Genomic DNA, 1,153,433 nt, shown 5'->3' on the forward strand with positions numbered 1-1,153,433 from the left:
TGTAGAAACAGAAGCTGAGGCCAGAGATGCTCACCAGAATTTGCCACAGTCCCCGCTCAAGAACTGGACACTCCTGGCTGGAGCCCAGATCTACACAGCACCCGCTGCAGAGATGTCCTTGCTTTGTTTGTTTGTTTTATAAGACTTCCTTTTCCACGTGCTGGTGTTGGTTACTGTCTGCAGGGAGGGTAGGCTCAGGGCAGGCAGCTTCCCGGGAGCTGGGAGAACTAGCCTTTGTTCTGAAGAAGTACAGTAGGGGACCTGGTGAGGCCATGTGCATGCTAGGGTCGGTAGCACGCCTTTTCCCGCTGAGCTAGCCCAAGAGTTAAAATAAGGAAAGCTGCAGAGATGCAAAACTCTGGGATCAGTCTCCAGCATTGCAAACAAGCCAATGGGGACAGTGAGTGAGTGAATGGCTGTCTGTCTGTCTGTCTGGGTGGATGGATGGGAAAAGCACTGTAGATTGCCTGAACTAGCAGAGCTAGCAGTGAAAAACATGAGCCAACATTTAGCCACTGGAGGCGAGCCCTGACCAAGTGGCCTTGGGCAAGAATATGGACAGCTCAAGTTGTTTTCTGTGAAGTGGGGCTGGAAACCCCTCCAGCCAGGCCTCTCAGGAGCGCTTGGTGGCCCTGTCAGGATCTCAGAGCTGTAAAGCCGGATGCCCTCACTGCTGTGAGGCCACTCTCTAGAGAACTCACCGCAGGCCACTCCGGTGCCATAGGACAACGCTACATGCTGCCGTCCCTCAAACCCTTGAGTCATCTTGGAACAACCAAATGTCCAACAGGAAATTTTTTGGCAACTAAGGTGACTCAAGGCCAGGATGACCCGGGCTACTCTGCATGCTGCCCTTTGGATCAGCGGCATCAAGAGAGAGAAATCAGAACGTTTTCTGCCATCCATCATCTCGGGGACTGTACAGCCGTGCACTGTCCTTGTCCTCAAGACCTCATTTTGTAGATAAGGAGGAAGGCCCCAGGAATTCCGTGAATTCTCCAGATTCATACTATGTGGCAAGTTACAGCTGAAATGAAAATCAGCTGCTGCTGGGACTGTCTCTTGCTCCCTAACTGTGGGGTCTCTGGGTCCCCATGCACACCCCGGGCAGATGGATGGACTGTGGCCCCTCACCAACTCTGGGGAGAGTGATTCCCACTTAAACCTGATCATTCATACCAGCACCATAAGCAAAGACACCCCAGGAGGCAGACAACCGCAGCCATTGAATTTCACATTTGGAAGTGACAGCATGCCATCTGGCCCAGAATCCATTGACCACTCATCCAGGGTTAGCTGATGTGGTCCCTTTGCCGGCTTAACTCCCATCCTGTGTGTCCTGGTGACTTTGTCACCAAGTGCTCTCTAAGGGACCGGGGCCGTGTCTGCAGTGTTCACACTGGCGTACAGAGATCTGGTGAAAGACATTCCACAGGGATCCATGGGAAGCTTGCTCAGGACAGGACAGGGAGCTCTCTGAGTTGAACAGCAAGATGTGACAATAAATTCTGTCTGCCTTTGGAACTGTGATGTAAGAACTGAGTTGTTGTCCTTCTAAATTCTCCCCCCACCCCTCTCCCACTCCTCTCCCTCTCTCTTGTTTTTTTTTTTTTTTTTTGTTTTTTTTTGTTTTTTCCCGAGACAGAGTTTCTCTGTGTAGCCTTGACTGTCCTGGACTCACTTTGTAGACCAGGCTGGCCTCGAACTCACAGCGATCCACCTGCCTCTGCCTCCCGAGTGCTGGGATTAAAAGTGTGCGCCATCATGCCTGGCTACTTTAATATGTTTAATCTTGGCTTTAATCAACTACTGTGGGGACAGAGTGATGACTGTGCTCTCCAATGGGGAAAAGATCCAGGGTTTTAGGTTAACACCCCCCCCCCCACCTCACCCCGCTGGCCTGAGCTTCACTGGGAACTGACAGAGTGAATGAAAACAAAGAGACAGAGTTCATGAAAGGGAGGCAACTGCCTGGACTGCCGCCCAAGGTCACAAGAGCACACTCTGACTGCCTTGACCTGCTGCTTGCTATGGCCACAGGGCAAATAGCATGGGAGCCTGAAGGAGAAAAACCAAAACCAAGAGGCCAAGGCCAAGGGCTGCTGAAGTGGACTCCGGGGCTCCAGGACAGCTGTGGGTAGAGAGGTAAGATTTATGCTACCCCCCCCCCCCGCTGCCCCCCCACCCCCGTTTTTTGTTTTTGTTTTTGAGTTTTCAAGACAGGCTGTCTGTTCTGGACTCACTCTGTAGACCAGGCTGGCCTCGAACTCACAGAGATCCACCTGCCTCTGTCTCCTGAATGCTGGGATTAAAGGCATGCGCCATGACGCCCAGATGAATTTGATCTCCTTGATGGATAACCCCATGGAAATTAGGATGCCTCAGCTAAGGTAGCTTCTGTTAAAAAACAGCTTGTTTCTGTTAAAAAACAGCCAGGCGTGTTGGTGCATGACTTTAATCCCAGCACTCAGGAGGCAGAGGCAGGGGGATCGCTGTGAGTTCCAGGCCAGCTTGGTCTACAAATCAAGTCCAGAATAGCCAAGGTTACACAGAGAAACCCTGTCTCTGGAAAAGGGGGGGCGGGGAGAAAGAAAAAACAAACAAAACCAAACCAAGGTTTGTTTCTCCAAAGCCCCCTCCACCCTGCAGCTACAGAGAGAGACGCCAGGATGTAGTTTTTGCCTTAAAAAAAAAAAATCCCTGTCCTCTGCCAAGTGGTGCTGGCGCACATCCTTAATCCCAGCACTGGGGAAACAGAGGCAGGAGGATCATTCAAGTCCAGGCTAGTCTACAGAGTGAGTTCCAGGACAGCCAGAGCTACCCAGAGAAACCCTGCCTGGAAAAACCAGAAAACGAAACAGAACAGCCCTGTCCTCCCAACACTCATGGTTGCGCTCAGGACACAAACACCTGAGTGTAGTCCCAGCTGCCTGGAGCTAAGATTTTCAGCTGGCTACGGACTGTGTCTGAGCAGGTCACCTCTGGTAGGCTCTGGTAACATGGCGACGCACATTTCACAGTGGGCAGACAAGGAGAAGCGACTACCAGCTCCTGTAGCATGGTGAGGCATGGCATCCTGTGACTTCAAAATCCTATGACAGGCACAGGCAACTTGCATCCTTTGAGCCAGAGAAAGGGAAAGGGAAGAAGACTGAGGCGGGCTCCCTCTGCCTGGAGCCTGGGGTAGTGCAAGGAACGAGTTAACAAAGCCAGGCTTGTGTTAGAATGTAGAAGTCACAGCTTGTTGCTCCAACAGGCAGGACACCTGATGGCCTAATATCTGGGACTTCGGGGTGCTGGGGGATTCTGTGAGGTTTCCATTGAGACACTCTCCCTGTGAAATCAGATATTTCTTAGAATGTGAGCGTGGGTTTAATGCTGGCGGCAACAAACCATCACAAATGCAGAGCTTTTGGCTCTCTGGAGCAGGCGCCGACTAGTTGCTAGGTTGGGCAAGTGCAAAGGTGTGGAGGGACTCAGGACATCTGCGTTCCAGCTGTTCTCCCGACCACCTGGAGAGAGGCCTACCAGGCACCTGGCACTCCTTGTAAGAAAGGAGTCCTGGGATGGCTACCCAGGGGAAGCAGTCCTCACAGAGCCACTGTCTCACCCAGGCTAAGCCCTGATTCTAGGGAGAATGGCCCATTCCCTTTTCTGTAAATTCATCTGAGAGTGAAGAGCAAACAGAACCGTGGTACAGCCGCATAATACCAAGCTGCTGGTGGAGCCCATTCTCAGCAAGTCCTCAACCACATGGGGGCTGTATTTTTTGCCAGGCCCATCAACCATGACGATCACAATCTGAAGAAACAGCCCACGCTGCAGTTTGTTTTCCATTGTGTTTTTGGAAGATGCCACAAATGTCCACTAAAGCACAAGGTCTGACATCCTTTAGATGGAGTTAATTTGTGTCCAGGTTACCTGGGAATGATTTTAGCAATGGTGCTGCCATCTGCTGCCCTCTCTCTGCCTGTTTTTCAAGACAGGGTTTCTCTGTGTAGCCTTGATTGTCCTAGGTTCACTTTTTAGACCAGGCTGGCCTTGAACTCATGGAGATCCACCTGCCTCTGCCTCCCGAGTATTGGGATTAAAAAGCGTGCGCCAACATGCCTGGTGACTGAAGTTCTTTTAAAAATGTATCTCATCACTTGGGAGGCAGAGGCAGGTGGATTTCTGTGAATTCAAGGCCAGCCTGGTCTACAGAGCGAGTCCAGGACAGCTAAGGCTACACAGAGAAACTCTGTATCAACAAACACCAAACAAAACAAAAGAGAAAAACTTTAGAAACTCTCATTATGTTCAAATGAAATGTTTTTGATAAAATTATTGCTAAAACCTATACTAAAAAACCCACACATTTTCATTATCAATTATATGTAATACTCAAATGACAAGTTTTAATTATGCATTTGCTTTACATACAGTGTAAAATGTTCACAATTCTAATTTAGAAAGGAGTTTATAGAAGCGCATTTGCAATAGTTATTGGTGCTCTGCCTCCACCTAATGGCCACTTTGCATTACTGCCTCAGCAAATCAAGCCCGCTGGTTGAGGCCAAGAAGGCATTTTAGCTGTAAAGCACAGAAAAGGCTGGGCAGTAGTGGCGCACGCCTTTAATCCCAGCACTCGGGAGGCAGAGGCAGGTGGATCACTGTGAGTTCAAGGCTAGCCTGGTCCAGGACACCCAAGGCTACACAGAGAAACCCTGTCTCGAAAAACTAAACAACAACAACAACAACAAAAAACCAAAAATAAAATATGAAGACAAATAGCTTCCGTTTAATGACAGCTGAAATCTGAAGACAATCTGAATTGAACTTCTGTCCCGTGTAATACTCTCCAGTTTTTAAAGGTCTACCAGGCCAGACCCTTCGCTGCCTTGGCTTTGCTTTTCCCCTGCTTTTTTTCTCTCTTTGCCCTCAGTCTTTTTCCCTGCCTCTGGTTCATCCACACTGGGTACTGGCCATGCTGGTCTAGAAGTGTCTTTTTATTCCTTTTAATTTCAGTCTCCATCTTCATGTCATCTTTTTCATCATTGGCTACGCACTGCCTTTTCTCCTGGCACTGTTTGGGTACCACCACAGTTGCTTTTTTTTTTTTTTTTTTGGCTTTTTAAGACAGGGTTTCTCTGTGTAGCCTTGGCTGTCCTGGACTCGCTTTGTAGACCAGGCTGGCCTCAAACTCACAGCGATCCACCTGCCTCTGCCTCCCGAGTGCTGGGATTAAAGGCGCGCGCCACCACGCCCGGCCACAGTTGCTATTTCGCCAACATCCTTCATTAAAACATCACCATCAACTTTGAGAATACTTTTAAGTCTGTTGAGCTCCCTTGGGGCGTTCTTTTTTCTCTTCGGCACGCATCTTCCTTTTCCACTTTCTGCATAAGCTTTTAGCCATGCTTTACCTGAGAAACACTACCACACTCCGCGCGTAGGACGCCAGCCTGTACTTCCGGCTTCCGTCCAAGCTTTTTTTTAGTTTTTCAAGGCAGGGTTTCTCTGTGTTATCTTGGCTGTCCTAGACTTGCTTTGCAGACCAGGCTGGTCTGGAACTCACAGAGATCCCCCTGCCTCTGTGCCTCCAGAGTGCTGGGATTAAAGGCGTGCGCCACCATGCCTGGCATCATGCATTGCTCTTTAAGTTAATTCTATAGTCTACCTCAGGAGGCTCCGAGGGATTTGTCTTCCCAAAATATTTTTGTTTCCTAGTCTGGATTTTAGTTTTAGATGATGATAATACTTATATTTATCGTTTAGATCTATTTTGAGTTAGGTTTCTTTTGAGTTACTAAAAATTGTAAATACAGAGTACTGTGATGTTGACATCATTGTCTTTTTTTTTTTTTTTAAGATTTATATATCTATTTATTATGTATAATGTTCTGCTTGCATGTAATACCTGCACGCCAGAAGAGGGCACCAGATTGCATTGTAGATGGTTGTGAGCCATCATGTGGTTGCTAGGAATTGAACTCAGGACCTTTAAAAGAGCAGGCAGTGCTCTGAAGCTCTGAGCCATCTCTCTAGCCCCCAACAGCATTGTCTTTAAAGATCTTTAAAAAAATATTTATTTTAAATTATGTGTCACAGAGACATGTGCCCACAAGAGGCGAGAGGAGTTGGATCACCAGGCGTTACACAGGTTTGAGCGGCCTGACAAAGTGGGTTCTGGGAACCCAACTCTGGCCCCTTGGAAGAGCAGGAAACAATGTTATACCACAGAGTCACCACCCCAGCTCTTGATATTGTTTTTTTGTTTTGCTTTGTGGTTCTGGAGATGGAAGCCAGGCAGTTTTTCCTTTTCTAGGTTTCTCTGTGCAGCCCTGGCTATCCTTGACTTGCTTTGTAGACTAGGCTGGCCTTGAACTTCAAGAGATCTGCCAGCTTCTACCTCCCAACCCCCTGACCTCCCCCACGTCAGAATTAGCTTGCTGATTTCTGCAGAGATTTTTGGACTGTACCAAATCCACTGGAAGTTATGAGGAATAGGCACCTTACCAAGTGTGAGCCTGTGATCTGTAAGCATAGCATTTATCTTCAGAGTCCAGGAACGGCTACCCTAGAGACCGGGAGTCATTGGAATCATTCGGACTAGGCGAAGGTTGGAGCACAGATGTGGGTGAGTGTGTGCACTGAGCTTTGGGCTGATGGAACCCTGGGAGTTGAGGGCGCCTTCAGCCTGGGGAGGATCCCAACTATAAACCGCTTGAACCATCAGTTAGAAAACCAGAGGCTCCAGCACTCGGGAGGCAGAGGCAGGCGGATTGCTGTGAGTTCGAGGCCAGCCTGGACTACAAAAGGAGTCCAGGACAGCCAAGGCTACACAGAGAGACCCTGTCTCGAAAAACCAAAAAAAAAAAAAAAAAAAAAAAAAGAAAGAAAAGAAAAAAGAAAACCAGAGGCTCAGTGGGCATGGTGGCGCATGCCTGTAATCCCAGCACTCAGGAGGCAGAGGCAGGTGGAGCACTGTGAGTTTGAGGCCAGCCTGGTCTACAAAGTGAGTTCAAGACAGCCAAGGCTAACATAAAGAGACCCTGTCTTGAAAAAACCAAACCAAACCAAACCAAACCAAACCAAACCAAACCAAACCAAACCAAGCCAACCAACCAAGAAACCCAGAGGCTCAGGTTAGCTCACGGCTGGAAAATGGAAGGACTTGGATTCTTTCCACTTTTCCCATCTGACTCTCCTAATATTTTGACAATGTTTTTCGAGCAGAATCCTTGACAGTTTCCGGACAGTTGGCACATCTCTAAGCAGTCTGTGATGATGATCAGCTGAGAGCCAGGGAGGTCCCTGAGTACCCAGCTCTTTAAAAAGTCTGTCTCACGACCCCTCAACAGGCATGAGCTCAGGATTGCTGTCAGGAGTTACCCCATGGCTGAGGGAAGGCATGTCATCTCTGGAAGCATGTGGCCACATGTCTGAGTAAAACAAGAGGCTAGGGATGACTGTTGGATTCAGGCCAACAAATCTCTTGTCCTCCTCAGGAACAGAAAAAGGTAAGCAGCAGCGAAAGAGATGCCTAGAACATTCTGAGGATACTGACATCAGGGGCTACAGAAGCCAAAACAAGAAACATGGAGAGGCTGATGACTTTGTTTTGGGGACGATGGTGACATAAGAGGCCGCTGAGGTGTACATCAATAGTAGATGTATATGCAAAGCCCTGGTTTTGAGCCAGTGGGTGAGAGTCCACAGGCTTGCAGTCTGTGTACTGATTGGCAGAAAACCTTGGGGGGGCGGGGCTCTGAGATTATCCTCAGTTCCTAGCTCACCCTGAGCACCCTGACAACAGTGGTCAGAGTCTGGTCTCTAAATTAGGCTCAAATCGTGATTACTCAAACATCTTAAACTAGTGTAGGGTGCTTCTGTTTGCCCAACTGAGAAGTGGGGAACAGAGATAAGCATTACTCCACCACCCCGCCCTAGCACAGGGTACTTGCAAGGCCCAGCATCCACTAAACAGTAATTGGCTGCTGCTATAATGTTAAAAAAAAAAAAAAAATTAAGCTGGGCATGGTCATGCACGCCTTTAATTCCAGCACTCAGGAGGCAGAAGCAGGCAAACTCTGTGAGTTTGAGGCCAGCTTAGTCTACAAAACAAGTCCAGGACAGCCAAGGCTACACAGAGAAACCCTGTCTCAAAAAACAGGAAAAAAAAAAAAAAAAAAAAAAGGAACCCCCCCCCCAAAAAAAACCCCAATGAAACAAACAAACAAAAAATCTAAAACCAACTTTATACCTACAGGAAATTGGAAAAAAGGAATGTGGTAGATGCTACATTCTTTTCCCTTTGTGGAAACATCTTCCATAACCAGAGTACAATGATCAAAATCAGGAAGTGGACACCTGTACATGGCTGTCCTTCCTGATTTTTACCATGTTCTGGGCTAAGGAGCTTTGCAGAGTTGAGGTCCTTAAAGGGCTGAGAAGCCATGGCAGAACTGTCAGCTTCACTAGCCACCACCCTCGGCACCCACTGGGGTTTAAGCACTGCACACCTGCCAGCAGGCAGTACAGGCTGGTGGCCCTAGGAAGAGAGAGCCAGCCCCAAGGAGCCTTGCAAGATGCAGCTCTGAGGAGCTCGGGGTACTTAGGAGAGGGATACGGCCAGGGTACAGGCAAAACCCCTGAGTGTGGGGTGGCCTGGCAGGCAGGAGAGAAAGGAGCCCAGACGCTCAAATACTGAAGCTGGGGTTCCAGAGAGTTCCACCATCAGAGCTGACATGGCAACCAAGTCCCTCCCTTCCTCTTCTCAAGTTCCTAGCATTTCTCATGAGGTTTTATCAGGAAGAGGTAAAGTGTGGCAATCATGGCTTCGTCACAGGCCCAGTATGACCAAAAATTGAGTGGGCTTAAAGGGGAGACCGTAGGATTTGGGCGGTACCAGTGCCTAACTGCAGGCTAAGGTTTCACGACCCTAGCTATGCTGACCCCACCCGCACCTTTTGGTGCATGGGCTCAGTGTCTTTGAGGACCCTGGGATGCGTCACCATCCCTGACATTTGTCTCCACAGCTTTTCATCCTTCCCACCAACACTCCACCCGTTACACCTGGCTTTCAGCCCCGCCCCCTTCACCACAGTCCCATCTCTGAGTTTCGTGACTCCACCTCACTGAGTGGAAGTGTATAGCAACCATTCTGCAATTGCCACATTTTGCCTAGGGTGACGACATTAAGGTCTTTACAGCACAATACCATATGGTAGGCTGGCTTTTCTTTCTTTCTTTTTTTTTTTTTTTTTTTTTGATTTTTTCGAGGCAGGGTTTCTCTGTGTAGCCTTGGCCATCCTGAACTAACTTTGTAGACTAGGCTGGCCTCGAACTCACAATGATCCGCCTGCCTCTGCCTCCTGAGTGCTGGGATTAAAGGCGTGTGCCACCACGCCCGGCTGGGCTGGCTTTTCTTAAAAAAAAAAATTTTTTTTTTTTTTTTTTTTGGTTATGAGACAGGTGTTGCTTGCTGTGTAGCTCTGGTTGGTATGGAACTCACTAGGGAGCCTGGCTGGCCACGATCCTGTGGTAATCCTGCTGCCGCTGCCTCCTGCACACACACTGAATACCAGCCTCCTGGGTTCTCCTGACTCTTGGCTCCTGTGAGCACTGCTGCCGTGGCACTGCTGGAAAATGTTAATACCCACCCTGCTTCCCAACACACACACACTTAGAAGCCGAGCTGACTGTGCAGGGATCCACGCTGAGCCCTTTGGAAGCTGCCAGGGTACTTTCTACAGCAGGATTCATCATGCGCTTCGTACCAAAACCACTCAGAAGATTACAACATGGAGCTGTGAAGAACAGCGGCCTGCATAGTGTATAACTGCACAAAAACACGTGGCAACTTCAACTGTCATTCATAAATACAAAATTTTATTTGCACTTCATTAGTGTAGAAAAGACCACGATGCTTCTCATACCACAACACTCAGGACACGTCAAGTTATTCAAATACACACTTATTTACCTTGACTAAACAAAACAGTGCAGTTTAATAAAAGATATACCAAAGATAGATTCACAAATTCCTTATCAGACCAAAAAAAAAAAAAAAAAAAAAAAAAAAAAAAAAAAAAAAAGAAAAGAAAAGGAAAAAAAAAAAAAAACCTCAAAAAATAAGAAAACTTGAACACAGTCTAGGCCTAATAGGAATAAGCTTCACCATCAAGGAGAGAAGTTTATCATTACAAAGATACAGGATGTTTAGGCAAATGCATGTGTATTCTTTGATATACTAAAATTTAACTTTTAAAATCCCTTTAAACAGGATTTGTGTAGGACAGTAGTGTGGTTTTAAAATCTTTTCTATAGTTTCAAAAATGTTTCTTTATTTTTTTTTCTTTTTTTTTTCTTTCCTTGTGATGCTGGGCATTGAACCCACAGCCTCATGTGTGCTAGGCAAACGCTCAAACACTGAGCTACAACGCCAGCCCAACAGTCCTTTCTTTTTTTTTTTTTTTTTTTTTTTTTTGGTTTTTTTGAGACAGGGTTTCTCTGTGTTAGCCTTGGCTGTCCTGGACTCACTTTGTAGACCAGGCTAGCCTCGAACTCACATCAATCCACCAGCCTCTGCCTCCCAAGTGCTGGGATTAAAGGCGTGCGCCACCACGCCCGGCCTTCCTTTCTCTATTGAATCATGGCCAATGGGGAACCACAGGAGTCTGCAGCCATAGGACCAACCAACCCAGCCCCCTATGTAGGAAACCCTCTCACTACATACGCTGTAAGAAGCCTTGTGTGCTGTGAAGGAAGCTTTGCTTTCTGGTAGAGGAACTCCAAACCTCAGGACGCTACATCTGGGAAAGCCTCGTAAATAAAGAAAGCAGTCGTTATGTCGCCCTCAAAAAAAAAAAAAAAAAAAGTCCTCAGTTTTGTAGATTTTCTTTGAAACGGCAAGCGAAGCACCGGGTCGTCTCTTCTTGTCACAGCGGCTGCCTCGTATGAGGTTACCAAGGACACTCTGGTCCCTGAGAGACAGTATGCTGCTCTTCTCCCACTCTTCATGTTGGAAGTACCACGTCTCCCAGCGTACGCACACTAGCACTGGGGTAATGAGGACATAATCTGAAGGGAAGTGTGTAACTTAGAGCCCGCCCTTACCCAGGATTGCATATTTGCATATTTACAAGTTAGTGTATAGCTGACTTGGGTTACAAAGTGCGGAAGGAAACTGTCACATGATTGTAGTGCAGAACAGAATGCTCTCCCCCTTCTAGGAACGGCTTGCACTCTGATCAACAGCATCGGACATGTGGTCTGGGTGGAGGCAGCTCTGGTGGGATCTCAGGCTCGGGCTGGAGAGACAGGATGCTATTGGATAGCTCATTTCTCAAGATATCAAGAGGCATCTAAAAGACAAGGAGAGAGAGCACAGATACACTGAGTCCAGTAAGCGGAAGGGCATGTTCTAAACTGTACAAGTTTTATCTTACGTGTGTGGCATGTTGCCTGCATGTGTGTCTGTACACCATGTGCGCATTACCCAAGGAAGTCACAAGAGGATACTGGATCACTGGGAACTGAAGTTACAGATGATTGCAACATGCGGGGTGAGTGCTGGGAATCAAACTTGGGTCCCCTGGAAGAGCAGCCAGTGTTGTTAACCCCTGAGCCATTTCTCTAGCCCCTAAAGTATTGTTTACAAAGGCTCTTTGGAAGAGGCTGGGAAGCAGCTTGGTGGGAAATGTTTGGCCAGCCTGTGTGAAAAGACCCTCGGCTTGATTCCTATCAATGTGATCGAAGCTGCTACTTCTTTGCACAGAGTCGACTAGAGTGAAAATTTAACACGTTAACCAGCAGAAAACCAGTGCGCTGTCTAAAGAGAGAAGCCGCCCCTACAATCATCAGATGCTTCTGAACCATGGCACATCTGGTCCTCCTCAGGACTTCGTGACACATTCGGTTAGTGCTTAACTCTTAGCCTTCTGTGCCTGCAACTCTGAGGGAAAGTATCTGGGAAACCCCAAGCACATCTGTAGGGAACACGTGCGGCTGTCCTCACACCACACACGCTGCAGCTGTTTGTGTAGCACTGTCAGTCATCTGGGGATGGTGTTCTCAGCGGTCCTAGAATCACCCCTCTGGGAAACACCAACTTGTGGCTGGAAGATGTCCAAAGAGACTGCTGCTGCTCAGTGAGGCTGCTCAGCATCCTGAGTGAAGGTCTCCCGCTAGAGAGAGGGGCCTAATGCAGGCTGGTGGTAGTGGCTTTTCTCTGAGGAAGAGAAGCTGAACACTGTGCTAAGTCTCCATATTAAACTTGATTCTTATGGGAAAAGAAAAGAAGGTGTCGAATAAACATGGTATCTTATTTACCTGTAGTGCTGGAGACTGAGCCCAGGGTGTAGTGTCTGCTAACTGTGCTGTATAAGACTACACTCTTGGGGCTGGAGAGATGGCTCAGAGGTTAAGAGCACTGACTGCTCTTCCAGAGGTCCTGAGTTCAATTCCCAGCACCCACATGGATGCTCACAGCCATCTATAATGTGATCTGATGCCTTCTTCTGACCTAGAGGTGTACATGCAGGCAGAGCACTGTATGCATAATAATTAATAAATAAGTCTTAAAAAAAAAAAAAAAAAAAAAAAAAAAAAGAAAAAGACTACACTCTCAGCCCCGTCTGTGTCTGTCTATTTACACAGTGCTGCCAGGAATCCAGGGCCTCAAGTACCTGCTAGGCAAATGTTCTACCATCGAGCCATACCCCAGTTCACGGCTACTAGACCTTGTATTAAGTCACTCTAGAACATTCTATCTCAAGGTAAAGCAAAAAGAATGTCTATCAACTCTAAGGGGTCCGCACTCCCATACATGAGCAACAGCTACCTGAGTAACACCCCCCTCATCTATCCACCCACCCATCCATCCACCCACTCATCCATCTACCCATCCACCCCACCCATCCACCCACTGATCCATTCATCCATCCACCACCACCCACTCATCCATGCAACCACCTACCCACCCACCCACTCATTTAATTTTTACCTTTTTCAGAATGTCATCAACGAGTTTCAAAAATATCTCGTCCACATTGAAATTGTCCTTGGCGCTGGCTTCACAGAACCGCATCCCAGTTATCTGCTGTGCAAACTGAGAAGACATGTGCCTGTTTTAACCATGCGGTGCCACCCAGACTCATGTGGGTGTGTCAGGCCAGGCCTCTGACAGGACTACAGTCTGGGTGGGTGGGCTCTCAGGGTCTAAAAAGTGCCATTTATGCTCAAATATCAGGTTCATACGGACAGTGAATTCCTGTAAGTAACTAGCAATGTATATAACAAGTCTCTAGAGACATTTAAATCTGATTATGTGTGTGATAGCCTAAGTGTACAGGGTAGCTGATGTTTAAAATATATCACTGCTTCTCAATGGTTGGATTCTTAGCAAAAGCCAAAGCAGAAGAAAATCACAAAAGCAAATCTTGCAACCTAAAAACAATTTTTTCTGTATAAATGTCAACTTACCTAATAAAGCAATATATTCGTTTTTTAAAAAACAGATTTATTTATTTATTATGTATGTAGTGTACACCTGCAGGTCATTAGCAGGCACCAGGTCTTATTCTAGATGGTTGTGAGCCACCATGTGGTTGCTGGGAATTGAACTCAGGACCTCTGGAAGAGTAGTCAGTGCTCTTAACCTCTGAGCCATCTCTCCAGCCTGAATAAAGCAATTCTAACATGCTTTTGCCCTCTGCTTCAAAATGAATCCAAAGAAAACAAAGTAAACCAATGACAAGGAGCTGGGCGTGGCGGCACACGCATTTAATCCCAGCACTCGGGAGGCAGAGGCAGGCGGGTCTCTGTGAGTTCAAGGCCAGCCTGGTCTACAAAGTAAGTCCATGACAACCAAGGCTACACAGAGAAACCTTGTCTCAACAAAACAACAACACAACAGTGAGAATGGTGTGCCTGGGCAGTCACTGCCTGGCACCCTGTACGTTAACAGCTGGGAGCGCCCACATTCACGCACCTTCTCCCCTTGCTGCCTGGAGATTTCTCTGTCTGTTTCACAGTCCAGCTTATTTCCGACCAGGAGAAGCTCAGCGTCTTCTGAAGCATACTGCGGGATTTTCAAAGATGTCACACATTGACAGACAAATGCAAACTCACAGCTTGTCACCTGTTACTTATTCATTCTCATCCACTGTCCCTGATTGTCCCCTGGGGGACACTGCTCACAGTGCTTTAGAGAGCACCTTCTGAGAGGCATCAAGACCTCCACAGTCTTCGCCTTCACCCCAGCCACTCTTAAGGCTCCATGAAGAAAATGATTAAAAAAACCACACAAAGCACGATGGGCATGGTGGCGCATGTCTGTAACCTGAGCACTTGGGAGGCAGAGGCAAGTGAATCTCTGGGAGTTCAAGGCCAGCCTAGTCTCCAAGGCGACACAGAGAAACCCTGTCTCAAAAAACAAACCAAAACAACAACAAAAAAATACAGGTACAACAAGATATCTCTCTTTAAAAAACATTAGTACCTCTTAATTCATTCTGTTTCATGTATTTCTAAAAACTCATTTGAACAGATTGCATGGGAGGAATCTGGAGGTCAGGGTCAAAGTACTCTCTGGTGTGGAGGTGGGAGGCAGCTCCCCATCAGTGACATGTGCGTGGCAGCAAGAGTGTGGACCCGACTGCCTGGCCCAAGGTGAGCATTCCAAAAATGATAGCTAACGGCCTCGGTTGTGCACACCTTTAATTCCAATACTTGGGAGGCAGACGCAGGCAGATCTCTGTGAGTTCAAGGGCAGCCAGGGAGGGCAATATAGTGAGCCCACCCCCCATCTCAATAAATAAATAGATGATAAATAAGGTAGGTAGATGAAATAAAGAAAGGAAAAAAAGAAAAGAAAAAAAGAGTAAAGAAAGAGAAAAGACCTTTTACACAAAGAATGGTAGAGGGAACGTGGGACACCGGCACCAGATCTTGGTGGATTTACAAACCTAAATGTAACAGGCCCCCATCACTCACCACATTACTTTTGAAGGGTTTAGACTACAGAGTGAGCACTGCCCTTTTCTATTTATTTATTTATTTATTTATTTATTTATTTATTTATTTATTTATTTATTTATTTATTTATTTGAGACAGGGTTTCTCCGTGTAACAGAGTGAGCACTGTCCTTTTCCATTTATTTATTTATTTGTTTGTTTATTTATTCATTCACGACAGGGCTTCTCTGTGTAACAGCTCTAGCTGTCCTGGAACCTCATCTGTAGACCAGGGTAGCTTAGAACTCACAGAGATCTACCTGTCTCTGCCTACCAATGGCCCTCCTATGTCTTTCTTTCTTTCTTTTTTTTGGTTTTTCGAGACAGGGTTTCTCTGTGTAGCCTTGGCTGTCCTGGACTTGTTTTGTAGACCAGGTTGGCCTCGAACTCACAGTGATCCGCCTGCCTCTGCCTCCCGAGTGCTGGGATTAAAAGCGTGCGCCACCACACCCGGCTGTGTGTACTTGTAACATAAAGGAATTACATCTAATGATTACACAAGGGAACAAAACCTCTCAAATTGTGGTCACATTTCAATCCCAACATTTGCTACACACATTTCCTAGAGGAAAACACAGTTCACATTACCACGGAGATGAAGGATTTTCTGTAAGGACTGAAGTTGAAGCTGAGAGAACTCTCTTGTTCAGACTGAGCTACTGAAGGACATCTACGATGCTGAGGATGACTAGACCCCTGGACCACCCATGGACACCATAAGTACATAACAGGTGTCCACATGACCTGTCATGTGTAGTCTAACTCCAGGGAAGCAGCCAGCCAAAGCAGGAGTAAGGACAGGCTTTGGAGTCAGGCAGTCCCCAGGACCAGAATGCAAGCCCGTTTCTTTTTTTCTTTTTAATTATTTAATTATTTATTTATTGTATATGAGTACTTTATCTGCAGAAGAGGGCATCAGATCACATTACAGATGGTTGTGAGCCACCACGTGGTTGCTGGGAATTGAACTCAGAACCTCTGGAAGAGCAGGCCGTGCTCTTAACCACTGAGCCATCTCTCCAGCCCGCAAGCCCGTTTCTTAGCGACAAGCCGGGGAGTCTATCACGTCACTGCCTCAGCTGTAATGAGGCTACGGTATGCCTTAGACTACATGGTCCCCGGAGGGTGCTGAAGCATTCATTCTGTCCCTTCCTCCCTTTGTGAGTAACAGTGTGATGCCCACAAGCTGAGGGTTCCCAAGTGGGGAACGGAACGGGACGCATACCTTATCAATCATCTTCATCCATTTTGGCAAATCGTCAAAGGTCTCTTTCTTGGTGATGTCATACACCAGGATGATCCCCTTGGCACTTCTGTAGTAGGCTGAGGTAATGCTGTTAAATCTCTCCTGCCCTGCGGTGTCCCTAGGAAACGGAAGTGAAAGTCAGCTCCCAAACCACCGAAGCAACCAAGTCCACAATCTATTGCAAACGTTGCTGTGCACTTCTCACAGGATGCTGGGATCTCTCCCCGAGCCATCTAGGCAGAAGAGGAGACGTTCAGGCTGACCGACACCGTTAGGAGACACACTGTGCGTCTGTGTCTGGATTAACAACTAAGCTGCACATATGGAGACAGACTACCCACTGAGATCAAAGACCTTTCCAGACGACCACCCTTCACCAGAAAGCCGCAACAGGAAGTCAGAACACCAAACATGTGGTCATGTGCTTCTTTCTTCAAAGTAAAAAGGGGACGCAGCACTTACAAACCACCCTGTGTTCCCACTCTACAGCCACGCCCACTCTCTGACCTGCTTCTGGTACCTGACTGTGGCAGAAAAAATGTTCCTTAGGGGGCGCTGGAGAGATGGCTCAGCGGTTAAGAGCACTACCTGCTCTTCCAAAGGTCCTGGGTTCAATTCCCATCACCCACATGGCAGCTCACAACTGTCTGTAACTCCAAGATCTGATACCTTCACACAGACATACATGCAGGCAAAACACCAACACACATACAATAAAAGTAAAAAAAAAAAGTTCCTCAGAATGAGTACGCTGTGGCCCTCAATCCTCAGGCCCAGTTTTTCCTGCTCCTCAGAGCTACTGGGCACTCAGCCGTGTAAAGCGCATATGAGTGAGCAGCAGGGAAGCCATGTCCGTTCCACTCAACAGGTTATTAGCTGACTTATTTACTGCACGTCAGCATGCAGCCACTATTTATTTCACGATGTAAACGTCTGTTTATTTGTATGGATGTTTTGCTGTATGTGTGTATGTACCTTGTGTGTGCCTGGTGCCTGTGGAGGTCAAAAGAAGGCATCGGATCCTCTGGAACTAACTGGTTGACAGTCAGGGGTGGTTGTCAGCCATCATGCAGGTTCAGAGTTCATTTCTAGAAATTTGGGTTTTGCTGTCAGCTGCAGAGCCATTTCTGAGAGTCGCATGGGGTCTTATTCTCACTTCCTTCTTTGCTTTTGGTACAAGCTGAAAATTCCTGCAATTCCACTTTCCGGTTTGGTAATATAATATTTAAAAAGTTTAATTTTAATCATGTGCGTGTGTATGTGTACAGTACCTGTTTGTGTACCTGAAGGTGATGCCCCAGAGGCCAGTGGCTTCAGACCTCAGGGGAGCTGAGTCCCGGGAAGCTGTGCGCCCTGACCTTGTGAAAGGGCCCAGACCCTGGGTCCCCTGAAGGAGCAGTAGTCACTGGGCATAGTGACATGGGCCTCCGACCCCAGCATGTGGGAGGCAGGAGCTGGATCTCTGAATTTGAGGCTAGCCTGGTCTACAGAGTGAGTTCTAGGACAGCCAAAGCTACATATAAGATCCTATCTCAAAACAACAACAACAACAACAACAACAGCAGCAGCAACGAGCAGCATGTGCTCGTAACTTTTGTGTCACCTTTCCAGACCTAGCGCAAAGATTTGTATTTGATTCTAATTCGTTCACGTAAATGACACTAATCTGCAGGGTGCGGAACCAATTCTAACATGAAATGCCCTGCCTCCTCCAAGCAGAGTACTGAGGGGAACCTGAGGACAACTTTAAGAATACCAGTTGAGCTGGGCGGCGCCTTTAATCCCAGCACTCAGGAGGCAGAGGCAGGCGGGTCTCTGTGAGTTCAAGGCCAGCCTGGTCTACAAAGTGAGTCCAGGACAGCCAGGACTACACAGAAAAACCCTGTCTCAAAACAAAAACAAAACAAAACAAAAACAAAAACCAGTTGAGACAAAATTCTCCTACCGTGAAGACTGGGCTGACGGCTAAAATGAAGTGGCCAGCCAACTATTTCAATTCTATAGTCATCTCAAGGTAGGAGACACATTTCAAGGCTTCAGGTCCATTTGATCACAGTGACCTGAGAGACATGGCTTGGCAGTTAAGAACGCACACTACTGTTACAGAGGGCCCACGTTTGGCTCCCAGTACTTGTACCAGGTGGCTCAAAACAGCCTATATCCACAGCTCCTGCGGGATCAGACAGCTGCTTCTGAATTCCATAGGCACTGGCCCTCATGTACACATATCTACATAAACACACACACACACAGACAGACACACACAGACAGACACACACACACACACAAATTCAAGAAACTACATGCTCCTGAGCCCATTTTATTTTAGCGATGCATTACATTTTTATGTTCATTGATGTAGAAATACCTAAGTACAGAGAAAAATGTGATCCTTTAAACACAATCAAGGAATTAAAGATTTGGCAGTGACGATATGTAATGTGAAAACGTGACAGACAGCTGAGGCGGTTGGATCCTGACTGGGCAGGGCTCTTCAGTAAGCATTCACTAGAATGGCTCCAAAGAGACACTATCAGCAAGAACTGCACTTGTTCCAAGTCTGCCCTCTGCAAACCACCTGGGAAATGCTGCTCAACTACACTGCTTGCTGCCTTGTGGCCCCAGCTGGCGACAGAATGACACACGAGACAACATGCCAAACACTGGGGACTGCCCTGGACAAGCAGCAGAGGCTGAGCACCCTCTATATTGCTGCTGCCACACATGACAAGTCTACATGTGACCTCAAAGAGCGCAAGCACACTAGAGACACTGGATAAGATCATCTCCAAGTGCATAAAACAAACACGTTCTATGTTTAGACGTGGGACCCATACCCAAGTTATGTCATTGCACCTATGCGAGTATTTGAAAAATCTCAAACACTTCTAGTCCCAAGCATTTGGGATAGGAGTGTCTAATCTGTGTTTTTGTTTTTTGAGACAAGGTTTCTCTCTGTTGCCTTGGCTGTCCTAGACTCACTTTGTAGACCAGGCTGGCCTCGAACTCACAGCGATCTGCCTGCCTCTGCCTCCTGAGTGCTGGGATTAAAGGCGTGCGCCACCACGCCTGACAGCCCCCCATTTTTCATCTTTTAAATGAAATATCAATCAAGTAGGTGCAGTGTTGTAGAAATAAGACTCATCCTGAACGTCCCTTCAGGAAAAGAGGCTGTGACGGGCTGTTAGCTGGTTGGAGGAAACAACGCCCAGGGCCCTGGTGAGTCACGGGAGTGTCTGCAGAGAGGGTCAGCTAACCGGCAAACCCCATACTGAACACAAGTGACACCATGGCATGGCTGGGCTCTCAGACTGAATAAAGGCAGGGGCAAGGAGAAGGCTGAGCTCTGGCATTCTGTTTCCTGGGCTGCTGAGATGTGAGTAAGCAGCCCCTGGCTTCCAATGCCACGCGCCCTTCCCACCGAGAGGGACTGTCTCCCCTTAAACCCTGAGCCGAGACAGACCACTTTTCCCTAAAGTTGCTCCTATCAAATATTATTTTCACAGCAAGGAGCACGTGACACAGGTCCTGCTTCCGAACCAATGTTGGAATATTCCAAGCAGAAGTGTGCCATCAGCTTTTCAGTAAATCCAGGGCACACCACCACCCTTCCCCGGTGACAGTCACCGGTGTCATGCGGACAGTTGCAGAAGGGGCAAGTTTCCGGGAATGCTTTTTACACCTAAGAGAAATGTGGTCTGAGTACCCCACGTGGCTGAACACACACTACCAATTCATGGACCAGGCTTCCACATGAGAAGCCAGGGACTGATCAGAACCAATGCCACTGTAAGGGAGGCCAGGCACAACCACAAGGAGGCATTTAAACATTCGGACATAGCTATTTTTAATTATGTATATGTGTGAGGGTGCCCTGGGATGCCAGAAGGTGTCAGATCTTCAGAGCTGGAATTACAGGCAGTTGTAAGTGAGCCATGCAATGTGGGTGTTAGGAACAAACTCAGGCCATTTGCAGGAACAACAGTGGCTCTTAACTGTTGAGCCAGCTCTCCAGCCGCAGGATGTGTTCTGCCTATCACACATTTAAACCTCATACGCTAATATTAGCTACATTAGCCTTCTCAGGGCAAACAACAGTAGCCACGGATATTAGGTGCAGAGGTGGACATGCCCCGAACCCTTGAAAAGCTGTCCTTACAGTTAGGAATAGCAGCCTGTGTCAGAGGTTAAGATTTTTTTTTTTTTTTTTTTTTTTGGTTTTTCGAGACAGGGTTTCTCTGTGTAGCCTTGGCCATCCTGGACTCACTTTGTAGACCAGGCTGGTCTTGAACTCACAGCGATCCGCCTGCCTCTGCCTCCCAAGTGCTGGGATTAAAGGCGTGCGCCACCACGCCCGGCTAGAGGTTAAGATTTTATGTGTGTGGGTGTTTTCCTGCATGTATAATGTGTGTACCAAGCATGTGCCCGGAGCCCAAGGGGGTCAGAAGGGGGTCCCGATCCCTGAGACTGGAGTTACAGACAGTTGTGAGTTACCCTGTGGGTGCTGGGGATCAAACTCAGGTCCTTTGAAAGAGCAGCCAGTGGACTTTACTGCTAAGCATCCACTCCAGCCCATGGAAGAAAATGTTATGGACTGCAATGAACTACACAAAGATTGTTACCTTCCTGTGGACTAGTGTAAGAAATACTTATTTTCTGTTATCTAAGTATTTAGGCAAATCTGTTAGAAACAAACAAAACCATAAACCACCCCCCAGAGCCCTCATGTGGGTTACACAGTCGCAGATGACCAAATGAAAGCGATTACCTCAGGACAGTAGAGCAAGGCTGGCTCGGCTGCAGCTGTGCCCCAGACAAGGACATGGATGAAGGATGGAGACATGCCACTAACATTCAAGCGTTAGGTGACCGGTGACACCACAGATGCGGCAGCAATTAACGCAGATGAAAGCAAACACACACAGATGGTGGACAGACAGTCAGGGCTGAGGGCGACCTGCCAAGAGGATTAGTAAGCTGAGTGTGTTGCACCCCTGTTGTGAAAACCGCATGCATTCTCCCAACAGCTCAGTGGGCACTAAAGCAGCCCAGGCCAGGCCCCATCCTCTCTTCTACAGAGGCAGCTAGCAACATCGGGGACTACTCGATGCCACTGTAGGTTAATAGGGAAAAGGAAATTTAAGCACCAAGCACAGTTACAACACAGCTAGTCTGGCCTCTTGTTCCAACGCTGAGCTGTGGGTCTTCTCTCCTTGGATGGGATTTCTGGGTTCCCTCTGGTATGCAGAAGAGGCCCCAGTCACACAGCACCCACCGGCCAACAAGAAAGGGCACGCCTGCCACACTGCGTCTACACTGTAGCAGCACAAGGGCCCCTGAGCTGTTTGTGCAGGTGATGTTTTCCCCCATCTGACAGCATGGTTATGAACATACTGGGATCTTTTGAATACCATGCAGTAATTTTAAAGACACGAAGATATGCCTTCCTGCCCTCCCCCCCTGCCCCCCCCCCCCCGCTAGGGACGAAGCCATGGCTTTGTACATGCCAAGCAGAGAGCTCTACCACTGAGCTGCATGCCCAGCTCAAGTGAAGTAATCAATGTTGATGAACAGAAAACACAAACACATTCTCAGGACAGTGACACAACACCCACGTGCAAATGAAGTGTGAAGGGAGGAGTCGCTCCCAGAAAGTGCTGCTCATCTGGTTTTAAAATGAGCGAAGGGAAGTGGGCGGGGTGAGGGGGCTTATGGTTCATTTTAGTAGCCATGCTCCTGGACTGCTAAACACGGAGGGCGTGATTGGGACAGACTGCCACTTACCAGATCTGTAATCTGATTTTCTTCCCTCTTAGTTCTACGGTCTTGATTTTAAAGTCAACACCTGTAGATAAAAACAAATGAATAGGAAGCAAAATTAATGATAATACAGTGTATTATGAGAATCCTTTTAGATGCACGACTCAGAAAACTAACAGAATCAGTATTGCCAAAATCCAAACGTGAGAGGGACGAGTGTGTGGAGGCTCCACGCTCAACCCAGAAGCCCATCCCAGGCTTATCCTCCCACCTGCTGGGGCATGTAACCTACGACTCCTGGACACTAACAAAGGATGCTACCCCTGCGGTGATTCTTAGATGGGAAATTTGAGATGGAACCTGATTTCAAATGCCTTTGCTTGAATTTAGAAATTATTAATATATTAAGATTGTTAGCCCCCACAAGAGGTGGTAAACATGTGCGTGACTCAGTATAGTACTTACAGAGGAACAAATTGTTATAAAATTTTACAGTAAGCCAGGCGAGGTGGGCAGCCTAGACTCCGAGCTCCTCAGGAGGCTGAGGTGGGGTGCACTGGAGACCAAGAGTTTGAGACAGGTTGGGCAACAAAGTAAGACCTCAGAACAAAAAAGACCCTCCCCCCCCAAAAAAAACCCAAGACAAAACTACTCACCTACAGATTTGCATATTCAATTTTAAGTTTTACTCATTTTAATATTATAAGCAAACCATCACATACAATATTTTCCTTCTAAAAATAAGATCAATAACTTCAAATAAATTTTAGAAATCCAAATTTCATTTGTGTCTCTCATCTGATATCTTTTGTAGTTATAGCAAAAAATATTTCAAGCCAAGATTTTAAAAAGCACTGTTATTTACAAGTAAAGAAATGAGATGCTGGTTGGCTAGAAGCACTGGAAACATTTCCCTTCGGGGTCTGTTCCCCAGCTGCCTGCTAGGACCCCAGGTGAACAGTGCTAGGCAGGAGACATGTGCAGGTGGGACACGGCCAGCACACTGACTCTGCCTGCCCTCTGTTCGGTCATTTTGGGACCTGGGGCAGCAGTGGTCAGATGAGGATCTGAGATGAACAGAAAGACATGTGACTAGATTTAAAATTAGCAACACGAGACATGTTTATAAGACTGAGCTGGTGGGCGGTCCCTAGACATACACCAGAGAAGCTCTGTGAATATAAAATGTCACAATAGAACAGAGGAGACAGGCCCCCATATTCCAATTCTTCTTCCTCTTCTTCTTTTAAATGTTCATTTTTGTTTGAATCAGGGTCTCTCTACATAGCCCTGGCTGTCCTGGAACTCATTTTGTATACCAGGCTGGTCTTGAACTCACAGAGATTCTCCTGTTGGAATTAAAGGCATGTGCCACCACACCTGACACATTTCTCCTCCTCCTTCTCCTCCTCTTCTTCTTTTGTGTGTGTCTGTCTGTGGTTTTGAGACAGAGTTTCTCTGCATGGTCTTGGCTGTCCTGGACTTGCTGGACTCGTAGACTAGGCTATTTTTCTGTACTATGTGAATACCAGGACCTGCCTGTGTCTGCTCCCAAGCGCTGGGATTACAGGTGTGCATCACCTTTCTTTGTTTCCTTTTTTGATTTTTTGAGACTCGGTTTCTCTGTGTAGCCTTGGCTATTCTGTACTCACTTCGTAGACCAGGCTGGCTTCGAACTCAGAGCAATCCACCTGCCTCTGCCTCTTGAGTGCTTCATGCACCACCTTTCAATTCTTAATTCTTCACACCAGACTGGCGAGGCTGACTAAGACAATTTCACCTTTCGTCCCCAGCTGACTGCTTCCCAAAGTTCAATGGCTCTCAGGCACAGCTGTGAACCTGGGAGCTGGTCGGTGGAGGTGAACGGCCTTCAGTAAGGCTGCTAAGTGACTCACCCCAAGGTGACACCTCTGAGGCATGACCTCACTGCCACTCTGACTGTCAAACAGCACAGCCTGGTGACAAACCATTGCCTTTACAATAGGAACCTAAAAGTAGGTCTTTCTTTACCACATGAGTCTGTGATATAAATTGTCTGTGATTAAATTATGTTGCCATGACTACTATTTTCTTTCACTTTTTAAAAATTAAATTACTTGTTATTTATTGTGCACGTGGTGAATGAGAGTGGAGGTGAGAAGACAATCCGCAGGATTTGGTTTTCTGTACGGTGTGGATACCAGGACCCAAAGCTGGGGGACCTTTACACACAGCCACCTTGCCAGCCCCTTTGATTTCACTTTTTTCAAATGAATTTGTTTTCAGAATCTGAGTCAAGGGATATGTAGCTTTTGTAAATCTGTTATTTTACTGAAAAGAATTGGCCAGTGGCATCTCCTCTGAGTTCTGCTCCCAATCCACTGACAGAGCCTGGCTCGTGGCCAGTGCGGGCCATTTGTGCTCTAAGGATGTAGTCTTCTCTGCTACGTCATGCTGGGCCTGCACACGTCATGAGCTTTCCACTCTTTCTCAACTAGCTTGAAAAATCTACCTGTTTTAGCAGTCCTCGATGAGGACAAGGCTCAATGACTGAAAATAAAAGGATCAGGCATTGATATCCAAAATCGGGAAATGAGGCCAGGCATCAGATACGGATCAGCCGCTGAGGAGAAAGAACCGGGCATGTGGGCAGGGTACCCACTGCAGCGCAGTAACTGCAGCAGACTCCTAGCCCTGTTAAGTGGACACATCTAGAGGTCTGTAATCAGGGCTGAGATGTGGCTAAGAGCAGCCGCTCCCCTTGCAGGGGAGGACCTGGGTTCAGTTCCCGGTGCACACATGGCAATCTTCTGATCTGGGCAGACGCTGTGCACACATGGTGCAATACACGGCTGCAGGCAGAAACACCTGTATGTCTAAAATAAATAAATATTAAAAAAACCCCAAGTCTATAAATGATTACAGCTCATTAAAACTGTCCCCTCTCTTAAGTGAAACAGCCGGTACTATATCTAACAGCTCCAAACAGTAATGATTGGAAACTTAATGAAATTTGTGGCTTGGACACATACCTCTGTATTAACACAAGTATACACTGGCCATGTGTAAAGACTTAGCTTCACGAGCCGGGCACGGTGGCACACACCTTTAATCCCAGCACTTGGGAGGCAGAGGCAGGCCGATTGGTGCGAGTTCATGGCCAGCCTGGTCTACAAAGCGAGGCTAGGACAGTCAAAGCTATACAGAGAAACCATCTTGAAAAAAGAAAAAAAAAAAAAAAAAAAAAAAAAAAAAAAAAAGAAAAACAAAACAAAAGACCTAGCCTTACAAATATGAAATGACAATGACTCCAAGCATGCATCTGGAGCATGTGCATGCCGCACAAACAGTATCGGTCCTTAATGAATGACAACAAGCCATCAACAGTCTCAACTATTGGACAGGAGCTTTAGGGACAGTCAGCAGAGACAGGAGTGGAGAACAAGGGATGAAGAGGCTGTCACCTTCACTCCTTCCTACAGCCCTGTGGAGTGTAGTATCTCGGAGGCTTCCTCACTAACAGGCAAGAAACAGCCCCCACCACCCTGTTGGTTAGAGACAGTCCCTGCCCCCAAAGCTGGGTCACACTGACATACATTAACACACTACAGGCAACAAAGAGCCTTCTCGGCTATCCACTTAAAAAAAAAAATACTTATTTATTATCATGTATATGTAATGCTCTGCCTACACGTACACCTGCAATCCAGAGGAGGGCATTAGATCACATTATAGATGGCTGTGAGCTACCATGTGGTTGCTGGGAATTGAACTCAGGACCTTTGGAAGAACAGGCAGTGCTCTTAACCACTGAGCCATCTCTCCAGCCCCACATTTTACTTCTTGTACAGTTCTGTAAAGGACAGGTAGGTCTTACCAGTCTGTGTTAGCTCATCCCAGCGATTGCTATGGTAACAGATTACCATCGCTCCCATGGAGTAGCTTATTCTGGTAACAGGGACTTACATCTAAGAGCCCAACTGTACACAGGTCCTTCTGATGTTTGGTGATGTTTCCAGAAAGGACTCAGTCTACAGGCTTAGGCTCCCTACTACGACGTGTGCGGTCTCTGAGCTACCGTGGCTCATGCTCAACCCTCATTTGTTTTAGTAGCAACGACAGCTTTATTTGTCAGGTTTCTAGTGCCTTGCACCCAAAGCATCCTGTGCTTGCGGCAGTCCATGTCATACTGTAGGGGACACCAGATGAGAGAGAGCCGGGGTAGTTGCTAGACCACAGTTAACACAACAGCAGAATTCAGCCATTCAGGTTCACACTTATGCGAACAACAAAAGGCTGTTATAATAAAGATCAGCTGGGTGAGAAAATACGGTATGTGAAATGTTCTGCAAATGGCCCATTAAGGCGAGCCTGGCTTGGCTCCCTTCTTGGTCTGTCTTTTATAGCAGAAGGAATTGGTGCCTAGGAAGGCCAGAAGGGAAAACATTTCCAAAATATTGTTTCTTTTTGCTGGGCCCTAAGATGCTACAAAAATGAAAACAGCAGAAATATACAGACTTCTTCACATTCTTTTTCAGTCCAAAGGGGGGGGGGGGGAAAGGTCCTCGGCTTTGATTACAGGCAGCCTCGCCGCTCCTCCTCCCCGCCTGTAGGATCACCTTGCTTGCTCGCTTCTCTGCCAACCCGAGGCCTGCAGCTTGTCCCAGACTGCTCTAGACTTTACTGAACATCAACACAGCTATGGAGTCCCAGGCTCTGACACAGGTCTCCACGCGAAAGGGTTTTGTGACACTACAGTTCCTCCACAGTAGCCGCCTTCGGTTTGTAGAATGACTTTTCTTCCCAGCATGTACCTGAGAGTGGAACATTATATCCCTGCACTGGCAGTGAGAGACTAAACCAAGAGATGTGTCGAGACCGCAGAGGCAAACCCAACACTGGGCGGGCGGCACCGAGTGACTGACAGACAGACAGCCAGCCAGCCTCCTGGCCAAGAGAGCAGCGCAGAGCCAACCTGCACAGCACACAGGAGAAGGAGATGCCTGCTGGTCGGCTTCCTCTATGCCCGCACTGCAACTCTGGTATCAGTCCCAGGAAGTATCTTCTGGGTGAAACCTCAAGGGTCTGGCTGGCTTTTCCTCCCTAAGCTGTGTTGTGAGGATTCGGTAAAACTAAAAATAATATTCTAATTATGAAATCTTAGGATCATTTCGGAGAAAAACACCATTAAAGAGCAAAGCTGGGGGCGGGGGCAGGCTGGACAGATGGCTCAGTGGTTTAAGAGCACTGGCTGCTCTCAAAGGGGACCCAGGTTTGGTTCCCAGCATCGACATGGTAATTTGCAGCCACCTGCAACCCCACTTCAAGGGGACCTGACAACTTCTCTGGCCTCCGAGCACATTGCACATGTGTTGCAGAGACATACATGCAGGCAAAACACCCATACACATAAAACAAAAATAAATCTTTGAAAAGGGGGGAGTGTAAACCTACACCACACCATTAAAGAAGCTCACCAGGCTGTGGATGGCACAGGCCCATTACAGCTCTGTCTTCCCTTTCCTTCTGGCCTTGACAAATGCAGGTCACCCTGAGACTCTGGGCCCCCAACACAAAGCATAGGACACAGCCGTATATATGAGGTAAACATACAGCTAGAGCAACCAGCCACACAGCCAGAGTAACAATACAGCCACAGCAACAACAGCAACCACAGCAACCATGCAGCCACAGTGACCACAGAAACCACAGAGCCATAGCAACCAGCCACACAGCCACAGCAACCACAGCGACCACGCAGCCACAGTGACCAGAGCAACTATGCAGCCAGTGACCATGTGACCACACAGCCAGCATGACCATGCAGCCACAGCAACCACAGAGCCACAGCAACCACAGAGCCACAGCAACCAGCCACATAGCCACACAGCCACAGCAACCACAGCGACCACGCAGCCACAGTGACCAGAGCAACTATGCAGCCAGTGACCATGTGACCACACAGCCAGCATGACCATGCAGCCACAGCAACCACAGCAACTATGCAGCCAGTGACCATGTGACCACGCAGCCACAGAAACCACATCGCCACAGCGACCCAGGGGGTAGGCTGGGGGTGCTGAGTGGCCACACCACCTGGAGGCAGTTCTGTTTTTATGGAAGTATAGAGGAAGAATCTCAGAAAATGGTGCTTTTCCCTTCATAAGTGGTAGGACAAAGAACCCACTGTTCTGGTGTTTGCTGTATTCCAGGTACTACTCCAAGAGCTTAAGGTGTGTTACTCTGTTGAAGTGTATCCCTTTAACAGACTTTATTGTGCACAAGTAGATGGAAAACTGACGCCAGTGGGCCCCTTCTACACATCATCGCCAGTTCTTAGGCCAAAAAGGAAGGAAATATTTATAGTGGGGAACATCTGGGGAAAAGCCAGATGCTCACCAAGCTGTATTGCTGCTCAGTGCAGGCACCATGTGGTGGTCGCACTTCACCAGGATCATGGCCGACACTTGGCATTTCCAACTCCATTGCAGGCACTGTGCACACATTTAAAGGATACACATCTTCTGGAAGTTTCTACATTTACAACACCGATATGGAAAACAGAATGATGGATTACCTTTCTGGGCCAGGTACTTAGAACATGGTATCCCATTTATTCCTACACTGTGAGTTAGAGAGAAAGTAGAAGGTTCCCCTCAACCATCTTGTAATGAATGAAGATGGGGGACCTGAGGGGAGTGGCCTGCCTAAAGGTGCACTGGTAACACACACAAGAGCTTGAACTGAGGTCCAGCTTGCTACCTGCCAAACTCCACAGTCTGGGCAGCACCGGGAAAGGCCAAGGTGGCTGAAGGAACAACAAAAGCTGTTCTTTTTGAGTAACAGTTAAAAGAAAGAAAGAAAGAAAAAAAAAAGGATTGTTGGCTTGTAATTTTATTTTAGTTGATTAACAGGAAAGTACTAACATCATACAAAAAAAAAAAAAAAGAAAAAAAAGAAAGAAAGAAAGAAAAAAGGGGAAAGAAAGAAAGAAAGAAAGAAAGAAAGAAAGAAAGAGCTGGACTGTGGCATCAAGGTTGTGGCCAGGGAACAGGCGGGCTTTCCTCACTTACAGTCTGCCCCAGGTGGCGCACTGGAGCTACAGCAGGCCCTGTTTGGTCTGTACTGTTGCTTCCTGGCTTTACAGGACTAAATAACAACTTAACTACGCTCAATTAGGGTACTGGGTTTGGTCTGCAGCTTTGTTTTCCGATTATTTCCCCAATATCAAAGCTGTACAAGAGAAGGAAAAAAGGAAACCAGTTTCTTGCCTCTCTAGAAACCCCAGGGGCCTCATTTCTTTTCTAACCCTGGACTGCCACTCTCCCTGGGACTCATGTCTCCAGGCACGCAGGTACTCACTTTGTGCCCTATTTAAATGGCTCCCAGAATGGTCTGTTGTAGACATGTAGAACCTCTCAAAAATATCGGAGGAGAACAACCTTACAAAGCTACGTTTTCTTTCCCTGTTCAAACCAACGCTTAGTTGGAACAATGTATCTGATGCTAGGCAGCTGAAGGACTCTCGCCTACTGTTCTGGAGCCTTCTTTCTGCCCCAGCCAGTTCCAGGGCCTCCAACAGAGGGCTCCTGGAGACTGCAAGGCTGGAAAAAAAGTGGCCACCTCCACTCCCACCCCTATCAGGCGTAGTAAAACTTCCCCTCTTCAGTATGAGAAGCAGAAACAAAGGGGGAAGTTCTGGGGACAGGCTTTTATTTTCCCTCTATGGCCGACACCAAAGTCTACAGCCTTTCTCTGAAAGATAGCTTTCAGAGAGGTAGAAAGATAACCAGGTTCACAGCGGGGACACTGCACAAGCCTGTGGGCTGACACTAACTCCCTTAAGTAAGCTCAATCATAGTGCCTTTAATCCCAGCACTCGGGAGGCAGAGTCAGGAGGGTGTCTGTGAGTTCGAGGCCAGCCTTGTCTGCAAAGGGAGTCCAGGACAGCCAGGGCTCTGTTACAGAGAAACCCTGTCCCAAATAACCAAACCCCAAAACCACAGGGACAGTGCACCACTTCCTGGGCCTGTGACCCAAACCTTAGTCCCTCTCACACTTACTTCTCCCTGATCTGTCACTGTACATCACTCTGGCAGGGGGTGGGACAACTTGGGAGGCTGCACTGCTCAGTGTTTGAGAAGGGACTTCTTCCCTAATGCTTTTTAGTTTATGCGTATGGGCGTGGTGCCTGCATGTGTGTGTATGTATGGACCACATGCATGTCTGGTGCTCTCTGAGGTCAGAAGGGGCCGGAGATCCTATAGAATGGGGAGCTGTACACAGATGTGAGCTGTCATGTGGGTGCTATGTGCCGAGCCTAGGGCCTCTGGAAGAGCAGCCGGAGCTCTCAGCTGCTAGGCCATTATCTCTTCAGCAGCTGAGTGGTTTTCAAGTGAAACACTGAGCAGCTGAGCTATGGTTTGGATGACTGCATTTAAGTGCAGAAGTGAAAACAAAGCAAAAATCATCTTAAGAGGCTTAATCCAGAAAAACAAGGTCACCTTGACCATTGCCACCCAATCTTCAGCTCTGAACGTTCCAGACTAACTAACGAGCAAAGTAGTCAATTTCTTCCGCTCTGAAACTTCTAGATAAAGGTTATCTATGACTTCTATCTATGTCCCTATGAAAGCTCCCTAGTGTGTGTGTGTGCGCTATTCTGAAGGGCAGCTCTAGCCATCCCCCTCAGCCACCCCATGCCTTCATAGTGTAAGCCCCTGTACCCAATTCCTTCTGTACTAAACACAACCACCTACCTTCTGTTTCTGCACATGTAAGTGTGGGGCCATAAAGGACTGGCAATTCTCAGCTGCATTCAACCCTAACTGCACTTGTGTCAGACACTAACAAAACAACGTAAGCCTCATCTCCTGGTTAATAACTCCCTGTAGGTGCTTATGATCCAAGATTGGATAGTTGCAACGAGTGTAATTATGCTGCTGGATTTTTAATAACACGTCCCCAAGACAAACATTAAAAAAAAAACAAAAAGGGTAGAAGGAGCATAAATATTTCCAAAATGGTCTGTTTAAAAAAAGGGGGGGGGGCGCCGGGTGTGGTGGCGCACGCCTTTAATCCCAGCACTCGGGAGGCAGAGGCAGGTGGATCACTGTGAGTTCGAGGCCAGCCTGGTCTACAAAGTGAGTCCAGGATGGCCAAGGCTACACAGAGAAACCCTGTCTCGAAAAACAAACAAACAAACAAAAAAATAAAATAAAAAAGGGGGGGCCATTATGGGGCAAACTAAAAAAAGGAAATTAAAAAAGTCAATGTGAAAATTGGAAGTTTAGTTTTCCAGTAAGTACTTAAAACCATGGTAGCTTTGTTACAGACAACTTACCAATTACGATCTAAGGAGAGTCCCTAAAATTCTCTACAGAATCCTAATCATTGATGGTTACAACTGAAAATATGTGTCAAAGTATTTAGCATTTCAAATCTCCAAGCTGAGATTCTGTGTGTTTGTTTGTTTGAGACAGGGTCTCTCTACATAGCTCTGGTCGTCCCCAAACTCCCTGTGTAGACCAGGCTGGCCTCAGATTTACAGAGATCCTCCTGCCTCTCCTGAGGGCTAGGATTCTAGGACCGCGCCAGATTTCTCCGTATGTTCAGTCCCTCCTGCCTACTCCGCTTCTTGTATAAAGCCACCTCAGACCAGAGTTTCCAGGAAGCTTTTCCATGGGGCAACTGTTTCCCATACCCTGACAAACCTCAATGTCAAGTCCTATCAGCCCAACGTCATTAAAAATGTTCCCTTTGCAGTTTCAAATGCAGATCCCGAGAAAGGTAAGCAACCTCGGGTAGGTGCGGGAGCAACGGTTCTCGCTTTGCTTGTCACCCAGTTATTTGAGGTCAAGGATAAACACAGTCGAAATCCCTCTGCCCTACATTTGTAGGCAAAACAAGACACCGGAGCGTAGCTTTAGCGCGACCGGTCCCAGCAGTAAACTTCTTTGCTGTAAACCAAGAAAACGGACGGAAAATGAAAAAGCAAGCCCTGGTCCATCCCTGTAGCCCGCAAATGTCCGACCCTGATTAGGACGGTGACCCCGCGGCACTGCACCGGTGGGTGGCCTTCGGATCTAGCTCTCCACCTCACAAAGCGGTTTTCCTGGCGGTGTAACGGATCGGGAGTTTCCGCGGATGCATCACCCCGACCTCATGACAGGAGAAGGCTCCGTCCGGGAGGGAATGTCCCGGTTCTGGGGGTCGGACACCCCCACGGAAAACTCGGCGTGGCCCCGGGAGAGAATCAGGGCTTACACGGGGACCCGGCCTGTGCGCGCGCGGCTCGGATGCCAGATGTGCCCACGGTGGGAATGCCCGGGCACCCGCGGAAAGGTCACGGAAAACTCAGCCTGGCCCCGGGAGAGGGTCGGAGCCTACACCGGAACGGGGACCTGGCCCCGATCGTCCCCAGGCCCACCCGCCACAGGCCCGGGCGTACCCACGGTGGACTTGCAGGCCTCGCAGAACGTGTCGTCGGTGAAGCGCTCCATCAGGCTGGTCTTGCCCACGCCGCGGGAGCCGATGATGATGACCTGAAGCTTGAAGTCGGCCGGCCTGGGGGGCTGCTTCCTTCGGCGGGCCTGGCCGCCCGACAGCGCCGGGGAGACCGCACCCAGGCCGCCGCCCGCGGGCCGCCGGTGCAGCGCGGCGCTCGGATCCATGCACGCATACGGCTCGCGCTCGGGACGCCGTCCGCGCGCCCCGGGCCCCCGCGCGCCCTCCGCCCGCTCCGCGCCGCCGCCGCCGCCGGGAGACGAAGAAGGGAAGCAGCTCCTCCGCAGCAGCGGCAGCAGCATCCCGGACCGGGAGGGGCAGGAAGCGCAGGCGCGGGGAGACGCAGGACTGGAGGGCGACCCCTGCCGGCCGGAGGACCGAGCCGCCCGTTCCGCTCCGCTCCGCAGCGGGGCGTCGCTCTCTGTCACCCCGTCCCCTCCGCCCTCTCTGCTTTGCGCGTTTCCACTCGAGGTTTGCTGTCACCGCGCACAGTTCCCAGGAACCACGCGCTTTTATTAGCAGCCCGTCCCAGGAACAAAGGTCGAAGCGCATAGCCTGTGGTCACCGTCCAGACCTCAAGGTGCTGTGGGTGCGGGGGCAGGAGGCGTCCGGGGCTTTGGCCCACGGGGGATTCGGGTGTGAATGTCGCTTTGGCGGTAGCCCACGCACCTTGGCAGGGCCGTGGCTCTGTGTGCTTTTCCTGTTCGGGGCCCCAAGGAATCAGCTGTCTAAACTGGGTTGCTGTATTCCTCAGACTCTCGAGTTACAGTCCGCCAAATTCAGTAAATGGCATGCACTTAGTAGGAAGCCAGCAGGTAGACTCAGATGACAGGCGACCTAAACTCTGAAGGTTTAGGAGTTGACATGGTTGAGTTATTTTGCCGTTTCTACTTGAAAATATTTAAGACTGCAGAAGCTTGCCAGAGATTTATTTAGCAAAGTCCTATGAGTGAACTCGAGCACCTCAGAACACTGGGTTCTAAACTTGATAGGAGCTGGCACGCTTGCGAAGAATGATCACGCTACGCACCAAATTTCAGCCGTATTTAGAACTAGGTTTACTAAAGCATAGCGCATGCGTTCGTCTCGCCAAAGTTGAGGAAGTCACATTATTTTGCAAAAGTAATCACGATTGAATTTAAAAATTATTTTATAGACCGTCTTAGACATCTTTCTTTTTTCTTGGAGGTACTGCGGATGGAACCTGGAGGCTCACATGGGAACGAAAAGACTTTTCATCTATTATTGTTACAAAAACTTCAAAACAAAGGAGCAGCAAAACAATAAGCCATACAGCTTGTTGCAAATTCCAAAGGACGATGCAAATTAAATTGGGTCCCAACAGGCAAGTGACTATGCCATGGCTTGTAGAGCTTGAGACCCCAGTATCCAAAATAGTATATCTTCCTCATAAAGCGGGTCTATTATTTACTCGTAGCGGATGTTTTAAACAGGGGAGATTTGGAAAGAACTCCACGGGGCGCAGGTTTGATGTATGTTTGCTGCTTTAAGCCAGTTATCAAGGTCACTCCAGGGTGCTCCAGCACTCAACAGCTTTGGCACACACCCCAAAGTCAGAGAGCGTTACAGGGATGAATAAATGAATGGGTGAATGAATGAAGTCATCACAGGTAACCATATAAACAAAGGTGGTTTGTGTTCACTCTAGACTGTGTAATAAAAGGGGCACATCCTGCTTTACGAGCAATTGCCCCCCCCCCCCACTCCCAAAGGTCTCCCTGGATATTACCTAAACACCCACGGGATCAGCCTGATGCAGTGAGAAGCAGAGCGTGAACATCACCTGGGGTCTCCACTGCAGGAAAAGTAGTCGCTGAAGAAGAGATGGGAGACAGGTGCTACACATCTGGAGAACGCACAGGTGTGGGAAACCAAGGGTTGTGTTTCACAGTGTGGGGAGATCACGTTGTGCCTTCTGTTCTTTGGTGAATACCAAATGTAGTTGTTTTAATAGACACATACAATTAATACATACCGGGGGGGGGGGGACGTGCTGTGACGTCCTCATGCCCACATACTGTGATATTTAAATCAGAGTAGACATATTTCACTGGACATACATTGTATCTTCACTGAGAGCCCTTTTGAAATGTATACACTGCTATGAGGTGAAGGCTTTTTTTTTTTAAATCCACAATCGAATGAGATTGTGTGCTTATCTTTCTGTACCACGGTTATTTTATCAACTGATGCCCAGTTCCAGGTGACGCAAAGGACGTCACCAGTGGCGAACGCTACTTCCACTGCTCGTAGGCATCACACTGTCTTTGTCCATTTCTCACTTGATGGACACTTTGTTCCCCTTCCTTGGCTATTGTGAACAGCACTGCAGTAAACACAGCAGCACAGATGTGTTCTTGGCATGCTGACTTCACTGCCTTTGGTATTTGTCAGGTGGTGTTATGATTTAGCATTTAAATGCCCCACAAAGGCCCATGTTGAATAAAAAAGCTTGGTCCCTGGCTTGGTGTAATAGGGAGGTGATGGGGACACTTAAGAGGTGAGACCTTGACTGGGGGCAGTGGTGTACTTCCTTTTCTTTTTTTCTGTCTTTCTTTCTTTCTTTTTTTTTTTTTAAAGATTTCTTTCTTTCTTTCTTTCTTTCTTTCTTTCTTTCTTTCTTTCTTTCTTTCTTTATTATGTATACAGTGTTTTGCCTGCATGTATGCTTGTGTGGCCAGAAGAGCCTACCGGATCTCATTATAGATAGTTGTGAGCCACCATGTGGTTGTTGGGAATTGAACTCAAGACCTTTGGAAAAGCAGCCAGTTCTCTTAACCTCTGAGCCAGCTCTCCAGCCTAGCGCTGCACATCTTTAATGCCAGGACTTGGGAGGCAGAGGCTGGTGGATCTCTGTAAGTTCAAGGCCAGCCTGTGCTACCTACCTAGTGAGACCCTCTCTCAAGAAAAAGAAAGAAGAAAGAAATGAGGCTGTTAAGTCATCAAGGGTATGCCTTCAAATGAGGATAGTGGGACCCCCACCCGTTTAATCATTTCCTCCACCGTGAACACCTTACTACTAGTCCAAAACTTTGGGACCAGTTAGCCAAGGAGGAAAGCTCCAAAACGGTGAGCTAAGCAACCTTTCCCTCCTGAGAACTGATCATCTCGGCTGCTTTGTTACAGTGACAGAAAGCTGACTAACCCAGGGATTGCTGGATCATTTAACAGTTTTTATTTTATTTTATTTTATTTTTGTAGGGTGGCGAATTGTTGTGCTCTTAAGTTGATCTGCTTCCAGCATTTTATTCTTTGTGCTTTCTATGTTTTGAAGTAGCTTCCAAAGTTCACTGGATGCCAAGTGTTTTGCTGGCACCATTCCCTCTGAGCCATCTTTATTCTTTTTATTCAGAGGCCCTTTCTCTTTCCATGAAGAAAGTAGGCTTGCCACCAAGGGCTTTCTCTGGCTGCGCACCAGGAGTTTCTGAACAGGGGTGGGGGCAACTTGTACACAGTCACTGTTTCTTCTGTGGCTCTTCTCAAAGTGGATTGGCATCTCACATGCAGAATTCTCAAGGATTTGTTTCTTGGCTGCACTTGTATTTTTGTTAGTTATTTCTTTCACTTGACTGCTTTTGTCAAACGGCTAATGTGTGCAGCATGGGAGGCAACACTAGCAGTCTTTGTGTGAACTGAGTAAAGTGCGGGGTGTGGTGGTTTGGGTGAGCAGAGTCCCCCACAGGCTCCTATATTTGAGCACTTGGTTCCCCAGGTGGTGGGGACATTATAGAACCTTTAGGAGGTGGAGCCTTGCTGGAGGAAGTGGGTCACTTTCTGAGTGATAGCGCACAGTGCTCTCTGCCTCCTGTTTGTGACTGATGATGTGATCTCCCACCTTCCTGCTCTGGCTTCCTGCTGCCATGCCTCCCTCACAATGCGGACTCTCTCCGGATAGGCTCTTCCACAAGCTGCTTTTGCTGTTTCCTCACAACGACAATAAATAAATAAATAAATAGTCCATACACACAGCGACACAACGCTGGAATGATTGGCATCATGATAACATATCTGACTCCAGCTTTTAATATTGATCGACATCCTTCGAGTCTTCCTTCCCTTCCCGTCCAATCCTGGGTCGAGGCAAGGTGCCTAGCGGCCTGGTGAGAGAGTCTGACCTGTAAGCCTCCATTTCAGCGTCCTGTCTACCCGCTGTGTGAACACCGCATGCAACTTCCCAGTATCCCTCCTTCGGGTGGTTTTCGGGCCTGTTTTCCAGGGCAGCTCGAGAGGACGCCCCTGCTATCTCCAGAGAGCTTCAATTACGCAAACGACGACTGGTGTGGGCTAACAGGCACACCTTCTTGGAGCAAGTGCAGCCTTTTCATTCCTGGCATCCAAACCTCCTATCAATGGACGTCCATGCTGTCTTTCTCCCAGAGTGCACCCGACAGACACGAGTGGTCACAGGCTTACAACGGACGTGTTGTTACCTATATGATGTGTGAACTTATGATGAGTGAGCTGGACAGTTGGCTGCGAGTTGACACTTTCTGAAATTAATCGTGTAAGTATCCCATGGTTGCTGACATCAGAACTTTTGCTAACTGGCATTTAACTAAGTGTGACATGGAAATTTTCCCTTATCAGAGCCGAACAAAGAGGATCCACTGTATTATAAAGCACCAATGTGCAACAAGAGTGGGCACTGGATAACACTGGATTGAGTAACACACCCAGAGGGAAGGCCAGATGCACAGGCAAAGAGGCACCCACTTTCTTGCTAAGATGTATTTTAGTCCATCTCATCACACATCCCCGTGATGCACACGGGAGTAGGCACCGCTCTCATTGTTCTAATTACAACTGCTTTGTTCTCCCCGAGGAGAGCACATGAGAATCCCAGTGAGTGGCTACAGTAATCACCGCTGCTCATCCACTCAACGACACACCCTTACTCATAGCTAACAGAATTTTGACTTTGTTCAGTTACCTACACTGCTCAGTGAAATCATGTGCTTCGGGTACAGCTTGTTCAAGGAGCAAGACCTGGGGGCAGGGTGTGTGTGTGTGTGTGGGGGGGGGATGAACGTAAATTCTCTAGGTCAGTCGTGTGCACTCTAAGCCCCTGTCAGTCAGCCTTGTGTCTAAGCAATTTGAAGCCTCTCCGTTTTAAACTTCAAAGTCATGCTGGGCTCTAACTCCAAAGTGGAGGGGTGGCAACCCTCCCATAGCGAGCTTTTTAAAAACAATAGGTGGACTGAAAACATGGTATTGGTGAACTTTTAAATTTTGCCAACAAAATGTAGCGCTCAACGGTAAAGCAATATTCTTTTAAATGAAGATGAAGAGGGAGGCGTTGTGTGGTGCAATAACAGAGTATAAGAACGAGAAGTTGGGGTTCCAGAGACATGCCTGCCAGAGAGTTATGTGCCACACAAGCCTGAGCACTCGAGTCAGATCACCAGTACCCACAGGGAGGTCAGTCATTTTAACCCCAGCAACTTGGGGTGAGAAGTGGGTTTCTGGAACGCATTGGCTGGCCAGCCAGACCGAACAAGTGAGCTCCAAGTCCAATGAGAGAGTCTGTCTCAAAAAGGAAAACTGAGGTGGAGGGAGACTGGGAAAGACACATGACATTAACCTCAGGTCTCCGCCCCAAAACTCCAGGACAAGGGGACATGAGTGCTTCCTCAGAGACAGTGGAGTCAAACCTATGAGAAGGCCACTGTGTGTCACTTTAGGTCTCATCCAAGAGAGCCATCATGAGGGACACGGAGCATGCACAAAGCACGGAAGGAAAAAAAAAAATCAACATTTCTGTTTAGGGAGTTGCCAGCGGGAGATGGCCGCAGGCATGGGAGGCCGGAGGAAGATGTCCAAGAGAATCACACAAACCCTCCTCAGAGATAACCAGCTTTGGTTATCTTCCGGGAAGGTGGGACAAGAGGGCAGCTCAGTACCAGCTGAACTCTGGTCCTCCTCCTCTTTTCCCATCACCCACTGCACACCTGCCAGCCCATGGGTAAGCAAAACCATGGCAGGTGAACTGCAGGGGATTAAGAAGATGTGGCCTGGGAAAAGGAAGGGGACCCGTTTTCTAGGCTCCTTTGGGCCATGGGGAAATGCCCTGCGTAAATCTGCACTTAGACTATTACAGAGACTAGAATGGTCTCTGTGCGGAGGCCATTTCTGTTGAGAATGAGCTGAAAGTTATAGAAATGCTTAGGTTCTCAAGGGTGGAGGCATGACCAACAAGCCCCCTTCCCCAGTAAATTGAAAAATGCCTTTATTGCAGGGGACCCAGGTTCAGTTCCCAGCACCAACATGGCTTCTCACAGTTACCCATCACTCTAACTCCTGAGGCTTTCTTCTGGCCTCTGTTGGCACCCGCACACATGTGTTGCACGGACATACCCTCAGGTACATAATTAGACACAAAATAAATACTTTTAAAAACAGCAACATGAAAAAAAAAATGGTTTCATGATGACAGCCCCTGAGCCCTGTCTGTTCTGTTCTCAAGTTGTGAGTGTTCAGAAAAATGAGAAAGGTGCATGGAGCTTCGTGTCCTGACCCTTGCTTTGTCGACAGTAGGAGAGTGTCTCCAGTCCTTGGTGCTAGCTTAAGACAAACTAGGTATATTTTGGCTTAGACGAAATGACTTTTGTCTTGACAGTTTCTGGTCCAAACCATCAAGATCTATTTGGTGTCACTGCCACAAAGGGTCACACTTCAGGAAGTCCCCAGAGCATTGTACAAGGTCTAATCCTGGATTTGTCTGCTATTTTCCTTGGTCTGATTGCACATCAGGGTTGTGTTAGAACAGCTAAAAAAATAGACATTATGGAAAACAGTATGGGGGTTCCTCAATTAAAAAATAATAAGAGGATGGTGTACACTGCCATGTGGGTGCTGGGAGCCCAACCCAGGTGATCTGCAACAGTGGTAAGTACTCTTTATCACAAGCCCATCTACTCAGCTCTCAACGCAATATATATATATATATATATATTTTTGGTTTGGTTGTTTTGGTGTCCAAACACCAAAGACAGGGTTTCTCTGTGCAGCTTTCACCGTCCTGGGACTCACCTTGTAGACCAGGCTGGCCTCCCATGCAGAAGTCAGCCTGCTTGTGCCTCCTGAGTGTTCCCGTGTTCATAACAGTACCAGTCAGAACAGCTAAGACTTGGAACCCATCTGCTAGTGACTAGATAACCAACCAGACAAATAAAACTCCATGCTACATAGTTTTTAATAAAAAAGTAGAGAAATGAAAATAAAAAGCGACGCAGCTTAAATTGAGAAATATTCCACACCACTCGAAGTGCCAGTGTCATTAGATGAGTCAAGGCATTAGAGATAGCCTCGGGGCACCGAATTTTTGGTGTTGTATTAAGGAAAGAAAATCTAGTGCTTCCCCTTGGATTAGTTTGTCCAAGAATGAAGCCAGGTTTGAATTCTTTACTTCTCTCCCCATCTCCTGTTTGTCTATAGCTTGTGGCCACTGGCTTGTCTGTAGTCTGTTTGTTGTGTCTGGTCTGTCCCTGTTGCTTGTGTCTGTTCCTAACACAAAGCCCTGCTCGGTGTTTATTGAACAGCACAGAAAGCATCACCCGGGGAACAAATGACAGTACTGTACAGAAATCTTTTGAAAACAATTTATGTGCATTGGTGTTTTGCCTGCATGTGTCTGTGTGAGGGTGTCAGGTCCCCTAGAACTGGAGTTATAGACAGTTGTGAGCTGCCATGTGGGTGCTGGAGATCGAATCCTGGGTCCTCTGGAAGAGCAGCCAGTGCTTTTAACCACTGAGCCATCTCTCCAGCCCCATGCACAGAAATGGTTAACAGGGTTTCACAAGGGGAAAAGCGAATGCTCTCTAGCTGACCTCAAGTGACCACCATGTATTCACTACAGCAAACAAACCATTTTCAAGCAATAGCCATACGTTGTTTCCAGCATTTGTGGCAGATACTTGTTGTGTAATGTTACTTTAGGCTTGTTTGTTGTTTTCAGCAAATGACTACTGTAACACACAAACATATACACACATCCATTACTTGCTGGCTCGGGGGCATGGAAGGACACATAATTTAAGATTAAAGGTATACATTAGCTCAGCTTGTAACAGCTGAGTATGTGGGAAGTCCAAGGCTGCTGTTCACATTGTTATTTTAAAGGCAGGTTAAATAAACAGGCTGAGTACGCAGGGTGTCAGGCTGTCTTAAGTGACCTCAGCGTGTGTTATTAACTTAACTGAGAGCTTTAGCACAAGTTCCAGTCTTGTTGGATGTAAGGGATATGTCCATAGATTGTATCACTACCATTAGAAAGACCAAGTCACTGACATTGGTTGGAAGTTTTCTGAACAGTGCTCATCCCTCTGGGACTCTGCTGTGTAGGAACAGAGGATGCTCAGCCCACATTGTAGACCTCCAGTAACTTTAAAGAGACTTAATCCTGAGCAGCTGCGTTCTCCACAGAGAACCAAGTCTGTCAAAGTTAACATACCTTGGAGGCTATGGAGATATTCTGAATTACACCTCAAGATTCAATAATTGCTGTTGCAAACATATTGCACTTTTAAAAGCCAGGCTGATATGATTCTTATTTTTATTTTTTAATTAAAACTATTAGTTCATTAGTTCACCACCTTCTTCTTGCATGAATTTAAAAATGCCTCACCGTGTTGATCAGTGACTCTCAACTGTAGGTCTGCATTGGTTACAAAAAAAAAAATAATGCTTAAAATATTCTCTAAGTCATAGACTCTTACAAATATTGAAATGGCTCAGTTCTGTGGAGACTCATAAGAAAAAGATAAGTAGATTTAGAAATTTAATGTTTGATTGTCTACTGTGAGACCCAGATGAGCATTACTTTTTTTTCCCTCCTGGTGTTTGTTATTTCAGTGTAGGAAAACACTGCAATTTGCTTCACCTGAATATAACATTAAAAAGCAGATCATCATTTCCTCTCAAGCAATCTCTCAATCTCCGCGATGTTTTTAAAGGCATTAGTGTATCAGACATCTGCTGTGGCACGGTTCTCCTCATGACACAAATTTCACTTAAAAATGATCCCAAATTAGTGCTGAGTGAGCTCAGTTGAAAGTAGGAGTTGTAAAAATGATACTTTGAGCTTGTTTTCTAGAACATGTCTCGTACTGTATACTTTCGAAGATTTCCATACGGGTTCATCTGAGCCCCCATGGAACTTCCAGTCTCAGTGAGAGCCAACCAAGGAAGTTCTTTTTTTTTTTTTTTTTTTTTAAGATTTATTTATTATGTATACAGTGCTCTGCCTGCATGTGTGCCTGCCCACCAGAAGAGGGCGCCAGATCACATTATGGATGGTTGTGAGCCTTTTTGCCGTTTCTGGGTATTGAACTGAGGACCTCTGGGAGAGCAGCCAGTGAGTGCTCTTAACCTCTGAGCCATCTCTGTAGCTCTGGAAATAATTTCTTAATACACACTAACGCCTACTGAAGTCGCAAAGTCAGTGCATGCTGTCTGGTGGCTAACAAGCCATTCGGTCACATTGGAGGAATTTTTCCTGCAGTGTTTGTTGACAAACTTGGAAATGTGTGAAATGAGGAACTGATGTCTTACAACTATCTGTATCTCTGCTGTTGTGGCCTGATCTGTTTCCTAGGCGTACTCAAGGGCTATTAAATTCCACCACAGCCCCCAGACTTTAGCACAACTGACGTCATGATAGAAACCCCTTCAGGCTTTGGAAGCCAGCACGTGGGCAGCTGTGCCTGACAAAACAGGAACAAAAGCTAAGTCAATGGCCCCAAGATGCAGCTAGGAAAGTCCCTAACTGCATTAACCTTGGTTTTTCTAGTTCTGCTTCTTGATAACTGTCTTGTTAACTGAAATGTGTCACAGAGGCAGGCAGATCGTTGTGAGTTCGAGGCCAGCCTGGTCTACAAAGTGAGTCCAGGACAGCCAAGGCTACACAGACTCTGTCTAAAAAAAAAAAAAAAAAAAAAGAAAGTGTCAATCCAAGATATGGCTTTTTTCGTGTGCTTCAAAAATTAAGAACAGTAAGGCTTGGGGCTGCATGGTTTGGGCAAGTTCCCTGTGCAGCCACCGCTGGCTATAAAGACCTTCTATTGGCTTTAAAAGTCTGTGTGTCCTCCAAAGGTGGGGAGGATCTGGGAGGAGTTGGCGGAGGGCAAAACATGATCAAAATATATGAAAAACAACGGCAGCAACAGAATAGGTATGTATCCTCACTAGTCACATGGAGAAAGACCCCAACAAGATGCTCAGATAAAGAACATCTGGCCAGGTGTGGTGGTGCATGCATCAAAACTGAGCCCCCGGGAGGATCTCTGGGTTCTAAATCAGACTGGTGACAGCGTAAGTTCCAGAGCAGCCAAGAAGACTATACAGAAAAACTCTCTGTTGCCAGCATGCTGGCCCGTGCCTTTAGTCCCAGCACTGGGGAGGCAGAGGAAGGTGGATCTCTGAATTCCAGGACAGCCCGGTCTACAGAGCAAATTCCAGAGTAGCCAGGGATACACAGAGAAACCCTGTCTTGATACCCCCCAACCCCCACCCAAAGAAGATCTAATATTGGAAATCCAGAAGGCAAACAATAATTTCGTGCTTCATGTCGCTGAGTTTGGGGTTTGATGTGAGATCAATTGATGGCAGTGGCATAGGACACAAATTTGGACAGCCTCTCCTTGTTAGTGAGACGGTCCAACACTCTTCAGGTTCAAGGTTTTCTTCTTTTCTCTAACATGTAGTTGGTGATCAAAACAATTTTAATCACTTGGGTGTTTGTTTCTTTGTTTTCGGAGTCCCATGGCTGGGGAAAACAGCTCAATGGTTAAGAATGTTTGCTATAGCCAGGCGTGGTGGTGCATGCCTTTAATCCCAGCGCTCGGGAGGCAGAGGCAGGAGGATCGCTGTGAGCTCGAGGCCAGCCTGGTCTACAAAGCAAGTCCAAGATAGCCAAGGCTACACAGAGAAACCCTGTCTTAAAAAGAAAGAAAGAAAGAAAGAAAAAGAAGAAGAAGAAGAAGAAGAAGAAGAAGAAGAAGAAGAAGAAGAAGAAGAAAGAGTGTTTGCTGTGCAAGCAGGAAGACCTGAGTTCAAGTACCCAGCACCCGCATAAAAAGCCAGGTAACTCCAGCATGGAAGAACAGAACAGGTGGATCCTGGGAACAAAGGTTAAGTCAGGGGTCCCAGCATGGTGGTTGGAAAAGATCCTAAATGTACTAATCTCTCCCACCTCTTGTTGGCATTGTTCCTGGGGAGACGTGAACAAATGTCTCCTTACCTCAGATAGGGAACTGATGTCAGACCAACATTCCTCCCAAAGGCCAAATTAGGGAACCAGTGAGTTTGCTGGGGGTTACTTAAAGAGGCCACTATGGATGGCTCATGAGAGTTGGAGTCCTGGAGCTCGCTGCATGATTAGCAGGCATCTCAACAGGTAGGAGAGTCTCCTTAGCGCCTCTTACTTCTTAAGGAACCTTGGTGAGGGAGGGGCTTATGAATTTAGTCAGTTTCAGGAACATCTTGAGACTTGTGAGTCATTCAGACTTCCTCAGTCTTAAGGAACCTCCCTCCAGGATGGACTATTTTAATTTGTAGGAATCTGCTACACAACGCCTCTGGGTATGCATGCAAAAGTGTACATACTGACACACCCACATGTATGTGTTATACACACACCTCACACATGCAATTAAAAACAAAATCAACAAAAAGAACAAATTAGTGTGCCTGGTAACTCAAGAAACAACACACAGATGGTTCCCAGCTCATGGTTTGACCTGGAAAATGATTATGGTTGGTACGTGCCGTATATTTTGACTTTTGAACTTAGAGCTAGCAGCTATGCACACTTGGACCCTCTCTTGTGATCCTGAGTAGCACAGTGAACCACAGCTCCCTGTCACCCAGTGACCCAAGGAAGAGCGTTGACACACTATATAATACGCTGTGCCACTAAAGCTGTAATGTTTGATAAGGTAAAGGGCTTAATAGGACTGCATTATAAATCAAGGAGTATTGTAAGTTATAATCAATATAGTAGTTCATGTAGAATTTGAAGCCTTTTTTGAGACGGCATCTCACTATGTATCCCTGGCTGGCCTGGAACTTACCATGTGGACCAGGCTGGTCTTGAACTCACTGAGATCACCTGGCTCTGCCTCTACATTGCTGAGGTTAAAGGTGTGAGCCACGACTTTAAAAATGACACATGTTTAACAAACTTCAAGCAGGCTACACTAAGCATTACCTTTCCACTATTCTTATTTTAGTACTAGGGATTGGACCACGGCTAGGCAATATTCCGACACTGAGCTACACCAGCCCAATGCACTGCTTTTCATTGAGAAACTTTTTTGCAGCAGCAGACAATTGTAGTGTTATATAATAGATAGTTCACGTGTGAATTATTAATTCTTTAATTATCTTGTTTTATTCTTAAACGTGTATGGGTGTTTTGCCTGCGTGCATGTCTGTGTACCATGAGCACGCAGGGCCCAAGAAGGTGAGAATAAGGCATTAGATGCTCTGGGCTGGTGTTACAGCTGGTTGTGAGCCACCATGTGGGTGCTAGGACTGAACGCCAGTCCTGTGGAAGAGCAGCCTGGGCTCTCAACCACTGACCAGCTCTCCAGTCCCTTGATGTATATATTTTAACGGAAGTATCGAAGACTAAAATTGGATACTCAGTGTATTCCGGCTCACCTAGAACTCTCTGCGTAGCCCAGGCTACTTTGAACTCTCATCTCTCTAGCCTTAGCCCCTCAGGTGAGGAGACCATGGGTCCATGCTCAGCCCAAGCCCGTAAACACGTATCTAAATTCTTTTCTTATGGATCAGAAACAAATAAAGGTACAGCCGGTTCTTCCCACCAGCAGACTCTGCACTGAGGGATTAAGCCAAATGCCAGATACTGATGGAAAGAACGCGCCTTTCTTCTGGACCTGACTGAGTCCTCTTCACCGTTCCCTAAACAGCAGAGCACAGCAACCCCGTGCCTAGAACTTACGGGTGGGGGTCGGGGGTGGGGGCTAGGGGTGTGTAAAGCCCCGCAAGGAGCCCAGTGAGACCCTGAAACAGCCCTCTGGTTCCACTCGTTTCTAGTCACTTGACTTTTATTGCCTTAAAAAAACAAAACAAAACAAACAACAACAAAAAGCAAAACAAACAAACAAACAAACAAAACACCGCTTTTAAAAGTCACACGGGCTGAGCTATCTGTTGTTAGCCTCCCTCCTGTGCAGCTGTAGACAGTCTCCTCAAGTTACGACGGTAGCCTGAGAATGGTTGCCTAGGTTACTGTTCGGCAACTTACAGGTGGCTGTCTTTATTGAAAACACTAACTCTTCACTCCTGCCCTGTCCTGTCGATGTCTGAAGGGTGACCTATTGATGATGGGGGCCCAACACCCTGCTCCCAGACCATGTGAACCCTACCTCTTCCTTTCTAGATTAATTTCATTTTAAATAATGTGTATGTATGGGATTCCAGTTGCGGTCGGCGGTCAGAGGCGTCCAATCCCTCCCAGGCCCGCGGCGCTGGACTTCAGCTCAGTTGAGAGCTGCCCACTGTGGGTGCTGGCAACTGAATTCGCGTCTCCTGTAAGAGCAGTTTTTACTCGTAAGCGATGAGCCATCTCTTCAGCCTCAACACTGTCATTTTCTAAGAAGAGACACAGGCCGACTGCTGGTCATTTCCAGTCACTCTTCCCCAGGCTGCAAAGCAGTCCATGCAGCTTCCTTACTTCATAAATATCCTCGAACTTTAATCCTTAACGTTTTGAGGCTTGGGTCCCCCCCACCTCCATGCCCTTTGCCTTAGGAAGAAAGCCCCACCACATACAACTGGTCACTCAGTGAATGGCACAGTGTGCAGAGGGCAAAACAGGACTTGTTTGGCGGCAGCGTGCCATCCAGAGACACTCAAGAACGCAGGGGGATGTGGGCAGCTTCAGCTGGTCCTACCCGCTTTGACATGGAGTTCGGTCTCCTCAGGGCCCTGGAACACTGCTGGATATGCTATTGTCTTACAAATTATGAACTGAAGTTCCTGTCTTCCAAGTTCCACAAGCAAAGCTTTTGGCAATCTTAAACAGGTTTTGGAAATATAACAAGAGAAACCTCTGGCGTTTAACTTCTGAAATACAGAAAAAAACTTATCTGCACCGAGCAGTTTGAAGACCAAAAGCCTAGAACCGTGCCCAGCAGCACAAACTGAAACCCTGACATCAAAGCCTGCAAAGGCCAAGCTAATTAGCAGAGGGCAATGGGCTCCAGGCCCAGGAGAAACCAGGCCACAGGAAGCAATGTGCTGGCAAAGCAAAACCAGTGGATGCCAAGCAGTCTCATCTCTGTCTGAACCGTAATTAAGGCATCACTGCCCCTCCTCCACTTTTTCCTTGGTACAGCTTTCCCATCATCCCCTGGGGTAGACTTGAACGGTACTGAGAAAATGTGACCTAGAGGTTTGTTTATTTTTAAAAATGCACGTAGCCTATAATAAAGTAATAAGGGGTTTCAACTTGAAGGGTAATGCTAGTGACACATTTAAGGAAGAAAGATCAGGTGGTCCATGTTGACTGTGTTTGATGAGTTAGATGCATCAGATGTGGACTGAGACCACACAAGGTCTGAGCTGGGGCTGCAGTTCAGTGGCAGAGCCCAAGCAAGAAGATCTGGGTCCCATCCCTTGCACTGCAAAAGAGAAGAGAAAGAAAAAGTGACACAGGATAATATGCCAATGTGCAGTACACTTACAGAACTGGTGTCTGGCCCAGGACCGGGGACAAAAGAAATCCAACCAAGATGCTGGCTAAGAGGCCCTGGTATCCCAGGCTGTCCCTGATTAGAATAAGAGAGAGGAGAGGGGACATACTTTCTCCAGGGACCACGGCTTTTGGCTACATCAACTGGTAAATCTATAGAGAAATGAGCCAACAGAGCCTTTGTAAAGGGGAGGGGAAGGACTAGAGAGATGGCTCAGCGGTTAAGAGCACATATTGCTCTTCCTCAGGATCTGAGTTCAATTCTCAGTACCTATGATCAGGTGGCTTACAACTGCTTGTAAGCTCAGCTCCCGGGGAACCTGACACCTCTGGTGTCTGTGGCCTCTTGCATGCATGTACACATACCCCACCCTCCACATATACATAATTAAAATAATGAAAACATATATTTAAAAAAAAAGATTTATTTATTTATTTTATGTATATGAGTGTTCTATCTTCTGCATGTACACCTGCGGCCAGAAGAGGGCATCAGTTCACATGATAGATGTTTCTAAGCCACCATGTGGTTTCTGGAACTGAACTCAGGACCTCTGGAAGAACAGTCTGTGCTCTTAACCGTTGAGCCATCTCTCCAGCCAATAAAAACAAATCTTTTTACTTTTTATTTTTTTGATTTTTTGAGACAGAGTTTTACTCTGTAGCCTTGGCTGTCCTAGACTCGCTTTTTAGATCTGCCTGCCTCTGCCTCCCAAGTGCTGGGATTAAAGGCATGCACCACCTCGCCCAGCTGTATATTTTATCTTTAATTGTAACAAATACCCTAATTTGTAATAAATAATAATATAAATGTGAAAAATACAGTTTTTATATATTCAGTTAATGAAACAAAGATAACACATAAAAGGGAAAGGTTGAGAGAGAGAGAGAGAGAGAGAGAGAGAGAGAAAGAGAGAGAAATAGAAAGGGAGAGATAGATGGGTCAGAAAGAGGACAGAGGCACAGAGGGGGGACGAGGTGGTCTTAATTTAGAATTCCTGCATCTTTCCGTGGTGGGTAATCAAATCAATCTTGTCAATTTTTTTCTCTGTCTCTGTCTCTCTTTCTTTTTCCTGAGACTGGGTTTCTCATTGTAGCCTTGACTATCCTGGAACATGCTCTGTAGATCAGGCTGGCCTCAAACTCACAAAGATTTGCCTGCCTCTGCCTCTCCAGTGCTGAGATTAAAGGCGCGCGCCACCACTACTGCCCGGCTCTTGTCAGTTTCTTTGGAGGGATGAAGATACTGTGCTTTGACATCACCTTTGCTTCTCCTTCCCTTTCTGCATCATCTACATATTTTTTATTTTTTTCTTTTCTTTCTTCACATGCTGCTATGATATATGCATGATTTTTAGAACTTATCCAATCATAAAGCTTTTATTATTTTCTGTCTTTTAAAATTTTTTTTATTACTTTATTCTTGTTACATCTCAATGGTTATCCCATCCCTTGTATCCTCCCATTCTTCCCTCCCTCCCATTTTCCCCTTATTCCCCTCCCCTATGACTGAGGGGGATTTCCTCCCCCTGTATATGCTCATAGGGTGTCAAGTCTCTTCTTGGTAACCTGCTATCCTTCCTCTGAGTGCCACCAGGTCTCCCCATCCAGGGGACATGGTCAAATATGAGGCACCAGAGTTCGTGTGAAAGTCCTACCCCACTCTCCACTCAACTGTAGAGAATGTTCTGTCCATTGGCTAGATCTGGGTAGGGGTTTAAAGCCTGTATTGTCCTTGGCTGGTGCCTTAGTTTGAGTGGGACCCCTGGGTTTTATTATTTTCTCTTACAATGGAAAAGCAGAATTAAGCATTGCCGTGGATGCTGCCCTTGCCCCATAAATCCCCTCCCATTGGCACTCAAACAAGCAATCCTGAAGCCAATGGACCCCACAGACAAAGAGGGCATGTGAGAGGGGGATGCAGGAGAAAAAGACTAAAATTTTTTATACAAATATCAGATAACCAGAAATATATGTAATAAAATAAATACACTGAAAGAACAATAGGTTGTAAATCAAGGCATTAATAATATTTTAGTCTTTTTCTGTTGTTTTGTTTTTTGAGACAGAGTCTCATATAGCTCTGGCTGATCTCTAACTCACTATATAAATCAGGCTGGGCTCAAACTTGTAGAGATATGCCTGCCTCTGACTCCCAAGGGCTTAAATTTGAATCTTAAATTTTAGGGATTTCTGTTCTGTTACAGCCCACTGTATCCAGCTTGGAAGTGTTCAGAATATTTGATATTCTCTTGCTTGCTCACCAAGGTCATTTGACTAGACTGCTTGACAGAACAGAACCGACTCCCCCCCCCCCCCCTTTTTTCTTTTATAGAAAACACCTATTCCAGTGCTTAGTGCTGGAAGGTGCATGTTCTTGGCCTCAACACTCCTAGATTCTGCCGGGTTACATAAAAAGGATATAGAAAAAATTGCACCAGACTGAACATGGATACGGTTTCCCTCCTTGCCATTGTCACCTAAAGTATGCAGTATAGTGCTGTTTCCGTTGCCTTCACAGAGCATTAGGGGTGAAGAGCCGTGGCTAGGAGGATTACGTAGAGGTTACCTGCAAAAACAGCTATTTTGTTTGCAGCACTTGAGCGTCGAGGCCTTGGGTTCCTGCAGCACATCTGAGGCCCTGTGGACACTGAGGAGTGATTGTACTGTGTCCCTCAGGTATACAGACGCCCTAGGAGTTCTCACAGAGTAGGAATGCTGACCTTGACTACCACGGACGGCCACAGTGACGCTGGTGGACACTCCACGATGGTGCCCTGTAATAAAGTCTCAGCCAGACATTTCCCAGTGTACATCAGCACTCATATTGCTGCGGTTACCTGAACAAAGTTGTCTGCTCCTGCTGGCTGGTTTTCCAGGAGGAATGGAGTCAGAGGCCACAAACAATGCTCCTTTGTATGGGTGTCGTGTCTGGGTGTGGAAGCACTGGTCCGCCTCTCCTCCTGATGGCTGCAGGGTCACCAACCACGACATGCGCCACCCTCTCTTCATCTCATAGTCTGCATCCTCTGTAGCATCCTTTGGTGGAGGGATTTTCCAGACAGTTTTTCTTTTTCCTGAGCACGTAGCATTTGCCATTCATATCAACGTGACTGTTCCTTAAGCTTCACAAGAATTCTGAGACTGATTTTTTGGCTGTGAGGGACGCAACTTTAAATGTAGTTTCAGCTGTGTAATTTTGCCTTTACCCCCCCTTTGCATAAACAAACATTTGTTGTTTCTTTTTAAAGCTGGACATCATTATTTTGAGGTTTTTCTGGGAAACTGTATCAGGCTTTCCAAAGAGATCACGGGATGTTACAGAATGAGCCAACAGCCTTAGGTTTCACACTTCTCACTGTTTCCTTTTGTGCTGTTTAGAATATTTGTTGAATTAATTTTTTTGTACGTGTGCGCATGCGTGCATGTGTGTGTGTGTTAGAATAAAAGTGCTTATATAATCTAGCACTTGTAAGATTGCTTTCTCCCAGTCTGTTATGATTGAACACACGGGTGCCTTTGCTGAATACAAATGCCGAGTCCAGATGTGTAGAGGACCCTGTTCTTTGGCTGGGACAGAGGGAACTCAGACAATATTTAGTATGCTTAGAGCCTACCAGCTACACAAATTCAAGTGCACACTCCTGAGGCTGCAGGGCGAACCTTTGACAGGAGATGGGAACATTCCAGACGCCTTTGTAGAGCTTTTCAACTTTCTTAGTGTTAACCTGTGATTCCCAAAAATCATTGGGTACTAAGTCAGGGAGAATCAGGGTTTTTCCAGGGGTGAGACCCCCTGCTGGGGGCTTATCCAGCCCCAAATGGTCAGTCCCGAGCATATGGACAAGCAACAGGCGGTTGTAGACATATATGTGTGTGACAATAATTGAAGAAGAGGAGGTCATGAATTTGAGAAGGAGGCGGGTAGGAGGGGGGGGGGGGGAAGGGAGGGGTTGAAAGGAAATAAATACAGTACTCATGCTTAGAATTCTCAAAAAGTTAAAGCATTTAGATGACAAATAAAAGGGGCTCACAGGGCAGCATTTCATGTGTTAAACTCATTGCGACAGCACTTGGGCTGCACCACCAGGCACTTGGGCTGTGCCTGGATCTTAGTGGGGGGGGGCAGGAACAATGGGGTGCTCCGTATAGGCTCATGGCCACCTAGAGGTTAACCTGTTCCTCCCCCTTCGCTTGAGAAACAAATGTTTAAGGAATGCTCTGAGGCCAGTTTGTAATGACTGTCACTTCCACCTCTGAGAGTTCACCCTTTGTGGCCCCTTCATGTGATGGGAGACACCTAGAGTCTGATGACCAGGAGCAGAACACAGGCACTTGATTGGGTCGAATTTTAGTTGTGCCTCCTCTGGGCTTACTGTATTTCTGGAGTCACAGAAGGAAATGCGTGCCTTTCCAGGTGCCACTGGCCTGTCTTTTTCCCATGCCTGCTGGCTCCGGCTGGCCGGGACAGGCTCTTCCATGTGGACTGCATGTTCATGTAAGTAACAGTCATAACTAAAGGAGAGGTCATGGCACTATTTTTATGTCTACTCCTAATCTGGAGAACTTTCACCTCCTTAATACAGTAGATCCCGCTTCCTGTGAGTAATGACTACATCCTGTGTACTCCATGCCGCTCCACCCTGTCACATACCACTCCACACATGCCACTCCCCACTGTCACATGTCATTACACTTGTGTATCCTGAGAAGTGGGTGCTTTACTATTTTACCTGTCTGTCATCTCGGTTTACCTCTTTTATGTCACGATTTTAGTGTCCCTTTTAATATTCTATAGCACAAGACATTGACACCCCCTGCTATTGTAATTCCCCACTTAAACCTGTAAAATACTGGCTGCCCCATCTCTTTGTTCAAGAGACACACTTTTCACTGTTAAATGGGAACATACTGCCTTTTCACCATTGTAGTTGACTTTGGCCTCCTGCCTAACCATCTAATTAACCCATTCAAAACGTTCCAGATTCCTTATTTATTTATTTATTTGCATTTATATTTCGTGGAGATGAGTGGGTTTGTAAATACTTCAGACAGCATGGAGGTCAGAGGGCAGCTTGCCGGAGCCTGTCTTTTCCTTCCATCATACAGAACGCCAGGACTGAACCTAGGTTGTCGGGCTGGGACCCTAGTGGATGCTCCCAGCTGTGGGTGAGAGGCTTTGCTATGGAAACCATTGTCACCTGGAGGAGAACACAGCCATCCAGAGTGACTGTGGCGTGAAGAAAAGTCTTCCAGCGCTGGAGCAGTGTGTCCCTTACCTGTGGGTCCCGCCCAGGGGATCTACACAGTGTGCAGCTTGTCTTCTGGAACCCAGAGCACAGCGGGGAGGAGTTTGAAGTAGATCCTGCGCAGGTGTCTTCTCCAGGGAACAGTCGGGGTCCCCAGGGAGAGTCACAGAGCTTCTGGGGGCTCCTGCAGCAAGGGAAGGTGTCCATGTGGAGTCTTGCATCTCACTCCAGCCTGTTCTCCCTGGCACTTGCTGCCCAGGATCTTAGTCTGTCCAGGGAGGGTGAGGTTCCCTTTCTCCTGTGTGAGTCCGCAGACACACACTTAGGGTTGTGGCTTCTTCCGGTATGACGACTCAGTTACCACTTCTCTACCAAGAAACACCTGAAAAGCCTCGGTTCTGTGCACTTCCTTTTTTGGTGTGTGTGTGTGCATATGTGCGTGTGTGTGTGTGTGTGTGTGTGTGTGTGTGTGTGTGTGTGTGTGTTTGAGACAGGGTTTCTCTGTGTAGCCCTGGCTGGCCTCTCACAGTGATCCCTTGCCTCTGCCTTCCTGAGTGATGGGATGACAGGTGTGCACCATTGAGCCCGGCCTTTCTCCTTATTCCCCTGTCTTATTTACTTTTCTTGGAAATGGAATTACCTAACATTTCTACATTTGCTTTAACAAAATGGTATACACTAGATGGGTAGGGCAGATAGGTAGATAGATGGCCTCCAAGACAATGCTTGGACAGGACATCTTCAGTAGAATATATTCTAAGGACAAAATAAAAAAGTTGAAGAAATTGTAACCTTGGTATTGGAGATCTTCTTCTTCTTCTTCTTCTTCTTCTTCTTCTTCTTCTTCTTCTTCTTCTTCTTCTTCTTCTTCTTCTTCTTCTATTATTATTATTATTATTATTATTATTATTATTATTATTATTGAGACAGGGTTTCTCTGTGTAGTCCTGGCTGTCCTGGACTCGCTTTGTAGACCAGGCTGCCTTAAACTCACAGCGATCTGCCTGCTTCTGCCTCCTGAGTGCTGGGATTAAAGGCGTGCGCCACCACGCCAGGTAGATATGTTCTTTTAAGGTGATATTGCCTAAAACTCATGCATAAACTGTAATTTAAAATGCACAACCAGTGAGCTGTCCTAGCTGCCTTTCTGTTGCTGTGATAAACATGACCAAGAGCAACATGGGGAGGAGAGGGCTTATTTGGCCAACCCGTCCCATTCACAGTCCATCACCGAGGGAGGTCAGGGCAGGAACCAGGGGAAGAAGCTGCTTGCTGACCTGCTCCCCAGGCCTTCCTCAGCTTGCTTCCTTATACAACTGCCTAGGACCAGCTGCCTGGGCAGGCCGGGTCTGCTCACATGAAACATCAATCAAGACGAGGCCCCATAGATGAGTCCATGGTCATGCCCACTGTCATGCCCCTCTTCCCAGGTGAGTCTAGTTTGTGTCAAGCTGACAAAAGCTGACCTGCACAGGCAGTCATCACAGGCACAATGGGGACTGGTTTCAGGAGCGTCACGTGTACCCGGATCATGGGATGCTCAAGCCTCTTACACAAAGTGATGAAGTATTTGCGCATAACCTATAAACATTTCCCCACATATATAATCATCTCTAGATTACTTATATTACAGTATTACACAAAGTCCATATAGTGTCCATACTGTATAGTTTAAGGAATATGACAGTACAGATGAAATTAAACTCTGCACTCTCTAACAGTGTTTTTATAGTCTCTACAGGTCTCCTTATCAAGATAATAATTTTATTCAATTATGTCTATACAACTCAAGTTCTATAGGAAACATGGGTTAGGGTAGATGTAGTTTCCCCCCACTGCTCTCAGGCCATGGCTGGTTAAATCTATTCATAAGTCAAAAGGCCTGGGAAGTCCAGGGTATGTTTATGTTTTGGGAAGCAGGGTTTTCACTGTGGAGGAAGTGATGTGTAGAAAGCTCTGGCAAAGCCCGATCTTGCCTGGTTTGCTTGTCCTTTTAAAACACTGACCACACCACTCATGCTGCGAGGCAGCGAGAAATCCACAAGTCCCCCCCACGCAACGTCCTCACTGGAAATTTGACCTAACTCTTACCACAAGAAAAGGATCAGGCAAATTTAGAGTGTAGCGTGATTTGCAGGGACTCTTCGGTGGTGTCATGAAGAGCAGAGAGCGGCGATGGGTTGTGTCAGAGGAGGGAAGAAGAGCAAGACAAGGCTCAAGCGTGAGCCCTTATCTTCTTTCTCAGCCAGAGGGAGCGAGAACTACACAGACCTACACAGGGCGGTGTCTGCACCTGCTGTCCACACCTCGGCAGGAAGCAGCTGCGTGTGCCACACCAGACAAGGCAGCAGTGCTTGATGAGGTTTGAGTGAGTCTGTTATATTGTTATTTTGGAAATTTTAAGCAAAAATACAAGTAAAAAAAAAGTGTGATTAAAAACCAATAAACAAACAAACAAACAAACCAAAACATAGTTTACTTTAAAATTTCAAAAACTACACTACAGGAAAGGTTTTGCTTTATAAAATAAATGACCAAGGGACCCTGGAATAAAAGAGGAGGGTGAGGAGAATGTACTAGACAAATCATTTTGCTTAAGAAATGTAAAGCTGGGGTAGAGATGATTTGGCAGTCAAGGGCACTTGTTGCTCTTTCTGAGGACCCAAGTCTAGTTTCCAGCTCCCATGTGACAGCTCAGAACTACCTGTAACTCTGGTTCCAGGGGATTTGATGCCCTTTGCTGGCCTCTCTGGGTACCTGTACACACATGGGGCTCATAAACTCATCTTCAAAAACATGCCTTAAACTTTTTAAAATTAAACTTTTTTTCATACAGTATATTTTGATCATGTTTTTTCCCCTCCCCAAACCTTCTTTCAGATCTTCCCTGCGGTGTTTTGAATGGCAATGGCCCCCATAGGCTCACATATTTGAGTGATTGCTCCCAGTTAATGCAACTGTTTGGGAAGGATTAGGAGGTGTGGCCTTGTTGGAGGGGGTGTGTCCCTGGTGGGAGGGTGGTGCGGGAGGGTGCTCAAAACACCTGCACTGTTCCCAGGAAACACTCTCCTTCAGTCTCACGCTTGCCTGCCTGCACTCCAGCACCATGCTTGCCTGCCTGCACTCCAGTACCACGCGATGTGAGCTCTCAGCCGCTCCAGCACCACGCTCGCCTGCCTGCTGCCAAGCTTCCTGCCATGATCAGCACAGACTCACTCTCTGAACTGCAAGCAAACCTCAGGTAAATCCTTCCTTCTGTAACTTGCCTTGGTTATGGTGTTTCTTCACAGTGACAGAGAAGTAACTACGACACTCCCCACTCCTCCAACTTTATGTTTTCTCTCTCTTTGAGGAAAAAACCCCCCACAAAACAAAAACCTAAACGAGCAAGCAAAAAATCAATAAGACAAAAAATGCCCCCTAACCAAAAAGTCCACCCCCTAAAAAAACCCAAATGAACCAACACTATAGAGTTCAATTTGTGTTAACTAATGACTCCTGGGTCTGAGGCCTGCCCTGGAATGTGATTGATATAGTCATGGGAGAAAACAGAATTTCCCTTTGCCAGGTGGTAGCAGTTGCAGATAGCCTTGGATTAGGGGTCCTTCTGTCCACTTTCCCCTCTCACTGCTGTGACCCCATTTGGCTTGAGTCTGTGAGCTTGTATGTCCATCAGTCCGCTTGGATCTGGAAGACACTGCTTCCTTAGTGTCACCCTTCACAGCTGAACAGAGAGATCCCTGAGCCTTGAGGGCCAGGGTCTGAGGAAGGCGTTCTACTTAAGATCTATTTAAGATTGCATGCTCCAAGGCTTCTCTTTGTCTGCAGTGTCCAGAAAAATCTAAAAAGTCTTAAAAAAAAAAAAAAAAAAGAAAGAAAAAGAGAAAGAAACATAAAGTGCTCTCCAGAGAGTACTTGTTCGAAGATAGCTGCCTTTTTTTTTTTCTTTGAGATAAAGTCTCATTATGTAGTCCTGACTACCTTGGAACTCACTGTGTAGACCAGGCTGGCCTCAAATTCATAGAGGCCTGCCTGACTCTGCCTCCTGAGTGCTGGGAATAAAGGTGTGCACCAATTACATACCTTCCTAATTCCGGTGGCGGGACACTGAGGTCCACACTCACTTCCTGTCCTTTAGTCAGACTCTGGTCTGTGGTCAGGGATGCAGGCACCTGGCTGCCTCTTCCAGGATACAGACTGGTCGGAGCCCCATCCTGAGAAAATTCTGGCCAAATTCTAAAATCTTGCCATGACAATGGACGGAAGACCTCATTTTCGAATGCGTTCATTCCCGCCATTCACAGCAAAGCAAAGCATTGCTTAATATATTTGTTTATTGGCCGTTTCTCTTTTACCGTCTCCGATTTTCCTTTTGACACTCCTGTTATTTTTTTTCCCCATTAAATAACTTTTTCTAGTTGGCCAGAAGGCATTCTGTAGAGTATCCTAACTGTTATCATTAGCTTGTCATAACTGTTAGAAATATTTCCCCATATCTGGCACACAGCTTTCCATTTTGCTATAGGTTTTGCTACAACAGATGCTTCAGTGCCCTGCTTATGTGTCTGTGTGTGCACCTCATGTATATCTGGTGCCCGCAGGGTTCAGAAAAGGCTGCCAGACTCCCCGGAATTAGAGATGGTTGTGACACATCATATGGGTCCCGGGACTTGAATCCCAGGTCCCCTGAAAAGTCAGACAATGCTCTTAACTGCTGAACTAGCTCTTCTGCTCCAGCTTTCTCTCTCTCTCTCTCTCTTTTTTTTTTCCGAGACAGGGTTTCTCTGTGTAGCCTTGGCCATCCTGGACTCACTTTGTAGATCAGGCTGGCCTCGAACTCACAGCGATCCGCCTGCCTCTGCCTCCCGAGTGCTGGGACTAAAGGCGTGCGCCACCACGCCCGGCCTCCTTTTTTTTTTTTTTTTAACATAGTGTATTAATTTAATTTCTGTTACTGTGAGAAAACTCCCTGACAAAAGAAACTTAGGGGAGAAAGGGTTTATTCAGCTCACAGTCCAGATCGTAACTATCATAGCGGGGAGTCAGAGCCCCAGCAGCTCCAGGGCGCCAGCCGCAACCAGTCTGTAACCAGACACAGGGCCAAGATTACACGCATGCGCAGTGCTCAGCTCACGTTCTAAAATTCGGGGCCCCTCCTCAGTGACCCAACTGAGAAATCCCAAGTAGGAATCTTGCATAGGCCTGCCCACAGGCAACCTCATCGAGACAGTTTCTTATTGAGAGTCCCTTCTCAGCTGATTTGAAGCTACGCCAGCAAAAGCCAATCATCAGTGGGTTGGAGGGTTGACTCGGTGGTTAAGAGTACTTGTTGCTCTTCTTGAGGACTGAGATTCATTTCCCAGTACCCACTTAGCTGTCCACAACCTTCTGTAACTCTATTTCAAGGGATTCATTTCAGAGGATATGACGCGTACTTTTGGCCTTTGTGGGCACCAGGTCCACATGCAGGCAAAACATTCATTAAAAAAAAAAAAAAAAAAAAAATCAAAGCAAAACAAAACGAAAACCAAACCCAAAAATCCCAGCCACTCAGATTGCAAGCACTTCATAGACTGAGCCATGTCCCCAGCTGAGGTCGTTGCCCTCCCTTCAAACAGCGGCCTTTCATCTCTACCTGTGGCGACAAAGAGAAAACAGGGACTCCCGGTCTCCTCTACTCTCCCCTGCCCTCCCTCAGAATGCCAGGATCTTCTATGACAATCACAGAAGCTGGGCTCTCTGATCTCTGACTCCCCAGCTAGAAATCAAGAGAGGAAGCCACGCCCACGCAACCATGCCCATTCAGCCCCGCCCGCTCAACCACGCCCACTCAAGGCGAGCCTCAGTTAACACATTAGTAACCTCTTCTATCTTCTCGGATGTTCCCTTTTCCTCCTTCGTTCATTTTCATTGTTCTGTTAATTTGTCTTTTTTTCTGGTTGAACAGAATTCTGCTCCCTAAACCCCAGCAGGGAGTTGAGAGGACATAAAAGAGCTACGTGAATATGGTATGTGCAGGACTAGAAAGAGGAGGCCAGGTGTGCTCCTGGCCCCATTGCTAGTAGGGAGACCTCCTCCCATTTCCATCCTCTCATTTACATTGAGAGGCCACCAGATCTATAATATGGGTATTCTATTTCTGGGTTTCTCAGACTGGCAAATTCTATTTTCTCTTTTTGCTCTTCCCTTGAATGTTTTAGACATGAGAAATTTGAGGGTGGCAGCTCTGTGCACAGCCAGCTCCCCGGACCCTGGGTCTCCATAGCTTTGTCTTCCTCACACCCTTGCTTGCACGCATGAAGCTTGCCTGTGTGAGCCAGCTTCCAGAACAGTCTCCGCACCTCATCCGGTCTACCTGGCTGTGATGGCACAGCAGCCTCACTAGATAAGGCCTGGTGCTTGCTTTCCCCTCTGTAGAGAAGCTATTCGCAACAGGGTAGTCTCATTACGAAAAGGCTAGTTTTCATAACTGCTCATGTGTTCATGTGACTCTACTTCCTCTAGGCACCATGGCTGATGCCGCTCAGCATGAGCGCACGTGGGGAAGATTTCCCCATAGCAGCAGCGCTCTGGACCTGTCTGGGTCACTTTGGCACCCACTGCCATCTAAATACTCAGTCAACATCTCACTATAGGGGCCTGTGCCGGGAGCTGGGCACCTGTAATCCCACCACTCAGGGAGGCAGAGGCAGAGGCAGGTGGATCTCTGTGAGTTCAAGATCAGCCTGGTCTACAAATCGAGTCCAGGACAGCCAAGGCCACACAGAGAAACCTTATCTTGAAACAAACAAGCAAACAAACAAACAAACAACCTATGACTCCGCTTGATCAAGGGAGAGACCAATTAAAATCCTTGGATTTCCTAGTCCTTGAGAAATCACAGAGGGGTCCTTGCTTCCGTTAGGACGCCCCCACAAAGGGGATTGCCCTCCTGCATGGCTGTGCCTTTGTGCCACTGAAGAAGGGAGGAGTGCAATGGTCACTTCTCTCCTGTGATAAAATGCCACAGCCAAATGCAATCTGTGAAAGGAAGAGTCTATTTTGGTTTTCGGTTTCTTGAGGGATCAGAGTCCGTTGTGGCAGAGAAGCTTGCCAGCACGTGGTAGGCAGAAGCAGGAAGCTGAGAGATCACACCTTACACTGCAAGTGCAAAGGGCTGAGAGGTTGCATCTTATACTGCAAATAAGAAACACAGAAAGCAAGCTGGAAGCAGGACAAAGTCTGCCCTCAGGGACACCCTTCCTCTAGCTCTCCCTAAAGGTTCCATAGAATCTCCAGGCAGTGCCACAAACTAGAGACTGCATGTCTAAGCACCAGAGCCTATGGAGGATTTTAACCACCACAGAGAAGCCATGGAGACATACTCACAAACCTGTCTAGGGACCGCCCACATATCTGCAGGCCTTGTGCTGTGCTGTGTTGTGCTGTTCTGTGCACTTACGGATAGTCAGTGAACAAGAGTCGGAGTTACCCAGTTTGCGGGGTAGACACAAAGCTCCAGAGGATGAGCTGTCATTGTGGAGAGTGTAAGCATCGTGTGTCTAACTGCAGTATTACCCATTTTTAAAAATGATTTACTTATTTATTTTTATTTACATTGGTGTTCTGACTGAATATATATGTCTGTGTGTGAGTGTCAGGTACCCAGGAGCTGGAATAACAGACAGTTGTGAGCTGCCATGTAGTTGCTGGGAATTGAACCCAGGTCCTTTGGAAGAGCAGCCAGTGCTCTTAACCTCTGAGCCATCTCTCCAGCCCTCAGTACTGTTCATTCTAATACACATGGCTGTGATGATCCTGAAGAGGGCAGAGCAGAGACTAAGTTGGACTTAAAGCTTGGAGAACTTGCTTGGAGGGAAGCAATGAACAGTGAGAGTTAAGGAGTGAGCAGAAGTTATTCATAAGAAAGTAGAGAGATGGCTCAGAGGTTAAGAGCACTGTCTGCTCTTCCAGAGGTCCTGAGTTCAATTCCCAGCAACCACATGGTGGCTCACAACCATCTATAATGAGATCTGATGCCCTCTTCTGGCAGACAGGCCTACATACAGGTGGAACATTGTATACATATTAAATAAATAAATCTTAAAAGAAAAGAAAAAAGTAGAAAGGGGAGCCAAGCCTACAGTGTGACCTTGGGCTCAGTGAGGTGGAGTAAGAAGCACATGGCCAGCGTGGATGGAGGTTTCGGCCCAGATGTAGAACATTAGCAAGTATTTGGGGTTATGGATGGGAGGTAGCTTGATAGAAATGACTAGAAGCAGATGGCTATTGGGAGCTTGTGGAATCTTTAAGAGGCTGTGCCTTGAGGAGGGAGTTAGGTTAATAGGGGCTTACAGAAAGAGGTATGGGAGCCTTTCTGCTTTCCACCTGTCACAAGGTAGGCAGCTTTGATCCGCTGCACATTTCCACCGGGATGTGCTGCCGTGCCACAGGCCCAAAGGCAGCGGGGCCACCTGGTCCTGGATTCAACTCTCTGCCACCGTGAGCCCAAACAGACCTTCTTGCCCCATGAATTGATCATCTCTGGCATTTGGTCACAGCGACAGCACACCGACACAACTTGTAGCAAACCTACAAGAGCAACGACGAGAGTAAATTTGTAAACCCCTGTAAGCTCCTGCCTCTGGGGGCTACTCTCTACCTCTAGTGAACCCCAAATACTCAGTTCCTGGGTGTGTAGATGCTGCATCTCGTGAGCAAGGCAAACGGGTACTAGTCGCATTTTCTGTTTTAAGACAAACTTCGGGGCTTTGGAACAGGCGGTGGTGGACGAGGACTGATTAAGCAGTGACTAAGGGCCAGAGACTCCTCTGTGGTCTCCTGGACGCTCTGAAGAGATGTGCGGCTCTCTTTCCTGACATCAGCGACCCACGAGCGCTCTTCTACCACCAGGACCTCACAGCTTGACTTCTCAATCGGGATTTCAAATGTGGCTTCAGGCCAGTCCCTGTAGATGTCTTCTGCAGACGTCATGTCCTCCAGTGACGCCTCCTCCTTGGCTATGAGGCATTGTTCAACGATGATATTTTCAATCCGCAGTTCCTCAGTTCCATACAGAGGGTCTCTAGTCATGGAAGGATCTGGGCTAACCACCCTGATGTGGCATGGCAGTCTCGGGACTTGGCACAGCTCCTGCAGGGTCCCTGGCCCAGCATCATCAAACAGCTCTATGAACTCTCCTTCTGCGAACAAAGGCAGTTTGACGTGAGCTTTGGTGGCAATGTTCAGGCACTTGAGGACTTCCACCCTGTGTAGCTCCCTGTGAATCTCTACAGACACCACGCTCTTCTTCAGAGCCAGGAAGCACTCATTGGCTGTGAAAGACGCAAGAGGCTCCAGGAAGGAGGTATAGTCCCTGGAGGACCAGAAGCAGAGCTGTCCATGGTGCATGGCAGCAGCAACATCAGAAACGGCATAAAAATAGCAGCCTCTCCTAAGCACCAGGCCCCGATAGTTGTATGGGATAAGAAAATACCTCCCTTTCTTTCCTCGGGAAATCTCCGTGGCAATGAATTTTTTCACCTCCTCAGTCCTGAGGATGGTTAAGAGCTGCCCACACTTCAGTGGCTTTGGGTGTGCGCTGTTCTCTGACAGGACCACGCTCATTATTTTAATTCTCACTGGGAACTTGCTTTTTTCCATACTGTATATTTGTCTCATTGTTGTCACTGCAAAGGGCTTGCAGTCTAAGCTGGTCATCTCAGTAATATGGATGTCCAGATCAGAGGGGATGCTGATCTGGTGCTCACCTGGGACAGGCAAGAGGGAAACGGCGTGAGGTTTTTGAGAAAGGAGTGAATTTGAAAGAAAGCACAGGTAATGGATTCATTTGTTCACACGTCTACACTTTATTTATTTGTTGGTTTTTTGAGACAGGGTTTCTCTGTGCAGCCCTGGCTGTCCTGGACTCGCTTTGTAGACCAGGCTGGCCTTGAACTCACAGCGATCCGCCTGCCTCTGACTCCCAAGTGCTGGGATTAAAGGCGTGTGCTATCACCGCCCAGCTCCACTTTATAATCCTTTCCCATTGGCTGTAACATTTTACCCAACAGATCTGCATGAGATGTTAAAGCGAGTCTAATGGCAAGATGGCGCCAGGCGTCCTTTGCTGTGTGACCTGTCAGTGTGTCTGGTACTGGACGGTAAGTGGGATAGTGAAATCGCACTCTTTATAGAGGACACGAGAGGCCCTTCCAGGAGGAATGAGCATGGCTGAGTGAGCTGTAGCTCTTTGTGTCACACTCCCACACCCACCATCCTCACCAAGACCCAGGGCAGCGACGGGTGCTCTTGCTGTCCTCACCTGTGGTTCAGACTTGGAGATCCGCTAGCTCTTAGAAGAATCAAGTGGCTTCCAAAATAGGTCATTTGAGAAGATTTTAACACAGGATTGGAAAAAAAAAAAAGACTTACTGGACAGAGTATGGGAGACAGCCCCAGAAAACCTTCCCTTGTGCAATGAGCAGAACCCAGGGCTGCCTGGTTGGAGCACTGGGCAGCAAGGCAGCTGGGAATCCCTCCTCTGCCCTCACTTTCCTAAGTCCTTCGAGAACTCCCATTTCTTGGTTAACTATTGAGTGAAACAGGAAGGTGAGTTGACACGATCTTCACAGGTAAGGTCTAGTCTCTGGGGCTGGATGAAGATAGGACAAAGTGATGGTCCCCAGAGTGGGATGGGCTTGAGATTTGCTTGGAGCCAGACAGGAATATGTATTTCTAAAGAGTGAAGCAGGAGCCTATTAGAATGTGACTGTGGCCTTCAACTCACCATCCTCCTGCCTCAGTCTACCTAGTGCTGGGATCACAGGCTTGCAAAGATCTCTTCTGCCTAAATTATTTTTAAGAAATATTTATTTTGTGTATATGTATATATATATGGATTTTTGGGCTGCATGTGTGAATGTGCCCCATGTGTGGAAGCCAGAAGAAGGCACTGAGACCCCAAGAACTAGAGCTACAGACAGTTGTGAGACACCATACAGGTGCTGGGTGGGAATTGAACCCAGGTCCTCTGCAAGAGCAACAAGGGCTCCTAACTGCTGAGCCATCTCTTCAGTCCCTTCGCTTAAGTTATCTTTAAGGATGGAAACAACAACAACGCATCTTATCAATGTGGTAGTATTAGGGATCCGCCATGTTTTCTTTTAAACTTCAGAAATTCTAAGTGGAAAATGGCTTTGAGCAGGCGACAAAGAGGCCAAACCTCTGCACAGCACAAGGGGCAAGGCGCTGCCGCTCAGTCCTCAGTCTCCCTTCTCAGGTTTCCCTTAAAGCTTAAAAGGTGAACATGACCAGAAGCTTTAACTATGTGTGTCCCTTTCATCACCTCTAGCTGTCCTGCTGTCCTGACAATATGTTTTGAAGATGAAATAGGTTTATTGTTGTTAATTCTACAGTGAATAAGGGATTGTGTTCTTAATTTCTCAGTTAATTTCTAGCATAGTCATGTTGGCCCGTTTAAAAAGGCTTATTTATTTTTGCTTGTTTGTGTGCATGTGAGCATATATGAATACACACACAAGCATTTGCTCGTATATGTCGCATGCGTGCATGGGCCCACAGAAGCCAGGCCTTGGATGCCTTGGATCTGAGGTTACAGGCTTGAAGTGAGTGCCGGGAACCAAACCCAGTTTCTCTGGAAGACCAGCACGTGCTCTGGATCACGGCTCCATCTCTCTAGTCCTTACTATTTGATAAGCTGAACTCAGAAACTGATGTGTGCATCTTTTCTGAGCCTTGCTTCCCTGACCCAGCGGGGGGGTGGGGTGGGGTGGGGGAGGAACAAAAAACACTGGCCATTTTTAAGGTGTGGAAAAGCTAACCAAAAACCAGTTTCTAAGTCTAGACTTGTTCAGAGATTTCTATTGGTCTGGCCAGATCTTCTCTGATGGTGACACCAAGTTAGGTCACTTTCAAAAGCTGTGATAAGAGGCTTGTTTTAACCCTTGTCAAACGCGATCCTTCTGGGCTTACCTCCACAGGGTAATGTGTTGGGTCATGTCACCTAGATATCTTAGTGGGCAATGCTGACAGCCCACAGGATTTAAGGGCTGGCTTAAGTGTAATGTACATTTCATCTGCCAGTAACATTAACCAACTTTTAAAAATATTTTTTAGGCTGGGCAGTGGTGGCACCCGCTTTTAATCCCAGCATTTGGGAGGCAGAGGCAGGCAGATCTCTGTGAGTTTGAGGTCAGCCTGGTCTATAAAACAGCCCAGGACAGTCAAGGCTACACAGAGAAACCCTGTCTCGAAAAACAAACAAACAAATTTAAGGATTTATTTATTTTAAGTTAGGTGCAGTGGGACCAGCCTGTAATCTTAGCACTCAGGGAGGCAGAGGCAGGCAGATCTCTGTGAGTTCGAAGCCAGCCTGGTCTACAAAGTGAATTCAGGACAGTCAAGACTCCACAGAGAAACAAAACCAAAACCAAAACAAACCAAAACCAAGATATTTATTTGTTTTACTTTACATGTATGGTTGCTTTGCCTACACATGTGTCTGTGCGCTACATACATGTCTGGTCCCTGCAGAAGTGTGTTGGGTTCCTGTAACCAGAGTTGTAGATGGTTGTGAGGTGCCATATGGATGCCGGGAATCAAACAGGGAACCTTAGGAAGAGCACCAAGTGCTTTTAACTGCTGAGCCATGTCTCCAGGCCCACAAAGAATATTTTTTTTTTTTTTTTTTTGAGGCAGAATCTTAATGTTTTCCCAGGCTATCCCTAAACTCCTGGGCTCAAGTGATGCTGTATTCTGAGTGTCCCAGGAGGCTAGGCTGACGGGCACGTGCCACTGCACCAGGTAGAGTCATATTTTTAAAGGGTGTTTTCATTTTTTTGTCTCTTAGAAGTGAGTTCTGCCTTATTTATTTTTATTTAAAAAGTTTAAAACAAACATTTACGTGAGTGTTTTGCCTGCATGTGTATCAGTGCATGGTGTATATGCAATGCCCACAGAAGCCAGAAAAAGGCGTCAGATCTCTTGGAGCTGGAGTTAAGGACAGCTGTGAGCTGCCACATGCATGCGGGGGATTGTACCCAAGTCTGCTGGATGAGCCCCCAGTGCTCTTAACCTCTGAGCCATCTCTCCAGCCCCTCCCTACCCTTTCAGTGCTAAGGATTGGACCCAGGGCTTCCCATGTGCCAAGCATGTGACCTACGCCTGAGGCACAGCCCTGCCTTGTGCTCTTATCAGTAAACTCTGTTCGTTCGCCTGAGTGGAAGCCATATGCTATCAGCCCCGGAAGCTGGAAGACGAGAGAAATGGCTCCCCAGGAAGTGGTTAGGAAGGACGCTGAGCAAGACAGAGAGCTGCTTCTGTCAGCTACACAACCGTACACAGGTGAGGGGTCCTCCTTGCCCTGTGATGCCACACCAACCACTGCCATCACACGCACAGCTGTTGTCATCGTTCTCAAAAGACCCAGCAGATTGAGAATAAAAAAATGGGTCTTACAATTAAGCTTAGTTGGTTAGAGGTTAGGATGTTTTTAGATCAAGATAGATGTTTTAAGTTAGTAGAGATGAGATATGATAGATACTGACTTTCATTCAGAAATTTAGACCCAACAAGATAAGAAAGAGGCTTACTTCAAGTTTGACAAATACAAATAGCCATATCACTATGAATGTGACGTTTATATAATTCCTGATTGTCTTGTGGTTCTTCCTGCTGTAAGTAGTTTATCTTATTCATGTGTAATAACATAAATGTGTATGTTAAAAAGAAACATAATAAAAAAACTACAAAAAATGGACATGAGCTATGTAGCCATCATGGATGAGGCCCAGGGGAACAGGGTGCAGTCAGTCTAAATATGGCCAATAAGCAAAGATGCAGCACAACAAATCAAAGCAAGGTTTCTATTGGAAACCTAACAAAGGAAACCACGCATGCTCCCACCCTGCCACGGAGCTAAACCACGCATGCTCCCACCCTGCCACGGAGCTAAACCACGCATGCTCCCACCCTGCCACGGAGCTAAACCACGCATGCTCCCACCCTGCCACGGAGCTAAACCACGCATGCTCCCACCCTGCCACGGAGCTAAACCACGCATGCTCCCACCCTGCCACGGAGCTAAACCACGCATGCTCCCACCCTGCCATGGAGCTAAACTACGCATGCTCCCACCCTGCCACGGAGCTAAATTAGTCCTTTACAAACACTACCTACTTAAAGGGATCTTCCAGCAAGCGAAAATTTAAGGTTGCTGTAAATTCACGCTTAATATAATGCAGCGTTTCTTTTCTGTAAAGAACAATAAAGTGCTGCCGTCTACGAGGAGAAAGAAAAGTGCATCAGAGTGTGGCTTTCACACAGACTATAAACAAAATCATAAAATTAATGGGTGGCGAGGGACTGGCTTTTATGATAACGTATAAGAAAATACATCAATAATAAATTCTCTCAAAGGAGAGACCTCTTTTTTTATCTGCTCCCAGCCCAGCTGGCTGTCACCATGGTATGGGTATTTATTAAGGGTGTCAAATTAGAGCATCTTAGGCCTACTGCAGGACCGTGTGTAAATATATACGGTGATACAGGCATGATGGGTGATGGGATGGAGAGGTTATGGATTTAATAGGATAAATCACCTCTGGGGTGGGGAGGGTCTTCAGCACCTGATAGTCCTTCATAAATCAAGACGTGAAGCCAGCGAGGTGACACATAATTGGTTTCTGAAAATGAGATCTTTGCATCTACCTCTGGGGTTCCTCAACCTACCAGTTTACAAATCTTTGGGCTTTGGCAAGTTGCCTGCCTAGGCTAGCCACTCGCTGCTTGTTACTGCATCACAAGTCCTTGAAACAGACACCCTTCCATGCCTGTAGGGGGCAGTGTCCTTGCTTTCACTGCTGTGGCGTGGGGGTCTGCCCTCCAAGAGTTCCTGTCCTGGACACCTGGTCCCTAGAGTGGCGATGTTAAGACAACGTGGTCCTAGTAGCACACTGGTTAGTTTTTTTCTTAAGAGAGGGTCATAAAACAACAATACTGTCCCCCTACTGTGGCTTCTTGTCTCGTCATGTGATTGTCCTCTCTTGCAAAAACCCTGACATGAAGTCCCTGCCAGAGTTGGCGCTATTTGGACTTTGTTTCCAAAGCTATGATTTGTCAAAACATCATTTCTTTATAAGTCTCCCAGCCTCAAGTATTTTTGTTCTAGCAACAGAAAACATACTAATACACGCTCTAGATTTTTTTTTTTTTTTTTGTCTTACTCACCTGGCAGATGTGCCATCACTGAGAAACAGGGATGCAAAACCAGGTGGCCACTGAAGTGCTCCGGAACCAGGAGGCTAAGACGACTCAGGCGATGTCCTGCCTCTACCCTCACCCTTCGTTTCCTCCCAGTGAGCAGCTTCCACCTCAGGATGGTGTCGATGGAATAGAGCTGGTCATCCAGGCATTCCTGGAAGAGGCCCCTGCAGTCCACAGGGAGGAGCAGTCTCAGGGGCGACTTCCCCCTCAGCACCTCACATCGCAGCAGCCTCCTCCCCTGACTCTCATCAAGGCCAATCAGGGACAGCGTTTCTCCTTTCCTGAGCTTCATGGGCGGATCGTCATCCGTGGAGACTGGGACCAGGTTCTGGAAGTGAGGAGGACCTCTGTGGGTCATGGGACTCTTGGGAAGTCGGACAGAATGGACTAAGTCAGCCACAGTTTCAAAAGGAACCGGATCTGCAATCAGTTGGAAGTACCCTGCAGAAAAGGTAACAGAAGAGGATGTTCAGGGTCCATCGTGTGCAGGAACGGTAGGGCTGTGCCTTCAAACCCCACAGCACTGGGAAGTACGGGGATGGCTTTTATTATCATCAGCTCACTCACCTGCTGGGTTCCATGGACACAGTGGGATTTCCTCAGAACCAGCCCTCTGCCATCCCACAGCCTCTATCCCAAATCAGGACCCAGCATCTCTCCCCATTGAGAAGGCTGCTGTGTCTCCAGCTGCTCCCAAAGATTACCACAGATCTCCATCTGTCATTTCTGTGCTCACCCCTCCCTGGTATCTTTTTGTCATCGCTCAGACCACACCTGTCCCGAGCGCTTTGTTCCCCGAAACCTTGTCTCCCATAAGTCTCCTGGCATCTGGTCCCAAATACAGACACACTTGCAGGCATGTTACTCTCAACATGCCCCGGTCCCTCATTTGCTTGCTCGGAACCCATTCAGCTCTCTCTTTAGGTTGTCAATATCTCAGATCCTTGGGAGGATTCTGTGCCCGCCCTCCAGAGCCCACTTCTCACCACCAAACAGTTAGACCTTTCTGGACTTACAGACTGTTTATCTCAACTTCTGTTAGCTCATATCAGTGAGATGATTAGACTTTCAGGGGTCACGGTTTTGGAACCCAGCACCTGCTGTCCTTGCTGTGTCTGGAGACTGCACTGTTGGTTGCTTTTGCGGAGAATGCCAGCATTTGATGACTATGCAGCCATCTGCCTCAGTGGACCCCAGAGGCACGTAGCCTGGATCCAGGCCCCTTGTCTTTCTCTGTCTGAGTGAGTCTCAGTGTGTAGTCCAGTTCCGCCTGCCTCTGCCTCTACCTCCGCCTCTGCCTTCTGAGTGCTGGTATCAAAGGCATGTGACGTTATGCCAGCCTTCGGAGGTTCTCCTTATCCTCCTGCTCCTCCTCTTCTTCTTCTTTTGGTTTTTCAAGACAGGGTCTCTCTGTGTAGCCTTGCCTGTCCTGGACTCACTTTGTAGACCAGGCTGGCCGTAAACTCACAGTGATCCACCAGCCTCTGCCTCCTGAGTGCTGGGATTAAAGGCATGCACCACCACGCCTTCTTAAAGCCACATTCATTACTGTCTGCTCGTCGAAAGGTTAGTCATAGGCACTCTAACTTTCTTTTTGCTATTTTTGCCCCACTGTGTGCACACATAAAACCTTCTTCCTGTCCACAAAGTTACCATCTCCCAATGTCAAGATAATGTCAAATGTTTTTTCTTTTCTTCCTCCCCCCTGCGCCCCTGAGTTGTTTATTTATTTGTTTGCTTATTTAACTTTACATCCTGGTCATCAAATGCTTTTTCTATTGGAAATCTCCATGGGTCAAAAAATTTTTACCTTACAAAAGCATAATGTTTTCATTTATATCTGAAAAAAGGCTTCATCAAATGAGAAACCTCCCATCAAACTAGTTAACAGAGAATACCACTGAAGGGAGCTGGAGTTCATGTTCAGTAGGGCACTGAAGGGAGCCAGGCACATGCTCACTAGGGCATTGAAGGTAGCCAGGCGCATGCTCAGTAGGGCACTCATGCTGTTTAGAACATGTTCTGTGCATCTATGTGGATTTACCACACACAAGCAACCCCCAAGCCAATGACCTGTTGGTCACTAGAGGTCCACTTCCATGGCCCTGGAGACTGATTCAGACATAGCACAGGATCCAAAGAGACTTGTACCAAGTCCCAGCATTCCCTGGGACTTGGACAGTACAGTCAGATCAGCTATGCGACAATACCTCGTGACCACGCTCGCCCCAGACACACGGACGGAGGAAGTCACACACAATATGCAGGCGTGGGGCCAATAGATAAAGGAAAGTCTCAATCGAAGCCAAGACCTTTAGAGAACAAGAGAGATGGTTTGGAAGTGTTTCACTGCCCGTGCTGCTGTAGACTCTGTTTCTAGTGCTGAGAGCTGAGAAGCCTCCATCAAGGGGCCAACAGGCCCTGCCTAGTGAGAGAGACTGCTTCCTGGTGCATAGGGGCCATCTTTTCTTGATAACCTCACTTGGAGCAAGGGTGCTTTCTGAGCCCCTTTTATAAGGAAACAAATTACTGTCATTGGGACTCTGGCTAAATACCTCCCATTACCTTGAGGGCTGGGATTTCAGCGTATAAAGTAGGGGTAGGGAAACGAACATTCAGGTCACAGCAGGGGGGGGGGGGAAGAAGGAGGAAAGAAAAGACTCAAATAATCGAGGGACAGCATCTGGCTCTAGAATCACCCTTTTCCGCCTCAGCACTTTGGCCACATGAACTAGTAATTTCCCTTTTCTGCCTAGGCTGTTTTAAATCCCCTTCCTGTCCACTTAGAACTGAAAAGAGTTTACTAATAATCACGCTTCTCAGCCCACTCAAGACACAGAGCTCTGGAAGCCACCGGTGCCCGAGGCTCAGTCTGTCTGACATGTTAGCTGTGTCTCACAAACAGGAGCCACAGCGACTGCTGGTTCTGTGGTGGAAACAACCGAATGTTTGGAGAAATCAATTGTAAAGAAGCAATTTTAGCTCCCATTATGGCATCACATGATTTTGTTTGTTCGTTTTCACTAACAGGCCCTTTTTATTTGGTTTTATTTATTTGTTTATTTTATTTTGAAAAGATTTATTTATTATGTACGCAGGCTGTACACCTGCAGGCCAGAAGAGGGCACCAGATCTCATTCTAGACGGTTGTGAGCCACCATGTGGTTGCTGGGAATTGAACTCAGGACCTCTGGGAGAGCAGACAGTGCTCTTAACCACTCAGCCATCTCTCCAGGTCTTCTTTGTTTATATTCTAGCTGTCCTGGAACTCACTATACAGAACAGGCTGGCCTCCTACTCACAGCGATCCACCTGCCTCTGCCTCCTGAGTGTGGCTCTGACTAAAGGTATGTCCTGGATTTCTGTTGTTTTATCAAAGCAAAAAACAATGCTTTTTCCACTAATCAGGCAACAGAGACTAAAACAACCCCCCCAAACAAAACAAACACACAAAACACACAAACTAATAAATTGGACTTTAAAATAAAAATATTAGCACGTTTTCTGCAACAAAGAATTCTATCATGAAACTGAAGAGACAAGCTCGGTATAGCAGCATATGCCTTTAGTCCCAGCACTCTGGCAGTCAAGCCAATCAGGTCTCTGAGTTCAAGGCCAGCCTTGTCTACACAGTGAGTTTTAGGACAGTCAAGGCTATGTAGAGAGACCCTGTCTCACCCACCCCCCCAAAAAGTGAAAATACAATCCATAGAATGTATTGAAAATGTCAAATAATGTGCTGAGAGGTTAACATCCAGAATATACAAACACTCAACAGCAGTGAACCTACTTGGTTAAAGGAGTCAAAAGATTTGAACATGCTTCCCCAGAGTGGACAGACAGCCCATGTGCATACTACAACATGGTTGAATAGATGTTAGACAAAATCACGTCAAAGCGATGAAGAGAGAGCCACTGCACACCAGTTAGATGGGCTAGAAAAGCTGCAAACGGGGCTGGAGGGCTGGCTTAGCAGTTAAGAGCATGCGCTGTTCCTGCAGAGGACTCGAGTTCTTTGGCAGCACCGACATCAGATGCTGCTCCAGCACCAGGGGATCCAGAACCTTCTTTTGGCTTTTGAGGGTACCTGCACTCACATGGACTCTCTCCACATACATAATAATAGTGTTATATGACAACAGCAACAACAACAACGTCTTAAAAGAACTGTTTCAGACACACACACCACACAGATAGACAAGCACACATAGACACACACACCACAGAGACAGACAGACAGACAGACAGGCACACACAGACAGACAGACACACAGACAGACAGACAGGCACACACAGACAGACATACAGACACACACACACACACACACACACACACACACACACACACACACACAGAACATCTCAGTTGTTGGTGAAGATGGGAAGGGATTGGTACCCATGCTACTGACTGGAACAAGATGTAATACGGCCACTGTGTGAATCAATATGGTGGCTCCTTCAGAGTTGAACAGTGCCTCACCACACAGTCCAGTGAATCTACTTTTATGTGTGGAGAGGAGGGACTCCAAATGAGAGCTTATATAGACCTTTTTTTTTTTTTTAACATCAAAATTCATGCTGCATTATTTGCAGCAGCTAAGCAAGACAGGAGCGGCCCAAAGGGTCTCTTTCCAGAAGAATAAATCAGGAAACTGTAGCCATAAATACAGTGGGGTGTGTTACCGACTGAAAAAAGCCTTTAAAAATGTCTCTCCCAGATAACAGTGTTTGTCAGGGCACATCTACAGAGATGCTGGATTAGGAGGGCAGAGGATGGGCAGAGAGGCTAACAGTTAATGGAAGGGGAGGGTCTCCGGCCGGCAACAAAAATGACCTAAAGGTGATCATACAATTCCACACCGAACCGTCTTATATGCAAAATATGCGCCTGCAAAGCTGAAAAACCAAACCAACCAAACAACAGCAGCAGTAACAACCCCACTCCAGCAACGCTTTCAGGGGAACCAGGCACACAGGAGCACAGCAGCTGGAAGAGTCAGGAGGTGACAGGACTGTGTAGCCTTCTGGCCCTCAGTGCCTTGCTTGCATTTAAAATGTCCTCTTCCCTCCTCTACAGGTCTACTGGCTGTCTGCATCCTGCTGAATACCCTTCAGCAAATGCTGACTGAACGAAAGTGGAAAATGTAGTCGAAATCACTCCAGTTGGCAGGCAGTTGCCTTCTGTCTTCTGAGCTGTTCTGTCGGGTCCTGGGAGCTGTTTGCTTGACGTTCCCTTCCTGTTACTAGAAGGAATTCAGTTCAGTGAGTGAGGACATGCCTACCTGCAGGAATGCAGAGCCGGATTCTTTGGTTTGGATGTAAAAAAAAGTTAAAAAAATATATATATATGTCAAAGAAAAACAAACCTAACTTCAAATATTAGAACCAATTAATTTTTCATGGAGTTAAATCTATAAGAGTTAAAACACCTCGTTGTAAAAAGCAGCCAATTGCTACCATTAAATACAAAGAGATAAAAGGCTCTCTCCAAGTTAGGAAAACTATTTGTAACTTACATCAAAATGGATGATATAAACAATTGTTACAAATTGAAAAGTAGGAATACTCAATTTATTTATTTATTTTTGGGTTTTTGAGCCAGGGTTTCTCTGTGTAGTCTTGGGTGTCCTGGACTCACTCTGTAGACCAAGCTGGCCTCGAACTCACAGTGATCCACTTGCCTCTGCCTCCCAAGTGCTGGGATTAAAGGCATGTGCCACCATGCCCGTCAGGAATACTCAATTTAAGGGCAGGCAAAGGCAGCCTGGCGTGGTGACATACTCCTGTAATTTCAGAGACGCTGAGGCAAGAGGACAATACATTTGAGCTATTGCCTTAAAACACCAAGGAATGTAAATAAAAAGGCTTCTTCCTTTCCTCTGGCGGCAGCTATGAGGTGAGCCGCGATGGGTGCACACAAACACACCCAGGAGCTACGGAGGACGAAGCAGTCTGACTGAGGCGCTTTCTTCTGAGGGTCCGCTACTGGCAATACCGACAGCTCTCTGCACTGGTCTCTGCCCCACTCCACCTGATAAGACGAAGGCTGGAATACAAGGCCAAACAAGGTTCCATCATTTACAGGATTTGTGTCCACCCTGGGGACAACAAACACCCAGCTCCGAAGGGTGCAACTTCCGGCAAGCCTGTCCACTGTGGTGTTAACAAGCTAAAATTTGCATGAAGCCTTCAGTCTGTTGCTGAGGAGAGAGCTGGGTGTCACTGTGGGCTTTGAGAGTCCTGAATTCTCACTGGGATGGTGAAGATTCCACATACACATTGTTTGAGGTTATCCTCATTGACCCATCCCATAAAGCTATCAGAAGAAATCCTGCTACCCAGTAGATCACCAAACCAGCCCCCAAACACAGCGAGACCTGTGGGCAGATATCTGCTGGCTGCAAGAGCCCTGGCCTTGGAAAGGGCCAAGTTCTACCACTCTATTGGTGACTCTTCCCGTGCAGCCTGGAGACCGAGCAATACTCTCCACCCCCGACCACTAATACGAGTGCTGTTTGTAAAATTCATACCCAATAAACAATTTAGAGCAGTCAAAAAAACAAAACAAAACAAAACAAAACAAAACAAAACAAAACAGGTGAGTCAGCAGAAGGCGTGAACAGACAGAGGACAAGTCTATGCCTCAGTAAAGGGCACTACAGAATCAAGGTGAGATGTCACCATTCAACCATCGAGTGTGCAGGGAGTGCTTCCTTATAATTCTTAGTGTTTAGGTTTTCAGAATTCACACCAGAAATTTCCATATGTGACTTAAGTATCAGTTGTTTCACCTTTGGAGTATTTGTCTCACCTATAAAATGTGTAAGGCCATAGGTCTTTAGGGCAGTGGTATGCAACGGTGAGCAAATACTACACATCTGTCCACTGTGTCACATGTGGGGACAGGGATTTGTAGTCAATGTCTGTGCCTTCCACTCAGTTTTGCTGTGATTTGTTTCATTTTAGGTAAAACCGCTCTATAAGTAAAAGAAAACATAAATGGGTGCAGCATTTTCCTGACACATCTGGTCTTTGTTTAGGAATGTATCCTGAGGAAGTCATCAGAGACAAAGCCAGACGTGCACCGTGCTCACGGCACCGTCATTTGAGACTGGAAAACGCGCACTTGGCTAAGTTATTGGAGGTAGGGTTAGGTGGTATGGACGTGGCTCTAGCATGGACTATTACGCAGATTTCTATGACCGCGAGCACAACAGTAGATCGCAGACTTGAATGAACTGCGAGCAGACCAGTGGATCGCAGAAGACACTGCTCTTGCAGAACCGTACTAGCGACGTGTGCCTGGGATTGAGTTTGCACGTAGCATCGAGGGCACAGAGACAGAGAGAAAGACTGCAGGTGTGTGTGTGCCAAATGCTAGCCATGCCACCTCCAGGAGACGCCACCCAAGCACAGCCTTTGTTCTTCGGTGTTTCTCCATATTGTTCCAGTTTTGTTTTATAACAACAGATCCCTCCCCTCGATGAGTAAAGCTACCTAAGGCATTTCCACTGGCTTTGTATTTCTCGTAGTTTGTCCTGCACCAAATGAACACAACGCTATAAGAATACCATGCAACGAAGTTGAAGGTGTTTCTTAATTATTTGCAAAAAAAAAAAAAAAAAAAAAAGCATACTGCAAATGGCTGTACCATGCAGCTGAGGCTTTTTTTTTTAAAAGGAGATTTGAGGTACAGAATTAAAAAAAAAAAAAAACCCTCAATTTTAGAACTTCATTTTTCAACATCACACCTGATTAGTTAAGACTCACAGCCGAGGACTTTCCCCCCTCAGACTTCCTGGGTAGTAGTTTTTAAGAAACATTGTAACTGGAAAAATTAAAACCATCGTGTTCAGTTTTTGTTTACACTGCAATTTTGAAAATTAAATTGTTTCAGATGAAATTGTTTGAGTAAGCACCATGTCTCTTTTTAATCCGATTGCAGTTTCTAAATTCACTTTTAATATACAAAGAAGCTGGAAATTAGCTGGATACCCAGTGGGGCAGAAAACTTACTTATCTTGATGAGAAAAAGAAAGAAGTCGGGGAAGCCGCCCAGTGTTATAATAAAAAGTGACAGCAAATTGTTTCTTGTATGAATGACTTAATTTGACCAGCTCCCACTGCTGTTTGGGTTCACTGCTCTGATCTACACTGTACTTTGAACACGTGTGGGTAAACTTGGGAGCTTGTGCATGGTGCCTCCTGAAAAATTACGGAGGCAGAGGACTTCCCCCTCCCCCCCCCCTCCATCCACAGCTATGTTTTCCATCGCCGACTGTTTCCGCATGCTTCATGAACATAGCACACGGGTGGATCACCTGCCAAGTGGAAATCACATCTCTAGTTTCCAATGGTTTCTAAATTCCTTTTAGTTTATTTTATTATTTTCAAGATGGCATCACTATGAAGCCTTGGCTGGCCTTAAAAGCACAGAGGTCTGCATGCTTTTGCCTCCTGGGAGCTAGACTTAAAGGTGTGGGCTACCACATCTGCTTGGATTTTAAATCGTTGACTTTATATAATGTACTTTACTCATTAATATTTGCTGTCTTTGTTTCCATCTGACTCACTCTACCACTAGTGGGCAAGTGTGAGTCGGTTTGATCTCCACAAGTTTTCTATTTCTTTTTTAAATTTTATTTTATTAATTTATTCAGATTAATGTCAATTGTTATCCCATAACTTGTATCCTCCCGTTCTTCCCTCCCTCCCGCTTTCACCCTGTTCCCCTCTCCTAGGTCTATGACCGAGGGGGACCTCCTCCCCAACCAAGTCTCATCTTGGTAGCCTGTTTATTCTTTCTCTGAGTGCCACCGGGCCTCCCCACCAAGGGGAAGTGGTCAAATAGGGGGCACCAGAGTTCATGTTCGAGTCAGTCCCCGCTCTCCACTCAACTGTGGAGAATGTCCTGTTCATTGGCTAAATCAGAGTGGCTGAGATAAAAAAACTCAAGTGATACCACATGCTGGCGAGGATGTGGAGAGAGAGGAACACTCCTTCATTGCTGGTGGGAATGCAAACTTGTACAACCATTTTGGAAATCTATCTGGTGCTTTCTCAGAAAACTGGGAATAGAGCTTCCTCAAGACCTAGTTATTTCCGCTCCTTGGAATATACCCAGAAGATGCTCCATCACACAGCAAGGACATATGCTCAACCATGTTCATATCAGCCTTATTCATAATAGCCAGAACCTGGAAATAGCTAAATGTTCCTTAGTTGAAGAATGGATAAAGAAACTGTGGTACATTTACACTATGGAATACTACTCAGCTATTAAAAACAAGGGATTCCTGAAATTTGTGGACAAATGGATGGAACTAGAAATGATCATACTGAGTGAGTTAACTCAGAAGCAGAAAGACTCACATGGTATATACTCACTTATAATTGGACACTAGCTCAAAAGACATGTCCCATGAAAGTCTTCACTTACCAGGAGACTGGGATAGATGTGAGGACATCCTACTGGGACTCTAGGTAAGAGAAATATAGGAGATGGGGAAATAGAAGGATCCAGAGGGTCCTAGAAACCTACAAGAAGAACATTGTGACGGGTGGATTGGGGCCCAGAGTGGTCTGTTCAAACTATTGCACTAACCAAGGACAATACAAGTAGTAAACATTGAACCCCTACTCTGATCTAGCCAATGGACAGGACATTCTTCACAGTTACGTGGAGAGCGGGGACTAAAGAAATAGATCAAATCAATCAGCCTGAGGCAATTGAACAGACTGCTGACTAGAAATGGCAGATGATTTGAGGATAAGTTAGTAACGGAGATGAAGAAACCCAAGCAAAAGAGCTTTGTCATCCAGGCATGGTGGTGGTGCACACCCATATTCCCAGTGCTCTAGAGGCTGAGAACAGAGGTTCATGAGTTCAAGACCAACCTGGGCTACACAGTGAATTCTAGGCTAGCTTGGGATACATAGTAAGACCCTTCCTCAAAAAAAAAAAAAAAAAAAATTACAGAAAGGGTGATTTAACTATTACATTATATGGCTCAGCTGTGAATAACTGAATTACAGCTATGTAAATCCTGTGTGTGCCTTTATGCAGATTAGGGCAGAAAGATAAAGGGATCCACACCTCTGCCATCTATAACAGAAACTATCTAGAAGTGGAAACCAAACAGGCCAGCACAGGTGGCCCTCCACACCTGCCAGTTCACTCCAACGACTGATGACTCCACTGAGGACAGAAAATACCTGGGAAAATATTGCATCTGTACTGAACACGCACAGACTTTATTTCTTAACATTCCCTAAACAATACATGCGACAAAGACTCTCATAGTATTTACATTGTATCAGGTAGTGCAAGTCACCTAGAGATGATTTAATGTACACACAGGCAAATCCTGTGCATTGTATATAAAGTACTTGGCTCTGTAGATTTTAGTATTCACAGGGAGTCCTTGAACAAACCCCAGTGGAAACCAAACGATGCACTAGAAATACGGAGACAAACCAGAAAGAAGAGCTAACAAATTAGTTGTGTTTTTGCGTGTGTGTATGCACACATGTGTGCACACTTGTATGTATAAGAATATATATGTGTGCATGTATGTGTGTGCATGTGTGTGCATTTGTGTGCATGTGTATATGCACATGTGTGTATGTGTGTATATGCATACATATGTGTGCATGTGTGTATATGTGTGTATGTACATGCATGTGTGTGTGTGTGTGTGTGTAACTACATAGAAAGGGAAAGAAAGAAAAAAGAGGAAGAGTGAGAGAAAGGGGAAAGGGGGACGGCAAGCAGTGCTGGTCCATCAGTTCATACAAGGGTAATTACAGTTCAGCGGATGCCCTTCTTTAGAGCACATCTATTCTATGGCAGTTTTTATGTTTTGCCTACACATGCCTGTGCACTGCATGTGTGCAGTAACCATTGAGGCCAGAAGAAGGCATTGGATTCCCTGGAACTGGAATTATAGCCGGTAGGATGCTGCCCTGTGGGTGCTGGGAACAGACCCTGGATCCTCTGGAAGAGCAGCCGGTGTTCTTAGCCACCTCGCCAGCCCAAGAGCTCACACTGTACAATAAAACAGCATTCCATCTTAGCCTAAAGAAAGGAAGCCGCTCCTGTGCAGCCAGACTCTGAGGTGATCTTCTGGCACCTGGCGGACCACAAGCTAAGGGATGGGAGGAGTCAGATAGTTGGAGGAAAAAAAAAATACAGTGCAGTTTAGAGTGATCAGTGGGGCTGGAGTCGTGGTTCTGTGGAGAGAGCTCGCTCACCCAGCACTTGAGACTGGCTTCCAACCCCAGTGCTAAAAGAGAGAAAAACCCCTGTGCTGCTTTGTTACCGTGTGGGTCTCTGGAGACCCCTGCAAAGCCCAGCGCAGGGAAGTGTGGCAGGAAGGATCCGGCTTGGCCTGGAGAGGCTCAGGGAACACCTGGCCTGTCCTTGGAAGAGGATGGGGACAAGCAGGAAAAACGAGAGAGACTGGCCCTGTGCTTATTTGCTTTGGGATGGATGGGTAAATGTCAGAGGAAGTTGGAAATACACACTTGGAACGCGATGTTCAAGGTGCCCAGCCAGAGGGTTGGTCCACTCACTCTCACAGGTAATGGTTCCTCAGGTGCTTTCTCAGTGTTGTGCATGGAAGCGCTGATGGATGCCCCCACAGGGTAAGCAAGCAGAAGGCAGAGGCCTGTCTGGCCCCTTCAGTGCAGTCCTCTCACCTCTGAGACCATACTGCAAGGCAACCGTTTGACACCTCGGTGAATTGTTGTACAGAGGCTGGCACTGAAGTGTTACTGATAATGGCGATGCCTCTCGTTCACCTTGTCTTCTCTTTGGGGGAAAATGTTATCAGTAATGTAAATACACACATATGCCTGAATGTAGTTTTGCCTGTGTTCAAAATGTGGGGCATTAAAATGATATTTACAAAGAATTTGGTGAGATGCTATTTTTAAATTATTATTATTATTATTACTTTTTCGAGACAGGGTTTCTCTGTGTAGCTTTGGCTGTCCTGGACTTGCTCTGTAGACCAGGCTGGCCTCGAACTCACAATGATCTGCCTGCCTCTGCCTCCCAAGTCCTGGGATTAAAGGTGTGCGCCACCACTTCTGGCAAGATGCTATGTTATAACATTAGTGGGAAATAAAGCGATGTCTGACCTATGACAGCAGTCCCCTTTGCCTATGGAGGGACGTGTTGTAGGTTTGGTAGTAGGGACCTGGAACCCTGAACCCTCAGTCAGTTTCGCATTGCCACATCAGGACAGAAAAGTCAATCAGCTTACAAAAGGGAAAATTTATTTCAGCTCTCAGTGCCGGGGTTTTAGCCTGTGGCCTGTGCCACTGTTGTTTTTGGTCCTGTGTGAAGCCACACAGCATGGTGACAGCGCATAGTGGAGAAATGTGTTTACCTCACAGTTCCCAGGAAGCAAAGACAGAAGAAAAAGAGGGGCTAGATTTTCAACATTCCCCTCAGAGCTCTCCGGAAGCTAACCCCCTTCCACTAACCACCACTTCCCAATAGTGCTATGGGTTGGGGAATCAAACCTTCGCCAAGCCTTTAAGGGGTGGTCTAGACCCAAATACCAGAACCAACCAACCACCACAACAGTTTAGTACAGGAAAAGTTACATAGATGTGCTGTTTCTCTTAACATATTTTTATTTCCACCTTTCATTTAAAAGAAGCACTTTGTGGGCTTCTCGTTGGCTCATTAAAGCTACTCTTGTGCTTTGAGACCATTAGGGAGGAAAAGGCCAGTAAAATCTCAGCACCGTGACATCCAATGTGATAACCCACGCGACTGCTGGCCCACTAGCAGGCAGGTGGCTCGGACAAGCTGGGCTGAGAGCCAGTTACCTCCTGGGCAGGGAAGGGACAGGAGGTCAGTATACTACCTGGAATCACGTGCAACTTCAAACTTATGCACTACTGGTTGCTGGAATTTTCATACACACACACACACACACACAGACACACACACACACATCTTAAGTTGAAAATAATATCTGTAGGCTCAAAGTGGTTTACATGCAACTGAGAAAAATAAAATCTGAGAGGGAGAAGAAGAACTAATCTTTGGAAGAACCAAACCAAACCAACCCTGCCCCCAACTAAAACCAAAGCCAAACAAACACCTGGAAACAATCCGAGAACTACTGCCAGGGCTAGGAATGATTAGCATTTTTTGGCTCATATACTATTCCAACTTTACGTAATGAACACATGCTGCTTGTGAACTGAAAGCATCCTAACACTTGAAAAGGACAAGAGCGTCATAGGTTTGTGTCATGGATGTAAAGTCACTGACATACAACTTCTTCAAAGACATCCTGGCAAACTAAGTCCTCTCTAACACATGGGGCTAATTTCGTTTCCATGCACTTATATCAAATGCTGAATTTTTTTTCTTTTGAGACAGGGTTTCTCTGTGTAGCCTTGGCTGCCCTGGACTTGCTTTCTAGACCAGGCTGGCTTCCAACTTGCAGTAATCCGCCTGCCTCTGCCTCCCAAGTGCTGGAATTAAAGGCGTGCACCACCACCACATGGCCAAATGCTGAATTAAAAAAAAAAAAAAAAAAAAAAAAAGACTTTTTATTAAATCCTTACAAAACAGAACACGAAACCCTGGCATTGACGGTTGGTGGAAAAGGAGTCCGGAGTGGTCAGTTCACCTGGTACAGTGGAGTGGAAAGTGCCTGCATGTCCCCGACTCTAGAACAGGGTTTGTAGATTTCAGCATGGTTTGTGGCCAAGGCTCCCCAGGATCATCTATCTCATCCACAGTTCAGGGGTCTGACCCATCCTCCAGGTGGGGCTTGGAGGGACCGAGGAAATGAAAGCCCTGCTTTGGGGGTGGGGGGTGGGGGGTGGGGTAAGGATCACTACTGCTGGTCACTGCCCAGTCAGGTTGCTTAACCGGAAGTTCCGTGACCGCCATGTCCAGCTGCAGAGTCATCGTGCACCTCACACCCTCCGCCAGAGGCCTCAAGCGTATCTGGAGTTTCTAGACGTCACCATGTCTCTCCTTTTTAAGTGGATCAATAAAGCTTTTTATTAGATTTCCCCCAAGGTACACAGAAGTCATAATTAACAAACTCAGCTGTCACTCAAGCTGAAGCATATCAAATCTAAAGGCCACAGAGTGTGTCCTCAGACGGTGCTGTGTGTGTCTTTCTGAAAACAAGATAATGCCGGGCAAGCAGGAGACCTATAAATATTGCATTCAAGAGCACTGTCTGACAGAAACACCAAAGCGCAGCTCATCCTGACACGTTCTTCTGAGATTGCTATTCCCAAAGGTAGCCAGGCTTCGGGCCCTGAATGTGGCTGACAACTCTGAAAGGTCTTATGCCTACTGCTACTGTTTTCTTATCACATAAAAAGGGCTGGACGGCTTTTTTCTTCTAGCCTAGCCAGCAAATTGGTTCTACAGAACCCCAGACAGTTGAACACGTCCTTCCTTAAGCCACAGAGATTCCCCAGACTTGAAGATTCTTGTTAGTTCTCAAACCTGCCCCCTCTCCTCTCTACCTGCAGAAGAGCCCTAGAGGAGACATGGATTTCATGGATTGCCAAAGAGGATCCTGAGGGCGCTCACGCTAAGAAAGGCTCAGGGCCCTTCGCCTTCTTAATACTGCACAGGATCACAAGATGGCGCTGTCACCACACAGAGGTGCTCAGAGCCCATTCCTGCCGGGAACCGGAATGCCTGCCAGAGACTCACCTAGGCCCATGTGTGTCTACAGGTAGGAATGATGCCCGTCCTGGTTTCATGCTTGGGGAGAGTTGTACAATTAAAGGATGCGCTTTCAGTTTGTTACTAGGCAACTTTCATGTGTTAACAAACAGTATACCAACACCACAGGAAAGCCCATCTATAAACATAGTTCTTACACAGTTGCTCTGGGCAGCATCCATTTTTTTTTCCCTCCATAAAGAATACACATAAACGGGGAAAATAAACCTTTGGAGCAAATTTTTTTGTTCCATAAATTCTCCACAGACACGCTCATCATAATTTTCCAAGTAAGCTTTTTATTTTTACTATCAACAGTGTGTTTATCGTTCCTTATATCCAATTTAAGTGGCAAGCTCTTAACCTCAAGGTCTTCTGGCTTGTTTTCTTGTCAACTTGACACACGCTAGAGTCATCGGAGAAGAGGAAACCGCAATTGAGAAAATACCTCCATCTGTGAGGACATTTTCTTGATTGATGATGGATGGGGAGGGCCCGGGTCATCATGGGCGGTACTACCTCCCAGCTGGTGGTCCTAGTGCTATAAGAAAGCAAACCTAGCAAGCCATGAGGAGCAAGCCAGTAAGCTGCACCCCTCCATGGCCTCTGTGTCAGCTCCTGCCTCTGGCTGCTTCCCTCAGTGACAGACACTAATTGTACACTGAAAGAAACCATCTCTTCCCTAAAGCTGCCTTTGGTTATGGTGTCCATCACAGCATGAGAAACCATAACCAAGGCACAAGGTCCGAGGTGACACAGGAGAACCGTGGTTTTCCAGACAACTTAGTACAGCACAGTAGTCACATGGAAGAGATGCCTGGGAGTTCACTTGCTGGATGGTTCCCTCTGAAGGCACCTTTCACTCCCTTCAGACAAGGAGGTCTAGCCCATGCTCACTTGGTCCTGGAGAAGCAGAACCCTAGAAGAGTCAGCAGAGGGGGGCGGCTTCCAGGTGGGACACGTAGCAGGTGTTCGCCCATGGCTTCAGGTGCCACGGTGGAAGTCTGGCAAGGCTCACACCCACCTTCATTGCCACCTGCCCTGGCACCTGCCCTGGGAGCCCCTTGCTGGCCCACAGAGCGAAGATTTGTGGTGTGAGCTGGGGTATGGTGATGTGGCTGAGAACCTCTCACAGGTGGATATAATGCACAGAAAGGTCATTAGTGAGTGAACCACATTGTCACCAGTCTCCACTGAGGTCTTGAGGGGTCGGTTGCCAAACTGTCTTGTAGCACCATAGGCCCTTGAAAAGGCATGTGTTAGGAGTTGGGGCCATGAGAGATGGACAAGGACATTTCTATAAGAAGGTCTTAGTCCAGCAGGTGGACTTGTGTCTTAGGGGCTCCATTTCCGTGATGACCAAATGCAGAGCCAGCCCGGCAATGCACAGATGGAGGCAGTGCCTGGGTTCTACCAGGTGATCAGCCTTTATGGTACGTCATTCAAATTACCCCACTGCAGACACTGCCCTGTTCATCACAGATGAAGATGCCGAGTGCCATAGTAACCGTTGGCTTTTGTTCAGCATCACACAGGACCACTAAGTAAAAAGTTGGAAAAGCAGGCAGGTCTGGAGAACAGACCCTAGCAGCAGCCAGCAACTGAGGACAGTGCTGGCTAAGAAGTCCAGGTTCCAGCAAGCCCAGCCTCATGCTGTACTTGAGCAGCCTGCCGCTCCAGCCCGGTGAGTTCCATTGTGCCTCAGGCCCACATAGCAAGATCCTGGTGAAGAAACCGGACTCACAGAGCTTAATGCTTCAAGGGCTTTACTGTGGAGAGGCTGGGGTGTGGCCCCTCATTAAGGCTGCACCCCACCCCCTATTCTATGTGTGCCCTTCTCTCTGAGGCTGTTTCCTTCTGGAACCTTCGCTCTGCAGCACACTCAGTGCCTCACTCTCTTCCTCCACCTGCTGGGTACCATTTGTGACAGAGTTAAGATGGATGGCGAGATTCCCAGAATCTGGAGTCACTGAAGAGACGAGCCTCTGGGCATGTCTGTGATGGAGTCTATCCACTGGGTTGATTGAGAAGGGGAGACACACCCTATGTATGGACAGCGCCTTTTTGCGGGCTGGAGTCCCAGACCGAACATAAAGGGACAGGGCTGAGCGGCTTCACCTGCTGTTTCCTCACTGTGGGCACAATGTGACCGGTTGCCTCAAATAAACCCACTTTGCTTCCTAGGGTTTTTTTTTTTTATTTTTTTTATTAATTTATTCTTGTTACATCTCAATGTTTATCCCATCCCTTGTATCCTCCCATTCCTCCCCCCCCCCATTTTCCCATTATTCCCCTCCCCTATGACTGTTCCTGAGGGGGATTATGTCCCCCTATATATTCTCATAGGGTATCAAGTCTAAAAATATGGAACGCTTCACGAATTTGCGTGTCATCCTTGCGCAGGGGCCATGCTAATCTTCTCTGTATCGTTCCAATTTTAGTATATGTGCTGCCGAAGCGAGCACGCTTCCTAGGGTTTTTGGTCAGATGTTTTGTGCAGTAAGAAAAGTAAACAACATACCTGAAATGCAAAAGTGTCCCCAAGGGAGTATTTCCTTTGCTCTGTAAGTCTCTCCAGTATGAGCACGCAGGGCCACAGGGCCCCGGGGACAAGCGGAAAAGCTGGCAAACCTGTTTCTGAATAACCACTACTGCCTCACTCCACAGCCTCTGCTCAGGGCATCCACATCCTTGCCTTTCGTTGCCTCCACTCCATGTCTCCAGAAAGTTTGTGTCCCAGCCTCCTGTCCTCTTAGCCACTGCAAGTGCCACATCCGCAACATCCTCACTTCTCCCCCCTTCTCTCCCCCCCACTGCTCCCCCTCGCCCCCCCCATGCACCGTGCCTACCCACCAATACCTTCCTTACATGTCACGATTTCTTTGAGCCTGATGGTTCAAACCTTAGGGTGTACTGGAATCTTCTAGAGGGCATGCCCAAGTACACAAGTGTTCTGAGTGAGCAGTTTGAGGTGTGCACATTTTAACAGAATACGCTGGGATGCTGCCGGGGGGCCACACTTGAGAAGAGTGGTTTTGAGCTATGCGCAGGCCTGACTACTTATTACAGTCACCTGGGGAGCCTTAGTAGCAGCCAGGCCCAGCTCTACCTTAGCCTAATTAAATCAAGTGTTGCAGAGTGAGGCCACCACAGGCTTTTAGAGCCCCCCAGGGATTCTGATGCACAGCCTAGACCATCTACTGCCCTAAAGATCGTGACTCGCCCTTATTTCTTTGGTCTCTGGCTGTAGGAGAAGCTTTGTGTCTAGCAGAGCCACAGACAGACCTACATCAAGGCAACACTCTGTAGTTTCCACTGCTGAGTCTGAGCCGAGGAGCACACACAGACTAGGGGCCACAGAATCCTATCCCCAGCTGCTGTGGCTGGGTGGGCGAGCGTAGAGCGAATGCACTCCAAAGTCCTGATTGATCCCTGTCAACTTCCTGGGGGCTCCTGGGTCTCAGGTATGGTGTAAAACACACAGGGCTACAGATCACAGCACCAGAGCATGGAGTCGTTGGGTCCATGCTGTTCAGAGGCAGCCATGATTCACAGCAGCAATTTCTAAGGACGAGAGACAATCGTCTGCGTTGGGTTTGAGGCTAGAACAGACACATGGGAAATTCACGTGCAGTCATTATTGTTTGTGGATTTTTAAAGGTCTGTGCTAGTTTTATTATTTTGAATTGCTGAATAAAAACTGTTTATACTATATAACATGGTGTTTTGAAATATATACACATTGGGGGATGACTAAATCAAGCTAACATACATTACCTCACACATTTACTATTTTGGGGGGTACTCTTTCAATATTTTTTTTTTCGAGACAGGGTTTCTCTGTGTAGCCTTGGCTGTCCTAGATTCACTTTATAGACCAGGCTGGCCTCGAACTCACAGTGATCCACCTGCCTCTGCCTCCCGAGTGCTGGGATTAAAGGTGTGCACCACTACACCCAGCCAGGATTTTTTTTTTTTTCAAGTAGAAGCTATTGACTGAAGTAGGCACCCTAATCTGAGGTGTTGCTTTGGTGGCTTCATTGCCTACAGGCAACCATGTCTGAAAACACGAAATGGAAACTTTCAGAAACAAACTATAAACTTTAAATTGTTCAACATAATGAATGCCGTGATTAAATCTCTTCCTGTTCCCCTTTTGTCCTCCCTAGGATGTAAATGACACCTGGCCAGTGTGTCTGCGGTCACTACCTGCCTGACAGTCACTAAGCAAGCCAGCTCCAAGGGTATCATAATGCTTGCTTTCAGGGCCTGGAGAACAGGAGTAGAAGTGCTGGCGTGCACGTGGAGAAAGGGCTCTTACACACTGGTGGTGGGAGTGTGAACTAGTGTAACCACTTTGAAATCATGCTACATCTTTCTAAAAAAGAAAAAAGCCAGGAATAAGGGACCATGTGAGCCAGCTATGGGCACACCACGGAGGTCTATCTTACTGCAGAGACACTTGTGCATCTCTGCCCGCTGCTGCTCTCGTCACATAGCTAGGAAGTGGGATCAGCCTATAGGCCTATCAGCCGGTGGGCAAGGAGAGCTACCACAGGCTCAATGGAACTTTATTTATCTGTAAAGAAAAAGAACATTATAAAAGATTCAGGAAAATAGGCAGAACTGGAAAAATATACTGATTGAAGTGACCCAGACCCAGAAAGTCAAATACTGCACGTTCTCTCATATGTGGATGATGGTCATGAAGGGTTAGTTGTTTAACTTGGAGCATCTGTAGAGACTTGGAAGTGGCAAGGGGCCACAGAAGAGGGAGTAGGAGGCTCTGAGTGGTGCAGGGATGGCAGAACAGCACACGCTATGAGAGAGAGGGAGGGACTATTAGACTGGCCTCCTCTGCTGTTACAGGCTCTCATCTTGATGCGTGTGCCACACAGGGTCAGGCACCTTTAGACTGAGGACTGCAAAAATATGAGCCCAAACCCCCAGACTCTTCTGTGTTTTTCAATTATTTTCGCAGGGATTTTGCCAGAATGATGGAAGCTGACTAAAGAGAGCCGGGGAAAACTTTGGGGAAATGGGTGGATCTGTTATCTTTGCGCAGTTGATGCTGGAGCTTCCTTCCAGTGTGCGCTGTGTGTGTGTGTGAGTCTGCACTCAGCGTTTGGCTATCAGAAGCTTGTCGTGAGTGTGCAAGGGGATGCTGCTTGCTCTTTATCCCCTTTACACCAGAACTCCTCATTTATAAATCAGAGGTTAATTAATTAATTAATTAATTATGTATACAGTGTTTTGCCTTCACTCCAGAAGAGGGCACCAGATCTCATTATAGATGGTTGTGAGGCACCATGTGGTTGCTTGGGAATTGAACTCAGGACCTTTGGCAGAGCAGCCAGTGCTCCTAACCTCTGAGCCATCTGTCCAGCCCCCTTAAGATATAGCTTTATGTAATATGAACAAATCAATAAAATTATAAAAAAAAGATGTAGCCTTAAAGACTTTTCTCAACCTCCTTTTGGAAAGTGTTTTAAAAGGCAAAACATTGAGGCGATAGCACCATGCATCAGCTCTGTGAGCCTTAAACTGCACACCTAAGCTAAGATGCGGGGACAACTCTAAAATACAAAGAACCATAAAACCACGAGAAACGGAAACAGAGTCGAACACTAAGGCAAGTGAAAAGAGGCCCTGGTTACATCCTCCTTGCTGGGTGAGCCAGCTCTCTCAATGTGCAACTCCAGCTGCCTCTCCCTGAGGGTGGAGCGCCAATGCCTACGTGCCTCAGCACTGTGGTTCCTCAGGGGAAGGCTGCGGACGACCTTGGCTGCCTTCTAATGGGAAAATTGTCAACAATGTGACTTCAGTCAATGGCACAATGACGCCAGGTAGACCTGGAACCATACCCTGGGCCAACTAGTGTGGTTGGCTGCCATATGCTGTCCCCACTGCGTGCCACCTGAGGGGATGGAAGAGTCCTTCGGCTGTGCCACCCGTGGCAGTGTCCCGCAACAGTGAACTTACTCTCTAGGGTCATTGCCCCCCTATTTCAATCTATCAACACCCCAAGCTCTACCCTCTAGGAAGTTAGCCCTGGGCCCTCTGCGCTTTTTCTCTGCCTCTGTGGCTTCTGCCCTCCAGAGATCCAACCTGGGTTTTCAAACGATAACAGAAAAGCTAAAGAGGCCAGAGGCGCAGAGCTGCGTACACAGAAGCTCGGCAGTGACGGTGAAGTCAAGTGAACCCTCTGTCACAGAGCCCATGCACTCCAGATGGGACCAGCCACAGTGTTGCCAGTGATCGCTTGTCCCGGCTTTCTATTTGTCTTAGCGCCCAGCAGACAGAAACATGAGAGAGACAGGGGTTGGGAGAACCCTTCATATTGTGTCCCGTGGGATCCAGTAACCAGAACCAAGGCAAGAAGCGTTGCCGACTCTTTCTCAGGAACGGGTTGGTGACTCTCTCAATCAAAGCGGAGAGGATTCGATTTTTAAATCCTTTTTGCTCTATTCAGTGTTGCCAGCCCACCGTGGTCCGACAGAGAGCTCTGCTGGATGGGAAGACACGCCAAATGAGGCACGGTGGAAACACAGCTGTGCTTTTGTCATTTGTCACAAGTAGGACCCTCCGTCAGGGAAGCAGACAGGGCGCATGAGATGGAAGCTTCTAGTCTCTCCTGGAGACTTCCATAGTGCTCTGAGCTCTTGCTCTCCGTTTTTCCTTTGATTATCATTTAGCTGACTAAACGCTACCATCAATGACCTCTGGTTTGTTTGTTTGTTTTTTTAAATCTCTGCCCTTTGAACTTAAACAACCAAGCTTACTGAAGAGCAAGTCCCTCCCTGGTGCTCTGCTCACCTGGATTCACCTGGATGAGGTTCGTGATAACACTGTTCAGTTGCTACATGATTCGTATTACTAATGCATAACTCCTGGCTCCTGACACGAGTGCCTGGCCTGAAGCCGCTGCCTCGGTCTCCAGCTGTGGCTTTCCTATCTTGGTTCTGCAGCTGGGTTCCTGATGTACACTCCAGGCAGACAAAATGCTATCCAGTGATGATGCTGGTGTCTGCTGTGCTGAGAGGAAGGGCCGGTTAGCTGATTCCCTGCAGGGTCCCCCGTCACCTGCTGCAGGCTCTCCCTCACACCCCCGCATCACCTGCTGTTCCATTTTACAGCCCACTTACATCCCCATCGCCACCGACAGACAACATAAGCATGTTCTGTTTCAACCAGGCACGTCGGCAACCTGGGAGGCGGGCTCCCAGAGGTCCCAGGCACGGTGCATTAGGCAGCAGGCCAGCAGGTTCCCATCCCAGAAAGCTCTCCACCTCATTAGCTCCTCCCTGTACAGTGCAACGCACGGGCATCTAGGTTAGAGCAATCAGGGCAGAATTGCTTGTGGCTGTGATGGGATCTGAGCTAGATTCCCGAGGCTTTCTGCGGGGCTGTTCTGTGAACTGTGCCATTTTGAAGTAGGGCTAATGCAGACGGCAAGTGTGTCCATCCCACGCCTGTTTCCCCTGCCTTGTTCTGAATGGGAGCGAGAAACCACACGCAGGTGCCAGCCTTGGATTCTAAGCTCCTCTCTGGGCTTAACAGCAAAACACAGCAAGTTCAGGGAGTAAGCAGAAAATGCGTTTTGCTCTGCTATGAATCGGGCAGGAGCTTTGACAGTTAAATAGGATTTGAGAGCCAGAAGAACCTTTTTATCTGTAAAGTTAACAAACAGGACCCAAGACTGAGATGCTGAAATGAGCAGAATAGTGGGCATGTGTGGATGGATAAGCAATAAATTACACCATGAGGCTATTATTGACCCTACCACTCATTCAATTTTCAGCGGATCATCCGTTTTCCTAATTGGAAGAAAGTGTAGCAATCAAACGGATAGATGACTTAGCAATCAAATGGATAGATGACTTAGCAACCAAATGGACTGGGCTTCATGTTCGTCGACTCAGTGAACGATTCCTATGGGTTCCAGGTTCAGCTTGACAACGGAGAATCTGCTAACTGCCAGCCGCTGAGTTAGGGCTGAGATGGGTCCCTGAAACCTGGTTTGTAAGGCTTGGGAGGGGGGACACTTACACATACCATCAACATAGAAAGAAAGATGAAGGTGGCCTCACAGCCTCACAGGGCTCTTGGTCAGTCCAAATACTGGTCTGAGGGCAAAGCGTACCCTTCCGGGCAAATGTAGACTTAGGCTGTGTCTGGTTCATCCACAGTGGTTCTGGTTTCCTTCCGGTGGCAGAGGTCACACCCTAAGCACTTTGGACACAATGACATCTAGTACTGGGCTTTAAGAAGCTGCAGGGTCTAAGGCCTGGGGCTGGGAAATGGGCTTCTGGAGAAAACTGCAGGCAGTAGAGGGAACTATTTGTCATAAGGAGTCTGGAAAGCCAGTGTGTCTGGAGGCTGTTTGTGCCTTGTGCTCCTATGTGCCTGCCTACTTCCCTGCCAGAATTCCCAGCCTTGAGGACACAAACAACGACAAGGCTTAACACTCAAAAGCAAACATTTCTGATGCTCAGACCACTGCTTAAAATGAAATTTTATCTCTTTTCCCACTACATCTTGTAGATTCCTAATAACTGCTGCTTACTGCCCAGTTCTTGAAATAACCAGCAGAAAAGAAGATGCTAACAAAATGGCTGGCCCTCCTTCCCTGCAGGTTCTGTACCTACAGATGGAACCAGCCATGGTCAAAACCATTTGGGGGGGGGGCAAAACTGATTAAGGGGGATAGTGAAGTCAATGACAACCCGAGCTACATAATTAGACTGTCCTAAACGACAGCAACAGCAACAGCAACAACAGCAGCAGCAGCAGCAGCAACAGCAGCAGCAGCAGCAGCAGCAGCAACAACAACAGCAGCAGCAGCAACAACAACAAATCAGTACTGAGCTTGTCCAGACTAACATTTGTATTCTGCTAGATAATATAAGTAATCTAGAAATGATTTAAGATAGATGGGAGGATACATATAGATTATATGAAAACATGCCATTTTATAGAAGGAGCTGGAGTATGGAAAGGTTTTCCTCTTCACAGAGAGAGGGATGTTGGCACCAATCCCTCCTATACACTGTGGCGTTTAGGAACTCTTACATTAGTTGGTGTCTAAGTCTTCCTTCCTGGTTTCTTTTGCTCAAACATGTGAGTTTGTAGAGTTATGCATATGTGCACAAAGGTGCCTGAAGAGGCCACGGGAAAGACTCAGATTCCTTATGGTTACAGGTGAGTGTGAGCCACCCCTCGGAAGAGCAGTAAGTGCTCTTAACCCATGAGCCATTTCTCCAGCCAAAAAGGTGTAGCCTAGGCTGGCCTCAAACTCTTGATCCTCCCACCTCTGCCTCTTCAGCATATCCCACTGTTGTGAGCCAGCAGGATGGGCCTCAGCATAGCTGTGAAGTATATCCGTCTTCTGCTGTGCTGAGGGCAAATGCTACACACAGAAACCAGGAAGAGAGAGAGCACTGTGGATGCGTCGGCGTTGCATACAGTGATTCGTGTGGCTGGACTGAACACCCTGGTCCACCTCACACAGCTCCGATACACCCAGTGAGCAGAATGGACTCACGGTACTAGCAAGTGCTCCCCGAGAAATCCCCAAAATGCATGGCTGATGTGGCTGAGCCCTGTTGTGGACACGCTTACTAAAAGCACTGGCTTTTAGCTCAGAGTCATAAATCACATGCTGCTTTATTCAGAAACTGCCTGCTCAGGTTTAGTACCCACCACACAGCCAGTGCTCCTTCCTCCTTCCATCACAACAACGTGAGAGCACTGATGCCTTGTAGCATGGGGCTACCGGCCTTGCAAGGCCTTGAAAATTTTGTTTGTTCCATTTGCCAAAATGGTATAAAAATAGTCAGGGTAGTCAATGGTGATTGATTAATATCAAAACACAAATAATGCTTGTGATTGCAATTCAAAGAGGGATGTTCCCCATTTTGATTAATCTGGCCCTCTGGGTAACAGAGAGGCACCTCAGAATGCTAATTAGCAAAGGAATGCAGACAGAGGGAGGTGTCCAGCTCTGCTTGCTCTTTCCCAGGGCTGCCCTCTGCTCTCTCTAACCCTTCCACCCTTTGTCCTGAAATCTGAAGCAGGACCAGCATGGCTGCTGCCTCATCCTCAAGCTCTACTTGGTGGCTCATCCTGACTGGCACTGGCACACTGCCCTTGGCAATATTGAATCATCTTGTGTCCATCTTTGGCTTGGTGAGTTGGCTAAGCCATCACAGATGGTTAGGCTGAGACCTTGAGAGGTTAGCCACGCCCTCCTCCTGCTGTCAAGCAGAAGGGGCTGAGGAAGCTAGTCCTCTCATCTTGCACTCCAGATGTGGGAGAGCTCCAGGGCAGCCTCTTTTGCTGATGTGCCCGCTTTCCCGGCTTTCTGGCCACCCCAGTGCATTCTGTCACCTTCTTCTTGTCCCTGCCAGTCTCACACCTGAGCCTACAGAGAGAGCTACTACAGCTTTCTGATAAGCCCTTTAGAGCTCAGGAGGTTCCACTTTTATATCGTGGCAGCAGTAGGTCTTTGAATCTGAGGGCCCGGGACAGAGTCCACATGCCTAAGCCAGGAGGCCAGTCTTGCAGCTGCTCATACAGAGGCCTGTGTTAGGACCCTTTCTTTCTCTGCTTCCTGAGAGGCTGGGCCACAGTGCATGGAAGTGGTCGATTGGGCAAGCAGGTGCTTTGGGCTTTGTCAGCTGTAGCTCCCTCAGAACACCTGTCCTCAGAGGTTGGGTTGCCGGAGGGGATGGAGAGGTGCTCACCACCACCCAAGCCCCAAACCTGAGCTAAACAAATTCAGCTTTAAATGCGACCGTTTCGGGCCTCGTCTGGGAAGAAGGGCTCATGGAAAAGAGACAGGCAGGGGTTGAGCCCCACACATGAGCAGACTGACAGCTTGGACTGCATTGATCGGCATGCCCTGGGGGTGTGAGCCTGAGGAACATCCCAGAAGCCTCCTTCCTTCCAAGTTAACTCTGATCCCAGAAATGCTTTCCCAGATCCCCCGAATAACAAAACTGATATTTTCATTCCTTCTTTTCCAGGTAATTCATGCTTAAAAGACTTCATTTGTGTCCTGGGAGAGCAGGAGAGTGTGTGTCTATACCCAGAGATGAGAGCCCCGGGGACTATGGTTCGAATGGAGATGCCCCTGGCAGGATCCAAAGGTCCTGAGCGGACCCAGTTTCCTTCGCGTCTGTCTGGTAGTACTGTCCAGTGATGCTGCCTCCATGGCTTAAGCATTCTAATATGTTTTTGTTAGATATACCTATTAAAAAGATTTATTTGTTTTATTGTCTTATGTGTATGGGTGTTTTGCCTGCATGTATGTCTACCACGTGTTCTGTAGTGTCCAAGGAGGACAGAAGAGGGCATTGGATGGCTGTGAGGCACAGTGTGACAGCTGGGAACCGAAGCTAGTGCTCTTAACCCCCAAGCCCTGTCTCCTGCCGCAGCTTCTATCGTTTTATAGGTAAGAAGCTGTCCAACATGTCCTTGGATCAGCGTTGGGGTTAGGGGTTAGTCAGCGCCTTCTGCTCTGGCACCAGCCTTGGCGCCTATAGCGATTGTCCAATCAGGGGCCTTAGTGCCCCCAAGGCACCAGCAGAGTTGTCTCCATCGCCAAGATGGAGGTAAGAGCCACTGTACCTGTGCTCTGAACTTTGACGCCCACGTGGAAGCTTTCAGTTTGCCTGTACCTTAAATCCTGACTGGGCTCGCTGTATGCTTCAGTCAGGCTCTTTCTCCACGCGCACCCGAACACCCGCGCACCCTGCGTACTTGCTTGCTTCTCTTTGGTGTTTCCTAACTGACCCCACTGTAGAGAGGAGAGCCATTCAGCCATGGTTTGTTGTTGTTTTGTTTTGTTTTAGATTTATTTATTACTTAATATGCATACAGTATTCTGCCTGCATGTACACCTTCACACCAGAAGAGGGCACCAGATCTCACTATAGATGGCTGTGAAGCACCATGTGGTTGCTGGGAATTGAGCTCAGGACCTTTGGAAGAGCAACCATTGCTCTCTTAACCTCTGAGTCATCTCTCCAGCCCCACTGGTTTGTTTATTTCATATACTCTTCTTAAATTATGAGACAAGTATTTTTATTTCTATTTCTGTCTTTAAAAAAAATCCCACAAAACCAAAACAAAACACCCCAAGAAAACAAAGCAGCCCCACAATTGAGCTGCACTGCTCATGTCTGTGGCTTCTCAGTCTTTTCCACAGTTTCTAAAACTGGCGTTTACTCTTGCGTCGGAACACTAACAACCAGATCCACCACAAGGGAGAAAAGCTGAGGACTTCTTCATCTCTCAGCCCCAACAGGCTTGGAGTTGAGGCCTCAGCATGCGTGCGAGGAAAGAGCCCCGCAGGCTGTTGTAAACACGTCAGGAGAACCTTGTTACAGGCGCAGGACTGTGCAGCCCGCTTTGCAGGCTCGACTCTGGAAAATTCCCACGCCTACTGCTGACAACCAGACTTCCTTACATGACAGCAGACAAAATGGGACAAACATGACCTTCCCTGTGTTCTGCAAGGATTCACAAGAGCGAACAGGAAGCATTTGTACTCTGTACCTTTGTATCCAAGAGGTATGTTGACCACGCCCAGCGCCTGCTCACCAGCTTTCACTTCTGCTCTGACACCGATTGGCTCGAGGTCAACCACCGTTATGATATCCCCTTTGGAGAATGACAGGTTGTCTAGTGACCCTGAAAGACAATAATTGCCATGATGGAGAAAAATCTCAAATCTGAAGAGATTTGTACCTAGTATTTCTCCAAGTAAGTGAAAGATTTAAGTAAAATGTGTAAAGTTTTAAGTAAAATGTGCTAAATATGACATACAAGACAAATGGGGTCCTCTTAATGCAGAATAAAAAAGACAAAGACCACTAGTGGGGCAAGTCAGCATCTCTTAAGGAGCAGGTCATTCAGCCTGCTGGAATACGTAATTCTTTTTCCAGAAGTAGCCAGCATGATGGGCAGTGTGGCCACTCCCGTCATATCCAGCAGTGAGCCCAATTTCCCCTGTTCTGACAGTGCAGAAAAAAGTATAGATGCCAGTCTCTGATGTGCAAGGGAGTTCCTGCTAACCATGGGAAAGGCACAGAGCATTGACATGGCTTTTTTAGCTATCATCAAGCCAACAAAAGACAATTTTTCAAGCTCACACTTATCCATGCCTTAGATTTCACGTGTCAAATTGCAGTAATTTCTCAGCAGAGTGAAAAATATTCACAGCTCAAAAAATAACATTTTCCCTCTTCCTAGGCAATATTGGTGAATAGCTCCCTCCTTTCCCAGCCTCCTGTCAAATAAAAAAAATTAAAAAATAAATAAAACAACTGTTCAGACAGCAGAAATATGACAACACATAGCAAGGAGCATTGCTTGGCGGTATATTTCATTCTGCCCAGGGCTAAGGAAAATACTTTAGCAAGTAAATATATGTCTTCCATAAACAGAACATTTTCTCTCACTTTTTCAATACTCTACCTTCTTGGGAAAGAGGTTTCTTTGCCCCTTTAAGTTATGGTATGTTGAAAAAAATAAGTGCAGTTATTATTATTATTTTTTACAGGCAGATGGTTCTTGTAGAATAATGATTGATTTGCCTTAGCCTAGCATCTCCTGATATAATCTAGATAGAACGTGATTCCCTGTGCCCACTCTCATTCCCGAAGTCTTGCACCAGGAGGGATAAACGAGCCTACATTTCTTTGGGAATTAGAAAATTATGCTTCTCCAGTTCCCAGAATTCCACCCGCCTCCCAGGTACCATTCCCCTCTCTCCTACCTGAAAAATAGTTTCCATCGGTCACCTCAACTTGTCTGGGTAAGGAGTTCTGATTTAAGGAATTAATGTAAGAATTCCAAGATTTCTCCATGGCAGTGAGGTTGGCTTTCTTCTGCAGGAGATGGTCAGCACTGCTCAGGGTGGTGAAGGGACAGCAAAGGCCATCTCCTAAGAACAGGCAGTCAGCCGTGTGATCATGGCTATGATGGTAAGCCAGGAAGTAGCTGGGAAGGGCAGGGCACCTGACTGTTTTGGTTGAGTGATTTTCCAGAAAGGCTTGTCGGGAGTGTCTTCTAGAATCAAGGGCCCCAGGCAGAATTGTACACAGCACCACCCCAGTGTCTTGTCACAACACAGACTCTGGTTCTAAAGGTGGCGTCTAGCCTTCTGCACTTCTGGAGAGCCTCCAGATGACACCTGCTGGCTCTTAAACTACCTTTTGAGGAAAAGGCACCAAGGATACCAGTGTTGCTTGTTTTATATGCACAGGTGACTAATTCTGAGTCACCAATAATGCCTAGATGTTTCAGTAAGGAAAAAAAGAAAAATGTTTCCCCTTGGAGTCATTTAACCTAGAGTGAGTCGGGATTGAATTCTCTGCTTCCATGTTCCCTGTGTCTTCCATCTGTCTGTCTGTCTGTCTGTCTGAATCTGTGACTGCCTTATGAATTCCTGTGTCCCTGTATCTCCGTGTGTCTGTCTGTCATGGGAGCTTTGTGTGAGTAGAATCAGTCTGTCCCTCACAAAGAGGGCTTGGCTTTGTATTTACTGAACGGCACAGGAAGCATCACACGCATAAGAAACGGGGCGCTTTACAGAAATCTTTAACGGAGTTTTACGAGAGGTTAAGTCGCTGGCTGCAATGGATTCCAGTGGACTGGAGGACAGACACCATTGTTTACCAACCAATAACCAACCACAAGTGGCCACTTTCAACCTCTATGGTGGATTTTAGGAAATTGCTTTCAACTTCTGTATCTGCTGCTTTCAGGAAATGATATATACACATTATCTGGGTCAGGGGTCTGGGGCATGGAAGAGACCGTAACTTAAGATTACAGCCATGCGTTAGCTCAGGTTGTAAAAGCTGATTGCAGGGGAGAGGCAGGTGAGGCTAGTCAGGTTGTTTGCTGCATTGTTCTCTCAAAGGCAGGTCAAACAGGCTGGACACACAGTAGGACGGCAGCCTCAAGTCCTAAGTGACCTCCAGATGTGTTATAAACTCTGGCTGTGAGGTCCAGCAAAGTTCCAGTCCCTCAGAATGTCAGGTCTGTAGATCAGTACCACCAATGCTACTGGAGAGAGAGTGCAGGTCAGCCTGTGGCATGCAGCTCTCCAGGCGTGGGGTCCAGTACTCTATGGCTTGGGCAGGACGACATCTCTGCCGTCTACCAGTGGTCTGAGGATGCGGTCACCGCCTCAGGAACCTTGAACCGGAGCCCTCATTTAAACACGTTCTCTACTTGATAGGTTAAGCATTGCAGGTTGAGAGGAACCACTGGAGAGCCGTTCTAGAAGAGCGAGAACAACCTTGAGCACTTGAGCATTTAAGGGGCAACACAGTTCAGGCCTGAGGAATCTACACCCCAGCTCCTCAGAACGGAGCACTGGCCAACCTCCTCTGCCAGAACTGAGTCCTGGTGAGCCACATGGGTCACATGCTCCTCCCACCACAGTCCATCCCAGGCAGGGCTTTTCCTCTTCCTTCTTTGATTAGAAGAGTAGTATCTATTGTGAGAATAAAATTATAAAAAGAAGAAGAAATGAACAGCTCCTCACCACTCCCATCCATCATTCGTTGTTTGGAGCGTTCTTCCGTCTCTTCTTGTAAGCATCCCTCAGATACCATGATTTTTATTTTTTAAACTTGATATTATCAAGTCCAAAGGAAACTCCATTTCCCCAGATTTTTGCAGTTAAACAAAAGCCAGCAGTTCTCAGGAATTTGTGAAACCAGTTCCCCTCTACCCAAAGGAGCCGTTATCACTGGCAGAAGGGACAAGTGGCTGTCTGTGGTGTCCATAGCACACCAAAGCGCACGCTGTCCTCCAGGCTCCCTCAGTAACATGAGCACCTGTTACACAGGCCAGAGTCCGAGCTGGCATCCTGGCTGTTGTCGCCTCTTCCGCCTCCTCTTCTACCCTAAACTTGTCTGGCTCAGAGGCTTCCCTCCCGGAAGCTACTCATTTCTCCTCACAGCCCTGTTGTCTTGGTTATGCTCCTTCTCTTTGCCTGCTCTTCTTTGTCTTCCCCACCCTCCCCACTCTCTCTCCTTCTCTCTCTTCTGCTTCTCTCATGGCCATGTTCACTCTGCCACTTTCTCTCTCTGTTCTAGCTTCTTCCAAATGCCCCTGGCTGTCCTTTCTCTTATAGCCACAATAAAACCTTCTCCTCAACTGTTCCATGGAGCAGTCATGCCATCGGTTTGTACAGGTAATATTTTAGGCTTTAAAAGTTTCTGTTGACTCAATTTTAATCCCTATAAATACCTAAATAGTAGCCACTAATAAACATTTTTTTTGTACTAGCATTAGACAATAGGCCACTTAAAATTTTCTTTCTATATGTGCAAAGGAGATCTTTATATTCATCTCACTTCTTTTGGAGCAAGTCCTACAAGTGTTAATTATAGTAATTACTGAGCTAAATGATTTTAATATTTCTGAGGCTTTTGTTATCTATTGCCAAGTTGCTTTGCAGAAAGTTGTAATAGTTGAAACTTTGACTTGTATATGAGGGTACCAGTCTTCCTCCCAGCTTTGAGAACTGCTGATTTTGGAATATTTGCTAATGTGATAGAAACAAGCCTGGCATGGTTGTCATTTTCCTGTTTTCTCGGGGTGACAGGTCTTCGTTGGCTATGCAGCCATGCCGCTGTGGGAAAAGAGCTAAGGGGATTCAGGCATCTGAAGGCCACTTAACTTCCCCCATGTCTGCTCCTGGAGCTCTCCCCTGCCATTCAACATTCATGGCCATTAACCTTTTGCAGCTCTCTAGAACATGCCTGGGGACAGCTAATCCCAGGCCGGCTCTCATCTGATCCAAGGCAACATCTGGATTTGACCCTGCACATAGGCAGCTGTTGTCCAGCCTACCCACACTGTTCCCACTAGCCCCCTTCTTGTGTGTGTGTGCATGTGTGTGTGCATGCATGTGTGTGCATGCATGTGTGTGTGTGTGTGTGTGTGTGTGTAAAAGTCTGATAGTCCGTAGCCAGGTAGACAAGCTTTGGTGAGGAAAGAGGGCTTGGTTTAGCTTCACTTCCACTGGTCAGATGTCATCAGCCTGCATTAACCCGTCAGTCCTACCAACACCCCAGACTCAGTTCCCTCTACATGCACTTTTAAACTTCTGGCTGCACGTGCTTATTAACTGTTTGCTTGTTTTTCTCTACAGCTCGGTTTCCTAGCTGGCATAGGCTCCAAATGTCAATGTGTCCTCCCTTCTCTCAAATGTAGTTTATGGCTTGGGCTGGCCTTTTCCAGCCCACAAATCTCCTGAAAGAGCAGCTGTCACAGCAGGGCTTGTGCAGGCCTGTGCTTGAGCCTGACAGAAATGATGAGGGGAAAAGGAGAGGGTGCTAGTTTGGGGGAGGATCTGCTTTCTTCTGATTAACTATTAGAAAGATGGAGAAGTCACTGCCATGGGGTCTAAGTGACTGTCACCTAGAAGAGGACCTTAGCAGCAGGACTCCTTCCTGTTGTTAGCGATCATTAGAAGCAGAAATGACGGGCAGTGTGGTGAACCCCGCTGCTGCTGACACTCAGCCCTATGCTTCTGAGAGCACAGCAAGGCTCCACACGTCTGCCATTGGTAGGTTAAAGAGATGTAAGGAACTGCTTTGGGTTACTTATATTCTTTTGAGACAGGGTTTTGTTTGTCAAAGTTGGCCTCAAACATGGCTATGCTGCAGATGACCTTAAATTTCTGCTCTTCTTGCCTCTACCTCCCAAGTGCTGAGATTCTTTCCGTGCACCAACGCATCCATTCAATGCAGATCTGGGCGCTGCACTCAAGGGTTGAGAACACGAGGCAAGCACTGGACCAGCTGACCTGCATCCACACTCCCAGGAATACAGTTCAGTGTTCTGTGAATTTGCTTATAAAGAAATGGCTGTGCTGCTCACCGCGATCACCAAAAACGATATCTTTGCAGCAGTATACTCATTAAGATTTTTCTGTTCATGCCCAAGGGCAGGGTTGCATTGTGGTCCATTTCTTGTTGCTACAACAAAACACCCAAGACTGGGTAATTTGTAAAGGAGAGAATTCTATTCTGAGGCTGGGAAGTCCAAGAGCGTACCATCTGGTGAGGGTCTGGCATTGCATCCGACATGCATCTCCTGGGGAAATAAGGTCAGTATGCTGGGTCAGGATGCTCCCCTCTTCTTATAACACCGCTAAGATCATTAAAGAGCCTCATCCTTTATCCTCTTCTGGTCCCAGTGCCTCCCTTCTGGGGTTAAGCTTCCTTAAGGTACAAAGAGCAAAGGCAACAGACTGCACAATGAATGACTGTTTTTATAAATATTTTATCTATTTATTAATTCCACACACAATGTTCTGCCTGCATGTATGCCTGCACACCAGAAGAGGGCACCAGATCTCATTCTAGATAGTTGTGAACCATTATGTGGTTGCTGGGAATTGAACTCGGGACCTCCAGAAGAGCAGATAGTGCTCTTAACCGCTGAGGCATCTCTCCAGGCCCCAACTATTTTTATAAAAGGAGTTCTCCTTGTGGATTTTGGCTTGTCTTTGAAAGGGAGGAGTGTCTTAATATTACACAGGGCTTCAGTCCACTTTGACTGTTTGTTTTGTCTCAGTTCCTTCCCAGTCTCCACAGATAACATCGTATCTAAAGACTATGGGAGAAACTGCCTCTCCAGAAACTTCCTCGTCAGCAGATGTAACAGTCCATTCGAGCAGCCTTGAGTGTGAAATGAAACTCCAAGTTCAAATAAAGTTCCTATTCATGGACAGTCTAAAAGTTAAACAAGACCATAAAAGTTAATGGGAGGAAATCTGCGCATAGGCTAATTGTTCAGGTCTCTGTATGCAAAACTATTTCGTTATACTAAGCAACTTCTAATCAACAGATATATAAACAAACTAGTAATGAATGAACTTTGAGCCCCTTAGTTCTGAGTCAGACTTGGACTTTTGTGGGTGTGGATTTCCTGAAGAACCAAATGTCAGGGCAAAGAAAACATTTGGAGCAGTGAGTTTCTTTTCTAGTGGCTTTTTAAATGAAAAGATTTTTCCTTGTAGATATGTTTTTGCCTCTAAAACTTTCCACAGAGTCCAGGGAGCAGTGTCTTATTGTTTTCCTTATCTTTTATATATCGTAGGATTTATGGTTGGTAATTATTTGGAATATTTGTGTAGGTTCTTATACTCCTGCAACCCAGAGCATAGCAACGTAACAAAGGAAAAGATTTGCAGCTCAAAGGCACTGAATCCACCAACATAAAAGAATGTCTGCATTCTGCAGAGTGGTGTTGGGTGGCCACTTATCAAAAACGGTCAGCCATGCTCGGGAGGCCAGGTGACATCTGTCGATCCTAAGCACGGAAACTCATGTTTATCAGTATTAAAACAAGAAAGTTTTGATTTGTAGAGACCCATGGCAAATGGGGTTGAGAAAAGACACTGGAGACAACTCCTAACAAGGCATGCAACACACTGTGTAATGCCTTGCCTGCAACTCCCTGTCCACCCACAGTAGGTGGCAACAGGCCTCTTCCAAGATTCTCCAGTGATAGAAAGGACCAGGTGTACATCAGCTCTTCATCTGACCAAACAAGGTGCTGAGTTTCTACCTGTGCTTTTGAGAAATCCCAACAGCAGAAAGACCAGTGGGACTAGGTGGTGGGACCTCAGAGCCCAGAGAGAGCATGTGTGTATGCATTTCCACTCAGATGGGTGCTACCCCAAGTCCAGGAGGGTGAACACAAAGCCACTCTGGATTCTGAAGACAAGGCAGGAAAGGCTGATGTCCACACTCACTCAGTCTCCCTAAAACCTGGAGTAGGAAAAGCTGCTTTTTAGGGCCTTCAGCCAACCTCATCCTCAGAGAGAGAGAGAGAATTTCTGCAGTTCATTCTTATTTTAAAACTCCTCTTGAACAGTTTGGTTTATTGTTCTGGCGGAAACCATGGTAACCAAATACCTCAGCAATTTGTTTTCTCCTTTCTCTGTGCATCTTTACTCAGTGGAAGCATACAATGACAATCCTTACTGTCTCAGGTACCTGTGTAGCTGGGAGTGGTAGCATGACTCAGCCCAGGTCAACGAGACAAAGGGACAGGAAATTTGATTTCCTTCCAACCTTCCATACTGGCCACCTCATGAACTACCCATATGAAGACAAGGGGAATCCAAGGATGAAGGAAAGAGGCAGAAATGGCCAGAACATTCGAAGACATGATTTATCAGTGGAGCTACATCAACTTATAAAATTAATTAGCCTTTAGCCAGCCACCTTGCTTCTCAGGGCTTTCTGTTGTTCTAGGCTAAGCATTCCAAAGCTCAAGTGTTGACCTTCTCAAAAGGTGGCCAGCGGTTCTGTGTGTACATGCTTCCCTATGCATAAAGGGGCTTGTGGAAGAAATCAAGCCAATGATTTCAGTTATAGGGAAAGCGCAGGAGGAAACTGAAAAAAAAAATTAATATAAGCTGAAACATCATAAAAGATCTTTGGGAGAAAAGTACTTGAAAAGATCATAGGGTATATACATATATTTCTTTGTTAACATTTTATACTTCAAAACATTTGGATATATTCAGCTAAAAGGGTTTTGAGCTCCAAGACATGGAACCCTCTAATGCTACTAAGTGTTGAGGCATGTATGGAAACAAAGGCACATGTGAGTGCATGGGCGTGTGTGTGTAATGGTATGGACAGTTGCTTTCTGGATCAGTGGGTCCCACACCTAAGGATTCAGCCACCTGTAAATCAGTCATATTTGTGGCTGAGGGACAGCTCAATGGTTAAGAGCACTGGGGGCAAAGGGGCTCCATGGAACCCCCCAAACAACTCAGGTTTTGCCAAGTTTATTGTATGCACGCCACAAACTGATGGTAAGGGCTCTTGCTGAAGGCAACACATACATCTCACGGAACATGGAGAAGCCAAGCTGGGGTCTAACTAGCGTCTTCCTCCTGACTGAACAGTGTTCACGGTACTATGCACACTACCAGAGGGGAAAGATGAACATTAACACAGCTATAAAACCTTTGGTGACCTGCCTACCTGACATGCTGGAACAATAGAGACACAAAAGTTGTTGGGGTTAGCAGACACTACCTGGTTGGAGTGAAGGCCCACTCCTTGAGATGGAACTAATGCTTGACGCTGCTTGGGTGGCCAAGAACCTGGGACTAGATGGGCCATGGGCTTCGAGGAAAACCAAATACTATTGTACTGCTAAAGGAATGTAGTGATATAATGACTTCTAGTGACACGTTGCTGTACCCTTAGATCAGTGTCTTGCTCAGCCATCATCAGAAGTTTTCCCTGCAGTAGATGGGAACAAATGCTAAGACTGGACAACGTGCAAAGCGAAGACCCTTGGGACACTCAGTCCTCAATGGGATGTCTCTGTCGAATTCCTCCCCTCAGAGCTCAGGGAATTATTCGAAAGAGGAGGTAGAAAGACTGTAAGCCAGTGGGGAGGGAAGACACCAAGGCCTTCTAGACACAGCAGGCCTGACAAACGTATGAACTCACAGAGACTCTGGCAGCATGTACAGGGACTGCACAGGTGAAAGCCATGTGGCGCCCAGCACTGAGAGAGGAAAACTGACATGCTCTTTCACCTCTAACCAAGAAACTATCTCTAAATGGCAACTGCTTGCAAAGGAAAAATTAGTTTTCTTCAGTGGGGTCTCATATGGTACATGAACCACACTTAAGAGTGGGCCCCATTCCCAGCAGTAAATAGCCAAGTCAAAATGAACTCAATGGTATTTTTAGCTCTGTGTGTGTGTGTGTGTGTGTGTGTGTGTGTGTGTGTGTGTGTACAAGCATGGGCGTATCAGCGAAGGCAGCCTGGGCTAATGGATATATACTAAATGGCAATCTTATGGGTTATTTTCTCCCATAGCTGATTATTTATTCAGATATCACTGCTTTCTACGTGGGCCTGTATTGCCTTTTATAATATTGATAACTTGGGGAGAGGGAATTTAAGAGGATGGCAGAAGGAAGCCTAGTAAAATTTCTAGTAGAATTACAGCTGCTAGGAAGGGCCATGGTCTCCTAGGGAGCTTTGGTTCAGGGCTCATGAGAGACCCCATCTCTTCAGTAGCTGCCTGTCAGGGTGACAGTTGGATTAATCAGAGTCTCAGTTTTTCTGGTGAGTTCCTGAGAGATATGCAGGAGGCAATTGTAAAGGTTTCTATTCCTGTGATCCTTTTCCTATCCCGCGTGGGGGCTGCAAAATTGAGAATTGTAGGTCTTTCATTCTGTTTTTACTGAGTATTCGAGGCTACATTTAAATGGGAAGCAAGCCTGAAGGGTTAGTGGCCTCACAGCCCCAGGTGGGCTGAGCAGCTTCAGACCTGAAGGTTGACTGGAAACATATGTGGGCTGTCAGGGTCCCGGAGGCTTCCGACAGAAGCTCAGCACGCTTCCCCATGGCAGTCTACCACCTGGAGACTGCAGGGCATGGGGCCCGCAGATGGAGTCTCTCCTCTTCCGCCCTATGAAACCCCAGGCCTTGTGTCAGTGTGCACAACTCCTCAGAGACATGGCGCCCTTCGTCCTTCCTGTGGAGGTAGGTTTATTTTCTTGTATTTCCACTCCGCCTTCATCAATCTCGGTCTAACAAAGATGATTTGTAACAAGATTTGGCCTCTACACTTTGAGAACTGTGTATTTATTCCCGAAGTAGAAATGACTTTGAAATTTAGATTTGTGTATATGGTTTTCGGCACAGATTGCAAAAATAGTCTTTTTTTCTGGACCTGACCCTTCCTTGGGAAACTTTGTTGAATGAAATGTAATGTCAACTGGTTTCAGCTGAAGTGGAGTTTTTCCTCCTCTGCTTTCTGTTGGGTCTGACTCAGTAGCTATCTGTCTTTTCCTCATCTATTTCAAAACATGATTTAAAAATATTAAAGTAATATCTCTTTCCCTGAGACGACTGTTTCAAGTGAGAACTCAAAATGCCTCCTTCCCCACCCCCAGCATTTAATCTGTAATTTTGTAGGACACTCTCATTTGCAGATTTTAGAAGGCGCCTTTGCTTCTCCTCAAAGTGTTAAAGCAATTTAGATTAATTGGCCTTGGAGTCTTTGATACCCATTTTAAAGACATCTTAAAATCTGCTGAAGACGATGCCCTTCCATATGTGATGAGTAAGATTCTTGGCAGAGGAAAGCCCTCCCTTATTTTCTTTTTGTTTTTGCACAAAAGAGATTTCAGAGCTGTAGAAAACCTGAAGAGGTGACAGGAGAACTCTCCCCTGCTGAGGGCCTCTTCCTGTCTCCCCTCCTTCGGGATTCTAGCGGGTGCAGGGGTTAGGGGGACAGCTCGCCAGACATGACAAAGGATGACCAGCAGGCACTGTACATGGTCCCCACCACACTTTGCATTTGATGACTACCATCCAAACGTGTGTACCATGCCAAATAGTCCACCACAAACACCCTACCCACAAGTCAGCGCCTCCCCTAAGGACTGATGCTCAGTGATGAAACAAGGCACATGGCCCCTCAGGGGGAGGGAGGGCAACTCTGGGAATGGCACTGAGCGGGGTGGAGCAGGGCCTTTCTGGCCTTGACTCTGACCAAGTCCGCCATTGGGTTGGCAGCCCTGGGTCTAGCCTGTGAGAGGTAGCGGCAACGCAGCCTCAGGCTCTACCTTCCCAGCCCCTGATCATTAGAGACAGTCTATGCAGTCAAGGCTAACCCCAGCCTGGAGGTGCTCCTGCCCAAGTCTTGGGCTCAGAATTCACTGATGACCCTAAACTTGAAGGAAGCTGTGGGCATCTCTTGAGTTTGGTGTATATTTGTGGGTATTTGGTACGATAGGGCTGAGTGGTAGAAAACTTGATTACTAGGAGCAGTGAATGCTAAACACCTGTAATCCAGTGACTGGGAGGCTGAGGCAGGAGGATAGTGAGTTCCAGACTAGTCTGGGCTACACGGTGACCTGCCAAGAAACAAGGCCGACACACAAGCATCTTTCACACTTCCTCATGGACTCATTTTCCCCACCCCCTTTGGTTGAGTTACAGTTTGGTGCCTTAGTGAGGGGGAGAAAAGGCCCCCATTAAAAGCCGGCAAAGGAAGCCAAGCCTGGTGGCGAAAGTCTGTCATCCAGGCCAGAGAATAGCAAGTTCAAGGTCAGCCTGGGAAACTTAGTCAGATGCTACCTGAAAGATAAAAGGTACAGAGAACTGAAGGTGTAATGCAGCAACACAGCACTTCCCTAGGATGTGGGCTCAAGCCAGGCACAGCTCACGAAGGAAAAGCTACAAGTAAGATACCAAAGAACCAGTGGAAGTCAGAAGCTGAGGGCACAAAGATAACCATCTGATCTTTTAAAAGAACCAAATAGAGCATTAAAACCAATAGATAGAGGAAACACACCACAGAGGAAAAGAAACGCACGACTGTTAACACACTGCAGCGATCCTTATGTATTAGAAGCCAACAGAGTTGAGGCCAAGCACAGACTTCCAGCCCACAGCACTGGCCTACAGGGGTGGTGGGGTGGTATGGTTTCAGAGAGACATGGTTTCTGTCTAGCCCTGGCTGTCCTGGAACTCACTCTGTAGACCAGGCTGGCCTCGAACTCACAGAGATCCGCCTGCCTCTGCCTCCCGAGGGCTGGGCTTAAAGGCCTGGTCTACAGAGAATTTCTTCTTGAAGCAGTTTACTTGTGACACTTTGTTGTGAGAACCTTAGAAAACAAGCATGGCGTTGCACCAGCTGGTTTTGTGGATCCACTTGAACACGAGCTAGAGTCGTCAGAGAGGAAGGAACCGCAGCTGAGGAAAGGCCTCTGTAAGATCCAGCTGTAAGGCAGTGTCTCAAGTAGTAAAAGATGGAGGTGGGCCCAGCTCATGGTGGGTGGGGCCATCCCTACTCTGGCGGTCCTAGGTTCTATTAGAAAGCAGGCTGAGCAAGCCATGGGGAGCAAGTCAGTAAGCGGCACCCCCTCCATGGCTTCTGCCTCAGCTCCTGCCTCCAGGTTCCTGTCCTGCAGACTTCCTGTCCTGTGCTGTGTGGGCTGAATGGCCCCTTTCCTCCCAAACTTGCTTTTTGGACATGGTGTTTTCCTAGAAACTCTACGAAGTGTTTACAATTAATAACATCTCTATTTAAAAGATATCAAAATAGGCCACTAGCTAACTTAGAGAAAAGAGTGAGAGTTACATAAAACAGGTATATGAACTTATAAACCCAGGGGAAATAGATAGACACCTGGGATATTTAACGGGCACACTTCACAGAGTGCCCTGCAAATACATTTAAAAAAACCTTAGCTGTCCACATTGATGCTATTTAAAAGGAAAAGACATATAAATTTATCAATTTCTGTAGCAAAGAGAAAGCTGTGAAAGCCACTGAACAAGACCCATAGGGTTTCTTGGGATAATTCTAACAACCGTTCAAAGCCCAGACACTCCCTGAGCTGTAGAGCACCAGGGGCCAGCAGCCTCCTCCATGTTGACAGAAAGAGAAAACACAAGGCAGGATGTTGCCGAATACTGTGAATTTCCCAGATGAGATATATCAACGCAGAAACCACAGTTCTCCCTCTTATGGGGGACAAGACATATAGAGATCTTGCCCCAGGAACACAGATTTATTCACGTTACCCCAAATTCCAATGTAGAAGCAGTTTCACAAAGTTTTATAGTTTTACAGAACAAAGAAAATCATTAATCAAGACTAATTTAAAATACATTGGTGGTACATTGACAGGTACAGGGAGATGGGGTTAGGAAATCCATTAATGTACATAGTACAAAGCTAATAAACCAAAAAAAAAAAAAAAAAAAAAAAAAAAAGCTAATAAACCATGTAAGTGTCCAGGAGTCAGGGGACTGATTATTAAGATTTAAATTTAGTCTAATTCTCAGGCAGCCAAAGGCATGTTTTTGCAATTGACAAGTAAGCTATAATATTAATATAAAGGCCTGGATTGGAATCCCCGGAGCTACAGCCTTGGTGGGGTGTGTGGAGCTGTCATAGGGTCTCGTGGGCCCAGTGGCGGCAGCCGTGGGGAGGGGCGTGGTCCACAGCGGCCTTCTTCAGCCTTAGCACTGGGGTTGGCCTCTGCACACAAGGTGTGGCGCGGGCCACCAGCATGGCTAACGGGAGTTGTGAGTCCAGCATTAATTGGAGGGAGAGGCGGTTTTTTGCTTCTCCATAGTGAGACAGTGTCCCGAGTATACAAGCCTGCTGAGCAAGGAAAAGTGGAAAATGGACAGTGTATTCCTAAGCTGGAAAACATGGGGTTTCGAGTGGGACAAGGGTTGATAGAAAGGTTTACGAAAGATACTGCAAGGTTCAAGGACGAATTAGACACCGTGAAGTTGATATGTAAAGATTTTTGGACTACAGTATTCAAGAAACAAGTTGACACTCTAAGGGCAAATCACCAGGGCATATGTGTACTTCAGGACAACAAATTCCGCTGCTCAGCTGTCTGCAGGAAAACAGTATAGAACATGCATCCGAGTGTCCAGCACTTACACGTGGCTTAGCCAGAGGTGACTTGTCAAATTTGGGAATAAGAAGTGTCGTAACAGCTGGAGCATCTTCAATGCCGGCTGCCAGTTTCAGGGGACGATGCAGAAGCTGCAGAGGGCAGGGAGACACAGGTGAGGTTACTCTTGTACGAAACATTGTGAGTGCTGCCTTCACCTCATCACCGGCTGGCTGTGCCGGAGCAAAGACCGCATCTCACCAGAGTCTCACAGACCAAGTTAAGGTAGATAAAGGTCCTTCTACTACAACATAAACTAACGCAACTGTTCAAAGTGATTTCAAACACCAAGATGCCAGGCTCTTTATTTTAAACATCTTTATTTCCTTAGTGTGATATGTATTTAACCATAGATTGAGTCGTGAAACTCAGCGTGTGTTGAAATGCTGCATAAAAAAAATATGCACCAATCAGAGTAGTTTGTGTTCAAGTGTCCAAAATTTGTTAAAATTTAAATCTGTTTTAGTTATTTAAAGAAAAAAAAAAAAAAAAAAAAAAAAAAAAAACCAACAACAACAACAAAAAAAACCAAAACAACCCAGGGGCTGGAGAGATGGCTCAGAGGTTAAGAGCATCGTCTTGCTCTTCTAGAGCTCCTGAGTTCAAATCCCAGAAACCACATGATGGCTCATAACCATCTATAATGAGATCTGGTGCCCTCTTCTGGTGAGCAAGTGTATGTGCAGGCAAACACTGTATACATAATAAATAAATATTAAAAAAAAAAAAGAAAGAAAAAAACCCCACTATGCTAAATTAAGCATAATTTTTATTGTACTGCTTATAATTTATTTGTCTAGAGATTTTTGTATGCTTATATAAGGATCTCATTTATACATTATATATATGTATATATAAATACATATGTTACTGTCTGGGTTAATTTTCAAAACATTATTTTAATATTTACTTATTGTACAATTGAATCATGGATGATGAATCCTGTTTTCTGAGGGAATCATACCAATTTTATAATTGTCCAAAGGTCATAGGTTAACACAAGTAAAGGGTGGTGGTCAGGTATTTTTAGATGCAGAGAAGTGGCGTTAGCTCACACAGGACAGGGAGTTCACTCAAGGAAATTTAGGTTTTCAGGTTTGGCTGTAACGTTGGGACAGGAAAGAAGGAAAATGATATTTGTGACCTTTATGCTTCTGATTTTCCCGTCACTCGTATCTCAGCACAACTTAATGGGTTCCAGTCCCTGTAGGGTGTAACTTGATCCTCCCTGGACCTTGATAAGGTCTTTTCTTTGTTTCTTTGGAGTAAATAGCTGGCCTGGGCAGAATGCTGGCCCCAGAGTGGCTGCGTTACATAGTCAGACCGTTCTCAGCAGCCAACTGCGGAAGCCAGACAATGCTTCAGAGAGCCTCCCAGATTTGATGCTGACTTTAACCCTGAACCTCGCTATAGAGAGCTTATGCCTAGGCGTGTTCAATTTACCCTTCTCTAGTTGAACAGCACAAACACAAAGTCGTCTACTGGAATGGACCAGGCTGCCCTAACCCCATTCGTCCTCCATGCTTGACAGGATGTGGGGGCTCTGACTGACCCCTCCCCCCACCTTCTCCATCACATCCTGCCTGAGAGGACGAAGGGCTCCTCCGTTCTTGGAAGGAAACAATGCTTGCAAAAGTCCCGGGATCCACACTTGGCCTTTTTGACTTTATAAACTCTGTTTGCCTAAATTTGAAGCAAGAATTCTTTGTGGCAGGAGCTTGTTTTCCTCTCTGGCTTAAATAAAAGACTTTTTAGTGCTGGAGAGATGGCTCAGCCATTAAATAAAAGACTTTCATTTGGCCTCATACCCACAGTGGTCTGTAAATTACTTGCAATGAGTGTTTAATATAGGTGCAGGATGGTTACTTGCTGAGTGGCTGAGTGAAGGTATTATAGAAATAACATGAGCCGGGCGTGGTGGTGCATGCTTGTAATCCCAGCACTGTGGGAAGCAGAGGCAGGTGCATTGCTGTGAGTTCAAGGCCAGCTTGGTCTACAAAGCCAGTCCAGGACAGCCAAGGCTACACAGAAAAACGCTGTCTTGGAAAAAAAAAATCTTTTACAGTGAGAAATTACCTTATGCACTTAGAAATAAAGGAAAAGCTTTTTCCCTCTCCCAGACAGGGTTTCTCTGTGTAGCCTTGGCTGTCCTGGACTCACTTTGTAGCCCAAGCTGGCCTGGAACTCACAGAGATCCGCCTGCCTCTGCGTCCTGGGTGCTGGGATTAAAGGCGTGCACCGCCACTGCCCTGAAGGAAACACTTCTTAGTAGCACTTGTCTGGCTGAGGCTAATGCCCAAGGAAGAGCTGGCCTTGAACAGAAGATTCTTACAAACTTATGTTCACTTTAGGCTTAAATATTTTACATGTACTGTCATTCTTAAGCGTCTTTTAGGTCCTGGCCCCAAGTTAGCCTTTGAACAATTTAAGTAGACAGGGGACTCCAAGTCTGGCCACTGGGGCAGATGGGAGGTTTGCCGAGCAAAGACGTATTATCTCTTGAGTACATCTGTGTTGCTCTCTTGGCACAGCTGTTCCTCAGGGCCATCTTGTCCACCTGGCAGATTCATGCTTTTCTTTGATAAGAGCAAAGGGAATTTAGTGATAAACTAGGACCCTGTGCTGTCCCCTTGAGCTGCCTCTTTGAGATGTGTTCTTTGATGCCTGTAGGGATAGACCTATTGGCTGGTTGTAGGTCAGGGCTGTCTGTTGTTATGGAAACAGAACCTAATTGAAGGCCAATCAGGGTGAATGGACATTAGCAGAAACTTTCCCAGCAACACCCAAATTTCAGTTACAATACAAAACTTTCTCACAGTTTCTGAGGAGCCTGGTGAACAGTACACTACTTACCTTTCAGTCATTCTGGGTGCGGCTCTCCTTTAACTAGACTCCGGGCTGTGCATCTTAGTATTTGCTGAGCAAGCTTATTATAGCGTCAGAGTCACGAGGTAAATTTCTCCTGCATCTGAGGCATCAGTCGCTGAGTGCTTTAAACTGTGGCTGTCACACCAGCCTGTTAGAGCTTCTCATAGCTGGCAGCAACCCAGAAAGGACGGGTTACTATGGTTTGGATATGACATGCACTCTATAGATTCATGTGTGAAAAGTCTCAGAAGGGGGAGAGAGCTCGAGGGGATACTGAGATGATCACTGAACAGTAAGGTCACACTATAAGAGTTATTAATGCAAGGCTGGAGAGACGGCTCAGCGGTTAAGAGCACCGACTGCTCTTCCAGAGGTCCTGAGTTCAATTCCCAGCAACCACATGGTGGCTCACAGCCATCTATAATGAGATTTGATGCCCTCTTCTGGCCTGCAGGTGTACATGCAGGCAGAGCACTGTATATGTAATTAATATATTTTAAAAAAGTTATTAATGCCATGGGCAGAAAGAAAAGCAGCAACATGGGCAAGGGTTTCAGAGACCGAGTTCAGGCCCCATCAGCAGAAACAGACAGCTTGACGTGGGGGCTAAAGAGAATGAATGCCCAAGTGGCAGAAGTAAGATCTGTCCAGGCAGGAGGCAGGCAGGGGGTGGAGAAGAGGGCCTGGCATCAACACCCCTTTGATGGGAACTCAGCTGTGGGGTGTCTGTTTAGCTAGGTGCTCACAGACACTCTCTGTCCTATCTGTGAAAGGAAGATTTGCTGCAGATTTGGAGCCTCGGCCACACCTGGAGTCTAACATTACATCCTCACAGCATGCTTGGTCTTGTCCCAGAATGGTGAGGCTATGTAGGAGATTCTGGGAACCTCAGAGAGTGGAGCCTCTGGGAGCAAGCATGTCCCTGGCAGTGCTTTGAAAGTTAAACCCAGCCCTGCCTACCTTTCTTGTCTCTGCTTCCTGTGTGATCTTGCTGTGGTGACATTTTGCCTCACCTGGGCCTCAGAAGCTACACGCCCAAGGACTATGCAGTGAACTCTCTGAAACCATGAACTAAGGTCTGGCGGGCACAGGGAGACCTCTGCTAAGTGGCTTTCAGTATAATCAGGTACCAGGAGATGGAACACACACAGTATTTTGTTAATATAAAGACTTACTGGGGCTGACATGATGGAGTGGTGGGTAAGGGGCTTGTCACACAAGTATGAGAGTCTCAGATGGTTCCTCAGCACCCATGTGTGTGTGTGCCAAGTGTGGTGGTGCACGCTCATATCGGCACTGGGGAGGCAGAGTCAGGAGGATCCCTGGGGCAATTCAGGTGAGCTAGTCTTGCGGAATCTGTGAGCTCCAGGCTTAGTGAGAGTCCCTGTCACAAAAGATGATGTCAAGAGCAAATGACGAAGACACTTGACATTCACCTCTGGCCTCCTCATACAAGTGCACACACACGAACATGCACACACACATATGAATGCCTGCACATGCATGTAACACACACAGAATGATTAATTACTCTAGGGAACTGGCACAAGGGGTGAAGTAAAGAGAACTTTAAAGGGCATTTTAAGGAGTCACAGACTCAGGAAATAGCTATTGCCCTGGTGCCGGGTTGGAACTCTACCCAAGTGGTCTTCACCATCACTCAGGCTGGTCCAGACCTTTTGACAGGGCAAGGTAGTGACTCACTGTGGGGAGAGAAGTCACGTGGGTCACCCCAATGGAACTGGATGGGAATATTGCCGTCCAGGGCCCTGAACTTTTTGCTTGTCCATTTGTTTTGCTTCTGCCCATTAAAGAATTAAAAGGCGAGGAAACTCGAGCATGATGGGTGGAAGAGGAGAAATCTTGAGCACAGCCAACAGGAGATGGAACACACACACACACACACACACACACACACACACACACACACACACACATACACACACCAGATAAAACCCCCTCCTCCCCCAAAGCAGAGGAGGGGCTAGGGGACTCAGGAAGCAGAAGACAGTGCTTCCTCTAGGGCTGGGAGTTCTAAAAGTCTGTGAAGGTTCTTCCTCCCCAAAACTATGGTTGGTGTGTTTCAAGGAAGACAGGATGGCTGACTGGCACAGAACTGCTGTGTAAACTGTCCCGATGCAGCCTTGAACTTGTTGAGTCATTCTATCACCAGGGACCTTATGGGCAGGAGAAAAAGCCCATGGGCCTTTGTTTTAAGCTGCCTGGCTTTTGTCTCAGGTCAGGAGTGTGAGGAAGAAGCCAGCCATCTTGGAGGCTCACCAACTTTCTTACTTAGTCATGATCCCCACACCTATCCGTCTGCCTATTGGGGCTCTGTCTACTCCTTCACCTCTCAGGAAATGTCCCTCTGAGAAGCGAGGGTAGTCATCCACATTATCCACATGGAGGAAGTGAATCTCAGAAGTCTCTGCAGAGCTGCCCCACAGCATGCTGGGAGAACTACCTCTGTAGGCCACTGGCTCATGATATGGGATTCATTGTGCATGTGTGCGTTATGGTTATTCATTCAGCAGCTGATGGGTATCTATATTGCTTTCATTTCCTGGCTACTGGGAATAGGCAGCAACAAATTTGGATGTGCAGGTATCTCTGCAGCAGGGTACAGAGTCTTTGGGGTGTATGCCCCCCACATTGAGTGGAGAGGCAGAGGCACAGGCAAAGCAAATGGATAGGGCCAATCAGAAAGCATCAGACTGTGTCCTGGCTCGAGCCCTGGCTTGACATTCCTGAGGACACAGGTTTTGCCATGGCCAGCATTGCTTCTTACAACATACTGGCAATTAATTAATTTTATATCACCATAAGCTGCCATTATTTTATGGCCAGGGGGATGGTAGTTTTGTGCCTCTGTCATTTAGGATGGTTACTTATTTGATTGAGATTTAATGAGTAGAAATTAAAAAAAAAATGCTTTCGGTGTATAGACATTTGCAGGTAATATATATTCAAAACAGGCTAGTCAAAAGTCAGACATCTGCTAGGACACATTAATTTTTTGTGGGAGCATTATAGCCTCATTCTGATATAAATTTGCTGGAAAAAATTGTGTCCATATTTACAAATTGGCTTTGATGTTTCGGGCAGAAGTCGCCCCTCTGAGCTGATGAGCATGTTGTGCGGAATCAGTGGGCTGGGATGCCATTAGCCACAAGGAAGATACGAATTGCAACAGAGTCCTGGGCGTGATGATAAAGTCATCAGTATGTCTGCTGTTTGCTGATGGAGGAATTTATATCAGCAACCTGTCAGTCCCTGTGATGGCTCTAGTCGGCTCAGCCCAGCTCCTGCTTCACCAGCTGGGGGCACCCAGCCTCTAATCCCACTCAATCCCCCCTGCCCCCCCGCACTCCAACCTGAAAAATTGGATTTCAAACCACAGCAGCGACATTGTGACAACTGGGTGCATTACATCTGTGATGGTGTAATTAGTCCATCAAAGCAAGTAAGGTCATAACTAAAGAGGAGGCTCTGCTCCCTGAGGCGTCGTCTAAAGTAATAACAATTCTTTCTCTAAAAGTTTGGGGGTGGACAGGTGGTTCCGTGGCTAAGAGTTCTGGATGCTCTTCCGGAGGGCCTAGGTTGAATCCCGAGCATGCACATGGTGGCTTACAACCATCTCTAACTCTAGTTCTAGAGGATCTGACACCCCCTCCTGGGGTTGGCAGGGACCTGGTACTTGTGTGGCACAGAAACATACATGCAGGCAAAACAGTTGTACACACAAAGTACTGCTAATAACTCCACATCTAAGATGGCAGAGGCAGACCAGAGAAGATGGCTTCCACCTTGTGACACAGATGAGGAAGAGCTGCTTGTCCCTGAGACACTTGGCCCTAAACAAGATGTGTCCATCAAATGCCCCCTGAGGCCTCAGGGAACCCTGTGGAAGAGGAAGCAGAAAGCCTATAAGAGCCAGAGGGGCTGCAGAATGCCAAGAAAATAGGGCCCTTTAAAGCAACGTAACCAAAGCTCATATGAACTTACAAGACTGAGGCAGTATGCACAGGGCCTGCATGGTCTGCACCAGACGGGGTCCTAAAGCTAAAAGGAGCAGTGGGTACAATGCCCCATGCCTAACCCAGAAGCTGTCTCCAATCGTTAGCCACTCAGAAATGAAAATTTAGTTTTCTCCAAGCATCTTTTCTTGGGTTATTTTCCTTCTGTTTGTTTGTTTTGACCTATTCTGATGTGTTAATTTTTTCATATATTATAATGTAATATACTATATTATATGTAGAATATTAGTAATTATTATCCCTTAAAGGCCTGTTTGTTTTCTTTTTAAAAATTATTTATTTATTCATTTATTTTATGTGCATCGATGTCTTACCTGCATGTATATCTGTGGGTGTCAGATCTTAGAGTTACAGACAGTTGTGAGCTGCCATGTGGGCTGGAATTGAACCTGGGTCCTCTAGAGGAGCAGTCAGTGCTTTTAAATACTAAGCCATCTCTCCAGCCAGGCCTGTTTGTTTTCTAAAGAGGGACAGAAAGGTAGTGGATCCAGATGGAGGGGAGGCAGGGAGGAGCTGGGAGGCGTAGAGGGAGGGGAAACTGTAATCAGGGTATATCATATGAGGCAAGAAATCTATTTTCACTGGAAGGAAAATGTTTGTATATCTGATGTTCGCCTTCTGCAAACAAACAAGAAAAAATGCGGGTAGGATAATCTCGTTCTCTAGTTGGCTTTCTTTGCTCCCAGTATTCCTTGAACTAAGAGGACGATCAGTCAAATAGCCAGTCAGACTACCCTTGCCAGTAGGAGCCATCTGGGACATTCCTTGGACTCCTTCAGAAAAAAAAAATGGCTATTACAGCTGATTGCCTTGGCTCCTGGAGGTGCAGGCTTTAGCCAAGGCTGTCTGAAGCTGTGTCCCAGGCCCTTGGCTATCGCAAGCCTGTGTGAATTCTAGACAAATCGTTAAACATCTCCATCCAGACCATAAAAGGAGCCCCCGCCTTGGTTTCATTTTTATTTTTAAGATCATAATATAACTATGTTAATTTCCCCTTCTCTTTCCTCCATCCAAATTCTCTCATCTACCCCTCCTTTCTCTCTTTCAAGTTCATCACCTTTTCCTCATTAATTGTCACTATATGCATATATGTATATATACACATATGTGTATGTATAAACATATACATACATGTGAAATGTATGAAATGGAGTCCACTCAGTCTGTATCCTGTTACTTGGATCACCGGTTTCAGGGCTGACCACTTGGTATTGGATAAGCAGTGTGTACCTCCCTGGGAAGACCATTCCTCGCTCTCTCAGCACTCCTTAGTTGCCTGCAGCTCTTTGTGTAGGGTTGAGGCCTCTTGGGCTTGCTTTCCCTGTCCACTTTGGCATGTTTGTTGGTGTCATCTTAGTCAAGCTCATGTTTGGGTAGTCACGTTGGTGGGATTCTACGGATGTAGCTTCTGACGTTCCTAGGAGACAGAATCTCCCAGCAACCCCCCTGATCTTCTGCCTCCTACAGTCTTTCTCCCTCCCCACACCCTCCACAGTGTTCCCCACCCTTAGGTGCGGGCTGGTTTGTAAGACATGTCCACTGGGACTGAGCTCCACACCTCCGCGTCTTCATTGGTTGTGGTCTTCAGTAACGGTCTTTGTTTGTTGCAAAGGGAGGTTTCCTTGGTGAAGGGCGAGGGGCACATTAGCTGAAGGCGGAAGGACAGGTGTTTAGATTGTCGTTAGGGACTACGCTGGTTTCGCCAAGTGGTGGTTGTAGGTTCTCTGACAGTATCCATGACCCCACTGTCATCAAACAGACTGGGTTTTCAGTGCCACACATGGCTTCCCTCTTGTTGTGCAGACCTTCAGTCCACTTAGAGAGCTGTTTATCACTGCCAGGGTATGTGAGGCACCACTGCCCCTGCAGGGTTATCATGCCACACTGGCTTAGTGTGGCTTGTTGCTTGGTTGTCACCGACTGTTGGGCGCTTCCCTCCATTGGAAGCTTGGATGGCACCTTCTGGTACCATGAAAGCTGATCCTTAGGGAGAAGACTTTCAGGTCAGAGCCAGTTTATGGGCCTCTCGGCCCTGTTTCTGAAGTGCGTTGTGTCTCCAGCAATAGGACTTCCCTTCTACCTCGGTGATGGAGGGGGTGGGATGGGTAACTAAGTGCAAGAGCAACAGGCTGTGTGTTTTGGAAGCCTATTGGCCAGTCCTAACTAACAATTCAAAAGATGTCTTCTCGTGTCTGTTTTTTTTTTTTTTTTAATCATTTTTGGCTCCTAGAGGGTGCATTGTCAGCCCAGATGAGAAAAGTTCATTACAACTATACTTGTGTATTTATACACAGAATTACGTATATGTTTTTTGAGATAAACAGTTAATAGTATCGTCCCTTAGGACCTTTTCAGACATCCTTATTGCTATTTTAGAGTCCCTTTTCCTATTGCTTCCCAGTCCTCCCATACTGGGAATGATCCTGTTTTACTCTCCTGGTTTCTGTAGTCAATACAGGCTGTGTGCTCTCATCTGGAGATTTGGATAGGAGTCCCCATTAAGGAAGAACATGTGACATTTGTCCTTTTGGGTCAAGGTTACCTCATTCAATACGATTATTTCTAGTTCAACCCACTTATCTGTGAAGCTCATGACTTCACTTTTTCTTACAGCCGAGTGCTCTTCCATAGTGCATATGGACCACGTCTTCATTACCCGTTCCTTGGCTGGAGGACATGTAGCTTGTTTCTATTTCCCAGCTATTGAGAATAAGCAGCAATGAAAATGGCGAGCAAGTATATGGTGTTGAGTCGTTTGGTCATATGCCAGGGAGTGGCATATCCGGGTCATGTGGCAGGTTTTATGTCCTTACTGACTTCCAGAGTGGCTGCACCAGTGTGCAATCACACAAACATGGAGCGAGGGCTCCCTTTGTCGTGCAGGCCCTCCATTTTTTTGTCAGCCGATTGGTAGCTCTCTGTCACTCTGATAGGGGTAAAATGAAATCTTAAAGTTGCTTTGATTAGCATTTCTTTAATTGCTAGAAATGATGAACATTCTTGAGATATTTCTTAGCCATTTTTTCTCTTTTTTCAAGAACTCTGTTAATAGTCCAGGCCCATATTTTTTTTTTTTTTTTTTTTTTCTTTTTTGTCTCTGCCTTTTAAGTCCTCTGTATGTTCTGGATATAAATCCTCTGAGACATAGCTGACAAAGACTCTCTCACATTCTGTAGGTTTCCTCTTTACCCAGCTGATTTTTTTCTTTTGCTGTGCAAAAGCGTTTTAGTCTTTTGAACTCCTACTTGTCCACTGTTGCCTTAATCCCTGGTCAAATGAATTTCCACTCAGAAGTTTCTTTCCTCTACTTATACCATGGAGGGGCTTGTTTTATATTTTCCTCTAGCAATTTCAGTGTTTCAGGTTTCACACTTAGATTTTTGATCCCTTTGAAGTTAGTTTTTGTACAAGGTGATAGATAAGGGTCTAATTTCATTCCTATGGACATCCACTTTCCCCAGCGTCATTTGTCGAAGATGCTTTCTTTTCTCTAGCATATTTTCTCATCTTTGTCAAATATTAAGTGGCTGAAGTTACACGTGCTCACGTTTGGCTCTTAGATTTTGTCCCATTGGCCGACATGTCCGTTTTTGTGCCACGTCCATGTTGTTTTTATCACTGTAGCTCCATCCTGTATGTTTTAAGATCTGGAATGATGATGTTTCCCCAAGCACTGCTCTTTTTGCTCTGGGTTGCTTTGGTTATCGCAGATATTTTGGGGTTTCCATAGGAATTTTTGAATGTTTCCTATTTCTGTGAGGAATGATATGGGGATTTTGATTGTATTGATTTGACTATGCAAATAGCTTTTGGTAAAATGGTGATTTTCACAATATTAATTCTACCAATCCATGAGAATGTGACGTCTCTACACTTTTTGGTGTCTTTCTCTATCTCCTTCAAAGGTGTCATTGTACAGGTGCTTTACTTCCTTGGCTAGGTTTATCTGTAGATATTTTATTTTACCTGAGGCTATTGTGAATGGGTCTGTGATCTCCTTCTGTGTATTTGCTGTTGGTGTTTAGAAAAGCTATTGATTTGTGCAAGTTGATTCTGCATCCTGTTGCATTGCCGAATTTATAATTTCTAGAAGTTTTCTGCTAGAATTTTAGGGGTCCCTAGTGTATAGCACCTTATCATCTACAAATAGGCGTGGTCTGACTTCCTCTTTCCCTACCCCTTTAGTTTGCACACATTTAATGTCCTTCTCTTGCATTATTGCTCCAGCTAGTGTTTCAAGCACAACAGTGAAAAGAGGTGGGAATGGTAGAGACGTCCCAGTTCAGTTGTCTCAAGCTTTTCTCCATTTAGGATGATGTTGGCTGTGGGTTTCTTGTATACAGCTTCTATTGTGTTGAGGTATGTTCCCTCTAGCCCTATTTTTCTAGGACTTTTATCATGAAACATGCATTTTAAAAGCCCTTTTTGCATCTATTGAGATGACCATCTGATCATCTCATGGCCATTTATGTGTCTTTTTACATTTATTAACTTGCGTATGTTGTACCATTCATGCATTTCAGGGGTAAAAGCCAGCTGGGTCATGGTGGTCATCTTCTTGATGTATGTCTGTATTCTATTTGCAGGTATTTTATTAAGTGGTTTGAATCTATGTTCATCAGGGGTATTAGCCGGTTGCTTTCTTGTTTTGTTGTTGTTACCTGGTTTGGGTGTTAGAGTGAGATTGGCTTTCTAGAAGGAGCCTGAGAGTGCTCCTTCTGTGTCTTACTTTTTACAATAGTTTTAAGAAGGGTTGGCTATGGATCTTTTTTGAATGTCTAGCAGAATTTTGCTGTGAATCCAAGTCTTAGATTTCTTTTCTTCTTCTTTCTGAAGGCTTTTAATTACTATTTCAATCCCTTCCTTTGTCATTTGTTTAGGTTGTTGACTGCTTTTTGGTTTAATTTTAGTGGTTTGGCCAAATCTAGAAATACCTCCCTTTCTTTTAGATCTTTATAGCTTAATGTAGTACATCATTTAAAAATATCCTATTTTAACATTCTGACTTTCTTGTATGTTATTATAATGTTTCCCGGTTATTTCTGAGTCTGTTAATTTGGATCTTCTTTTTTTCTTTTTCTTTCTGTTAGTTGGGTTAAGAGTCTGTCAATCTCGTTTCTCTTCTCAAAGACTGAACTCTTAAGATTCTTTGTATTATTTTCCTTGTTTCTATTTCATTGATTTCTGCTCAAAATTTTAATTATTTTTTTCCTTGGACTATGTTTGGCTTTGTTTATTTTTCTAACTTTTTGAGTTGCATGACTAAACATTATCTGTGCTCTTTCTTATTTTTTTAAAATGTGGGCACCTAGAGCTATAAATTTTCATCTCAAGACTGCTTTCTTTGTGTCTTGGAGGTTTGCTGTGTTTTTATTTTCATGTAGTTCCAGGAAGACTTTTATTTCTTTCTTTATTTTTTGACCCATTCACTGTTCATTAACAAGCTATTTAATCTCCATAAGTTTGAGTATTTACTTGAATTGTTTGCTGTCAATTTTAAGTCAGGATACAAGGTGTGATTTCAATGTTTTTTGAATTTATTTTGTGTCTCAGAATATGGTCTATTTTAGAAAAGCTTCTGTTTGCTCTTGAGTAAGTTTGAATAAGAATGGCCCCCATCGGCTCATAGGTCTGAGTTCTTGGTCACCAGGGAGTGACACTATTAGGAGGTGTGGCCTTGTTAGAGAAAATATGCCACTGTGGGTAGGCTTTGGGGTTTCAGAAGCTCAAGCCAGACCCAGTGTCTCTCTGTCTTCATGCTGCCTGCCGATCTGGATGTACAGCTCCCAGCCAGCACCATGTCTGCCTGCTTCCCACCATGATGCTAATGGACTAGACCTCTGAAATGTAAGTGAGCCTCAGTTAAGTGTTTTCCTTTATGGAGCTGCCACGGTCTCTCTTCACAGCAAAAGAACACTAAGATGAGGTGCTTGGGTGGAACAGCCCCTTAATAGTCTCATTTGAGTGATGTCAATAAATTCTGCTGTCTCTCTGTAAATTTTTTTTGTCCAGTTGACCTGCCTTTTGCATAGAGTAGAGTACTGAAATCACCTGCTATTAATGTTAATCCATACTTTTAAATCCAGTAGAACATTAAAAAAAAAAAAAAAAGAAATTGGATACCCCAAAGTCTTGTGCATATATGTTTAGGATGGTAACTTCTTGGTTAGCTGTTCCCTTGATTAGAAATAACTGTCTTTATTCATCTCTTCTGATTAGTTGTAATTTGAAGTTTATTTTGTCAGACATTAGGATAGCAATGCCTGCTTGCCTCCTGGTCCTACTTGACTGAAGTACCTCTGCCCATTCTTTCACTCTAAGGTGGCTTCCATCTTTAAAGCTCAGATGTGTTTCTTACAGACAACAAACAGATGGATTTTGTTTCTTGATCCACTCAGTCACTCTGTGTCTTTTGATTGGAGTATTAAAGCTACTAATATTTAAAGTTATTGAAATTTGTGTGTTAATTGTGGTCATCATTTTATTGAGCTTTGGTGTTGTTTGTGTTCTGGGTTTTCATAATTATGATTTCCTATTTATTTCCACAGTTTCTTCTGCTATGCTGATTCATCTCTCAACTCAAAATAATGCCCTCTGTGTGTTATTTAGGTTTAATTTTTTTCTTTCTCTTTCAGTCGAGGCAGATAGTTTTGCTGAGTATATTAGTCTCGGTTGGCTGTGAGAGTCTTTTAGGACTTGGAATGCGTTGTGTCAGACTCTTCAGGCTTTCCAGGCTTCCACTGAGAAATCAGCTGTTGTTATCCTGACAGGTTTTTCTGTATGTGAGTCTTACATTTCTCTATTGTTTAACTTTCAGTACAGTTCCTTTGTTATGGATACTTAGTGTTTTAACTTTGATACACTGTGTGGATTTTCTTTTCTGGTCTTGTATATTTGTGCTCTAGACACTTCTTGTAATTCTATGAGTGTGTCTTTCCTTATTTTGAGGAGTTTTCTCTTATGTTTTGTTGAATATCTTGTCTATGCCATCAACTTGAGATTCTTCTCCCTCATCTATGCCCACAACATGAAGGTTTGGTAGCTTCACGGTGTTCCACGTTTTCTCTGTGTTCCTTTGCTGTGTTTAGGAAGGATTTTTTCATAATCCTTGCTTATTTGATTTATGTCTTCCACTTTATCTTTGAGTCCTGATGTGCCTTCTGTTTGAATTGTCATGTTTCTACAGCCTTCCTTTGAGTTTTCCTGTTGAGCTACTGACTTTTCCAATCCCATCTTCATTTCAGCTCGAGTCCTCCTCAGTGTTTCTATCTCCTTACTGAATTCTGCTTTTAAGTCCTGGATTGTCTTCACCATTTCCATCACCTTTGTTTATATTTTCTTGGGCATCACTTGTTTTTATTTTCTCCTCAAGCTTTTTATCTTTAATTTCATCAAGCTCTTTCTTTGTGTAGCCTTTAAACTTTGAATTCTTTGATGAAGTTTATGATTGTTCTTTTAAATTCTGCGTCCTGGGGTTCATCTAGATAATTCTCACTGGCAAACATTTCTACAGCACTGATAGGTTTTAGGGAGAAGATGCTGGCTTGCTCTTCCATATTGTTATTCTTGTGATGAGATCTGGGTGTGTGGATTTTGTTAGTTCTGAGTCTGTTGTGGACAGAGCAGGTTGTGTAGGTGGCTTGGGCCTAGAGGCTGGAAATAGCTTCAGCAGAATGAAGTCAGGTGGTCAGAGGGACAAGACTGGTATGCTGATGTGCTTCCTTGTCCAAGCCTGGAGTGTGGGGGTAGACTTAGGAGGCTGGACCAAGTAGGTGCATTGGCTGTTGTCAGGCTACAGAAAAATCATGGCCTGGTATTTTAGGGGACTCACTAGGACAGACCCTGGAGGAGGACCTGGGAAGTCTGGATGGGTACTCAGTGGTTGGAGCGGCCCAGAGGGACCTGTTGGTGGTTGAAGGTTCATGGCACAGGTAGGGTGGTCAGACTAGGCCAGGGCCCTGGCTGTAGGGCTGGAACTCGATCTGGGGTGTTTCAGAAAAGGATGCAGGAAGCCTGGGTACTGAGTTGGGTGATTGGAGGCTGCTGCACAGTTTCTTAAGATGTGACTTACCACCACAAAACTGAATGTGGTAGGAAGAGGGAGGAGGTGTCACCAAAATTTGGCAACAGTAAAGGTTTCTGAATACTGAATTAATAGACAGGAATTTATTTCTGTCTGGGTAGAGCAAATGGACACCAGCCAGCTGATTGGTGACTCGGAGATCTGGAAATGTACTGGAGAAAGCATTAACACACCTGGGAACTGGTCCAGCCTGGGCATGTGTTACAGCTTACTTCAACATCTCAGGGGGCAGCCTGGGCAGGTAAGACGGAGGCCCATGGGCTGCTCTCTCTTTTCTTCCCATTGAGAATAAGGTAGGCCAGACAAGGAAGGCTTAGAAAACAGGTTCCTGGGTCTCTCCTTTCCTGGGGGCCACATTTCACCAGAAAGTGGACACGGCCTGATTCCTTCCTGATTTGGAACCCAAAGGCTTAAGCATCTGCACACATGGGAAGAGTATGGAGCAGCTAGCGTGGAGTCAGTGAAGAGCTCTGGGGCTGTGGGCTCTGTGGAAGAGTGACAGCATTCACACTTGACCAGCTGAGAGGAGAGTGGAGAGAGGTGCCTTGCAGTTACTACTTATAGTAGTTGGCTCTGCTGTGAGTTGCTTGAATGTAGGACTGGACGTATCGTGGTTGCCTGGGCCAGGTTGGGCTGTGGTCTATATGGTGGGGATGTCCAAAGACAAGGCACATGTGGTTTACATGTTCCTATGGAAACAGGCTCACTTGAGTACTGCACATTCTGTAAATATATACCAAGGGCAAGAGAATGGGGATTAGGGAGACAGAGTCACCCTTATGTTCAGCACACATTTTAACGACTTGAGTTGACAACAATAGCTTCTATTTGTTAAGCACTTTTTATACTGGGTCAGTTAGAATGCTTTCATTTGAAAATTATAGAAAAGGCACTTGACATTTGTTTGAGTAATATAATTTCATGGCTCAAATGTTGAGGCACAATAAGATTTTGATGTATTAGTCAGGGGCTTTGCATTTTTCCACAATCTCTCTCTCTCTCTCTTTCTCTCTCTCTCTCTCTCTCTCTCTCTCTCTCTCTCTCTCTCTCTTATCTATCTATCTATCTATCTATCTATCTGTCTGTCTGTCTGTCTGTCTGTCTATCTATCTATCCATCCATACATCCATATATTATCTATATATCTATATATCTATCTGTTTAAGTGGGAGAGGGTCAAGCCTGGATGGTGGGATGGTGAGCCTCCTGAAAAGAATTAGGCATCCTTCTGCACTGGATGATTGGAATTTAGTCTTTCATATTGACGTCAGATCTCATGTTGCATGGGCATTCTAACTGAATTTACTGAGGGGTCACAGTGAAATCTAACGTCAATCCCTGAGGAGAGTAAACTGTCTGTAGACGAGAAGGAAGAAAGCATGAGGATTATACTCTAAAACAAGGCTAAAACTTTGAGGCCAACAGCAGTTACGTTTCTGTGCATGAAGGGATGGATAAACGGCATGTCACATATGAGGGAAAAGACTTCAGCTCTAACAAGCTGAACAGCAAGATTCTCTACCACGGGCACTATCCTTGAGGACGTGCACTAAGTGAAGGCAGCCACGGAAGGACAAAATTCCACACGCCATTTCTCTACAGGAGTACCTACAGGAACCACATGGTAGAAAAAACATGGGACTCCACATTCCAAGACTGGGGTGGAGAGGATGAACTGTTTGATGGGTAAAATGTTTCAGGAGGGAGAGTTGGGAAGGTCTTAGGGGGTGGATTTTGGTAGATAGTCACGTGATGGTGTGGCAAACCTTATGCCACTGTGTTCTTAAAATGGTTATAGGGTGAATTTTAGGTTATGACTATTTTATAACAGCAGCAGCAGCAGCAGCAGCAGCAGCAGCAGCAGGACGACTCCTGAGGTTAGTGTCACAGTACCAGGGCCCCGTGTACATGTTACTGGTAGGCTATGAGTGTATGTCTAGTCTGCTGCAGCTGCCTCTCAAGCCTCCCTCCTCCCCTCAGGGGATGAGTGGGCTACCTGACTTATGAAGCAAAACACATCGTTATAATAGCCACTTAGGCACCGGCAATTAAAACCAATACCTATTACACGGTCATTTAAACGTGTGACAATTTGCTAATGCTTTTTATCAGCTAATAGGATCAGAAAGAGAGGTGAATTATATTTAACTAACGTACACACTTTAATGTGAGGCCAATGGCCGACAAATTGGTATATTATGAAATAGAGACATAGAGTTAGCCTGAGCGAAAGCAAGAGACGTAGGCAGATGGTCTCAGACCACTTATTAAGTTACCAAAAGAGCAGAGAACTGAGCCTTCTGCCTCAGATGGTCACACACACCCAAAGCGTGATGTGTTTCTAGCTCTAGGAAAACGTCCATAGCCTAAGGAAGGCTTTGATCACCAGCTAGGGGCTGTTTGGTCAGATACACACCCTAGAGGGTTCAGAACTCCACACCTGTCCCCTGGAAAGGCTCAAGCTCTTACTGGACCAACTATAAAGGCCCCTAGTATAGCCACACGCTGACTCACTGACTAGGTTCCTGGCATTGGCCTTGCCCCATGGAGAACAGTATGAAGGATATAAATTCCCTATACCTGACCTGCTGTTTCTGTACTGAGGGACCCTGCAGGAATCGCTTGAGGGGATATGAAGTGCCCTCCTACCACAGCAGTCACCTGCTTTCTCAAGAAGTCCTCCTATAGAGTGGGGATAGTTTCACTGTGCCCTCCAGAGGTTCGTGTACCACTTCCCAATGTGGCAGTATTGAGGTGGTTGGCTGTTTAAGAAGTGTGACCTAGGTGGAGGTACTTAGGGGCACAGCTCCTGTAAGAGACTAATGCTGGTCTTATGAGTGTATCAGCTGCCAAGAGTGGGTTCTGGGTGAGCTGAGGTAGGAAGGTCACTACAGAGTTAGACCATGTCATTGCCAGCCACACCTCCTTGGGTACACTCGGTCTTGTGAGAGTGAGACTCAGAGAGAGAAAGGCAAGGATGGGATACTGGGGTTATGGAGATGTGGCCATCATGTATTTGGTCCTTCCTGCATCTGCCAAGTTTCTTTCCATTTCTCTGTCTTTTTGTCATGTGGCTAGGTCCCTCTCAACAGGACGTTCCAACTCTAGCCTCATCAAGTCTAGTTTCAAGAGGCCAGGAAGATGGCTCAGTCTGAAAGCATTTGTCTTGCAAGCGTGAGGGCCTGAGTTTGGTTCTCTGACCTCACATAAATGTCAGGTATGGCGTTGTGGTGGCCAACCTTCGATGCCAGCTTGATACACCTGGGAAACTGAAGCCTCATTTTGAAGAACTGTCCCCATCAGATTGGCCTGTGGCCATGTCTGTGGTAATAGATGTAGAACAGCCTAGCACACTGTGGATGGTCCCATCCCTGCACTGCTGGGCCTGGATTGTATAAGGAAAGTAGCTGGGCAAGCTCGTAGGCAGCAAGTCTCCCGTCCTCCACCTCACTTCAGTTCCTGCCTCCAAGGTCCTAGCTTGAATTTTTGACCTGGCTTCCCTCAAGGATGGAGTGTAACCTGTGAGTTGACATAAGCCTTTTCCTCCTCCTCCTCCTCTGTGGCGATTTGAACAATAATGGCCCTCATAGGCTCATGTATTTGACTGCTCAGTAATGAGGGAGTGGGACTGCTTGAGAAGGAGTAGGGGTGTGGCCTTGCTATAGAATGTGTGGCATTGCTGAAGGAAGTGTGTCGCTGGAGGTAGGCTTTGAAGTTCCAAAGGGCCATTGCTGGTCCCCGTGTCTCTCTGCTTGCTGCTCCTGGGTCAGGATTTAAGCTCTCAGTGACAGCTCCGGCACCATGCCTGCCTGCTTTCCACCATGATGATAATGGACTAATGTGCTGAAACTGTAGGCAAGCCTCTGACTAAATGCTTTCTTTTTTGAATAGGAGCTGTCTTGGTCATGGTGTCTCTTCACAGCAATAGGACAGTGACTAAGACAGTCAAGATGCTTTTGGTTGGTGTTTTTCTCTCAGTGACAGAGCATGTGGGGCACACATGTAACCCTGAGCTGGGGAGACCGAGGCAGAGCTGTAGTGTCTGCTGTTAAGCTGGGCTGACATAACTGACAAACTGCAGAGTGATGAGAAACCCTGACTCACAGAAGAGGGATGTTCTCCCTCCTCCCTCTGAGTACTTCCTCCCCCCTTTCCATTAAAGATGTCCTAGCTTCAGGCACTTTCTATGGCTACAGTAATTTCAGATGCAGACCAGAGACACTGCCCCGGATCACACCCGATGCACTGAGGTGGTGGCCACTGGGATCTGCAAAGTAGATTTAGACCCCAAACTCCACTGTCATCTGGGAAAGCAATGGGTGGACAGGACTGAATCCAAACCCCGAGTGGCTGCTTGCTGTATTGTGAGCTCAGGGAAGCCACTTACCTACGAGATCTGGTTCTTTCTCTTTTTAATGCCTGGAGCCAGGGGAAGCTCTCAGAACTATTCCAGATGGAGGCAGAGGCAGTAATTGCACACTCGCTCTATTACTTATAATAATAGAGGTATGAAGGGCATCTTAATGCTGCTTTAATGAAGCATGAGAAATTCTCCTTGGCCTGCCAAGTATAACACTAGGGCCCAGGTTGTGGCATTATCTTTGTTTAGAGGGCCCAGCTGAATGCTTTGGCATCCGAGGGTGTGCTGTGCCGTTTATTCCACAGAAACAGCTGGAGGAGCCAGGAGTCTAAGCTAGATCACTGCCCAGATACAACATGGAATGTCATCCAATGCCTACCACCATAGTTATACAATGTGTGCTTTATCACGAAACTTACTTTATCCATGTGGGAATCTTTCAGGAGATAGAATTCCTTATATCTGCTATCCACCTGTGTTCTCTGCTCATGTCGCCCTTGGCTTTCTCTATATCCTGCCATTTCACTTTGTCCTCCGTCGAGTCCTTGTATGATAAACAGTGATAACATGCCTCAGACAGAGGAGGAAACTGAGGCAGGGAAGTGGTCCCCAGTGGCTATAGCTCATTTACTTTTGTTTCGACTTGACAGGAGGAATTAGAGGCCTTCGACACATGATCTGCTCCTTTTTAGGAAGGGGAAGCTAAAGGAACCTCTGTCTTATTGTCAAGTCCATCTGATAAGCCCTCAAGATGGGGTGTCAGAGGGGCACTCCATAATCTAGCATTGCATTTAAATTTCTGCAGCTGGAGCCGGCCAGGAGCCCGCATGCTTTCTCTTGTACTGGGGTCGTCACACACTTTTCATTCATCTTCTCACTAGCGTAGGGAACAGCGGGGTTAAAGTGGGTCCATCGTCCTGGAAGTTTCACTTGGCTCCAGCTGAGCATCAGCACAGATAAAAAGGCGGGAAATGCAAGGCAGGATCAAAAAAGGTGGTGGCTCACAGCCGTCTGTAACTCCAGTCCTGGGGGATCAGATGCATCGGGTACATACATGGAGCACATACATGTGCAGGCAAACACAACACATAAAATAAGAATAGCTATAAAAACAAAACAAAACAAAACAAAACAAAACATATGGTGACAAATAGAAAATATCACAGTCATGGATATTTATGCCCTGCATATTTCATAAGGTAAATAATTGATTAATAGTATCTAAGCACATGATTTTGGGTAATGGACTAGTCACTAATCCTTAGGAAGAGAGAAGACTAAGGCTAGATAGCCTCCTCTCTCAAAGAAAGAAACCTCAGACAAGTCTGCTTACTATGGAATAGCGTGAAGAAGATGTGTGTCCAGGAACTTCCAGGGTAACACGCCATCTATAGCGGATGAGCGTGAAGAAGATGCGTGTCCAGGAGCTTCCAGAGTAACACGGCATCTATGGCGGATGAGCGTGAAGAAGATGCGTGTCCAGGAGCTTCCAGGGTAACACGCCATCTATGGCGGATGAGCGTGAAGAAGATGCGCGTCCAGGAGCTTCCAGAGTAACACGGCATCTATGGCGGATGAGCGTGAAGAAGATGCGCGTCCAGGAGCTTCCAGAGTAACACGGCATCTATGGCGGATGAGCAGTAGACACTGGGCACAGAACGTCAAGAGCACTTAGTTCATGGGAGAGGCCACATGTCTCTGAAATTCACACCGTTACAGCAACCAAGAACACAGAAGTCCCGCGGTGTAAGTGTGGTTGCATACTACGGCAAGGACCAGTGGTTCTGTTTGCACAACTACATCAGCACCCAAAGTCGACAGGTCATTAACCCAGGATCTTCCAACTCCCCATGAAATAAGGAACAAAATGTCCTGTTTTGGTTTTTGGCAAAATTTCTAAGATTCCAGAAACATCAGCTATTAAACTCATAGAGTCATGGAAACCCAGGAACAGTTGTAAAGGGTGTAACACCGAGACAGTGTAAGAACAAGAGTGTTGGCCAGAAGAGACGGCATCAGCATATCCTCAACACAGAGCCAGATACACAGAATCTGAGAGGAAAGAAGGCGGGGGATTATCTTGAACTCATAGGCACAGCAAAAGACTTTCTGAACCAAATGCCATCAGCCCAGGCACTAAGGTCAACAATTAAAAAACGGGACCTCAGGAAGCAGAAAGGCTTCTGCATGGCCAAGGACACCATCAACAGGACAAAGTGGCAGCCGACAGAATGGGAAAAGATGTTTCCTAATGTCTCATCTGACAGAGGTTTAATACTCCAAAATATAAAAGAACTAAAAAAAAAAAAAAAAAAAAAAAAAACCTAGACATCAAGAAGACAAATAGCCCAATTAAAAATGGGGTTTAAACAGAATTTAAACAGGATGCTCAAAAGAGGAAACTTAACATACGTAGTCATCAGGGAAATGCAAATCAAAACTACTTTTGAGATTTCATTTTACACCTGTCAGAATGGCTGAGATCAGTATAACAAGAGACAGCTCATGCTCACGAGGGTGTGGGGCAAGGGGGATGCTCTTTGGTTGCTGGTGGGAGTGCAAACCTGTGAAGCCACTATGGGAATCAATATGGCGCTTTCTCAGAAAGATGGAAATCTATCTACCTCAAAACCCAGCTATACCATTCTTGGGCACATACCCAAAGGATACCTCATCCTACCACAGAGACACTTGCTCAGCCATGTTTGTTGCGACTCTGTTTATAATAGCCAGAAATTAGGAACAATCTAGATGTCCCTCAACAGATGATTAGATCAAGAACATGTGGTACACTTTCACATTGGAGCATTACTCAGCTGTTTAAAAAATGAAACCATGAAATTCGCAGATAAATAAATTGAACTAGAAAAAAAAATCACTCTGAACGAGGTAACCCAGACCCAGAAAGACAAATATGGTATGTATTCACTGATATGTGGCTATTGGCTGTTAGAACAATGAACCGTAGCTCATTTAACGGGGCCTGCACAGGTCTGCATCAGATGGGGTCCAAGAGCTGAAAGAAGTAAACATAACCTCCCACCCCTAATCCAGACGCTATCTCCAATTGATAACCACTTGGAAACGAAAATTTAGTTTTCTCCAAGGGAGTCTCTCTGGGGGAAACAAACTGCTCTTAAGGGTATGTTGCATGCCCAGCAGTAGATGCCAACAGAAAATGGACTAAGTGGCATCTTTGGTCTTCCTTGTCACATAATGTCATGTGATGGTGGCTTCTTGTTTTTATTTTTTAATTTAAATTTAATTTATTTGTTCTTTTAATCTCTCTTTTCGCCCTCTGAGTCCTTCCATGTGTATCATGGCTCCAGTCTTGTGTTTTTTAATCTCTCTTTTCGCCCTCTGAGTCCTTTCACGTGTATCATGGCTCCAGTCTTGTGTTTTGGTTGGGTGATTCCCAAGTGTGTATCATGGCTCCAGTCTTGTGTTTTGGTTGGATGATTCCCAAGTGTTGGGAGGAGCAGGTCTCTGCGTCTAACAGCTGTTTTGATGCCTTTTCTTAGCTTTCTTCCTCCTGTTTCTTTTATCCTATTCTGGTGCGTCACTTTTGTTTTATCTTATTACATTATGTTTTATTATTATCTCTTAGAAGTCTGTTTGTTTTCTGATGGGAGACAGAAAGAGGGTGGATCTAGAAGGGAGGCAAAGTGAGGAGGAAGTCGGAGGAGTAGAGGGAGGGGACACTGTAATCAGAATATTTATGATTTTAAAAAAATCTATTTTTAGCAAAAGGAAAACAAACGAACAACCAACCAACCCCCAAACAAACAACAAAACAAAAAAAAAAAAGATGGCACCCACATCATTACGTTCACTGGTGGTGTAGCTCCCTTTGTGGGAGCCTTAGCACTCTAAGATATTAGACTATGAAAGGGAATTAATATGTTAATATTTAGATTTTAATTAAGTGCCTGAAAGTGCTGGGTTAAGTTTGTAATTGGGGCTTATACTGATTGGGAAAATTTATTTTGCGGAATTGTAATTTTTTTTGCTTAGTACTTGTTTGTACTTGTGAATATTTAGGGCGGCATTGATTACGAAATATTTAAAAGATTTCTAATTATCTAATAAATTCTTAAGATTAATATTTGGAACATTGCCAAAATTATAATTAGTAGCAAGCATCCCTTTGCATGAACAGATTCCCCTCAGGCACTAAGGAATCCATTAACACTGAAATTGGAAAACTACAACCTCCCTAAAACAGAGTCAGATGAATTCAGAATGCTGGAAAATAAATGCTCACTGGCTCAGTGATCTCTGAAACCTGATCTTTTGGATATAAATCCTCCTGGGAACCTAGAGCATAGTAAAGAGGTTGGGCTACAGTGTTAAATTCCTGGGTTGGAAGTCCCTCTTTCCAGAAGCTTCTGCTGAATATCAGAATTGAAGCTTAAACCTGGGGTAAGGACATCAGCTACTAAACTCATAGAGTTACTGAAATCCCCGAAACAGTGAAAAGGCTGTAACATTGGGAATATATAGGAATGAGTGTAAGGCTCTAACAGGATGCCATCCACATCATCACATCATAAAACTTCGTCACTGAAGAGGAAAGGCATTTATTTTCTCACACCGTTGTGCCCTCAGGTTGTACCTGAGAGCAGAAGAGGTCGCTGGCCCTCCCTGGTGCAGGTATCCTAGTCCAGGTGTGGGTGGGGACTTGACTTGAGCTGCCACATTTGCCTCCCAGCATTTACCCAGAGGACCTGGAGCCAGGCCTTGTGCAGACAGCTTGACATTCCCATAGGTGATGCCCGAGATGACCAACCATTCTAACTGACCCTGCAGAGGCCCATGTGTTGGTGATAACAGGAGGCTTTGTGGAGCCTGATGGAAGTGGGTGAGGTGATGGAGGGCATAACCTTTCAGGGGATGTTGGGATTCTGAGATTTCCTTTCTTGTCAATTCCTTGCTACCACAAAGTAGGTTGCTTTCTCCTCCCAATATTTTCTCCCATCATGATGGGCTACACTGACCGCAGGTCCAAAGGCAATTGGACCAGTTGAGATTAGCTCAAACCTCTGAACAGGAGCACAATAAGTCTTCTTTATAAAATCTGTGATCTTAGACACGCTTGAACAATGACAGAAATCTGAGTTAACTATTATTGTGTGTATATGTGTGCAAGCGTGTGAGCGTGCATGCGTGTATGTGTGTGCGCCACAGTGTGGGTATGGAGGACAAAAGACAGATTTGAGGAGTTGGTTTTATCCTTCTACCTTGGGTTCTGGGGACAGAACTCTGGTCACCAGGCTTGTGGGACAAGTGCTTTTATCCACTGAGGCAACTTACGTGTAACCACATCAGCTTCTAACAAATACAAAGTAGAAAGGGCTATTTTGACTTAAACTTACAGAGAGTTCCGTCCATGGTTGGCTATCCCTGCTGCAGACTGTAGTGACTGAAGAGCACACAGCAAGGGCAAAATGCCAGTGATGAGGAAGGTGATGACGCCCTATATCCCCTTTGACACTATGAGCTCATCCTGCTGGCCTCACTTCTTAAAGGTTCTACTTCCCTCCCCACCTCAAGTGACATGGTTTGGGGCCTGAGCTTTCAATCCACGGGCCTCTAGGAGACACTTAACCAAACCAGTCGTACCTTAAGTCCAAATTGTCAGTAGCTGGAGACTTTAGTTCGTGGTTGGTTGGGTTTTCTAAAGGGTGGTCACCAGGCACCTGGCCTCCACGAGGTGTGTAGTCCCTAGGCCATGAGGGCCAGCAGGTTCCTCCCCGGGCTTTGTCACGCCCTTGCCTTTGAAACTGAGCATGCTCATTTCACCCCACCTCACTTGTTAGCAGAGCAGCTCCACAGAGCTGACGCTGGAGAAGAGAGCCATCAGACCCTATCGCTGCCCTGGTTACTTTCTTGTGTAATAAAGATGCTCACCAAAGCAGCTCACGGGAGAGGCTTTGGGCTTGGCAGTTCGAGAGAGATCAAATTCATAATGGGAAGACATGGCATCTGGGGAGGGAAGGGACAGTGGCAGGAGTCGGAGGTTGGCTGGTCCCAGCATATCCGCTTACATTCAGGGAGCAGAGAGTGAACAGGAAGTGGGGGTGGCCTAGAAAACCCAAGGCCCACCTCCAAGGGATTCACTTCCTTTAGCAAGTTTCTACCTTGCAAAGGTTCCACCACCTTCCCCAAACAGCGCCACCGGCTGGGGACAAAGTGTTCAGATCTATCAACCTATGGGGCACAGTCCACGTTAAACTGCAACAGCCTCTTGCAGGAAAGTGGCAGAGATTGTGGGGGCCTATGTTACAGCCGCTGTAGCTCCCCGAAACATGAGTGTGGGTGATAAGGGCTCTGAACATGGAACAAATGATTGGGCAGCACTTCTCCCTCACTTTAGGCTTTCTTTGAAAGAGTGTGTGTCACTCAGGACTGAGATGCCATATTGCCCCAGCCGCACCAGCTCCATTAGCATGAAAACTGAAAATGACACACTATCTACTAATCGTCTGCATTTTAGCTTCCGTTCCTTTAGACAGACAGCCCTCTTTTGGGTTAAAAAAATGCTTTTTAATCTGTCAGCACAAAAAGTATAATCTGTTTCTTATTTTTCTTTTCCTTTCCAAGCCTGGGTTTTATAGCAAGCATCCCTGAAAGTAAACGCAAAGGTTTATTCTCCACCGTGTGTGTGTTAATATTTTGGTTGTTTTTGACCAGGAGACAATTCTCCATGTACACATGACTTACCTGTGCCTACAAAAGGGCCTGATGACTGATTTGCTAGCTGCTACCCCAGTCCCTCATTGGGTTAATGCTAAGTGTGACATGGTGACCCGAGGCAGGTTTTTGTCCCTGTGAATTCTCTAGTCTGCTTCACGACCCAGACATTGAACATGAAGACAGATGAGGACTGAATGGTAGGATAGAAAGAAGATGGGTCTAAGAGATGAAAAGAAACAGTTTGAAGATGCTCAGGTTTCCTACTGAGAAGGCAGGGTGTCCATTTTAGCAGTAGTGAGAGGAAAGGCAAAGATACCTTGTGTGGTAGTTTGACTAGAAATGGGCCCCATAGACTCATAGATTTAAATGCATGGTCACTGAGGAGTGGCGTTGTTGGGAGAAGTTATTCTTCATTATAGTGCTTTAGAGATTGCTCTGGGGTTTACAGTGTAGTGTTTAACTCGCCAGCACTGTCTAGTGGTGTCACATCACTCCATGTACTGAAAAACCTTACTCTTTACTCTTTCCCTTATAGCTCTTTCTTACACACATTGCAAACCACATGCTACATGTTAATTTTTTATATTTAGGAAGTAAGCTAATTTTAAATGTTTTTTTAAAATGTCCTTTATATGCACCCAGCTCTCTTCCTCCCCTCTTGTAGATCAGATTCTTATCTGAGCCAATTTCCTTCATCCTTCAAGTGAAAATCTCAAACATTTTTTTTTTTTTTCATTTTCACTACTCTTTTGGAAAGCATTTCTGTTGCTGACAGAGTTCTAGGTTAAAAGTTATTTCTTTCAATACTGTAAATTATTGACTTTTTTGTTCTTTTTTTTTGGTTTGAAGTACTGTAAAAAAAAGTCTCTTGCAATTCTTAGTTTTACACAACCTCTCTTTTATTTTAAAAAATTAATTAATTTATTTTACTTTACATCCCCATTGTAGCTCCCTCCCTCCTCTCCTTCAGGTCCTACCCTCCATCCCTCTTCCCCTGTCTCCTATTCCTCAGAAAAGGGAAGAACCCGCCCCCTCCCACCCCTTCATCAAGTTGCATCAGGACTAAGCAACTCTTCCCTGTGGCCTAGCAAGGCGGCCCCAGCAGGGGCAAATGATCAAAAAACAGGCAACTGAGTCCATGTCAGAGAGTGCTTCTGCTCCCTTACTAGGGGACCCACATGAAGCCTGAGCTGCCCCATCTGCTACATGCATGTAGGGGGCCTTGGTCCAGCCCACGCGTGGTCCTTCATTGGTGCCTCAGTCTCCACTAGCCCCTCTGGGCTCTGGTTAGTTGGCTTTGTTGGTCTTCTTGTGGGGCACCTGTCACCTCCAGCTCGTTCTATTTATCCCCACCCCACTTTTCTACAAGACTCCCTGTGCTTCATCTAGTGTTTGGCTGTGAGTCTCAGCATCTGTTTGGATCCTCTGTTAGGTTGGAGCCTCTCAGAGGACAGCTATGCTAAGCTCCTGTCTGCGAGCATAACAGAGTATTATTAACAGTGTCAGGGGTTGGCTCTCTTCCATGGGGTGGGTCTCAGGTTGGGCCAGGCATTGGCACAACCTTTCTTTTGAACTGGTGGTGTGTACAATAGTGTTTTAGTTAGGGTTCTCTGGAGTAACAGGATTATAGAATGAATTTCTCTCTCTCTCTCTCTCTCTCTTTCTCTCTCTCTCTCTCTACACACACACACACACACACACACACACACACACACACACACACAGAGGATTTATTAAAATGACTTACAGGCTGTGGTCCAGCTAATTCAACAATGGCTGGCTATGAACAGAAAGTCCAAGAACCCATTAGTTGCTCAGTCCATGAGGCTGGGTGTCTCAGCTGGTCTGCAGTAGATGCTGGAATCCCAAAGACATAGACTTTAATGCCAGTGAAGGAATGGACTTGGTAGCAAGGTGAAAACAAACAGGAAAAGAGCAAATCTCCCTTCTTCCATTGTCATTACATAGGCTGCCACCGGATGTGTGGCCCAGACTTAAGGTGTCTTCCTACCTCAAAGATCTGGGTTACAAGCAGATCTTCACACTTTAAACTAAGCAAAATTCCCTCACAGGTGTGCTCTCCATGTTAGGATTTTAGTTAATTCCATCTGTAGTCTAGTTGACAACCAAGAACAGCCATCCAAGCCTCTTTTCACCTCTGGCTGTGTGCACAGCTTTCTTGTCCTCTGCCTGTGTGTTAGACTGTCTTTTTCTGGCTCTGTGTTTGGCTGTCTTTGCCAGTGGTTTTTAACAATGGGACTATGATGTGCATCTTCCTGTTTCTGATGCTTGAAGTTTACAGAGCTTGCTACATTTGTGAGTTAATAAACCTTAGTTAGTTTGGAAATTTTGGGCCATTACTTCTTCAAATAGTGCCTTCTTTCACCTTTGTTCCTCTTCAGAGAAACTTCAGAAGTTCACTCACACTCAGCTATTTTCAGTCTTTCCAGTGTTAGTTCCTAGCAGTGTCTATTTGCTATTTCTTTTCCCTCTGAAAAATCAAATCCAATGTTAACCCTTGTAGTATATGTTATCTTGTCTCAGGCTTTGACGTTTTCATCTCTTGAAGTTTACTTGAGTCTGTGCCATGTCATCCATGCTAAACTCTCCTCTAACTTTCCACCACTTGTAATGTAGCTAAAAATAATTTGCTTTGAGGCAGGAGAAAAGGGTTTGAATCATGCCTGGGCTACACAGTGGGTCTGAATTCAGTTTCATCTACACAGCATGACCCTGTTTCAAGGAACAACTAATCAACCAAAGAAGGCAAAGAACATCCATCCTTCCTTATCATCCTGTTGCCTGGGTTAGTTCTGGGTTGGCTGTGATTGATTGGTTTTCCTTCCTGTTACATGTAACATTTTCCTGTGTTAGTTCTGGGTTAGCTGTGATTGATTGCTTTTCCTGCTTATTTGTATGCTTGATAACTTGAGGCTGGTTGGGTGAAAGATAGGAATTTTGCTTTCTTGCAATAGATGGATTTCTACAAATATTCTCCAGTGTTGTTGAGCGATGCTAGCGCTTCGATTCCTACTTATTACTTTAGCGGGAAGCATCACAGGTCTGCTTAGTCTAGAGATCATTTTGGCCCACTTCACTTCTTTCTTCAGCCCCAGGTAATCTTCTACTCCCTTTCTCATTAGCATTTGGCTGAGGACTTGAGAGAGGCCCTCTGACAAGCTTCAGAATAATTGCCTGTGTGGCTTTCTCGTCTCTGATCCTAAGCCTCAAAGGCTTTTACCACCACAGCCTTCAGTCTCATCTTAAATAAAAGGGGACAGTGTGCACACCCTGTGTTTCTTCTTGACCACAAGGGAGGGAATTCTGTCTAGGCTCTAAGCTGAGAGATCTCTGAGGTGGCCATTTTATTTGCATCTCCTTTCTTGGAGTCTAATGCCCTCCACTGACTGTTGGATAGTATTTTGGAAACTATTACATTATTTTTCTCCAGTTTTTAAACTGTTTTATTTGGAGGGTAAACTTGGTCTGTGCTGCCCAGAGTTGCCTTAGCGTGTCTGGACTGGGAAGGCTGGGCATATTATATTTTGCTAAGTCTGATAATTTGTAGGGTATTTATAATAGATCTATATGCTGTTATGTTAATTACTTTTTCCCTTTCTGTATCAAAATTCCAGAAAATGAACCTTGAGAAAGGAAGGGCTTATGTTGGCTCATAGTTTGAGAGTGCTGTCTCTCACAGTAAAAAAGTCATGGTGTCAACAGTCTGAGGCGCTTGACTGTATTTATCTACAGTCAGAAATCAGGGAGAGGTAATGGAAAGTGTATGGTGTGCTATCTCATTTTTTTTATTCAGTTGAGAACCTCAAGAGAATGGAAGGGTGCCACTCACCTCTAATGAACTAATCTCCAAACTTTCTCATAGATGGGGTCCTAGAGGTTTGTCTCTTAGTTAAGTCTAGGTCCAATTGAAAATCAATATTAACACCACAAGTATTAAAGGCATCAGGGTGTCAACACTGCAAGCATTCAAGGCCTTAGAGTGTTAACATCACAGGCATTGAAGGCATTAGGGTGTCAACATCACAGGTATTAAAGGCGTCAGGGTATCAATACCACAGGTATTAAAGGCATCAGGGTGTCAACACCACAGGTATTAAAGGCCTTAGGGTGTCAACATTACAGGCATTAAAGGCCTTAGGGTGTCAACACCACAGGTATTAAAGGCATTAGGGTGTCAACATTACAGGCATTAAAGGCCTTAGGGTGTCAACACCACAGGTATTAAAGGCATTTGGGTGTCAATATCACAAGCATTAAAGGCGTTAAGGTGTCAACACCACAGGGATTAAAGGCATTAAGGTATCAATATCACAGGTATTAAAGGCATCAGGGTGTCAACACCACAGGTATTAAAGGCATCAGGGTGTCAACATCACAGGTATTAAAGGCATCAGGGTGTCAACATCACAGGTATTAAAGGTGTCAGGGTGTCAATACCACAGGTATTAAAGGCATTAGGGTGCTGGGAAAATTATAGCTGAGTTGTTCTGGAGAAAAGGCACATTTAGTGATGATTTGATAATTTCAAGGAGGCAGCAGTTGAGGGCAATGGGTCAGAATTTGGTGCATTTAAGACTACCAGTATGGGGCCTGGAGAGATGGCACAGTGGCTAAGAGCACTGTCAGCATTTCCAGAGGTTCTGAGTTCAATTCCCAGCAACCACATGGTGGTTCATAACCATCTTTAATGTGGTCTGATGCCCTCTTCTGGCCTGCAGGTGCACATGCAGATAGAGCACCCATACACAAACAACAAACAAACAAACAAGAATACTGATATAAAGCTGGGTGTGGTGGTGCACATCTGTAATCCCAGCACTCAGCGAGGCAGAGGCAGGTGGATCTCTGTGAGTTTGAGGCCAGTCTAGTCTACAAAGTGAGTGCAGAACAGCCAAGAGAAATTCTGTCTTGGAAAAAAACCAAACCAAACCAACCAACCAACCAAATAAACAAACAAAAACACAACAACAACAACAACAACAAGATAGGATGTGCCTAGCAACTTGACAAGAATAAAAAGTACTTGGAATGTGCAAGAATAAGTTTCTATGCTTGAGATTCCAGAGACATTTCCTTGGGGTTGGCACTAGGGAGTCTCCGGTTAGTTGAGGCCTCGGGGCATTATTTATTACCTCACAAGCCTTCCTTAGGGTAGACTAAACTGACTCGGGGCAGGACTACCAGCAGTAGAAGCTGGGGTGGGGGGCAAAACACATAGCAACAGGCAGAAGGCACTGTGCAAAGTAGGCTCAATGGACAGGCTCAGTGCCCCAGGGATAGGACTTCATCTGCCCAGATGAAAACCCCACAGAACTTAAGGTGCCACTTGACATGGCTGTTTGCAGCTGGCCAGCAGGTGGTGCCAACCTCCAAGATGAGTCTCCTGTTTCTCACATCCTAGCATGCATTTCCTTTTATCATCCCTGTCCACAGTGGACAGTGAGGATGACTTGTGACCTGTAAGATGTCACAGCAGTGACAAAGTAAGGAAATAAAAGAAATGCTGGCACGCATTTCCGGTGTCACCAGGTGGAGAAGACCGCACTGGAGAAACTGCTGCTAACAATACCAACCTGATGAATCTGAGTGGATTGCCCGGGCAATGTTTCTCAGATGACTGTGGTCCCCTTTACTATGGGGAGGTGGTACCACCTCAGGACTTTGTGAAATCCATAAAAACAAGAAGGCTTCTTTTATTTATTTATTTATTTTTATTTATTTTATTTTTTTTATTTTTTCCTTTTGTTTTCTTTTTATTTTTCATTTCCAAAGCATTTATTATAACAAATTTCAGCATACATTTAGTGGTATTTGATCAACACAGAGCATTAAAAATAAAATGCTAGTTTTTATAGCCTAATTTGTTCAGGTGTGTATTATATCTATGCTGTGGGTCGTGGAAGTTTGTCTTTCTTTCTTTTTTTATTAAATATTTTTTAATTTTTATATATGCATTTCAGAAATGTAATAATAAGGCCTTATTTTATGACTTTGTTACAATTAATAGCTTAACTGTTTCCTTGATTTAGTTCCCATAATTTTTCATGCTTTTAATAGAAATGTCACCAAAAATTTCTGGAATTTTTGTTTTTTTAATCTACTACTTACTATATTATCAGGGACAAAAAAAAGAAAAAAAAATTGGGAAAGAAAACCAAACCTAAACCCACTATACACTATATGGGAAAATAAAAATAAAAATCAGAGCTAAAGTTAATGAAGTTAATAAAGTTAAAGTTATTGTATTTTCTATATTGATATAAAGACATGAAGAATTAAAACTAAGCTGCTTAGTGATTGTGAAACAGAACAGAAACTCTTTTGGGAGTAAGAAAGAGTCATCTTTATTATTTCAGACCATTAATCATGATTATTTGTCACCGACATGAGGATAAGTCATAAACTTTGCTTGACAAAGTTCCAGAGACCTCCAACTGTCCAGCATGACCTCTAGACATCCAGAACAGCTGTGGAGGCTTTGCTTGACAAAGTTCCAAAGATCTTCAGTAGATCACCACTGCCCTTAAATATTGTGTATGGTACAGGTGTAATTTTGTTTAAAAAAATCTGCCTTTTCTCCCCTAAAACTCTCTTTTCTCTTTATTTTTCAGCCTTAAGGAAACTCATACAGGGACAACTTTCTTTTTCTTCTTGAGATTCTAAAGAAACTTTTCTACAGATAACAGTATCTAGACAGGCTTGAGACAATGATAAAGTTTTTGCTTTGACTGTGAGCACCCAAGCCGAAACTGTATGAAAAAAAGTTAAGACCTTGACATGACAGTGCCTGTCTAGATACTGTTATCTGTAGAAAAGTTTCTTTAGAATCTCAAGAAGGCTTCTTGACACTTGGCTTCTAACGTTCCAAGAACCATGAGCCAAATAAATCTTAATTCTTTATAAATTGTTCAGTCTATTAACTTACAGCATGGTGAGCAACTCATGATGGAAAATTGGATGGGTCTGATAAAACATTTGGAGGATTGGCTCAGTGCGACTTTCCATCTAGACACCTAAATTCTGAGTCACAGAATCTGCAAGAAATAGCCACTAAAACACCCCACACATGTAAATGTTGGTACCACTTGTTACTTACCAGTAGATGATTTTCACACACCTTGGGTCCCAGAATTAGGATAGTGTAACAAACCTAAAAATGTCTACATGGTATTGGATCTAGTGAGCAGACTCCAGAAAGGAATCTGAGGAGGGTACTTGTTGCTAAGTGACTGTTTCCCCATCTGAGGATGAAAGTACCACAGCCGCCTTTCACTTCCTTTTCTGCATCTTCACTGAAACCGATAAACATGGGTGTACAAGAGTCTCTGTAGTTGGGATGTAGAGTCTTTTGAGTTTACGCCCAGGAGTGGTATAACTGGGTCACATGGTAGTTCTATTTTTCTTTCTTTCTTTCTTTTTTTTTTCAGATGACTCATCCATCTCCAAGTTTTTTTAAAAATTAAGTTTGTTTATTTTTAATTTATTCACTTTACATCACAATTGAAGCCCCCTCCCTCATCTCCTTCTAGTCCCACCCTCTCTCCCTTCACCTAGTCCTCAGAAAGGGGAGCCCTCCTCCCCTATCATCTGACCCCAGCCTATCAAGTCTCGTCAGGACTGCCTGCATCCTCTTCCTCTGTGGGCTGGCATGGCCGCCCTGCCAGGGGGAAGCGATCAATGAGTGGGCAACAAGGTCCATGTGAGACGCCCCTACTCCCCATATTATGGGCCTCACATGGAGACTGTGCTGCCTGTTGACTAAATCTGAGCAGGAGGTCTAGGTCCTCTCCATGCATGGTCCTTGGTTGGAGCATCAGTCTCTGTAGGTCCCTCTGGGCCCAGGTTTGTTGGCTCTGTTGTTCTCCTTGTGGAGCTCCTGTCCCCTTCAGGTCCTTCTATCCCCCAACACTTCAGTAAGACTCCCTGTGCTCTGGCCCAAAGCTTGGCTGTGAGTCTCAGCATCTGCTGGGTGGAGTCTCTCAGAGGACCTCTATGGCAGGCTCCCGTCCTGTTCCTTCTCTTCAAGCACTTCCGGTGTCTGTTCTATTTGTCCTTCTGAATGAGAATTAAGCATCCTCCCCAGGGTCTTCTTTGTTATTTATCTTCTTTAGGTCTGTGGATTGTAGTGTGGTTATCCTGTATTATATAGCTAATACCGCTTATAAATGAGTATATATCATGTGTGTTTTTCTGGGTCTGGGTCACTTCACTGAGGATGATAATTTCTAGTTCCATCCATTTGCCTGCAAATTTCAGGATTTACTTGTTTTTAATAGCTGAGTAGTATTCCATAGTGTAAATGGACAACAGTTTCTCTATCCATTCTTCAGATGAGGGATATCTAGGTTGTTTCCAGATTCTGGCTATCATGAATAAAGCTGCTCTGAACATAGCTGAGCAAATATCCTTGGTATATGGTGGAGCATCTTTTGGGTATGAGGCCCCCACACTGATTTCTACAGTGGGTATGTCAGTCTACACTATCACCAGTAGTAAACAAGTTCCTCTTTCCTCACATCCCCTCCAGTGTTTGTTGTTTGCTTCCTTGTCGGTAGACATCCTGACTGGAGTGAAATGGCATCTCAAAGTTCTGATTTGCATTTCTTTGATGAAGAGAGATGTTGAACTTTTGAAAATACTTATTGGCTACTTGTATTTCTTCTTTTGGGAACTGTCTGTTTAGTTTATTAGTGTATTTACTGCTCAGTGGTCTTTTTACATTTAGAATTTGCATTTCTTTTTATATTATAGATATTAACCCCTGTCTGAAGTATAGCTGTGAAAGATTTTCTCCTATTTTGTAGGCTAGCTGTTCATTCTGCTGATGGTCCCTTTGGATGTACAGACTCTTTAATTTCATGTAATCTCATTTGTCAATTCTTGAGGCTATTTCTTGTATTATTGGAGTTCTTTCTTCTTGTTCTTCTTCTTCTAACTTTTTATTGATTCTTTGTGAATTTCACATCATGCACCTCAATCCCACTCACCTTCCCCTCCCCTCATACCCACCTTCTACAACCTTCCCCCCAACAAAGGAAAAAAAAATCTTGTTGTGGAAACTGTAGTGTGTCCCCACAGTACACCCTTTCTTCCATGTTTCCTTGCTTGCATGTGTTCATTGTAATGACTCGCTGGTCTGATATGAGGCCTCCAGCTTCTCCTACTCTGTCGATACTGGAACCTCACTGGGACTCCTCTCAGACATCCTGTGGCTGTCCTGGGTCATGGAGATCTTGTAGATTTGGATCTGCACGATTGGCCCCTTCATGTGCTCCATTCATTGATGGGTAGCTGTTGGGGTGGGCCAACTCAAAGACCTGGATCTGGGCCTGAGAAGTATCTGAGCTGGTCAGCCCACCGTCTTTCCTGCTCTCATGCCTGGGAGGCAGCTCAGCAGCAACCCCTGCTCCCTGGGCCAGGAACTGCTGCTCCCTGGGCCAGCTCTACTCTGCTGCCCAGGTGAAGGGCAGGGCCCGCTCTCCTGCGTGTTGAACCTGGTAAGGGACGTGGCCATTTCTCCTGCTCTCATGGCCCTGGGGCAAGCTCTCCTGCCTGTCATAGATGGTAAGGGATGAGAGAGGGGAAGGAAACTCTCTGTTATTGATGCAGAAAAGAGCACAGAGCAGAAAAGAGACAGGGCCAACTCTTCCATACTCACGTCCTAGGGTCTGGCTTACCAGCAACCTCCACATCCGGGGTCAGCTCTACAGTGCTGCCCAGGTGATGTGCAGGGTCCACTCTTCCAAGTGCTGCAGTTGGTGAAGGGCAGGACAATCTCTCCTGCTCTCATGACCCCTTGGGCCAGGTTTCCTACCTGGTGAGAGGCGACAGGGCAGGAGGTCATCTCTCCTTCATCCACATCACTGTGTGGGAGACAAGTGGTAGGGCCAGGTCTCCCATGACTGTATCGTGGAGGTGGAAGCATGGGGGTGGAGGCAGGGTGGTGGCTCACGCACAACTCCTGCAATGCCCAGGTAAGGGGTGTGGCCAGTTTTGCACAGCCCTCAGGCATAGATGGTGAGGGATGAGGGTGTCCCCAGGTGGGAGCCGATTCGGAGTATACCCACCTAGCCTTTGGTAGTAACGGACCCTGCTGCTTCAGGGCCATGGACCCACATGTGGCTCCCAGTGGCAGCGCAGGCCAGGATCCCACCGTGGTCCCAGGTAGCATCACCGGCTGCTCACATCAGGCTGTTCCTCACCACCCTCGAGTCTCCAGTTCTGCCTCTCTTCACTGTGCGCACGTCCTTCTGTTTCTCTTTCTCTTCCATTTCTCTACCCTCACGCACTTCTCTTAGAGGCGCATGGGGTCTCTGAGTGTCTGAGGTCTATGCCGCACTTGTGCATTACGGCCCTGGGTCATGTCTAGCATGGTGTACCACCCCCAGACCTGCCCAGAACCTGACTGGTGGCTATCTAGGGCTAGCTACTGGAATTCTCATCTACACCTATAACCCGGAAGTGTTTTCCCATTGTTTCCAGTTTTAAATGAAGGCTTTTTTTTTTTTTAAACCTAATTCCAACTGACTTTTGCTCATGGTAAGTGAGGTGGGCTCTAATTTAATTCTCCTGCAGGTAGATAGCTATTTTTTGTTGTCACCATTTGTGGAAAAGGCCGTCTTTTCTCAGTGCATATTTTTATTATCTTTGTCAAAAATAAATTTTTATGGTTATTTGAGTTCATCTTTGGGCTTTCTCTTATGTTCTAGTGGTCTTGTTTGTGTGCTGGTCACCACATGGCCTTTATCACCACGCCTCTGCAGTCATTTGAGGTCGGTAGCACAGGGAAGTAAAGCTGTGTTTTTTCTGTTTAGAATCACCCAGGGCATCTGTGGGTTTTTATTTTCTATACAAATTTTGGGGTTTTTGTTTTTACTTGTGAAGAACGCCATGGAACTTTGACGGGGACCTCACTGAATCTGTTTGCTTATGCTCATATATGGTTTTTTGAGGATATTGTAAATGGAATATTTTTCCTCATTTCTTTGTCAGCAAGTTCATTATTGCTATATATAAAGGCTACTGACTTTTATATATTGATTTTGTATCATTTTACTTTACTAACAGTGTTTATCAGATGGAAAAAGTTTTTTTTGTGTGTGTGTGTTTTGTTTTTTGTTTGTTTTGTTTGTTTTTTATGGGGCTCATGGGACTTTAAATTATAGAATTATGTCATTTGAAAATAGGAAACGTTTAGCTTTGGAAGAGTTTAACTTTTTAAACTTTTATCCCTTTTCTTTCTTTCGTCTTCCTGATTTACCTGAGACTTCAAGCAATATACTGAATAAGAGTGGAGGGAGCCAAATGTGATACAAGTTCATGTACAGGATAACCATCGCTACGATCCACTGACCTAAATAAGCCATGTTAAAATATTTACATAATATAAAATATAATATTTATATAATATAAATGTATTCATGTAAATAAACACAAACTCAGAATTTAATAGGAAATGAAAAGAGTCGAGGGAGTGGGTACTTTTGTCTCATGCTGTACTTTAGAGGAAATGGTGTGCGTTTTCCCTTGGTTAGTGTTCCGCTGGCTGCAAGCATGCTGTATACAGCGTTTATTATAGCGAGGTGTATTTTGTCTAGACCTAGTTTCTTCAAGGCTTTTTCCTTTTTTGTTTATTCTTTTCTTATATATTACATCCCGACCACAGTTTCCCCTCCTTCCTCTCCTTCCAGTCCATTCCGGTACCTTGCCCCTCCCCCAGGCCCACTCCTCCATTTCCCTTCAGAAAAGAGCAGGAATATCAACCAAATGTGGCATAACAAGTTATAAAAAGACAAGGCGCACACCCCTTATCAAGGCGGGATAAGGCCATCTAGGTCTCAAAAGCAGGCGAAAGAGTCAGAGACAGCCCCTTCTCCCACTGAAGCCAACCTATACCACCATCACATCTATGCAGGGAACTTAGGTCAGGCTCCCTAATTGTTGGTTCAGTCTCTGTGAGCTCCTTTGGGCCCTGGTTAGTTGATTCTGTGGACCATGTTCTTGTGGCATCCTTGATACCCTCCCCCGCCCCGGCTACTCTCAATCCTTCTTCCTCCTCTTCTGTGTGGTTCCCTGAGCTCTACCTAATGTTTGCCTCTGAGGATCTCTGCATCTGTTCCCATCAGTTGCGGGATGAAGCCTCTCTGATGATGTTTGGGCTAGGCACCAATCTAGGAGCATGGCAGAATATTAATCAGAATCACTTCATTGACTCCCCCACCCTGCCAGTCATGTTTGGTTCTATCCTAGGACTCTGGGTTATCCAGCCTCTGGTTCCTGGCCCTCTAAGCAGTGCCATGAATGGGCCCCTCTTGGGGGTGCGGGTCTCATGTTGGACCAATCCTTCGTTGGCCACTCCTACAAGTTCTGTGCCACCTTTACTCCAGCACATTTTGCAGCCAGGACAAAATGTAGGTCAAAGATTTTGTGGTTAGGTTGGTGTCCCAGTCCCTCCTGGAGACCTTGCCTGGTTATAGAAGCTGGCCTGTTCAGGCTTTATGTCACTTGTTACTAGGAGTTAGTAATTGCTAGGGTCACCCTTGTAGATCACAGAGCATTTCCGTTGTATTAGGTTTCTCCCTGGCTCTCCCAAATGCCTCCCCAATTCCAGTCATCTCTCCCAGTACTCTAGTCCCCTCTCCCCAGACTGGATCCTTCCCATCCCTACCTGCCTCCACACATGAAATCTATCTATTTCCCTTCCCAGGGAGATGCTTGTGACCCCACGTGAGCCCTCCTTATTACTTAGCCTCTCTGGGTCTGTGGGTTGTAGTATAATTATCCTTTACAGCTAATATTCATTTATAAGTGAGTAATACCATGTTTGTCTTTCTCTGGGTCTGGGTTACCTCACTCAGGATGACTTTTTTTCTTGCTCCACCCATTTGCCTGCAAATTGTGTAATATAATTTTTCAAAAAGTTGAATAACACTCCATTGTGTAAACGTACCATGCTTTCTTTAATCATTTTTGGTTGAGAGACGCCTAGGTTGTTTCTAGTTTCTGGTTATTATGAATAAAGCTGTTATGAACATAGTTGAGCAAGTGCCCTTGTGGTAGGATGGAGTGTCCCTTGGGTACATGCCAAGGCATGGTATACCTGGGTCTTGAAGTAGATCACTTTCCAATTTTCTGAGAAACCACCATATTGATTTCCAAAGTGGCTATACAAGTTTGCACTCCTACCAGCAATGGAGGAGAGTTCTCCTTGCTCTACATCCTTGCCAGCATGAGATGTCACTTGTGCTTTTGATCTTAGCCATTCTGACAGGTATAAGATGGAATCTAAAAGTCATTTTGATTTGTATTTCCCTGATGGCTAAGAATATTGAATATTTCTTTAAGTGTTTCTTGGACATTTGATATTCCTCTGTTGAGAATTCTCTATTTAGATCTGTACCCCATTTTAAAATTGGATTATTTATTTTTTTGATGTCTAGTTTCTTGAGTTCTTTATATATTTCAGATATTAGCTCTTTGTCAGATGAGAAGTTGGTAAAAATATTTTCCCATTCTGTAGGCTGCTGTTTTATCCTATTAATGGTGTCCTTTGCCTTACAGAAGATTTTCAGTTGCATAAGGTTCTATTTATTTATTTATTTTGGTCTCATTGTACATTTATTTTTTATTTTTATTTTTATTAATTTATTCTTGTTACATCTCAATGTTTATCCCATCCCTTGTATCCTCCCATTCTTCCCTCCCCCTCATTTTCCCATTATTCCCCTCCCCTATGACTGTTCCTGAGGGGGATTACCTCCCCCTGTATATGCTCATAGGGTATCAAGTCTCTTCTTGGCAACCTGCTGTCCTCCCTCTAAGTGCCACCAGGTCTCCCCCTCCAGGGGACATGGTCAAATGTGAGGCACCAGAGTACGTAAGAAAGTCATATCCCACTCTCCACTCAACTGTGGAGAATGTTCTGACCGTTGGCTAGATCTGGGTAGGGGCTTAAAGTTTACCGCCTATATTGTCCTTGGCTGGTGCCTTAGTTTGAGCGGGACCCCTGGGCCCAAATCTGCCTATCATAATGTTCTACTTGTAGGTTTCTAGGACCCTCTGGATCCTTCTACTTTGCTATTCTCCCATGCTTCTCTCATTTAGAGTCCCAATAGGATGTCCCCCCTCTGTCCCAGTTTCCTGGTAAGTGAAGGCTTTCGTGGGACATGCCCCTTAGGCTAGTATGCAGATATAAGTGAGTATATACCATTTGATTCTTTCTGCTTCTGGGTTAACTCACTCATTATGATCATTTCTAGCTCAATCCATTTATCCACAAATTTCGGGAATTCCTTGTTTTTAATAGCTGAGTAGTATTCCATAGTGTATATGTACCACAGTTTTTTTATCCATTCTTCTACTGATGGACACTTAGGCTGTTTCCATGTTCTCGCTATTATGAATAAGGCTGCTATGAACATGGTTGAGCAAATTTTCTTGTTGTGTGCTGGAGCAGCTTCTGGGTATATTCCAAGGAGTGGAATAGCTGGGTCTTGAGGAAGCCCTATTCCCATTTTTCTGAGATAGCACTAGATAGATTTCCAAAGTGGCTGTACTAGTTTGCATTCCCACCAGCAATGAAGGAGTGTTCCTCTCTCCCCACATCCTCACCAGCATGTGATGTCACTTGAATTTTTGATCTTAGCCAGTCTGATGTGTGTAAGATGGAATCTCAGAGTTGTTTTGATTTGCATTTCCCTGATGACTAAGGAGGTTAAGCATTTCTTTAAGTGTTTCTCAGCCATTTGATATTCCTCTGTTGAGAATTCTCTGTTTAGTTCCAAGCCCCATTTCTCAATTGGGTTATTTGGTTTGGTGGTGTTTAATTTCTTGAGTTCTTTATCTATTTTGGATATTAGACCTTTGTCAGATGTAGGGTTGGTGAAGATCTTTTCCCAGTCTGTAGGCTGTCGCTTTGTTCTCTTGACAGTGTCTCCTGCCTTACAGAAGCTTCTCAGCCTCACGAGGTCCCATTTATTAATGGTTGACATTAAGGCCTGGGCTGTTGGTGTTCTGTTCAGGAAGTTGTCTCCTGTGCCAATATGTTCTAGGCTCTTCCCCACTTTTTCCTCTAAGTGACTTAGTGTCTCTGGTTTTATGTTGAGGTCTTTAATCCACTTGGATTTGAGTTTTGTGCAAGGTGACAAATATGGGTCCAGTTGCATTTTTTTACACATAGTCCTCCAGTTAGACCAGCACCATTTGTTGAAGATGCTATCCTTAAGGTTCTATTTATTAATTGTTAATCTTAGTACCTGAGCTGTTGGTGTTCGGTTCAGGAAGGTGTCTCCTGTGCCAATGTGTTCAAGGCTGGCTCCCACTTTCTCTTCTATTGGGTTGTGTAACTGGTTTTATGTTGAGGTCTTTGACCCACTTGGACTTAAATTTTTGTGCAAGATTATAGATATGGATCTATTTGTATTCCTCTGTGTGCTGACATCCAGTTAGAGCAGCACTGTTTGTTGAATATGCTTTTTTTTCTATTGCATATTTCTGGCTTCTTTATAAAAAATCAGGTGTCCATGGGTGTGTGGATTTATGTCTGGATCTTCAGTCTGATTCCATTAATCAACTTGTCTGTTTTTATGCCAGTACCATGTGTTTTTTATTACTGTAGCTCTGAAATATAGCTTGAAATCAGGAATGGTGATATTGCAGAAAGTTCTTTTATTGTATAGGGTTGTTTTAGCTACACTGAGTTATTTGCTTTTCCATATGAAGTTGAGTATTGTTCTTTCAAGGTCTGTGTTGGAATTTTGATGGGGATTGTATTGACTCTATAGATTGCTTTTTGTAAGATGGCCATTTTTACTATGCTAATCCTACTAACCCATGAGTATGGGACACCTTTCTTCAAGACTTTTGTCATAAAGTTATGTTAAAATTTATCAAAAGCCTTTTGTTCATATATTGATATAATCATGTGATTTCTATCTTTAAGCCTACTAATATGATGCTGCATTTGTTATGTGTATGTGTTGAACCAACCTCACATTCCCAGCATGAAACTCACTTGCTTGTGATGTGTGATGTCATGTGATCCTGAATTCAGTTTGTGGGAATTGTGATACTGGGATTACATCATCGTCACACAGTGTGTCTGGCAGTGTTCCTTTGTGGGAAGTTTGAGAGGTGCCATATGAGATCTTCCTTGAAAGTTTGGTATAAACCAGCAGTATATACACTCACTTCTGGGTGTTGGCTTTGTGGGAGGTTTTTAATTACTGTTTCAATGTTGCTGCTTGTTATGGGTCTGTGTAGGTCATCTTTTATGGCTCTAATTTCAGCAGGCCATATATATGCACTTTGGAATTTGTCCATTTCTTGTAGCTTTTTCAACTTTTCAAAGTATTCTCTGATGATCTTCTGGATTCTGCTGGAGTCAGTGGTAAGATCTTTTACATCTCCAATTTTATTAATTTGCATCTTCTTGCTCCTTTGGTTATCTTGGCTATGGCTTGATTAATCTTGAAAATCTTTTCAAAGAGCCAACTCTTTGGTTAATTATGTATCTTTAAAAATCTTATTTCATTAATTTCTTCTGTAATGACCATTATATCTCCCCGTCTGGTGCGTTTTGGGTTTGTTTCTCCTTGCTTTTCTAGAGCTTTGAGGTCCATCATTATTTCAGGTCTGTCTGAGTTTTAAAACATGAACAGTTACAGCTATAAAGTTTGCTCTAAAAACTGCCTTGGCCAAATCGCAGCTGTTCTGGCAGGTTATGGTCTCCTTCTTATTTGATTTTAGGCATTTTTGAACTTTTCCTCTCTGATTCCTCCAGCAGTGTGTTTTTCCTTCTCCACCTGCTTGTCATGGTCTGAGCTCATCTTGCTGTTGATTTATAGATTTATTCCACTGTGGTCTGTTAGGATGCAGAGGATTATGTTGAATTTGTCTTTATTACAGCTTGCTCAGCTTTACAGACAGTTCCCTGCTGCAAGGAATTTAATTGTATTCTCTGTTGTATGCAATGTTTGGGAGTTATTTATTAAGTTCAATCAATCACATATAAATTAAAATTTCTTATTACATTCATCTATTTTGTGCGGGTGAGTTTGTGTGTTTATGTGTGTATGTGTGTGAGTGTGCACGTCAAAGCACACATGTGGAGGGGGTAGTGAGGGTCAGATTGCTCCTTCCGCTGTATGTATCCTGAGGAGCATACTCAGGTTATTAGGCCCTTGGTGGCAGTTGTCTTTACATTGTCCAAAATCTGGTGTAATTTAGCTCTCCTTGTTGGTTTTTCATTAGGAATGCTTATCGATGTGTGAGAACTCGATCTTGAAATCTCTCATTATTATGCCCAGACCTGTGTGGTCTTTATCCCTGATAGTGTTTCTTTAATAAAATGGGGTTCCACGATTTGGTGAATATTTATGATAGTTGTGCCCTCTTAATGAATTTTCCTCTTACTGATACACAGTGGTTCTCTTTTCTGATTAGTTTGGTTTGAGGTCTTAACAGAGAAGAGAATTGCTATGCTAGCTTGTTTCCATTTGTCTGGCAGTATGATTTTCAGCTTATGGATATACTCCTGAGCTAGACTTGTTTCTTGGGGACAGTAGATGGTTACACTATGTTTCTTGATCTAAGTTGTTAGTGTTTTTCTTTAACTGGAGAGTAAGCTATTTGCATTCAAGGTTGTAGTTAGGAAGGGCTTGGCATTGTTAATTTTTAATTAAACATTACATTTGTTTGCATGTGGATGGGCATGCAGGTAGATGTCCAAGGACACCCTGTGGGAGTCCTTTCTCTTCTTTCATCTTGGTCCTGGGGATCAAACTCAGGTTGTCACTCTCGACAGTGTGTGCTTTTCTTTCCCAAGTCATCTCAGCAGCCCGGCTATTCCTCAGTCTTTCATTTGTGCTCTGGTTGGCTGGTTGATAGCTATCTTCTTCATCTCTTGATGGTTGCTGCTTTGCTGTGCTGGAGATGACTGGTTCCTTCTCTGGTCTCCTCTGGTCATTTGGTGCCTTTGTAGACTGTGCTCTTCCCTGCAATCTTGTGCTTGAAACCATATCTTTCTTCTTCTTCGTTTCCTTGTCCCCTACCCTTCTTGTCCTTCTTGTCCTCTTTCTACGGCTCTTCTTTCTCCTTATGTGTCCAGTACTCTTTTAAGACTTTTTGCAGTTCTGGCTTAGTTGTCATAAATTGCCTGAACTTGTGTTTGCCTTGAAGTGTTCTTATTTCCCCATCAATGTTAAGAGGTACCTTTGTTGGGTATGGCAATCCTGGTAGACAGTCATTTTCTCTCAGAGACTGAAATATATCATGTTTCCCCTAATAACTTTTAGTATCACTTCTTTGCTTTGTGTTTTTGACATCTTGATTATGCCGTGTCATGGAGAACTTCTCCGCTGCTGCTCATGTCTATTTGGGCTTCCAAATGCTTCTTATTTTTGGACGTCTATTTCTTTCTTCAGGTTCGAGAAATTCTTGGCTGTAATTTCACTGAATGGCTTGTCTCAGCCATTTAGATTTTTATCTCATCTCTAAGTCGCTTTCCTTGGGAGCCATTGCCATGGGATTGACAATTTTTGGAGGAGACACGTTGTCTTGGTTTTTCATGTTTCTTGTGTTTTTTGACCTGCTCATCTGGAGTTAGATGGTTGGCTAAGAGTATTGTTGTTATTGTTTTTTTAATGCATGTCACCCTTTTATTTTCTTTCCAGGGAGGGATTTGTAGCATTCGGCAGAGACTAGGTTGTAGTATAGTTTGTGACAGTGCTTTTTCTGTTGGACACTGGGCTCCATCTCAAGTCTGCCTTTGTAGGTTGAGTTCTTTCTTCAGCAACAGCCACTATCAGTGGCTAAGCCATGCTGATAGCAAAGCATCACGGGACTGTGAAATGGGTACTTGTCAAGAGCTTGTTGTTCTGGGAAGCTAAGGGACCCAGATAGTACAACGGATATATTAGCTATTGCAGACACGAGTGGAAAAAGAAAGAGAAAAAGACCAAAACAACCACGTTGGGGCTCGTGCTTAAAATTAGGTTTCTAGTTGAGAGGTAGAGACAGGTACATAGGAGTAGGAATAACAGAGGAAGGGAAAATGGGAGGAGAAGTATTGGTTAATGGTAGACTAAGAAGAGGTGGGTAGTAAAAAATGCACTCAACGTCCGTAGGCCAGGCCAGTCTCTGCGCTTTGGGAGATGGAACAGTATGGGAGGGATGAGGAGGAAGAAGATATGAATACTATGGAGAGTGGTGAGCAGTAGGGATGGCACTAGTGCCAAGGTGCTCTGTAGAGGAAGAGTTGCTGTGGGAGCTGGGCGGAGACAGTGGGATCACTGTCCATTTTCCACGTCTCCTATTGCAGATGCTCTGCTCTGCCTTCCTAGATTCTACCCCTGGCAATGCTCCATATTGACTGTCCACAGTCCTGTTCTTTTCTGTGGATTCCTACCTTTGCTTCTGTGTGGAGTCTTCTCGTGGTGATAACTGGGTCTGTTCGTGATCTGGGGGAAGCTGAGACAAACCCTGCCTAGCAAGGGTAGCTGGGGTTTCCCCATCCCAGGGGCCTGTAGCAGCAGGAGGCTTTGTTTCCTTAACTATAATTAGCCATTTGCTTCAGGTGTTCATCTTTCCCTGAAGTTCCCTTTTCTCCACATTTGTCTGTAGTTCCCCAGATACAGCAATCTATTCGCCAAACTCCGTCTGCTTCCTAAGTGGGTGTTGGTTGTGTGTGTGTATGTGTGTGTGTGTGTGTGTGTGTGTGTGTGTGTGTGTGTGTGTGTGTGTGTGTGTTTGATATGCACGGAGTGACCTTCTCAACTTGAGGATCTCTGGAGCTACATTTATGGGCAGAGTGTTTTGCATTGCTGCTGAGTTCCCATAGATTGATGTCAACTCTTCCTTGCTGCCAGTCCATTCCCATAGTGCCCCTCTCTGTTCTTGTGCTCCCCTGCATGGCACTGTTTCACAGTGAGTGTTTTTCTCTTCAATAGGATGGCATTGCTGTAGTTTCCCTCTTCTAAGCTGGAGGTCAGGGTACTGGGCTCAAACCCATCCTCCCCATGTCTACTTTTCAGAAGACCCATTTTTTTTTTAAAGATTTATTTATTATTTATACAGCATTCTGCCTGCATATATGTCTATACACCAGAAGAGGTCACCGGATCTAATTATAGATGGTTGTGAGCCACCTTTGGAAGAGCAGCCAAGTGCTCTTAACCTCTGAGCCATCTCTCCAGCCCCATAAGACCCATCTTTTCTCTCTGAAATCCCTGATGCTTCTCCTGCATACTGCTCACTGCCCAAGACAGCACTGAACCACAGCTTGACAGTATAACTGAGGAGGCCATAGGTCCAGTAGTGGTGGAGCTGGTATTAGGTCGGAGTCCTTGCTGGCATGAGGGGGCCTGGAGTCACACAGATTCATTGTGACCACTAGTGCAGTGGGATAGGGTTGGAGATTCCTAACCACTCTCTTCTCAACAGGGGCTCTTGTGTTGGTTTACACAAAAGCTATAGACAACGAAAGTGTCAGAGCGGCTCAGGAAGACTCAACAAAGGGGCCTCAGAAGACGTTGAGGAGAGAGCGGGGCACTTAGCTAATAGCGGGGCACTTCTCTTGGTTGCAAGGGAGGAGGCCTTTTCTCTGTACTGAAGCTCAGAAACCACAACCATGTTGGCAGGGCCCATGAGAAGCCAGAAAAAGCTGCAGAATGCCCACACTTCCCTATTCTGCCAAAACATAGAACAAGTAAAAGGAGGACGAGAATAAAAGAGGCTTAAATGTAGATAGACATGTTGGCTTCAGCATGTGCCTGGCAGGCAGGACCTATCTGAGGAAACAGTCTGCGCCTGTAGACTCAGGGCTTTTTTTTTTTTTTTTTTTTTTTTTCACATCTGTGCAAAAAAGGACTTTTCTTTTCAAGTAGGATTAGCGAATGGAGCTTATGACTTGTTAGAGGAGAGTCCAGGAAAACCCATTCCCATTGCCAAGACCCAGGTTGCACACAGTGGATGCAGGCATCCATCTCTGGTGTCTGGCTTCTGGAGAGATCACTTTCTGAGAGGTACAGACAGAAGCATCGTTTCGGCCTTTTAGGAACAGATTAAGGAATAGCAGGACGGGAGGAGCCTGTATACAAGGCCTTCACTATGGACTGGAGGCATAGCTCCAGCAGTTTCCTCTGAGAGCAGATAAGGTCCTGGAGACACTGCTATCAACCAAGGGTGCATAGACGGCTCAGCTGAGCAAAGTGCAGGCCTCACATGCTGATGTCAACATCTGTTCTGGTGGTGGGCAGCCTCCACTTTCACTATCATTGGTCACCAAGCTCTCCAGGTGGGAACACCCTTCCCACTTGTTCCAGCGGCAATGGCTTCCCTTTCTTAGACTCCTTTGCTGTAACAAGAATGCCGGAGAGGCTGCTGCCACCGCCTTCCACTTCCCTTGAGCTCTGACGGAGTTTCGAGCCTACTAAGTGGTGTGTGTGTGCCTTTAGTTAACCTTCTCCAACGTGAGTCACTTCCTCAGTCAGCTGAGGTTCACAGTTGGCCCTAACTCATGCCCTGGGCAGGACCTGCCTCCACCCAGGATGGTGCTGCCAATAGAGGCTGGCCATCAGCTACCAGCAGTCATTTACCATTGCTTGAGATAGTTTAAATTTAAAGCTCTCACCCACAGTACACCTGCCTTGGGTGCTCCTATGCACAGTACACCTGCCCTGGGTATTGCGTTAAGGAGCATGCATGCTGTCTGGCTACCATGTTTCAACACACAGCGACCATTTCTCCTTGTAGGTATGGTCTGTTTAGCTCTTTATGCTGTTTTAATTAAATGTACTAATTGAATAATCTTAGGTTTAGATGAGGAGTGAAGGGGTGCCCGAGGGTCCCACAGGAGGAAGCATGTTACCCCTGGTCAGAAAATTACTGCTCTGGCATTTGTCCATTCTGTACAGCCATTCTGAGTTCCTACCCCAAGACAAATGCTGAGGTAGGTTTTCTAAGCACAGGGCAGGTCACCCACACAGTCCCAGGGGTCCCAGCTCTACCTGCGCCAGGCACACAGATTGCCATGATGTGGCTATTCCTTCCAAAACTCATGTGGACAGTAAATTGTCAGATACCGTGGGAGGTATGAGCTTCTCCAGGTGGTCTTTACTGGGCTCTGGCCATTAACCTTTGAGTGGCTTTGTTACAGAGCACTTTCTTGTTCTTGCTCTATCTCTCCCTACCCATGCTTGCCCCTTCACCCCTTCACCATGATGGCCTCAACATATAGAAGATGTAGGCTCTCTCTCTCTCTCTCTCTCTCTCTCTCTCTCTCTCTCTCTCTCTCTCTCTCTTTCTCTCCGCCCCTTCTCCCCCTCTCATAAATTAACCAGCCTATCCGAAGCAAAATATGGACCCAGACAAGGCTACAGGGACATGCTTTCCTTGAGTGGATGAGTCTGAGGGGGTGTGGCTCCCGTTTGCCTCTTACTGGGACACCAGTGGTACAGCAAGAGTGGTCAAGGGTCATAATTTATTGAGTTGAGAACTCACAAAAGGCAACATTATACAACCACTCACTTCTTGAGCTTGTAAAAATGATTGTCACTCACTGTTCATCACAAAAATTCTTTTAATGAATAAATAATTTGATGAAATCAAAAATATTTACATTATAAACAAATGGAAAAGCTTTGGATCTGTGACTGACCAGGTTACAGTTTTGGAGCAGGCCTCCCCAGCTTTTCTCTTAGAACCCATATAAATCCGCTAGAAACCACAGCTCATACAACGTGTCTCTGTTCATTACACCGTTATCTGTTAGTCTTCGAAAGCTATATAATCTTATATTATGTAACATGTTAAAATACAAATATTAACTAAAAGAATATATTATCATAATGCCAGGTAGCATTCTCCACAGAATGAAACATACACTCAGCTGTAACAATGACAAAGGGTCACAGACACAAAAAAATACCCCAAAGGTACAAATTCCTTCATAAGAATCTAATTGTGCTCTTTGACTGACCGCATGTCTGCGCTGCTCTAATGGCCAGTGGCAAGGAGTCCAGTCTCTGGCGACTGTCTGCTGTGGTTTGGTCACGCAGCAGCATTATAGGGAACTGGGCAGTGCAAGCAGTTTTTAGAAACACTTTCTTGGGCTCTTCAAAAGAGCCAATTATGCAAAGCAAAAATAAACATACTGACAGTTCTTCATCTTGTCCTCATGGACGCCACAGAACGTCTTGACTTTGTGGTAGGAAGGGATTTCTCTGCAGAGCCGTTGACGCTGTCAGCCAGAATTCAAGTACTCCAGCGCTACCTCATAGCAGAACTTGTACTGATCCTAGAGAAGAAGGCGAGATGTCAGCACAAGTCTAAACGGCCTCTGTTAGAGCCATCACAGCACGTGTCGTTTCTTAACTGCAACCCCAAACTGAGAAAGCCTTCAACTAGAAGTGAAGGAGAAAGTAACAGATTCGAGCAACAGTGTATCTATCCACTGTGGATGCTTCTCTGCACAGCCTGGGGGACAGAAGTCCCCCCACCTGTGTGTACCAGTGCTCTGGGAGGTCCCGTGCAGCTAAAAGATGCTTAGGTTCTACATGCGATTTAATATCAGAAAAAGAATTGCCCGCCAGGCGTGGTGGCACAGGCCTTTAATCCCAGCACTTGGGAGGCAGAGGCAGGCTAATCGCTGTGCTTTTGAGGCCAGTCTGGTCTACAAAGGGAGTCTAGGACAGCCAAGGCTACACAGAGAATCCCTGTCTTGAAAAACTAAAACAAACAAACAAACAAAAAGAATTGCATCTGTACTGAACAAGTAAGGTTTTTTGGTTATTCCATAAACAGGGTGCATTGACCATTTGGATGGCATTTCTATTGTAAGTCATGCAGAGGTGATTTAAAGTACATAGAGGATGTGTTGTGTATAGGCAAACTCTATGCCATTTTATACAAGGGACTGGAGCATCTGGAAGGAGTCCTGGAACTAATGCCTCATGGGTAACAAGAGATGCTGGTGTGCTGTCCCTGTGTGTTTTACATGAGTATTGACAGCAGTCTCAGCTTAGTGCAGGAAGATAAAGAGGGACCAGGAATGCTGTGGGAAAACGCCTGCACGCCTTGTCCCTAGCAGGTTGGTAGGTAAGGCTTCTCTCCTGTCATGAGAACTGATGATGGGCTCTTAACTATCACGTACCTTACTGTGGCCATGGTTTTGAGACAGTTGTGGTAGAGGGGAAAGTGGGACAGGTTAGACGTAAGAAAGAACAGTCCTCCAACACAGACTGTGGGTTCACTGGAGACGAGGACCTGCCTTCTTGGGAAGAGTGGTGCATTGTGGTCCAAATCTGAAACGCCTTTCTCAGGTATCATGTTTTGAGTTCTTGGCTCTAGCTGGTATTAAGGTTCTGGACACTTAGGAGGAGGGATCTAGATGGAGGATGTAGTTCACCGGCAACGGGTGCATAGGGGAGATGTTATCATTGCCCACGTTATATCTTGGTCTCTGCTTCCTGGTCCACTAAAATCAAACAGCCCCTGTCACATTCTTCTGCCATAAGGATCTGGGTGGCTCTGCCATGCCCTCTCTGCTGCAATGGACTGACAACCTCTGCGCCCTTCCCTTACGTCACAGCTGTACTCCAGGGGCTAGGGAGGAGGGGAGGCTTTATGGAGCCAGGGGAGGGGACTTGAAGTCTTGGTTTGTCTGCATGATTTTGATTTCTGCCATTGTTCTTATTGGCATCTTCCTTGATTCTCAGTTGCTCCGTGTTAGATGATAAAAACATAAGACCATTAAAAATGGTAAAACAGGCATCCTGGGAAAAGGCAAGAGGAGAAGAAGTGAAGTACAATAATGTTTGATATCTTCTGGGAAGCCCATGTCAGTTCTTGAACAGTTTTAGTGACGTTTAAAAATAAATTTGGGTGCTTGTGGTTACAACCAGGCCCTCTTAGGAACTGTCAGATCTTCATTACTAGTGTCTAAATAAGTTTTTTCTCCCCATGTATAACTTAGCTAACTGTGGCTTGCTTGTTAAACCTAAATTCCCAATTTTTTACTTTCAGTGGTGTACTTATTTACTGATGAGATGATAATATTGGATAATTCAGGGGAGAAAAGCCAGTTATGTGTCTGTTTTCTTTATTTCTGGAACCAAATCCGTCTACATTCATGGTTATGGTTATCTGTAAAGCTGCACTCTTGTTATCGTGTTGATTTTTTTCTAGGAGTTTCGAATAGTTTTGTTTTTTCTTCCTTCTTCTCCTTGTTGGCTTGAAGCATGGCACGAACCTGGTCTTGAACTTGCAATCGTCACCTTTGTGATTTGATATATTTTGTGCAGCTATCTGATTCCTTTACGTTTCTCTTTTGTATACCTGTTTTTCCATTGGGGTTCATTACTTTCATGATGGTGGTTATTTTTTCCTCTCACATCCAGATGTGGAGCTTCGTTCAGCATCATCTTAAAGGCTGGCACGGTGGGCACGGACATCTCAGCCTGATTTTCTTCGAAACACTTTATCGCTATTTATGAGTGGCAGCCCTGATGGCACAGTGCTCTTGATTGGCAGTTGTTCTCTTTGAAGTGCAGGAATACTTTTTCATTCTTGCTTTTGTACTTATTATTATTATTTTGCAGGTTGTAGGGTGTGGTACAGCACATGGGTGAAGGACAGCATCTGGAGGAAGTCAGTTCTTTCCTTCCACCATGTGGGTTGGGGACGGAAGGTGACGGCCGTGGCAGCAGGTGCCTTTACCTGTTGAGGCAGCTCACTAGCCTGTGAGTCATTTTCTTTTCAAGTCTTGGACTATGTCATTCCATCCTCTCATGGCTAGGAAGGTTTCTGATGTGAAACTCGCTGCTGCTCTAACAAGGAGATCCTTAACTGTGAGTTGGCAGATTCTCTTAAGCATTTTATAAGTTTTTGATTTGTACTGTTGACAGTCTCAGGTAAAGTCTATGGTAAAGATCTTTTCCTGTTCATTTCCCCATGATTTTCTTCTCCATGGATGTCTGTATCTTCCTCAAGATTAGGGAAGTTTTCTTTCATTATTTCATCAAATAGGTTTTTACACCCGGATGCCTCCAAAACACGGACACTTGTCATTTAGTGGTATTTTCACAGGCCTTTAATGATTTATTCTTGTTTTTCTAGATCTCATCTTTGTCTAACAGAGATATTTCCAAAGATATGCCTTTGACTGGATGTGGTAATGTGTGCCTGTAATTCTAGCATTCAGGAGGTGAAGGCAGGAGGGGATGGGGTCATAGCGAAAGCCTGTCTCTCGGAGTCTTTCTTCCCTGTAGGCTGATGCTAGGCAGTATGTCTCCCTGGGCTCTTCTGGGGGCATTTCTGTTTGGTTCTCTTTCAAAATCTCTCTCTCATCTGAATTTCTCCTTTATAGCCTAAGCATCTCATTGAACTAGGTAAAGCCTCCTGGGTCTCACTGGCCCCACTATTCCTTTACTTCCCTTTTCAGACATTTGTCCATTTTAACGTCTTTGGAGTCCATTACTGCAGTGAAGTTCTCTGGGAGGCACCTTACTGTTTGTCAGCACTTCCTGTGCTCTTGTGTGGAGAGAAGCTCAGGTATCTCTACCACTCATGTGAGGTGGTCTCACAAGATACTGCCCAGAAGAAATGCCTCGGGGCATCAGGTCATGCCTGCTGCTTGTTGCCTGCTGCCGTGCTAGCCCTAGCTCTGCAGAAGCACCTCAGTGTAGGAAGCCTCTATAGAGCATCTTGGCCTGGGATGAGTGACCTTTGGCGTAGCACAGTCAGAGACCCACGGTCTCGGGTGGCCACCTGAGACTTGGAGCTACTGTAGTCATAAGCAGGTGTGGTGTAGACAGCAGTGGGTATGGGGCCCTCTATGTGCCGCTACTCCTGTAAGACCAGGAGTCCAACGGATACAGCTATGGTTCCTGTGGCACTGTAGTGATGTAACCCCAGCAACTGCTTCTGGCACTGGCAGCCCCAGTGGTACAAGAGGCCTGAAGCTCTGGCCCTCTAATGTGCTGGTCCACATGGTTCAAGGTGAGGGCAGTGACGGTTGCTGCGCAGCCCTCTGTGGTGCTCACATGCCCCAGTCTGGACAGCAGTGTGGAAAGGGGTGGGTAGGAAGCAACTTACAAGTCTGTTTCCCTCCTACCTCCTGCCTTTTCTCTTTGCATTTGCTTTTTTTAAACTCTTGAACTGGAAACATCATGACTTGCCCTCGGCAAAGTTCTATTTCTGGTTTGCATTCTACGATTGATTATTTTAGCACTAGATGCTTTTATTTTCAGAATGTTTAAAAAGAAGCAATTTGAATTTCAGAATTCTAAAAGGCCGCACTGTCAGATTGCCGCACAGACAAATTGGCCACCAAGTGCTCCAATCATCTCTCTAGGTCTGTGAATCCTAGCGATGAATTTTTTTTAATGTAAATGAAATATCTCATTGCATCATAGTGCTTCTTTTCAGATCTAACCGGGCAATTAGTTTCAGTGACTGCCATGGATAGTCCTTTTAACATATTCAAGCAGTGTTAGTAGGTGCTTGTGGCTGCTGGCCTCAGGTCACAACAGAAGGTGGAGACTCACAAGGGGCTTCAGGCTTCTCTGCTAATGCATCGCTGCCCACAAGTCACCGGAGCTGCCCTGTCTCGGGCTTGACTATAATTTTCAAAATGAGTTCCTCTTCTCCCATCTCATTCATCCTGAGCAAGCTGCCAATCCTCAGAGATTCTGTGATGACCAGTTTCTGAATCATAAAAATAAGGGGAAGGCAAAGAGAGGCCACAAATTGCCATGTCCCCTCCTCCGAGCTCCTGGGTAAATGCCTCAAATCTTCCTACCTTGGAAACTGATTACCCTTGATCACCAGGTACAGCCCTGTCTGCCGTGGTCTCCTCCCTCAGCTCCCCTGCTTCTGAATGGTGTAATTAAGCCACATGAGCTATCTGTGTGCTTAAGAAAAAAAATGCTTTGGTCCTGAGTTTTCCCAACTCAGACCTTAGCTGCTGGCATGAAGTGATGGCCTGGGGCAGAGGCTCAGCAGGGTCTCATTCCCCGTCAGAGTCTCTAGACTCTGAAGCTGGCTGGCTCTGCCCCTGAGAAGGGGGAGAAGGTTGCTTCTGAAATGGAACCCAAAGCTGAGGTCATTTTTTAAAAGTCCTGGCAGGTGGCTGGGCTTAGTACAAGAGTCACGAGGCCAGGGCTCCTGAGGGCAACTCTGAGGCATCCCGTGAAGGGCTGGCACTCTGCCTTTGTCAGCACACAGCCTGTGCTGGAGGAGCTGAAGGGGGCCACAGTCAGTCAGGGCACTTCAAACACCTCCTGTCAATTGCTCAAGATTCAAAGAGAGTAGTCTGTCTAACTTACCTGAAGCAAACTTCCCTCCCCAAGGTACCTGTTAGAAACTCAGACAAGGTTCACAATGGCAACAGGACCCTTCGGGCTGGAAAAATCTTCCTGCTAGGAAGCTGATGTAGTCACTGGGCGTAAATGACTGTGGGTGGTGACGGTTGGGTCCCAGCAGGTCACAGCGCTGATGTGTCAAGGAGACTCGCCAATCCTCATCACCACCCACCAGATGGCTACAGAGAGTGCGACTGTGCCTTCAAGCATCAGAACTTTGAAACGGGCAAGTCCACAGCAGCTGCTGAAGGCCACTAGTGTCTAAACTGATATGAAGTAAGGGAGCTCCCCTGAGCAGCCTGGCAAGCTCCTTTCTTCCCTGTTAACTAGAACATTCACACTGTGGTACAGGATGGGTATTGCCTGGTCAGATTTCTCTTTTGCCTCACCCCTGCAAGGCCCCATTTCATGCACTGGTCTACTGCTTTCTCTCCCTGCTCTGGACTCCCCCAGATGTCTCTGGCTGTACTTTCCCTCGTATCTACAAGAAAAAAAAAAACCCTCTTTAACCATACCTCTGGGTGGTCATGTCCTCACTCTATACCTGGCTTGCCAGAGGTATGAAGCCCTGGTTGCTCAAGACCAGAGTGTACATTTTCCTGAAAGGGCAACTTGGCCATGGACAGGACATCAGGGAACCACAAGTCCAGCCGCCGACTTGCAGGCAAGGCACTGGGTGGGCAGAAGGGAGCTGTCCAGTGGTAGCTCTAGAGAAAACCATACTCAGGGGCTGTTGTCTGAGACAGAGCCCAGTGAGGAGGGCAGTGTGAGGGGCTGCTGGGGCCTGCCACTGAAACAACCCTGACGGCTTTCCTGCGACAACTTCAAGGCCACTGTCTCAGAATCTAACTCGGCCGAGAGTTGTCCTTGTTTGTTCTGGGGGCCCAGAATCTAGGGATGGTGACAAGGGCTGCTCAAGGCCATTGTTAAGGCTAACATGGGATCTGAATAAAGTACAGCCACCATTTCTGGATAGAAAAAAGTTCTGACCTTATATTCTAAATTATTATTTTATTCGGTATGTGTGTATGTGTGTGCGTGCGTGTTTACAGAGGCCAGTAGATCAGATCTCTCTTCCTTTCTCTGTCTTATTCCAGGGTCTCTCTCTCCCTGGAACATATGCTTCTTGGCTAAACTGGAAGCTAGCCAGCCCCAATGATTCCTCTGTCTCTTCCCCACATACTGCAGGGGTTACAGACGCTTGTGAGGCCCAGCCTGTGTTATGGGTGCTGGGACCTGAACTCAGGCCTTTATACTTGTGCACAAAGTGCTCCCAACCACTGAACCATCTCCTGGGTTCTAAATTAATTTCCCCCCTAGCAGCAAAGCTGAGAATGTAAGGAAATAGACCTCTAGAGAAGTCTAGGTATTCCTGAAAGTGCCAGGCTTCAAAATGAGTATGTAAGCTTTCAAAGTCTGGAGCAATTTAGAGACAGCAGCACCCAAAGGGAGAAGCAAAGAGGCGGGGCGGAATCCCTGTGTATTCTTTCCAGGCAGGTGGGGAGGGCACAGTACAATTGCAGCATTGGGGGTTCCAGATGGAGGGAGCCATTTTGGGTATCCTCTTACCTATGAGCCATGTGAAGAGGTCCAGTGGGGCCCAGGCATTGGTTTCCCACTCCATTCACCCTGCTTCCTGGCTAAGCACTTTAGAAGTATGTTCTAGAACATACTCATTCTCCAAATATGCAGCTCTCACATTCAGTACCCTTCTCAATGGCTGGGCAATCTGTTTTTTTTTTTTTTTTTACTCAGATCTCAGCTAGCCTACTGCACACGGAACAGCCACAGACTTTATTACCCTGAACTGAGCTAATTAATTCCTTCAGCCAATGCTTATGAATTCTAAAATAGAGAGATAGTGTGTATTTCATGGACACAACTCCAACCAAACACAAGAGCTCTCCCTCTCGCTCCGCTCCAGGAGCTTCGAACCAGATAAAAAGAACACGGTGACATTTTTCCTCTGGTCCCCAGCTATTATCTATTATCTCGCTAACAGTCACTGTGACAGATTGGCAGTGGTTTTCTTTGGAAGTCTTGCAATGTCCCTTCATTTCTTTGTCATTGACCTTCTCAAAAAGATGGGTGCTGGCTTCGGTATTCTGGGCTTCCAGGGACCCTGTACTCGCGACTAGAATTATCCACACCAGCACAGGACACAGTGAGGAGGGAGTGGATTCCTAAGTTGCACCACAGTAAGGAACCATGGTTGATGACAACAAATTAAATATTTCCAAACAGCTGTCAGAGAGGATTGGGAAGGTTCCCAACACAAAAAAAATGGGGAAAAAAAAAAGCCTGAGGGGACAGACACGCCAGTCACTGTGTTTTGATCATTACATGTTGTACACCTGTTTTTCAAATGTCACGCTGTACCGCATAAGCATGCTGAATTGCTGTAAGTCAATGAAATTTAAATAAAAAAAGACATTCCTTTGGGGGGGGTGTTACCTGTAACAACCCAAATTCCAATATTGTTATAGAATAGCCGTTACAGCATAGGATCCCTCTGTTCGGCCCTCTGAGCCTCCCTTGTCTCATGAGGAATCACCCTGGCCAGGATTCTGAACCACTGATCTGAAGGCGTCCTCTTTGTTTCTGGTCCTAAGAGTGATGAACGCCTCAGTAGAGTCATTACAGGAAAGGCCTGGGAGGGTGGTATGCTAATGCTGTGTCAGTCTCCTCCAACACTTGGATATGTGGCCTTTGTCCCAAGGACCACAAAGGCATCATCAAGCTCAGTGGACCCCTGTACACTCAATAACGATGCCTCTCTGATTTGCAATGCCCTAAACACATTCACAAGCATTTCCATATTGCGTTGCCTCAAACAAAGCTACCGCTACCCCGGCTGATAAAGGTGAAACTCAAGGACACTAACACAGCAAAGCTCACATGTTTGAGTTGACAGCACAAATGAGACTCCGATTTTGGTGTCTGTGATTTTGTTTTAGGGCAGGAAAGAAGGGGTAAATGCGTGGGGAAAAAGGATTCTTCTTGGCAGAGCTGATGCAATGGCCCATAGGTTTGAGGTGGCTATTGTTGCAGTGACAGCATCTCCCTCAGCACACAGACCCCTCACTACTTTCTCAGATTGAGCTCCACTCTTGACCCCTTTTGGCATTTCCTGGGCTTTAAACTGTACTCCTACAGAGCTGTGAGCCTCAGAACACAGCCCAGCTTGCTGAGCCCATGTCACTCAGCGACCCCCTCCATCTCTCCCGCTTTAGTCACTGCTGAGACCCTGCACTGGGGCATTGGTTCCCTCCAGATCTCCAGTCGCAGAGACGCACAGAACCCAAGAGAAATGCTTCTTCCATGAAGCTATTCTTGAGTCACCGTGGCTGGCATTCTAACAGCTCCACATAGGAGGAAAAAGAAAGGATTTCACGAGATACTCCAAGAAAATAATTGCGCCTAGTCCTTTGTTTCTCAACTCCTCTAATGCTGCTCTCAGATATGGCCTCCGTAATTAAATGCAGTATTCTGCATGTCAAACCGAAGTTCACAGCTTTGATAAATATTAGACGATTAAGCTATTTATAAAATCTATAATTTGAAAATCTGGCATTTCTTGTACTATGATTATTTCTTCTCCACCAAGACTAAGTGCTTAGCCACGTGGAAGGCGCTGCCAGGAAGGGAAATTAATAAGAATGTTCACTTGTAAGTCTCCACTATTTCTACATTTCAACAGAGCTGAGGTAGTCTCCTCTGAAAACAAGGAGGGGAAGCAGGAAAGAAGGGGAGGAAAAAAAAAAAAAAAAAAAGAAGTGGCATGAGCCAAACACCGTGTTATGCTTTGGGAATGAGTCTGCTCTGTCAACGGGCATCACCAGTGTGGGAGCTAGAGAGGAATCCTGTTCCGTCCTACAGGGTGGGACAGACAGGCTTCCTACCGACGCCCTAGAGAGCAGGACAGACAGCTGGACAGACAGGCTTCCTACAGATGCCCTACAGGGCAGGACAGATGGCTGGACAGACAGGCTTCCTACTGATGCCCTACAGGGTGGGAGGGACTTCCTACCAGCAGGTCCACCATGTTCGGCTTGTTGTTCCTCAGTGTCTTGACAGCATGGAAGACGTCCACAGTTCTCTGGTGTCGGAGCATCTCACAGACTATGCTGATGGCGCAGAATGTGCCGCTGCGGCCTCCTCCGTTCCTGTCATGGAAGAAATCAGATGGTTGGACGCTGTTTACTGTCACATCACTTCTCGCACACTGCCTGTGGAGACATGTGGGCCGAACTCTGGAGAAAGGTAAGAACGATGGTGCAAAGAGAAGATGCTGGCTTAGCATGCGGCCCACAGTTCAAGCCTCACTTTCTCCTTGGCCCAGACTATTATTTCTGACAAGATTCCTTACTGACTTTCATACAAAGGGCTCATTGTGGAAAAATTTCAATGAGTAGACACCTCATCAGACATCTGGCAGGAAAATTAATGATAAGTGAGGTTATGTACAAACACATGCCTGCCAGGCCTTTGAAAAAGGTACTAGAATTTCGTTATCTCTGAAACACAAAGGCTTTTTAAAATCTTTTTTTTTTTTTGAAACCTAAGTTTAAGTATGTGGGAACACTGCAGATACAGCACACAGAGTTCTCTTGCCTGCTCAACCTGAAGTGTACATTTTACATAACCAGTGTTCACCCTCCGAATCAGGAACTAACTGTGCTGCCACACTATGGCTGAACTACAGACTGCTGTCAAATGGTACCAGTTTCTGCATTAAGGACCTTTTTGTGGCCTGGAATCTAATCTTGTGTTTAGTTGTCACTTCGCAGCTCTTTAGCCTTCTCCAGTCTCTGACAGTTTTCCCTTGTCTTCTTGTTATGGTTCCTTCCAATGAGCTTTGGCTGGCTGCTTCGTAGAATACAGAACTCAGAATGTAGAAAGGCTTTGAAGAGATCCACCATGTGTCCTTGCCACAATCTGAAAAGGCCACAGCAAGTCCCACGGTGGACTGCCCTTTCTCTTGGGTTCCTTTGATGTTCTTTTGTCGTTGGAGATGAGGGACTAGGCTTAGTTAAGAGACCCAGAGAAGGTCTCACAGCCACTCTAGGATTCATGTGGTGATGTGTCTCCATCCCACAGATGTTCCTCTTGCCCACGGGCGAGTGCCGGTGAGGGTTTTTACTGGCAAGTTATTATCCTTCTGTTTGTAGTGAGGTACTTTAGGGCTGTGCAAATATAACGGTTCTCCTCAGTCACAGCTGATTTTCATACACAGTGGTGGGTCTTGTTTTCAGCAATTTATTATGATTGTGTTATTTCTCTAATGTCGGCTTTGTATTTTCTTTCCTCGTCCAACATTCTACCATAACAAATAGCTATCTCTCACACTACCCGAAAATGTATTTGCTTTTATTATTTATACCAACCTGCTGAGATTGGTATAATATAATAAAATTTTCAGTTTTTATTTATTATTATATATGTGTTAAAAATTTGTCATCAATAATTATCATTGCCTCAAATTATTCCAGCTCCGGCTATGAGGAGTTCCATCAGGTTGGGTCCATGTTTGTATGGCATTCTCTGGCCTGTTTTTGAGCATATCTGTATTTTCTGCTCTTCATCTTATACTTTCTACGCATGAGTTCCCTTTATAAAGAGGCAGATGACCTTTCACTTGTTCATAAACACGATACACAGTAACACTGAATAGTCATCACTTTGTAAAAATTTCCTTTTGAGGGAGTGGCATGACATGGTGGGCACGTGGTGGTTGTAAGGGAACTTTGCGGAGTAGATTCTCTCCTTCCTTCCTGTCTTCTGTCTTTACGGGAGGTCTGGGGGTTGAATTCAGTTTGATAGGCTTGCACAGCAAACACCTTGACCTGATGGGCCATCTCATTGGCCTAACATGATTGGTTTAGTGTCACTGTGTCTGACCAGTGTTCCAATCCTGGATGCTTTCTTTTGGTGACCTAGAAAAGAACTCTACATGTAAGCAATGCATGCATATTATTGGGTGGTGTTCCATAAATTTACTGTGATTGACAGGTTTCCTCTTTGTTCTGAAGGATTTGTTGGAGGGAGCGGATCATTGTCTGCAGAGAGTCCCACATGCTAGATTTTCTTCCTCATTGCATCTCTGATATGGTTTAAACTATTGTCTTTGACCTGCGCATCCTGTATATTGGCGGCTGGCGTGGGTGCTCATAAAGGATCCTGGATGGAGGAATGGCCAATTCAACGTTTTACTCATATAAATAAATTATAATTTTCCTCATTAGCAAACAGAATGCATCTGGTTGTCCCTTGCCTTGCTATCTTAAGATTGATAGTGTCAGCGATCACAGACAACGGTCATGAATGTCAGCTCTTTTTTCTGTTGTAGCATCCTCTTTAGATGAAGAATAACATGGCTACATGAAGTCCAGGGAAGAGAAGCAGACACTGGGGGTTAAGTTTTGCAAACGTACACACTACATTGGCTCCATCGGATCCGCATCCAGTCTCCTGGCCACTCCCAACCCTGGCTTCCTCTCACCGCCATGCCCTTGTCAGTGCTGCTGCACCACCAACCACCAATCCCTGTTTTATGTCTTTAAAGAAAAATCCAGCCATTCTGGTGGGCATGCAGGTGGGCATGCAGGTGGGCATGCAGGTGGGCATGCAGGTGGGCATGCAGGTGGGCATGCAGGTGGGCATGCAGGTGGGCATGCAGGTGGGCATGCAGGTGGGCATGCAGCGGTTCTCCCAAACTCTGAAGTCAAACTAAGGATGTCGATAATTGTGTTCCTTTTCTCTCTGATGCTGGGAGTCAAGCTCCAAGCTTTACATAAGCTAGACAAGGGTTCTACCAGGAAGCCCACACACCATGCTTTCTCTTCCAGAGCGTGATGCCTATCAAAGGTCTTGCTCATTAAAAACCAAAGGATCAAATGTCTTGTTCTTAGGATTTGCGGTACTTGCAGACATTCTGGCTCTGGGATGTGTGTGTTTTGCATGCCGCCCCCACCTTATCTATCCAGAGCTTGTAACCAGACTCGACCATTTTAATTCAGCACATCATTGCGCTCCCTCAGTGGCCAGGGCTCTGTGTTCTCTTAGTCTATGCCAACTTCCTGCTCCTGAGGAGTTTCTCCCATGTGTTCGAACGGAAGTGGTACTGTCTGCTTTCCACACTTGGGGATGATTCATCTCAAAGGATTTCTGTTCACTCATGAGAGAGTTTGATGTGTCCAGTTTCCCCTACTGTCCTGTCATCACACGCTGCAGGGGTCCATGCTGTAAGTCAGGTGACACAGGGGCGTGCCTCTGCCTCAGGCACTCTTCTGCTCTTTGCACAGATGGTCCACTGTCCTGGCTCATTGGGTCTTTACATCATGTCTCAAAAGTTGCTCATGATCACACCCACTCTCTCCAAAGGTTCAGAATGAGGGCATATTCTTGTTTTAAAAGCAGCAATATGTTTATAAGGAAGAGAATTCCCTGAGTATCTGGCCCAAGGCAGCATTCCATTTGGAGAGCTCTCATGCAGGTGTACTCTGCCCTCAGCCAATAGGTGGCACTGCACCATGCTGAATACCTCACAGAGGCCTGTTAAACCACTTCCAAAGTAGTTTTTATTTTCTTCTGACCAATATTGGAAGATACCAGTTTAAGGTTTCTTGTAGGTTTAGAAGGCAGGCAGGAAGGCAGGAAGGAAATCCAAATATTTTCTACAGGCTGAGTATCACACCCAATGTCATGCCAAGAAAGCAAGAGGCAGCTCCATGGGAATTAGGGGAACTTGCGCAGGGGGGGGGGGGGGGGGGGGGGTGGTGGGGGGGGGAAGCCCTCACAGAAGATAAGAAGGGGATGTCAGGCAGGCAGAGGAGGAACAACAACAGATGTCTACCACTGTGTGTGACAGCCAAACAGCCCGCTGTTAGAGGCACCACACAGAACAGTGATATAACTGCCTCGTTCGAGGGTCACAGCTGTCTTTTGGAAGAACGCTGCCTACAGCATGCAGTGATCTAACAGGCCTTTGCATATTTCTTTCACACCTCTCCCTTTCAGGTCTCTCCACTTGGCTTGTGTTAGAAAGCGGGTAGGCCAGGGTTGAAATGAGTTAAGCTTCCAGATATGACGAAGGCCTTCCAGATGCAGGAGGGCTATTTGAAAACTACCTTTAATATTAAAAATACAAACAACGGGGCTGGAGGAGTAGCTTGGTAACAGAGCACTTGTCTAGCGTCCGCAAGGCTCTGGATCCCACGCCCATGCCCAGGAAACAGAACACAAACAACCCCTGCAAACACAGACCTAACAGATCTAATACCAGCTAATAAATGTTAACTTCCCTGTTGGGATTTTTTTTTTTTTTTTTTTTTTTTTTTTTTTTTAACAGTGTAGAGTCTTTACTACTCTTTGTACACTAAGCCGTGAACCCAGGAGCAGTGGGCTCCAGCAGCTCGGGCTCCTTCCCGTTGGTCCTCACTAAGTTGCTTCTGTGGGCGAGGCAGGCTGGAGCATCAGCTGGACCCAGGTGCTTTTCTCTCTGGCTTCCTCCCCCCCCCCCCCCCCCCCCGGTTGTTTCCCTTTATCTCAGGAAGCTATCTTGGTTCTTAAAGTGCTTGATAGCTCAGTCTACACATCTATTGGCAAGACTCACGCCTTAACTTACTTGCCTACAACATGTTGCCTACGGCATGTTGAGTGGATGTCTTGCCATGACAACACTTTCCGGGCATTTCTTTCTGAACACTGCCCATTCCTGTAATGTTACAGCATCATCCTTCTCGTATATTCACAGGTACATGGCCACAACCCAAAGCCCAGCTCTATATGTCTGAAAAGGCCTAGAGAACACATAGTAGGTGCCCAGAGAACACATAGTGGGTGCCTGTCTTCTTTCATTTGGTGCTTATCATTTTGGCAAGTTAATAAAAGATGGCTGCGGGGAAAAAAGCCCACTGTGAGGTGATGAGGCCAGTATGGCGAGACTTTTGCATTTTCTTCTGAGAAATGGGAAGGGGGATGGAGTAGACATTTCTGAAGCATTGAGCCCGCCCGTGGACAGCAGACCATGGGGGAGGGACGAGTATACTGCCCTATGCAAGACAGAATAGGGGGCCTTAAGATGGAGGACAGGGGTGAGTGTGTTCCTGAGACTCTTTCTAAGGGACTAAGCTTCCTGTAGCATGATGAGGGTCTGAGAAGAACTCAGGGGCTCCACTACCTGAGCTAAGGCTGGGGAGCTGGGAGTAACTGGTCCCTCAGCCACTTGCCACTTAAAGTTGGGGTGGCCACCTTTCAGACGAAGAGTTTGCTGTGCTTCAATTTGGGAGTGATCTCATCACAGCTCCTCGCGGCGTTCCTCAGAAAGGCAACATATGCTCAGACGCTGAACTCCTAAAATCGTCTAAGCATCTTCCTGACTGCTGTGCCTTTTATTTGCCTGCTCCATTAAGCCACTTCTAGCTGGATGACTAGGTGCACAACACGGCCAATGAGAAAGTGTGGGTGAAGTGATCTGGGAGGCAAGGCATTCTCCCCTCAGTGGCTCTCAACACTGATGGCACACGGCAATCATCCAAGAGTTTTTAGTGTGCAGATGCCTGGGTTCCATGCTGAGACTGGGATTTAGTTGGTTTCCGTGTGGCCTGAGGGCTACCCTAATGACTGCCAGTGCACAGGTCCCATTGGGAAGCATGGCCTGAGATGTTTACATTTTAGCACCTGCTACACGGTTGACCTAGATGTCACCCTTAGAGGACACTGGTTCTGTGCTTGTCAACTTTCAGTCCCTGTGACAAACACGGAATAAACAGCTCATGTAGAGATGATGGCACGTTTGGGCCACAGTTGTGAAGTTCCCACCCCATGACTGGCTGGCCTCGTGGCTTGGGGCCTGGTGGCTTCGGGCCTGGTGAGGTAGCATACCACTGGGGGCGGGGCATGTGGCAAAGGAAGGGTACACACCGCATGGCTGGGAGACACAAGGAGGAAGAGCCCAGAGTTCCATAATTTCACTTGGGGCATGTCTCCAGTGACCTACCGACCTCCCAGCAGGCAGGCCCATGAGGTTTTCTCCTAGTACCAACTTGAGACCAAGCCTTTGCCATGAGGGTCTGTACAGGATATTCCAGACCAGCCTATGACAGACTCTAGTCGAATCCTATCAGTGGCCCATTTCCAGAGAACATCTCTTGCAAGAAGGATAGAGAAAAAAAGGAAGAAAGATTCTGCATGGTGTCCAGTAAAACGATCAATTACTCCCGCGAGGTAACCCAGCTCGGCCATGTGGGAGGAATCCTTGGTTATGGTATTTGCTGATTTCAAGTTACCAACAGTCAAACAACCAGCCCCCGCTGAAAATTCCTGACGATTTAACTGTAGGCTCTTGAGCTATGAATTACCCACCGAAGCCACCCTGTGTTTTCCTCTTCTCTGGTGGTGGGGGTTGGTTCCAGTTCTAGGGTAATGTGTATTTTGATCACGGTGACAGAGCACCTGTAGTTTGAATGTGCTTTCCAAGTTCCCGTGGTGGGAACTTCATCTCCAGAGACATTAACGATATTTGAGGTTGAGGCCTTTGGGAGGTTCTCCGGACCAGATGAGGGGTCTCCCTGGCATTTGTGGCTCTACGAGGAGAGCTGACAGTACAAGAGTGGCCTTGTTCTGTTTTGCCACATGATGGCCTCTGCTATGTTATGACCTTTACCTGGTGCTTTGATTTACCAGTTTCCAAAATGTGTGGGGGGACTAAGTCCAACTCTGTGGTTTATAAGCCTCCTAGTCTCCTGTACCTTGCTGGGGAAATGGAAAACAGGCCAAGACACCCAAGTACACAACCTGTGTGTTGTGTTTCTAGGAAGCTGACTGATCATTCAGCGAGAGCACTGATTGCCCCTCTCGCCCAGGGCTACTCATGTCTTCTGTATTTACAGCAGGAGGAAGGCAAGCAAGTGGGGAGCGGGGCGTGACTCCCCCGCGATAAGAGCTCCACAGCGTACTTACAAGCAGTGCACGACTGTGCGGCCTTCACCGCCATTGTATTCGTCCTGCCACTTGTCCACCTGGCGGATGAGCTTCAAGAAGGAACGCTTGGACACAGGTGTGTCCCTGTACATCGGCCAGCCCAGGAACTGGAACTGCTGAACCATGCGATGTCCATCCTGGGGCTGCAGAGGGCAAGGCAGCAATCAGGGATTGGAGGGCAAGTCATCACTTACTGGATTCCGGGGGGTCTGATCCCCTCCCACTTCATCTTCCCACCAGAGCAAGGTGTTACTAAGGAGACTGAAGGCAGCACAGGACCAGAGGTGATTCTACAGGCTTGGAGAATTATGACTTTAATCTCTGGTGGTTATAAAGATCCAGGTGCTTTAAATGACAGGCCAGAGATAAACAAGAGTGGAGCAGAGTGCTCACATTTTTGCAAAAGCCGAGAGAAAAATAACATCAGGATTGACCATGTTGTGTATTATGTGGAAAAATGGCCTCACTTTAATTACAAGTAAATTAAACGTAAGGGATAAATTATAACCTGGGAATGTTTGTGAGCTCAATGCAATGTAGATCTAACTCTGTTCTCTATATAATATGGCTTTGATTAACAATGAGGTCCTTGCTGAGCTATCGATCACTAATTAATCATTACGTATAAACAAACAGGATTGCAGAATTAAAAAAGAAGTATTACTGGCTTTGGCGTTGGAAGGACCCCCTTGGCACTCAGCACTACTTGGCACAGGTTGGTCTTTGGGATGCACTTTCCTTGTCAACTCTTTCTCCTCCTCTGCCTCAGTCTCCCCTTGTCCCATACCTGGGGCTAACAGGAACTTCTGGGTTCAGTTCTGGGGTTCCTTTTTCATCTTTCGGTCTCACTGGTTGGTTTCAGTTAGTTTCATTGCTTTAGGTATCACAGGTCAGTCAGCATGTAGACCTCTGTTCTGAATGTCACCCTCATGTACTCAAAAACCAACCTCAGGGCTCAATAGTCACCCCAAACCTACTGTGTCCCAAATTGAGCTTCAGCTCAGCTCCTTACCCCAAAGCCATGTGTTTTCCCCACAGGTAAAACAATTCCAGTTAATGATCATCAGGCTACTTCCTTCTCAGGAGCCAAATCTTGTGGGTCGCCTTGACTCTCTGAGAGCCTGCTGCCCCAGTTTCAGGATCTAGCAGGCTTTCTCTACCACTTACTATCTCCAATTGCCGCTACCCCTGTCATACCCCTGTCATGCCTCTGCCATTTGTCATCCAGCTCTGTCTCACAGCTGCCAGGACTCTCAGAGAGCAGAGTTTACAGATGTAGAGCCCGCTAGCAGTGGCAAGGGAGGCCCTGCAGCTAGGTCCCTGTGCTCACACGCTCGCTGCCTCCTGCCCTTAGCTCACTGATCCCCAGCCACAGAAGTGTCCTACTCTACACAGAGCTCAACAGGTGCAGCCCCCTACAGCTGTCTTCCCAGCGAGCTCACGGCCGCTGACTTCCTTCCTCAGCATCCGCTCACATGAAATGCCTACTGACCGACCCCGGTACACAGTAGCCGGCCAACATTCAGTTAGACAAAATGAAACCCCAGTTCAAGCACCACAGAGGCCAAGTCTTACCCGGGAGGCATTGTAAATCCGGAAGATCCTGCTGATGATGTCTTCTTCCAAGTCTGCAGACACAAACTCCACCTGGATGGGGCCATGTCTGTGCACTCCGTTTTCCGGCCAGTACTGCGGACACAACTGAACCCAAGACACAGAATGACACGTGTGATTACAGGAGAAGATTGACGGCATCAATACAATTCTTTGAATTTCAGTTCCTCTCATTCCTAAAAGGCCCAGACACCAGGACTTTCTGTGGTGGTCATTAGAGTCTCTGTGACACAGCAGCCTTTTGTAAGGTCTCTCTTGCATGCTGAAGGGGATGCCTGGGCGCCGAAGAAGATGCCATTGGCCACCATTGAAATGAAGATATTTAAATGGACATGCCCAGGTAGCAAGACCCCGTCTCTGTCATCTTCTGAGGGACTGCTGGGAACAGGCTAACTTTGGATACTATTCAGAACTGGCGGTGTGCTGGGTGTATCTTTAAATTCTTCGAAAGCAAACTGATGTTATACAAAAGGAGGATTCATGGCTTGGATTTTCTTTCTTGATGCCTTTAAACTTTTGAAATGATATAAAATTTCACTGTCACATGTGGCAAAGGTTGACTTATTTATTCAAGATCACAAGATAAATTCTCAGTTAGCAGAATCAACTGAAACAATACGCTGCCCTTTAGCCTCTTACCTATGATAATGACTAAGAGGGACAGTGGGTAGCCGAGACTATTCTTTACATTAACTAGGTCTGTTGGATTTAGGAATTACATTTATTTATTTTTCAAATAATGTTTTCCATGGAATTTTTTTTCTTCCTCGCCAGCATTTCCTGGTGACAAGTTATTAAACTGCCTTGTCAAGCAGTAGCATGCAGATGTTTATTTCCTCTTTGATTCCCAAGGGTACCCACCCATGGTTAAGATTAACAGGCACATGGCAGAGAGCCTAGACCTTGATAAAAGCCACAGCAAACACATTTAAGCAGTTCTGCCCATTTCTCTATGGGCAGAGCGGCCTAGCTCTCTGCTTATTTTCCCAGTTCAAGCGCCCGATCAAATGCTTGCCATTTATACCACAGAAATATGAACAGCCCAGACTGGCATCTCTTGGCACACCGTGCCCTACATTCTGCCCAGGGAAACCGTGTAGAAAATGGCTTAAATGGTGCATAACGCGTGCACGAACTGGCCCGATAAATACTTAAAGCGGTCGAGCGGCAGCCCGCACGCTCGCAGAGCCCCAGAGTTCCAGCTCCCAGTTTGGCATTTGCTGAGACGCAGCGTCCCAGGAGCCTCTCAGGCTGCCCTCTGGAAATCAGCAAGATCTGCAGGATAGAATGGGAGTCCCTTTGTTTCTGATTGCCAGTCAGCAAAGGTTTGGTTGGAGTCCAGATAGTGTGCATTTACAACGGGGCTTTAGCGCTCAGACACTGGTGCTCAGGTCACGGACAGATGACCCACACGCACCTTCATGCAAGGAACAAGGCAAAATGACCCCACACAGGGCACGCATCCCTTACCTGATGCCTGGCCTTTAAATTTGTGAAGTGTACCTGCTGTCTAGAAGTTAGAATGACAGTCTCTGGTTCTATTTGAACAGGGTATGCTTTTGCAAACAGTGACAATCTGTTCTGAGAGTGGAGAGGAGGGAGGGAAAATTCTAAGACGTTGAGGCTAAGCTGAAAGGGAAAGACAGGAACAAGGCCTGTCATTATTATTTCATCAGCTAGCTTCCGAGCGAGAGCCTCGGCCATATGATGCAGCGTCTCCAACATAACTAAAAACCTTAGCTGCATATGTGACATTAAGGGTTTGGGGAAGACACCTTGTCCTGTTTAGGTGCTAAAAGAGGCCAGGAGCCTCCACCAGAGCTCCTGCCCTATTTAAGACAACAGCTTTTTCTACTGCATAGGAAATGAAGTTAGTTCCCAAATAAGTTTATTCTTAATACACGCTGAGCTTGAAGTTTTCCCAACGCCCTCTGTCATGGAGGTGAAGTCTGTGCTGAGAGTACGTTCTGCTCCCACAGGGCCTTGGTGCTGACTTTCCTGACAGCTCCCCCCCAGGGAAGTCTGCTGCCCTGCTCACTAGCATGGCTTTCTGCTTCCTCTCTATTGTCTGCGTGAGCCATGCAAAAACGTCATTGAATGGTCTGAGCTTATACCCTAGACTCACTTTTGTTTCTTTTACTTCCTTTACAAAGAATCAATAAAGCCAATTGCCATTCTTTAAACCAGCTTGCCTCCCTCCACTGTGCCTCCCTCTTGCAGGCCCCGGCTGAGCAGTTCGAAGAAGCCTAGATGCCCGAGCGTGAGATCAAGGCCTGTCTCAACTGGTTGGCTTGCTCTTTCTTTAGCTTATGGCTCAGCTTGGACTCTATCCGTGCCCTTGAAACTCACTGATGGATGTTTTAGTTGTTTATTCCTATCTTTTTATGTCCCGTGTCTATGCCGTTGGTATGCCTTCTTGGTTTTCACCGGCTTTCTTCTGTAGCCTGTAATTCTCATTTGTAACATTGGTATTTCCATACCCTTCCACAGGCCTCTAAACACTGGATGCGAGGCTTGCCCATCTCGTACAAACGAGACACACATAGACTCGACACCGTGACTTGAGCTCTGCCTGGCAGAATCCCCGGACTCACCTGGGCAGGATCCACATCGTTGAGCATAACTATGGATGTGCAGTGATAATCCAAGACCAGTCGCCAGAAGTCTTTGACGGTGTTTGGCAAAGGATGCTGGGTGACTATAAATGCTGAAGGCTGTTTGTAGCTCTGCAAACGCAAAAGAGAGAGACCCAGATATACAGAGCACAGCATGAGGGGAGGCAGCAGAGTTATTTTGTGCACATGGAGATGTGCAGCATGTATTTAGTGCTTGTTGAATTTTATCACCTCTGTTAACACCAAAATGGACTAAATAAACAATTTTTTTTTGGTGAAATTATGATGAACTATTCTCACTTAAAAACTATGGGGACTTCCTAATTATTTCTTACCATTTTAAAAATATTTCTGACAGGCAATGTATTGACTCTTTCCATATTAATAACTTTAGTGGAGGAAGTTACTTTAAAAACTAAGTACAATGAAAATAGTTTTGTTTCCCCCAAAACTTGTTTGCGTGTTGTTTATCTAGGTGACACTCTTACTTATTCCTGCCATAAAAGATACACATGCTTTTGTCAGCTCGGGGAGCTCTAAACAAGCTTCAGCCCCTTTTATGGTATCATACCAAGAGAACTAAAATTCACACATTAGCACTGAAAAATATCCATTTTCTTCATCGTCGGTTGAATAGCAGGAAGTAAACTGACTGGCGAGAAGCAGTGAGTTGTGCTTTCTTCCCGTTTCAATTACCGCCTAAATTAAGAAGAAAGAGAACTAAATATTGCCAGTCACAGTATCCCCTGTCCTGCCAGAGGACCCAACAGCTGCCTCTTGCTCTCTGGCCAAGCAGACTAAAAACCTGACTGTGTGGCTTAGGTGGGTTCCATCTCTGAGTACGTTGGACAGGTGATGCCTGAGTAGGAACTTCTGCCCCACATAAGGAATGCTAAATCTATTTTTGTTTTTTGCTGGAAAGAACAGCTGGCCCCGACAAGGCCAAAGGGGCAGATAAGCACTCCCAGGCTGCTTGGGGCTCTGTCTCAAGGATACACATTGGTCATTTCCTTCCCATGCACCCAAAGGGGCTTACATCCATCAGGGCTGCGTTGATGTAGTTGCTGCTCTCGCCATCGATGGTGATGAGGAAGGGCAGGCAGCGGTCTGGAGGCAGGATGTCCATGCAGCGGTTTTTCTCATGGTTCCGTGGCAGCAGGGCAATGCTGCAGTCCTCCACACGCAGGGTGGGGGTCACCATGTTGAGGGTCTGCAGAATAAATGGGGGAGGGGAGAGGGCGGGGCCTCCAGCTCCAGTTAGGTCACCACAGGAGGCCGATTTCATGCTTCCTTACTACTCGATGGTGTGAATACATGTATGAAATCACTGTGTTGTACCCCATAAACATGTGCACTTATAATGTGTCAACTGAAAGCTGTGACACAACCGTAAAACTCCCAAGGAAGTGTGAGTTCATAATATGGTCCAGAAGGAACATATGGGCAAACTGATTCTTTTAGAAAGGCGTGTAAGGCAGAGAACAGTGTCACAGTACCTCAGCTGGCTGTAAGGTGGGAGCCTTGGAATTCTACCAACTACATTTCCTCAGTCCGTCCTTGCGTTTTGTCTGCACACAATGCATAACAGCCAGAGGCAAAGGGCCGTGCAGATCCACAGCACACAGCACCAGCAGCTCATGTACAGTTGGATAAAACCTGAACAATGAGGATTTAGGCCCTCGGAGTATTCTCAGAAGCCATCTCCAGGGCTGGGTTGCACTCACAGTTAGTTACACTGTGGACCAGGTGTCCTGGGTCTCAGCCCTGGTTGGTGCCTACTTGAAATGAAAATGGCTCTGCTAGACTAGTGACTTGAAGCTATGCAATTCTGGCCCTGGGAGCATTTGGCCTGCTGCTGCCACTGACAATTGAGAGCAGAGCTCTTGGTCCTGATAAACACCCATGAGCTCCACAGGGACATCGTCCAGTCCCCAAAGCCACTAGTCCCGAAGTTGTGAGGCTTTGTGCTGTTGGTTCAAGGGCCTAGGAGTTTACTCTGAGAGTTTCTAAAGAGGAGAGTCATAGCCTACCAGACCCCTCATCCTCCCAGCCTGGATCCCCACTTACCCGGAATTCCTCTTTAATTTGGCTCGAGTTTGTCTGTGGGTCCAGTTTGTTCATGTCATAGTATAGAGACCTGACTTGGGAAGCGGGGATGGAGGTGTCGCCACAAAGACAGGCTTCCAGGATCGCATCGTGGATAAATACATACTGCTCCTGAAGAGGCAGACGGACTTACTCAGTGATGGAGAACTTGAGATAAACCAAAGGGCTAGCCGGATGTGGGTTAGTGTGCTGTCAGCCCTATGCCCCCAGGATGGCAGGGGCGACACATTCACAACAGAGGAAGAACCATGCTAAGGCCCTGGTGCCAGCAGGCTGGGTTGTTGAGCACCGTAACCCTGTTCCTGACAGCTGGGATGCCGCTCAGCTGGGAATAGGAGGATGAAGAAAAGGATCTTTATGAAGACTATTACACAGAACCACCAGAGTAGGTAGGGCAGTGGCTAAAATAGTTCTCTAATTCTGACACCATGAACTTGGAACTCAATACTTCAGGTGAGGATTGAGCGTAATTTGGTTGATGTTGGAAGAATTTCCTAATCAAGCTCACAATATAAAGCTCTGAGAAGACAGTTTAGTCTTGACTATTAGGCTTGGTGGGGGCGTCCCCTAGAATTGACCAAGTTCCATGATGGAGAACCTGCTCACATGTGCAAGCCCGTGGATTTGGTCCTCGTCACCACATCAATAACACATGTGAAAAGTACTTCCCTGTGTTGTGGCTTGGCGGGGGCATCCCCTAGAATTGACCAAATTCCATGATCTTTATTATTGACCTTCAATTAATGAAATATTAAAGGTTTCTTGCTACCATTACTTTCTAGGAATAACATTTTGGAAAAGGAAGATAAGGTCGGAAGATGGATGTTGCAATACTTGACAAACTGTTAAAGTGTGCTAAACATATAAAAAAGTTAATCACGGTCACATTTTAAAATATGGCCATAGTCTAAAGAGAAGAGAAACCAAAGGAACATTTCTGACTCCTAGAATTCTTTTTTTTTGTTTTTGTTTTTTTGTTTTTTTGAGACAGGGTCTTTCTGTGTAGCCTTGGTTGTCCTGGACTTGCTTTGTAGACCAGGCTTGCTTTGAACTCACAGCAATCTGCCTGTCTCTACCTCCCGAGTGCTGGGATTAAAGGCATGCACCACCACCAACTCCTGGAATTCTTATGCTTGTTAAAAATGCCCACAGGGCTTATAAACTTTTGTGTGTAGCCTAAACGGAAGGATTCTCCTTTGTTTTTTTCATTTTGCTTCCGGAGGGATCCTCCATGGGTCCTAGGTTCTGGGCGCTAGGTCTAGGTATATGTTTGAGAAATGCTAACTTATTGATATACCTTGTATTTCAACTTTAAGAGTTACTAATTGGAACAGAGCACCACAAATTGGGCCAAGTCCCATGATGCCTTGCGGCAGGGAAGCCCTTTTCTGGGCTAGGAGACTAGCGTGGAACAGAGGAGAGTGCCCTGCAGACGCCTGGCAGACGCCCCGCCATTCTCAGGATCTGTCTTGCCTGCTTCTCTGCTACTTTAAAGGACAGACTGAACAGGAACAGTGTTGGAACCGTTCATGCTTGATGTAGAGGCTCTTCCGAGTTCCTTGGCACAGACAGCTGTGCAGATGTGGGTTGATGGCTACAGATTCCGGTCCCTGGAAAACTCTTGGCACCAGAATCTGTAACTTGAAAAGTCCTTTTTTGTTCGTTTTTGAAAGAACAGATGAAAGACGGATGGAGGAAGGAAAGAGGTTGGGGAGGGAGGGAGACACGGAGGGATCAGGAGTTGGCAGGTACAGAACTTTTCTCCTAGGGCATTTGGTAGAAACAGTGGGCACACTTCTTTTGCCCAAGGAGGTGGGTATGCAAGACAGACAACGGGGACTAAACCATGGGCCGGAGGACCGGCTGCAATACCTCTGTCTGCACCATGTTCACTCTCCTGGACCGAAGCTCCCGGACACAGTTGTAGATGTCCACCACGCCCTCCCTCTCTGCCATGTCTAGCATGATGTCAATGACGATGAAGCAGCCTGTCCTTCCTGCGCCAGCACTGCATAGAGAGAGGAGCCTGTCAACCAAGGACTGCCACAACGCTCCCAGTGTCTCTGCCAGCCAAGGGGAAGGACCACCACAACGCTCCCAACGTCTCAATGGTTAACCACAAAAAAGTGCGTGCTACCAACTTCATCCGGTTCTAGACGTTTTCCAGGATATCCATGAAACCCCGCACCCATAACTGGTTTATGGTGCACCCATGAGGAGGCAGCACTGGGGAGCTCTCCTTACCTGCAGTGTACCACCAATGGGCCTGCATTGGGTGGGCTCTTGGATTTGACCTGCCGAACAAACCCCAGCAGGCCAGTGGCATGGTAGGGGACGCCATGGTCTGGCCAGCCGGTGAAGTGAAACTGCCTGATCTCTCGGATTTCATGAATGCCTCTCTGCGGTCCATGGTCAGCCACAGCAGGGAGGAGAACAAAGGAAAGAAACAATAAGCAAGCGGAGGCAGGAAGAGAAAGGTTCCCTGGGCGAGCGCAGGGCTTCACACGCTGCATCCCCCGGAAGAAGGGCGTCTGTAGCTGTACCACTCAACAAGCTGCTCGTAGGTGTGAGAGGGAGGTGATGCTTAGGGACATGCTAACTTACACATGCAATTCTGGAGATGAATGAGTCTCTTTGGTTCTGCGAACACCCTTCCTTGCAAAACAGGCTATATTAAGAAGCCGGCCACTAGCGGCTACTGGAATATTAGGACCTTTGTCCTGGCTCCAGGTACCCACATGGTGAACACACACTATCAGTGTTCAGGAAGTGTTTACTGAAAGAATAAACGGGAACTCCTTTTCAAGCAGACAGACCAGCGTATCTGTTTTCATCTATGGCTCAGTTAGGTTTCTCTCTCTATTTTAAGCAAACGTGTAGCCTGTTCACTCAAACACTAGCAATTCTGTGACTGCAAATACTTCAAGTGTTCAAGTGCCAGAGTGACAGAAGTATGAAGGTGCCCTTCCTGTCCTGGCCATTTTCTCTGTGGAAGCAGGCGTGTCAGGAAGCAAGAGGGTCAAGATGTGCCTCTACTGGAACTCTCTGTGTGACCAGTGAACTGAAGACGGGGCCCTGATACTGAGCGGCGTGAAAGGGAAAAGACTTTATGCTAATTTTGGTTTTTAATTTGCTCTTAATTTTTTTTTTTTTTGCAAATATTTAGTTTTATATGTGTGAGTGTTTTGCCTGCACGTATGCGAGTGCACTACATGCTCACAGAGGTCAGAACAGGGCACTGGATCTCCTGGGACTGGAACTAAGTTCAGTTGTAAGCCACCACGTGACATATATGTGCATACGTGACTGCAGCTGCTCATGTACATGCATAGGCACATACATGGAAGCCGGATAAGAACACTGGATATCTTCCTGCTCACTCTCCCCTCTTTTTTGAGACAGGGTCTCTCACTGAACCTGAACCTTGACGGTTCGGTTTCTCTGGGCAGCCAGTGAGCTCCCAGCATCTGCCTGTCACTGTCCTCCCAACACTGAAGTTACAGGCACACACTGAGGTTGCAGGCACAGACTGAGGTTGCAGGCACACACTGAGGTTGCAGGCACCCACTTTTATGTGTGCTGGGCATCTAAGCTCAGGGCCTCTTGCTTTCACAGCAAGTTCCTCACCCATGGAGTCATGTCCCAGCCCCAAAGTCTGAAAAACAAAAATTACCTTTAAAACTAACGCTACAGGTGAATCATCTGGGATCCACTGGCTGTGCTGTGCTCCCACATCCAGCCCTTGCTTTGCTTTATTACATCTTATAGGTGAACATGCCTGGACTTAACCAGATTCCCCACTAATCATTCCCAGGTGTTTAGTGGGTGAAGGATAAATCCTGTATCATTATGGGCTTGGAAAGGGTGGGAGAGGTGAGCAATCTTTAAGATAAAAATTATTTACTATTTGCTACCAGTGTGTTAGTGTGTCTTTCACAGAATGGCGTGCCAATGCCAAAGCTCTCTTTGCTGTGGAGATCCTATTGTTCACGAGAGTTTGAACAGTGAAGAAGCAAGTGGACAGGGACTCACAATGTGATGAACTAAACAGGCTCCAGGATCCCAGAATAATGGTACCAGGCACTTAAGAGCCAAATTTTCCCATCACCGAAAATAATATTGACCAGCTCTAAAGACCGTCAGAAGACGGTCTAGTCACTGTCACCTGTCCAACCCTCAGAGAGCTTGCTCTCCGGGAATTATGCACAGTGACTTGGCAAGCCACCGGCCTAACCTGATGGCAAGTATCCTGCAAATCAGGACAGCGTTGGCAATAAATGCTTACGGGCCTCCAAGTGGGAGGGGGATGCGATTTATTTATTTATTTTTGGCTTGGATTTCTGAGAGATTGCATCCACTGAAAGCGGCGTTACAGATCCCTGTGAGGAGCCATGCGAACACTGGGAATGGAACTCGGGTTCTCTGGTTCTCTGCTAGAACAAGAGATGTTCATAGCCGCTGAGCTAGGGATGTGATTTTTACACATTCAATTTCAGTCTCAGAGGGACAGCCATCGTGAGTTGGGCTCTCAGCTTTATGGCTCATTTTCTTTTCTTTTCTTTTTTCAAGACAGGGGTTCTCTGTGTAGCCTTGGCTATCCTGGATTCGCTTTGTAGACCAGGCTGGCCTCAAACTCACAGCGATCTCCCTGCCTCTGCCTCCCGAGTGCTGGCATTAAAGGCGTGTGCCACCATGCCCTGCCTATGGCTCATTGTCATAGCAAGGTACACATTAGCTTCCAGGACCCAGGAAACCTGTTCCTACAACAAAGTTCCATCCTCTGATCTGCTCATTACTGTCAAGATCAGCAAAGGAAATTGCTTCTGGTTCAGCATTACTTCCTGTACATGAACAACAGGTTCTCCTGGGGGAAAACATAGGAGCCACCAGCAATGATAGCCCAAGTACTTCCCAGCTGGATGTTAATCACATTATTTCCTTAGTTTTCATTATAAAAGCATTAATGCTATATATAAAAAAGTGTAAGTCATTTAATGTTTCTATGCAGTATAATGGGAGGGGATCCTCCGCCTCAGATAGTTGCGCATATCCTAAAGTGGGTTTACTGTATGTCTGTGGAACGACTGGCTGAATCATGAAGTGAGAGGAAATTTTATTCTTCCTGTGTTCTCTAGCTGCTGCTTTCTCTCTCAGCACTCAGGTGTCCTGCAGGCGCAGAGGACAGAGTGATCACCTCTAGCTTTCATTCTGCTAAGACAGACAAGGTCTGGGTCCATCAGGAACCCTGGAGTTGCCACGGCAACAGGATGGGCATCATATGCTACACAGAGCCCTTAGGTATGTGGGAGAGAGAAGGAGGCCATTGAATGCAAACTAGGGGCTCGTCAGCCGCAGGCTGTGGCTTTCTGGGTGCCTTGCTGAAGAGCCCAAATCTATCCCTCACCTTTAGATCTCTTGCTGCATCCTGCACTCAAGACAGAATTGCAGGAACCCAAAGCACATATCTAACCCTTTAAAAAAAAATTTTTTTTTAAAGTTTCCCCTTTAAAGAGAAAGTTTCAAAGTCCAAGAAGTGTTCTATGGAAGTTAAATGACAGGGTTTCCTTCAAGACTTCAGTTGTCCAGTCTGGAAATCATTAGCACGCCATCTTGAATCTCCCAATGCTTTTGCAAGCTCCTCCCTGCTCCCCTCCCTATACCATCTCGTCACTGGCTGCTTCATGATTAAAATAGCTGGGTGTTGGAGGACCATTTCTGTGCAGGTGGGAACACAGCAGACACAATAAAAGGTTAAAAACAGAGCAAAGAAAAAAAACTAACCCTTCCTTTTGGCAGCCAAGATGCATTTTCAGCTTATTAGAGAGCTGACCATTGTTCAAAGAACTTCACGTTTAAGCAGTGGCTTAAGAAAAAGCCACCGAGGGTCTATTATTGCTATCTCTTTTAATGCAGTTATTCATGAGTGCTCTTGCCAAGAGCCATACAAAAATCCTGCAAGTGCTTTTCTTGCACAGTCCTGCCTGAGAAGGAAAAAAAAAAAATTGACATCAAAGTGTGAGGTTTAGAACTCGAAGAACTGAGTCAACCAGAACTTCACATTCTTTGAAGTCTCCAAGCCTCCCTCTTGCTTATTAAAAAAAAAAAAAAAGACAGGCTATAGGAAACAGAGGCTAGATGGCACGAGAAACATTAAAATAAACTAAAGCCTTCTCGGCTTTGTGAAGCTGTCATGAATTTGGATTTTCAAACTAGGAACTGCACTTCTAGTCATTGGTGTGAATTAGACAATAGGCAGATCCTGCAGTTCCCCTATTCCCCAGAGATGCCCTGCTTATTCTAAAAAGTGCTTTTAGGTGCGGTACATCATAGAGTCAGATGGGGGGGGAGCTAAGAGGCCAGCACTCTGGCATCACCCAGCCCTCAAAGGACTCGGCTACCACTTGGTGAAGTGAGAGCAGAGTGAATTCATGACAGACTGATCATCTCAGAGCGGCAGCTGTGAAGGTCTGTCTGCATCCTGGAGGATAGGCTCTTGACAGGAGAGCCTCTGGGGGGGGGTGTCTCTCAGTCACGTGTCACCTCCACCTTCCTTCCCCACAGCGTACCTGTGGCACTTCTCTGGATGGGCTGCAGTTTGCTTCACCTCCGGCCCCTCCCTATGTCAGCAGAAAGAGGGACAAGGAGAGTTCCCTGTTATGGCCTACAGTGCTTCCCCAGAGAAGCAGCCCTAGCCATGCGCATGGGATGAGGTGAGAGAGAGTCGATGTACCACATTCACCCAGGCGGAGGGCAGAGTGGGAGTGAACATGAAAGAAGGTGCTGGCTCATGCAAGGCTGCCTGTGACTGATGGAGCGCCCCCTCATGGCAGGGAGGTTGCTGCCACCCAGAGAACCCCTCAGTTTCTTTGCACTTATGTCTACCCGGTAAGGAAACCCAAGTAGATACTCAACACAGGGGGAGCCTTCTCAAGCCCGAAGGGCATTTCTCTACATGTACTGAACTTTGCTTTATGAATCAAGAGAGGGAAAAGGGCCAGACAAAGATCAGCCAGGCCAAAATGGAAGTAGTGCGGTAGACATTGACACTATTTTTAGGTTTAGTTGCAAAATACCGATCGCCGTGAAATGGGAATGGTGTACGTTAAGGATGGAGCTGAGCCGTTACAGAGTCAGAGGGCGGAATGGAGTATTGAGAAACTCCCGGAGCCTACCTGCATCCAGGCCTGATCCTAGAAAAGCTGAGGAGGGGGCTACTGCGCCTCACTCCGGCTCTCTCACTTACCTTTTCCACTGCGAACGTTCTTATCACGTACTCGGCCAGCAGCTCAGTGTCTATTAGGGTCACTTTAATGTCCTTATAGATCTCGGTGTCATCTGGCCAGTATTTGCAGCACTTCACCTTTAAGAAACACAAAGGGAATTATGGGTTTCACTTTTTATTTAGTTTCTTCAGTGAGGGGGGAGGGTCATACTACGATTTACAGGATAAATCTGCACACACACAAGCTAGCCACATGACCCAAAGCAAGCTTTCTTTTGCTGCTGTTTTTAGCATCACCTGTTCCCCTCACTCCGGCTCCAAAAGAGAGTGAACTGGAGTCACGGGGAGACTGGAATACAGGGGAATGAACTAAAATTAACAAAGCGTAGCTATTATCCCGTTATAGTAAGCATTCATTTCTCATTCTTCACCACTCAGGAAATGGCCTGGAAAAACAACCAGATTTCAGTCTCTCTGAATCTTAAGCTTCAGAAAGTTTCAATACTGAAGATGAAGTGACTCACCCTGGAGAGGGGCGGCGCTCTGTAACTGATTCTGCACCAGGCTCACAGACTCGCACTACGGCTGCTCACAGATACGAGGGACGGGCTCTCTTTAAAGTTAGTTTCAGGTTAGTACACAAGGTAGTGTGTTTTATCACGACACCTTCGTACATGTCATTGTGTTTGTTTACATGTGTCCCTCCTCCATAGTCCCTCCTCACTCTGGAGCTGGCTTCCTTTCTCACCCCTAGTAAGTGCCCGTTTTGGCTTTCTTATTACATCTACTCCACAGCCTTCTCTTCTTCCTTTATGATCTCCTCCTCCTCACAATTCCTTTCTAGTTCTCTCTCTCTCTCTCTCCTCTATATTTCTCTCTCTCTCCCTCTCTCTCACCCTCACAAATATACGTGTATACACACACCATATACACATACGATTGCAAATCTAAGTTCCACATACATGAGCAAACGTGGAACTTGAGTCTTTCTGAGTCTAGCTCTTTTCACTTAACAGGATGATCTCCAGTTGCGTACATTTCCCGGCCAATGTGATGATGTCATTTTCCTTTATGGCTGCATGAAATTCCATCACATCTTTTAAACACCCCCCCAAACATGATTTACGTCCTTTGTATTTCCTCTGCCACAATCTACACTTGGGCTCTGGGGTCTTCTTTCTGGGGTCTTCTTACGGGATGTGCTACACAGACAAGGTCAAGAAGGACGCCCCCAAGTGGAGCCCCACACACCGACCAGCACTGTTGCAGGAGCGCTGCCTTCCAGCACTGTCTGTTAGATTGGCAAGATATTCTCTCATCTGGGGTATAGGTGACTTTAAAACATTGGCCACAACTGTCATTTTTATTTTCTATTATTTTATGTTCAAGGACGTACATTTACCGAAGTCTATGAGCCAAAGCCATTCCTTTTGTTTAGGGTGCTTTTTTCCATTCATTTATTCCCATGTGATACACCCCCTATTCTTTAATACACATTGGATGCTCCCACCTCCCTAAGGCTTATCCACAGATGTGAACTTGCTTTGATTTCCAAGGAGCATATCTGGTAGCAAAGATGAGATCCTTCACGCAACACTCGGCACCTGGTTGTTCTTGGCCAGTGAGAAAGGGTTATTCTGCTTATTTCTCAGACCCTATGGCACCTGGAGGTCATGCCCCACACATGAGAAATATGCAGTGGCTGCACAGGGCTGTATTTCACGGAGAAAGACATAGGATAAGTGTAAGAAGGAAAATCCCAGCCTGGGAAAATTTTCAGAAAGGATTATGGGCTAAGAAGACCTTTCAGAATGGCAGGCATCTGCGTCACACCAATGCTTACAGTGTGGCTGTGGCTGGCTAGGACGCTAGCTGCCTCGAAACTTTTGAAGCTTTCTGCAGGTTTAAGATAAACTTTATTAAACTTAGCTGACAATATGTAAGTCTGGGTTTGAGGCAAGAGGAGCATAAGGCAAAGACAGGCTTGAGCTCATGTTACTGGGGATCCCCCTTCACAGTGTTTGCCTGGAAACACGATCTGTGACGTCATGGAAAGGCATTGTCTATAGCATCTCAGCAATATGCACCGTGACACCCAAGCAGGATCAGAAACGCCCAAGATTAAGAGAAACCTGTATTTTGTTGACTTTACATCCCAATTGTAGCCCCCTCCCTGGTCGCCTCCCTGTTCCACCCTCCCTCCCTCATCTCCCCCCCCCCCAGTCCTCCTAGCCATCAGAAAGGGGGAGCCCTCCTCTCCCATCATCTGACCTCAGCCTTTCAAGTCTCATCTGGTCTGTCTGCATCCTCTTCCTCTGTGGCCTTGTAAGGTCACCCCACCAGGGGGAAGTGACCGACAAGTGCGCTCAGAGTCCATGTCAGAGGCAGCCCCTACTCCCTATACTAGGGGACTCACAGGAGACTGTGCTGCCCATCGACTACATCTGAGCAGGGGGTCTAGGTCCTCACCACGCATGGTCCTTGGTTGGCGCAGCTATAGATGCAAATCAGTCTGATCAGATGGTGTACATGTAGAGGTCTCTAACTTGAGGGTGACCATAATTTCATTTATAGAATGTCCAACGTAATTAACAGGGGTGCTGACATAGCACAGGACTTTTCCCTATGCTGTGGGCCTTGCTTTCATCTTTCTGTGACTTCAATTATGCAAGCAGAAGCACTTTAAAAATGGAGTAACTCAATGCAATACAACTAAAAGTATACTTCTGTGAAAAGTACAATAGAACAACAACAACAACAAAACACACACACACACACACACACACACACACACACACACACAGACACACCTGCAACCTGTGTTATACCAAAGATCTAGGGATCTTTTACCTAATAAAAACCCCTTATCTGGCATATCATAGTTAATGAACGACAGGTGCAGTCGGTGTAGGGGAGTTTGTTCTATGGCCACCTATCTGTTTTAGACTCCTTTCCTTCTTTGCCTGGGAATTTTTAATAAATATGAACATGAGGCCTCCGATGCCTCGGGGTCAAGGAGTTAAAGTGTGCCAGCATAGATTGAGGGTCTAGAGGGTCCAGAGTTCTTCAGATATCTGCAACTAGTGAGATGCAGCAGAGTGCTCCTGTGAGGTGCAGCAGAGTGCTCCCACGCATAGGCAAGCAACAGAGATCTGTGTATTAGGCCATGTCCAGCTCATGTGCGACAGCTCCAAAGTCAAGGGCTTCCACTGCAGCCACAATGGTGGTGAACAGGTGCAGCTGCTGGAGGAGGACAGTGGCCTCTGAAGTGTGTGCTTGGGGAGCTGGCCCAGAGCCCTTGGATGCTCCAATCCAGAAGCAGTTAAGACAACAGAAGCATAGAGGTGCTTCCTTCCAGAAAGTGTCTGGGGCACCTTGCTTCTTGCTCACCAGCACCTGTTGGGTGGGCGGGGGCAGTCCAGAAAAGGCAAAGGGACCATTTAGACTCCATCCCTCCAACTCATCTCCCAGAGTATCTTGAAATGGTTAGCCACATCTGTTTCAGCCTACTAAAAACCCTTCGAAATTCAGTTCTTCTAAGTATCGTTTTAACTGCTTGGACCTGTGTCAAGTTATTATTTTGCTTAAAGAAAACGGAACAGGAAGGAAAACATGTGTCACTATGGATGAAGACGGCACAACTGCAGCATGCGGGGCTCCCAGCTCCCTCTTGGCTCTGATTCTGCAAACAGAGATGTTGAAACCGGGGCTTTCTGAGACACCTGCTGGAGCCCCAGCCTCACACAGCCCGATGCTCCCCTGTTTGGTCCTGTGCCAAGCCAGCTGTCTCCTGCAGCCTGAGGGTACTTGCCCAGCATTTAGCAGAGGCTCTGCCATCGGCCCCCCCACCCCCGATCACCCCGCATCTTCATCATGTATGGCCTCCAGCCTGGGAATGAGGCCACTTCCAGGATCTGATGATTACTTTGGTGCCTTTTGCAGGTTCCATCAGGCCATTAATCAAGCAAAGAGCACCGGGCCCCACCGCCTGCTCATTACTATACCCAGGGATGCAGGAGAGACGCAGTCTCTACTCCCAAGGGGTCCTTAACTTTGGCTTTAACATTCACTAACATAAAACACAGAAAGCATTATCACGTGAGGAACTTGAGCTTCCTGGAGGAAGTCTTTAAAGAGAGTCATTTTTAACTCATAGCTCACAATCATCCCACACTTACTAAGGTCATAACACCTCTGCGGGTAGAGCCTCAGCTCCTGGGCCTGGCAGCATACCATCTTGACCTTGAGTTTGTCCTGACATAGCTACACCAAGAGTTCTAAACTCCAGCACATAGCAGAACTCCCTGCAGCAATTCTTAACACATTCTGAGGGTCTGGAGAATTGGCGTTTCCAACAAGCTCCCTGGCCTGTAGCCCACACCGACCAGGAAGAATTTCCGCAGCTCAAGCAGACTGCAGAACCTGGCCAACACGAGTCGGAAGAAGGCTGTGCAGCTTGTTTACGCAGCCTCAGGTTCTCCATCTGACGAGAAGGGATGGTGACAATTCTTGTCCCAGAATGCCCTAAGATCAAGATAGTGTTTTCACATTTGTCCGCACATTAGAATCAGCTGGGAAGCGGATTCAAGGAAACCCTAAAGCTCAGGCCACTTTCCAGGATAGTTCTCAATTTCTGTGGGGAAGCAGAAGCAACCATCATTTTCTGGAGCTTCCTATATGATCCAACTGCAGCTAAGTCTGGATATCACCAGATTCAAAGCAGTAAACACATCCGGCCAAGTGTCCTCTTGATTACAAGAGCTCAAAAAATGGCAGTCCTTATTCTTAAGTGGCAAGTCTAAAATCTAGACCCTACATGACATCAGGAGTTTGTGGAGTCCGGAAAGATGAAGCAGGAAGTTTAGGAAGCAAAGGAGGAAGTCTTGAGCAGTGACAACTGTGAGGTTTATGACGGTGGCAGGAAAAACGAAGGGAGGATTCCATGCTGCTTTTATTCTTTTCTGCAAACTGTACACCCCAGAAATAAGATGGCTCTAGGGAGAGATGTTGGCATGTCCTGTCTGCTACTGTATGGTTTGGCCATACTTATAATGGGAGTTAGGAAAAAGCATCTGTGTTCTAGGGAGGCCATTTAAAGCAAACAGCCAGAGTTACAAAGATAGTTTGCAAACCCTCATTTGCAAGGTCATTGCAGCCTTTATACACAGAGCCGTTACTAGTTTGGGCGAGATGTTCTCAGAGCTGTGTTCTCACATGGAAGATATCGATTTGCAAGGTCCAAGGCTTGTCCCTTTGCCCCTAGTTCCTTCTAGGAGAAAGCTAGAACAGGCAATGAACTCCCTGGGCAGGCCAGGGCCCAAGTCCAGCTGTAGGGCTGTGTGGGAGGGTAGACCTCAGGGAGCTCATGGCTTTTTCCCCCCTTTGGTCTTGTTAGGCTTTGGCTTCTGGAGCAGATATAAAGTAGGAAATCTGAAGTGGCTTTAGCTGCCCTGACTAGCTGAGGCAGAAGAGGTGTAGGTGGAGGTATGGGGCGGGAGGAGGGTACACTCGGAAGCCATTGTTGACTTTCCCCATAGTTCTCAAGAGGATATTTTCTTCCTGTGCCTCTGGGCAGGGTTTTCATGCATGCTATAAGATCTCTCCTCCCTTCTTTTCTCTCCTTCCCTTCTCTCATTTGAGGTAAGGTCATGCAATATAGTCCAAGTTGTCTGAGAACTTGCTATGTGGTTCAGGCTGACCTCCAATTTGTAATGCTCTGCCCCTTGCTCCTGAGGGCTGGGCTTATAGGCAGGAACTGCCAGTCCCAGCTAAAATCACTGATACTTTCTTTATATGTCAGTCTCATTTGACTACCACTCTTGATAAAACATTTCACATAAGGGCCCTAGGCTGGCTTCTTCCTTCCAGACCTGACTCACAGGGTTGGGTAGTGGGGCGCTTGAGGACCTGAAGAATGCACAGTAAATCAAGTGCTCCTGAGGACTCGGTAGTTTTGGCTTAGGAGAAGAGCTTCATAAGATAAGGACGTTTCTTTTTCACCCACTTAGGCTTCTGTGTAAAGCCTCAATGGTCCGCTCTTGAGTCTGACTTTCTCTCCGGCTCTCCTCTTAGATGCAATTCAGTTGAATATGGTTCCAGAAGGCAGCACAGGCCAGCTTCGGCAGGCTTTCAAGAGCCACACTCATTCAGGTTGCTTTGTTCTGTATCTACTCAAGAGAAGGAGCTTTGGCATTTAGCAATTGCCCAAGTTCAAGTTCTGGCCAAGGCGGGTGCTCACTGTGCAGTAAGAACACATCACTCACTCTGGCGACTGTAACTTCCAGAAGCATCTTAGACATTCTTTGAGCAACAGCAGCACTACTGGCATATAAACTCAGGCCCCAGAGTATGCTAGTGAGGCATTTCCTATGGTGGAATCTCTTTCACACAATCCTTAGTGAGGTCATATTTTAGATTCCTGACCTTGTGCAAATCCTAGGCCTGTTCTGGCTCTTTCCATACATGTTGGTGGATACGAGATCACGTGGTGGATGAAACACTCCCAGTTAGGAAAAAGCGTCTGTGCTCTAGGGAGGCGATTTAAAGCAGACAGCTGAAGTTGCAAAGACAGTTTGCAAACCTTCATTTGCAAGGTCATCGCAGCGTCTATACACAGAACCATTACTGGTTTGGGGGAGGCGTTCTCACAGCTGTGTCCTTACACGGAGGCTTAGGGAGGATGCCAATGTGCTGGGGCCCAGGTCTCTATCCTCCTGCTTTCTTCTACGAGGAAGCCAGGGCAGGGCCCCTTACACTAATTCTGTGGAATCCAGATCACCATCCATATTTCACAGATACCTAACTTGAAATGGACTGACAGGTATGCGCAAAAAGACTTGAGGGATCAGCATTTTAACTTTGTGGCCCCAATGGGGCAAGACGCAATGTCTTAGCCTATGGCGTGCTGTTTCCATCCAAATGATGTCCTGTTCATCATTTGGACAGTCTTAAAGCCAGGTACAAGCAGAGCCCCATCTAGGCCTTTCTGGGGATACAGAGGGATGAGCTGCGACTATAACATTTACAAAGACACACGCACAATCGGCAAATCCAACTTGCATCGGATCACAAGGCAAGCTCAACGATCAAAACCACATTCCCTCGTGGTGTCCTATTCCTTTGGGTTAAAAGCCAAGCTTCATTTACTGCCTGTGACATTGGGCAAATTATTCGACTTCTTCGAGGTTCCAGTTTTCTATCTGTAGAAGGAGCGTAATACAAATGCTGTTACGGACATTATTTTTGTACAGTATTTGGAACAGGATTGGTATAACTGAATGCTTGTTAAAAATTCCTAAATGAGGCCTGGGAAGCAGTGGTGCACGCCTGTAATCCCAGCACTTGGGATACAGAGACAGGTAGATCCCTGAGTGTGAGGCCAGCCTGGTCTACAAAGTCCAGGAGAACTAGGGTGACATAGAGAAACCCTTTCTCAACAAACAAACAAACAAGCAACCTAAATGAAACTGCTATGGGTGACCAGAAGAATCAGTGCGGATTCTAAAAGAAGGAGTCCGTGGCTTTCCAAGGTAGACTACACTATTAGTGCATCCAATAAGAAAGGGTGCTGTTTCCATGGGTGGATGAGGAGGGACAGGTGGTGTCGACTCAGGAAGCTAACAGAGATGTTTCCAGGAATCCTGTGCAGCTTTAAGTCTTTGTCGGAAAGGCCTGGAAGATAGATCCTTTGGCAGCAAAGGCAAAGTTCTAGCTCATGATGTCCAGCTTTTTCTGATGGGGTTGGTATAACGAGTGTGTATTTGGAAAGAGTGGGATGCAGGAACACACTGATATAGACTTTCCTGATTCCCTTGTATGCACACACGTGATCAGTGGCCTGCCCTGAGGCATGCGACAGCCAACCAGCTTCCCTGCCAGGGAGAAATCCTGAGTGTAAAGCTCCTGCAGCACCTGGAGGGTAAGAGGGTGAGTTGGCTATGAGACTGAGTACAGGGTGAGAGAGTGCTTTATCACCAGGCCATTCTCGGGGTCATTCCAATTGTGAAGTTGCCAGCAGCTTCAGGCCTGGGCTGACTGGCATAGGATCACAATTCAAGGGTGCCGAGTGAGCTCAAGGACCTCGATTTTTCTGTGTGTTCCATGTTGCTGGGACATGGCTTTTCTGATTTAATAAAACATTCTTCATACACACCGCACCAATGTGTGTATGTACACACACACACACACACACACACACCACAAACACATTCACACACGCATGCATGCACATATATGCACATTCCTTCTGAGTTGAATTGACTTTTAAGGTTAATAGATAAAGAATAATTTTTAGGGCCTCTCAAAAATAAACATTTAAGTCTTCCAAAGTGTGCCACCAGGAAAAGAACCCTGTACAGCTGGCAGAGGGCTTAGGGACTCACACCAGCTGGGTCATAAGCTGGCCACGTGATCTTGCTTGAGTCAAGAAGCCACTCTGGATGTGTTTCCTGACTTGAACAAGAACACTCCGGACTGGACTGTTTGTGGTTAAAATTATCCCAACTCTTACAATGACCCACTTATATGCATTTAGAGTTGGTTCTTTGGGAGACATGGGAATCAGGAGTGGGATTTCTGCAGTTGAGAGCTGTGTGGATATTTGTCTAGAAGCTTTATTTGCTCTCCAGGACATGGCGCAACAGTCACATCTATTTCACAGACACTGTGAAGATCTGAAGACCCTGTTCATGGGCTTCCCCATGAGTGTCCATGGACTGGTAGTGATGGTTACCATGGTGGTGGTGGTGGCCATGGTGGTGGTGGTGGCCATGGTGCTGGTGGTGGCCATGGTGATGGTGGTGGCCGTCATGTGGTGGTAGTCACCATGGTGGTGGTGGCCATGGTGGAGGTGGTCACCATGGTGGTGGCGGTTGCCATGGTGGTGGTGGCCATGGTGGTGGTGGTGGTGGTGGTCACCATGGTGGTGGTGGTTGCCATGGTACTGCTAGTTTCTATCAGTTCAACATGTCCCAGTGCAGAGCTCCTCAGGCTCCACTTACTGTAGCATTATTACTCATGGTCTGTGGCCAGACTCAGAAGAGTGAACAGTAATGTCAGAAGTCTTAATCTTACTGGGATTCTTCTGGGGTACTGTGAGGTACACAATTGCCCTAGGGACTCTCTCAAGGGAGGTAAATAACTTTTAGGGTAAAAGAAGTCAGATATCAAGGTCCTACCCAAGGCCTGCTCAGGCTGTTCCAATGCCCTCTTCTTTAAGTTGTGACAATCCTGCTAAACAGCCCAGGAGGGATTGGAAGAACACGGTGACAGAAATGTGTGGCATGCCATTCTTGACTAATGATCATATGAGCATCCCTAAGAATGGGAAGCACACGGCTCGACTGAACAGATTAAAATATCTATGAATTTACTGTTGACTCTGGAGCCCCACAACATCAGAAGGAGTGCAAGGTGAGCTAATGGGCACACCATCTACTGTATAATGTACGATGATCTGGCTGGGCACGGCCAGAAGGAGTGTAATCCCTAAAATTTGGGGGGTTGAGGCAGGAAGAGTGTGAGTCTCACGTCCGATTTAGGCTATATAATAGCAATGTGGCAAGATCTTGTCTTGAAAAAGCAAAGAGAGGGAGAGCACAGATGAGGGTCAGTAGCTGAACTCTTGCCTGAGTGAGGAGCAGGGTTTGACTGCTAATACAGAAAAAGAGATGAAGAAGGGAAAGGCATTGCGTGCTTATACAGTTCTGTTTCTGCAAAGCAGACAGCCCAGAGCCCTAGGCATAGAGCCAGCATCCAGTTTTGAAGCGGCCCCTTTGCAGATGGAGTTCTGACCGAATCACTGCCCTGGCTCTTTCCTGTAATACCCAGTACATAATCCACCGAAATCCTGGCATCCAGCTTGTTTGTTTCCTGCACTCATGACTAATGCAATCAGGTCACTGCTGTAATCCAACAATGCCCCAAGGTGCTTAAATAATGTCACTCCAATGCACCCTCCTTGATCCTGAGGTTTACAAGTCTGTAATCCAGAAAAGAACCCCGCTCTTCCTGCCAGGTGGAAGGGAGGTCAGTGGATCTTATAGTGATGGCATTCCTGGAAACTCAGGGAAATGGGCAACAGCTTGATCTGCGAGCTGTCATCCTGCCTGGTCTTATACACAGGGCAGATACTGGCAGACGGAAGTTCTGAGGTGATAAATTCTCTTTGCCTCCAGCCTCCTGAATTACTGCCTTCTTTGTTCTATAAACAGGGGAACTCGAGATACTGTAGCCTTGCCTCTTTGGTGTAGAGAGACCATCAAACTGCTCACCATATAATTCTGCCTCTCCGGTCTTATCCTCCCGAGAGGCCCCGGCTTACTCTTGTATTTACTTGGCCAGATAACCTTAAGCCTTAGGAGGGAAGCAGGCTGAGAGGCTTAGAGGATTGAAGATGCAGAGGTGGGAAGTGGAGGAGAGAGAGGATCTTGCCTTGGAGTGAGCACGCCATTTTCCTACTTGTCAGCAAACTGTTCGAGGGTGGGCGTCGCCCAGAGTGGGAGACTCAGCGCTCACGGGAGCAGGAGCTACGAGGCCACTTTCCTATATTATATGCAGTGATCATGTTAAGAGACTAAGCTGTGCCTGAGCAGGTGGGGGTGGGGTGGGGTTGGTGATAAAACCTCTTGGGCTGTGATGTGTTGGTGCAGGAACATCTGCCCATCTGCTGTGTTTACATCCCTGATAACTTCCCAGGTGCTTTACAGTTATGGAGGCGGATGACCGTGTACGCATATGCCCAAGACTAGAGCAGGCACAGGGAGAGGTGGCAGAGCCAGCCAAAAGGGGACACAACCCAGGACCATCAAGCAGCAAATAGACAAGGAGCCAGTGACTCCATGACTGGGCAGGAGGTTGTCAAAGAGCTGGTTTGTGTGCAGCCTGCCATTACCTGGGAGTCTGCTGGAGACCGGAATAACAAGAAACACTTGCTATTCAGACCCGCAAATGTGCTTTGATCTCCAATATCCTGCTACGGCAGCAGTATGAGAGATGGCTGGCATAAAGGTGTCAGACACACAATAGCATGTCGGGAATCATCTCTGGAGTTCGATTTGTAAATCATTGGTATTTGAGAAAAATCCACCCCACCCCCTCAGCCCCGCCCTCATCTCTTTCTCATCTCTCAAAAGGGGACAAAGGTGTTTAGGCTGGATGGCTGAGAAGTCAACACAAAGGGTTAATCAGGCAGGCTAAACGCAGTTGTATTTCTGTCAAGTCTAATACAGTGGCAGTGAGCTTCACTGGCATCCTGAAGGCATCTATTATGTGCGCACATGTGACTTTAAATGTATTCCAACGGAGAAGAGATCCAGGGGACGAAGTGGTGAATGGATTGCATCTGCACGAAGCATGCTTCTCATACTGGCTTACACACTCTCCCCTCAAAGCTCTGACTTCTTTCAGGGTGTCCCATCTTTTGGGTTCAGGGAAGGGATCACCCTCACCCGCCTTTCTCACAGATGCTTATGGCTGGCGGGGAGGGTCTTCTGTGTAACACCACCATAACTGGGTCGTAAATGTCTTAAAAGGGCTTCTCTTATAGTGTTTGGCCTACAGCAGGTCAGAGGTCACCTGACAGAGCCGTTCCTTAAATAGGGATGCAGGGGGTCATTGTGAGAAGCCTGTGAGGTGACTGTCCTTGAGTGACCACATGAACCTAGACACCAGAGGCCGCTGCTCACCCAGGCTATACTCTCACCTGGACTATTGATCCCAGGCCACGCTCCTGGGAGCACCACGGGCAGCTGTAACGCAACGACAATTGGGTGCACAAACCTACACAGCGACAATCAGTTGGGCACACAAATGTATCCGAGCACAGAAAAGGAAAGGGTGAAATACCGAGCTTGGATCTGCAGAGGTGACTCAGTCAGCACAGCGCAAGTGTGGAAACCTGAGTTTGGGTTTCTAGCATCCTCATAAGGGCTGCACATGAAGGCACGTATGGCTGGAGGGCTGCGGCTGGGCCTGGTCTATAGAGACAGGCAGATCACTGGCCTGCCGGGCTAGCCAAGTCATGAGACCCTAAGACGGAGAGCATGGAGGAAGCTGTCTGATACAGACCACTGGCCACCCACGTACACACATGCACACACCCACATGGACACACACATGCCACAAGTACATATGGTACTCTGGGAGATTTTTCAGCCCCGTTACAGTTCTAGATGTCTTCTCTGTGGTCTGAGCTGTCACTGTTCCTGCATGTGAGGTGTGCAGAAGGCCCAGCAGGGGACATGACAGGAAACCCTGAGTAGCTTCCTAACACCCATAGGGCAGAAGCACAGAGAGCTGAAGACACAAAACTGGTCCTGTCTCCCCACAGCAAACTCACGAATGCTCTATTCAGCCCATACAGAATCCAGGGACGAGACTGTGGCCCTCACGCAGGGCAGACAGCAGCAATGTGCCATTCCCCAAATGTAAAGAGCTCTTCTGAAACTGAGGTCAAGGTGTGTGCGCGCAGGTGTGTGCTTGTGTGTGTGCGTTTGTAAGTCTGCATGTGCCTGTGTATACACATGCACGTGTTCACTTGTGTGCATGTGTGTGTCTGCATGTGCATGGGTGTGTACACATATGTTCACTTAGTGCATGTGTGTGCATGTACACACATGTGTTCACTTGTGCACCTGCATGTGCATATGTGCATACACATGCATGTGTGTGTACAAATGCATTTGCTCATGTATGTGCCTACATGTGCATGTGTGCATACATATGCATGTGTTCACTTGTGTGTATGTATGCATGTGTACATGTGCATAATCATATATTTATGAGAAACATTTTATCATGCCCTAGGAAGTTGCAAGCTGTGAAAGTATGTGTCCTTGTGAGTGAAATAGATCATTTTTGCATAGATTTATTTGAAAGAATAATACCAGAGTAACATCTATAAAAGGGTTAGCGTTCCAGATAAAAATATATTATAAAACCTTATGATTTGAGGTCATAAAATGTGGTGCTTAGAACCTGATTTAAAATACTTGGCAAGGCTTTGCTTAGACTCCAGGGTAGTTTTGTGGCTTTCTCTTTGCTTTGTCTGAGACTATGAGTTTCTTCTTCTTTCACAGTTCTCAAAACCACCCACCTTAGTAGTCAGGAGTTTCCTAGTCAAATAAGTTGTGTAACAGTGTCACTTTCTTCATTTCCTTCATTTCACTACAGCTTGCCTTTCAAGTACACAGATTTGCTATTCAAACTGGGCTGATGGGACACAAGGTGACAATTCTCCAAGGATTGTACATTTTAGATAAAAAATAATCCACCCCTATTTTTGTGTACCAGGAAGAGACTTCTTCCTGATGCCCAGGTCTACATGATGTGCATGCGTGTACATGTGTGTGTGTGTGTGTGTGTGTATGTATGTATGTATGTGAGTGTATGTCTGTGTGCATGTACATATGTGTGTATGTGTGAGTGTGTATGTGAGCGTATCTCTGTGCACGTGAGTGTGTATGTGAGCGTATCTCTGTGTATGAATATATGTGTGAGTGTACGTCTCTGTGTGTGTGTGTATATGTGTGAGTGTGTGTATGTGTGTGTGAGTGTTTGTATATGTGTGAGTGTATGTCTGTGTGTGTAGATCCTCAGTAAGTGGCGAGGAAGTTCTCCTGGGACTCAGCACTCTCACTAGCACCCCTTTCTTCTGCCCTCTGGATGGACCTATGAGCTAAGAAAAGGAATGCGCTTGGAGGGGAAGATAGATTTGCTGTGATAGGTGACAAAGCTTGTCATGACTAGCAATCTTGAGACCCTGTGACAGGAATATCTCTCATCAACAGAGTTTATATTATCAGATCAGATAATTTTCAAAAGGAGACTTACAAATCTAAGAAGAGCAACTTCAGTGATCCACAGAAATTAAAATACAGCTCCATGCTTGTGTCACTGGGACAATAGTCCTAGGGCGACATTCCATGCCAGGTCTCCCACATAATCTCCATGTAAAGTGTGGGAGAAGGAGGGGTGGCTGACTCTCCTGGCATCATGTCTTTGGATTGAATTGTTTCTTTTTCCTTAAGGGTCTAGACCCAGAATTTCTCTTCCAGCTGGTACCAGGAGAACTCTAGTGTGTGCTGAGGGGTTGTGTGGATAAATACACAGGCGTGCTAGTTATCCAGGTAGGTCTTCCTAGCTGGGATAGAACAAGTGAAACCAGCTCTTCATACAAGCACAGTATTTTAGAATTGGTCAGTTTCCCAGGATTCGAAACTACAGCTCAGAGATGAACATCTGCTGGTTCCCTCTTTGCCTCCAAATGCTTCTGGCTCTGGACCCACAATCACACCCCACTTGATATGGTTTAGATGTAAAATGTTTCCCACAGGCGCATGCATTTGAATATTTGGTCCCCAGCTGGCAACTCTGTCTTGGAGGCTGCAGCATCCTGGGATGAGGGCCCTAGCGGAAGGAAGGAGGAGTCTAGGGGCAGGAGCTGAGGTTTCTAGCCAGGCACTACTTCTTGCCTCATCTCTGTCTCTACATTCTGATCTGTACAGACATGAGCAAGCCCCTCACACTCTGTCACCAGGGTGCAGTGCTTCTGACAACATGCCTCACCTGTCATGATGGAGCCTACCCTCCAGTGCGAAGGCATGCTGACTGTTGGTGGCTGCAGAATTCCAGACACCTGCCTCCAGCACCCAGACACCTGCCTCCAGCACCCAGCCTTGTTTAGATCTTCCCCCTGCTTATCCTCCCCCCAGGGCAAGGGAAGGCATCCCCCTGCTGTAGTACTTCTCCCCCCATCACTTTCTAAAACAGCCCTTCGCTCAATTCCCTCCAGCCTCTCAGCCATGGTTGTTACCATGTAAACATACTCCCTGAGACACTGCCCCCTGAGACTGCATCAGCATTGATTTTGTTATTGTTAGCTTTAACTGTCTAGGTTGGCCCAACCTAGAATTGATCCAACAGGGTCAATGAGTGATTGCCAACGTTGGGTTGGCCTACCTGTATGTCTGTAGGGACTGTCTTAGTTAACCTGACAGGTGTGGGAAGATCCAGCCCACTTTGGGCAGCTCCGTGCATGGCAAGCGGCAACTGCACAGTACAGAGAAACCAAGCACACAAACAGGTGATCATATGTGCACTCGTTTCTTCCTGTTTTGACTATGGAGGTGACATGACTAAGCTGTTCAGCATCTCTGCCTGTGACTTCCCACAATGATAGACTACAACCTGGAACTGTGAGCTAACATAAACCCTTTCCTATGATGCTTTTCATCAATGTATGTGATCACAGCAGCTGAAAAAAAAAAAAAAAAAAAAAAAAAAAAAGAACACATTTCATGTATACATCCTTCACAATAAATTCTTAACATCCTTACATTGAGAGAGATTTGTTCTCTGTGGGGCTGTCCTGGTTTGCTTTCTATTGCTGTGATAACGCCATGACCAAAACCAACTCATGGAAGAAAGGATTATTTGGCTCACATGTCCCATTCACAGTCTACCGCTGAGGGAAATCGTATAAGGCACTCAGGCTGGGCAGGAACCTAGAGGCAGGACCTGAAGCAGAGGCCATGGAGGAATGATGCTTACTGGTTTGCTTCCTAAGGCTTGCTCAGCCTGCTTTATTACACAACCCAGGATCACTTGCCTAGTGGTTGCACTACCTACAGTGGGCCCGGTCTGCCCACATTAATCATTAATTAAGAAATGACCCCCCACCCCCCAAGACTTGCCTACAGGCCAAGCTGATGGAAACATTTTCTCAATTGAGGTTACCTCTTCCAAGAAGGCCTTAGCTTGTGTCAAATTGACAAACAAACAAACAAACAAACAAAAAACTAACCAGCACAGAGGCCCCAGGCATAGGGAGGGTACCTGGACCAACCTCGGGGTCTGGATGCTCTGTCCTGTCTTTGGGATCTTGAGCACAAGGAAGGACCAGTGTTCATTGCCTTTGCACAGGTGCCCTGCCATACTAGCTCCCTACCCTTTGCACAGGCGTCCTGCCATACTAGCTCCCTACCCTTTGCACAAGCGTCCTGCCATATGAGCCCCATACCCTTTGCACATGCGTCCTGCCATATGAGCCCCCTACCCTTTGCACAAGTGTCCTGCCATACGAGCCCCTACCCTTTGCACAGGTGTCCTGCCATATGAGCTCCCTACCCTTTGCACAGGCGTCCTGCCATACTAGCTCCCTACCCTCCCTACCCTCTGGATTTGCTGTGTTCTTTCCTGACTGACTGCAGGCTTCACTTGCCACATTAGCACTTGGAGCTCCTGGTATTCTTCCAATAAATTCCCTCTTTGACTTCAATTAGCCAGAACTGATCTTGCTGCAAATGGCCTAAAGGCCCTGACAGGCCTCCCTCTAAAACGAGAGGGAAAAGTGGCCCAGTGACATTCCCTTGTCAAGTTCTTGGCTGTTTTTTTCTGGCTTTGGGTGGCTGACTTTGCATACCTTACAACGTGTTCCTTGCTCATGGCCCTTCCTCATGCAAACCTTGGGGACTCTCGCTAGCGAGCCATTGAGACTGCATTCAGCTCTCCATGACAAGGGCCTCAGCTCTCTCTCGGTCAACACTGAGAACATCTGCAGTGTCCCTGATGCATGTCGTGGTGGTCTGTGCCCCCAACTCCTATCCCCCCTCCCCATTTGGATATGTGCTGTCCTGCACTCAGAGCAAGTACCACACGCTCCGGGGAGCCTTAGCTTCAGGTCCAGATGAGAAACCCCCTGTAGGAATCCCACGTCACGTTGTGAGGCCACTGTCACAGGTTAATCATGTTACCTGGTTCCCTGTTCCAGTGCGCAAGGACACAATTGACCTTTGCAGCCTCAGCCTTTGCTGACTGTCCACATCGACTGAATATAGCCTCTGCTTGACCACTGGGGAAATCTCTCATTTTTGTCTGCGATTTTCTTTTGCCATTTCTTTCTTTTCTTGTATTTCTATTTGTTGTCTCAAATGACTTCTTTTCACATTCCCAATTCTGATTCTGCTAAATCTAATCACTCAACACCCTTCCCAGTCACACAGGAGTTTAATCCCCAAAGTCTTATGCTAACAGAATTACAAGGACAGCAACTTAATATCACTAAGGATCTTCGAGGTGGAATCTCTGAGGAGTAACTAGTGTGAATTATGTCTTCAGGGCAGATATTGTGTGTGTTAACTCCAGCGGCTTTAGAATGAGTGAGGACGACTCTTCCTGTTCCCCACCGTGGGGTGTGGTGAAGCCAAGGGGGCCCCTGCAAGAGTCTGAACGATGATGTGTAGACTACTAGACTCCAGACCTGTGGAATTTAACCAGCCTCTTTGCTTTGTAAAGTGCGTTTCCCCAGGCATTTCTTTACAGTAATGAGAAACAGACTAATACACCACCTATCACCAAACACACCCACCCACGTATGTGCACATGTACACCTGTGTGCTAATTAACATAATCATTGTCTTGACATTTCCTAGACTGCGTCTTGACTTTTCATTTTGATAGTCACGTCTAGTTTAGAGCTGAGCATAGAGAGGGCACAGCAGGGGGTGGGAAGCAAACAAAACAAAACAAAACAAAAAAATGGAACCTCAGATGTAGCAGTGCCTTCAGTTCATCTCTTTCCTGAGACCTCCAGGAAGCTCAATCTGTTTTTTTAATCAACATCTCAAACTCTAATATCACAGCAGAGGTGTCCATCCTGCCCCATTAAATCTTCAGCCCTTTTGTGGAGAACGGGGTGAGATAGGAAGGGTCTGGTAGGAACTTGGCTAACAGCCTTCATGTTAACTGCCCAAGTCACAAAGCCAGAGACCCAGGCTTATAGTCAAGGTCTCTCTTTCTTTAACCGTACCCTTGCCAGTAACATCCAAACTGTGATCCACCATCAACACACCATCACCTGCCTAACTCACCTCGTGCTGAGACTGCTCGCTCGTGGAGGTCTGTGCTCTTCTCTGGCCTTTTTTATTCAGTGGTTACCACAGTTACTATTTTCCCTGTCTTCTCTCCCTTTTCCCCTTCTTCCTGGCTAAGTTATCCTGGCTGAGCAGCTGGGACTAGAGCTGTGCTCTACTGTGTCAAACCAGAATGTTTCAACAACGCTAATCAGAACACCTGACTCGCCTCAGCCACTGCATGTTCACCCCTCTCCATCACAGACCCTTTCAAGGAGCTCTGAACTAGAGTCTGGTATCAGAGTCCCCACCCTCCCTAAAACAGCTGTTCTGGCCATTGGCTCTCTCTCCTTGCCACCAACTCTCCTTTTCTCTTTTTATTCCACTAAAATGATTTGTGTCCTAGTCCTGCCATTTGAAATCATTTCTCCCAGGAGGGCCCAGACTCCCACTGCCTTTTCCTAGTTCTGGATAGCATAGGCAGAAATCGGTCTCACTAGCACCATCACATTCTGACTTGAGTCTGTCACAACTAAATGTTTATTATACTTTGGTTTCTAATATCATATCTGGTGTACTATGGGGGTGAGGGATTATAAATATATTTCTATTTGTGCTATGGATTCAGTAAGTATGTCAGCAAATGGCCAGGTAACTACACTAAGAAGGATTAGGAGGCCCGCCCTTAGGTTAATTTGTGAACTAGACAAATTAAGCCTCTTGGCTGATATTCTGCAGTGTTTTTAGATTTTCATAAGAGAACTGAGATATTTAGGTAGAGAAGACCTCAAAGCTCAGGGGTGTGGCCACAGACTTAGTTTTCACAGAGGCAACCAAGTCCATCCCTTGCTGTTCACAGATTGACTCAGGAGCCTTGGGTGACTTCTTTCCTGGCAATTGTTTAGTGAGAGATGACTCAGAGCATGACAGTGCTTAGATAGGAGCTGTCACAGGACACTGCAGATGGCTTCTTTCATCCCTAGGTTTGTGTTAAAGCTATGATAGTTTGGGGCAAGAAGAACAAATATTTGTAGCAGCAGAAACAAATAAGTTATAGTGAGGAGAAAGGAAGCGCTCTACTGTCCCTGAACATCGAGATGCTGTGTCTGCTGCTGTGTTCTGGGAAACGATGCTCTGGCCAGTTCTTTCCATGGGTCTCAATGGAAGGACCAGGGTGGTTTGCACAGGACAGACTGAGAAGGGCAGCTTGTGGGCGTGGAAAAAGAACAGTGGATAGTCAGTCATATATTGATTCTCATGCTAATCTGGCAAAACAGGTATGTTTGTGTGTGAGTCCCTATCTTTTATAGATAAGCGGTTTGGCGTTCTCAGATGTTGTGACGGGCATGGGAAGAGACTCTCTAGCTCACTATAAACTAGGAATGACAGAGCTAAAAGTCTCACCAAATGACGAAATAATGAGGGACAAGAAAGGGGATGGCAGTGGGGGAGATACAACAGCCACTGAAGTACTATGAAACGTTTCTTGTTCATAGTCACAGTATGAGGTTAAGGCAGGAGAAGTGTGCTTCAGGCCAGCATGGGCTACATAGGCAGACTCTAATCGCCCCTGTATTATTTGTTTCCTGGAAAAGGTACCATAATAAATTATGAATAAAAGGAGGGTCATATTTAAGCAGGCAGAAAAAAAAAGATCTCATCATAGTCCAAGAAAAAGCCACTAGTTGTTGAAATCTGAATTAATAAAAATTAAATAAAAATTCAATTTCTTAATTACTTTAATGACATTCTAAGTCCTCAGTTTCCCATGTCACTGGGGATTCTAGGTGGGATAGCACAATCAGAAGATTCCAATCCTGTGACAGCCAAAGGTTTTTCTTGTGTGAGGCATATTTGGCAAGCAGTAAATATTTGGGTAATGTATGTGGGTGTTTATTTACTATAGCAAAATACAACTGACTTACAAAGCATGGGTTTATTTTGGCTCACAGTTTGGAGGTTTTGGGCTTGATTGTTTTAGAACTGTGTGAAGGCAGGCCATCACAGAATGAGTGCGTGGTAGAGGAAGCCGACTCCCAAGGTATGGAAGCAGAAGAAAAAGAAGGGGCCGAATGGATCCTTCAAGGACGTGTCTTTAAGAACTAGAAGATTTCTCAATAGGTCCCTGCCTCGTTAGGGTTCCTCCAACTGTGCCACCCTGGGGAGTAAGCTTTCAACACATGGGCCTTTGGAGGAACATTCTAGATCTGAAACACAGCATTAGGCATGACTAGTGGGGATAAAATTGGATTTGTGAGTTGGAGGCCACAGTGAAGAGGGCATGGACAAGAAAGCAAGCACATCTGTGTTTCATCCTACGGGGTTCTGAGCCGATGCAGCAAGTTAAGAGCCATTTTTATAAGAACTAATACAGCCGTGAAAATTAGACCTGTGAGTGGAACATGGCACAAGTTGGCCTGTAAGTGCGCTGCTGCCATTGCTGCCGGGAAAGACCATGTTTTGGAGCTACGGTGGAGGTGCAGTGCACTCATAGTGGTATTTACATGGCTTGGCATTGAATTGGAGTAAGTTCGAAGCAAAGCTTGTTCTCAGTATTAAATGATACAAAAGGGTGCTGTAGTGAGTAATCTGAATGATGCATTTAGACTCTGAGGTGTTTTATTTGGGGGACATGGTAAACAAGCTGTGAGAGAGTCAGACATCAAGCGTGGCTGGGAGGTAAGGCTTGAATTTGATTCAGTCATGCGATAGGTGTAAAGGTTACAATGGATACAAATAGAGATGGGAGACTTGTTGAAAGAACGTAAGTTGATCAAAGGTGAAGAGTGTAATCAATCAGGGCCACAAAATGTTTTTTAAAAACTGGTTGTTCTCTATAAACTGTGGCAAAGGTCTCTTCTTCTTTCTTCCTCTTTGTTTTTTTTGTTTTTTTTTTTTTCGGAGACAGGGTTTCTCTGTGTATCCTTGGCTGTCTTGGACTCATATGTAGACCAGCTTGGCCGCAAACTCACAGCAATCTGCCTGCCTCTGCCTGCTGAGTGCTGGGATTACAGGCCCTCTTCTTGAAGACAACACTTACATGTCTCATTGAACACCCAGAAGTTTATCTGGTGTCTAACTAGAGCCTTCCTCCTTACTGACTAGCATTCACTGACCAGTACTTACTGGTACATACTCTGAATACTACCAGAGAAGAAAAGTAACCATCAACCCAGCTATGAATGCTTCGACCTCCCACAGTGACCTGGGTGCACGACATGGTGCTGTAAGAGTGACTCAGATATTGTGGAATCTGATTGGGTTTAAGGCCTACTCCATGAGATGGAACCCATGTCTGCCACTCCTTGGGTAGCCAAGACCCTGATATTGGACATGCCATCGGCCTAAAGGAAAACCAAATACTACTGTTCAGGAACACAGCAATAAAATAACCCCTAAAGACATTCTGCTGGAGTCATAGATTAGTGTCTTGTGCAGCCACAGTCTGAGAAACTTCCTCTTGCGGTAAATGGAAACAGACACAGAGCTCCACAACTGGACAGTGTGTAGAGTGAGAGACTTTGTAGCACTCAGTCCTAAATGGGATGTCTCCATCAAACTCCCCCCTCGCTGAGGGCTCAGGGGACTATGAGAAGAGGGGTGGGCAGATTGTAAGAGTCCCAAGAAAACGACTTCCAGGTACAGCAGGGACAACGTACCGTGTGGACTCAGATACTGCGGCTACACACACAGGACCCGCACAGGTTCAAGTCAGAAGCTGCGAGGGAGAAACAGACCCACGTTCCCACCCCTAGTCAAAAATAAACCTGCAGTTGGTACCCACCTGCAGAGGAAAACTCAGTTTTCTCAAGTGGAATCTCACTGGACACATTAAACACATTAAAGGGCAGGCCCCGTGCCCAGCATTAGGAGGCCCATATACAACGAACTCAGTGGTAGTTCTGTAAACTTTTTGTCTCATATTGCTTTGTTTCTATTTTTTTTTTTTTTTTGTCGTATTGGTCTTTTGCTTGTGTATTATGGTTCCCAATTTTGTGTTGTTGTGTGTGTATGTGTGTATGTGTGTATGTGTTTCTTGTGTTTTTTCCTTTAGTTTGTTTGTGTGTTTTCTCTTCCTGCTTGGTTTCTAGAGAGACAGGAACAGAAAGAGCTGAGTGGGTGGGAGGGGCTAAGGGTCCAGCAAGGGCTGGAGGAGGAGAAGCGTTGTCAGGATATATTGTATGAAAAAGATTTTTTTCAATAAAAAATAATGTGTTTCATTTACAAAAAAAAAAAAAAATCTATGAAAAGGAATAGTTAGAGTTTAAGCCAGGGAAGGCAGGGGAGTATATAAAAACGATCCATCTCCTCTCTCACAGATCAGACCGATCGACGTGGAACAGCTCAGGTTTCTGCAGTAAAAGGGTCTTGTCGGTTTGTACTAGCCAGGGTTGCCAGGGTTGTCCTTGTGAGTAAGCAAGCTACGGCTGCGCTCTAGGAAGTACAACCTTTTTTCTCTAGACTCTCCAATTGATCCTGGCTTTGGAGGCTACTGGTGAAAGCCAGATGTTCTTTTCCCCTATGTAACAGGGGCACTTGGAATTTTAATACACACTCTTTATAGGTGCATTAGGAAGTTAATTCTGACAGCCCGTGTTTATATTAAACATCGTTACTTCCTCATTCTTTCAGGAAAGAATTTTTTGAGTCAGCCTCTTTGGGCAGATGAAATTCCTCATCCTGCTCTATAGGTAGTTTCTTCCCCTCTTCAATTACAACAGAGGTTAACATCTGTGTTCCCTTCTTTCCTTGGTTCTCAAAAACATTTTGTCATCTGTTACCACAACTATTCAGTGACTCAACAATAATTTCCCTAAATGACTGTGAGACCGCGTTTGGATTTTTAATAAACAGTCACATTCTAATGAGGTCTTCATAAAACTGACTAAATATGTTTAGAAATCATTAGCTTAAATTACCGGTGCAAAAATCTCCTTTGGGAGCCCTGCAGATTTGGTTATGAGACTTCTGGCAGATGGATTAGCTCAACACCATGGCAGCATTTTTTTTTTTTTTTTTTAATCTCTGCACACACAGTGTAAATGGGGATGCCTGGGAAACAAGAGACAGGATAAAACACGAGCTGTCCCTCAGGTGGGTTCATTAAGCGGGGAAGGCAGTCACAGTGTATTCCAGGGCCATTTAACTGCCAGGTGTGCAGCTGTTGGCAGGTGCCAGGGACACTGTGGGCTGAAAGGGAATGCACAACAGTGACACAGGAGTCTCAGATAATGACAAGTCCTGGCAGATGTACCGGGACCCCACTGGAGGAGAACGGAGCATCTCTGTCTTCTGCACCAGGTGCTGTGACAGGGAAGGCCTCCCAGTGGCTCCGGCTCAGGCAATTAAAGCCCCTGATGCTGAGTGCTCGAGGGCAAGAAAGAGTGGAAGCAGGACCCCAGATCTGACTTAACAAATCGGCAGCAAGTCTGTGTAAACAGACATGCATCCGTGCGGCTCATGGGTAATTCATGAAGGACGTCCCATGCGCAGCGCTCATGGTAAGTAGGTAGCCGGTGCCCTTAAAAATCATGTCATTTTGATTTCTTGGATGGTTTGTCATTGTTGTTCCTATGCATGGAAAACAGGGAGTCGCCTCTAAACAACTGTGCAGCATTAACAATAGGAAACAGCCTGGAGCAAGGTCAGGGCCTCTCCCCAGATAGGTTATGACCGCTTGTCAAAACTTCCAAGTCCATGGTGGACATTCAAGAATAGATGCCATTAATGTCACTACTAATCACAGAAAGCCCAATGAAGGGACTGGAGGCCTCTTCTGGACTCACCCACACCCTCTCCACCAACACGGCGAGAGTTTAGGATTTGCGATGCAAAACTTAACCATTTCCCATCAGAATGGCTAAGATCAAAAATTCAAGCGACACCACATGCTGGCGAGGATGTGGGGAGAGAGGAACACTCCTTCATTGCTGGTGGGAATGCAAACTAGTACAGCCACTTTGGAAATCTATCTGGTGCTATCTCAGAAAAATGGGAATAGGGCTTCCTCAAGACCCAGCTATTCCACTCCTTGGAATATACCCAGAAGATGCTCCAGCACACAAGAAGAAAATTTGCTCAACCATGTTCATAGCAGCCTTATTCATAATAGCCAGAACATGGAAACAGCCTAAGTGTCCCTCAGTAGAAGAATGGATAAAGAAACTGTGGTACATATACACTATGGAATACTACTCAGCTATTAAAAACAAGGAATTCCCGAAATTTGTGGACAAATGGATTGAGCTAGAAATGATCATAATGAGTGAGTTAACCCAGAAGCAGAAAGAATCAAATGGTATATACTCACTTATATCTGCATACTAACCCAAGGGGCATGTCCCACGAAAGCCTTCACTTACCAGGAAACTGGGACAGAGGGGAGGACATCCTATTGGGACTCTAGATGAGAGAAGCATGGGAGAATAGCAAAGTAGAAGGATCCAGAGGGTCCTAGAAACCTACAAGTAGAACATTATGATAGGCAGATTTGGGCCCAGGGGTCCCGCTCAAACTAAGGCACCAGCCAAGGACAATACAGGCGGTAAACTTTAAGCCCCTACCCAGATCTAGCCAACGGTCAGAACATTCTCCACAGTTGAGTGGAGAGTGGGATATGACTTTCTCACGTACTCTGGTGCCTCACATTTGACCATGTCCCCTGGAGGGGGAGACCTGGTGGCACTCAGAGGAAGGACAGCAGGTTGCCAAGAAGAGACTTGATACCCTATGAGCATATACAGGGGGAAGTTATCCTCCTCAGGAACAGTCATAGGAGAGGGGAATAATGGGAAAATGGGGGGGGGGGGCGGAGGGAAGAATGGGAGGATACAAGGGATGGGATAAACATTGAGATGTAACAAGAATAAATTAATAAAAAATAAAAAAATTTAAAAAAGAATTGTACACACACACACACACACACACACACACACACACACACACACGTGTGTGTGCATGTGTTGGATTTGGATTTCAGACCTAGGACAAGAGGCTGAGATGTCTACTTAACATAGCAAAGTGGACCTCCCAGCATCCCCCCTCTCTCTCTCTCTGTATGCACACTCACTTTCTCTGCCCATCCCTGCTTTTCTGTCTCCCTGTCTATAAGGCAACTTCCCTGACCTTCTGGGAGATCAGTGAACCTGCCTGAGAGCTACCCCTCCCCCAATAAACCTGCGTTTATACTTTAAAAAAAAAAAAAACTCAACCATTTTATTTCTGGTAAGCCTATGGATATAGATTTAAAAACAGGCCAGAAACATAATGCCCACACCTCCTTCAGCTACTTCTCATTGCCTGCAGTTTCCAAAGCCATTGTCATAAAACCGAACAGTGACCACCTCACACGTACAGGGCGAGTCCAGGGGCCTGACGGGAAGAAGGAATAGTGATGGCCACAGCAAGGCATTTTCAGTTGTCAATTTTGCAGAGCCACACTACTTGAAATGATGCCCAACTTCCTGCAATATGTACCAGAAGTCTTTTACACATTAAAACTAATTCTTTAAAAATGTTTATGGGTGTCTTGACTGTGTGTATGTCTGTGCCTGGTGCTGGAGGGATACCAGAAGAGGGTGTCAGGTCCCCTGGGACTGCAGCTGTCTTATGAGTAGTTTTCCAACTCTGGTCCCTTGCAAGAGCAGCCAGTGCTCTCAACTGCTGGTCCACCTCCCCAGCCCCTGTGGCTGCCTTTACTGCAGTGACGAACAGTACAGTCTTCTTCCCAGCAAAGACCACACTATCTCTATGCTTCCCGAAAGCAAAGGAATTTATCGTGTGTAAAGACCTTCCCTTCTTAAGGCTATTGAGTTTGGATAGAGCACACTTGAGAATTTCAACTAAGAAAAAATACACATGCAGAATTATTCCTAAAAATCTAATAGAACTTGCTGTTGTACTTATCAGTTTTTTTTTCCAAAATTACTTATTCCAGGAAACCCTTGACAGTCAGTTCTCATGTAAATATTTAAAATCTGAGGCAGCTAATTCCTTGTGGGGAGTGTAGCTATTGTAAAAGCCCGTGGAACCTGGCCCACCTCTGAAGGCCTTGCTATGGGCTGTGGGCATTCTGCAAGTGTTGCTAGAGTCAGTCCAAAAGCTTGAGCGTGCTGTTCCTTAGGAAGAACACAAGAAAATTCTTTGCTCAGCCATAGAGGACACTCAGCTGCTCATTGGCACTGCCGAGGAAGCCACCCACTGTGGTCAGTTACTGAGGATGGAGGGGACAAAGCTGCATCATCTCTTAAAAGGAGAATGGATTCTGCTGCTGTTTGCCACCCCTGTAATACCCAAGAAAATCAGGGTCAGTATATGTATCACTGTTGGTCCGAGGGGTGGAACTAGAACATTGGAACTAATACCTAACATTTACTGTGTGTCCTCATAATGTCTCTCTCTGATGTGGAGAAATGTATGTAGTCTATACCAGAGCTCCCCAAAGCAGGTGGTCATGGGTTGGGTAGTTTCCAACCTCAGATTCAAATGCTGAAACCTGACCACCCATTCCCCACAATGGCTGTATCTAGAAACGAAGGTCAAGGATAAATGAGGTTAAAAAGAGCAGTGCCCTGATCCAGTAAGATCAGTGCCCCTGTAAGAAAAGGCCCAGAGCACTCACTCTATCCACCATGCTACCTGAAGTCCCAGTGAGCAGGCAGCCACACGCAAGCCAGGAGAAGCTCTCCCAGTTTCTGGATCTTAGTAGCCTTGAGGTGGACTCAGCAGCCTCTAGAACTCCAGGAAAGGACATAGCTGTGGGTTATGCCTCCCAGCCCAAGGGATTCTGTTATGGCTGCCTGACCTGCTGGCGGCACACACACCATTGCATCCCACTTACTCATGGTAAGAGAGTCCCCGCTAGGGTGCCCAGGTGCCCAGCACCTGCTGGACCAGGCGCCAAGTCAGCTCACTTGTGCTCCCACTAGCTCCCAGAGGAGACAAAATTGAAAGAAAGAGATGGGGTTTTCTACTTTCAGTATAGAAAATACGGGTTTGAGAGATGTTGTGCTTTACATAACGGACCCATACACACTCCCCTCAACTTATTACTTTGGATATTGCTACACAGAAACTTAATATGCTTAAATTTTCAAAAGTTCCTCCAATCTTTTCCTTAAAGTATTGGGATTTTGTTGTCTTTGAAACACTTAAAGAAAATAGAGTCTTAAATATTTTCCTGCGTTGTTTAACATGTTTTAAAGCTATATTTGTGATATGTAGGTCTTCAGCTTTTACTTATTTGGGGTATTCCATGAGGAAGACAGTCATCCTTTTATTTTTGGTCCACATGGGCAAGGAAGTGTCGCAGCTGGCTTGATTGAAAAGCTCACTAATTATGTATCTTTCTACTTAGGCCTGCAGTCAACATCTGGGCTCTCTGTTTTGACGTATTGGTCCACTTATCTCTCCCTATCAATTTGTGACACCTATAATTTTCTCTTCTCCTATTATGGTCTTTGTCTGGGATGGATTTCAAAGTTGTCCTATTTTCATAAAGTAAGATAAAAAGCAATATTTCCTTAGAATCATTTCATAAAACATAAAGGGTATTTGTGCTTTGTAATTTATAAAATTCAATATTACAAAATTTGAATATTGAGTACTAATAAGCCCTTCCAGTCCAGTACATTTTCACGGCTGACTTTTGGAGATGTTTCAGTTTTTAAATAATTGTTTTGTCAGAATTTCATTTTCTTTTGGAACTGATCTTAGAGAACACATTTTTCTACAAAATTACCAAATTTACGATTATTCAGTTTATTCTCCTATCATAAAGCCACTTCTTTTATCTAATAATGGTGATCCTTGGTTCTCTTCCTTTTATTTCTAATCAGTTGCCAAACATTTGTCTATTTCATATAACTAGGTTTATATTTGTTGATTTTTATTACAATAATTTAATAAATTTATTATCTACTTTTCTTAGTTTTCTTTGGTTTTTCACTCTTGTCCATGTTCTTAAAGGAGGTATCTCACCTTTCTGCTTAATTAAGAACATCTAGCAACTTCTTATTTTACTTGCATCCTGTGAGTTTAAACACTCCTCCCTCAATATCAACGGGGATTGCTTCTACGATGCCGCAGGGATTCCTCATGTAAACTGCTAATGTGTTTACACGGAACCAAGGCAATGTCTTCCCACAGACACTAGTTCCATCATCTCTAGCTGGCTTGTGATATCCAACACCGTACAAACCCTACGCCAACAGTTGTTTCACTATATTAAGAAACAATAACGAGAAAGGTTGTATGTGGTGAATAGAGATGCTTGTTTTGGGGGGGTGGATGGCATGAACCTTCTGTTGACTGACCCCATGGCCATGGAACCGCAGACATGCAGGGGCGGCTCTCTGGAATACCCTGGTCTACTTTACATTAGGTGTTATCTTGACCCGTGAGTTTAGCAGAGCTTCATTTTTCATGGGATCTTAAGTGAAGATGAAGCAATCCCCCTGTAATTTTCCCAGGGCAGGTGCACGTTTTTTTTTCTTTTCCCCCCTTCCCCACTTCCTCCTTGAGTTTGCCATTTATCTGACCATCTACCATTATAGGGTTGGCTTTTAAATGAACATCGAGGGCCCCAAGATGATATCTCTTAGCCTCCATGACCATCAAGCTATCGCTCACCAAGATGAACACAGGGGCCTCCTGCCTGCTTTTGGGCACACTGCAATGTCCAATCTTTTTAGTCTCCAGTCCTTGGTGTACTTCAGGTCTGTGGTAGTTTTATTTTCTTGAATATGAAATTGCATGTTTTAAACAAGTGTATTGGCATACTTATATGATGAATATGAACCTTTAAATATAAGGATAATTTATCTAGAATTTCGAGATGTCTGTAGAAGGTCAGTTATCCAGTCTGCCATCTTTTCTAGAATTTTGCATATATCCCACTTGCTGAGATCTTCTTCTGAGACAACTGTCATGTCTGCTACCTTCCTGTTTATACCTCTCGATACCTTCTGAGAATCTTAAGAACCGCTCCTCCTGTAAGGTTCTTGCTTCAACAATTCAATTCTAGGACAAGTACCAGGCTGCCTTGCTGCAGATAAGCATCAACCTCCCTAACAAGGGATGCAGTTTTCAAGTGATGCCTGTTGCTACTGCAACAGCGAAAGCCACACACTGAAGAGGTATAAAGCAGTGTGGCAAGCCGCAGAAGCTGGTAGTTGTTATTTTGGGGAATACACATAATACTTGGAGAGCACAGCTCCTCCCTCCATCACTGAACCCGGCAAGGGACCCAAGTGCATTTGTAGAGGATGGTCCAGCTTACCCTTCCCACTTCCACAAGGTTGGTCACCATGATGATGCTCGCGGTGTTCTCGTGCCACACCATCCTCCAGAAGTCATAGATGGTCTCCTGCATGGGTCCTGCGGCAACACAACAGAGGCGTCGTTCGTTTCTCATCGGATCAACTCTAGGGCTTCAAAGCAATCTCCTCCCCCCCCCCCCCCCCCTCACAGCCTCCACTCATTGTTGGGTGCCTCTCTACAGTAGTCACGTAGCACAGGACTCCCAAAACCTCACCTACAGCAGTAGCCAATGCTTCATTCACGCGTGAATTGTTCTCACATCTCCCAATATTATCTGCATTTGAGTTCTCTTTACTCCTCTTAAGCTACTACCGTGAAAGAAAGCGATTTCTCCATCATTTAGTTATTTATCTCCATAATACTCAAGAGTGAAATTTTTAAAAAATGGCTAACATTACTCTTGCCGCTAACAATTGGCAGCTATCCCGGGGAAGAGGCGCAGAGCATGAACTGAGCGTCTGTAGGAAAGATAGCCTTTCTTGTTTCTAATATTTTCTCTTCTTTGGTGCCATCAGTCAAATTAATCCATTTACTCTTTCCACATGACTTTCTAAAGTGAGAGAAGTTAGGAGTTTGAAGCAGCCGTAGCGCTTCCCCCTGAACACGGAGCTCCTGGCAGAATGCAGCCAAGCACCTGCTCCGTCAGCCCTTGAGGTCTGTGCACTCAGAATGCTTTCCTGTAGCTTGGCAAAAGATCAGGGCTGGGCTATGTGGTGGGATATGTGTGACAAAATGCCAGTGCTGATATCACGGGTGCAGAAAGCTGAAATTCAAATGCACTTTTAATCCAAACCTTTATTTCTTTTTTACAGGCATATAATATATGTTTATGATCCCTACCCTTCTGAGTTCTCCTTGGTCCCCAAGGGGCTCCTCTCCCATCTTCATGACCTAATTATCTTCTTCATTTATTTTTTAAAAAACTCATTGTGTCACGTAGTGCCGCCTGTCCACATGTGAGACTGGCACCATCCACTAGAGCCTAAAAACATACACAAACTCTACCTCAAACTTATGCATACTCGAGGCTAGAAAACTGACAGTACACAGAAGACAAGAAAAAATTCAAGGAGATGAGAGAAATAAAAGCTCAAAGGCTTTTTTGTGTGTGGAAATGTGTGGAAAGGCACATTTTCTATGGAGAATCACACAGGTGCTTGGCCACCTTCCAGCAGAGTATTGAATTTGTAGGTGTTGGAATTTGAGAGGTGTGTGTGTGTGTGTGTCACATGAGACAGAGATACAGAGACAGACAGAGACAGAGACACAGGGAGAGATTTGTGACATACTAGTTGGGTACTGTGAGCTTCAGTGTTGCTTTCTTTAGATGACTACACTAAGGCCTTTCAAGGCAATTTTGAGGTCCTTCGGAATTAAAATATTGTATAAACAACAAAGCAACAGAGGGAAAGCAAGATGCCTTTGCTATTGTCAATGTCCAGCAGCATGCCAACAGGCTCCCTCAGTCACCTGTTATTGTCAATGTCCACCTCCACACACGTGTCTAGATGCAGCAACAGCAGCACACCAACGGCCCTCAGTCATGCTGCTCCTCTGGGCCAACTGGCCACTGTCCATGATACAGATTTCTTGTTCCATCTGTCCAGCTTCATCCCCTTGTCCCCTGTCACACGTGCTATCACCTCACCCTCATACTTCCTGCAAAGGCAGCTGCCGTAGGTGCCCCACGTCTCTGTGACTAACCCCTTCAGGGATGGGGACACACAGGCTACCTCCTGGGAAGCTACGCAAGCCCTCTCCGCCATTCTCCTGCCACAGAGGCTGGAGGTTTCGACGACTTTAACAGCAGGCTACCGAAGGGACAGAGACCATCAGCTTCCATCAATCACCACGCCCCTCGCTCTCTTTGTGTACTTAACAGCTTATTACTTATTCAGTAGGGGAATTCTGCATTGAGTCTATGTCTGTGCAAACAATTTTCCCAGTGTGAAGAAAGGCCTGGAATGGGAAGGTGGCCTCCTAAGGCGCACAGGCCTGGGCCACATACTGAAACGTGGGGAAATAGTTCTGATGACCATGACCACAGTGGATGAGTCAAGGGTTCCGGCATCCTCCGCTCTCCTATTTATGTCCCCAGGAGGCTTCCCAGGCATATTTGTGATCATGTCCCTTTCTTGTTCAGCTCTTCTCAGCAACGGACACTCGGTTTATTTAATTGAAGTCGCCTATGGAGGGAACCTGATATCTGGGTTTGGTGCGCTCTCTTACAGAACGCCTGTCATGCAGCAGCACCGTCCCCCCCCCCCCCCGGCCCCGCCCCGGACAAGTGAGTGGATGCGTGAGGCTGCGTGTGCACCAGGAACACTAGTGGTCAGTCCTGATTTTGATTCCCCTTCTCAACGTACACTTCTGCGAGCCTCGGTAGAAGCCTGAGGACCCACTGTCTTTACCTCTTCTAGTTCTGGAAAGGAGGTCACCATTTAGGGGGCTCATTCCAGACCCAGTGTGGTTATCAGTCAGTTCCCAGGTGCCGCCCTGGGGCATTGACATTGAACTGTCGTGTAGGCCTCCTGACTTGCAAGCAAATCTTGGTTCCAGGTTTTCCCAACTTAGCTCAGCCCATTACCTGAGCGGGCAAAGTCAATTCCGACTTGCCAGTCATTTTCCACTGAGCAGGGCTGAGTCTACTGATGGGTCTAACCCTGTGGACAGGCTCTATGAACCAAGAAAGATGTCAAAAAAAAACAGGAGCCAGTAAAAGGGCACTTGGGGTTTGAATGTTGATATGCCTAACTGTCATGGTCTTTAAAATAAGCTGATGAAACATATTTTCTTACCCCTTTTCACATAGAAGAAGGGAGCTTTTAGTGTAAGACTTGCAATCTTGTTTTTCCCCCTTTTCCCCCTTTCAACCTGCCAACCTGATTCAAATTATTAACCAACATCTGGACAAGTGATTTCCCAGAGCTACGTGCCAACAACAACTACAACAACAACAACACAACAACACAACAACACAACAACAACAACACAACAACAATAACCAACCAACCAAACATAAAACAAAAGCAAACAAACCCCAGTAACCAATAGCAACTACATGTGACTTTAGCAGCCCCTGGTGGGCAGGCACTGAGTGACCTCTGGCCATCATGAGCCAACACGGTGAGGTGACAACTGTGTGCTGGGTATGCAAGGTTCCCGCGGCTCTGAGACGCGAGGCAGTTCCTGCTGCTCTACCCTATAGCTCAGTGGCCATGGGGAATTTCTCCAAGGGCACCGGAAGTGGCTTATCTCTGATCCACAGGGAAAGAAAGGGCTCTCCCAAGCCTCTCTCAGAGGCTGAACAGGTGGGACTGGCAGCTTTGCATGGGACTTGCATTGCTGTGGCAGACAGAATATTTACAGATGTTCACACAACGGGACAGAAGGTGCGGCTCAGCAGCCATCCTCCCGTGGGGACTATGCCATTTGAAAGGTAAGGGCTAGACATTTCAACAGCAGCAGACCAGTAATGCATTCCATCTCCTTCACAGTGGTTGACACACCGAGAAGGGAAAAATGCGCAGAGGGGCCGCTGGCCACCACGCAGCCTTACAAAGAGTGAGGACACAGGAAGAAAGATGAAATGCAATCAAAAGCCCAAGTGAGACACACCCGAGGATGGGCTCTGTTGTGTCAGATGAGTTCTCTAGTTCACGGGAGGTGAGGATATTACACATTGTCTTTTCAAACCCTGGTAGGCAACCTAAGCCACGTTCTTTCCACATCTGAATTTCTATGCAGCGTGTTTTTCTGTTAACTGAAGTCAAGGTCCTCTGAACACTCACAGTGGCTTATTTGAGCTTTTAAAAAGCAAGGTATAATCACCAATGCTGCTCCAGCCAACACAGAATAAAACTTAACATCTTCCGAGGGAGTCTTACTTTTCAGGCACTGTTTGAAGTACTTTAAGTGTACTATCTCGTTACATTTAAATCTTCCCATCCTATGAAATCAGTCCTGTTGTCCCTGCCCTTGCTGTTGGCTCACAGGCAGCTCTGAGAAGCATGCCGGACCACACAGCTAGTGAGCCATGAAGCTGAGGGACGTTGTCTTCCCTTCCCTCTCTTCTTCCTTCCCAAGACAGGTGAGGGTTAGAACAGCTGGCTTCCAGCTCACCAACCCTCTGGTCCAGCCAGTCAAGTGCTAGAATTGAGAGGCTGGAGGGTAGCATGGAGGGTCCAGGGCCTCGCAGAGAAGACATAGCAAGCTTCAAGTAGGCAGGTGTGTACCCAACAGTCAGTCACAAGAGGAAGACAGTGGAAAAACCTGTGTTGCCCACACAGAAAAGCCCTTTGAAAAGCGGTTTTACATCAGGTCAGTTTTCTTCTTTACCATGTTTGTTGGCATCCTACTGATATGGGATAACATCACCTTCATAAGCATCAGCAGGCTCAGGGTGGGGAGGGGTGGGGGTGGGGGTGAGGGATGGGTGGAGGGGGTAGGGGATAGGGGAGGTTCTTTGCCGGCCCTTAGCTCTTCAGAGCCGCCCAGAGTTTTCCCAGAGTAAAGACTTCCTGTCTCTCCCCCTTCACTGTCACCTCCCTCCTTCTTGTGGAAGCAGCCTCTACACCTAAAATATCATAGTGGCTTATGCACCCGCCCACATTCCTGCCCCTCCCCCTCCCCCACCCGCCCTCTGTATGCCTTCCGGTCTCCCCATCCTGTCCACCATGAAAACTAACAAACCCGATCCTGCTAGTCTCCAGCTTGTTAGTTCCTAATGGACACAGATCACAATTCCAAACCCATTCTCCCCGCCAGACCTTCTGGGGATGACGACCATTCCCTGGCACTTGGAGCCCACCTTTCACACCTGTTTCACCTTATTAGGCCAGAAGTCAATTCTTCCCTGGGCCATTGCTCAGAGCCCTTCACTGACACAACAACCAATGGCCCCTCACGGGGACAGTGTGGTTTCTTTGTAGTTTTCCTCTGTGAACAGTCTATGAAGTGGCCCCCGCAGCATCAGCCCAGCCTCAGCCCGGCTTTGGAAGATCAGATAGAATGTCTGGGGTTCCAGGGAGGCAAGGATGAACAGTACAAGCGCCTCCCCCACTTTCCAGAGGCCAGTCATTGTCTAAGGTAGACAGAATTCCAGGCACATGCCCCCTCACAGCAAGCCCATGTTCCGGAACAATCTCCGACTGTGATAGATGCGCAGAGCCCCGAAGACAGACCTTCCAAAGGCAGCAGGAATGGCTTCTCCAGTATTTTCCCCGGGTGCTTAATGTCAGTGTGCACCCTGCAGGAAGCCACCTCTTTGAGAAGCCTGCATGCATAATTGCACTAAACAAGACCTCTGCTCATCTCAGTGCGGCTGTGGGCATTGCCCAGGAGTAAAAACTGCAGGAGTGAAAAAAGATGCAGCTGGATTATTGACCCTAGGACTGCAGGGTGGCCTGCCTTCTCAGAGACCTTGCTGTGAGGGTCAAACTTAGCGTTTTGGTTCACGGTGGGAGGCCTGAGTTCAGCACTAGTGAGGTGAGGTGGCAGAGGCTGCAAGGGTTAGCTTTTAAATGGAAGCAGAATGTCTTACAATCCACCTCATTTTCTCGCATTAAATCCAGGGGTAGGGTTTCATGTGTTTTCTGTCAGATTTAGAGATTTGGTTTGTTTCAATCTGTGTAAGACAGTTAAGATAGACTTAATACATATCAAAAGTACTCATTTTAGTTACATGCATTCTCATTTTACGTGGGGAGATATATAATATGACCTGCCTACAACTGATAAACTCACATACGTGAGACAAGGTTAGTAACCGGGGAACTGGCTGGGTGTGTAAAAGTGCTCGCCGCCCGGGAGGAGCCTGGCAACCTGAGTTCAGGCCTCAGAACCATGCAAAAGGCTGGATGTTGTGATGCGCATCTGTAACCCCAGCACTCCTAGAAGAGAAAGGGACATGGAGACAGCAGAACGGGCCAGAAGCTTGCTGGAGAGGCAGCTAGCCTGGAGAAGGAAGCAGAGGACGATAGCAAGAGAGACCTGCCTGAACAATCAGAGAACAGACTTCCAAAAAACTTGTCTTCCAGCCTCCGCAGGCCATCTCTCTTTCTCTCTCTCAAACAAATAATTAAAAAATAGAAAGTATTATCTAGAACAATAGACAGGGGTGGAGCTTGAAACACACTGTGAGGCACTAAGACCCTCTGAATGGGTGAACACACCTACGTAGGGACAGTCCAGTATCAGGGCCTTGTATGTGCACAACTATTGAAATGCTGGGCTGGACCGCTGATGGAGTGGATCAGGGGTCACAGAGGTGCTGCAAGGACAGCGGGAAGGGGAGGGACCCTGAGATGACATACCTATGGGTAATCCAGGGTGTGTGGCTGACACTGGCCCATGCTAGGCTTTGGTGGGTCCTCTGGCCTCAGGCTCATTCCACCAGAAACAGAAAACGGATGTGCAGAGAGGCAAGCCTGGCGTTTATGTGTTAATTATAAAGCTCCTGCTGCACACACAAAAGCGGCCCTAGAGTTTTGATCCGTCACTGGTACTCTCGCAATAAACTAAAATAGGTATTATATAGTCGGGTACTCAACCGTCAGAGAATTAGACGTCCCTTCGGTGGCTTCGGAGTAAGTTTTTATTACAAAACTTTATGTGATTTTCCAGCACGATACTGCCATAACACTTAGACGCATAACTTCATATTTAGTAGCTTTTCATTTTTGCAGAAGTCAGATGTGAAAGGTAAAATGTGGACTGGTGTGATGGTGCTGACGTGGAACATGGCTGGCTTCTGCATTAATAACCCTTAACATCACTTATTTGATAGGTGCGTTTGCTCTCCCCTGAGGCTACTTATGGCAAAATATAGAATTTTATGAATAATCTTTGGTTCTGGCTTCGGAAAAGAAAAAGAAGAACTGAGAAGCTAGTTACGTGAGGTATGATTTGCTCATGTTCCAAACGTGAAGGCTTTTGTGAGAAAATGACTGTTTCAAAGAAACAAGAGAAATCCACTATCAAGCGAGAGAGGCAAATGTGCAGTTATCCTATGGTTGGGGAAACTGGGGAGTGTTTCATTTAACCAGAGTCTGGAAATGGCCATGGCTTTATGACAAACTACTGACTTCTAAGCACAGCCTAAAAAACCTCCTTCGTGTCTAGAATTACGGGGCTAGGTCTGTTCACCAGTGCCTGGGATTTTCACTGGTGAGTGGAAGAGAGGGGAACTTGGCACCAAAGCTATAATAAAAGATGCCTTTTTAGTAGTGTCAGGAGTTGTGACTTAGTGCTCTCACTTTATAAATTCCCATGGTTGCCACACAATGGCTGAGCCCTGCTTTCCTGGTGGAAGACAGGAGGTGTTCCTACCACACGGCTTACTTTGACTAGCAGGGGCAAAGCTGTACTTCTACAGGGACTCGCTCTGTTACTCCCGTACCTGAATCTTGGCCCATGTTTCCTTCCTGCTCTACCATCCAACATTTCCCTCAACAGCACACTGGCCACACGCTGAAGTGTCCATTTCACCCACACCCCTCCTTTCAGGCTGAGATGTGAAAGGAAAGGATTCACGCTTTTTCTTACTTGTTTCAAGGATTATTTGTTTCTGGGTGTAACATGAAACTGATTCAATAGTGACAGGCTAAGTTGGCTTTAACTAGGAGTAAGCTATGAGTTTATAAGACACACACACGTACGTACATACATGCATACACGCATACATACATGCATACGTATCCTCAGAAACTTCTGTCTATGACTTCAATTTCAACTCTTCAACTCTTATTTAGGCTAATAACTCATTTTTTGTTCCCTTCATTTTTCAATTAAAATAATTAGGAAACACTTTAAAATACAAATGTCTGAAAAACTGTACAGCACATATCTGTCTTTCTGGCATGTATGTATGGACATACATTTGTGTGTGGGTCTGTGGATGCCTGTGGACGTGACACGTATGTGGAGGTCAGAGGACAACCTCAGGTGTCCTCAGGCGCCTTCTACCTTTTGTCTGAGACAAGGCCTCTCAGCCTCACTGGCCCAGAGGCTACTAAGGTGTCTGCCTCCCCCATCACTGCGGCTGGGACTGCAGGCACATGGCTCCTTGCCTGCCTTCCTATGTGAGTTTTGGGGTCAGAATTCACTTCCGCATGCGTGCAAGGCCAGCACTCAACCCACTGAGCCATCTCTCCAGCTCTCTATTTCTCTTAATAAAGATACACTCAATTGATGGCCTCGGTCTTCCTAAGATACATTAATTCTAGTCTCTACTTCCTCCCTTTAAAAAATTACTATCCTATAACATTAGTTTCAATAAGTTTATCCCTCTGGCTGGGCGGTGGTGGTGCACACCTTTAATTCCAGCACTCGGGAGGCAGAAGCAGGCGGATTGCTGAGTTCGAGGCCAGTCTGGTCCACAAAGTGAGTCCAGGACAGTCAAGGCTACAAAGAGAAACTCTGTATTAGAAAAAAAAGTTTATCCATTGTAACTATCCATCATTATGATTTTTCTTCTTTCTTGCTTTATGCACTTTCAGGCTTTTGTTTTTCTTGCATTTATCTTTTTGTAACATTTCGTTTAATTTTAATTTATGTGCTTTGGTGTGGGGGTGTCTGATCTTGGAGTTACAGACAGTTGTGAGCTGCCATGTGGGTGCTGGGAATTGAACCCAGTTCCTTTGGAAGAATAGGCAGTGTGCTCTTAACCACTGAGCCATTTCTTCAAGGCCCTGCCATCTCTCCAGCCCTGAATTTATTCTTACTTGAATAAAGTTCATTCATTTCCATAATATTATTAACTATATCTTAAGTCCCAGAAAAACAAATAAAACAGCCGAAGAACAATTTAAGAATAAATTGAGTTCCTTTGTCTACCTGGAACCCCAACGTCTTTATACGAGAAAATGAAACAGTAACTTTGAAGTCTAAGCGTCTCATGATTTTGGTGTGTGTGAGGGCGCATAGAGGATGCCCTTAGTTTTATTTGTTTGTGCATACTGAGTGTGTGCTTGTGTGTGAGGGTGTGGGCACGAGTAAAATTTCAAACTTATTTTTCACCTTTTTACCTTGAAAAAAAATTCTGCTTCCAGTTTGTGATGAAGTTAATTGTCTATTTAACTCCAAAGTTCACAGTGATGACAATCACAATCATTGGACTTCGAAGGGAGTGTAGGCTCTGGGTGACACACAGGTGGTTCTCTTTGGGACAACTTTCTGGAAGGAAACACTGACCTGACAGTGCAAGATGTGCCACTTTGATGCTGCCATGTGAGGGTACTGTGCGTACACACTGTGTGGGGGACAAAGCCTCAGTTATCTCTGCCCCTGAGAGACGTGGGTTTGGGACTGGCAGCATCATAAGGGTGGGTAGCGTGGTAGCTAATGTTGATTGTGAGGCCGCTGCCATACTCACTAACTCTACGGTTGACACTGTAAGTAACCACTTTCATTTAAGACTTCTCGGCATGAAGGGTATCTCGGAGCGGTTCCTGACGCAAAGCATGCGGCCGTTCAGAAGGGATGTAGGGCCAACATTCAAAGATCTCATTGTATAAGCAAAGTATGGTTACGAGTGAAATCAGTGATGGAGAGCTGCTCACTTGTCTCAGAGCATTTCTGGGAACCCCATGCACAGAGATCATTGTTTGGATGTGCTCGCTATGGACTACCCTCAGCATTGCTCCAGAGGCATGCCTCCACAGCCGTGGTTGGCAGTGGCAACCCTGTGACTGGGAACGCAGAGGCTCCTGCAGTGCTTGATGCGGACAGTGGCTTGATAAAGGCAGACAAAGCATGTCTGAGGGCAGCAGGTGCAGATTAGGACCCCTGATGAGCAATTGTAGCACAGGAAAGAATCAAAGGTGTGGTGGGCGGTGGGTAGCAGCAACCCGTCCACAAGACAGAGCCACTCATTGCTTCTGCTGGGACATTAGGTCCCTGGTCCCTGGTACAGGTTGCATGCCATTTGCAGGGGTATCTGGGAGGAGGCAAAGGTCAGAATGCTTAAGTCCCACAACCCGAGAGCCTAGCGCTGGCTGGGGCCCGGAGCAGTCATCAGTCTCTAAAGAGAAGTCTCAGAGTCCAGGTACTTGTGCAGGCCGCTCAGAGGGGAGCAATCGAGGAGAGAAAAAGAAGAGCAGACGTTCTCAGAGTGGAGTGGCTGGGCAACCCAGAGGACCTGGCTGCCTGCTGCGACAGAGAACAGTGGAGGGGAAACCTGCATCTGCACATTTCTGGGGCTGCTGCCAGAGGAGCTGAGGCTGTCAGTAGTCTCCGTCCTCTTTAATTAAGCTTTCCTCAGTACACAAGTGGGACCCTCCTTTATTTAACAAAAAAGGAGAATCAACCTAATAAATGAATAAAATAGCCATAAATTGGCTCCCTAGACATAGCTAAGGGCAGGCACTCTGAAGTGCTCTGTGGCAGCGCAGAGCCCAGCGTCAGGAAATTTCTAGCAGGGAATTTTAGACAGAAGCCAAGAGATGGAAGAAACTGAAGGTGGCACTCCCCTCCTTTTTTTTTAAACCCACAAATGGGGCAGACCAACTAAGCAAGTACAGGGCTGTGCAACGTCACCATGCTACTACAATCCGAAGGTAGACTCCACGTGGCCATGCTGAGGTCCCTGCTGACTTTGTGGCCCTGTGCTGAACCCAGTCTTTGGTAGAGGCACCAAGTTCATCATTGAGCTTCGGATGGCCTGGCCTTTTACAGGAATGGCTTAGCTCTGCACGGGCCTATGGTCCTGAGGCCTGAGAAAGCTGGCATAAGGGAGCATACATGACAGTTACATTGTAACTCTTCCCTTTGAAAGGGCTGACCTGGGAAAAAAAAGGCGACCTCAAGGGTCTATGTATTCAATCCCCCGATGAACAAAAGGTCCCCTAGGAGAGCGAGTCTGCTGCACGGCACTGAGTTTTTTTCTCAGCTGAGCACTGCACACATTTTTCTGCATTACAGATGTTAGTTCACGCAGTTGGCAGCTACTTCTACACACGTGATTCAGGTCCACGTGTAGGGACAAAGGTCACTTAAATACATTGCTTTCTCAAGTTCCGACTCTTTCTACTAAAAGTCCCTAAAAATCAATGAGGCTAGGCTGGGAGATTAAATGTTTTTTCCAAGTCTAAAATGCTGTACATTTGTTTTTTAAGTTTAAATGAGGTATACAGCTAAGTTCCTCTTAAAGATTTAAAAAGTCTTTGGTATGATGGTTTCAGATTCAGTGTGTAAGAGAGGTCATGTAATACTCATCTTCATATGCCTGGCTGACTCCATACATTATATAAACACATATACACACACACACACACGTACACACACACACACACACTCACATGCATGCACACACACATTATTTAAAAAACCCATTCATTCATTGATTTCTTTTCTTGGCCATTATGAGTGATGCTCTAATGAACATGGATTGTGCGTTCTAATTAGCTATAGGATAAGATCTTTAATGTCTTTCCCACAAAAAAACATCTGGGATGATGGGCAGACTATTACCTTGGTAGGATTACTCTACAATGGATATGTAGATTGAAACACTACTTTCCATAACCATCAAAATAAAGTACAAAGAAAATTAAAAATTACAAACAAATAAAGAACATTTAGGCATGATTATCAACTGTCTTTACATTATCCTGTATGAAGTAAACTCCATTATTTCTGTAAGAACGTAGTTGCCTGGCATGTCATCCCTCTATTTACTGCCTTCCTTTTTAGTCTAACATATCCGTAACTGTTCTCGGCCTGGGAGATGCCAATGAATCAGACCATTGGTCAATTAGGCCAATAACTTTGGACATAAGGTAAAGGTCTTAAAAGGAATCTTCTGGATAAACCATCACTGCAACTGTTCATTCTAAGGAAGTCACAGACAAGTTTACAGCACAGCACGCCTCCCTCTGATGGGGCTGGAATCCTTTGTTTGGACATCACTGTTTGGGCAGAAATCACACCAATTTTTCTTTTTCAATGTTGGGAGTTGAAGAGCACCCCACTTCACTAGGTCGTGGTTTAAACAAGTCTCAAACAAGACATAGCAAATGAACCCATGACAAGACCTGCAACTGGCTGACAGTGCAGGAACCACTCAGCCAGAAAAAAAAGAGCAATGGTCACAGAGACATCAGGGGTGAAGATGGAGCACACTGGAGGAGGGGTGGAGAAGGGGGATGGGAGGGTGGGGAGGAGGGGAGGGGGGAGGGGAGGTGGTGGGGAGAGGGGACAGCAAAGAAACAAAAGCTGTGTGCTGAAGGCTGAAGTTCTGATGAAATAAAACAGTCCCTTCAACTCTATTGGGAAATAATTTCAAGTGGTCATCTCCATCTGGAGGCCAGGATGTGGGAACAAATGTTTCTTATAGACTGTGTGCCGTGGGGACTGGAGGCCCGAGAACTCTCTCAGCTTCAAGAGTGGCTGGCACAGACAGAAGGAAGAGCTCCTTGCAGCTCTGCAGAGGGGCTGGGATGGGTTCTGAACTGGGAATGTATAAACCAAGTCATCTTCCTGGAGCACAGAGAGCGCACGCAAGAAATGCACAAGAAAGCCAGATTCACCCGAGGGGTTTCCAGTGCTGCGGGCGGCTGAGGCTCTGAGATGTCTGGCCCCTCCAGAACCCTTCACTTGAATTTCTATTGTGTTCACACTGATGTCTGCCACCAGATGCACCTTTCTGGAGCCCCAAATCTCCAGGTTTCTCCCTTTAAATTATGGAGAAAGGCTGACAATCGAAACTAATTCAAAATGACACACTGCGGGCGTGGAGGTGGGGTGGGGAGGGCTGGGGAGAGGATGCATGTGCAAACAGGTGCAGTACTCAGTCAATGATGGGCTATTTCTTTCCTTTACCTGAGGAAAGGGACGGACACTGGAGATATGACAATTATGTATTGCCCAGGCAGAGGCCTTGTGGGACCAAGGTGACTTCTTTCCACCTAACTGAATCGTCATGTTGTTGGAGGGTGGCTTCTGGTGCATTCCTCTGTGCGCCTGAGTGCTCACCCATTCTTGTAGTTCTACTTAGTGACCGCATGGGGCGGGGCCATTGACCAGGTGCTGCGGGGGAGTGGGGGGTGGGGGGAGGGTGGGGGGGTGGGGGGTGGGGGGAGGGCAGGGGGCGGGTACTAATTACTGACTCAGTGAATAAGCCCAGCCACTTCTATTATCCTGGTTCCGAGAACCTTTGGTCCCCGCCTTTCCTCTTGATCTGGGCTGCAGGCATAGCGTGTTCCTGCCGGGCAGTTCCCAGAGCTGCCTGACGGACACAGGTATTGTTACCCCCTGTTACTTTTCTAGATCTGCCTGTGTGCTCTCTACGGCCAGCATCAAAGCCTCTGAGGCGAGGGCAGAGGGGAAGGAGAGAAGGCCAAGCGCAGCAGACACAGTGTCTGTCCTAAGGCAATGGTCTCTGAGGACTGTGCCAAGGCTTCCTAAAAACATCCTGAGTTCAGGTTTCTCCACGTGGGAGGAAGTGAACTTCAGGTCTCTAAGACTTTACTAACGATGGCTACATTTTTATTTCCTGGTTAGTGAAGGATACTCTGTGTGAATTTGGTGCACTGTCGAGGACAGTGATTTCATGTCTGTGTGGTGTCTGTTAGTGTCTAGATGCCAGGACATCCCGTTTCCAAACCAGAAAGCGGTGCTCTCTTAGGAGTAACCAGCGGCTCTAAGGTACATGCCATCTGCATGGATGAATTTAACCCTCACCGTGTGAGGGCCAGGTGTTCAGGGCCTGTTCTGTCTCCTGGGCTTGGCGTCCTCATCTATAATCTGTGGACATTATTGATACCTCCTTCCCCTCCCCCCAAATACTCATGGTAACAAACTGCTGAGGTAGGTACAGGAGTGCGGAACATGACTGCACAATGTGACTGCATAGAGGACGCTATGCTGACGGCCAGTTGCTAAACACTATTTCCACCTGAATAAGTTCAGGAGGGTCAGACAACTTCTGTGACAGCACACGATTTGAATCCAGACCTTTTGACTACGGTGTGCATCTCCAAAGCAGCTTATTTTAAAGAAATACATGCCAATCTTGGGACCTCTTCATCTACTTTCTTATCATTGAGTCTTTTTGTAATATAAATACTTAAATTTTGGGAAAATTGGTAGCCATAAACATTGGGGAAACAAATGTAAAACAGTATCACAAAAGGAAGAGAACCCCCCCCCAAAACCAAACCGACAACAAAAGCCCAGACCCCAAATGACCATGGCACATAATATGAACGATTAGAACTCTAGAGCCTTTCAGCTTGAAGTTCATTTCACTTCAATTTAATAATAGTTTCTTAAACTTATAATGGTAAAAATGTTGGTGCTTAAGGCAATTTTCATTAAGAGACATTAATTATGAGATTATATTGTAGAAAACTTGCTTTCTAAGTAGTGTTATAGTGAGAAGCATTGGCTTGCAGGGAGGCGCTGGATCCCACACTCACTTAACTCTGGGGCTTTGAAGGGTGAGCATGGAGTGCAGGCCTGGGGGTGTCAAGCCCCCTTCCTATAGGGAGGCCTTGAGTGCACCCACAAAGGGTGAGTTTGGAGCGAGGAGGTACAGTGCGCAGCTGGACAGGAGGGCCAACTGCTGGCGTGGGGACAACATTCAGGCCCCTGTACACCTAGGCAAGTGCCCTGCCACTGAGCTTCAGTGTCAACTCTGAGAGAATAGCTTCCACATGCAGAATGACACGATGACAACAACTAACCTGGCTGGTAAGGGTTTAAAATGCTCCCACCGCAAATGGAAAATATCCTGACCTGCTCGTCACACATTACAAACATGTAATTAAAATGTCATGCTACAGCCTGTAAGTGTACACAATTATGTGGCAATTAAAAAAGAACCACGTTAAAAAAAAGACAGAAATATAGATGTAACAATGAAAATGAAAACAATGAGGGAGGGAGAGGGAGAAGGAGAGGGAGATGGAGAGGGAGATGGAGAAAAAGATGGAGAAGGAGAGGAAGAGGGTGATGAGAAGGCAGGAGGCAGGACAGTGCTCACAAACCACCCTCACTATACCAGAAACTCATGCACAGTTTGAGACTTCCTCACACACTCTTTCTTTCGGATTCTCCTAAAGTAAGTTTTTAAAATGCAGCTAAACAGTAAAGTCTCTTCTGTGGAGGTTCCCTGGGCTGCCCATCAGGGAACTAGCAGGTGCTCTCCCAAGCATGGTGAGGGATGCTCCTAATGTGCTCCATCCCGCCCGCTGCCCACTCCGTGAGCTGCACTATAATAGTGATCGGTTCTGAGCTACCCTAGCTACTGGCAAACTCCCCTGCCCCTTGCTGAGAGCCAGGTGTTTGAAATCCCTTCTATCTTCTGTTCTAGGCAGGCAGGTACAGATGCTACTTCCTGTCCTAACTACTTCCTGTCCTAACTACTTCCTGTCCTAACTACTTCCTGTCCTAACTACTTCCTGTCCTATGGTCCTCCGACTTGCTGAGGCATCAGTCTTTCACGTTACAACCGTGTGACTGCATCATTCAGATGTATCCGTGTTCATACTGGTCCATCCATCTGTTGACTTCTGGGCAGAAACGAAATCAACAGGCCGGGCAGGAATAACATACTGAAAAACCGAAAGGTCTAGTTTGAATTCAATCCTTTCAGTCTTTGGAAAAGCTACCATTATCATTAAAGTCAAAGTCTGACTGACACTGGTGGGGAAAATCAATACTGACGGGTCTGGGCAGTAACGAGGGGAGAGAGGACTCAGTGCACACGCTCATGCCATGTGCTGTGTAGTGAGAAACCTGGTGAAGATCTATATTCTAACCTCTTGGGAATAAAACAGGTTGTAAGGGCATGAGGCTGGGCATGCAGTTTGATGGCTTTGCGTAAACTTAAAAAAAAAAAAAATTATTCAATGCCAAACCCTGGCAGAACATGGAGTAACGAGGGATTTAAGACGTGCATCTATCACTAGTCCTAGCTGCCTGTTTTGCTGGCTTCTTAGAATGAAGTGGTATGTGAGGCTTTTTAAAATGAGGGTGGTTGGTCCATGAGTATACGCCAGTTACTCACCCCAATGACTAGACAGTTAGCTTTCTTTACTTCTGGCCATCTGAGGTCACTATTTAGAGATGCTTGTGGCACACATTAGAAAAGAGAATCTGGCTGGGTATCTCAGCATCCTGGTCTCAATGTATCTTCCCCACCAGCAGAGACACACGTGCTACCAGTGTGGAGGCAGCTAGGCAGCCCACTCTGCACTGAGGCACGGCTTTTGAGTCTGGCCACAGTGCCCTGGGCGTGCCCTTCTTCATGCAGGTCAGGCCTCCTCTTGCTGGTTCTTAGCTACCCCTGGGTGCTTCTGCTCCCTAGCAGCTGGCAGTCTGAAGGGTGCAGAGGAAGCCACCGGGCACTGAGGTGTCATTCAATAGAGAAGAGCTAGAAAGGACAGTGTATAGAGTCATAGGAATCTTGAAAATTCCAAAGAGATTTAGTTATATGACGTTTATCCCATCCACGAAAGCATGGGGGAACCCATCTCTTTAATCATCTCAACATGAAGTTCTGAATAAGTGACTCCACACCAGAACCTCTGCTGGGAAAACAAGGGCACATTGCATGTAAAATATTTTCATGATGTGATTGAGACCAGCAAACAATGAAATGCAGGTATGAGATCTGAAATAAACTTACCTTGGGTTGCAATATAATGGTTGGGTCGATGATAGCCCTAAAAACAAACGAGAAAGAAGAGTTGATAAATGTAAGCTCAGCAGGTAGCACAGGCGTCACATGCTGAGTCTGTGGAAATGACTGTGCATCCAAACGCCATCCTCTGCATCACTCGAGGGCCCAATTGCTGGACACAGGATCATTGAGTTTGTCTTAGAAAGTGAAGGTGCATCAAATACAGTCTTCTGGATGGTGTGCAGGAACTACAAGGGACTTCATTTATACACTGGCTGTGAGATGACAGGTGAGCGGTAGATTCTCTGTACTAAAATGGCCAAGCCTCTGATTAAGGTATGAGTGGTTGGAAATGTGCAATAGAATCTTGTTTGTATTTGGGATGTCTCTGGCAACATGCCAAGGACTTAACACATACTCTGTTATATCAATATAGACAGTTTCATCAATAGCGACACTCAGAACCCCTCAAACTCTGCTCATGAGGGATTATATAAGACCCCTTCTTTTAATCATGACTGTATAGGAAGCAGGAAATATTAAACTGGGGCCAAAGAAAGCAGGAGGCAAAGATATTACAGGAGAGGTATCTGGGAAAGATAAAAGTCAATTCAGAGAAAATTACATCCAGTAATATACTGCATCATTGTGGACCTTAATGCATTTTTGTCCCTGGAGATTACCCTAATATGCCTCCCAAAGATAACTGGAAAACAGAAAAAAAATAAATTTAGAGAGAAAATACACATTTCTCAGACACAAATGACTGGCTGTCAGATTATTTTTGCTCTTGAGTCAACAGCAATGAATAAGAACGGTGGCAACTCTGTTATACAACTGACTTGCCTCCCATCTCAGAAGACACAATTGTGACCAATAGTACACAGAATTATGTACTTTAGAAAGTTACTCATTGGTTAGCTGTTGAATGCCACAAGGGAAAGTACATTGACTTCCTTATTCTGCAAATCTAATACCTTAGGAGGTGTCCAGGAGACAGGAAGAGCACATGCTGTCTCAAAATGGCCCGTGTTACTAACCACCTTGGTCATTTTTCAGTCCTCATCTGTGTCACACATCAGCTGAGCACCCCCTTAAAATCCTGGGCTGGTTGGTTTGTCAACTTGAATCAAACCTAGACATATCTGAGAAGTGGAATCTCAATGGGAAAAAAATGCTTCTGAAGTTGGGCTTGTAGGCAAGTCTCAGGGCGTTTTCTTGATAAATGATGGATGTGAGGGAGAATATATTGAGAGACTTTAGGAATGGAATCGAAACACACGACTCATTTGTGTTTCATGTATACCTTAAACACACAGCCTGAAGGCGGCCTGTATAATAATTTAACTCTCCGTGAAACAAAGTTGGTGTGTTATGGCTGAAGGTGCGGAGAGAGCCCTTTACATGGCTGACATTAGGCTGTGCACTGGGCTTTGACTGCAGCTTCACACATGAGATGGAGTTTCCAGTCCTGTGGCATTGTGTCAGCACTGGAAAAGTTTAGATTTTGGAGGTTTTGGGACCTGGGTATGAAATATGCTTAACACGCATATGGGTAATATTGGTCCCCAGAAGTGCTAGTGGACTGAAAACCTAGCCCAGAATAGCACATGAGAATGACACGGAAGCTGAACCTGTTCATGGAGGCGTGAGCCTTGCGGGGCACCCTGGATTTTCTACTTCTGACTTCATTCGTTCTTTCAACTGAAAACAAGCTGTCTCTTAAAGAATTTATCCTAATGTAAGATATTAAGTTAACACGGCGCAGGATGAACAAGGCAGCCATCTTCAATAATTAAACAGCTTGCATTTTTAATGACACGCCTTGCTTGCCTTGGAAGTCCTCCTGGTGTACAGCTGCAGATGACTTTGAAGGCAACTTAAAAGTACAGCCGATGACAAGAGCCAGCAAATCTTCACGTTAGCAATTAGAGGTTTTTGTCCCATTAATATGCAAACATCTTTTTAAGTTGTTGACAAAAAAGTAAAACATTTTCTTGGTCCACATAAGCATGGGTAGGCAAAGAGGGTATAGAAAGGAAATGAAATGTTTATCTCCCCCCACCCCTCCAACTAGGCTGACTTGAGATGGCAGTGACCACATTCTGTGAAATGTGGGGAACACTGACGCTTGCTTGCTTGTGGATGGCCACTGGCACACGCCTACCAACTGTGCAACAGATCTGGTGTACAGTATGTGTGTTAGAATGTGTGGGTTTATTGACAGTTTTAAGGTACGTACATCGATGTAGTTGCCGTTGATGTAGTCGGAATTGTTGTCCCCTTCCAGCATCTGCAGCCGGACCCGAGAGTGATCGTCTGCAAGAGAAGACAGGAAAAGCCGTTAATGAAGGCCGCCCCGAGGCCGCCCTCAGCCTCAGCACTCCTGGGCTGCACACAGGCAACCTCCCCACACAGGGATCTGCTTTAAAGACTGCTGCATTCGGAATTCGGCATCCTTTGAAGCTTCCAAGTGGGAAGCATGCTCCCCTATGTACTTCTTCCCAAGGTGATTTGCCTTACCACATGGGCAAAGCAATAAAGCACTCTAAAAACAAGCTGGAACTCTGAGAATGTGAGCCCAGGTGAACATTTCCTCTTTTAAAGTTTGCTTATTTCAAGTATTTTGTCAAAGTAATGGAAAGTCCGTTAACACAAGATAATAAATACTGCACTCCTAAACTTACTATACTGTGATTAAGGTTGGAAGCTATAGATCTGTATTTTTAAAATTATTATTATTTTTTAAAATAATGACTCTTTCTACTTTTTTGATCACTGAAACAAAGTATTGTAAAATATGGTGACTCATGCTTTTAACTCAGTTGCTGAACCCATGAGAGTTAGTTCTTGGGCTGGAAGTTTGAACAAGTTCGCTAAGTCACATACAAGACCTCAGAGGCCAAAGGCTGCTTGCAATGTCCATCTTGAAAGATACTGGCTTACATAAGGTGTTCACTGCTGTGATGCAGACCCTGACCATAAGCTACTCAGGGAAGGGGGAGTTCATTTCAGCCTGCAACCTTCAGTCTTCACCCCTTCACTGAAGGAGGTCATGGTGGGAACTCAAGGCAGGAGGAAGCTGGAGGCAGGCCCTAAAGCAGAGGCCACGGAGGAAACCTGCTTACTGGCTTGCTCCTCAGGACTTGCTCAGCTTGTTTCGCAGGACCACCACGCCAAGAGGGGACGCTATCTACAATGATCTAGGTCTTTCCATATCAATCATCAATCAAAAAAAAAAATGCACCACAGGCCAATCTGGTAGGACATTTTCTCAGATGAGGTTCTCTCTTTGCAGATGATGCTAGCTGGTTGTTATGGAGATGGGAGAGGAGCCAGCACAGAGGCCTCGCTCACTGCCTATAGGTTCCTGGCTTTTCCTCTGGGTCTGAGAGCAGCGGCAAGGATGAGCAATGTTGTGATCACCCAGCCTTGGGCTCTTCTGGAGATGGAACTGGCAAAAATTGCCGGGAACTGGGCTGTTTCAAGACAAACATCAACTAAGCACGTGACAATCAGGAAGCAGCGTTACTGTACGGATTCATATATTTACATTATTTCCTGAATGGAAAATGTTCTTTACTAATGCTCTTGATTATTTTGGTTACGTCCCTGAAAATCTGTATATCAAGAAGGAAAACTCTGGAGGTTCCATGGCCCTAAGCTCCATCACTAGCTCTGTGCCTAAGATGCAATGCGCAACACCAAAATATTTTTTGAATACACAAAATGCAAAAATTATTAAAAAATTCATCATCCCTCCCCACACTACCCCAAGGCTAAAGGCATGGCTGAGTGACAGGGAGCCTTCCTGGATTAAAACCTACACACCGAAAACAAAGCTTTGGCCAAGGAGTCCTGTTCTACGGAGGCGCTCGCTGAAACCCAGTATTGGGAACAAAGCAGAGTCGGCTCCCCCAAAGGAAGCTCTGTGGTCACTGAGCAGTGAGGTGGCACGGAAAGACCAACTCCACTGCCACTCCTCGGAGACTGAGACCATCACCAAGCCACTGACCCCATCCCCTGAGGCTCACTGCACTCAACACTTCGTCCAGTTTGGTGAGCAAGAAGGAAGCACGCCAAGAGGGTCTTCCAGGGTGCTGGCTGCTGTCCAGGACCGTATTCGGTTGATGAGTGGTTTCACGGACTTTTGATTTACAACAATAGGCTAAGGAGTCCATTTTGAAGATATTGTTCTATGTGAAATGCACAAGATACAAAAGAATAAAGGCAAATACAGTGGGGCTCGGATGACCAGGCTCAATGGCGGGAAGCTACACAAAGAACAGAACGGACGTTCTTTGGGGCTGGGCTGAGGGAGGAATGGAGAGCTTTTAGAACCGCTATCCAGGGTCCACATTCGCAAGATGAAGAGTTCTGGAGACAACGGTGGCGCCAACTATGTAACAGTGTGAGAGGGCAAACACTATGCTGTATGCAGTCCACACAGCTCAGAGAAGATATGAGCATGTCAGGCCGCCCTTCCTCTGCTCTCTAACCCCGATCTCCATGGAAACGGCACCTCCAAGGATGGCAAGGGCACTCACGGCTTCCAGACCCTCCTGCCATGGGCTTGCTCCCTTTCTCTGGTGACGTCCCGGCAGTAACAGGGACTCCAGCTTGCTAATGGAGATATCACTACTAAAGAAGATATACATTATCGATGTCCATTAGCCAGACATGTCCAAAAATTTAAAAAAGGTTATCAAGTATTCTCTTTTTTAGTGTTAAGTGGACACTGAGAATGGAACCTACCTTTCAGGAAGATACAACGGTTTCTTAGTATATGCTGGGGATCTGTCTCAGAACTCTATAAATACCCAAATGGATGGATGCTCATGTTTTTTTTCTACAAAATGTCATACTCTTTGCATGTAACCTAGGTGAACTCTCCTGAATATTTTACCTCTGTGGGGTACAATGGGATCGTGAGGTAGACAGCTGCTCTCCTGTGTCGTAGGGGATAAGGAAAGGAAATACGCTCTGATTCAGCACAGAAACAAGTTTTTGTTTTCCCCAAAAGATTCTCAATCTGAGGTTGGTTGACTCCATGCATGTGGTACCCAGCGATAAGGTGACCTAAGTATACATGGGCTAGCTTCTAGGAGGAGCCAGCCTGCAGAGAGCACAGGGAGGTACTTCACCGGTGCAAAGCACACTGTGTTTCTCTGTTATTGTGGGCATGCTGGTTGGTTCAAGCGGTCACCTGACACAAATTAGAGTCACCTGGGAAAAGGGCCTCAAAGAGTGACTGTCACGATTAGGTTGGCCTGTGAGCATGTGATGGTATTTATTGGCGTGGGAGGCCCAGGTTAGAGTGGGTGCCATCACTCCCTGGGTGAGGTCTTGGGCTCTATGGAGCTGGAGACAAAGAGCCAAGCATCATGTGTTCATTGTCTCTCTGCCCTTGACTGTAGCTGTGGCCGGCTGAGGCAGTGAACCACAGAATCAGCGTTGACCATTGGGAACAAACACATACTCTGTATCACCAGATTTTTTTTTTTTAAGATCCCATCTACTCCAAGTCCGGCGGTGCGCACCAAGACGAGTATATGACAACTGCTCATTGAGGGAAACTCAGCTGTTCTCTGGGGTGATTGTGAAGCTAAGTAACATCAAATGCTAATAAGGAAATGGCTACCAGACATTTCTAGCATACACTAGAATCATCCAGAATAAAGAAGCGAGGACACGCTGAGCTCTCATGAACAGTCCCTGTTATGAAGGCCGCCAGCCGGGTCTTTCCAGGCCAAGGACCTGGGTATTATTGTTGAAGGACGAGGGGGTTCAGAGAACTCCACTGTTCATATATAAAATTTTGGAAACCCAATGGGATCTATGGCTACCAGTTAGTAGCCACGAAAGGGAGATGGCCGACACTTCAAGGACTCAGCATTCCTGGAGGTCTCAGCCAGGTAAGTTTGAGATGACTCAAATGTTAGCATTATTAGTGCCGTTTAAGTCTCTATCCTAGCATGCATGCTTTTCTCCTGGCTATTCCAAATCTTTCTCATGCTCTTATTTTGTGTTCCATGAAAATACTGGAGTCTTTAGAATCCCAGATACCCTCATTTGAAATGTGACCGCTGACCTCAATGGTGGACCCTTTGACTCTGCTGAGCTTCAGTAAGGAGAGGGTCACACTTCCCCTTTCACAGCACTGTTGGGAAGATCAAGTGCAATCATACACACCAGTTCCTGGAGCAAGACCCTGTTCATTCCCTGCAGCAGTCAGACCTTCAGTGTTGAGACCGGACCTGAGAGAGCAGCTCAGGGAGCAAGCTCCCAACACTTCAGAGGCCTCAGTTCATCCCGGTGAGGGAGGGTGTGGTGGAGAGAGCAGCCAGAGGCAGCCAGAAGAGTACCAGGGCAATAAAAAAAGCTCTTCAGGCAATGCTTCCAGTGACTGACTTAGGCTAACGGGGTCCCATTGCCCCATAATGCCATCACGTTATGACTCACTCCATCAGGGGATCTAGCCATCGATTATGTTAGCATAACCAGACCTCAGGGTCTGATGAGCAGCCCCCGCCCCGCCCATGAGATGGACCCAAGCTATTTCCTATAACAGTTCCTGCTACAAAAACTCTCCTATTCCATGTGAATAAAAGCAACGCTCCAGTGGGAGTTGCCTAATAGAGTTCAGATTACCGAGAGCAGGCGTAGAGAACAGCAAAGCCCGGAGAACTGACAGGGGCTAATTAAAGGGAACCAGGGAGAGGTCTGAGTCACACTCATCAGCTCCTACATCTGGATCCCCAGGCAGTGTTCAGTGACTTCCTTATTCTGTGCCATGCACCACAGAGCTCAAGGTCCCAGAGTCCTGGGACAGAATCCTGGGGTGACCCCAGTCCTGTCATTTTCTGCTTGTGAGACCTTGAAGGAGTTAATTAGTGCCTTGATTTCCCCTACTGAACAATGGGCCAGTATTTCACAGTGTGAGGATTCAGTGAGCTAATATAAATAACGTGATCAAATATGTCAGCTACATGGCAGCGGGTAAAAGCGAGCAGGCACAGCTTCAGGTCTGTAATTGGCACAGCAGAAGACCGGATCGTTTTCCTCCTGGGCTAGTTTCTTCTGACTCTCACCAGATCTATGCTGACTGCAGCTCTTCTAAAACACAGCCTTCTCGCACTCCCTTAATCACTCGGTGGCATCAACAGTGAGTTGAGCAAAGGGGCTCACGCTCATGTAAACAAAGGACTGCTAATAAGTCACCAAAGGGGATTCTTTGTCTTTGGTTTGCTTACTGGGAAAGGCTATACTGCAGAATGAAGAAGGGCAGGTTGCAGTCAACACATCCAGTGTGTGTGTGTGTGTGTGTGTGTGTGTGTGTGTGTGTGTGTGCGTGCATGCGTGTAGTTCATCCCCCTTATCTGCCTGCCCCCTCCCCAGATGTGGCCATATTGACAATATTAGAAAAGTGTGTTTGAGTTGAATCAGCACAGAATCTTCTCCCATGATTATTCTCTAAACAACACAGGAAAGGTCCCTTCATCCAGCACATTCACCGTGTTAGGTATGGTACATAGACCAGAGATTGTTTAAGTGTCACCGTTAGTAGGTGTCCCTCATTTATGTGCCCTGCTCTATAGAAGAGACTCGTGGCTTTCCTGTACACACTGTGCGGATGCGGCATGCACAGAACCTCACACAATGTGGCAACTGGCAGGAGGGGGCTTCCCTGAGGCTGAAGTTTGGTGTGAGTTTGCATACCACAGCTGTCTTCTGCATGCTTTATAGTGTCTTCATAATCAGAAAAATACACAGACTCTATTTTTATTAGAAAACAAAAGAAACAAATGAAAAAAAAAACCCACAAAGTCAATAACTTCATGGCTTAGGAAAGAAAAGCCCAGGGTAAACCTTGTCTAGGGTTTCAGTTAGGAAAACGATGCTCTGGACCATTTGCTCAGTGTTACTGTGCGTTTTCCTTAATGTGTATGTATTGCTTTTATAATTAGAGAAAAAGTAGTTCTTTTCCATGCATGCCTGGAATGCAACTAAAACACAAGTGTTTACATTATAATCACTACTCAGTGCCCTCCATCACAGAAGCAGCACACTCAGCTACCATGTCAAGTTCAATTTGCAGAAAGACTACTTACAAGTGCTTCAAAATGTCCCCACACCTCACTCATCAGCTTCCCATCTAACTGCCAACCCCGAGCCCATTCCCGCTCTCTTCTTCAAATCGTTCCCGTGAGCAAACAGCCGCCTGCCCATCTATATGTCTATATGTCTCTTTCATCTGTCTGACCCCACAGTCTATCCGGATTTTCGGTTGGTCAGTTACTTTCCTTGAATGTACTGTTTCCCACTTGGGCTACTGATATTTTGGGGGTAAGAAATTGGCACATGGAGACCTGTTATTAAAAACTACCACTTGTTGAATAATTACCATCGGCCTGTGCTTTCCACATGTTTGTGTGCCTGTATGCACTGGAGGAGAGCCGTGTGGAGCAAAGGCAGGTCAATATGTGTAGTGAGGAAGGAGAGGGTTGAGGAAGGAAAGACACTGGGCAAAGGCACCAAGACACAGTCGACAAGGGGAGTGAGCGCCCGTGCTCTATAGCACGGTGGTAGCGATGATCATTCAGGACAATTTATTGTATAATTTTGTCAAGAGCTGGAAGAGATGGATTCAAAGTTCTGTGATAAACATCTAAGGATGGAGAAAGGCTAACTGCCTCATACAATGTGTACATGCACTGGATACACACACTGTATTGTAACCAATATTTAGAGTTATTAAGTGTATAGGAAGGGAAAAACCTTCAGAAAACCATTGAGGAATTAAGAAAAAAAATACTAAAGACATAAAACAGGTCTTTATGCCCTAATCCTCTAAACATGGTATTTCTATCTTTTCATCAAATAACATTATTTAAAAATACCCCTAAGTGGCTGCAAATGCTACTATACAGAGTGATATTGGCGATGGCTTTACAGCTTTAACCTATGCCTGATCAGGTATTCCCACAGTGGCAGAAAAGGAGCCTGCAATCGACAAGCTTTCATCTCTAACCAATTCTGTCTCTCTCCGCTAAAAATCGACAGCATAGTTAAGTTAAATATTGGATTGGAATTACAGTGACCGAAGTAACATCTGGCTTCTGGGGGATGACTCAAAATTAATTTAATTCCCAGTGATTTCTGCAAAGAATGGCTTTGCTCCTTCTGCAGTTACACCTGGCCAAGAATTCTGCTGCACCGGTAGCAGGGTACAGCCTGTGAAAGGAGTCAAGTCACTATGAGGGGTGCTTGGCATCCTACCACTGCTGTCTGACTGTACTTGTTTCCCCAGACTCACAGGCAGAGGAGGAGGCCCTGGGTCTGACGGCAGGGGATCTGTATGAAGACACTGTTTGTGGCTTCTCCACTTGCTTCCTCGGCCTATGTACTGCTGAGAGCCCTTCCTGAGTTGTTCACTTCTCTGATTTTACTTCCCGAACGTGTTACCTCAATTTGCGTTGGCTGTCTGTCCACCTGAATTTAATGCTACAGGATCCTGTACTCTGGTTCCTCCTCATCTAACAAACCATTTAGTGCCCCCCACCCCTGTCCCTCCACCACCCCCCACCCCCATCCCCCCACCCCCCCCACCCTGCCCCTCCCCCTGCTCCCTTTCCCGCTGCCTTGACTTTCGAAGCTAAGCCGGAGAATGATAACTATAAATGGCCCTCACAGATGTGCTGGGGTTCACTCATTTAGCACAGAGAGAAAAACTCTGCCCCAATATGAAAATCATGAATAAAAATGCCCTTAACTTGGGTCATCAAAATTGGGTTTCTGGTTAAAGCAGTCTGGACGGAGAGACGGGGTATCAAGCTACTGTTTTGGCGGCTACTGATTAGCAGATGAACTGGGAAGCAGGGCTTGCTCCAGCAGAGGGCAAACTCAGAAAGGATCTCCGCTTCCTAGCAAGGGTGCTCTTGTGGCCACCATCAGCACCAAGTCCATCTTCACTGGACTAGAGCTCCCAGCAGGGCTCCCGCATTGCATGCCCAGCCTCTGTATATAGTAGGCTCAGTGTGGCCACTGCTTCAGCCTCCCCTCCACTGGGTGGGCCCTGGGGTCTCCACGTGCTCTGTGCTCTTCCACAGACTCTCACACTGCCTGTCTCCGCTCCCCTTCAGCCCCCTTCTGACTGTTCTTAGGAGCTGTCCTTTTCACCACCAATCAACAGCTCATTGGAATGCTTCAATGGTCCCCAGGTCCCCAGACTGCACTCTCAACTTCCTGTGTTACTGCTAATCCCAAGCCCACTCCTGATCTCTTCTTCAGATGTCACTCGCCTATCTGTATGTCCGTACGTCTGTCTGACTCCTTTATGTGTCTGACCCCACAACTCTGTCCCAAGTCTTTTGGTCAGTTACTTTCCTTGAATCTACAACATACATTTTCTCACTTGGGCTAGCTACTAAAGATCTCCCTAACTGAGTGATTTCTGATAGATAATCTATTTCACAGTTTGCTTAAAAAATTTCACTGCGTGCTTGGTTAACAACTAACTCTCATTTAGTAAAACTCCCTTGTTTGCATAATAAAGAGGAAATGCCTTAATGTGCTCCAGGATGCAGTTTACAGTCTCCTCTTCCCTCTCCCTGTAGGTAACTTAACTTTCACCTTACCATTCCAACCATCCAGCCTTTCTACAGTTCCCCAGACTCAGGTACCCCCTCCTCCCACATGTGGCAGTACACGGTCACATCCCACGTCACCCCTTGTGGAGCCCCCCCCCCCATCTCTGAGTAAGCCAGTTTCCATTGGTCAAGCTTTAGTTGAATCGTGTAGCATTGGTTGGGCCTTTACCTTGTATTTTGCTCATTTCGGTAATTGTGTATGATCATCTAATCCCTTCCACAGCTCCCCCAACTTCTGCCCTGCAACTGTTAGGTTCATGAGGACAAAGACTCTCGCAACTTTTGTCACCGTGGTTAGCCCAGTGTCTTGTGCCTGAAATTTCCCTCCCACCTCTCTGCTCTGGCAAGCTGGCCTTCTGTTCTCACCTTACATTCACATCTATATCAGGCTCTTAGTGACTGCTCAGTTTGCCCTGTAGCTCTACCACCATCCTGCTTATTTGGTTCCCAGCCCCTGGTCTTTGTTTTATGTGAAGCAGCACACAGTAAACGGACACGGAAAGAGGATCCTCAGCTTGAATAAATGGCAAAAAAAAAAAAAAAAAAAAGGAAAGAGAATGTGCCTGGGAGGTGCCTATGGATTCTGGCTCACTCTCTTCACCACCAGTAGCCCATAATGGGGAGCAGCTGCAAAGGGGCTGCCTCGTTAGCAGGGAGATTTGGTGTTTGTCTTTGCTTGGAGTTAATTATAGCTGGGAATCATTGAGAGGATTAGAAGGGCTGAGTCCGTGTGTGCGCTGGCGGTAATGGCGGAAGGAATGCTGGCTTCGATTTGGAAAGGGCTAGCTCAGCAAATTTATAGTGTAAATAAAGGAAAAGTTTAACTTACTTAAGAGCAAAGCCAATAAACAGTTTTGAAGCGCCGTTAACACCATTTTATATGCAAACACTGTTGCGAAACAATGAATGTGATCATTACAAGCTCTTTTACGTTGTTCGGAAAGCGCTGCCGAGACTCTGTGTGTGTACACTGAATCCCACAATCCCTCACGCCCAGAGGAGGGGCTGCCCCTAAGGCCTTGGCTCTGGGAGGCAGACATCTCAGGAAGGGGAACTGGCCTTTCTGCATTTATATGTGTCTTTCGGGATGCAGAATGCCAACTACCCTCTATGCCTATTAAAAATATAAGGATTGTATACATGTGGGTATACACCTGGGCTACGTTAGATAAGGACTCTTACTATTTTGTTATTCTTCAAATCTTTGCACATCTTCTGCAATAGGTAAGACATTTCCACCGCCCCCCAAACACACACATACAATGAATGAAGCAGTTTCTAAGCGGTAATACTCAGACTAGTGAAATAGCACTTTTAGTGGATTCACAAAAAAGGCTTAGGGACTCAGTCATGAGGGCCCTCCCCAGGGACTCAGCTCTCAGATCACACTGTTTCACACAGGTGTAGGGCAGAGGACACTGCTGCAAGCTTCTACTATTCATGACAAAGGTTGTCATGTCATCCATGGTTGTATGGTATCGAAACCATCTATTTATACAGAGTACTTTTCTAGTTCCAGGGATCTGGGTGGAATAATTAGATGCATTAGTAACTGGCAGGTTGTCCAAGTGATCAATATCTCAGGGCTTGCCAACGCAGAGCCCTGCAGAGAACTACACACTTTATATATATGCTATATTATAAATATATGACACATAGTCATATACAACCTGTTTACATGAATAATGAGCTACAAATAATGACAAATTTAGAGAGTTTTTTTTTTTTAGAAAATGCAGCAATCTATAAAGGAAGAAGCTGTGCACTGGGAGAGAAGCTGTGTCTGGGAGAGAAGCTGTGTCTGGGAGAGAAGCTGTGTCTGGGAGGTGCATAGAGACAGAACAAGGAGACTGGATAGAGTAGCTGGAGCAGAGGAGTTTCTCTGTGTCCCTGGAAAGGCACACAAACAAGGCAATGCAGTGTGGAAATGCCAAGAAAGGACAAAGAGGAGATAGGATGGAGGGCACCAAGAAGCTAGGAAATGTGACATGCAAGGCCACAGGCAGCCATGTCACACATGGACGCATGTCACAGCCCAGCCACAATGAAGCTGACCACTAAGGGCAGGGTGGCACTGTGTTTGCCTGAGGGAAACACGTGCGGCTCCAAGCTTCATGATACTGATTTGCTCCATCTTTATTTTAAACAGCCCTATGTTTTTTCTAAGCTATGAAATAATAACACAGGAGTGGGGAATAAAGAAAATAAACCTATCCTCACCATAGGGAGCAACGATGTCACCTTAATGTTTGGTTCACTTCTCTAACATTTAGTGCTCTCAGAAAATTATGAAATTAAGTAGGCTCGTGATCCACCCAAAGTCGTTCAGCTAAGAGCTGCTTCCTAACCTCAAGTCCCATGCTTTCCTGTTCTTCCGCCTGGGTCTTTTCTGATCACACTGCTCCTGCCTCTTGGGTTCTAGCATGCCTTCTGCAGTGTAGTTTCCGCTAGACGGTCTGGGCCCTATTATTTGCTGCCTGCCTTGGCCTATCTGGCTCTCAGACTGGAAACCATGGTGTCAGCAAGATTTAAATCTGTTCCACTTCTGAGCGCATTTTCTGCGACACAGGCCACATGCAGACCTTCTACCACATTGCTCTCCTTTGCCCAAGTTGTGTGGCTTTTAAAAATAGACAACGAAAATGATGAGTGTCTCCTGGGGGTAGAGAGAGGCTCAGAGGTTGAGAGCACTGAGTATTTTAGAGGACTCAAGTTTGATTCCCAGCACCCACATGGTTGTCCATAAACATTTTAAGCTGTAGTTCCAGGGGATCCCATGCCCTCTTCTGGCCTCCTCAGACACAAGGTATGCATGTGCATATGCACACACAGACACACAGACACACACATACACCACACACACAGGGACAGAGACAGAAAGACAGACACACACACATACAGACACAGACACACACACACATAGGTACATACCACACACACATACACACACAGGGACAGACAGCCAGCCAGATAGAGGCAGACAGTCAGACAGACAGACAGACAGACAGACACACACACACACACATAGATACATACCACACACACATACACACACAGGGACAGACAGCCAGCCAGATAGAGGCAGACAGTCAGACAGACAGACAGACAGACAGACACACACACACACAAGACACACAGACATGCATACCCATATACAGACACAGACAGAGAAAGACAGACAGACAGACACACACACACACACACATACAGACACATAAGACACACAGACACACACACACACACATAGATATATACTACACACACATACATACACAGGGACAGAGACAGACAGACAGATAGACAGACAGACTGACAGACTGACACACACACACACACACACACACACACACACACACACACACACCCCTATCTGTATACATTGTTTAGCAGTGCGCAGTGTAGTAAATGGTAAGTCTCACAAGTTACATATCCCCAATCACCAGTGCTTGCAATAAAAAAAAACTGCATATATATACACATATATACATCTCTCTCTCTCTCTCTCTCTCTCTCTCTCTCTCTCTCTCTCCCTCTCTCTCTCTCTCTCTATCTCTATCATCTATCTCTCTATCTCTCTCTCTATCTATCTGTCCAAAGCTACAGGTGATTTTGTTTATGTCTCACGTCCACCTGTACACCTAAAGGTAATTTTGTACAATTAAAAAATAGTTTCTTACTGTGGGAAATCTCTGCTTGCAGCATCTTCTCATGCTCAAAAAGTTGGAGTATTCTGGATATAAGATTTCTAGAGTAAAACTGCTCAGCCTCAGCTGTGTTCCACTCATCACTTGAGAGTATTTTTCAGGAGGGAAATAGCTCTGCTAGTAAGGCTGCCTGATGTTCGAGTCCCAGGACCCACTGTAAGAGGCAGGTGTGGCTGTGGCTCGCAGGGACCCACTGTAAGAGCCAGGTGTGGCTGTGGCTCGCAGGACACCTTAGTGCTACAGAGGGAAGAGACAGGCGCTGCCCACCAGCCTAAGTTCAGTGACAGATTGTGTTTCAAGGGAGTAAGTTAGAGAGGGCGGTACCAGGACTCTCCTTGTCATCAGTGCACATACACACCCACCCTAGCATGCATGTGCGCATATCCTCCCTTCAGAGCATTTCCCAAGTAACCTACAGGGCAAGTATTAGACTCAACATCATAGAGAAGCCTGCTTGGAGCTCCACTGCTCAAAACTCCCTTTGGCACGGCCTTCAAATGCTTGCTAGCTGTCTTGGGGCACGGACAACAGATGATATTATGATTTTTGTGCTCTCAGTGTTTAGTCCTGACAAAGCGTTGCAGAGCGCCAATACACCTCACCAACAGGAAGTCAAACTCTAGACCTCAGGCCACATTTCCTGCCCATGACAATGATACAGCCACAAAGCCTTAAGCAAGCATGGTGGGTTTAAAAAAACCATCCTACGAAGCACACAGATGCAACATTTATACCCTTGAAAAGCCAGTAGTTTTGTTTTGTTTTTGTTGTTGTTGTTATTGGTATCCAAAGGGAAGGCAAGGCTTGGCTGGCAAAGAACCTTACATGTTCTTTGTAAGCCCTACTCTTCTTTGAATAAAACATATCAACAATATGTACTTTTGTGGTGGTTTGAATAAGAATGGCTCCCCCAGGTTCATATGTTAAATACTTGGTCCCCAGCTGCTGGAACTGTTTGGGAAGGATTAGGAGGCGTGGCCTTGCTGGAGGAGGTGTGTCACTGGGGGTGGGCTTTAAGGTTTCAATAGCCATGCCTAGTCTCTCTCTCTCTCTCTCTCTCTCTCTCTCTCTCTCTCTCTCTCTCTCTCTCTCTCTCTCCCTTCTTATCTCGCTGATAAGGATAAAAGCTCTCAGCTACTGCTCCAGTGCCATGCCTGCCTGCCTGCCATACATCCTGCATGATGGTCACACACTCTAACCCACTTGACCCGTGAGCTCCAAATCAAACGCTTCCTTTTATGAGTTGCCTTGGTCATGGTGTCTTGCCATGGCAACAGAAAAGTAACTAAGACAACTGTTCAATACGAGAGCTACTAGTCTCGTGCTCTGTTTAAATGCAAAATAATGAAAAATGAAACAAAAGTTTAAAAGAAAAAAAATCAATGTCTCAGTCATGACAGTGACTCTCCGAGCACTTAGCAGCCTATGATTTGAATGGAACGCCTGGGCCTTCACCGCCATAGAAACGGCACCACCAACCCAAGGAATGCTCAGGCAGGCAGGCAGAATTCAGCTGCGCTTTACAACCAATAAAGCAAACACATGGCTCCCTAGAAATTCCTGTACCCTCCAAGTTTGTATGCTTTTCTAAGTAACAAGACGTGATGAGCAAGGTGCTCCGCGGGGCCAGCCTCGCACTGTTGTTAGTCTCTGCTCCCTCACGAGCAGCCTGGACTGTTAGGTGACCACAGTGGGCCCACCGGCACCTTGCTGCCATCGTATGCCATCATATGTGACTTGGAGCGGTTGCGTGTGGAGGATGGATGGTCTGAGGCCTGGGAGAAGGGAGGCTCATCCATCTGCCATGAGTCTCGGCCTGGTTACGGAACATTAATGAGGTTGGGCTCGATTTAAGAGCTGTCTGAGGCATTATGGATGGCAGCATTCGGTTTCACAGGCGCTGGGAATTTCTGAGCTATAATCCTAGCCCTTTTGCTAATGAGTATTGTGATACAGAGACTATCATTTAGCTTCTGAGTTTCGCTTTCCTGCCCTTAAAATGGGGCTATTACTGACCTACCTAACCCAGTGTCCGCAGGATTAATGTGCCGCGGTGTGTGGAGCTCTGTGCGGGAGGCCTGCTGTGAGCCATTACTTCCACTCAGTCTCATGCAGCAACTGGGAGGTGTCAAGTCGGGCAGGCGTGCCTACTCCTTCCTAAGCGCATTTCCTTCCTCAGCATTTTCTAACCTCACCTGCATTACCTAAACCCTAAATCTAAAAGAAAAACCAGGCCCACAGGGAGGGTGCACTGATGTAGTTGCGGGGTCACAGATGATTTTTTTCCCTCCCCTCAGCACAGGCCTTCACACCAGCTCTTGCAGCAAAGATGAAGGCAGTAATTGCACGGTAAATTCTCACTGTGCGAGCCTGGTCACGCTCCTGGCAGGGGCACGCCGCCGCCACCACCGCTTACACGCAATGATGTTTCCATATCGGTTCTTCATCCTGTTCTCGTCCTTCTTAGCGGAGTCCCATGGCGCGGACTGTCCTTCAAAGAAGCTCTGGAAGAGAGAGAAAATGACACTAAGCATGATAATTTGATGTAGCGAGCAGAGCAGAGGGGTCTTAAAGGGAGTCCTTGAAACTGAGGGTAGTGGTCAAGCAGGCAGGAGTCACAGGAATAAAGCTGTTTTACTTTGGGAATATTTTATGTGGCTTTTGCTAAGCTCTGTTCTGCACTGGCTAGCACCTCACAGAAGCAGAGGATAAAGAGAAAATCCACAATTTATTTGAACAATACCTTACTGGAATATTTGAAGAAAAAAAAATCCCAACATTTCCCCAAATTTCTTTACTATATTACAAGTTTCCACTATTCTTTTAAGACACATGAAGGTATTTTTTTTTCTCCCTAATAAATTACCAAAGGAATGTTATTTGGGCTAGAGTGGGAAAGTGGGATGGCTAACGCGTCACGACTTCAAGAGTAAAATCCTGTAATATACTCTGAACTTTATCTGGCTGCATTAAGCCCGGGTTTTTTTTTTTTTTTTTTTTTTTTTTTTTTAGTCACGTTAGGTTTTCCTGTTCCATTTATAGTGAAGATACCATTTGCTGTCAGTGGCAAGTATCAGGACTGATCTAGGGTTTAGTCCCACTCTAGTGCCCATGGCGTCTCTCCTTGCATAGTCAGCTCTACACAGAAGTTATGTGCAGCCCAGGGCAACAGGAAAGCTGAGTAGAGCTTGTCTCCTGTCGTTGTCACAGATACTAGGCAAACTGATGGCCAGCACTGGTGAGAAGGTTCAAGCAGTTACAGACTTGCCTGTCTGGCATGCAGCACGTGGACCATGTGCTCGGCGCTTAGCACATTCCATGCTTGTGTGTCATCTGAGAGGGGAACTGCACGCTCGGCCTTTTGTTTACCTGGAGCCTACACCCTCATGGTTGGCCTTCAATAAGCATGTACCGAATGAACGAAGGACTGCACTGCTTTGTTAGAATATATATTTGTGTTGATATAAAAAAGTGTTCTAAGGCTTTGGAAACCTGTCTGCATTAGGCCATTTTCTGTGATCTGAGTGACATACCAGAGGCAGGCTACGCATAAAGACAAGAGGCTTGTCGACGCACAGCTCACCCAGGCAGCCCTGACTGTGTGGCGTCTGTTGGTGCATGGCATCGTGTTAGGAACACACCAGGGGCTATGGAGTCAGAGTGGAACACAGGGAGGCTGAGGAACTGGGGTTCCGCGCTCCCTTCTGAGGGCCTCCCCTAGTTGACCCATGACCTAAGAACTTGTCAGCAGGCTCCACCTTGAAACGAAACATGAACACAATAAAGAGAAAACTTCCAACCTGTGGACCTGAGGAGCAAATGATTTCTGAGCACAGTGCCACCCATGTGCACGGCACACATTTCATCCAGACACAATCTGTGCCACTCCTGTTTTTCATGTCATGTCAGGTCTTGTTCCTATGACCCAGACAAGTCTTCACAACTAACAGGCAGGAAAGGAGATTGACCACAGCTCCGTCCTGCCCATGGATTTTAAACCTTGTCCTGAGCATCCCCACGGCACAAACCATCAGAAGCCAAAACCTCATAGCATTCAGGAAGAGAAAGACCATACCACCAACACAGGAACTGAGCGTGCCACCAACACAGGAACAGAAGAACCATACCACAATCACAGGAACTGGATATGAATTGCCCATTTTCATCTAAGGCCCCTTAGCCATGATCATACAAAGCATTCTGCCTTTGAAATAATTTTTTAAAAATACACTTATCGTTGTGAAAAACCCAGGAGGTGGATTGGCGGGCTCAGGTTTTAGTAGGCCATTTGCTCTGGACTCTGTGGGCACGTACTCATGTGCCCACCAAACACTTATACATATAGAATAAAAATAATTTTTCCAAAAAACTTTTCGGAACAATAAAGATTGGTGGTTCTATCTGTGAACAACCCAAGTGCCAGCCGCACACTGCTGGCTGTAGAATAAAATATTGGAGTGTACAGGATAAATAAAAACAAAACATTTTAAAGTTATTAATAAATTGAGACAACAAAAACACAATTAAAAAACCACCAGATAATTCCATCTGGAACAAGACCACTTTATAACCGGTAGGTTATAAACATATAACCTGCAACAAGCTACAGTATGTTAACTCTATTCTGCCCTATAACACACATTTAAAAATAGCTCCAGGGATTTTTAAAGTCAAATATTCTCTTTCTGAAAGTGTCTTTTGTTACTCTATGAATGACAATTATTTCACGGTTTGAGTAATAACTATTATTTGACTTCTAACAATGTAATTCTACTTTGAGTTTGTCATGATTTAATTACCAATTTCACTCCCCTCTGCCTTTTCTACCCATCTAAAATGTTCTGGTTTTTTATACTGCTATTCTGTAGGAAGATGGGAGAAGATAACTGACTTTGAGATCTTCTGGTGAATTCCTGCTTTAGTTTATGGGGCGACCTGTCTCACTCCTGACAGGCGGAGGCTCCTGTGGGAGTCTGGTGTTCAACCTGCAGGTGTGTTGTTAGTGTGTGTGGTAATCACAGGACTTCCCAGAGCCCTTACAATTAAAAAGTTACCGTGACCCCATTGTTTTCATTTAATTGGTGACAAGAGACACCAGTCAGCGGGTGGGAAAGCAACCAATCTCATCCCATTTCAGCATCCCGCTGTCCAGAACATTTTAATTAGAATGGGCCTCACCACTTGTCATCTGTGAGCTCTTACTAAGGTGCACATCAGCTCAGCGGCTCTCAGCCTGTGGGTCGCGACCCCTTTGGCAACCCTCTGTCTCCAAAAACATTTACACCACGACTCATAGCGGTAGCAAAATTACAGTTAAAAAGCAGCAAGGAAAATAATTTTATGGTTGGGGGTGGTCACCACAACAGGAGGAGCGGTAGTGAAGGGTCGCAGCACCAGGCTGAGAACCAGGATGGATGAGTTCATCAACTCAGCTGAGCCTCGCGGGTAAAGTTAGGAGAGATCGATGTTTTCTCTTAACTCCGACCACAGCTTTAAAGGGAAAGATGATTCGATTTCTACTTAAAAGTACATGGCTAATTTCCACGTCTAGTTCACATCTCCTCGCATTTAGTGAGGAAAATATGAAAGGGCCAGCAAGACAGCTCAGCGCATAAAGATGCTTGGAGCGAAGCCTGCCGACCTGAGTTTTATTCCCGAGAGCCATGGCTGTGGGAAGGGAGAACCTACTTCCACAAGTTGTCCTGTGACCTGACTTGTACATGTGGCCCGTCACATGCACACCACACATGCCTAACTTTTTTTTTAAAGTGACACAAATTTAAAACCATATCAAGTAAGTTTTGTCCTATTGTTGGCCACAGGGATATTTTAACATGATACATGAGGAGGAGCTTTTGTTCTGAGCCATTCAGCTGCCTGTGCAGGTAGTCTGCGAGTCGTTCTAACTGGAGAAAAATATTTCCTAACAGAAAAGCAACATAAAGTAAAGGGTTCTACGGGAAGATGGGACAGGGTCACCTCCATGCCACCGCTCGATGACTCATGGAGACAAGGATGGCATCTTGGACTTTCAGCAGTTGTCCTGTTCCAATTTTATAGGCAAACTCTCTATGAAAACACACCACTTAGATTATGTCTTCTTATCACCGGCTTGGAAATAAATAATGCATGTGTGGGGGCCTGGGGAGGAACGGAGAGCTTCCAGGATGGGCTGGAGTGCCTTTTGCTGATTTTTGCTAAAGAGACAACCAGCATAGATCCAGTTAGGATTTTTATTAGAATATATTTAAACAATATTTAAGAATACTTATTTTTTAGATTTTACATTTCTTCATGTGCCCAAAGCATTGCCAGAGCTCCATGTAGATTTTAAGACAGGATGTTAAATTATCTATGGCCTCTGCACTGCTAGGCGCTCTGCCTCTCTGCACCTCTGGGCATTCCAAGGAACCACAACATGACACATTCAGAGCCTGGGTTAGCTACAGTTTTTGTTGTTATGACTGCGTAGACCTGCCAGGGATGACATAATGGAGGAAGGACTACTCTGGCTCAGTTTCAGACGGTTCAGCCACAGTTGCTTGCCATCCACTAGGGTAGGATGGCGTGGTGGCAGATGCTTATGGTGGAGGAAGTTCCCTATTTCTTGGTGGGGAGAATACAGAGAGTCAGGGAACACTGACATTTAGCTTTGTCCTTTACACTTTTCTTTTCAGGTCCTCAGCCCAAGAAATGGTTGTCAGCTATATTCAGCGTGTCCCTCTACCTCCTCAATGCTTTCTGGAAGAGACTTGAAAATCTCCTAGGTGATTGCAAATCCAGCCAAATTGGCTTTGCCGATCACTCACCACATCCTACCCATGGATCTCTTGGTTTCAAGTTCTCAGAGCAAGACTAACAGACAAGATGCTAGGTCACTGGTGTGGTATGGCTGCTTTGTCTCTAGTCTACAGCCGTGGCCCACAGAAATGTGCAGTCTCACACAGAGCAGAGGCGCTGAGCTCAGTCTTTCTCCCTCTGATCCTGATGCCATCAATTCATTTCTCTTGGTTTGGCTTTGTAGTGTGTTTGCGCACTACAGGGTGGATAATTACCAGTAAATTTACCAACAGGCAGAATATACAGTAGAGTACCAAGTACCTGGGACACTCCCTCCCCTGGGGAGCTGATAGATGGCTAGATTACCTTTATTTCTTCCCACTGGTGACTTTGAAGTATCACTTAATAAATTAAGACTGGCTCTTTAAGACTTATATCATGTACCCTTTTCTCTGGGCAAGAATAAAAGGTTTTAAGCTATTATTTTTAATCTTTTAGGAGGTCAAATTTATATAACTTCCTTTAAAATAATGATACAGGTTGAAGCTTTATTAAGAGGTCAACTGTGAACCAACATTCTGGGGAGGAAACACTACATCATTTATGCTGTATCTTTCTAGGTGGTTCTTTTGAATAGTTTTAATCAAATCTATTGAAAAAATACAGCCAATGAACAACATTAGAATCTGCCCACTGCCAGAGCAGAGATGCCTCAAAGGACTCAGAGTCAGTAAACATGTGGTGGCTCAGTGAGAACTTGACCTTTCTTCTCCTTGGATGTTTCTGCCATGTCCAAGTGTAAGTGCAGACCTCGATTCCTCCTCCACATCTCGCCTCATGGTTTTCACTTGACAAAATTATTTGCAAGTTCATTAAAATCAAATTCCATCAGAGCCCAGATGATCTGGGGGAAATGGCCCAGTGAGAGAGGGCGGAAGGGACATCCGAGAGACAACATGAGGATGGTTATCTGATGGCTGACTTGCATTATTGGAGCAGCAACTGAGGGAGAAGCCTGGGAGACAGACGGGGACATGGCACATCCCCAGGACACGTTTTACAGGAGGAGTCTCAACTATGACATGGGCAGTGAAGCAATATTGTGTTTAGGGCAGGTTTTTAATATGCAGGTACAATTCGGTGCACTAACTATGGATTTAGTTTTTTTATTATGAAAAAAACCCCTACTTTATGCATTTTGGGGATTTAAGTTAATGGTCTCACTGCACCTTCTGCTAGGATTTTCATAAATATACTTATGTTTTTATTCTACTTAAAATGTAATTAAAGTGTTCCCTCTGACTACCTTAGCTCATATATACCAAGAAAAAGGCAGCAAGCCCGGGAACCATCTGAAGGAGTAATAAGTTTCCAAAACAATAAAAGCGAAGCCAGGCAGGCTCCAGTGAATTCCAATGACTGTTCTGCACTAAGATGCCGAGCTCTCCACGGTCACAGAGTGGAAGGAAATTGAACATCCTGCACACTGTCATTTTTTTTTCTGAATAGGGAACGTGTTTTTGTGATTCAATAACCTCCTCCCACACCCCTCATACCACCATCATTTTCCACAGGATATAATTACACATCTCAGTGGCCCACCTCGGGAGAACGTTACTCCAAAATGATGCAGTCTGTTAAAAATGCCACAGCTCTCAGATATTTAAAAAAAAAAAAAAGAGAAAGAAAACCCTATTCAACAGAAAAACTGCCAGAAGGAATGGGATTGCAGGTCAAGGCTGTGCGGAGCGACAGAGTGTTTTCAGACAGTGTGGGGTCAAGTGTTTTAGAAGCTTCTGAAATCGAATTTTTCCTCCCTTTCTCTTATGAATAAAATTGTGCACGTTAAAACTATTGAAATCATCACCCTGGAAGGAGGAAGACGAACTCACCAGGGCATGCAGAGTCTCTGAACTTTCTTTGTTTTCTGCCCATATGTCTCTTCTCATTCTCCCAAGCATTGCATTTTATTAGGTCCATATAAAGTATTTATTGCTGGAGCACTAAAGCAATGGAAGACATCTACGTTTGCCTGAATGGCCACAGAGTAGAATGTTGATGGAAAGGGGCCCTGAAGTTAATGCTCAGGGGTTGCAGTGGCCTCTGGTCACTGTCCCTCTCCAATGTCCCAGACAAAAGCAATCAAAGTATTGGACACTTCTAGGACATAAGAGATGGAAGTGGCTGAGAACACTTGTGCTGTGTCTACATCAACACGCACATGGCCATTATGTCCTTTAAAGTTGCTAAATTCTTAGCAATTCAAAGGTCTTTTAACCTTTAACCCAATTAGGAACCATGCAGAATGTTTCTGTTCTGAGTGTCAGGAGGATGATGGTCTTGGCAGTACTTACCCTATGACAGTCGTCCTTCACCCAACATCGCTTTGTAACCTAAAGCAAACCTATGCAACCTCGGTGGGCAGAACTCTGGGTCCCCCTGTGTCCGGCTGGCCTTCCAAATGTGTGTCTTATGCTGGAGAATGTCACTCTGAGAGAAAGATGTGTGACATTCAAGGCAAGGTCATGTTTCTCTTTGAAATACATCCTTGCTGGATATTTAAAGTACCTTCAATCTTTCGGTTCACTGCCGTGGATACCTCCTATTAACGATGCCCATATTCCTCAAGTGTATCAAAGCAGAAGAAAGTGTGAAACACACCAAGCGGATAAAAGGAAGAAAACCAAACCAATTAGCCAACGAGTGAACACAAACTCCTTGAGTAAATGAGGGACAGAGGCAAAGGTGGGGACAAGCGATGGCGGAGCAGCACACACTGTAGCTGCTTCATAAGGTGTGGTCTCCAGGGGGCTGGGCTGAGTTCTAGTTCAGAGTGCATTATACAGGCAAAGGTGAGCGTGCCGAGATGGCTGGTGCCTTCTTGTCACGCATTTCCTAAAAAGATAGCTTAGAAGGAAGCTCCCATTCTTGGCCATGCTGTGGAACCCCCTCTTTTTCGGGGGGGGGCTGCTTCCCTCAGATTTGAAGGCTTTACTGGCTCCAAAGGCCCATGAGGAAACTCTTAAGTTTAGAATTTAGGGAGCCCTGTCTTCTCAGAACTTGATCCTGAAGGAAGTTTTCAAGCACTTATCACTGGGGCTATTCAGCCCACAGAGGCTGCACCTACAATCCAGGCTTCCTTGATAGGATCTCTGTTGCTTATCATAGTGAGAGACAGGTCCCAGCCAGAGACTAGGCAGGGAGGCATTGTAACAGTGTAAACTTCCATCACAGGATGCTCAAGTTGAAGTTGACTTTCTTCAGTTGGGCTTGGGTCAGTCCCTGGCCATCTCTTGGTTATGTGGTACATCAGAGATTGGATAATTTTTCAGAGTCTAGAACTTGGGTCCACCCCTGTCCTCACTGAATTACCCTGCAAACCCTCAAGGAGACCACTGTAATTAGAAGGTGTCAGAGCAGTGATGTCACAGAGCCACCAGGCACAGGCATGAAGGAAAGGGCTGCTGTGTTTGTGAGGCAGCAGAGGGGATCGGAGCCAACAACGGTTTTGCAATTTCTGGAGGTCACGCCAGGCTGAGGTCGTAGCACCAGGATTACTGCCCACACTGCGGAATGGCTTTTCATTTCTCCGAGATACAGATAGCGCTGGGGTGTGGGATGTTAGCGCTGCTCAGAATTGCAATTTCCTCCCTCTCTGCTCCTAACTCCAAACAGTCAGTGAGCCTGTGCTAGAGGCGCCCATCTTGTCCAGAAAGATCAGAAGCACCTCTTTGGGGAACGGTAACCTGGAAACTGCCAGAGAGCAAATGGATGCTTCCTTGCAAAATGCCAGCTGCCCACGTCTGGAGAGCAGCTGGAAAAGCGAGTCCCTATTTATCTTTTATTGAGCTAGTACAGAAGTCTCTGAATCAGTGTGTTTGCTGCCCTGTGGTTTGCACACTTAACTTCACAGTGAGCTCCCTAAGACATCCTGGGCTTCCTGGCACTTTCCTATTTGAAACTCCTTCCTGGTGCCATAGCTATCAGCACTGAGGTCAGACTAAATGACGTGTGCGCCATGCAGTAAGTGCTCAAGTAGGGCAGGGTGTAGTAAACACGCAAGCAAGGCTGCCAGCTACCATTCTGGTGTTTAAGCCTGAGGCTCCGATGACAGGATGCCTTTTCTGACTCTGTTGCTGGATTTTATGACTGTCTCTCTGGCGATTCTTCCTACCCTCCACCCCATCCATTGGCTTTTTCTTTTTCCTTTCCTGATTCTACACTGCACTCAGAGGCAGGAAGACACCTCTCTTTTTCTTTCGGATGGTAGGGATTGAATCCAGGGTCGCATGCTCACTGTGGAGCCCTACTTCAGCTCCTGGGGGTAGTTGCTTTGTGCTTGCTCATCTGTTAGTAATCAAAACAAAATATGAAACAAACATCCACCATTGAGTGTGACTTCTTAGAAAGCTGCGACTTAAAAAAAAAGTTCTCACCTTAGAAATCAGAGTACACATAAGCTCTGTCAAAAAGGACTGAAAAGATAAAGTACAAATTTTTAAGAGATGACAGGCTTGGGTATGAATAAATGTAGCATAAAAAAGAATTTTAATATGCAATTTGTGCCTCTCTTTTGACACGTGTTAATTTATAAAATCTCTCAGCACAGTTCCCTGCTCTTCCTTTAATACTGAAGCCGAGGTGATTAGAGACAAAATTTCACCAAGAAGAATTATGTTTAAAAATGTAGGAAGTAAGTTTAGAAATACTTTTTCAGTTTAGTAAAAAATAATTATATCTCAGTTTACTGCGGAAAGTCCAATGTCTGTTTACTTGTTCACCAGTGTTCTCTTATGGAGCTGTGCCCCAGGCCCATATCAACCCTATTGAAAATTATTTCTAGAGTCACAGAAGCTCTTCCTTGACAGAATCTAGCCACATGTCCTTCCGTGTTGAGGACTGTGGATACCTTTACTTCTGAATTGCAAAGTCTTGACATTGAGCTGTCACTGATGCACTGGAAGGAGAGGCTAACACATGGAAGCCACGAGCCTAACAGGAGCAGGGCAGAAGCCCAGCACAGGCAGGAGTCCTGGGGTGCTGGGGAGACCCTTCCCTAGCACAGAGTGGCCCCACCTTGGGAACCCCAAATGAGCAGATGCATTCTCTTGCTGCATGGTCTTGGACAGCACGCATTACCCACTTGCACGTACGCTGCCAAGCTGTGCTTGGGATAACATGCTTTGGGACTGGCAGGAGCAGGTGGCTAAAGAAAGCAGGCGAGGACCCATGAGGCTGACAGTAATGGTGGCCACAACCTACAGGGTGGGGTTTCTCTGTGTAGCCTTGGCTGTCCTAGACTCACTTTGTAGACCAGGATGGCTTCAAACTCACAGCGATCCACCTGCCTCTGCCTCCCGAGTGCTGGGATTAAAGGCGTGCGCCACCACACCCAGCTAATGTTACCCAGTGCTGTACTCACTGTTACCCCCTCCCTTATATCCTGCACTTTCCCCTACTTGCTTAAATGAGTTAATTATCATATGGATACATTTACTTGTGAATGAATATGAATACATTTATAATAAATGAAAACTTTACGGATTAGGTAAAGATAATAGAAAAAAAAAAACAGGTAGGAAATAAGCAAACAAGCAAGCAATCAACACCAGCATCAAACTCCACCCTGGCCCTATTGCCTGGCTATATTCTAAGTCTGAAGCCTCTTTTGAGGCTGAGAGAGACGGAACATTGAGAGGCCCCAGCCCAGAAGACTCAGATTTTCACCCAAGCTCTGATTACCTCTCGGCTGGAGCCATGGGCACATCTAGGTTTCAATTTTCATGATTGGATTTCTACAATATTTAATGGGTTTGCCTTCTGTGTCAAGAGCAAGCAAATAGCTGGGGAGACGGCTCACCGTGCATAGGCACGAGGGACTTGGGTCTGTGTCTCTAGAAAGCGAGTAGATGCATGTGTGTAAATGTTTGAATTTGTATCTCTGGAAAACGTGTAAATGTGTGCCTTGTGTGTGGCAGCATGTGTCTGTGACCTCAGGGCTTGAGGAGCTTGCTGTCAGCCAGTCTAACTGACTTGTGAGTTAGCTGAAGTTCTGGTGAGAGGCCCTTCTCACTAAATAACATGAATGAGAAGCAGCTGAGGGGACCCCTAACATGGACCCCTGACATGGACCCCTGACATGGACCCCTGACATGGACCTCTGACATGGACCCCTGACATGGACCTCTGACATGGACCCCTGACATGGACCCCTGACATGGACCCCTGACATGGACCCCTGACATGGACCCCTGACATGGACCTCTGACATGGACCTCTGACATGGACCCCTGACATGGACCCCTGACATGGACCTCTGACATGGACCCCTGACATGGACCCCTGACATGGACCCCTGACATGGACCTCTGACATGGACCCCTGACATGGACCCCTGACATGGACCCCTGACATGGACCCCTGACATAGACCCCTGACATGGACCTCTGACATGGACCCCTGACATGGACCCCTGACATGGACCCCTGACATGGACCCCTGACATGGACCTCTGACATGGACCTCTGACATGGACCCCTGACATGGACCCCTGACATAGACCCCTGACATGGACCCCTGACATAGACCCCTGACATGGACCCCTGACATGGACCCCTGACATGGACCTCTGACATGGACCCCTGACATGGACCCCTGACATGGACCCCTGACATGGACCCCTGACCTCCACATGCAAGCACTCATACAGACATGCACACATATAAAAATCTGATGATATCAGTGAAAAGAACACATAGAGTTTTACCTGTAGAGCCAAGAAATGCACACAGTATGTATACATCTATCTGCATACTATATGGAGCATCTAGAACTTTTAGGGAAATAACCAGAGCATTCTAGGGACAAATATCTATACCCATCCCAGACTCAGAGCACCAAAGAGTAGATGCTTGTCCTCTCTCAGCTTAGCACCCTTAGCATGGGACATCCATTGAGACCTATGAGAGACACTACCACTATTAGTGGCCACTGTCAATCAGGACATCCTTACATCATCTATCTACCACCTACCTATCATCTGTCTGTCTATCTATCTATCTATCTATCTATCTATCTATCTATCTATCTACCTTTGAATGTACTATTCTGAAGCATGGATTCTGCAAAGCTTTATATTATTGTGACTTAAATGTTATAGGGGTAACCACCCACTTTATAAATTATTTTAAACCCTAATCCATAGGAACATACCTGCTTGGTAGTGTAAATCTGGCTAAGAAGCTCACAGGGCCTAGGGGTGACCTTACCACTCTCACTGTGCTAAGCAGGCAGAGTAGCAACTGACTCCTCAATTCCTTTCTCTCTTCCCATAATTACTGCAGTATTTGGATCTTACGGGGATCTTTCTTTGTTTGGTGGGCAGTGGGTAACACAGAAACTCATTTCAGAGTGTGGAGAATAAGTGTCAGGGGAGTGCTCAGCCACAAATGGGGACATCTACATCATCTCTGTTCCCTGAAATTCAGGGTCCAGCACAGAAGAGGGGACAGAAAGTCTGTAAGAGCCAGAGGCTGAGGGCACCAACAGTGTCATTTGGGCATAACAGGGCCATTGCATTCATGAATTCACAGTTGCTGCACAAGACTAAGCAGTCAATGTCCAGCATGGAGAAGGACGTGGTTCCCATGCCCTAGGCCTGACCAAGGAGTTGTGGACAGCTGGTGGCTTCTAGGGGGTAAAGTCAGTTTAAGGTTTATATAGCTCCACACCCAAAAGTCTATGGGCAACACAAGAGGTGGGGGTGGGGGAAGAGAGAGAGAAAAAGAGGGAGAGAGGGAGGGAGAGAAGACACTTAACTTGGGAGGGGGACAGGAAGGGTAGATCTGAGAGAAGTTGCAGGGATGAGTTGGGGGTGAAAATGACAAATCCATTATATAAAATTCTCAAAGACTTAATGAAAATATTTAAAAACAAGTCCAAGGATAACTTAAACAACTTAACACAAACCCCATCTCAAAACAAAACAGCAAGAAATAAGATCAGGCATCCATTTATTGCCTTGTCTTTCACGTGTAGGCGACAAATATAGCAACCCCAATATTGATTAGATAGCCCAAAGAAATAAAATGACCATCTCACAGGGACTGCAGCACCCTATTTTCATGGTTGCACCCTAATGTCATGGCTGCACCCTACGTTCACAGCTGCACCCCATGTTCATGGCTGCAGTACCCACAACAGCCGTGATGCAGAAAGAACCTAAGTGTCCATGGCTATATGACTAGATACAAACCCGTGATACACATGAACAGCATGGTGCTATGCAAGGCATATTTTCTATATCGTATTGAAAAATATATGCATATATCATATCTAATTTTAAATAAATTATCCTCATGTTTGAGAGAGAAATGTCCCAAAACAATTTTGTTTTGTTTTGTTTTGTTTGGTCCTTTCCCTTCAAGACTACAATCTGAGGACACAATTCTGTTACTTTAACTCAATCAGACTTAGAAGTTAAAAGGAAGTACACAAAGTTGCATTTATATTCTCCTACTTTTTTTTTTTTTTTAATGAGGAGTTGGTCTTGTTTCAAGCAACCAGATAACAGAGTGAAAGCTTGAGGTTGCATGATCTTAGCTTTTTACTTATATTTCCCAAAGCTGGAACTAAAATAGAGCCACGATGCTGCACGCAACAAGCTGCATGGCCTTCGAATGTGTTAGCAAAGGCCACCGAGCTGAAAGTGACTGAGGTATGCCCAAGGATGAAGTGGAAAATGCAAACAGCGAGGTCTGAGGCCTCAGCCGTCCTGTGCTTCTGTCTGTTTTGAGACAGGGTGACCTGCCGTATTGTATCTAGACACTCACTTCATCAAAAAGTGCTCCTGAAAAAGAATTTGAATTTTTGTAAAAGGTTTCATATACTTTTTTTTTTTTTTTTTTTTTTTTAAGGCTCAATGTTTTCATCAGGAAAAAATTCCTTTAGTTACTCACAATGCACTCTGTTTTCAGTGGTAAGAACATGACACCAGACCTCACCGGTAATACCCCAGGACAGGTCAGCACACACACTGTGTGCCTACACCATGCTAAGCACTTTAACACAAGAAGTACCCGGAGAGAGGCCAGTGTAGCTGGCAGGAATCCCTACTCTGCATTTCCATGGTAGAGCTCTAGCACTCTCCTTGAAGTTGACTCCAGCACAGTTTATATTTCACTTCATCAGTATTTTAGTAAACAATGATTGTGAAATAAAATTTAAATTCTATCAAAGGATTTAGAAACTGCACACTGTGTATTCTGCTCTGTGCCCTTTCACCTCCAGTGTAGGTTTGTGTAGACGTTACCTATGTAGTAACAGAAGACTCCTATCCCTGTGGAGCCTCTTCAGTTTCACCCCTCTGCCCTTCACTTCCACCCTCTATGCTTAGGTCTCCAGCGTTTACATAAGGGTGTCTGGGGGGCGGATCATAAAGAATCTCTGTCTTCCCTCAACACTATGCCTTGGGGATCCATCCAAGCTGTTGCATTGTCACAGTTCATCCTTCCTCGTGACAAATATTCCATGATGTGCTGTTAGCTAACTTCCTGTCCTATAACAACAACAACAACAACAAAACCACATACACACACTATATGAAGACCATGATATGCCACCTGCCCTTCCCCACGCTGCTGTCTAACTGAATGAACTGGAAGGAATCAACACAACGCAGTCCGTGACACTAAGACAATTGGATTTCTTTTTTTTCAGGAGAGCTTACATAGACTGAAATGGACCTCTGAGCAAGAGGGCTTCTGTTGAAAGGGTTAGGTAAACAACCCATGCGCACCACTGGTGAGTAAAGCCTGAGTTGCCTGACATAGTTTCAGCTGTCTGAAATGACACCAAGGGTCCCGCGTGCTGCCTGAACCCTCTAGGGAAACCGCAGAATCGGCAAGCGGTTCCAAAGCAACAGAATTTGCTGCTTATCTATTTTTAGTTCAGTACTAATCCCAAGACAAGCAAGGGACCATCAGTCATGCTGCTCAGCTGTGCTGCTCAGCGCCTTTATCACAGGCACAGTGGCTCTCACCTCAGAGACGGGTACTGCCACTGTGGGAGGGCCGTGGCCCAGTATTTGATGCCATCGGGTATCTCTTCTCTTACTTCCTCTGTTTTGCTAATTGCTGCATTTGACTTCGACCCTCTAAATCAATACAAGTGAAGCTCACAGGAACTCACGGAGACTGAAGCAGCAAGCTCAGAGCCAGCACTGGTCTGCACCAGGCCCTCTGCACATGGCTGCCTGTTTGGTGTTTTTTTCAAATGGGATTCTTGAGTGTGCGAACAAGTGGGTCTCTTATTCTTTTGCCTTCTCTTGAGTTCTTTTCCTTCTGTTTATTTTGTCAAATTCTGATGTGTTAGTTTTTATCTTATTGTATTATTCTCTCTTAGAAGCCTGTTTGTTTTCTAATGAGAGACAGAAAGGGAGTAGATCCAGATGGGAGGGGAGGAGAGGAGCGACTGAAGGACTAGAGGGAGGAGAGAAACTGTAATCATGATATATTATGTGAGGAAAAATCTTATTTTCAATAAAAGAAAAAATCAGTTATGACCGGGTGAAGGAAGTGAACTGGGTAGATATAAGACTTGACAAAATATTCATTCACCATCTATTGAGGTACAAAATAGGAATTCTTTGTTTAAAATACATCAGTGACAAATCCTATAACTAATGTAGCCTTAGTGTATCCTTCCAACACACCCAGCTTGTTTGTGTATTCCTCAAACATTGTTTGCTGGTGATCGTTTTTATCCATGTTCATTTGTACCTTTGGTCTGTAACCATGCATGTTTTCTGTTTCTTATATTTGTGAAAATATTCTGTCTCTCGAAGCTGACTGAATAGCTTTCTGTATTTTTATTTTTTTGTTCTCTTAAAAAAAAAGTACTCAGTCCTAAAGGCAAGAGTCAGGAGACATGGCAGAAGAGGGAAAGAAGGAACGTGGGACCTGTAGATAGGGTGGGAGCCGCTAAAAGCCTGCTCCTGGGCAACCAGGAACTTACAGCAGCTGAGGGTGTCTGCTCCCTGTGATGGTAACACCCCTACAAACGTGCTGAGCTCCTGGGCAACCAGGAACTTACAGCATCTGAGAGTGCCTGCTTCCTGTGATGGTAACACCCTGCAAACGTGCTGAGCTCCTGGGCAACCAGGAACTTACAACAGCTGAGGGTGTCTGCTCCCTGTGATGGTAACACCCCTGCAAATGTGCTGAGCTCCTGGGCAACCAGGAACTTACAGCAGCTGAGGGTGTCTGCTCCCTGTGATGATAACACCCCTGCAAACGTGCTGAGCAATCCCAAGACCTGCTGTACTTTCTTCAAGAAACCTGTCCCACCCAGTAACACATTGCCTTCAATTGTGTGCCTTGCTCCCCAAGTTTCTAGTGGATAGCTCAAATCCCATGGTCACACAGATAGCCTTCAGTAAACTAAATGGGTCACAAAACAAGACCAAAGTCATAAATCTGGAAAAATGACTCATAGGGACAGGGCAGGGAGTTGACAGCGACGAAAGGGAGATAAGAAATGAAATGGGAGAAAGAGTAATTGGAATATATTATATACAGGGATGAAACTGCTATATAATCAATAAAATAGAAGAAAAACTCATGTAAGCTTCAAATTATCTTTCTTATATAGATAAGTAGTCATCTGCAAAACTTACTAGGTCTCGTGTGTGTGTGTGTGTGTGTGTGTGTGTGTGTGTGTGTGTGTGTGTGTGTGTGTAAGACAGGGCCTTAAACTCTGGTTGTCCTTGAATTTGATATGTAGACCAGGCTGGTCTAGAACTCACAGAGATCTGCCTGCCTCTGCTTCCTGCATGCTGGGATTAAAGGTATGTGCCATTTCTTGCTAAAGATGCGTTTCTCATTTTTTTCAATACTTATGAATGTATGCTGGAACTCTGGTTTTTTGGGGTTAATTTCATACTTAATATTTTTATAGGCATTTGTATATTTCCCTTTATTTAGAAATGCTGTCATGATAAATATTATTTGTGCCTTTTGTCTTTTTACTCAAGTGTTTCTGCTACAAGTTTCCAGTTTTATTATTTATTTCAAAGAAATTACTTTTGTCATTGCATTTTTAATAAATTGAGTTTTTTATTTCTTCTTTTACTGTTTTCCTTCTACCCCTTTGAGCCTATTCTGCTCCTACCCTCTAAATGGTTTGATGAACACAAACTCTCAAGTGTTCTTTTTTCCTAGTGTAAGCAGTGAATTAAAAGCATTCAATTTCCCTCTAAGTACCAACAGTCCCACACCCAGTTGTAATAAAATTTATATTGTCTTGCCATGGTATTAAATACTTTAAAATTTTCTTTATAATATCTTTTTGAGCCATAAATTACTTAGAAACAATGAATTAAAATATTTAAATCTATTTTTTTCAACTTGACTGCATTACAGTCACAGAAAATGAACTGTAGTCTGTGAATGCTACCTAGAAATTTCTACACTGTCAGTTTTCTTCACATCTTCTGTAGTCTTTCCCATGCTGTCAAGGACAGTGCTTCATAGGCTCCTACCTGAGCACTTAGTTTTGCTGTGAGGGTTTTCTGTACCTAAGTTGAGAATAATCTTTTCCTAGTTAAGTGAACGCCATGTTGTTAGACAGCAACTTTGCTGCCTTGACTAACATTTTTGTGCTACATTCTATTTTGTCTAAGTTCAGTATAACTTTACCATCTTTCTTCCAATCTGTCTCTACTTGGAATATACTTTCAACTACTCTGTAAGTTGTCTCTCTTGTAAGCCACACACATCACAATCCTTGCTTATGTGCTGAGCGTGTATTCCAAGAGCCTATGTGGAGGCTATAGCCACAGGTGCAATCAGACCCTAGATAGACTAAGGCACTTTCCATCCACCCGTCCATCCATCCATCCACCATCTGTCTGTCCATCCAACTGTGCATCCATCTATCTGTCCATCCACGTATGAGGAAATCAAATTCATAAATCAGCTCAGTAAGAAATCAGCAACATAATAAAATTACTTTAACAATATTCAATAATAGAGTTGAACGCAATCTTCTGACTGGTGTGCCCCAAATTAGAGCCCCACAGATCAAGGGGGATTCCACGGATGAACTCTGTATTCTAAGTATTCATACAGCTTTTACCACTAAATGCCACCATATGTCTACTTAGTGCATTGCTATTTAGGATAATCACTTATACATACACGTGAATGAATTTATATGGCTTTATGCTGTTTGGTCTATTTTAAAAATTAAAAAATACCTCTGTGTGTGTGTGTGTGTGTGTGTGTGTGTGTGTGTGTGTGTGTGTGTGTGCACGTGCATGCATTGTACTGAGGTCAGAGGATCACGTGACTTGCAGGAAGGAGTTGCTTATCTTTACCATGTGGATCCCAGGGGTTAACTTCATGTCTTAACTGGCCATCTCTCAAGGCCTTCATTCTCCTTTCACTCTCTCACTGTTTCTTGGCATCCTTTCCCCTACCGTTTGGCCATGCTAGATCCCACATTAATGTGGGAATCCCATTCTCTCTCTCTCTCTCTCTCTCTCTCTCTCTCTCTCTCTCTCTTTACTAACACTAGCATGAGCACGGGGTGTGAACGATGAGCTCAGGTGCCCCTCTGCCTTGTCACCCGCATTCCTGGATCCACTTTTCATCTTTCTCTTCCTCTCCTTTTGTTCACTGCCTCAGCTTGGGTACCAGCCAGGTCTGCATCTCTCTCTACAACCCATCTTCTCAGTCTTCCCATTCTGAGAGACTAGCCCTGAAACAGGAGCCTCACAGTAGTCCCAGGCATCTGAGGCGCTGGCCGACATCCTTCAGAAGTTGCCCTGGCAATTCCAGACTACCTCCAAGAAGCAACAAAGCCACCTGCCTCATGACTCTTATAAGTGCTGGGGGGGGGGGGGTGGGAGGAGGAGGGGAGGCCAGATATGGGAGTTAAAGATGGTAGAAAAAAAACGTTCCATGGAAAGCCTCACAGTGTTTGCTCATCTGCCTGAGTGGAATGCCACCAGGTGCTGATTCTGACTGTCACCGTGCAGGGATGCGCTGTGTCTCTGCAGTCCCACAGCCACTCTGTACCCACATGGCCACTGCCCTGCTTCTTGGAGCACAAATCATGGCCACTGTGCTCAACAGTGCTTACCCTGTAGGCAGGACACACTGGTGCCATGCCTACATGTGCCGTGCTTATTGGCAGAAGGCAAATCTTCCGAGGGGTCTTCAGCAGTTTACATTCTAGCTACGCTTTTGATGTCCAATTTCCATGTTGGACTTTTTGTTCATAGCTTCAAACAGACTTCATTAATATTATGGACCTCTTAACCATTTCAAAGAGCCTCAGGTTGAATTCAGAACACAGAAATAAATAAAAATGCTCAAATTTATGTGTTTGAGTTCTACCTGTGACTAACTGCATTGGCTAGGTAACTTTAATACTTGGGGGAAAAAGTCGACAGTCGGCCTCAGCGTTCCTATAGAACAAACAAGCCGTTCTTTCTGACTGCGTCCCCACACGGCACGTCACAATGATTCCCCTCCCAAGCTGTTTGAGTAGCAGCTGCCGTGATTCACGTGAACTGGCAATTATGTCAAAACAATTTAATCAGTGTTTCAGCTGTACTGGCACTGCTCTTAGAAGACCGTTTTTCAGAATGACATTCCCCTAAGCATTTGTTAAATAATTAGGCCTAACTCTTTTCCTCACAAGAACCCTCAGAAGTACTATTTATGCTCGGAGCCTCCGAGACATAGCTGAGGCACCTCTGTGAGTGCCAGAGCCCTGTTAAGCAAAGCTCAAAATATGAAGGAAGATGAGAGTCAGTTATTTCTGTCCCCAGGAAACGTCCTTCCACTGTCATAGTTAAGAGCTTGCATGCACCACGGACCAAGGAGGACCTCACAGGAATTTGACTGACATCAGACACAGTTCTAGTGTCGCTTGTCAAAGGACGACTGGCAAGGTTTCTTTCATTTCTAGGACATATGTAATTCTCCTTCAGGCCACAGTCATGGTGGGAAACTGCCCCCATACCCCCACCCCCGCCCCCTTACCCCCAAACCTCGTAACCTGCGTCTGCCAGATGCAGTAAGGAAGCCTGTAAGAGAGGCTGAGATAACGGCTTGCTAAGTCCATTTCTTACCATGCAAGCTTTAGGACCTGGGTTTGGATCCCTAACCACCTGTGTAAAAGTCATGTGTGGCAGTGTGGTGCATGCCTGGAACGTCAGCACTGGTCGGGAAGAAGCAAGCAGAGCCTGGGGGCTCACTGGCCAGCCTGTCTAGCTCAAAACACCAAGCTCTAGGCAGAGGAAGGGGCCTCTGGCCCCTACACATCTATACAGGCGTGGGACCTGAATGGCCCAGGATTAACGGGGGACAGGCCAAGGAGAGCTTCAACCCTGGATACCTCCAATGAGGACGGCAGGCATTGACTCCTTCCCCTCTTCCAAACTGGAACCAGACAGCCAGCTGCCCCACCATCCACCCTAACATGTATGACCACCACCCACCCTAACATGTATGACCTTGGCAGTTATCAGGCTTCATTCCTTGTTGACCTTATGAGGTTGTGCCCCTCTCCCTCATCCTACAGGCCACAAGGATGCAGATGAAGCATCTTCCTACACCCCTGCCCCGGCCAATGGGACATGGTCACATAAACTTTTTCCCAGACACCCCTGGCCACCTCCTCAGCAGTATAAATACCCATCTCTGACCCCAATAAACCAAACCAGTTCTCCAGAGTTGTTCCCAGGTGTGTGCATTCTTTGCCCACATGCTCACTGTTAACCAAGGCCCTGCAATGCACCCACACGCCCGAGATGAGCTTCCTTCTCTCTTGCCCAGTCCTGAGCGTGACAGTCTGGCTATCCTGAGAGGGAGAAGTGGACATGGAGTTGCCAACAGATACACGTACGTGCACGCACACACACATCATATATATATTTGCAGCAGTTTTATAAAATTTATAAAAATGCAAATTTATAAAAATGGTGCTGGAATATAACTGGTATATAGTTACACTGTCTCTTGGTCTTCTGGGCACAACGGGGAGCAGCATCCCCCTCTACTCACTCCCACACCTTCTGCCTATAAAGCCCGACGTAGTGGAGAGCAATAGGGAGGTAGCTGGAGTGGGGCAGCTTGTCAGTGTTCTAGCTGAGACTCACAGACACTCAAAGCATGTTCTTATAGGCTTGGTTAAAAGAATCCTTTTGTAATTTTCCTAAAATGTGAAGAAATAGAGGAAATGCTGGAAATGGACTTATTCGACTTATGAGTGTAGAATATTGACATTAAAACCGTGTTACTTGGTTAGATTTGCTTCAATAGCACTGTCAAGGCACTGAGGAGGTGGGCCAACTATCGTTGCTTGGTGTTGGCTTCCAAAGTCATAACTCACTGAAGCCCTCTAGCCCATTAGTGCAATATATGCGCTCAAGTCAAGGATGGGGCCAGGGGAGAAGAGACAATGCGATTCTATGTCAGAGTTTAGTGTGCAACAAATGAAGGCACTTCATATATTTAAACAGTTTCCCAGCCACACAAACGTCACACGTCTCCTTAAAATGTCAGGCAAATTCAAAGCGTAAAGGTACCGCCACTCAGAGCAGCCTATTCTTACTGCGCATGCGCCACTGAGAGACGCCTTTACTTTCAGTGCATGCGCCACTGAGAGAAGCCTGTTGTTTACCGTGCGTGTGCCTCTTTAATGTTCTTTGAACAAAGTAAACTAGAAAACATCCTGCTAATCATCACAGATACGCTTCCCAGAGGGCCCGTCTTTCAGTGTTTATTGTATCTACAGGTTGAATATTTTGAAAGTCATAAGTAATGATTTCAAAGGGAAAGCCAACATTTTGCCCGTACCTGTACGTTCATGTGAATTGGGGGTATTCACAAGAATATGAGCACATATACAAAATGAGGGCCTCTTTTCTCAGTTATACCACACTGTTTAGGTATTATGAATAGGTGGACAGCGGTTTGTTTAGCCTTTTGGCCAGCCACTGTCGTTGGTCCTTATAACCGAGTCACATACATTCTAGGAATGTGCCATGAAGAGTCTCAATGAAGTCTAATGCAAAAACCCACACAACAAAGTTTCCTAACAGGCTCTTAACTTGGTCTCTGCCGGCTCCCAGGACTAGATTTCAAAATACTTTACAGCAGCTAATTTAACTTGAGAGCATGGTTCTCATGACAGGAATGATAGGGTAGAAAGGTGGCACTGAGATATATATAAATCCTTGCTGATTTGATAAACGGCCGTCCTTTCCCCAGCTTGTGCAAAATATCAAGTGAAGAAGCATATTGCACAAAATTGAATTATACATAATGTCATTAGGCCTCACCCTTCACTTCTGATTGAGGAATTGCTGCAGCCACCAGTTGACAGAAGAAGCAAAATGAGAAAATAAATAAGTGAAAGACTGGGTCACAGTATACATTTTAGAGGAACTATAATTGGTTACAAGTTCATTTAAAGTTCTTGGGGACATTCATTGGGGACACTGCTGCAAAGAAGAGAGGGGCCATGTCACATTGTCCTCGTGAATCTGGAATCTAAGACTCAAGTGTGTGCGATGTGAACATCGCCCAGTTCTCCTGAGTGTTGGAGTATTCGCTCCCACTTGACCTTTTTTTTTTTTTCTGACTCCAGGTGTATTTGCATCCACAGCCAGCGCTTGCTCACATCTTCTTCAAAGGGGTTTTTCTAACCGGCTTCTTGAAAGCGAGCCTGGTATGGCAAACGCTTCAGTCTGGCTATGAATGCCTCTCTTTCAAAGATGGTGTATCTTGGGAAATGTGTACTCTGCTAAGGACAAGGAGGCAGCGGTGACCTTTCTTAAGGTTGCCTCCATGGACTCAGAAAGGCCAACGGGGGAGGTAGGAAGTCAGCAACAGAACAAGCCTTTGTGGCCCCGAGGCCTGCTGACTCTGGCTTCAGAGCCAGAGACGGAAAGCAACCCTTTCCAGACCCTTAATTAACTGTCAGGACTCTTAAAACTGCTGCTGGCTCTTCAGTGTGCCATACCATTGTTAATTGATTCTGGCTGCTGGAAGAAGGCTCACCAGGTCATTACAGAGCAAGACTGACCTGTGGAGTGGGTTAATGGCGCTAAGCTCATACAGGGTACTTGCTTTTCACAGCCTTTCTTAAAGGCTGTGGCAATGGTGGAGCTGTGTCTGCCTCTGGGAGGGTCTGAGGTTTTTTCTTTTTGCTTTGTTTTTTGCTTGCTTGTTTTTTTTTTTTTTTAATATAATGCTGCTTTGCTTTGTTGGGGTGTCTGTTTGCATCACCAGCCAGTAGTGTCTAGCAAGAATCTCTTTCTGTGGGCTCACTAAGAGATCACTAATACTGTTACTTCCAAAGCAAAGTAAATGCCTATTACGAAGATGAAGGATCTGGGAGGCAAGAGCCACGTGGCCGCCTGTGGCGTGAACGCAGCCTACGAGAGAAGCTTCAACCCCAGTCCTGCTTGTCCTGCTTGTCCGTGCCCGCACTGGCTGCCCATGTCTCCTTTGGAGGGATCTGACAGCTGCAGGGCATACACGTTTACCTTCATGCCACTTCAAGTTAACTTCTTTGTGTGGTTGAAATCAGGAGTCCAGCTATCCCAGGTTGGGTTTGCCTTCAGGCTAGCCGGCAGCATCTCTATGATGGAATTGCTGGGGTGATGCAGGTTTGAGGGGCCCTGTACTCAGAAGTTGGGTGGTATACTTGTTAGACTCTGCACTCAGGCACTCAGGCACCTGTTTCCTTGGTCCTATGACACTCCTGGGTGAGCGTTGAGGTCAGGTGGGGCCCGCTGCTGAGCTCTGTTATCACATCTGCTCGGGATCTGCTTGGGCACTGTTGGCAGCTCTGTGCCCTGGCAGAATGCTGCCCCTGATTTTACCTGTGTTGAAGCAGGGTCGGCAATTTGGTTTCCATCCTGGGTGGGACTGGTAGCCTTGTTCCCTTTTAAGTTCGGGGTCACTACTAGGCTTCCACATTGCTATGGCTACAGGCCCTGTAGATGGGGCTACAGGCTAGGATCTGCAAAGAATTAGATCTATCAGCTATAATCTATTAGACTGAGTTTCATTCAGCCTTGCCCTGTAGGTTCTGGACAGTATTAGAATGAAAGCAGGAAAAAAAAAAATGGGAGATGTGAATGAGTCAAGCTGTCAAAGATGAAACGTGGCATGATTCTCCACAGCTTTCAGACAAATAATTGAAATAATGACTACTGAACAATATTTCTGCACATAGGAACAACATACAAACAGTATAATGTGTGTACATCTATATAATGCTCATGTTAATATACATTTATCTTATCTATCATCTATCATCTATCTATCTATGAATCTATCTATCTATCTATGATCTATCTATCTATCTATCTATCTACCTATCATCTATCTATCATCTATCTATCTATGAATCTATCTATCTATCTATGATCTATCTATCTATCTACCTATCATCTATCTATGATCTATCTATCTATCTATCTATCTATCATCTATCTATCTATGATCTATCTATCTATCTACTTACCTATGCAAGCAACTGAGGTAAAGACACATTGAATTTTACACATCAGGGCTGGGTACCCTATAAGAATAAAGTATGAGAGTATTTACATACCTAACATATGTAATAAAAGGTAATAAAAATAAAATACAATTTTCAAAAAGATTGCATTGCCATAATAAAAAGAATAATACATGGTTTTCCTGGGAACCCACAGGCTACTCTGGCCAGAGAAGAAGGGGCCACACCTATCAGGATTACAGAAGAATTTCCTAACAGGCAACACACAGCTACCACATTCTCCTAAGAAATAGCGGTGGCAACAGAAACTAAGGAACAAAATACCCACCCGACAAAAACAAGTCCAAATGTCAGCACCTAGAATTACAACCTTCCCAAACCCAAATGCTGGACACCAGTAATAGTCAGGACAATATGTGCTCACTATAGCCCAGCAACCCAACACAGCAGGCCTTAATACTACAGCATAGCAGAAGCAGAAGAGACATACCTTAAAATTGCTTCTATTTTATGATACAGAGGTCCTTAAAGAGGAAATTAATAAAACCCTTAAAGAAATATGAGAACATAAACAAACAGTATAAAAATAAATAGAATAGTTCAATACCTGAAAGTGGAAGTAGAATAAGTTAAGAAAACCCAAACTCAGAGAAATCTGGAAATAAAAGGTTTAGGAACTTTAACAGGAACCTCAGGGGCAAACCTCATCAACAGAGTACAAAAGATAGAAGAGACCTTGGTCAAAGAAAATGTTGAATCTAATATATATGTATCTGGGACACCATGAAAAGAACAAATCTGAGAATAATAGGAACAAAGGAAGGAGAAAAACCCAAATCAAAGGCACAGAAAATATTTTCTAAATAATCATAGAAGAAACTTTTTTTAACTTAAAGATGGAGGTATCCAACAAGGTACAAGAGACTTATAGAACATGACATAGACTGGGTTAGAAAAGAAAGTCCCCTTGAAACATAACAATCAAAACACTAAATGTACAGAACAAAGAAAGAATATTAAAAGGGAAAAGACAAAGTAACATATAAAAGCAGACTTCTCAATGGAGACTCTAAAAGCCAGATGGGCCTGGACAAATCTTCTACAGACTCAAGATGCCACAGATGCCAGTGCAAATTACCCCCCAAAAAACTTTCAATCCCAATAGATGGAGAACATAAGACATTCTATGATAAAACCAAATGTAAGCAATATCTATCTACAAATCCAGAAAGCACTAGAAAGAAATCTCCATTCTAAAGGGGTTAATTATACCCAAGAAAATACAAGGAATAAGTAATCCAGACCAGCAAAGCAAAAGAAGGGAAACACACACACACACACACACACACTCGCTCAACCTACACACACACACTTACACACACTTGCTCACATCTACACACACACTCATATACTCACACACACTTACACACACACTCACACACACATTCGCTCACACATACACACACACTTACACACATTCGCTCACACCTACACACACACACTCACACACACTTACACACACTCGCACACACACTCGGTCAACCTACACACACACACACACACACTTGCTCACACCTACACACACACCCACCCACACACACACTCATACACTCACACACACTTACACACACTCACACACACATTCGCTCACACCTACACACACACTTACACACACTCACATACACATTCGCTCACACCTACACACACACTTACAGACATTCGCTCACACCTACACACACACACACACACACACACACACACACACACACACACACCACCCATCACCGCCGCCACCATCACCAAAGTAACAGGAATCAACAAACACTGCTAATTGATATTTTCCAACTTTATTGGTCTCAACTCCCCAAAACACAGAAAATTAAAAAAATGCAAAAACAGGATCCATCTTTCTTCTGAATCCAAGAAACACACCTTAACATAAAGGATTGACATCACTTCAGGATAAAAGATGGAAAAATATATTCAAGGAAATAGATCCCAAAAGCAAGCTGGTGTAGCCATTTTAATATCTTATAAAATGGATTTCAAACTCAAAATAAACAGGAGATAGGGAAGAACATGGTGTACTTATAAAAGGAAAAACCACCAAGAGTACATTGCAATTCTTGATATCCATGCACCAAACACAAGGGCACACACCCAGGATCATAAAAGTAACACTACCACAGCTTACATCTCAGTGATCCTCACACTGATAGTGGTCGACTTCGATGCCCCACTCCTGCCAATACTCAGGTCATCCAGAGAAAATATACGCAGAGAATGCTGGAGTTAACTGATGTTACAAGCCAAATGGACCTAACAGGTATTTACAGAATGTTTCATTGAAACACAGAATAATATACCTTCTCAAAACCTCACAGAACTTTCTTCAAAACTGACCACATATTCAGACATAAAGAAATTTCAACAGATATAGGAAAATTGAAATAATACCTTGCATCTTATCTGATCATCAAGAATGAACTCTGGGCATCAACAACAGAAACAACACAAAGCTGACAAACTCATGGTAAACTGAACAACTCATCACTTAGTGAAGAATGGCTCACGATGGAGATCAATGAAGAGTTTAAATCTTTTCTTGAATTGAATGAAAATGAATACACAGCATACCCAAACTTACAGAACACAATGAAGGTGGTTCTAAGAGGAACGTTCATAGCATTAAGTGTCTACATTTTAAAAAGCAGAGATCTCACACTGGTAACTAATAGTACACTTGGAAGCTCTTGAACAAAAAGAAATCACACCCAAAAGGAGCATATAAGAAAAAAAATCAAACTTAGGGATTAACCAAATAGAAACAAATAGATAAGAGACAAGCAAATAGAAATAAACAGAAAAACCAATAAAATATAAACAAAAAATTCAAAGAATCGATGAAACGAAAAGGTTGTTTTTTTTTTTTTTTGAGAAAAATCTCATCCAAATTAACTAAAAGGCAGAGAAAAATATCCAGATTAACAAAAATAAAAAATGAAAAGGACTACATAACAACAGACATCAAGGAAACCCAGAGAATCATAAGGACATACATTAAAATCTTCACCAAACTGAAAGATCTAAAAAAAAGAGAGAAAGAAAAAGGATACTTTCCTACATACATAACCATTTACCAAAGTTAAACCAAATCAAATAAGCAATTTAAATAGACTTATAACCTCTAAGTGAAAAAGAAGCAGTTATTAAAAAATTTCTCCCAAAAGTTCAGGGGCAGAATTATATATATATATATATATACTTCTAACATATGTTCAAAGAAGAATTAATGCCAATATTTCTCAAATTATTCTACAAAAAAGAAACAGAAGGATAGTGCCCAATTTATTTTATGAGGCTAGAGTAATCTTGGTACCCAAACCACACAAAGACCCAACAAAGAAAGAGAATTACAAACAAATTTCCTTTATGAATATAGATCTAAAAAGTCCCAATAAAATACTTGCAAACCAAATCCAGGAACACATCAAAAAGATCGTCCACCATGATCAAGTAAGCTTCATCCCAGTGGTGCAGGAGTGATTCTATAGGGGTGGTTCTATAGGGGTGGTTCTATAGGGGTGGTTCTATAGGGGTGGTTCTATAGGGGTGGATCTATAGGGGTGGATCTATAGGGGTGGATCTATAGGGGTGGATCTATAGGGGTGGCTCATCATATATAAATCATTAAGTGTAATTCATCATATAAACAAAATGAAAGACAAAAAAACCACGTGATCACCTCATTAGATGCAGAAAAGGCCTTTGACAAAATTTAACACCCCGTCATGCTAAAAGTCCTAGAGAGATTAGGGACACAGGGGATACAGCTCAACATAATAAAGGCAGGTTACAGCAAGCTCAAAGCCAAGTGCAAATTAAATGGAGAGAAACTCAAGTAATTCCACTAAAATCAGGAACAAGACAAGGTTGCCCACTCTCTCCCTCCCTATTCCGTGTAAGTTCTTGAACTCTTAACTAGAGCAATAAGATAACTGAAGGAGATCAAGGGGATACGAATTGCAAAGGAAAATGTTAAAGTATCTTTATTTGCAGACAGTGTGAGAGCATATATAAGTGAACTTAAGAATTCCAGCAGAGAACTCGTACAGCTGATAAACACTTTCAGCAAAAGTAGCTAGATACAAAATCAACTCACAAAAACCACTATTTAGAAATGACAAACAGACTGAGAAAGAAATCAAAGAAACAACGCCTTTCACAAGAACCTCAACTAATAAAAAAATGTCTTGAGGCAAATCTGACCAAGCAAGTGAAAGACTTACTTGTATGATTAAAAACTTCAAGACATTGAAGAAAGATCTCCCATGTTCATGAATTGGTAGAATTAACACAGTAAAAATGGCAATCCTACCCAAGCAAGCTATAGATTCAAAGTAATCTCTCTCAAAACTGCAAAACAATAATTCACAGATCTTGAGATGACAATTTTCAGCTTCAGATGGAATCACAAAGACCCCTGGGATAGCTAAAACTACCCTGAATAAGAAAAGAACTTCAGTAGGTCCCACCATCCTGAGTTTAAAGCTGTATTACAGGATCTATAATAATAAAAACACCATGGTATTAGCATAAAAACAGACATGTTTATCAATGGAATCTCATTGACTGTCCAAACAGAAAGTTAAACACATCTATGCACACCTGATTTCTGATTTAAAAAAAAAATTGGAAATACACACTAGAAAAGGACAGCATCTTCAACAAATGGTGCTGGTCAAACTGGTTGGCTGTGTGTAGAAGAATGCAAATTAACCCATTCTTATCATCCTGCACAAAACTCAAATCCCAAATGGATCAAAGACCTCAACATACAATCAGATACACTGAACCTGGTAGAAGAGAAAGTGGGAAAGAGACTTCAACTCATTGGTACAGGAAAAGACTTTCTGAACAGAACATGGTAGCACAGGCACTAAGACCAACAGTTAGTGGGACCTCATGACTCTGAAAGGCTTCTACCCAGGCAAAGACACCATCATTCAGACAAAGCAGCAGCCTACAGAATGGGAAAAGATTTTCACCACTACACACGGGATAGAGAGCTAATATCCAAAATATATAAAGAACTCAAAAAAAAAAAAAAAAAAAAAAGAACAAAACAAATATCAAGAAAACAAATAGCCTGATCAAAAATGGGGTACAGATCTAAACAGAGAATCCTCAAAAGAGAAAACTCTAATGGCTAAGAAACACTTAAAATTTGTTCAACATCCTTAGGTATCAGGGAAATGAAATTAAAAGCACTTTGAGATTTCATCTTACACCTGTCAGAATGGCCAATAAAATAAATAACAGCTCATGCTAGGGAGGATGTGGAGTACGGGGAACATTCATCCATTGCTGTTTGGAGCGCAAACTTCTACAGTCACAGTAGGAATCAGGGTGGTTGCTCCTCTGGAAGATGGGAATTGACTTACCTCAAGATCCAGCTATTCCACTCTTGGACACACACCTAAAGGATGCTTCATCCTGCCACATCCTACGTGCTCAACCATGTCTGTTTCTGTTCTATTCATAATAGCCAGAAATTGGAAACAACCGAGATGTTCCTCAACAAAAAAGTGGATAAAAAAATCCATTTAGACAGTGTATGAAATTCACAGGTCAATGGATTGAACTAGAAAAAAAATTATCCTGAGGGAGGTGACCCGGATACAGAAAGACAAATATAGTATGTATTCACTTCTATGTGGATATTAGCTGTTAGGTCGATGATAAACAAGCCAGAATCCATTGAACCACAGAAGTCTGGTTCTGTACAGTGACGCGTTAGCAGGGACAGTTAGATCTCAGTAGGTAAGGGAAACAGAATAGATAGTTATGGATGGATGTGTGGGTAAGGGTAGGGACATAGAAAGAGACAGCTTAAATTAGGACCATTTGAGGAGTAGTATGGAAACCGAACCTTCATAAAATATATACATAAACGAAGGCAACCTAAATAAAATCACCTTATAGTGGGGAGAAAGAGCCATAGCTGGCCATCTTCTGTCACTAAAAATTCAGTACCAAGATTGGAATACATCTAAGTGGGTTGTTGGTCAAAGGGGAACTATGGGAACTCTACCCCCTAAATAACCGAGGCTGTTGCCAAGAACTGACAGCAAGGCGCCATTGCTGTAGGAAACACCCACACAACTCATTATATGCAGAGAAGTCAAGCTGATGGCTACAGAGCCTCCACTCTTACGTTCCAGTGTCTCTGACATGGTACTCTGCATGCTACCAAAAGAGAAACAGATACCAAGCCAGCCTCAAAGCATTTGATCTACAGTGGTGCCCTGCCCGCAGCAGACGCTAGGGAAATGGTGGCACAAACCTTGTGGGAGTCACCAACCAACCAATATCTGACTTGACTTAAGACCCTCTCCATGAGATGGAAGCCATACCCAACGCTGCTTGGGTGACCATGAATCTGAGCCTAGATAGCCCAGGGACCTAGGGCAAAACCAAGTAATACTGTTCTAATTTTTTTTTTTTTTACTAACAATAAAATGACTCCTAACGACATTTTATATACTCATTATATATTGCTCAGCCATCATAAAAAAAAAAAAAAAAAGAAAAAAAAAAAAAGAAAGAAAGCTTCCTCCTGCAGCCGACAGTAACAAATACAGACACCCACAGCTAGACATGATGCAGAGTAAGAGACCGTGGAACACTCAGCCCTGTGCAGGATATCTCCGTCAGATGACTTCCTTCAGGGTTCAGGGATCCCTCCAGAAGAGGAGGACAAGAGTGTGAGAGTCAGAGGGGATGAAGAACACCGAGAGCACAGGCCCTTTAAGTCAACACCATCAAAGCTCCTATGAACTCACAGAGACTGAGGCAGCATGCACAGGGCATGCGGGTGTCCCTTGATGTACACCTTATGGCTTCCAGTTCGTTGTTTTTATGGGATCCGGAGTGTGTGAGCAAGAGGATCTCTGGTTTTTGTTTTTTTGTTTTTTTGGTCTTGTTTCAATCTCCTTTCTTCCTGTTTGTTTTGTCAGATTCTGTTATGTTAGTCTTGTTTTTTATATTATTATATGATAGTGATTATATTATATCTTAGTAGCTTGTTTGTTTTCTTATGAGAGACAGAATGGGGGTGGATCTAGATGGAGGAAATGGGAGGAGTTGGAGGGGAAACTGTAGCCTTGCTATATTATGTGTGAAAAAAAATCTACTTTCAATAAAAGAAAAAAGCATACGTATGTAAGACATACATTGGGTTTTATCATGAAATTTTGAAACGTCACTGAAAATGCTAAAGACGTACCAAATAAATGAAGACATGAAACATATTAGTGGGTAGGTTAATCACTCATTAACCTGCCTATTACCGAGAAACCATTTTCCCTAAGTTTTATAAATTGAGTCCCTGAAAGTCCAACAAAATTATTCAAGATTTTGCATGGAGCTGTGTGTGTAAAATTACCATATTTCTGATAGAAAAAGTGATCTTAAAATCACAGAAGCATATAAACCAAAGATTTCTTACACATTTCCCAGGGAAGGAGCACTGGAGGCCACACAAAGCTCACAGAGACCCCAAGAGACCCATGGGAAAAGGCAGCAGAGGTTGTGAATGAGTTCCCAAAGGGAGCTCCCACTTGCATGCAATTGAGGACATGATGCTTTTTAGACAGAGCACTGACAAGAGGCACATTTGCAGCCCATCACTGAGGCTCATAATAATAGGAAATAGATGAGTGCTAATTCTAGTGACAGTGAACTCTATGAAATATTTAAAGGGATGGTGATAGCAATGCAGATTTGTTTAGCCTTTGGTGAAAGTGACCTCTCAATGTAATGTAAACCTAAAGAATTTTATACTCTACTCTGCCTTTAGAAAATAATGCCAGTTAGCCACAAAAACTTCTTAGAGTGCTGTTGATGGCAAATATATAAGAAATCTTCATGGGAAGTAGAAAATAAGGGTTGAAACTGTGTGAAGATCCAAATGTGTTACTATATCAGAGACTTGCTAGAAACTGGTTTTTAACTGTCCTTTCCTGCTATATACTAAATATGTTACAAAAATTATATTTTGCTTATAAAGAAAAATAACTATAAAATTGGGTTTAGAAAGCATTAAAAACAAATTAAGTTATTTTGGATCCTTGCAACTGTTTTTCATCATTAAAACAGGGAAGAGAAATAAAAGCAGACAGTCTCTTTAGGCAAATTAATCATGTTAATTGGATTTATAGTATATTCACTTCGTGTTTCAAGAAGTAAGCTTAAAATATACTTAGTAATCAGCCAAGTAAAATATTTTGGCCATAAAATTGGCAGGGAACTCAAATGCATAATTACCTAAAGCACATAAATACAATACATATAAAACATATGCTACATATTTATAATTAATTCTGAATACATTATAATTTTCAGTATCTTTTGTGTAATTTCCCTGAAGTAAATAGATAAAAGGTCTTCCACAACTCCCTAAAGGGCAACAGTAGAAGATAAAGGAAGGAGGAAATTAAAAAACATCTATAAGATAATGAGCAACATGGCTGAATTCTATATATTACATATTTCAATCATGGACGTAAGAGTACTATTTCAAAACACACGAGGGAAGGAGTTGGAAGGGTCAGCCCCCGTCTGATCTGTGAGTGACAGGTCAAAACACTATGCGCTCTAAGCCAACCTTATTATGGTCTGATTAGCCATGCGTCTGGCACTGAATTTATACAATTTAAAATATGAAATAAATTAAGTAATTCCAAACATCTCACCCATGCATTTCCACATTATTCATCCTTGACTAAGTCAGCAGAGAGGAGAAACTTAATGACCAGACGCGTAATCATAGCTGCACTTCCTACAGTGAGGAGATGTGATGCAACAGCATGCTAACACTTGTGTGATGTCATCCCAGCTCATCATTCTGGGGGGTAGGGAGAGGTCAGACATGAGGATAAGAGGAGGTTAAAGTGAGAGAAGAGAGGCACCAGGAGAGAATGCACTGCACTCAGAAACCGAAAAAGATTAAAAACCGGGCCCAGAGAATCAAAGCTGAGCCCACAGAATGTGGCATGGCAGTCTGTGTAGGCACAATGTCTATACCAGGTCACCACACAGGTTTCTGGCAGCCAATCAGTGCTACCAGCTGTAAAGCTATTGTCTATGAGAATATATGCTGGGACTCTGGTGCCACGGATGCCACTGTGCCACCAAGCGCATCACTCGTGCTCGGGGCATTTGCTCTCGTTGGCTGCGGGATGTGCTCAATGGTAGGGTCTGAGTTGGCAGAAAGCAATTGGAACCCCTGTCTCCCCATCCTTAGTCTATTGTCTTTTCTACATTATTGTTCTTTGAAAAGAGAGAACTAATGTGTCAACTGGCTATATTTTACATCATTATGTCGAAGCTTAAGGGTTGTTTTGATGGTAACTTGAGATGAGAGATTCATTTAACAAAAGCTGTCACTGTCACACCACCCCACAGGAAAATATCCAGCTTATAAAGAGAATCCTATAGAAAGTGTTGGACCTTCACATATGACCCAAGTTTATGATTCTTCTTCTCGCTCCCTTTACCTCTCTGGGCCTGGGTGGCTGTAACCTAGGGGAGCAGTATATAAAGTCTATGGCTCTCAAAAGCTGTAGCTTGATTTGAGGTTGTAATTGGTCATTTCAGATGAGCCAAGCTAGCTGATAGGGTCAGATGGCCTTCCTGAACGTCAATATAGCATCACCGTCGCACGGCATCAGTGGGAAGCACCTGCTGCTCTGAAGACGCTGAACTAGATAATACCATGAGTGGCTCTGTCCATCTCCACCATCCTGCGCTGGACCAGTCCTCTGTCAAAGGATGAAGTGCTGCTCAAATCAAGCCAAGCCACAGATAGGGAAACACTGCTCCTGCCATAAACCCATAGTCAACCCAATAAAACACGAGGGTGATTTGCTCAGGGCTGCGCCTGCATGCCATTGCACAGGGAAGCCATGTAGTGCAACGGTAAGAGCTAGGGACTTGGGAGTCCACGGTGACAGAGGTGTGGCTGGGGAGAGTTACTGAGATTCTGAGCAAAACGTCTTCACCTGATCATAGCACAGTAGCATGTCTTATGTGTCAGTTATCGGTGTCTGTCTGTCTACAGTGTTCACAAGCAGCATGTATTGGGCAGATCAACATTATCATCATGGTCTTGGGAGTCAAGAGAGACCTATGAAAGGTCCACCTCCCAAATATTGTTTTACATTGATTCTCTTTTGGGCGTTTGAAACAGTACATGATGATGGAGTTTCCTTCTTTGAACAGTTACATGATGACCTGAACTGAAGTCACCTATAAATAATTCTGTACTGTTTCCACTTGGGGCTTGGGAAAGACAGGAAACCCTATGCTGTTCTTTGGTTACACTTAACACAGCCCAGCATGCTTCCGTGCATTCCCAGATATGTACGCCTGTCCACACCATGCAGTTCTCCAATGGACCCATCTCCATGTGCTGTACCTGAAGTTAAGACTTAGACCCTCTGTATTAAGTCATTTTCCCAAGACTGCCCTGCCACCCAGATGCCATTCCACAACGGTGAGCTGCCATCTATCCTCCACCCAATCAACGATAAGGCATGATTCCCATGCCACCCACCACCTCCTACTTTAGGTTTGATGTATCTGCAAGGATGGCTCAAAGTAACACTTGTGTATCTGTTATGATAATGGGTGATGTCACAGATGCTAGGAATGACCAGCCAGAAGAAGAGATGCATGGGCATGGTGAGGGCACAAGGGGCTCGGGTGGGGCATCTGTGTGCCCACCATGCTTCCAGTACCCTCACATGTTCAGCTACCCAGAAGCTCATCAGATCATGTTGGTACTTGTTTTGATACATGCTGTCTCCAACTGTCCCCGGCTCCCTTTTCCTGGAGGTTGGTGGTTGGGGCCGAACATTTCAATCTTCTAATCTTTCAATTACTCAATCTTGAGACACTGGTCTTGAGAGAGAGGTGGGGAACCCACCTCTTCCTGGGATACTGGGAAAGGTATTAAGTACTGTTCAAACACTGTTCAAATCACTTCTAGTTAATTTTAAGTTATACTGAAAAAAATTAGTTATTTCTGATGCTCATTTTCATATAAGTAAACAAATACGTTAGGGATGGATAGAGCAGTTGGACTCCTAGTTAGCAGCAGTTGGATTCTCTTCCTGGCTTCCCTGGATGTCATGAGCAAAAGGATTATCAGTTCAAAAGCTAGCCAGAGTTCCCTGTATCAGCACCAGCCATTGCGAACAAACACTCCATGGACATCCTGAGAAAACTTCATGAGCATTGTGGCTGACTGTACTGACTCCTGAAGGTGCAGCCCCAGTTGAGGTTGTTACAAAGAGTGTGTACCAGATCGCAGGTGATCCACTCAACCATTTACATCTTGGCCCTAATGGGAGCAGCTCATCTAGGTTTCCTAGCAGAGGGGTGGCTGGGATTGGTGCTAAAGAAGTAAGGCTGTGAGTCACATATAAACTTCCATGGCTGTGATTGGGTGGCAACAAAGTGTGCTAGGATTGGTCCAAATACCCCTTCTTTGTGTACATAAGCAGCTGGTTCAGTCTTACTGAGTGAGGTGGCTGGAGACACCCTCCTGTACAGCAGTAGCCCTGATGATCAATAGTTGTCTCTTTCCTCCTTTCAGCACTGTGCCTTGAGATGGTCACAAGAGGAAAGCAGAGAGTGCAGAGCGGCAGCAATGACAGAGGCAGTGGCAGCCACGGCAGGCTGAGCTATGGAAGTGGCTAGGCTGACAGCTGCTTGACAGCAGCAGCATTTGAGCAGTTCGAAAGCGCGCTGGCCTGGGCAGGACGGTAGAGGGTGGATGGAAGGAGGGAGAGCTGGCAGAAGACAGCAGAGTGCTGAGACTGGAGGATTAAAAAGCTACAGAGAAGCAGAGAGAAGGAATCACAGGCCCTGGTTGCAGGAAGAACAGATCTTTGGGGCCAAGAACTGTAATAGTAGCTTCTGCCCCCAATTTCTAGGTCTGTGAAAGGGCTGCCACACTCGCAGGCCTTGGGGATCTGGTGTCTGAGGCCGCGGTGGACTGAACTTGCACTGGCTATGTAGACAAGGATGACCCTGGCTTTCTTCTCCTCTTGCTCCTGTCTTCTGGTGCTAGCATTACAGGCAGGCACTACAATACCGCGCATACAGCACCTGGTTCACAGTTGCTGGAGAGCAAAGGAACTCAAAATAGGTAACCGTCTCACCAGCTGAGCTATATATCCCTAGACCTCGAGTTTATGTTTTGTTTTGCTTCTGATAGTTGAGGAAAATAAATGTTTAGGCAAAAGCAACTCAGAAAGACTCCAAAATGGAGCCTGGAGTCCATAAACAGGCAGGACTCATACACAACACTGCTGCCGAGACTGTGAACACAGACATCTGCAGTGTGCTCACATTGGTCCTGGAGGCTAAGGGCAGCCTCTTGCTTTATCATTTTATCGTTTTACCATCTTTATCATTTATCATAAAGAACATGTGTTTAAACACAAAAGAATCAATTAATCAAGAAGAAGCATTCTGTACTTGTCATAAACCTATAGAATAAATCAAGCAACTTGAAGCATACTGTGTGATCAGTTATTATACTGTTTACTGTTATTAAAAACAGAGAGATTGGCACTGTGGAGGAACTGTTGGCTGATGGGGAGACATGGATAGCTGAGATGGGGCTCACTGAGCAAAGTCTGAAGAGATCCATTGGGCAGAGGAGCTGGAAGTCACTCTCCGCAGAGGCCACACAGGGGCATAGCCCAGATCCACAGGTTTGCTGGAGTGAGAGGAATCATGGAGCCGAGCAAAGAAAACTCATGGGAAGGAGCTGAGCTGGGCACCAAAGCCTAAAGCAGGAGCCAAGTGCACATCCAGAGGGGCCATGGGTGCTACACCGCCAAGTGTAAGGCCATTAGTGTCTCACAGTGAATGGCTGGCCACAGGGCAAGAGGCAGATCTGCAGGGGAGAGAGCAAATGTAGAGTGCTAGTGGGGGGACCCTATGACCCACTTAAGTGATGAAGGCTAGGCTGTGGGGTCAGGAGGAGTAGACAGATGGGAAAATGGTGGGGGTGGGGTGGGGCGGAAGAAATCGTTAGGACTTATGACCTGCTGATTTGGAGGGAGAGTAGGGCTGGGCAGCTTTGACTTTGTGAGTGGTAGTGACACCACAAAGGTAATTAAAAGCATGAAAGATACAAGACAGACATGAGGTCTAACAGGGGCTGGGACACAGCTACACGGACAGTCCCTTCAGGGCCACAGCCTCTGTGAAAATGCTTGTGGCTAATGGCATCTGACACTAAAAGCATGTTAACAAGTGGCAACTTCTCTTAGATAAGATAAAGAAAATTCTAGGAATCAGCTTCCAAATGGAATCCAGACAGTTGCCTGGAAGCGCTTCAGAGAAATTAAAAAATGTCGATCGCCACAAACCATCGTCAGAGAAAGGGCAGAGCCATGGGAAATACCAATCTCCAACCCAACTCTCTCAAGTTGGAGCTCCTGCGTGATGTCAGTGGAGGCCACAGCCAAGGGAACTGAAGTTAAAATCAGCTGAAACCAGAGGCTCTGAACACGAGACAAAGCGAGACAGGCAAGAGAGAAAGCAAGCACTCTGCATAGTTTTTTGGGAGAAACAGACCAAAGACGCAACAAAACTGGCTCTCTCCTTTGTAGAAAAACCCTGGGGCTGGGGGCGTGGCACAGTAGGTAAGAGTGCTTGTTGAACAAGCCTGAAGGTCTGAGTTCAAGTCCCTAGGACTCACATAAAAAAGTAAAGTGTGGCTGTGCACACATTTGTAGCTCCAGCCATGTTGAGGTGGAGAGAGGAGATCAGCGGGCCTTGCTGACTGCCAGCCCAGTTCCAGGTTTAGTGAGAGACCCTGTCTCAAGGAATAAGGTGAAGAATGACGGAACAGGACTTCAGATGTCTTCCCTGGCCTCCCCATGTGCACCCCCCAACTTCACACAGACACATAACATAGAAAAAAAAGTAGTTGTTTGTTTTTAATTCAATAAGAAAGTATCCACAAACACACACAAGCAACTAACTTGCCCAAAGAGCTTGAGGCAATCTCAAAAATCAAGGGAGAAAAAAAAATTTTTTTTTTTCATTTCCTTATGGACCTGGCTCACCAGCAACTCATTCATTAAAGAAAAAAAGCATGTCAAAATCACTTGGCTGCTTCTGCCACTGGAGGCGCAGCTGACGCTGTTTCTAGAGTTACCAACTGGGCCTGCTAGAAACCGCCCCCCCCCCCCCCCCCCCCCCCCCGCCCCAACCACCACACACACACTCTCTCCGTTCCAAGCTTTCAATGGTTTGGTTTTGTGTGTTCAGTATCCTGTGGGACAGAAAATAACCTGCACTGATTGTGGCAATTGATGGACTCAGCTGGTGGCGGAGAACAAGAAATGGGAACCGAGAGGCACATGTGAGAAGCCTGTGGGCTGGAGGGCAGGAGAGGGGAGGCGCTCCCACCCGGGCTGCTGCGCAGTCACAGGAAGGGGTTCCCGCAGCTGAGGCTCTGGCGATTCTCTCTGCATCCCACCTGCTCCTGCCCCTGGGAAACCCCAACAGAGGAGCTGCCTTGCGTTCGCCTGGTCTAGTCAGTCAACGCCAAGGGGCCCGGGGCCGGGGCCAGGCGTCTGCTGCTGCTGCTGCTGCTGCTGCTGCTGCTGCTGCTGCTAGGCCTTCTAAGGATCCAGGGTTTATGCACCCCACCTCTGGGCAGCTGAGGATGAGATGTTCCCTCTCTGTGGCTGCAGCTCAGGGGAGAGAGAGAGAGAGAGAGAGAGAGAGAGAGAGAGAGGGAGAAGAGAGAAGAGAGAAGAAGAGAAGGGAGGGAGGGGGAGGAGGGGAGAGAAGAGAGGAAGGAGAAGGGGAGAGGAGCGGAAGAGAGAGAGAGAGAGAGAGAGAGAGAGAGAGAGAGAGAGAGAGAGAGAGAGAGCGAGCAGAGGTTTCCCAGTGGTCATCTATCAACTTTTCTAAGCAGGGAGGCAAGCAGAGAAAAGCCAGGCATGTCAGAGGGCGGGGAGGGCATCCCAGTGATAATTCTTTCTTAGGCTGCAAGGTCAGCACGTAAAATATTGTGCTCCCATATAACAATCCCAACCATATGCCTTGAAAACCGGGAAGAGATAAAAGGGGGAAACGAGACAACAAATATTTATTTATTTATTTATTTATTTATTTATTTTGGTTTTTCGAGACAGGGTTTCTCTGTGTAGCCTTGGCTGTCCTGGACTCGCTTTTGTAGACCAGGTTGGCCTTGAACTCACAGCGATACGCCTGCCTCTGCCTCCCAAGTGCTGGGATTAAAGGCGTGCGCCACCATGCCCGGCGACAACAAATATTTAAGACGGAGCACTTAGGGGATGGCACGTCTGAAGAGAATCCGAGTTCCTTAGACTTACTCATCTGCTGTAGACGTTGTCAGACTGTCTTCAGTACCACACACCCCACCACCCCCTCTTTAAACTGACTGAAGAACCAGTCTCCATGTTCAATTACAAAATTAACTACCAGAGTTCGTGCCCTGGAGAGACATTTATGAGGACAGTAAGTAGGACGTGCCAGTGTTTTTCTAAACACAATGGGATGTATTAATGCATTATTTTGAGGAATAGGGTACAGAGATTTACTTAGGTTTTTCATAAATTTGGGCTCTAGCAACAGGGAAATGAACCACGTTGCCTCAGAGTGAAATGAGCTATTAGCTGTGTGTCTCGGGACATCCCGTTTGAAAGGGCGGTTTATCTAAGGTGTATAGATTGAGCGATGCATATTCTTTGAGACTAGTGTGCCCACCGAAGGTCCCTGCCTTTCTGCTCGGCCCCTTAAAGGGACTGTGCACCAGCTATGAAGCTCAGCGAACAAAGCCCTTAGGGGAGGTACAGAGGGAAGCCGTCACCTGCTGACTGCACAGGGCGGCGGCTGCCTTGTCCTCTGTGAGATACCGAGCGCCTTGTTGCAGTGTTGGTCAAGAAGGCGGGCGAGTGCCTTACAGACTTGTCCCAGGTGGTCTGTACAGATTGGCCTTTGCTTTTCTGGAGAAAGGACCTGGCCATTTCTCCTGGCAACATAAAGAAATCCGCCCTTTCCACAGGACCTTTTCCAGAGGTCTGAGCCACTTGCGGCTACCTTCTGCTCAAGTGAGCATGCTTGCTTCGTTGTGATTCATGTCAGAGTTTCTTTAGAATCAAATTAATATGTCTCCCTGGTGAGAAGTGCCATATGACTATCTTGTTAGAACAAAGTCAAATACAGACCCTGCGCAGAGGACGGCTCTGTCTCCTCCCACTGCATGTGTTCCTCTTGTTTGGACACACTTCTGTTGGGCACTTGATTGCTAATGAAGCTTTTCTGAGTTTAGGATGATTTTCGGGCATTGCTGGCTTGGAAATCACAGAGGACAGAGTAGCAGGGGAGAGCCACTATTCAAAAAATCCTAAGCAAAGTGAGTGACCGGCTTTTCTTTGCAGGTTGGAGGAAAGCAGAAAGGACAAATGGCTGAGCGCACAGAGTCAGGGCAGTGGCCGAGAAGCCCCTCTCTCTTCTCCCCGGAGATGCTTCTTCGCTCCAGTGGTTTGGGAGGCCAAACGCCCCCAGAACATTTGAAATGCTTTCTCAGCAGACACACTTTCCCTTTTCCTCATCCACTTTTCGGATACAATTTTAGTCCTTACGATATATATTACATGAATGACTCTTCACCCAACCTCAAGGCTGACACCGCAGTCACTTCACTTTATGAAGAAACTGAGGGATTAGACAACTTGCTCCAGACTTGTAGGAAACACACACAGCTCAAGGCATGTGTGGAGGAGTGCCTTGAGTGGGTGTAGCAGCTGCCAATAAAGAGCTGTTTGGCCAATCAGCTGGGCAGTAGGACAGGAAGTGGAAGGGAGGAGTTTCTGGGGAGGAGCACAAGGAGGATGGTGGAGCAGGTGTGGGGGCGGTGGGGGGCGGGGAAAGGGGGCTAAGGGAAGAAAATCCACCAGGGGAGTCATCAGACTGGCAAGGTGTTGGTTTATATGGGCTTTTAATAGTATTAGGATTAGAGTAGCTCAGATTCTGCCCAGCATAGTGCTTGCAGCTTAAAAATAAACCATAGTCTCTGTGTCTGTCCTTTGGGAACTAGCTGGTAAAAGAAAACTACTGGCTTAATAATTTACTGTGTTGACTGACGTAGGAAGAATAAAAGGTACATCAACAGGCATGAGTGAGGGGGTCTATCCGGTCACAGCTCTAAATCTAGTTGTCGCAGTCAGGGTCTCTATCGCTGTGACGGGCACCGTGACCTAAAGCAACTTGGGGAGCAAAGGGTTTATTCGGCTCACACTTCCACATCACTGTCCATCCCTGAAGGAAGTCAGGACAGGAACTTAAGCACAGCAGGAACCTGGAGGCAGGAGCTGATGCAGAGGCCATGGAGGGTGCTGCCTACCGGCTTGCTCCTCATGGCTTGCTCAGCCTGGCTTGTTATAGAACCCAGGGCCACCAGCCCAGGGATGGTTCTACACACAATGGGCTGGACAGCCCCCCCCCAAACGTCAGTCACTAATTATGAAAATGCCCTACAGGCTTGCCTACAGCCTAATCTTGTGGAGGCATTTTCTAAACTGAGGTTCCCTCCTCTGTGATGACATGAGCCCGTGTCAGGTTGACACAAAACTAGCCAGCCCCCCCCCCCCCAATTGCATTTAAAAAGAAACCATTTGAAGATTTTCTTTATCCACCTTAGGATAAAGATATGAGGGTTTGGGGGGGGGGAAAACAGAACAAGAATATTCGCAGGCCTTTCCATTAGATTTTCCATTCCCTGAAGCCTGGCTTTACTCACACAGAGACTCAGCCATGAAACACGAGGACTTAGGTGATGAACACCAAGCCAGGAGTGGCCAGAACGTCAGGCCTCCTGTGATGCTGCTTAGAAGATGTCCCTGCTGTAAAGCTGCATAGGCCCATCTAACCAATATCATTGCTTCACACCAGTGCTGGCACCCCAGTAATGACAGGGGTGAGGTACTGGGTGTCAGGATTATTTCTATATTTCTGTATTTCAACAGCTGTGGCATCTCTCCAGCCAGACAGGATTATTCCAAATGGAATTTTCCATGTTGTATTTTCGCAGTAGCTCCCTTCCCGTATAGTATCTTCACATTTTCTCTTATTTTTATTTTTTATTTTTATCTTCACATTTTCTCTTCTCCTTTCTTCTTCTTCCTTTTAAAAAAATGGTTAATATTTTTGGGTTTCAGAGTATTTACTTTAAAACCATCTTCCTTGACCATTGAATGGGTTGAATGAAAGAGGAGGGTTTATTTTATTTTATTATTTTATTTTTAAATCAATGAACAAACAGAATTTTATTTTAAGGTATCCTACATCTTAATGAGGTGTCAGTCAGAGAAGGTTTACAATGAATCTAAGATATCCTAGTGTGCACCTGCAGATCAAATGTCCTCCAGAGATTTGAGTAGGAAATAATTTTGTAGATGCTCAGATATGCATTGCCCATAGTTTGTTTGAGAAATCACAAGGTAAGTATTTTTAAATAGTCCATGAAAAATTGGACTCAGCTATTTTATGAATTGTTATTCAAGCCTATAACTAATCTCTTTGACATTAACATCTTTAATAAACATTTGAGCAATATCTGCATGCAGAATATTGGATAGAACTAAGACATCATCCCTATTCATTAGGCTTATATTTTCTCAATAACCTAATTTTGTCTTTCATAAGATATTAATGCTTTTGGAAGTCTTACTCTTAATCCTATTAATTCCTAAGCTACCCTTTAAAAGTGCATGAGGCAATACGCAGAGGCTGTCAATTTCACTGAATTATACATTGAACTGCTAAGGGTAAATCTAAGAATTCTGGGGCTGCTGAAATGCAGAGCTCCATCTGAAAAATGTTTTCTGGAATGAGATGAGACTCCGGGGACATAGACGGGATTGGGTCCCATGGCTTTCCCGTCTCCTGATCTCAGCTCACACCAGGTGCTGCATGCTTGGCCGGGCACAGCTTGTCTCTGTCTGCTTCAGAGCACGGGCCTGTGTTTAAGAGTTGCTGTGGCTCAGCTGCTGTTGGTGTCCTGTGCAGTGGAGCTTTGATAGCCAAGCTGGGTAGAGAGCTCAGCCTAAGGTAAAGCCGCACTTCAGCCCAAAGCGAAGAACCATGAATGACCACGGTGACACAGAACACCGTGTGACCACGCACAGGCCCTAGAAGGTAAGCGATGGTTGCGATACTCTAATTTTAGTTCCAAGGTTGTGGGAGTAACTGGTCACTCTTGGGTCAGATATAAGGCCTATTCGGTGACATGGAACCCACACCTGACCCTGGTAGGGTAGCCAAGAACCGAAGACTGGATGCAGGCCATTGGCCCAGAGGAAAACCAAATCCTCCTGCTCTGCTACAGGAGCATAGCAGCAAAATGACTCTACTGACACTCTGCTGTACTCATAGACATGCCTTGCTCAGCCTCATCAGAGATGCTTCCTCTGCCAGTAGATGAGAACGGGCATGGGGACCCACGACTGGATGATGTGCCGAGAGGAGAGCCTTTGGAGCTCTTGGTCCTAAGTGGGATGCCTTTATCAGGGGGCTGCGCGGAAGAGAAGGTGGGAACAGTTTAAGCCCAGAGGGGATGAGCAACACCAAGGGAACTGTGAATTCCAGACACTTGTAGAGCGCAGAGACTGGGGCAGCACGCCAGGGCCTGCGCAGGTTCAAACCAGACAGGGCCCCAGGACTGCAAAGGGGAACACGTGTTCCCACTCCTAACCAAGAAGTTGGGTGTAACTGACACCTGCTTGCAAAGGAAAACATTTTCTCCAGTGCAGCAGTCTCCCTGGGTGTATTCACCACACTTATGGGTAGACTCTGTGCCCAGAACAGTTGGCTAACACAAAACAAACTCAATGGTATTTTTGTCTCATATTGCTCTGCTTGGTTTTTATCTTATTGGTCTTCTGCTTGTAATTCTGTTTTCATTTTTGTGGGTTATTTTGTGTATGTGTGTTTCTTTTTTTCTTACTTTCTTTCTTTTTCTTTTTTAAGATAGAAAGGTCACAGGGTTGGATCTAGGGGGAGTTGGTGGAGGAACAAAAGATGATCAGCATATATTGTATAAATTTTTTTCTTAACCTCAAGTTTTCTTTCTGGTAGTTAGATTGCTGGATACTTGCAGTCCAAAAGATGCCTCATGGATACCAGTTATCTCACTGTATACTAAATAAACTAACTATGTTTTAAAAAAAAAAAAAAATTTTTTTTTCTTGATTAAAAAAATTAGAAAAGCACAAAATTCAATAACCACGTGTACCATCTCCTCTAAAAATTGGCACCAAGTTTTATAACATCTGCCGGGTCCCTTATGCCACGATCACGTCCCACCCGGGGCGTGGTGCGCGTCACTTCACCATACAATGCTTCACAGTGCTAACCACGGGACCTGGGACCTGGATGCCAATCTGTGGGAGCCGCAGTGTGCTGTTTCCCACACAGTGCTGACTGGTACCCAGCCAGACCCTGAGAGTCTGTAGAGTAGATGGCTATCGTTCATAAAGCTGAGAACACTGAGACCGACTAGAGGAGCCGCGTCGGTCTGGGCACTACAGTGCAGGAGTGAACACTGCACACTGCTGAAACTGTCATACAGCAGGCAGGGTGACAGGTACTAACAAAGCAGTACTCTAGCCCCAGATGGGGCGTTTCCGAAATGTGAGCTGATTCTATGGACGAGGGCTCGAGTAAACCATATCCCAAGGCTTAGGGGTCCCCTCCTAGGCTGTTCTACTTCCATCCCGGGAGGTCAAGCTCTTCAGCAATGACCACAAGCTTGTTTTTACCAGCACAAGAAAGCAATCCAACCTCGCTATTTCCCCCCCTCTCCCTCACACATGCTCAGTGACAGTGTGCTACTTTGAGTTAGATTTTGTGAAGTCAGAGCATTTCCCTTGGTTCTAGAGTGAGTTCCTAGCAGAATCTGGTGATGACTAAGGCTGAGAAAGAGGAAAATGATGCACTTTAAACATGGTAGGAGGACATTAGGGTTCCAGAAAGCTCCGTGATAATAGGTGGCGCCCCCTGGAGCATCCATGACAGCAGTGCGTACTCTACGATGCCGGGGCCGCAGGAACAGTTACAGTCGTGACAGCAGCCAATCCCTTCACTGCTCTCTGCCTACTCTTTACGATGTCACCTTACTGGTTGATCCACAGCGGTTTTAAGCAGACACAGACGGCTACAGAACTTGGATTTAACCTTGTATTTAGATGCTGGAAAATAATTGAGGAGAAGGAGGGGAAAGAGAGCCTATGGCCAATGCACGTTTCTGCGTTAAGGAAGTAAAGGGTGAAATGGTTTTGCTTCCCCAGGGAACACATGAACTCAGTATTAAGTCTCAGCACCAGGTGGGAAAACATCAGTGGACGCCCCATCTGGCCCCTGTCTGGTGTCTCTGGGATCCATGCAGCTTGCTTACTATGCCGGCAGCCAGCACCTAGCCCAGGCTCACCTCGTACTCCTCCTTGAAGCCATAGCCCTCAGCACACTTCATTTGAGTGATGTGTTGGAGGAGATCTGCCACACGGATAGCCGGGTGAAGCTGCCCGGTCTGGTAGGGCACGTCGGCAGCCTCACGCTTCTTGTAAGTGTGGGGCTGCGCGAGGCTGCTGGTGTCACTGGCCATCGTGTGGGTCTCGTCTAGAAAGAAAGATGAAGGAGAAAAGGAGGGTGAAGCAGCAGGCTGAGTCAGGACCACAGGATGCTAACAGCTGGCCGCTGGCTGACATCCCTCCTCTGTAGGGTGGCTCGGCCAGAAAACAAAGGTTCCATGTTCAGAGGTTTGAGTGAGATCAACAGTACTGCTAGGAATGAGGCGGGGATCTTTGCTTTTACAAAGCAGTCCAAACGAGATATTGCTTCCGCAAAGCTCATTGACAAATGCTCTTTTCAGCATTTCTCCAGTAAAATTGGTGAAAGTTTCAACCCAAAACTTTACCAAGACCTGCTTCAAAACCAGGCTTGTACATGTCCGAATGTTACCCAATTCATTTGTGTAATGAGACAAATAAACTCTACAAATGTTCTGTGAGCAAAATAAAAGTGCACAGAATGGTTTGGCATATAAAGCTCGCGATGGGGATGGGCACTCAGTACAGGAAATCAAAGGAGAGAGAACTGAGAGGGAACCTGGCTTGGGATAATGTTTCGATGAGTCACTTTGCATGCTCTGGGACTAGACAGCTTCAGTGAGATACTGTGGGCCAACGCATCACACACAGAATGCTCTAGGACAGCAAACATGCAGGCCAGCACAGGGCAGCGCACTGGCTCCCTCAAGTCTACGAGGAAGACACATACTCCCACACTCCCTCCGCAGCTTCTCCAAGGGGCCAGATGGGGAACTTACCATTGATTGGCACTTTAAAGCGGATACATATCAGGAGAAAAGAGGAGGAGAAAAAGGAAACAGGACATAAGTGCGTGGGTAACTACAGGCAACTCTACTTTGTGCGTTCCGGCTTCCAGTCAAACTCTCTACTGAGAGGTGGCCAGAGGGCAAAGCCTCAACTCCCCCATCACGTCAGGGTGAAGGTGATTCATTTAAGCACCCAGTAGCAAGAAGGAGGCTAAAATTAGTAGAAAATTGCTTTTCATCCCCCAGGAACCAAGAAATAACTAAATAAAGGCTATTTGTAGTCAACACATTTGTCATTTGAATTTCTTGAGCAAAGCCAATCAAATTGTACTAGAAAATTAATGTGAAAATTGGTCAAACAAGCCCAAAGAGGCTCTCTTCTAATGGGCGATGACTAGTAAATTAGATTAATGAATTGCAGAAATGTTATCTACTAAAAAAATGTTTGAGGCAGCCACTTTCAATTGAGGCTATTGAATTTTGAGTTTCAGCTTCTATGGGTTAATACCTTAGCACGCTGAATCCCTTCCGCTGTTTCATGAACTAGGCAGGCTTTTACGAATCACAATGCTAAACATCACTTAAAAGGAGCTATCAAAACAATTTCACACATAAATCATAAAAATCTATGCGAAGGGATGGGAATGTTGGGGACCTCCAGACTATGTATTAAAGAGGGATTTCAGCTTTTCTTGTTTTTAGGGGTTTCTGTTGTTCTTCTACTGAACTGCTTAGTCTTAAGGAACTTGGGGAGCTGGGCCTGTCCTGCAACTCTCTCTGTATGCATTGCAAAGCCCCTGGGGTATATGCATGGTATGAAGGGTGGCACACAGGTGTGGAGCTATGCCGCTGCTGCTGAAATGGCACCTCAGTCACTACAAGGTGGCTAAAGACACGAAAACAAAATTAAAAAAAAAAAAAAAAAAAAAAAAAAAAAAGGGTGGTAAGCTGGTTTTCTGATTTGTTTTTGTTTTTCATTTGGATTTGCTTTGAAATTTAGCAATGTCTACGCTCCCATTTTAATAGTCACCTATTACCACCCCCGGAAATTTGCATATCGGATTTGGCTTGTTGGCAACTGCTGAGAGTTACCAGCCAGGATGGATGCAGAGTCCCTGCTGAGGTACTCAAGCCATTGGGCTCTCAGTTCCTCTAGGAGAAAGCTCTGTTCTGTACAAATTCTAAAAGAAATGGAACATTAATTAGTTTCCCCCTCTGTGCCTCTCTTGTTCTCTTCGTTTTATACTTTGTGTAGTGGATATAATTAATTTGCTTTTTCACTGTGGCTGAAGGAAACACCACCTAAAGGACCAAGGCTTTTCAAGTGGATATACCAGTGATGCTCTAAGCCCAGGCCCCGGCGCTGTTAGAGTTTTAGGGCCACAGGGCAACAGCTGCTGCTAATGGTGCTTACATTTCTCCACGGTATGATGACACCTGGTCTCATCTCTAAAATGGAACACCTTTTTCAGGCATTTACACAGCACCCCATCCTCCCAGAAAGAGAGGGTGTAAGGGGAACTAGATGCTCTTGTGCCATGTCTGTTAGGAAACTGGGTCACCAACTCCTGCTAGACATCTCCGATGCCACTAAAATGTGCAATTGACCAGTTTTCTCTGATTGTTAAAATGACTCGTTACCTATGACCAGTACCCCATGTCATCCATTTCCTATATTAAAAACATTACCCATCAACAATTTTCTAAAATTAAAAATAATGCCTTAGATAAAAGAATCAGAAAGAAAGGTTTCTGAATACCTGTTGTGAAGATTTCCTAACAACCAAAAATTCAATATTCAATAATGAATTGGTTGAAAAATACTGACTTGGAATGGATGCTGTATTTCTGTGATAGAGGAGGGTCAGTCATTTATTATCTACCAACTGTCTGTCTGTCTATCTGTCTCATCCATCCATCTATCCACCCATGCATCCATGCATCCATCTTTGCAAGCAAATGAGGTAAAGATGTCCTTAAATTCTCCACGAGAACTGGGTCTTTCCAGGTGAAAATGAAACACTGAGGCACTAGAGCTATTATATGTGCTGACCTCTGTTTCCCAGCTAAGTACATCACAATTGTAGCTGTTCCCATCCCTGGCAAGGACCAGGGTGGACACACAGCTCATCTTCCTGTGGCTTTAAGGAATGACCTCACTGACCCATATCTGGATGCATATTGCATCTAACCATGGGGCGCTGGCATAGCTTCTGAGCAATGCCACTCATTCCTTTCATGTCTACTACATGGATTTTTTTTTCCCCCAGAAAACAGTCATCTGTGCATTGGGAGGCCTTATTTTTTCACACCAGTTTTGAAACTTGAATTTGAGTCATGTTCTCTCAGAAAGGGAACCTAGCCAACTTCAATAGATGTCATTAATGTTCCTAATAATAAAGGAAGTGGCTCTGGAGAAGTGATATTTGTCTAATAAGCTTATCTTGACCCTGCTGTGAAACCTGAAAGCTTCTATCTCTCTGACAATGCCTGTCTTAGCCTTCCCTACCCACGGGTCCAGGATGAGAACATCCAGAGAGGACCATGGGACATGAACGCCACACCACACAAAGAAATCGCCAGTCTTCGCCTAGCCAGTGACACAGTCGTCTCTGCGCGTGGACATCACAGTGTCAGCGTGCATGAGATGAGCCCGTGTCCCTCACTTGGGGGAAGGGTTTAAAATACAGCGCCCTTCCTGTACTTGCTTTTAAAACCTGCCTGGGGGCTGCACTGGGCCTCAGAATAGTCACACTTCAAATACTCTGTTCCAGAAGCCATCTTTGCTCATTTTTGTTCTTTAGGCAACCGACGGACTTAAGCCTCAAAGGACTCTGATAGGAGAACAAGAGTTGCCCTCTCGTGGGAAATTGGAGCAAGCTTGAGAACCGAGAAGGACAGTGGGGAGTCCTGGTGTGGGGTGCTAAGACCTAGTGAAAAGAGTCAGGAGGAAGGAGCTGACGGTGAGGGTGAACTCTGGCCACAGCGAACCATTCTATACCTGGAAGTCGCGCTTCTTGTGCTCCTTCCGGAAGGTTAGTAGTGGAGAGAGAACACAGCCGGGACACACTCAGTTACTTATGCGTCTCAAATGCCACAGCAACCCGTGCTTGTTTGCTCATCACAGCCAGGTGATGTCATTTCTCAGACTCACCCTTCTTACACTGTACAAGAGGGACTTTTTTTCCCCCTGTAACCCTGCTCCCCCGCTGGGAATACTTCATACTTTAAATGCATTCTGCCCCATTGGGCTAACATTGTAGTTCATTTCTTGTGACAACTGACACATAATAAACCACAGGATGACAAAGCGCCCTCCTGTCATTCCGCTGTTTAGAACATCAGTTCTGTTAAAATCCCATCATGTGATGGGCATGTTGCTGGCTGGCTGGGTAGGGGGTCTAGACCCCACTGGGATCACTACGCTGTGTAACACGGGGTAGGGGGCATCATTAGGGAAAATGCTATTTTTGAAACCGGAATTTTTAGTGCTTAGGGAGATGAGTGAAAATAACGAGAACCTATTTTCACTCTTGTGACTGTCATGTTGGACAGAATTCAGCTCTTGGAAGTACACAGCTGAGTGGTGACGTGTCATCTGTCTTCCCCTGGGATCAGAACTCACATTAAATTCTGAACACAGAAGGGGAGGGCGAGCCCTGGAGCTGGGGTTGCTCCCTGAAGCCCTTTGGCATCACGCTTCCCTCACATGCAGCAAGGCCTTCCTACCAGTGGAGACTTCACTGGACCACTCCTCCTCACCCCACCCCATGCTCCTAGCCCCACTCCACCCCATGCCTCGCTTCCAAGCGTGGTACCATGCACAGCTAAAACCCAGGTGCCCGCTAGTTTTCTCAGTCATTCCTGAAACAAACTTTGGGAAAGGGAAGTAGTCTCACCTAAAATTGCAGTCGGCACAAATGGGTCTGTCGTACATCGTAAGCAGGGCAAGGCAGAGAAAGTAGAAAGAGAAAGAACAGTCAATGATTGATGAACCGGCCCCAGTTTCCCCAGGAAAGCCGCAGGAAGCCTTGGCTTTATGACATATCAAGCAAGAATGGCCAAGCGCTGCCAAAGGTGGTGAGGATGAGAGACAGTAGGGAATCTGTTACCTGGGTAATAGGAGTTCGGCACCGATGTGCTCAGCGTGTTTGTTTTCATTGTAAAGGATGATGGTGAGGACACAGCTGTGAGGAATAAAGAAAGGCTGGTCAGAGGCCACAGGGAGGCTGAGTTTGGAATACAGGGCACTCTGGAGCCACTGCAGCCTCTCCACACACTCACACAGAGGAGCCTCCGGGATTCGTGGAAGGCTGCCTGGCAAACACTGCCCTCAGTAGTTCCTGGGTAGTTACCAAACCCTTTTGACCAGAGAAGGACTCTTTTCGTCCTATAATGGAGAACACCTACAAACAGGCGCCAGGCTGGAGGGGAACCCCAGCAGTTCCTCTGGCTGCTGGTCCTGGCCTCTGTCATCAGGCTTCTGCTGTGAGCTCAAGCTGACAACTATGAATGTGGGAACAAGTCAGCACATGGCTCCCGGTGAACAGGGCAGTGGCAGCACCGTGGCGCTTTGCTCAAAGTCCACCCCGTCCTCATGGTTTGAAAGCTTGGGTTGCTGCAACCGCTCTTTAAAAGTAAAGATGATTTGTGCCATAGTCTTTAAATAATGATGATAACAATAACAATAATACAATAAAAATATTGTTATATTTCTTTGAATTATTTTTCTCAAGGACACGCAAGCACTGTCTCTTTCTCTCTGTTGCTAAGTCGGAGAGGCAAACCCTCTGATTAATTGATTCCATTGACATGGGGGTTTCTTTTTCTTTTTAAAAAATAGTTCTGTATTTTTATTTTCTTTTATTTTCTTTTATTTTTTATGTATTACCTTTTTTATTAATTTATTCAGATTACATCTAAATTTTTATCTTCTTGGTTGTCTCCTCCCATTCCTCCCTCCCTCCCTCTTTCACCCTATTCCCATCCCCTAGGTCTGAGACTGAAGGGGACCTCCTTCCCCACCGTACGGTCACAGGCCACATTAAGTCTCATCTCAGTAGCCTTCCTATTCTTTCTCTGAGTGTTACCTGGCCTCCCCACCAAGGTGAAGTGGTCAATATGGGGCACCAGGGTTCATGTCAGAGTCAATCGACCTGAGCGTTTCTATATCTTAGTTGACTGGTAATATAAAACATTTTCACTTCAGCAGCGTAAGGACTGATGTATGCTCGGAGTAGAGCAACATAACCACCGTGCATACACCTCTCCTGAGGACCTAGGTGGCTCCCTTGATGCTGAGATACAGGAGGGAACAGGATGGGGGCCGGACAGCTGACAGCACTGCCTTCCCAGAGTGTTAACATGGTGCTTGCTGCAAGCAAGTCTAGCAGGCTGGGCATGCAGGGAGAACACAAGAATAGAGGAAGAAAAGGGGCAACAGTGGAAACCACTAGAAACAAAGGAAGTAGTCTGTGAAATCAGAGTGAGTGCCAAAGGCATGCAGGGCTCTGGAGCAGGCTCTGGTGAACTTAGTATGATCTCCAGTGAAAAACGGCTGCCAGCCTTGGTCCCTCTAGTGAAAAGGGTTGGCCAGGTGGTTAGCACACACAGTCCATGGCTACCAGTGGTCCCTTAGACCCCATCTCCATTCTCCTCACAGTCACGTACCCTGCCAGCCTTTCTGTGCACTGTTTTGGTTACAGCTGTGCTGTTCTATCGAGGATGCTGAAGACATGTAGCAGGGACCAGTGGTGCGCTGTAGGTACGGATATCAAACAAAGACACTCTGTCCTTGGACTTGATGAGTGTGCGCCATGAACTACAAGATCAGGCCCAACTGTGGGCTATAGCTCTGGTCACTGACAACATAATCAGGGGTGGAAACTGCTCCTTTTGTACTTCATAGAGTCAACTGAACTGCTTATCTCCTGAAACACAGGAATCACAGGTGGGCACAGGTAGGTGTTGGTTAGCCCACCTAATGCAAAGCTTAAGACACACTGAAGCACATTTTAATTTATTAATTGCTACTAATTGCCCTATAATCAAGGTAGAACCTGTTAGTGGAACAAATAAACAATTAACTTGATATTGCCATTTAATGGCCTGTTTCACAACAGACTTGCCTGGTGCAATTCCACACCTGGCTTGCTTACAAAAGGGACCTAAATAACAAAGGGGGTGAGGGGAAGCAGATGTACCCTCAGGCAGTGGGTAGCCTTTGTGTCACTGCTCTCAAAGACCTGGAAGATATTTCACCTTGGACCCCTGGGCTTGCTGGTCCTGGAACCTTTAGAAAAACACCTTCACAAAACAACTCAAGGCATAGAGACTGGAAAACTCAGTTCACATTTTCCAAAGTTGAGTGGAGAGTGGGGACTGACTTTCACACGAACTCTGGTGCCCCATATTTGACCACGTCCCCTGGAGGGGGAGGCCTGGTGGCACTCAGAGGAAGGATAGCAGGTTACCAAGAAGAGACTTGATACCCTATGAGCATATACATGGGGAGGAAGTCCCCCTCAGTCACAGTCATCGGGGGGGGCGGGTAGTAGGGGGAAAGCAGGAGGGAGGGAGGAATGGGAGGATACAAAGGATGGGATAACTATTGAGATGTAATACAAATGAATTAATAAAAAAAATAAAATACAGGTGAAGAAAAAAAAAAGGATGCCCTAAGAGGATTTAGGGTTTTACTCTCACAGAGATACTGGAACTTGATCTGGATGATAGGCACTTTAGGAAAAACCCATGCAGTGCGGACACTTACATCTCCCATTAAGGTTGTGTGTGTCCATGAACGAGAAGGCCTCGTCACAGTTCGTGCCTTGCTCCGCGTAGCTCTTGTCCATAGAATTCACCATCACCGTCATCTCCTGCCGGGTACTGCTCATTGTCTCCTTCCTCTTCTTGGCCAGTTTCCTTAGAACAAAGAGGTCAGTGATGAAGACATGGATGTGGATGGGAGATGGAGTCACGGCATCAGTACTCACTGGTGCTCTGGAGTAGCTTCTACCAAACCAACCGCTCATTCTTGCATTGATTTATGTGCCTTGTGTATGTGAGGCACCCTGCCAGGCTGCATACAGAGAAGGGAAACATCCACTGCCTCTTGAAACAACAGCATCAGCATCAGCATCAGCATCAGCATCAGCATCAGCAACAACACCACCATAAACCACAGAGTGCTTTTTCATACAACAAACTAACCCAAAACAACCAATGATCCTTAGATGATTCTGTCATTGTCTGTTGACTGACAAGCTCCTGGAGTTACTAGCTTCTGGCTAAATACTTGCCTGAGACAGAGTGTCAAAGAACAGATTCTAATAAATATTTGCCAGGCAAAATTGGACTACAGGCTATCAGTTTATGACAGGGTTGCACCTTAGTGAACTGCAATTGTTGTATGTTGAAATCACATGGACCACAGCCAACCCACTTCTAGCAGGGATAACTTCCCCCCATCCCTCCCTCAGCAGGAGGAAATGCGGGGAGATCCAGGCCTCTGTGTGCTCACTAACTACAAGACAACTCATCTAAAGGGACAGCTACCTATATGAAAGCCCTAGAAACCCCAATGGAAAACAATGTACAGATCAGATAAAGCACACACTTGCAGATCTTAGCACAGATCGTGTACCCAAGACAGACAAGGATGGAGTCTGAAATACTTTAGAAAAAAATAGTACAGTGAAAAGGCACCAGAAGCCCATAGTGTTGTCACCGCCATACTGCCATGGAACAGCCTTCCCTAGCAATTGCTCACCAAGAAGACCGAACAATGAACTATAGGCAAGCAATGACTTCCAGGAGGAGAATCAGCCTCTCCCAGGGAGGAGCCCCTTGTCTAGTGCAGCGTACTTAGTCAGTCCTAAACCAAACACACAACAGAAATGAACATAGCAGGCTGTATTCTCTCTCTCTCTCTCTCTCTCTCTCACACACACACATATATACACACATACACACATACACACACACACATATAAAACAATAATAATCAGAGGAGAAGAGGCTAGCAACTTGAAGGTTGGGGAATATAGCAGGGACTGGCAGGAGAAAGGGGAGAGGGAAAATGATGTAATTGTTTCAATATACTTTAACAAAACATATTAAAATTTTTTGAAAAGGAAGGAAAAAAGAAGAGAAAGTGTTCAAATGCTGCCTAAGCACCCATCACCATTTACAACAGAAAATGGCAGCTGTTCCTGGTAAGTCATCACAGTGCTGATCGACCTAGGACACAGAAGAAATGAAGATGAGCTGTAGAAGCCCAACCACGCCCGTGTCAGGTGACTGCTAATGCAGCCGAGGCTGCTGGAACAGGAGACCATATGGATAATCTTTATTATCATTTCTAAATGGTGCATAATCCAAATGCCTTATTGCCTGTAGTTATAATCATCTTTTAATTCTGTACTTTGAAGGAAGAACAGCTCCAAGATTAACTTGCCCTTTTAATTGCTGAACATTGGTGGAACAAAAGATTTATTTAAGACAGATGAATGAAAATCACATACAGTGTCTCTGGAAGGGAGAAGCGATGAGCATGGTGAGAGGTCAGCCAGTGTGACCTCTCTGCGCACTGGCACCCTCTCTTTCTATGAGCAGATGTGCACTCAAATCCTTCTAGGGCAGCTGTCCTGTGTGGGAGCCAGCAGTGGGTCTTCCTGTTTTTCTCTGGAGCTCTGGGCAGAGGCCACTATAGCTCCATCCCACTGCTGCTCTCCTCAAAACGCCAGATCCTTAGGCCAGGTCTCCCCCTGAACACTGAAGTGGAGGACTGAGAAATCTGTTCCACAATTCAGACAAAATGCTCACATTGAGTGTGTGAATCTTTTTAATTTGCTTTGGACTTATGTATGCAGATAAATGCTTCAATGTTTCCCTTTATTCCAACCTATATAGACTGGCACAGTCAACTTTTCCATGCTCCCTTCTACTTTTGCTCATGGGGACCATTTGCATTACCGCTGGGAGGGTGGGAGGTGGTGGCAGGTGGGGGCCACACAACCCTAACAAAGGCTAAACTCATACTAGAAGTGACATCTTTTTTTCTTTCTTCCTTCCTTCTTCCTTCCTTCCTTCCCTCCTTCCTTCTTTCCTTCCTTCCTTCCTTCTTTCCCTCCTTCCTTCCTCCTCTTCTCCTTCCTTCCTTCCTTCCTTCCTCTTTCCTCCTTCCTTCTTCCCTCCCTCCTCCTCCCTCCTTCCTTCCTTCCTCTTCCTCTTCCTTCTCCTCTTTCCTTCTTCCTTCCTTCCCTCCCTCCTTCCTTCCCTCCCTTCTTCCTTCCTTCCTTCCCTCTTTCCTTCTTCCTTCCTTCCTTCTTCCTTCCTTCCTTCCCTCCCTCCTTCCTTCTTCCTTCCTTCCTTCCCTCCTTCCTTCTTCCTTCCTTCCTTCCCTCCGTCCTTCCTTCCTTCCTTCCTCCCTCCCTCCCTCCCTCCTCCCCCTCTCTTTCTTCTTTTTTCGAGACAGGGTTTCTCTGTGTAGCCCTGGCTCTCCTGGAACTCACTCTGTAGACCAGGCTGGCTTTGAACTCAGAGATCCACCTGCCTCTGCCTCCCAAGTGCTGGGATTAAACAGGTGCACCACCACACCTGGCCTGCAGTTTCCTTTCTAATTCTTTATATGTATGAATTAATTTCAGAGCATCACACTAAACACTTCACGCCTGATCTTTAAGTACAAAGGAACCTCTTTCAGGATTCCTAGGTACTTATGTACTCAAGGTGAATGAAGGTCAAATCAGAAACCTGCAATTTGATGCTCTTATCTATTGGATAAGCAGCCTATGCCCCCAGGCCTTTCCCATAACCCAGCTAGCTTTCAGTGTTATCAGCCAGCCTCCCTTTGTTGACTCTATGCTTTATCTGTGCTTTCAATGCCCGGCACAAACATCTCTGTGCCAGGCAGGTAACATAAGAAAAGAAAGCCAGGGAAGTGAGGACTGGAGAAAAGAGGAAAAGCTGACTTGGCTCTGTCAGTGCGTGCCTGAGGGAGTGCAGGCACAGTCAGCTTCAGAAGCCCAAAAGCCAGGTTTATGTCAACTCAGGGTAAATATTGGCAAATGTCTTAGTTCTGGTTTCTTTCGCTTCAGTGAAATGCCACAACCAAAAATGCTGATGCAGAGGCCATGGAGGGATGCTGCTTACTGGCTTGCTTAGCTTGCTTCTTATAGGACCCAGGACCACAGCCCAGGGTGGAAGCTGGGGCCTCCACCATCGGTCACCAGTTAAGAAAATGGCTCACAGCTGGATCTTGTGGAGGCATTTTCTCAATTGAGGTTCCCTCATTTTAGATAACTCTAGCTTGCGTTACATTGACATAAATCACAGCACAGCAAATAGAGCACATTGTTGTCACTGGCGCCGGCTGCAAGCAGCAGAAGCAGAGTGTGAGAACAGAGAGGAGTTGGAACTGGTTCCTACACAGCAAAACAGGCCAGCGCCCTGCACACGGCATGCCCCTTTGATCCTGGCAGCCGTGTGAGACTTGGTTTCAACCCTTAGTTTGCAAGTCAGAGAACTGAGTTTCAAGGAGGCTACTCATTCAAATGGTAGAACTGAGCCAGGACGGAGTACTCTCTGACTCCGAACAGTGCAGCCATGGCTTTCAGGCATGGCTACTCTGTCACCCCAAACGTGAGCACTGCGTGCTGCAAAGTCAGAGGACAAAGCTCTGAGAGCACTGCACTACGCCAGTGGACGACTCTGGGTGGACTCCATCACCACCCAGTGCAATTGCTAGTCTACTCAAAGTAGGTTCCCCAGTGATGGGAGACAAGGATTGACGTTGGGGCCTTTGATTTGTTCTTGCATGTGGCACAAATGCTCCTGCCAGCACCCACATATGGTGGAGAAAGGGTGGATTTAGAACTGAAGTTCACTTATGACTGGCCAGTTCTCTCTCTCTCTCCCTCCCTACCCCCCTCCTCCCTCCCTCCCTTCCTCCCTCTCAATCTCCCTCTCTCCTCCTGTGCTGTGGATCTGTGTTTTTTTTTTAAAATAAAACTTTGAAAAAAAAAAACCCTATGGAAAAACTTTCTGAACTAAATACCTTTTATGAAGGGAAACTCCTTAATGAAAAGTGATTTTCTTTATATGCTTATCTAAAGATGAGTAAATTTATTTTTCATCATAATGTTTTGAGAACGGTTTGTCTGAAATATTGTAATTGCCAATCTCCAAACCTATGCTTTATGAATCTCAAAGGTCCTAAGTAATTAAAGAAGAAGAAAGGTTCCTATCAATAACTATAAATAGATTATTTTTTTAAATGAGAGAAAAGTCTTGTGAGTTCCTCAGCAGCAGGAAGGAGTCAGAAGTCCCCAGCCTCTCCAATCCACAACCAAAGCAGCACAGATACAAATTGACTCAGATCTATGAGGGGGCTGAGGACACTGGGAACTGCTGGTCCCCGAGTCAGTATGGCTATGAACAAATGTGGAACTCACAACATGTACAAAAATCCCCGTGACACTAAATTAATACATTAAAATAAATTATATTTCATTAATAAAGGCATACACTGCGATGAACAAACAGCTGAGCTTATAGTGTGGATAGGGCCTAGGAGAGTGCAGTCCCTATGGCATGGCGGGTTGGGGAAGAGAGAAGGAACAGAAGAAATGCTTGAAGCACTAATGGCTAAGCATTTTCTAAAGCTAAGGGCAGATACGAACGGTCACATTAAAGAAATTCAGAGAATACCAAAGGGATAAGCCTGAAAAATCTACAGCTAGGCCTATCATATTCCGTAGCAGAAAAGAAATTGAAAAGAAAATGAATCTTAAAAGAAGCTAATGGGGCAAGCATGCCACCCGAGGAGAACAACAAAACAACAGCGACAGTGCAGGCCTCAGGAGCAGCTCAGATAACAGCAGAGTCCGGTGAAGCAGTCAGAGAGGTGAGGAGAACTCGACCAACCTAAAGCGCTGGACCCTCCCACGTTCTCCTTTAGCAATGGGGACATAAACCTTGGCAGATGCGTGAAAGCTGTGGGGTTCGTTGCTAGCAAGCTCTCCTCACAGCAAACATTACAAGTTCTTTGGTGTCTCGCGCTACCGTCTGGACCTGTCTGTGTACTGGTCCCTGGCTGTGCCTGTTTATATCAATGGAGAGGAGCTCACACATCCTCCACTGAAGCTACCCTAGACTACAACGTACATCCTGTCTTCTGAAAACAAAAATACCCACCGTTCCCAAGAACAGTGCCTGTGAATCAGCTTGTACTAGAGCCAAATACGTGCTATACCTGGAATAGGGACCTCAGTGACATTGCTCTTAGGCTCAATAACCACCAAGTGCATGTGTATATATGTATGTATGTATGTATGTATGTATGTATGTATGTATGTGTGTGTATGTGTGTGTATGTGTGTGTATGTATGTATATGTGTGTATGTGTGTGTATGTATGTATGTGTGTACGTGTGTATGTATGTGTGTACGTGTGTATGTGTGTATATGTGTGTATGTGTGTGTATGTATGTATGTGTGTGTATGTATGTGTGTATGTATGTATGTGTGTGTGTATGTATGTGTGTATGTGTGTATGTGTGTGTATGTATGTATATGTGTGTATGTGTGTGTATGTATGTATATGTGTGTATGTGTGTGTATGTATGTATGTGTGTATGTGTGTATGTATGTATGTGTGTATGTGTGTGTATGTGTGTATGTGTGTGTGTATATATGCATATATGAAGATTGAGAGCTGGTGGATAAGAATTCACAGGCCTCGACTGGGCTACCAAACTGCATCATCAGGGCAGAGCAGATGGCATTGCCTATTTCTGGAATCAGAAAGATGACCTCTTTTGAAGCTAACCCTGGTGATCCTGAGGATAATTGCACAGTCACTTTCGTGAAGTGGTTCCCCCCCATAGAGTAAATTTGCTGTGGGAAGTGGAGCACAACTCAACACTGTTTGTTACACTGAGTCTAAAAAGGACTGAGAGGGTGAGCAAGCACATTAGAAAATCAGGTTCACTCCCTGGACCTCAGCTAAGATTGGCATCTCAGTGCCTTCCTGGCAGCAGGACTATACGCATCTTCGTGTAAAGTATCATGCCTGTCTACTAGAAAGAAGATAAGAAGCCATCTAGTGTACGAGGCAAGATGCCGTTGGTCAGCTGTTGTCAGCGTCTGGTGGCTTAGGAAGTGGTCGTGGAGTCCGCTGCCCACCACCAGGAGCTACCTGGTCTGAGTCAGCCACAAGATCCTGGTGCCCATCTCGGGGGCCACAGAAAGCATGAGGGTCTCTAAGAACAGAGTTCTGGATATACGTCTAAGGCAAGTGTGTTGCTCAGCATAGAGAACAGGCTGTAACTGATAGCCCTGACTTATGTGCCATGTTCTTTATGGTGAACATGGCTGCCTGCCAAGATAAGCGTTCTGAAGTGGCAGAGCCCCCAGCTTAGCATGTTTACTATGGGAGGCTGGAAGGACTCTATAACGTGGACAAGAACCTCATATGTTTTGGCCTATAGATCCTGCCCTGTGACAACACTGTGTTAGCATGTATTTGTGAGAGTGACAGGTGGGACTGCCAGAAACTGTATTACTGGCAGCTATGGAGACATGACACTTTAGGGTTTCAAGACTCATTCAGGATCTCCAACTATTAGGAAGCTAAGTGAGCTTCTGGAGCCCAGTATGGCAAGCCGCACCTTACTGTGGCTCTGCCATCTGCATTATAGGGAGGAAGGCCAGGCGGAAAGGAGACACCATAAACACTCTCCCTGTAATGACTGTGTTTTTGCTTTAATAGAGTTGGTATCTGTAATGCTGGTTGCTTTTGCTATTTGATTCCTTTCTTAACCAAAGCTTCTCTTTAAGTGGCTTATTACAGAAAAAGAAAACAAAACAAAACAAACAAACAAAAAAAACCCTGTCACATTAACTTTAAGGAATGGGTGAAGGAAAATATATACAATGTCTAGAAAATTAAAATTATGAATATGGAAAAAGAAATCTCAGAGAAGAAAATGGCATAAGTCATACCTGTGGATGTACATAAAAAGAAGAATGTGAGAGAAGAAATAACTGAGGTTATAATATCTGTCATAAATTCCTAATTAATCTAGCAGATCAAAGTTTGTTAAAGAGGAAAAACGAAGTATCAGATAGCTACTGCTTCTGGATAAGAGAAAGAGAAATGGGCAGGGAGAGAGATGAAAGCTCTCTTTGCCATCAGAAGGACACACTGCACCTGCAATGCAGCATAAAGTCATCTAGAGGTGGACTGGCACCAGCTGCAAGTACCTAGTGTATCCAGGACAACCAAGGGAAAAAGAAGCTAAGCAGTGAAAGTAGAATAACACAAAACGCTCAACACAACGCAGAAAGAGCAGGAGGTAAACTATAAAGAGGAGGAAGGCACAAGGCAATGAGTCCAAAACAGCAAAAGCATGCTAGCTCTTAATACAGTACCTACCAATGATCTGTGAAAACGCCAACAGTCTGCACATATCAGCTGAAAGACAGATACTATCAAAGTAGATAAAAGCAAGGCCCAACTTAACACAATCAGCAAGAAACTTATACTACGTACAAAGAACCCGATACAGTAACAGTAAAGGGATGAAAAAAGACACGCCAAGCCAACAACGATCCACAGAAAACCAGAACCAGCTGCGTTAGATCTGACACAACACTTGGAAGAAAAGCAAGTCGTCATGGATTAGAGCAGCATTATATTAAAACGAAAAGGTCTACTCTCAAAACAGACCTAAAGTTTTATGGTATGTTTTCAGCTATTGCATTTAAACACAAGTCAGAGAGTGGTCAGCTGCGAAGGAAAACAGATGAACCCATTCATAGGGCTGAAGGCTTACATCATCCTCCTGTTAGGGGGCGGGGGAAGATCAAACAGGCAGAAAACCATTGAGGTTATTCTTTAGTTCAACAACTGATCAGCTGATTTAACTGACATTGTTAGAATATTTCACATCGCATCAGTAGAAGAGCATTTTCAGACTTACAGATCAGACTCACAGATGCAGTATATATCTGGGTCCATAAAACACACCTTACAATTTTTTTTAAGGGAAAGAAAATACACAGTGTATATTCTCAGATGAAAATGGAATTAATCTACACCAACAACAGAAAGATGGCTGAAGATTCCTAAACATTGGAAGATAAAGCATAGCACCATTGGAAGGTAGAGAAACCTCTAAGAGGTGGGGCCCCGTGTGTGATCATAGATCACTGGAGGCCATCCTCTAAGGAAACCATGAGGTGGTGCCTCCTCTCCCTTTGCCTCCCAAGTACCAGCAGGTGGGTGGCTTTGCTTCAGGATGCTCTCCCTATTGGGATGTGTCACCTCACCTCAGATCCAGAGCAATGAGCCTGATCAGTGGGCTAAAATAACTTGTGAAACTGAGCCTAAGTAAAACTATCATTTTTCTATCTTGGTTTTTCCTCAAGTAGTTAGCTACAGTACAGAAACACTGAGTAACACACTGCTTAAAGACTGTGGGACTGTTTGGGGGAAAAAATGGTTATAGCTCTAAAAGTGCAGATATGAATGAAGGTGAGAGAAGAGAGATAGGTAGAAGGTACTTAGAGGAAAGAGACAGTTGTCAAAATACAAGCTCATCACATATGACAGAACAGAAAATGAGAGGAAAAAACCCTTCCTGGTATATCCTCATCTACTGTCATGTATGACTCAAAACCAATATAGAGAGCACAGTGAAGGGTGAAGTTGTGGGGAAAAGTCCCCTGGGAGAGCTGGGTGACAATGGTTGCCACTTAGGAGACCAGAGAAGGGAGACAGCCATGGCTTCCCCTCCCTTTCCTTTCTGACCATGTTGGGTGCTCTGGGGTGTGGAAAGACCTTTACAACAGTCACGGTGGGCTCAAGGGGGTAAGAACTCCGCCATGTTGCTGCCCAACTGCCATCAGGATGAAGGGAGGGTTCAGCATGGAGCCCCTCTCTAATACGGACCCCGCTGCAAAAAGAGTGGCTGGAAAAGACCTGTAGGCCTGTCCCGTACCTTAGCCCATGGAAAGGAGTGCTCACTTTAAAGTAATTTTTCAATTAAATATTATAGGGGAGGAAAAATTTACAGAAATGGAAATCACATACAGGCAGAAGAATAAAAAGGACAAATGGCTTTCTAGTCCTGGCTTGTATAATTATGTGTGTGCTTTGACTTAATCAAAAGCTGGGGTAGAAGCTGGAACCTAGAAGTATTTAATTTTTCTCACAGTAGGGATGATAGCTATTGGTTGTATCCAGCTGAATAAACCTCGCTGAATAAGGAGCTGTCTCCTTAAGGACAGATCTGTTCAAAGCACCACATAATGTTGTTTTCAAAGTTAAAATTTTAAGGAATAAAACCCACAGTGGTCTGATAACTAACTATTTCAGTGCGACTAGCACTACAGCAGCTGATAGAAACGCAAATGACAATAATTGTTACGAAAGCTATGATTCAGAAAAAGCTACGCCATTTATTAACTCCTTAAGCAGCCCAGTGAAGATGCTGTTCTCGTCATCTCTATTATATAGAGAAGGAAAGCGAGACTCCATCATGGTCAGCTGCCCACGGCACCAGGGCATTCACTTGTAGAGATACACTTATCTCTAAAACCGTCCTAGGAATCATCTAACCACACTGGCCGCTTCCACCTGGACACACTTAGACACATGCTACCCTTTGCCCTCAAGAGCTTCTGGCTTTAACAGAGGTAGAAATATCTGTCTGTCACCACCAATTGCACCACACTGAAGTCTACCCAGTCTCTCTCTCTGTGTCCTGGACACAATACAAGTGCTTACTCCCTACACAGAAGCCCTTTGGTTTCCACTGACTAGTTGACAGACAAGTATCTGTGCTGAAGAATAGTTCTGCTTCCAGAGAAACCAGATTTTTTTTTTCTGTTGGGTTTCTGCCTTACTTCTCTCTCTTCTTATATAATTAAAAATAAAAAAAGATTTATTTATTTATTATTTTGTATACAGTGCTCTGCCTGCATGCACACCTGAAGGCCAGAAGAGGGCATCTTATCCCATTATTGATGGTTTTGAGCCACCGTGTGGTTGCTGGGAATTGAAATCAGGACCTCTGGAAGAACAGACAGTGCTCTTAACCTCTGAGCCATCTCTCCAGCCCCTTACTTGTCTCTTGACCACGGGATGAGACAAAGTAACAGGCTGAGAAAAAAAATACTCAAAATGAGATCCACTATTTCAGCAACATGGAGGACGTCACTGTTAGGTGATCAATGTGACATCAGAAAGATGAACTGCATGTGTTCTCACTCACACATGAAAGTTAGTCCCAGAAGCAGCACAGTGGCGACCTGAGGCAGGGAACAGTGAGAGGGAATCGGGTAAGGAAAGGCAGGTTAATGGGTAGAGCCACGCATCTGGACAGGAGGAAGAACTTGGAGCATTTACAGAAGAGTGAGGTAGCTGGGATTGACAATAGTTGATTGTAAATTCAAAAAAGTAGAAAGGACTTTAAGGTTCCTAATACAAAAGAATAATAAATGGCTGGAATGATTAATATTTTTTAATTACTCTGATCTGATTATTTCATAAATATACATATATTGAAATGTCAGAGTTCATCCCCATGGCACCTTTTAGCCTTTCCTTCTAGCTCAATGATTCGTAACCTGTGGGTCACAACCCCTTTGGGAAGCAAACAACTCTTTCACAGGGACCACCCAAGAACATCAGAAAACACAGATATTTACATTACAATTAATAAGAGTAGCAAGATTTATAGAGTAGCAAAGAAAATAATTTCATGGTCAGGGGTCACTGCAACATGAGACACTGTACTAATAGGCTGCAGCATCAGGAAGGCTGAAACCCACTGCTCTTGCCCATCTTCACTCCTCCTGAAACCAGTCTCCAGCCGAGACCCCACCTAGGTGGCCACGCAAACCTTGGACTCTGTCTCTGCAGCCACATACTTGGCTAGGATCTAGTATGAGCAATGGCAACCAAAGGAATGAATGCCTACCCAACAAAGACGTCACCAGTTATCTACGCAATAAACACTTAAGGCATGATACGGGCAGATCTACAGATCCCAGCATAAACACTCAAACTTGAGACAATATGCCTCACCCAGAAGCCATCAACCTTTCTGCAGCAGGCCCAGAGAAATGCAACTTAGCTGAAGCACAAGACAAGGACTTCAGAACAGCAATTATGAATATGTTTAAGGAACTTAAGGAGGATATGAATAAACTCTAAATGAAGATCATGAAACTGCAAACTGTGAAACTGAAATAATAAAAACTATTAAAGACATGAAAATAGAATTTAACAAAGAAATAGAACCTGTAAAGAAAACCCAAAGTGAAATAAAACTGAAAATAGAAAACTTTGGATATCAGACAAAAATTTAAAGATAAGCTTTGCCAACAGATTACAAGACATAGAAGAGAGAATCTCAGGTCTTGAAGACAAGGTAGAAGAAATGACTGGTTCAGTCAAAGAAAATGTTAAATTTAAAGACATCCAGGAAACATGGAACACCATGAAAAGACCAATTCTATGAATTATAGGAATAGGGAAAAGAGAAAACACCCATGTCAAAGGCATGGAAAATAATTTTTAACTAAATCATAGAAGAAAATTCTCCAACCTAAAGATAAAGGCGCATATCAAGGTACAAGACACAGACAGAACACCAAATTGATAAGACAAGAAGAGAAATTACCCACAACACATAATAATTAAAATACTTGTTTCTTTAAACAAAAAAAGAATATTAAAAGTTGCAAGGGAAAAAGTCAAAGTCACATATAAGGGCAAGTCCATTACAGTAACATCTGATTTTCAGTGGAGACCCTGAAAGGGTCTATAGATGTTCTATAAACTTTGAGAGACCACAGACACCAGTCCAAACTATTATGCTCTAAAACTATCAACCATAATAGACAGAAAAAGAAACATTCCATGGTAAAAACAAATTTAAGCAATTTTTATTCACCAATCTAGTTGCAAAGAAGATACTAGAAGAAAGACTTTGGTCTGAGGAGGCCAACAACACCTAAGAAGACATGAGAAATAAATAGTTCCAGAACAATAAACCAAAAAGGAAGAAAATTCATTACACAACAACAAAATAACAGGAACCAACAAGCGCTGCTCAGTAATAACTCTCAAATATTGATGGCCTTAATTTCCCCAATAAAAGACAAAGACTAGTAGTTTTTATTAAAAAATAGGATCCATCTTTCTCTGCGTCCAAGAAACACACTTCACCATCAAGGATAGACATCACCTCAGGGTAAAGGGATGGAAAGTTATCCCAAGCAAATGGACCTAAAACACAATAATAAAACCTATTATTGCCATTTTAGTACCTGACAAAATAGACTTCAAACCAAAACTAACAGTAAGAGGTAGAGAAGGACACTAGATACTCATCAGAGGAAAAGAAATCTACCAAGAAGACATTGCAATGCTAAACATTTACGCACCCAGACAGAGGCATCTAAGTCATGAGTGAAGAAACACTACCACAGCTAAAGCCACATAGTGATTGTGGGTGATTTCAATTCTCCACTCTCACCAACAGACAGGCCATCAAAACAAAAAACCAAACAAAGAAACATGGGAGTTAAATAGTGTCACAAATCAAATGGTCCCAACATTCTATCCGAACACTACAGATTATGGTTTCTTCTCAGCAGTTCATGGGACTTTCTCCAAAATTGAACACATTAGGACATTAGGAAACTCTTAGCATATATCAGAAAATTCAAATAACATCCTGTGGCCTATCGAACCACCAATTTACCGCCCTGTCACTTGAGACTACTATTTTTTGTTTGGTGTGACCTAGCAGTGAGGATGCAATGAAATGCTTCCTCAGTGAGGGTGAAGAAGCAGATACTGGGCAGAGGCCAAGAGCTGTGCAGATGGCTCAGTCTGGTGTGAGTCTCTCTTGGTGCTTTCATAAATGTGACCACGTATGTTTGTGCTAAAGAGGCTCGAACTGAGCCATCCTCTGCAAGTCTCATAAAATTGGTCCTTCTCAAACTTACAAGTTGAAATATCTACAGGAGACCTGCTTTCCATTAAAACAAGGTGAAATTGCGTATATTACGATGTCCAATCACTTCCAACTCAAAACACAAATGTAACGTGTGACTCTGCGAGGACAATCACTTCTATTGCAATTAAAAGAGAGCCATGATTTGTCACATTATTGCAATGGCATTCATGGATCTTAAGCTGGCATGGAAGACTATGAGAACGCCAAGATGCTCACATATCTGCCTGGTTAGTCCCCAGTTGAGGAAATATTTGGAAGGATTAGGAGGTGTGGCCTTGTTGAAGGAGGTGTACTGCCGGGGGTGGGCTCTGAGGTCTCAAAAGCTCACACCAGGCCCAGGGTCCCTGCCTGCTGCCTAGGGATCAGGAATGTAGGGCTCCCAGCTCCAGCTCCAGTCCCATGCCCGTCTGCTTCCCATCACTGTGATCGGAAGCTATAAGCAAGGCCTGTATGAAGTGCTTTCAGATACAAGAGTTGGTCATGTGTCTCTCTTCACAGCAACAGAACACTAAGTAAGACAAAGACTAAAAAGGGTTTCAATAAACCTCACATATTAAGTAGTATTTTTGGAAGTTATAAATTAACACTAGAGCCTGATGTTTTCCCAGAGGAGTACTTCGATTTGCTAACATTAGCCCTTTTAGCTGGTTAAAAGTTGCTTTAACTCACCTCTGAGTTTCAAAGGGTCTTTGACTAGTCATCATTGCTCTTCTATAGCTTGCAAGCCAGTGTTTTGACCTCTTGACTAAGGCGCACTGTATCATATCATATCATAATATTAAATTATACATGAGCATAATTGCATGTGGGCTCTGTTTCCTTTATTGTGCTTTTCTCTTCTTAGCGCAGGGTTCCAGTTAGTATTAACACAGCCTGGAGTGCCTGAGAGCCTTAAATGAGTAAGTTACTCTACAAGGTTGGCCCACAGACATATCCATGATGAACGGCCTTGGCTGCTTTAGTTGATGGAGGATGCCACTGTGAAAGACACAAATTCCTGGGCAGTGGCCCTTTTCCCGCCTTGCCCTCTCTCAATGGCCTGGACCATGACCTGGAAGTATAAACCAAATAAACCCCTTCCTTCCCAAGCTGATTTTGGTTACGGTGCTTGTCACAGCAACCAAATGAAATGAAAATAAGCTCTATCTGGCATGTGTCACGTAGACACCAAATAACTGTTTGTTCCTACACCTGTGACTGCCCCCACTGGTCACACCTGTTCATAAAAACCGTCTGATGAGCGTAATTGTGAGAATGTCGCACTAGGCATACAGGTGATGCTCAGTTTATAGCAGCTAGTGCAGGCTCCTGCTCAGGAATTGCTGGCGACTACACATTACTTGCTTAAATCCCATGTCCTACACTTTTTCCACAGTTAAAAGAATTCAAAGGATCTTGGCAGCTGAAAACGTGTAAGTATTTCATGGACGAAGACATTTTATCTTTGATTCTTTTGTGAGTCTGAATGTGGTTTGAATGTGTCTCCTCCAAATTTCATGAACTGGAAACTTAACTCCCAAATTCATGTGTTAACGGTTTGGGATATAGTTAGGATGAGGTGAGATGGTACCACCTGTGATGGCGCCAGTTGCTTTACAAGAAAAAGGGAAGGGAGACCTTTCAGTAAGATGGCACCTTCCACCATGTCATGATGCAGTAAGAAAGTTCCTACCAGGAGCCAGTAGATCAATATTGGGCTTAGGTGAGAAACAAATTTACTTCCTTTGTAAACTGCCTAGTTTTGGAGCTTGAGAAATTCTGCAGAAGAGGAGGAAGAAGAATTCTAGGAGCCAGAGTGATCAAGGACACCACAAGAAAACCCACAGAGTCAATTGACCAGGGCTCATAGGGGCTCGCAGAGCCTGAACTGACAACCAGGGAACCCGCATGGGTCTGACCTAGGCCGCCTCCAGATATGTTCTGGTTGTGTAGCTTGGTCTTCTTGTCAGACTCCTTAGTGTGGGAACAGGGGCTGCCTCTGACTCTTTTGCCTGTTTTGGGGACCCTTTTCTTCCTACTGTGTTGCCTCATCCAGACTTAAATTAGGGGAGGTGCCAAGTCTTATTGTAGCTTAATGTGCCATGTTTGGTCGACATCCATGGGGGAGGCCTGCCCTTTCCTGAAGAGAAACATGGGGTGGGTTGTGGGGTGTTGGAGGGAGGGACTAGGAAGAGAGCAGGAAATGCATTTGTGATGTAATATATGAGAGAAAAATAAATAAAAACATTTTTAAAAATCTGTATTTTGTGGTATTGTAGTAGCAGAAAATGGATGAAAGGACAACAAGGTAGACTTAAAAATCACACACTTCTTCTTTTCTTTTTTTTCATACTTAGGCTTCAATAATATTCATTTAACAACCTTGGAGGAAAGCCTTTGGGTCAAGCCTGAGATTCATTTTAATATCATTCAGTTGGGAGCACCTTCCCTAAGCCGTCTTTGCTACTAAAGAAATGCCTTGTGAGTCCCATCTGCCCTGTGCACCCCTTCGAGTGCATAGGCTCTGCATGCATCAAGTCAGAGCTCTTGGTTTATAAAGGTTGGACGAGGCTTGAGGCCTCCTAAGGAGTGCTACTGTAAGAACGAGCTGCATACACAGCCTGCCCTTCAAGATCCACCTGCATCCCACCTGACAAAAACATCTTCCATTTGGGAGCAACTCACGTCTCACACGAGCACCCGAAAGTAATTTCCAAAACCAGCTGAAGAGTCTTAAACCTTCCCCCCACCCCAAAGTAAGTCAGTCATAAAAGTAATAATAAAAATAATAGATGCAGTATCTGTCATCCTTAGTAATATTTTGTTTAGCTTTATATCTCACATCAGGGCAATGTGAGTCCGGAGGGACTGGGACCAGCCATGCAGCAAGAAATATGAAACTGGCATGATCCAAGGTAGAACGAAAGTGGGAATAAAGCGATGCGAGTGAGACCAGTCCTGCGTGGTCGGCTCGGGCTGCCCAATTCCACATGCGCACGTTCTCTGGAAATTTAATGATTTCAAAAATGTCACTCTGCAGAAAAACTAAACTGGTATATTGTTGATCCTCTAGCAGGCTATAAATACGCACGAGGGAAGCGGGGATTTAATGTGTGTCACACTGCAGTAGTAACTCCACTTTCCCCGATGTTTATGAAGCCTGGGAAGACCTCTGCCTAATAAAATCAGGGCAAGTCACCGGCATCAACACGCAGGAAAATGGAGTGCAATAAAATGGTATAGTATGGGTCTTAATTTCAGGGCTGACATTTTAAAATCCAGGATATCCATGGATACACAGAGCTAATTTCATAAACAGATAGGTAGAAAAATTTAAAGCGTTGGGAATATACTCAAGCTACAGTACATGCACGTATAACATTTAAAATAAAGTTTTTGTTTAAAAAGATTCGTATTCCAAATTTAAAAGTGTACTTGCTGGTTAGCTGATGTAAGCAGGAACATACAACCTGTGTAAGGGTTCCTAGTAAGAGAGACATCAGTTTAACCTTCATCGCTGAGAGAACAGCCTCTTGAAGATGCCCATCTCCTAATCTTGGAGGCTGTGACTGTGTATCACACGGCTACAAGGATGAGGGGTGCTGGAACGGCACTGTTGGTAAGATTGGAGCAAGACCGGCCTTTCATCCTGAAGCGCCCTGCCAACACTTCAGGAGGCAGAACAACATGAGGTCAGGGTGGTGGGGTGAGCAAGGCTCCGAACACGTCTGCTGCTTCTTTAAGGGGAGAGGGGAGAGCCACAGGGGATGGTGGGGTCAGCAAGGCTCCGAACATGTCTGCTGCTTTAAGGGGAGAGTCACAGGCCCAGGAGAGCGGGAAGCTTCTAGAAAAGGAGAACATCAAGGAAATGGAGTCACCTCTGCTATTTCCAGAAGGGAGTGCCACTGGGTACCTTCCGACCTCCAAAATTATAAGGTAATTTTGTTTTAAGCCATTATCTCTGCACTAACATATCACCACCGCTGTAGTAGCAGACACAATGATGTATTACCGCACCCTAACTTTCACTGTATCATTCAGGGTATTCCTACGACCCCTACCCCATCCCTAGATCTGAGGTCTCCCAACACAGACCTTCTGTCCTCCCCTTTCCTCCCTTCCTCTGTCCCTCCTGCCTTCCTTTCTTCCTTCTAAGTCATAGACAGTCTTTATTTGGTTTGTTTTTTATGCTAAACAATAGCAAATTTATTGTTTTAAAAAAATCACTCCTTGGGAGAAAAAAATTAAAAATGCACTTAAAAAATCTTTACCTCTGACTATGAAAATATAAATTTTCCTTCATCACAAGCATTTGATCCCAGTCAGATTAAGCAGGCTTGAGGTTGAATGAAAGACCAGGATTTAAAAACTGGAGACTGACCTCTGGCTTTCATATTCATGTTTGCATAGTGCACATGCATCTACATGCATGCACATGTGCACACGCACATACTAACAAGTATATATATAGTGTAAACACACATTATACAATAATCACAATTTTATTGACTTTGCATATACCTGATTGTGAGTGAAACTGAAAAACTTGTCAAATATTACTTATAGTATAGACTATATGTAATATAGTATGTATATTGTCTTACATTACAAAAACATTTCTCTTATAGAGCTATCTACTTATATTTTAATTTGTCTTTGTATTATATTGTCGACATTTTCCTACTGATGTCCATATTCACATATTCTTTATATTTGGGCCATTAGTACTTTGAAATATAGTCATATAAAAAAAGTTTGCCTAATTTAAAGCTCCACTTAAACTTACTTTATAGTTATCTTTTGGTATACAGAAGTTTATAATCTTGAAGAACTCAAATTTATTGGTTATATCTCATGATTTCTGTTGTCTTAGATCTCACAGCCTTTTCCTTCTCAGTGAGCGAAGGAAAGAGGAAGAGTTGAGTTCTGGCCTATCAGATAACGACAGGTGGATGAGGAAAAACGGGAAAAGTGGTATAAGGTCATTGATACTGATGGAAACAGCTGACCCTGGTCAACGGCCATTCCATCCAGCCTTCTTGTGATCTCTAACCTTCGTTTTCTATTTTAAGAAACCAGGGGTCCCTCAGGAAATGGATGGCTTCACGTTAAGGGCAGACGAAGTGCACTGTGAACTGAGGAGTCTATTGGCCTACAACTTTTCAGACTTTAGGAATGATGTCAGAAGCTAACATGAAGCAACTTGAAGGAGCTCTCATTGGCCAAGAATGAGATGCTTTGAACATTCAAATACTAATTAAACTCAACAACTGCCATACCTTGAAACCCCCAAGTTCACAATGAGATCATCAGAAACAAAGCTACAGGGCACAGATACTGTGACATGAAAATAAGAGGGGTAATTTCCAACCCTAATCTTTGAGTTCCCCATATGGTTGCGTTCCAGAGGAACTGAGCAGCTGAGCTAAGAACAGCACTTGGTAAGTACAGAGGGCATGACAATATTCACACATCACCTTTTGAAACTGCTAACAAAATAATGGGCGAGGTCATCACCACTGGTGTCTTAATCTCAGTGAGTGAAAGGCTGACATGGAACTTCCTAAAAGGCCGGGCTTCCAAAACCAGAACCCGCTAGCCAATCTCAGGAGCACACGGGGACCTTGTTCAAAGCAAAACAAGCCATCGGAACCCGATGAGCTCCGGGTCTGAGCCCCAGTTCACAGAAAATACACAGACGATATCAAAGGGATGTGCTAAATGGCACGAGAAGACTACAGCAGCCAAGTTCACAACGTGGGGGAATTTTACATCTTGCACAGATCATTTAACAAACAAATATGCTAGGGATGGGCCATATTATCCTGTGTCGCAGACAGGCACCCGTGTGAAAGGGCGAAGATTTCCCCGTGTTACGAATGCATCGCTTATAAGAGCCGAACAGAACGCCGGCTCTTCGTTACCTTCATTCTCTTTTTTCCTAGCATGTTCTGGACAAGATCTATGGATTGGCAAGCTCACAGTCACACTACCTTTCTCAGAGTTTCGATGGAGCTGGTAGAGAAATGGAAATACCATGTGAAGCCATGGAGAATGCTCTAAACAGAGACTTCAAAAAACAACTCGAAGGCTGCTTTTGCAAATAGAAAATAGCTTTAATTTTAATAGATTGTTTCATCCTGAATGATCCCTTTTGCTCGTCGACTGTGTTTCTCCTTTTCCCGTGATCAGAGTAACAGCATTTAAGAAAAGAATCCGAGCCCAGCAAACAGATGATAGCTGTATGATTCTCAGAAGTGCAGCACACAGACACGAAAGACATTTCCTGAAATGTATGGCAGACTTTCAAATGATATCTCTCCAGCTCATTAGCATTTTAGAAAAATTAGGTTCATCATTAAAGAAGCCATCTGCTTATCGGTGAGATGCCTGTAATCAGGGCTGGCAACGCTCAGAGGTGGGTACCAGCAGGCACTGTGCTTCCTTCAGTTCCAAAGCACAGAGCAGGGCTCTAACCTCCCGACCCCAAGCCTGAGGCATGTAGGACACTTTAGATCAGAGCATTAAGAGGGAACAAATAGCAAGTCTTCATATTTGCAAGCTTTCCATACATATGACATGTATATGGAAATAGATATTTATATATTCATTTCCATACATATTTATATATTCATTTCCATACATATGACATGTATATGTATATGGAAATAGATATTTATATATTCATTTGATATAGTATAGATATTTTATAACTATAAACAAATATGTTAAAATATGTTTTAATACATAAAATATATTTTATGTAACACACACCAAGAGATTAAAGGTTTTGCTTAATTTCTAAAACCCTCTCACAGTAAAATCACAATAACAGACATATACTGGCACTCAGCATGAAACACAGCCCTTTGATTCCTACACGGCCTCTGCAGCAGCTCCTGCCTCAAGGTTCCTGCCCTGCCTGAGTTCCTGTCCTGACTTCTTTCAGTGATGGACTGTCGTGTGGAAGAATAAATCAAACAAACCCTTTCCTCCCCAGCTTGTTGTTGGTCTTTCTGTTTCCCCACAGCAGCAGGAGCACTGAGACAATAGTAAATGATAAATAAGTTCCTTTATGCTGTGTACGTGGAAGCATGCACATATACGTACATGTGTGTTCACGTAAAAGCAGGAGTGCTACATTAAAAAAAGACCTCTGATAGTTTGTATCACATAAAATCTGTGTGCATAATAAAAGCAAGTTGGTTTGCAAATTGAAGGCCAAACATTCAGAGCCATATTTTTTGTCTTACTCTGCATTTCTTCCCTAATTGATTCCTCTCTTCAATTCTCTCTGTGACTTTAATGGTTTCATAGGGAGTGTTGCTGCTCTGATAATGTCCCAATGGTCACACCGCATTGCATTTTCTTCCTGCTCTGCAAGGCGAGCAAGAAAAGAATAGAGTTTGTATGAACACCACCCCAATGTGTGGTGAGGCCCCTGGGAGGCCAGAGCTCCGCCAGTGCCCACCACACCCTGCCTTCCCAGGGAGGAAGTCCTGGATAAAATCACTTAGGGAGGTTTTGAATCAAATGTTCAAAAAAGCAAGACTCTCCACTCCCCCCCAAGTTCAGGTTCTATAACTGCAGTCCCAGCATCCCGGAGTTAACATATTCTTTGGTGGCTGGCTGACAGCGGATGGCATGGCATGCAGGGTTCCCTTTAAGTGCACACAACTGTGATAGCCATTTCTAGTGCTTCACACATCACTAGCAAAACAGGAGGCAAAGAAAAATGAGAGCCTGGTGCTTTTCGTTCTGCTGCGCAGCACACCAGCCTTTCCCAGGGCTTTGCCGATCCCACAGATAAGCAAGAGTTAAGCCGCTGTCTATTCAAAGCTACACACAGGAGTTAATAGACAGTTATAAACTAATTGAGTGCATCTGCAGCCTTGTCTCCTCATCCATCTTGCTTATTCCGTTCGACTCCCTCAGTCCTCCACAAGGCACAGTGTTCCCGCTGCTCAGAACCATGTTTGCTGCAGGAAAGGGGCTGGAACAACGGGAAGCTAATAGTTTAACCGTTCCTCTAAATTTGTTTGACAAAACTGACATTTGGAGCATTATGTCAAGTTGTCAGTAATCTGCAATTTACCCCTGGGCGTGCAGTGCATGCTCATTTTATTTACCTCTTATAGTTAAAAGCGTAATTAATATTCTGCTCTGTAACAAAGATTAGAGATTTGACAAACATTGTAATTTAAATTCTCCATTATAGCAAACATTAAAATCAAACATCTTCCACACGCCCCATTGCATAGAGGACACGTGTAGCTGTAATTTAACTTTTTAGTTTTTAATACCACAAACTAATTTCTGCTGTCAGTTTAATGAGCTGGAAAACACAAATCTTGCCGCTCAGTGTGGGCATGGGCAGGGGAAGTTGATCTGAAGGCAGGATGCAATTGCCATCTTTCAAAACATATTCTAGATACATCACCTTATGTGTGAAAGCCATGTGGTACCAGGCATTTCTGAAATCGTTTTAGAGGTTAAAAATTAAGGACAAGAACAAGGACATTTAAAAGCAAAGAAATTACTGTCTGTCTTTGGAGTAACTGTATAGACATGAAAGTGGAAATATTAGGAGTACAGACCACAGACAAAATAGAAGGCAAAGCTACAGCAACGCATGCTGGGACCCAGTGATGTCTGATATGGTCCCAATGACAGGCAGCTCTTCCCAGGTGTTAATGGTGGCCAGCCAGGATGGAGTTATCAAAGAGCCATCGCCACTATTCTAATTCATGCTAGTTTGCACCCAACTTCAGACATTTTATGTGACTGATTACAATTATTATTATGTAGCATACCTCCAGGCAGCTAAAATGGCTCATTAAACAAGGAAGCTGCCTGGGAACTATCAGTAACGTAACAAATTTGTACACTCTGAATTTGATGTCTTTAGGAAGCAAGTAGGTGGGGTCTTTGTGTTGATGTCCCCTCCACCAATAGAACTGGGTGCACCGAGACGGAAGAGGCGCCTGGACCTCAGAGTGACTCTGGTTCCTCTGCTCTTCCTCCCAATGTGCAGAAACCCACTGACTTGCCAACTTCTGCGTGAGACTTCGTTAGTCACTGCCAAGTTCAATCTGCTTCAGTTATTTTACATCCAGATCCCAGGAGGAAGCAGGCTCCAGTTAACAATTTCAGGCTAAGCCAAGGATAAGCTGATTCACTTTAGACCAGGACAAGCTGGCAGGTCTCAGCTTAGACTCCTGCCTCTCAACGATGATGAGGGTGTGTAAATACTGTGAACCTTGCCACAGTGCTAAGGGTAGACCTGGGTATTTAGCACATATATTTCTAAGGTAGATTATGCACCAAAAGCCAAATGCTTGGCATAATACCATTGGCAAAGCAACCCAGTTCTGGAGGAAAGTAGATAAATTTCCTTTCATTCAGTGTGAGCAAGAACTCTAACCCTGTGTTTTCCAAGCGCACCCCTTCTCTGCCCCACTGGAGACGGAGTTGGTTGCTCTTGGTGAACTTTGAAAGTAAACCAGTAATAGCATTTCACGTGCAATTCTTCTCTCCAAGGGCATCTCTGTCTAGGGAAAGCCAATCACTTCCCAGGAAATGCCCAGTCATGCCCCATGGAAAGAGCATGACTCAGAACTGATATGTAGAACAGTCCAGAAAACACGAGCAAAACATAGCTGGTGTTTAAAAAACCAACCAACCAACCAACAAACAAAGAGTTTTGGAAAAGAATTTAAAAAAAAAAAAAAAAAAAAAAGAGAGAGAGATTTAACCTTTCAATGACTCAGCAAAAACCAACCAACCAACCAAACCAAACCAAACAAAAACCAAGCCAAAACAAATAAATTAACAAACCCCAGCAACAATGACTAAGAAATTAAAACATATATTATCAGGGAGACCACAGTGAATCTGAGAACAAACGTCAACAGAGTGAGTTGTCCTTCAGGGAGATGGCGCGCATTACTGGCTTCTTTGGCATACCTGAGAAGTTACTACTCTCCTCTGAAGATGCAGCAGTCTGTGGCTATAGGAATCTGTTAGTGACATTTAAGCAGGATGACACAGTTTCTTTTCAACCCCAGTTGTTTTCTTTAGTCCAAATGTTAGTGCATATAAATTTCTATTTCCATATCATAAATGTTCCTGGGAGAATTTTCATTATAAAAGATATAGATAACAGAAAATTCTAGAGAGGATGTCGAGGAGGAAAGGAAGAAAGAAAAAGAGGTGAGTTAAACACAGATGTATTCAGAGGTTAGGGTAAAAGTAGAGGCAGAGAGAGGTAGAGATGGAGACAGAGGTAGAGTTAGGGGTAGAAAGAGAGAACTGTATCTACCCATATCTATCTATCTATCTATCTATCTATCTATCTATCTATCTATCTATTGTCTATCATGAATCAATCTATCTTCTATATCTTTCATCTATCTACCTAGCACATATATCAATCATCTATCCATCCATCCATCTAGATCTATCATCTATCTATTCTCTATCATCTATTTATGTGTCTGTCATTTATCTATCTATCTATCTATCTATCTATCTATCTATCTATCTATCTATCTATCCATCCATCCATCTACGAATCGATAGAGATTGATTGATTGACTGACAGAGTAACTGACAGACTTGGGGTTAGAAAAAATATATAAAATGAAAGATCAATCATGAGTAGAAACCCCATCCTATCCAAGCAGATTGGAGTAGGAAGAAAACAGGGCCAAGAGCTGCATCTCCCTGAGAAGGGCTCTGAGCAGACGCTTCAGCAGAAGGTGCTGTTGGGAGCTAGATCAATCCAAAGCTTTCCCAGAGGCTCTGATGAAGGACAAAGGGGAAGTTAGTTAGTTCTGTATCCTTTTCCATGAGCAGACTTAGCAATGTCCAGTCTGAGGCTGGAACCAGAGCCTCAAAGGAGCTCAGGTGTTCATTCCTGGGAACCGGGCTTTCTCCCCTGAAGCGCTGCTGTTATCACTGTCCTGTTCTGTTTTTTTCCAACACTGTCTGATTATCTCTCTACCTCAGCCACTTCTCCTTGCAAACAGTAGATATGATGTTGTATTTCTTAATAAGCTTGTTTGGGACAAGTCCTCAGCTTATGCAAGACCTCCTGGTCCAAGTCTTTGCTTTTATCTTCTTTATTTCTTAGTACTGGTCCACCCACTCAATGCCTTGCCATTTGGGACCCTTATTCCTACAATAGCTGGTCAAAATACCATAGAAAAAGCTAGAGCCAAGGAGCATCAGTTATGGGGGGAAAGGCTGGGCTATGTAATACAGTCTAAATTACTCCAAGTATTATTTCTTTTTTAATCGAAGCATCCATATACCCATGGATCAGCACCTCAGTGACCCAGTCAAGAGACATGAGACAGGACTTGAGGAAAGACTTAAATGAGGAGAGAACACATGTCTCCTGCATCTATATGGGCTTTCAGGCTGAGTATGTGCCTGAGTGGCACAGATTGCAGTTATGGTCTCCAGGTCCTGGGAGTAAATCACTATATCAGCACCAGACCACCCATCAAACAGGCTACCAGGAGGGCCATGGAAGCTATTTCTCATGAATTCACAAATAACATGGCATTTCTGAAGAGAAAATGCAAGTGTCTCTAAGAATCTTAGGGAATGACATATCTTGAAAAGACCTTTTGCTTTCTACGAACACAAGCCGATTTCAAACGAAATTGTTGAGGCCTAGCCTGATCAACTGCAGCTTTCCTGGAGGCCCTGGTGTATGGAAAAGGAACACAGCTCCTTCTGAAAACCAGGGACATAGGCTGGAAATGGTCTGGGGACAGGTCCTTCCAGGGAGCTCCGGCCTTGGATCCTGAGAACCGAACTCTTCCCACCCTTAGGAGTTATACTTATTAGTCCCAAGGCCGCTGTGTGCTCAGTCTGTAATGCTCTGGAGACACCTGTGTTCCCCTTGTGCGGCACTGTTTACCGTCCTGCCAGCTTGGTCCCATTGTGTGGTAGCCTCTGCTGACTCTGTCCCATTTCTCCCATGGAAATAGTACACAAGATGCTGCACTTCTCAATCAGCTTGCCCTTCCTAAGAGATAGCTTGTGCAATACCTCCCGATCCCAAACTTCCTTATCTTCTGTCTTCTACTCTCTTTTCCTCCTGACCACCTGGTCCTCTCTCTCTCTCAGGACCCTGTCACCGAAAATGACCTGGCCTGCTGGTCAAGGTCAGGAAATAACACAAATCTCATCTTTTAGATACAACTGTGGTCAGTATGTTTAGACAGCTTAAGTCCTGCTTACTGGTGCATCATTCTGCTATTTGATGGATTGGAGACCTGTTTTAAGGAGGTCACAGGCCACCTTTCCCCACTGTGTTTTAATCTTCTTAAGATGATTTTTCCCCAGAAACCCATTTCTGGAAGCTGTGTAGGTATTTTTTAAAAGATCATGGAATTTATTTATGTACATACATATGTATGTATATATGCTAATAATGAAGTCAAATTGATACTAGTCACAGAAAATCTAGCCTGGTTCTATGAAAAATTGTATTTAAATCATTAATAGGAATGTTCTGAAAACTCAAACCCAGAAAACTCAATTAAAATCTGGATTTAGAGTGCAGAGACTGGGTCCTTGCTGACACACAAAGACACACAGACAGACAGACAGACAGACAGGCACGTGCGTGCCCCCCCCCACATAGAAACCCCACATCCACCAGTAAAGGAAACACAGATACTACAAAATGTAGAATTACGCCCTGTGCACCCTTCTTTGCTATCACAGACAATAAATCTTAATAATTTCATAAATGAATCTGTAAACAGCCACTGTTTAACTTTCCAAAGCTGCTGTTCAGAGCTTGAGGCACAATGTTACTGGGGCTTAATTTTGTCTTAACATCTTTCTAAATATCATGGCAGATGAAGCAGGTTCTTCCTCCTAGGCATCTGGGGGCATGGCCTCATGCAGTGGCCACAGAAACACCAGCTTACCATAGCAACTGGCACTTCTGGGTAGTGCTCAGGAGATGTTGGCTGATGTCACTGCAGGCCCCCTTCCCCAACCCCTCCACACTCCACGCCAAAGGCACTGTACACTCTATGTGGATGGGGCCTGGGATTGCCATTGTGTGAGAACCCTTTACTCTTCATTCTTGGCCTGGACTTACGATGTGCTACCACTAACTCTGTCGCCAAGTGTAACCAGTCAAAGAAGGTAAACTTGACAAAAGTTACATGTCTTACTCTGAGGACTTTTCCACTGTGGAGATCTCTGCTATTCATGGAGTTTCACAAGAATGCTGATGAAGACATATTACATGATATCTTTCTGCCTGAGGCCTGGCAGAAAATATGCTCAGTGTGTTAGGTAAACTTGATTCTGATAGTCCTGCGTATACCATGTGCAGTGTAGCTGCCTGGATATTAAGTTTGAAGCTTGTTTTTGTAATGGTGCACATGGGGCATGGCGCCCTGGGGTGTGGGGCATTCTTGACTTGGAGGGTACAGCACAATGTTCCCTTAAACTGCGCCTATTACAGCAGCTGTACCTTAATGTTTTGGGTTTGGGGTTTGCTTACTTTTTATGTAGACATGTTATAGAAGATTTTAATTAGCAGAATTGGGTTCCAAAGACAGGGATTATTGACATGAGGTCTTTTCTGCTACATCCGGACAGTCTGAAGACAGTGCCATGAGGTTTCAAAATATGTCCTAGAAAAACCAGCACGCTGCTCTGGATCCACAGCCACCACCCTAGAGCAAGTCTTTGCAGCCTCCCTGGCTCAGAGCACCATCTCTCTCCTGGAAGAACCGGCCTCTGGGAGCAATCCTTCTCTTTTCAAGTCAAACAGTAAGAAACCAGCAGTTTTTTTTTTTTTTTTTTTCCAGAAAGAGCAAAGTTCTCTGGGGCTTCAGGGGACTGTAGCTTACACAACAGATTAAGTCCTGCCCTCTTTAATTTCCATATAAAAACTGCTTGTTCATAACACCTTTGGGTCATGACATTTTCCAACCTGGGGCATCTGACTTGCTGGCTGTTCCAAATACTGTTTCCTGCTAACACTCTTGTGACACCCCCTAGCAGCTACTCATGCTACATAAGTTACAGAGCACACAGGCCTAGCACCAATCTAAAATTATTTAAAATGGATTCATAATAGGCCAGTTGGATACCTCACTCTATGGGCCTTTACAACTCTGAGCTGCCTTTGCTTTAATAGAACACTGACTTGCTTTCTTAATAAACATATGTCTCCGACCTGCAAGTCTATTTTGTACGTTAATATTGACTATTCTTGCATTTACTATAACCCCTCTCATAATCACAGCATACCCCATCCATAAATGACAAGGTAATTTTTGAAGAATATAAAACATTTTGGGTTTCTCCTTTGCTTGCAGGACTCTGGCGGACTCTATACTATTGAGCACATGTCCTTCATGGTAGCTTTCCACAGATCTGTGATTTAACCCTGGCCTACTTTTCAGACTTATCCTGTCTCTCTTTTGCTCACTTCCCATGTTCTCAATATGCTGGATTTTATTACTTTTAATCACAACAAGCTTATTTCCACTCTAATGCATTTTATAATTATATAATATATTATAATAATACATTATTATAATTATTATATATTTATATAATTGTTATAATAATATAATATAATATAATATAGTATAATATAATATAAAATATTCTCTGTCTCTGTAGTTCCTCATTATTGCATAGACTTTGACTTAAACCTCTGTCACTCAGTGAGATCTCTTCTGTTACCCAATAGCCTACTATTATTAGACTTTGGTTTTTTGGGTAACATATACCACTAGTGCCCTGGTTATCTTTAACTGTCAACTTGACACAGCCTAGAGTCACATGGAGTCACATGAGAACACAGTCTCAACTGGGAGATAACTCAGATCAGACTGGCTTGTGGGCATGGCTTTGGGGGGGTTGTCTTGACTACTACTTGATTGTGGAGTGGCAAAGCCCACTGTGGGTGTCACCATTCCCTGGGCAGGTGGTGCTGGGATAGATCAGACAGCTGGCTAAGCATGTGCCTGTAAGCATGTGCCTGTAAGCATCCTTCATGGTATCTGCTGAGTCCCCTTGACTATGAGTGTGATCCCTGGTTGGAGATAATGCAGGGCAGAGTAGCAAGCAGTTTAACTTCTGGGTTCCTGCCCTGATATCAGTGTCAGACTGTGATCTGAACGCATAAGATAAAGTAAACTCTTTCCTCCCCAAGCTGCTTCTGGTCAGAGTGTTTATGACAGCCACCGAAGAGCAGCTAGGATGACCACCTGTGAATACACTAGTTTCTAAGTTGTCTGCCCTTGCTAGGTTTTGAGATCACGTGTTTTAGTCACTGTTGAAGCCCTAGCCCCTACAACAAGGTAGATGTTAGTTGAGTGAACGAGAGCACGAGGTCAGTCTCCCTGACAGCTCTTTCTGTTTATCTAACACATCCTTTGCCACAGAGTCATCCGGCAGATTCTTTTGAGCAACCATTGCAAACAGGTAGCTTTGGGAGGACGTGGCCACACATACCTACCACTTCTCCATCTCCCTAGATACTTTTGTTGTTCTGGGATGTGGGAAAGCACCTTTGGCCTCCCTTTCCAAGAGAACACTGTGTCTCCTTGGAATTTTTAACAGCAGGGGTTCTTTAGGTTTCTAAGTAGGCAGGACAGCCTGATGACACCAGCCAAGAGGCAACTCCCAGCTAAGATGTAAATTTGGTCCATGGGGGTTGGGCAGTAGGACTGAAAGTTGGAAGAATCTATGGATGCAGTCCAACTTGTGCAAACAGACTCACGAACATGAAGCTGGAGAACAGGACCCAGGAAGCCGTGATGGGATTTAGGATAACATTCTGGGCGGACTCGTACAAGCTTTCTTGTCATCTAGAAACTTCAACTCATTGGCTGGACCAGGGAGCATTGTCTACATTTATTAACTTATAAAACCACCTTTAGGATTTCACCCTGCCAATTGTGTTTGTCCTATCTTAATACATTTTTAGAATAAATGAAATTTTACTACAATTTTAATAAGAAATCATTCATTTTCATGGTAAAAAGCCCTCCAAAAGTATAGAGATTAAAGAATATACCAGGTATCCATATTTTTACTGTTCAGAGTACTAATTGCTAATGATTCAGTATATTTTTAGGCAGTTTTTCGACACATACTTACTTTAAACAAAACTTGAATTTTAGCCATATCCTTATTTCAGAATTTCTCCAGTGTCATTAAAATGAGTCTGAAAACATTGGCATTAGTGACTAAGAAACACTTAAATCAAATGGCTAAGCCATACTTAGTCAAAGTGCCTTCATTTATTTCTGTCACCATTATTGGAAATTTAGGTAGAATTTCAATTTTTCACTGTCATACAAAATCTTGTGACGATCACACTTCTCTATAAATCCTGCCTGCAGCTGAAGTCCCCTCAGAAAAAGATTCTACATGGTATTGATTAATCACTATATGTGTTTCAAGGGGTGACTTTGTACTCTACAGACTGCTTTCCCCTAAACTGTGCCCAGTTTTGTTCTCATCAGAAAGCACATAAGGACCTCCTTCTCAGTGCACCATGACTAGCTTTTAGAGTGCCTGTCTGCTCAGTATGAAAGGCAAATGGGCTTATAAAATATCTCACCACTTTTTCATGAAGTTGCCCAGCTTTTGATAGACACAGCAATCATGTGTATTTCTTCATCTAAAAATGAACATCTTCTGCCTCCTTTCACGGTGTCCCTAAAATCTACACGCAGCACTCAGGGATTTGAACAGAAGATGGTCGGCTATTTGTCACTAATTAAAACAAGTAGGGGCCCCTTCCTCAAGGTGCACATCACCTCGGCTCCCTGTCTGCCACCCTCTCTTCTCCTCTCTCAGGCCTCGGCTCCCTGTCCGCCACCCTCTCCTCTCCTCTCTCAGGCCTCGGCTCCCCGTCCGCCACCCTCTCCTCAGTGCACAGTCTCATCCCTTGTCTCCTCATTGCTTGCTTAACTGATTACCTTTCCATGCACACAACATCATTATGAGATCTGTGAGCTAAGAAACCATTTCTCTACAAGTTCAGGACACACTGGGCTCAGTGATGACCCTGCTGACTGGCACGCCAGCTACGTTTGATGCCAAAAAGGTCTGTGCTGACTTTCAAAATGTTTGCCATGTTTCTTTCAGCGGAATCCATTTCCTGTAACAAGGGAAATGCTACCAAATACAAACAACTTCTAGATAACACAAAGTCATTATGCATACAGATGAGAGTATTTTATACTACATAGTACAAACTGACAGTTTGTCCTGAGATGAACAAGTAAGTAATTACGTATGAAAGCGAGCACTGTGCAAATGAAAATATTTTTGGCAGACATGATATCCACTGAACATGTGTTATTGGTGGTGGATGTGTCAAATTATTTTTCTAACTCAAGCGTAACTATATATGAATCACAGCAATACAGCATATTCCTGTGTTCTAAAATGCCAAAATATTGAATGCTATACAGTATGCAATCAACTAAACATACTATAAACTAAAAAAGCAAGCTCCTAAAACTTTTGTAGTGTATTATTTTTAAAAGACTTATCACTTAGTTGTGTGCGTGTGTGTGTGTGTGTGTGTGTGTGCGCGCGCACACGCATAGGTTCGCAGAGGCCAGACAAAAACAGTCAGATCCTAGTGCCAGGGTCACAGGTGTGATCTGCTCAGTGTTCAGGGAACTGAACTGGGGGATTCTGGAAAAGCCTTATGCCCTGTGAAGCCACTGAGCCACCTGTCCATCCCTCATGTCGTTGATTTTCAGTGATGGGAAAATGCAAATTTGAGATACACTTCTAAAATAGAAGTCATAAATGCAATCTGAAGGACAAGGGCACACAGGGGAGGCGGGGCTGTTTGGAGAGCCCACAGGAAAAGCTGGTGGACTTTTTGGACAGGGCCAGTAACCGAGCGACTATAGTTGATACATGTTCTTTCAAAGACAGAGACAGAAGCTGAGGGCAGAGTGTTCCTCTGCGTAGTGGGTGACTTGCATACAATTAAGCGGCCTACTATTTCACTTCTGAACTTACAGGCACATTCTTCGTTGTTTTCAGTCATATTTTGTTCCTCGGGACAGAATAGCTGTTTTGTAGCCAACGTGCCACTGAAGTCACTGTGTTACATTTTGTCCAGGAGAGCGAGGGGAACTTTATGAAGACGGTACAAGTGTACAGCAGTAACGTAAGTGGTAAAATGTCCGTTCACGTTGCAAATGCCCGGAAAACAAACAGAACACAGCACATGCTAAAACCATAATCTTGTCTACACTCAGGTGGGAAGAACACAAATCCAGGAGATGGGGGTGGGGGGGGAGAGAGAGAGAGACAGAGAGACAGAGAGAGAGAGAGACGAGAGACAGAGAGACAGAGACGGGGGGCGTGGAGTGCAAGCTTAGACTTTTGCCTTCTGAGTTTTCCCTCATCATGTAAGTATTGCTTACCTAGGAGGAGAGCTCTCCATGCAGTGATTTTCTGTACCATGCCCAAACGCAGCCTCTGACAACTCTTAAGTAGAATAAGTTCAGGGGAAACGGCCCCGCAAGCGCGGAACTTCCATTATTTTGTGGTGATGGTACACTGCTGGGAGTTCTTCCTCTGAGCTCTGACCAACACAGGGACGTGCTTTCCCTTTTCCTACTCTTATCTCCCCCGACACTCTAAGCCTGTATTATTATACTTTCTAATCTCCCCTCTGTTTGTATTTCAATGGAAACCATGATCGAAGTATTTCACTCCGCCACCAGAGGAGTTTACAAAGGAAATAGGGCTCGTTTTACTTCAGAATGTCAAGGCTCAACGCATCACCTGGTACAATTCAGCACAAAGAGAGGAAGATAAAACACCGCATGGTAAAGCAAGGGATGATGGGTAAGAAGGGCCGTCTCAGGGACGGCGGGAGGCTGGGTAGCTTTTTATGCAACTGTAAGAGCCAGGGGTTGATGGGCTAACGCTACCAGGCCTCAACACCCGCCTCTTACAGCACCAGAGGACGGCACCCTTTGACTCCTTCCACCAATTTAAGGTTCTTCCATTAACTTCCCCAACAAACAGTGCAAAAAAAACACACACACACACACAAAAACCAAACCAAAAAAAAACCCCTCTTGTCAGCACATGCTGGTTTCTTTGCGTGTGCAGGGGTACATGTGAAATCAGAGGCATGAGATTGGGATGGCCTCAGTCACTTACCTCTTTAGTTTCTGAGACAGATTCTCTCTTGAAACGTGGACCTCATTGTTTTGGCTACAATGACCGGCCAGTGGACTCCAGAATGTACCCATCCCTGTCCCCAGTGCTAGGTGACACGTGTAGCCTGGTATGCCCAGCTCTGGCATGGGTGCTGGAGTCTGAGCTGCAGCCTGTAACTGAAGGTATGGACCAAATGCCAGTAGAGGTTGCTGGGGACACTGTGTCTAATTCTGCACACGTCCATGGTAAAGCCCTTTAGGTGTGCTTGCCTCTCCCAGTGCCACTTCCCTTTAGATTTATGTACAGGGCATAGGAAATATCTTCCAGCAGGAACGGGAGGCAGGAAAGCTGGTTTGGAGCTCCATCTTTTACTCAGTTAAAGGAAACAAAGGATGACAAGATTGAATATTGGAGACACAGCCCTCTGTATAGACAGAGCCTCATGTGGCTGACAATGGGCATGGGAGTGCAACTAGAGAAATGGCGTGAGGTGCCTTCATTAGTGTGGGAGCACCACCGTGTGTATTTGGACCTACTTACGGGAAGTCAGCTGCTGTACCTTGCCTTCTGAGGAGATCCAGAAAGGTGAAGAGCCCCAGAACTAGGAGCTCGCTGCTGCCGCCAGCAACTCACACACTTTTTTCCTGACAGTGCCTGTGTAGCCAGGCTTGCCTTTGCCTCCCAAGTACTGGAATTCAAGGTGTGTGCCATTATACCCAGCTAATGAGATATGTTTTTTAGAGTCAACTTGGCATGTTAGGGACTGGCAATGTTTTGTCCTAACTGAGCATTGTTATGTTATATACATCAAGTTGAACAGAATCTGAAAGGATACACGGCTCTACCTATATAGTTTCAGGTCAATGTAGAGTGTTCTCTGTTTACCACTAAGAACGAGAGACATAAGCTTCTGCAATCTGTACAGTTAGAGTGTTTCTCTCCCTTCCTGCAGAACCAGCATTGAGCAGATGCCCAGTGAACATCTGCTTAACTAATAATTGCATTGGCTTTCTTTACCCTTTTAAAAATTTATTTTTATTTAAAAATTATGTGTATGTCTGTAAATGTATGTTGGGGGGGGGGGCAGCAGCTAGAGTTGCAAGCTGTTGTGAGACAATGCATTGTGGATGCTCGGAACCAGGCTTGGGTCCTGTGCAAGAGCAGCCATCAGGCCTTGGTTTAAACTGTGACTCATTCAACCCAAGGATCGTTGGCAACATTTTGCTTCAGTGATGTGAATGCTCACATCCTTCCAAGCCACAGTCTATCCCTGGAGATCATTGTCCCAGAAGATGCTCACTTGCTGAGCATCCCAGGGACAGAATGTGCACTGGCAAGGATGGGGCCACACACAGGGATTCTGGGGCCACACACAGGAATTCTGGAGCCACACACAGGGATGCAGAGGCCACACACAGGGATTCTGGGGGTCATACACAGGGATGCTGGGGTCATATACAGGAATTCTGGGGTCACACACAGGGATGCTGGGGCCACACACAGGGATGCTGGGGGTTGTACACAGAGGTGCTGGGGCCACACACAAGAATGCTGGGGGCTGCACACAGGGATACTGGGGCCACATACAGGTATTCTGGGGGTCATACACAGGGAAGCTGGGGCTACACACAAGGATGCTGCGTCCACCCAGTGAACTCACAGCATTCTTCTCTCAGGCTCCACAGTGAGCCCTGGAGGATGGGATTCCTGCACTGAGCTAATTAGCTGCTGGGAAGTCAATGGAGAGGTGCCTTGGCTCTGGCTTCTCATCACCCAGTCAGAGAACACTGCCTTGTTCACCAGACATATGGAAGAGCTAATTTTCATCTTTTACTGTGTCTGAACATTTGCAGGCAGCCCTGTGAGGCTTTCTGTGGGTGATGTGGGAGGAAATGCTGATGCGACTCAACACTGTATTATTAGAGCCACAGGATGGCTTGTGGCCCGATTAATCTCATGAACTCAGCATTAACATATTGCTGAAACATAAAGCCCACTATCCATTTAAGAATAGCCAGCACTAACTGCCTAGACGGTAGAAACTGGCCTCACAATCAACAACTTCATTCTGCCTCTTCTTGAAGTTCCAGAAGAGCGACCCAAAACCTCACAGTGATGAAGCGCCACCCGCCTTTGCTTCTCCATCTCTTTTAATTTTCATTATGCGTAAGTCCCGTCAACAATTTAAAGTGCTGGAAATACTTTAACACAAATGAAAGTGTATCTGCAATAGTCAACGGAGTTATTGTCGACAATGCTTTGTAGACATCTAGCTTTCTGACACAGCACTTGTGTGACACTCTAATTCCCTAAAACACAGTATGTTCTGAGTGATTGGGAATATTATCACGAAAAATACTCTTAAAGTCTTAAATATTTCATCTTGTTAGGTAGAATGCTATCTTGAAGCTCATAAAAACATTAGCAGCTACTTACAGAAGGACTTGTAAAATGTATTCTTCAACATTCACTGTGTCTACAAGTTGTTCTTAATCTCTCAAGACAGCAGAGCTAACTTTTTTTCTGAAATGCTCAGAATAAGGATTTTTTTTTCAAACTCTCTACAAAACAGGTTTCCAATGGGGCACTTAAAGGCAACTAAAACCAAGAGCGGCCACCAGCCCATCAGTGTGCCCATCTCTGCACCCTCTTGGCAGGTGTTTGTTCAAGGTACAGACATACAAGGGTGTTTTCTTCCCACACTCCCTTCGTGCAGTTTTGCATTTCTGGGTGCGTTTGACTGCCCTGGGGTGATGTCATGGTTCAGAAACAGTGGCTTCTACCTCAAGTTCATGAGAGGGGAAGTGAGGACGGCACCCCGGCAGTATGAGACCCTGCCAGGATCTCTTGTGACTGAGTGCCATCAATGCTGCAGTCTCTAATTGGTAGGCATTTCTCCAGTTTGATTTTTGGCATGATCTAACGGTCTTTGCTATAAACTGTAGTTGCCATCCAATATGAAAACTAATCTGAGTGCCAACTGCAAGCCTGTTGCCAATAACCCCCTCTGGTGGCACAGATCCTAGAATGCCGAGGGCTGCAAGACAGGGCCAAATGCCCCAAAAACAGTTTCTCAATTTTGTAGAACCAGGTAGCTGATAGGTGTCTCTCTTGCACACTCTTCCTTATGGGGACACTATACTTCTCTTCAAAAAGCTAAACGTGGCTCAGTGCACTCCTTGATACTCAGTGTTCTGCAGCAACAGCACCATGGTCAGAGCACAAGACGTCACCTGGATAAGAGAAGGCAACTGACTGCTTCGGTTACAACTCTAGTCAAAACCTTGCATTATCCTACGGCACATCTTGCTGGGGCTACCTTCACACCGCTGGAAGCGACTGGTGTATCTTCCAGGGCCCAAGCCCAGAGTTCCCACAACACACTGATATAACAGAAACTCAGCCCTGGTTGACTGCTACATCCACATGATGTTCCTACTCCAGGGATGGCAGTGCCCATTGAGCCAGGTGCTTAGCAATGCCCAGCCCCTCGGAGTTTTCTAAAGATGGCCATTAACTGTCTAAGTGCTCAACTGAACAGCACTCGCTGAGCCTAGGCTGAGCATCCTCCTTAGCCTCAAAATTGAAAATCTAAAATGCTATAAAATTCAAGCATTTCTGAGCACTGACATAATGCTACAAACAAGGAGTTTCTCACCTGTCCTCAGATGACAAGCTGCAGTAAACCCCTAACCTACTAAAAATCAACACTGTGTAGAACTACTTCCACCTACCCTGGGTTGCCTGTTGGAGTCGTTGCCAATGGAGGTCAATATGTACAGGGAGATATTCTCAGAATTTGAAAAGTGAAGCATCTCTGGTCCCAAGCATCTTGGGTGAGGGGAGCATGTTGAGAGCTGAGCCTCTCACAGTAGAGCTGCTCAGCAAGCTTAGGAAGGACCAGGTGTCTTGTTGATTTTGCTTCTCTTATGATGCCAGGACTGATCTTATGTTTCTCTCTTACTGTTCCTTTGTCCATCCTAAATGGATGACTACCAGAGTGCTGGATGCTTCTGTCTACACATTCCAATAATTGCTGTACGGTTTATAGGCACCCATCACTGAAATAACCTTATGTTAGTCTCCTGCAGTAGAGTCTTGACTAACTGTACTTGAATCAGAGGTCTGAATTAGTTCCTGGAGTTCACATGAAAGGATTCTATAACCAGCCTTCCAAGATCAGAAAGAAAATGAAATTGCATGAGCTGAAAATGTTGACTCCACTTCCCCCTGGCTTCTGCCCAGCACCCTTGGCCAAAGCACAAATAACGATACTACAGTTCTTGAGAGGTTCTATACAGAAATGTCCATTTAGAGAGGAAGTCTGCTCAAATGTGGAGTCCTGCCCTTGGGGCTTTCAGGTGTCTAGGAGACCATTTCTCAAAAGCTCCTTCTTGAATTTTGAGATAGAACGATAGCATGCTCAACACTTACCATAGTAAAAAGAGGCTCGTGCAGCTTGGATCTGACAAAACAGGGAAAACGACCCAAATCCTGGGCTGGTGAACATTAAATCATTCTAAGCACATGGCAGTTCTGGATGGGAGTGTACAAAACAGTGCAGTATTTCAAAGGCAACAAAAATAAAAGCAAGCACACGGAAATGTCATTGAGAATTGGATTTCTACATTTTCTCTGAGCAGTCAGGAGATGTTGGCTGGAAATAGCTGTGGCTGTACTGTTGCCTTTTCATATTATTTCTACACTGCCTCTGCCATAAATCAGAGTGGTCCTAAAGCCACAACAAATAAAATGAGGCCCTGTGAGTGCAAGCAAAATCCCTAGAGCTACCGAGGAGGGTAGAACACTCCCAGGCACTGCAGAGGCAACTTTCAAGTTTTAGTCTACAGTCCAGCATGCTCTTTGAGTCCTTTGTACTGGGACTCGAAAGCCTTGCTCTATGAATAAATTTCTGCTCAAAGAACTTTCTAGAAACAGAAGGATGACATATTAATGGTCTCATTTTTCCACATGCTGTCTGTCATGACCACCTTCCTTATAACTACCTTTCTATCAAACTAAAACTCTGTTGGATAAGTACGTGGCATACTTGGCCCTGGTTGTCAGGTTACCTATGTGGCCGTGATGGGCCCATCCATCTTCTGAAAGAGGGAAACTGAGTCCCAATGGCACAATTGGTCTGTGTGTGGTTCTTATATGAAAGAAGTATACTGTCTGGTGAGTGCAGTTGCATCAAGAGGAGGTGGCTCAGGAGGTTTGTGCTTCAAATAAGTGATTCCCAACATGTGCAGAGCTGTGGTGTCCACACACATATAATAAAGGGTGAAGGACAAGGGTAAGTCATTGGAAATCAAAGCCCATTTTAAATGACCTTTCAAAGGAGGAATGTGACAGAAGAGAGCATCTTAAGAAAGTAGTCAATGTTGATACAACTCAGTCATGTCAGATTAGTAAGACCTGCTGCTTGTCTTGAGGAAGTTTCCGTTAGGACTCAAAGCTTAATTAAGACTTGCATGTCTAAGACAGTTTAGAAAGCACACAGCACTGGAGGAAGACAGGCCACAGTGTCACGCATGGGGTCATATGGCAGATCATCCTCAGATCTGAGGTGCTACCTTTCACGCACCAATGTTTGCTATGGAGATAAGTGGCCTCTCCCCTACACCTTGCCATGTGGACAGCTGGTGGACTCTGCGACTCAGGAGGCACTGGTCCTTCATCTCCACTCTGAGTTTTAATCACAGTGGGGTGTGGCGGGCCAGATGATCACTAACTGTTGTGCTCAGCCTCTCTGTTCCCCACATCTTGGGCTTCAACTGTGAGTGCTTCCTGAGTCTGCCGGAGAGGGTGCTGTGGGGGGAGGCATCTGGCCACAGGCTGCAGGACAGCTGACCACAGCTCACACGGGGTAAGAAAACCCTTAGCTGACATTTAAGCACAGTTTTTAAAGGCCACTGGGAGCTATGCAGAGTTTGTTGATTTGGCTCTTCTGAAAAGCATAAAGCTGGGAAGGCTGCAAGCAACACAGCACCACTGTCTTCCAAGCCTCGGGAGGAGAAGTCAGCCATCTTAACATACGCTGGATAGCTTTCTTTCCCCCACAACTTCCTAATTAGAAATTCCCAAGTCGCTGCCGCTCTTGTGCTCACCTGACTGCCATGGCCAGCATTAAGAACCTCCAGGGGACGTGGCACCTGCCGGACAGCCATGGCTTTGAGGACAGGTAAAGAAGCTAGGAGGAAGACTGGCTCTTAGGAAAATGGATGCCACAGCCAAGCCAAGACCATAGCAACAATATCACCATCAAAACCAAGATGACACAGTTTTCTTGTGCCCTGAGAGAGAAGAAACTACAACTGATGAAGGCAGAAAAACTCAGACAGTCTTTGCACCTTCACAGATGATGGTGCCAGAGAAACTCAGACAGTCTGCACCTCCACGGACGATGCTGCCCTGCGTCAGTAGCAGCAGGGGCTTGGGAAGGAAAAGCACGGAGACAAGAGACCTGAGGGCTGGGACGCTGGCGGTGGGTTGCACCATGAAGCGTGTCATCTGTACTCAGGTCTAAGGAAAAGTGGAGTAAGGGTTTGTTCGTCGCCACCCTGGATGGAGTTAGCTGCGAAAGCGAATAAAGTCAGCTCAATGAGCAGGTCGTAACTGTCCAATTATCTTTATCACAAACACTTTACATGAAGCCTGTGTTGATTTACCTAGGATAATTTCTTTGGTTAGTAAATAAACATGTCTGTGTGAATTTCTTAAAAATAAAATCTCAATTCTACAGGAAGAAAAGAGCTGTTTACCTGAATTTCCTTTACTTATAGTCAGCCATTGCTAATTTGTATTCTTTCTCCCCCACTTCCTCCTTCTCCTTTCTTTCTCTCTGTACACACACACACACACACACACACACACACACACACACACACACACACGTGTGTGTGTCTTCATGAAACCATGTGACATTTTCAGGTGCTATTACTATCCTTAAACACTGCTCCTGCGTGTGTCTCTGTACACTTGAGACACGGATTGTGCTACCCTGATAAGAAGCATGAAGCCCAGCCTTCTGACGCAGGTCTGTGACATGCTGACTGTCAGCATGACACTGGGTGACTATCAGACTTTGGAGCATTCAGATGTTGGGTGTTTGGATTACAGATTCTCAACTGGAAAAGCCCATTCAAACATTTGTCAAATCCTTCCTTTCCCCATAAAACCTACTTCTGGTCCCAGGAGTTTAGGCAAAAATACACAACCTGTAATAGTAACACAAATAAGAAAAGAATGATTCTGTGAGATCGTTTAACATAAAATCTATATCCTACACAACCAAAGTTTTAAAAAAAGATTTAGTTATTTTTTTATGTTACATGTATGACTGTTCTGTATGTACTTCATGTGTGTACCTGGTGCCCATGGAAACCAGATGAGTGCATCAGACCTCTATACCTGGAGACACACAGGGCTGTGAGCCAACATGCGAATCCTGGGAGCCAAGTCTGGGACCCTTGCAAGAGCAGCTCTCGCTGCTTTCAAACCCCGAGCCACCTTTCCACCCCGCCCCAAATGGTTTCGGTTTTATCTGCTTTCCACTTCTCTATCTGGGCTCTCCCACAGCATCTTAAGTCTTCGGAGCATCCTTTAATCCACAGTGGTCCAGTTCCAAACACTGCTGAGAGCAGTGTCTAGTTATTCTGCCTGGTCTCCCACAAGGCAACTGATACGTTAATTAGCTGGATTAGCTATTCCACAGTACGCACTTATTTCTGAGCATATATAATATAAAATTTTGTTGTTAAAACTTTTAAGTACTCTACAAACCAAAACCCAGTCAACCTGGCCATAATTTTCATAAATATTGGTACTGAATATGCATTTAGAATACAACATTGTTCATTTTAGTTTTTCAAGTAAATAGTGAATGGTAAAAGAGCTTTCAGATCGTGAATGAGCAGTCTTTCTATTTATTTCTCAATCCTGGGCAGTGGCGGGGGTGGGGGTGGGGAATCTCAGGATAACAAATAATACACAAAAATAACATATGCCCAGGAAGCTTCAGAGAGGCATTTTCTGAAAACCCGCTTGGACGTGGTCACTATTCTCATCTTAACCTATGACTTTTAAACTAAAAGTAATATATCTTTTATTACTGTAATACAATTTAAAAATGTTTATGCTTGTATGTTTATTCCTGGAGATACTGGGTAGGTCTGAATCTCTGTTCTAAGAAGAAGAAAGAGAGAGAGAGAGAGAGAGAGAGAGAGAGAGAGAGAGAGAGAGAGAGAGAGAGAGAGAGAGAGAGAGACAGAGACAGAGACACAGAGAGAGACAGAGAGAGACAGAGACAGAGAGAAGTGTCCTGAGGCTTCAAAGGCACACCCTCATTTTAAAGGAATTAAACCATAGACAGCCCATTAAATTTTGTCCATTAAACTAGTTATGATGAGACTAAGAGACATTTTACAATTATGACTATCAACTTAATGGTCTTTTCTTCTGCTTGCCCCAATGCATGGCTTACACTGCTGTAAGCATCAGGCACGCGGGCATCATTTATCCTGGACATTCTCCTTCATGTCACAGCAGTGTGCTGCTTGTTATACGGGAGGCTGTGGCAGCCGCCTCAGTATGGATCCGCATTAGTCACTCACATCTCGCCTACATTGTTGGCTTCAAAATTACGGGTTGGTGTGGTGTCCTAGTATGCGTAGCAACTTCGTCTGCTGCCACACTGGAGAACAAACAACTCCAGCTGTGCATGTCCTTTGTATGACGTGCGGAGGGCCCTTCCCTCTGATGACACAGCCTTTGAATTTTATGCACAAGCACAGCTAGCCTCTGGGCTCTGTTTCAGTCTTGTTTGTACCTCTTCAAAATGAGACACGATGCTCAACATCTCCTTTTTATACCCCTCCTCAAAGAGCTGAGAAATGAGATGGGCAAAATTAATTTAGATTTCTAGAGTTAGGAATGGAGAACTTCTGGAAGTTTCCTCGGCTCAGCGAGTGAAATACATTTTTAGCTCATAGAACAAGAAGGTTATATGCTTTATGAATGGTTGGTAAGGCAGTAGAAAAAAAGGAAGAAAGAAGGAAACAAATATACACATTTGAAATTACCATCTGCAAAATCCCCAGAGATAAATGTAACAGAACATGATGTATCACTATTCTGGGTACACAGTAGGGCAAGAACATGATGTACAACTATTCTGTGTACACAGTAGGGCAGAATCTTTTTTAGAATAAATGAGATGCGTAAGTTTCCTTAATGTTTTCAGCAAGTGTAAATGTATTTACATGCTCAATTCTGCTCCACGTAGAATAGCATGGTGGGGTTCCCAGGGCCTTCCTTTCATGGTAATAATGACAGGCAGGAAAGTAGTCAAATTCTCCTAAGAACTGAGAATTGTTAACTCTGGTGTTCAGGTGAGCTGGAGACCCAGAGATTTGGATGCTTTCAGTGAATGCCCCTCTACTTCCTCAGGCTTCTTCTGAGTTCCCTGTCTCACCTCAGCAAAGATCTGTCTACATCTGGTAAGGGAAATGGGTCCGGAGTCACTGGCTCAGGAAAACCAGTGAAGGTAATCTTCCCCGCTGGGGGCCCCAGTTTCAGTGTCTGTAGCCAGGAGTGCTGAGACCCTCCAGGGCAGAATCCTCTTTCTACACGGCCACTGACTTCTCCACAGTGTCCAGTTCCGCCTCATCTCTCACTCCTGTGGAACCTGCGATGGCCAAATGCTGACGTTTGTTTGTTTGTGTGGTGTGGAGGATTGAGGCTATAGCCTTGGGTATGCACAAGTGGTCTACAGTGAGCTATATCCCCAGTTCCTGGTCACCAGCTCTACAGCAGGCCCATGAAAGAGCCTTTGTCCACTGAAGCTGACTCCCTGTTTCCCCCTCTGCTGTTTTATTCCCCAGCCCTACAGAAGTCTAGATTTACTTTTGACCCCTGAAATTGCTGTGCCTCCTACAGTCTGTTTTAGCTGCCTGTTCACTTAAACAATGTCTCTCACTGTAAAGACTGGGGTGCTCCTAGGGAATCCCAAAAGGACCCCCAAACCCTGTGTTCCTCTTTGTTGATCACCGAGAGAATGCAATTGTTTATTACTCTTTCCACAGTGCCTAGAAGAGGGTCCAGCATGTAGTGTGATGCCCTTGTGTCCTTAGTGACAACCCCAGGCTGAGCGCTAAATTTGAATGCACCCTCAAACTTCCTATCTTTGAAATTGAATCTTCAGTGAAGTGATGTTGAGAGGTGGGGCCTCTAAGAGATGAGCAGGGCACGCTTCCATGAAGAAGGCAACACTATAAGCATAGGAATGAATTCCCAAGAAAGTGAATCTGGTCTTTCCCTACCCAGTGTCCTGGGTTCTCTCTGGCCCCTTTGCCACTGGATGAAACAGCACAAAATCCCTTGCTGGATGCAGGCCTCTCTATCCTGGCTTTCCCAGCCCTATTAATTGTGATCAGTAAGTCTTAGTTCTCTGCAAATTAAACATTCATGGGGCTATTGGGGTTATTTGTTATAGCAGCACAACGCGAAGGTACAAACTTAGCATGCTAAGTAGATGAAAGTCCAACTCCTACTTTTAGAATTCTAATGATAGCTGAGTATTACCTAAGCACAGTATCCAAACTTCATGTGCCATGAGCAGCCAGTGTCAACCAGTCTGTGTTCAAATAAAGCAAACCGAGTCTTAAGCACCAAGGAGGTCTGTACCTCACTTCTGCTCTCTGTCCTAAGATTCAGCCTCCTTACTTTGCAAGGCAGAGTAGGGCAGGCCCAGGCAGGGCAGGGAGAGGAGAGCAGGGCAGAGGAGAAGAGAAGAGATGAGAGCAGGGCAGGGGAGAGTGGAACAGAGCGGGGAGAGGAGAGGAGAGCTCTGATTTCCTGTGGCTTCTTGGCTCTGCTTGATTCTTGATTCATCTCCTGTTCAATTAGATTCTGCTAAATTTGATTTGCCTAAAGTTATTAACTTGGCAGCAGGTTCCCCTCTTCCGTCAAAAATGAACCGAATTGACCAATAAACAGAAACCCTGGCCCATGTTGCAACAAGAAGTTTCTGGAACCTAAAAGGAAATTAGGTTATTGGGGTCTACAGTTAAAGGATATATGCCCAGTCACCATAGCCAATACCTGCATGCACCCACTATGACATACTGGGCTCCAATAGGCCCAAAATACCAAAGCCAAGTGGTCACAGGTTGAGGCGTCTGAAACCAAGAGACAAACCAACTCCTTTATTACACTGCCTATTGTTTCGTCACATTGGCAGAGAGCTGATTGGTGGTGTGCCCTCATGTTTTTCTCTGTTGCTGTGATCATACCCAACACAACCAATTTAAAGGACAAAGGGTTTGTTTGGCTCACATTCTAGGAGAGAACCCATTATTGGCAGCAAGTGGGTGGGGGTGGAAGGATAGTCAAGGAGGAAGGAACTTGAAGCAACTCTCACATTGCATCTTCAGTAAAGATGCAGGGCAAAATGAATTGTTGCATCCACACTGGTGCTCAGTGCACTTTCTCCATTCTTATTTGATGCAGGATCTCCTTCCTTTCTAGGGAATGGTGCTACCCACAGTGGGCAGGGTTTCTCACCTCAATTAACATAGTCAAGACAATCCCTCAAGAAACAAACAGACAAGCAAAGAAGCAAAATGCCTAAGGGCCAGCCCCACCCAAACAGTCCCTCATTAGGAATCTCTTCCCAGGTGATTCTAGATTATGTCAGATTGACAAAATAATAACAGAATATACATATATATGTGTATATATATATACATACATATAATACACACACACAAAAGAGATGTGTACGTTGTTTAATCTGAGCCACAAAAAAATCCATACTGACACCAGCTGCATTTACACCGCACACAATAGGGTGCTGTTAATAAAGGCTTCTGTGGCTGAGCGCACCCATAGAGAGGGGAAGTCTCCATTGATTACTGAGGTTGGCTTCTACCTGGCAAGGTCACCGGCCCAGAACTCACTGTTGGCGCTTTGTTACTTAGAGCAAAATCCATCACCAGTAGCCACTGGCACACAAGCCCTTCTTCCAACAGTCTTTGGATGTTAAAGCACATCATAAATAGCCATTGTGTGGGGTGACAATGGGCACTTTGGCTCCTCTTACTGGCAGACAGCTCTTTGGGGCTAAGCTATGGGTGGGCAGCACTGTCTGAAGAAGGAATGCTGGATCTTACATACTCACATATGTCTCACAGAGTAAGTGCTTGCACTTACAGTGCATGAATAATTATGGGAGGGAGAAGTGGCTTCGGGGTCTTCAGGACTACCAGGTCCAGCCCCTCCCCTCTGCTCCCCTCCCCTCTCCTCCCCTCCCAGGCCTCCGGGCATATCAGTCTGCAACCTCCAAAGATGCTTATTTGACCAATTTTAGAGGCTGCACTCGCAGGGAGATGACACAGGCTCCCTTGTTAACTTGTTCCTCAAAGTTCTTTAGAGTGTGTCGAACTGCGGTGTCTCTCTTCAGGACACTGGTATACAATGAGCAATTCACCAGTTGCTCATAGTCGGGGATGGATGTACCCTCAGGACAACCCCAGACAACATGACCTCATGCATTTTTAAACTTCCCAGTCTGACCTTGGGTGGATTAACTCTTTCCTTTTCTGTGCTTAGCAAGCTTCTCTTCATTAATGTGCAGCAGACTCCTTGCTCTTTAAAAGGCTGCCTCCCCCTTTGCACCCAAGGAGGAACATGGGCCTTTACTCTTGGGTAGCTAAGAATGAGAAGCTCATAGGAATGCACGCGGCAAGGGGGTGAGTGGGCCACGGACAGGTCTCTTCTCCATTTTCAGCAAGAAAGCCCAGTTCTGAGATGGCCGTTGCCATTCTAACTGTAAACCATGGCCTAGCTCCTCCAGCACCTCCGAGTCCCACAGGCAAGGTAGCCTTGCTGCAGGCGGCCTGCTTCATGTGGGCTGAGTAGCCCCAGTTCCTGTTCACTGGCGTTAAACACTTGGCCTAAGGCATGCGCATGTGAAAAATCTTAAAACAAGAAAATTATATACTGTCTAATTGAATGCCCAGCTCTGAACCCTATACATTGCAAAGAGGGCATTTTCAGATTGTCAGTGTTGCATTTAAAATGCTACCAAAAAATAAAATAAAATAAAATAAAAATGAGAAAAGTGAAAACAAAGTGAACATACACCAAAGCTCCTATATAATATTTACATCCCTCCCTTTTTTGTTAAAACTCCAATTAAAAATTAAACTTTTAATATGTGGTGCATGTGCTGAGCCCCCTCCAGTTGTGGAAGAGCCTTTATTGAAATCTTCAGCAACATGCAGACGTCATTTCCTCACTTTCGATTACCACAGGTCACTGGAAAGCTGAATAATAATATTGCAAATTAATTTTTCTCGACTATGGTATAACGAGCGTAATTAGCAGCAAATCCTTTCGCTCTATTTGCATGAGCTGAATTTTCCTTAATTACTCTGCAGTCTAATTATGGAGCTCAATCTAGAAGACTCACAAAAGCCAGTGAGGCAGAAAGCCGAAGACAGCATACCCTGAGTCCTGGATTTACCGCTGAGGTCCTCAGTGAACCAGTTGGAACGGACTCCATTTGTGAGGGCATCAGCATGCAAGCAGTGTCAGGACAAAGACGCACGGCTCCGGCCGGCCATGCTAATGGAAAGTGATATTGAGTTTACTAATTCAGATAAGGGTGCACAGATTGCCTTTTCTCCAATGCGCAGGCACTGTCAGCGAAACAAATGCACAGCCCGTGTTGCAATTAATTTGATTCTTGTTCCTCTAAGGCTGCACTTGTAGATTTAATTAAGCTTCTGCACACTGGGCACATGCAGGAAGGATGGGAGTTTAATGGCTTCTTTTGAATGAAAGTAGCTGTGGAAGTTATGATTCAAACAGTAACGGCAATCATCAGACAGAGGTGATTTTAATAGGAAAGTATGATTCTTCTTGCCTACCTGCATAGCAGGCAGTTTTTTTTTTTTTTTTTTTAATGAGAGATAGAAAATCACACTTTCTCCTCAGCTATGTCCTCCCCATGCTTGTTGAGTTTTGAGTTCTGAGGTAAACACGACTCTCCCACTTTGTAGGACAGGGCTTCTACTATTTGGTTGAGCTTTTTTTTTTTTAAATCAAAATAACAGTAACATCTTCCAAACACTTGTTTTGAAACCCCAAAGCTAGCTATCTTGGCTTGAGCCTTTAGATTGACTTCTCAAATAACACCTGAACTTCCATTTGCTCTAGACATGGACCAACAAGCCATGTCTGTAAACAGTGGTTTCCCAGCTGCCTGCTGACACTACTTGGCTCCTGAACCAACAGAATGGGGACTCTGCCATTGTTGGTAAGAGCAAATGTTATAAAAACAAGCAGCGATTCCTAGAAAGGGGAACCCTGCTACAGCACGATGCTCTCACCACGTGCTTTATATATAGTTCCCATGTTTAGAACTTTCGACAAACCTGCCCCCTGGCTACCTCTGAAGAGCTCACAACTCCTCCACACAAAGCCAGTTTCCCTCTGGACTCAAAGTCATCACCTCTGCATCTCATTTTCACCCCCATACTGTCCTTATGGCCATGGCTTATTTTTTTTTCTGCTAGACTATTATACTCTCTAGTCCCTGGGGTGGCCTGATAGCACCTCATTGTCTCTATAGTGACTCAGAGAGGGAGGAAGTGCCTCAAATACTCATGGAATGACTGATGTCTCTCCGGTTCCTGACCCCTAATCTGAACACAGCCCGTTAAGAGGGATGAGGTCATCGGTATACAACAAACGAAGAACTAATGTGGAAAGTGCACATGCAGAACACTATGCTTTGTCTTCTCCATTCAACATGCTACAGTTGTCACAGTGTCAGGCGGGTCCACTCACCTAGCAGTCTTTCAGAAGGTCTGCTATGGTGTGCTCCATAGCAACCCCAGAACCAGGACCCCCAGAATTAGGTTCCCTTGAAAATTGCCAAGTCCTTGTGTTCTTGTGTTTAAGCCGCGTCTTGGTGGCTCACATGTATTATCACAGTTTAGGATCCCATTAGACACAAGAATGCAGCAGTTGGCCTACCTTTCTGGGGTCCTGGTTTTTAAACCTCACCAAGGGACACCATCACATGGGGAGTTGGTGGTACAGAGCACCTCACACTCTAATCTACAGGCCAGGTGATATGACTAAGGGACAGCCACTGTCCCCCACAAAGATGAATGCACTGAAGACATAGCTGCTAACAAGCCATGAATAGTGGCAAAAGCATCTGTACATCATCTGTTGCAGGGAGTGGGTTGGTCTGTATAGAGAAAGAAAAAGTCCAACCTTGAAATGTCATACAGGAATAGTCTGGTTTATCTGTGCCACCTGTCATCTTCCATCCATCCTACAGATCAGTCTTACCGACAAGAGAACAGATGAAAATAACCCTTTGTTTATAAATCCTACTTTCCCTTAAGACTAGGATGATGACGACCACGATCTCAGGCAATATTAAATCCTTATCACTCAGAAGGGAGCAGCTGAGGCAAGAGCACATGCATGAGAGAACGCAATTACGAGGCTTCAGACAGCACTTGTAGCCATCATGGAAATACAACATGACAATGGGTCCCTCTATTAATTTATGGCAGGCTGAAAGCGCGTACACACTACAGCAATGAAAAATCAAAGTGCTCCACATGCACTCTTATAGAAGGTACAAGCGTGATAATTTATCCAACCGACTCATTTGTTATAAAGTTCAGAGTTAGAAAATACCAGAGTCAAACATTCCTAGCGTTAAGGAAACCTAAACATTATCTGGTAATCTTGGGATTTATCAAGCAAAGGAGTCTAGGAAGGTTCCAGGGATTTTCCGTGGTAATGACCATGGGTTCAGGGTCCTGCTTCAGCTTACCCTTGGGCCCTGGCCACAGCCCTGGGCCTTTTTCCTCAAAAGAAATCAGCTGACTTTTTCTCAGAAGCTTTCTTGCACTCTTCCAATCCCAGGAGCCTCCCAAGTGACTGGCCTACAGGACAGACAGACAGAAGCTACTGTGGTCGACAGGAAGACTCCTCTCCTTTGACTTTCGCCTCTTTGTTTTCTAGGACCAGCTGCAAAAGATTGCCCAGGAGGAGGAGCGGGTGAACGACCATAAGCAAGATGTGCAACCACCACTGTGGTGAACAGTGTTTGCTTCTACAGAAAAGTCCTTACAGAGAAGTGACACCTCCCAGTGGCATGGAAGCATCCCTCCTTCCACACACTGTCCTACGTGCCCTCATCCTTAACAAGAGCTATTCCAGATCCACCCCACTTCATCTGGGATGAGACTCCATTGACTGGTCTCAGATCCTAGTCAGGAGTAGCAGAAATGGAAAGGCTCTTGAAAGTAAGATAGCCAGGCTCAAGAGATGGCTCAGCACATATTGCTTTTCCAGGAGACCCAAGTTTGGGTTCCAGCACCAACAGTAGGTGGCTCAATATCTCCTTCTGGTCTCCATGGGGATCCACACACATGTGCTGCGCGTGCGTGCGTGCACACACATGCACACACACACAAAACAACAACAACAACAACAACAATTCCCCAAATGTTTCAAAAAACAAGACAGCTAAAGGCACATTTAAGCAATACAAAATCTTAAGTAAAACAGAGTTATGCTTTCAAAAAGTGTTTTTAGTTTGAATAACAATTTACAGAGAAAAGGAAGAACTTCTATAATGATCTCTTCCCTAAACAGTTGGAACTATTATTCTGAAGAGACTGAACAATGTATATTGATCCAAGGACCCATTGCTAGTTGATGATGCACAGCATGGTTTGTGGGACTACAGGGGAACTAACACTGGACAATAGCAATCCAGAGAGAAATCTCAACTCCTCTTCCAGATCTGGGCAATTCTGTGTAACGGGGATCCAGGCCTCTGCCTACCCTGCATTTCACACAGACCCAGGGCACAGCAGTGAGCCCGCCCTGCCCTGCCCTGCTTTCTTTCCCAGCTCTGTCTTTCACCAACACCCCAACATTTCCCTCACCCAAGCTGTTTACAAAGCAATGCTTTCACATTGCTCACATTGCTGCATCTGTGGCAGACCAGTGGCATCTGGTTCAATATTTCATTAAACCCTCCTGAAAACTAACAGTTCAATCTATTAGAAAACTACAGACCCCGAGCAACATAAATTACCTCGCAGGCTGAGGTGGAGCCCACAGCACAACCCATTTACTGTGTAGACATTTACAGCCGGGAGTTTCTGTACTTTCTAGATGCATGAAACATAACCTTTGTAAACCTCCCTCAGATGGTAAACACTGAAATTGAAGGAAGGGGGAAAATAAAGCTCCTTAGCTAAAAAGGTTAGTTAGGTCCAGGGTGAAGGATTTCAATGTGGTGCCTTAATTACCCAAGAGATAAATCTAGTCTTCTCATGGGCATTGTTTGTGTGTGGATCCATGCCTATGCCATAGCCCAGGTTTTTGTACTTCTTTCTTGACGCCCAGGAAAATGACAAAACTGTCACAAGAAAGCCACATTGAAGTCTCTGTCCAGTGGAAAAATCAGAGCTAATTTATTTTTGCTGTGTGGTATCTCTGAGTTAGGCAGCAGAAAGAAGGCTGAATGCACAGCTTTGCATTCAGGACCCATTTTAACCATCGGTGCTCAGTGGACCCCACCTTTAAGTGAGGTTGTCACCTGACAAGTTCTTGATGCCTGGTGCCTGACCACCATGCCTTCCACTCAGTGACAATGACAACATCAGGGCTTGGGCACAATTAAACTGCCTGTTTTGTTTTGTTTTGTGTGGGGGTAGGGGGTGGGGGGAAGGAGATTTGCCTTTTATTTGCAACTTTAATGAGTTCCTCCTCCTGTCCCTGAGTACATTTGCAAACTTATTACAAAAGTAGACAAGTATTTGTTATATCATAAGAAACCCTCCACTGGTTGTTTGTTTGTTTGTTTGTTTGTTTGTTTTGGTTTTGGTTTTGGTCAACTTCACACCAACCTAGATATATCTGGAAAGGAAGAATTTTTTTGTGGGGGCTGGAGGGATGGCAGTTGAGAGATGGTCTCATTTATGTAGCTCTGGCTGTCCTGAAACTCACTGTGTAGATAAGGCTGGCCTTGAACTGACAAAGATATGCCTGCCTCTCCTCCCCCAGTGCTGCTATTAAAGCATGCACCACTACACCTGGCCAAAGGGGGAATTCTAACTGAGTAAATGCCTCCGTGAGGTTGGCAAGCCTGTGGGGTACTGTCTTGACTCACGATCGATGTGCGAGGGCCTCGCTCACTGTGGGTGGTGCCAGCAGTGTTACGCAAGTGTTGCTGGGAGGTAGTAGAAAGCAGGTTGAGCAATCCAGCGAGCAGCACTCCTCCATGGTCTCTCCTTCAGTTCCTGCCTCCACGTTCCTGCCTTGGGTTCCTGCCCTGACTTCCCTGGGAGATGAATAAGCTTTAGAGTGAAGCAAACCTTTCCTCCCCAAGTGGCTTTTGGTCCTGCTGTTTTATCACAATAAAACAAACCCAAAGAGATTAACTACAGACTTAAAACTGCCTTTAGGTAATCCAAGAGGGATCCCACCCCTTGGGTGATTACAGCATTTGAGTATATGTTGCATAGAGAACAGGGAAAATGAAGCTCTGATAACAACAAATGCTCAACTCACTTACAAATCTACTGCTTGGTAGTTAGAGGGAGCCAAGACTCTAAGTGACTAACTGTTTGGCTGGCAGAGCAATTGATCAAACCAGGACCTGTTACTAGTCTGGGCCAGATACTTTCCCCAGGCATCTGGGGCCTGACCCAGATGAAGACTTCTTGCTTAGGGTAGTTTACCTAGCCACACTTGGGAAATGAGATGGTTTTGGATTAATTGTGCGGTCCATGAATTGCCACTGCTGTACCATGAAATCAGCATAGCTGGCATCACTCCGCTGAGCAGTCATCAAAGGAAGTCGCATGGAAGTGATTTATGCAGAAACTGTAAATTAGGAGGCACAGCTGTGGTTGTTTCCCCTCCCCCGACGAGGCATCTAACTTAGCTGGGCTTAAGGTTTCTCTGTGTGTGTGAAATGAAGGATTGAGAAGAGATGGATCCTAAGATGACTCTTCTTAGCTCTTGAAATCTTACAGACCACTTACATGGAACAGTCATGAACATCAGATGCATTCTGCACGGCATGAGCTAAACCCAAATTACGCTGTTGTTTTAAAAGAAGTACAGGAAATAAGTGGGCCAAATAGAATATATATATTCTAATAATAGATATTCTAATAATATATATCTAATAATATATATTATATATAAATATATGTATATGTATGTATACATGTGTGTGTGTATATATATATATTCTAATAATAGATATTCTAATAATATATATCTAATAATGTATATCTAATAATATATATTATATATAATATATGTATATGTATGTATATATGTGTGTGTATATATATATATTCTAATAATAGATATTCTAATAATATATATCTAATAATGTATATCTAATAATATATATTATATATAAATATATGTATATGTATGTATATATGTGTGTGTGTGTATATATAATCACCACATTTCAGGGAGTTAGTATTCATTTAGCCCATATGACATACATGTTTGGCATAAAAGTAGTCACATTAGACTAACTAAGCAATTTCTGAAGACTAAGTAAAACTCGCATATGTACATGTAAAGTGTGTGCCAAGTTCTGTCTCCAAGGAAATTCTTGATGAATTATATGGGATGTCAGGATACCAAGAGTAGATAGTCTACCCCTTTTCTTCTTTATTGACAAACCTCATCAAATCACTGTTCTCTTAAGAAGCCACATGGAGGTCACTTTATAAAGAATGTGCTCAGACAGGTGTCTGAACCAGACTCTGGAGGTCTGAGTGAGAATGGCCCTACAGGCTCATATATTTAAATGTTTGGTTCCCAGTAGGAAGACAGTTTAGGAAAGGTTAGGAGGTGTGGCCTTGTTGGAGTAGGTGTGTCACTAGGGGTGGGCTTGGAGAATTCAAAAGCACAGGCTGCTGGGCGTAATCAAAATCTCTCTCTGTGTCTCTGTGTCTCTGTGTCTCTGTGTCTCTGTGTCTCTGTCTCTCTGACTCTGTGTCTCTGTGTCTCTGACTCTGTCTCTGTGTCTCTGTCTCTGTCTCTTGCTCTCTCTCTCGCTCTCTCTCTCGCTCTCTCTGGGTCAGATGTGAGTTCTCACCAACTGTTCCAGTGCCATGCTCACCTGCCTTTTGTCAAGCTCCCCACCATGGTGAGCATGGTGCAACCCTCAAAAAAATGTCAGCAAGGTGCTTTCTTCTGTAAGCTGCTATGGTCACGGTGCCTCTTTACAGAGATGTATCAGGAACTAAGACATGAGCCTATCACTGTTATTTACCATTCACATTTCTACCAAACAGAGATGATTTTATTCTTATTAATTTGCTGGGTAATCTTCTCCCGGTTGGCTTTTTTTTTTTTTTTTTTTTTTTTTTTTTTTTTTTAAGAGGTAGCATTGGGCTAGCCACTTGACCCACTGCGAAAGTCTATTACTCAGTTCTGAGGTAAAGGGGGAAAAAGTGGCTAGAACATGGCAGGAGGGGTCAGGTGACCCGATTCCTTCTGCTTCTTCCTGTGACACAATGGTGGCACTTCCCATTTTCAGTCTTCAGTTTCATATACTCATGGTCTGTCTGTCTTTCCTTCTTTCTTTCTTTCTTTCTTTCTGTCTGTCTTTCAAGATATTATTTATTTTGTATAGTGCTCTGCCTGCATGTACACCTGTCCTCCAGAAGAGGGCACCAGACCTCATTATAGATGGTTGTGAGGCACCATGTAGTTGCTGGGAATTGAACTCAGGACCTTTGGAAGAACAGCCAGTGCTCTTAACCTCTGAGCCATCTCTCCAGCCCTCATGGTGTTTCTTTAAGTCAAGAAACTCTTAGAGGGTTGAGATGCTGTTTATAGGGAGGTGTAATTCCAAGCTCAAACAGGAAGGCAGTATGTTTTATTTAACCTTTTCTGCTGAGTCTAGGCAGAGCTTAACATGCATGGTATTCTAGTGAATCTGAATCCAAAATGAGCAAATGTTGCTTTTATAAACTGAGTCCTGATGGGCATCTCTAGGGTCACAGTGCACGGCGGTGAGGCCCCATGTGTGAAACTCCACTGCAGTGGCCAAACCATACTCTATAAGATTTAGGAAAATAGGATTCAATGGCCCATAAATTAGCTTTGTTGCATCAAATTCAGAAAATTTAAGCATATAGGTAATGGTCATCAACACTCATATCTGGATATTTTCTTCCCTCCAAAACCACAAATAACTAAGTCTTGATTCTAGCTATAAAGGAAAACTTAGAAAATAGCTATTTTAAGAATGCTAAATATGGAACTGACATTTAGAGAAATGCCATTAATGAAAAAAGAAGTCTGCAAATGACCAAATTTAGAAAATTTGTTAGAGAGGAAAATTATTAAAAGCCAGAGTAATGCAGGCATTGTAGACCATGCACCAAATTTTCCTACTTTAATACTCCATATTTATAGTGAAACTTTGAAGTATACTTTGTAAGAATTCCAAGGCTGTCAGAAAGACCTTTCTATGGTTTCCTGTTACTTGGATTGCCTAGTGAGTGGTCTTCAGATCCAAGTTTTAATGAGAGAACCAAATGGTTTAGCATAAATGTGAGATTAACTGTCATCAAGAATGAAAATGTGTTCTTATCAAGAGTATTTCAAAATATTTAGCAGCTTTCAGGATATGTCTGTCAAACTAAAATTAGTAGTATAAAGTACAGTTAAAATATATGACAGAAAGCATGTGAATGCTACTAAATATATTTAGGTGAGTGCTGGAAATACACTCTGAGCTGTCCATTTCCTGCTCAGAGGGAGATAATAAAGGGCAAAATACCTGTGACTGGAGATGGAAAAGAAGGGATAGGGAACTGTCATGAAAATTGATGGGGAGCCATAATATCCAAAATAGCAAAGTGTAAGTCACCAGAGGCTGTAACAGGTGGTTTCCCTACATCACTGGAAGGCGACGCCTCAGTATGTGATGTCCTAACAATGGCTCTTCTGGGTGCATTTTACCCAGCTCTTAACATGCCAGAAGGCACAGAGCTCTGTCTCTTTGGGACCTACAGGGACACACACACACACACACACACACAGTAAGAGCAGGCTTGGATCATTACAGCCTCTTTCCAAATACAATGTGGTGCTAGGAAGTAGGAAATAGGAAGCAGAAAGTAGGGACCAGAAAGCAAGAAACAGAAAGAAGGAAGCAGGAGGCTGGCATGTTTTCAAGGGATTCACTAGCTAGAGTTGAGTGAGAGAGGTTCACAGGTCAAGCAGGATTTTACGATGTGAAACCCACCGAGCTGGAAAGCTATGCATTTAGGGAAGAAAGCTGGGCCCCCACCTGCAGCTGTGTTCTTGCTTCCACTCAACTGTGGTCGATTTCAAGCCTACTCGGATGTTTGATATGGTAAAGGCTTCTGAAGGCCCCCGGGGCCTGGTTCCTGGGTAAGTCCCGACTTACATAGGACCAGCGTTTAGGCTGTCAATCTGGGTCTGCTGCACAATCGCCTACTTCCTCTAATGCATGGGTGAGGAACACGGGCACAGGGTCACAATACGGTGCAGAGTTTCTGGCATTTTCCCCCCGACTCACTAGGAATATAGCTCATCCACCTTTTTTGAGTTTTAACCGAAGAACACTAATGGTTCAGAACGACAGTGCTAAAGATGGTGATTAGCCTTCCCTGCCCTCTTTTTTGTCTCTCTCTTCTCTCTCTCCTGGTTCTGTTACCTGCTGACTGTGTGATCTAAAATGGCTCACTTTTTTTTTTCCTGCATTGGAGTTAAAGCAGGTAGCAAGATACAGTCATCGAATGAGTGTAATGTCCAACTGGGAAAATATTATAAAATGTGTTACCTCAGTGCCTAGTGTGAGTCAAATGCCTCACTTAGCAGACATTGGTCACCATCTCTCTCTACTGACATTAAATAAGTGACAAATCATACACTTGATAAGACTAGAACAATATACTCATTTGTAAATGTGTCAGTTATTTAGGTTATTTAAGGTATATCTTGTTTTATCATCTTCTGTGGCCTGTGCCATCTCTCCTAATCAATAGTCTTGTTTGGAAGCATAGTGAACTCTGTAAGAAGTTTCTTATGGGTGTCATATGTGATATATGCAGCCATAAAGTGTCCTCGAATAGGGTAGGCTGGAGAAATCCCATCAGTGGACACTGTCTTCATCATGCCCACAATCTTAGAAAATGGGTTCTTTAGGAGGGGGAACGGGAAAACGAGAGTAGGATTCCTTGGCTGGGGAAATTACAGTGTAGTGCTAGGGGGATTACCCAACATGTGTGAGGCCTTGGATTCAACAATAGGGGAGGAGGGCATGTGTGCAAGAGTGTGGGAAGACTGTGATCATTAGTGAAATAAATCGTGTAAGTTTGAGCCCATCAAGTCTCTTTTGGGTGTTAGGACAGAGACACACCTCTTGGTAGGCAGAGTGCCAAGGGAATCATATATTGGGCAAGCCACTTGTCCTTTTGTTTTCAATGCTGAGAATTGAGCCTAGGACTTTGCACATGCAAGGCAAATGGTTGATCATGGAGACAGATATGTTTAAGGCCCAGTTCCTGACCTCATAGCCTCCAGTCAACTGGGAACCCCTGAGTCTACTCTAAAATGAAGTCCAGCCTAAGAGAGGCAAGCTGCAAATAATGAGATCTGTCATGGAGTCTTTCTTCACCCAGGAGAAACCGTTATCTCTAAATGTCAATGACTATCACTTGTAACCCCAGACTACGTGTGCTGACTGGTTCCCTCTCAATGGCCATCTTGTCTACCTTGAGGAGAGGATGTCGATAATTCAGAAGATGCTTTCTGGGGTCAGTTTGGTTTGCTCACTAGTGCAGTTGGCAAAGATGCCAGAAGACCACAGATAGCATGCTTCTCGCATGGCTTCAAGTACTTCTATGACCTCAGGTAAATGTGTACCAATTACGCAAATATTCCCCTCCTGTCATCTGAACAACATGATTCTCTTACCCAAGCCAGGCCATGCCTAACAGTCCAGAGGGAGACACACCCTTTGTTCCCATGACACCAGAGTTATCCAATGTTGTGATTCATTGTCACGGTGGTGACAGGAACTCAATCTGTCTTTAAATATTTTCTACCAGCATTAAGAATATTTTTTCTTGTGAAAATGTATATACCATTTTATAGCATGTAGTACTCATAAAACCATACAACTATCACCCTCTGGAAATTGCCATAACCCTAAATAAAATTCTGTCCCCACTAGACACCAAGCCCTTGCCTCTTCCTCAGCCCTGAGTTATTCTATGAAAGTGACTGTTTTAGATGCCTCAAAGGAGTGGGATCACATGGCATTTAGCATTCAGCACCTGGTGGTTTCACTTAGCCTAGTGGTTCATATGTGCGTAGCTGTGGTCAGATAGGTTCCCCTTTTAAGGCTGAGTGTTAATCCACCACACTTCATGTATCTGCTCACTTACCAAAGGATGGTTGGGCGGCTGCTAGCGTTTAGCATCTGTGAATGACTGTTCTGTGACCATGGCTATGTGATTAAGCCTTTATGACCCCTCAACAATTTGAGACATAACCAAGAAGACTTCTTTTCATAACTAAGAACAGTAGGGCTGCACTGTGGGGCCCCAGTATAGCACCTAAAGCACTGCATGAACACCTCAAAAAAGAAACTTGAAAGAAAAACAAGTTTAACAGACTATGTTGGCCAAGGCACAAAAATTAACTATGTAAGAGATTTCTTGGCTAAGAGCCTCATCCATTGGAGTCCTTAAGCCACAGTGAGGAACATTTCAGAATCCAAAAATCTATTTTAATTTGTTTTTTTTCTTCATTCTGCTTAGTTTGCCTCTTAATTTACGGCTCTTTCATTGGAGCTATTTCATTTACCTTAGCTTAATTTGATTTGTTATTTATTCAGAACTCCAGCTAAATTGTTGAAAGTTCTTCACATATTATCACCCAAATTAGCAGTGCAATGTCTGAAAGAGAAATGATTGCTGAGTGCCCTCAACTGAACTAAAAAGGCTGAAGCTAATGCAGTGGTCAGGATGATAATTAAGGATATTTTTGAGAATTCAAAATTTTATAATCACAAGACACACGGTATTTAAAAAAAAAAAAAAAAAACCCATGAGCAATGTCCTCTGTGTCTCACGTTAAGAATAGGGCCTGAAAAATCAATGAGCAGTATTGCTCTGTGCATAGTCAGATCTATAATTCTGACCTTTGAAACAGTGAACTTCTTAATAGTCCTCGTTCATCAAGCGCTCTCCCCACTCGGTTTCTTCCTCCACATAATGAATGGTCCTTTTACTTAGACGCTTAGGACTTGAGTTAAGTTTGGGTGCTGCTCTTTAGGCTATAGCTGACCATGAAAGTAAAGGGGGCACTTGGGAATATTAACCCATTGCTCATACTGTTCTTTTGGAAAGCCGATGCCCACGGTAGGCTGACCTCTCTGGAGGAGTATCTCTAGCCACTTGGGAACAGAGCACGGCAGACCACTGATGTGATGGTGCAGCCGGCTCTCATAACCTGCCTGCTGAGGATTGATAGGTGTGCGGCTGCTGGAAGGGACCTTCAACAAGCTGTACTTAAGCTAAAGGGAGGTAAAGTGCCAGGAATCACGCTAGGGAATTCGGGAGGATGGGCTCTTGGAGTCTAAGCACCTGTAAGCCCATCATGGCGAGTCAATGTGATCCTAGACAGAGTATTCAACCAAGGCATGTGATGAGCAGCTGCCGGCCAAGGAGCTAGGTGGAGTGGCCTGGCCTGGCTGGAGGGCAGGCTGTGTGGCACAGTCAGCCATTGGGAGGAGTTGAAGCTGGTTGAGGAAGGGTAGCAACACTGTGATAGTGGGGACACTGAACATGTCGTGAGGTTTCCAAGGATCTGTGTCGGCCAAAAGCAGTCAAGGACTCTGCACACCACAAGGTCATAGAGAATGCTACTAAGCATTTCTATTAACGTCTTCTTCCTAAATGTGTTTTTTAAAAAAATAACTTATTCAGATTACATCCTGATTGTTATCTCCTCACGTGGATCTTCCCGTTCCCTCCTCCCTCCCTCTTTCCCCTTCTCTAGACTGTTGACAGAAGGGAACCTCCTCCCTCAGCATATGACTGCAGCCTGTCAGGTCTCAACCGAATAGCCTGCTTCCCCTTCCCCTGAGTGCTGCCAGGTCTCACCACCAAGGGGAAGTGGTTAAATAGGGGGAAACAAAGTTTATGTCAGAGGCAGTCCCCTGTCTCCCCACAACTGTGGAGAATAAGATGTCCATTGCCTAAATCCGAACAGGGGGTCTACGGTTACTGCATGCATAGCAGCCTTATTCATGATAGGCAGAATCTGGAAGCAACCTAGATGTCTCAGTAGAAGAATGGATAAAGAAACTGTGGTACATTTACACTATGGAATACTACTCAGCTATTAAACACAAGGAAACCCTGGAATTTGCAGGCAAATGGATGGAACCAGAAATGATCATCTTGAGTGAGATAACCCAGACCTAGAAAGATGTACATTGTATATACTCACTTATAAGTGGATATTAGCCCAACATAGATGTCCTCTGAGAGTCTTCACTCAGCGGGGGATCGGGACAGGTGCTGGGACCCCTTATTGGACTCCAGGTGAGAGAGGTATGGGAGAAATGGGAGGGAGAGGAACCCAGAGGGTCCAGGAGCCACTACCAGAAGACCATCAAGGCTGGCAGGTCTGGACCTAGGGGACCTGCACAAACTGCTAAATTTGTTTTTAATTAATATTTCTTTTGGATATAGGTTCAATGAGCCATTTTTTTATTTTTAGCACAAACTCATTAAACAGAGTCTAAGGAACAACAAAATGTTATGTGATTAGCAGGGCAAGGATGTCCTAGGAGGGAGAAGTCTCGGGGAACCCCAGTGATCGCTTCCACAGGCAGACGTCCAGTCTTCTCCACGGTGAAAGCATTGAAGACTGGAAAAAGCTAATATTTTAATTTAAGGTCCATGACTACAGTATAGAGGGAAAACTCACTTTCACATTTGTTTACTCATTTTAAATAATCTAAAGTCATGCTACTTGTGAGCAAAATGCAAAGCAACATTCTACTTATAAAGGTGAAGTAGCTGTTCCCAGAGCCTAAGCAAGATTTGTAGGAGAGAGGGAGGACACAAGGCACAGTGTGCAGAGGTGTGTGTGTTGGGGGGACGGGAGGACACAAGGCACAGTGTGCAGTGGTGTGTGTGTTGGGGGGATGGGAGGGCACAAGGCACAGGGTGCAGAGGTGTGTGTGTTGGGGGGACAGGAGGGCACAAGATACAGGGTGCAAAGGTGTGTGTGTTGGGGGGACGGGAGGACACAAGGCACGATGTACAGAGGTGTGTGTGTTGGGGGGATGGGAGGACACAAGGCACAGGGTGCAGAGGTGTGTGTTTTGGGGCAACAGGAGGACACAAGGCACAGGGTGCAGAGGTGTGTGTTTTTTGGGGGGACGGGAGGACACAAAGTACAATGTACAGAGGTGTGTGTGTTGGGGGGATGGGAGGGCACAATGCACAGTGTGCAGAGGTGTGTGTGTTGGGGGGATGGGAGGACACAAGGCACAGTGTGCAGAGGTGTGTGTGTTGGGGGGACGGGAGGGCACAAGGCACAGGGTGCGGAGGTGTGTGTGTTGGGGGGATGGGAGGGCACAAGATACAGGGTGCAGAGGTGTGTGTGTTGGGGGGACGGGAGGACACAAGGCACAGGGTGCGGAGGTGTGTGTGTTGGGGGGACGGGAGGGCACAAGGTGCAGAGGTGTGTATTGGGGGGATGGGAGGATACAAGATACAGGGTGCAGAGGTGTGTGTGTTGGGGGGACGGGAGGACACAAGGCACAATGTGCAGAGGTGTGTGTTGGGGGGATGGGAGGACACAAGGCACAGGGTGCAGAGGTGTGTGTTTTTTTGGGGGGACGGGAGGACACAAGGCACAGGGTGCAGAGGTGTGTGTGTTAGGGGGATGGGAGGACACAAGGCACGATGTACAGAGGTGTGTGTGTGTGTTGGGGGATGGGAGGACACAAGGTACAGGGTGCACAGGTGTGTGTGTTGGGGCAACGGGAGGACACAAGGTACAGGGTGCAGAGGTGTGTGTTTTTTTGGGGGGATGGGAGGACACAAGGCACAGGGTGCAGAGGTGTGTGTGTTGGGGGAATGGGAGGGCACGAGGCACAGGGTGCAGAGGTGTGTGTGTTGGGGGAACGCATGTAATATTCAGTAGCATGGGAGGAAAACTGTTGTTGACAGCAGTTAAATGACTATAAAGAGAACCCCAAATGTTCCCAAGGAAGAAAGGACACATACCCGAGGTGACAGCCGTGTCAGCTACATGACTTGATCACTATACGTCCTACACATGCAGTGACGAGTGCACTCACCCTATAGACATATATCTGCATGGCGTATCAATTAAGATATGTGCAATACAAAAACAATAACCATGACTCATGGGCCCATTCATCTTTTAATTAAGCCGTGTGTGAACTTAAGTACACATCTACTCAGCTCAACTGCTTTCACAGTTTTGAATTAAGAGTGGAAATAATTATAGGCAAGTTTAAAAATAATCCTACCTTCCAAGCAAGGGGATCCATCCATTAGAATATTTCTATTACAGGAAAGTTCATCAAATGTGATACTATGGACCTTAAATTCCCCATGTCTTTTAGTATATGTATTGCTGAAATGAGCACAGCCTTCCCCATGTTTGTAAAAGCCAAAACAGTGCAAATTCTTGCACTATATGTTTGTTTGTGTTTGTTTATGGCATGCGTGAGAGAAACCAGAGCCTTGCGCACTCTGCAGGCTTGGAGCCTTTAGTGAGGAGGTATGCTGTACACCCTCTCTGGGCAAAGCACTGTGACAGATGTGAGGGTAGGGGCTGAGCACCGTCACCAGGGATCTCCTGGAGCCCCACCACGCTACCATCTAACGGGAAACACAGAGGAGTCCAACATCATCCCAAGAGTGGCCTTGGGGAGAGTGGACAGCAGTGTGAAGTGAGAAGAGGACAGGGGAAAACACAAACCCCAGATGTTGGCTCAGAATTGGGCACTCAGGCAGGTGCTGTGCCCTTGCTAGAGGTGCAGCTGTGCCTGAGAGCGCCCAGGAGAGAGGAAGCAGGCATTCTTAGGGAGGATGACCTCAGCTACCTTCTGCCATGTTTTTCCTCGACTTGAAGTATGTTTAGAACTCAATAAACGAGTCCATTTCCACTCGCTGCAGCAAGACCTACAAAAACAGCTTCATGCCAGCAGAGTGCTGCCAGCAGAGCTTGAGGGCGTGTGAGGACAACAGTGACCCAGACTTCCTCAGTAGATCAAAGTTCACAGCCTGTGGGAGTATGTGGCAAAAACTTGCTTCTTTGTTTATTTGTTTGTTTGTTTTTTGGTTTTTCAAGACAAGGTTTCTCTGTGTAGCCTTGGCTGTCCTAGACTCACTTTGTAGACCAGGCTGGCCTCGAACTCACAGCGATCTGCCTGCCTCTGCTTCCCGAGTGCTGAGATTAAAGGCGTGCCCCACCACACTCAGCCTCTTAAATTTGAAGGTATTAAAGTCACCGTCTGTTGTTAGTCACGCTTTCTGCCAAATATATTTACTTAAGTAAATATATTATTATTCAGCTTTGTGTTTAATCTTACACTACATTGCCAAAACCATCAAAACAACAACAAAGAGTCCTCTAATTAACACATGGTTGTTCCTCACCCCTTTTGAACAATCATACTATAAATGAACATAAATGAAAGGTTCCATTTATAACTCCATTCCCTATTAAAAAGAAATACAGATTTATGCTAGAAATTCATGTCATAGGAATAATGGATCTAGCTTACAGTCAAACTAGAAACTGGCCTATTCTTTTTTTTTTTTTTTTTTTTGGTGTATGCAGTTTTCTTCTATTTTGAGTATTGTTTGTGGCTATTTTTACTTATTAGTCTGAAATAAAATGGGAAAGAAATGAAATGCTTTTATGAAAATTTGAGTTCTGGGCCTCTCTGAGACCCACATTTCAACAATCACATTAAATAAGATGTCCTGTTCCCACAGCCTTGGTGCGCTCGCTTGTGCTAATAGAAGGTGAGAGCATGTCAGCCCAGATAGGCAGGTGCTCTCTAGACAGGGAAGAAGGTGGTAGGGAGTGGACAGTCAGTGGTCTGGAGGCAGCCACTATAAAGAAAGGTCAAGTTTTCTCCTGACATCCTTGGCTGGATGCAGCAAGATGCAAAGAAATATGTTTTCATACATAAGCTTTGCTGACGGACAGAATGGTGAGGAGCCAAGCTGCCGTGTGCCTGAGCAAAGCACCAGGATTCAGAAGGACAATCGCACCCTGTGGGGTGCCCGGCCTCATGTTGGCACGAGCGCCCCGGACTAAGATGGTTCAGATGCTCGGCCTGACCTCCTGGGCCTGTGGCAGTTGGAGGAGAGGAAATGGCAGTCTACTTGGACCTCGCAGCAAGTACACAACGGAAAACACCTATCCCCCCTCGGCAGGCAGATCACCGGGCACCTCTCTGGGTCTGTCACGGCAGGCTTTGATTCCTGCACTGTTGTGTGTAATGCCACAGCAAGCCTGTGCAGAAGCTTCTGGGCCTGAGAGCTTTCCCCAAGGCCAGCAGCACTGATGCCCTGGCCACTGCAGTGTACCCCTCTGCAGGCACCCACAGAATAAGCATGCTCTTCTGCTCAGGGTGTCCTAGTGGGTAAAGAATGGCTTCCTCTGCTGTGCCTTCAGGAGACCCAGAGGATGGGGCTAATCAAAGATGTGGCCAACCTCACTCGTGCGCACATCTGTGCTGGATCGAGCATGCCACGGCATGTGAGATTCTCCACCTCTGGTCTTTATTTAGACGAGTACATGCTTAATGTACATACTTTACATACCACCGAGAAAGAAACTGACACACATACCTCTCCACCTACTTTCATGGTGTGTGCTTTTGGAATTTGAATGAAGCATCACACCTAAGGTGTTTTTCACACACAGGTCACACTGGGTTACAGTCAGTGGAAAGGCTATCTCCCATGTAAAAAGGCAGGGCAGGGGATCACAGTCAACATCGCAAGCCTCCGGCCACACACGTCAGGTGTCTCTTTGAAAGCAGTGTTTTCATCAACTTTTTCCCCTTATCATTTTTTTGTTTCATGATGTCTTCAGAAATGTTTGCCACTTTGTATTGTGGATTTCCTCAACACAACAGAATGGGCACTAAATGTTTAATGACTTGCTTCATTTGTAGACGTGCATTTGTTAAATGTATCTCAGACAGGTGGCCGGGTGTGCATTTCAGGATTAAGATAGTTATGTGTATCACTAACAGGTGCTTCTGTAAAAAAAAAAAAAAAAAAAAAAAAAGCTCCTGCTTGCTATCTTATATAATAATTCATATCTCCTTAATTGTTTTCCAACAGTCACAACTTTTGAGGTCGCTATGTACCATGGTGGCTTCGACAGGAATATAATTATAATTAATACAAATGCTCTCAAACTTATGTAAGATCTACTGCAATTTTAGAAACATCCGCAAATGTAATTAATCACAGCCAAATTGGCAGTGGCAGTACACCTAAAGTCTGTCAAACTGTTGTTGAGATAAATTACTCCTTATGGAAAATGTTGAAAATGCAGGTATTTTTATTTACACAAATGCACTAAAGCAGGTGTGAGTAAAATATGGTAAAAAAAATTTAAAACAACCTCTTACTCGCATTATTGTTAATTAATTATGGGAGTATGCTGTTATGGGCTCTGCATAAAGCTTGCATTTTCTGGGTGTTCTCCTCAGAGTCTTCTTCAGCATTTGCTGCCCCTACACACTGCACTGTCAGAGGCTCATGCCACTTAGACTAGGGACAGAAGACAGTGACTTGCTCACAGATAATATAAAGATAAATGTGTGGGTCTTATTATTTTTTAAAGCAAAGCTTTCAAATACTAGTCCAGGCAAAGCCTAAGACACTTGGGAGAGTCATAGGACATTGGAAAGCACCTCTCAGTGTCATGGGCTTTTGAGCACTCACACTCATGTGCTGAAGTATTCCATGAGCTGAGAGGTTTCGTGTGCTCCACTGCGTTCCACTGATGCTGTCTCACAAGACTGTCCTCAGAAGGCAAAACGGGGTGAGCTGAGTCAGAAAGCAACGATGTCCCTTTACAGAAATGCTAAGACATTTGCCAGGACTGGCACTTGCCAGAGCCATGCCTAGCTCCAGGCTGACTGGCTTGGAGTGCTGACCATAGCAGACAGCCAGCTCGTCATCCAGTGTACACATTTCCAGGGGCGTGCCCAGAGACACTGATACATTTTTTAACCACCCACTTTTTCTTGTTCTGTGAACATGCATGCACCCTCCTAAATAGGCAGGCAAGTAGATGATAGATAGATAGATAGGTAGACAGACAGTTATAAATATATCTGTGAGTAGAGGAAAGCCAACCTAGTAGCACAAACAGAAAATTCCACAAAATTTGAAAATCCTAATTTTCACATAGTAAAAAAAAGTAGCCAGTTCTGAACAGAAGTCCACACGTGAGGCAATTCTTTGCCTCCCCCCTCTCTCATTCTTTTTCCTAACTCCCTGCTGGCGTCTCCTTATTTATTGAGAGTCTTCTGTGGGGCAGTAAGAAATGTGGCTGAAAGATCCACTGTCACCAACCAACATGGCAGGGCTTGAGGTGACTGAACACCCGAGGAGTAAAGGATGGAACGTGCTTGTTACGCATCGGTGGAATTCCAGCAACTGATGCATGATTCATGCACCGTTTTAACTATTCTGTCTAAAAAAAGAGCGGCGCTTGTAAAACCTAGGCTTGAGTTTTGGTGAAAAACCCTGAACAATTCCAAGTTTTATGAATTTGTATCACGTGTAGCTCAGGCCTAAATTTTAAAGCGTTGCATTTATAGGCAGAACACGCTGGCTAATTTGTCTTATGGAGAACGCGCTATTTCGGAGAAAGCAAATACAGCCGTGATGCGTGCTGTGCAGACAGCCCTGGTAAGATTACTGTGTAGTAAATAATCATGTAAAATCTGACTTGACTTATGGGTAGTTAGTCTAAAGTTGTATCAAGGCCATATGTTACCAGAGGCAATCTCTACAAATACATAATTTATAACATCAGCTCTGCAACCACCTGAGAGACCTGGGAAGAAAAGTGAACAGATCCAGCAGAGAAAGCCCCTCAGAGGGTTAGTTAGCATTTAGCCGAGGTCACCGGGGCAACCGGATTACCGTGTTTCAAGCTGCTCCTCACGGAGAGCTTGCTGGAAGACAGGAAGATGCAATATAGTCTAAGAATTCAAAATAAATCTCAGAAATCTTCAGTTTGAACATCTAGGTGTTACAAACCTTCTGTGATGCGGGGTTTTCCTTGAGTACACGTTAGAAATGATAGGAAAATCACTGACATCCCCAAATAAGCATCTACATGAATACTGAGGTGAGGATCAGGCAAAGATGACCCTGAAAAAGAAAGTGAGTGAGGAGGGACAAGGAAAAGGATAAACTGAAACTGAAACAGCTGAGATGTGGGGAAGAGAGAGAACTAAGGACGCAAAGACAAAGAACGCTAGGCGTGGTAGCTCGTTCCTGCAATCCTAGCCCTCAACTGGTGGTCTCGGGACCGTGAGGGCAAGGCCAGCCGGGGCTGTAGAGTGAAACCCCATTTCACAAAACAAAACAAGCCAACGAAAGGATGAGGCAAAGGAAGCAAAGGATAAAGGACACAGGGAAGAAGCTGGCCAGCGTGGCTGGGCTCCCAGCTTGGATGTGAACTCACTCACACACGGCTCCAACCCAAGGCGTAGAGCTTCATCTTGGCCATGCCTGAGCTCTACAAGCTCGTGAAAGAGCTTCGGCGTTGGAATGATTATTTCTAGTCCACAAAGCTCACCCACCTGCCGGGGAGTAAGCCAGCGGAACAGAACCCCGAACCCCAAAAGCCCACGACTGACAGTTCCCGTTTGCTCTCAGGGGTCTTCTGGTTCCTTCCCTGCTTTGCATTCCGGTGAATGGCATCATCGCCACCGACTTGCTGTGAGAAGAACTAGGGTTGGTTTTATTTTTTTCTAGACTTTTCTTCCTCTCTCCAAATAGCTACTGGAATTTACCTCTCATCGCCCGCTCTTCATTTAACAGTCTCCTTTCAACAGCACCCCTCCTTCCTACACCCATATTCGAACAGAAAAGTCAGCTGGACTTCATGGTGGAGTCCCGCAGCCTTCCACGGCCACATACAACGTTCGTGGTCTGACTCTGGCACGGCCACCTACTTCACCTCCTCCGCCCGTGACCACATCCCCACGGCTACACCGTGTTTAAACTGTAGGTTGCAGTAGCAAGTCCCATGATCTTATGCAGTTTAGCAGTTTTACATTATCTATATTTCTGTTTGCCACTTTATGGAAATCGAAGACTCTATTTTATTATTAAGTTATATTAAAAAACAAAACAAAACAAAAAACCTTGCTCACCCAAAAGCAGACATGGAATATTTTCCAACTAGAGAAGGAAAGAACTGTTTTCCATAGCCAGATCTACTTATCTCTTCCACCAATGAACGAGCTCTCAGTGAGACAGAGTCCCACTGCAACACTGAACTTGCGCTGATGACCTACCACTTCACGCGTGGGCGCCCTGCCTTTCACTCTGGGGCTGCTCGACAACCTTGCTCTCATGGGGCCACTGTATGGACTAGGTGCTCCAGCACGGGGCCAGCATAGGGCGCTGGCTCCTGAAATTGTGTCCTCACCATTTTCTTTATAATGGGAGGGAATTCTTCTTTCTCTCTCAGCTTGGGAGCATCCGGGACAAGAGCTGCCAAACACTTGTCAGGGAATCAAACAATCTCACATAGCTTTCATATCAGCCCATGGGAAGAAATGAAGTGCTTGCATTTATTTTGCCAGAATATGCTTTGTATAGTCACACACACACACATATGCACACACATACACACACATACACACACACACATATATATACACATACACACATACATACACACACACACACACACACACACAAACCCCCAAGCATTTACTCTAAATTTCTGCCCCTAACTGCAAACGCTACATGATTAAAATGTTCACAGCCATGTCTTGGGTACCGTTGCCTACCCAGTAAATGGATCTTTTCGCACACACCAAGTGACCTGGTGACCGATGGGGACAGATCCACTTTTGGCAACCAGATACAAGCTCACCTCTTCTTCATGACTAGCACAACTCCAAGAAAGATGATAACGAAGAGCAAGATGCCCGCAATCACTCCAGCGATTTTAACCGTGTGGTCTGCTTGCTTCTCGGGTTCGGGGGCTGGCTTTGGAGTAACAGCCCCTGCGGATGAAAAGGAGAGCAAGGGCGTAAGACAGAATAAAGACATTACATTTAATTTCCCCCCTGCATCTAAGAGACTAATACGACTTATCAGAGCCAGCAGACAGACTTTGATTTCCTTTCTTTCTTTCTTTCTTTCTTTCTTTCTTTCTTTCTTTCTTTCTCTCAGCAGCTCTCCTAGGTGCGGAAAGCATTGCAAATGTTGTTCTTCAACAGATCACTCTGCCACAGCACACCCACGTCTGACCCTTTTATAAGAGACTTCTCAAATGTACTTTTAAATATTTTTATTATCTCTTTTAGCTCCTGCTCTTCCTTCCATTAAAAAACTTGCTAAAAGCACAATAGCTATTCCTAAGCCTTTATCCAAATTTGATTTGCTGGAACATTTTCCTCAATTATTTTTTTTATAAATGAAGCAATAACTCCGTCACATATTAGCCCAAACACCTGGAAGCCTGAGATAAGCTCATTTACCATGCATTTTACCAGCAATTGTTTTTTTTTAGCACAATAGAGACCCCCCACCTTCGGAAATCTGAATCTAGGTCACATCTGGTAAGCAAAAGGATCCTTCTAAGCAATTTATTCACGGCCCGGGCAGCAGCTGGTGATCACACCACCGGCGCCCACAGTTCATGTCTGTTTAAATGAGATAACCAGGGCCTCGGCGCGGTGGCTGGGTCTCAGCTCACTTGCATGCCCCTTTCCAACACACCGCTTGTTCTTCGTGCAGTATAATGTGATGGAGTGTCAAATCTATGTCTGATGAAGTGTCCATGTCCTCTGCTAAGTGACTTCAGGATGAAGAGTATTGGGTGTAATGTTCAAGTCATTCAACAGCGTCTACTTTTTTTTTTTTTTTTAAAGAAAGGTTTCTCCTCCCCTTGTGAGGATATGGAGGCCTTTGGTGTCTAGACCACCACACAGCCCTTACTAAATACAGCAATTTAATGTTCAAACTTCCCATCCTACAATCCTTTTGCATTTTTGTCGGTCTAAAGTAATGAAGAGCCTAAGTTTGTACCTGCCCGTTGTCCCTTTCCACTGTGTTTTCTAACTAACTAATGTGCTCCTCTGAGCTTGGCAAACTGCCCTGGTCCCATGTCTGTGCCCACATAACAGAAGAGAAGGTGTCACAGTGGGGAGAGGGGCATTGTGGGACCCGGGAAAGGGGAGTCATAGCTGCCCGGGTTTCCTTGCTCCCTTGGAAGCATACGGACAAGTTTCTTTCCAACTAAACTCATTATAAGATTTTTTACTCAAGAGAAGATGGCTGTCTGGCCTGATGAAGCTGGGTGTAGGTTAGAGGAGAGAGGAGATATAGAAGACCCCAGGCCGCCCTTGTATGTTTCTCTCCTACAAAGGGCATGCGATTGTCCCATGTGCCCTGTCTATGGCCTTGTAGTGTCAGCTTTAGTTAGTAGCTTTTAGTAAAAGAGGTGCATTCTAGCCACACACTTTTCTTTGTCATTCACAATTATGCACACTGTAAGTAAAAGGCTTCAGAAGGAACTTCCAATGACTATGTATTATTATTATTATTATTATTATTATTATTATTATTATTATTATTATTATCTGACAATGTCAAGAGGAAATGACATCCTGTTATTTTTTTCTTGCATGGGTAACCCTCAAACTCGATGTTCAGTTAAATGTTAAAAGTATTAATGACAATTATTTTATGTGATAAAAAATTAAATATTATTTAAAAGATAATGATAATCTTAAGAACACTGGCTTCCCTAGCCTAGATAGCATAGCCCCAGGTGGCTTATGTGGAGGAAATTGTAATGTTAAATGTATGGCTCAGAAAAATCAATAGAAAAAATGCATATGTGATAAGAGGACAAGAACCTATAAATGCAAAATGTAACATTGCACTTCAGAAGTAGAGGTCCAACCTTTTCTATTTTTACTTAATATCCAATTTTAAATGTGCAGTTTTCCGAAAAAAATATTTATCTCACTAGCTAGAGGCTACCAGTTCTCCAAATATAATTTTAATGTAGCAAAATGATTTTTCAACTTCTTCTTGTTCTTCTTCTTGTTGTTCTTGTTTTTGTTCTTCTTTTTCTTCTCTTTCTTCTTCTTCTTCTTCTTCTTCTTCTTCTTCTTCTTCTTCTTCTTCTTCTTCTTCTTCTCTTCTTAATAAGTTGTCATTAAATATACCAATTGAGAAAAAAAGAATTTAGGGGAAAAAAAACTTGAAGTTAAAAAAAATTCCCACACACAAAAAAATAAGATGACATAACTGATAAAAGAGAAGGGCCCACTAATAGTCACGTGTTTGCTTCTGCCATCCAATAGGTTTTGAGAAAAGAGCAGGGCCCATTAACAGCAAGGCCCCAATTAATCACTCTCTCTTATAACAGTTGCCTTGGTCTATTTCTCTTCACAGCAATAGAACCATGACCAAGACACCCTAATCTATAAAATTTAATAGCACAGACTGTTCTTACTGATGAAGAAAGATGGGTGGTTTCAAAAAATCATCATTAAAGGTCTCTGATACAGTGTCTAGTGTGAAGGGAAAAAAAAAAGGGAAACTCAGAAGACAGGGAGTGACTGTCCAGTACAGCATCTGATTAGTTTCAACTTGGCAGAAAGAAGAGTTTTGGCCTTGTGCTCAATGTTAAATAACAGCAGCACACCAGGTGGAGATTATGATGTGCTCCCTCACTGACACTAGGTCTGGACCTAACTTTGACTACTGGACTGTTTGCATAGATTTTCCCCGGAGGCTGTGAAGGCTAGTGCTGATGACCAGAGCTCCTGGCCACCTTGCCCACGGCATTTGTAATGGCTTCCCTTTGCTAAGCTGGGAAAGGCTGGTGTAGGGGAGGGGTAGCCCTGGTACAATGGCACCACAAGGAATCTTCAGCTGATTACTGCGAGGGTGACTGTGGACACGGAAGAAAATAATCACCAATATTCTCCATCTATTTAACAAGTGGTTTCCTGACACCTAACTATGTTTCGTTCTGTGCATTAGGAACATGGCAGTGAAGAAATGGACAAAAGCTGAGAATTTATGTTCTGGTGTTCAAAGGGAGAGAACTGGTTGAACAGAGTCTGTGGGCCACATGGTTCTCAGTGCTAGACCCTGCTGGGGTGATGACCAAGAAGAACCAAGAAGAAATTATTAAGACAATTGCACTGGGGAGTGAGGCACGTCCTTACCATCATGGCGTGTGCCAGCAGTGGGAAGAGATGTTTACGGTGAGCCTGAACTGCTGCCAAGGAGTGGAGTGAACTGGGAAAAATGGCACATGGCATTGGTATGTGGGAGTCACTTCTATAAACAGGAAGAATTCTGATTCAGATGGGAACTACCAGAGAATTCTGAGTGGAGGAGATACAACCTGAGTGGAGGAGATATTTAATAGCATTATCTTGAACGGAAACAGACACCAGAGCGAGCTTGGTGGAAACAGACATCAGAGTGAGCTTGTCACAATAACCCAAGCATGACTCATGGTGGCAGCAGTGGAGATGTTGAGGCCTTGTTCACTTTTATGTATTTTCATGGTATGTGGCGACACCTATGTACTGCCTTCAGTACGTCAGCACGCCTGACATCAGCATCTCTAGGAGCCATTACAGAAAGCATGGAGATGTCAGAGACTGCCATTGACAGTGTGGGTGAAGCAGGCTCCGAGGGCAGGGAGGGAAAACAGGATCACTTAGGATTCAGATAATGACATCCAAAGGAGAGGTCAAGCAGCATTTGGGACAGCTGAGATCTCTGGGTATGAGATATAAATTTAGGAAATGCCATGAAAATGCTGGTGTGTAAAGCCAGAAGTCTACCTAAGGGTACTGAGGAAGTGAAAATTGAGAGGTGAACTAGCCAGGGGGTTGTGGAAAGGAATCAGGCAGGAAGAGGCCATCAAGATGAACAAAGAGAGATAACACCTCTGCACCACGCCCAGTGAGATGCACTCCTTGTGCATTAAGCTGACAGCATCTCTGAGGCCAAACGCTAACAACAAACAGAAGCAAAATCCAGTGATAAAGGGCGGAAAGGCCAGAGGTGAATGCTAAGCAGGTGAGTAGGTGAGCAAGGATGGGACGGGCTAAAGGTGTGAGGGAAAGGGGAGGGGCTGCCTCTTGAGTAAAGGGGCACAGTGAAGTTATCCCTGAGGCCACCAGGGGTGAGGGCTGGAGAGGAGAGTGGGAAAAGGTGAGGACTGGAGTTGCGACTTATCCCAAAGCACACGGAGCTCTGGGATCTCTTCCTACCTCGGAACCAAAGTGAAGAAAGAGGAGGAGGAAGAGGATCAGGGTGCAGAATGTAATGAACACTTGACGCTATCTTCCAAGATGGCGGAGGAATGGCTAGTGGACGTTAGAAGTGTAGATGCCTACCCAGGTGTCCCATGTCACCTATGTACAACAGCTGCAGAACACACCACAAACTTGTTCATACAATACAGGTTTCAAACAAATGCCTCTTTAGGAAGTTCTTCTCCATCTCCGGGACACCAGAGGTGGAGGACATGGAAAACGGAAGTTGTGGGAACATGGAAGATGTGCTGGAATCGCAGGTCTGCCCTGGGCTCCCTTGGTAGCACAGGATGACCCTGACCTCCAGATTCTCTTGCCTCCACTTCCCAGGCCCTGCCCCTGCAGGTGTGCACCACTGCACACGGGCTCTGAGGTACTGGGCATTAAAGCCAGGGCCTGGATTATGGTACCAGAGTGCTCTACCAACTCCACCAACTGGGGACATGTCCCCACCTCCAAAAGCTTGAAAGAGCAGTGGTTAAAAAAGAAAGACTAAATCTCAACTGAACTAGTCCCAGTCACTTCATGCTAGTGTTTTTATGACTACATGGAGGTGATAACCTAATTTTTTGTCTTTTTTCTCTCTTTTGACCCTTTGTACAGATTTTTCTGTTCTCTTCCTTTAAAAGGAACATACAGGCTTTAAATATTGTTATGAGACAAATCATTCATGTCTTGTTGCTCAGAGAATTGCATTTCTTTGCAGTCTTATTTACTTTATTTTTTGTTGTGCCTTAGTATTATATGTAATGGCAAAACAACCCAAAGATTTTTCATCTAAATTACATAGTATTGTCTTTCTTCCTAGGAACACAGTCAATTACAACTCAGAGAATAACCTGTGCTTACACTTTGTGTAACCTGATTATACTTTTGAATTTATGGCTTTCTCTCTGCCCTCGCTTCCATGGCAGGGCAAACGGAACATTCACAACTCCCAAGTAATGGTCACATATGTAGTTTTTCATGCACAATGGAGATACTCAAGTGTTTGAAAGGTACCTCCCCCCCAAATTAATCCACTCTCTCCTATTTTGGTTCTAATTTCATGACAGCTATTGCTTCCATTTATTGATGTGGCTGACACACCCCGTGGAGAAGACAATTTATCACAAGTGCTTTGCACTCACTATCTGGACCCTAGAAGTTCTGAGAGAATTGTTAATGCTTTCACTGTTCTGATGAAATACTTTCTTTTTTCACATTTTCACTCCTAGAGTCATGGTCAAGTCATAAAACAAAGAATCCACTTGTCAATATGATGTCATCAGCCATGTGTGTTTTTCACATGAAGACCATGATCAATAAAAGTGATCCCTGCAGCCACGTCAGACTTTTTGGAGGATGAGTTAAGAGGGGGTGGAGGCATGTGCCAAGACAATGGGACTAAAATATGAAGGTTTTAAAGTCACCGTCTGTGGTTAGTCACGCTTTCTGGCACAGCTTATGCTTTCGGCTCATGGTCTAGCTTTTGTTTAGCACTTAAAAATTATTTCTGTGGCAGGAAGAACTTAAATGTTTCCTGAACAAAGTACTGTTTGCAACCCTCTACCCCAAGCCCTTTCTGCTTCTAAAATTTCTCATTTCTTTTCTTATTTTAAAAGAATGAATATATTTAGGGTCAGGGAGATGGCTTAGTGTGTAAAGGCATTTGTCACCTTCCCCGGGACCCACATGGCGGAAAGGGAGAATTAACTCCTAAAGCTGTCCTCTGACACACCCACAACACACAATTTACACACACACACACACACACCACACCACATACAATCAGTAGATTTTTTAAAAAGTGAATATATTCAATAAATTAAACATTCTTGCTAGAAGTATCGATCTTCCGAGGGCCTCAGAAAGTGTATAAAGGAGTCTAGGAACTGCATGCTGGGAAGGGATGTGTCTTCCCACAGCTTCCAGGACTGTGCACACATGGTCCTCGGAAACATAATGAACACAGAGGAGCCCAGGACTCTGTTTATGCTGTGGAAACATTCTGCCTAGGAGCGCCACCTCAACTCCAGAAAAATCCTTTTGAATATGTGGGCATAAAAGGAAGTCTATCAGAAAAAGTCTGAGAGAGGATCCTCACACGCTGTCTAGAGTGTGACGGGCACTCAAAGCCAGAGCAAGCAGATGAGTCTTAGCCATGCCCTCAGCCCTTAGAGGTGGACTCAGTTACAAAGAGACTCATTCTGGTTCAGCCTGAAGAGGGGACACTTGATACAACGACAAGCCTGCCAACCTCTGGCACGCCACGTGGCACCATACACTCTCTTCATGGCTGCTTCAGCCCCACGCCTAGAACTCCACTTTACCTCCTGCTCTGAACCTCTGCATTCTACCTACACATCTTATCTAACTGATTTTAGTTAGAACGCACTGCAGCCATCCCGATGTCCTAAATAATAGCTCAAACTGGGTTTCTCTTTAGCAAAACGTAAACCACAAATCCAACACCTTCCTAGTGCTCACTTCAGAATGCAGTCAAGGCCTTTTTGAACTATTTTCAACATCATTTTTAAAACTTTATCCCTTGCTCGTTTCTACTTGCCTTCTACCTTGCTTGCATCTGGCAAACGGAGGTGCTTTGTTTTCCCCCAGGCAGGTTCCCTTTCCTGGTCTTTTCTGTCTCTAGGATGCTTTCCCCAGGCCCCCTCTGGAGTTTCCATCTCCTCCATCCCCCACCCCCACATAGCCGCAGTACTACCTGTGACTTCTCACCAAGGATCAAGAGTTCGCTCCCCCACACCCTTGAGAGCAAGCACCCGCCTTTCTCTCTCTTGCATAAAGCTCATCCCATTCAACCCAAGTTCGGAAATTCTAGTGACTCATCTTCATTATCTGCTAAGCTATGTAGTCTTTGGGACAACACTGGTTCAGCTCATTGGTGTACCCTTGACGCGACCAGCCCTGCATCTTGTCATGTGTGCAGCACACATGCAAGGCCATGTCTGAAGAATTCAAATCTTGGTCACAGTCAAGCTCACTTTAATTTCCTGCCTTTCCGTTTGCCATCTTTATCTAGCACAATTGTTCTTTGTTTATATTAAAGCCCTCAGACATTGGGCAATGGGCGCAGAGGGAAATAAAAAAGAGGAAAAAGAAGAATTATGTCAACGCTACAGCGGGTCCTCTTTTCTGCTCTTTGTTTCACAGATACTGAGGGTTTGGAAAGGAACCAATTAAGAAGGGGCATATGCCCCACTTTGGATGACTTTCCACAGACACTAAGATAGCGTGCAAGAGAGGATAATTTCTGAACATGGGCTCCGAGGGGTGGCCAGAGAAGAAGAGATAAAGGAGACCCTTATCAAGAAAATTACTCCCAATCAATGATATTAATATAAAAAAAGTGTAGAAATAAACACTTGTGTCAGAGAGTTGCGTCACCCACAGCAACGGAATGCATCTCCATCAGTGACCTGCAAGTTAACTGGATCTACAAAAAGAGACAAGAAATGAGCCGCTGTCAAGTATAAAGTGCTACAATGCAATGCTTGAAACGATTAAGCGGACACAGGCCATTTTTCATGCTTATACAGGAAATTTGTTTTAGACGTTTAAACTAGCCAAAACTCATTTCCATTGTAATTACAATGGCCTGGGGTCCTCTGCAAAGGAAAAATGTAGAGAGACATCTGATAAGATAATAGTAGTGTGATTCATACTATTAATAATAATTTTATTTAATAAAATGGCTACTGCCTCTCATCCTGCCTTGACAGCACTTTCAAAGTTCTCATCAGTTAGAAGAAATAGGTGAAATGTGAACATCATCTTTATTAAGCGCCAAACTAGCTTAAAGACACAAGTGGCTGACTTTGACATATCTTTAACTGTGTGGCATTTGTGCATGAACACACAACAGTATCTGAAGAAATTACACAGCATATAAAGGGAAGCTGCCAAATGTCACAAGAGAACTTTGAGGGCTGAAGAGTCAGCAAATGCTGGCCATGACCACAAGGACCTTAATATAGATCCCAGCGCTCACATGAAAAGCCAGGCATGGCAGCAAGACTGTAGTCCTGACGTTGGGGAGGTTGGGAGCACGAAGGAACCCTAGAGTTTCCTGGGCAGCCAGGCTCACTGGGTTCAGAGAGATGATCCATCTCCAAAAAATGTTGGAAAGCAATTGAGAAAAACACCCAAAATTTATATACGGCTTCTACATGCATGGCAGGCATATCCATACACATGTACATATCTGAGAATACATATACATAGAAAAATCATTTTGTTTTCTTATTACGTTCTTTTCAAGGATATTTATCGTCTATCTATCTATCTATCTAGCTATCCATCCATAAAAATCTTGAGTGAAAAAGACAAAGATAAGTCACAGCATCTACATGGAATCTTAGAGAAAAGTTGGTATGTCAATATAATCTCTTCTAGTGGAGGCAAAGAGATGCAGTCCATCACTGTCTTCTCCACCATGAGGAGTTCCATTCCTCCTTAGGGACCACTACTCAAGAAAAGTTGGGTCCTTGAGTTTGCTATGGAAAAGGATTTTAGGATGAGTCAGAAAAAAAGCAAAGTTAGGGAGTTTATTAAGGAGCTATGAGGCATATCACACACTTTATATGCTGGCATTTAGAAACAGCCACTCCTCGCAAAAGGTCAGTATACATCTGGGCCATGAGTGTGGCCCTCTCAAGTGAGAAAGTGGCAGTTAGGTGTCTACTATGGGTGTGTGTGTGTGTGTGTGTGTGTGTGTGTGTGTGTGTGTGTGTGTGTGTATACGCATTTAAAGTTATACAACATAAAGGATTGTTTCATGGAATGGGTTGAAGTGTAAGTAAGTTTAAAGTTTAAAAACTAATTAAAACATATATGAGCTGGTTTTGACTTTTCCCACTTTATATTTAGTCTCTGGAAAAGTTAGGAAGTGAGATAGTCTATCGTCCCCCTTACAGGAGCCTAGTCAAGTATATCCTTGTCATGGGGATATGACTCAGGAGCTTAAAAGGCTTGGGATACAAGCATGGGGACATGAGTTGGAATCCCCAGAGTCCCTGCAAATTCCAGTTGAATTATCCATAATTCCAGAATGCTATGAGGAGATACATGGTGAGAAAGGACAATCCCCAGAAGCTGTTGGGTCTGCTAGCCTGATGTACAGCAGAAAACAATACAGAGACTCTGCCTCAAACAATGTCCTTTGACCTCTATTTGTAACACACACACACACACACACACACACACACACACTCTATGGAACTGACAATCCGGTGTGTTCCTCAGTTGAAGACAAATACCCAGGTGCCCTCATTTAAGATCAATAGGACAAAGTAATCCCCAGTGACCAGGTAAACAAAGGAAAGTGCGCCTGACAGTACCTAGTACTTTAGGTCACTCTGGTTCAAATAAAATAGGTGCACTTGAAAACACAGGAACTTTTTTCTTTTTTATGGTCTTCATCACCACCATTGTCAGAAGCAACATAAGAACTAGGCTATGTTATGCTGACGCTGTTACAGAAACATCATCTGTGTGGGCTCTTTGTAGTCCTGATATATGGTAGGACAGCTGTCTTCACCCACTGGCTCCACAGCCAGGCTAAGCACAGCCGAGGGGCCGGATGTCCTCAAGCAGGCGCCCCCAAGCTTCAGAGGTCCATCCTGTCACAGTACAAAATGAATTCTTTTAATCAACTGACTGAAACTTTTGAAGACTTCTGCCCCCAGGATTGACTCTGGTATGACGTGATTGTGGGTTTGGGGTTTATAAACCCTATCCAGCCTGGCTTCTGGGTCTACAGTTCTTTCTGGCATGGGCTTGGTGTCGATCACAAGCAAATAAGGCGGTCTTGGTCTGACCTTTATTGATGGCTTGCTCCTGTGTCTTGACTGTGTTCCTCCCATATGCCAGTGCACTCACAGACCCCAAGGCCTACACGCTACCCATGCCAGTAAAATTCAACACACCAACAGATGTATTTCTTAGATGCTCAATTTTGGGCATCTCTGAAGGGACACAAGTATACATGTATGATTAGCAATGGTTTAGATCAACGGTTTTTCAACCTGTGTGCCATAACCCCTTTGGGGGTCAAACAACACTTCCACAGGGGTCACACATCAGATATCCTTCAGATCAGATATTTACATTACAATTTATAAGAGTAGCAAAGCTACAGTTATGAAGTAGCAATGAAAATAATTTTATGGTTGGGGTCACCACAATATGAGGAACCACAGTGTTAAAGGGTCGCAGTGTTAGGAAGGCTGAGAACCACACTGCTCTGGATTGACCCTCAAAAAGATTCAAGAACAACAAAACAGTTTTACAGACTAAAAGCGGCAAAGGCGAAAAAGGAGGGCCCACCTTGCTCAACCTTTCATGTACTGTGGCATTCAATGTTCTATAGCCCAAATGAGGTAAGACACTGCACTCTCCCTGTGTGGTAAGAGATGGCACCCTCCCTGTGGGGTAAGAGATGGTTCCCTCCCTGTGGGGTAAGAGATGGTTCTCTCCCTGTGGGTAAGAGATGGTTCTCTCCCTGTGGGGTAAGAGATGGTTCTCTCCCTGTGGGTAAGAGATGGTTCTCTCCCTGTGGGGTAAGAGATGGTTCCCTCCCTGTGGGTAAGAGATGGTGCCCTCCCTGTGGGGTAAGAGATGGTTCTCTCCCTGTGGGAAAGAGATGGCGCTCTCCCTGTGGGGTAAGAGAGATGGTACTTTCCCTGTGAGGTAAAAGATATGGCCCTTGTCTCCTTGGGCAGAAGGTGAAATTTCAAGAAACTAAGAGATCTTTCCAGAAGCCTGAACTTGAACACACTACCATTTGTCTCAAGAACATGATTCCTAAGTTATGTGCTCTGAGGTTGAGACTTCGTAAGTGAGCAAGCCGATTAAAACCAGAAGATCACAGCATGGTGGCCTGCAGTGGTAACCCCAGCATCTGGTTGCTGGAACCAGGAAGATCAAAAGCCTGAGACCGGTGAGGGGCCACCCTGAGGAACATAAAGGGCTCAGTCTTAAAACAAACAAACAAGTGCCTAAGCTGGCTGTGGTGGTTTATTTGGGTAATTACGTCACTTACTTGGGAGAGGTAGTCAGAACGAGAAAGAGAGCAGGCCATCCTTTGGTTCATGGTGACTTCCAGAGCAGCCTGAGCTTACATGAGACATGTCTCAAAAACCCACAAACAAACAAACAACCCAAATGCAAGCAAAGCTGCCTAGAGCTAGGGTTGGGTTTGAGGCTCCAGCAATTAGCAAGCAGAAGGCAGGGCTGTGAGGTTGATGCATAGCACCGCCAAATAAATAAAAAGTGGAAGCAAGGACACAAGATTTAAGTGCAGAAGCCTATCTGACCCATTCAAAACCTGCCCAGGAAATGGGCCACGTGTGTTTGAAAGTGGTGCAGTTTCGACCCCTAACTTGAACTGCTGGTGGAGCAGAGGCCACGTTTCTCTATCCCTCACATATCCTAGGCAGAGGAATAGAAAGAAGAGCCCAGGGAGGCCCACCCAAAACTTGGCATGCCTTTGAAAGCTGCTGTTTGATCTTTTCAAACAAAAGACAATGTTGTATTTTGACTCTGTAATACACTGGTTTTTTTTGTTTTTTTGTTTTTTTTTTTTAATGTTATTTTCTACCACTGGTCCTCAGGGAAAGTAAGTCTGAAGAGCTGTGCCTACTGGTTCTTGCAGTCCTAAGGCATTTGTGATGGGATGGTGGCTTGCCAAAGAGTGTAATTCAATAGTGCAGGCCACGATCTACCACTCTTTTCACTTAGCACATAATCCAGGTAAAGAAAGTTGCTGGAAAGCCTACCTAGGCTGGCCTCAAACTCAAAATTATCCCTCTGCCTCAGCCTCCAAAGAACTGAGGTTAGCTGAAGGGCTGGGCTCTCCCCACTCACGGTCCAGGCCTCCCTTCCCCGATTCATTCCTAAGCTGGTGAAGCTTTATGAGACCAACCCCTTTGAGAAGGAGCCCCGCTTGCTTACCAGGCCCATCCCCTATAGTTTGCCCTATCCTCTATCTACAAGTTACCCTCTTAAGACGACAGACAGTCCCGACTTACTTTCCATCCTGATTAAATTAAGCACATTGGATCAAGCCCAAAGCACTCTCTCACAAATACTAGTTATTTTGCAGTCACGAAAAATATATGGACACGAGTGACTAGGGGTGGGCCAAGGCCAACTCGAAATTTAATCAGTATAACTCTTGGACTATAAATTCTGAGTGGAATTCATTCTTAGACATAAAAATGTCGGGGTTAATCTGCCGACTTTAGATTTTCAATTGTAGCAACATTTTTTTTTTTCCCTGAGTAATAAAGGGTTGAGAGTCAAGCTAACACTGCAGTGTCTGTCAATACAAGTGGATGAGAAGACACATCAGCCATGGAGGGGAAGGCTGTCACCAGGCCTTAATTAACATTCAGAGAACATCTCACTCTTGTCCACTTTGTCCAGCTATGAGGGACACATTGATTCTATCAGATAGAAATATATTTCCTGATAGACAATATAAGAATAATCTAGCAATATAACATCTCACATGGAAAAAGAATCTCCAAAGTAAGGCACCTTTTTTTTTAAATTCTATTTTGCTTATTTAACCAAAGGTGGCTTACTGTGAACTCAAAAGTTTCCTTTCCACGTTCTCTGTGGAAAAGCACCATGTACCAGGTTAATATTAACAGGAAGAGGCACACCTCCTAAGCCATGGACTTCCAACCTATGCTCTGTAGGACAGAACCTTTGCACACGGCACGTGAAAGGCAACTGAGTATACACACCTTACCACACTGCTGACAGGACACAATGAAACTAATGAAAAATCAAAGTCTTCTATGCTGAGGATATTTTACATAAAGATTCTTAAGTTTATGTAATAAAAATGTAAAAAAATTTCAGTGTAATATATTAAAATATATCTTTTCTTCTAGAAACACGGTAAAAGAAGCTGAGTCTCCCGGGGCACCCGGCATCTTCTCTCCATGTTCTGGTAACTGTGCTGTTTTATAGATGAAACTGCCAAAGCAAAATCACAAATACAATGCAAAAAGGAACAAAAAGGGCACGCGATCCGCAGGCACACTAGCCCCATTAAAACACGGCCATAGGTGCTACATGGAGAAGGAGACATCCCCTCTCTTCACTTTGTTTCTAGGTGGGAATCTCGGAACCTTCTGGGAAATTTGGTGAAAGATGCCAGAGCTCCTCGTGATCCGTGGTGGTCTCTGTAGGCAAAGATGAGGCGCCAGCCCACCCGTCAGTGTTCACTGTGAGATGTGCAGGGCCCATGTGAGGACTGCAGCTAACAACACTTGGTGGTAAGTGCTGCTCCTCACACAGCTGCTGCTTCTACTTGCTGCTCATCAGTGTAAACGAACAACCCAGCCACTTTACTGACCAGGAAGTCGAGAGGACGCAGCCTTCAGGCTTTTGTTCCAAAATCTTTCACAGTGTCGAGTTGAAAGCAACTCCACATCACACAGGAGCAGGATTTAGGGTTCAGCTGCAGATAGCATGTTCCCCTCTTCCATTACCCGCTCATGACTGTTACGAACAGTTCAAGATAGGCTCGATGTGGGGGCATGCCACGCCGATAGTTTAAGCACTTGGGAGGTACAAGTAAGCAGATTCTGTTAATTCCAGCCCAACCTGGTCTATGCAGTGAGGTCTTGTCTCAGAAAAACAGTGACGACAAGAGTCAAGGTGCTAGTGAACTCAGGCAATAAACTTACTTGAACTGTTTACACAGGTCTTAGTGAAGGCCAGAAATACAGCTTCGTTGAGAACCAAGGGCCACATCACACTTTTTCAAGTGGTTTTTTATCCCTTATGGCTACCTATTTCAGGGAGTAATCATGCCACATTGGACTTTCTTCTGAGCACAATGCCATACGTTTCAGGAAAATAGGATGGGAAGCAGATAGGAGGTGGCCTATGTAACTCTAGCCTAGGGAACCTTCTGGAATCCAATCCATCCTGTGCAGTCACTGTTGCAAGCTCTCTGTGGCAGGGAGAGGGCCCAGCAGTTAAGAGCACCTTAACTGCTCTTTAGAGACCTTGGTTTTATTGGCATCCCCTCCCCACCCCCTCACAGGGAAGTTAACAGCCATCTGTAACACCTGTCCCAGGGGATCCATTGCCCTCTTCTGGCATCCACAGGTATTGCATGCCATAGTACACATACATACCTGCAGACAAAATACTCATACACAGAAAATAAAAATAAAGAAATAACATAGTTTGGAACTAAGTACGAAACGCCTTTAAGGACATTTCTCCTCCACAGATTACTTCATTCCCTTAGGAAATAATAGCTGGTTCCCAAGGGTCTTTCATTTGTCCAACACTGAGAAAGACTATGAAAGTTTAACGATATGTAGAATATGGACTTTATATAAACAGAAGCTAGAACTCTATCTACATTGTCTCTACAAACACAGCAAATGAAGTCAACAACATCCTATGGTACAGCTACTCATGAGTCCACAGACCAAAGCCTTATGACTGAATGTAACTGCCTGCAGCTAAAGGCAAGGCCTTACTCAGGGCACATCCTGCAAGAGGATTGCTTGGCCTCTCACCCATTATCCTTTCTTGCTTTTTAACCATGATGAGGTGAACAGGCCCCCTACGTCATATGTTCCCATCACGATGACCTTTGCTACCACAGGTCCAAGTCAACAAGAGCAAGTGCTTCTGCATTCTGAAGCCATGAGCCAGGGCAACCCTTCCTCCCTATTAGCTGATGGTCTCGGGCATGTTGCAATTGTTGTGAAAGCTAAGGAGAAACTAATACTTTCAAAGAATCATGGGATGGGGACAAGAAGTGTGACAGTCTGAAGCATAAGGAACGGAGCAACAAGACTCAGAAAGGAAGTGGTGACTCTTCAGCTTAGGCGTCACAGGGTCCCGTAAAGACCAAACATAGGCAACGAAATAAATGGTGATGCCTTTGCAGATAATAAGAGAAATTCCAGTTTTATCGCATAGCAAAAACATCATCGAGAAGCCTCTTCAATCAGAGACATGATAAAAGCACAGGAAGACGAGGGAGCTCCTGTCAAAGGCTAACCTGGCAGTGCCAGGTATACAGGAAAACCTCAGACATGACACCCTAGTGTTTTGATTCTGTGAGACAGAATTAGTGATTGGATTAAAAACTGGCACTATAGATCAAGGTCCTGGGCTGTATCGGTGATAAAATCAGAGAAAATTTTAGTTTTTCAACCATCTGTCTACAGTCACCTCATCAGCAAATCCTATAGCAGTTAACATTTTCAAATCTGCCAGCACTCCCCACAAGTGTGAAAATGCTGCTCTGATGGCTGGCTATCTGTCTATGGGAAAGCTAGATTTGTCCCCAGGTGACCCCTCACATACTGTCAATAGTAACTTCTAGAGGAATTCAAGAGATAAGCCTAGAGAAGACTTCGAAAATGGAAGATATTCATAGCTGAATAACCCATGAGAAGGGGGAGGAAAAAAGACCTCGGAGTAACTAAGGGAACTGGGAACATTTGACCATCGGCAAGTAGAAACATCTTTATACTCAGAATGACAATAAGCATGTCAAAGGCATAATGACACTGAAGGGGAAGGTTGTGATGTAATGCAAGTGGCACTTAGGTAGGTGAAGACATTTCGACTGATGGAGACTCTCAGGGACCCCATCCCCAGCACTCTCCCTGGAAGCTCAGGCTTTTGACAGGTAGTGAAGCTGGCACCGTGGAGAGTAGAGCGCTTGACCCTCGGGTCTCAGGGTCACCTGCTACTATAGGACAGCAAGGTGATCTTGCCAGTTCTATACACAGGAAAGAGCTTGGTCTGTGAAGCCTCAGTGGAAAGCTAATGGGAAAGGGTGTTCATTCCAGCTTCCTTGTTAGTAACAGGAGAATGTGCATATCTGAATGCCCAGCATCAAGGGGAAGGGCGAGCAGATCCAACACACACCACAGAGCGATAGACAGCCAAGAAGGGCAAGGACTGTGCTGCACGTGCTGTGGCTGGAAGGTCACAGCATGGTGCATCTAGTGAGACGTGTGCCGTAGGGCAATGCCAGCAAATAAGAGTGAAAAGCTTCCCACTGTGTGCACAAGTGCACACTCAGGAAGAACTAGCAGGCTTGAAAATTGTCACCTGCTATAGGATTTGGTGCTGGTGTCAGTATAGACATGGGGTGAACTTTCTCATAAGCGACTTTTTTCCCCCTCTTTGATCACTGATAAGATCTAATGGCCTAATGTGTGTTTAGCATGAAGAAGGGAAGAAGGCAACGGACACATCTGACCAGTGCATCAGGATAGAGGCAAACAGTTGGCAACTTTCCCCTAATTAAGATAAAACATGCTATGGTAGAAACATAATAACTACTATTTAATCCTGATACCGACTTCATGAGTAGAAATGAGTACGAGACCCATGTCACATACTGGCGTGGTGCTGGGATACTAGATCCTTTGCCAAGGTCACTCTGCTGCTAAGTGACAGGGCTGCAGCTTTTACTGGACAGTTTGGTTCTGAATCCCACGCACTGACCTCCCCACTGGCCACGGCTGTTCTGAGGCGGCACAGGGTGCTGCTCAAAGGCACCTGAGGGCTGAGGGCTTATCATCTGGTAGTTGGCTCATGCATTTGGAGGACGAGAGATCTGAGGTTCTTGTTTCCACACTGTGCTAAGTCATCTCCTTCTGTACATCAAAGTTAAAGCCGCCACCTCATTGAAATGTCCCAGTTTCCTCTTTCTGCTTAGTTTCTGCTTTTGCCTAGGGCTGGAGTCTGTGAACTGGAGACATACTGTGCTTGACACTTGGCCTCAGCCACAAAGACAGCAACAAAACCTGTGCTTTAGAAAGACAGTGTCAGGGCCTCGGAGCATGGTATGTTTAAAGTTTGATAAGGACACACTCATCAGTGTTATTTCCAGGAATTTCTTTGGGCTTACAGGTGTTGCACTTCAACAATGTTTGTTTTTTGAGAAAGGCTGTCCTCACGTAAGACCTAATGGCTGCCAGGCTCCTGATTAGGTAGGAAGGTCTAGCGTCCAAGGTTCCCAGGGAGAAGGTACCAGGAACGGAGGGAAGGTAGTGGGCCAGGCGACATCAGAGCATTGGCACACACCCTGGGAACTGAGGGCTAGAAAACTTATAACTGAGAGGTACTTGGTGACTGGCAGAAGGCTCCTGTGCTGCCTTGAAGATGCAGGGATCTGCATGCTGTTTCTCCAGCTGGAGCTGAAAGGAGCTGAAGGAACAGGAGGCAGGGGACTGCAGTTCCAAGGTGGTGATGAGTGTAGGGAGGCAGGGGAGGGGTGAGAACCGAGTGAAGGGGCTCGCGGTGTCAGGGACAGGTTGAGAAGCAAGTGAGACCTGGCAGGAGCATGCGGAAACTCCGGGATGAGAGGTGTGTCACGCACAGGCTGAGGTTGGAGGGCCTGAGGCATCTGCTCATCTAGCCTGGGTTAAGTTGAAGCTCCTGAGGTCTTTCCGTAAGGGAATTCTGCAGCCTACGCATGTGTCACTCTCTTGTGCTTCTTAGACGCAGTGGGAGATGTGACTGTGTTTCTCCCTCATGGGGCTGTAGGGAGGCATTGGTGGCCAAAGCTGGTGGCGTTCCAGCACTGTAACAGACATAGAAGTTTTCCTTCTTAGATGCCTAGTCTGGTGGTTATAGGTCTAGAACTTGGTATATTTTGTTTCAAAAGTATCTGTATTGATTTGAAGACCCAAATCCAAGACAGCCTCTCTGTATACAGACAAAGTTCCCTCCCCCATGAGACTCTAGCTGAGCTCTTGTGGATGCTCTTCTCCCTGGGCCTCAGCCACAGTGTACAAAGATTCAAGTTAAGCACCACCTGGGCTCCCAACACCTCAGGCCCCTTAACATGCCTGTCTGAGAAAACTCAGGCCTTCCAGAAGGATTTAATTTCTTTCTGCCAACACCTCAGGACAGGGCGTCAGGGCTAGCAACCCAATTTCAATATGGTCTAGTCAACAACTTCAGATGGGTTTCTCGGATCAACCTGTCTTGAGGCCATCTGTAATGCCAGACTTCCCTAACTGTCCTCCATCCTACCTGCATTCCTTGTTTCATTGATCTCTCTTTAAAGGGCCAGTCATCTCTGATTGGAAAACAGAGTGTTTTAGTCAATGTTTCAAATCTATCACTGCTGCTTCATCTTTGACTTTGCACATGGGCCACATATAGTGAGTGTTCAAAGCTCAAGACTATGTGGGAGTATCACTGGGTAGTCCATGTTCTCTCTCTGTCCGTCTCTGGAGGTTAATACTCACTGTCAGCTTGATGACTTATTATCCACAGGGAAGTGTAACACAGGTCTATTCAAGGGTGTTTCTGGCAAAGCATTAAGGGCGGTACCATGCCAAGGCCACGCCCACAGTGAATAAGGAGAAGACTGTGAGGTGAGGACCAGCATCTTCTCACTGTGCTTTCTGACTGCATATGCAAAGGGACCTGCAGGTCTCCTGCTCCTGCCAACACGACTCCTTCATGAGGGGCGGAGCCTTCAAACTGTCAGTCAAAACAGACTCTTGCTCTTGTCAGGTGTTTTGCCCCAACAGTGAGAGAGGTTGCTCGTGTGAAACTTCTCTCTTCCTCCCACACTGCTTTTACATGTTCTGATACGTCTAATTTGTCCTTGAGTCCCAGAAGCCATTTTGTTTGGCCGTATTTTAGGCCACAGGCCTTTACCATATTAGACGAATGAACAAAACAAATGAATGGTAAAAATCTGCGCATGGAAATTCTCCACAGCACCTCAGAGCTGGATAGGTAATTAAATCATAAATCAAATCTTCATATAAACAGTCTAAACATATTTATCTAATCAATTCTAAGTTCTTACAGAAAATTTCTAGCATGTTTAATTTTCCGTTTTCTTCCAAAAGCAGTTTTGTGTTACTAGGGCTTATGACCCACCAGTACGAGGTGAATTTAATCTAATAGACTGAAAAACATCCCAGGAAGAATAGCAGATAAACATCTCTGTGTGTATTTTAGTTGGTGAGTACTGGAAAAGTAATTTATATTCATTCCAAGGAAATGTGTACGTGTGTGTGTACATGTGTACGTGTGCATGCACGCATGTGGATATGTGTGTGAGAGAATGTGTAAGTGTGCATGTATGCACATGTGTGTGAACATATGTTTAAGTACATATGAGTGAGTGTGTGTGAGTGTGCATGTGTGTATAATGTGTGAGAGAGTGTATGAGCTGTTTGTGTGCACATATGTGTGAATGTGTCTGAGTGTGCACATATGTGTGAGTGTGTGAGTGCATGAGTGAGTGTATGAGTATGCATGTGTGTACACATGTGTGAGTGAATGCATGAGAGTATGTGAGTGTGTATGTATGTGCACATTTATATGTGTGAGTGTGTGCACACACAAGTGTACTTACTGGTTGATGATATGTTCTTGGGCCTGGGAGTAGAGGTTGAAGAAGCCCTCCCTTTAAGTTGTTGGTGAGCAACACCAACACTGTTTATGGCACACAGTCAGAGTGTGTAATTACAGCCTCCTTTCTGGATGGTCCTGGTACCCGTGTCACTCACTCAATATATTCAGTTAAGGAGCATTGTTTCTGTTACCAGCACAATCCCCAGTGTTGGGGTCAGGTCACTAACATGTTTGTTTTCTCTGGTGTTAGGTGAGCAAGATGGTCCTGTCTACATGAATGCATATCTGGCTGGTATGCACACTGGTACAAGAGGGATAAGAATGTAAGGACCTTGTGTCCTCCCAAGAGTTTCCCAGCAAGCTTTGAGCACTGATTGACTAGGACTTGTAGGGGCATGATGTCAGCATGTATGGAAAAAAAAGAAAAAGACAGCATAGAAGAGACCTCAGAAGGCCACCATTCTTTATTTTGTTGCCTTCTGGAAGAGCTAGGACTGACTAAGACGACAAACAATTGTTCTCAGATGGGAAAATTAGAGTGACAGGCTTCCTGACCCCTCCCTAAGCCGTTAACCTCATCGGGGAGGGGTGGAATGTGTCTCCCCCTATATGCCATCTGACTGCTACCTTAGTTTTGCTTTCTGACCAGGAGGATGCTTATGTTCCATTCACAAGCGTGTGCAGTGTATGTTTTGATGCTTTTGCTACAACTATCCCTGGTGCCAAGATGCCTGGTGACCACACAAAAGAAGACCGTGTCATGGAACCCTCCTTGGCATCTAGAAGGGCCTCAATAACCGGCCTAAAATAATTGGATGACGTCTTGGGCTTGGAAATAAGTCTACAGCAGGATGTAGTACGGCTGCTGGCAAGCCTCATGGCTGTTCCAAATGAGTCATTAGTGAGATGGGCAAATATCTGGGTAAGCGGAAATCATCACTGAATCAGCCACAACTGTGGAAGAATAGGTTTCCCTCCTGGGTTTTTGAGTTATTCTGACCCACTATTGCTTTAACCCCTCATAAACTAAATGATGCAGGCAGACCACCTGCGCCCAGGAGAGGCTTGGTGCCGTACTCTGTGGTTGATGTGTGTCCTTTCTGCAACAGTTCAAAATGATCACACGCTCTGCTTCTGAGTGCTGCCTTGTCGAGTACCTTGCTAATCATAAATTTTACAGAGGAAGCTTGGCTGTGGAGCGCCTCTGACTTCATGGTTAGTAAATACTACGTTTGGTTTGATGGCAGAAGAGTCTAGGGAAGACAGAGAGAGGGGCAGCCTAACTCTGTTCCCTTTTAATACGGGGCCAGCTCATTTTTAATGACTTGCTTACAAGACTAGGGCCCCAGAATATGTCCCAGGGGACCGAGGAGGCGTGATTTCCCCAGAGACTCCAGCCAGCCCTCATTTGGACATCGAGCTGAATAACTTTGCGGAGGGGTGGGGCCATGCTAACAAAGGTGGTACCCATCCTTCAGTTACTTTACTGTTTGGAGGACATACCACACATGGGAGAAGGAAGACTCTTAATAAGCAGAACTTGAACGGGTAAGAAAAACATTCTTACAATCAATCTGGAACAAAGAGAACCATCAAATAAGCCCAGAGCTCTTGGGTCCTAGAACAGAAAGCTAAAAATACTCTCAGACTTCTGTTGCACAAGGGGGTAGCATCAGTCTACTTTTTATTTTCTTGTCCACCAATACTTTCCTGGAATCTCAGTTGCTTGATTTTTCAAAATACAACAACCCAGGCAGTTAAGATTTCTCACCATGAATTAAATGCAACATGTTTCTTAAATGAATGTTACGGATTCTTCCAGATACTGAGAAAACAAACGCTGATGGGAGTGGCTGTGGGTTCCTGACTTGGCTTTAGTAATGCCTAAACTGCAGATAATAGCCTACAGTACCTGGGCCCTTTCAAAACAGATTTCTGAGTCCTGACCACCTGATTGGATTAGCGATTTTGACCATGACTTGCAGGGCAAAGCATTTGACGCCTGCATCTGGAGTCATTTACTGGATTTTTCTATACACTTACTTGAACTTATAGCTAGCGAGTATGAACATGCCACTTTCTTATGCTGTAGATAAGGACCAGGTTGGGCTCCATGATGCTAAGCCATCCAAGGTTTCTTAACTTTGCTAAGTTGTTGAGCGATTTCCCTTGCAGATGTGCTACTGTCGGGGATGTAAGGGATGCCGTCAGCTCAGCAACAATTGTGCATCAACAAAGGGTTGTTTGAACTCCATCACCCCAAACAGTTATGGGGCGGCTCTGCTTTATAATTCTGTCAGATAAGGTCATGTATTGCTGGTGAATGTGCAACTCAGTCCCACAAGATGAAAAGTAAGCTTTTCTAGCTCTCAAATCTCAATGCCTTTTAAGATTTATTTGCAAAAATGGGAACATGTATTTTTTTCCCAACATTTTCCTTGAAATCCTATCAGTTGGTGTCACTGCTGTTCCAAGTCCAGCAAATTTCATTTCTATTTAACATTAAGGTAGAAAGGAACATACCAACAGACCAAAACACACAATGGAGGCATGCAGTGGGGTTGGACTTAATGCATGGGTAAACATGTGCACACATAAGAGGCCAAGCATGTCACTTAATGCGAGCAAAGGTCTGCACCAGAGGGTCTAGAACATTCTAAACAGGCCTTAAGCAAAGGGGGAGATGTAGAGGGGGAAACAAAGCTGAGCAAAATGAGCAGGAAATGGGCAAGATGACTCATCTATACTTGAATGTCTGACCTGTTAGTTGGCCGTCGCCTGCAGCAGGGGCGATGCGAATGTGAGGTGTTGTAAGCTGAGTCACGATTATCGCGGCTAAGGCAAAGGAGGGTTCCCAGGTCAGCATGCATGAAGGAAGAAAAAGCCAGACTGAAGCTAGGCTAGCAAGAAGAATTCCCATCAGTACAGCAAACCATCTCAACTTTGTTCCAAAAACAGCAAAAAGAACAGGAAAGGAAAAGAAAGAAAGAAAACACATACACACACATAGCAAGACTTTCATCTTCTGAATTCTCTTCGCTTAAGCTGCACAGTCAGATTTCTAACTCTGACGCTGTTAGACATTTTGCCTGAGATCTTGGGTGGATCAACTGAAGAACAGAAAAAGTAAAGCACCCATCCCCCAAAGTGCTGGTCTGCATCAAACTGAAGGCTGACATGTGTCCAGTCCCAGCTGACTGGTGAGACTTGCTAATTCCTATTAATCAAACTTCTAAATCTCACTAAACGACTTGAAACTATGTTGCTATGCTACAGTGTTTCTCCACTTCCCATAGCCAGGTTTGTATGGAAAATTGTATTCTTTTGCTGAATACATTTTTATGTAACCTCACTGATAACCAAGTTTCATGTGACTTTCTATGAGAACCCTTTTTATTTCCACACAAAAAGAATAAAACAATGTCTCTCAAGGACAAAATAGAAGCTCCCACTTGCTTTGCTGTCACTGTCATAGTTAATATTTGCCCAAAGAAATATTTAAGATTTTTGAAGTGGACCATGCTGGCTTCTTTGTGTGCCTACACAGCTCAGCAGTTGTGTTTAAGCAGTTAACATTTATGACACACAGATATTGAAAAAAAATAAAGAAAATTAAAATGTCAGTTGTAACACGATACAGCTGGAAAATGATGCAAAGAAAAAAATATTGGAAAATTAAGAATAGGCTTACATGAAAGATTACTAATTTACCCAGAGCAGCCTGGGCACTATTAGAAATGTGACAGCAAATAAGGAAAATAGATCATCTACCATCTGCAGACAATTAAACCCCAAACTGCTGCTGCATAATATTTCTAGCTATCCCTATGATTCACTCAAATGGTGTCCATTGCTTCTTACAGCTAGATGGCTGGTACAACTGAGTGAGGAAGGGGCTTAGCAGGTGCTCTCACACTACCAGTGAGTTTGTTCTGGCCGCACCCTGTGAGATGGACAAACTATTTGGTCAGCGTTTCTCAAAGCATCACCAAGATCACTTTCCAGGCCTGACACATTGTGCCACTGTGAACATAGCTGTAGGTCATTGGACAAAATGCTGCTTCTGGGGCTTGAGGTGACATTGGTACCAGTTCTGTGTTCTAGACACCTAGTGCTTTCGTTTGGTCATGACCCACTGGTATGCTTCCCATAGATTTTGGATTACTTTAGGGACATCTGATCTGATCTGCTTTTGTTCAAAGAAAAGATTGTTTTGTAGAAAAAACAGAACACTTATCTAACATAAAAAAATGGTGACTCTTATGAAAAAAATATAATTGGCAGTAGTAGCTATGAATAGCAGATATTACAACTCAAAACAACAACCTGACGTGAAGCCCTTTATGGAGAATGTACACTGTGAGCACTGGGAAGTATCTCTCTGGTCCATTTCTGCTGTGTAGAGTTTATCTGTGATACTAGCTTTAGTTCAATCAAAGCAATTGGCTGCTGTCAGTCAGTAGGCCTACCAATTGCTCTTACAAATGAAGTTTTATCAGAACACAGCCAGACTCAGTTATCCAGGCATCGCCTGGGGCCATGCTTGTCCCCCAAGCCAGAGCTGAGAGTATTCATGACAGATAAGTCACATTCTATAAAGCCTAAAAATATTTATTCTTGATTAGTTAGCTAATTAATAATTCAACTTTTAATCTTCAGTGATGGAGATTGAACTCAGAGTGGGGCATGTGCAAAGAAAGTACCACTGAGCGATAGTCCCCAAAAATTTGCAGTCTCTTGCCTCGGGTACTAAGAGCTTTCTGACCTACCTTAACATGCTAGTAAGATTAATTTATAAAAGAGATGATGACTAAATTTGGTAAAATTAAGCCATAAATTTCAATGTAGTCCTTTGAAGAGAACTAACAGAGTACAGTACGGCTGTCCACACAGACAAAGACACCAGAGGCGCAGGCCTCTGAACGCACTAAGGTTGCCTGTAAGGTGATCTGGGGTTTATGGAGCCACTTGCTGTTCTCCGTACTTCTTTTTGTCTGACTCATGAGGAATGAGTTTGGGGTCTGGGGAATTTGGGGCATATGGGGCTATTTAGCTTCCTGAATTTTAGAACCTTTCAGGGGCTAAGACATTCCTGGATTTGTATTATGAAGACAATTTTAGATCAAGAAAAGAAAATATTTCTCCACAAAACGCTGAACGCTGCAAGTGCTAAATCCACAGCCCGAGCCTGAACAATGGTGGATTAGAGCATGCAAGTGTCTTACTCTATTTTTGTTTGCTCCTGAATTGAATGTGAGTAATTAAAAGGAATCTTAATTAGCTTTACATCTCAACCGACATTCTTTTGGGTTCTTTTATCAGCACACTTCCATTCTGCGGCATGATGGCCTAGGAAGGATGGTGTTTCTCTGAACAAAAGAATGGAAAGAAAAACAGTGTTGGAGAAACTTCTTCAACAGCCCAGCGATTAAAAAAAAAAAAAATCACATTTCTGAATACAGTTGGAAATTGTATCGGAACAATAGAAGTCCTTCAGCTCCCTCAAGGTCTCTCCCTGCAAAGCACAGTCGCATTCAGTGCAGACTCAAGTCAAACGAAACACCAAACGACCAGACGGCAAGGAACTCTCCCCAAAGAACAACAACCTGAGCTCCTCGTGGCTGAGGCTGACTGTCTCACTTCCCTACTTGTTTGGGGAGAAGTTTTGCACATGTTTACATGCAGAGATGGTTTTATTCCTAGCTGCCCTGTTGTTAGGGAAAGTACTGCAAGGAGAGGACGAGGTTAACCTTCAGGACCTTCTCCTCGTGTCAAAGCCCAATTCACAATTAGTTCCCCAAACTCCCATCAACTCAAGATCTTCACAAATGGATACATCTGTGTGTCTAGACTTTGGAGTCTACAGGTTACTGTATAAAAGTAACATACAGAAGGCAGCACATAACTCTTCAGATAAGTAGAGAACAGCAAAGCTCCAGCAGCTGTATTTTCAAGGAGAATCATAACTGGCATTCAGCATGGAAAGTAATATGTAGCTTAAGCTGGATGCTGCATCAATTAGAATGAATATACCTGATTTAATCCAGAAGAAAATTTATTTATAAGACAGACTTTGGTTTTTTTTTTTTTTAACGTGTATTTTGTCAGCTTATAACTGCTCATCCATAAATCCTTCTAAAGCCACATGAAAAGGCTTCTACCCGAACAGTTACTATTCTTGTAAAGGAGCTGTAAGTACATAAAGCTAGAGGAAACACACACACTATAATTATTCAGGCGTGGACCCAAGGAGACTCAAAAGAACTGAACTAATAAAAATTGGAGTGTGATTTTGTAGAAATAATAATAAACGTTTGGAGAAGCAAAAAAATAGTTCAGAGGTTTCCTATCATCCCATGGTACAGACTGGAATTAGGGTTACAACAAATGCCCTGTGAGTCCTATTACTGGGATCTTTCATCTCACTCAAGAGAGGAGAGTCTGCAGTGTGTTTACCTACAGGCAACACTCAGGCTAAGGCTGTACCAATGCAGCACTTCCCTAGAGCCACAGGTAAAGGAAGTGACACAGGCAACCTTTCTCAGCAGGGGCGGCTGTAGTAACACACCTTAGCTTTTGTTTTCCCTTTGTCTGGTTTTTATAAGTCTTTATATTTGAGATGACGAGTGTCAAAATACATCTTTCGGATACGATTAAAATAATCACAACATTAAATTCATAAATAGCATGAAATCTAGTCTTAAGAGGCACCCTCTTACTTGAGATTACAAACTAGCTCTTTGTGACAACAAATCCGCCTCCAGGTCTCCTCCATAAAGACACTTGCCAGCAGTGGCTCCCAGGAGCGGGATAATCTCTGCGTGCTCACAAGCTTGCTGAGGAAAACGTGTGAACCGGAAGCTCGGATGAGCCACCATACCACCATCAATGTGTCAAAGAGCACACTTGAGGTGTCAGAACTCTTAGAGTTCAGACAGCTTTATTCTATGACACTGAAGTTACTAGAGCCACCCATTCCTCTGTTTAGATGGAGTCTTGGGCTACACAGTGTAAAGAAGGGAACTTTTCCTCATCCCGAGAGAGCTGACTCATCAATCTGTGCCCTGGCCGAGAGTTGCTGAAGCCTTGCACACGGGCATTGAAGTAGCATAAAACCAGGTCCCGTGCCTGGAGGGGGACCTGCTTCCTGAGACATCTACTGAACTGTGTTTTAGGAGACAGAAGTGACAGTGTGAGGCAGAGAATATTAAACTGTGAGTCTCCTCCCCGGCAAGGGCATCATCTGGATAGAGTTTGCTGCTGTGTAAATGTTTGCAAATGACTCAGAAAATATGAGTGGGGACTATTTAGCCAATCAGGTCATCTGATTGCCTAATCACCCTTTGGTGGATTGAAAAACAAATTACAATATTGATGAAATCTAGCTGATGGGAGAAAATGATTCAAATCACCATCTAATTCAATCTATTGTGAGAGCGGCAAACTTGTCAGGTTTCCATGTTTACCAGGACGCCGTTTATATAATTGTTTAATGTTGTAAATGAGCAGGGTGACAGAAATTCCTGTGCTGTCACATTACATTGGGTAGTGACTCAATTCTGACAGAGAGAAGGTTGGATGGTTCCATTGTCCTAGCAGCATCCATCAGATGTCCGCTGGGTAGTTCTCCAGGGGACCCTTCCAGAGCAGGGGCTGCACATCGAAGCGTATGGTGGGTGCCTAGCTCAAGGGCTTTGTAATTCTGTAACATTACTAGCTGATAGCCTATGGCAGTTGACAGAAGATATTGACGGCCATAATTTCACTTACTGCTAATCTACTATAAATTATAGTATCACTTAATCAGGCATGGCATTATAAAAAAATAAAGTCCCTAAAAAATCTATATAAACAGATTCATGGGAATAGAAACCATAAACTCTGGGGGGACAAACAAAATACCAAAGAGGTGAGGACATCACCTAAAGCTTGCCACATAACGTGCACCTAGAAAGAATGTGTCACTCTAGACTGAAAAGGCCATGGGTGTTCATAAACTAAGAATGCAGGAGGACTTGGAAACACTCAGGAGCATCTTAGCATATTCAAACTGTCCTCTGAGGTGTCAGGGTACTTTCAGCCAAACAACTCATCCTCCGTGACCTCATTAAGTCTCACGTCACAGACCCAATGGCATGTTCTCTTCATAGCTAATGAAGTCAAGACCTCTTTATACCCTCCTGGTTACTCTGATGGACTGAAAGAGTGTGCTCAGAGACAGTGCTACTGTACAGGGCCTCATTTGAGTGTAGCACTTATGTCTCTGAGCACTTTTCCAGACTCTCCTGAGTTTGATGGCTGACCCATGAGGCTGATGTGCCTGAACCATGAGGCACGTCCCACACACGTGCTAAGACACACGCTCATGTGCCTTCTTCAGGAGGCTCGGTATGAGGGATGTGTGGGGGTGCATCTCCCTAGCCACGATCACTGCTCATCCTTGAACCAGGACCAGGAAACACAAGACCTTCTGTGACATCCCCAGACGCCTGGGCTCATCAGTGAAAGCAGCTCAGCCTTTACAATGGCATTATTATAACTAGATCACCAAAAAGTGGCTGGCGTGACAGGAGCAGGGTTTGCACCTGTAGCCCTGGCTACTGTGAGGGTCACTTGAGCCTACATGTTTGGATCTAGCCTGGGTATCAAGGTGATGTTTCATCTCAAAAAAGTGGGAGGGGGTGATAACTTACTCCTTTATATAGGAAGATTCACTACATCTATATCTACTAGTTATCTTATGCAAACATTTAAAAATGTATACTGACATCGCAGAATATTAGCATTCTTAAAAGAGCTGTTATAGAGATGGACATTGAATACGGCTTGGGCTACAGCAGCATGACTTCTTATTTTAAAAGGTATCTACATGAAGCAGGACCAACAGTCATAAGAGCCTAACGCCTACATACGTGACTGCATGTGCATATTTGATACACATACATACGCATATTTCAGTGAAGTTAATAGCGCATTTTCAGACATTTAAAAACACGGCATAAAAATAAACCTCAGGGGCACAAACAAACAAGTAGGCAGACTACCCCAAAGTTTCAACCTACCTTTTGTGGCCACTCGGACACAGTCGATTTTGGTTTCCTGTATCAAACGAAGAGGGAAGAATTATTATCCGGATTGCATTAAGTCAAGGGGAACGTAGTTCTAGTTGATTGACTCAAACATGGAAAGATCTCAATGTTTCAGACGTGGCTTCTCCCCAGTGTGGCGTGCTCAGACATGCCACTGCTGCCAGGAGTGAGGCATTAAGACATGAGGAGAGGTGCTTTCAGCCTCTCTACCTGGTGGCCTTGACTCCTTCTCCAACCATGTCCCTGCTTCCTGTGCGGCCATCACTGGAGGAGACATCCCAGACCTCCCTGCCTCACACTGACAAAGGCCAAGTGGACGTGACCCTCGGACCTGAGCCCTGAATGAGAGAGAGCAGGGCAGAATCTAGAAATCGTTTCCTACTATGTCAGGTTTGCAGTCCTCCCCGAGCCCTAGGTTGGTCTGAGCAGGAAACAGGCAATCTCAGGATTGACTCAACACTCCTTTGCTTTCATGTCATCTTTCTAGAGCTCCTTTCTCTTGGGGGAAAAACAAGGCATCTAATTTAGGCAGCTACGGGATGCAGGAAGTTTTGGAGCCAGGGCAACGAGATGAACTATGTTTCTAAGACAGATGCTGTGGATCCCACAAAAATTTTAACAAGCTGAGTGCATGTGTCGTAGCTACACTCTTTTTGTGCAAAACAGTCAGCTAAGCAGAATTACTAGCCAACTTTCAGTAATAAGAAAATTGAAAAATAATAACTATCAGGTTGACAATATCCTTTCCTAAACCACAAAGAAAAGGCACACATATTCATTTCTTTCTGTAAGTTCCTCTTGATAAAATGACTTTTTTTGAAATATATAAAAAACGTTTTTTTTTAACCGAAGTGCACATGGCTGGATTTTGTCTGCACCACTGTCTCCTTTAACCTGTGCTCACATGAGTAACACCAAGAGCCTCGCATGCAGTCTTCTCCCACACTTACCCCATTGGCTCTACTAGCAGCTTGGTAATAAATTCTGTAGCTTTTATGGGGGAGAAGGGGGGTGTTCCAGTAGCCATTGTATGTCTTGTTGTCCCCAATGGTGAAGGGCTGTGCGGCTTGCAGGCTGTCTGCGGGGAATTCTGCCGCAAAGTAGTACTGGGAGTTCAGCAGCGAGGCGTTCTGGAAGTGGATCGGCACCGGGTAACACTTCAAGATTTCTGTGGTCTTCTTAGCTCTCCGAGGACGCTCCTCCTCAACAACTATCTGATAGACACTAGAGAAAGCAAAGAGAAGAAGCATCCATGACGTTTCATGGTCTCTGAACTGATCCACTCTGCCTTCAATTTCCAGGAATTTGAACACGTCTGGGAGGAAGAACACAGAGGGCCCTGGTGCCTGGACACAGTGGCCTTTCTCGATACTCTTCCTCAGCCATTTCTCCTGTGAAGTGGCATAGTGTGTGGGCATCTGTGCACATGTGGAGGTCCGATACTAACCTTGGGGGTCACTCATCATAAGTTTTTCCACCTAGTTATTTTTGAGGCAGGGTCTCTCACTGAGACCTTGGCCTCAGTGGTTGTACAAGTGTGTGTCACCACGCTGAGCATTGCAGAAAGGAGACTCAGGACTGGACTCAGATCTTCATGCATTTGCAATAAGGATTTTCAGACTCTCCACCCTACCCTCACCCACCCTACCCCCAATTTACATATTTATTGGGAGAAACAAAATTCAAAACCATACAAAATTATTGGACAATGTAACTAGAGATGAATTTGCACAAGCTTAATTCAGCTTAACTGATAAGATGAGATTGCACTAACTATAGGCTATAAAGAAAGAAAGTAGTGTTCCCCTGAAGTATAGCCGTATAAAATGCATGTGACGTTTTAATAAACCACAAAACACAAGGTGCACTGATCAATATGGCAAATATATTCCTTCCCACATGTTCCTACATCCCCTGACCAACAATGGAAAGGGAAGTCTCAAGAAAAAGATGACTAGTGATCAGTTTTCCAAGCTGAGGCTGTGGAGTTAAGGTGGCTGTTAAGAGAAATGACAAACAATGCCATCTGAGCCACACATAAAGAGCAGACATGGATGACACTCTCTGATCCCTTGCACCAGGCCACTCCTTGAAAACCCTCCAAATACTGAAGTAACTTTAGAAGAATGTGAAGATTTAAAATGATGGATTTTTGACAAATTAAGGTATTTATGTTTGGTACAAAAAAATTATTTCCTTTTGAGAAAAACTAAAGAAATTGAAGGGGGAGGGAGAGAGAGAGGGAGGGAGGGAGGGAGAGAGGTAGAGAGAGAGAGAGAGAGAGAGAGAGAGAGAGAGAGAGAGAGAGAGAGAGAGAGAGAGAGAGAGAGAGAGAGAGAGCAGCTTCCATAGAACCTTCCAGGCACGAATGCTGAGGGAAGCACAGGGTGGGGGTGCCTGCCACCCACTTTCCTGGGAACAGCCTCTGCTGGTCTTGTCTACATGGCTTCTCAATCTGCAGTCAACCAATCTACCTCTGGGAACACAAACACTTAACACACTCTATTTTGGATACAAAATACATACTGCCATCAGCCTGCCACTCTATCTAACTAATAATCAATTATGTTCAAGCACCAGTGGGGCTGAGGTGAAGAATGCAAGTCCAGCAGCTGTACAGTTTGACAGTGAAGTAGATTTTTACCGGTGACATAAAATGAATAAAAGGGAAGCGGGGGTGGGGGGAGTGTCAACTCTTCCTCACATAAAAGACCTTCCACTGGGTGTTGTTAGGTCACGGCACCACCAAATCTGATCCATTGCATTAACGATAGAGGCGTTATTAAGGAACCTGTTTATGAAGCCTCATGTTAAAGCCAGAATGCAGACTGGAAGGCTGGAAGGCCAACCTGAAGTTCTCTTTCTCCTTGACTTCTTACATTTATAAACATCTGCACGCACTGACTTAAAAACATATGAGAATACCGACACATTGACACGTCTTTCACTGAGCGAGTTGCCCTGCTTATTGGCGTGCAGCTAAGGGACTGTGGCAGACGGGACATGGTACATGGACCTACCACCTGTTTTACTTGGGAAGCCAACCACCATGGTCAAGGAACTTGAAGCTGGTGCTGACGGGACACAATTGGGCATTCTAGGCAACAGATAATGCCACGGAGCACATCGCACAAGACACCTCGAAAGGCCACATGGCTGAGCCTTCAGAAGTGTGGGGTCCTGACAGACTCAGGAAGGAGCTCTGTGCAGACTGAATAGTTCAGTACGACACAGACACAACTGCTTTCAGCTGCTAAGTCTTTCATTGCTCTGATCTGTATCAAATGGAGTAGGCAGATCTGTTAGCTACAGTTCGCTTTCAGTGGATTAGCTCCCTCTGCCCAGATGCAATCCCTACATGTTGTTAATCTTGAGTCTCAGAAGAGAGGGGAGTGATGGACAGAACAAGCTTAGCAACAGATATTTATAATACAGTATTATCGTTATTCTATTTTCTTACTAGTGGAATAGGTAAATGAAAATTTATCATAAGTATGTGTATCCAGGGAAAAAAAGCCAATCTATTCAGGGCCTGAAACTATTCCCAGTTCCAGTAGACTACTGAAGGACTTGGAACATTTACATATATACCTACTGCAGATAAGCAGGTCGCAAGTAGTACCCAACTGCCCATCAAAGAATGCGATAGCAAGAGTGAAGGGTCAAGGTCAATGTGAAATACTAAATGACACCTTCTCTGTAGCAGATAGATGTCATGGAATAAATTCAACCCAGTGTTCACTTTAGCAAACAATATTGAGAGAGTCTATGCTCTTTCTTGAACTGCTTTTTTTGAGAAATTGAGAAAGTAAATTGGACTAGAGCTCAATTCTGCATTTCCTAGCATCTGAGGGTTTAAATTAATTTGAGGGTTTCTTATGCTTTCTTATGAAAACAGGGAAGTAGGTAGATTTTTAATGTTCATTGTGTATATTTAAAATTTTTTTTCAACATATCGCAATTGCTTTCATAAAATGGACAAGTCATAATAACGTGTTGCTTCACAAAGGGTCTCCCTGCTCAACAGAATGAATCCTACCACCACTGTTTTCCTACAGAGTCAGCTTTTCCAGTTTGTTTGTTAAATGATGACAGCCAAGGTCTCAAGTTAGAAGCAACTTCTGGGAGCATCATATACAAGACAAAGCAGAACTGTAAAGACACGGGTGGAGAAAAAGTTGCTGAAATCAGTTCTCCTGACGTCTGATCAGGGACCTGCAGTCCTAGTTTTCCCATCTTATTAGTGTGTAACAGGCTCAGAGGCCAAGTGGCAGCAGGAAGGCCAGCTCTCTTCTTCCTCAATAAAAGGGAGATCTATCCAAGCACCCCCTTTTATTGAGACAGGGTCTGTGTATCTCAGGATGGTCTCAAGCCTCTACGAAGATGAAGATGAGCTTGAGCTTTTAAAAGCATTATTAGACGACGATGATGATGATGTGTTCATGATGAGTGTGTGCTCAAACACAGTGTGCACGAAGTGTGTGTGTGTGTGTGTGTGTATGTGTGTGTGTGTGTGAGAGAGAGAGAGAGAGAGAGAGAGAAAGAGAGAGAGAGAGAGAGAGAGAGAGAGAGAGAGAGAGAGAGTTTATGTAGTTTATTATTTGCTTCCATCTTCAAACCTTCTTGAGGCACCTAACTCAGGATTCCAGGCTTGCACAGTAAGCACTTTTACCCACTGAGCCATCTCAGAGATCCCCTCTTGACTCTGAAAAGCCTACTCGTGAAAGCCAAGTGGGATGCTTCCAATTTTGCAGGTCTCTAAATCCTGATCGTAAACTCCCCTGGTACAAATCTGTCCTTTCCTCACGTGGGTCAGGTCTGCCTCTTGGATACTGTCCGCCCTCACATGTGGGGCTCTTGGAAATGCTTTTCATCAAACAGGGGCTGTCATCACCTCTTCCTGGGGCTTATGGCCCTGCCTGTTGCTCTCACCTGCTCTGACTTAGCTCCAGACTACACTGGAGCCACTGATGCCCCCACTATTGCTTTCAAGTCTTGTAAGGCCCTGGGTAAAGACGGCTACTGTTTAGCCAGGGTTTGGTCTTAACAGTGGGTATCTCTAAAGGCATAATGTAATCCAGAGGTGATTCTAGGTTGTGTGTGGTAGTTGGATCCCTGATATTTGACGGCACGTCCTGCTTCACTAAACTTTGCTATTAATCTCCGTTTTATTAATTGCTTGAATACCTAAAAGTTAGAAGAATAAGATATCACCAAGAGGAAAAAAATGTTGTGTGCTCAGATGTGCCTGGCTCCATGTTAAGCTTTCTTGGACAACCCAGAATTAATGAGTCCAAGGGACTCAAAGCTGGCATAGGTCTCCTGCGCCATCTGCTCTTCATCACACTTCCTACCAGAGCCTTCTCCCATGGCATCAGTGCCAGCGCTGTATGGACGTCACTTATGAATCTGGCGCGTACTGTTTCAGTGTCTCCTGTGTGCTAGGCACTGTCCTGTTTTAACGCAAGGAATCCAGTTTTTTGTTTTCTAACAGGAATGGGAAATGTTTTTTTTTTTTTTTCAGTTAACAATTTAATGGAGGTTAGACGAACATCTGAGCATTAGATGAGCATTTAAGGGGCCTCCCTTTTAGCCAGATGGCTAACTTTACATCGACACTCTACTGCAGATACATCATACTTTAAATGGCTACCATCGACTCAGCTCTAAAAATATTAAAGAGTTAGGTTGGCTGGAGCAATTTCAAACCCCAAGTGCCTTTTCATCCTTGGTCCACAAGACGCATTAGATTTTCAAGCAGCCAGACCTCAAATCTATTTGCTCTTTAATAATTTAAGCACTCATAGGTCAAACAGCTCTTTTCTATTCCTCTTTATCAAAGTCCGTGTGCTAATGAAAAACAGCTAAATCCTCTTTGCTGTCGAACTGCTGCACATTGCCATCCCCTGATGGAAATTAATATGTCATTAGTCCCCAGGTCAATGGTACCTTGACCACGCTGGTGTATTTTCTATTTGTAAGAATAACACCAGGTTACTTATGAATTTCATTAAAAATCTTTCTATCCATAATCATAATCTTGAATCTCAGCTCTGAAAGTGAATCTCTGAACAGTGAATCTCACTGTTCAAATGGTTTTTCTAAAAAAGATTAAAGACAGCAAATCTCAAGGCTAGAAGGCCGATCAGAAGTTTCTAGGCTCAGCGAGCTGAATTAAAATTCTATTATCCTTTTAATGTATTACTCAGTTTCCTTTTGTTTATTAAAGTAGCACCATTCTTAGTCCTGTGCCACATCTATTCTGGGATTCAAAGTAACGAAAAATCCTCCGACAGTATTTGCAATATTAAAGTCTAGCCCACAGTGAAGATGAATCTTCCAAAGATGGTGACATCACTGCACCAGAACTTACCAATGGAATGAGACTTAATTTAAAATTTAATTTATGCCAGGCTTTTCTATAACAAAACTCTAAAGCCTTCAGAAGGAGAAGAAATCTGCATTTATATAGAATATCACATGAAATATAACCCAGAAAAGGACATCTGAACATCTTTCATGGGCTCCCTCAAGCTTGAGAGCTCAAATGTGATGCAATGTTTTCAGCTGACCCCTAACTCTAAGGCCTTTCCAAGGAAGCCTGCTGTGGACTTGAATTTGATTGCAAAATTTTGCCCTAATCACCCCAAGATTAAGCACTTGGCTGTGAAGTCTATTTTTCTTTTTTGTTCATTCTATTTGTTATTAGGATAAAACATTAGAGATCACCAGACTGGTCAGAGGAGAGGGGTCAGAGAGATGTCATGAGCCTTTCATTGTGGCCTTGACTAATCCCTTAAAGGAGACTCTTCTGGTCACTTCAAAGGTTTGCTGACATTGCTCCTGGGATGCCTAATGGTTATTTTTGCCTTTGTTTGCAGTTTTGGATACAAATCACATCTTTTATATGTACAAAAGGGAAGAGAGGGGCCGGAGAGATGGCAGAGTGGTTTAAGAGCTCTTGGTGCTCTGTAGAGGATCTGAGCTCAAATCTCAGTACCCACAAGGGCTGGCTTACAGCTGTCTCTAATTCCAGCACCATCAAAGGTCCCAATATCCATTTCTGACTTCTGTGGGTACACACACACACACACACACACACACACACACACACACACAAAATTAAAACTTTTTTAAAAGGAGAGATTGGTATCAATATCTTTCCAAAGTCTAATTTTTCATTATCTACAAAACAGGTATATCATCTGTAACAAATAAATACATATACTTTCCAGGTTTATTATCACTCAACTTAAAAAAAATCATATTCATCCCATTCAGATATAACTGTCTCCTAAATTTATCAATGAATGAAAAGATATAAAAAATGCTCTCAACAACCCGGTGAGATATAATGAAGGGTTTGATGGGTTTTAAAAGTATTTCACCAGTTTAAAATGAGGCATTGGGATCGGAAGCACACTTGCTGCCACCATGGCTGGGATTCCGTGGTCCTTCAAGGAGAATGGGCTCTGGGAGCAACTGGGCTGACATAGCTTGATCATCGAATGAGGAGGGTACCCAGTCTTACACAGACGGTGGGCAGTGAGTAGCACACAGGCCCTAAGCTTGCATAATCTCTGTCAACAGCGCTAATTTCTCTTTCTTGCTGAGATCTTAAGGCTGGCCCCGGATTGCTGTGGGAGAGCTGCAGGCCACCATGTGTGCAGTTTCCATGGCGTCAGTATGTCGCCAGTGCTCTGGGTTAGTGAGTTTGCACTCACGGAAGCTTGCAGCATAGTGTCCTTGCTGCTCTGCAGATTTGCGATAAGTTCTACTTTAATAAAATATTAATTACAGTTAAAAGGTTGGATGGAAACTACGAACTCAGTTACAGATACATATTGTGAACAAAGGGCAGGGTGAACAAAATCCCTTAGTTATGAAAGTTTCAGATAAAGGTAATAATGAAAGGCCACCAGCACAGTAGATGCTGGCCATGAGAGGCCACCTGCCATTAATCTTCTCAGCAGGCACCACAGTCTGAGAAAAGGAGGGCCAGATGGAGCATCTTGTGGAGTGACTTCTGGTGCTCTGAGCAACAAAGACAGCTTCCTTTGCATCTTCTACTTTAGCTAAGCCTATCTTAATCCAGTCATGACTTTATAACAAGACATAATCATAAAAATGATAATTCAAGGTCAGTTGCCATGGTGAACATGTATTTTCCTAAAAGCCTCCAGTGACATGTACAGGGATAGAAAAAAAAAAAAAAAAAAAAAAAAAACCACTGTGGAAGACACCCCACGTGAACTTGAGAGTGCAAAGTGATGGCTCGGCCCTACTCTGGGTCGGCTCTAAGAAACCTATGCTCACCCGAGGCTAGCCCTCAAGGTGACAACCGTTCCTTCCCTCAGTTCCCACAGTGCTTACTGTAGGCAGAACTCTGCTGTAGGTCATGAGATCCAGATAAGAGCCACTCAAGATGCCGGAGATGATGAACAAACAGAGTGGTCCCTGGAAAAGGTGGGGAAAGGGTCTGCCATTGTGCCCCCGGCCCTGGGCTGACTTCCACCCTCTTGTCTCGGAAGCATTGCAGGCAAACTGGGAACCACTCCTATTTGCGTAATCCCTCCTATGACCTCTAATTCCGCATAGTTTAGCTAACAGATCCACACTCATTCAAACCGTAAAGGCTACCTTAAAACAGTATGTGCCTCAGTGGCTTGTGGCATGAAGGAGGTTCTGGCCACATGGTGGGAGAGTTTGTGGAAGAAAAGGCATTTTGAAAAGAGAAATGGTTGTGGCATATTTTTATACACAAAGGCACGAGTCAGTAAGGGGGTGAAGGCAAAGGTAATTTAAGTTTCATTGCATAAATGTTCTAATAATCTGCATTATTATTATTGCTTGTTACAATACTATTGTTATTATCTTTCCCCTGCCATCTTTAAAGCTTCTTGCAAAGGATTCTTGAAGAATAAGCTATTTCCAAGGTGAACTCTCAAAAGGGTGATTGACACTGTCATCCAAGAGGCAACATTAATAAAAATGACTTTTGATCTCTGCAGCAAAGGAATCCAGAGTCTCCAAGAAAACTCCCTAAAAACCCGCACCGCACAGAGGGAGGTGGAAGGCAGCGAGGGAATTACCAGTTTCTGATCACACACTGAGGAGATTCGGCCATAGTGAATAATGATCAAACAAGATAATTCTGGCACCTGAAAAGCGAGGCTTTTGATCTTGAGCCCGTGCACCCTGATGAGCAATGGGAAACGCTCAGACGGGAAGGCAGAGTCCTTTCATGAGTGGCCTCGGCCAGACACGGAGCCTTTCCACGGGGTTTCAACTAGGACTCAGCCGGGGCCTCCGTAGCAGAGTTCACGGCAGCGACACGAATGCACACCCGTTTCCAAGCCAGCAGACAACAACTTTTAAGTATCTCAGAAACAGAGCGAGCGCGCAGGAGGGTGCGGCCATAGGTGCGCATCTCTGAAGACCAGCTGACTCAGCAAGAAGACGCAACCAGGAGACACACTTCTACGTGAGCCAAGAGTAGGAACTAAAACGTGTTTTCAGATTGCTATTGAACTGGCTCCTCATAGCTAGGCCCTACCTCAAGGCTGATGAAAAGACCGAAATCTAGATTGTGGGAAATGAACGTTAACATAATTGGGAGGAGGTATCCCGGTGGCACGGGGTGCATAAACTCCCATCTTTAAAAAGCTGGAAAAACGAATTGCCGTAGCAGGATTGTCTGCCACAGGAGTGAGTTACAGGGGTTAGAGTCCCACGGGCTCTTCCTACGCAAGCCTTATTGTGGAGTTTATATCCTTCAGAGGTGAAGAAGACGTTTTCTTTGTCTTAGAGCTGAGGTTATTCAACAAAGCAGATGGTTGCCATGCCCAGGTAGTGATGGAGGTGGGATGGGGGATGGGGTGTGGGGCTGTGTGGGGGGTGTGGGGGGTAGGGGTGGGAAACAGGAGACACAGGTACTTTTCCTTAAGAGCTCTTAAGTACAGATGGAGTCAGGAGAGTTTGCTACTTATGGGATCGAGTCCCAACAACTTGCTCACGCGTGGAGAGCTGCGCACCATCAAATATTAAGGTGCATTATAGAAACGAGAACTACAGAGATTGTACTTAAAATTTTGTTGATGGACACAATTGCCAGATGTTCAATTTTTGTGCAAAATTCTATTTTTTTTTTCATGATTTTGGATTTGAATAAAATGAGACAGAGGGAAAAGCAAGAGTGCCAGGACCAGCCTTGTAAACAGAAACAAATGGCCTGCTAGTGTTCTTTTGGAGGAAACAGAGCAGGCATAAACACTGTGGAGCAGTTAGTATGGACAGACTATACTTTGAGGTATCTTGAAACACACTTGCTCACTTAACCTCATGATGTTGGCACACTTATAGATACCAAAAAGATGCTGCCGATGGAGTGAAAGACTCTTTGGAGTCACAGGCAAAGAGACAAATAAATGGACTACTCCTGCCTTAAAACAGTTTTTAAAATACCCTGTTCACACCTCACAACAGCCATGATTTTCTAAAACAATTATTGCCCATGTGCTGACATCACTTCTTACATAGGAAGCTTCTTCAAGTAAGGCGCCTGCTCTTATTTTTCTTTCACTGAGGCTCTCCGTGCCCTCAGCTCACAGACACTTCTGTGCTGACTCCCCCGATCAAACACCAGTGTCTGATCACTAGCTGGGGACATGAGACAGGAAGCCAGAGAAACAACCTCATTCTGTGTGTGGTACCAGAATCAAACCAGTTTCATAAAGTGAGACACATTTTGTGAGAACAGGAACAATTACTTCACTGCCTACTTCCCTCATTTCCTCTTAACATGAACACATGCATGCATTTACATGTGTACACACACACACACACACACACACACACACACACACCATTCTTGTTAGCACAAGAAAACCCTAACTGTTTACATACAGCCCACCCTCTGTTCAGTTGCTTCCTTTCTGCCAAGTTCCCAGGGTTTTCTCTGTTGCACTGTATCCAATCAGAATGAGTGATGGAGAGGAGGCTGAAACGAGACAATTCTAAGCAAGCAGAAGAAAATTAAGCCTTTCCTTGTCTCGTTGAGGAATCCATACATAGACGTTTAAATTCCGCCCCCAGTACTAGTTGACTGGCTGGAACGATGGGATGTTTTGTTCTTCTTGACCTTCTCTGAATTTAAATAATTTCACGTGACAGAGCTGATGAGTTGGTCAATAGAAAGACAACAGTCATTTACACGAGAGCTGCGTGCGATTTCGGAATCTGTCTGGAACAAGCTGAGAGTGGATGGTAGAATCAATGCACCACGGACTCACCCCGTGAAGTTCACAAACAGCGGAGGAATGAATTCCCATGCCGAGGAACACCACCAAAGGAAAACCAAACCAATGGAAAGAATGGGTTTTGAAAATCGCAGGATGAGAGTATTTTTGAACACACAATACTGTTCAAAACCCAGGAAAGCTAACAGATGTTCTCCCTCTTTCCTCTCTTCATTGTAGCTTTTGTTTTATCATTTTGAAGGCAATTTTTTTTGGTATGGCAGTTTGATAGCATGTGTGCTTTGCAAATTTCCAGATGTGTTCAGCGTTTTAATCTACACAATGGCTTTATATTGTATATCCATATGATTTCTCAATCAGAGTTCTTATTTCTCTAAACATTAAAGAAAACTGAGAGCTTAACAAACCCTATTCATTCTGACGAGACTATAGCCATTTTGTCCTAAGGCACTCCTTTTGCAGCTATATGGCTCTTCTATGTTTTCAATGGCCAATCAGTCCACTGCTTTCTATACAGTGAGTCTTGTGAAGAAAACACTTGCTCTTAAAGGAAAGAATGAAGACTAAAACCTTGACAGGTGAGGCTATGATCATCTCCTCTTCCAAATGTGTGCTGAGACAATCTGCCCCTTTGAGGACAACATCTTGTGTCCCTTTCTGAGGCTGCTTCTGACACTACAGACCTTTGAAGAGGAAGACAGGTGACACCACTCCTGCTGTGGGAGAAACTGGGAAGGGTGCAGAGTGTAGAGACTGTCATGCTCACGAGGTGAGTACTCAGCAACAGCCTGATCTTTGATCAAAGCAGGATGCAGTTGAACTGGATGATTTTGTGACCACTGTGGACTAGGGTGTGGTGATGGAATCCAAACCTTCTCATATGTAAGAGAAATGGGTTTAATGAAGTTGACACAAGGTCTGTGGGATAAGCTGTGTGCTGAACAAGCATTCAGTTGTGTGTGTGTGTGTGTGTGTGTGTGTGTGAACATACATAAGACAGAAAGAGTAAGTTTATTCAGAACTAGTCAGTAATGTCCTAACATCTCCAAAAGCATAACAAATATACAAAAATAAACAACGACACAAGAATTTACAGAGGAAAATAGTAGAAAATGGAACAACAACAACAAGAAGAAGAAGACAGGAGGATCAAAGGAAAATTAGTTCAAAACTTAGATTTGAGACGATCCATATGAAGATGTGGGTAGGAATCAGAGTGAGGGGTTTGAAGGTAGAAAGCAACAATAGAAAAACTGCAGAAGGACTTTGTAGGGCACCAGAGACAGCAGTAGCTGGTTTGGAGGGACCCTTAGCATCCTTGCTTCCTTCTGGTGAACATTGACTCTCTGACTGCAACACTTCACAGAATAAACAATACCGTGCTCCTTGTTGCTGAGTCTGCCCCTTAGTTTGGCAATAAAACAAACGATGCTCTGGAGGGTGTGGCCAGGGCACACATTTTTACTCAGTGAAAATTCAGGTTTTTGAAATGAAAAAAGCCTGACTCATGGGTACAAGAACACACGTGTTCTGGACAGAAGCTGAGACATGTGTGCCTTAGGTTCATCAAATTGTCAGACCTCTACACTGCAGAAACCAACCCAGAGAGCCACACAGCATCAAGCCACCCTCCCCCACTTGGAAACAGTGTAAACACTGAGGAGAGTATGTCTGAATTCATTGTTCTAGCTAACTGTTCCTATGAATTAGCATAAATTCCTCAAAGAAGGACGATGGCCTATAATTCAACAGAATAGAATACCAATTGTTTACAGAATTCTCAAGCTTCTTTGAATATAAACTTCCACCATTCTACCCTAATCAACTAATACTATCCTTTTATGACCTTTGGCCTCATGAAATGAGATACGTGTGTGTGTGTGTGTGTGTGTGTGTGTGTGTGTGTGTGTTGTCAAGCAGAACAGAGCCCAACTATTTACCATGGAGTATGGAAGTAGAAATGTGATCACAAATAGTCAGGTTTTAAAAGGCTCATCAGATCAAATTCTCTAATAGAAGCCCAGAGACAAACTGCACAGAGCCTTACTGTGCATGGAGATGCTTCCACAGGGTATGCTATCCAGAGTAAATGGAATCCCATCTGCTCAGGTAGGCCATGGTAAAACATTCCATTGAAATAAGAAGATATTACATCTGTATAGACCAGTGATCTCATGAGAGGTCCACTCCTGGGATTATTTTGAATCCTTCCTAGGAAGAATGACTCTCTCTCTCTCTCCATTCTCTCTCTTTTCCATTCACTGTGAGAGGCCTCATGGAATGAGAAATTGGGCCTAGATGTTGATAATAAACTTAATTTCAAATAAGTCTTCATGATGACTTTTTCCTAATAATTTTGTTTCCCTTTAAAAAAATAACACATTAAATATATACTTGAGAAATCGATCAATTTAAGAAAACAACAATAGTCCATTTAAAGCTCAGGAAGCAATGTCCTCTATCCCTGGGAATCTGAACTGCAGTAAGCACTTATCATTTGAGAGTCAAGTCACCTGGTTAAGATTTGGCACCATGGCCCCATCATCAAAAGAAACAAGTCTCTTTTATTAGAGAACACGGTATTTCTATACCCTTCCATGGAGGCCCCTTCATCTTCCTCAGTCATTTCCTGTAAGGAGAGCAAATGAGGACCCAGCTTGGAAAAACCTAGAAAACACTCTGGAGGAATTAGTGGGTGTGACTGGAGCATCCTTCTCTTAGACCCAGTGTGGCCCTCCCTGTGCCCCTTACCTGACGGGTGCCCCTCTGCTTTGGGCTGGCTTCAACATCACTGTCACCGTATTGTCAGTCTGATTCAAAGGTGTCTCAAATTCATACGCTGGCATGGATGGTGCTAGGAAAAAGGACAAGATGGGAGACTTGTTATTTATTTCTTGCTTCTTTGTCTTACAAAGGATAATAAGATCAAATAATAGCTGTCAATCAACCACGTCCAAGGTTTTACATACATGCGTTTCTGACACAAAATAACAGGGACACTTGCTCAAGTCAGCTCTTGGCAAATGGCCTCTCTGATCCTGGGCAAAGGGGCTTATGAGGTGTTAGTGATGTTCAATTTTTCCATTTGTGTCCTAGCTCCTTGCTTGTAGTATTTTTTTTTTTTTTGACAACAAACCATTTTAGAACATGTATACTGTCATGGAAATAGACAATGTGCCTTAAAGGCGTATAAAAGTTGTGGAAGTAATCACCAGCGCCGTAAAACTGAATGCTGTGATTCTCCCACTGAAGTCAAATGTTTCAGGAGCTAAAGAGCCACCCAAGGGTTCTGAGAGGATGACAGAGCCAGAGAGATTGTTGCAGCGGGTTGGTGACAACGTGTGACTCGGCAGGGAAGCATGGGGTGGGAGGCACAAAGGGGATGGAGGAAGAACAAACAGCTTGAGGTCAATTTTCTCTCGTGTATAATTTTATTCAGCACAGGGTGTGGGTACATTAAGTCTGGGGAATGTGACTGAGCATGTAGGATGCTTGCCTATGGCACACACAGAGTCCTGAGTTGAGTCCCAGCATCACAGAAACTGGGCACCGGCCTACAGTCACAGCCTGTAGGAGCACAGCAGATGCAAGAGGAGGCTCTAGGCCATCCCCAGCTATATGATGAGTCTGGGGCCAGCCTGGGCTACATGAGACTTTGAATTAAAAAAAAAAAAAAATCCTTTCGGAGCCTCCAAATGGGAATGGGGGCAACTAATGCCCACGGCTATGCCTGTTCAAAACGACAGCTCTCCAGACATATACAAACTTGAGTTCTCTTCCTAAAAGGGAAAAGGTGTTTCCTTATTCTTGAAGATGTAATACTTTTATACACTGAAACCCGGTTATATCTACTTCCCTCTCCAATTCCCCACAAATCCTTCCAACTTCCTGTCCAGTCTTCCCTTCCTCCTCCCTCTTCCCTTCTCCTCCCTCCTCTTTAACAACCACCTAAGTCCAGTTATTGCTGCCCATATGTGTATGTGTATGGGCCCAGCCACTGGAGCATATGAAATCCTCAGCAATGGATTCATTTTAGTCATTCTGACATTCTTCTCCAGAAGAGGTGTCTCACTACAGCACAGCAGCTGTGCACTTTGGTAATCCCTCCCTCCCTGGATAGGTTCAGACAGACTCCCTGTGGCATGGATCTGCGGCCACAAGTAAGCAGAGATGACCGATGACAGCCAGAGACCACTTTCTGTGACCTCACTTCTCAACCGTCTTATACATGAGAAAGCTTTTATATGACAAACGTGAGCCATTTATCAGTCATGTGTACTAAAGTTTTCTAAGCATTCAAATTAAATTCTAATCCCATCAAGAATTAATTCTATTTCACAGCATGAAACTGCATGCTGGATGCAAGCATAGCTCTGTCTCTTGGTCCAGGAAAACAAAGAGCATAGGTCAGGAACTATAGCATAACCTCCCTTCCCTGAGCTGGGCTCCTGCTGTTTGCTCAGGCTGGCCCTGAAATCCTAGGCTTAAGCAACCCTGCCAAGGCCTCCCAAGTAGCTGGCAGCGAACCCTTGAAATGTGGTTTTAATTCCATAAAAGTCAAATCATTACTTTTGATGAGCCCGTATAGGACAATTGAAATGTCAAGTTTCTTTGCTTTTGGATAGAATTATAGGAACTTGAGGTGGCCAAACTCATATTTTGTTGGAATTTTTATATAACATATGGAAACGTTTAATCATTTTTCTAATGGAACATCTCCGTTATGATAATTCTTACAGAAATATGCTCTCTACTGTGGAAAGTAAAACTTACTTGGAGGTAATACCCATCGGCATACGTTTCCTCTTTAAGTAATCACAACAAATTGATACAATAGGTAATATTCACTTTAGATCAGAGGAAATGCATTAAAAATCACCCCAGTGCGCAGGGTTCCGTATTCAATTACATAACTGTCCCATGCATGTGTTTTCCCATCTATGCTATTTTTTAACCTCTTAAGAAAAACTTATTTCCCAACTCTGTACTGTCCCAGTAGCCTAATGATGTATATTATGTTTCAAGTCAAGTCTGTATACATAAAAAAACCTCATGATGCATACAATACCCTTAAGTTATAATCTCTTAAAAACCCCTTGCCCTCCAAATCTACATTTAAAACACTCTAATTCTGGACATAATTTCCTTCTGTTTCAAACAAACTTTTTATAAAACCAGAGATGAAGGGTAATAAATATAAAAATCATGCTGGATGTTGCTGAACTGGCCCTGGGGGTGCCTAACTCTTCTCCTCGCCCCTCCTACTTCTTTGCAGCCTGATTTGGACATGGACATGTCACTGGAAAACTTGGTTCCAATCGGATGGCACTGCTGAGTCCTGGCCAGATCATGACACTGCAAATCTTGCCAAAAGATCTATCGGCTGACGGTTCATATCTGAGTGGGCTGTCAGGAGGCAAAGGTAAGCGTTTTCAAATGGAGACGTCAGAGGAAGAGGGCTTGAAGGGTGGATTTTGCCCAGGAATCTTTCCAGTCCACCAAGGGTAGATGCCTGTGTTCTGCTCATGAGCAGAGCCTTCTCAGACCCACAGTGATGGGGCTGAGCACCCATGGCCTCTTAACCCTAAAACACAGCTCTCCTCTTTCAAGTTGGTCTTTTTCCCTCTCTAGTATTTTGTCACAGCTGACAGAAGGATGAGTAACAAAACACACTACAAAAAGTTCAAGCCCAAACCCAAATATTTCCCTACTCTTTGCCAAGGGAGGAAAAAAAAAATAAAAATAAGAAAATGTTCGTGGAATTCTGTTTATTGTGGTGGCATATCTCACACCAGATGGCAACTTCGTTCCCTCCTGTCTGAGGAACACAGACGTTTTCTGCACAGATGAATATGCCAGAACTATTCCTCAAGTTATATCTTCTGTTGGGTGATATAATTGGGTCTGTAAAAAGCTAGGGCCCCGAGTGTTTGATGCCATCCTGTACGTCATCTTTTTGCAGGACAGAAAGGAACTAGCAGTGCAGAGCCTGAGGCCAGTAGAGCACAGGCACTGCTTTTGTACTGACTTAGCGGTTTTATGTCAGAGTCCCCGGGTTACCACCACCCGGGACTAGAGAACCTCATTGGAACCTTCTGCATCATAATCAAGTCCTTCAGGGAGAACTGCTAAAACACTGGCCATGCCCTAGTAAAGGATGGCCACGTCCCCAAATGCTAAATACACATAGCATTTTATTTTATCCTTTGAGTCTGTTTTAGGTACAGACTTGTGCTGCTAATCAAGTTTATTGTTGTGTTTTAACCTTTGCATTCTTGGCAATAGCAATGAAGAGGCACAAAATGCCATTTCCCACGAAAGGCTTTGCTCATCAATACGCACGGTACCTGATATTTTGGTGGTCAGTTGGTTTGTTGCCGGAGGTCCGAAGCCCTTCGCTGTGCTGGCTCTGACAGTAAAGGAGTATGTGGTTCCAGGGTACAGGCCAAAGAACAGAAAATGGGTTTCATTTCCCAGTTTTGAAACTCTTCCACTTTGGTTGGATAAATCTATTTCTGGATCAAAGGAACTGACCGCTTTGTAGGTGATCTGCAAAGGAATAAGAACACGGTGACGACCCTGGCGAAATGGATGTGCTCTCACCTTTATCCCACAAGCCTTCGGGCGCGAATGCTGTCCACTTGCCGGGGTAACCTCTTTGCTCGAAGCTTCCAACCTCCAGTCTGCTGCGGAGACTAGGAACTCAGCCTGAGTTTGTTACCTTTCTAGAGGGAGGGGCTTAAAGCCAGTAGGTTAGACTATGGAAGATGGGTTCGCCATAACCTGATACGGTGAAACTGTCTGATCTCAACGAGCCCTGAGAGCAGATTTAGAAATAGTAAACAAAAACAAAAAACCCCGAGTTGACAACTGGCTCAAATGGACAGGCCCTGGCAAGAGCAGAGGCTTCGGCCCTAATCTTTAGCCATGATCTGATTTGGCCACAAATGGGATGCTTGTCTTTCCAAGCAAGGCTATCCTGAAGAATCTTCATCCATGTGGCTGACAATGTCTGCTCCAAAAATAAATCCGAGATGCCTGCCAGTAAGTCTTGGGGCTGCAAATGGACAGCTATTATGGGTCAGAGTCATTGACATTTTTTTCAGAATGTTGTCCAACAGAACTGTCTTTCATGCCAGAAAATGTCTATCCCGCATTAATCAACACAGGGGCCACGTGCTATATGGGGCCACTGAGAATGGGAAATCTGGATAGCGAGACTAGGCACTGGACGTCTCATTTAATTTTAATCAAATAAAATTGAGATTTAAATTGCTACAAGTGACTGGGAGCTGTCTCCCACCCCCCAGCCCCCAGCCCCTCACCCCACCCTCTGCCACCAGAGAGCGTGACTTTAGCTATTTTCACCACGGAAGACACATTCTCATTTTACATGAAACCAGAATGTTTGAAAATAAACCAAACATAGGTGCCTTTAAATTTCGCCTTTTCAAGTGATTTTTAAAAAGGATTTCAGTATGATAGTTCATCAGTTACCCAAGAGCACACTTGTTAGTGGTGATTACTAACTTCTACCGCTTATAATGACATAATTTTTTAAATGTGGCATATTCAAAAGTTTTAAATTGCAAAACTGAGCACTTTTCGTGCTTCTAAATAGGTAAACCTACTTGTAATTTATGTGCAAGAACACTAGCACTGTTATTATACAGGGTGATAATTGACATTTTTTTTTCTTATATTTACACCATGTCATTATAATTAAGAAGACCTCTCTGAAAGAGCATTTAGACAGAATCACCTGAGCTTTGGCAAGGGAATGTTCGTCATGCATTTAATCACTGCGGTAGGTAGGTGATGGCATCACCAGAGCCCGGCAGATCTGTTAACCCTCTCACGGATGGCTTTTCTGAAGCTGAGGAGGGTTATGAAGACAACAAACCAGCTCCACTCCCAGCGGCTAGGGAGGACTGGGGTGGAGCCTCCTGTGTGTGCCCACTTCCTAGCTTAGCTTTCCACCCTGCCTCCCCGCCCCCCGGAGTGGAGTGTGGCGGCGTAACTGCTCCCCAACATTCATTTGTTCACTCATTCATACACTTGATCCATTTGCAGAGAGCCTCCGAACGTGCCCAACACTGTGCTCCAAGGACCTGCTTGGTGTCTCTGATGCCGTTGCTGCCCTGGGGTGTGTAAGCAGGATGGTGGGAGAGTGGTGAGTGCAGCCCCTCAGCTGCGACGAGTGTGACTATAGGGATGAGGGTAATGCACGAAGGACAAGTCAGTCTTCTTGTTCACTTTCCCACCTTGACTCTAGACTTGAGCAGAGCAAATGTGGAAAAGCCCAGAGCCTTTGCTTCTTGCCTCAGACCTGTGGTCATCTGCTATCCAGCCGTGTTCCTGAATACACAGCACTGTATTATGCTAACTTCTGCTCTGTGAGGTGGCATGTCTGTAGGGTCCTGTGGACACTTACAAGCTTTTGAACCCTGCGCTTGTTCACCTGCCTTGAACAGGACTGAGTGGCCTTCGTGCTGGGTTCTCTATGCAGTCACATGTAGTGATTCCATTGACACACTGACCAAATGCTGGTGCCTTGGCTAGCAGATGAACCAGACACTGACTTTAGGGATGGAAGAATCTGGGCTGGGTGTGGTAGAATGGAGGGACTCAGCAGTAAATAAAATGTATCAGTTAAAAACCGTTAGCTATGGACGAAACAAACAGAATGGTAACATAAGAAGCTTTGTCAGGGAAAGAGACCCACACGGCCATTCAAAACGCCTGAGGAAGGACATGGTGGCAAGCCTGGCACGTCTTGAACTCCACAAAGGACCAGGCCAGGCAATGAACTTGGGGCTAGAAGCTGGATTAAGTGCTGCAGCAGAAGTGGCCTGGACCCAAAGTATGGACAGACAGAGGACCTGTGAGGTCTCTGAGGCTACGGGGATGTCATAGCAACTGTGTGCTCCATCTGTCCATCGAGATGAAAGATTTGGACATACACAACAGGCAAACTCTGAACATTTTGAGTGTGAAAATAAAACAATTTTATTTGTTTAAAGAGAAAAAAAAAAACACCCTCTTGGCTGCCAGATGAACTTTTAATTTGATTTGAGTGATTAATAAAGGGAGGGCTAATAAAGAAAATATAAGAGCCGCTGGGAATCTTGGTAGAATCCAGTGGCTAAAACTGTGGTATGGGTGCTACAATATAGTTTGGCAGACTAGAGTAAGTTGTGGAGGCAGGTGGGCAGCAATGAAGGAACTATAAACGTTAGGAAGAAATTAGACAGCAGCCGGCAATGGAGCACCAGTACAGAGGGAGCACCAGTACAGAGGGAGCACCAGTACAGAGGGAGCACCAGTACAGAGGGAGCACCAGTACAGAGGAGTAATTTCAGAAAGATCACCCCCCTTACTTAAAGGAAAGGGAATGGGCGAGGGTGCATTTAAAGATGGAGGCAGACATTTGGATTTCTATGTGGACATGCACACATGACAGAAGTAGGGTCCAAGAAAGGTCCAGGTTGGGAGTGAAGATTCGGAAATAGATATAAAGATGGTCTAGGGGAGGAAGATTTTGATGAGAACTCAGGCGATGTTAGGTAAAGATGTGTCTATCCATATCTCAGGCCAGAGTTTCAAATCTGTGTGTTTGCTAACTGCCCTAAGTCTGGCTTTCCAGCCATAGAAGCCAACACCTCCTGCTGTGCTTGGGTCCCTGAGCTTTATTTGCTCATGGATGCTGGGAATCTACTGTGTAGCCTTAAATCATGATTTAAATATGTCAGAGACAGAGGACCTCTCCTCTGGTTGACAGGTGGCCCAAATGGAGTCAGACTGGAGATCTGTAACTGTATTTTGTCTTCAACCCTTTAATAATTTGGTAAAAACTATAGACCCCACTCCTTTTTTCCTTGTTAAATACAAGGACATACTAATTCATGCCTTCATCAAAGTTATGAATTCTCTTTTCTAGCCCTATAGACAAATTTATCCACCTATACTTTAAGTGATGGAATGGCCAAAGCCCCATTCTCTAAATGTATAGGAGTCAGAAAGTCAGAAAATTAAAAGCTTCCTGGGACCAGGGGTTAGGCAACTATAACTGCCTCCTGCCACAGAAGTTGCAAGCCACGAGCAGCTCTTGTCCTTGGCAGCATAGTCCAAGGCTCCACAGTATCCTGCTAGGCTCAGACCAGAATGCAATGCTCACTTTGGGCACTTCCTACTTTGAGCTGGTCATGCAACAAGTACTTATTAAGTGCCTATTAAGCACTAGGCAGTAGAAAAAGCAGTGGGAGGCTCCCAGAAGAAAAGTTGGGGAAAGCTTTTACACCACTGCTACATTTCTAGCTGAGGGCAGAAAATGTTTTAATGAAGCCAGTATAAAGAGTACCAATCGCCCAATGATGTGTCCCAGTAATTTTAAGGGGTGCCCCCAGACAAAAGCGAGGTGACACCTAAAACGGAGTGATGGGGATGAAAGGTGTTAAACTGGTGAGATGGAATAAGCACTTGCTTACATTGGATGATTTCTGATTGCAGTTAAGTGCCTGGAATCTTCTAAAATTATCTTCCCCCTTTCTCCTTAAAGTCTCCCATTCTACACTGCGAGTTCCACAGAGAGCCCGGATGGAATAGCCTTTTAGGAGACTGAAATCTTGTAGGGAACGCAAGTTGATGGTAATTGCAGCCAGCATAAAATATAGGTCTTTAATTGGGGTCTGGGCAATTTACTCTGTGAACACAAGGGGATGGATAATTAAATTTGATTTCAGGGGTGAAAAGGGCCAAGGCACTTCACAAGAAACTACAGTATTTGAAGGAAATACCAAAAGAACAGCATATATATATATATATATATATATATATATATATATATATATATATATATATAAAATTTATAATTAATTTACAATTATTTTATATAATTATAAATAAAAATAATTATAAATAAAATAAAAATAATTATAATATATAATTAATATATATTAATTAGAGGAGGGCGTTGGGAGAGTGCTGTGGGAGGGCAGAGGCACATGAGTGAATGACAATGGTGTGAAAAATTCAGAAGGCTCTTGTAGGGGGCAAAAACTCCAAAACACTGAGGACCCTGGCCCATTAAGTCCAGGAGAAAGACAACGCAAGAAAAAGTACCTACTAATAAATAATAATCGGGATAATAAGCAGAGCTAACCGGACTTCCCTTGTTTTTGTTTTGCTTTGAGGCTTATTTTTATTTTAGGTTTACCGCATGCACGGTTGATTTTATGTCGAAGAACCACATGCATGCACTGCTCACAGAGTCCAGAAGGGGGCATCAGACCTGGGACGGGAGTTCCAGATGGCTGTGAGCCACCACTATGTGGGTGCTGGGAACTAAACTGGGGTCTAGAAGAGAAGGCAGCGCTCTTAAGCACCTAGCAGCTACCACTGAAAAACGAGTGGGAAGGCTGCTTTACTCTGAATACTTTCTGACCTATTCTGGAAGCATTATTACAGCTACGGCTTGACAAGTGGTGCTGAACTGTGACCTAGCTCCTGACACTGCTGCCCAACCCACACCGCTTCTTCAAGGTCACCAAGCTCAGACGGTGGCGGCTAAGTACGCTCGGTCATCCAGGCTCGTGGCCTTGAGACATTTCAACTCTTAACATACAAATGGCCCCATCAACAGGCAACTGGACCTGCTTGGCCTTGAGTCAAACTGAACTTTCCGTGCTCGTCAAGCATGAGACTGAGTGCTTGGGTTTGGCACTGGTGTTCCTTTGCCTACAGCCAGTGCCGGCGCCCGTGCTTCCAGTAGAGAATTGTGAGATTCACTTGTGGTCTTTATAACTCTCACGGTCATAGCTCTAAAATTAACAATAGATGATTGAGAGATAGAATTAGTGAGATGCGCGAGGTGCGGGGCCTATATGTAATAGACCTGAGAGTATTACTCACCGACAGGCCTCTAGAAATAGGTTCAGTGTCAATGTTTAAATTGTTGTGGGTACTCTCAAATGGGCTAAAAGAGGTAACATATATTTCCTACCCAGCAGTCTGTACATGTATACATGTCTCCATGCCATCAGTAAAAAAAAAATTATACAAATGATACACATTTAAAAAAATTTATTTCCTATTTAAAAATTTCTAATTTGTTATTTAAATTTAGAAGGTATGCTACCACACGCCTCTAGGCCAGGTAGAGTTCTTTCCGAGTCACCTCCTCTTCTTACTCATTGCTAACCCCGCCCCCCGCTCCGCCCCCTGCAATGGGCTGTTTGTACCATGCTTACTTTAATCTGTCTCAAGTCTCTGTATATCACAGCCATCAGCCCATTGACTGCCATGAGTGCTGAGAATCATCACTAAGCCTCCTGTTGATATGTAGGCAGTTTTCATGCCTTTCATCAGTGTGTAGTTTAGAAAGCTTATGCAAAGAAAACCCACTGATCTTTCTCATGTGTCTTCCAGGGTTTTTTGGCCCATGCTTGGAGAGATGTAATAAAAAAAAAAATGTCCTGTAGATTTCTGTTAGAGGGTTCTCTGGGGGTTAACTTTGCATATCAGTCATGAAAGAGTCTTACATTTTCTTTTGCATTATGTAAGCTGGTGACCTCACAGGGTGTATGTAATTGTAATAAAATGTGCTTTTGCTAATATTAAATTGTATCCATCTATATTGATATATAAAATGGTAGTGTAGTTTCTGCCTTATGAAAATTTTGGCTTGCATCTAGTTCTAACAGTGCTTAACTCCTAAGAGAAAAGCTGAGCCTCACATCCTATTTTGACCGCTCCCGTACTTAACAGGTTCACGTGAAGAACAGCATTACATTTGTAAGTTGGCAGGGCTGCACTGAGGGTGGTCACAGTCGCTATCCCTGGATTTTAGGAAGGCAACTGACAAAATGAAATGACAAAAGTGGGAAATGGTTATGGAAAGGGCAAGGACAGAAAGAATGATGGCAAGAAAAACAGACAGGAAAGGCCAACCAGTAAAAGGCTGAGGGTAGAAGTTACAATAAAGACAGAAGATTGGGAGAATATGTATTGCTGTAGTCTTAAAAAAAAAAAAAACAGATGATGGCGTTAGCATTGTTCAAGCATCAATGCTTCAGTGTACTTTTTATAAGATACAAAGGAAAACTCAATAATCAAAACCCAGCGTACATATTTATATCTACAGCAGACGATCTATTTTATTTTATCATCCCCACATCATCTAAGCGTGCTACCAGCCTCAAGGGAACACATTTATTACAAAAGCAGCCACCAAGCACGGTAATCTTTAGAGGCAATCAATTGCGCCTCCATGGGTTCTTTAGAAGCAACCACTTAGCTTTGTTTGCACGGTGCTCGCCAAGACTGTGCTCCTTCACACGGGGGACATGGGCTGCTGCTGCACTGATCGTCTGCTCCAGCAGGAGACTGTGCACTCGTGCAAGACAAGTGAACCATGACTCATGAACACTGAGGTCGCAGGAAAGGACATGTCCCTCCTGAGATGCTGGCCAAGCCCTACTGTGAGGAGCCCGGAATTGCTCTCTTTCCTATACTTAGAACCCGAGCAGGAATGGGGGAGACTGATTTGGCATTCAGAAAACACATTCAGTCACTTAGACCCTATTCAAATATTTGATATTTCCCCTTTGGATCTGCAGAAAAATAAGCCAACCTGCTCTACTCGCAAATATCTGGTTACTAGACCCTTGATTTATGGCATACCCACACACCCGCGTGTAGCAGCACTTAGATCAGTGTTCAGCTGGGACAGCCTGGCTATTAAGTCTGAAAGATTAATGGAGTCTTCTTTTGAAATATTATTTTCCCTGTTGTTTTCATGCTGAAGTTACTTATCACACAAAGATAAATGTCTGGTGGGGTTAGAGGGAACGAATCTTGCTATTAGTTTCTGTCTCTGTAGAGAGCAACCTGTGGCTTTGGGGACAGGCGGACAGACTGCTTGGGCCTTAAAATGAACTCCAAAGAGTAGCTTTTCCAGGAAAGCTTCCTGTTATCCTTAGATTAGAATCTATAAAATCGATGTCCAAATACCATTAGTGGGCCCAAAATATGAAATATTTTCAATATGGAGGGAAAAAAAATCACCTTGCTTGACTTGATTTTAAAACATTTCCATAAAAGCTGAGCTGTTTTTGTTTATGTTTTCACAATAAAACAGACCATAAAAGTAAAACTTTTACCTTTCTTCACTTTGCTTTCAATTATTGTTCTTATTATTGTTATTATTGTTTTTTGCATTTCAATAATGACTTTGAAAAGGTGTAAGAAAACATGGGCTGAGCCTGTGGGGTCAGGGAGAGGGCTGGTGGCGATCATTTCCCGCAGCTCACTGCTCCGGCTCCGGTCACTGTCACTGAGGGGTGTTCAGGCACATCCATATGCAGATCGGCCATAATTTTTAGAAATCTTACAACATATAATTTTGTTGAATTTGCATTCAAATAAATGCTAGTTTTAAAAATGCACCTGCTTGTTTCTATGACAATAGGCACAATGAAGTGATGCTCACAACGGTGTGAAAATGGCTGCCACCCATTACTGCTGCTATTTTTTCTTGGACAATTTATCAATTTCTCTTTTTGTTACCATCACTCAACTATTTGATTCACCCCAGAAGACAAAATGGTGGCAATGCAGTCTAGGGTATGTGTGCTGATACGAAGGAACCAAAATATATTATTCAGTGGTTACTGTAGAGATAATTTTTATTGACTTTTCTAATTGGTTAATCAGTGGAAAAATAGTTCATAGCTAGGAAGGAACATGACTAATCAATGTATATTTCAAAATATTTATTATTTTCAATAACAGTGACTTTTTAAAAATGTTACGTTGTGTCTTAATATGTAACACACAATGATCCAACTTTAAAAAAAAATATGTATCTTGAAACTATGCATAGTTGAAAAACTCAGTTTTAATCTTCTGCTTCTATATAACAACTACCACGACTACAGAAAGCACTAAATGCTCCAAGGAAACATGAAATTGTGTTTTTCCAATACCAGAGAGCTCAGATTATCGCAAGGCATTATACTTAAAAAGTAAATTACCAAGGAACCTGTGAGTTACCTCATATAACGTGATCACACCATATGTTTGTGTGGGCTCTCTCCACTGAAGAAATATCTTCTCCTCAAAGGCGCTTCCTTGGATGGATTCCGTGGGGACAGCACCTGGGACTAAAGAGAACGTGAGAAATGAATGTGTGGATCACAACCAATCCTCTCAAGGAGCTTGTAGATATTAATAATCTATAAATACGTTTGCATCTCTTTACAAAATCTAGACCCCCAAAGCCGTTTATAACTACACTGTGCTTGTGAAATGATTTAATCAATTTTTTTTTTTTTTTTATGTAAGGTGTGAGGCAGTTCCATGAAGCTCAGTTATTTCCTTTGGATGCACAGTTTTCCGTTCGTCCAGAAGGAAGGACGGAAGATGGATAGGCACGAGGGTTTGCAAGTAGTGCTGGTGCGAGAGTGGCGGGTGGCAATACTAGCTTCAAAGTCGTCAGGACTGCTGCAGATGCAGAGAAAGAGGAGAGTGACACAGCCCTGTAAACCAAGCACCAAGGAGGCTGAGGCAGGAGGATAGAGAGTTTACAGCTAGCTAAGGTCATATATGAAAATGGCCTTAGCATCATTGGGTGGCTGAAAAGTGACAATCAAAATGTCGTTCTAACCCAAGTGCACAGCTGGGGGGAATGTAAAATTATCCAGGGATGTTAACAATCACGTGGCAATTCTTCAAATGAATCATATATACAAAGATACTCGATGTGAGCCAGCTCTTCCACTATCTGTCATCTATCATCTGTCTGTCTGTCTGTCTGTCTGTCTGTCTGTCTGTGTACCCACCTATCTATCTTCATCTATCTGTCCTTCATTTGCTCCATCCATCTAACCTATCTACTGATTACCCAGGTGAAGTCTGAGGACTGTATCAAATATTCACCACAGCGTCATTCCTAACTGGAAACAACCCAAATGTTCATCAACACATGAACGGACAGACATTTCAATAAGGATTTGAAAAGGAGGCTGGAGGGATGGTTTAGGCTGTGCGAGGATGTGAATAGTCTTTTAATCATCACCAAGTCTGTCTCAGACTGGACGGATGCCTGGAATTTCAAAAGAAAGTGAAGGATTTCAAAATTTTAAGCTAAGTTTTATTTGAAGGTGTGTTCGTCAGTAGGGTGAGAGGCTTTGTTTTCAATCCAAATGGAGCCAAGTGTTTAACAGGAAAGTACTTTACGGATGCACTTGGACTTGCCTCATTTCTAAAATGAGTCAAGTCTATTTCTAATCTATAGTAGGGGAACAGGTATATAATATGAAAGTAACCATTCACCTGGGGATGAAGAAAGTGATGGAACCTGATGTTGACACAAAGTAACCCGCGGTATTAAGAAGGGAGCTCCTAGGTTTGTGGGACACTGGAATGTGAGAAACCAGCCTTACACTGCTTATCACAACTGGGAGCGGAAGCTCAGCGGGCCAGGCCTGAGAAAATGCTACAAATCCTTGCCTTCTTTGCCCCCAAAGCACTCCCTGGGGCACTGCCCTTCCTCACAGCACGGCACAGCTATACTCCTGGGTGCTTTGTCGTATGATTGTTTACATTTGAAAGTATTTATGTAGGTTCAGGAGTACAGAGAGGAAACAGAAAAAAAAAAAAAAAATCAACCTAAAATTGAATGGGATACATTCAAGTTATGCTGATTTGAAGGACACTTTGGGAGAAAAAAAAAAAAAAAAAAAGCAAACTTTTAACATGTTTTAGAAGAGACTCGGTAACTGAAGGTATTGTGGAAAGAGTACATTAAGAGGCAGCTCCCTGGATGAAGGTACCTGCGGCCTGAGCTCTACAGGAGGCACCCGTGTAGTGGAACAATAGGACCAGCCCCTGCCAGTTTGCATCGGAAATCTACACGGATACGACAGCATATATGAGGCCACACATATACAGACACAGATCAACATAAAATAAGTAAGTAATGTAATAAAAAGAATGCTTTAAGTGGGCTCACCAAAAAAAAAAAAAAAAAAAAAATCACAAAAAAATAAGTTATTTATTTATTTATTTATATTTTATAAGATGATTGACTAGAAAAAACAAAACCTCACATGGACTTAGACTAAAGATTTGTGTTTAGATGTTCGAGGATTCAGGATTTTAGGGCTGTAGCCAAAACACTTATACTGTCTACAATACTGCTAATGGTTATCAAGAGGTAATTTCCCTAACTTCCTGACAAAATAAACATTTCAATAGCGTGTGACTCCAGAACAAAATGGTGTTGGATAAGCCAGAGTCACAGTGAGCTGTTGCTTCCTTCCTCCAACTCCGTCTTGTCTGACAATTGTTCTATTTGTCTTTCTTCTCCTCATCTTCTTTAAAGTAGGTCTTTGCTTGGTTGGTTATTGAGAAAGCATAATTTGCAATAATAGTTCTTTTCCAATTGGCTGAATGCTGCAGAGCTACGAAACAACCGGTTTTTATTTGCAAACAACATACGGCTTACTTCCTGAGACTAGTAAGTGCTGGCTGAGGGCCTAGACCTAAATAGAAACCTGTACCACTCCCCTAAAGCTCAGAGAACATTCCAGAAGAGGGGCAGGGAGTATGTGACCTGGAGGATAAGAGATACACAAGATCGTCTTCCAACTCATACAGCCATTGGGATTATTGTGCTTTTCTGTAACATGCCATTGGAGTCATCTGTACCAGGCCCGCACAAGACCAGTGCTATCAATAGCTGGTCAACGAAGTGGGAGGAGACCAGTGGCCTGTTGCGCTCGGCACTGGACACACAACTAAAGGCGGCAATTTGTGTCTCTCCCTGAATCTTTCATGGCTAATACTTAAGAGGTAAAGTGTAGAGCCCCGTGTCCCCTCCGAGGGTGGACGGGGGTGATAGGGAGGGGGGAGATGAGAAAGGTCGGCATGAATTGCATATGTGAGGAGCTGAATTATAGAAGAACAATAAATGTCTGTCCCCCCACTTCTAATCAGTGCATCGGAGTGGGGGACAGAGACATGTTGACACTGCTCCACGAAGTTGCCCTTCCACCTGTTCTCAACACATAGCTCTCAAAGCCAAAGAAAGACAGGATGCGTTGAAAGCGCACACGTCACAGACACACGGCGCACGCGCAGAAGCACTTACGGTCTTCGTCGGTCTGCACCGTGAGCTCCTGGCTTTCCTTGCGCCCCTCGGGATTCATGAGGATGAGTTTCACACTGACATTAGTGTACGGGGACAGGTTAGTGATTGTGTGCTGAGGGTGCGAATTATCCGTGTCCCAGCTTACTTCTTCTCGCACCTGCTCCTGACCTCCGACCCGGTAGGAGTAGTACACTGTGAGATTGTAACTGTGACAACGCGTTACATTGTATCCAAATGGCTCCCAGCGGATGGTGATTTGCCGAGATTTGACCTCTACAACTTCCAGTTTTCTTGGGCCACGCATGGGATCTATTTTGAAAAAGAAGAAAAACACACACAAAAAGAATTAGTAAGCTAGAGTCCTTACTTCATAGAAACTGAATGGCATGCAAGAAATAAGTGTATTTCGAAAAATATGAATTAAAATATACAGAGAAAGAGTAAGCTTGATTTTGAAACGATGAGACTAAGACAAACCATGTAAGTGTCACTGAGTACTCACTACGTGCCAGGTGACATTGCAAGTGTGTACCTTTCCGGGTTGGGCAAAGACTAAGCTAGAGGGCTCTACTTTGCTACAGCCATAGTTCATTGATAATTTCACCTTTTGTTTTCCTTAAGTGTGAATGCAAGAGAAGGACAAATGTCGAGGAAACTAGATAAGGAAACTTAGGAAGTGATGGGCATGACTCACCAGGCAATTAAAGCAATTCTGGGAACTGGCTGCCTCTATTCCTGAGACACAGACTTAAGTTCTGTGGCCACTCCAGGCTTGATGACTTGGCCAGGGCCAGGGCTGGACCATGGCACTATGGCTCTGATGTGACAAGGAGACAGTGCTTCGGGATGTTAGTGATGGCTGAGAGTGACAGAAGAATGCGGTGTGTAATAGAGCTCTTGTGTGTTTAATTTTGAGACAGGGTGCTAGGAATTCTTGCCCTTTTCCTAACCTGAGGACAAAGAGGTCCAGGGTATAGCCTCCTGTTCAGCTCTCCTACACAAAACCACCGGTGCTGGAGAGAGCCAGAAATGCGTGTGTCTGCCTTGTGTTTGAAGATCATGTTAACTTTCACGTGTGAACGTTTCTAACAATGATCCCCCGTGCCACTTCTTCTACACAATCAGGGACAATGACAAGACACCATGCCCCCTGGAGGGGGAGACCTGGTGGCATTCAGAGGAAGGATAGCAGGTTGCCAAGAAGAGACTTGATACCCTATGAGAATATACAGGGGGAGGTAATCCCCCTCAGTCACAGTCATAGGGGAGGGGAATAATGGGAAAATAGGGGGGGGGGTAGGAATGGGAGGATACAAGGGATGGGATAAACATTGAGATGTAACAAGAATAAATTAATAAAAAGAAAAAATAAAAAGAAAACAAAACAAAAATCAACAACTCAATTTACTAGAATCTTTGAGATGCCACAAAGACAATTTTAAGAACTAATATTTCCATTTAGATGTAATATGAATAAATTAATAAAATTTTTAAAAAAGAAAAAAAATAGTCCCCAAGGAATGTTGAGTGGAAGCTGGAGGGGCTATTCCTTATGGATGAACTACTACTTTATATTTAAATTATAAGTGTTAAAAATCAACTTTTAAAACTACAAACATTAGGAAAATGTCATAAGCTACTTAGAAACAACACCAAGGTTTCTTCCAGATAGGTGCTTTTTTTTTTTTTTTTTTTTTTATAATGTAAAGGAAACATCTCCTAATATTTAATACTGCATTAGTCAAGTGTTTATAAAACTTCCATGAAACCCAAGCTCTCTTACAGATGGGCAGGTATCTCCTCACCTCCTTTCTATTTAATCACACGTCTCCACAAGGCCTGCTTGTGGAGTGCTTTCCCAAGGCTTTCATCAGCTGCACCAATAACATGACTGATCGCCTCACATATTAGCTTAAACAAGCAATGCAGTGTTCTAATGTAACTTCGCTGGAAAACCATTTTGCTCTGCACACAGTAGCCAGCATCATTTCAGGATGCCTAACTTAAGAAAATACACACAATATGTGCTTCTCTTTTCTTTGCTAGCACCTAAGAATTCCAGCAAGGCAAAATGAGGTCTCAAGCTTTTCATCCATCTGCCAAGGAGACGGGTAAGCCGGCAGAAATCAAACATCCCCATGACCAAGTATCCAAAGCCATGCCTGTCACGAGAGTCCTCATAACAGAGACAATAGGTGTGTCACCCCAACTCTTGGATGAAGGAGCTGGCCCTCACTGGCCAGCATCAAGTCCCAGATTAACCAAACACAAAGCTCTCTCATACAAGCATCCACAGAAAGCAGACTCTCTCACTAGGGATGTCTCACATGCCCTGCTCGGTCTACCACACTCCAGAGTGGACCAGCAGGCAGAAGAATATGAGCAGATAGGACTCAATGGGGTATTAAAACACTAACAACAGAAGAAGGCAGGAAGGTGGGAGGGTGCTAGGAGGCAGGAGTATATCTGGAAGGAGCTGGAGGTCAATGTGGTCAACATTCAGACTGCCTGGCATGAAATCCTAAAAGCCTCAATAGAATATTTTTAAGATCTCTTCCTATACAATTTTTTTAAACTTTACATAGAAACAAAAGCAGACACACATTATGGAGAAACTGTATTTGGAGTTTTGGTCCTTCCCCAGGGTACCTATGTGCAGAGTAATCACACAAGGCTCACGCCCAGGGACCAGCAGGGGAGTCCCTGGACACTCCATAGGACACTGTTTCTAATGTGTGATGATCAGCAAGTTAGTTAGGTGGGTTTAGTGGAGTGCCACTTTAAGGAGTGGTGGGTCTGTCAGAATTCATGATGCATCAGTTTCCTTTTACAGTCTTTGGAGGCTTTTGTCTAAGGTGTGCAGCTCTGTGGTAGCTATGGAGATGTGGACACAAAGTGGCAAGATCAGTGCCAACAGAGGTAGCTAGGATCTCCATCAACAGGCTACTGTATACAAAAGCCACTTCTACTTGCTAAAAGCTGGAGACAGAATCTGAATCAAGGAATCAGTGATTCAGTGGTCTGCTGCTGGTGGGAAACAGAGGTCAAGTTCAGTGAGCGAGGGCGGGGCTGGTTGGTGGTTAGACAACAACCGACCAACCAGAGAGACTACTGCATCAGCAGCGTGGGTGGAGCGCAAGCGTTGGGACACACATCTGATGCCGGCAGAATCAAGCCGAGCAACTAAACCTGGACAACAAATGCTAGGAGATAGACAACCCCTCTTCCCTGCCCCCCACCCCCGGCCCTGTGTGTTGCCCTGTGCCTGCCACAGTGTTCTCTCTTTAATGACACTGTGGCTAGATCAAGTCCAGCAACCAAGTCTTCAACAACTCATCCCTAAGCGGCCTTCTTTCTCTTTTTTTCTTCCAGTCTGCAGGATTTAATCATAACCAGCAAAGGCTTTAAAAGGCTTGCATTGTAGGTTGGCCTTTTATGCTGCCTCCAGTTTCACAGTCTCTCTAGAAAGACCTCAATTAGTGGGCTGCTAACTGTGAAGGAGCCATTCCGAGGGGATGCTGACACCAGTGAGCTACACTGGTGACCACTCAAGATTTGAAAGGGCATTGTTGTTGTAGAAACAAATCAAACAGTAGCAAGTCCATAAACAGAAATGTGGGGCTTCAGCAAGGCTAATTGGGACATATACTTCATTCCTGAGAGGACAGTACAAACGCCAGCCCTCACCCACCAGGTTCCCTTGGCATGCCATTAGTACCAGTCTATGGGAACAATACAGATCTCCTCCAGTTAGATAACAGGGCTATAAGCTGCGTGCCCAGGACCAGTAGTTTCAGGATATTTGCTCCTCATTCCTCACAAGTCCCAAAGACAGGACTGAGGCTAGAGATCGGTCCCAAGGCCATTTCTCTTTCCACTCACACCCTCAGGACACACTGACACACCCTGCCTGCTTAACAAGCCCCGTTGGTGAGTCACCAGGCCAGAGGGTCTACCATGAGCTCGCTGGCTCATGATGAGCTCGCTGGCTCATGATGCGCTACCAGAATGGCGTCCCTCCGGGGCACCATGGCAGCCACTGCAGGAAGGAAGTCAGGCAGGAAGCTCCAGTGACTCCCCACACTGGCCCAGGGCATTTTTCATTTCATTCTCTTTCTGGCAGAGTGAGCCGGGCTTCCAGCAGAGAAGCCTGGCAGCTACATTCCTGACCCGAGGGACCAACAAGCCCAGTTCTAGCCTCCAGCCCTTGCTATCCCATTTAATCAGCCATCCTGGCTCCTTCTCCCTCGTCCCTTCTCCCTGAACAAGGGCAGGCGCTGAGTGATAGGATCAATTTCTATCGTAGCCTCAATTCGCAGCTCATTTCTCGGGATCTCTGCACTTTACCTCCTATTACTTCTCCAGTGCTTTTTCAGAAACCCAATTTCAGAACCTGTGAGGGATATTTGGGTGTAATTTTAGGATCCTGTCATTGATAATCAGAAACATAGATTACAACCTACGCTCCCAGTAACAGGTTTCGCTTTCCCACCTCCTTGCGAACCACACCGGGGGTCTACCGCAATTCCAGGAATGACACCTAAAATGTGGTGGCGGCCCCTTTAGGACCTCGGGCTCTTTTACTTCTGCTCATGTATCTCTCAGAGGAGAGAGACAACACAATAACGCCATTGCTTCATTTACCTCACTGTTCAGCTAAATCAGAGCAAAGACCCTGTTAGCCCGTGTTCCTTTGGCCTCCCCAGCGATTTGGTATTCCTGAGCAGCCACGGTTCCAGGCCTGTGGCACGGTTTGCAGGTGGCATGCCGATGGTTTTGCAGTCAGTCAAAGCTTCCTAAAGTTTAAAATGCATCTTTACCAGCCAAGCTGAACATTCTGAACTGTATTAACTTTCCACTCCCCTGCAGACATATCTATACCTGGGGTGCAACTTAGTGCATTCAAGCTTACTTTATACTTAATTTGTACTCCGCACAGGCTCTCCTGCCAGGATTTTCCCCTGACAGATGCTACCTTAATGCTTTCTATAGTCCATCATGACTAGAACCAAGGAACGCCCTGAGAGCACATGTGGGGATGCACCAGGAAGAACCCCAGCTCAAGGTCAGCCTGTGTCGCACAGCACAACCAAATTCTCAAACAGAAACAACTAAGTAAAGCAACAACAAGGAGATGTGCCCTGAAATGAATTTGCTCTTACATGTTCGGAAATCCCTCATAAAGGAAGAGTAATTCCATTTTCTAAAGGACAAGCTGAGTTTCACATGTACTGGTTTAGACATGGCCTGGGGGTACAGACCTTCGAGGCCAAGCCAAGAGGTGACTCAAATTCAAGACCTGCCAAGGATACGAAGTAAGTTCAAGGCCAGCCTGGGTCACTTAGCAAGAAAGAACTTACCAGAGGGAGAAGAGTACAGACTTTGACCTAATATCTGGAACAACTATCTGCAAGAATAAATGAATCAAAGTGCATATGGGGTCAAATATTCAATGTGTTCCTTGCTTTAGGTTGGGTACATTCCCAAGGCCCAAGAGCTGATTTGTAAGAGTAATTCACCTACTGCCCCATGTGGCTGTCCACACATCAGTCACGTTGGCCATTTTCATTTCAATTGCAACAGGGAGTTGGGATTTTTACTCACCATTATTAAACATTTGAAAAATTGCCTTACATAACAATATGACTAGGATGTAGCTTTCTAGATGAAACACAGACTTTCTTAGACAAAGGGCTAGACAGTGCATAGGACCCCAAAATATCAGTCCACAAGTAAGCCTATAGGGGGCCTTTTCTACACAGCTGAGTGACCCTGAGAGAAGTTGTGAACATTGGTGTGTTCAGTCTGGGACTTAGGCAGGATGCTTAAAAAGTAAATAATGCTGGGCAATGTTTACCACTTGCCCTACAATAAATTCTTTAAACATGTTTTTGGTTGTTTGTTACTTTTTAGGGTTACTTATTTCTAGGTAATGGGGTTGAGGACTAGAAGTTAGAAAAGAGCTTTTCAAAATGCACTACTGACACTTTGCAAAAAATATGGGAACACACACACACAGAGACACACATGTGCATGTGCACATGTGCACACACACCATTTTAACTGTTAAACAGAACTGACTGTATTGATTTTAAAACAGCCACTCCCTAGTCCGAGTGAGAAAGTGTTCTTGTGTGCATTGTCCTAGCCGCCATTTTCTCAGGTGGAACTTACAAAGTTCGACCGATGATTTGTTAAATGGCTTGTGGAGTGTTTACATACATGTTTTAGCGTAATACACAACGTCACTTGTTCCCCAGAGAAAAATGATGAGCAGATGTTACATTTTCCCCAAAGACAATGTATTTCTAAGGATAAATCATTTGTTTTATGTGCATGGTGTTTTGACCACATGTCTGTTCACCACACATATATATGCCTAAGGACGGGTCTTCAAGAGGCAGCGCTGGTGCCAAGTTAAACAAACATAAGCAAAGTGTAATACAGGACCACTCTGTGACTTCCTATAACTATTTCAAATATTCCTCAAAACTAAAATTATCACACACACACACACACACACACACACACACACACACAAACCACTTATTCTTTGGCTGAGTAATTCTATCTGATGGGTCTTTATGTTCAGACTCTCTTACAGCAGCAATTAATTATGTCAAATCATTATGTGCATACTTACGAAAGGAAAATAAATATTCCAAAGTAAAATAGAAGCCTAGGGAAATTAATGAATAACATCCCTAAAATGACCGTTACAATTTCTGATTGTTGTACCATTTACACTGAAGGACCTTCTCAGTTGGAAAATGCTAGATGTAGTGTAAGCAACTTCATTTTAATGCAGGAGATAATGGTGTGTCTCCAGTGTGCCTCGTACTGGGACCCTGGGCAACAGAATGGGAAAACTGAAATGGCTATTGCCGCTATTGTCTCTGCAGTTTGAAAAACAAAACAAAACAAAACAAACAAACAAACAAACAAACAAAAAAAAACACTGGGTCCCTCCAGGGTACAGGAAAGTAAAGTGCGTGGTCTATGGGTAATGTCATATTACTATCTGGCTCAGGCATTCATAGACAGTACTGGGTCCTGAAGCCTTCTTCTTCTTCTCTCTCTCTCTCTCTCTCTCTCTCTCTCTCTCTCTCTCTCTCTCACACACACACACACACACACACACACACACACGTGGAAGGAAAAAGAAGAGAGAACATACGTTAACCAACTAGTGGTAGATCAGATGAAATTATACAGAAGACAGCAAAGAACATCGTACTTAAAGGAGATACAAATCTGACATTCCACAGAGAATAAAAGGAACTCATATAATGTCCATAATTGGGGAAAGACGTCAATCAAGAGATGGGAATACCATTTAAAAAGAGAGAAGATGAGTTTGAATCCGCATTTATGTTTATTGAGGTAAAACCACAGACACAAAAAGTCAAAGGAAAGATATCAGAAGTCTCTGGAGAGGAGAGTGCCTCAAGAACAGTGTAGCAGTTAGAACTGTACAGGCACACTCAACAGCCATGGTAGAGGGTAGAGCATGAGGGATGGATGCAGTCACTGTGTCTATGGATGCCGCACACGGTGGCTCCATGGATGCCACACATGGTGGCTCCCCGTTACAAGCCCAGCGCTCAGCAGGCAGGATGAGGAAGACCACTGAAATCTCACAGGGCTGAGTATACACAACCGTGAGAGCTCAGCCACATGTGGGCCATCCACATCAAATATCCCCCATTCAAGGCTCAAGGGACCTCTCTGAGGCTGGGGGGAAAACATGGGCGGGAGAAGAGCCGTGAGGTGCCGACGTCTGCACGTTCATTGATGGTTTCGTCGGCTGAGATAAACATGACTTCAGAGACCCATATGAAGTGCATTTAGTACCAAGATGACCAATTACTAAGGGACAAGCTGCAAGAATTGAGATGGTATCATAAGGTGGGTTTGAGATATGGGGAAAATAGGCGAACGGAGTTATCTAATTTATACTCACTGAATGGCGTCAGTGTGTAACCGAGAACCTTTCAACAATAATTACATAAAATCAAACTATTGACAAGAATACATGTAAGTAAGAGGGCAGTGTCAGAGTGCTGATGTCACAAGACCCTTTTATCAAAGAGAAGAGAAGTTTAACATGCCAGGTACAGATTATTGAAGTATTTACAGCCATCTTTTCAGGTGATCACTGTAAAGACAGTAGGAGAGTCATACCACTGTAGGCATCTAAACATCAATCTATAGAAATAATAATGTGTCTTTAGTCAATCGTGTGGCCAGGGGAGGACTAAAGGCAAAAGAGGGGGAAGGTGAAAAGCAAGGAGGACATTCTATGCTACTTTAATAGATTTTCTGACAAAACTGACTTCACACCAGAACAAATTGGAAGAGGCGTGGGTGAGCACACACATTAAAGGAAAATTCCACTAAGAGGGTAACATGATTCTAAACACTTATGAGCCGAGCTTTATAACTGAAACATTACTATGGTGTAAAGCCACATGTTGACTCTCACACACTGATAGTGGGGAGACCTCACTATCCTACTCTTGTGAATAGACTGGTCATCCAGACCCCCCCCAAAAAAACTAAACAAAGAAATGCTACAGCTAAATGTCATCATGAACCAAAATGGACCTAACAGATACTTACAGGGCACTCTACCTAAACACTAAAGTATGTGAATGTTTTTATTCCATGTCAGATAATGGAATGAGATGAGAGTCTCACCCAAGCTTTTTGAATACGTGGCTTAGACTGAGCCCAGAGCGGCTCTATCTAACTATCCTTAGGCCTAGGCCTAGGCTTGTAGCTTCCAAACAATCTAATCCCATGTAAATCTGGACCTTGAGGGCTTCAGTTTCTAGTCTCCAGCTGCTAACCTAGGCCTAGAATGCTTTCAGCCTCCAAGACTTACTACTGAATAAGCTCACCCTTTCTTGTTCTTTCTGAGCTCTGGCTGGTTGGTTCAACTCAGCTGTTCTAAACTAAACTCCTCTACAAGCTGACTGATTCAAACTGGCTTATTTCAGCTTCTCATGGAATTGCTATGCTTAGAAAATCTGCCTCTGAACTCCACGAACTGAACCCAACTGAACTGCACCAAACTACACTAATTCACATACCCTACTGCGCTGTTTCCATGAGCTCCCTTGCTCTCTCTCTGCATTGCTTTGAAGGAGCATCCAAAGGCCTTAGTCTCTGAATGTGATCCCTTGCCTCAGCAGCCATGATGCTGGATTAAAAGCCCTCTACAAAAATATCCTCATTCTCCTCAGCAGCCCATGGAATGTTCTCTAAAGCTGATCACATAATAGGGGGTACAGCAAAATAAAGAAAGCCTGAAATATATAGATTAGTAGGAGAAATTAAAAATTAATCTAACTATGTTAGCAAGGACAATTTAGAAGATGGATTTCTTCCCAAGAGAAAGGCATGTGTGCAAAATCAATATAAAATCCAGATCCTGATATCATGTTCACAAAGAATACATTTCAGATGTAGTAAACAGAAAGTTGGAAGTAAATATTAACCAAAAGAAACACTGAGGAACTGCAGTGGGTATGTGGTGACAGATCATGGATCCATCAGGAGAGGCATGGTTCTTCTTATAGGCATAAGGATACAGTGTTAAACCCGCTAGAGTGAGGGACCATCTTTTTTTTAAGGTTTTACTCTTTCATTTTCTGTGTGTGAGTATTTACCTGCTTGCATGTTAGTATACTATGTGTGTTCAGTGCCTGCAAGGGCAGGAGAGGGCATCAGACCACTGGAACCAGAGCTACAGAACCTAGGAAACAGCCACATGGGTGCTGGGAACCCAACCTGGGTTCTCTGAAGGAGCATTCAGTGGTCTTAACCACTGAGCAATCTCTTCAGACCCATATAGTTGACAATCTTAATATCTGAAATGTAAATGAGCAGGAGGGTGTGAATAAAGTATTTTACTCTCCAACACAGACACTAACATCAGACACATGATATTCAAATCATCCTTAATCACACGAAGCATTAAAAGGCAAGAGTAATTATAATGGTTCACCATTTAAAAAAATCTATTACTGTAATTCATCACACCACTCAATTGGTTCAGAAAGAATATTGGTTAAAATATTCATAATTTAAAGCTATTAGAAAATTAAGAAAAAAATGTACTTTCCCAACCATGATTAGCAAGCATTGTTCTTTATATTAACAAGTTGGGCTGCAGTGCAAGCTGAACAGCCCACTGTTTATATGCAATACTTCTCTGTGATTCTAATCAGTAAATAGTAAAAGGCACAAGAATGACAAAGGATAAAAGGCAGCTTTGCATCTCCAGGAATATATAATATATAAACAGTGTTGCGTGTGTGTTTCAGTACACACATGGGATCTATACACTATAAAACATAGAAAATGTTCAGCAAGTGACCAAATACAAGATTCCTATCCTAAATCTCTGTATTTGGACAGATTAATAACAGACAAACAGGAACTTAAGTTTTCTTTTCATGTCCTACAGGGACAAATGATATAAAGTGCTCAGGCATAGGCTGCTCCAGGGACCAGCAGACAAAGTAAACATGAATCCAAAACCACATAGAATGAATAAAAATTCAAGTCAACAAAGACTACTATTGATGTGTGATTTTATAAAACAGAAAGCATGCAGAAGGGAATTAGCATGTGCATATGCAATACAAAAAATGCAGGTCCCCTAACACAGGAGTAAAAGAAGCATTACACTAGAGCCCAGGACACTGGTGAGTCAGCTTGGAAGCAGAGGATAAAATGGGGGAAGCATGCACTACAGATATCTGTTCTCAAGTCAAGAACTGTACTGCCAAGCTATTTAGGCTGCAGCTATTATTTTGTTTATGTTTATTATCACTTTATAAGATAAAAGGCATGGATGTCTAAGAGAAGTTGGCTCTTGGACACACCACCATTAGCTCTCATTAGAGAAGGCTGTTTGCTCTTACTAGCTAGGCAGGAGGAGGAGAGCTCCCAGGCTGCAGAAGCCTGCATTGCTTTGGTGTGTTGCCAGAGTGGGGGCAGTGGGGCTTGGAGGGGCAGCAGGAAGGAATCTCATTATCTCTCTTGAAGGACTTGTGTCAGGGATGGAAAGGGAAAGAGGAAAGCTCTCCAAAAGGTAACCTCTCAGACAATGGCTGGTCCACATGGCATCTCTCTGCTGATTAGTGATCCCACCTCCACCACCAATAGAAAATCCAGTTCCTTGAATGCTTGTTTGGCCTTGTCTGTTAGAAACCAACTGCAAAAACACATACATATATGAAGTTTGTGGTATAATTGGCACTGTATCTTTATTACACTTATGTCTTATGTTGGCTGTTCAACTGAATACGATATGAATCAGTGTGAACAGGTACCATGTCTGTATGCTTTGAAAAACGTGCAAGTTACATTGATCAAAGAGGTGAATTGAGGCAGGTGGTGACGGCACACACTTTTAATCCCAGCACTCGGGAGGTAGAGGCAGGTGGATTGCTGTGAGTTCAAGGCAAGGCCAACCTGGCCTACAAAGTGAGTTCAAGACGGGCAAGGCTACACAGGGAAACCCTGTCTTGAAACAACAATAATAAAAAAAGAGGTGAATTGACAAACATGTGTACCTGTGGGGAAAACATATGCACAAACTCTAATTGTAGAGATGGCTCCTATAGTTTATAGTTTCGGGGCATATGATAGAGCAGGCTTTCAGGAACAAAAGTGCTACATGTCTGCATGGGGACAGAAGTTTGTGGGTTTTTTCCTTCAGGAAACTAGCAGCATTTATTTATTCAGTAAACCTTACTATTCCTATCTACCATAAAGTACTTAAGATGCATTCTTCTGAACGTCCCAATCTCACCATCAATCTTAGCTGTCCCCACTGCCACTGCCACTGCCAGGTGCCTTCCCGATGACAGAAGGACTCCTAATTGATGATTTTTTTTTTATCATGTGAACCAAATTTTTAAAAAAATTTTCCATTAGAAAGCCATAAAAATTAACTGATCATAAAAATCTTATTTCACACGCTAGTAGCTGTGCTCCAAGCACAGCTTTCTCTGGAAAATTCCTATCTCTGATCAGATAGATCTATACACAGAGAGAGCCGCCTTTTAATGCAAGAAATAATAGCCTTCTGCCCTATTCCAGCTTCTCTGTGAGGACTGCAACTGAAACTAAGAGATGCTCATATGCTCGCAATGCCCAGATCTCAAAGTGACTGTGTCAACCATGGTTCTATGTATGCTCAAACATTTTCTAGAACAATTAAGTTACATATCTCACTCCACACCTAAGAACATGCATTATCCTTGAAAACACCTACCTTGGTCAACTGACAGAGTTTTCAAAAAAGTATCATCACATAATAATGAGTATATTGTTGCTTTTTGGTTTTAATGAGCTAATTTTGGAAACACCTCAATTCTTCTCCATTTACTAGTTTCACTTTTATTGCTTGTCTCCTCATTGATAGGGAGCTGGCCACCTGGCCAGGCTGGTCTATATAGTTTAGGATGAATTCCAATTTGTGTTCCTTCTGCCTCAACCTCCTGAGTGTTTGGATTATAGGTGCATGCCACTAAACCTAGCATCCCAAAGAAAATTAACAATTCCCACATCAAAATCCATCTGCACTCCTGTGTTCTTCGAGTCACTAATTGCAGCAGGAAAAATAGGGAAGTTTCCTTTAAAAATGATTATTATTGTTTGTGAGTAGGAGCTTGTGCATTCCAAGGACTCCTTCAAGCATGGAAGTCAGAGGAAAACTATTGGAAGTTGGTTTCCTTCCTTTCACCTTGTCTGAGGCAAAGTGTCTCTTTAGTTTTGATGAGTAACATTTTTGGCTAACTGGCCCATATCTCTGGCTGATTCTTCTGTATCTATTTTTCATGTTACCATTGAAGTATTAGAATGAAAGATGCAGGTCACGTGCTATGTGCCACATGCCACACGCCACATACCATGTGTCACTGCATCTTGCTTTTGATGTGGGAGTTACTGACGTGTTCACTGATGGTCTGCAGGGCAGATAACTTAATGTGCTGCATGCTTCCTGGGATGTGACTCAGTCATAGAAACAAACTGCATGAGTATTTTCTACTTTCTGTGAAGACTCTCTCCATTTCTTTGTCGTGCCTCCGAGTCTATTTTGCTAAGTGCTTGGAACTCAGTCCAGGCATAATATACATGGCTCCCATTATCCACATGGACCACTTTTTCTTGGCCTGAAATCCTTGGTGAGATTATCAAAGGCTACATTCATGGTATAAAAGGAACAGCTGAAGTTCTATTCAATGAAAATCTTGAATTGTTCTGGTGTGATGGGTGGACCAACCACACCGTATCCCATAGGTAAACTTCACATGCAAACTGCTGTATGAAATGAAGCAAGACTCAGTAAAGGGCTTCCCGGGCATTTATTTCAGACTATATAACACAGGAGGAGGCAAAACGATTTTCAGAACTGTCAGAAATTGGTTTGGAATAGGTTTTGACCCTTTCTAACCTCCATAAAGCTGTGGTGCCTACAGAAAACCTTAGAAGTTTGGAGCTGAGATTTAGCCCATGGCAAAAGAGGATAAAAAATACTCAGGTTTTCTGATCAAGTTAATGTGATTAGTGGTAGAAAAAAAGACAGTCAAAGACAGTTTCAGCTTTACTCAAGAAACCACTCTCTCTAGTTGCTTCTAAGCAGATGAGCGTTATTTAAATATTTTCCGTGTTTAGAGCTTCCTGTGCTTGTATGTAAGATATTTTTATGATCACACAGTGTTCCTTTTGAAGTTGTTTACATATCTGGACAAATGGGTTTGACAACAAACCACACTCAACTCTGCTAGATTGACGGCTATACTGTAATTAGTCTTCTGCGTTTCCATCAACAGTTTGTTTAAAAAAGGCTTCCTCAGTATCAACCAGAGAATGACTGATACACTGGTTCTTAGTTGAAACCCTGGTTTGAAGGCTGGGCCTACATCTCAGTGAGTATTAGCACACCCCATGTTCTGGGATCAGTCTTACGTTCATAAGCCCCCAAGACAAGAGCCTTCTAATTGCCTCTGTCTATCCCGCCCCACGCATCCTTCAGAGAAGCTTGAGAACGAGAAAAGGTAAGGCACGGAGCATCCAGCTGAACACCGTGCTCAGGAGGACAGAAGGGAAGGACCCTGGAGGAAGCGAAGGCTCTGTTCTCTCAGATGAGACGGGGAACAACCAGACATGGCTCTTCTCCTCCCAATAGGACATGAGAATCCCTCAAGCCCACCCCTTTAAAGACTAGTTGACTCTCTGCTGAACGGTCTCCATCTTTTACTGTCACTTTCCTCCCAATAGCTAGCCTTTGTGTGGTGTCGGTTCATCCACCAAAGACAGAAGACCGCACTGTTGCCCTTCCCTTTTAACATTAAGCTGAGGTGTGATGTGAGTCAATTTCCCAACTTCATATATAGAGGGGTAATGGAGAATTTTTGTCAGTTGTTCCCTCAGAATCCCAGAAAACAAGCCACTGTTTATTGAAAAAACACTCATGTTTCACAGTTATTGATTCCACTTAGATTCTTGGTCTCCTATTCCACATCCCTTTACGAGTGACCTGATTTCTTTATGTAGAAACAACAGCACCAAGCTTATCCTTCAAACGACAGCTCACAGCCTCACCTTACACTCGAGGACGTGTGATGAACAGCGTGGCAAGTTTTGTTCCTGTATGATCCAACCTTTCTATCTCCTAGAGCCAAACACCTATGAAGCTGCCACACCTGAGCGCCAGTGCACAGATAATTCCTCACTGGAGTGCTGTACACCTTTAGTGTGCATTCCTTCTGTTTGTTAATTCAGCTTATTTGGAAGTTGCTGAAGTCTGTGTAATGCACCACATATTCACTTGATGCCTACTGTTAACTCCTGCTTAAAACAGCCATCATCCATTCAATGGCAAAAAGTTTAAACTTTCATGAATACACACAGATAGCAATTATATTGGGCTGCTGATACGATAAAAAAATAACAACAATGTATCTTCCCAAACAAAATGGCTGCTTTCAGCCTTTGTGCTTCATTCTCAGTGAAGAGGTAGATGTCCCATCTTTCCTTGCCGTGGTGCAGCTGGAATGAATCTGCAGACACTCATTATAGACTTGATGCCAAAGGCTTGTGCGGAGGCGCTGTAGTGAGCATTTTGGTTTCTTTGAAAACCTAGCTATGTTATGTGAATGTTTTTGTTTTAGTCAGAGATGTGGGATATGAGCCTGCTTCAGATTGTCCACAGTAGCTAACTATAATTTATCTCGTGTTCTGGCAAGGCCACGATTTATGCCAGCCACCGATAGTTTAATTCTGGGAACTCTCGAGAGGGTATAAATGGAAGAGCCCTGAGAGGGCCTGTGGTGGCTGCTGGTCCCTCGGCTGTGGCTGGTCCCTGGGCTGTGGCTGGATGCTGCTGCTTCACTTGGCATTTCTGGATTGCTGGTTTGCTAGTTTGCTGGATACTCTGACAACGACTGGACTCGCCCCTAGGAGCCCAATGACCGTGACCAGCAGGTAGTAGTTTAAAGAGATCCATGTCACCTTTCTCCTTGAACCTTCTTTCTTGCCTACCTAACGTTGGGGCGTTGGAAGGGATTGGGATGGAGAGGAACCCAATAAAGTATCTGAGCAAATGCCTACAAGGCAGACGTGAGAAAGGGGTGCCATTCAGCTGTGACCTTGCTGTCTAGGAGCAGGAATTGTACAAAGCACTGACTGATATGGCCCGACCCATGCTTTTAATGCCCTCCCTGATGGACACTTCTCACCCACACTATGAACACTGGGAGACGTCTTCTTACAGGGTGTGGGAAGCAGAGAGATTAAGTGGTGGCTTCAGTCAAGAATAATGGATTCGCGTAAACAAACCACACACAGACCAACAGTCACAGAGAAGGCCTGGGGAGGGAAGTGGTGAAAAATGACCCACGTCATCCTCAACAGGCTCTCCTCTTAAGTTTGGAATAATTAATACAAATAAGCGCAATGGTGCTGATGTGGATAGAAACAGGAGAGAAAATACATGCTAGCTGAGACTCAGGGTAAGCACTGCTATCTCTGTCCCAGCAGAAGGAGGCTTCAGCAGGCTGGTGAGTGATGGCTTGCTTCCCAACTGACAGTTGTTAGCACTGTTTCAGGATCTGTGAACATCAGATTTGCCACCAATAAAGGTGATGGACAAATATAAGGCTTGGATCTGTGGGGGCGTTCTATTACAATCATTTTCATCTTACAGACTGATATCCTTCTCAACAGCACGTTGGGCTAGAGTTCTTTTGCTGCCAAGCCTACTCTCTTAAAGTGCAGAATTCAGTCGTGTTTAGTACATTCACCACGTCATGTGACCATCATCAAATCCTAAGTTCAAAATGATTCCAGGAGCTCAAGAGAAAGACTCTACATCTGCCAGTATCTCCTCCCATTTTCAGTGCCACCCTCGCCCCCACCCCACCCCCAAGCTTCGACAACCACTAATTTATTTCCCTTTTCTATAGATTTGCCTGAGTGGGACAGGTCCTAAAACTGGCATCACACAGCACGTGGGCTGCTGTGACTGCCTTCCACAGGTTTAGCACGCGTCTAAAGCTCGCTGTGCTGCAGCACGCCTCAGCCTCACTCCCTTTTACTGCCAGATGATATTGTGCTTGATAGATACACTGCATGGTTCTGTTTCATCCGTTCATCAGTAGGTGGGGTTTCTGAGTTCTTCTCGTTTTTGGCTTTTGTAAACAGAACTGCTATGAACACTCATGTGTTAGCCTTGTGTATACATATTTTTAAAGTTGTGGGCATCTCCTCCCTCATCTGCCTCTGTGCTTCCTCTCCTACTTTGTTTCTTCCCTTCAACCACTATCTCCGTCTATTTTATTTCCATTTATGAGTGAGAGGGACTCTAGCAGAGACTCCTAGCAGCAGGGGCCACAGAGACTGAAGAAGATGCCCTTTAACTAGACAAAATTCTTAGTAGAGGGAGGGGAACACCAACCCACCCACAAAAACTTTGACTCAAAATTCACCCTGCTTCCAAGATATACAAGAATAAATATAGAGCAGATAGAGCAGAGATTGAAAGAATGTCCAACCAATGCCTGGCCCAACCCAAGAGCCACCCTGGGGGAGAGAACCAACCCCTGACACTGCTTGCAGACAGGATCCTAGCATAGCTGTCCTCTGAGAGGCTCCACTCAGCAGTGCCTCGAAATAGATGCTGAGACTCACAGCCAAACATTAGGTGAAACATAGGGAGTCTAGGGGAAAAAGTTAGGCGAGGGTGTGTGTGGGGGTGGGGTGGTGGGGTGGGGGAGGGATAAAAGGACTGGGAAGTAACAGGAGCTTCACAATAAAACCAAAAGAGCCAACTGACCAGGGCCCAGGGGGGGCTCTCTGAGACTGAGGCACCAAACAAGGACCTTTCATGAACTGGACCTAGGCCCTCTACAAAGATGAAGCTGATGGACAGCTCAGGCTTCGTGTGGGTCCTCTATTGAGGGGAGCAGGGGCTCTCTCTGGCATGGACTCTCTTGCCAGCTTTTTGATCACTTCCCCCTGGTGGGAACTACCTTGCCAGGCCACAGGGACCGAGGACACGCTCAGTCCTGATGACACGCTCAGTCCTGATGTGACTTGATGAGCTGGGGTGGGTGAGTCAGGAGGGTCCTCTTTCCTGAGGAATCGGGGAGGAGGATGGGGAGAGGAAGGGTGGGACTGGGAGGTGAGGAGAGATATGGCTACCACTAGGAGGTAAAGTGAATAAATACATTTAAATAAGAATTACACACTACAAAGGAAGAAACAGTGTGATCAATGACAGAGTAGTTCTATAAAACACTTCTTTTTGGAATGTGATTTCCAATAAAAGGATATTGTCAGAACCATTTAATCTCATTTCATATATTTATGTGTATATAGATGCTTACATCAAATGTTCATCACAGTAAAAATTAGTCAATTGTTCTTAGTAGAAGAATTCAAAAAATTAAAAAAAAAGACATTGTGGGTATATCACAAAGATTTATACTTATAATTTCTTCTGATAACTGTATGCTCACAGCTCTTGCCTTTAGCTCTTGCATCCGTTCTGTGTTTGGGTTTGCATGTGGTGTGGGGTTCAACTGTTTTGCACCATTTTGGATAAGACCATTTTTTCCCATTCAAAAGTTTGGACATCCTAGATGAAAAAAAAATCATTTGACACTGGAAAGAGGAGGGGCACAGCAGAAATGACTCTCTGAGCTGTATTTCAGTTTATCTTTATTTTGGAGGTTTTGTTTTGTTTTAGGTTCTCAGAGGTGTCTGTCCTCTCCTGGAGCTGAGAATAGTAGAATGCTAAAGGTTATAACTTTAAGCCATTCCTTCTTTATATGCCACATACAGTATAATATTTTCCAAGAGGTCTTACCTGAGTTTTTAAAAGAAACTATGTAAATTTTAAATCAAGTGCAGGATTTTCTACTCTGAAATAAAGGCAACTGGTATTCATATTTTATGTCTGGTATGTGCAACTAGTTTCATACTTCACAGACTCCTCATTTAAATTCTAATGTATTTTAATAAGGAATGAAAGAAAAATACCATCCAGTATATTTTTTCTTAAATTACCCCTGGTGCTTGATTACTCCTCCACAATCAAAATCACGTCTTAAATATGAATGATACAAAACAAGACTCCAGACTGCCTGTCTAACAGGGGGACTTCAGCTGCTTGTTTAAAATGACATACCTAGCTATTCAGTAATCACTTGATAATAACCTCCTTCATTTCCAAATCTACTTAGCCATCAGGCAGCGGCGAGGAAGGAGCTGGCAGCAGCTCCCCACAACTGCACATTAGTTTTACATTTCATGACAAGCTAATTCTAGAGAGTTCTGACGGGAGACAAGCATGGCTCCCTGTGATTTTCTTCCCTCTGCGTGGAAGAAACGTGTGTCTGGCTGATGAACGAAAAGATCAAAAGAATACAGGCACACACTTTTCACTTCATCCTGTGTCAGTGACAGCTGGCCCGGGTTGCACCCCAGGTGACAGAGAACACCTCTAAGTCAGGGACGTGTCACAGCAGCTCCTCAGCAAGAAGCAGAGGCTCCTCCTGCGGCCTTTGGAACTCCACAGCTGACATCCCAGTCAGAAGCTCTAACTGGTGGGACCCAGTGTGGAACCCAGCTTCCGTGGCCCATGGGGCAGGCGCTCCTACTGCACTGTATGGTAGATGACAGACCCACTTGGGCCTGTCCCCTTCAGTGCAGACTAACTTGAGGCTAGGCCTCTAAAGATGCATCTAATTAAATCCCAAACCTCAATAAGTGCCGAGTGTGTGTCCATTTAGCACCAAAGGGTTGAAAGAATGAAACAGCTTTGAAGGCATTGTTGCGTCCCACCTGTGATGTGCAGATGAGAAGTAATTTATGTTTTTGGGTGTAAGCTTATAAGATTGCCATGGAAATCACCTGGTAAAATGACAAAGCGTGGCTTAAATCTTTACAGAGCTCAGCAGCTCCATCTTTGCCAGGAAAGCATAGGCGCTGATGTGTTCATAAGGTTGTACAGGGATAAATGGGGTATTTGACACACCAGTCAGAGGAAGATGGAAGGGGACTTCTTGCCATCGCTGCAATCTAACCCCCTGACAGACGGCACTAATCCAAGACCATCATCAGTGATGTCAGCTGACACTCGGAGCTGAGACAAGGCTGCCTGCTCCGATCAGTCCACGCTGAGGAAGTGCTGCCAGTGAATGAAACATGGCTAGACAGCGAAGGTAGTTCTTCCCTGTAAATGGTAGGATTTAGGTAAATATAGTCAGCCGCAGCAAGGAGGCGTAATGAAACCCATTTTGGCAAGTTCACTCTGGTACGCAGGAACGGATATGTGAATGGCCTTCTGCAGGGCCGCTAACATCAACCCTGAGCTGCTCCATGGTGCAGCCCCTGCAGGGCCGCTAACATCAACCCTGAGCTGCTCCATGGTGCAGCCCCTGCAGGGCCGCTAACATCAACCCTGAGCTGCTCCATGATGCAGCCGCTGCAGGGCCGCTAACATCAACCCTGAGCTGCTCCATGACTCATCTCCTGAGCGAACAGAAGTTGCTATTTTACCAAGCAGCTCTATATTGACCATTTCTAAAATCTGGCAACAAGATAGATCACGGACACGAACACTGAAAATGTGAGGCTAGACAGCAATAGTACACAAAAAGTTCAAATCCTTGAAATTCACATTTGTCTAAACCTTTTCTAGTTCCCCACATGGAAATCATATCACTCTTCTCAAACAAATCTGGGGTTCTTGCTCCTTAAAATGCCACCACTGGGAAGGGGAGCTGACTCTTTAATGCTGTATCTTATTTAAGTGAGCATTGGTTGCTATACCACATGACACTGATAAATGTATGTGTACCAGTAGCCCAGCGTCACATACCCTTCCCTTTACTCAACCATGGTATGGGCAGATAGACTCGCTGGCACTAGATCCTGGGTGATATCTCATGTACAGAAACAATGATGAATGCGAAGATCATCTGGGAGAAAATAAATGCAGCAAGGTTCATGCCTTGCTGTACTAAAGCATGTGGTACAGAGCCAGTCAGCGTGGCTCAGTGGTAGAACACTTGCCTAGCATGTCGGAGGTCATGGGTTCAATCCTCAAAACCACTGAATGAAAAAAACCTCTAATACTAAAAATGCCAAACGGGTGGTTCATGTGCAAAGAAAATGTGTCAGCTAGCACCTGCCCCTTCTGCACATGCTGCTCTCGGTGACTGCAGAATCCGCAGGTGTGGAATCGGTCACTGTGCAAATGAGCAGCAGTGGGTAGTAAAGACATGAAGCGCGCCATCGTCTGTATCCCTCTCTCCCCCTTCAGTCGTTCTTGTTTATGTCATAGAAATGACCCCTTTCTGGTAAAGCCAAGAGCGGGAAAACCATGTTTAATGATGGACCCTCACTTGTTCTACCAAGTAGGTGTCATTTGATTGTGATATGCCTGAAAGGTGCTTGCTTGTTCTGTTGGTGTTTTTGTTTTTTGTGTTTTTTTTTTGTTTTTTGTTTTGTTTTTTTTTTTTTTTTTTGCAGTATAGAAAGACTGAACCCAGGCCTGCGCAACGCTGGGCAAGGACACTTCCCTGGAGCACCATCCAAACTGGAACGTTTTGTTTGTTTTTAGGTTGAGTCACATTACGGCACCCTTTCAACTCAAAGGCACTCAGTGATCCCTCCTGCCTCAACCTCATGAGTAGTTGTGATCATAACCAGACTCAATTCTTTAATACATTTTGTTTATTTTGTGTGAATGCATGAGTGCAAATGTGCCACAATGCACATGCGAGGTCAGAGGTCAACTCTCAGAGGTCATTTCTCTCCACTATGTGAGTTCTGGAGACAGAACCCAGGTTATCAGGCATGGGTGCGGGGGTGGGGGGGAGGGGATGCTTTTACCCACTAAGCCATCTCCCCAGGCCTCGAGTTGTTTTTCAACTGGAAACTTCAATTTAAAAAAGTAAGAGGGCAAACTGTGCAACCTGCCTCACCATGCATCAAATAACACTAAAGATAGTATTGTTGTCGAATAATTACATATTAAGTGTCATATATGTATATGCACACATATCAAGCATTGTGTACTTAACAAAGCTATTCTTTAAGCATACAAGTAATAATTCTAAGATTACAATGAAAACTTTGTTTAAGTTGGGTGCTGAGGTTCCTGCCTCTTAGCACTTGGGAGGTGGACAGTAAGTTCAAGAGCGGCCTGAGCTACAGACAGAAACCCCGTGCAAAGCCAAGAAAAAAGAAAATCATTCAAAACATTATTTCACTATGTGATGAAGATGGAACCTCCTTCCATTGTTTAATTAATCAATACTGTGTTGAGGTAGGTGGAGCCAGGGCCTCACGCATGCCAAACACATGCTGCGTGCTACACTAAGCCAGCAGCTCTCCTTCACTTTAAGTAGGAGTGCAGAAAGTGTCATATCGTTGGGGAGAGAAATGCAGTGATTGTGGAAGTTCTTGGAACTTCTGAGGTTCAATATCCTCGTGCATGCTTCCTGTGTACACACACAATACTCAAGATTTAACAGGCATTTGCAGCACAGACAGTGGCATTTTATTAACTTCCCGGTCTGGTTTCTAGACCATAAATCTAGTGGGCTCTAATAATGGCAGTATTAGAAATCAACCGCACGGAGAAGCATGAATGTGGCAACTGCTTCCGAGCTGTACAAAACTGTAACATATGTCAGGTTTTCTCTAATCCTCCCAGAAAATAAACTAGAAGAAGGCCCTAGTTATTTAGAAATATGGAGATCTACTCAAGAGGTCAGAATGACATGCTTCCCCATGGATGTTTCTAGAACTAACCCTATCAGATAGCTACGTATGCAACACTGGTTGTGAAATTTCCCAGGATTGAAGAGAGAAGAGGCAGAGCCTTAAGTAATAAAACTCAAGAGGCTACTGGAAATGTTATATTATTATTGCCATCTATAATATGATTAAAAATATGGATATCTGCTAAAACCTCGAGGCACTAACCGAAGACCAAATTCCACAGAGTGAGGACCTATTTTTAAAGCCCTGTGGGCCTTTCTTTCCTCTTGTGTGTCATCTGTTTGCTTCCTGATGAACCCAAAGAAAACCTGATTAGCGTGACATCATTTTCTAATCACAGTGACATGCTCTATCTCAACTCTAAGCACGCCCCAGCTGGAGTGGAGCATGGTAACAATACCAAAGTCCAGTGGGCAAGCAAGCACGCATCCCAATGGAATAGGAAAAGAAGCATTGCGGAGCTTACGGCAGCCCTCCAACGTAAACAATCTCCAAAGGGGAGCCAAGTTCAAGGTCTGATGAAGACAGATAAAGAGGAGGAAAGGAAGAGTTAACAAAGAAATGTTGGCAAGCAGGGCTTGGCACACGCCAGTCTGGTTCTTGCCTCCACACCCTTCAAGGGGTTGGAGTGTGCACTTCTCAGAGTAGAGTTCACACTGTGATTACAACCTGGTCCCTAAAGAATGTTTCAGCATTAACTTAAGGAAACTGCTAAAGGTGTGACATAAGATGTCCCTCATAGGCCTCAAAGCTTAGCCCTTACGGTGGCTGAGACACTATTGGGAGGTGATGGCACTTACCCTGAGGAAGCTGGGGCACTGGCAGTATGTCACAGCTGAAAGGAACAGAGTTGAGCAATGTGGACAGGGATTTCTGAAACATTGAGCCAGCACCCTCGTCTCTTCTTCATTACTGTTTCCTCAGGTGTTCTTTTTCTCACAAATGGATGGCCAACCAGCACACCACATGCAGGTGTCACAAATGGATGGCCAACCAGCACACCAAATGCAGGTGTCACAAATGGATGGCCAACCAGCACACCACATGCAGGTGTCACAAATGGATGGTCAACCAGCACACCACATGCAGGTGTCACAAATGGATGGCCAACCAGCACACCAAATGCAGGTGTCACAAATGGATGGCCAACCAGCACACCAAATACAGGTGTCACAAATGGATGGCCAACCAGCACACCAAATACAGGTGTCACAAATGGATGGCCAACCAGCACACCACATGCAGGTGTCACAAATGGATGGTCAACCAGCACACCACATGCAGGTGTCACAAATGGATGGCCAACCAGCACACCAAATGCAGGTGTCACAAATGGATGGCCAACCAGCACACCAAATGCAGGTGTCACAAATGGATGGCCAACCAGCACACCAAATGCAGGTGTCACAAATGGATGGCCAACCAGCACACCAAATACAGGTGTCACAAATGGATGGCCAACCAGCACACCACATGCAGGTGTCACAAATGGATGGCCAACCAGCACACCAAATGCAGGTGTCACAAATGGATGGCCAACCAGCACACCAAATGCAGGTGTCACAAATGGATGGCCAACCAGCACACCAAATACAGGTGTCACAAATGGATGGCCAACCAGCACACCACATGCAGGTGTCACAAATGGATGGCCAACCAGCACACCAAATACAGGTGTCACAAATGGATGGCCAACCAGCACACCACATGCAGGTGTCACAAATGGATGGCCAACCAGCACACCACATGCAGGTGTCACAAATGGATGGCCAACCAGCACACCACATGCAGGTGTCACAAATGGATGGTCAACCAGCACACCACATGCAGGTGTCACAAATGGATGGCCAACCAGCACACCAAATGCAGGTGTCACAAATGGATGGCCAACCAGCACACCAAATGCAGGTGTCACAAATGGATGGCCAACCAGCACACCAAATGCAGGTGTCACAAATGGATGGCCAACCAGCACACCAAATGCAGGTGTCACAAATACATGGTCAACCAGCACACCAAATGCAGGTGTCACAAATGTGAGTTGGGTGTGAAAAGTCAGAGTAACCAGAAAATTAGAGCATAAATTTAGAGAAATTTAGATTGTTCCAAGGGTGGAATACTCACACCATTTTGTTCATATATATATACATTTAATTTATTTCTCACAATGAGTGCCTCAAAGGAAATGGGTATTTTCCAATAATTGCATTTAACTAAATTTAGGCTTCTCAAACTTCAGATGTTGGGTCAGCAAGAGAAAAAAAAAAATGGCATTCGCTGCCTCAGAAATTAAATAGTAAAATCAAGACTGAAAAGCAAAGAGGGAACTTTTCAAACATCTAAAGAAACCATTATCTAAGGCATGAAATATTTTTCTTAATAAGTACATTTCTGAGAGCTGGGAAAATTAGTAAAGATGTAAGGTGCATATTTCCTATGAAGTAGACGAGATAAAGTGTGATAATTTCAACTAATGAAGGTATCTAACAGAAGAGCAGACGGAGCTCCCAGAGGAAGAACCACGCGGACCTTGACAGAATCTGTATTCTAAGATGACAGCCCGAAGAAGGGCACTCTCTCACCCTGATGTTTTATTTAACAGCACGTAATACTTACACACGACTTCCACATTTGCCCAGACTATTTATTCTTTGGGCTGAAAAATTCACTCTTTTGAATATTTATTTTATTTTATGGGAGTGAGTGTTTTGCCCACATATGTATGTGGGTACCACATGCACCCCTGGCGCCTGAGGAGAAGATTGCCTCAAACCAGAGCTAAGACTGTCTGTGAAGCCACTGTGTGGGCATGGGGAACAAATCTGGGTCCTGTACAAGAGCAACAAGTGCTCTTAACTGCAGTGTCATCTCTCCTGCCCCAAATTTCACTCTTTTTATGGCAGGATATTTTCATAAAACCAGGAAGTCAATGTCCAAGTTCTTTAAAGTACAGGCCATTCTGTAAGTACAAGTCCTAGGCAGCAAAGGCAGCAGAGGTAGAGTGACAGTGCTGCAGACAGCGTTACCTTTATGCTATCCATCTAGTAGGGCAGTGTCCACTCTGCTAGTATACAGATAGTTCATTAAGTCTACTCAGGGACAGCCCACCTAACAGTGGAGGAAACTAGCAAAACTCTGGTGGTGCCTAAGAGGAAGCCTACCAGTCATTACCAACGTGTCTGACAGCCAAGTCTGTGCAAACTGCAGGCGAGTGGCAGCACCTCAGAAGCCACAATTGATAGGCTTACAGTCACAAAGTTTAACGCAGTTTCCATTTTCCTTTTCTTTGTAACTTTGTTCCCAAGTCACTCTACCTCTCCTGAAGGTAAAAACAAAAACAAAAACGAGAACAAGAACAAACAAACAAAAACAGAAAAACCTAACCAAATCAAACCAACAACAAAAACCCAAACAAACAAAATACTCAACAAGAGGGCAAGATCTTCAACTGAAAACTTGGATTTCCTCTGCTTAATGTTTAAAAAAAAAAAAAAAAAGAAGAAGAAGAATTAGGGAAGACTTAGTACAACTTACCCAACCCATATGTCTCTCTTTAAAGTCTCTGGATGGTTCTAAGACCTCAGGCAGCCAGTTTCTGTTTGCTGAAAACCTGGAGTTTTGAACGTTCTTTTTACCTTACTGCTTGACTCTTGCCTCAGGAAATCAATCCACTTTCCCTCCAAGGTAAGAAGAGGTGGTTTGTATTCTTCTGCGTCCTGGCGCCATCTTGGCATATGTTAAGAGCCACCATTGCCCATTCTCATAAAGTCTATTACTCCCGAGGCTAACACCCAGGGCTTAGTGCAAGCTCCAGTGTGATCGGTGCTGTGGCTAGAAGACCTTTTTTTTTTTTTTTTTAAGTAATTTATTCAGATTACATCTCACTTGTTATCTAGACCTCATTCTGTTTTTAGCAATATTTCATTAATAGTGGAATAATTCACCCCATTAGGTACCTCATTTTCACTAAGCCATGGAAACTGTCTCAGATACCCAACAGGATACACACACCAAGATGCTAAAATTCTCTCAAACCGCACAGGTTTCCCTTTACCTTGAACCCTGGTTTCTTTTTTATAACTAGCCATTTTGAGTTACAGCAATTTTTTATGTCTTATACAGCTTGATAAGTTTGAGGATGCAGGTGTGCACGCCCTCCCTCTGCCTCCTGATGTTTCTTCTCTGCACTCCCTCCTTTGTGTCTGTCCCTTTGTTGGAGGAGGGAGGGAGGGCTAAGAACACTTGGCCTGAGAGCTACTTTTTTCATGGGCATTTTTCTCTGCATGATTCACATGTACTTTTCTATAATCAAGAAATTTAACAGTCTGACTCCTTTATTTTTTTCTTAGATTTTTCATTTTTTGATATTTCACTGTTTATCCCACATTGTGACTCGTGTGCTCTTGTTTCTAATGCTATTTTTCTGGTGTCCCTAATTTAGAGAAAATAAGATAAATACCCCTCCCAGGAGAATTCTACTATTAAAAAAGATCTAATTATTTGTAGATACATTTACTTTTCTATATAAAGATCATTCTGGGCAGTCAGAGGTCTTTGGAACTTTGCCAAGCAAAGTCTCTACAACTTGTCCTCATGTCTTTGACAACTTTCCTGCTTAGAAGTTTTAAAATGCTTTAAACGTTAACTCACATATTATAGCATCTAGCATGATACTATGATACATTTATACAGTATGTGAGGATTATACTAAGCTAACTGGAATTTCTATGTTCTTAAACATTTATCATTTCTTTATATCAAGAGCCACGACTCTCCTAGCTCTCTATAAAACATACAATAAGCTGTAAAGCCTGTACATCTTACTGTGCTGTGGCCCCCAAGAACTAATTTTGGTTTAACTAGATTTTGATACCCATTGCATTCAATCCCTCTGTTCCTCTCTCTTACTCACTGGAATTCTCTCCATTCACCTTTTTGGAGGGCTCGGCCTATCGTCACCTGGCCAGTGAGCTTAGGAAGAACAGCAAGTCATGAAGAGCTGTGTGAGTGCCAACAGTGTCAGCTATGTCTCTGGCACACTCATGTCCTTGGAGTTGTTCATGGAACACGGTGGGTCTGCTTCTGGTGTGTAGAAGGACTTCATGTGGTTTATGGCTGTGACAGCTCAGTTGTCAACTTGACTCTACCTGGAGACAGCTCAAAGCAAGCTGATGGGCTCATGGGTGAGGGATTTTTCTCATTAGGTTATGTGTTAATGGCAAGACCCATAGGAGGCATGTAGGTGCTGGGGCTCCCAGATAAGCACCAGGGAAACCAGGAATGTTCAACACGCCGGGAAAGCTGTGTAACCTGTTTTCAACCGAGAAGGGCACACCCATTCACTCAGATTCTTATGTTTATCTCAGTCCATCAATGGCTCTATCCATCCTCAGACCCTTATCAGGAGCATTGTTTAAGTTGAGCCTGCTTCCTTGGTTAATCTATAGAGTGTATGTATCCTTATGGAAGATATTACTTGAACTTTACAAGGTTTCAGCGTAACCATGCCTCAAGCTTTGTTGTGCACATGGGATTGAGGTAACTATTACCAGAAGAAAAAAATTCCAAACTGTACTGCGCTTAAAAATTCCAGAAATAAGCTGACCAGTGTCAGACTCTCGAAGTTTGAACCACCACCGGCTTCCAAGTTGTGCTGAACTGAATTCTCTTCTTGCCTCCCATGGGTTGACACTACGCTGGCTGTGGTGTTTGCTGACTCCCACAAAGGCCCTCGCTAAATGTGGCACTCTCCAGTGGCAACCTAGATAAAAGGAGGTAGAAGGAAGCTTTGACTTTGCCTGTTTGCCTTCATGCTGTGCCAGCAAGTTCATCCACCCTGCTGGTGTCTTGCTGTGCCTGCTCCCGCTTTTCTTTGCTGGCATTACCACCCTGCTTTTTTTTTTTTTTTTTTTGCGCTGAAGAACTGTGGCTCTCCATGAATCCCTGAGCATCAGATAGACTGTAGAGGCATCTGGCCTCTTCAGAAGCCAATCTAATAAATGTCTATTTGCCATCTATTCATTATCTATCTGCTCTATTCATCTAGAAAACCCCGAGTAATGGAACTGCTGATTAGGAAGCAGAGAACAGGAAATGCTGGCACGGAGCTGGCATTCTCTCTTTCTTCTTTTCCCTTCTGTCTCATCCCCAGACTATAGGATGGTACAGCTGTTCGGGATGGATCACTCCCCACAGATACTTCAGTTAAAGCTCTTTGGGGAGTCGTCTCCCCCTCCCCCTCCCACATGGTGTATCACTAATTGTTAAGGTTCTATTACATTGGTCCAAGCCTATGATGAGGGTTATCTTACTTCGTCCCATCTCCAGCCTCTAGAGAAGACCCATCTAACACCTACGTCTGTGAAATCAATGCACTTGGCTGCCGGAAGTGAGTGAAACAATGGCGCCCTTGATGTTGCTATGCTTGGCTTTTTTTCCTCCTTAACATATTGTCCTTCTTTTGTATTCTTGATGCTAAAATTGAAGAAATATAAGACTTCTGACATTCCTGCGTTTGAATAACACCCTACTGTTATGTCAGCCACATGCTCTTTGGTGAACAACCAGATTAACTCCACGTCTTGTTACCAGGAATAGTGCAGAGGTAAATGACGGGTTGAGACTTGCAGGAATGTTCTCTTGGGGTGAGTGTACTTTGCATACAGAATGACCACGATGCCTTGGGGCTAGTTTATGGGCTCTGTGAACTAATTAGGCGGCACCTAAATATGTCTGTATGTCAGACTAATAGTAATGGGATTTAGAAAAGCAAGATTCACAGATGTAATTAACTTAAAAAAATCTAAAGGGATCATCTTAGATTATATGGGCATCTGCTAAACCCAGTAATCTGTGCCTTTATAGAATTTACAGAGGAGAGTTGAAGTACAGATGAGGGAAAGGACACGTGAAGACAGAGGAGGAGATTCAAATGATGTTACAAGCTGAGGAATGTCTAAGGCAGCCTCAGACAAAATTTAAAGACAAAGGCTAAAATTCTCCCCTAGGGATCTGAAGAGGGCGCAACCCTGCTAATGTCCTGATTTCAGACTATTAGTCCCTGGGTTGTGAGACAATAGCATCCCCTTGCATAAACATACAATTATAGATAAGTATATGGATTCACGCGTATGTGCACATGCATATGGAGCTATCCTTGGAGTCCAGGAAACAGCAGTGGGTCCCTTGGAGCTGAAGCCACAGGTGCTGGGACATCTGCACAGGTGTTGAGAACAGAATTCATGTCCTCGTGGCCTCAGGGTTGAGCAGCAAGTGTCTGTAGCAGCTGAGGCATCTCCTGCCTCGTCCCGACCTACCTCAAGTATGTGTTGGCATAAGGAAGTAGAGCTCTAACTGCATTCATTCCAAGGGATAATTTTACTGCTCTCAAGCCATCTATTGAGGAATACGTTTTTCTGTGCCTGGATTTGAAACATTTTTTTATAAATCTCTTCTGGATGCTTTTGTATCCATTTCTAAATTGCTTTTTACAATACTATGGTCTTCGAATACAGTTTAAAAATATTTAGTCGTGATTGAAATTTCAATGGAAATTGTTTTACATTTATAGACATTTGGGAGAATTGACATCTTTAAATCTCAAAGATTGACATCATTTGTTGGACCACCCTTTATTATGTTCTATCAAAAGCATGTATTTTCATTATGGGAATAGTGTATTGTATATGTTGTAAGTGAAATTTTCTTTCTTTTATGTGAAGTTATGGGAAAGCCAGCAATAACAACAGTTAGGCTAAAGCACCTACAGTGTGCTTAGCCACACAGCTGGCACTTTTGTAAGTGGTTTTGCATACAGCAATTTGTTTTAATCTTGTAACACAGAAATGGAAACCGAGGTACAATGGGGGTGGACTTGACTGTCTTCAGGCAGAGGATAGGTAATAGAGTCATAATTTGAATCCAAGTCAGCCAAACAGAGTGATTTCACCTTTGTTGATTTTTTTATATTTTAGTTTGTATCTGTGCATGTTCCTAGGCCTTAGTAATAGTTTTAATTGATTTCCAGTGGCTTCTCCCAGAAAGAGAACACCATGGAAAGTGTTGCTGGACTTCCTTACGTTCCCTCTAACTTCTTGAATTGGCAATCAGATTGTCAACTCAATAATACAGATTGACTGCCAATCCCTTTTTCACTTTAGAACATAGATGGAAACTGTTCTCTTAAGCACTTTGCGAAGCATACACATGTCTTTGGTCATGTTTTCAGTCTGAGGCACAGCGTCACTGTAGCCACTCTACGCATTCTGCAACCCTGCCAGACCCTTGTCAGAGTCCCTTTAAGCACAGGGGCACTGCTACCCGCCTCACTGTGGTCCACACACTCTGCCTCCCAGACAGGACAGTGTGGAAAATCACCTTTACTTGGTCTGCACAGGGTCTTCCTGTAGGAAATTCACTGTGATGCAAGAGGAAGAAGCCATTTTGCCCTGAGTTTGTTCTTTTCTTTCCCCAAAATGAGCTTGCTGTCCAAACTGCTTTGTTTCTGGCATTTTCATTAATTCCCCACATATCACACCTGACAGAGCCACCGCTGTTTGCTGACAGGACCCTCTGGCCACCAAACATCAAATGCAAGATGTCCCTATCAAACTTGACACCTGTTTTTCATTCTCAGGCATTGATTTTCCACCCACTAGCCAGCATATTTCATGGAGGGGTGGGGGGTGGGAAACGGTTAGCACTAGCTGCAAAGTATTGATTGCAGGAACACCAAATTCCCTCCTGAAATTTTACAGCCTTAATTTCTAGTAGGTTCTGTCACTGTTCTTCAAGTGGGCGAAGATTTAAGAGACTGATCGCTATGTGCCAACTAAAGTATTTGCAAGCAAACGGCCTGCACGGCCTGCAACCTGCATCGCAATCAGAAACAAGCAGGAGGGAGCGCTGTTTCTAAAGATCTTCGGAGCTAAGTTTCTAAAGATCATATAAATAGCTCAAGGGTTTCCAAGGACAGAGTCAAAATTCACATCAAGTCCATGCTTTTAAGAAAAGGCTTCTACCAGGAACCTGTGGCTAGGGAGGTCACAGGCTCTAGCGAAGAACATACCACAGTTGTTCTGACAAACGGACACAGTATCCACAGTACCAAACTGACTCCTAATGACGTCTATCCATAGCTCAGCGTTCTCAACCCTCGGTAGAGAACTCTCTCTTCAGTAGGTGGTAATTAATCCAGAGACCCACAGCTCGTCAGGGCACAAAGAACCAGGCTGCGGGATGTTTAACCCGACATGGGCCTCTTTATCACGTCACCTCCTCTGAGGGCTCAGGGACCGTTCCAGAAGAGAGGGCGGAGTGTGCAGGAGCCAGCGGCAGCTGATGACTGCAAGGCGAATGGTGTTTCTGGACAAAACTGTGGAGTAGCCAAGAACTCGTGGGGGTTGTGGCAGCATCTTTAAGACCTGAACAAGCTCAAGCCAACGTGAAGAATGGGAGGTGTGCATGAAGTCCCAGCCCAGGCTGAGGAGATAAACGATAGTTTTCTGTTTGCATTTTGAAAATGTACAAGGCTCATCACTGTGCCTAACCAATTATTTCCCTAGAGCTGTAGGAAACCTATTCATTCCTCTTTCATCTACTTTATCTTCAGTATGAATTTTAAAATGATGCTCTCCCTGTGCAGTTAAATTTTCAGAGGCTTAGCTTCTTCCTGCTTCAAAAATCTTTCACCTAAAAATTCTGTTCTATATAGAAAGTCTCCTTAAAGTGCGATGGGTAAAGCACGCGTTCTTACGTACCTACAGATCTGGCTAAGGACATTTGCAGAAATAGGCAGAATCTGATCTATTAAATAGAACCTTGAGGTGACTTAGCATGTTATTATCTTACTGAGGCACACATTTCCATACAAAATAAATCTCTGAGGACTGTGACACCCTAATAACTTTCCTATGCCAAAGCTTCAAAGACTCCTGTTTTCTTAATAGGTACATCCCTCATTCCAGATTAGAATAAAAGAGGACTAATTGTCGGGCCTCCTCTCTCAGTAGAAACTGAATGCAACCGAGAACAGAAAACAGCTCCTCATCTAACTTATTTAAGAGGATGAAAAGATTCGATTTCATATCGCTCAAGTTTTAAATGACTAATCTTTAAATGGCTATATCAAGATTTAATTAGCTTTAGCAGTATTTTATATGCTTTGTTAAAAGCACATTTTGTTTTATGACGAGGAAATAAGCATTGCCAACTCCGGAAAATATTCTCTATTTTATATTCTCGGTACAGCAGAGCACACACTGAGTCCAGTGAGCACCCATTTTTCACTAATCGGTGTCAATAATCTAGGCTCTTTGATGGCAATATTTATAAAAACTCTCTGATAAGCGGGATAGCTCAGTCGTGAGTAGGACAGTCACCCCCAGAGGTCAGCACCCATAGTGTAAGACCAGAGCAAATGAGGCAAGTTTGAAATCCATGTGCTGCTGGGCGGTGGTGGCGCACACCTTTAATCCCAGCACTCGGGAGGCGGATCGCTGTGAGTTCAAAGCCAGCCTGGTCTACAAAGTTAGTCCCGGACAGCTAAGGCTACACAGAGAAACCCTGTCTCGAAAAACAAAAAACAAAAAACCAAACCAAAACAAAACAACAAAAAGGAAATCCATGTGCTTTGATCTATTTTAAGCACAGTGCTATTTAAAAGGACTATAACAGCCGGACTCTGGAGCAATGCTATGGCACACAAGGGATACCACTATTCCTGTGCTTGCCCTCTGATGGTTAGTTCCATGTGTGATTTTTTAAAAATATCTCTCCCTCTTTTCTTTGTATTCAACATTGATTTAGTTCAGGTTCTCAGATTAACAATATTTGGGAAATAATTTCATACATCCTGACTGGAACTATTTGGTTATCAAGTTGACACAAGGCAGGTTGTGCTGATCGGCTTTCATTGTCAACTTGACACCACAGAGTCACCTGGAAAGGGGGGACTTCACTGAGGAGTCATCTGACTACACTTTGCTGTGTCTGTGTCTGTTAGGAACTGTTTTGACTGATGTGGGAGGGTTCAGCCCACCATGAACATGACCATCTCTCCGCAGGCTACCCTCTGTTGTGTGAGAAAGCTGCCTGAGCATCAGCCAGAGGGTGGCCAGTAGGCAGTTTTCCTGCTTTCTGCTTCAGGTCCTGACCTGACTTCCCTCAATGGTGGATTGTGACCTGGAAGTATAAACCAAAGAAAACTGCCTCCGCCTCCGTTCTAAGTCTTAGTCCAAGTGTTTTGTCACAGCAGTGGGAATAAAACTGGAGCTCTTAGTTCTGAAAAGACAGTCTCTCTTACAACAAGTATTGCAGCTCGCTGCGTTTGTCTTTGGTTCCTAGTATAACATGTGATTTTGAATGCCCCCCCCCCCCCACTTTTCACTATTAAAGTCTAGTCAGTGCATGTCCCCAGATTCCACCATTATCAGATTGAAAATACACGGGGAAACTCTGCATCCCTAGAGCGGTAAGGACCATTCTGAAGCCACCATTCCCGGAGCAGCACAGTGTCACAGCTCCAGGGATCACAGGATCTCTTTGTTTCCTGTGCTCTCAGCACATCCATAGTTGTCTTAAAGTATTAAGAAGGATGTGCAAAGGTTTGATGTGAATACTATATCATTGTATGTGACAGTTTCATACATCTTCAGATTTAGGTAACCATGAGAGGACCTGTAATCTAAACCCAGTGACACCAAGGGGCAACTGCACTGTCATGTTGCTGTCCAGGACTCAACTCAAAAGTTTCATTTTAATTCCTCTTAGAATTTGTGGTCTGCCTCAAAGGATTTGTGTTCCTGAGTATGTTTAAGGAAATGGAAAAGGAAGCTGGCATTTGATACGTCTGTTCCTCTTTTCTACGTTTCCACTCAATGGTTAGAATCTTATTTGGCCATTGACTTCTCATAACCTCGGAATCCAGAGATGAGTGGGAGACCCCGAATAAACAATACTCAGTGAACTCCCTCTGACCTGCGCTCTACTGGCAGAAGCCTGTGTAGGCGCCTCACAGTGTCTCTGTGGAAATTTGATTATATATGACTGTTTTGTCTCCTGGCTGTGAGCGCTGTCTATTTCCTCCCATTCATGAGCTAACTCTGTGACTGGAGATGTGTGCTAGGCCATTACAGTCCGCTACTGAAAGAGCTTCTCTCTCCACTTAGTTGTGTCACACTTTCTCTTCCACCGCTGTTTATCTGTGCTCTAGGCCTTAAAGAGGGACTGTACCTGAAAGACTATATACAGGTCCATGTGGCCTATACCCAGAGCCAGAGAAGAAAGCTCTCCTGACCCCAAAGCCATGCCCTTCTCCTTCCTTCCATGATTAGATCCTTTCCTGGAATGACTCGGGTCACTCTGTTCCCTTATCATATAAAACCTTTACCTTGGGTTATATACCTCAGTATAAACAGTTTACCAAGATATGTTTTAAAATAATTTTATGTTATACGTATCAGCATTTTGCCTGAAATTATGTCCGTTCACTATATAAGGGCCTGGTGCCCATGTTACCTAGAAGAAGGTATCAAATCCCCTGAAACTAGAGTTACAGATAGTTGTACCCAGCCACCATGTGGGTGCTGGGTACTGAAACTGGGTTTTCTGGAAGAGCAGTCAGTGCTCTTAGCCACCTAGCCATCTCTCTATCCTGTACCAAGGTATTTTTTAAAAAGCAGATATAGTTCTTTGTATGACCTGATGCCAACCAGTGAAACAATTTGGTCCCTGCATTTTATTCTTACAAAATACTCTATAGTCCATGAACTACAGACAAAAATACCTTCCTTGAAGGTATTTACCATTTACAAGACGCTATACAAAGACAACATGATAAACCCAACAAGGATCCTCTCAAGGTGCCAGGTCAGACCGGCTCTCCAGAGTGACCAGGTCCTCCTTGTCCCTCCAGGCGTGACCTTTATGTTTCAATGAAAAGCAGGAAGAGTGACAGCCAGTTCCGATGTTTTCAGGGCTGAGATAATCAGCTTTTCTTGTCTTCAGAACTTAAGGTCACTTAAGTCAGCTCTTTTCAAACATTTTAGCAAAAGTCATCCTGGCAGCAGACTCGAGAGAGAACAAAGAAGCCTGGCATGCTATTTTAAGCAACTTACTGCAACCATGAAATTTCTCAGAAGATCCCAAATTTCATCATAAAAAAAAATTATATGCTTTGAATTATGTTCCATAAAAAAGTTTGCCGAGTTTAAAAGAGCACTGCTCATTGTTTTTCATCTATTAAAACTGCTACGCTAGATAGTCCCCATGTTAGGAAATTCTAACATTTGAAATGGGACGAAGGCTGGATGTGGAGGTAGAATCTCAGGGAAAAGAGCAATTTAGTGAAATGTGAGCTGGGGGCGTTGAAGTACCATGGGTTAGTGCAGACTGAACGCTTCTTGCTGTGGTCTGCAAGGCGCGTTGTCATGGCACCATTATGATTAAGACACGCTACCCGTTTAGATGGAAAATCATGCATTAATTTTGCTGATAAGCCATGAAACTACCATGGCATTCTCAACCTAAAGACTTCTTTGCCAAACAAAACAAAAACAAAAACAAAACCACAGCCTTGTGGCAATACAAATGCCATCCCAAACTACAAACAGTTCATTTGGCCACCGAGAAACTAATGGATAGATGTTAACAAGATAATAAGGCTGCCAGCAATCTGGCTATTTAAATTACCAGTTGCCTCAGGGAAAATCAACTAATGAGATTCAAATCAAATAAGATCATTAAAAGAGACAGACATTATAAACAGAGAAAGCCAAACCAAACCAAACCATGAAGTTCATCTGCACACAGGTATGAAAAATTACCTCTGCCTTAATAACCCACAAACCAAACCAGCGGTGCCTAAGGGCTAGAAGAGTCCTGTCCATGACTGTCTGCCTGAGGCACGTCGGTGTCCATGTGGAGCAGGCATCAGCTCATGGCCAATGGCATGGGTAAGCCATGCCAGTCACTGCCTAAGCACCTCTACATTGACATTAGAAATTAGAATAAAGGATTTCATTTAAGTCAAGATGAACTCAAAGCCAGAAAATGGTTTGTGTAAAGGGATCATTTGTATGTGTACTCTGGTACTATGATACTATACTTTATTAATGATCCACATGGTACATTATTCCTAGAAAATTTTTAAATGTTCAACTTTAGTTGGCTTCTGTAAACTGAAAGGTCCTTTCTCTGATTCAAAATAATGTGTCCCTCAAAAACGGCCCAATGCTGATTTTTTTCATTTAATTAAAAATAAAATAAAATAAAAAACAAAACAAAACAAAATAATTCTGTACCTCTTTTGGAGTCATTGGCCAGTAGGGCCTCATGGACTATTGAACATTATAAACTGTCACCATTGCTCTTAGCTATCCTCTAGAACTCAATGGTAAGACCCTGATGCTGAAGACACCACAACCTGCGTCATAGAACATGGAGAAATCAAGCTGGTACCAATCTTGAAACTTCATCCTCACAGACTAGCTGTCATAGTGCTAGAAGTTATCATGCATGGTACCGGGGGTGGGTGGCAGGGCATCATCAATATTATCCATATTTGAACACTGATAAAATAGCGGCATTAATGTTATAGGAGTAAGTACCTTTCGATTAGATTTGAGGACCACTTCACAAGATGTCCGACATCGCTAACGGGGCCAAGAAGCCATGACGATCTAGATCACAGGCCCTAGGGAAGAACTCAATACTGTTCTTCTGCTAAGTGGATATAGTATTAAAACAATTCCTAATGACTTATTACTAAATCCATTGCTGGATGCATCTCCCAGCCCTTGTCTTTTTGCAGTAGATGATGATTAACACAGAAACTCACAACTGGTCAACATATAGAGAACGAGAGACTTTGGGACATCTATAACACATGCCACCACCACCACCACCAATACTACAACCACCCACCAGCACTGCCATCGCTCAAGGGACCTTGTGGAAGCTGGGGAGGAAGGCTGTAAGAGCCAGAGGCTGTGGAGGACTACAGTGAAACAGTATTTTATGCATGCAACAGCGAAGTAGCAAATACGAACCCATAGTGGTTGTGACAGCATGCACTAAATTAAAAAAAGAGAAGAAAAAAAGAAAAACCCATCACGAAGGAGAAAAACGGCTCCTAGTTGAGACACCACTGATGCCTGATGGCTGCTAGGAAAAGGAGAGCCATCTTTCTTCAAGATGTGTCCCTGAGAGGCTACCTATGGTTCAGCAGATAGCCCTACACTAAGGCACATTCCAGCATCACTAAGCATATGCGGTGGATCTGTAAGGAAAGAATATTAAGAAGAAAGAGTGGTGGGGGAAGGCTAGAGGGGAGGATTGGGAATGGACCTGACTGAAACATATTCTATTGAGTCCTCAAACAACAACAAAGAATATTCAAATATATTCAAATGCATTTGAAATATACGTATCACAATTCAGCATATCTTCAGTTGTTCTCTTTCTTTTCTTTTTCAAAAATAATCTCATATCACTTAGTCCAGTTATAGGAAAACAGTGGGACATTCTAGAAATTACCTATCTAACTTTGACAATCAAATTAGTAATAAGTTCTTGAGACAGGATTCTGATGTAGAGTTATATATGCAAACTTAAACATGCCAGTGTTGCTTGAAAACTATACCTAGTGACTCTCAGTCAAAGATGGACAGTAAGACACAGCACAGTCACTTAGATACCTAAGTTTAAATGGAGACTCTATAATGCTGTGGAGGTACAGTGTCAACATGTCACCCCGCCCCATCACCTCTTAGTTGCCTGTAGTTCTTTGTATAAGACACAGGCTTCCTGAACTTTCCCCTGTGGGCAAGCTTCTAATCCCCATACCCTCAGGAACCAAGGGGCAGAAAACCCATAAAACAAAGAAGACGGCATCAGAATGCGAGAGGGAGAGAAGTGGGTTAGGTTCCACAACCAAGGTGGCCCCTCCCCAGGCACAACCTGATCTCATTTCCAACGCGCTTTCTCCTCTTAAGCTCGTGTCACTTGGTTCAGGTTATTAGGAACCGAAGAAGCTTAACTTAACACAGCAGAGCTACAGCTGGACGGCTTGAAGCTGCCACCAAATGCTAACACCCCGGCCTGAGTCGCGGAAAGGCCTGATGATCACCAAGTCACTAGTTATGTTCATATGTGTGTATTTGTTGTACGGATACATATACACACCCATTTGCACACGGTGCTGTACTAGTGTCCGTCAAAGGACAACTTAGTGGAGTTAAGCCTGTCTTCCACCTTGTTGGGACAGACCATGGGTTGCAAGGCTCATATAGCAAGCACTTCTTGCTGGCCCCCACTAAGTATTTTATAACACAGACTTCCAAATTAGTGTGTGGAAGGACAGTCACTAGACGTCGTTGCTCTGGGGGCCCCAAAATTTTACAGTGTATCTCGGAGGCCCTCTAAAAGTGTTTGTAGGCACGAACCCAGCCACCAGTCTTCTGAGCTTTCCTGGATAAAACCACGTCCCATTTTTGCAGTAACAAAAGGCTCCGTGGATGCCAATAGACTAGGGCTAGGAAGTTCCTGAAAGTTCTGAGTGCTTGAAACGTACAAATAATAGACCTATACAGAACTCTCCCAGCGGTGTCTCGGTGAACACACTCAGATTCCACCTTTGTCTCCAAGGCGCAGGACAATATCTGAGACATGTTATTGCCCAGGTGATTGTCACTTCTGTTTTCTTCAAATGCTCCCAACAAACAAAACCACCAAACAAAAGTGGAAGAAAATGATTCTAAAACAATAATGCACACAAGTCAACATAAATGTGCCATAACCGAGCCACTAGTGGAACAAATATGTGCCGTGACCCCAAGAAGTGTTCTGTTGACTAAGCAGACACCACTTCCAAATGCTGTAAAAATCCTTGTGGGTTCACACACGATTTTGCTTTATTTTAGAGGTCTCCTTTGTTTGCTTTTTGCAATAGTATTTTGCTGAGATTGTAGGCATACACCATGGCGCCTGGCCATCAGTCTTTTGAAAAGTATTTTCACCTCAGTAGAAAAATCTTATGGGGAAGAACCCCTGAGCACTGAAGGAGGCAGGCTTTCCCGCCCCTGAGCTTTTGAATAGTCACAAGACCTAAACGATCTTGTTTTGTTCCCATGTATTCAGATGCACAACTGACAACAATACTGAGAAACCCTGGCCCTGAACCCCTCAACTCCCCGCAGATGTGATGCAAAGGAAAAAAAGTGATCACTTAGACAAAGAAATGCGGGTGCCTCTTAATCTCCGCTCTGCGCATGAAGGATGGGTGGGAGTGTAGATTTGCTCAGGAGCAGAGGAACCGACACAGAACCTTCCAATACTGTTTGCCATATAGAGATTAATAAAAAAAAAAAAAAATTTTTTTTTAGCTATTTGTCATACAGAGTTTAATAGAAAATAGCTACTTGGGATTATTGCCAACAGCTAATTATAAGTGACTCATAGACATTAAAATTCGACTGGATGAGACTTTTTACATGTCAATCAATCCTTGTTACCCTAGGTTCCAGACAGAAAATGGCAACATCTGAACTGCCACCTTTTAAGTTAGAATCAAGGGTAGTCCATGAGAACCATGGAGGTCAACATTTCTATCCGCCATGACCTTGAAGCCCGTGCTGCGGAAGAGCGGCCTGGCCTGCAGTCAGCCTCGCTGGCTTCTGCAACAAGAGTAGGGCTAGAGATCTGTGCCCACAGCAGCACACCTTCAGCAATGCTACCTAAGGACTACAGCAAATGGGCAAGTTTCTAGAAATCATGACCTTTAAGAGAAGCATGACCAATGCATGCCAGGGTCTAAAAAGTCTCAGAGGTCGAAGTTATGTACAGTGCCTGCTCTTGGACATAGCAGGCAGATTCAGACACATTAAATAGCATGCCCAAAGTTGCAGAAACAATAAATGACAAGGTTAGCCCACTTTGCTGATCAGCCAGCTTGGCACACCTGGGGAGAAGGAGCCTCAGCTGAGGAGCTGTCTCCATCAGATTGGCCCGTGGGCATGGCTGTGGGGGCATTTTCCTGATGGCTAATTGATGTAGGGGGCACAGTCTACTGTGGACATTGCCGTCTTTGGGCAGGCGGTCCTGAGTTGCATGTAAAAGCTGGCTGAGCATGAGTGTGAGGCAGAGGACTAAACAAGTAAGGAGCAGACCTCCATGGGCTCCATTGCAGTTCCTGCCTCTGGGTTCCTGCCTTGAGTTATGACCCTGGCTTCTTGCAATGGCAGACAGACCACGGAAGCCAAATAAAAGTCATTTCTTTCTCCAAGTTGTTCTTGTTCAGTGCGGTGTCACACCAACAGGAAAACGAGACAGAACAGTCGCCAACCACCTTGACAAAGGGTTCAGAGAATGGTGAGGCCCACCAGGGACACAAGGAGGGATGGGGTGGGTTCCCTGGTGGGCCCTGATGCTACTCTGTGCTTTTTAAGAACCCCAAAGCCTCTCATGAATATGATCTTACTAATCTTCACTGTCTATCTGAGCAGAGCCTTTTGGGGATGTTATTATCATTGCTGTGACGGATGGAAAAATTAGCATGAGCACCGGTGAGCACAAATGTCATCAGTGAGTGGCAGTTAGGGCTAGAAGCCTTGCCACCTAACACACAGTCCACAGCCCCAGCCGCTAAATCTTGCTTTTTTTTTTTTCTTTTTTCCTTTTTTTGATGTGGTAGCACTCAGGAGACTGGGCTACTATTACTCTTTAATGAAACCAAACGTCAATTATACTAGTCTGAGTCACCACTCGGTTGCAAGGACAATGTTCAGTATATATCCGATCTCAAGACCACACACTCATATAGGAAGGCTGAAACAAATGCAATTTCCTTTCTATAATTACATAAATTATTTTTAATGTGCCACAACAATTTTACATGTGAAAGGAAAATTAATTTTCCTACCAATGTGTGCTTGGATGGTCCCCCTCTCTTTCAGGACTAGTCCCCTACAATTGTGGATTATTCTTTCCTTAAAGAATTCTTACAAATCATGATGTCATCCTGATAAATGTTTTATTGCCTACCTATCGGGAACAGATGTCTCCTCCTGCCAGAGGACAATTCTAATGCTTTGTGACAAGGAGGGGAAGGAGACAAACAGCCACCAGGCAATTTGAGTCAACTCAGACTGGCTCAGCGGGCTGCTTCCTCCTTCTGTAATCACAGACAGAACAATTTCTATGCAAAGTGTTTCTTACAGGTTTTTTTCCAGATCCATCATATTAACACTAATCAGGCTACTGTTTTACTGGGATCTCAGCCAAAAAGGTATGCTGCACTGTTCCTTAGCAAAACTAAAAATGGCATCAGAAAACACACAAATTTGGGCTATAGCCCCTTACTCATGACTTTACGTATGTCTTTCTGACAGCCTGGGATAGGATTTTGGTTTCGTTTTTTGTTTTGGTTTTGGTTTTGACCTTTGTCAGGCACAATATTTAGTTGCCCTCCAAGGTTCGGCTGGAAGATGATGTTTACATCTGCCTCCTCTCAAGTCAGGTGGCTTTTACTGATACCTTTGTTAATCAGTGCTTTCCACACACCATCCTGTCCCCCCTGTGCCCATCCATCCTAAGGCTGTGAGCTCCCCAGAGCAGGGGTAGTGTGGGGGTGGGGGGCGGGGGGGGGATGGAGGGGCAGCTTCTGTCTCAGGATTCCACCATGAGTGTCTGGTGGACAGCACAGAGATCTTTAACTAGACAGGCCGTGGACCCAGGCAAAGTGCAAGGGGCCTTAATAATAGGGTGATACCTGTCTCCTCAGCTCCCCGGCCTGGGCTACCTGCTCCTGGGGACACATTTGCCTAAGCTCAAAGCATGTTACAGAGGTTGCTTTTTCCTCTATGAGATGCTGCTGTGGTTTGGACGAGAGCCCCCCCCAAAGACTCAGATGAAAGCCTGGTTTCCAGTGCACAGCACTGCCAGAAACCCCCTTTTATTTTATTGTTTTAGATAGGGTCTCACTACGTAGACCAGGTTGGTCCAGAATGCACACGAAAGCTGACTGCCTCTGCCTGCTGAGTGCCGGGATTACAGGCGTGCAGGATGCCCAGTTGCGTACAGACTTTAAGAAATGAGACATGGCAGGATGCACAAGTCCCTGGAGCCGTGGACAGCACTGGCCTCTTAACTTCTTCCTTTTAGCTTTCTGCTTGCCGTGACGCAACCACACAGGGCCAAGCAATAAGGTCAATTGTTCATGGGTTAAACCCTCGGAGAGTAGAGACACAAAGGAACCTTTTCCCCCTACAAGTTGATTATTCCAAGTACTCTGTTGCGGAAGAACAGAAAGGTGATCAATATAGACCTAATTATGCACCCATATGTTTCTAAGAATAAATATAAAACATCTGGAACAACAAATCTATGGGCCACAGGATGACATATCTTGATCTCCCTCAACTAAGAACATGATAATTCCTCAATAAAGAAGTCTCCATCAGAAAGCGGTTTGCATGTCTATTTAATGTGTAGATGAACATAGCAGCACACAACCTGTTCCAACTTTACTCGGCATTTTATTTTAGCTAGTACAGATCCACAGAGGTGGAGAGAGCAGAGGAGGTCGGCAAGTCTCTCCTTCCACAGTGGCCACCAACGTAAGAAGGTATAGGAAACGGAAAGTAATCAGAGTCGTTACTCAGAGCCCACAGTGGTGCTCTGGGTAAAGTCCGCCGCTGCCGTTGTTTTCTGGTTATTGGCAGGGGTGCCCACGTACTCCTGAGAATGAGCACTGGACTTCCAGTGACAAAATGGCATCCCCAGGTACATCGGTTATTGTATTTTTATCTCCAATGATGCTGTGTTCAACTCTCTTGGCCCCCCACTCCCATGACCACATGTTTAGTTTCTGTTTGACCCTAGGCTGACCTGCCTGCAAACCTCAGCTCCCCTCTGGTGTACCAGCAAGAACGTGTCTGTATTAGAAATGGCTGGCCTTCCAATGCTGTTCTTATTTTTTTTTTTCAGGTGAAGTAATTAAAATGCTTCCAGGGAATGTTGAAGGACAAACATGTAGCCCTCTGTCCAGCCGAGCACCAGGAGCTCCAGCTCCCTCTGTCTACTCACACACTGCTTCCATCCCCTGTGTTTTTTCTTACCACGGAGTATCTCAGGCCTGGCTCCTCTACTCCTGAAATTGACTCTAGTATCTGCACAGAGGCTACACTTCTTAGATTGCACCTTAAGTACTATTGTACATTACTGAGAGATCATCTACCATAAGATTTTCCACTAATTTAGAATTCACTCAAAGGTTAATTCTGGTAAACCCATCTTCTCTATGTCTAAGCATCTAAAATTCTGTTTATTTTATGGGAGGATGTGACATGGCATTCACCATTATAAAGTTCCTATTTTAAAATAATACAAAAAGGACGAATGCTGAATTCTATACTTTAAAGAGTGATAATACCATTTCAAGGTTTGAGAAAATCCACAAAATTTTTTTTTTATAATTTAAAATTTTAAATATTTGACACTGATCCCTAGGAATGGTCTTTTTTAATCTAAAGTAATTTTAAAACTTCCCCCACTAAGTGACATAAAACTGACCAAAATACCCAGGCTGTTGACTAAAAGTGCCTATTTTGCCAGAGATTCTCATCCCAAAGAGTTATTCAATGTTCAAAGACTTAGAGAATTTCTCTTTGCTGGGTTTGGTGCTGGGTTTCATATTCTGACTGTGTATAAAGATCTGTAACGTGAAGTTCTGGGTTTGACCCGCAGAACCATTAAAGATACAGAATCAGACCCACTTGGTTTGTACATAGGTGGACAGGCACATAGAATGAAGCATGAAACAGCTTCAAACGAGAGGATGACAACGCAATGCGTGAATGCTAGGGATCTGTGAGGCATTAGCCTTTGTTCTCCTAAAGAGAAGTGCTGAGCAGCCTCCAATCTGTGGAGACGGACTCTGTGCTGAAGAGGATGGAATCCATGCTGCCTGCACTGCGTTCTTCATTATTGTGGACACAAAGGAACATGACGTCCTTTCTCACTACAACTCGTCAGTTCCTGGAGCCTCCAGTTGCCATGTGAACTTACTTAAAGGAGGTGATCTCTGCAGTGCAGTGACCTGGTCAGAGTGAGATCTGCTGCTAAGCCCAGGCAGACTTGAGAAGCGATGGGCAGCGATGAGCTCCGAGGCGCCAGGTAAGCACCAGGTATGAAGAGGTTCTGCCCACTGTGGCGCATTTGCCAGAAGCACCGATGAACAAATGCAGCAAAGGGCGGGGCCCTTCGCTCTTCAAACAGCTTCATCACTAGGTACAGAGAAGCTTCCGCCTGTGGTGTATATGTCGGTGTGCACACATGGGCGTGTGTGTGCAGCATAGGCATGCACACATGGGTGTGTGTACAACACAGGCATGCACACATGGGTGTGTGTACAGCATAGGCATGCACACATGGGTGTGTGTACAATAGGCATGCACACATGGGTGTGTGTGTAACACAGGCATGCACACATAGGTGTGTGTACAGCACAGGCATGCATACATAGGTATGTGTACAACATAGGCATGCACACATGAGTGTTTTGTACAACACAGGCATGCACACATAGGTGTGTGTGTGTAACACAGGCGTGCACACATAGGTGTGTCTACAACACAGGCATGCACACATAGGTGTGTCTACAACACAGGCATGCACACATAGGTGTGTGTATAACACAGGCATGCACACATAGGTGTGTGTGCACATGTCTTCTTAATGGGTTTGTCTACAAATCTCTAGACAGTATTCATTCTCTTTTGTACGTAGGTAGAGTTTATACATTATTTTTTAATCTAAGATATGCCTTCCCATTTCATTTAGCAATAGGAAATTATAAAGTGCAGGATGTCTAAACAAGGTAACTTTTGTAACAGTATAATGATCCTGTGACACGTGTGTTTTTTCTCCCAGTATGTGATACATAAACGTTTGCTTTCTTCACAAAAGAATAATAAAAAGATGCTTCTTTTTAAATCAATTCACTAACCTTTAGTTACTTTTTTTCAAAAAATAAAACCTTTGAAATCTTAAGACAAGAAAGATAAAACTTCTAGTCAAACAATTGTTTGCCACAAAATGGCAAATAATTGACTCAGAAAAGCATTCAAGTTTAAATAAATAAAAATTGTGTATAAATTAACATAATTATTAACATTTACAGGCTATATTTCAAAGTTCAAGTGTCTGAATGGCTGCTGATGGGCCACATTCTTTTATAAACTAGTGAGAGACAGAAGTCAAGGGAAGGCTGCCTGGCTGCCTCTGACTCTAACTGGTTGGTGCTGAGGGGGCCACAGTGAGGAGACCTGTGCCTAATGTCCGAGGGCCAGGGTTCCCGCCCAGCACTGAGCATGCTGGTTAGAGAACTTAAACCAAACTGAGACCTTATCATCACTTTTTTTTTTTAAAATAGAGCATATGTTATGAAAGCTTTAAAATAAATAAATAACAGCATGGATAATAAACTCCTTTAGGTTTCTTTATTTTAACTTGAATTTCTTGTTTATGACAAAATCTAGAATTCTGGATGACATGTTTAGATATAATTTTCACTAATGGATGTGAAAGAAGCCTGGATGTAAAATAAAACACATATTTGGACTTTTCTCTCTGGAAAGAGCCATCTTAAATGCCAAAAAGCGAAATCGCTGTAATTGGAGAGATATAATGCCTACAGTCTCATACTTTGGAAACTACAGAGCAACTTTTAGAAGCTGAAATGGAGTTGAGTTTTCCAAACCATCAAAGTCCGTACCCACTGGTCCTGCCATCTTTGAACTGATGGCATTATGCCTTCACAGTGGGCAGGATGGGGGACAGAGTGACTCAGGCAGGAATTCCAAACTACTGCAGGAGTAAATGCAGAATTTACAGGACTATAACTAGGCTTTTCTGTAATTTAATATGAATTTCAAGGTTCGTGTGCTGTGGAATACTTAACAGTACCTTTATTCTCACAACACAACACAGCTATGTCTCGCTGTGGCCTCCAATCCCAACAGAAAAGGGTAGTGGCTGGAGGGCTCCCGCCTCAGCTCCGTGTCTTGGTCTGTGCATTTCCTGCTGGCCTGTGCTGACAAAACAAAAGCCAGTCTATCCGAGTGACAGAGTGGACAGAGCATCATTCCCTGGGCTGAGACAAAGAGCTTACCAAAATGACAGAGGTGTTCACACAAAGAAGAAAGATAACACCATTAGAAGGCCGTGGGATGCCAGCAGGAGCTCCCAGGAGGAGCAGAGAAACATTTTAGAGAAAATCTCCAGAGCTCAACCATCAGAGTGCATGGAAACATGACACACATTTCTACAGCTGCTCTTAAACCTAAAATCAACACAGAGGCACAATTTGCTGGACTTGTAGCAACTGATAGAGAAGACTGTGTGCCTCAGCAGAACCTAGCAGGGGTCCTAACTACTATTCTGAAAAATTTGAGAATTCACTGAAGAGCTCAAGTAACGTAGGCCAATGTCACTGCAGAGTGGTGTCTCCTCATCTGGGTAACTGTGGTCACCTAAACAGATAATTGAGAGCAGAAGAACCAGACACAGAAAAGGCAGGTGTGGCCATCACGCAAGCCGACTCTGTAGAGCGCTGGTTCTCAACCTTCCTAACAACGCGATCCTTTAATACAGCTCCCTGTATCCTGTTGACCCCCCAAATCATAAATTTTTTTTTGCTGCTACTTCATAGCTGCAACTTTGCTAGTATTATGAGTCGTAATGTAAATATCTATGTTTTCTGATGGTCTTAGGCGACCCACAACGGGGTTGTGACCCACAGATTGAGAACTGCTGTTCTAAAGGATGGAAACGTGAGCGAGACCAGAAGCTAGTGGAAGCATTTTATCATATCATTCCTTCCACCTGTCTGCTCTGGTACAGGGATGCTAAGATAAGCACTTACCGGCGCCTGATGTTTTGTTTTGTTTTTTTGTTTTTGTTTTTGTTTTTGACAGAGGATGTAGGACTTTATCTTAAAATGAACAGCATCAAAGCACTGAGAGTTGTGTCATATACACAGCACCTTAAAGTTTCCGAGTGCCTTAGCTGCCCACAGATCCTGTACATCACCCGGGGTCATGTTTGTGAGCAGTTATTTGCCAAGAAGGAAAAACACATCACTGTAAAGTTTACCTTTGGGCTTCCAAGTTAAGATGGTGTGCTGGCTAGTTTTATGTCAACTTGACACAACCTAGAGTCGCCTCAATTAAGAAGATGCTTCCTACATGGCGGTGACTCTGAGACTCCTATGAGCAGTGAACACAGAGACTGAAGAGGACACCCTCTAACCAGACAGGACTCCTAGTAGAGGGAGGGGAACACCAACCCACCTGCAAAAACTTAGACCCAAAATTTACCCTGCCCACAATATGTGCAGGGATAAAGAAAGAGCAGAGATTGAGGGAATAGCCAACAAATGCCTGGCCACAACATTCAAGAGAGCCAACCCCTGACACTATTTATGACACTCTGCTATGTTTGCAGACGGGAGCCTATTACAGCTGTCCTCTGAGAGGACTCCATCCAGCAATGGGTCAAAACAGATGCTGAGACTTACAGTCAAATAATGGGCGGAGCACAAAGAGCCTTGTAGAAGAGTGGGGGGAAGGATAGAAGGCCCCTGAGGGAACAGGAGCTCCACAAGAAGACCAACAGAGTGAAGTAGCCTGGGCCAGTGGGGCTTGCAGAGACTGACACACCAACCAAGGACCATGTATGGACTTGACCTAGGCCCCTACACATATTTACAGCTTGGTCTTCATATGGGTCCCCTAGTAAGGGGAGTTGGGGATGTCTCTGACAAAGACTTTCTTGCATGCTTTTTGATTACTTATCCCTGGTGGGGCTCCCTAGCCAGACCACCTTGATAGAGGATGCATTCAGTCCTGATGTGACTTGATGTGCTGGGATGGGGGGTAGGGGCTCCCCTTTCTTAAGTGGTAGGGAAGGGTGGATATGGGGAAGAGGGAGGGGAGGGTGGACTGGGCAGAGAGGAGGGAGGGACTGGGACGAGGGAGGTAGGAGGTAGGAAGGGAGGGAGGAAGGATAGGACTGGGTGGAGGAGGAGGGAGGAAGGAGGGGGGAGGAGGAAGGATAGGACTGGGTGGAGAGGAGGGAGGGAGGGAGGTGAGGACGGATAGGACTGGGTGGAGAGGAGGAGGGAGGAGATGAGAGGAGAGAGGGAAGGATAGGACTGGTGGAGGGGAGGGAGGGAGGGAGGGAAGGAGGGAGGGAGGGAGGGAAGGATAGGACTGGGTGGAGAGGAGGGAGGGAGGGAAGGATAGGACTGGGTGGAGAGGAGGGAGGGAGGGAGGGAGGGAGGGAAGGATAGGACTGGGTGGGGAGGAGGGAGGGAGGGAGGGAGGGTGGGACTGGGCAGAGAGGAGGGAGAGGGCTATGACTGGGATGTAAAGTGAATAAATAAATAAATTAGTTTAAACAAAACAAAACGAGCAAAGGAAAAACAAAAGAAGATGTCTCTATAAGATAGCACTGTATGTAGGCAAGCCTGTAGGGCATTTTCTTAATTGGTGACTGAGGACAGAGCACCCAGCCCATCATGGGCAGGACCATCCCTGGGTTGGTGGTCCTAAGTTCTATTAGAAAGCAGGCTGAGCAAGCCATGGGAAGCAAGCCAGTAAGCAGCACCCCTCCATGGCCTCCGCATCAGCTCCAGCCTCCAGGTTCCTGCCCTGCTTGAGTTCCTGCCCTCACTGCTTTTGATGATCAACTGTTACATGGAACTGTGAGCGGAAATAAACCATTTCCTCCCCAAGTTGCTTTTTGCCATGGTGTCTCGTCACAGTTATTGTGGCCCTGACTAAGGCAGATGGGAAACCTGAGCAGGGAATCCTTCACAGAGTTTTCCCTCTTTCCAGAGCTCTGTTCCATGGAGTGGAGAATTAGTGACGAACTCAGTGGAAACTCCAGTTTTTTACATGATTCTAAAACTGGCCTAGTGCAGAGGGGAATGATGTAGGGAAGTGGGAAATCTTGCCATGGCATAAAGCCTACACAAATAGCCATCACGAGCTAAGTGAGGAGACATCCCTGCCACTCTTGCCTCTCAGAGATACCCTGCTGTCCCCTACTGTCCTGGGAGAGAGGTCTCCTGGCTCCAGAAGTTTGGGACCTCAGTACTTCTGGCTGTGTTTTCTACCCTCAACCTCTGCACCTGCTCTGTCCCCAGCCTGAGTCACCTATGACTAGGCTTCTCCTTCTCTTTCTGAATAATCTCAAGCCAAACCAAGCCCCTTCCTGCTGCTCAGTCTCCATTTTCCCTGAGTGAGCCCACTGTGCTAGGAGAGAACCCTCATGTACATTCTGATTTAACTTATGTCAAAGTAATATTCATGTCCTGAGTGACTAGAAAGGACTCCATCTTGCTCAGTCTCTTCAGAGATGCCTTCTGCCTTCCATCCTTTTCCACTCATGTCCTTAGTTTTTTAAAAACGTATTTTATTAATTTATTCATATTACATCTCAACTGTTATCCTATCCCTTGTATCCTCCCATTCCTCCCTCCCTCCCATTTTCCCCTTACTCCCCTCCCCTATGACTGTGACTGAGGGGAACCTCTTCCCCCTGTATATGCTCATAGGGTATCAAGACTCTTCTTGGTAACCTGCTATCCTTCATCTGAGTGCCACCAGGTCTTCCCATCCAGGGGATGTGGTCAAATATGGGGCACCAGAGTTCGTGTGAAAGTCAGACCCCACCCTCCACTCAACTGTGAAGAATGTCTCGTCCATTGGGTAGAGAAGCATGGGAGAATGGGGAAATAGAAGGATCATTTCCTAGAGTCTATATATAGCCTTCGTCTCTACAAGCCTGTAAAGAGATCGTCGCTCATCGCAAGCCTTGTGTGCTTCCTCCCTTGACCCTGGGTTTTAAAGACATCTTCATCCTCAGGGCTCCTGCCTTGGGAATCAAGACCTTCGTGACCATGGCTGACCTTAACTTCCTTTAAACACCCACTCCTGCTCAGCCAGCGTCACTGAGCCCAGCGTCCCAGACAGACCCTCCCCCAGATGTCTCCTGTCGCCACTGAGCCCAGGTGGAGGCTCAGAGTGAGGACTTGACCTTCTTTTCCACCTCTGTTCTTTTAAATGTGCCACAGCTCTTCTTGAACTGGGTCCTTGAGAGTGACAAGGGGCCCTGGGAGGGAGTGGGACCAATGACAACAAAACTAGAATGCATGGGGGAACACAGCATGTCCGACATCTCTGTACCACTGTTGGTGGGGAAAACTCAAATAGAGCCTGGTAAGAGTGGGTGATACTAAAATTGAGGAGACAAGAAGTTGTTGAACAGTTTTCAGTAGGAAATGATATGGTTGAAGTTTTGGGGGGAAAAGCTTCATGAGGACATTTAAAAGAAGAGGAGATGACAGGAATTGCCTTCTAAATTATAAATGAACCTTAAAAAGTCATTTATTTTCGATCATTCTGTCTCCACTGATCACATCATTCTAGTTGTGTCTAAAATTTGTCCAACACAGACAGTTCAGGACTCCCAATACTATTTATTTCAGGGTGGAAAAGAAAGCTGCGTGAAGGAAATCCACCCCCCCTTCTAATCTGCCCCCAAATATTGTATGTTTTGCTCTTAGCAGGAACATAAAATAGGTTCACATTCCACTAGAGATTGCAGCTTCATTGAAAAAAATGTAAGTCAGGAAAAGTCCTGGCAAGAGCGTAAGTCTCCCGCCCCCACGTCTTCTCATTCATCCCAGCAAAATAAATGAACTACCCTTCAAAATGGGAGGGCTGCAAAGTGTCATTCCTATGCCATGTGTCACAGGAAAGAAAAGCGAGGCATGAAAGAAGAGCTAAAAGTAATTTATTTAGTGTCTTAACTACTTGGTCACAAAAACAAGACTGCAACTAAAGTAGGCAATTGGTTCTTTGTGGCATTAAAAGAAAAAAGTTAGAGAAGTCAACAGATTCGAGCCAGCTCATTGATGTGTAGCCACGCGCCATCTCACCGCCACATCCTTCAGGAGAACGGACTTTAAGAGCCCCTAACGCCAGGCCATAAACTGCCCTGCAAATGCCAGGCTACTGCAGACACACTGTCCTGTGAAACATCCTCCCCTACTCTGCCCTGCGGGCCCCTCAAGGCTCATGCTAAGTTCCCAGCTTGCTAGGCCTGAGACAGCTAGGACATTTCTGCTGAGTAACTTGAGCTTCAGTCCATCCGCTGTTCAGATCCTTCATTCAGTCTCCATCCTTGTCTCCTTGCACTGTTCCCAAACATTTCCTAGACTCCAACCTCCGAGTGGCAGGTTGAGCTCTTGGATCTTTTTATATTCCTTGTGAGCGATAGCTGCACAAACACTGTGGCGGTAGAACCCAGTGAGGTCAGCTGGCTCTGTGCGCATGCGCGTTGCCATGGAGTTTATACCGTGGAGACAAGCAAGGCCTCCAGCGTCATCACTTTCCCCCAAAGCCTGCAAAACTTTGGAGCCAGGGAAAGCAGCATCCTCAGCCAGAGCCACAGGAAGTCAAAGAGAACAATTCTCTATTTTCCCCCTGTCAACCAACCACATTATTAAACCCCAAAATACAAAGAAATGACATGGCTAATTATTGAAGTTTGGAACCAGCGCATTTGTGGCGCTGGGATGGGGAACGTTTTTTTTCCCCTTTGTTCTTTAACTATTTATTTCCCCAAACACTAAGTAAAGGCCTTTGATTTAAAGCATGCTTTTTTTTTTCTTTTAAGACTTCTAAGCTGAAAGATCAAATCTTTCACTCACTTCCTTCATCAAAGTGAGTGGAAGATTTGATCCTTTAGCTAACCCCTAGTTTGCCTCAGAGGCTGCGGATGGATGCTGGTTTCCTAAGACACCACAGATGCTGGTGTCTGTCCCACACAGGTCTCAGTTGCCAATTCCCCAGCACGAGTGTCTAATCTCCTGCAGTGGTGGCAGAAGGCAGGAGGAGGGAGAAAGAGGAAGCACAGGACGGGTTCATGGGTGTTGCTGGTGGACCCTGGGTATCCTTCCTCAGCTGCTGGGCTCTGCCAGTTGATTCTCTGTGGTCCAGAAAGTATCCAAATGGCAAACACTGCTTATGTATTCCAAAAATTATTTCCATGGAAATACACCCCAGGTCCCTAACGGGCAGGCACATAAGAGCTGTCACCGTCACCAAGAATGGAAGATGGTGTCACACGCAGGAAGGCACTCCCTAGCCGATAGACGGTGAGGCAACCGCTGACATGAACTCCAGGAAACAAAATGGGTTGAGTGAGACAGTGAGACAGGATTCAGGCAGTAGAAGCAAGTGCAATGGCCAGGATACTTTAACATGCAGCTTCCCCTCAATGCAAGCGTTTTAACTTCTAGAGTTGGACCCTCTGCCCACTGACAGATCATTACTGAACGCACTCTGCTCTGATGAACAGTTTACTTCTTCCTTAGCCTGGACCGGAGATCTCAGACGTTTGATCAATGCTGCTCGCTTTTGTTTTAGTTTTGGTTTGCTGCCATGCATTGAATCCTTGTGTCACTCATTCTGCCACTGAGCGATATCTCCAGAGCCAGCTCCAGCTTCTTTCTATTAGTTAAGCCGGGCACAACTGACCCGTCTTGGTTTGATCTACCCCCTGATGGCTTGCTGCGCACGGTGGGGAAAGTCACCTGACTTTGCTGTTTCATTTACTTGAAAGAGAACTCAATGATTCAGGTTTTTTTATTGTTATTTTTTTTTTCTCAAAAAAAAAAAAAAAAAAAAAAAAAAAAAAAAACCCACAAAAGGCTTTGGCAAATATTTGAGAGTTTCTGGGTTGTTATTCAGATTCCTGGATGAGATTAAATGGTTCTCTTAATTTCCTGCTCAATGGCAGTTTCTAAGATGAGGTAGAATGCAGGTGGCTGGGAACTTGGAGAAGCATGCATAAGTTAGAGGGCTAAAGGCAGTATTTATCCAATAAATATTTGCTCAATTAATACTCTCATTATCTAAGCTCCTTTGGCCTGAGAGAATCACCAGTGAAAGTGCAGAATCTCTCACTTGTGCTCCGAAACAGTAAGCCAGGCGTGTGCATGTGTGCATGTGTGCATGCGTGTGTGCGCTCGTGTGTTTGGTGTGTGTGTGTGTGTGTGTGTGTGTGTGTGTGTGTGTGTGTGTACCTAACTGTACAGGGATGGTCACAGAGCTGGAGTGATGTGTCCAATAATGGGGAAGAACGGTTAGACCCAGTCCGCCCTTTAGCTAAAGTTTACAATTACTCTCAGAAGAAGTGCAACACGTTGTGAATATCACAATATTTATTTGTTATGTAGCTAGTAGCTAGCCTTAAAGATAATATTTCAGAGACTTCTGAAAAGTCAAATGGCTTCTTACAGATGATACATGTCACGGCTCACACAAAGGGCTGGGCGTGGGTCTGCAATCCCCGGCAGTATGAGGCAGAAGTGTGCTTGGTTCTAAACCAGCCTGAGTGACTTATCCCTAGCAATGCCCCATCTTAACTAAACAGAACAGAGGCTGGAAATGTGGCTCAGCAGTCAGCAGTACTGCTGGCCCTTTCAGAGGACTTCAAGTTTGGATCCCAGCACCCATCTGAGGCAGCTCACAACTGCCTACACCTGTAGCTCATGGGATGTACCTAACTGCCTCTTCTGGCCTCTACAAGTACCTATCCAACAGGACAGACAAAAAGACACAGACACATATATGTATATCAATAATAAAAGAAATCTTTAAAAATCATTTAGAAAGACTCCACCCAGCAGGGGATCCAAGCAGATGCTGAGACTCACAGCCAAACTTCAGGGAGGAGCACAGGGAGTCTTATGGAAGAGCTGGGGCATAAAAGGACCTGAAGCGTGGAGGGGAGAGGAACTCCACAAGGAGACCACTGGAGCCAACAAATCCAGGCCCGGGGGGTGGGGTACTGCAGAGACTGATGTACCAACCAAGGACCATACATGGTGAGGGCCTAGGCCCTCTGCTCAGGTGTAGTAGGTAGGGAACACAGTTTCCTTATGGGTACCATAATAAGGGGAGTAGGGGCTACTTCTGACATGGACTCTACTGTCTGCTCATTGATCACTTTCCCTGGGCAGGGCAGCCTTTCCAAGCCACAGAGGAGTAGGATACAGGCAATCTAAGCAAGACTTGATAGGCTGAGGTCAGATGGTTGGAGAGGAGGGCTTCCCATTTCTGAGGACCTGGGAAGAAGAGCAGGGGGGAGAAAGGGGGGGAGGGTGAGACTGGGAGGTGATGAGGGAGGGACCAATCGGGATGTAAAGTGAGCAAATTAAAAATATGAATAAATAAGTAAAGGGAAATTATTTAGAAAAGCAAAATAAAACCAGAAATAAACAAAAAGCCATCCACAAGAAGCAGCAAGAACTGACGGAGGGTACGCTCCACTGCCCATGGCTTGCACCCATGCACGGGTGTTCTGGATAAGAAAAGTACAAACAGTGGCCTTATGCAACGGAAACCAAGAAACCTAGTGGGTTCAGAGACCTTTTCTGTCTTAGATACCCCTTCCCCCCTCCCCCAACTAAAACATGCAGTTCTAACCCTACTCACTGGACAAATCGCCAGAAATGAGCCATCACCCTGATCCAGGAAGAGCGGAGAACTGAGCACGAACAGCAGGAAGCCTATGTATCCACGAGCTAAGGGGCTGGCATGTCCAACACACTCTGTAACCGATTATTCAAGAAGAGGACCTCTCGGTAGAACACGTAAATATTCAAATGTTCTCTGCTAATCATTGGTTTTGTTGACAGGACTGTGTGGAATGTGTGTGTCTTACACGGCCAGGAGCTGAGGCCAGGACTTCCCGAATGACACGCATGTTCATATGTTTTATGAAGGAATTCAATCCCACTGAGATCACTTGCTCATGGGACAAAACCACGGAGAAGTGGCACACACAGTAGGTGCTACCGGCCATACAAAAGGAGAGATCCCTAATTAGTAATAAAACACACAGTCTGTGTGGGAGCCAGCTGGCCTGGCAGAGCTGCTTAGGAAGAGGCCAGGTTATCTGTGCCAGCCCCTCCCTCTAGGGTCCAGCAGCTGCAGACAACCGTGAGAGGAGGAAGAGATGAAAGTCCACTCTCACACTCAGCTAAGTCATCCTAAAAACCAAGTAAATTAGGCTCCTGCCTAAACATCAAACTCCACAAAGCCACTGTGATGCAGGAGATTTTCTGAAAGATGACCCCCATCTCTGATATGACTCCTGAAAGTACCTTTAATAAAAGAAGAGGCCGCTTAGCCCGTCATTAGAGATTAAAGAGGCATACCGGACCAAAGATTGAAGCAAAAATTGGCGCTTAGCAGTATGAGGATAACAGCCCAGAACTCCTGGGCTGGTGACCAAAAGAGGAAGAGAAAGGGGTGTGCAGCCCTGGTTGAGGCTGACAGCAACAACAAGAGCAACACCAGGAAGGGAGGGTTTATCTGGACTCACGGCTCAAGGGTACAGCCTCCCTGTGGGTGAGTGACAGCCGTGGAAGCGGGAGCTGGCTGGTCACGGTTCGCCGTGAGCAGGAGACAGGGAGCATTATGTGTCCCTTCCCACCTGTCCTTTTCCCTGTTTATTGCCCTCTGCCCTGAACCTGTGGCATAGTGCCACTCCCACTCGGGGCGTGGTTTCCCATCCCAGTTGTCTTGATCTAGAAAAATCTCTCTTGGACATGCCCCAGGGGTGTTGTTTACATGAAAACTCTTAATCTTTTGAGTTAACAGTTGAGGTTTAACCATCACACCTGGATGGTGTAAATGCTGCCCAAAGTGGAGATGTGCTGTGGTTTGATGCAAGGTCTCTATAGTCTCTGGCAGGATCCTGAGGTGACAAAGCCTTGGATAGCCTTGGAGAACCGGGGCTTACACAGAAGTTCTCTGATCTTATTTGGATGTGTCCTTTGAGGTGTGATTAAGACAACTTCCTTCTGTGCTTCTGTGAGATAAGCAGTGCCCACTGCGACATGATCTCATTGGGATGTACTGCACTTATCACAGGCCCTAAAGCAATGGGCCAGCCAACCACAAACCAGAATGTCAAAACCTTTTCTCAAGTGCCTCTGGTAACCTGTTACAGTAACAGAAAGGGGAATAACACAAGAGTCTTGGTCCTGAATCTGTGCTCTCCTGCTCACTGGCTACGCAATTTAGGGAGAGACCTTTGTTGTGTTGAACCATCCACTGGTAACAGCAACCATGCTGAATGCAACCACAGGCAACCATAGGATTGCCTACGTGGATGAATACCTACACACAAAAATAAAGCAGTATTCCTGCACCAGAGGGCTGGGGGCAGACAATAGAAACTTCCCCGAGAGAGGACAACGTGTGAAGTGAGCCTGCTTGCTTTCAAGGCATGGAAAGACTTGATGACTCAAGCTCAGGCGAGAAGCTTGAAAGCTCTGATGAGCAATCCAGTTCCATTTTATCAAGGTAGACCTGATCATCACGGGCTGGGCCGTGAGTCAGTCACAGCTTTGCTGGTCTGCCTTCTGTGTGGTGCCATGGAGGCGTTCTCTAGCCATGCCCAAAGGACCATCCTTTCACAAGCTCTGGAATAAATTTAGCACTTAGCTATATAGGCAGTCAACACCCCTTTGGAAAACACAATATAGCATATGCTCATCATTTGCTTAGCCAGACAGCTGGAGTCTACAGAAACGCAAATTCTGCCATCACTTAAATGCAGAGGGGAGAAAACATCCTTCCCCCATATGCAAGGGAGAAGGACAGCTATTCGAGGGAAAAGAGTGATCAACAAATTCAACCCTGAAGCAAAAAGAACATAAATTCAAATTTCCTGCAAAGGTATGTATGGCATGTGCACATATGACTCTACACGCCTAGCTTCTTGGGCTTCTGCCTGGAGTCATGTGACTCCTCCAGTCAGGTTTCCACACACCCAGAACTGTGTTCTGGAATGCTCTGTCTTCCTCCTGCCTTAAGCTTTTCTTTGTTCTGCCTTTCTTCTCTCATGGCAGCAGTTGGTTGTTTGATGAACTGAATTACTGGGAATTACAAGCAATATTAACTCAGTCTAGCCTTATCTTTGCAACTCAGTTCAGAGTCTATAAGCCCCTCCACCCTCCATAGGCAGGCAAGCAGCCAGTCAAAATATGCTAACTTGTGCCAAATGCTACCAATATGATTTGCCTAAGCAATTTTTCTACCCAATTTTCTATCAGAAAGACATCCCTCACAAGGTGCACACACAGATACCTATCCAGAAACACATAATTTGCATAAAATCAAAAAGGAAAATCCAGTAACTGCAAAATTACTGTTTCCGTGAGTCCTTTTTATTTTAAAACAAAGGGTTTATCCAACATGCAACCTCTTGGTCCCTACTCTAAATGAGTGGCTGCTTCCAATTCAAAGCCCAAGTCACTTCCAGCCCTCAGAACAGTCCTTTAATTCACTCTCAAATCTCAGAAAGTGATTTAGATTCTAGAATGTTCTGTGCACAGCTGCGATATCCCCTCTGTCATGTTCTCTGGGGCCATATTAGGCTCATGAAGGTTAATCAATCGGTCTGCAAAGAAAAGATTTCTATTTCTGTGGAGAGCCATGCGTCCTCTGCACAGGCAACACTGGCCCAGTGTTGAGTGAGTGCCTCTCAAGGCTGGAAGATGCACTCAGCTCCCATCTGAAGAACTGTTATTGTATTATTCCCCGAACCTCAGACAGGAAATGAGTGACCGGACTTGGAGCTCCTACAGGGAAGAAAGACGGAGTATTTCTCTTCTTTCTTCCCCAAATTTCTTTAAATAGAAGGGTTGTAAGTGAAGGGCCGAGAGGTAGGTACAAACAGAACCTAACTGAGGCCCACATCTTGCATGTGTATTCAGATGTGTATTCAGAGAAGCTGTTGAGCAAATGCTACAGTTATATTGGTGCAAAGAACAGCACACTCTCTTAAAAGCTTTAATGAACACGTATGATATGATTAACTCTCAGAACTTAGTTTGGGGATTTGAGCATCTATGGTTGCATTTCACAGAACTAAACGCTAAGGTTTTGAGTAGTAACCACCAAAGCGACACAGCAGGCTGGGAGCTGTTTCACACTCATGCAGCAGATACCTGAAACTGCCTTCTGCGGGCAGGGAAGCCAGAAGCTCGGAGCACAGCCTCTCCTTTGCTTTTCACAAAGGGGACACTGGCCCTGCAGTGCCAAACCATTTTCTTAGCCTTGGTAAAATAAGAAATATTATGTTTCTGGTAGCGTTAATTGTTAAGTTGACAGAAGATGCAACCGCTTGGGAGATGGGCCTCTGGAAAGTTATTTTGATTATGTTAACTTAGGTGGGAAGATCTGCCCACTGTGGGCAGCACCATTCCGTATATTATGAGTAGAGAAATTCTTACCCCTCATCAAGGAAGCTTCTCTTTGCAACAGTTAGAAAACTAATCAAGCCAACCAATCGAAATGCAGTGTTTGGAGCCCAGTCCTAACTGACATATCTATAACACAATTCTTGAACCTAAGGCTCAGGGACCATGTGGAAGAGAGGGTGTACATATTCTGAGAGCCGGGGGAACGGGGAGCTTACTGTGAGACTGTGTCTCTTAGGAACATCAGAAGCCACATCCATAAAGTCTTACCAAGACGGCCTAAACATTAGCTTAATGAGGACAGCACAAATAGACATGTTAACATGGATGGGGGACGTGGCTCACATGGTCTCAAGTAGACACAGAACTACAGGCAACTAAGGGGTGCTCAGAGTGGAAGAAAGTCTTCCTAAGGAAAAAGCATGGTATTTGGTTATTTAACACCAAATCTCAGCCCTGGAAGCATATACATAAGAGTAACAAGCATATACATAAGAGTGATGGCAGATGCCTTTAATCCCAGCCCTCAAGAAGCACAGGCAGGTGGATTTCTTCAGACCAGCCTGGTCTACAAAACTAGTTCCAGGACAGCCAGGGCTACACAGAGAAACCCTGTCTTGAAAAGCCCACTACACCCCTCAAAGTAAAATTGTATGTATGTACAGACACACAGAGACATACATATAGACACATACACAGAGACAAATACATACAGATATGTGTCATTGTTTATTTAATTTTCATTTTGTTTCTAGTACAAATTTTTAGAGATATTTGATATTTCATATTTTAATAAAGACATTTCATATTGTAGTAGAGAAAAATATTCAGTTAAAGCAATACACTTAAGGTTGGGCATGGTAGACCATACCTGGAATCCCAGCATTTCAGAGGCAGAGGCAGTTGGCTCCCTAGGAGTTCCACACTATCCTGGTCTATGTGGCAATTTCCAGGCTAGACAGACCTACATAGAAAGACCCTGGGAGGGGCTGAGTTAGTGGATAAAAACTACTTCCAAGATTCAGCACTATTGCAGGATATTTGATCCCACTGTGAAACCCGAGATCGTGAACTGGAATAATCTGTTTCTAGTTGTGGTGTGGCTCAGCCCTAGCACACACCTTTAATCCAAGAGCTTTACCGCTTGAACAGGATTAAATAAAGTTAACTGTAAGTCAAGAGGTGAAGAAAGCAGCCAGTTGACAGGGAGTGAGGGTAGGGGGAAAAAAAAAAACATAGCAAGACGAAGCCCAAAGGATGGATAGCGAGATGCACAGAAAGTAGAAAGAAGGAATGTTCAGTGTGAAGGGTTTTTAAGAGAGTTGAGAGAAGAAAGGGCCTTTTTTCTTTTGAGAAATCAGCTGAGTAGGAAGGTCAGCTTGGTGCTTTCTCTGCCACTCTGAGCTAGCAGGCTTTCACCGCAGCATCTGGCTCCTGAGTCCGTGTAAAACGGAACCTTTGGGATTTTGCTTAACAACAACAACGCAGCACTTCCTTGAACGGCCAATCACACGGGCAGGTAGAAGATGGCTACCATTTCTTCCCACCTGTTCTGTCCTGAGGCTCCCCAGTCACAGAGCGCTGGCGCTGTGCTGGATAACATTTCTCAGGCCATCTCCAGCTGCAGAGTGCGTTGCAGCTGTGTATCCTTGCACAGACTTCCTTATTTGATCCTCGGGAGCTCGGGTCTGGGGATTTACATTTCTGGCCACACGTTTAGGTCGCTGAGCTGTCCAGAGCTGGGCTGGGAGACTATCAGACACAACAGAACACATAGGCTTGCTCCTCACAAAGACTGGGGCAGGAATTCCCAGCTTCCCCCAGGCTCACTGGTTTTTCTTGATGTAATTACCTCACAGTTTCAGGGGTGTCAATCCATCACATGGTGAGGAGAGCAGAGTAGAAGAGCTCATGTCAAGTCAGGCCAGGAAGCAGAGACAGGTGAACACCGCGTCTATCCTGAGCATCATTCTACAGACTTTTTTATTCCACCTGTGCCCCTAGTTCATGGGCTGGTGCCGCGGAGCTAGCATCTGCTTGGGACAGATCACATCAGGAAGGAATTCTTTCTTCTACTCCCTGTGTGTGTCACCCTGACAGCAGACTAGCTGGCGGCCTCTTTTGGATGTCAGCTTTTCAGTGTTTTCTGGGTGCTCAGAAGCCAAAATCGGGCAGAAAAAGAACCCAGACGGCACGCAGACACACTGAGACATCTTTACTCGGCATGCAAACACCTAAATGTGTACTTGCCACAATTTTCAAGTATATGATTCCACGCCCCACACTCCCCGCTTTTGGCATGGGATTCACAAATCTCAATCTGTCACGAGTGTGAAAGGATCAATTACCTACAGTTTTTGTATGATCTCATCTGAGCTAGCCATGCACAATCAAAATAATCAGAAGCAGCTTTTAACAGTAATTCCTTTTTTTTTTTTTTAAATTCTGAAACTTAATGACATTAACTGAGGCAGAACGGTTTAAGAAAATGTCAATTATAACACACAGCAGGTGCTGACAGACTGGAAACCATTCGTCTGTCTTGGAGTGTTATTTGTTCAAGAAAAAAAAAAGTGTGTGTGTGTGTGTGTGTGTATGTGTATCTGTAGTTTGTGTTTTTATGCATGTGTGCAGGTGCACATCCACTGTGAGTGCACATGTGTGAGGGTGCATGTGGGGAGGTGTACACACATGTGCAAACAGCAGAGGACAACCTCAGATGTCCCTCCACAGATGCAGTTACCAATCTTTTACCCTAGAACTCACCAAGTGGGCTAGGCAGCAGGCCAGAGGGCCCTAGTTCCCTGCCTACCTCTGCCTCCCAGCATTAAGATTACAAACGCATGCCATCTTTCTTTTATCTATGTGGGTCTTGGGTACTGAACTCAGCTGCCAGTAAAGTGCTTGTAAACACCTATCTCCCCAGCCCCCCAGGAAGGTGAATCTTAAAGCTTAGCTGTATGTACTGCAGGCTCTTCAAATGCCTGACATTGGTACCTTATATTACATAGCCTCGCCTGGCTACAGTTTAGGAAAGAAATAACCCATGGAACCACATCCTGACCTTCATCGAGAATTCTAGCGAAGATCACGGAACACGGGTCCAGTAGCCACGTGTTCCTGTCATCACCTCACGAGTTTCCCTGATTTTGAAATGGGTATGTGAAGGCTGCCTTACACATCACGAAACAGAGCATGTTTCTGCCCAGACATGCCAACTTGCACTTTTCAGAATAAAATGTCAAAGTCTTAGCTCATACTCAGCTGAAAGGTGCTAGTCACGGTTCTCTCTAGGTTCTGGCAGTCTCGGTCCTGAACCTACAAAATTGACCACTGTTCCAAAATGGAGTGTGTGGAAGGCCAAGTGTCCCTTCTAGCAGAGGATACAGGAGTGATAAGGGCCAGCCCGATAGAGACTCATAACCTGTCCCATTGCTAGCACAGTCCAGGACATGGAGAGATGCCTGCACTGCCAGCAGGTTAGTCTAGTCACCTGCTAAACACAGCACTGTTTTTTCTCCTCCAGGTTTCAAGTGTGCACCTCATGCTTCCCCTATTTATTTACGTTTCTCTATAGTATCCTTTTTCACTCAACACTCTGGAACTAGCGCCCACTTTCCTGGGTGCCCACAATAATACCAGTACACCCCATGATGTGTCTTGACGTCATTTGCTGTGTTCCAATTAAGGCGTTCCGCTCAAGTGCCTGCCTGTGCAGAGGCAGGTGCGTAAGTCTTTGGAAAGGCACAAAGAAATATGAGCAGTTGGAAAAGCTGCTTGGCTGGGTCCTACAAGGACCACAGAGCCCCCACCGCTTCCCAGAACCAATTGCTCCTTCCTTTTCCTTATGCCTCTGTGACATATGGCTTGCAAGGAGGCAGCCTGGAACAGCTCCATTTTTATCAAATTTTATCTGGAAAGCTATGTCACAAGATGCCACTGTACCCGCAGTACAGAAGTGGATTACGGGTTCTGCTTGCACCTTGATTATGGAAGGCAATTGCTTCCTTGTTAAACTAAAAACACTGTGCCACAACAATTATCTGTGCATATACAGATAGGAAGCACAGTTCTTCCGGAAGAGGAGTGTAGGGGCAAAATTAATGCCACATCCTATATGTAATTTATATTCTGCATTTAAAACCGTGTTCTGTATGAGAACTTGTCTCCCAGTGACTTCACTTCTTCTTGCATTTCGAGAATGGCCACGCACTGCCATAAACTAGACCTGCTAAGCACTTTCTAGAAACTCCACCAGAGTGATTAGCTGAGATAAAACAACTTCCCTGGAGACTCAGTCTCCACCCAAATTGCCTAAGGAACTGTGAAGTTTCCCACCCCTCCAGGAACTGTGACCAAAATCTTCCTAGCCTAAGAATATAAAAACCCTAAAATTCTTCTGTTTAGGGTCGCCTCACTCCTGTGTGCAGGTGGACCCCAGCGCGCTGGAACAATAAAGCCTCTTGCTTTTTCATCCACTCGGTCTCCGTCTCTCTAATTTGTTGCTTCCCGGTATAGACTCTCCCGATCAGAGTCTTACTGGAGCACACTGCCTCTTTTCCAAATATGCCTATAGAAAGGCAAATATATTACCTTTTATGGACATACAGTAAAACACCTATCAGAAGTTATAAACTATCATGTGCAAACTGATTTTAATGAGATGCATATGTCCTTTAATGAATACACTTACTGATAGTTTGCTTCATTGGGGAACTTTGTCTCCATACAGCATGCATTTTCAGCTCTCTGTATCCCTGATGGTGGTTTTATGTATCAGTTTGACTGGATCTGTAAGCCTCCAGATACTGAGTAAAACCTTTTACGGGAGTTTGTAGGAGCCCTGCATATCAGAATCAGTGATGGAGCAACAGGCTCTGCTTTTCATCCTAAGGTGGAGGAGCCTTGCCCAACACAGGAAGGTTGGAACAGAGCAAAGGCTGAGCCTCCCACTGCCTGGGGGACTGACCTTGAGCCTGATCTTGAGCTGGAATGTGTTTCCGGCCTTTGGGCTTGAATTGAAATGTCAGCTTTTTGCTGGCTCCTGCCCCCTTGCCTCCTCAGGCAGGAATGCTGCTGCTAGATGTGAGACTTAGCTCTTCTACCATCTCAGCCACTTCCCTCTAGCAGAGGCTACTCCATGCCCACACCGTTGCTTCTGTTTCCTAAGACAACAACAGCGGGTCTTTTCTTGGAGCCCTCTCGTCCCTCCTTGCCTACAGAAAGAGTCTATGTGAATTAACACAGGGCATCCATCTACTGTCTTCCGAGCTGGTTCAAGCTCACAACATATATTTTATTCATGCTACTTCTGTGCTGAAAATCTCACCAAGCCCCCATTCAGCTGAGAGAAGGTTTTGCTTTCCTTCTGGAAACCCAGCTGCGGAGTGCTTTCTCCTGGGAACCTCTCATCCTGGCCAGCCTGCACTGACACTACTGTCTACACCGTGAACGTGCAAGTGCCCTAAATTTTTGTCAGCTACGTTATGGCTGTACTCTGTTTCTCCGATGGACTGCAAATCCCCAGGCGACCACACTCCCTGTGCTCACGGAACGTGGCACTCTGCCCATCGGTGTCTAGTGATGAGAGTCTGCAGATGTTTGCAGCTGCCTGTCACCGTGGCCTTGGATTTCTGGCTGTTTATTTAACCACACAAAAAGGAAGCTCTCACCACCTTCACAAAGCACTGGGGTGAAACATCAGAACTTCAGCTCACCGTCCACAGCTGGTAAGCCTGCTCCAGCGGAACATCCATTGGCTCCTGTGAAGAGGCAATCCTACAACTGAAGAAGCTAAAGGCAGGGGGCGTTAGTACAAAACCAGCCTTGTCTACATCACAGAATTGTAGTCTTGAGACAACAAATGTGTTGTCTCAACAACAAACTTCCCGTTGTTTCCTTGCTTAATAAAGTAAATGACTTAGGCGGGTTTGGTTTAAAAAAAAACACACACACAAACTAATAGGGTTGGAGAGAAGGCTCAGCAGCGTAACAGCACTGGCTGCTCTTGCAGAGGACCTGGGTTCAATTCCCAGCACCCACAGGGAGGTTCACAACTGTCAGTAACTCTAGTTTCAGGGGACCTGATGCCCTCTTCTGGCCTCTGCAAGCACCAGGCATGTCTATACGAACAAGGAGTCCATACGTACATGCAGGCAAAAGACACCTAGACGCATAAAAATAAAAATAAATAAATCTTCAAAAACAAATTACCCTTTGTTTCACAAGATCGTTAGTAGAATGCCTAAAGAGCAACCGGTACAGCCATGCCCGGGGGAGCTGAGTCAGAAGAATGAAGGGGAAGACCTGAGGAAACCCACAGAAGGTCTGAGCTCCTGGTGAAGGACGTAGGGCTCCTCCCTGCTGCGTCTGGAGTGTAGCTGAGTTGGAATGCTCGCATGGTGCGTCCATGCGGATTCTACTCCTAGGACTGAAAAATAAGTGGCTTTCTCTTTTTATTAAACTCCTTTCCAATATCAGATTCTTTCTAGTCATTCCGTTTTCCAAGCTTTGACTATCTATAATATTTTGATTTCCATAGACTCTGAGCTACACTTGTCGTTACCTGATACGTCACACAATGGACTGTATCCTTAGGCAATACCTATGGGCTTCCTACACATACCACACAAGCTATCAACCTTACAGTAATGCCTCATCTTCTGCTAGGAATTGAGAACCATACGGACTGTGAGTGGAACCCTTTGTGTCGAACAATCACACACACACACACACACACAAAAGCCAGCTGGGTCAGTAGCTAACACTGTAAAACTTTAAAAGTAAATTACACAACGATGCGCCACAGAAGTTCCTACGTGGAGTGACTTGCAAAAAATATAAATCTGCTTAAATAGCTTCTTCGTATCTTTCAGAAAAATTGCTTGCTGCAAGGATGCTAATGAAATTAGATGCTAGGCTTCTATTGAGTTGGGCTGCCCAGCAAACAAATACATCTGTTTTGCTTTAATGATGACCTGATGGCTGCCTCAGCTCTGCTCTGCTTCCTTCCCTTTTCTTCCTCCCTCCTTCATTTTCTTTCCAGTCTTGAGCCATTTTCCAGTCACAAAGAACAGTAATTTCATTCCCATTACTGTGAAAGTCACCATAATCCTCAAGTGGCTGAAAGTGCTGTGCACCCCCTAATTTGCACCATCCCACACTTGTAGCCTAGTTACCACCAGACACAGTGTTTATATTTAACAGTGGGTGGGGGAGATGGGTTTTTAAAGCGGATTGTGTTTTCCCTTTTAATTTCTGCAAAGTTTAAACAAATGCCTCTCCTGGAGGTCAGGGCACAGGAAAAAAAAAAAAAAAAAAAAAAAAAAAAAAAAAAGACAAATTAGGAGCCTTGCTTGTGGTTCCTCCATTCTCAGAACACACTGATTGGGACTGGAAGGATTTGAACTCATCAATTCCACTGAACCACACTCAGTTACACCTGGTTTTTATACTTAATATATAAGGCAATGAGATATAAGATAAGGTAATAAGGTATAAAAAGGTACCAGGTACCAGATCTCATGTTATAGAGGAGTTTATTAAATGAACATGGGGAGGGGGGCACCCCAGAGAGAAACAGAGACAGAGACAGGAAGAATAATAAGAGAGAATGTAGAGAGAGAGACAATGAGGAGGGTTTATTCTTTTATATGGCCCTAGGCAGGGCCACGACCCCGTGCCAGGTAAGCAATGACATCACAGGCAGGCAGACTGATACAGAATCCTAACATTCCTATCTTTTCCTATAATTAAAAAAATGAAGAATGTTGGACTGTTTTTATATAAGGTAAGTTAAAGTTAATACATGTAGGTAAGGGAGAAAAGACACAGAGAGAAAAAGTAATAGCAACAAAATGTCCAAATTATATAGTGAAGGGGAAGGAAAAATTCTGCCTGAAAGTTTAAGGTGGGCTCTGTCAGCCATGTTCTGCAGCAGACACCGACATTTTGTTGCTATTGCTTTCCTCTCTCTCTTTTCTCCCTTACCTACATTTATATACTTTAACCTACCTTATATAAAAACAATCCAACATTCTTCACTTTTTTTTCATTATAGGAAAGGTAGGAATGTGAGGATTCTGCTTCAGTCTGCCTGCCTGTGAACATCAGGCAAAACCAGCGATGTCTTACGAACTGTTCACAAAGCCTTTACCAGCTACAACGACCACTTGTGTAAGAAACCGTGCCCATGCCTGCTGCCCGCACAACTCTCACACCACCTCCCCACAGCCCACACGGCCACCACTCCCTGGCCACTCAGCCACGTTTGCACAGGATGCATGGCGGCTGCTGCGAGCAAAGAACGTGTTCCCAAGGAGGAGGAAGAGAACCTTAACGCGGCCATGGGGAGAAGGAAGTAACCCTCGAGGTAGGTGGTAGCATCAGTCCTGTGTTATCCCCCGAGAGCAGATGGATGGTGGAGCCTTCATTTATGTAAATAACCCAGCTCGGCTTTTATTTATTTTTAATTGGCTTGTCTATTTTATGTGCACTGAGGTTTTGCCTTCCTGTGTGTGTGAGGGTGTCAGATCCCCTGGAGCCAGAGCCACAAACAGTTGTGAGCTGCCACGTGGGTGATGGGAATTGAACCCAGGTCCTCTGGAAGAGCAGCCCGTGCTCTTAACCACTGAGTCGTCTCTTCAAAATACCAGTTCAAATATTTTGACAGACTACTGAGTGATTTACACCTGATAGTCTTTCTTATTTTGGTATAGGCTTTCACGTTGCTCCTCCTGGTCTTTCCTGGCTGTGCAGCTGAAAATGCCCCTTAGCTCCTGGCCCCCTGCATGTAGGTGTCTCTGGGATTACAAGTATGTGCGATATCATGTACCTCCTGGCTTTACTTCTTCTTCTTCTTAATCTTTATGTAGTTGTCACTCTGCCTCTACAAGTTACGCTTCCATAGATTCAGTCACCTCTGCATGGATTTTGAGGGAGTTTACACCTCTATTGAATATTTACAGACTACTTCCTCTCTTGTCACCACTCCATATGCAGTTCATATACAGTATGTGAACTATGCAGTGTGCTCCACATACAGTATGTGAACTCTGTACATGGCACTCACCCTCTAAAACATATAGGTCACTGAGAGATGATTTCACTATGCAGCATTAATGTAAACAGGGTGGCATCCTGCCATTAACACCTGATCATCCAGGATTTTGGAAACTAAGAGGGGTCTCCCTGAGAGTAACTAAGGGTTGGCTGTTAGTAATTATCACAGTAAATGTGGCAATGTGTACGTGCCATTATCAACTCCATAGACCCCATATAAATAGAAAACAGCCTTAGGTAATCTAGCTGCATTTAAAGGGAATTGGACAGTGAAAACATGCTTAGCACACATGCATATACATATGCACACACACACACGTGTGTGTGCACACATACAATTCTTCGAACTGCAGAACACAAAGCATTGCTGTATGGCTGATAATGTTAGAACATAGAGGCTCCTTATTCAGTTAAGTTAGATGTAGGAAAACATCCTTCTGAAAAGGAAAGAAAGCTTTGAAGGGGCAGGGAGGAAAGTGGGAATAAAACAACTGAAAGGCAGTTCTGAAATGTAGGGCATTAAAAAAAGCATGGAAGTAAGAAAGCATGTAAAAGTGTTTGAATCTCAAAGTAAAAATGCTGACTGGCATAAACTGAGCGGATGTGCAGGGTAAGGAGTCAGCAAGCGGAGAGGCAGCGTCCCCACAGGAGGCTGCGGGGTGTTTTGTGAGCATCGTAAGTGAAGAGGAGGCCGTGTCTTCTTGCTTAGACGGAATATGCAGAGATGTCACTGTGTCTGGATGATGTCTCACACCCAGTCCCTGAGATTAGTGTAAAGGCCCCTGGTATTCTTTTATCAAGTAGAAAAAAGAGCTGTGTTGACATGAATGAAGAGGGAAGCCTCAGAGATGAAGGCGACAATAGGAGCAAGAACAGGGTAGATTTGGGCTGACATGGCAAGCCTCTGGCACCCTGCCCGTGTTTTGGTGTGGTGATGCCAGTTGAAAGCAGGCATTTCCTGTTAATTTTGCTTCAAATTAGGGTAAGAAACACCCATCAATAGTGCTTTCTCAAGTTATATATAATAATGATAATAATAATAATAATAATAATAATAATAATAATAATAATAATAATAATAATATCATCATTTCATCAGCAGCAAAACAGTTAACTTTCAGGTCACTTAGACCTAACAAATAATAATTAAACATATATTCACAAAATAGGCAAAGCTTATGTACATGCATACATAACAGCATGTTCTGCGGCCCTGGGTAATTACTCTGTGTATGAGTCTGGGTATGAGCTTCTCCTTACTTCTGTGAGTGTGGTCCATGACCTGACATGACATGCTGCAGGTGTCAGCGGCATTCTTCACTATAGAAAAGCCACACAAAATGTATCTCTACACCCATCAGAATGGCTAAGATAAAAAACTCAAGTGATACTACATGCTGGCAAGGATGTGGAGAGAGAGGAACACTCCTTCATTGCTGCTGGGAGTGCAAACTAGTACAACCACTTTGGAAATCTGTCTGGCGCTATCTCAGAAAACTGGGAATAGGGCTTCCTCAAGACCCAGCTATTCCACTCCTTAGACTATACCCAGAAGAAGCTCCAGCGCACAACAAGGACATATGCTTAACCATGTTCATAGTAGCCTTATTCATAATAGCCAGAACATGGAAACAGCCTAAGTGTCCATCAGTAGAAGAATGGATAAAGAAATTGTGGTACATTTACACCATGGAATACTCCTCAGCTATTAAAAACAAGGAATTCCTGAAATTTGTGGACAAATGGATTGAACTAGAAATGATCATAATGAGTGAGTTAACCCAGAAGCAGAAAGAGTCAAATGGTATATTTTATCTGGACACTAGCCCAAGAGGCATGTCCCATGAAAGTCTTCGCTTATCAGGAAAGTGGGATGGAGGGGAGGACATCCTGTTGGGACTTTAGGTGAGAGAAGTATGGGAGAATGGGGGAAAAGAAGGATCCAGAGGGTCCTAGAAACCTACAAGAAGAACATTATGACGGGCAGATCTGGGCCCAGGGGTCCTGCTCAAATTATGACACCAGCCAAGGACAATATGTGCAGTAAACATCGACCCCCAACCCAGATCTAGCCAATGGTCAGGACATTCTCCACAGTTGAGCGGAGAGTGGGGACTGACTTTCACACAAACCCTGGTGCCCTATATTTGACCATGTCCCCTGGATGGGGAGACCTGGTGGCACTCAGAGGAAGGATAGCAGGCTACCAAGAAGAGACTTGATACCGTATGAGCCTATACAGGGGGAAGAGGCCCCCCTCAGTCACAGACATAGGGGAGGGGAGTAGGGTGAAAGTAGGAGGGAGAGAGGAATGGGAGGATACAAAGGATGGGATAACAACTGAGATGTAAAATGAATTAATTAATTTAAAAAATTTAAAAATGTATCTATACACATACTAGATCACAACAAAGAGGAATGACATTTCAACACATGCTACAGTGTCATCGGGCCTTGGCAAGATCATGCCTACTGAAACAAACCAGACAGAGAAGGATGAATATTGCACGCTAGGGACCTAGTATAAAAGATCTGCAAGGGCATACGGTCAAGGTTTCTGGGGCCTGAGGAAGGGAAAAATGAGGGTTGGTGCTTAGTGAATACAGCATCACTGTTGAGAAGGATGAAATTAAAAGATATTTCCAGAATAGACAAGTGATGTTTACATAACACTGGGCATGTAGTTAATGCCCCAGATTGTACATTTAGAAGTTACTATGGCAAGTACCATACATTCTACCACAGTAAGCACTGGAGTAGCCATTCATTTCTTTACATCGAAACTAGAAAAGGCTTATTTATTTTATTTAAAGCATAACTAACAAATAAATTATGCTTACCTCAGATCATTGAAAGTGTGTCTAAACCATTTTAATCTTCAAGTCCATGTGTGTTTTTAATGGCGTCAGTGACAAATGTTGCTCATTAAAAATGTTAAAACTGATAACGAGAGTGATCAAACATTAATATTGGCTCTGTAAAGCATCCTTCAGGCTGGGGATATGGCTTGGTGGATAAAGTTTTTGCTTTGAAAGCATTAGGTCCTGAGTGTGAATCTCTGGCACTCAGGGAAAATCAATGTGATAGGTACCCACCCCCTGTGCTCACATGGTAAACAGGAAGTAGGCAGAAGGCATCTCTGAAAGTGCACGGGCTCGCTATAGCTATAGTGTTCTTAAGGCTAGGTACAGCACTCACTGCCTCTTTCATGTGGGATATTTTCAGCCCACGATTAGCAAATAACCCCATCACAAGACATGGAGCTTCTGTGCCCAGCTCTCAAGAGTAAAAGTACATTTTGCAGTTCAGTTGCTGTGGGCTGGAGTTTCCTGACCCCGCTCTCTTGGTTTCTATGTTGCCATCTCTCTGCTCTTCTCAGCTCTTCAATCCTTTGCTTGCTGGCTGTGCCCTAACCTTCTCCTAAGGACACTGGTCCCATCATATTGGGACCTTTCAACTTAATCATCGTTTTATAGACTCTGAAATGCAGACACAATGCGAGGCAGCAGAGTTAAGACATCAACATCCGAGCTTGAAGGCACACAGTTCAGGCTAGAGCACCAACTCAGAACAGTGGCATAGAGGGACATCACCCACGGCTTCATTTGAACCATCTCAGTTTGCAACCTGTTTATGCAGCTGTGCCCTGACACTAAGGTACCACAGCCCCGGCCACTGCTTCTGGGCTCTCATAAGCCGGACACCTCCAATTGATGGCTTCGGCTGCGGACACAGGCCTGATGCTCCTAAGGATGCAGACAGGAGCTTCCAACTGCTAGCACATCAATGCTGGCTTTCTGGCACTGAGAGGGGCTGGATGCACTGTCTGGGAACTGCTGGAAGTCACAGATTTGAATAAGGCCCATTGTGCTGCTCAAAGAGTAGCCTGGGACCACAGGCTAGAAAATATTCCTAGGTGACCAGGTACATAAAAGTACAGAATCTGCTTTCCTCTTTCCTGAGAAAATGAAACACATTTCAAAACCCTCTAGAAGGCTTTGATTGTCGTGTGTGTTAGGCAGACTAAGCAGCTTTAAATCGGGCAGAGGACTTCAGCTGTAGGAGATCTGCTCTTCACATTCATTCTGATTTCTGTTAAGCTCTCCAGACTTTAAAAAAAAAAAAAAAAACCAAACTGTTTCTCGTCTATCTATCTGAGCACTGGGCCTCCGACAGCCCTCCTTTTATCTTCCTACTTCAAAGTCTAATTTTGAAATGAAGGTTTACTTTGCTACAGGATTCTGAAAGTTTGATACCATCAGAGACAATGGACAGAAGCTTCTAGAATTGCATTTCACATTCTGGAAGAGCTTGCATTTGCAAGGCACGCCCTCCCCCTCTCCCTTCCCCTCCTCTCTTCCCCTCCCCCTCCTTCTCCCCCTCCCCCCTGGCAGGAGGTTAGGATTCCTGAAAGAAGGCATTGTGTTCTCTGGGCTCACAAGATCCTAGGGCCTCCTGCCCAGGGACAGACCATCAAGTCAATTCTTTGATTATTAATCTCCATGGCAAGTTTTCCAAGGACTTTACATAGTTGTGTCAATCTGAGATGAGTAGTTCCTTTGCAGCAATAGAAAGAACCCAATTTGGCACCAGGCACATTCGGAATGAAATCTTGAGTTTGAGGTGACAGCTGAAGGTCACCTAACTTCTGGGAACTGCTGATTCCTGATTTGGAAAGGAGGGTAGTGTTATTTACCCTGCCACCATCTGGGCGACTTGCAGGGTGAAATGTTGCTTACCCAGAGGTATGGAGGCAATTCTGGGTGTTTCTGTGTTTTCAAACACAATCTTGAAACTGCATTACAACATATATGAAAACTACACTGCCTTACTACATCCACAGAGCTTTTATGATATTTGATATCATAATCATAATACCTCAATAGAGATATTTTAATCATTAAAGCTGATGTCTACCAGTATGTTACATGGGTCGCAGCCAGGCGTGGTGGCGCATGCCTTTAATCCCAGCACTTGGGAGGCAGAGGCAGGCGGATCTCTGTGAGTTCGAGGCCAGCCTGGTCTACAAAGTGAGTCTAGGACAGCCAAGGCTACACAGAGAAACCCTGTCTTGAAAAAACAAAAAACAAAACAAACAACAACAACAAAAAACAACCCAAAAAACCAAGGGTCACGTACATATTCTATTGATGGAATATAGAACAATAGTGGCAGGTTCACAGAACCATAGAGCATTGCTTCTGAAAAAGGAAAAGGATGCAGACTAACATTTCAGGAGTCTCAAGATATACCTCCTAAGTACAGGAAGAGTTGATAGGAGGGAGTTCAACTACAGAGGCCAGAAAACTGACTGCTCTGCTGAGGCTCTGGAACCTTTGAGCCAGAGGTCAAGCAGGCTTGGAAAATTAAAATAAATGGCTATGCGTCCTCAAAGGACATAGCAACAAACAAACAAATGGCCACAAAGGAGAAGGTTATAACCTTCCAGTCGCCTCTTAGGACAGACACTGTGAATGGCCCTGGCAGATACAATACCCAGTCAAGCCAAAGGCCCCTGTCTGGTGCTCTGAACAACTAATAACCCCACTTGGTGCCTGTGGATGTTTATCTGGGTCTGGCTTGACACAAGAGATTTATTTTGTCCAGCCATGTTCCTGAATCAATTCCAAAGCAGGGCTGTACAGTCTTTCCTTCACAGTGAGGCAAAAGGCCGAGGGTGTAGATCAGCGGTTCTCACCGGTGGGTCCTGTGGCCCCTGGGCAAACTCCTGTCTCCAAAAATATGCGTATTACCATTCATAGCAGCAGCAACATGACAGTTATGAAGAAGCAACAAAATAATTTTATGGCTAGAGGTCACTACGACACAAAGAACTGCAGTGTTAGGACGGGTGAGAACCACTGGTGTAAAGGGTTGCCAGACAAGAGGCCTCTACAGAAGGACTCACTGAACGCCAGTGCAGACAGGCTGCTGTGCAACCAGGCATGTCACTCCAGTTGACCAGGCTCTCGCTTCCCAGCTATCAGATCGTACGCCTCAGAATAAGCTATAAAGATCCCTATGTTAGCCAGCTGTGGTGGTGCATGCCTGTAATCCCAGCACTCAGGAGACGGAGGCTTGGCGGTTATGAGTTAAATGCCAGTTACTACTACCTACACCCATTTTTTTTCTTTTCTTTCAAGTCAACACATGAGCCTGTTCATTCTATAGATAATAGCTGAAGACATGAGATGCTTGCATCAGAGACATGGCTTCAATTCTGACAACACAGCAAAGGGTAGAAGCTTCGGTTCCTGTCTCTTTCCCTGGATCCAACTATCCGAAGGAGCATCATTGAGAAGTCTATGTAGGTAGAATATATCATCTGTGTTGCAGCAGCCCAAATAATTACAGAAGAGGGCAAATCTGCTTGCTTCTGCTGCAGAAGGAGCCAGCATCTTACCATGGGCAGAATGAAAACTCCCCCGTGCTTCAGAGAGACACACTGTATCTGCTTCCCAAAACTGTTCACCATAGGAAATACTCCTGAAAACTGGCCGGCACCAAGGCCATTAGTCTTTGATTGCAGGATGTGCCCAAGTACGCAGGAATAACAGATACTTGCATGCCATGTTCTTGTGAATTTCGTACTGTAACTAGACTCGTGAGGAAACCACAGAGTGTGAATACCCCACATCCTTTCTAAAGCCAACCTTTCTGAGTTAGGGGAAAACAGGGTCTTTGTAGATCTTGGCTCCGACTCTCACAGCGCTTAGCAAATGCAGACACCCTCAACAAGAGCAGAAGTAAATCCCATCCCATCTTCTCTATAGTCATTTGACTTTAGACACGGCATTTATCCACAGTCCAGATCCCAGCACACTGGATGCCATTGGTTGCTTTCTCCAAAATATTTTCCCTTCTCCTCATCAAGAGGGAGTCATTTTTCTTTCCCTGTTTGTTTTCACAGATGTTGTCAGGATGGTTTTAAGTTCTCAGCAGAATGGAGGAGGAAGAAGAGGAGAAGGAGGAAGAGGAACAGGCATGTAGAGTTCCCTGTGCTGGCCATACCAACCCCATTCCGAGTTCTCCAGCACCATGCAATGTAACCCAGGTGCCTTTGCCACAGGTGATGACACACGCTGATGTAACTAATAGCCTGGGCTACTGTTCAGACCAGGGCTTGGGCTTGGCGGGGAGCATTTTGGGAGTTGTCATAAAAGTACAGAGACCCACAGCCATCACTTCAGTTTCATGTGTAATATTCGACTGCTACGAATATTCTCTGTGCTTTTCCAACTTTTCCTCCCTACCCCTTAATCTCTGGCTACCACGCACATTTGTGTTGGCTTCTCTTTTCCAGAGCAGCACCGAGGAGTCAGAACCAGCTATCCTAGGATTTTCAAGTGAGCCTCCGTCCCTTAGTCATGTACTTCTAATTTTCCCACGTCTCCGTGGCTCAATTGCTCACTTCTTAGGTCCTGTAGAAAAATGCCACACAACATACTTGTGTGTGTGTGTGTGGGGGGGGTACCAGCAGTCTACCCTCCACAACGGCTATACACTTTGTCTTCTGGTTGGCAGCAAATGAGCGCTGATATCATACGCTGTTGCACATCTGGTGTGCCTCATGCTTCGGATTGCCCATTCTGGAATATGTCTGTGGTACATAGATATGAGCTCAGGGCCCACTGCAAAGTTCTCTGCCAGCAACAGCAGCAGCACCCTGGAGTTTATACATCTTCTGTCCCGGGCAAATCCCTGCCTTTCATACCGTGCCTCAAGTGTTGATGCCTGAGAATAAATATTATGTCAAACACCTCCAAAAGGTTATGGTTACCATGACTTTAAAGGGCCTAAGTGACTAAACAAAAGTTTATTCTACACCCAGGAAAGCCATCTTCAGTTCCCTCTGCTAAATATTAAAAAGCTTGTGTCCTAGGCTGCTCCTGAGGCCACCTCACCACCATGAACAGGACCAGCCCTGTTTGTGGTGGAAGCCCGGGGAAACTCCATCCCTGGTCAGTCACTGGAAGCACTAAATAAGCCAAAGCCTATTAACGCTCTCCTTACCAATGAGCTCATTTGAATTGAGTTGTTATTAATTGCAGCTCGAACATCTTAACTCATCTGTAAACTTCCTGTCTATTCACTCATGGTTGCTTTAAATCTGCCTTGTCTTCCCCAGCAGTGTCAACTGACACGGAAACTTCAACTTCTTTAAGTTGCTTCTGTCAAGTGTTTGTTACACGGTGTGTGTCGGGGGGGGGGGGGGTGTGGGGGGGAGAGCAGGGAGGGGAGCAGAGTGAGGAACCCCTGAGGGTTGGAGCTCAGCTGTGATGTCCCCTCTGCCTCCCCAGGGGCTGATGCTGGAGTTGGGGGAAGCAGTGCGCTTCTATCACTCAGTATTCTTCCATATCACCAAGAAGGAAAGCCCCAGAAGTCCTCTCAAACCCACAGCAGTTTCAGCAATTAAATGTTATCTAATTGATTATTGCATAATTAATAAATTTAACTAAGTATCATATGATTTAATATGTTATATATAATACTTAAGTACAAATGTCCAATGAAAATTTGGAAAAAAAGCCTAAGTAGAAACTAAAAATATATTACAAATTTTAAAAATTTAGTGATTCCATTGGCAATCATAACTGCCTTTCTGGTTACTTAGGCAAAATAAATTAATGTTTACTAGGATAGTTTAGCATTCAGCGATTGCTTACTAACCCTAAATTATATAACTGGTATATTGAACTACATGAAGTGTGAATATTTTTCTGTTATAAGGAGCCACAAATAAAGTAAAGGGCAAGTGGCCGGGTGAGGTGATGCATTATTCAGAAAATATCTCTTACATTCTAAGACTGGAATTTTTGCTGGACCTCACAGCCAGAGTTTATAACACATCCGGAGGTCACTTAGGACTTAAGGCTGCCATCCTACTGTGTGTTCAGCCTGTTTGTCTGACCTGCCTTTGAAAGAACAATGCAGCAATCAACCTGACTAGCCTTGCCTGCCTCTCCCCTTTTTCACAACCTGAGCTAATGCATGGCTGTAATCTTAAATTAAGGTCTCTTCCATGCCCCCGACCCCTGACCCAGACAATGCGTATATATCATTTCCTGGAAGCAACAAATACAGAAGTTGAAAGCAATTTCCTAAAATCCACCATGAAGGTTGAAAGCGGTCAATTATGAATATTGGTGACAAACAGTGATGCTTGTTGTCTGGGTCAGAGGGAATCAGCGCAGCCAATGACTTGCTTCCTTGTAAAACTCCATTAAAGGTTTCAGCAAAGCGTCCCATTCCTTCCTCACGTGATGCTTTCTGTGCTGTTCAATAAATACAGAGTGAAGCCCTTTGTTAGGGACAGACAAGACACAAAGACACAGACAGACAAAACCAGACAGCTACACACAGGGCAGATACAGACATAGGGACAAACAGATTCACAGGACAGCCTCCCACTGGGAGCATGAAGTAGAGAATGCAAATCTGGATTCGCTCTTGGGTGAACAGTTCCAAGGAGAACAGTGTGTTTCTTTCCTTAATGCAATACAGATGCATTAGTGGTGACGCAGAGTTAATCACTAATGTGTATAATCTGCACAACCTGGTGAGGCAATCTATTTAGAAAGCAGCAGACAAATGACTAATAACCGTACTGTCAAATATGAAGAGGAGATGATTAGAAAAGCATTGCCAGGGCAGAAACAGGCAACTTGAAGAAATAGAAACAACTGATACACATATGAAAAAAAAAGTGAAATGAAAAGTATTATTTTTTTTCAAATCAGGGTTTCTCTCTATAGCCCTGGCTGTCTTAGAATTTACTCTGTTGACTGGGCTAGCCTCAAACTCAGAGATTCACTTACCTCTGCTTCCCTACTATTTTTTTAAACCAATGAACAAATGAAAAAGGCTTTGAAATGCATGAAGAATCAACACTCACAATATAACAGAAGCCTGGCCCTGCATCTGATCCCTGCACCTACATGGTGGGAATAAAGAGCAAACTCCTCAAAGTTGTCCTCTGACACACTCATGCAGTGTGGTGTGCATACAGACACATCATGTACACACACACACACACAAATGCACATGTGCACACATACACACCAAAAATAGTAAATAGATTTTAATAAATAAAGAACCCAATGCTGTAAAGTACACCTGGAACCCAACAGTTTCCCACCTTGCAGGCAGAGCAAAACCGTAAAGCCTTCTGGGATGTAATCTGCGAGCTTCTTCTAAAATTGTAAATGTGTGTATTGCAGGCCTAGTAATTTGACATTAGAAGTGTAATCTATTGAAATGAAACTCATGTTAAGATATACCTACAGATATTTATGGAAATATTCTTTTAACATTAAACAACAATGACTGTCAAGGAAGAAATATAAAAGGAATAAAATAAGTTAGGATACATTTAAAGTAAGTTAAACAGAATATTGATGGAAAAAATTGAGTTAAATCTATGTTAACACAACTTTTTAATTATCAAAATGCTTAGAACGCACTTTTCCTTTATGACAACTGTGACTTCAGTGGTTACAGAGAACTGCTGATGAGAAATAAACTTTCATATTCTAAGCTCATAATTCACATCAGGAATAATATAGTCCAGGCAAAAGATAATGAAATGTCAATACATACTATGCAACAGGAAGATGTTTTCATATTTCTGTCTATTATAAAAGTTCCTTATGCTAGAAAGCATTTTCAAAGGCAAATATAAATAATGTCTCTAGTGATCTGTCTACATCTGTAAGAAAGAAATACTGCCATTTGGACAATAAATGCATTGCCGGGATAGTTATATGGCTTACATCACTCACTAAGTACAGTAATGACAAGGCTGGAAGATTTTGACCTAACAGTTCAGTTACTCTTCTCTCGTTAACAACAGGCATAAGCATGCTTTCTCATAAAAATTTCTTGTATTTGCAGATTTTAATTCACTTATATGCATTATTCATGTTAAGGCTATTCATTCACTTCCAATTTAACCCAATACGTACTATAATTATGAGTTCTTTGTGTCTTTAAAATTAATTTGTAAAAAATTGTTACACAAACAAAGGACCATGGTTAACCTTCATAAACTAACACTTCTGACAGGTCATCGTTATCTGTTATGGAAACTTCAGTTCTCATTTATTCTACTTTTTTGTTAACTTAGTGTTGGAAAAGACCAACAACACTATCCTTGCAGCTGAGGTGGGGGACAGTCTAGCAGAAGACGGGACACTGCAGAATTCGTTATAATAGGGTGCACACCCACGTGGACGAAGACACAGACCCCAGGATCTGGTTCGTCTGGCAAGCTATGGGAGCATGGGCAGAAGACACAAGACACAGGAGCTGAAAAACCAACCTGTCTGCTCTTCAGCACAGGCACTTAGCTTCAGCTCTGCTGTACCTGCTGCTCCAGGCATAACACCTAAGCTTACTAATTCCCATGACCTCCATGACACCTCCAAGTCAGAACAGGTGAACGTTCCCTAAATATTATTAGGACACAAACATACCCTGAGATGGCCTGGTTTTGTCCTAGACTAGGGGCATACAATAAGGGAAAGTGTTAGTGGCTCTTGCCATCGTTTTGACCAAATACATGGCAAGAAACATCTTTGGGGGGACATTTGTTCGGGGGACATTTGATTTGGCTCGTGTCATGTTCCTCTGGCTTTCTCTCTCTCCCTTGTATCTGGTCTGGACCTTGAGCTCCCACGGTAGAGCACTTGCCTTTAAGGCGGGTCTTCCCTCTGCATTCACACCCGTCGGGCAATGTCCCCACAGCTGTGTGCAAGCGGGTCAGTGTATCCTGTATCTCTCAGGTAAGTCTAGACACATCGCACTCTTGGTGAAGAGTAGCCATTGCCCAGTGGCTGGGATGAGAAACAGCTCTCACTGTGAGAGGGCTTTTCTGTGTGCTCCAATGTCCGAGAGCCCCAGCATTGGAGGCTGAATCCTACACGACGGCTCCCTACCATCCAGATGTCTCTGCATAAATAAACAAAAGGGCCTCCTAAATACCCAAGTCTTACTGCTCTAACCAAACTGGCATTGTTCAATTTCATGGGGTGAAGATTGTTGCTGAGGTATTAAAACTGGACAATGAACAGAGCCAGTACAATTCATCGTGTGGTGATAGTGAAATAAGTTCACTGGCACAGAACAGAGACATCACACACATAAAGAAAGCGCTCCCACACTCCCACTTCCTTTGCTACCCTGAGAAGTGATTCAGAGTCCACGAGCTGTTTTCTGGCCTGATAAAAACTGACATTACACAAACAGCGTGTTATCCCAGATTCCAGGGGACATGTGGCCATTTCTTGGATTTTGCTTGAGGACATATATTTATGCATTGTTTTTGTTAAAGTAAAATGAAATCTAATATATGTACATCAAATAAACCCTGTCACCCAGCTTCCTAGTCTTTAAAGGCTTTACTGGAACAGTATGTGACCTCAGTCACAGCATGTAACAATTCTATTTACTGAGCAGAATTTGGCAGCAGGTCTATGCTGGACTCACTAGGTTACACAGTCAAGCATTTCTGGGCATCAGAGAGTGAAATGTTCCCACTCTTGATGAGAAGCGCCTGGTACTGGAACAGACCAGCAGTAACAGGAGGCAGTCTCGGGAACGGGGAAACAGCTCTTAGGGTCAGAATCAGGCCTCACATCCAGTCAACCAGACTAAAACGACAGTCCCCCAGCAGAACACGGTCCTCCCTAGACATTCACAAAGGCTATGGTGGAATTAAAAAAAAAAACAAAAAACCCTGTGACAATTCATAAGGGTGAATTATGTTCCAAGTCCACCCAAAACCACAAGTATGCAGCAAAAATAGTTACGCGTGGACGCCCAGGATAGTGAAAGGCTTACAAACAGCCTAAGCATTTGCTCCCACCAGAACATGAAGCGTTTGGTTGCCAATCTTCCTCTTGCTAAATGTATGGTTTAGAAATGATGTAGATGGCCCAAAATCTCACAGACAGAACTCATCTTGAGGATGTCCTTATAGTTTAGATCTGAAATAGTCACCAGTGGTCTGTGTCTTCACGGCTTGGTCCCCAGTCCCAGGCGTCACTGAGGGGTTAGTGGAACCTTGAACAGGGAGACCCAGTGGGAGGAAATCAGGCCACCAGGTCCCCTTCCCTGCCACCATCCATTGTGAGGTGTCCGAGTGCGTGAGGTGTGCGTGTACCGTGTTCTCCAACAGGAGCCATCAAGTGCGGCTTAGTCTTGGTGAAAGTGGACTCTGGGATAGAGAGGGCTCTCTTGTCCCAGACTCCAACATATTGATGTCAAATGTCTTTAAAACTCACGGTCCAAATCCAGAGCAACAACCTCTTACATCATTTCCTGGACAGGCCTGGTGGTGAAGGGCTAACCAGCCACGGTCCAAATCCAAGTCTTCTTTTCCTAAACAACATGACTACAGGAAATGGAACCACTCTCAAACATCCTGCTCGTCTTAGGCCCACACTCACCACACTACAGCTGCTCCTCAGAGAAGGAAGAACTACAGTGGTCCTGTCACAGTAGCCTGTTAGAATCTAACCACCAGCAGACATCTGGGCAAGTACGGCTCCAACAGATGGACATTATCAAGGCCAGCCTGCGAGAGCTCTGTGGTTTCCTCCAGTCTCACACTACCCAACGCAGAAGCATCAGGCCTTGGGAACCCCTGCCTGTGCCCGGCTCCTCCATTTTCTCTAACCCTTCAGTTTATTCTAAGCTACATAGGAAGCAGTGTTCTGGGGCTTTGAGGCCAGCACAGAGGGAGCTCAGGAGTTTACCGTGCTCATTGTGGGGAGGCAAGTGGTCTCTTGACACCTGCAGAGACCTGGCATGGCCTTTGCAGAGTAACTCCGAAAGTAACCACCGGGTCTGTCTACACTTGTGCAAGGAGCACCCACGCCTCTCCTACCGAGTCGCTAGGGTTGGCCCATTGCTCCACTGCACTGGCATCCCCGCTGGATGCAGATGGAAGGAAGTGTTAGTGCAAGTCTCTGGGGCAGGAGCAACTGTTACGAAGGGTCTGGTCCATCCCGCATCTTGAATCTCGGCCCAACCTGCCATCCAAAGCGGAGTGTTTACAACTGCATTCTAATAGAGAGATTCCTCCTAATGCTCCTTTAATGCTGATTATTTAAAAAGGTTCTTAATGGTTTAATGTGTTATAAATGCACTAAAAACATGTTGCCCTTTGGCAGAGCCATTTAAGAATTAGAACACCTTTAATTTCTTTTCCCCTGGCAAATAAACTCAAATTAAAAATAAATTCTGTTCTGTTCAATTAGGTTATTGGTCTTTATCTGTCCTGTGTAACAGTCATAAGTAAATCAGCTCTTATCTGCCCCCACATCCTAAGGGGTTAGGAGTACAGGGCCCCAAAACACACTGTAATGGCGGTGACAACTGATAACAGCAGACAAGCCAGCTGTTCTTCATTTGGGGAAGACAAATCTAATTTTTACAGGGGCTTAACTGAAGATCAGCTTTTCTCCCCCAAGGAAGGGCTAAGGAGGATGAGCAGAGAGAGGCCTGCAGGGGGACTACAGCAAAGTGAAGTTTGACTTTTGTTGACGTCACCGCCTGCTGGAAACCCACTGTGACTCGTTTTCATCATGCAAATCTCACCCTGTGTATTTTAACAGTTGCCCTAGTGTCAGGACAACACAGGGCACGAATTCAAAGCTTGCATTGCCAAATCTCCTGACACGCAGGGGAGGGCCAGTATGGGAGACTGTGTCACCACACGAGGCACACTGATAAAAACACTGATGAGACCACACAAGAGAAGTCACTAGGCTCTCACACGGTAGCAAGAGCAAACTTGCCAGTGTTGGAATGCTGAGTCCGGCCCTGAAGGGACGCTGTCTTCTTGCTTGGGGTTTGTCCATCAGAAGACATGTCAAGGGCTCAAAACAACTATACAGAAATATAACCATTCCGGTACAACAGGACAAGAGCCGTTGTGGAAAGCAGGGGAGAGACTAAACCGCACAGCGCCTCGGGCTGTGCACTAGCTCCCTCAGGCTGAGGACTTCCACAGGTGACCTGCTCAATACTGTGCAGCTGACGAGTATGTATGTAGTCAAGCTAGGTAGCACCGTATTGCCAAAGAAACCAACTTCAATGTAGCAAGTCCAAAGTTCTGTTGCAATCATATAAAAACTTGAACCAACCCTATATAAGGAAAAAAACCCATATGTATATCTATGCAAGGAAGCATGAAAATTCACACTCCCCTTACTTCACACACTCCCCTTACTAGTATAAAATAACAGATTAGGAAGAGAAGAAACGCTCTCCTCTTGCATGCATCACCCTCTCACATGGCGACACAGCACTTGCAGCACTCGTGCCTGCGTGCCCACCCCACTCAGACAGCAGTCCGTGCTTGACGCATTGACATTTATCTAAGTCATGAAAGTATACTTTTAAACTAAGAATGATTAACTTAATTAAAAGCCAAAGTCAGTGCTTAGCAACTTGGGAATGGTTCATAAAAAATCCCATAGGAGGAAAAATAAACCCACAACGATCAGAGAGCCTGAGAGGCACAACCAACGCATGTGACAGGGTGGCTAGAGCAGGGAGCTATGCTGAGCGGACAAATCAGAGACAAAGGCAGAATGGCGAGCTGCAGGCACAGCAGGGGCCAGTGTGGACCACATGTAAGCAGGGGTCAGTGTAAGTATGAGCGATGAACAACTCGAGAGCTTAGTTGAATGGACTCAACTGGACCGGAGTGAAGTGGGCATCAGACCCAGTTGAGATGGCAAGGGTTACATTTTGTGTATTTTACTACCATGAAGAAGAAAAAATGCCCTCTTCCTCTGTCTTCACAGCAATTCTTGCTACCTGATGCCATATTTTACTATATGTGCATTTAAATGTATATGCGTTTACCCCATTCCTCCAGTACCCCAACTATATGACCCTAAAATGAACAACCTTTTCTCTCTGTGTTTGCCACAACACATGACACTCAAAGAAACAGGAGTGCTTTTAAAGTTGTAATTATTTTTTTCAAATATATGTAGTTATATTGATTCCAAGGACTCTCGAGTGCAGCTTTCTTCCGTCCTACCAATCGTAACTGTTCCTTTGTCACTTGACTATCATCTTAACTTCTGAGGTGAGTTATTAGCAAGTCACTTAGCCACAGTCAGCCAATAACCGGGACACATAAAAAGTGATATCCTCAAATAAAACACCCACAAAGTCTGCTGTGATCTCACAATGTCCCCCATTTCCCTCTCCCAGGTACCTATTACTAAGTGGCCTGGGGCAAAAAGGAAGCTCCCAATCCTACAAGTATAATATGCTCTAGCAGAAATAACAAACTAAAATCCACCCTGTCTGACTGGATGCTGAAGTGATTCAAAGTCTCTGAAGTTATCCAACTATGGATGAGCTGCAGAGCAGGGAAACGACTGCGTGTGTAAAGTTAAAACAAAGCCAGCTCTCAACTCTGCTTGTCTTTGAAAATGTGACGCACACAGGTAGGACACTTTGTTATTCTGAAAGAGCCTTACAGATAAGGACATAAGCTGATCATCACATACACACTTCTGATGGTCTGGAGCAAGACCCGGGGTCCCTGTTTGGGGATGAAGAAATGGGTGGTAGCAGAGGAACTGAGTGACTGGACACACGCACCTGGAGAGCCTGTGCCTCTGCTTGGGAGTAACTGCCAGAAATATAAAAAGCCAACACCCCAGAGATACGCTACACAGATCTGTGCAAAGCTGTGACTTGGTGCTGACCATGTTTCCGTACACCATGGGGAGCAGGGTGGACACAAAGCGGGGATCAAGTTAAATACAGTTTCATGAGTGTCAACATGACAGGTGTCATGACATGGCAGAGTTCAACACATCACAGGCACTGAAACACAGGGATTGACTAAAGTAAATGGTTTTCTACCATGACAGATATGCTATCCGTAAATTATACAATACTCAACTCCAGGCAGTCCTGTGAGGCCCTGATGCCAGACAGTAGTCCTCAGGTTTTAGATGCCTCATGAGAGAAACACATCTGTAAGATCTCGGGTAACAAATTCAGGTCCTCAACCTCAGAGTTTTTTCAGTGAGAAAGTTAAGGAGTGGCCTGGTGGTGCAGGCCTGTAATCCCAGCGTCTGAGGAAGCTGAAGCAAGAAAGTGGCAAGTTCAAGACCAGCCTGGGCAACTTAATGAAACTATGCATCAAGCTAGCGATCAACACTTACCAAATGTGTGTGAGACCCCGGGTTCAGTGGCCGGTCTCTCTCTCTCTCTCTCTCTCTCTCTCTCTCTCTCTCTCTCTCTCTCTCTCTCTCTCTCTCTCTCTCTCACACACACACACACACACACACACACACACACACACGGAAGAGTCAGATGGTTAAAACAAATAGCAGTGCACTTTGACTGGTTGCTACAGTTACAGCCCTGTTCTATGCACCTGGTCCGCATCAGAAAGCAACCGCTTAGCAGTAATACCAGAGGACATGTAACACAGTTGCCAACCAGCTTTCTTACTTGTGGGGTACAGTGACTTTCCTATGACTACAGGTCCAGGTGCAGCACTGCCAGCTCAACACAGTCAGATGGCAATGAATGAGGTAGGCTGTGGTAAACACTCACATTGTGGGTTCACCCACAAAGTGCAAGGGTCACACAAAATTCAGGTAGCGAATCCCAGGGTAGGAGACAGCCTTCAAATGCTATCCATGTGGTCATGATAAAATGTAACCATGTCACCCCCACCTCAAGCCTTTGGGAAGGTCACTATGGACCTTCTGTAGTGTTCAGAGCTTGACAAGTATGCTCAGGAGGCTCTTGGGCAAGAATAAAGTCAAAATGGAATCGGAAGATCTAAAGGACGGAAACAGATGAAGGATCACTTCCCGAGACACAGAGTAACAAGTCAGTGAATCGCAGGATTTGTTTGATGAGATGAAGGTCAGGCCAGCTCTGTCATTTTGAACTTGGGACCCACGCTCTACAATGTCAGGTTCTGGATGAACAAACCAGCCCCAGGAAACTCTCTGTGACACAGTCTCAGCCCACCGTGTGAGGTACCTTGTCTTGTCATCCTTTCTCCACCATCAGCCTTGGGTCTGTGACCCTCCGGGCATCAGTGCCTTTGTGCTGTCTTTGAAAATGCAGGGATCAGAAACAATCGCACTGAATATTGGGGTCCCCACTCAATATATATAGATGGTATGAAGTGTCACACTCCCAAAAGCCCCTTCATATAAGCTTCTGTTCAGCACTGCCCTCATTGTACATTAATATTCTTGCCTATTTCAACCAGATGAGCCAATGTCCCTTCTATTCCTCAGTCTGTCAGTTTCACCCCCAAGTTGTCCCAGTGCATTTCTACACACCACTGGGGAAGGCTGTCAGGCTCAAGGTTCCAGAGGCCCGTGACTCTCTTTGTAAATGCTGCTAGTGCCCACAAGCCACATGAATGCTACTCTGCGTCAATATCAAGCTTTGAGTCTATAACTGTGACACCGGTTGTCTTCTCCCCTTGGTCTTTTTCTAGAACACCACGCAGATCACCCACAGCTCCACCAGTCTAAACCGCGCATTTGCTCAAAAGCCTCGGGTCAAGAACGGGCGAGCTGTCTTGCTTCTTACAGCAAAGAGTCTCGTGACTTCAATTTCTTCACCCACCTAACATGCCTCCTCTCTTATTTCTAACTTTGACTCTCTCACCTAACACACTTCCTTCTATTTTCTCAGGTCGACTCGCTCAATTGCAGCCTTTTCAAAAGCATTCTCTGTCAGCGCTTGACACACTAGGAGCCCACACCAGGCAGAGCCTCACGGGCAGGCAGCAGGCAGAGCGGATGAGGTTGCTTGTTATTAAACTGCCTTCCCCAGCTGAGGATTAATTCTTTTGGAGACCTGTGCCAGCGTGGAAATACCAGTTGAAAATGACTTTTCATTTCTTCAAAGGGATTGCCAATCTCCTGCAGAAGACGCCCTGTCTCTCTGAAAGGTATACATTTACACACCCCGCAGAGCCATCAAAGGCTTCCTGAAAATATACGCACGCGTTATAATCAAGGGACACACATGCAGAGATGTGTCAATAGCTGAGTGTTCTGGTACAATGCCAAGAGGAAAAAAAGGGTGCCTGAAATGTTCAGTGGGCGGGGCCATGATGGCAATGAGACAGATCAGGTGTCTTCTCCCATCTTAAGGAGAGCGAGAAGGCACATTCCGTGCTTTAAACAGATCTGCTTCAAATAAAGATGAAGTTATTTCTTAGAGAGCATCCTTGGAAGTGGACAGGGTATCATGAGGGATGCTGTATCTCCACATGAGGAACAGGGGGTCCACTTTGGATACTTCAGAAGACAAATGTAAAACAGATAACAGCTCTGAAAGCAAGCCCGCTTTTGAAAAACAATACCAGCCAATATAAAACAGCATTACTCCTTGATGTTTTTTTTTTTCAAACAGCCTTATCTGTCCTTTCTTCTTGCACGATATTGGCCTCTCTACCTCCTCTCCAGTTACAGTCCCTCTTATTCTATTGCCCACTTCATATCACCTGTATCCTGCAGTTCCTCTCTAAAGCCTGCCTTCCCACGGTTCCTTTATACTTCGCTGGCTTCTGTGGTTATTTTATGTTGTATACTCACATCTGAGAAACTATGAAGTACAGACGAAAATATGTGGTGCTTGTCTTTCTTGTCTGGGTTGCCTCACGTAATATGATCATTTCTAGTTCCATCCATTTACATGCACATCTCGTGATTTCATTCTTTACGGCTGAATAGTATTCCACTGACTACACGGTACCATGTGTTTGTTATCCATCCATCTGTTGGAGGAGGTTTTAGATCCCTTCCATTTCTTAGCTGTTGTGCAAAGAGCAGCAATGATGGTGGCTGACCAAGTACCTGGAGGAGAGCGTTGAGTCCTTTGGGCATTTGCTGAGGAATAATGTAGCTGGGTCACATGGTCATTTTACTTTTTGCCTTTAGAGGCATCTCTGCTCTGATTTCCATAGTGGCGGCCCCGATTTTCTCTCCCACCAACAGTGACGAGGGTTCCTCTTTCCTCACATCTGTTTGTCATCAGTAGCTTTGTGATCTTAGCCATTCTGACTGGGGTAAAATAAAATCTCAAAGTTGTTTTAGTTTGCTTTTCTCTGCTGGCCAAGGACGATGGGAAGTTCCTGATGTGCTTCTTGGCATTTTTATGTCTTCTGCAAAGCGTTCTGACTAGATCCCTAGTCCTAGTCCAGTTTTTTTAAATGGGTCATTTGTTTCCTTGGCTTTGTTCTCTGAGTTGTTTTGTCTATTCTGGAATCTAAGCCTCTGCCAGATATGTAGTTGGCAAGCATATTCTGTGGCCCTTTCCTTCACTCAACTGATTGTTTTCTTGGCTGTATAGAAGTTTTATGAGGTCCCAACTGTTAGTTGTTGGCCTTAAATCCTTGGGAAATATCCCTGTTTACAAAGTCCCTTTCTTCACTTATATCTTGTAGGGTACTATCTATGTTTTTTTTTCCTAGCAGTTTTGGTGTTTCAGGTTTCAAATTGAAGTATTCGATCTACTTGGATCTAATTTTTGTGGAGGACGATAAATATGGGTCAAGTTTCACTCTGCATATGGACATCCAGTTTCCCCAGTACCGTTTGTTAGAGACGCTGTCTCTCCTCCAGTGCTTTTGACTTTGTCAAATATCAGACTGCAGTAGTTATGAGTACTTATGTCTGGGTCTTCTATTGTATTCCATTGATCTATATGTCTCTTCTGTGTTGATACCATATTGATTTTATATTAAAGTTCTATAATATTTCTGGAATTGTCTGAAAAAAGTCTGGAATTTATTCCCCCCAGAATTATTCTTTTCTGGTAAGGATTGCTTTGTCTATTCACGATCTTGTCTGGTTCCATAAGAACTTTAGGATTTTTTTTTCTATTTCTGTGAGGAATGTTGCAGATAGGATTGCATTAAGTCTGTAAATGGTCTTTGGTGGGAAAGCCATTTTCATAACCTTAACTCTACCCATCCATGAACACATGATGTCTTCCCATTTTTTACTTTTAAATGGCTGGTGTGGGTGGTCTAAATGACTCCCTAATAATACAGATTATCAATGTGGCCTCTGTTTGCCATCCAGAGAATGAGGGTGAACCCCGATTGCTGAAGACACCACACACTTAAACACACGTGTTGGGAGACTCCAGCTGGTCCTGACTCCAAAGCTCCTTCCCCATGGTCCAGCTGTCATGGTTCCAGGAAGTATTGTGTAAGGTGCCAAAAGAGGAAAATAACCGAATACTTCTACCATATGCAACACCTATGAACCACAACAATTACCAGCATGGCAAGATATTTACAAAGGTGCAAGACTTGGCATTCACAAGTCATCTGCAAGCAACAGCTGTCTAAATGGACTTAGGGCTCACCCTACAGGAGGGAAACCTAGCCAGGCTCTTGGTCTAGTGAGGTCATGGGATGCCTCGGAGAATAATCCACTACCACCACTTTTCTGGACCAGCATGATTCCTTACCACAGTTTCGATCCTATCCTTATGACCCCAGATAAGAGTGGCTGCCACCTTTCATCAGAGAAACCTCTTCTCACGGCAAATGGGATTGTCACTGAAAAACCACAAGTCCGGAGATCAGTGGATTGGTGGAGAACGCATCTATATCACAGCTCCTGACTCTATATTGAGGGGACATTCTGGGAGAGAGGGTGGAGAGGTGGGGGGAGCCCGCATGCCCATGGTCTGCCCCTAATTCTTCTCTCTCAGAAATGGCTGCGCAAACAAGGCTAGAAGAATGGCAGCACCAGTGGACATGGTAGTGTGGAAGGGGGAGACTTTCATGGAGTGACTAGTGCCTACTGGGAGAGGGGAGTTAGCGTCTCTCAGGGCTGAGACCCAGGTTGGCGGTCCACTGCAGAGCGGTCAGCCTTGAAACCGTATACACTCATACAATGAAAACAGACCTAAAAGTTATATTTATAGCATGTTAGTATTATATATACCATAATACATACATACACACAATACATATATTTAATACTAATATACAATATATTAGTGCACACATACACTTAAGAAAAAGGGACTTTCAACTTGAGAATAGGGGCATGGGAGAAGTTTGAGGGGGGGAAGGGCTGAAGGAAGGAAAGAGAGGCGGTATGATATAATCCTATTTCAATTAAATAAAAATTATGAAATTTGAAGTGTTGCACAAGTGTAACATCATGTCACCACTTCTATGAATTATTAAAATATTACCATTTGTACTGCTAAAAGCCCCACCGTTGGCAACACTATACGAAGCCAGTGTCTCCATTACAGCATATGATATGATGAGTGTTTCACAAAAGTAAAATCATGAACAGAGCAAGTGACTGGGGTGGTGAGGGTTAGGCATGAGAAGACAACGTGAGAAAGAATTAGAGAATTTCTAGAACCGATGGCCAAGCCTCAGGAAGCACTAGTTTGAATAAACAGATCCCATTTGAACACAGATGCCTACAGGAGGCAGGTGGATCAAGTTCTCCAGAAGGTCCAGACGCAGGTCCCGCAGAAGCAGGGCCATCCCAGAGCCCTCAGCTGACATCCTGGGATGAGCACTGTACTGGCCCTGCTGCCTAACACAAGCTGTCTTTCTTTTTCTTTTCTGAGTCAAGGTCTTACCATGTAGCCCTGGAATTCACTACGTACAAAAGAGGCTGCACTCAAACTCACAGCGACCTGCTTACCTCTGCCGCCCTCCCAAGTGCTGGGATTAGAAGCGTGTGCCACTATCAATTTTTAAAGAAAAAATTCCTGCAAGTGCTGCCATTATCCAACTAGGATTATCCAAATTATGAATAAAACTATAAACAGGTGCAACCGTTAAAGCTCACCAACTTCGTGGGATGAGAAGACAGCTCAACTGGTAAAGTACTTGTTACACAAAATGAGGACCCAGCTCAGTCCCACACCCACTGGGGGAAAAACAGGCATGGTGACACATGACCAGGTGTGACTTATGAGCCAGACAGACACATACACACACACACACACACACACACACACACACACACACACACACACACACCCCGCTGTATACACACAAACACGCAGAGCAACTGCACACACACACAACTGTGAATGTACAAACACACACAACTATGTATATACAAATACACACACACAATTGCATATAGATATGCACCTGCATATACACCAATCACGTATACTCACAATAATGCACGCATAATTGTACACACATTCAACTGCGTACACACACACACACACACACACACACTTCTATGATTAACAGATAGTCAGATGATATAGCTTCAGTGGGGCTTTTTTGGGGGGGCTACTCCTCTAGGATCCTCAAAACCAAGAAAACCCTCAGATGACCCTCAGAATACATGATAACCCTTTTCTACCTCACATAATATCCACCATAATGTAAACACCATGCAAATGGCTGATAGAAACTATTGTTCAGAGACTGAAGTGCAGGAAATGTTTGTACACATTTACCACGGATATAATTTTTATCTGAATGTTTAGGATCCAAGGCTTCTTAACTGACACTATCAAAAGCATTAAGTGACTCCATCCAACTCCATGGCCTCTCCTCCTCCCAGCACACCATTCAACCAAGGCCTCGTGCCCACGGTGAAGAGCACTGGGCAATGTCTACAAAGCATTTCCTGCTCACAAGCCACTGTGTGTGGTAAGGGATTCTCTCATGAATGCTACGTTTTGCGGCCCATCAGCCTTCTTCTACATAACTTTCAGAATGGCTTTGACACAGTCGAGACTTTGTAATTCAAGAGTCCAGGAATACACACAGTCTGCAAATCTCTCTCTCTTACAAACTCCCAGTCACTGGCCAGAAGCCACGCCTCACACACCCATCAATAAACACAGCTTTCAAACTCTATGAGAGAATCCGTCACTCCGTGGCACTGCCCTTGGGTGATGAGAACATTAGCTGCAAACATAAAACAGAGGTACCAGAAGAAGTGCCCGACCATTAGCAGACATCAGTGATGTAGCTGGCCTCTGTGAGCCCTAGGGACCATTGCAGTACCATGTGGGACCCAGAGCAAGATGTAAATCACAAACAGGAAGACAGGTAGAGACAATTGAGAGAGAGTAGGTCTTGAGGTCACAGGCGCTAATGTTCACTGTTAACTTATGATTTACCTTTAGGAGTATTTTTATTTTTATCCCCACGCGGAATACAGGTAGCACTGTAAAAACACACAATCCAGCTGTAGGATCCAACACTGATGTCAGCACCAGGAGAAACCACAATCACAAGTGGAATGCCGCCAGGTACTCACCAGCACACTTGGTTCTCGTCCTCAGAGCTGGCCCAGGGGACCCGGTGCCGCCTTCCCCCGGCCTGGTGAGGAGCACGCTGATCTCATACTCCGTGTCTGGGTCAAGGTGCCCAATTTTGTAACTCGTGGAGTCCACCGGCTGCCTGTCGTTCCAGCTCCCACTGGCTGTGCAGTACTCGACCTCGCGGGCCACGATGGGTCCATCCCCGTTGATGGAGTTCGCATTGAGCTGTATCCACAGATAGGTGGCTCCAACGGAGGCCAGCTGGGGTGGGGCGATGGGAACCGGTGGCTCTGAAAGCACACCAGAGAGCGGCCTTTTAGTTGCTTTGGTATTTGGTGGAAACACGCACCCACGATGACAGAGCAGACGATATTAAAGGCTCACCATTGAACTGATGAGAGGGACTTTGTGCTGTTAAATAGGCATATGCAGAGAGTGTTAATGATTTAAACAACATTCAAACCTTATGGCTCAGTGTTTACAAGTATTTATTACTCCTCTTACAGCCAACCTGGATTTGATCTCCGGTACTCACATGGTTGCTCACAACCATCTATGATACCAGTTCCAAGAGATCTGGGGACCTAATGCCTTCTGATCGTCCATGGTGTACATATACACATGTGAGAAAAAAAAAAAACACTAACACACATAAAATAAATAAATAAAAACAAAGCTAACCTGAGCTGGACACCTGTATTCTCAGCTGCTTGGGAAAGAGGCAGGAGGCTCACTTGAACCTCAATGTTCGAGAACAAGACACTGTCTCGAGGGAGAAATGGAACAAAAGAGAGGCGAGGATGTGGCTCAGTTGGTGGAGAGGCTTCCTAACACACAAGAGGCCCTGGGTTTGAACCCTAGCATGTCGCACAGTGGGCATAGTGGTGCACATCTGGAATTTCGGCACTCTGAAGCCACAGGCTAGAGGATCAGAAGCTGAAAGCAATCTTCAGAGTTATGAGCGAGTTTGAAGTTAGCCTGGACTACGTGAGTTACCATCTTAAAAAACAAAATCCCCAAAACAACGAAGACAAACCCTACCTAACTTGTTCAAGTAAGTGTGCCTACAATCTGCCTTGGAACACAATGTCTACAAATATTTTATATCGAAGGTTTTTTTCTTCCTGTCACTAAAGTCACCACTGCAACCCTCCTGAGAAGCAGATATTAAACAGCAGGGCAGCTCCATCGCTGGCCTTCTCACTGGAGCGCTTTTCAACATCATCAAAGGCATCAGAGTTTTCCACATCATTAAACTGAGTTGGCACATGCCTGTAATCCCAGCATGTGGAATTGGTGGGGGCAGGGGGGACAGTAGGCCAAGACTAGTCATAGCTACTTAGGGAGCTCAAAGCCAAATTTGCTTCTGTTTATATTCCCAATTGTTTCAAAACAAGGAAGAAAGGATGGTTCCTCTCTTCAAGATCCACTTGTGACATGACTCATTTTTGCCCAAAGATGTCACGATAATGTCAAGGGAGGCATTGAGCATTAAGGCCCACTGCTGTTGTCCATAAGGTCCATAAGGCTTTACTAAAGCCATAGCAGCGAAGGAGGCTCTGAACCAAAGGACACACCACACCCAGCTTGATAAAGGTCAAATAAATCAATAGCAAACACTCCCCGTAACTGGAGAGTCTCCTGCACTGGGCTGGCTATTTTCATCTTTGTCTAAAAAGGGGAAGGCTGGCCATCTTACCTATAAATCATCTTTCACCTTATTAGTTAGATGCTAGTTGAATGACCCTCTGGGCACCCAATGAAGGAATTCTGCATGTCATCAACACTGTAAATGGTACCCACATGATGGATGACGTTATGTAAAACATTACATATATGTCATCTGAGAAAACCATGAGATCTAGTGGGTGTTTTCTAAAGGTACTTTGTGTCTTCTTAGTCCTCTTCTTGTTACTTCCCTGTTTCACTTACTGTGCTACTACTGAAATACAGGCGGGCGCTTATGCTGATTTTCCTGCTACAATTTCCCTTGCCATCTGAGAGGGCAGACATGACCAATCAATCTCAGCTTTGTTTCCCACTTAATGAGACCTGACCCATAGGAAAGCTAGTATCATCTGAGGCCTGTGCCTGTGATAGCAGCAGGTGATCCCACTCCACCAACCCCACCCCTCCCCCTCACCACTACCAAAAAAACTAGCGTCAGTTCTCTGCTCTTTCTGTAAAGATGGCGTGTCCTTGATTGTCTCCATATTTGAAATATGACAAATGTCACATTGACTATAAATTATCTCATTAGAACAGGTCATACTAAGACATATTTTGACTGTGTTTTATTTAAGGGACTGCAAATGTGACATAAACATACTAAAACATTTTTTCATTGTTTAGTCAACGGCAGCTTTGTGGTTTAAACAGTTCTCACTTAACTTACAATTAATTTGTAACAACAGGCAATTCCTTAAATAAGACATGTAATGTGATTAAAAAAAAAAAAAAAAAAAAAAAAACAAAACAAAACCAAAAAACATAGTACAGCCAGTCTGTCTTCAGTTAGGAAAGAGCTCTAATCTAATGTTGCGGCCATGACAAAAAGTAGGCTAGGATGAAAGAGCAGCCAGCTACCATCAAGGATTGTGAGTTCCCTTTCTAGCCATAGCTGGGGACAAGGTCACAGGGACAAGGGTCCAGTTGCTCACTTAGGATATTCTTACTAATATTTGAGCATAGAGATGACTTCAGCAAGGCTCTTGTCCAGAGAGCATTTTTTGATTCATTCACCATTGCTGAGAGCTAGCCATGGCCTAAATCAGATGGAACCTTCACCTGGGACCCACAGGCAGCTGGGGCAGACATTCAAGAGAACCATCATGAAAATAAGTCATTTGAATTTTGAAAAAAAAAATCATAGAAGAGGGAGGGAGGGAGGGTGGGAGGGATGGCTAGAGAAAGAGAGGAATTTCAGTCTATATTTTTTGTTTTGAGACAATGTCTTGATAAGTTGCCCAGGCAAGCCTTGAACTTGTGATCCACCACCATGAGCCTCCAGAATAACTGGAATGCAGGTCTTTGCCACTAGAGCAGACTAAAATACTTCATAATACACGTAAAAAGATACCACCAAATTAATTGTCAGTCAAACCAGGCATGAGAACTTATGGATCTGAACACATCACTTAGCTTCAACACCTACGCCTGAGAATGACTGACACATAGATGCCAATATCATATTTAGTTAGATAGAACTTATATGTGAAATAGATATTTCACCCAAGTCCAAGACACTGTGTACAGCACATGGGATATTTTCTAAAGCCATGAATGGACCTGGGCACTACTTAAAAAGCTGATCTCCTGCTAGCTTATCTTCTTAAGGGGGTTTATAGACTCTTCAGACCTTCGTCTCCCTATTTGTAAGACATTAGCACCCCAAAGATTACAGGGTATCCAGCTGTACATGAGGATTACTGTGCACTTTAATGTAACATTTCTCAAAAAAGTAACATCATTAAGGTAGTGGAACCCAGTGTATTATCCCCAATATATGTGCCTGACCTGGTGGCAAAGGCTTGCACCCCAGGTACTAGAGAGGCAGAAGAGGATCAATTGCAGATTCAAATCTAGTCTGAGCAACTTTAGTATATATGGGAACAAGGATAGAGACACATAAGCAAAACCATATATCAGAGGACCACACAGCAGCTGTCACTAGCCTTGGCACTGTGCAGAGATACAAAGGAGTTGGAGCCCACCTGTCAATCAGCCAGGGGCCCCATGCTGTCGGAGCCCACCCTGTCAATCAGCCAGGGACCCCATGCTGTCAGAGCCCACCCTGTCAATCAGCCAGGGGCCCCATGCTGTCGGAGCCCACCCTGTCAATCAGCCAGGGGCCCCATGCTGTCAGAGCCCACCCTGTCAATCAGCCAGGGACCCCATGCTGTTGGAGCCTACCTTGTCAATCAGCCAGGGACCCCATGCTGTTGGAGCCTACCTTGTCAATCAGCCAGGGACCCCATGCTGTTGGAGCCCACCCTGTCAATCAGCCAGGGACCCCATGCTGTTGGAGCCCACCCTGTCAATCAGCCAGGGACCCCATGCTGTTGGAGCCCACCCTGTCAATCAGCCAGGGACCCCATGCTGTTGGAGCCTACCTTGTCAATCAGCCAGGGGCCCCATGCTGTTGGAGCCTACCTTGTCAATCAGCCAGGGACCCCATGCTGTTGGAGCCTACCCTGTCAATCAGCCAGGGACCCCATGCTGTTGGAGCCTACCTTGTCAATCAGCCAGGGGCCCCATGATATCAGAGCCCACCCTGTCAATCGGCCAGGGGCCCCATACTGTCAGAGCCCACCCTGTCAATCAGCCAGGGGCCCCATGCTGTTGGAGCCCACCCTGTCAATCAGCCAGGGACCCCATGCTGTTGGAGCCTACCTTGTCAATCAGCCAGGGGCCCCATGATATCAGAGCCCACCCTGTCAATTGGCCAGGGGCCCCATACTGTCAGAGCCCACCTTGTCAATCAGCCAGGGGCCCCATACTGTCAGAGCCCACCCTGTCAATCAGCCAGGGGCCTCATGCTGTCCTCGGACAGGAAGACGCGGTGCAAAAATGGAACAAAAACTCGTTCATTCATTTTGCCTATGCGATTTCTGGCAGACTAGAGTCTTCTATGTTACTTGTTGTAGCTCCAACAAGTTAACTTTCTCAAGGGGGAGCTTTAAAAAAAAAAAAAAAGGTGCCACATTTGCAGGATGCGTTCACCACGTGGGCCCTGGCCAATCAGGGATTCAGGGCAGCAACTGTAACTCAGACAAGGGAGGTATCTCAGAGACGTGCACCAAGATGGAAGTTAACTAATAGTGAAAGGAAGAGTATTTGGAACAGAGAGAGGTGGGGGAGATGGAGGAAAGGGGGAAGAGGAGGAGAAGAAGGGGGGTCCTCTTCTGGGAGCACCCAGGCTGTTTCATCCATGAGAAGTCTGTTTTCCTCTCTCTCAGTCTTTGACTCTCCAAAGCCTTCCGCGGGGCATAGGGCAGGGGCTGTGTAACCCTGTTGAACTTCAGTCCTGCTACGAATCTTAAGCTTGAGCTAAAAAATTCACCCACAGCCCAATTCAATTTCACTGCACATAAAAATGCACTGTGGCAAATCGTACAACTCAAGTAAATATTGAGTGTGTCCTTCCTTCTGCTGCACATTCACCAGTGCTGTGGTAAGTGACTGTCAAGGTGGAGTCACTGACAGGCCAGCATCTTGTCTCCCAAGGCAAGCCAGAGCAGACAGGAACTCCAGCAGCCTGGAGCAGGATTTCCTCCAAGCTCCCTACAGCTCTTATGATGGAGGCTGTGCCTGGCCATTTGGGTTCAATACAGATGTGGCAGAAGGATGGGTTGGGGGCTAAATAAATGACCTGGCTTTTATAGTTTTGAAATTTGGAAGTAGGGTTCTGTTGTACATTCCCGAGTGAAAATTATGGATACTAGCTCAGGTAGCTCAGGCAAGAGGAACACCCCTGTGCACCTCTCCATCAGGGCTGATACCTACCTACCATCAGCTTGCTGTGGATACACATGTGTGCTCTGTCTCTCTCCCTCCCTCCCTCCCTCCTTCCCTCCCTCCCTCCCCCCTCTCTCCCTCAAGATTTATTTCTTTATTACTATGCATACAATGTTCTGCCTGCATGCACACCTTCAGACCAGAAGAGGGCACCGGATCTCATTATAGATGGTTGTGAGCCACCATGTGGTTGCTGGGACTTGAACTCAGGACCTTTGGGACTCTTAACCTCTGAGCCATCTCTCCAGCCCACATGTGCTCTCTTTGAGCTTCCCGTCGGCCCTATCTTTATTCTACCTGTTTTATACTCAAGTCAAGTCAAGGCAGTGGAGCGAGGTAGTGTGTTCATAGCCCATGTCCACTTGGCTTGTGCTGAGGTGCAAAACCTGTTCTCTCTGAAGCTGGCTGCAAACAGAAATTTGCTGCAAATGGACCTTAGCTTGGTGGACACCTTGATGCAAGCAAGTTTGCTAACTTTACCCGAGGAATGCCAAGCAAACTTGTAAATATAAGGCATAGCCTTGGGGAAGTGGCGTGGTGGCATCACATGTGAATCTCATGTTCCATTCCTACCACTGAAGTATTGAAAACTAAAGTAGGTGAAACAAGACACGATTTGTCTCCCCCAAGAAAAACAGGGGCGGCCTGTCACAAGTTGTCTAAAATGGCAGCATGGTGCGCATTCAAGTTCAAATTATTCCACCTGGCACCAAAAATTACATTGGTATCTTGATGGAATAAACTCTTCTGCTCACAAAAGATGCATTAAATGGGCTAAAAGAAAATTATTCCCCTTCTGCTTTCTCCTACCGTCTTGAATATAATGACTCAATTTCTCAGCCACACGGAATACAGTAACAGAGCATAACTGGGACCTTAAGAATGCTAAGACACTATTACCAACACAGCATCCGTGATATAACAGGGCTTTTTATACAGATACTGCTGCTCCATTTTATTAACTGCCTCGATATCATAAACACCCCGCCTGGTGAATATTTGCATTTTAAGTGATTTTCTATCAGGGAAAAAAAATTCGTTCCTTAAAAAAAAATGTATAGGTTGTAATTGGTAAACACAGAGCTGGCAAAAGCTCTGGCTGAGAGCATAGCCACTGCTCTGTGTGCTACTAAACCAACACCAATCACATACATTTTTCAAAAACATTGCTCACATGCAAAATCTGTACTTAAAATGCAATCCATCTGCATAGCCTATCACCAAACTACTGTTCAGGAACAGACAGGGTAAGTTTGAGCATAAACAAATACGGAGCAAACAACGATGAAAGCATGTCTACTTATTAAAGCGGCGGTTTGAGCGTATAAAAACACATTAAATACCTTTAACTACCAACTCTGCATAGTTTGATATGCCGACACCTCCTTCTGTGCGGATCATGCAGCGATACTTCCCGGCGTCCCGCTTGGTCGTGTTCACAACACTAAATGAGGCTATGAATCTTCTGGAACTAGTCACCTTTATTTCCTTCAATGGAGCATCTCGGACACCAATGCCCTGTATCAGTGAGGGTAGAAAGGACAGAAGGAAGCAATATCAGCTGTCACATCAAGACAGTCAGACACCTGACGGTGATTACCAATGTCACATTCATACAAATCTTGGTTCAATTGTTTATCCCCAGAGGCAGCTGTTCCCTAAGAAACAGCAATTCTGTCCTGACCAACAGAATGAAGATTGAGGGCTCCAAATTAAGTGTGAAGAAATGTGTTGTTTGTCCTCCTCAAATATATTAAGTTAAATGAGCTGAATAGGAAAGAAAAATAGACAAAAACTCTTCACTTTGCTTTCTACAAACATTTGGTTCTTTCTAACACCTTATCCTATATTTTTATTTTTTGTTAGAAGACAAAATTACATTATCAATCACCCTATTGCTAACCGCAGTTTCTAGAACCAACAAACAATTGCCAAGAGTAACATTAAAATTGACTTTAGGCATGACCATCACCATGCCTGCAGTGACCAGACCCAGAGGACTCATCCAAGTTCTATGACATTTCTCCCACATGCACAAAACCCACAGGAATGGATGCTTGATAAATATCTCAATCCGAAATGTAATGAGTGAGACATCACTCTGTATGCCCTATGCTCCCCAGTGTCCATAGGCTGGTTCTACTGTGGAGAAGTTTTGTATTTATTACACCTGTAATAAATACATCAAGTTAGTCTTTTCTTTGCACACACTTGGAAATCCAGTCACTGTAAGAGATGAAAGCCAAAAAGGACATTAATAAATTCAGTTCTGTGTTTTTAATAAGTCTTGGGAAACTATCTTTTCGGTGCTGTTTAGATTTGTATGAAACAACAGACCAAGGTCAAGAGTTAAGTATGATACCAAGACCTACATCCATTATTCATCCAAAAGTGATGCTTGGGGTGCCAAGCTCTGCTGTGTACTCTATCAGGCACCCCAGGGTCAAAATGCCAAACCACTGGTAGACAGCCACAAATGGTGGCCTGGGAGGTGAAGGGGAAGAAGGTTGGCAGAAGTCAAAGAGCAAATAAACTGCAGATACTCTAGACAAGAGAGGTTGCTGTGAGGAGGGGATCTGTGCATGGAGGCTAAATCAGAAAGTAGCCAGACAAAGGAGAGTTGAGGGAAGACCAACGTAGACACACAGACTGCAAGGAAGCTAACTATGGTAAGAAAAACTGTCTGCAGTGAAGGTAGCAAATGGAACTCGGATTCCAAAGCTACATTAAAATGTTTTCATTAACTGCCATAAAAATACAAGGCTACACAATAATAAAGCCCACCTGCGTGGTTCAATCACGTATACCACACAAACAAACAAAAAAGCATTTATCTGTAATACTCTGGGGCAGTCAATCTTAAGCTATGAGCTTGAGGGTTAGCCTAACTCAGGGGTGAAAAGAGATGATTCAATTCACTGCCAGGGCTACTGTGAGACAGGAAAAAAAAAAAAAATGTCTGCAAGGACACTGACATAATGATTGGTATTACACATTCCCATCTGGGCTTTGGACAAAATGAGAGTGAATTCCAGGAGAGTGGCACACAGGCTGTCAGGACCCCACCTTTGTTTCTGATACCCTGGTGACTGCAGCTGCAGTGTGCAGAAACAATGGGCTTGCTGACGCTGAAGCACGGAACGAAGCAGACTCACTCACCCAGTCACTAGGAAAGCACAAGGCCCCACATGTTAGGTGCTGCTGAAAGGCACACAGGATGGAGGCACAGTGCTCCCCAGCTGTTAGCTCCCAAGAGAAGGGGCTGAGCTACATGCTCTGTGCTTCCTTCCAGGAAGCTCCTGCTTGGACAGGGAGAGAGCAGTCAGGAGTGCTGCACTAGCAGAGTTCCTGACACTTGGAAGGAAACATCAGGAGTGGGAAAGAAGGGTTCCACCCACATTATTTTGGGCATTAACAACAAAAGCAGCTTTATTTATAGCTTTAAAAGTAACAAATAAAAGCATAAACCCTCGTGTATCTAGATCTGTGTGTTTTAGTAAACTGAAAACTTTGATTTAATAAATAGCACAAAAATGAGGGGAGGGGGGAGAGAGAGAGAGACAGAAACAGAGAGAGAGAAAGAGAGAGAGAGAAAGAGAGAGAGAGAGAGACAGAGAGAGACAGAGACACAGAGAGAGACAGAGACAGAGAGAGAGAGACAGAAACAGAGAGAGAGAGAGAGAGAGAGAGAGAGAGAGAGAGAGAGAGAGAGAGAGAGAGAGAGAATATGAGAGCACATTAGCAATACATACAGGGATTCCATACACTTAATCTCTGGTAACCTCATGATCATTTTTTTTTTCTAATAGAAGAGACTGTATAGTTAGAGCCATTTAAAATTGGAATGTTTCATTTTTAAGTTGAAAAAAAAAAATCTAGCCTCTTGTTGATGATCAAAAGAGTAAACCCTACTGAAAGACCATGTTTTGGAAAGCATTTGTTTTATTGACTAACAGTGGACAACAAAAGGCCAGGGGGTTATCTGTTGTCTTATTTACTTCAGTATATGCCCACAAGAATAAATGTCTGTAAAACATTTTATATACTTATTTGTCACTTCAACAACAATGCCGTAACACTTTCCATCGCAGACGTGCACACTGATCCCTGACTATAGCTCAAGGCTGTGCTGTGGGCTCCAAGGGAAGGACCTGCCTTCTGTATTCACATTTCTGCTGGAGAATCACATCACTGTAACCTCAGTCCTTTTGACTTAAGGATATTTCAGAGGTTCTGGGTGCCTCTTGGCTAACAGTCTCACCCAACTCATCAGGAATGTGGGGCCTATACTTCTATATTCTGCTTCCAGAATATAAAAATGTAATCCTTCCTTGGCCAGGCATTGTGGCATATGCCTATAATCCCAGCACTGTGGGTGGCAGAGGCAGGCAGATCTCTGGTAGTTTGAGGCCAACCTGGTCTACAAAGTGAGTTCAGGACAGCCAAGGCAGAGAAACCCTGTCTTGAAAAAGCAGGACAGCAAAGGCCACACAGAGAAACCCTGTCTCAAAAAAAAAAAAAAAAAAAAAAAAAAAAAAAAAAAAAAAAAAGCCAAAAAAGAAAAAAAAATTGTATTCCCTTCAATGCTAGAAGAAAGTTTTCAGATGTGGTGAAAATAACGGTTTAGAGACAAAAGAGATGGTGGTTTCTCTGTGTATTCTGTGGCTGCCACAGGGTCCTCACAGGAGGATAGCAGATAGCCAGGTGTGGAGGACGAGGGTGTGGAGGAAGAGACCGTGAAGAGCAGGGGTGCAGTAGGATGGTGTGATTTGAAGATGTCACAGGGCACTGGGGACAAGAAGTGAAGAAAGAAGAAAAAAGGGCAAAGCCCAGGTCACCCCTGGACTCCCAGAAAAAAATCACGCTTGATGCCACTGTACGCTGAGGCCTTCTGATCCCTGGAAGTGCACGATGACAACGCCCAGGCATTGCTGGACATTTGTTACAGTAGCAATAAGGGAGTAAGGAAGTACCACGTGGCGTTGATGATATGTAGACACTGTGACCTTAAGTTTTCAGGGCTGCACAGCAAACATTTCTGCTCATGTTGAGTCTCTTGCAAAGGGAAGAGTTCATTCCAGAGCTAGCACCAAGGCCAACAGCAAAAGCACAGACTCGGACACATGCTTCTCCATCTCAATCAATCAATCAATCAATCAATCAAATAGGCTTGGCACAAGGGCAGACATGAACCCTCACAGGTGTCGCCCACTGATGTGCTTTGTGATTATCTGACCATTTGGCTGGGAAAGAATAGTGTTTTCAACAGTGGTAGTGGAGAAACTGGACACGCATTGGCAAAAATAAAAAATAAAAAGAAAGAAAAAAGTTGCACTCTTAGCTTTGTCACATGCAAGAGCTAAGTCAAACTAAGTGAAACGCCCAACCTCAAGAGATGATGCTCTAAATCAAGGGAAGACTTTAGCGATCTGAGGTCTGGCCCTGTTTTTCTTTCTTTCTTTAACTGAGATGCCAAAATCATAGGCACCCCAAAAACAAACAAACAAACAAACAAACAAAAAACAAAACTAACCATGACAGCGTCGCTTGGTGAGCGAAGCCATCATTGTGCAAACTTCAGAACAGACTTCACATACCCAGAACCCACACAGATGCCTGGTGGGTGTGGCACCTGTAATCCAGGGCCCAGAATTCAGGGACAGGGAAGTCCTTGTCACAACCTGGATAGCCAGCGGAGCAGAAACAGCGAGCTCTATGTGCAGTGAGAGAGCCTGCACGCATGCACGCGCGCGCACGCGCGCACACACACACACACACACGCGCGCGCGTGCGCACAAACAAAATTAACTGCAGAGAAAGTATAAGATCAGCCCATGGTATGGGAAAAAATTTATAAGTCATATAGCTGAGATTATAACACTTTACGAAATCTTACAATTCATTAAAAATGTTTAAAAAATTTCAAAAATTGGGCATAAGGCTTAGATGTTTCTCTAAGGAAGAAATTCAAATGGTCATGTGGCACTTGGAATGATGCTCAGCATCATGGGACACTAGGGAAATGAAAACCAAACCCATGACGAGGTTCAGCTCATGCCAAGTGAGGCGGCTTAGTGTTGGGTGCACGGAAAACACCACGTGCAGGAGGGAAACAGGTGGCTGGACCCCTCGCACACAGCTGCTAGGAGTGATGGGATCATTGTGGAGACACTGCCAGTCTGCAAAAAGCTAAAAGTAAAATATCACAGGACCCAGCAATTCTCCTGCCTGAATACAGAACTGAGAGAGGTTCTCAGAGCGTCGATGCTATTGGCCAAAGTAGCACCGGTCACAGTGGTCAGCATGTGGAAGCGACCTCACTTTTTACCAGTGGGAGAATTAAGGAGCCGAGTGTAATTTACACACATAATAGAACCTCATTTGGCCTAAGAAAGGGGGAAAAAAACCTCTGACGAAGGCTACACTGTGTAAGACCCTTCAAGATGTTACGTTAGGGAACTGCATTAGCCATAAAAGGCAAACACTGTATACTTCCTGGTGTGCTTTAAAAGGGCATTTAAAAGCTATATAAACTTATTAGTTAGAGATAAATGTCATTGTCACTTTAGTATATTATAGATTTTTTTCAATGTCAAGTTTTATTAAAGTAAGGTCTGAAATGATGGCCCCGCTATATAGATGGGTTTATATCTTTCTTTAAACTTTCTGTGAGGGCTGCAGACCTTTCCATACTTTATACGTTATTAGGCACCTGATGAATAAAACATACATATAATAAGAACTTTGGTTATGAGACTCCAAATATTCAACAGAATGCTTCTATTTAATTTTGAGGTACCATGTGGCTTTTATAGGATGAAATTATTTTTCCTTCTCGATAGGATTTTAATAAGAAAATTAATCTCACTTTTATTATTTTTAAAAATGGCTGTTGAGTGCTCAACCCTTAAGAGAATAGAATATCCATCATTCCTCCAAGACTGAGGGGATGTCACAGAAAAGGGAGCGGAGAGAGTGCAGGACCTGGATAGTGCGGGGAAAGCCAAGGAACGCTCAGGCAGTCCACGGGACATGATGTGACCACAGTACTCACGGTCTCCCAGCAGCCACAGTGACCAGCTCAGGGCCTGCACAGGCCTGGACTCATCGGCCGTCAGCCATGGACTGGGGAGGGGCTCATGGGGTCCTAGAGCTTCTGCACATGATGACTGTTGGGGCAACAGGGACCTTCGGTTTAACCAGTGGTGTAGCCATTGGTGACCCAGGCTCCGGTGGGAAGTTCCCGTGGCATAGCCCCAGTGAAACTCGGCAAGTCATACACAAACAAAGCCAATAAAAAGCCACGACAGTGGGATGGGGACCTGCTGGGCGGGGCTCGGTGGAATGAAAGGCGTAAGGGAAGGTGGGAGGCAAGTAGGAAGAGAATGGGGTCTATACACACATGAAATCGCCAGTGAATAAACTAACACCTACATTAAAAATAATCCCCAATTAGACGCCAAGGCATAAAACATGCTGACCTCAGACCAAGACAATGATAATCCTTGAAATTACAACTTTAGGAACTGTAAGTGCAGAGAACCGGGCGTGGTGGCGCACGCCTTTAATCCCAGGCAGAGGCAGGCAGATTTCTGTGAGTTTGAGGCCAGCCTGGTCTACAAAGCAAGTCAAGGACAGCCAGGGCTACACAGAGAAACCCTGCCTCAAAACAAAACAAAACAAAATGAAAAACAAACAAGAAAGAGTTTTCAAAATGGGAAACCTTTTCTGTGGCAGAAAAGAGTCAGAAAGTGATACTAAGATGTATACTTAGCACAGTGGGGGGGGGCGGGGTACACAAACATATTTAAATACTTATCAGATTAATTACTCATACTGATACCATTTATGCTTAAGGTATTAGCAATAACTTTATACAAGCATACATGCTTTATATACAAGTATACAGACATATATAAATGTATGTATAGATAACTTTGTACAAGTATATAAATCCCATTTTGGAACCAAATGCTAACTCAGGTTTGTAATTCAGACAAGAGTTGAGGTTGAGTCAATGGAAGAACAAAGGGAAACCAAAACCAGCACCACCACCACCCCAAACACAACAACAACAAACGAGGCATCTACAGAAGCAACAGGGTGCTAGTGGTAGCTGTGCAGTGTAGGCTGAAGCAGCAATGCATTAAGGGTCTGGAAGTGTTGGGGAAAACAACAGAAGAGGAAGTCCTGGAGGAAGGACCAGGCATAGTCAGGAATGCAGGGCACAGAGAGAAGCCAGGGAAATTGCCAGAAAGGACTGGATTGGCGTCAGGTGAAAGCCCACGCTTTGGATGGGGACATTTCTTCCTGGCCCCTGAGATTACACATTACTGAGAGACTCCTTCCTCCTTGATGCTGAACTCAGACAGATCCAACAGATGCTTTGGATTCCAGACAAGCTCCTTGCCAGATGAATGCTCTGAGGAGCATGCGAGTTTGTGTTCATGGAAGAGAGGATGAGGGAGAGAAAAAAAGGAAGAGAGCTTCGTCATCCCGCTGCACTGTGGACCAGCTGTGGAAAATGCACCCCCAGCACATCCCCCTTAGTGTGTTAGGTACCTGAGGCTGTAAGAGACAAAAATAGTTGTAGATGCAGGACAATTCCCAATGTAGCCACACCCCCGACACAAGCAGGGAAGGTCTGGCCACAGGGACAGTAAATGGTTTTCAGGGAGTGACTGAAAGGTTGGGTGAGTTGATTCCCAGAAGCCCTTTTGTCTCCAGAGTCACTTTCTCTGGCTGGAATTAACTGGAAATTGTGAAGAGCAGTGGCCTGCTCTGATCCCTGTAGCAGTTGAAGTGGCAAGCCTTCTAGGCTCCTCTCCAGGGGCCTTTTCTGTGGCAGCAATGAGCAGACAGAGAAATGTGTTAGAACCTTGGGCACTACCCAGATGTCAGGAGCTTCTGGGTAGGACCACCTTTGTCCTATTTGCACAGCTGAACAATGAAAGCCCCTCTTGGGATGGAGCTAGCAAGGTGCCCAAATGACTTCTCCTCATTTTTCTCAGTGTAAGAGGGAGGCAGCCCCACCAAACACCAGCGCCGTGTTTCTTAACACAAAGACAGCACAGTGTGCAGTGATCCTGAGAGTTCTTTGTGATACAGTCTGTCATGGAAAGACAGCCAAGACAAAGCACAGCAATCCCATGTTCAGGGCAGCCAAAGAATCACTGCTCCAACTTTTGTGAGCTTCATCAAAGACCCATAATGATGGTGCCTGAGAACAGTCTCACCGAGTTAAGTATAGCCCTTTGTGAGTCCCAGAGCATCTTAAAGTGTGCACGTGTTCCAATGTGAGCAAGCCAGGAAAAAGTACTGATGTGATTTCAATTATACTTACAACCTTCCTCAGGCAGTGGGATCACTTGAGGACTTGTAAATGAACAGTGATTTGCCACCAAAAGGAGTCGCATTAAGTCTTTCAGGAATATCTATGCTATCATCAGAGCAACGGCTGAAGAGAATTGAGGCCCAGGAAGTGAGCAGTGGCTTGAGTAAATTAATCAATCTCGGGCATTTTGGAGCTGTTCTAAGTGGTTGAGCTTAGCAGATGACAGGCAGGGCCCTTGCATAGTCACATGGGTGGGGATGAGCTACTGGGGATGTCCTGTCTCCCACTGCAGGGAGAGCTGTGGTCACCCACTTTCAATCAAGCCCTCTGCAGGACGCTGCCCGCAACCCCCTACCCCCAACCACCACTGAGGTCACTAAGGACCAGCAGCAGCGCAGGGGAAATTTCCTCCCTTTGGCTCACCTCAGCTAAACAGACCTTCATTGAATAGCTCAGCAGATCTGGCTTCTCCAGCCGGTGGCCTTTTCTGCTTGGTAATTAAGACACAGAACAGCTAAACTGCAGAGGAGTAACAAAGTCTGTCTGCATCTGCTGCTGCTGCTCCTGAGACCTTGAGCCAGGGCCACCACACCTGCCGTCCTTTCTCAGGGGAGAGCCTCAGATTTTTGAAAGTGGGATAAGTTAGTATGACCCAAGATAAGCATGAGAGAGAGATGAGAGGGAGAGAGAGAGAGAGAGAGAGAGAGAGAGAGAGAGAGAGAGAGAGAGAGAGAGAGAGAGAGAGAGAGAGAGAGAACGATTTTATGAGGGTTAGAGTTCTTAGGCCAAAGGACTGGGGCCCTGCTGGGTCGGCAGAAGATTTCGAAGCATCTCCCCTACCCTCTGACCTATAGCCCAAACACAAAGCCATTTCCAATCTCAACCTTAAGGCTGCTGCGCAGCAAGTGCTCCCCCTACCCCCCAATTAACCTCTGCAGCTTCACCCCAAACATGTACCAGCCTCTTCTGACCATGTTACATGAGATCACTAAATGACTTTGGGTAATTAGCTCACCCCAGGATCTCCTAGATTCCACTCATACTCTTGGGGACATGTGGTAAACCTTTCTCTTTAAATTGGAGTAATCCCAAACCACACCAGGTAGAGACACATGGTACAAGCTGGAAGGCTTTCTGTGGTCTCTGAATGCTTAGATTTGGCAAATAGATACAGCTGTGGATGGGTAACTGACTGAAATAATAATGGATGTGATTTTCCCCACTCAGAGAGTTAGACAGTAAATGGTTCCTATAGCAACGGAAGACAGTCCACTTTCCCTGCTCCTGGCATTTTCTGTGTGGTAAGTGATGTTAAATTTATGCTTTAACATATATGGTATAAAATACCCAAGTTAAGCTTGCTGAAGGAACCATAATTCTACCTCTTTACAAATCATTTTGTAGCTTTCATAACTAATAGCAAAACGGTTCTGATATACAGTCATGATTTTCCCCTCATCATCTATAAATGAAGCTAAAAGCCACCACAAAATGTAGACCATGTGTGACCAATCCTACCTCACCATCCAGAAAAATGTGCATGTGGCCTCACACACAGACACACAAGTTAAAATGATCATTTTTAATGGAAATGTAAATTCCTTCACAAAGTTTATGAATCCTTGACAAATGTCTAGGTCTCCCAGTGTGCTATGCAAAGAGCATTGTGGGTTAGGAGACAGTTCGAGTGACCATTACCTGAGTATTAGTCTTAGCTCTTATTACCAACAATGTGCCCCAAGAAGAGTGAACAGAGTTCCCCAGGCCTCAGCTGTATTTCCTATAAGTGGGCACTAACTTCTGCAAAGATCAATGAAAATAATTATCTATAAAGCAAAACTCAAAGTTCAACTATCACCTTACGAGGGTACCTGGTACCTGGCTGCTCTGTGAATGTCATTATATATTTTTCCAGCATGTGTAGAAATTAGTGACGCAAGTACCATTCCTACCATCTGGGTCATCTTTTCACACTGGACTCTGCTGTACATCAGAGAGGCTATACATATGAGAATCATTCCAGTTCATCACAAGATCTCTCTCTCTCTCTCTCCCTCTCTCTCTCTCCCTCTCTCTCTCTCTCTCCCTCCCTCTCTCTCTCTCACTAAAAGTGTCTAAGATTACCTGAGCTCCTATTGAGCTCAGATGCAACACTTTGATTGTAAGTAGCTAAGCAGAATCATGCAACTATCAAATCAATTACATCCATTTCTAGACCAACAACTAAAATATATTAAATTCCAACCGAGGTTATATATATTTTTTTTTTCCTCTAAGAAAACACTCGCAAATTAGGGGCTTACAGAGAAGTAGGTTTCTGTGAAGTTGGAAGGGGCGGGGTCATCCAACCACGTCTCTGGCACGGGTGTTGCCATGAGTAAGCTCGAGCAGAGTGACTTTATCAGCGGTGTATTTCTATGCCTTTTATCAGGTCCCAGGACAGCCACTTTCTTTTAAATGCCACTCTGAGAATAGTTACAGTGTTAAAATGGAAAGACAACCTAGCACAAAGGTCTGAGAAGTAACAATTTAGGAGAGATGATACGGTGAGTGCTGAAACGCCATTCACAGAGGACCGCTCTCATCAGTCCACCTGACGACTTTGCATGGTGTCTTCTGTCTAACCTGGGCTGCCAGAAAGGATTCCATAGACTTTACACACACCTTCATGCTAAAGGCGCCGTCTGTGGGCAGAAGGCAGCGGCCTAAGCAAGCATCCAAGGAAGGCAACATTTGTGTCACCATAACTGGCCTCTGAGGTTCACTTGGAGAGGAAATTTCATCTATGATGGAACAGCCGCCCTGCAGCAGCAAGTACCTCACAGGAGCTTAGTATTCCAGGCACTCCCAAGCAAACATCTATCATAGATTTCCACATCTTGTTTTACTCTTGGGGAGACTTATACCACAGAGAAACCTAGGAAATATTTTATCCTCATTCTATTTTGTGCCTGGATCTCGGAATTCTTTTAAAGACCCTGGTGAGTTGACATGCAGAAAACCATTTTTATAAGAGCTGCAGCTTCAGAAGCACTGTGTGGCGAGGGTCCCTCATCAGACACGTTTGGAAGAACAATTCAGTGTTGAGATCGGCTCAGGTTTGCAGATGTTTGCATACACATAATGAGTTAATAAGATTGAGATTTGGGCTAGGGGAATGGCTGGGTGGATAAAAGAGTCGCCACCCAAGCTTGAGTACTGGAATCCACGCAAAAGACTGGCAGGCATGGCGGCCTCCCGTGATCTCAGGATCAGGAGGCAGAGACAGGGCATCCATTGGGCAAACTGGCTATCTAAGCTATAATTTACTATACCCATTGAACTTTGCTTCAGGTTAGTTACTTTCAAACCCTGCTTCACAATGGAATCACTTGGGCAGCATTTGATGAAACACTGAAGGGCGGTCCCTCCTTCAGGCCCACTAAACCAGAATCTGGGAGTAAACCTGAAATTTCTTAATTGCCCAAGGTAGTTCTGTAGTCAAGGCGGAATAGATACATCTAACCTACAGCAAGAGGCCCCGTCTCCTCCCCAAATAGAAATCAGCTCATAGCTTGCTAAACACGGTTTAAACCCAACATTTCCACCACTGATGATGGAGTAAAGACTGGAGTCCCAAACTAACTGAGCTGAAGTAGAGGATCCAAGTCTAGGAAATGCGGAAAAATCTAAGAGCAAACTCTGCCCTCGATGGGACAGTGAGCCCCTGGGAATATGCCCTGTGACCTGGGAGCTCACATCTTACATCGAGTCCTCCTAAGGGATGTGCACAAGAAAAGCAAGAGCAATAAACAAGTTTTCCATAAATAATTAAGAACTGCACAGATAATGATGAAAAGAAGAGTGTCACTTTTAAAAGGTGGTAAATGCTTTGTGGAAAGTGTCAAGAAAAAAAATGTCTATCTCCTTCATCAAGCACAACAGACAGCCGATCTGGATCTCATTAACACAAACATCCACCCACTCAGGCAATACTCCTCTATTCCCAGCCTGATAATTCACAGTAACTGAGATGTGGGATAAAAATGAAAAAAAGTTAAACGCTTATATTAATCGTCACAGGCTACAAAAAAGCTTTTACGGTAGTGATTGTAAAACTTTTAGAAACGAAGAGAAAAGTAAGGGTGGATTTAGAACACATAATTCTAAACATGTACACCCATCCCTCCTTCCTGGCAAGAAAGTCTCTGACGAGAGCCAGGATACAGAGAAAAGGGGGTGACATCAGGCAGAAGGGGAAGGCATGCTCCGTGCAGCGGCCATGAGAAACAGCCTCCTCAGACTGCCTTCCCACCTGACAGCCCACCGTGGGCTCAGCCTGGAAAAGAATGCTTGGCTACCTCCCACTTCCTCCAGAAACCAGAGCGATGCAAATAACCAGCTAATCTGCGGTGGCTCAAAGGGATGAAGGATTTAAAATTCACACGAGCGTGACACCATCATGCACATTTGACACCAGTGTGAAGTACGGTAAAAGGCACGCACACATGCGCGGGAAGAGAAACAAGACAAGACAGCGGAAGCCGACTGTCATGAGACACTGGATACAGAAGGGTTAAAGCACAGAGGGCTTCAGCCTGGTAGCAAACCCCAAAATCGTAAAATAAAATAATAAAATAAAAATGCAAAAGGCCTGAGGCTGTGTTTTTGGGGGAGCACAGGTCTAGCATGTGTAAGGACACGAGTGTGACCCCAGCACTGCAAAAACAAAACAAACAACTGACTTCACAAAAGGAGGAAAGAAAGGAGGAAATGCACTCTAGGAGATCTGAAGAACGAGTAGCCTGTAGATTAATACTCAACTAATTATTAATTAATAATAAATATAAATAAATAAATAAAATTAAAATTAATTAAGATTACTACTTAAACGAAACAAGACTCAATGAGATCGGAGGTCACTAGGGAGAACACCACCACCAGCCTCCAGACATACATCCTGAAGCCTAGGGAACTGAGTGGCATTCTGAGGGGAGAAGGTGGTCACTGACATCCACTCGGTCTGTCACAACTCCCCAGAGTGGGCCCAGGTTCCAGGAACTGTCTGTCACTCAGAATGTATAGGGTAGGATTTGCAGGACTGGAGCCTCGCAGGCTGTGCTTACCTGAGGACACACACACACATTACTTCAGTGCTTGACATTTAGAAGTTATTTCCCACAATCTTTTCTAACGTGAATTGCCCACAAAGGCAAGCTCTTCCCACTCGTGTGTGTGTGTGTGTGTGTGTGTGTGTGTGTGTGTTTAGAGAGAGAGTGAAAGAGAGGAAAAGAGAAAGAAACAGAGAGAGACAAAGATAGACAGACAAAGAGACGAGTGAGTGAAATGTTCTTTCGACTGTTTTTTCTCAGGGGAGAAAGGTATTATACTTTAAATTTTACAGCTTTTTTTTTTTTCCTAAATCCAATTAAAATCTGTCCAAGGAGATCACCAAGAAAAATCAGTGGGAAAAGCAGGAATTCCAAAAAGGCAAGTAAAGAAAGCTTATGCAGTAAGCTTAGAAACCTGAAGATCTAAATGTGGAAGGAATGTTCTAGAACAGTGATGGCTCCGGCGTCTCCAGCCCCTCCTCCAGGACACTGTGGCTGTCCTCTTGCCATCTGCCAGGATGCTGAACGGTGGTACGGTACACGTACCTGAAGCCAGAGCCGGTCCCCAGCCACGGTCCTGCCTATGGCGTTGCACTGGAAAGTCGCGGACTGGCCGGCGTTCACCTCCACGTTCTGAATCCTCAGGAAGTGGGGGGTTCTAGCTGCAGGAGGGGAAAAAAGAAGTCAGGAGATTAAAAGTGGGACCTGCAGCTAGAACATCCACTCTACCTAGCAGGTACATTTCCCATCGGGCCCTTTGCACTGTGCTCATCCTGGGAGAAAAAGAATGCTTTTGCTTACAAAAGCTTAAAGACTTTTCTGCTTTTGTAAAGGGCATCATGGAAGGTTTTTGGTGTGTGTGCTCTGTGGAACAAGAAGAGAGAGAGAGAGTGAGGAGGGAAAAAAAAAAAAAAAAAAAAAAAAGCCAGGCAATCTGGGATAAGACCAAAGAGAAGAGATTTCATTGTTCCTGCTGTGCAAATTACCATAGCTCAGCAGTCTCCTTGTAATAACAGATCTGTATTAATAAAGATTATGCTGACGCCTAATTGATGTTTTGAACAAAAACATATTAGATATTTATACTCGTAATGTGAAAAGAACAGTAAGAAGTTAAATGATGTTGTCAAGGAAACTTTAAAACCCAAATACAGAGCTGTGCATAATATATATTTTAATACAACTAATTGGTATGCAACCTTTCCTCTGTAATATTTCCCAGCTACCAAAAATACTATCCCAAAAGACACACTCTCTGAACAATGCTGGGCCTGCCCAAGCTGGGCGAGTTCTGCCGATTCTTATTCCTAATTCAAGAAATCCAAATGACTCCAGAAGCTAAGCCACGCAGTCTCCTGTCAACATAGGACAGCTGCCTCCATCAAGGAGGGCTCTGGTCAGCTGGAGGAGTCTACCCTAATTTCCGCAGCACACTTAAAACGGGTGTCAGAAACTGTAATCGGTCAGGGCTTGGGTGCTGTGCAACTTTGACTTGGAAAGGATTCTCCTGTTGCTGTGACAAAGTCAAGGGCAGAGAAGGGGGCGGGCAAGGGCAGGGAGGAGGTGAGTTGATGGCGTTCCGTGGGTGGGGCAGAGGAGGCCTTTGAGTGTCCTCCCACTGTGGTGGGCTCCTCCAAGCTGTGCGCGGACTGTTTTGAAGAATGGTATGCCCTAGTCTGGAGACCCAGTGACTGTAAACTAACATTCGTGTGAGCCCAAGCAGAACGTAATTAGAACTGAGAGTGTGTGGCGAACGAAGAACAATGAATTTTAATACCAGTTGCAGAGGAAAAGCTCATTAGTATTTGGAGGCCAGTAATAAGTCACTGCATTCACCACGCTTAGTGTGCGAAAAGTTCTAAATGGGTCCTCACGGAGCACTGTAACGATGGGCCACTACTGCTTAGCATTAATTTATTAACTTACGATTCTAAGAAATGCTTCACCGACTCAATCAAATTACTCCTTACTCAAGAATAACATAATTTTTGTTTTGTTTTGTTTTGTTTTGGAAGATCTCTGGAAAACGTCCCTAAATCAAATGTCTCTTCTACCTGGTAGTGGAGGCATCAGACCCCTCCCCCACGCCCTTATATATTAAAAGGGTAGTCCTTGAGTTTTATGTGTCCGGGATTTTCCAGGGAACACACACACACACACACGTTCTATGAGGTGGCCATTTTCTCTGGTTTGCGTATAGGAGACTTATGGATTCTTGGCTAGTACGGATTTCCATTTCCAAAGCCCAGGCCTGCTCACTAAGCCACACTACCCCTTCTAGCCTTCCTGCCTTCCCTGTCTGTCCTAACAGTCCCTGTCCCACACAGGGCGCATCCTCTGCCTGTTGCATCCCTGAAGTATTCTTCCGTAAAGCCCCATCATGCTCTCAGCTTGTCTTTGGACCTTCTGTGACTACGATAGCAAGGCCAGACAGAGCTCGGTGTTACTGCCCCTCACACAGCTCGCTTGTGATGGTATCATTAACTCAAATGTGTGTAAGTTATAGTAACACAACCACAGGTGTTATTTGCTTGACCTTTCACCTTCCATAGCAGGTTTATTCTCTCCTACCTGCCCATCTCACCTTTGCCTCCACAAAGTTTTACTACATAAAAAAAATACCAATTATTTTAAGCTTATTTATACCAAAGGGACCCAATATTAATAAAGATCAGAAGACCGCTGAGATTTGACTAAATTAAAAGGACTACATTAGATATGAAGAACTGTTTTCTTGTCAAAGAAAGTTATCACTATGTTTGATCACCAAACACATACACACACACACACACACATACACACACACACATACATACACACACACTCATTCTCAAACAGACACACACACACATACATACTCATTTCCAAACATATAGCACCACATACACAGACACACAGATACACACACACACACACACACACACACACACACAGAGACAGAGAGAGAGAGAGAGACAGAGAGAGAGAGACAGAGAGAAAGAGAGAGAGAGAGAGAGAGAGAGAGAGAGAGAGAGAGAGAGAGAGAGAGGAGACTTGGGGGCAGGGACTAGGTTAGCATCCTAGTCTTAAAAATCCAAATATCTTTAAGAGGCAACATCATATAATAGTTAGAAAATTGTACAACTAGGACAGGTTGGCTATAAGCCAAGCACACAAGCACTAAAAACCTAAGCATAATACATACAATTACCTTCAGTTTATACATGTAAGGGATAAACAAAATGTGAGTAAATTCCACGTTTAGGCTCACACCGTATTCCCGAGATTACGCGCATACAAAGATATTCTAAAATCTTCAGACTCTGCCCAGCCCGCGACTGCTCCTAAGTGGTTCAGGTGACGGTGCTCAATAGGCAAGTCCAGGTCATGCAACCATCACGAGCTAGCAGGGAAGCACCCCTAAATGCTCACCTCACCCGTGTGCACATCAACACACAACTGAGAAAATGCTGGCACTGTAGCTCCTCTGTTCCCCGGGGATTTGACAAAGGTCAGTTCTTAGCTCCATCACAGGATTCTGGCATCTGGTTCCAGCAGATCAGCCTTCCTGGGACTCTTAGATATGGCCAGACTCTGGAGGGGTGCTAGATCCACTTCCTCTCAACATCCCAATCTTGGCAATCCTTTCAAGGCATGCCCACTCCTCATGCACTAAGAGAGAAGGCCCTCTCCACTAAGGAAATTGCTCTCCTCAGATCCCAACCTGTCTCAAAGCCTTCCTCCCTCCATCCTCCCCCTGAGCTCATCTCCCAGGAACAGAGGACATGGCCCACTCGCAGTCATGGCTGCCCTTTCACATCCCTTTTAAAACTGCTTCCGAAATTCTCTTTTTCAAGCCACAAGGCAGCTTTCATTCTGTTCACCCTTCTTGAGATCTCCTTTCATGGTGAAGTGTCACCCATTAGAATGCAGGTGTTTTGCCTTCCAGAGCAGACGGGTCTCCCAGTGGCTGTCTTCTGTAACCATATAGTCAATGACCAAGAATACAGCAGATACTCTCCAAGAGGTATCTGCAATTCCATATCATCATCATCATCGCTGTCATCGTCATCATCACCATCGCCATCATTGTCATCATCATCATCACCACCATCATTGTTGTCATCATCATCACCATCATCATCGTCGTCATCGTCATCACTGTCATCATCATCATCACCATTGTCATCTTCATCAGCATCTAAAGGTCTTAGAAGCAAGGGACCTGTGAAGGTCTACACCAGAATACCTACAAATCAGCCTTGACTGGGGCTCTTGATTACAAGGAAATATGGAAGCATTCTAGTCAGCCATCTCCTTCTAGATACAGGACACAGCTGACCCTGTAAAGGCACCCCTGTGATTACGTTATACTCCTCAGAGGCAAGTAGGCAGAGAACGCAATAGCTTCTGTTCCCTAATTGGTCAGCTCTGGCCTAGAGACCTGGAGACACACAAAGATGATGTCCTTGGTATGGTTAGAGACTGACAAACACATGTGAGAACAACCATTACATGGAGAATAGGTTTTCTTAAAGCCTTAAAGACCTTTCCAGTTGGTGAAGAAAGAACTGGGCACAGAGAGGACGTGAGCAATGGAAATCTATGGCTGGCTCCAAATGGGAAACACACAATAGTCACTCTAGAGAACCAAATTTCTCTAATGATAACAATAGATACGTAACAGTTAGGCTGACCCAACACGGTATGAGCCAGCTATCTCTAGAGGCAGGGTTTGTGGTCAAAGAGCATATATGTGGTGCCCTAAGTGTACAGAGTTAGCCTTCATTGTAAACTTCACTCATCCTAGTGTCACCTGAGTAGAGCTTTAGTCGAGGAACTGCCTTGGCCAGATTGGCCCGGGACATCTCTGTGTGGGACTGTCTTCAGTATTAATCGATAAAGGAGGGCACATCCCATTGTGGGCAGCACCATTCCTAGGCAAGTAGCCCTGCACTAATCAGAGAGAGCCAATGATCCAGCCAGAGTGAGCTAGAGAGCAAGAAAAAAACCCCTCTGCTTCCTGCCCCACTTCCTCGCCTGTGAAGAGTTCCTCGTTTGACGGTAATGCTGCACAGAACAGCATGCACTCCTGCCTTCTGCTTCCCACCCTGACATCCCCTCAAGGAAGGACAGTGACCTGGAAATACACAATGAAATAAACCCTTTTCTTCCATGTTGCTTTTGGTTAGATTGTTTTATCACAGCAATTGGAAGGAAACTAGAACACTCGGACATCCTAGTTATAAACAGGATCCTACCAAATATTGCCAGCTCTCAGGGGTTCAATCCAGTCTAAAGAGAGGAGCTTGTCCAGAGAGCGGCCCCTTCTCTTCCTCAACTGCCTTTGTTGTGCTCTGTTTGGCAGCAATGAGTGCCTACTTTCATTTCCCCAGGCTATCTTTAGGGCAAGGACTTCAACTTCTGGGGAGCCTCTGGGGACACTTTTGTGTAAATAGGCGAACACTAACAGGGTGTGCTTGCTTGACTGCACAGGCTCCCCAGATAAAGTCCATTTCCTCGTCTCCACCTTTGGAGGGCACCAAAGATGGGGAGCCTCTGCCTAGATTGAGGTCCAGACCCTTGCAGCCTCACCTCGAGAAGTTCTCAGTTGACTAAAGGGTCTCTTCTCACAGCCCAGCTGATGGCATGCTCCTTCACCACACACCATCTGTGCACACAACTGCTCTTGCTGCTGTGATGCACTAACACACCATCTGTGCACACAACTGCTCTTGCTGATCTGATGCACTAAGGAACATTTAGGTCCTCAATAATGTCTTCCAAAAACCTCAAACACCTCAGAGTGGCTCCTTCCCAACCACCTCTCCTCGCTGCAGACCTGCCGTGCTCTCATGAAAGCGAAACCGTCCCCTATTACCTCACAGGCTTGCAATGGCCTCAGAGATGCCCCAAAACACAACTGAGGCTAAAATATAAACGGCTAATTAGACGCAACATTTATCTCACATCTTCAAAAGGGAAAATTGGTCAAAGACTTAGGCATTTAGATCGACCAAGTGGTAACTTCTTTGATGTGCCAGAAGCAATTAAGATAACAATATAAAAGGAAACAAAGTCAAGAATCAACATTTATTCACATACACACAATGAGCAGTGGTTGTTTGCGTGTGTGTGTTTATCCCTGACTCATGGACGGAAACTTACAATGATGCTGCGGGAATCTCTATTTGCATCTGACCATAGGCACATAAACATGTATGGATATTATGTGTGTGAGGTGGCTCCCTACCTCAAGATGGCATCAACACGTCAGCAGCAGGACCCTATCCATGACCACTGGGGGAGTCAGTTCTTAGATAATAATTCAAATGTTCAAGGCCACGTGACTTAAGGCTCTTGGTAAATGAGACTGGTTTAATACTGTTGGTTAAGTTGTAAAAATACAGATTAATAAACAGAACCTGCTGAGTTAGCAGCATTGAGTATGGTAGAATTCTAGTTTGTTTTATTCGTCAAGTAAACTGATGCTATATTTGATAGATATGTAAGATTATAATAATAAACTTGACTTAAGTCAGCAAGTCATTCTGACAACTTTTATTTCACGGACTATTTTTTTGTACATTTGCCTAATGAAGCTTTCATAATCTTCTTGGTAACTAAGTAAAGTGAAATATTTAAGTGTCTATACTTTCAGTTTCTTATTCTCCCAAGAATATTAAATATATTTGGATCTGTTGATAAGTATATTCTTTTGACACATAAGTGATTTTTACTATGAAACTATGAATTTTTGTTACATGGTTCCAGGATGTGAAAATGGTGTGTTCGTAAAATTTAGTGGTGTATGAAATGCTGACATATATGAACGCAGTTCCCATGTATTTATTATTTAGCTATCATTGTAAAATAAGAGTTACGAATGGCTAGAAGTTGTAACCATTACATACACATGCAGAAACAGTAGATGAGATGAAGCAGCCTTGAAAAACATTCAGGAAAAAAAAGTGTGTTTCATTAGAGGAAAGAGATAGATTCAATCCTAAGATAATATGATTGCTTTAAAAACTACATTGTGGGGGGGGGGCAAAGGGGGGTTTTATACTGAAACCCTAAGATGGATATGCAAAGTTACAAGTGAGTTTTTTTGGAAAACGATTTTGTCTTGATTTGATGGGACTATTTACGAATGTATTTTAAGATAGGCTATGGCATACAGTACACAGATGTAAAATCTGTGTGAACGCCTCACTGCTTTTTCTTTCTGTAAAGAAACAAAGCTTTATTGCTGTGCTCAAATAAAAAAGAATAGACAGAAATGGGGTTGTTTCATCTTTTAAGTAATCACTCATTAAAAATCAGGTATTTTCCATTTTACAAGATTAATTGCATATCTTGTTTATCCTGGACTGTGTTGTCAGAGGAATCATTTCAATACTAAGAGCTAAGGGGAAGGGTCCCTCTCACGCGTGGTACCTACCTTACACTCATCCCTCACCTCTTCTGCCTCTCTCTGACCCTCCACTTCTCCATCCCTTTTCCTCTCTCGACCCTTCTCCTCCAGGCTGCCAAGTATCTCCAGATCCCTCTGACTTTCCTTACATGTGACTACTGAATTCCCTGCACTGAAGAGTCTGCTAAAGGGCTGACTGCACTAAAGACCTGTGTCCCCTTTCCCCTACAGTGCCAAGATGCAGCTGAGGGCTCATGCCTTCACAGCCCTGCCTTTCCTACTAGAGCCCTGAGGCACAGGTTTGCAACCTGTCCACTGCTTAGCACTATTGGAGTGCAAATTACAAAAGTCCAAGGCATACTTAATTTGCAGCATCTTGGACAGAAGTCCTATTGACAAATCCCCAGGGCCATTTTAGAAGGGGAAGGATGGGGTATTCGAATTATGTTGTTTGTCCAATGATGATGGCTTACGTATGAGGTATTTGAAAAATAATTTCTCTTTCCTCATCTCTACCATAACTGCCTGAAATGTCTTACCTAAGCTGTAGACTTATTTCTCCTTCCAGGATGAGCAATATATTAAAAGTTTCAAGATACTATGTTTTCTTACTATGACATGTGTTTTTAAAAAGTATGTTTCACATTAGAAAATATTTCAGAACATTAAAATAAAGGTACTTCCTTTAAAATAATATATTAGTTGTTCCTAAGAAGTAACTTTTGAAATGTGCATCTATTTCTGCCAACTTGGCTGTTGTGTATGGAGAGCGTCCAGAACCCAGTGAGGAGACACATGACAGCATCCTGGGCTAAAGCGTGGTAGAAAACTGAACTCTGATTCATATAGGTTCACGGTGAACTATGATCACCTCTGTATGTTAGTTAAGACAATAGAAAGCTAAGTTGTGTTCGCATGGCTCTTAGTTAGAACACAGAGTACGAAGGAGGTTACCTATATAGGGTAAATATAGGTTTAAAATGTACCACGTGGCTGGCCATAGTCTCCATCCTCAGCACTTGGAAGCCTAAAGAAGGGAGAGCCAAGGTGTGAAGCAAACTTGGACAGATGGTAAGATTGTCTAAACAAAGAACATGCAAACATACACAAGTATGGCCTCATGTATGTATGTATGCATGCATGCATGAATGTATGTATGTATATCTTACTGAGCACAAGCAGAAAAGCCTCAGCACCTGGTAGTAGTGTTTCTCTATAACCTGTGCTCTGCAGCTGTGTCTCCCAGAGCCCTGGCAGGAGTTTTTGCCACAGCTCAGCACACTTGTAACAGTCCTTTGTCATCTTTACATCCTCAAGTTTGAGGATGACCATTAACCTTCTGCTTTTTCATGACAGTCTTACAATTTTTAAATGTTAGCAAGATACTGTTAGCAATTCTCCTTATGAAATGTCCATGGAAAACTATGCCTGTTTATTATTCATCATTGGGTCCCAAACAGGGGGTGACGCCATTCCCAAGAGATGTGGGACACTGCTTGGACAGATTCTGCCTGTCACAGTTGGTGTAGTGGTGGGGTTACCGGCATCTTGCAGGCAAAGGCGAGGAGGCTGCTATGTGTCCTAAGAGGTCAGGACCACACCATGACCAAGAGCTTCTCATGTCACTAGAGGCAGATATGAGACACGGGTCTACACCCCAGGTATGGACAGGTGTACCACAGAGTCCATGTGCCTAGCACACTTGCATTTCTTTCCATAATGCACAAGGCCGTCAGAGACATTAGTAATTACATTCCTATATAGTCATTTCCATTTTTTATTATGTTATACTTTTAGAAATTAAATGGCTAAGACAAACAAACAAACAACCCCACTCACGTTAAAATCAGACAGAGACGTTGTGCTCCTTTCTGTCACACTCACACTTTCTGTCACACTCACACCAGTTTACATTTTCACCGCCAGGATGTGAGAGTGCTCTTCTATGTGTCCCTTCCTAAAACTGAGAGTTAACCTCGGGCGTCCTGCTTGAGTAAGTGATGGGCTCTGTGCGCTCTGCTCTGTCTGATACCCTCTTAATAATAACAATGAAGCATTTGAGTGTCAGCCTTCTTGCTGACTCCATTGGCAAGGCTCTCGCTGTCTTCATCCATGCTGATGTCTGGGCAGATTGCATTCTAAAAGGCCATGTTGCCAACAACTACTGCCTGAACTAGGAGTAACAGGGCTCCTTTGTCACTGTAATTACTGACGATGGTGCCAGCACTGCCTTTAGAACATGCTGGAGAGATCAAAGCCAGGGCTGTCCAATCCTCAGTTTTTGTTTGTTTGTCATCCAACCCCCCCTCTTGTTTTTAAATGTTTGCTACACAGGAACCTACCTCTTCCTACTTAGAGTTGGTTTGACTCTAATGTGGCTTCTCGAAGACTACCAGTGTACATTACTACTTTCTTAGAAAGATGTGGATACAAAGGATCTATCCTTGTCCAGGTCATATTGGAGAGTGTCTTCTCCTGGAATGACCAACTGCCTTTAATCTAGGAAACAGTGTGGATGTCATGACACGGGATGGCGGTGGCATCTGGCTAGTTCAGCAAAAGCTACACCTCGTGCAGAGAGCAGGTTAAAGACATAGTTCAAGGGAAAGAGAATGGTCCTGGATGCAGGACGGAAACTCATGCGCCAGAGTGATGAAGACAAAAGACGGTGACGTTCTACTTCCAAAGGCAGCTTCCTCCAGGAAGTCTCTGCGGATGCCGTAAGCACAGGTGTCAGTAAGCATCAAGGTAGCATGATGGTCCTGGACCTACAGCCTCCTTCAGTGTGCAAGATGGTCCTGAGTCCTAGAGCCTCCTTCAGTGTGCAAGATGGTCCTGAGTCCTAGAGCCTCCTTCAGTGTGCAAGATGGTCCTGAGTCCTAGAGCCACCTTCAGTGTGCAAGATGGTCCTGAGTCCTAGAGCCTCCTTCAGTGTGTAAGACAGTCCTGGATCCTCCTTCAGTGTGCAAGATGGTCCTGGACCTAGAGCCTCCTTCAGTGTTAAGACAACCCTAGAGCCCCCTTCAGTGTGCAAAATGGTTCTAAGTCTTAGACACATCTTCAGTGAGCACAATGGTTCTAAGTCCTAAAGCCATCTTCCATGGGTAAGTGACTTAAGGGGGATTCCACACTGTGATTCTTATTTCAGCGCATTGCATTTGGGCATCAACACCTGCAACTTGTACTTTATCTAAATAAAGGGAAAGTCCTTACACACAAGCCTTCGTGGAACTTTTTCTTTGGAAGATAGAGATCTCTTTCAAATACTCATTTAAAGGAGTAAAGATTTAAAAAGATGACTCAGGCAAGGTATTCCATGTACTTAGCCCTCAACAGAATTCTGTACTGTTTGAAATAACTGACTTATCCTTGCAAGGTGGAAAAGAGGCCAGCAAGGTTTGGAACTCAAGCCAAGCTGCAAGCACCAACTTTGCCAAACTACTTTAATTGGAATTCCAGGTATAGCATCTTCAGAATGGAAATTCCAATCCATTTCATATTGAAAAAGAAACATTCCCTCTCTCTCTCTAAATTTATAGGCACATTTTATTTCCTGTGTAGCCTTTCAGAATGCTCCACCAGATTCTTGCAAAATCCGCGGGAGCTCAACAAACTCCGTGTCTTCCATGAATAACAAACAGCCTTGGTTTACTCTGCCTTTCCTTCTGCCTGCTGCATTCCACTGCTTTATACAAAGAGAAAGGTTCTCAAACATTAATTGATCCCCAATCAGCCTTTGATCCCCAAAGCATGAGTTATCATTGACCAAGACACAAACCTCCTTGTAGATGTTTCATTACTATTGACTCTTCAAAGCCTGAGTCAAGATCTAGGGAACAGAATCAGATCAGAGTAATTGGCAAGATCAAAGTGCAAACTGAAGGGGGGACGGAAAATGAGAGGCCCTAACCCTCTTATTTTCATTTACATCTTAATGTGATGGCAAAGGCTGGCATGAACGAGACGTGTGCCCGACAGCCAGAATAACCAGAGCACAGGCCTCTCCTCACTGCCCCTGCCTCCACAAGCAAGAAAGCGCTGCCAAACAGAAGAGCCAGAACGCCAAGTCAACACTGGCAAATGCTGCCCTGGCCACACATGCTCCAAACTACGAAAGGGTCAACAAGTCTAAGAAATCCATCAGTTTAATTATTTATACTAACTATTTCTCAGGAAATGATCCAAGAGTGGTTATAAAAATGGATACTTAATCATGACAATGCAGGCTAAGGATCTCCTCATTGACATACTGAGACCAAAGTGGTTTCAAATGTCAGATATTGTCATATTTCTAGTATTCGCACACATATAAGGGGGCACCTTGGAGATGGGGTTCAAGTGTAAGCAAACCATTTATTTGTGTGTCACACATATCTTCTATACGCAGATTAAGGAGGTTGGTGCAATGAACTCATGGTAGACTTCAGTGTCTCTGTGCTTTCCCGTGAATTCAGGTGCAGTGGGAGTGAAAATTCAACCAAAAAATCATACACTTTACAGGATAAATTTATAGGTCATTTAAGTTACAATTCAATAAATCTGTTAAAATATCTGTGGCTTATAATACATAAAAATATACATTAACACCACACAATATCTAGAGTACTGGCTGGGGCTCATGCCCATAAAATCGGCACTGGGAATACTGAAGTCTGAGGGTCGTGAGTTCAAGGAGAGTCTAATGCACACAGTGCGATCTTAACACACACACACACACACACACACACACACACACACACACACAAATCAAGGTACAACACAGCATTAGCAGATGCGCAGCTCAAAGCGTGTTTAAACAAAGAAGATGTTGATGAAATCCTCAGTCGACATCCTCAGTTTTTCCTACTGGGATTACTGAATGAAATTCAAGATGCATTTTTAGTGTGTGCACCAAATTCAAGAATTATCCATGTTTATTAGAAGGGCCGTAAGCAGAGAGCTGCTGAGTCTGCACAGCCATCTCCACACTCCAGGCTGATGTGCCACCTTACTGTCACTACATCAATATCAGCTTTATGAGCAACTGCATCCGTATATGAGAACAATCACTGTTGAGAAACTGCTAGAATGCTGGCTCATAAACCCATGTGAGTCCAAATAGGAGCCTTCGGGGTGAAGTCAGCCAGACTCAGCACCTCTGTGTCCCTGTGGAAACCAAGGTTTACCTGGGGAGTATTTATGCTCCTTTGAGAAACTAAATTTAATCAGCATCAAAATTTCAAAACCAATTGATTATTATTTAGTAATCTTGGTATGAAATCTCACAAAATATTACCTGTAAAGCTTTCTATTTTACTATCAAGCCAAATGCCTTTATCCTTATTATTTTTATCTGTGTGTTTTCCCTATAAACTCAGATTCCAGGAAGAAATGACTATTGAAGAGCTATCGCCAGACCCACTTACAGCTTACAGTTCACAGGGCCACCGTACCATCTATCAACTCAGCCACTGTTCTATGTCTCCTAAGGCAACTTGCAAAGCCAAAGGCATAGGAAGCTGACCCCACAGGAACGCACACCACCACAACACTTCCGCACATACACTGCAGGAGCATAGCGATGGGCAGTTAAGCATTGAGTCTTTATGTCTGTGATAAACACACGGCCTGGAACCCAGTGGAGAGCAGGAGGCTACATTTGAGGAAGTCCTCTGTCAGGTGGAGGCCATATGTAGAAGAACCACGATGCAGGCTTAGGATGCCCTGGGTAACCTCAGCTGCCGGTTCCCTCACCTGCATCTATCGCTGCAGCAACACCTGCCCTGCAGGCACCTTGCTTTAAGAAACAGGAAGGCAAGACACAACGTAGTGCTCAGCACTGAGGAACCATGCAGAAGCATGGGGCTGTCTTCTGTCCGCCTTTTACACAGCGACTCAGAAGCCATGAACATGTGCATTAGCAGATCCTGGGGCACTTTTCAGAGCTGGAGGCTATGGCGGCACCACAGACTTGGCCAAGTTCCACCTCAGATCATTATATTCTGTTTCCTTAATTCCCCCAGATGTTTCAGCTAGTTACAGCCTTGTGCAATTTATTATTTTTTTTAATACCTTTTCCGGGGAAAAACATTTGGGGAGATTCCTTGCGAACGCCTCCAACTTGCTGATACAGAAGAAAAGGCAAATGTGACCATGTGGCCACAGTAATGGCAGCTTTGGTCAGGAGCCTGTACATGGGGTGGCCTTCGAGGACCAGAAGAAGACATCAGTGAGAAGGAAGGCCCCGCGTTGTCATGATTCCCTTGTGGGATAACGGCTGCACAGACGCTCTCTGTAGCCACAGTGGACTGTCTAATGACCTACTCTAATTCAGGCAACTGAGGAAGCGAGGAGCTCTCCCTGCAAGCATGTGCATTTTTAATAGCATGGCTCTAACTATTCTTTCATGATTTGGACAGGGGCCATCAACAGAGACCGAGGAAATGGCAGCGACTTGCCAATTTCTTTGCATGCCAGGCATTCTAAAAATAAGGCCGGCTGCCATCGTTCTGATGGCTAAAAGTGTAAAGTCTGACAATATCAATTCTGGGAAAGGATACAGGGGAAATAAAACTTCCATGCACCACTGGTGGAATGTAAACTGGCTCAGACACTTCTCATAGCAATTTGGAAGCAGTTGATAAATTTAACGCCGAATCTCCCACATTCCATCTACTTGGCTTCTTAGACATATACATATATTTTTCCCATGGAGACACACACATGCTTCACCACAACAATAATTTTAATAGACACAAACAGAAGAGGAGGCACCAAATGCTCAAAAATAAGTGTAGGCTGTGATATATTCCTGCGTCAGAACACCATGAATTGAGCTTGAAAATATAAGTGAGAATGGGGAAAGGAAAACAAGACTAAAGTTAGCACTCCACATCCACACACTCTCCACATGCAGATCCAGCCAACTATGAACAGAAATCGTCAGAAGCAACGGGGACTTTACTGTGTACAGACCCTTGCCCCACCCTGTCCTGCTTACAATCACAAAGCCTTATTGTAAGTAATCAAGAGATGACTCAAAGACACAAAGAGGATGCAGGAACTATGCTCTCCTTTAAGGCTTCCATGGACTCTGGGTTCTGTGGACCAACTGCCAATGGACATCACGGGACAGAAACACAGAAAAATGTACACGGATGATTACTATTCATTAGAATATATGGAAGGCAAAACTAACAACTTTGGGAAAACTAACATTATAAATAGATGCTGCTTAGAGAAACACAGTCCATACATATATGTACACTCATACAGATGTATGCTCTCATACAGATGTGTGTTCACACACATACAAACATGCATATACATGCACTTGCATATACACACATACAGACATGCACATAGGTATACCCACATGCATACACAAATATAGACATGCATATAGGCATACCCACATGCATGCACACCCATACATACATACACACACAGGTTATTTGTGTATTTCATTGCCCAGCATAGTAGCTTTCTTAGTTTAAACATGATGGTAGGACTGCTAATGCTGCTCTCCTGGACTGCACCAGATGTGGGCACTTGACCTGTCGTGATGACCTTGTCGGGGTTTACGTCTAAGGCCAAGGACACAAAGGTCCAGTAGAAGAGGATAAGTGCCAGCTCCTGGGCAAGCAGCTCCTCCTGGCGAGGGCAGGAGAGACGCACAGACAGCCCCTCTGCCACGGTGTTACCTACGGTCTGCCTTCTCAGCCTCCGTTTACCCTAAGCCACACCCAGCCTCACATTAGCTTTCTATACAGGTGCTTTCTTTTCTCTTATACATTCTTAAAGTGCTAATTTGTAAAGACAAGGGGCAGGCAAACCTGGTGCTTGCTGATGGCAAAGGAAGGCACTTTACCATGGGTAGGCCCCAAGTCTACTGGCTTCCTACTGTTTGGAACTGTGGGACAAAAACTTGGGGACAGAGACAGAAGCGCACTTGATTTGGGGGGATGTAATATGCCAACCTGCCATATTTAATTCTGTGCTAATTTTAAAGGCAGAAATCCAGAAGTCCCTCGTACCTGCTTTGCATTTTCAAAGATACCAAGATCTCTACATTTTCCCACAAGCTGCGTGCTGTGGGGCTCCATCCTGGATCCCACATCTAGAGACTGCCCTGAAACTCCACTGCCAGGACAGCTTCTCTTTGGGTTTAGTCCTTTCTTTTGGTCTGAGGGGTGAATGCGTCCCAGTGACGAACCCCAGCACTTAGAGGAAAGCATACTTACTGCATGGATGTCCTAACACCTTAACTTCATCGATAGCAAGGTAGCCTTGGTGTCCAGAGGTCACCACTTCAAAGATCACCTGGAAAATTAAGAGACTAATGTCAGACTCTCATTTTTGTCAGGTTTTTACCAAGCGTCTCTTATCTTATAAGGAATAAGGCCCACTCATTCGTCCATTTATTTTTCCCAACAGCCGTAATGAGTGGGTGCCTGCCAGTGTTGCAGGCTGTAGGCCCCAAGTAGAACTAAAACCAAGCTTCGTCTAGTCCGGAGAGGGCCAAATGACAAGAGGCAAGGCCCATCACCTGTGCAGTGATGAGGAGCCATGACTGAGGACAGGTGTTGCGAAGACAGGGTCCTGTAGTCATTATTATTATTATTTTTGAGACAGGGTCTCCCTATGTAGCCCTGGCTGTCCTGGACTCACTTTGTAGACCAGGCTGGCCTTGAATTCACAGCGATCCGCCTGCCCCTGCCTCCCGAGTGCTGGGACTGAAGGTGTGTGCCACCATGCCTGGCTCCTCTAGTCATTTGAAAGGATGGAGTAGAGCACCAAGGTCTTCAAAACTCAGAACTCGTGAGTGATGCTAAGTAAATCTTCACACAAGATATCAAGGTTTTCTTCCATGTGAAACCCGATGCTCCTACCCACTACATACTGTGATACGTTTATTGAGGGGCAAGGTGAACATTTACGTTGCTTTAGGTAACATTTTTGAAGGTGACTGCATGACTAGGAAGAGACATTTGAGATCCTAGGGTTTTTTTGTTTGTTTGTTTGTTTACATTTAAGGAGAAGAGGGATAAGAGGGAGGAATGAGGAGGAGGAGAGGCAATGAGGGGAAAAGTGAGAGGAGAAATGAAGGGGGAGGGGGTGGAGGGAGGTCGTTGAGGAGCTGTGTTATTGAAACCAGAGAACATAGAAAAGTTAGAGAACTATGGCAAAGACTTGCTGAAGGACGAAAATGGTGGAGGAGGAAGAAAGGAAGGAAAGGAAGAAGAGGGAGGGAGAAGGGAAGGGAGGGGGACGGGAGGGAGGGGGAGGGGGGAGGGGAGGAGAGGGAAGTAAGGGAGGAAGTTAGCTGCACTTAGCAAGTGCAGGGAGACTACGATGGCTGACTGCTGACTAAAGCACACCTTTGTGAGTTCAGGGCTTGTGTGGTGCGAGTGTGCTTATGGCAGGGTTTATTGAGAGGGATAGTAATGGGGACAGTGATATGAATGTGCTGGCACCATCTCCCGGGATGGGGATCCAAATGGAGAAAAGGGGGAGCAGGAAGCCGGAAAGGCAGGCATCCCTTTCTCAGCTCCTAACCCCCACAATGGCCCTGTGTTGTCCTGGTTCTTCACACTGCAGTGGGCTGAGGACTGGAGCCAGGAGCCTCGCAGCCTCCATGCTGTGTCTATACTGCCTAAGTCAAGCATATTTGTTGTTGTCATTTTGCCGTTTGTTTGTTCTCTGTGCAGAAAGCAGTATCTAACCCCACTAGACAGGCATACTCCAGAGGAGTTAGTGCTGAGCACCTGAACAGGGATAGTGAGAAAACACTGTGAGGAGGGCACTATATGTGCAAAGGTCTGCATGACCATGACTGGGTCCCCAAGGCATGAGGGTCAGGGTGGCCAACTACAAAAGCTTGCTTGGGGGCACAGAAAAATCACTTCTCCTTCACATGGAGAAGGGACCAACTGAAATTCAGATGTGTGGGTCCAAAGGAAAACAATGAAACCAACTTCCACAGCAGTAGAAAAGGTTAAGCCACTGTCTGGTCCTGCAGTACACAGTGAATGGAGAAACCAGTGACACAAGCCTCCTAGCATATAAGGCGATATGAGATGGAATGGATGGCATGTGAGAGAGAGAGAGGCAGGGGGGCATCCTTAGAGAAAAGAAGGCTGTAAGAGATGGAGGCATAAAAGGCTGTCGGGGTGCTCACCCCAAGGAAGTATCTGAAGGCATCAGTTGTTCTCGATTTTATTCTAGAGAAATGAAAATTTTCACTCATATAAAAAGCCTGCACATACTTGCAGATGACAGACACCCAAGAGATCCTTTAATTAATGAATGATTACACAGAGTGGCCCCACTATATACAGCAAAAAAACAAACAAACAAAAACCCACCACCTAACCACTGTCATAACCAGTAGCAATGGATGAATCTTAAACAGTCCTATGATATGGCACCATCTGATTCCGTGGATGTAATATCCTGTGTTGTCCAATTTCAGGCTGTCAGGAGTAAGGGACAGGGGGACAAGTGGCAGGAGGGAGGTGGGCGGCCTTTGAAAGGAGCAGTCTCACCCTTCTCTGTCAGTTTCTATGATCAGCATCTTCTTCTTGGGTAGCTGGATTGTACAGAATCAAGTGCAAAGGGACACACGCGCACGCGCACACAACCAGAGCCGCATGCATGCATTAGAGAGACTGTGGAAGTTGTAACAGGACTTGAGCACTCCAACACTGCCATACACAGTTGTGACACCAGAATGGGCCAATTATTCTCACTTGGGGAAGCAGGTGCCATGCCCATGGGAATATCTCTATAATTTTTCACTGTTGTGTGCTACTCTTATCATAAAGCAGTTTAGTTTAAAAAGTAATTATACACCTACTTACTAAATACATGTTACACATGTTACACATGCTGCACATTTTACACATGTTACACATGTTACACATGCTGCACATGTTATACATGCTACACATGCTACACATGTTACACATGCTGCACATGTTACACATGTTGCACATGCTGCACATGCTACACATGCTGCACATGCTACGCATGTTACACATGCTACACATGTTACACATGCTACGCATGTTACACATGCTATGCACATGCTACACATGTTATACATGCTACACATGTTACACATGCTACACATGCTGCACATGTTACACATGTTACACATGCTATGCACATGCTGCACATGTTATACATGCTACACATGTTACACATGCTACACATGTTGCACATGCTGCACATGTTATACATGCTACACATGTTACACATGCTACACATGTTACACATGTTACGCATGCTATGCACATGTTACACATGCTATGCACATGTTACACATGTTACACATGCTACACATGTTACACATGTTACACATGTTACACATGTTACACATGCTGCACATGTTACACATGTTATACATGCTACACATGTTACACATGTTACACATGCTATGCACATACTACTTTATATATCAGTTTATCTAAAATGTGATTTGTAATATATTGCTTGAATTTTTAATTAACAATTAATAATAATAAAAGGGGAAATTCCTCAAGGATTTCATATTTTAGCAGAGTGAGTAGTCTGGATATAATGTATTTGAAGCAAGCAGTGAGCCACAGTCGTCTTAAACTCCATCTGTTTCCAAATGCTACGCTTTCCCTCTTACACACTGAGCAAAACCTTGGCTCCTAGGACTGCTTTGTTTGTGTTTATGCAAAACTAGAGACGGCAACTCACAGAAGCCCAGATGGAAATGCTAAGAGCAGGGGTCCAGACTGCAGGCATGAAAACCCAGAAACTTAAGACTCACAGCTCTGCACCAGAAAGCTCTGATAATAAAACACAACACACACTGGGGAGAGAGAGGCCCTGCAGAAGAGCAGAGATGAAATAAAACTCTGTCCTGTTCATAAGTTTAATATGTTATTTTCCACCGATGATACAACAGAAAGGAAAGGCTGCCAGGCTATTCCAGCAGTGGGACCAGGACAATTCATTTCTTTATGTCTAAGGTCTGTAAGAGGACAAGCGAGGGACAAAAAGATGAATTTCAAGAGCAGGCATAAGAAAATCACTCTGAAAACAGAAGCCTGGCTAATAGTCACCAGTTGTAGCACCAGAGGTGACACATCAGGCTCTGCAAAGGCCTGCCAGGTGGCTCAGTTAAGGGGCAGCTAAGTACTCCAGCCAGGGAAGGAGGGAGGCTACCTGCACAGCTCTACCCCCTCTCTCTCACTCAGCTTCTCCTAAAGGCAACCCCCGAGAGGTATCCCCATCTCTGTAGCAGACTACCTGCTTGGGGCTCTCTTTACCCCTGTCCTCAACCCAAGGGGACTAGGCAGAACCTGGCAGAATACCCTGCTTTCCTCCCTCCTGTGAACTCCCTCAGTCCCCAATGCCTAAGTCCACATCTTATCTGGAGCCCCCAGTGGCCATACCTATGGGGAGCCCAGAAGCATTTCCTACCAGGTAGCAAATGCTAGCACACTCTCCTAAGAATCAAGAGGCCAGCAAAACCAAGAAACAAAATGTTCTGATAAAAACCTTAAGATGTTGAAAATTATCAGAAGATGGAAAGCTTTCTCTTGTTCATGGTTAGGTAGGATTAAATATACTAACAATGGCTATCCTACCAAAAGCAATCTATTGATTCAATGCAATCCCTATCAAAATTCCAACACAGATCTTGAAAGGTCAATTTTCAGCTTCATATGCACACACACACACACACACACACACACACACACACACACACACACGCATGCACTCATGATGGCTAAAACATTCCTGAATCATGAAAGAACTGCTGGAGGTATCACCATCCCTGATTTCAATTTTTACTACAGAGCTATAGTTACTAAAACAGCATGATATTGACAGAAAAACAGACACATTGATCAATATAACTGAACTGAAGGCTCAGACATAAATTGATACACCTAGAGACACTGGGTTTCTGATAAATAAGCTAGAAAGACGCAATGGAAAAAAGACAGCATCTTCAACAAATGGTCAGACTGGATGGCTGCATGCAGGAGAATGCAAACAGACCCACACTTATCCCCCTGCATGACAACTCCAAATGGACCAAAGACCTCAACATAAAAGCAGTTATACTGATCAAGACAGAAGAGAAAATGGGGAATAGTCTTGAACTCATTGGCACAGGAAAAAACTTTCTGAACAGAACACCATTAGCACAGGCACTAAGATTAACAATTTATTAATTGCTGGGACCTCATGAAACTGCGAAGCTTCTGCATGCCACAGGACACCATCATTGTGGAAGCCCACAAAATGGAAAAAGTAGTTTTTACCAACTACACACCTGATATCCAAAATACATGAAGTAAAAAAACAAAACAAAACAAAACAAAAAAAACAAAAACAACAACAACAACAAAAAACTAGCTATGATGAAAACAAATAGTCCAGTTTAAAATGGAATACAGAAATAAACAGAAAATTCTCAAAAGAAGAAACTCAAATGGCTCCGAAATGCTCAACATCCTTAGCCATCAGGGAAATGCAAATCAAAACGACTTTGTGATTTGAACTTACACCTGTCAGGATGGCTAAGCTCAATAAGACAATGACAGCTCATGCTGGCATGGATGTGGAGGAAGAGGAGCACTCCTCCACTGGGTGGGAGTCCAGACTTGTCCAGCCCCTATGGAAATCAGTGTGTGCGTTCTTCAGGAAGATGGGATTCTAACCGCCTCAAGATCCAGTTATACCACCCTTGAGCATATACCCAAAAGATGCTTCATCCTGCCACGGAGACATTTGCTCAGCTATACTCATTTTTTGCACTATTCATAATAGCCAGCAATTGGAGATTCCCTAGCTGTCCCTTAACAGAAAAATGGATAAAGAAAACATGGCACACCCACACATTTACACACAGCCATTAAAAAAATGAAACCATGAAATTTGTAGATAAATGGATAGAAATAGAAAAAAAAAATCATCGCGGGTGAGGTAACTCAGACCCAGTAAGTGACATGTTTGCATATATGATGAAAATATTAGCTGTTAAGTCAATGATACCCAAGCTCTACAGTCCGTGGAACCAGAGTATGGGTACAGAGTAAGAGACTAGGGGGGGCGGATGGCTCTCATTGGGAAACGGAAATAGAATAGATAGTTATGGATGGGTGGGAGGGCTCTGGAACATAGGATCAAGTGGGAAAGGGGAGCAGAGAGAGGAATGAGGGAGGGAATATGGGGAGAGACAGCTAGAACTAAGGGCCATTTGAGGGTAGTATGGAAACACGATACCGCTGAAGCTCCCTTAAACATGTACGCATGTGAAGGTGATCTAAGTGAAGGTGCCAAACAACAGGGGGTACAGATTCCCAGCTAGCCATCTCTTGTCACCAAATGGAAGCTTCCAGTGTGGAGATTGGGTTGCATCTAATTGAGCTGTTGGACAAAGGGGCACCACGGCATCCCCAAACAACCCAAGACTTTAATTGCTCTCTACACACTGACAGCAAGGCCCCGTTGCTGAAGACAACACCTACACCAGTCACTGAATATGGAGAGGCTGAGATTCACCCCTACATGCCAGCATCGTTGGTACAGGGAAGGTACTCTGCACACTACAAGCATAAGGATAAACACCAACCCAGCTACAAACCAATTGATAGACAATGGTGTTCTGTCTACATGGTATGCTAGGACATCGGTGTCACAAAGCTTGTAAGAGTAATGAGCCAACCAATATCTGATTTGACTTAAGGCCCTGTCCATGAAATGGAACCCATACCCAACACTGCGTGGGTGACCACTAACCTGAGAGTAGCTAGCCAGAGACCTAGGGAAAACCCAAATACTATTGCTCTAATTTTTTTCTTAAGCAGGAATAAAACGGCTCCTAACTATTTTCTGTTGCAGTTATAGATCAGGGCCTTGTTCAGCCACCATCAGAGAAGCTTCCTCCTACAGCGGGTAGGAACAAATGCAGAGACCCACAGCCAGACAATACGCGGAGAGTGGGAGACCCTGGACCACTCAGCCCTAAGTAGGATGCCTCCACCAAATCCCTCAGGACACAGGGAATTCTGCAGAAGAGGGCAAAAGAGTACATGTCAAAGGAGATGGAGGACCCAAGACTACAAGGCCCTCTAAATCAACATGATCAGAGCTCCTGTGAACTCACAGAGACTGAGGCGGCATGCACAGGGTCTGCACTGCCTACATGAGGCCCTTTACGTATGTCTTATGGACACCTGTCTATTGGTTTTATGGGTTTCCTGACTGTGAACAAGTGGGTCTCTGATGCCTGTGCCTTCTCTTGGGTTCTTCTCTTCTGTTTGTTTTGTCCAATTCCATTTTTTTTTTGTCATTTTGTTTTATCATTTATATTTTCTTTTAAAAAGATTACTTAATTAATAGGTGGCAACTACTAGACAGCAGGAGCTGCTGGTTGCTGACACCATCACCACTAGGTACTTAGGAGTTGCCTCTCTGGTCATAAAAGAGATTTTGAGCAGAGTCTGGTACCGAACAGGCAGAGTCCAAGTTCCCTATGGAGCTGAGGCAGGGGGCTCACTTCGGCACAGAAGTGCAAGCACTCTCAGCTTTGACTCTAGCATACCAAAAGCCGATCACCAACCAACAACAAAATGGCCTTGAAGGTTCAAGTAAGAGCAGCACCTTCCAGCAGGCTGCCTCTGCTGTGAACTGAGACCCTCAAAACATACTCACCAAAGGTAGAGGCTCAGCAATGAGGTGCTTGAGGTTAACCGTGAGAAACAAGAAGAAATGCTCTGAGGCGATACACATACAATTCATATCCAAAATCAACATAGAATTTCCTAAGCACACACATGTGTGTAGATATGAAGGGGGGATTCACCTGATACAAATTTAAGGCAGTACGTTCAATGTTTCTACAACAACTGAAACACTTTTTGAAAGTTGTTTTGAACTTGCATTTTAAACTATGAGTTTGCGTGTGTTTGTGCACGAGCACATGCAAGTGCATACATGAGTGAACTGCTCACAGAGGCCAGAAGAGAGTTGTAGCTGGAGCCACCAGCTGTGAGCTGCTACATGGGTGATGGGAACCAAAGTCCGGGTCTCTGTAAGAACAGTAGTATGTGCTCTTAACCACGGAGCCATCTCTTTAGCTATGAAGCTTACTTTTCAAAGAGCCGTTTCCTAGCTCTCTCTTAGTAAGGGCTATGTAAGTATGAGCTTCATCAGCCATGTTTTTTGAGGTTACATCCAGCATACAACGGTCAGTGCAAACCACAACCGTGAAGTAGGTTGGGTTCGAGTTAGCAAGAATCAGGCTGCAAGGAGGCTGCCAAGCGAGCAGCTATGGACCAGTGCCTTCATCCTCAGTTATAAACACCTGAGTATGAACAGCTTCACTGTGAAGCTTCCAGAACACAAAGAGGCCTTAGAACGTGTCAAAGGCTCAGGTCCACCTTCCAGGGGCTTCTCGAACATAGCTCTTAGAATCCCACGGAAAGGTTTGCTCTCGTCAGCTGCTGCCATCTCGCTAAGCTTTTACACACTTCCTAGTCAGAGTCTTTAGTAAGGAAGCGCCAAAATCTAAACAGTATTTTTGTCTCTTTGTGTTTTTTTTTTTTTAATCAAACAGGCACCCTTTTATTAAAGAGCAAGAATTGCTTTGTTGGAGCACTGCAGGTGTGTGTAGATTATAGCAGCAGCCACAGCAATGCCTGCTAACCCCAGCAGCAGCCGCAGCGATGCCTGCTAACCCAAGTGTCCAGGCCCAGAAAAAGATTGAGGTCAGAGAAAAAAATAACATGGAGACATCAGCCACACTTCTGGAAAACGGAAACAGACCAGGGTGAGGATTTGATCTGCAGACAGGACATGTTGGCTTTTTTTTTTTTTTATCAAACGCAACTGAATATGTTGAAAATGCCCTGTTTATTAAGCCAGGGTTGGCTTCCTTCAGGGTACTGAACTTTTTTTTTTTTTTTTTTTAAAGAAAGCCTGGTTTAAACCTTTACTGATGGATTGGCTGGTTGGCTGACTGACTGATTAGCTGAAGCGCTTGTACAGCCCAGACATCCTTTGTGCTTTACTTGCTCTTCTAGTTTCCCACAGTCATGACGAGGCACCCAAACCAGCTCACAGTTGGAGGCCCTGACTCAGAAAGGCGGGGAAATTTTTCCTGAAGTCACACAGTATTTAGCAGAACTGGAATGCAATCTGGTCCCTTTCCCTTCCGAGTGTGAGCTCTTGTCATGTCACTAAACCGTCAGGTGTAAATAGGTTTATAACATGTACTGCACGTGTAGACACGTGTACATATAATACATGAGACACAAGTATTACAGGCTTTCTTCACTGCAGTGTCCTAGAGCATGGAGCATGAGGTACAGAAAACAGTGACAGGACTGTGAGAGCCAGTAGACAGCTACTTATGTACTTAAGCCATAGAGAAAGATTTTAGTAGACACATGGAGACATAAATGGGGCAAAGAGGATGTTTGTGGTGATTTTAATAAATTTTAGGTGGGCTCTGATCAGCTTGTTTGTGTGCAAATTATTCAGGAGGTAAAGGCCAATTAGGAGATAGCCCAGGAAACAATGGTTCTGTCCATCCCTTGTTAAGGGGGTGTGTGGGAGATAGACTGAGAAGTGAGCCCCCAGGCTTCCTAAGACCTGGTGGGCAGGGTGAATCCCTTCTCGCCCTATGGTTTCGGGTTTGTAACCGCGGACTGCTTCCAGAGTGCCGGGTTAAAGTCAGCTCCACCACACCTGACATATGACATAATTTCAACACCATAAAAGTTAAACTGACAACTGCCAGGGGCCAAATCTGTCCTCCCACCTGTTTCAGCTTTGTTATCAAGCCCAGGATAGTCTTTAATAGCTTTCAACGGTGGGAGAAAAGCCGAGATAGCACCAGCATTTTGTGATGGAGAAGGATGATATGTCTAATTTCCACATCACGAACAAAGTTTTATTGGATGGCAGCCGGGCTCCTGGATTTACATTTTGATTTTGGCTGTTCTCAGACAACAACCTCACAGCTGACTGGTTGCCACAGAGACCGTCTGGGCTGCAAAGCCTGAAATATTTACTCTCTGTTTTTGGAGACTTTCCTGCTTGGCTTTCCAACACACTGTCATTACTCTGGTTAACAGGAGAGCACATGTCAAAAGCAATGCTTTGTCACAGCTAAAGACAGCATGCCTGCTACTCGGGGAATGGCGGGTAGAAACTCCACTTCCCTGGCTTTCAATGACGCTGCAGAGGTGTTATTTTAAAAGCCCACTGTGGCTTGGAATATCATAACCAAGTTTTTAATACACATAATTGCAAGCTGCCAAAGCCAAACAATAAATGCTAATTACTTTACAGACCGTCCCGCACACTGTACAAAATAAAACAAAATCCAGTGCAGAAATCAAATTTTTCCCTCTATAAAAAGAACTCCTGAGAACAATCTAGTACTTTAATGTCCCACCCCCAGGTCCCATTTCCATCTGTACTCCCTGCGTCAGGTGGTTTGGAGTGCGTGCTTTTGTCTGCTTGCTGCTCTAGTTTCATTCTGTTGCTGCGGAGAAGCGCTCTGACAAAAGCCTGACCCTGACTCCGGAGAGTGTAAAGAGTTTCATTTCCACTTAGTCTTGCAGGTCACAGCCCATCACTGAGTCAGGGCAGGAACTTGAAGCGGACACATCTTAGTTAAGGTTACTGTGGCTGTGATGAAACGCCATGACCAAAAGCAACTTGTGGGGGAGGAAAGGGTTTATTTGACTCACGTTTCCACATCTGTAGTCCATCACAGAAGGAAGTCAGGACAGAAACTAAAGAGGGCAGGAACCTGGAGGCGGGAGCTGATGCAGAGGCCTTGGAGGGGTGCTGCTTACTGGTTTGCTCAGCCTGCTTTCTTACAGAACCCAGGACCACCCACGCAGGGATGGCACCACCCACAATGGGCTGGGCTCTGCTCCATTACTCACTAATTTAAAAAATGCCCTACAGGCTTGCCTTCAGTCGGATCCAATGGAAGCAGTTTCTTAATTGAGGTTACCTCTTCTAGGAGGATTAGCGCCTGTCATGACATAACTTTGTCCAGCACAAGGAGCCATGGAGGAATAGCTTTTCTGACCCCTCCCTTCAGGCTCACCGGTGAGCTAGCTTTTACACAGTCCAATACTACCTGCCCAGGAATGGTAACCACCAGTATGCTGGGCCCTCCAACATCAATTAACAATCAAGATAAATCCCCCACAGACACGCAAAGACCCATGTGATCAACTATTTTCCTTCTTATTAGAGGCTTCTTCCCTTACAGCTGACTCTAGGCTGTGCCAAGTTGACAATTAAGAATAACTAGGACATTTGGTTTTTAACAAAACACACATTTTATGTATAAGGGCACATCCCAGTTTGGGTCTCGGTGGCTGTGAATAAAAAAAAAAAAACTATGACAGAATGCGACTTGGGTGTGGGTTTATTTGGTTTCTATATCCCAACCAAGTCTATCACTGAAGGAAGCCACGGCAGGAACTTAAGGCAGGAAGCTAGAGGCAGGAACTAAAGCAGAGACATGCTTGTGAACTCACTTCCCATGGCTTGCTCAGCTTGCTTTCTTATAACCTGCCCAGGGGTGGCCGTGCCTGCAGATGGCTGTGTCATCCCATATTAATCTTCCATCAAGAGAACGCTGATAGGCACGCCCACAGCCATCAAGAGAACGCTGATAGGCACGCCCACAGGGCGATGTGGTAGAGGCAATTCCTCACTAGAGAGGTGCTATCTCGAGGCAAGCCTCCTTTGTGTCAAACAGACAAAAACCAGCCAGCGTCGGGTGTTGTATGTGTGTGTGTGTGTGTGTGTGTGTATCTGTTTCTGCGTGTACACCGGTGTGCACATACATCTGGAGGCTGGCGGTCAGTACCAAGTGTAAATCCATCCCTACTTTATTTTCGGAGACAAGGTTTCCAGCAGAACCTACAGGCCAGGAACTTGGCTAGATGCTGGACAGTAAGCCCCAGCACCCCCATCGCTCTCTCCCCAGGGATGTCACCACGGCGTTTGGCTGGTTACTTGGATGCTGGGGATCTGAATTTGTGGCAAGGAAGTTATAGCCAGCCATATTCCCAGCCCCCCCAAAAAAATTTAGAATAAAAGAATGTCCTTATCCTCTGGCCCTTCCTACACTGCGATTACGTAACAAAATCAGAAAGCTGTCCTTATTGCAGAATAATTTTATCGCAATATTTAAATTTATACCCTTTGTTTCTTGGGATTCGATTAAGGCAAAATATAATCCATCTTTGTTATTCAGCAACTCTTTGTATGTGAATCTGCAGCCTCCTAAAATGTATATGTAATTCTCAGATCCATCCTTAACAACACTGTAATGGTCATTTGTGGACATGCAGGGAGCAGCAAAGCCTGAAAAGCCTAATACACAAAGTCCTAGCTGAGGTTAAAAAACAGGGTTTACCCAGGCAAGAAGAGTAACGTTGTTATAGGTTCAGGGTTAAGGAAATAATGTAAACTAACACAGCATCATCTTCACACCTAATCGGTTATAAAGCAAGGTCATGAATTGATGGCTGGCCAAATACACTGTGACTAGAGGCCCCTGGGACCCACAGAAGCAATGGTACAGTGCCAGAAATCTACCATAGCCCTTGGGTCTATACCCACAAACTCAATTGTGGATGGAAAATGTTTACACACACACACACACACACACACACACACACACACACACAAAATCTAGGTCTGTATGAGACACACCCCGACTTATGCCCCTGTCTTCATTCCATGTGAGACTGGGTGCACTGAGGGTGGTACAGCCCTGTGCTGCTTTCATCCCCCAAATCATAGTAAAACGTCTATTTACATAGCACTGTGGTAGTGATTATAAGTAATCCAGACAGGATTTAAAGATTAAGACCACAGGAGGATTTGCCTGGGTTGTATGCAAATATGATACCATTTTAAAGAAAGAACTTGGGCCTTCACGGATCTGCGTATATGCAGAAGGGGGTGGCCAGTGTCCTGGACCTAATGCCTCAGGGAGGTGACCTCAACACTAGTTGAGTGCTCTGACTGAGGAACCTTACCGTGGCGCAGATTGAGAATTCCCTGTGTCGGGGATTTCTCTAGATACTTGCATGTATCATCAGGCTCTTCTGATAGCTCAGACGTCTATAAGCCTGAGACAGACTCCACAGTGAGTCATTGTCTCCACTGACATCACAGAAAACAGGCGCTGGTTCCCACAGTCTTTGGGGATCTTGGGGACAGCCACTTGCTGTTAGATAGGGCTGAGGCACTGGATGTGTTCCCCTTTGCCTTCCAAATGCCCTTCTGGCCATTAGCCCTTGTGTAGCTGGTGTCAATTCCTCCCCTAGGGTGTGTCTGCCAAAGAAGAAGGGAGCTGCTGGACCCTGAAGGCTCCTTTATCCTCCCTGCTTATGCGAGGACCCAAATCAGTCCATCCTTCTGACTGGGCTTCCTCACCAACACCAAGAAAACGTTCAGATGCAAATCAGGTGTCAATTCCCCAGACACTCAGTTAAAATCTGTCCACATGTCATTGACTGTTTTAATGTAAATAAAAACCAAGGGTGGGTCCTATTCATTTTTAATAAATTCTATTGTTTTTCCGAGTGAGTTAAAGAGAGAAATGTAAGGGCTGGAGAGATGAGTGGGCACCGTTCTGACAGAGGACCAGAACTTAGTCCCCAGTGTACGTCAGGAAGCTCACAATTGCCTACAACTCCAGCTCCAAAACATTTGACAATATCTGGCCCCAAAAGTCACCGCCACTCACCCACTCACACACACACATGCACAAACACAGAGTTTTAAAATAAAATAAGTCTTTGAAAAATTAGAGAAGTAGAAACCCAAGTCATGGAACATTCTGTAGCATAACAAAACAAAACAAAAACCCCACCAAAAAACCCCAAAAAACAAAAAACAAACCAAAACAAACAAACAAACAAAAAAACCACCAAACAAACAAAACCAAAAAAACAAAAACCAAACAAACAAACAACAAAAACACAAACCAAAAACCCTATTATATTAAGAAATAGGAAAGGAAAGAAAAAAGAAAAGAAAAGACCTAGAAGGCTGCCATAGCTTAGCCATGGAGTGCTTGCTTGGCACCCACAAAGGCCTTGATTCCATCTACATCACAAAAAAGGAGTGGGCTAATTCTTTTTTTCAGGCGGCACACACCTGTAATCCCAGCATTCATGAGACTAAGGCATCCTAGGCTATACAATAATGCCCAATTTCAAGCCATAACAGGAACAAAACAAAAAATACAAAAAAGGAAGACAACGGAGTTAATTATTCCAGGGTCCAGCTCTTGTGGTGCTGAAAATATGATGATGCTTTTGTTACACAGAGACACTCAAAGGACAGCCACATTTCAATGGAACTAATCATTGGTGCTGTGGAATGCTCTTTATTCCTTTAACTGATTGATCACCATGCTGGAGTAAGCCAACCCAGGGCCTCGCTCATGCTAGGCACGTGTTACAGCACTAAGCCATACCTGTAGCATCCACATGTACTCCTGAACAACTGCTCCAGGCTTTCCTGACAATGAACATGCCTTTCCGTGTGTGTGTGTGTGTGTGTGTGTGTGTGTGTGTGTGTGTGCTGTCTTTCCCTTGAGAAGACTATGATACGATCACAGCTCATCTCCTTCTTATATACAGCAGGATACAAGAAAATTAAAGCAGAAAACAAGACAAAAACAGGAAATTACAAGAGGCAGTTCTGATAAGCAAGCAGCAGCATCCGCAGCCACCAACTAGAGGTGTGAGAGTTGCCTGCAACAGAAGAGGGGCCTATCTTTCATCGTCAAATACAAGTCGAGAATGAGATTTAGAGACGTGGCAAGTTTTTAAAAAATGAAGAGACATGCTGTGAAGATTAAAAGACCATCACACAAATTACAAAACCTCCTGAATGCTGGTCCAAGCCAATAATAAAGTGAGAGCCTCCTGGGTCCCCACTGGTTTCTTAAACCAGGCCGTACATCTTGTAAAAGCGCAGAACGCTGGGTCTGGGCAGATGCCTAGGCTTGTGTTGACGCAGAAGGGAGAGTTAAACTTCACTGTCACATCAAATCTCTCAGTTGTCCCAAAGGCAGGAAGTGACTTAATTGTCCTGCTCTTAGAGGAAAGGCCACAGGGCTTTAGTGAGGAGGGGGGTATGTGCTGTTTTTCAGGTACAAGTCAAATGCACAATTCCCAAGCATGCTTCAGAGAACAACAGACTCATGAGCCGCTCTGCAGAAGCCAGAGCTGATGCCAGACTCCAGCTGGGCGCGCACACCTGTCCTGTCCCCTCCTGGAGACTCAGAAACACACCTGGATCCCAAGACAGGCCACAGAACAAGACTTAGCTCACCTGTAACTAAATCTTATCCACCAACCCATGCCTCCTGCAGCTGCTCCATCGACAGAGCCCAATCCTGAGGACCCTTGCATCTAGGCTGCTGGGGACTTACAAACTTTTTGAGAGAAAACGTGTGGGCTGGTGGCAAACAGAGCATAGAAGCCCTGGCAGCTGTGCAGGGAACACCAGTTGACACTAAATGTGACGAGGTGGGGTACGATCAAAGCATCCTTATTCCCCCAAGCCCTCATTTACCTGCAAAGCCATCAGCTGGCAAAGGGTAAATCTTGGTTTAGCCTCCCCCACTTACAGATGCCTTTGTGTCCTTGATACACAAAGAATTTAAAATAAGGCCCGGATGCATCTCTTGTGGATCTCTTCTGCGGGGGTTGGGAGTGGGTGGGGCGGGGGGGTGTTGACTATGACACCTACTGATCCAACAGGGAGGGGAACCGCCACTTGCTCTCCTATTTGTTAGCTTTTCATCCCCGTTCTCCCCTGTTTATGGATGGATCTCCCAGTCAGTCCCTCTGAGGGAGCAGCCTGGGGAAGGGCTTCCCAGGCTCCCTGCAGTGCTCCTCTTTACAAAGCTTACAGGGAGCATCCGCCTTTGGCCTCCAACTAAAGTCAGAATCACTGGCTTCAGCAGAGAGTCAGATTCTGGCGGCTCAGGGGCCATGCGCATGATCAGAGAGAACTCAGAGAAATCGATTGGCACCAGGGCTGCTGGAGCGTCTGAAACATGTGGGAGAAGAGAGGGCGGAGGGGGCGGAATCAAAGGGAGAATGGTTTCCTTTTTATCAGGACAATGAGGCAAAGGAGCTGGATGTGAAAGTAGAATAATCTTCAGAAGGCAAGAAGTCAATGTCTGCATCCCCGGAACACAGGTGCCCCCAGGCAGGGAGTAGCCTGCACTTCCACACAGCTCCTGAGCCCCAGCAGGGCAGCTTTGAGGAGCAACAATTAGGCCAAACATTAATTACAGAATTAAATACGTGTTAATCACCAAATACTTGACAATTTGTGTTTTAAGGAGCCATAATTAACCTGCAATTAGCCGTATTCTGTGCAGGTTACCATTGCGAGTGTACCTGCAGACTGCTTTCCCATAAATAGCAAGAGCTACACAGAATGACTGCTGTAGAGGAAGGCTTAACCCTGAGAAAACGTGTTTCAAAGCTTGGCAACTGTGCACCGAAGGCCACATTAGAGGAGGACAATGAACAGCAAGCCGTGCCCAAGAAGACCGGTGAGGCTTAGCCAGAGCATGGAGGCACAGGGGTCTAGAGTTGGCCAGGATCAAAGGCAACACTTGTATTTTACAGCCAATTCAAAGTGAGAAATGGGCACCCTTAACAGACCTGGGTGCTAAGGGGAAAAGTGGAATCTAATGGGCCTAGTGCCGTTCCCACGCGCATCCTAAGAAACGGCCCATCACTATGGAGTCCAGTGTCCTGGATAGGGCAGAATTCAATGGGATGAAGGCTCGCCTTGGACTCCTGCAAAACATTGGTTCAGGAACATTCTTAGGGAAAAAAAAAACCACAGGAGCAGAGGGATAGCTCAGTAGAAAACTGTGTTTGTCAAGACCCCTGAGCGCGTGCTTGCGCGTGCGCGCGCACACACACACACACACACACACACACGGGGGGGGGGGGGGGAGAGGGAGGGACTGAGGGGGGAGGGAGGATTTCTATGTTTTACCTAATGTCTGAAAAAAGAGTTTGTTTGTTTTTTTTTTTCTGGGTCCCATATGTCACTTAACATCCTTTGACTCCAGGAGCCGCACTTGGGAAGCCCTGAGCAGGTGAGGCACCACCCACTCTGCCTCCTCACTGTCTCCTGAGAGCATCCATGTGGCTCCAGAAGCTCTCACCACTCAGTGAGAAGCTCATCTACCCCAAATGCCCTTTTACTTTCATTTCCACCCTGCACGCTCAGTACACTTAGGCCACAGTGTCTTGTTGAGCCTTGTGAGTTAGCATGGGTGATGGCAACAGCCAGTGGGCCAACCAAAGTGTGTGCTCTTTAACTTCATGTTGGCACTACTCATCACGGTATTAATGGAAGATCCTTTTGAACAGTCCATATATCCATCGAAACTCATGTTTGCTGTGAGATGGGGATGTAGCTCACTGGGAGAGTTCGTGGCTAGCATGCACCACAAAACGAGCGCACAGACAAGCAACAATCTCCATTTACAGGTGTCAAAACAATTCAAGAAACTGTTATGTGAATATACCTTAATACTACAAATATATATATATGTTACTTCTTGTGATCTGGACAAACGCTGCAGCTCCCGCTAGAATGCAGATGCGTGTTGAGGGAGAGTGGCTACCTGTCCCTTTAACAGGGGCTCTCAAGAGTGCAGTCTCCTTTTTTTTTTTTACTTTTATTAATTTATTCTTGTTACATCTCAATGGTTATCCCATCCCTTGTATCCTCCCATTCTTCCCTCCCTCCCATTTTCCCGTTATTCCCCTCCCCTATGACTGTTCCTGAGGGGGATTTCCTCCCCCTGTATATTCTCATAGGGTATCAAGTCTCTTCTTGGTAACCTGCTGTCCTTCCTCTGAGTGCCACCAGGTCTCCTCCTCCAGGGGACATGGTCAAATGTGAGGCACCAGAGTACGTGAGAAAGTCATATCACACTCTCCACTCAACTGTGGAGAATGTTCTGACCATTGGCTAGATCTGGGTAGGGGTTTAAAGTTTACCTCCTGTATTGTCCTTGGCTGGTGCCTTAGTTTGAGCGGGACCCCTGGGCCCAAATCTGCCTATCATAATGTTCTACTTGTAGGTTTCTAGGACCCTCTGGATCCTTCTACTTTGCTATTCTCCCATGCTTCTCTCATATAGAGTCCCAATAGGATGTCCTCCCCTCTGTCCCAGTTTCCTGGTAAGTGAAGGCTTTCGTGGGATGAGTGCAGTCTCCTTTAAGGACTCTTGTCTTCAGCTTTCCGGCCCCAAACAACAGCTTTGTACCCTGAGAACACATCCTTTGGCTATTGGTTGTCTTGCACCGGGTTCCCCAAGAAAGTATCTTATGCGTGCATAATACCACAGCTTCTTCAGTATTTTGAAATTATAACTATTAATCATCACAAATCAGGTTCATATCTTTAGCCCAGTGGATGATTCTATAGAGAAACCTACATAGGCTTTCTCATCCAAAGCAAAGGACCCCCCACCCCCACACACCATGATTCATACTTGTAAAAGCATCGAGAGATAACCACCATCCCTCCTGTGTGCTCGTCTACACCAAGGAAGCCCTAGCTATGGCGGTACCCAGTGGGCATCATCCTGTCTCTTATGAAATTGATCACCTCCACTTTGGATGAGGCTGTGAATGAGGAGATGGGATGGAAGTTATGCTGGGCGGTGGTTTCCCTTTATTCCATCTCTGTTAAAGCAGCCATCTCTTTCCTTGCAGGTAGACAAGATAACTCAAATCTCAGTGGTAGGTTTGAGGCTGATATTTCTGTGTTTACTTATGTCCCCTGCTGAGATCTCCTGTAATGTCCTGGATATACTATCTATTAAATAGTGTGTGTGCCGTTACTAGGGCACTGGCTTCGAATGTTTTCTACCCCTAGGCAGAAAAGAGGGAAATATGTGGAGGTGCTAGCCCCACATGCCTTTGAGATGCTAAAAGTCACCACATTAAAGAACTGCTCAAAGCATGCCGTGATTCTTCATGAAGCAATCAATGCTATGCACTGACAACCATCACTGTGCCACCCCCAATGACAGTGAAACACTAATTTCCAAGGCACTGTTATCAGAAGGTGGGGCCTTTGAAAAGGGATCAGGTTATGAAGATGGTATCTCCATGACAGAATTAGCACCCTTAGGGAGAAGAGGTGCCTGACCTTGGCCTTCCCACACTTGCAGTGTGAGAAGTCAGTGTCTGTGTTTAAGCCGCCCAGTCGATGGTACTGTTGCTGTGGCTCAGGAGACTGTGACAGCAGCAAAGCAGTGGCCTGCAGAAACCCCAAAGCTATGAGACTCGTGTTCTGACATTAGTTGGTAAATCATGCACTGTTCAATAATGTGAGGGAGAGGGAGCCGGGAGGGCTTTGGCCTCTGGATGGTGTCCACCACTGGGAAGGCGGAGTGTTGTAGCAGCAGTAAGCTGTTCAAGAAAATAAGAAGGTGCCGAAAGTGGCAATGGCTCCTATTCCAGCCCCACTCGTGCCCAGTTCACCAACAAAGTCTAGTCCACTTCCCCTTCCTTGTCTCCGGGAGCCTGCCCCTTTCTGAAGAGACATGGAGGAAGCATGGATCTGAGGGAAAGAAAGGAAGTGGGGCTGGGAGCAGTGGAGGGAGGGGAAACTGTGGCAGAGATGTATTGTATGAGAGAAGAATAAATGAAAAAAAATTAATGAAAAAAATGGCACTAGCCTAATAAATAGAACCACCCTATTACAATGTGGTTGAGTGATCATTTGATAAGCCCGGTATCCTAAGATTGCTCATAGCTTAAGTCATTCATTGGACATGCATGGCTCTTTAGCAAAGTATAAAAAAAGGCAAAACAGAAACTCTAATCTTGATTGTAGTCAACGTCACACATCATAGTGAGTCCCTTTAAAAGGTCTTAGGGCTCACGCTAAGATTTTGAAGAGCAGAACTCAGGCCCGCGTGAAGGAGATGAGGACAAAGATGGGCAGGGAGGGACACGTACTGCTCCTGCGCAGTACGTCCCATCGGCCTGAGCTGGGGATGAGCCTACAGTCCGCTCCACAGAAAAGAGGAAATGTGCCTGAGAAAAGGCAGGTCCACAACCATGCTTTAATATACAAGGCTGTTAGCTGCCCAGCCTGGGAGCTCACCCAGGCAGCCCACTGCCTTTGCTTACTGTTAAACACAGAGGGGAGGAGACTGTCCCAAAGGCCACATTGTGAAATTCCATTGCTGACCAGTCACTAATATATTTACATTAAAACAGAGTGTCCATTAATTAGGATATGTTCCATCTTGGAGAAAAAAAAACCTAATTTTTATAAGTAAAAGCAGTAAATGCAAATGGAGAAAATTTACAATCTGATAATGCAAAAAGGAAAAAAATCACTTGTTACCTCATTAGCTATGGAGATGCCACATTTTATGCATTTGTTTTATAACATATTTGGTCTTTATTAGATATTTTTAATATAAAACAGAGTTAAATATATTGTTTTATGCCTGTTTTATTAACTGGCCAACAAAAGTTTAAATACATCACTAAACAGTCTTCTATACATTTTTTCTTTTAGGGTATCTTACGTGTCTGGGTGCTTTGTCTGCATGTACGTATGTGCACCACAAGAGTGTCTGGTACTCAAGGAAGTTACAAGACTGTGCCAGACCCTCTGGAACTGGGGTAAAGGTTGGGCATGGCTGGTTCCAGCCTTCTGCAAAAGCAGTCTTCACTGCTGAGCCACTTCTTCAGACCATAACATGGGTCACTGCTTTTTCCCTAAAACAATATAATCTGGGGTAAACAAGTCTGAATTACTTTTGGTGTCACTCATACAGATGCACTCTAGAAGGTACTCTGGGCCACAGTCACTGTGGCATTGGAAGGTTCGTACACATTCTCTGATGACACTAACACAAAAGCACCGTATACTTGCAGAAATCAGAAGGCACTGTAAGCGTGAAGCATACCTGGTAAAAGTTGGGCCAGAAGGTGCTGATGGCCAGCTCTGCCCTGTGCCACGTGCGGGTCGGGTCTCCAGATAGATTCCAGATGGGACTCCCCAGCGGCCCACTATTCACCTTTACGTAGACGTTGAGCAGCCCAGGAGCAGAGTGGCTCTTGCTGGATACAAAGTAGTGGAAATCAATGCAGTGTGTGTCATTCTCCTTAAGCTGAGGTAAGAGCAGGTGGGCTTTCTGGCCCTGCAGCTTCCCAGATGTGTTCACCAGCATGAAGGAGCCTGTGGAAATGAAAGCAGAGGGTTACAACCCAAAGCTGCAGCTCCTCCCCGCCCCCCCCCCCCCCCCCCCGTGCCCTCTGAAAAGCCACTACCATTATGTGAACTGGCAAAGTAATCACACATGTGTCTCTTAAGCTTAAAAGGAGTCCCCTTTGTCTTTTTGAGAGAGGCTGTGTCCTTCTATGTCACACAGTCTCGTGGGTGCTGGGATTATGAGTGTATGCCGCCACCTGACGTGCTTAAAACTTCAGTTTTCCCCCACCTCTGCCCTTTTGGTTTGTTACCTTCTGCCTCTGTGAAGCCATAACGCATTAACGGGGTCAGTGAAGAAAGGCGCCTCAGACATTACTGCAATAAGCCTACCATAGAACGAGCTTGTACTGGAACCTTTAGAATCATGTCGGTCTGTTAGCCACTGGCCTCCTGGAGCTATTTATAATCAAGTCAATTAGAACCTCACACTTTTAAAGTCCTTTGGCTCCTCAGCGACCCCACCCATTTTTCAGGCATCCAAGGCACATGTGGCTACTGCACTGGGCAAGCTAGACACAAAACAACCTCATTCTCTTCAAGGGTTGCATGGGGCAACACTAGCCATTTCACGCTTTAATGCAGCAGAGCAATCTATAAACAAACTACTACACGACACCAGGAAAGACGTCCATATGCTGTGATTCCTACAGCCAAACAAGAAGACTATCTTTAACAGAATATTGTAAGGACCAAATTAAAAATATGAGCATGGATAGCTTATATTGTTATGTTATATTATAATAACATTATTTTATATAATATATAGTCATGTTATATATGTGTATTTATAATATAAATTCAATTATAATAAATACTCTATTAAATGATAAATATGTTATGAATACTACATTATAAACTGCTCTTAAGGAATCACATGATGGCATGAATGCTGACAGTTAGTGCTGTCAACTAGCTTTAGTACCAGTGCAAGCTGGAACAGGGTCTCAGTTCTAGAACCATCTTATCACCCCTTAGGATGAGTAAAAGAGTCTCCAAGTTTGCAGTCAAGCACTCCAATGTCCCAGATCTATCTGAACAGGCACAAATAACACAAATCCCATCAAAAGCCTGAGAGGGGATGACAGCGCCTACTTTAAATGAGAACACATTTCAAGGATGGGTCCCATGCCTACCAGGGAAGGACTGTGTTTGGAATACAGTTTAAACCACAGAGGAAACTCAAGTATGATTTAGGAGAGACTTGGAATAGGACGTGGTGGCACCTGCCTGTGGTAGCAGCTAGTCAGGAGGCTTGAGGCAGCAGCAGATCAGCTTGGGCAACAGAACAAGCTGGTATTTCCAAAGAGAAAGCAAAGAAAAGGAAAAAAAGAGCACCATATATGTGGTGTGTGTGTGTGTGTGTGTGTGTGTGTGTGTGTGTGTGTGTGTGTGTGTGTTATATGTGGTCTGTGTATGTCTTTGGCAGTGGTATATGTGATGTTTGTGGTTTGTGGGATAAGTGTGAATGCTGTAGGCAGCAAAGTGTGTATGGTACATATGTGATGTGTCTGTCTGTGTGGTGTATGTTGGGGTGTGTGTGGTGTGGTGTTGTGTGTGTGTATGTGTTGTGTGTATGACTTTGTGTTGTGGATGGTGAGTGTGTATGCTGTATGTGTTGTGTGTGTGTGTACAGTATGCGTGGTGTATGGAGATGGGTGTGTACGTATGGTGTGTGTGTGTGTGTGATGTGTGTCTTTGTGTGTGGTGTGTATGTAACAATAATTAAGGAAGAAAAGGTCATGAATGAATTGAAAGGGAGTGGTGGGACATGAGAGGGAGTGAGGGAAAGTGTGGCAGAAATGGTACAAAGTACTCATGTGTGAAACTCTTTATGACAACAACAAGCAAACCCAGCACTCTAAACTTAGCACGTAGAATCTCCACGCTGTCCTTCTCCTTTGTGCTTAAGGCAAGAACAACCCCCAGGCGATTCACCATGGAGGCAGCCCCCCGCCCACTCACCAGTCACTTGACAGCCTTCTGGATGGTCAGGCTGCCTGTCGCAAGCAGCACAGTGCTTGCACAGAGGGCTGGAAACGTCCAGGACTCCATGTATCCATAATCACTGTCACATGGGATTTGGAACCTATCTCTGACATAAACAGGAACTACTACACTCAAGGGAGTCCAAGTCTTACAGTCCTTTCTCTCTTTTGTCCCTGTTTCAGTCAGAATATGGTCTCCTTGGTTGTAAGATACGCTTCTGAAAAACAGATTTGAGTAGTGGCACCCATAATGCCGTAGCTCCTCCAGTTCCTGCCCTTTTTTTTTTTTTTTTTAGGACATCAATGTGTCCTGAAAACATACATACACACACACACACACACACACACACACACACACACACACACACACACCCCTCGGAGCTGGGGCAAAATTCTCAACTAGAGGCAAAATTGTAGCAGTACACAGTCTCTGCTGGATTAAGCTGACATCCCTGCAGAGAAGCCACAGGAGGGACAAGACCACACTTGATGGCTTCAGGAGACACCTCTCCCACTTGGCTCATCTGTCCTGGAGACTAAGAACAGAGAAAGGGACTATAGAGCCTCCTGCCTCTTTCCTACACATTCAAGAAGGCGGGATGCCGGCGAAGGAAGGAGACCCTGTTCACACCTCCAAGATGGCAGGAAGAAGTCTCCGAGGGAAGAGAAAGGGTTCTGGTCCTTTAGTGACAGCCACAGGCCTAGTGTTTAGGGTGAAGGAGGGGAGAATCTTGGGTTCGGTACTAGGCAGGCCAGTGTGTTTATCAGAGGTGGCCCTGGCTACACAGCTGCACAGGTTTGTCTCTGTCTCAACCCCGTGTTTCAACACATGACTTTGTAGAAGTAGTAGCAAACATGTCAAGCACCAAGCACGGTACTGGCAAAACATCTGTATGCACAGTCACCGTCTCCCCCCTGGCCTCACCCTCAGGACACCCCACAGTCGTGGGCAAACTGTGCCTACATAGAACAGCAACAAGTCCCTCCACTGACACGCACGCCCGAGGCTTTTAAAGGGGAGGTGTTGGTTAGGTATGAGCATCCGGGGGAGCCTCATCTTCTCTCTTCAGTTCCCATAACTACTGGTGAATGAGATGAAGGGCACTCAGGACAATGCTTGCTGCAAAGTTCAAGATACCTCGACGCTCTGACTGCTGGGACCTTGTTTCTCCCACGGTGTCCTAAGCACACGGCTTCACGAAGCATCTTCAGTTCTCTGCCATTCATCTTGGCCTGTTTTACCTCCTCCTCTCCTGGTCCTAATTCACCTAAATGGTAACTTGTAAATCTTCTGTTGTTTCTATAGAAATATTAATGTTGAGATGTCACAACCCAATTGGTGTTAGCCGTACATCCTGGGGAAGGGACTCTTCGTTTTCTGAGTGTGGTCATCAGGGTTTCACTGGACTTTCAAGTACAAAAGGAGACCTCACATGCACAGCGACGTATCCTGACAGTGATGTACCTCCAGACAGCCAGTGAGTTTAGAGAAGCCAGGGGGAGCATTTGTGCTTAGCGAAGTCCAGCAGCCCAAAGCCTGCAGGAAAGTCAGGGCTGTATATAGTAGGATCTCAAGAGGGAGGAAGAGATGTCAGTTAATTGTTTGAGTGTATCACTATCTGCTATGAAGTGAAGTTTAACAAACTAAAACATTCAATTCTAGACTATTATCTCTATTTTTTCAAAGTAACCCTGTATACTAAATGTTTAATTTTCACTTCCACTTCAATGTTTTGACTGACAGGACAGGTGCTTTTGAAGGGTAACTGTGGCTCCCTTTGTACCTCCTTGAATTGAATTCCCTTTCCCCACAAAAAAGCACTCCAACTGGGCAAATGAGTAAAGGCAATCATAATTCAAATTAATGCTGGAATTCTGTTTGTGGTCCGATAACAAAATACCCTTAAGTCTCAGGTATGTACACGTGAGATGTGCCACTGCAGACAAGTGAAATGCGCTCCATGCGAGTCAGTCTGTAGATGCAGGCATCTAAGCGTTTGGGAGCAAGTACCTTGGTTTCCCCAAAGAAGGACAACTCTGTTCTGAGACTACGCAGTGCTCCCAGTCTCGAATCGCTGAGTGAATTAAATTTAGCTTAATCATATCCATTGGCGAATGGTCTTGATTAGACTATGTTCCGTCATTGTTTGTGGCAGCAGAAATAACTGTGCAGGATTGCTTAGTCCTGTCTACCCCATCATTAAAATTTGCATTGGTGGGGAGGAACGATACACACAAAATGAAGCTGAGACGTCGCACCCACCGGTACAGAGACCATTGAAGTGAAAAAAGAGGGCGTGTTCGTGGCTACAGAGCCTGTGCTACTTAGGCTGACAGAAAAGGAGCCATTACAAAATCCACCTTCCAAACCTTATTTCAACAAAAGCTACAGATTATCGGTCACCCCTACCCATCAGCCACTGAGCCTTCCTTTTTTTTTTTTTTTTTTTTTTTTTTTCTCTACAAGCTTGCCTTCAATTTTGTGAATTTAGGTGTGGGGGGCCCTCAAAAACATGTTTAAGGTTCTGTTGTTGTCACACACCCTGACTCAGGTGGGTGGGGCCATCTGGGCTGAAGACTCAGAGACAACTGGCGGCAACAACTGTGTTCACTATAATAGCAGGGTTTCAAGCCATCTACAATGCAAAAACTTCTTCTTCTTTTTTTTTAAATTCAGTGCATTTCAGCCAAATTTATGTAAAATGGCATAAACATAAGATGCTAGAAAATGGAATGAAGACACACAAAATATAAATGGTGGATTCGTTTTTATTCAATGAAAGGAACATAAAATTCTTCTCTCTGATCCTATGGACATTTTCTCAAAACTCACTGTCAATTTCTGTGCTGCTGTAGCCCAGAATCTAAAGGATGGGCCAGCTCTGAGCTGCACCAGCCCCTCAAACATTACGACAAAACAGCCATGCAATACTGAGGCCAGGTACTGCCCACACGGTCCGTTCTAGCTCATACTTAGGGCCCGGGATGCTCCAGGCCTTAGACAAATGACAGATTATCTGCAGAGAGCCTGTGCAAGCCCTGTGTGTGCTTCACATCAGCTCTAGATGACTTGTAACACCTAACATAATGTGTAATTAAGTGTAATCTGCTACAGCTTTGGGACTAATGACATGAGACAAAAATCTATACACTCAGTATAGGTACAAATTCTTGACAGATATTTTCAAATACTTTGACTCTGGGGAAGTGGAAAAGTCTACAGAGGGCTGACTACACTTCTGCTTCATAACAGATGGGGAAATGTGGTAAATTTATCTGGCTTGTGCAAAGAGAAGAGTCCCAGACGCCAACTGTTTGCAACACAGACGCTGCTGAGGAAGATGAGGACGAGCGGGAGGCAAGAGGACAAAAGAAAGACAGATGTCAACATGGTGGCTAGGAGGCCTCTGAGGACCCTCAGTACAGGTTTTCAGGCCGGAAGAAAACATGGGTGCAGCACATCCCAGCATAGAAGATGGCCACGTGTATCCAGAGGGGAGGAGGCAGGGAGGGAGAGCCCACCTACACATGCCTGGGCCTAGTGCTGTCCACAGTTGGCCTCAACAAATGTCACAATAGAGATCCAAAGAAACGGAACTGGGTGCATTGAGCCCAGAACCCCGGGAGTGGCTGACAGAGATGGGGGAGCTCAGTGTTCTTGGCTGCATGCCCCAGAGGCTTATGCTACAAGTTTAATAGTTTTCAAATGTTTTGACTATAATTTCCAGTACAAAACATGCTAAACATTGCAACCCACCATCCACATGGGAAGCAGAGCACACATGTACATACTGACACACAACTTTTATGTAAATGTCACTTACATTCTCGCTTGCTATTCAACTGGCTTTCAGTTTGCAATCTAAATAACTCCATGTTGGCTGCAAGCTTTAACTGATTCGCAGCTGCTGAGTGGTTTAAGACCAAACTACAACTCCTCCTGGTTAGTGGGGCCCCAGAGCCATCAAGGCTGCATGTTTTTCAAGCTATCCTTTAGAGGTTCACCTCCTCTCTGAAGCGTCAAACACCCCACTCCTACTCCCTCAGCCAGTATTGCTAAGACTGCCAGATATGTCTCCTTTGATGAGAGACCCTGCAAACTGTGAAGATGAAAAGCTTCTGGGGGGAGAAAAGTCAGCGAGCTGAGGGAGAGAGTTCAGGGGCAGAGTCTCCGGGAGAGTGGCCAGCAGCACTTCCAAGGCATTCCTGAGCACCTTGGCAGCTATGGAAAGCGGTGTCTTCCCAGCCTGCTCCGCATTTGGCACACCGCACACCATATGCTCTTCTTACGCTGCTGCCTGCTCTGCGCCCTTTGCAAACATTCACCCTCCTGCAAACACGAACCTGTTCTTTTGCAGCCACTAGGAAACAAAACATGAAAATAAAACTTCTCCATTAGGCCAAACAAAATCTTTTTGTGTACTCTTTCTTTTGCAATTCTTAACAGTTATTGACCAAAACCACTGGTTAATGGCATGCTTTGTGTGTGTGTGTGTGTGTGTGTGTGTATGCCATATCTGCTTTACTCTAGTGAGATTACCGTGAGAGGAAAATGGACACTGGGCAGAAATTTATACTGGTCTGGCACGAGCCGCCCCTGGGGTCAAAGCTGACAGTCTCATCCTGAGATGGCCACACTTCAGAGTCACAGCCATTACTATATGATGCCGGGAAATCTTTCTGAGAGAATTCCGCATCCTCCTACATGCTACCGTTGCTTCTGGAAAGTTCTTCCAAGGATCATGTGCTGAAGTCTTGGTTTCGAGGTTGGTACTCTCGGCAGGTGGTGGGAAATTTACAGATGGGGTCTGGTGAGAGGGTCTAAGGTCACTGGAGGCATTCCTGGAAAGCAGCTGTGAGATCCAGGACACTTCGTTTCTTTCCACACTTCCTTGCAGAAAGGAAAGTAGATTCATTCAGCCACATGTCCGTTATACAATGTAAATCCTCATTCAGACGGATGGGGTGGACTCAAACTGAGATCTCCGAAACACTGAACCGAAGTAAACCTTTTCTCTTTTTAAGGTGATTACCAAAGTGCTTTGTTACAGTATCGAAATGCTGACTGACACAGTCCCATCAAATTAACAAGCAGAGTCCATACGCCTTGTGTGTAAAGACACTTGCTGTAATACAACCGTACTAAACAGTTCAAAGATACGTAATTTTCACTTCAGTGATTCATAGGACCACTGGAAGGCTGTTTCTGTTATGATTCATAAAAGCCCTGAGCTGGGCACAGGACTCTCGGAACACCCCCACATTCTTTCAGCCCAGCAGGGCTCTCCTGAACAGACAGTAAGTGGCGGGCATTTTGAGAACTAGAAGCAATAAACCAAACCTGTCTGTCTGTCAAGGACCTGACACCTCGGCTGAAACCCAGTCTTTAAATGTTTCTTATTCACCACAAGAAGAATCTACAAAAGCAAAGGGGCAGAGCGAGGATCCCCAAGTTTGCCAACATTTACATATATGAGAGATGAAATAGCTGCAAATAATTGTAGATTTAGGGCCATTGGGCACTTTCTCAAAGGAATCTGAGAGAGGCGGGAATCATAAGAGACAGAGCAGCATTGAAGAGGCTCTTGGGAAGAGAGGAAGCCCTGGAAATTGCCTGGACAAGCAACGGGATCATCTTTTCTGTGAGGAGTGAGGCTTTCATCAGAATTAGATTGGATTTTATTGCATCATCTAGACAAATTGCCTCAGTGACTTATCTGGGAAAATACTAGGTGTGTGTTTTATAATTTATAAGTGTGGAAACAGAACCCAAGTAAAACAAACAATGTTTAAACTGTCTGAGGAGGCTAATGGTTGTATCGCAGGCACAAGCCTCAAGTACAACAATTGAGCACTGACAGGCAGGCAATTTAGAAGGTTTGTAACAGGCTGCTTAATTTCCCATACGTCAAGCGTTCTATTGATTGACATCATTAGAAATGAGCTCTTTTTTTCTTGTTCTAAATTTCAGAGTGACACAAACCATCACAGTATAAGCTTCCACTTATTTCCTCAAATCAGTGTGACTCAGAGACTCTTTCCTTCCCTCCCTCCCTCCTTCCTTCCCTCCTTCCTTCCTTCCTTCCCTCCCTCCCTCCTTCCCTTCCTTCCTTTCTTCCCTCCTTCCTTCCTTCCCTCCTTCCTTCCTTCCTTCCTTTCTTCCCTCCTTCCTTCCTTCCCTCCTTCCTCCCTTCCCTCCTTCCTTCCCTCCTTCCTTCCTTTCCTCCTTCCTCCCTTCCTTCCTTCCCTCCCTCCCTCCCTCCCTTCCTTCCTTCCCTTCCTCCTTCCTTCCTTCCCCCACCCTCCTTCTTTCCTTCCTTCCTCTCTTCCTTCTTTCCTTCCTTCCTATTCTCCCTCCCTCCTTCTTTCCTTCCTTTTTTCTTCCCTTTTTGTCATGTGTAGCTCTGATGACCATCTACCAGCTAAAATATGACTCCCCTTAAGAAATAACATACAGACCAGTACAGAAATACAATACAGACCAAACTTGAGTTTTAACAAAGGCATTATCTTTGATACTTCTAGCTTAACAAACACCTACTAGTGGTACTCAGTAAGTAGCTCTCCTAAGAATACCAAAACTCCTACCTACATCCCAGTGCAAAGCTGCCATTTCTCCTGAGAGGAAGACAAGGGACATTTCATTAGCCTGGCTCAGGACAAAAAAAAGTGTTTGCAAGCTTGATCAAAGGACAGGAAGAAGATATCAAAAACTGAGCCATGTGAGCTAGGCATGGTGGTAAATGCCACCACTCAGGCCGTGGAAGCAGTAAGACTTGGAGGTCAAGGTCACCCTCCACTGCACCGTGAGTTCAAGGCCAGCTTAGGCCAGATGGGACCCTGACTCATTCTTATTTTTCCCAACTGCAACGAAAGCCAAAAAACAAACAAACATTTGCTAGATGAAACTGAACCAGCTTTCATGTAAAACTATTGACACAACATTCAAATATATAAATTATCAAAACAGCCTAGAATTTAAGGAATCTTTCAGATTAATTAATAAGAAACAGTCAAGACATTAATAAATAATTGGTATATTATATCAAGAAACAACTGCACAGTTATAGCTGAGATACTGGAACAGTATTTCTTTTCACCATTATGCCAAAATGTTTTCAAATGCTTGGTATAATTTTAACATGAATACATTTTTAAAATGCAAAGATTTCAATCCCAGGTGTTTCTGAGTTGTTACTGCAGAGGTTGAGGAAGTGGAAACAATTGCTTTCAACATTCCAACAGTAGATACCATGACAATCAAACCCTTTGCCCTTTTTGAATAGACAATATTTACTAGCTCTATGGCTATGGGAAAGCCCTTTCCAAGTTGAGCCTGTAAAATAAGAAATGGCTAAGGCAAGCAGAGCAGTCATCGCTGTGCCAGGGAGACACAGGCGACCCTCAGCCACTGTCTATCACATGACCTAGTGCTGAGTAGAAATGTACAATTTGGCCTTGCTCCTGTCTTTGTGTATTTGAACCTGGTCTGGGAAGATGAGAACCCATCTTAGCAAGAGCCAGGATTGCCTAAAGCAGCGGTTCTCAACCTGTGGTCATGGCCCCCTTTCATCGGGTTGCATATCCTGCATATCAGACATTTATTTACACTGTGATTCATAACAGTAGTGAAGTTATAATTATGAAGTAGCAACAAAATAATTTTATGGCTGGGGGTCACCACGAGTAACTGTATTCAAGGGTCACAGCATTAGGGGGGCTGAGAATCACTGTTCTAAAGAGAAACACGTGTGCCTTTTTTTTTTTTTTTTTTTTTTTTTTTTGGCTATAAGCCTACTGCAACATTGAACCCCAAGAAAATGGAATTTCCTCATGAGTTTCATTTGAGGAGAAAATAGAGGTCCAAGCCTGGTGTCAGCCATAAAAGAAATTTGTTTCTGAGGAAGAGGTTTTGGATGGTTCTCACAACTTACCAGTCCCCTTGCCGGAAAGACAGGAGCCGAGCTAAGGATGAGTCACCTGTGGGTGGGATGTCATCTCGCACCCAGGCCAGGACTTCTCAGTTACACATCCTCTTTCCTCTTTATTTAAACCTGACCATCAGGGTGGGAGACATGGCCCAGTGGTCAAGAGTGTTACAGCTCTTCCAGAGGACCAGAGTTTGGTTGCCAGCACAGAACTCAGCCAGCTCACAACCACCCATCACACCAGCTGCACAGACTCACGCTTCCTGGCCTCCATAGGTCCCCACACATGTGTGGCCATGACTACACCAACACACACGAGCGTTCACATAAAATATAAATACGCTCAAAGATGGCTCTGAGGGGTGGACCACTTTATTTGTTTATTTTCCCAGTGTAGCCACATTGAGGACATCTTCCCTTTCTGCTTCTCCCCATTAGCGGTTTCTTTAATTAGCCTGTGGAGGACAGGTGGCCAAACCTAGCATGCTAGGACTGTCAGGCCCAGCATCTGACCCTAGCACTGCAGTAACAGATGGGCCAGCTAAGTACTTACTTCAAGGTCATTTCTCACCCATGACCTTACGGGTGTCAATGAAGATGTAATTACATAGGCTCTTACTCAGCTCAACAAGGCTGGCAATACAAACTAGGAATACTAGATTTAGATGTCTCTTCAACATTTAGGTGCCAATTTTTAAATTTAAAGAATCATTCTAGATGTAACCTATTAAAATATCTCCTACTGGGGCTTAAATCTTGGAGTGTTGCCAAGTCTGTCCAATTCCAAGTGTGCATGTGTCTTTTTATAAGAGTCCACAATAATGGTGATGGTGAAAGCTATGAGTTTTATTCTCAAAACTAATTATTTTGAACTTTCAAGTGGCAAAGAGATAAACACCATGTTGAGATCAGTCTGTGGCCTGTCCTGAGTTAGTCTACATTGTGTGAAACACTGCCTCTCCTTACTGAACCTTGCCCTGAGAACCCCATTTTATAAGCTGCTTTTGACTCCATGTGGAGGGTGGAGGGTGACTTTGCATGTTAATGGAGACCCAGACAGCACCACTCACTCTGTACCACCTGTGTGACACAGACGGATGACATGGTGACTCTTCTGAGAGTTGGAAGACACCAAGATGGACAAGATCTGGGTGATAAAAATTCATATAACTACAATCTCCAGTCATGAACATTTGGAACACTCCATTAGCTAGAATTTTACATGTTAATAAAGTCCTTTGAAAAGGCTACCAATATCAACTGAAATGTGCATCAATTCTATTGCCGAAGATGCATTACAGTAAACTAGTGTGTTTTTTCCTGGGGTATGAAACTGGACCTGCAATTCACAAAATATATTTGGAAATCTAATTTGATATAAACTTTTAAAACCAGCTAATAATGAGTTTATATCTATGCGTACTGCATGACTTGTGTGGACAAACAAGTGTGCCATATCCACTTAAACAGGGAAACAGTACAAGAGATGAATCAAGGGAGGTGAGAGAAAGAACAGATTTTACACATGTGTTGGAAAGAGATTTGGAGTCAAGCTTTGCCATTTCCTGTTCCCCTTGTCTACCTACAGTAACTAAAGTGGACTAAAGAGCCAAGTCAGAGCAATCAGGGTTACGCCTCAGAAGCAGATTCCCAGATACACGTCTTTATCTCTCAGCCTAATAGGGAGCTATCAGAGTTGTTTTAATGAAGGCTCTACTTTGTTCTTTTTTAAAAATGAAGTCTAGGCTGGGGAGATGGCTCAGCAGTTATGAACATGGCTTGTTGTAGCAGAGAACCAGAGAACCCAAGTTCCATTCCCAGTGTCCGCATGGCTCTTCACGGGGATCTGTAACCCCAGTTTCAGTGGATGCAATCTCTCAGAAATCCAGGCACATACCTTTAATCCCAGCACTCAGGAGGCAGAGGCAGGCAGATTGCTGTGAGTTCGAGGCCAGCCTGCTCTACAAAGTGAGTCCAGGACAGCCAAGATTACACAGAGAAACCCTGTCTTCAAAAAACAACAACCCCTTCCCAGATCTAGCCAATGGTCAGAATATTCTCCACAGTTGAGTGGAGAGTGTGATACGACTTTCTCACGTACTCTGGTGCCTCACATTTGACCATGTCCCCTGGAGGGGGAGACCTGGTGGCACTCAGAGGAAGGACAGCAAGTAGCCAAGAAGAGACTTGATACCCTATGAGAATATATAGGGGGACATAATCCCCCTCAGGAACAGTCATAGGGGAGGGGAATAATGGGAAAAGGGGGGGGGGGGGGAATGGGAGGATACAAGGGATGGGATAAACATTGAGATGTAACAAGAATAAATTAATAAAAAAAAAAAAGAAGCAAAAAAAAAAAAAACAACAATAACAACAAAACAACAACAACAACAAAAAACCCAAAAAACCAAAAAACAACAAAAAAGAACTCTATAAAACATCTTTTATTTCTAATAAAGCCAAAGATTTCATTAGAAAGAACATTGATGGAGCCCTGCCCCTCCATCTTTAGCATTGTTTTCCTTTTATCTTTAGCTAACGATTTCACCTGGCACCCTATGTAATGTATAGCTGCTTTACATTTTCCATTTTGATCCCTTTCGCTCTAGCCTGTCCTCGCCTGGTAACAAACAGGCCCACATACAACGCGCCAGCAACACCTGGAGAGGTTCTATCATTAGCTCCCGGGGCAGCACAGACCTGGACAGCCAGGTGGCAAGAAGGCCTGAGAACTGTTTTCTGTTCACACATATGTCCTGCTCCTCTTTCCTTCCCTATATTTTAATTTTCTCTTTATTTTTCAAAATAGCAAAAATATTAGCAATATAAAAATAGTAGTAGTATAAATAATATTAATTATAGTAGTGTAATAATAGCATAACATTATTAAATATGTATGACATGTAATAATAATAATAATAATAATAATAATAATAATAATAATAAACATAATAATACCAGAACAAACAGTTTCAAAGAAAAAAATAATTTCTTCCTGACTTCCAAACACTTACAAATTGAGACCATGGAGTCAGCAGTATACCTCCCCCAGCCCCCTTTTTATACACATGTAAACCCATAGTCATTAATTTGAAGACTTTTCTGGAAGCAGTCCCCATGCCCCCCTTTTTTTTTTCAAGGAATAATCCTTTGTCTAGTCCACTTGGCAGTAACAAGCTGTGGACCACTCTCCAAGCCAATGCGGACACAGGAAGACCCAGCTGGATATTTTATTCCCTTTTGTTGCTGTTTTGAGACAGAGTCTGGAGATCCAGCCCGCCTTACAGAAGTAGGACATCCCGTTTCAGCCTCGTGAGCGCTGGGAGCACAGGGTGTCTGGCCATCAGTTGGACGTTTTAAATCAGGCACATCCTAACAGCTACCCACGAAGTCCCGTGAGGTAGGTCTCTGTGCTTCCAATTTTATAGTGGTTTATTTCATTAATATGAAAAAAAAATTGTTCCAAACATGAAAACAGTCACTTCTCATTCATTAGTGATCGCAGTCCCTGGTATATGTGCAGTGCCCCTATCACTCCAGTGAACAGGCTGCTGAGTGGACTCTGGGCCCAGAAGTCTCCGTCTTCCTGCCCTGTCTACTTTGGCCCTGGCAGACATCATGACTTCCTCTGTGTTTTCCTTCCTCCTTGATGTCGTTGTCAAGGGAACCATCAGCTGGAAGGGCTGGGCAGCTCACCCCTGCTGAGCGCCCCGTGTGCACTCTTTTATTCGGTCCCCTCAGTAACCCATTGAGAAGAAAATCACTGTCGCTCTACATTCAGAAGTGTTTTTTGTTTTTGTAAATACTAGCCTGGAATCACACTAAAAACTAGAATTTTTAAAAACCTGGTCTCATTAGTTCTAGGCCAAGTGTTTTAACTATACACACAGAATCCAGACTTCCTAGGTTTTCTCAGAGTTGGGTAGCCAGCTAGCTACCTGTGGCCAGAGGCGCTGTGGAGGAAATCCAAAGTAGCAAAGTGCCCCCAATGCTATTAGGGTCACCTTCAGTTTTCAATTACCACTCTAGAAAACAAGAAACCCCACTATATTCTCAAATTACACAGACTTCTTTATTCGCAAAACAGAAATTAAGGCCCACTATGCTTGTGATGGTGGTACGAAGCCAGAATTATCTCTGTTATTTTCTCTTAAGTTAACAACAACAACAAGAAGAATTGGTGACAGACTGCAAGATAAAGAGATTAGAATAAAATCTATTTCTCTGAGAGCTGCCAAGGTATGCTGAAAATCATGAAATTTCAGTAGGACATTTAATACAGCGTACACAATTAAGTCGGACTCAGGGTCTCTTCAGAGGCCTGGAGCATGCTGTTGATTCTTGGTCCCCAGTGCAATAAAACGACATGCTCACACTCACATGGCCTGACTTCAGAGTGGGATGCTAGGCCAAATGATCCAAAACAGATGTCCAGTTCCCTTAGCTTACACAACCCTGGTGAGGATAGACAGGATCTAATAAGCACTGAAAGGTCATGGGGTTGAGACTGAGGAGTCACAGAGACACCCCACGCTCTGGGCTCTCGGCTGGAAGTCCAGGAGAGTCGCCCTGACATTCGCTATTATACAAATTAACCTTCCCAGTTGTTGACAATGAGATATGAAGGCATGCACAAGGCAGAAGAAGAGCCATGGCCGCGGGAGTTCTACTCAAGGATAATTTCTCTTCCTCTTCATTTTCTCATACCTAACTTATACAAGTAAGTGCAACTTATACAATTAACGAGGGTCAGGAAAGGACAGGCACGCACAAACAACACACCAAGAAAGGCAAGCGGCCTGAGTGCGTGTGCATAGCACTGCCGTTCGCTTCTGTGAGTGCGTGTGCACAGCACTGCCGTTCGCTTCTGTGAATGCGTGTGCATAGCACTACCGTTTACTTGTGTGAGCGTGTGGGGAGAACAGCCTGGAAGAACAAATGAGTGGCAGTCTGGACAGTGAAACTAGCAAATTCCAGAAGACAAGGTTGGCACTCAGAGTTACAACTTTGGGATTTTATGTCTGAATGAATACTGAGAGGCTGGAAGTCCATGGTCTGTCTCCAAAATAACACGTAGCCCAAATGACATGGGCCCTCTACATTATGCCTACTGAATCTTCTCTGGCAGAGAAGAAATATATATATATATACATATATATATATATATATATGTATATATATATGTATATATATATATTATTTTGAAAGCAGTTTAATTATACATCTATTTAAAAAACAACAGCAATCAATTTTCAGAGCCATGTTAAAGGTGAATCCATCACAGTTCTTTTTTTTGCATAACATTTATATTATTACACATAAATAAACTACATACAAAAATATATTTTATACTTCTATATCTCCACTTAATTGCTTATTGAATTAACAAGAACAAAGCATTATAAAAGAAAAAAAATGCAATGGATTTACTAAATCACTTTGGGTTTCTTATTAGCAGAAGCTTCCATTTTTCTTATTTATAGAAATACGCTAGAAAGCGCAAACTAGATAGTCTGCCAACAGCTCTAAAGTACATGGTAACCTTCTGAGGAAGTCACCCAAGGCATCAGCAGCAATCTACAATTAATTACACCCTCATCTTGATCAATCCTTACCTTCCACACCACTCGCCAGTACTGTGCACCAGGCCCTATGAACTGCATCACGGAGGCAGAGCTGTGTAAGACTCAAGACTCACTCCTAACCAAGACCCACGAAGTAGGAAGGTGATGATGCTGCCATGGACGGAGCCGTGACGGAGATCTAACACACAGAGGGACACAGAACAAGGAGTTTCCCCGAGCTAGCTGGAGCTGGGTGCTGGTGCTATCTTTTTGGGTGAATAGTTAAGCAGTAATGATACAGGCACATGTTAGGTACTAAGCTGCCTCCTTCTGAGAAGCTGTCAGGCATACACAGACACAGCGAGCACTCTTCTCGGAGGGGACGAGCCATGGTCGTGACTGACTTTATCCACTGTGAGAACTTTAGGAGGCTCCCCAGTCCTCAAGAGCTAAATCAATATGGAAGCTGAGAACTTGCAGGAAATTGGTTTCCTGGTTGTTTTAGGAATCATAGGATGGATTTCCACGGAAGCAAGCAGACTCATCCAAAGCTAACAGTGGTTCACCGTTCAGACTTGAACTTGTTCTTTGCAGCTTGGGCACTGCTTTGTAACATGTCTTTTGAGCGTGGCAATGCTGCCTTATCTGGAAGTTTAGAGAGTTGAACACCCACTGTCACACACACACAGGTCAAACGCTCTGAACCTTGTGCTATTGTGACAGCCTCGGAGGGAGCATCTATCTGTAAGTCTTGAAATGAGGTTGAAACACTTTCCCATCATCTACACAGGGCCCAGAGGGTGAGAAGAAGGAAAAACCACTCAGGAAGAAACCAAACAACTTATGTGTTTTATAATTGTTTGTTTGCGTGCGTGTGTGTGTGTGTGTGTGTGTGTGTGTGTGTGTGTGTGTGTGTGTGTGTGTAAGATACAACTTTAGACTTCATAGATCATAAATCCAAGTCATTACATTAATTTTATATTTAAAAAATTCATTAGGTATTTTACAGATTGGCAGAAATGAAGCATTGTCTACTTAGAATTATTTATCAGCCTCATGCAAAAGAATTAATACTAGAAAGTACGCTGAGTAGAGCAACCTGCTGGGGGGCGGGGGGTGCTCCACGCCTAAGTCTGACTGCAGAACAGAAACTGTGCTGTGTGCGCTCTGGACCACCAGAGGTGTCCAAGGCAGACACAGTCAGTACTGAGGAAGCTGCGTGGTCAAGAGGAGAGAAAGTAGGACTCATGAGGGACAACCATGGTGAGTCCAAGTCCATGCATAGCAGCTGTGGGGACGCCGTGAGCACAGGCAAGCCTTGACACTACTACACTACTGCAGGATGAGGGAAAAGCATGCTCTCTTAATGATCACACACACACACACACACACACACACACACACACACACACACACACACACACACACACACACACCGTCTAAAAAGATTTAGATTGATTCTCACCTACAGGCAACAAATAAGTCCTGGTACTAAAAGGAAAGCAATGACCACGTGGATAACGCAGCGACGGGGAGGAGCATCATCTGTTCGGGATGAAGAAGATCTCGCGATACTGCAGTACTGAAGTTTAGCTTGTCATCTCAGATACGCTCTCTTTCCTGTCAAGTTCCAGAGTTTGAATCTGGAGGTATTCATTGCGAATGATCACACAGAACAACCCCAGGTGCTCAGATCCAATTAAGATGGCACTTGTGGGCCCAAAAGAAACACTCGAGTCATTCATTGGACATGCTTGGAGAACTCCATGACCCTAACAACAAAACCCCACAATCCCAGGGATTACTCCTAAAGAATACAAGATCACTTTTTTTTTCCTGCGGAGCTTAAATCAAAACAACAAAAAACAAAAATCTTCATTCATTTGAGACTGCATAACTTCATATTGACTGATAAAATCCATAGCTATATTACATTTATACTGAAATAAGAAAAATGTTTGTGATACTATGAGGCACAATTCCATTATCAGCTTTTCTCCCTCTCCAAACAAAACCAAAGCAGTGTCTGGGCACGGGGCTGGGGGGGGGCATGGATAAAATTGAAGGAAGGGGTCCACAAAGTTCAGTAAAATTTACATGTAGCATTTCCTTGGACTACTACCACATATAGACCATAGACTTTAGTCACATTAGCAGGACTTAACATTTTTCCATTGCTAAAAATTGGCAGAGATTTCCATGTTCCATTACTGTGACCTGTCACATTACTGAACTGGAAATGGCCAGCTCTACTGCGGGCCCTCGCCATTAGTGGGCTGACAGATAAAGACACACATCTTGTGTCATTTTCAAGATCTGAAGACCTTTATTTTGCTTTAATCAGTCCTGATACAGCGTTACAGATTTTATTTGAAGCATGACTGTGGAATCCTCAGGGCTGCCAAGGTGTCCAAGGCACAGAAACAGAGAGGAGCTGTATTCTGAATGGCCATACTTGCATGGCTCTCCTTCCCTTATAACGGCTTATGTTTCCAAGCTTTCAGTGAGCATGGCGATGTAGGCTTTTCTCTGATGCTCAAGTCTGTGTCCTTTCACATCTATGCCCCTGTAATTCTCCCCTCCCTCTCTCCACACCGTCTCTTTCCACCCTCTTCTCTGCCAATCTGTATGCCCAGTTCTCCACAGCCCCACCCAAGCATACGCAGTCTTCAGGAGGGTCAACCACAGTCACAAGATTTCAATGAGTCCAGTAGAAACCTTCAAAGTCAGATGGTATTCAGATGTGTTCTGCACAGTTTTTAGGTCCACTCTGATTTACCCAAATAAGCTGTAGAAAAATGCTGATTGGGTGCAAATATAAATATTTAAAAATATTACGCTGCCACTTGCAAGGCTCTGCTGCAATGAGCCAGATTGCATTCAAATATTAAAGGCCAGAAAACCCTCAGTGAGTAATTGTTAGATTTACTTAGTTTTCCTAGTCCTATAAATACTCAGTGTGTTTCATTTCAATCATTACTCTGTTTACTTTATAAGCAGAAACTTGAAAGCACAAGGCACACATATTTTTTTTCCAGAGGACTTAGGTGACTGTAAACCTCTAGTTTAATAATAAAATAAACTTCCAGGGCAGGCAAGAGACACAGATATTTCTATCATTTGCTCAGTTATGCAGAGTGCGTTTATCAGTGGTCTAGATTCCGAGCCGAGAGCCTAAGAGCTAAAATCCAAAGACGAAGAAGACAGGGCTTAAGGCTCCAGGGAGCCTCCAGTCTCACTCACAAAGGCACAACAGTAGGTTTTAAAAATGCCTAAGAATATAGCTTGGCTGCAGGATACAAAAGGGAGGGTGATCTCTGAGCGGTAGAAGGGCAATCATATCCGCGATGACTTCTTTTCCAGAAGACTCTTTCAAGGCTGCAGTTAGCATCTGTGACACAACAACAGGGCTAAGGGCCCAAACAGGGGACCATGAAGGAAGGGTCAGAACACAAAGGTCAGGCAGGAAAGAGAGAAATGGCAAGTGTGACAGACTGCAGCGTTGGGTCAGAGTGTGGAGTGCACCTTGGAGGAGCTCTGGAACATTCCAGTCTCCATGCAGACAGACTGCTGACCACACAGCCCAGCACGCTGACCAAAGTGCATCACAGGCAACATTAACACCCAAGTTGCTTTGATTCCCTCAAACTGCATGGGCCAGTGTGCATAACAGCTCCATTGCCCCTCCCCTAAGGCATCAGAGGAAAACAAATCAAGTAGAAATGCAATTCTGTCAGGATCCAAGCGACTCCATGTACTTCCTCAGACCCGAGCCCCAGTCCACTATCCCCGTACCTCTACTTCTGCCTGGACTTTTCCCTGAAGAACATAAGGCCTCAGTCCTGACTCCCTTGCTTGTGTGTAAACTAGAGACCCAGGTGGGAGCCAGACTGGGAATCAGTTTAGAATGCGAACAGAAGCAACTTAGTTACATATCATCTGTCTACAATTTTTATAAGCAGGGAAAGCCTAAGTACAGTAGGTCCCCCTTGCCCTCAAGAGCATTCTACGGCCCTCAGTACATGCCTGAAATGACAGACATACCTACCCTATAGATACCATGATGTGTGTGGTGGGGGAGGGGAGGAGGAAGGTTGCTTAACTTATAAATTAGACACCAAAACCAACTAATACTGATAACATAATAAAACACAGTAATTATAATACTATTACAAAAATTATTTAAAACATGAATTTGTTATCTCAGAAACTTTGTAGTTTTGTACCAGAATTGAAAGTAACTGAAAACAATGGATGAGGGAGGGCAACTATGGCTGGTGAAAAGCCTTAAACGTGCATAGCTTGTATCAGCAGCAACGTGCTAAAGAGTTCTTCGGCTTTGGTCTGTGAAGGCCAGGACAACACGGTGGCACCCTGGATCCTTGGCTAGTCTGCCTACTGGAACAGAACCTGCTTTTCAGGCCAGGGAGACATCAGGAAACATGCTCAGTAGAAAGGTTCAGAGGCCACTGCGTCACAGACGCTCACTTAAACCTCAGAGAGCTAGCTGAGAACACCGGTCCTAGCCCACACAGTGCCACAGTTGGTGTTGTGTAAGTGTGCCTGTTTGGCTCAGCAGTAAGGAAGGACAGGATGGAAGTCTTGCTTCTTCATGAGGCGGGTATGGTGGTACATGCCTGAAACCCTAGCACTTGGGGGCTGAGGCAGAAAGAGTCTGAGTCTGAGATCAACCTACGGGGTGACCTGAGGTACAGAGTCAGACCTGAGTGAGAGGGAGTGAGGGACAAAAGAAAGGAGGCTTCATGAACCCCTTTGGAGGGCTATCAAAGGAAGTAAGACAGAAACAGATGGCCGAAAGGATCCTGAGAGATGTGTAACATGGACTCAATACAATGCGAACTTAACACCCTACATAAACCGGTGCATAATATATAACATTTCACTAAAATGTCAATCGAATTGCTCACAGGACTCATTATGTAGAAGTTTATTCGAAACAAGGAAAATTAGTAGACAGCAGAGAGAAAAAGGAAAAACATTCTGATTTCATGTGTATATTTCGAATTTTATGTCACCTGGCCTTTGAAGCAAGACCTAAGAACTCGCTGAGTACCACCACCGGCCTCCCTTCTTTACCAAGGAGGCAGGCTATTTAAACAGTCACGTGGCTGGAGCAGCAGGCACATCCATTCATAGTTTGCTCTCTGCTGCCAACTAATAGGCACGTTGTGCACTGAAATGTTGGCTCCAGGGGACTGATTTACAGGCCAACGTTAAGACACCGTGTGGTATTGGACGAGTCTCAGCAACAAAGGGCCTGCTATCAGCTGGCCGTGGGGTACATAACTAAATCCTAGCACTGTAAGAGAGTGAATTTTAGTTCAGCTTGGGCAATGAAGCAAGGTGCGGTCTCAAAAGAGAACAAGAGGCCAATTCTTTTTTTCTGGACGTACAGAGTGTCCCGTGAGGACCATATGACTTTGCATTGTCCTATTTCTCTCTCAGTCTCATTTGAAGATTTCTCTCTGCACATTTTTGGGAATGATGCTGAGTCATTTATGTGCATTAAGAATTCTTCAAGTTATACCAGTAACGCCTATGTCAAGAAAGAGGTTTTGTTTTGTTTTCTGAAACTTATACTGGACAGATGGCTCGGAGATTAAGAGTACTAGGCTGCTCTTGCAGAGGACCTGGGTTCTGTTTCTACATCTGTAGAAAGCATGTAAAAAAAACAATATGAATAAGGCTGCTATGAACATGGTTGAGCATATGTCCCTGTTGTGTGCTGGAGCTTCTTCTGGGTATATTCTAAGAAGAGTAATAGCTGGGTCTTGAGGAAGCCCTATTCCCAGTTTTCTGAGATAGCGCCAGATAGATTTCCAAAGTGGCTGCACTAGTTTGCATTCCCACCAGCAATGAAGGAGTGTTCCTTTTTCTCCACATCCTCACCAGCATGTGGTGTTGCTTGAATTTTTGATCTTAGCCATTCTAATCAGTGTAAGATGGAATCTCAGAGTTGTTTTGATTTACATTTCTCTGATGACTAACGACATTGAGCATTTCTTTAAGTGTTTCTTAGCCATTCGATATTCCTCTGTTGAGAATTCTCTGTTTAGTTCTGAGCCCCATTTCTCAATTGGGTTATTTGGTTTAGTGGTGTTTAGTGTCCCTCAGTAGAAGATTGGATAAAGAAACTGTGGTACATATACACTATGGAATACTACTCAGCTATTAAAAACAAGGAATTTCTAAAATTTGTGGACAAATGGATTGAACTAGAAATGATCATAATGAGTGAGTTAACCCAGAGTCAGAAAGAGTCAAATGGTGTATACTCACTTACATCTGGACACTTGCCCAATGGGCATGTCCCATGAAAGTCTTCACTTACCAGTAAAGTGGGACAGAGGGGAAGACTTCCTATTGGGACTCTAGGTGAGAGAAGCAAGGGAGAATGGGGAAATAGAAGGATCCAGAGGGTCCTAGAAACCTATAAGAAGAACATTATGGTGGGCAGATCTGGGCCCAGGGGTCCTGCTCAACTATGGCACTAGCCAAGGACAATACATGCAGTAAACTTTAAGCCCCTACCCAGATCTAGCCAATGGACAGGACATTCTCCACAGTTGAGTGGAGAGTGGGGTCTGACTTTCACACAAACTCTTATTCCCCATATTTGACCATGTCCCCTGGATGGGGAGGTCTGGTGGCACTCAGAGGAAGGACAGCAGGCTACCAAGAAGAGACTTGATACCCTATGAGCATATTCAGGGGTAGGAGCTCCCCCTCAGTCACAGTCATAGGGGAGAGGAATAAGGGGAAATGGGAGGGAGGGAGGAATGGAAGGATACAAGGGATGGGATAACAATTGAAATGTAATATGAATAAATTAATAAAATATAAAAAAATTTTAATAAAAAGAAACTTACAGTACAGAATCAGTAGCCCGAGTAAGCACCTCCTGGCTAGGCCTCTGTTCTAACGGGGAAGGAAGGGAGCTAGCCTTGCATCAAATTTGAGGACTTTCCACACCCAGTCATTTTACAATTCCTCCTAGCCAACAGTGTTACCGTACCATACCAGCTACGACATAGTAATTCATGTCAGCCACCATGGCATATAGGGGCCTGCGACTATTTCTACACTGGCAGTTAGTGCTACCCGGCCTCACTCAGAGTGGGAGGACACATTTATCCACATCCCCATCACCATGGACATCGGAACTCCACTACTGGTCCTTTCTACTCACACGTGGGTAAGATATCATGTCATAGAGGAAACTGATCCATCTCTGATTGATGGTTACATGTTTTCCCCACTGCAGACTAACAAACTGAACGTTAAACTTCCTTCAGGCGCTTAATGCCCAAGGAGCAGTTCCATCCCCTTATACTGACCAAAAACAAAACAAAATAAAACAAAAAAACCAAGTTCATTTAGATTTAAGATGCTCAAAGTGAGTTTAGTATGACTGTGTCCACTCAAAAGATGAAGGTGCAGAAAGTGAAATTGAAAGCAGATTTCCCAAACATCATTGAACATAAACATGGATGCACATGGGATCCAAAGACAGGCATGTGCCTGCATCTTTGTAACTAGAACCGTCTAAAGCTGACATCCTTCCTGTATAGGCCCCAGACCCCTGGACAGAGGCACACAAAAAAGAGAGCCTGGGGGATCTTCAAGGAAGAAATTGTCCCCAAGACAGAGAAGTGTTAAGCAGACTGGTGGATAAAGGAGAATTTTCCAAGCTCATCTGAGCCATAACGCCGGGAGGCATCTTCCTGCAAGCCACTGGGCGACAGGCATGCCACGTGATGCTGGGGGCACTGTCCACTTACAGGGACACACTCACAGGGCCGGGAAGCAGCTGTTTGTTGAGGGAGAGAATAACATGCTCTGTTCTCCGTTTCTGTGAGCTCTATAGCAGAAGCGGCCATTTTGCCATAGATCAAAATTACCCAGGAAAAACATGCATCTGTCTGCCTTAAACATGTCAGACACTTAAAAAACATTCTTTTCTGGAAAACTCAGCCTAATAACTATTTCTAAAGTAATTATATTGCTTTATGTACTATAAATAATCTAAAGATTATTCAAATAGACAGAGGTTGAGCGATAAAAATGGAGATATAGATTTTGATATAAGCAGCAACCTACAGATTTGGCTACCTCAGGGACAGGGGTCAGAAAGCCCCAGCAATGATAAGGACTCTCTTGACTTTCAATTTCATGCCTCACAGATGACCAGCTGCTAACAATCCGGCATGTGCGATTTCTATGTATTAGATTCATCACAAGTGGTATCTTACGGTTAGGGAGCTGCTCAAAGAACATTTTGGTTGTGGTACCTGTGTCTTGAAGCCGTGCCAGGATCTTACACTGCAAGCTTCCGCTTCCTAATGGAGTTTCAAGCAAAATGAGGGTAGGGTCTGCTACATTGTTTTTCCTACCGCTGTGTGTGTTGTGTGTGTGTGTGTGTGTGTGTGTGTGTATGTATGTGTATATGTGTGTGTATGTGTGTGTATGTGTGTGTGAGTGTGCTGTGTATGTGTGTGTGCATGTGTGTGTATATGTGTGTATGTGTGTATGTTGTATATGTGTGTGTATGTGTGTGAGTGTGATGTGTGTGTATGTGTGTGTGTATGTGTGTGTGTGTGTGTTTAACAAAAATCTGTCAGAACTTCAGATGGAGATTCACTTGATTCTTATAAAAGTGAAGAACTTTTTGAGACATGTTAAGGAGGAGCATCCCAGACTGTCCTTATTTCTAACCTAAGCAGAGGAGGCAGGGAGAAGCGTGAAGCCAGTGTTAGAATTCCACACAACTCTCCCCTTAATATGCTTGTATTTCCCCAATCTATGAGGAACCACAGCAGTCGCCCCGCAAAGGAGGAAAGTGAGTTACCAGAAGATGGCACACAGCCGTTCAACTACATCTGTCCCATCCTTTACCAACAGGAACTGCTTTCTTCCATCATATTGTTGTACATAAAAACGAATACTGCTGCTCAAAATGTGTATTTTGTGAAGGATTTGGGGTGTCGGGGGTGGGGAAATCCTGAGGTAGGTGCTAACAAAGGGCCAATTCAGCACCTCTCAGTCCTGTAGTCTAGGTCCAACAGACAAAGAGAGACCATTTTACGGTTCATTTTCTCTCCAGCACCTGCTCTCATCAGTGAGGCTTCTTTGAATTGAAAAGACAACCAGACTGAAAATGTAGTTCTACTGACAAACAATTACAAAATCAGTTTTCACTGAAGATCAAAGCTGAGAACCTAATTAGAAAAAAAAGAAAAAAAAAAAAAAAAAAAAACAAAAAAAAAAACCACAAAAACCTGCCCCCTGATTGAAGCTGTCTCTCTTGGTGGACAGCAGTGGTTTTGATGAGAATAAGTGTGCAATAGAACACTCATCTGGGCTCTTTTAACCTCTGCTCCCACCCACCCCCACCCTCACCCCTGCCCCTACCCCTACCTCCACCCCTCGAGTCCTATTTTTCATTTAAAAAGCTCTTGTTGTATCTATCACTTCTAATCAATAAAGGTGTTCTTACTGGTCACTGAGCAGTTCACACTCACAAAACAAAATGAAGACTGAGAAGCCAAGTTCAACGTTCTTGATACGCAGTCTTACCCATCTCCCTCCAACTCCCCATGAGACTTTTCAATCCATCTTCCTCCCAACGTGACACCTGTTTTCTGTTGCTACTATTACTAAGGGTCCCCTGGACCTGGTGCATGCTGATCATGGTCTGAACAGGGTTGTGTGTCCATCCACTGGTGGTTGGTCTTCGTATGGGTGGTGGGAACCAAAGCCAAGGTGCCCTGCACGCCAGGAAGGCTGCGGAGCTACACCCCAGCCCGGCGCGTGCACTTAAAGCTAAAGTATGAACAAGTATTCGCATTCTCTTCTGCATATGTTTCCTCTCCCAGGTTTCTCTCGAAGCCGAGGAGCTGCCATGAGGTTTGCACATTGGCAGAAAAGTAAAGTGCCTCATCAGCAAATCACAACGTTATCCGAGGGGCCGCACACGTATGTCACCCTTTCCCCATAGATCCGTTTGCTTACCTATACAATTATGCAGCAGAAAGAGATCAGTCTCCTTTGAAGGGGCTATGGAGTAGAATGGCCAGGTACATATTTGTAAACTGCCCATAGAAGGACTGTATCAATATTTTGCCAATACCCTGGGGCTAGTCCCCCTTCGGCAAACTATTCTTTATAGTCCAGAAGCTAGAACCTTCGGCGATACTTTGTCATTTACACATTATTGAGCTTATTCTACTACAAGTGGGGTAGTTAATGGTCATTGCCAACTCGACTGGCTTTGAGAACATCTAGGACACAGCCACCTGCCCCCGAGGTGTCTTTCAGCGAGATTTCAGAGACATTTAAGTGAAGAGGGAGGATCCAACCCTATGGGCTAGATCCCCAGCCTGGATACAACGGGAGAAGGAAGAAGCAAGCTGCCCGCCAGCAGCCATCATACGCAATGCGACCAGCGAACTCACTGTGTCCCTGTAACCTGTAAGCCCCAGATAAATCCTTCCTCTCTTACATTGTTAGGTCTCAGCGACAAGGACATAATTAGCAGAGGCAGATGGACCTGCCAGGGTTCCTTCCCTATGACGCTGCAGTGTTTGCTGCCCGGGATAGTGGTGAGACCCGGGAGAACGGAATGGCTCAGGGGATGGACTAAGGTCTCCTGCAATAGCCAGCTTTATTCAGAGCATTAGACTATTGGCACTGTGTGTGCTAAGAGGAGCCATGAGAGCAAAGCATACAATCACAAGGACAAGCCACAGGTGGCAAAAACATGCTTTATATAGAGGCATATAAACACATCACGGCAGCCAGTTGTGGTGAGTAAGTGGAAGTAAGCTCACTCCCATCTGCTACCCCTGGGAGGGGCATGAAAGCACAGTCCCAGAACAGTTCCATGTTTATAAAGGAACCGAGGTCACAAGACTCTTGTCCTGGTTTCTTGAGATTCCTTACAAGCAGCCAGAAATCTCCTCATAGGACTCTGGTCTCTGACAGTGTTCTGACACCGAACCTTTCCCGTGACTGTAGGACTCCACCCACCGCCCTGCTGGCTCTGTCACCTGTGCAGATGGGCTGGACACTGCTCCCATAAGATGACAGGCAGGGCAGCCTCTGGGCTGCACTCAGGCTGTGGGAGACATGCCTCCCTCCGGCTGTGGTTTAAGCTTCTCTCGTAGTCGGTTTTAGCAGTCTGATGCTCTACCTAGGCTTTCTTTGTATTTACCACGCTTGCACGTACAACTTTTCTTTTCATTAGTAGCTTAACGTTCTTTGTTTGTTTGGGGAAAGCATCAGTCATGGGATGTCGAAATGACTCAGCTACTAAGTCCAATAACCCTGAGTTCAATTCTTGAGGCCAACATGATGGAAGGGAAGAACCAGTTCCTGCGAGCTGCCCTCTGATCCACCTCACATGTGCTACAGCACACACATACACACAAGCACACCCCCCCACACACAAGCACGCATACACACGCACGTGCACACATGCACACACACACACACTACCTAGATAGATAAACAAACAAGCATTTTAAAGCATCAGTCATTATGGTAAATATTGCTTTTTGTCTGTTTCCTTTAGGAATCTTAGTGGCACGTGCTACATCGATGCAACTTATAGCTATTGGATCGTACGTGTTTCTCTGCTTTCCATTCTTAAGTTCTTTCTGTATTTCAGGCCACATTTATTTTCCTGTCCAAATTTTGGTTAACTAATTCCCCTTCACCTTGTAAAATCTTATGTGAAACCAGGCCATTGGGCTTTAAATTTTTTAACAGGTTTGCATTCTCACATATCCACTGGGCACTCACTTACAGACTGAGTTCTCTGAGTAAAATTTCCATATTGGCATTTAATGCTTTATTTTAATCATTGCTGTATCCCAGTCCTTTTACTACTGCTGTATTAGAGCTCAACAGCTTCAACAGGTGGACCACCTAAGAGTTTCTCTTAGGTGCCTTAGTCTCTACTGATTTTCAGTTCTGGATCATACTGCAAATACCTGGCTATTTTTAATTGGGTTGCACTGTATATAAAAAGTTACAGAAACACTTGCCACCCCTGCCGATCTTGTCGATGCACTTGCTCTGGCTGAGGCCTAGGTTAGAGCGGGCTACTTTGTTCTAGTGGGTAGAAGCTGGTGCAGCCACCCACACATCCGACTTTTCCTCACTCTTCGTTGTCCTGTGGTCTGTTTCTCTCAGTCCTAGTGAAAGCCTGAGTTATTTCCCTGCCTCCCAGGTTGCCGGAATGTAAATCCCAACGCTCCCTGGATCCTCCTAAAGCTCCAGGTAGCTTTGCAGCCTCTCAGGTGACTTCAACAAATGTCTGAACTGGAACTTTCTCGGGGGTGGGTGGGGGAGGGGGGATGGGGTGTCTGTGCTCCGCCTGGATACTTGCCCAGCAGCACGTCAACAGCCGCATACCCTCACCCTTCCAGAGCTTCTACTTATTCTAAATGAAGAAGGGTCCAAATCACACTAGTTGGTCCCTACCAGAAGTGAACTTCTTATCATTGTCACTTAAGAGCTCGGGACACTAGGCCAGCAAGATGGGTCTGCGGGGAACGGCAGCTGCCACCAAGATGAGGATTTGAGTTCCATCCTTGACACACATGGTGGAAGAGGAGAAGCAGCGTTCTCTGCCAGGATGTCTTCTGATTCCACACGTGTGCTGCACGGCACGCATGCCAGCCCCACAGCCACATTCAAATATATCAATAAATGTGCCATAACACTTAAAACCACAGAACATGCCCACAACCCCAGCACTCGGAAGGAAAGACAGGAAGATGGATAACGGCTATAAGACCAACCTGGGCTATGGAGTGAGGACCTCTAGAGAGAAAACAAATGGATGAGAATGAACACTCAAGAACAAAGCCATTTCCCCTCCACCAAAATCTTCTCCATACGGGCACAGGGAAACATGAACTTCCCATAAGCAGTCTGGGCTAGTCACTGGGCAGCTATTGCGCCTGCGCACAGATACTACGCCTGCGCACAGTTACTAGGCCTGTGCCTAGTGTTCCTCTGTGAACGAAGTATAACCTGACCGTCTCAGCTGTAGGAACCTGGGGAAGTGTAAGCGAGTGCAAGGCTGTGTTTAGGAAAATACCCGACATGTGGCTCATAAAAAGCCAACACACCGCAACAAGGTGAAGGCAGCCCCGTGGTCTGCGGCAGAACCGCTGAGCTGGCCGCACGCCGCGATGCGCCCGCTGCCTCCGTAGTTCACATATGGGCTGTGGAGTAAAGAGACGTCTCATTGCCAACTTTTGTCACAGGACCAGACTGTTCTTTGACGACGCCTCTCTACAAGTCTTACTAGCACTCATGGTCACAGCCAGAAAGATACACGGACACGGACATAGAGCCCACTCATCGCTTTAGCCAAAAGTCATGGGCGTAAAGCTGCACAAATGCCTAGTTAAGATCACGTGCCCAGCTCAATGCCTTGGCACCTCTGCGCCAGGACGTCTGCACCAACATCAGCAACTCTGCATTCCGCTGCATTTGAACGTTGCAATTGCACACCCTCACATTTAAAGCTCTATGCAACCAGGGCCTACAGATCAAAGAGAGAGTATATACTGAGCATGTGTAAAATCCTAGGTTCAAACTTTAGTAACACACCTGCAGGTGCACTCCCTCACACACACAAAAGCACACAGAAACACAGATACACACACATACCACACATGCATGCATGTGCACACACATTCATACATGCACTCATGCACATTCATACATGCACTCATGCACATACATGCATGCACACACTGATATGTACATACATGCACACAGGCATGCACCCACACATGCATATGCATACAAGCATGTACACACATCACATAGACACAAGCACAAGCATGTATGTGTGCACACACACCACACATACATACATGCATGCACACACAGAGGCACACATACATATACACCCCCACACAGGCATGGACACATACTCACACATGCATGCATACACAATGCTCTTGGGAGCTGGGGGAACAACTCATTCAGTAAAGTGCTGGCTTGTTGATATAAAGCCCTGAAGATGAGTGTGGAGGCGTGCACTTGTCACATGGGCACTGCAGATGCACAGACAGGTGGATCTCTGGGGCTCATGCCTGCCTAACCTACCTGAGTTCCAACCTCACTTGCCTAGGTGAGTTCTAGGCCAAGGTGAGACATGGTCCTAAAAACAAGCAAACAAAACAAAACAAAGCGACTGGCCCCTGAGGATGACACCCAAGGTTGACCTCTGACCTCCAATGCACGTGCACATGTGTATACCCAAGCACACACATACATATATACACAGCCACAATTAAAAATAAAGAAAGAAAATGATGTGTGACCTCTGACCTCCAATGCGTGTGCACAAGTGTATACCCAAGCACACACACATATATACACAGGGCCACAACTGAAAATAAAGAAAGAAAATGATGTGTGATTAATCTGAGCTTCATTGTCTCTGGCGCCGGAGCAGGAAAGAGTCTAGGGTGCAGAAGGGAGGCCTGGAAAACATGTCACAGGAGCACACGGGAGCAGGAGAGGAGCCCTCCATGACCTGCCACATCCTGAGTCCCTAACGGGATCCTGAATTCATTTCCCAGCAGTCATCAGCTAAGGGGTTAATCTAAAGTGGAATGAGTGAAACCTCAGGCAGCCACTGGAGGAAAAGCCACTTCATAGTCAAGAGAAGAGCCGGGCAGAGCCGGGTACAGTACAGTCCACAACAGGACATAGTGAATGGTGCTGTCGCTGCCGCCAATCAAGCCGAATCAGCTAGAAGCTTTCCTGTGGCAACCTGGACCGATCAGATCCCTGAACTGCACTCAAGGCTTCAACTCCAAGATAGTACTTATGGGCAACTGTTCACATTTACAGTGGACGTCTTTCACTTCCTGAACTTATATTGCTCCTTAATAGAATTACAAAGCCTCTAAAAAAAAGTGAGAACATTAAAAAAAAAAAAAGGTTCACCCCTTTGTATAAAGTGGGGACACATCCCAAAGCCAGCCCTTTTAAAGCAATTATTTTATAACTGAAAATTTAGTGAAACGAGGATATCAAAAAAGAGGAGAACACCTTTTAAAATCCTTTCTCTTGTGTGCGGTCTGCAGGGAGGGGAGAGGCTGCAGGGAGGGGAGAGGCTGCCTACCAGTGACAATGACAAGCACGGCGAGGCCAGCTCAGATTCGTCCAAGGTGTTTCTTTTTACCAAAGAACATGACACCTCAGCTCTGAGAACTTCTGGGATGTGGCGTAGGGTGCAAATCAGGAATCAAAAGCATGACTGCCGTTTGCAGTTGTTGCAGCAGACTGTGAGCAAAGCTTCTCTAGGTTAGACACGGATCGGGGTGCAGCAATACGGGGTTGCTGGAGGAAGGCTGTGACCCATGTGACCCATGTGACCCGTGTGACCCATGTGACCCGTGTGACCCGTGTGACCCGTGTGACCCATGGCAGCCTGCATCCACAGACTTTGAAGAATAATGCATCACGGCAAAAGTCCCTCCTCAAGCTGGAACATGGAGCTTCCTTCTACTTCTATGTCGTCCTTTTCGCTCTTGAGATACATGGTCTGTGATGAGCACTCACTGGCCCTCCTCTGTGACAGAGGACACTTGTTCTCAGTGTCGACTCTTCAAGGGGACACTTCAACTGCACAGGCTCTGGGTCAGTTCATCAATTGTGACAGGCAGACCCCTCCAGCTGGCTGCCAAGTGAGGATTCTCCACCAGCTGGAGACAAGGAGTACTTCATGAGCATTTCCGGTGGGCGTGATTACGGATGTGGAGAGGGGAGCGGTGGTCTGTCTTCTTTTCAGTCTTAGGTTTTAGGGTCAGAAACTTGAGGTTATTGTTGCTCATTTCCTGTGCTGCGGAGAGAAAGCCTGACTGATGGCAAAACCACAGCACTGAGGGAAATGGACAGTTCTAGGGAAAGACACTCTGACATCGTCTGAGCCAGGGTTCCTCGGTGCCTGGTGCTCAATTGTATCTTGCTGCTCCAAAGAAGCCCTCCCCCCCAAAAAAAGCCCATGTAAGAAGAGAGGCAGGTCCATGGAATCACCAGCAGGTTCCCAAATCCTGGTGCTTTCCGACACTGGAACTCCAGGCTGGCGGGAGCTGCTCAGAATAGCTGCCCAGGGTTCCAAAGACAAAGAGGAAGCAAAGAGGAACCCTGTCAGGGTGAGCTTGAGAGTCTTGGGGTGAGCGCACTCACTAGGCAAGTAAGAATTGTGGCTCAGTCCTCACCTGCAACCCACGGCCCCACAGCAGTCAAACACCCTCAGGACAAGGATGCTGCCTCTACTGTGGGCTGCAAGAGAGCAGGAGAAGCCACAGTGCCTCAGCCCGGGATGAGGAAACAGTAGAAACACCCAGGGAATCTGAGTTACCACAGTGACACCCTAACATGCAAGAGAAAATCTGTCTCTTCATGATCAAGAACAAGGGAGTGGTCAAAAGGTGCTCACAAGAAAAGGGATCCGGTTCATTCACAGTCTAATCATGAAGTTCGTTTCCCACGATTTAGAAATGAAATCCTATCCATTTTAATACAACAAACGCATTGACCAAAGAGTCTTGGATTCTCGAGGGCACACCAAAGCCAAATCACAGCAGCTTCTGGAGTTACCACAGAGCAAATACATCGCCCAGCCAACTGTGGAACCATATGCTTCCAGTGGCTTTCATTCTACAGAAAGCCAATTCATCCCTGGAACAAAACACAGCATCCCAGGCTCCAGTCAGATGGCACATTTCTAACCATTTGTCACTCCTCGGCTCTGAAGTCTAAACGGGAAGAGGCATCTTGCCTGAAAACGATAGATGTGTTGCCAACTTTAGTGCAAACCCTGTGCAAGTAGTGAAAAACCGTGCTGAGGTTTTAGAGGCAGACCATCTCATGGCACTCATGTGACCCTTCTTCCAGAGCATCAAGCTATGTCACCTTCAGAGGAAGACCTTTCCAAATCGCTGTGGTTTGTGCATATATTCCAATAAGGGATGTATTTCTTAACAGGGTACACAGATATATTCTTAACTTTTAAAACTTTATTATGGCGCTGGTGATGGAACCCAGGGCCCCACTGAGTGACAACCACACTCTACTGCTGAATGCATTTGGTTGCCTTACTAGTTATCCACTGCAAAAATTAAAACCTGGGATGGCTTCCAATACCAGCCGGTGATCTTGGCTGCAACGTTAACTGGAATGTTCTGGAATAAATATATTATTGCATTGGTCTAAGATGGACATGATGAAGAAGGCAGAGCTGTTGCCCAAGGGGTACGTTTCAAAGTAAAATATAAATAACCTCTGGCAATATTTAAGACCATGGTTCCACTCCACAGTACAGATAATCAATAGCTGCCAGCTGCAATCCAGCCCTTCTTGAAAATAGGAAGAGCGAGTATTTTCTGCACAGACTAAGCAAGGTAAGACTGTGAGTACCTATGACACCTAAGAAACTCATATTCTCCTGACTTAATGCCAAAACCCTGTGGTTAAACCCGATCCCAGAACACAACAGACGATACTCAGCTCAGTCAGTACAGGACAGACATTGTCACCTGGGCTTAAGATGTCTCAGTCAGGTAAGAGGTATGGGCTAAACGGCTTGCCTACACCATATTCAAAAATATACAGTTTCTATTGACTTCCATGGTAAGTCATCCTAGTCCCAAAGGGAACCATAAATGAGGGTCAAAGAGCCGACAAGTACCATGGTAATACCACTTCCAGATGCAGGGCTGTCTCCACCTCAGTCTCCTCTGTCCTAGATTGGGGGCCTTCTACCAGATAGCGTGACCATCAACTGCACCAGAAGCCTACTTCTTCAAGGCCCATGAGGCATAGAACTTCCATCTTACAGCAACTGTGACGGGTCTCACTATTCACTCTGGATGATCTCCATCTTGAAATGAGTAACTACCGCCATGTAATGGCAGGTAGCTCTGTGGATTTGAAGCTGTCAGATGCACAACTTCAAATCAAATATCATGACTAAGGGATGGGGAACACCTAGACTCGGAGCAGCTGCCTGTGACTGACACTGACCCACGTCTACAGCTAGAAGTGGGCTCCACCTGAGCTCCAACATCTATAAAGGAGTAACACCCAAGGAAAGTGTGGCCCTGGGTGCTCAAAGCAAGGGACAGGATGCCGAGAAGCAACATAGAACATTTGCTATATTCTGTTCTCTACAGATTATCAAAACAATAAAATAGAGTGTCCTGTGTTCATCAGATTACTTTAAGTACTATGGCTTAAGCTAAGTCTTTGTAAGCATATATACCCCCACTGAACTTGACGTTCAGCCTAATGAGAGTTTTAACTCCCAAAAGTTGAGAGGAGGTGTCCTATTTAGCTCCAAGATAACCAACATTTTCACCCTCAGAAGGAACAGAATGATATTCATTAAATCATTCAATTGCCACTTGAAGATAAAAAAAAAAAAAAGAGGGAGGAAGAGAGAAAGGAAGGGAAGACAAAAGGGAGGGAAGGAGAAGGGTCAGTCAAGAAGTAAATCTGAGGGCTAGGGAATTCTGTTGCAAAATTTCTATTCTACTGAAAAAAATCTCAGACTTCCTGGGACTCACAATGACTCACATTAGAGTCTAGTAAACAATCTTGCCCATCCTGTATAATGCCCTGGGATTTACAAGTCAGGCTGACTTAAGAAATCTTGGAAGCCTATTTGAGCCATGGTTCTGTAATTTCCATAGCACAAAGCCATGCTTTGCTTACTTTCACACACAGATTTCCCATTGCTATTCCACACCTCTACAAAGCCCGGGTATGAGAACGGCACTTTCACTTGGCAATTTAGCTCGGGCCACCCGTATTTGGAGTACAAATACCTTGATTAGCTGGGACAGACCGTGCTTATCTTTTCCCAGAGAGGAAATGTGCATCTATTGTCATTCTGAATGTGCAGGAAGCGTCACCACGAATCCTAAGGTAGGCAAATTATTATGTACACAGATACAGGTCTCCTGAAAATATTATGCACAAAACGTCTCTAACATTTATATATGGGTTTTTTTGTTTGTTTGTTCCACTCAACAAGAAGTGCTTTGAACCAGAAAAGAACTGTCACAAATATCACTATTATCATTATCTCTATTCAGTTTTCCATTATTTATGATAAAAAGTGGCACAGATAATCCACATGGAAGATAATCTGAAAACCATTTCATTTTGATTTGAAGTACAATTTGTTATTTACAGTAAACACACATATTTGATATTATAAGAATCAAAATCACCAAATGTGACCTATCTGAACTTACTAAAGGACAAAAAAAAAAAAAAAAAAAAAAGACATGCAAGTGTTTTTTAGTGCAACATTTATTTATCGCTAATAAACACCTTTTCCATCAATGCTCTCACTTATCTGTACAGAGCGGTAGAAGTATGTGGCACTAGGAGGCTACTATCCTGCTTCCCGAGCTGGGGCCCAATATTTTCTTCCTTCAATAGGCCTTCCGCAGTGTTTAGTTCCTTCTTGGTGGATTCAATTTGACATCAGTACAGCCATCTTGGATGTAGCCATCTTGAGTGAGCTCTCTCTCATGATTGCCTCTGTGTTACCACGATTGGTTTTCCCCCTTAACTTTTCAGATACTATAAATAAGTAAAAGCCATTGAAGTGTTACATTGGGCTTCATATAGGGCCTTGGTTCCCTTGGTTTCAGAAAATCTTCCTGAGGTCTTTGACATTAATTTGAGTTGATAAACCAGGAATATTCTGACATGGATAAAGACACGTTTGTCTTGACGATTACGGATCTCTTTCTGACCCCATGTTTTTGATCCACTTAGTTTTGCTGCTACCCCAAAACATCCTGGATGTACCTGACCTTCTTGAGCCTCGTGCATCATAGGAGAGTGATCATATGCTAGAAAGCCTTAGGTCCTTTCAGAATATGACTTATTCTACTCTTAGAAAAACAGTATCTTTACACAAGGATTAGGCACGATGCACTCCCGTCATTTCCCTCCAAGCTCAGCATCACTCACATGCTTGAAGTACCTTCCATTCAAGAGAAGCGACTCAGCCTTGTTACATACCTGCAGAGTTACCGTATATAGCATGGCTGGAAAAGCCTTCCACTCTTGCTGCTCTGGGCTTTCAAGTTCCCCTCTGGCAAACACTCCTTGGTATCAGGAATTACAAATCAATTCCTGCTAGACTCAGATACTCATTCAACCCTTGAGTGAAGAGTGAAGCTTTTAAAGCTTATGTCCTTTCATCATTTGATTTTAGGAACTAAGATAGGGTTGAGTATAAACATACAATATTTGCACAAGTGCATGTGTGCACACACAGAGGCACACATACGTAGCTAGGCTATTTGGCTATTTTATTGGGTTCTTTTACCTACCACCCTTCTCTACCCCAATCCCTTCCAACCCCCCAACACTACATGGGATAGAAAGGATAGAGGGAAGGGGGTTATAGATCTTTCTAGACCACTTCCTCCTGATTAGGGGCAATGAGTTCTTTGGGGGAAACTCTAATCTTCATCCACAGGATACCTCCAACCAGAAACAGGCAATCCAGCAATCAGCAACCAGCAACCAGAGTTCCTCTGGGCTCCAGCATTATATATTCTCCAAAGAGTCCCCAGAATCCCAAACATAAGCTATCTTCAGCTGACAAAGTCATGCCCCTGCTAGAGCATGGGACAAATCATAGTCAGCTGCTGTGGACAATCTAAAGCAGTTCCATATCCCACTCCTGGGATTGAAATGAAAACATATTCCCAACATAACTGTTTTTTTTTTAAAGAAACAAAAATTCTCAACACACACACACACACACACACACACACACACACACACACTTTTTAAAACTTTGCAAATATTCCAATGATGAGTACCCAATTTTATTAATGAACTGGATGGTGGGCTTCCTAAGGTCCTAAGTCCCTCTAACTTCTCTGCAAACTGCATTTGGCAAGTGCTCTATGCAGTACATGGACTTTGATAGGAGACCGATGATGGCCACTATGGTAGAAACACACTTCCTCATTCCTGCCAATCACAGCACAGCTCCGTGATAGATATACACAGACAGAAATGGACAGGACTCAGACTGAAGATCAGAGATAATGCAGGAGGACAATGATTAACTGGGGTGAGGTTTGACTCCCTTCCGGTTTGTGCCATACAAGCACAAACAGGAAGACTGACGTGTTGGAGTGAGGCACATACCGGAAGGATGTGCCAGCCTTACTGAGCATCGCTACTTCCCATGTAAAAGATGGAAGATAAAACATAGTCTATGACCTCAAGTGATGTGCTTTTCTGACGCAAAAGGAGTGAGGATTAAACACCCGAAGGCTGCCATGGGAAGTACATCAGCAAAGGGTGGCAACGGGGCGCCTTTCCTATTGCCTCTACTATAAAAAAAATTAAGAAATAAAATAAAGTCCCAGATGCTTTTTAAAAAGTCAGCCCCCATGGCGGTGAAAGACTGAGAAGCAGATGGACTGACTGCTGATAGGGCTCTGAACTTGCTTGATTTTACCATTAAGAGATAAATACACGCCTTGCTTTGTCTCTGTGTCAACAGAGAATGGAGGCTTAGTCTACAATGACTCCAAGGTGTAGCCACAAAGCTTGGCCCAGCAGAAAATATGGCAACATTAAAGATGTGGAAGCAGGCCTATCTGTAGGAAGGGGGTTGGCTTTTAATTTTGCCTTATAGTGTTCTCTGTCTTCTACAATGAACTATAAATTGCATTATTAGGAAAAGGACTAATAGCATGCATTTCATAGTTTATGAAAAATCTTTCAATATAACCATCCAATACTTTGAAGTTCTTCCCTTATGAAAGTATTTTAATTTTATTTTTAATTGTGCACACACACACACACACACACACACACACACACACACACACACACACACACATATTCAGGTGCTCACAGAGGCCAGAAAACATCAGATCCTCTGAACCTAAAGTTATCAATGGTTGTGAGGTGTCTAATCTGAGAGGGAGGAGTCCTCTGCAAGAGCTGTGTGTTCTCGTAACCACTGAGCCATCTTTCTAGTCTGTCACCCCAATATTTCAAACTTACTAGTTTCTGCTTTTCAAGGAGAAATGTGAGACCGCAATAAACCAAACCACTTTTCTGTTGTCAGGTTCATATTTCCAAACTAGCAACGCACAACATCACAGCGCAGCATTACGGAAAGCAAGCCACACTTGCTCATGATCAGACACAACTGACGGCACCGTGGGAGCAGGGGCAGGGGGCAGGGGGGTGGTTATTATACCTGTAGTCAGGTGAGCCAGCCCTAGAAAGACATGTCACTTGGAAACATCCCAAAGTAATATTAAGCATTTGGTACCATGGGTTCCACTAAATATAAGTTCTCCATAACATACAAATTTTATAAAATATAAATCTCCTACATGGAGATGAAGAAGACACTGGGCCAAAACTCTTATCACACACAGAATATGAGGTGTGAAGTTCTGTGTGAAATAATATGTACCAGTCTCTCTCCATGAACAGTCTTACACAGGTATCCGCAGAGATTCCACTACTGCTGTGCGCCCGAGCTCTCTGCCCAGTGCTAGGCTGATGACGTTAGGCAGTAAGGAAGAGCTAAGAAAGAGCATCAGATGGGCTGTGAGTTGCCCTTAAACCACACGGTACAATGGCGATGCTAATCTCCATAAGATTTATTCATTAGTGTGATTAAGTAAATGAATATACACGGAGCCTTTAGAATAATGTCCAGAATGTAGAAAATGCCCATAATTACTGCCCATTGGGTGTCATTACAGAAAACACACGTCATGGGGACTTCTGTCTGCTCTGTTCACTGCATTGAATGTGAAGGAATAAGGTCTGAAGGGACCAGGTCTTGTCTGAGGAGTTGGAGAGCAGCTCAGGTAGCAGCGAGTCCCTAAACCCATGAGGCCTGTGCACATCTGTACCATCCTCATGACTCCAGAACACCTGGATGCCAAAGGAGCTCTGGAAAGTCCCTCAGCAGTCCCTCAGAGCAGAGCTGTCCCAGTGGTGTCCTTCAAGCTGGTTTTATGGCTTGTACTCCTAAGCCTAACCAAGTGCTCGGCTGTGCCGTTTATTAAACAGCTAAGCTCACATGCTCGGTGTTGCTGGACTTCACTTGAAAGTGTAAGCATCACTTAGCACCTCTTTGGCTCTGCTCTGGGGCCCCGGGATGTTTTAATCCATTTCTAAGGAAACAGCTGAACAAGCTCCCTCTATTCTCTGTAGGCGAACGGGCACTAAATTTAGAACACTCTGTAGTTCGGAATTCTGGCCCCCTGCCATTGTTTTCTAGTCAATTTCCTCCCTTAATTTCTGGACAGAAACTCCGGTCACAACCATTGGGACGACAACTCCACACGCACTGGGCCATGCCCTCTACCCTCGGAGGCAGGAGAAAACCCATATCATGCCATCTTAAAAACCACAGTCGCTTGTAACTGGCAAGCAGAGGTCCACGAAGACGAGCGTCTGAAAACACAACAGTGGTCCATTCATCCCCAGCCTCAGCCAGAGCTCAGCGGAGTCCTCAGCAGAGCGTCCTCTCTCAGCACACTTCCGCTGGGACAGAGCTCCCTTATTCACAGCCCTGCTCAGAAGCAGGGGCCAATTGCCCCGAGACAGTGTAGACTTTCTCCTCCTGCCACATGCCAAGAGAGTTAGCTGCACCATGCCCACAGTTTACAGCACATTTTGTTTTATTATACATGGCAAGGCAAGGCTTTTAACCTTAGTAATTAGGTGAGAAAACAGAAACAGCTGTGGTAAAGCTGTACCTCACTGACAGGAATAGCCCACTAGTTACTGACAGAAGAAAAACAGTAAGAGAGAAAAGGGAAGAGGAAAAAAAGCTGACAAAATGGAGACAAACCCATCACTAAACAACTCCTTTTTCTTTTAACACTAAAGGACTTCTCACAAAAAAAGAGTGCACAGTATCCAGCAAACACCAGTCAAAACCGCACCAACTACACAAATACAGCCCCACCCCACAGCCTGACAGCAAGGATGAAGACACCACAGGACTGGGCCACATGCTGTTGCAACTGGAGAGCAGACTGACCTTTCCACATGGGTCAGAGGCCATCCCACCACTGCCAGAGACTCAGGCCCCTCGGAGAGCTCACAGCAGGGTCTAGGTAATGCACAGAAAAAGACGGCAGAGAGCAGCTCTCAGTGGAAGAAACAGTGTTGGGAGTGCCGTCCTTCCCGGCAGAGTTACCCCATTAAATCTGTCAGCCATGAGTAGCGGCATGGGACTGTTAAAAGGGGAAGACCTGTTGTTGATGGTCCCTCAGAGAAGGGGAAAAGCCATGAGACCGTCACCTGAGACCCCAGCCTCTTTATTACTCTAGTCCTTCCATGCCAGCTAAATGTAATGCACGCAGTCCAGTGGCTCTCCACCTTCCTAATGCTGTGACCCCCAACCATAAAACTACTTTCATTGCTACTTCAGAACTGTAATTTTGATACTGTTATGAATCATAACATAAATAACTGCTATGATATCTGATATATGACCTCCAGAGAGCCACGGCCCACAGGTTGAGAAGCCTTGACTTGGGAGGTGATGAAAGTGATAGGAGAGAGAAGGCAGGATCTTATTGATGTGGCTTTTGGGAAGTCGCCATCCATGCCAGGAAAGAGATCTTGTGATGTAGCCATCGGGGCGCTACGTGTGCTCCTGCAAGGAACCCTTCCTTCATCCATGCTCTTGATAAATTCCCCAATAAAGTCACCACACAGCTTCACCAAGCTGAACTTGAGCTGATGTGTTACTTTGCTCTGTTGTTGACATCCTATGCGGAGCAAACAGACATTTGTACACACCTCCCTGGAAAAGTCCAGTAACGACCAGAGAGACACCTGGATGGGGAAGGGATGGGTGTAAAAAGCTACAGTGGACATGGCTGAGGAGCTGGACAGGGACCACTTGGTGCTGGACTCTGTTGAGACCCAGTGAGAAGGCAGAACAGGCAGACTCAGGAGTCAGGCCCGAGTCTAGGTCAAGGCCGGGGCCCTAGGCTTGCAACTGGTCTGGCATGAAGCTTGAAGTTTGGGTGGGTGTCCTTTTGTGCTGGGAACTAAACACATGTGAACCTTCTCGTGCCCTCCCCCATCCCCACATGCCTGCTTGCTTTCTTTGTCTGAACTCACGCAGCTTCTCCGGGCCCTTTGTAGAAGAAGCTCAGAAAATGATACCTGAAAGCACCAGTGCTTTGACACACTGAGCACCACTGGATTAAAGGGAAGCAGGGACGGCAGAGGCTGCCTCCTTCTCTCCCAGACAAGTACTTTCTAGCCTTTTCTTGTTCTTCTTCTTGTGTGCACAAGCAGAGCTTTCTAAGGTCACTTAGGTGACTAGGAAAACTTCCAAAGCAATTCTAAACCCTCCTTGCGATGGTCATCAGAGCCAAAAGGGTCGGCCATCACTGTTCCGAAATTGGCTTTCTATTGGGTCATTTGCTTGATTGATAATTAACTGTGGGACATGGCCAGTGGCAGTGGTGGCACATGCCTTTAATGCCAGCACTCAGGAGGCAGATGCAGGCAGATCTCTGTGAGTTTGAGGCCAGCCTGGTCTACAGAGTGAGTCCAGGACAGCCAGGGCTACACAGAGAAACCCTGTCTCAAAAATAAACAAAACAAAAAACAAGAAAGAAAGAAATTAATTGTGATAGCCTCTCAGTCTGTAGCACAGACTGGCCTAACACTCATGGTGATCCTCCTGCCTCAGTTCTCCCAGTGCTGGAATAAGAGGCATGAGCTCGCATGCCTAGCGTGACCCCTACGGGTTCCCTGGGTGTTATCTGCATTGCAATACAGCTCTGTCTCCAGAGGTTCCACCTGGATTTCCTGCCACTCACCACTTTCCCCACTTCCTTCCTCACTGGTAGTCAGGTAACCATGCTTTGGGGTCCCCTTGCCTTTTCTCTCTTGTAGCTCTGCCTGTTGCTGAGCCATTCAGAAGGCAAAGGGGGTGTCTTTCCTCTACCTCTGCAGCTCTCAGCCAGGTAGACCCACCACAGTCTTCCTTACTTCTGTTGTCTCTGCAGGGAGCAGAGGGAAGAAAGTCTCCACATCTTTGGGCCAATCAAAAACTGAAATCTTGAAGAGGCATCAGAAGTAGAAGACACAGCTTTGACAGGGCCAGTACATCATGAGGTCATGACCTTATTATGTCACATCCGCTGTGGCTGCCTGTACAAGACCAAGGCAGACAATGTTCTGGCGAGGCTGGGGAGGGACTCATGAGGCGGCGCCTCTAGCTCAGGGTTGCTCACAGTTGATGGCTGCTCGGAGTGGAAAAGCCCACCGTCTGGCTTGAGCTCATGTTCCTGTGGATACACTCACATCCATATGCATTGAGGGAGCAATAATTGGACTCAGCGAGCTAATATATACATATATATGTGTATATATGTGTGTGTACATGTACAACATATGTATATATCATGTATATGTGATTATGTATATATGTGTATATATTACATTACATACATATGTACACACACACACATACGGTTACATTGGGAGGGGAATGGGGGAAGGGATGGTCCAGAAGGAAGTGGGAAGGGAGAGTAGGCAGTGGATACAAACTAACTAATGTTGGGATGGAATGCTGCTCCAATGCCTAGGGCTGTTCTCCACTGTGCTCTGGGTGTGTATAGAGGCATGGACGTCAGCCTCCTAGCACAGTGAGAGGAGGCAAGGCAAGCACAGAGCGGTTCGCCGATACAGACACAGGATGCTTGTCTCTACCTGGCAGGCTGGAGTGTGAAGAAGAGATGGGGAGAAGCAAAGCTCATGGAGTGAATGTGGCAAGCTCACCAAAAGCTTTTGCAGAGAAGCAGGGGTATTCAGTTTTGCCAAGAACACTGATGACAGCCCCTCAACCACTGAGAGACTTTTAACCTCAAGCCTACACGGGAAAGGAAACAGGCATAGGGACAAGTAGAAGCTAAATTAGTTGAGAAGGGGCAGCGTCACCCTGCAGAATCATAAGCTCCAAAAGTCCAGGAAAACGGGAGGGGTGCTGTGGAGGGGTGCTGTGGGCTGTGGAGGGGTACTGTGGAGGGGTGCAGTAGAGGGATGCTGTGGAGGGGTGCTGTGGAGGGGTGCTGTGGGCTGTGGAGGGGTACTGTGGAGGGGTGCTGTGGAGGCATACTGTGCAGGGGTGCTGTGGAGGGGTGCTGTGGCGGGATACTGTGGAGGGGTGCTGTGGGCTGTGGAGGGGTACTGTGGAAGGGTGCTGTGGAGGCGTGCTGTGGAGGGGTGCTGTGCAGGGGTGCTGTGGAGGGGTGCTGTGGGTAAAGGGGGCAGGGAGATGTGATGGACGGGAGACAGTCAAAGTGAATGAACCATGTAAGATCACTGAAAAATTAAAATATCTTTTAAAATAAAAAGAATGGATTCAAAATACTGTGGTATTTATATATTTAAAATGTCTGAAAATACCATCTTATCCTTACATTGTCATTTAGGATTTTAAAAGTTGCCCTGTAGGCTGGCTGTGGTGGCACATGCCTTTAATCCCAGTGCTTGGGAGGCAGAGGCAGGCAGATTGCTTTGAGTTTGAGGCCAACCTGATCTACAAAGTGAGTCTAGGACAGCCAAGGATACATAGAGAAACCCTGTCTTAAAAAGCCAAAAAACAAAATAATAATAATAATAATAATAATAATAATAATAATAATAATAATAATAACAACAACAACAACAACAACAACATAAACTAAAAGTTGCTGTGTCAAGTTTCAAATGCACAGAAGTACACTACTGTTTGTGAAAGTTGTCCCGGGATTGAGGCTAGCTGTGTGGCAGAACGCTTGCCTACTGTGACGGAAGGCTCTGATCTAGTCCCTAGCACCATGAATTAACCAAATAAAGGAATAAAGGCTTGTAGACTGTGGACGGGGAAGGCTTTGAGGAACACTAGTTGGAGGCTTGGAATGCGGCTCTGGAGTTCTCGTGTCCTGCACATCAGAGGACACCTTCCCACTCCTTCAGGCCAAGGCAGTGCTAGTCTAGTCATTGGCTCCCAGGAAAAAAACAAAAACAATCCCTGAAACAAGTGCATCACAGAATACACTCAGATTTCAAGGCTCTGGAATTCAATCCACCCAGGGCTTAATTCTAGCAAAGCAGGAAATAAGCAAGATGGCCAATAAGATTAATCTAGTTTATGCCCTTGGGGAAGTTTCCTGCCTCAGCCCAGGTAGTACACTGCAGCAACAGGAAATGTGAGAGCTCAAGGTGACTGGAGTTTGCATGGGACAGACGGGAGAGGATACAACAGAACAGAGAGGGCACTTCCTGGAGCCCCCGCAAGTCACGCCCAAAGCTTAGCTTTTTAAAAGAGGGGGCCTGTCTCGGAATGTGGAGGTTGAGGATCTGACAGTGGCTACATGTTTCTGAACACACAAACAAAATCCGAGGTGCTTCGAGAGCATTTCCCCATGAGCCCTCACTGCCTCCTTGCCTAGGATGATGCCCACTTTGCACTGTGCTTGCGCACGTGCCACGTTGCCTCAAGATCCCAGCAGTGAAGATTCCGGGTTATCTGTGTGTTTACTGTGGTGTTTTGGCTGCACAGACAAAGCTATTCGCTTTATTTTTGTGCGTGTTCATATGTGTATTGAAGCGTGTGTGAAGGTCAGGGGACATTTGCAAAAGCTGGTTCTCTCCATCCAGCGAGAGGGTAGCAGGAATTGAACCCTGGTCCTCATGATTAGCAGCAGGCGCGTCTTACGCCTGAGCAATATCACGGGGTCCGTCACTCTTACAAAGTGCAAGGGCTGAATTTTACTTTTAATATTGTTCTGCCATCATTCTTTATCATATAAATTCCCGAATTAGTAGATTTTGGACTTGTATTGTGTTAGAATTTTAATTTTTAAAAGGGCTGTTTCTATTGGTGATTTGAATATAATATAATATTATCAAATGAATTCTGAATTTATAATATTTTTTGAAATTACTCTAGACATATATTTGCCACTTTGTACCAGGTATTTATGTGACACAGTGTTCTCAGATCCAATGATTATAAAGTTAAATATTAGTCAACTCTGAAAACAATCAAAGAACTTGGCTGTTCATCTTACATAATCAAGTATTTAGCCAAGATTCAATTGCTAGGTAAAAATAAAGAAGCATACCCATTACATTTGTATACTAATTTTCTTTGGTATTAAATAAGTAGTAAAATTATGTGTATATAAAGAATTGTTTCAAAATAAACTTATGAATTATGATCACTAACTCTTTGACTTGTGTTTCTATTTTGCAGACTTATATAGCTGGTGTCCTGCAAAAATTTTTCAGCTGCAAAAGGGTCACAGATGGAAAAGCTTTTAGAAGCTCTGTCTTGGGGTAGAGTTCAGATCACTATGCTTTCATAGAGAAACTCATCCAAAGGATGGGAAGTTACCCCACACTGAGCCAGCAAGAACACCCAGAAGCCAGAGGCAAGGCCCTGTATCCACAGAGCACATCGCTGGGGAATCCAAAATGCCTCGTCTTAGTCGCGGGGAACAACTGTTCAGACGGTGAGCTCCACGGTACCTCATTCTAGGTGATACGTCCTAAAGGCTACTGGAAAAGGAGATTAAACTGCTCCAAATAACACGTGATGCCATGGCAAACGTTCAGGAGAGGTGATTAATAAATAAACCTATCCATACCAAACAATGCCCCATGTGGGGCATCAACCCAAACTTTCCAAGTATATAAACAAGCGAAAAACATGGTCCCCCATGAGGCGATAAGTCAGCGAATGCATATGAATTCAAAACTCAACTCATATTTCAGATTAGGAGACAGGCACATGTGTAGAGCATTAAGTAGATACGTGGATACCAAGAAAGACTCAACTATAATGTCTAGAAAGGAAACCAACCATACAGTGAGAGAGGGGGTTGAAAATGGAAAATATACTAGATTGAAATAATTATAAATTAGGTGCTGCATGGTTTTTAAAAATCAGTGAGCTTTAAAACATAGCAATAGAAATTATTCAAAATGAAATGAAGAAATAATTTAAAAATGAAGGCACATTCTTGGGAGCACAGCACTTGGAAAGTGAAGACAAGAGGATTTGGGCTTCAAGGCCAGCCTGGGCTACACAGAGAAATCCTAACAAGGAAGCAGATACTGTATAGAGAAGCAGTATCTGTCTGACTCCTTCAAGGGGCATAAAACTGGATTTTCAAAGGAACAGTAATTTCAAAGGAAATGCAAGTAAGGAGAAGACAGAGAAATCATATGTATAAAGGCCATTTTTTGAAACTACAAACCAAAAAGTTCACAAGGCAACCAGGGCCAAAGTGCAGAACACCGGCTTCTCAGGCCAGAGAGATGGATCAGTCTTTAAGTACACTGGCTACTACTCTTCCAGAGGACCTGGGCTCAGTTTCCAGCACCCACATTAGGTGGCTCACATCTGCCTGTAACTCTACTATCAGGGGAAGCTGTTGCCCTCTTCTGGACTCTCTGACCACTACACGTATGTGGTGATTTGACAAGAAAGTAAAATAATATTTTTTAAAAACTTGACTTGTCATCAAACATAGCATAGGACTTAGCAATAGATATAATACATTTAAAGAAAACTGCTAAAATTGAAATTTTTATCCAGATAATTCTTTTTTTTTTTTTCTCTCTCTCTCAAAAGTAAAAACAAGTTGGGGTTGAGATTAGAACACCAGCTTAGCCTGTGTAAGGCCCTGCGTTCAACCATCAACACTCAGAATAAAAAAGATATTTTTAGCCCCTCCAATTGTGGAAGGAAGTTTACCAGAAGCCCACCCTGCAGGAAATGAAGGGCATCTCTACAAAGAGGCACAAAGAGTAAAAAGGGACAGACAATAAAATTACATGATTAAATACCCATGATTTCCTTATTATTTATATCATTCTGAGAGAATTCTTTATTAATAAAAGTACTAACCTAGTGTAAGGTTTATAAAAGATGTATTAATAAAAAACATAATGGTGGTGTATAGAGGCCAGGTGGCCCAGTAAATGCTCGCTTAGGTTGTACAGCTTGAAGGGATTCTGTGACAGTTAGGCAAACACACACTCTCTGCACAGCAATCATCAGATATGACAAGAGTGGGGATGACAGAATCATAACATGACAGAAAGTACAGGAGCTGTATGCCAGCACCCGAGAGGCCAAGAGGACCACAAGTTCAGAGGCCAGCTTGGACTGCAGGAAACTCTCTCCAAAAAACAAAACTGAACAAGATCTTGAAAATGTCACTAAAAGAAGGAAAAAGATGCAACAGAGAAATGGAACAAAGACTTAGATTTCAGGTATGAAGTAGCTTCAGAGAGAGAGAAGAACATTCCGTGGCAGTCAGCAGGCTCCTTCACCACACAAGTAAGTGCCCTCAAATGGAACATACCTGGTAAAGCTGGTAATAGAGCTTCAACATGAACAAAGGAAAAAAACCAGATCAGCTCTGAGGAAAAACACACAGACCCAAAATTATAATCTGGCTTCAACACTTCTTCCTCAATGGCTGACAGGACAGAGGGACAGGGAAGCAGTGTCATCTGGACAAGCATTATTAACCAACATGGCGCTGTACCCACTAAATGCAGAACAGGAACCGCTCCAGCACTCACGACCTCTGCCAGACTAGAACTCATTTGGGATCCAAAATAAATCTGAATAAGCTTTAAAGGTTCCAAGCAGACCCGGTTCTGTTTTCCAACCAGAATGGAGGATTGGTTAATAAGCAGTAACAAAACAATGCCTAGGAGAGAAAGAAAGAGAGAAAGAAAGAAAGAAAGAAAGAAAGAAAGAAAGAAAGAAAAAAAGAAACAAAGGAAAAAAGAAACAAAGAAAGAAAAAAGAAACAAAGAAAGGAAAAAAGAAAAAGAAAACTAACTTACTTCAAAGTGACCTATAGATCCAAGAAGATATTAAGAAACATTTGAAGCATCCAAAGTTGTGGGAGGCCAAGAGCACGTACTTAGGGGGAAACAGGCAGACGTGTGAACTGTAGCTGTCAGTCCCAGAGTGCGGGAGCCCTCAGACCTATTTTATCAGAGCCCTTGGCTTTGGTGAAGCTTTTAAATCTCACAGAACCTAACTGGAAACCCAGAAGCATTTATCGCTCACTTGGCACTTGATACTCTATTAGTCAGGGTTACTGAATTTTTCATTCAGACATGTCTGATCTTGCCTATTAAATTAGCATCTCTTCAGAGGAGACACGATGTGCGCTGGTGTCCTTCACAGGCTGCAGCCCTGCTCACTGCACAAGGAGAGCTGTGCCCCTGTGTCCCAGAGTGTCTGTTTTTACCATGACCCCTTTTTGCCTCTGTATATTGATTTCCCCTGGAAATGTTAAATCCATTCTTGAACTTTATCTAAACAGTCCCTGGCCTGTGATAGTAAGAAGTGTAGACTTCACAATGGTGCCAAAGCAAATGTTGAGCTTGGGTGTTTCCCAGGCTAGCGATATTCGGTACTATCTTATTTTACGGGGTGCAGAGGCAGCTCCCTGCAGCTCCCATTGGCCCCATGCACACAGAGGAAATGGCTACACTCCCGTGTCATGATGGGCTGCTAAGCTGGGCTGCTAGGCAGCGGGGAAGAGTAACTGCATCTTCAACGTGATGTTTTCAGAGTACAAAGAACTAATCAGGAGCAAGCATCTGCAATGCCTTCCACAGCAGCATCTTCCAGAGCTCTGACCTGCTGCTTAGATAGGAGGCCTCAGGTTCTGACTGCTCTAGACCCCAAGCTACACAAAGCTCACTACTCATAAGCCTGGAACATGCCCATCACTTCACACCACAGCCAGTTTTCCTGTGTTCATAGACAAAACCATAAGTTGCTAGCTATCTCATTAAGCATGGGGACGTCCACAGCAGATGGGGGAAATGAGGGCGGATCCGAGGGACATTTAGAGAGAAGGAAGTATTGTACTGCTCAGTTGGGGGTTGAGGAGAAGCAGACACAGCTGGTGTCACTCCCATATTTGTGGCTAAAGCAGCAGGAAGAAGCCAGATAAGCAAGGAGGAAAGGAGAGAAAGAGAAAGGATACAGAGGACAGAGTCAGGAAGAGAGGGTGGAAGGGAGAGAACAGCAGGTGGGTGGATGGGTGAGCGGATGGGTGGATAGTGGATGGATGGATGGATGATGGATGAATGGATGGTGGGAAGATGGGTGGACAGATGGACGGATAACGGGTGAATGCATGAATAGATGGATGGATGGATGGATGGGTGGGTAGATGGATGGGTGGGTGGATGGATGGATAGATACTAGGTGAATGGGTGGATGGATGGTGGGTGGATGGATGTTGGATGGATGAATGAATAATGAATGGATGATAGAGAAATGACAGATGAATGATGTATGGATTAAGGATGGCAGGATGATGAAGGGATGCATGGGTGAATGTGTAAGAACCAGTGTCAGATGCTCTACTTGCTACACAGCACACTCATGGTCCCTCTGTAGTGCCCTGTACAGTGCAGGGCCCCAACTCCCATCTCCCACACCATCTGGCCTGTATGTAAGCTGCATTTTCTTGACAGCTCCTGGTGAAATATCACCCATTCTTCTAGGCCGGCCACAGACTCCTTGAGACTTCCCCTGTTTCCTGTGTTCAAAGTGTGCTGCTGCTTCTGTGGATCTCATGAAACCACGATTCTAACCCAGCACTTATGTGATCACCCTTATGCTCCACCAGGCCAACTTCGCTGGTGTACGCAACAGCTGGCCCTGACTAGCAAGTGTGTGGTAGGGAGCTCTAAGGCCAGAGGGTGGCTGATGCCACCCCTTGCGACAAATCCCACAATCTCCAGAGGAAAGTAGCAAGGACAATCATAGCCACACAAATTGGGTAATAAACCTCAAGTGTAGAGATGGGCACATAATCTATAAACTTTTTAACAATAGAAGCCAAAAGAGAGATGCCTCGGCAGTGGCTCACCGCTGTCTGGGACACAAGGGGACTTCAGCACCCTCTTCTGGCCTCTATGAGTACTGCGCTCCTCTGTCTCTGTCTCTGTCTCTGTCTCTGTCTCTGTCTCTGTCTCTGTCTCTCCCTGTCTCTGTTTCTCTGTCTCTCTCTCTCTCTCTCTCTCTCTCTCTCTCTCTCTCTCTCTCTATATATATATATATATATATATATATATGTGTGTGTGTGTGCGTATGTATATATGTGTGTGTGTGTGTGTGTATATATTTCCTCTCACACACACACATACACACATGCATACAATAATAAAAAGAAATGTCAATTAAAAGAATAAATATAAAACAGAGCCACCAAATATAATCAGTGGTATACAAAAAGAGACCAAATAGATATTTCCATAGTCAGTCTTTAAAAAATGATTCTCAAGTTTTTTTTTTTCAATGATAAATTACATTAAGTCTATTCAGGAGAAAAGATAAAGCTAAATGATAAACCAGTAACTTAGAGGACATAGCAGAATAATTCTTGCATAAGGTGATTCTCTCCCACCAAAAACCAAACATGTGTGTGTGTGTGTGTGCGTGTGTGTGTGTGTGCGCGCATGTGCATGCACACATGTATGTGAACAAAAGAAAAGAAAAACTGAAAAGTCTTAGCATGTCTAACATGATAAAAGAATGTAAAAGAATAAATACTTTTAAAAGGACACAGAAATTAACAGTGGAGACTAAAGAAATAACAGAATAAAAATACTCAGGTTGAAAGGTGCATGCTCGGAGTACCCAAGAAGACCCAACCAGTGTCCAGCAAAGGCCTCAGGAGCCATGTTCTGTCCCCACCCCAGAGTATCCCTTAAAGCTTGTGTGGGTACCACACTCCAAGGACATCAGCCTCCGAGCAGCACGGAGGAGAGAGACTATAGGCAAAAAGTGGCTGACGGTTCTTAGAAAACCTGCGTCCTTGCACTCATGCCAGCTTTCAGTCTTTGCCTTGGCAGACTCACTTTCCCTGTGAAGCTCCTCCCTGGGTGCACAGCACAGCCGTGAGTCTTTATCACACGCTAATGTGCTCACTCTTCCCCTCTCTTAATTCCTTTCATTTTGTGTGTGTGTGTGTGTGTGTGTGTGTGTGTGTGTGTGTGTGTGTGTGTGTGTGTGTGTGTTCTCATATGTAGAGACGCATATGGTACTGGTACGCGTGCACGTGTGAAGGACAGAGTACAGCCTCAGGTGCCTCCTTAGGCATGCTCCATCTGTTGATTTTGCTATTTTATTTGGAGACAGAGTCTCTTGCAGACATGAAGCTTACCAAGAAAGTTAGGCTAAGTTCCCAGTAAGCCCCAGACGTCCACCTGCCTCTGTCTTCCAAGCACTAGGATCGCTGGCACACTCCACACTCCACTTACTTTGGTGGGTTCTGAGGGACAGACTCGGTCCTTACGCTTGTAAGCCGTATGCTTTGCCAACTGAGTAATCGTCCCAGCCCCTTACATTCACATCTGTGTTTGCCTTAGTGGGATATTTATTCCTTTATATTTCCATTTAAACATTCTTTCGCTGAGCATGATGGGTTCTTGAATATCTAAACCAAATTAATAAAATCTACTCACAAGGAAAAGTATCATAGGACTTTGTCCAGTAGCCTATCCTATCTTATATGCCAGTAAAATGCATTTCTCACAGGAAGGGGTTTGCTAGGACACTTTCTGGGGGTGAGGGGTGGCTGAGCCACAGTCATCTGTCTTCCACATGAGCAGGGCACACAGGCAGCAGGAGGACTTGGAACCACCTTTCTTTGTACAGTGTATCCTCAGACTGGTGAGTTCTAGCACTTGGCTGGGGCCCTACTGCTAGAACAGTGTCATTCACCCCTGCTCACACACAGGACCATGGTAACAGTCACTCTGTAAAGAGCCCCGCCTTGGCCTCTCCAAAGCCAAGTTCACTGGGAGAGAAGTGTTGAGTGTTTGCCAACATGGCCGCCCAAACCTTCTCACATCTCTGTCTTTAGCATACAGTGGTAAGTCTGGTCACGGGGGGGGGGGTATTTTAAGTTCCAGACTGATTACAAAGTTCTCAAAAGCTGTTTTGTAGAATTTTCTTTTCTCACTGGGCTATGACAGTCCATCATTCTCTGCCTCTAAGGGAAATGAGAATTTATCTTTTTATAAATAGATGCAAGAGATTCTTAGGGCAGATGATGCCTTCCCTCAGCTAAATCCTGGAAGCTTAGCTCAAAGGGCCATGACTTCCACCACAAGACAGCATTCACTCCACCCTCAAATGCACACCAGGCTGCCCCTAGATACCTAAGCTAAAAAGAAAGGCACCACAAGGCACAGTTTTGCTTACAAAGGGTAGAGACAGGAGGGCAGGCAGTACATAACCACAGGGCATCTGGTAGACCTAGAGCTCCATTACAAACTTTCTAAAGGGTCTGAGGTTGCTTGAAGATCCAAAATGATGGAAAAAAAAATTAAAAAGCTAGGCTGGAAGAAAGGGAAATGGTCACCAAAGAAGAGCTGAAGTGAGGGGTGTGTCGGTCACATGATAAGGCCTTTTCATTGGGTGTTATTTTTTTCTCTAGACATTTTATATATAATTTATTCATATTACATCTCAATTGTTATTCCATCCCTTGTATCCTTCCATTCCTCCCTCCCTCCCATTTTCCCCTTACTCCTCTCCCCTATGATTGTGACTAAGGGGGACCTCTTCCCCCTGTATATGCTCATAGGGTATCAAGTCTCTTCTTGGTAGCCTGCTATCCTGCTCAAACTATGGCACCAGCTAAGGACAATACATGTAGTAAACTTCGAACCCCTACCCAGATCTAGCCAATGGACAGGACATTCTCCACAGTTGAGTGCAGAGTGGGGTCTGACTTTCACACAAACTCTGGTGCCCCATATTTGACCATGTCTCCTGGATGGGGAGGCCTGGTGGCACTCAGAGGAATAATAGCAGGTAACTGGGTGTTATTATCACGGAGCTGGGTGTGGTAAGGAAGGAGCTTCTAACTGAAGTAGACTCCTTCTTAATGCTTTGTTTTCCTAATTAGCAATCGGTAGGCAAGGGCTAGGTAGATGCCAACTGCCATAGAAATGTCTCAGAGCCAGGCTTCAAATTTACAACATTAACTTCATAAGACAGAATCCCACCTATGAGTCTATCCAGCGTCTCACACAAAGGAAGGCAGCCATAGATCCTTGGTGTTCATCTCTCTGTGGCCTTCAGACACGCATTATAGGAACTCAGTGTAGATTGTATCCAGTTCTGGACACTTGTTAGCCTTGTACAAGAGTGCCTGGAGACCCCAGGCCTTGGGACCCTCAGTAGCAGAGCAGAAACACCAATACCAATACTGCCCTTGGCTCAGCCTGCAGACTGTAGTCTGGGCCTGGTTCCAGCCATGGTGTGAAAATCCTGACCCTACGTCTTCCAAAAGCAAAGTCAACGACAAGCCGAGGATTGTGGATATGCAATGAGGCCAGGTCACCCCCACTCCCAGGACAGTGTCCCAAAGAAATATCTACTGTGAATCTGATGGAAATACCCTGGGTTTGCTGTTGTGGAGAAGCTGTTCTCTGTTGTGGAGAAACTGTTCCCCGGAACTTTGTCAACAGTTGCATGCTTTGTTTCCTGTGGGATTGATTCAGGAGCACACCAGACAGTGGGAATAAGCTCTTGTTATTTTCCTTTCAACCTAAAGCTTTATGAGTAAAGTCTAGTGCCCATAGCCACAATTCTGAACAATCTTTGCCAAAGAATTCCATTTGTAAGCAAGCTATCTAAGCATCATAAATAAGTGTTCTTACAGAAGCTATGTACTTCAAGTAATTTGCAGCCCTGGGCTACTCATAAGGACTGCATTGCTCATAGTTAGTGCCATGACTAGCATGCCACAGAACCTAACTACAAGGTCACAGGGTTGATGGGGAGGTGCACTTCTGTCGTGTATTCTGATGCCTTTGTCTCCATCCAGCCCCAACCGCAAACTGCCAGTAGTGAGCTCCCAGGGCTAGAGGAACAAGGACTGAAGGTCAGAAAAGATGGGAGATGACAAAGACTATAGGACAAACAGATAGGCAACGCCTTTTACTGATGTAGGATACTAGCTTTGGTTCCAGCATCTTCTCTGGCTGTGTTCCCCCTGTGCCACTCCAGGCTCCAGCTGCCTCCTATAATCTCTGAGGGAGTTAGTCCTGAAGAATCTCAGGATAATTAGGTGCTATCCCAAACCAGCCCCCAAATAAACCAATTTAGGAAGCTTATTGCTAATATCCATAAAGTGCTCTTATTGGCTAATCCCACCCTTGCCCTTCCTCCTTTGTTCTTTCATACCTCCGAATTCTGGTACCTACTTCCATCTCAAAGTAGAAGAGGAAGACAACTGGTCACAGAAAGGTCGCCTGGAAAATGTATCTTTGCTGACACTGAATTGGGCTTCGGCAATAGGACATTTAGGGACAGCAAGGCAGGCAGGATAATTGGCAGCTGAACAGACAGGGAATGGAGCGATGAAAAACTGGGCCATATGGGGGCGCTGAGGACAGGAAGGGTTTTGGTGACAAAGGCTGGTGGTCTCTACAGGGAGAGCAGAGAAGCTGCGGATGGTGTCTCCTGTGTCCTTGTGTTGCCCTGGAGACACCAACCACATCCCCAGGCCAGGAGGGAGGCAGCAGTGGGAGAAATGTCCTGCCTGTTTACTGAAAGAATGCAAAAGGCAGGAAAGGTGACACCTAGGTGTCAGTGGCCATGCCAAAGGCATCAAATTTACTTACTGGTCATTCATATTTACACCTGGAAAATAGGCCCAAAGAACACTGTGCCCAAACACTGGGGCAAAACTTGACCCCAAACTCACCCGAGAATTTACTCCTCTCCTGGCCTCCTCCTGCCACATTCTAGACATGTCAGATGATCTGAGCTGCTAAGCCCGAGGAAGCCAGGACAATGTGGCAGCAGGAACATACGTCAGCTCCAAGGACCAGGACAAGCTCCTTAGCCTGAAGTCTCATTATCACACCTGGGTTGTTGATTGAATTTCCTCCAAAGACCCATGAGTTAAAGGCTTAGCCCTCCAGCCAGTGCTATTGGGAAGCAGGGGAATTTTCAGGAGGGAGAGCCTAGTGGGAAATCTTTAGCTCACTGGGGTTGTGATCTCATAGGAAATAGTGGACCCTTCCTCTTCCTCCTCCTCCTCCTCCTCCTCCTCCTCCTCCTCCATTTCCTGGCCATGAGCTGATTGGCTTTGTTCTTGCACCTCCACAAGCCAAAGCAAGAGAATGACAACTAAGTATAGAGTGAAACTTTAATAGCTGCAAGGCAGAGATAAACCTTTTCTCTTTGTAAGTTGATTATCTCAGGTGTTTTGACGTAGTGACAGAAAGTGAACTAATAATTGCTAAGATTGACTGTACTGAAAAGCTTCAGGCCTGACTTGGAGGAGGAATGCCATAATTGGAAGCCATTGCTGGTACTGTTGTTGTTACTACTATCATGAAAATCTGGATTTCTTTGAAACGCTTACGTTTTTTTTCCCCCGATAAGGAATTGACTCAAATCATAAGTGAATATTTTAAACACATAGTACATTGATAAGGAACTCTGCTGGATGCATTAGTTACCTCTGCATAGCTGGGTGCCGAAAAACCCAAGCGGCACAACTTATGAAAGGAAAACGATTGCTTTGCTTACAGACTTAGGAGGTTTGGTTCATAGCCATTTGTTCCCATTCGCTTAGTGAGAATAAGTACCATGGTAAGAAGGGTCATGCAAAAAAATGTATGTTGTGTGACATATAAGAAACAGAGAGCAAAGCAGGTCAAGGGACATGGGACCAGCAATGAATTTCAGAGCATGCCTCCAGTGACACTCTCCCTACAGCAAAGCCTCCCCTGCTAAAATTCCCAAACTGCAACAAGAGGCACCAGACACGACACACCAGAACAAGAGCATTAGAGGCTCAGGTTCAGATGGCAATGGAGTAAACGTTTAGGACACAAACCAAAAGGCTCGTGTTTCCTATGCAAGGAAACAGCTCACAGTCATATTGACTGTTTAAGTTCAGAGCCAATTCATCAAAACCGTCTTCTAGATTAGCTGTGCTCTGTGACGGTTCAAGTGAGATTTCAATAATTCAGGGATAGCCCTTTGTCAAACTGTAACACTGAGGGTGACAGAGTCAAAGTGTGCCACCAAAATGAGGCTGAGTTTCTAGTCCTTGGAGCCAATGAGGAATGGAGAGTTAGGTCATGGTTGCTTTGGTCCTCAGGCAGGAAACATCTCCTTAAAGGGGCAGGCTCACTTCCTGCGGGTGGGTCGGCCCATCCATCTCTGTGAAGCACACAGGAATTTGGGCTCAGGATTCACTGACCAGAATCTCACAAACGAAGATCTACTTGGGCCTGTGTGATTACCAAATCCAATTCGCCTCTTTTGGCAAGGATGGGGGCCTCTCTCGGGCCAGCAGGCTCTGCCAGCCCTCCTCCTCAGCTCTCAGCCCCTATGCCTGAGCTGTTTCATCACACATCTTTAATTATCCAAGAGAGGTTGAGAAGGCAAGAAACGGGTAAATTAAATTCCACTCTATCAATTTTGTTTCTAGTTCACAGATTTCAAGATATAGAGGAAAAAATATTGGAAATATGAGGTTTGGGGACAGCCTTTAATACGCTCACTCAGGCTCCATCGGCTGCTCATAACCAACAGAGCGCAGTACTCATGAATATGCATGAGCCTGGGACATGTGCATAAATCTTCTTGGCATAGCTGGAAAAGTCCACTCATCGTCTCATTACAGTTACAGAAGAGCACTAGGGATCTGAGAAGCGAAATGTTTAAGACTATATCTGCATCCCGAGTACCCAGGTAGGGTAGAGCCTAAAGCCTAGAGCCTAACCCTACCTATCAGTGGTGGCGGTGCGTGAATGCCCACATTATAATAAACACAATATGTATATGTATCTCTCTCTCTCTCTCTCTCTCTCTCTCTCTCTCTCTCTATATATATATATATATATATATATATATATATATATATTATCTATTGATCTATCTTTCTACCTATCATCTATCTATCTATCATCTACCTATATATCCATATATCCAAGTATATTAAATAGCATATATATATAATTATTATAAAACACAAGGCCAACGATGATGAGAATTCTAGACTTTGCTGAGTTTCTTGTTCCCCTGTGAGCACAGGAGTGCATTTATTTACTCATCAGCTTCAGGGTTTTCTTGGGTGTTGGAACCAAAAACAACAGAGCACGGCAAGAAGAAAAAGTGAAAGCAACGTTTGCAGCCACTGTAGTCTCATTTTCTGTCGCTGTGATAAAACCCTCACTACACAAGCAGCGTGGGGAAGAAAGGGTTTATCGTGTTTCACCGCTTCCAGGTCACGCTTGGTCACAGTGGGAAGCGAGGGCAGAAACTGCCGTGGAGAGCATGGTGGAGGAAGGCTGCTGACTGCCGAGCTTGTGACCTAGCTTGGGCTCACCCTCCACAGTGGGGCCAGCACCCTCACAGTGATTTACAGTCAAGACAGTCCCTCACAGACACGGCGATCGGATCTGGGAAATTCCTCCACTGATGCTCCCTCTATCCATGTGACTCTAAGTTGTGCCAAGTTGACAAAAAACAAGCAAGCAAACAAACAAAAGACAAAACAACAAACGAAAACCTAACCTGTACATCTTTTTTTTTTTTTTAATCTATTTTGGTAATAGAATAATATCTAAAGATCTTTGGTGTGAAAACCTGGGAGAGAGAGAGAGGTTGAATAAATAAATGGACATGTGTGTAGGCAGGGAACAGGCTTAAACACTTGTTAATGTCAGCTGTTATTTTTAAATCGAGTGACAACCGAGGGACAGGACATGATTGTCACAGCCCACACAGGTTGAGAATCCTCTACAAAAGGCCTGGGACTGGAGTGGTTTGGATTTGGGGCTGTGTTCAGATTAAACAGATGTAAATGCAAAGATGTCTTGAAGGGAGGATCCGCGTCTAGTTTCATTCCTGTTTCACACGTGTGCCTTGTGCTCACAGCAGGAGTAGATGCATGTAACGGTCTCGGCTCACCTGCATTTTTACCAGGTGTGCAATTTCTCACCTGTGGTATCAAGTGGCTCAAAAACGTGCCAGAGCTGGGATCATTTCGGCAACCATCATGTTAATTAACATCCCCCATATTAAGCTATATGAAGTTTTATTTTTCCAGTTTTCTACATCTTCTGCCAATGTATTTCTTGGCATATGGTACATGAAAAAATGAACTTTGCTAATGCAAACACTTTGGTAAACATCTCTCTAGAAATCTTTCTGTCAGCACAAGAAAGTTAGTGACAGCATCAGTAATTGCATCATTGGACACTGGAACCTGTGAAGAGATGTGAACATGCCGAAGCAGGAAAGAAAAAAAATCTGAGTATATACGGAGTTGCTTTTTTCAGACCAGCACCATTGCCTTAGAGGAAGTGTGGCCCAGCACCTGGAGAGTTAGCTCCACTGTCCTTTCACAAATGAAGGAAGGGAGAAGGAAGACAGAGGATGCTCTGGGCTCTCTGTAGAGGAACCTTGTTCATCCTCAGCCCTGTCTGTTCATAACCCTGCTTCATCTTTAGCCCCAAGAACGTTACTAACCACCACCTTGGCCACCATGAGCAAGAATCCTGACTCTGCCTCCTCTACCGACAATAAAGCAAGGCTCCTGGTGCTAAAAGGCAAGCACGCAAGAAGCAATCAAGCACACAGTGCTAGCCTAGCCCCCCCCCCCCCCGTGCCTACAAAATGCCCTCTGTTCCCTGCAACTGGGCACAAGTGTGATCAACACTTCCAGACCCAGGCTGTGCCATCAGACGCAAAGTCACCACAGCCTCTGGCCACAGCCCGGGTCTGCACAAGCCAGCACCATGCCTAGTGCCATTGGCATTGGTCCCTCCTTCAGCCCGTTCTTGCATGGTTGCCTCTGACTGATTCTTGAATCAATCTGTTGAATGTTTTAGCGTTTTTCTCTCGCTAGGACTAGAGATGTAGGGTTGTATTAGAGCGCTTGTTTCAGCACATGCCAGACTCTGGGCTTGGGGCTGTAATTACTTGATCTACTTGTGATCTTAGAGGTTCCTTTCCTCAAGTAATTTCAGTGCTGTGTTTCTGTGACTCTTTGCAGTGCCTATTCCTTGGGTTTGACCTGTGAGAGGATTAGCTTGGTGTCGTTTGTTGTATCTGCTGGCTTTAACACATGCTGGTCAATTTCCTAGCCTATCTGTATCACTTCTCTGTGAGCTCACCGTCACACAGAATCCCTGTCTCCTGCTGATCTCAGAGCCCTGTCCTGGGGAGACACCTTGATGGGGTCCTATAAGGAAGAGTTCTTAATGTAAAGAGCAAATATTACATTCATTTCTGGGGTTAGGAATTCCCCCAATGGGAAATGCAGACAGGGTAAGCACAGGATAAACCAACTTTCTAAGATCTTGGGAGCCTCTCAAGCCCAGGACCCCACCCCTTCCCAGTGGGTTAGCCCCCTGCAGATGGGGCTGACCGTTCTCCTCAGGTAACTCTCCTCAACCTCCATGGCTGTGGCCTCCTTCTTTCTAATTTACACCTGCCATGTTCTATTGCTTGGGACTGAACCCAAGTGGGTATTTCAGTTATATATTTAGTGTTACGGATGTGATCCATTTTCCTAGCCTCTCCTTTGATTGAGGCATGAAGAGATTCACATTTTTTTAGTGGGTTCTGATTCTCAAGAAACACTGTGGAACGCATGTGGATTTCCTCACTACCTTCCTGCTTTCACCGGTAGCACTTTATTCTGCACCTATGCAAGCGTCCTGCCCTCTGGGACTCAGAGCCCAAACGGAAAGGCCAGACAGAAGTGCGCAAAAGAAACAGGTACGGAGTAAAGAATGCAATCACCGAGAGCCAAGAAGTTTAGGAAAACGACTTCTCATCCTGCTGTCAGAGGAAAGAGTGGGATTTAAAGCTCAATTCTCAAAACTCTTCGGGCTTTGATGGTATTTTGGGAAGTCTTTATCTCAATTGTACTAAGATTGAAGTGAAAGGGTTTATACACAGCACAGCAGGTGACCGGAGAGGTTCAGAAATTGTATCTGGGGGCTGAATGGCTAGGAGCCATCATCCTGCAAGGAAGTGGGTAGAGATCGGGGGAGGGGATGAGGGGCTAAGGTGGAGGTACAGAGAGGAGGGTGGAGTGCAGCCAGGAAGCCTGAGAGGGAGGTTTACAGATGCCAGGTTCACCAAACTTCCATCAGAAGATAACTGTTGCAAGGCAAATCTGAAATCACTGATGCTCAGAGAAGGTGGCGAGCTCTAGGTTTGGAGCTGTGCTGTGAGCTGGAGGCTGAGGAGGGAGCGCCAGTGCCTCTGGGAGGGATGGGAACACACACCCATTTCAAGTGCTTCCATCGTTTCAACAAAAATAAAACCAGCCGCAGAAACAGGCACACTCTATTTTCTATCGGCTTAGTCTAAATGTGCGCCCTTAAAAAGGAGAGATTCCAGAGTGTGGAGAGTAAGTGAGTGGACTGCTCAAGTCTAGACAATTAAATGCGTAGCCCCCTCCAGGGATGAGGTGCATCCTGAGTCACGGGCAGAGGACGTAAGAGTCAGTGTCTTCTGCACACTGCAAGGCAACAGCACTCACGAGCTCACCACAGCTGGGCTGCCTGCACAACTTACGCAAGACTGGACTCCTTAGTTTCATTATGTGTGACACTCATGAGGCACCTTGTCACTTACAAAGGACTATGGGTAGTTAACAGGTGGTAGGGGAAGAAGTGTCATTGTCTTCTGTGGTAGATCCATGGATAAGATGCTTACTTTGCAGTATATACCACCCCCGGTCATGCTCACACAACCAACCCTAAGGACCTCCCCTCACGCTCACACAACCAACCCTAATGACCTCCCCCACTCATACGCACACAACCCTAATGAAACTCAATCCCAGGAGAAAAGAGAGACAGTAACATTGGAGAGATCTCTTGTAAAGGAGAAGGATTTCAGTGGGGGGAAAAGGTGAGAGTAAAGGGGGCAAAGGAAAGAAGAGATGCCCAATGAGAAAGATGCTGGGGTTGAAAGTCAGATAAGGCACACAGAAAAGGGCCCAGAACTGTCCCAAAGCACACGCATACTTCAATGAAGACAAGACAACCGCAAAGGGCTTATGGGTAGTGAGATAAAATCCGCTGACAGAGACCGAAAGAGACAGTCGGGTTGCTCAAGGGAAGAACGTCATCTCAAACAAAAGCATGGTTTTAGTTCATTATTATATCAAGTTTAATTAAATATCTCCACTTTCAAAGTCAGACAAATGATACCCATTATGAAGAGTCTTTGTGCTGGCTTTAAAAGACAATCTGGCAGAACACACACATATATCTTGTGGTTTCAGACCTAGACTCATCTGTGGGGAACAATTAGAGAGCATCACTAGCGTGACTGGCTCCAGATCATGTCTTTTCATCCGAGCAATAATCCAGGACAAAGGAATTTAGACAATGACCCCATTTGAGTGGGTTTAATTGAAATCTGCTAGTGGAGCTGTGGGCCCAACTCTCAAAACATCTTCTCAAGTTGCCTAAGAAGGCAGTAGAGGTTTAAACCTCTGAGCTGGCTGCTGCATTCACAGCTCAAGTCTCCTTGGACAAGCTGATCAGTTCTGGAATGTGCAGGTGACTGGAGGTGGTCTAATGGGAGGGCTGATCCACCTCACTCACATCTGGCTGGGCGTCTAATCTAGAAGAGACCACCCCCAGGTTATGGACAACCTGTCTCCACCAGGAACCTGAACCTAACAGTACCTCGGTCACTCCCCTTGGATAGTTCACTTACGAGAGTTACCACACTCTCCACAGTGAGTTGGGGCCACCCGGGCCACGTAGCCTCCAGAGAAAAAAAGGCTTCCTCTAAGTGACAGTCACTATTTCAATAGCCCATCAAAATCAAACCCTTTACAGACTGACTTTTTGGTGCTCACACACACAGGGATATTTGTTTGTTCCTTACTAGCTTGTGTTTCAGATTAGGCGCTGATAATTCACAGTCAAGTAGCTTTAATTTATAATCAGCGAGATGGGCACACGGTAGGCAGTTAAGGGCTTGCAAGTGCAGGCAGAGGAAGGTTCCTAAACTCAAGTCTAATTATGTCACTCTTTAATGGTGCCTCATTTTCCTTAGAATAAAATTCGTTTCTATTTTTGTAGCTTTTGCCTTCAGTTGCTTATGCCGTCATCTGCTTTCCCATGGGTTAAGCCTGCAGCCGCATTGCTGAACTTGTTTCAGTTCTACAAATAACCCATGTTCTTTTGTCTCCGGTGGGATATATGATAATAGTGCTCCATAATCTTGTTTGTTGCTTAATTTCCAGCGTCATGCGTACATTCAAGTTGCTTAGAAAGGGTGAATTGAGGTTGCAGGAAGTAAAGGAATTGACAAGCTGAGTTAGAGACGGAGAGATGACCTGGGGTGACGGTGTGGCCTCGATGGCAGCTCAAAGGTCTCTGCAAGTGGAAGATGAGGGCATGAGGTCAGGGTTAGAGATTTAAAGATGTGAGACTCATGAATATAAAAATGAAGTTTAAGCCAAAAAACAAAACAAAACAAAACAAAAAAATAGTAGGTAAACCATGAGAGCTGAGAAAGGTAGAGAAATGAGTTCTCCATATATACATGAAAAATAACACTAGCCTTCCAACCTAATTTTGAAGATATGGTTTTAATTAAAATAGAATTACTACATTTTCTCCTCCCTTTTCTCCTTCTGGCCCTTTCCATGTTCCCCAGCTCTCAGGTTGTTCGTCTATTTTTCGTTGATATTGTTATATACATATCTATGTGTATGCATGTGTATGCAAATGTGTATGTGTGTGTACATACATGTATACATAGTTACACGCACATCCCCTTATCAACCTACATTTGATTTTAGTCCAAGGAGCACCTAATGACCTCCAGAGCTGTCGCCTATGAGTAGTCTTTCTTATTTCAAGCTAAGAGGTAGGTGGCAGTTTGTTACACTAAATGTAAAAGAACGGCATCTCTTCCTAGAAAATTCTTCTTTGGCCCATCCTCCAACCGTACACTCTTGCCATCCCTGAGCGCTCATGGCGAGTTTTTCAACAGTAAGTACCGAACGCTGCTCTCAGCGAGTGACAAAAGGTGTCAGTGGAAGGGGTCGGGTATGGAGCTGTGTTTCTGAGTCACCACAGAGAAATGATGGAGCCTGGGGGCTGCTCTGGGCTCCGCAGTAGTTTTCTATAACTCCAACTGCCTCTTTATGACTGGAATCATCTCTATCTACACTTATGTCTGGCCCTGCCGAGTGTAACTAACTCCCTTGGGGATTTGGTTGCTGTGCACACCACACAGCAGGAGATTTTCAGTGATCATGTGACTGTGGCATGAGAGACACAGCCAATGAGTCCATCAATAGGTTGATGATGAGGTGCCATTCTCTCTGGAGAACTGTCAGCTAACTGGCTGCGGGCACAATCCAACCCAGTAAGAGGTTGATGTCAATGGTTGGAAGCCTGTCAATTGCAACACAGATTAAATGCTACACATTTGTAGAAATAAAAGTGAGCATGTACAGAAAACTCTAATAAAGCAGAAATAACCAACTATAGTTCTACCTAAATGCTGGTGCCCTCTGTCACCAGAGCTCCCTTTCGCTCCCATATGGCTCAGCGATAATCTTCAACGGTCAGAGATAATTACCAATCCCCACATTAATGACTCCAAGAGCCCCACACGGAGAGCACGCTGTCGTGTCTACTTGTCCACAAACCTCTATTTTTGAAAGCTCTGAAATCACTCTCTGGGTTATTTAAACAACCCCCTCCAGTGGTTTTGGAAAGAGACAGCCCACTGAAGCACAAGGGATGGCTGCCAGTAGCAGGTGATCCCAAGCAAGTAGGCAGGGTGGGGCATGGCTGTGTAGATAGACTGGGCAAGGTGAGGTGAGTCTAAAGACAAGGACCACCCAGAGGGACTCATGCCTTCCTCTAAGTGGGTTCACCCACTACCCGCTCTCTAACACACTAACAGGTGTGTGGGCTCTGGGAAATTCACAGATTGTTACCTGGGCAACTCTTTAGCAGGTTTAGCGTGTGTGTTTATGCTCACTTGGCTAATGATGGGAGCCGCTGTACATGGAGCCTGAACATTTTCACTGTTCATCCAATCAGGGGACACATTTAAGGGCCTAGGGACACTGCAAGAATCTTATAGCTGCAGATGTAACTTGACTCCTATGGAGTCCTCATCTATCCATAGACATATATGTATGTGTACGTGTACATGTACGTGTATGTGCATATGTATATGTATATATACACACACATGTGTACACACACACACGTGTGTGTGTGTGTGTGTGTGTGTGTGTGTGTGTGTGTGTATATCTCTGCAGCACTCACCAGAGTCTTTGAGGTCCATAAGCTCCCAAGAGCTCTCATGGCTACACCCTAAAGGTGGTTGAGGCCACTCACTGACAAGGAAGCTGGGTAAACACCAATTCCATGACTGATTAATGAGACATCATAGGAAATCTCTCCTTTCAAGAACAAGGGAGACACTGATGGCATATATGTGGAAAGCCCCAAAGAGGGCACAGAAAGTCAGTTCAAATCTGTACATGGACTCAGTAAGAGAATGCAGAATATGTTGGTATTTATCACAAAAATTAAAATGTGATTTTTAAAGTAAACACTTAGAGTTGTACTAAAGACTGTCATGAAGAGAGTTAAAACCACACCTCATGTGAGAGGGCAGTTAACACTCGGCGAACAAAGGAGTTTGAGTAATATAGAAAGTCAGTGAGAGCCGAGGAGAGAAGGCTTTTTGTGGAAGAGAAGCCCCCTCAATGGCCATCCGTGAGACTGGGTTCAAATCTGTCATCACTAAGAAAGTGAATACTCTGGGTTCTTTTGAAAATTCCCTATCAGTTTGGAAATAATGTAAGTCTATAATTTAAATTAACAATGCATAACACAGCGGAGAAGCAAGATGAGAGAGGCTCACTTACTGCTGCCGGGAATGTTAAGTTAGTTCAATCATTCTGGCAAACAGCTTGCACAGCAAAAACACGCAAGTCACCCACCCATTGTTTGCTCTCAGTACCCACCCCGGATGATGATGCTCACTAGGGTTCAGAGTCAATAATGCCCATAGTGGTGCACCTCCATAGCTCCATATGGATGAAAATGACCTAAGTGCCTATCAAGAAAACAGATGAGAGAATGGCACCCACCACAGCAACAAAAGTAAGCGAGTTAGAGTCCTATAGTACAGCCTTGACTCTTAACGCTGAGGAAAATGGTGCAGCTAAGGCAGCCACATGGTTCTATCTGGATAACATCTCAAAGCAGATGTCAACCTGAGGCAAAAATACTTAGTATCTTCACATGGAGTCCTCAAGCAAAGCCTTTACTAGGGAAATGTAGAGTATAATTCAGAAGACAGATCTGAGAATGTCCTGCCTGTGAGCAGAGAACAAGAAACACTGGGGGTGGGGGGGGGGGAGATTATGCAAGCTGTTTGCAAATGAATTCCTCTGTGCTGGAGGTCTTGCTCAGGCCTGAAGGGTTCTGATGGCTGAGCGGCAGCAGTTGCTCTACAAGATAAACACTCTCAATTGGCTGAAAATGTCAAGATTTCCTTGTTTTTAATAGTTGAGTAGTATTCCATTGTGTAAATGTGCCACAGTTTCTTTATGCATTCTTTGGCTGGGGGACATCTAGGTTGTTTCCAGATTCTGCCTATGAATAAAGCTGCTATGAACATAGTTGAGCAAATGTCCTTGTTGTATGGTGGAGCATCTTTCAGGTATATGGCCAGGAGTGGTATGGCTGGGTCTTAAACTATTACCAATTTTCTGAGAAAGAGCCAGACTGATTTCCAAAGTGGTTGTACAAATTTGCATTCCCACCAGCAATGGAGAAATGTTCCCCTTTCTCCACATCTTTGCCAGCATGTACTGCCACTTGAATTTTTGATATTAACCATTCTGGTAGATGTAAGATGGAATCTCGGAGTAATTTTGATTTGTATTTCCCAGATAACTAAGGATGGTCAGTATTTCTCTAGGTGTTTCTTGGTCATTTGATATTCCTCTGTTGAGAATTCTCTGTTTAGCTCTGCACCCCATTTTTAATTGGATTATTGTTTTGGCGGTGGTCACTTTCCTGAGTTCTTTATATATTTTGGATAGAACTGGAAACAATCATCTTAAGTGAGGCAACCCAGACTGAGAAAGACACACATGGTATATTCTTACTTATAAGTGGATATTAGCTCAACACAGATGTCTTCTGAGAAACTTCCCCCAGCTGGGGATAGGGACAGATGCTGGGACTCGCTGCTGGACTCCGGGTAGAGCACTGAGAGTTGTATGGAAGAATAGGCTGATGGAAGGACCCAGAGGGTTCAAGAGCCCCACAAGGAGACCATCAATGCCAGTTGATCTGGACCCAGGGGTCCTGCACAAACTGTTGCACCAACCAAGGGCACTGCATACAGTAAACACAGACCCCCTGTTCCGATCTAGCCAATGGACAGCTCATTCTTCATGGTTGTGGGGAGAGCAGGGACTGTCTCTGACATGAACTCTGGTGTTCCCGATTTGATTTGATCACTTCCCCTGGGTGAGGATGCCCGGTGGCACACAGAGGAAGGGAAGCAGGCTATCTGGATGAGACCTGATAGGCTGTGCTCATATGGTGGGGGAGGAGGACCCCTTCTGTCACAGGTCTATGGAGGGGAATAGGGCAGAAGAGGGAGGGAGGGGGCAACAGGAATATACAAAGGAAGGGATAACAATTGGGATGCAATCTGAATAAATTATAATAAATTAAAAGTTAAAAGTTAAAAAAAATAAAAGATAAGCACTCTCAGCTCCGGAGGCTGTAACCAGGCTCAGGAGATAGTTTCGGATCAGGCCTAAGATCTTGATGGCTCTTGACTTCATTTGATTTGACTATGACATAAGTGGTTCTACCTTGGACAATCAACTTTCATAAAGAAAAAAAAACCTAAATCAGAGTAAATCACTTTAGAGAAGCAATAAAGTTACTGCCATAAAACTCAAAATGACCTTTGGTCAAGGCTGTGTTTCTTGACCAGAGTAGTTGTTAAACAGACGATGACCTCATCACTATTTAAATGTGCATCCGTATGTTGCCTCCTTCACTGCAGTTATGGGGAATCTAGCACCTTACAGAGAGCTGTGCCGAGGTCGTAATCGCAGAGAGGATCCCTCGCAGAGGCAGCACCCTCAATCCTGCTGACATTTTCCTCAACTTCCCTCTGAAATTTAAAGTAATTAAAAGATGTATCCAGTGTCAAGAGGGTCACCCGAGATGACCTCTGAGCAGCACATGGCTGAGAAATGACTGGGCGAAAGGGGCCAAGTCAGGCAAATCAAGGCACTTATGTCTGGGGTGCAGAAAGCAGGAAGTATAAGACTGGTGCTATTATCATCTGTCCCAGAGACAGTTGAAAATGATTGACACCAGGGCTGGAGTGACAGCTCAGTGGTCAAGAGTTATGTCACTCTCGCAGAAGACCTGGGCTCAGCTCCCAGCACACACATCAGGCGGCTTAAAGACAGAAGGTGGGTATGGAAGCTTCTAGGTGGCAGTAGACATTTTCATCACAAAACAGTGTCTGAGAGGATGGTGCATTTAGTATTGTTTCAGCTAAAGAATGGTGGCGGAGGTATGTAGACCCCTTCTCATCTTCACTCACTCCTTCCGTCAGCTTTAGGAGTGTGGTTTGAAGCACACACGTGGCTCTTCTGTTTGTACAGACACAATCATGGGAAACGTGAGCACACATGTAACTTCCATTATGTAACTACACAGTTATATAGCTTTGTAATATCGCACCCCGACTAACCCATTTTCCTGGTAAGTTGGGATAGACCACATTTTTTTTTCTGAGAATTTCAATGAGTGAATTAATCTATACACCTATTTCAAAAGCAGTTCAAATTCTCTGATTCCACTGTAACTGCCCTGGCTAACGACAGACTTTTGGTGACTTGACACCAATACACCTGCATTATTTTCAACTTCAAGACTGAACAATGAATTATTGCCTAAAATAACTAACAACATTAAAATAATTTACTTAAGTTTTCAAAGTTCCACCAAGTCTTAACACTAAGTAACTACTTATGTGCTAATTAAGACAGCACACATAAGTATTTCTCATTTGAGCAAACGTCACCCAAATCCCCAATAATAACTGATACAAACATCTTTTTATTTTATTTTTATTAATTCATTCATTTTACATCTCAATGGCTAGCCCATCCCTTGTATCCTACCATCCCTCCCTCCTTTCCCCCTACTCCCCACCCCTATGACTGTGACTGAGGGGGGCCTCCTCCCCCTGTATATGCTCATAGGGAATCAAGTCTCTTCTTGGTAGCCTGCTATCCATCTTCTGAGTGCCACCAGGCCTCCCCATCCAGGGGACATGGTCAAATATGGGGCACCAGGGTTTGTGTGAAAGTCAGTTCCCACTCTCCGCTTAACTGTAGAGAATGTCCTGACCTTTGTGTAGATCTGGGTTGGGGTTCAATGTTTACTGCACTTATATTCCTTGCCTGGTGTCATAGTTTGAGCAGGACCCCTGGGCCCAGATCTGCCCGTCATAATGTTCTTCTTGTAGGTTTTTAGGACCCTCTGGATCCTTCTATTTCCCCATGCTTCTCTCACCTAAAGTCCCAATAGGATGTCCTCCCCTCTGTCCCAGTTTCTTGGTAAGTGAAGACTTTCATGGGACATGCCCCTTGGGTTAGTATCCAGATATAAGTGAGTATAAACCATTTGACTCTTTCTGCTTCTGGGTTAACTCACTCATTATGATCATTTCTAGTTCAATCCATTTGTTCACAAATTTTGGGAATTCCTTGTTTTTAATAGCTGAGTAGTATTCCACAGTGTAAATATACCACAGTTTCTTTATCCATTCTTCTACTGAGGGACACTTAGGCTGTTTCCAGGTCCTGGCTATTATGAATAAGGCCGCTATGAACATGGTTGAGCATATGTCCTTGTTGTGTGTTGGAGCTTCTTCTGGGTATATTCCAAGGAGTGGAATAGCTGGGTCTTGAGGAAGCCCTATTCCTGGTTTTCTGAGATAGCACCAGATAGATTTCCAAAGTGGCTGTACTAGTTTGCATTCCCAGTAGCAATGAAGGAGTGTTCCTCTCTCTCCACATCCTCACCAGCATGTGGTGTCACTTGAGTTTTTGATCTTAGCCATTCTGATGGGTGTAAGATGGAATCTCAGAGTCATTTTTTTTTTTTACATTTCTCTGATGACTAATGACATTGAACATTTCTTTAAGTGTTTCTCAGCCATTTGATATTCCTCTCTTGCAAAGTCTCTTTTTAGTTCTGAGCCCCTTTCTCAATCCTCAGGAGGAATCTCCATACCTGATCTCAAGCTGTACTATAGAGCAATAGTAATTAAAACAGAATGGTACTGGCACAGCAATAGGCTGGTTGATCAATGGAATCAAATTGAAGACTCAGATATGAATCCACACACATATAGTCACCTGATTTTTGACAAAGAAGCCAAATCTATTCAATGGAAAAAGGATAGCATATTCAACAAATGGTGCTGGTCTAACTGGATGTCAACATGTAGAAAAATGCAATTAGACCCATATTTGTCACCATGCACAAAACTCAAGTCCAAGTGGATTAAAGACCTCAACATAAAACCAGAGACACTAAATCAGTTAGAAGAAAAAGTGGGGAAGAGCCTGGAACACATTGGCACATGAGACAACTTCCTGAACAGAACACCGACAGCCCAGGTCTTAAGGTCAACAATTAATAAATGGGATCTCATGAGGCTGAGAAGCTTCTGTAAGGCAGGAGACGCTGTCAACAAAACAAACATCTTAAAGAAAAAAAAAAATCATGAAGAGAGGCTAATGGAGTAAAGCAGCAGCTCGGGTGGCGAAATGCTTGCCTTACAATGAGCATTAGGGCCTGAGTTCAACTCCCAGAACCCACCAAGAAGAGCCAGGAGTAACTGCACACACTTGCCATCTCAGTCCTGTAAAGGTGGAGTCACACATATCCCTGGGGCTCAATGGCAACCAGCCCAGTGAACTCAGTAAGCACACAGCCAACGAGAGACACTATCTCAAAAAACAGGGCAGCACCTACCTGAGGAACAAGCAGATGCCGCCTTTTGGCCTCCACATGCATGCATGCACCTGCACTTGTGGCGAATGCGCACGCACACACATACAAGCAAACACACACATAAAGGAAGGAGATTCAAACTGTTCACCTTAAGTGGTCATGGAAAACCCTTTCCTCCTATCCTTCTACACAACACGGAAAGTTCTTCAACTGGCACTCACAACACGGATTCTATAATCTGTGTCATCAGCCATTTGTTGTTTACTTGGAGTCTTGGTATTGGAAATGAAGATCTCATGAGTACTAGACAGGCTCTCCCTCACTGAGCTCCATCTCCAGCCCTAGGACCAGCTTTAAACATCATTAATGCGTGCAGACAGCCTCCTTTCAGCAGCTCTAGAATATTCTAACACTAAACAATGCAGACCACCAGGGTCACTGAGAGAGACTGGGTTAATCTGGAGATTAATCTAAAGTTGATACCAAAGGAACATTCCTCATTTGTAAGAAATTTCCAGAATAGGTAAAGCCACCATCAAAGAAAACAGATGAGTGGCTGTCAGGGGTGGGGGAGGAAGGAGGGCGGGAAGTGATCACTTCTCATGCATGGGGCTCACATTTGAGGCGGTGAGAAGTTTCTGAAACTAAATAGTGGTGGGTGATGGCTGTACTAAACCATGAATGTATTTTAACACACACACACACACACACACACACACACACACACACACACACACACACCTAATACACGAACATAAGCAAAAGAAGAATTAAAGGAAGATATTGCCAGTGCTCAAGTTCACCCACAAAGCTCTGATTTTATAAGTCAAAACCAAAAATGGGCTTCTTGAGATGTGCAGTCCTAACTAGACTGTTGACTCAACGGATAGGTAGGTGGGGTTGTTTCTTTGCTTGTCTGTTTGTTTGAACAAAAGTGTCAACGACTATCAAGTGTGAGAGAAAAAAAATTGCATCGCCACTTTGAGTTGTTCTATCAGTCTATTAGTCCTACTTATGCCTAAAGAGTCAGTCATTACTAAGGAGAACAGCCTCCATATTTATAACTAGAAGATACATGCCTTCTGGTGGCAAAAGGACAAAGAAGGATATGCACAAAGTACCATTTATTTAATAAATTATAATAAGTATAAGACAATAATATTAGCAACTGGCATAAAATTAACATTCAAATTCTGTACCGGCTCTGTCTTTTGTCACAGAAAAATAATTGGTATCACTATGCTCTTACTTTCTAGCTCACTAACCCTGAGAACCCTGAAGGGACTCTTTATAAAAATGTGTAATTGTGACAAAACAATTAAAATGCACAGTCTTAGCTATTTCAAGGGCTCAGGCCAGCAATGTGGAGTGCACTCTCACTGCTGTGCCACCAAGCTGCAAGAATTAAATAAATAAATAATATGATAAATATCTTAATTAGGGTTCTATTGCTGTGAACAGGCACCATGACCATAGCAACTCTTACAAGGAAGACATTTAATTGGGGTTGGCTTATAGTTCAGAGGTTTAGTGCATTATCATCATGGTGGGAAGCATGGCAGCGTGCAGGCAGACATGGGGCTGGAGAAGGAGCTGAGAGTTCTATGTCTGGAGCTGCAGGCAGCAGGAAGAGGGATAGACACTGGGCCAACCCTGAGCATCTGGAATCTTAAAGCCCACACCATCACCACCACCCCAGTGACCCATTTCCTCCAACGAAGTCATATGTCCTACTAGTGCCACTTCCTATGGGCCTATGGGAGCCAATTTCAGACAAACTGCCACAATAAAAACCTTCCCATCTTTCCTTCTGTCTTCTGCTTCCTCCTTTATGCTAAGACAGCACATCACAAGCGTACTCCTATCTGCCACTCAAGTAGAAGACACTTCAGCAAGGAAACCAACAGTCAGCAGGCTCACTTCCCAGGCCTGCATGGAGAGTTCAAGCTGAGTGGGAAAGCCTACCTTTACCTTTCTCCAGTGAAAGCAGCCCAGAAACCTCACAAGCCACAGCATATGGATGGCTAAGCTTAGACCCTAGCAGGTTCCTCAGACACCGGAACCTTCTAGTACATTGGCATAGTCCCTGACAGCGGCTACAGCAGTCACGGGCTGTCCAGCATACAGCAGCAGCCTTCCATGCCTTCATGAATAGCAGCAAGCTTTGGCGGCTGTCTGTCAGCCTTCCACAGCTCCCAAGACCACAGTAGATTCTTCCCCAGATCTGGAAGTCAGAGGAAGTGTAGTTCTTCTCAAACTGAATTCTTTCAGAGGCACCAAATAGGCACTGTGTACCCTACTGATTGCCAAGCCATAGTGGACACTCTGCCTTGCATAGCTAAAGCTTCTCAATTGACGTCATCTTGAATACTGGAAGACCACTGAAATGGCAGATAAACCATGAGGCTGAAGATGGGCAATTCTGAAGGAAGGTTTTAGGAAGAAACAGGCTTTGGGTATATAACTTTTGAACACAACAGAAACAAAGGCAAATGTGCAGAAATGTATGCAGGAAGCAGTGGGGACTGAATGAGACAGAACATCTGGTTGTTCCGGGAAAGGGTGGGGAAACTTTACAGGTGAACTTACCGTGAGCATCAGGGAGCCAGATGAAAGCCCTGTAGGTACATTACAACAACAGAGCCAGGTCAGAGAAGGATAAAGCCGGGGGTGCCCGATTCAGCAGAGGGTTCCACGTTCACTGAATGTAACTGAGACCCAAGTAACAGGACAGACGAAGGAACTTAGGAGTAGAGATAACTCTGTGCTGAACACATGGCATTGGGAGATTGCCAGAGAGCAGCATCCCAGAGCAGCCCAAGGGGGACATGGCCATCGCCAAGGAAAGAGGGAAGAAACGAAGTCATTTGCATACATTTCACAGATTTGGAACATACTGTCAAGGACAATATTCAGCCACCCTGTTGTTTTTCTAATTTTTGGTCCTTAGAGACTGGGGCCAGGGGTAGGATGGGCTCAGTGGGTAAGCCACTGTGCTATTCAGGCTTGACAACCTAAGTTTGGATGGCCAGAACCCACGACCAAGCTGCATGCTGGAGTGGAAATGTTTTTCATCCTACCAGCAGGTGAGTGACAAAGATAGAAGAATCAGGGGGCTTGACAGTGGACACTGGAGGACGGTCAGAAGCCTCCGGTGGAAAAACCAGAACCTCTGATCCCTACGACTATTCCTTGACCTCCACATGTGTGCTGTGGCACACGCATGCTTTCTGTCACATACGCATATCACGCACACAAACAAAAGAGGAAAAAGTTATGCATGTGCTACATGCAGGCATCCAGAGGAAATGAACAAGAAAATCCCTTTAGCAAGTGGCATTGTCCCTTTAATAACCCTTGTAACACAAACTAGGCTAAAGCAAGGCTGTGTGCATCGGGCTGAAGTGAAGCCTTTCATCTGCTGGGCAGCATCCAGAGAGGCTTGACTCTCCCGAAGGAGGAGCAATGCAGCTGCCTTTGGCCTTTGGCCTCCTCCTAGGGTGGCAAGGTGTCACCGCGTCTCCTAATGGGACTTGCTGCAGGAGGAGAAGGAGCTGTGCCTCACTCCTCTAGGATTGGTCACCTTAGGTCCAGTCTAGGTCACAGGTTCACCCTGACTTCCTGACCACCTTTTCTGAGCACTTACATAATGCAAAACTTTGCCTTGAATCATCCAACTCACACAGGTGGCTTGTCAGGGCTCTGGGTGAAATGGTGTGTAGTCTGAGATGCAGCTCCACCTGCCACTCGAGGAGGGGAGGGGGTGGGGTGAGAAGCGCCCCCTGCTGTAAACAAGCTGGCTCATCTCTGCAGTTCAGTCAGGCCACAAGCTGTCACTGGTGAAGTCTTATTCCCAGCATCAACTCAATACCAGTGGCTTCTGTGAAACTGCTCGTCTTCCTTAATGTTATGTGAGGTTTGGACTCAAATTCACAAAAACAAATTTGAGCCGATGGTACCTTGTGAATAAGGTGGGACAATGCACCCACACACACATGGCTCATAAGTTAGCCTGTAGTGGGACAAGAGCATCTTGCAGGGTAGAGAGAGTACAAAAAGGAAGGCAGCTGAAACGGTCTGAAGGTCATCTGCATGTATCGAGTCCCTGAGTAAGCAAGCACTACCAACCTTTCATGAACAATGGCATCCCCAAAAGTTTACAGAATTTTCCAAGTGGCGTCTACAGCAGAGATTTGATTAATACGCCTAGCAAGTGATGCTGTCAGGATGTTTATGGGGAAAAGGCACTGCTTCGTAGGGGCATAATAAATACAAATCATTCCACACCATGTTTTGAGGCAGAGGATGTCCTCCTGTCTCAGCTTCCCAAGTGCAGGTGTTTCCTGCTTGTGTCTCCCGGCTCAGCCCTAAGCCATGCTTTAAACTCACCGCAGGGTAGAGCAGTGCATGCAGGAGGGACTTATAAAAACCTATAGAGAAGCCTGGAGGTGGTGGCGCACACCTTTAATCCCAGCACTCGGGAGGCAGAGTCAGGCAGATCGCTGTGAGTTTGAGGCCAGCCTGGTCTACAAAGTGAGTCCAGAACAGCCAAGGCTACACAGAGAAACCCTGTCTCCAAAAACAAACAAACAAACAAGGCCTATAGAGAGAATTCTTACACCAAATGCTACCTCTGGCCTCCAACCTACCACCAAAATACAGCAGAATGAACAAGTCAGTGGCACAGGATGGAGAAGAATAGCTTCCCCAAAGTCCCTGCCAGGTCAGGAGACAAAACGCCCAGCACAGTCAGTGACTCACTCTTCCTGGCTCTGGGGTCACACAGGAGAACAGACTGTAGAAAGTCTCCAGAGGCCGGGGCTCTGGGCGCCCAGACCAGAATTCCATGGAGAGATCAGAGCTGCACACGGCTGCTCTCTGCCCTGGGGAACATGGCCCCAAAGAGGCCCATGCCCAGGCTATTTTGAGATCCCTGGCACATTAAAAAAAATGAACAGGTGCCAAGAAACAGTTTTTAAATGGTGTTATTTTAGACACTTAATATATCAGTCTTTTAAATGATAGAAAAGCATAGCATGACATAGCCATGCCGTTCAGTGTATAAGTTAAAAATATCAGTTTCTGCATGACTGCAAACAATGTGAGCCAGCTGTGGTGAGACATAAACTGGCCCTTTGAGGAACACGTTCTGTGTTCTGTTGTCACTCTTGTTAATGACCTTGTGCCCTAGAGTTTACCCTTTCGAGACACCAAATAAAAAGGGAACTAGGAGGCCCAGCATCTGTGGTTCCTCATCCTCATGTGGTGACATCCCCAGGGGAATCCAACATTTTCCATGACATCAGAGCCTGGGTCCCTGCTAAACAACACAGTGGGGATGGGGGAGGTAGGAAGATTTCAGGATCGGCACATGGCCACATTTTAGGTACATCATGAATGGAGGAAGAGAACAGCTCTGCGTCAGTGGCTCACCCCAGCCAGCCCCAGAGGATGCCACAGAGACACTCTGCAAGCTCAGGAGCCTCCACACAGCATCCTGCCTGGAGTGGATGACTGTGCCATAGCCAAGAGATAAAAATAAGCCTGTGTGTGTGTGCCAAGGCAATCAGCAGGGAGAGAAAGATGATCAGTAAGGTAGGACGTGATATAAAAAACATACATATAACACATACAATAAAGTATTTTATATAATGTTTTCTAAACATTGTCCTGGTGCCATGTGTAAGTGTGTACGTGTGTGTGTGTGTGTGTGGTGTTCACATTTTTTCCTCACAAGAACTGTGTAATGTGCTTGTTAGTAGGTACAAAGACTTCAATTTGATTCCCCCACAGTGCTTGGGTGGGGGAGAAACAGACACAAATTCAATGATTTAAAGCATCAAAATTTATTTTTGCAATTTGGAAAAGGTAAAGTCTAAGGCCCCAGGGCCAGCACGGCTGGCTCCTCCTGAGCCTGCACTCTCACATGCCCTTCCTTGGCGCCTCCTCTGTGTGGACAGAGTGATGGTGCTTAGGCTCTGTTATGAGAGCACTGACTGCCATACTGGAGGAGCCCTCACCCGAACTGTTTCACTTGAACTCACTCACCTTGTTCGAAAGCCTATTTCCAACTATGGTTCTTACTTTGGGAGCTGGGGTTTGACACAAGGATCATGGAGGTGACAATGTCACTGTAGTCCACAAGGGAACGTCTTCTTTCCACTAAATGAGGCTGGGCAACTTGACATCTGCTTCCTGAATGCACATGTAAAATAAATGTAGTGCCTACCTCACACCATATGCAGCCAAAACTGCACATGCATCTGGGTCCAGAGTAATTCGGAGGGGAAGCAAATGTGAACAGCTCACAAGAACAAACACACTGAACTGATCCCGTCTCGAGCTCCCACATCCAGACTATGGTCCACACAACCATGAAAGTTTTCTCTGTGCAGATGTTGCTCTTATGCCTGTCCTTTAAGAGTGTTCTCCACTTTATAGACAAGGAATCTGAGGCTAGGAGTCCAGCAACTCACACAAAGTCCTGTAGTTGAAGGGTACTTAAGTTAGGGCAGGCAGCTTCTATGATAACAGGTAATATTTCAAGGTATGATGCAGAGTCTGATCAGGAAACATAAATTAATGCTTCAATTGAATCCTTAAAAATATTTTTTTATAAAGCTGAACTCAGCCAAATTTTTCTCTGAGGATCTACTGATTATTTCTACGTTGAAATATCCAATTTCCAGTTTGCAACTGTGGGGCCATTCAGTGGCTTGAAGAAAGAAATCTCATAGACAAACCATGTAACTTAACCACCATTTTAAACAAATTCTCTCACTTGAATGAGCCATTCCTCTCGCCAATTTAAACTATAAATTTTGGAGGCTGGTGGGTTGGCTCAGAAGTTAAGAGCACTTGTTACTCTCACAAAAGACCCAGGTTCAATTCCAAGCACTGGCATGGTAGCTTACAGTCATCCTATCTCCAGCTCCAGGGGATCCAAGCTTTGCTGGCCCCAGACAATCATGTGGTGTACATGCATACATGTAGACGAAACACATACACAGTGTGTGTGTACATGCATATGCATGTATCACACATACATACATACACACGAATTATATGAATATATATCTCAAATCTTGTGATTGACTAATTAAAAAAAATAAAGGTCACTCATATAATTCAAATTTTGAAAAAGATGGCCCATAAACAACATGAGTCGGAGGACGCTAGACACAGCTGTCTGCAGAGGGCTGACAGGCGGTAGAGGAACAAGGCCACTAGCACAGAACAGACCCAAACAGAAAGGAAGAAGCCAGAATAGCTACAGGCTCTGTGCCTTCTGGGTTCCCCTCTCTGGAAAGAAAGGCCAGGGTAGTCCCCAGAACAGTAGCCTCTAAGCCACTCCACAGTGAATCACTGTTGCCCAAGCAAAAGGTTAACCCTGAGTTAACTAAGACTACTGTGAAGAATATCATATAAAAGTTATGATAGTGTCATCTATGAATACTTACTGGTATCAATAGCTTTAAATTATGGGTTGGCATTTGGGTTTATTAAGGAAGATCCTCCAGATGCATTAAAAATCTGTTTACCTTCAGTATTGATTTTTTGATAAATATATTATCCAGAGAGGTTCCGTGCGGCGATTTCTCTGGGAAAGCTGACATTTATTCAATGATATTTGCTTGACTGAATTAAGTAGCAATATATGCTCATCTATCTTTGCTCTATCTGGGAAATTATCTTATCAAAGTTGAGCGAATATTTTATAGAAATCTTCGGGTCTGACATAATATAAAGCCGAGGGAAGGATCTAGTCATCTAAGACCTCGGAGTTATGCGTGTATTATCCCTCATGGCCACTTATACCAAAACGTTACAACGTTTCTAAATAGTATCTTACTCAACTGCTGCAATTTTTATGGTGGTATTTCTTTCAAGAACAAAAGATAATCATTGTGTTTAATTTTAAATGATTCCCTCCTCTAGTGACTTATCTGGAGACCAGCAAGTAAAGTCAAGCTGCCAGCTGTCAGCAGACATTGGGCACTTCTCTCCACAGCCACACACTGCAGGTACCGCTCCCACTGCCCTCCTCCTCCAGAGGAACCTGTCACATGGTCCCCTTGGGTTTTTCTTATGTCCCATGAAAATGTTTCCCTTGAGGGTGATTTTGTGAAACGCGTGTTGAAGATGTCAGAGTTGCCTCAGCTTAGATGCCTGTGTGGAGAGCCCTAACCAGTTCTCCTCCAATCTGGAGCTACCCTGGACCATAAAAGAGACAGAAAATAAGTTTTCACAGTGTTAAAGCCTTACACGGTGAGATCCATCGATCATAGCACCTTGAAGACACCTGCTTCTCCAAATTTAACAAAATCCAAGGAGTTTATATTCATTTGAATGCCCAATCAATCTTTAAAATTTTTTAAATTTAAATAATTTATTCAGATTATATCTCAACTGTTATCCCCTCACTTGTATCCTCCAGTTCCTCCCTCCCTCTTTCACCCTATTCCCCTCCCCTAGGTCTGTGACAGAAGGGGACCTCATCCCTCACCATATGATCACAGCCTATCATCCTGGTAGCCTGCTTCCCCTTCCTCTGAGTGCCACCAGACCTCCCCACCAAGGGGAAGGGGTCAAATAGGGGGCATCAGAGCTCATGTCAGAGTCAGTCCCTGCTCTCCACACAACTGTGGGGAATGTGCTGTCCATTGGCTAGATCTCAGTAGGGGGGTCTAAGTTTACTGTGTGCATTGTCCTTGGTTGGTACAGTAGTTTGAGCAGGGCCCCGTGGCTCCAGATCTGCCAGCCTTGATGGTCTTCTTGTAGGGTTCCAGGACCCTCTGGGTCCTTCCATTTCCCCATTCTCCCATACCTCTCTCACCTGGAGTCCCAATAGGAAGTCTCAGCATCTGTCCCAATCCCCTGCTAAATGAAGACTCTCAGGTGACATCCCTGTTGGGCCAGTTATAAGCAAGTATATACCATGTATATCTTTCTGGGTCTGGGTTAACTCACTCAGGATGATCAGTTTTAGTTCCATCCATTTGCCTGCAAATTTCAGGATTTCCTTGTTTTTAATAGCTGTGTAGTACTCCATGGTGTAAATGTACCACAGTTTCTTTACCCATTCTTCAACTGAGGGACATCTAGGTTGTTTCCAGGTTCTGGCTATTACGAATAAGGCTGCTTTGAACATGGTTGAGCATATGCCTTTGTTGTGTGGTGGAGCATCTTTTGGGTATATTCCAAGGCATGGAATAGCTGGGTCTTGAGGAAGCCCTATTCCTAGTTTTCTGAGAAATGCCAGATTGATTTCCAAAGTGGTTTTACAAGTTTGCATTCCCATCAGCAATGAAAGAGTTTTCCCCTTTCTCCACATCCTCGTCAGCATGTGCTGTCACTTGAATTTTTGATCTTAGCCATTGTGATGGGTATAAGATGGAATCTCACAGTTGCTTTGATTTGCATTTCTCTGATGACTAACGACATTGAACATTTCTTTAAGTGTTTCTCAGCCATTCAATATGCCTGTATTCAGAATTCTCTGTTTAGTTCTGAGGCCCATTTCTTTATTTCTTTTTAAAAATATTTTATTAATGTATTCATATTACATCTCAATTGTTAGCCCATCCCTTGTATCCTCCCATTCCTCCCTCCCTCCCGCTTCCCTCCTACTCCCCTCCCCTATGTCTGTGACTGAGGGGGACTTCCTCCCCCTGTATATGCTCATAGGGTATCAAGTCTCTTCTTGGTGACCCGTTATCCTTCTTCTGAGTGCCACCAGGCCTCCCCATCAAGGGGACATGGTCAAAAATGGTATACCAGAGTTTGTATGAAAGTCTGACCTCACTCTCTACTCAACAGTGGAGAATGTCCTGTCCATCAGCTAGGTCTGGATAGGGGTTCGAAGTTTACTGCATGTATTGTCCTTGGTATATACTCACTTATCGAGACACGAGCCCAAGGGGCATGTCCCATGAAAGACTTTACTTACCAGGAAAGTGGGTCAGAGGGGAGGACATTCTATTGGGACTTTAGGTGAGAGAAGCATGGGAGAATGGGGAAATAGAAGGATCCAGAGGGTCCTGGAAACCTACAAGAAGAACATTATGACGGGCGGATCTGGGTCCTGGGGACCTGCTCAAACTAAGCCCCATTTCTTAAACACCACCAAGCCCAATCAAGCTTAACCTAGGATCTAGGTGACATGGCCTAGTATCTTGGAAGTCATTCAATAGCCATTTGTAGAATAACCATTTTATTTGCTCCTATGAAGACATGCAAAGAAAATGACTGTGTCTTGCATGAATGTATTCCTGGCTTTGCTGGGATTCTTATAAATATATCTGCAAATTGAGGCTTATTACAGACAAAGCCTTCTAGAAAGCAGATGATTAAACACACATGACAGACTCAAGTTCCCTTAGAAAGAAAATCTGTTGGTCACAATTCAGTTTTTCCTTTCTTGTTTATTCATTTTTAAGCTAGCGTAGAGAGTTGGTTTTATTGTGATGTTTTTACCCATATCTATCTCACTGCCTCATTTTTATCTACCACATACTTCTCCCACTCCCCCAGCCCACCCTATCCCCACCCCCAGTCTGTTCTGCTGTTTCCATGGTCACTTCCTGTTTGTCCCTTCGAGAGGTTTTGGTGTATGCGCATGCATGTGTACTTAACCAACCTCCTTTTCCAGTCTCAGGCTTACACCAATCCCCACCAACTCTCTTCTGTTCCTTTTCTCTTCTTTTTAGTTTTCTGGATGCAAAGTCCATTAGCATAGAAAATGCTAGGCTTAAGAATTGAAAATCTCCCAGCACTCGGGAGGCAGAAGCAAGTGGATCAATATGAGTTCAAGGCCATCCTGGTCTACAAAGTGAGTCCAGGACAGCCAAGGCTACACAGAGAAACTCTGTCATGAAAAACAAACAAACAAACAAACAACAACAACAACAAAAAAAAAACAAAACAAAAAAAAGAACGGGCATACATGCTGTAGGTGGCACAGCTTTAAGAGACTTTGTAGCAATCCTTAATTTTAAAGGTATTATTGAGCTGGCCAAATAAAAAATCCCAAGTCTCTTCTTTAATAGAGTTGAACTAACTATAAAGCAGTCAAGAAGGATAGAATAAAATTTACCTAAATCATAAGATCCTTTGGGACTAGGGACTGTCTTTAAATTCCTTTCTCTTTGTGTTTTTGAGGACACAGAGAGGAAAACAAGACTAGACTCTCCACTCCATAGGATGACTTCAGAGATCTGTGATCAAAGTTTACCCTGCTGTTTGAAACCAGATCTGACCTCTGCGATTTATTTTGAACCAAACAGTGGGTAGGACTGGTCTGTCACTGGCTCTTCTAGGATTAAAGTCAGAGTCATTCTCTCTCTGTCTCTCTCTCTCTGTGTTTGTTTCTCTGTCTCTGTCTCTCTGTGTGTGTTTTTCTGTCTCTGTCTTTGTCTCTGTTTCTCTGTCTCTCTTTTCAGCGCTGGGATTTCTCAGCCTTGGCTGTGGATGAGTTCTTAAAGAAAATATCAGTTTTATCTACTGGAGGAGATGACTAATGACAGTGACCTTATGCAATAGAGGGATAAATATGAATTCTCCACAGGCCCAAACAGGCCCCACGCAGGACATAAGGAAGCGCCTGAGGAGCATTCATTACCTCACTTGAAGTGTCTGCCCTTGCATCTGAACTGGAAGTTAAGCCTTAAAACACCTGAGGCAGGGAACAGCTGTCCCAGGGAATGGCTGAAGGATTACACATCTCCATCTGCTGGGGAGTTTAAGGAATTACCAAGATTAGAAGGTGTGGCTTGGCTAAATGCTTATCAAAAGGAAGCTGAATAAGAAAGCACGACCTCTTCTGGGAGATAAGAAAGGGCTTGCACCTGTCAATCACAGCTCTGGCGTTTATTCATCGAAGGCTGACATGCAACAGTGTGCTGTTTCTGGCTGTTGTGTATGTGGTTGCTAGAGTCGGCAGTGTATGAACAAAAGAGGGGTATTCCATGGAGATATTCCTTGTCTCTGTGAAGGCAGCAAATGCTCTGGTTGTACTTGAGAAAGGAGCTCTTCATCTTGGGGAATGCAAGACTACAGTGGGCAGGTCACAAGACTACAGTGGGCACGTCACAAGACTACAGTGGGCAGGTCACAAGACTACAGTGGGCACGCCACAAGACTACAGTGGGCAGGTCACAAGACTACAGTGGGCATGTCACAAGACTACAGTGGGCACGCCACAAGACTACAGTGGGCAGGTCACAAGACTACAGTGGGCAGGTCACAAGACTACAGTGGGCAGGTCACAAGACTACAGTGGGCACGTCACAAGACTACAGTGGGCAGGTCACAAGACTACAGTGGGCAGGTCACAAGACTACAGTGTGCACGTCACAAGACTACAGTGGGCACGCCACAAGACTACAGTGGGCAGGTCACAAGACTACAGTGGGCACGCCACAAGACTACAGTGGGCAGGTCACAAGACTACAGTGGGCACGTCACAAGACTACAGTGGGCACGTCACAAGACTACAGTGGGCACGTCACAAGACTACAGTGGGAAGGTCACAAGACTACAGTGGGCACGTCACAAGACTACAACTGAAAAACTCAGTGGATCACAAACAAAATGGGTAGAACAGGAGGCAAAATTGTGCTGTGTATGGAGGTCAAGGGGTGTGGTAGGAAGATCTGAGGTGGAAAATGAGTCAGCACAGCTGTGTGGACATGTAAAACTGTAAAGGGAAAACAAGTAAGGAAAGAGAATCAGTAAACTAGAAAGACCGTCTGCTTCTTCCTCTCCTAGCTTAAGGCAGGACTGTTGTGGGAGCTGGAGAAATATGTCAAAGTCACCACCTATTCAGGGCTCTTCCCTTGGCTATGGGACCATCAAACTCAGTGTTCCTCTGCGGCGCCCCTGAAATACTAGCAAGTCCAGTTAGAACTCAGATCTTTTCTCTGGAAATAGATCTGCTACCTTACTTAAGTGGCCTATTGGCGGGGGATGGGCGAGAAATTCACCTGTGGGGTGAACTGTTTACTGATTCATATGTAATTTCCTTTAAGCGCCATTTCAAAGTCTCCCCAAAACGTGTTTAGTCATCTTTATATCATTTTGTCACTATAAATTCCATAATAGAAGTTTAAATGATTTTATCATGACAATATATATGACAGCTTGCTGTTAAAGATCTGAGAAGTGGCAATACTGAGTGAATTTAAATGGGCTCACTCATATATAAGTTTAAATAATTCATTTTATCCAACATTCTACTCCTTAGAAATCCTATATTCAATTTCAAGTATATGAATATTAATCCTACTTTCCAATTGTTCTGGAGCACGAGATTTCATAAACTCAACCTTCATAGAATTAATAACTCTCACACATGGTTATGTTGCCTTCTACAATGCCATTCTGTGTGTATTATTTTATTTGATGCTCTAGTGAAATGCATATTTGTTAGGATAAAGAATGTATCAGTAACAGGAATGAACTATTTATATTATCTTTAGTCAAAGAGAGAGTGAATTATCATCCCCGGGGGGTATCCTTCTTGCAATTTGTAGAACTGTTTTCCTTCTTTTCCTTGCTGGCTTCTCTGAGCTGCCAACTGTAAACTGAGGTGGTCATGTCTCCAAAGAAAGCCTTTCACAATGCTTCTCAAAGTGCCTTTCAGGACCCCTAAGGTCCCTGAGACCCTTTCAAGGGACCTCAAATAATAACACTCTTTGTTCTCCCCCCTCTCTTTCTCTCTCTCTCTCTCTCTCTCTCTCTCTCTCTCTCACACACACACACACACACACACACACACACACACACACGCACCCCCCACCCACCCCCACCCTGACAGAGGTGGAGCTTTACTCTGTTGCACAGGGGGGTGGGGGATGGGGGGTGAGAGGTGATGGGGAGGGGGTGATGCGTGGTGGTAGAGGGGGTAGGGGGATGGTAGGCAGGTGGCAGGTGGTGGTAGGGAGGGTGGGGGGATGGGTGTTTATTCTCTTGTGTCCCCTACTCCATGCCCAGCTTAGGTATACAATCTAAAAATTAGCAACAGGCATTACCCACATTTGACACTGACACCAGCTCTTTAAATCTTTTAAAATATTTTCAGGTTACGAAAGGCACCTCAATGAGTCTGTGAATCATTTCATAAGTTACCCCCAATCCTCAGAGGTGCAACTGTGGTGGTTTGAATAGGTATGGTTCCTGTAGACTCATGTGTGTGAATGCTTAGCCCATGGGGAATGGCACTATTAGGAGGTGAGGCCTTGTTGGAGAAAGTGCGGCTTTGTTAGATGAAGTGTGTCCCTAGGGAGGCAGGGCTTTGAGGTCTCAGATGTTCAAGCTATGTCCATTGGCCTCCTTGCTGCCTGTGGATCAAGACGTAGACCTCTCAGCTCCTTCTCCAGCCCCATGTCTGCCTGCACGCCACCATGCTTCCCACCATGACGATAATGGACTAAACCCTTGAACCTGTGAGCCAGCCCCAAATTAAACATTTTCTTTTGTAAGAGTTGCCTTGGTGTCTTTTCACAGCAATAAAACCCAAACTAAGACAATAATACAACCATTTATTTTCTTCGCAGGCATCTGCAATCAGCCCAGGGTAGAGTGTGGAGGACAGGGGTATTGTCTTAATCTGGTTTCTGCTGTTACTACAGATTCCACAGACCAGGTATTTTATAAAGAAATGCTCCTCTCCTATGACGGTGAAGGCTGGGTAATATAAACCTGTGCCGCTGGTATCTATGGAGTTTTGTGCTGCATTGCAGTATTGTAGAGAGCATAAGGTAGTGACAGCAAGAGGCTGTGTCTGCTTGGAGTCCTCTTTCTACCAACCCACAAACCCCGTTCCTGGGGGCCATGCCCTCAGGACTTCAAGGAGCCTGACCCTCCTCCAGGCCCTACCTCCAACGCCGGTCTGCCTAGGAAACTAGGAATTCAGCTCTGGCATTCTCACCCCTGCAGTCATAAACGGTCCTCAATGCTTCCGAGATCTCCAAGAAGGGAAGAAGCAAAGGAACCACAGTAAGGCTGCTTCTGGATCTACAAGCCTCCCTCACATCTCATCAGCCGCGGAAGATGTTTTCATGTATAAAACACGCAACACAGACGCTCAATGTCCCCAGTGTGTGTAGAAGGAGAAAGTGAAAGCAGTTATATCCTACATCGGCTAACAAGCACAGGGGCCACATGTGGCCTCAGCTCACCTTCCCACACATACCCAGCACCGCTACTAACCACGCCAGCCGCTGTGTCCCCACTCATTCACCTCTGCCCACTGTAAGTTACTCATCTGCAGAGACCCTTTCTTGACCTTACCACACACATTTCAGGAAACGTAGGAGTAGATTCTGTTTAGCTGGGACACACACAAGCCCTCATGTTTAAAATTGTTTTCCTCAAAGCAATTGAGAAATAAGAGTCTAAACAAAATACAGTGAATGTTTGCCAAAATCAGTGTGGTGCTACTGTGTAAAGCAAGCATCTGATTTACATAGTCTAGCAGCCTTTGCTTGACCACTGTTTCAAAATCCAATTAGTCATAATAAATTATGCCATAGACAAATGCCTTGACTCTTTACAGATGACCAAGAGCCAGATCAATTAAGAGAAATTAACATTATTTATTTATTTGTTTTTTTTTTTTTTTTTTTTTTTTTTTTTTTTTTTCAAGACAGGGTTTCTCTGTGTAATTTTAGCTGTCCTGGACTTGCTTGGTAGATCAGGCTGGCCTGGAATTCACACAGATCTGCCTGCCTCTGCTTCCCTGAGTACTGGGATTACAAAGTATGCCACTGTGCCTGGCATTTGACATTATTCGTAAAGAAACAATTGTATTACTTTTTATTTGTGTTATTTGTGTGAGTATGTGTAAGTGCAGTCTCAGGGAATGCTAGAAAAGGACATCAGATCCCCTGGTGCTACAGTTGCATGCAGTTGTAAGCTGTGCTACCTGGGTACCAGGAATTGAACTCTAGCCCTCAGCAAGAGCAAGCAACAAATGTTATTAATCACCAAGCCATCTTTCTCAATCAGAAATTAACATTCCTGTCTGAACTGACTCATCTGGGTCAAGTAGCAAATTCATCTGTCAATGGTGGAGAGACCCAACGACCTACCAGCTGAAAGATACAAACTGTATCATTTTGTTTTCCAAATAACAAGCATTGATTGCAATGCTAGAAAGGTCACTTGTCATCAGCTCAGTTGCTGACCTACTGGCAAATTGCATCCTGTCACTCCACAGTGCTCCAGGAAGTAAGAGACACTTTGTTTATGGAGAATAATTAGGGAGGTAACAGTATTTTCACAAGGTGTGAGGTCCCTGGATGGTTCTTATGCTCAGCAGAGAAGGGAAGAGTAAACATCATGAAAATCAATGACTAGACAAGGATTTTATAATTTCCCAAGACCACTCCCAAAAAAAACCATTTGTTTTTCTTCTAGATTTAAAACCCTGGGATCAAACACAGCCTATGTCTTCAAGTCTACCAGTAAGGATTCCAGTGTTGTAAACATACACGCTCTATAAATAGCAATGTACAAAAGACAGCCCTTTCAAATTCATTAAAAGGAATAAAACACGCACGCGCGTGCGCACACACACACACACAGAGGGAACTACCACTAAGGCTGGAGAGATGGTCCACTCAGTAATGCACTTGCTCTACACGCATGAGGACCTAAGTCTTCATCCCCAGTCCCATGCAAAAGCCAGGGATGGCTGCACAGCATGTATTTCACCCCAGCGGCAGGGGTACAGAGACAAGAAAGTACCCAGGGATGCTGGCAGCGAGTCTAGCCAAACCTAGCTCCAGGCTCAGGAAGAGAATGTCTCAGAAAAGAAGACAAGGAAGAGCTTAGGGAAGCCAGGTGTGTTGGCGTGGTGGCGCACGCCTTTAATCCCAGCACTTGGGAAGCAGAGGCAGGAGGATCACTGTGAGTTCGAGGCCAGCCTGGTTTACAAAGCGAGTCCAGGATAGCCAAGATAACATAGAGAAACCCTGTCTCAAAAAAAAAAAAAAAAGAGAGAGAGAGAGAGAGATTAGGGAAGATGTCCAGTGCCAACCTCAAGTCTTTATAGGAACACACACATGTGTACATGTACCTGCCATGCATGAACACATACACAAACACATATGCACACAGAGAATCAGTTCTACAGTAAATACCTAAGCCGTACTGCTGGGAACCAATCACTTGAAAGCCAGGTTTTCACTGACACCATCATAAAAGCAGCACTGACTGTATCAGCATGCTGATGCAGACACTTACTGACACATAACCAGTTGTTTGAATCTGTCCACCCACCAGATAGAGGCACTATGATTGTCCAGCACACAATTAATTAAATAGCCATATTTATTTCTCTTTCTACCACTTAAGCTTTGAAATACTGCATTAAAATATAATTTGTCACAATCCAGAACAAAGTATCTGTTAACTAGGCATTAAAGTCCGCTTATTTAAAATAATGATCTGCATAATCATTTCCTAGAGTTTGCCAAGGAACACACAGGAACTTTCCTGTACTTACTCTCTTAATCTAAAAGAGGACAGAAATACATGCAAGTACAAATTCAAAAATAAAATGTCCTAGCCCCCTTTTTATGCACTTCCTTACAATGTGTCAGTCACCCATCAAGATATCCACCCATAGGATGCAATGTTATTCTTGGTGCATCTACTGAGGCCGAAGAACAAGGCATGAAGGACCTGTCCTAGTTTAGAAAGGCCTGAAATCAGTTGTCCCAAATTGGTGTTATGTAAGTCCCTGGGCTCCAAGGAGCCTCTCCAGCGATGCCCAGTAACCTTCACAGTATGCTGAGAGATGGAAATTGCGGCTCAGCTTGCACTGTGTGAAATGTAAATATTTCTCTGTGCAGTTTGACAGCATTTACCTAAGATGCATCTGTGGATGAAAATCGGGTCGGTACGGTGCACTGTCACTTCATGCCAGTCTTGTGCTGTTTTCTTTCCTCTCATTTATACTGTAAAGTTTGCTTAATTCAGGAGGTGAAGAGTTGAAGAGTAATTACACTTATATATACTTCACCTAGCTTTAATAATTGTTAAGATGATCATATTTGCATGTCTACTGCACACACACATGCATGCAAGCACTTTTTCACTTATTTCACATTCAAAGACATCAACACTTATGGTCCTTTAAAAGTTTGGCATAAAATCTCCTAAAATCAAGGAAATCTTATATATTCACACATTTCTTCAGTATTTATTTACAAATCAAAGCTCATTATGGCATTTTTGATACACTCACCAGAAAATCTGAGTTTTCAGACAGGGGAGAGGCCTCTGTTGGTTTGCCATGCAATCCTGGAAACCTGAATTCAGACCCTGCCCCCCCACCCCCGGACCCAGGCAGACCAAGACCCAGCAGCTGGTATGTCAGCTGCAGTTCCAGCACTTTACTCTGCAAAGGGGATGGCTGGAAGACTCCAGCCTCGCCTGGCATCCACAGCAGTGCCCAGGAGAGACCCCGGGTAACAAAGTAGAGAGGAAGGACCTACACCTATGGCACCCACGTACATATGCATGTACACACATGAACTCCACACATCGTATAGACAACCTGAATTCCCAGCACCCACATAGAAACTGGGCAAAGTAATGCGGGTCCTAGGAACTTGGTGGTTGGCTGGCTCGCTCATCTAGCCAACATGTGATGGTGAGGTCCAGATTCAGACTCACTCAAAAAAAAAAAAAAAAAAAAAAAAAGGAAAAATGGGGAATACCAGAACAAAACTGACATAAACCTCTGGCTTTCACATGTATACCCATGAATATGCACACCCCGTGCACTCATGAAACACTCCTTTACACACACACACACATGTACACATACTCCACACACCCACATATACACCACACATCTGTGCATGCACACAGCAGTTTTTCTGAGGGCTCCATTTCTTCTCCTTTCCTCAAGATACATCATATGTATCACTGAGGCAGCCCGATGTGCTCACCGGCTCTCACGTCTCTCTGTCTCTGTGCAGGAAGGACCTCCTCTGCCTAGTGGTCCATCCCCTGCTCTGTTTCTGTGGCTCTCTTGCCAGGCACCTAGACATCCTCTGTTTCTCAACACCCGGCCTCTGGCAGCAAGTAGCCTTGTTAGGCTCAGGGCAGCCTGACGGAGTCACATCGCTTGTTCAGTGCTAGGAAACCTGGGTACAGCTTGTCACTACAGACTGGGTACCTAAAGCTGTCCTGTGTGTGCTGTGAGCCGAGAGGCAAGAGGGGGCCTCACTCTGTCCTGATTTGGAGTCCAGAATAACTCTAACCTAGCATTTCTCATTTAAATGCCTTTCACACTTTAACAACTTGGGCCATGGGAGTCCTGAAGGCTTTCCTGAGGCACTGTGAAATGGCTTCTGCTACAGGCAGCAAAGCATGAAAGATGTGGGGGGGAGGAGTGGCGGGGAGGGGCATCGGGGTGGCACCCAGAAAATCCAGGGCAGTCTCTGCTTTGGCTGTGCAAGGACTTACCAAGACTACTACCTACCTGCTCCTCGGTTCTCCCCGGTAGAGCAACATCCTTCCTCCCCAAGCCTGTGTGACCACACACATGCACTCACAGAAAGACAGCTACTGAGCAACCTCCTAGGCCCTGGAGACAAGGATCTAGGCCCCGGGTTTCTAGTCTTGAGGGAACAGTTTTCCAATGTGCTCATGCCAGTTTGTGCTGTCTGTCAGGAATCTGCTCAGGAGATGGAAGGGGGCTACTCTTGGGTCCCAAGTCATACATAACCCATGGTCCTGCTCCCCAGCACTTAGCCAACATAGGTCTGCACTTCTATAAGTGGGCCGTGTTCAGCATCAGCCTCTCCTGTGGAATGGTGGGCCGTAGAGGACTCTAACACTGTCCAAGTTCTCAGCATGCTGCTGTGGAGCCAAGTGCAACACACGTGCCACCATCCACCCTCGCTGGCCCTCAAACTCTCACTCCTCAGGCCTCCTCTGCTCAAATGCTTGCTGCATTCACAGCATCTGCCACACTTGGCCTCTCTGTTTATTCTGTTACGTGGCCTCACAAGTCTCTTACAATGTCATCTTGTGTAATTTTACAGGAAATTAAACAAGAAGTAAAACTATTACAGTGCTTATTTATACACAGAGTCCAATTTGTATACTTTTCAGCAAATATGTTAAACAGAGTTAATCGCTATTCTTATGTTTTGTGAATTTCTGAGTAGCCAAGACAGGAATTTAGGAGAAATTTAAAGGAAAACAGCCGCTGGCTGTTAAGAAGATACCACTGGAATGAGTGGCTGTAAACAATGCTACGGCTTCCACTGGACCCAATGAAAACAGCAAAAGTTGTACAGTGTTGGAAACAGATTCACTCTTAATCTCTAAAGCACTTGCATTTCAACACAGAATCATGGAAAACACCGTGCGCAGTGAGATGACAATGGAGTCACGGAAAACACCATGCGCAGCGAGATGACAACGGAGTCACGGAAAACACCAAACACCGTGCACAGCGAGATGACAACGGAGTCACGGAGAACACCGTGTACAGTGAGATGACAACAGAGTCACGGAAAACACCGTGTGCAATGAGATGACAACACAGAAGGATGTTGTCTTGTCTGTGATAGCACAGTCGGCAAAAAAGCAACTTAAGGGAGAAAGGCTTTATACAGGCTCCCAGAGTTCAGTGGGGCAAGTCTTCAGATTTGAGTCCATATCCCTGAATAAATGCAGAACGTGGAAGATAAAATGGAGCACTGCTTGGGTGGGAGCAGAAGAACAGCAGAGCTCAGAATAGTGAGGTACAAGTGATCTGATGGAGGAAGTCAAGCAAACAGGATGCGGGGCCATAATATCTATAATACAGGTAAGTCAGTGTGTGTATATATATATATATATATATATATATATATATATATATATATATATATATGTTTATTTTTTTTTAATTTTCCCCTCCAAGAGCCAAAGACCATCTAACAAACAGCAGGCAGGAAAAACCTCCTTTACGTTGATGGTCAGGTCAGGGCTGGCCCGCCCCCAGAAGTGAAGGGTAAGTCCCTGCTGCTGAAGATGCCATGCACCCAGACACTGGGCTCAGAGGCCCCTGTGCTTGAACTGACTTAAAACCCTGCTCCCTGAGGTCTAGCTTTCATAGGGTCAGGAGGTTTCACGCAAGGTTCCAAAAGAGGGGAGCAATCAACAGTCCTATCCAGCTATGCCAGCTGTGGACCACAACCACCACCAGCATGCACCATCAGCCTAGGAGTGCAGCAGTGGCACGCACACCTCGGCGGTAACCAACAGCTCTCTAGTTGGACTTAAAATCTGCTCCACAAGAGGGAAGCCACACTTGGTACTAGAAATCTAACAAACTACCTAGGGCTAGTGAAGCCATAGTTCTTGGAGGAAAACCTACAACCAGCATTTTACTGAACCAGCCCAACCCTAACTACACTCTAGGTATTGGTCCTTATACCCACAGATAAGTATAGTCCTTGTTCCTCGTCAAGAAAACGTCTCTTTTTAACAGGAAGAAAAAAAAAAGCCAATAATACAGAAAATCAAAACCAACCACAGTTGAGGTGCCCTGCCCAAAGAATACATCAACAAAACTATGCCTGCATCTAAGGCTAAGGGATCATTGAGGAAGAGGGACAGACCAAACGTAAGAGAACGGGAAATTTTCTGTGAGAGTGTGTCTTTTGGGAGTGTCAGAAGCTACTCCCATGAAGTCTCACCGACATGACTGCCCAAACATGAGCTGATCAAGGACAACAACAGAACAAGGACCCTGTCCTATGTGAGAGGGGCTGGAGGATGTTTTTTAAATAGTCAAAATGGTCAATTTGATGTTATCTGTATTTTTATCACAATTTCTAGTTGGGCAAAAATCCAAATCATGCAAAATTTAAAAACTAAGCCGCTCTTCCTTCTTTTCTAATTAATGAGAAATGTGATCCATCACCTGTAGCCATATCCAAAGTCCTCATGTAGCTGAAGCTGTCAGTCACAGTCACACACACCCTCCCACAGGAAGGGCTACCATGAGGGGACCGCTTCACCACACCACATGGAGCTAGGAGCGCCCATAGGTCACTGACCCACACTGTGCTCATCACCACCTCAAGTTGTTTCTCTACCTTCTGGACCTTAGGAGCTGTGGACAGGACACAGCCGCAGCCACTGCCCCACGGCTCACACTTCAAAGTGGGAACTCATTCTAATTCTCACCTGGTGACAGGAGTTCCACGAGGGAGGAAGTCACAGAACAGAAGACATCAATGGGATAATCAAGAACAAACAACCCCCTTTTCACGTCCTGAGTCAAATGACCAGAAGTATCCAGACTTAACTAAAGTTACCCCATATCCAATGTCCCCACACAATCGCTGTGTTGAGTTTTATGATGAAGTTAAAACTGGAATCACAAAGGTAGCATGTCTCATAGATGACAGAGGGTGACGGAGGGTGTGCCTTCACTCTCACCATGTCAGGGAAAAGTGTCACTGCTCTCAAAGACTTCTTCCCAATTTAAAAAGATCTATTCAAAAAGCTCACAAATATATTTAGGGTCTATTCTTTGCTTTGTGTCATTTAGAAAAGACAATAGGAAGTTGGCATGGGGTTCTTACTTCACAGAATTGAAGGCAAGCTGAAGGACACGTTAACACTAAACTCAAGGAAAAAGATGGAAAGTGGGGAGAGGGATGAAGAGAGCTGGAGAGAGGGGTGGAGGAGGAAGAAGAGAGGGATGAGAAAAGGAGAGGATAAAGACAAGTAGGGGAGAAAGAGGCTCAGGGGGGAAGGAGAACATAAAGAGGAGGAGGAGCAGGGGGAAGGGGAGGAAGAAAAGGAGGAGGGAAGAGGATGGGGAGGAGGAGGAAGAGGAGGATGGAAGGAAGGAGGAAAGGAAGGAGGGAGGGGAGGATGGGGAAGGAGGGGAAGAGAGAGGGGGAGGAGGAGGAGAATGAGGAAGGAAGAGGAGGGAGGAGGAGGAGAGGGGCGAGGAGGAGGGAGGAGGAGGAGGGAAGAGGAGAAGAGAGGGGTTGTGTCTTTAACACTGTGCTGGGCTAGGAATGAGGCTGAGATTCTGATATGGGTTACAGGTTTTCCCGTGGACAGTTCTGAGTCAGATTCTCAACATCTCATAGTTTCCAGGGTTCTGTATAACGTATAGCCCTGCAAAGGTCACCCTTCTGCTCCTGTCCCCAACTCACCTGGGTCACATGGCCTCCTGGCTCTGCCTTCATTCAGGAGTCTATTCAGTAAAACAGGCAGCCTCTACCATTTCCATCACATCTCAAGCCTTATCCCGACTGTAGGTTCTGTTCTTGGCCTTAAGCTCAGCCTCCGTTACGCTCTCACTCGTTAGTGGACAGTGCCGCCTCCTCCGTGGGTTACAACCTTCAGCAAGAAAGACTCAGCTGCTTTCACTCCAACACTTAGGGTCTATCCCTTGGAAGTCGCTCCACACACAAGTACAGCTGTTCCTCAGGACCCACAGGGTTACCCAAATCACTGGTGTTCAAGGACTGTACATCAAGTGCTGTAATAGTCACTATGCACACCGTCACTTTCAGGACACACACACACACACACACACACACACACACACACACACACACACACGTCCTTCATGAGTTATAATAACCAGTAGCATGTAAATGTTAAACAGTTATGCTTTATTGTTAAAAGGGAAACGGAAAGATAAATGACGCTGTGCAAAGTCAGTAGTGATGGCTCTTTTTGAATACTGTCTGTCTGCGGTGGGCCGCACCCGTGAACACGGAGCCCGCAGATACAGCAGCCAGCCATATCACTAAATGAAGATAGCATCAAACTAAGAGGGTAGCAACTTACACAAGGACCTTATGAAGGGACAGCGCAGCAGCTGACCCTTGCAGGATGGGCAGCGGGACTGAATAACAGCCATCTTTGTGCCCACTTAGAGATGCTAAGAGATGCCACCTCGACTGAAGAGAGACCCTCGCCATGTTTACGCCCTTACAAAGCCATGCGAGGACAATCCCAGTCTGAAAAGCAAACCAGAGGCTGTTCTTCCACAGGATCTACTTCTCTGGACTTCTGATTCCTGGGGTGTAGAGTATGGGGACTGTCACCCAGTCTTTCAGGCCCACCACAAGGATCAAACTACACAACGCAAAGAGGCACGCCAACTGATAGAAGCATCTGTACAAATGAGATTACTTCATCTTAGGAGACAAACTGACCGCCAAGTACAGCCACATCTGTGATTTTGACTCACTTCCGGTTCCTGGCATTCCTGTCATCTGTTCTGTTTTGCTTAGGGGGCAAAGCATATAGGCAAGCCAAACCCAGCCTCATGCTGGTGAGTGCTAAGTCTGAGGAGCTGGATTTGGCACTGTCATTTAAATGTTCACCACCTCACCACTAAACAAGAGCAAACCCTCTTTTTTTTTAAAAAAAAATATATTTTATTAATTTATTCATATTACATCTCAATTGTTATCCCATCCCTTGTATCCTCCCATTCCTCCCCCTCCCATTTTCCCCTTACTCCCTTCCCCTATGACTGTGACTGAGGGGGACCTCCTCCCCTGTATATGCTCATAGGGTATCAAGTCTCTTCTTGGTAGCCTGCTATCCTTCCTCTGAGTGCCACCAGGTCTCCCTCTTTATGGCATATGATCTTTGACCCATCAGGACAGACCTAGAACGCAGGAGGCTCTGAGGAAGCACCTGTACTCAGCTCACAGGTTGAGGACTCCGGAACATCAGTCGCCATGCCTGGCATGTGGCAGGTGTTTAATGAGCATCTGTAGAGGGGCAGCTTACTGAACAATCAGTGAGGTAATTAAACAAATGTTTGGATACTTTGTGACAAAAGTATTTCTTACTGGATCCACACTGTTATTTAAGAGAGAAGAAAAAATAACTCTTCCAAGTTCACAGTCATTTTCTTCATTATTCACAAAACACCACAAGAAACCACAAAACACCACAAAACACCACAAGAGACCCCACGTGTAAATACACGAGGAGGCTTTCCCCGGCACATGGAAAGTGTGCCTGCTGAGTGCACCCAAAGAGAAAACTTCAATTACACCCTCAGCCCACCATCATCCCCACCATGCGCAGCCACTGCCAAACAAGCACACACAGTCATTTTTCTATTTTCTGGGTCACCACACTAAAAGTGTCTGTCGCTCCTCCGCCAGGCTCCTTTGTCCCCCTGCCTTTGGTTGGGCACCATGGCCATGACTCAGTCCTTAGTTACCCTGTCTCCCTGCAGATGAGGAGCAGCATTACTCCCAACATGCAGAGCGATGACAAGGAAGACAGAGGACCTTTCTGCACTTGATGGCCACACTCACCCAGAAGCAGCAGTGGGGTTGCCACCAGCCTGCAACAGAGCCTAAGTTCACCTCATACTAGTTGCCTTTAAAAGTGTCTTAAACGAGCAGTGTGGACAGGCATCAACATACATTCTATGAATACCAGGTAGTCATGCTTAGAATCTACCTTGGGATAAAAAGCCACTGCACATAGTTACATTGTTTTTATTGTATATTAGTCACACGTTTCATTCACAAGATAGATTTTTAAACATCAATTTTAAAAATAATTATTTTTAAAGTATGATGTGTGTGTGTGTGTGTGTGTGTGTGTGTGTGTGTTTGCTTTTGAGTTTTGAGTGTGGGCATCTGTAAAGGTCAAAAGTGGGTGTCATGCTCTGGGGTCTGAGTTAAAGGCAGTTATGAAAGGTCCCCTATAGGCTCTGGGGTCTGAACCCACGTCCTCCGCAAGAGCAGCGCGTGCTATTAATCATTGAGTTATCTCTCCAGCCTCTTCAAAGTCAATTTTAAATCCTGGCCTAATGGTGAGGGCCTCCTGAGCAGGCTGAGGCAGGAGGATAACTAGCTTGGGCTTTACGTGGGGGTACAGAGTGAGTTCAAGACAAGCTTGACAACTTAGTGAAATCTTGTCTCAAAATAAAGGAATAAAAATGGCTGGGATATAGCTGAGGGGCAGAACATCTGCCTAGCATGTCCAAGGCCCAGAGCTCACTCCTCAGAACTGCAAAAAGTATTTAAATAAAATAAATAAGTATCTGCTGTTTAAAATTAGAGGCCAGCCTGTCTACAGAGCAAGTTCTAGGACAGCCAGGACTATACAAAGAAACCCTATCTTGAAAAACCAAAACCGAAACCAAACCAAACCAAAGTAAACAGAAACAAAACTAGAGTAGTAAGTTACAAGTATCATACAGTGACAAAATAGAGAAACCTGGACCATGGTCCCGCTCACAGTGTGACTTAGTCTTCCAGGCCGGAAGCCACAGGGCTAACAAAACACATCGCGCTCTCACTTGGGTCCGAATCCAAGTTCCCATGCTCAGAGTAACAATCCTTATGATAGAGATTTAAAATTCCCTTCAGTGCTAATGAAGGTCAGTTCTTATGAAACAAGCCGCACAGTTGCCCATGAGGGAAAGTTTGTTGTTGTTTTACTCTTAAGAAAGCAGAATGGTGCAGAACCTACTACAAAAGTATAGAGTTGTATGACACTTGGCAGTTACTCCTCTTAAACACGCGTTTCCAGAGAGATGCTACCAGCTCACAGGAGTGAGCAACTCAACTGGATAAACGCCTCGCACAAGGAAGGTACCAAGGAACAAATCCCACAGCTGACTTCAAAAAGGGACAGAGTAACAAAAAGGCTAAAATTAGGGGCTGGAGAGATGGCTCAGAGGCTAAGAGCATTGGCTGCTCTCCCAAAGGTCCTGAGTTCAATTCCCAGCAATCACATGGTGGCTCACAACCATCTATAATGTGATCTGGTGCCCTCTTCTGGTGTGCACATGTACATGCAGGCAGAGCATTGTATACATAATAAATATATAAATATTTTTTAAAGGCTAAAATTAGTTAGCATTCCAGGCTGTCATCATTCTGAAACTCATTTTGATGGGTTATTGCTGACAAGAATCACAGTGCAGCCAGGACTGTGGCACTAGGCAGTGAAGGAGAGATTCAAGCCTGTTTATGTGGAAAACCACAGAAATGGGAAGTGAAAGAAAATATGAAACTATGCTTTTGACTAATAATCATAATGTGAATATAGAAATTAGAAAAAACATAAGCCAAGATCTGAAACAACACACTCAGGTAAGGGCTGATACTCAAACAGCCTTGCTCAGCACTGCAAACTTCCCCAGTGTCAAAACGGAGGATGCAGTTCTGTGCACCACCAAGCCTCTGCCCAGCTACGCAGACCTGACCACACAGCTTAAACTGAGGCCCACTGTCTGTGTGCATGGCCATAGCCGTGTGCGATAAACTCCATGGACACTGAAATTTTGAAATTCCTGTCTCACAAAATATTATTCTCCTTTAAAAATGTATTTGGCCAAGAGGGCAACTGTTAATCTGAGCCAATACAACACCAGCCTACACATAGCTGACTAAATAGCACAGATGTAAGAACAAATCCAAGTGTAGTGTTAAATAAAGGCTTAAACAACAACCCCCGTGGTTAATAAAAGCCATATGGCTCTCTACCATCCCTTTATCATAAGAAATGTTCATAGTTTTTGTTATTACATTTGCATATTTATTATTGTGTGACATATATATGACTCTGTCTGCATATGTATGTGTATGTGTGTACCTGCTGTGTGTATGTATGTGTGTGCCTATGTATGTGTGTGTGTCTCTGTGTGTCATGTATGTGTGTCATGTGTGTGTCATGTGTATCATGTATGTGTGTCATGTGTGTCATGTATGTGTGTCATGTGTGTCATGTATGTGTGTCATGTATGTGTGTCATGTGTGTGTCATGTGTGTCATGTATGTGTGTCATGTGTGTCATGTGTGTGTGTCATGTGTGTCATGTATGTGTGTCATGTGTGTCATGTATGTGTGTCATGTGTGTCATGTATGTGTGTCATGTGTGTCATGTGTGTCATGTATGTGTGTCATGTGTGTCATGTATGTGTGTCATGTGTGTCATGTGTGTGTGTCATGTATGTGTGTCATGTGTGTTGTATGCATATATTTATGTGTGTCTGTGTCTCTCTCTTTTTTCTCTCTGTGTATGTATGTATGTGTATATATATGTATGTGTGTCTCTGTCTCTGTGTGTGTGTGTGTGTGTGTGTGTGTGTGTGTATGTATGTCTGTGTGTGTGTGTATCTGGACTTCTAGACAAATTTGTTTCCTACAATGAGAGGTAAGAGGACAATTTTCTGGACTTGGTTCTCTCCTTCTCTCATGTTGATCTGGGTGTTGGGCTCGGGTCATCAGGCTTGGTGGCCTCTTTTCATCAAGCGAGGTCTTTATGACTCAAGCAGAATCAGCCCAGGCTGAAGAGGACTCTGTAATATTTGGGCTTCTTTTTGAAAGTAACTGCTTTTTTTTCAAACTGGAAAAATTAAATTTCAATGTAAAGGGTCACAGTAATGAAAGCAGATACACAGTGTGATGAATTACAAACTGGAGGGGTGGGGTGTAGCCCAGTGGTAGATGGAACACTTGCCCAACATGCATGTGGCCCTGGTTTCCATCCTTAGTGACACACAGGCATACAGAGAGGCATAGATTTCATCCAATGGGAAGACAGACTGTGCATAGACACAGTTCTGACTTTCCACCACCTCAGCTTCTGTGGACACCAATGAACACCAAAGGACACCTGAGGATATGACGGAGAAAGACTCAAAGGCTTTCAGAGCAAGAACACTGCTTGGGGAGGAACAATGTAGCAAGGACACAACTATGTGTCTCTCTGTCAATCACAGATAAGAAGGCAAACAGGAAGTAGAGTGGGTCAAACCAGGAGTGACCCACTAAACCCAGAAGCAGCATTGAAAGGGACACATGCTCAAGAGAAAGAAAAAGAGAGCAAATTACAAAGTCAACTGAGGGAACCAAGCAAGACTTGTGAAGATTCAGAAGTCTAGCAAAGCCGGAGTGTTAAAGAGATTTGGGTTCTTGACTTGAGAATTGTAAGGAGTTAGCTGTGGGAAAGAGAGGAAAGACCATGGTGGGCATCATACTTGTTAAAGCTCATTAAGAACAACGTTAGTGAGGCTGGACAGATGGCTCAGAGATTAAGGGCATTGACTGCTCCTCCAGAGGTCCTGAGTTCAATTCCCAGCAACCACATGGTGGCTCACAACCGTCTGTAATATGATCTGATGCCCTCTTCTGACCTGCAGGTATACATGCAGGCAGAGCACTGTATGCATAATAAATAAATAAGTGAATCTTTAAGAACATTAGATTCTACCTCCTGTTCAGAAGCTGCCTGTTCAAGATCACACCCAAGATCTAATTACGCTGCATGTAGACACAGTAATAAGAAGCTTGGTGTTCATGAAAAAGTCTGAATATGTGTTTTATCTGAAAACTACATCTCAAGAATAGGTTTCAAAGAGTTTGAATCCTAAACAGCATGTTTATCGGCCTATTTCAATAACAAATCTACACATCTAAAACTTTAAAAGAACTGCCAAGGTCACAGCCAGAACAGAGAGCCCCCACAGAGTCAGGCTCTGCTGCCTTTACATCAGTGGCCACCTTTTCACTCTCCCCTCAAAAGATGGTTCTGGCTGCTGCTCAGTGAGGTAAGCAGTGTCTACAGGGCACGACACTCACCAAGCACTGCTCTGTAGGGGAGCAATAAAGCACAGGCAGGCACGTTCTGAATGCTGTCAAGAGCATGATTTCCCAGGCACAAGAGCGCCCCCGCCCCCAAAGCTGAGCAGGGAAGTGGCCTTCAAGGTACTAGAGTATTGTCCTTGACACATGCTTTCCAGAAAGGACACCCAACTGTTCCCCACATCTGCTGCTTGAGAAAGGATCATTTGGGTGGTGTCCACTAATTCACCTAAGACATGTCCAAATATGGAGAGTGAACTGTCTTTAAAGAGAGGTGCAATTTTCACCACCCTCCCCAGCAAGTTAGCCATTGAGAACAGCACCTAAAGACCAACATGCTCTTCCACTCAGTCAGTGTCCTTCAACGGCAATGCTATGATTATCATTAAGACTCTCCAGATGCCCCTAGTTCAGAAAGAACACCGAACAGAGAGAGCAAACCTGAGGGCATCCATGGATCAGAGGTCGGCTTGGCCAAGGTGTTCACCTGCTCCCAGTTGAAGTCATCATCGTCAGCTTGACTATATCCACAGGTGCTATAGGGCTCATCAAAGAGGCAGCCACCTACAGTGGAGGAACAAGAGGCAAAGCAATGTGAGGTACAACCGGAAGTCTGAAATGAGCTGAGGTGCATCGGGAAAACAGCCTTCCAAGTGACATCAAAGCAAGTCTGACTTGACCTCTTGGCTTGGGACCTGTGAGTCTGACCACTTCTGTAACCTTGACAAGTATTGCTGAGGGCTAACGATGCCTTACAAATACAGACACCTATGCTGCTCTCTAGAAGAAACCCCATGTTGGAAGAAGACAATTGAAATGAGCAAAATTAACATCCACATTTTCCAGATGAATACTGAACTCAGAAACTTTATCTTTCATTCAACACTTTAATAGGATTCCCTCAAATACTCAATATGTTTCAATTGAAAAATACAATTTGTTCAAAAACTAAAAAGAAATGTTTTCAGTAAAACACTGGTACAAAAAGAGTAAAAGACAAGGCATACTGCAAATGATGAGCATGGCCTGCAAAATATTAATATCCTTTTATTTCTTACACAGAAGCAGCTTTCAGATTATGGTCTAGGGAATTTGAGGTCTCATAATCAAAAATAGATCATAAAGTCACTTTATAGTCCACACAAGTCTCGGTGGCAGACATTTCAAGGCGAAACATGTGGGAAACATCTGCTTAATTCTTAATTCTGGGACAATGAATGAAGCTATTTAAAGGAAAAGACAGAAAGTGCAGTGTGCACATGTTCGGGGGCTCGGCTGCTTCACACCAGTGTCATCCAGCAGGGTGGTGGCTTTCAGTCTCTCGGATGCCTGTGACCTTGAATTACTCAAGGTGGCAGGTCCTCGGCCAAAGGGTTCACAGTGAATGATGACACTGACCACAGTGATGACTGTGAAAAGCCTGCTGTCCATTATGTAGGGAACATCAGATATTACATAATCAGTTGTGTAATAAATGAATCCTATTAATTCAACATATTAATTATAATTGTTGGCAGTTGCTTAGAAGTGAGGATTAGTGACGAGATGCACTTTTAGGGCTGCAATTGTTCTATGCCTGCCGTGCACACTGTAGAGGCAAAGCGCAAGGAAAACAGCACTGACAAACTAGAGAGAAAGGTCACCTGACCCAATTTTTACACACACACTCCTCCCTCAAACCTAGATGAGTCCTATGCTTTCCAAGCCACCCAGTCTCGGAAGACATGAGGGACTGCATGTTTAGTATGTAGGGACTTCCCAGATCACACGGAGCAATCCTAGTCCCCACCCTGTTTCCTGAAATGCGCACCCATTTGTCTTCCTTCAGCCCATGAGGCAACAGGAACGCTCCCAGCTCCAGCACGGGGACACTGACAATTTGAAAGGAGCTGTCATGTTCTGCACCTTAGCTTCCCCAGGCAATACAAGCTCTGCTCTCCCTGGTTCCTCCTGGGAGGTTTTCAGATCTGTCAGCATGTTGGCAGGTGTTCTCTGAACAGTGTCCCAGGGAACGGCACCCTGTGCCGGAGCAGGAATGCAGCTGGTCCCTTCTCTTGACCTCACCCTAATAATAGTTTTGCCAAAAGCATTGGTCCATCCTGAGCTGAAAGCATGTGGCTTTCCACACCGACAATCGTTTTTCTCCTTTGTGAGTGTGTGTAAGTGTGTGTGAGTGTGTGTAAGTATGTGAGTGTGTTTAATGATGTGCGTGTAAGAGAGAGTGTGTGTGAATGTATGTGTCTGTGTGTGTGAGAAAGTGTGTGTGTGAGAGTGTGTGTGTGTATGTGAGAGAGAGAGAGAGAGAGAGAGAGAGTGTGTATATGAGAGAGTGTGTGTGTGTGTGTGTCTGTGTGTGGGTATGAGAGAAAGAGCGTGTATGTCTCTATGTGTGTGTATGAGAGAGTATGTGTGTCTGTGTGTGAGTGTGAGAGAAAGAGTGTGTGTGTCTCTGTTTGTGTGTGTCTGTGTGTGTGTGTCTCTGTGTGTGTCTGTGTGTGTGTCTGTGTGTGTCTGTGTGTGAGTGTGAGAGAAAGAGTGTGTGTGTCTCTGTTTGTGTGTGTGTCTGTGTGTGTGTGTGCGCATACACGAGCATGCAGGACTGCCCACTTATCCTTACTAAGACCGTTTCTCTTTCAGTCATCACTCCAACCCTTTGACTGCTCTGGCAGTCCTAACCCTGTCACCTGAAATTCATAATCTGTCCTATATTTACATTACAGAGTGATTAAATTACTCACAAAATCCAAAATGCTCTTGAAGTTGAAACTTTCTGTTTGCTGACATAGTTCAACAAGCTTACACACTTCCATACCTCATTTCAGTTGATGGATCAAAATCAAAATGCCAGCGCACAAAAAACAATGCAAAGCCCATCAGCATGAGGCTTATGTGTGCAGCCCTGTAGGAAGTGAACAGTGCCTGTGTTCACGCTCAGTCCCCTGGAGCTCAGTACTATATACCGAGTGCTTCAAAACACTCCTCCAAACCCAAACGTGTCTGGAAAAGGGCCACTCCACCTGCATTTGAAGATATGACGAGGACTCTGTCCAAATTTGCCCGCATGTGCTGGAAAATGTTCACCAGGAGAGAGCCAAGAAAGCTCGGGTTGTCCCAAGCAGCCCTCTAAGCATGTAGCCATGTCTCAGTCAGGAGCTCTAGACCTGGGGTGAAGCCAGCAACCCATCTTCTAGGATGCTCTCAATAGTAAGAGTTTCAACTAACCCTTGCCCTGGGAATGCCACCTCATTGTCAAAGGTGCAGAATTAAGTTCAAAGTTTAGCCCTGAGAACAAATGATCATCACACGTCCCTCCTTTTACAGTGTTTTAACAGGTCCTGAAGCAAAGTGGATCTGTCCAGCACCCAGTACGGGCATTCCATGCTGACATTCCAATATGGGCGAGATGTTCAAAAACTATGCAAGCATTTCTGAGAAAAAACAAGTCCTCTTTTGTTACAAAGTGTAGTTGTGACACGGAGAATAGTTTCAGCACTGAAGGAACAAGCCAGACGGCACAAATAGTGCTGGTATTAGCAGTAAAGAAAAGAGAATGTTAGTGAGTGTTGGCGCAAAGGACCCCTGGGGAAAACAGAGAGAACGCTGACTCCCTCACCACAGACGGAAACAGCAGGAACAGCACAAGTGTCCACAAAGCAACACAAGGCCCACTAAGGATTTGGTCTTCCAAGTGACTGCTGGCACTGAGGATGTAACCAGATGCTGATGTGAGGATGGATACAGTAAAGGGGGGACCACAAAGAGCAGCACACGCCAGGTTGAGGACAGGAGAGGGAAGGGGAGGGAAGGAGGGGAGGGGAGAGAAGAGGCAAGGACATTGTCTCATGTGCCAATGAGTTCAAGTGACAGCACATGCTGGTGAGGATGTGGAGAAAGGGGAACACTCCTCCATTGCTGGTGGAAGTGCAAACTTGTACAACCACTTTAGAAATCAATCTGGTGCTTTCTCAGAAAATTGGGAATAGTTCTACCTCAAGACCCAGCTATACCACTCCTGGCCAAATACCTGAAAGATGCTCCACCACACACCAAGGACATTTGCTCAACTATGTTCATAGCAACTTTATTCATAATAGCCAGAAACTGGAAACAACCCAGACGGTCCCTAACAGAAGAATGGATAAAGAAACTGTGTTACATTTACACAATGGAATACTACTCAACTATTAAAAACAAGGAAATCATGAAATTTTCAGACAAGTGTGTGGAAGTAGAAATGATCATCTCAAGTGAGGTAACCCAGACCCAGGAAGGCACACATGGAATATACTCACTTGTAAGTGGATCTTAGGCATTTAGTGCAGGATAACCACACCACATACACAGAGCCAAAGAAGTTAAGTAACAAGGAGGACCCTCAGGAGGATGCTTAGATCCCACTCAGAGGGAGAAACAGAATAGACAGCAGAAGCAATTGAAGAGGGGGAACAGGGTAAGAGAGAAAGTGTGGAGAGGGGAGGACAGAGAGGGCTTGCAGAGAGAAGAAAAGCTGTGGGCGGGGGTATCTCTGTGACAAGCTGGAGACCTAAGTCAGGGTGGCTCTCCTAGGAGGATATGGGGGTGACTCTAGCTGAGAATCCTGGTAGCAAGGGTCACGAGACTGAAGAAGCCACCCTGTAACTAGACCTGACTCCTAGTGGATGGAGGGGAACACAAACCCACCCACAAAATCTCCGACCCAAAAGTTACCCTGCTTACAAGATGTGCAGGGATAAAAATAGAGCAGAGATTGAGGGAATGTCCAACCAATGCCTGGCCCAACCTGAGACCCTCCCCATGGGAGAGGGCCAACCTCTGACACCGTTAACAATACTCTGCTCTTCTTGCAGACAGAAGCCTAGCATAGCTGTCCTCTGAGAGGCTCCACCCAACAGTGGATCGAAACAGATGCAGAGACTCACAGCCAAACATTGAGCAGAGCACGGGGAGCCTTGTAGAAGAATCAGGGGAAGCATGGAAGGACCTGGAGGGGACGAGAACTCCACAAGAAGACAGACAGAGCCAACTACCCAGGGCCTGGGGGTGCTTGTGGAGACTGACGCAGCAACCAAGGACCATGCATGGACTGGACCTAGCCCCCTACACAGATGGAGCTGATGGGTTCCATGGGGGTTCTCTAATGAGAGGAGGGGCACTGTCTCTGACATGAACTCTGTTGCCTGCTTTTTGTTCATTTCCCCCTGGCAGGGCTGCCTTGCCAGGCTGCAGGGGAAGAGGACGTGACGTGACTTGATGTGCTGGGGTGGGTTGGTGTGTGGGGGCGGGGGACTCCCCTTTTCTGAGGAGTAAGGGAGAGGGAAGATGGAGAAGAGGGAGGGAGGGTGGGACTGGAAGGAGAGGAGGGAGATGGCTACAATCTGGATGCAAAGTGAATGAATGAATGAATGAATGAATGAATTGGTAGATAAAAAAAAAAAAAAATAGGATGATTAAGTTTTTGCCCTCATGTGGTTTTCCATTGAAACAAGTGACAAGTTCCAGAGTCAAGCCCCCAGAAATTTTATTTTTAACGAAATCAACAGAGAGGAAGAACGGGTACCTTGGGTCTGGAGGGATGTCTTGGCATTTAAGATCACCTGCTGCTCTTTCAGAAAACCTGCATTCTGGTCCCAGTACCCAAACTGGGCTGTTCGCAGTCACCCATGCCTCCAGGTCCAGGGATTCACTCAGGGCTTTCTTTTGGCTTCTGTGGGCACCTGCACTCATATGCACCACACACAGACACACACCCACACACAGACACACACCCACATACAGACACACACCCACACACAGATACACCCCACACCCATACACCCACACATTTGGTTCTCTGCAAAAGCTACAAATGCTACAAATGCTCTCAGCCTCTGAGCCAATGCTCTAGCCCCACATTGCCCTTCTTTATTTCCTTATTGATGTATTTATTTATTTATTTATTTAAATCATGAGCTACCTGGGACGCTCTCACTGCAGTGTCTGCTGTGCGTCTGACTATGGAGCAGATAGTACATTTTAGTGATCTTTGGCAATCTCCTCCTTTGTCTATAGGGTCCAGATTCCAGTGGTTTTGTTTTTGAGATTCGTGTGTCTGCCTCTCTGAGTTTGAGGTCATCCCAGTCTACAGAGTGAGTTCCAGGACAGCCAATGCTGCACAGAGAAATCCGAGAGACCCTCCCTGAACCCTCAAAAGGCAATGCATTCTCTTAAATTCAACGCAGAATTGGCCTGCAAGAATTTTACTAGAAAAACACAAATGTAAGAATGGCGGAATATCCCTCTAGACATTAAAAAAGAAAAACACTATCTTAATTCAACCCGGATACCATTGATCTGAATTCAGATCTCAAGATGACACTTGACTGTGGGGTCCAATATCTTCACTTTTTTTTTTTTATTATGGCTGAAAACTATAAGACAGTTAAATGTTAATGAACTCTCTGCAAACTGTGGCTCTCCGACATTCTTTTACGCTGGCAATAATTAGGTAGCAAGCCCAGTTGTCTAGAAAGGTCACTCCTGATCTATGAAAATAAAATATTGCCATTTGCATACTGGAGGGAATTTATCTTGCCTCCTCTCTGGAGTAACACAGATGGCTCTTTTCACCAACAGTGATGGGAAATAATTACCCTACAAGGCATAAAGAAGGTGGCCTCCCTGTGCTCCAGAGAGGCATTTATAAGGTTTCATACCCATCTGAATAGTCGTAGACAACAGAGCAAAAACAAACGGACACAGGCTATAGTCAGAAGTCATCCCAAAGGACTGGCAAGATGGCTCAGTGGGTAAAGCAGCTTGCAGTACAAGCCAGGCAACCCACGTGCAATCCCTGGAACCCACATAAAGGTGGGTGCAAAGAACTGACTTCACAAACTTCTCCTGCTACGTACACACTTGTGCTGTGGCGATTGTGCTCACAAACATGCGTCAAGCTCACACAGATGTGAATTATTAATTCATTTGCTTATTGGGGTTGCTCAGCAGTTAAGAGTCCCTCTTGCTTCTCTGGAGGACCTCAGTTCAGCTCCCAGCACCTATCTGGCACCTCACAACCACGTCCAGATCCCTCCTCCGGCCTCTGTGTGCACCAGCACAAAAGTGGCACCTACAGACAAATCTAAAATAAACTTCCTTTGACTGCATCCTGCAGTCATGCTGCCCCGATCCAGCTCACATTTATACACATTATACAAACTAAACAATTCTCTGCTTATGTGCAGAATCACTTCCATGCAATCTCCTCAGCTTTGTGAACAGCAGCGCAGTCTACGAACTTTATTCCAGAGGATTCAAAGATGCTACCAAGGTCACTACAGTTTGGGGCAGGTGCTGTTAACCTGAAACCGACTGGATGGGCTGACCTTTTAAATCAATCCTCAGTGTGTGAGAGTTCCTTTAAGCAGCCTGTGGGCTCCAACGTCCTCTCCTAGCCACAGGCACTGATTCCTTAAAGTGGGCAAATGCTAGCCAACTTCTGAGGGCACTGTCATTTTTGCCTGTTCCTCAAACCCACTGTGAGTCTTCTGCCTCAATGTGTGTGATTCAAAGAACTTACTTTATAACATGAAATAATAGGTGTACTTAATCTGCTTTAGTTTATTTTATTTTTCTAAAACCCTAGTGGCAAACAGCAGTAGTTTTCAAATTCCTGTGTCAGCCATCAGCTTTAACTCCCCTTAACAGTGATTGCTCAGTGGTCCTCAACCTGTGGGTCACATCCCTGCTGGTGATCAAGTGAGCCTTTCACAGGGGTCACCTAAAATCATCAGAAAACACAGATACTTAGATTACAATTCAGAACAGTATCAAATCACAGTTATGAAGCAACGACAAAAGCAATTTTATGTTTGGTGGTCACCACAACATGAGGAACTATGTTAAAGGGCTGAGGCATTAGGAAGATTGAGAAGCACTCACTGGTCTAGACCTACATTTTCTGTCCCAGTTGGCAAGAGCTGAGGTTTCTCCTGGGAGAGGGTTCAGGACAGAGCGTGCAGGAAGATGTGCACCTACTAGGTGCCTAGTAGGGTCCTTAGCAAACCAAACAGGGACCTGCTCTGGTCCTGACATCTCCAGCTATAGCGTGTCCTGGAGTCTCCCCAGAGCCTTTAACAGTGGGGCACTGCCACATGCCCTGCTCTCTGGGACATGTCTCCTCTGAGGTCTGCAGGTGCACTCTTGCAAGAGCTCCCTTCAGCCACTAGCCTTGGCCAGGCTCAGCTCCACGTCTGTGCTGGGGTGGGGCTGCCCTACACCCTGCCATCCTTTAGTCATCAGCTTCTGCTCTTCCAACAGTAACGGTGCAGTCTTTGGATGCTGCTTCCCACATCCCAGCCCATGTGTTATGTCTGCCTCCCGAATGGACCCTGACTGACCACGCCTATTTTTACAAACGGCAGTTTAGCATGATCAAATAGAGCCCCCAATCACCCTGAAGTTCCTATTCGTAGCCAGCAGCTCAACCAAGGTCTACATGCAAAACCCAGGCTCTCTTCTGTGGGCACCTTTCACAGACCTCACCAAAGCCAGTCAGTGACACTCCGATTGCCACTGGCCTGCACTGTAAGGGAGCAACTGAAGGCAAAGCCTCTGCAAAGCAAGTGGGGGGCAATGCAGTGTCCATTCCACAAGCGTGTAAGATAAACCTGCATCCTGAGTTCTGCTTTGAATTGGTGGGACAGGCTTACAGACTGGAGCAGACAGACTTACAGACACGGTTCTGATTATAGTCCACTTAGAGTTTCTCTGTGGAAGACCGTGATGCCCCTTGAGGGACTTTCTAGCGCGTTTTATTCATTTGTTCTAAATACAGGATGACCCCACTTAAGGCAGGTTTTATCAAACTTATACAAGAGTATTAAATGGGTCTCTCCATGGAGAAAATATACCAAAAAAAAAAAAAAAAAAAAAAAAAAAAAAAAAAAAAAAGTGCTAAAAATGCTCCCTCAAAGAATTAATGCCCAGTGTTGTCTTTGTGTGAAATACATGGGACCGCAGGTGTTTCTAACCATTTATTTAAATCTTAAAAACTATGGAGGACAAATAGCTATAAGCTACACAATTCAAAGGATAAGCAGGAAGTGATCTATAACGGACATGATTGTTTTAAGAGTTAAAGAAGTGTCTATACCCACACAGCGGAGGCCCAGCCTTCCTTGCCTAAATCACACTGACATTGACATTTAATTGCCTGCCAAACGATAAAAGTATACGGCGCCTCTGAAACTTTGTGAGTGTGCCATGATGTTTAGTGGATCAGACACTGAGCATTATAGAAAAGCTCTCCGACATAATTTAATCTTGCAAGTAGTTTTTACACATCGCACAGGCGTTTAAATGGCTAATGCGATGCTCTATTGTAAAACATGCCGTTTGCCCATGGACACGTTTTTTGCATGGTGCAAGCAAATGAGCTTGTTTCCAAAGCTTCTATGGCTTATTACCTTTACCACAGCCTTCATTTCCTGTCCATCTACAGATTCCTAATATTTAAAAAGGTTGGACAGCAGCAAGCAGTGAAGTGTTTCGTTTTGTTTTTTCCTTTTTGATCTTAAAAATCTTTGGTTTTTAGTGGGTGGGGTCATAATTTCTATTCCTAAATTCTCCAGCGATTACAGACTCACTGTGCAGTTGTGTATGTACCTGGTGACACTGTCCTCCACACCACAGTCCACTCCGTGACATTGCCCTCCACACCACAGTCCACCCCGTGACACTGCCCTCCACACCACAGTCCACCCCGTGACACTGCCCTCCACACCACAGTCCACCCCGTGACACTGCCCTCCACACCACAGTCCACCCCATGACCCTGTCCTCCACACCACAGTCCACCCCGTGACCCTGTCCTCCATACCACAGTCCACCCCGTGACACTGTCCTCCACACCACAGTCCACCTGGTGACACTGTCCTCCACACCACAATGCACCCCGTGACACTGTCCTCCACACCACAGTCCACCTGGTGACACTGTCCTCCCCACCACAGTCCACCCGTGACCCTGTCCTCAACACCGCAATCCATCCAGTGACCCTGTCCTTCACATCACAGTTCACCCAGTGACCCTGTCCTCCACACCACAGTCCACCCCGAGACACTGCCCTCCACACCACAGTCCACCCCATGACACTGTCCTTCACACCACAGTCCAGACACCGCACTATAAAACTCATCTGGCTGCCTCTGCCTTACAGTGAAGACTTAGGAAAGAAAACACTGCCGAGGGGAGTAGATGGTCAACTCAAGTCGGAGCACATGGTCCCTTGAATCCCGCGCCTCAGGTTCCCACACTGGGGCAGAGATTATCAAGTGGGTCTGGGGGCAGCTGCATCTGTGGGGACCACAATAGGAACACAAATTTCCAGGCTACACTCCAACTCCTCAGTCAGATGCTGTGGCCCCTCAGCTACGTGGATTTTACCAAGCCTCCAGTGACTCTAATGTAGACTGTTTGACAATCAATCTCTGAGAATAACACATTTAACTAGAACTCTTGGGACCTGCCTTGGGGATCTGAGGCTTTTAAAAAGGTCCCAGAATAATCTATCACTGACCTATTTCTAAAGAACTGCTCTAGATTGGTAGTTTTGAATAGTTTAAAAAGACACTGTCAGGTCCTGGGGAGGACAGAAGATGGGTCAGTGGCAGATGCTTAGAGTGAGGGAGGCCATGGGGCACCTAAGAATGGGGGACATTGGTTTTTTTAAAGTCATATCACTACATTTTGTTATTTATGAGTTATGTTTGCATGGTACATGTACGGTGCATGTGCAAGCACCACAGCATGCGTGCAATTGACTTTTTAAAGTGTTACTAGAAAAACATCTGTAAGTTGAACCCAAATACTTTCTGCTGTAAACAGCCAGACACACTCTAGTCACTCAAAATCACCTGACCTTTCAGTCATCACAGCTTTGAATACACTTAAGAGTTTAGTCATAAGCACCTCAAAAAGGAAGGACAGTTAAACGTCAGGCCTGGCTCAGAGGACTAACTCCCATGTTCCCATTCCCTGCCGGGATACCGTCCACCTGCCATTTTTCTCTTAGGTGGATCCACTCAACAAGCAGAAAACGACCATGCTAAGACAAACGCAGGAAATTAATAGAAGGCAGGGTCTCATCCATGCCCGGGAGCACTCCTGCCTGCTGCCTGCTTGCTGTGATTTACAAACCCATTTCTTGATAACTTGTAGCATAAGTTACTGTCTGACGCAGCAGATAAACTGAATTCAGCCAGTCAGTCATGCTGGCTAAATGCACATACCTCGGGGAAACACATCTCCACCCATTACAGTCACTGAGCAGGATCACGTTATAAGGAAAAGGCATGCCCCATTTCATGTATCCTCTTGGCATTATAAACCATTTGTTCTAATTTCCTATGAGTAGGGGAATGGCTAATCAAACACAAGGTGAAGGCACTGAACTGGGGCCAGGGAGGAGGGTTCAGAGGTTTGGCGGAGTCCTGGTCTGCCTGTAACGTGTCTTGCTCACCGTGTGGCTTTTAGAGCTAAGCAGCCTCCATGAGCTCTAGAGGCAAAGGGAAACAGGCCGTAGGGAATCGGTGCACTTGGTCCAGATGCCCCAGACCCACTGAGACCGAGGAATAAGAAGAACGGCCTGCGGCTCTTCCTGACCTGGAAGTTCTCCCAAGTGGCCTCTGTTCCTTCATCCTCCATGCTTGACACAGTGAGGCATCTCACTGCTCTTGGGCAACTCCCAGATCTAAAGACCTTGAGCTTTAATAAGCTGTGTAAACGCTTCCTATCACTTGAGTCTATGCTCATCTGAGGAACCAGCTGTCTCTTTGAAAAGCCACCATTGAAAAGACTGAGGAATTGTATGCTGTCTTTAGACCCCGAAGTTCCATGAAGGAATTTTTTTCATGGATAGTTTTGATCATGAGCAAATCTGAGAATCTACTCCCTCTGGGATACACCTCCCTAACACCCATTACTAGCCACCATGGAAACAGCGAAGGTTAAACCTGTTGGTACACGCCAAAGAGTGGCCACTGAGTCCAGATGATGAATATTTGAAACTATATGTGGCTCACAGCATCTCAGAGAGAAACACCAATTCATTGGTGTTTCTGTACATTGTCTATACCGACTGGGTCACTTAGCTCTCTGCTAGACAGCTTATGACCCACACGAGTCTCTCAAGGCTTTCCCCCAGCACTTCCTCATCCCTCCTATACCGTGGCGTGAGTCTCAGGCCAGGTCTTCACTTGGCTGACACATTCCGACATAACTATTTCCTACAGCATATCTTGTACACTTCCTCTTCTTATATGTAAATCTTCTCATTGACTCTTAACTGCCCACAGGAAAGCATTTCAATTTTGTCATGTAACGTACATTATTGGTTTTATTAGTTTGGGGGGATGTCAGAGACGTCGAGCCCATCTACCTTTTGAGATTATTATCCCGGTTTCCTTTTAATCATATACCTAACAATAGATGGCTATTCATCTTCAGTGCGATGCCACGCATTTGTGCACACAGCTCTCCCACCCACTGAACAAAGTGCGCTCCACTCCCAGCATCTATCTGAATATTCTCATTCATTCTTCGAATGCCAGAGCGGAGGCCACCTCTCTGAGGTCGTTGTTATGGATGCCATCTCACAGATAAGATCTGCCATTCCTTCCTGTCAACCATGGCTCTAGAGAACAGGTCACTCTGGTGTTCCTACAACAAAGACTGCGGCTCAACCTTACCGTGGCCATGGTGGTTTTCCCTGCCACACTGCAAGTGACTAACAAGGCGGGGGATGTCTGTTCATCTCTGCACCCCTAAACCCCAGTCCCAGAAAATGCTTGGTTTTCATTAAATAGAACTATGTGAAGGAATTTTTATGACTAAGTGAGGAACAGCCTCTACTCAGGGTGCTGTGTATGGCAGAAAGGAAGGTGAGAGAAAAGCGTCCCCTGGGCCCCAGTCACTGCACATCGACATCTGGGCCACAGCAATGGAAGAAGTCTTCTTGCTTCTGGAGTGTTCTCCTTTCTGATGTGACTGGTGGCATCTGCCTGCCTCTCTCAGCCACTTCCGATTAGGACTTAGGTGTCCATCATCAAATCAGGGCAGGAAAAAGAAAGGATAGAAGAAGGGAGCAGACAAAAGACAATGGGACGATAACTCAGGGGACATAGAGGGTTAAAAGGAACAAAGTGGAGATTCTGTAGGAGGGACAAGGAAGAACATAGGCTATCCTGAGGCTCTCCTTCTCCTAAATCATAAAGAGGAAAAAGAAAGCAGAGAGCCAGCAACTAGAGGCAAGACTGTGAAGATCTCCCAGGCCTGCTATTCTAAGAATCTGCATAATGCGGCTACTGTTCAGCCGACCTCAGCACAAGTCAACAAAAACACAGACTAGATGGAGCGCACCGGGGCTCCACTTAAAGGCAGCAGTCACGCTGCTGTTGGCTTTCAGGTTTGAACGGCAGAAGAATGTTGTGAGTACTTGTTACATACACAATCTTCAAGTCTGTGGGGTAGGAAACCAGTCACCACGTAGTAACAAACTTTGTTGCTCCAGCCTAAAGAAAGCAAGCTTTGAAGACAGTGACTTCTTACATAATATTTAAAATTAGAAAATACATTCCATGCAAAAATCCTCCGAGCTGAGAGCAAGGCTGACAGAGCACAAAACTGCAGTGAGTCAGCTTCCCCCGCCCTTCATTCTCTCAGACCAATTAGTTGCTCAAATGTAGGGAGCTGGGAGCATTAGTCTTCGCAGGGTCACTGTGGCTACTATGTCTCTCTTGTCCTAATTAAGTGCCCACTCAATGATCTGGTCACACTTTAGCCTGCAGCCCACAGTGGACTTCAAAGAGCAGGCTGGCTGAGAGTAGCAAGCTGGGCCAGGCAATGGGAGGTCTGTGCAAAGCAACTGGCAGGTACAGGAGAGACACAGTGGCAGGAGTGTACCCAGACACAAGCGACCCAAAGCTCCTACCCTGTAAGCTTCATTTACAGATCTTTAAAGGCAGTGGTGAAAGGTGGCATGCTGGGAGCTGAAACCACCGTTCTTCATGACCACGACACCTTGGCCATCATTGCAAACACATTGGCAACAGTTGTCCCTCTGTAGTTGCTGAGTCCTACCCACGGAACTAAAATCGCCACCACCAGTAACGTGCTCACTTGTATCCTGGGATTGAGAGGAAAAAATGAGACAACACTCCTACTTTTCAACAATACACTTGACTGATGCAAAAGTTCTCAGGCTGGGAGTGAAAACCAAGTGGCACCAATTTTGACCCCCCCTCCCCCACATGCTCTATAAATTTCAGGGAGATATTTATCGAAGAAATGCCAATGCGACCTTAACTATGGGACAGTAAGGTGAGCCTTTCACTAATAACTCTCAATAAGGAAACTCATTCTACTCTACTGTTTTACATTGCTAGCTTCAAAATTAAAATGGAAAACTCATGGGGACACCAGAAGATTTAATTAGGTCAGGGACAATGTACGGACCTGAATTATTTCTTGAAAAGTAAGCGGCCTACTGTTGCAGGTGAACAGTGCAGTCCACAGAACACCCTTCCCGGCCCCGCCCCCCCCCAAACACTGAGCTATTCTGGTAGATTTGTTCCTGATTGACAAGTTGGGTAGAGAAACCTCACTTCCCTCCCACGTTTCTGTGGGAAAATCTGAACCGCCAACTTGTCTACTCATAGAAGAGTTTCGACTCTTCCAAGGCTTCAGGACCACCACATGGCCTTGTCCCTCTCTGTGCCCTGCCTTTCGCCTTGCTCAGTGATGCTGAAAGCCAGCATTTTAGGGTGACCTTGAGGATACAAAAGAGCTGGCCACAAGGTCGGACTCCTTTTGGCAGAAATGTTGTAACTCCCCAGGGTGTCAGACTCTCAGGGACAAATCCATAGTTAGTCCAAGGATAACTCAGTGGCTACCTGTACCAGATTGTCAGGGATCTTTTGTTAATGCACTTGGGCCAGTCTGAAAGACATGCCAGATCATCACTCAACTGTCTCTAGGGAACTCAAACTATCATCTCTACCAAACGAAAGGGTTATGGCCTCTAGTCTACTCTCCACACTCCTGCCCGTGTGCATGTTGCTGCTTCCCTCTCTCATGTACTGGTCTCCCATGCCTTTGCCTAGAGAACTGCATAGCACACTTTGAGACCACAGAGACCACAGACACCACAAAGGCCATGGAGGCCACTGAGACCATGGAGACCATGGGGACCATGGAGACCACAGGGACCACAAAGGCCATGGAGGCCACGGAGACCATGGCCACAGAAGGAATCAGTTTCCTCTTCCCTCTGCACTAACACTGTCATTCTCATCCATCCAAGTCATCCCTGCTGGGGTTTGTTTGTGCCCTCGGACTCCCACTGACACAGTAAGCAAGCACCAGCTACGAGGTATCCTAGGTCACTTATAACCTGTCTGTACTTAACGCTGAGAAATGTCCGCCTCACATGTCTACACATAGCCATGCCATCCTGTATCCTAAAACTACAAAAGGCACAGGCCTGTTTGATCCACAGGCTACAGTTTGATGCAATGTGGTCACGGAGACTAGAGTTTACCTGACTTGTCAAAGCAGATCCAATCAACACCCAGTTTCTCCCAAGTCATGCCAAGGCTCCACATAGCTTCCTGACCCTCAGCTTTGATATGAATACATGGCACACGTGTGGTCAAATGAAACTCAACATTGTGACAGGAAGGTGACAGTATCAGGGATTCTGTAGAATGAGGGTGAAATTACGGAGAAGGAGGCGTTGAAAGCATAGTGGCAACATTAAATGAACGGCTGGAAGCACAGACCAGGCACCCCAGAAAGCATCAACTAGCCGTGTCACGGGAAGGCGGTTATGTATCCGTGAGGCGAAAGTATACTGTGGCACTTTCTAAGAGAGGCTGAAGACAAGGCTGCCAAGGCCATCGGGAGAATGCTGACATCCTGGCCAGGGATGGGATTTTCATGCTATCAGGAACATGATTCATTACAGCCATCACAGCTGCGTGATGGCAGGGGCAGGGCATGCGTGTTACTCCTTTCTATGGACAAGGGGCACCAGCAGAGTCACACTGAGCCATAGACTAGACAACCCAAAGCTAGACTCTGACCCTGGGAGCCCCAACCCCTAAGAGGCACATTTGTTCACGTAGGACACGTCTACACAATCACAAAGGAAACTCGCTCCAGGATGTTTTCTACATATCTACTGCCCAAGAAAGTTGTATCTCATTAAACAGGTCACATCAGATACTTTACCTTTGAATTTGGCAGCCAAACAGCACTGGCATCTCAACACCCCAAAGACCTTTTATAGAGTTACTAAGTGCCAGTCTGATGGTGCTAGAAAGACGCTAATGAAAGAAAGTCGGAGAGAAAGGGCTGACTATGTAACTCAGTGGCAGGGCATCCACCTGACATGCAGGAGGCCTGACGTCTCTCCCTGCAGGACAGGGAAGGAGAAGGGAGGATGAGGAGGAAACAGGTGAGACCTAGTGTTTTCAAGTACATATCAGAAAACACTTAACTCCTAGAACCAACTCTCAGTGATTGCTCTGAATCTTGCACGAAGGAACGGATGTCAAGCAAGGGCGTGGACACATGAGGCACTGTTTACAGAAGACAGGGCTGGCTGCTTATGTTACTTTTTGTTTCACCAGAAGAAAAACAAAGATCCATCAAAACCACAGAGAGTGCTGGGGTGTAGCCCGGTGGGACTGGGTTTACCTGGCATGTACCAGGAGCTGGATTCAATCCACGGCACCAGGACAAAAGAGAAATGGGAAGCATGGAGTCATGAAAAGGGGCCTGCCAGGGATCTAAACATATCTTCAAAACTGGGGAAAAACAAAACAAACAAACAAACAAAAAGCTGTTAATGCTCTCCAGCTTGGAAACACTGCTCCAAAGGAGAAATTAGTACCAACACTGGAACAACAACAGCTACTGCCCCACACGGCGCGATGGAGAGAGACTATGACATTTAGAGCAACTGTTCAGGGGAATGCAGGGATGGAAGGACAGAGAGACTGCAGAAGCCACTGCCACAGAGAACTGACATGCAACACGGTAGTATAAGCTAGCCCCGTGCAATGGCAGTTCTAAAGGGGAGTGGACTTGAGTTATAAGGTGAGTGTGTAGGCCTCTGCCTACAATTTCATATCCTCCACACTTCTCCCCAGGCCGCCAGCACAGCAGGGAAGACAATTCACTGCAACCCGTCAGTTGTTGAAGGCAAGAATTTGTAGACAAGACGCTTGGCCACACCAGGCCCATGGCAGTTAAGAAGAAGAAAAAAGAGATGGCAATAGACTTTTTTCTCTCACCTAAATTCACGTCTGTTTACAAGCCAGTGGCAAACAAAGCAAAGACTAATATTATGGGACCGATCTTCAAATCCTACTTTTGCACACATTTAGCTTTATGAGCCTGCAAGCATTTTCCTAGACACCTTTGTCCTCTGATGAAGTAGACAGACCTTCCTTATCCACACCCAAGAAGGGACACCATTGGCTTTCTCCTCTTCCCTCCCTCCCTTCACATGTGTATAATACGTGTTTCTCTGTGCGAGCATGTGATATGGGCACATCTCTGTGTGTGCCTGCACAGGTACACATGTGCCATAGTACATATGGAACCAACGCAGGCACCTGTCCCTGACTTCCACCTCACTTGGCACACGCCCTTTGCTGCTTTCCCATTGTGTGTGGCAGGCTGAGAGCTTACAGGGATCCTCCTGCCTCTACGTCCCATCTTGCCATGAACACAGTGGGTGCACCCAGCCTTCTGCGAGTTCTTGGGTCCTCATGGTTGGGCAAGCGCATTCCCCACTGAACCATTTCCCCTGAGCCTCTTTTCTTTTCTCTTTTTTCTCCTTTCTTTTCTTTCTTCCTGTGTATGTTTGCATTTGTTTCTTTTTGATAGAGTTCTTTTAAGGCAGGATCTTGCGTCATAGCCCTGACTTGCCTGGTTCTAAGTCGTCCAAGCTCACTTCAGACTCATTCCCAGAGTTTGCAGGCATACACCCCACACCTGGCTGATGCACCCCACACCTGGCTGATGCACCCCATACTTGGCTGATGCACCCTACACCTGGCTAATGCACCCCACACCTGGCTGATGCACCCCATACTTGGCTGATGCACCCTACACCTGGCTAATGCACCCCACACCTGGCTGATGCACCCCACACCTGGCGGCGTGCTGCACTTTTCTTATTCCCCTCGCTTCTGGTTCTCCTCACTACATAAAAAGGTAAGCCGATTTAACAATCCTTTGAAATGAACATCCTCAAACACTACGGAAGAACACCAAAGAGATCTTTCTTCTAGTCCTTTTGAGATATGTAGTGCACTGTCATTATCTACAATTACCCTACCATAAAACTGTGCCCAGACCTCGTTGCCCTATGAAACGGGACCTTCATACCCATCGGTTAGCACTTGCACCTTTTCTCCCTGGCTCTGGCAACCCTATGGACCCCTCCTTCTCCACAAGACAACCACTTTAGAGTGCTCATGGGAGTGAGGTGTGTGTATTGCTTGCCTTTGTGCCCCTGGTTCATCTTGCTTAGCATAGTGGTCTCTGGTCCCACCCATGTCATGGCAAATGGCAGGGTTGCATTCCCTGCTATTGTGTGCACACACAGCCTTCCCTTTACTTGCCCATGAGCTGATGAACACACAAAATAAGTCTATACCTTGTATTATAAATAATACCTCAGTGAATCGGAAGATACAGATGGTTCTTTGACACACCTCCTTTTTTTTCCTGGCACGCATACTCAAGGTAACGATCATACGGTGGTCCTTGTCAGCATTGTTAAAGGAGTCACCATGCTGTCTTCCATGGTGGCGGCGCTCATGCGCACGCCAAGTAGCAGTGTGCAAGGTTCCTGTTTTTCTTCCTGCTTGCCAGTAACATCTACCTTTTGTCTGCGTAGCAGCTGTTCTTGCTGGGGTGACACAGAAGCTCATTATAGTTTTGATTTTGCTTCCCCAATGATTGCTGGGGCTAAACAATTTTACCACTCACTGCCATCTGTAGGTCTTCAATTCACTGTCCGTCTTTAAATCTTGGGAGTCAGTACATGTGCAGGATTGGAACCACTTATTGAATATATACTTTCAAAGTGTTTCTCGCAGTCTGTGAGCTATCATTTCTCTCTGGTGATGCTTTCTTTCTTGTAAGAAGCTTTTCACATAATCTGAAGAAAGGATTTTAAGTTGTGCTCACCATAAAGAAGGGGTAGTGTTTGGGGATATATCTATATTTAATCTTATTTTTCCAGTGTATACACGTATTGTGACGTCACATGGTAACCCATTCATATATTTTTTTGAGTTTTTAATATAAAAATCAATTTAAGTTTTGGCATATGTTGGATCTTGCCTGCTACTGTTTCCTAGGGAAGCCTGGTTTGCCTCTTTCCTGTGACGGCTCTGCTTCTTCCCAGAGGGTTTTGTATCCCTCCGTAACTGCTAGCTGTTTGATCTGTCTTATTAACATCAGAATCATGACCCCAAATATCGTAGTGCCCCTTAGGAAATTAAATTGAAGAGCACTCTATCAGACCATACATCTAAAAAGTAGTGAGAACGGAGTGTCCTGCTCTGGCAGGGGCATTGAAAGGAGGACACAGAAAACCAAGGCACGGGGGTGCCGTGGGGGGCAGCGTGCTTGAGAACTGCACCCGCCAGTCTAGCGCATAGCCACATCATTTGCCGAAGCCTTACAGGGAGTTCCCCATCAGTCCTGCCAACCAACCCCACATACCTGCCTCCCAGGCACTGACTTTCCTACTGGCTTTAAGGAGGGAGAGATACACAACCTAGCCAGCAGGGGACAGCGCCATCTCCTTCTGACCTCTGACCTCTTATATCCCACCAACCATTTCTGTGGCTTCATCCCCAAAATGAAAGATCACACAAAAAAAGAACAAAGCCAGGCACTACAAAGGAAAGTTGCAGGCACTATGGGTGTTAGTCTCACCAAAGGAGACCCTATTTCTTTACACAAGTGTCCCAGGTACCTGGGAAATATTCTAGGCCGATCGATCTCCTGGGCTCAGTGACTGGCTAACCTAGGCCACTTGGTGAACCCCAGGCCAACGAGGACAAGTTCCAGATCAAAGACCAATCCTGTCTAGAGAAGTAAATTAAAGCCCCCCCCCCAAGAAGTGAAGTGTCTTCCCCTTCCCAACACACATTTATGCACACCCCTACATACAAATGCGCTCATAACACACACATACTCCCACAATGTGTGACCCACTAGCTCTGCCCATTTGCAGCTCAAAATCTGGAGACAGAAAATCACTTTCCTGAAGCAGCATAGCAGCAGGAGCAGCGGCTGCGGCTGTGGTGTTGAGACAGACGGACGGCGTTGTTGGTGAGAATGAAAAGGCCAAGTCAAAAGCGGGAGTGAAGGGGGGAAAAGAAAGGCCGACTCAGGTGTGGATGTTTAGACCTGTCTTTAACAGTTAGAGGTGTCACAGAAAGCCTAGAGAAAAACTAGAGGGGAAACGTCTAACGGATGACTTGAAAACAGCAGGTTCACCTCAGAGGAAACGAAGATGCAGAAGCCGAGCTGCACAGACACACAGTCTTGGAAGCAGTTGGAAGGACAAGCCTGGAAGCAAGTGGTATCGGCCTTGGATATTGAATAAGAGTGTCTTTGCTCTCCAAGCAGGCCCCACCTTCTTCTGCCTGTGATACCTACACATGGAAAACAACCTTACCAATAGCTCCGGGATCAGGGGACAACCACAGTTTCACACCTGTCTGTTGTGAGCTAGGCTCTGTTGTAGCCTACAGGAGATCACAACAAGATCCTTGGCACCGTTCTTCTACTGAGGGACACTTAGGCTGTTTCCATGTTCTGCCTATTATGAATAAGGCTGAGATGAACATGGTAGAGCATATGTCCCTGTAGTGTGCTGGAGCATCTTCTGGGTATATTCCAAGGAGTGGAATTGCTGGGTCTTGAGGAAGCCCTATTCTCAGTTTTCTGAGATAGCACCAGATAGATTTCCAAAGTGGTTGTACTAATTTGCATTCCCACCAGCAATGAAGGAGTGTTCCTCTTTCTCCACATCCTCGCCAGCATGTGGTGGTCACTTGAAGTTTTGATCTTAGCCATTCTTATGGGTGTAAGATGGAGTCTCAGTTGTTTTGATTTGTATTTCTCTGATGACTAATGACATTGATCATTTCTTTAAGTGTTTCTCAGCCATTTGATATTCCTCTGTTGAGAATTCTCTGTTTAGTTCTGAGACCCATTTCTCAATTGAGTTATTTGGTTTGGTGGTATTTAATTTCTTGAGTTCTTTATATAGTTTGGATATTAGACCTTTGTTAGATGCAGGGTTGGTGAAGATCTTTTCCCAGTCTGTAAGCTGCTGCTTTGTTCTGTTGACAGTGTCTCCTGCCTTACAGAAGCTTCTCAGCCTCATGAGGTCCCATTTATTAATTGTTGACCTTAAGGCCTGGGCTGTTGGTGTTCTGTTCAGGAAGTTGTCTCCTGTGCCAATGTGTTCCAGGCTCTTCCCCACTTTTTCTTCTAACCAATTTAGTGTCTCTGGTTTTAACCCTGACCCAGATCTAGCCAATGGTTGGGACATTCTCCACAGTTGAGTGGAGAGTGGGGACTGACTTTCACACAAACCCTGATGCCCCATATTTGACCACATACCCTGGATAGAGAGGCCTGGTGGCACTCAGAGGAAGGATAGCAGGCTACCAAGAAGAGATTTCATACCCTATGAGGATATACAGGGAGAGGAAATCCCCCTCAGGAACAGTCATAGGGGAGGGGAGTAGAGAGAAAGCAGGAGGGAAGGAGGATACAAGGGATGGGATAACTATTGAGATGTAAAATGAATAAATTAATAAAAAAAATAAAATAAAAAAGATCCTCAGCACCATTCGGGGTGGAGGTGACTGGGGGGGGGTGGGGGTCAGGGGGTTGTCTCTATCTCCTTGCTGGCCTCAAATGCTCATCTCAGGATGTTTAAAGCCATGGTACTCTGGGAGTTAACTTGGTGTATACTCTTTTAGAAATGAAGAATAAAATGAGGTGAACTGGCAGTGAGCTAGCGCATGAATATGGAGAAAGAACAGCTGCTGAAAGTGACTGGGAGAGGGGGGCTAAAGCAGAGGCGGAGCGCACGATGGGGAAGTAGGGGAGACCTTAAATGTACAACAGAAGTGGCTTACAATGGCCGTCCAGGAGCCAGTGTGCTACCTGGGTAGAAACTGCCAATGGTGTGGTCTCCTCTCCACAGCCACAGCTACCCTGTGCACGCCACTGCACTGATGCCCTGCACAGCCAGAGGTCATGCAGGCAGGCAGTTTCCAAATTAGTCACAAAGAAGATTAATTCCATCAAGTGATGTGGAGGAAGACTTGGCCATACAAAACATGTTACAAAATCCCCTTTAACAAGCTCCATTGACTAAGAGGCTTAGGCATCATCGCAATGCTCATTTTAAAATAATAATAAAACAACGGAACTTCCAAGTGAGCGAAGGGTGTGGATTAAAATTCAGCTTATCAGAACTAAACTTACCCCCACGGTGTTTCCTTTTATAGTTACTAAAGCAACAACGGAGAAAAGTAAGCTCCAATCATAAAATCCACACCGTGCTACCAATTTCCCCAGCAAAACCTGGGACCATTTTAAATGCTGGGAAATGCGTCTCAAGTGTGATGCCAGGCCTTAAAACCCATGGTGAACAGGACTTTGCTTAAGAAGTGAAACAGGCTAGTTAACCAGCATTTACCTATCACAATGGGGGTAGATAGCAGGCTTCTTCCGGTATCTGCAAACACAGGCTTTTATCTGACTCGAAGTAAATGGATATTTTAAACGCTTGACAAGGCAGAGACAGGGCTAGCCTTGGGAGGTGAATCATTTCACTTAAAAGTAGAGTTGTTTTAACTCTAGGGATTCCAGAGGAGGCTTTTGTTTGTTACTATCTCTGCAGAGGAGGCAGGGAGTGTGTGTGTGTGTGTGTGTGTGTGTGTGTGTGTGTGTGTGTGTGTGTGTGTGTGTGTGTGTATGAGGGAGAAGCCGCAGGGTGCTACACTCAATTAACTCATCTGCAGCACCAGACCCTGCAAGCACACTGACTCCATCTCTCATCAGGCAGACTTCAAGGAGTGGCCCAGAGCATCTGTAGTTACACTTAAATAGGCTCCAAGTCCTACAACAGGCAACACACCACTTGGGCCCATGTGGGGTTGTTTGTTTGTTTGTTTGTTTGTTGTTTGTTTGTTTGTTTGTTTTTAGACTCATATAGTTGCACTCAAAGTTAAAAAAAAAAATATTACTGGCTCATAGTGTTTGATATCCCACAGTATATAAGGAGACCAAAAAAGTTCTGGATTATAGGGAGAGAGGCAATTAATGAGCTATTACTATTTAAAGAGAAAAATCCCTGTCAAAACAGCTTGACAAAAAAATGGTGGTTTTTAGCATACACAGCTTGCAATAATGCTGCCAACAAAAACAGTGGGTGGTGACTTTGCCAGCTAAATGGAGCCATCATGGGGAAAGGGGCAGAGCCACATACTATTTACTCCCTCTCTGGTTGCCCCTGCCCGACCCCAGCTGGCTCTGTTCCCCCAAGGCTCCCACCTCTTCCTAAACCATTCGGGAACTTGTCTGGGCAAATAACTTCAAGATAAAGACAGCCCAACAACCCCTCAGCCTGCCCTGAGTAAGTGAAAACTCTCCTCTGACACAGTCCCACCCAGTGCAAACATAGACACTTATATCAAAAGAGGAGGGGAAGACGTCTAAAATTACCCTAGAGCTAAACACTGGTAAATCCATCTAAAGGGTTTTCCAGGACATGTAGCTGGGGCTTAGCCCCACTGGGGATGTCCCACAGCGGAAAGGAAGCCTGTGGGTTCCTAAGGCAATGTAGCCTCCGGTTCTTCGGGTCATAGGGAGGCTGCAGTGAGGGCCTTTGGTCTAAGAATCCATCACCATTTTAGTGCTGCTGGGATCCGCATCTCTCACTGCTTAGGATGAGATTTATGACAGAAGGCAGAAAACTGTCCCTGAGTTAACCAAGACAGCAGAGTAAGTCACAGTACTCTCAGGAGTTTGCAATCTCCACTGTTCTAGAAGTTGCTTCAGCAGGGTTGTGAGTTCATGGACACAGCAAGTCCAAGGCCAAGCTGGGTAACACACTTTAAACTAGGTGGGGGAATGGCAGGCGGTCCATCCACACCCAGTACGGGCACACAGAGGAGGAAGAGCGGGGCCTACTCCATCCCTGACATGTTTTGTGCCCTTGCGTTCACATCTACACTGTTGTTAGAATAAACTGCTCACTGTGGCCTATCAATCACATGTAACTAACATGTTAGCCGAAGTAAACTGAAAACAATGAATGTTTATTATTTACCTCTTTAATTTTAATAATGCTGCTGAGTGTTTTGCCTGCCTAAAAGTCTGTGTACCACATGCATGACGTGTTCCCTTGGAAGCCAGAAGAGGATGTTGAATCCTCCGAGACTGGAGTCGCAGACAGTTGTGAGCTGTCATGTGGGTGCTGGAAATCAAATCTGGGTCCTTGTAACCCCAGAGCTGTCTCTCCTCATGTAGGTGACTGAAGTCAAGTGTACACTCCTTATAGACCCAAGCCTCAAGCCCAAATGCTCAGCACCTCAGACCGTTCTGACCAATTCCCTCGCGGCAGAAGCTCCAAAGGATGGTTCGGACCCCAGTAGTTTATTTTAAGGATTTGTAAGATCTTTTAGTGGAGGAGATACTGTGAATAATAAAGCTGCATCTGCAGATCCAAGACTCAGTGGTGGAACAGGGCCGTACACACTTTTATTTTAACCAAGCCTTTCTACAGTGTACTTGAAAATTATTCTCCCCCAGCATTATTCATGCCTCCTTAGAGAAAGGCGGACCCTTTCCCCTGACAATTTGGTTTCCTCTACTTCACTCTCTCCTGGTGCCTTTAAGGGAAAAAAAAATCCTCACCCCGTAGGGCTCCACCTGAGATGCTCACCCTAATGGCACGGCTTGAGGCAAATTCATCATGTTTTTGTAATAGAGTCTGATATTCATCGTGTAGCCTGGGACTTTATGTGCCCTAAATCTGCAGACATTTGTGGACTGGATGGTTTTACAAAGTTGATTGTATTTATCCTGAGACAGCTTTGAGAAGCTCTTATTGCTGGCTCTTGCTTATTTCTTCATTTTAAGAATTCTCTGGCTTTTCCTTTGATGACAAAACTCACACGGGGAAGAAAAAAAAAATTACACTTGACAAAGCAGGAGAAGGTGTGACCAGGAGACAAAGTGGGAGGGTGTCTAGAGACTGTGAGAAGCCTCTGGGATCCTGAACTTCCTCCCCATGCCCCAAGTGCCCCCCAAAGCCACCTAAGGGTCCCACCAAGCCCAGCCTGAGAGTGAAGCACAGTAGGCCAACGGTTTTCTTGGGTAAGGAACCAGAGATGTACAGAGATGACTCAGACAGTGACCTCAAATGTAAGGCTTGCGAGGAGGTGTGGCCTTGGCAGGGATTGCATGATGGCTATGGTTAAAAGCTCCCCACAGAGCTGTGCAACCCCAAGGTGGGTCTGGCAAGTGCCCCCTCACAGCTCTTGGTATCTAGACTGCTCAGGAAGACACTGTAAGTCCTCCTAGCACATCTCCTCCTCCTCCTTAGCCCACCGAGGACAGTAACAAGGTCAAGGAGAAATGTGGGTTATACTGAGGTAACTGTGGTAGCCAATTTGGGCAGATAGAGAACCTTTTAGCAGAAGAACTGTCTAGAGATTTGCCCAAAGCCAGCCTGGGCTCCTGTTGGATGAACTGACAAGAACTTCCAGGCGAAGGCAGGACAAGAGGCTGACTCCAGTCTCACAGGCAGTTGCTGGGCTCAGGGACCTGAAACCAAGCCAGATAGCCGTGCCAAACCCACACCACCAGTAGATTTGGTCTCATAAATTGGTGTCATTTGGGAGGACTTTAAGTATTGTTTACGAGCCATTGGAAACTCCAGCACTGGCAAGGGCATTTCTCCCAACCGTTCTGGGCCGATGTCCGCCTTTCCTGGACACGTGGCCAGCCCTAGTGCTCAAAGTTGGTTCTGCCATGCTTAGGAAGCTTCTTGAAGAGGTAAGGGACCCATTTTTCAGCACTGACCACTTTACCCTCACCCTAGCTACCCACACCAGCCTGCACCCTGCTGCCCATTTAGAACCAATTCCTCCTCGTCTGCATTTGGTTCCCCTGTAGCTAGACGGAGGGAAAAGGGAATCTCAGCTTCTCCACTTGCCTGACTATGCCTCATGCCAGCCGCCATCTTTTCACCTAGAAAGCTGTACCTTTACTAAGTAATTATTTTAAATATATACTCTGCTTTAGGATTTAAAAAGGATTTTCTCCCATCAATCTAACTATATAAAAAAAAATCTAAGTATGCCGCTCTCTCACTAATTGCAGCCAAGTCTAAGAAGCCTGATTTCACAGTAATCATTCCCATTTGTTTGATGAATTCTGTGGCTGTATCGGAGCAATCGTGAAGCCTCCCAGTGAAAAGCACACTAAGCCCAGGAAAGGAGCTATGAAACAATGTATTATAACTCTTCTGTAAATAAAAGTATTATTAACGTTCATAGCTGGTATGGGTGATTTAAATCTACAGTCTAAAAGGCGAGCATGGATTTCTACATAAAATGGTCAGTAGACTGAAACATATTAAGGGATTATTATGCCACATAGAAATTTCTCCTCGTCTGCTTTATGTCCCAAATATTCAAGGCAAATATGCTGACGTTAGCTGACAGCATACAAATCCTATAATGGTAAAGCCTGCTGTCCACTCCCCAAATAAAGCCAGGGTTCCATTTGTCTAATTTGCTAAATTACCGGGTCCTTTTGAGTCATTGCCTTTTTATTTGAAGAATATAATAGTATTCAGAATCCATCATATAACTGTGTGTATTTCCATAGTTTAGTATCTCAGGCTAATCAGGCAACAAACACCCGGAGACAAAATGGCAGCTATCTACACTGGCCAGGATAAAAGTGTTCCTTTTACTGTTGTAAAAGATTGCATTAAACATTCATCGATGTAGGCATGAGAATATTAACTAACTCACTCATGTAACATAAGAGAGTGTCAAGCACTTTCACACACAATATCGCATAATGCCCTTACAACAACACACCACATTTGACAAGATGAGCGTCACAGTTCCCACTTCTGTAGCTGAGAATAATAAAGCCAGAAAGGAGAGATGACAGTAAGTGGCCACACAAGCAGCAAAATGATAGGGTTCGACTCGGGACCTTTTCCTTTCTATTCAGAATTTAAAATAATATATACATTTCATATGAGATTTAGTATATATTTCGTTTGGGTGGATTTTTCTTTTCCCTGCTTCCCCCACAATTCCCCTCCCATCCTGTCCCTGTTAAATCATTTTAATCCCAGATTTCAACCCTCCACGTTTTTCTGTTGTCTTCCCACCTTTCCTCAATGTATTTCATCTGGAGTGAGATTTTAAAAGTTAAGGAGCCAGTGGTACCTGTTACTGGACTTGTTTTAGCCCCTCTTTTCCCATTAGTCCTGCTCAAAACGACCTCCAAGGCCTCAGCAAATACAACCCTCTGCCTCAGCCTCCTACAGATGTGAACCAATGTGCCTGACTTGGCTGTGAGAACCAAAGGGATAGTATGGTACCCAGTAACAGGTAAACGCCTTCTACAGTGCTCAGTCCCATTTCATTTCCAAATTCTACAGTTAAACCTCCGCTCTTAGGGGAAACGGCAGACAACTGTACGCATACACATTGACCACAGTCTCTGGTTATTTCTCATCCTTCTGGCTAGTTAAGACTCACCTACATTCCATCACTGTCATCAGAGCCAGAACTCACCCACTACACAAAATCCCAGCACGCCCTTCAAACCAAAGAGATCCTTTAGAGAGAATTAGTTGCATTTCTCAAAGAAGCGTTAGCAAGGTCTACTCACTTTCCTGGTGCTGAGCCTCAGTCGTAAATGGTGAGCACGTGGCCAGAGGGACAGATGAATGGATAGGAGGGACCTGGGGCCTCAACAATTTTGCACAATCAAGAAAATGTCAGGCTTCTCTGAATTGTGCTAGAAAATCAACTAAGGGCTCCCTATTTGAATCCATTTGTCCCAGTTCTGCGCAGGAATCCTTTGGAAAATCATTAGAAATGAAAAACAGTGTCTAGCCTTAAAGGTATAATGTCCCTGGAAAGTGGAAGATTGAAAACTCCATGCAGATCCTTTTACACTGCCGCCCTGTACCACCATCCCCCAGTAATTCCAGGCTTGGAATATTTGAGCTCATGCACCCACATGCTTTCTACACAAGTACATTTTGTGCTCAGACTCCAGGAACTCTCAGGGAAGAGCAACATGTTAATGACGTAAATAACAGAGCCCTACAAGATGTCCCTTAAAAAAAAAATAGGATTGGAAGAATAGAAGGTGACTCTTTAGAATACCAATGACTCTCGATAGACTGATGTACAGCCATCCCCATAAACAGGAAATCCCCTGAAGGAGCACTTCCTCCCCCTGGGATCTGTAATTTGCCTGTTGCCCTAGGGAACTGATGAAAGCAATTACAGGGCACAGAGGCTGACATCCCTGCATCTGCTGAGGAGAAGCCAGCAGGGGAGGTTCATTTGTGCCACAGGAATTCATGGTTCCCTCCACAATGGAACCCTGCAGGCTGAAACTCATCTCATCAGAGGCAAGGGCAACTTTTGAAATGAAAGCTTCCTAAGATTTAGAGTGCCAATCTTAAAAGTTAGGCCACTGGTAGGAACGGTTTAGTCAGAGGTAAGCGCACTCTGTGCTTCTTGGAAGCCATGCCAAGCACGGAAAAGCAACTGTATGTTTTCCTTCACTGAAACTATCAGGAGCTGGCGTATAAACTGGTAGTGCCATCCCTAAAGGCCTCAGGTGTGGTGGCGCCTGGGCGGTAGAAACTTGAGGATCACAGAGTCAAGTCCCACACAGGTGACACAATAGGACCTTGTGTCATAAAATCAAATCAGGCTTAAAAATATATATATATTCTATCTGTGGATTACTACCACTGGGGTCATCCCTAGAAGGCGGTGGCAAGCACTTGCTCCGCATGGAAAATGTGAAGTAGGGATAACTGCAACCAGAGTGGACTATCCTCCCTTCCAGAAAACTCTGCCCCTCGCCATGTAGCCAGAGAACTGAGACGCAGGTGGAGAGCGGTGCCTACCTCTTGTCACAGCACGAGTTCTTAGGTGCCACCTAATGCACGGCACATACAATGAACCTTTACTGACACCGACAGCGCACCGACCACTGTGCTAAGAACTTTGAGGGGGAAATAGCGCAGTCTGAACTCAGAACAAGTTATGGGCGTCCCGAATGGCCCGTTTGCCAACAGGTAAGCAGAGTGGTTTATGAGCTGCTGTGGTCGCCCGGGCAACCCTGACACATCAAGCAGGAAGCATGCTCCCAACACTGTGCTAAGAGGTGAGTGGGAAGATAGACAGGACTGCCCACACCCTCAAGGCCTGACAGCCTTCCCAAGTGGCCAGGAATTCACCACCCCCATAGCAGGACCAACCAGCACTGTGTGACTAGCCACAGGTGGTAGTGTGACTGAGCGAAAGACAGCCCCCATCACTTACTTTTCCCTAGATTAAAAAGTAAAACATGCCTACATGGTAACAATATGGTTCAGTGCAGCCTGGAGGATTAAATACAGACCCGTGATATTTTCTCCTGTCAGTATGGGGCAGAAAGTAGCAAAACAGTAAACACTCCGAGAGGTATACAAGGAGAGCTTCTTTAAGAATCTCAATATTTTAAGGGTAAGAAGACATTTGTACAGCTGTAGGTCAGTTCATATGCCCAGCAGCCGCACTGCAGGCCAAGGAAGAGCAGTAAACAGAAGCAAAGGCAGGGAACACCATCATCTGAGAGCAGGGCACATGGCCCCAGAGCAGCGGCAAGGGAGGTATGGGTGAGTAACCTCAAGTGACACATGATAGAAGTCTGGTCACTTGTCGCTGTGGTCCTGTATACAATCCTGACTGCATCAAAAGGCAGAAGAGCAAGGAAGCACATTGGAAATGGTTTGTAGTCAAAAGAAGGTTCTTATCAATCCAAGGGAGGCTCATGGAAAAGGCACCTAAGTTATCGAGGAGCAAGGTGATGGCACACCTGTGGGAAACATGCACTAAAAGTGTGGTGAATGGACTCTCGTGGGCAGCACTGGTAACATGGCAGTGGGCAGCCAACAGCCAGAGCCTGGCAATGGGGGAGCAGTGTCATCAGTCAACTCAGTGGTTAGTGTCACTAGTGTCACTGGTTACTCAGTGACCACATTTTCCTCTCTGCGTGTCTCATGGTCACCCATAAGCAGTGTCAGACACCTAGCAGATACCAAAAGGAAATAAAAATGGGTCAACATGGAGAAGACATCAAATTGAGCCTTGATCACTAAGCGCTCCTACGAGGAGCCTCAGGCCTACTACTTACCAAGCTGTCACCATGTGCCCTCACACTGTAGCAACCAGACACACCGCGTGCATATGGGTCTAGGAGTCTCTAAGGCTGTAAGTGTTCCTCAGTTTATTTCAGCTTCAAAATTCAAAGTTTAGAACTTTTCAGATCAGCAAACCAGTCCCTTATTCCCATGTGGTACTGACAAGCAGAGGCAAATTCAGTGTTTGATGTCACCAGCCGCTTGGCGGTGAGTGTGTGTCACTGGTCACTAGGTGGTGAGTGTCACTGGTCACTCTGTGGTAAGTGTCACCAGCCACTTGATGGTTAAGTGTCACTGGTCACTCAATGGTGAGTGTTAACTGGTCACTCTGTGGTGAGTGTCCCTGGTCACACAATGCTTACTGTCACCTAACCTTTACCTCTGAAGCCATCTGGGTCTAGGACTTTAGGTGCCTATGTTGTAAGATGGATTTGTGTAAGAGCTCCAGCTGAAGCTGAAAGAAACTTCAAAGGAAGAGAGAGAATTTCTGTCTCAATGAATTTGAGAGTATCACTCTCTAGAGAATTCATGTAGCCCCTCCCCCACCTCCCGAATGCCCTCAATGCTCTCAAGAGACTCTTTTTAACTGAACTTAGCAATATTGTGCTAGTAAAACTTTTCCAGGGCATGGTAAAATTCCATACTGTTTTTCTCCTCTTTACTAATTAACATACATAGCAGATTTCCAGTCAGCTTCACTTCTTAAAAAAATGATTTTGGTAAATTTTCAATATCTACAAGAGTCCAGACTTGCCTGTCTTCTACACCCAAATGTTTGTCTGTTGATGGAATTACATGATACTCTTGACTTAGTACTCAAAATATTAATGAGAACATAATTATAAAATTAAACTCTTGAGTATACAGAATCGCAGTTATATAACTACCTTCCAGATTTATTACATTTCAGGCAGCGCTCTCACATGGGTGAGCAGGCTGTACACACACTGCACTCTCACTGGCTGTGGGCAGGAGAAACGCTCAGCCTTCCCCTATGCCAAGCTCTGCTGCTTCTGACACACATGAACTGGGGCGCCAGTTGCTAAGCAGTCCCATGATGCTTGATGTCAAGACTATGTGCTTATCCTCTGGCTCAGTGAGAGAGCAGGAGGCTAAGAAAGGGCTTGAGGACACCGAACCCAAAATAGGACAGGAGCATATCTGGCTGTGAATTCGAAGTGGAACTTATCAATAGTTCAGAGCCCAACACATGTATATAATGTTTAGCACTGAGGGATTTTTTAATCTTATTTTTTGAGGAGTTGTGGTGGTTTGAATCGGAATGACTCCCATGTGCTTGAATGCTCGGCCAATTAGGAGTAGCACTATTAGGAGGTGTGGCCTTGTTGGAGGAAGTGCGTCACTGTGGGGGCGGGCTTTGAGGTCTCAGCCGCTCAAGCCAAGCCTAGTGCGATTTAGTCTTTTTCTGCTGCCTGTGGATCAAGATGTAGAACTCTCCGCTCCTTCTCCAGCACCATGTGTGCCTGCACGCTGCCATGCTTCCCGCCATGATGATATGGACTAAACTTCTGAACTGTAAGCCAGCCCCAGTTAAATGTTTTCCTTTATTATAAGAGTTGCCATGGTGTCTCTTTACAGCAACAGAAACCCTAACTAAAACAGGGGGCATGTCTAACAGCCTGAGGGGGCGTGTCTAACAGCCCGAGGGGGCGTGTCTAACAGCCTGCATTGCAGAACAGTAAGCACACTAGCAGGCCAGGGTGGCTTCAAGAGGTAGACCTTAGTGGAAAGAAAGGCAGGTAACAGAACTTACAGCAGACATCTGAGCCCCTCATCCCTTCCTCTCACACTGCTCCCTAACCACCATGCTCCTCCCATGATGCACAGGCCCAGAGCATGAGGACCAAGCGATAGACTGAACCTTCTGAAAACATGACCTAAAAAAATCCCTTTTGTCCTCATAACTTTACCTCAGGCATTTTGTCATGGTGACAGACAGCTGATTAACTCAGGATAGTAAAGAGAGGGCGAAAGAGGGAACCAAAGGACTATTTATTTTATTTTACTTAAATAAAAATATATTCTATATGCTTACACCAGTCTTAGTCTGTGTCCACCATCACTTTATGCTGGATCTAATCCTGATTAACGCGTAAGAGTTTTATACCAAGACTTTAAACATTTTTTTGTTTGTTTTTTTTGTCAGATTTTCTTACTGGAAAAAAACATTAAAAAGAACACCATATTTTATTTTGCCTCTGCAGATGTGCAAATTAACCAAGATGGAAACACAGAACAATTCTATGACATTCATGAACAATGCTCATGAATCAATTTTTTTAACAGCTTATTACATGTTACATATTACATGTGTGGGAGAGACGCATAGGCAGAAAGAAGCCTGTTTTATCTATATTTAAGCACTCATAACACTCAAAATCAAAACAGCAACTTCTAAAAGCCAATGGCCATCCTCCATCCAGATGAAAGCAGTCAAAAGTACTGATAAGCCTCGGAAATCCACATAAAATGTCCAGGGGAAGAACATATGGTAAGAGAAAGACCAACTGTTCTCAAAGGTGAGAAAACATGCATTTTTATCCTGGTCCTTTTGAAGGTCATTTAGATGCCCTTTTGTGGCAGCCAGGTGGCTACTGGCGACCCGACTTAAAACCCAAGCTATTTAAATTAGTATCATGTGTATGTAGGAGTGCGCGGCTATTTTGATACAATTTCCCTTGCTATACTAGTGCCTTCTCATTTCTAAGAGTAAGACTTGGAGTGTGCCATGGAAACTTTCGATACTGAATGATCCAGAACAAGTTTTAAACTCTTAATTTGGTAAACAGAAAGAAACAACTTGATGGAGAAGCGCCATCCCGTTTTAGAGTGTATAAATCCTGCATGATGAAAGCTGTTTAAATACAATGTAACTCGCTCTGGGGTTCGGTGACATAGGCATGATGGATGGGAAGTTGTTTTGATCTTCCTCGTTGGTTAAATTATGATAGATGGGTGATGCTCGCCACGGCATTTCCAGGCAGAGCCCGCGTCTGAACTCCATGTCTTTATCAAGAGCTCCCCATCAGCAGCTCTTCCACATCCATCTTCATCAAACCAACGTGACACTCGGCAATTATGACAGAGGGGAAGGCCAGAAACCTTACAGAATAAGTCCCTCAGTACTGACTGGGATGTGACATGCAACCAACATGTCACGCACCCATTGCTGTCTCGGCAAATCTCCCGTGCTGGGGATGTGTAAGTCAGCTAGCTAACACATCAAGATAAAACATTCCTGACTCCATAGACACTGGCCTCCAGGGAGGGGATCTGCTGTGATGGGCTGGTACAGAAATCTCATGCTTAGCTTCAATGTTTCCTTCTAACACAACACTCACAGATAAGTAACTTGTAATTAGACATCCTACACTGACTGAAGAGAAATACAGACAAGCAGAAGCCTATATTATCCAAGAATAGTCAGCTGTCTTTCAAGGAATATGGGTGTTTCTTGAGTGCTGTGTCTGCTGGTTGCACTTACTCCTCTAATATGTGGGTGTAGTGTGACCTGGGGAGATGTGTGAGCAAATGTCTACTCACCCCAGATAAGTGCCTACCCGCCAGTGACAGACAGAAGTGCAGATACAACCAATCAGTTGTATTAGGGCTGTGATAGGAATATGAGTGAGGGGTTACTGCTGGGAATGGGAACAGTCAAAGTGCACCCCAAAGCCCACTCGAGTGGGGTGACATCTCACAAAACCTGGAAGCCCAGAGCACATTGGTGCAGCCTGCAGGCAGCTCGCTGTGTTGAGGAGGGCCTTTCCAGGCAGCTCAGGTGGTCTGAGAGGCCCTCCGTCATCATTGCTGCTTCTATATGCTTGGGAGGGAGGGGCCTGGCGAATCTGACCCTTCTGGGGGACTGTGTGGAGCCTCTGAGTTATCTACGTCCTGAGCCTAAGGAGCTTCCTGGCAGGGTGGAAGGCTCAGTTTCTTAGAGCAGGCGGTTGCTTCAGCCCCCGGAGCATCCTGTGTCTGAAGGAGCTTCCTTCCGCCCTCACCCCCGCCTCTGCTGTTTTACCTCCTGTTCAACATCCTGCCTTAAAATATCCTGGTTTTCTTTTTTGTTTAAGTCCCCTTTAAGATCCTGTGTCTTAAGTCGCTCTCCTCTAAGATGGAAAGTTTAAATATTGGAGGAAGCCATTACACCAAAGAGGGCTAAGGTTACAGTGATGCTGACATTTCTCTACTGCTTCATTCTAAAACTAATTCATAACACAGTGTAGGAAGGGAGGAGAATGGAAGCACAGGAAGACACTCCAACAGGTAATGTAACAATGGCTGACCACTAAGTATCCAGGTAAAGGCAATAACATATGCAAAAAACTTCTGCGCAAGACAAAGAGAACACGGCACGATTCATGTAAGCCCGTCACACCCTGCAGTGCCATCAAAGACAAAAGGAAAACAAACAAACAAATAAAAACATGCCTGTGTTTAATGCTGAGAGCCCACTTTCACTTGCCAGGGCCTATCCTGACGCTTAGAAGCTGCTCACACTTTTAGGATAGAGGAGTCCCGAAACACCCATGTAACCCAAGGGTGACGCTACAGCGAAGCTGAGGGCAACGCAAATGCTTAGGGCCACAGTGTAACCTAACCCCATTATATTCCGTACCAGAAACGCGGTTCATGAAATAAGCAATGCAACGCGGATAAAGTCAACTTTTATTCGTGAAACTCTAGTGACAGCTACAACAGCCCACAGTGTCCACGAGATCCATTAATTCGGTATTTTATCCCTAAGATAAAAAAAAAGAGTTGAGCTGAAGGCTACCTTGGTATTACACAATACCATAGGATTTAAATTCTTTAAGAGACAAGGTAGAAGCATGTTAAGAGCTGATGGAATTTGGGGCTGGAGAGCTGGCTCAGGAGTTAGGAGCCAGTTGGGAGCACTGGCTGCTCTTCAGGAGGACCCTTGCTCGATCCCCAGCACCCGCATGCTGCCTCACAACCATCTGTAACTCCAGTTTAAGGGATCTGCTGCCGTCTTCTGGCTTCTGTGGGCACCAGGCTGGCACACGGTGCACAAGCATACATAAAGGCGAAGCTCCCATGCTTGTACAATAGTAAAACACTATTTTCAGGTTGATAAGCCACTGAGTAGAATGACTGAAGTCACAGGCTCAAACGTGTGCATAGGAAGAGCAAGAACAGAGCACCTCCAAGCGGCCCGGAGACTGGCCGTGCAGGAAGTAAACCCAACAGCCTCAGCGCTATTCTACAATGGTAGAGTTACTTGTTTAGTGTGGACAGAGGCAAACAGTGGCACATGCGTGGAGGTGAGAGGACAGCTTGTGGTTAGTTCTTTCCTTTCTTCCTGGGTTCCGAGGCTCAAACCTGGGTCACTGGGCCCTGTAGCCAGAGCCTGTACCTTATGAGCAACCTCACTGGCCCTCAAGCCATGTTTTAATTGGCACAATTACATGGATGTTATAGTTTCCTTTGGACACAAAGTCTGCCTGGGCTGTGCTCTCTTAAGTAATTTGTACTGTTTTTCTTTCTCCCTTATCACAGAATCAATGCTGTTTTTAAACACAATAGTTATTCCTGTAGCAGAATATTAAAATAATCAGGAGAGCTATTATTCTACTTAATGACTAGCCTGGAGCATCGCTGTATAATCTATCTTGACAACACTGCCTGCACCGCTGCTCAAAGCAGAGTCACTCGTATGCTATACCATGGACAAAACAAGAATGTTTGCAAAGTTACCTCGGTTCCAAAAAAAAAAACCAAAGGTGTAAATGGCGAGCATCTATTCTCAAGTACTTTGATGCACAAGCAAAGCCAAGGCGTTCTATGTAAGGAAAAACTCACACAGAAAGGGGAGGGAGGGAGAAGGCTGGGCTGGGGCTCAGCAGGATGGCACAGGACTAGCATGTGTGAGAGCCTGAGCCCTGTCAAGGAACCAGGGGAGAACAAAGGAAGCTACAGGAAGTTAATTTTGAAAGTGGGGAAAGGCTGGCGCTACTTGAGGAAGAGTCTGCAAATACTCCAGGACAAAGACGAGCTCATTCTTCTGCTAGTTAAGATAGAGAAATGCTGTCACTTAGGACATTAGATGACAATACACGTTTAAAAAAATAAATCTTTTTTTTAAATCAGTGTTTAGCATGTTCTAAAGAATGGCACAAAAGAGCAGAATAATTAAATAAAAATAAAACACTGGTAACTATAGATCAGAAAACACAGTCTCAAAGATCAAAACACCTAACAGTTAACATGACACATCATAGCAGAAAATAACTGAAAACAGAAAAACTTAGGGAAATCGTCACTGAACAGGCTTGAGGCTGGAGATGCATTTGAGTCTGATCTGCCTTCTTTATCTCCAATACTCACCGAGTGGATCCATGGTCTCCGTGAATTACCTTAACCTGTGCAACCCTAGATGTTAGTGACCACAATAGGAAGGATTCTGAGACTACTGTTCCTCGGGGTTGTACAAAGTACGTGTTTTCACCCACTTAACATGAGTTTTTGGTGCTAAAGTTCCTCTGTTTGGTGTTTCTATAAGCTGGCAAGTACGGAACACAGCCCAAAGGAAAACCTATTTTTATATCCTCAAGTTATTCTAGAAATAAAAGCCAAGCACCCACTCCTTGTCCGGTATCTAAATTGGGAAGAAATGATCATGTGCCTATTTATTTGTATTTCTATGTGTGCAAACCAGCTTACCAACATAAATTCAAATTTGATGTGCCATTGGCCAGCCACAGAAATACAAGGCACTCGGCTGTCTCTCCGAAGACAGCACTAAATACAGGTGTGACACATAGCATAAAGGTGAGACCATGTATCATATATATACAAGAAGAAATTTACTGTGTGGCCAATCCAAATGGAAAAACATGCTCAACGTTCATTAATCCCTGGGGAAGTGAAACTCAAACCCACAATTGTAAGACTTAGAATCAATGTGACAGACATGAAAAAGTGATCAGCACATGGGGAAATTAGAACTGTCATTCACCAATGACAGAAATGACGTGGTATCTTTGACGAAGCTTAGCCGTTTTAAACAAGATAAGGGCAATCAAGAGGCCCAGAAATTCTACTCTGATACATAGGACCAAAAGAAAGGAAAGGTAATCCCATTGGAAATGAAAATTTTCATAGCTGCATTAAAAGTAATAAATCCATACTATTGATCACAGGATAAACAAAATGTGGCATAAAATAGAATATCGTAGAGCCACAGAGAGGAATGGAATACTTGACCAATATATAACAAGACAAGGAAAAGCCTTCAGAATGTTATGCTAAGTGAAAGAAGCCATCACAAGGCCATGCGCCATAGGACTCCATCACTATGAAGTGTGCAGAATAAGCAAACCCATAAACATTGCCAAGGACTCGTGTTGGGGTGCAAATGGCACAGACTGATAGTGGGAACAGAATTTCTAAACTAGTGGGGCCTGGAACAGAGGCAGGGAGAGCTCCAAGCTTGGAGTGGTTAACCAAGGAGCCCCAGGTTCAATGAGAGACGGTCTTACAAAGTAGAAATGAGAGCAACTTCTAGACTACAGAGGGGTGTGTGTGTGTGTGTGTGTGTGTGTGTGTGTGTGTGTGTGTGTGTGCGCGTGTGCGCGCGCGCATGCGCATGCACACGCTTCTGTGTCTGTGTGTGCATCTGTGTGTGTAGATGGTACGTGTCTGTGTCTGTGGTATACGCATGTGTCTGTGCACACATACTACACATAAAAATTTAATTCTTGTCTATTAGACTGTCCTATTATTTGTGAAAAAGTGTAATCTTTTCTCACTGCTATTTATTTTGGAGTTTCTTGCTGTAATTTCCAACTTAGTTATCTTCAAGGCTTATTTTTTTAATTCTGTGTATGTGCGTGTTTCTGGATGTGGTATGTACACATGAATGCAGGTGCCCAGAGAGGCCAGAGCCATCAGATGCCCATAGAGGATGTACAGGAGATTGTGAGCTGTGAGGCGTGCTGAGAACTAAACCCAGGCCCTCTGTGCCTGGGGTATGCACTCGGCTGCTGAGCCCTTGATCTACGCATTTTTAAAGTTTTATATTGCTACAGACTAATATGTCTGATGTCTCTCTCATATTACTTGGATTCTGAATTGTTAAAGAGGCTTTTCTTATACCCAATTGTGAATGAATACGCGCAGGTTTTATTTAGCATTTGTCCCAGCTTCATTTTCTACCCTTAGCATTTTTGTTTCCTACAATGAACATCTCTGACCCGTTTGGTGTTTATAATACTGTCTGGTAAATTATGAATCCTATTTGATATTTACCAGAAAGATTAGCTAGCTTTCCGTGACCACATATTAAAAGTCTATCTTTTTCAATAACAAATAAGCTGTGAAGCCATTTAAGACACTGGCGAGCATTATGCTAGTATTGCTGAGTGCAGGAAGCCAGCCTGATAGCATTCACACCTTTTGATTCCCATCCTAGGGCAGGCTAGAAAAGCCAGGGCCATGCAGTCAGCAGGAAGGATAACAGTCCCCAGGGTCAGAGGAGGGAGGAGAGGGAGGAGCACCCCATTTGTGAAAATACTATAATATAATGTAGGCAGAGGTCACACACTTCTCAGAGCCCATGGACTGGGGCTGAATACAAAGCAGCTCCTAATGTATGGACAGGTAGAGTCATCCATCCACACTGGCCTGTTAATCAAAGCAAATGAGCCACACAGATATGCAGGTGACAAAAGAGAAGGAATTGGTGAGAACTTGTTAATACCTGCCACTTTTTTCCTGTAAATCTTACTCATAAAATCAAAACACAAATTCCCTCATATCCCACTCTCTTTTGTCCCCTCTCTCTCCTTCTTCCTCTCCCTTTCTCTCTTTCCCTTCCTCCCTCTTTTCCTCCCTCACTCCTCCTCTGTGTGTGTATGTGTATGTGTGTGTGTCCATTTGTTTTTTATATATATATATATATATATATATATATGTATATATGTATATATGTATGTATATATAGAGACAGACAGACAGACACACACACACACACACACACAAACACAGAGAGGGGGTGGGCAGGCAGGTAGGCAGGCAGGCCGGCCTGCCTGCGAGTCCTGGAAGCAGGTACTGTTTCCTGCCATGTTGTCAGCCTTTAAGGCTTGTTGCTGTGGTTGTTGTAATTTTTTAAAACTGTTATTTTTCTGGAGGCAGGGTCTATATGTTTCCTAGACTGGCCTCAAACTCATAGCAATTCTCCTGCCTCTGCCTTTCAAGTGCTATGATTATAGGTACGAGGCAGGAATCCCATCAGCCCCCATCTCCTCTCTTTCTCTTCAGCTTCTCTTCCACATTATTGTCTGTATATCTGACACGTGTCCACTGGATCCTGACTCTCAGAGATGAGGGGCCTGGCCTTGCAGAGATTTGGTAAATGTGTACTTTATTTTATTCTAGTATTTTATCATAGTTCTTGTTGGTACCATAACTAGAATTTTCCATATTGCTATCAATCAGTTCACGTTTGTACACATGAATGTTATTGATTCTTATGTGTTCATTTTAGAGTTGCCTGTTGGTCATGTTGGTTTTGTTGCTGATTCTTCGAGTGCACAGGCAGGATGTTTCATTTCTCTTGCATGTATTCTTTTCATACATAATTATTTTGCTTATCTGACTTTTATGGATTATTATTCCCATCTAAGCTTAAGTGGCAACATCAGAGGTGGTGGGGTCCTCCCCTCATTCACGGGCCTAACTTCTGCCTTCTAAACATTTTACCTAATTTTAAAGAGTTGTTCATAAATCACTATTTTAATGAATATATGTCCTCTTGTGTTAGGGGCCAGGACTGGGTGGACCTGGTCAAGGTATTTTTAACAGCTCTGAAAAGAATTATAACCACAGTCTTAACTGTAATTATGGATCCTGGGGGCTACTCTACAACAGCTAAGCCACGCAGTGCAATGTAAACAGCTTAGGTTCCTTTGGGTAAATGGTTAAAAGATCAATTCTAGGCTCCTGATTTTTCTGCATAACTTACAGCGTATGATGCTGTCTTTACTCTTTCTAATAGAAAGTTCTCCCACGCGCTCAGCTGATGAGTAGATTGAAGAAATAAAGGAAAGCCTGCACTGGAGGCTAAGGGCTCCACCTGTTATGATTTAAGCTTTAAAGCATTTGACCAAAAAAAAAAAAAAAAAAAAAATTCCCCTGCTGTATTAGAGAGCCTGCTACTTTTCTTTCCCAGGAGGTCAAGAGAAGCAATAGAAAGCTAATCCAAGCTTCTTTTAAATAATCTACCCCCAGTTTCAACACTCATTACGTGCTCATTGTAGAGGCAGTGAGGTGAAAAGCTCAGGGCAGGCACCAACAGAGCCCAGGCTTTACCCCAGTGGGAGGAAGGGACAAGGTGAGCCAAAACCACAAAAGCCTTTTTAACAAAGGATGTTGTTCTCTCCAAGTAGCAATCTATAGCAAATTACACAGAAAGCGCTTGATTATAGTTTTCAGTCATTTAGAAAAAGGATAATTTAATACGAAGTTAAAAGCTGATTCATTTTTGCAAAGGGTTTACTACCTGTCAATTATACTCTTTATGAGTTATCCACTGAGCTGATATGAAGTGAAATGCAGACTGGGAAAACATTATTTGGTTACAATTCAAGCTCCCAAAAGGATCTTGTAAAAGTTGGATATATATCAAAAAAACACATCCTTGAACCTCTATTTAATTCATATTTCAATAAGTTAGGATATTCATTTTCTTTAAAAAAAAAAAAAAAAGAAAGAAAGAAAGAAAAGAAAAGAAAAACCTTACCGCAGGCTTTGTCAAAGGCAATTCAAGAGCTGAATGACGCTGTTGGTTGTAAATAGCCAAGAAGACATAAGAACAGACTCAATGATATTCCTGCACCACATTATTTCTTGCTAGAGTCAACAGTCAGGGCATCATCATCTGGGACGACTGTGTCTGAACAGACATTGAACATCGTGAGAGCAAGGAGTTTGAAAATCATCAGCAAACACATGCTGTGCCACCTACCACCCTACCCTACCCCGGAACATAGGACGAAGAGGAAGGCAAAGGTGACGACGAGGCCTTTGTGAGCTACACATCCAGTCACTGGCAGGGGCAGAACTAAGTTTGGGCTTCTCAACACAGAATGAACCCATGCCACCTGCTCTCTTCCTTAACCAAGATGACAGAGAAAATATGGAACGCGCCAGGTACATAACCGCACAGTGTGTTTTCACACGGCTTCCACTGTGAGCGTTCGCTTAGAATTTGCTTTAAGGATGCTGCTGTAAAGTTCCCTGGTGGCTAATAAAGTGCTCTTCTCTCCTCAGGATTCCATTGTTTTAAAGTAGAAGGGGCCGGGTTTTTGGGTAACTGCAAATGCTGTATGTTGCCCCTAAAATTTCATTCATATTAAATTTAGATTTCAGGAACATCTCCATAAGGAACGGAGGCATCGAGTCACTAAATGTCAATGTTCCTGAGACTTAGAGTCAGATGTGGTTGAGATTATGCTGGTTCAATAAAGTGGCAGCTGCAGGTTCTCCTCCAAGACTCATGACTTTGCTAGCCTGAGTAGTCGGCTAGGTTTCCAATACCAGGCATGGCTTCCCTCTTGTGGAGCCAGTCGTAAGTCCAACTAGGGAGCTGTTGGTTACTGCCAAGATGTGTGTGCCACTGTTGCACTCTTAGGGTGATGGTGACCTGCTGGTCATTACTGTAGTTCATAGTTGTCAATAGCTGATGTTGGCTTCCTTTGCAGACTGACATGGCACCTCCTGGTACCACTGTGGGCCCCGTCTGTGAAACCTGTTAAGTTTTCATCCTTAGAGACTTATGCTTCTACCTCTTGGGACAAACAAGGCCAGTGGGGATCACAGCCTGTGATGGTTGGGAGTCTCTTGGACAATCCTGACTGACAACTCAAAAGAGGACTTCTCATTCCTGATGTTAGGGTTTTCGTTATATGATCTTAAGCTCTTGGAGGGAGCACTGTCAGCCCACATGGGAAATTTTCCTTTACGCTATCTATACATATTTATATACAGATCCGGGGTGGGAGGAGAGAGAGAGAGAGAAGAACCAATATAATTATAGGCTAATCTCAAAAAAGAAAAAGTACTTAAAAAAAAAAAAAAAAGATTGGAAGTCAGCTTTTGTACTTCCTCCCTTCTCCTGATCATGCCTACCTTCCAGGCTTGGATCCTTTACATAGGATTAGAATTTTTTTAAAAAAAAATTACGTAGGCATGGCCAATCAGCTCTACTTCTTTTCGGACATTTTTTTCTCTGTTTTCCATCATAACCCACCTCCTAATTACCTCAACCTCTCACATCTATCTTCAGGAATAGCTCAACTATGCAATAGAATAACTTCCCTTTCTTAATTGATGAATACACTGTAGACCATGCAATGCTTCACTGGAAAGCCTACAGTGTGTTTCTTCACAGAGTCAGGCCTCCATGTGTGTGAGGGCTCAGTCTGCAGTACTGAGAAAAAAGAAAGAGGGAAGGAGGGAGGAGGAAAGAGGAGTCGAGGAGGAAAGGAAGAGGGAGGAGATGAGAAAGAGAATTATATGTCCAATCCCTTTTAAGGATCTTCCATGAAGGCAGGCATCTCCTTGAGAGTGAAGCTGAGTGGGATGGTCCCATTCACATAGAGCCAAAAGCACTAACTACACATCGCCTCTGTCTCGAGAACTCTCACACTGCCTTGCTGCAAACAGACAATCCATAGTCCCTAGGAGTATTTGTCTACAAAGAAAGAGGTATAAAAAGGAATAAAGGATTTTAAAGGACTAGAGAAGAAGGTGACAATTATTTAAGACTTCTCTCTCTCTCCACCCACTCCTCCACCCCCCCCCCCCCACTATCAATATCCTGTCCCTTCTCTTTTGACTTTTAAAGACATTTTGGGAAAAGCAGAATGGGTAGGATTGGAAATGTAAAAATAGCTTCATCTTAATCCTTGAAATAAACAGAAAGTCTCTGGGCCAGACACGGTTGTTTGGAGTCTGCCAACCCAATGAAGTGAAGCCATCATCACTTAAGCCCTGTCTGAGAGCAACGACAGTAGTTTCTCTGTGTCTCCTCCACAGAAGTCTGGCTTTACTTTTTCTTCTAAAACATTAAAAACAAACTGGAAAAATAATGAAACAGAGATAACAAAGACAAGGAGTGACCTATTGGTAGCAGCCAAGCTGAGCTGCTGCTGAGGTTTCTGAGATGAGTTTTAAATCTCCTGGGGCACATGTGACTACATGCTGTTCAAACATAGACCATGCTGATCACCATTTTTACTTTTTATTGTACATTTCGTTTGCCATCTTCCTTGTCAATTGGCATGGCTATAATGTAGTTTCTCGTAATTTATAGTAATTCTACTATACAGAACTAATCGTTTAGACCCACACTTGACCCTTATTGGGTCTATATGTTATTCTCAGACTCAAGCTCTTAAAAACTTGGAATAAAAACCTGGCAGCAAAATCACTGACTATTACTTCCTGGAAATATATAACACCAGAAACTGCAAGTGCAATGGTCCTCCCTAAATAATCCAAAAATAATCAAACAAATAACAAAGAAATCCTGGTTTGGGGAAACTGGCAATGTGTATGGAAGGCCGATTCTCTCAAAAGTACTGTGGCCTTTGTGGTAGCAAACACCTTCCATCCTAGCACTTGAGAGTGATAGGCTAGCCTGGTCTATATGGAGAGTCTCAGGATAGGCAGGACTACACAGTGAGACACTGTCTTTAAAAAGCTACCAGGGCAAGAGGGCAGGAAAAGGAAAGTTTTTCCATGAAAGCTACTGAAGAGTAGGGATAAACACGCAATATGGAAGCAGAAAGACAAAGTGTGACTGTGACTGCATTTTCTGAGACTGAATTCCAAACAGGAGTGATGCAAGGCATCCGGGAAGCTCACAGGTCCCTGTCTCCTCTCAACCATCACACACAGTGGTCACTTATGGTGACCGCAACATACCAGGGAGGTGGCTCTACGGAGCATGCTCACATTCCTCCCATTGCTGAGGTCAAAACTACCACACCGGGGGGGGGGGAGGTCAGAGGGTGTTAGACACGAGGAACTCAAAATGAAAAAATTAAATGACGTTCAAGCTCACCATTCCAAGAGCTACGAAGAAGCTTCCCTTGCTCGGCTCCACCAAGAGTCAAAACTGATGATGGAGACGTGAAACGTGGGGCCCTGTTCTTCCTGCACACACCGTGCGCTCTGTACACAGAGTGCGGAAGTGAGACACCTACACCCTCCTGCATCACAGAGCTTGTCATTCCTCAAGGCACAACCGAGTCTTTTTATTGGTGAGTTAATAGGAAGCAACGAGCAACATATGGACAGGAACTATGGACAGGAACTATGGACAGGAACTACAGACAGGAACTACGGACAGGAACTACAGACAGGAACTATGGACAGGAACTACAGACAGAGAAGAACACAGGGATGGAGAAGAAGAAAGGGCTGCAGGAGCATCCCGGAAAATGAGGCAGGGGCTGGGGAGATGGCTTGACAGGTAAGGGTCTTGCTGAACAAGCATGAGAATCTGTTTGGAGACTCAGTACCCAAACAAAAAATGTGGGTCTGGCCATACATAGTTCTGCAATCCCTCTGTGAGACAGAGAGAGATGGATTGCTGGCACACAGTCATCACCAGCTCAACTCCAGGTTCCAGGAAGAGACCCTATCTCAAGAGAATAGGGTGCGATAGGTCAGGATGCCTGAATTCCTCCTCTTGCCTCTTCAAGCACACGCACAGACATGGCACACACACACCCATGTACACACATTTGTGCATATATCACACATAGCTCACACTAAAGTTAATATTTAAAGGCAAAAGAAAAGGAAGGAAGGATGTGGCATGTGGGTGAGAGAAAGTGTCATCCGTAGCCACTCCAAGTTCCCTATCATTAGCGTCCTCTGTTCCATATGCAGGCTTAGGATGTAGCAGAGTTATGACGTGGTACCTCCAAGTGTGTGAAGTCATTCCTCCTGCATGCTGGCTCAGCCACCTCTGTTGATACAACTACATATGATTCAGAGTCTCATTTCAGTCAGGAGACATAACTCAGTAAATGTTTACGGATACTTAGACGGCCCATAAATATTTCTGTATGTGTGTGTGCATTTTTATTCAGTCTGCAAGAACCGCTGGGGCATTGATGATTGGTGCACACTAGAACTGCAAAGCAGCAATGCGGAAATGAGCATGTCTAGAAATCAAACCAATCACCTATCCAGGGAATGCAAGAAAAGCTTTCAAGCAGCATTGTGCAGCTGGTGTTTTCTTAAAACAGCATGCATTTAGACAGCAAGCCTTGTAGGGTGCCAGGCCTCTCCCTGGAGGAATCACCTATAGCCTGCTTTTCAATACACTTGTCCAAGTCTATGCTGCCAAAACACCTCTGGAAAAGTGAGGAACCTGCCTAAGTCCGCCTCCTGGCAAAAGCCTGTTAGTTAGTATTCATCCTGACAAACTTTACTCCTCCATCAAGGGCAGGTCCCATTACCACCTTCCTTATGTGCTTACTGCATGTACATGCCCAACAGAAGAGAGCCTAGGAACACAGAACCTAGCTACTCAAATGTGTCCCCCAAAAGAAAACTATGGGAGGCGGAAGGTTGAAATGCCACATGATAAAGTGCATGATTGCTGTGGAAAGGGTAGCACCGAAACCCAACGCTGAACAGTGAAGTCTTACTCACCAATTCTGAGAATAAGAAGGTATGTGACAGAGGCGGAAAGCCTTGGCAGGGTGAACTCCACGGCTCATGACAACTGTAAGGATGAATGAATGAAGGTCATGGGGCCTTCCTGTGTTACCTTGTGTTCTCAAGCTATGCATTGCATAAATGGCCACACTGTGGTACACTGAGAGCAAAGAGAGACTGGGCTAAAGGACCGGTTTCTCTCTTCCAGCATTTGTTGACTTTCCTTAGAGGTCATGTCCAAAGCACACTTCTTCACTTCAATGACATAAACACTTTCCGTTTTCCTCTAGCAACTTCACAGTTTCAGATTTGTATGTAAGCCTTTAGCATGTTTTACTTTGGTAAAAGATGTATAGAGCTTTGCTCTTCTGCATATGCTATCCAACTTTCCCTAATGTTCAATGGAACCAACTTTCCCCCAATGCTTGTTCTTGGCACTGCTGCTGAAAGTCAACTGGCTGCTGATTTACATATTCATTCTGGGTCTCTCTATTTAATTCCACTAGTCTCTATGTCTGTTTTGGTTTTTTTCTGCCAGTACTTTGCTCACAGAATTATTCACAATATTTTGGTTATTCGGAATGGCAAAGTTATTAAATTAATCTAAGTGTCAGTGGGTGAAGACATTTTAAACTGTGAAATATATATGCATGCATACATACATACATACATACATACATACATACATACATACATACATAATGGAGTACTACTCAGACATAAATATGATGAAAACGATGGAAATGAAAGACATCATGTCAAATTAAGTCAAATAGACACAGATTTTTTTTTAAAAAAACAGGGTCACCTTACTCATTTGCATAACTTCAAGAGCTATTACAGAAACAGTGAATGGAAGTGAGTAGAAGTGCGGAGATTAGCCAGTGGGTGTGGCTACAGCTAGAGAAAAGGAATGAATGGTTGTTGTTTCCACTGGTGTTCTATTCTTCCTCTTCTGTTTTAATTTTAATGGGGCCTCTGGTGCTGAAACGCAGATCCTCACAGTACAGATGCTACATCCCAGCCCAAGAGGAAATTTTGATGCTTTATTATGCAGTAGAGTAACCATAGTTAACCATCATGTGATGTGCGTTTCAAATGAACTGTAGATAAAGGGGTCCTAAATGCACCTCTGCTACATAAATATAGACATTTACCAGAGCAGCGTGTGCTATCATAAATGGGCACGAATGCATCCATTTTTAAGTTATAAAATAATGAAATCAAAGGACCAGTTAGAGTAGACTTGAAAGGCTCAGGAACAAAGAGGGATGTCTGAGGATGTCTGAGGATGTGTGGGTGCACGAGGTAAGGAAGCCAGAGAGTGGGAGGGCAGCAGGCCTTATGGGAGACAAGGGTGTGGCGGGGGAGCATCTGCCTAGAGAAGAATTTCTACAGAGAACATCTGTGCAAGGCTAGGCGACAAATGGAGAGCTCAGTAAAATCTGGTGGTTAATATTACAAGAGGAGATACTGATATTTTGTTGTAAACAATGTGTGCTTGTCAAACTAGAACATCCCATAACTCCCAGGGTTCCCTCTGCCTTGCCACACTACTCAAGAACTGCCTGGAGACAAGGGTTATTAGTGTGGCATCGTGACTACCAAGGAATCGCAAGCTTCGTATTCCTCTCTGCCTTGGGGACTTAGTGATGACAGGCACAAAGGGAACACACACGCTCTCTCTTGGGGCCATGCCATTCTCTAGCTTGCTAAATTCACTAAAATTTTGTAAGTTCTACACATTATGCTTCCATCCCTATGTATCAGAGGAAGGTGGACAGGACATCCTCCACTGGTGCCCAAGGAGGTCAGCATTTACCATGCTAACTTGTAGTCAGCTTCTTAGGTTATTGCACAAACCAGCTGAACTACAAGGTGACTGCCAGTATCCATAAAGACTGAACGAACAGTTTGGTGTGTACCACACTGCTGGTTCAAGACTTTATAGCCACTGGGCTTTCCTCTAAGGATGAAGTCAATGGTAACTCAACACCATAAAAGTTGAGTCCTATCATATTAGGGTGGTTTTTGTTTTGTTTTTATCACCCTGTGGTGCAATATTACTATTCAATTCCTCAAGTGTATGCACACATTTCAACAAGGGTGAGCATGCAGTATGCCTTCCATAACTAATTAGGGTTTAACTAGTTAGTGAACCCACCAAGAACGAAAAAGCAAGCTGGAAAGGAAAGGGTTTGTTTGGCTTACACTTCCATATTGCTGTTCATCATTAAAGGAAGTTAGGACAGAAACCCAAGCAGGGGAGGAACCTGGAGACAGGAGTTAATGCAGAGGCCATGGACGGGTGCTGCTTACTGCCTTGCTCACCCTTGTTCAGCCTGCTTTCTTATAGAAGCCAGGACCACCAGAGCAGGGATGGCCCCACCCACAATGGGCTGGGCCCTCCCCCATCAATCACTGATTAAGAAAGATGCCCTACCACCTTGCATAGGGCGCTATCCTATGGGGCAGTCAACCTCGTAACTGAGGTTTCTTCTTCTCAGATGACTTTAGCTTGTGTCAAGTTGACATAAAACTAGCTAACTTACCCTGTAATCACATTTGTTTGATAATAGTAGCCTTCTATTCTTTTTAGGATCCAGAAAACATTAAATAATAAGTAATTAAATAATAATAGCTGGATGAATGATTCAATACAGCATCCATGAGGAAGTACATTTTAATTCTGCTTAAGATCTTGTAGCCAGGAACCTAAAGATCTACAAAGCCTCCAGAACTTTCAAAATCCCTAGCAAACTGTTCCATGGAGCTAAACATCAATCAGCTCTGTGATGTCGATGCTGTGTCCATGTCAAGGCTGTGTCCGTGGCAATGCTGTGTCCGTGGTCATGCTGTGTCTGTGGCGATGCCGTGTCTGTGGCGATGCCGTGTCTGTGGCGATGCCGTGTCTGTGGCAATGCTGTGTCCATAGTGATGCCATGTCTGTGGTGATGCCGTGTCCATAGTGATGCCATGTCTGTGGCAGTGCCATGTCCATGGCAATGCTGTGTCCGTAGCAATGCTGTGTCCGTGGCGATGCCGTGTCTGTGGCGATGCCGTGTCTGTGGCGATGCCGTGTCTGTGGCAATGCTGTGTCCATAGTGATGCCATGTCTGTGGCGATGCCGTGTCCATAGTGATGCCATGTCTGTGGCAGTGCCATGTCCATGGCAATGCTGTGTCCGTGGTGATGCCATGTCCATGGCAATGCCGTGTCTGTGGTGATGCCGTGTCCGTGGTGATGCCGTGTCCATGGCGATGCCGTGTCCATGGCGATGCCGTGTCCAAGGCGATGCCGTGTCTGTAGTGATCCTTTGGCAGGTTGTGTTCATTTCCCTTCAAACCCACACACCCCAGCACTCAGTGGCGATAAAAGGGCACATATGGATAATGCGGGTTGCTGTGTGCTAACAATCTTGGCAGTTTCCCCTTTAATAAACCATTCCAGATGTTAGTCCCGGTAATTACGCCTGCTATCATTCAGCTTTAGGAATGAAATACAGCTGCCACATTCCTTGTTTGTGTGCCTGTGGCTCGTGTGCAAACAGTGAGTCACCACAGTAAAGGCAATCCCATGGATGGGCTCTGCACAGAGATGTGTGGAGGCAAACAGTTGGCCCCACAGGACCAACCTAAAAGGAAACCATGAAAATACTGAGCTCTGAAGTTCTTAAATAGCACTTCTGTGGCTCGTTCACATCTCTGCAGTCAAGGAAACATTCCCACACACAATTATCTCAAAATATGCCAAGAAAGTGACAAGGCTGGTTGAAACAATAATCTGTGATGTAGACACGATTGGGTATCATACGTGAAAGCACATATGCTCTGGGAGCCTGGTACTGGGGAAATTGAAATTTAGATGGTGTGTGTTAAATTTGCTACTGTGTCATTAGAATCAGAAAACCAGGATATGGCTCTTGTTTTCCAAGGGCTTAATCAGCAAAGAAAAAGATATTGTATAATCCCACTAAGAAATAAAGTAAGCCAAAAGAGATGTGTATCTCAGGGTAGAGACTGAAAGTTATACCGATGTGATTGAAAGACACAATGAATCTGTGTACCTGTTACTAGGGACGAGCCATATTTTGTACCTGAAAGTGAACATGTTTGGTGAGAAATCATCACTGCATCCACTTGAGGGCATTTAAACGATCATGCTAAAATCCAGACATTAGCTATTAAAACAATTACACTGATATCAAATGATGGCTGACATTAGAACACTGGAAATATCAATATTATACTATGCCAGTGTCACCTATGGCATTAAGAGAGATGCTCTTGTAACAATGAATTTTGCGTTAGCAATTTAAGGAACATTTTCACCTACTCATAATTAAACTGTCATGAATACAATGTGAATACCCCTGTCAAAGCTCAGTGCTGAACACACTTTGCAGGAGTGTGACCGTAAATCATGGGCCACAACACTGGAAGCACATTAGTACCCAGCAGAGCACTAAACACCACTCTCCCTATTAACCCACAGAAGGCAACAGTTCAGCACTTAGTTCTACCTTCATGAGCTGTGAGGCAGACGACATCCAAACACCAGGCAACGTGCAAACGGAAGATAAACAGCATGTGTCCGAGGCAGGCACAGTCACCTTCGAAGGACTGAAGTTACAGACTAATGATGGACAGAGAAAGAGCAGATAAATTGTGGTGAGCTTGCTGCAGAGCAGGTGCTGCTGAGGCCACCTAAAACCTTAAGGAGTAACTGAGCGTGTTGGCCCCGGCACATGGTGGCTGACCAGTAAGCGATCCACTGATGGGCACAGGGAAAATGGTAAGATGCTCATGTACGTGATGGTCCATGTCTCCAAACCAAAAGAACAGGCTTCGCCATATTCCTGGAGACACACCCAGTGACTAAACTGCTCTCACAATCCGTCTGAGGGCTGCTGAAGTGGCTCGGTGGGTGGGAAAGGCTCCTGCTGCCAAGCATGATGTGGTAAGTTGGATTCCTGAAACCCACGTGGAGAGAGAGAGAGAGAGAGAGAGAGAGAGAGAGAGAGAGAGAGAGAGAGAGAGAGAGAGAGAGAGACGGCTCCAGCATGTTCTTCTCTGAGCACATGCATACCATGACACGTGCCTCTACTCCATATATAAATACATACAAAAACATACATATATATATGCAGAGGATACATGTTAAAAAATCAATCTGGCATTTTAAAACTGTATCAAAAGCCACATGAAGAACCCGGAAGCCTGCTGATTTGTGTGTGTGTCTTCAACAAGGGACTTGACTGATGTGAAGAGCGGACTCCATTTGTAGAGGAGGCTAAGGAAGGAACGAGGCTCAGAGGGTCCAGACTCCACTCTTCGCATTAGTAGCTGCACCACTTCGGTCAAGTCAAGTTGACTCTTAGCCCCTGTGTCCTCATCTGCAAAAAGGACTTAGCCACAGCTTCCCTCTCTCAAGGACTGAGTCACAATGACACGGAGAGGTGCGCAGGAAAATGCTAGCCCACAAGCAGCTCTCCAGAAACCTGCTATAGACATGTCTATAGCCCTCTGCCTCTTTTCTCTCCCCGCCCCCACCACTTCTCTCTCTGTCTCTCTCTAGTTTTTTAACCTCGATTTTGTAACTGCTGCTTAAAGCACTGACCCTGCGTGTCCCCACTTCATTTGTGTTGCTGAGATAAAATGGCCTGAGAAAAAGCAACAGGGGAAGGAAAGGGGGTAATTTGACTTATAACTCCAGGCTACAGTTCGTTATGGCAGCAAGGTCGACACAAGAACTTAAAAGTGCCACACCACAGCCAGGAGCCGAGAGAAACAATGCAGGAAGGCCTGCTTGCTTGCTGCCAGCTTTCTCCTGTCTCATATGACTCATGGTCCCCTAGTTCTGGAATGGTGCCAGCCACGATGGGCGGGAACTTTGCACATCAATTAACAACCAAGACAACCTCACAGATATGCTCATGAACTAGCCCTGTCTAGATAAATCAGGTTGTATCGAGTTAATAAAAAACTAACCAGAACACTGACTTTTATAATAAATTTGCCATAGTAAGAGCCACTAATGCCCATGAGCACATTTACCATTTCTTGGACCCTCGCCTAGCCGTGCTCACCATGTTGAATGCTGCCGGGGAAGGACCGTCTTTGGATACATTAACTGTCTACCCCGGTCAAGTGCAAAGGCAAGGGTGCTCAAAGGCACTCCTCCCCGTGAGCGAGAGTCATTGCCAACCCCACCAGCAATTTCATACGATGTTTCATGAAATGGGAAAAAGACTTGAGAAAAGGAGACATGAGGGATTTGCTAAGACTGCAGGCCATGCTGCTCCCTCCTCTGGGCTAGCGCTGCCGTGGAGTCCTCAGGTTAAAAGGAAACCAACACGACAGAGACTTCTCTGCAAGCTGGAGAAGACCTACCCAAGAACGTCAGCTCTGTGCCAACACAGGACACATGTGGCTGCTTAACCAACTCAGCAGAAAGCCACTGCAACCCCAAAGACTTCTGGGACACCCCACCGTCCAGACAGTAGTTGTGAGGAACCAGAGCTGCCCTAGATCCGGCATCACCGAATAGCTTCCTCTAACCCTCTCTGATGTAACTGCACACCCACCCATCTCTTCCAGTTCTTCTCCCACACAGCCACCCCGCCCTCCCTAACTCCAGCCCCATCTCTTCACCTCACCTGTGGATCTCAGGTAGCTCCTTAACCTTCCAGAGCCCAGGGAAGATGCAGCCTCCTCCAGGGTGCCTTCCTGGCTTTCGCAGGCTTATAATTATTCTCTTCTTTAAATAGCCTTCTAAAACGTGACTATATTCTACTTTATTGTAAACTTCTTTTCCGATATTATGCCTCATTTCCATTATATCCTAACCATGTGTGTGTGCATATGTGCATGTGCCTGTAAATATGAATGTGTACGTGTGTTTATGTATATATGTATATGTATAGTGGCAGGAGACAGAAGTTACATTAAATGTTTTTAAGTCTGAGGCAGAAATTACTGGCTACCAATGTACCATATATTTCTGGCCTTTCTGTACTTTTAAAACAGGAGAACATTATGAAATAGAAACATTGGGCTTTGGGGTTAAATTTTCTGGCTTCCAAACCCAAACCAGTCACTTACTAGTGTGTAGATGATTTAATTTGCAATAAACGAGGTAGGCTTGAATGTAGGCGACAGTGGCTTTCATGTAAGGTTTGTAGGAAGTGATGTAAAATCCTGACAGTGGAGTGCTGATGACGCTAAACATCTGTTTTCCTTTGTTTTGTTACAATACATACATGTAGGTCAATAGGTCCCTTACCATGCAACAAAGCGAGCCATAGGTCAATAGGTCCCTCGCCATGCAACAAAGTGAGCCATAGGTCAATAGGTCCCTCACCATGCAACAAAGTGAGCCATAGGTCAATAGGTCCCTCACCATGCAACAAAGTGGGTCATGTCAGGACAACCTGGTCTTCAATCCATCTCAGCCCACCAGCCACTCATCACGCAACCTTCTTCATGGGGCATCGACAGTGTATGAAAAAGTCTAGGCAAAAGAAACCTGAGGAGCTGCAGTGAACTCAGCAGCCCCAGCAAAACACCAGTTAAAACTTTTAATTACCCCTTCCCCCCAAATCTTCTTGCTTCAGGAATTCCCAATGTTTTGTTTTCCAGATCTTTTTCTGGCTGTCATACTTCCATACTGCTTTCAACATATCCCTGGTATCATGAGAAAACTAAAGACAACTGGATTTCATTTGACTATAGTCCAATAAAAATCAAGGAAGATGTTCACTCAGCCAAAAAACACAAGAGAAAGTGGGGGTGACCCCATGGATCATTTACACGTTCCTAATTTGTTTTGCATAATTATTCAAACTATAGTATTTTAATCTCCAATTAAAAGTTCTCTGATCCACTTTTAAAGATGACTTAGCATCATTAGGTTTGATCAAAGCTACTACCAAATGGTTTAAATATCTAGGACTGTATGAGATGCACAGTCCCCAAAGAAGAAGCACAAAAACCATGTAATGCTGTCTTTGCACGCCCAGGTCAATGTTCCATAATCCATCTGTCCCCAAACACCAAGCATTCCAGCTACATGCCAGGCTTTGTGGAGCCTGTTATGATTAAAAACATCAAGAACTAGGGGTATAGCTCAGGAAGGAGAACACTTGGGTAGCACATACAAAGCCAGCAATCTCAGCACAGGGCAATCAGAGTACGGTAGCTCATGCCTATTAATTCCATCGTGAGAGGTGGGAGCAGGTTAACATCCTCCTCCTCTATATACCGAGTTCCAACGCAGCCCGAGATATGAGACCCCATCTCAAAACAACAAATGAACAAATAAATATTAAGACAACCTTCCATTAAGAAAGTTGGAGTTTGAAAGAAGACTGTTCTAGTAAAGATTCAAGTCCAAAACTATAAACATGTACCATATTTCAAGCTTAGATTTGATGCTGTACTCACAAATTTACATACTGGCACTCACACTCAACACAAACATTTCAAATCTTTGCCCAATATTCCAAACAGAAGTCACTCCGATGTTCCCTATAAGAAAGTTGGTTTGAGTCATCAGAAGTCTTAACAATGCAAAAAATAAAGTCAAAACTTTTTCTAAATAATATAAAGTTTTCTCAATCAAAATATGGCATCTAAAAAATATGCATTCTCAGAAAAAAAAGGGAGGAAAAAGGAAGTATTTTTCTGGGTCAGAGGACCAGGCCTTTGAGATTTACTATTACTGCATTATTCACATTCCACTAACATTCCAGGAAACAAAGAATTCAGCATATAAACTACATAAATCATAATTTTTATTTCTTTTTGGGTCAGAAAATAATTACAGATTTGAAAAGGGTGGTGAGGGCCGAGTTCTGACTCTAATTCTGAGCATTTTTGCAGCTGAGGAAATGCCAGGCATTTCCCCAAGGGCTTCAGCAAGGCTCTGAGAGTTAATGAAGTTCGTAACAGCCATTATTTTACAATACTGGGCACCATAACATTCACAGACCTTCTTCATTTACATATGCCAGGAGGATTTCTGGGCTTTCAGACTTGAAATTCTGAATAGATCTTTCTCTTGAAAATACAGATTATGCATATAATTCTCTGGAACCTATTAAATGCTATATTCATTTTCACTTTTAAAAGATACTTAATAAAACATGTGTGCCAAGAATAGAGAGGCCTGGGGATCAATTCACGTAATCCCCACGATGCAGAACTTCGGGCCCAGGAAGCAGGACCAATAAGCACAAGTGGGTTTAATGCAATGCACTGTATGACAACATGAACTGCACAGAGAGGCAAGGAAACACAATGGCTCAAAAGTGTTCACGAGGCTCTTCCTGTACCTGTGACCGGAAGATGGTAGCCACAGAGAAGACAACCAAGTCTCTGTAGCCAATCAATCAGCTCTAGGCCCCAACTTGTTATGAAAAGAGGAAAGTACTAGCTTTGACACAAACAGACTAAGGATAATGGGACAAGGCAGAGCGAAACCCGTGACCCTCACCAACAACTGCCCCGCTGTGAGGAAATCTGAAGCAGAATACTACGCCATGTTGGTGCACACTGGTGCCCATCATTACTGCAGCAATAATAGTGAACTGGTCACAGCACGTGGAAAATACTCCAGAGCGTGCACACGGGCTGGCATGGACCCAAGTGATTCTGACAGTATTGGGAATATGCCAGAACACACCGGTGAAAAGCAAATCTTCTTTAATAAAACAGTGGGGCATGGTAAAAGAAGAAGGAGAAAAGGAGGGTGGAGAAAGAAGAGGAAGGAGAGGAGGAGGAGAGGAGGAAGAGGAAGAGGAGGAAGAGGAAGAGGAGAAAGAGGAGGGGGAGGGGGAGGAGAAGGAAGAAAAGGAAGAGGAGGGGAAGAGGAGGAATAGGAGGAAGGGGAGGAAGGGGAGGAGGAGGAAGAGGAAGAAGAGGAAGAAGACAAAGAGGAGGGGAAGATGTTTGCTAGTGAAACCCAGGAACATAACTACAGTTTAAAACGATTTTTTTTTCTGTGTAGTTTTTGACATTTTCCTGCATGTACAGGATTCATGTCGCTCATATCCGTTGCCCTGACCTTGTCAGATCTCCTCTCACTCCTGCTGAGTCCCGTCATTTTTCCAGCCAGCCCCGCTTCTCCTTCCATGCTCTCGTTTCACTTATTGTACAAATGTGATTCCCAACAATGGCGCCGCTGGCTCCACTGTGGAACTGTACACTTCTGGGGCCATGCTTGCCCAGCTGGCCTTCCCAGATCTGCGTGGATTGACAGGTGCTCATCTTAGCAGGAAGAGCAGCCCAGGCCAGCCTGTGGGATGACAGACTCTGGGACAGTGTTGATCTATGGAACTCAGGATGCACAGATGAGATTCTATAGCTTTCAACCAAAGGTTGCAGGCTAGGGTGGAGGCCACCTGCTGAAGAAGAGCACCTGCACCACAGAAACAAATGCTCACTGAGCAAAAGGCTCCCTTCCTTAAATTCTTGTGGTATTTGATCACAATACAAAGAGACTATATATTTTATATATTATACACATATTTAAATACAAAACATACCTATATATATTTATTTTATATATACTCAAGACATTAAATATAAAAAATAATGAAAATTGGGCTACTTGGCAACTGTTTCATAGGTCTCTTTGCAATGGGTTGAAAAATAAAGTATAAGGATTTATCACCCCCATGGTAAATAGTTATTAGGAAGCTAAACAAAGCATAAATAACCCACATCAGCTAGATGCATTATTAATTAAAACATTAAAAAGCACTTCCTAGGAATTCAGGTTTAATGGGTAGAGCCAATGGATGAGGAGGTGACGACATCCACCAACAGAAGTCGCAGCCAGGGCAGCAACTGTCCCCTGTCTGTCTCCTGACATCAGCCTGTAACTCTTTAGTTGATCGTGGCCAAGTTCACATTACACTTATGGTTGGATTCCCTTATTTCACACAAACAAAAATAACAGCACATGTCTGTAGCCTTAGCACGGGGAGTTCCGGGACAGCCTGGGATGTTTCGTGACACCCTATTTCAAAACAACTATCAGTAGGAGTTAGGCCACAAGACGCTCCCGCAGAGATGGGAATGTGGATTTGAGAACTGTTTGTGATGCATTTGTATGCATAAGGAGACCATAATCATTCCTGTGGGGGGTGGGTGGGGGGGGGAGAAACCTAAAGCTGTCTTCTGGAGATGAGGGTGGGACACCACTAGCACATTAGGTAAACGCCGCGTGCACACTCCGTGTACCTACTGAGCCCTCCCTCTCTCAGCAAAGCCCCTCTATTGCATTGGGACATCACAGTGTTCGTCACTCCATGCTTCTACTGCTGCCATGAGTCTTCTTCTTGCTCAGCCTCTCTTCTCTGCAGTAATACATTCTTCCAGTGACATAGTTGTTTCCTTCGGCTCACCTTAATCAGGCCGGGCCTCTGAAGTCCATGGATCTTATCCCTTCCACGGTGCTTATACAAGAATTAACTGCATCTTTCTTATTTTATTCATCATTTTAATAAAGTCTTCAAGAATGGGACACAGCGTACTCCACACTGCAGACCATGTTCGTACCACAGAAATAAAGCCACACACTTAACGATTCGTTCCTAAAATCGCTTTAAGTTAGAAGTTCTGGAGAAAGCAGTGTGCCAGTTTCCATTATGCTACTAAGATCTCCCTCATGGTTACTCTGGGTGCAGTTTTCTTCCTGCACCACCAACATGAGAAACCTCCAGGACCCCAGGACCCCAGGACCCCAGGACCCCAGGAGCACTGTCCTCAAAGGGACGACCTGCTTAGTGGGTCCTTCTGCATAAATCTGCTCTCACCTACAAAGTTCAACATTCCAGGGTGATCTTTTTCCCACCCACTTGCCCATAACCAATGGGGATGGCTGTTGTGAGAGTTGCCGGGAGCTGCAGAAATGGGGTGACGGCTGTCCCAGCTGCCACTGCCCCCCCCCCCAACTAGACAGCACCTGGGCTCCTTCCTTCCCTCAGCCTTCCTGAATGACTTCCTCCTCACCCTCAAAACGCAGAGTGCTCCCGAGCCTCATCCGTCACCATGTGCACTCTCCCCAGCAGCCGCCCTGCCCTTAACCTTTGCAGAAACAAAGGGACAGTGGACGTTTACACGATCAGGTCCAACCTACCATGTACAGAGAAAAATGTTTTACAGTTATTCTTTTCTACTAACCAGAGGAAGCCATTTCCCCTTGATATTCTTCCCTAAGCAACAGTGACACACACAGTGTCAGGCAGTGACACACACAGTGTCAGGCAGTGACACACACAGTGACAGGCAGTGACACACACAGTGTCAGGCAGTGACACACACAGTGACACACACAGTGTTAGGCAGTGACACACAGTGTCAGGCAGTGACACACACAGTGACACACACAGTGTCAGGCAGTGACACACACAGTGTCAGGCAGTGACACACACAGTGTCAGGCAGTGACACACACAGTGACACACACAGTGACACACACAGTGACAGGCAGTGACACACACAGTGACAGGCAGTGACACACACAGTGACAGGCAGTGACACACACAGTGTCAGGCAGTGACACACACAGTGTCAGGAACTGTGAGTAACCTAGAGGTGACTTAAATGCATAGATGAGCGGCAAAGGCTACACGTGCAAATACTATGTGATCTCCTGTAAGGAATCTGGACAGTTGAGCACTTGGGTACCCATAGACACGGAGGGGCAATTGTAGGAGTCTCCCACCTCCACGACTGGACTGGACTGGCAGAAGATATGCTCAGAAAGCAGCCTTGGAAGTTCGAACTTATTTCCTGGAAGAACCCCCTCTGCCTTTCCACACGGACCGCACCCTGGAGAGTCTCACTCACTTTCCTTCTCTGGGGACCGTCAGACCGCTAAGGGTTCCTCTCTTTGGAAGACAGCTCCCTCCGAAGGTCCTTGACTAGACAGTCGCATGTCAGGGCTCTGTGGTGATGAACCATGGCTGGACAGCACCAAGCTTTCCCACTGTCTGTTGTAGAGGAAGGGCAGGCACAGGCCTTCAAACATACCACCAGGCTGGGAGGTGACTCAGAGCATAATACACGTGCGAGCCGACAATATAGGGCCCTATAAACCCAGCTTGCATCCATAAGGCACCTCTGAGGAACAAGCTTTTAGTTTTTTAAATTTTCTTATAGGCCCCTCTTTATGTTACGCAACACAGAGAAGTTCCATGGAGCAAAAAGTAATTTTAGCCCAACCCATTACCGTAAACTATTAAGCTCAGCGCCGCCACCCATTCAAAGGCATCATCATTCTCAGGGAACACAAATCACTTCTGCTGCCAACACATACTTTGCAATGTTGAGATGTGCATTTGAAATGGGAAGTTAAATTATCCCAGGGAATAAAATTATCATTAGGAAAGTTTCCTACAGCAATTACGGTAGCAGCAGATTTTTAAATTATCATCTAACAGGCTGCTGATACCAGATAAATTAGAGTAAATCAAAATAAGATTAAGTGGGTAAATAAGCCATTGCTTCCATGCCACTCTAAGTGTCATTTCATGGACCAGGTTTTACTCGAAATGAAAAACATTCACCGCAATTGTCATTTTTTTTTAAATTTCCCTCCTGAATTTCATGCTATTTTTGTTTCCGTGTAAGAACACAATTAAATCCCAGACTTTAGAGCACTCGCCAACAAAATCCCTTTTGTCTATTTATCCATTTAGAAATCGTACATTCTAAGTATAGAATCTCCACATGACGCAAGGAAATGATTTGCCCTTGTCAACATTACAGCATCAATATCTAAGCCCCCTTTTGCATCTAATAATAAAACTGGCCAATGTAGTTCCCCCAGGTACACATGAAAATTTTATCTTAAGGCATTTATTACAAGATTAGCTTAGGTTATAAAACCAGGAAAGAAATCATTCCAGAAAATGCAGAGGCAGTAACTTGAGTTTACAGAGGCCGCTCTGTAACAACCGACGCTCATTTGACAGAACAGCCAAGATCCTTCCGAAACCACGGCTTTCTCCAGGCGCTTTCCTCTCTGATGTCATTAACCTTGGCCTCTCTCTCCTCTCTCTCCTCTCTCTCTCTCTCTCTCTCTCTCTCTCTCTCTCTCCTTTATCTTTAATTTTAAATTAATTCCCTGGGAAGCTTGCAGCAGGTTGGCTGGTGGAAGAGATTAAATACACGGGTTTATAAAGAAAAGCAGCTTTTGATTCTGGGCTATTACAACACGATTACCTACCCATAAAGTGTCAGATACCAAGACTCCCTGTCTTAGGCACAAACATTGCTCATTTAAAAAGCTATTTCCATGCAGTAAGTAGGATGGGGGGTTATAAAGGGGCTCATATTTACTCCACAAATACTTGGCATCACTCGGGTCCATAAAACCATGTGTTTCTGGATTTTTCATTGTTGTTTTGTTTTAGGGTTTTTGTTTTGTTTTGCTCCCAGTGTAGCTGTGTAAGGCTTTTTCTTTTGTTGGGTGGGGTGGGGAGACAAGTTTCCACAGTGGTGTATGTCCAGGCTTGTTTTTAACCTCTGCGAAACGGAACCTTTCCATACAGGTAAACAAAGGGCGGGGCTTCCTTGGCAATCACGTATGAAGATGTAGTTCACTGTAACATGGGCTTTTTCCCAGAAGGAGACTGTCGGTTTCTGTGCTTTAGGACAGCAGTTGTGCAGAAAGGAAACAGGATTATTGCAGAAGTATGCCTTTAACCATTCCACTTTTCAGAACAGTTCTTGGGACAGCATCTGAAGCAACAATGGATCGCACATCAAGTGTCATACTTTCCTAGAAGGGTTCCCCCCCCCCCCCCCCGTCCTCCACCACGTGCCCATTTCCTTCTGGGTAGCAGCATCCTGGATTCCTCTGATAGCCTCACTGGGGCACAGACTTGGGGTCCCTGCCCTGTGGACTTTTCTCCAGAAGCGCTTTGGGTCATTAATTGTGTGACAAATGGGCCAAGATTGCACTCCGGCGCACCTTCCTGCCACCCCAGGCAGCAGTTAGGAGCAGATAGGCCCCGGATCTCACTCTTGCTTCTCTGTCTGGTTTTCCAGCCTCCCACCTTGTTTCCAGGCCTCCTGGGGGTTTTTACAAGTTCTTTTCTGGAATAAGAGAACTTTGGGTCCAATTTTATTACTTACAACTAAATAACCTACCAGATATACATGCCCTCTTTAGAGATGATCTCTGTGATAAAGTAATGGCTATGGATGCCACTTTTACCATCAGGTACACTCTTCCTGGAGAGGAACTGTTGTCTGATGTCGCCTTCTGGCTCTGACAAGTCCATATAGACAAACCCTAGGAAGTCAGCAGCCTTAGGGGGACACTCTCTGAAGGTTTTACTGTGGCGATGCAGCCTGTGGATCTGGTACTGATCAAGACAATGGTGCTGTGCATGTCCTTGTACCTAAGGAACAGTCTAATTTGTGACCTATAATCTCAATTATATTTCTAGAAACCCTGTGACCCACTTTCACAGACTCATTCCCACAATAAAATGAGCAGCGATCTGACTCATAATATCCTCATCTCACCTGTAAAACACACAGAGTCTAGACAAAAGCAAGTCTATAAGCCACGATCAGTACTGGCTTATTTGCTAATGTGTTTACTCTCATCGTCAGGAATCTCTAAAACCCTTGGAGGTATCAAAATACAATGCCCATAAATAACCTGAAGTTTCTGCCTATAAAGTTGTTGTTTTCTTAATCACATCAGAACAATGAACCTTACTTAGCTAGAATGTTGGTTGTGTCAACAAGTTAAGGAGAAGGCTTGGATTTTTCCAGCATTGTCCATATAGATAAAAGGATACTGGAAAGTGCCTGGAGATGCCCCTAGTGATGAAGGGAACATGAAACATGTCCCTGCCTATCAACTTTAGACTACATGGCCTATGAACTGGCCACATGATAACACAGCAGTCCTCAGATTTGACATTAGGAATCATTCCCAGCACAGATATGACTGTGCTGTGGGTCTACCAGGCTATGAGGGGCCATTGCTGATGCCAGAAGAAGCTAATCTTCTGTCTTCCTGGTAAAAATGGAAATGTTTTACAGACAGTATGGAGAAGGAGATAGACGATACAAAATAAATTGGGATAAAATTTCATGCAATCATTCCCTCAGGCTTATTTCTAGGTGTTGTGTTCAAGAGAATTAAGGTGAGAAACTCAGAGATTAGGACTCCAAAATTCATCCCAGAACTATTTCCTTAGCCAAACTATGAATGGGAAGATGATTATAAAGGAAACATAGCAGAATTGGGGGCACAACGAGGGACACACACACACACACAGCAGTAAGTAAAGGCAATCCAGGAACAAGTCTATCGCACGTGAACTAAGTTTTTAACCCTTAAATCTACATTCACCTAAAAGCAACACTGGATGCTAAATCACCAGACACCAAAGAATAGGCTTACATCGTGTCACAGTGTCCTGCAGCCAGTCTACACTCCCGCATCTTCCCTTGACTTTACCAAACTTTCCACACTTCATTCCAAGACCAAATGGCTTTGTAACAACCAAGAAAGAAACTAGGGGTGTGAGAGAGGCACAGTGGCCACACAAGCTGGCTGGGCTCATGATTAAAAACAGCATGCTGAGCCGACAGCCCAGGGCAGGTGTGGCCAGAGGTAGATAAAGGCCAGGAAAAGAGTGGTCAACCCGCATGCATCTGTGCAGTTGGAGGAGACGATGTCCAGGACAGGCTTTTAAGATGAGCGAGAATGGCCCGCTGCAGTCTCTTCAGTGAGGGTGTACACCATAGGACTGAGGTTCCCTCTCCAAGCAAATGAGTTTCCTGGGGAAAGCATTACAGAATAGGCTCCTAAACATATCCATCCCTTGTTCATGTGCAGCTGCACAAGAGAGATAGACAAGAAGCTGGGAGCAGGGCCTAGGGGTGCACGCCTCTAATTCCAGTGCTTCCAAGGCAGAGGCCAGCCCAGCCTATATAGTGAGTTCCAGGCCAACTAGGATCATAAGACCCTATTTCAAAACAAAAAACAAAGGGCTGGGGACATGGTTCAGTGGGTAATACACTTACCCACCCAGGGAGCCTGAGTTCAAACCTCCAGCATCCTTCTTAAAAGAGGGGAGAAAAGTTAGGCATGGCTCTGCATAGTTGTCACATCAGCAAGTGGGGGGGGGGTAGAAGTGGGGGGGGGCAGGCTGATCCCATGGGAATACTAGCCAGCCAGGCTGTGCACAACAGAGAGAGGTCAAGGTTCACCGGGAGACCCTGCTCAAAAGCTAAGATGGAAAACAGAAGAGGGAGACTCCCAGCATCCTCCTCTGGTCTCTGCTTGTGTGTACACCTGGGAACACATCACACACACACACACACACACACACACACACACACACACACACCACAACAACAAAACCAAAACCAAACCATACACACACTTACTACTATCGTGTAGGGACCACGTCTCTATGTCTACACAAAGTGTCATGTCTCACAAACACAAGGCCCAAGAACACAACTGCTTACATTGCTATCCCACGACAATAGGTTTTATTTCGTTTGCATTGGGATGTTTCAAGCATTGATCAGTGAAGAATTCACAACACAGGAAGTCCCTCGGAGACAGAAACCTGCCACTTTGAATACTGCACGCTGCCTGGAGCAAGCTGCTGCTCATATCACTGCCCTTCGGTTTCAGGGACACAGAGGCCATTATCACACTGCATGGACACACAGGTGGAGCCAGTGTGCCTCCATTGCTCACCTCCACATCTCCTTCCTCAGGTCAGAAGCACTCAGCAGTTACTGCTTCCATTAACTACACTTCAGCAAACGGACAAATAAAGCCTCCCTTCAATGTTAAGGACTGCAAACAGCCTTCCTTATTTGAGGCATGCAATCATAAACCTGGACATTAAAATATAAAAACTTAATTAAGAGGTCAGAAAATAAAACACTTCCAAGCCCTGGTCAGACAGTTCCTTGTTTGCCATGCTTAGAACCAAACTTGTAAATAGATGTGCAATATTCCACACATGAGATACAGGAGAAGGCCTGGCCGAGGAAAGCAGATTTGTTCTTCCACAGATTAGAACTGGAACATGAACAATAAACTCAGAGTCATGGATAATGTGCTACACTGAGGAAGCCAACCCTCTCCCGCTCAGTGCCACCCCACCAGACCCTCCATTTTGTTGTTCCTGTGTTGTCTGTCACCCCCGGAGTCTGGAGGCAACCTACGAAGTCTGTCTGTGTCCGTCCCTGTGTTCGTCCTGCAGGTGTGTTTTCCCCTATCAGTCGGCTTTGCTCTGTATTTACCGGAGAGCACAGGAAACACTGCACGGGGAGGGATGAGAGACACTCTACGGAAATCGCTAGCAGATTCCCATGGCACTAAGTCACTGGCTCCAAGTGACTGCCACTGACCCAGACAACAGATCACATCACAAATGTCATTGTTGATTGAGCAGCATTTACAGTAGGTATCAATTTATACAATTCCTTTCGCCCTACATTTTGCTGTTGTCAGCAAATGATTGCCATAACACACATGTAAACACATGTATTACTCTAGGGTCAGAGGCATGGAAGAGTTCACAACATAAGAGTACGGACAGGTGTCAGCTTAGGTTACAAATGCTGATAGCGTGAGAAGTCCAAGGCTGGTGCTTTTCTGTTTGTGTTTCGAGACAGGGTTTCTCTGTGTAGCTTTGGCTGTCCTGAACTCACTTTGTAGACCAGTCTGGTGTGGAACTCATAGCAATCCACCTGCCGCTGCCTTCCAAGTGCTAGGATTAAAGGCATATACCACCATGCCCAAGCCAAGGCTGGTTCTTACATGGCTCACTCTCCCCCACCCCCACCCCCCAGCTCCTGAGGAAGGGTCTTTCTGTGTTAGCCTTGGCTGTCCTGGACTAGCTTTGTAGACCAGGCTGGCCTCGAACTCACAGAAATCCACCTGCCTCTGCCTCCTGAGTGCTGGGATTAAAGGCGTGCACCACCACGCCCAGTTTACGTAGCTCTCTTAAAGGCAGGTTAAACAAACAAGCTGAGTGCACAGCAGGTTAGCAGTCCTGAGTTTTAAGTGGCCTCAAAGTGTACTATTCACTTTGGCTGTGAGGCCCAGCAAAAGTTCCGGGCTCTTGGAATGTAAGAGGTTTTGTTTTGTTTTGTTTTTTGATCGTAATGCTGCATCACCACTGTGCGCCTTCCTACTGGTCTAACTTAACAAACACGGCAGACAGCAGACAACGCTATGTATATGTATAAGCAGAACGCACCAAAAACCGTGACTTAACCAATATACTCAGGAATGCCGGGGAAAGAAGGACAATTCAGTTTTTAACCTGGTTGGTTCAAAAAGAATAAAGTAATTTAAGCATCTGCTACGGCCAGTGAACACAGAAGGACTGGCAGGCTCGGCATTGATGAGGGTTCTGGGAGTACCCGGTGCTCGGCCTGATCCTTAAATGTGCCACTGTCTGTCTTCCGTTAGCAAGCCCACTCTCAGCATTAAGGACAGATGCTATTCTAGTTTTCCTTCTATTGCTCTGATCCGCTTACCAAGAGCAACTTAGAAATGGAAGGATTTGTTTCATCTTACCATGTCATGTATTGGGCCCTCAGTGAGGGAACTTGGGGCAGAAACGCAGGCATAGACCATGCAGAAAGCTGCTCAGGCTTGTAATGGCTCATTTCAGTTCGGTTCCTATAGAACCCAGCACCACCTAGCAAGAGTGGCACCAACCGCAATGGGCTGGGCCCTCCTGCATCCATCATTAATTAAGAAAATGCCCCCAAAGAAATGTCAACAGGACAATCTTGCTGGACAAATTTTTCTCAATTCAGGATCTTCCCAGCTGACCCAACTTGTACCAAGCTGACAAAAAAACTAACCAGCACAGAGGCCTTCGGGTAACTCTTATTAAAAAGAAGAGTGGTAATGGTGTTTGTTTGTTTTTAAGGTCAGTCCCATTGGTGGATCCTACTGGTTTTAATAATAAAAATAGAAGTGAAAGGCTATGGGAAAGATGAACAGAGGGTTCCACATTTGCTTCATGTGAGCAACGAGAGACCTGGGTGTCTTTCCTATCTTGGACTGTGTGCACCCAGGGATACGTGTGGGAAGACCCCACTTCCCAAGGCAGCATGCCTAGGTCTTCCTTATGTATATCTCACTGTAGCTCCTGACTCTAAAGCAGGTGGCTAAACAGTTTCTTACCCTAACCGGGAAGTTTTGGAGACTGGAAGAGGGGATGGACACCATCTGGCCGGAGAACAAGTGTGCAACAGGATTACTCCCAGGAAGAGGAGGCATCTAGCCACCCAGTACAAGCTGCGAGCCATAGCTGGCTTTCCAGCCCATCCTCACAGGGACCCCACTTTGGGAGGTAACCTTGTTTATCCCCACCTATCCAAGGACAGAGTTTCAAGACCTCCCACTCAGGTGAACTAAGTGCCATACACCCCTCCTTGCATCCTCCCTCACCAGAGCACACACTGAGTGCCACTGCCTCCTCCATGGGTCCCCTCATGAGCTACTAGGCATCTGTCTGAGCTGGGGCCCCAGAATCCTGACACTAAGGATGGCAGAGACATCCCCATCCCAGTAGGTGGGGTGCTATAGGTTGGGGACATGGAGTTTAAAGACCAGGTGCTGCTCACCATTTGAGGTGACAACTGTGAGTCCAACTGAGGTCTACGGAGAGGTAACAGATATCTAAATTGGCAGCTGTGCCTGGAAAGGGCCCCAGAGGAGAAGCAGGGGGCTGGGGAGTGACACAAGAGGGGAAAGGATTGTGGTTCTCCTCACAGTAAAGGATCCCGGTACCTGGAGGAAGAACTCAGGCACAGGTGAACAAAACCAGAGGGGGACAATGTGGCTGGAAAGAACAAATTGTCAGGAAGCCAGTTGACTCATCCCACCTTGGCCCTTTCTTTGCTCCTTCTGCTAAAGACGAGCATAGGACCCTCCATCTTGGTGATCCATCACCCACAGGAGGTCATGACCCTATGTCAATCTCTGTAAAACCACATCTACTTGTCAATTTTGCCCATGAATATCCAATGCTACTGACGAAACAAGAGACATCAGTCCTCTTACACAATGAGCCTGTTTGCCCCCAAGCATCCCAAAAGTTCTCACCCTGGGAGGGGCCCCACAGGGTTGGTTATGCAGCCTATAGGATGTGTGCCTCTCTCCAGCAGCCTCAGAGCAGCTGTAGAACAGACACATGGGATTTACAGAGCTGCCTCATCCGATGTGGGACAGAAAGGGTTCAACTGAGGAGAAGAGGAGGGGGAAAGGAGGGGGAGAGGGGGAGGAGAGGGGCAGTTGGAATGAGCAGGGCACTGGATCCAACACGCCTAGAAGGAAATAGAAAATGCCGGCCTTTCAATCCAGAATTAGGAGGAGGCCCGGAGGTGACATCATTGGTGACATCATTGGTGACATCATTGGCTCATTGGTGACATCACTGGCAAAGCTGCACAAAGTCTTTGACATTACATAGTTCAGAGACTTATGAGTGCTGCTCAAAGAACTCTAAAAGTGTTTGCTTTATAAAAAGTATAAATTTGTATTCTACAGACTTAACAAAAAAACATCTTTTACGTGACCCTTGTTTTAAAGATGGTCACACTCCCAAAGGGCACGAGGAAGGAAGGAACAGTGAGGGGGAAGGATGTGTGCAGAGGAATAACACGTCTGGCCACTGAGAAGCATTGAAGGTGGACCTCCATCCTCCATCAAGCACTTTCTCGAAGAAGCAGCTGAGACATGAATTCTGTTCTGTGCCCAAAGCGGAAGGATAACGACACTGTGTCATGGCCGCCATCAAAGGCGGGAATGTCATTTGTTGGAAGCATTAAGAAGGTAAAAGCAAGCTGGCACACGCCTTTAATCCCAGCACTCGGAAGGCAGAAGCAGGCAGATCGCTGTGAGTTCGAGGCCAGCCTGGTCTACAAAGCAAGTCCAGGACAGCCAAGGCTACACAGAGAAACCCTGTCTTGAAAGAAGAGAAGGAGGAGGAAGAGGAGGAGGAGGAAGAGGAGGAGGGGGGGAGGAGGCCGAAGGTAGAGAGACAGAAGCAGTGAGACCAGGATGCCTGGGGTGGGGTCTTCAGGGCTAGAGAGTCCGAAGGAGGCCCTGGATTCAGGCCTCATCCAGTGGAAGGAAGGCTCTATAAGAGCAGGAATGTGCACAGGATGCTCTGTGTTACCATGTGATTCTTGTGCAATCCCAGAACCACCAGCAAAAATGACTTCATCAAGCACAGCCTCTTAACCTTGAACCTCCACAACTACAAACTGACTCAACCTTATTTCTTTATAAATTACCCAGTCTGTGATACTCAGGAAAAAAAAAAAAAAAAACAGCAACAGAAAATGGGCTACATGGGAGATTAAAGGCTTTTTTCCAACAACTGTCACAATAAACACAATTGTCTAATAGTCAAGAGTATGGTGGCGACAGTACAAAAGGTAAGGTAGAAAATTGTCTTTATTCTCTGGGCTTCTAAATACCTGACTACATTTCTTGAGAGTCATAACCAAGTTGAAATTATGGCTTTCCTCCTTGGAGCCTTTGCCCAGTGCCACCTACACAGCAAGTTCACGATTGAAAACATGATGGAAACCTTTTTTTTTTTTTTTTGCCAGCATAGGACCAACTTTACTGTAGCAGGGAATGTCTACAAAGTAGCTGAGTGATAAAGAGTTGGATGCTGGGTAGAAAAGGTCAATGTCAGGACCTTGGATGACATTCTGAAGACTTGTCCCTGAGCAGGCACTGTCCCACTATTGCAATGAAAATCAGTTGGTGGCATTCGGTGAACTTGCAGAGATGTCTTGATTTGGATTTCATTTTTGTGTATATTTGGTTTCCATCAAAAAAAAAAAAATGTGAGCAATCTCAATGGGCCTTCTGGGCAGCCTCTCTGTGACCTCTCTCCCAGAGAGTACTCTCACAGAGGACTCTCATCCGCCAAGTGCTACTCAGCTTTGCTTGGAATGCCACAATGCCCTCAGAACCGACCTCTCAGGTTGGTTCCAGCAAATATGTTTAGTGACTTAAAATGCAGACCGACTGCAGGGAGACGTGGTGGTTCAAACGCATCAGAGAGGATGAAGGCCCCAACAGTCACAAGAAATCACAACAGCAGCCCGGAGGAGGACGCATCTCTCCCAGGTTTACAAAGTGTGGCTGTTTTTCCTCCTGTTTTATTGTTTGAGAATTCCATACAGGGCTGTGTGGTTTGACCTAATCTGCACTCTCATTATCCCCATCTGGGATTCTCCTCTATCCCGGTACAGCCACAGTCCTCTCCCACTTCCTGAGCTTGCTTTGTGATGTCTGTATGAACATGGATGGGTTCAAGACCATCCACTTAAGCATGGGTAGTCCCCACGGATGGCATCCCTGAAAAAACAAACAAACAAACCAAGTACCGTCCTAGTCATCAACTGTCCATGCTTTTCCAGCAAGGGCTGGGACTTCCTGAGCACTCCTACTCCACGCAAGGGGTGGGACTTCCTGAGCACTCCTACTCCACGCAAGGGGTGGGACTTCCTGAGCACTCCTACTCCACGCAAGGGGTGGGACTTCCTGAGCACTCCTACTCTGTGCAAGGGGTGGGACTTCCTGAGCACTCCTGCTCCACACTCATTTTGTCTTCCTTGACCTTGTGCAGGGAGAGCATTCAAGCAGGGAAGATGGAATGCAAGTGGGAATAATTTTCCAAAAACTGATTCAGTCTAAAATTTCCTCCAAATTGATAGAAATTCAAGATGTGGTTGGGAATCTGGGGACGTGCCTCAGCGTAGCAAAGGGATTACCATGCAAGTCTGACCACCTGAGTTTGGATGCCTAAAATCTACATTAAAAAAAAAACCAAACAAACAAAAACAGAAATGATAGTACACATTGCTCAGGGGCCAGCTAGCCTGAACTATGCAACACCAGGCAGCGAGGGATAGTCCGTCTCAGAGAAGGCTAAAAATTTATAAGAAACATATAGTGGTCTCTGAGCTCCACATGCATGCCATGGCATGTGTACTCACATGTATAAATGCATAAACATACAACAAGTACATATCATACACAGAAACGCACATTATACACACATAAAGACTTTTTTAATTGTAAATGATATAATTGACAAACATTTCCTTGTTACCATAGCAACATACAACATTCTTAAATCGTTAAGTCACCACTGGGTCAACAAGGTGCGTTGCATTCATGGGCAGCTGGTGCCTGCTTTACTTCCTAGTGAGGCTCTCAACTAGTGGGACTGAAATTCATTTGATTCCATTTTAGGTGAACAAAGGGCTGTGTTTGGATCATGGCTATGTGCCTGGAGGAACAAAGTAAAAACTTACAAATTGGAGCTGGACGAAATTTTCATCCAACGTGTTACTGTCACATGACTGTGCTTCTAGGAAGTCCGATTCTCTGTACTGCATACAAAAGAAGAAAAACTCAGAGGCAACTTGCGTCTCTGTTCTGTCACCTCCTACCTAGGAGAAGGACAACTCCTAAAACCTCATGACCTCAAACTTCAGGCCTCCTAACTCTGGCCAACCCACCCTCTAGCTTAACCTTTCGTAGTGTTTTCTTTCACTTACCAGAAAGACTGCCTCAGTAGATCCCTCTGTTCTCACCCCCGTCCCAGACTCCTCCATACTGGCACCTCCGGCCCTGGCCCTCACAGAGAAAAAGGGACAATAAGCAGAGACTCCTTCAGTCTCCAGCTAACAGGCCCACATGATAATTTAAAAGTGTTTCCTCCCATCATGCCCCTTAGCCATGATGGAAATAGAGAAGCCACACTTCTGAGATGGTCCCTTGCTATGTATTCAGGATATGGCTGAGCTCACAGAGCTTGGACACAGGTACACAGTAGTGTGAAGAGGTGACAGTGCCAGGAGTGAGTCCTGATGGAAGGCAGGTAGGTCATGAGCCGTAACCACAGAAAGAGTCTGGAGCCCGTCTGCAGGAACAGGTGAGCTTGAGAGTTGTGTAAGCTTCGGTGCATGCATGGCAGCTCAGGCCAATTTGTCAGCCTTTTCTTCTCAAGGCCTTTCTGTTCCTCTGCCATGTTCTGATACAACATGAGGCCCCCATCAGAAGCCGAGCAGGAACAAGCACACGACAGAACATCAGCAACAGCAGACCTCATGTATTTGTTACAGTAACACACACTAAGCCAAAAGCCTTCCTTCACCTACCCAGAGGACATAATTCCTTCATCTTCTGAGGATCTTGTTCCATCTTCTATGGGAATTCTTTTCTAGTCTGGCTGGCTTTTAGAATCAGCAGGGCAGATTAAACACTCTACATGCCAGCCTTGTGGACGTCAGCCAAGGAGGGGGGGGCTCTCTCTGTGTAGAACCCAATGCTAATGTTTCTTAAGATTCTAAATGTTCCCAGTGTGCACTGATGGTTGAGAACCCTCTCCCTGTATTTTCACATTTTCTGAGGGCATTGTAAGTCTGTGCAATTCTCTCCTATTTGGTAGAGCACAGCCTCCTTCATTACCAGAATGAAAAGTAAACCAACGTGAGCAAGGATATTGAGAGAGAAGTTCATCTGTGCTTTGCTGGTGGATATGTAAATTACTGAAGCCATGACCCAAACAATCTCCCCCACAAAGGTCTACATATGACTCAGCCATCACATTTCTGGGAATATGCATACAAAGTGAAATAATCCAGTGCAATAAGGAGACAGCTGTACTCCCAGGCTTACTGCAGCTTTGCTCCCAATGGAAGTAACCAGTGTCCTTTGGTGGATGAATAAAGAAAACATGTCAGAGTATTATTCAGGTGTGGAAAAAAAATGATGAAATCCTACCATTTACAGCAACACGAACAATGGCTAGTGATCATGATATTAAGTTACATAAGCAATGTTCAGAGAGAGGAAAAAAACAAAACAAAACAACAAAACCACATTCTCACTTTTAGGTGAAAACTACAATTGTTGAGGACAGGAAACAGAGAGCAGAGAACAGGTCACCAGAAGGAGGAAGATGAAGAACAGGAGGAAGATGAAGGACAGTCGGGCAGTGAATACTAAAGGTATGAGGAAGTAACTCCCAGTGTTTGACATCACGGTAGAGTCACTACAGTGTGACCCCAGAGAGTGCGGGCTCACAATTCTGTGTGTTTCAAAACAGCTACAAGAGTTTTGCTCCTCTGTGTTTGATGCTGTCTGCACAGAGACAGGAATGTGTGAGGTGGCCGGCATTCTGTGTATGTGGACTGAGATGCCATGTCTACATCATAATTATGTACCACTGTGAGTAAACATGAGTGTGCACACATGGCACCGAGGGGGGCTCCGCAGAGACAAACATGTCCATCTCTGCCTCGCTGCCCTCAGTGGGAAGCATGGGCCTTCTGTTCTTTCTAGCCACGCTCACTTCCAGCCAGTTGCTTTCTGTTGGGCTGAGGTGCCCTCTTACTGTCCCCAGAGACTGGCCCATAATAACATTGTTTCCAAACAGTAGGGCTGTCTTCTGTTATCTCATTAAAGGAGTAGGGATCATTTCTCATTCTTTTTGGTCGGGAAAACAAATAAATGTGAGAAGGGCAGCATTTTGCATACACACACACACACACACACACACACACACACACACACACACACACACAGAGCTCAGAGTTTTCTAGACCACGCCCAGAGTTCTGTCTCTAAGGCATCCTGCCCTGGGTTTTCATGTTTGCTGTGTCTGGAGCCTCTGAGGTGGTTTTGTCCCCACTGTGGTTGTCATTTCTTTCATTGCTGGGATGAGTCAGCTCCCTCTCTGCCCTTTTATCTCCTCCTTCTGTCCGTCATCTGTATCTTTTCTTCACTCTCCTTTTACAGCTGTACCCTGAGGCCTTGGAGAACAGGACTTGTCCTAGATTGTGAGATCAGCTGTCATCCGACCTAATCTTGGGTGACCTCGTGTGCCTCGCCCATGCTCAGGCAGGTGCAGGCAGGACGCAGGCAGAACACATCCTTCCAGGAACAGGAGACACTGTTCACTGGCTGAAGGATGACAGGATGAACAGTACATTCAGCCCTGACCTCCAATGTCCTCCATATCCCTCAGTCCTGCACCAGGGAGGATCTCCTTCTCAGACTTTGGGGTGACCCTTTCAACCCAAGCAAAGTTTATATAGGCTAGAAAGTAGAGGCTTAGGCACAGCCTCATAGAAAGTCCCCCTGGATCCCTTCCTACCTCTCTTTGAGCAGTCCCTCATTTTAGTAGCCTGCCCTAAGCATGAGAGAGCCACTTAGTCACTACAATGGAGAGGTGGACACTTAAGCTGGCCACTGCTCTCTGGTGTCCATAGACCGTGATGTTCACAGGACCCCGGGGGTGTTTCGCTTACAGCTTATCAATGGCGCAGTGTCTCCTCCTTGCCATTACCACCAGCTGATTCACATATGATGTAAAAAGGAAATGGGAAGTTCGGTTTCTATTGATTCATAAGCACAAAGAAGTGTTTCACCCATTTTATTGGCTATAGTGGAAGTGCTCCACCCATTCCAGTGGCTATGGTGGAAGTGCTCCACCCATTCCAGTGGCTATGGTGGAAGTGCTCCACCTATCTCCGTAGCCAAAAATTCCAGTACCTGATGAACTTATAACTTAAATTTTAAAAAATTCATAAAAGATGTTTGAAAAGTTATGGCTTTTACTTCTTTCTCAATTTTCATAATCCTCAATAAAGTCAGGCTGGGTGACTTAAGGAGAGAGAGTCTTCCCTAAGAAGAGGATCTCAGTATTAACAGTAGGGCTGGGGAGTATAGTACAGTGGTAGAGCACTTGTGTATTGAGTGAAAGGTCCTTGGCTCCATTCCCAGCACCAATAATAATAACAATAATCAATATCAAAAGTGAATTAATCTAGTCCAGAACCAAGAGGCTGAGCCCAGGGCCTCCACCACTGTTAAGTGTAGACACCAGTGCATTGGCCACCTCAGGCTGGGCTGGTTCCCATATTAAACTCACATCTTGTCTCCATTTACATTTTAATTTTTACTTCCTTTAAGATCAATTAAAAAACTTCCTAAAATTAAAGTCTGTTTTTCTCTTCTCAGAGGCCCCTCCCCTATTCGATCATAATATCAAATGTAAAACTACAATGCACTCTTAAATACGTATTTAAATCATTCGCAAATACATAACTAACTTGAAAAAACAAGATTTCCTTTGGGAACTTAATTTATAAGTAACTATGTCATATAGTCCATATTATTACATAATCTACGAATCCAACTAATGAACCATTTCCCTAAACATTTTCCATCACGAAGCCTACAGTCCAGGTATAAAACAAACACTTCAGTTAAACTCAGTGAGAAGGGCGCAGTGGGTAATGGCTAGGTTGAGATCCCTGAGAAATTGGAGTTCTATAGTCAGGGGGAAGGAGGAGAGAGGCAGGGACCCAGCCCCTGAGGGCCAAAGCAGTGCCGGAGAAAGCAGCAGCAATAAATGCAACTTGACAAGGACCCGGAGACCGCAGCAAGATTCTATCAAGTATTTTTAAATTCAGTTCCACACAAGTCAACTCAGTTTTGCCTGGAGATTTTACTAGACATTTAGCTGGTGTGTGTATAATTACTTGTCTTTCTGAATTGGGAGTGGAGAGTGGAAAACAGTCGTTGGAGATGTGCACAGGGTTTTAAGATGGCAGTAAACTAAACACCTGGCGTACAGGGCAGCAAATAGGTGTGGAGTTACCTCAAAACTATAAAATTTTTAGGTCTTTATTTTCACATGTATAAAAAACATACACTTCTTTATCATTGTTTTTAATATGATGCTAAAACCAAAAATTTATCCCTACACATCTCTGATTTCTAGCTACCTCTCCATCTTTCCTGTGATTGCTAGAGTCCAAGGTAGGAGTCTTAAGCGTGCCTTAAAACATCCAAGCATCTTTCAGACATAATCACATGACATACCACAAGAGTGTGATAATTCCCAGAATTCATTTGCGGTACTTAGTGCCTACAAGTCCTCAGAAAGGGTCTGAGAGCAAATGACTTCATGTAAGTCTGAGCCTGGTTTTTAAAATAAAAGTAATCCGATAAGTACAAGAATAGGAGTTACAGGAAGTTTTGAGACAGGCCTGGAGATCTCACAGCAAAAGTGTGAGTCTCCTTTCTGTGCTTTCCAGAGCTCCTGGCTGCCAGCTTCATTGCTTCTTCTGGACACAACTTTGCAACTTGAGTCATCACAAAAGGAGAATAGAGTTGCCATGATTGTTACATTTTGGTCACCAATACAGTAATCTGAAATTCTTCCCTGAGTCCTGCAGTTTGAAGCCACAACATCCAACAGGCTACAATGTAGTTTATACAGTAACTGTAACTTTTTTTTTTCTTTAATCAAAGGAAGCTGTTTAAAACAAAGACAGAGAAGAGAATCTCCATGTAGCCATCTCTTGGTCACATGTCCGAAGCTGTCCTGTATAATAGCATAGCACCCGGCACTGAGCGCAGGAGTGTGGCCAGACCAGATTGAGCTAATATGAAACATAATCTAAATCTCCAGACTTAAGTGTAAATCAAAGTAGAATAAATTGTTAGTAAATCTTATATTGATGAAAGATTGAAATGACAGTGTTTTGGATATATTAGATGACATGTTTTATGCAAATCTTACTTTGAAACGGCTACTAAAAACTAAACTGCTAACATCTAACTGTGGCTCACCAGTCTAGAGCAGTGGGCCTCAACCTTCCTAATGCTGTGACCCCTTAATACAGTTCCTCATGTGGTGGTGATACTAACCAGAAAATGACTTCATTACTGATCCATAACTGTAATTTTGCTGTTTAGAATCACACTGTAAACACCCGAAGACCATTCCTGTGAGGCCCGTTACCCACAGATTGAGAATCATTGTTCTAGAGGCAAGGTTCTGTGGGTTTTGTCTTGATCCTAGGTTTCTTGTTCTGTCTGTCTGTCTGTCTGTCTGTCTGTCTGTCTGTCTATCTGTGTGTTTTCCCCAGCACCCATGCCTTCGGTGTTCTGAGCTGCAGCCCTAGACAGTGTAGCTTTGAACACTGAAGTTGACCTCTTTCCCAGGCCTTGCATTGACTTACAGGGAGGGAGGGAGCTGCGGTGCCCACAAAGGCTCTCCATGCATTGCCTCCAGCTTTGCCCTTGACATTTAACTCTTCCAGAAACTCTCTCTCTTCTGCTGCATCCGGCTGTAAAATGTCTCCAAGCAGTCTGCGGGGTCACAGTCGCCCTCCACTTAGGCACACACTTTATAAACTGGTCCTGATGCAGCAAGCACTACCCTGGAAAAGTGGGTTACAGAAGCAAGTGTGCAAATGGGCAGGCACCATTAGGAGTCCACAAAACCTTGCCGTGAGGAACACAGCGGGACTTCAACACAAAGCAGGCCACACACTCAGCACTCAACACACACGCCCTCCTAGGCACCTCTCCCTGGGTTGCTGCTACCACTGAACTGAGACCTACCTGTCACGGGATTGGTGACCACAAAGACGTGGTATGATGGTTGGTTTAATGTCAACTTACCACAGATTCGAATCACCTGAGCAGGGAACTGAGGACATGTCCCGCTTGCCTTAGATGATACAGGAAGACCCATCCCAAAGGTGTGTGACACCTTCTAACAGCGCAGATGCAACAGAGGATTATTCGCCCTACACTGGCTTGGCGGAATTGCCTGGCCCATGTAATTGCTGCACCTGAGTCCTTCACTAGTATCAGAACCAGCATCCCCAGGCTCCCAGCATTGACTAAGGACCAGTGGCTCTCCAGCGGTCCTCTAGTTCTTTAATACAAAGTGGATAGCTGAGGTCCCCAACCTAAAGGGCTGAGCAACTGCTAGGCTCTCAGCCTGGACAGTATGAGACAACTCTTGTTACTATTTCAGAGTAAGCTGACTTGAGGAATATTCTTACTGTATGTGTGTCCATTCTAGCTGCTCCTGTTCCTCTAGAGACCCTGACTAATACAGGCAGGATGGTTACGTGCTGGAGACGTCAGGGGTCCTCTGCTGAATTCCATCCCTAAGCAACTAAGCTGGACTGTGCTAATGAGTTACATGGCATCTTCCTGCCCTTGTGCCGGCCTCAGTGCTGACTGGAAAGCCATGTTGATCACTGAGCAGTCACAGCCTAGGACTTGGCTGCTCATCAGCAGACCTCAGGGTAGCAAATTTAGCCATTCACTGAGGAATTTCAGAATATGAATTCACTCATTCATCCATTCATTCAGAAAATAATGAGAGAGCTCAGCTACGTGCCAGATATTGTTGGATTTGGTGCATATCACTGAACCAGAGAGACAAGGACAATATTTAATGAAAAGGTAAGTTACACACCCTTCTAGAAAGTGGTAAATGCTGAGAAAAAGGACAGACTATTTGGGCAGGTAAGTCCCAGGTCTGTGATGCAGGATCAGCAGGTCTTGAGGAGACCAAGCTGAGCCTGTTGGAAGGTACTATCTCCTCAGGAATCATGGAGGGTGAGGACTTAGCCTGCCTTCAGGAGGACAGCTGCAGGCTGCAGAGGGAGGAACTGGGGATTATGTCTGGGCTGTCCCAACTCAGGAAGGAGGATGTTGAAGACAGGAGGACAATGGGCAGAGAGTGACAAGCAGCCAGAGGTCATGGGGCTGGATGTGAAGGTCACAGCTTTGACTCTGAGAATGCCTACAAGGTATAGAGGGGAGGAAGGATGCATAATCCCTCCTGCAAGAATTGCTCCGTTGTTCTTAGGAGCAAGGTCAGCTATCGTTAACTCACATTTGCCAAAGACTGTTGTGACTGAGAGCTAAATAACCCGAGCCAAGAGGAGGTAAGAATAACAGTCCGTAGAAGATGTGGCTCAGCTCCCCAATTGCAAGGCCAGAAATGATGCTATTCTGACCGATCGTGTGTGAGCAAAAGCAGGTGTGGATGGCGTCCACAGATGACCCGTGGCCGAATCCACAGGCAGTGCGCACAGGTGCTATTGGGTGGGACCTTGACACTGCAGCTGTCCTTTGGTGGAGCGCCACGCCAACAAGTCTGACCTTCCTGCTACATGAATGAAACAGTTTCTCTAAAAGCAAACACATTGCAGCAGTGACACAGGGGGAAATGGGTGAAGACAATTAACCTCGCCCTACTGACCTGATCCAACACTTAGTCTGGAAACAGGGGCCATGCCGCTGGCCTCTACATGGCCGCCATTGCAGGAAAATGGGTATGTAAAGAAACAAAGTCACTGGTATAAATAAACATTAGTGCAGGGCTAATTTTCTTAGCTCTCATTTCACTGAATAATTATACCTTTGGGCTAACATGAATAATGTATTAAGTAGCATGCAGTTTATATGTAGCCCTGCAAGTTGCTGCCCCTCATTATGCAATCATTTGAAATCATCCCAGGGCAAACCCTGGCTGGAAAGCGACTCGCATGCAAATGTCCTTTCCCTGGGAGCCTTCTAGATAGTTTACCAAGTGTCTCTTTAGGTTAACAAGAGCTATTCAGAAAGCAGCCTCAAAATATTCTGTGTGAAATATACTCAATAATTCATTAAAGTTCTAGCGTGCCAAAAGTCTCTTTTTTCTTGGCTTGCTATGCGGATTGGTGCAAGCACGCCTTCAAGGAACCAAAACCCATGAACTCCCATGCAGCTGTTGTATCTGTCCTTCAGTGACCGGAAGTAGAGGTATCCTACCCTTCAAGAAGAACCACCGTTACAAAATAACCCTTTTGTTAAAATGGAACTCAGTGTAGGTGCTTGGGGATCTAACTTCCCTAAGGGAGCTCCCTTCCCATTAAATTGTCTCCATTTTTAGCTGTTGTAATAAGAAGCCAACTCAGGCATCGATCCATTAATCCTGGGAGTTGACCTGTTTTGACAAGTCTGGCTGAGCACGGAACACGGATTATCTAGCCCTGACTCCTCCGTTCTCTATGATACTGCAAATCTTCATAAAACGGTAATCTAATTACTCCAACTATTAATTACACTCATGATTAATTTGAAACACCTGACACAAAATGTAAGCTGGTATTCTGAGAGACAACACACAGACTTAATGAAATTCTAACACCTGAAACTGCTTGGCATCATTATCAGTCAAGTAACTACGCTTAATTTCCTCTCAGCTGGGCATGTTAATAGAGTTGGTTCCCCGGTATTATTTACCAAAAATGTGCTTCAGTACAAAACAATTACAGAGCATCTAATCTATGGCCTTGAACCACAGCCTCAGAGCCAACATCTGCCTCCCAGGCAGGCCAACCCCTAAACATCATCATTAGTCTCTGCCCGTGACTCCCCTGCCTCGTTGTCAAATGCTCTGGCCTCTGCTCGTTTTCCCAAATCTCCACATATAAATGGTTTATGAGCCTTTTTGTAAAATGCTATACAAATGGCTTATGCAAGAAAAAGTGGGAGAAATGTTGAAGGGAATGAATAAAAACAAGGATGGTTTGGACACCTCAGATTGGTGTTGGTGGAATGCTTTTTAAAAAGATATGAAATTGGGGGGGCTGGGGAGGTAGGATCAACCTAGGGGGAGTTAGGATCAACCTAGGGGGAGTTAGGAGGAGGAGATTGGATAATGATAAAAACACACCGTATGAAATTCTCTAAGAATTTAATAAACATATTTTTAAACAATGAAGAAAATTCTGAAAAATGGGACTGGAAGTACAAGGGCCGGAACAGAAGACCCTGGATTCCTAGTAGACAGCCTAGACCTGCTAGGGTGAACGCGGCTACTAACCAGCCCTGTGGGTGGAGATGAAGTGCTGTGAGGGTTACTCAGGCCTTTGAGCCTCTCTCTAAATTAAATGGAAGTAGAACTATGTCCCACGCATGAGGCTGGTCCGGTGTTTTCCTGACAAGATACCATCAGCTCCTGTCTTCTTTGGGCTCGGTCACTGGAAAATGGAAGGAACCTACACGCGAGTGCTGATGTGACTTCTGTTTTCTTTACCCTCTGCCTTTCAATCTCCCCTTTGTAAGCTAGACCTGTCTTTCTTTCAGGAAGGGAAGCAGAAGACAGAAGGAAGAAAAAAGGTGGCAGGGGGGAGGGGGAGGAAGAGATAAAGGAAAATATGCACAGGAGACTGAATGTGAGAGTTCACAAAGACTGAGGCGCCACAGATAAAAAGACAAGTTCAAACTAGGAATAAAAACAATTTTTAGCCAGAATTTTCAATAGTTTTGTCTCTTAAGGTTTTTTTTTTTTTAAAGTAATCTTAATTAAATGAAATGTATGTTAATAACATATCTCTAAAATATTTTGTGATGGTGTGTCTTATTCCTAAGATGGAACATGTCCTGTCATTTACCATCAATCAAGTTATCTAACTTTTTGACTCTAACAGACAATTGCCAATTATGATTCATGGAATGTGAACAAAAGCTGAATAAATTTATTCTGTAGACCTCTGATTCAAATATAGGTGGGCATGCATACTAAAGTGTAACTCTGAATATTCTAATTTTAGATGCCCATTTAATTTATGATATCTTCCCACCCCTCACCCCCAAAAAGAGCTCACTGGAACACAGAGGGATGCATAATTTGTTTACCCAAGCTTTGAAGCACTATTAAGATAGAAACTAAGTTTATATGCATAATAAATGTACATGTTAAAAATAAGATGCACATAAAATATCTAGTAAAATGAAAATGTGAATATCTTAAAACCTAGATAAGCTGAAGTAAAACTATTACCTGTAAATATTACAAAGGACATGACTGAAATGTCCATAATATCCCACACAGACATACAGATACACACAGGCACACAAGCACACACACACACACACACACACACACACACACACACATACACACATGCACACATACACACATATATATAGGCACACACACACATGCACACGTACACACACACTCCTTAAAGTAGAAATTGGCTGGTGGATCTAGTCATTTCTATGCAGGTATGTAGGCTGACTTAGTGTGAGGACACTAATGCTCCTTTAGTTTAAATGTTCAGGAACTGTCTCTCCTTCTGTGTCAAATGTCACACTGCTCCTGAAAACACATTCAGTCTTTCATTGATCCCAAAGAGACAACCATCAAATTTTACTCCCAGCCCAGGCCTCTATGAACACCACCCTGTAAGTCAAATTGCAAATTTAACACCCCCATTAAAAGATCTGCATGTGACCTTTCTATAACTTAAAGTGCCAGAGCCAACGTTTTGTCTTTTCCCATGTCTCCTTGATTTCCCAGACACGGTCCACCCCCAGATTCTACAGCTTGGCTAATATTATCAGCATCGATGAAGATCTCAACTCAAGAACCCTGGAGTCCCCTCGACCTGTATCCTCGTAACTCATGGCCCACCACGTCTCACTAGTTTTACCCTTTAAAGGACAGCCAGAGCTTGACTGGAAATCACCCCCCAAAATTACTGCCTGGCAAAGCCATTTATTTGTTCTTGAATTGACTGTCCAAGCAGTGTCCTACTGGGTCACCCTGCCTCCGTCTTTGTGCGAGTACAACCCAGTACACAACAGTGAGTATTAGGTCCTTTTAAAAATGGCTCAGAAGTCTTTGGAGGCTTCTCAGAACTGCATTACCATGGTTGCTTTTCTCCATGTGTACACATGTCTGTGCAGTGTGTTGTGTATGTGTGTGTACATGCTCAGGAATACATGTATGTAAAGATGCATGTACCCTCTGTGCACATGGGTAAGGAGGCCAAAGGTTGACAGAGGGTGTCCGCCTTAATCCCTTTTCTGTGATTTTTTGAGGCAGGCTCTCTTACTGAACATAGGTAGTGAGGCTAGCTGGCTAGTTAGTTCTACAGATCCTCCTGGATCTGCCTCCTTCGCAGGCCTGTGTTACAGGAGTGCTCCTTCGATCATCCCCACTTTCTAAAAAAAAAAAAAAAAATTATTATTACGTGTGTATGTGTCCACTGTATGCTTGTGGAGGCCAAAGTTCTCTCCTTCCACTGTGGGTTCTGCGGCTCAAACTCAGACCATCAGGTTCATACTGCAAGAACTTTTCCTGCTAAGCTATCTCTCTCCAGACCAAAGCTCAACGCTCTGATCCGAACTCAGATTGTCAGGCGTGTCCAACAAGCACCGTGCATACCAAGTCACCTCCCCAGCCCTCTGTGACTTCAAGTCAATGGCCGGGTGTGTGGAGGACATTTCTCAAACACTACAGGGATTCTATCTGTACTGACTAGTCCGGAAGTCGCAAAGGGGCTGTCATCCATCTGTCTTGGTGCTGCAATTGTCACTGCCTTCCCAAGAACCGCCTCCAGCATTCTGCACTTCCTTACTGAGAACAGCCAATTCATTGGCAAGATTTCCACCCAAGCCATGTCTTTATGCGCAACAAAAGCTTTTACAGACAGGAAAACACATGCTTTCAAAACAGAGTAACTGCATCAGCCATGTAATCCCTAATGTGACCGGTGTCTGGATGGAGCAGAGGAAGAAAGAGGGAGGCCGGTGGTTGGTTCAGATGCTGAACTTCATGGAGACAAGCACTGCATACTTTGTTGCTGCTGCTGCTGCTCACACTCAAGTTGCTCTTTAAACAAACATAGGTATGTTTAAACATATTATATATACATATGCATATATATGCGTGTATACATATGGATCTCATGGGCTTTCTATGGATCATGCTATTAAAATGGGAGAAATCTCTTTAAATTTTTGTATCTGTGTATCTGTGTGTGGATATGTGCACATGAATGCAGGTGCCCACCCAGACCAGAAGAGGCCATCGAATACCCTGGATCTAGGGTTACAAGTAGCTTCAACTGCCAATTGTGGGTACTGAAAAAGGCAAACTGGGAGGGGTCCTCTGCAAGAGCAGCAGACACTCTTATTCACTGAGCTATCTCTGCAACTCCATAGAGAGGCGAATTATAAACAGCTAGTCACTTGAGTCACCCTGGAGCCCAGAAAAACAGGAAAAGTGAAAAGATTAAGAGTTTGTTCATCAAAATAGCACACAGTGTGTTGAGTGTAGTCAACAGCACTGCTTAGCACGCTTGCCATCTGCCAGATGATTACATTTTCAGCATCCTTCCTAACGTGCGACAAAGGGATATTGATGACATGATACATGGCAACCACTTCAAAATTTGTATGGAAACATCCTCCTGGACGCCTTACATAGATGGGGTTTTTACTCATCAATTACAACTTAATACATCTGGGGGTAGGTTTGAACCCATGACATCAAGGGGCTCTTTCCTTAGGGCTGTGAGTATATTGTTCCCTGGGAATGAGGCTCCCTGGTAAACAAGGCAGGTCTGGGCTGGTGTAGGCAGATCACAAATGAAACGCCTTTTTCATTTCATGACAGCTTTTTTTGAAGCAGCAACATTTCATGAAAATTTCAGCCCATCTCCCGCGCAGCCCCACTCAAGGCCAGCGCACAATTAAAACCGTGTGCCCCCTTCATGGCCCTGCTCCTGCACAACCCACTGTGTAATTTGACTAGAAGATAGCACAGAAAATGAGTAATGGAGCTCGTGTGTGTATTCTGTCACTCTGCATTACCTCTGTGTACAGAAAATAAGATGCAAACAGTTCGTGATGAGCGAGGTGAAGGAAGGAAATGAAAATGTCAACCGCAGGAGGAAACTGTTAAATGGCACCAACCGCCTGAGAGAAGTGTTTGTGTACCCATGTGCTGCTTGTCTCCCTCAATCTATCACCAGGAAGGACAAGCCACCCAGGGGGAATGAGTGTCCTCGGTCGGCAGGGAGGCTGGCAGGGCCCAGCTCGCACTGCCCACGGCAACAGCACACACATCCCAGCTCTGTCAGTCCAGGAACTTCACTGGGATCTGGTTGCTGTCAGTGGCAGATCCAGAAATAGGCAGGCATGGCTTCTGCTGGCCTTCCAACACTGCAACTCTACAAACACTCAGGTCTTGGTAAGTGTGGACGGGAAGCGGTTGACACGCTGCCTTCTCTCAATGGTTTGTACAGTGAAGACTCCAGCCTTGGCAAAAAGATGCACTGTGTGCAGAAAAGCACAGAGCTAATAAGACGAGGGAAGATGGCCAAAGGAAAATGGAGCTGTCTCTAGCCTCTTACACTCACCCACCTTAGGTAGGTGAAAGGGGCAAAACGTCTGGAAAGATGATGGAAATAAGGCAGCAACGCTACGAGAATAAAAGGGGCTGCTCTGTGCTAGCATCGCTGTGGGGTGAGGTGACTGCAGAACGCGTGAGAACAGGTCCACACCAATGCTTCTGTTGCCTCAAGTCAGCATTTTACCAGGCTGTTTCTGGGTGGAGAGTTAAAAAAAAAAAGAAGGAAGGAAGGAAGGAAAGAAGGAAAGAAGGAGAAAGAAAAATGGGGGAAAAACAATTTCACCCACTTTAATTTGGTTTATCAAGTACCAGTAAATTTTTTTCCTCTTTCTCACTTATTAATTGGCAAGCCTTCTTAGGCAGGTTTAAGTTTATAAACAAAGTAAACGAATGTGGATCAGAACACACACACGTCCCCTGTTAATATCCAGCATGGGTGCAGTCTGCTTGTTGTAACTGATAAGCCAATCCAACACAATATTCTTAACAAAATGCCACACTTTATTCCTGTACATTGGGTGAGCAATCCTAATTTGTTCACTTCCTGAAACTGCTTTCCAGCAATATTCTCATACATTGCAAGGGTTTACCAACATAGTTCAGCGGCTTGTGAATCCCTGTAGGCTCTGGAAGGCAACAGCAGCAGCCATGTCCATCAAAGCCCGCACACAAGAGGACACCAGCCTACCAGCCTGACAACACAGATGCATCCTCCTCTGGCAATGGATGCCAGGGCCACTCTAACAGGTGCCACCTGAACCATGCCGCCTTTCCCCAGAAGTCCATTTGCACGAGAAGGGAAGGGAGGAGGGAGAGGGGGTAGAAGAGGAGGAGGGTGACTGATGGTGGCGATGAAGATGGTAATGCTGATGCTCATGGTGAGAGTATGTGGAGCTTAAACAAAGAAGACACCTCTTCCACCTTCCTCCTTAGCTGTAGACAATCACACAACAGCCACCTAGATGAGCCTCTGAGCTCAAATGCCCCACTAACTTACACAGGAGTTCGGCAGAGAGAAAAGATTGAGACCTCTCTAGCCATCACATCCTCTCCTGATGAAGGGTGGACCCTTGCCTGGAAGTTCATCAGGCAGGAAGAGTGGGTCCCTTATGAGGCGCCATCCTACCCATCTTCCTCGGCCTCTCCCAGCTTCACCCACTGTCTCCTCCAGTGTCCCTGGAAAGCTACTCCCTTTCATCGCAGGCTTTTGACACACTGGATTTCTCTTCCTGCGTTGGCCTGTCTCCTCTCAGGTGGACGTCAGGTCCTCACAGATCTCGGACGACATGCTCCACAGAGCCTGGGGGAGGGTACTGAAAACACCTCTTCACTAGACTTTAAACACAGCAGGAAAAGCAGTGGCACCACTCTGCTCATTTGGCACAGTCTGGGGACACAAGCATGCTGCTCATGCCAGTGTGGCCACTTTAAGCTCTGGGCATGTTTACTGAAGAAACCTGACCTCTTCCAGTGCATTCCACGGCCTGCTTCCAGGCTCAGCAAACATAACTTCAGTAAAAGGATTATCCCTCAGGACTTGCCAGAAAGAGACTGCCCTGGCAGTTGTATATTTGGGTCCTTTGTGTCTAATATAGCTAAAGGTATCATTCTGAAGTGACATAGCTTATCAGCACATGCCTGTTATTAACTTCATGAGCATTACATGAGCCACAGTTCAAGACTAGCTTAGGCAGCTCAGTGAGACGATGTCTTTAAAAAACAAACAAACAAACAAACAAACAAAAAAAAAAAAAAAAAAAACAAAGCTGGGCACAGTGGCACGCACACCTGTAATCCCAGCACTCAGGGAGGCAGAAACAGCTGGGTCTCTGTGAGTTCGAGGCCAGCCTGGTCTACAAAGTGAGTCCAGGACAGCCAAGGCTACACAGAGAAACCCTGTCTCAAAAAACAAACAGACAAACAACAAAGAAGTAGGGTGAGGGTGATGGACCTTTGATTCTAGTGCTCTGGAGATAGCGGCAAGGAGAGCTGGGAGTTCGAGGCTAGCCTGATCTACACAGTGAGTTTCAGGCCAGCCAGGCTTATACAGTGAAACTCTGTCTTTAATAATAGTGGTGATGATGATGATGATATGATGGGCTCACCTAATAAGTATCAATGGCTCTGTGTGGTGAGAGAACAAGGCAACATAGGACAACACACCCACTGTTTCCTTTCCAGACACAAAGGAATGGGCTCTAATCTTAAGGCTCAGGAGGGCAGATTCTTCTGAGAGCCACTCCCCACCAAGGAGCTGGCGGCCTTCTCTGCAATGCTGCTCACTGCATGGGTTGCTCTTTGCAATTTCCGCAGGTGTTAAGAGAGCGGCCTCCCAGGCTGGTCTCTGCCCGCAGTGGATATTGAATTATGACTGGCCTGACAGGCAAAATGAGCAGCATTGCTCCGTGGCAGGGGACACTGCTCACACATTTATTGCCTCTGGGATGACATGGTTTGTGTTGGTACTTGTGCCTTTAATGGTTTCCGAGACCTAAGCTGTATCTCAGCATCCTGCCACTGCAATTTCTACACCCCCTCCTCAGAATGGCTTTTGTGTTTTGATGATTAGAAGGTATTAAAAAAGGAAAACTCCTTAAACCAATTAAATTCAGCTGAGGTTGTCTGAGCAAAGCACACAAAATAGAAATAATTCATGGATCAGACAATCGGAACCAGAAGGAGTTGGGAGAACACAACCTGCAAAGTGATCAGAGAGCGTTCAAGAGAAGACCAGCTGGGCCAGCTGACACACAATCAATCAGCCAGTCAACTAGTTACAGCCTAACTAGCTAGTGCTTTACAACCTAACCAGTTAACTGGCTACAGGGACTTCTGCCACTCGCCAAGGCTGGAAGCTTAATGCTCCATACTGAGATGGGGGAGTGTAGAGTTGGCTTAGAAGTTAAAAGCATATACTGGGGGCTGGAGAGATGGCTCAGTAGTTAAGAGCACTGGCTGCTCTTCCAGACCAGAGGTTCTGAGTTCAATTCCCGGCAACCACATGGTGGCTCACAACCGCCTGTAACTCTAGAGGGTTCAACACCCTTATACAAATGTACATGCAGAAAAACACCAACACACATAAAAATATTTTTTAAAAAGAGAGATGTTAAAACGCGCTCTCTCTCTCTCTCTCTCTCTCCCCCTCTCTCTTTTCTCTCTCTCTCTCTCTCTCTCTCTCTCTCTCTCTCTCTCTCTCTCTCTCTCTCTCTCTCTCTCTCTCACACACACACACACACACACACACACTGCTCTTGCAGATCAGTTTAAAGCATCCATACTAGGTGACTTTCAGCCTGAAACTCTAGACCTGGAGGCAGTGGTTCTCAACCCTCCCAACGCTGCACCCCTTTAATACAGCTCCTCATGTTGTGGTGACCCAACCATAAAATTATTATTTTTTTTTGCTACTTCATAGCTATAATTTTACTACGGTTATAAATTGGAATGTACATATTTTTGGAGATAGAGGTTTGCCAAAATGATTGTGGCCCACAGGTTGAGAACCTTTGCTGTACTGGATTGCCTGCCCTCTGCTGGCCTCCAGTCACCTGCGCTCACATCTACTTACACACACACACACACACACACACACACACACACACACACACAATTAAAAATAAAACAGATCCTCAAGAACAGCAACATAAACTTCAGGTAGACATGGCCGGAAGGGCACAGTACAGGTGTTCCATGCAAATCCAGTACCACTGGATAAAAATCTCACTTAATGGAAGTGAGCCAAACAATAGGAAACCAAATGTTCTCATTTTGATAAAATAGGTGGGTCATGAATAAATTTCATTTCTCAGTACTAACGATTTTCCTGGAATTGTTGAAATGGTTACAGAAGTCAAAGCAAACAGGGCTAAGTCAGTGAGACAAAAGCATACTTAATCTTGAGCCAAACAAATCCTGTAAAATAAGGAGAGCTATTTTAAATTTATTTTTATATGATTAAATTAGAAGCTTGTTTTCATTCCAATTAAACATTTAATGTTTACTTAAATATTTCCTGCGTTGCAATAAAAAACCCAAATTATTTCTGCCAACTGATTACAAAACCTACTCACTCGCAAATGTAGACGTTATGACAAAACTAAATTCACTGTCTGTTTAAGTACATTATTAAAGGAATAAACGACTGCTGGCATCCTCAATGGATGCTTATGTATTTGTTACCTGAAATGCGATCTGTGAGACACTCATACTGAATAGTAAAGGCAGCCCATTAAGGCAGGAGTGTCTTGCTCAAGTTTGGGGGGAAGAAGAGATGTTTAGTGTGTTGGAAGGGTGTTTAAAAATGAGAGTTAGGACAAATAAAAGTACTTATCTTCAACTTAACTCACAGGCACTCTCTAATCCCATGTGTGGCCATGGACTTTCCTCTGCCCTAGAGGCCGTCCTACATAGCCACACCCCCATCCCTGCTCCCCAAGAGGACTAAATCCAGCTTTCTTCTAAGTCTTTTCCTTTTCCTGCACTAACTTTATTTCTCTGTTGCTTTCTTCACTTCTTTAAAAGCAGCGTCGATCTAGTGCCTGCAAAAGATCCACCCAAGCACTATGAAACAGCTTGCTTCCCAGACACAACTCAAGTGTCTTCAGAATACACTCAGAAGTCACCGCTGCTGTCACTGTAACAACAACAACAGCCTGACAAAGTGACTTAAGGAAGAATGGATCTATTCTGGTCCAGGATACCATAGCCCATCATGGCCGGGAAGTCGAAGTGACAAGAGCTTGAAGCATCCACGTTCAGGAAGCAGATAATGGGTGTGGCAGGCGCTGCTCGGCCCCTTTCCTTACCTGTACTGTCCAGGATTCCAGCCAGGAGATGGCAAAACTGGCAGGGGACAGATCTTCCCATCTCAAGGAACGCAATTGAGATCATCTCCAAACCACAGGCTGCCCACGGGCTTGCTGCTAAGTGCCCCTAGATTCTGCCAAGTTGACATTTAATGCTAATTTTTACCTCGGGATAAACAGAGCTGAGAACACGTGCAGCTGGCTAGTGTAGCCATACAGTCCTACTTTGTTGATCATGGTCTATTGTTGAGTCCGACAAACCAATTTTCTTAAAATGCTGGCACGGTGTGTTATGAAGAGTACCCAGCTTGAAAACTGCACACCTGTCTAACACTTGAAATAATTTAAGAGAAGAAATAGTTTCCTGTGCTTAGGGTCTTGCAGGTTTGGTTCAGAGCATGGTCACTGAGCTATTGTGTTTACTCCTGTGGCAAGGCAGGTTAGAGTGGGGAATTGGGGGACTGCAGCTCACCTGGGGCAGCTGGGAAGCCAAGGGAGACAGAGAAAGGCTGGGCTCCTCGTGGACTATTGAGGGTCCGTGGTGTCTCAAGTGACTTCACTTCCTCCCACTGTCCTTACCTCCTGAAGAATCCATGATCCCCCAAAAGCACCAAAGTTGGAGACCAAGCCATTAGCACGTAGGTCTTTGGGAGTCATTCACTTTAGGACTTGGTAATACACTATATACACCCCGAATGTATAAACAGAAATAAAAGAGTTTTTTGGTTTTGTTGTTGTTGTTGTTTATAACTAAGTAACAATATAAGAGATGCCATTTAGGCATGTTGACTCACACATACCTTTTAGGAAAAGAATATTCTCACTATAACACACAATAAACAAACAATTTTGTTAGAAATAGTCCCTAAGAAAAAAATATAGGTCGTAGTTGTTAAAAATGCTCTGTGCATTTACTCCTTGAGTTCACTGATATTGTTTGGATCATATAGTGCTTGGAAATTAATAGACTTCTCATTAATTATGCTGATCATGTACAAATGCAACAGACAAAAGAAAGGAAAAAGAGTATCCTGTGAGAAAGTTAACTTCTCTGCACATTTTTCTCTTTAAAAACCTCAGATTGCTATAAATTTCCTATTTTTCTTGCTATTTAGGTAACTTGGATTTCACAGTCCACTAAAAATATCCAGAAAAGAATGTATTTGTGCAAAAATAAATAAATGTAGCTTTAACCGTTAATACAAGAAAAATACATTTTCTGATAATGGATTTGTGTCATGTCAGCATAAAAAGTTCAATTTTATTATAAAGTCTGATTCTCGAAAAAAGCAAAGTGTAATGGAAAGGGTGTGGCTTGAAAGGGCGTGGTCGGCTGAGGCCCAGGAGGACTCTGCTTGCTTGGCTGTGCACACCGAGTCCTGCCTATTTGCTGGGATAATGAGTGTAGGAATGCACCTTTGAAGAGAACTGGCCTGTATTTTAACTTTACAGCACTCCGTGTAGCATATCCGCAGCAAACTATCCGGGAATAGTTCTATAAAACCAGGCAGGGAAGTTCACCCTCCAAAACTCCCACCCTAAATGTGAAAATTGTATCCCATGATTAAAACATAAATACTATGAAGCTGAACATAATGTATCTAAGTAATAAAGACCGAGGGAGGCTGAGAGCAAAGCCTCGTGTGCGCAGCTGACGTGGATGAGGCCGCGAGGTGGGAAGGATAAAGCCCACTCACAGTATTCACGATCAACATTACAGCCAGAGACAAATGTGCACAAAATTACTATGGCTCTCAGCAAGAACGCCAGCGTTAAACACGCCTGCCATCGCATACATGGTGAGCTATGAAAGAGGAGGCACTAACTGGACAAATGGGAAAAGGGAAACACAGAGGCCTGAAGGAAGCACTGTGTATCTCCCGCATCATGGAATAATTTTTTTTTCCCCATTCCCAGATGATTTAAGTTGACAAATTGCTTCTTCTGGCTGCTTAGCTTCCTGACCTCAAACAGTCTGTTTTCTAACTTCTGTCTCACCCAGCTGTTGAGAGACTAATGCCACCAACCAATGTAATAAAACCTCTGTGGGGCTTAGGATTAGGAGAGGAAATTGTAAGGATGGCAGAAGAATTAGAGAGAAGTCGGCCCAACTTTTAAGAGAAAATCCTGCCTCTGACAGAGAACAAATGGTTCCCAGGAAGTGGGCTAAGGCATGTTCCATTTCTCCTTGTGCAGTGTTGTGGGGCACTTTCCGTGTGGGGGTGGGGTGGGGGTGGGGGTGGGGCTGGGGGTGGGGTCGGGGGAGGTGATTCTTCTCATGTAAAAATATGATGTAATTTAAGGGTGTACTGTACATTGGAACCATTTCTTTCAGAAACAAACATTCACTTGCTGTTTTTCCCTGACGTACTTGGGATAACATCCCACTCGGATGTCACAGGATGAAGGGCAGTGACTGACAAGTGTCCTTACACCTTATAGGAACATGCTTGTATAAGTATCCTCCTGGGCTCTCTCAGCACCTAAGACAGACTTCCCCTTAGACCACGGCCTGACCTCCCTAAGCCTCAATGATCTCCTCTGTAGAAGGGGCAGGCATTTGCAGGACTGTTAGGATATAGTTCAATAAATTCTTCATTTTTCTTTACTACAGTGTTCTCTGATCATGAGAAATTAATACTGACAATTTAAATTCTTCCATTTAAAAATTTCCTTTTTATTAATTACAATGTTCTCCGTATCATATCAGATCATGAAAAAAAAAAAATCTAGCAAGTACATATATCTACCTGGGACATAAGCACAGCTTTATGTGGTTGCCCCATCTCCTGGGTTTGTAGGGTACAATTAAAGTGTCTGTTTCATTACTAATATCAAGAAGATGTGTGCTTCTTAATGAGGGGGGTGTATGTGCTTTGTCTCCGTGATAGTGATTATATCCAGCTATATTACGAATTTTGTAATTTACTAAGCCTTAGCCTTTCTTTCCCTTGCTTTCCTCATAGCATAGGTATTTCTGATCTTGTTTAAAATGACTTACAAAAGAGTAGTTAGGGGACAAAATGAATGCAAACTTTGCATATGCCATATAAAGGAAATTCAGCTTAATGGCTATCAATTATATTTCAGGCTCCAAATCCCAGCCTGGTGGTTAGATGGATGGGATGGGGTAGGGTCCCTGGACGCTCTCACTGTTACTTGGACCTATTTCTACTGAGGCCCTATCCCCATTGCTTCTGCTTGGGACTGCTTCTGGATCCCAGCTGTAAAAAGCTGAGCGGAGGTCAGAGGTGAGCGGCGGACCTATACAGAGGCATGAAATCACACCACGCAACAGATCCACTTAAGAGGTTTAATAAGGAGATACAGGAATTGTCTCTGGAGACAATTGTCTCTGGAAAGAGAGAGAGAGAGAGAGAGAGAGAGAGAGAGAGAGAGAGAGAGAGAGAGAGAGAGAGAGAGAGAGAGAGAGAGAGAGAGAGAGAGATAAAGAGGGAGATCTAGAGAGGGGTAGAGAGGAGAAAGAGAGAGATGTAGAGAGGTAAAAAGAGATATATAGAGAGAGCTACCTGGTGGGTCTGTTTTTTTATATGGCCCTGGGCAGGGCCACACCCCCACCCACACACACCCCACACACCCTCACACCCCCTCACATACACACACACACACACACACACACACACACACCCATGGCAGGGAAGCAGTGACATCACAGGTAGGCAGACTGTAGGACTGTAGCAGAATCCTAACACCAGCCTCCTAAGGAGATGCTAACAGCAGCATCTTTAGCCCTTGGCTTCATCAGCATCCCAGAGCTGCCTGACAATCCAACCACCATAAAGCACCTCCCACATAATTATTCACTTCAAATTGTGCAGTCATCAGATAATTTAGAATGGTACAAATATTTTAATCAGTTGATTTCTTCAAGCAGACACTGGAAGTTCCTGCAGTGACGTCTGGTTTGTTCTCAACCAGCCAAGCCATACTGACACAGGGAAGGAAACTGATTACCGCTCACCCGCCTTGAACATACAGAGTGCTTGTACTGGCCCTTCTAAGACAAGAAAATCCATTGTAAGTGCCATGTCCCCTCTTTCATCAATATCTGTCACCTCCAATCATTTTCCCATGGTTGGAGCCTACAGCTCCTCTCTGCCCTAACTATTCCTACCAAATAAATGTATTGCACACAAAAAGAAAAGAAAATATAATCCTAGTTAAGGGTGTCCCCACAGGTGTCACACAGGCAAGCAAACCACACAACCTGTATCAGACTCCAGAGTCCAATGACAAGAGGTTTACTACCGATGTATTTAAGTCCAGAATAATTTGGAAAAACATTTTCTGGGGTGATACAGTCCCTGTTGCACACGGAAGAATGATTACACTGAAATTCAACTCAGAGTGTCAGTTCTTCCAAGAAGATGGCTTCCAGAGATGAGCTACTATGCTTACGTGTAGCTCAAGGGGCTAAGGTTCTGGCCTGGTCATACAGATAGCAGAGAGGTCACTTGGGGTACTAGCCACCTCTGTGCCCTGGTTGTAGATGCTTTGGGGGGCCTTGCGCTCTAAGAATCATTGCAGTTACCACTCACCTCCCGTCCTAATTGTAGGAGCTTGTTGTGGCCTGACTCAACAGATAACACACATCACCAGGCATTTAATCACTTTCAATTCTCAGCTTTCTGGATGGAAGAAAGCTTTCCCATTGGGAAGACAATCCTGTGTGCTTAACATTCCTGGTTCCTCTGGAGATTCTAACTAGAAATAAAAGCTAATACAAAAAACAAGCTGTTTGCTCACTAGAAGGGAGCCAATGGCCACACAGCCAAAACCACGTGCTACACTGTAAGGCTGGTAGCTCCTCCACACATACAGAAGGGAAACACATGGGGCCAGTTGTGTCAGTCAAGTCAGAGCCAACACCCAGTACTGGAAATGAGCTTCCTAAGATGATCACCCAGAAACTAGAAAACATAGAAGGCAAAGCCTCACAGCTCTAAGGAAATAAAAATGGTTAATCATCCAAGGCAGTCTACTTCTTCACTCTGAAGAGCAGGATCTGTAAGGGTTATTAATTGTGGAATTTAATATTTGATTAGACTAGAAAATATTATGACGTGTCATATCACAATGGTAAACTAAAGGAAAGTCATTTTTCTAAAAAGGCATATTAAGAAATACTCCACATATCTGACTATACAAATTCTTCCCGAATCAAGAAACCAAAAGTAAAAACTAATAACTGGCAGATTTGAGCAGTCAGATAATAGAGAGTCATAATTCTTTCAGATTCTCTTAATAGATCAGAAATTGCCAGGCAGTGGTGGCACACGCCTTTAATCCCAGCATTCAGGAAGCAGAGGCAGGTGGATCCCTGTGAGTCTGAGGCAAGACTGGTCTACAATGTGAGTCCGGGACAGTCAAAGCTACACAGAGAAACCCTGTCTCAGGGGAAAAAAAATAATAACATAAAAAGCGATTCAACAATGCTACATTAACAAATGCACTTAAATTGCAATTGTAATGTAAATAGAAGACAGTCTACCTAAGAGCCTCAGCCTAAAAATGAGTTCGCTGCCCATAGTGTGTCCTGTGCAGCCTTCCTTCAGAGCCCTAAGCCAGAGCACTAAGCAGCACACATGTCGCACTGACAGTCAGCATCTGGCACCTTCAGCTTCTGCCTTCCCAGAGTCTTAGATAGTCTTAAGCTCTTTCAGACTGAGGAGTACTCAGCCCGAAATATCAGATCTTTGGCACACAGCCCCTCCCAAGGCTCACAGATCATTGGGGAAACAAAGGGAGAAATATTGGAAAGCCAGAGGTTGTGGAAGAATGCTCCAAAACACATAAGACCACACGGTGCCTGTGGCTACATGCACAAAACCTGCAGAAGATCAAGCTGGACAAAATCCCAGCATGAGTCGGGGAGGGCCTCACAAGGTCTCACTCCTGGCTGAGGAGCTATGGGGAGGAGAGTGAGCCTTCTTCAGGCACATGGCCCCATGCGTTGACTTTTCCAGCTGAGGGCTCCGCAGTCCTGTGCAGACTGGCAGCTGAACAGATTCCAAGGATTAAAAAAAAAAAAAAAAAAAAAAAAGTGTGTACGTGTGATTGAAAAGAAGTGGCTGGGGGCTGTAAAGGGGAAGAGATAGACCTAAACACAGTGGGTACTCATACCAAACCGACAAACAGGAACGGTAAACAATGTGGATTCTTAAAAAGAATCAGTTCCTTTGTTCAGCGCAATGTTCTTCATCGGGGCTGATTCTTAACTCTTCCTAGCAGTGCACTGAGCTGGGTCTCCCCAGGAAACACGGAGAACTGGGTGCTTTGGGCAGGATGCAGGGACTGTGCTTATTGTAACACTGAACTCATCTTTACTTTTCTGTTTGGTAGACAATGTAGGTTTTCATTCAACCTCCAGCCAGTTAAAAGCTAAAATGCTCTGAAAAAAAAAAAAAAAAAAAAAAAAAGAAAGAAAAAAATTAGCACTGATAAACACATAAAGAATTTCTGTTTTCCTGGGAAAATCTAAGAATGATGACCTTGCTTAAATCAATGCCCAAACCCATATGATGGCAAGGCTAAGCAGACACTAAGTTAGAGTGTGTAACACCTGTCTGATTCATCTGTGAAACTATCTGCTAATCTTCAAAGCACAAGGAAAACACCAAAAATAGCAAAATATATTCTGAGTAAGGTTTTATGCCATACAATATTTAATATTTGTAACAGCGCCCCAAGCTGTAAAGACACTTTCACTAATTCCATCCTACTCCTTGGTGACTGAATGACCATCCTGAATATCCAAGATGCATATGTTTTGACGGTTCTTAAGAACTTATTATAGCTGTTCCCTTCCTCCACAGGAATTTCAATAGAGATGAAATGAAAATAATATAAAATATACATAAAGCATAAAAACATAATTTTAAAGACACTCCACAGAGCCAGAAACACAAACAGGCTTGAAGTATTGGCTGAGTGGCCCCTGGACCCCTAAACAGGTGTACATGGCCCCATAACCCTCTGCTTTTTACCAGGAGCTCATCTGACCAAATAGCAAAGGTAACTCAACATGCAGCTAGAATATCCTTGGCTAAACTTAACCATAAGGAATATTGATGCATAAAAGAAACAATGCAACAATGACAAAACAAAACAAAACAAAACAAAAAACAAAACCCGAGTCAAAAAATGTTATACTGAACTAAGCCCTAGGTCAAGAGGAGATAAAGGAAAAAAGGTGAAAGTTTAATTTTTAGATTCAACAAATACACATTTTTACTTAAAAAATGTATATGTGCAAATAATTAAACATTCGGTTCATAGGAAATCACCGATGTGGTCCTCACTACAAGCTGCTATCAAGTATTATGTCTATTACTGTCTCTTATTGCAGTGTCCTGACTCTAGGTCTTCAATGAAATCCTGTTTTTAAATCTATCATCTCCCTCATGGCCTTGTTCAAACTGCAGCTCCTTCTCTGCAGTCTTTCAGATTTCATCAGACTACATGGAATATCCCTCTCATCCTAAGTGTCTCCTTTCACTGACCTCCACATAAGCAGACCGTGTCCTCAAAAGGCTATTGTCACCAGCAGAAAGCCGCCATGTTTATAATTCATCCCCTTATACTGCTCAGAAGTGAGCCTTGAGATTAAAATAAAACACGTGACATTCTTAATCATTGTAGGAACAAATGAGATTAACAGAGTCCTGTCCTGGAAGACTGCTTTGGCTTCAAAGTCAATGACACAGCCCTGTATTGATCAAATAATCCAATCCATTCATGGATCAGCAAATGACTTAACCCGAAGGCAAAATACTGAGCCTTGGGGGTGGGGAGTGGGGAGCCCAAAGGAGACTTGGCACCGAGCCACCTCCACTGGACACTGTGCCCTTCACCTTGGCATCTATCCATTCAAGCACTCAGATATGCCTACCAGATTGCAGGCGCTGCAATAGTTCATGGGTAGACACGAGGACTTGGAACAAGACTCTCAAATTAACAATTTACTTCTTCAAGGTGAAGCACACACGTGCAGGTACACACACACACACACACACACACACACACACACACACACACACACACACACCAAATGCTTTCCTCAAGGCTGCCCTTCTCTTCCATACCTACAACAAGGAAACAAAAGCAGCTCAGTGCCCGCAGCATGTCCTTTTTGGTGCTCTTCCTAACCTCGTGGGTCATAAACAGAGTAAGTAATCTTAAGCAAATGGGGAACACCATCAAATGTAGTTGAACTGGGGGACTCCAGGGGTTTCAGGGTGCCTTGGAGATCTCTCAGCCTGTAGAATATGCCATTCATTTAGGAGAACTGCCTCAGTGAGGACGTGGAGACAGGAAGATGTGACTCCCCAGGGCTAGGGCTCCTGTCTCCAGCGGCTTTCCCGGGTCATTCCAGGCATTAATTTGCCTGTGTTCATGTTTGGGCTCAGAACCACAGAACTTTAAAAAAAAAAAAAAAAAAAAAAAAATCAACGCTCTTCAAATTTTAAGAGAATGTTTACACATTCATTATTTATTCAGCAGATAAATAATTTATTAATCCTTCACAATGTACAAAATTCTCTGTAATCTTAAAGGACACTTAGCTAGAAAATATATACAAAAATAAGGATGGTTCAAGGCGAGATATGATGGAGGGGGAAAATAATTCTGAAAAAGCAAGGGCACTTGTTTCTGAGTAACAGAATCTAGAATTTACCAAGGGCTTGCTTGCTACATGCTAAGCACACTACTCAAAGCACTTTGAACAAAACACTAGTGCATTAAATGCTGAAGAACCATCACCTGCCAGAACGCCAGGTAGCAAGGCCACAAGCCTTGGGCCCTGCGCTGTCAACTGCCTCGCTCATTATAACCACAGGAACTTAAAATGTGGGAATATAAAGTAAGTGTCCATTTAACAATAGCTTGAGTCTGATATTTTGTTCTAAGTAGTGATTTCTTCTTAAGCAAAATGACAGTGATAACTTGTTCTGAAAACCTTAAACCTACCCTTTGAGCATTCAGTAGGAGTTACTTTCCAGCAGAGGCTGGGAAAGAAAAAGCAATAAAATACACTCGGAGCTGATACATTAACAATTCATTGTTTATTCTCTTCGGGACACTTAATATGAAAATAACATGTTCTAATTTGTTATATATGCATGTTATTTCTCGTTCATGTAAATAACTCATACAAAGGGAAATAATAAGAGCGTTCCTTGCTAATTGAGAACATCTGAAAGAAGAACTTCAAGCTGTCTCTAGCAGCAAATAAATTGGGTAAACGAAGTGTACAAACTGATAACCAAGGACAGAAGAGCCCAGTTGAAATGACAAGCAATCCATTCTCAAGGGGTTGATGAGAATGCAGAAGGAGTGCTCATGGATAAGTTACACGAGGCCAGGAGGAGTAAACGCTATATGACTTGTAGCAAATATCAAAGAAGAGACGGAAAGATTTCTCGGGAGGCAACTGAGATGTTCTTTCTTCTGTGGGTGGGGTATATTTGGGCACTAAAGACACAGATCAGACCCTTAGCAAATAAGGATGAGGAAAAAAACTTGACAGAACAAGGCCAGGGCTAAACTCCACCTGGGTCAGGTGCACTGAGGCTCCTGTGAGTACAAAACTGCTGAAGACTACAATTCCTGGGTATCTTGGAAGAGACCAAATGTCATGGCTTGGGGTTGAATTTTATTTCATAAGTTTGGTTTTCTCAAACTGAAAAGAAATATACAAGAGTTAAAAGGGGGATCATGTTATAAAACATTCACACCGAAGACTATAGGAAACAGATGCAAACCCACCTCCACCACCATAACATCTGGGCGTATACAAAGGCAGGTATTTGCATGCAGAGTGCCACAGGACCTAAAGGTACTGAGGATTCGGGAGGAAGAATGAATGGAGGCTTGCAACGAGAGGAATTTCTGAGAAGATTTGAGAGCAGATTCTTCAGCAGCTGGTAGCTGCCAACCAGGCCTCTATGCTTTTCCTACGCTCTACACAGGAAGCCGTGGAAGGTGGGGGCTGGCTCCTCGGTCAGAACACATGGGGTCAGTTAGAATCCCATGATTCTAGAGAGAGGTCAGGCCAGAGAAACCCGAAGGAGGGCAGTGGGGTTCTGGAGAATTCATAAAATAGAGTCAACAGACTCACTGTGGGTACAAGAGAAAGAAAGGTGCGGCAGGAGTGATGCCAAGAACCTCCGTCTGGACACAAAAGGCGTCCTGGTGTCCTGAGACGCAATGGCACCTGGAAGGGAGGATGGGGCTCAGGGGCTCCCCAAGAGCAGTGTGTGGCCACGGATGGCACAGGAAGCACGTGCTTCTGACCTAGACTTCTCGGATGCCTACCTATGTCCCCTATGAGAACAGGAAAGACCCTGAGGGAGGTGATCGGCAGTCGGGAGAGCTGGCTTGATAGCTAAGGATGTGGAAATCAAAGAAAAGGCAAGGTTCCTCGCCAGGATCAAGGGGAGGCAGTTGAGGAGCCAGAGAAATCGGCAAAGGTGTGGGGCATTTGCTGAGCAGTTCTGCTACAGAGCCAGGCACAGAGAGCTTTGAAGAAGAGTGAGAATGCCGAGCTTGCTGTGAACATCAGATGAGCGCATGGGCGAGAGGAAGGAAGCCGGTCTCGTTAGGAGTGCATACAGCCTGAGCTCAGAACCTTTCAGCAATCTTTCCAGGAAGCATTTGGAAGGTACCAAATTTACGGCAACATTTCAATAACTCAATTTAAAACTCCCCTAGCATGCCTCGGAGGAGTGGAAGAGATCCTCTACACACCCACACCGGTGCCAGTAACGGCCCATGAACATGTACTTGACATTACAGAAACAAACACGTGATTCCTCATAGAGGGCCCCCCCCCCACGGTTCTTCCAACTTGGTGTGCTGTCTTAAAACCCTTAGCCCCACTGCAGTCTCAACACACACTGTAAGCGAAGCTGCGTGGATTATCCCAACGATTTCTACAGTCTCCCACATGAGGACGCACAGCCTTGGAAAGCTGATGGATTAATGAAACACTGTTACTGCTAATTGCTGACATAAGACTATTTAGGGCTCTGAGGCAATCGCTGAATTTTTTTTTTTTAGACATTTTCACAGCTTCTCAGAGCAGTGTACTAATCAGTCATGCTAATTCCCGCAGTAAACATCAGAGAGCTTGGGCTAGGGACTGTTATCGCTCTCTTTCATCATTTCGTCTTTGCAGCTCCTTCCAAAACCATCTCTAAATCCAGATCAGTTGCTTAGATCATTTACCGGCTGTGACACACATTCTCTCCAGACTCCAGGCAGAGCTGATGGCTGCAATTTCCACTTCCCTAATGAGAACAGATGTTCCAGTCCTGAGAGCCTTTCTGGGCCACCTCAATGCAGACAGGGTCTCATGAGTTAGACCAGGAGCATAGTGCTCATAGAAATGACACCGGACATAGAAGCATGAAGGTTTCTAGAAGAAGACCTACAGCCCTGAGATGTATAGACTGTTCACATCAGCATTCTATTTTTTTTTTTTTTCATTACTGAGACAAAATGTGTGACAGAAGCAACGTAAGAAGGGTTTGTTTGGGGTTACAGCTAGCGAAGAGGGTACAGGACATCATGAAGGGCGAAGCAGATAGGAGTTTGAGAGCCTGGTAATATTGTACCCACAGTTAGGAGACAGACAGACAGACAGACACAGAGAGAGACAGACAGAGACAGAGAGACAGAAAGAGGCAGACAGAGACAGAGAGAGAGAGAGAGACAGAAAGACAGAGAAAGACAGAGAGACAGAGACAGGCAGACAGATGGAGGCAAAGTGAGACAGAGAGAGAGAGAGACTAAGAGAAAGACAGAGACAAGGAGAGGCTTGCTTCCTCTACATTGGAGTGTGTCTCTTGACCTCAGTTAATAAAGTCTGGAAAGTGTCCCACAGACATGCCCAGAGGTCTGTCTCCTCGGTGATTCTAGTTTATTAAGTCGGCAGGCAATCCTAAGCACTACACCTATGGATTATCTATATCTGAGCAGCAAAGCATCATGGGCAGACCTGTGCCATTAGACGCAAGCTCCACACCCAACTTGACCCTTACCCCCAGGGAAGTTTGGGGCTAAAGTTACAATGTCGTTGAGCTCAGTTTTCCTTCATCCACACCACCAGCAAATCATACCATTCTCTTACGCATGCAATGCCAAGCAGAATACAACTTGAAATAAAGTACAGCTATGAACTCCCAAATACCATGCCTGCCTCCACATCCTAGGTGTGTCAACTGCAAGAAACAGAGATGCAGTCAAGTAAGCATCTGGTACCCATGAGCCACTGATGCCATCCAAGAAGGCTCCTCACCCTTACACAGCACTCTGCCTTCCCACTGGCTTCCCCCTTAAAGGACACAAACATGAGCACTGCACCTGTATAAAGCGCTATATAAGAGCTAGTTCAAGCCCATGAACTTGCACTGAGATTCTAGTCATCCATATTTGGTGATTTTGCTTAATTTTGAGTGAGTCATGATCAGCATGAGATATAAAACCAAGAATATTTCATAACACCCATAGTTAGCATTACTGTCCTCCATACCTCCCCCCCCTCTCTGTGTGTGTATGTGTCTCTGTCTCTGTCTGTCTCTCTCTATCTGTCTCTCTGTCTCTCTCTCTCTGTCTGTCTCTCTCTCTCTCTGTGTCTGTCTGTCTCTCTCTCTCTCTCTCTCTCTCTCTCTCTCTCTCTCTCTCTCTCTCTATCTATCTATCTATCTATCTATCTCTGCTACAGCAATTGTTGCAAGAAATATCCCATGCCTGGGGAAGACAGCTCATCTTCCTGAAAAATCGCTTTGCATCCCTAGTCCACTGCCTCTACGGTCCTCAGGAGCACCCCCACCTCATCCCCCAGTGTGTGGTGAAACTGAAAACTCAGATTTGTGTTTGTCAACTTCTCATCATTCCACATACAGAGGTGCCATTACAGCAAAGCTACTGGGCAGAAACAGCCCCGTCAGTGACTGAGGCTGAGAGTCTGCAGTACAAAAATCAAGATTATTGATCCCTGAAGAAGGAAGCGTGAAAACAAAGAAGGGAATTAACACAGGTTCCGAGGAGATGGGCAATCTTTTCTCAGTAGGATTCAGTTTCAATTTAAAACTGAAAGGACACTGGGAGCTTAAAGATATTAGGTGATTTGGTTAAAATTCCAAAGGATTGGGTTCAAGATTACTTTGTAATCTCATGACTTTAAAACCTTCTTAATTAAGACTCAACATGTGTTTTAAATAAAACAGGACAGAGATTTTTTTTTTTTTTTAGAACTGAAAAGCAAGTCAGGATGGGAGAGCTCAAGAAACCTGAATTTAATGTGATATTCAATTAAAGAGAGAACTCGGGTGCCAGGCACAGGCTCTTGTGTTCCCCCATAAGCGAAGGACGCTGACCTGAGGGGCCTCACAATCAACACCACTGGGTCTTAGCTGCTTGGCAGACGCCCAGGCAGAATGTGCGCTAATGGTGGGTGCGGCTCTCTTATCTCAAGGAGAGAGAAACAAAGCCTTAGTAGCTTCAAAGAGCCACTTCACAAGGCCTCACCTTGGATGCAAACCCATCATGCACTCCAGAAGGTTCTTCACTGTCCACAACAGAAAACATTTCACAACAACAAGGAGGAACTTTAAAAGCATCAAGATGGAAGATATTAACTCAATTCTCTCACTTAGCAATTTTCAAATAAATCTGCACATAGACACCGAAGTCTGTTCCATGTTTTTAAAAAGTGTTTTCTAAGAGCTTTAAGTAGAGCTCTTGCCTGGCATGCATAAGACCTTCAGTTCTGTCCAAGCCAAGCAATACATACGTATGTATGTACGTATGTAGGTATGTATCAAAGTTAAAATTAGGAGATAAATGTAGGTGTTTTGCTCCTTGCCAGTTGCATTCACCCATTTAGCTCCAACCAGCTCACAGGCCCTCTCTGTCCTCTGCGTATCTCAGAGAGCCAGTGGCATGGAGCTCTTCCCTCCCCACACGGAGGCATTCCTCCAAGCCTGCTCTGCACAGGTTCTCCTGAGGTAGGTCAGAGGTGGCTTCAGCCCCCTCCCTCACTGCTTCCCTTCCCTTGTGGGCTTTCCAATCAGCCATGAGTACAGCGCATGTCAGCCCTCAGCCTAACACAACCCTTGGCCCAGGGTCTCTGCTGTAGCCACAAAGTGAGCAAAGTGAGATTCTAAAACCGTCCACGCCATCGTTTGAGTGGTTTCCACATGCGTGTGACTTCTGCCAAAGTGTCCTAGAGCTCATTCCTGCCAATACCAGGCTAAACTTTTTCAGGACACATCTCTTCAACACAGGACTTGTAGTTGCCATGAGCAAGCTTGGGGACGTGACAGAAACAATCACGGCCTGGCTTTCTAGCTATACCCACCATACCTACCTCCCAAGATTCCCAACCACAGTTCATCATTTCAGGAGGCAGCAGGCTAGCAACTCTTCCTCTTACTTAGTGAAGCCCGTTTTCTGCCCTGCCCGTCCATCCTAGCTCACTCATTCCCTGCAGAGGCTCATGTGTGTGACTGGCAACCTCCCCACACAGAAGGCTTTCCTCTCAGGTGGCTTTCAAGGCTCTTTTGAAGTACAAGCCCCAGTGCCAAGTTGAGTGGCTCTAACTGAAGCTAACTCAGGGCTTGGAAACCACAAAACCAGAACCGGGGCAAACGGCAGCTTAGTAAGTGCAGGTTATAATATGCCTCCCTCCTCTTTAGGAAGGCATAAGGATAAAGATAGCCTGGGCATGGAAAACAACAACAACAACAACAAACAACATAGCTGCAGAAGCCTATAGGATCAGCTCAAGAGCTCCCCGAAGCCAAGGGCTCCATGTGTCTGCCGGTTAGCACTGTGGCATCACATGACGTCATGGCGCCAATCACCTGAGCGGTGACAGAGCCAGCCACAGCCACAGAAAATGCAGAGTTTAAGGAACCCAGAACTTTGAATGTACTTAAGAAACAAGAGAGGGTGGAAAAGAACTTGAGTTGAGTTTCCCTTTTAGCTCAAATTAAAGCAAATATTCTTTAAGTGACTCCAAATACTAGCTAATGGTTTTGACAGATTATTCGGTGATTTAAATATCTCATTCTTTTAAATAAAACAGTGTAAGACACGCATGATTTGCAATCAAGCCTCTGCACCATAACTGCAATTTTCAGAAAGTCGTATTATCTTTTTAAGTTCTCATTTCAAAGACAATAACTGCTGTGCAGTAACAGCACACAGGGGAATAACAAATACATTAAATTAGTTGCACTAATTTTAAGTAAAATCATTAAACTACCTCTCATTTTTTATTTCTGGATTATGTTACTGCTTTGATATTACAGTGAAAGGAGAGTGATTGTTCAGACACTTTGCAAACTCTCATCCTGTCTGAAGATATTCAGGGTGGTTCATACAGTATGACTCTGAAAAAAATATATATGCATAAATCAAACATTTGTTTTATTTTACTTGTGTATATGGATGTGTATCTCTGTGTGACTATGCACATGTGTGCATAGGTGTACATGTGTGTATAGGTGCCGCTGGCCCAGAAGAGGGTGTGGGATCTCCTTGGAACGGAAGTTACAGTCAGTAGAGGGTGCTGGAAACTGAACTCCAGGTCTTCTGCAAGGTCAGTACCCACTCTCAACCGCTGAGGCATCTCCTCGGCCTCTCTCTATTCTTTTTAACTGAATGTTCTTATTAAAATTAAAATATAGATACTGGAGACTTAGCTATGCGGTTAGAAGTGTCTGTTGGTCTTGCCGTGGGCCAGAGTTCAAGTTCCAGCATCTTCACAGCCACTAACAACCATCTGTGAGTCTAGTTCCTGGGGACCCAGCACCCTCTCCTGACCTCCTCCACCACCAGACATACATGGTGCATGTACATACATGCAGGGAAACACTCAAACACACAACAGTAAAAATCTAAAAACAACTAACATATAATCATACATTTCCCCTCTTACTCTTCCTCCTCCTAGTTTCTTTCACCCCCCTCAAATGAATGGCCTGCTTTCTTTGTTATTGTTTCATATATATATATATATACACATAACTATATATATGACCGGATGAGTCCATTTAGTGCTGTTTGTACATGCATGATCGTAGGACTGACCGCTTGGAATTAGATAACCAAATGAGGGGCTATTTCCTATGGAAGACTCTCTCATTCTCAGAAGTTCTATATTTTTATATGACTTAAGTGAAGTAGAATATTTGTCATGTGCCCAAATTCTTCAAATTCTTTTCTTTAAAACGAGATATCTTTTTTTTTTTGCATATACAAATAAAATTATAGATACTAAGAATTCCACACAGAGTGGGTCTCTCTCTCTCTCTCTCTCTCTCTCTCTCTCTCTCTCTCTCTCTCTCTCTCTCTCTGCCTCTTTGCCTTTCTCTGTCTCTGTTTTTGTCTTTGTCTCTGTATCTCTCTTTCTGTCTCTCTCTGTCTCTGTTTTTTCTCTGTGTCTGCCTCTGTTTTTATCTCTGTCTGTCTGTCTCTGTCTCTGCCTATCTCTGTCTGTCTCTGTGTCTCTGTCTCTCTCTCTGTCTCTCTCTGTCTCTCTGTCTCTCTCTCTCGTGTATGTGTGTGTGTGTGTGTATGTGTGTGTGTGTGTGTGTGTGTGTGTGTGTGTGTGTAACTCTGGTTCTCTCACAACCTCGGCACCACATCCCAAGCCTATGGAGATTGTCCTCGGGAGTGTATGAAGTACTGTTTTACCCTGGTTGCTATGGCAAAAGACTCAATTCTAACTAAGCTTGGTGTTAGTGATCCTGTTGCTCCTCACAGAGGCCATTAGTCAGAGAAAATTGCCAGGTCAAAGTGCAGTTCTGCTTTCTTCCATAAGCCCTTGCCCCTCTGAGGTGCTGACGGAGGCAGCTGAGGAAGCAACGCCATGCCCCAAGCTATGTACGACACATACCAACGCTCTCATCTTTTCATGGCCCTTCATAATCTCGCACCTCTGGACCTATGGGGTGCTTTTTTTTAATTGTTTTTTTTTTCCCAATACAGCCTAAAGTGAGTCCTGAACTTGCTTTGTAGACCAGGCTGGCTTCAAACTCATAGAATTCCACCTGCCTCTCCCTCCCCTGGTGCTGGGATTAAGGGCATGCACACCTGGCCAAAGTTCTTCTTAAGGGGCCTATTCGAATGAACTGAGCCTCACCACTGGCTCCCAGAGGCTCTTTTTCCATGGTTATCAATCCCCTGGATTCCATCATGAAACACTAGGATGAAGGTCTGTCCGAAAGGCTAGGAGGGGCCAGCGCATGCAGAGTCAGGACCTCACCTATCAGCCACTGGAAGCTGGGATGCAATGGCTTCAGGCCCCAGGCTAGTGAAACTGCTTCCTGCCCAGCTGTTTGGCCAAACATGACCATCAAGAAAGGAAGATGCTACCGTGAAAAGTAATGTCCATTATTCGAGCCCAGGAGAATGTCTGAGGGACAAAAACTGAGTAGGAGAAAAATGCCCTGTCCAGACTGGATGACAGGCTGGTTGTGCAAGCCAACGGGGTCCAGAGCAGAGTGCAAACAGTAGCTCTGGAATCCCAATTCCTCTCCTGCTTTAGTGTGAGTCATGCAGAGACCCGAACAAGAAGAGGAAGGAGACCCGGGAAGTCCTTCTACTTGGAGGAAGGACAGGAAGCCGTCTGCCTATGTGATGAGCTAGAGAGCACACTGTCCTCAGAGGGGCCACTGAGCATGACAGATTCCCAGTTAGGGGAGATGACAGCATGGAGCAAGGAACAGGGAGGCAGGGAAGAAAGAGCTCCATCTGTCGATCGCGCTCTGACTTGGGCTCTCAGCTTGGGAGGTTGGGGTTACACACATGACAAGCTCACAGTTCACCTGGCCTCATCCACAGAACTGCTAGCTACGTTCCTTCGAGGCAGGAGAAAATGGACGCCACTGTGCCACTTTGGTCTCCCACACACACTCCCTAGCCACCCACCTCCAGGCTGCCAGCTGCCGCCATCCGAAAACCTTAGGGACAAGATTGTGAAGTGGAACTGTTTCTTCTTGCTACGTTTTATGGATCAGACTTAGGATCTGCAAAGCCAGCTAAAGTCGCAACATTGTTGAGCCCTTTGAAACGAAGGTGGCATTTCCAGCATCATGCTATCTGATGGGATAGAATAACAGAACTACCTCATTTAAAACAAACCCACCTGGATGGCCTGCCTTGGGATGAGTAAGGTCCTTCTGTGCAGTGATTTCTTTCTCTGGTAATCAACATAGCAGGTGAGAGGATGGTCAAATCCCAACAGCCTTGCTCCCAGGCTCTCAGCCCTCACAGTGGGAGGTATCTGTGCCTTACCGGAAAAAAATGAAGCCAAGAGCCTGCATGTGCTGTTTCAGACCTGCAGGGTTTCCCTTCCCAAACCCAGGCTCCCAACTGTGACTGGCCCAATCCCCAAACTAACCAGTCCCTACCTGGCCTCAATAAGGTCTTGAGGCTACCTGATGGAGACGCAGTAAGTGCGTACAGACTCTTACCCCTGCTGAGGCCAGCCTCTCCCTTCACGACTTGGAAGGAATACAGGGGAAACTTCATTCTCCTTTGTCTCACCTTGGAATACAACTTCACCACAGGAAAACGGTTAGGCCATTTTCCTTCTTCATTCTGAAGCCAAGAATAGCAAACAGAATCAAACAGTGTGGGAAACTGGGCCTTCGCAAACATCTGTGTGCACTCGGTGTGCTAAGAGCTGAGGAGTTACGAATAAGTCAAACCAAAGCAGGAAATCTGGAAACCTCTGACTTATTGATAAGCTATTAGGCTACTTTGTTTTAACTACCTTCGTATCAGGGAATGAAGGAAACACGAAACATGGTATTTTGGTGTCTGCCTGTTAAAATAAAAATAAAAAATAAAAAAGCCCTTTGAACTTGGAGTTTCCTTAGCCTTCTAAAAGCCTTTTTTCACGTATGCTTTTATCTAAGTCCCCTCTCTAAACTCACATGCTGTACGGCAGCTGGGGTGCACTTCACTCTGGCAGCGCTTGAGAAATTTGTCAGAAGCAAAAATGATTCCTTCAAGGCCTTTGAACAGCCCTTCTAATGCCAGGAGCTGGGAAAGGAGCTGTGCTGGCTGCTCAGTCACCAGTGACTCCTGGGCACCAGGCTCGGAGACGTCTACATGCACCGTCTAGTGCTCAGACCTCAGGAGGATGTGCCACCTGAGGGAGGGCTCTATCTTACAGAAGAGGGCATGGAACACAGACGAGGCAGATAGTTCAGTCAGTCACACAGCTAGGAAGGATTCAGATCTAGTCAAGCTACAATTCTCTAAATGCTGACTGGTTTCAACTAGCTCAGTGAGGAGGGCCTTTCAGGGACTTGGGGCTGTGGGGTGGGGACGTGGATGCCACATTCCTTAGGATATCTCAGGCTCTAGTGCAGAAGAAAGCAAGCAAATGGACAATTGACTGCCTGTAAGGATCCATTCCATTCCCAGTCTTAGATAAACCATTCCCCCAATAGAGACCCCATGCTTAAAATAAAAAATACCGAATCCTTTCTTATCTGCACCTGTCTTGGCTACAACAAATGCAGCTTTAAAAAAAAAAAAATCACCTTTAAAAGATTATTTCTCAGCATAGAAAATAGTAACCAACATGATTGCTGAGAAGTGTCAGCTGTAAAAGAGTAAGCAGTGTGCATGCTAGCAAATGTGTACGTATTACATGCATGCACAAGCACATACATGCGCATGTACACACATGTACACACACACACACATGCACACACACACAGAAGAGAGCAGGGAGGGGAGGAGCTGGGGGTGGGGAGGGGAGGGTGTCCCAATAGCGCTTCCTTGAGTAATCTTTGGGATATGCTCTATTTTTCCCTTCAGTACATTCTGGTATTTTCTAGTCTTTTCCTACAATGATGATGTAAGAATCTTATACCCAGAAAAGGGGTTAAAAGCCAAAGCAATGTGTCTGACCAAGAACAAAGACACATTTTTCATAAAAGATAATACTTGGATTAAAAGTAAACCATTTCATGTAATTAAGTTATAAAAACATCACTACAACAAGAAATTATCTTACACCAAAAAAATTGCAAAAAATTGCAAAAACTGAAATAGCATTAAAAAATACAAGCTCAATAGAAGGTTTATTAGAAAGAAAAGTGACACAGAATTCTTACACAAGTTTTCCTGAACAGAATAATGGAAAAATCAGAAATGGAAAGTTTTAGAAATTTATTTTCCTTCTTAAACCTGGAAGAGAACTACTGGAGGGATTGTGGTTTAAATAAGGACTTGGCTGAACTCATTTGTTTAAACAATTTGTTGTCACTTGTGCACACATACATGTAGACAGACAGACAGACAGACACACACACACACACACACACACACACACACACACACACACACACACCAGGCCTGACAACTACTTCACTTTCTAACTTCTGTGAGGCAATGAGCTCTTCCCCTGTCATCACCTCTGTGAAGCCTCCACCAAACAGGAGGCGAGAGGGCAGTCTTGTCCCTCCTCTCCTCAGCACGCTGCTTCAGTGGTCTTGGCCACAGCATGTCCCAAAACATGCTAACATGAGACACCCACGTAGGACATTTAATTGGCCAAAGTACGTTGTGTGGACACACCTATGTCCAAATGAACAGAAGAGAAAATCCTACTTATGCTCAGAAGGAAGTCAGGATATTTGTGAAAAAGCAAATGGGTCAATAAGTCCCCAAACCTGCTTCCTATCCACCGATAGAGAATACTGGGGCGGGAGCAGGGATCAGTCAATGGAGTGCCTCACACACAAGCATCATGATCTGAATTCAGATTCCCTAGCACTCATGTAAAAAGCCACGTATGAAGGCAGACATGTATGATCCCAACGCTGCGAAGAAGGAGACAGGTAGATAGCTGGAGCTTGCTCATCATCAGGCCTCACTGAGTTAGTGAGCTGCAGGCTTAGTGAGAGATCCTGCCTCAAAGACTATGGGTAGGGGGAGGGAGGGCAGGGCTGAAGAGATGAGTCAGCAGTTCTGACCACTGACTGCTCCACAAAGGACTTGGGCACACACTCACTGGCCCACACGGGACTTGGACACACACTCACTGCCCCACACGGGACCTGGACACACACTCACTGCCCCACACGGGACCTGGACACACACTCACTGCTCCACACGGGACCTGGGCACACACTCACTGCCCCACACGGGACCTGGGCACACACTCACTGCTCCACACGGGACCTGGGCACACACTCACTGCCCCACACGGGACCTGGGCACACACTCACTGCCCCACACGGGACCTGGACACACACTCACTGCCCCACACGGGACCTGGGCACACACTCACTGCCCCACATGGGACCTGGGCACACACTCACTGCTCCACAGCGGACCTGGGCACACACTCACTGCCCCACAGAGGATCTGGGCACACACTCACTGCCCCATAGTGGATCTGGGCACACACTCACTGCCCCACAGTGGATCTGGTCACACACTCACTGCCCCACATGGGACCTGGGCACACACTCACTGCCCCACAGTGGATCTGGGCACACACTCACTGCCCCACAGAGGATCTGGGCACACACTCACTGCCCCACATGGGACCTGGGCACACACTCACTGCCCCACAGAGGATCTGGGCACACACTCACTGCTCCACAGCGGATCTGAGCACACACTCACTGCTCCACACGCGACCTGGGCACACACTCACTGCTCCACACGGGACCTGGGCACACACTCACTGCCCCACATGGGACCTGGACACACACTCACTGCTCCACACGGGACCTGGGCACACACTCACTGCCCCACACGGGACCTGGGCACACACTCACTGCCCCACAGAGGATCTGGGCACACACTCACTGCTCCACAGTGGATCTGGGCACATACTCACTGCCCCACAGAGGACCTGGGCACACACTCACTGCTCCACAGAGGACCTGGGCACACACTCACTGCCCCACAGTGGATCTGGGCACACACTCACTGCCCCACAGTGGATCTGGGCACACACTCACTGCTCCACAGTGGATCTGGGCACACACTCACTGTCCCACAGAGGATCTGGGCACACACTCACTGCCCCACAGCGGATCTGGGCACACACTCACTGCTCCACAGCGGATCTGGGCACACACTCACTGCTCCACAGCGGACCTGGGCACACACTCACTGCTCCACACAGGACCTGGGCACACACTCACTGCTCCACACAGGACCTGGGCACACACTCACTGTCCCACACAGGACCTGGGCACACACTCCCTGCTCCACAGAGGACTTGAGCTTCATTTCCAGGCCCCACTTCTCTGCTCCAATTCTAGAGGACCTGACACCTTCTCTGGCCTCTACAGGTACCAGGCACATACATAGTACACAGACATACATGAAGGCAAAACCTTTGCACATCCATAATTTTTAGTAAAGGATAAACATATTTAATTAAGGTAGATAGTGATTGAGGGAGGATACCAAGTGCTGACCTCTGGCTTACATATGCAAGCCTGCACAAACATATATGTACACATGCATGTATCTCATCCAACACACACACAAACACACCCAATACTTTTGAGAAACAACTCTATTCAATGAAGCCTGAAAGAGAGAAAAAGAGGACAATTAAGAGTGACAGGAGTTGCAGCTGGCAACCGTCCAACAAATCATGGCTGGGTTTCTCCTGAGTCTTTAAGCATTTTTCTTAAATCTCAACCATTAACTCATTCAGAGCTGAGTTAGCTACTTCAAACTCTAAGTAAACATCACCTCTCTCTATTTGAGCACACATACAAATACACACACATAGACACACACATGCACACACATGCATGCACACCCAGACACACACACACACACACACACGTGCTGACCCCACCATGCTGATCATCCGCTGTGAGAAGACAACAGCCTTTGTTTCCTGAGTCACACATTTTCCAGGAGTGGTGTCCAGGTGGGATACTTCATCACAGTGTTCAGCCAATCACAAGAGCAGTCCTTCTTCCAAAACAGCATCCTCCGTAAACGCGCCTTGGAGGCAAGCTCAGGGAGGCCTCTGGAGGGTCCCCCAGAGTGAGACCTCCCAGGAACCAAGCTTTCCGACACTCTCAAGTCTCCTGGCATCCCTGAATTATTCATCGTTTTGCAGCTTCCAGAACACCAGTGGAGGCCTGGACGGTTTCTGCGATTTGACGTTACATCCTCTCAAGTGGCTGAAGAGGCTGTAAAGCACCCCATTGCTTAAGCCTGCCATCTCAGTTCCATTAGCAGTAAAGACCTCTCTATTCAAACTGCTAAGTAAATCCTCGGAGAGCCCGGGGACTGTTTCATGCTTGAAAGCAACTGTTAAGAATTTGACAACAACCGAACTGTTCCTATTTAATCCTTCTCCCAAGGTAAAAAGAATTATAGGTAAACATATGCCTTCATTATTTGCTTTGCTGCATTTCAATACCCAGTCCCACACAAAATTGCCAGGCAAGGACTTAATGCCACCGCTTGTGCATTTCAGAGTGGGCACCTCTGCAGAGTGGAACAGGATTAAGAAGGGTGACAGAGCCAGGGAGCCAGGAGCCATGTGTTGTACACACCTAAATGTCACCAGGGTGAAGGGTGAAGGGTGAAACATCACAAGCAAGGGTTCCAGCAGGTAAGGAAAAGAACCACACGGACAAGCATTATGGAGCAGACGTCCTTATGGTGACTTGAAAGACACTGATTCGGGCCATCAGAGTTCAGGGATCGACTTGCGGGGTCTCTCTCAAGATCTCTGCCTTGCCTTGAGCCTTCATTCATTCACAGCTTGTCCCATCTCCAACATACCATTCCCAACAGAGGTAATTGTATTGTTACACTAAACAGACATTCGAAAATGTGGTAAATCTGAGCACAGGTGAGGGAAATAAACACTCCTTTAAAACGTGTGATCTAAGAAGCATAAGTGAACAATGGATAGAGATGAGGAGGGGGATGGGAGGAGGAGCCTGGAACCCCAGGGGTCTGCGGATGATGGCATGTCCCTTTGAAGAAAGGCCACCCTGTCTCTGCCGCAGGCAGCGTTGTATTTAATTATCTATAGCATATGCTAAGGAGTCACATGGAGACAGATTTGAGGCGGAGGAGGGTGTGCCTCCATACTGGGGGTGGGGGTCACATGAGTAATTAATGTATACAAGTGAAGCATGTGCACTGGCCATGAAATGTCGTTTCCAATATGGGGCCGTCACCAGCAGCGCCTCAGAACACTGTAGCCCACTCACTCCTTAGGAGCCCAGAGCCACTTCAGTGTTCCTTCTCTTCCTGTGAGCCAACACACACAGAACCCAGGAAAGACCAGGCAGCCATCCAGACCTTCCAGACGACGGGGAGGTAAGGCAAACTGAAACCAGAGGAGCTCACATGCACTGAACAGCGCAGCGTTCCTCAGCCTCCCACTTCCCAGACATCCCACCCCAGGACTCATGGGCAAACTCTGATTCACTCCTCAAGAAAGGCCTGGGCTGGGTGCCGAGGGAGATCTTCAGCTATAGCTAAGGTACCGTTGTTCAAATTGGATGAAGTCCTCTTTCTCAGTGGCAGGACACATATCTAACGTGGCCCTTGGTTCCATCCCCAGCACCATAAAAAAATGGACGGATGGACAGGAAGAAATCTATACGGTGAATGGTCTTAATTCATAAATCTTCACTGGGTCTGTAATATTTGATCCAGGGAAACAGGAAGGAAACTGAGAACTCAGGTCTGCAAGGGCTCACAGAGTAACAAGGGAGAAAGTTATTTAAACAAATAAGCTGAGTCCTAACCAACTGTGGCTCTATCAGTCCTTTTGGGAATGAATCATGGGAATTGCAGAGATGAGGAGCAGTGAGGCCACCTCAGCATCGATGCCAAGGAGGACTTGAATTGTTCAGTTCACAAACAGAAGCATCTGTCATCAACTCAGGCTTCCTAAGGCTCCTTTACACATGTGTGTGCACACACACAGATATACACAAAACACATACACACATACACGCATGCACATGTGTGCACACACACAGACACACAAACACACACAAAACACATACATGCATGTGTGCACACACAGACACACAAACACACACAAAACACATATACACATACACGCATGCACACGTGTGCACACACAGAGAACACATATACACACATATAAACACACACATAGGCACACATACACAACACAGATATACACATACACATACAAAAACACACAAAATACATGCACATGTATACATACATACATACACACACACAGTGAAGCCATAAAGTCTCATTGAAAGAAGGTTCAATGCTTTAATGAATCCAGCCCTTCTGCCTGCTCCCCACAATACAGTATTATATCAAATATTTTTAATCATTACAGTCACCAGGCATGATTTCAGTTTCCAAAGCGTCTACTCAACTCGAGCTGTTTCAATATCCTCCTGTGGATTGGAGCCTTGCTCTCTGGCCTCTCTTTGATCAAAGAAGTGCTGATGGTAAGAACAATGTCAAATGACCCCGCAAAGTGCATCCTTTCACATACGGAAACACTAAGAAACTGTCTTGGGCACAAGCCAGGAAGGCAGGCCAGACAAATGAGTAACCAGGATCACGTGCCTTGTGACTAGGAAAGTACAAACAGACCTTCTCAGCCCTCCCATCAATATGGCTTCCCCTGGGGAGCCAGGACCGGCTGAACTCCTGTGCTAAAGCGGGCAGAAAGGGAACAGGAGAGACGTCCTAGTCCTAACTGCCGTGTCCTTGTTAGTGTGCCCGTGCAAGCGCATGTGTGTTTGCCACACATATGCAGGCACTTAAAGAGGCCAGAAGAGGTCACTGAACCCCCTGGAGTTAGAGGTAGTTGTGAGTCACCGCGCATGGGTACTAGGAACCAGCAAGTGTTCTTAACTACTGAGCTGTGGCTCCAGCCTTGTATGTTTTTGTGCCACACAGTATTTGCAACTTAATCTCTCAGAGGTAAAGGAAATGTGTCCTCTGTCCACCTGAGCCGGCTGCTGGTCCTTACCACCAAGCCTTCACCCCCCACATTGAGAAGGCTACAATGGAATCATTCAATCCGCACGGCAGGGACACGGGCGTCTCTCTCCATCACAGCCTGTGGGTGAAGGCCTGATAGCTAGACTCAGAACTTAGAAACCCATCACATCAAACAACGAAGGCCCCTGGGAGAACCCAGGGTAGAAACATGCTAATGAGCACATGGTGACGTCATCAGCAAGAGGGTCGTGGGTGATATGTTCCACTTCCAGATTTGCCTCAGAGGGTCGTGGGTGATATGCTCCACTTCCAGATTTCCCTCATTATATTAAAGGCATAATTCAAAATAATTTCATTTAAATGAAGAATTTTCTTTTTTTGTCCTCAAAACCCAAACAAGCTCTAAGAGTTGAAAAATTATCAAGTTTAAGTAACAGAGAATGGTGGGGTGGGTGGGTGGGATTTCTTGCAAATCCCTAATCATAACCTCTTGAAACACTGAATTATAATTCTAAACCATAGAAAGATCTGGTTGCTAAGGTGCAGTATGGGGTGTGTGTGTGTGTGTGTGTGTGTGTGCGCGCGTGTGTGTGTGTGTGTGCGCGCGTGTGTGTGTGTGTGCAGGGAAAGGCTACAAGAAGCAGACACTAAATAGGCTGATTTTTTTTTTTTTTTTTTTAGCTCAAATCATACCTACAAGAAAACCGATCATCCCTCTTAAAACTTTGATGTAACTCGTTAAAGCTGGTCTCACAATAGTTTGCACATAAGTTCCCTGGAGGGAAAACATCACTTTGCCCTGAACCGCGCCGTAAGGTGCCAGTTATAGAACGAGCACACAGCTGAACCAAAGACTGATGGCTTATTGATCCCGGCCCATTTCATTACCTGTTTGCCAACAGCAGCCGACACTGGCCAAACGGAAAAGGAAGGCGGCACCCCGAGGGCTTCACGTTGGGCAAACACTGGGCCAGATGACTTGCCTGCAGCTAACAACACCCAGATGCACCGGGCCGGCTGCCTGGACGTGATTCCATTTTCTCTAAAGACAGAGACATCCTTCACTAAAAACAGCTGGTTTGCTCTCTCTCTCTCTCTCTCTCTCTCTCTCTCTCTCTCTCTCTCTCTCTGATCACTTATTATCACTTCAGACTTGTAAGCTCACAGGAAACGCTAATTACCTCACACATACAAACATTCCCAGGCCTTTCATAGCTCTTCAGTTCCTAGGCTTCTGAGCCATCTTTGATCACACTGAATCAAACCTCCAGCATCTTCTTCCAATTCTGGAGCTGCCATTCCAGGAGCGGCCCAACAACCAGCTCCCACAGACCACAGGCCCTGCCCTGGGTACTGTATCGCTATGGCAACACAACTATGGCTGTGCTTCTGTGGTTTTAGGCTGAGTCAGCACCTGACTGAAATTTCCACAATAACCCTGAAATTATTTGTACAACGAGCTGGCTTGATTTGGATTCTGTGGAACACATGGTGGCTGGTGCTTCCTGGTATCGTAACCTGTGCTGTGCGCCTGCGCACAGGGTGGGGTTGGGGGTAGGATGGGGTAGGGTGGGGTGGGGTGGGGTGGGGTGGGGGTGGGGTGGGGTGTGGATAAGGGAGAAAAAGAATTTTCCTATTTGTTACTTATTCACCATCTGCAGACCCCAGTGCCTCAGTGAGCCAAGTCAGCAACTCTCACTAAATCACCAAAGTGTCATTTTCTTTTCAGTAGCTACTGTACAGCCTGAGTAAAGCTCTACAAGTCGCAAGGGAAAACAGATTTCCACATAACCGAATCATCTTCATCTAAGTAATGTTATAATGTATCAGCCTATAAAGTACTTGGGACTGTTCCCAATAAAATAAAAATATGTATATGAGAGTACTGGAGAGATGGCTCAGCAGGCAAGGGTAGATACTGCTTTGGTGGAGGATCCCAGTCAATTCCCTGCACCTACATCAGGTGGCTTACAACCACGCACTTTTAACTCCAGCTCCAGGGTACTCTGACGCCCTCTTCTGGACTCCACAGACACCTGCACTCATATGCTCATACCCACACACAGACACATATACACACAACTTAAAAATAACAAATCTAAGAATAGGTAGATGAAGGAGACCTACTAGAGTAGACAACACTAACATGTGAACTAACCCAGTACATGAATTAACCTTGCACAGGAATCCACTGAGTATCTAGTCACTGGTCACTAAGTGTGTGGGCAGTATAATGCCCTTCCCCAGAGTAACTGCAATGTTCTTGAAGGGACTCAGTAGCCTGCCAGCAAGAGCAGTGAGCACGATTTATTAAATGTCTCCCTTGTGAGACAACAGTCACTGGCCATCTAAAGTAGCTAAGAAAAGAAGGTATCAGGGAGGGGCCTTTATTTCAATCAGGGCTAAATGAATGGCCGGGTGAGCAAGAGTGTGAGTTCAGATGCCAGAACCGACGTAGCAACCCAGTCACGGCTGTGCTGCCTGCCACCGCAGCACTACAGGGAGGAGTGGGAGGGAAGGACCACGGGGGCTTGAAGTGGGAGGGAAGGACCACGGGGCTTGCTGGCTCCATGATCAGCTCCAGTTTCAGGGAGAGACACTCAAAGGAATGAGGTAAAGAGAGATAGAAAAAACCAGCCAGCTCCCTCCTTCTGTTTGCAGGTGCACGCATTCCCATCCATGCACACACAGACACACATGCATGAGAAGACAGCACACACGCACATACACATGCGCGTGCACACACACATACACACATGCATGCACACGCACATATACACACACACGTACGTGCGCACGCACACACATACACACTCACACAATTACATGCCTATATACACATAAACAAATTCAATAATCTCACACCTATAAACAAGCAATACTCATACAGGACTGTTAGACACAGGACACACGAGTGCCCACCTAGTCACACAAATGCACTAACACAAACACAAACACACACACACTCTCTTACTGCATATCAGCTCACTTTGCTGTCTTTCCTTCTTGAACGAAAGTAAGGCGCATCTTTATTGTTATTTGTAGTTATTGTGGTTGTTAACACTATCCTTCAGAGCCCATGGGTAAGAGCGCATACAACCTACAGTCTTGTTCACCTCCATCAGTCTCTGTAAGTCTGTATTTGTAAGCATTAAATACATTTCAGAAACCTTTCAAAGGAAAATAATGACATCACCTTTGTCATCTGAGCATTTACAAGGCTGAGGCAGGGAATCATGACTTCAAGGCTGGCCCGGGTAGCACAGTGTGACCCTGCATCAAAAACAAAAACAAAAACAAACCAAACAAACAAAACCAATAAATCAAACAAAAATAATTCAACTGTCAAAGATTCAAAGAATAGTTTACTATCTTAAAAGATCTACAGAACAATGGTTTGAGATGTTACCTTAAAAACTAAGACTCAATGACTGATTTTAAAAAGAAAAAAACCTTCAGATAGCCATAGGTAACTGTTAGGAAATTAAAGAACCTGTGCTGACTAAGAATAACTTCAGAAACACACATCCGAGGGCTTCACTTGGAACGACAGTGCACAAGCCAGCACTGGCTACCAAACCAACTGTGCGTATCATTGTCACCTGGCCCATGTAAGAAGTCTCCCATGGGAACTCATCCAAGATTCGTGACAAGCTTACAGAGTTTGACAAATGCCCAATTGTGTGTCTTCTGGTCCCTGCTGGCCCCTGGTGATTTATTTTGAGGAGAGGATGTCTTGCCTTTTTAAAAAATATATTTATTACTGCTACATAAAAAAAATGTAAAGATTGTCTATTAATAGGACAGCGTGTTTGTTTAATACATAGACACATGATACAATGTGTAAGTAGCTCTGATTTGTAACCATTGCCACTTTTCTTAAAATGCTCCCTTATGCTGGACACTGACAGCAAGCGCCAGTAGGTGCCTACTGCGTCCTCCAAAGAAACAAAGTTACCAGGTGACTCTCATCCCCGGTCATGTGCTCAGCCTCCCTCAGCAATCACCATTCATATCACTATCCAGTGAGGCCGTGTCCCTTGAAAAAAAAAAAAGATCAGAAATCAGCAGGGACTACCTGCTCATCTCTATGAAAATCCTTGCCTTACCCTACCACAGTGGCTGTACCTTCGCCTTCACACTGACCAGAAGTCCAAGAACAGCCAAGGCTCACAGGACCCACTGATTCTGTCAATAGGAAAATTGCTTTTCTCCTTGAGTAAAGATGATATCTGGGGTAAGGGGCTCAACGGGAAGTAAGCAATGTTGGGTGTCATGTTTGTCGGCCTCCTAAAGGGAGGGTCTTGTTATTCCTACGAGGTTTCTCTCATTTTGAAAGGGAAGAAGTTGCAGATTGCACCTGCCATGCCAGGATGGGGCTCTGACTCTCTAAGAGAGGCAGGCATGAGGCGGTCCTGCGCAGTAGCTCGACACAGCAGTCACCGTGGCTCCCCAGGATGACGCAGCCTAGGATGCAGGGGACTGTGCCTTGGATGGTGCAACAAGGACTCTGCCTTGTCATCAGAAAGCCCCTCACCACTTATAACAGCAGTGTCCAAAGACCAAACTATCAAAGAAGGCTGGGCAGGAAAATCTCAGGAATGCCCATTACAGACAAGAGGGTTATTTTTAGCGTCAAATGACACAGGCTAGAAAGCATAAACTAAGACAGAATGAACAAGGATGTGTAATCATTTAATAATAGTCTGGGCATGCCCTGGGGGAACATACAGCCGTGCTGAAGGCATCCTGGCTTGCTCACTATGATGCCTGCCCACATCACCTCTGGCCCACCAACCTGAAAGAGGAACCACAGGGACCAGTCCGCACTTGTTGACCAGTTTTCCAGATGTTTCTGGGATTGTCATTCTTTGCCTCCTCAGACTGGAAAGAGATGTCTGTCCTTGATTCTCGCCTCTCCCAGACCCCACCCCTGCTCTGGGAGCTCTTCTAAAGTTTCCTGAGCTGTTCCCAATCCCACAAGTTACCAGAGATTGTCACCTCACCAAGAACAGCGGAGTTCTGTTAGATCTGTCCCCAATCAGCCTGGCACAAGAACAGAGCCCAGTAACACAGTCTCTACCTGAAAAAAAAAAAAAAACTTAGCATCTTTATCCCAAGGTTCAGGGTTCTGTGACAAAATCTAAAGAAACCTAAATCCCACATGTACACTCACATCATTGTCACCAAATTCTGTGGGCTGGGAGCCACTCACTTGCCGCTCTCACTCTAGAACTGTGGTTCCCAACCTTCCTAACACTGTGACCCTATAATACAGCTCCTCATGTGGTGGTGACCCCCAACCATAATATTATTATGTTGCTGCTTCCTAACTGTAATTTTGTTACTGTTATTATTTGTAATATAAGTATCTGTGTTTCCTGGTGGTCTTAGACAACCCCTGTGAAGACCCACAGGTTGGAAACCACTGCTTTAGAGGCTTCAGACTTCACTGGAAGGCTGAGGGGATGGCTCCCTCTGAGAAGTGTTTCCTCACAAGTATGGGGATCAGAGCTTGAACCGCTAGGGGCACATAACTAGCCAGACATGGCAGCAGGCATCTGTAATCTCAGTGCTGGGGAGGCAGAGACAGGTGCATTTCTACAGCCCAAAGCCAGGCAGCCTAGTGAGCTCCAGGTCCAGAGAAATGAGATAGAGGTTGGTTAGGCAGATGCTTCATTTGATATCTACCTCTGGCCACCACATGTACACATATGCACATGCACATGAAAACAAACACAGAGACAGAGAGAGACAAGGACAGACAGAGACAGACAGACAGAGAGACAGAGACAGAGAGAGAGACAAGTACAGAGACAGAGACTGACCACTGGTATTAAGTTCAGGGCTCAACACAGAACTTCAAGCAGGAAATGGGGTTCCTCCATCTCATGGTTTATTACTATGACAACAGAGCAACAGGATCATCTTTTCCTTAAAATGCAGAATTTCCATAAAAAAATAATGTAAGAAATTAGTAGAAACTTGTTGTGGGATCTCTACAGGAAGTCAGGAATGGGCAGAGGCTGACATGACATAAAACGAAAAATCATTTTTCCCAAGCTACCTCAACATGCGCACAAACTTCAAGTCAGTTGCTTCTGAAGAAAAAGAAAAAAGGAAGGGGTAGGAAAGAGAGGGGAGGAGGGGCTGGAGAGAGAGAGAGAGAGAGAGAGAGAGAGAGAGAGAGAGAGAGAGAGAGAGAGAGAGAGAATTTGGAAAAAAGGAAGGTAAGTCCTTTTGATGTGCATGTCAGTCAGTATGCCACCTCTCCTGTCAGCTCCTGCCTTCTCAGTGTCTCTTTTAACAAAAGAAGGGAAGGCTTCAAAGCCGCAGTCATCACAGCAACAGGTGGCAGAAGGATGCCACGCAGGAGAGGCTCCCACTCCCTTAACAGGGCCTTCAGTTGGCAGCTGCACGGTGAGGACAGAAATGGGCCGCCTGGCCGGCCACTCCAGCCTCTGGGGATTACATGGCAGGCAGCCAGGCAGAGCTGGGGGATTTTTGTAGGTACGGAGAGGATGATAGATGCTCCTGAGAAGGCAGAGCAAGCAAAAGCATCTAGAATGCTTATTTTAAGTAAGTGACATCTTAGCAGTCAGCAGGCAGCTGCAACTTGAAACCAAACAGCAGCAGAGAGATTATCCCCACAACCAGCCCTGACCTCCACCCGGTGAGACTGCACAGAGCACAGAGTCACTCATTTGTTAAGGCTGTTCTGTTCATACACAGCAGGAAGGTTTCATCTGGGGTCCCCAGCACCCAAGTGGAAAAGGCAGGGTGCAGCAACTGATGCCTGCGATCTTAGCACTGGGGCACTGGAGACGAGAGGGTCCTCCATAGGGCCTACTGGCCAGCCAGTCTAATCAAACCCTTAGCTCCAGGTTCAGAAAGAAAGATCCAGCCTCAAATATAAAGGGAAAAGTTACTGCAGAAAACACAAAAAGTCAACCTCCTGCCTCCACGTGCAGTTAGAAGTATGCGTAAACATGTGTTCTCTCTCTCTCTCTCTCTCTCTCTCTCTCTCTCTCTCTCTCTCTCTCTCTCTCTCTCTCCACACACACACACACACACACACAAACACACACGTGCACAAACATGAACATGCACACACACAGCTAGCTATACTTGAGCACTTTATTTAACGACTGTCATGAGCAGCGAGGCACAGAGAGGAGGAGGAAGTTAACAGGCCACACTAAAAGGCATGGAGTCTAGTGGAAGCAGAGCCCGGCTATAGCACATCTCCATCCCAGGCTCTCCTGGGCAGCACACATCAGCAATAAACAACCCATCGATCCATGAACTCGCTCCATCCAAATGACTGAAGAGTAGTTCCAGAAGTAATAGAGGGCAAGCAAGACACACTGACTTCCACCTTGTCCCCTTTACATGTCTATGGAGGAAAATATACCAGTAAGATATAGGTAGGAATAATATTTGTTATGAATTTTTTTTTTGTTATGAAGCTGGCAACCAAGTTGGGGAGGGGAGAAATTTTGACATGGTTGGTTACTTCTGAAATAAACAAGACGACCAGAGTAACAAACACTTGAAAAACTTAAGACTTTTATCACTGTTTTATGTAAATAGCCTCTCTCAGATGTGATATATGACAATGTTCCAGTGTGTGAAACTGACTAACTCAGTAGTTCATATTAAAATTTTATCTTGGACTGGATAGCTCTGTGGTTAAGAGCACTGGTTGCTCTAACGGACGACTCAGGTTCAATTCTCAGAACTTACATGGCTCAGAGGATCTGACATTGTCTTCTCGCCCCCGTGGGCACCATGCACACATGTGCTGCACAGGCACACAGGCAAAGCATCCAGACACGTAACACATCAAATAAAGTAACTAACAAAAAGCCAAAATTAATCCATGGTATACAAGAATTTCTCCTCAACACTCTAAATGGTATCAGTGTTAAAACCAAGAGAGAAAAGCAAGCCCTTACTCAGTGGCACTATGACACCTTCAGCATGAAGCTCACTGAAGATCATAGTGTCTGGCCACTGAAGGATATGACCATCAGAATGGCCATACTGTGCCACGCGAGAAGACCGTGTTCTACTCCAGGGTGTGAGCTTCATTCTTTGCACTTCTGAGGAAGAGGGGGCCACCAGATGGATGGGGCCCCTCCCCATATCTTCAGGCACCCGATCTCCTACAGTCTTTGGCGTGCAGTGAAGGCCAGGCCAACTGCACAGCCCTCATGATGGTAAGATCCTTAGCCTCACTTCCTCTCTCCACACACTTTCCTTCATAACCATGAGCTCGGCACCGCCAAAAATAGCCCCGAAGCAACCAACACTTGCACAGTTCCCCAGGCAGCTCCCCTGAGAGACTCCTGCAGGTCATTTTTAGGAGCCTTCGTGAGGGCTGAGTCTCCCCGACTTCGTGACACAATTGCCCATGCCACAGAACCTCTGTGTAGCTTGCACACAAACCTTGTGTTTGGTTGGCAGAGCAGCAGCCACATCCATGGCCTCCACGACCCCCAGCCACACCCCCTGCATCCAGCATGAGGTCAAGAGGCCCCATGTGTCTCCTTCTAAGCCCTCTGACCCTAACCCTGTCTCCACGGTTGCCCAGTTCAGCTTCAAGCCAATGCTGGACACGAAAAGAGCTGAAACAACTCATTGACAACCTGAATTCTTTCTTCATTTTCTTTTGTCATCTTTCTCCTCTTTTTGTTATCTCCCAAGAGAGAGAGAGGCCATTTTGGTAAATCTCAAATAAAAGAATAAATGGATCATGTTCAATGCCAGTAGCTAGAGAGATCAATACATCAACCGAAAAACCACCTTTTGTCTAAAAAGGGGGAGAACAGCGTATCTGACCCACAGTAATGATTCCATAAATCATTATGTTGGTATAAAAGTCTCTGAGGTGGCTGGACATGCCTCCCCCCACGCAACCCCCCAGTAAAGAATGAGGTTTGGAGGAAGCAGCCCCTTGGTTCAGCTGCAGCCAGCGTGTCAGCTCTAACCCACTGAAAGTGGCCGTAGTGACTATTTGCTGTACAAGCTAGGTGCCACAGGGCCGCAGGGATCAATGCTCCATTGCGAAGTGCAGGCTTAGCGGACTCCCCCAGCTACTCGGTGTGCACCACAGGCAGAGCCCTGAAAGGGTAAAACCCACCAGCTTTGAGCTGGGGATCAGACAGTCCACTTGTCTTTAAATCTGGGGCTACCAACTGGTAGTTACAGAAATGGAATTGGAGGAACAGAGAGTCAGCAGGTCTCAGACAAACACATAGAGAGAGGAGGGGAGAGGGGAGGGAGGAGGGAGGGAGAGGAGGGAAGGGAGGGAGGGGAGGTGGGAGGGGAGGGAGGGGAGAGAGTGGAGGGGGGAGGGGAGGGAGGGGAGGAAGGTCATCCTTGTGAAGGGCCACTTGTCTTACCTGTGAGGGGGAGTGATGCCAGCCCAGCTGGTCAAGGCCAGCACCAGCTGGGAACCATTTAGCACCCAAACCAAACACGTTACAGAGGATGTCACCATGACTCTGAAAACGGATGGGCAGGAAGGCAGCTCCCAGTGCTGCAGACAACTCAGTGAGTCCCACAACTGACAAAAACTCCAAGTACTTCCTTGGAGAGGAAAATGAGAGCCGGAAGCAAAGTGATCCCAATGAAATAGCTCTTAGATTTTTAACAAAACCTTTTCTTTTTCTCCTAATGCTTTTAATGTCAGAAACTGAAAAATAAATTCACTGAAGCACTAATAAGCATTAAGCATTCATGTGTTCGTATGTGTGCATGCTTCTATGTGTGTGTGCGCGCGCACGTGAATGCACGCACACACTCCTGTTCCATGTGCATACCTACGTGTGTAGGCCTTAGAGAATGTTGGGTTCCTTGTCAATCACTCGCCACCTTATTTTAGAGACAGGTTCTCTCGCTGATCCTGGGGTTCCCCAATTTTACTGGGATTACAGGTGTACTCTGCCATGACCAGCACCTGTTGTGGCTGTCTGGCTCACACCCATGTCCCATGCTTGCACAGCTCGTATTTTACCAATTAAGTCATCTCTCTACCCAACCCCTGAAAAATGTGTTTTACTCCAGTAGGCTTATTTTTAAGGTAGTGTGATCACAGTGCAAGGGGAAATGGGCCTGTGAAATCTTAACATTTTATGTTTAGATTATTTATTATAGGTTATTTATGAAAACAAATAACTCAAATAACGTCAAACGTAGGTAAGTCAACCAAATCTTTGTCTGAAGCTGCTCACTGGCCTTTTGGGTTTTCCCTCTGTTTACTTCCCCATCCAATCCTTTCACTCTGCTACAGGGAGTCAATGCTGATGGGAGTAGACTAAACTGACTGGGTCTTATCACCAAGTTACTAACCTAGCCTGGCCCAAGGCGCTCTCTTGCAGGCCTGTCTCAGAGCACAGACTCTAAAGGTGACTCAGAGAACTGCACTATAGAACTTTGCAGGCAAATATAAACTTATATGTGGTCTTATAGTCATTACCATGGGCTCGCTGTGCACCCTCCTAGGCCCTACTTCAGCTGTGTGTGTCACAGTACTTGACAGAGTAGGGATGTAAAGTTACTGCTGTAGTCACGTTATTCTCATCATATGAAAGCTTTCCCGGCAGAAATCAGATTATCAAAGTACCACAAGCTTGGCTTATGAAATCAGGATGATGTAATGAAAAATGACCCTGTGAGCTATGACTCCCCAGACAACACAGCCTGAACAGTGCTCATCAAAGACATCACGTCCTCTTCTCCAGACCTTGTAAGACTTACACTATTTGTGCTGATGAGCCTAAAACGAGGAGACAATTATGTATTGTCTAGGAGGTTACTAAATCCAGTGGCCAGAATGCTTAAAAGAAAAACACCCAGGGCTGGGGATGTGACTCCGTGGGCAGTTACGCTTGCCTACATGCAGACTCAGTGCCCAGCACGGCCTTAACGAGGCACAGTGGTGCAGGTCTGTAACCCAACCTTCGAGGGTGGAAGGAGGAAAACCAGAAATCCAAAGTCATCCCTGCTAAAGGGTGACTTCAAGGCCAACTTGGAAGGCATGAAACCCACACAGACAGACAGACAGATAGACAGACAGACAGACAGACTGACAGACAGAGATAGACAGAGACAAGAAGAGACATCAAGACAGATATACACTCAGGGTTGAGGGGAAGAAAGAGAGAGAGAGAGAGAGAGAGACAGAGACAGAGACAGACAGACAGACAGACAGACAGACAGAGACAGAGACAGAGACAGAGAGTGGATGGAGCCCTGAGCCCTGAACTGTGAGTATCAAGGCTTCTCTGGAGCCCACAAGCCCAGGAAGAGACGAGGACCAGCTCATCCCCAAAGCCTCAGGAAGGAGTGCAGAGCTGCAGGCACTGTGACCTCAGGCTTGGAAGGAAAGAACTTCTCTCACTTGAAAATAGCAAGCCTGTGGTTGTGTGTTATAGTACCTCACTTCCCCCAAGAAACTCACTCACCAGGGGAGAGTAGTGATTCATACAGGAGAAATGAAAAGTGGAAGAGAAGTTTCCACACATGAGACTTCGTGCCTTCCGGAAACCATAAGCCATAGGGAGTGCATTCTTCCCAGTGAGAGAGCATCAAAATGCTGCCATCTTTCTGTTGCTCTTACTGTCTCCTAACTGACATGTGCTTATGAAATCTGACAAGTTGTGTCAGACCACGGACAGAGAGGGCAACCTTCTAATCTGGCTGAAGGCAGAACACCTGATTACAGTGTTTGAAGAGATAACTTTATTCTAAACCTTGTTAATGTTCTAACATGGGTGAAGTTCTGGCCATTCAAGGGCACCCTCTAAAAAAGAGGGTTTTTTTTTTTTGTTGTTGTTGTTGTTGTTTTGTTTTGTTTCTGCTAAGTAATTGGGTCTAAATACTCTTAAACTACCTTCTGGACCAAAGGACAAACAGGTGCCTGCTTTCTCCATGCTGTTTTATACACAGAAAATGGAAACCTTGTCCTCAAGACAAAATAGCCAGTTTAAAATAAGTAAATAAAAAGCTGAGATAAAAGCAATGTTTAGCAGAAAGAAAATTAACACAAAGCAAAAGTTGAATAAGCAAAATCACTTCTCCCAAGAAAAGTGCTGACACCAACAGTAGCTTTACCAAAGCAACGCTCTAAGATTGGGAACTTTGTTATAAAGTAATGGCAGACAGGGGTCATTTTAAACAAAAGTCCTGACATCCCTAATTCCTGATGGTCCCCATCCTAGAGGACCGAGTATTACGCCTGGAGCATTTAGCCTGACAAACAAGCACAAATTCTGTGTTCAGACCCCTGTGCATAAGGAAAATGACCACCAGAGCCTTGACCTGGTCCATACGCACGGATGTAGGCATGATTGCTCACTGCACACCAAATGCGTTTGTCATGATCCCACTGCTGGTCCCATGTGACACTGCCTTTCCTATACAGACTTCAGAGTCAGCAGACACATAAGTCACGTAAGCTCATGGTCACAACCTGGAGCCAGGCTGCTTACGCAGTGACAAGCTTGAGGGAATCCAAGATTTTCTTAGTAATTCTGAGTCCCAAACCAAGAAATACCGAGTGATACACATTTGGATTCTAATAAAAGAATTCCCTTTTGCTGTAGTCTTAGATTTTTTTTTACGACTTTTTTTTTTAATTCAATAATCTGATCTAAAATTATTCCTAATACTTCTCACTAGTTCCAAAAGGGCTCATTCTGCATGCCATTTGCGAAAAGCAAGATGTCCCATTTGGGGAAATAAGTAATTTGGGGAGGGGTTGTTTATTGAGGTGAGTTTCATCTGGTAGCACAGGCTGGTCTCAAACTTACTAGCCTCCTGCCACGGGCTCCCAAGTCTTGGGATCATAGACTCACGTTGGCATGTTGGGGTCATAGACTCACATTGGCATGCTGGGGTCACAGACTCACGTTGGCATGCTGGGGTCACAGACTCACATTGGCATGTTGGGGTCATAGACTCATATTGGCATGTTGGGGTCACAGGCGTTGGCATGTCGGGGTCATAGACTCACATTGGCTTGTTGGGGTCACAGAAGTTGACATGTTGGGGTCATAGATTCACGCTGGCATGTTGGGGTCACAGACGTTGGCATGTTGGGGTCATAGATTCACGCTGGCATGATCCATTTTCAAAATGCGCTGCTGTAGCTCAACGGAACTGTGTGTTCACTAACGCGAAGTTAAGCTATTTACGAGTGCTTTGAGGCGTGACCAGGGATCACCCATGTGCGTGGCTGCCAGGCCAAACCCTCTCACCTATAATCTACATTTATTTTCTCTTTACAAACTCACTTTCCCCTTTAAATACCAAAATCTTTACAGATAACATCATGCTTATGTACGTCCAATGTAGCATTTCATACCGCATTGTCCTCGCAGACTATCCGTGGACCCTTTGGTTACACATCCTGTGGGACCCACAGATAGACTATCATCAGCCCGTTGCTTTCTTGTCCTCCCTGGACAGGCAGCCTGGTGCAGTAGAGTGGGAAAATGGGAGGAGGAGGAGAAGACTACCGAGTGGCTTTATACAGAACATGTGACCCTCAGCGTATGGGAGCGGTAGCTACTATGTCCAATCTCATCCTGTGTATATTGTCTCACCAAAATACAGAAACTCTTACACCGCGGAGAACAAGTGCACTGAGCGCGTGACACCCACGACTGCCCAGTGGGATTCGAATGCTTGTGGCTAAACTGTTTCTGACTTGAGAATTCTGTGGGTTTGAGGGTATTTGCATACGTCTCATCAATGATGTGTTCCCAACCTGAGAAGCCCAAATGCTTGCTGACCAATATGGGCCTCAAAGAGCTTTAGGTCTGGGGATATTTCAGACGGTTTTCAGTACAGGATGCTCACCCTGGGATATTAATGGTGATTTAGATTACAATAAGAAATCACAACTGCACAAAAAAACTGATGCACGGTTCAAGACTCTTAGTGGTAGCATAACTCAGCACGGAGCATAGCAATCGCCATAAAAGCAAAGCATTTCTGTAGCCACGGGAGGTTTGCTCCTGGAGGCTTCCAGGACCCACGAAGCTGTAGCTTATGAGTAACGGAACATGAGATCATAATTTAAAGTTAAGCTGACAGGACGACACAGAAATTTATGATTATAAACTTTAATGACACGTAAATGTTAAACACACTGTGAGGAAATAACCTAAACACTCATGCTAACACTAAGTGGGAGACTTACAAACTTTTTCTCTTAAATTATCAAAAACGATGCTATTTACTAACAAATAGAATTTCCCAGAGAAATAACATAATACAAGAAGGTAATGGAATATAATATACAGACGCATTTCTGCCAAGATATTTCTAAAGCAATTGAACTAAAAATAAATATACAAACCCCCTCCTTTCAAAAAGGTTATCCACATAATGAACTTATTGCTGGTGATTTTCAAGGGTAAAAAACATTTCCCAACTGTAACCTGTGAAAATCATGCCTCGGTGGAAGAAATGAGTGTCTAATACATAGGTATATTCTACACAAGCCAGACACAGAGTTCAGGTTGATTTCAATTAATCCTGAGATCTCTACGGAGCAAAGCCTCCGCTGGGATGTTCACATCGGGATGCCATGTGATTGTGGAGGAGGGGTGGGTGGCGGGGTCTCACTTTGTAGTCCTGGTTGTCCTGAGACTCACTATGTAGCCCAGGCTGGCCTCAAACTCACAGCAACCCTCCTGCCTCAGCCTCTCACATGCTGGGACTACAGATATCCACCACCACACCTAACACAGAGCACTTGTGGGGGTTATAGCACTTTGAGAAAGACAAAACAAAAAACCAAAAAACAAAGCACAGCAATTAGTGCTGGCCTGGAACTGTGAGGAGGATTTTCACTAAGAAATATTAAATATTGGTTGTGTGGTTGGCTTGTTTTGTTTTAATAAGCTTGGTTGCCTCAGTGTATATACTTAAACCCATCGGGGGGGGGGGGATATATATTTAGTGAATTTTTTCAACAATTAGAAATACAGGCAGGAAATATAATACAGTATACGCAAATGTGATTCCGATCACACTATATTACCGTTCAGTGTGCTTGCTTCCCTTTAGAGTCACCATCGCAATTTCTTCAGCTTTGGAGGCTAAGCAGTTGCATCTGGCATCTCATCATGTAGTTTTCATTCATTGAGCTTGACCCCGACATGTGATATTTTCTTTGACACATAGTCTGCCTGTTGCACCAAACATGGTAGCCTCAGACCTCATCTGTTAGAGTTGGGGGCACAGCTCAGTGGCAAGCTCTGAGTTCAGTTGTCAGCACAGGAAATAGTAGATAAATAGATACACGATAGGTGATAGATAGGTGGATAGATAGATGATAAATAGATAGAGATAGATGATGATAGATAGATGATAGGTAGATAGATAGATAGATAGATAAATATTAACTAAGTAAGTAAGGTAGCGAAAAGAAAGAATGAGAGACTTCATCTAGGAAGTTATTGATTAGGTCACGTCATCATCCGTGTTCTCAGAATACAATGTCCCCCCTCAGTTGCAAAGTGTGAAGCCTGAAAATACAGTCTGGGCTTACTCTGCTCTCTTCTCTACCCCCAATATCTACTACAGAATTAGCCTATACGGACTAAAACAATCAGTTAAGTAAAAGCTATAATGTGGCCATTAAAAGGCCCAAATACAGCCTATTAAAACCTCAGGCTAATTACATCCCAGATTCTCTCAGGGATCATTTAAAAACACACAGTCCTGTTTGTGCAGCCCAGGGCACAAAGGCTTTCAGGCAGTGCTGCCTCTGTGCCCCGGAGAAGACAAGTTATACACCCCAAAGCCAGGCCAGTAGTCACACGCAGGCTATGCAGTAGGCCACTCCTGGTCCATTCCTGTCTCTAAACTGTGGGGGCTTTGACCAAGGTCAAGAAATTACAAGAACCAAAATAAGTTTTATACTCAAGACAAAACAAAAGTCCAGACCACAGAATATGTTCAATCTCATCCACATCTTGGCAGCAGAGGAATCGCCACCAGTCTTTGCAAATTCAAATATTCAGTTAATGGGCTCAACTTGGAGAGCGAGGCCAAATGTTGACTCTATAAACAGTTAGGAGATCATCAGCGGTGGCCCTCTGTGAAGTGACTAAAACGGAGGATGGAGTTACATTACAGTGAGGTCTGTAGGCCCGCTGTTTCCTAATGCAGGCATCCGGAACTCCCCTGCAAAGTGCATGACACCTGCCAGTCATCTCTTGAAATCTGAGCCATCATCATAATCCTATATTCTTAAACGACCTTCATCTAATTATCCTCTCCACCACACACACACACACACACACACACACACACTAAAAAGTGGCTGAGTGTTGTGCTATGACAAGACAATCCTTGATGGGTATCCCACAGCAGGTAAAGTAAAAAACTTTCAGACAAATCATTTGATCCCAGGGTCAACCAGTCCCACTGCCTAGAGGGCGCTGTGGAGCGCACTCCCGCTCTGAAGCCCTTGGCAAGGGTGCTTTTCTGGGGTTTGACAGCACTTACGGCTGCTGTCCCATCCATTATCGAGGTCCGGGGTGGAGGAGGAGGGACCTTAGGTGGTGATCACTGAAGACAAGCTATGTTTTTAAACCTTGTTTTGTACACAGATTCTGGTCCCTAAATGAAAGCAAAGGATGAAGTGTCCTCACCTCTGATAGAATTGCTTTCGATTCAATTTAGAAGAAATAAAAAGGCTGGCACACTGCTGTCACACTGCCACAGAAGTGAGAACAAGAGGAGCCTCGCTCACTGCAATACTGCGTGTGGACCTCCGAGTGACAAGAGAACAGTGCTTCTTTACACGTACTCACACACACACACTCACACACACATTCACACACACACACACACTCACACACTCACACCCACACACACTCACACACTCACACACATACTCACACACTCACACACACACTCACACCCACACACACTCACACACTCACACACACACACACACACACTCACACCCACACACACACTCACACACTCACACACACCCACACACACACTCACACACTCACACACACACTCACACACGACAAGGAGAACAGTGCTTCTCTACACGTACTCACACACACACTCACACACTCACACACACACATATATACATACTCACACACATATTCACACACTCATATACACACTCATACACACATGCTCATACACACACTCACACACATACACACACACACACATACTCACACATACCCACACACATATACTCACACACACACACTCACACATATTCACACAGACATACACACAGATACACACACACATACACACAGATACACACACACACATTTACTTATATGTCTGTGTGCCGATGTACAAGCTCAGAAGCCAGAGAGCATCATGGGGCACCCTAGGCTGTCACTTCCTGTGTGATTCCCTTCAGACAGGGCTCCTCATTGGACCTGGCTGGCGCTGGGCCACTGGTCAGGAAGCAGTGGTTACAGGCGTGTGCACAGCATGCCCAGCTTTTGGCAGAGGATCTGAAGATTTGAACTCGGGTTCCTGTGTGGACACAGCAAACACTCCTGCCGCTGAGCCATTTCTGCAGCCCTGTAAACTCACATCTACGTTCGTGTGCCTTTCCTTTTTTGGTTAGATGCCACTAATGCGCCCATGTTCCCTCTATCACTTCAAACCAGCTAAGTGGAGCTGATAGCAATATTCACTCTGTAAATTTAAGTGTGCACACACCCTGTCAGCCCTGGCCAACAAAAATACCTACGATGCCCCTAACATTTCCAGGTACTGAACTGGGGAAGAATCAAAAGCAGGTTACTTAATTCTATTTTCAAAGACTTCCCTAACTTTAGGAGAAACTAAGTTCTGGGTTCAAATCCCGACTCAGTCACTTACTTCTCATTAATACTTAACCGGGCTCCATGGGTTTGCTGCCTCTGAAGGGACATGCTGGCTAACTGTGAGCACATGGCTTCCCTCAGTAGCATGCCAGGATTCACAATACGTAAGGAAGGGGAAGGGAAAGGCAAGTTAAAAATCTGCTATGCGTTCCCCATGAGTAAGCCCTTTATGTCATTAATCCAGAGGGTCAAGGGTCACGGCTTGCAAAGTGAACCTCCCACCATGCTGACTTCTCAAGCAGAGAAGCGCTGGGTAGAAAACGGACATGAGTAATCGCTCACACATTAATGACTGGCATGTGGCAGCCACCACAAGACACACAGATGCAAAGTGACATTAATGGAGAGATTTGCCTGTGGCCATGTGCTCAGGGAGGTGGGGTGCCGTACAGGCCCTTGCCTTGAGCTCGGGTAGGAAATCAAATGTCAGCTAAGATTAATTAGAAGCCTGGGGTTTTATTCTACCCTGTTGATAGAAAAAGTGTATTTCCATAATGGGGGGGAGAGTACATACATGGGGTGCAGATCTGGCTGACACAGGGGGGGAGGGCTCCTGCACTGTGAGCGCTGCCTGGGTGGCTTTGTCGGAGCAATTACTTCCTGCTCAAGTGGCTTGCTTTTTAACATTTTATTATCTTAACAACAAAAAATGCTGCAAGCAATAATTATTTATTATGCTAATTCTTTAGCTTTCTTCCTGAGGTTCCTGTAAGACCATTAAAAACTAGCCGTGCCCTTGAAACAAACCACGAGTTTATTAATACTCAACCAATTAAGGGGGGGGGCAGGCAGAGGAAGCAAACGCTCCACACTAGCAATTATTAACTAAACCATTCGTTTGCACACTTTCCCCACCATAGACTTTTACTCAGGGAAGCATCCTCCCTGTTCAACTGACTTGAGAGACATGTGAAAAGTGTTTAATCAGTTACAAGGAGAAGGAGAAGCTAAAGAAGACAGAAGGAACCTGCCATGCAGGCCTGGAAACACTTCAAATCCAAGCCATAGTGGAAACCATGTGCCTTAGCCCCTCTCAAAAGCAGAGAGCATGCAGGGTTGCTCCCCAACCCTCTGCGGGAGGCCATGCAGGGGTGCTCCCCAACCCTCTGCAGGAGGCCATGCAGGGGTGCTCCCCAACCCTCTGCAGGAGGCTATGCAGGGGTGCTCCCCAACCCTCTGCGAGTGGCCATACAGGGGTGCTCTCCAACCCTCTGCGGGAGGCCCCTGAAGCGCTGGGTACAGCTGTCCTCCCCCCTCAGCTCCAGTGCTGTGGTTTGTTTTTGGTTGGTTGGTTTTGGATTTTTGTTTGTTTTCATTTTTGTTTTTTTCAAGACAGGGTCTCATTATGTAGTTCAGACTGTCCTGAAACTCACTATGCAGACCAAGTTGGCCGTGAACTCATGGAGATCTGCTTGAATCTGCCTCCCCAGTTCTGGGATTAAAGGTGTGTGCCACCTCTAAGGTTTGGATATGTACCCCCTAATGACCCTCCGGTCAAAGGCTTGATCCCAGCACACAGCACGATGAAAGAGCGCCAGACATTTTTCGGGTAAGGGTCTAGTAGGAGGCAGTATGGCATTGGTTCAAAGCAGAAGCCAGAGCCCTCTGTTCCCTCCGTATCACAGCTGTGTGGCAAATAGCTTCTCCAGAAAATTTTCCATGATGATACGCTGCCCCACCACAGATGAAAAGTGGTCAAAAGTCAGCCATGTGATGAAACCTCTAAAATCATGAGCCAAAACACATAGCCTTGGTACTTCCTATGCACACCAGGACGGCACTCCATGGTCATGTCCACATGATAACAAATCCACCAACAGCATGCTGACCTAAGTGACGCTTCTTTTGTCATGTAGGGACAGTACCAGCAACGCCGTGTCACAAAACTGCAGGCAAGCAGTGGCCTCATCTCAGGGGCAGGACCACCTGCCTATAGAAGAAATGGAAAACAATATTTGGAAGAAGTATCAGACCCTGTATGAGAGAGGGGAAGAACATATTTAGGGGCACCCTTGGAGTGTCCCTAACCATCCTTTCTGACCCTGTGAGTGAGTTTGTGATGGGAGGGCAGTGTGTCATCTCCTCTCTCTTTCTTTCTTTCTTGTCCATTTGCCCTGTATTAGTCAGTTTCCTGTGGCTGTAACAAAATATCTGAAGTTGGTTGGTTGGTTGGTTGGTTTTTGTTATTCGAGACAAGGTCTCTCTGTGTAGCCTTGGCTGTCCTGGATTCACTTTGTAGACCAGGCTGGCCTCGAACTCACAGCAATCCACCTGCCTCTGTCTCCTTGAGTGCTGGGATTAAAGGCATGCGCCACCATGCCTAGCAAAGGGGTTAGGTTAGCTCACAGTGGGCTCATCGGCTCAGCTCTCCCGAGGGAACCCTGGATGCCTCACGACAGGGCATAGAAGCAAGACAGGAAGGGATTGAACAAAGTGGCCAAGGGGTGAGAAAGAAGCCAGACAGGCTCAAGAGTCAGGCCAGCTCTTTACCACACACAGTCCCAGGGCATAACCAGGTCTCTCGAGACCTACATTAATGGTCTCCAACATAAGGATGACAATCAAACTATCCTAGGTTCGATCCAGTGGGAGATCTCAAGAGAGAAGAAAGCCTGCAATTGTCAGGACTTGAGCTGGTTTGCAACCTTAGTGGCAACGTCAGTATTTCTCACTTACAGATGCTCAATCAAATACATAATGCCGTGAATAAATAACTTTAAATCCAGCAAGTAGGTTGCCTGACAGTGTACACAGAGTCCCATCATTACTGCCGTGATCTTGAATACTAAGCTCTATGATTTGGGCCCTAAGGAAACAGGTGCAGCGAAGACGTGAGGAGGCAGACAAGCCGTGGGGACACAGGAAGGGCATGAAGAGGTGGCCGTGACTGCCTCATCACTCCTTTTTTCCGCTCCACCTCAGCGCAAAGGCACAGCAGACACCCTTGGAGGCTGAAGTCACTCTCTTACTTGCAGAAGAAAGCAGCTGTCAGGCGCAGGGGTTTTTTTTTAAACATCACTATATTCTGGGCTATTATCTTTAGTTTTCAAAATAGACATGGTCCAATTATATTTTCTGCAATCATTTCCTTCCCTGTCTCAAAGCAGCAAATCCCTCCAGCCCAGTGCTGAAAACACAAAATCACAAGCAACCAAGAGAAAAGGACCCAGTGCTCCTGACATGCTAATTTTTCCTTATTTCTTTTTCCACAAATAAAAGTAAAACCCAAACAGACCATATAAAAAAATAAAATCAGGCCCACTAGCATGTTCTTCCTCCTTAGCAGCATTTAGGAAGCTACTGCCTCATGTGCTTCCAGATGCTTCTGAACCTTCGGCCTTGAGGTTGTCCGCCCGTGTTGTTTTATTGGCGAGGGCTTGAGGGTCTTAATTAGTGCTCAGGTACTTGTTATCCTCAAGATCCCCTGCTATCCTCCCCCTTCCCTCCCTCAAACCATGGGCATACTGCTCTTCCCGACACTCAGATCTAACTCGGCCCAAATGCTTAATAAGGTTGTAGAGATTTAATACAATTAGGAGTGTTGTTTACAAATTAACCAATCCATTAACACTCCTGCAAAAGAACAACTCCAGAGGAAACACAGGCCGAACTGAAGACAGTAACTAAGGGTGCGATCTGCTCTTCGCACAGCGCGCCGCCCAGCCCTTCACGCCGACGTCTGCATACCATATATTTCAGCACTGAAAAAGATAAGGGTGAATTTTGGCATCAGGAAGTCTTTTGCCGCCATTCAGTGTCTAAAAACAGGAAGGAAACGCTACGTTTTAATCTGTTCTTAAGTACATGATCATCAGAGCTCTTCTGCCAAGCGGGCACAGACCCAAACCCCAGGAGCCGTGATGAGTGAATTTCCTTCATTGTACGATGGACAATCGATCAAAGCAAGCCTAGAAAACACGGAGCAGGGGACAGACAGCACTGATGTCTCTATGTGTGTTCTGTAAGGAGCCGCCATCATATTTTGGTTTATGGGCTAGAGTGGCTAGGAACACTTTCTATACAAACACGGAGACCTGAGTTCAGATCCTCAGCACCTGTGTAAGAACCCAGGCATGGCCACACACATTGTAGCCCTGGCACTGGAGGTTGGGGAGCTGAGGAGAGTCCCTGGGGCCTACAAGCCTAGCCCCAGCATGAACAGCTCCAGGTTCAGTGAGAAACCCGTGTCAAGGGAATCGTGAGGCAACTGACAAAAGAGGACATCTCTCTCTGACCTCTGCACTTCCATGCACAGATACACACTAGCAAACATGTATGTACACATATGCACATAGCATACACACTAGCAAACACCCATGTAAGCATATGCACATAGCATACACACTAACAAACATGAATGTTTACATATGCCCATAGCAGGCACACATACATAAAGTTAAAGTACAGACATTTGGGGTTATAGTCTCTTCATTTCTAGAGACCTGTCAATAATACTTTATCAAATTAAAGTGGGATTATCCTAAATACATGACTTTGGCCATTAGGTTCTGCCCCAGGTGCCATGCCTCTCACGATCACCTGACATGAAAGCCTACCGTATAACTACCCTGAGCTTTGTCTGCCCCTCCACCACTGGACGGCCTGTCCACTCCTTCACCTCTCCGAATGAGGAGCTGATGGAGATGCTCCCACATCCAGGGGTCCCCATGCATTATCTATCTTCCTCACGGATAAACTGATCATGTTTGAGTCAAGCCCTTCCCTGCCCCATAAGAATCCCGGCGTGTCACCTTTGCATCCCCAGGGGTGTCACTATGAGAAACTCTGTTGTAGAGCCTTGGAAACAGCCATGGTGAACGGTCTGACCACAGTGAGCCACCACCCAAAGCACACTAGAATATTCTACACAAAACCTACTAAAGTACTGGAAGCTGCCCTTGCAGTTCCCGAAAGACTAAGAAGACTTACAACCTCCTATCTGTTTAAAGGAACATTGCCACCATTTTCCTCAGCAATCACCAAGTCTGCAGAGGACACCGGAAACCCAGCAAGCCATGTAACCTCTTCTCAAGATCCATGCCAGAGAAACATCAGAAAGACCAAACGTGATTCGGTAAATCCAATAACCCACGGCGCAATGACATAGTGTCTAGACACCCCCCTCCCCATACCCCCAATGCTTGTGCTTCCTCTTTGAGTTTGGCTCCCTGAGACCAAGTGAGGATTCAATCAGAAACAGTCAACTAGCCAGAGGATTCATTTACACAGTGGGAAAGTAATTGTGCTACAAGAGTCTTTCCAGTCTAACGAGGACTTTATAGCAGTGCTTTGTGGTCACCTGATTCCAGCTGGCTCCCCACAACCAGGGGTTCTGTGTCCATGAACATCACAACCTCAGCTTGAAAACGCTGAGAGAAAACAAGCAGGGAGCAGCCAGACTGTCTTACCACCATTCCCCGAACAATAAGTATGACAGCCTTTTCTATAGCATACGTTTTACATTAATGATTATAAACAATCTAGAGAGAGCTCAAACCATGCAGAGGGCGGGCACTATGTAGACTGCCATTGCATGACAGTTTCTTGACCATCCACAAAGGCATGGCATCCACAGAAGACCTACAGCCAATCCTTTGATGACACCGTGGGACCTCTTGATTGATGAGCCAAAAGCTCAAGCCTAACATCAGAAACAGTTCTAAATCGTAATTGCCTGTTCCGATTTCAGAAGGAGAAGTTGAGGCAGAGTTGTCAGGTGCCCAGACTAAGAACCAAGGTGCTCAAAACCAGAGTTCACCGTGGCTCCTTCAACTTCCAAACACCAAGGTCTCCCTGGAGAAGGTCAAGGCTACAGACCTGACAGCCACAGGGTCTGCTCTGTCGCTTCCAGTATGAGTGTGGCAATACCACAATACCACACTGCCCCAGTGCAGAAACATGCATGGGGCACATACCACTGAAAGGCCAAAGGACACCAATAGTTCTCCAGTCCTACACATCTTCCAAAGAGAAGGCAAACTCCTAGTGTAACACCCCCTACCCATGAAGCACTGCTCTGAAGAAGCCTGTTAGGATCAAGCCCATCCACACACATGCTGGAGTTCACTGAGGGGTGTGACTAGAGATACTTTAGTGCCTATTGGATGCTACAAATTGATATATAATGTAATAACCACATATCATGGTTGCCATGACCGAGGGAGGTCAAAGGGTATATTTCCTCATGGGCCAGTGGCCAATGATCCCTAAGGGCCAGGGGGACCAAAAACCAACCTGCTTTAAGCGATCTGTCACTTATTTTTAACATTTAAAATTACCTCCTCAAAAATGCAAACTGAAATTATCTGAAATTAAAAACTGAGTTAGACCTTTACAAACAAATAGCAAGTCTTGTTTGATTGACAGCTTTGATGCAGACTGCTTTTCTCATCAGGTCATGTGACAGAGAGCTTAGTCTCTGATTAGCCTAAATCTTCTCTTTACATATGTAATATAAATAGCACAGAATAATAAATAGATATTGCATGTGCATATCTAAATGCTCATTGACTAAGGAAATTAACACTTTTTGTCTTCACAACTATTTCTAGATCTCTCTGTGTTTAAACAAGGTGTGCTCAAGTTAAAACAAAGCAGGTGGAATTAAGAACCATTGATAGATCTTGGCAAAGGTCCTGGTCTAGGCCCCTACAAATGAGAAGCACTTGCATGCTTGGACAAGCAACCCCTAAAAAACACAGCTGCTGCCCAAGGAGTCTCTTTTGAAGCAATTCTGATAATGAATCCAATCGAAGGTCATCTTATAGGCTATTAAAAATAATTCTTGTGGCCAGGCATGATGGGGCACACCTGTAATCCTAGCACTCATGAGGCAGAGGCAGGTGGATCTCTGTGAGTTTGAGGCCACCCGGGTCTACAAAGTGAGTCCAGGACAGACAAGGCTACACAGAGAAACCTTGTCTCAAAAACCCAAAAATCATAGCCAACAAAACAAAACACACACATGCAAACACACACATGCAAACACACACATGCAAACACACACATGCAAACACTCTTGTGCACTGACACATGAACATGCTGCCTGTGCACACACATATGCACACATGAAAGATTAAAAACATAGCCATTGGCGCACAATAAAAATGTGAATATTGGGGTGAAACTTGAAAAGAAACCAAAGGAGAGATACCACTCTGAAAGAAATCCTTGTCTGTGTACATTAGCAAAATTTCTCAGGCATGTTTATAAAAGTGAAACTTGAAATACAATCAGTGCTAAACCCAGTTTAACTCCAGCAGCAAATAATACCATTCACAGACCACTGAGCTCCTTCCCTGAATGCTCAGTTGATTTCTGAAATACTTTCCTAATAAACTTTAACAATAATTCAGTTGTATACTACTAAATTTAGTGACAACTTGGTTGAATAAAATTTATCACTTAAAGCTTTATGTTTCCATAAAATTAAAGTTGAAGCTAAAATTTCAATTCTATATATACATCCATCTATATGTCTGTCTGTCTGTCTGTCTATTTACCTATCAATCTATCTACCTAGGCAGGTAAGTTTGATAAGTAGCCGGAAGAAGATGTTGAACCCTAAGCATGCTGTAATAGGATACAACTCTGTGGAGAAATGCAATGGAAAACCAGACTAAGCAGAGAAATCGATGAGGCATGTTTTATACCAGTTAAATAAAAGCCTGTCCATGTAGTTGAAATTGACAAGAGTGTGCATCAGATCCCTTGGTAACTGACATCTGTCTCTAGTGGATGCCTTTAAACTTTTTCCCAAAATATTTTTATGTCGATGTTTACCACATGGTATAACTTCTCTCCTTCTAATTGGACAATATGAGGACACTTCTGGATGTGAAACGTAAGAGAACACTTCAGTTGGTTTTTTTGTTTGTTTGTTTGTTTTAGGTTTTATTTATTATTATGTATACAATGCTCTGCCTGTGTGTACACCTGCAGGCCAGAAGAGGGCATCAGATCACATTACAGATGGTTGTGAGCCACCAATGTGGTTGCTGGGAATTGAACTCAGGACCTCTGGAAGAGCAGTCAGTGTTCTTAACCTCTGAGCCATCTCTCCAGCCCCAACACTTCAGTTTTAAAACCGCACTGAGTGAGCAGGAATAAATGGCAAGTGGCCACCTAGAAACACTGCAGCACAGAACCCAGAATTCAAGATGGGGCACCCTGATTGTGGAAAACCAATTCACCAACGTGAGATGCCTCCTGCCAGTGTCCACTCCATTTTGCTCCTGACCAGAGCAGGCTTGTCTGCTGTTACTCCATGGTCTCCTGGATCAGTCAGCAAGCCTGCCATAGATCCTGAAGGCCATCGTGCAAAATGGAGAGACCTACCTACCTGAGAAAGGGACCTGAGAACTGATGTCACCTCTGGTCTTTATGTCTGCTCGACAGGTGGAGGTGCCCTTCGTATCTAATCCTCCCATAGACCTTTGCAGGACCCTTGACAAATCAAGGAGAAATGTACAAAAATGCAGTGGAAGTTTTGGTGTCTTTAAAAACTCGGTTATGTTATGTAAACATGGTTTTATTTTCATCTCGGGTGTGGGATATGGGGCTGATTCAGACCGTCCACAGCGGCAAACCATTTCCCTCGTCGTGTAGGCTCTAAGAGGGGCCCAGTCTTTGGAAGATGCAGATAGTTTAACGCTGAGGACTCTGGAGAGGGTATAAATGCCAGAGCCCAGAAAGAGAGGAAGGCTGAAAGGAAGAAGAAAGAAGGCTGCTGCTCCCTGTGATGCTCCTGGTTGCTGTGGTTGTGGTTTGACAAGACATTGGAGATATCCCAAAACAAAGATTGGACTTGCCTCAAGGACCCTAACCCACAGGAAGCAGCTAAAGAGAACTGTGCCCTCCTTCCCCACTAACCCTTCTTTCTCTCTTACCTGGTGTTGGGGTATTGGAAAGGATTTGGTGGAGAAGTGTGGTAGATATAAAACAAACAAACAAAACAATAAATAGTTAAAAAGTACGGAAACACAAAAAGACCCAGGATCTGCAATAAAGCAAGTGAAACACGCGGACAGTACCAGTGTGAGGCCAACCCTGTGTAATAGGCATAAACACTAGATATGAGTCTCCGAGAATCCTTATCCCAAACCCCAAGACGGGAGCGCCTTAGATTTCAAATAGTTTCAGACTTTTTGGAATATTTGCAGATGCACATAATGAGCTACCCTGGGGATAGGGCCTGAGTTTAAGCACAAAATTTGTTTGTCTCATAAACATCTCTTCTGTGCAGGGTCATATAGGTAACTTTACACGATGCCATTGGTGTACCATCACCCTAAAAACTGCCTACCACAAGACATCAACTGTAGAACTGTCCACTTGTGGCATCATGCTGGTGCTGGACGAAAGCCTCAGAATCTGGAGCATTTCAGGTTTGGGTTGTGGGAAATCAAAGATACGCAGCATGCATTCTAGTTTAGTGTCATCAGAGTCCAGTCGATCAAGTTCAAATCTCAACTTTTCCCCTCCAATGTGCCTGATGCCAAGGCATCTGAACTTATATCCGGGCTTCAGAAATGAGGGGGTGGGGGCGGTAACTTGAGTCACTGAGTTTTCAGTCACTTTGACAATGATATGTTAAGCATGCAGTGAGCATCTGTTAGTCCTGGTGTACTCTGCTGTAGTGCTGCTATGCTGCCGAGTGGCCAGAGCAGCGCCTGAGCAGACTCAACACTGTGAGGGGTTCACTTACATGGTCATTCCATTTGGACCGACACTGACTTTCACTATCCAAGCCACAAATGGCTGAAGAGGAAGACCAGACGGTGGCCTATCCACCAATGCGCCCAAGGGGACCAGCAATGATAGGGGACTATGGATACCAGTGTCCTTGTTGCTTTCCCTAGAACGCATGCATCATGTAAGATAGAGACAGGAAGGAGAGGAGCAGGGTGACAAGAAATAGAAGAAGAAGAAGAAGAAGAAGAAGAAGAAGAAGAAGAAGAAGAAGAAGAAGAAGAAGAAGAAGAAGAAGAAGAAGAAGAAGAAGGGAGGAGGAGGGGAGGAGGAGGGGAAGGAGGAGGAGGGAGAGGAGGGGGAAGGGAGAAAGAGGTAGGAGGAAGAAGGGAAAGAGGGGAAGGAGGGGAGGAAGGGGAGGGAGAGGAGGAAGGGGAGGGGAAGAGGAGGAGGAGGAAGGGAAGAGGAGGAGGACAGAGAGGGGGAGGAGGAGACCAAGACTTGGATCTCAGGCATGAGAATGAACACACACACACCCCACCCCTCCCCAAACAGACACAAAACATGCCAGTTCCCAATGTCTAACTACAGCCCAGTTCCTCACAAAGCCACCCTCAGACATAGCAGCAAATCTGCCCTCAGGTCTTTGCTGGGCATGGAGGATGAAAGGGTGTCTGAGCTGAAGGTGAGTTCTTAAGAAGGAAACAGAAGGGACAGGTGCCAAGCCACCAACACCACCGTGTTCTGGTTTTTGAAACTGAAAAAGTAAATATATGCAAAGCTTGTTCCTTCCTCCAGTGTTTTAGAGACTCTTTGCTTCTGACATCTACTCTAAGTTGAAAGACCCTTTCAAAGATGCGCCAGCAGAGGAGGCCTCTAATCTAAAGAAAAGAAAAGAAGAAGAGAGGAAGTAAGGAGACAAGCGGAAGGTTTGGTGTCCTTTCTGTGAACAGTGCTGGATAGGCCTGGATGCCTCAGTACCAGCCTCAAAGCTATGTAGCTGACCACCCTGTGCCCCCCAACTTTTAGGGGTGCTCTCTGGTATACTATCACCAGGGAAGGAGAGTCTGTCTATCTGTCTGTCTGTCTCTCTGTGTCTCTGTCTCTCTGTGTCTCTGTGTCTCTGTGTCTCTGTGTCTCTCTGTCTCTGTCTCTGTCTCTGTCTCTCTCTCTCTGTCTCTCTCTCTGTCTCTCCCCCCTACACTATTTGAAGAGGCAAGTGGCCGGCATGCCTCTTCCTGAGTTTTACTATAGACTCTTCAGGCACACCCTCATATCAGACACCTAGATTCTCAATGCTGAGGAAAGACACAGAGTTCACAAAGAAAGGCTCTGAGAAGGGGCCTTGGCTGTGGGACAGAAAACCATCCTCCTGTGTCACTGCACATTTAATCCTGGATGAGTACTGTTTGGGGAAGAGACTACACCTTGCAATCAATCCTGGGATATTCTCCAACATTCCTCCCCTCACTGGTCAGTGTGTTCATTTCTTCCCACTGCGGTCAGCTTGAGACTATTACCCTGAGGACAGAATCCTGGGGGAGGATGGATTGCTCCGAGAACAAGGCAACACGCATTCAAAGGCTGTCCCAGAAAGAAAATATGCCAACCGAAAAGTGAGTTCTCATGCGTAAGTAAATAGACAGCAATGACTATTGGCATATTTATTTGAGTTAAAAGACGGCCTGGGAAGATGGTGGAAGGCCCAGAATAAGGGGCACAGATGTGATTCAACGATGTACCCCTCAGGTAACTAGGCCATCAAGAGAGGTGTTGTTACTGTGGCCACATGTGGCAGGTGTCACGCAGCCAATAAAGTGACTTTTCAAATTACTTTTCCCAGCCTTTATGTTTTTAGGTACTCACACTATTAGAATACCTACTTTTTTTTTTGGGATCCGAGCTACAATCAGAAGATCTGACATACATTATATATTCTTTGGCAACAGAGTGAAAGAGGACTCTGTGTTTCAAGTACTAGCCCTAAAGGTGTCATCTTTGCAACAAATATTTCACTCTGTCCCCATTGTCTCAGGAATAAGCCCTTACGTACATTTGCACCAGCTGACAACTATTATGGTTAAGTCACTTTAATAAAAAGTCTAAACACATTTTTTTGAGTTCAGTGTCAATCTGATCAGTGCAAGGCATATTTGTGTATGAAGATATATGTCACAGCAGACCTCATTAACATGAGCAGTTAAGATGTATTAATAAGAACTTGTAACTTCATCCTGAAAATGCTAATACTTGCTTAATCATCACTTCTTTAATGCAGTTTGTTCGGATGCCACTCTCCCAATAATTCTGCAAATGACTGAAGCAAATGAACGAAGTATATGTTTGCAGACTCTCCTGGCACATGCTTTCCCAGACAGTTTCGCAAACACAGACACACACTCCACTTGACCAAAGGATGTTGGAGGTGAGTCTTCAGCCACATCTAACGCCTGCTCAGACCAGCCTGCAGTGAAGTCTTAAAATAGACTTAAATTTTATACCATGCGCTACCAGGTGTTTGGTGTGTGTGTGTGTGTGTGTGTGTGTGTGTGGGTGTGTGTGTGTGTATGCCTATGTGTCTGTGCTGGGGTGGTATCTGATTTCATTAAGTGATGTGGGAAGCCGCACCCACTGTGGGCGGTGCCATTCCCTGGCTGGGATCCTGGACTCTGTAAGTGTAGAACAGGCCCTAAGCAGCAGGCATTCCTCTCTCTCTATTCCTGTTTGTACATTCCATGGGCTGCTTCAAGTTCCTTTGGCCTTGAATCCCCCACACACTTGAACTATGAGCCAGAATAAACTCCTTTTCCCTTTAATGTGAATTTGTCAGAGTATTTTATCGCAGCAACAGTAGAAGGAAATCGGACAAAACCTTTTGCTTTAAGCAGATAGTCAGATGTAAAACACAAGGAATTACAAAACCACAGCCCTACTTAGAACTGGAAACCATGAGCAGACAGAATACTGCTCTTCTTTGCTCATGAAAATATGAAGAAATCTCTAATTAATTTACTCAATATATTAAGAGCTAAGTATCTGTCCTTCTGATTTATGGTTAAGGGCTGAAAAATAGCAGTAAGTACATTGCAGTATTAGGATACAACAACTTTAGAATAATTTTAACAACAACACTAAAATCATACTAAACATGGCTTTAAAATATAATATACATAAGTGGGGATAGGAACAGGGGGTTTGGACCCGGTAGGACAGCAGGAAAGAATCCCAAATCAGCCATGCCCACTGTCAGTGTGACACCCTGAAACATTCTGTGACACCAACGCCCTACATCCCACAAAACCAAGGGAAGAAAAGTACGCACAGCTCCTCGGAGAACCACCTCAGAGGGCCAGGGAAGGCCTCGTGCACCATGCAGTTGTCATTTATCCTTTACCAGTGAGTTTCTGAGTTAGAATCTCAAACAGAAGAGAAACCAGGGCTGGGAAAAGCCATACCCTCTGGGGTTTCGGGTAGCGAATGCTGGGTAGTGGCAGCAGTCACAGGACTCCAGTGACAACAGCTATTCAGACAAACACCGTGTCCCACACAGGGGTCATCTCACCGCTGCACATATGAATAAAGTGGCCTAGGAGGACCACATGACTGGGTGAGAACTCACCGGGGTTTCAGTGGGGTTTCGACAGCCTATGTCACCTTCCTGATGCCCCAGAGACGAGGCTTGTAAGTCCTGTCATTTGATCTCCAAAGCAAATTCATGAACCACAGTGGCATTAAATGAATTAAACCCTATTTGCACTGGGGTTGGCTGAGGTTGGCAGCTTCCTCCCTTCAGAAGGCAGACAGTGGTAGTGCTCACCCTTCATTTCAGGTCTTTCAACCTCAACTTCCTTTTTTAAAATTTGAATACTGCCGGTGACTTCCAAGTATATTCTATGGGTGTTTAGGTCCATGCCCCACCCCTGTGAGGTACCCAATTCCCCAACTCTTTTCGTACCCACGGCTTTTAGTAAATGGGCCCACATGCCACATGCCAGGAAATGAGGCCTATTTTCCTGGCCTTGATTCCAGGTTGGCCTTGGGGATAGCTCTCCTGAAAAGAAGGAAGTGGGAAGGGCCCCTCCCCAAGCATGGGCCAAAATGGCCATAGGCCACTCCTGCTGGAAAAGCACGTTCACATGGAGAACCCAGCTGTCCCAAATAACACCGCCTTGGCCAGGCAGTGCCAGAACCTCAAGAGGGCACCAGGCAAGATCAGCCGAGTGGGGACACATACGCCCAGGGAACCAAGCCCACCTCACATCGGCACAGCCACCCCTGGGCCATGAATAGTAGCAAACAACAGACTCTGGGAGATGGCTCAGGAACCGAGTGCATACCACTCTTCTAGAAGACCTGAGTTCAAGTCCAGCCCCAACGTCAGGTGACTCACAACTGTCTGTAACTCCAGCTACATCGTATACAGATGCAATGGAGTCAAAACTCACATGAATACATGCACTTGCACGTGTGTGTATATGTGTGTGTACACAGACACATGCACATATACAGCTACACATACTTTTACATGCATGTACACTCATACATGCATTTATACACATGTGAATACACACATGCACATATTACACACACATTCACACACATACACACATGTGCACACATTCATGTACACACATATACATACACTTCAACACACATACACACAGAGAAATATGCGCACTGATAAATCAATATGCCTACTTTGCAACTTAGAGAGCCTTTATTTTTTACTGTGTCAGCACAAAATGTTGTTTAATCAGACTATCTCTATGCCTTTCTACCCCATAAACATAATCAGAAGCTTTGATACCTTTTCTCCGGTGCTGAGAATGAAGGACTTACACACAACAGTCAAGTTCACTACCACTGAGCTGCACACTCTGCCTGAGACCTCAGCCCATTAAGGGAGGAATCTGGGAACTGCTGTGGCTGCAGTAACTTTGGTCCTCACTTTTATGTTCCATTTCTCTGATAAGCTATAAATGTTACCTAACAGGCAGAAGCAGGAGAAGCGCCGTGCCGCAAGTTCAGAGCCAGCCTGATCTGTGTAGTAAATTTTAAGCCAGCCAGGCTACCGAGTAAGAATCTGTCTTACAAAAACAAAAATAAAAACAAAAACAAAGTAAAGAAAACGTGTGCATGCTGGAAACGGGCCAGAAAGGAGAAGGAGAGAAGAAAAGACATTACATTTAGAATAATGATTCAAATAAATGATATGACTGGAACTCCTTTTCTGCCACCTCCACCCAGTTCCCGAAAGATTTACTGCATTTATAATAAGTATAATGAGATATAAAATAAGAAAAGTATATTAAAATAAGGCAAGAAAAACGAAGAAGAGACTAGGAATTAGGCCAGGGACGGGATCCAGAAACCAGAATCATGAGACAGAGGACAGAGCGGGTGTTCAGTCGCCTCTTCCACTGGGAACAGCCTGTTTCCACTCCCACTGAGGGCGGGCTCTACCTTCCTACTGCAGCTGGAGGAACATGGCTTGTGCCTGCTTAGAAACATCACAGAGAGAAGAGATCCTCTGAAAAGACTGAGACTCCAGGGCAGGCCTGATCTTGTGACCTTCTCTGTGACAAGGGCCACCAAACCCCTAGATTTCTTGACTGGGACAGTGTGGCTGGATCTCCTTCAGCTGGAAAATGATTCACCAAGTAGTACGGAGCTTTGAACATTTCTAACCCCAACAGGAAGGATGTGGGGGGCTGCATCATATAAAGACCTGACAAGAGGAAACTAAGTGTTCAGGGGAATCTCTCCAACTCTTGGAGCTAAGGTGCATAAGAGAACCTCCTCAGTAGGTCTTACAGATTTACAATATAGCTCTCACTCTATAGTACACACAACTCACTACAGGGCACCTGTACTCAACTATAGTACACCTCCACTCACTATAGTACACCTCCACTCACTACAGTACACCTCCACTCACTACAGTACACCTCCACTCACTACAGTACACCTCCACTCACTACAGTACACCTCCACTCACTACAGTACACCTCCACTCACTACAGTACACCTCCACTCACTACAGTACACCTCCACTCACTACAGTACACCTCCACTCACTACAGTACACCTCCACTCACTACAGTACACCTCCACTCACTACAGGACACCTCCACTCACTACAGTACACCTCCACTCACTACAGTACACCTCCACTCACTGCAGTACACCTCCACTCACTACAGGACACCTCCACTCACTGCAGTACACCTCCACTCACTACAGGACACCTCCACTCACTGCAGTACACCTCCACTCACTGCAGTACACCTCCACTCACTGCAGTACACCTCCACTCACTACAGTACACCTCCACTCACTACAGTACACCTCCACTCACTACAGTACACCTCCACTCACTACAGTACACCTCCACTCACTGCAGTACACCTCCACTCACTGCAGTACACCTCCACTCACTATAGTACACCTCCACTCACTGCAGGACACCTCCACTCACTGCAGTACACCTCCACTCACTACAGGACACCTCCACTCACTGCAGTACACCTCCACTCACTGCAGTACACCTCCACTCATTGCAGTACACCTCCACTCACTACAGGACACGTCCACTCACTGCAGTACACCTCCACTCATTGCAGTACACCTCCACTCACTATAGTACACCTCCACTCACTACAGTACACCTCCACTCACTACAGGACACCTCCACTCACTGCAGTACACCTCCACTCACTACAGTACACCTCCACTCACTACAGGACACCTCCACTCACTGCAGTACACCTCCACTCACTATAGTACACCTCCACTCACTACAGTACACCTCCACTCACTACAGTACACCTCCACTCACTACAGTACACCAGCCAACACCATCTACCCACACTACATTTGCAATGCTCTTTGTTACAGTTCAGAAACTCAGAGAAAGGAAACTATTCTCATGGGGCCTGAGGTAACCTTTATGCTCTCAGCTCATGTGACTCAAGTTGGTCAGGGACAGAGACATTCTGACCTCTGAGGGCCTCTATGGGTTCTCAGCCCAGGTTCCTTAGCTACAGAGCCCAGTGTGGCCCCATAAATGCATGTATTTGAATGTTTGGCTGTAGGGAGCGGCACCATGTTCAAGCTACACCCAGTGTGCACACCGTCTCCTTCTGCTGCCTTTGGATCAAGGTGTAGAACTCTCAGCTCCTCGTCAGCACCATGTCTGCCCTCACACTCCCATGCTTCCCGCCATGATGATAATGGACTAAACCTCTGAACTGTGAGCCAGCCCCAGTTAAATGTTTTCCTTTAGAAGAGACTCCATGGTCATGGTGTCTCCTCACAGCAATGGAACTCTAACAACGACAATCTCTGTCCCCAACATTTGAACCAACCTCAGCGATTAACAGTGACCTGATGGCCCTGGTGCCATTTTCCAGGCTGTACTTCCCAACAAGCTAAGCTAAGATCGAGGTGGTCTGCCTGCTCTTTAAACAACTGAAGAGAACTTATAGGTACTTGTATCAAATGCCTTCATTTTACAAATGGTAAGTCAGAATGCAAAGAGACCAACTTACCAAGGTAATGTCCTGTTAGGGATATCACAGGAAAGATAGTTTAATAGCCACCTCCGCTAGAGACACATTTTGACAAGCACCTTTCTTCCTTGACCAAAATGGCAGGGAAGTGAGATTTTTCAAGCATCTGAACAGACCAGGGAGGAACTCAAAATGTCAAGCCTCTGCCTTCGCTTAGGGGGCCCCCTAAGGCAAATTACTGCTCATTGTCTGCATGTTTCAGTGAACGTGAGATGAAGAGGTGTAGGGAAGAACCATCCCAAAATACTTCACAGATTATCTTGTCTCGTGACTATCCCTGAATGAGTCATCGCCAAACACAGCTCGGATCTGAAACGAAGAGAGCTAAAGCCATGGGTGTTCCGATGGCCCGGAACTGTCTTTTCCCTCCTCACCATATCCTCCCACATTCCAGAGTGGTGCCACATTCATTCTAGGGACCTCAGCGTGCAGGCCTGGCACGGAGCATTGTTTCTATCAAATAACTTGTTTGTGAATCCATTTTTCTCTGTTGATACAAGAATGCAGGGGCTACACACACACAGAGCTGGGGCGTGAAATACGAGTCTGGGATTTTCAATTCCTACAGTGGTTCTCAGGTGTTCTTAACAGCAGTGAGAGCAGCTGTGGTGCTTCAGTAGCTCGTGAGGTGGCTGTTCTTCATGCCTCTGTGGTCCTGCTCCAGGGATCAGTGAGTCTTGTCACCACAGGCGACCCCACAGTGCCTACACACCATCCTCTTCCATGAAGCTATCTTCCTCTGTCCTCCCTCTGCAGACTCAACAGTGCTGCCTTCTCACAGTGCCTGTTCTGAGGTGATCGTTATGCTAATTTCAGGAGTTTATGGCATAACTGACATGACAAAGATGTATATAAGCACACATACACATTTATATGCCACATGTCCAGCTACCTGGAGCCATAGCCAACCAGAACCTTAGAAAGTGTGGAGACTTTCAGATTGCGCCCTAAGAACAGCAAGCAAAATTCAGCCTTTTTTTGACCCGTGGGAATTGGAAGTTTGTTTGATAGACCCATCAGCCACATGGAAGTGGGCAACAAAGCCAATGAGCCCATCTTAGCCGGCACACACTGCCACAGCCCCTCAAGAGAACACAGCCCTTCCTAATTCTGCTGCATATTGATAGTAAGCCTCCAGGGATTCAGAAGAGACTGAAAGTCAGCAAAGCAGAACAGCATGCCCATGGGATAACACCCATGGATGCCAGGGTCCGTGTGGAAACACACCCTAGTCAGTGGGCACACTTTCAAAGAAGTGGAAAATACAGCTTTGGGACTGTTGTTGATTTGGCCTCTGGGATACTTTGTCACTTGAGAAGACAGGACAGGGAAGGACGAGGATTGGGGTACGTCTGCCATGACTCAGGAAGCCTGGTACTGTCATGGCCCAGTGAGAAGCCTGCAGGGGTAAAAATTAACTTCATCCTTGGGCTGGCTCATCTTGGTTGTCACGGTTCCTCAAGTGAGGAGCCAGTCGGAATCCATGTTTATGAGATGTTCTGTTAATTGCTAACTGACGTAGAGGGGCCCAGACTACTGTGGGTGATGTCATCCCTAGGGCGATGGGAACTGGGCTGAATAAAAACAGTAACTTAGGAAGCCAGTAAACGGTGCTCCACCACAGCCTCTGATTCAGTTCCTGTCTCAGATTCCTGCCCTGCCTTCGCTAGATGATTGACTGTGACCTTAAGCCAAATGATTCTTTTCCTCTCCAAATTGCTTCAGGCAATGCTGTTCACCACGGCAACAGAAAGCAAACTAGGACATTCCCATAACTGGAAGGAAGGACACAGGGACAATGCATGTTTCCCCCATCCCGGCATGGGCCTTTACAAACCTGCATGTGCATGTACATGGACATGTGTGTCTACAGGTACAAGTGCCAAATCCCAGGTGTCCTTGGGAATGCTTCCTTTGAGACAGGCTTTCTCATGGGCCAGGAGCTCACCAATTGGGCTGGATGGGGTAACCAGTGGACCCCAGGGATCCTCCTGTCTTCGTCTCCCCAGTCCTGCTAATCCTGGTGTTTCCTGGCGGTTCTAGGTTTCAAACTCAGTTTCTTGTTCTTGTGAGGCAAGCTCCTTCCTGACTGGACCACCCCGGCCAGTCCACACTGTGGCTCTTTTTCTACAGCACCGGCTAAGTCATACTCCCCTGGAAAGAGTATCATGATAAACCTACTACAATGATAAATTTCACTTTTTTTTTTAGTGATCGGCATTACACCAAAATTCTACTTTAAAGCAACAACTGGATCATAAATGTTTATTACATATAATAAAATTACAGGCTTACTTTTGTATATTTAATTACCAAAAGGTGGCCCCTTTTAGTTTTCATTTAGTGACCAGAACCTTTCTACACTCATCAGCTGACAGCAGCAACCCACACCTGGTCCTTTACTGAGGTTATATTCCAAAGACTTAAAATGTCAATTTGACAGGACAAAGTGTGGGGGTGAGGGGTGGTGTGGAGCAGTAAGCTGAAGTGATTTAGCTTTCTCATCTCAGGGGCACTACAACAGACATTTACTGAGCAAAAACTACATGTTAAACACAGTTCAGTCACGTGGCCCTTTGCATTGCAGTGTTTATTTTTAAAGGGATGCTTTAAACCGCTTTATAATTGTGTATCTAGTCAGGATACAATAGTATGTTTCTGACACATGATTATTACAAGAGAGATGGAGAGGATCACTTCCTTTCACACTGAGAGTGTTCCAGTCCCTTCTGATCCCTGTGAAAGCCCATCTGTAAAAGCCCACCTATGAAAGCCCACCTGTGAAAGCCCACCTGTGAAAGCCCACCTGTGAAAGCCCACCAGTGAAAGCCCACCTGTGAAAGCCCACCTGTGAAAGCCCACCAGTGAAAGCCCACCTGTGAAAGCCCACCAGTGATGTGACTGAGACTCCACAAAGGGAAGCCTAGAAATGTATGATGCCTCCATCGGCCACAGGAAGCCAGGCTAAAACGTCTTTTTTGATTGTTTGCAGTAAATCTGCTTTCTGCATATTGAATAAGTGATTAAAAATGTTCACCCATCTGAAAACATATAGACGCTCTATCAGCTTTTCTGCCTTGAAGCTCATAAAAGGTGAGTATTTCGCTTTCATTTAGGCTGCGGCAAACAAAAATAATCATTGTTAAGCAGTGGCCTGTTCATCCAAGGACAGTTCCGGGGCCTTCAGTTTGAGAGGCCGCTGGCTTCTCTGCCCTCACTCATTTGCTCCTGGTGCCCTGAAATCCTCATTCACCCTGGTTGTTAGGCCATGTCCCCTGCTCTTATCCCCAGATCTACAGGAAGCTGCGGCAGCGTCCTCCTGTCTCTCTTCCTCTCCCTTGCTTGTGCTTCCTATAAAAAGTCAGAAATGACTCACTGGCAATCACCACTTTGAGTACTAAGCAGGACAATGGCTGCATCAGATTTCCAGGCAAGTTTTAGTGACTTCTGGGCTTCCATAGCTAAACCCACAATGCCATATGTAAGCTCCTGCCCATGGGCTGTCCAGGCAACTGTATGCCACATACCAACCCAGCCTGCACAGCATAGGTTCTGCTGGGCTCTGAAGGGTTAGTAAGACCTCTGGCTTGATTTGCAAATAGCTACTACTAGCTCAGCTCTACCACCTTGCAGAGACTAAATCAGCATATTTCACAAGCTCAAAGGCAAGGGGGAAATGGGCAGGATTGTCCCCTACCAGCCTAGAGTTGTCTTTGGGTCACTGCTATGTCACACCAAAGCACGGGACGAGCCACACGGAAGGAACAGCAGAAGGATTTAATCCTGTAACAAAGCGTTAGTAGGTAGCATGTAAAGCAGGTGAGGACCTGCACTGTCGCTTTCTACCGCTGTAAATTAATGGCTCAGGTGGGCGGGTTTGGGGACAGAGCTAGAACTAATGCTCAATGGTGGGTCGTGGCAAGAGAAGAGGGGAGCAGGGGATGGGCTGGATCCTGGCAAGCCTTCTGTTCCTGAGAAAACACCCACTGGGTGTGTTCACATCGAAGTACGAGGCAGCGGCACAATCCCTTTCCTTTCCTGGAGTGTTAGATGCCAGAGATGCAGCGATTGTCTCTGGCGGGCGGACAGAAAGCCAGGCTCTGATCACGCCAAACAGAAAACAGAAGGAACCTTTTGTTTTCTATTTGGAAGATAAGATCTTTCCCAAATCCACGGTACACAGCTCTCTGTACTAACGTTCTGGCTGTCACACAATGAGTCTCCAGGCCAAGCCCTGCCCCCAACCCAGAGAAGCATCTGACTCTTTAATTTTTGGTGCAACTACTCTTCCTTATCCGACTCCATCAAGGGGCCACAGGAACAGCAAGTGGGCAATAAATACTTGAGTTAAGGGCACTGTTCTAATAAGCCCAGTGGGTTCGCTCCCACTTCGGAGAAAAAAACAAAACAACAAATGTTAGTATCTTCTATGCACTTCCAACCTGGAGCGGCTTCTGCTGGCTGGACACGGCAGCACAATTTAATTCTCGCTTTACATGAAATAAAAACGTAGGAATCATTTGAGCCGTCTCTCCAGACCTTCCTGTCTTTAAACCCTGAGGCTGGCTGGGCCTAGCTATCTTCCCCGAGTAAGGCTGCTATCTGAGGTGGTGGCCTCACACCAGTGCCCCGCCCCCACCCTGCTGGACAGTTACAGTAGTCCCGCCCCCGTATCTGGGTGTCAACGAAGCCACTGCAACGTAGAAGATGGCCTCAGTCCCTCATATATTCCTGGCCCCAGATCTCTTCCAGCTCCACTCAGGTTCCTTTTCAGTAGTGTTTCTTAGATTCCCCAGGCCCACCACAATCCCCTGGAGCGCATGCTCGAACACAGTGCCGGGCCCTGATCCCAGAGGTTGCGGTGGAAAAGATAAGAACTTGCGCATTTCCCACCCTCCCACAGGCTGCTGCTGGGCCCGTGGAGCACCCTTTAGGGACACTCTCTGAAACAACTTGTCTCAAACTGTGGCCACAGGACACGATTACTTGGAGCTGCTCCAGGCCCCTGCTTTAGGCCAAAGGCCATCAGAATCAACCACATGGCTGGGCTGAGGAAAACCAGCTCTGGAAATTACAGGCCCAGGTGGTCCTGCCCACACTGGTTTTCAGAGTAGAGCTACCGAAAGCCAGGAGGCCGCAGGGTTCCCCTGCAGAAGAGATATTTGTCATCCTCCATGGCATCTCTCCACTGTCTTAGGGACCCACTTAGCTTAGGTAACAGCACCATCTAAATGCAGACCCTCCACAGGGACTCTTTACCTTAGTAAACATCTCCCTCCCCCCCCCCACACACACACCCTCCAGCCTGTTGACTGCTTTTATTTTTCTCTCTCCTACACCCAGACCCTTAATTACACCCTGGACTTGCCAGCTGACCCACCAAAGGGAAATGGTGTGCCTTGTGGAACAGGAAGCTGCCCAGCTACATCTTCCCCTGTCCCCACACAATGCAGACATCTCTCCCCCCGCCCTGTGTTTTACAGGCTGAATCCTAGCTTTCTGATGACTAAACCTAAGACCTCGACAGGATTTTAAGAACCAGAGAAGCTGAGTCCTCTTACAATAGAAGGCTTACAGTACTTTGTATCTTTTTAAGATGTTTCATTAGTGAGTTGGAAAGATGGCCATAATTAAACCTTCCCTGGCTTATGAGGTAAGCCTATTAGCAGTTCTGTGTTGTATTCATAGAGACAGGAATGCAGAAAGATATGAAACTGAGAAAATTAGAAGAAGAGCTGGTTTTCAAAAAAAGGAATCTTAGAATGAATGAAAAATACATGGAATGGGAGGCTACAAGGGATGGGATAAGCATTGAGATGTAACAAGAATAAATTAATAATAAAAAAAAAAGAAATATACATGGTAAATGTTACCTAAGAATATTTACATTTAGTAAAATGTTTTCAAAATGTATTTAACTCATGGGGCTAGAAAGATGGCTTGGTGGTTAAGAGCACTTGCTGCTCTACAGAGGACCTGAGTTTCATTTCCAGCACCCACATGGCAGGGGGGGGGGCAGTGTTTACAAATGTCTGTAACTCCAGCTTCTGGGAGATCTGGCACCCTCTTCTGGCCTCCTTGGGTACCAGCACACGCATGGGCAGACACACACATACAAACAGACACCACATACCCATAAAAGTAATCATTATAAAAAGTAAAGTGTATTTAAATAAGTTAAAATGCTCTCCATCCCTCTGAAGTGAAAAGTATACTTCTAAATATTTAAATAATATAGCACCTTAAGAAATCTAAAGCAGAATCTCAAAAGAAACCAATATTGGCCGAAAACACAGCTGCCCCACCAGAATGGATACAGGCACCCTAATAACACCAGCAACCCACTGCAGTGTGTGAAAGAATTAAATGAGCCATGCGCTTTAGTAGACAATTGTCCCAGATAAGCCAACTTATCCCAAATCTAAAGACTGCGATCATTCATAAAGGGCTTATGTAATCTGAAGACATAATGAAAATCACTGGTTCCTTAAGGAAAAATCATTTAGAAATATTCCAGATATATATCTGAGTATGCACACTCCACATATGTCCTGAAAACCCATAAAGTATCCCAACACAGCGTAGTCTAAAACCTGTAATTTTCTACACCACAACAATTTATTATGCTCAAGCGATTTTTTTTCACAAGCATGTAACATGAAGAATATAACGCTATAGTAATTTCCTGGCATATTCCTTTCCAGCTCACTGATCAAAACTTGAAGTATTTCTTCCTATCAATTATCTGTGAATGCAACACACACACACACACACACACACACACACACACACACACACAAAACACACAAACATCATGAGGACAGTTATCTACAACAGGCTAACCAGGTCACAGTCCCAGAGTCCTTTGCGAGGCTGGTTCTGAGGTAATGCTGTACTCATAGAGGAGAGGCTGAAGCTGAACAAAGAGTCCAAGGGCCCCTTTGCAGAGCTCCCTGGGGCTAATGCTTTACACAATCAGAGTAAAACTACCCACATTAAGAAACGAGCAGTAAGCAGCATAATGCTAGCATGCTCAACACAGACTTTAGTCAGATATCCACAATTTCCTCACTAACGTCCTTCAAAGTTCGAACTAAACTTGTGTTGAGAGGCCCCAGAGCCCCAGTACCAGAGAAACAAAGAGCTAACTCTGTCCTTTTTCTGCAAGCTGGAGCTTTCCAAACGCCACACATCAGCCTGTGTAGAACTAAGCACTTCACTGTCCAACACTTACTTACTACAAGTTGGTAAATGGGTCAGAGAGGAATGGCTTGCCAACTCCTTGGCTCCTCGTCATGGAAAAGAGTTGCTTACGCAGTGTTATTTACCCCTCCTTGTGCCTTTTTTATATGTCTTTTTACAAAAGGTTTTTTTTTTTTTTTTTTTTTTTAAATAGTCTAATCCTAAAGACAGACAGTTAACTTTGCTATTTTGCCTAACAATTTGGCAGGGTAAAAAAATGGGAAATATGTTTAAGTGAAACGCTTATGGATTACAAAATCTTTCTACTGAGTCAATTTCTGATATCTGGAATTAGGGGGGAAAAAAAAACAAGCCCCAAAGCCCAGCCCATCTCTGTAGGTGACCAGCGATGGGTCTTAACTGCAAACCCACTCTGAAGAGGCAGGGAAGCACAAGAGAGAGGGTGTAAGGGCCAGTGCATGAACGCTGTGCTTTCAGCCATGGGGAGGACAACAGGAGGAGAACGTAAACTCTGGTTGTAGGAGGGAAGGGGCCTGGGGAGCAAGCTTAGCCTCTGAGCATCCTGGTCAAGGCCTCTGCCACCAGCTGCCAGCCAAGTCTGCCTTTCAGTACCCCCCCCCCCCCAGGCTGTTCAAAGACACTGATTCACACTAGTGACTTATTAAATAAATAGTTAGGTCCAAGGCTTTAAATTAAGTGGTTTATGGGGAGATCTCTTAAGAAGCTTCTTTGTATTTCCAAACCGGTGAAAAGCAGCCAGCTACTGCAGAACTGAATGAGGCAGGAATGCTAGTGTAGCAGAATCAAAGCTAATCTCAACAGGAACAACATAAACTCTCCAACCCTCACTCTCCCAGAGGAGCAAGCACCCGACCTCTGTGCTTTCCCAAAAGCCGAAGTGGGGGAGGTGGGCATTCGAGGTCCAGCAACAAGTCTGATCTTTGCAAACAGGAACCTTGCCAACTTCAGAGTTTCAAATCTTCAACATTTCTCATCATTTGTACACAGCCTTTTATTTTCCTTCTCCCACTAAGCTACAGGCTCTAGCTTCCCAAACGATGAAAGAAAGAAAGAAAGAAAGAAAGAAAGAAAGAAAGAAAGAAAGAAAGGGTGCTTCTGTTCATGGTAAAACACAGATAGAAATATCTTTCTCTCCCCCCCCAAATAAAAAGAAAATCAGGATAAACGTTAGCAAAAGCTTACTTTGGCTCAAAGGGTCCTTTAATCTATCTTTAAGAAGAGTGCCACTGAGCCTATAAATAATTTTGTCCACCTCCTTATACACAATTTAAAACTCTGTCACAATGATACTTGACACGGCTTAAATTTAAACAAACCCCATCGCAGGGTGAGTTAGGCATATTAATAAAGAGAAAACACCACTAAGGCCTTCATATACAGCTTTTAGTACAACAGAGTTACAAGGTTTCCAAGCTAACAGGTTAATAAGAACACAGACAGAAATCTGTATCCGATTTATATCAGACAGCTGTGCATGCGGGCATTAACGCGACTTCAGCACGTGCAATGCTCTCATTGTTAAGGAGACGAGAGGCTAGAGGAAACAGCCTTTCTCTGTGGAAGTTGCCAGGTTTGGGTTTTTTTTTTTTTTTTTTTTTTTTTTTTTTTTTTTTTTTTTTTTTCCATGCCTTGCACAGCTAAGAAGCAGCTCCCCGTCCCTCTCGACCACCAATTGTGCTCCAAGGTCTTGCTGCTCAGCCTGATAAAAACCTTCTGTGCCTATGGATACAAAGGACCCAGGATGCCCAGAAAGTCGTCAAACCTGATGCTTTCACTGGCCAGAGAGGTCTATGTGGCTTTAATGTTTGTAAACGTACTCCTTTAATGAAAGTTCCCTTCACTATTTTTTTTTTAACCCAAGTTACTCAGCCCTCGAGGGGGGGGGGGGATAGAACCTCTTTTTGCAATTTGTGCTCAAGGTTAAATGTGGCCTTTTTATTAAAAGAAAAAGGGAAAAGTCCACTGCCACCATAGTATGTGGGCATTCATGAAACTAACAGACACAAGGAAGTGTGCGCATGTTGTCAGCATTTGCCAAGCATGCACGCGTGTCCTCCTGGGACAGAAGATCCTACAAGCCCTGGGACTCTGTGCCAGCCTCAGTCTCGCGCCTGACCCTCGACTCCTTCACGTCCCTCTGTCCACACTAAGAGCTCCTCAAGACTCAGGACGCCTCGCACAGACAGACTCTGGCTTGGTGCGCACAGCCAGTTCGACCCCACCTTTCAGCTGGGACCCCATCCCCCCACCCCACCCCACTCTGCCCAGCTAGGTTAGTAAGTTGCCATGGCCGCGGCCGCGCACTGTTAAGGAGGCTTGAGGGTGGGGTCTGGGCGCCCAGCCACCGTGGCCTGGGCTCGGGGATCTGCAGATTCCTCAAGAGGCACGGAGACCTCCCGCGGTGCAGAACGGGAACGCTGGCACAGTGAAGCAGCGCAACCGCGGGGACCAACTGAGGTCGCCCTCGGCGCCGGGCAGGGGGCGACAGGGAGGGCAGGTTTCAGGAGGTCGCCAGCTCTACCAGCAGGTTTGGGAGATCGCCGCGGGGCGCAGCTGAGCACCCGCAGCCGGTGCCGGCCGCCACCGGGGTCGAGAGGCCCGCGCAGCGCCTACTCCCGGTGGCTGCAGCTGGGAACTTTAGGCAAAGTTTTTTGCCGTTCCTGTCCAGGCGGCCCATGGACTCGAGCCCTAAGCACAGTCCAGGCCTTGAGGGGACAGGGGCCGAGATGGAGGTCTGGGCTGCTGTGCTTGCCCTGCGGGCTCCTGTGTGCGCTGCGCTGGCCTCCGGGCTCAGCGGCTGCTTTCCCTCCGGCCATCTGCCAACCCCGCTCACCCCTTAATAGATGCCAGGTCCGCGCGCCCCCCTGCTCGGCCCCGAAGCTCTTGCCTCGGACTCAAACACCCGGGTGTCACCTACGTCACAGGCGCCCCGGGAACTGTAGTAGCGGCCCGCTTACCTGAAAACGTTTCCCCGGCCGCAGTTAGCAAAAGTCCAGCCAAAGTCACCAGGCAAGTCCCAAGTGTCCTCATGGTGCAGAGTGCGCGCCAGAGGCGGCCCGGCGGCTGGTAGACTCGGGAAGCCGAGAGGGACGCGAGCCTAAGCCGCAGGCTGCCAGGATAGACGCGACAGCAGCGAAACACCAGACCCCAAAGTGGCAACAGTTGCACAAGTCTGAAGTCCCGCGACTCCCGGGTGTGGGGACGGTGTCCTGGGTCCTCCTGCCCTCCCGCTGGCCCCCGCTTGAAGTCTGGCGCCGCCGGGAGAGGGAGCGGAGGGCGCGCCCCGCGGAGCCCAAATCCTCGCCGGGATCCGGCGCTGCGCCCGCCTAAGCGTTGCCCCTGATCGGGACCGAGCCGCCCGCGGCGCCGTAGCCGTGGTCGTGATCACCTTCCCGTAGTCCGCTGCCTCTCCTCCTGCAGCCCCAGCCACCTCGGGCGGCGGCACGCCGAGAGCCGAGCCCGCGCCGGCTGAGCGCGGGGCTTCTGCTCCGCTACTGACTGGCGGTGCCCCGCAGGCCGGCTGGAAGGAGCCCACGTCACGGCCGGGCCGGAGCCACCGCGGACCGCTAGAGGGCGCGAGCGCCCGTGTCCCCGGCCCCCGGCCAGCTCGGCCTGCGCGGCGCCTGCGGGCTTCGTGGGGCGGCCACAGCCAAGATGCGGGCGGGACCCGGCGGGCAGGAGCAAGCGTCCGGGGCGCCACCCTCGACCCAAGCTCGTCCCGGCAGCGCCTTGGGTTTCCCACGCTGGCCTCAGGGACAGGGACCGCACCCCAGACAGAAGTTTGTCCCGGGTCACGGGCGGGGAGGAGTTGGAGCGTGCCAGGGCGCCCGGCGGCAGTGTCCCCGGCGGTGGCGGCAGCGGCGGCGGCTGGCTTGCTGACGCTGAGAAGGAACCGGAGCCGCCAGCGCCTTGGGCCGCTGGGTCTGCGGCTTGCAAGGAGCCCACTCGCCGCTCTGCCCGAGCCCCGCGCCCGGGAAACAGGATGAGCCTTCTCCTGCTCCACTGAGCGGTGTCGCTGCCAAAGCTGCCTGGAGCTTGGAAGGCAACGACGCCTGGAACCAGAGCTTGGTCAGAACCGGCGATTTCTGTGTCTGGTGCAAATGGAGAGTGAATTAAGCAGTGTCTTGAGATATTTTAATTTGCCATTTGGGGGTCTGAGATGACTATTTTATTAAGTGAACAAAAAATTTCTACAGTGATTAAGTTTAAAGTTCAAGTTTTTTATTATAATTGGGGTTTCGTTTTGTTTTGTTTTTGCAAGCGGCTCTTCGTCTTGCTCAGAGTAACGCTATTAGGGCACCTGTAGGCTATTTACCAACCTAACTGCTGGCAATACTGCTTAAATTAGAATCCAAATTTGTGTTCTAGGTCAGCGCTTAATAACGGGAAGCCTGGAGCTCTCCCCGTTCCTTCCCCCAGGAGGCTCCTCTGGACAGTGCTCACCTGCTTTTTGGGGGTTTTAAAGAGCAAAAAAATAAATGCCTCCCTCACTCCTATTGTTGAAGGCTCTCTGGTGGGCCCCAGAACCAGCCAAAGTGCTGGCTTTCGATATCATCTCCCAAAGCACCTCTGAGCCAGGGCTTCTCTACCAGCTCAAACACCTAACCAGCGGTTTTTACCGGCATTCCCAGGAGGTCCTCGTGAGGCCTTTTGTTTAGAAGCCTCTACTTTAATGGCTTGCTTAACACCTCCCTACATCTCTCTTTCTTTCATAATGAGCCTGATGGCCTTTTCCTAAACTTGGATCTGAAATTTTGAAAGACTTAACACTTCAAGAGAATCAACACGTGACAGAGGCCTGATCAGCCATCTGACCTTTTTGATGAAGTTATACTTTATAAGATAATCCAAATTTGCTTTTTTAGAGTGGATGGTGACAGACTCCCTCACACAAACACTGTGATGCATGTGGGAGCATGCACAAAAAGGTAAAAACCAAATGTAGTCTCATTGCTTCTGAGCAATGTCTTTAAGCTGGATGAAGAGATTAATATCAGGTAAAAACGTCACATGTGTCACTTCTTTCAGCCAACCTTCAGCAAGGCAGTTACTGCAAGCCTCCGAGGAGGCGCTGCGCTAACTGCTAAAGGCTGTTTCAGGCTGGAGGCTCCTTTAGAAACAGACTGAGGTTAGGGTCTGGAGCATTTGAGAACGGGATGCCACTGTGGCTATGTGCGTTAGGCTGTTACCACAAGTCAGTCCACAGAAAGCCTTCCTCCCCCGTTCCTTAAAGCCTCATGGGGGCTGTGTGAATTTCAACTGCCCCTCTGTTCTTCGCAGTGACAATGTTGAGGTAACTGCCCTATTTCCCTGGCACCCAAATTTCAAAGAGTGATGTGGGCCTGGCCATGGCACCATCTGATCCCTAGAGACCACTGTCTATTTACTGCCCTTTGCAGGTAACTGCTCAAAGCCACCTTTGGTCTAAATAAAGAGAAACTAAGTTGTCAGGACTTCTGGGAGGGTGGGGGGAGGGGGAGTGATATCGCTGCCGGAATCTCCCCAGGGGACTGGTGGTTTCAGCTGTACAGATTTCTCTGTTCACTCTAACTGCCGCTTGTCACTCCTGCCTCTCTGGGGACAAAGGTGACATTTGCAGAGTGGTTGGCCAGAGTGAGAAGTGCTGTCAGACCAGCTTCTGAGATGAGTGGGTTCTGGGAGACTAAAATGAAATCACAGTCATCAGGTGCCTGGGTTTCCAGAGATTAACCAGGCTGCCAAAGCTGTGCTGCCAACACCACGCCAAAGAGTACTAAATGGAGAGATGAGAAACCGGTGGCTTCTCTTTCTTTCTTTCTTTTCTTTTCTTTCTTTCCTTCTTGCTTGCTTGTTCTTGAGGCAGGGCCATTGGTAGGGATTGAACTGGGGAGGGTGTGTGTGGGGGGGGGGGTGGCTTTCAGTATGCTCTGCGCATGCCTGTATAGCTTGTGACACTCAGGCGCTCTGAGGCCCAGGTCGGGGAGGAGATCATCTCAGTACATTAGGAGGCAGGATCACTGCTGAGCTGGCAGGGACACTACAATTGATCACAGTGATCTCATTGTTGGTTTTTGTTGTTGTTGTTTTTAAATTTTGTTCCATGCCCATAAAAGTCAAAATGCAATTGAAAACTGATCTGAGCACAGCCCACCCTCATGTACCCTGAGTGTTAGTTATACTGGTTTTGGGGGTTAACCACAGGCAGAAAGTTTCTGAGATACCCCAAGTATCCCAGAGGGATGGGTCTGTATCTCTGACCATATCAGTGTGATCCAAAGGAAAAGGAGTTCACATGGCTCTTATGGCCGTGTGTGTGTGTGTGTGTGTGTGTGTGTGTGTGTGTGTGTGTGTGTGTGATGTATAGACTACACAACGATGTGTTCTTCTGGTCAAAGTATGTAATGGAAGGCGGGAGGAAATAGCTCTGATTTTTGAAACCCGCTGTATAGGTAAAGTCAGTTTCTGTGCTGCCTGGCTTGCAGTGCCATTCTGCCCAAAAGCCCTGTGTAGACTCCGAGACAGTGAGCAAACATGATTCTTTACTTGGACTCACATGCACCAGATTCAGACTCTTCCACTTTTCTCAGTTTGGGGCTGTGTGTTTATTTCACGCATTGCTGGAGATCAAACGCAGGGCCTTATCTGTGCTTGGCAAGTGCTGCAGCTCCAAGCTTAACCCCCAACCCGTATCTTCAGATGTGAGGAGAGCGAGCAAAATGCGTCTCCGGGCATGCACTGCATTCCACAAGTGCAGCCTCTTTAGGAATGTGGTCTTGCTCCATTTTCTGCTGCGTCAATACCACAAACTGGGCAGTTTATTATGGCGGCTCTTCTTTCTCAGTAACAAGGGCAAGGGTCATCTCTGTGAGGACCTGCTGCCTGGCCAGTCCTAAGGCAAGTGGCAAGGAAGGAGAGGCATGCAGCTGTGTGTGCTCCCATCTTCTCTTCTTCTAAAAACCATTTCACTGGGCTGACAGGGTGGCTCCTTGGACACTGTTTGCCTAGCAACACCCTGGGTTTGTCTCCAACTCTGAAAACCTAGTCAACTGCATTCGATCACAGGGCTTACCCTGAAGGCCCTTGTCTAACGCAGTCACTTTGCAATGTCCCTTTTTAAAATGTGACAGTGAGAGTGAGCACCTTCAGGCAGATGGAGGGACCCATAGTCACCCACAGCAAACGTGTCTCCGTGCAACAAGGAGAATGGGATGGAAATGTGAATGATATTATTGGCTTTTCACGGGGCAAGAAGAAAACAGGTCATCTTAGCTCTCTCCATGGAAGGCCTGCTCTCACCTGAACAGAACGTGACCTCTCTGTTTAAGTGTCCCTTTCTGGAAAGCAGACAGAAACACACTGCTCTCAGATGGTGCTGGTTAGATGAGATGTGAAGGGCCCATGCTAATTCCAGGCCACCGCTGCTTAGTGCTGGAGGAAGCCTCCATGCTAATTCCAGGCCATCGCTGCTTAGTGCTGGAGGAAGCCTCCATGGTCTCATGTCTCCTCTTAGGACGTGGCTGCTCTCTTGCTCGAACCTCCCAAATGATGACGGGTTCAGACACAAGGCTAAAGCAGTGGCAATGTCAGGCCTCCAGTCAATAATCTCTTTCCATTATAAAGTATCCTGTAGAGGAATTCTAATTTAGCAATATGGTTGTTCTGGCCAGGGATCATATCCAAAGACCTAGATCTGTGTGATCTGCTTGGAATACCTTTAAAAGCTTAGTACACACCTTTAATCCCAAATAATGATGTCTAATTGATGGACAGACAAAGTGACGAATCAGAAAAAGATCTGAGAAAATGAGTCAGAGATAGGATATGTCCATATGTCCATCGCTCACAAAAGCAGAAGAGCAACACAGACGGGGCAGGGGTGGGGGGAGGAAGGGAAGGAGGTATGGAGGGATGGACAGAGAGACAGAGAGACAGAGAACATTCATGGAGACAGTACAATAGAGTTCAGGAGTACAGTAGAATGCAGTAACTTCATGCAGTTCTGTCCATAGAGTTCAGGGGCAGATTTTTTTTTTTTTTCAAGCAGAGCAAGTCAGTGAGGAGCTGAGAGAAGCCAGTTTGAATCAGTCAGCTTGGAGGGGAGTTTCGAGCCAGAACAGCTGAGTTGAACCTGCCAGCCAGAGTTCAGAAAGAACTAGAAAGAGTAAGTTTATTCAGCAGTAAAGTTTCCAAAGCTGAAAACATTCTAGGCCTGGGTTAGCAGCTGGAGGCTGGAAGCTGACACCTTTAAGATCCGAGCTTGCAGAAGGCTGGAGGCTTCCGGGCCTATGGATAGTTAGATAGAAATGCTTCTGGGTTCAGCCCACATCATATATTTGGGCACAGCTCTCATCTCATCCCCTCTTCTGAGGAAATAACACAACATTACAGCGTCCCATACCAGGCACATTGTTGTAGCGATACACCACACAGCCTAAGATAAGACCTTCTGTTTAACTTTTCCAGGTAGGACTGGACTCTGCCATTTACAAACAGGACATGTTTTTATCTAACATACATGTATTATTTCCTGGTGCCAACCTTCATCTTCTTAAAATATTAGGTAAAATGGTTGGGTAGATTGCTAGGTTCTAAAAATGACCTGCATGGTTATAAGACCAGTAACAGGTAGACTCTACAAAGTAACATCCAAATTCTAGAAAATTTTGGTTTTAAATGTACGTCCGAACCTGTGTTCCTAGGGATGGTAGTGACCTTCTAGACAGCCACCAACCCCATCTGATCTCCCGTCTCCTTCCAAGGATATCCGTACAGAAGGTACCAAAGGGCTCCTGGTGACTTTGGGCTTAAGTGTGGACAGGGCACCAGGCTGCCTTTAAACCTAGGAAGCCCCTGAGGATCAGGTTACAGTCAACCTTTCCTTCTGCCCCAGCATCCTGAACTAGAGAAAACCACCACCTGTGTATGCCCTCCTGTACCTTTCCCCACAGGTAGGACGAGAATCGCTGCCTACCATCACATGACGGAACAGCAGCAGTATCCACAGACCGGAAACAGCAGCCTCCTGCCCCCACACTCAGTGGCAGTGGGTGTCAAGAAAGGCTCATCATGTCTGGGAAAAGTAGAAAGGTTGCTGTACTGAAACTTTAGCCCTACCATCAGACTCCACTTCCTTTGTTCCAATTCCCACAAGTCCCGGAAGAGAACGCTTTCTGCAAACTTTTTGGGGCCGGGAGTTTTTCCGCAAGCCGCTGGCTCACTCCCAGAGTGTGAAATGACATTTCACTGTTTGAGTCCCAGTCAGTTCAAAGGCTGGTGCTGCAGCAGCTCCTCTCCACGTGGGGGTTCATTAAAGGAGAGAGTGTCTGCCTTTGTGTCCCTCGCTTTGCCCTGAGGCTTTGAACTAGCGTGTTTTAGATTAGCGCCTGTGCTTTTGCATGAGACAACTGTTTTTCTCAGAACACAGTTTGGAGGTTAGTTGGATAATCCAGAACTCGGCCTGGAAACTGTGGTCCTCTACCCGAGTCCCCGACAGAATCTTATTTCCTTTTTATTTCACTTCCTTTAAAACAAACCCTTTGAAGTCAATAGGTATGTTCCTTAAAGCTCAGCTTGACTAATACTATTAAGGAACGCTATGCTAACAATGTCATTCCTACTTCCGATTAAATTATTGCAATAATGTGTCCTGGGTCCTGTGATCTGTAATAAGGCTGGCTTTCCAGTAGAATTTGAAAAAGTGCTTCAACGGGAACATCAAAGCAAAGATCATTTGTACTTTCTCTTCGTCTTGGATATGTTAATGCGTCCCAGTGCTGCAGTCTAAAATGGGTGATCTCTAGACAGACAGTACCATTAAGATAAGACACCCAAACTTACCTCAGTGTGTGTCTGTTCCCATGAACCTTTTGGTTTGTATGGATGGGGGTGCCTGTGACGTGTGTGCATGGAAGCTGGGTGGGGGTGCCTATGACATGTGTGTGCAGGGAAGCTGGGTGAGGTGCCTATGACATGTGTGTGCAGGGAAGCTGGGTGAGGTGCCTGTGACATGTGTGTGCATGGAAGCTGGGTGGGGTGCCTGTGACATGTGTGTGCATGGAAGCTGGGTGGGCGTGCCCATGACATATGTGTGCATGGAAGCTGGGTGAGGTGCCTGTGACATGTGTGTGCATGGAAGCTGGGTGGGGTGCCTGTGACGTGTGTGCATGGAAGCTGGGTGGGGGTGCCTATGACATGTGTGTGCATGGAAGCTGGGTGAGATGCCTGTGACATGTGCGTGCATGGAAGCTGGGTGAGGTGCCCATGACATGTGTGTGCATGGAAGCTGGGTGAGGTGCCCGTGACATATGTGTGCATGGAAGCTGGGTGAGGTGCCCGTGACATGTGTGTGCATGGAAGCTGGGTGAGGTGCCTATGACATGTGTGTGCATGGAAGCTGGGTGAGGTGCCTGTGACATGTGTGTGCATGGAAGCTGGGTGAGGTGCCTGTGACATGTGTGTGCATGGAAGCTGGGTGGGGGGCCTGTGACATGTGTGTGCATGGAAGCTGGGTGGGGTGCCTGTGACATGTGTGTGCGTGGAAGCTGGGTGGGGTGCCTGTGACATGTGCGTGCATGGAAGCTGGGTGGGGTGCCTGTGACATGTGTGTGCATGGAAGCTGGGTGGGGTGCCTGTGACATGTGTGTGCATGGAAGGTTGGGGACAGCCTCAGGTGTCCTCCCCAGGGATGCTGCCCACCTCTCCTGACTCAAGGTCTCTTGCTGGCCCAGAGCTCACATGTTTGGCTCTTCTAAAAAGCTATTTACCCCTCCAGACCCAGTTTGCTGTTACATGCCCATATATACCATCACACCTGGCTTTATATGTGAGTGCTGGGGATTAAACTCAGGTTCCAGAATTTGCAAGGCAAAAGTTTTATCAACTGAGCCATCCCTCCAGCCCCATATTCTTTTAAAGCTACTGTTCACTAAATTTTCCCTGTGGGTATAGCACTGTGCTGTAGCGCTAAAACCGAAGGTTACGGTGCCCTTTTAAAGATGAGGTAACAGGGGCTTTAAAAGCCAAATGAGCAATGTTATCGAGATAAGGTGAGGCAGTGAGGTCACAGTTGTTTGCTCGCCTAGCAGTAACTGGCCGAGTTAGGGCATCAGAGTGAACACTCTTAGTCCCAGGGCCCCTTGCTTAACCACTTTGCCTCCTTTTGTACCACAAACCTTCACCAGATTGTCCAAGTTGCCACTCTCTGGCCACACAATGTGCTGGCCTTGTTTCCACGATGACCTCAGAGCTCACACCTGTAACGGTCACTGTGTACAAAGCACAGAACTGACAAAACAGGGCTGGCCGCGATAACTCAGCAGGCACCCACCCAGAGAAAGAAGAGGGTTCATTTTTGTTGAAAGAATACAGAGGTGATGTCTGAAGCTGTCTTGGCATGGGATGTGAGCATTAACACAGGAGCTGGGTGTTACTCCAATGTGGCCTTCTGACATTACTCCCTCCCAAAGATGATGACTTAACTCCAGTGGGGTGCTATGAGCCTGGAATCCTGACACTTGGGAGGCTGAGGCAGGTGGATCCAGATTCTAAGGTCATCCTGGGGTATACAGTGTCTCAAAACCATAATAGATGGTGATTTCAAGGCAAGAGGTTACCCCTTCTCTGTGACCCCTTGACTTTGTGAACACTTCATGGAACCTGCTCATCGGTTAAATAAAAGGACAAATATAAAAGAGAATTAGGGTTAAAAAAAAAAAAAGGATTACCAGTCCCAAGACTACATGTAGTGTTTTTTTGTTTTGTTTTGTTTTGTTTTTTGGAGTGAGCCTCTTAGCTTGGGCTAATGGGAAGGGCTGATAGCTTCTGCCCTGTGTGTATTGCAGTGAGGTGACTCAAGATGAGAGCAGAGCCACCCACGAAACCCCAGAAGACAGCTGGGACAAGCTCAGGATTCTTAACTTTAAGAATGAGTGTTTCTAGTTCCATCCATTCGCCTATAAGATTTCCTTGTTTTTAACAGCTGAGTAGTATTCCATTGTGTGGATGTACCACAGTTTCTTTATCCATTCTTCAACTGAGGGACATCTAGGTTGTTTCCATGTTCTGGATATTACAACTAAAGCTGCTATAAACATAGTTGAGCAAATGTCCTTGCTTTACCATGGAGAATCTTTCAGGTATATGCCCAGGAGTAGAATAGCTGGGTCTTGACATAGAGCTATTCCCAATTTTCTGAGAAAGCGCCAAAGTGGTTGTATAAGTTAACTCAGACCCAGAAAGACATGCATAGTATATACTCACTTGTAAGTGCATATTAGCCTAACATAGAAGTCCTTTGGCAGACTCCACCCAGTGGAGGATCAGGACAGCTACTGGGACTCGATGCCAGACTCTGGGTGCAGCACTGAGAGTTAGTTGTATGGAAGAGTTGGGAAATAGAAGGATGGGAGTGGGAGAAGGGGGGCTGGCAGAGCCAGGAGCTCCGCTGGTGGACCTGGACAAGGGCACACCTGCACAGGCTGAGGCACCATCCAAGAGCAAGGCATGCAGAGAACCTGGACACCCCCCCCCCCCTCGTTCACACGCAGCCAATGGACAGCCCAATCTCCACATGGAGGGTAGGGGGAGGAGTCCCCCTGTTCACAGGCAGCCAGTGGACAGCCCATTCTCCATGTGGAGGGTAGGGGGAGGAGTTCCCCTGTTCACAGGCAGCCAATGGACAGCCCAATCTCCACATGGAGGGTAGGGGGAGGAGTCCCCCTGTTCACAGGCAGCCAGTGGACAGCCCATTCTCCATGTGGAGGGTAGGGGGAGGAGTCCCCCTGTTCACAGGCAGCCAGTGGACAGCCCATTCTCCATGTGGAGGGTAGGGGGAGGAGTCCCCCTGTTCACAGGCAGCCAGTGGACAACCCATTCTCCATGTGGAGGGTAGGGGGAGGAGTCCCCCTGTTCACAGGCAGCCAGTGGACAGCCCATTCTCCATGTGGAGGGTAGGGGGAGGGTGCAGCTGAACCTCTGACAGGCACTCGGCTGCCCACGATTTGGACACTGTCCCTTGGCAAGATGACCTTGTGGGCACACAGAGGAAGGGGGTGCAGGGTATCCTGATGAGACCTGATAGGCAGTGCCCAGAGAGTGGGGTAGGAGCCCCACCCCATCCCTTCAGAGGTCTACAGTACAGGAATAGGGCAGAAGAGGGAGTGGGGGGATAACAATCAGGATGTAATGTGAGTAAGTTATAATAAAAAAAAACATATATATATATATATATATATATATATATATATATATATATATAAAGAATGAGCATTTCATGCATCCATCATGACTTATATCAGCTACATCCTCGCAGGTAATCTAATCTGCTGGCTTGAAATCTTGATTCAGTTTATAGGATTCAGTTTCTTCCCCTTACTCATAGGTTAACATAGATTTTTTTTTTCCCAATTTCTTTTTTGAGATGGCCCCTTGTGTGTAACTCAGACTAGTTTGGAGCTCACTTTTGGGCGCTGGATGACTAGGAACTCAACATTCTTTGGCCCAGCTGCCCAAGTGCTAGGATTCTAGGCATGAGCCACCACACCCAGCCTCACCTGGGTTAAAAGAACACAGAGTCCCAGAAACCTGGCTGTCTATCTGCCTGTATTAATTATTGTTTTTGTCTGTGTGATAAAATATCATGACCAATAGCAGTTAGTGCAGGAAGGGTACATTTGGGCTTACAGCTGCACAGGGTGATGCCACCTAGGCACAGCGCAGCAACAGACTTGGAATGCATGGCCGCGGAGTACATGGGTGGCCGGTAGCATTTCATCTGCACACACCAAACTGGGAAGGGGTTGGCAGAGCTACACAACTGCAAAGCCTGCCTCCCCACCCCTCCGGGACACTCTTTCTTCCTCCCGGAGGCTCCACCTTCTAAAGGTTGCATGACCCTCTCAAAAAGCACCAACAACTAGGAACCAACTCTTCAAACGCATCAGCCCGTGGGGGACAATTCTCAATCAAACCGCCATACACTCACTCTAACCTTGTCGGATTTTTGTCAAGGGACCCTCGCAAGCATCTAATCAGCAACCAGAACTGAGGCTAGGTGTTCCCGTGGCCCTAATGTGACCCTGGCTCTAAGAAACCCAGTAACTTCTCTTAAATCAGTGTCTGTGGCCAAACACCTGATAAATAGCGAGTTCCGACGTCTGACTTCCGGGAGGAACTGTTTATCTGGGTTCAGGTTTCAGAGAGCTCAGCCCACGCTGGCAGGGAAGCTATTTGACTTCTTTCTAGAAGAGGAGCAGAGAAGGAGAAGATGCCAGTATTTTGCAGGATGTTTTCCTTTTCCCTTTTAGTTCAGTGCAAGACCCCAGAACCACAGGATGTCGCGGACAATATCCCCCATGGGTCTCCCAGCAAGCCCCGCCCCTGCTGCTCAGTTCTTCTTCTATGGAAACACCCCCAGGGACTCACCCAAATCCTGCCTCACTAATTCCTTAGCCAGCTACAAATCCCACTAGCTGATGGTCACAAAGCTCGCCGCACCACGTAAGTTAAACGGTTTGTCGATACTGCAGGGTATCTGACTTACACGCCAATCAAAAGCGCTCAGAATCAGAAGGGTAAGCCTATAGTGTCAGCTACCTAGAAGGCGGAGGCGGAAAGCCTGTTTGGGTGATGGAATGTGCTCAAGGCCAGCACCAGTAACTTAATGGGAATATCTCAAAAATTTAAGAACATTTAACGCCGGGCATGGTGATGCACGCCTTTAATCCCAGCACTCGGGAGGCAGAGGCAGGCGGATCGCTGTGAGTTCAAGGCCAGCCTGGTCTACAAATCGAATCTAGGACAGCCAAGGCTGTCTCGAAAAACAAAACAAACAAACAAAAAAACCAACAACAACAAACAAACAAACATTTAAAAAGGAAAGTAAAATATGGGTAAACTCAGTGATTGGTTGTCCCGCATATGTTACGACCCCAGGTTCAGTCCTTTAAGAAGGAAACGTGTGAGTAAACATGATATAAATTAAGCAATTTGCATGTAGCTTAGGTATCTTGTATCAAAAGTGCGTGGAACCACAAATAATCAGATTTCTGTTTTACCCGTTTGGGACTGTTTGCATATGCTTTAGCAGCTGAGCATCGCTGCGCTGAAAATCAAGCCAATGCTTTTCAACCAGCATGCCAGCACTCAGGAAATCTCAGTTTTGGAGCAGCTCTGACTTAAGGATTTTGGATGAGGGACACACCACTTGGACAGTAAAGCAGCAAGCAGACAGTTTTGTGTCTTGTAAGAAGCACTCTCTCACCCTAGCAGGAGGATGAGTATCCTGAAGAGACACTTGCGGCCCCCCACGGTTGGCAGGCTACAGGAACAGGAAGTAGCATAGACCTCTCATGCTGAGGGGCAGGAAAGGGTTAAACCCTGCTTGGCAGCCTCAGGGAACCTAGAGCCAAGAAAATGACAGCTAGGTGTGGGCAGCTTGTCTGTGTATATTTCTTGTCCTCTACTCAAACGAAACCACCATGTCAGTATCTCAAAGGTGGACTGGGGACCTCTTTCTTTGTTCCCCTTTCCAGTGTGGCCACACTGCAGAGGTTTTATTCTGCTGAAATTTACTAATACCTGTCTTTTTAATTGGCATATTGGGGATGAATGAGTAGCTGAGCTTAGCACCCAGGATCCAGGCTTTGATCCTAAAAATCTCAAAACAACAACAACAAAAAACAAACAAACAAACAAACAAACAAAAAACAAAACAAAAACAAAAAAAAAAAACCAGCCTGACGAGCCAGCCAGGAGGCTCCGTTTCATTCCTTTTTTACTGGAAAAAGATGCTGAGAACAGAGACGACAAACAACTTACCAAGGTTTCAGGTTAAAGACGCAGACTGAACCCACGTCCTTTATCCTTGCCTTATCCCCAAAGTTCTGAATACTCACAATAGACATAAGGTAGAAAAGCTACACAATCCAAGACCAGCAGAGATGGAAACCACATTAAAAGTGGGACCACGGGGACAGCAGAACATGAAGCGACCGAGTAGAGCCCAGGGTAATACGTCCTTGGCTATCTTGTGACAGACTCAAGAAGTACCTGAGGTACAAAAGCTCAGAAGTTGCTGGAACTTAGGTAACAGGGGCCAAGGTAAGCTTTGGGTAACAGGGTTGGCGAAGAATATTTAAAATGAAGCAAGTGGCGTACTCCCCAAAGCGTTCTCTTCCACATCACTGAGGTGGACTGGAAGCTCGCTTCCACTCTAACTGAAGACTAGGGGTCAGTTCCTGGCAAAAGTCTGAAAGACGCTGTCCACAGGCATAACTGTGTATAGTAGCTTGAAAACAGGCTAAACTGACAGTAGAAACTATGCTGAAGCGCTCGGCCTCCCTTCCCCCATTCGGCTCCCGGAACACCAGATTTCCACCCTCTGGATAGACACAGATCCTCCTTGATTGAGCTGACTAGCCCCGGAGCAAGGGCCGTGAGTCTCTTTCTGGGGAACCCTTTATAAAACCACCCAGCCCCTGTGGACAGCTGAAAAGCCTTGCCCATGCGCAGAGCATACCCATCCCATAATGCCCCACATTTCCTTCCTTTTACCTGTTTAACGTGGTATGTAGGTATAGGTATTAAGAATTTTTCACTTCAGTATTTGTGGGAAAATCAGCATCCTTTAGAATTCGAGAAAAACTATTGAGGACAAAGCCTTAAGCCTCAGCAATTGGACAGAAACTTGACAACTTAAAAAAAATTATATTCCAAGAGCAGTGCAATACAGTATCTTTAAATAAAAACAGGAAGCCACCAAAATGGAATGTTCCGAGACAAATTAGTTCTTAAAAGTTGAAAATACAACAGAAAAAAATTAGCAGTTCAGTTGAAAGGGTAGAAAATGAAACTGACAAATTCTGTTTGACCCAGAAGGTAAACAACAACAAAAGAAAGAGATGAAAAATGGGAATAAAAAGATGAGAATATTAGAATGGGAATATTCAAATGGGAAAGAAAGGAGAAAAAACAATAGAGACAAAGTAATTAAGGAAATGAACCAAGAAAGTGTCTGCAGACCGAGGAGATGAGTCTTGCGGTTGAAATGGCTCTGCCAATGCCCACACAGTATACTATCCGCAGACCATAACATGCCATGTGACGTTTCAGAAGCATAGGATAAGGTTATTTAAAACTCAAAGAGAAAAACAAAGTACTTTCCCATAAAAATCGATTCTGAGGCAGAATGACTTCACACTTCTCTCTACCACCAGGAGTCTGGGAAAGAGTGGAGCGCAGCCATCAAACTCTTGAAAGAAAATGCTGTCCTTAGGGAACTGTGTCCTTTGCCTTATCATAACAAAGTGTGACAGTAAGATAAAGTCACATTCAAGCGTGCAATGTTTCAGGAAAAAAAATAAGCCCATCTAAGGAAATCACTGTATTCTCTGCCTCAATAAAGGAATAAACAAAAATTAAAAGAATCAAGAAAGCAGAACCTGGGAGACAAGTGACTCAACATAAGTAAAGACAGGGTATTATCGGGATCACAGGAGATGAAAATGCCAGGGTGACAGCTGGACAGAACCCTGGGAGCCGACGGGGGAGGTTGCCTACAACTTCAGGAACATTCTACTTAAAAACCACCAAGAAGGAGCTAAATATTTGTGGACACAGCATGAAACACACAATGATAAAACTAAAGAATTAGCACTCTAAAGCCACCAAAGGACAACTCTATGAGTCGCTCCACAGCCCTGTGAACAAAGTCAGTGTGGTCACGGGATCCAGGATGTCTATTGAGTGTCACAATGACATTGACAGTCACTGACTGCCTGTCCAAGGTATGACAGACCTAAACTGAGAAGACAGAAGGACAGAAATGTGTTGTCTCTGTCACGTGGGGCGGTTGGCGGTGACAAGTCCTGTTGAGAGAGAGCTCAGTGCTAGACGAATGACCAACGCGGCTTGCAAGGAACCACCTCAGGACACTGGGCATGCGTGCATGCACGCGCATGCGTGGCTTGCACGCGGGTGCATTCATTGTGAAAGCTCTTGCGCTTGACTATAATATAATTACAGAGTAACCTCCCCCCCATAACTGTATTTTGTCACAGGTGACAAATTATCATTTCTCACCTCTAATTTTTGTTCCTGTTCATTAGATTGAACAATGTGTCCTTCTTCTGAGTACTGCAGATACTAAATATACAAGTGGACAAGGCTCAAAACATTCCCAAAAATAGAACTCGGGTCCATGGTCCTCAGCACCAGCCAAAGAACTCAAGCCATCTTTAATTCCCTCCTCGATGAAGTTGGCCTGTAGTGGGTCAGGTTTGAAGAAAATCTGACTACTGCCCCTGCCTTCGCCCGCCCCTCACCCCCCCCCCCCCCCACTCACCCAGGAAGTCCCACAAAACTCTGTAACATAAACCCTCAAGGCTCAGAACTTGATTAATAACTGGCAGCTGCCTCTCTAACTTAAGACCAATCAGAAAAGGCCAAATGTACTCCTTTAGCCAATCATATAAGAGTTCTGTGTATAGGACCACCCCCTTCAGCATCAGCCACCAATGAGAACAGATTCTGCAGTACCTTTGTGCCACAGCCAAGGTTTTCCACTCCTTTGCTGCTTGGGACCCAATTCTTCAGCCATCATGTCCTTTATTTTGGTTCGTCTCCTAGTTCCACCTTGACCGACAGGGTTCTGCAGCAGCACGTGCTAACCCAAGAATCCAAGTTCAAGATGGCTGAATGGTTTCTGGAGGGTCGGAAGTGCAGAGAGAGTGCTTGGCTAGCATGCGGAGACACTGTGCGCACCACGTACAACCATTGGCATTTATGGAGGCACATACTGTCCTCTCTTTCCATGTGCAAAGTGCTGTAACTGGTTATAACAGAGGGCACAAAAAATAAATGAGATAATTTAAGTATTCTGATTAACCAAATTTAATAATTTTAGTCTCTCAAAACTCAGATAATCAAGATTATCCAAGTTTACATAACTCAATTAAAGGCACATTCATAGTTTTTAGAAAATGAACATGATTTTCAAAAGCAAGTCCTCACAAAGTGAGGGCAACTTACTCTTTTGTGCCATTTATTTTGCATTGTCTCTCAAATTGCCCATTTTAAATTTTCTTAACTATCTTGGTATATGTCTGAAATGTGCTTCCTCCCTTCAAATCTGCTCTGGTGTTTACTACCACACATGCAAATGTTAAAAAGATCTCATTTACACACATTTTCCTCCTGGTGTTTTAGAACTGAATTGCAGATGTCCTAGAAAGGGGTACAAATGTGATTATGAAAATTATCCTATTGACAATAAAACTAGTTTTTATAATGTGGATCTGAGAAAGCCAAAGAAATTGTGGTTGGGGAAACAGACGCATTCAATAAAAAGTGACTTGTGCGTGTGGTGGGCTACTTGCGAGCAAGAGTCACACAATGCAATCAGTAGGAATTTGACTGGTCTGTAGAGTTGTCAAAGGCATGTGGGGTGTCTGAATAATAGCTGGAAATTTGTGTGGACATGAGGCCATTAAGCCTGTCTCCTGCCGCATTCAGCATGGCCCTAAAAACTATTATTAAATAACTGATTTTTATAGCAACTGTTAAAATTATTTGGCCAAAGTATAAATTAAAGTTTATGATGGGTACGAATGTATGTCTCAGGATGTATAATGCTAATTTAGGTTCCTTTCCTGTTTTTAAAACACCCACTCAGAAGAAAGAACAGTGATTACCAAAATAAGGGTAGATTAATAAAGCTGCCAAGAGGCCTTCCCAAAGGGATGACGCTTTCAGTGTGACTGACTCAGTAGACACAGACTACCAAGGCCATCAGGGAACAGAGATGGCAGATGTGAGAGCTAAGGATGTGGCTATGGACACATATGATGGGGGAGTTTTCAGCCCCCCCCCAAGGCTGGGCACATGCTCATGGAGCATTTCCTAACCCCCTCCACACCTGGAGAGGGAACATGGCGACTTGAACCAAGCAACGTGGCTCAGCTTTCTCTGCTCTCCTTCCTCGCTCTGCTCTTCTCCTCACAGCCCTGCAGCTAAGCTGCTTTGTGCATGCTGTACTCAGGATGAAGACTGCTCACAGCTCACTGGCCTGAAGTGTCACCTGTATTGGAGTGGCAGTTAAGCTTGTGATGCATTTTACTTGGCTATACATTTAGAGATGGGTCACGTTTAAGAAGAAAAGAAAGATATTCTGAAATTTACTTGATGACAGGATACAATCTGAAAGTGTGTGGTTGGGCAACTTTGATTGTAAAGACACTGTGGTGCACTTTAAAAAAAAATACATGTCTATGACGTCTACAGTTGGCATAATGATGTGGGAACGTTTAAAGGAAATATGACCACATGCCTGCAGGCACAGGTACGCAAACATACATGCTCGCATGCTTGTTTGTGAACACATGTTTGGAAGGTGGATGGTTTTTTTCGGGGTGGGGGCCAGCATAAGACGACTTGGAAGCTGCTGCAGGTTAGAAGCCACCAGTTCTAGGTCCCGAGAGCTCAGCAGCCTGATCTCCTGGTGCTTCTTCTCCATCAATGGCGCTACATTTCTGAGGTGGATCCTAGGACTCTTCATAGCTTAAAAGTGTTCAAAGAGACCGTCTGTCTCATGGGGGAAGTCTCACCTTTCATCCTAACTAGATTTGTTCCTGCAGGTTCCTGGGATGCTGTTTCCTGTTGTTCACCTGTTTGCCTGGCTGTCACGGAAGCACGGCGAGAAGGTATGGAGCTGAGAGCCACGGCTTCCCCCACGCTCTGGCCTCTTTGGGCGAGCAACAAAACCAGCTAATACTTTGAGAAACATCTTCACCTTTTATGCTAAGGTTCATGCTGAAACTACCAATAAGACATAACTTCCCAGTTTTGGTTTACAAAGTTGGGTGTTAAGTCCTCACAGAAGACCTTTAAGACTGGTCTTGTTAGACTCCACTCAAGACCCAAGTTGCCAGGAGCATGTGTGGTCTACCACGCAGTGCACCAATCCCCGTCTCTCGCTCACACCACACTTGCATGTGAAGAACATGCCCCTTCTGGAATTATTACTTCCTAGTAAACACACTGAATGAGATAGCTAGTTGAGAGGAGAGCTCCTGCAGACGCCACGCTCACAGTTGCTCAGCCTGGTCCTCACAGTCATCCCTACGTCTGACTGCTCAGCAGGTGAGTCTCCACCTTGCTGCTAATGAAAGCCCAGGAAGAAAAAAGGCCATCAGAACTGCCTTCTGCAAGTGAAGCCTTGGACCCACGTTGGTTCACATGACAACCAATCCCCGCACCTTCAGCACATGTTTTCCTTCAGAATATTTTATACCAAAAGTTTGGCCCTGAAAAGATGCATTTCCCTGGTTGCCTTCTCTCATTTAATTTTTTTAGATGCACGCACCCCTGTGCAACTTCTTGTCAACCCTCTTCGCCACTCTTTACAAGAAAGTGCCCACTGACACGTGCTGTCCCCTTCATAACATGGCTCTGGCTGGACCGAAGGCCGCGGTGTCTGGCAGCAATTCTCTGAAGTACCACATTGCAATTGCTTTGCCACATTTCAATTAGGAGACCTTCGAGGTGAGAAAGAAAAGGAAATAGAGTGGGAGCCAGGTGATGCTGAAAGCAAGACAGTGAGCCGAGCCAAGTTCAAAAGACTGGGGGGGGGGTGGACAGAAAGAAAATAAAACGGACTCTGTCTCAACTCAATGTACAGGTTTGACATGCACTCCTGCACACTGAGTTTAAGCAGAGAGTGCCCAACTCACTAAGGTGCTGGGTATGGGGCGTGGGGGCGATCCACTGTGATATGCCTTTCTAGAAGCTGCATGCCAACTGTAATTTGAGGTAGTTAATATACATTGGTTTTTTTTTTTTCTGTTGGAAAGAAAGGGGGGTTGTGATCTGAGCATAAAGGAAAGTTGTTGGCTGAAATAATTTGTAATCCAGAGGTGGCTCAACTGTGGAGCTGGCTACATCTTCAAAGGATACTCTTAGGATGTCATATCTCTCTGTTCCGGTCTACTTTCTCCTCCTGTGTGTCCCACTCTCAGGCAGAGAGTCACACAATAGAGCCCAGGCACTGAAGAAGAGACGAAGTCTTATATGGATGGGAAATGCCAAGCCTCCCTCGGGCTTACATACTGAACACTTGGTCCCCAGTTTGTGCAGCTCTTTGGGGGTGATGCTATGGAACCCATGGGAGGTAGGACCTTGCTGTAGGGGGTCCGTCACTGGGGGTGAGCTTTGGGAATATATATAGCCTTGCCCTGCTTCTAGTTTGTACTCTCTCTGCTCCCTGCCCTGTGGATGGATGGAATCCTTCAGCTTCCTGGTCCAGCCACCTGCTGCCATACCTCCTGCTGCCAGTATGGACTCTCCTTCTGGAGCCATACGTGAAAATAAACTTCTTGTTCTCCCATGCGCTGCTTTTGGTTGTGTGTGTTTTATCACAGCAAGGAAAGTAACACATAGGCTTGTGCTCATGGCTCTGCCCAGGTCGGGTAAACTGAGAAGGTGTCCCCCAAAGATGGCGCGTCCTAGCCTCTGGAGACAGAAAATAATACTTCCTAAGGAAGGGTCATCTTTGCAGACACCGATTACACTATGAATTTTAACATGAGAGATTGCCCTGGATTACACCAGATGGCCCAAACACAGCCACACAGGTGTCCTTCTAAGGGATAAAGGGAGACTACACATGAATGGGAGGGACGCATTTAGCTACGGGTGCAGACATGGGCAGCTACAGACATGGATCAGGCCTCCTAAGCCTCCATGGTGAACGTTGATGACTTGACTTGGGCTCTCAGTGAAATGGACTCTAGACTTCTGGTCCCCAGAAAATGAATTTCAGTCGTATACTGCTGTTGTGTCTCAGCAACTTGTTCAGCAGCCACAAGAAAGAAATCCAGGATGACACGGATTATTCTGATTTGCCAAAACCTGAGTCACATGACCAAGTCTGAACCAGTCACTGCCTGTTGATCAGGCTGGCCCAGGTTACAGGTTGAGGGGAGGGTCCAGGGAAAGGAGTGAAAGAGAGACAGCTAGGGTAAAAGACACCACAAGACTTTTCTCGCACGTGTGAATGAACAAGGCGAAGGCTGAGGGTGTAGGTCAATAATGAAACACTGGCTGTGCAGTGTGGGGCCCCAAGATCTATCTTTCAGTCACTGATCCCACAAAGAAGGGGGTAAATCCAAGAAATGGCCAATACAGTTTCTAAAGCACATGTGCTTCTGAAGAATATAATAAAATCGTCGGTATCTCACCTATATTATTAAATTGTTAGGTGCAAATGCACTGCACTAAGTTAGGAGATGCTAATCTTTCATAGTTGCATTTAACAATACCATCCCGTCACTGTTTGTCCCAATATCAATTGGACCACAGAGCACTGAGCAAAGCCCACGGTGCTTTCTGAGCTCAAGGATGGCTCGGCTCCTTCTGAGGTCTCTCACCCTGAGTAAGCTAGTCACATTTTCCTGATTTCCTCACACGCCATAATAGGAAGAATAAATTTGCTGACATCCGTTTTGAGGATTATTGACAAATAAATGTGGAGGCATAAAAAAGAAATAGCATAAAGATGCCAGCACTGTCCTCACATGCATCCATGGTCCAATGAATACAGTTTTCCCCATTACTCTTTCTGTTCAGCTTGCCCAGTGATGTATTTCCCGGTCTAGAGTTCCGCTTGCTGCCGCTGCCACCCCGTGTCCTCCCAGAAAGGCCGGAAGTCTCTCCCCTACAGGAAGCACTGTGAAGCTCAGATAACACAGATGAGTCCTGCAGGGATGCACCTACTTACTTAGTTCCAGACTGGACCACCTAAGTACAGCCCATTTCCCCAGCCCAAGACGGTTCATCTGCCTTTATTACGAAATTGCCAGATTTTGTTTTGAGGGCTCACATAGTTGGATCCACTGCGTTTCTCTTAGCCTGTTCAGTACCTGCTCTCAAAAGCTCCAGTGGGTGGGTCAGGCATACTTTCCCTTTAGGGACGTTTTTTTCTAAAAGTCAAGGAAAAGTTGTTGCTTGCTCAAAAGGGAAGCATGGTTCTTGTTAAGAGCACATTAGCTTGGAGTTCCTGCAAGCCAGCATCTGGGTCCTGTCAGTGAGATGCTTCTGGACCACTCAAGCATTGCCACAGCAGCTCTGGGATCTGCGGGGAGGTTTGTGAAATGTGTGCTCAGGTAGGAAAGGGTTTAGGGTTTTTTTGCACGTATCCATCCCTGCCAGGAAATGTTAGAACTCAGATACAAGACCCTCACAGGATTTGCTTGCCACTCTTTGGTGTTTAATGACTATCTGCTTCTGTTCCGGGTACTTGTCATTCCAAACCGCGTGTGCCACATCTAAAATACCTTTTAACTAGGCTTGAGGGACTTAGGGAGGCATAGTGATAAAACACAGAGAGATGAATTTTATAGTCATAATTTAAATGTTTGCTAAATTTTAAACAAAAGAAGCTTACTATTTAATGAGAAATGTTATCCACCCTGTATTCTATAATTTACACCTTGTCGACAACTGCAAGACTTCGCCTACCCCTGTTCAGTGCCCTGCATTCTGGAAATAGGTGTATCAGAGCTCCAAATCATGGCTGTGATGGGATGACGAATCACTTTTGTTTGTTTTTAGGGCACATTTCTTTAAAATGCTGTACTTAAGAAATTTCATGTTTGTGATATAAAGATGTAGATTAGTATTTTGAAAGGAAAATTTTTTAACAAGCAGTAACTGTGAATATATAGTCTAGTGCCGTCTTTTGGTAGATTAACCCTGGATGTGTCTCCCTGCAGAGAGCCATTTAATTCAAGGTCCATATTGTTACAGAAAAATGAAGTTGTGTTTACTTAGCGAAGGAGGCACCTACCAATTTTCATCGATTATTTGCTTTCACAGTTGTGCAATAGGCCATCTTTCACTCAGTTTCAGCCTCACCCCAAACTCATAACAGAAACAAAGATGCATTGGTTACAGAGCTTATACTTACGCCCCTCTCGGATCTTCTGAGGGTCTGACCTCCCTATAATGACCAAGTGCAGACTTGTCTCCCAAATACTTTCAGGTTATATTGTGGTGGTTGGGCCATTCAGTATCTAATCACGATGCTTAGAATTCACCAACAATGTGCATACAGCAGTGTAGAATATGCATAATTGCTTTTGTCTCCAGCAGTGGTATAAAATATGCCTCTTACAACATACTGAAAAGCCTAAATTCCTTTGGGATTAAAATTAAAAGTGATGTAGAAAGCACAGTAGAGGGCTGCAGAGATGGCTCAGTGGTTGAGAGTACTGGCTGCTCTTCCAGAGGACCTGGGTTCAATTCCCAGCACCCACATGGCAGCTCACAACTGTCTGTAACTCCTGTTCCAGGGGATCTGACACCCTAACACAGACATACATGCAGTCAAAACACAAGTTTACATGAAATGAAATAAAATAAAATAAACAAGAAAGCACAGTAAATGATTGTAAAATTTGGTACTGCAGGAGCCAGCACAAAACTTGTAATATTTAAGTTTATTACTCATGAATGAATGATGCTCCAGAGGCCTTCTTCCATGGGAAGGGGTCTTCTTAGCTTGTGGTCTTATTAGCTGGGTAGGGTCGTACTGGTGGCTCAAAAAAAGAAGGACGTGTGCTGGGAGTCGAAGCCCATGAAGAGAGGGGCAGGATCAGCTAGCTGCAAGGCACAAATGAGGATGAATCCCTGCTAATTGAAGTTGTCCGTTTATATGGACTCTGTCATCTGATGGCTTTAAAGCAGCCAGTGTTCATGAGCCCTGCCTCCTGAAGCCTTCCTCCCTTCTGCATGGGGAACAGGCAGAACTGACAGCCGTCCGATATCACAGGGGCTCGAATGCAGCAAACATTTTTTCTCTCTTACCATGTTATGAAAATCATACTTACAGTCAATGTATCGATCTCGCTCAAAGTTCAGACGTTACAAGTTTTAGTAGTAAATATTAGTTGATGCTTCCCATAGTTTGTACCTTCGTATTGTGAAACAACCATTGTGGGTATGTTTTTTATAGTTATTTTCATAAAATGCTATGCATAAAGAAAGCAGACGCTGGGTATGTTTCATACTGTATGCTTGCCATTCTTTGGTTGTCTCCACTCGAGAAATCTAATCAGTGGTCTAGGTAAACAAACCCAGACCTCATCACTCACCCAGAGTAAGTCAGGTCCCCATATCAGAAATGGAGTAGTTAATCTTTCTTGTTTCATCAATGAGGTCTCTAAAGCCAGCAAACCCCTTAGGAAGGGATCTAAGTAATTCATTCTCTGTGATCTTTTTAATCAAATCTAAAAGTCCCGGGCCGGAAGAGTGTGGCGTGGAATTTTAACCCTGCCTGGTGTTTCTGTATACGGTTCAGGTAGCCTTTACGCCTCAACTCGGAATCTATTCCTCGCCACTCCATCAGAACCACACACCAGCAGCCCGAGTGCGTTGTCAGGAGCAGCATTAAGAAAAATTCCCAGGTGTGGCCATGGTACCAAAGAGACACTTTTATTCAGTTTAAATATTAAGAGATCCAGCTTAGCTTTTGGGTCTACCGCGTCCGGCAAAGGCATGCTCTGTCATAAGCTTTCTTTTGTGATTCAGTTCATATTTACTGTTACTGAAATAGGCTCAGAATTTCAGGACTGGCACCAATCTTTGTTTCTTTGCTGGAAAAGGAAGCAAGAATGTGCGTGGATTCTCCCAGCTGTGGGATGATGTCTCCTTAGCAACAAGTACATCCTCAAGGCCTGTGCAGGATCGCCTGCTAGTACTTTCTCATCTGACAGGCACAGCTCTTTCCCTCTGCTCTTCTCTTCTGTGTGGCTTGGATAACTTTCCTCATGGCACACCTAAACGTAGACCTCATTTCTTGGGTTGACTGACAGATTTTTAACAATTAGGTGCCATTTTCAGAGGGGGAAAAATTAAAACCTTTATTTTTGGTAAATTTTTGAAATCAAAAGACAAATCATATGGTTACATTTGCTGCTTTTGGAGATGGGGACGTCAAATTGATTTTTCCTTTCAGTTCCCAGTACATGTGCAAATAATACTTTTTTTGGTTTGGTTTGGTTTTTGTTTTGGTTTGTTTTTTTGTTTGTTTGTTTGTTTGTTTGTTTTTTGTTTTTTTTTTTTTTGCTTTGTTTGTTTTTGTTTTGTTTTGTTGCTTAAGGTGAACATTCTAACAGAAAACACTTACAAATAACAGTGACAAGACTGGGTATTGGCTGAGCACTATTGAACAACAGCAGCAGCAGATGGAGGAGGTGAAAGTTATGGAGGTCTGAATAAATAAGAAAATTAGAAGCTGAGGCAGGAACTGAAGGATTGACAATGACATAGACATATAGACATGAGAGTGCACAGATGGCAAGAGTTCAGATGACAGCCCCCCTCCCCAGCCCAACCTCCCGGGTCCTGTGAAAGCTCGCCCAGGAAGAAGGGCTGAGATGAGGAAAGACTTGGTCCCCTAGAGAAAGCAGAGGGGAGAACTGTTCAGAAGAAACAAGCTCAGAAGACATTGACCAAAATTCCCTGCCCCCTCTGCCATGGCTACTCCTTGGGGATGGACTAGGAACCATGGGAAACCACAGGAGAGCCTAAGGGCAGTTGGCTACTTGAGTTTCCTAGAGTGTTGTGTATATTGTACTGTAGTAGACATGACATTTTAATCAGCATTTTCAGAGATTCGCTGACCCTCCCGGCCTGGTCTTGGAAATGATACTTTTCCCTATGAAAACCAGTCAACCGATCCACAGTCCACAGCCCAGATCACCCGCTTCATGGGCGCATTGTATGCTAGGTTGCTGTTCCCAGGAACAACCTTGGCAATAGAGAACTCAGGAGTCATCCCAGTTAGCAGATGCCGGGCTCCCTCACCCTGCCCAACCACTTCCTGCTAGCAGATCCAGGGCTCCCTCACCCAGCCCAACCACTTCCTGCTAGCAGATCCAGGGCTCCCTCACCCTGCCCAACCACTTCCTGCTGGTCTGGGACTCCATTCCCTGCCTGGTCACTTCCTTTCTCTGAAAATCACAGTGTAGACCAAGGCCAGGAACTTGCCTTACCTGCTCTGTTCCCCGACTAACTCCATGCTCCCTACCCAGCGTAATGACCTGCCATCTCTCCAAGGGTCAGGCCTTCCTTTGTGACAATCATTTCCATGTCTGAGCATGATCAAGTGAACCCCGGGTAGCCTTAAAACAGACAGGCGCCGGATGCAAAGGGCCAGCTAGGATTATGGACCTAGGACTTGCACAGTCCACACCCCTTTAAGGCAATAAAAACAATGGAGAACACACTGACATTGCTCCTTCTTCAGGCCTGTCCAATCAATACAATCTGTAGATTTTTATCAAAAGTGAGATTTCTGTCTTTTAAATGGGACCTAGTCCCGCCCACCCTCCCAGTTTCGAACACTAAGGGCTTTAAAATCACTGGAGGAGGTGGACCGGGTTTGACATGTCTCTACAAACTGGTCACTATTTGACGAGTTTCTTGGTTTTTATGCACAAAGCAGTTATGATTTGACCCCAGTGTGTTAAGAAAAAAAAATCAGTAGCATTTTTTGAGTGTCACCCCTGTCAGCAGCTGTACTGCAGTTTTTCTGAACAAAAGCCTGGCCAGAAATTTAAAAAGCAAATTTAAGGAACACAATTTCCTATGCAGCTTTGAAAATTCGGCTTTGAAGAGCTTTATTTTATTCTGAGGACGACTCTAGCAGCTATACACAAGATGGGGGAATGTGTGTGTCGGACAAAGACAACAGTCTCGCACCTCTGGCTTCTCAGGGTCCTAACTGTGCATAAGTATTTGATGTATCTGGGAAGAAGTGTCTTACTGAATGAAGCCACTAAAGGAATTTTCTGGAAAACATTTGCTGGGCACTAAACTGATCTGGCAGAGATTTAAATGGCTGCTCACTACAAACAGGAATAAAGACTTTACAGAGTAAGTCCAGGAAAGTCTGGGAAGGCAACGCAACATCTCAGCAAAGGCTAAACCAGATAATCTTATTTCTAGAGCGATCACATCATATTAGCTAAGTTTTCAGTTTCCAGGAAATATACAAGATGCAGAAGTAAACAGCACCCATAGCAACTGCACACAGAAACAAGACAAGCCGGAGGCCTGCTCTGGAGGAGTCCTGGGTATCTGCTGGACAAGACATAGATGCTGAATTAGGAAGAGCTATATTCACAGAGTTAAGAGACACTGGCCAGAAGATGCCCCACCACACAACAAGGACCATATGCCCAACCATGTTCACAGCAGCCTTATTCATAATGGCCAGAACCTGGAAACAACCTAAATGTCCCTCAGTTGAAGAATGGATAAAGAAACTGTGGTACATTTACACCATGGAATACTACTCAGCTATTAAAAGCAAGGAAATCCTGAAATTTGTGAACGAATGGACGGAACTTGAAATGATCATACTGGGTGAGTTAACCCAGAAGCAGAAAGACTCACATGGTATATACTCACTTATAATTGGGCACTAGCCCAAAAGGAATGTCCCATGAACGGCTTCACTTACCAGGAGATTGGAATAGATGTGAGGGCATCCCACTGGGACTCTAGGTAAGAGAAATATAGGAGATGGGGAAATAGAAGGATCCAGAGGGTCCTAGAAACCTACAAGAAGAACATGGTAACGGGTGGATCAGGCCCCGGGTGATCTGCTCAAATTATTGCACTAACCAAGGACAATACAAGTAGTAAACATTGAATCCCTACTCTGATCTACCCAATGGACAGCACATTCTCCACAGTTATGTGGAGAGCGAGGACTGACTCTGGTGCCCCATATTTGACCACCTCCCCTTGGTGGGGAGCCCTGGTGACACTCAGAGAAAGAATAAGCAGGCTACCAAGATGAGACTTGATAGCCTATGACCATATAGTGGGGGAGGAGGTCCTCCTCGGTCACAGACCTAGGGGAGGGGGAATAGGTTAAAAGCGGGAGGGAGAGAGGAACAGGAGGATACAAGTGATGGGTTAACAATTTAGTTGCAATATGAATAAATTAATTAAATAAAAAAAGAATTAAAAAAACAGACACTGGCTATAAATAATTAAGGAAGTAAAGGGCAATCACATCTTAATAACTAGAGAAAACCAACAAAGGAAAGACACATGCATGCACCCATGCAAACAGACAGGCAGGTGCAGGAGCTCACATAGAGCATGCACCCATGCAGACAGACAGGCATATGCAGTAGCTCACACAGAGCATGTACCCATGCAGACAGACAGGCATGTGCAGGAGCTCACACAGAGCATGCACCCATGCAGACAGACAGGCATGTGCACAAGCTCACACAGAGACTAACCAAGACCTGCCCTTCTACTTCTGGGTACAGCAAATGGAGCAAAGACCCTCACGGGGGCAACTCAGCAGCTAATTTCGAACTATCCGAATATAAAAAGCCAACACATTTTTTATTGTGTCTATTTGAGATTAGGCAGCCTAAGGAAAAGAGAGTGGAGGAAAAATGAACAGTGCTACAGAGACGTGCAAGATGAGGAGGAATGGGCCAGGGTGACCATGCTGGGGTTCCAAGAAGAGAAAAGAAAGGAAAGGGAGCAGAAAGCCCTGAGCAGATGTAGAGGAGTGAGAATGTGGTGCCAGCAAATTCGTGCTCTGTGAGAAACAAGAAAATGAGTCCCGAGCCATAATGAAAGGGCACGGCCAGTTACTCAAGCCCACAGGCAAAACAGAAGAGCTTGCCTAAAGGTAACTGGCTCCGTGGCTGTACGTAAACAGCAACGTAAATGTTCAATTTGTTACTCTGTCACCTTTCTGTGACTCAAAAGAGGACATACACAACACTCACAGACTTTGGTTGATTGGTTACCATGTATAACGGTAACTAATGTGGCAGTTCCAGCACAAATGAAGAAAAAGGAAAAGAATACATTAGTACGAATGACAACATTATACTGGAATTCAGTTCATGTTAAGTAAAACTAGGTTGTTTTAAGTTATAATGCTAACGTTCTGGTGACTACAAAGAAAAAAAAATATACAGGAAAGCATGCAACGGATGTAATACATTATAGGGACAAAGCCAATAGGTAGTAAAATAGCGGGACTGCAAGTGATAGTACTAAGTGAACATAGATTAAACATGTTAGCAAAACACAGGGACTGGCAAAGCAGATGAAAAGCCATGATCCAGGCTGCTCAATAGATACATTTTATGGGAAATTAACATGTTGTTCTTACTGAGCTATGGAGACTATACAGCTTGGCCTGACTTCAGACCTTCACTTTTCCTGCCTCAGATGCCCACCTGCTGGGATCACAAGCGTGTGCCACCGTGCTCACTGTGCCACCGTGCTCACTGTGCCACCGTGCTCACTGTGCCACCGTGCTCAGTGTGCCATAGTGCTCAGTGCATCACCATGCTCAGTGCACCACCGTGCTCACTGTGCCACCGTGCTCATTGTGCCACTGTGCTCAGTGCGCCACCTTTGTGCTCCGTGCACCACTGTGCTCACTGTGCCACCGTGCTCAGTGCGCCACCGTGCTTAGCTCAGAACTTTAGATTCAAATTATAAGCAGGCAGGATAAATAAGAAAGATTTGCTAGAAAAACATGAATGAATAAGATGTTAGTGTTCTCTGTCTGCAGCAAGAGCAGACAAAGAACACTTTGAAAACTGTCAGAGGCATCTGGAGAGCTGGCTTCCCAGGCACAGTGCGGGCTATGCAAGTGTGAGTAGTCAAGTTCAAATCCCAGAACTAGATGCTGCTGGACACAGAGGGCATTCTGTAGTCCCAGTGTGCACGAAGCAGAGATGGGATCCCTGGGAGCAAGCTGGCTTCCACACTAGGCAAATAGGAAGTCTGGACTCAACAGTAATGACCTCCACACATATGCATGCACCACCACCACCACCACCACCACCACCACCACCACCACACTACCACCACCACCACCACCACCACCACCACCACCCACCACCACCCACCAACCACCACCAACTACCATCATCACCACCCACCAGTCTAACCACCACACCACCACCTACACCATCCTCACCACCACCACCACCACCACCCATCACCCTACGACACCACCACCACCACCACCACACACATCCACCACCATCACCACCACCAACCACACACCATCACCACCAAACCACCCACCACCAACCACCACACACCACCACAACCACCAGCACCACCACCAACACCACACCACACACCACACACCACCCACCACCAACCACCCACCCCCACCACCACACCACACCACACCACCACCACCACCACCATCCACACCACCACCAACCACCACCCCACCATCACCACCACCATCACCACCACCCACCATCACCACCACCACCACCACCCCCCCATCCACCACCAGCACCACCCACCACCCCACCATCACACCACCACCACCACACACCACCCACCCCACCACCATCACCACCATCACCCCACCCACCACCACTCACCACCACCATCACCACCACCATCACCACCACCACCCACCACCACCACCACCACCCACCAACCACCACACCACCACCACCATCACCACCACACCACCACCACCCCACCACCATCACCACCACCATCACCACCATCACCACTCACCACCACCACCCCACCCCACACCACTCACCACCACCCACCACACCACCACCCACCATCACCACACCCCACCCACACACCACCACACCACCATCCACCACCACCACCACCATCACCACACCACCACCATCACATCACCCTCACACCACCACCACCACCACCATCACCATCACCATCACCACCACCACCATCACCACCACCACCACCCCCATCACTGTCACCACCACCATCACCACGACCACCACCACCATCACCACCATCATCATCACCATCTCTCCGTCCAACTTTTAATAACAGATAGATTAAGTAGACCAAAGATTAATAAAGAAGTAGAGACCTGAACGGTATTGCATGCTATTCTGGTCTTAACAAGCGTTGGTAGTACATGCCACTCAGCTAAGGCAAGGCACACCTTCTCAAGTTCACAGCAATGTTCCCTAGGTTAGGTCACACATTAGAGCACAAAACAAGTTTTGACAAATGTAGCGATATTGAAATAATACATATTATGCTTTCCAATTACAGTGGAATTACATGCAAAATCAGTAACAGAAGGAAATCACAAATATGTGAAAATTATCCAATCCTAAATGACCAATGGATCAAAAAAGGAATCATATGGGAAATTAGAAAATATTTTTAGTTGAAAGAGAATTAAATCACAGCATTCAAGACTTATGGCAGGTGGCAGAAGCCGTGCTTCGAGGGAAATGCAGCTATAAACATACATAATTAAAACAAAATAAGGTCTTAAATCAGTAAGCTAAACGTCTACCTTAAGAAGCCAGGAAAGAGGGGAGAGCACTGAATTCACAGCTTGTAGAAGGACTGCTGTAGTAAACAACGTAGCAGAAGGAAAGAAAGTGAGGAGTAAAAAAAAGGAAGAATTCATTATCCTGAGTTGAGAGATTGCTGGGAAACGGGCACAGCAATGATGTGATTTGACTGCAAACTGTCTCTTGTGTGCATTTATTGGCGCACTTGGTCCCAGCTGGCAGCCATAGTTGGATAATTGTGGAACCTTTAGGACAGTGGTTCTCAACCTTCCTAATGCTGTGATCCTTTAATGCAGTACCTCATTTTGTGGTGACTCCAAACACAGAAATCATTTCATTGCTACTTCCTATCTGTAACTTTGCTATTGCTAGGAATCATAACGCAAACATCTGATATGAGGATATCTGATATGAGAGCCCTCCCCCACGGGGCCATGAGCCACAGGTGGAGAACCACTGCTTTAGAAGGTAGGGCCTCACAGAAGGAAGTGGGTTACCAGGAGTGGACTTTGAGCTTTAATAGCTGAGCTCTGCTTCCTGATGAGAGATACACTGTGGCCTACTGCTTCATGATACCAAAGCCATGGCTTCTTCGCAATACGGACTGTGCCCACTTAAACTGTAAGCCAAAACAAACCCTTCTTCCTTGAAGCCACTTCCTGGCAGGTAGTCAGGTCACAGCAATGAAAAAAGCAATTAATACAAGCACACCTGAGAGTGTGTGTTTCCAGATACAATGCCAACAATTGATGGGGAACAGTCACCCTGAATGTGGGCAGCAGTGTCCAATATGGGGGGGGCGGGGGGCGGTCCTCAACCAAACAAAATGAAAAAGAGGAAGCTTACACACACAAGCCCAAGGACTCAGACTGCACATTCTTCAGCCCTTGAATAGACTCACACTAGCAACCTTCCAGGGGATTCCACTGGGCAAGGCTGCTGCTTGGAGTCTGCACTATGCCTACTGTTTATCAGAGGCAGGGTTTCTCACACGTGAGGCTCATGGCTGCCCCGTTTGTTTGTTTGTTTGTTTTTGACACAGGGTATTGCAATGAAGATGGCCTCAAACTTGTGAATATCCCGCGTCAGCCACCCAAATGTTAGGATACAGCACCCATACCCAGCTACTACTTCATTTTTAAACAAATGGAAATTATATTAAATGTCTGAACATAAGGGTCAAATCTAGGAAGATACTTTTATGGAACATCTACTCTATTCGTGCCTTATGTAGACTTTGCAGCATGTGTTGGTCCAATTTCTATCACTATGAAAAGGAGGAGGAAGGGGCTTATTTTGGCTCATGATCTCAGAGGTGTCAGTCCATGTTTGGTTGGTTCCATTGCTTTTTAGCCTGTGGCGTAACAGGAAACTACGGTGGGGGGCACATGGCGGAGAAAAGCTGATTGTCTTGGGGTGGTCATAAAGGGTTCAGGAAGCCAGTGTCCACTTCAATAGCCCACTCCCCACAGCCTGGTATCCTTACATGAGCTCACATCTCTTACCACTCTCCTGAGGCTGGGTAAGGATGGGGCTAGACCCAAGAGGAACAAGGGACACTGCAGCTGTGTCTGGGGAGCCACAGCTCTTGGTGGCCAGAATGTCCCTTGTGCTTAGACACCCTTGGTGCTGCAGTTAGGATCTTCCTGCTACATCAGAACCTAGGGCCCTAGGGCACTTTATAGTTGCTACATGTGTGCCAACAATCACAGTTCCCCTTCCCAAAAGATTGTGCTCATTATAACTAGCCTTTGTGACTTTACTTCCCTTGTCCTTTGTGGGCCTTTCAAGAGGACTGTGGGGGGGGGGGGGAAGACTCTGAAAGGAAGCTCTAGTACACCATGATGTGTTAGGACTGTGCCTTTCCTCTTCATGGTATCTCTGACAGAGACCAACGAGCTGATACCAGAGAGAGGAGAGAAAGAGAGAGAGAGAGAGAGAGAGAGAGAGAGAGAGAGAGAGAAGAGAGAGGAGAAAGGGGGAGAGAGAGGAAAAAAAGAGAGTGACTGAGAGAGACAGAGGGGAGAGAAAGAGGAGAGAAGGGAGAAAGGGAGAGAGAGGAAAAGAGAGAGAAACAGAGAGAGACAGAGACAGAGATGAGAGAGAGAGAGAAGAGAGAAGAGAGAGAAAACAGAGAGGAGAGAGAAAGGAGAGAGAGAAGAGAGAGGAGAAAGGGGGAGAGAGAGGAAAAAAGAGAGTGACTGAGAGAGACAGAGGGGAGAGAGAGAGGAGAGAAGGGAGAAAGGGAGAGAGAGGGAAACTGAGAGAGAGACAGAGACAGAGATGAGAGAGAGAGAGAGAGAGAGAGAGAGAGAGAGAGAGAGAGAAAGAGAGAGAGAGAGAGAAGAGGAGAGGGAGGGAGGAGAAAGAAAAAAGAGAGCAACTGAGAGAGACAGGAGAGATAGAAGAGAGGGGAGAGAGAATAGAGAGAGAGCAGAGAGAGGAGAGAGAGGAGAGAGAGGAGAGAGGGGGAAGAGAGAGGAGAGACACACACACACACAGAGAGAGAGAGAGAGAGAGAGAGAGAGAGAGAGAGAGAGAGAGAGAGAGAGAGAGAGAGGAGCAGCTATCCACTTTGCTTTGTTTTACTTTACTGAACAAACTTCTGCTTCAACCAACTATGTCTCAACTGAATTCCCTCCTTTGAGACTATAAAGGAGCATGCTTCATCCAGTCACATTACCATCTCAAACAGTAATGCATGCATGCTCTGAGCCAGCCATTCAACACATGAACTCTTTGTGCTCAAACACACAAATAGCATTTGAAAAAAATTTTTAATTTTTATTTATCAGTCAATTCCCATATTTCCCTGTCCACTGGTAGCAAGGACACAACTCACCTCTAGCTTGGCAACTAAAAAGCTTTTCAAGGATTTCCTCTTACATCTGTCTGCCTGGCTCTCGGTTCTTGACCTGTGCAGGAATGGATGCCAACCATGTGGTCCTCTGCAGTCTTGCTGGTACGGAATTTTGGACAAGTTGTTTGGGCTGCTCTTATGTCCTGGAAGCCTCCTGTGGGCTAAAGTCTTTCTATAAATCTGTGCTGTACTCAGGAGGACTACACTCTCTGCTAGCCCCTGGCACACTGGGAGTTTGGCCTGCGAGAGACTCTGAGACCTTCTGTCATCCTCCAGTCTCAGTATTCACTTGGAGACACAGGTCCCCTGTGAAGTCAGAGCCCCCAAATCTCATTTCATTATGTGAAAGAAGTATAATTTATTTAACCATTCTCTTGTTGGATATTTAGAAGGCATTAGTCTTTTGCTGTCAAATGTTACACTATCTGGAAGATCTTTGTAATGAAAGCTTAAACCACTTCCATTATTATTTCTTTAAGAGAAACTCTCAGAAGGGCAATTTACATGTCAAAGAGCACACATGTTCCAGGGCTTCCCTATAGGCTGCCAAACCACTCTGCAGACACGTGACAGTTTCTCCCTCTCCAGCAGCACGAAGACTCCTCGCTTCCTCAAAGCTTATATTGTTTAGCAATAAACTAGTCAACTAGGTCACATTCCTGCTAAGTGTTTACTTATAATTTCTATACCATCCGTGACTCTGTAATAAAACTACACTCTGTTAATTTGTAAGGGTTGAACTGATTCTATCTGAATACCAGGTTACAGATGAACCGTATGACCATCTTATACTGCTTAGTACAATTTCATTAAAGCTAAGGATCAGTTTTGGTTTTTGTTTTTACACAATCTATACTAAGTACCATTTTTCCCCAATTCTGTACAAAGAATGAGTATTTTCTGGTAGAGAGAATGACCCTCCAGTGAAAGTCATGCTCTGAAAGCCTGATTCTGCAGCTATGTCATGGCAAGGGGCAGATGTGATTGAGGTTATTGACCTTAATTATGCATTAAGATAGGGCTGGATCGTAATTCATTTGTCAGCTGGGAAGATGATGGGAGTGTAAAAACGAGAGGGAGCAGGGTTCTGCATGGACTCTACATGCAAGGACCAGACCCTGGCTCACACTGGGTGCTAGAAGACACGTGAAGACTTTAACCATGTGTCAGGAAGGAACAGGGTTCTGCCAAAGGCTTGAGTGGGCTCCCAGCTAATTCTTTCTAAGCTCCAATAAAGATCCCAGTGTCCTGACACCTTGCTATCCACACGTATGTGAGCATGACGGACGGTACGTTCGGTTTGTGTGCTTTCCGTTGCTAAGTCTGTGGCACTGGTTACTGCAATGGGAGGAGAGTGATTCGTTGGGCAAATAAGTAAAATAAAATATAAACACTAAAAGAGCAGATTCACCCGATGTGACTTTGGAGTGTGACATGTCTTTTACTGTCTCCCACAGACTCATGGAGTCCTAAGTCCATTTTAATGCAAATCTCCCCCTGATATTTGTCCCAGAATAAGTGTGTTCACCCTGTAGCTTCCAGAGTATGGTAGTCTTGTGATGTGCCCACCGGCTTTGCCCTGTTGAGATGATGCTCACCGTTTTCAGCGCTCAGGGGCTGCTTTATGCTCCGGAGCATTTCCTGGGTAGCACATAAGCCATTGCTCATCTTATGCAGTGAATTTAGAGGCAAGTGATTGCATGCATTCATTTTCTCTCATCAGAAACTCTAAACTCTTTCCTTAAGAACTGTTTCCTGCTGGACTCTAAAGTGGCAACTCTCAACCTGTGGGTTGTGACCCCTTTGAAAGACATGCAGTGACCCTTTGATGGGAGTGGCCCAAGGCCATAGGAAGCCACAAATGTTTCCATCATAACTCATAGAAGTAGCAAAATTATAGCTATGAAGTAACAACAAAAATAATTTATGGCTGGGGGTCACCACATGAGGAACTGTTCTAGAGGGTCGCGGCGTCAGGAAGGCTGGAAACACTGCTCTAATGCAGAGCTGAAAACTGACTTGTGTCCTAGAAGTTTATTTCTAAGTGTTTGCAGCCCAAAACACATCGCCACTTAGAAACAATAGGGAAAAAAAATCAGGGCTCCCACTACACCAGCCCACAAAACCTATTTAATTTAAACTTAATTTAAACTAACCTTAAAATAATTTAACTGTATTTAGATTTCACTTGTTTTTACCCATGGGGAGGACAGATTCAGCTGTTGAGTTAGTGATGGAAGTTTAACATCTTGCCTAGAAAACCTGTCCCTTTAGCCATGGCATTCGGGAGAGGCGATCTTGTGGAACAAGAGAAAGCATGTCCCTGTCTTTAAAGAATCTTAGTATACACTTGGACCACTTCTTTTTGTTTGCTTTGGCTTTCTGTGTGTGGCGCTCCGGCTGTCCTCATAGTGGGCCATTCTGCTCTTCCTTGCTTGTTTCTAACTACTTTATTACATCAGGATTCTGTAATGGTCACCGTTGTCTGTTGGCACACCTAAAACTGTAATGGTCACCGTTGTCCGTGGCACACCTAACACTGTAATGGTCACCGTTGTCCGTTGGCACACCTAACACTGTAATGGTCACCGTTGTCTGTGGCACACCTAACACTGTAATGGTCACCGTTGTCCGTGGCACACCTAACACTGTAATGGTCACCGTTGTCCGTGGCACACCTAACACTGTAATGGTCACCGTTGTCCGTTGGCACACCTAACACTGTAATGGTCACCGTTGTCCGTGGCACACCTAACACGGTAATGGTCACCGTTGTCCGTGGCACACCTAACACTGTAATGGTCACTGTTGTCCGTGGCACACCTAACACTGTAATGGTCACCATTGTCTGTTGGCACACCTAACACTGTAATGGTCAACCTAACACTGTAATGGTCACCGTTGTCCGTGGCACACCTAACACTGTAATGGTCACCGTTGTCCATGGCACACCTAACACGGTAATGGTCACCGTTGTCCGTTGGCACACCTAACAAACACTGTAATGGTCACCATTGTCCGTTGGCACACCTAACACCCTCAATATTTAACTCCTTAAAAAGTCTAAGTGAGATGGAATGGGCAGTTAGCTTCACGGAGAAGTCAGACTCGGCTCCAGACCCCAACTGTGCATGCGTTGTCACTTAAAGGTCAGAAGTTACCCATGACCTTTAAGACATACCACACACGATCTCTCTTGAAGGCACCACATCCACCACATCCCCTCCCTTTGCTCTTCCTTTGTATCTAAAGCTTCTCTACAGGACGGAAGAGATGGCTCAGTGGTTAGTCCCCAGCTACTCTTGGGGCCCAGGTTCAATTCCCAGAGCCAGCATCCATAACCTTGCATCACTCCAGCCCCAGCACATCTGTATGATCTTCTAGACTTATGGCCACTGTACTCACATATACAAACCCACACACAGACACATACAAATATGCACAATTTAAAGAAAACAGTAAAATATAAAAACTATCTTGTCCATTTTACAGCTGGCAGATGTGCTAATTTTCAGGAACCTTTTCCCAGAAGTCCCGTCTTGGGCCAATACCTTCTTCATCTTACCATCCCCAGTGGTGCCATTTTTCTGATGAATTAGAAAAAAAAAAAATGGCTTTATTCCCTGCAGAAGATGTACTGTAGTCACACCAAACATGGCTTGGAACATCAGTTGTTGAGTGGCTGAGGTGAATTACGATTTAGCAACCAGAACCCTCTAGGGGTGGCAAGGGTGGCTAGGGAGGGTGCTGGGTGGAGTCATAGCATGGGCAGAAGGGACAGAGCTGGCTCATGCTGAGGACTGCCAGCAGAAAGGAGACTCAAAATGGGGTTGTGGAGCAGATGGGGCAGGGCCTTCCTCCTCCATACCTCGGGGGGTGAAGATTGGAATTCATTCTGAAAGCAACAGGGAGCCATCTAATGCTTTGCTAAACCAGGTATTTAGCAAGATTAAATTGGCAGCGATATGGGAGATGGACACAGGGGGCTTATTAAGAAGATATTTTGGCCATATGAGGGGACTGGGTATAAAACTTAAGGGCCCACCTTGAATGGATAGCAACAAGGTAAGTAAAGCCCACAGCTGTTTTAGAATTTATTTAAATGCCTGGTGCCGGGTCTTGGTTTTATTTCTTGCAGAAAAATGTACTCCAGTCACATCAAGTAAAAGGAATATGAGCTTGGCTTCTCTGGGGTTTGAGGTCTGTCACGTTAGGTGGGACAGAGGGAGAAGAAAGAGGTGGGGGTAGGCAGCGCTGCTCTGCCCTTCTGCTCTGTGTGCAAGGTCATGAGTCTCAAGGCCATACACCCTGTGGAGACGTGTGGTGCTGGACCCTCAGTCAGAGGCTGGGTGACCGCTGTCCCCACACAATGCTCTCCATGACTTCTTCTCATGATGACCGTGAGAGAGCTGAGAGGCCCATCTCAAAGGACCTTGGGAGATATTGGATACTTCCCACCTACACCCAAGAGGCCACTAGTGGGTGTTTCAGTCTCTTAACGTTGCCTGCTATTTTAAACACTATGGGTTTCTTGGCTCTGCTGCATTTTGCTGTTGTCAGGTTCTGGGAAGGCTCACTGTGAGTGTCTCCTGCATCGCTCTCTGGGAAGAACAGGCTTTGAATACAGTGAGTGACTTGGAGGGGCAAAGGCATGCACCTGGGTAGACAAGGGGATTAGAGTTTTGACACACGCGGCCAGCATATGGCTCCAGTGATCCGACAGCACAGATTCAGAGAGAAGAGAAGATAGAAAGAAGAAGAAAAAAAATCATTAAACTGACTGTACTCTAGCACATGTGGATCCAGTCTGTGCTGCTGTCACAGAACCCTTGAGACTAGGTAATTGATATTTTTAATTCAATGCATTCATTTATTTTGTGCATGGCCTCTCATGTGCTGTAGTATACGTATAAAGGCCAGAGGACAACTGGGGGGCTTACTTGCTCCTTCCACTGTGTGGGTTCTTGAGGTTGAACTCAGTCTTGGTCGCAGGTATGTTTACCTACTGAGTCCCTCACTGTCCCCAAGACTGGGTGACTTATGAAGAAATCACACTTACCTGGAGTCCCAGTAGGATGCCCTCACATCTGTCCCGATCTCCTGGTAAGTGAAGACATTCATGGGACATGCCTTTTGGGCTAGTGTTCAACTACAAGTGAGTATATACCATGTGAGTTTCTGTTTCTAGGTTGACTCACTCAGTATGATCATTTCTAATTTCTTCCATTTGTCCAGAAATTTCTGGATTTCCTTGTTTTTTATAGCTGAGTAGTATTCCATAGTGCAAATGTACCACAATTTCTTTATCCATTCTTCAACTGAGGGACATTTAGGCTGTTATAGGAGATGGGTAAATAGAAGGATCCAGAGGATCTTAGAAACCTACAAGAAGAACATTGTAACAGGTGGATCAGGACCCAGGGGTGTCTGCTCAAACTATTGCACTAACCAAGGACAATACAAGTAGTAAACATCGAACCCCTACTCTGATCTAGCCAATGGACAGGACATTCTCCACAGTTATGTGAAGAGCGGGGACTGACTCTCACATGAGCTCTGGTGCCCCATATTTGACCACCTCCCTTGGAGGGGAGCCCTGGAGGCACTCAAAGAAAGAATAGGCCGACTACCAAGATGAGATTTGTTAGCCTGCGACCATAAGTGGGGGAGGAAATCCCCCTTGGACGTGGGGAGGGATGGGAGAACAATTGAGTTGTAATCTGGGTAAATTAATAAAAAATAAAATAAAATATATTTTCACTTGAGAAAGAAAAAAAAAAAAAAGAAATCACACTAGTAGAGACTGGGAAGCATAAAGGTTGTGGTTTTGCCAGTGGCCTTCCTGCTGTGTGTGCTATGGCCAAAGTGAAGGGGGAAAGACTGTATGTGTGAGAGCAGGAAAGGTTAGCATGCCTCTTTCATAACAAATGCCTTCTCTTTGATGACAATAGGCCCACACCTGTAATAATAATGGCATTAACACATTCTTGAGGACAAAGCCCTGCAGCCTAATCGCCTTTTAAAGATCCCTCCTCTCAATAATGTATTGTTTGGGGGATGAAGTTCCCAGGAGCCTGAGCCCTGTGGGACACACTCACGCCTTGACAGAGCATCACTACATGTTGTGGGTAGAGCACTAAGTGAAGGGTTATACGATTTTTGGGTCTGAGTGGATATGGAACAAATAGCATTGTGAGGAGGAAAGAAAACAAAACACAAACAAGAGCAAGCAAACAAGCAAGCAAGCAAACAAACAAACAAAGCCAACTGCCTCGTCCTGTTCAACGGCTTAATCTGCTTACACGTGAAAAACAACAAACAGATTGGCTAAACGGCACAGGTGGGACACATACTCTACAGGTGCCATCTCTAGAGGATAAGTTCTCTTGGTGCAACTCACCAGGCATGGTTTGGGGAGGCGTACACCCATCACTTGCTTAGCCTGAGACTTCTGTCTAATACGACGTAACGGCGGGCATCAGGGAGGGCGCCGGGGAGGGCACCGGGCAGGGCTCCGGGGACGGCCGGCCCTTGGCAGTCAGATGAAGATATTACTCAGTGACTACGGAATGAGAGCAAAGCATTAGTGACGGAGAAGAAAGACAATTCTCCCTTCTTGTCCTCAGCTGTCTCTCAGCTACCCTGCCTTTAGAATCCTCACGGTCTTTTTTTTTTTTTTTTTTTTTTTTTTTTTTCACCTAGAGATGAAGAGGACGCGCTGACAAATTTTGCTATACTATTCATTTCCCACATTTTTCATCTGTCACCCTAAACCTCTATCATTTCCTTATGACAGTTTGCAATTTCTCAAATTACTACGAATCTTCCGCTACTTAGAATTTAAATTGATGACATCCCTCTCAGGGACGCATACTAGACCCCTCGGTGAGACTCAGAAAGCACCCTTCAATTGCTTGCAATATGTTCCTGAATCATCTCTCGGTGCCTTATTTCCTGGGATGCTTCCCACAGATGGCTAATCTTGCCCATTTGGGGCTGATTTCTGTTAGCTCTCCCCTCTAAGCACGCCAGCATCTGCCTGTTTTAATTTTAGGTTATGCATTTTGTTGCTGCCCTCCTTTCTCAATTTCCGTATTTCTAGCACCTTCCGGAACTTAGGATGAAAGGTAATAGGGTAGGTAATTCTGGCTTCATTTCATAATGTACTAGGACTCTGGTGTGTGTGTGTGTGTGTGTGTGTGTACATGCATATGTGTGTGTGTGTGTGTGTGTGTGTGTGTACATGCATATGTGTGTGAGTGTGTGTGTGTGTGTGTGTGTGTGTGTGTGTGTGTGTGTGTGTGTGTGTATTATAGTGCTATAGGGGTATGGGAGGTCAATACATAATATTTTTCTTTTTTTTTTTTTTCCTTTCCAACTTCTTTTTCCTACTCCTGTAGAGAATTAAGAACCCAACAGTAGAAAGATGAACCATGGTTTTATCAGTGTGTAGAACAACACCTGGAAAAGAATACTGAGCAGATATTGAGGCTGGGTCTGATGGCATAGGCTTATGGTCCCAGCCACTCAATAGGATCTTAAGTTCAAGGCTAACCTAGGTAATGTAGCATTTCCCTACATTTTTTGTTTGTTTTTGTTTGTTTGTTTTTAAGGAAGGGAAACTGGGTACTGTAGCTCAGTGGTTTTTGTTTGTTTTAAGGAAGGGAAACTGGGTACTGTAGCTCAGTGGTTGAACAACCACCTTCCATTCACATGACCTTAGGTTCAACCCCCAAAATGATAATAAACAAATAGTGGAAGAATGAGCAAAGTTACAGCTTTACATACAATCAAAATTGGAATGTTGATGCTTTACTGCAAAACTAAACTATATATCCTCTCCCTGGACCACCTGAGCAGCTGCAAGGTCCTCCCGTGGACTGGAAGGTCTCATCCTCATGGCCTCCTGTCGTGGCAGTAGGCTGGTGCCCAGGGAGCCAAGGAGAGCCACTAGCAGGATGAGCATGCTCCCTCTCACCCAGAGATACTCTTTTGAGAGGGCAAAATGGGGCAAGATGTCCTGGGCTGGATTTTCCTTTATAACATTCTGCCCTCTCTCAAGTCCTTGCTACTAAGAGGTAAACAAATGATCAAATAGAAGATTTGCCACCTCAGAGGACAAAGGAAAAAGCATTTTGTCACCATTTCTTTCTGTTTTTTAAAAAATTTATTTATTTATTTTATGTATGAGCATTTTTTCTGCATGCACACCTACAGGCCAGAAGAGGGCATCAGATCCCATTATAGATGGTTGTGAGCCACCATGTGGGTGCTGGGAATTGAACTCAGGACATCAGGAAGAGCAGACAGTGCCCTTAACCTCTGAGCCACCTCTCCAGCCCTTGTCATTGTTTCTTAAAACAGTGGGAGAACACACAAAATACCATCCTAACTTTTTTTTCCTATTTTCTCAGTGCTAACAACAAAGCATAGGATCTTGGGTATTTTGGGCGAGAACTCAACTAACAAACTTCACCCAGTCTCTATTTCCTTTCAGCCATGCAGCCCTGTGGCTTTCACTGCACGCACTTTGTTGTGCACCTGTCACCACTGAACATCACCAGAGTTCCCTTCATACTGGAAATCTGAGACACAACACTCTTTTGATAGCAACTCCCCCCTCATCCGGCAACTGCTGTTCCATTTTCTGTCCCTCTGCGAGTTTAACTTTATAGACAGCTATGTTTTAAAATCAGCCTCGCCACAAAGGCACGTTGCAGGGCAGGGCAGAGCTTAGACTGTGCTAACGTGGGCTTCTACACGTCAATCATTCCCTAAAGTTAAACATGTACAACCTCTTGCAGCAGATGCTGCTTCCTCCTGCCCTTCCTGCCTCTCCTTACTGAGGTGTGTTGCCCAGGAAACCGAAGGGGTGGGCAAGTAGAGGGGATGGGAGGAATATAGTCCACCAACAGGTAGGAAGGGGATGTGGGAAATAAGAGCCAGGCACACCCCAATAGTGTGCGTCCCCTTGGCGACATAAGGCTAGGGAATGTCAGGGCATGTGGCTGGGAGGCCTGGAAAGTATTCCTTATGGTCATGCCACTTGTCGTCTGACCAACACACGATCTCAGGGCGATGCTGAGATGGTAGGGCGATGCTAGTTATCCAGAGAGTTATGTCATTGTATCATCAAATCATGTTTACCCATCTAATACTGTAAAGGAGATAAGTCGACGGCCCGAGAGCCTCTTTCTGACAAATTACGTGGCTGTGTTTGTTTTTCAGTTGGTTTTTAGCATCCCAGGAAGAGTGAGCAACGACTCTGCTGCACAGACTAAAGACCTTATCATCGCGTGGCGCTCGCCTTGTCAGCCCAGACTGAGTCGCTGCATCAACTGCTGTCTAGATAAGCCACGTTAAAAACACTTCCAGAGAGTGGAGGAGTGCCAGGGAGCAAGCAGGAAGTAGCGGAGTCAATCTCTCCTTAACAGGAAGTGCTCCATCCATTCTGTCTGAGAGTAGGGCAGCCTAAAGTGCTTCCTGGCCCTGTCTTTTTCTCTGTAAGTTGTTCACAGTTTAGGCTAAAGCTGAAACCAACAAAAGACATATTCCTGAGTGGCTCTTGCTGAGAACTCTGTGATGCTGAGCTGCAAGGAGGCGGAGGCGTTTCCACAACAAGGAACATTATCTCTTCCAGGAAGAAAAAAAAACCAGTTTCGATTACCAACACGTGAAGACTAATGGTTAGGCTTTGGTTAACATGATTTGGTTGAAAACTGTTCAAAGACCCATTTAGATTGGCATTAGATGGACCACTTAAACATGTAACTGAGGGGTGGAGTCCCTGAAGAAACACAAGTAACCCCAACTCTCTAAGATGGAACTCACATAAACACAGAAAGTCTCGGCCTTTATTTATTTATTTATCTATTTTTAGGCTTTTCTCTTCTCTTCTTCAAAGACTGTGCTATATCTGTTTTCCTAGAATCTTAAAAAGAGCAGGTGGAGACAGGGGTTGGGGATGTGGTTTTCTGATAGAATTCCTGCCCAACAGACAGATTTCCATTCTCAGCATGGAAAAAAAAAATGAATAGGCACGTGTCCTGGTTTCACTTCTGTTGCTGTGATAAAAACACTGACAAAAAAGCAACATAGAGGGGAAATGGTGTATTTGGCTTACAATTCCAGGTGACAGCATGCCATTGTGCGGAAACAAACGCAGGAAGTTCGAGCCTCTGGTCACATCCCATCCGCAGCCAAGGGCAGAGAGAAATAAGTGCATCCCTGAGTGCTCGCTTGTTTGTGCTGAGTGGCATCTCTCTACTTTTACACAGTTTAGGACCCCTTGCCTAGGGAATGGTGGCACCAACAGTGGGCTGGGTCTTAAGAAAATCACCAATGGCCCATGTTCTCAGGCCAACCCAATGCAAAACAGTCCTTCCAGGTGATTCTAGGTTAACAATTAAAGCTGGTCATCACAGAATGCCCCTGAGGCCATGGAGTAAGAAAACACTTGGAGTTAAAGAAAAGCTGTTCCCAGGAAACTCATCCTTACAGTTTATCTATGGGTTTTCCACCAACCAACCTGCTCTACCCTGATAGAAACTGGGCATGGGCAAAGAAAAGCTTTTAAAGTGCTGGTCTGTGGCCACACATGTTCCCTAGGTGCTGGGCAGTAGCTAGCCAGTACAGCAGAGAGACAGGAACAGCAATAACCCCCTAGCATCTCGATCCTCTGGCGCCAGGATCCTTGGTGTTAAACTCTTACACGGACCTAAGAAGAAGGAGATTCCTTAGCCTTAGTGGCAGCCATGTGGAGATGGCTGGCAGCTCTCAGGACCTCTTCCACTGACTGCTTACTACAGATCCTCTTAAGTAAAGCCTTTCCCCCTTCCCTGGTCTCAGCTCACCAGTGGCTCATCTGCTGCTGCTTCGGTGACAAGGGGCAGGCTGCCTTGCCACCTTTGCACCTCAGGCTTCCTTCATGGCCACTGCTGGTCTGTTGTCACTACTGCTTCTTTCTCTGTCACCATCCCAGGCACAGTTCAAAGGAGGCCACAAAAGACAACTTGAAAAAGTGGTTTGTGGGGCTAACGTTGCAATACCAGGGAGACAGGACAGCACAGTGTCTCCCAGCCTGCTGCCCGCTTACCCAGTCAGGAGGAGCTGACTAGACAAGTCATAGCCTTGCTTCTTCAGTTCTTTAGTGCCGGGCAGGCCGTCTCCCTGGTAGGCTACCAGTGCTCTTTCTCTGGCTTAAGGAGAAGTGACTACAGGGTCAGCATTCATCCACGGTTGCTTGTGATAACAAAGAATCTGGAACGAATGGTTTCAGCCTGCCTTGCCTGGGCCTCCCCACTGTGGAGGTGGAATAATCAGCTGTGATCACTGTGGCTTTTTAATTTGTTTTCAAGGGATCCATAGGATGTTGAAGACAGCGGGCATAAGGGTCCTCCAGGTGGCGTTGACTGGCTTTTTTTTTTTTGCCTAAGGTAGCCAGGGCAGCATGGGAGAGCTCAACAGTTGCTATGGATGGGATCCAGTTGTCCTCTCTCACAGTGTCTTCCCTTATTTTGGGAGGAGTGTTCACAGTATAATCATGAGAAACGCACCGACACTGAATGGGAGTTAGCTGTGCCCAGTGCCTCAGCAGGGATGCTCTCCCTCTCTGTCTCACTCTCACAGAATCCTTTTCTGACAGATGCTCCTCATATGTAGTCCTGACTGCACAATCTGGTGGCATTAACCCTGTAGGCCCAGCTACTGAGGACGCTGAAGTGGGAGGGTCACTTTAGCATAAGAGTTCAAGGCCAGCCAAGGGAACAAGTGAGATAGCCTCAATTTCACTCTCTCTATACATACACACATTTTATATATTAATATGTATATATTGCATATATGTATATAATATGTGCATACATATGTACATGTATGTATAAGTATGTATATTTCTTTTTAAAGTGTGTGCATATGCATTGGTGAGTGTGTGTGTGTGTGTGTGTGTGTGTGTGTGTGTGTGTGTGTGTGTGTGTGTGTAGGTAAGAAGATGCCTTTAGCAAAGCCATATACCTTTGGGACCAGGTCACTCCTTAGCCTGGAGCTTATTAATTAAACGAACTCGCTAGTGAGCCCCAGGGGTCCTCCTGTGTCCACCTTCTAAGCACTGCCATTACAAGTGAGCAAAATGAGCACTTTTTAAAAAATAATATTCTATGGCTGCATGGGATTTTATCTTCACACAGGAATAAGGGCTCTGTCCCTCAAACACTCACCCAAGGCTGACTTCAGGAAGGGCCGCATAGAACTTGTCACTTCTACTCTCAGGTGCAGGGTCTGTTGTGTTTAGCAAGGGTGCTCTGTAAGAGTGGGGATGGACAAGACGGACTCTGAGAAGGGACAGCCCCTCTGGGCCCCTGCCCTACTTCCCAGCTCCTCTTGTGCTCTCCCAGCCCCAGGGCTGGTTCACATACTCTTTGGGTCTCTCTTAAGAAACTGCAGGAAGCTAAAGGGAGCTGACCTGGTGGGCCCTGCTGCCAAATGTGTTGCCTTCACAGTCCTGAATTATAAAAGTCTCCCACAGCAAACCTTCTTGTGAGACACTTTCTTCTTTACAGAAATTCTGACACAGTTTGTAAAACTGCCATTCTGAAAGAGGTCATTTTTAACATTAATGGATTTTTAAAGCTGATTTGGTACTCAGCTAAATAAATAGGTGGTGAATAAAAGAAAAAAGCTTAAAATACATTACTCTTGACAGGAATCAAATGAGTATTTGGAATTTGGGAACTTTTAGGAAGGTAGTCTACTAAACTGAGAACAAAGAACTATAAAAATCTGAGAGAGTCCTTCCATCACAGAGGGATTGTTTTCTAGGTATATTTTGCACTTAGCTGACTTTGCACTAGTGTGGATGTCACACTCATGGTGTCTGTGCGTTATCCTGTTTACCTCCACGGGCAGTTGGTATCTAACTGTGGGAGGTAGAATAAACGCAAAGCCTCCCGGAAAAACAATGCCCTGAAATTCTGCCAGTTCGTATGTTCCTCGTCTCTAAAGGGAAGAGAATCATATTGACAGCTCAGCAAATATTTTTGGACTAAAATGACATAATGCACAGGAAAGCTGTTGTCTCCAACGTAGAGTCCAGCAGTTCAGGTGGCACTGAGTCGGTGGTAAGGGAGGGTCCCTTTCTCCGGCTAACCCTCACTTCCTCACCCTGCTTCCAAAGCGGTTGCCATATTTTGCATCCTTAACAATAGCACACAAATATTTTACTTTTGCATATAGTTGTCTGTATTTGTTTTTTGACTTCTTGTCTACCTGCCTTATTGGGTGTGGCATAGCGATCTCATAATCCTAATTTGCATTTTCTTACTGAATGATGGTTTCGAACACGGTTCCATAGGCTATTAGGCTTTTTTTTTTTTAATAGCTATGTAGATCCTTTGCCCATAAAACTATGTTGTCTTCTCCAATCATAAGTCATAGAGCTCTTTATGCTGATTTTGATGAAGGTGCTTGATCCATCTGTCTTCCATTTTCTTCATAATATCCTTCATTATTTTTGTTGTTGTGTTTTTGTTTTTATGACAAAATCTCACCATGCAGCTCACAGTAACCTTGGACTTGCAGCCTTGCCCTCTGTCCTCCCCAAATGCTGGTGTCCTAGACATGCATTGCATCTTCCACAACTGTTTTTAACTTTTTGCTGGGTGTGGTGGCACACAACTTAAACCCAAGACGTGGGAGGCAGAGGCAGGAGGATCTCTATGATTTCAAGTCCAGCCTGGTTTATACAGCCAGTTTCAGGACAGCCAGAGATAGACAATGAGACCCTCCCTCAAAGGCAGAACGAAACAAATTTGGTTTTGCTATGAAACCAGGCTCCCCTGAAATTCTCTGTCCCTGTCCCTCAGTCTCCCTCCTCACTTCCCCGACCCCAAATTCTGGGAATACCGAATGCACCACCACACCCAATTTTTTCAGTCTGTCTGGAAAGTTCAGTGTTTTCAGCCTTGACAGAGTGCAGTTATTCTATTTTTTTCTTTGCTGTTCGCGCTCGCACGTTATGTAAGAATTCCTTGCCAAACACAGGCATGAAGGGCTGTGCCACATTTTCTTCTAAGAGCCGCACAGTTTTAGCCCTTACACTACAAGCACTGATGTATTTTGAGTTACTTTTTATACATGGTATATGGTCCAATTTAACTCTTTTTTTCCATATGTATATCCAGTTTTTCCAGCGCTGTATGCTAAAAAGCTCACTGTTTCTCCATGTGATGGTATGGGCACCCTTCTGGAAATCAGTTAGCCGTAGATGCTCGGCCCGCATTCTATCCCACACCTCTATATATTCGTCCAGCCCAGTATTCGCTCGCATGTTTGACCTTGACTTATAGTAAGCTATAACTTAGGAGATGGGAGTCTTCTTACTTAACTCAAAAACGTGATTTTTTTTTTTTTCAGTTCTGAATCATTTTCCTTTCCTTTGTGAAACTAAAGAGTCAGCTGGTGAATTTCTGTGAAGGACTGACTCAGCTGGGATTTAAGAATGACAGGGCCGCAGTTAGTGAGGCATAGATGGTGGCATTTGTCAGTGACCACTGCTCTGGGGCTGGCTTGACGCCAGTCCACCAAACAAACACTTCGTAGTGGTCCTAACAATGATTGAAAACAAAAAATAAAACAAACAAACAAACAAAACTGGGCACCTCTGATGCAGACAGAACCTCTGCATCTGTAACCCTGAACCCAGGGGACGGCAGACCCTAGGACCTTTCGAAGAAAAAGAGAGCAGCTAGGGGCTTACCCGGCCAGAACTTTGTTTCGTTTTCATTTGCCTCTGAATGTTTGCTCATCTTCCTCAACTTTCTTCCTTCATTCACTTGTTATTTACAAATGTCTCGTTTAATTTCCACATGCCTGTGAACTTCTTCTTCTTCTTTTTTTTTTCTTGCTATCAATTTTAATCTCATTGCGATGTGGTTGGAGAACACGCCCTGCATTTTATTACCTTTCACGCTCACCGAGGCCTGCTTTATGAGCTCAGACACATTTCAACTCCTGCAGTGTCTCGTGTGCACTGAAGAATGCGTACCCAGTGGCTGGCTGCCTGATGAGTGTTCCACGGAGGTCTCGGGCCTTTCACAGTACTGTCTTCAATCTTCTATCTCCTTCCTACTCGGTCTGTTCTGTCAGTCACTGGAAGTGGGACACTGAGGACTCGCTACTGTTGCTAAAGCTGCTGCTCAAGTATTTCTTCTAAGGTGAAACATTCCCGGTAGAGGGTGCTTGAGGGACCTGGAAGCTGATTGTCCGCCACAGCCATACCATTTTTAAAACTCTTTCACTTTGGTTTAGCTGTGACATTTCCAGCAATTACAGTAATTTGGTTTCTATAAGTAAATTAACGTGAATCTCTACATTCTTGCCTTCTCTGCCCCACAGATCCTGAGCAATGGCCAGCCAGGAAGGATGTTTGTTTGTGGATGACCTGACAGTCTTTAGCTAAGTATACACTGGTTACCCCGGTAACCGTTTATGTAACTTTAACTAAGTATACAATGGCCAGCTGCAGATCCCTGGCTTGTGAGAGAGTGTGAGCTTGGATTCTTACAGAGACTTCCCCCAAATAAAAGTCCACACTGTCTTATGTCACTCACCCCATTTGTCTTTCCTTTTCAGTGTCTTGCCCTGGTTCTCGGGATGCCTTGCCGGAGGCTGGAAACTTTATAAAGGAAAGGGGGCATTAAGTTCAGAGCCCAGGAAAGCCAAGTGTTTGACATCAGCTCTTGTTCGGCTAGGGCAAGGCTTTATGGCAGAAGCCATAACAGTGGAGGTGGTACTTGAGAAAGGAAGAGATTCACATGGCGCAACAGGAGGGCAGTGTGGCTAGTAGCTCTGGAGAAATACATTCCTTCCTTCCAAGGCCATGCCCCCAATAACCCACTCACCCAAATTTGGCTCTACCTTTTACTGGTCCGTACCCCTCTTAAGATGGCCAGAAACTTCTAAAACATGAATCCTTGGGCAAAAAGCCACGGTTAAACCAGCGCACTCTTTTATTGCTTCCATTCATAGTATTTTCTTCTGTAGTACTTTAGTTTCCTTAATGGTGCTGCCACTTTTTACTTTAGAACTTGGTTGTACTGAGTTTTTTCTTGTATGTTTTAAGAATTATAGATGAAGAAGACAAAAGATTAAAACATATTGCCAAAATCAGTTTGAGGTCAGGGAGAGCAATTCAGCCAGAAGCTAAGAGAAGCCAGTTTTATTCAGTCAGCTTGGAGAGGAGTTTGAGCCAGCCAGCGAGAGCTGAGGAAGACCTAGAAAGGCTTGGAAGTGGCTCTCATCTCATCCCCTCATCTGAGGAAATAAAAATGACATTCACAAAAGTCTCTTGTCACCAACAATTATTTTAGTGTTTTGGAGTCATTCCCAGCCCTAGAAAAACATCTTTGCTCACACTCTTTTCTTGGGACGCACACAGACTTTTGCTTCTTTCTGTAGAGCATCTGGCATCACGGGACATACTGACAGAGAGTAAGAAAGGAAAACGTAGACCCATTTTCCTCCTATGACCCAGAACAGCTACATTCTGTGTATATTTTACTCACCTCTTCAGGATATTTCTAAATAATGACTGTGTGCTGCTCTTGGGTCCTCTTGAGAAATTCTGATCAGCCATTTTTTTCCCAACAGCCAAATCTCAAGAAGTCTGAACCAAAAGAACTTTCCATAAGCCCCTTGTGCCTACTGTGCTGTTGCTGGATTCTTCTACACATGACTCCACTGTTTCCAGACAATTAAGGAGGTCTGTTGACTTTATATCATCACCTTGATATTCTATGTTCTTCCTATGTCCTAACCTTCACCTCACCCCACCTTCCCTATAGTTGATTTCACAACTATAGAAACCCCTAGCACTGCTAGCAAAAACTGAACAACAGTCTAGACAAAATAAAGTTATCTGCACATCATCCAGCCTTCATGGCTGTCCTGGAACCCTGCAGCATCCTAACTGAACTGCATTGAATACTACTTACCTTACTTCTGGTTCTGAAAACTCACCAGAATTTTTTTTTAAACTGCAAAATGTCGTAAGCATGGCCTGAGATTAGAAACTATTAACTTGAGTTCCTCAAAAGGCTTAGGCTTAGGAACTACTATAAATGGAGAAAAAGAAAAACAGGAGTTGGGTGCGCCTGATGGAGGTAAAGTCATACAAAACAAATGAAGCTCCAAGAAGGAAAAGAGAAGAAAAGCCAGGAACAAACGGAAAAGGGTGAGCCACGGTGGGGGCCGGAAGAGCGGACAGAAAAGGGTGCGCCATGGTGGGGGCCAGAGAGCAGACAGAAAACCAGAAACCTCCAGAATTTTATGATGACTTAAAAAAATATTCCAAGGCAATACCTCCTGCCATACCAAAATGAAATTCCTTGTATTATAGACTGTATGACAGCTGATCTGTGTTTATGACATTTACCTTTATGAGTTTATTGAGATCACAGGGACAAAGGCAAAACTCATCTTGGCATTATCTTGACTGTCTTCATGAGGAGAAATGTCAATGTCATAATAAAGACAAGGTGTCTTCCATAGGCACATGCTCCTTTTTTTATATTATATTGTGAAATTACAATTAAAATTTTTTAAAATGTCCCAATTAATAAAAAGACAGGGGAAATATCTTCATTTTCATTGAAAGATAATAGGGTTATTGATATTCAGATTATTCCTTTTTGGCTTTGGAAAATAAATTTTGGACTTTAATATGCACCTGGAAATCTTTGCAATTCTGGAAAACCATAGCAAGTAGAATATGGAAGTCATGTTGTGAGGATGCACTCAGGGGGAGTTAACCTCATCTCCGTATTTTACCTCTGCTTCTCTGATCAGCATTTCACCCTGAATCTGTGAAAGTTGTCATCACCCTTGTGGCTTAGGCAAAGCACCTTAGCCTTCCCAAACCTTCATTTCTGCCCAAGTTCCAGCTTCCCTGGTCTAGGCATACCTTTTGTTTTAGCTAGTTCATTTGGTCCTCCAACCACCACCATTCTCCACCCTAATCTTTTCCAACCCACCCCATGCTAGGTAGGTGAGAAATAAGGGAGGGAGAGAGAGAGAGAGGGAGAGAGAGAGAGAGAGAGAGAGAGAGAGAGAGAGAGAGAGAGAGAGAAACAGACAGACAGACAAAGAGACAGAGACAGGGAGAGAGGGGGGTAAGGAGAGAGAACATATATTTATGGACATGTGTATGTGTGGACATGTGTGTAAGCCTGTGTATATATGTGTGTGTGAATGTACATGTGTAAACATGTGTGACCATGTTCTAGGAAGGAATAACGGTTCATTAGTCCCCAAACTGGTTGGTAATATATGTAAAGCTGTTATTACATGTAACAAATTCCCAGTCTGGGTATGTGTTTGTCTTGCAAAAATGTATAGCTCACATCCTGTTTAGCCATGGATGCACCTTGTAACAGTGACATGGGCACAAGTGATCTGCATGGGCTGGCAGAATCCTTTGCCAGGGGGCTGGCTTTACAGCAGCGATCTCAGTGAAGCACGACACCAGCTACCAAAGCTCTCACTGCCCCTCAGTGACCCAAACCAAAGGTGTCTCTCATTTGTTTGAGTCACAGTGAAAGTTAACATGTAACTCCGAAGCCACTCTCTGAAGGATACCTTCTGCCATTCGGTGTGACACTAACTGTCAGGACATCAAAACGATCTGAACGCCGATCCTAAGTTTGCTTTTCCTGCCAGCGGCATCTCGCCCTCATTTTTCCAGGCTGTTCCACTAAAGCATGTGCTTTCTGCTTGCATCAGAAGTTCGCTCACTAATATTACTGTGTCCAGCATCCATTCCAGCTGGGCTTGTAAGACAGACCCACAGACTCACGGTGTGACTGAGGGTTCGCCCAGGCAGAAGGCTGATTTCCCCTTTCCTTCTGCTCCTGTGACTTGAGGAGAAATGCACTGATGAGCAACTTACATTTCCAGGGGCTTGAAATTGAAGCTCACAACTCAGATATGAGCCAAGGCAGAAAACAAAGAGTCTGGAAAGCATAGAAGGATCCAAAGGAGCCACCCTGGGAAGCAGGTTGAGAGCAGAGAAGAAAGGGCAGAAGTGGTGGGAGAGGCTACAAAGGATGGACAGGAACATCCTGCCTCCAGGAGAGGGCAGAGTGGAGAGGGAGGGTGCTCCTGTCATGGGATACACTCAGGACCCTGAGCCAGCAAGCAGGGGTACCAGGAAGGCCTCTGGCGTTTTATTTTAATAGCCCATTGAGCAAACAGTTCACTGAACCAGGCTTTCAAAATGAACACCATATCTCATATTGTAATAAGGAAGAAAATAAATGGGTTCGAGGTGAGACTGGATCTGTGAGACAAAGGAAGACACACTAAAGATGGAGGGCGCTGGATGGCTCAGAGAGATGGGAAGTGAGTCAGGGCCTCTTGCCCTCGTCCCTCGAGGAGATTTCCACATGAAGTCAAAGCGCTCAGTGTTTTAAACGATGCTCCAGCTGATTACAGCGGTGGGGATATGGCCTGTCATCTTCAGCTCCAGACAGCGTACATCATATGTAATAGGCCCCGTGTGGACACAAGGCTGAGGAGCCTATACTGCGAGATTAGGGGACATGACGGGCACTCCATCTCAAACGCCAACTGCTACGGCTGTGTCTCCCAGAGGCTCGTGGCTTAAAGGCTTGATTTTTGTCTGGTTCGATTCTGTTGCGGTGATAGACACTGTGGCCAAATGCAGCGTTGGAGGGTTCACTTCAGTTTGCACTTGCAGGTCTCACTCTGTCCTGCCCTGTTGTTAGTGGACACCAGGCAGGAACTCAAGCTGAATAGTATTCCACTGTGTAAACGTACCACCGTTTCTTTAGCCATTCTTCAGTTGTTTCCAGATTCTGGCTATTATGAATAAGGCTGCTATCAACATAGTTGAGCAGATGTCCTTGTTGTATGGTGGAACATCTTTTGGGTCTATGTCCAGGCGTGGTATAGCTGGGTCTTGAGGTAGCATTATTCAAGTGACAGCACATGCTGGCGAGGATGTGGAGAAAGGGGAACACTCCTCCATTGCTGGTGGGAGTGCAAATGTACACAACCTCTTTGGAAATCAATCTGGCACTTTCTTAGCTAACTTTCTTGTACAGCCCAGGCCCAACTCCCTAGCAATGGTGCTGCCCACAGTGGGCTGGACCATACCTCATCAATTAGTGATCAAAACAGTCTCTCACAGTCATGGCCTCAGGCCGATCACATTGAGATAATGTTCCAATTGAGGCTCCCTCTTCCCAGGTGACCTCAAAATGACAGTAACTAGGCAGCCCTCTACTGCCTGTGTCATTAATGGGGAGGCTCATCATCCTCTAATGAGGAGATGTAGTCAGAAGTCCTCCTGTCATAAGGAAATATCCTTGGAGGGGAGAGTGGGGCCCTAGACGCTCTGTCTCTTTTGCTTGGTGGTTGTTATGTTCTGACAAAGTTGCTCTGCCCTGTGCTCTGTACCACTGCAAGATGCCTCTCTATAGACCCCGCGACTGAAGCCTGCATAGCTGCCAGCCCAAGTCAACCTTCCCTGTTTGTAAGATGATATATTCAAGTATTTTGTTACACAAACCTAATTAGCGCACTGACTATCTTAAACTCCTTCCCCCTTAAGGCTTTATCACCCCGGCTTGTAAAGAATCTTCTTTTGATGTTACCAGAAACAGATTGGCAATAGAAGAACAAACTAGGATAAATTAGCTTAACAGTGCATAAGGAATTTTCTGGAGCTTAGGAACAGTTCCGGGTGCTCGATGTCTTCTCTGTCTTTAGCTTGAAAAGAATCATTATCCAAGCTCCCACTTAATGGATACTTTATAGAAAAACCTAGGTCTATGTTGTCATGCCCCTACCCTAGAAAACTCCCGTCGGTGACCTTCGGCCAAGCCTTGAAACATGGCTGGTTGTCACATGGGGAAGGAAACTGCTGGTACCTGCTGTGTAGAGGTCAGGAATGCAAAGCACCCTGGAAATGCATGGAATGTCGCCAGGCAGGAGGAACCATCACAGTGTCAGGGCTGAGAGACTTAGGCAAACCACATAGTCAAACCAGTGGCTCCACCTTGTAGCCCCTTGGCAAATATTTAGTACTTCTCTACTGGGTGGTGTCTTGGGCACCACAATGTAAAAATGAGACATCATCCCAGACTCTATGGATTTGCCACATTGAAAAAAGACAACAAATATCGGCTATCAACATTCTAAGAAATGGTACATTATCCCAGGGGTAGCCGGAGATCCTCAAGAAACAGCTGCACTGAAATGGACTAGTGTTAGAAGGATGGGGTGGGGGGGGGTGAGGTGAGGCACAGGAAGGTGAGAGGAAAGGAGGGTACCTGGGACAAGACTGAAGTGAGACAGTATTTGATGGGTCTTGACTGTACAAGGTCAGGTAAGCAAGCTAAGAAGGCTCCGTGGCTGCTCCCTGTCCCTCCATTTCTCTTTACAGCATCTTCCAGCAAAAGAAAACCACTCAGGACTTTTGAAGCTGGAAAAGTCACAGTCATGTTGGCAGGGTGTCTCACAGCTCTGTCCCCACAGCCACCTGGTGCAAAAGCACATGGGCACACACACACTCACACACACACTTGTACATGCACACTCACGTGTGCTTGAAGTGTGCTTGTACACACATGGATGCATGCTTGTACACACTCGCACGCTTGCACACACACACTCACACACACACTTGTACAACACATTCACAAACACACATGTTTACACACACACACACACACACACACACACACACACACACTGTCCACAGCCTTGGGCAGGGCTTCTCATTAACCCACATGGTAGCTGAGTCTGCCCATCCCAGATGCCCATCTTGCTGCTCCTCACTCACCGTCTCCTCTGTGTTTACAGATGCATCTTTATTACAATTTTTGAGCTATGACTCTAAGTGCTCCTAATGACAGTTAATTCTGGGTCGGGTGAACATTAGCAGCAGAATCACCTAGGGATGGCAGCACTGGGGACACAGAGTGGAGGGGTGACCAGGGGATGATAGATGTGTCCCTCCTTCATCTTCACAGCATGGGCATGTGCCAAAGCTTACTTACTGTATATTTTATTTCATATAATTTTTGGATTAAGCTTACACTCTCTCTACCTCTGAGTTACACACTAGTCTCACAATCTGGGTATTTTAAATAGGTGGAATTTAATGTATGTCAGCTATTCATTTATAATTCTGTATAATTTAATTGGTTTAAGGCTTGTAACAGTTCCCAACATCTTGCATGCGTTTGGAATCTTCTTTGCAAGCCAAAGAATAAGGTGTTCTCATTGGGTGCAATTACAGCAGGGTAAAGCCGGGAGAGGGGGGCTAGTCGGCCTAACCTAGCATTCAGAACGGGAACCTACTCTCTGCATCTGGAGCGTGTGCTTAACCACTGCTCCACTTCATCTCAGTAGCAGTGGCCTCTTCCCTGGACCACAGGGAAAGAGAAACAGAGTGCTCGCTGATCCTTGACACTGACTGGCATTTACTGTGTCCTATGAGACTTAGCAATCTGACAAGATGCAACCACACAACCACAGGCTACCCCGAGACTATGAGTCAAAGCAAGGCTACTTCATCTTTTCACCGAAGAACAGATGAAAAGAAGGCAGGTTCGTTCCCTACAAATTACCACAGAGCCCCTCTCTAGCACTAAATAAATAAGTGACTGCTACATTGTTACCAACGCCAACGCCACCCTCCTTCTTGTTTTCCTCCCTTTTTGTAAGATTTATTAAACAATGTAGTCAGAAGCGTCCCGCTGACAAGTCTCAACTCAGAGTGAGCCCTCCCTCCTCAGACTGCCTCAAATCCAAACCAACCAAAGCTCTGCATGCTGTTAATGAGCCCTCGCACCACCTCACTGAGATACCTTATAATCCTCCGTCAAACATGCGTAAATACCAGTGAGTCCATCAGTCTGTTCCCATGAGCAACAGCAGTCAGCAGCCCTGCCGTGCCAGCTGCGTCTCTTACTTCTCCGCCAATCTCTTCCTTCTCTTCTCCTTTCTTTTCTTCTTAATGCTTATATTTATTTTATTTCCTCTGCTCCTCTTTTTCTCTTGTGTCTTCCAGGGATTTCTGCCTCTTGATGAGTATAATAACCTCACCTAGATAGTCATCTAACCATCAGAGGGCCCAAACATGGAGCCTGTTCCTAGAAAGGTTCTCTCAGTAGGTTACAATGTGGCCCTTGCTTCTGTCTTATGTGCCCTCTCCTGTGTTTTCATTAGCTGGTTCATTAGCCGTGTTCTAAACTGCTCTATGGAAAGAAGCCCATAAACAGTGGCCTTCTGACTTAGCCTGTTTTGTGTCTGTTGTTGTGATAAAGACCATGACCAAAAGAAACTTGGGGAGAAAGGAGGTTGTTTGGCTTACATGTTTGGATCATAGTCCATAACTGAGGAAAGGCTTGGCAGGACCTCAAGTAGGAAGGAACCTTGAGACAGGAACTGGAGAGCAGGCCATGGAAGAGTGCTGCTCACCTGCTTGCTCAGGGACCCCCTCTCCGGGGATGGAGCTGACCACATTGGCTGGGGTCCTCCTACATCAACCATTAAACAAGAGAATGCCTCACAGTCCTGTATATGGGCCAATATGACAGAGGCATTTTTCTCTGTTGAAGTTTTGTCATCCCACATGACTCCAGTTTGTGTCAAAAGTTGATAAATAAACAAACAGAACAGAACAAAAAGAAAAACCTAATCAACCATCAAGTCCTTTTGTAGAGAAGCCCATGAGAAGTACCGAGGGACCGAGGCAGGTCTTTGGACCATAGCCAGTGGGATCCTGGCATTTGGCTTGACCATAGCCTTGGGAGACCCTGTAAGAAAGACACTGCTCAGCTGTGGTGGATTCCAAACCTACAGGGCTTTGGTTTGGAGAGGCTCTAAATTTGGGGATATTTTGTTACACAGCTATAGACAGCTATTGCGAACTGCTGTAATAGGGAGAAAATTATCCTGCTATGTAGAGGAAGACACACAACTCCTTCATGGCCGACCACTCCACTGAAGGAAAAGATCCATAGCCAGGCCCAGCGTCCTCAAGCTTTGACACGGCCTTTGCTTTCTCCAGCTGAACTGCCTTCATGTCCCAAAGTGTGGGAAGCATTGTTCTCCCTACAACAGCAATTACAATTTCCTCTCAGCGTGTGGGAAGTCATCCCATACTAGAAATAATTCCTTTTCCCCTAACTTCCAAAGCCCAGAAGACCAGGAAGGAATTGAGGTGGGAAAGGGGGAGGGAGAGCGCCCAGAAAACAGAAGTAAAGTAGACATGATGACTTGAGAAGGGGCCTAAGAGAATACAAAAGAACGCTAACGGAATTTGCTGGCTTCAAAGAGACACAACCGTACTGCAGCAATACTGGAGCTTGCCTGCACAGGCAAGGAACATGGTCTTTGTAAGAGAATCAGACTGATGGGAGCTGGAAAGCCACCTCTCTAGCTGAGAGGAATAATGGTTAGGAGCCTGAGGTAAAAGGAGGCTGCTGCTATTTCAGGCCAGTCAACACAAGCAGCCTGAGGCACAGGCAGATTCGGAGGGCCCTGCTCCCATGGGTGCCCATCATGCGATAGCCTCTGGGTACATTTACAAATATTATTTTTAGAGGTCTTTTTTTTTTTTTTTTCAGAACTTCTAGCTGCAGCATCACTTTATTTTTATGCCCTTAAATCCTGCCCCCGCCCCTCCGCAGTCCCCCCCACCCCATGGAATATCAGGGAGGTCTGTGATGAAACTGCATCCACTGTGCTCAAAATGTCTGTGGCATCTCCTCCTCAGAATGTTGTTTTTATTTCTCCTCTGTGGCATGGTTGCTTGGTTTAAAAAGAGTTGAAAAGGGAGGAAGCCTTTGTTAAGAGTTGCAACAGTGGGAAATATTTAACAGTATGTAAATCCTGCAGGCAGAAGTGAGAGAGGAGGGGAGGAGGGGGCTACTCTGCTCTTTGAAAAAGGGAAATGTATTAAAATGCCCTCATTAGCTTGTGGAGTGTTCTAGAATTGGCAGCTACCTCCTGGGAATTTGGGTTAAGTTTCTCTGGGGGTATAACTAAATTGTACAGTGTCTTGGAGAGGAAGACAAGAGGACGGCATCTTGTCTTGTGATTTGCAAAATTCAGAGGTGGGAAGGGGAAAGCGTCCCCCCCACCCCCACTGCAAACTTCATTCCCTGGGTGGATGGGGACAAGTTGCCTGAAGCCAGACAGGTGGGCGTCGTTGTCAAGAGCCAGGTTAGCAGAGCAAGCCTGAGGCAAAAGGGTGCATTGGGAAAGAGAGATCTCATCCCTGTTTAGGAGTGAGGGCGGCTGAGGAGGATGACACAGCGCAGGAGAAGGTGACCTGCGACCCTTCCAGGCCTGAGCCTTATGGTTACTTGTCTCTCGTCCATCTCCCCACTTAACGCTCCCATTTTCCCTTTACCCTGCATCTCCCCTCCATTTTGTACCTGTTCTTCTATCCTCCCTCCCTTAAGCTCTTTCTTCCCACTCCTCACCCATGTCTCCTTCGTTACTTTTATTTTTTTTGATTCCAAATCCTCCAAGTTAAAAACCCGAGTCTAATGGTTCAGTCAGTGTTGGGATGCGCTTGTGACTGAGAACTTGTGGCTTTTGTCTTTCTAGGGCTGGGCTCCTTCCCTCAGCCTTATGGCTGCCAGTTCCTTCCATTTACCTGCAAATTTCATACTTTTGTATTTATTTGCAGTTTAATCAAATCCCATTGTTATAATCTATTCACAAGTCAATGGCCATCTATGTCCTAGCTACTGTAATTAGAGCAGTGGTGCACACAATTGAAGGCATCTCTGCCATAGGATGCACAGTCCTCCGGTTGCTATGCCCAGAAGTGGTACAGCTGGGTCATATGGCAAATGTGTTTCTAGTTTTTTTGTGTAACTGCCACACTGATTTCTATAGGAACAATACCAGTATTACTCCTACTCACAGTGCGTGCAATCCAGCACTTTTTTGTTTTTCTAATATTAGCTGTTCTGACTGGTATAAGATCTTTATCTCAACTTGCATTTCCCTGATGGCTAAGGATGGTGAACATTAAATATATATGATAATATATATATATATATATATGAATACATATATAGATAAATACATATATATGAAAGGGAAAGGATCTTTCTGGCTGTCACTCTGTAGACCAAGCTGGTCTCAAACTCGCAAAGCTCCACTTGCCTCTGCCTCCCAAGTGCTGGGATTAAAGTAAGTATGGCACCATTCCTGGATCCAATAGTTATACACACACACACACACACACACACACACACACACACACACACACACGTATGTATGTATGTATGTATGCATGTATGTATCTTAGACATTAAGTTTTTTCCTTTTGAGAATTCTTTGTTCAGTTCTATAACCTACCTGCTTCTCTTTTTGAGATAGGGACTCTCACTTTATAGCCCTGACTGGCTGGCCTTGAACTCACAAATATCTGCCTGCCTCTGCCTCCTGAGTGATGGGAGGGCTGCTAGCCTAAATGAATTGATATCAATTACAAAGAGACTCAGTTCTGTGGTTTGGTTCATAGTTCTCCCTCTTACCTTCTACCTTCTGCCAAAGGACAGAGACCCTTTCAAGATGCTACCCCTCAGTTATGAACCCCTTGAGCCTCCAGAACTATAAGAAATACAGTTCTGTTTGTGGAGTTCTGTTACAGCAGGACACGGTGTTCAACAGACATGAACAAAATTGACAAAATTCTCAGGCTAGTAGAGCAGCCATTCCAGTCAGAGAAGAGAAAATAAAAACAAGCAAACACACACACACAGACACTCACATACACACAACACCACAATGAGCAAGAGAAACAATTAAAGAGGCATATGATAGAACGGATGGTGGTACGTGAGGAAGAAAAGTATAAAAAGATGGGGGAGGAAGGGAGTTGGAGTTCTACACACATGGCTGGAGGCCCACTGGAAAGATGATGCTTGTGTGCAAACAGGAAGCAAATAGACACCCAAAAGTACAACTGAGGTGAAATGCCTGGAGTTGGGAGACACAGCTCTGCAAACGTTTGCAATGAGCACACCCCTGGCTCATGTGAAACACAGAAAAGAGGCCCGTAGGGCTCAGAGGGAAGGAAGGGAGCGAACGGGAGACCTGCTGAGACATCGGGGACTTCGGGGCTATGGCTAAATAAATTGACATGAATTTGAAGTGAAAGTAACACTGCTTTGGCTTGAGAAAGTGTCCCCCTAAGGCCCCGAGTTCAAGGCTCGCCAGGCTGTGGTGCTTTCGTGTTGGTGGAACATTTAAGAGGCAGTGCCCGGTGGAAGGAAGTTAGGTGGAAGGTGTCCCTTACAGATGATAGCAGAACCCCATCCATCTCTTTCTTAGTTTCCTGGCTGCCATGTGGTGAGCACATGCTCCTTATTGTGATGTTCTGGCTTCCCAAAGGGACAAAAGCAATGGTACAGACCTCTGAGAGCCCAAGCCAAGGCTGACCCTTCTTCCATATACGCTGACGGTCTCAGGTATTGTCATGCCCATAAACAGGTCAGTTTCATTGAGTCATCTCCATCATAGCATTGTCTGTCTGGGCATTACAGCTATGGAGCAAGCCACCATCTCATCTGGAGGCTCACCTGGGCCACTGTCCACTTTTAAGCTCACACACATCGTTGGTAGAACTTTTTCCTTGTCATTGAGGACAGAGAGTTTCAGGCTGTTTCCTGAGTGTCAGCGGGGGTGGGGGGGGTCACCTTCATCTGTTTGGGGTGATGAAGCCCTCTGCACCGCATGGCCCACTGCATACCTGGCAGCTCAAGGCACAGGAGTTTGCTTTTCAAGGCAGTCAGGGGAACCAGTTTGTGTCAGTCAGTTTTGTGATTTGATGGTAAAGTCAGTTATTTGGCTCACACTGTAAATCGGCTCCAACATTGTTCTGACGAGCACCTCACTGCCCTTGGTATCCCAATGATGACATCTATAGGGAAGAGTTCTGTATGACAAGCCAGGCTCCTGCATGACAGTCCATTCTTGCAGGAACCAATCCAGTACCACAGACCTGGCCCAGTCTGTGAGATAGCATCTATCTGTTTACAGGGGTTCACAGGACCTCATTACTCTCACTGTACCTCACCTCTGAAAGTTCTACCACCTCTAAAGAGCCACATTGGGGACCCCACCACATGACCTTTGTGGGACAAGCCATATCCAACCTTAGCCCTTGGCAAGAGAGAACATGATGTCATCCAAAGGGTGATATCCATCATGTTATTCTGTATTGGTTGGAAACAAAAATGACCCCAACTCCAGGTAGAGGTCCCCACAGAGGTAGGAACAATAGGAGTAGGGAACATGGCCCCACTTTGGAGTCTGTCTGTCTTGAGGATTCAAGGGATATGAATAGGCCTCTGTAAAGACTTTGATTTCTGCTCAAAACTGAGAAGGGGCAGCTGTCTTGTGTTTTGGAAGCCTTCCTCTGCGTGACTGCTGAGATCTGACTTTAGGGGGGGTCACACAGAAAGAGACAGGGGATCAGTTGGGAAGTCCATAGATAGTGAGGGGTGGCCCTGTGGAAAGAATGTTCTGGATATGGAGACTCGGGCGCTATTGTTGGTAACAAAAGTAGCAGGCGTGAAAGGGGGAGAGTCAGGATTACAAGACGGACGGACAAAGTCCCTTCAATGATGATTGAGAACACCAAGGAGGCATGGAGGGTTCCAGAGAAGAGAAAGGCTCTGTGCTGGTGGTTGTGAGATGCTGGCCACTCCATGGCAGATCTATTGATTACACCGGACACTTCGGTCCTGGGGGAGGGGTGATTTCTTCCTTTGGGCTTTGTATCCTGGAAGCATTAACATAGTGTTGACAGCATGCTTCATTTTTAGGTGCTGTATCCTGAACCAATTTCAGATGAAGAATTTCTAACAACTGTCACCTGACCGCAGGATCCAGGGAGTTTTCATAAATATTGCTATGGGGAGGCAGTGAAAATGATAGAATGATTGTCGACTGTTTCCAAAAGGCATGGGCTTGAGCACAACTGCCCCTTAGATGGAGGGTCTGTGCCTTGAACTCTTGGCTGATAGAGCGTGCTATGTCTCCAATGGCAAGAGGTCCTGGGTTCAGAAACCAAGAATGAATAAGATAAAACATTGGCCCTGTTTTCATGGCTCCTGGTGGCACATACATCCTGTGACTCAAAACTCTAATGAGTTGACAATTTTGGATTCTAGAAGGTTAATGTCTTTGACTCTGGCAACATGAGAACACTGTGACAGTGAAGGTGAGGCTGCACCCAGGTCTGTAACTCAGTCTCGTCAAGGAAGGAGACCAGCATGTAAGGAGCCAGCTCTGGAGATCACAAATGCATGTGCGGTAGTGGGGTGGGGCTAATAGAGCCCAGGGAGTTTACAAGGCATCTCAGAAGTGGCAAAAGGGCTGAATTCTGTGTAGTAGACTCAGTGTGGCATGCGGAGACCCACGCATCTGCCTACACTGTCCATCTTTGATATCGGCTGTAAGTAGAGGGGACAGTTCCTGTGCGTGCTTCAGTGTTTGGCCTCATGTGCTTTCCACATCTGTTTTTCTTCATGAGAACTTGCTCTGAACCTGTAGTACCTCTTTCCATTTGGCACAATCGGCAGGAAGTTCATAAGACGTAACACTTCCTGGAGCAAACTTAGAATGATAGTTGACAATGCAGTGGGAAGTTGGGGAAAGGGGCTCAAATATGCAAGTTGCTAGCACATATTTATATTTTAGCGAGAACAGAGTGTAGGGTTAGAAGGAAGAGGAAGGGTTCACAGAACAAAGTCTAGAGTAGCGAGAATATGAATAAGAGAAAGAATAGCTGGGTATCAGCCAAAGCAACTAGTTAAGAGGAAGGATGAGGCTCTAGGCCAGAGATAGCAGGCCAGTCCAAGCTCTTGAGGGATGTGAGGAGAGCTTTGTTGTGTTTTTAATATCTTTGCTTCAAAAATGCTGCTGGATTTTAATAAATTAAATGAAGATAGTTTCTTAGAAACCCCCCAGGAGTCCAGGACTCCACCCCACCCCATGCCATAGACAAGAAGCTAAACATGAGATTACTAAGAAGATTGTAGCTCCATTTCAGTCTCTAGGATAGTCACCCCTCTGTAGAAGTACAGACCGGCTATGCATGGGGGCAGGGCATACACTGGTAAGAGGCAGCAGTGCCAGCCTGTGACTGGCAGCCAGCGGAGCGTGGAGGTCCACAGCACAAGGTAGAGAAGGGAAGGGACCACGCCCATCACCCTAAACTTGGAGAGTGGTATATAAAGAATGTGGCCTCATGTCCGTGGTTGGGCCACGGTGACACGCACAAAACATAGGAGCCTTCCATCGGCTCCGCCTGTGAGAGCCCAACGAGCTAATCTTATAGAAGGACACCTGCCTTTGTCAAGTCTCTCCCTTGGCTCTACTCGAACCCCAACAAGGCGGTTCTACAACTCTTTCTGGTTTTGAAGACTCCTCTCACTCTTGAGAGGTTTTTTTCCCCTCACTTTCCTTCAGTTTCTTACTTTTCTACAATCTTTCTTAGTAAGGTTCCTTCTGCTGTGTATACTCCATGAAAAGCCTATGTCTTTAATCTTGTCTCACGTGCAGGTGGGGGCATGTGGAGTCACTCTGCGAGTGGGTCCTTATGAGTTTTCAGTGGGACTTAGCATCCGGTGCCAGCACAAGCAACCGACTCAACAGTGCGCATCGCTCATGAGCCCCTTCCTGAACTCTGCTTTTGGGGATTGCCTCAGGCAATCCAGCCTAAGATACTAAACCTTTTCTTCCCAAAGTGTGTGGCAGCATCTGCATTAATGGATGCGGGTTGGGGGGTGGCTATGATATGGGGCTCCAGCCCAGACCAAGAGCAAGTCTAGGCTTCCTGTGGCAGTAGAGTGTGGCTTTCCACCCACCCTAAGCCCCAGTCTTCCCAGCCCCCTATTTCTAAGCAACATTTTCATAGCAAGTCCTTTTCAAATTTTAGCTTATTGTTTTAGGTTTGCCATGTAGCAAAAATGAACACTGATTAGAAGTATATTGATTGCTCTCATTTCTGGAGAAAAAAAAATAAAAAATAAAAAGGCCTGCCAGGAAGCAAATTGAGGGAAGGAACAAGGGAAGGTTTATTCTGGTTTATGGTTTGAGAGGACGTAGTCCACCATGGTTGAGAGAGCATGGTGTCAGGTGGCCCCACAGGAGCTCTTGTTAGCAGAGCCTAAGATACCTGGCTTACATCCCAAGGGTTCCAGAAATAGAGGGAGAGAGGAGAGAGATAGAGGGAGGACGAGGAGATGGAGACAAGGGGGAAAAGGAGCAGAAGGAGGGAAGGGAGACAGACAGACAGACAGAAAGACAGACAGACAGAAAGAGCATGCCTGCCCCACAGTATTACTCCATTACCCACTTCCTCCAGCCTGGTTCCACCTCTATAGTCAGTAGTTACCTTTTCTGTTGCACGGACACTAGACTGGCCAGGAAGCAACTTGGGGAGAAAGGGCTTACTTGGCCCATAGTTCTAGGTAGGGATAAGTTGGAGGCAGCTGACCACATTGCAGCCACACTCAGGAAGCAGGATGTGGCTGGCAAACATCCAGCCTGGCCTCCAGTGACCCACTTCCTCCCCAAGGCTCCCCATGCTAAAGCTTCTACCATCTTTCCTAACACCAGCAGCAAGAAACCAAGTGTTTAAAACCCATCCACCTTGTGGGGGCATTTCTCCTTCAAACCCAGCAAAGAGCCTCCCCCAAACAACTCCACCCACTGGGGACCAAGTATCCAAAGAGAGGGGCCTATGGGGGGATGTTCATATTCAAATCATAACAGAGTTTAAGACTTGCTCCTGTCTAGAATTGAAAAGGAACCCCCGCCCCCCACTTCCCTAATCCTGCCCCAGATAGGCAGTTGCTCATAATCCCTACCTTTAAATCACACTGACTGTTCATCTCATGGAAATAAGTTACTGCATATTCATGCATTGGTTATTGCGTTTAAGCTGTTTGATTTACATGATTTCCTTTCAGAATGGGCATCTCCTAAAAGGCAGGAAGTAACTCTGTGTCATTGCATTGATACGCAGCTGCATGCTTCCTCTGTGCACTGCTCTGTGCGGGTGGAGAACTCTCTCCTTCCTGTGGAGTGCGCCTTCTGTTGACTCAGTGCCGACTGTAGGCAGTGCCCATACGCGCCATGGAAACCGCTAAATCATACACATGCTTTCTCATCTAAGTCATTTCAGAACTATGATTTTTGTACAAACGGCCCAAATATCAACTGACCTAGTTTCCTAGAGGTCAGAACAGAAGGAAAAGGAGTGAGAAGGGAGACGCTGAGTTCACAGCCACCCAGGCTTTGTGGGAAGGTGGGGTGTGTCGTGTACAATGGTGACACATGTACGCCCTCGTGCTGCACTTCGCCCCGGCTCCCACATTGTTAAAACACCCTGGCCTTTGTTAGTTCTCCATCGGCTTGTTGTTAGCTCAAGTTGGGCAGTGTCCCCTTCCCTTCCAGGGGACATTTCTGTCCTTTCTAACAGTTGTGGTTTATAGGGAGAGCGAGGCCGTGGCTTAGAGAGCAGCATTGCCCTTGATCAAACTGAAACTAATGAAGAGCTAGATTCTCCAGGGCATTCTGGTCACCTCTCCAAGTAAAGCCACCCTTGCTAAGAGGACAGCTAGAGCTGTTTGATGACAAGAGACGTCGCTCTCAGCGACATGAGCCTTTCTTCTTTCTTTTTTCTTTTCTTCTTTTTTCTTTCTTTTTCTCTCTCTCTCTCTCTCTCTCTCTCTCTCTCTCTCTCTCTCTCTCTCTCTTTGAGACAGGGTTTCTCTGTGTAGCCTTGGCCATCCTGGACTCACTTTGTAGACCAGGCTGGCCTCGAACGCACAGCGATCCGCCTGCCTCTGCCTCCCCAGTGCTGGGATTAAAGGCGTGTACCACCACGCCCAACTTGACATGAGCTTTTCTTGAAGCCGTAGTGCTGGGCTGTTGGTAGTGGGGGTGTGTGACCCAGGTTCCACATCTAAACAGCCCACTGTTCACAGAGGATCACAGGTTAACTGTCCTAATCAGGTGACACGGAGGTGACACAGGGCTATCAAAAAGGAGCCTTCCATTTTGCTTAGTGCCAGAGACTAGTTGGAGTGACTAAGCGACAATTGCCCAACTGTTGGTAGTGACTTTTTTTTTCCCCTCTTACTCACACAGAACTTGAAATGAGTCAGCTACATATACATGCATGTGTATACACACATAGAACAAATTGTTATATTTGCTCATTCACAGTGGGTGGTGCTTGCTACTGAATACTCTTTACATTTCAAAATGGCAAAGACCGCCCTGGGGGTGTAGCTCCACTGGCAGAGTGCTTGCCTAGTGGGAAGCCTTCCTTCCCCAGCACTGTCTAGAAAAAACAAGGAGGCAATGGCACATGCCTGTAATTAGAACTCTAGTGGTAGAGGCAGGAGAATCCACAGTGTAATTCCATCCTATGTTACATAGATTTGGGGGCCATACTGGCCTATAGAAGACCCTATCTAAAACCAGAAAACACATTGAATTTCTCAGCCTCCAACCAAGGAAACCTGACTCTGGGAACAGGGTTCTGTCTCTCTCGGGAGTAACACCATATTTGCACTCAGAGCAGTGCCCTCCCCTGGAAAGTGGCCAGAGGGCTGAGCACCGCCAGCACTCCCCTCCACACCATGGCCAGAGCAGGACCAGTTTGCCTGCATTCTAGCTTATTCTTTGGAGTCCAGCCTAAGTTTCCTCGCTCCCTAAGCCACATCTGAAGATGTTCATTCATCATGTGTCGCTCTTCGAATGTTTAAACAACCGCTGTCCCTGGCGTCCACCCCACCATTTAATCATGGGCTGTTTTATATTGTTCCTGAACAGTTAGTGCATCTATGTCTCATTTCTTTGTTCAGGTTTGTAAGTTCTTAAGAAACCACGTCTTATCAAACAAGCCAGAGCTGGGAAAACAATAGAAACAATAGATGTTTGAATGGAGGGAAGAAAGAATGAATACGTGCAACCAAAAGACTGGGAGCACATGTTGAGGGGTGTCGTGGCCAGTTCTGTGACCGTTCTTTACAGATGAATCACCCCAGAGATGCCCCCAAGGGTGTTGCCCTTTGGCATCCGTCAACAGTCATGAAGACAGTGCCCTGCAGTGTTCTTGTTGCACTGTTGTGCTTTTGGGTAGGGTCTGGAGGCAGGGGGGATGGGGTGGGGGCATTTATATTTGATATGCACTTAAAGCAATACGTAAGTTATTATTTTCAGCTTAGAAAACACAAATAACAGGCATAAGACTTTCCCCTATTTGTTTGCTTTCTTTTAAAGAATGAATAAAATTCAACGGAGCAAACGTGGTACCTGGTATCACCATTGCCTCTGTGGCACCACAACACCCTTGAAGGTCCTCATTGTCTGACTCTTGTGACCTGGCTGTCACTAGGGTCACTACATGAACCAGAATCTGCCTTTGGGGAACCGGGTTGGTCTCAAAAGTCATTCTCGTCACGGTACATTCCTAGTCTCAAATTCTTCTGGTTTTGTTTGCTTTGTACTGAATCACAAGCACCTTCCCCATGATGTCAAATTTGTTTTTAATTAAAAAGTGGGAAAGATTTCCATCGGGTACAATTAAATGAAACATCTGCAAAGCATTTTCTTTTAAGACCTCAAGTTGGGTGTGGTAGCCTAGATCTGTGACCTCAGCGTTCTAGAGGCAGGAGAACCAGGAGTTCTAGGTAGTCAGGGCTACGGGATATATGTCCTCAAAAGCCAAACACAAATACGACAAAACCGAAACACCTGATTTTTGCTTTTATAAAAATGCAAGTGCCGGCTATGGTGGCACATTCCCGTAATCCTAGCAGTTGGGAGGTGGAAGAGGCAGAAGGATACCAAGTTTAATGTCAGCCTAGCATAAGCTGTGAGACCCCACAGGCTGGATCCAGCCCCCTGGTAGACCCTACCCTACCCTACCCTAGCACGCACAGGTCTCCAGGTTTGAGTTCCAGCAACGTAAAAGAAGCGTTTAGTGCAGATTTTCCCCTTTCCAGTCTTGTTCCTGTTTGTCCAGGTCTCCTAGTTAAAACCTTAGGAGACTGAAGTTCCCTCAGATGCATTTAGATCTTATGCTTTGAGGCTTGCTTGCTTGGTAAGAACAGGACACGCTGAGCTTGTTAAAACTTACAGTATAAAACAACACTGCTAACTCAGCCACTTTTTTCCTTAGCTGGTTTTGTTTTTCTTTTCTTTTTTGCTGTGACAAAGTGCCAGACACAATCAACTAAAGGAGGAGAGGGTGCTTGGCTCACAGTTCAGGGCACAGTCCATTGTGGTGAAAGTCACATGGCAGGAGGTCAAAACTGCCTGCACCGCAGGAAGCAGAAATCGACAAATGTACATGAGCCTTCAGGCCACTTTCTCCATCGTATGCAGCCAAGGATCCCTGCTAGGGGCTGTCCTGGCAATGTCTCCTCGCACCGGCCAACCAAAGCAAGATGATCCCTCTCTCCAAGCTCAGGGAAGAAATAACCCAGCACACATGTCCCTGAGGCGGGTCTCCTAGATTATCTAGAACGTACCAAGTTGACTAAACTCTAACCTTCAGGACTGCTGTGTAACATTTCAACCCGGTGTCCAAAGCTTTAACCAACCCGTTCACTTTACATCAGGAATCCAGAGGTTGGCCTAGTGGCCTAATTTATGTGGCTAATGTGTTTTGCATGAAAATTGCATACAATGTACATTTCAGTGTCCATACTGGACACGGATACATGTATTGCATCTGTCTATGGTGGCTTTCATGTTGCTGGGACAGACCTCAGTCATCACACCAAGGGCCATATGCTGAGAAAACTGACCTGCATGCCACCAGGCCCTTTACAGGAGTTTGCCACCTGCTCTATGCTGTCCATTTCTTCCCACGAATATAGCCTGTCTACCTGCCCTTTGTTGGCCAGCCCCTAGCGTTGTCTTACCTGGGAGTCCAAATACAGCTCCTGATACTGGAAAGCTCTTGTTCATGTATCCACCCTGAGCTTTAATTTCAATAAATCCACTCCCAAATAGGACAGCCGAAGTGTAGGACTTGTAGTCAATGTTTAAGCCTACCTCAGGGGTATTTGTACCCCAGATGGGGCACTTTTACATTATACCAGAATTGGTGTCTGTTACTTGAAGAATTTAGTAAAAACAATCATATGAAATTACAGTGCAGAAGATGCCGTTTGGTCTCTTTCCTGCACTATTGCATTATTGGGAAAACTATATTGTAGAGATCACTATGAAGGGGCCACGGCACCCAGCAGCATACTGCCTGGTCCACCCAGGTAAGTTTGGAAGTATATCCCCCAGCTGTCATCAAGAATCCGTGGAGCTAGAGCAGTGGTCCTATCAGGTAAGCGACTGCCGTGCAAGCATGAAGATCTGAGTTCAGTCTCCTGAACCAGCATAAGACGAAACAGCAAATAACGCTGAGAGCAGCGGCACACAGCTGTTGTCTCATCCCTGGGGAGGGGCAGACAGGAGAGTCCTCAGGGATTGCTGGCCAGTCTGTTTGTGCGAATGAGTGAGATCCAGGCTCAGTGAGACACTGTCCTGGCTCTGTTTGTGTTGCTATGATTAAAACAGGCAAAAAGAAATGTAAAGGCAAAAGGACGTGTTTGGCTTGCAGTTCCAAGTTATAGCTCACTGGTGCAGGGAGGCTAAGGCAGAAGCTTGAGGTGGACAGTCACATCCACAGTGAAGAGCAGAGCGACAGTGGTGAACTCACACCTGCTTCATGCTCATTCCAGGCCCCAAGCCCAGGGAGATGGCACCTCCCATATTGGATGGTGTCTTCCCACATTAATGAAGATAGTCTCTGCCAGGCCAACCTGGCATCTTTATTGAGACCCTCTTCCAGGGTGATTCTAAACTGTGTCAAGTTGACCATGGAAGCAACTATAGAGAGCCATGGAGGGAGGCAGCGGACTTCAAATTCTAGCTTCCATATGCGTGAGCACATATGTGCACATATACTTCTATATATCTGTTTGTGCAAGCACACACACACACACACACACACACACACACACATAGACGGACAGAGAGAAGAGGAGCGGAGGGGAGAGAGAGAGACAGAGAGACAGAGACAGACAGAGACAGAGAGACAGAGAGGAGAGACAGAGAGACAGAGACAGAGAGATGAAAGAAAAGAAAAAGAAAGAAAGAAAGAAAGAAAACAGAAAAGAAATCACAGAGTGTGGCTTTGGCCTTGGAAAAGCCCAGGGCCAGACTGTTCAAACAGAAACTCCCGGATCCCTGACCACCAGGAAGTATATTTGACAATAAATATTTGACAATAAATATTTTAAGTGTCCACTTCTGTAGTCATGTGTTCTGTAGCAATAGGAAAGCAACACAGAATGCAAAAACTGGTACAGTGACCACCACGGTACGTTTGCAAGCTACCTTATCTTTCTGTTGCACTTATCTCATGTTCTAGAAACTGCAGATAACCCCTAAAATCACAGCTAGTCCCAAGTCAAACTACACTTTTCCCCACCCACCCAGACCTCTGATAAGTCAGGCACACCAAGAGACTAACAACAGCACAATACAACAGAATGTTCGGGAATATTCTGCAAGAAAACGTATAGATCTTTCTGATCCCTAGATTTTTTTCCATTCAATATTTTAGCATGATGTTTTACTGTGGGTAAATGAAATCAGAGAGAGCAACTTGGAAAAAGGCTGACTGGTAGGCGCTGTTTCCCACCGACACCAGTGAGTTTCTAGTCTCACATGGGATTCTTTTTCCTTTCTGGCTTTCCTTCATCTAAAGGGTTTGACGACTAAAGTTTTTTCCCCCACTTTTAACCTTTGCTTGTTTTATCGGGTGGAATCCAGGTTTCCCCTGGGACACTTGCCTTTCCTGGCTGGGCCTTTACTGCTTGAGGCAGACTCCCCAATTCTCTTGGGAACCGGTTCTAGGTTGACTTCAACATCACGTGACCATTGATATCAGTCTCTTGATATTTTAAATGAGGAGTTAAGACACCAGATTTGCAGCAGAAAGCTCAAGCTGTGCTTCATGAAACTCTCTTCGTGATACTTTTGTCTCCTTTTTAGCATCTTACTGGAGGAAAGTAAAGAATGCAGAGGAATTTAGAAGCTGGGATATAATTTAGAAACAGAGCAATGCTCGTGCCCTGTCTACTCAGAATGGAAATGAAGTCTCTGAGGTCATAATATATTCTCAATGTTATTCAGGTGCTTAGAGGGTCCTTTGATGCCATGAAATATCATTAGAATGGAAAAGGTAAAGTGGGACATTGAAGTTATCTCAGCTTTAGGGGAGGAAAGTGGCGTTTCTCTGAAAAGAATACCAAGCCTAGGGCATGGGCAAGCTTCAGGTCAACTGAGAGGCCAGAGGCTGAGCACCATGGACCAGTGATGGGACTCAGGATGTGGCCTCCAGGGTAATGTTTAGGGCACAAGGCCTGGATTAAACAGTAGTATCAGGGCAAAAGATGCAGCTTACTTTTGAAGACACTGGAAACTTCCATTGCGAATTTGCCATGTGACTGGCTTTGTGGGTCTCCATTTCTTCTGGTGCTACACAAACACAGGAAATAAGACCTGAGCCATGAGAGAAAATTCCTAAGAGTGACTCAATGACTACGTTAACCAGAAAATGTACACAAATAAAAAGGTTGAGTGTGGAACAGGTAAGGAGAGGCAGTAGAAGGATGCATGTATTGGTTTATGCCGTTGCATATTTTTCATTCTTTTGTCCTAAGACTATATTAGAACAATCTTTGTTTAATTTTATAAGATTTTACTTTTTATTATATAGGGTCTGACCAGGCGAGTTCTGTCCTACTGCCCTCCCCTCCCTTCCCATATTAGGTAGCTCTTATAACTTACCACATATCTGTTCCTGGGTTGTACCCAGGAACAGGGCTCTGGTGAGACCTGGTTATACAACTCCATGCAAGGAAAGTAGGCTAACTTGTGTTCATCATTATAGAAACTGACTTCTATAGTAGAATCTGTGACTGTGTAGGCATGTGTGCAACTCTGTAATTGTCATTCTCCAACAGATAAGGATGGGTGGATTTTATGCCCGTCAGGTGAGGAGAGGCCAGACAGCCTGAACTAAAAGGCACGCACCTTGATGGATGCAGAAAGTAAAGGACTCAACCACACCTGACCCCAAGGGAAGAAACGGGGCTGAGTTACAGCTTAAGAGACTTGAATGAATGAAGCGCTTTGTTGTGGTAGAGCAATAAAGAGCACGTTGGGAACTTACTTAGTAACAGATCTTTCAGGCCAGCTGGGACTCACCTCCTCCCTGGGCTATCTCTCAGATGGAATTAAAAGGCACTTGTTTCTGACTAATTAGCTGTAATTCACCTCGGGGGTTGAGTCAGTCATAGAGGAGAAAACCCGGACAGCAACTTTTAGAGCCACAGTCAACGCGTATCCATTTCAAAAGAAAATAAGTCTGTGGGTCTCAACTACTTAACACATTGGAAAATAAGCATTTATCTTCTTGGGGTGCTGGGAGCTGAATCCATTGCTTTGGGCTCATGAGGTGTGATTTCAATACAAAATGTCCCTCCTCCCACCCGCCTGCACTCCCCCCCCTGCCCCCCCCAGGCCACGTGTCTGAACATTGGGTCCTAAGGGAGTGCTCCTATTTGAGGAAGTAATCAAACCTTTAGGAAGTGGAGTCTTGCTGTGGGAAGTGGCTCACTGGAGCAGGCTTTGTGGTTTTATAATTGACCCCCCCCCCCCACTTTCTGTTCTCTTTCCACTGTGAGAACCAGGATACCCTGTGGCCAGGCAGTTTTCTGCTCCTTTGGGCATACCTTCCCCACCCGAGGGCATCCATCTCTGTGGAACTGGCACCAAAATCATCCCATATGATGCTTCTGTCACGGCATTTTACCATGGAGTGAAGACACCAGGCTGCATCCCGGCCCTGTGTGGGTGAAGGCCACCAGATGCCGTCCCTAAATGTGTCTCTGTTGGGACTCACTTGCGATTAGGCTCATACCTTGCCATCTTCTACATGTTTTAAGAATTAATTCTCACTGGAAGGATGCTGGCTTAGCAAACACATGACTCCAGGTTTTATCCCTAATATTGCAAATAATAAATGAAAGATAAATAAGCAATAAAAATGGGAAAGCAAAATATATATTGGAAAAGTTAATATGATAAAAATACCTAAATAATATTAAAACCTTAAGGTAAATATCATACTCAGTAAGCTATAGCAATAAATGACTTTTCAATGAACAAACATGAGTGACCTTGACTCCAGAAGTATGTGAGGCAGGTTTGTTACTATAAACACTTTAAGCACTCTATCTTGATGAAGCTGTTAATTTATATTAAGGACAAAACAAAACAAAACAAAACCCTGGCTTGTGTAAGGACAGCCCCGAACACACCTGGTCACCCTTTCCCAGCGTTTGCACTCACTCATCCTGTGTTCTATTTCTTCCTGTGAAGTGACAATCGTATTTTATGATTGGCACACCAAAAGAAACGAAGACAAAAAAAAAAAAAAGGAATGAAAGCTAACACTGTGCATTACATTATGCCTGGAAAGCCACAGCCCCCAAATGCCAGCAATTAAACGTGGAGACCAGTTTTTCCACATGATAAATTATTGGCATAAATGATTTGCATTAAAATTCATTCCTCAAGGAGTCTATTTATCACTCTCAAACACTTATGTCACACACACACACACACACACACACACACACACACATGCATGCACAAGCACATGCACACACACAAACCACACCAAAAAAGAATCCAAACAACAAAGAGAACCGAGGGTAAAAAGGAATTCAAATTAATAGCATTGAAATATTATTTATAAGATTTAGAACTATTTAAGGTAATAATTGTGTAGAAATATTTCTAAATTTCTTTCTATGGAGTGTGATTTGTAGATGTTCACTAGTTATGGTACTTAATTGGCGCAAATGTATTTTAGACTATTGCCTTCATAGCTATGTTAATATTTAAGGATTAAGCAATGACATAAGTGGAAGGATTACAAATATTTTTAAAACATTTTATTTGTATTCTTTTGTGTGTTTATGGTTTTTCACAAACATAATGAGCATGTATGACTGCCATAACAGGAAAGTAGTCCTCCCAGGGCAGCAGGAAGTAGTCCTCCCAGGGCAGCAGGAAGTAGTCCTCCCATGGCAGTAGGAAATAGTCCTCCCAGGGCAGCAGGAAAGTAGTCCTCCCAGAGCAGCCTAAGAACAAAGCTGGTGTGTCAGCTCAGGAGGCTGCTCAAAGGCTGCCCACTCTGCCGTTCACCACCCATCCTATTCTGGAGGTTTTAAAGAAAGATCCTGCCCAACCATCTCCCCTTACTTCTGGAGTAACAAAAACACACCATCCAAATAACCTGAGTGAGCCAGGCTAGGTTTGAAATCTCAGCCACCGGGTGCTGGAGAATGAGGAGTTCAAGGTCACTATCAGCTACTTAGGGAGTTTGCAGCCAGCTTGGTCTACATGAAACTTCATCTCAATAAATAAATAACTAATCCTACATGACATCAGTGAACCTTCTAGCAGACACCTGCTCATTCTGAGTGGTTGCCTTCACAGGAAAAACAGAATGGACGAATGGATTTGGGGGACAGCTGCTGATGTTCACATTCATATGTCCATCATTTGCCTCTTTATTAATAACTTTTATGTAGCTTTGATAAAATAACATAGCTGTGTGGGCTAGTTTTGTGTCAATACAAACTAGAGTCATTGGAGAGAAGGGAGCCTCAATTGAGAAATGTCTCCATAAGACCAGGCAGGCTGTAGGGCATTTACTTAACTAGTGATTGATGGGGTAGGTGCCAGCCCATTGTGGGTGGAGCCATCCCTGGGCTGCTGGTCAGAAAGCATGCTGAGCAAGCCATGGGGAGCAAGCCAGTAAGCATTGCCCTCCATGGCCTCTGCATCAGCTCCTGCTTCCAGGTTCCTGCCCCTGTTTGTGTTCCTGTCCTCACTTCTTTCCATGATGGACTGTGATGATGTGAAATTGTAAGCCAAATAAACGCTTTCCTCCCCACCACTGCTTTAATCTTGGTGTTTTATAGCAACAATAGTAACCCTGGATAAGGCAACGGCCAAGGCAACTTATGGAAGGGAGGTTCATCTTACGGTTCTAGAGGAGTAAGAGACCATGATGACACAGAAGCTTCATGCCAGTCAACCATGAGGCTCAAGGAAGCCAACAGTCAACATCCCCTAGTTCTGAGGCAGAAAAGAGAGTGCTAGACACAGGACAAAGCTGTGTAAAACCCTCACAGCCCAGTCCCGCGGACACACTTCCACAGCAAAGGTGTGCCTCCTGAACTGTACTTGCCAGCGGGGACCAAGGGTTCCAATGCCAGCAACCTAGAGGGCAAGGTCTCTCACGTAAACTCCCAGCCCTTTCCCCTTTCTCTTGCATGCGAATCGCGTCCTGCCTAATCATTATTATCTATCTGTCTGCGTAATCAATACTATGAAGTTTACAGGTTCATACTACTTCTTCCGGAATCTTCCATGACTCATTTCTTCAACTTTCCAAGGAAAAACGTGTAGTTTTAAATCTCTCCTTCTCACATCTCTAATAAAAGTTCTTAATAAATCTCGCCAGCTTTATCTACAAAACACACTCCAAATTTATGACTACCCCCACTATTAGCCTAACTACATTTCTTTCCTGCCTTGTCTCTTTACACAAATTTTATTGCTTTCTTAGCTCTCATCCTTCCTCAATAATAGCAATTTAGTTCCTAAAATTTATATGTGCAAGAGACTTCCCGGGTCCTCATCTCACCCAGCACCAAGCTCTCGTATTTATGTGGTGTGCAAAGGTCATGCCCATTTTCCCCTCTCTTAACTCATCCTTTCAGGATGACCTTTGCCCATCTTCTCCAGCCAAGTGCTTTGGAATTGAGAGGGGCGTTTCAGGCATGTCTTACTTCCTGTGTTTGCAGTCACACACCCTTTCCTTGGGGCTCTTTGTCAGACGTGTACTCGGCCTGCTTCCTCATTGATTCAGAGTATATACTATGGCTGCCTTATTAGTGTCGCCTTCTGCCCATTCCCTCAATCTTTGTCTCTCTACCCACCAGAGAGTTCTTTCTTTCTCTGTGATGTGTATTTATTTCTTATCTGTCTCACCAGACAAGTGATTGTGTTCTGTTGAGAGCAGATAGTGTTGTATTTCAACAGCCACAGATAGCGTCTGCTGTGTCACAAGTATTTGACAAGTGTTTGCTGAGGAATTGAATGAATGAATGAATGAATGAATGAATGAGTGGCTTGGCATTTGTCTTTCTTCTCCTTCCTGTGTCCACTGAGTCACTACTAGTTGGGCATCCCTTATCCAAAATGCTTGAGACTTGGGAATATTTTCATACCCATCATGAGAACCTTAGGAATCAGACCCAAATCTAAACACAAAAATTATTTATGTTTTACATGTGTTTCCACAAAGATTGAAGGCAATATTTAAATTATTTCTTTTCTTTTTGAGATAATATAATCACATTATTTCTTCCCCTCTTTTATCCCTCCAAACCTACTCATATGCTCTATTTCAAATTTATGCCCTTTTTTTTTCATTGTTACTAAGTGCAAATACATAAATGTATATGCAAATTATGTAAATGTATATGCATATATATTTCTAAATACACCCGTTCAGTCTGTATAATGTTATGTGTATGGATATTTTCAGGGTTAACCACTCGGTATTGGATAGCCAATGCTGTACCCTTCCCTGAAGAAAAGCATTTCTCCTGTAATTAGCATTCCTTAATTGCTTGTAGTTCCTGGTGTAGGGATGAGGCCTCATGGGCTTTCCCTGTCCCCATTGGCATGTCTATTAGTACTGTCCTTCTTCAGAGCATGTTAAGGCAGTTATGCTGGTGAGACTTTACAGGTCTAGCATTTGACATTACTGGAAGACATAACCTCACAGCAAACTCCCTGATCTTCTGGCTCTTAAAATCTTTCCACTCCATCTTCCTTAGTGTTTTCTGAGCCTTTGGTGTAGATCTGTTTGTTTGTTTGTTTTGTTTTGTTTTGTTTTGTTTTAGAGATGCATCTTTTGGGCCTCCAAACTCTGCATTTTGATTCCTTGTGGTTTTCTGAAATGATCTCTAGATTTTGCAAGGAGAGGTTTCCTTGATATGAGGTGAAGACTACACTTACTTGTTGGTATAAGGACATATTAAAAGTTAGGGATTGAGCTAGTTTAATAAAGTGACAGCTGTCGCTGCTCCTACAATATCTACGATTTCACTAGCCCTGGGCAGTTGGTTTCCAGTACCAGGAACAATTTTCTTATTGTTGGGTGAGTCTTGAATCTGATTAGAGAGTTGTTGGTGACTGCCGTGACATGTTTGTCACTAGTGCACCCTGGGGTGTATCAGTCATGCGGTGACATGTTTGTCACTAGTGTGCCCTGGGGTGTATCAGTCATGCGGTGACATGCTTGTCACTAGTGCACCCTGGGGTGTATCAGTCATGCGGTGACATGCTTGTCACTAGTGTGCCCTGGGGTGTATCAGTCATGCGGTGACATGTTTGTCACTAGTGTGCCCTGGGGTGTATCAGTCATGTGGTGACATGCTTGTCACTAGTGCACCCTGGGGTGTATCAGTCATGTGGTGACATGCTTGTCACTAGTGTGCCCTGGGGTGTATCAATCATGCCGTGACATGTTTGTCACTAGTGCACCCTGGGGTGTATCAACCATGCCATGACATGCTTGTCACTAGTGCACCCTGGGCTGTATCATGCTGTGACATGCTTGTCACTAGTGCACCCTGGGCTGTATCAGTCATGCGGTGACATGTTTGTCACTAGTGTGCCCTGGGGTGTATCATGCCGTGACATGTTTGTCACTAGTGCACCCTGGGCTGTATCATGCTGTGACATGCTTGTCACTAGTGCACCCTGGGCTGTATCAGTCATGCGGTGACATGTTTGTCACTAGTGTGCCCTGGGGTGTATCAGTCATGCCGTGACATGTTTGTCACTAGTGCACCCTGGGGTGTATCAGTCATGCCGTGACATGTTTGTCACTAGTGCACCCTGGGGTGTATCATGCCGTGACATGCTTGTCACTAGTGCACCCTGGGGTGTATCAACCATGCCATGACATGTTTGTCACTAGTGCACCCTGGGGTGTATTATGCCATGCTGCCTATTGGTGTGGTTCATAGCTGGCATGGCTGGGTAGGCCTGTTTGCTCTTCGCTCCTTGGATGCTTGCACTGATACCATGAAAGCAAGTCCTCAGGTAGAAGGTACTCAGATCTCAAGGAAAGTTTTACAAAAATATTTTTAGAATATTTTATATTTTTGGATTAAGAATGTTCATTAGTAGTACCGTCTGGTCTGTGCATTCTTCAAACTGCCTTTTATTCATATCCTTTTCTTTCGTTTAAATTTCCACAATCTTGGTTAACCCTTTATCTGCAACAGAATTCCACCTGCTCACACCATCTGTTTCCAACAGGTATGAGCACACCTGGCTCCAGCAGTGATGAGCACACCTGGATCCAGCAGTAATGAGCACACCTGGATGCAGCAGTGATGAGCAGACCTTGTTCCAGCAGTGATGACCACATCTGGCTCCATCAGTGATGAGCACACCTGGTTCCATCAGTGATGAGCACATCTGGCTCCAGAAGTGATGAGCACACCTGGCTCCAGCAGTGATGAGCACACCTGGCTCCAGAAGTGATGAGCACACCTGGATGCAGCAGTGATGAGCACACCTGGCTCCAGCAGTGATGAGCACACCTGGCTCCAGAAGTGATGAGCACACCTGGCTCCAGAAGTGATGAGCACACCTGGCTCCAGAAGTGATGAGCACACCTGGCTCCAGCAGTGATGAGCACACCTGGTTCCAGCAGTGATGAGCACACCTGGCTCCAGCAGTGATGAGCACCCCTGGATGCAGCAGTGATAAGCACACCTGGCTCCATCAGTGATGAGCACACTTGACTCCAGCAGTGATGAGCATACCTGGCTCTGGCAGTGCTGGGCAAACCTGGCTCCAGCAGTGCTGGGCACATCTGGTCCCAGCAGTGCTAAACATATCTGTTTCTCTCTTGCTTTCTGGAAAGTAGTGGACCAGCCTTGGATCACCATTTCCACAAAGTGACCACTGGAATGGCAGCTCTGATGACTAATTTTTCAACTCTATCTGAATGGACAAGAGGCAATTTTGAATGGTAGGTAGACCTTGGTGTGGCACAAACTGTGAGAGGACATTTAGGAAAGTATGGATTCTCCTGTTTAGCAAGCTATATTTATAAATTTTAGCTGCCATTCAAACATTAGAGACCCACATTTGATCCTTCTGGTTTGTGTGATAGAAAAGGAGCTCACGGACTTTGCAAAGCCTCAGTGGCAGGACCACATTTGCTCAGCTGGCGTGTGGAGACTGTCTCCATTCAGTGTTCTTTCCTCACAAGTGTAGAACATTTATGGAAACTAACTTTTTCTCTTGTAAATGTGTATTTATTTTTATGTGTATGAGAGTTCTGCTTGCAGGTATGTGTGCATACAGTATGTGTGCAGTGTCCATAGAGACCAGGAGAGGGCATCAGATCCTCAGCAGCTGGAGCTCCAGCTGCTTGTGAGCTATCATCTGGGTGCTGAGAACTGAACCAGTAAGCACTCTTAACCACTGAGCTGTCTCTCCAATCCTTCGGACAAAGTTAAGTTTAAAAAGGAACAGAGTCAGCTGACTATCGGCCAAAACCTCTGAAACCATGAGCTGAAATGGATCGCTCCTCTTTAAATCTGGCCCTCTCAGATTTGTCGGAGTGATGAAAAGCCTGACTTACAGAGTTGCCTAGGACAGACTGGGGAACAGAGGCATTTAAAGGCAACGCTGACTGTGCATGTGGCTGAACGATGCTAAGAGGTGTGTTTGCATACTGGGGTTTAACTTAAGGTGAAAGTGTGATTCCTTGCTAAAACCTTTACAACTTCATTTTCTTGCCTTGAAGTTAAGAATCAACTGATGTTGATTCTTGGATGCACAGAGCCATCATTTGCAAAGTCTTAAAAGATTTCCATACACACAAAGATGACTGAGAAATCATCTCTTTATTTAATATATGCCATTGCCTGGTTAGAAAGAACAGGCAATTTCTTAGCACCTCTCAATTGAACAGGGGGAAACTGTAACCATCAGGATGTCACTCAATCTCTGTGGAAGGATTTTTAGGTCAGAAGTGCACTTCTTGGTCTTCCTGTGATCTGATCTATAACCAGTTAATGAAATGTTCTCATAAATTGTGACTAGAGTATTTCACTTCAGTGTAACAGGAATCTCAGGGCCTATCCTGGCTTCAGAAGATAAAGCTATGTGCACACTTATGCAGTAAAGAATAGCTTTGTGGTCTCTGTGCTCCACTCATGGTTGGGAGACTAGCTGTCAGAGTTTGAGCAATGACTGAGTCATTTTTGAGATGCAGATTTCTGGGCTGTAAGGCAGACTTTTAACAGATAGTTTACTAGGTGTCAAATAGTATCTCTCCTGGCTTTTTCAACTTTTATTGGCATATGTTCATTGTATATTATTACTGGCTTTATGAAACGTTACCATACCAGTGTATCATGTGTTTTGGCCATATTATATTCTCTCTCTCTCTCTCTTTTTTTTTTTCTCTCTCCTCTTTCTCTCTTTCATCTCCTTTATCCCAAACTTTTCTTCTGTGACCATCACACACACACACACACACACACACACACACACACACACACACACACACACAGAGTTTTATGCGTCTTTATAAACGCCTATGCTGCACAACTGAGAGAAAGCATGTGATATTTCTTTTGGGTTCTTATGTATTTGGCATATGAGTCCCTCCATTTACACACAATCTGCAACAGATGACATGACCCCAGACCTCTTTGCAGCTCAATGAAAGCCCATTGCTTACACAGACCACAGTGTGTTCATCTGCTCATGTGCTGACTGATACCTAGGCTGGTTCTGGGTCTCCGTCCTGGGAACATTACCACATGAAACAGGGATGTGCAAATATTTCTGTGATCGCTGACTGCAGGTGCTGGTCCAGGAGTATTATAGCTGGGTTATATGGATTCTCTGTGGTTTATCACAGTAGTGGGGCTAGTCAGGTCCATTTCCTCAGTCGCAGCTTTTCTGGCTGCTGTGAGATATAATCTCAGTGTAGCTCTAACCCTCATTTTCCAGGTGGTTAAAGATGCTGAATTTTTCATGCTTACTGTCCACCTGACCCTGACCTTTTGAGAACTGACCACTCATTTCATTAGCCCAGCTACTGTGTGAGTTGCTTGTCTTGTTTTCCTCACTAATAACCCTTTAACATCCATGGAGGTTGCAAAGATCTTTCTCCCATTCTGAGGCTATGCCCTTTGCTGCACAGAAACTTTAATTTCATGCAATCCCTAATTATTACTTCTTGTGATTATTTCCCAGCTTACTGGATTCCTCCTCAGTAAGTTTTGGCCTACATTTTGTCATGTTCTCCATACATTTTCCTCCAATTTAGAGTGTCAGGGCTTTAGGTCTTATGTTCAGATTTTTGACTAATTTTAGTTGGTTTTGTACAGGTGACAGAGGCCTTTAGTTTAACCTCCTATGTGTGGGTACCCAGCTCTTCTGTGGGATGGGACTGCCTTTTCCAGTGGCTATTCCTTGCATCTTTGTAAAGGACCTGGTGGTTTGTTTGGGGTCCTCCGTTCTGTCCCAGTCTCTCTCTCTCTCTCTCTCTCTCTCTCTCTCTCACACACACACACACACACACACACACATACACACACACACACACACACACACACACTGCTTTGCCAGCCTGCATTATTCCCTTACTCAGTAGTGTGACTTTGAGACCAGCATGGACACCTGCAGCATGGCTCTAGTGCTCATTGTTATCCACACTCTGTGCTCCATATCAATTTTAGTATTGTTTCTATTTCTAAGAAGAATGGTTTTTGGGATCTTGATGTGAATTCCACTGAATCTGTAAATCATTTTTGGATATAGCCATTTTCATGGTGTTGATTCTGAAACTCCATGAGCGTAGAAGGTCTTTCTTTTCTCTAACGTCTTCTTCAATTTCTTTCTTTAGTGTTTTACAGTTTGCATTGTAGATGTCTGGCCCTTCTTAGACCCGGCTTTTTCCCAGGTGTTATGAATGGGATGGCCTTCCTCATTTCCTTCTCAGCATGACTGCTTTGTTGTACAGGAAAGCTACTGAATGCCTGTATGCTCATTTTGCGTCTTGCTACTTTGCTGAACGTGTTTGTAAGTTGTATGAGTCCTCTGTGGGGTCCTCAGGGGCAGTGTCCATGCAGGGCAATCTCATCATCTGCAAATAAGGATATGTTGACTCCTCCCTTTCCCATTTTTATCACTTCTTTCATTCCACTGCTTTTTCTTACTGCTCTGGACTGGACGTCAAGAAGCACATTAATACAAGTGGGTTAGGTGGGCGCCCCTGACCTCAGTTCTAAAGAAAACACCCCACGAGTCTTTCCATCTAGAGCAATGTTAGAGATAGGGTTGTCATGAGCAGTCTTTACCATGCCAAGACACGCTCCTTTTCATCCTACCTTGTGCAGTATATTTGATCATGAAGGAGCAATGGCCTTTCCAGAGGTCTTTCTGCATCTCCTTAGATGGTCATGTGATTTATGTCTTGAATCTACTTATGTGACACATTCCATATACCTATTTGTATATGTTGAACAACCATTACATCTACGGCATGGGGCCCAATGGCAATGAAAATAATCCTTTTAATGTGTCTTTGAACTTGATTGGCAATTTTTTTTATTGAGAATCATATGGACCAAAAATGGGTGCATCTAATTTTATGAAAGAAGCTATTTATTTTAAAGCCACAGATTGGTCTCAACATAATAATAGTCTATAAAGTCAGCTTTCCACTCTTACTAACAGTTACATTGTCCAGACAAAAAGCCCACAGAGAAAGATCATAATTAAGTGACATTATAAGTCAAATGGACTTAACAGACATATATTGAATATTCACCCCAAACTGTAGAATTCACACACAGCACAAAAATCTCAAGCAACTTAGTGATACACCCCAAACCCTTAGAGAAACAAGAACGAGTCAAACCCCAAGTCAGTAAGTGGAAAGGAATTATTGATATTAGGACATAAATTAACAATATGGATATTAATAAAGATTCAATGAAAAAGAGTTGGCTCCTTGAAAAAATAAATAAGATTGAAAAATATTTAGCAAAGCTTACTAAACAAATGGTATTTGATCCAAATCAATAAAACTAGAGACAAAAAAATGTGGACAAAGTGGTATACACATGTAACTCTAGCACGTGGGAGGGGAAGGCCAGAGGAGGATCAGGAATTTAAGGTTATGCTTTGAAACTATCCACTTTTAAGTCTACTCGTATTGACCTGACTTAAAAGACAAGAAAGAGAGACATTACAACAGACACCAGGGAAACTGAGAGGATCATAGGGGCATACTTTGAAAACCTACATTCCAACAAATTAGAAAGTCTACAAAAGTGGATATATTCTCACATACATATAACCTGACAAAATTATAGCATTAGGATAGAAACCTGAACAAGGAGTGAGGCAGAAACAGTAATAAAATGTCTCCATCTTAAAACAGCCCATGTCCTAGGGGATTCAGAGCCAAGTTCTGCCTTATCTTTAAATAAGAGTTAACACCAATATGTCTCACAGTATTTCAGAGGCTACCAAACTCACTTTATGTAACCAGCATTACCCCAGTACCAACACTGGTATGGACACTCACTTGTCTTCCAAAGGATGGTTTCATAAGTGAAACTTATAAAATCCCTTTTGCGAAGTCAGATTTTTAAAAGGAATCTTTACAAATTTGTGTGTCTTGTAGACACCTGTCATGCCCAGCTCTCCTATTCTGCCTACATATCTCCCCTACTTATTTATTATTTATTTACTTACTGTTTGACTTAATTACAAAAGATTGGGCTTCTGTATTCATTGCAAATGGATAACCACAGAAATTATCCCCTTGGTTCCTAGAAAGCCTTTCTTTTGTTACTGAGCAAGTCTGTTTTCATTACAGCCTCATTTACCCTGACACCTCAGGAATGAGCTGCCTATTACGGCAAACATTTAAATTTGCTGTGCATATTTGTGCATTCCTTCTGGCAAAATGCATGTTGTTTATTGAACTTCCGTCTTTTAAAGTTTCTATTCCATTTTTTTATTTGTGTGCATGTGCATATATGTGTGTATGTGTACATATCTGTATATGTGTGTTTGTGTGTATATGTGTGTGTATGTGTGCATGTATGTATGTGTGTGTGTATATGTGTGCATGTGTGTGTATATCCATGTGATATGGTACTACATGTGTGGAAGTCTGATGACAACACGCAGGGGTCAGTCTCTTCTACCAAGTGGGGCGCAGGGCCTGAACAAGTTGTTAGGCTTGGGTGTACACGCCTTTATCCTCTGAGCTACTTCAGATTTTTGCCAACAGTATTTTAATCCCAATTGTGTTTACCATGTTTCTTACATGTAAATGAATTGAAATGTGCAATTCCTTTGCTTGTAATTGCTGCATTTTATTTCTAGTGATAGAAATCAGAGTGCCTCATCCTTCATGAAGGAGCTGCAGGAGGCACTCACATGACTCCTGCTGGGTGTGCCTGAGAGCTTGCATCACATTTGTGCTAGAGCCAAAGAATTGCATCAATTAGGACCCATCTGTGCCCTATTGCTCTCTGAAATGCGTGCCCAGCATCCCTGTTCCATGAAGTGCCGTTCCCATCCCTCCGAGTGCCGTGCCGGCCGCACACGATCACTGTTTGGTCTTCCTTCCTACTCTCCATTATTCTGACCAGTGCTCAGCACTGGGTACCACGCAGGGCCAGCAACTTCAGGCCTAATGTGGTATGGCTCGACTAGGGGCTGTTAAATCAGAGGGAGAAAGGACATGTGTAGAAGTCAGAGAGACGCAGTCTGGTGTAGAAAGTGAAACTGGGGTTCATTGTGATGGGTGGGAGGACTCCAAGGCTCCGTGGGTTCTAGCTGAGCGAGATAAAGACACAGCAGCCCCAGCCATGTGGCAAGCAGTGACCCAGGCTCAGCAAAATATCATCATTTCTCTTGTTAAATTAATGATGTTAATTTGAATGTTATTGCTTTTGTAGTTTTGCTTGTAATTAATCTGTAAATTTGTTCTGGTTTTATAACTGTAAATGAGCCACAATCACAAGGAGTATATACCCAGTTTTATATGTGATTATGCATACATATGCAAATATCTATAATACATCTATCTATCTATCTATCTATCTATCTATCTATCTATCTATCTATGAAATCAACCTTGACCAAAGGCTGTATTGCCAGCAGACAACATGTGGGGCCTCACACCAACCAGCAGCTAGAGTGTCAGCAGACAGCACCTGAGGCCTCTAGCAGAGATTTCCCGACTTGCTTTAACCTGCCTGACAGCTGTTTCCCTCAAGGTATTTGAAAAGTGTGTTAATTTATGACAAGTTTTGTTCTTTTTCCATTAAAAAAAAAAACAAAACTTCATGAAATTACTATGTAGTATTTGGAGTAACTTAAATCAGTGTTCCTGGACTATGGTCACTTATATTTGACCACAGAATAAACCCTCTCTCTCATCTATTTTGAGGTGAAAGTTGTGGTTTTGAGTTGATGCAAAGAAAGGGTAGCCTGAGCAACAGAAGGAGGCATCACACAGTCTCTACATACGCTTCCTGTAGAGGATGCTGCCTCCCTGGTATGTGGGGACACTTTCTACCAAGTGTCTCTCTGGGCTATGGACACAGTGGTGCCAGTACCACCCTGGGAGGGGAAAGTTGGTGCCTTTGCCTCCGGCCATCTGTCTCCCGCAGATGGATGTTTCTCTGAGCTCCCATCTTCTGGTGGGAAGACAGGTGTGGGAGAACAGTGTGTGAGAGCCAACATGGCTGCCCCAGGCCGCCCAGCCACGCTCTGGCTGCAAGGAAGCCCAGGAAGCTACACATCTGTACTCTTGGTTTCTATTTTTTTGGGTCAGCTCTCTCCCCCATCAGGATTTGTTGTATAATCAACCTCAAAAGCACAAGTACAAGGCTCAGATGCTAGGCTGGGAGGGGGAGGGAAGTTACAATCTCCTGGCTCTTAGGTCTTTATCCAGGAAGTTGAAAAGTGTGACGCTGAGGACCTGGATGAAGACGGATGAGTCGACAGGCCTTCCTCTCAGCCCATATGGACGGCTGGTGGGACAACTCCACCGGGCAGACCCACACAGCACCTGACATTTGTCCCTGCTCCCTGCCTCATCCCCAAATCATATTTCCATCCAAATTTCACATTCATGAGAGGAGGAGGAGGGAGGAGACGGGAGGAGCTGCATGCTAATTCTTGTTTCCTCTGTGTCCTTTCATCTGTGGAGGTGCATTTCCAAAACCTTGTAAATCAATGGATGTTTTCATTACCGCAATAAAATCCGCCTTTGTACCTAGCTCCCCAAGGAGTCAGAACATAAACAGAGCTTCCACAATCCGCACTTCACCAGCTCAGGCGCAGTGCAGTCTTTGTTAAGACTCTGTTTGATCATTTTTGCTTTTGATCTGCCTATGTGCTTGGAAACAGCCATCCCAGTCAGCTAGGGGGCCCTTCTACAGCGAACCCTCTGAAGAGGCCCTCTCAGGCCCACACCAGGTGTGATGCTAATTTTATGTGTCAACTTGCTGGGGTGAAGGGATGTGAAGAGATGCCCAAAAACTTGGGAAGACATTGTTTCTGATTGTGCCTCTGAGGCTGTTTCTAGAAGAGACTTGTGCTTGAAATCAGTCAGCTTAGTGAGGAAGATTGCTCTCACCCAAGTAGGTGTGTACCCCTCCATCCCCCACGAGGGCACAAACAGAACAAGAAAGCAGAGGAAAGGCAAGTTCACCCTCTGAACTGGAGTGAAAAGTCTTCTCCTGCCCTCAATCTGAAAACTCCTGGGTAGACTGAGACTTCTAGGCTGCCCGAGACACTACTAGTCTCGCCACTGATTTTGGTAGGACATAGTACGCTAGAGCGGGAGCCTACCAAGGAGTAGGACATTATATGAATAATCTCTGGTGGCCATTTGCTTTCCCTTGGGGATTAGAATGAGCCTCCTGAAGGAAAGAAGGACATTTTCTCTCTATGTCTGGTGTGGAGACTGCTTCCATGGAGACAAAGAGGTCCTGACAAATGTCGGTCAGTTAAATGGTTCTTAGCTAGCATTTTAACAAACAATGCTGGAGCCGTGAAATGTATTAATGAAGAGCACATCTTAGACCTAAATCCAGGAAGTCACTGAATGAGTTATACGTGCTGACATCTGCGCGTGCTGGGGGTACGTTTGAGTGACGGCTTGGTGGGAGCCGCTTGTCCAGCAGCCCACCAGGCTGGCAAAGTCCTTCATGTTCCAGGAAGCAGGTAGCAGCACCCAGGGGTTAGAGAATCCCAGTAGGGCACCCCTTTATCGAGGAGGTAGGTCCTTCCTCTTGTCACATGCCTGGGACTGAGGTAGCACACAGTCCTGACAGCCACCAACCTTCAGGCTGACATGCATTAGTTCCCAAATGTGAAAGACTGAGGAAAGATCTAATTCTCCCTCTGCCCTGAGCCCTTCTCAACCCGGAACAGATTGTAGAGTGAACGTATGTCCATTCTATAGGGAAATAAAGCATCTTCTAATATGAGGCGGACTGCAATGTGCAGGAAGGCATGGTTATTCCGCTTCCTTTTACTATAACAAATTACCTAAGGTAGCCTCACACTGTCGGAGATTTTAGTTCATGATCAATTGCTGCATTTGCTTTGGGTCTGTGGTGGCTCCATGTTGAGGAAGAGGCACATTTACTTCAAAGCAAATGGAGAAAAGAGAGCAAGAAGAAACAGAGTTCCTGATATATTCAAGGGGATGTTTCCGGGGACCAGCACACCTCCCACTAGCCCCACCTCCCACTAGCCCCACCTCTCACTAGCCCAACCTCCCACTAGCCCCACCTCCCACTAGCCCCACCTCCCACCAGCCCCACCTCCCACCAGCCACACCTCCCACCAGCCACACCTCCCACCAGCCCCACCTTTGAAAGGCTCCATCTCCTCCCAACAGCATCCGGGCCCAGGGCCAACCAAGCCTTTGACACAGCAGCTTCTGGGAGACACTTACCCAAACCATAGCACATGCTCAAACATCTGTTAGTATTTGATTATTTTCAAACGTCAGAATGTTGGCCCTAATGTGACATCTTATTTTATACAGAAAATCTCTTCGCATTCGGTGTTTAAAGATGGGGAGAGAGAACACTGGAGGTAGGCCAGGCCTTTGAAGCTGGACACAGAGGCAGCTCATTTTTGCTTGCTGCACTCATCGTCAGACATTAAAGAATTTCTGTAAGAAAGGCTTTCATCCACAGTTGCGAGCAGAGAGATAGGAGGGCTGAGCCTACATGGGGTCAAACTGTCTGTTGTCAGAATGCTAGAGGCAGATTCAACATGAGTAAGTGACTTGTTCTCTAATCTAATTAGCAAAAATGATATTTGGTTAACATTAGACAATAAGAAGCTAAGGCATCTATATACTCCCTTGGTGACCTAGGCAGCTGTCCAACAGTATATGTGTCTGTGTATGTCTATTTAATGTTATGGTTCTTTCTGTTCATTCTAAGCGGTGGAGGAAGAGCTCAGATGGTCTCCTCCAGTGTAGGTCTGCTGAAATACACATCTTTCTTTCTTGTGAATTTTCCTTCAATTTTGTCTTAGTGTCTCCCCCCATTTATTTATTAATTTCATCTTTTACAGCCTGATCCAAGCCCTCCTCTGCTCTCAGTCCCACCTTAAGTTCTATTAGTGTAAAAAGACACAATGAACAAGGAAACTCTTATGAAAGGAAGCATTTAATTGGGAGTTGTTCACTGTTTCGGGTGTTTAGTCCATTATCATAATGGTGAGAAGCATGGCAGTCCACAGGCAGGCACTGGAGCCACAGCTAGGAGCTCTGTATCCTGACCCCTAGGCAGAAAGGCAGAGAGAGCCTGGGCCAGTCATGGCCTTTTAAAACTTCAAAGCCCACTCCCAGTGACACATTTCCTCCAATAAGGCCACGCCTCCTAAACCTTCTAATCCTTTCAAATAGTGCATTCAAGTAGTTGAGCCTATGTAGGCCATTCTTATTCAAACCCACAAATTCCACCCCTAAATGTATGTTCAGCACATAAACTATCCTTAGGGGCTGTTCAGAGCAAATCCATCTGTATTGGTTCGTTTTTATTATCAAACTGATAAAAACTAGTGTAACTGAGAAGAGGGAACCTCAACCAGGATTGGCCTGTGTCTATAGGACCTCTCTCTCTCTCTCTCTCTCTCTCTCTCTCTCTCTCTCTCTCTCTCTCTCTCTCTCTCTCTCTCTCTCTCTCTCCTCCCTCCCTCCCTCTGTCCCTCCCTCTCCTTCTCTCTTTCTCTCTCTCTTATTCCTCTCACTCTTTCACAATAAATAAATAAATGTAATAAAGCACACCTTTAAAAGAAAATAAATGGGACATCACCTAGAAAGAGTAGTCTCCGTCCATCTCCTAGGGCTAGAGTCCCTGGTCTGTAGTTTCTGCCTGTAGTCAGCACCCTGCCTGGCTGTAGGTAGTATCGTCATTGATGGACAAAGCTCCAGCACCTGCTTCTCACCATTTTATCACGCTGTAGCATACCTCAGACCTCAAGCTTATTGAGACTAACCCAGCACTGGGAAGGCCTGTGGGCTGCACTGCTGTGAGCTTCCTGTTTCAGAGGTGGTCCTGTGTCCCCAGACCACTGAACCTAGCTTCAGATGTCACTGATAGGAATGAAAGTCCAACCCTCTGAGGCTACACGTCTTACACTGGTGTTGGAGAAGCACCAGGAGGCCTCACTGATAGGCAGCCCTAGAGACACAGCTTAGAATCTGCGCTAGGCTTAATTTTGTTGTCCTAGCACTAAGTTCCAAGGTGAAGGCTTGGGTTTACCACCTTTCCTACCCCAGTGAACTAAGCATTGCACCCATTGAGACTGCTTGAGTCTCAAATAATTCTCACAACTGCAGGACCTGTAGGCATGGGAAGACTATGGGAGTGTCCTAAGCCCCTTCTAAGCCTGAAAAAGGATGGACCAAACTTTCCACTCTGGAGTCTTCCTCCCAACGTCACTTGACTAGAGAATCTGTCCATGGGCCCTGCTGTGGGCCTTCTGTTACAGCTTCTACTGGGTGCAAGGTCTCACTGCAGTGGGTGGGCGTGGTACTGAGCTATTGACTATGCCCCTTGCTAGCTTCCCTTTCCAGCTCCTCAGCAGGTAGAATCCATCTCTGGACTCTGCAGCCGGGCTGGAGGAAGGGGTGTGGTTATAGGCAGGTGCTTTGCCTAGGCAGGCCTAATGCAGCTCCAGGAGTTCAGTCCATGGTCTTCGTCAAGGGACCTGGTCATAGGGCTTTGCTTAGCACTAGGTTGCATAGCCTGAGTACTTAGGTTCAAGTGTCAATGTCTTGCTCAGGTGGGAGGTATCTCTCTCCAGGCTGGGCCACTTGGACTGGGGGAGGGATGACGGAGAGTCACCTATGTCTTCCTGCTCTTCCTAGGTCTTCTTTGTCAACACAGCCTTCCCTGGCTGTATGGTAAAAGCAGACACTGTGTTTTATCAACCTATTTTCTTAGCTCTTCCAAAAGTGAAGTGAAATCATCAGAGGGTTTCAGCCACCATTTTGCTTGTCTTGTAACAGTAGATGGAAAACAATTTTTCCCTTTCCTAATGGTGAGCTTGTTAGGTAATAGTGTGTCATAAGAACACTCACCTTCACCTTTCAAAAGCAAGAGGTAAAATGCTTAACCTAGGAGAAGGAGGAGTGATGGAAATGAAAATGGTTCTTCCTTATATACTGGTGGAAACTGATATGAACATTGATGGGAACATTTTTACTCCTTCCACAAAAATGGAACCCAAGATAAAAAAAAAAAATCGAGTGAAAACAAAGAGGGTATCCAAGATGGTGGTGCCAATGCTGTGTCTGATCAGCAGGACAGCAGTGACTGAACAGCTACCAAAGGACCAAACTGAGAGCTGCAAAACAACAGTGCTGGTGTTTCCCAGGTGAGGGGATCACACTGTGTGTCTCATGGGTGGGTATAGCCTTTGGCCACCCAGCTAATCCACAGAAAATTCCCTGGGTTCCTGCAGGTGTGTGTGCAGGCTAGCCCCTCACCTGCCTGTGCACACCACCTCTGCTCTGTGTATCAGATTGAACTGTGGCCTATAAAACACCAGTGTCTGGGTCTTCCAAGTCAAAAGAGACCCCACAGTATGAAACACAAGTGGATCTGACCTCAGGCCATCCAGTCAATCCATGGAAAGTTCCCAGATCCACATAGATACAGGTGCAGAAGAAAAATTTCCCAAATTAAAGAAAGAGATACCTACAACCATACAAGAGGCCTAGAGAACACCAAATAGAGTAGACCACAAAAGAAAATCCTCCCACAACATAAGAATCAAAGCAGAAAGAAAAGAAAAATATTAAAAGCAACAAGGGAAGAAGGCCAAGTAACATATAATGGCAAACCTGTCAGAACCACACTTGACTTTTCAGCAGAGACCACAGAAGCAAGATGGCCTGGGCAAGACATCTTGCAAACACTAAGAGACAAAGGATGCCAGTCCAGACTACTATACCTACAAAACTTTCAATCATCATAGATGGAGAGAACAAGATATTCCATGACAGAAACAAATTTAAACAGTATCTATCTACAAATCCAGCCCTACACAAGATGCTAGAAGGAAAACTCCAACTCAAGGAGGCTAACTACACCCAGGAAAACACAGGAAATAGATAACTTCGCTTGAGCAAAACAAAAATTAGACAAACACACAAACACACTACCACAACCAACATCAAAATAAAAGGACCTAACAGTGACTGGTCATTAATCTCTTTCAACATCAATGGTCTGAACCCTCAAAAAAAAAAAAAAAAAAAGACATATACTAATAGAATGGATGTATAAACAGGACCCCACATTCTGCTGCATACAAGACATATACCCCAGCCACAAAGATAGACATTACCTGAGACTAAAGTGCTAGAAGAAGGTCTTCTAAGCAAATGGACACAAGAAGCAAGCTGGAGTAGGCACTCTAATATCTAATAAAATGGACTTTCAACCAAAATTAATCAAAAGGGATGAGGAAGGACACTTCATACTCATCAAAGGAAAACTCAACCAAGATGACTTCATAATTCTGAACATCTATGCCCCAGATACAAGGGCACCCACATTTATAAAAGAAACATTAATAAATCTTAAACCATACATTAATATTGGGAGACTTCAAAACTCCACTATTACCAAAGGCTAGGTCAATGAAACAGAAAATAAAATGAGAAATAATGACACTAACAGATGTCATGAATCAAACGGACCTAACAGGTATCTACAGAACTTTTCACCCAAATACTAAAGATTATACCGTCTTCTCAGCACCTCATGGAACCTTCTCCAACATTGAGCATATAGTAAGTCACAAAGCAAGCCTCAACAGATACAAGAAGATTGAAATAATGCCTTGTACCCTATCAGATCACCATGGACTAAAGCTGGACTTCAACAACAACAGAAATAACAAAAAGCCTACACTGAACAACTGAACAACTCTCTACTCAATGACAACTGCGTCAGGGAGGAAATAAAGAATTTAAGGGCTTTCAAAATGTAATGAAAATGAAGTTACAACATACCCAAACTTATGGGACACATTGAAAGCAGTGGTAAGAGGAAAGTTCATAGCACTAAGTGCCTTTGTAAAGAGATTAGAAACATTTCATACAAGCAACTTAATGACACATCTGGAAGCCCTAGGAAAAAAAAGAAGCAGACACATCCGAGAGGAATAGATTGCTGGAAATAATCAAACTTAAGGCTGAAATCAGTACATTAGAAACAAAGAGAAAAATTCAAATAATCTAGGAAACCAGGAGCTGGTTCTTTGAGAACACCAACAAGATAGGCAAACCCTTATCCAAACTAACTAAAAGTTAGTAAGACACTATCCAAATCAACAAAATCAGAAATGAAAAGGGAGACATAACTACAGGCACCAAGGAAATCCAAAGAATCAGTATGTCTTACTTCAAAAGTCTATATGCTACAAAATTTGAAAATATAAATAAAACTATTCTTGATAGATTCCACTTCTAAAAATTGAACCTAGATCAGGTAAACAAATTAAATAGTCCTATACTTCCTGTGGAAATAGAAGCAGTCATCAAAAGTTTCCCAGCCAAAAGAAGCCCTAGGCCAGTTGGGTTCAGGACAGAATTCTACCAAACCATCAAAGAAGAGATCATACCAATACTCTTCAAACTATTCCACAAAATAGAAATAGAAGGAACATTACCCAACTCATTCTATGAGGCCACAGTCACCTAGATACTTAAACCAGACAAAGAGATAACAAAGAGAATTTCAGACCAATTTCTCTTATGAACATTGATGCAAAAATACTCAACAAAATAACCACAAACTGAATCCAAGAACACATCAAATATATCATTCACCATGACCAAGGAGGCTTCATCCCAGGCAGCCAGGGGTGGTTCATATACCGAAATCCATTAATGTAACTCATCCTATAAACAAACTGAAAGAAAAAAAGAAACCCACAGAATCATTTTCTTAGATGCCAAAAAAAGCATTTGACAAAATCCAACACCTGTTCATGTTTAAAATCTTAGAGAGATCATGGATACAAGGCACATACCTAAACATAATAAAGCCTATAAACAGCTAGCCCATAGCCAACATCAAATTAAATGGAGAGAAACTCAAAGAAATTCCACTAAAATTCCACTAGACAAGGATGCCCACTCTCTCTCTCTTCAATACAGTAATTGAAGTTCTAGCTAGAGCAATAAGACAACAAATGATCAAGGGGATCCACATCAGAAAGGAAGAAGTATTGATGCTCACAGATGATATGATCATATACACAAATGACCCAACAAATTCTACCAGAGAACTCCTACAGCTGATAAACACCTTTAGCAAAGTGGCCAAACAGAAGATTAATTTTAAAAAAAATCAATTGCCCTCCTGTATACAAACAACAAATGGGCTGAGAAAGAAATTAGGGATCTTACATCCTTCACAATAGCCACAAATAATATAAAATGTCTTAGTGTAAGTCTAATCAAGCAAGTGAAAGATTTGTATGAAAAAAACTTCAAGTCTCTGATGAAAGAATTTGAAGATGTCAGAAGATGGAAAGATCTCCTATGTGTGTGGATCAGGAGGATCAACATAGTAAAAATAGCCATCCTACCAAAAGCGATCTATAGATTCAATGCAATCCCTATCAAAATACCTATACCACTCTTTACAGACCTTAAAAGATCAATTCTCAACTTCAAATTGGAAAAACAAAATAAAACAAAACCAGAATAGCCAAAACAATCCTGTACAATAAAAGATCCTCCAGAGGAATCTCCATCCCTGATCTCAAGCTGCACTATAGAGCAACAGTAATAAAAACAGGCTGGTTGACCAATGGAATTGAATCAAAGACCCAGAAATAAACCCACACACTTATGGACACTTGATTTTTTACAAAGAAGGTAAATGTATACAATGGGGGGAGAAGATAGCATCTTCAACAAATGGTGCTGATCTAACTGGATGTCTACATGTAGAAAAATGCAAATAGATCCATATTTATCATTCTGCAGAAAACTAAATTCCAAGTGGATTAAGATCTCAACATAAAACCAGACACATTACATCTATTAGAAGAAAAAGTGGGGAAGAGCCTTGAACTCATTGGCACAGGAGACAACCTCCTGAATAGAACATCAACAGCTCAGGTTCTAAGATCAACAATTAATAAATGGGACCTCATGAAACTGAAAAGCTTCTGTAAGGCAAAGGACACTCACAACAGAATTAACTGACAGCCTGCAGACTGGGAAAAGATCTTCACCAATCCTACATCTGACCAAAGGCTAATATCCAAACTATGTAAAGAACTCAAGAAATTAATCACCACTAAATCATATTATCCAATTAAAAATGGGATACAGAGCTAAACAGAAATTTCTCAACAGAGGAACATTGAAAAAATGATCAATATCCCTAGTCATCAGGGAAATGCAAATCAAAACAACTCTGAGATTCCATCTTACACCCATCAGAATGGCTAAGATTAAAAAACTCAGGTGACAGCCTGTGATGGTGAGGACATGGAGAAGGGGAACACTCCTCCATTGCTAGTGGGAGTGCAAAATTGTACAACCACTTTGGAAATCAATCTGATGCTTTCTCAGAAATTTTGGAATATCTTTACCTCAAGACACAGCTATTTCTGGGCATATACCCAAAAGATGTCCCATCACATAATAAGGACATTTGCTCAACTATGTTGAGAGCAGCTTTGTTCATAATAGCCAGAATCTGGAAACAACCTAGATGTCCCTCAACTGAAGAATGGATAAACTGTGGTACATCTACACAATGGAATACTACTCAGCTATTAAAAACAAGGAAATCTTGATATTTGCAGGTAAATGGATGAAACTAGAAAAGATAATCCTAAGTGAGGTAACCCAGACCCAGAAAGAAAGGTATCTTATATACTCAATTATGAGTAGATATTAGCCCAACATAGGTATCCTCTGAGAGACTTCACCCAGCAGGGGATCAGGACTTGCAGCTGGATCTGGGCAGAGAGCTGAGAACGTTATGAAAGAGTGGGGGAATGGAAGGGCCCAGAGGGTTCAGGAACCCCACAGGGAGACCATCAAGGCCTGCAGATGCGGACACGTCTGTGGAGTGCACAAACTGTTGCACCAACCAAAGACAATGCATATAGAGCCTAGACCCTCTGTTCAGATATAGCCAGTGGACAGTTCATTGCCCACGGTTGTGGGGTTGGGGTGGAGACTGCCTCTGACATGAACCCTGATGCCTGAGATTTTATCACTTCAATTTGGTGGGGAGGCCCTGAGGGTACACAGAGGAAGGAGAAGCAGGCTATCCAGATGACATCTGATAGGCTCTGATCATATGGTGAGGGAGGAGGTCCCCTTCTGTCAGAGGTCTAGGGGACGGGAATAGGGTGGAAGAGGGAGGGAGGGGGGGAACAGGGAAGATACAAGGGAGGGGATAACAATGGATATGTAATATGAATAAATTATAATAAACAAAAACATAGAGTGAAGACAAATGTTAAGATGGTGTCAGGGGCAAATGTCAGGAGATGGCAATCCCCTGTCTGGAGTCGTATTAATGACAAGTTCCTCAGGGACTCCAGAGAGTCTTGTCATCGTTAGTAGCATCACCCTTGCTTACTTCCCACAATGGGCCAGATGATGGGCTCAAGGCTTTACCTGGGTCCCTTGCCATTCAGAGCCATCTAGTCAGCCATGCAATACAGCTGAGGTCAAGGAGCCTCCGGCCTTTGTGCCTTCTCACTCACAGGAAACACGTCTGGCTTCTCTCCGGCACACCTGAATAGCCCCCATTCTATATCTTCGGGGCCATCACTGGATGAGGTAAGGGTGACATGAACGCAAGCATTGTGGGATTGAATAGGTGGGTCTGTTACCAAGGACACTGAGTGTCCAAGGGTAGGTAGCATTTACAGTGTGGGGGTAGGGGAGGGGGAGGTTCATGATCCGAGCAGGATGGAACTGGAGAGCACAGGAGGATAGCACATTACTTTGAATGGTATAATTTAAAACTTATGGGCATCTCATTTCTGGAACTTTCCGTCTAGCTCTTTTGGATTATACTGCTGGGTTACAGATAACTACAGCTGTGGAAAGCGAAACTACAGATTGGGGGCGGGCGGGTTGGTGACTGTATTTTGGTATGTCTGAATAAAGGTGTCTAAGTAGACCATTTTAGAAACCAAGTTACTGTTTTAAAACAGCATGCAGCATTTACACTGCCGCAGTCTTCCAGTTGTTTTCCAAATACAGTGCTTGTGCTTCAGCCAAAGCCGACTGAAGTGTGAGTCACAGGTGCCTCTTAAAATGCAAAAGAAGGGGAATCCTGTGGGCTTTGTGGATAATCACACCAGCACAGCATGCTGATAGCCTCTCTGCATCCACGTCACATGCTTCCAGGCACAGAGAGTCCGGTGCTGTCACTGACCTCAGTGCTAAATAGGCATCTTAACAAAATAGAAAAGGGAAAAATAAAACGAAAAATGCTGAACAGTCGCTGTCTGTGGTTCTACCAGACACAGAGCTCCTTAGCGATTCTAGCAGCTTCTTCAGCCCCAGCCCCCAGAGCTGCTGTAGAAGGCCTATCAGATGGGAGTGGAGGTGGGGGGTGGGGTGGGGTGGGGTGGGCTCAGTGGAGCTATTCCAAAACGAGGCTTGAAGAATATGTAAACCATTTTGCATCTTTCTAAATTTTGGGTCTTTCAGTGCCTTTAAATAATAACAGTAATTACAGTTGATGGTAACTACAGTCTAGACAGTAACTTCCCCCTCCATGGTGTGGACTGTGGAGTTGACTCACATATGCAGTTTCCAGGGTGCTTGCCAGGACAGATGCAGGTGAGGTCTGACGCTGGACAGTGGTGGGGAGCGTCAGCCCACGCCCTTCCTTGTCATAGTTTGTTGTATCTGTGATGCCATCATTGCAGAAGTACTATTATTTCTATGCCACCAGTTTTCAAACTAGTTCCTAACTTCAAATGTACAATACCATCCACAGTAGGACATAGCCTGGTGTCAGTGACCACAGTGTGAAAATAGGTGGAAGTCGCAAAATATCATGGGAAAGGTTATCCTGGGCTATTTTCTGGAGCCACCCACAACAAACTACATTGGACCCTTCAACAATGCTAAGCATTGTGGCTGTGTTTGTTTTTCAGATAGGGCCTTATGTATACCAAGATGGGATTGAATCTGTTGTAGCTGAGGATGACCTTGAACTCCTCAGGCCTCTGCCTCTGCTGGGATTACAGGTGTGTAGCTCATGCTCAGTTAATACGGCCCCAGGACTAAGTGAGATATCTGCCAACTGACCTACATCCTTAGCCCACAGCCTTGACTTTTTTTTAGTAGAAAATGAAATCCAAGAAAAAGCCACCAAGCAGTCACAGGGCTGTGTATGTGCCTACCGAGGCACTGGGGTCCACATAATGCCTGGTGCTGGCAGGCAGAGCCTGGCACAGGTAGTTGATGGGGCATGCTGACGGACTCAAGGGAAGTTCTAGGAGTCCCTCTCTGTCAGGTGGCTGGAGAGGCGCCAACTCATCATGAACCTGACCTGGCAGGACGTGTTCGCAGGCTGCTTCCTGGTCCACAGCTGGTAAAGGGACAGGAGCAGGTGTGTTGCAGTGTATGGGGGGGGGGGCGGGAGCTAGAAGGGGAAAGAGGGCAGGGGGCGCTGCGGGGGGTCTCGACCTTTCAGTAGGCCTAGAACAATTCGTTCCTAGCTAGCAGCAGGAGGCGGCATGCCCAAGAACATCCGAAGTATCCACGCAGGATGAGTCCCTCCCCAGGAGAAGATGGGGTTTCTGTCAGCAGGTACCCGCAGGCTTTGTTGTTCGACGTCATCCAGCTCAGGCAGGATATGGGTGAGAACAAGCTTGTCTCGCTCTGCCCAGGCATGTGAGGGATGTAGAAACGACCCTGCTGGTTTCAACAGACAAAGCCAGGAGCAACGGATGCCCTGGCTGTGGGCTGTCAAAAGCCTTAGGTGAGGAGGTGCCATCTCACACGATGGCAGCATTGTCAAGCCTCGAGGTGACCCATCTTGCCACCGTGCTAAGAATCTCAGTTCTCTTCACTCCATATAGTTAAATACAACCGACTTCATGCTTACATGGGCGGAGGCCTGTGCATAGTGATCCTGCTTGCCAAGAGCTGCACTGAGTAAGGGTCGGCAGGAAGGACAAAAGTCCAAAGGTGCTAGGAAAACGGGTATGAAGTGCAGGTCCTACAGGAGACGCTGCAGAGGATGAGGAGATACAATGCATGAAAAACTAATGACTAAGACATGCTCAGAACTGACAAAACTGAATAGAAATCAGGGTGTCTAAATTACCCCTCTGTCAGGAAAGAAGAATAAAAGAAGGAGGGACAATTCTATGAAATAATACAAAGGAAGGCTAGAAAAAAAGGGGGTGGGGAGGTGCAGAGATTTATAAAACTGAGACAAACAGAATGAAAAAAAAAATGGCTATGACGCTTCCAAATGCCTAAGTGACAATTCCAAATGTATAAGCATTTGTTACCAACTTGAGTGTACTAAATCATTTTTAGGCTGAATGTAAACTTAAGAGCCTCCTCAGAAGCAGAGTTGCCAGCAGGCGGCCACAGGTCTGACCTGGAGGAAGGTTCGTGCTGGGCGGACCTGGTTACCAGACCTGTTCCATCCTAGACTGCAGCTTTGAATTTTGAGGTTTCGAAAATTGGCAGTCTGGCACTCATTTCCCAACACAAGCTAAATTAAGTCAGTGTGGAGCAGGAGGAGAGTGTGGCTTCCTGCCTTCTAGACAGCCTTACATCCGCACCTGAGAGCTCTGCAGCCCGGCAAGGATGTGAGCCACCAGCTTGTGTCCTTGCTGCCACGGGAGAAGATGGAGGTGGAGAGCTGTTTCCAAGCACACAGAATGAAAGGCAAGGCGTTGAATTCAGGCCCCCACCACCACGGGCAAGGCCCCCTCCTCCCACTGTTTCTCCTACCCCACCGATGGCAATGCTCTTCTGGGAGCCTTCTTGCTTTGTCTGCCTGGCCCAGAGGCGCACGTCTACCCACACCACCTGCAGCTCTCAGCAAGCTTTTTCTGTTCCTTTCTCAGGGGCCAGGTTAGTGCAGATGATCCCTAATTTACTGATGACACAGACAAGCAAACAGAATTATCTGCATCTCTAACAGTAAAGGAGCAACAGGTGTCCCTGACTGCTGGGGCGGGACTGGGGCAAAGGAACAGGGACATAGTCCTATGGGACCAGGGCAGGTGTCATGGCAGATCACAGCACTGACCTTGGGGGGGGAGGGTCAGAGAGGCTAGCATCAGATCTGAGTGATGCTTTGTGTACTTCTAATTAAGCGTTAACTCTGAGCCTCAGTTTACCCTTTTATAGCAAAAGTAGATCACCTTTTCCAAAAGCTGTATGTGTGTAAGATGCATGTATGTATGCATATATGCATTATTGGCCTCTTCATTTTATAGATGAGGAATTAAGACAGATGGTAATGATTGTCTAAGTCACACAGAGTGAAACCTTTCTACCGTTACCACAGAGTATTTTTGAAGATGACAGTGCTCACCACACGGGACTCTTGTGGGACAGACACTGCAGAACCCCACACGTGGCTGCCCCTCGGCCGTGGTGCCTATGACCAATTGCCTAATACCATCCCCGTCCTCCCTCAGGACCATTCTCTTCTGTGCATCAAGTGTGGCATTTTCTGTGAATCTGGCAGCATGGCAATCTGAAGATGCTCCTTCGGCTATGTGTGCTCACCCAAGGCTATCACACAGGCCAGCTTCTGCTTGTGTGCTGTGCAGCTGCTGCCAGTCACATCTTCTCTTGTGTAGATAAGGAGTTTTTAGTTTCAAGACAAGCGTGTCTCCCTCCTGATGGAAGATGACATTGCTCGTTCTATGGCAGTGACGGTCTGTACGTCTCTCTACTAAAGACTCACACTCTCTAGAGAGACTTACCAGACAATTACTCTCTAGAGGCTAATTCTGAGATGGTAGATAGCAACCAGCCATGCATCCTGGAGAGCATGCCAAAATAGAAGCCAATTGTTGCATGCAGACCACTTTCCCCCCTTTGTCTTTATGCCACTTCAAATTTAGACTGAACCGGGAAACATGGAGGGTCATGGAGGGGATACAAAGAAGTCTGTAAATGGAAGCCGCTGCCCTAGCCAACACCGAGTGCCTTAAAGCTCTTAATCTCTGGATCGCCCTGCGCTGGATCACACCATGCTGGGTCACACCGTGCTAGATCATACTATGCTAGATAACACAGTGCCGGATCACACCGTGCTGGATCACACTGTGCTAGATCACACTCTGTTCAATCACACTCTTCTCGATCACACTGTGACTGTAGTTGCTACCTGGCAGAGTCACACTGCTCAGCTAAGCAGAGCTGTTATTCTCCATGAAAACGATGAGATCTGTGTGTGAGTCCAAGTCATCAGCCATGTGCACCATGTACCCAGGATGAGCTGGGCTGTGGGTTCATCTGTCTCAATGGCTATGACCCAGGAGCCATGCAAAATTGCCTCCAGAAAACCATATTCCCTTAGTCATGTGCCTTTCCCCTAATGTCTCCTTATGCATTACTCATTTGCTGAAGATTTTGAAACAAGCCCTTAAAAGGCACTGTGAAACTAAGCCCAGTGCGCTCTTGTAATCCCAGCGCTCACTAGAAGGCAGTGGGAAGGTCTCAATTTTTGAAGCCAGCCTGGCTAAATAGGAAGATCCTAGCTGCGGTGAGGAGGGGTGTGGGGGGGTGTGTGAGGGGATCAAACATGTGCCTTGCTTTATTTCTATAGCTTTCATCCAAAATGCAAACCCTTGCTCCACTTCATGGATGCAAACTACCCACGAGTGCAGAATATCATCAGAGTGTGAGCAGTAAGGATTTCAGATCAGAAAGGCTTTTCATGCCAGCCTGGCAGGGCGGTAAAAACAACAACGCCCTCTGAGAGCCTTGAGAAGGTAAAGAGGCTGATGGGAGCCGCAAAGACACTTGTCCCTTACACTGCTGTGTCCCCAGACCAACAAAAGTTCCTGTGTTGCTTCTGTCTGTCCTTTGCATTGAGCTGGGAAAAACAAGCCAACAAGATGTTCTGTCAACCTTCATTTCTCATTTTCCTGGAACAGCAGTCTATCCTCCTCCTATTTGTAGCCTCAAGATTGTGTCTCAGCACACAGTAATAAGAGGCAAGAGGGTCTCTGTTTTCTGTATGTGGGGTTCAGTGTGCACTCAGGGAGGTCTCTGAGCCATAGAGTTTTCTCCCAGAGGACAGTCTATACAGGTTTTGGGACCATGTCCCTGTAAGCCACACGGAAGATGAATGATCCATTTATAATGGAGCCTTGTAGCGTCTGCCACTGTGGAATGACAACGGCGCAATGTTGTGCATGTTTGCAGAGCCAAACACCTAATCATAAGGGAAATGGGTCAACAGGTCAGACAACAGATAGGATCCGGGTGTCTTTCCTCTTCTTGACATGAGTAAGCATGCTTTATAAATGGGGGTGGTGGGAATTGTGACAAAAACGCCCTCTCCAGCCATCTCGGAGAGCCTAACTCACGACGGATGGCATAGCTGAGATTTTGGGGAGCCTGTTCTGAGGTTACGTCCAGCTTGTATTATTTCTTCACCTCACTCCAAAGAGAAATCAAAACAGACTCTGCTAAGACCTGACTTTCACTTCTGCAAAGTATTCTAAAATTTCTATTTGTTTTTCTGAGCTAAAGTGACATGAACGGCATCATGCTGGCCAGGGTTCAGCACATACAGTTCCAGAAAAGTCCTTTGAGGGGGTGCAGCAGAAATAGACAAACATCCACATTCCTGTGCCATCAAAGGGACCGGAAGATTGCCCAGGGTGGCCGCCTGTGCAGCAGCTAGCCTCTGAAGAAGCACCTGCGGTCCTTGGGGACATGGGCAGGGCCTGGGAGAGAGAAAGGCTTTCCGGGGACTACTGCAGTGGGTTTGTCACCGGTGTACAAAGGGACAAGAGAAGCAGATCTCCAACCAGGACACTGCTTTTTTCCAACCCAGCTTCAAGAATGCTTAAACTGGGTCTCGCTGTTCCCTGATGCCCTGATTTCCGTGCAGCAAGAGCGGAGCTGTCGAGACGGTTCTGGACCACAGAACTGGATCAGAACAAGCCTTAGATGTTCAGGGCCTTAGAAAGGAAATTGTTCCCATGTTGGTTATAGATTGTTAGCAGAACATCAGAAAAGCCTGGTGCGCAGCTAACCCACAGTGGGGTATGAGAAGTGTTTGTTCTGGTGCCATGGACTGTAGGATCTGACAAGGACTCTGTACCCATTTCCGGCTCCAGAAAGGGTGAGTTTGAGAAGCTTATCCATACTGACCAGGCCAAAGAGGAGCTGCCCTCCCAAAACAGAGGCTGATGGCTCTCCCAGATCTTGGGTTGTCAGGTTCAGGAAGGGCACAGAGGTTGCAGGAGCATTTCCAGGGCACCTTTCAGTGCAGCCTCCTGAACTCAGATGTAAGAAAACGTAGATGATGTAACACACACACAGAGACACACAGAGACACACACACATACACACACATACACACATACATGCACACACACATACACAAACACACACATACATACACATACACACACACACACACACACACACACACACACACACACACACACACACAGCCCATGAGCTGATGGAGAAAGGCAGGGAATGCCAGTGACTATGTCCCTGGGGGATAGACAACTTCCTACTGCAGAGAACATTCTGGCATCAACAGAAGAAAAGAACATTAACTGGTGGGCCCCAGGAAAGATTGGGCAATGGTTGATAATACCTAAACACTAAAGGACTAATAGATTTAAATATCAATGATTTTAAATGGTAGTATCAGTTGACCTTTTGGAAGAAGGTTGAGAGGTGCAGGAGATGTCTACTGATTTAGAGAATTTACCAAGGAGGATTTCAAAGGGTTTTTGTAGTGTTTTTGTTTCCTGTAATGACAGTGCTATCCGAAGCGACGTAAACTATGAATAGAAATAATAATATTTAGTAATCTAGTCACAAGGAGAACTGTCAAAAGCTCATAGGCCTATTTAATTTTGGTCCAATTTTAGATTTTTTCCAACAAAAATAAAATAATAAAGATTGTGGTTAAAAACTCTCCCCTCCAACCTCCTTTTCAAAACACATATTCCATAATTAGAACTAATTTTTTATTCCATTCTAATGAAATGACATGGATGCCTGGCTATTTGAAAGAGACGGGTAATTCATAACAGTGTCCTGCCAAGAATTTCAGTTTTGTCCTCAGTAGACCACTCTGGGTAGGGCTGTAAGGGTACAATCCAGTCTTATCTTTGGGACATTTTCACTTTGCTCAAACTTAGGTCACTTGGCAGCTCCCAGGAACTCTGAAAGCTGTGAGCTATAAGTAGTTTGGAGAGGTTGGAAAAATTCAAACTCAAACCTAGTAATTAGCTATTTCCAAAGAAGGTTGTTGGACTGGGTATTGAGTTCAGCCATTGAGCATGTGCTCAACCTGCACAAGGTCTTGGGCTTGAACCTTGGTACAGCAAGGAAACAAAGACCACCCAGGAAAAGGAGAAATGGCTTGGTGACCTTCAGAGTTCCAAGCTGCGTCATCACCATCTACTGCAAAGGGAAGCTTCTTTGTGTGTGTATTGAGGGATAACATTAGTCTATGGATATTACAATAAATCTTTGGGTGCTGGTTTAGTAATATGTCACCTTGGCAGAGGAATAGTACTAGGTTATCCCCGATGACCCATGACCTGTATAGACGTAGGGTCTGGACCCCACAATGCTGCCAAGTATGGGCTTCACGCTGGGGAGAATGGCTTCAATCCACTCAGGAAGCGGCTTGCTGCTCCCATGATGCTTGTACCATTATCGCCCCAGCATGAACGTCTTGCCAGGACAGGCTTCATTGCAACTCACACGGTGACTGACACAGAGACCACTACTGGCCAAGATGCAAAAGATAAGAGCCTGCGGAATGTTCAGCCTTAAGTCAGACATCTGTATCATATCCCATCCTCCTAGGGCTCGGGGATCATTGGGGAAGAGGGGTGGGAAGACTGTAAGAACCAGAAGTGGTAGATAAATGCAAGGAGACAGTGTCCTTGAGATATAACAGGGCAGCTACACGGATTATTATTGTGACAGTATGTGCAGTCTCTATACAAAACCAAACCTCAATATGGAGATGGGAGGCGGATGAGGAGGCAGATGAGGAGGCAGATGAGGAGGCCTGAATATAATCAAAACATGTTGAATGGAATTCCCAAAGACCTAACTTTAAAACCAGAGATGCAAGGCTCGAGGTGAATCAGTGTGCTAAACTATATATATATTTTTTTGTTCTCCATTCTTGGTACGTTGAGATTTGCCCCTGGAGAGCTAGCTAATTCCTAGAGAATACAGCTAAGCCCATAAAATCCTCTCAACTTGAATATATAACCAATCAATCCAGGGGCGCCACCCCTAATCAGAATCTGTTAAAAGTCTCACACAGCAAACTAATACCCCCCTTGCCCCAAGTTACCCAAAGACTGGACACCTAGGACTACCCTAATAGTCCTGAGACCAGCAGAGTGATTTAAGCCATCAAATCCTTAAAATGACTCATATACCAACCATGCCTGATCAATCCCATGCCTTGTAAGTCCAACCGGAAGTCAAGACCTCAGCCTTTCTCTTCCTCATCTGCTCTTGACCAATTCTGCCCTTTCTCCATTTAGCCTTGCATGGCATGCTTTGCCTCTTGTGTACAGGAATCTGAGTACAGGTGCCTTTCTCCTGCACAGTGCTTTCTGTGCCTTAGCACAAAGCCCTGGTACAGACTGAACACACAGGATTATGGGCCGCCAGAATCTGGCTGATAGCTCACCCAAGGCAGCGCTGATGGAAAGAGTCTGTAGGCCTTTAAGCCATGGCTGCAGGGATGGGGTGACACCACTAGGAATCTGGAGCTTCCATGGAATTCTGCTCATGCAAATTAACAAGAAAGGGGTTGGGAAGGGTGTTCAGAGGGTAGAGCGCTTGCGTGCAGGCCTGATCATGGGCCTGATTTGTTTGGATCCCTCAAGGTGACAAAAAATAACTGACCTCTGAGAGTTGTCCTCTGACCTCTACACATAAGCAGTTGCATGCCTGTATTTGCATGTGCATACACACATATGCATATACACACATATAAATAAGCACATAAACGCATAAAATTATCAATAAGGGAAACACGAATACTATTCAGGTGCCCTAGATAAACCATCAGTAAAACTCATCTTGAAATTGAGTCTCCAAACTGCAGTGGGAATGTTCCTCAGGAATGAGGGAATCCGTTAATGGTTTAAGAGGAAGAGGGGATAACAAACTAGTCAGTTGGCCAACTGATTATCATGAGTTTAGCTCTGTGATCAAAGCTGGGCTGGCCTGCTGTCGTCTGCAGTCTCGTGAATGCCCTGGGCTGCTTTTAGCACTCTGCAGCGTCCCCAGCAGCGAGAGGTTCCTCTCCAGGCTCAGCCTGTTAACCTTGGACCTTATGCTGTTCAGAATAAAACTGTAGTTTTCACAAAAATCACCAGCCTGTGGTATTTAATCGTAGCAGCAGAAAGTAGAATAAGATGCCATGGGAAGCAGAACGGCTACCAGTGTGGATCAAAAGAACATCTTTCCTTAAAACTTCCTTTTTTTTTTTTTTTTCATAGCAACTTCAATTCTGGAACCTTATCTTTAGGAAATAGCTAGATTTGTCACATCGTTTTGGAAATATTCTTATGTTGCCCATAAGATGGCATTTTAAAAATCAGTTTAAAGAGACAGTGTAAGCTTTGTTAATTGCATAATGATACAGTTATCCTCAGTCCTACTCAGCAGTCACCTGGCACAATGCTTCGTGCCATGAAAAACAATAATACAAATTTCAAAAGTCAATTAAAGAAATGGTGCTATTTCATAATTCCTTCTCACAAAGTGTGCAGACACTCACGCAGAGAATACAATCAGTGGTCACGGCTGAGCTCACGTCACCACAGTTGGCTCACACACGTGTGTTTATTTTTCTGTATTTTCTAAATCATGTATGATGAACATATATCCTGATGTCATGAAGTTTTCAGGCTTCGGAAGCCTTGAACACCTGAAGGATTCCTGTGGAAGCAGTGGGTGGAGTTAGAGTGACGCCCAGTCCTGAAGGTCAGAGACCTTTCCACGTATGGTGAGGATTCAGTTAGGACAAACGCCGCGAGGAGGAACTGCTTCCCAGGCTCAACTCGCCAAGGGAGAGAGTTCCCGGCAGTTGGCAAGGCTGAGCCCACCTACAACATGTCAGCCACAGACTCACTCAGCAACAGGGATGGGATGGGGTAAATGCTAAGGAATAGGGCTGCTGTGCTATGCTCCCGTTAGCACAGAAAATTAATAACTGCCAACAGCAGGGTTACAAAGCAAAGCCAGAAAGAGAAATAAGGACTGTGGGAGGTATCACCTAGCAGCAAAAGGAAAGCAGCCACACGGGAGAGCAACGAGAAGAGAAGGCAGCCCTTTAGCAGCCAAATGTGGGGCGTTCACGTTTAATATGCTCCTGGAGAGACAGCGCAAGAGCCAAACTGTGGTGCCGTTTGAAAGGGGGAAATATAAAGAAAGAAAGATCCAAGGAATAGAATCCAATATTAATTCCTACCAACTCTCCTTTCATTAGGAAAGCATTATATCCTCAGATTTCAGGATGAGGAAAGAATACTTGGCCCTTGTCAACTATTCACGGATATATTAAGGCTTAACGGCAACATAAAAGACTAGGAAAGCCAGGTGTGTGAAAAATGAATGCTCTGAAATCACTTGTTGCATATAATTGAAGCTGCATAGATTTTTTTTGTAATTACAGGGGAATTATTATTAAAATGCAGTTACCCCAGATTTTAAGTCAGCGATAGTCACAAAGCAGCTGCTTTCTGACAAACAACCTGTGACAATTTCACAACGCAGGCTCAGAGAGCTCATTAGGCCTCACGCATGGTGCCGAGAAAGCGTCGCAGGGCTTCCCAGGGTTGTCGAGAATGTAATTAGGGAAACCACAGGCTCCAGATGGGCGTAGCCTCAGGGTACCACAGAGCTTTCCCAAGGACAGCTTCTCTTGGTGACATGCACCTGAGATGGGCGATTTGCCTTTGGTGGAGAAACTGTGGCCAGATGAATAGTTTAAACTGAGCGTGGCTGCTGGGTTTGGTTGTACCTCCCTGTGTACCCCCAGTTCCTGATGGGGGGCCAGGATGTCCGCCATCCTACAAAATGCATACTTTTTTTCAATGTCATCTTGGCCTAGGAAGATTTGCCTATAGGACTGTCTAAAGACACTAGGCACATACGAGCACTCGATCCGGAAGAGTTGGCCCTCACCACTGCACCCTGTGTGGGCAAAGCTTCTCCATCAGAGCTGAGTGTGAGTCTGTTGGTGTGTGAGCCACAAGGTCACAACTCAGCTGACAGTAGAAAGGGGTAAAGAGTGTGTCAGCACACTGTCTGGTCCTTAATTCTGTGGGAAAAGGCCCCAGTTGAGGGGCCCTCTAGAATGTTCTAAGATGGGAAGTATACAGGCTCTAGACTGAATCTAACAGATTGAGCCAGACACATAGAAGATGAGGGACTGTCCCCCTCTTTCATGATACTTGCCAAGTATTACCATCTCTGAGCCTAAGTATTCCATCCTTATGGGTAGAATTATTTTACTAATAAAAATGTATGGAGATTAACCAGGGCAAGGCAAGGCATCCTGGGAAAGTGTCCATTTTGGCAAGGGATCCTGGGAAGGTGTCCATTTGTGTGTGTTCCTCACAGTCAACTACATTTCCTTGTCGGTTGTTTATATGATATTCTACCATTGAGGCCTCTTAACCCTATGGAATTTGAGTCAGGGGGGAAGCAATACATTAGATTCTTGCTGCTTGATGAAAGACAAAACAAAACAAATCCTTGCTGAAGGAGCAACAGGAAGTGTTTTCCTTGGGGACACTTGAGAAGGGAGGCTTCTTGGGTTCTCAGAGAACCACGCTGTGCTCCCACTGCCCTTTCAGACTGGGTGGAGATGCCCTGACCTGGGCAAAGGTGAGGATCCCATGAGTATGGCTCCTGAGAGTTTAGGTCTGGTGACAGGTGGGGGCTTTCTGGAGGATAGCTTGTCACCAGTACTCACAGACCTAACCACCCTTGACTGCAGATGTTAAACTCTAGCTATGCCTAACCTAAAGAGTAAATGCATGTGTCATGAGGCTATCAGGGACCATGCGCATGTAAAGTGTTGAATGGTCCAAAGACAGCTGGTAAACAGGCTTTACCACCTGGTCAGGATATCACTGCCATGGTTAAATACTTGGCTACTGGCATCACGTCTGCAGGGGAGAGGCGACTATGCCCCGAGATACTACAGAAGATTCCTCTACCTTCACTGTCTGGGTGGACCAGATAGGGCTTCAGTGAGAGCCCTAAGAAGGTGTTGCCATGGAGAAAGGAGCCTTTTTTGGAGAAGCAAAATCGAAATGACCCAGATGAGTGGCCACAACCACTGGGACTCTGCTCTCCCCTCAGCTCTGGGAATAGCCAGAACAGCGTAAACGTTCTAGACTCACATACTTGCTTCCAGAAAGGACAAGGGACCCAGGGCCCTCTTATAACACTGGTGCAGAATGACAAGACCCTGTTAGCTGAGACTTTCTGGGCCATGGGGACTTCCTGGGCTCTGTTGGGGACAGGCAAATGCCAGTCAAAGCTTTGGGGGTCAGGTTGGAGAGGTGCTCTAGGGCCTACAGGCCTTGCCAGAGTGTAGCCTGGCACTTAGGGTTTGCTGTGCTGAGGGAAGGCAACGCCACTGTGTGCACTTCCTCCCATGCTGCTGAGGAGACTGCTGGACAAGGGGGATGGGAAGCGCTTCACCTCCTACCGTGACTGGAAGGGCTCAGAGGTTCCTGGTTCTGCTGTTAAGTAGAAAGGAGGAGATGAAGGTTAAGGTACAGGAGAGAACATGGCGGGTAATGTCAGATAACACTGAAGGAGGTAGCCCAGGCTCAGAAGGACACATGCCATGTGCTCTCTCTCTCTCTTATATGTGGATCCTGACATTGAACTTTTAGATTTCTGTATTTAAATTGGAGTGTCTATAGAGGCCAGGAAATTTAAAAAGAAAAAAAAAAAAAAAAGTAGAGGAGAGGGACTTGGGGGGAGGGAGGAAAACAAAGGGCATCTGAAAGTGGTAGGGGACACTAGCTTGGAAACTTTCAGTGGGGGAACTATGACAAAAACCAGAGATGCGTGAAAAAGCCACATACAGCCTGTGACTTTATAAACAGGACATAGAGGAATCAGGTTGGAAGCAAGTTGGGAAGTCTCCTTGCTGCCTGGTGTTCCTGTGACGGATTATCCTATGCTCATTGCTCAGAAGGGACAGGAGATGAGAAACAAAAATGGCAGCAAAGCCGGGGTCAGGACATCGCACACAGGCTATGTCTTAGGCTAAGTTTATTGAGTTTTCAGGGAGGAAATGGGACAGGGTCACTGACGCTATCACACAATGGGAAGTCAGCCAGATGCTGGTTAAGCAGCAACGCTTAAATGAACGTGGATCTCACGTGCAGCAGGCAGAGCACTCAGTGGCTCTGGGGATGATAACTGCAGCCCTTGAAGAAAAGAAAGAGTTGGGTTCTCAAGATCCCCCAAGATCCAAGATCCCCCAAGGCCCTGACCACCGGCCACCACCAGCCTTACCAATCATATTGCTAATCGTAGACCAGGAACTACGTTCTTTCTCCATTGATCAGGGAAAGCCCTGATTGGCCCGGCTCCCAACACAATACCAGAGACTGGGTTAGGTACACATTCTGGTAGAAGATACAGGGGCTAAACAAGGTGGTGGAGGAGTGTCGAGATGCTACATGTGACAGTGAGAGCTAGGGACTGCAGGAGATGTCTAGCCTGACTGGCTTCTATTGACATTTCTTTTGAGGTCACGCTCCATTCAACACACAGCAGATACTCACTTCTCTTATCCAGGCTTCGGGGTCAGGAGGCCACTATTGACCAGTCAGTGATGCCCTGGTGGATCTCTGGGTAGGTTTTGGGGCTGGTGTCAGTAAAAGAACCAACCTGTAGAGCAGGCGTTCTGGAAAGAAGGATCTTCAGTCCCTGCTCTCCACACACTCAGAGGAAGAGTAAGCAGGCTACCTGGAAGAGACCTGATAGGCTGTAATCTTATAGTGGAGGACAAGGTCCCCTTCTGTCACAGACCTAGGGGAGGGGAATGGGATGAAAGAGGGAGGGAGGGGGAATGGGAAGATACAAGTGAGGGGATAACAAATGAGATGTAATCTGAATAAATTACTTAAATAAAATTAATAAAAAAGAAAGAAAGAAGAGTCTTGGGGTCCTGATATGGACTGAAGTGGAGGAAGTGGCCAAGGCCCTAGTGCCTGGGGCATTTTGAGTGTGTGGGACTCACACAGGGGCGGCCCTGGCCTGAGGCAGAGAACCCAGAACAGTTCCCTGAGTCATCTCGGGAAGGTGGGCCACTCGAAAGAGTTCCTGCCCTGAGAGGGGTTAATCTAAGAGAGGGTGGTAGCTCTACAGACAGGCTGTAATGGTGGGAGCCGGTAAGATGTGCTAAAAGGCTTCCAGTACGGGCTGATGCTGAGAGACATTAGCTGTGGCTAAGGAAAAGGCAGGCTGGGAGGAAATTTGAGGTCTGAAATGATGGCGGAAAAACTGCAAATTGCTTAAGTTGACATTATCCACCATCCATGAAATGGAGGGAGAGTTCAAGAAAAATGAAGCATACTCTACAATGTCTTTCATACTGAAGTGAATGGCAGTGAGAAAAAAAAAGGCCTTCCCCACAGTCAAAGTGTATGAAGTTTTATGGACCCTCAGTAAATCATGATTTCCATTATTATATAAGCCTAACTACAGCGCTCCAAAGTATCAGTGATTGCGAGAAAATGGGCATCTCCAGGCAGCTCTGGAACATGGCTCAGTCACCTTTGTGGTCATTGGTGGTCCTCTGATGTGGCCATGTGGGTAACCTTTCCTGCTGGAACCCTGCACTGCCCAAAAAGGGACTAAGAGGGGGCCAGGGCTGCCTATCTTCGGCTCCTCTCTGCTAGCCTTGTGCTATGGACCGCCTCCTCCTCCATCCTTCATCTACAGGACCCATGACATGATGTGAACTTCAGAATCTCAAAGCCAAGCATGTGGGAGTGAGATTCATCACGATGCTGTGCTACCAGGCTCCCATTTCTGCTGACGGCATCATCTTGTCATTGTCAATGGAGAGTATCAGCCATACTGATAAGATTTGTCCTTGTGCCTTCCTCCTCAGGGTAGTGTAAGGATCAACTCAAAGATCCTCAGAACAGGCAACTATTTCCTCAATACCTGGCTCAGTTCAGTGTCACGTCTGATAACAACATAGCATCCATCAGACCCAGCTGAGCTCATCAGTGCTAAGTTCCTCCTGGGCTTTGGTCTCCAGGTCACAACCGTGGTCAATCACTCTGTATTCTTTTATCACTGGCTGTAGTCTCTGCCTCAAGGCCCTCTCCCATTGGTCTTTTGTCCTTCTTAGGGGTGGAAAGCCTTAGGAATGGCATCCTATCATTGCCTTCCCTAGACCACCCAAGGGCAACATTCAGATTCCCCCTTAAAATCTCAGCGGAGCACTCCTTTATCTGTGAGAGGTGTGTGTGAGACCCCAGCAGATGCCTGAGACCATGAGCAGAGTAGTAAAGTCTACAAATACTATATTTTTCTATACAAACATTCTTATCATAAAGCTTAGTTTTAAAATTGTAAGATATTAATAATATTAATGAAATGTAATTAATATAGCATTATATCACGCCAAAAGTTGTATGAATTTGGACTTATCTCTCTCTCAACATATTACATGGCAGACTGTAGCAACCTCAATGTATATATTTTTATTAAGTCACTTAACTTTCAGCTTTCACTTAAAGGAGGTAATTTATACACTTCTATTGGTGTATTGACAAGTTATTAGACAACCCTTGCTCTCCAGGCCCTCTATGAAGCAACATTACAGTTTGCTTGCTCATAAGCACAGGGGTACAGTGGCAGCTGACCAGATCACCAGCATTATACTACCAAGCAACCAGCGGGAATGTAGTGTATACACTGTAGACACTGGGTCAAAGGCAGCAGTCACCTCCTTGGCAGGACAGATCAGGACAGCTTGAGATCCTATTATGCTACTCGGGACAGTATGCAGCTGCAGCTTGTGAGCTGTCTAGTTCTAGAATTTTCCATTTGATTTTAAAATCGCAGGTAAAGGAACTTGCAGGAAACCAGGCCTGATATAAGACACATGTTTTCATTACTCACTCATCAACTGTGGCTTTGCTTAACACCCTCTTATCGCGGGGACCCAGGCAGAGGAATGGCTTGCATGGAGAAAAAAAAATCTCCTGAGTAAATAATACACTCTGTTATACTCTGTTTTCCTTCTGGGCATGAGGGAGACTCAGCTGAGTGTGGCAGAGGTTCAGCTCTCTGCTGAAAACATCACAGGGCTATTTATATGCGGCTGGCAGCCTTGGCTGGCTGGCCTGCCCTTGCCTGCAGGGCCAGCTGTCTTTGATTCTCGTGTGTGTGTGTGTGTGTGTGTGTGTGTGTGTGTGTGTGTGTGTGTGTGTGTGTGTTTGTGTGGTGTATGTCTGTGTGTGTGTGTGTGTGTGTAGTGTGTGTCTCTGTGTGTGTCTCTCTGTGTGTGTGTCTCTGTGTGTGTGTGTCTGTGTGTGTGTCTCTCTGTGTGTGTACTCATGCCTGTGTGCACATGCATTTTAGGTGGAGGCACATCTTGGCTGTCATTCCTCAGACACTACCCAGCCCTATTCCTTGCATTGTTTCTTTGGAGAGGTTCTCTGTTTTTGAGTCAAGGTCTCTTACAGGCTTGGAATCCATCAAGCAAGCAAGGCAAGCTGCCTGTCAGAGCACCCCAGGGACCCACCTGCGCCTGCTTGCCCAGCACTGAGAGTGTGGTACTCTGCACAGCTTTTTAAATAGAAGGGTCCTTGGGCATCGAATCCAGTTCTTCATGCTTGTAAGGCCAGCAGCTTACCAACTGTCGCCCTGGCTGTAACTAACTTGCCTTCTCATACCTTGTACTTTGCCGTTATAGCTGCTCAGCTGTGGCCATTGGCTGTGCTCTCTTCTTCCAGACTTCATCCCACAGGGAGGGGTCGGATCCTCACAGACACACTCACTCTGGTCTTGCTCCCCTTGGACCCCCTTGTCCTGCTAACTGCATGGCCTCTTTTCCCTTCAGGTAAAAACACTCTGGCTTACATGCATGTGCCCTCTACCCTAAAGGTTAATGCTCTCACTGTGCCATGGACTTCCCCAGGCATCGTAGCTCACAACCCTTCACTGCCTCACAGGGCAGAGTCTTGCCCCAGGCTCAGATTGGTCCCATCACAGTCCCTTCTCCATCAGGGTTTCAACAAACCTTAGAAAGCAATTTCACCTAGAATGGTTCTGTTTCACGTGGGTTTCCCAGCCCTCTCTGGGCCAAGTCCACATGCTCTCACTCTATTTATCATGCCCCTCCCCTCTGCTGCACTTCTTCTCACCCACAGGTGACACAATGCTAAAACTATAGTCTCACCGTGGCACTGAGTGTTTTCGGTGTAAGAAACGGGCTGGCCTCCTCATCCCTGCACCCAGTAGACCTGCATGACTTCAGGGCTCCATGCCCACTCTTCCTCAAACCCTTGAAAAGAACATTTTTATTTTCTCAGTTCTAAAATAATGCACCTAAGATGAAGTTCATTTAGGAAGAAAGGAAAGGAAAGGAAAGAAGGGAGGGGAAGGGAAGAAAGATTGACAGATAAATAAATAGATGATACATAGACAGATGATAGGTGACAGATAGATAATAGATAGATAGATAAATAGATAGATAGATAGATAGATAGATAGATAGATAGATAGATAGATAGATAGGCAGGCCAGGCAGGTGACCTCTGAGGCTGAGCATAACCTTTGTGTCTTCAAGGGCTGCAAACAGCAACTACATGCGAATAATTACTATTCCAGAGAAGCCACAGCCTGGGACATGGAGCCAGATGACATCATCAATCAGGACCACTGCTGTGGCCTTACGTGCCTTTTCAAACTCTGAGGTCAACAACACATGTGACTGTATCCAACTCCTACCCCTCGTTTTTGTGAGGAATAACCAATTACCTTTCCAGTGGGTGACAGCCATCTGCATGCCAGCAGCGATGTGATGTAAGCTGAGACACACTGCTGTGGCTCACCCCAGTTTGCAGCCACTTTATAGTCACGCGGACTTGTTTTATGCACAAGCAAGATACCACTCGCCTCTAATTCTTTGCAGACTCATGCCAGGGTCTTTTTGTTGTACTCAAATGGCATCATGTTTTTGTGCTTCAAGGCTAATGAAGGCTTTGGAACTGGCCAAAGAGTAATAATAGCTGGCTATTGTTCACTCACTTAATTCTTTTTAGAGTAGCTTCTTTTGGGGATACAGAACAATTTTGAGTGGACCTGCTGTACTGAACCACACAGAGGAAATTAATGTCAAGTGTGACAGCCAATCTCTGGGCCATTTTGGTTTTTAATATTCTACAAGTGTAATCATTTCTCAAGATTCTATTCATAAAGGAGGTTTCAGAGTGCTGGTGCCCTTGTCATTTTTATGGGCTAATGGATACTTCTCAACTTAATAACATCTTCCATTTGAACTGGCTTTGGCAGTCTCTAAAGTGTCATTCCTCCGCCGCATCTCATCTGCCTCCGTGACATTTTTGTAGCGCAGACGGAGAGTTACCCTATGATACAACTGAACGGCGCAGAGCTGATACAATATATACGCTTATGTGGCCCACGAGGGAACATCCCCAATTCAAGCTCAGTCATCAGAGTGATAAACTACTTACATTCTCACACATGGGATATTAGGACGTGAAAGAGGGAACAAGACTGTGAAGATGACACACAAAGGCGGGCTCGTGTGCATCTCCATGGTCTGGTCACAATGAGAACATGAGAAGGCCACCAGTCACTTGGGAGATGAGTCCCTAAATGTCTACTGTGGTATCACCAGCTCTATGGCATTCACTACAGAGAGGAGATACCATCGTGACATCTGGAGACACATGTGGTGGTCACAGATCTAGAGGTTGCCATTGGCATCTACTGGGTGGTAGTACTGCTGAGTGTTCTAGAACACCCAGATGGCAACACTGATGAATGCTCTAGAACACAAAGCAGAGCTCCGCAATAAAGAATTGTCTTGGCCTGTGACAAGTCTCGGGCTCACATATTTACCAACCAATCATGAGGACCCAGACTGTCCTCCAGAACTGTCACATGGTTAGCTTGGAGGAAGTGTACATCCTTCTCTGGCAAGAGTTCGTGAATGTCAGTAGATTCTTCATGAGCTATGGTTTCAGAGCGCCTGTGACCCTTGCTGTCCCAGACCCTGCTCAGATGTTACTGCTTCCACTGGAGTCAGAATGTGGCTTGGTTGGACTTCGGAGTGTAACTTCCGGCCATGACCTCTACATAGCTTGAGTGTGTCCTCCAGAGGTTTGTGTGTTGGGAGCCTGTTCTCTCTTCTAGCCAGGGCTGTGAGAGGGAGAGGAGTGTGATACCCCGTGTAGCAGATGGAGATAGGGTGGGGAAGTCTAGCAAGAGGTTACAAGATTGGCCATGCCCCTTCACTCTGTCACTCTGTCAGGCCATGTGCTGTGTCACTCTTGAATGACACTGAGGCACCATTGGTCATCAGGTGATGTAGTGAAGGGGCTATGATGCTATGGCATTTGGATTTTTATCTTCCCCGGTTATGGGGTAGATAAGCCTGTTATCTTTATAAGTGTCTAGTTCCATGTACATTCTTATAATAACATAAAGGAGTCTAATGCAGTCGCCCACATGTGACAGGAATAAACTATTTTAGTGCAACAGAGGGCTGCATGAAATACATTTCTCCTCTGCATTGGACAATGCCCTGTGCGTTTCTTTACACTGCCGTGTTTGAGTTGTGTTGCCTGAACAGCTTACTGATCTCAGTTCAAGTCTCAAGAGCTCAGAAGTTGGGAGCTCTGCTGGAGGGAAAGAGGAGCTGGTTCTGTTGCCTGACTTTAGATCCACATAAAGGGCAGTCACATCAACGCAGAGCTAAATCCCAGCCCCGGAGCTGCAGAGACAGGCAGATCCCCACAAACTGGACATTTCCAGGTTCAGGGAGAAAAGTTCTCTAAAAATCAAGGCAGAGAATTATGGATGAAGACACTGGATGCATCTGACCTCCACCTTGCATGTGTATATGTGCCTGCGTGCATATGTGTGCTTACATGTGTGTGCGTGCACACAAACACACCACACATTCATATATGAACACATGAATGCATGCACACACTGTAAAGAAGTGTTGCTGGCACTGAAATGCATTCAAGCATCCTGATCAAATGTCTAGCAGGATGTCAGTGTGGAAGCTTTGTTCTGCTTGGAGCAAGGATATGTCTTATGTCTGATAAAACTGATGACACCCCTACCTGGGAAGAGCCCACGTGTCTCATAGCTGACTACCATTTCTATGAAACAAGATCTCGCAGTCACTATGGTCCATAAGCACTTACCTCTTGATTAGCATGTCAAGCATTTCTTTGTCCCTGTGCCCACAGAATCTTGTTTTTTTTAATAAGATCTTGAATCAGCTCTAGCCCTCTTCTAGATTAACTTTCTAAATTCCTTTCCTAGATCCATCTCACAGTTAGGCGGGAGGGGGGCGGGAGATAGAAGAGCGTGGTGCCAGCCAACTTCCAGACAGAATGCTTTATTTGAATGGCTATGGGCTGTTAAATTGTAATACATTTCTCTTCTCTAATCTCTATGCATTGAACATGTCCAAAATATAGATAGCTATTGCCAGTGTGACTGCCCAGTTCCAGTGGGGCATGACTTCTGCGGGTGAAAACAATCTACTCCTCTCTGATTCTGGCCATTACCCACAAGACCCTCGAAGTAGACTATAGCCTTCACCTTCAGTGTTAGCCTGGCTTATTTTGCCCCGAGCCCAAGCCTCGCTTGCCAAACACAAGAGACACTTACTGCAAATGAGACAGCTAGAAAACTTGAAAGAAGACAATCTCGAAGGGGAAGGCGATCTTTTAGAAAAATAAAAAAGTCACCGAACCCTTCCTAAGGAAGCAGAGAGAAGGAAAGCACTAATAGGGTATTGGCCTCATCACCTGAGGTCCACACCATTCACTCCGACTACAGCCAAAAGTAATCATATTGTTTTATAGCCCTTCAACTGCCTGAGCTAAGTCAAGAGCCCTTGTTGCAGACACTGTTGTCAGCTCTGCTTGGCTCAGGGAGAATGGTCCAAGGAGCAGAGTGAGTCCACATCTCTTAGAGTGAGTTCTTCAGGCTCCCAGCTTAGCTCGTTGGTTATTCCCAAGAGTGGCAGGTAAAAGGGGAGAAGCGAGCTTCTCCAGAGGTTTTATACAGCATCCGCCTTCAGAGCCAAGCTCGCTCAAAGACGCGTGAAGAACGGCACGCCTCCATTAGCACACATTGGTGACCCAGGTGAAGGAAAAGGTCTCCCTCAACATAGGGAACAGGCCCCCTCGCCTGACAGCCACAGCTGATGGTGTGTTCCCAGTCAGCTCCAGCTTTGCTGGTAGATGGCTCATGACGGCAGACAGGACTATGGATCTTAAAGGTGGAGTTTATAGAATGTCAGGACAGCTATATCCATGGTTCTCAACCTGTGGGTCGTGACGTCTGAACAGGGATTGCATATCAGGTGTCCCACATATCAGATATCTATGCTATGACTAATAACAGCAGCAAAATCGCAGTTACGAGGTAGCAAGGAAAGGTTGGGAACTGTTTGTCTGTGGTAAGTAGTTTAGAAATGGGCACACAGATGGGTCTGACTGTGAAATACCCAGGATTGAATAAGATACGTTATGATCTAATGAACATCAAGCTGAAATGTTCGTAGGCCTGTGAGAGGAGTGGCACGCATGACTCAGAGTCCATATGCCTGGCCATCAGGATAGCTCAGCAGCAAAGGCATCTGCCACTGCCATGTCTAGTGACCCAAGTCTGAGCCCCAGGACCCCAGTGGTCAATGAGAAGACAGACACAGTACAGCGTTACACATGCACCATGGCACATGTACATGTGTGTACACACATGTAAGCACGCATGCAGACAAAATTAACGAATAAGTTTTCAAAGAAAATAATCCATACCCAAGAAGAGACTTGATACCCTATGAGCATATACAGGGGGAGGAGGTCCCCCTCAGTCACAGGCATAGGGGAGGGGAGTAAGGGGAAAATGGGAGGGAGGGGGGAATGGGAAGATACAAGGGATGGGATAACATTTGAGATGTAAAAAAAAAAACAATTGAGATGTAATATGAATAAATTAATAAAATATATTAAAAAATAATCTTTAAAAAATCCATACACCCAGGGTTTGGGTTCTGAGTCTTTCTCCTCTGGGCATTAAGATCCCAGGAAAATTGTTTAGTTTCTCATCTGTAAACTGTAGTGTGCCCAGGGTCTGTCATTTGAGTTGCAAAACTGGCTTTATAGACAACAGATCATTCACATCTGCGCTTGAGATGGTGATTCATTCAACAAACATTTATTGAGCACCAACTAGAGTTCCGGCACTGTTCTTAACATTTGGGGTTCGGCAATGGGCCAGCAAGGCAACACATAAAATTCACAAAACCCCCCACGATTTACCGTGTCGAATAGACGGTCAGCAAATATGAGCAGTCATTGGTGGTTTGCAATACCTTAGTGGTATTCTTGCCCATTCCCAAAGGAGCTTACATCCCAGGAAAGCCTGGATCCTGCGAACCTGGGCCCACTGCTCAGAGAGCGTGACCACTTTCTGAAATCCGACCTGAGTGTCTAATGAATCTTTTTTTTTTTTTTTTTTAACTTTCAAAACACTTCTTAAAATATAACTTAATGCCACGCGGTGGTGGTGCATGCCTTTAATATCAGCACTTGGGTGGTAGAGGAACTCTCTGTAAGTTCAAGGCCAGCATAGCCAGGGCGAAAACAGAGAAACCCTGTCTCAACAAAACAAAACAAACAAAAATAGCTCTACTAGTGGAAGTGGTTAGGAGCTGGGGCACTGAGTGGACCCACTGTACTGGGCTGAGATCTTGCATAAACTCTAATAATCCATGCAGGCTCTCACAGGGCTCGGCTCTCCAGACAATACATGCCCTGCCAGCATGGTGATCCACCCCTGATTCCCAAAGCTCTGCTAGGTACAAGATTTTGGCTTCACTGTGACACTGGAGCCCATCTGTCCTGATAAACCCTGTTGGCCTTTCTGGTGCCTTTTTCTTAGTGTTGGAGGCAGTGAAGGGAGGCAGTGTTGATCCTGGCTTGTCTGACTCCACCCTGCCTACTTCTGGCTCACCCTGTTGTCTGCCTCAACAATGGCAGAGCTAAGACCCAGTACCCAACACAGTGCCCCCCCAACCGCCACCCCCCCCCCCCCCCCCCGCTTACTGGGATGACCAAAGCGGCTGACTTTTTCCAGTGCGTTCCAGCTCTATTGCTAATCTCCCTCACATTTAAGATCGCATGCACAGCGATGCTAATTAGCAGACTCCCCTAAGCTCAGGATTTGAAAGAAATTGAACTAATCTGAAGTGATAGCATGGATGGAGTGACAAATAAGAGCCTGACTGCAAACGTAGACTGTGTTTCACAGGCACCTCAGTTCTGTCTACAGCTAAGGGAACAAGGGTTTCAAATGTGAGTAAACAGCTGGGTTTGGGAGATGGTTTTAAAGCTATCCACAAGGCGCGTGCAGTGACAAAGCACCCACAGCACGTGCATCTAATGTATAAAACATTAATGCATTTGTTGAGATAAGCACACGAAAACGCAGTCACATACCGACGTGTATTACTGACTCGGTAGACACTTGGTTATATGAAGGCAACCCATGTTAATGTAGGTTGTTTTACAGACTGCTCAGTTGTTAAGAGCCCGACTGCTATTCCATAGGACCATGGCTCAATTCCCAGCACCCACACGGAAGCTCAGTCCTCAGTAACTCTAGTCCCAGGGGATCTGACCCTTTTTTTTTTCTGGGATTACAGGTGTGCGCCACCATGCCCAGCTAATTGAAGGGAATTTATTCTAAGACAGTTTTCCATGTGGACACATTGTATGTAGCTCACTCTGAGCCCCACTCCCCACCACCCCTTTCCATCCCCTCTAAAGTTAACTTTTGAGGTGATGTATCCGCAATAATTTAGAAATGAGATAAGGAAGAAATAAAGCCCTGAGGATTGCTGAGCTGAAATAATTACCAGTGTGGGTTACTGCTTCAAATTGTTTCTGTAGTCTAAATTCTGTTGTTTAAAAATGTTTTAGTTTGTTTACGGACTCTTCCTTGGTGTATTGAATAGATAAAATATGAAACTATATTTATTTTAGCTTATGAGGCTTGGGATTCATTACAGTGTCTTTCAAATGAAGTTTGTTCTTGTTACCTTCCCCTTCCCCTCCCTTCCCTCATCCCCTCCCAGCTCCAGTCACCTCCTTCCAACTTTGATGTACAAATGACCTTTTCCCACTTTCTCTACACCTGTTTCCCTCTTGTCATCTTCTATGTGTCTTCGGAGTCTGGATCCATTCTCATAGCTTTATTTATATTCAGGTAAACTAGCATTTCCGGTCAGCATATGAGAGAGAACACATGAGTTTTGTCTCTGTAAGAGTTGATCATGCCATTCAACAGAATACTTTATAACAGTGGGTCACAATCCCTTTGTTGGGGGGGGAGTGGGGGTCAAATGACCCTTTCACAGGTGTCACCTGAGACCATCGGAAGATACAGATATTTACATCAGGACTCATAAGAGTAGCACAGTTACAGTTATGAAATAGCAATGAAATAGTTTCACGTTGGTGCCACCACAGCATGAGGAGCTGAACTAAAGGGTCACAGCATCAGGAAATCTGGGAATCATTGTTTTACAATCTTAACCATTCTGGAAAATTTTATATTTTCTCTTTTCTTAACAGCTGTATAAAACCCAATGTTTATGTGGCCACATTGCTATTACCCATTCTTTTTTATTTTTATTTTTAAATTTTTTTTCCCATTACCCATTCTTGAGGGACATCGGGGCCGGTTCCATTTCCTACCTATTATGAATACCACAGCAATAAATATGAACGTGTGAGTACCTGGGTTAAATTTTTAAATTTTAAATTATATTACTTAGCATAGCTTAGGCTTGGGCTCTGAAATACTGGCATCACCGCTGTCCTGTGAACTGCCACCACACACGCAGACACCTCGAACAGATTCGGGTTTCTTTCCTCTTCTGGTATTATATCAAACTAATTATAAATTATAACGTTGACTCACTTGAATTTTCACTGGCCTGCTCAGACTACAGTCATGAAGAGGAAAAGGGACAGATAATATAATACAGAGACTGGGCCACAAGCTCCCAAATACCTAAGTGGTTAATGTTCAGAATTTTCTTGTCCCTGAAGGTAGAAAGCACGGAGGCATTAGCAGAATATGTGCACAGAGTCATCTCTGCAAACTTGGGCACCTCTAAGGCTGGGCTTTCCCTGTGGTTCGCATCGCACTGTACCCCTCGCTGCAGGGCCCATGTGATGGTGGAGCAATTACTGGTGTTGACTGTCAAGCCTGAAGACCGCAGTTCAGTCCTGAGCCGCCACGTGCTAGAAGGAGCAAACTGACTCCCCCAAGTTGTCCTCTGTGTACGGAGAGGGAGGGAGGGAGGGAGGGAGGGAGGGAGAGAGGGAGAGAGGAGGGAGAGAGGGAGAGAGGGAGAGAGGGAGAGAGGGAGGGAGAGAGAGAGAGAGAGAGAGAGAGACAGACAGACAGACAGACAGACAGACAGACAGACACATACCAGATACACATGCAACCACAGGGAGGGAGGGAGGGAGGGAGGGAGAGAGAGAGAGAGGGAGGGAGGGAGAGAGAGAGAGAGAGAGAGACAGAGAGACAGAGAGACAGACAGAGACGGAGGGAGGGAGAGAGGGAGGGAGGGAGAGAGGGAGAGAGGGAGAGAGAGAGAGAGAGACAGAGAGACAGACAGACAGACAGACAGACAGACAGACACATACCAGATACACATGCAACCACAGGGAGGGAGGGAGGGAGAGAGGGAGAGAGAGAGAGAGAGAGAGAGAGAGAGAGACAGACAGACAGAGAGACAGACAGACAGACAGACAGACACATACCAGATACACATGCAACCACAGAAACACACAGATTAGTAAATCAATAAATGCCGCTCCGGGTCACACCGACGGTGAGCTGTTTGGAAAGGGGACCCTGAAAAGAGTTCAAACCCTTTTTGTGCTGCTTCTTTCTGCTAAGGCAAGTCTGAGAAAATGATGATTTTTGTTTCCATTGGTTTCAAAAGCCTCTCTAAATAAAAGTGACCTAGCAGCTGCTTTAAAATATTGCAGTCTCTCTCTCTCTCTTTTTTAAGTAACCCTAACACCTCTTTTTGAAAAACAGTATTTTCCAGCAAGAAACAGACGTTAATGTTGTTTACTTCTTATGCATTTGCCTCTTAATTCTCAAAGTAAGATAGTGACAGAGTCATTAAAATAAAGGTTTAAAACGAGCCAGCAACGACAATTGAACGAATGCTTGCGGCAGCCCAACTCAGGTTAATGGATCTTTCCTGCACGCGCTGTTGAAAGCTATGAAAGATTTCATTTATAAATCTCCCGCTCTCCCGTTTCATTATGAGTGCTTAGCTCAGCTTGTAACAACTGTGCTCCTGGGTGTTTTCAAGACCCTTACGGCCGCGCGTGTGGGTTTGTAGAGGGAGCAGGGCTCCAGGGTGCACGCCCATCTCCTTACTTTCCAGAAAGTGGAAGAGGAGGCAGAGTGGGCAGGGCAGCGTATCTGGAAACACAGGGGCCTCCGGACAAGGTCCAGTGTCCTCCCTTCCTGTACTCCTGAGGCGCAGTGGCTGCACACAGTGATGCTCATTTGCATCAGTCCAAAGTCAGGCGGTGACTTTTGTTTAAGGTGTCTCTCTCTTCCCCATAGATCTTGAGGCCCAGCTGCTCAACGCCCGCCCGAGGGTGCCTTCAGCTGTGCCTGATCCTAACCAGCCTGTGAAGACGACGAGCACCCCCACCCCACCCCCGCTCCCGAACTTAGGTTGTGCTGGTGCATGATACAGGGATAGGTCCTCTGACACATCTCTTTAGACTGTCGCCATCTCTTAACTCCTCTCTTTTGGCCTTCGAAGGGACACCGGGTGGGCCCCACTCATTTTAGACAAGCGCTCTGCCACCAGACTACACCCTCCCTTTCTCTACTTTGACTTCCACGCTGACCTTGAGCTCACTCGGGAGTCTAGGCAGGGCTTTACCAGACTCAAGTCTCCTGCCTCGGCCTCTGCCGCTGCTGACATTATAGACCTCGGAGACCAGCCCTGGATATGAGTAATTTCTTACAAAGATGTGCTTTTTTTTTTTTTTTTTTTTTTTTTTTTAAACAAACAAACAGTGCTGGGGGACGGGGCTGGGAGGTGCAGCTCGGTGGTAGAACGCATGCTTGTTAGCATCTAAGAAGCCCTGGCTTCCATGCCAGAGCACACCCAAACAGAAAGGCCCCTTCTCCAAATTAAAAAAAAAAATGTGTGGGGAACTGGCGGGAATCAGGTGACAACAGCTTCTCAATGAGTAGGCCTCTTGTTCGCTAATGAAATAAGTAGGTCCTTAGGGTGTTTTACGCTGTTTTAACCGAATTGTCATAGGGAATTTTAAGAGAGCAAAGCCACCTACCTATGTGAGAGGCAAAACGAAGGACTTGAGTGGCAGCACACTTTACAATTGAAGAGTGAACTCGAAGCTCCGCCCGTCTCCTCTCAGGAAAGGACCGGAAACCCACGTTCACAGACTTGAGAGAATACAGGGTCTCTCTCCTTTATGCTGACTGGAGAGATGCTACACCAGCTTCCAGGCAGAAGAATTACTTCTAAAAATCTATTATCTTTTATTTATTTCCTATTAACTTGGTATCTAAAAGATATATAAGGCTTGCAAAGGCTTTCCTTTGCCCATCAGAGCCCACAAATTAATGTCTGTCCGTAAGTCTGCTGTGCCCCTAACCCTGAGTTTCGAGGGATCTTTGCTCACCACAGCCGCCTGGTTTCCTGCAACCTGATGCCCCTGACACTGTCTGCTGGCCTAGGTCGCACTGGATGTGGAAGGCAGAGAGCCTTGGAGGCCTAAGTACCGCTCAGGGGATGCTCAGCAGGGTGCGTCCCTGGGCTTGGGCAAACCTGGTGGCGTCTTGAAATAACAGAACAGCGCCCCCTGGGGAAGACAGCGCGCACGCGAGGAACAGCCCTATGTGACAGGCAGGGGCTGGAAGCCCCCAGCAGGATCTCTGACCTGGTCAACAGAGCCTTCCTCCCTCGCCGCTTCCAATGCCCTGTGGCTGGCTTCACAATCTTTTTCTTTTTGTCTTCACTCTTTTATTTTCCATCCCTTGGAAGTTCTCTTGCTTGTAAGTGTGGCCCAGGAGAACTTATTTTCCATCCCTTGGAAGTTCTCTTGCTTGTAAGTGTGGCCCAGGAGAACTGAGGATGTAAGTAACTGGATGACCAGAAATTAGGAGAATACTTAGCAGGAGTGTTCCTTTCTGAAGTCTTCCTCCAGGGTTATAATTGATTCTTGGTGTAAACCACTCCCTCTGTTAGATCTGTTATATTTTCATAAAATAAATACGCGTTTTATATTTTTTCCTCTGCAGGTCCATATTTCACCCATGTGCATAAAAACAAAGTAAATAAGCAAGGATGTGCTTTAGGGTGGAATGGGGACCAGAGGACAGCCAGGTGCCCAGATCGTGACAATGTTATAACTCACCATGCACCTCCATCTTTTTTTTTTTTTTTTTTTTTTTTTTTTTTTTTTTTTTCCTACTGAGAGCTAATACTGCTGAGGCAGGAAAGTGGATGCTGAGGGCAGAAGGCATGGACGTCAGTTCAATGCTCTTTACTTCCTGGAGGTAGCCTTGTACAGGGGTTTGATTCTCAAGGATGAAACAATGCCTCCCATGCATAGCTAAAATGCTGCCAAGCACCTACGGGCTCATCAGCAGCCAGGGATGAAGCAGGAGTGGCCCTGACAGGAAAGCGACAGAGTTGGCATCATCGGAACATAAAGTCTAGGCTTTGTTGGTGTCTGTGTATCATGGTGCTGGTGTGGTACCCAAGGGCCTGGGGTAGCTAGGAAGACATTCTCCCACACGTACTCCCAGCCCTCAGAACAGAACGTCTAGGGTCATCTTCCATTTTGTGACTTTACTAGTATTACTTTATCAACGGAATCTGCATATAATAGCACAAAAAGAAGATGGTGTCGTTTGAAGGGGCTATGAGCCTGGGGGAGCAGCACAGACTTGGGATGTCAGAACTGGCTGTGAGAAAAAAAAGAAAAAAAAAACCTCAGCCCCCTTGGCAACCTGACCTAGAACTAGCAGTGTCTGAAGTTTTAATTAATTAATTAATTAATTAATTAATTAATTTTAAACAATTTAGTTAAGTTTTAATCAATCACTTTATTTGAAACAGGTCATAGATGAAAACATCACACAGTGAATGATTTTGGTAATAAAATGATGTGTTCTTTATCCTTTATGTAACAAACCAGAATTTTGATTGCGTGGCTTGGTCTAAGGATGGCCTATTAACGGATGACTTCTTACTCTTCCAGTCTGTCCCATTTGGGAATGAAATAGAATGAGAAATGGAAATGTGATAGGGAAAAGTGGGATGACACTGTTCTGGGAAGCAGCAGAGGTTTAGTTAAGCTAGGGGAGAAGCCGTGACTGAGCTTGGGTGGGTGAGAATGCCTCGAGGAGGAGGCTTGTGGTTGACACAGAACTCGGGTAAGCCTGGGAGCCTTGCCCCATGAGAGCCGAGTGAAAGTAATGGCTACTTCCTGTGTGTGAGCATATGTGTGTGCAAGATGTACATGTGCGTGGTATGCACGTGGTGTAGGCTGGTGCTTAGACACAAGGCTAGAAGAGGGAGACGGGTATTCTTCTGTGTCAGTCTGACTTGTTTCTTTGAGGCAGGGTGTCTTACTGAACCCCAAGCTTGCATTCTTAGTGAGGCTGACAGCCAGTAAGCTCCAAGGACACCCCTGTCTATACCCCCTTAGTGCTAGAGTTACGGGTATGCTCAGCTCTAATGTGGGTGCAGGGACCTGAATTCAGCAACCCCCTTAACTGCTGAGCCATCTCTCCAGGGCTGCCTGCCTTGTTTTGTTTTTGTTTTTATTTGTTTAAAAAAAATAATTTATAATTGGTTGAAAGTTTGGAAATTTAGGGTTGTTTTATTTTATTTTATTTTATTTTATTTTATTTTATTTTATTTTATTTCCCTTGCAATGGGAAAACCAACGCAAATACTTGGAGGTTGCAAAGAAGCCCCTATGGACACAGACCGAATGAACAAGGGAAAGACTCAAGTCACTCTGCAGTGCATGGCTGGTGCTCAGGGTCTAGTGTTGCCTTAACTACCCATGGCACCGTCTCAGTTTTCTGTTGAGACACAATCCCTGTGGCAGCCAGTGTCCACTGCGTGCCCTGCGCTAGGTCAGGTGCCTTCTATTTAAAGCCCCCTCTAATCCTCAGGGCCACTCAAAGATACAGGTCGGGTTTCATCCCAGTTTAGGAAGAGAATACTGCATGTGACACTGTGGCCAGGCAAAGTCCCTGAAGGAGAGTCAGAGAAGGTGTTGGGGATCTGAGCTCATTTCCGTGGGGGAAATGCATCCTCTCCTCTAAGTCACATAGGGACTTTAGGGAGAATGACACAGATAAAAGGAAAAGTATAAAGATGCAACATAAAGCCTAAGCCACCTTTCCAGTACGTAGCAGCAGCTGACAAGATGCTAATTATATGCTACCTGAAAACAATAATAATAAAACAAAAACCCCATTCAGAAGTTGAAGGCATTATCATTTTAAAAAACGTTGAATCAAATATTTTCACACTTTTTTTTTTTTTTTATGGACCCGAGGTAGCTTATTTAAGTTGAATAGATAGCTAACATCGTCAGAACTTGAACACTTACCAATGTGGATCGATTTCAAAAGCATACCATGGAGTGTGGTACAAAAGCGAGCTACAGAATGCCATGCGCCTGCCGTGGTTTGAATCTGAGACGCTCCCCACAGCTCCTGTTTTAAATACTCGTTCCCCAGCTGGTAGAACTATTTTGGGAGGGTTGGGGAGCCTTTAGGAGACAGGACCTAGCTGGCAGAAGTAGGTCACCGGGGACAGGCCTTTGAAGGTGTTACCCAGTCTTGGTTCCCCAAACCCTGCTTCCAGTTCTAGACTGATGAGAACAGTACTGGCCTCCTACTCCTGCTGCCACGACCCAAGCCGGCCCCTCCACACAGTCACAGCCACAAATTTTCCCTCTCTTCGGCTGCTTCTGTCAGGTATCGTGGTCACCGTGACTCAAAGGAAACTAATACTCAAATATTGATCGTTTGATCAAATCTTTGAACTACAAAGTCATGCTGTGGCTTATATAGGAAGAGGTATATGTTTAGGAAAGCCCTGAAACCATGTTCAAGCATGGCTGTAGCCTGGGTGAAGCGTGTTGTAAAGCATTAACTGCTCTGACGGGCCCTGAAAAGCCAACAGACTCATGTCGTGAAGGGTCGTTTGTTCTCACTTATATCACAGTTGCCTGCAGATGGTTCTGCTCCCTGTGTGATTCCAAGATCTCAGCTCTTTCTGCCTTATGGCTCTTGGCTCCCATCTCCTCAGATGGCAACTGGCAGAAAGACCAAGGGGCAAGAGAGACTCTGATTCATGACCATTTGGGCAAAAGAAGTGACATTGTCACTTATGCCTGGGGTCACGTGGCAAGGACACACCCATCAGGCCATATCATGCTGCATGGAAGGCTAGAACCCAGCAGTGCCCTATTGAGCCCCAGAAGACGAAGGCCATTGGTGCTGGTACATCACTAGATAGGATGACACAGAGGAGCCTCTGGCTGCTCAGGAAAAAAGTAGTCAGGGAAATGTTAGGACCTCATATTTTAAAAGCTGCACGGAAAACACAAAGGACTGACTTAGGCCACTCTCCAATTTCCTTGTGTTTAAAGGCTCTACTGCTTCATAAACAATGGAAGTGTGGAGGTACAGAGCTCACTGTGTGCTGTGTTATACTCTCCGTGATCTTCAGCTAAAACTGGGCTGACAAACGAAGGCGCCATGAGTCCATGATGTGCTTTGTGGATTGCCTCTTTAGCCACAGTGAAAAGCAGGAGGAAGGGAATGACAGAAGCTGCAGATGGCCCCCAAAGCTTAGAATACTTATATCCGGCCCATACAAGAAGCTTGTCTGCCACTTTCTCAAATAAAAGAAAAATGTGTTTTGCTATCTGAGAACCATATGTCGGAACTCACTCGATGGCAGGCACTGTGCTCGCACTGGATCTATACAGCCTTTAGGGCTTCTGGGAGAGCCATCGAGGAAGTAGGACAGCAGACTGTGATGATGGAGGGGAAGAGTTGGCACAAGGTCACAAAGCTACTAAAAAACCAGCAGTCTTGTTCTAGAATCCATGTTTTTAACTAGACCCCCTAGTTTGTGTCTACTGTTACTGGGACAAGCCATGGCCAGAGGCAACCTGGTGGGGGTGGGTTTATTTCAGTTTAAAGGTCACTGTCCCTCAACCAGGAAAAGCCAAGGCAGGAACCTAGAGGCAGGAACCGGAGCAGAGGGTGAGTGCTGCTCACTGGCTTGTTCTCCATGGTTTGCTCGTTTTTCTTTTTTCTTTCTTTCTCTCTCTCTCTTTCTTTCTTTCTTTCTTTCTTTCTTTCTTTCTTTCTTTCTTTTCTTTCTTCTTTCCTTCTTCTTTCTTTCTTTCTTTCTTTCTTTCTTTCTTTCTTTTCGTTCTTTTTATTTTGACACAGGGTTTCTCTGTGTAACCTTGGCTATCCTGGACCCATTTTGTAGACCAGGCTGGCCTCGAACTCACAGAGATCCACCTGTCTCTGCCTCCTCAAAGCATGTACTACCATGTCCAGCTCGTTTTATCCTCTCATATACCCGATAGCCACCTGCCCAATCAAGGACATGTGCTCACGGACATGCCCGCAGGCCAATGTGAAGGAGGCAGTTCTCAGTTGAGTGTCCCTCTTAACCAGATAACTCTGGCTTTCATCAAGCAGCCAGCGCACTTACTTTCTAATTTACTTTTAATGTTAGAGGTATTTTCTGAAGAAAAGAGTGCTGACTAGATCATGGTCATGAACTGACGAAATCACACTTTATATTCAGTGTGTGTGTGTGTGTGTGTGTGTGTGTGTGTGTGTGTGTGTGTATGCTCCCACACTTGAGGATCAAACCTAGGACCTTGCACATGGTACTAGGCAAGCACGATGCTGAGTTACATTCTTAGCCCTTCTCCTCTGTTTTCTTCCCCTCATTTTTAGTTTTTGAGACAGAGTTTCACTAAGTTGCCCAGGTTGCCTTTGAACTTGACCTGTGACCCAGGCAGGCCTTGAATTTGCAATCCTCCTACCACTACCACCTGTGCACAGTTGCAACTTTCAACAAATGAGATTTGTAGAAGGAAACTAAGACTGTCCACTGCCGGGAAGGGAGCATGGAATGCCTGTATAAAAAGGGGCCCATCAGAAAGCACACTGAGAGACTGAAAACGCCATCCATTGGCAATAGGGGGACCTGGAACCAAAAAGGACATTGGCAGAATTTTGGCCAAAATTGTGAGAGTTTGTAGTTGGTCAGTAAGATCACACGAGGGTTCCTTTCCTAGTCTTGATAATAAGAGGGCCTGGGAGGCGGCACAGTTGGGAAAATGCTTGCCGTGCAAAGCTTAAGGACCCGAGCTTGAACTCCTCTAGGATGGAAGCAACAGGCCGGGCTTGCTAACAAGTCCCCAGAATCCCATTGCAGAAGCTGGACCAGGAGAGCCCAGAGCTCCCGGTCAGCCAGCCTAGCTTAGTTGGCAAGCTTCAGGTTCAGTGAGACGCCCATTAAGATTCGGAGTGACAGAGGACTCCGGGTGTCTACCTCTGCGCTCCACATGCGCGCCTCCCACATATGCGCACATGCACCACAAACAGAAATGATCGTCGTGCAAAAGCTACAGAATATACTCACGTGAAAAGGCTCCTCAGGACTGCAAAGAAGAGCTCATTAGTTTTAGTAACTTTAAGTCTAAAATTATTGAAAACTAAACGTTTTAAAGAAAGAACACAATTGCCTCTGAAAAACTAACAAGAAGTCTGATGCAGTGCACACACTCAAGGCAGGAGTGTGGCGGCTGGTGGCACTTGAATCTGTCAAGCATGGCCTGTAGCCCAGGCTAAGTGCAGCCTTCTACAAGCCCATGAGCAGAGGCCGTTCTCTGGAGCTCGTCCTCTGGTCTGTCCCTCAAGCCTGCAGAGCCTGAAGGCCTGCAGGACACGGGCACACTACAGTGGCTGTGCTGCAGCTAGAAGGCCACTAGGTAAGGGCTGGAAAACAGTCACTGATCGGATCACGGCATTTGAAAATGAGGACAGCTGAGGACAGCCCCGCACAGGCAGAGGATGGAAGTCTGTCTGTTGTAGTTGGGGACAGAATAGGAGACTGCTCTATTCACAAGCTTGCACTGAAGGAATCTGAAAAACAGGGCATTAGCTGGGAGGCCACGGGAAACTGAAGCCACACCCACCACTGGCTTTCAGTAGGGGGGGTGGGAGCTGGGGGGACATTGCCTGAATGCTGCTTGACCTGGCTATGCCACATTGAGTTGGATCCAGAGCAGGCTGGTGTCTAGTCTAAATAAACTCCCAGTGTCCGTGGCAAAGGTCTTGTCACACAAGGGTGGGCAGGACAAACTGATGTTTCTTCTTCCTTTAGGACACTTTGACTCTGAGAGTAACCCTGCGAAGGGGACCAGGCTGCTCAGTCCCAGAGGTACCCTTGGGCCACCAGCTCAATGGGGCCCTGAGATTGACACCTGCCCAGGAGCAGTGTGTCCTTTCAGTTTATTACAGGCCACGGGACTGCTAGTCCTATTCCCTTTGCAGTGTATTGTGGCAAATCATACATGACGTCAGAGGGAAGGTCCAGTGCGAAGGAAGAAGAAAGCGGCAGCCTTTGCAGGAGGCTGCTGAAGGAGCTTCTGTCTCAGAAACACCGGCTTCCGGTTTCCTAAATGCGAGTGTGTGTCTGAGAGCTTTTCTCCACCTGCAGGTCAACCAACTTCAGACTAAGACTATTAAACAACAATTATACCTCTATATAAGAACAGCATAGAAGAGCGTTTGTGTGAGCTTTATTTGTGTTATTGTCCCCTGTAATACAGCAGCAAAACCTCTGTGTTCCATGTAGCTCATCATAGGCATTACAGGAAAGACGGAGCCAGTTTAAAGCACCAGGAGGATGTGCATCAGCGCTATGGAAATGTCTGGCCCTTCTATAGCAGGGCCAAGCACCTGTGGGTTGTGCTGTCAATAGGGCTCCTAGCAACAGTCTTCCAGACACCAGGGGACAGCTGTTCAATACAGTCAGAAACTGAGGGTTCAGGGTGTTTATTTATCATGTGGAAGAAACCACTGAACAGACACATCACGGACAGTGAGGAAAATAAAATATGAGACAAATGTCAGCAGAAACAAGACAGAATTATCTCAAGGTCACAGAGGAGTAGCTAGGCTCTGGGAAGGCTCAGGAAGAGGTCCTTAAGAAGCACAGGCCTACGCCCCACTTCTCTCAGTGTTCGGGGGCGAATTTATTTTTCATTTCAGAATGAGCGCAATTGCTTTTTTCTTAATGAATTCTTTCATCATCTCAGACTTGTGTCTTAACAGCATTTTACCAATGACTCCGAAAGATGGCCGAGGGCATAAGGATACAGAATTTAGTGCTTAATAAAGGAAAAGCAGGCTCCAACGCAGAGCACCACGTCTGCCATTCGTTCGTACTGTTCTTCAGCAGAATTACAAACAATAAATTCCTGTGAGGTTACCAGATGACCCTGTCTCAGGGATGAGGTTTAATGAAAGCTCGGCCAGCTCAAAGTGCAGGGCCAGGGAAAGAACAGTCTACAGAGGGCACTAACTCCATTTAGGAAAGGCCTGGGCAGTCTGGTGAACCTATGACTCAACTTACAGACGGGAGAACCAGGCCGGAGGGTCACAGGACTCACCCAAAGTCATGTGGAGGCCAGAGAGCTCCAGGGTGACAGTATTTTCTCTGCAGGAGCCATCAGGCAAGTCTTACAAATTCCAATGCTTTAATTTATTTTAAATATTTCTGTAGTTTGATGGTTGTATACATTTAAATAATGAATTTTAGCCATTTCATCCCAACCTCTCTCTCATTCATAGTCTCTCTCTGTCTCTGTCTCTCTGTCTCTCTGTCTCTCTCTGTCTCTGTCTGTCTCTCTGTCTCTGTCTTTCTCTGTCTTTCTCTGTCTGTCTGTCTGCCCCCCCCCCACCTTCCCAATAGGTTTTCCCTCTTCTCTATGTGCTCTGACTTTAATTAGCATTTCCTGCCCAAGCATGGGTCAAGCTTAAAGGACAATTGATCGGTTGCTACATCACTGAAGAAGATGAGCAACACCCCCAACAAACATCAGAAATAGTGCCTGGCAGTGGTGTGCAGAGTCACATACCGCCCCCCCCCCTTGGTAGGGGTGGGTGTCAGATTTGTGCAGAGGAACACAATGGCTCAGGGTTCCAAAGTGCAGAGACTGTCTATGCTCTGGGTTAGAGTCCGGGAATGCAGCCATTTCACTAAGATTCACATTGAGTGGAAGGGGTTTAGTAAGGCCAGAGCTTCTATCAGTGTGTCTGTGGGGTGTTGGTGCTCTTGTTTGGCTTATTCTCAGGGGTCCTGTCTCACCCAGGGTAGAGGATGCACTGCTGTGCATGTGACTGTCCTGTGTTTGGCCACACCTGTGTGCTACTCTACAAATAGCTTGGGTACACAGGTGCCATCATCTCAGGAGACACATATGAGGAGGACCCTGCCATTGGATGACAATGGAACTGCCAGCCATGTTCTCCACTGGCCATGCCCCATGTTTGTTTAATTCTAGTATGTGATTGGAGATAAAAGATTTACTCTGTGTCTGTGTCCTTGGGCAGAGGGTGTAGGCAAGGACATCTGCCTGTGTCATTTGGTAGATAGCAGTTTCCTCTGAGATAAAACCTTCCATCTTGGAGAAATGTTCCTTAAGGCTCTTCTACAAAGAGGGAAAACATTTTCTCCTGCAGGGAAGATCCGTAAGATTCAAACAGTAGCAGGCGTGGTAGCCCACATCTTTAATCCCGCACTCAGGAGGCAGAGATTCAGGTGGATTTCTGTAAGTTTGAGGCCAGCCTACTCTACAAAGCAAGTCCAGGACAGCCAGGACTACACAGAGAAACCATATCCACCCTCACTTCCTCCCAAGAACACCCCAACCAAACAACTAGCCAAACAAAGAAATAAACAAAAAAAATTAAATTAAAAAATAAGATTCAAGAGGTAAACAACTCAAAAGCTTCAGGAAGTCTCTAAAATCTACCAGATTCACAAGGCCCCTCCCTCCCCAAGTCACACAACTCATCAGGATGCTTGAAAGATACTTTCAGAGAAGCCAAGCTACCTGGAAGAGGCACAAATCATGTGAACTGCAAAAACAAACAAAAACCAACCAGCGGAACAAACCAACCAAACAAAATCCCACTCTCCTGCCTCTTGGACTCCCTGCGTGTTGTACAGTGTGCTGTAGGGTCCCAGCTTTCACGGACTGTCACCTAAGCTGGGGTGGCTTTTGTTGATGCAGCTGCCCTTGTGTCATTTCTGTTACTGTAAATAATGTCTTACCCACACTCTTGTAAATAACTCTAACAAAACTCATTCATTACCTGGTTGGACTTCACGGGTCTCCATACTTTGCTCTGTACTTGGGTCACTATCTGGAGAGAGCAGGCATTGTGCCCTCCCCAAGCATGAGGTCACACAATGACCACCATGGGCAGGAAGCGTCAGGGACATCGTACCCCCAACGTCCTGCCACAGTGACCTACTTCCTCCAGCCAGGCTCAACTTCCCAAAGCCTGCAGAGCCTCCCCATAGAGGCGCAGCTGGGCTGCTGAGGACATGAGTTCATGCGGACTTTTGTGTTCCAACCATGGCAGCTAGAAGGCTCCTCTGAAGAAGAAACTCTGAGGATGCCCCTGAAAGCACCCCAGACACATCAACCCCAGGATGTCCACCATTTCACACTGTGCAATGGCGCCCCTGAGAGCCTCTGTTGACTGCGTGTGCCGGTTCCAATATGAAATGTCCCCCAAAGCCTCAAGTGTTGAAGTCTTGGTCTTCAGCTAGTGACACTTGGGAGGCAGTGGAGGTTGGGGAGGTAAGCCTTGTTAGAGGGAGTAAATCACTGGAGTGAGATTTTGAGCAGTAATAAGAGACCTTACCTCTTCCTCTCTCTTTTTTGTTTTCTCCTATCCAGTCACCATGAGGCAAAGAACTTTGTCCCACTCATGTTGTGCTCTGCCAGTGCATCCCTCATCTGAGCTGTTCATGTGTCTGTCCCAACAGCCAGCTCAGCTGTCATCTCAGAAGCACTCCTGTGAGCCTACCCTGATTGCCAGTTGGGTTTGGAGTCTTGTTTATGACTCCAGAGAAAATCCTTAGACATGCAGCTTGAAATGTCTAACTCAGACATTTTCCCAATGATCCTAGGAACGGCCCATCCTTCCTTGAAAGCCCTGGGGTTGCCCTGACCAATCATGGCATTGCCTGATGCAACCTCTTCTACTCAAGGGAGTTTTTCAAGGACAGAGACTAACTCATTCCAGTGTGGTAGACTCTTTCTAAGTGTTCGTGCACATCTACAATGCACATATACAAATAAACAGAAACATACTGGGATGTATCGTTCACAACTGTTGAAGAATATACCAGGAGCTTAGGGGATCTTTTGCCTTACTGCTTCAAGAGGCAAAAACTACAACATATTTGGTTTCTATCTTCAAATTTGGATTTTGATAACCATTAAACAGATAGCCAGGTCAGTCACTCAGGCACAGATTACACATTATATGGGAAACATTAGAAGGAGAAGAGGCATGCTCCCCACTTAGATGCTCCTTTTTATTTTATTTTCAATGTGTCTATGAACTATGTTAACAGCCAGAAAATACTACTTAAATACCTAACAAATAGCTAGAGGAATATCAGAGGGAGGTGAGACTGAAGAAGAGAATTTCAAATCGGGCTCTTCAGAGCCAGATGTTTCTAGAAATGTCTCAGGGCTGCTGTAGGATGCTGGGAAATCTGAGTCACTGCAATGGCACCATGGGAGTTTCTCTATCCTGCTGTGTGCTCCCAAAACCTCAGGCCCCATGGTTACACTATTATAGAAGTGGTCAGTCCTTACCCTGAAGACTCATGTGAACACACAAATCCCATGGGTTTTCTGGATAATTTACCCAAAACTGAACTTCTCCACTGAGCACTGCAACTTGTCAACTGCTAGTTTCCAAAGACCCCTCACAGGGGACACTCATTCCTCGCCGATCCTCTCCAGCAGGGAACTCTGTATTCTCTGTAATTCTCTGTATTCTCGTTTTATTGAAAGTGGTTTTTGCCAGGCTAATTTTCTGGTAGCTTGAAAGGATCCTGGTACCTGTTGTGTGAAAGCCACAGGCCTGAAGCCAGTTAAAGCTGCCAATGGCCAATCAGAAAGAGGTTGGAACCCCATTAAGCACCCCCTGCCATGCCAGAGCCCTGTCATGCATGGGGGAGGCAAGGGTCTGCTCTTCAATTCATTAAGTAGGAAATCAGCTGCAGTTACTTTTCTTAAGTTAATCCTAAGTAGCTTGAAAGTTTGAATAAATGTTAAAATGTGTAATTGGGGACTCCTGGCATCTCATTTTTGATAACCCCACTGGCCCTAAAGGTCACTCAAAGGAAGACTTTACAGGCACATCTTCTTAGACTAGAGAAGCCACTCATATGCAGGCATGCACTGACATACAGACACATGCGCAGATGGTGCAATGGTGCACATGCTCAGCCACACACATCTCCTAAAGACAATGGCCCATGCTGGAGAGGGCAGCTCAGGTGTTGCCTACTGACCTGCCTTTCCCAGTGTTCGGGTGACTGACTCGGGTGATGGGAAAACAGATTTTCCTTCATTGCATTCTTTGTAGCTACCGACTGAAGGAGAGGAAGAATGAACAAAGGAGCCAAGGGAAGAGGGAAGGGAAGAAAGAAAGAAAAAAGGAATGTTAGTTTTTAGAAACATATTTCTACACTGAGAAAACCAAACTAAATTTACTTTCTGTCGTTGTGTGATTAATTACTTCTTCTTTGCAGCTCTATACTGATTGAAAAAAAAAATTAAGAAAAGGAAAAACAACCCCTTGCCTTTACGTGGAAATCAAATAAGTTGATCTCACAGAACCAGAGAGGAGAGGTCACCAGAGTTGGGAGGGAAGAGGAGGGAAGGGGAGGGTGTGTGCTGGAGAGGGTTGGCTGGTGGGTACAAGAATACAGTTAGAGTCTGTAGCACAGTGGATGGCTGATTGCCCTTAACAATTCCTCAGTACATGTCTCAAACAGGAAGAGAGGGTTTTGAATGCTTCTAGCCTAGAGAGAGCATAAATATCTGAAGCAGTAGATTTGATTACTCTGCATTTTATACACGTGTCAATATATCACATTGCACTCCAGAAATATGTATGTAGTGATTTGGAAAAGCAGAGTGTCTGCGTGAGGCTTGAGAGGGGTCCTCCTGCTGCGTGCCTCTTACACTGGTTATGTCTGTGCTTGGCCTCCTCCTTGACATAGGCCTTCGCCCTTAGCCATAGCTTTTGCTGTCCTCAGTTTCCCCAGAGCTGTACACTGCGGCCCTGTCTTGCTTTAATAAGATGACTGTACCTTAAAGCTTGTCTCTCTTTTCCTAGAACTCTGACCTTTGTGCCCCATTTTGGGTTCTCCTTCGAGTCTCCAATAAGAAGAAGAGGAAGCTTGCCTTGGGAGTACACAGCCACACTGCAGGGTCAACGAGGGAGAAGCGCGGAGGCTCTATCTGAAAGGTGCGTTTCAATATTTATAAGGCTAGAAAACCAACTCTATTTTTCAACGTCAAATCCTAAGAAATGATGGAAACAAAGAGGAAAAACTGGACTCGGCCCCTCCAGGCCCTGTGGCCTCATGCATATATGCAGGGCCTCGGTGGAGAACAAATCTTGGCAGGAAGTGGCTACCTGTCACATTATCAGAGTGTAGGAGCAGATTGTGTTTACTGGATGCCATATAAAATATTCCCACCCCCACAAAAATATGTATTTTCTATCTTCCAAGTCTGAAGAATCTCTGTGAATTCTCTCCCCGGGATTTCCTCCGTGCCTTTCTCATACAGTAAATCACGCCGTCTCTTTGCTGTCTGGCACGCTCTAATAAGAACTCCCCTAGGTTTTCCAGATGACTCTCACGGTGAGGACTTGCAGCATGGCTATTCGTCTTCTGTCCTTACTGTGTCTTGAAGGCACCAGGTTCCCTGTAAAGATGTGGGTGTCGTACACGTTACTAGCCAAAGGGAGCATCATGGACAGGCCTGGAAAATGCAGTGAGTGTAATTCCAGTAGCTGGATGCTAAGGGCTTTGCAGGAGAGATGCTGGCCTCAGATGGGGCATGTATTCACTGTGGGATGTGAGCAGGTGAAACTCCTCTTTGTCAGATGAGCATGAAGTTCCCTGAGCAGCATTTCTGGGAGTCAGTTCCTGTGTGCTTTGAATGAGAATGACCCCCACAAACTCCTAAGTTTGAACGCTTGCTCCCCAGTGAGAGGAACTGTTTGGGAAGGATTAGGAGGTGTGGCCTTGTTGGAGTAGAGGTGTCACTGGGTATGAGTTTTGAGGTTTCAAAAGCCTACATGAGGTCGAGTCTCTCTATGCCTGCAACTCGCTGATCAGATGTGAGCTCTCAGCCACTGCTCCAGCACCATGCCTGCCTCTCTGCTGCCATGCTTCCCGCCATGGTGGCCAGGGACTCACCCTCTGAGTTGTAAGCAAGCCCCCACTAAATGCTTTCTTTTCTAAGTTGCCTGGGTCATGGCGCCTCTTCACAGCAATTGAGCAGTGACCAAGGCAGTCATTATCTCCATCAGCAATATCACCTAGGAAGACCTGGCAGGTGAGCGCCATGTCCTACCAGATTCAGAGGTGACACTGAGGATGTCCGTGGACTCCTCAGAGCAGTGGGAACCATGGGAAGGGTGTTAGCTGAGGGTGACAGTGGGTCCCTAGGCACCGTATGGGGCTCCTTGCAGGCACTGATGAGCAAAGTTGCCACGTCCCTCATGGGACTTCCACTCCAGTAAAGAAGGAAATTAACAAATAATTTGACATGCACATACATGCCATGACCACCACCACCTCCCATACAAACACATGCACACATGTCATTAAAATTATGGGCGGGGCTCATGCAAGAGTCATAGAGTGGCATATGACATCCAAGCTGGAGAGCTGGGGAGACTGATGGCTAAAACAATGAAGGGTGAGATGGGTGAAGGTGAGAACAGGGGTGAGCCCGTGAGGGGCACAGCTCCTGTGTGGGGTTGAGATGAAGAAGCAGCGGGAACAGCAGCTGAGAGGAGTGCAGTAAAGTAGGCAAGAGCCATGGCTCGCAGGGAGACCACATAAGGGATTCCTGTGCAATCCTTGGGTCGGCAGGAAACCCCAAAAGGGGTTTCAGCTCAGAACACGGTGCCTTTAATAAAGACTGATTTATTTTTTAATCTTCTAAGTTATACATATTTTAATTTTACGTGCATGGGTGTTTTGTGTGCATACATATCTATGCAGCACACTTGTTCCTGGCATCTGAGGAGGCCGGAAGAGATAGGTGGATGCTCTGGGACTGGAGTTAGCAACGCTTGTGAGCTGCCGTGTGGGTTCTAGGAGCCAAATTCAGATCCTCTGGAAGAGCAAGTAGTCCTTTTAAGCAGTGAGCCGTCTCCTCAGACCCAAGATCTGTTGTATTTTTTAATTAAAATATAATTACATCACCTCTCCCTTCTCCTCTTTCCAACTCTTTTCATGTCCATTAACAATTGCACACACCCTCTCTCAAATTCATGCTCTCTTTTCATTTATGGTTATTATATTATGTGTGTGTTGGGGGCGGAGAATAAATATTTAAATACAACAGTCTGAGCCCATCTAGTGTTACTTGTATGTACTTTTTATTTAGGTCTGACTGTTTGGTATTGGATAACCAGTTAGGGGACTCATCCCTCAGAAAGACTATTTTACCCTATTTTAAATTATGTGTATGGGTCTGTGTGCATATGTTTAGGTGCCTGTTGAGGCCAGAAGGAGGCTTAGTAACTCCTGAGGCCATAGTCACAGGCCGTTGTGAGCTGCCCGACATGAACGCTGGGAACTGAACGTGGGTCCTCTGGAAGAATAGCCTGTGCTCTTCACCAGTTATTTGAACCACCGCTCTAGCTCTCAGAGCGCACTGTGAAAACAACTTTTACTGCTGTGCAGAGAACAGGCAAATTCTTAGATAAATTCTACACATATGTATATGATGCGTTGATATAGTTAACTTTTATTTTAGGAATTCAAAGAGCTACTGTGCCAGGCGTATGAGCTTACCTGTAGTCCCAGCACTGGAGACGGAGCCTGATACAGCCCTCAGTACATGCCAGGAGAGTTCCTAGGCTACTGTACTTTCAGGGGATAAAGATGACAATGGGGGTGGAGCTTCTGAAAATTCTGGCCCTAGCGAGTGATGATGGTGAATATGGGTGATATAACTAACAAGTGATGTAAAGACTGGAGCACCTTAAACAAGTATGCTGACGTGTTCGTGTAAAGCAGAACGGCATTCAAAAAAATGTGTTAATATAACCCTCAGAAAGGTAGGAACACTAAAAATGAGGACAGTAAGGCATGCTACAAAATGGCAAGATGATTAAATAATTAGTAATCATTATTTATAGATATTTAACCAAACAGAAATTAATTGGTCTAAACATACTGACTAAAGTAAAGCTTGGTGGGCTGGAAAGGTGGCAAAGAGGTTAAGAGTGCAACGGTTCTTGCATAGGACCAGAAGTTGGTTTCCTACACCCGTGCCAGGCTGCTCACTACTGATGCTAACTCCACTTCCAGGGTTTCTACGCCCTCACCTCGAGCCACGGGCACTTGCACTCTCACATACAGACACAGACACAGACACACACACACACACACACAATTTTAAAAATAAGATTAAGTTTTTAAAAATAACAGGAAAAACAATTTGATTTAAAAAAAAAAGGATAATTGTAAAAGCTGAGTTGGCATTTCTCAGAAGAAGACCTACAACTTGCCAGGGGTGAGTGGGGAAGCCTCACCAGCACAGGTCACCATGGCGATTCAATATTAAGGTCTGCTTTTTAAAAAGATGGAAGACACAGCAAGTGCAGATTGAGCTGCAGCAAAAAGAGCATGCCAGCACACTCCAGGTGGGAATGTGGATCAGAGCAGCTATAATGGAAAACCATTTGGAGCATCACTAAAAATTGAAAATAAATTAAATTATCCAGTAATTTCCCATTGGAACGTACACCCAGAGGAGCTGAAGTCACCTAACCCATTGAAGAGCTACGTGAGTCTCTTTGTGATATGTACGTTATTTACAGGCACCAAAACATGTGATCAACGTGTCCTGCCTTTATGAATAAATAAAAACTGCGGTATAGTGCATGGTGGGACACAGATATGTCCACAGATACAACAGTGGCATAAATGTTACGGGGCTAAACAACAGCATTTTGGTTGGATTGAATTCCCATTCCATAGGAAGGAAGTTATACATGGTTCTGTAGTGGACAATAGCCTGCATCTAGGGAGGTCATATGCCCTAAGAGAGCCTACCATCATTATTTTGTTAAGTGGACATAGTATCAAATACCTCCTAACTGTTTATCCTTATAACCACAGAGTGCAGTGGCTCTTACCCTTCATCTTAGATGCTTCCATTGCAGTGGGCAGCGGTAAACACGGGACACACAACTAATGAGAGTAAAGAGAACAGGTGCCCGTGGTGCGTGCCTCTCCAAACGGGACACCTCTACCAGCTCCACGATACTCAGGAGGAGAAAGATCATAAGAGGCAGAAGTCAGGGAAGACCGGACAGAAAGTGTCCTCTGGACATGACAGGACCACTGCACCCCTGAGCTCACAGCAGCTGTGGTTGCCTGCAGGACACCTGCACATGATCAAGCCCATCTGCGGCCCAGCATGGAGGGTGTGGTCAAGGAGAAGCTCACTTCCTGTGCCAGCACGGGGGCGGGGTCAAGGAGAAGTTCACCCCCAGCTGAGAGCTGCCAGCAGTAATGGGTGCTGGGGGAGCAAGAGTCAGGGGCTTTGTTGCTGTTGTGTTGTTTGTTGTTTTTCCCTTCAGAAATAGCATTCAGAAATATATATATATATATATATACATATATATACATATTCATACATGTGCTATTCTTAAATAAGAAAATATGCAAAAGAAGATTTCAGGATATAGTTCAGTGGTGGAGCACTTTTCTAACATGTGAAGACCCTGGGTTTGTTCTCCAGAATCATGGGAAAAATATAATTGATGAATCAAACTATTAACAGTATCATACCTGTATTATATTTCTTATATATATATTGTACACTATATGTTTTATATATTTATATTTACTTCTATATGTATATTTTACAGTGTATGTTTATATTTATTACTAGTGGTTCCATAGGCACTGAGAGAGTGTCTGCACTTTGAATTTCAGCAACTGTAATAAGTTGCCTCATCCAAAATCACAAGCCACCAACACCCACTCGATATGAAATAGATCAAATATCCTTCTGCCTCCTAAAGAAGTATTGAACCTACAGTTGGAAAACTCTCAAAATGATCACGTGTCAGTTAATAACTTTTGTCAATGGGACTGGCTGTGGGTTCACTAGGGGAAAAGAGAGACTGTTTGCATCAGGTTTCCCTCCAGGCGCGCTTTTATGGAGCTTGGGTTAACTTAAGCAGAAGATGCTCCAGAAGTGTGCCCCCCCCCCCCCCGCCTGGGGCTTGGGCTGCACGCTGTGGGGGAAGGTAGCTGAGGGGAGCATTGGAGCATTGGGTCATCACTCTGCTTTCTGACACAATGTGGCCAGCGCTGCCTGCTGCTGCTTCTGGCATCACCGCCCTGGAGGGCTGCATCCTCGACCTGGAGGTAGAACAAACCCCTTGTCCCTTACATTGCTTTTGTCTGAGTCCTTTATCACAGCGATGAAAACGGAGCTGCAACAGCTGAGCTCCCGGGAAACCCCAACCAAGCCATTAAGAATTAGTATCTATGAGAGTAGCAGGATATTATCAGGAATCACTTCATTGACTTTTTTCTCCAGTCATGTTTGGTTCTAACATGGGTCTCTGGGCTATCTAGCTTTTGGTTCCTGGTGCCCCAGGAAGTGTCAGGGATGGAATCCCTCTTATGGCATGGGTCTCAAGCTGGACCAGTCATTGCTTGGCCACTCCCACAATTCCTGTGCTACCTTTACCCAGCACATCTTGAGGAGAACAAGAAAAGTGAAATGCAAGGGGATGAGAAAGGACCGGATGTGACAAAGGACACAAGTCACAGGAGCGGAATTAAAGCCAACTGTTCTATTTTTAAAAAAAAGAAGTAATGACTTGTATAATCTCTTCCCAAAACATAGAAGGCAGAACGTTGCAGCTCACGAGGCTGGTTTTGCTCTGATACTCAACTCGGACGAAAGAATTGAGACCATAGGGTGGCATCTTCCACAGATACAGATCGGGACAGTCTTCAGCAATCTGTTAGCGAGCAGAATTCGACAACACATAACAGTGACTATATACCATGATGGACGGCAGATTATCACAAGGGTTCCAGGCTGTTTCCGCATCTGAAAACCGTTCTGTGTAATCTACCATATTAATAAAGAAAAGGCATAGTGGTTAAGCAAGAAAAATGGGTTGACAAAATTCAGCACCCACTCTCCATGCTGGCAGATGACAGAATAATCTACTTTAAAGTCCCAGGGAATCTCAGGAAATGAAGCAAAAGCCAAGACAAGTCAAGAATCAACATACAGGCTTAGAAAGGCCGTGGAAGACAAGGTGAGCACGTCTCCTTTGAACTGCATATCCACACATGTGCAATAAGCATGGGAAGCTGAATGAAAACATCCCAGTTGTTAGGAAAAGAAAAAGAAAGGAGGAAAGAGAAAGGAAGAGTGGGCTAATGAGATGGCTCAGTGGGCAAAGGTGCTTGCCACCAAGTCTGATGACCTGAATTCAATCCCCAGGACCGACAGAGTGGAAAGAGAATCAATTCCAGACAATTTTCCTCCGATTCCACATATATTGCTATGGTGGTGTATGCGCATTTACACACACACACACACACACACACACACACACACACACACACACACACACAGAGAGTGAGAGAGGATGAGGGCAATCTTAGACATGACATCAAAAGCAATTAAAAAAATCATCAATTGTATCTTACCACAAGAAAAACATTTACCCACAAAACACCTTGTTAAATGCAAACAAAGCAAGCTACCTACATACCAGAAGTCTGCGCATCTGTAGACCATGCTGTAAAAAGCTTGTAAAAGATAATGGTAGAAACTTTAAACAGTCTAGTTAGGAAACGGGCTCGAGATATCATCAGACAGTTTACCAGGAGGAGAACAACCACGGGAAAGTAAACACCATTAACTCTCAGAGGAACACAGGTTAAAACCATGAAAGGACTCTTCCTCGGCCAGGAAGTGGTGACAACTGCCAAGTATTGAAACTGGCTCTTCAGGCATTGCAGGCGAGGACACAGCACAGTGTCGTCATGGTGGAAACTCATTCAGAAGATCATTTCAAAACAAGTACCAGACATTATACTTCCAAGCAGTTTATCTCAGAAAAATAAAGATATACGTTCACATAAAAATTTTTCTATGAATGTTCTTAGTAGCTTCATTTTCAACAGCCGAAATCTTAGAATGTTCTTAGTGGTTCCTACGTAACCAGTAGTTCCACAAACTGGTACAAACCTATTGTGCAATATTACGCCACAATAAGTTTTGAAGGTAACGCCTTGAAGGGGCCTTTGTGCTGCTCAAGCCATTAGAGTGGGCCATACAAACTTACTCACATGATAGAAGCTTATAAAACCACTTAGATGTGAGTATACATACACAAGTCATGTGAAACAGTGGACACGTGAGCAAGGTATGGTGACTGTCCCAGTGCTGGTTCCTGGCTTGGGTATTGCGTCATGATTATGTTACTGCTGATGCTCCTTCACAGGAGATGGGTGAAGGGGGCACAGCACCTTTCTGCAGTAGCTTCACAATTGCTTGTGTATTTAAAATTAATTCAAAATAATAAAATAAATACAGAAAAGTAAGAAAAATGAAAGAAAAGTTTTAGTCCTCCCTAAATAACCTGACATCATCATCATCATCATCATCATCATCATCATCATCATCATCATTATTATTGAACAGATTTGTCTTTTTCTCTTTGTGTGTAAGTACGAATGCATTTACTAATTGAGTTGATGATATTCACATTTTTTGTTACCATTTTGAAGGTTTCATAATATGTGAAACAATTTCCCACACTGTAGCGGCCTCTAATGTCTTAACGGCATCAATCCATGAAAAGCGCCCTGTTGTTTTCAGACTGCTTTCAGTAGCAGACTTCTCCCGAGGCCCTGGTGTGCAAGAACTTGGGTCTGCCCTAGGAGCAGAAAGCACAGTGCCTGTCCCAATCTTTCCCTGTGATGGCCCCCCACCCAACCCCCAGGCCCTGAGGATCCAAGCTAAAACCTGTGTGCATTTGAAAAAAAAAATGTCCAAAATTCTGTGTGAAAGCATCCGGTGCAACATTTGTTGTATTTGTTTATTTGGTGTGTTATATGTGTAAGGCTGTTAATGCAGAGGTCAGAGGACAAATTGCCCATGTCATTCTCTCCTTCTACCATGTGTTTTCAGGGATCACATGTTGTCAGGCTTGGTGGCAAGCGCCTTCACCCATGATTCATCTTGTTGGCCCCAGTGCTTAATGCTTTCAAGAACTTAACTTCCTGGTTCCCTTTACTAGCTGTGGTAGCCATGTTGACTTGGTGTGCAACTTCATAAACGCAATGAACAAGGATGCTTGAGGCACTTGCTTTGGTATGGAGCAAGGTCTGGGAAGTGGACCCTTTAGATTCTCCTAGAAGTTTTTGGGCAGAAGCCTTTTTGTGTGACGTTCTTGCTCACCTCATCTGTCTCGCTGTAGACCTGCCCCTTCTAATGCCCAATCGCTATTTCTCAGTCTGTTCTCGTCCTCAGGAACTGGGTTTTGGCATAAGATTGAGCAATGATGAATTTTTCTTAACAGCAAGAAAATATGCCAATACCTCCAGAATCATTCTAGCAGTAATTAATTGAGTGTGGCCTACATCATTTCTGTTAGCGTAGCTTTCTTTTTTTTAATGTGGCACTATTTCTTTAGAAGATAAAACATTGACTGAAGCGGTCAGCTTTGAGGTATTGACCCCACTACGTGCACAGACGCTGCTGCAACTTTTATGTCAACTGCATCTTCCTATGAAAACATTAACGCACCTTGTCCAGTGACACATTCTCTGCTAAAAACCTGAGCGGAAAGGCAGTGCTCTCTCTGTGAGACCCACCGTTGCCAGTCCATTCCATTTGCAGAAGTCTCAGGTGCCAGATTCACCGCTAATCAGGTTTTCTGTCTCAGCTGGCAGCTCAGGCAGAATGCCGTGGCTTTGTTTTCTTGTCCGATTTACTGTCAGGGTTCGACATTTGAGAGAGAGAGAGAGAGAGAGAGAGGGAGGTGCAGCACCTCCTCATGTTGCCCAGGAAAACTCTAGCTTCCATTTCGATGTGCTCATGTTTGGGGGAAAGAAAAAAAAAAAAAGAACAATTACCAGTACAAGTAGTAGAACTCAGTCCTGAGGATCAATCCACACCTTTAGGGAACAGTCACCAAGCACTGCAGAGCCTCTCACAGGCCCGAGTGCCTGCCCCTTCCTGTTCCTTGTACAAAGCCTGGTTACCAATCTCCCTGGACCACAGTGTGCTTCCTGGGGCCTGAGCATCCGTGAAGGATGCAGAGGCATCTCAGCCTCACCGACACTGCTTATGAGTTTCTCTTCACCACTTTCAGGCTCAAGGATGATGGCAAATGCTTTCTGAAATGCAGGCCAATTAAGTGAGTCACAAGACCGAAGTGTCCTCTCAGCCCATTTCTTCTTCCAAACCTTGATGGCTGAGATAAGAAAATGCTGTTCCACGCGGCGCTGCCCCCCTGTGAAGATGCTGGGAAGCCACATAGAGCCCTTCCACACAGCCTGGCTTGTCCATGTGATGTCTCAAGTTTGCTTCTTAGGGGATGGCAGCTTTTTCAGCTACCCAGAGAGCAGGGGAAAAAAAAAAAAAAAAGATTAGTAAACACGGAGGTTTCCTACAGTGCCAGCGATCAGAGTTCTAAATGCTCCCCACGACTCTTGAATGAAGCACCATCTGGTGGTGTGAACCTGTAAGAGGCATCTTAGTAAGAGTTCACCATGGCTAAGTGCAAGTTGGGAGGTGGGGTAAAGGGCTCATTTGACTCACACTACCACAGAGCTGAAGGGAGTCAGGACAGGAACTCTCACAGGGCAGGAACCTAGAGGCAGGAACTGATGTAGAGACAACAGAAGGGTGCTGCTTACTGGCTTGCTCCCTATGGCTTGCTCAGCCTGTTTTCTTCTAGAATCCAGGACATCCAGCCCAGGGATGGCACCGCCCACAATGGGCTGAGCTCTGCCCCATGAATCGCTAAGTTTAAAAAAATGCTCTACACACTTGCCTACAGCCTGATCTTATGGAGGCACTCTCGCCATTGACCCTCCCATCCCTCAGATGACGCTAGCCTTTGTCAAACTGATAAAAGCCTAGCCAGCGCAACGCCTAGGGAGGAATCTTCCAATTACTGGGGGCATGTCCTTAAGGGGAACAGTGCCATCCTCACCCTGGTCTTGTATGTTTACTCTGTGCCTCTTGGGACAGCAGTTTTGCTTTCCAATGCCATGCCATTGCACAGCCCCCATACAATGGGTCACCTTGACCATGGATGGGAACCTCCAAAACTACGTGCTAAAATGAACTCTTCTCTCTCCGGGCCGCTGACCTCTGGCATTTGCTGGAGCTGGGATCAAAAGATGGCTGCCTCTGGGTTTGTCAGTCTGAGTCTTAAGCTGAAGTTGAAAGAGCTCAGGGTTTGCTCATAAGAACGTGAAGAGCAGACTGAAGACGAGGTGCTGGGTAGCTGTGGGCCAAGTTAGGATGCACTGACCACAGCGGCTGGGTTGTGCACTCTGGGACCAGACTATATATTACTTTTTTGATTTGCCGGGTTGTCTCTCTCTACAACGTATGGTTATCAATTTACAGCCCGGCGCATCATGTATTCTAAGCAGCTCACACTGGCTGCAACACAAAGACCATACTTATTAGTGACATAAATCAAGAGTTTCTGCGCCTGAATAAAAATGAACCTGTAACCCACACCTAGGGCAAGGAGAATTGGAAATCGGCGCTTGCTGTCCTTATAGCAAACGCTAATCACTCCCTTCTCTGAATGCTGGCCCTAACTGCTTGCATCCTGCTTCCATGAGATGAAAGAACAGACAGCCTTGGAATCAGAAAGCTCCTCACCGGACCCCAGCAGCAGGAGATGGCTTCTTCTTAACTATGATCCATTTTTCGAAACGGAGAAGGCAGGCTCAGAAAGGAGTTGTGACTAGCATAAGAGATGACACAGGGGCTCTTGCTCACAAATAAAAACCTTCCGATGGCTGCGGGACCTTCTCCAGTGGGAGGACCAACTGTCATTTGTATTTGCAAGCTACAGGTGAGAAACCTTAGCTTGAGAGTGGTGGTGAGCACATCCATTAATATTTTTTTTTTTAAGGTCAGAATGAGTCGACTTGAATCCCAGTGCCAGATGTTCACCTAAGGGAGGCGAACTAACACATCAGACAAGTGTGCCGTCTTGCACCTGGTAGGGGCCATTTCATGACAAGGGGCAGGGGAGCCACCACTCCTGGCACACTGCCCTAGAGCACTGTTGTGCTGCTGAGGGTAGCCCTCCGGGAGTTAGCTGGGGTGAAGTTGGCAGAGCTGTGGACCACGGTGCCTAGGACATGTGCCATCCACAACTACAGGGCTAGTACTATGGCAACACTAGGCAGCCAGAGCCAGGACTAGGGGGACTCAGTGTCACAGATATTCCCAGTAGGGATGCAGTACAGTTTTTAATCAGGTTCAAAACCCCTCCTCCTCATGAATAATAGCCCACCCACACAGAAGATTCAGTTATGAACAAGCAAGGAAAAACGATGTCTTCAGGGGCTCATTCGACCGCAGATTCAGAAAGTGTCTATTTGTAAGAGGAGGGCAAAGGACTTGTCACTGTGATGGACGAACAACAGTGGCAAGGTCAAAAGCATAAACTGTCAGAATCACCCCTCCACCCAGCCCCCCAGGCTCGGAGTGTAATTTTCAAGACTGTGATCTGTCAGGACCATGAGAGGCGACGCCTGTTAAGTGGAGTGATGTACCCGTGTGCAAGCGCAGCCTTCTAAACCTCTCACGCGTGATCTCCCTCAGGGGTGATTTAGCTTTTCCTGACAAAGCCAAACGCTTGAATCCATGGTCTCTGTGCAGCTTTCTTTCTTTTTCTTTTCTTTTCCTTTTTTTTTTTCCCCCTGCCCCTTCTTTTACCTTTAAGATACTCTTAGAAGTAACTAACTTTGCTCATTGGCAGAGGCATTAAAATGTTTACTGTTATCACATTTGCTTCCATCTCTTCTCATGCACGTTCGTTCCCACAATGGAGAGGCAGCTTAAGTAACCATACTCTCCTGCTTTATGGGGCTTTGTATTTATAGATGAACATTTCTTTCACAATGCTGTGCCAATGTTTTAAAAGGAGATGGGGACTCCTCTTTCCTCTCTGTCTTCCATCCAGTGCCAACCTCTGTCTGCCTCATGAAAGAGCAGGCGTCAGGAGAAAGGTTGTCAGCCTGGAACCCAGAGGCTGTCCACAGCAAGTCCATTCCCTGCCTCACCAGGGCACACGATGGCCAGTGGGTACAGTCACGCACATCTCTGCTTTGGCTCCAAGGACTAACAAAACACTAGGCTGTGGGCAACTTATAGGCAACAGAAACTGGCTTCTTACAGTTCTAGAAGCTGGGAAGCGAATGTTACAGCATTCATAGACAGTTTCACAATTAGGGAGTGTCCATCCTGGGGTTCACTCATGGTGCCCTCTCACCATGGACTCGCTGTGGCAGAGACTACTGATTCCATTCCTGAGGAGAGGCCCCTGACATAATGACCTCCCATAGCCATGCCTGCTGTTCAACTTATACTTCTGTGTATACCTCCCTTGGGATGTTGTTCCTCAGCCATTACCCACATTTAATTTTGAAACAGAGTCTCTCACTTGCCTGCAACTTGCCAACTAGGCTAGGCTGGCTGCCCAGTGAGCCCCAGGGAGGCCCAGGGATCTGTGTGTCTACTAGTTTCCACTGCTGGCATTACAAGCATGGACCACCATGCTTGGCTTTTACAACTGTGTCCTAGGGGGTAGAACTCAGACAAACATTCTACACTCTTCCCTTACGGCAGTTCTCCCCTTATGCAATCCTCCCCTTATGACAGTCCTCCCCTTAGGACAATCCTCTCCTTATTGTAATCCTCCCCTTAGGACAGTCCTCCCCTTATTACAATTCTCCCCTTATTGCAATCCTACCCTTTTGATAGCTCTCCCCTTAGGACAGTTCTCCCCTTAGGACAGTCCTCACCTTAGGACAATCCTCCCCTTATTATAATCCTCCCCTTAGGACAGTCCTCCCCTTATGGCAATCCTACCCTTATGATAGTTCTGCCCTTAGGACAGTCTTCCCCTTAGGGCAGTCCTCCCCTTATTACAATCCTCCCCTTATTGCAATTCTCCCCTTAGGACAGTCCTCCCCTTAGGACAGTCATTCCCTTAAGACAGTCCTCTCCTTATGACACTTGTGCACATTTTTGGCAGAGCTGCTAAAGTAAACTCTGAGTCATTTTCAAGCAAATGTGTACATACATGCACACATGTGCATAGACATGCACACATATACACAGGAACAGATGTGCACACACACAGACATACACAGATGCACAGGCATGCATACACATGCACAGATGTGTGCAGACATGCATAGACATGCACACACACAGATAGGCACAGACATGTGCATGCACATGCACACAACACACACACACACACACACACACACACACACACAACCAAGCACGACCTAAACACAGCAAGATTATTTTTAAATTTCAAATTTTTGTAACCTCACAACTCATGCATTTGTCTACATTCTGAGGATTTCCACCACAGTGAAGACAGCACATACCATGCTTAGCCAGCTCAGCCTGTGGTGTCTTCTCCCCACAAAGCCCACTCCCACCACAGTTTCCCCTGTGGCTGCCCAGGCTAACTCCGGCATCCCTGTTACTCAGACCTAAATTCAGGATGTCTCCGCTCTATCAGCAAACGTTGACACCTGAATCCCATCCTTGAACAATGCCATGCAAATTCAAACCTTCTGCTACAACAAGACCAGTTCATATAAGTGCTCCCGGGTACCATGTAGTCTCAACAAATATTTATTGGATGAAGATATGTCCACTTATGTTAAGATCTAATCAATTTAGTGATAAACTAATGTATGTCCTACTTTTTTTTTTTTTTACAAGGGGGATGATATTACACTTTATTTCCATTATTAAGCTTGAATTAAAATTTATTGCCAGGTGTAAGCTGAGCCCTGGAGAACACGATCCATTCCACTCTAGGGAGAAATTCAATGCCTTTCAATGGTGTCTGTGAATTCCCAAGCAGGCTGGAGTTACCTTTGACCCTGGCTTCTCACGGCTAAGTCTATGAACTCCCTGTCACTTCGTGCCTTTTGACTCTGTCTACAATACAGGAAGTGACATGGGTTTCAGTTCCTGTTCTCCCAAATCATTCTGAGCATAGCATGATGAATGAGCAACCAGACCTCACAGGAACGGCAAGTTACAGTTACAAATGACTTCCAATTTTACACCACAAGTCACGTGATCATACTTCACCCATTCTACCCTGGCGTTTGTGCCAGCCTCTGTCCTCCATGTGAGTCCTCAACCCCGCACACTGTTCCTCTCTCAGCATCCTCCAGCTCCTCCTCACACTGCAGTCTCACTGCCTCCCAGCGTTCTTGCTCTTTGGAGGAGCACCATGTCGTAAGAGCTTCCTCCGTTTCTTTACTTCTTTTATTATGAATTATTTTAATCTCATCAACAATTTCAAACATAAAAATATAAGGAATGGGACGATAGGCACCCCATCTTACATCATGGTCTAATGACTATTAATGTTTATTGTATTTTTTCTCAACCCTTTTAAAGGTGACATCTGTACATGATGACACTTTCTGCCTGTGGTGCCAGCTTCAAAAGCGAGGGCCTGCAGTCACGTGACAATGGAGAGACTTCTATACTGACCTTGGAACTCTTCTAGTGCTGATGTCATTGTCATATTCTCACTTGTCCCCGAACAATTGTAATTTGGAATAATATTTAACATTTAAGCCTGTATTTATTTTTAGTGTGTGTTATATTCCTCCCTCTGTGTGTATGTGTGTGTATGTGTGTGTGTATATGTGTATGTATGTGTGTGTGTGTGTGTGTGTGTGTGTGTGTGTGTGTGTTCAGGTACCTGTAGCTGAGCATGCCAAGGCTTTCTCCATCAGTCTCCATCTTATTTTTAAAGACAGTATCTCTCACTGAACCTAGACCTTACCATTTCAGTGAGACTGGCTAACAACCAGCCCTCGGGATCCACCTGTCTCTGCGCCCCAGTGCTGAGATTCCAGGTGTGCATCACCATGCACGGCTGGCTTTTTCTTCAGAGCCAGGAATCGAACTCGAGTCCTCATGCTTTCACAGAGAGCACTTTGCCCACTGAGCCACCTCCCCAGCCCCAATCTGTATTTAACCCAGAACCCTATTATACGAAGCATCTCTAAGATCCCTAATGCCTTTCTTTATGCACAGTAGAGACAAACATGAGGCTAAATGCTCTTTATTTAATTACCAGTTGGCATAAGCCGGTGCCACTGAAATGGGGTTCCTCATGCAGATGGCCCAAGATTCAGGGACTCATATGTTCATTAAATTGGGATCTGTAAATAAAAAGCAAGTGCGAGGAGGAGCAACAGACACAGTGAGTAATGGAAACACAGTCTCCAGATTACAAAGGCAGTGCCTTTGGTAGAAAATGTATGCAGCCCTCAGCAAAGGCTCTTTTGGGGCCCCTGTGGCTGTTACCTAGCAACAAGCCCATTACACAGGGGCACACTGGAGTCCAGTTGAACAGGGAAGCGTGTGCAGGTAACAGAACTAAATTTCTCCTTTTACACCATGTTAATAGTACAGGTCTCCCACAGTGTTTCAGGGGCGCGCATCTGAAGAAATCAGCCTCGTATGATGTTCCTGGGTGTTAAGGCCCAGAAGGAGGAAAATGGCTGGAGCTTAATTTGCAGTGCACATGTCAGCACTTAGGTGTCTGCAGATCTGTGTGACCGGAGTAAAATCCACTGTATGCAAAGCAAAATCACCCAAACTCAAATTAGTTTTGATTTGTGGTGTGAGGCTCCCAACCCAGCCCGAATCACCCCTGACAGCAAATGAAGACAGGGTCAGGGGATGTCTGTTATTATTTTTTTCTTTAAAAACTGCTTTTAAATACATTACTCCTTTTTTTTTTTTTTTTTAACCTTTCAGGTTGGCCCTTTCCTACTCTCAGGGGTCATCTGAGCTGCAGGATTGCTTCTCTGTCATCTGCAGGGTTTTTTGTTTTTTTTGTTTTTTTTTTTTTTTTCTCTGTTTTGTTTTTAACTTCGTTTAAGACAAAGGTTAGTTTCATGGCACAGTAATTTAATCATGTGACTATGACGATGGCCTTTACTAACAATGCCACTTTTTAAATTAAATGTTGAAAGTGTTTCCCTGGTTTTGCTTTTCAGTTTATCTTTTAACTGAAGCAGGCTAGAGTTAGGACAAGGATCTACACTCTCCAATCCTGGCCCTAAGTTTTCATTGATGAGACTGTTTTGTTTGTTTTGCCCGCATGGCTGCTGCACTGTGCACTGTTTTAAAAGATAATTTCTTTTGGTGTTGAGAAGTGTCCTGGCTTCCTTAATAACCGGACACTTGTAGGCTTCCGTAGAAGCAGCCAAGTGTTTGCTAGAGTCTGTCCTCAGTGCTCTAAGACAGATCTCATTCCATCTCCAAAATGCAGCTAGTCAAGAGTGGAGGTGGGGTGTGAGCCCCGGGAACAGCGGCTCCCAAAGCCACTCTCTCACCGTGGCCTCAGCCCATCTTCAGGATGCTGCCATTCACTTATCCTTCCCAGGACCGATGATGCCACAGTGCAGTGGAGAGCTGGGGATGCAAGGGTAGACATGGCTGCCATGGGCTTGTCAACAAGTCTGAGGACTCAAGTGCAGAAGCTACAGTTCTGCTCTACATGCCTGGGGCATTACAGGTCACTGTGAGTGAGGAGCAACATTTCAAAGATTAGGCTTTCTGTCAGGGACAGGACTCACCCCATCCATAGGCTCACTTTTCCCAAACATTCATTAAACATACTTTGTTAGACATATCTATGAGGCACACATATTAGACATATGTGTCCTAGAATATTGAGGATATAGACATATACTTAAGCATGAGCCCATGTGACAAGGACTAGCTTTCTAAAAGAATGCTCAAAGGCACTGGAGCTCTGGCTTGGTGACAGGGCACTCACCTGGGTAGCAGACCCACCACTATGAAGAATAAGATGTGACAATATAAAAGAAAAGTGTTTTTAAAGGACTTGAAAGGCATAGCGAAGTGAGGGAGGACGGCTCCTCTCAGGAAAGGCCCCGCCCTCCTTCACCCTGGGGGGACTTACGTGTGATCGCAGGTGACTCTTTGCTTTTGTCTATAAGATTCAGGTTCATAAGAAGTGTCCATAAGGAGACCTCTTTAGAGCTGGGAGGTGACTTGGTGAGCAAATGCTCTCTGCAAAAGCATGACTGCCCAATTTTGGGTGTGCAACACTCACATAAAACGTTGGGTATGGTATCACACACTTGTAACCCCTGAGCTTTGGAGGTGGAGGCAAAAAGATTCCTACAGCTTGCTGGCCACATAGTCCAACCAATCAGTGAATTCCACGTTCAGTGCCAGACCCTGTCTCAAAAACCAAGGAGGGAGTGACTAAGGAAGAAACCTGTTATTTGCCACACACCCTCCCACACACATGTACACACACCCACACACACTCATGTATACACACACTAACAACACTCACACGTACACACATACCCATGCACACATACACTTGCACACACTCACATGCATGCACACTCGTTCACACACTCACACTCATTCACACACACATGCACATTCACACACACATGCACATTCATTCACACACTCTCACACACACCCATACACACACCCACATGCACGCACCCACGCACACTGAATGCTTTGTTCAAAACTCCCCATAACAAAGACTTTCACCACCTCCATAGATCACTGAAATTGAAATGCTTGTTTATTTAAACCATTTTTTCTTCTCACCTGCACAGCCTGGATACTTTTCACAGTAATCACTAACGTGTTACCTGTAGGGCTGAGGTAGAGGTTAGAGGTCACAGGAATCTGGAGTGGGAAGATCAGCACCTTTCCCTGTCCAGCAGCCCTACACTTGTAAAGTGTCTCTTGGTGTCCACAGTGGACCTTTGTCTGTCCACCATGAAATCCAAGATCCCTGCAGCCCCTCAGTCAGGGGAAGACAACTGGACCCTCAGAAGTTTGCCCTGTCACACCAGGTTACACAGCAGGGCAGAGCTTCAGGCATTCCCGTGGGAACGTGCTTGACATTGCACACTCTTGTCCGACTGACTTGCTCCCTGCCCTTCAGTTGCATCCCAAGGCAACTGCTTGCACCTCAACCCTTGTCGTAGGAACTGTCTCTGGCCCAGTGTCCTAGCAGGACCATGGTGTTCAGGCCCTGCTGTCCACATATGCACCCCACATCTCTCTGTTCTGCAAATGATTTCCATGCAAGAGGCTACCGTGCTTGCCATGCCATGCCATACTTCCAGCAAAGTGCGGGAGCTTCAGCAGGTGCACTTGCCTCTTACAGCGCTGGCTGTCAGTTCCTCCAGGACACTCCACCCTCTGGCTATTCTATGACCCATGCCGCCATCCCCAGCATTTGCTGCTGCTGGGAATTTAATCCATATTGTCACAGTGTGGGGAGACAGCGCCATTCAAAGGTTAATGAGTCACAAGGTACTGCCTTCACCAGTGATGAGCAGGCTACCACTGGAGTGGACTGGTTATCATGGGAGCCAGATCCTGATCATAGAATCAGTCAACATCTGACCGGGGATACGCATGTCCTTAGTATGTCCGTATCTTTATAATCAGGCAAATTCTACCAGACTTATAGAGGATATTGCAATATTACAGAGCACAAGGATAACATTTTCTAACCATAATGGTGCCGTGCAATGCTGAGCGGAGCCATGCAGGATTCAGAAAACAGAAGGGGCCGGACGGTGGGCATGGGTAAACTGCACAGAGTTAGAGGAAGTTGACAAGTGAGAAAGGAGAGAGGTGAGCAGAAGAGGAGACAAAGAGAAACAAAATTCACCAACCAGACACGGTTCTGACAGCTTTGCATTCTTCACAGAGCTTCTGCTTGGAGAGTGGAGAGGAAGAGACGATGTAAGCAAACAGTCCCACAGCACAACCGACTGGCAGCCACAGCTCCTTTCAGAATCTTCCTGTGCTATAATGACCACCGCTCTGGGCTGCGCTGTGGTCTTTTTCCCCCCTTTCATCAAATTTTGTCCACAAACTGAAACTCTTTTTTAAAATAAAGATTTATTTATTTATTATTATGTATACAGTGCTATGCCTTGATGTATACCTGCACACCGGAAGAGGGCATTAGATCACATTATAGATGGTTGTGAACCACCATGTGGTTGCTGGGAATTGAACTCAGGACCTTTGGAAGAACAGGCAGCACTCTTAACCACTAAGCCATCTTTCCAGCCCCCAAACTGAAACTCTTAAAAGTAAAACCTATTTAGATTCAGGGTGTATTAAGTGGCCACTTGACGGTGTCTTAGGAAAGAGGATGTAGCTAACGCCGGCCCCGGCCTGTGAGCCTCACTTAACCCCGGCCCCGGCCTGTGAGCCTCACTTAGCTCGCCATTGCTTTACTTTCCACGGTTCACTACTGTGAGCTCCGGTTCCCTGGAGAAGCCACAGCTGTGTCAGAGGTTCTGCAGGCTGGCTGAGTGGAGCTTCGTGGATACAATGAGTTAGAATGTTGCAGGTCTGCAACCAGTCTCCGGCTGGCTATCCTCACTGCCTGCCTATCTTCTTTCCAGCCTCAGGGAAAACCTTAGGAATGGATCAAGTTACTAAACCACCAGCTTTTACCAAACTCAAAGCCAAGATGTCATCATATAAACCTGACATAAAGCAGAGATCTGCCTGCCCCCTTTCTTTGTAGCCTGCACAGTATCCCCCCAAATCATCTGGTATACAAGCCTATATGTGTCAGTGTCTTAGTTCCTTGGCCACACCGGCTTTGTGTACCCAGTTACACAGTGGAATGTGCCATTCGGGTGGGTTGAATGCATGTTCTTAGGCTTTGGCCCCCCTTATTTGGCTTGGGATAAACTCTCTTTTAATTTCATTAGAGTTTTGAGTCTACCATCCCTCACTTTTTCTCCCCTTGGTGCCACAAAATGACAAAATGTGTCCTATTCTCTACTTGTTTGAATACCCACAAAGTTGCTTACCGCAGAGGGGGCTTTCCTGCCTGCGCATGCGCAGGTGCTCCATATTCCATCCTGGGAGGAAGTCTGCCTCACCCATGCATCCCTCTCAAGTGACTCATACCCCACGTTCTACAAGGGCAAGTGGTCAAGTGCGCTCGCATCAGCATAGGATTAAAGAAGATCTTCCCACACAAGCCCAGATCCATCATCCCAACGAAGGCTCCTGATCTGATGCTGCCTCAAGCCTCTTCGGTCTGGGAGAGTTACAATTGGCCAGGCTTACAAACATCTCGGAGCCCAATGCACATCTGAGCGAGAAGAACATCCACCAGAGCCCAGGATAAATTTTGCATTGTAGAAATCCCTGTGCCGTATTAAATGTCCACAAAGAGCAGATAGATGGAAAGCTGCTTGCTCCGGAGACCCCTCCACTCTCAGGAGCTGGGGGTCTGCCTGGAGTATCGGCTAAGATTGAGAGGCTGGTTTTGTTTCGGTTCCAGTCTGAGATTTTGGCTCTGGCACCATTGACTCCTTGCAGGGAGTTGACAGAATAGGAAGGCAGAGTCTCTATTTAGTGCCGCCTTGCAGAGGAGCCTCTCTTCCTGTCTGTGAAATGCGGCGAGGATGCGGGCCTCAGAGGGTGGTTGGAAATTTCGTTTCATCTGTCTGCAGGGTATTGGGTTGGTAAAGGTATGCCTGTACTTGTGGCGTTCCTACTGTTCCTCACCCACTTCTGCAGTGCCCTCTTGCTCCCGCCACATGGCCACTGCTGATGGAACCCGGAACTCATTATCCTCACGGTTCCCAGTCCAGGCTCCCTGGAGTCCTAGCTGGGTGTGGCTTTAGTCAGGTACTCTGATACTATTGCTTAACACTAACCCACTCACAAAAACTTCGACCCAAAATTTACCTTGCTTACAAGATGTGCAGGGATGAAAATAGAGCAGATATCGAGGGAATGTCCAACCAGTGCCTGGCCCAGCCTAAGGCCCACTCCATGGGAGAGAGCCAACTGCTGACACTATTAACAATACTCTGCTATGCTTGCAGATGGGAACCTAGCATAGCTGTCCTCTGAGGGGCTCTACCCAGCAGCAGATCTAAACAGATGATGAGACTCACAGCTAAATCTGGAGGAGTGCACTGAGTCTTGCGGAAGGGGGCAGGGGTGGGGAAGATAGAAGGACCTGGAGGGGACAGGAGCTCTACAGAAGACCAACAGAATCTAACCAGGGCCAGGGATGGGGGTAGCTCAGACTTCACGTGGGTCGTGGGTCCCTTGTAGGGGGAGCATGGGCTGTCTCTAACATGGACTCTCTTGCCTGCTTTTCAATCACTTCCCTTTGGTGCAGCTGCCTCCCCAGGCTGGGGGGAGGGGAATGCTCAGTCCTGATTCAACTTGATGTACTGGAGTGGGTTGCTTGGGGGAGGGGGCTCCCCTTTTTTTAGGAGTAGGGCAGGGGGGATAGGGCGAAGTAGGAAGGAGGGTGGGACAGGGAAGGACTATGACCAGGATGTAAAGTGAATAAATAATAAGTAAGAAAAGAAGAAGAAGAAGGAGAAGAAGAAGAAGAAGAAGAAGAAGAAGAAGAAGAAGAAGAAGAAGAAAGAAAGAAAGAAAGAAAGAAAGAAGAAAAAGAAAAGAAAACACACAAAAAATAATTTCTTATCAGTACTGGGAAACTTTCTGTTTTAGAATGGAAGGCCGACGGCATAGACCTGGGTTCCTGGGTCATATCTCCTATGTGTAAGGACACAGGGACTAGGAGACAGAGATGGGTGGTTTGTGGTTGGAAGTCTGCCCACTACTCTGAATCACAGAGTTCAGGAGCTGATGAAGAAAAAGGCTCTCCTTACTATTGTCCCTCATGCATTGCCCCATAAAATATCCTTTAATTATTATCTGCGCTGTTTATAGGCTTATTGTATGGATATGGCCAAACTGTCCCTGAATGCTAAGGGGGTGGTGGTCCTCATTAATATCCTGACCAATTGGTGAGCTAGGCAGAAGGCTTTTATCACACCTTGCAATAAATACATTTGGTGGGTGGCAAGGGACTCATTTCTCTCCTAGATTTCCTGATGAGTGCTCTGTGGGAGGTGAGTTTTAAGCATCAAAGACAGTAATATTCCCTCAGACACGTGAGGAGTTATGCTGTGCCTGGGGGAGGTAAGTGGACACATCTGGAACTTACTGGTGAGGAGAAAACCCCTGTGGCTTAGCCGTGCCAACTCTATGCCTTTTCCCCAAGCCATGAAGAAGCAGCAAAAAGGGAGAGAGACAAATGCCCATCAGTCATGTGGTAGAACCACTCTGCCCCTCGACACTAAAGCCAGAGCCACACCTGACAAACAACAGCCTCAGGTCAGTCCCATGCCAAGCAGATGGCTAGCCGGGGGATGAGTGGGTTACAGGGCTCCCAATTAGAGTGCAGGGTGCTAAGGTGTGGGGCTCAAAGACCAGGCCCCTGAAAGGATGCTTTGTGCTTGTTCTGTGTTAGTCATTTTGAAAAGGGGAATTTGTGGGGAAAAGACACTTTCCAGGTACTGAAAAAGTTTAACATCCTAGCATCCTTAATGATACCCTGTCTAGAGTCAGGAAGAGTCAGCATGTGTGTGTGTACGTGTGTGTGTGTGAGAGAGAGAGAGAGAGACAGAGACAGAGACAGAGAGACAGACAGAGACAGAGAGACAGAGACAGAGACAGAGAGACAGACAGAGACAGAGACAGAGAGACAAAGAAAGAAGTGGGGGAGTGGGCTGCATTCTTGAACTGCTCTGGGGCTCCATGTTTGACACATAAAGTCATTCTCTTGCTTGCTTGTCTCCTTACTACCATAAGGCCTTGAGGGCCTCTCCATGCCCTCAAACTCTAGCGCCACAAGCCAATTAAACCTCTATGAGTCAGCCCGCCTCTGGGATTTCATGGTTGTCTCATATCTTTAGCCTGTTGTTTTTGAAACGAACCCCATACTTTCAAAAACCATTCTTTTCTTTCCAGGCTTTCAGGAACAGCTTCCCCAGACTATGCAAACCTGAAAGCCTGAAGCTAATCTCGCCTCCCTTTCCTGCCTTGTGATTCGTAGGCCCTCCCTCTGAAAACCTTCTCCTGGTCTCCATCCCAGCCACCACCACCCTGTCTCAGACCACCGTTCTCCCCTAACCAGGAAGACCACAGCAACCTCCTAAGTAGAACATCTGTCTCCTGCCCAGCCCCTTCAATCCACCCATGCAGTGCAATAAAGAGCTTAAACATCCCAGCGTCACCTGCTCCCTGTCACTGCAGGAAAGGGCACCACGATGCAGCCTTGAAATAGCAGGATGTGGAGAAAGAGGAACACTCCTTCATTGCTGGTGGGAATGCAAACTGGTACAACCACTTTGGAAATCTATATGGTGCTTTCTCAGAAAAATGGGAATAGGGCTTCCTCAAGACCCAGCTATTCTACTCCTTGGAATATACCCAGAAAATGCTCCACTACACAACAAGGACAGATACTCAACCATGTTCATAGCAGCCTTATTCATAATAGCCAGAACCTGGAAACAGCCTAAGTGTCCCTCAGTAGAAGAATGGATAAAGAAACTGTGGTACATTTACACTATGGAATACTACTCAGCTATTAAAAACAAGGAATTCCTGAAATTTGTGGACAAATGGATTGAACTAGAAATTATCATAATGAGTGAGTTCACTCAGAAACAGAAAGAATCAAACAGTATATACTCACTTATATCTGCATACTAGCCCAAGGGGCATGTCCCATGAAAGTCTTCACTTACCAGGAAACTGGGACAGAGGGGAGGACATCCTATTGGGACTCTATGTGAGAGAAGCATGGGAGAATGGGGAAATAGAAGGATCCAGAGGGTCCTAGAAGCCTACAAGAAGAACATTATGACAGGCAGATCTGGGCCCAGTAGTCCTGCTCAAACTATGGCACCAGCCAAGGACAATACATGCGGTAAACATCGAACCCCTACCCAGATCTAGCCAATGGACAGGACATTCTCCACAGTTGAGTGGAGAGTGGGGTATGACTTTCACATGAACTCTGGTGCCTCACATTTGGCCACATCCCCTGGGAGGGGAGGTCTGGTGGCACTCAGAGGAAGGATAGCAGGCTACCAAGAAGAGACTTGATACCCTATGAGCCTATACAGGGGGAGGAGGTCCCCCTGAGTCACAGTCATAGGGGAGGGAGGAATGGGAGGATACAAGGGATGGGCTAACAGTTGAGATGTAATATGAATAAATTAATAAAATAGAAGAAAAAGAGAAAATAATAATAACAAATAATAAGGATGTGACAGAAGAGAATCCTTATATATTTCTGGTGAAAATATAAACTACTTTGGCATATATAGAAATTAGCTGGAGATTTCTTTTAAAAATAAAATGATATTCATATGACCCTAAAAAGAAAGAAAGAAAGAAAGAAAGAAAGAAAGAAAGAAAGAAAAGAAATGGCAGGATGTGGAAGGACCTCTGTGCACTGCTTCCATTTGCTGTCCTCTGGAAACCCCTAAGTCCCAACTACAGGGCGTTTGTAGCTGCCAGACCACAGCCTCGCTCACTCTTTGGATGTGGACATGTTGTCTTTGCTTTCCTCTCTTCCAGAGCAACCCTTCCCTCCCTGTGCCCTGTTCTAGCTCAGAGTTTAGTTCTTTGCTTGGATGCCACTTCTTTCAGGGCGCCAGTCCGAAGTAGAAATCAGGAGGCCAATTCCTGGTGCTTTTCACGCCAGAGCTGTGGCCCTTTCCCACCAGGACAAGATGGCTTCCAGATGAGGCAGCTGGTGTTTAAGCTCGCAGGGGTATGTGTGTTTACTGTGCTCACAGAAGTCAACATTTTGTTGAGCACCTTCCCTGCCCACAGCTGGACTGAGCCAGATCTAACAGCTTAGCATTGCCAGTGTGCATATTTGCCTGCAGCCTCATGACAGCTGACCAACAGAGGGCAAGGGAACGTCGGAGATGCCACGTCTACTGACAAAGCCTCCTCCTCCAGAGAATTTCCTCTCAAGTCTAACTTTTGTCCCTCATGGATTAGTCAAGGGAGACTAACAGACTGGAGAAGGACACCAGGGGAAAGAAGTTAGTCAGAAGGAAGGACCCATAGATCGCGCCTGGCAGAAATGACTTGTTTTTATATTCACAGCACACGGTGCTTACATCTGAGGCCCTGTGCAATGTCAAATATGAGCCGGCTGCTGTTCAGCTCTCCCACTTGCTGTGTGAGGGAACGGAGGCAGAGAAGAGCTAAAGGAACAGACTGAGGTTGCACAGATGTGGATTTCATTTGGCCCACAACACGGGCCTAATTCATCTGCCACTATTTACCAACTGAGAATTTTTTCTTTTTTGCATACAAATCTGGATTTGTAGAATTTCCTTAAGAAGCCAAATCTAACAACATGGGGCTTCCTGACAAGCAGAGCCGGGCCGGAAAACATCACCATGCATCTGTCGGCATGCGTGAACAGCCATGCAACCAGGTCAGCCCTCCTGAGAAGCTCACGCTCTTGTCAGTGAGGGCACCCTGGAAAATAAGGTTTATAAAAGGTTTGCCCTGAACTGAAAGTGAGACCAGTCTTCATATCCAAGTCCCTTCTGGTGGAATCATGTGATATTATCATCCGATAAGTGGCGAAACAAAGGGCTAGCCAGAGTAAAGATCCAAAGTGCTGCCCCTGGGGTGCCGAGCTACAGAGCTGGCAAAGTGGAATTTCACAAAGAAACTTGCTTGCTAGACAATGAAGAAATCATTTCTAAAAACCTTTATGATAATTAAGTAACTTATTACTTACAGGCTTCTTATTACATATATATTATTTATTTTACTGGGGTGGCGAGCATGTGCCTCAGCAGACAAATGCAAATAAAAATACATCTTTTCAGGAACTGGCTGTCTCTTTCCACCATATATGGAGCAAACTCGGGTCCTCGGGCCTGGTAGCAAGACCCTTTGCCCACTGAGCCATCTTGCCAGCCCAACTTAAACAGGTCAGTGTAAAAGCAGGTGCTCCATGTTTGAATGCTGCACATCGTCTCTATGGCTACCCTTCCTTTCCAGCGAGGGCCCGTCTTACCATTTCCCTCCACCCAGGGAGGTGTGGAAGTGTTTGATCTGCAGAAAGCTCCCAGGGACACAGCGGGAGGGCAGCCACAGCGGGAGGGCAGCCTCTCTTCTTGACTCCAGTGGGGTGTTCTCCTCAGGTTTTGGCACTATGCGGTTTCTCTGGCATTTGGCTTTGGTAACACATGCAGCTGGCATTTCCCAGCAGCCAGAACATGTGCCACAGTTATAGACCAAGGAGGGCTTGAGATTACCCCTCCTCCTTAGGACTGTTAATGAGCCACTAAGGGCAGGTTCAGACAGCATCATGTAAAGTGTTTATGAATGCTTGCTTCTCGTCCCGGCCTTCTAAGTGGAAATCAACCATCCCTGAAGTATGGATTTCTAATTTGAAGATTACTTCAAAGGTTAATTGATTGTGCCTAGGGCATAGCTCAAAATTAAATTATGCACACATATGTATCGCAAGACATTTGATGAAGACTTTTAAATGCTTCAGTTGAGGCACACATGGTCTACTTCAGTGCTGTTCCTACTTCTCCCTAAAATTGTCTGAGAGTAGCATCCACTGCTGTTTGTCATTGTCTTTATCCTGTTATTTTTCTAGTGAGTATGTGAAGAGACAAGTATAATAGTCTCTATCAAAATCAGAAACTTGGGGGAAAAAATAGACCTAGGAAGATTGTGTGCTCAAGAGAAAGGGTGGTAGAGTTTATGCATGATCCTTGGCCAATAAAATAGGCAAGAAACAGTCTAGGGATGTGAGTCCACTAGAGCCACGTAGCCCATAAGAGATCACGATAAGCTGCTGTAGCCTTTAAGAACCTTGAGTGTGTCAGGCAGTGGCCCATGTATAAGCCAGACAGATGCGATGTTCTGCCCATTTCTTCTCTGTCTCCGCCCTGGGGGAGTAAGCACAAGAATTCCCACTGTCCCATTTGGTCACTGTTGGAGACTGAGGCCAGGACCCTTTCTCACCCAGCTGTTACCCATCACCAGTGCTCACAGGGAGGAAGCACACACTCAGCAGGTTTCTATTGAGCAAGCATCCCCGCCCCTTCACCCTCCTGGAAGAAAAAAGACCACTTCCAGCCTTCCTGGGAGTCACTTGAGCCCCTGCTCCCCAAAGCATGTGAAATATATGCCTAAGAATTATTCGGAAACATTTTTACTTTGACAAGTGGAATGACTCCATGCCGCTAAAAGATTTTTAAGGGACGATAAGCGGCAGTGGCTTCACTTCAGAGTGTCTAAGGGGCACGGTGGTCCCAACACGTCTGTAGCTCGGTGGGAGACACTAGGTGCCTATTACTGTCACCAAAGGACCCAGCGTGAGCCATCATGAGCCAACATCTATCACTCAGCCCCATGCCTCTCTGATCTCACCTGCTCTTGTTCCAACTCCCCACATTCCTGTATTTGATTCTGCCTTCATCTCCCATCTGTCCTTTTCAGTTGTTCACTGATTTCCCCTCGGCACACGTGTGTTCACCTGTGGACAAAGGCAGCCTCCGTGAGCTCCCTTTCCAATGGTCCTTCTCTCTAGGAGTCAGAAGGACCAGGCCCAGGTCATTATCACGGGCCACTTCCTTTTTATCCCCTAGAAAAGTGTAGCCTCGCTTGTAGCCTTCACGTCCTGGCCTCCACATCTGCCTGCGTGATGTTCTTCCCTAAGTCCAACCATGTGTTTCTCTCTCCTGCATCAGCAGGCTGCTCATGCGCCTGACTCACTGAGCTCTGCCGTGCTCGTGCAGTGTGGGAGTCCCACCACAAGTGCATCCTGCCCTTCTTTTCTCATATACCATTTGCTCTTTGCCCCTTCCTGTTTCAGGAATCCCCGTAAATACACACACACACACACACACACACACACACACACACACACACACACATACACACACACAAACTGTACTTCTTATAACTTTGGCATTCTCAAAGCAGCAATTGCTTCATACACCGTTTAGCTAGGTTCCACCCTAGTCGCGTCAGGATCACTAAATTACCTTTTTTAGTAACACAACAAAACATTTGAGTTCAAGCGTCGCTGTTACCAAGACCCTAGCCCATTGTTCCAAAGAATTAAATAGCATTCCTATCAGACAAGGCCATCTTTTTCCTGCCAGGGGCCAGGGGACTCTACTTCAGGGGGAGGCACATACAAAGGGGAAGCCCCTCCTCTTCCTCTTCCTCTTCCTCTTCCTCCACCTGGTCTGTTTGCCAGGACACCTCTGGAAAAGCTGTTCTCCCTCAGCTCCACTCAGCACAGAGCTGACTGGTCACTTGAGGGCTGGCCTCTGCACAGAGTCTGCTCACTGAGAGCCTGCCACCAACCCCCCATCCCCCACGACCACTCCCCTCGGGTGCTTATCTCATTCCTGTTCCTGAGGCCGACCCAACAGAGCCAGTCCAGGCTCAAAGCACTATCAGACCTTGACTTTTTCCTTTCAGATATCCATGGGAACAAGTTTGGAATATAAAGACTTTAAACAATGTTCATTGTTTGAGATAGAATTAGGGCTCAGTCCTGTGCAAACAGCTGGGCAAAATACATCTGTATCTGCCTCTGTCTCTAATTTAAACAATGCATAAGATGTTTGTTCAAAATGTGTCATAGCTGGACGTGCCTCTCATTACGAATTGTACCTAGCTCCTCTTGGCAGCAGCTGGGAGAAAAAGACATCTCTTCCTAAGAGCCACTGCATCTTGCCTTTCTCCATGCACTCTCACCCAGGAGAGCATCGGATGGTTTTCTGAGCTCTGCAGCTGCATCCTGCTCATGTAGCCTGGCAACAGTGACCAGGTAGCCCTGTTGGAACATGCTGTTTCTCACCAGGTCAGAGACACTGGGCAGTCAGCTGCCACCTGCCCAGGTCTTCCTGATCTGTGCTCAGACAGGGATAAGTCTCAGCATGGCGTTTCCTTGTCATCTATTGGGTGGGTGAGAGTCCGTGAAAAAGCTGCAGATGGGAGGTCAGTTTTGGCAGGGCATGGTATTGGTTGTGAGGCTAAGTTTAGCATTCGGAAGACTCTCCCAGAGAACAGAGATGTGGTTCTGTGAAGGCCTGGGCACATTCGGGCCTTCTCTGACTTTATCTTCTCAGCATTTAAAGCTCTCGTCCTTCTTTAATGTTTCCCTCGCCTCTTAGAGAAAAAGAAGGTTGGCGAGGCTGTTCATACGTGTGTGTTCACCTGTGCTGCACGTGCACGCACGCACACTCCATCCACATATACACATGCACACACACCAGCACACTCACTCCCCCACACACATACATGCACACTCAATCCCATGCACACATACACACATGCACACACATATGCACACACATACAGACACACGCACTTCCGTGCACACCTACACACACGTATACACATGCATACTCAATACACACATATACATTTTCACCCACATTGCATCAACACACATGCGCGCACTCAGGCACACCTATAAACTTAGGAACAGAGACACACACTCCATGGGAGCCTGTCCCTAATAATTACCTGGAAAGCCGCCATAAGACACAATGAAAACTAAGCAAAATGAGCCAATCTTGGGAGACAGAGGGGCTGGCGGCTGACAGAGGGGCCTGCGGCTAACAGACAGAGGGGCCAGTGGCTGACAGAGGGGCCAGCGGCTTTCTGACGCCCTTTTCCTCGTCACTAGCAGAGGGCTCAAGCCTACATCTTCTCTGCTGTCAGCATGGGAAGAGTTTTAACAAGCGTGCCACAGAGGCCTCATGCTAGAACATGAGGTTGTTCACTTCCCCTAGATGATACAGACTGAAAAAAATTTCAGGGAGATGGGCTGAGGCCAGTGAAACCAGGTGTGTGGGTTATAGATGTCCTAAGCTGTGGGTGCTGTCAAAAAGCTGAGTGGTCTGCTGTGCCTGCTGACCCCATTCCCTCTCCTGAGTGCATATCATGGTGACTGGACCGAGTGAGAGTGGCAAGTCTTGGATGGAGTGTCAGTTGTTTTCTTGGTAGGAACTGTTCTGGCTCTACGCAAGAGGCTGTGTGGTAGAAATATTCATATTCCATGCAGCCAGCACCCTGTAAGCATTGTGCTGCTAATTATAAATGCAGGCCCTCCACCACCCAGCTTCCTGCGATTCTTCTTACATCCTCCAGATGGCCAGCCTTTGGGCCTAGCCACCCACATGCCCCTACAGTGACAGCTGGTGGCCTGCTAAGTCAGTGTCTGCAGGCTCGGGCTGGGGAATGAACCCTGAGGCTGTGATTCTCTGGAGAAAAGTGTCTACCCTTCCCTGCAGAGGCCATTAACAGCCAATAGCTGTCCTGCCTGGGCCTGGACCTTGTCATCTCCTCTTCCATGTCTGGTGGAGTGTCCTGTCCCACGCTTGACCTCCTACATGTCATGTGTGGGTGCTACTAGTTTGTGGCAGTGGCAGAAAGACAACAGATAGGGTGTGGCGTGTGTGTTAGAAGCCCTTCCCCACCTTCCTCCTGCCCCTGACTGTGGGGTGTTGGGCAGATCCCCTAATCTCTGGATATCAGCTGTAGGTCACAGAGTCCCATCCTTCGTATTGGAAGACACCACTGGAAAGCTCTGCTTCTCGCCTCCCGACTCAGGCAAAGGGTGTGTCTGTGGAGTCTGTCTTCAAGCAGCTCACGCTGCTGAACTGGGTACCAATAACACTAGGTAGCAGAGCTCCATCCTACCACAGAGCAAACACAGAGATGCCCACCACGCCCTCTGCAAAGAGTTGCCTCTGCCTGCTACCACCCCTCTTGGCAGCCTGTACTTGGTGACTCAGTTAGGCCATTTCAGTTTCACCCACATGGACTCTGGGGGCATTAATTGCTCTCTCACCCTCCCTGGCTCAGCTGAGGGCTTGAAGAGTCTAACTCACATGCTGTGTTCTCCCTTCTCTGGCATCATTTTTTCCTATAGACACAGCTGACGATAATTTCATATGCTGTTTACATGCTGTTTCTAAGGCACATGCAACTTGACTATGCCGTGTTGCGTGAGGTCAGGCGAGCTTTGAAGCACATTGGATCGCAAACTGAAGGGGCAGGGCTGCCGAGTCTGAACTTACTAAAAGATTCCCTCTTCAGAGCACCCTTCCTCATGCAAGAGGCAGAGCGCAGGTCCTCCTTCAGCTACACTGATAGCCCAACACTGCACAGGGACCAGGGATGCAGCTGCTCCCCCTCCCCCTAGCTGTGAGACACCGCCCTAGAGGCATCTAACCTCCAATGTGTGAAAGGACAAACAGGCATTGCTAACATTAAAAAAAAAAAAAAAAAAAAAAAAAAAAAAAAAACCCTCTCCCATTTCAGGCTTCTCAGAGCCTCTCAGAGGCCAGGGACATCCATAACAGCTTCAAGATAACAGTCTTGAAGCTCGCAGCACCAAAATCATCCTTTATGCCCCATAAAACAAATGGCTCTAAAGCCGTCTTTCAGCAGCTTTTATTTTGTGTTTACTAAATTACTTATTTTACAATAAACCTGACGAGAGCCCATGCTTCATTATTCTCCAACTCTAGCCCAGCAGAAAATGTAATAATTGTAGACTCAAGTGCTTCCGGGCCGCTTGCAGCCTTCCTTCATCTTTTTATCCCCTCCCTCCCATCATCTGGCTCCACTATGGCTACAGGCACTGATGTCCCGCTGTGGGTGCGGTCTTGGGGTGGCTCTCACCAATCCCACGGTTTTATACCCTGAAGGGTGATCTTGGTGTCTGGGAAGGAATTTTGGTGGGATTGGTATCATGTGTCCTGCAATATGACCTGCCTGCCAAACGTTATGCTAAAAGTCAAGTTTTAGCTAGAATAGAATACTGCATAGGACACAGGTTTCTAACGTAGACACATGTGGCTGGCACTGAGCATATATTGAGCTTCAATTTCAAAACCCAGGTCAATGTTTTAAGATTTTGTGCACAGGCTAGCTTAATTCCAACAACCTACATAATACAAGGAAAAAATTAACGGGCAAATTACCCTCTGACTTCTGTTCATGTGTCATGGCACACATATGCGTACACATGCACACAATACATACATACATACATACATACATGCATACATACATACTGTAATTTTAAAACTTATCCATAATAAGGTATCTCCTATCTCACAGGTACTAAAGGCTACTGAAAGAGCCATGGGTTTTACAATTATTGTTCAGCATGTATTACTACTGTTACTGCTGATTACAGTGCCCAGGCACAACATAAAAGAGCAAAGGAAAGTTCTAGGCTGAAGACATAGCTCAAATATTGCCTAGCATGCATGAAGCCTGGGTTCTGATTAATCAAAAGCTTAGCTTTCATCCCAAGGGAATAAGGGCGGTTTATTGTGGAGTGACCATAGCCTGGGGACAAAGATGTAAGAGGCCCCAATGACCACGGTCCAGTGTGATAAGAGCTTAATTACATTTTTACAGTAGGAGAACAAATGAAGTCAAAACCAAGGTGTCTTTAAAATACATTGGTGGGAATGTCAGGAAGCTGAGGCTGTTAGCACCCTTGGGTGTTGCCTGCTTATGTTCTTAGCCTTTGGGCTGGCAGACACTAGGGAGTCTGTCTATATAACCTGTTCAGGATTTTACCTGATGCCATAAGGGTGTTAGATCAACTACAGAGCGCCACGACCATCTCAGTGGGGTATAGGTCCTTGGGAACAGGAGTTCTCGAGGCATCGGTGGGCAAAGATAGGTGAGTGACAAATAGATCAACTCGGGAAAGTTTAAGTGTGAGTGTATTTTGCAGGCAAGCAAGCTAGGTTTTTATACACAGTTTTTGAAATGGTTACATTTTGTGGTTACATTTTTTTGCATACAATTCAAATTACAGGATGCAGAGTAATAATGTTGTCATCAATCTTGAGTCATCAGTCCTAAGTCATTAGATTGGTATCAGTATGCATGTGCCCTCTTTATCAAAGGTCAGTGTTCTCTCCTTATACCAAACATCTGTGAGTCAAGACAGTTCTTTCCTTAGCTCATCTCATCACTATCTGGAGCTTTCTTAAACACTTTATTTATAAGTCATAATATAAACTATGATTAGTCCTTAGTTATGTTTTTATTAACAAGCGGAACGGAACTTGGTGGTAAAATTGCCTGGATGACCCTTGGCTGCAGTCCCAAGTTAAGGCATCTCCTAGCAACAAAATTCGGATAAGAAATTAAGCCAGAAAGAGAAAACAGACAGAATGTTCCCAAACAAATGAATAAGAAAAAAGGAGTGGGGGCTGCAATCAGTTACTCCTGGCAGGAACACTAGGCCCATTCCAGGAGGCTCTCCCTTGGGTAGGGGGTCATTACCTCAGGTTGTGGAGTAACATTTGTCACACAGACTCCACTGAGGGGTTGTAACAGCAGAGCTCGTCAATAAATGGATATTAAGGAAGTTAGTGGCTCCTAAGGAAATTCACCCATAGACCTGTAGCACCCGAGCTCTCCACAGCCCCAGAGGTTCTATCAGTCACAGCCTCCTCTGTGAACCTTACTTTGATGCCCAGAAGCACATAAACTAGGCTTGGTGAGAGGCAGTGGCAGGAAGATCAGGCATTCAAGTCTGTCCTCAATTCAGTCACACAGTGAGCTCAAAACAGCCCGGACTGCATGATATCCTGTCTACTTTCTTTTAAGTTCATAACATATTAATATAGTTTAAATGTCAAATTTTGTACTAATGTTTCATTTTTCCATCAGCTGTGAGCCTAGCCCTTAATGGTTGAACTAATCCCTCTAGCCCATTCTTTTTCATTTTGGAAAACACATTTGCCATTTTATAAAAGAATTGAGAGTCAAAAGTCCCTTATCAACTAAAAACATTTCTATTTCCTTTAAACATCTTTACCAAAAGTATGCTTATATATATATATATGATTTTTTTCATTTAACATATTGTTTCTAACATTTTAAAAGGTATATGTTGGTGAGAATACTGAGGAGTCTTGCAGGGAGGAGCCTAGCTCCTCTGCTGTTCCGGGTTCAGAGCTGCAGATGGAAAGAGCGTTCTCCAGGATGAGCAACTGTCTATACGGCCTCAGTACAGACCCAGTTAGCAGAGGCACCCTCAAAACCACAGAGAGGTGGGAAGACAGAAAGCAAATTTGGACACCGCTGCAATGGCATTTGAAGTCTGTGCGGCTTACCTGACCTCTACATCTACTCAGCGGAGTTTGGGCAACTCTCATTCAGCCAAGGCCAGACAGAGTTCTAGACTATGGATTCTAGACGGCAGGGCCTCCACCTCTGGTGGTGACCTCAGGCCCCTAATTTGACATGGAACCAGTCAGTGGTACCTTCTCTGAACCCTAGGCCCACAGCCTTGCGAGGAGTAGCATTTAGGGCATGCAGGCTTATATTACGTGGGTGGGGTAGTCTTCAGGGACAGTACCCACCTGATGTTGTCTCTTTATGATAATTCTTAGGTCAGGCTCCTGTCTTTGTTGGCTCCATCAGTGCCAGGCCCCTTGCTTTTAGCTTTCTTCACAGATGGCAAGGGAGGAGAACTCAAGGGAGATCACACATGCAAACACATCCCCTGCCTGGCTGCAAAGCAAGATGGGACTTGACTTTTGTTGAGTGCAGGGCTAGTCAGTTGGCTCAAGCTAAGTGTGAGCTGGTCCAGAGGCCCTCGGCAGCGAAGGAAACATTTTCCTTTGCTGATAGTTACATCTGCAGTGGCCCAGGGCAGCTTCCACGGCCAATTACAGTCAGAGGAGTGAAGTGCAACACTTAGGTTCGGAACACTCACAGTACAACCAACTGTGTTAGCTGGGAACAGCTGGGGGAAGCTGGAACAGCATCCTAAGCTCACAGTCACTTAAGAGGCAGAGTTTAGGGGCAGGCGTGAAGCTCATTGGTAGACTGCTGTCTAGCATATACCTCTATCTCCAGCAGGCAGAGGGGGCGGGGAGAGAGAGAGAGAGAGAGAGAGAGAGAGAGAGAGAGAGAGAGAGAGAGAGAGAGAGAGAGAGAGAGAATATTTCAGGTGATGTGGCCTGGCTCCCCATGCCTCATTCCTCACTATTTGAGGCTCTGGCTCCACTGTCACACTCTAGCAGTCTATGAGAGGATGGAAAATCTGCACATTAATCAATGCATGCTTCTACCATTAGGAAACCTACATCCTCCCCCCACCCCCTCTCTCTTTCTCTCTCTCGTTCCCTCTTTCGGAACAAGCTGACACAGCCACACACAGATCCACATAGAGGGAGGCCATGCATCGGGTTGGCTGTGGAAGAAACCGCCCCCCATCCAACCTACTCTTGGCCACCTGTTCTAGAAGTCAGTGACGCCCCAGCCCACACTGCCCTATGGTAGATCTGGTTTCAGTTGCATTTCCTTCATTTATTAATGGAAAGAATGTGAAGAGCATATACAGGATCTAGAGAATTCCAGAAAGAGAACATTTTGGCATCCAGAGAGGGGGGCAAGATAGGGCTTTGCTGCTGATGGAGACATCAGCTGAGGGACAAGAGAAGGCCATGGCAGAAACAGAATAGCTCTGGTTCTGTGTGCAGGAGCCAGGGTGGGATTGGAGTCTGTGGCTCTCTGCACAGCTTGAGGCTGTGCAGGCAGGAGGGGCCGAAGGGCTGACCTGGAAGACCCAAGTCACAGATGAGAGAGCGGCCAACATGGGAATAGCTGCTTCCCGTGCCATCTCCTATTGGGTGTGGGCTGCAGGATAAATCTCACCTGTGGGGGATGCACTGCCACAGAGCATTAATCTTTTTTTTTTCATCTATTTTTTTTTATTATTAATTTATTCTTGTTACATCTCAATGGTTATCCCATCCCTTGTATCCTCCCATTCCTCCCCCCCCCCCATTTTCCCATTATTCCCCTCCCCTATGACTGTTCCTGAGGGGGATTTCCTCCCCCTGTATATGCTCCTAGGGTATCAAGTCTCTTCTTGGCTACTTGCTGTCCTTCCTCTGAGTGCCACAAGGTCTCCCCCTCCAGGAGACATGGTCAAATGTGAGGCACCAGAGTACGTGAGAAAGTCATATCACACTCTCCACTCAACTGTGGAGAATGTTCTGACCATTGGCTAGATCTGGGAAGGGGTTTAAACTTGGTTTTCATTTCGGTTTTTACAGTTTAGGGAGCTCTGCTTTGAAGACGGGTTGTAATCTCCATATTGTCTAGCCTCTCAGAGATGCTTAGGTGGGAAGGAGCCAGGATTTGCCTGCGTGTGAAAGGGACTCCTATAAAAAACGGTCAGGGGAAGAAAAGCAATGAGAAAACTACTGTACACTTGCTGTCTGCTCTGCACTGCTGCAGCTTCCTGAACACACGAGAGGTTTAATCACATAAGATCCTGGAAAGAAGTCGACTTTATGAACAGAAACTGGTCCTGAGACAGGGTGAGTGGCTGGACACATTTTCTCTGGCCTGCAGCAAAGCTGGGACAGAGCTATCTGTCCGACTCCCACGTCTGTGCAGCTTTCACAATACAGCGTTACTGGGTCGAAGACAGGCTTGCTCTAGGCCCCATCACCCTGTGTGAGAGCGTGAAGTTAAGTTCTAAAGAGCTTGAATTTGTGTTCAAAAACAAAACTCACATTTTGAGTGAGGGGGAAAAAAAGCCTAAACATCAGGCAAGTCTGTGCTCCTGGTGACAACTACATTATTTCATAACTGTATGGCTGGCGAGAGCAAGTCACAAGGCCAAGCAAGGGCCAGACGCACCGCTGCTGGAGCAGACACGGCAAGAGCCAATGTGGAACTTAGCGCCATACTGGAGGGAGGCACTGGACCGAATACAGCTGAGGGGTGAGGGTGGAGAGGACCTCAGAGCAGACTGGGAAGTAACACAACAGCCCTGTGAGAAACACAAACGCAATGATGCTTTCCAAGGTTGGTGTTTCCAAAGATATTTATTCCCTTAAAAGTATATATGACCACGGAAGTGGATGGCACCTAGGGAAAACTGAACACATCCTGGTTTCCTCCAGGAAGACGAATGCAGGAGATGAAGTGAGTGAGAGGCCACGTAGTAGAATACTATATAGGTAGTGAAAGGAATGACCTAGAACTGTAAGAAGCCATATGCATCATGGGAAGGTTTGTTAGGTTGGACAAAGGATACATATTTTACTATTTATGTAAACTTTCAAAAAACACATGTAGGTGTTGGAGTGATGGCTCAGAGATGAAGATCACCATCTGCTCTCCCAGAGTTCCTGAGTTCAATTCCCAGCACCCACATGGTGGCTCACAACCATCTGACGCCCTCTTCTGGTGTGCAGGTGTACATGCAAGCAGAGCACTGTCTACATATCAATAAATAAATCTATTCTTAAACACCTACACATGTAAATAGTTTAGTCCTATGTATTTTTACGATGTGTGAGCGAATGCAATCTGCGTATGGATCATGGATGAGACTGATGACTATGAGGCCGGACCAAGGCTGTGGCTGTCAAGGAACAGGGCACTGGCTGAGTGTAGGAATCACACAATGCCTTCCTCTGTTTGTGATATCCGTTCTTTAAACTAGGAAGAGGCAAACAAGCATTTGTCAAATTATCCTCAACACTTTACATCAAAACATTTTGAGAATTTTTATATGATACTTGAAATATTTCCTAACAAACAAAGAGATGAGAGCACTAAAGAGCAAACCAAGGGGGACAGATGATGGGTGTGGCATCCAAAGGACCAGGAACTGGTGTGTGGCATGCCTGACCAGCAGAAAGAGTTCCAAAGCGACATTTACAGTTGGTTTAGCTGACATGTCAACCCTGCACGGTCTTTGGGCTCCCGCTGTGCAGGCAGGGCTGCTGACTCAGCACATCTCTGAGGCGGAGTCAGGGCAGGAAAATGATGTTTTCTTCCCTAGTCTTTTCAAGTTTGCCAAATTGTATCTTCGGTGTCAAGAAGGAGGAAGAAGCCCGGAACGTGGCATTCTTTGAGGAGAGTGGTTAATTATAAAACAGAAATCGGCACTCGGGGTCGGAGGGATGTTGAGTCTGTGGCAGCCATCCTCCCTCCTTCCGTATTAACAAGATGGAAACTGGGAATGACAAATGATGAGAAACAAACCCTCCCCGTTGTGTTCCTGAGCTTGCTGTTGGTTAAAACTTCATAATAGCCTTTGCCTCACGAAAAGTTTCCACAGACCTAAAGAAAAAGAAAATTAAGTCCTATACAGGGCATCTTATGAAATATTGGTGGGTCATATCTATGTTTAAAAGCTCGTTTTTATAATGGTCAGTGGCGTGCAAGGGAAAACCCAGCTCATTTCCGTGTGTTACCAACCAAACTAAAAAAAGAAACAAATTGGAGACCTTTAAAAGCGTGTCACATCCATTTCAAGGTCCATGTGACCCTTGCTAGGATGAACTGCCCTCTTAGGACAGGAATGGGTCCCACAGAGAGAAAGAAATATGTCCTTTTTTTTTTTTTTTTTTTTCTGCGTAGTATGACTTGAAATGTATCACAAAGTCTATACACCTCTCCTTTAAATTCTCCCAACACAAGGACTAAATCCCCTCACTTGCTTGGTCTTTAGATAAGGTAAAGAGATTATTAAAATGCAGCCTGCTCTCTGGATGTAGCTAGTCCCAGTGCCATCTGATGCTCATCAGACCGACTGCTAACCAACTACATTGCTTCTCATCTTTTCTAGTTCAGTGTAGTCTTTATGACTGAGGCGGCACAGACTCGATGTGTACACACCATGCTATGACAGACAGGTGTGTTACATACCTGAGGTGCCACATTCAGGAAGCTACAGACTCGGGGTGTACCTGAACAGGAAGGGAGAGAGCCCCAGAAGGAGGTCTCAGTGATGACCACTTTACATAACTCAGTGCAGGCTGAACTCAACCGCCAGCAGCCCAGGACCCCCAAGAGGGCTGCACCCACTCGGTTAGCCAACGTGTCACTTAGTGTTTGTTCTTGCATAAGCGAAAGAGTGGGGTGGAAAGAGCTGGAGGACAGGATGAAGGGAGGGGATTCCCTGACCTGGCTGTAGACGTCTCAGGCAACAGGGAGACAAGATGCCCCTAGAGAGATGTGAAGGCAGTGGAAGCCAGGGAGGTGGGGGACTGTGGGGTTTACCATGTCATCAGTAGCACACGGGTGTTGCTCCGTGAGAGCCACTGTCCTCAGTAGCTTGGGCTTCCTGCTGTGGGAGACTACAGCAGCATTCTCAAAACAGCGCCGCCAACCCTTCAATACTAAGTCCTTTGGGGAAAATAAAACATCTAAACTGTAACAGTGGGCAGAAGTCTTGCCTGGAGATGAAGGTCAAGGCCTGTCCTCTCAGGGATCAGAGAAGCCATTTGTCATGTAGTGCTAACGTTCATAGGAACAGCATCCGGAACATTCTCTGTGGCGAGGACAGGCAACAAAGAGACCGGCTTGATTGGCTGTGATAAGCCTGTGTCTATGTACAGTTGTAAAACCACTATGTCATACAAAAAAAAGGGGGTGTGTGGGGTCCACAATCTTAATGGTGCCTGGGGCATAAATGGGCCAGAAGGCAAAATTATTCAGGGCCAGGATCTCTCCCGAATGCATTTTAAACTAAGCAGAGGTCTGATGAGTGACTCATGCACAGACCAGCCATGGTGCCCCTTACTAACAACCCCTCACTGTGACACAGAGGGGGGCCTGTCACCCTGGCCTTCTCACCCACTGACACTGGAGTGCCTCTGCTCACCCTCAAGAGGCCGGGGCTCATTTCCAATGTCTTCATGTTGCCATGAATCCGTAACAGGAGACTTTGGAATCTTCCACGCTATGATGAGCAGCCTCTGGGGGGCTAGCCTGGGAATATGAGTGTCCCTGAGACTATTTGAGGCAATTTTGATTCAGTACAGCTCAGTAACAAAGAGCGTGGTTTGTAAATGTTCAGCGCCCTAGAATTAGCTTCCAGGTTCTGATGTTTACGAGGGTCTGACCCTGGACATTCTGATGTCCCTGGCCTTAGCTTTCCCATCTATAAAATGGAAACAGTGTCACTAACCAACTTTGGACATAGGTCCAACTGCCATGTGTAGTTTTCATTTTGTCATATTATATTTTGTTATGTTTTATTATTATCCTTTATAAACATGTTTTTGTTTTCTAATGAGAGACTGAAAGGGAGTGGACCCAGATGGGAGGGGAGGTGAGCAAGAACAGAGGAGTAGCTGGAGAGGAAAACATAATTGAGATATATTATGTGGGGAAAATGTTTTTTCGCTAAGAGAAAAAAAGAAAAAAATTTTAAATAAAAAAATATGGACTGAGTTGTGTGCCCCTCTCCAACTCATAGCTGGTCTCAGGACTTCAGAGTTGACACTCTTTGAACACAGGGTCCAGAGATTGGAGACAAGGGGCAGGCACAGTGGCTTATACTTGCAATCTCTTCATTTGGGAGGCTGAACGTGGAGGTTTGCAAGTCTGAGACCAGCCTGAGCTACATAGCAAGTTCAAGGCCAACCTCAGGAGAGCGCACAGTAAGGTCAGAGAGTTGGGGCAGGGCTAGGGTAGATACTGCAGTATGCCTGGTATCCTTGTTAGGAGACATTGGAATGAACACACACACACACACACACACACACACACACACACACACACACACACACGCATGCATGTGCACACACAGATTAGGACATGACACCGGGAGAAAAAAGCCATCCATCTGTAAGTTGGTAATAAGGATATGAGAAGACATTAATGTACAGATATCTTGAAGCTGGATTTAATTCTAAGATACATTTCTGGTATTGTGGTTGTCCAGTTCCTTGCACGTTGTGACAGGAATCCTCGCAGAAACCTTTGAAGGTCCCATTAGAGGCACAGGATACCTGTATGCAGCCAATATATCCACACAGGAACATATGTTCAGAATTCTTAGAGACACTCTTAGAGTTGAGACTTAAAGCACAGTCTGCATCTGTATGTGCATGTGTATATGCCTGTGCATGTGTGTACCTGCACATACATGCATTAGTGTAGATGCATGTACATGTGTGTCTGTGCATGCATGCACGCATGCACATGTGTTGGTACCAGAAGAAGCACGTGCACCTGCTTGGATTAGAATGGCCTTTCTAAGCTGTTTACACAAAACATTCATCTGTCTGTTTTGTGTTCCTTTTGAGGCAAACTTCTTGGTGATGGGCAAACAATATGAATACAATATAGATTGGAATGCTTTTTTGGCCTGGTGTTGGGACATGGTCTCACATGGGGACTGACAGCACAGTTAAGAGTGACAGGGTAGAGGCTGGAGGCTGGAAGCTGGAGGCTGGAGACCCAGGGTTAGAACAGAGCAGTAAAGTCCGAATGCACCTGAAAGGCAGACAGGAGACAGGCTCGCTAGATAAGCCGGAGCCCAGCCCAGCCTGTAGATGTGGGCTCTCTATAGAGGCTGCCTTGACAACTGCTGCGTTCCTGGGTCACCCAGAGAAGGGTGGCCCTAGTTGATCAAGATGAGAGAAGCATGGGAGAATAGCAAAGCAGAAGGATCCAGAGGGTCCTAGAAACCTACAAGTAGAACATTATGATAGGCAGATTTGGGCCCAGGGGTCCCGCTCAAACTAAGGCACCAGCCAAGGACAATACAGACGGTAAACTTTAAACCCCTACCCAGATCTAGCCAATGGACAGAACATTCTCCACAGTTGAGTGGAGAGTGGGGTATGACTTTCACACGAACTCTGGTGCCTCATCTTTGACCATGTCCCCTGGAGGGGGAGACCTGGTGGCACTCAGAGGAAGAACAGCAGGTTGCCAAGAAAAGACTTGATACCCTATGAGCATATACAGGGGGAGGTAATCCCCCTCAGGAACAGCCATAGGGGAGGGGAATAAGGGGAAAATGGGAGGGAGGGAAGAGTGGGAGGATACAAGGGATGGGATAACCATTGAGGTGTAACAAGAATAAATTAATAAAAATAAATAAATTTTAAAAATAAAAATAAATAAAAATAAAAAGTGAAATGTGTTAAAAAAAAAAAAAAAAAAAAGATGATCACGCCTCAGGTAGAGAGACTGTGAACTATAGCTAGCCTCGGCAGTAAAATTACAGCCAGGGCTGATGGCTGTGCAGTGTAACTAAAAACGTCAAAGCCGATATTGCCAGGCCACTATCTGGCAGAAGGGCTGATCGCTTGCATAGCTCAGTCAGACTTCTTTAAAATTACAGTGGCAGTGGTTGCTAATGCTTTTTTTTTTTTTTTTTTTCCCTTTTTTTCCTTTTCGGAGCTGGAGAGTAACCCAGCACCTCTACTTTCTAAAGCTAATTCTTGATTGATTGACATGAAACAAAATGATTGTGTTGATGTCTAAAGCCTGATGGCTGACCTGAGTTTAGACCAGGGAAACGTACACCAGAGTTAAGGCCAGCAGTGTCCGTTGTACCTCTCCTGTCCCCTCTTCCTGCTCCTAGCCACCACCACCCTGCCCTGTGTACCAACACAATCCATTCTATGAAGATATTTTAATCTGTTTATCTAATCACCTGGGTCTCCTAGCTTGGACTTCTGCAAATCACACAATACTATAAACACCCATGAATAGGTCTCTGCATAGGTATGGGTTGGTTTTTTTTTTTTTTTTCTTTTGTGTAAAATGACAATGTATGAGTCAGGACTATTTAAAAGACTGGAACGTATAGAAAGAACAAACAAAGGTGTGCATATATGTATGGGATTTATTAGGTTGGCTTAATGATAAGGTCTGAACAATCTAAGAATGACTGCCTTTGTCTGAAGGCGAGGCTCCTGGTGACTAATCAGCCCTCGAGGCTACATGCCTGGAAGAGACCCTGAGTGGCTACTAGATCCTGGTCCTTACTAGAAGCCTGAAGAAGACAGCTTCTACTATCCATGAAGGAATGAGACAATGGCAGTAGCAAGGTAGATGGATTTGCCAGCGAGAGAAAAGGCAAGCAGAAAAGCAATGTTTCTTCTTCTATCGCCATGACCTGTGCTGCTAGCAGAGGTTGCCATCCATGATGAGTGGGGAGGGTTCCCGCCTCAGGTGTCTCCTGGGTGTGCCCAGGGCCTTGCCTTTTAGCTGCTTCCAGAGCCAGTCAAGTTGAGTCTAACCATGAAAGACAGATTGTCTGACAGGAACATGTACACCATTTTAAGTGAGTCCAAACTGATTTCTGAAGTGAGTTCTATCGATTTGTATTCAAAACCAGCAGCAAAAGAAGATGTGTGATTCTCCCACTGGCTGTGCAGCTGGCCAGTCTTCTGAACCTTAATTGCTTAGATGGGTTTGTACTTGTGCAGCTCTGTACACTTACATTTCTCTAGTGACTAGAGCTGAAGTGTTTGCTTAAATCTTTTTGCGTTTTTATAGATGGTTAGTTGTTTTAATGTATTCAGACTTTTTTTTTTTTTTTTTTTGCTATAGGTACTTTTTTTTGAGACAGGGTCTTTCTATTACATAGCTCTATCTTTTGTAGAACTCTTTGTGTAGACCAGGCTGGCCTCAAACTCACAGAAATCTACCTGCTACCACCTCCAGAGTACTGGGACTAAAGGTGAGCACCACCACATCCAGATAATGTAAGTTCTTGACAAACATTTTCTGTCTTTGGATTGCCCTTTTATTTTATTTTTTTACACTATAGAGTATGAAGAAAAAGATTTTTAACATTTTTAAAAAATCATGTGGACGAGTATTTAGTGTCACAGTTAGGAAACCTTTGCCCCACCTAATTTACAGGGTTTTTCTTTCCTAAACTTTCTATTAGAGGTTTGGTGGCTTTAGGTTTCACATGATCTCTTTGAGTTTTGTTTGTTTTAGTTTTGAAGGTTTACTTTTAAAAATTATTTTAGGCAGGTATAGCTGTGTGTGTCTACATGTGGGTATGCACATGTGAGTGTGGGTACCAGGCAAAGCCAGAGACATCTGATCCCCTGGAGCTGGAGTTGCAGATGGTTGTGGGTGCTGGGGATTGAAGCCTGGTCCTCTGGAGGAACAGCCAGTGGTCTTGACCATGGAGCCATCTCTCCAGCTGGAGAGGCTGGGCTTCCTGCATGCACCTGTTGAGTGCTGGGATTGCAGGCTTGCACCACCACGCCCAGTTACAAAAAGTGGGTAGTCTAAGTCGGGGGCCTCCCGAATGCTGGCTCAACCCTCCACCGCCTCAGCGACCCCTCACCCCATCCACTGTTCATTAACACCGCTGGGCTGACTTAGCTTATAATCTGCTTGTGCTGTCAGTCACTGAGAGAAGAGGCCTAAAGTCTTTGACTGTAATTGTAGACTGGTTTGTCTCCCCTGCACCTTCTGTCTGTCACTTCTGTGATTTTGAAGCTCTGTCATTAGGCACACGTTGAGGGCTGCTTTATCTTACTGATGAAGTGACCCCTTTATCATTATGAAATGACCTTCGTCCCTGCCAATATTGACAGTGAGATCTACCGTATTTGAACGTTGTACCGCCACTCCGAGCTTCTCTAGGCTCCTCTGACGCTGTAATACGTCTCTCATTTATTCTTAATCCAAGGCTTCATATTTAATTTGTTTTTATAAACAGCAGTAGATGTCTTGCCTTATCCACTCTGACAGTTTTAACTCTTTAGCTGAGATATTAAATACTCCGTGTTTACTGTAGACAGAGCTAGGCTTACATATAAATCTACCGTCTTCCTCTGTGTCTTTTTCTTGTTTTTGTTTCTTCTGCAGCACCTTCCTAATAACTAAGGATTCTTCATGGGTCTCCTTGGGTCCGGTGTTGGCTTATTAGCTCTAATTCTTTGTTTCTCTGCCCCGGATGATTCCTTTAGTCTTATGTTATGCATGAGTGCCTCGCCCTAGTGGACCTTCCAGTGAGCTCACATTGCCACCATGAACTCCACAGTGAGAACCAAGTGTCTCCCTGAGCATCTCTATGCCACAGTCCACCTCCACATACATGACAAACGCCAGCATTCCACCTTATTATTTGTTAAAATAAACTATTTATCCTTAAACCACATTTAAGTGATGGGAGAGATCCATCATATTATCAGTGTTACTTTTTTTTTTTTTTCTGGTGATCATTTCTTTGTGTCGGTCGAGGGTTTTATCTGTCTAACAAACAGACATTTCTATTGCTTATGAGTCTGATGGGGTGACAAATGCTCACAACTCTCATGCTTCTAAAACCTTCCTTGCACGTCCACGTGCATATGTATTTGTGAGTGTGCATACACAAGTGCTTACATGTCTGAGAAAGTCAGAGAACAGCCTCAGGTGTTGTGCCACCTCCCCATAGTGTCTCGTCCATCCAAAGCAGTGAGCCCCAGCACAGGGACTGCAAGCACAGCCACCATGCCTGGCTTCCGGCATCGGTACAAGGGACTGAACTCCAGGCCTTAAGTGGATGCTGAGACTCACTCTGCAAGAGGAGTGGGCGCTCTCAGCCACTGAGCCCTCGCTAACCCCAAGGATGATTCCTTAAACCAAACAGAATGGGCTAGAACAACACACTAGCCAGCATTTGTCATTAGCACTGAGACGACTGATGATGGAAGGCTGGCCGGAACAGCTCATGAACAGCACGAACTAAGAATGAGTCTGCCACTACAGCTGAGGTGGCTGCTGGTCACGGGGAGGAAGTGGAAGGTGCTGACAGTCATGTCCTCCACCTCTAACTGCCCTCTGTTCTCCTCCTCTCACAGGTAGTAGAAAGACTCCCAGGAGCAGGTGTAGGACAAAAGTATGGGTCCCCCGAAGGGACAAAAAGCTGAGCAGATGCCGCCTTCTGCTGCTTGTTTTCTGAATGCTGAGTTTCTAGACTAAATGAAGGGAGGACTTTCTCTGTCTCCAGCCAGCCTGACATTATTCAGACTCCACCTTTATCTTGGTATATTTTCCCATTTTCAGCTGCTACAACAAAATACCTAATGTTGGATATCTTATGTGGGAAATAGGCTCCCTTAGCTTAAAACTTTATGGATCCAGGCGCTGAGCTGTCCTTGGCTCTGGTGAGGACCTTCTAGCTGGACTGCAACATGCTTGATGTCTGAATAATGGCGCTTCATGCAAGAGAGAGAATGATCACATGGTGATATGGGAATCAAGAGATTCGAGGGCCAAGCTCAGTCATCAATAGAAGCTAGCAGGAGCCCACGAATTAGGATGCTCTCTTCTGAGGAAACGCCCCAATGGGCTAGTTGTACTTCACTGGGCCTCACGACTTAATGTTTACCACCATCGCCTTGCCACAGTGGGAACCAAACCTGCAACACGTGACCGTTAGTGAGGAGACAGCACTAGCTGAGCCATAACACTTTTCATTCTCCCTTATGTGAGAGACTCTATTAGCAGCACCGCTGATGGTTGTAACGCTCTCACCAGTCAGCCATCAGGCTCTTGTCAGCTGTGTCTGCTTCATCAGGGCTGACCAACCCCCAACACCTGCCCTCTGGTGACTTCTGCCCTTCATGACCCTCACATGCAGTTGCTCAGAGGTGGGTCATAGGCCAAAAATTCCCACCACTTAGTCATCTGTGTTCATTTAAGACATCTTCTAAAAAGAAGCTTTAAACACAATCCCATACTGTTTCAGACACCATTGGCTTTCTGGAAGTCACACGGACTCTTTGAGAGAGTTTAAATAATTTACTTTACAAGGCCATCTCCTGTCCAGGGAGGTTTTCATGTTGAATTCTATTAGCAGCTTTTGTCTTCTGTATAATGCATATATTAACAATTAAAAGCCATTTAGAATAATTGAGTCAATTCACTAAAGCCAACAAATTAATTAACTGATGCATAATTAATTGGCGCAGCAGGGCATCCATTCTTTGGGGACCAGAGAGGGGAGCTGTGATTTGTGTGTTTGCAAATGGGGCAGAGAGCAGTCAGCTGTGCTCTTGAACTACATACTGATACAATCAGGGTCATAACTCAAGAGACCAGGGCCATCCAGCCCACAGAAGGAGTGGCAGCTCTCCTGAAGTCGAGGAATCCTTGCATCCTTGGCTCACCAGCTTGGTGCGCCATAGCAAGTGGGAGACCCCCGGCTGAGGGACCTGAACGGCACATTCACCCGACATAGCTCTGGAGGCGGCACAGTCTGACATTAAGATGCCTGCAGGTTCAAGCCTGGATCCGGCTTCTTTCCTGACTTCTTCCTGTGCCCTCAGCAGGTGAGAGAATGTGGGTGCTGTCTTCCTGTTCTATGGAGACTACAAATCTCCTCACATCCACTCCAGGCTCTCTCGGCCAACCACTCCACAGATCCCAGTATGTCAGATGTGACCCAAGGAAGGTAGCTGACTTCAGTCGGCTTCTGGCTCACGAGGAAGTGGATCCAGAAACTGAGAGTCAGGAACAACAATTTGACAGCATGATTTTTTTTTTTTTTGGTCTGTTCAATCTAATATTTAAAAAATCAAAGTTATTTTTTTATTTCACTAATTTTCCCCATAACATACATAATGGCTCATAAACTATAAACACATAGTAGAACAAACTGGTCCTTTATTACAGATATTTTTTCACAAAGCCCTACCTTAGAATATTCCAGAAACCTTTAAGCTTAATTTCTCACAAGATATTTCCTTGGCCTGAGTGTGTTCCAGAGGCAAAGCCTAAGCTCTATGCTCCGTTTGCACCTACCTCAACCAAAGCAACTTGAGCTGCCTCAAGTTTGCACCTGGAAGAGCCACTGTGCTAGCTAGAGAGAGAAGGAGACGAACAAATAAATATCGAGGGATCCACCAGAGAAGACAGCTCCCACACGGGGCCACCAAAAGAAAGTCTCTTAGCCAGCTGGCCACTGCACTGGGCATTTTGGACCCACACGCTGCCCTGAGCTTTTCCCAGGATGGGCTTTTAAGCACAAAAATTACGTCCTGTGTGGATATACGTCAGTAAGAACAGTTAGCCAGAAGCAGAGCAGGTGAAGCCAAAAAGCAAGGTTAGTACACTAGGCACTTGCCCAGAACTATAGACTTGAATGGGCTGGGTCCTCGTTTTCTCCAGTGTTTTGTTTATTTGGGTTGTTTGTTTGGCCAGTGGTGCTGCCTGCATGCTGGGTTGCAAGGATCCCCCATCATGGCATCTGCTGTGCTAAGATCTGGGAGCCTGTTACAGCCACTCAGGTCATAAATAACAGAGCCTCGCTGGGGATGGGGGGGGGGGCACATGGGGCTTTTGACTATGTACTGACAGAGAGGTCATGAGCTAATTGCGAAAAGTGCCATTGTTACGCAATTGCCAGCTGCCATTACACATTAGAGCAGTGGTTCTCAACCTGTGGGCTGCGACCCCTTTCACAGAGGTTATACATCAAGATCTCCTGTATATTACACATTTACAATTCATAACACTAGGGAAATTACAGTTACGAAGGAGCAATGAAGTAATTTTATGGTTGGCGGGGGCGGGGGTGGATGGTCACCACAACACGAGGAACTTTATTAGAGGGTCACAGTGTCAGGAAGGCTAAGAACCGCTGCTGTTAGAGTCTAGCAAGAAAATTAATGTTGAGCTCAGAGGACCAGAGTGGCAGGGACTGGGCCAGCATCTCCTGGGGCTTTTAGTAGGGAAGTGACAAAGAAACCTGAGCCTTATGACAGGGTTGGTGACATGCTGCCGAGCTGGTGGAGCCGAGGCAGCCTCATGTCCATCCGTTTGCTGTTGCTGATACAGCAAACTGCAGACTGGAAAGAGAAACTATAGAGAGGTCTGCTTCTGCTCATGGTTCAAGGTCAAAGTGTAGTTCTGTTGACAGCCTTCTTGCTGGAGTCCCAATATGTTACAGAGAATCCCATGGTAAGAGACACGGGAAGCGTGAGATGGAGCCAGACTGGTTTTTTACCACAGATTTATGCTGTAAATGAGCTATGATCCCAGTAAGAAGTCACTCACATGAATGGGTTTGTGCACTTGCAAGGGCAGGGCCCCAACATCCAGCTATGGGCTGCGCCTCTCAATAGGTCATGATGAGGTAAAGTGCCCGTGTAGATGTTGGAGGAGACCAACCATATCCAAACAGACGGTATTTCCCTGAACCCAATATTTCACTGACAAAAGAGAAGCAGGGCTGGTGGCAGAGCTCAGTGGTAGAGCATGTATTTTATCCCCACATCACTCCCCTCCAAGAAAAGTTGGTGACAATAAAGCTGTGTTCTGACACGACATGGACTATTTTAACAAGAATGCCTTCTAGTGACTTCTTATCTGAAGGCCTTGTCTTGTGCTGTGGTGGAGAATAGCGGCATCTGTGGGGTGCCATGTGGGCCTGTCTCAGTGACAGGTAGTCTGTTCCATATGCATATATGGACCATAGGCGATGACTCCCTATGGCCATCTAACATGTCCCATTGCTCCATCCTGCTGTGTACCGGAGCCTTGACTTAAGAACGAGATATCCCTATGGCTTGGCTTTCGTGCATGAGTCATCTGTGAAATATGCTGGTAAGGTTTAAAATATGATGCCAGCATTCTGGAAATAGACTCTCTCACTCAGAGACAAGTGTCATGTCACCTTATTAGAAGAGGGAGTGGGAGAGCTGGGCCCCACAACAGAGCCCACTGGAGAGTGTGCCTGGAGACAAATCTAGCCTCACAGACGACTTGACTTAACGCGCACAGAGCTTTCCCAGCCACCCCAAGGCTAACATCCACTCATTTGAGCATGTAGAAGAATACCATTTGACCTTCGACCTTTATAATGAGGGAGGTGATATCTGGGTAGTCAATGAATAGCTCACAGCCACAGGGTCACACTGACGCCCACTAACAAGGTTCAGTCTCCAACCCGCAATGCTACTAAGAGATGGTAGAATCTTCAGGACCTGGGCATGTAAGGAAGGAAGTCAGGTCACTTGGGACATGCCCTTGTAGAGAAAGTAGGCAGTGCCATGTTTCTACCTCTTCTGGCATCCCGGCTGCCAGGACACGAGCAGCTGGAAAACTCTGCTCTGTAGACAACATGACTTATTAGCTACGCAGAGACTTTTTATGAGGCTTTGCATGTGTTTCAACAAGCAGCTTCTCTCCGTGAGCTCCCACTGTGATGCTCTCCCCTAGGACAAGTTCAAAGTAGTGGACCTTATACAGAAGCCTCTGACATCATCAGCCAACCATCCCTCCTTCCTCGCTTCAATCAGCTTTACTGTGACAGGCATACACTGCAGTGATGGGAAGATGACCCACCAACACATGGGCGTTTATAGGATGCTTTCTTTATACTACCCCGTGTCTTAAATACTTAAACGCTTTTCCACTAGGCCTCGCTGAAAGCTTTAAAGTTATGTGCTGTGAGGACCAGATACCCCAGATTCAAACCACTTCAGCTTTAGAAAGTCTGTATAGCCCTCAGCGCAGAGAGTACCATAATAAGTGGAGTTATAATCTATTTGTTACTATTGAACAGGGAGATAAAAGCATCGGTGGCTGTTTCCCTAAAAAAAAAAAAAAAAAAAAAAAAAAAAAAAACAGACAGTTGCCACAGTCTTCAGGCCTAAGCCCAGACCCAAGCAAGTAAGAAAAGCAGATTTGCCTCTGGGAGAAGTTCTAGATGGAGGATTGCTTCAGGACTAATCTCAACAATTGTCCCAGGGGGGATGGATGCAACATAAAACATAGTTCTGGGGAGCTACTGCCTTTCATTCTGCTAGGACAGCAACAAAGCTCAAATATGCAAATCCCCGGTGGTCCATGAAAGCATGCATACATTTCAAACCAACAGCATGGGAGGATCTTCATAGCTGTGCCAGGAGAGACTTTAAATACAGAATGGCAACGCTTTCCCAGTGTGGGTCGGAAGATGCTACTGAGAGACTGGGGATAATCAGAGGCCATTTCAGCTTCACTTCTGGTTGGCACAACCTACCTTCACGTACCCACACATAGATTCCATGTCATGAGCAAAGGGAAGATGGTTCTAGAAGAATCATTTTGGTCCTCAGTTCACCTCAGTGAGAACTACACTTGCTACCTTGCCACACCATGCTCTCTCCTTGGGCTGGGGTCCTGGGATTATTCGTTGATGTAGGATCCTCTCTACCTTTCTCTCCCACTTTTATTGCACATACTTAAGTTATCCAAAGCAAGCTGCCTGGGCTCAGACCCTCACTCCACTCTGCACAGCTGTCTGTCTTTGGGAAAATACTGAATTTTGCCATCAATTGAGCTCAAAGGACCAGCAAGGACTGCACAGAATGAATCCACATGTGCCCAGCAAGTGGTCAGTCATGAGATATTGGTTTTCTCCAAAGTCTGTTCCAGCCTCCAGGTCATCGGGCAAATTGGAACAAAATGTCCGAGGTTTGACGGGATAACAAATGCCATAGAGAGTGGAGATGCTTTGTGTTCTCAGTATCCACTTGGCCTTGCCAAGGAGAAGGCAAAGGTTGTACAGAGATGCCTTGGAGGGCCTAGGCACACTGCTGGAGCCTCTTCAGGGAAGTCTATGTGCCATTCCCACCTCACAAACATGCTCTCTCTCCAGGATGATATCCTTAGAACCAGCAGCCCCAGGGTAGCAGGCACAGCTCTGACATGGGTGTGAACTAACATGGGTGGGGCCTGACATGGGCATGGCCTGACAGGGGCGTGGCCTGGCATGGGTCAGGCCTGGCATGGGTGGGGCCTGACATGGACATGGTCTGGCATGGGTGGGGCCTGGCCTGACGGTGGCCTGGTGTGGGTGTGGCCTCACATGGGTGTGGCCAGCTCTGACCATGTGCACAGGGATTGGAGCCATGCTGTTCTTCTCCATGCCCTTCTCTTTGGTCCTCTCCATCTCAGGAGTCCCCCACCTTCTGGAAGAGTAGCATCTCAGCAAAAGCTGTCCTCACAGAGTATAATCTCAAACTGTGTCAGCTCTATGCAGCTGCAATTAAGCCAGAGACCGACTCTTTCACATAAACCCATAAACATGGGTCTTGTCATACATTGACCCTCCAGGGCAGGTGACAAGGTTGAGTGACACATTCCCTGTGACCCTTGGCCAGTTGCTGGGCCTTCTCTTCTGTGTGGTGCTTTCCTCTTGTAACAGGACTCTTGGCATTAAGATTCTTATAAGAAATTCCATGCTGAGGTGAGGATACACCACCCACAGGAGCCCTGAGCCGAAAGGCCTTACTTCCTTGAGAAAGGATATCTACACATGCGCCTGTTTTATCTTCTCTACAAGTGTGAGAAAGATGCCAGCCGATGAAAATCTTCCCCCTTAGTTCTGCTCAAAACTAGAAATAACAGCATTAATTTGTATCTCTATGGATGGTGTCACTTTGATTTGGGCAGATTTCCAGACCCAGAGCTGAGTCTTATTTCTGTGCCTCCGGTGTTGTCCCGGCAGGACTTCTGTGTATCCTCTGGTATAGATTAAACCATCCCTGGTCAACTTCCAAAGCTCCTTCAGCTATGATGCCCCATGAGTGCCTTTCAGGACTGCTGGGGCCATGGAAAATGATGCTCCCCCAGCTTCTGTAGTCTAGGACCTTTCCTTGACATGAACATCTCTGAGCTCAGCATCCCTGACCAGCCTTTCTCAATGTCTCCCTCATGGTCCTTCCACATGACAAGATGAGGGGGCAGGAACAGTTAGTTTCTATAACTGTTTTGAGCTGTACATCAGCTGAAACCATCTGACAACAAAGTAAATATAGTTTATAAATCAATAGACAAACAAACCAACCTCTAACCAGAGAAACCCATGGAAACACTGTCAGTTACTGAGTGAGAGTCTTCCCAGCATCTACCACACGCTTTAAACAAAATCCCTTGGAGATACTGAGTTCATATCCTTGGTCAAGAAGAATTTGCAGGGTTTTGTAAAAAGAGAAAGTAAGTTCTGTAATGAGAGTAAAGGAGCCCAGCCCCCCTCCCCACACCCCACCACTGCTCTCTCAGTGCCTCCTGTAGAGAAGCTTTGTGGAGCAGGAAGTCCTGGGAGATGTGCTCCGCAGATGCATGTTGTATAAATCCATGATGTAGTACAGGTAGAAGAAGAGGAAAATGAAGAACATTCTAGAAGAGGCATAGAAGGGAAGTCCAGTGGGCCCGTGGGCCAAAGATGGCACCATCAGATAAGTGGCCTGTTCCTGAGCAAGGCTCACCAAGGTGGGCTTGGCTCTTAGAAAGTCTCCAACTCTGAACTCTCTACTGGTATCATCCAGAGATGACCAGAGACCAGAGACGGGAAGAGAAAGGAGTCAAAGACAGAAGGACTGTGCACCCACACATCCTACCCATTCTCCCACCCTGGTTTGTCCCTGATTTCGTTGTCTCATAACTGATGTTCTCTCTACAACAGCACCAGAGTGGGACAACCAGCTTTAACGGTCCTCAGTATCTTCAGGGTATTTGTTCCAGCTCCTCACACCACTATGGACACCATAACGAAGGAAGCTGAGATTCCATCGATGATAATGCGGTGTGGTGTTTGAAGATGACCTGCACATGCACCTGTGTGCTTCAGAACACGTGTTGAAATGCCCAACAGGCTACAGATACCTTGTAAATAGTTTTCACACTGTGTGGTTTAGGGAAATGTGTTGGTTGCTTTTTGTCAACTTGACAGAAGCCATCTTCCTCTGAAAAGAGGGAACCTCAGTTGAAACAATGTTGCTACCAGATTGGCTGTAGGCAAGCCTGTGGGGCATTTGCTGTATCACTGGCTGCCTTAAAAGTGGCCAGCTCCCTGTGGGGAGTACAACCCCTGAAGAAAGGATCCTAGGGTTTATAAGAAAGCAAACTAAGCACCACATGAGGAATAGCAAACCTCCAGGCCTGCCTTCAGTTCCTGGCTCCAAGTTGCTGCTTCAGTTCCTGCTTTGGCTTCCCATGATGACGGAGTGAGACCTTTAAGCCAAATAAACCCTTTCTCCTCCAAGTAGCTTTCGGTCATGGTGTTTTATTACAGCGACATAGATGTGCCGATGTTGGCTGTGGAGATGCTATGTGTGAGGTAATGTTTGTAGGGGTAACATGAGCAAGCAGGATGGTCAATGCACAGCCAGTGACTACTCTGAGTCAAGCAGGATTTGATCTTCTCCACTCCACTCTGGGGATTTCAGTTCAATCCTTATTCTCACTTTACACATTGTGTGAGCAGGCTTTGCTTCAGAGAAAGAATATGAGGGAGACACGAGGATTGGTGGATCACTAAGAAGAGAGCGATGGAGAGGGAGAGGTTCAGGTGTGTTGTCAAAGCGAGATGCAAAGGATGAGACTGGGAGGGAGGTGGAAACAGCAGGAGGAAGAGGTCAGAGACAGGCAAGGGAGTATTTGGTTAGAGGTGGGGAGATGCTACAAGGCAGGAGCAAGCGTGCATGGGAGAGGCTTCTGCTTGCAGTGCAAGTGTGCTGAGGGTGCTTGCTGTGAGAACCTGCCTTGCATGTTACAGGACAGTAGGGTGTATGTGTCTGATAGATTTTTTAAAAATCACCATCCTGAAAACACTGGCCCTTGCAAATGTGAGCTGGACCACACCTCACTTTCTCTGTTTCAAGTTCTATTCTTTACCTTGGCTACCTCCATCCATGGGGAATTAGGTCAGTATGTGAAGCTGCATGGCTGTGTGTGTGTGTGTGTGTGTGTGTGTGTGTGTGTGAGAGAGAGAGAGAGAGAGAGAGAGAGAGAGAGAGAGAGAGAGAGAGAGAGAGAGAGAGAGAGAGACCTGGAGATAGGCTGGGAGCCAGTAAATCCCATCAATTCTGTCTCTGCCCCCACAGTGCTGGGAGTTGCAGGCATGCTTGCACAGCATTGCGTTCAGCATTTTAAGTGTGTGCTGGGCATCCAAATTCACATCCTCATACCTGTGCAGCAACTGCCCTTGCACCATGATCCACACCCCCATCCCGGAGATAAACTCAAGAGAGAAATCAAGAATTCCTCAATCTTAAAATTAGCGACACTTGAGGCTTGGAAATTGTATGCTATGGTTTGTCCTCCATGTGGTAGAAATATGCAACAGTCATGCTACCCTCTACCCAAGTTCCAAGGGCATATTCTTTCCCTTGGAACATTATTATTATTATTATTATTATTATTATTATTATTATTATTATTATTATTATTATTATTATTACTATCATCATCTCATCATCGACTCCAAAAATTTCCTGATGTTCCCAGAGGGCAAAATTTCTCCCATTCAAAATCATCATGGTATGGACCCTGTTGCTGGCCTTTCAATCACTTCCCCCTGGTGGTGCTGCCTCACTCAGTACTGATGGGACTTGATGTGCTGGTGTTAGTTGGTGGTGGTGGAGAGCTCCCCTTATCTGAGAAGTAGGGGAGGGGAGGACATGGGGAAGCAGGGGGTGGGAGGGACCAGAAGGAGAGGAGGGAGGGACCTATGATCAGGATGTAAAGTGAATAAATATATAAATTTAAAAATTTTTAAACCCATTCATACTCAGGTATTAGTGACATAATGACTTTTCTTCAAATACTATGTCTGCTTTGCTGATGGACCTAAGGCAAGGCCAAGTGTGCATGCAGAGATAGCCATGGCTTTCTCATTTCTGCAGCCAGACAAACCTTTATGTTTCTAGACAGAAAAAGTACACACAGTGGAACAGATGAGCTTTGGTATGCTTTTGAGCAGTCCAACCCAGGGCTTTGGATTTCTTCCTGAATCCTGGATTGTTTGCCATATCCTGCGATGCCTCCTAGGTGGGAGAATTAACACAAGTGGCCTCTCTTCACTGCTCCCACCCCTGGCTGCCACAGAGCCCATGTGAAACAGAGGCACAAGGCTCCTTTTCAGTCCTCTCCTTGCTCTTCCTCTTCCCAACTCTGGAGGAGAGAAGAGAAAAGAAACTCTGGAGCTTAAAAGCCAAGAATTTGCTGTCTTTGTTCTCTGGCTCCACCGTGGGACTTCTCCAAGACAGTGATGAATTGGTACTAGTGGCTGGGCTGCCAGGAGGCCCCGGGGGCCAGGAAAGAAATCGACTGGAAAGAGAACACATGGCTTAATATCGCTCTGCCCTCCTCCCTCAGCACCCCTGCAGGTACCAGGCTTGGAGCTGCACACAGAGCATCTTTAGGTGTCGCCTCCTCGAATCACAGGATGCTCACAGGGTGTCACACTCTGCCCCATCCACCAGGCTCTCATTTGGGTGGCCAGGGCCACAGGAGTGGGGCTTCAGCAGACCTGCTTTTCATTGCTCCACATAAAAAAAAAGCACGGAAGGACAGGTTTCCGGTGCCTCCTGCAGACCTCTGTAGACCTGCCGATAACCATGGGAGTCTGGGCAGGCAGCAGTCTGAAGATGGATGTTACTCTGTATGCGTTTGACCTATGGAGAACCCTCCATCTCTCCGTCTGAGGCATACTGTCGCTTTTCTGGACTGGTCCTTAGATATCCCAGGCATGCTCCTGCCTCAGAACATTTCTACTTTCAGGTCCCCCTTTCCAAGCAGATATTGGCAGTACCCCTGGACCTGTAACAGCAGCCACCCCACCCCACCCTACCCCACGCTCCCTTGCTGTTACTCCATTTTATTTCTTTCAGCATTGAGAATAGAACCCAGTACACTGTGCATCCTGCGTGAGCACAACCAGCGAGTAATCTCTCCAGCCCTACCTTACGCTTTAGCACTTGCCTCTAACGCATCTTTCATCCCATTCTCCATCCACATCCTCAGTGAAATCTGGGCACCAGTACAATGCACGGTACACAGGAGGCAGACGAAACATTCTAACCATGAATGAGTTAGCAACCCTGCATGGAAGCCATGAGGCATCCTGTCTATACTTTCAGCCAGAAAGCAGGAATCAAATAAGGGGAAAGTCTTCCCCGAGTTGTGGGGCTGAGGGGGAGAAGCAACCTGAAGCCGGATGCAGGGCCACTGATTGCAAAGTGTGTACTTGTTCTGCCCTGTGCACAAAGCATGCGTACACACACGTGCACACACACACACACACACACACACACACACACACATATCCTTTCAGTCAGCAGCTGACCCTGCTGACTCTGCACAGGGTGGTGTCTGCTCTGAGCATGCATTGCTCACCGGCGAGGCACATGAAAACACCAAGTCTACAGGTTTGCGGTGTCTCAGAGGTGGGACCTGGCCTCACCACAGGTGTCGGAAGGAACGTTAACCCGCATGGAGCCTCCAGGCCAGCGCTCCAAGGAAACAAGAGCCTTGGTGGCAACGAGTCCAGCTTCGCCAGCAGAAGTTGGTGTACTGGCCCGGCTTTAAGCAGATCCACAGCTCATTTCCCCACACTCGTGTGCACCTGCTGATGCTGTAACTCAGTCGTACAGGCTGAGTGGTTGGCGCAGGGGGAAAAAGTAACAGGAAGTTCATTTTCATAGCTCAGAGATAGCTTGCAGTATGGTGCAAGGTAAGGAGGTGCAGACTACAGAGGTGCTACTGGATGCTGGTCTGATCCTCCTGGGGTTAAGGAGGAGATGCCAGGCTCATGTGTCCAGAGCAGCTCCATGACCTGCTTTTGCAAGAGCAAATGACTGTAGCTGCACCATGTGTCTCCTCTAAGCCCCACGTTGATGAGGTTCCATCAGCAGAAGGTCTCTCAGCACAGCCCTCTGAGATGCTGGGAACTGTCCAACTCCAGCTTGGACTTGATAAAATTAAGAAAGCAAGGAGAAGAGAGGGACCTTTCTGGTTCTGTCATCCTCACTAGCTGCTGACACTCACAAAGTAGATTTGACATGCCTGCTGCTCAAAATTCACAGGCAAAGGGCCGGCTCATCCCCACACAAAGCAGAAGAGGAAAGCAGAGCTTCTCAGGCGACCTTTTCTTACATTTGTCTCCCTGTCTCCTAAAGAGAACTGAGGAAACGGCAGGCTTGATTAAAATACTCTAGAAGACCCGCCCCCAAACAAAGGTGTGTATGGCTTGGAAACGGATGAGACACTTTGACAAAACAATGATTTTGAAGCTAGACAGTGCATTGATTGTGTGCACAACTATCTTGTGTATTTCAGAACCGGAAAGAAAGACGAAACAGGATTTGGCTGGAACACTGTTTTCTTTATGATTCTCATGATCATAAAGTACAAATATTCTAAGTATCTAATAAGCTGTTAGTTAATCAAAGATGATATGCCTGGCCTAGCCAACTCTGTGTCTATAAATGACCTAGATGAAATAAATGGGAAATACACATATTATATGCTCCCTATACAAATACAATTCTAGGGGCTGGAGGGATAGCTCAATGGTAGAGCACTTCCCTTATAGAGGGGAAGGGATGTAAGAGCTACTAGTGGCAATATCTGTCACCCCATTGGTCGCGCGGGGGAGAGGGTGATCTGCTGACCTGACTGACTGGGTTGGTGCTCCCTATCACCACCCCCCTTAACAGGAGAGGACTACCAATGGAGGAGAGTGCTGTGCCCAAGGTCAAATAAGTAGCTGTGCCCTCCTGCTAAAATCTTCAAACACGCTCTCAAGATTACAGAGGTTGAGTGTAGAGGAATTTTAATTCAGAACATGGCGGCTCTGGCAAGAGATGGCATTCCAAAGAACTTTTAGGTCTGTGTGGTCTGGCTGGAATACAGACATGACTTTTGTTGGTGGTGGTAATGGTGGTTTTGTTGTTGTTTGTCTGTTTGTTTTTCAAGATAGGGTTTCTCTGTGTAGTCTTGGCTGTCCTGGACTCACTTTGTAGACCAGGCTGGCCTCGAACTCACAGAGATCAGTCTGCCTCTGCCTCCCTGAGAGCTGAGATTGCAGGCGTGTGCCACCACACAGAGCTCAGACTCATCTTTAATCCCAGGAGACAGAGGCAAGCAGATCTCTGAGTTCAAGGCCAGCCTGGTATAGAACAAGTTTCAAGTAAAGAAAAGCTTAAGTCCAGGTGTGGTGGTACACGCCTTTAATCCCAGCACTCAGGAGACAGAGGCATGCAGATCTCTCAGTTCTAAGTCAGTGCTGTTGATTCAGTGAATTGGAGGTGGTGCAGTAGAGTGAAGTTTCTAGCAGTTCAGTTTGTGGAATTCAGAGGCAGTTTTACCAGAAGAATTTTACAGACACAGGCTAAAGATAGAACAAGCTAAACACAGGTGAAGACAGAAGGAGCCAGAGAATGAGAAGGAGCCAGAAGATTAGAACAGATTGCTAGAGTTAGCCTGAGCCAGAACAGCTGAGTTGAGCCAGCCAGCCAAAGTTCAGAAAGAGCTAGAAAGGGTGATCTTATTCAGCAGTAAATCTGAGAGGTTGAAAACATCCTAGGCCTAATTTAGATTGTACGGAGGCTAGAAGCTTCCAGGACTAGGCCTAGGTTAGCTGATGGAGGCAATAAGCCTCTGAGATGACAACTACGTCAGGGAAATAAAAGTTCCTTTTACAGTTGGGTGTCTATAACTTGTCCCACATGCTTGCTGCTAGTACTGCTTTAGACTTGAGACTCTGGAATATTTACATGCGCATAATGATATATCTTAGGAACAACTCTAAGTCTAAATACAAAGCTTATTTGTCTCCAGTATTCCTATTACAAGTAGCCTGGAATGACTTTCACATGTTTAATGACTGTGCATTTTAATTGTGAGTGGTCACACAAAGTCAGGCATCGCATTTTCCACATGGGCTGTCAGCACTGAGACCTCTTAGACTTTCAGCTCTATCTGGATTTCAGACTTTCATATTAGGGATGCTGAACTGTACTGGAATCTTATTTCCTCTTATTTTGATTCATATTTCTATTGTTATGCTTGGAATAACACCTGCGTGTAAAAACTCTGGAAACAGCAGCCTTCTCTAGAGGCATGGGCTCATTATACACTCATGCAACAAGTGTGCTTCCAAAGTAAAGACTGCAGTTGCCGGTGCAGCTCAAGCACAGTTCACAGGTAAAAAGCAGAAAAGTATCTAAGAGAGACCTCAGCACCTCAAGCTGGATCTGGACATAGGGTGCGTACACAGAGAGGGACCCTCTCTCTCCTGGAGATGAAAAGTGGACTTGTAGTTCAGAGCGGTGCTCGAGTCAGACGACACCTCAGTAAATTAAGAATGCATTCAGGGACCCTGCTCAAGAACTATGGCCTCCCTGGAAAGGATGGAAACTTAGTGCCCAGTCTGCAAAGTTGTGACAGGAGATCTTCTTCCAAGGGGAGGGAGGGGAGGTAGTGATCATCTTTCACTCCAAGGAGAGGCCTTCGATAAATGTACAACAGCATCAGAATGCCACGCACACCCAGGGGGACTATAACTGTAGACATAATCAAGGCAGCAGATCCACAGCGTCCTACTAAATGGAAAATCTGTAATTCAGACCGTGAAGGAGGCAACTGGGTTTGTTGCTTCAGGTAACATAAATCTCAGGCCAGAAGTCTACCCCTGGCTGGGCCACAGTTCGAGGCTCCCAAGTGTGTCCTTTCGCCATCAGGCACGAAGATAAACTAACATGTCAATGCTATACTAATGGGGCTCCGTGGGTCCCATTACTCAAGTGTCCCAGATCAATTAGGGGCTTTAACTTAGTCATTCCAACATAAATATCCATTAATACCAATTAGGCTGCCGTTCGCCACTGTGATGGCTTTATCGTGGCTTGTGGAGGGTTGTCTGAAGTTTGAATGAGGAGGAAAGACAGTTTTCCAGGCTCCTTGACCCACTGGAACGAAGCAGTAAGGGTCACCAGGTGCTATAGCTGTTCCACACTCTAGTGTCACTGAGCTGGGTGGGGCATGGAGGCCAGTTGCTGAAGGAAGCATTTTTTGAAAACCTTATTCTGAGCAAGGGCCTCTGCTAGACCAGACCTCTTATTTGCTGATAAACACTAGACACATCCATAGACAGCCCATCACTTCCTCTTATGCTTTTCAAAGTGAATGGTACCAGTAAATGTCTACATGAAAAACAAAAGCTTACTGATGTTAAAAAAAAAAATTACAACTCCTGGTTTAGGATTGGATTGGCCTAGGATAAGGGGAGAACCAATTCTAGATTTGTGTTCCCATCGCTTCCACCTGTGGCAGGAGGATTTTTACTCCCAGTAGCCCCATGATGTCATACTCCAGGTAGCGTGAACTACCATAATTCACGTGGCTTGAAGAATAACATGCAATCAAACACCTTGAATTATACTGGGCCGCAAAAGCCTCTCAGAATGCCTCCCTTAATGCCTAGTGAGATATGGTTCCTTCTCTCCTTTAGAGGGTGCTGTGTGCATTTTCAGAAGGGGCTCAGAATGCCCAGTACCCACTCGAGGACTCCAGGTGAAAGTTGACCTGAAGGCCAAATAGGACCACTTGTCCATGTACCCAGCCAGCCATCTGCCCATCTACCCACCCACCAACCTGCTAATCTACAGAATCCATAGGTGTCCATCTTATCAAGAAGAAACCATCCTGACAAGCCACAAATGATGGGCGACATGTTTTAATTCTTTGCCAAAATCCCTTAGAAGCTATATGCAGCTAAGATGCTATGGACAAATATTAGAGCAATACTTTGCAAATATTTGTGCTCTCTACTCCATCAACAATGAATTTTAAAATGTGTCCTTCATATTTACATGCGCATATAGTACTCACACCCTAAACACCATGTATGCACCACGAGACAGGCATACAACTTAAAATATGGAAAGGGTTCCTTTAAATTACAACTGTTCCCTGGAGTTTTCTCCTTTCATCCTAAAAATCATTTTCAAATCTTGGCTGAAGACCTTGCATCTTATACACTTGGAGTTTGAGGCTGCTTCTTGGTTCATGACTGAGATCCCTACATTCTGTGCTTGAGGCAGAAAACAGGAGCCCTGCTTCCTCATGGCCTCTCGTTGGGGTGGGACAAGATAAGATTTCCTCTGTGTATTTTCATGGGAAGATGGTGTGCTCTCGAAATGTCTGGGTGGCAGGGTCTAATGAGCAGGCTTTCATAGAATGAGTCTTCATGGAAATTTCATTATTAAACCCCAGTGCTAACAGAAATACATACTAACACAGTCAAGGGGACCTGTTGAGGGGGGCCACTGAGGGAGATGAAGGGGAACCCTGGATCCCTTGCCATTGTGTTGATAGGGGATGAAGAATGCTGAAGAGCTGCTTAGGCCATCTTGGGGAATATTTCCTGGGGGACAATGCCAAAGGAATCAGAACGGCCTTGAAGAAGCATCCCCAGCCAGCAGCACCAGGCTAAATAAACTCGTGAGTCCTGGCCCAGTGAACTTCCCGTCAATGCCGCCTTAGCTGCAGACAACAGGCAGCGTTGCCTCTGCAAGAAGCCTTGAATACAAGATGATCTGATTGTATCTAAATATGTTTCATCCAATTTGACCTTAGTAACATCAGTGGGCGAAACATCTGTGGATATTAAAAAAGACAAAGAAATGGTCTACTTAAAGAGCCGGCAATTCGCCCCTTCCTCTGGGGACTTTATTCTCTTTCCGTTTTTTCAGTAGATCAACATGGGGTCTTGCAGCTGTCCATGCATTGATCTGATCCCCTTGCACGCCAGTTTCAATGCCACACCCTCCGCACCTGAGCGGCTTGCCCTCTGGAGAAGATGGCTGGGTCTGTCCTACCTGAGCCATCCCACCTTTCCCTTTCCTCTCACAAGGAGCTACCAAGTGGCCCCTGGTGCTTATCTTCCCAGCCACTCCTGTTCTGATCTATCGATGGAATGGCGGACACCTGCGTTTTAAAATGAAAATCCGATTTCACTAGCCCCAAGCTTAGACCCTGAGTGAGTTCTCGGGCACAAAACCACACAGGTCCCTCGCTGCTCTCACCTCTCTCACCTTCTCACCCTCCTCTCGCTCCCTTCGTTCTGCTCCTCCACCTTGCCTTACCTCCCAATGTACACAGTTCAGGCCTCTGTTCCAGGCCAGTGCCAGGAATGTCACAGAAAGGAAAGAAAGGAGGGAGGGAGGGAAGGGAGGGAGGGAGAGCGAGAGAGGGAGGGAGAACAGCCTGAGGAGGGAGGGAGGGAAGAAGGGAGGGAGGGAGAGAGGGAGGGAGGGAGAACAGCCTGAGGAGGGAGGGAGGGAAGAAGGGAGGGAGGGAGGAAAGGGAGGGAGGGAGAGAGAGAGAGGGAGGGAGAACAGCCTGAGGAGGGAGGGAGGGAAGAAGGGAGGGAGGGAGGAAAGGGAGGGAGGGAGAGAGAGAGAGGGAGGGAGAACAGCCTGAGGAGGGAGGGAGGGAGGGAGAGAGAGAGAGGGAGGGAGAACAGCCTGAGGTTGCATTTCCCTAAGCACTGTACCACTTCAGGATCAGCATCTTCAAGGCTGGATGCCTGCCAGCCCCTCTTGCGTCCTTGGGTCTCTTATTACAATGATTCAAACTAGTCTCGTCCACCAGCCCCACCCTGCATGTGACCTACCTGGCCATCTTTTAGTAATCACTTATCACCACTGCACAGGATACTCCTCATTGCTTGCTTGGTGCTTTTGCCTCTCACTGGTTACAGACGCCCCGAGGACAGATTCTTCCATCTTGTCCCCTAACGTAGCCTCCTCAGAAACACTGACTAGCACTTAATAGATGCTCAATAAAATCTGTTGTTTCTCCCCAAACATACACACATCTGTCGGCTAAGCATTCTGCCCTGTGCCTTGTTTATTTCTTTCCTATTCTGGGGGCTTTTTAAAAAGTTGATAGAGCCATTAAGTATTTGTTGAAGATGAATAAAAATTTTGGCTGTGGGGCTATAAAATATTTTCAGTATGTGCGTCAGTTACAATTGGCTTTTCTCTCGTTCTATGGCTCTGGCTTCCTTTAATTAGCATGGGAACTCCCAGCCCCACCCACCTTTGAGAAGATTCTAGAAGCCCTCCCATCCCCCTAGAGAGCTTTCTTCCTGGAATCCCATCTCTGTCTCCTCTACACATGCAGCCGTTGCCAAGAAGGATCTCCTGGGACTTTCTTGTGGCTACCTTCCTCACAGTGCAAGCAGAGTTCTTCTCTCTCATGCTTTCACTCAGCCTGAGGAGCAGCCTTGGACATGAAGAGAGCTTTGGCTGCAATTTAGCAACAATACCGGTTTTCGGTTTGGTTCAGGATCAAGACTGCTTTCACCTCCTTGAGAGCATCGTCATAGGTGGAAACAACTGAAGCCATTTGTGGTACATTGTGACAATGCCCAGGGCTGGCTTAACTCTTTAGTGGAATGGTCCATTTTCTTCTTTGTCATAGCACAGGCCCAGTGCCCAGGTAGATTTATATGCTACAGGAAGTTATCTGTCTTGGTTCTAGGGAGTCTAAGGTCAGGATGCTGCACTTACAGGCTTTGGGAAGATGCTTCCCCCCACCAAGTTGCAAACTGCCCCATCTCTTAGCTTGCTTGTACCCCAGGAGGCAGCCCAGGAGAGCTCTCACCTTTCTTCCTTCTTCTCTTCTTTTATATACATGTAAACATTTACAAATTAGTATTGTGTGCATGTCTGTATGTGTGCATGTTTGCATGTGCGCATGTTTGTATGTGTGCATATCTGTATATATGTCTGTCTGTATGTGTGCATGTTTGCATGTGTGCATGTTTGCATGTATGCATGTTTGCATGTGTGCAAGTTTGTATGTGTGCACATATACATATACCACATTGTACACTGTATCATTTGACTCATATTGGCTGGCACCAAGGACCTTTGCCCACTGGGCCACCTTGTGGATCCCTCATTCTTACAGCAGGTCACTAATCACCCACCAGGGCTTCACCCTCATGACCCAAAGGCCTCACCTCCTAGTTTAACTGTTTAGGTATTGTAAAAAACCTCAGCTCATGAATTTGCCTGTACACAACATTCAAATAAGACCAAGAACACTATTCTGGATGAGCATGGCAGGATTACACACATGCTAATGATCTTGGTCAAGTCCAGACATGCTTATGCACTTAGTCCCCTGGCATGGGACAGAACCCCTGTCTAAAGGGGAGGGGATTGCCAGGCCCTCACTGAAGTGGGCTATCCTGGGAGGCATCAGGAGGTGCTACAGGAATGGGAGTCCTTCCACAGGGTCCCAGGGGACCCATTCAGTGGGCCACTGGCGGAGTGACAGGGATGTAGTTGAAATAAGAAATGACGCTATTGAGCAGGCAGAGCCACACTGTCTTCCGGACCATATAAATGATTCCTTTCACAACTTTGCCAAGGATTATGTGTTATGTGCGCTCACCAACCAAGAAGCCGTCAATATTTCTGGAGTGTGAGTGTAATGAGTCCGGCATTGCAGAAGGGTGCAGTCAATGATTTTAACGGCAAGGGGCTCTGACTAGTATCAGACCCAACTAGAGCTGAGTCCTCCCCACCCTCCACCATCCCAGACAAGAAGCAAGCAGAGATTCTTCTTAGAGAATTACAATGATGCAGTTCCGGGTTGCTCTTTATCACGTCACAGCTAATGTGTCCAGAAAGATTCCAGAAGATTGTTTGAGGCTACTCTAGAGATCTTTTTGTGACAAGTTCTCACATAGGCTGGGGCGAGCCAAGAGCTCAGTATGTAGCCAAGATGACCTTGAATTCCTGACCCTTTGCCTCCACACTCCAGTGCTGGGGTTGGTATGGACCACCACACCCAGCTTCCATGGTACTGCAGATGAAACCTAGGGCTTTTTCTGCCAACTGAGCTACACCCCCAAACCTCGACGGTCCATTTGAGATATGAGGAAAAGAAGGTACACAAATCTAAGAACAGCCAAAAGATGCCCCAGGCTGGCAGGGAAGTTTCTAGGTGTCCATGCTCAGATGATTTTACAGGGTTCTCCCAGGTATCCTTGGAGAAATAGCTCGAGGAGCCCAGATGGGACTGGCCACCTCCTTCCTAGACTCTTCTTTGCCCAAGGATCACATTAGCCAACAGCTCAGTTACATGTAACCCAGTCTCTGTACCGGAAGCTTTATTTAGTGACAAGAGATGTCCGGTGGGGTTCTGTGTGCCCCTATTACTTGGCAATTTCATTTAGGTCACTGCCCTGACTAGTTTTATGTCAACTTGACACAAGCTAGCGTCTTCAAAGAGAAGGGAGCCTCAAGGAGAAAATGTTCCTATCAGCTTAAAATGCAGGCAAGACTTTCTTAACTAGTGATTGATGGGAGAGCCCAGCTCATGGTGGGTGGGACCACTCCTGGGCTGCTCGTCCTGGGCTCTATAAAAAAGCAGGCTGAGGAAGCCATGGGGAGCAAGCCAGTAAGCAGCAGCACCCCCATGGCCTCTGCATCAGCTCCTGCCTCCAGGTTCCTGTCTGGTTTGAGTTCCTGTCCTGACTTCTTTCAGTGGAAGCATAAACGAAATAAATCCTTTCTTTCCCAACTTGCTTTTGGTTATTGTGATGGTTTGAATGGGTATGGCCCCCTGTAGATTCATGTGTTTGATGCTTGTCCATACAGTGGTACTATTAGGAGATATGGCCTTATTGGAGCAGACATGACCTTGTTGGAGGAAGTGTGTCACTGTGGAGGTGGGTTTTGAAGTCTTATATGCTCAAGCTACACCTGGTGTGGTACACAGTCTCTTTGCTGCCTGTAGATCAAGATGCAGAACTCTCAGCTCCTTCTCCAGCACTGGGTCTACCTGGACACTTCCATGCTTCCCACCATGATGACAGTGGACTAAATCTCTAAAACTGTAAGGCAGCCCAATTTTAAATGTTGGGGGCCTTTCTTCCTTCCTTCCTTCCTTCCTTTCTTCCTTCCTTCCTTCCTTCCTTCCTTCCTTCCTTTCTTCCTTCCTTTCTTCCTTTCTTCTTCTTCCTTCTTCCTCCTTCCTTCTTTCTTCCTTTCTTCCTTTCTTCCTTCTTCCTTCTTCCTTCCTTTCTTCCTTTTCCTTTCTTCCTTCCTTCCTTCCTTTCTTCCTCCTTCTTTCTTTCTTTCTTCTTCTTTCTTTCTTCTTTCTTTCTTTCTTCTCTTTCTTCCTCCCTTCCTTCCTTCTTCTTCCTTTCTTCCTTTTCCTTTCTTCCTTTCTTCCCTTCTTCCTTCCTTCCTTTCCTTCCTTCCTTCCTTCCTTTCTTCCGTTCTTCCTTCCTTCCTTCCTTCCTTCCTTCCTTCCTTTCTTCCTTTTTTCCTTTTTTCCTTTTTTCCTTCCTTTCTTCCTTTCTTCCTTTCTTCCTTTCTTCCTTTCTTCCTTTCTTCCTTTCTTCCTTTCTTCCTTCCTTCCTTCCTTCCTTCCTTCCTTTCTTCCTTTTCTTCCTTTCTTCCTTTCTTCCTTTCTTCCTTTCTTCCTTTCTTCCTTCCTTCTTTCCTTCCTTCCTTTCTTTCACAAGCATTACCATGATCATGGTGTCTCTTCACAACAACAAAGCCCTAAGATAATTATGGCATGCCCTCTCGGCAAAAACCATCCAAATTAAGACAATCACCTTCACATACATACGTATTTTAGGAAGCGGCTGCCGAATTGGATTTTCACACTACCCTCAAATGGCCCTTCATTCAAGCTGTCTCTCCCTGTGTTCCCTTCCTCATTCCTCTCTCTGCTCCCCCACCCCTCTGTCCCAGTGTCCTCCCATCCATCCATGACTACCTATGCTACATCCCTTTCCCCAGAGATCGATCTGTCCCACCTTCTAGTCCCTTACTCTATACCTAAGGGCTGAGGTTCTACAGATGGTAGCCTGGTTATTATTGACTTTGACAGCTAATATCCAATTTTAAGTGAATGCACACCACATTTAGTTTGCTGGCTTTGGGTTACCCATCCAGGACGATTCGTTGTTGTTGTCGTTGTTGTTGTTGTTGTCGTTGTCGTTGTTCCATCCATTTATCTGCAACTTTCATGGTTTCATGAAGTTTTTTAATGGCTAAGTAATACTCTATTGTATACATGTACTGCATTTTCTTTATGCATCCATCTGTTGAGGGAGATCTCAGTTGTTTCCAGGGTTTTTTGGTTATTATGTACAGAATGGCAATAAACATGACTAAACAAATGTCTCTATGGCAGGATGAAGCAGCCTTTGAATACATGTCTGAGGGCAGTACAGCTGGATTTCGAGGTAGACCGCCTCCTTCTGAGGAACCACCACACTGATTTCCATGGAGCCTGTATGAGTGTGGACTCCCACCAGCAACAGATCAGTGTGGCCCTTGCCCCACATCCTCGCCAGCCTTGCATTCTCACCTGTTTTATTGATCTTAGCCATTCTGACAGGTTGAAGATGAGATCTCCAAGTAGTTTCGATTGGCATTTCTCTGGATATTTCTTTAAGTGTTTCTCAGCCATTTTCATTTCATCTTTTGAGAATTCTCTGTTTATATCCCATTTTCAAATTTGGTTATTTGTTTTCTTGACTCTAGCTTTTTGAGTTCTTTATATATTTTGGATACTAGCCCTCTATCGGCTGTAGAGTTGGTTAAAAAAAAAAAAAATCTTTTCCCATTCTGTAGGCTGCCACTTTATCTAAATGACAGTGATGTCCTTTGCCACATAGAAACTTTTCTGTGTCGTGAGGTTACATTTATTAATTAATGATCTTAGAGCCTGTGCTAATGGTGTTCTGTTCAGGAAGCACTTTCTGGTGCCAGTGTGTTCAAGGCTATTTCCCACCCTCTTCTATCTGGTTTTATGTTAAGGCCATTTGGAGTTGAGTTAGGTACACGGTGATAAGCATAGATCTATATACATTCTTCTACGTGGAGACACCCGGCTTGACCAGCACCATTTACTGAAGATGTTGTCTTTTTCCTAGTGTGTATTTCTGGCATTTTTTTTTTTATCAAAAATCAGGTGGTCCATGGGTGTGTGGATTTATGTCTGGGTCTTCAATTTGATTTCATTGATTGACGTGTCTTTCTCTGTATCAACACCATGCTGCTTTTCTTACTATTGTTCTGCAGTACAATTTCGAGACCAAGAATGGTGATACCCACCCACTGCAGTTCTTTTGTTGTGCAGAATTGTTTCCAGATAACCTGGGCCTTTTGTGTTTAAAGCTGAAAATTGTCCTTTCAAGATCTGTGAAGAACTGTGTTGGAATTTTGATGGGAACTGCATTGAATCTATAGATGAATTTTGTCTTGGTATGATGATCATTTTTAATATGTTAATTCTACCAATCCATGAGCATGGGAGATCTTTCAATCTTATGATATCTTCAACTTTTCCTTCAGTAGCTTAACATTTTTGTTATACAAGTCTTTCACTTGCTTTATTAGAGTTGCCCCAAGAGGTTTTATATTTTGTGGCTATGGTGAAATGTGTTGTGCCCCTGATTTCTTTCTTAGTCCATCTGTCATTTGTATATACAAAGGTTACTAATTTGAGAGTTAATTTTGTATCCTGCTACTTTACTGAACATGTTTATCATCAGCTGTAAGAGTTTCTTGATGGAAATTTTAGGATCAATTATGTATACAATCAATCATAGATCTTCAAAGAAATATACTTGGACTTCCTCCTTTCTAATTTGTATCCCCCTTGATCTCCTTCCATTGCCTTACTGTACTAGCTATGACGTCAAGTACTATATTTGTCTTAGTTACCACACATGATGGGCTGGACCCTTCTCCATCAATCACTTAAGAAAATGTCCTACAGTCCAATCTTATGGAGGCATTTTCTTAGGTGAGGTCCCCTCCTTTCAGATAGCTCTAATTTGTTGTCAAGTTGACATTCTCTTGTCAACTTGACACACAAACACATCACTATTAAGCCAAACCTTTCCTTTCTTATTTATCGCTAAGATCTCACATTAAAAACATAAGTAACTTTAAAAGTCCCACACTCTTTACAAATTGAAACACCTTAAAATTTCAGTCTCTTTAAAATATCCAATTTCTCTAAACATCCAAAATCTCTTTTAAAAGTTAAAAGTCTTTCAGCTGTGGGCTCCTGTAAATCAAATTTAAATCCAGCACCTTCTCACTTCAAGAGGCAAGAACCAGGCCACAGTTACAATCTTAACAAAGAAAAACCACACTCCAACAGTATAAGCAACTCAGTGCCCAAAGTCTGGGATCTACTCACAGTTTTCTGGGCTCCTCCAAAGGGTTTGGGTCACATCTCCAGCTCCCCCCTCGGCAGCACACACAGCTGGTCTTCTAAGCACAGATGGACTCTGCTTCCCAACTGCTGTTCTTGGTGCTCATCCCATGGCACTGGCATCTCCGAACCTGTTGGGGGTCCCTTGCTGCAGCCGGGCTACACTTGCACCAATAGCCCCGAATTCCATTCACAGAACACAGTGTCACGAGCCAGCTGCTCCCTCCCCATGACCACTTCATGCCTTCAAACTCAGCACCACCAGGGCGAGCCTTACACCACCAAGTTCAACTGCTTTGGCCACTTCTGGAGCGCAGCTTCTGTGCGCTGCCTCTGAGGAAACACTTCCCAGAAGGCTTTACCCCACCGATGCTGGTCTCTTCTTGATCACCGCTAATTTCTCAGCTCCAGCTGACCAGCGTTGAGTGTCTCAGCAACACAAAGCTTTCATTTCAGTAGTTCTCGTCTCTCGTTAAGCACAGCTGATCCTTCAGCCCCAGCTAACCAGAACCACAGAATCTTAATTCCGACTAACAAACGGATCCAACACTCTTCAAATGTCCCTCTGAAATTTCACAAACCCGGCCTCCATCTTTTGCACTCCCATTAACAGTGTCATCTTCCAAGCTCCTCACTAAGCATTGAACCCAATGACTTTCTTTGCACAAAGTTTCAAAGTCCTTCCACAATCCTCCCTCAAAACATGGTCAGGGCTGTCACAGCAATACCACACTATGCTGGTAGCAAGTTGTTTCAGTTAGGGTCACTATGGCAAAACACCATGACCAAAAAGCAAGCAGGGAGGAAGAAAAGGTTTGCTTGGCTTACACTTCCATATTGCTGTTCATCATTGAAGGAAATCAGGGCAGAAACTCAAGCAAGGCAGGAACCTGGAGGCAGGAGCTGATGCAGAGGCCATGGAAGGTGCTGCTTACTGGCTTGCTCAGCCTGCTTCCTTATAGAGCCCTGGACCACCAGCCCTCCCCCATCAATCACTAATTAGGAAAATGCCTTGCAGCCAGATATTATGGAGGTATTTTCTCAAGTGAGGGTCCTTCCTTTCGGATAATGCTAGTTTGTGTGTCAAGTTGCTATAAGACGAGTCAGCACAATGTTGACTAGGTATGAATAGTTCCTGGTTTTAATGCAATTGCTTTGAGTTTCTCTCCACATACATTGACGTTGGCTGTAGGCCTGCTGTAACCTGAGTTTAGTATGTTTGGGCATGTCCCTTGTATCCCTGATCTCTCTAGGACTTTTGTCACGAAGGCATGAAGGGGTGTTGGATTTTGTCAAAGGCCTCTTCTGCATCTAATGAGATGACCATGTGATTTTTATCTTTCAGTTTGTTTATACGATGGGTTACGTTGACAGATTTTCATATGCTGAACCAGCCCTGCATCTCTGGGATGAAGCCTACTTGAACATGATCGATGGCATTTTTGACTGGTCCTTAGATTCACCTTGCAAGTATTTTACTGAGAATTTTACTGAGACAGTCTTCTGTCTCTATTTTGTGGAATAATTTGAGATGTATTAGTATTAACTCTCCCTTGAAAGTCTGATAGAATTTTGCACTAAAACTACTACCTGGCCCTGAGTTGTTTTTTTTATTTGTTTGTTTGTTTGTTTGTTTTTGTTTTTGTTTTTTTGTGGAAATTTTATAGATTGTTTCTATTTTACTAGGGGTTATAGCTCTGTTTAAAATGCTTACCTGAACTTTATTTAACTTTAGTAGGTGATGTGTATCAAAAATTTTCCATTTCTTTTATATTTTCAAAATCAGTGGATGTGGTGGCTGGTTTTATGTCAACCTGACACAAATTAAAGTTCTCTAAAAGGAGAGAACCTTTCAGATTGAGAAAATGCTTTCATAAGATCTAGTTGCAGGAAACCTTCTTAACTGGTAGTTGATGGGTGGTGAAATCCCTGGGCTGGTGGTCCTGGGTTCTGTAAGAAAGCAGGCTGAGCAAGCCAGCAAGCAGCGCCCTCCATGGTCTCTGCATCAGCTCCTGCCTCCGGGTTGCTGCCCTGTTTAGTTCCTGTCCTGACTTCCTTCAGTGATGTATTACAGATGTGGAAACATAAACAGAATAAACCTTTTTCTCTCCAACTAGCTTTTGGTCATGGTGTTTCACCATTGCAATAGTGGCCCTGACTGAGACAGTAGAGTTCGGGTTTTTGGAGAATGCCCTTGTGATTCTCTGGATTTCCTCTGTGTCTGTTGTTATGTCCCCCTTCTCATTTCTATTTTTATTAAATTGGATAGTCTCTCTCTATGTCTTTTAGTTAACTTGGATAAGAGTTTGTCAATCTTACTGATTTTCTCAAAGAACCAACTTTTTATTTTATTAATTCTGGGTTTTGTTGGTTGGTTGGTTTTTCAAGACAATGTTTCTCTGTGTGGCCTTAGCTGTCCTAGACTCACACTGTAGACCAGGCTGGCCTTGAACTCACAGCGATCTGCCTGTGTCCACCTCCCTGAGTGCTAGGGTTACAGGCCTGGGCAGCCACCATGCCCAGCTTTGTTTGTTTGTTTGTTTCTATTTCATTGATTTCAGCCCTGAGTTTGATTATTTCTTGCCATTTACTCCTTTTGCTTATAATTTCTTCTTTTTGTTCTAGAGGTTTCAGGTGTGCTGTTAAGTATGAGATTTTAAGCTCCAGTTTTATTTTCTGCTTTTTGGTTTTGGTTTGGGGGTTTGTTTGTTTCTCTCTCTCTCTCTCTCTCTCTCTCTCTCTCTCTCTCTCTCTCTCTCTCTCTCTCTCTCTCTCTCTCTCTCATATATAGACAGTGCTGTGAACTTGCCTCCTGGAACTACCTTTTGTTACTCACCACATTGGGTACGTTGTTTATTCATTTTTGTTCAATTCTAGAAAGTCTTTCATTTCTCTCCTAATTTCTGTCTTGGCCTATTTTTCACTCAGTAGTGAGATGTTCAGTTTCCATGAGTGTGTAAGCATTCTGTTGTTTCTGTTGTTGATGCCCAGCTTTAATCCATGGTGGTATGGTAGGGTGAAGGGTGGCATTTCAATTTTCTTGCATCTATTGAGGTTTCCTTTGTGTCTGAGAATGAGGTCGGCTTTGAAGAAAGTTCCAGGAGGTCCTGAGAAGTTGTATCCTTTTGTGTTTGGGTGAAAGGTTCTGTAAATATCTGTTAGATCCATTTGGTTTATGACATCAGTTAGCTACGGCATTTCTCTGTTTAGTTTTTCTCTGAATGACCTGGCTATTGGTGAGATTTTGGTATTGAAGTCTCTCACTGTCAGTGTGTGATGGTGAACTTGTGGTTTAAGCTGTAGTAGCATTTCTCTTATGCATGTAGGTACTTCTGTGTGTTGGTACATAGATGTTTAGAATTGCAATGTCCTCTTAGTGGATTTTTCCTTTGATGAGTATGAAGTGTCCTTCCCCATCTGCTCTGATTGGTTTTGGTTTGAAGTCTATTTTGCTAGATATTAAAATGGCTACCCCAGCTTGTTTCTTAGATACACTCACTTAAATTATATTTTTACCCTGAATTGATGTCTGTCTTTAGTGCTAAGGCCTGTTTTTTGGATGCAGTAGAAGAATGGATCCTGTTTTTCAATCCATTATGGGTTAAGAAATGGATTTGGTCTGTGTTTTTTTATTGGGGAATTGAGATTATTGATGGTGAGAGATTATCAATGAGCAGGGTTTGCTGATTCCTATTGTTTTGTGTGTGTGTGTGTGTGTGTGTAGCCTCTTTTGATTTGTTAGTGTGTGTGTGTGTGTGTGTGTAGCCTCTTTTGATTTGTTAGTGTGTGTGTGTGTGTAGCCTCTTTTGATTTGTTAGTGTGTGTGTGTGTATGTGTGTGTAGCCTCTTTTGATTTGTTAGTGTGTGTGTGTGTGTGTGTGTGTAGCCTCTTTTGATTTGTTAGTGTGTGTGTGTGTGTGTGTAGCCTCTTTTGATTTGTTAGTGTGTGTGTGTGTAGCCTCTTTTGATTTGTTAGTGTGTGTGTGTGTAGCCTCTTTTGATTTGTTAGTGTGTGTGTGTGTGTGTGTGTGTATGTAGCCTCTTCTGATTTGTTAGTGTGTGTGTGTGTTGCCTCTTTTGATTTGTGTGTGTGTGTGTGTGTGTGTGTGTAGCCTCTTCTGATTTGTTAGTGTGTGTGTGTGTGTTGCCTCTTTTGATTTGTTAGTGTGTGTGTGTGTGTGTTGCCTCTTTTGATTTGTTAGTGTGTGTGTGTGTGTTGCCTCTTTTGATTTGTTAGTGTGTGTGTGTGTGTTGCCTCTTTTGATTTGTTAGTGTGTGTGTGTGTTGCCTCTTTTGATTTGTTAGTGTGTGTGTGTGTTGCCTCTTTTGATTTGTTAGTGTGTGTGTGTGTGTTGCCTCTTTTGATTTGTTAGTGTGTGTGTGTGTGTGTGTGTGTTGCCTCTTTTGATTTGTTAGTGTGTGTGTGTTGCCTCTTTTGATTTGTTAGTGTGTGTGTGTGTGTGTGTGTGTGTGTGTGTGTGTGTTGCCTCTTTTGATTTGCCAGTCTGAGATTATTTATTCCCTGTGTTAACATCTTTTCCTTCTAGCATTTTCTTTGGAGCTGGATTTATATAGATAGAGATTGCCTACTTTTTTTTCTTGGAGTGTCATATTTTCTCCATCTATTGTGAATTTTGCTGAGTTATGGTCTGGGTTGGCACCTGTAGGCTCCCGGTGTCTGTAGAGCATTATCCAAGCCCTGCTGACTTTCAGACTCTCCATTGAGAAGTCATGTGGGTTCTGGGCTTGTTTGGGGGCCTTTTTTCTTACATGCTATTTGGTCTTTTTCCCTCGAAGCATTTAATATTCTTTCTTTCTTCTTTACATTTAGTGTTTTGATTATTATATACCAAAGAGTCCTTTTCTGATTCAGTCTGTTTGATGTCCTACGAGCTTCTTGTACTTTGATAGGCATCTCCTTCTTTAGGTTAGGGAAATTTTCTTCTATGATTTTGTTGAAGATATTTCTGTGCCTTTGACCTGAGTTTCTTCTTCTTCCTCTATTCCTATTATTTTTAGATTTCGTCTTTTCATAATATCCACATTTTCCTGGATTTTGGGGGGGCAGGAGTTTTTGTAATTTAACTGAGGTATCTCTTTTATTTCTGAGACTCTTCCAGCTCCTATATTCTGTTGGTGAAGCTTGCCTCTGAGGGTCCTGCTCAAGTTCTAACCCTTTCATTCCATATTTCCCCAGGTTTGAGTTTTTCTTATTGGTTCGTTTCTACTTTAAGATTTTGGACTGTTTTATTTACTTTCTTCCACTGCTTGTGTTTGCACTGATATCTTTGAGTGGTGATTCATTAATTTCCTCCTTAGGAGCCTCTATCTTACTCATCACTGCTATGTTATGTTAAGTCCTTTGTCTTTTGTCTCTGCAGTGTTGCAATTCCCAGGGCCTCCTGTGCTAGGGTTGCTGAGCTCTAGAGGAGACACACTGTCCTGGCTGCTAGCAACTGTGCTTGTGCTGGTGTCCAGGCCGTGGGACTGGGAGGATTGTAACTCTTAGGTTCTGATGTCTGGTCTTGCCTTCGTTGGATGGGTGTTTTATTCCTCGATCTCTGTTGCCCTCTCTTACTCTTAGGAGAGAGTGTGGTGGCTGTGTGTTGCTGGACAGAGAATCCGTCTGGGATCCTGATAGGTGTGGCCACTCGGCGCTCTGTGTTTCCGGCCTCCTCAGGCACTGAACCTATATAGTACATCGACATTCATTCTGGTAAATTCTCATACACATGAAAAATTAAGTTGCACTTGATCCTGTAGGAAAAAATTAATTAAAAGTAGAACTCACCTCATTCCTCACTTGTGTGGATCTGATTCCAGTTTGTGGAGCCCATTCTCAGTGGGTTCAGTGAGGAAGGGTGCAGCTAAGCAACAGCTCTTTTTCCACCCACTTGTCACAGCTGTCCTTGCTGTCTTTTGACACGGCAGGATATTAACTCTCTCAAGCTGGAGATGGTGGTGCAGACCTACAGAGCCAACCCTCGGGAGGTGGTGGGTCGGGGAAGCTGTGGGCCCAGGCCCAGTCTTCTTGTGTCCCTTCATGTATCTCCCCAACGTCCATGGAAGCCACAGTGCAGTGCTACAGGGCTAATCCCTGGTGCTTAATGGATTTCTTTATCATTCTCCCAAAAAGTATTCATTGGTGTTCATCAAACTAAAAGCATGCAATCCATTCTATATTGATATTTATATTAGAGGTACCACAATGTATTTGATTAAGTGATACAAGTTTCACAGTGGAAAATTTGCTTTCAGATTCTAATCAGATCTGAAGCCAGCCTATGAATTCTCATTAACCCATGTGGATTACCTTATAATACTTAAAAAAAAAATTCTTCTTCAGGCAGGGCTGTTCTGAAGGACTCAGGAAAGAAGACAGGAGCACTTGCAGTGAACAGTTTTCTCCCAGACCTTCCTTGTCCTCATAGCGTGGGGACAGGTCTGTGCCAAACACAAATGCAGCTGTGATCCCTCTCTAAAGGTCACCAGAGATGCTGGGAGAATGACATGGGTGGGAGTTCAGTGTGTGTGTGTGTGTGTGTGTGTGTGCGCGCGCGCGCACGTGTGTGTGCATGATAGAATGTGTGTGAGTGTGTGTGAGTATGTGTGAGTATGTGTGTGAATGTGTATGTGTGAGTGTGTATGTGTGTGTATGTGTGTGGAGTGTGTGTGTGTGTGAGTGTGTGTGTGTGTATGATAGAATGTGTGTGAGTATGTGTGAGTATGTGTGTGAATGTGCATGTGTGAGTGTGTATGTGTGTGGAGTGTGTGTGAGTGTGTATGTGTGTGGATGTGTGTGGAGTGTGTGTGTGTGTGAGTGTGTGTGTGTGTATGATAGAATGTGTGTGAGTATGTGTGAGTATGTGTGTGAATGTGCATGTGTGAGTGTGTATGTGTGTGGAGTGTGTGTGAGTGTGTATGTGTGTGGAGTGTGTGTGTATGTGTGTGTGTATCCACGCACACACGCGCGTGTGTTAGGTGGCCTTAAATCCCTTTAGTGTCTTGCCATGCCAGGCTGTTATTGTTCTGGAAGAGACTGTGCTTGGCATCCCTCCTGGGACAGCCAGGGGCTCAGGACAGAGATTTATTGCTTCTTTCTCCAATGCTGAGACTTTGGTCATAAGAAGTGCTCAGGTGATCTTCAGCAGGCAGCAGGACTATTTAGCTTCCTCTTCACTTCTGTTCAAGAGTACCCTCAGAATAGGTACACCTGTGCCAAAACAAACCAAGTGCCAGCTAGCTGAGCGTGCAGATTCCCCAGCTGTAGTTCATCCCAGGCTCTGCCCATGTGACAGGGAGATGGCAACAGCTTTATCTCAAGGCAAGAGTTTGTCTACATCCTGGAAGCCTTGGCCTCTGGGCAATGCAAAGTAGATCTCAGCCTAGGAACAAAGCAAGAGAGAAGTAGGGTTGCCTGTCTGTCTGTCTGTCTGTCTAAGCCACCACCATTGTCTGCACATAGCCCTTCACCTAAATGTCAGGAAATCCACTGTGGGAGTTGGAGTTGCAACTTTGGTACCTGATATGTAAAGACCCTGGCCAAGTAGGCTAAGCTGCAGGGCTGTGTTCACACAGAGCTGAGTTAGAGCATGCAGTCTCCTGGGGTGGTGAAGGTAGCTCAGTTGGTGAAGAGACTGCATTGCAAGCCAGAGGACCTAATTTTGGACCCCATCACCCATGTAAAAGGTGAGCATGGTTGTATGTCTGAAACTCTAGGGCTGGGGTGGCAGAGACAGTCGGATCCCGGTAGCTTACAGAGTAGCCCATCTGGTATTCTAAAGGAGACTTGGATCATAAAATAAAATGGAGAGAGAGAAGAAGACACCTGAGGTCTATCTACCTCTGTCTCCCGTGCATACACACCTTATAGACACAAATATACAGTCATGTGTACACTAGATACACACACACACACACACACACACACACACACACATGCACCCAAGCGTGTGCGTGCACACATGGACTCACATACACAAATAATGTAAAAACAAAACAAAACAAAAACCAAGAGTAAAACCTTCTTCTGTCCAGGCCTTAGCAAGTGACTTTATCCCATCTGCCACCAGAAGTGTAAGAAATCCGCAAGAAGGGGCCACTCCCTCCCCGCTAGCGAGGAAAGCTACAGCCAGCACCACCGGGAGGGCCTGGGACTGGACCTGCAGCTCTGTGGAATGTGACCCCTTCAGTCCCCCTCACCCCACCCAGGACACAAATAAATAAGGAAGAAAATATTTCCTCCTGGAGTAGTTAGCTTCCTGTCCCTCCAGACTTCGAGCCTGCGCATTGTTCTCCACTCAAGACAGTTTTCATATAAACAGGGGATTCGCTGTGACTCCTTTACCCAAAGTTAAAATTCCATTTAAAAATAAATTGACTTCCTGAAATATATGTATTGGCAGCTGTGGCTGCCCAGAGCCTGATCGCATTTTACATTTAACACGGCGGTGTTTGCCTTGACAGGCTCCGTTCTTTTTCATACATAAATCAACAGGGTGAAGTTAGCAGAACTCAGATCTATCTTTCATCAGCGCCCCCACTCTGAGCCTGCATCCTGAAGCCAGTAAAGAAGTAACTTTTGAGCCAGTGTCATTTACTAGGACAGTGTTATTTACAGCCATGGACTGTAACTCTGCCTGCTGTAAATCCAGACAGGAAATGCCAGGAGGAAAAGCCAGGAACTGGCTTCTGAAAGGAAGAATCGCAATAACAAAAGATTTTAAAAAGTGTGTGTGTGTGTGTGTGTGTGTGTGTGTAAATATGTGTGTGTGAGAGAGTGTGTGTGTGAATGAGAGTATGTGTGTGTGAGAGTGTGTGTGTGTGTAAATATGTGTGTGTGTGAGAGTGTGTGTGTGTGAGAGTGTGTGTGTGTGAGAGTGTGTGTGTGAATGAGAGTATGTGTGTGAGAGTATGTGTGAATGTGTGAGACTGTGTGTATGAGAGAGAATGTGTGAGAATGTGTGTGAGTGTGTGTGTGAGAAAGTGTGTGTTAGTGTAAGAGTATATGAGAGAGAATGTGTGAGTGAGAGTGTGTGTGTGAATGGGTGAGTGTGTGTCAGAGAGTGTGTGTGTGTGACAGTGTGTGTGAGAGTGTGTGAATGTATGAGTGAGAGTGTGTATGAGTGTGTGTGAATGTGTGTGTGTGTGTGTGTGTGTGTGTGTATACATGCATGTGCTTGGGCAGGCAGTGCAATGTGAGTGCCATATAGGTGTGTGCCTGTATCTGAGTGCTTGTGCATCCATGTGAATGGGCTTGTGTACCTAAACATGCTTGTGTGTGTATTTGTGTGCATACATACTTGCATATGTAAGTGTGCATGTGTGTTGTAAGATAATTGTGCATTGTGTTCTCTTACCAGAATTTGGTTTGATTTTTTTTGTGTGTGTTTGTTTGGTTTGGTTTAGTTTACCTTTGTGTATCTACTTAACATAAGCTCCTAGAGGCTCTGTCCCAGCAGCTCAGGTTTGGACGTGATGAGCTTCTCTCCAGGTGTGGAGCTGACTGGGACTGGAGGTGACCAGGTGTTTGCCTTTGACATCTGTCTTTTGTTGATTGTCTGGCTTCATGTGTTTCAAGAAATGGGGTCAGCATTTGCAGTGCTCGACGTCTCGATCACACCCACAGTCTGGCCCTTTCTCACAACACCCACAGCCCTGAGCAAACACTGCAGACACTCTCCTGTTACAGTACTAACATTTGTGAGGACTGTCCCTTACCTCGGTGTCTACATGACCACAGAACATGCTCTGTGCCTCATAAAGGTCTTCAAGGATGCGTGTCAGGGGCCTCCTCTCTTTCCCTTTGTGCCAGCCATTTAGGGATGGTGTTCTAGCAGAAGAGATGAGTTCATGTCTCCCACGAGCCGGCCGTGGTGGGCAGGAGCCCAGCGAGGAGCAGCCAGATGAAGATGAGCCACCCAAGTGGAGGTGACCGGGACAGCAGGAGGCAGAGCGTGAAGAGGGAGACACAGGAAAGACCTGGGGAGGTACGAGGTGTTTCTCTCTTACCTGAGCAGCTCCTGTGAGGATGGCACTTGACTCAGGAAAGGAAGGATGCTCTAGGCCCTACCCAGAGCACTGTGGTCCATGGAGTACGCTGGTCTGAGGTTCTAGTGTGTGGAGGCATTTGCTACTTCGAATGGCATGAAGGTAACACTTTAGTGCTAGATTGTTTTGTTTTGTTTTAAGATAAATGACCCATACTTTGTTTTTACCATAGAGTTAAGTGACTTGCAGCATTATTTCCTACAACTGGTTAATTGATTTAAAACAGGGCAGTTCTAGGTCTATTCAGACTTGTTATTATTTAATGTTTCAGACAAACCCAGCAATGCTCTGAGTGTGCTCAGAGGGGGAATTCTGACAGAGAGGCCAAGAAGGTAAGAGAACAGGGCAGATGCTGGCCAGCAGCTACTGTTTCCCTGGCTCCCATGACAAAGGCACCCAAAGAGGTTTGGGGATGCTTCAGAACTTCCAGGATGCCTTCATTCGTCACATTTCCAGCTTGCTTTGAAAGGAAGGTTTTGGTCTTTTTTTTTTTTTTTTTTTCTTTTCCTTTTTCTTTTTTTTTCTTCCCCAGAATATTTTACCTCTTTCTGAGGTGGCTTTTATAATTTATTTTCCAATGCTTGGGATGAAATCCAATGCCTTTGGGAAGCAGGGCAAGTGCTGTACCACTGAGCTGCAACCCAGGACTGTGAGAGTTCATGTGTTAAATTGACTGGGCCAAGGGGCGCACAGGTAGCCTGTAAGGCACTTCTAGTTGCATCTCTGAGGACATTTCTGAAAATGCCATTTCTGAATCAATGGGTTGACAAATATCTACTCTTGCCAATGCAGGTGGAAGCTTCAAGCTCATAGGAGGCTCGGCTTGAAGGGAACACAGCTTATCCCCTCTCTTCCCGAGTCTGGTCATTGTCTTTTGTGTTTGGACACCAAGTTCTTGGATGTCAAGCCTTTGGTCTCTGGGACTCACCCCACCTCACCATTAGTTCCCACCCTCACCCCATCTGCCAGCTCCACCAACCTCTGAACACTTCCAGAGTCTTCCCTGGCTCTCTAGCTTGCAGACAGAAAACTGTGTTTGTTTTTTCTTTGTTCATTTGCATTTTGGCTTTTATAATCACATAAGCCAATTCCCACATTAAATCTCATATATATAACCCCCATTGGATCATTTTCCCAGGAAAACCCTAACTAGCACTCCTTCTCTGGTCTTTTCGTATCTAGATTTTCCCATGATTCATTCTTTCCCACAAATTACATTCATAGAAGGAGAATACTGTGAGATCTCAGGTTTTCACTTTAGCTAGTTCATTAGGACAACGCCCCCGACCATAACATTATTCCATTGCTACTTATAATTTTTCTATTGCTATGAATCCTAATGTAGATGTCTGATGTGAGACCCCTGTGGGGTCACAACCCTCTGCCTGAAAACCACCGATCTAGTCTAATCAGGAGGCAGGAAATGAAGCCCATTTGTCTGCCTCTGTATAAGACACAAGATGCTTCTGTCCCTCTTACTCCACTGCCTCTGTTCATGCTGACCACTGTTGGAGGCTGGTCTGCTCTGTCAGAATGAGCAGACTCACAAGTACCCCAAAATGTTTGTAACCATGCCTGAAACCTTGTTCCTGTTTGACCAATAAAAAGCCATTGCACCTGGGCAGGGCAAATAAGATAGGCGTGGCTAAAGGCCCTTAAGCTTTTGGGAGAGAGACCAGAAGAGAGAGACTGGAGGAGAAGACCAGGAAGAAGGAAGACTGCCATGGGTTGGGTGGAGGAGAAGCACATGGCCAGAGCGGACGAAGACTTGGCCTGGGATTGGGGAGTATGGATGGGAGGTAGCACAATAGAAGTTACTAGAAGCAGATGGCATGGGACTAGGGCAGGGTGTGAGATACCTGCCCCGATCCAAGTGGTGGTTTAGGGCACTAATATCTGCCCTGCCCCAGGTTAACTAAGGCTATTTTAAAATATAACAAGTGTCTGCCTTTCATCTGTTGCTAGCCTGTTAGAAAATAGCACCATAATAATAATCATTGGGCTAATAATAAACTTTATTAGGCAATAATGCTAAATGTCCACAAGAGGTCATATGCTGGACCAATGGACAAGGCCACAGCTCCAGGTGAACTGAACTTGAAGGCTTTACTAGGAAATGATACTTATTCTGTTTTATGGTCAGAAACAAGCACATTTGGGCACAGAGCATCCTTTGACACTTTTGAACACTTCACCCCTACACACTTACTTCAAATTGCTGTTACAGTGATTGGAAAATACTCCAATTGTGGAAATTGTGCTCATCAGTCCTAAAACATGCATTAAAAAAAAAAAAAACCAAAAAACAAAGAACTTTCATTCTCAACACTGAAGTTGGGCTTTACAACTGAGAGCATACAATTGGTAGCATTTTTCCTTTCCTGGTGTTATGTAAAATAATGGTCCGTCTTGTAGTCAGTGGTGATTTAACGCTGACAAAACGCACTATGTCTGTGCCTGTCATCTATCACACCCCTATCTAGTAATTCATCTGTAATTCCATGCCGTGGCCTTTAGTTGATATATGAACGTGGAAGGAGTCTATAACTTCAGACTGTGACCATTTCTTCCTCTGCTGACTGTCACTGCCTTGGGAGTCACAGACACACCCAGGGGTTCCACTCAGGAGAGGAGCCAGCAATGAAGAGAGAGAGGAAGTTGGGTAAGGAAAGTCTCCAGAGGGAGACACCTGGGCGCAGTAAGATGCAGGCACAGCTCTTCCGGGTGAGGCCTTCCAGCCCACTGCTCTTCCCTTGCTTCCCATGTTTATGTTGGCTGAAATTTTACAGTTCTGTATCTTAGTGAAAGCTCTCTTCTGCACTAAAGTCACACATATCTGCGTTAGTGACTTGCCATCCTTAGCATCTCTCTCTCTCTCTGTCACTGTCTTAATCAGCTGAAAGAAGCAACGTGGGTGTGAAGCACGCTGGGAACTGAGTGTGATTCTCAGCCTTGAGATTTCAGAGGGTAGTTTTGGATGCAGACTACTCGGGCCACCATGAAGCACAGTGAATTGAAAAGGGCAGACAGGGATGGGGGCGGTCCATGGGCTGGCCTCACACGGGGATAGAGATGTTATTCCTTCTGCCTTGCTTCTTTCTGTGGTAAAGGTGAGATAGGTGCTGTAGTTGGCTGCCTGGCCTTCATCTTCTTACATAATATGTCTCATGATGTAAAAATTGTTTTGAAATGGACACAATACCCAGCTTGGCAGCCATGAGATGCATGTGCCAGAGAAACACTCTCCCTCAGTAGCCGAGGTCCGTGTGGTACAGTGCCAGGTTAGCCCATTATCTTCTAAGGCTATGTAGATTTTTGCAGAGTGACCTCAAGGTACACCCAACATATCTATCATTTTCATAACCAAAAAAAAATCATCTTGGCAAAAGCTAGTTGCTTGAAACATCCCTGGGAAAATGTCCTGTTCATCAATTAGGGGATAAAGCTGGTCAGCCATGAAAGATAAGAGTCACTGGTACATGCCGAAGATGCGAAGACTCTTCTCTGTCATATTTCAAAAAAAATTCAGAGTGACATTGTGTCCTGACATGATATATTAGAATTTAAGGGAATGTGACACTTCAATATAAAAATGCAAGAAACTGAAGTAATTTATGAAGTGCTCGCAGCCAGCCTTCCATTGACTCTCACCGTGTGGACACTAAATTACTCTGGGTGCTTGGTGAGAAACTTCAGTATACTGTGTTATGAAATTCCAGGTACAAGGTCCGGTAATAGTAAGTGACCACTGATTCAAGTTCTGGGAAAGGGTCTGCACAGCTTGTGCTTGGCATCTGTGCAAAACAGCTGTGTTCTAGCTGAATCCTGCCCCAGGACACCTGACAGCTGAATCCATGAAGATCCAGGATGGTCCAGAAGGGGCGTGCTTTATTACTTACATTCTCACACTTCCCTAATAAAGAAATGGAATAATAGCAACGCCCGATGGCTTCACAAGCCTTCACCCCTCTCATGTCCCTTTGTATCTGTGTTAGCCGCACTTTAGGGAACGATGAACAGGTAAGATGTTTACACAGAGGAGACCTGGTCTCTCAGAACCTGGCCTCCTGACAGGCTCTGACTCCTAAACACAAAGACTGATTTAATTAGCAAACCAGATGCTTCCACTGCCTTTGTTTGGGCGCTCCTGACTCGAGAGAGCACACGTATGCGTCTCCTAGCTTTCATCTTCCACATGCTGTTGTGTCTTTATAGTCTTCTGCCCTGTTTATCTAAAGTTAAGTGGCTAGAAGAAAAGATTACCTCTATACCCAAAGCCAGTGTATTTGCCATCGTGAGTCAGCCCCTCCTCCATACTTTCCCAGGACCTGGCTGTCTGCTGCCTCTCTCCCTGTTTGTCTGCAACTGAGGAGCCCTGCCCTGTGTAGACAGACAGAGCTTTTGTCAGCTGCTGATGGTTTTAGCCTTTCTTCTTTCCTTTTCTTCTTGGAAGACAAAGCTTTACCTGCACCTGAACCTACACCGGCACATGCACTGAACACCTGAATCTGCACCTGCACCAAGCACCTGAACCTGAACCTACACCTGCACCAAGAACCTGAGCCTACACCTACGCCTGCACCTGCACCAACCACCTGAACCCACACCTACACCTACATTGAGCACCTGAACCCACACCTACACCTGCACTGAACACCTGAACCTACACCTACACCTGCACCAAGCACCTGTTCCCTGCCCCAGGCAGCAGCACAGCTTTAGTCACAATGCCATACTTAGCTGTTCTTACTCCACAGGAAACCATCCCAGTTCAAGCCACAGTTAGCTTTTCTTAGGTATAAACTATGATTACTCAAAATTCCTGTATCCAAATCCCAAACCCAATACCTCAGAATGCAATGGTATTGAAGACAAGAATTTTGAAGAGGCATTTAATATAAACTGAAGTCAAATGAGTCCCCATTCCAACATAACTGATGTCACTGTATGAGAGCATTGGACCACGGGCACCCCAGGGGAGACTGAAGAGAGTCCTCTGCACGCTAATGGGAGGAGCCTGGGAATAAACCTTGTCAGCACCTTGATCACAAATCCCCAGCCTGCAGAAGTGAGAGGGCAGCTGCTGAGCTGTCCCGCCTGTGAAACTTTGTTACAGTGATGTGAGTCCTGGATTCCTACAGCTCTCAAACTCCATTTCAATTTCCAGTCACTTTCCAAGCCCCTGGGTTACTCCCTTCTAATGACGATGCCCTCCTGTGTGATGGCAGTGACGACTTTTCTCATCACTGTGACAAAATGCTTGACAAGAAGCCACCTGAGAGAATGGTTTTCCTTGGCTCACAGATTGCGGGCACGCAGTCCACCACACATGATAGCCTGGCAGCAGGAGCAGAGGTAATGGTGTTCCTGTCCAACTGGCGGTCCCTCTTTGATGCACTCTGAGATTCCAGCTGGTGCCACTCACATCTCAGATATGTCCTCCCACATCAGTTAACCTAGACCCGCCTTCACAGACACGCCCAGAGCTTATTTCCACAAGGATCTAGATCCTGTCAAGTTGACAGTCGGTATTAGCCATCAAAATGCTCAAGGATGAGAACAGGCTTCCTAAACATCACGTGACTAAAACCATCTTCTTCATCCCAGAGTGCCTTTCCTACCTGTGTAACGAGTTGAAAAGCCTCCTCCCAACACTTGGGGCGCTTGTCTTGTTACCACTGTCCTTCCAGCCTGGCTCCCTCACCTTCCTAGATAAATAAGCTATCTTTTTAGTTCACGATCAGCCATGTTTCCCCATCCATGTGCCACCCTCTGTGCCACCCTCAGCATCTCTGTCTATACTTCAGAGCTAAGGCCAGTGGCATGCGAAAAACATCTTTCTATAAGTTCTCCTCTGAATTACAGAGAAGACATCATTATTTGTCACACGAGGCATAGCCCATCTTGCCTAATTTTACAGTTATGTACGTCTTGGATATAACTTTAATCACCTGGAGGCCACAGATCAATATGTCTTGTTTCTTTTCAGTTTATTTTCACTTGGGGTGTCCTCTGTACTTCTTGCCAGAATGGTTCATACATCCCATGGGATAAATAACTGTCACCAATAAATTAATAAAGACCCAAGACCAGGTTAAAGTCAGCGCCTGTTTTTTCTGCCTTTTGTGGCAATAAAACTAGCATCTTATTCCTCTCTCTCCTACGTCTTACTTGTGGATTCCTTTGTGTTTTGGGGTGTGTGTGTGTGTGTGTGTGTGTGTGTGTGTGTGTGATGTGGGGATATGCGTGTGAGATGTGTGGATATGAATGTGTGTTACAGTGTGTTTGTGAGTGTGTGTGAGTGAGTGTGTGAGTATGTATAATGTGTGAGTGTGTACATGTGTGAGTGTGTACATGTGTGAGTGTGTGTATGGATGTGTGTGTGTTAGTATGTGTCAGCATGTGTGAGTGAGTGTATGTGTGAGTGAGTGTCTGTGTGTATGATGTGTGTGTGAATGTGTGTTACAGTGTGTTTGTGAGTGTGTGTGTGTGTGATGTGGGGATATGCGTGTGAGATGTGTGGATATGAATGTGTGTTACAGTGTGTTTGTGAGTGTGTGTGAGTGAGTGTGTGAGTATGTATAATGTGTGAGTGTGTACATGTGTGAGTGTGTACATGTGTGAGTGTGTGTATGGTGTGAGTGTTAGTGTGTCAGCATGTGTGAGTGAGTGTTGTAGTGGTGTGTGTGTGTATGGTGTGTGTGTGAATGTGTTACAGTGTGTGTGTGTGTGTGTGTGTGTGTGTGTGTGTGTGATGTGGGGATTGGTGTGAGATGTGTGGCTTGTGTGTGTTACATGTGTTTTGTGAGTGTGGTGTGCGTGAGTGTGTGAGTATGTTGTGCGTGTGTCACCTGTAGTGCGTGTCCCTGGTGGTGTGTGTCTGTGGATGTGCGTGTTAGTCTGTGTCAGCCTGTGTGCGTGCGTGTAGTGTGCGTGCGTGCTCGTTGTATGATGTGGTGGTGTGCCTGTGTGTTACCAGTGTGGTTTGTGAGTGTGTGTGAGTGAGTGGTGAGTATGTATAATGTGTGTGTGTACATGTGATGCGTGTGTGTCTGGCTGTGTGTGGTTCGTTTCTGCGTGTGGTGTGCGTGCGTGTGGTGTTGTCTCGTTCTCCCGCCACCCCTCGCGGCCTCTGCTCCTCCAAGTTCTCGCTTCTCATCCCCTCTGATCCTGGCTTCCTTGCCCAATTTTGCAAGTCACAGTTCCTGTGAGGCCCCGTGATTGAGCGTGCTCATTTCATCAGGATTGGGGGAATGGATAGCAAACCACTTTTGTTATATGTGTTATTGACGAAGCATGCTGTTGCTTTATCACTTTTTTTTTCGGGGAGATTTCCCTTTTGTTTACTGTACTGAGAATAATCCCCCTGCTCCCTACTTGGATGACTGCAGGATAGCTAGAGCTTTGGCAGCTCTGCTGGCTAGACAAATGCCTCACTGAGACTGGAAAAATATCGCAAGAGGGACAGGTCAGGGTTTGGAGGGAGAACGATTAGCTGTAAGCATGAGGCAGTGTATCGGGTGTTCCTGGCGACAGATGATGTCAGCTTAGGCCAGACATCCAACAATGGCCATGGGATCCCTCCTGCTGCTGTCTCCCAAAGACGATCCCTCTGAATTGAATTCAATTGCTTACTCCACAAGAGTCTTCCAGGAGTAGCTGTGCAGAATCATGGTGTGTGTGTGTGTGTGTGTGTGTGTGTGTGTGTGTAATAATGAAATATTCATTTTCTCTTTATACTTCCTGTATTATGAAAAATTCTGGTGCGTGGATAACATCTGACTCTCCGGGAGAATTACCATAGTGAACAGTGTGTGTGTGTGTGTGTGTGTATGCACGCACACATGCACATGCAGCAGCCTTTTTCTTTGTAAAACTGCTTTTCCTCAGCTCCCATTTTTCCCCATGGGGACAGTAACCACAGTTCCTGAACATCTGGCCGGCCTGAAGAACCACTACCCCAGCTCTGTTCCTGCTGATGGAAGGGTCAGCACAGAAGCAGGTCAGCCCGGGAGACCACGGAGAGTCTGGCCCCAGGAGGTCCACTACCTGAGGATGCTCTCGGGACATTGAGGCTCGTGCTTCCTTCTGCAGTTGCTTCTCTTGACATGCACCTGGTCAGGAGTTGCTCCAGGCCAAGTAGTTATCGCGCGCGCGCGCGTGTATGTGTGTGTGTGTGTGTGTGTGTGTGTGTGTGTGTGTGTGTGTGTAAAAAGGAAAGAACCCAGCTCGTCAAATCATGAAAAAACAAAAACAAAAACACCCCACAAGGGATGTGGGATTGAAGAGAAAAAGTTACCGACATCACTGCCCACCCTTCTTGAAGGCCAGCCCTCCCCGCCCTCCTCCCCATCCCAGGAGTGGTATTTACCTCATTCTATCCATATATGTCTTATACCCTTGAGCATAAGGTAGCAGCGCTGGGTTTCAGAGGATGGAACACAATCTGCAGTGAGCACTGCTTTCCTTCCCTTTAAAGGTCTTGTGCTTGGCCAGGAAGGCTAGTGTGGGACTTCCAGGTAGCAGCTCCACGGCTGTGTGTGGCTGTGTGTGGCTGTGTGTGGCTGTGTGTGGCTGAGTGTGGCTGAGTGTGGCTGTGTGTGGCTGTGTGTGGCTGTGTGTGGCTGTGTGTGGCTGTGTGTGGCTGTGTGTGGCTGTGTGTGGCTGTGTGTGGCTGTGTGTGGCTGTGTGTGGCTGTGTGTGGCTGTGTGTGGCTGAGTGCAGCTCTAGTATGTAGTTCCTATTCCTCAGACAATTTCAATATATGCAGGGAGAGAAGACAAAATAACCAAATTAACAGAGAACAATCCAGTCATCCCAGTCGTGCCATTCCCCCACACCACAAGATTGGTAGGCTGTGGTGAGCATCACTAAGATGAGTCACCGAGGGCTTCCTGGAGGTGGAGTTCCTTCATCCTTCTTTCAGTTTGGGGGACTGTCTAGAATTTGTGTCTGGTGAAAGCTTTTTTAACGACAAGGTTGCCATTCTTTTCATACTTTAGACTTTTAGAATACCTGGAAATGCATTTTCCCTTTGTCTCCTTCCTTAGTTGTTCCAAGAATTATGTGTGTGAACATGTGAACCTGTTTTTGTTATGACCCAAGTGTGGGATGGTGAGCGGTCTTGGGAGAGAACAGATGAGGTTAATCCACTAGAAGGACAAATCACCTCATGCGGGAGCTTGATTGTTGCCAGCTGAAAGGATCTGTGAACAGACTCTGGGAGGAGATATATAAATGAGCCAGAAACAAGAGGCGGGGGCTTTGGAGACTTGGGATAGTTTTGGCTGTTCATTGCTCCACTTTGAGACACTCCTAGAGAGAACCACAGGAGGGAAGGCTTCGGGGCTCCGGGCTCCTGCTGAGGTTCCGGGTTCTGATTACTCCAGGTTCCAGCAGAAGAAAACCTGCTGAGTGTCAGGAGAATTGTTCCTTGGAACTGATACCCTTACGGTTTTGTTATTGTGTTCTCTAATCTCCTTTTCCTATCGGTTAGTCAGGTTATAAGTGAGGGACTCTTGGTTAATAAGTGTGTAATAAAATATATTTGTTAAGAAAATTGAGCCTACAATCATGTGCACACAAATACACACTCACATGCAAACACACTTATGCAAGACACATACCCATTATGCATACGCACACACACATCACTCACACACTCACACACACAATCACTCACACACTCACACACATGCACATACTCATGTATGTGATAGGACAGAAGAGAAACATAAAAGGCATATTTGTGAGAAGTTTTGCTTAGAATCTCAAGAATCAGGTTCCTTGCCTTCGTCATCAGACAGGCATCTTCAGAAGACAAAATCGACAGGGTCACCTCTGTCCATCCCTTCTGAACATCTTGTGAGAACCAGAGGACAGATTCTGAATAGCCAAGTCTTTCTTCCTGGGGAAAATATGAAATGTCACATGTCATAAAGGGCATGACCCTATGCCCCATGAAAGGAACCTGGTTGATGTCGGCTTACATGAGAAACAGCCCCTGGTTCTGGGTTTCATTTCCGGCCTCACACTGGAATATTAGCACCCATTCCCCCTCATGGATATGTGCGTCAAGGCTACTACAAGGATGTTCTAAATTTGGAGCATGGCAAAGGTTCTACATATTTCTCACATCAGACTTAAGTCTGGACATCAAGACATATAGACAATGCAACTTGCAGAGGTCCTGATGTTGCCAAGCTAATCCCAACACCAAACACTGAGCTAGTTCATTGGATAAAGAGATGACTGAGTGGGATAAGAGTCACTGCTTAGATCCTTGTACCTTGACACCCACAGGAAAATATGAAGTTCCTTATATAAAACTGTGTAATGTTGATACAAATCCTAAACACATCAGAACTTTATATAAGTTCTGAAGTACATATAATGTTAGATATAATATAAATACTGTGTGAATGCCAGGCACCATACAGCACTGTTAGGGGATTGTGACAAGCAAGGAGTCTGTCCTAACTCAATACAGAGTCTCCATCACATGCCCAATTACACAGCCCAAACCTGAACACATAGTGAAAACCTGAACAAAGAGCTAAGTAAAGGCTCACAGAGTGTGTGGTGCAGTAAGACTGTAGATCTGTGAGACCATCACTGTCATGGTGTCAGTGCAGAGCCCTGTATGCAGCAAACTCATGTTTTTATCTTATTTTGCTCCCAAATGTTTCCTTCTACTGTATTCTGACACCTGTTGCTGCAGCAGTGTACCAGTGCACTTCTTCCATTCCTCTTACTTAGTCTAGGTCTTCTCGGGAAGCAAGGACCATCCTAGGAAAGAATTGGACAGAAGAATCTGGCATTTCCAAGATCATAGGAAGCCTAAAGATGCTGGGGCTTCCATCACACTCAGGCTTGCTGTTGGTTAAGGTGTCTGCTGTCGAGGGTTGACGGGCAGCTGCTGGGGGCTCACTGACTCTGCAAGCCCTAAGGAGAGCAGATGAGTCTGTGGACACAGCCATGCCTCCTAGAGGAAGAATCCAGTGGCTTCCGTCATCCTTACCTTCTGAACAGCATGGGAGGCTGTCTCATGCATAGAATTTGGCATGTGTGTGCAGAATCTCCCAACAAGGCTAAAAGGAGCTGACGCCAACAAACACGTAGCCTGGGGCACGTAAGACAAAACACAGGACGGAATACATTGCCACCAGACACACACCAGCCATCTCCGTCTTGAGAATACTGGCATGCTTCCCCCATCAGTCTCCTCCCCTCCTGTGCCCCATCACTGCTAGCATCTAACTGGCTCCCAAGGGGCGTGGCCAAGCCGTCCTCACCGAACTCCCATTCACTTTCATTTTTCCCTCCTAGACCTGAACCTGCCCAACCCCTTCCACTTCCACTTTCACTGCTTTCAAATAAAGTCGCTTGCAGAAGTAAACATACCAAGGTATGTGTCAATTTACTAGACAGGGCAACAGAGTTACCGCTAATGGAAACCGCTGGAAGTGTAGTAGCTGCTTCAGAAACACATTTATTCAATTCCTCATTTACGTCTCTTTTGAACAAAAGACTCACAAGGACATCTTGCCCCGCAGTTTTCCTTTGTGGCCGAATGCTACAGGGAAGTAAAGCCGAGGTAAGAAAGCAGGACAGCATCCTAGGGTAGGGTGGCTGTGGGGGTGGGCTGTGACTCTTCCTGCAACAAAAGGAAGTCAGTGGGAATGCCACACTGGAGAAGAATAAGCTGAAATGACTCAGCTGGAGCCACACAGAGACCGGATGCTTCTGTCTCCTCCTCTATGGCTCTCCTGTCTCTTGCCGGTCCGGTGAGACAGTGAATGACTCAGCTGTTCTCTGTGGCCTCCAAACCCGGCTCCTGCCCTGGGCCCTGTAAGGCAAGGCCAAGGCTCATGAGGAGCCGGAGGGGTGGTACTTGGTCTCAGTCCCCTGAGTCTGTAGGTCTCTGCGTGCTCAGCCACCACTTTCTGTGTGTATAGTCATATGCATGTCTGTATGTGACATATATGCATGTGTATAGTCATGTATTTGTCTTATACATGTGTATGTATGTGTTTGTATGTGTGTTTTAAATGTATGTATCATGTCTGTGGTGTGTGTTTCATGGGTATATGTGGTATGAGTGCATGTGTCATGTGTGTCTGTGTATAGTCATGTGTGCACCTGTGTGTGTGTGTTTTCAGGTGCACATGCACATGTGTTCCTGTGTGTAGGAGCCAGAAGCCAACCTCCCTGTGTGGGGAGACAGAGTCTCTCCACTGACCTCAATCTCACTGATTTCCCTAAAGGCTCTGCCTGTGAGCACCTGACATATGTCTCTTTCCATTTCTCGAGCTTTGGGATTATAGAAGCGAGCCACACAATGGACTTTCAAACCATGTTCTGGGAGCCATCTCAGGTTTTAACCATATTACTGGCAGAACCTCCGCCCCTCCTAGAGTTACAGTCTACAGCACCTTCTCTCTGTGCAGGTGGAGAGGAAGGAGCCTGCTGGTCAGCCAGGCGCTGGCTCACAAAACCTCAGTGGAGTTGGGGAGTGTGGAGGCTCTGTGTATTTGCTAGATGAGTGAATGACAAACAAACAAGTGTGCCCGTGTTCCTCATGCGGTTTGCTCCCACTGGTGTTCTGTGTGTGCGCAACTGGAGGGAGCAGAGGTGCTCTCTCCCTGTGAAGTCAGCAGTGGGCTGCAGGCACGCAGACTGACCACCAGACATTAGATGCACCCCTAACATTCTGGGGTGTCTGTTTATGTGCTCTTTTCCCTAACGGCACTTGCCTCAGACAGGGTGGCAAACAGTCTGCGCACCCCAGGATGAGCATGCTAAAGGCTGATGTGCTCTGTGTCTAAAGAAGCCACTCAGAGCCCTCAGGGGGGACCGCAGCTCTGCAGGTGAATACCACATTTCTGTTGTTTCTGCCAGGCTTACATTCCAAGCTCCACAACTCAGGCAGGTCTCACAACGCTCCTCTAGGAAACAAAGTAGCCACGGGGTGTGGCCTGGCTTCCTGTTACCCAGCTGAAGTCACACAGTAGGAAGCAAATGAACCTGATTAAAGAAAATGGAGTACATTTCTGCCTTGGCAGAAAAAAAAAATATATATATATATATATATATTTATAAAGTTTTAAATATGTTTGGTATTGTCTCTTGATTTTAGTGGCTTTAAGAGTGGGACTCCTGAAGCTAGAGCGCCACCTGCTGTCCAGTTATAAGATGACCGGTCACAAGTGTTTTTGAACAGATGCCCGTAGCTCTTTTAGACACAAAGGTCTATGTTACAGAGACAGAAGGGCACACGTATGTGGCTCTCTGACTCACTTGGCTGATTCTAGAGCAGGGAAATTCCCACGAGTCTGGAATGGCTCCTGGGGAGGCAGGGCTTTGTGCTGCCAGAGGCTGCTCGCAGAAGCAGATCTAATGGGTGCCCACACTTTCTAGAAAGATTTGGCGGCCGAAACCGGAACTGAATGGTTCATGTGTGGAAATGAGTAATTATGGCCACATACTGGGTACAATAGGCTTCCAGGAACATTTTTCGTGGCATCACTGAGTCATGGGAGAGCTAGACCTTTGACTTCCGTGCTTTGTGCGTGGGTAAAGTTGCCCTCCTATGATCACCACTTTAGGGCACTGGAGGGAATATAAGAGCCCTGGAATCACATAGTTGTGGTAATGGTGATGCAGATGGCACATGTTTGCCCTCTCCCTGAGCAGAAGTGGACACCTTTCCCTACTAGAAGCAAAGCTCTTCTAGGCAAAACTTAAGTACAAAATTAACAAATATCTAGAAAAGGAAACCAGGCCTGGGAAGATGGCTCCATCAGTATGGAGCCTGACTTTGATTCCCACTTAAAAAGCCAATTGTGGTAGTTGTAACCTCAGGCAGAGCCCTGGCCTCCTTAGCCAGCCAGCCAAACTTACTTGGCAAGTATCAGTTCAGAGAGAGACCTGAAGGAAAAAAAAAAAAAAAGCAGGGGCCTGGAGCGATGGGTCAGCAGTTCAGAACATTTGTTGCTCTTCCAGAGGACCCAGTTTTCACTCCCTGACTTGCCTGGAAGCTCACAACCAAATGTAGCTCCAATTCCGGGGGATCCTGGGCCCTCTTCTGACATCCACCAGCACTGTGCACAAATGTGATGCATATGCATACAAGCAGACAAAGCACCCACACACATGAAATAATAACAACAATAATAATAACTTACAGACATCTGGCCTCTGTAAGCCACACAAAACACCCACATGTGCCACACATACACAGACCTGCACACAGTAAACTAAACACACACGCTGTCTGAGAGAGAGGGAGAGAGAGAGAGAGAGAGAGAGAGAGAGAGAGAGAGAGAGAGAGATTTACATGTGTTACTTCAAAGAGCAAAAGAGTTTCCAATTAAAGCCCCCCCAAGACCAGTTTGGGGGTATATATGTGTAAACTCTGTGTCCCCTGACATGATAGAGATGAAAATCCAAAAAGAAACCATTGATGAGGACCAACTCATAGCATTTCACTTGGTGACAACAGAAGGCTTCCAGACAAGAGAAGTGGGCTTTAGAGTTACCTTCAGGTAACTCTCCAGCGTTATTGAAAGATATCAAAGCACTCCAGAGAGGCCAGCTGTCTTCGCAATGTGAGCTGCACCCACTGAGCATCATTGTACGGACAGTCAGCCAGACCTCAAACGTGGCTCAGCATCAGCTTCATGGGCGAGAAAGAATGGATAAGCTGTGGTTAGCAGCTTCTTGGATTAGGAAAAAAAGAATATGAATCTCTGTTCTAAATTAAAAGGAAAGTTGTTTCCTCCGCAACCACTCCCTCCAGAGTCTGCCTATACCATGAGCCAAGAGCTATCCTTCTCCACCAGTAAACTCTAACTGAAATAACAGGCAGTGCTTATAACGCAAAGCGATGCCCCCACCCTCCCCCACCCCATCCCCCACCCCACTCCACCCCCACCACACACACACACCTGTAAACACAGCACTGCAAGGCGTTTCCTCTCCTGATGGTTTTCTCTTCTGAGACCTCCAGGAGAAGGATCATGGTATAAACACACAGTGGTTGCATTGCTTCAGGACTGATATTGGACAAGCCTATTAGTCTGAAGTTTTAAATATTTTTTTTTCACATTCTAAGAAAACTTGGATGTTCCTGGCACATGAAAAAAAAAAAGATTACTGAAATTTAGAGAGCATCTTAATTACTATGCATGATACATTTGTAAAAATGAAACATTTTCTAAGCCTTGTCTATCTTCCTAATTCATTCGTTTCCTACTAAATTAGGTGTCTCACGTTATTAAGCACATCCCTCAGGCAACTACCTTGTCCTTTGTAGTCACCCCAGCCTTTCCACAGTGAGACACATAAACTTCAGAACCCATTAACTCGGGCGGATCGGAGCCTGGGCATTTATGTTAATTGATTACTATTACCACTATTTATTGAGTGAATTCAGACAAGAGCCCTCATTTTGAACATGTTTAATTTTACCTACCCAAAAAGTGAAGATTAATATTATTCTCATTTTGAAGATAAAGACCCATACCGCAGACCAGCTTGCTACTAAAAGTGGATCCAGAATGAGTGATAAAAAATGGGTCAAACTCTTCTGAGATTCAAATCCACACTTTGTCACGTCACCCGTGTCTCTCTTGTTTATTACATTTGGTAGTATCTAACAAAAGGTGTTATCTTTCCTCGCATGAGATTGCAAATAACCTTATTTAAATAAACCAGTAAGTTAAATTTACCTATAAACATAGCATTTTCTGCCATCCGTTGGTTTTTTAAAGATTAACTCCTGATTCCGACTCATTAGGTTAGCAGAGCAGGCTACAGAGAGAAGTGCTGGGTGCTGAGACCCCACAGTACAGTGCGGTCTTAGCTGTCGGCCTTGGAGTGGGACACGTTTGGGGTATTAATACATTTAAGGAATCAGTGAGCTGAGGGATGCTGACGTAAGCATGCATGAGTTTAAGGTGTTCTGCCTTCGGGGTGTAATAAGTTCAAATGCTCATCTTATCAAGGGCATGATGAGGCCAGGGTTGCCAACAGTCAGGTCAATGTGCTATGATTTAGGGGTGCAATAGACCAAAGTGTGTTATGAGATCAGAGTGCTGATTTAGGGGTACTATGAGCTTGGGGACCGACTTGATAGGTCTGTAAGATCAGAAATATTATGAATCTATGGGAAGAAAGTGTTTGGGAGTCCAGTGAGCTGTGGCTGTTGTGAGGTTAGAGTTTCGTGGGCAGGGGCATCTATGCACTCAGTCCTTCCTCCTACATAAAATGTTGACAACGGCATAGCACAAGTGCATCAGTCTAGCTGTAAGGTTTTCCTAGGCTTTCTTTATTACTAGTGTGCTTTGGTGCTTGCTGCGGTTTTGATTTTAAGACAGTTTCTCACTACGAAGCTCGTACTGGCACTGCATTTGCAGTCCTCTGGCCTCACCCTCCCTAGAGCTGGGACAATAGGTTTGCAACACCGTGCCCAACACTCTTAAAAATAAAACTACAAGTTAATTTACATTTGACTTTCAGGCCGCGGCACTGTGCCTGCTGTGCCTAACATGTACATCAGCACTGGGTGGGGCCACACAAAGGCAGCTTTCCTATCTCTGAACTCAGCACAGTTGGAAGTTAGGCATCGGCACCCTTTGCCCGCCATGGAAATGCCACTTGAGGAGTTAACCCTGACTTAGCATCTTCTGTGTAGTTTGCATAGATGAGCTAGAAGGACCCATGTCTGTGGCCCCTGAGGAAGAGAGGAAAGGCAGCTCAGGGGCTGAGCTGGGAGTGAGGTCCTCTGAACCCCAGCTCTCTGTGTCTGAGTCTGGCCTTGCCTTATTCCCTCTCCTTCAGTTGGTGGTGTTCTATTTGGTTTCTCTGCTCACAACAGCGGCAGGTTTTCTTATAGAAATCGGTATATCTTGCCCGACTCCATTCAGTAGTTTTCCCCTAGCGCATATGTAGGCACATGTCTACACATATGTTAAATTAAACTTAGGGTGGAAATGCAGACTATATGTCTCCCTTCTGCCTGATAAATGAGCTACTTTGGCTCTTTGCTAAGGCAATATTTTCAGGTTTTGTTAGTGTGTTTGATTTTTCACTTGGAGGTGTATTACAGAGCTCTGGATGCGTGGCCACAGGCATTGCTTCGTATATGCTTCCATGGCTACAGGAAAGCCAGGATGCAGCAACCTGTGCTGCACTCAACAGAGATATTTCAGCTCTTCCTTCTTCTAGTGTGTCTCCTACACGCCAAGTTTTACTAATAAAACCTGGAGACTTAGAGGAACGTTCTAGGTAAATTACTTTTTTTTTTCCTACTCAGTATAATTTTGTTTAAATTTGAATTTTCCAGTGCTTTTTCAGACTAAGTTTATAACAAGAAGATTTTCCTAAAATTTCTTAAGTAATTAATTTTTTATTATTTGTGTGGAGGTGGGTCGGGGGGAGACGGATTCCCCCAGCACACGTGGCAGATCGGAACACTACCTGCAGGAGTGAGTTGCTGTCAGGCTTGGTGGCAAGTGCTTTTACACCCTGAGCTATCCTACCAGCCCAACAAACAGATTTTACGCAATATTCAGATTTCATTGTCCACCATTAATCATGTCGGTGTTCCGCTTTTTGTTCACCGTCATATCTCGGCACAACGTAGAAGCTCGAAGCAAAACCACTTTTCATCCTGGTCACCTGATAGTTAACATCGTGTGACCATAGCATTTCGGGTTGACTTTCTTTACAAAATGTCCACTACTGCACTTACTACACTTACTAGGAGATGTATGGCTGACAACAAAGAGGAAAACATCATATTCTCCCCCCCTAAAACCCAACCCTGCTGAGAAGCCAGCGAGGGACATAACAGACAGTTCTCTGAAGGAAGAAGACAGACAAGTGGCCTTCAGATGCACTAGGAAATTCCCAGCGCTGCTAATCATTAGGGAGATGCAAATTAAAACAATAATGAGCTCTCTCTTCACACCTGCAATGATGGCTATTATCAAAAAGACACGCAATAACGCGAGAGGGTCGGAGGGGGAGGGAGGAGGAAAGCGTGCACACTGGTGGAGTGAGTGCTAATTAGCCCAACTACAGGGGTCCTCACAAAGCTACAAATAGAATGACTTTCAGATATATACCCCCAAAGACTGAAAAATCAGTTTATCAAAGAGATGTCTACACACCCATGGTAATTGCAGCACTATTCCCTGTGGCCGTAAGTAAGTGTCCATCCGGGCTGGATGCATGCAGTAGATATGATGTGCAAACACAAGCTAATATTCAGTTTTATGAAGAGGGAAATCCTGCCATCCATCGGTAACAATAGTAAGGAGACAGGATGATATTATGCTGAATGATCCAAACACTGGAACTGTAAATCCCACCTGTTTGCACCCATGTGGAGCCTGATGCAGCCGAAGTGGAGACTGCAAGGTGTATGTGAGTGAGGTGCAGATCGCTGGTCCTCTCACACCAAAACCCTGCATCTGTTAAAAGTGAGCAATGTCTTACTCAGCAAGAGGATGCTGAAAGTTCTTCCCTCGCCATCCTGGTGGTCACAAGCTCCTCACACACATCTCCCAAGTGCTCTGCCTCTGGGTGATACCCTCAACCCTTGATGTATTAGAGAGATGCTCACTGTGTAGTCCAGCTGAACTCGTGACTCCCCTGTGTCAGTCTCTCTAGTGCTGAGATTATAGGTGAGCACGCTGCACCCAACTTGAAGGCAGTGCTCTGTGGTACAGGGCACCAGGGCTGCCTCCTGAGCCTCGTGCATTTGAGGACAGTTTCCTGTTGTCTTCCTGTTAGAAGGTTACCCAGCTGAGTTTATATTTTGGGATCTGGCACCTGTGAATTCTGCCAGCCATGTCTTTCTACTTCCTGAACTTCTGTGGGGGACCTCTGCTTTCTGCTCACATGCTCCTTGGATTTCCTTTTCCTGATCCTAGTAGCTCATAAATATTACAATGGCGTTCTGGCAGGAATAGCTTCTCTTAGTGACCACCTTCTAACTGGACGCTCAAGTTTTTCTTTCAGCCTAGAGAAGCTGCACTCTGCCAATGCCCCACAATGCCTTGGACTATAATGCTAGACAAAATGCTAGCTTCAACTACAGGCTGCATTGAATTCTCACACATATCAGCTCCCCTCCCCGCCTCTTGGCAGGTGGAGGCAGCAGCATTGAGTATTCCTCAGATGAAAGGCTTAGCCCAGTCCACGGCTGCAGTGGGTGTTGGGGCTGAGCATGCCTCCACTTCTATCCACTGCACCCCACCCTTTATTCTCTCCAGTTAAGAATGCATCTCGGAGCCGGGCATGGTGGCACATGCCTTTAATTCCTGCACTCAGGAGGCAGAGGCAGATGGATCGCTGTGAGTTCGAGGCTAGCCTGGTCTATAGAGTGAGTTCCAGGACAGCCAAGGCTACACAGAGAAACCCTGTGCATCTCAGGTGTGCCTCTCACTGAAAGTCAGGTTTTCTTAAGTGTCTTCTGCTCTTTGCGGTCTCCAGGTGGCCCAGTTCAGCAACAGACTTTTCATTTCCTTACCCCCCATGCTCACCCGTCTCCCTTCCCTTCCCACCCCACACTGGTTCTACCCGTCCATTCTCCCCTTGACGTTTTACGCCTGTTTCTAAAGGCAACAAGGTGTTTCTATTCTACTACTAACAAATGGTTTTCTATAATGTATTAGCGACTTAATAAGAAACATATCACTTTCATTAAAATATGAGGATGAAGCTGACTTTTCGTGACTGGTTTGTAGGCAACTTTTCAAAGACTGCCCATTTATTCCAGCTCATTTGTCTAAAGGTGCAAAGTTATTTTCAGTGCAACTGGGTATCCTTGTCCAGGGTCTGGCCCTGCGGTGTCCTGATGACAGGCATGTGGGTCCCTTTCCAAGTCAGAAGTTACTGAATCTGCTGTGTCCTCCTGAATTGGGAAGGAGTTTATCCCAGACTGACCATCTGACCTTTGGCCGTCCATTGAATCTGAGAACCCAAAAACCAGCAGCCTTCAGCCTTCACTGCCAGTGGGGGCCTCTTTGCACCCTGCACTGCCAGTGGGGGCCTCTCTGTATCCTGCACTGCCAGTGGGGGCCTCTCTGCATCCTGCACTGCCAGTGGGGGCCTCTCTGCACCCTGCACTGCCAGTGGGGGCCTCTCTGTATCCTGCACTGCCAGTGGGGGCCTCTCTGCACCCTGCACTGCCAGTGGTGGCCTCTCTGCACCCTGCACTGCCAGTGGGGGCCTCTCTGCATCCTGCACTGCTCGTGAGGGCCTCTCTGCATCCTGCACTGCCAGTGGGGGCCTCTCTGCACCCTGCACTGCCAGTGGGGGCTTCTCTGTACCCTGCACTGCCAGTGGGGGCCTCTCCATACCCTGCACTGGCAGTGGGGGCCTCTCTGCATCCTGCACTGCCAGTGGGGGCCTCTCTGCATCCTGCTCACCTTCATTGTGCCTTAGCTGAGGATCTACACAAGCAGTTCTCAATCTGTGGGTCGTGACCCCTTTGGCGGGGTCACATATCAGATATGCTACATATCAGATATTTACATTATGGCTTATAACTACAGTTATGAACCAGCAACATAAGGAACTGTACTGAAGGATCTCATCATTAGGAAGGTTACCCTTTAGATGGCCCGGGACTATCCAGCGTGATAGCGTGTCGGTATTTGTAAGCATACAAGGAAAACGAAATTGTGTTGTGTCAATGAGTAGCACTTAGAAAGCCAAGGCTGACAGGTTCTGGCTGTGACAAGTGTTCAGGTTTCTGCACAGGGACAGAGCCCAGGCGGAAGGGCGCTGTAGTTCAGATATTGAATGCTCCCCAAAGATTAAAGCCTTGGTCACCAGCATGGTGATACCAGGAAGTACAGGGCCTGGAAGAGTCAGGAAGAGCCAGGGACTCATAAAAGTCCTTAGGTTATTAGGGGCAGGCCTGAGAGAGGGGTCCTGGTCTCTGCCTCCTCTTTGTGAGATTGCTCCATCATGAGCTCCCAACTAATAGACCACATCACAAGGCACAAAAGTATGGGTCCATCTCAACTACAATGCTGAGATAAAGAAACCCTTTCTCCTTACACATTAATCATATCACGCATTTTCTTATATTGGTGGATGTATACCCAATGCCAAGGTTGCAAATCAGCTCAGCCCGTTCCTGAGGTCCAATCAGATTGGGACCGACAATGCCTTTTCCTCTGAGTTACATGAGCGCTGTCTGTTATAGGATCTTTGATCTCAGTGTGATTCCAGAGATTGTGAACTGTAAAAACCTGTCATTGATCTCTGAAGTTGAACTGCAAATCCTTTTTTCTTGTCGTTGAGCCCTAACATACATTTAATCCAAGAACTTTCTGTTTATTGTAAACATGTGATTAAGGTGTGGTTCAGCCAGCCTTGCACATACCTTTAATCCAAGAGCTTTCTGTACACAGGATTGAATTAAGTTAACCCTAGGTCAAGAGGCAGAGCAAGAAACCAGCTGACAGGGATTAAGAGTAGGAGGGACTTTGAGTTAAGGGGCATTTAAGACAGCGTGTAAAAGTAGAAGGGGTCTTTGGCTCTTCTTTTGGTTTGGGGCTTTTAGCTTTAGCTCTTTGGCTCTTAGCCCTCTAGCTCTTGAGCTCCTCGGCTCCTTGGCCTTTGGCTTTTGGGGCTTTGAGCTAGCAAGCCTTTGGCCTTGGGGATTTTTGGCCTTTTCCTCCTGGGCTATCAGCTGGGCTAGTGAGCCTTTGGGCCTTCTCCACTGGGACCTGAGCTGAGTATGAAGGTCAGCTAGGTGCTTTTTCTGTCTCTCTGAGCTAGCAGGTTTTTCACCCCAGCATCTGGCTCCCGAGTCTTTATTGGTAAATAGAACAATCAGGGGTTTTCAATTAAAACAACAACCGTCCTTTTTGGAAACTCTTCTCTCATTCTGGCACGAGCCTGACTGACTGTCGGCTCTGGTTTGTCGGGTTGCGGATATATAGTCCTTCTTGGTGATTTTTCAGGGAAGTTTTGAAGGACTGAACAGGAAACTGCTGTCTGATGACCTTTAGATGAGAAATCCTCTTTGCATTTCCCTCCTCCCAATAAAATATCACCGAGTCACTGGCTAGCCCTGAAAGAACTGAGCTGAGTTTTAGTGTATAATCAATAGACGGACCAAAGGGAATTGTAACGCCACTGAAGAGCCCATTGCACTGCAGGGGAACTAGAGTGTGGTCTAGAGTGTGCCCAAATGTGCATGTGTGCCAGGCCTCGTCCCTCCAGTGGTAGTCTTGGAAGGGAATGGAATCTGCAAGTGACAAGGTAAGCTGAAAGGTGCTACAGAATTCCTTTGGTGAGGTTGGTGGGGCCACTGCCTCTTCCTTCTTTTGTTTCTGAGCCCTGGAATAAGAGTATTTCCTGGGCTGTTTCCACCTCCAGATATGCCATCACTGGCCTAGAAGTGGTAGGGTCCACATAGCATGAGCTAGAACTTCAGACGCCCCAACCCAAACATGACTTCCACAATGTTAGACTCTGCTATTGGGTTAGACCAAAGGGATGGACAAACACAGAGGCTAGTACCGGCCAGTCCACAGTCAGGACAGCCACTTTGTAGAGAAGCTCCAGTGAGTCCCAAAGCAGTGGTTTGCTTGTTCTTCACACAGAAGGGAGCACAGCTAGCCCACGAGGAGACTCCAGGGCCTACAGTACCAGTAACAAGCACAACCCCAGAGATCCCCAAACGCATCCCCACTGAAAGCTCTCCCCACCATTGTCCCCTGCTGAAATCCTTCCCCATCAGTGTCCCCATTGAAATCCCTCCCCAAACATGTCCCCACTGAAATCCCTCTCCACCAATGTCCCCCACTGAAATCCTTCCCCATCAGTGTCCACCACTGAAAGCCTTCCCTACAAATGTCCCCCACTGAAAGCCCTCCCCACCCATGTCCCCACTGAAAGCCCTCCCCACCAATGTCCCCCACTGAAAGCCCTCCCCAACCATGTCCCCACTGAAAGCCCTCCCCACCAATGTCTCTACAAAGTGGGAGCCCTGGGCCAGTCTACACTGTACTAAATTTGGTGAATAGCTTCTAATCATATCAGCCATTTTTGAAGATCTCTCTGCTTAATATGCCTGCTTATTACCAGAGGGGAATGGTCCATGATACAGCAGAAGACTTTGTGCTGTGTATTTAAGTTAAATGTGCTGTTCCCACTACCAAACAGCTTTCTCCTCACCACTGAGAGAGCCAAAGGGAAAGACAAGATGTGACTTTGAAATCATTAGTGTGTGTTGCCAGTTCCAACAGATCTTATTAAAAGTTCCAGGTGCCTAAAGCCAAACAGTATGGTGCAGCTGCCAGCACCTTGGGTCTATGAGGCTAGACTCCCCATGCCTGTATCCACAAAACAGTCATAGCAAAGCCTACAGCCCTGTCTGCTAGGTGTGGAATCAGTGCCCTGCCCCACCGCCATGGAAGAGTCCTAAAACTTTGTACAGCACCATCTCAAAACCAAAATGGCAGCCAAGGTCACTGTCCTAGCTATCACTGTCAACTTGACAGCTCACAGTCACCTGAAAGGAGTCTTGATTGAGTAACTGTCAGGTTGGTGTGTTGGCACGTCTGTGAGGCACAGCCTTGTTAGCTGATGTAAAAGAAACCATAGCTCTGTGAGCAACACCATTTCCTGTGCTGGTGGTTCTGGGCTATATAAGAAAGCTAAGCTAAGAGCAAGCCAGCGAGCAAGTGAGCAAGCAGTGACCCTGGCGCTTTACACTTGCGTTTCTGCCCTGGCTTCCCTCAGCGATGGGCTGTAATTTGTAAGTTCAAAGAAACCCTGTCCTTTCCTGAGTGGCTTTAATTCCTAATGTTTATCATGGTGACAGAAGGAAGCCAGATGAGTCAAGGTCACAGTGCCTGATGCTCCTGGATTCGTGACCCGCTAAAGCCTCGGACGGTTTCCGGGAAGAACTGATACTTTAGGAAGAAGACATCCCAGGGTGGATACTTAGCCCTGACATTCATTTACTGCTAACAAGTTAGATGATCATTTTCAACCTCCAGTTCCTGGTCTGTAAGTTCAGGCAACTGTGACACCTTAGTGAAGAGATGCATGTAACACGCCCAGCAGCTCTGCACAGAACGGAGTGCTCAGCAGAGCTCATTCTGCCTCCAATTGGCTTTGATACAGGCACTAGACCGCCAGGTCCCACCAAGCATCCAAGGGGCAGAATGACGGTCCCCCACATTCTGTCTTCTGTCCTAAAGCTCTTCCAGCAGAGATAACCATCAAAGATCACCTTCCCAGGAAGGTCCTGGGCCCTCTGCATCCCTCAGGGTTCTCAACGGGCCTCAAGAGAAAACAAGCTGTATTGGCGATTACAAGAAAAGTTGAGTCCTTATATCTGTGGTTGTGAGCCTAGCCTTTAACGGTTGAGCCATTTCTCCTGAGTCTGCAGAAACTGCTCAGTTGGTAGAGAGCCTCCTGCGCGCGCATGCCGACTTGCGTTCACTTGCCTTGGTGGCCCCCTGGACCCTTGTTTATAAAGCTGAGGATACTGTCATGCCCCAGACCTAAGATCCTAGCCCTGGGGGAAACGGGGAATCCTGGAGCTGGCTGGCCAGTCTCGCTGAACTGGGGAACTCCAACTGGAGAACTTGCCTTGAAAAGTGAGGTGAAGAGTGACTACAGAAGATGCTGAAGGTCAGCCTCTGGCCTCCACATGCATGCATACACACGGGCACATGCAAACGTACACACAGAGAAAGAGAGCTCCGATTCCAGAGCTGGGAAGCCAGCCTCTGGTTTCGGTTGTGGTTTCTCTGGTCCATACTATACTGAAATATTTTTTATTTCTGACGTTCAGCTTCTCTTCCTGGCTCATCACACACCGGGGGAAGGGCTCCTTTGGGAGGAAGGCATGGCTCCTGCTGCCCTGGTACCAAGGCCCTGCTTCCCCCATCCCCTCTTCACCTGACGCTCAGCCTCCTGCATCAGCTTTCACCCCTACCCCGGATGCTGTACTGTACTATATTGTTTAGAGGGTTATGGCATGAAAATGTGGATATGTATACATACACTTTTCCCTTTTTATTAGTAAATATCAATCCCATAAAATGATGGGTCTGCCGTGACATTTTGTGTCACGTACAGCACGTTTTATCTTGCTCGTCCCCTTGTTACTGTTTCCCCAGTGTTTCCCTGGCATGGATGATTATTGACTCTGTGGATACAGAGCCCGGGGGACAAGGGTTGGGGTTACCCTCGCAGAGGCTCCCAGTGCCCGTGCCTGGTTGCTCACAACCTCCTCCTGTAAATCCAGCACCAGGGGATCCACTGCCCTCTCCCAGCCTCTGCGGATATTGAATTGGAGTGGCATGCATCTTCACAGACACAACCATGTAAATAAAAATAATAAAAATAAATACTAAGAGCGAATCCCCCCAGAAATAGGTGAAAGTTAATGAGCTCTAGTGGGTTTTTTCCTCTCCTATGCTAACTATTGACTTTTGATTAAATATCAGATTGAACAAAGAAAAATCCCACAGACACAGAAGGTGCACTCTGTTTCAAACATTTTTCCCCCTTGGGACCTCTGACAGTTTTCTACTAAAATTTGCCTTATAGTTGGAAGAGATAAAATACTGTCCAATATACAAAGGGGAAGCCATTAAAAAAAAAAAAAAAAAGGAGAATAAACTCCCTAGGGAACACGGGGTAGGGGTGAAAGCTGCCTCAGGAGGTGAGGGTCAGGCGAAGAGGGGATGGGGGAAGCAGGGCCTTGGCACCAGGGCAGCAGGAGCCATGCCTTCATGCCAAAGGAGCCCTTCCCCTGGTGGGCAATGAGCCAGGGAGAGAAGCCGAGCGTTAGAAATAAAAAATATTTCAGAAACCTGCATCAGAACTCTCTTCTGGATCTTGTTACCAGGATACCTGGCCTAGAGGCTCAAGACAGAAATGACAAACAAACGCACAACGAAAACATGTGACCAAGTGGCCAAATGCCTGTGGAGGTGCTTGGCTCTCCAGAGGGCTCTTCCCACCATGCCTGCCCTTGCCTGGGCCACGGTGCCCAGCTGTGGCTGAGCGGTGCTTTAACACAGCTGTTTCCAACACCTCTGCTAAACAAGACGGCGTAGGCCCCATCAGAGCCTCATCTGATGCAGACAGGGCAGCTGGGCAGCCAGTGAAATCAGCCTTTGCCCTTTGAGAGCTTCAGGGAGCCCCGCTAGCGCTGCCAACAGAACGGCTGATTATTTGTTCCCCGGCCTTTGATAGCGACTTGGCCGCTGCCCCAGTCTGTCTGCTTGGCATCATCTCCCTTAGCCAGCCAGAAACGGTCGGCAAAGCCCTCGAATGTCCAGGCAGGGAGGGACAGGCTCTTTGGGTCTGGCTAATTAGATGATTTTAGCAACCTGAATGCATAGCCCAACATTTGCCCACAGCTCAAAAGCCTGAGAAATGCACTGCTTATGCCAAGAGCTAGCCTTCTAGCCTCTCGTAGCCTCTAGCTTTAAAAATGTGGAGGGGAGGCATGTGCATGCCCCTAAGGGAAGGTGGGGCTGGAGGGTGAGGAAGAGGATCCAGCACACTCCTCCATGCCACGTATGTCTGGCCCTTCAGCAAGTCCGCAGCCGTACTAAGGAAGGACCCGGAGGCTGAGGGGAGGAGACACAGGCATGGTTGTCTTTACCTCAGGCCCAGGTGATGCTGGTTAAATGTAGGATTATCTTTAAGCAGGTTCTTCTAGAAATAACAGCTCTGGTTGGCACTAGTCTGGGAATTCTGAAACCAGCTTTCTAGTGTCTTTGGGATTTTGTGTCACTAATTGGAAACTTGAAAGCTATAAAGTCTGAGCGTGTCTGTGGTTTGTGAACAAGCCTGACACACCAGCAGGCTGGAGGGTGTTTATTGTGTGTCCTTACAGTGTGCTGAGGGTACAAGGCAGGGGGTGAGCAGAGGCCATTTTATCAGCAGCCTCTTGGACTTGAAGGGAAATAGGAAGAGAGAAGGAGCCAGACTGAGTGAGAGCAGGAGAGGGGAGGGAGAGGGGAGGGAGAGGAGAGGGAGAGGGAGCCAGACTGAGTGAGAGCAGGAGAGGGGAGGGAGAGGGAGAGGGGAGGGAGAGGGAGAGAGGGGGAGCCAGACTGAGTGAGAGCAGGAGAGGGGAGGGAGAGGGAGAGGGGAGGGAGAGGGAGAGAGGGGGAGCCAGACTGAGTGAGAGCAGGAGAGGGGAGGGAGAGGGAGAGGGGAGGGAGAGGGAGAGAGGGGGAGCCAGACTGAGTGAGAGCAGGAGAGGGAAGGGAGAGGGGAGGGAGAGAGTAAGTCCACTTCTGGTTAAAGGCCAGCTGAGGGTTATAGCTGCCCCTGGGAGGACCAAGATGAAGGCTACCTCTCTCCACTAGGGGATACCACGATTTAGAGAGCAGCCTTCCAGCATGTTCCAGCACTCAGCTGTCTCATCAGGGAGTCCTCTAGATTAACAAATGCGAACATTCTAACATCACTGGAGGGATTATTACATCGCGTTAAATATTTCATTTATCTGACATCACCCTCCTGACTCACTGTTATAATTTATTAAACGGGCCTCTCACAGAAACGATTTGGTAGCTTCTCACAATGAGGCTGGCTCGCCTTTCAAGGCCCTTCCCTTCCTGCCATCTCTGAAAAGGAGCGTTTTCTTCCGCTGCGTCCCTCTGGCTCCTCTCCCATGCCTGACATATGGGAGGAGAAGCCCTGAGAGTGGACAGGCTGAGCTGGGGGTGGGAGGGGATGAGATTGCCCATTCCCCAAGGGGAGACATGCCAAAGTCCTGGTCACAGTGCTGCCGTGCTGTTGGGACATGGTGGGGCTTTTAGGAGGTGGGTCTAGTGGGAAGATTTTAACTCATCGAGGGCATAGCATCGGAGGGGACTGGCACTTTCCACCCCTTCCTTTCTTGCCCTGATTCTTGGCCCATGAAGTCGGATATTTACCCCACTATACACACTGGCCACAATGTAAATTTTCTGCTAAAGTCCTAAAGACTAGGACTGTTTGGTGACAAACTAGAACTTTCAGAAGTATGAGCCAAATTAAACCCTTTACTCCTTGTAAGTCGACGATTTCGGATATTTTGTGAGAGCAACATGAAGCTAGTACAGAGGTGGATGGGGAAGTGAAGTAAGGACTACAGGGATTCAGTCAAGCTGGTCAGAGGTCAGAGGTCAGTCTGGTAGTCAGAACCAGGGCTCGGACACTGGGGCTCAGTAAATGATTTCTCGGAGTCATGGTCCCTTTTTGAGTTATGAAGATCCCCAGGGAAGCATAAGAAGCTGCCTTGGAACCAACGACCTTCTAAAGTCTCTTTCTTCACAGGCAGAGAAGGCCTGCTTTGGTACCCTGTCTTGTTTCCTGCTGGAGGAAAGGTTGCCATAGGAAGTTCAATCACCGTCAGCTCTCTCCCCGGTTCTCATCAAACAACCAGGAAAGCAGCCACTGGCTTGAAGGCTGGACGCTGTGGCTCCTGCCACACCCACCCTTTTCCCCTATTCTTCTCAAGGTAACTCTTGGAGGCACACCACGTCAGACTCTCTTTGACTGGGGTGAATTCCCACAGGCCATGTTCCCTTGACTCTTCAGGGCCGCAGAGGAACTTTGTCCCAATCTATTATTTGTTTTCTGGGTTTACTCACAATCTTCTAAAAGTCATTTGCTTCTCCCCAACACACTTCCTCATTTCCCCCCACTCTTCTATGAAGAGGAGTTGGTACAAGTGACCAGGTCTTGGGTTTCTGGGCAACCACTGTCCACAGATGACCTTTGTTGACAGGTCTTGTTGATCTGTCTATTGTCAGTTAATTTTGGCAAGCCTCCAAGGGACACAAGAGGGATTTTATTGTCCCCACAGACATGATGATAGGAATGGAAGGAAACTGCTCTTGAAGACCTTGGTGCCTGAGGCTGGAGAAGGCAAGGGATGGACCACTTTCATCCTTGGGTACCTGGGGAGTCATCATTAGGGGTCACCAACAAAAATGTCCCCATAAAATGTATGTGGGTACAAAAGTGGTCCTCAGGAAGGTGTCTGGATGCAGGGATGGTCTCCATTGGAAGATTAGATTCATTCAATCCCTCTCACTGAATGATGTATTAGTCATTTTCTCTCGTTGTTGTGACAAAAGAAACTTAAGAAAGAAAGATGTTTGAGAGGATGAGAGGATACAGCCCACCATTATGAGGAGGACCACAGTGGGGGAGTGGGGCAGCTCAGAAAGGAGCCAGAGAGGACAGTGGCTCTCAGCTGTGGGACCCAAGCCCATGGAATGTCTCCACCCACAGCCATGTCTTCTCATCAAATGTCTCTTGATGCTAGAAACACCTTGCTGTGTACACCATGCACACCCATAGTTGTGTCTCCTTGGTGATTTCCAACTCAATTAGGCTTCCATCGAGGAACAGTCACCACAGACTGCCCAGGTCTCGGGAATCAGAGTCAAGGGACACAACCACCATGTCCCTGTGACTGTAGTAGTGATTTCACGCTTGATAGCCCCTGAAACCCTGGGGTCCCTGCGTTGCAGGGAAGGCTTGGGGGGACCTTCTGTGAGCTCACAGGTGTAGGGTTAGGCCCTTGGGACACAGGAGCCTGAGCTCTCTGTCTTCAAAGGGTGTGCAGCTCAGGAAATGAAGCACAGTGGTTTTTGGTATTGTTTCCCCTCATGTTGTGAGGAAACACTGAGCTGAAGCAACTCGGGGGCAGGGAGGTCTTACAGTTCAGGTCACAGCCCCTCAGTGTGGGAAGTGGGCACAAGAACTGAAGGCAGAACTGCTCGCCCCTCCAGGCGGTGTCCAGCTGACAACTGGGGCTAACTAGGATGATTAGATCTTCCGTTTGATTCTGTAAGGTAAATGGGGTGTAAGTCACCTAGGCTTCTCACCAGAGAAGAAGGGCACAGATAGCACAGGTTACCCTTCATCTTACTGAGCTCTAGCTGGAGCTATCCAAGATGTCCTTGGTAGTACTGAGACCCGTGGCCTGTGGGTTTGTTTGTTTGTCCCTGGAATTCATTGCCTTGTTTCCCAACGCCCATGTGCCTCAGAGGTCTCCTAGCACTTGCACTCATCGCCCCTCTAGGAGGCACTCTCTCACTCAGGCGCTCTCTCAGGCTCTCGCTCTCTCACAGGCTCCCATGGAAAGGGTAGTTTGGCTGTAGGCTGTTTCAGATTGATAGACAATTGTCATTATTTTTCAGAGGTTTTAATGGTTGGAAAGCCCATGCACACTGAAGTCCGATTCTGTGTTATGAAGGCAGTTTTGGGCTTTTGTAAGAGGCCCGATGTGTGTGTAGTTCCCTCACTGTCTCAGAGACAGGACCCCAGAGATTTGAAGCCATGTGAAACTTACCGAAGCTGGCTATTTGTAAAATACAAATGGTTCTCTCCTTCCTCTCCCTACCCCCACGGTTCTGTTAAATGAGGCTCAGACACAGCCTTCGGTGCCATTTAAACGATGGGAGTGTCATGTCTGCGTGGCCTTCATCCTTCATAGCCGGACACTCCACCAGCTCCTGGATCGTGCTGCTTCTTCCATTACGACTCCCTTGTGGTCGTCAGAGTGGATTCGTTTGATTAGATCCACCAGGATGGATTACACGGACGAATGTAGCATATCTTACAAGCAGTTAACTGATCTGCAATGACCTCAGAATAGAAGAGGAGAGAATTGATGCTAGCCTGTGACTCACGCCTCAGAGGAGAAGCTCTCATTTTCCAATTAAATAGATGTGAGTGGAAAATGGTTTCTAAACTACTAAGGCAGTAAGTACACCAAAAAAAAAAAAAAAAAAAAAAAAAAAAAAAAAAGGTGAAATCTGACACCCTGAAATACGAGGATTTGGGGGTAGTGGGGTTGGGGGTGCTCACTATGCCTGTTTTCCCGCTTTATTTAATGTTTTCACCTTCTGCAGTGTCATTGTGCTCAGGGCACATGTGCTAGACGTTTTGTTAAATCTTAATTTATGAAATATTGCCAGAGACATTCATATTTAGACTGTTTTGTGTTGTTTACACTTGAAATCCCTTAAAAGCAAGATACATTAACCGAAATAAGGAGAAAGGAAGAGACGGAGCTGGAGGGGAGAGCCTGTATTCACATAGGCCCATCTTAGAATTGTTTTATTAGTACTTACTCTTCTTCTGCTGTGCCTAGTTTATACAATAAACTTCGTCATGGTTTTATGTAGGGCTTGGTAGTATCTGGGGTTCAGGCATCCACTGTGGGGCTTGGAATGTGTCCCTATGATTAACAGGGAGCTACCCTAAGCAGAGTTGAAGCCCTACTGTGTGTTTCAAAGAGGGTCTGAAGACAGACATCCAGAGAAGAACAGAAGGGCACAAGAGATCTTAATGAAAGAGATACATGCCACAGGTCTCAGAAACGTGGCTGTCCACTGGACCAGAGGGGCGAGGCTTAGCCTCGAGTGATGAATGCCTTTGATTCACTGCACTCTCCCATGAAGGCTGCTGGCTGAAGATGAGAGGAGGGGAGACATTTCGGGTGTTAACCAGGTGTCCTTTCAAATCACTGGCTGGCTAAAGGAAGTCTAACTGCAGCTCACTGACATCGGCAGCAAGCATCACATGACAGATCTTTGGGTTTTAACCCCAGGGTGACAGTGTTGGGAGGCGGTCAGGTCATGAGAGCACCCATGAACAGGCCAAAGTGTTTCTTGGAGATCAGGCTATTTCTTGTGGGGCCAACTGCTTAGATAGCAGGCCAGCTTCTCTGCCCTCAACTTCTCTCCTGCTTGTTTTTGCTCGTCCCTTTCTGCTCTTCCAGGCCTGGCGCAGCCTGTGTCCCCACTAGCGGACAAACAGAAGCAGGTGCCATGCTCTAGGACACCTATAACTCTGAGCCAAGATAAACCTGCTTCCTTTCTAAATTATGCATCTTTGGATATTTTCTTACAGTGACGGGAAGAAGACTATAACCATGGTTATAAAAGAACAAACTTCATAGTCAAAATCCTGGTTCAAAATTGTCACACATTGCTCTGTAAATAGTTTAAGTTATAGCTGGCCACTAAGGTCTCTTTGCAAACCCTTGACTCTGCTGCAGTGTGAAAGTAGCCTTACACCATGTGTAACTGAATGAGTGACACAATAGCACTTTGTTTATACAAGTGGCAGTGAGCTGGATTTGGACTGCAGCTCTCGTTTGCTGGCCCTGGTTTCGTTCCACTGTGGTTGGAAGGCAAGGCTGTATAGATCTGTGGCTTGAGAGAGTTCCTTCCCTCCTAGGGTTGCTTGGGAGCATCATGGTGGTGGGCATGCGTGGTAGGGCAGCTCCATCTTGACTGTCAACTTGGCTGGAATAAGAAACACCCAGGAGGATACAGAAGCACACCTGGAGCGGGGCTTCCGATCATGTTCCCAAGAAAAATTACATCCTGAGCGCTCTGATCAAATCAATGGAGTACGGCTCTCCACAGCTGGGCCTACGTACTGGGGGTGTGGCTGGGGGGGGGAGCAGCATGTTACTGGGGCTGTATCTTTCCCAGCCACTTCCTGTCTTCTCTTTTTTCTATTCTCTGTCTAGATAAGTAATTCTCAATCTGTGGGGAGCGACTCCTATGGGGGTCGGGAAACTCTTTCTCAAGGGCTCACTTAAGACTGTCAGAAAGCACGCACACACACACACACACACACACAGCAGTTCATAAATTCATAACATTAGCAAAATTACAGTTATGAAGTAGCAACAGGTAATTTCATAGTTGGGGGTCACCATATGAAGAGGAGCTGTACTAAAGGGCCACGGCGGCGTTAGGAAAGGTGAGAACCACTAGCCAGCATGTATGTAGGTGTGAGGAAGCTCTTCTGCCACAGACAGCCCCTACCGTGATGCTCCGCCCCCATGCATGGGCTTGACCAATCAACCATCGGAGAGAACTCTCTCAAACCAGCAACCCAAATTAGTCCTTTCTCATTTGAGCCATCCGGTGTCACAGCAGCCATGGTAAGGAGCTCCACCTCACCTGGCAGCACTGACTCCAGCCTTTAAGTGCACTTGGAAAGCCCCTCTTGCACTATGGATTCTGTGGCAGCTGACCCTGCTGGCCACAAGGAAGGCACTATTTTAGGCAGCAGCAGAGCTGTGCCAGGCAATTCACACCATGTGGCTCCCACGGTGCTACTTGGCAGCAACTGTCCCCAGGAGGCTTGACAGAGGCTGGTCACTCAATTAGTTGCCATCTTTGACAGGTGTTTCCTCACAGCACATTTCTACAACTAAGTGTGATGTCAGCCCCAAAGGCTACAGAAACACCACTGGGTAAAATAGCCCAGTACAGCAACAGGATTAGCCCTGTCTCAATCTGTCAATAAACACAGTGGAGGACAGACAGGTGGCTCTACCTCGCCACTCTTTAAATTAGAGGCACAGCAAGGGGATAAGAGGTGAGTGACATTAATCCCCCCCAATGCCCTACCCCAAAACCACTCAGAGAGGAATGTCAGGACAGCGGTTCAAGTATGTATGCATATGTGGAGCCTGCCGAGATATGTGGCCACAGAGCCGGGTCTAGAAGGACGGGACCTATGGCAGGTCCTGCAGTGAGAGAGAGAGAGATCAGAAGTTCACTTGGTCCTCCGCAGGGAAGGTCTCAGGCTATCTGTTTGTAAAAAGGAAATGCTGAGGAAAAATGAGAGTCAGAGAGAAAACAAAAACAAAACAACAACAAAAAGAAAGAAAAGAAAAGGAAAAAGAAATGCTGGGTTTCAGGGAGGAAAATGCTAGATGAGAAATGAACAGGAAATGCTGGCCTGGGGAACACCTAAACACCTACAAATGGAGGTCTGAGAGAAAATGATGGCTAAGAAGCCCTGAAGAAAAGGCCTCCAACTAGTGACAGAAGTGGGGCGGGGCGGGGCCCATCCCAGAGAGAGCTACACTGCAGCAGAGCTCAGCCAGGCCAGACCCTCTAGAACAGACTTTGTTATCCGTGCCCCATGTGCATGTCACATGGTCACACCAATCGTGTCCTATGGCTGTGTTCTCGGATGGCCCGTTGAGAACAGTGTGCCTGAACTTCCACTGTTTACAAGAAAACCCTGGAGTAGGGAGGTCCCAGGAGTCTGAGACCCACTTTGCCCCACATTCTTTTATTTTTTTCCCCTTGACTTGAAATATCTAGTGCAAAAAGCATGGTCTCTGTCCGCAGCCCAGACAATCCATCTGGGACGCACGATGCCATCCATCAGAGCTGGCGTTTTAATCCAGCACTCTGTCTGAAGCTCAGAATGAGAGAGATGCCACTAGACCCGAAGGCTGCCTGCGCTCTGCTTACTGTTTCATTTCACCCTTGATTGGCTGTCACTTTCAGAGGTATTGAACACATGATGGAAAGGTTGAGTGGGTGTTTGCAATAGCCCTTCATCGTCTTGGATTTTCACAGCCAGTTATTTTAACAGAGTTGCTACAACTGAAATGAAAATGTAAAAAATGTTCCTATGTGTTTTATATATATATATATAGTTTTATATATATAAAGTGCTACACACACACACACACACACACACACACACACACACACAATGTTTGTAAAGTGGCACCGCAGAACCCAAGCCTTGGTTGACTTGGAACAAGAGGCTTTATTTTTACAGGGGTGGCTTGGTGTCCTGAGCTGTATGTGAGAAGACTGTTTGTTGTGGAGCTCCTCTTTGGTGTGATCGCCCTCACCATCCAGTACAGACTCTGGTCCTGAAGCAAAGCAAAGACAACAACCCATCTGGGGGAGATGGCTTCCACCTTAGGACACCAGGTGGAGTCACCCATAGGTTTCCCCAGGGACAGAAGGGTGCCACCTAATGGAGATCCTCCTGATAGCTCCCAATCTAAGGAGGAAGGTTTTCTATCCCAGTGGACTGTCTGTGTGTCTATCATCTCTCTATCTTTGATACAAGGTCTCACTGTACATCCTGGGCTGACCTCAAATCTGTAATAGCACCCCCGCCCCAGCCCCCGGAGTCCCTGGATTCCAGGTGTGTGCCACCATATGCATATCGTGTCTCCTTCAGTAGACAGGTACCAGCACTTCCGCTTACCAGCGGCTGCACCAAGCTGCCGGCGAGTAAGGAGCCTGTGCACATTTCTTAATAAATGATCATAATGAGTGAGTTAACCCAGAAGCAGAAAGAGTCAAATGGTATATACTCACTTATAACTGGACACTAGCCCAAGGGGCATGTCCCATGAAAGTCTTCACTTATCAGGAAACTGGGACAGAGGGGAGGACATCCTATTGGGATTCTAGATGAGAGAAGCATGGGATAATGGCAAAGTAGAAGGATCCAGAGGGTCCTAGAAACCTACAAGTAGAACATTATGATAGGTAGATTTGGGCCCAGGGGTCTTGCTCAAACTATGGCACCAGCCAAGGACAATACAGGCTGTAACTTCAAACCCCTACCCAGATCTAGCCAATGGACAGGACATTCTCCACAGTTGAGTGGAGAGTGGGGTATGACTTTCTCACATACTCTGGTGCCTCACATTTGACCATGTCCCCTGGAGGGGGAGACCTGGTGGCACTCAGAGGAAGGACAGCAGGTTACCAAGAAGAGACTTGATACCCTATGAGCATATACAGGGGGAGGAGGCCCCCCTCAGGAACAGTCATAGGGGAGGGGAGTAAGGGGAAAATGGGAGGGAGGGAGGAATGGGAGGATACAGGGATGGGATAACTATTGAGATGTAATATGAATGAATTAATAAAAAAAATTTTAAATAAAATAAAAAATGAAAGTGGAAAAAAAAGAGAGAAGTGAAGGGTGCCTTCTTTGGTTCACACAAGCATAGATAAGGTACAAGACCCCACCACATAGAGCTGGTTAGAGCCCATGCTGGCCACCGTAGCCTTTCCAAACCTCAGCTCCCCAACCTGTACAGGGGAGTAAAATGAGGAATGTATAACAGACCTTTCAAGACTTAAATAGGCCTGACGCATGGCAACAAAGAGTTGAAAATGGAAACTAGGTAACAGACTTGCCACGACCTAATGGACCTGGTACGTAGCGAGCCGTCAATGACCGCCATGCGCTGTTATCACTATTGAACGGCTGTTTTTATTCCACGCACCAGCAACTGTGTAACTGAACTGTAGAGACAGGACAAAGTCTTCCACCAAAGAAACAGCAAGCAAGATAATAGTGACAGTAACCCTGTCCCCTTGCTGATGATCTATTTAACTCATGACTGCGGGTTTAATTATGCATGCACTGATAATGCTAAGATAACTAAATACCCCATGCTGCTCCCTGTGGCATCTTTCCCTTCTCCAGAACAGCCCTGCTTGGCATTGGCATACCGTGACTCTGCTACATACGTAGACATGCAGACAGAAACCTCCCCAAAAAACAAAACCAAAACAAACAAACAAAAAACTCAAAACAAAACAAAAGAACTATATTCACATAAAACAAAAGGAACCTTTTTGTTTTTTGTTTGTTTTTGTTTTGGTTTTTTCAAGACAGGGTTTCTCTGTGTAGCCCTGGCTATCCTGGACTTGCTTTGTAGACCAGGCTAGCCTCGAACTTACAGCAATCTGCCTGCCACTGCCTCCCGAGTGCTGGGATTAAAGGGGTGCACCACCATACCCAGCAAAAGGAACCTTTTAAAAAGAGAAGGTTTTCAGGGCCAGGCCTTCTTGTAGGGCATGTCAACCAATTTCAAGAGCAAAAGACCCAGAACAGGGTACATTTGTGAAGGAATTTTCTGGTAGACAACAGTCCTGAAGGTCATCAGACCCAGAGTTTGCAAGGTATCATAGGGTTTATTAAGAATTTTGGATTCTACCATGAGAACACGTCTATGGATTTGAAGTAGTGATGGAACACTGTCCTGTTTGCACAAAGCCTCTCGGCTGCTGTGAGAAAGACAGATGAAAATGGAAGCAGAGAGACCATCATGAGGCATGGTGCTGGCAGGAGGAGACAGCGAGAGAAGGGGCGTGGCTTTGCAGGTGGAGTCTTAGCGTTGGATGATGGATTAGGTCAGAGGCCAAAGTGAGGAAGATGGTTTGACAGAAGCTAATCTCCCATCTCTGGGTGGATGAAAGAACTTTACTTATATACACACACGCATGCACACACACACACACACACATGCATGCACACATACACACAGACACGCACACACACACACACATGCATACACACACCTGCAGGCAGTGGATGATGAAGGAATGAGTTTGGAAGAAGGATTGTACTTACAAGAGTAAGATGAGGGGCTGGGGAGATGGCATAGTGGTTAAGAGCACAGACTGCTGTATCAGAGGACCCAGGTTCAAATCCCAGCACCTACAAAGCAGCTCACACCTGTCTTTAACTCTGAGACCTGACACCCTCACACAGACACACATACAGGCAGGCATCAATACACATAAAATAAAAAATAAGAGTGCTGTAAGGCTGTAAGGCTGTTCCTGCAGAGGACTAGGTTTGGTTTGCAGCACCCATGTGGCAGCCCATGTAATTCCTGTTCATAGAATATCGTGTTCTCTTTGGCATCAACTGGCCGTGCACACACATGGTACACTTACATACATACAGGCAAAACACTTAAAGTATAACATGAAAATAAATAATCCTTTTAAAAGTAAAAGATGAGTAAATTGGACTCGACTGTGTGACAAGCCACTCGTTACTACGTATCTGAGCACAGAGAGGCAGATAAAGAAAAGCTCAGACAAAGGGAGCACATTACAGTTTGGCCAATCTTAAGGCTTGTTTTGTTGTTACTCCGGAAAAAAAAAAAAAAAAACTACAGGGTAGATGTTAGATGGCTCATACTGAGAGAAGTCGTGTTTGTCTGTCCCTTGAACTATAGACTCAGGCACAGTGTTACTGCCTTTTATAATTAAACCAAAGAACACTTCTCTGCACTGTGCACTCTTATTGCATTATGGTAAAAATTGAATTTTTAAAGACTCAAAGTAGTAAAAATGACAGTAGTCATAAAGTCTCATTTGAGTACAATGATGTGAATCTTGTACATTAAAAAAAAAAAAAAAAAACTCTTACAGAGATAAAAATCCATGAACTTTGAATAGTGTGTGTGTGTGTGTGTGTGTGTGTGTGAGAGAGAGAGGCGGGGGGGGGGGGCCTTCCCACGACTTTGTCATTCTAGGTGGAAGGCAGAATGCCCATTCTTCCCTAGTGTTTGGGGTGGCCTAAGGCGTCTCTGAACCGTCGGAGACTCTGGAAGAGCGCCCATTCTTCCCGGCCCCTGTCAGTGAGCAGTATTATTATTTAGCTTAGAAACGGTACCACAGAAGTAGCTTCGTGCCATGCCACATGCCCATGAGAGCTGGTGGTCCTTCTTCCAAGTATTTTCCCTTCAACATATTATTGTAAGAGGGATTTTTTTTCTTTTCCCCTTTGCCTCTCTTCTTCCCAAAGTGCAGTCTTCAAAGTAAACTGCTGTTAGCAAGTTCACAGGTAGTTCACTCGCTGCTGTGACACATAAGGAGAAGGGTAAATAACAAGTTTGTAATTACTCCTTGCCTTTCACTGTGAGGTAGACAAGGGCCCCTCCTCATCAGAACAATGTGGGGGAAATACCATCCCAGAGAAGGCATGGTTCTCCAGTTCTCTGTTTTTCTCTACCACAGAAAACTAGGTGTACCAAATTTGTCACAGAGTGCTTGCATTAACAAAGCATAAACAACCATCACAAAAGCAAGCAGGTGAGCATGCCCAGGAAGTTATCTTTAGTCTTCGGGTTTGCTTCTCATTCTGTGTTGTTTTCCTTTAAATAGATATCCTGCATGCATGCACACACACACAACCACACACACACACACAGGAACACACACACAAAGAAAGAGAGACAGACGCAGAAAGACAAAGAGAGAAACAGAGAGACAGAGAAAGATGGAAAGACAGAGAGAGAAAGACAAAGAGTCAGACACACACACACACAACCACACACAGAGAGAGAGAGAGAGAGAGAGAGAGAGAGAGAGAGAGAGAGAGAGAGAGAAGAAACAGAAGAAGTACAGAAAACCCTGGAAACAATAAGTCACATTCTGTCCTGCCACTGATCCCCAAAAGGATCTCACCGTCCCTGCCCCCAGCAGCTCCTGTGGAAATGGGCCACAGGTGTGAGAAGGTTCAAACAGAAACCCCAGCATCACCCTCCCTCCTTGTCTACACTTTCTGCTTCCTCTACCTGTGAAGAAAATGTGAGCTGAGGCTAAGGACGAGGCATTTAGTGTGCTGCCTGCCACAAGACGCCTGCCAGTGTCTGCAAGAACTGCATGAATCGCTCCTGCAGAGTGCGTGGCAACTCTAAGTGGCACCGCGTGGAGAAGCCTGTGGGCTGGATGCTGACGGCCAGCACAGACAGCGCGAGGTCAGAAAAGGCTCAGAGGGACCTGTGAAGCGGCCACCTATCAAATTCCCATTCCCAGCGTGCGTGTAGATTGGCTGATGGAAGGAAGCCCTCCCTACTCAACCCGGTTGAGGAGAAATGTAGAGTCATGGTTGCTTTTGCTGCCCTTTGCTCCCGGCTCACACACAGCCTGAGAGCTTCCTAGTCCTCCCTAGGATGGAAACATTGTAATGGAGGAAGCGAAAAGAAGATAAATTGAAACTTAACCAGTGGACTGAGACGCTGTGCTGATAATCACTATGCATTGACACTCTAGCTGATTAAAATTGTTGTCACCTAGGAGAGGGAGAGAATCAGACAGCGGCCAAGGCAGATGGGCTTAAGTGTCCAAGTGGGACACTTGTCCCTTCCACCTAAAACGTCTGTGTGATTAGAGAACCTCTCTCTCCCCATCAGACAACAATTTCCAAGGGGTTTCACAGGGACAGCTGTAAGATCTTGACACAGTCGCACCAGAGCCCAAATCTGCAGAAATAAATAAGTATGTGTTGATTTTCTAGATGAGTGATCATAGGAGTTTGAAGCTCCTAGCACGACAGGGGGAAAATACCATGCTTGCTTGTACAGTTCCCAAAGCTTCTCTCCAGTCCAGAATTCCTTCCCAAACCTCGGACCCCTCCCCCAGCAGACCATTTGAAGGTCTGTTTATCATTTCACAATGGCTGCTGTGGTCCCCTCTCCAGACGTCTTCCTCCCCTCAGAGGACAATGCCTTCATCCTTTCAGGTGCTGGTGTCAAACACACTGGAAGCATTTCTGGGTTTCTCGGTCTCCACAGCTAGTTCATCAGTGGCTTCCGCTCGTTCTATTGCCAACTGCCTTAGTGATTCAGCCCTCGGTCTCCTCTCTAGCTTAGGGGGTCCTCGTCATCTGTCACATGGAGTACTGCAGAGCCGCCTCCCTGGGGTCACTCTGCCCTGCCTGAGTCCTTCAGGTCCTTCAGTTCGCTGCTCTAAAACGAAGTTACAATGTGTCTTTCATCTGCACTTCAAAAGTCTAGCAGACTCCCACTTCACTGAGAGCAAAGCTCCCGGAGCCTTAGAAGGGCCATGCTCAATGTCGCTGTGACCTTATGACCCTCTTGAGCCTGCTGCATTCAGCCAGTGCTGGCGTCCTTGTTCCATGGACACACCAATCATGCCGCCACCTAGTCATGCACCGTTTCTTCCCCGTGGGGGGCATTTGCTGTGGAATTATCCACACAGTCGTTCTACTCTGGCCAAGCATGATTTTTCCTCAACCACTCTCCTAGCAGTCCTACATCAAATGCCCCTCCGGTCCCATTCTTCCTCCTTGCTTATTTGTCTCCGTTATCTGTCACACTGCGTTACTCAAGGATCTCTGGAGAATGGGACCAAGAGAATGAGTATACATTAAAAGGGGATTTGTTGCATTGGCTTCCATCGCACTGCCCAGTCCACGAGGCTGGACTCCTGGGCAGCCACTGGCCTTTAGTCCAGCTTGGAATCCCAAAGAAGATGAGTTCAATATGGGCAAAGGAAGCAGCAGCAGCAGCGGCAGCAGCAAGGTAGGTGACATTGTCAGCCAGCGTAAAGGCATGCAGGCTAAAGTGAAACCTCTCTCTCTGCCACTTTTTCTCTGAACTGCTGCTGCAGGAAGTTGCTGTCCACGTTTAAGGTGAGTTTTCCCGCTTCAAATACTGAATGATCAATAAATCATTCATAGATATGGCTGGTGTCTTGCCTTTTATTTGATTTCAGGCGCAGTTAAGCTGACAGTTAAGATTAATCATCACACAAACTATGAGGCTTCGTATCCTTGGGGACACATTGCAGAACTTTCTATGGACACCTAAGCTGTGTGTAACAGTGAGCCTGTAGACCCCGGACTTTTATTTTAAATACAGACATGCATTTAAATGATGTAAGAGTTTAACAATACTACCATAACAAACCATGCAAATGTGGTATTGGGGTGTGTGTGTGTGTGTGTGTGTGTGTGTGTGTGTGTGTGTGTGTGTGTTGTGCCAGGACTGTGGGTTGGATAACTGGCAGAGGAATGACGTGACTTACATGCAAGTAGTAATGTACAGTGTAGATGCAGTTAACAGACAGATGAGCCACACCCCTGAGCAGGATCATATTACTGAGAATGGAACACAATTTAAAACCTGTGGTTCACTTGTGGAATTTTCCACTTTAATATATTCAGATCAATGTAGACTACAAGCAACCTAAATCACAAAATCTCTAGCATAGGTAAGGCAGCTGCTCTATTGAGTGTGTGATTATATATATGTTTGTATATGATTATATATGATTGCCCTATGACTTAACATGGTCACCAGTGAACAATTTAATAACATGCATGATGCTCACTCTAGAACCTCTAGCAAGGTATGACTGTCAGAGACCAACATATAAATGTCCGCCCGACAGAGAAGCAGGGTACAGCCAGGAAGGCATCTTCATGTCTAGTGTCTCGTCAGAGGTTCCCTGGATGATTGGACAAGCCGTGTGAGGCCAGGGTACCGCCCTTTTTCAAAAGACAGGAAGCAAGTCAAACTTTCCCCTCTGGGACCAATCATGCCCATTCTCTGTGGTAAAGCCGTGGTGTCCGTGTCTCCTGATGTCCAGCTAGCACAAAAACCTTCTAAGAAGTCCCTGGAAGAAATGAGGACTAAGCTCTAGGCTGGGAATGAATGCAGCTCCCGTGTGAAGGCGTGTCCCGCCCAACTGCGTGGGTGGGTGGGTGGGAGCTGCATGGATAGGCGGGAGCCGTGCCCTTTGCAACACTCTCCTGACAGTCCCTAGGAGATGGGACACCAGCGCCTTCTCTGCTGCTGCTCCTGGATAGCAAGTTACTGTTTTCTAAACAAAGCTGACTTCCTAAAACCTTTTCAGACCTTACCTTTTTCAGATTTCCCGAGGCCACCTTCACCTTTGATAATTTGCAGAAGTGAATCACAGATTTCACAAAATATGTGGTACTCAAGATGGTGGTTTATTAGAGCAAAACTAGGCAAGTTAAAGTCAGCAAAGACGAGAGGAGCGTGTGGCACTCAAGGAGGATGCTGGCACCAGGCCTCCAATTTCCTCTCTGATGTTGCAAAGACACATGACGTGTGTCACTAAATGGGAAAAGTCTTGGTATCTGGAGGTCTTGAGGACTGTCATGGGGCAGTCGTGGCTCTCCTACATGGCTGACCTTGGTTTTTTCCTCCCCAACCTCTCCCAAGGTCATGCGTGTACCATGCTACCTAAGCCCCCTTAACCACAAATGTCACTTTGAGAATGGATTATATGATATGGCTCAAAAGCCAGAGTCCAAAGACACTTTCTGGGCAGGACATCCCAATATCGTAGAGGTCAATTTAAGAGATGGTCAGAGTCTAGGTCTTTCTTAGACTATCTGGACCCTCCAGTTTTTATTGCACATGCTCCGTGTGTTGCTGACACGCCCACGTCAGCCTCTGAACCAATGACTGTGCCTCTGAGGCTGACCTCATGCGATGTGAAGATGCCTTCTCATCAAGCATGGAAGAGGGCTGAGGCACAACAAGCTCTGTCAACGCAGAGTGTTAGCAGGAAGCTCGCAAGCTAATTTGCAAACTACGTAAACTCAATTTCTTCTTCTAACATGTCAGATGCCTAAGTGAACAAAAAATAAGACGTAGGCAACATTATGCACATTTCTGTGAGATAGGATGCGTTTCTTGGTATTAAAGTCTAAGGAAGGAGGCTTTTTAATCATCTCTTTGCCTCCACTGTTCCTGTAATTTGAGAGTGTAGATGCTTAGCCTTCTCGGGTATGTTGGCTCAGGGAGGTTAAAAGCAGAATTGGTTCTTGTATTCTTCAAGGACTGTGGCAGCAGTGTTGTGCATGGATTCTCATCAAACACAACTGGGTCTCCCACACATTTAGGTTAGGCAAAACCAGCCGGAAGCCTTTAACTAGTGGTTTCTAGGCTGCAGTTGCCATCAGGTCCGTGTCTTTGACCAAACATTTGAAGTGGAGAGCCACCTTAGAAGGAAAGGTCATTTTCATCTTCATGTGCACATTCATTTGTAGAAGCTGCCCTCTCTCTCTCTCTCTTCTCCTCTCCTCCCTCTCCTCTCGCCCTCTCTCTCTCCACCTCTCTCTCCTCTCTCTCCGCACCAAGGCCTCTCACTCGCTCCGCATCTCGCTCTCTCTCTCTCTCTCTCTCTCTGTGTGTGTGTGTGTGTGTGTGTGTGTGTGTGTGTGTGTGTGTGAGAGAGAGAGAGAGAGAAGAAAATCACTTTGGAGGTAATGTGAATTCTGTAACAGTTACTCCACTACCACTGTATTTTGTTTTTTCTTTCTTCTTTTAAGGCAAAAAGATTTTGCTATAAGCTCCTAAAACCAATCACTGAGTCAGTCCAATGAGATTTTACTGGAAAAACAGATCATTGGAAAACTTTTTTGGGGGTTTTTTTTTTTTTTTTTTTTTTTTTTTTTTTTTTTTTGGTTTTTTGAGAGAGACTAGGAATCTCCTCATCACCCCATGGGGCAGCTGGACACAGGCCCCACAGCTTTCTACTTTCCATGGAAGACATCCTGCTGGCTCCAGTTCTTTTCCTGTCTGCCTTGAGACGGAAATACCTGAACTGTGTGTCCCAGCTGGCCATGTCTGGCCCTCCTCCAACTCCATGACAAGGACATTCTCAAAAGAGGCCAGAATTTAAATTTCCCCCAGCTGTCCTGTTGAGTCTAACAATAGGACCCCACTTAGGGTTCAGATCTACTGGCCAGGATCAAGTGCCCCCTGCCCTTCCCTGCCCTTCCCTTCCTTCCCTCCTTCCTATCCTACTCTCCCTTCCCCCACCTTCTCCCACCTTCCCCCACCTTCCCCTCCCTTCTCCCACCTTCCCCTCCCTTCCCCCACCTTCCCCACCTTGCCATTGTCAGCTCCTGCTAGCCTCACTGGGTGAGCAGCCACTCAACGGGCCTTCTACATGAGAGCTGATGTCAGCAGTGGGCAGCCCAGAGAAAGCGACAGAATCATGGCCTGCAGAGCCTTTCCAGAGTGAAAAGTCTGGCTCTCACCAGGCCCAGCTATTTCACAGTCTCTCCTGCTGAGGTCCAGATTATTCTTCTATGCAAATCTCATGGGGGACTCAGGTGAGAAGTCAACATCCAAGATCTTTGGAAACCAAGGTCCTTTTAAGACCCTGCCAGGCCATAATATAGCGAAGGAAGGGATCAGAAGCAACCACCTAGCTCAGGACACAGAGTCCCTCGTCTCTCTCCATGGGAATTGTAAAGTGGACTCGCATTAGGAGAGTGAGATTCATAGTTTTCTTTCCATCGAGACAAAGCAAAACAAGCGAAGCCATGTTGGCTGTACGTACGCAACACTGTTCAGTGACATCACACCACTGCCACCTCTCGGCCTTCCCGAGTGATCCCCCAGTTTCTGCCACAGCAATGTGTTCTTTAGGCAAGCCTCGGCTTCTCTGACTATGGACCTGAGAGCACTTGGGCCTGGAGGCCATCTTCCTGATCCTCACATCTGCCTCAGGGCACACAGGTGCAAAGCAGGCACTGAGCAGTTTAACACGCTTGGATCTGTCCTAGGCTCTTCCTACCACCCTGTTGTGTGTATGCACAGTATAGCGAGCATGGTGTTTAGGAGTCTAGAGATTTCCAAAAGTGGCATCTGAGGAACTCGAGTCATGGAAGAGCAAAGAATATGGCGGCCATGTGCTCTTCCCTCAGCAGCTCTGTCCTCTCGCTGCCAGAGCCGACACCAGTGCCGCGTTCGCTGCATATACTCCTTTCCCTAATACCAGAACATACTTTGATCCAACTCCAGTTCGCCTTTTATTTTCTGCCCTGTACTGAGATAAGGAGCCCTAGGAAATATGTCCTCTCCTTGTAAATAGATTCCTACGACACTACTAAAAAAATCTGCATCGCAAGCTTCATGCTAATGGCTTTCACTTATGCTTGCCCTAACGATGCCCGAGCTCTGCCGGCTTCATTACCAGCCTCTCTGCTTCCCCTTTTTATTACCATGCTGTCTTTTTTTTTTTTTTTTAAGCAAGGCTTTGGATTCAACATGCAACATGATGGGTAACTTAAAAGAAACACTTGTAGAGAGTTCTTTCCTGTACAAGGTCAAGATGGCCTCCCGCACCATTGTCTTAATAGCTTGCTTTGTGGTCCTCTGCAGCTAATGTTGTTTTCTTGAAGTGGGAGGGAGAGCTGTGTTTTGGTGTTCCCGGAGTCATCTTGATTAAGAAACGGCATCCCGGGTACTGACGTGCATGACAACCAAGCTGGAGCTTGTGTTTCCTCAAGGGTGTGCTACGGAAGACTGAAGAGAATTTCTGAGACAGCAGGTTAGCCCCAGGGCATTTATAAAGCAGACATCAAGGGCATCACTCCGTATCTGGTGTACCCATGTTATTCCAATCTAGCGGTTTATGTCTTTGACTTCCTGTATGTCTCTTTTTTCGATGACTTCTTGAACTCATCCTCTATTTTTAAGCCATTAGCCAGAATCTGAGTAGTTCCATCCAGCCTAGGGGAGACCACCCCTGGATCTACATATGTCATCAGACTGTTGACATCAGAGTGCATTCCCAGTGACACACCCACAGTGCTTTTTCCATCCTTTTTCCTGTGCTTGGTTATTAAAACACATTCTCTTAGCACTTTCAGGCATTTCCAAGATGCAAATATCTATTGCTTGCTGAAAAAAATATGATTTCTTTTTATGCATCCATCCCCATAGATAATGGCACCTGTATCACATTTTCTGCTTTCCAATACAGGACAGCTTCATTCTGGAACCCAGGTGTGTGGTCCTGACGTCACTCTGTCTTTGGTTACTAAAGAACTGGTTTATTAACCAAAGCCCAAGAAAGGGTGCCTCTATCACCCATGAATTAAGTTAACAAGCTGAGTGATGACTGTGTTTTTCTTTCTAATATGCATTTAGATTATGCATTTAGAGCCATTATTCCACGAACAGATGTGCCTTTTCAAGCTCCCCTCTTTCTTAGGAGCTTAGGGCTTTCGCTAATACTTATAATAGTCAGAAGTCGCAACGGCTTCAGAAGGTGTTTCTGAGCACACGCTGGTGTGACTGCACACTGGGAGCCCAGAGACGCAGACACATTCTCAGGAACGGCGCTGCCGACTCCCCACATCCAGCACCAATTAGTTCCTATTCTCTGACAGCCTGCACCCCACTGCCAGTACAGCCATCCTCGGTGCTTTGATTCCAGGAGTTTCTGGAACACCTGGAATTTACTTGACTGTGGCATGGTAGAAAGCATGACGGAGAGGCGAGAGGGGTTCCACAGATGACAGTCAGCATGGGGTTAGACTACAGAGGCAGGGCTGCAGCCCCTCCACACTAGTGTTTTGAATAACTAAGCCCATTATTAGCCAGTATTTCGCTCAGCACTTCTCTTTATCAATAAAAAGAAGTATTTACAAAGAAATTAGTATCCAAAGCACATTTGCTTTTGTGGTTTCCCAGTGAATGTTAACAGAGAAAAATCTCACTGTTGCACTCACTTCTGAAAGGCCCCAGCAGAAGCTGGCAACCAAATTATTATTTATATATTTTCTTTTAAAAAGTACAGCGAGCTCAGAGGTCACCTTCAAAATGTGGCACTTCGTTTCCCAGGAGTGGAGTACGGTGAGATCAAATGACCAACAAGGCAGCAGAGAAAATAGAATGATCGCTCAGCGGGATGAGGACCATGCCACTGGCCTCACCAGTCTCTCTGCTCAGAGCAAGGTCATGAAAACCCAGTGTGAGCCAAAGCTCTCCACAGCAGAGTCCGTTCACTGGCAGGATCCGGGCACACGCCACGGCCTGCCTGACAGCTGCATGCACTTCAGTACAAAGCTTCCGTAAATGACCTGCCCAGTCTGCCCAGCTCGCTCTGCCATTTCCCACCGAGACCAGGGGGTCAAGTGAGAATTCCACTGATGTTTTTAAATAGTCTTGGCTCCAGTAAAGCAAGGTGGGTGGAGGTTTTTGGAGTGCACCCATGTGGGCTGGCAGAGAGGCACAGGTCTCCCTGGTCCTGGGGGCTGCAAGAGGCTTCCTCGGCTGCCTCCAAGCAACACAGGTAGGATCTCTTTGCAGTGGCTCAAGAGAGGTGTGTGCGCACAAACATGTTAATGGCAAGCGGTGTCTAATTATCATCATTAGGAACTGGCTGTCTTCTTCTGTGGGCGGGGGAACTGTCATTGGAGTTTGTTGTGGGGAATCACTCGGCCTTATAAATAAGCTGTGTGGACCCACCCTGCGCATCTCTTGGGAAAAAGAAGGAAGGCAGCTGCTCACAGGGAAAGCCTTCGCTGGAACTTGGGAGCCCTCCACTACCCCAGCACTTCACGGCCCTTTTCATTCAAGAAGAGGGGAGAAGGCAGAGGTGCTGGGATTAGCTGTCTGCAGGGCCAGGAAAACTTGATTGACACCCCACCTGCGCTCCATGCTTGCTTCACGTTGTCGCCAAGGCTTTGGGGCTCAGAGCAAAGGGCACCAGGTCTTGGTGTTCTTGCTTCATAGGGGTCTCAGCTCTGGGCAGTTAGTGAAGGCCTGTGAGGGTCTTCATCTTTCTCCCAACCCTGGTCTTCTTGGTAGAAAGCACAGGCTGTCACCTCTCTCAGAGCCCTGGCCCCAGGTCCTGGCTGCAACAGGGGCTACAGAAGCTTCATTCAATAGAACTGAGAGTGTTAGTGTGAAATTAACTATAAAAGTCGCAATGCCAGATCCTAGATCTTGCTGTTTGTTGTTTACTGTTTTCTATACGCTGTGTGCCCAGAAATCAGAGCAGCCTTCAGCGGCTGAACCTGTCGGTATGTCTTTCTCCACTGCCATTTTTTTATTCTAATTATTTTTTAAAGATTTATTTTATGAGCCAGGCAATGGTGGCGCACGCCTTTAATCCCAGCACTCAGGAGGCAAAGGCAGGTGGATTGCTGTGAGTTCGAGGCCAGCCTGGTCTACAAAGTAAGTCCAGGACAGTCAAAGCTACACAGAGAAACCCTGTCTCGAAAAACAAAAAAACCAATAATAATAATAATAATAATAATAATAATAATAATAATAATAATAATGTATTTTATGTGTACGAGTGTCTTGCCTGCATGTATGTATGTATGAGCGCATGTGCCAGAAGACGACGTCAGATCCCCTGGAACTGGAGTTTCAGTTTTGAGCTACCATCTGGGCGCTGGGAACAGATCCTGGGGTCTCTACAGCAAATCTCTAGCCCCTCCACTTTAACACTTTAATATTGACATCCTGAAAGCTCAGGCTCACTGTCAAGGCTTACCCTTGCACCTATTTGGCTGACTGTCTTAAAATCAAAACAAAGGCCACCCTAGAACCTCAAGAGAGATGCCTGCTTACGTGCCCTTGTGTGAAACTCAAGCAGCAGGGTCATCGTTTCCAAAGGTTTAAAGGGTAACTGCTTTGTGTGTGTGGCTTGCCCTGCTTTGCCCTTGCTACCTCCATTCCCACCTTGTGCCTTAACTCATCTCTGAGAAAGAAAAGGGAACGTAAAATGGGGTTCTTGGACCACGGGCACAATTTGGACGACTGTTGGAGTGAGGAGGCTGAGAAAGAATGCCGAAGCTCCACATCGAAACCATGCTGTTTATTGCCTGAAAGGTCTGGTGCCATTTCCGTCATCACCAGCACACATACCACACACAGCCCGATAGGCATCTTAAGTGAAAAGTTTCTGTGATCACTTCCCCAAAACACCCTAAGGGACAGCTTTGCCTGTTTTGGTCCCGGGAGTCACAGAGCTGGCTACACGTTAGCCTTTCTTCACGAAGGAAGCTTGCTTGTGGTGTGTGTGGGGGGTGTGTTTTGGGGGGGCAGCAGGGGTTAGTGCAGGAGCGTGTCTTGCTGTTGCCACCTCGCTGCAGGTTACCGGTTGGAATGGAAACCACCCAAAAGGAGATGGTCTCCATCCTTCACACCACACGGGGCACACAGTACATGGTAGTATACGTCGATCTTGGAATTACGTTGAGTTCGGCATAGCATTCACTTTACCAAGAGCTATTTCTCATGTGTTAAGGGTCATCTGTTCCAAACGCCTGCTTCAAGTCACACCTGGAGTGAGGTGAGCGAGTATCCTCCTTGGTCAGGGGGTGGGGAATACTAAGGACAGACAATAATAAGAGCAAATATCTCACCTGGTCAGATGTTCCAGAACAAGTTAGCAAACAGGAGCCTGGCGCCAATAGACACTAACGCAACCAGAAAGCTTAACACTAGAGAGGCAGCCCCAGCTAAGGAAGCCCAGGACTTGTGTCCCTGCATCTGAGGTCCGTACCTCCTCTGTCCACATCAGCTGTGCTTTTTCTCCTTCAGGTAGCTGTAGAGCATCTCCAAACCTCCCTCCACCAGCTCTGGCAGGGGTTTGGATAAAGGGTTATGGGAAATGTGCAGCCCTTTGTCCATGGGGTTCCACGCAATCCTCCCCAGTCTGCACAGCAAGTAGAGTTCATCTGGGAGGGTCTGGATGTCATTGTCATTCAGGTTTAGTAGCTCCAGGCTGGTGACCAGACAGAGTGACCTGGGGAAGGAGTGGATGCTGTTGCTCTCCGCGATGAAAATCTGCAGGCCAGCCAGGCACTGGATGCTCTCGGCAATGTTTTCCAGGCGGTTGGAGCCCACGTGCAAGAAATCCAGCTCCTTCAAGGAGAACACGCAGATGGGGATATGAGAAAAATAGTTGTTGCTGAGGTTCAGCTTCCGCAGCCTGGAGAGGTCTGCAAAGCTGGCTGGGAGTTGGGACAGGCAGTTGTGTGACACGCTCAGCACTTCCAGGTTCCTGCACAGGCTGAGTTCAGCAGGCACCTCCGCCAGGCAGTTCATGTTGAGGAACAGGACCTTGAGGCTCTGGAGGAGGCTGACTTCTCTGGGGAGGCTCTTGAGGCGATTGCCACACAGGTTCAGGACCACTATCCGGGTCAGCCTGCCCACCTCAGGAGGGAGAACTCGCAGCTGGTTGTGGGACAGATTGAGTTTCTGGACTTCCAACAAGCCCCACAGGAAGTCTGGGATGTCTGTCATTCCTTTAGTGACTAAGCTGAAGCTGACATGCCTCAAGCCGCGCTTCAGCAGCGACCGTGGGTCCTTCCCCAAGAGCAGGGTGTCGTCCCACGAAGAGAACTTCTGCCTCTTTCCCACCAGCAGCCTCTTGGGGTCCTTGTCACTGGAGCTGGCCCTGGACTGTTTGGCCCCCATGTGTCTTCCTTTCTTCCTTCAAGGTTAGGAGTCTGTCCTGCCTGAGCTCCCAAATGTCAGACTGTGGTGGGCAGGGACAGTGTGGAGGTGCACTCAGAGTGTCATGAAGAGAGCTTGTCTTGCCAGGCCTTGCGGGTGATCAAGACGGAGAGCCCTGTGTGGCTGCGGGAGGGCTGGGTCTGTTCCTGGGGGTGTGCTGAGGCGGTTGCTCTCTGACTGGACAGGCTGTAATGATACACTTGCCTCTGAGGCTTCCAGACAGAGCTGCTCGACTCCCTCTGTAAGCCACAAGGCAGCTGTCACTGTCATTCTGCTTGAGTTTTAGTGACGTGGTGTGTGCGCACAGGTTACGGGGCAGTTTCATATCACTTTAATCTCTTGGCTCTCCGTTGGTATCACAGTTGAGCAGGGTGATTAACGAGCGCAGCCAGAAAAAGAAACAAAGTAGAAAAATACAGCTGACCACACCAACAGTGATCCCCCTGGCTGAGGGAACTGATCCCAAAGAGAGTGACAGTTGTGGCTTGCCTGGGCACTATCAGTGGAGTTAGGTTTCCGGAGCCAAGGAGCATCAGATGTTGTCACTGTGCCCACTGCAAGTGTCAATGAACTGTGCTGGCAGGAAAAAAAAATAGCAAAAGCAGCCTGGACACCTGGCCCCAGCCTTTAACCCAGGCAGGGGCACTTTTGTGCTTGCCAGTGAGCACTTAAGTGAGGAGGGCTGGCTTCTCTCGCTGCTATTGCAAGTACAAGAGATCTTGACAGATACACAGTCTGTCTCTCTGTGTCTCTCTGTCTCTGTGTCTCTGTCTGTTTCTCTATCTCTGTGTCTCTCTGTCTCTGTCTCTCTGTCTCTGTGTCTCTCAGTCTCTGTGTCTCTGTCTGTCTCTGTGTCTCTGTCTGTCTCTCTGTCTCTGTCTGTCTCTCTGTCTCTGTATCTCTCTGTCTCTGTCTGTCTCTCAGTCTCTGTGTCTCTCTGTCTCTGTCTGCGTCTCTGTCTCTGTCTGCATCTCTGTCTCTGTGTCTCTCTGTCTCTGTCTGTCTCTCTGCCTCTGTGTCTCTCTGTCTCTGTCTGTCTCTCAGTCTCTGTCTCTCTGTCTCTGTGTCTCTCTGTCTCTCTGTCTCTGTCTGTCTCTGTGTCTCTGTGTCTCTGTGTCTCTGTCTCTGTCTGTCTCTGTGTCTCTGTGTCTCTCTGTGTCTCTGTCTCTGTCTGTCTCTGTGTCTCTGTGTCTCTCTGTGTCTCTGTGTCTGTGTCTCTGTGTCTGTGTCTCTGTCTCTGTCTGTCTCTCTGTCTCTGTGTCTCTCTGAAAGTGAATTCTACCCTAAGTGTGCCGAGTTCGTTGCTGGTATTATAAGTTGAAGCTTGTCTCCCAAAGTCCGTATGTTTGAAGCAGAGACAAAAGGTCCCGAGTGCTCCAGGCCAGCTCTGTGGTCAAATCAGTGAGCTCAGGTTCAGTGAGAGGCCGTGTCTCAAACACATGGTACGGAGCAATCCAGGAAGACATCCAGTAAGAAGTTAGGCACACACACACACACACACACACACACACACACACACACATGCACACACACACACACACGCGCGCACACACGCGCACACACACACGCACACACACACATGCACACACACATACACACACACGCACACGCGCGCACACACGCGCACACACACACACATGCACACACACACACACACACACACACACACACACACACACACATGCACACACACAGTTTAACAATAAAAGTAAGCTCACAGACACCACTGTTTCCTGTCGCTGCTTGCTGAAGTCATGGTCAACCCCACAGTGTACTTTGACATTGCAGCCAATAGCCAGCTGCTTGCAGACAAAGTCCCAAAGACAGCAGGGGCTTTTGTGCTCTGAGCACTGCAGAGAAAGGATTCGGATAAAAAGGTTCCTCCTTTCACAGAATTATTCCAGGACTCATGTGCCAGGGTGGTGACTTCACACGCCACAATGGCACCGGCAGCAGGTCCACGTACGGGGAGAAATTTGAGGATGAGAACTTCCTCCTAAAGCACTCGGGGCCTGCCATCTTGTTAGTGGCAAACACTGGACCAAACACAAACGGTTCCTAGTTTTCTATCTGCGCTGCCAAGACCGAGTGGCTGGGTATCTGCATGTGGTCTCTGGGAAGGTGAAAAACAGCACGGACATCGCAGAAGCCATGGAGTGCTGTGGGTCCAGGATTGGCAGGACCATTTTCAGCTGTGGGCAACTCTAACTCTTCTGACTTGCGGGCATCTTACCCGCCAGACCATGCTTTCTGTAGCTCAGGAGAGCTGCCCCGCCCCATCTGCTCGCAGTACCCTGTGTTCTCCACTCTCACTGAAGCTCTTCGGGTTCCATGGTTTCCTTCTTCCCCTCCACGTCTAGCTGGGTTGCAGAGTTAAGTTTATGATTATGAATAAAAATTAAATTAAAAAATAAAAGTAAAGGTAGATAACTGAAAAAACATAAAGAAAAGGGCATAGAGCACGTGCAGTGCAGGGCCTGTGTTCGAGGGCCTTGATTGGCAGCTGTCGGTTGTCACTTGAGTTTTAATGACACACTTTAAAGAATGGAATGAGGTCACTCCATACTTCAAGACATCTACGAAAAGGGCTGAAATTATATAAAAACTTTATCTGCATGGTACAAGAGCTGAAAGAAAACAGAATAAAAAGATTGTTTGGGCGTTCAGCGTGTGAATGAAGTTTTAGCTCGTTGGTGTTATTGTGAGTAATCACAATGTTTAAAAGTTTGTGAGAGTAGCAATGATGAATCCCCATCTGCCTGTCATCTCTGTTCATAAGTAATAATTATTTTTAATCATACAGAAAAAAGCCGCGTCTGTGTTGCAGCCCATTATAATAACTTTTGTGAACGAGGCACTGCAATCGACCTGGGGTGAGCTGGTAAGATACATGGGACAGAAAATGTGACGATAAACTGGAAACATCGCGTTGCTACATAGTTTTCAAGAGCAAACTGAGCGGAGGTCCCACCATTTTGGTCCTTTATTCGCTCAAAACCACCTAAGAAGGGGCTGGAGAGATGGCTCAGTGGTTAAGAGCACTGCCTGCTCTTCCAAAGGACCCGGGTTCAATTCCCAGCACCCACATGGCAGCTCACAACGGTCTGTAACTCCAAGATCTGACACCCTAACACCAACAGACATAAATTTAAAGATTAAATAAATAAAAAATATTTTAAAAAATACCTAAGAAGCAGTTGCAAGGCTGGAGGGATGGCTCAGTGGTTAAAAACACCAGCTGCTGCTCTTACTGGGGACTGGAGTTCAGTTCCCAGCACCGCATGGCAGCTCACTACTCTCTATAATTCCTGTCCCAGGCCACCCGAGGCTCGCTCCCTTCTGGCCTTCTCAGGTACCTGGTATGTATACACACATTCCATTGCATTACACGAAGTCAAAACAGCCATGCATACCAAATAAAAATAAACTAACCCATTAACACCAGAAAAGAAACACTGGCTGTGTGGCCAGGCCGGGTTCCTTGGGAATGCAGCAATGAGAGGGCCACTGGGGAGCGCCACCCGGGGAGTGCTGACAAGTGCCACATCTGCGGTGGCTAACCTTGGCTGTCAGCTTCACTACAACTGGAATTAACTAAAACCCGAGCATCTGGGTACACCCAGGAGGGATTTTTTCTTGACTGAATTATTTAAAAGTGGAAGGACCCACTATGAACATGGGACAATCCACCTTGACTCTGGACCATGCCTTGTGGTGAGAGCCTGTGCCGTACAAAGGGCAGGAAGAAGGAATCGCTCTCGCCTTGCCTGCTTGCCCTCTCTCTCCCTGGCAAGCCCAGACCTCCACTAGCTTTAGGGCCTCCTTGTTTGGGGTCCTGGCCTTTGCTGAAGACCAGCTGAGGCATCCACCTTGCAGACAGAACAATTGCTAGAATCTTGGACTTTGTATCAGCAGACAGCCGTTGCTGGGATAGTCGGATTGTAATCCGTAAACCGCTCTAATAAATCCCAGTTTTATATACTACCAATTCTGTTTCTCTAGAGCCCTGGCTGATACAACACCCATCATGAGTTAATTAGCTCATCTTCGTTCTATGGGTAAACGTTTGAGTTGTGATAACTGCAAACAGAAGACAGCAGGTGCCTGGGTGGGGACAGTGGAGGTGGGAACTGGGCACTAATTCTGGGCAGGAGGACCACATGGAAGCCTTAAGATGGTCTTGGACAAGTAAAAAAAATATATAAAGTTAATTTACTGAAATATTTTTTCCTTAAGTGGGATAAATCTGACATTTTGATAAGATCCATAAATTTATTCCCCTAACATTAATTTTATACTTTAAAAATTGTGCTGAGCATGGCATGGCAGTGCATGCCTGCCTTTAATCCAGCACTCAGGAGGCAGAGGCAGGCGGATTGCTGTGAGTTCGAGGTTAGCCTGGTTTACAAGGCAAGTTCAGGACAGCCGAGGCTACACAGAGAAACCCTGTCTCAAAAAGAATGTGTATATAATCAGGCACCGGGATGTGTATCTGCAATTCCAGTGATCAGCAGTTGGAGCCAGGGTGATCAGAAGTTTGAGGCAGCCTCAGCTAAAATAACCACCTCAAGGCCAGCCTGAGCTACATAAGACCCTGTCACAGATAAATAAAAGATTTAAAAATACATATTAAAATATTTAAGAAGATATTATGGCTATAATTTACTATCAAATGGTTAAGGGGGACACACACACACACACACACACACACACACACACACACACACACACACCATTAAATGCCGTTTTTCTTCTTTCTCGTCCCTGTGGCTTTTGACAAAGCCCAGGCTGATCTCAAACTCAACTCCAGCTTCCGGCGTCACAAATGTGCCACCACACCTGGCATCACAAATGTGCCACCACACCTGGCGTCACAGATGTGCCACCACACCTGGCGTCACAGATGTGCCACCACACCTGGCGTCACAGATGTGCCTCCACACCTGGCGTCACAGATGTGCCTCCACACCTGGCGTCACAGATGTGCCACCACACCTGGCGTCACAGATGTGCCACCACACCTGGCGTCACAGATGTGCCACCACACCTGGTAATTGTCTTTGCCTTGAAGGAGCTCTTAGGGTCTGTTGACCTGCTGAGTCCCTTTGAGGAAGCCTTAGGCCCAGTTCCTTCCCTGGTCACTACTTGATTTGCTGTATCAAACTTTGGCAAGAAAACACTTTGTTTCCTTTTCTTTTTTTCCTTTTTTCCATCATGACCACCCTCTCACCCCTCCCCCTCTCTTTTTCCTCTGTCTTCCCCCCTCCTTCTCTTTCTCCTCCCTCATTTCCTCCCTCTCCTTATGACTCCCCCCACCATTTCAGCAGCTTTACTCTGTACTTCAGCCTGACATGGAACTTACTATATAGCCCATCCCAAGCTGGCCTCAAACTCTCAGCAACCCTCCTGCCTTAGCATTTGCTCAGGGTCAAGAGAACTAGGGTAGAGGTGAGGCTGGACCAAGAACTGGGTCTCCTCTTGTTTGGGGTTGTTCATGCTTGAGCATGCCTTATCTTCAAGCTCCTATGGGTTCCATCTTTACCAGTAGGGGTTGGGATCGTGGGAGACAGTATGGGAGGGTGGCACAGCAGGGTATAACATGTCATTAAAGCCTCTTGGTGACAGTGCTCGTGCCCATCCACACACTAGAGGCCTCTCGTGTCTTCTTATTGACAGGGTTGTTTATTATACAATTGAAGGCAAGCACCTGCTTGGGAAAAGACCCAGGCACATTTATTGATCCTGTTATTTAATATAATTCCATATTTCATTCATTATTAGTGTATGTGTGTGCTCGTGCCCCTAGAGACGGTCTGCAGCAGAAAGACGCAACGGGAAAGAAGCTCCGATGTCAACAGGATTGTCTGAATGGAGAGGACTGTGCAGGCTTTTTGCAGCACAGCAATTTTTATTAACTAATTGCAAGATTCAAGAAAATCCTAGGAGTGATATTTGGCAGGCTGGACAGATTCTGTTCCTAACGACCAGCAAAATTAGCCCCAGTGACACAATAAAAGTCAAGTTTAACTCAAGTTAATCAGATATTGAACCCTGGGCATTTTCCCAACGACTAGAGCAGAGAGTGAACAAGAAATGGAACCAGAAATAGATGGGGGATGAGAAAAAAAGAGGCAAAGACAAGAGATCAAAATGCAGAGGAGGAAGAGGGGGAATAGAGACATGAGGGGCTGTGAAAAAGGAAAAGACTGGACAGGGGAGGGGAGTGGAGGGGAGGACAGGGGAGGGGAGGGGAGGGGAGGACAGGGGAGTGGAGGGGAGGGGAAGACAGAGGAGTGGAGGGGAGGACAGGGGAGTGGAGAGGAGTGGAAGACACGAGAGTGGAGGGGAGGACAGGACAAGAGAGTGGAGGGGAGAGGAGAACAGGGGAGTGGAGGGGAGGACAGGGGAGTGGAGGGGAGGACAGGGGAGTGGAGTGGGGGAGGACAGGAGAGTGGAGGGGAGGACAGGGGAGTGGAGGGGAAGACAGGGGAGTGGAGTGGGGGAGGACAGAAGAGTGGAGGGGAGGGGAGTGGTGTGGAGAGGAGGACTGGGGAGTGGAGGGGAGGACAGGGGAGTGGAGGGGAAGACAGGGGAGTGGAGTGGGGGAGGACAGAAGAGTGGAGTGGAGGGGAGGACAGGGGAGTGGTGTGGAGAGGAGGACTGGGGAGTGGAGGGGAGGACAGGGGAGTGGAAGGGAGAGGAGGACAGGGGAGTGGAGGGGAGGACAGGAGAGTGGAGGGGAGGACGGGAGGAGGGGGGGGGGGAGTGGGGGGAAGACAGGGGAGTGGAGTGGGGGAGGACAGAGAGTGGAGGGGGGGAGGACAGAGGAGGTGTGGAGAGAGGACTGGGGTGGAGTGAGGGGACAGGGGAGTGGAGGGGAGGACAGGGGAGTGGAGTGGAGGGGAGGACAGGGGAGTGGAGGGGAGGACAGGGGAGTGGAGGGGAGGACAGGGGAGTGGTGTGGAGAGGAGGACTGGGGAGTGGAGTGGAGGGGAGGACAGGGGAGTGGAGGGGAGAGGAGGACAGGGGAGAGGAAGACAGGTAGTGGTGTGGAGGGGAGGACAGGGGAATGGAGGGGAAAGGAGGATAGGTAGTGGTGTGGAGTGGAGGGGAGGGGAGGACAAAGGAATGATAGGAAACAACAGATGCTCTCAAGCTCTTACTGAATGGGGGGCACCGAGGTGACTGTCATGGGGGTGGGGCTGATTCTCTTTAGAAGCCATCATAGACTATGACATTCAGAACTAAATCAACAGAGAATCCTCTGTTTTGGACAATGATTCGGGGAACTTATTTTCAGCATCTTTTGGAATGGGCTAACCACAGTCAAGTCATTACAGAAAGTCCTGCCAAAACATTTCACAACCATCTTCCTGAAGCCAAGCAAATTATTTTTAACCAGTGGACACTGAAGACTCTTTGAAGCAGGTCCCTGCATGGAATAACTGTGTCCTCCCGCTATTGCCTCTAATCTCCTAATTTCAGAATTGAATGGTCTCAGGGTCAGCCATGGACACAGGAAGCATCATAGAAAACAGTACAGGAAGCGAGGCGGCCCCTCAGTTCTCTGAATTGTTCCACCCGAGCTGAGAGCACTGCTAATGATGGCCTAGTCTTGGCTTTAACACTTATTCTACTTTGTTTTCCTGTAGCACATTGGTTAAGTTACCAACTTTTCCTAAGTCTTGATGTCATGTGTGAAGTGCAGATGGTGTCTTTCAGGTACCTGCACACTGAGGATTTCACTCACACCCAGCAGTACTTAGCCTTAAAAACAAGAAACAAGTTTTCATTAACAAAAATAATTCCTGATTTCCTTCTCCGCAGAACTAAGAGACAGGGCTTGGTCCCAAAAGCAAGATGAAACCTTTGAAAAAGACATTACCTGAGCTCATGAGAAGGCCAGGTGGGCCTGGGACTTGGATGCTCATGTGCCCTGCAATGGCTTGGGGACACAGGAACCTCCATACAGGGCTGGAACACAGCCTCCTTGTTCAATTGCACCTCCGCCAGGTTTCTGTTTTCAACGGTTTCCTTTACTGCCTAAACTTGGCTGACCTGAAACTTAATCTGCAGACCAGGCTGGCCTTGAACTCACAGATGTGCCTGCCTCTGCCTCTGCTCCCAGAGTGCTGGGATTGAAGACATGCATCACCTCACCTAAATTTAATCTTTTCTTTAATTCATTTGCACAAAATGGAAGCTTAGTTGGCAGGATCTTGCCCTAAGGTCACCAGCCATTCTCCCTTAATTGCATTTAATCAATAATCTGTCTATCTCCTTGAACAGGAGACTCAGATCCACCCCACTTCCTGGTGCCCCTTTAACCCTTGAACCATACATTTTGTGTTTTTCCTTGCTCAACTTGCTCCTTTCCACCAAAACACTTTTCATAAAAGTTAACATTATTTACCACCTGGCAGAGTCTATATGAAGGTATTTAGACTTCCTTTGCCAAGGCAACTAATCCAAAACTCTTCTCCTGAGGCTTAGGCTGACTCAGGCTGATAAGGGCAAAAAACAGCCTCATCCTCCACCAAAACATCACAAGAGCAGTCTCTAGGCCACACACTAACATTCCTCTCCTCTGAGACCTCTTGAGCCAGGCCCCACAGCTCAAATCACCTTCAGCACCACTGTCTCCCAGGCTCCCACTAGATGCCCATCAAGGCTTAAAGCATTCCATGGCTTTCCTAATCTACAGTCCCAAAGTCCACATTCCTGCAAACAAAAGCACAGTCACGGCTGTTACGGCAGCATACCAGGCTCTGCTACCAACTTCCGTCTTGTTGGGTTTTTTGGTTTGTTTGTTTGTTTTTTTTTTTATTTTTGTTTTGTTTTGTTAATTTATTCAGATTACAACTCAATTGTTATCCTATCACTCCCTCCCGCTTTCACCCTATTCCTTTCCCCTAGGTCTATGACTGAGGGGGACCTCCTCCCCCACTATATGGTCATAGGCTATCAAGTCTCATCTTGGTAGCCTGCTTATTCTTTCTTTGAGTGCCACCAGGCCTCCCCACCAAGGGAGGTGGTCAAATATGGGGCACCAGAGTTCATGTCAGAGTCAGTACCCGCTCTCCACATAACTGGAGAATGTCCTGTCCATTGGCTAGATCAGAGTAGGGGTTCCATGTTTACTATTTGTATTGTCCTTGGTTAGTGCAGTAGTTTGAGCAGAGCCCTCTGGGCCCTGATCCACCCTTCCTGATGTTGTTTTTGTGGGTTGTCTTGTTGTTTTTTAAGACTGGGTTTCTTTGTGTAACAGAGCCCTGCCGGTACTGGACTCGATTTGTAGACCAGGCTGGCCTTGAACTCACAGAAATCTGCCTGCCTTTGCCACCCAAGCACTGAAATGAAAGGCATGAGCCACCACTCCTGGCATCACCTTCTATCTTAGTTAGGGTTTTATTGACATGAAGAGACACCATGACCAAGGTAACTCTTATAGAGGAAAATATTTAACTGGAGCTGGCTTACAGTTTCAGAGGTTTAGGCCATTATCATCATGGCGGGAAGCATGGCAGCGTGCAGGGAGACACGGTGCTGGGGAAGGAGCTGAGAGTTCTGCATCTTGATCCACAGGCAGCAGTAGGAGACAGTGTGCCACCCTGGGCGTAGCTTGAGCTTCTGAGACCTCAAAGTCCACCTCTGCAGTGACACACTTACTCCAACAAGGCCACACCTATTCACCTATTCACCTATTCACCTATTCACACCACCGCCACCACAATATCTCATATATAAATAAAATATATATAAATAAAATAAAACATGATAATATTAAAAAGTGACTTATATAGTTTATCTGAGTACTTTTGGTGTTTAAAAAAAAATCACAACTTAGTAAAGCTATTTGAATATTCTTTATTTACTTTTAGAAAATTAAACCCAGCTGAAGGTTTTGGGGAAGGCTGCAGAGGTCAGAAGTCAAAATCCGGTATTTTCTAAGGACTCATGGAGCAAAAGTGGTGGAGAAGGAGGGGTGTGACTAAACAGCGGCAGATGGCGGAAAGCAACTAGGATGGACTAGGAAGGTGGAGATTGCCTTAGCTCACAACTCCAGGTCAGCCTGCTGTTTGGGGAAAGCCAACGCAGGAACTTGAAGCAGCTGGCCACATCCCATCCACAGTCAAGAATAGAGAGACATAAATGAACAGATAGGTTCAGGTGCCCGTTTGCTTCTTTGATTCTTTGCTCAGCTTCTCCCCTCTTAGGAGACCCTGCCTAGGGAGAGGTGCTACCCGCAGGGAGCTGGGTCTTCACTCACCAACTAACTTAGTTAGCACAGCCTGCAAGGGCTCAGGTTAACCTGCAAGACGCAACTGCCCAGGGACAGATAACTTCCTGGAATGCTAGGGGGCTGTTGCTCAGGGAAGATAACAAGTCCCCTGGTTTCAAATCAGTGAGCAAGGCTGGTTGCCCCAACTGCACAGGATGCGCTTGGTCGCACGAAGGCAGGAGGTGCATAGGCAGGAAGTAGGGCAGGATGTGTGCTTGCCCCCATTGGATGGTTGGGTGTAGGTACCAGAGCCTTGTGGGGTGTGGCTTTCATAGGCACCTGACTGATTTAATTCAATGTTGTTCTCTGGGAATGCTGGGTATGGACCTGACCAGTGTGTGTCTTCCTAGCCAGTAATTAAATAAAGCCTGCTTCAGTTGGACAACTGTGGATATGGTCTTTCTCCTTGAAATTTTCAGGTTTAACAATTCCTTTAGAGACAGTCCCACCAGCTAACACAATGTAGACAATCCCTCGTCGAGACTCACTTTTTCGGTGATTCTAAGATTGTATCAAGTTAACAAGTGAAGCTAGCCTTCTCTTCAGCCATATACAGAACCCTGGGTTCAATCCTCTATATCGCCAGGAAAATGAGAATGAAGAAAATTAAAATGACAGAAAATAGACAGTGGGCTGAGGCTGTGTGGTGCCCCAGGAGTGTAGGCTCGCCAATGGGAAGATGGACACCTGTATCCTTAACAATGATTTGTGGAGACCTTCTATTTGGGTTTCATGGCAGGCATTCTCGGGGTGCCAAGGGTTGCCAGGTGCCCCCTGCCTTTGCTCTTGCATAGCTTGCCAATCTGAGGGAAACAAATGCTTTCTCTGAATGAGCTTTCTTGGGAGACAGTGACTGAGAGTGGAGGGCAAAGGGACAGTGCAGGGACATAGAGCCTCTGTCTCTATAGGCAGGCAACCCATGGAGAAACCTTTTCTGGGCTCTGAGCTCTGGTGATCCTTTTCTATGGAACTGGAGCTGGTCAGTGTGGTCTCTCAGCAGTCCTGGGGCAGTACTCATAACCCAGTAACATATGCCACTGTTGCACACGTAAAACATTCCTAAATGTCAACCGTAGTTTGTGCCACTCACAGAAACTCACTGCCATGGTGATTGTACATTTCAAAGATGCTTGATTGAATAAAGAAGGCCTTTTCCTTACCATCTGAGGGCGTTTCACCTGTCCTGAATTTATTAATTGGTCATCAGATGTCTCTGATTTGCATTTGTTCATCTTTTTCCAATTACTTTACCCTTAATTTTGGGGGGCAGCTTGGTCATGCATGTTCTGGGTGCTTTTTAATTTCCTCCCGTGACGAGTCTCTTTAACTCGCTGTCTTGTCACTAGGAATTTTAGTGCACTCACCTGAGGTACAGCTGAAGTTTCTCCTAGTGCCTCTATTTGCCCACTCAGATTTGTTGCCCTGTTTTAGTTTACTGGTTTCTCATTTCTTGTCATCTTGGATCAATTGACTATTTTATTTCTTCTATTTCTCTTTCAATTATTTTGGAGGTGATTTATGACTTTTTTTATTCATTAAAAATGTTTAAGCATTAAAGATGGGAATGGTGGTACAGGCCTACAGTGCCCGCTGCTTGCTCTACTTGGGAAACTGAGGCAGGAGGATGGCACATCCAAAACTTTCCCGAGCTGCAAAGCAGCTTCAAGGTGAGCCTGGTCAAGTAGTGAGACTCTGTTTCAGATTTAACCAGAGATAGGTTGAGAAGGGGCTCACTGTCGGCACAGCAAGGTTGCTTACTGTTTGTGAGGCCCAGGTTCACCCTCCTGTGCTGGGGAAAAAATAACTCTCAAATAATCTCAGACGGGGAAGGAAGAGAGAGAGAGAGAGAGAGTAAGAAAGATAATAATCAACTCTATCCCAGGTACTGTCATAGATGGCTGGGAAAAGATTAAATGACATTCCTATTTTTGTGGCTCTCATCTTTGTGTGCCTTAACATGCAAAATGAATCAACATAGATACAATAAAAAGCAAATTAAATTACATACCAGAAAGCAATAAGTGTTATGAAAAATAAAAAAGAGAAGATTAATGCATAATTCAAGGGTTGGGAGGAATCTGAACAGTTGCACAGTGTGGGTCTCAGAGAGAAAGAACCCAGAGCAAACACAAAGGGGACGAGAGAGGCTTAGCCATGCGGATTGAGAGAGGAGCGCACCTGAGGCACAGAGGCCTCGGAGCAGTGTTCCAGGCCACCAGCTGGATACTGGCACCAAGTGTCTTCCTCAGACATTTCCCGCCTTTTGTTTTGAGGGGTGTCCTCCCACTGGACCTAAATTCCAGTGCTCTGGCTGGCCAGTGCGATCTGCCTCCCTAGCTGTAGACCACGCCCTAGTGGCCACACCCAACCTGCTCTACTGTGCCACAGATCTGAGGTCAGGTCTCCAAGTTTGAGTAGCTCTCACTCACTGAGCCACCTCCAACCCATACATGGGAATACATAGTTCTTGTAATTGTGCTTAGGAATTGCTGGCCTTAATTCATCTGTGAGCTGAAGCCTTTGGTCCGCAGCTGTTGTCTCCTGAAGAGTCTGTCACCCTTGGCCCCTCTCTGTGTGTAGACTTCTTCCCTCTGGATTCCACATCTCCTGATCTCATTATTTTTATCAGGTGTACAACATATTCATGACTAATTTTCTTTCTTGTTGTTTAATTTTAATGTAATTTTATTTTATGCTTCTAAGTGCTTTGTCTGCATGCTTGTCTGTGCATCTTATGTATACAATGCCTTCATAGACCAGAAGAAAGTGTTGGGTCTCCTGGAACTAGGGTCATGGATTCTTGTGAGCTGCCATGTGTGTCCTAGGAGTCAAACCCAGGTCCTCTGGGAGAGCAGCAAGTGCCCCTAAGCACTTAGCCATCTCTCCATCCCCCAAGCTAACTTTCATTCTGCTGTTTCTCTTTTTAGTTATATAAAAATGGCTGCTAAACCTTTGAGCTGGCCCGGCGGTGGGTGGTGGTGCACGCCTTTAATCCCAGCACGTGGGAGGCAGAGGCAAGTGGATCTCTGTGAGCTTGAGGCCAGCCTGGTCTACAAAGTGAGTCCCGGACAGCCAAGGCTACACAGAGAAACTCTCTCTCTCGAAAAACCAAACCAAACCAACCAACCAACGATGACAACAACAAAAACCTTTCAGCTGTTTTAATGTACCAACCATTATACGTATCTTGTTTATGAATTCCTATATATTTTAAACCTTTTTACTATTTTAAACTGCCACTGTAATTCACTTAAAACCTACTAAACACTTCTTTTGTGTATTATTTTTATGTGATCATGGGATATTGATTCCTTTTGTGTTTTGTCCTTTTTACCTCTGGGTTGATCATGCCTGCACTACCATCTGAGGGGATTTTTTTGTGACCTTCACTGAAGGCCAGTGGCTGCAGACTTCATGCTGGCCACTTTTCCTCAGTGAGCTCTGGGCTCAATAACTCATGGCACGGCTTGGAAAAGCTGAGAGATGGAGTGATTCTAAGGTGCAAACCTGCGCGGTACCACCCAGTACTGAGAGGCTTTCACGGCAAGCCTGCTGACTGTTCTCTTGCCTGCGTGTTTAAGGCGGGAAGGCGGCCCTGGGACTCGCTAGGCCTGGCTGTGGCAAACACACTTGCCTCCCGCGTGCTTTCTAGTACAGGTTCTCCTTTTCCTTTGGGCCTCGGTCTACTCTTAGGGTTTAGCGGCATGGTATAGTTTTTTCTGTGGTCCAGTGTGGAAGACAGTGGTCAGGGTGTTTAGTACTCAGACTCTGGGGTCGCATTCCTTTTGCTGTTCCCTCATCCCCATCTTATTAAAGATTTTGTTTACATTTTTAAATTATGTGCGGGGGGGGGGGGCGCAGTGCATTTGGGCACAGGAGTAACAGTGGCCGGAAGAGGTCCCTGAGTTCCCTGGAGCTGGAGTTACAGTAAACTGCCTGGAGTGATTCTGGGAACTAAAAGCTGGTCCTCTGGGCGAGCAATAAGCATCCCTAACCACTAAGGCATCTCTCTTCCCCTCATCTCCATCTTAACAAGTGTCATATTATTTCAGCACAGGTTTATTTATGACTGAAAGGTGCTACTTTATGGAAAATTGACTTATTTTTCTTTTCCCTAATAGTAAAATTCTTAAAGCCTGTATAGAGACGAAAAATAATTACCCGAGATCAACAGAGCAAACAAGGGATGACAGATAACCCTGTCCCTAAGTGTCAATAAGATGGTCATGCTCCCATGTAACTGTAAATTAGGACCTTGTCCCCAAAAGTACATAGCTACAATGCTCTATTTTGGACTCACCAGAGGCTATCGGTGGAAACAATCCATCTTGAAATGTGTTTTCCTAGATCTTTGAACTGTACACTCTCTATAGTTAACCCTAGCTTCCTGGATTTGAACTTCTGTTTACAAATTCGACATTGCTGTTCCCCAGCCAAGCTTGCTCCTCCCTTTGGTCATGGTACAGAACGCAAAGCATTCTGGGTTAACACCAAGTACCCAACAACTGCCTATGGCTCACGATAGCTTGTGTGAATGCAGCCTGATTGTGAGTAGCTTAGCACGAACGAGCGAGCATTGCACTATGGCACGGCCTGGAGGTGTGGCTTCTTTGTTGTCAAGTCCTAGCGGTGCATTATACGATGCCGATTGGTGTCTTTATGCCACTTATGGCCCCATCAAGCCTTGGAATGCCTTTCAGTTCAATTTACAGCCTTTAAGAAACTGTTTTCCTCTTAAATGAACTTGGAGTTTTGGAGACTAATTTCCCACCCAGATGTACAAAGTCCTGGGGAAGACGGCGGTGAAGGACGCAAAGGCCCTTCTTGGCATGTTCGGACACGGAGAAGGCGTCAAGGAGGACAAGTTAGGATACCTTCCTCTTACCATTTCTTGTTACTTCCAAATGCAGTCACTCAACAGTACTTCCAACTTCTCATGCAAGCCCAGTAAGAACAGTTGCCACAACTGTGTCAATGCCTGACATCCCTTTAATAATCCAGGTGCCTGACTTTTAATAAATTAAGATATGTGATTTCTCTGAGATAACTAAACTCATTTTAATCTGTAATAGAGTTCTTTTTCAAATTTAAAAGCCAGTACAGGTGGGATAGCATAAAGTCAGATACACAAATAAGTGATATATTAAGTTCTTCATCGTTATAATTGTCACATTTCAAGTTCTGCCTGTAAAAACCTGGAATCAATGAGATTGAAAACCTTTTTCTGGGCGGGCTTCCTGGGGACTCCTGAGTGAGCCATGCTGATCGGGTAGTACCATGTTCTGACACTAGGAGGTGCTAGGGCTCCTTTGGGACTTGCAAGGCAGCAGTGATCTCCACCCACTCTCTGAAATGGCTCTCTCATTAGAACGAGTGGCTCATTATCACTTCAGGCTCTGCAGAATTATGAAAGAATTCTCTAATCATTCGGGGAGGCAAGAGAGGATCTAATAAAAAGAAAGTGATAAACTTGATCAGATACGCTGGAAACTTCTGAGAAATGTTCTGCTGCCTTGGGGCTCACCATCAAATACTAACAGCTCCTCAAACAGAGGAAGTCAGATTATAAAAATTCCATACAAGAAAAACATTTCATTAAAGATAAAAGGGGCAGGCTAACAGTTGCGTGATGAATGGCCCCAAATCTGCTCATTGAGGAGTAAACGGCTGTGAACATGCCAATCAGCAAAGCCTTTCCCCTTTCCCCTTTTAGGCCTTTCCCTTTCAGTCTGATTCAGAGAACCCGGCCATCCACAGGCCTCAGCAGCCTCAGGGCACAGATGCTCACTGTAACCCTGAGCTCCGAATACCCACTTGCACAGTGGAACCAAAAATCTTGACAGGTGGAGGTCTTCCACTAATTCTAGAAGATTCCGAGAAGCCTGGCTGTCTCTCTGATGGGAGTGAAGCCTCTGTCTCTTAGAATTCTCTTTACTAGGGTCCATATGGTGACAGAGCACAGAGAGCTAACACCCTCAGCCTGTCCTAAAACCTCCTTCCCTAGAGTATAGAAAAAGACGCTGTCCCCACACATCCTGGAGTCCCATGCACCTAGCATGTATGCTGTGCTTGAAGAATATCCACTCTCGCAGGCAAGGCCAGACCTTATCAGCTTCTTTTCCTTGACTCTACTTGCCAGGCCTATCCATGGCTGCCATTTGTCCTTTGCATAAAGTCCAAGGAGATACTTAGAAAATATTAAGCTGAGCAGAGCATGTTGGTGCATGCTTTTAGTCCCAGCACTCAGGAGGCAGAGGCAGGCAGATCTCTGTGAGTTTGAAGCCAGTCTGGTCCATATAGCAAGTTCAAGACTATCTGTGGCTACATAGTGAGACTATCTCAAACAAACAAAAGGAACAAACAGACAATGTTAAACTAATGGGCGCTCAGTTTCTTCCCCTATAAGCAAAGTTCCATGGCAGCCATTTGCAATTTGGGGAGAAGAGGAGGTGGATCATGTAAGAAGAAAAGCAAACTTCAGAGTGCAGGACTCCATACAGGAAGCAGGATGAAGCCTGTGGGGAGCAGCAGGGAAGGGCTCTATGGGCTGGACCCCAGAATTCTTATGTAAAAGTCTACCTGCCAGAACCTCAGAATGTGGCCTTTCATGGAGACGGGGCCTGGAAAGAGAGGGGCAGCTGCCACCCAGTATGGCTGGTGCCCTTAGAAGAGCAAAAATTCATACTCAGAGACACACCAGGAGAAGACAGTGTGAAGGCACAGGAAGGAGGTGGCCATCATGATGTGAAGGCACTGGAAGGAGGTGGCCATCGTGGTGTGAAGGCACAGGAAGGAGGTGGCCATCGTGGTGTGAAGGCACAGGATGGAGGTGGCCATCATGGTGTGAAGGCACAGGAAGGAAGTGGCCATCGTGGTGTGAAGGCACAGGAAGGAGGTGGACTTTGTGGTGTGAAGGCACAGGAAGGAGGTGGCCATCATGGTGTGAAGGCACAGGAAGGAGGTGGCCATCGTGGTGTGAAGGCACAGGAAGGAGGTGGCCATCACGGTGTGAAGGCACAGGAAGGAGGTGGCCATCGTGGTGTGAAGGCACAGGAAGAACGTGGCCATCGTGGTGTGAAGGCACAGGAAGAACGTGGCCATCGTGGTGTGAAGGCACAGGTAGGAGGTGGCCATCATGGTGTGAAGGCACAGGATGGAGGTGGCCATCGTGGTATGAAGGCACTGGAAGGAGGTAGCCATCGTGGTGTGAAGCACAGGAAGGAGGTGGCCATCGTGGTGTGAAGGCACAGGAAGGAGGTGGCCATCGTGGTGTGAAGGCACAGGAAGAACGTGGCCATCGTGGTGTGAAGGCACAGGTAGGAGGTGGCCATCATGGTGTGAAGGCACAAGATGGAGGTGGCCATCGTGGTGTGAAGGCACAGGAAAGAGACTGGCATCCACAAGCCTTGGAGAGTAGTCTTGGAATGAACCAATCTTACTGGTAGCTGATCTCAACTTCCATCCTCCGAAAGTGCAAGGAAATCAATCCTTTGCCGTAGCCACTCAGGTAAACCGATATAGGCCTGACTTCCCTCTCTGGGCTGAGCAGTAGTTCACTGATAGGTTGAAGAGACACCTAAAAGATCTTTGTCCTGTGTGACAGTGCAGAAAGTACCTCAGAATCCCTATCTGCCTCAGGGGTCCCATTGGTACAGCTGTTAGGAGTGAGTCACAGAGGACAGCACTCTCCCTCGGCTCTCTCAAAAGCTATACTGGTCTGGGCCTCTGGAGGATGCTGAAGTTCACACATAGACCAGAGGACACTGCAAGGAGGACAGCTGCTGCTATGGGAAAGACTTGAACTCTGTACCACTGGGAGTGCTGGTACAAGTGAGGGACAAAAGGGAAGGTCACACTGATGCTATGAAGAGCAAGAGAGGGCCAGCCAGCATGGAGTTGCAAGGCCAGTGATCTGTGAGTTCGAGCCACTAGCAGAAGACAGCATCAGAGCGAGCAGTGACCAAGTCCACGGTCACTGTTGTGACCCACAAAGCATCCGAGAGGTCCTGGGCTCAGAGCTGAGCAGTGCTGGGCTAAAGTTCCACAAAGGCTCACAAATCCCCACTCCCAAGGTGCCATCTTGGAACAAGAAGGGACTGAGACCATGGGGTGCTGAAGAAGACTGTCCACTTAGGAGACTGAGAGAAACTGAAAGAACATTCTTTACCAATATAACTTTACAAAACTAACCTTCCCTTAGTTCCCTGGAGGCAGGGAACGCCGCTGTTAGAACTGGATGGCCAGCGTGCCTAAGGAGCTACATGTAACCCGACCACCATTTCCCTGGCTCTGTGTCAGAGGTGTCCTCAGCACCATTCAGGATCTGTTACTTCTGGAACATGACATGAATACCCTATCGCTAGAAAAATGTCCCCACTGTCACTTTATCTTTTCTTCTGTGTTATCAAGTGCTTGCCCCTTGGAGTTGTTATTGACACTGTTGTGTGGATAAGCACACAAGTCTGTGCTTGCTCTCAGCATGAGGGACAGAATCTGATACTATGGGGGGGACAGCCTGGGTCCTCACTGAGCTTAGGAGACCTCATTTAGGGAGGGTCTTTCCATTGAAGGGGTCCTGGTTAGGGCTGCATGAGAACAACAGGGCCATGAGGCAGGTCTGTTGGGCATAGCAAGGCAGGGATTCTGAGGCAGAGCTGTGAGGTGGATGCCTTTGCTACTGTCTATTGAAAACCTTCTTCTGGAAGGTTCTAGAATGATGGAGTTACAAACGCTTCTCGTTTTCCCATAGAGTCACATCGTAAAAACCTATCTCAGATTTAAAAGCGTAAATTAAATCAAGGTGCATCTACACACATACCTAACAACCCAAGCTAGCCCGGCAGCGCACACTCTGCAGTGGCGGGCACGGGCCATGTCCTGCAGCTTTCAGCCTATCCTCATGGCTCATAGTGCTACCTGAGGAGACAATTCAAACTCAAAACTCCAAGCACGATTTCAGTGAAGTCTGTATAGTCTGTGCACAGTCATAAGGTTGGAAGTAAGTGTAACCACTTGCAGTTGGAACAATTAGTACTTTCTATGCCAGCATCTCCTAGAGAAACAAACTTTTCATCAAGAAAGAAAACTAAGTCATGTTAGTATAGACAGTGCTCAGGCACTGGAGTGTAGACAGCTCCAGTGAAAACGTCTTGGTTCAGGTATAGATGATGCAGTGTGGCCCAGTGATTGTGAGTTCATGTGTTAACATGTGAATGGACACACACACACACACACACACACACACACACACACACACGTTGTTTATGTGTACAGGACCCAGTCATCTTACCTCAGCTCCTGAAAGATAAGAGAGTTCTTCCTCTTGGAGTCATCAAAACCTCTTCTACACACTCTAGAAACGCAGGGAGATCAGACGTGCACCGGAGCACTGTAGCAGAAAGTCACGTGTAGAAGCTGGGGTTTCTGGGAAGGACAGCAGAACTTTAAAGAAAGCCGAGAATGATCAGGGCAGGTGGGGATGTCTGTGGCGTCACTGGGGTCTGTGTTGCTTTCTGACCTGGAATGTCCATCCTCTCCCTTGGCTGATACCTGGAGCATCCGTCTGAGCCTCAGTGGCACAGATGTCCAACCACATGCAAGCTCCTTCCCAAATGGCATCCCTGTGCTAGAATTGCAAGGTTCAATAGACACGGAGCAGAGATACCGTTGATCACCCAAGACAGGTCTGGGCATGACGGGTGACCTCCACATGACCTTAAGCATTCAAACCACTGCTAGTCCAGCCTCAGTTTCCCCTCTACATTCCACTCTGTATCTTGTCTGTACCCTATATGGTTGCTATGGAGACCAGAGACAAACTGCATGGTTGGGGAAATCAGGCTCAATGCTTAAGGGCACTTACTGCTCTCACAGAGGCGCAGAACTCCCATTTCCAGCATGCACACCTAGTAACTCGCTGCCTGTAATTCCAGGTCCGGGGATCCAGCGCCCTCTTCTGGCATTCATGTGCACCTGCAAACATGTGGTGGTGCACATAAACTCATGCAGGCACCCACATAAAACTAAAACTATATACTTTGAAGAACTCTGTCGGTTGATGCATTCTTTCTTTTCTACCTTCAGCATCATCTCTCACACAAACCCCTCCTACTTTATCTTCATGTCTCTGGCATCTTACCTTGCTGTTCTGGTCTGTCTGGGCCTATTTATACCTTCTGTGTGACTTTTTATTTTCAAGGTGAATCCCTGATTGCACTCCTGCACCTGCCCAACCCTCTCAGCTACCTTATATATGGAGCACACACTTCAGGAAGGGTCTGACTTTTAAGCTGCCCTTGGGCTGAGCCCTGCTCTGTGTACTTGCTAGCTGTGTGGACCCAGGCATGTGGCCCATATTTGATCCCGCACTCTGAAGTCGAGAGAGTACCTTCTGTGTAGACACATGCCTTCAGATTACCCAGGACAAGTGGAGGGATGCCTACTTTACTCCCAAAGTCTGCAGACACGATGGGGACCCTCTCCCAGTGTGAGGATAGCCTGACCCAGTGACCCATCATTTTAGCTCTACCGCCCAGGCTGGACTCACACATGTGGCCCTCATGCCTCAGCATCCACAGTAGCTGAGATTACAGATGTGTGCCACCATTCCCTGACCAAACCAGACAATACTTATAATGCACAATTTTAGAAAACTATATCAGACAGGCTTTGTAAATGCAAGGTTATACCCTAGCTTGATTTTTTTTTTCAGTTTTGGTAGTTATTTCTTCATGAATTTCCATGATTTTTAAAAATATTCTTCATCTTGATGACTACATATTTGCACCCCCTTAAATTCTCCACTGGGCACCTCTCCCTCACTTAGCAGTGTGAACTCAGAGGTGCTGACACCCCTTGTGCTTTAGAATCCCTGTGTGTGCAATGCACAAGGGGGTGACAGCCTCTACCTCCCTGAGATACTGGTAAAGTGATGCACGCACAGCACCCTTGCCAGCGACCCTGCACACAGCACCCTTGCCAGCGACCCTGCACACAGCACCCTTGCCAGCGACCCTGCACACAGCACCCTTGCCAGCGACCCTGCACACAGCACCCTTGCCAGCGACCCTGCACACAGCACCCTTGCCAGCGACCCTGCACACAGCACCCTTGCCAGTGACCCTGCACACAGCACCCTTGCCAGCGACCCTGCACACAGCACTCTTGCCAGCGACCCCGCACACAGCTTTTAAATGTTCTCCTTTGGGTGGCATGACCCCTCCGCACCCAGTTAAACCTCCTCTTTTTCAGTCAGCATTCCGTATCTCTCAACTCTGTAGAAGACAATCCTTTAAGCACAGAACAGGGCTGATCAGTGCCTAAGACGTAATTCTATGAGTTTCTAATCTAGTGTAGAGATGTATTGGGCTGATTTGAACAGAGGGTAGAGCCTTAATAAGCCTCTGGATTTAACCCACTCCCCCAGCTCTCAGCTGCCTTTCAAATTACCAATTTTAAAGTTGGATGCACTGAGCAGCTTGTTATCGGCCTCCCCCGGGCTTTGCGGTGTATAATCATACCTTGAACCCGGGTCATGAGGGTAATGACTTCTACACATTGGTGCTTAGAGCCCTGGAGGCCCCACGTGTGGAGCCCAAATCCATGAGGTCACAGATCTGATTCATTTTAGCCAGCTCCAGTCTCCAGTGGCTGAAAACCACAACACTGCCAGCTGTTTTCTGAGCGCGCCTAACGGACAGCCACGGGTCCCCTTGTCACTGCACAACCACCACACACTCAAATTTCCTCGCCTCCGGTCACATTTCCCTACATCTTGGCTCCCCTTGCTTCCTCATCCCAGAAATATTCTTACTTCAGGGGAGGCGGGTTTGAGCCCTGCTCCGCATCTCTGTGCTTGGCTGCCTTGGCAATAACTTTGTAGTCTTGGTGACGGCAAACTGCACCGAGAGATTTGGGCAGCGTCGCTCGGCTATGGTTTGGTCATGTGCTGCACACCTGTGATGCTATTACATTGAGGAGGCTAAGGCGGGGAAATTGAGTTCCAGGCGGCCAATCAGGGCTACAGACTGAGGTGAAGTCTAAAAAGGAGAGGCGGGGGGAGGAGGGGAAGGAGGGAAGGAGATGAGGACCAGGGAGAAGAAGGAAGAGCGCAAAGTAACTGAGGAACCACAGGTGCAGACACACAAGGGGCACATGTGTGTGCTTGCCAAGCACAGCAGGGTTGAGAGAGAAGAGGTTCAGGTTCAGGAGGCTGGCATATTTTAAAGTTATTTTTAAAGTTTTGGTAGTTATTTCTTCTTGGATTTTCATGACTTTTACTTAAAAAAAAAACTATTATTCATCCTGATGACTACATTTTGGCACCCCCTTAAGTTTTGAACACAGCCCCTCCCCCTTACTTAGCAATGTGCACTCAAGAGCTACTTACATACCCTGTGTTTTAGGGTCCCTGTGTGTGAGCCAGGCGAGGTGGCACACGCCTTTAATCCCAGCACTCAGGAGGCAGAGGCAGGAGGATCGCTGTGAGTTTGAGGCCAGCCTGGTCTACAAAGTGAGTCCAGGACAGCCAAGGCTACACAGAGAAACCCTGTCTCAAAAAAAAGTCTTTGTGTGTGATATGTAGAAGGTGGCGACAGCCTCTACCTCACTGGGAGATGGGTACGCTGAGGCATGCACAGCATCCTTGGCAATGGTTTGTGAAACTGATTTCTGATGTCAGCATCTGGCAGGAAGGCTCTTTGCTCCCTCACAGCTCCTCAGCCCCAGGTACACTTGGACAACCTGGCTCACAGAAGCACACCGAACTCAGGAAAGGCTGGAGGCGGCAGCAGGACACGGCAGTCGGGAATGGGCCTCTTCACGTTAGCAACTTCCTGTCCCTATGTCATGCCCGTTCACCACTGCAGCTTTTGGCTATGTGTTTTAATTGTCCCTGTCAGCCATGTGTTTCAAAGTCGCTGGCTTTGCCCTGGAGCCTCTCTGTCCACTGGTCTCCATAACAGCTGGTCTGTCTGTGAACTTTGCCACCTGAGAAAGCTTTCCACTTTTGCTTTGTAGTGTTCATGTGACTTGAGACTCTCCTTGTTTGGGGTGTGCCCTGTCTCAGAAGCCTCTGACTCAATGCCAAAAACAAAAGGCCAATAATAACAATAAACAAGTGAAACAAAAACATAAAGATATTTGAAAGAAGAAAGGCTTTATCCAGGAGCCCTTCTTTTCAGGAGCTGTGGTCCATGCGAGGCGTTGTCTCTGGACGCAAACAGGGAAGCCGAGCCCACTTCTCATGAGAGAACCATGGGATTCAACCCAGCTGGCTCCTCTGAATTCACGCAAACTTTAGAGCTGATCCTCGCTTGCCACCGATGTCACAGTAGAAAAAGAAATGGAGTGACCCCAGACACAGTCAGGATGTGTGTTCTGTAGGGCCCCAGGCAAGGCTCAACATTCTAGATGAAAAGCCTTCAGAGGCACTTCCAGACGATGCTGATGACCTCAGACTGGATCTTGGCTGAGGCTAACTGGCTGTAGGACAGGACATTTTGGAAATCTCTGGGAACCTCCAAGTGGATGATGGTAGGTAAGGTCAAAGTTCACTTAGGGAGGTGAGACTGCTCGCTGAAAAAGGCAGGTCACAGAATTTCTGGAGAGACACAAACAAACATCTACTCACTTCAGGCAGAGAACAGATGACAGACCAGAGTGAGGGCAGCAGTGAGTTTTACTGGGGTGACTTAGAGGAATATGGGTGAGAGGTGGCTTGCAGGAGCAGAAATTATACCAAGGGCTGCCTCCTCAAGCCCACCCCAGCATGGTGACAGCTCACAAAAGCTGGGCACCTGGAGCACAGCACACAGCCTGCAGGCAGCTCAGTAGTTGGAGGGTCCTGTCCAGGTGGCTCAGACGTGAGCCACTCCCAAGCAGCTCTGCTTGTCCAACAGTGACTCTCCCCAGGCCCTGCTGTTTACATCTCTTCTGGGGGTGGGACTAGTGAATCTAGTCGGTCTCAGGGACTTCCTGAAGCTATTCTGAGTTGTTCACTTCCTGTCTTAATGAGCGTCATTCCCTCTTAGAGCCGCATGGCTTCCCCTGTGCCATCAGACCGGAAGAAGATTCTGAAAGGGACAAGTTAAAAGTGGAAAGGTAAGATTCTCTTGGTTTCTTGCAGTTCAACTATATTAACTTTGTAAATTTGATAATGCAATAAATCTATGGCTGTGGGAAGGTGTTTGCTGGATCATTCCTCAGTCTGGGGAGAACCTGAGTAGGTGGAGAACCCCAGGGCCTTAGCAAGGAAGACCTCCTCAGTGGAGAGGGACAGACGTCTGAGCAGAAGCTGGGCATGGGACATGTTCCTTCCCCGATGCATCCTGGCTTGCTTCTACTTACTGAACTCAGATGAAGTCTCTGCTTAGGTGGATTACATGCTGCCTTTGGAAGATAAAGTGGGTAGTAAAAAGCCACATATTAATGGATTCAAGCTTGCTTATAAAAACCTCATCATCAAAAATTAGATCTGAGGCATATTAAAAAAGAGAAATTTATCCTGAAGCAGTCCCTTAGAAATGATGTGTGCAGAATGTGAAAATTTATCTCCGGGGCCTGTGACTTTAAATTCTGGATGCGTGGGCTGCTTGCTTCCTCAGACTCTCTGGCCTCTGGTAGCCCAGCCCTTTACTGCTACAGAGCTGTTGGTTGTTGGGTTTTTTTTAATCTTTATTATGTTGGGTTTGTTGTTTTGTTTTATTTTTTGAAGCTACTCTGGGCAGCAGACAGAGAGCGGAGCTCCTAACGCATCCAGAGCACAACCTTTGGCAAAGTGAAGTCGCTGCAGGTTAATTAAGAAATTTAAAAACTTCTTTCATAGACAACTCTGTGCCCTGAGAGGAAAGGTTATAATTAAGATAGATTCTGTGTCATTCGCATCATTTAAAATGCCAACTCTTCAAAAAAGTGCAGATAATAAAGTCAGCCGGGAGAAAACGTGCTGTTCGTGGGTTTGCATGAACTGACCTTGCTAGCAGGAAGACTCAAGTAACTTTCTCTCCCTCACAAGGCTGCTTCCTGCTCACGCCATCAAATTTTCATCCTCGAGGTCCAGAAGATGTTCCCTGAGCTGTCACTGTGCCCAGAACAGTCTCCTCTGCAGAACTAAGAAGATAAGACCTTGATGGCTCAAAATTGAAGATCTCTCTGTAAGAAGAAGGTGTTCCCCAGCTTTGGCCAGGTGAGGTGTGGGGCAGGACCCACAGGAGAAGCAGGCTGCTTGCATGGAGTTGGAGCACCTGGTATTAATGTCCTCCTCTGTGTGTTGGGGCCCCACGACATGGATGCTGGGGGGCATTTCTGTATGGTCTTCAGGGACACATGGAGCTGGAGATGCCTACCAAACCCCTCCCTTGGTTGTGGGTGGGGGCGGGCAGTGTGCCCTCTGGGTGACTTCATAGCACTGGCATTTCCAGCCACAGAGCATGTTTCCTTTGGTCCCTTCTCTCTGCAGGATGATCTTATGCGCGTGGCCTTCAAGGTCAGGCTGACGTGTCCTCACCTCTGTCAGTGCAGTGTCCACCCACTGTCGCCTTCTCTCTGCTTCTGGGATGTGCCCCTCACCCCCACTTCCGCTTTCATGTTCTCTTCCCATGGCCTGAGCCTAGAGACTCTCTGGACAGCTCGTTGGCAATGAAGCAGGAGTTGTGCTTTGTTTACTGTGCTGAACGTGGACCCCCGAGCCTTGCACACACTAAGCAAGTACCTGCTAACCTCTTACTAACCTACATCCCCAAACACTGCCTTCTGGAGGCAGGGTGTCACTGTGAAGCCCAGGTAGTCTTTACAAAAACCATCCTGATGGTCTGGAGAGATGGCTCAGAGGTTAAGCGTGCCGCCTGCTCTTCCAGAGGTCCTGAGTTCAATTTCCAGCAACCACATGGTGGCTCACAACCATCTATAATGTGATCTGATGCCCTCTTCTGCTCTGCAGGTGTATATGCAGGCAGAGCACTGTATACATAATAATAAATAAAAATCTTAAAAACAAAAAAGAAAAACAAAAAAAAAAACAAACTATTCTGCTGCCTCAGCTTCTGGAGTACTGAGATTGCAGGCACATATCACCATGCCTGGTCTGACCTGGGATTCAGATGCATCTTCCTGTCACAGGCATCTCGTTTGCACTAGAAGTGGATGAGAGTGAATGTGAGGAAACAGTGCAGAATTGAGTGTCAGCCAGACTTCAGTGAACTCCACTCCAGTAGCTGAGAGCCACTGCTGTTCACAGTGTTAGGGCCTCGTTTGAAGTTCTCAGACAACAAAGTTCGTTATTTGTAAATATTTGTGCTTATTGAGGGCCTGGGGACCATTATTCGCTGTGGATATTAATAGGATGTGAGGTCTTTCTACGCCAACATCATTGGCTACAACAAAGAGAGGACAGTAAAGTTGTCCCTGCCTTTAGTCTCTTTGAAGAGACTCCTTTCCAACATCTGATCCACTGTAGACACACAGATCTTACACCTGGAACAACAAACACTTACTCGCTAGTGAGAAAACAGAGATGTCATGTGGCTTGCACATGTTTACCCATCTTCTTGGTGGCTGGGACTCGAGCCCAAAGCGCCACAGATGTGATTCAATTCAATTTACTGAACTGGTGACTTGCTATAAAAATATTGTTGTGCTAACCCTCAAAGCTGCTGCTACCTCCAATGCCATCTTCTTCCAAATCTCCGTGTCTTAGTTACCACATTTTTCGGACTATAAGACGCACCTGACCATAAGACACACCTAGTTTTTAGAGCAGTAAAACAAGAAAAATAGTTTAAAAAAAAAAAGGCAATCAGACCATAAGGTGCACCCTAACTCCTCCTCCCCACTCTTGAGGGGGAAATGCATCTTATGACCCGAAAAATACGGTAGCTTACTGTTGCTGTAACAAAAATCTGTGTTATTCACATGTTGATTGGAGGCTCGAAGTCCAAGATCAAACAGCTCCTGCTATTTAGTCTCTGACAAAAGTCCCTTGGTTATGTCACAATGTTGTAGAGAAGTGGAAATGGCAGATGACTGTATAAAGAGGAGGTCGCACGTGGTGGTCTCCTTTATGGCACTATTCTTCCTTGAGAACTAGCACATCCTAAAAATTCAACATTGATTTCTTCCAAGGGTCTATAAGGCTGTTAACCCGTTTTGATCCTGTTTTCATGCTGCCCTTTAGGTGTTGGGCTCCTTGGTGACGGTGACCACATTGTCAGGCCAAGTACTCACGTTCTCACCCTTTTCACCTAAATCCAGCAAGGAAAAAAAACGTGCTGCCATTGATAGCTGACCTCAAAGGAGACAACACACAGTGCAGGGTACAGGAAACAGGCGTCCCCACGGCATAGAGGGTAAGCCAGGATCAAGCAGGCACTGTCAAGCCATCAGGGAAACTGAGTGAGAAGGTTTGGAGATCAGGGGCTCAGACTGGGTTAGCGCAACAGTACGGTTATGAGGAAGAAGAGAGCACGTGGAAAGGAAGGAGAAAGGAAATGGAGCCTGCCGAGGAGAGGCGGGGAGGCTTCCTCAGCTCCACTGCTCTTGCGGAACCTCAGAAGGACCCAAAGATGTGATGGAGCAGCTTCTAAATGATAGCATTCAAGCTGTACAGAAGCTACACTCAAGAGATTGTGTGTGTGTATGTGTGTGTGTGTGTGTGTGTGTGTGTGTGAGAGAGAGAGAGAGAGAGAGAGAGAGAGAGAGAGAGAGAGAGAGAGAGAGAGAGAGAGAGAGAGAGAGAGAGAGAGAGAGAGAGAGAGAGCGCTAGAGTGAAAGAGACAGAGACAAACAGAGACTTGGAGACTTCGCTGGCCGAAGACAGATGAGGTGATGGAACCGCCCTCTGAGGTCACACAAAAACACAACCGACTTAGGAAACTGTTTCTGACTATGGTGGCGGCTCCCCGCTGTATGGATGAGCAGCGCCATCTAGTGGGGCTTCGTACTAACTTGTCACAGTCTTGAGCTAAGTCAGGTGTGTGAGATCCTTCACACCTGAAACTAGGGATGACTTCATTGAGAGTTCAGTGTAATTTGTTTCAGGTTAGAACAAAAATGTAACTATAAAGTTCTCTATATTACTCTCACATTGTTGCGAGGGGTTCTGCGGCCCTGGCTGGCCCAGGCGCCATTCCTGAAGGGCACCTGGCGGGGGTATCCACAATTATTTGAGCACACTCATCTTCCTGAGAAGCTCTGCCCCTCACAAGGTGTGTTCTGAGAGATTCCTGGAAGAGAAGCCTGCGTTTTCTTGTCTAAGTCTAAAGGTGTTGTTGTTGTTGTTGTTGTTGTTGTTGTTGTTGTTGTAGAGAGATGGCTAATCGCTCTCTCTCTGGTCGCTTTTGCCTCTCGCGACTGTCTTCCACTGTGGCTGCTTCCTGGGGAGTTTACCCTCAGCTCTTGGGCTACTAGCTTTGAAATGTATCCACCCCGTACATATTGGCCTTTCCACACCTACACCAGTTCCTCAAAGAGCCCACCGCACTTCCCAACACATTTGGGTCATCTCCCAGGTGACCTGCAGCCTAAAGGTCCTGAGCTCTTATTTTCTTTCTTTGGTTCGGCGGGAACATCCACCGGCTCTCGGAACCAGAAATGCTGCAGGTGTTTGTCCCTCACACAGCCACAGCTGCCAATTCATTGAGACACAGAGCAGAGAGTGCGGGGAGCTCAAAGGGGGCACATTGATCATTCGGGGTTCCAAGCAACGTCATCTCATAGTAGACTTCAATGAGCACGTAAATAATTGTCAAGCTGAACATGCCAGCTTCAGCAACTGGTATACTTAGTGTTCATCCCTATTTGCTTGTATTAAAATTGCATCTTTGTTATATCATTTTATTATTGTTGTTATTATTGTTATCATCATCATCGTCGTCGTCATCATCATGTCTTCTTGAAACAAAGTCTTTCTATACAGCCCAGGCTGCCCTTGAACTTGTGACCCTTTTGTCTCTCTTTCCAGGGCTGGGATGATAAGTGAATGTCACCACATCTACCTGTCCATTTTCTTTGTCCCAGAACTTGGGTGTGCAGGGTGGCAGGGTGATTCACCAGAACCCGAGAATCATAAATTAAGTGAATGAATGGCTGTCAAACAATTTCACAAATAAAATAAAAGAACATTTTTTAATATGTCACATGGGAAGCCACATAGAGATAATTCGACTAGATTGCTTGTTTTAACAGACTGGTAGGAGCTGCTCACGGCTGTGTTGGGGACTTAAAGGCTGACTTTCTGAGCTCAGTCGCTGGTATTGTCTGCACTGAGGCTGGAAGGATGGACGTGTTCAGTGGTGGGCTGAAGCCACCTCACACTGCTAATATGCAAGCCAGTGGTCAAGCATGGCCTGCATTACAGAGTGAGATAAAACTGAATGTGGTGGTCACACCTGTAATCCCAGCATTCAGGAAGCTGGGGCAGGAGGATCATAAATTCACAGCCTGCCTGGGCTACAATAGTGAGCTCTAGGTCTGACTGATCTAGTAGGCGAGACTAAATAAATAAATAAATAAATAAATAAACAAAATGAACCAAAGAAAATACCCCTAAAGAACAGAAACTTTCAACAAAATTAGCTGTATTTTTAAAGTAAGTACTGAGATTCATCAAGCTGTAATTACCCCACCGCCTCAGAGAAATGCCCCGAGTTCCTTTTGTCTGCGTTTCTAAGCAGCAGGATGGGTTACTGCCCATGCGTCCCTGATTCTGCCCCCTCAGTGGCATCTTGTGTGTGGCAACTCAAAATGAGCCTCAGTGGAGAGCTATTTACACCCTGATAATTGGCAAACACTATAAATCACGTCTTTCCCCTGGAAAGCTACTGGCTAAACATCTCGAAGCACACCACACGGGCATCACTTTGTCCAAAGAAAGACAGGAACAGCGCTGGTCACCAACTCGGGCTTACAGGTGTGTTCCGCGCGTTGCCCTGATGCTGCCTTGAGCGTTGTTTGGATGTAAAGTGCTTTTACTTAAGTCAAATTCTCACATCAACCTGGAGCTAAGTGCTACCGTGATTCCCATGTTATAAGTGAAGAAACCAAGACAGAAGTGTGTTAAGAAACGTATTTAAAAGCACATTGAGTCACACACACACACACACACACACACACACACACACACACACAACTTTTCTAGGCACTTACAGACAGAGGACAACCGCCGAGGTGAAATTGCAGAGACTGGCATGTGAAAAGGTGCCGAGAGAACACAGCCATGCCCTGTGCGTATTAAGGTGACACAGCAACTGTCATAACTGAGGTGAGCATAGCCAGTCTCCACCCATCCCAATCCCAGGAGGAACTGTGTGGACTGTGGGCTACGCTTACTTAGAGACTTGTTAGAGAGTGCGGACTCAGGGCCAGCCTACGACACAACCAGAGGAAAGGACACCAGGTCCTAGGCCTGCGTTTCATGACAAAGGTTGCTCTCCCCTGTGCCGCACCTCAGTGAAGGCTGGCTGGAGCCCAGACTCTGCACATTTCCACCGGGCACGGACACAGACTGGTCTCAGGTCTGCCATGATGCTGCTGCGGTCCCTGGGGGAGAAATGAAATCTCTGCAAATGGCTCGTAAGGTGGCTCGGTGGAGGCTGGCAGTGTATTCCAGAGGCTGGAGGGTCATGTGGCTGATGCCTCACTTGAACCTTGGAGGCAGCATGGAAGTGCTGGGATGGACAAGATGCTGCCCCCAAGGTGGCGGGGCAGAGAGGATGCTGGCCACAGAGACAACGGCCCCACTGCTCTCACTATGTGCCTATCTGCACCCTGAATGTTGTGCAACCACTGGCTCCTCAGTGGGGCAGGCTAATATGTGGAGCACTGCTGGTACTGTAAGCAGGCTTCTGAGAGGTAGCTGCGTCACACCTTGTCAGAATACTGTGCAACATCCTGACGCTCCACCCACCATCAAAACAGAACTGATAGCCCCGAGGAGGAGTCCCATTCTTTTTTCAACTAAATATTTGGTTTGGTGGAACACTCGTTCCGATTGGACAATTGTTTCTAGAGATCTCAGTAAGCCAGAGCACTGTTTTAGGCCAATTATCCACGCCGCCCCAGATTTTCATTTTAGCCAAAGAACTATCATGGCCATAATAAAACGACCTCGTCTATTAGCAGGATTCAACCGTGAGTAAATTTCTCTGGTGGATTTGCGTGGCCTTTGGCAGAAGCCCAACTGTGGAAGGATGGTGTGTCTCCAGGAGGATCTCAGAGTCTGCACGTAGGCAGCATGATCGATGCAGACGAGAGCTGGCTACCCCAGGACAGCTTGGATCTAGAACATTTCCCAACGCCCCATGTGCTATGGGCTTATTGCTCTGAGCACTGCAGTTGTTAGGGGGTTGGGGAATCTTTAAGAGGTTCTTCAGCATTTCTGGGAATATGCCCTTAGAGGGGACTATAGAGTCCTATGCTTCTCTCTCCTGTTCTTGCTGTGAGGTGAGCAGTTTCCTCTGCCTCGTATCCCCACCAGACACTCCTCTACAAGACCCAAAAGCCGCAGACCAGCACCTTCCAACCCATGATTCCCAGTATAGTTCACTTCTCTCCACAAACTGCTTGTCTCTGGGATTTGCTATAGCGATGGAAAGCTGAAGCTCAGTGTTCTCCATACAGTGACACACAAGCTCAGCCACCCTGTGTGTGTCTGCCTACTTTGATGACTAGAGTGTTTATGTGGAAATCAAACATGAAAGCTCCAACGAAACAGAGACTGGGCTATGAAGCAGCAGTTCCTAACACTTCCTCAGCTTGGACTCCCGGAAGCCACCACAGTTACCCCTGTACAGCCTTACAGAGTCCTGAATTCTTTTTGTGAATCACTCAATGTCATATAAAGTACTAGACTCACTGGATAGCCAAAGACCACGTGACACAGAGTGGGAAAAGACTAGTGGGAGCCACATTCACACTGCGGATGAAGTACAACGCAAGCGCTGGAAAGTGTGTGTGTGTGTGTGTGTCTGTGTGTGTGTGTGTGACAGAGAGGGGGGAGTGTTTGGATCTAAATTTCTTTGGTGCAAGCAAACTGCACACACCTTCTTTCCTGAAGTCATTTGCCAAGTCTCTTACATGCTGAGGGCCAGTGTTGGCCTAGTGTGAGGTATTTGTAAGAGGAGGAAAGAGGAAAGGTCCTTGTGGCCATCTGAATGGACTTACTGGACTTTGATCCAGAGGAGAAGCCAATGAATGACATACGTTATATCCTCTAGGCTAGCATGTAAGGACACAGGACCAAGCTGGAAAAAGTGAAAACTCCTCCCCTGTCCCACTTGGTTGTGTGACAGAGTTCTAGTCAGCACATTTCTCCAAGAATTCACAGGAACCCTCTCTGGGGGCTCATCCTGAAAACCTGTAAGAACACTGCCGCTGTAGGAAAATGCTAGAAGTTTGAGGAGAGGCACAATGCCCTTCAATACTGTGAAGATTATCAAAGATAAAACCCAGACACCATCTCAGTCAAATGGAGCCCAAGCAAATACTATGATTGGACACAGTGCAGTGTTCTCAATGTGACTGCAAAGAGATGTTAATCAGGAAAACTACTGATGTTATTAATAGTGGCATTCCATATTGATGGATGGATCTTTAACAAGCATGTCTGCTTAGTGCAGGATGCAAGTATTAGTAGAAACAGAATGAGGCAAATGTGGGAACCTTCATTGTTTCAATGTTTCTTTAATTCTCAAACAATGTCCAAAGACAGAAATGACTCAAAAGAAATAATAGCAACTTTATGAGATTTGCAGTCTGAACAGAGGAGTGTCCTGGCCCTACTGCTGCACAAGGCAGGGGGCTATAAATGGAATTGTGCTGGTGTGGGATTATCTTATTGCTTAGGAAGTGGAAAAGGGAAAGAAAAAATAATAATTGATAATTAGTTCTTAGAACATTCAAGTTGTGGAGCTGGTGTAACGTTTGAGAGTCAGTCTAGAAAACTCACACGCTAACCTCAAATAGTAAAGCATAACAACTTAACTGCCATGCAAAAGTGTCTCACAGTGGAAATCCAAAGCAAATACAAAGACATACAAAGATCAAGGGTTCTTCGAAATGTCTGCTTAATGTGGCAGTCCTCCAAGAATTTCAAAATGAGACAAGGATGTCTCATGTTAGTTTCTATGCAACATTTTATTAACAGTCCTAGCCAACGTAATAAGACAAGAAAAATAAACAAGAAAGATCAGGCTAGAGAAGACACGGCCACTCTTTATTTGCAGTGATCGGCATCTGGAGAAACCGAACTCTAGCAGTCAGTGACTGAAAAGCAAGCCAACAAGCAACACCACTCATAGTAGCACCAACAATGAAATACATCATAGTAAACTTAATCACAGCCCAGTCCTTCCTGCTGAAAACTAGAAATAATCTTACCATAAGTGATATTTGTGAGCAAAGGTCCACTGTTGGTAAAATGCCCATCCTCCCAAGTTAATTATACCTGTAAGGAAGCAGGCTGAGCTAACTGCGATGAGAGAGCCAGCGAGCAGCGCCCCTCCATGGCCTCTGCACCAGCTCCTGCCTCCAGGTTCCTGCCCTGACTTCCTTCAGTGAGGAGTGAGGTGGGAGTGTAAGATGAACTCCTTCCTCCCCACTTGCTTTTGGTCGTGATGTTTTAGCATTGTGAACTAAGACATAATCCTAACACAGTTTTATGGAAGCTGGAAAGTTCTTCTGAAATTTATATGAAAATGAAAAAGACAGCATAATCAGGGAAAAAAAAGAGGAAATGAGAAGACATTATAGATCTCTATAAACTTCACTATTATAGAGAGTGTTGTGATGTGTCACTGCAAAAATAACCAAATTGGCCAGTAGAGCGCTGCGAGCTGAGTACAGTCAAACAAACACAGTGTGTTGGTTTACATCATAACAGCACTGTAATACAGCAGGTAAAGACGCATTTTCCTGAAATACCATGACAATGGAGCATCTCTGCACACGCTGCGTCTGTATTTACATCCGCAGAGAGTGTGCACATGAGCACTGACCTTTCATGTAGCTCACAAATATGTAACAGGGCACACAGCGTGCACAGTTGGAAGAGAGTCACTAAAGCAACCAGATTGGAGCCTAGGGTTGTGGATAGAGCCTTGAGGTAAAGGTAAGCAAAGAGTTGATCTTTTACAGCTAAGCCCAGTGCCTGGTGATCTGCCAGCCCTGGCATCAGAGGGAAAGAAAGGAAAGCCACGGTGTAATGTGTTCACTACCCCAGGACAGTCTAATCTTTCTTCAAGACCCAATTCTGAAGGCTGCATAAAAGTGGGAGTGGCCATCGCTCCCAGGACTGAAGAAGGGAGATAAGGTGAGCACGCGCTCCTGTTGCCACGGTTCAGTCTGCATTGTCCCTAAGGCCTGAGTGTGGGCAGCGTTCCCAGCCCATGGTCCCCTGAAAGGACCGTGTCCACCAAGCAGCTTGCAGGACCTCGCGCTCTTTCTCTTGTACTTTTGCTTGCCTAGTTGCAAGAGGTGAACAACTTTGTTGCACAGTGAGAAGTTGTTATAAAAGAAAAGCACCAGTTTCTCCCCGCCCACTGGCTTCTACCTCACCGTGCGCTGTCTCCTTCTCAGCAGCTAGCACTCTGTGTAACACGTTCAGTCCTGTGGCACACAAGGTGGCCTTCGTCAGAACCAAACAGCTATCAATGCCATCCCCTTAGCTCTTAAAATGGTGTGCTCAATAAATCTCTTTTCTTTACAGATTACCCAGCTTCATGTATTTCATTACAGCCAGGGGAAATGAACTAACAGACATGTGGGGGTTGGGGTGGAGGTGGGGACTGCCTAGAAGAGGAAACATGGCTGAGACAAATCAGAAGCCACTGTGGATAGAAGGTATCCAACGCACAGGGAAGTCAAGATGGAAGCGTAAAGTGCTGATCCAAGTCGTGAGTGGAAAGAATGCATCCGTGCTGTCCGCCTACTTTCTTCTCTTTTATATAACTAAGGACCTTCTACCCAGGGAATGGGTATGACTTCCTATAGCAATCATCAAGAGCACCCCCCACAGGCTGACCTGACCTGGATAATTTGTCATTAAGCCTCTCTTTCCAGATGATTTTGGGTTGTGACGTTCAGACTGCAAGTTAAAACTAAGTTCAAAAGCGACGCTGTTTGAGTTTTGAGAGAGATGGTTCAGTAACTAAGGTAATTGTCACAGGAGCATGAGGACCAGGGTTTGAGCCCCACAGTCCACGTGAAAAGCCAAGTGCGCTTATGACCCTCATATCAGAGAGGCACATACATGTGAAAACTCCTGGGGCTTGCTGATCTTTGTCAAATAGATGTCACATAGGTGTTGAATAGGCCAAGAAGAGACCCCATCTCAAAAAAGCAAGATGGACTGTACCTAAGGAACATCAGATGGTGTCAATCTCTGGCTTCCACATACATACAGGCATGTGTATTCACACAGGCATGTGTGTGTATATGCACACAAGCACACACACATACACACATGTACAGACATTCTACACACACAGATATATGTATACATGCACACAAACACACAATACACATATTCCTACACACACACACACATACATGTGTGTATATACAGACACACAAGAGATTTAAAAAAAGAAGAAGAAGAAGAAGCAGCTTCGGAATGGAACGTATACAGTAGAAAAATAGAAACATCAAAGTCTGCTAAAGCTCTCCTGGCACTCCACATTGTCCTGGACCAGCCACCTAGGAGAAGTCTGTACACAAGGCCTTGTGTATGCGACCATAATGGTCTGGGGTTTTCTGCTAGCCATGGTTGAGTTTTGTATGACTGGCTATAACACGGAACAGAATAAGAACAGAACCCGAACGCTGGAAGGCGAAGGGTCTACTGCAGAGAAGCCAAGGCCTTCACATGGGATGAGCACTTACTCTAGCAATAAGAAGGAAACTATTTTTTAATGTATTTAATTGAATTTCGGTCACATTGGTGTACTCTGGGTATCTTTCCTCTAAAATCATTTGTTCCTTAAAGAGTGGAATGCATTAACCAATTCCTGTCTGTCTATTCATTTTCCATAGGATGTCTGTGCTGTGTCATCACTCTAAAGCTATGCCTAGACAGCTTCCTTATGGCCTTGTGGTCACCTCCTGCTATGAAAACTTTACCCTGCCTCTCGCAGTGAGTCCAGGATCAGACAGCTCCAGGATGCCACCACCCTCTGTCCCCAGGCTGCCAGTCTGAGACATTACCTCTTCCACCTTGCATGGAGCCCTTCTGGTGTAAGTGTGGTGGAAAATGCAACTTCAGAAGAAACATATCCGAAAATTTGACACATCGCTGTTGAGCAAATCTTCCATCTCTAATTACAAAGAGCCATTCCTCTGACACACATCAATTCATAGCTCAACTTGCTGCCATTTTCCCTGGCTGCCTCCCAAGCCCTACCAAGATGCTCTCTTCCCTTCCCTGCCTCTTCTGACTCATCGTACCATTCGAAAACTTGATCTTCCCAGGTTTTAATCGGGGCAAGATTTAAGTTGCCGCTACTTCTAGGGGAAAAGTTCTGTTCTTGGGAGCAGGGACATTGGGTTTTCTCTTCTGTAATCCTCATCCACACAGGTTACTCTAGGGAGACTTCTTTATGGTCAAAGACTTCACACGGCATTTTACAAACAAAAGGGACGCGATTCCCAGACCTCTACCCTGCGAACATAAGGAACTGGCTAAAGCTTTGAAATTAAGGTTCTCTTTGAACTTGAGCCAGAGCAAATTATTCTCCCCCTCAGCAGAAGGGGGAGTCAATAGAGCATTGTTTGCATGCGGCTAGAGAGGAGTCCAGAGGTCCTGGCTCCTACTGCGCCACACTCACTTGTTGCCGTCATTAGTTTCCATATCCAGAACGTTTTACCATCTCAAACTGAACCCTGGATCCATTGAACAATTTCCTAGTCTTCCCTGTGCCTTCCTCACGGTAGTTACTCTTCTGTCTCTCTAGACAGGAGGACAAGAACCTCCTGCAGGTAGAATCATACTTACCATGGCAACTTCCTATTGTGCCACATTGTAACATGAATCATAACTTTCTTCTCTTCTTAGGGTTAATCATATTCCATTATAGCTTTAACCATCAACCTGACTCAACTTAGACTTATCTGGGGAGAGAATCTCAATTCCAGCTTTGCCTAGATCAGTTGGCCTGTGGATATGCTTGTGGGGGATTGTACTGCTTTCTAATTGCTGGTGAAATTAGCACTGCCCACTGCAGGTGGCTGCATTCCCTAAGCAAGTGGTTCTGGCCTGTGTAAGAGAGCCAGCTGAGGATACGCCTGCTTACAGCCAGCAGACAGCACCCTCCATGTTCATGGTATACTTCTTCGCCTGTGAAGTGAGTTGTTCCTTGGTAGGTGGCATGCTCTGTGGAATAGCAAGAAGGCCTGCCTTCAAGTCCCTGCCTTTAGATCCTGCAAGTCTCTCAATGATGACTTGAAATTATAAGCCAAACAAAACCCTTTCTGTTCTCAATTACTTTTGGTCAGTGTGTTTTATCATGGCAACAAAAATGTAATTAGATTCTCCCCCTTCTCTTGTGCGTGCATGAGTGTGACAATGTGAGTGTCTGTGTGTGTGTGTGTGCGCGCGTGTGTGTGTGTGCATGTGTAACATTTGGGGTGATTCTCACTCTGCCTGTTGTGAATAGTGCTGTCATGAACACTGCTGTACAGTGTCTGCGTAGGTTTCTGTTTTCAGCTCTTTGGGCGGTACATCTTGGTTTGCCATTACTAGATCACTTGCCGTTCTGTTTCGTTCTTTGAGTAGCTGCCATTCCGCAGTGACTGCTTCACAAAGGAAGGTATGCACCCTGTAACCACAATCCCAGACTAGAAAGTTGCCGTCAGGAAACAAAGGCACAACTTCAATGCTTCTGCTGGTAATGTGCATTGTATACTTGTGATTTCACAAATACAAAAACCTCACTACGTTTAAAGCAAATGATGTGCAGTACATCTGGAGTGGTGCTCCAGATAGAATTTCCCCAACACTTGCATCCTTTGAGGAAAGTTTCAAAGTGGAAGAGGTGTCAGCACAGCCATGACATCTCTGAAGACTCACAGAATCATGAGTGAAACGGGTCACAGAACAGCTGTCTTCTTAATTTGTGTTCAGAGCATGATGTTTTAAGTATTTCACATCTTACCACATGTATCAAAAAGAGCTTGGCCGGCATCTATCCACAGTTCTGCAGAAGTGATCTCCAGATTTCCAGCATTCCAGAGTTACCAGACTTTGACTTTCTTTTAGATTAAAAATGTATCCACCCCCCCTGGTGTGTGTGAGTGAGAGAGAGAGAGAGAGAGAACAAGAGAGAGAAAGTTTATACCACAGTGAGACTCAGTACTCAGTTTTTACTGATATTCCACACTGAATAACTGCCCATGTGGTGTGTGCAGGAACTTGCAGAGGCCAGGGGGGAAAAAAACTGTAGGCTCCCCTAGAACAAAAAGCAATGAGGAGCTAGAGGCTAAATACCCCAATTTAGTCAGTAGGCTTTGTATTCAGGCGTAGCATATCCCAGAAAGATTTATCATGCTATGTGTTGGTGGCAAAGAGAAGTCAAACTGAAAATTGTATCACAGGAACTCTTCCTCCTGTATGTGAAGAAAGAATATGGTGAAATATCTGTCCTGTGGCCAAGAGAGACTCCATCGTCATGTGAATGCTTCAAGCACAGAAGGCTGCCTGGGGATGACTGTGCAGTAGAAAATCAGAAGAAATGAAGTCAGGAGAGGCACACTGCCGCTGGCTGGAGGAGACATGGGCTGTCTCCATCCACAGGAGAGGCACGGAGTGGCTTCTGGAAGCTGAGAGCAGTTCTCAGGCAGCATACAGTGTGAAAGCCTGCACCTTCATGCATGCAGACCTGAATCCTGCTAGCGAGTGGAGGGCATAGTGTGATATTCCAACACCTATGCCCATGGTATGCTGACTAACGGGGAATTTGCATCATCATCTGCATGTGTGCATTTGGGTTTTGAATGCTTTGAGCTTGTTTCTTCTAGTTCTTAGATAAATGTCTAATAGGTTGTTGTAAACTTTAGCCATATCTCCATGCTTGTGAGAGCACTAGAAATTGTTATGGCATTACTCATCCCTCCTCTGCCTTCCTATCATAGCCTTTAGTATTTTCTAGTCCGCTCTCTTCTACGTTGAGGCCAGCTCTGGCAGCTTGGACATCTAACGGAGAATGTGCGGTACACACACGGGACAAGAGCAGTGCTTCCCTTAGTGCCTAGCCAGAGCCCAGCCCAGCTGGCACATCTTCAATCTTTGCAAACTCAAGTGGTGAACTCAAGTGGATCTGTGTAGTCTCGATACCCACAGACTAATATTTTTAGGTGCTTGCCATGTGACCATCCGTGGCACGGCGATGACCGTTGGGACTAATGCTCTCGACCTCCTATCTGAGGAGCACAAACTGCTGGGATCCTGTACGACCTCGGCTGCACACAGGTGCAGAAGGGCTCGGTGTGGTGGAAAACGTTGTAGGCTATAAAGCGTGAGCATTGTGAAGTATTTCTGTTGTCATGACTGAGCATGCTCTTGAACTTGGCCCAGCCAGCCCCTTTCTCACCATGTTTTCATGTTTTCCAACTAAGAGCCGTGTGAGGTGGCAGTTGAGGTGAGGGACAAGATGCCCCAACACGAGGTCAACACCCCGGTGTTCAGACTTCCTTCTTATTCCCTGACAGCTGGCATTTGGGAAGGTAGCTCATGAGAAAGCATACCGAGGAAAACACTTTTCACAAACACTTTCTCTTCTCCCTCCCAAAATGCAAGAGGGAGGTGTTCCTGCCCTCGCATTTACACTGTCTTTGTCAAGCTGGGTGGGGCAGCCTATGACCAGAACCCAGACTCAGAGAGGATCAGAAGTTCAAAGCCATCCTCAGTTACATACTGAGTTCAAGGCTAGCCTCAAGTACTCAAAACAGCAATGTGAAACAATTGTCTTTGTTAGAGATGGTTTTCACAGCCATTTACTTCCTGTGTTCTGTTGGCATCTCTTCAGAGATCCCCTGTTGCTCGAATCGCTGAGCTCCCTGGGTGTCTCCCCCACACAACAGGCCTCTTCCCCATCCTCCCCTCCCTTGAGCCTTCCTGGATTTCATGGTCTTATTAATGATACTTTCTCCTTGTGCCCAGTGCTGGGAAAGCGTTCCACTGAACCCATGACTTTTGTAATTTTCTGTCACACTTTCCACAGTGTTTAAGGCCATCCGCAGACATGTTCTGACCAGCTATGTGCTTAATAGGAAGAGAAAAGCGTATTGTTAGAGTTAGATTCTTGGGACAAGAAACTACAACTCATGGTTTCTCTGGATTCTTTTTCCAAAATAAGATCAAGATTATTTCTTCAAATGAATTAAATTTGTTCTTGTGCAGAACCTAATTTAGAAAAAAAATAGCTTAACAGTAGTGAATTTTGAAATTAAAAAAAAAACTTTATATTTGCTTCTAAGAGGTGAGTATCTCTTTATAGCTTTTTCGGTAACTGAAAAAAAAAAAATGGTAGCCGAAACAGGACATTCATCTGTCCTTGACATTCATGTGCATATGTGTCTGTGACTGCATCACTTCCTGTCTTTACCTCTACAGAAACTTGACCTTACTGTGTCAGTTAGACAAAGTGTAACACTGGGGAAGATAATACTTTTCTATTACTTTTGTTTCCCCTTTCAGTTTCTATACAAACTTCAAAGCAGAATTTGCTACATAAGACAGTAGGAGGCATAGTAGGCGTCACCTCAACCTACATCATCTGATGTCTTAGCCCTGAACACTCAACTGGTCTCAATCAATTTACCGAGTAGCTGGTGTGTCTGGTTATTTGTTTAGTGGTCATCAGATTTATCCCAGGGCCTGGTCCACATCCCAGGCAAATGTTCTACCATGAGCCACATCCTCTCAGATTTGTTTTAAACATTTTTGAGATAAGTTCTCACTACATTACCCAAGTTAGCTTTGAATTTGAGATTCTACTGCTTCAACCTCCCAAGGAGCTCCGGGTGGGGGACTGTCTCATCAACATTGGGTTATTTATTTACTTTACAGGGCCTCTCTGTAACCAGTTCTGACTGTTAACTGCTGTGGGACTGCCATTCAGAAGTTGGAAAGGAAAAGAGACAGAAGAAAAATCTAACATGCAAACAAGTAAAACATATGCAGTCACAGGCAGAGAACGTGGGAAATAGGAGCCATAACAAAAAGTAAACTTGACTGATAGAGAAAAGTATCCAGTAGTGACAAAGTATCAAGGACTGGAAAATATTTGTATGCTCTAAAGACAAAGTGACAGAAGCTACATCCATACAAAGAAAGAGAACAAAGCATCATGGACCCTTTAGCAGTAGCCTGCCAGATAACATCATGCTGTGGACTGTGTGTGCCACTGGAGTCCTAGAAGGACATATACGGGGAAAGTACACAAATGTTTAATGAAACAGTGGTCCTGATTTTCCTAATTACATCAAAACCGCACTCCAACAAATCTAAGCATCGCAACAAACACCACACGATGTATAATATATAACAAGAAAAATGCACTGAGACGCATCACAATCAAGGTGCTGAAAGTGAGCAACATTAAATTGTGAGAGCAGACAGGAGAACAAGATCTACTGCACTCAGAGGAGCAAAGATAAGATGTACGGCTGGCTGCATCTGAAAGCTCTCAAGCTGGAAGATACTAGAGTAGGGTCCTTCAAGGGCTGAAAGAAAACAGCTGCCACCCTGGAGTTTTATTCCCAAGAAAATCATCTTACAGCACAGAGCAAGGTAGACAGACTAGCTGAACTGATGAGCTCTGAGTTCAGTGAGAAACAACAGCTTCAGTAAATGAGCAGTAAGCCACCCAGATGGACAGCCCATGCCAACCTCTTGCCTCTACAACACTCTCGCTCAACACACACATGTACACACACACCCTCACATATGCAAGCAAACATGCACATGCGACATATGTAAAGGTACACACATATATAAGAAAATAAAACCGTCCCATAGGAAATACTTATTGTGACATGGACTCCCTGATGGATTACACCAGGCATTTAAATGAGAAACAATATAATCTTCTATGCCCGGTCTTACAAATACAAGAAGAAACTCTTACAACTTATTTTTGAGGCCACTAATATGAATATACATGGCAAATCAAAGAATACTATCAACTCACAGCCCTCCAAAGCAGAGATGCAAACTCTTTTATCAGAATGTCTGTAAATTGAATCCACCTGGACTAAACAACCCATTATGACCACATGGAGCTTTCCCGAGAAACGCAACGTCTGTTTAATATATTGGAAGACTTAAAGAAAAAAAAAAAGAATCCATATGATTACTTTCACAGATATGGTTACATCACAAGTGGCTTTTAGCTCTATAGCCAGATACCAAAGTGTACAGACTCTGAGGCCCCTGTGAAGAATGGCATGGGGTCGGCCTGGGAGCCAGGCACATTCTCCTCGTGCTAATGCTTCTCCAGAATGATTGCGACAGCCAGTGCCACGCTTGTACATGTTCTGCATAGACACAAAATGTTTTCCTTCAATATTTTCAATCCACAATTAGTTGGAAATCTCTAGATGTAAAAATCTATAAACACAGAAGGCTGGCCTGCCATATGAGGAACAGTTGACACCAGTGACATGAAGCCAGGCAGTGGTTTCCACAGGGATGGGATGAAGGGAGGGAGGAAGGAAGGAAGGAAGGAGGGAAGGAAGGAAGGAAGGAGGGAAAGAGGGAGGAAAGGAAGGAAGGAAGGAGGGAGGGAAGGAAGGAGGGAAGGAGGGAGGGAAGGAAGGAAGGAGGGAAGAAGGGAAGGAAGGAAGGAGGGAAGGAAGGAAGAAAGGAGGGAAGGAAGGAAGGAGGGAAGGAGGAAAGGAAGGAAGGAAGGAAGAAAGGAAAAAATGTGAGGAAAATGTTTTTCATCAGGAATGAGGGCAGGGTTACAGATATCAATTTCATCACAGCGTTGATTACCATTTCCGGCTTTTCTGATACCTAAAGATCAGTAGTTATCTCAGTTAGGAAAACAGCTGGGTCAGGAGCCAGTGTCTTAAGCCAATTCCTGGCCAACAGAAGAGCTGTGCTGGCCAATTTTCATCTATCCAGAATGACTCCCAGGGATGGGAAAGAACCTAAGCCTCCCTCACGTGCTGCCCACCTTGGGCCTGAGGAAATGGGCAGTCACCGTCAAGAAGGAAGGTGAGCTACAGTCAGCATTGTCTTCCTCCCAGGGCCATCGCTGTGCAGCCCCTGAAGAAATGCCCTTATTAAAATTAATCATACAATCACCTTGAAATGATCCAATTTTTCATGAATAATAATCAACCACTGAGCTATCCCTGGTAACCAACCTGGCATGAGACACTAAGGAGAAAACAGCTCTCCGGTACGTGGCACGCCATGCCTCCAGCTGAATGGGTGGCAGCCCAGGGAAGACTGCATTGTGCTGTGATTCTGTGTCTGGCACATGTGCTGTGCAACCCTCCTGAAGCCTCCCTTCCCTTTTCTCCCATGTGGGTTGTTTTAGCTTCCATTCTTGGCCGTGCAGCTCACCCTTCCCCTTTGAAGGGATGACATTTCTGGGCTAATTCTGCGAAAGGAAAGACATATGGTGTTCTCTCGGAATGTTTATTTTCTCAACTTCGTATGTTTGGCACTCCTCTCTAATATCCTCCTGAAAAATTTAGAAGTCTGCCTAGCGCCAGTGGATCTCAGGAAAAGGGGCCTAGACCCACACCCGCGTCTATCGACCCCTCTGGACCGTTGCTTTTTATGAGTGAGCTGTGGAGCTTCGCGTTAACTTCTTTTCTGCTGTTCTTGGTGCCTTATTGGTACTTGGGAAAGAATTGGGGCTTAAATGACGGGAGATCTGATAGAAATTCCTTCTAAACATCTGCCATCTGAGAAAGATAGCCGAAGAGAACAAGAGGCCCCAGGGCACTCTCCACCATTCTCTCAGCCCTAAATACCTCAGGAATGCAGGTAATCAAAGAATAAACAACTCTGGTCTCATTATCTCGGAGTCTTCCCTGAGTTAATAAACACATCGAGTTTTGCCCTGCACTCAAAGAGGATGGCTCTGAGAACTTGGCTAAATAGTTCTGGAGTTTGGAGACCTGTAAGTAAAAATGTAGTCCACGATGTGACTCAATCACATGCAACATAACACTCTTGGTTTTATTTTACTGTTGAACTTTTGTCTCCTGGGATACACATTTTTTTTTAATTGAATAAAATGAAAATACGTGGCCTTTAGCATTTTAAATCTTGTCTGTGGTTTGTCAGGAGACTCATAAGCTAAGGCTACTGCAGAACCCCAAATATTTTATTGTACGCATGAGTGTTTTGCCTTGCATGGATGTCTGCAAATCATGTGCATTCCTGATGCCCTCAGAAGCCAGAAGGAGGTGTCAGATTCCCCTAGAAACTGGAGTTACAGACAGTTTTGAGTGGCCATATTAGGAGATGCCCAGGTTCTTTGCTGTAGGCACTGTTACCTAGTGCACCATCTCTCCAAGCCCTGCCGCCAAGGGTTCAAATGATGAATATAGCTTAGACACCTGGGAGTGGTTCACTCCTGGAAACCACCTCCATCTAGGCCCCAGCAACCATCCGCAGGAAGTGCTCTGTAGGCACTACTTGGCTATGGCCCCTCTCTCTCTCTCTCTCTCTCTCTCTCTCTCTCTCTCTCTCTCTCTCTCTCTCTCTCTTTGGATTTTTGAGACAGGGTTTCTCTGTGTGTATCCCTGGCTGTCCTGGACTCACTTTGTAGACCAGGCTGGCCTCGAACTCACAGTGATCCGCCTGTCTCTGCCTCCGAAGTGCTGGGATTAAAGGCATGTGCCACCACACCCGGCCTGGCTATGGCGTCTCTTGTCCCCAGCTCTCACCATGCCTTGAGTTGGTCATGCTTTGCCTCAAAGCCATACCTGAGGCCTGGAGGTGGAGCATAACTCTTCCCAGATTGGCATGAGTGTCTTAGATTGGGCCTTGGGGGTGGGGACTCAGGAAAAGCCCTAAGCTGTTGGTAGTTGTGGGTAACAAGCTCCAGGTGTGTTACCCTGATGCACCCCTCTCAGACCTTCTATTCCTAAGCCTGAGTGAGTTCTTACTGTTAGGCATCTCCCTCCCAGTTCCTATCATGGTCCTGAGGATTTCTCTGTGCTCTGCACTAGCCCTGTTCCCCAGTATGTGTAGTTTTGTTTTTCCATCTACGGACTCAGGATAGCAAGCAGTCTACTCTCATGTTATACCATGACCAGGCGTGACTAATATAACATGAATGTAAACTTTAGGGGTCAGTATATAGTTGACTCAGTTTCCTGACTAAGTTACTTGAAAAAAAATTTATTTTAAAAATAAACCTGCAAAGCCAGGTTTTGTGGCCCACATGCTGCAATCCTAACACACAGGAAGCTGAGGCTGAAGGATGGAGAAATCCCAAACAGCCGGTGGTAGATAGTGACAGTGACGGGAGGTGGAGGGAGGGGAGGAGAGGGAAGAAGGCAAGGGAGGGGGAGGGGAGGAATGGGGAAGCAGGGAGGGGGAGGGGAGGCTTCTCTAGCAGATAAGCTTGGATCTCTGCGAGCTGACAGTGAAAAAAAGTCAGTTCCAACCTACAGTGCTCAAGAAAGAGCTATTTTTGTTGTTTTAAAGCCTCTGCAGTTTGAGGAGCTGTTTTTGTGATATAGTGTAGCATATTCCTAATGATCCACGCTTTCTAATGTTTGTCCTAATCTCCCCCACCCCCTCTGGTTTCTCTGTGTAGCCTTGGCTGTCCTGGGCTCGCTTTGTAGACCAGGCTGGACTCAGCAATCAGCCTGCCTCTGGCTCCCCGAGTTTGGGGATTACAGGGCATGCGCCACCACGTCTGGCTTGTCTTTAATTTTTCTGTTTCTCAGTATCACACAATCTCTGTCATACTGCTTAGTTCACATTTGTGTGTGTCCTAGATGTTTATGCATTGCTACCATTTAGACTCAACATCTAGAGCTGTGGCCTTTGGCGCCTTACTTAGATTGTAGTCCTGCCCTCCTCACCTTTCCAATTTTGATTTTCACATTAATAACATCACTAAATCAAGGCTTTGTTTTTATGCCTCCAGGTTTCACCTTGACAGGGTAACCGAGGGAGTTCATACTGGACATCTTGTTGAAA

General features: G+C 45.5%; 5 protein-coding genes, 1 long non-coding RNA gene, 1 other non-coding gene and 1 pseudogene across 8 annotated transcripts; 1 reads left to right on the plus strand and 7 right to left on the minus strand.

The window, feature by feature from the left end:
- Nucleotides 1–4,846: 4,846 nt before the first annotated feature.
- LOC127196211 (protein LLP homolog) lies at nt 4,847–5,398 on the minus strand (annotated as a pseudogene).
- Nucleotides 5,399–10,995: 5,597 nt separating this feature from the next.
- On the minus strand, nt 10,996–32,793 carry Rab12 (RAB12, member RAS oncogene family). The gene is made up of 6 exons (XM_051154460.1): nt 32,436–32,793; nt 22,031–22,091; nt 16,226–16,364; nt 13,976–14,065; nt 12,989–13,093; nt 10,996–11,348 (listed from the first exon to the last, which is right to left on the minus strand). The coding sequence occupies exons 1-6, from the start codon at nt 32,791–32,793 to the stop codon at nt 11,235–11,237; spliced, it is 867 nt and encodes a 288-aa protein (XP_051010417.1). The 3' UTR covers nt 10,996–11,234.
- Nucleotides 32,794–32,915: 122 nt separating this feature from the next.
- Nucleotides 32,916–96,340, minus strand: LOC127196108 (protein THEMIS3-like). The gene is made up of 6 exons (XM_051153686.1): nt 96,250–96,340; nt 95,028–95,162; nt 67,709–68,185; nt 61,222–62,229; nt 60,978–61,051; nt 32,916–33,191 (listed from the first exon to the last, which is right to left on the minus strand). Exons 1-6 carry the CDS (start codon nt 96,338–96,340, stop codon nt 32,916–32,918), a joined length of 2,061 nt encoding a protein of 686 aa, XP_051009643.1.
- Nucleotides 84,825–84,931, minus strand: LOC127196746 (U6 spliceosomal RNA). The gene has a single exon (XR_007831519.1). It is a non-coding gene; the product is annotated as a U6 spliceosomal RNA (small nuclear RNA).
- Nucleotides 96,341–108,678: 12,338 nt separating the features above from the next.
- LOC127196109 (trafficking protein particle complex subunit 6B-like) lies at nt 108,679–109,231 on the plus strand. Its single transcript, XM_051153687.1, is given in 3 exon segments — nt 108,679–108,904; nt 108,906–108,932; nt 108,934–109,231. Coding segments are annotated over 3 exon segments (510 nt in total). The 5' UTR covers nt 108,679–108,719.
- Nucleotides 109,232–157,711: 48,480 nt separating this feature from the next.
- Nucleotides 157,712–838,259, minus strand: Ptprm (protein tyrosine phosphatase receptor type M). Its single transcript, XM_051154461.1, has 33 exons — nt 838,172–838,259; nt 678,107–678,229; nt 578,050–578,321; nt 557,262–557,340; nt 542,190–542,305; nt 528,563–528,737; nt 521,699–521,992; nt 429,680–429,988; nt 426,580–426,689; nt 417,876–418,077; nt 414,280–414,382; nt 401,221–401,494; nt 400,244–400,280; nt 393,942–394,016; nt 371,369–371,501; nt 303,638–303,789; nt 300,978–301,052; nt 295,960–296,147; nt 250,501–250,588; nt 235,974–236,050; nt 233,738–233,774; nt 217,067–217,164; nt 187,961–188,077; nt 187,284–187,334; nt 182,962–183,116; nt 182,590–182,725; nt 180,679–180,828; nt 179,648–179,821; nt 178,591–178,722; nt 175,958–176,083; nt 174,362–174,525; nt 167,430–167,565; nt 157,712–158,334 (listed from the first exon to the last, which is right to left on the minus strand). The coding sequence occupies exons 1-33, from the start codon at nt 838,242–838,244 to the stop codon at nt 158,281–158,283; spliced, it is 4,485 nt and encodes a 1,494-aa protein (XP_051010418.1). The 5' UTR covers nt 838,245–838,259; the 3' UTR covers nt 157,712–158,280.
- On the minus strand, nt 826,334–827,262 carry LOC127196620 (uncharacterized). 2 transcript variants are annotated; one of them, XR_007831498.1, is made up of 3 exons: nt 827,208–827,262; nt 826,728–826,807; nt 826,334–826,527 (listed from the first exon to the last, which is right to left on the minus strand). It is a non-coding gene; the product is annotated as an uncharacterized LOC127196620 (long non-coding RNA). The 2 variants fall into 2 exon arrangements; XR_007831497.1 differs by having other exon boundaries at nt 826,334–826,587.
- A 267,637-nt stretch (nt 838,260–1,105,896) lies between the features above and the next one.
- Lrrc30 (leucine rich repeat containing 30) lies at nt 1,105,897–1,107,204 on the minus strand. Its single transcript, XM_051153750.1, has one exon. The coding sequence runs from the start codon at nt 1,106,947–1,106,949 to the stop codon at nt 1,106,047–1,106,049; it is 903 nt and encodes a 300-aa protein (XP_051009707.1). The 5' UTR covers nt 1,106,950–1,107,204; the 3' UTR covers nt 1,105,897–1,106,046.
- Nucleotides 1,107,205–1,153,433: the final 46,229 nt, after the last annotated feature.

This window comes from Acomys russatus, chromosome 12 (assembly GCF_903995435.1).
Source record: "Acomys russatus chromosome 12, mAcoRus1.1, whole genome shotgun sequence".
In the NCBI taxonomy this organism is placed as follows: domain Eukaryota; kingdom Metazoa; phylum Chordata; class Mammalia; order Rodentia; family Muridae; genus Acomys; species Acomys russatus.

What these genes read in the sequence shown, in the direction of transcription:
- Rab12 (XM_051154460.1), bottom strand. Translation starts at nt 32,793, where the DNA reads ATGCTGCTGCCGCTGCTGCGGAGGAGCTGCTTCCCTTCTTCGTCTCCC. An exon ending in GGATGAAGATGATTGATAAG is followed by an intron (nt 14,066 to 16,225) that starts GTATGCGTCCCG and finishes AAAATCCCGCAG; the next exon opens with TATGCTTCAGAAGACGCTGA. An exon ending in CCAGGCAGCAAGGGGAGAAG is followed by an intron (nt 13,094 to 13,975) that starts GTGCGTGAATGT and finishes ATGTCTTCTCAG; the next exon opens with TTTGCACAGCAGATAACTGG.
- LOC127196108 (XM_051153686.1), bottom strand. Translation starts at nt 96,340, where the DNA reads ATGGAGAAATCTTGGAATTCTTACATTAATTCCTTAAATCAGAACTCC. An exon ending in AGTGATGGCACATCTGCCAG is followed by an intron (nt 62,230 to 67,708) that starts GTGAGTAAGACA and finishes TGCCTGTCCCAG; the next exon opens with GTGAGCACCAGATCAGCATC. An exon ending in TCAATTCATGGGGCAAGAAG is followed by an intron (nt 33,192 to 60,977) that starts GTCTGTTTGGGC and finishes GGCCCCGAACAG; the next exon opens with GAAAAGCACACAGAGCCACG.
- Ptprm (XM_051154461.1), bottom strand. Translation starts at nt 838,244, where the DNA reads ATGAGGACACTTGGGACTTGCCTGGTGACTTTGGCTGGACTTTTGCTA. An exon ending in ACACAACCTTAATGGGAGAT is followed by an intron (nt 301,053 to 303,637) that starts GTAAGTGTCCGC and finishes TATTCCTCACAG; the next exon opens with CTGTGTCCTCACCATCATCC. An exon ending in TGAACATGGTGCAGACAGAG is followed by an intron (nt 180,829 to 182,589) that starts GTATTGCAGCCG and finishes CTGCCTCTTCAG; the next exon opens with GAGCAGTATGTATTTATCCA.
- Lrrc30 (XM_051153750.1), bottom strand. Translation starts at nt 1,106,949, where the DNA reads ATGGGGGCCAAACAGTCCAGGGCCAGCTCCAGTGACAAGGACCCCAAG.